The sequence below is a fragment of the Rhineura floridana genome, chromosome 1 (genome assembly GCF_030035675.1).
Source record: "Rhineura floridana isolate rRhiFlo1 chromosome 1, rRhiFlo1.hap2, whole genome shotgun sequence".
In the NCBI taxonomy this organism is placed as follows: Eukaryota; Metazoa; Chordata; class Lepidosauria; order Squamata; family Rhineuridae; genus Rhineura; species Rhineura floridana.
Window position 1 is genome coordinate 19326284 of NC_084480.1, and position 1153433 is coordinate 20479716.

General features: G+C 42.1%; 1 protein-coding gene and 1 pseudogene across 20 annotated transcripts; both read right to left on the bottom strand.

Moving 5' to 3' along the window:
- Positions 1-106072: 106072 nt before the first annotated feature.
- TCF4 (transcription factor 4) lies at positions 106073-628490 on the bottom strand. 20 transcript variants are annotated; one of them, XR_009761187.1, is made up of 21 exons: positions 626407-626901; positions 625318-625409; positions 623503-623575; positions 466156-466217; positions 460026-460122; positions 376975-377039; positions 316586-316715; positions 316354-316403; positions 201722-201827; positions 192634-192767; positions 189462-189594; positions 175697-175764; positions 168596-168674; positions 165868-165944; positions 156185-156388; positions 125762-125897; positions 119315-119477; positions 116227-116456; positions 113882-114033; positions 111381-111730; positions 106073-107010 (listed from the first exon to the last, which is right to left on the bottom strand). XR_009761187.1 is itself a non-coding variant. In XM_061614925.1 (20 exons), the coding sequence occupies exons 1-19, from the start codon at positions 626465-626467 to the stop codon at positions 113897-113899; spliced, it is 2097 nt and encodes a 698-aa protein (XP_061470909.1). In that variant the 5' UTR covers positions 626468-626901; the 3' UTR covers positions 106073-107010; positions 113882-113896. The 20 variants fall into 20 exon arrangements, 19 of the variants coding, with proteins under 19 accessions (XP_061470909.1, XP_061470952.1, XP_061470970.1 ...); XM_061614925.1 differs by lacking the exon at positions 111381-111730; XM_061614968.1 differs by lacking the exons at positions 106073-107010; positions 626407-626901 and adding an exon at positions 627798-628490 and having other exon boundaries at positions 108243-111730.
- A 319388-nt stretch (positions 628491-947878) lies between these two features.
- On the bottom strand, positions 947879-947997 carry LOC133375739 (5S ribosomal RNA; annotated as a pseudogene).
- Positions 947998-1153433: the final 205436 nt, after the last annotated feature.

Genomic DNA, 1153433 nt, shown 5'->3' on the forward strand with positions numbered 1-1153433 from the left:
TTGAGAAACAGAATGTTGAACCACACATTTTCAGTGGATCCATATGATCCATTTACATCATATTTTGCAAGTTGTTTTTCACACACAAACACATACACTCACACCCAATTATATGTGCCTATATGTATTCAGCATCAAAGTGGTAGTTTTTCCTGATTGAGATTCCTAAGCAGGTTTTAATAATAATGGTGCTACTAATTTGCAGAGATAGGAGACTAAGTCTAAGTGATGTTATGGAAGGGATAATTAAATAGGGGGAAAATATAACGTTAGCTCTGATTTTCCAAGCAAGGTTGCAGGTGATTCTCTGAATATCTATTTTGCCTTCTGCGCCCTGATTGCATTTGGTAAATCCCAAGGTATGTTTTCACAACATATTGTTCTCCTTTATTATATATAGACAGATACGAGGATAATCAAGTTGTGCAGCAACTTGCATTCATTTTGCCTGTAATACATTCAACATTTCTGCAGAATTGAATTAACCCTTCTTGAAATCTACCCATGAAGCCCTATCAAGTGGTTTTGCTGAAGCTCTCTTTCAAGGTTCCTGCCCTATGTTGGAGGGCAAGAGGAGATGTGAGAAATGTGTCTGATTCCCCAGCAAACTGGAAACAAGTTTCTGTTGAAAAGTTTGTGTGCATGTGCATGCGTCCGCATACTGCATCAAGGTTCAACTCTGGAAAAATTAACACCCCAGCCTGCAATTTTCCAGCACTCACTCTCTCCACCCCAACCCACAGACAGACACAAGTGACTAGCTTTCCATACAAATTGAAGGCAACCCCTCTGATAATGTGGCAATCACACTTGTCCCAACAGGGGACTGTAGCTCAATAACAGAGCACGTGCTTGGCATGTAGAAGGTCCCAGGTGCAAATTTCCAGTTATGAGAATTTGGTAGCAAACAAATTGAAAGATCTCTGTTGGAGACCCTGAACTGCTGCAGCCAGTTAGAGTAGACCAAGAACCTTTTTGCAGCCTAAGGGCCTAATTCCCTTCTGGGCAACCTTCTGGGGAACCATATGCCAGTGGTGGGAGGGACCAGAAGAAAAAAATGGGTGGAGCAACAAATGTAAATTTTACCATCGCACAGGACGTAGGGTTGCCAGGTTCAAGGCCTGAGACTGATCCTGTATCTTTAGGAGAAGAGAAAGTAAGCCAAGTGCAGGTGTTCTTGCAACACTATAATGGGAAAAACCACAAGGTGGAATTCTCCCTTCCCTCTGCACAACTTTTAAAGATACAGAAGACCTCTTGGTTGCCAGGCCCAGCCTCTCTTCTCCTAAAGATACAGAATCAGTCTCAGGTCCTGAGCCTGGCCACCCTAGACTCACACATCCCTCTCTATCCTCCATCCAGGCAAGCAAGACACATTATCAGAGTTCACAGAGACATTCTAGGTAAGCAAACTCACTCAAGGAGGGTTGAAAGCAGAGCTGGGAAGATTTCTGAGGGTGGAGGTAGAGATGCCTAGAGGGCCACATTTGGTCTCTGAACCTGATATTCCCCACCCCCAACATAAATAATACTGGGGTGGGCAGTCAAGTAGTCTCACCTTGAATGAGATAGCTTCCTGTGTTAACCTACCACGGGTAGGAAACATTCTTGAGCTGATTCTGGTTACTTTTGATTCCTTGCATGCATTTACTTACCTTATACATTAGCTACCTACCAGTGCTTAGAGTAGACTTACAAAAGTCCCCCTGATTTCAATGAGTCCTCTAAGAATGACTAAGCCTTGACCCAGTCCAATGAAAATAACTTGCTTTAGGTGAAGGATGTGTTTGATAGTCTAATGACATGGATAAGCCTTGACCCAGTCCAATGAAAATAACTTGGTTTAGGTGCAGAATGTGTTTGATAGTCTAATGACATGTGTAAGAATCAGAATGGATGAGTTTAAGGTACACTAGTAGATTAGCAGCCTTCCCCAATCTGGTGCCCTCCAGATGTTTTGGGCTACAGCTCCTATCATCCCTGAGGAAGACTACTCTGTGGGATTTGGGGAAATATGAGCATATGCATATCTGCAAAAGAAACAGAAACTATAAACTGGCCTCTTGACCCACACATAACCATTAGTTCCAGCAGCACTTCTTTCTATAGGTTATTGTCTAATTATTTCTTGTGTTAATGATATGCTCCACTTGCACATTACAGATCTGTTATGATTTCAGACAATAGCAGCAGCTGAGTCATAATCTTCCATTTCAAACTCTGGTTTAATATTATTATTTTTCTGGATGAGTTATTCCAGGTGCACAGAGACGCACAGATTTCATGCCATGACACATATCTGTATCATTTTTTTAAAAAATGTGACTCAGCTACTGTTATTTTTGCTCAAATGGAGCTTACTCAAAATAATATATTGTTGCATCGAAACTAACTAAAGACATCATAGGTTAAGCTGCTTGGCACAATCAAAAGGAAAACAGCTAATTAACTGATAAGATATATCACTGCGAAATAATGTGTGTGCAATGGGCCAAAGGGCAGAACCTATAGATTTGGGTTCTCATCCAAATTCAGGACTTACATGCTTCCACAGTGACTTGCAAGGACTACCTAAAATGTGATACATCTCCTCAATGGGAAGCCTGCAAGTCTAGTGCCGCTATGTACTACACAAATGCATAGGGGAAGGGCAGTTTCAATTCCTGGCATGTCCCAGTAGGACTGGGAGAAAACTCTGCCTGGATTCCTGGACAACCATTGTGAGTCATTGCTGACAATGCTGAGCTGGTTGGACCAATGGCTTTATTCAGTATAAGGCAGCTTCTCTATTCCTATGTTCCTAAAAGGAATGACTCCAATATTACAAGAACAGCACATGTGTGTGCACCCAAATAATTCAGTTGTACTCTAAGGCTTATTGAGATGAGGAATGCCAAACTGTGGGATTTTTCAGACCAAGGACTGATCAGCTTCATAATAAAGAGTCTTGTGACACCTTAAAGACTAACAACTTTATAATGGCATAAGTTTTCACGGACCTCATGATAAAGTTGATGTGCCATCTAGCAGTTAGGGCCACACAATTATATCCATGGATTATAAGATCTTGTTTGTGATCGTTCCATGAAAAATGTGATTAGCATAAATTTAAGGGAAATCTGAAGATTATTAATAGATGGCATTATACTCCTGTTAAATCAGCAAAAAACTGTTTTCATCAATTTCTGATCTTTTGGAGAGATGTAAGAAGACCAGAGGTACTTTTGGGCACATATGGTGGGATTGTCCTTTGGTCAGATCTTTTTGGGTGAAAACCCAACAGGCTATCAGAAATATGATAGTGGTTAATTTCAGTGTAGACCCAGTAAATATGCTGCTAGTTCATATAAATTACCAAGTTGAAAAAGATTCCTTTCTTCTGGTCACCCATTTGCTGATAACAGTTGAATGTTTGATTGCAAGAATGTGATGAACAGACACCATAGCAACAACAGACCTCTGAAAGAAGAAAATATGGGATATCATTATAACGAATAAGGTTATGATATACAAATAATCATGGGAGGGAAGAATAGAGTTGACAAAGATTTTCAGGATCAGTTGGATGCCATTGTTATTACATTAGAACCAACATAAAACAAATGCTGAATTACAACTCCCATCAGCCCTAGCAAGCATGGTCCATGGCCAGAGATGTAGTTCAGCAACATCTGGAGGGCCAAAGATTCCCCACACCTGAGATAGGCCTTTGCTCGGATCTAGCAGGGCTCTTCTTATGTTCTTAACTGAAATTAGTGCTGTGAAAAACCTGTCCTCCAATTTTTCAAGTTTTCTTTCCCTGCAAAAGAGGATTCAATTTTTCTGCCTATTTCTCAGGGTACTTTAGAATTTCTTTAGAATTTCATTGGGTACTGGACTGAGTTTACCCTATCACTGCAAGGTGGCTGTGGCTGGAGCGTATGCTTTTATTTCAGTTTCTCTGGCACATTGCAATCTCCCCAGCAACCTGCACTTCCTGATTTGGAAATGCCCCATGGGAGAAGTAACCTCATGACAAATTCTTCTGAGCTTTAATTGAAGCACAGGAAGTTGGAAAAGGTGGCTACTGAGTAGGGTTGCCAGGTTCAGGGCCTGATCCTGATCCTGTATCTTTAGGAGAAGAGAAAGTCAGCCAAGTGCAGGTGTTCTTGCAACACCATAATGGGAAAAACCACAAGGTGAAATTCTCCCTTCCCCCTGCACAACTTTTAAAGATACAGAAGACCTCTTGGAGGCTGGGCCTGGCAACCAAGAGGTCTTCTGTATTTTTTACAGTTGTGCAGGGGGAAGGGAGAATTCCACCTGGTGGTTTTTCCCATTACAGTCTTGCAAGACCACCTGCACTTGGCTGACTTTCTCTTCTCCTAAAGATACAGGATCAGTCTCAGGCCCTGAACCTGGCAACCCTACTACTGAGCACCTGAGATAATTACTGATTTTGTTTTTAAGGAAAGGCCTTCCTTTTAAAAAAATTCTGCACTGATTTCTTTAAGAATTAAAAGACTTCACTTAAAACAAACAAACTGTTGACAGGTGTGCAATTTTATTTATTTATTTAGAACATTTGTACCCTGCTCTTCAGCCAAAAAGGCTCCTAGAGTAACTTACATACAATCAATTAAAACTAGACAGTCCTTGCCAGCAGGCTTACAATGATAAACAAGGGAAAAGGGACAGGTAGGGAAGAGGGGGGAAGCAATTCTTAAATAGTAGCTCTTGTAATGAACAGCTGGCATAGAAATAGTTCAGGAGTAAGAGGTGCCTGGTGGAGCTGGTCTTTCAGCAGAGCTGATGGAATGAGCCCTGCTTTTCATTTCTCCCACTGAGTCAGCCTCCAACCTTTCCATGGTTACGAGAAACCTCAGCTGAGGATGTCATGGAGTTTTCCAAAAACCCAGGTACCCAGGAAGGTTGCAGAATACAGACCACCAAAGAGGTAAGTTGGAGAATGAAAAGAAGAGAGACTCACAAACACCCTTTGGATGCCTTCAAATAAGATAATAACTTTTATCAGTTACATACCACTTTAATGACTATGGCTCATCACAAAGAATCTTAGGAATTGTAGTTTGATGAGATGAAGCTCATGTCTCATTGAAGCCCATTATGGCCCATGTTTGTTATTCCTAACTTAATTCCCATTGCTTTCAGTGTGATTTAGGCCCTGTACACAACTGTACCCAGAGTCATGCGTGGCTCAGTGCAGGGAACTGTGTCAACAATATGACCAATGGAACTGGGGCACTGAAAGGGATATGCAATTGGATAACCAGGTGAAAAGGTTCATACAATGGACTGGATGAGGGCTAATAAACTGAGGCTCAATCCAGACAAGACTGAGATGCTGCTAGTGGGTGGTTCTTCTGACCGGATGGTGGATGTCCAACCTGTCCTGGATGGGGTTGCACTCCCCCTGAAGGAGCAGGTTCATAGCTTGGGAGTTCTCCTAGAACCATCTCTGTCACTTGAGGCTCAGGTAGCCTCAGTGGCACGGAGTGCCTTCTACCAACTTTGGTTGGTGGCCCAACTACGCCCCTATCTGGAGAGGGATAATCTGGCTTCAGTGGTTCATGCTCTGGTAACCTCCAAATTAGATTACTGCAATGTGCTCTACATGGGGCTGCCATTGAAGACAGTTCAGAAACTGCAGCTTGTGCAAAATGCAGCTGCCAGATTGGTAACGGATCAGGTGGTTCGAACATATAAAACCGATTCTTGCCTGCTTGCATTGACTGCCTGTATGTTTCTGTCAGGATGCAGGATTGGGGCCCTGTTGTTTCAGAGGATGAGGAGGGGGAGAAGATCATTTGGCCAGAACTGTGTGAAGAAGAACTTGAGGAAGGGGGGGGGGAATTCCAGAGATAGAACTGTCTAGCAGTAAAGACCTTGAAACTCTCACAGACACAGATCCTTCCCATGAGCTTCCCACGCCTCCTTTCCTTTCAAGACTAGAGCAGTTGGAAAAGGAGGGAGGGCAAGGGGGAATTCAACTCCCTCCTGATCCAAGGAAAAGCCAGTCTGACGGTTTAAGCATAGCCCCTCCTCCGCTTTCCCCAATACCTGAGTCAGAATCCTCAGAAGGGGAGCGGGCAGTGCTTCCCCCTTCACCACGGACCAGGAGACAGCAAAAGAGGGCATGAGGGAGAGAGAGAAGGGGTGTGGATGAGAGCACTTTGAGGCGGAGTGAGAGAATTCACGCCAGAAAGCCCCCTTTTTAATGGACAGGGGGAATAGGGATTCCTTGTTCTGTCAACTCTCTTCTATGCCGCAGGATATGTGTTATAGTGTTGCTTCATGAGAAGGCGCAGTTTTTGTCTGGATATTACTTTAATAAAAACTGAATTGCTTTCACCAACTGGTCTGGTTCCTGAGTCTCGTCCTGGACACGACAGTTTCTGAGCTCGATTCAAGGTGCTGGTTTTAACCTATAAAGCCTTACACAGCTTGGGACCACAATACCTGATGGAATGCCTCTCCTGACACAAACCCACCCGTACACTGTGATCAACATCCAAGGCCCTCCTCTGGGTGCCTACTCCGTGGGAATCTGGGAGTCTGGCAACAAGGGAGAGGGCCTTCTGGGTGGTGGCCCCCAAATTATGGAATGATCTCCCTGACGAGGTGCACCTGGCACCAACACTGTTATCTTTTCAGTGCCAGGTCAAGACTTTCCTCTCTCCCAGGCATTTTAGCATGTGTTTTTAAATTGCTTTTTAAAAATGTGTTTTTTCACATTTGTATATTTGTTTTTAATGTTTTTAATTGTTGTAAACTGCCCAGAGAGCTTCGGCTATGGGGCGGTATATAAATGCAATAAGTAAATAATAAATAAATAAATACAATGTACCCCATCCATGTGATCACACCATTCAAATGTGTCCCCCTTGATATTTCTTAAAGGCTGTGTGAAAGAGACAGATTTTAGACAATGTGTCATAAGTGGTGAAGGAAGACTCACTTCAGATTATGGAGTCAGTACTCAGATATGAGTCCAGGGCAAAAATAACACCAGGTGGGTCTCCTTCCTAAAAGGTTTGGAGGACCTGCCAAAGGAGTTCATAATACAGGCTGCCACTAAGATGGACCAATGCATTCTTTATTTGTGGTCAAAGACCCATTTTGACAGTACAAAACAAACAATTTAAAAACAGCTGCAAGGAATATACAGTATGCTGGAATAAACCATAAGATGGACCACATTAGAAGAGCTTTGAAAAGCCCAAGGCAGTTATTATAGATGACAGCCATCCATTTCTGCTCATACATTTGCCCAACATATTTGATTGTAAAATGGCTACTACATAGCTAGTGCCGAACAAGATTACAAAGTCTAAAAACCTATAAGTGATTGTTATGAAAAGAAAACTCTGCCACATATTAGAGTGGCTTAGGTTTTCATTAGATCATGACAGAATATCTTTGGCCAAATATCCGCTGTGGGACTGGTTTTAATGATTTATGGGTACATTTCCCCCCTTGCCTAGCAGCTGGGAAAGCATCACTGCTTTGAGAGATAGGGCTACGTGACGTTGGCCTAAAACCTATGGAATAAAGAACAAAACAGTACAGATTGCACCTCCAAGGAACCCAGCAAATATTGCATATATCTTAACACATTTATTAACACATTCCTGCCACAGAAACAAACATGGATGAAGACAGAAACAAACATGGATGAAGTTGGCGCAACATGAGGATGTGTCAGAACTGATTTTGTTTTCACACACATTCTGTACAACCTTAACAGAGGTGGGGAACCTACAGACTGCTGGCTGAATTCAATTCATTGCTGGATTTCATCTGGTTTACCTGAAAAGAGCTTTGAAGGTACAGAATGGGTTGGCTGAAAGCTGCCTGATCTGTACCTTCAAAGCTCTCACTTCTCTGGCAGGACACTGTTTAGCTCTGGGCAGACTCCCAGCTGAGTAACAAATTGAAAGTGCAGATACCTTCTTTGTGAAAGCATGGATTGTTGCAGCTGTCAGTCAGCCTATTCCATGCCTTCAAGGCTGCCATTCGATTAGAAAGGTGCCTCTTACGTTTGTGTGGCCTCCTGTTTATTTCTTTCTGTTGACCAATGGCCCATTATTGCCTTATAAGCTGCTCTGTTGTTAGACTTTGAGAAGACAGCTGATAGTAGAGAAGGTCATTAGCTCAGTGGTAGAACATCCGCTTGGCATGCAGAAGGTCCCTGGCATCTCCATTTAGATCTGAGAGAGACCCTTGCCAGTAGTCCTGGAGACCTGCTGCCAGTCAGTGTAGACAACACAGAGCTAGATGGACCAATGGTCTGACTCAGTATAAAGTAGGTTCCTATGATCCTAAACAGATCAAAATCAGGATAGCTTTTGGTGGGGAATAAAGCAGAGTGCACACAAAGTAAATTGGGATGTATTAGTAGATCACTGGATGAGTTGCAATAGATCAGAAAGGATTTCAGACTCCCAGTTATTTAACAATAGTGTCAATATTAACCCCCCCTTCTAATTTAGGCTCTTAGACTCTTTGATCTGTGATAAGTCACATGCAGATTTGTACATATATGTGGGGGGGGGGGTTCAGGAAAGGCTGTTGCTCAGTGAGTAGAGCAACTGCTTTGCATGTAGAAGGTCCCAGCTTCTATCCCCTGAAATCTTCCCTAGGTAGGGCTGGGAATGTCCTGAAGTAAGAGACAGTCAGTGTAGATACCAAGCTAGGTGGACCAATGATCTGACTCGGTACACAGTAGCTCCCCATGTTCCTTGTTAAGCCCATCCCAGTGTTTGGCTCATGGGTACAGTAAGCAAATGGTTCTTCTTCCTGAACCACCATTTTGCATCTGACACTGTCCTTTCCCCAAGCCATTATTTTGTATCTAGCTCAGGTTGGTGGACACTGAAATCGTTGTGAAAAACAAAGTAGATCCTGCAAACCTCATGCCCACCCCTGATTGCATTAAGATTGTGACAGGACAAGTCAAGGAGATAGCACAGGGATTATCTGGTAAGTGCAGTGAGGCACTCAAATGGCATCACTTAGCAATGAGATGCTCAGAACGGATACAGACCTTGGAAATAGAACACTAGGAAAAAACTAGATGCGGTTGGTCTGGATAGTATTATATGGTCTAGTCCACCCTTTCTCAACCAGTGTGCCTCCAGTTGTTGTTGGACCACAATTCCCATCTTTCCTGACCATTGGCAATGCTGGGAGTTGTGGTCCAACAACAGCTGGAGGCACACCGGTTGAGAAACGCTGGTCTAGTCAATAGATAGCTTGGGACCCAGCTGCATCTGGGTGGAATTGGGAGTTTCCTGTGGTTGTTCTTGTCTGTCTTCCTTACCAGAACCCTCTTTCTATAACAGGAGGGTTCTGGTCAGAGCTATCAGTTCAGCTGAGGTTCCTGCACACCCCTTTTCTGCTGGTTCAGTGAGGAAAGAGGAGCTGGGGCTAGGTCTCAGCAAGGTGAAGTCCTGTGGTCAATGGATAAGGAACCCACCTGAAATCATCAGTGCATGTTGTCTGCCAAGGTATGAAGTGGACATCATCTTTGCAGCACTGGATGTTCTGCTGGGTGTTCAGAGTTGGTGTAGGAAACTTTCTATACTGTGGGCAAAGTTAAGAAGACAGGATTAGGATTGCTTCTGAATTTATCTTAAATCAAAATTTTGAAACCAGGTTGAGGGCTGAGAAATGTTAAGGAACACCAAAGAAGGAAATGCATTTTTCAATTTTTTTATTTATTCACAAAGTGGACAAAATTTCTTATGTAGGTTTTATCGGTCCATAGAGACTTTCAGTGTGAATGTTTAAGGAACCATCCTAAACTGGTAGATGATATTGTCGTGGCTTCTTCTGGAGACATTTGCAATATTCTTCATCAATTAAGTAGTGTGTAAACCTCATGATTCTAGCCATATGCTCAGGCTATCCTTCTTGCAGTGCCAGCATATTGTGGCTGGTATAATGTTCTGGGTGTGTGGAGATGCACAGGCACAGCAATTGCTATATCTGTATGGGGAAATGACTGCAAGACATATTGATGTAATGAAGAAGTGTAGGATGGCATGCTCAATTCTCCTGTCCCATACTCTTGTCTCATGCGCCTGCATCCTGGCCAGGTGGGCCTTTGGCATGCTTTCTCACCTGGCCTATGTATAATACAATAGTACATAAGTCTGAGAAGCTTTGTTGATGTAACACAGATGAGGTAAGAGGGGCTCTTAATTGGCAAAAATAGTGGATGCCAACAGAGGGGGGATGTTTTTACACACACTGCTAAATGCTGGGAACTTGCCTTCAAAGGCAGCTGCAGTGAATCAGGCTGCTACAAAGCCAGTACACTGACCAACAAAATTGATAAACAAAGGCAGAAGCATGAAACCAAAAAAAAAAAAAAAATCCCCACAGGTATAGCTAGTTAATGTCACAGGTGCAAACAGCACCCAAGTCCAGGGGCTCTTTTGAGTATAAATAAGGGTCCCTAATTCCTGCTCAGGGGGCTTCAACACAGACCAGGATTGGGGCGGTAAGCGGGTAAGTGTGTAAGCAGGTGGTCAACTGGGATCTCTCTGTTCTTATCTGGGGCTCCCAGACAACAGAAAGCGGACGTAAGATAACAATTGCACTCAAAAACTGCTTTTATCTGTTTAACCGCCTTGCCTGTAATATAACACTAAATCCTTCAATTAAAGCATTGTAGATCTTTTTGTGCTCATTGCCCCTAGAATCTCTTGAATTTTCTTGCCTGTTGGCAAAACAACTTCCCACTCTTAGTATGAAGTTGCTGGCATAGCAATGCAACAACAACAAATCTGTGAGGGCACACCAAGGGCACTGTGGCCTTTATCATCCCATTTTCATATATCTTAAAAGTTATTCCCTCTCTCCAGCTTTGGCATAAGCAGGACCCACTACTGCTTTCAAAAGAAGCAGGAATAGTTTGCCTGAATAGGAAGCTCTGGCTTGACTTCCAGAGATACAACTTTGCCCTCGATAGCTTTACCATTTTGCTCTCAGAGAAGCTAATTACGAACAATTTAACTAAGATCTCTCACTCATTAATGCTCTAGTCAGTTAGCAAGCTTGGGTTAAACACAGCATGCTACCAAGATTTTATTCTATCTGTTATCTTCCCATTAATTCATCCCGCCTCCATACCATGCTTGCTTATTCTTCTCTGCCCCAGGTAGCTAAACCATTTGAATTATCATTAACTAGGAGGTTCCAAAGATCACTGGATTTTTGGATTTGCCACCTGTCTTACTCAGCAGAGGGCAACAGATTTGTCCATTTGGGCTTGACTAGCTCCTGTGTGTTAGAGCAGGGGTTCCCAAACTGTGGTCTGTGGGCTTCATTCAGGAGGTCTGTGGCATGTCCACATTAAATAGTCATATTTATTTTTTAATTGTAGTTTACTGCTTTTATTTTTTTATATTGTTTTAGGTATCACAGTCTGAATTCTATGGAATGCAAATTGTAATACGAATAAAGTATAAGAAATAAAAAACAATAAAAATACAATTTTAAAAAATCATACAGCATCTAGTACAGTGCCTACAACAGACAGAAAACCATTCAGAGGTCCACCAAGACTATCAGCAATTTTCAAGTGGTCCACGGGGGGAGGGGAAAGTTTGGGAACTCCTGTGTTAGAGGTCATGAGAGATGCATCTCACCTCTGATCTTTACACTGATGTCAGTAACAGTAGTCAAGCAACTCATACCCTGAAGATCCCCAACTTCAAACTTCGGTGGGACACAATCGAGCCAAATTTAAGCAATTTTAACCCCAAGATTTCAATGACTGCATGGGTGCTAGGAACGTACAAGATTCAAGGCATGGGTCTATAGGCATAAATCTGAATAAATTTGTATATTTATTTGTATAGTTACAAATTTAGAATTTAAACGTCATATTAGGCAAACCTACTAATTTTTCATCCAAATTGCCCCAGATAATTTTTGGGTTAATATGTATCTCACACCAGATCACCCCAAATCAATTTCTCTTCAATTCAGGCCAGTGTGGCATAGTGGTAAGAGTGTTGGACTACAGCCTGGGAGACCAGGGTTCGAATCTCCACATAGCCATGAAGCTCACTGGGTGATCTTGGACCAGTCACTGCCTCTCAGCCTCAGAGGAAGGCAATGGTAACCCCCCTCTGAATACCACTTACCATGAAAACCCAATTCATAGGGTCACCATAAGTTGGGATTGACTTGAAAGCAGTCTAATTCCATTTCCATTTACTCCAAATCAATTACCCCAACAGATCTGGCTCCAAATCAATCCTATTACCCTTCAATTATCTCAATTTTTTCTTTCCCACATGAATCCTTTATAAAGACATCTTAAAGTTTTTCCTGAAATTAATAACCAATTCAATAAACAAGATCACACCTCCTCCCCAAAAATCAATTTCCCTGAATTCATTACTGATCCAAAAGCACTTAGAGTACAAAAAGATTTGAGGCCTCTGCTCCATTAACCCACCCCTAGCGTCAACCCCTGAATGACTGGAATTGGCAGACTGAGATGGAAATGTTGAGAACTGGAACTAAGTATGGGGGGGAAAGAAACTGAGAGAAACCAAAACTGACGACTTTGTCCATCCCATTTGGGTGTACGAGTGGGGGAAGCTCTGACTGCTTCTTTTTTCAGCCTAGACTGAATGTAGGGACAGCAAAGCAAATATCTGAGAACTCTATGTAGGCCTAAATGCTGGATTATCATCCGCAGCTTTTTCTACCATAGCATTTCCACACTGCGAATATATTCTTTGAGGGTTCCCTCAACTCTGTTTCCCTAATGAGGTAAATATCACCTATTGCAACAAGGATGAGTGTTGGTGTAATATATTTACCCCGTGAAATTGATGTGGTAAGGCAGGTGTGGGGAACCTTTGGCCCCCCAGATAGCCATGCTTGCTGGGGCTGATGGGAGTTGTAGTTCAGCAACATCCGGAGGGCCAAAGGTTCCCCATACCTGTAGTAAAGTCACCTTGTGTTGCCTTTTCCATGTCAAAACTAGTGTCAAAAACTGGACTTAGCTTTGAAACTCTGAAGTGTTTCTTTGTGTCTTGGACTCACTTCTGTTTGCTATATCAGGAATTGTAAAGGCTAAAATGAGGGTGGCAAAAGATAAAAAGGGAAGTAAATACAGAGCTCAGAGTCTTATACTATCAGCTCTCAGAGACACTTTCTAAAATTATGCTGAGTGAGGGGAAAATGACACAAAGACAAGATGATGTTTCTGCTATTGTTGTAAGCACTAATAATAGCTGTGGCATTTGCTTATGCAGAATACCATAATGAAAAACGTTTTCCTCTAAGGCATGGGCGTCACTGCATTTAAAATAGCTCTCAGTTGAGTCTGTAAGAGGAGAAAAAAATTAAAAATTGGGAGGGGGTGTCTTTTTTTTTTTTTTGACGGAAAGAAAGGAAAGGGGACTTGAGGAGAAGGAGAAGAGATACCTTCTGATTCTGAGAACTAAAGGAAAGCTGGTCCAGTGGAAGCCAGTGGAGACTGGTCCATTAGGACATATGGGGCACTGCCCCGCCAACCTATGTTTATTTATTATTGCATCCCTTATATCCCACTTAGAGAGCCAGTGTGGTGTAGTGGTTAAGGTGCTGGACTATGACTGGGAGACCAGGGTTTGAATCCCCACACAGCCATGAAGCTCACTGGGTGACGTTGGGCCAGTCACTGCCTCTCAGCCTCAGAGGAAGGCAATGGTAAACCCCCTCTGAATACCACTTACCATGAAAACCCTATTCATAGGGTCACCATAAGTTGGAATCAACTTGAAAGCAGTCCATTTCCATTTTTTCATATCCCGCTTTTCCTCCAAGGAGCTCAACATGGTGTACATGGTTCTCCCCTCCTAATTTAATCCCCACAACCAGTAGTGTAGTGGCAAATTCAGAAGTGCAAGGTCCCTTCATCATAGTCACAGCCATGCCCCTCCCCTTTTTTTGCTCAGTGAGATCTTTGTTAATGCCTTCTCCCACAAGAAGAGATGTCCTTAGGAGCCAATCAGCATGAAAGGGGAGTGTGTTAGCTACTGAAAAGAGTATTCTCAGTGTCTGACTCGCCTCCTTTCACTCTGGAAGCGATAAGGAAGCATGTTAGAAAACTCTTCTCAATGGCCAACGCATCCCCCTTTCATGCTGATTGGCTCGTAGGATGCTGGAGACTTAGGGACCCTGCTGAGACCCTGCTCCCAAAAAGTAAAGGGTCTCCAGACAACTACACACCTGCCCACAACAACCCTGAGAGGTAGGTTAGGCTGAGACGCAGTGACTGGCTCAAAGTCACCTAGTGTGCTTCATGATAGAATGGGGATTTGAACCCTGGTGTCCCAGGTCCTAGTCCAACACTCTAACCACTACACCACACTGGTGTATATCTGCCCTCAGCCAGCCCCCACCTGCATGGATTACTCCTTACAACCAGTCCAAAGAGTGGCACTGACGGTTAGCTTTGCTCTTCTTTAGTCTCTGTGTTACCCCTTGTAGAACGCAGCAAGGAGGAAGATGGGGACAAAACTAGAATTAGTTGGTTCTGCCTGTCATTGGCTCTGACTCCACTTGCTGTTTGGGCTCCCTGCCTTCTGTCCTGCCAGTCCCAGTGGGCAACAGCCACCACTGGTTAAGACACATGATATAAATCCCAGCCGGTGACACACAATAGAAACAGCCTTTGCCAACTTGGTGTCCTTGAGATGATTTGAACTCCCATCAGCTGCTGTTGGCTGGGACTGATGGGTGTTGTAGTCCAAAACATCTGGATGGCAAGAGGTTGGCAAAGGCTGCTGTAGAACATATCTAGTTACGGGGACTAAATGTGTGATCCTATGCATGTTTACTCAGGAATAAGACACACTGATGTCAATGGGACTTACTCCCAGGAAAATGTGTACAGGGCTGCAGCACAACTAGTTACGTTAATGGTACATATTCACTAATAGGCAAAAAAACCTTGCAGTAGCAGAAGAAGAGGCACACATTACCAAATTCTTCCAAGCTACATAGGAAGTGGATTGGACTGTGAAAGACCAACCGAAATGGTGTTTGCATTTTTACAAATGTGTAGGGCAGTACAATATCCCAGAGAGGAGGTTAGGTCTCCCGCTCCCTTGGTGCATTCACTATAGGTGCCAATTTCCCTGCTTTTTAAAGTTTGACAGAAATATCTGTGGGCTATAGGTACGTTCTTAAACCACAAGGCTTTTTGCCTATTAGTGAATTATGCATTTTTTAAACTTTTAAACTGCAGAAATGAAGGTCAGAGTATGGGACAAGGTCAGTAATAGGATTATGGGTACTCTGTGAACATGGCTGATTTTTAATGAATTTCAACAGATTATGAGAACTCGGACAGAAAAAAAGTCCAACAGGGGTCTGGATTTTTTCTCTCTCCTTACACTTTGAACTCTCGATTCACTCTGACTGTTTTGTGTATCACCATGAAAATTTAGAGGGTTGTTAAGCATTTCTGAGTTCAGGACTATACGTTTTGTAGGGTTTTGGTTTGAAATGAGCTTATGTGAAGCATCAGAATGGCAAGGGGGTTATTTTCAATTTAACACTGCGGAATGCAAAAAATCCATGCTGGCTACAGTACACAGCCACTCTCGTGGCTGTATAATTATAGACACCCAAAAAACATAGGAAGAGTTGTGCTAGATCAGAGCAACCCCAATAGTTCAGCATGCTGTTTCTAATGGGGGCCAGCCGTGTAATAGGCAACAGCCTTCCTCTCAGCATTTGCAACTGAAATATTAGAAGGTGCACTGCCTCTGACTATGGAGGTTCTATTTAGTTGTTAATAGACCAACCAATTTGTCTAATCCTTTAAGGGAAGAAAAAACCCATGCATCTGGGATAGTGGCCATCACCACAGCTTGTGGCAGTGGATTTCATGAGTTAGTTATGCTTTGCCTAAAGAAGAATTTTATTTTGCCTGCCCTAAACCTACTGCCCGTCAGATCTACTGGGTGATTCCCCAGAGTTTTTCTGACAGAAGGAGAGTGAACAATGTTCTCTGTCCACACCATTCCAGCTTTTATAAATTTCCAGACATGTTCTCCAGCTTTGCTGAACCCTTTTGCGAGGCGAGATGAACAGAATTGCATGCAACATTCCAAATGACTAATCCATTAATGTAATTTCATTTCATTTTTTATTACACTTATACACTGTTTTTCCTCTGAGAGCAGCTTGCATATGGTACCCAGCTATCCCATCCAAATAGCTTACAATGCTAGCCCTGCTTAGCATCAGCAATAGTAATGCATGATCAGGCCTTTCTCTGGACCATATAATGGCAACAGAACACTTGCTACTTTATTACCCATTTCGTCATTGCCTAATTATCCCTACATTGGGTTTGCCTTTTCAGGAACACACCGAATCAGGTTAACCTTTTAAATGCCCCTTCCCAAGGGCCTAAGTCCCTTTGCTATTCTTCATATACATGCCCTTATCATGGAATTACACATTAGCTAGGCTTAGATAAGTTTCCCAAAAACACATATACTGGGTAATTCTAAGACAAATGCTAGGCCAGGCAGGAGGAGATTATTAGCAGTGCTTAAAAGCAGACGTGTACATGGAAAAGTACCGTTTCCATGCTTAAGTATTTTTTAAAGTTAGCACCAGTTCTCCCATCACAAGTCTTCAGGAAGTGTGTTGGTTAATAATAATAGCAACAACACAGTACATCACACATTATTTATATACCTCTATATACATACCGCTTTGTTGTTGTCGTTATGTGCCTTCAAGTCGATTACGACTTATGGCGACCCTATGATTCAGTGACCTCCAAGAGCATCTGTCATGAACCATCCTATTCAGATCTTGTAAGTTCAGGTCTGTGGCTTCCTTAATGGAATCAATCCATCTCTTGTTTGGCCTTCCTCTTTTTCTACTCCCTGCTGTTTTTCCCAGCATTATTGTCTTTTCTAGTGAATCAGGTCTTCTCATGATGTGTCCAAAGTATGATAACCTCAGTTTCATCATTTTAGCTTCTAGTGACAGTTCTGGTTTAATGTGTTCTAACACCCAATTATTTGTCTTTTTCACAGTCCATGGTATGTGCAAAGCTCTCCTCCAACACCACATTTCAAATGAGTTGATTTTTCTCTTATCCGCCTTTTTCACTGTCCAACTTTCACATCCATACATAGAAATCAGGAATACCATGGTCTGAATGATCCTGACTTTGGTGTTCAGTGATACATCTTTGCATTTGAGGACCTTTTCTAGTTCTCTCATAGCTGCCCTACCCAGTCCTAGCCTTCTTCTGATTTCTTGACTATTGTCTCCATTTTGGTTAATGACTGTGCCAAGGTATTGATAATCCTTGACAAGTTCAATGTCCTCATTGTCAACTGTAAAGTTACATAAATCTTCTATTGTCATTACTTTAGACTTTTTGACGTTCAGCTGTAGTCCTGCTTTTGTGCTTTCCTCTTTAACTTTCATCAGCATTCATTTCAAATAATTACTGGTGTCTGCTAAGAGTATGATATCGTCTGCATACCTTAAATTATTGATATTTCTCCCTCCAATTTTCACACCTCCTTCATCTTGGTCCAATCCCGCTTTCCGTATGATATGTTCTGCGTACAGATTAAACAAACAGGGTGATAAAATACACCCCTGTCTCACACCCTTTCCAATTGGAAACCAATCAGTTTCTCCATATTCTATCCTTACAGTAGCCTCTTGTCCAGAGTATAGGTAGCGCATCAGGACAATCAGATGCTGTGGCACCCCCATTTCTTTTAAAGCATTCCATAGTTTTTCATGATCTACACAGTCAAAGGCTTTGCTGTAATCTATAAAGCACAGGGTGATTTTCTTCTGAAATTCCTTGCTCTGTTCCATTATCCAAAGTATGTTTGCAATATGATCTCTGGTGCCTCTTCCCTTTCTAAATCCAGCTTGGACGTCTGGCATTTCTCGCTCCATATATGGTAAGAGCCTTTGTTGTAGAATCTTGAGCATTACCTTACTTGCATGGGATATTAAGGCAATAGTTCGATAATTACTGCATTCCCTGGGATCCCCTTTCTTTGGAAGTGGGATATATATTGAACGCTTCCAGTCTGTGGGCCATTTCTTAGTTTTCCATATTTCTTGACAGATTTTTGTCAAAATTTGGACAGATTCAGTCTCAGTAGCTTGTAGCAATATTGGTATGCCATCTGTTCCTGGTGAGTTGTTTATTCCAAGTATTTAAAGAGCAGCTTTTACCTCACATTCTAAAATTTCTGGTTCTTCATCATATGGTTCCTCCATGAATGAATCTGTCATCCTGGCATCTTTTTTATAGAGTTCTTCAGTATATTGCTTCCATCTTCCTTTTATTTCATCTTGGTCAGTCAGTGTGTTCCCCTGTTGATTATTCAACATCCCCACTCGTGGTTTAAATTTCCCTTTCATTTCTCTAATCTTTTGGAATAGGGCTCTTGTTCTTCCCTTTTTGTTGTCCTCTTCTATTTCTATAGAATAACCATTGTAATAGTTTTCTTTGTCTCTACGTACTAGTCGCTGTATTGTTGCATTTAGGGTTCTGACCGTGTTTCTATCTACTCTGTTCATAGGGTTTTCGTGGTAAGAGGTATTCAGAGGTGGTTTACCATTGCCTTCCTCTGAGTCTGGATGCATCTTAGTCTGGTGTCTCAGCTTTGACCATTCCTCCTTGGGTGCCCCTGCTAGGAGTCTAGCCTCTTGGTCTAGACTCCTAATGGCACTGTTCTCAGCTTCTTCAACACTCTCAAACCCCCTCACCATGTTAAGGTGACAGTAAATGCATGCATGCATGCATAAATAGTTACATAGGACAGTTGCCTGCCCCAAATCTAAATGTCAACAGAGGGGAAGACACAGAGGGAGGAGAAGAGGATAAATGTGCAGCACACAAATGTGTTCTTAGGGAAGATTTCAAGTGATGGGTGAATTTGTCAGTTTTGGTTTCTCTCAATTTCTCATTTTCCCAATTTTAAGTTGAGTTGTCCACTTTTCCACATCATGATTTTGTTGTAGTTGTTAAAGTGCTCAAGAAATTCATCAGCATTTTAATGTGAATTTCTCTTAATATACACATTTTGTAAGCAATTTTGCCGAAGATACACATTTTTGCAAAGCAATTTCCAGTAATATAATGCATTTTTGTATGTTATTTTCACTAATATCTGCATTTTTATGCACATTTTACCCTACTATGTGCATTTTTGTATACATTCCTTGGCTGGGGAACTGCACTGCAAAATTCAGAGAAGTGAAAATTTAGAAGGATGGCTGTGCTTCAGTTCATATTTTGATTCGGAAAGTGTGAATTAGGTAGGATCACCTTTCAATACAAATTGGGTCAAATTTCTGCCCTATCCCTAGTTTCAAGTGAGCCTGAGAATGAAGATGTGAAGCCAAAGGCTTCATGGAAAAGGCACCGTTTTTAGCTGGTGCTTGAAGGGGATGAGACAGTGATACACACACAGAAGTTCCACTAGTACTCATCAAAATTACTAAATGGCTAATCCACTGTCTTCTTTTCCCTTTTCTTCAAATACTTTGATATTGGACTAGTTTGCACATTACATTTTACACCAGGTATAGAGGACCTCAGGCCCAATGGCCAAACATGACCCTCCTGGTCTCTGGGTTTGACGCTCAGGGCTCTCCCCGGGCCATATACCCTCCCAGAGACCGCACCCTCCTTCATTGCTTCTGCCTGGTTGGAATGTGTCCTTGAACTTTGACAATGCCTTTTGTTTGCTTGAAAGGAGGATGGAAAGCTGTTGGGAATGTTGTAAAGGTGACATCTGCTTGTTGATGCCTGTTCAATTGCATTCCATCAAACTGGGAGGATTAAATGGGAAACCTATTAATATAACCGTAATCCAAGTCTATGTTCCAATGGCAAACACAGAAGAAGAGGAAATGCAAAGGTTTTACGCAAAAGTACAGGAAGAACTTGATCACACCAAAACAAGATGTGCTGATAATCATGGGGAACTGGAATGCAAAAGTAGGGAACAGAGAAGAACTAGAAATTGTGAGAAAATAGGGCTTAGGAGATAGAAATGAAGCAGAAAAAAGACTTACTGAATTTTGTGAAGCCAATAATTTGTTTCTTGCAAACACATTGTTTGAGCAACCAAGAAGATGACTGTACACATGGACATCACCAAATGGTCAATATTGAAATCAAATTGATTATTATATAATTGGTAGCAGAAGATGGAGAAGTTCCATACTTTCTGCGAAAACAAGACCAGGAGCAGGCTGCGGTACAGATCATGAACTGGTCATATTGAAAATCAGAGTAAAGCAGAGTAAAACAAAGTAAAACAACAAAGCAATCATAATGCCAAAATACAATTTAAATAACATCCCAGAAGAATTTAAAGATCAAATAAGGAACAGATTTGAGGCTTTAAACATAGTTGATAGAGAACCAGAAGAAATATGGATTAAAGTCAGAGACATTATCAGGGAAGAATGCAAAAAGACAATACCTCTAGTTAAAAAGACAGAAAGACCTCAATGGATGACTGAAGAAACTCTTAAATGGTTAAAGACAGAAGGAAAGCAAAAGCAAAAGGAGATAGAAACACGGTCAGAACCCTAAATGCAAGAATACAGCAACTAGTACATAGGGGCAAAGAGAACTATTACAATAGTTATTGTAAAGAAATAGAAGAGGACAACAAAAAAGGTAGAGCAAGAGCCCTATTCCAAAAGATTAGAGAAATGAAAGGGAAATTTAAACCACGAGTAGGGGTGTTGAATAATCAACATGGGAACACACTGACTGACCGAGATAAAATAAAAAGAAGATGGAAGCAATACACTGAAGAACTCTATAAAAGAGATGCCAGGATGACAGATTCATTCATGGAGGAACTGTATGATGAAGAACCAGAAATTTTAAAATGTGAAGTGAAAGTTGCTCTTTAAATACTTGGAATAAACAACTCACCAGGAATAGATGGCATACCAATAGAGTTGCTACAAGTTACTGAGATTGAATCTGTCCAAATTTTGACAAAAATTTGTCAAGAAATATGGAAAACTAAAGAATGGCCCACAGACTGGAAGTGTTCAATATACATCCCAATTCCAAAGAAAGGGGATCCCAGGGAATGCAGTAATGATCGAACTATTGCCTTAATATCCCATGCAAGTAAAGTAATGCTCAAGATTCTACAACAAAGGCTCTTACCATATATGGAGTGAGAACTGCCAGATGTCCAAGCTGGATTTAGAAAAGGAGGAGGTACCAGAGATCATATCGCAAACATACGTTGGATAATGGAACAGAGCAAGGAATTTCAAAAGAAAATCACCCTGTGCTTTGTAGATTACAGCAAAGCCTCTTTTTCCAGTCCCTTCTGTTTTTCCCAGCATTATTGTCTTTTCTGGTGAATTATGTCTTCTCATGATGTGTCCAAAGTATTATAACCTCAGTTTCATCATTTTAGCTTCTAGTGATAGTTCTGGTTTAATTATGTCACACATGGAAAATACAAGATCTTTCAGAAATAGAAAATTGGCTAACTAAGCTTTAGGGTTAGAGAACATTGACAGAAAGATAATGAATTCATAGAAAAATCGGACTTTTTCATATCAAATTGGAACAAAAGGATGCATGAGATGATAAATCCATATAGCTGATTGGATCAGATATAGATTTAAATATATCTGAGGTCCACTTATATATGAAATAGATGTGGTCTAACTATTTTTTTATCATTGTGATCATTTTTAAATTATGATTATTTTTATAAATTAAAAGGACTGATAAGGTGATCTTTTATTGATTGATTGGGATGTTTCTGTGCAGTAAGCCTTTCATATTTATATAACATTGATTGATTGATTCATTCATTCATTGATATTGAGGATGAATTTAGTCTTTAGATTTTTGTATTTAGAAACTGTAATAATAAAATTGTTTTTTAAAAAAAACATTTAAAAAAGGAGTCTCGTCCATTGACCACTTTTGCATCTGGCTCCACCGATTACTGGTATGTGGCCCTTGCAAGGTTATGAATGAGGGATGTGGTCCTTGAAAATGGTCCCCCCGCCCCTGCATTACACCATAGTTTAAAATCATAGGTTAATGTGACTGAGCTGTGTGCGGGTGCACGCTGCTCAAGAGTTTTATTTATTTTTATTTATTTATTAGATTTATATCCTGCTCTTGCTCCCAGTAGGAGCCCAGGGCGTTCTCACGACATTCCTCCCCCAGCCCTGTTGCTGTGCTACAGACAAAACAAGCCATTCTACTCTGCTGGAGGACAAAGGTGTGCACACCAAGGGGCCTGCTTTATGGTCCCTTAACCGACCTTCTGCTTTCAGGCATGGTGCATATTATTGACCTGTTACCAGGATTGAAGCAAGTGTTGATTGCCAGACCAGCCAACTTTTGTATGTTGAATGGTTGGGAGGGTGCCATCTTGTCCATCACCTTAGTCAGCAATACATATTGGGCCACTATGGAGGGGACACCAATATAGGTGGGAGCCAACCAGCAGGCATTATGCCAAGGGCCCCCTCAAGTCTGGAGGTTACCCCACTACTGCTCATTCCATCACCAGTGCCCTGAGAATGAAATGGTAGGAAGCAGTCACCTCCATGCTCTACAGCAGCCTGCACCCATCTGGTGCCCTTCAGATGTTTTAGAATGGCTGAGGCTGATGGATGTTGTAATCCAAAGCATCTGGAAGGCACCAAGTTGGTGAAGGCTGCTTGACAGTAACAACACCCCAAATTTATCTGAATAGAGTTCTACTTCCACACCAGTTCATGTAAAATATAACTGTGGTGGCGGGACTCTTGGAAAAATAAAAGTGAAGTCAATCACTGAAAGAAAAGATCTAAAGAAACGGAAACATCGCAGCTGAGAAGGAATAAGGTAAACAAACACATGAGTATTAAAATTTAAGCTCTAATAGCTAGTGGAGAAGTATAGGATAATAAGCACAGTAGGGTGTCCCTCAAGGTACTTGAGAGTCCTGCTGTTTTTATTGCCTTGTATCAGTAAGGAAATATATGCCTGACTACATTTATGGGGCAATTTAGAACTTTAAAACAGGCTCTTCTTCTCAGAAAGAAGTCATTAAAATACTCACTCTCCAAGGTCTTCCTGCAGATTAGTCTACTGTCGATTCAGCCATGGTATGCCTTATCAAAGATCTGCCCCCCCCGTGGTACTCTGTAGGCAAAGGGTAAGTATATGAGGTGAGGTGTGTGTGTGTGTGTTGAGATTGCCAGTGAATTTAAAAGGGAGCCAGCTTCACTGCAAAATGCCTTCTGAAGAAATTTCCAATAATAATAATAATAATAATAATAACCAAACCCCATCAATCAGGGATAAGGAACCTGTGCCTCTCTAGGCCACAGCAAAATCTCTCTTGTGGCGCTGATGGGACTCCAACTACTATCAGCTTGAGCCACCATGACCAATAGTCAGGGAAGATGGGAGTTGTAGTCCAGCAACATCCATCCGTGCTGTATAATAAAGTATTTAGATTTCATAGCTTTCTACATTTTTCAGTGAGATGCTGGGGTATGTCTACCTATACCTTTCCAAATTTAAAGAACTTATGATTATGCCAACACTCACCATATGCTCAGAGGCACATGTTACCAAATTCTTCCAAGCTACACAGCAAGTGGACCAACCCAAATGGTGTTTGCATTTTGACAAATTTGTTGGGCAGTATATCTCAGAGAGGTCAGGTCTCCTGCTCCCCTGGTGCACTCACTATAGCCCTGCTTTTAAAAAGTTGGATAGAAATATCTGTGGGCTACAGGTACATTCTTAAACCACAAGGTTTTTTGCCTATTAATGAATTTCTCTGCTTTTTATTCCTGGAGGTAAGAAATGGGATCCTGTACAAGTTTGCTAAGAATGGATTGATCATTTGCATGCTTATTGAGTTCAGTGGGATTTATTCCCCTGCAATCATGTTTAGGATAGGTGAAACTGACTACAGGGGATGGGGAGGAGGGAGGGGAGGAAGGGCAGAGGGGAGGAGGGGGATGGGAGCAGGCAGGAGGGGTAGGGGTGGAGAAGGACCGGTTTGATTATTTGTATGTTTATTGAGTTCAGTGGGATTTACTCCCATGCAATCATGCTTAGGATAGGTAAAACTGACCATGGGGAGGGAGGGCTGGAGTGGGCAGGGGAGGAGGAAGAAGGAAGAGGGGAGAGGAGGAAGATGGGAGGAGGAAGGCAGAGAAGAGGGGAAGGAGGGAAAAGGCAGGTCTGATCATTTGCATGCTTATTGAGTTCAATGGGATTTACTCCTATGCAATCAATGTTTGGATAGGTAAAACTGACCATGGAGGAGGGGGAGGGGGAGGAGTAGATTGGAGAGGGGCAAAGGAAGGGGGAGGGGAGGGAAGGTTTGATCATTTGCATGCTTATAGAGTTCAATGGTATTTATTTCCATGCAGTCATGCTTAGGATAGGTGAAACTGACCAAGGGGAAGAGGAAGAGGAGAGGGAGGAGGGGATTGGAAGAGGATGGGGAGGGGCAAAGGGAGGGGGAGGGAAGGGGCAAGAGGGAGGGAATAGGAGGGAGGAGAAGGGAGGATGGGTTTGATCATTTGCATACTTTTTGAGTTCAATGGGATTTATTTCTGTGCAATCATGTTTTAAACTGGAAATGGACTGCCTTCAAGTCGATTCCGACTTATGGCAACCCTTTGAATAGGGTTTTCATGGGAAACAGTATTCAGAGGGGGGTTACCATTGCCTTCCTCTGAGGGTGAGAGGCAGTGACTGGCCCAAGGTGACCCAGTGAGCTTCATGGCTGTGTGGGGATTTGAACTCTGGTCTTCCAGGTCGTAGTCCAACACTGACCCAAGGGAGGGGCAGGGAGGGTAGGAGGAGGGGGAGGGGAGGAGATTGGATGGGTGGTCACTGGGCAGAGGGGAAACCCCTTTCCTTTCCAAAAAGAAAATGTTGTGAATAGTATTCTTTTTCAGCGTTTCCCCCACCTTTTTATTCTACAGCAGGCACATGTAGCCTCCCACCCAAATTTAAACCAAAGCTGTCCCTGGCCACATCCACACCAGACCTTTATTTCACTTTAGACAGTCTCTCAAAGAATCCTGGGAAGTGTAGTTAGTGAAGGGTGCTGAGAGTTGCTAGGAGATGCCCTGCTCCCTTCACAGAGCTTCAGTCAGAGTGGCTGACTGTTAAACCACTCTGGCCACTGGAGCTCTGTCAGTGGAATAGGAGTCTCCTTTCAGCACCCTTCACAAACTACACTTCCCAGGATCCTTTGGGGGAAGCCAATACTATCTAAAGTGCATGGGTGTGGCCCCCTGATTAGGCAAGCCCAGCAACTGTGAATCTGGCATTATTTTCAATGCTAAATTTCTTAAATTAATTTAAAAATCAGCCAGGCATTTTTAAACCTTTAAACTACAGAAGATGAAGGTCAGAGTATGGGACAACATCAGTATTAGGATTACAGGTACTCTGTGAACATGGCTGATTTTTAATTAATTTCAACAGATTATGAGAACTCTCAGAAAAAAGTCCAAAAGGGGTCTGTTTTCTCTCTCTCTGTTTTTACACTTTGAACTCTCAATTCTCTGACTGTTTTGTGTATCACCATGAAAATTTAGAGGGTTATTAAGCAAGCCTTCATGAGTTCAGGACTATATGTTTTGTAACGTTTTGTTTTGAAATGAGCTTATTATGTGAAGCATCAGAATGGCATGGGGGTATTTTCAATTTAACATTGCGGAATGTGAAAAATCCATGCTGGCTATAGTATACAGCTACTTTTGTGGCTGTATAATTAATGTATATAGCACTCTCAATGTGCATGACACTTCATAGAGTGACATAAGCAAACAGACAGTCTCCCACCCTGAAGAGCTTAGACATTATCATTAACTTCAGCAGTGAAGTTACAGAGCCCATTCATAGAGAGGTTAAGGTACTTCTGCTGCTCCTCTTTGCTCTACTTATATCTTAGCAAAAAAAAAAAATCTCATAATCCCTCCAGGAGAGGAAGAGGATGCTACTTTCGAAAGGGCCAGTTCTTTGAAGGAAGTGTGAGATAAAAATGCAAGTATCATTTGCAAATATAGGAGACACATCCAGGCAAGTTTGTCATGAATTCCAGCCAATCTCCAATTATATGGGGCTAGCTCCACTTATCAGTCGGGATCAGGCCTGGTTTTGGCATGGAAACAGCCTTGGTCGCCCTGTATGATGACCTTTGTTGGGAGAGAGACAGGGGGAGTGTGACTCTGTTGATACTCCTTGATCTCTCAGCGGCTTTCGATACCATCGACCATGGTATCCTTCTGGGAAGACTGGCTGAGTTGGGAGTGGGAGGGACTGCATGGCGATGGTTCCGCTTGTACTTGGCGGGTCGGCTCCAGAAGGTGGTACTTGGGGAACATTGCTCGGCACCCTGGATTCTCCAGTAAGGGGTTCTGCAGGGGTCAGTTCTGTCCCCCATGCTGTTCAACATCTACATGAAACCGTTGGGTGCAGTCATCCAGAGTTTTGGAGTATGTTGCCATCAGTATGCTGATGACACGCAGCTCTATTTCTCCTTTTCATGTTCTTCAGGTGAGGCTGTCAATGTGCTGAAATGGTGCCTGGCTGCAACAATGGACTGGATGAGGGCTAATAAACTGAGGCTCAATCCAGACAAGACTGAGATGCTGTTAATGAGTGCTTCTTCTGACCAGATGGTGGATGTCCAACCTGTCCTGGATGGGGTTGCACTCCCCCTGAAGGAGCAGGTTTGTAGTTTGGGGGTTCTCCTAGAACCATCTCTGTCACTTGAGGCTCAGGTAGTGGCACGGAGTGCCTTCTACCAACTTCGGTTGGGGGCCCAGCCATGCCCCTATCTGGACAGGGATAACCTGGCTTCAGTTATCCATGCTCTGGTAACCTCCAAGTTAGATTACTACGTGGGGCTGCCTTTGAAGATGGTTCGGAAACTGCAGCTTGTGCAAAATGCAGCTGCCAGATTGATAACAGGGACCAGATAGTCCGAACATATAAAATCGATTCTAGCCCACTTGCATTGGCTGCCTGTATGTTTCCAAGCTCAATTCAAGGTGCTGGTTTTAACCTATAAAGCCTTACATGGCTTAGGACCACAATACCTGATGGAACGCCTCTCCCGACACAAACCCACCCGTACACTACGCTCAACATCCAAGGCCCTCCTCCAGGTGCCTACTGCAAGGGAATCTGGGAGTCTGGCAACAAGGGAGAGGGCCTTCTGAGTGGTGGCCCCCAAATTATGGAATGATCTCTCTGACAAGGTGCACCTGGTGCCAACACTGTTATCTTTTCGGTGCCAGCTCAAGACCTCTTCTCCCAGGCATTTTAGCATTTTAGCATGTGTTTTTAAATGGTTTTTTTGAAAAATGTGTTTTTTAAATTTGTATATTTGTTTTTAATTGTTGTAAACTGCCCAGAGAGCTTCGGCTATGGGGTGGTATATAAATTTATTTATTAAACTTGTATACCGCCCCATAGCCAAAGCTCTCTGGGCGGTTTACAATAATTAAAAACAAATACAATTTAAAATACATCTTTTAAAAACAATTTAAAACACAATTAAAAAATTTAAAACAATATAGAACACATGCTAAAATGCCTGGGAGAAGAGGAAAGTCTTGACCTGGTGCCGAAAAGATAACAGTGTTGGCACCAGGAGCACCTCGTCAGGAAGATCATTCCATAATTTGGGGGCCACCACTCAGAAGGCCCTCTCCCTTGTTGCCATTCTCCGAGCTTCCCTCGGAGTAGGCACCCGGAGGAGGGCCTTTGATCTTGAACATAGTGTACGGGTGGGTTTGTATAGGGAGAGGCGTTCCATCAGATAAATGCAATAATAATAGTAATAATAGTAATAATAATAATAATTGTTGTTGTTGTTGTTACTATTATTATAAAAAATCAGGCTCCACAAGACAACATCCACAATATCCATTTAAAGCAATGTTATACTGCTTTTAACAGTTATGGCTTTTCCCCAAGAACCCTGGGAACTGTAGTTTGTTAACAGCTGTTGTGAGACCCTTTCCCCTTACAGAGCTACAATTCTCAGAGTAGTTTAACAATAGAGCCCTCTTCCCAGGAAACTCTGGGAGCAGTAGCTCTGTGAGGGGAAGAAGGGTCTCCGCACAATTCTCAGCACTCTTAATTAACAAACTACAATCCCCAGGGTTCTTTGTGGGAAGCCATAACAGTTTAAAGTAGTATAACAGAGTTTTAGGGGCCCATTCATACCTAATCACAAAATCTGTGTTTTCCATATTCGGTTGGTGGCCTTGAGATCCATACATATCCTGTTTGTGATCAGATTATTGTGAAAACCAGATTATCGAGCATCCATACATGTGGGCATTTTTTTTTCTAAATTGCTTTTAAAAAGGTAAAGGTGTCCCCGCACTTGTAGTGTGAGTCATTTCCGACTCTAAGGGTGACGTCTTGCGACGTTTACTAGGCAGACCGTATATATGGGGTGGGATTGCCAGTTCCTTCCCCGGCCTTTCTTTACCCCCCAGCTTATGCCGGGTACTCATTTTACCGACCACGGATGGATGGAAGGCTGAGTGGACCTCGACCCCTTTTACCGGAGATTCGACTTCCTCCTTCCATTGGAATCGAACTCTGGCCATGAGCAGAGCTTCGGCTGCGTTACCGCCGCTTACTACTCTGCGCCACGGCATTTAGCATTGGTAATTCCCCTAAGTCCATCCCTTTTCAGTGATTGGTCCATAATGGTCATTTGCTTTTCACACGCTTTTCCAGAAGAGCACAGAAACATTTTTTAAAATTCCTACGCATGCACAGGTTTGCGGATGTGCTATTGGGTGGAGACAAGGAAGAATGCCCATGGACTACTCAGGAAAGCATATCGGTTTTTCAGTGGTATTTCTAATGTGGATTTGTGAACATGAAAATCTGTACTAGCTTGCAACATCATTTGGGTGACAGTGAATTAATGAGGACACAAAGCTATAACATTGCATGTTAAACAGTTGCATGGACAGGCCCTAAATGTATGGCCTAACTCTGATAGTGGAGAAGATCTTCCTCAGAGGTTTCAAAGTCTCTGTGCATGATTACTTAACTGAATTGTTATGTTCTTTCAGACTACATTTCCCATGACACATTGCACCTGTAATATCATTTCTGTATATACAAGAAGTCTGGGGAGATGTGGAGCATATTTAGCATGGATCATAGCACCAGGCATTATGGATAGTACTTGTAGATAGTATGGCTAGGACAGAGCTTACTTGCAGCTGGGAGGCTTTTGAGGCATTGTTCCTGTGACAGCAATAACATGTTCTGGCCATTTCAAACATGGGTGGAAATTGGAATTGAGGGCAACATTACATGTGTTGTTAAGTGCATCTTTGCATTTAACATGCTGATGTTTAAAAATTGCCTTGGGGTGGGGCACTGATCACTATGGGGACTGAAGCAGGTGTGAGGGCAGGAATTTAACCTTTCCCTCCCACAGTGCAGTATGGAGTAAAATCTGTCCTCTGAAGCTGGTATTTGCTTTTTGAGGAAATCTCCACTGGTCGCCAATGTGGCAATTGCCCACTGCTATTTGAATGACACACAACCATAACCTCTTGTTCACACTAGATGGCAGCATGGTATATGTGCAGAATAGTGGGAGCATATTTTTCTGTATAGCAAACAATACGAAAGATACCTAACGAAGTTTGCCTCTTAACACACATCTGTTATTGTGTACTTCCATATTACTCCTCAAGAATGTGCTATGGCAGAGATATACATCTATTCCAATGTTTCTTGTGGTATAACTGTGGGTGGCTCAGATCTTGCCAGGAAATTTAATTTTTTAGACATTAGTAATCTTTCCCAAAGTGTGTTCCCACTGAATTAGGAAGCAAGGCGGAGAATCCTACTTTTGCCTTCATGAGGCAACTGCAAAGCTTGGCATTAATTGTTTTTAATCAAAATTGTGTAGAGTATAAGGTTGGAATAATGCACTCCTTTCCTGACAGAGAGCAGAGATGCTAAACCTGATAAGTGCCAAAATAATTTTGTAATATAGTATACTGTGCTTAAACACTTATTTTCCCCTGAAGGGAAGGCAGGATATAAATATTAGAAATAAATGCATGAATTGAAATCAGTTTGTGGTCTGCTGGCATGCACATTTTAATCAAAAGGTTTCTTTGATGATACTTGATTTTTGAAGTATGTGAAAAGCACATAAATGAATGGATGTAATCATATTCACTCTTTGCAAAGGTGGAATGATCTACTCACTGTAGAATATTTACTTCTGAGAAATGTTTTTTTTTTTAAATTGTTTGCAAATTTAACAAAAGGAAAGAAAAAACAGAAAAAGTTAATAAAATAAAATTAACAAATGCAAATATCGAAGATAGAAAGATAAAACAAAGACAAATAAATAATATGTGAATAATACTAATAATAATAAACCACCATCAGTTTACATTACAGATACAGTAACCATAAGTACATGCATCTTAAGTTAATCATATAAGCCTTCCAGATGTCCAAATAGGTATCCACATGAAATTGACGTTTATATGAAATATGTTCAAATGTAGCCAGGGCAGAGAGATCCTCACACCCACTGCACGATGATGTCCTCAGACGATTGCAAAATATACAGTTCATATTTGTCTTTCCAGGCTCGCAATCTCTTAGCAATCATCAGGGCTTGCAAAATCCACCTTTGTTGTCCTGTCAACCCCCATACTACAGGAATATAATTTAAAAGTACATGAACATCTGCAAATATCAAGGATTTTGCCAGTACAAAATTAATGCGGATAACAACTTCGAACCAGAAAGGCTATATCACTGAACAACCCCACATCATACGCCTAAAAGGTATGCTGAGAGACATTTATCTGTATTGGACAGTGCCTTCCTATACAAATGTGTGGAGTCTAATAGACTAAAAATATTAAATTTTGCTGCAACAATCTCAATTTCAGGTCTAAGGGAACATTCCATATAGATTCTAAAGCAATTTCCCGTGATTTAGGCTGTATGATACATTCTAACTCCCTATTCCACACCTCTCTGAGAAATCAGGCAATTTATAACCCACTCTTCATTAAAATCAATCCCAGAGCAGGATACAATATAAATATATATTCACTAATAGGCAAAAAAAAACCTTGTGATTTAAGAGTGTACCTATAGCCAACAGATATTTCTATCAAACTTTGATAGGGAAATTGGGGAGCTATAGTGAATGCAGCAGGGAAGCAGAAGACTTGACCTCCTCTCTGAGATATTGTACTGCCCTACAAATTTGTCAAAATTCAAACATCATTTGGGTTGTTCTTTCACAGTCCAATCCACTTCTTGTGTAGCTTGGAAGAATTTGGTAACATGTGCCTCTGAGCATATAGTGAGTGGTGGCAACACCTGCAATCAGCCCAAAGAACAGAAAGAAGACGTGTGCTATGCTGATCTTGTTTTCATGCAAGGAAGCAACAATATTAAAACAGTTGATAGAGTTCAGATAGTCACTGTAAATATGTTTGATTTACTTTGCAATTTTAGTGAAGTTTCCTATAGGAAATCATTTTATTTTGCTTCTGTTTCTGTGAATATGTGAAGTACAGCAACACTTTGCAACACTGAAAAAAACTCCAAAAACAATTGTGGAATAATGGCACTGACTATTCTTCAGAATAGTCTCCAATGGACATGAGGAGTGTCTTAGTTTGCACAAGATAAAACAGTGGGAGGTGAAATATATTCTAGCAAAATTCTAGGTGTGCTCTATGTTTTTAATTGACTGTGCCCCCCTTTCCTTAAATGGAGTGGTTTAAGCATAGCAGGCTGAAAACATGCATGTTGGGCAGGCCAAGTTTGTTTTTTCCAACAGCTAGATTCATTGCTTAACTAGCAACATATCAGTCTGATTTTACATCAAACTGCAGTTTCAGATTCAACTTTTAATGCACCCAAAATAGAAATAGAACATAACCTCTAGTCTGAAACTCAAAAGGCTTCACCATCATATGACACTGGCCAATATAAAGGATTTGAAATTAATGAAAATAAAATTGACAGATTTCTAGGATAAATAATGAGAGAAATAATAAATAAATAAATAAATAAGTGTCTGGTGTGGGTGTGGCCACCTGATTAGCCAAGACAAACTGTGAGTCTGGCTTTTAGAACACTGATGGATCTTACTGACACTATAATAAACTTCAATGTTAAATTTCTTAAATTAATTAAAAAACAGCCATACATTTTTTAAGCTTTTAAATTATAGATGATGTAATTGGCTGCTCCGTCTCAGGTAACAAAATGGATCAGTCCTGGCAATGTGCTGTCATCAGAAAGTCCTGCATTTTGCCTCCCTGAGGGCTGCAGGGTAGGAGGGAAAGGCTTGTCACCATGCATTTGGGTAAGGGCCATAGCTAAGTGGCAGAGCATCTGCTTTGCATTCAGAAGGTCTCAGGTTCCATCTCCTCCAACATCTCCAGGCAGAGCTGGAAGAGACCCCAGCCTGACATTCTGGAGAGCAATTGCTAGTGTAGATCAGAGATGGGGAGCCTGAGGACTGGAGACCAAATGTGGCCCTCTGGCTCTTCCTCTCTGGTCCTTCAGACTCTTCCCAGGCCATATATCTTCTCAGACCACACACTACACTGCCCCCACTTTGCACCTTCCTTGGGTGTTTCTGTCTGTTCGGGATGTGTCCTTAAAGTCTAATAGTGCTTCTTGCTTGCCTGCACAGATTGGGATGTTTTGTGTGTGTTAAAAAAAAGAACCCCACGGTATTCTGCAAAGGTAAAATTAACATGTGTTGCTCCGCCCATGTTTGCTTCTTGTCCCGCCCATGATTGGCATGTGGCCCCATAAAGGTTGCCTAGACAAGAATGCAGCCCTCAAGCTGAAAAAGAATCCCCATTATTATTACTATTATTACTATTACTACTACTACTACTACTACTACTACTACTACTACTACTACTATTATTATTATTATTATTATTATTATTATTATTACATTTGTATACCTCCCCATAGCCGGGGCGTTTACAGCAATTAAAAACATTAAAACAAATATACAAATATACAAATTTAAAAACACATTTTAAAAAAGAATTTAAAAACACCGAGGTAATACCGGGGTAACCGGGCCAGTGGTGAGACTCCATATAAGGCAGCTTCCCTTGTATCGGCTGGAACACGTAGAACCAATTGTTCAGAGCAATTGTTCAGTGATCTTCAAAAGAATGACCAATACTCACTACATCACGCAGCATGTTGAGCACCAGTACATCTCAACTTTGCCAGATATTTTACATAAGAATCTATAGGAGCAGATTTGGGAGGTTGTTGTTTCAGTGCTATTTATAATACGCTTGGTAAGAGCAAAATGATGGATATATTGGAAAAGGAAACAAAAACAGATCTCATTGTTTCTGAGGTTGGGCTGTCCTTTTAAAATGGGCAGTGGACTGCTGCCCATTCCATTCTTATTCCTACAATCTTGGTCTATTAGAACCAATCTAAAAGCCAGTGGTTCTCAGACTTCTCCTTGTGACAAACGGCCTTGAGTTTTCCAAAGGTTAAATAACAACAAAGGAAATCTTGGAATCTCCATTGGCGATGTTCACTCTCCTCTCATCTCTGAGTCAGCAGCTCTTCAACAGCACATGTTTTGCATGCAGGTTCAGTCTTGTTACTGAGATGCTCTGCCTCACTGTCATCCCAAGCATGTCCCTTAAATCCCTTGTCTCCTAAAGCTTTGCTCCACATGTGACCGTGCTAAGCAAGGGTAGAAGTAGCTCACTAGGTGTGGCAGAGCCACAATGGTAGCTTTCTGACATGGGGGTGGTGGTCACTGTGGCTTACCAGGAGGAAGAGGGGGACAGATGGTTTGGGAGGTTGGTGGGGTGCAACCACAACTCGGCTGGGTCATTTTTATGTCACCAACCTCCCTGCCACCTTGCTCCTCTCCCTCCTAGTAAGTAACAGTGATCCACCCACTGGGAAGCTGGCAGAGTGGCTCCACCCCACCCAGCGAGTTGCTCTGGCCAGCACGACCAAGGAATCAACCACTGCACAATGGAGCCATTCCTGCTATTCAGATTTGGTGCATAGATGGTGTTTTGAAACAAGCCTTCTCTTATAGCTGTCTTCTCCTTCATGCCTTCTGCTTCTAAATATCTGATTCCTGAGCAAACCAAATGTGTATATACATGACCATTTAAAACTCATAAGTTCCACCTACCTTTCTCCCTCCAAGGAGCTCAAGGTGGTGTCCTTGATTCTCTCCATCCTCATTTTATCTTCCCAACAACCCTATGAGATAGGTTAGGCTGAGAGACTGCGACTGGCCCAAGATCACCCAGTGTCAGGATGCAGGATTGGGGCCCTGATGTTTCAGAAGATGAGGAGAGGGAGGGGGTCATTTGGCCCGAGCTGTGTGAAGAAGACACAGAGGAGGGGGAGGGAGTCTCAGAGATAGAAATGTCTGGCAGTGAAGACCTTGAATGTCCAGCAGACACACATCCTCCCCGTGAGCTTCCCACGCCTCTTCCCCCTCTTCCCCCTCCTTTGAACTTAGAGCAGTTGGAGAAGGAGGGAGAAGGGGGAATCCAACCCCCCCTGATTCAGGGAAAAGCAAGGAGAAGCAGCCAGAAGGTTTAGATCTTGCCCCCCCGCTTTCACCCATAGAGTCCTCAGAAGGGGAGGGGGCAGTGGCACCCCCTTCACCACGTACAAGGAGACAGCAAAAGAGGCAGCAAAAGAAGGGGGAGAGGAGGGGTGTGGATGTGAGCACTTTGAGGCGGAGTGAGAGAATTCGCGCTCGATTGCCCCCTTCTTAAGGGACAGGGATAATAGTGGTTCCTTGTTCTGTCAACTCTCTTACATGTCGCAGGTTATGTTTTGTAGTTGAAGTTAATGAGACGGCGTAGCTTTTGCCTGGATATTACTTTAATAAAAACTGAATTGCTTTCACCAACTGGTCTGGTTCCTGAGTCCCAACCTGGATACGACACCCAGTGAGCTGCTTGGCTGTGTGTGGATTTTGAACCTGTGGTCTCCCGGGACCTAGTCTGATGCTCTAACCACTACACCATATTGTGGTAGTGGGTAGACTTTAGCTTTCCATTGGACTCTTTTGATCCAATCTCCAGGCTTTAATTGGTCACAGGTCATGAATCAGATTAACAACAACAAGCTGTTCTGTAAAGCAAACGTTGCATCATTTCATGATTTGCTAGCAAATGATCAGGTTGTACTCTAATGCTTCCATGAACAACAACAGACCAAGTGACAATTGGCTCAGTTATCTCAAAGTATGCTGTCCCGATCATTTCTTTCTAGCTCTCTGACCATCTTACACATTTAGTTCATTTGTCTGTAGATTGGAAGCTATTTGGGAATGGGGCAAGTTGTGAGGGAAGCTGGCTACATTGGCACCCACTTATCTCTCCTTACACAAATACTGGGTATTATAGGATGTTTACAAACCCAAAGGTTTAGGATTGGACAAGGAGAGCAAAATAAGCACCTGTTGCAGCTTGTCTAAACTATTTTATTTATTCATCAAATGCTGTCCTTTGTGTGGTGCAGGGATGTGGCCCTACAGATGATGTTGGCCATTGGCCAAGCTGTCTGGGGCTGACAGGAGTTAGGGTCCAACACCATCTGGAGGGCCACAGGCTCCCCATTGCTGGTGTACAGGACACTCTGTGTATTGGCTTTTAGTCTTACATTGCTGACTTTAACCTAGAGCAATTTGCTGGGATTAATTGCACCCACATATATTTTGTCACTGAATGTTGGCCCTGAATGCTACTTCTCACTTTTATGTGTTTTAACTTTTAAATTTCCCTTCTTTGCACTGAGCTTTTGAGGTGGAGAGTAGGCTAAAAAAAGTTTTAATTAAGTCACAAATAATTTAGGATCCAGAGTATAATTGATTGATTAATGATCAAATCAGCAAGCAGATCCACTTGTGTGACTGAAACCAGTTGACAGCACAAATTAGAATATCAGATCTGAAGTTTACTGTGTTCCCGACTGCATTTTGACATGCAGTGTGACTGGAGTCTATAAAGATGTTGTTTTTTATTCAACTTCTGATTTAGCCCAGAATAGCTCAATAGGTGTGCAGCGATGTAGACAGGAAGGGGAGGAATTTGAGAAAGAGTTGGGTTTGGTCCACATTCCCGCATTTGGCAGGAGTCCTAGTTCTCATCCATTAATATAATGTTCATGAAGCTCTCCCTCAGCTTAAGGTGAAAAGGGTTATATAAGCGGAGCCGTTTATTCTCATTTGGCACAGACTTCCTTGTTCCTGTTGTTGACAATTGCAAAACAGTTATTTCCATTTAGTTTTGTGTCCAGCTGATACCCTAACCCCTGATAGGGTGGCCATATGCCCTACTTTACAAATGACAGTCCTCTATTTTAAGATCCGTCGGGGGACAGACCTTTATTCAAAGGAGTCTGTACTTGAAGAGTTGTCCAGACCAAATCTGGTTTGAAGACAAAGAACCCTCAGAAGGAAGAGCTGGAAGGGCCTTGAAGCTGCCCATGTTCACAGCCCTTCCCATCATGGTGAGATGCACTGTATTTCTTTTTAAATTATAGTAATGGGACCGGTTCCCCATCTGCTACCGAAGTTCAAGATTTGGGAATGCAAGAAAATTGGAAGTTCCCTTATACCAAAGTCAGGCCATTGATCCATCTAGCTCAGTACTGTCTACACAGGCTAGCAGCAGCTCTCCAGAATTTCAGACAGGGATTCGCTCCAAGCCCTACCTGGGGATGCTGGGGATTGAGCCTGGCCCCTTCTGTATGCAAAGTAGATGGTCTACCACTGAGCTACTGCCCTTCCCCATGTTAATTTATTGTATTGGGTCCAGGGTACCTCAGGGCACCCTTAGCCTGAACCCTTATATTCCAGTTCAGTCACTGAGGTCATCTGCAGGAACATGTTTTGGTTGTCCCCTGAGTTAGTATGGCTCATCTGATGTTAACACCAAATTGAACCTTCAGTGTTGCCAGGCCCAGCCTCCAAGAGGTCTTTTGTATCTTTAAAAGTTGTGCAGGGGGGAGGGAGAATTCCACCTTGTGGTTTTCCCCATTACAGTCTTGCAAGAACACCTGCACGTGGCTGACTTTCTCTCCTCCTAAAGATACAGGATCAGGATCAGGCCCTGAGCCTGGCAATTCAGCAGGCTCTCTCAGGCTGCTTTCACACTGCACTTTATTCTGTTATTCTGATGGTTTCTCCTCGGCTAATTTGAGCATTATATTTGATCTTTCACACATAAAAGCTAGTTCTGGAAATCTAGTGGAATATAGTGCAAGCTTAGTGCTAATTTTCATGGTAAATAATACAAAAAGTAATCCATATGCAAGCTTGGGAACCGAGAAAACCATGGAAGGTTTTTGCTAGTTGCAGCTGCTGACATGACAGCCATCCCTGCAAGCGGTGCATTCCCACCCTTTAGGGGCTTTTTGCCTGACAAAAATTGGACCAGTATTCCAGCATAGGTGTGGGTAGCAGCAGCGTTTTCCACACACACCCCTGTGTCTATACAACTAAAAAAAAAGTATGTCAGATGCTAAAGGAAGAGGTGTTGCATAGAGACGGGATGAGGTCATAGAGCTCCTACACAGTGCGGAACTACAGTGTGCATGTGAGAAACAAAAACAAGATGTCGTTCATTGCAGCCGTGTGACATTTGTGCGAAATGCTGGTATATCGGTGAAAAAGCTACTGTTCCTTAAAGCAACAGGTACTGCAGTGTGAGAGGAATTTCAGAAATTGGGACAGAAGTGCTTCCTTTTAATCCATTAAACTAATTCATTTTGAAAGCAGCCTGGGTATTAACCTTTAGATGTTTGCTGAAACTTTTCTATGCCACCAGGCTTTCACAGACAAAGGGAAAACTTTATTTTTTACAGTGAGCCAGTGATTTGTGCAAAATACCAGTATATCAGCTGAAAAAGCTACTGTTCCTTAATGCAACAAGTACTTCAGTTGAAAGGAATTTTAGAAATTGGGACAGAGGCGCTACCATTAAACTAACGCAATAAGCCCCATGTTTGAAAGCAGCCTCAGTATTCACTTTTAGATGTTTGCTAAAAACTTTTCTATGCCGCTAGGCTTACACAGACAGATAACATGGAAACTTTATTTTGAACAGTTAGCCAGTGATTTGTGATTCTGGTTGTTTTTATGTGGTTATTGTGTGTGTGTTGTACACCACTTTGATATTTTTTATGAAATGGTGGTATCTCAGTATTTTTATGAAATAAATGTTCATCTATACGTGTAAACTGGTATATGCAAATGTTACTCCTTTTGTCACAGTAGGTAAGTGGCCACCCAATTCCTACTCTGCGATTACACTGATGTTGCGCTGCCTGCCCCTGGAAGATAAAGAAATTACAACAAGCCAGCAGTGATGGCCTCTTCAATTAGATATTTCTTTCTCACTGATTTTCTGCTTCCAGCAAAGCAGTGAAAACTCCAGGGTGGGGGGAATGCACCATCAATCCACTGCCAACCCACTGAAATGCCAGTGCATCTATTAAAAGATGGATTCCTCATGTTGGCTTTTTAGCAACAGTGTAAGGTAAGATGTGAACTTACAAGATCTGAACAGGGTAGTTCATGACAGATGCTCTTGGAGGTCACTGATTCATAGGGTCACCATAAGTCGTAGTTGACTTGGTAACAACAACAACAAGGTAAGATGTACAACTGTCATGCTGTTGTCCACCTTAAGAGACATAGACACACCAGGATACATAAGCAAGGTACTTATAATATAAGTGAGAGGTGCATTCTGAGTCCCCTCCTCCAACTCTAAGCCAGATTTCAAACATATGAAGAGCACTTAAAATCCCACACATTCTCTCCTGTGTGCTAGAATTAGAGATGGAAAGATCTGTCTGTTTCAGGTCTCTTAGTTCTCATTTTCCCAATGTTATATTCAGTTCCCTACATTTCTACAGTGATCTACGAATTGTTTTTTTTTAAATCCTCAAGAAAATTCTCTACCATTTTAGTGTGAATTGCTCCAAATAAACACATTTTTGTAGGCAGTTTTGACAAAGGTACACATTTTTGCAAGCCATTTCTCATCATTTCATGCCGTTTTGTATGTTATTTTCACTCATGTATTCATTTTTATGGATATTTCCCCCCAATATATGCATTTTTGTAAATGTTGTTTAGTTGGCGAACTGCATCCCAAAATTCTAATAAATGCACATTTCAAAGGATGGCTGTGTTTCGGTTCTCATATTGTTTTGGAAATTGCAGGTTTGATAAATTCTGCTTGAAATGCAAACTGAATCGAAATTCTCACCCATCCCTTGCTGGATTGCTGGCATTTTCTACGAGGCAAAGCTCATGCCCCCGGTTTTGATGACTGGGTGCATAAATGCTCAGTTTGCAGGCCTTGTTTGCAGTCAGGAACCCCTTTCAGAAACCCCCTCCATGCATTCAGAAAGCATGCGTCCCCGCAGTGTCCCTAGGGATGGCTGTGCAAGCAAGAGTCATTAGTTCAAGGACCACATTCCAGCCAGGCAAAAACACTCAAGGGGTAGGAGGGGAGTCCTGTGGGCCACATAGAGAGGCCTGGAGGGCTACATTTGGCCACCAAGCTTGAGGTTCCCCATCCCTGACACAGGCATTGAATGCCAGGTTCTGCTGGCCTGGAAGCACCTTAACCATTTGGAGGCACACGAACATACGGACGAGATTTCAGATTTCTGGGTTGTAAGGAAGTACCGTAACCATTTGGGGTGTACTTTGAGTCCTCCCTTTTGAGACAGAGTGCAAATGCCTCATGTGTATCCTCACTATTTAGATACCTCTATCAGTTGGTCAGTGACACTCAGAAGTCACTCTTTAGATATTAAAAAGTATGTGAAGCTTGCATTCAGCAGGTACAGATGCACGTCCCTGGCTGCTACATGCTACATTCCTGGAGGAACATGGCACCATTATGGGGTATGTGTACGTGTGTGTGTCCATACAGAGATTGGTTGCTGCTGCTGGAGGCACCAAGAAACAATTTCCCTGGCATCACGTGGAGTGGTGGATCCTTCCATTTTTTCCTTCTAGATTTGGCTGGCCTTGTATTTTGGGAGACAAGAATGAACAGCCAGTGCAGCTGTGTTTTGAGTCTGGTTGAAAGAAACAAAAATGATTCTGGTTCCAGGTATGTGGATGCACAGTCCTGTCCTCATCCAGAATGGCGTTTCCCTTGACACTCAAGACAGAGACAGCAACCAGCTACTAAACTTTGGCTGGTGATTGGAACCAATGTCCACTCAGTTCATATCTGACACTGTTGACTACCACGCTGTCTTTAATAGGCAATGCTAAGGCAAATGACTTGCTTCAAGCTATTCTCTGTCTATTCACCTTATATGTGTATCCATGTTTTTCAGACTACTTATCTATCCGGCTGCCTTGGCTTTAGTTTCCCGAGTCTTTAAAAAAACAAAATCCCAAAGAGGAAAGAAAACAAAGGTTACATTCTGCTCAGGATGTCTCTGCTAGCAAATGCGGCCCACTGGAAAAAAAAAACAGTGACAAAAATAGATTTAGCAAATTACCAGCCCAAGTCTAGCTAGGATTAAAACACCTGCAGCAGTAAATGGCTGGCTTGCCTATTCCTGTGTATGTATCTTTTGGCAATGAAAGCTTCCCCTGTCATTTGAATGCTAATGTTTATAAAGGTACTGGGTGTGTGATTCTCCAATGTTCTCGTTCATTGTTTAGTCCATTCTGTGCAGTGGGAATGAAGGAAATATAAATGGGTGGGGATCTGAGGGATGGGAGCAGTGCAGAATGGAGATATTCTTCTTCTCTGGAAAGAATATCAACATTCCCCGGTCTGGTTTCTGCCTGAGCACTTTTTCTTCGCTATCAAAAGGGCTAGCAACTTAGGTTTTCTAAAGACATTGTCATTCTGTCTTTGTGTCTTCATTCAGCATCGGTCTTGCACATTAGCCTCATATATTTATTTTACCTAGCACCAAAGTGAGCTTAAATCTAAATTTTGACATGTAACTAAGGGAAGAAGGGAAGGGGAGAGAGCAAGAAGGATAACAAAATCAGAGACAGAAGGATGGAGGAGGAGGAAGAGGAGATGAGCAAATACAATTCTAGTAGTAGCAGTAGTATTGAATTTCTTACCCACCTTTCCCAATAAATCCCAGGGCAGGTTACAATAATATTAACATGCAATATTGAAATCAGTTAAAACAATTTACAAATCAGAAGAATGGGGTAGGTCCTAATATCTCAGCTGTCAAAGGCCAGGGTAAAGAGGTGCATCAGCATATGACAAAAACTATACAATGAAGGTGCCAGACACACCTTCTTACTGGTACTTAGGTACTTAGATCACCAACTGGATTTCCTGGGCACTGTACAGACGTTGTTCATACACATGGATTTTCATACCTATGCAACAGAGTGCCCAGCCCATCGGCCTCACTCGTGGGAATTTCACTTCTAGAGACAGGTGTGTGCGCGCACGCATGCACGCACGCACACGCACAACATGGATAACATACACTCAAGTGCAGCTGGTTACTAGGGACAAGGCTAGGGCTGAACTGGAATTTTTCAGAAGACATTTTTCTCAACAATTCCTGATATTTTTCTTTGTCATCTCACAATATTCTCCATCATTGGGGGTGGGAGAAGCTGTCACTTTCCCGTCACTTAGGTCTGGGGCATTGTGGAGGATGCAAAATGATGGCAAGGCTGCAAACATAGTTCCTGCTGAAGCAGCAAGAACAAAGCCTTGGGAAGAAAGAAGCTGTGCTACTGTCACTGTTAATGGTGAGCCCAACTCTAAGAAACTGTTGGAGAATTTCTCCTCCCTCTGGAGAAATTTGATGAAAAGCCCCTCCCCCATTTCTCTGCCAACAAATAGGGCAGAGGATTTCAGGAGGCCATTTGCATGCAATTCTAGGTCTGTACCACTGCACTGCCTGAGCTAATCAGGAGAGGTCCCACAGCTCAGCAGTTGAGCTGATGCTTGTATGCATGAGATCCGAGGTTCAGCCACCCAGCATTTTCTCTGAATGCAGGAATGGCAAAACTGTGGCCCTCTGGATATTGCTCGAGTGCCACTTCCATCATCCCTGACCACTGGCCATTCTGTCTGGGGCTGAGTGGATTTACAGTCCAACAACATCCATAGGACCACAGGTTCCTCACCCTTGCCTGAATGGTTCTCAAGTGGCAGAGCTGGAGAAGTGCTGCCAGTCATAATAGAGTAGATTAGGGGTGAGGAACCTCAGACCTAATGGCCAAATGTGGTCCTCCAAGGCCCCCCCCCCATGCTGTGGCCCTTGGGACTCTCCCCACATCACATTCCTTCTCCAGCCACATTCCTCATCAGCCCTGCTTTGCACTCTCCTTGATTGGTTTTGCCTGGATGGAATGAGTCTTTGATAATGCCTTTTGCTTGCCTCGATGGAGAACAGACACAGATGTGTAAAAACAAGCCTACTGTCTAAAGGTAAAATTCACAATAGTGGCTCTGCCCACTTTCACCTCTGGCCCCATCCATCATGTGGCCCCTGGCAAGGCTGCCCAGCAAGGAATGCAGCCCTCAAACTGAGGGAAGATTCCTTATTCCTGGAGTAGACAGTGTTGGCTTGATGGACCAATAACAAAGCTAAAGCTACTTCATATGAAATGAGGATGTGTGCAAAGGATGCATCTCTTCTGGAAGTCCACTGCTTTGCGCGGTCCATTGAATGCACATGGCAGGTGGCTCATCTAATGTTTGAAACAAGAGTGCTATTATGCTGCATCAAATGGGGAAGAGGAGGTGACTTTTCCTCACATCTTACATCTTTAACTAACGGCCAAAGAAATTTCCTCAGTGGGTACTAATGTCTCAAAGATGTTTCTCCAGTAACCCATTAAGGTTGGCCAAACCCCACATGCTCAGGTAATGTCTACAGAAGCAATTGGCAGATGCAATTTATGCATCCCAGGAGACAAAGGAAAAGAGAGAGGTCTGAGGTTTGTAGCTGGCTGAAAGGAGCTGGCTTGGAGGTAGGGATGAAACAATCTGTTAATTCTGGTTCCCTCCATTTCTCATTTTTCTCATCTTAAATTCAGTTCTCCATATTTCTGTAGCAATTTGCAATTTTTTAAATCCTCATGAGAATTCTTCAGCATTTTAGTGCAAATTTCTCCTAATAAATACATTTTTGCTTGCAATTTTGACTAACTACACATTTTTGCAAGCAATTTCTCATAATGGAATGCAATTTTACATGTTATTGCCACTAATCTATTCATTTTTATGCACACTTCCCCCTAATATTTTGTAAACATCATTTGGTTGCAGAACTGCATTGCAAAATTCGGGTAAGTGTGAATTTTTGAAGGATGGCTGTGTTTCAGTTCTCACATTGTTTTGGAAAGTGTGAATTTGATAATTTGGCTTTAAATGTGAACTGAATCTAATTTCCCACCCATTCCTAGTTGTAAGGGAGGGGTACAGCCCTGTAGCCAAGGTGGAACAAATGGGTGTATTGGCCCCCTGATTTGGGGGGGAAATTGTCATTTTAATTTGTGATATGACAAGCCATGACAGCCTCCATTTAAAGAATGACAGCTTGTTTTAATAACAGGAGCAATTTAAGAATAGGACCCTCTTAATAATTCAATGAATAAAGCAGGGCAAATGCATAACAAAAGCAGCATCTGGAAGAGCTCCCATAAGGCTGCTCACTCAAGACTTTCCCTGACTGAAGGTGGATTTTTCATAATTACAGTTACCCTATAATCACTTAAGTGAGCTTAGGGGGGTGGAAACCCAGCTTGTACAGTAGCATGACTATTAGAACTTTGTATTATGAGCTAGAGTTAGACTCCACACCTGGGATTTCCCTTTGCTCTGCTTTTCAGTTTCAGTTGTGTTCTCTACCCAGCCAGTAATAAAGAAGCATGTTTGTTTGCCTGCAATAAAAAGTAAGAGTTTGTTTATTCTGCCTTTAGTAGGGCAGGATTGGGTGCTTATTGCTAAAGAGTGAATTAAAGAAACAACTTGAAATGATTTTTTAAAAAGTACTTAAGTTACAATGTTCTCTTTTAAAGCACTCACTATACTCACAATCATAGTGCCTTTCCCCCCTTTTTTCTTGAGTACTTGATGGCAAATTATGAAAACAGCTCTTCAGGAATAGAAACACTGCTGTGCACACCAGAGTTAGCTGGCTGGCTGATCATCTAGGGCTGTAACTCAGGCCTAATTTCTGGTTTCCCCAATGTGTGCAGATCATTATGAGGCCTTTTCAGGTCTTCTGAGCAGAAAAATCAAGCCAGCAATTAGTAAAACAAAATCCAATTGCTTTCCACAAGTAGTGTCCAAGCACTTACTTAGTCCTTTATATAGCAACCAGTTAAAAAGTTTTATCTTGATTGTCCAACAGGAATGAAAATCTAAAGGTCAGGAACAAAACTAGAAGGAGGGACCCTCAAGGAGAAATTAACACTTTTTTATATCCCCCTGCTCACTATATCCTTAACATTCTTTTTTCTTATGGAACAAAAAAAAATCCAAATCATTTAATCCCTGATGTTCATACTAAATTTTCTGTTAACTTGACATTTACATCACCCATTATGTACATTCACACTCTCTGCACTGAGGAGGAGTGAGAGGGAAGGTCACTGACTTTTCCTTCCCCTGACCTGGCCCTGACATCCTCTCCACCAGTGAATTGGGGAAGGGTTTGGCTGGTGCTGTATGCCTTCCCCACAAAAAATACCCCTCTAGAAATGTGGCTGCCTCGCCTAACAAGGAAGGCTGGTTACAGAGCTGGCAGGGCTGGAGGTGGACTCCAAGTGGACGCTGCCTAGATTGGGACAGTGGTGTGTGTGTGTACAGAGCGATGCTGCTTCACAGACCACTGTTGTCTGTGTCTGACTCCTTTATGCCCAATGTATATAGCTGTAAATCAACAGAAAGCACAACCATCCCATAAGCCTCCAGTCCCTTTTCCATTGAAAAGCAAGCAGATTCCCTGCAGTACTACCTTGGAACCTCTGACTGCTTGGGGAGATGGGGAGTGTCATAACAGTGTACACCAGCTTTGTTGAAAGCTACATGCAGCCTGCTTATTCTGGGTCTCTAGTTCCAGCATCATCCCTCTCCATCAGCTCTTTTACCAGTGTTTATACCATCCCCACTGAGAGACAGTGCTGTAACGCCCGAGCCCGGCTGAGCTATTCGGAACAGTATAGTTTTGCCTCTGTCTCTTTTCCTGCTCTGCAATTACATCAGTGTGCATTGCACAGTGGTGCCTGGTTACCCCCTGCCATGGCTACCTCGACTTTCCATTGCAGGACACATCAAAGCAGCCAAGGATGTTGACTCTTTCCCTTCCAAACAAGCAGCCTTTCAGGGAACAGCAATAGCAGTGACAGCCAAGATTCATTGCATGATTATCTACTCAGAATCTTCAAAGGGCTGCAACAACAGTTAAGCCTCTTTCAGCTGTTTGCTACCCAGGCTTTTTTGGAGTTGTCGCCATGGAGATATGGCACAGGTACCACTTCTGTTTGCTGGCACATGTTATTAAAAGTGTACCCAAAATGCTCAGCCAGCAAGACAGGCTGGAAACACAAACTAAAATAACAAAAACAACAACCCCTGACAAAAACAATATTCTCCAAACGGATTTGTTTGTGCATGTTGTTGAAAGGGAGAACAAAGGGACTAGATAACAATAACAGACATTGTGAACACAATCGGTGAATTAGAGGAGTTGAACATGAACTAACAAGCAACCAAAGGATTTCGGGTGGGGGAACATCACCTTGATTCAGAAGCGCTTTGTGTGGCATTTGGGGTTCCAAGGCACCTCCAGAGATCTTCCACTCTCAGGGAATTCACTTCCAAGGAATGAAGACCTCCATGCACACAAGGGAATGGATGCATGGCAAGGTACGCTCCATTTAAGTGCTGATCTACACATTCAGAATAGATTATATGATTCAGCATTGTCGGATCCACACTTCCTCAGGCTGCAGGTGGGAGATAGCACATTCATGTTAGTGGATCCAGGACTTTAACAAGGCAGTATGACAAGGCTGGGAAACCTGTGGCCCTCCAGATGTTGCTGAACTCCAACTCCCATCAGCCCCTGCCAGCATGGCCAATGGCCAGGGATGATGGCAGTTGTAGTCCAGCAACATCTCCAAAGCTACAGGTACCCCATTCCTGCAGTAGGAGGAGTCCTGATAAACTTAAGTAACTGGATCCTGGCTTTTACCTGGTCAACAGAATAGTACCTCTTGCATGCTGAATTCCAGGCTTTAGTGACTTACTGCAAGGCTATAGAGCCTTCACTCCAGCTCTGGTCTTTCTTGGCCCTAGCCTAGTTGTAACAGTTTGAATGCTCCTCCATGGTGAACTTTTAACCTACTTTTCCCAATGCAGCATTTGTAGGGACCACAACGGCCACAATCCATAATGACCTCCCATGATGCCCGCAATATCTTTGCTGCTCCCAAGACTTCTAAAAACACACACACACACATTTTGACCGGGCAGCTAAGTGTGCTGCAACCCTAACCCATCTGAGGGTCCAGCCACACAACACCTTCATTTCCTCAGTATGTCCCTGGCCCCGTCATGCTCCAGAGGCATGAGTGAGAAGTGAAGATTGTAGATGGCTGCAGGTCAGCACTTCAGATTGAATCAGCCCTGAGGTTAGGTGGCAAGAAGGGGGACCAGGAGGAGAGAGAAATCAGTATGGCACAGGGTTTAGGCAGCCTCTGACAGGATGGAGGGTAGACGGAATGGAGTGGCCAGGCAGTGGCCAGGAAGGTCGTGCAGGGGACAAGCTGGGACCAGGGAGGAAAGAGTAGACTGACCAGGGCAGCAGCAAGGGGGTAAATGAGCATAAAGGGGGACACAAATTGTGTGTGTGAGAGAGAGAGGGGGGAACACAAAGGGAGAGGGGGAAGGTTTAGAGCAAGCACAGAAGAGAAGAAAGTGTACAAAGAGTAGGTTTGCACATACACACAGTTAAAAGCAGGATTCAGTACAATTAAAATAGATTTTCTTGGATTTGCATAATTTTTATACAGGGTTCCCTCCCAAACTGCCATCAGATTGCATTGGTGCCTAATTTAAAAAATCATGGATCTGATGTGCAGATCCTTATGGATCCGCACAGGTTTTAAAGGGATAACAGATGTCTGCTGTGATTTCATGGTGGTTTGGTTGGTGTCCATTGTGCCATGGTGGGGCTGGCAAGCGCTGGATTTGTGATTTTTATTGTGCGGTCTATAGACAGTAATGAAAGCTTTAATTCAATGGTAGTTTGGGGACAAAGGGAATTCTAAAACCTAAGATCATGCAGAATCAAGATGATCAACTTTTTTATTTACTAGTTTGACTGTCCACACCCAATAGCATCTGGTCCCAGGCTCTGGTCTGAAGGCACATAAGGCTAGCACCCTGCTTAAGGGTCAGTTGTGGTCAGTGCCTGGATGGGAGACTGCCTGGCAACCATATGTAAGCTGCCTTGGGTTTCAATCAGAAAAGCGGCGTAGAAATTTATTTATTTATTATTTGATTTATATCCCACCCTTCCTCCCAACAGGATTTTGTCACTGGGCATGCCCCCTTGGCAACCATTTTGTGTTGATGCCCACAACACTTTTTTAATAGTCCAAATGTGATCTCGGGCGTGCGCGCGCACACACACACACACACACACACACACACACACACAGAATGCATCAAGTAAATAGGTCTAGGTTAGAATATTTTCCTCCAGACTGGCAGTTTTCCACATTCAGGGGTTATCAGGGGATCTGGAGTGAGGTGTCATCAAATGCAAATGACAGCCAACTCTATCTCTCTGTTCCATCTGAATCAGGGTGTGCAGTTGAGGTGCTAGACCGGTGCTTGGAGGTGATGATGGGCTGGATGTGGTCCAATAAATTGAAGCTAAATCCTGAAAAGACAGAAGTGTTAGAATTCTCATGTCAGGAAGGAGGGGGAGGATGGCTTGTTATGGATAGGGCTACACTCCCCTTAAAGGAGCAGGCCCGCAGCTTGGGAGTACTCCTAGATCCAACACTGTCACTGGAAGCTCAGGTGGCCTCAGTGGCTAGGAGTGCCTTTTTCCAGCTCCAGCAGGTTCACCAGCTTTGACCTCTTTTTGGCCACAGTGCTCCATGCTCTGGTAACTTCCAGATTGGATTATTGCAATATGCTCTACATGGGGATGCCTTTGAAGATGACTCAGAAACTTCAACTGGTCCAAAATGCAGCAGCCAGATTACTGGCTGGGGTTTCCTTTAGAACTCATATAACCCCTGTTTTAAAACAGCTGCATTGGTTGCTTCATTTACAAGTTCAGTTTAAAGTACTGTACAATACTGACCAGTGGAGGCCCACACTAGGATTCAAGCGATGCCCCTCACACCCCCATCTTGCTCCTGCTGATGCTTCTTGGCTTGTTGTCACTGTCCGCACCATGCCTCAGGTGGCCTTAGCTCTGCTGTACCCTTTGGACTGTACAGTGGAAGCTGCGTTGTGTACCAGATTGTGTTGCCAGTTCATTTACGGGTTCAGTTTAAGGTACTCATGCTAGCATTTAAAGCCCTAAATGACTTAGGTCAAAATATCTGAAAGACCACCTCCTTCCCTGCAGACCCTCTTGGGTGTTGAGGTCAGCCGAGGAGGCCCTTTTGGTAGTTCTCAGAAGTGTGGGGTGGTGGCGGCATTCTTTGTGGTGGTCCCTGAGTTGTGGAACTCCCTCCCCTCTGAGGTGCGTCTGGCAACTTCTTTGTACATTTTTAGACAAATGTTGAAGACATACCTCTTTACCCTGGCCTTTGACACTAGAGGCATGTATTTTTAGGATTTTAGAGCCTGCTCCACGAGCTAGAGGGAGCCCCAGCTGACGAAGCGTCAAGGCGAGTTAAGCAGCAGAGCGAGTTCGGCAGCAGGGCGAGGAGGCCAGGGCCCCCCACTCTGCCCATCTGTTCCCTGACCTCAACTAAACCGCAGTCTCCAACCCACTGACGTAATAAACCTTAAACAAAACTATGCAGGTAAGAAGCCAGCAGGGGTGTGGGGGCTTTCCAGTGTTTTGCACCGCCTGCAGCATGTACGACTATCTGCCCGTTGGACAGAAGTCGTGGGTGTGCTCTCGGTGCAATGAGCTCCTGGCTCTCCAGGAACGACTTCATTTCCTTGAGGCCAAGGTGGCGGACCTGGAAAAGCTGAGAGAGGCAGAGAGGTGTGTGGAGGAGGCCTTCAGGGACGTTATAGCTATGTCCCACTCCAACGATGATAGCTCTCCTGCTATCATGGACAACGATGGTCTCGGGGAAGGAGAGCATCCAGCTGAGGAAGAGGGAAACGATCCCTTAGAAGGGACCCATTCCTTGGGGGATGAGCAGCTATCCTCTCGTGCCGAGGATATATCTCCAGGGGGTGGAGGGATTCTTGTAGTGGGTGATTCGATCATTAGGAACATAGACAGTGGGGTATGTGATGGGCGTGTAGACCGCAAGGTGTTTTGCCTGCCTGGTGCGAAGGTTGCGGATATCGCCCGTCGTTTAGATAGTCTGGTAGACAGTGCTGGGAAGGAGTCAGTGGTCGTGGTGCACGTTGGCACCAACGACATGGGGAAATGCAGCCGTGAGGTCCTGGAAGCAAAATTTAGGTTGCTAGGTAGGATGCTGAAAGCCAGGACCTCCAAGGTGGCTTTCTCTGAAATGCTACCAGTTCCACGCGCAGGACCAGCCAGACAGGCCCAGCTTCGCAGTCTCAATGCGTGGATGAGACGATGGTGTCGGGTGGAAGGGTTCGGATTTGTTAGGCACTGGGGAACATTTTGGGACAAGCCGGGCCTGTAAAAAAGGGACGGGCTCCACGTGAATCAGAATGGAACCAGAATGGAACCAGACTGCTGGCACTTAAAATTAAAAAGGTAGCAGAGCAGCTTTTAAACTGACTGAGGGGGGAAACCCGACAGGAGCTGAGAAAGGTCCAGTTCGGAATAAACCTCCCCCCTGGGATAAAAACCAAAGAAATGATGAAATTTTAAAAGGGGTAGGCCTAGAAGTAGGCATTGTGAGAGCAGGGGCACAGGATATAAATTCAGAAGAGCAAAATTACCACAGGCCTAACCACAAGTGCCAAAGACACTTGAAGAGAGACACTGCTTACAAGTGCCTGTACGCTAATGCTAGGAGCCTGCGAACCAAGATGGGAGAACTGGAGTGCTTGGTCTTAGAGAAGAGCATTGATATAGTGAGCATAACGGAGACCTGGTGGAATGGAGAAAACCAGTGGGATACGGTTATCCCTGGATATAAACTATATCGGAAGGACAGGGAAGGACGTATTGGTGGCGGAGTCGCTCTATACGTGAAAGAAGGCATTGAATCCAGCAAGCTCGAAACCCCAAAAGAGGCAGACTCCTCCACAGAATCGTTGTGGGTGGTGATACCGTGCCCCAGGAGGGACTTAATGCTGGGAACGATCTATCGTCCCCCTGATCAAAATGCTCAGGGAGACCTTGAGATGAGATATGAAATTGAGGAAGCATCCAAACTAGGAAATGTGGTAGTAATGGGTGATTTCAACTACCCGGACATAGACTGGCTGCATATGTGTTCCAGTCATGACAAAGAAGCAAAGTTACTAGATATTCTAAATGACTATTTCCTAGATCAGTTGGTCATGGAACCGACCAGAGGGATGGCAACCCTGGACTTAATCCTCAGTGGGGACCGGGACCTGGTGCGAGATGTAAGTGTTGTTGAACCGATTGGGAGCAGTGACCACAGTGCTATTAAATTAAACATACATGTAACTGGCCAATTGCCAAGAAAATCCAACACGGTCACATTTGACTTCAAAAGAGGAAACTTCACAAAAATGAGGGGATTGGTAAAAAGAAAGCTGAAAAACAAAGTCCAGAGGGCCACATCACTCGAAAATGCTTGGAAGTTGTTTAAAAACACTATATTAGAAGCTCAACTGGAGTGCATACCGCAGATCAGAAAAGGTACCGCCAGGGCCAAGAAGATGCCAGCATGGTTAACGAGCAAAGTCAAGGAAGCTCTTAGAGGCGGACTTCCGGGAAGGGTGACTTCGCTTGTGCCTGCTTTTGAGACGGGCTCCCGCCTCAGAAGAAGCTTATCCAGATATAAATCAGTCAGAACATTTTTTTTTTGACTGATGAAATTTCTCCCGGGCAGGGAGAAACGTAGAGATCAACCTCAAAAGCCTGTTTTTGTTGGGAGGACTGGATTTCATTAATTTATGAGAAAAGGTCCAGCCAGCAATGCCGGACGGACTTCCGAACAAGCTCTATCTGATTAATGCGATATGTTTATCTTTTCTTCAAAGAGAAAACGGACTAACAGGCAAGCACCCTTCTTTCTATTATTTTTTTCACTTGGTTTAAATTGTTGCAGCAAAAAGAGATTTGTCAAATGAATCAGCTTTAAAGAACTTCTGGGTGAGCTATAACTCTTCTTTGTTATTCACGAAATTAACAGCTTATCTCTGTTTCTATTGCAAAAAGCTGTCCTGGAAGTGCATTCTAAAGATATAAACAGAAGAGGGATTTCTATTCCGAGGAACATTATATTGTCTGGGACTATTCTCTTTTTGGTCTATTTTATTTTGCCGAATCTGCTTCTTCACAACGCCACTAACTGTTTTGATGCTGGGAACTAAATTTGTTTTGTATTCTTGAACATAGAGAGATAAGGCAGGCTGCTCTGTTTATACTGTGATGTCATCAAGCCTGGAATATTAACCCAATTGTTGCTGAAATAAGAAGTGGTTCTTCTTTATTTTTGTTTTGTTTTCGTGGTTTTAAAAATGGCAATCAAGAAAGTGGCTGAGAATCTGGAAGTAATTATGTTTCAGAAAATAATGGATGAGATTGAGATAACGAATAAAGACAATAAGGGATGCTAAAAAAGATTTTGAGGAGCACATTGCTAAGAACATAAAAACCAACAACAAAAAATTCTATCAATACATTCAAAGCAGGAGACCATCTAGGGAGACAATTGGACCCTTGGATGATAAGGAAGTCAAAGGTGTACTAAAGAACGATAAGGAGATTGCAGAGAAGCTAAATGAATTCTTTGCATCTGTCTTCACAGTGGAAGATATAGGGCAGATCCCTGAACCTGAACTAACATTTGCAGGAAGGGATTCTGAGGAACTGAGACAAATAGTGGTAACGAGAGAGGAAGTTCTAAGCTTAATGGACAATATAAAAACTGACAAATCACCGGACCCGGATGGCATCCACCCGAGAGTTCTCAAAGAACTCAAAGGTGAAATTGCTGATCTGCTAACTAAAATATGTAACTTGTCCCTCGGGTCCTCCTCCGTGCCTGAGGACTGGAAAGTGGCAAATGTAACACCAATCTTCAAAAAGGGATCCAGAGGGGATCCCGGAAATTACAGGCCAGTTAGCTTAACTTCTGTCCCTGGAAAACTGGTAGAAAGTATAATTAAAGCTAGATTAACTAAGCACATAGAAGAACAAGCCTTGCTGAAGCAGAGCCAGCATGGCTTCTGCAAGGGAAAGTCCTGTCTCAGTAACCTATTAGAATTCTTTGAGGGTGTCAATAAGCATATAGATAGAGGTGATCCAGTGGACATAGTGTACTTAGACTTTCAAAAAGTGTTTGACAAGGTACCTCACCAAAGGCTTCTGAGGAAGCTTAGCAGTCATGGAATAAGAGGAGAGGTCCTCTTGTGGATAAGGAATTGGTTAAGAAGCAGAAAGCAGAGAGTAGGAATAAACTGACAGTTCTCCCAATGGAGGGCTGTAGAAAGTGGAGTCCCTCAGGGATCGGTATTGGGACCTGTACTTTTCAACTTGTTCATTAATGACCTAGAATTAGGAGTGAGCAGTGAAGTGGCCAAGTTTGCTGACGACACTAAATTGTTCAGGGTTGTTAAAACAAAAAGGGATTGTGAAGAGCTCCAAAAAGACCTCTCCAAACTGAGTGAATGGGTGGAAAAATTGCAAATGCAATTCAATATAAACAAGTGTAAAATTATGCATATTGGAGCAAAAAATCTTAATTTCACATATACGCTCATGGGGTCTGAACTGGCGGTGACCGACCAGGAGAGAGACCTCGGGGTTGTAGTGGACAGCACAATGAAAATGTCAACCCAGTGTGCGGCAGCTGTGAAAAAGGCAAATTCCATGCTAGCGATAATTAGGAAAGGTATTGAAAATAAAACAGCCGATATCATAATGCCGTTGTATAAATCTATGGTGCGGCCGCATTTGGAATACTGTGTACAGTTCTGGTCGCCTCATCTCAAAAAGGATATTATAGAGTTGGAAAAGGTTCAGAAGAGGGCAACCAGAATGATCAAGGGGATGGAGCGACTCCCTTACGAGGAAAGGTTGCAGCATTTGGGGCTTTTTAGTTTAGAGAAAAGGCGGGTCAGAGGAGACATGATAGAAGTGTATAAAATTATGCATGGCATTGAGAAAGTGGATAGAGAAAAGTTCTTCTCCCTCTCTCATAATACTAGAACTCGTGGACATTCAAAGAAGCTGAATGTTGGAAGATTCAGGACAGACAAAAGGAAGTACTTCTTTACTCAGCGCATAGTTAAACTATGGAATTTGCTCCCACAAGATGCAGTAATGGCCACCAGCTTGGACGGCTTTAAAAGAAGATTAGACAAATTCATGGAGGACAGGGCTATCAATGGCTACTAGCCATGATGGCTGTGCTCTGCCACCCTAGTCAGAGGCAGCATGCTTCTGAAAACCAGTTGCCGGAAGCCTCAGGAGGGGAGAGTGTTCTTGCACTCGGGTCCTGCTTGCGGGCTTCCCCCAGGCACCTGGTTGGCCACTGTGAGAACAGGATGCTGGACTAGATGGGCCACTGGCCTGATCCAGCAGGCTCTTCTTATGTTCTTATGTTCACCCTATTTTGTGATTTAAGTTGTTTGTTTTTAATGCTGTAATTTAAAATGGTTGCAACCGGCCCTGGGACCTTTGGGTGAAGGGCAGGTAATAAACAATGATGATGATGGTGATGATGATATTTTTCATTTATTTAGGGAAATAGTAATAACAAAGCTGTTATACATTTGTTGTTATGTGCCTTCAAGGTGATGAGTTATGGCAACCCTATGAATCAGTGACCACCAGTAGCATATGTCATGAACCACCCTGTCCAGATCTTGTAAGTTTAGGTCTGTGGCTTCCTTTATGGAATCAAACCATATCTTGTTTGGTCTTCCTCTTTTTCTACTCCCTTCTGTTTTTTCCTGCATTATTGTCTTTTCTAGTGAATCATGTCTTCTCATTATGTGCCCAAAGTATGATAACCTCAGTTTCATCATTTTTGCTTCTAGTGATAGTTCTGCTTTAGAACAGAAGTTCTTGTGCATTGTGAAATCAGATCAAAGATTCATATTTGGTTGTATTCAACTAAGTCTCTACTCAGAGTAGACCCACTGAAATTGATGAAACTCAGTCATGTCTATTAATTTCAATGGGTTTACTCTGAGTAGGACTAGTATTGAATCCCACCCCTTGTTTTCTGCAGTGTCCAACCAGATGCTTTAGGGAAACCCACAAGCAGGGCATAAGGGCACCAATCTTCCCTTGAGGTATGGAGGATTATTGCATCTGAACCTGAAGAATCGATGTGATAACAATCATTATCAGACCAGGTTCCAGTGCCATAGACAAAGACTTAATGTGTTGTGACACATGAGTAATCCACATGGTACCCTCAAGATGTTGTTGGACTCCAACTCCTATCAGCCCTAGCCAGCATGGCCAATGGTCAGAAACAATGGAAGTTGTAGTCCATGAGCATCTGGAAGGGCATCACATTGGCTACCTTTCCTGTAACAGAATGGGTTTACTCCAGGAAAACAATATCTATAGTAGAGGTAGAAGGGACAACTCCTCTCCCGACCTCACCCATAATATCAAGAACAAGATGGTATTTTTCATGCATGCTGCATTATTCCAAAACCGAGCCTCCCTTGACTCATGGCTTTTTCAGAAACCCACAACTAAACCCTTCTTAAAATCTCTCACACACTAATTCTTTTCCACCACACCATCATTAAGGGAGGAGAGGGAGTCTTATAAGCAACTATCTGATTGAAGCCAATTTCACATTAAATCAAAAGGGGGGAATGATAGCCAGATTTAATTATAACAAAAGAGACAGTGCTATGGAAAATCTACACATGGTTGTGAAAACTCAAAATCAATTAATTTTATTTGCTCGGAAAAGCTTCACACAGGATTCCAAGGATGGATCTTTTCCAAATTTCTTTTTCCTAGCATCCCACTATTGTGCCCAAAGTCATGTCACAGATAAAAAGTGAGCACACTCGATTTCATAAAGATGAAAAATGAAAATAAAATCAGTCACATGAGCCTGGCACTGCCTGATTTTATTATTCTTTTATTTCTGTTCCCAGTGATTCTTCCAAGAGAAATATGAATGGAATAACTTAATTATAGCAAGACCGGATTAGCATGCAGTGATTTACAGTGTGTCTTAAATGAGCACGCATGATCAAAGGCACAAGAGCATGTTACCAATAAAATTACGTACATGGCACTAATGCATCTGAATGGCTTTATAACATTTTAATTTAACACTACCTTGGCAAAGCAGCTGTGAGGCCAGGAGACAGATATATGATACTTCCCATTTTTTAAAGTTGATGACAACTTTGATGATCTAAAATAAGATCAAGTTGACTATCGTGTGGTTTTAAACATGATTGCCACAATACAGCAAGGGCGGATCCAGGTTCTGTGCATGGTCAACCCCTGTCCCACAAGCAAACATGATATTTTAAAGGGTAGAGGATCCCCCACTGTTGTGTTGCACATGATACAACACTGAAGCTAGCTCTGAGAAGATGTGCTACTTACATAACACACTTACTTTGATCACGGCATGCCCCATCGGGAGGGCCACTTTCAAACTCTGGAGCCCCCTTGACCTTGAGGCTGCTGATATTCCTCCTCCTTGCTGTTACTGTCTGTTTGCATGTCCTCTCTATGCAACTGAACCGTGACAGGAACAAGAAGACTCAGCTGTCTCCGCTTGCCCTGCCCTCTCTCTATGAGTTATTGTGCAGATTGGACCAGAAAGAAGGCACCAGCGAGTGACAGCAGTAAAGAAGAAGTGGGCCGTCACAGTATGAATGGTGGGTCCAGTGTCAGCTAACATTCGTGCCCTAATGTTTTGCAAGAGGGCGTATAAAAATAAATTCTCTTTTAAAACTCTCTTTTCCAACTGGCAGTTAACTCTGCGTTCTTTGCTGACAAGATCCCACAGCCAATCAGCATCTGTTGTTTTCCAGACCAGACAAAAGGCATTCACCTGATCCAGGCCCACCTATAAATGCTAATCAAGTGAGGGTGTCTCCTCTTTTGGAACTTGTCAGCTACCGCTAAACAGGCCTGCAACATAGGCCTGTACAAGGCCTTGAACTTTGAGTTATCGTCTGACATCAACAAAGGTCACACAAATTATTTCCAAAGCACAAAACATAGTCAGACAGACATCACAGTGTGGTACTTCAAACACTGAGAAGCCCTTAGCCCTCTCTCACAGAGCTACAGTTCTCAGGTTTCTCCTGGAAAGAAGGACTGGCTGTTGAACCTAACAATGTTATAGTCCCAATGCAGTTCTGACTGACACTCCAGTTACTCTTTAGTGCATGTATAGATGTTAGTAAAGTAAAGCAAGACATGGCCAATGTTGACTTTCAATTTAGTTCAGACTGTGCATCATGCTAAACCTTTTCTTTATCCTGTGGTTAGCCCAGTTTAAAGCATGCGTGGGGAACCTTTTTCATCCCGAGGGCCACATTTTCTTCTGGAAAACCTTCCAGGGGCCACATCCCAGTGGTTGGTGAAGCCAAAGACAAAAGTGGGTGGGTTAATTCATGTAAATGTTACCTTTCTATACACACTCTCATAGTCCTCTGTATCTTCCAGGCAGTGGAGACTGGTGGCTCCCATGTCAGTGGGACAGAGAAAAGACTTATCACACAGAGCAAATTTAAACTATGGAATTTGCTCCCACAAAAGGCAGTGATGGCCCCAACATGGATGGCTTTAAAAGAGGATGAGACAAATTCATAGAGGGTAAGGCTATCAGTGGCTATGCTCTGCCACCACTGTTGGAGGCTGTATGCTTCTGAATACCAGTTGCTGGAAACCGCATGAGGGGAGAGTGCTTTTGCTCTCTGGTTTTGCTTGGGGGCTTCCCACAGGCATCTGGTTGGCCACTGTGTGAACATGATGCTGGACTAGATGGGCCACTGGACTGATCCAGCAGGCTCTTCTTAGGTTCTTATGATGAATCAGCTCCAGGTTTTGGTCTGAACTTCCGAGAGCTATCCAAGGTGCTGAGAACCTTGGACAGCTCCTTGAAAGTTCAAACTAAAACCCGGAGTGGATTCACTGCCCCTCTGACATCAGAGCCACCAGCCTCAAAAGTCTTGAGGCAAAAGGCATTATCAGAGTCCAAGGTCACATTTCAGCCAGTCAAAAACAGAAGGGTGCAAAGCAGAGTCAGGGAGAGGATGGCGGCTGGGGATGGCCTGATTTAAAGCTGGTGTAGATGTGCTTTAGTCTATTTTTAACAACTACACACCATATATTTCAATTACATTTAAAGCACATTCGCCTCAGGCCTGGCACCAGAGAATGGCCAGGATGGGCACTGGACAAGGGTTCTTGGGGCTGAGAGGGGCCCCTGCTGCTGGGGCTGAGCAGGTGAAACTCCCACTCTATGATCTGTGCTAGCATCGCTGATGCAGTTGGGCCTGTTGAAACCCCCAGTTGCAGTGGTACAGCCAGTACATCACAACTGCCATCTTCGAGGGCCTGCTGCATTCTGGTGCCAGCTCTGATTCCTCTCCCCAAAAGAATGCTGGGAACTGTAGTTTTTATTGGTACTGGGAATGGTACTCTGTAAGGGGTAAACTACAGTACTCAGGATTCATGGGGTTTTTTTTAATGTGCTTTACATTTTTTATGTGTACACAGCCAGTTCTCTTGTCTGAACTACTTCTTCCAGAGAACGTATGCACAACCCATCACCCTAATGCTGGATTTTCATGATTTCTCTGAGTTCCTAATTCAGAGGAAGAGCAGTACACAAATGAAATAAATAAATCTACTGCATGTATGTTCAGCCTGTGAGGCTTCCTGTGTAGAAATTACACCAGTTCACAGAAGGGTAAACACAGCAGAAAGGTATGATATGGTGATCATCTTTTTGGCAGAAGGATTAAGGGAAAGTTAAGCATTTTTAATCCCCACTGAACATGAGCTTAACATTCTCTTTGAAATCAATGGTCCTGAAAGATGCTTAATTTTGTTCCTTTTGTCATTGTTAATGTTAATTTCTCAGCTTTAATCGCCTGCCAACCACACATGGCAGATACGTTTACCAATGACAGGTAGTCATGGAGGCTATATTTTTCTTTCTTTCTTTCTTTTCTTTTAAAAAATGTGTATTTCATTTTTATCCTGCCCTTCATCAACCAAATGATCTCAAGGTGGGTTGCATAAAATAAAAATAAAAAGCGACAACTCAAACAAATCAACAATAAAACATTAAAACAGTATCAAAATTGTGACTAATTGTATCTGCTCCTTCTCTCTAAAAATACAAGTGGCCTAAACACATCAACCTCCTCCTTTATTAAAGACCTGGCAAAAGAGACTGGTTTTTAGCTAGCACTGAAATCCACACAAAATTGGAGTCAGCCAAATCTCAATGGCAGAGGTGGCTGATGTCCATTGGGACTGGTAGGGTGTAAGGCAGGAGGCCAACACTAGATGGAGCCAGAGCACATGATGGGCAGAATCAACTAATTTCAGTTTTGTCCCCTTCCTCATAGAATCATAGAATTGTAGAGTTGGAAGGGGCCTATAAGGCCATCAAGTCCAACCCCCTGCACAATGCCTCCTCCCTGCTGAGTTCTATAAGAGACAACACTGAGTCTAAGGAGGAGGAAGCTGATAGCCATGCTCAGGGCTGACTGTAAATACGAAGGCAGGCAGGTGAGAGCTGGCAGAGAGCAGATTGGAGGTTGGTGAGGCAGTGCCCCACTTGCTCTAATGGGCTGGCTTTCTCTGCTCAAAGGAGAGGGCATTCCACAGCTGGGGAGGAGAGTAGCCTCTGAGGGGGCCTTTTCTCAAGTCATAGCACTGCAACCCTCACTCAACAATGGAATAACAAGACAGACACCCCCAGCAGATCTTTTCAAGGCAGGACAATCCAGGTAAATGGCTCCTAGGTCATTCAGGGCTTTCTAAGCCAAAGCTAAAAACTTTGAAATGGCCTCAGGTAGCTAGTGCAGACTCTTCAAAACTGATGTCGTATGAGTTTGGCTCACTGAACCAGTCAACATGTGAGCTGCCATGTTCTGGAGAGAACTGTTTTCAAGGGCAGCCCTACATAGAGGTTGCCAAATAGTGGGTCACTTACACCAGTTCACAGAAGGCCAGGTTATCTCCAACCAGAAATGGCTAATGGTTTGTTAAGTAACCCACCAGAGCTGGAAGTAGGTACTCTGTGCCATTGACACCACTTGGGCTTCCAGTGACAGGAATGGATCTAGGAGCACCCCCAGATTATGCACCTCCTCCTTCCGGATGGGATGTAGAACAGGCCCCCAAACTCAGTCCCAGATTCAAGAACCACCTACTTACAGAACCTACATCTTGTCAGAATTCAGTTTCAGTTTATTGGCCTTCATCCAGCCCACTTCCGCTTTCAGGCAACAATCCAGCATATATGCGACCTCTGGGTTTAGAGGCAAGATGCCACGAAATGCCAGTTGCTAAGGAGCAATAACAGGAGAGGGTATTTCCCTTCATGTCCTCCTTGTGGGCTTCACAGAGGCAGTGGATTGGCCAATGTGGTTACAGATTGCTCATCTAGATCAGCAGCGTCCAAGAGTTTTTTCATATTTGCCAAAACTGTGGCGAATGTGTTAACATTTTCTCTACACGACAAAAACGTTTTTTTAACTGTGTTTTTGAGAGCAGAAAAATACCACAATAATGTTTTGAATTATTTATTGATAGGATTATTGAGAAATCTGACAAATCTTTTCATTAAGTAGTGCCGGGAAATCAGGCATAAACCAGTTAGACTACATCTCAACTCTGCCTTCAAATGTTTGTCCAATATCTGCGACCTATATTTTGATTTCATCATTTTTACCACAGAAACAGTTGATTCACAGAGTCATGTTCAACCAACACAGTTTTGGAAAGACTGTATTTAGAACTGTGAACTCATTTTGATTTAAAATATGGATCCAAATGGTAAGAACTGAATCATCTTTCAAATGTTGAGTGCTTTGAATTAAAATCCATCTTGAAAAGATGCCTTTCCAAAGAAAGAAGCCTCACAAGCTCTTGAGATAGTTGAGAATTGTAGATGCCAGTGTGAAATGGATCTTGCATTAATTCTGTGTTTTTCAAAATCTGAAAAGCATATAGGACAAAAGGACAAATCTGTGATTGTTAAGGGTGAAGAGTGGACACTTTTTTCAACTGGTACAAGAATAAACCACTTGGTTTAGAGAACCCTAAATCCTATGACCAGCAGATTGTTGGTGATAATATGCAAGCAGGACTTTTCTGTGGTAGCCCCACCTTTGGAATGCTCTCCCTCAGGTAGTTCAAGGGAAAGAGACAGGAACGAGCTTTTAATGTCTGTAAAAGATATATATGTTTATCCAAGCTTTCCTGGACTCTGATTCCTAATTTTAAATTCTTCTTTTGTCCATTACTGATATTGATTTTTTCCCCTGATTATATCTTAACTAGACCACTTAGAGCAGTGGTGAAGAACCTCTCACAAATTTGAACCAGGGGTGTAGTCATCCAGGGTTCTGAGGGGTCTTAGAACACTTACTTTTTTGGCAGCCAGGAGCCAGCAGGGTCCCTATGTTTCCAGCATCCTATGAGCCAATCACCATGAAAAAGGAGAGTGTTGGCCACTGAGAGGAGTTTTCTAACATGCTTCTTTGTCCTTTCCTGCTGACTGGAGCCAATCAGAGTGAAAGGACATGAGTCAGCTACTGAGAAGACGCTTCTCAGTAGCTATCACATTCCCTTTTTATGCTGATTGGCTCCTAGGGACATCTGTTGTTGTGGGAGAAGATATTAACAAGGACCTCATTCTCAACCCAGCAGGAAAAAAAGGGGAGGGAAGACATGTGGTTTTGTTCCAGCCCAAAGCTAGGAGGAAGAGGAAAGGAGAGAGAAAAATGTTTGGAGGGGAGCAGGGGAGAAAGTGTGTGTGATGACATTTCAGCTTTCAGTGATGCCTTATATGTATGTATGTCATGTATGGTAAGGTGAAATGCAAATGAATATGCCTAAGAAGGTGTGCAGCCAATGCCAGAGGTTAGGATCAGGAATTTGCATGCTTAGGTTTTCTCTTAAAACTCTTAAGCTCTGTCCAAATGCAGTTACACTCTTAGTATTTCATCCAAGAAGGGAAACTCAGTAAATGAAGTTAAAGCATGATGATGATGATGATGATGATGAAAAGCTGCTTGAATGGGCTAAAAACTCTTTCTCCACTAACATTCTAGGTATGTGTGGAAGGAGGAGGGGGTGACACAGGGAGATAGGAGAAAGGGGTGAGAAAATCCTTTCCTACTTTAGAAGGTGGCAAAATTCAAAATGTTACAAATTCGTATGCCTGGCCATTTAGAGAGTGTGAATTCCTTCCTTTAGGAAAAACATGCTTAGTCTTAATGCAGCAGCAAAAAAGCCCCTAGATAAAGATAATTAGGGGGGGGGAGCCTATGCACTCAGCAGCTTTTAAAAGTCTGTGTTTTTCTTGATTGCTGTAGGGCTTTATAAGTCAGTTGTACAGCCCCAAAGAGTGTCAACTGCAAGCACGCCTTTATTAGTTCCTGCTTCAAAAAAGCCAAATTGTGAAAAGTGAAGATTCTACAATTGCAGAAGAAGAGACAGTGAATCCTGATGATAGCATCCCATCTATATCATCAAACAGTAGCAGCAGGAGATAAACATGTAGACACTGATTCAGTAATTTAAGCAATATCTCTCAGTGAGAAAGGATAGTCAACTGGTGACAGTGATAGAGAAGCAGAAAGCAGTATTCAAGTCTGGCCAGATTATTCTATAATCGTAGAAGTTTGTATAATCTAATGAGGGGGTGTGGCTGTGAGGGAGCATGGTTGTGACTATCATGAAGGGCCCTTGCACTTCTGAATTGGCCACTACACTACTGATTTGAATGTTAGGTGCTTGACACCTGTCAAAGCACAGTGCGTTGTGCAGCGCTTTCCAAGTGCCTGACAACCACCTGATAAGCTTTTGGGAAGTACTAAACAAAGTGCTGCACTTCGACATGGGTCAATCGTCTAACATCACTTTGAGATTAGATTATTAACCAGTGGGTAGTCCCACCCACCTGTCAAAGTGGGCTGACGAGGGAGATAAAGATCTGGCCTGCTGGGCCAAAAAGGTCCTCCACCTATGATTAAATACTTTTTTTGTATCAGGGTGGGGAACCTCCATCTCTGTGCCAATTATGCCCCCCTTATGATCCAATTTGTCCCATTAGGCCATTTTCCCCAAACCATGCCTACCTGCCATTCAGTTGATGTTACTAGGACAGCATTTAATCCTGCATTTGCTGTGTGGTCCTGTTGACAGCAGGGAACGCAATTGCACAGCCAAGGCAGCAGGATTTAATCCTGGTTTATTAGCCCTCAAAACAATGTCATTTGATTGACAGATTTGGCCTGCCAGGCAGATCTTGATAAGGATTTATATTGATATATAAACTGTGTAAATAAATAAACAAACAAACCCTGAGAAATCAGGGTTCTACATTGCAAGAACTCCACACAGATATAGGAGGCTCCCTGCTGCAGAAATTCAGCCCCCAACATGGGTGGGCAACAGGAATAACAAGTGGGACAGAGCCAGCACATTCATCCTCACTTCCCCCTTCACGTGTTGATTATGTTTTAATGTTTGAAATGTATGGTTATTTATCATGTTTCTTATAATGTATCCTGCTCTGGGATTATTTTAATGAAGAGCAGGCTAGAAATATTTTCATGAATTACAAGAAACACAAAACTAGAACCCCTGAATAGGGCTGGTATTCTAGGGCTGCATTGGAATTCCCTTGTACACCATTGTACCCTGTGGCAGTGCACACATTAAAATTTCTGCCACATTCCCAGAATTATTTCTTTTTCTTTGCCCATTATTGTGATTATGTTTATTATTATTATATATGTAGTGAGAACTGAGAATCCTGATTGCTTATTTATGCGGAATGAAGATATACACTGACACTTGCCGTTGTAAAATATATTTCACCCCCACAGGCGAAACTTCTTATAGTTTCTCACAAACATGGAATTTCAACCTTCATCTAGGCATTGGAGCTAGTTTACATAACAAACGTGTTCTTACTTTAGTTTCAGAGATCTCATCCCAGTCAGGAGCAGAGACAGGAGACCTGTTCAGATGCAAATGCCTTGGCCATTGTTGTCATTCAAATAGCCACCTGTCTAAGAGCACATACTCCATGGGGAATGTCCTCCTGACAGTTTACGGGGAAGCAATCCTCCAATCTATTAGAGAAAGAAATTTAGGAGGAAGTTGCTTTTCCTCCCTGCTCTTATGTATGGGTATACAGTAGCAATGTGCTCCGTTTCTGCAATAATTGGATTTGCCATCGGATTAATGATTATTTCTCATATTCTCTATCTTTGTGGAGAGAAATTTAAAGTAGCAACTCTGCACCTGGTTTGTGATTCATTCTTCTTTTTCCCAATTCTTTTTTAAAAAAAAAACACTTTGAAATCATCGATAGTATGAGTGATACTTTTATCGATCTACTTTCTATGTAAGCTCTTCAAAGGTGTATTCCCTTTCACTGATGTTGATGAAGTGTTGGTTGTAACTGACAGACAGAAAACAGCAGTGGGGAATGTGTTGATTGTAAGCATCTTCCTTAATCTGCTCTGCAATGCACTTGAAAAGGAATGTAAACAGGCAATTATTACAGAGTTCAGAATAAAGATTGATACAAGTAGAGACTCATTTTCCCCTTAAATATTTTGTTTGGAGAGCTCTTTCATTGTGCAGTTCACCTCCTGGGGAGATACACTGGAGGGAACAAAAAAGACAGAGCACACTGCTAAGGACTTTAAGCCTCACCTCAGAACAAGGTAAATGTTAAAGGAACACCCTAACTTCAACTGTAAGATAAAGGCCTACTTCTTGAAACATCTGGGACATCAGCAGTGCTTTCTGGGTAAAAAATGAGGTGCTAGTGCACCTCATACCTTGATAAAAGTGCTGCAGATGCCAGAACAAAATGGTGGCCATAGGCTGCAAAAAACAAGGTGCTGCTACTCCATATCTGTGAGCCCTCACCAAAAAAAAAAGCACTGCTTATTAATATACAGAAACAGGAAACTTTCTTGAGCTTGTGATATATATCTTGGTTGCTTGTTTTGAAATCTTTAGAAGCATGAACACACTAAACTTTAATCCTTTTTAATGGAAAAGAGATCAGGCTGAGCAATTTATTGATGTATTTAATGTTATAATGTTAGTAATGCTGTTGTGTCGGCCTCTGCTAAATAACCATGCCTGCCTACCAGGCTTCTCTATGGTGAATGGGAGGGGGAAGAAAATCCTCCAGGGTTTTACTTCAGCCCAGAGAGGGATTCCAAGTATTTGGAACTTTTGGCCTACAGGCACATGGGGAAGTTATCCTAGGCGAGCACTATAACATTCCTACATGTCTGGAGTTCACTTGTGTCCACTGCCACTCTAGGAACAAATCTGTCCTGGGACAGGGGAGAATAATGATAATTATAATCTCCCTATACTGTTGCCACTAAAAGGGGAATAACATAGTGTCGGAGAGTCTTGATGCTGTGCTGCGGAATGGAGAGTTTTGAGCGAGCTTGTGTGTTTGTGTTTGAATCTTTGCTAAGATTCTACCTTCCCTGCAAATTAGTCAGACAGAGACTTTAAGCTTTAAAATAAGAAATAACTACTTTATTCTGGAAGTACATGCTTGATAGGAAAGAGTCCTTACATCTAGCTAACTAGCTATGCTGGAGCAGCCTGCACTGGTCCCAGTGCTAGCCCTCATGCTGGTTGAGAGGAGAGACAAAGGAAAGATGTCTGCTCCCCTCTCAAGAAAGAAGAAAGACTGTGGGAAGGCGGGAAGGAACTGAGATCAACATTCCTTGCATATCAGTAAGGCAGGAAGGAAGAGACAGCAGGAGATCAAAGATATAGGTATAGCCTAGCAACCAAGAGGTCACCTCTCTAGCTACGCCTTTAGCCCCATGCAGCCTCAACCCACAAGTTGGAGTTGAACCTCATACATTCCAACACATAAGACTATGTGTCCATCTGGCTCAGTATTGTCTACACTGACTGGCAGCGGCTGTCCAGGGTTTCAGGGAGGAGTCTCTCCTAGCCCTGTCTGGGGATGCCGGGGATTGAATTTGGGACCTTTTGCACGCAGAGCAGATATTCTACCTCCGAGCTGTGGCTCTTCCTCCTGAGAGAAGGATGTCACACACTGCTGCTATCCCAGGGAACATGAAACCATATGAAGGTACTATTGGTCATGTCTGACCTGGAGCTCATTCTCACAGGCAGGTCATGAACTGTGACTGTAGTCAACAGTTCACACATGCAGTAGCTTAGTGGCATATTCAGAAGTGCAGGATCCCTTCACAATAGTCACAGCCATGCCATGCCCCCTCCCTTTTGCTGCTGGGTTGAGAATAAGATCCTTGTTAATGCCTTCTCCCACAACAACAGCTGTTCCTAGGAGCCAATAAGCACCAAAGGGAATAGTGCTAGCTACTGAAAAGAGTCTTCTCAGTGGCTGACATCTTTCATTCTGATCAGCTCCAATCAGCAGGAAAGGACACGGACGCATGTTAGAAGACACTTTTCAGTGGCTAACACACTCCCCTTTCATGCCGATTGGCTCATAGGATGCTGGAAACATAGGGACCCTGCTGGGATCCTGCTCCCAAAAAAGTAAGGGGTCTAAGACCCCTGAAACCCTGGATGACTACATCCCTGTATGTGTGCAAACCAACCCCTAAGCCATGTATCAAAAATGGTTTCTCACCATTCCCATGTTTGTAAACTTTTTGCATCTTTCTTTTCTTTTCTTTTTGCTGCTTGGGAATTTGCAAGGCCTACCCCTGTTCTTCCTCCAGTTACCCTCATCCCTCCTTGATTTCCTAAGAATCGAGCACAAAGGGCCTGGGTTGTTAATGCAATTTGCAAATGACCCTCCCGGCAAGGTCCATGAGTGTGGATATACTCACTAGTCTAGGACTTAATTAACTGTGACCAAAACACCTGGAGGATAATTAGATTTGCCAGATGTCACAGTCCAACCCCAATAGTTCAGCTTGGTTCTGTTTTTTATCTTTCTTCAAGTCCATGCCTCAGGATCTCTATCCATCCAAATGGGAAAGAACTCACCCTGTGTGCTTTCTTGTCTGCACTTCATTTAATTTAAGTATTTTGGACATTGCATATCTTAAAAAGTAATGCTCAGATCGAGTGGGGAAATGTGAGGCTCGAATAAGGGCTGATCACTTTTTTGGATTCATTTAGAGGTTTGGAGGGGACAGATGGGGACAGCATTTCAGTGCAAACCCCAAAATAAAAGCAGAGAAGGGAGGCAACATAAATTGTCCCGGGAAAGGGGAGTGGGCTTACCCTGCCCAGGGCGAGTACCCAGTTTTTGTAGGCCTTTCAGCAACAGTTTGAGCCCCGTTTGACACCCATCTGCCATCACCCCTCCTCTAACCATACTAGAGATAAGGGATGCATTCAGTTTTGTTCACATTTAAAGTCAAACCTCCCTAATGTGCATTTTCCAAAACAGCGTGCAAACCGAAATGCAGCCCTCCTTTGCAAGTCACATGTCTCCACATTTTGCAGTGAAGTTCTCCAGCCATTTGATACACACAGCTCTCTCCTCCAACAGAGGGGAATGGCCGAGGACCCAGGAGGAATAGCTAAGGGGCTGCTACCACTTCTCCCAGCATTTGCCGTCTGAAGCAATGATAGGGCCACCCCTGCTAGCAGTGCAATCCTATGCATGTCTACTCAGAAGTAAATCTCAGTGTGGGACTTATTCCCATTGGGAGTAAAACATCAGTGCAGCGGTGTCACTAGCGGGAGTGCGGGGGGGGTGGACCTCCCGCACGTGCCCTCCCAGGTGCATGGACGGGGTGGCTGGCCGCGCGCACACTCACCACCCGCTCCAGGCTGATGAGCGGGTGCCTGGGGGCCCTTGGCGAGCCCCCAAATCTTGTGTTGAGCGCACGTGTGCGCGCAAGGCCAGCCACCCCGTCCATGCCCCTGGGAGTGCGTGTGCCGGAGGGGCACCCAGCCGGAGAAGCAGGCCTGGGAATGCCAGCGCGCCTCCCTCGACTCACCAATGCTGCTTCCAGTCTCGCCCGCCCACCTCCGAGGAGGAGTTGGCTGCTCCGACCGATGCCAACCCGGAGCGCTTCTCGGCTCCTTTGCCAGGCAACAGCGCAGGGCAGGGCGGCTCTGGGTGTCACCCCCCTCATGGTGTCACCCGGGTGCAATCCGCACCCTTCGCACCCCGGTAGTGACGCCCCTGCATCAGTGCTTGTGACAAGTAATCTGAACCAGTGGAGGGGGGCAGGGTGGACATACAGAAAAGGCAATCTATTCTTCCCTTGCTGATTCCTTCTTTAGTAACTACTTGCGTGTTTTTCCTCAGGCTTTACTTCCTTTCTAGTTAGTCAGAGGCTGTATCTCTGAATGAAAGCCTCATGGCCCTGCATGTATGTATGTGGTCAGAATGACTTTCTGCCCCAGTAGTAATAAACCTTAGGTTTATTCTTTCAATCACCAGTCTTACCAGACTATTCATTTCTGCACTCCACTGCAACACATACCGAACTCCAATAACTTCCAGAGAAGATGGCATATGGTTGAAGCCTAAGAGGCATCCACTTAAGTAAGAGTTCAGTAAGAGCTGCACTTGTTTGGTAGCTAAAAAGAAGTCTTCTGCAGATGCTAAGAATACCCTGGATAGTACACGACGGAGTGCATGTTGTTTGCAGAGATAGCTGGATCCCCCCTTATCCTGAAAGTGCTGACATCATCCACGGTGCCAAAGAAGAAGTGCTCTGTGTAAACTGATTGCACACACAAAAAATATGTCTACGTGATGCTGAATTCAGCAACTCCATCAGCAGTGTTCCAGCTGGCTCCCAGAGACTGGAAACCTCCGCCTTGCCTTTCATGTGGTTGAGGATGTGTGAGACGACCAACTTTACTGTGCAGGGTAAGCCCTGGTGGTACCCACAAGCAGCGATCAAGGGCATTGTAGAAACTATATGATGAGACAAGAACACCCACACACAGGAAATCTAGCAGACGTGATTTGAAAAGGCTGCACCTGATGCTTCCATGCAATGCCAATTTCTTGAACCCGCACTTGGATTGATGTAGTGATCATCAATAGCTAGACTGCTCTTTGGTAGTGCAGACAAGACTCATGGGTAAAGTTGAAGCTCATAAGGTGGCAAACCTCTTTCTGGACTGCGGACTGTGGGTGCCTGCAGACAGAGGCGTAATGTTGTAAACAGGTCATTGGCAGCAGTTTTTTAAAAAAAACTTTCTGGATTTTCCCAGAAAGGGTAAATCCAGATTAAATTGCCGTGTGTTTGTGTGTTGGAATTAAGGATGGGTGAAAATTTCAGTTCAATTCACATTTCAAGCAGAATTTATCAAATTTGCACTTTCAGAAACAATATGAGAACCTAAACACAGCCATCCTTTGAAATTCACACTTACTTGAAATTTGAGATGCAGTTTGCCAACTAAATGCATATATTAGGGGTCGGCATAAAAATAAATATATCAGTGAAAATAACATGCAAAAAGGCATGGTGTGATGAGAAATTGCTTGCAGAAATGTGTACCTTTGTCAAAACTGCCTACAAAAATGGGTTTATTTGGAGAAATTCGCACTAAAATGCTGGAGAATTTTCATGAGGATTTTTTTTCAAAAAAAATTTGCAGATTGCTGCGGAAATGTAGAGAACTGAATTTAACATTGGAAAAATGAGAAACTGAGAGAACCGAAATTGACAGATCTTTCCATCCCTAGTTGAAATACAGGCTGGCATTTTGATGACAGTGAAGTTGCGCAGACGCTTCAAAATTCTTGCATGTATGAAAGCAACAATGCCACAATAAACATCTGTCTGGAAGCACCCTGTATCACTTCAGACTATCACTGGACGGGGAGCTACTTGATTGAATACTCCTCTTAATAAAAATGTCTGGTAAAAGCAAGATATCAGGCCGAAGGATTCTACATAAGAACATGAGAACACAAGAAGAATCCTGCTGGCTCAGGCTAGTGACCCATCAGGTCCAACATCCCGCTGTCATGGTGGCCAATCAGATGCCAATGGGAAGCCTGCAAACAGGGCCTGAGCGCAAGAGCAAACTCCCCATTTGTGTTTCCCAGCAACTGGTAGCTTCTAGGCTAGCTTTCTCCCTGACACCCTGGCTTTCTATGAAAGCATTTTATTTTGTTTTATTGTGAGAGAAACATTCAAAACAGTTTCCCTCACTTGTGGTCTGAAGGGGCAGATTACAGCTTACCACACAATGAGCTGTTTAGCCTCTCTGGGTTTGAAACTTGGAAACACTTGCACTATGCTATTGGTCTGGGCTCATCCAAGAGTGGCCACAGAAATATCTCACGGGGGGGGGAGTGTTACTACAGATCATCGGCAACCCTGTCCACCCACCATTGCATTTAGAATGCCAGAGGGACAGCACCCTCCTCTCCCCCCCCCGTGGACACCCTTGGGCACATTTTCTTTCCATTGTTTCATCAACTACAAGTCTTTGAACATCTTCATGATGTGCCCAGCTTAGATGGCCACATGTTCTACTTTACAGAGGATAGTCGTCTATCTGAAAGGCTTTCTGCTGGTCTGGGTTCATATTTCAAGATGAAGAACTATAGGAAGAACGAGCAGGAGGGACCTTGAACTTGGCCATGAAGGACAGCAGACACATAGGTCACTTTCTTGGCATGCATAAGTGGCCACTCTGTGCCCAGCCACTAGGAATGGAAGGATCTGTCAGCTTTGGTTCTCTCCGTATCTCATTTTTCCAGTCTTAAATTCAGTTCTCCACATTTTTTAAACAACAAAAATCCTCATAAAACCCTCAGCATTATACTATGCATTGCTCCTATAAAACCCTTTTTGCATGCAGCGTCTCCTATTATAATGCATCTTTGTGTATTATTTTATTCATTCATGATCTATTCCTTTTTAGCCACACTTTCCCCTAATCTATGCCTTTTTGTAATCCTTGTTTGGTTGAAGAACTGCATTGCAAAATTTGGATAAGTGGCAAGTTTCAAAGGTTGGCTGTGTTTCGGTACTCACATTGTTTCAGAAAGTGTGAATTTGACAGATTTGGCTTGAAATGCAAACTGAATTGCATTTCCTCTCCATCCCTGCCAGTCTCAGTAACTCTGAAACCACAAGAGTAGAGTTTTATCTCACACATGGCAACCCATAGGACAGGCAATGATTGATCAAGATGTGTGTGTGTGCATATATCTCTATCTGTATAGATATAAGCAACCCAAGATTGCTGGTGGGAGAATTCAGGAAGGGGTTTGTGACTTTCCTATCAATTGTCAGTGTTTGCCTTGGGAGGCCCTTTAAAGGCTTGGGGACAATGGAAGAAGATGGAAATTTACTGGGTCTGCCTCTTCTATCTTTGCTTATCTAAATCAAAGCCCACCTGCTTCCCCCCCTCAATATAATCCACCCCAAATTCCCTTGGCTTTCCTCAAGCTATTTTCTCCCCTGCAATTCTGTCTTCACTCATCGTTTTATTTACAATGGCTGCAACTTACAAATAAATAGTTATAAATTGCCTCTCTCCACATCCGTAGATAATGCCTGACAATCTGGAGTCAGTTAGTGCCAAAGCCCAAATGAAAAAGAAAACTAGCTTGAATTTATCATTACCTGCCTTACTAATAAATATATAAGAAAACTAAATATTCTGCAATTAACCAGAACAACCATAAGCTCTGGGCTAAATGAAGACTGTACGGTTGAGCCATGTTTTTAGAGTATTTCTTTCCAGGGCAAAAGGAGTACTTTTTTTAAAAAAATAGTCTAATTGTCTGTAAGCTAACTGGAGCTCAAGGAGGGATGGGGCAAATGTTTCCTAAATATTAACATTTCGATTAGCTCTCTTTTTCTTGTGATGCTTCCCTGATGATCTTTGGATGTGTTCTGCATGCAGACGCAAAAAACAGTGTGAGCATTCCTTGCAAAGCCATTATGGCGCAAGAGGCAGTGTGGTGTAGTGGTTACAGTGCTGGACTAGGACCTGGGAGACCAGGGTTCAAATCCCCACGCAGCCAAAAAGCTTGCTGTATGACCTGGGGTCAGTCACTGTCTCTCAGCCTAACCTACTTCACAGGATTGTTCTGAGTATAAAATGGGAAGGGGGAGAGCTATGTACACATTTATTTATTTAAAATATTTCTATCCCGCCCTTCTACCCTGTAATAGGGCACTCAGGGCGGCTTACCAAAACAAAATCAAACACGTACATAATAAAATTGTAAACAATAAAATCACAAAACATTAAAATAAATTAAAATATGTTAGGTCCAAACCCAACACGCAAGTCGTCCTGTCAACCCCAACTCGCTTATTACACCCGGGAAGAGTGCGGAGTTGAGTGCAACCGAACCCACTATCAGAGATCAAGTAACACGAGACAAAAGCCTTTGCAAAGGGGACCCAATACTTACAAGCCGAAGCAGGCCAGCATGGGAACCTCGTTTATTGGTGTCCAGGGGTTTATATAGGCTTACCCCGAAGTGAACAATATTGGGCTCACGTCATAAAATACAAAAGAAGCAGTTGCTAAACATTATAGCTTTGGGGCATATGTAAGGAGGTAAAGGGGTACAGGAGGAAGGACAAGAGTGGAAACATTAAGCCTATCTTCCAGACTCCATGTCTGCATACTTCGCATGTCCTTGAGATAAGCACTATGCAGGAACAGACAAAGGCAACTATTGAGGGGAGGCCCAGCTGCAACCGGGCGCCCCCTAAACTGGAGACAGACATGATATTACTTTGCTTACATATCAAAGGGTTTTACAATTCAAGGTTTGTGGGACAGCGGAACAGCTTTTGACATTTCTATGCAAGGCACACTTGCAACAATAATTGAAGGTTATAAGCATAGATGTGATACAAGAAATGCATAGTAGGGAAGTTTCCAGCTTAAACCGGCTTTTATTATGCGAGCCACTGGAATGTAGGTAAGGGTCAGGTCACCAGGAAATAAACCGACATTTTATATCAAAAGTCAAATAAAGGCCACTTTGGTTCTATTCCCGAAAGCCCAAGCTGGTTTAGGTAAGACAAGTGAACTATAGTTTTACAGGCACGGGGGGTTTCAATTTGACCCCAACAAATACATAAAATACTATACACACACACATATAGGGAGTGGTACTAAAGGGGACTACAAGGGTAAAATTTAACGTAGAAGGCAAAAAATCATAAAATCAATGTCAGGCTCTACCTTCAGTCCGTTCCAAGGGCTCTCCGGAACAAGATCATTTTCAGAAGTCTCCAGAAAACCAACAGGGAGGGAGCAGAGTGGACTTCTTGGGGTAGGGTGTTCCAAAGTTTGGGGGCCACAGCTGAAAAAGCTCTCTCCCATGTGCCTGTCAGTCTAGTGTCTTTCACTCCAGGCACACTGTCCTGCCCAAAGTGTGAGGCACGAGTCAGAGACAAGGATGAAAGCAATTCTTGTTTTATTAGGGTAATTGAAACATCAAAGGCAGCACGCTTCATTAACTCAACTAACTCACTGCAATCCCTAACTAAGCTCCTAAGCAGACTCTGCAGCATATGAAGGAAGTTGACTCAGCACCCCGGTCTGGGGGGTGCAACCTTAAATAGGAAAGGTCTTCGCCTTAATCTCTCACTCCTTCGAAGAATCTCCCTCTGACCGGCACACTTCTCGTGAAGTCTGGCGCGGGGTGAAAGAGGGCGCACCTCCAACGGCTCATCTGACAATACCGACTGGATAGGTGCAGGCTGGAGGTCAGGAGGTGGAGAAGCATTTGAAGTGTCAAGAGGGGGATCCAAAGGGGTTGAAATTGGGGCACGTGAGAGAGAAATTCTCCCAACTGTTCTGTTGATGCATCCTCTCCAGCAGGAGGACTGTCCGTGGGAACTGGCACAGTATCAAGCACACTCCCACCCCCAGTGTCCTCGAAAGTCCCAAATTCCCCTGGCTCTGCCCCTTGCTGCTCTAGCTGAGGGGGCTGAAGCTCCTCTAGCCCCCTTCCTTGATTCCCTTGAAAGATCTGGGGCTCAACACACGCAGAGGAGACCAGGGGCAGATGATCTTAAATTCCGGGGAGATACATATGGGCATAAGCTGTCCCTCAGGTACATTGGTTCAAGGCTGTTTATGGCTTTAAAGGTCAGAACCAGCACTTTGAACCGGGCCCGGAAGCAAAGTGGGAGCCAGTGGAGTCGATAAAGCACAGGGGTAATATGCTCCCTGGGCTGTGCTCCAGTTAACATTCTGGCTGCGGCATTTTGAACCAACTGTAATTTCCAAACTGTTTTCAAAGGCAGCCCCACATAGAGTGCATTAAAGTAATCAAGCCTCGATGTCACAAATGGATGTGTCACTATGGCCAAGTTAACTGTCTCCAGGAATGGACGCAGCTGGTAGACCAGTTTCAGTTGGCCAAAAGCACTCCTGGCTACCGCAGCCACCTGATATTCAAGCAGCAGGGCAGGATCCAGGAGGGCTCACAAACTGCGGACCTGCTCCTTCAAGGGGAGTGCAACCCCATCCAGAACAAGTTGCAACCCTATCCCTGGGGCAGTTTTCCCCTTGACTACCAGTACTTCTGTCTTGTCTGGATTAAGTTTCAGTTTGTTCACCCACATCCAGCCCTTCACTGCCTCCAGACACCGGTTTAGGATGAGCACTCCCTCCCTGCTATCAGGTGGTAGGGAGAGATAGAGCTGAGTGTCATCAGCATATTGATGACATTGTACTCCAAATCTCCTGATGACCTCTCCCAGCGGTTTCATATAAATGTTAAAGAGCATGGGAGACAGAATGGAATCTTGTGGTACCCCACAGGCCAACAGCCAGGGGGTCGAGCAGTAGTCTCCTAGCACCACTTTCTGGGTCCTGTCCGTCAGGTAGGACCGGAGCCACAGTAAAACTGTGCCTCCCAATCCCATCCCAGCTAGATGGCCCAGAAGGATACCATGGTCGATTGTATCGAAGGCCGCCGAGAGGTCCAGCAGCACCAGCAGGGATACACTCCCCCTGTCTGATGTCTGGCGTAGGTCATCAAGCAGGGCGACCAAGGCAGTCTCTGACCCATGGCCAGGCCTGAAGCCTGATTGAAAAGGGTCCCACCTAGTATATTTAACCAACCTTGAAATATGCTTTGTCCTTTCAGTGCCCCCTTAGAATTTTTTTCCTGGTGACTGTGCCCCCCCCATTTTTTTCTGATTCCGTTGCTGCCCACTTGTCTTCCTGCCTTGTGACGAAGAGGCCCACGTCATCAGTGCTCACTCTAGCTGACAGGGGAAACAGAAATACAAACCATGTGGGCTTCAGAGCATGGGCATCCTCAGGAATTTTTTCCAAGGGGGCATTTTTTCCAGGGTACATGCAAAGTGAAGCAATGAAAGGAGGGAGCAGGCTAATTTCTCACACACACACAAAAAGTATAACATCTATACATTTAATCTCATATCTCAGGTTCTACAAATGCTAGAAACAACTTTACAAGAAAGAAAGAAAGAAAGAAAGAAAGAAAGAAAGAAAGAAAGAAAGAAAGAAAGAAAGAAAGAAAAAGCAAGCAAGCAAGCAAGCTGGGGAATCATCTGGGGAATCTGGGCATTATGGTTAATGGGGGGGAACTGGGCACCAGTCCCAACAGAGTCTTAGGCCCCTCCCATCCCCCCTTTCTGTTCTCAAGAAGCAACAGTGGCAACACGAAAGCACATGGTCTTCTCCATTCAGGCTTCAAGACAAACAAGGCAAAGAGATTTGCAAGTGTCCCACTCATCCCATCACAATTCTGGGTACGTATTTTTCAATATATTCAAAGCAAATTCTTGGGAGAAAGCTTGGTTTTCTTGAGAGCTCTCTGAAATCTTGCAAAGGCCACTCTCTTGCCAAATGCTTTTCTGACGTCCTTGCATTGTTCCCAGACTTCCCAGTAACTGGTTTACTTTCTCCCCTCTTTGCAAGGCCCCCTTCCTTTCCCCAAAAAACTAATTTGTCAGAAGAAGGGAAGGACTGATGCAAAGAGGAGAGCTGAAATGAACGTGTTGCACCCGTATGGGTTCCCAATGTGGTAGAGCATGGACTAAAACTTTCTCCTACAATCTGAGCATTTGTATAGCCCCCCTCCTGTGTAAATTCTTTGGTGTCTGATTAGTCTTGAGCTACCACTGAGTGATATGCAAACACCATTTGGGTTGGGCTTTCACAGTCCAATCCACTTCCTGTGTAGCTTGGAAGAATTTGGTAATGTGCCTCTGAGCATATGGTGAGTGGTGGCAACACCTGCAATCAGCCTGAATAACACAAACAAGATATGTGCTGTGCTGATTTTGTTTTAGCAGGGAGGAAGCAACAATATTAAGACAGTTGATAGAGTTCAGTAGTCACTTTAAATATGTTTGATTTACTTTGCAATTTTAGTGAAGTTTCCTATAGTAAATCATTTTATTTTGCTTCTGTGAAGTACAGCAACACTTGAAAAATGGAAATGGACTGCCTTCAAGTCGATCCCGACTTATGGCTACCCTATGAATAGGGTTTTCATGGTAAGCAGCGTTCAGAGGGGGTTTACCATTGCCTCCCTCTGAGGCTAGTCCTCCCCAGCTGGCTAGGGCCTCCTCAGCTTCCACAGCTGCACAAGCAGGCCCCTTCCTTGTCCGCAACTGCCAGCTGGGGGGCAACTGGGCTGCTTGGGACTATGCAGCTTGCCCACGGCTGCACAGGTGGCAGGGCACGTAACCCCTGAGCCACTCCCTGTGGGGGTGATCTTTAGCTGTCCTTTTACACCCAGGAGCGGTGATTTGAACTCACAGACTCTGGACTCCCAGCCAGACTGTCCTCCCCACTGTGCTATACTAGGAACACTTAGCAACACTAAAAAGATCTCCCAAAACAGTGGTGGAATAATGGCACTTATTCTTCAGAATAGTTTCCAATGGACATGAGGAGTGTCTTCGTTTGCACAAGATAAAACAGTAGGAGGTGAAATATATTCTAGCAAAATTCTAGGTGTGCTCTATGTTTTTAATTGACTGTACCCACCTTTCCTTAAGTGGAGTGGTTTAAGCATAGCAGGCTGAAAATGTGCATCTTGGGCAGGCCAATTTTGTTTTTTCCAACAGCTAGATTCATTGCTTAACTAGCAACATATCAGTCTGATGTTACATCAAACTGCAGTTTCAGATTCAACAATGCACCCAAAATAGAAATAAAACATAACCTCCAGTTTGAAACACAAAAGGCTGTCTTCACCATCATATGACATCAACCAATAAACAGGCTTTGAAATTAATAAAAATAAATTTGACCTGGATTTCTATGATGAATAATGAGAGAAATATAATTTTCTAAGTTAGATTCTCTGTAGAAACAGTAGTAACATGGAAAAGAAGCAAAGTAAGAAGAACAAACATACCAAAATGTAGTTCATCTTTGGAGATCGCAGGTGTTGCCACCACTCACCATATGCTCAGAGGCACATGTTACCAAATTCTTCCAAGCTACACAGGAAGTGGATTGGACTGTGAAAGACCAACCCAAATGGTGTTTGCATTTTGACAAATTTGTAGGGCAGTACAATATCTCAGAGAGGAGGTCAGGTCTCCTGCTCTGCTGGTGCATTCACTATAGCTGCCCAATTTCCCTGCTTTTCAAAGTTTGATAGAAATATCTGTTGGCTATAGGTACGTTCTTAAACCGCAAGGTTTTTTTGCCTATTAGTTAATTTTCCTGCTTTTTAATCTGGGAGGTATAAAATGGATCCTGTGCAAGTTTACTGAGAATGAATTGATCATTTGCATGCTTATTGAGTTCAGTGGGATTTATTCCCCTGCAATCATGCTTAGGATAGGTGAAACTGACCACAGGGGGATGGGGAGCGGAGGAGGAGGAAGGGCAGAGGAGAGGAGTGGAATAGGAGCAGTCAGGAGGGGGAGAGGAGGAGGAGGGCTTATCATTGACTGTAATGCTAGATTTCCTAAATTAATTAAAAATCCGCCAGGCATTTTTTTAACTTTTAAACTGCAGAAGATGATGGTCAGAGTGTGGGGCAAGGTCAGTATTAGGATTACAGTTACTCTGTGAACATGGCTGATTTTTAATTAATTTCAACAAATTATGAGAATTCTGACAGAAAAAAGGCCAAAAGAGAACTGGTTTCTCTCTCTCTCTCTTTTTACACTTTGAACTCTCAATTCTCTCTGACTGTTTTGTGTATCGCCATGAAAATTGAGAGGGTTGTTAAGCAAGTGTTTCTGAGTTCAGGACTATACGTTTTGTAAGGTCTTGTTTTGAAATGTGCTTATGGGAAGCATCAGAATGACAGGGGCGGGTATTTTCCATTTAACATTGCGGAATGCCAAAAATCCATGCTGGCTATTGTGTACAGCCACTCTTGTAGCTGTATAATATTGCTCAGGTTGCTCTAGATTAACACATTACATTTTCCATTTAATGTGCACAAAACCAAACACTTCACATGCTCTTCATGAGCAAACTGGTTCAAATGTTACATATGCTAATCTCTTTATGCATGTCTTTCATGTGATGTGTTATCAAAACAGAACATAAGAGCTTTGCTGGATCAGACCAAAGGGCTACCTCGGTCCCACAGTGGCCAACTGGATACTCCTGGGAAGCCCACAAGCCAGGACATGAGATCAACAGCCATCTCCCATTGTTGTACCCCAGGACCTGGAATGCACAGACGTGCTGCTTCTAAAGCTGAAGCTGGTAGTCCTCATAGCTAGTAGCTGTTGATAGACTTATGCTCCATTAATTTATCTAATCCTCCTTTAATGCAAGTTAGATATCCTTCACCATGCCTTATTTATTTATTTATTATTTATCTACTGAATTTATATCCTGCCCTTCCTCCCAAAGGAGTCCAGAGTGGCAAACACAAAACCAATAAAACAATTAAAACATCTACTGAAAATATCTGAAAACATCTAAAAACAATTCCAATACAGAAGCAGACTGGGAAATATCTCTGCTTCAAAGGCTTGTTGGGAAAGGAAGGTCTTCAGCAGGTGCTGAGAAGACACCAGAGCTGGTGCTTGTGTAATATTTAATGGGAAGGAATTCCAAAGGGTAAGTGCCACAACACTAACGGCCTGATTCCTAGATTGTGCAGAACAGACCTCCCGATAAGGTATTATCTACAGGTGGCCCTCAACTGCAGAGCAAAGGGATCGGCTGAGTATATAAGGGGTAAGATGATCTTTCAGGTATCCTGGTCCCAAGCTGTATAGGGCTTTATACACCAAAACCAGGACCTTGGACTTAGCCTTGAACTCTTATGGTAACAAGCTCTTGATTAATGGATTTGAGCATCAGAAGAAGCTATTACATAAAACATCTGATTTCAGAACAGCATATTCAGCTGAGAATTACTAGTTTTTGCAGCACTTGAAACAGCACTCCTAACCCCCTGAAATCTGAAAGTATCTGAATCTTTCCTAAATTGTCAAGTTAAATGAAATTATACAGAACGTTTTTTGGGATGCAGACAAAACCCACAGCCCAAGTTATCATTATTATTATTTACATTGCTCTCCCCCTTTTCTTCCATTGAATGCATGGCGATATGCATTGTAAATAGGGTTCCCAGATGGTCTCCCATCCAGTCACTAACCAGACCTAGACCTGCTTAGCTTCTGCAAGGTTGCTGTGCAATGTCCATTCAAACCATGCCCTGGAACTATTTTAAATGTGTGTGAGTTCCTGAACTTAGTTGTTTCCATCCTCAAGCTGATAGCATGGGTGTTTGTTTCCTGTGGGCTTCATAGGAATATAGGGAGATATTGTCTGCACTGACTGGCAGTGGGTCTCCAGGGTTTGAGATATGAATTTTTCCTGGCCCCACCTGGAGATACCAGGGATTGAACCTGGGACCTTCTACATGCAAGGCAGCTGCTCTGCCACTGAGCTATGTTCCTCCACCTTGCTTAAGGTCAATGTGTGATGTCGTGTGTAGCTCATGGCCCTGAATGAGAGATACATATTCCCATCAGCATGCATAATGTGCATCCATCAATTTAAATGGAACCGAGTTAAGCATCTCAATGCACATCCACAACATCATGCACATCTGTATGTGTGATTGGGGCCAGTTTTTTTAAATTCTTTCCTCAGGAAGCAGAGTAACTGAAACATCCAGAAAGGTTTTTGCAATGGTGTATCTGGTCCGAGAGAAAGTACCCCGAACAAATCCCTTCACATGGACTTACTGAGTTCAAAAACACTTAGGATGGTTTGGTGGTTTTGTGTGTGTTGTATGTGAGCGGGGAGGGACTGTGTTTTGTGAACTGTACATCTGCCGACCTTTGGAGGTTGATGTGTCACATCCAGTTAGAAGCAAACCTCAGTTGGAATAGCAGAGCTGAACTTATTGGAAGGATCTGTCCCGGTTCCAGCCTTCACAGCTTGGGACATCTCTGCTTTCAGTCAAATCACATAATGGCTGCCAAAGTCATCCAGTGTTATTTCTCAGGGGTTTTAAGGCAATGTAGATTTGTGGACAGGAGGAGAATAAAAATCTGCTCACATCCAGGTTCACATCTAGTTTGGGGGTCGATTCCATGCTGGCTGACATGAGCAAGAGGGACTAGAGGTGAAAGAGTCCTTGGAATTTGTAATTTATATACTAGAAAGTTGCAGGCAATTCTTCCAGCTTCCCACCATCTCTCATTAATCTGTTGACATGCTTGCCCAACAGATCTGGATTTGGACAAAAGGTCTAACTAACCAAAGCCATACTTCTAGCTACCTACCACAGGAACTAGCACAGTATTAAGTGGCTTACTAGGTATTCAGAGAATATTGAACCCATGCAGCAGTTTAAATGCTTTCACTACTGAAGACTGCCTTCTGTAAAGTTGATTATATATTACTTAATTGTTTGTTAAGTTTATATTCCCACCCTTCCTCCCAGTAGGAGCCCATGATGTCAGACTTAACAGTCACACATTTAACCAGTTGAGACTGGTGGCCCAGATGTCAGTGGGGCAGTGAATCCGGTCCAGGTTTTAGTCCTTGGACAGCTCCTTGAAAGTCCAGACTAAAACCCAGAGCGGATTCATTGCCCCACTGACATCTGGGCCACCTGTCTCCACTGCATTTAACTAGTTTATTTCCATTTAGACCTTTTCTAGAGTAACCGAATGCACAGGAGGAGGAAGACAAAAAGCCCTATACGGAAGAGATTAATCTTTCAGTTGGCCATATATCTGCATCAGTTTCTGATTATTATTTTTTCTAAAAAAAGTGATCACAAACATTCATCAGTATTTCAGTCTGCATTTCTAATATACACATTTTATGTATACTTGTTTTATAAGTAATTTCCCCAAATAAAATGCATATATAATGCATATTGCCACCCTGGGTTCCTTTGGGGAGAAGGGTGGGCTATGAATTGAATAAAATAATAATAATAATAAATAAATAGCTGTATGTTGTTTTCATGAATATGTACATTTTATGTTCACTCACTCCATGTTCCATATATGAATGTTTGTACCCCTTTTTCGGTTGGAGAACTGTATCACAAAATTCTGAGAAGTGCAAATCCTGAAGGACAACTGCGTTTCCGTTTGCATATTGTTTCAGGCAGGAAGTATGGATGTGGTCAATTTGCATTAACAAGTAAAAGGACATGCAATGGCTTAAACTGGGGAGGAGGGAAGTGTGCGCATGAGTCAGGCATCCTGTTCCACTCCCAACCTTCCTGCACTGAGTATAATGCCATGAACTTGCATGCATGCTTGGGGATGTTAGGGGCAGGGCTGGTCCGCATGCCCCTGTTCCCCATGCCCTGTTTAAGCCCTCAGGTGTCCTTTGGGATGCATGAAGATGGCTCAGGTTTCTGTGCCTTCAGTCTATGTGTAGAACTACAGCCATTCCTGCTTTGCTCACCCTGTTGGTGATTAGGGATGAGCAAGTCTGTCTGCTTCTCATTTTTCCAGTTTTAAGTTCAGTTCCCCACATTTCCTCATCAGTTCGGAAAGTTAAAAAAAAAACCTCATGAAAATTCATCAACTTTTTAGTGTGACTTTCTCCTAATATACACATTTGATATTGATTTTTAATTGCAATTTCATTGAAAAAGACAGAAAAAGAGGACAGAGAAATTGGATGTGAAAAAGGGGGTGGAAACCCTGCCAACTTACATTAGCAGAACATACGCACCTTTACATGTACACATTTTGGCAAAGCATTCCCCCTAGTATAATGCATTTTTGTATTGTTACGGGTTTGGGGGTTGAGATAGATGATTTCTATGAGTCTCCTTTCAGCCCCTGATTTGGAGCCCTGCACCTGGAGGTGGGCTCTGCAGCGGAGAAACCTGCTCCACTAGATTCTCCTTTGTGAATCTAATAGAGTGACCAGGTGGGCTAATGGGTCTGTCAAGTGCCCATTAACTGGAGGATGGGCCAAAGAGATCCTATCATTATTGAAACTCTGCAGCAGAGCCCCCCCCCCTCCTGGGGCCAAAGAGAGGCTTGTGTTTTTAGTTGTGTTCAAGGAAGCGCTGGGAACTGGAGACACACAAAGAGGCTGGCTCCCTGCACCATGGCTTTAGGATGCCTCCTGTAAGCCTGATGGACAAGAAAGATCTATTGGACTGCTAATGCTTTGAACTCCCCCATCTAAAGCTCAGGTTCAAATGTGTGTAAATAAAAACCATATTTTCTAACAGACACCACAGTCTCTGCTGACCTTCTTTCCAAGGAAACCAAACCCTGGGTAAGCACAGGGACCCCCGGAGATCTCCCAGAGCCCGGAGATTGGGGTGGCGTGCAACAGTATGCTATTTTCACTAATATACTGTATGCATAATTATGCACACTTTACCTCAATATATGCATTTTTGTACACATTTTGTGCACTTGTCTGAAGATCTGAATTGCAAAATTCGGAGAGGTGCAAATTTGGAAATATGGCTTTGTTTCACTTCTGAATACCGCTTACCATGAAAACCGTATTCATAGGGTCGCCCATAAGTTGGAATCGACTTGAAGGCAGTCCATTTCATTTTTTTTTCAGTTTGTGGACTATTTTGAAAAATGCAGATTAGGTAGGTTCACCTTTAAATGTGATTTGAATTTCTGCCCCATCCATCCCTGTGAAGCATGAAAAGTGATATCTGCCCTTTTACAACTGGTCACTCTATTGCCCTTCCTTCCTTTCAACCACTGTTGGATGCTGTGATGAAGACCAGAAACAGGCATTTCTCTTTAGCCTTGTTGAAACCACCCACCCCCTTTATTTTGAGCATCCCAGGAAAATGAAGGTGCCTTTTTTAGTAGCCTGATACTCTGAGCTGCTGATTATCAAGAACTCCATTATACTAGGAATTGCTGTTGCTCAATACATCTGAAGATTAAGCCATCTGTTATTTCCTTTCCCCTTCATAAGACTCCTTATCAAAGCCCATGGACTGTATTCTGCTGTCGTTTCCATATGGATCCTATTGAGTCCGTGCAAATTCCGTCGTGCAAATTTCCAAGTAAATGGCCAGACATCAAGGCTCACTGTCGTTGTCCCTCTTCTTTCATTTCCTGAGACTGTGTTAAGAATTCGCACCTGTGCAATTTCTGAATACTACGCTGAAATCAACACCAGTTTTCCCCCTTGCTTCTTCCAAGGGGGCTCACTGAGCTGCTCAGGGTTTAACTGCAATCTTTGGGTGGCTGGATTTCAAGGCTTAACACATTTCTTTCTTAAAACATATGCAGCTTCTTCCAGCCTGTACACAGATGCCAAGGAAGGAAAAATTTAACCCACTCCAGTTTCTAATTTCCTTGGAAGACTGTTTTCTAGCAATCAACAGATCTCTTCCACATCTGTTTTGCTGGGATGTTAAAAAAAAAAGTCTATTTTCCAGCTCAACAGCAGTAATGTAGTGGTAAATTCAGAAGAGCAGGGTCCCTTCATGATAGTCATAGCCACGCCCCCTCACAGCCATGTCTCTTTCTAACATTATAGAATAATCCGGCCAGGCTTGAATACTGCTTTCTGCTTCTCTGCCACGGTCACCATTTGATTGTCCTTTCTCACTGTCAGAGATAGTGCTTGAATTACTGAATTCAGTAGCCCCTGCTGCTACCAAACTGGTTGATGATGTAGATGGGATGCTAACATCCAGATTCACTATCTCTCCTTCTGCAGTTACAGAAGTCTCACTCTCCACAACGTGTCTTAGCTTTTTCAAGTATTATTAATTAATTGATTGATTGATTGATTGATTGATATCCCGCCCTTCCTCCCAGCAGGAGCCCAGGGCAGCAAACAAAAGCACTAAAAACATCATAGAAACAGACTTTAAAATACATTAAAACAAAACATCTTTAAAAACACTTTTAAAAAAAAAGCTTTGAAGACATCTTAAAAAAGAAAAAAGGTTAAAAACATATTGTGTTTAAAAAATAAAGGTTTAAAAACATATTAAAAAGCAATTCCAACACAGACGCAGACTGGGATAAGGTCTCAACTTAAAAGGCTTGTTGAAAGAGGAAAGTGTTCAATAGGTGCAGAAAAGATAACAGAGTTGGTGCCTGTTTAATATTTAAGGGGAGGGAATTCCACAGAGTAGGTGCCTCCACACTAAAGGTCCATTTCCTATATTGTACAGAATGAACCTCCTGATAAGATGGTATCTGCAGGAGGCCCTCACCTGCAGAGCGCAGTGAACAGCTGGGTATACAAGGGGTAAGACAGTCTTTCAGGTATCCTGGTCCCGAGCTGTATAGGGCTTTGTACACCAAAACTAGAACCTTGAACTTGGCCCGGCAGCCAGTGGGCAGCCAGTGCAGTTATTTCAGCAGCTGGGTGACATGTTGGTAATACCCTGCCCCAGTGAGCAGTCTCGCTGCCGCATTTTGCACCAGCTGCAGCTTCCAGACCAACCTCAAGGGCAGCCCCACATAAAGCACATTACAATAATCCAGCCTGGAGGTTACCAGTTCATGGACAACAGTGGTCAGGTTGTCCCAGTCCAGAAACGGCCGCAGCTGTCTTACCAGCCGAAGCTGGTAAAAGGCACTCCTAGCCGCTGAGGTCACCTGGGCCTCTGGCGACCAAGATGGATCCAGGAGCACCCCCACACTATGGACCTGGTCTTTTCAGAGGGAGTGCGACACCATCCAAAGCAGGCAACTGACCAGTTATCTGAATTCGGGAACCACCAACCCACAGTGACTCTGTCTTGCTAGGATTCAGACTCAGTTTATTGGCCCTCATGTAGCCCACCACAGAGTCCAGGCATGGCCTCTCCCACAGTAGAAACTAATAAAGGCTTGCTTGCAGTTGACACTCATTGGGGCCTGCATCACTGACTCAGAAAGCCCTATGGCACTCAATAAAAACACAAACTTTTAAAAACTTGCTAAGTGCATAGGCTCCCCTCTCCCATTGTCTTTCACTGGAGGCTTTCTTGCTGCTGTTAAGACAAAGTCTGTTTTTCTTAAATGAAGGCATTCACACTCTCTAAGGAGGCCAGGCACACATTTTGCAAAGGAATTTGTAACCATTTGAACTTTGCCATCTTCTAGCAAATAGGAAGGGATTTTCTCACCCCCTTTTCTTATCTCCCTGTGTCACCCTCTCCTCCTTCCACATATACCTAGAATGTTAGAAAAAGAGAGAGGTTTTAGCCCATTCAGTCAGTTTTTCATTATCATTACCATCATCATGCTGTAAGGTAAGGAACTTCCTTTGCTGAGTTTCCCTTCTTGGCTACTGTACTAAAAGTCAGAATAACTGCATATGGACAGAGCTTAGGAGTCTTAAAAGGAAACTTAAGCATGGAAATTCCTGATCCTAACCACTGGTGTTGGCTTGCACCACACACACATTCTTAGGGATATTCATTTGGATTTCGCCTTACCATGCACAACACACACACACACACACCTTTTTCTCTCCTCCCCAGTGTATTTTTCTCGCTTTCCCTCTTCCTCCCTTACTTCTAGCTTTGGGCTAGGACAACTTTCCCCTTCCCTCTTTTCGTGGGTTGAGAATGAGGTCCTTGTTAATACCTTTACTCACAACAGACATCCCTAGGAGTTAATTAGCATAAAAGGGGAGTGTGTTCACTACTGAGAAATGTCTTCTCAGTGACTGACTCACATCCTTTCACTCTGATTGGCTCCAATCAGCAGGAAAGGACAAGAAAGTATATGAGAAGACTCTTCTCAGTGGCCAACACAATCCTCTTTCATGCTGATTGGCTCATAGGATGCTGGAGACATAGGGATCCTGCTAGGACCTGGCTTCGAAAAAAAGTAAGGGGGTCTAAGACTCCCTGAGACCCTGGAGAACTGATCACCAGGATCCAAGTCCTCCTTTGCCATGGGATTGCAGGTTGGCCAGCATTCCTGTTTTCAGCTGTCCAGAAGATGTATTCTGACATGGTTGAGAAAGCAACAGGGTCATGCTGGCAGGGCCCAGGGCTCTTCTGATAGCAGCCCCACCTTAGAGGCCACATGAATATCGAGAATCACTTCTGCTATCATGGGTGAGTAGAAGGTAGACTGCACTCCAGTGGTGGACCATTGACCTCTTTTGGAGCAGTAGTGGTTAGTGTTCACTGAGACTGGTAGGGCAGACGGCAGGAAGATCAACAGTAGTGGAGCCAGAGCCAATGACCAGCAGATCCACAGCCAATGACAGGCAGAACAACTAATTCTAGTCATGTCCCCATCCTTCCCCCTTCTGAGTTCTACAAAAAGGCAACACTGACACTAAGAAAGAGGAGGAGGAGGAGAAGCTGACAGCCATTGCCACCCACTGGACTAGTTGTAAATAAGAAGGCTGGCGGTAGAGGTTGGCTAAGAACAGGCTGGGTTTGGTGAGGCAGCGACCCATTTGCTCTAATGGATCAGCTTCCATTGTTTAGAGGGACTATATCATCATCATCATCATCATCTTACCCGTCCTTCAACCACAAATCCCAGGGCGGGTCACAACAACCCTAAAATATGGCATTAAAAGCAATTAGAAACAACCTAAAATCACAAAATAAAAATATACATCCCAGGTGTCAAAGGCCAGGGTAAGGAGGTGTGTCTTCAGTATCGGCTGAAAGTTGTACAATGACGTTTCCAGACACACATCAGTGGGAAGAGAGTTCCACAACTTAGGGGCTTCCACAAAGAATGCCTTTTCCCGGGCCACAGAGCTTTCGAGGGTGGCGGAATTACCGAAGGGCCCCCCTCTGCCAATCTCAACACCCGAGAGGGTCTGTAGGGAAGGAGGCAATCTTTCAGATCTTTGGGACCTAAGTCGTTTAGAGCTTGAAGCACTAGCGAGAGTACCTTCAATTGGGCCCAGAAATGAACTGACAACCAATCTAGCAGTTGCCAGAAGGGTCAGCCCTACATCAAATGCTGCTCCAGGCAAGGATTATTGTCAACACCCCCTCCATTTGCTCCACCCTTGAATACTTTGTGTTTTATTACATTTGTAGCCCTCCTCATGACTTTGATGCACAATTTGCATGCATGATTTATCCCGGCCATACAAGACAATAAATCTGTATGCATGGATATGATCATGATTACACTTCAGCACACCACTTTCTTTCTTCAGCTCAAGCTGCATTGGAGGCCCCCCAATTGAGATTAGGACGGGGGAGGCCCTCTCTGCTCCAGCACTTTCCAGCTGAACAACTTAAAGCTGCCAGTTGCTCCCAGGTTGCTATTGGTGGCATTGGCCTTCAGAGCAAATAGCATCTTTGGGGAGAGGGGGATGTTATCCTCCCCTCCTCCACCCCACAGTCTCAGTCCAGATTGGGCCCCCTGTAGCTTTTGCTAAAGAAAAGCAGTGGCCGGTGCGGAACCTGCTTTTTAAAGCACATGCTTAACATAAAGGGTTGGTTTGACCCTAGAGAGGTATGTGCAATTTGCATGCACCTGTCAGAAATGTAACATGTGATATGCCCCTCAGCATTGCCAATACTATTGCAGACAACAAATCCTTTTCTTTCTTGAGATTGCAGAGCAAGGTTCTGTTGTTTTCTAAAGAATTTAGCTGCCTCCATTTTTTTAAAAAAATATGCACAGATGTGTATCCCCCCTCCCCCCCCCTGGGGTCCATCGGTTGGTATGCCATGATCTGGCCATTTTCAGAAGAGAAAACAGTGAAACAGCTACGGAAAAATGTGCAGGTGACCCCCATTTTCCTAACAGGAAAAAAATGTCCATCATCTCCTTAAGAGGTAAAATGAAGGGAACCATGAAACCATGAAAACTGCAGCTGAAACTCCACCCACCCACCTTCTTACAGTCTTCTTACATCTGGGACATTTAGTCCATAAGAGTACAGGGGCATTCCTTTGCGGATATATTGCTAAGGTTTTACAAATACTTTACAATATTGCTTTAAAGATTTAAGAGTTATCTTATTTATCTGTACTATCGTCATTGTTATGCTGCAAATCTGTCTTATTTTGCTGCTAAAATAAGTCCAACTGATAGCAGATAACACCGCCTCAGCCATCTTGCATTTGGTGTATGTTAATCTCTGATTATCGTTAATGATCTTTGGGTCCCTTTTATTCCACATTATTCAGGAATTTCCCATAATCTTTCCATCCAAGTGTGGTGAGAGATACTTTAATCCACTAGGGTATTTTTGTCCTCCACTGGCTTTCATCCATATTTCATTGAAGGATTTTCCTTCCTGAGTCCCTTTCTCACGCCCCTCCTGTGCATCCAACATCCCTGTACATATTGATTGTAGCATTGCAACTAGAAGTGATGAGCTGCTGAATTCTTGATTTTTCACATTATTAAAACCAAACACTCCCATTAGTGTGCTTTGTATTGTGCAAATGAAGGTGCATAGGAAGTTGCCAAACCAGGTCAGACTATCCATCCAGAGCTTGGAAAAGTTACTTTTTTGAACTACAACTCCCATCAGCCCCAGCCAGCATGGCCACTGGATTGGGCTGATGGGAGCTGTAGTTCAAAAAGTAACTTTTCCAAGCTCTGCATGTAGCCCTGTATTGCCTACTCTACTTTGACTGGCAGCAGCAAGGCCAGCCCCAACATTGAGCGGAGTGAGTAACTATCTCAGGCAACAGTTCCTGGTCAGAGGTGGGGCGGGGGCATGGAGTAGCAGTGAAAATTTGGAGAACAGATCTGGGTGTGCACACAGCCTGTCGTGCGCCCTGTAAGCCAGCCTGTGGCCCTCGGATGGATGCTGTCCCATCACCAGTGTTGAAATAAGATTCAACAGTGAGCTTCAGAACATGGAATGGAAGGGTCTGCCATCTTGTCCTTTGCCTCAGGCAGCAAAATGTCATGGGCCTACCCTTGGCAGCACCTCTTGGGCAGAGGTCTTCCTTGCCATCTGCTACCTGACCCGTTAACTGGAGATGCCAGGGACTGAACTGGAGGAGAACTTCTGCACATCATCATGTTATCCAACACTAAACTATGACCCCTCCTCCCCAAGATGAAGGGCTCCTATGAGAATGCCAGTGATGTTGGTGTTGTCACTGGATGAGCCAACTCATGAGAGTATGTTCCCATTCAAAGAGGAAGAGGACAATGAATGAAGACAGGCCTCCATTTACCAAGTGGTAATACAAGCCAGACAGCGGTGTGAGGAGCTATGTCCAATGGGACAGAGACTGCTTGTGTTAAACGCGGGGTGGTGGTGGTGGATCAGGAGTAACCACAAGGAACTGTGCACAGGTTGTGGGGAAATGAACAGCTCCAGTGATTGCATGGAGCTATGGATAGCATAGGCCATTGCCCCTCTAAAGCAGTCTCTCCGCTCTTTACAATGAAGCAGGGCTGCACTGAACATTTTCAAAGGTGGAGCAGTGGAGACTGGTGGCTTGGATATCAGTGGGACAGTGAATCCTCTCCAGGTTTTAGTATTTCAGCACCTTGGAGAGGTCCTTGAAAGTTCAGACTAAAATCTGTAGTGGATTCATTGCCCTACTGACATTGGAGCCACCAATCTCCACTGCAGTGGAGTATTCACAAAAGATGAAAGCCCCACCCGCTCAAATGCTTGCAATCTGTTTTGAGTCTGGTCCAGATCCAGATCCATATGAGTCTTGATCCGACTCAAAATACGGAGCTTGCTTTCCTTCCTTCCCTCCCATCCAGCCCTTATTGCTCCTCTCCCCAAGATAAAGCGGAGGGGAAGAGCACCAATCCCTTACCATTGCTTATGAATGGGAGATGTAATTGGCAGCAGGAGAAAGCCCATCTTGCCTGCCTGCTGAAGTTGAAATGACACTTTTGAGCATGGTCAGAAACACCATTTTCTGATAGGATCATGGGAGCTGTAGAAATTTATTTTTTTGGAAAGCAAATGCAAATTATTGTTATACCAACCTGCCTCCCTGTTTTTCCTCAGCTTGTCATCCTACTTGCTTCCCGTGGCAGCGACACCATGGAAACTTCCCCCCTTTGCCCTCCCCCTTTGAGAAACAAGCCCTGCCTCATTCCGTGTGACCATGTTGATGTCAAAGCAGTAGAATGGGACAGAGCTCTCAACTGCAAATAGGTGGAGATATGCAAAATAAGGAAGTCCCCTGAAGGCTGCAGGTCCTGCAGCTCAAGACCTTGAATGAACTTGGGGAAGAGAACCAAGGGAGGTCTGTGGCTCAGGGTCTTTCCAGGGTCTTCACATCTACCACCACCAGAAGTGTTAAATTGCTTACACCGACTTTAATGAAAGAGTTTTGCACCCCCCTTGCTGCATCCCTCCCCCCTTCCCCTTAGATGCAGTGAACTGCTTTGAACTGCTATGAATTCATCACACAGCCCCATCTGATTCACATTTCGCTAAGTGTACTGAGCAAGGCTATCCAATGACCGAAGTGGCCCTTGCGTGACACCCTTCCAGGAGTCACTACCAGCCTTGCCACAGACGGATTCCCCAGCTGCCGCACATGCCACAGGCTGCACACCGTTCTAATTATTCTTCCATTATTTTTGCCATAATTTACTGGAATTCATTGAGATTCAAATACTCAAAAGAATTGCTCTTCTCCAACTTTCCAATGTTTAAATCATCAGGTGGTGAAACTTCAAAGGGCAGCAGCGGGGTCTGGTCCATAAAGGCAGGGTCGTTATCCAATGCGTACTGCTTGCATGTGTTGTCTCCAGGTAATTCACTCCCAATAGCAGCCGAACCCCTCGGAGTTCTGCACAGGTGGAGGGAAGGTTTTGGAAGCTGCTCTCTTTGGAAAGAAACAGGGCATTCCCCAACATGATTGTTTCGAATCAGTCCTTTAAACCTGACTGACAGGTTAAAAGAACATCTCCTCCTCCATTCATAGGCTTAAAAACAACCACAACCAGGCGGGGGGAGGAGAAAAAATGGATTTTTAAAAATATTTTTTAATAATAGATTTAAGAAAGAAGAAAAATGAAAGAAAAAGAAAAACAGAGAGCAAAAGAGAAAGAAAATGGACTGGTATTTTTAGGCCAACAGCAGCTACGACAAGTGGGGGCAATTTGCTCAAGACTACGGCTGCTTAAACACCTTGCATTTAAAGGACATTTAAAGCATCTCCCACAAAGAAACCTGGGAACTGTAGCTTGTAAAGGGTCCTGGGAACTGAGAACGTCAACGGTCTGAGATGTGTGTGTGCCAGTGTGTGTTTATACCTAAGTAGCAGGCTTTTACCCTGCATTGAGATCACTGAGACTTAAGACTTAGTAAAATAAGAAAAGCTATTTTATTTATAGAAATACATAGTAGATAGGAAAGGCATACCTAGTTCTAACTAACTTGGAGGCGCAACACTCAGGTTTGGGAGTTGCCCTCCTGGCTCACGAGAGAGAGAGCAAAGACAGAGGTGTCTCCTCTCTCTCAGACAGTCAAAAAAGAGAGGAAGGAAAGGGAGGAAGGAGGAGGGGCAAATAAGCTTCCCTGAGCGTATCAGTCTGCGACAGAAGGAAGTCAGAGCATCACAGGTAAAGGTAGTCAAGCCTAGCCATCTGGAGGACCCGAACTCTATCTCCCTTCTGGAACATAAACAAAAGAACAAAACAGGAGTTGCTCTTGCCCCACTTCCAACAATATTTGGGGGACATGTCTCCCAAATGTGCATCAGCTGTCCCTGTGAGCTGTAACTCTAATTGCTCAAACCTGTTCACAGTCGCGAGTGAGGGCAAGATGAAGTGGATTCTGATAATATAATAATCATGATAAAGGATTGCCAGTTTTTAGATTGACAGGCAGACATCTGCTATCACACATAGCTTGTCTGTTATAATCTTAGGAAATTGTCCCACTATAGGAACCAACTCGGAAGGCAATAGGTCATCACAGATGCAGTCCTGAAATGGTCCAGTCCATTCAGGATTCTGCCACCTCCTTCTGATGTAGGGGTAGAACAGCCAGAGTCTAGGGGCCATTTTAATTTCTCATTTGTCCAGTGTTCAGTTCAGTTTGCAACATTTCTGCATCAGCTTGTAATTCCCCCCCCCAAAAGCCCTCATTAAAATTCTTCATATTTTTGTAAACAAGTTTGCTAAATATTTCAATTTCAATTTATTGTATGGTCACAGACCCAATAAAACAAATAATCAGATAAAATAAAACAGTCTATAACACATTTAAAATATTTTCACAAATGTATGCACACTTTCCCTAACAGATGCATTTCTGCACACATTTTTTGGTTGGACAACCACACTGCAAAATCTGGAGAATTTCAAATGATACCGGTGACTCACTTCACATATTCTTTTGGGAAGTGTGAATTATGGAGGTCTGAGCGTTGTCCTCATCCATACCAGGGCTGGACAGAAAGGAAATATAAATACCAAAACGTAACATAACAGGATTCCTTTATGGCCTTAACCACATCTGTTAAGAAACAGGACCTTGAAAGTGTAGGAGAAAATAATGATGGGGGGGGGATCTTTCTATTTAAAAATAAGGAGCAAAGAAATGCAGGGCTCTCTCTTTGGTTTAGTTTATTTATTTATTTGTCTGGCTGTTTCATAGAAACTGTTTAAAAATAGCCTCTCCTCCCTTCTCCCAACCCCACCCCATCAAAGCCCCATCGGAACATGGAGCCATTTAAATTCTTATTTGGCACCTTCCCATTTGTGTTGATTATGGTGATGTGTGTGATCCCGGCCATCCTCTTGCTGCTGTTCAGCCTTTATCTGCTGCTAGTTTCTGTCCAACTGCTGTGGTTACTCATGGGGCTGACTTGACAGCTGCAGGACCCAGATGCCAAGAGCTGGCAAGCCTTCCTCCTGCAGCAGGCACAGCAGCATTGTGTATGTGGTGGTGGTGTGGGGGAGGTGATGGAGGGGCAGAGCTGGCCTCCTTTTGGTTTCCATCGTTGGCTCTCAGGATAGGATTGCAGCACAGCAGCCGGGAGAAAGTTCTTTCCATGGTCACATCCTCTTAATATTTCTATCTCCCTCCTCCACATCCTCCTGCTGGATGCTAATGTCTGACCTTTGTCTGCTCTCCACAGTTGCCCACCTCTGGCAAGGAGCTGCCAATCAGAGAAGACAATACTAGGCTAGACAGACCAAAGGCTAGACAAATTATAAGGCATCTTCGTGTGTTCAAGTAGAGGATGCTATTGACTGGTGCCGTTCTAACCCCTGAGCAAATTAGCAGGCATCTATAAGTGGGAAGGGCCATAGTTCAGTGACAGAGCATCTGCTTTGCATGCAGAAGGTGCCTGGTTCAATCCCCGGCATCTCCAGATAGGACTGGAAATGTCCTGTCTGAAACCCTGGAGAGCTGCTGCCAGTCAGTGTAGACAAAACTCAGCCAGATGGACTTGGTATAAGGCAGCTTCCTACAGGGGTATCCTTATGGCCTGGTTGGGCTGTGGGAATTTGGCACTCAATAATCATGTTCTTGAATCACAGAATCATAGAATAGTAGAGTTGGAGGAGGCCTATAAGGCCATCGAGTCCAACCCCCTGCGCAATGCAGGAAACCAAATCAAAGCATTCCCGACAGATGGCTGTCCAGCTTCCTCTTGAATGCCTCCAGTATCGGAGAGCCCACTACCTCTCTAGGGAATTGCTTCCATTGTCGTATAGCTCTAACAGTTAGGAAGTTTTTCCTGATGTCCAGTCAAAATCTGGCTTCCTGCAACTTGAGCCCATTATTCCATGTCCTGCACTCTGGGATGATCGAGAAGAGATCCCGGCCCTCCTCTATGTGACAACCTTTCATGTACTTGAAGAGTGCTATCATATCGCCCCTCAGTCTTCTCTTCTCCAGGCTAAACATGCCCAGTTCTTTCAGTCTCTCCTCGTAGGCTTTGTTTCCAGTTCCTTGATCCTGTTGCCCTCATCTGAACCTGTTCCAGTTTGTGTACTCATGCGTTTCTGTATTCATGTTTTGCCATTCCTATTTCTGTCAACACAACAAGGATGGTGCTCAGGCCCTCTCTACATCCCCATCCGAGTCCTTCTCACAGAGCCCTGTCCTCACATGGGAACACCTTCTGAAGCTCCTAGTCATAGTTAGGACCACAGGAGGCCGCCTTCTCCTGAGTCCGCCCTTGGCTTCCTGCATTTATTTATTTATTTATTAAAACTTATATACCGCCCGACTAGCAATAGCTCTCTGGGCGGTGAACATAAATACAATAAAGGATTGGACTCGATGGCCTTATAGACCCCTTCCAATGCTACTATTCGATGGTTTTATGATTCATATTACCCACAATGACTGGGGCAGCTTTCCACACTTACAGGCATGAATCTTTCCCAGCCCTACCTGGAGGTGCTGGGGATTGGACCTGGGCTGGCCCAGGAGTGGACGATTATGCATCGCACTGAACGAGAGGAGGCACCAAGCCAGCCAGCAAGCAAGCAAGATATTACCTCCATTTGAAGCAAGCACAACTTGGTATTTTCTGAAATCTATTTAGCTGTTTGGCTGCATGAGATTTCTCTTGCATGTTCAGTTGGCTGATCTTATTTTATTATTTTATAGATGATTGTTACAGCCCCACAGTCTCTGGAAGCATGCACAGATATAGAATAATAGGCAATTCATAGAATAACGAAGAATAAGAGAGGCCGCAAAAGTTACAAAACAGGGCAAGCCCTCAGATCCAGTCCCTATATCATTGGAGGCTGGTGTCCATAGGGACTGGTGGGTCAGACAATAGAGAGGCCCAAAGTAGCTGGAGCCAGAGCCAATGACAAGCTCTTTTGCCCCCGTCTTCCTCCTGACTGACTTCTATAATGATGCCACCCACCTCCTGGACTGGATGTAAATAAGAAAGGCTGGCAGGGGGGAGGACTGAGGATTGAGGTTGGTGGAGCAGCCCCCTCCACTCTAATGGGCCAGTAACACTTGTGCTTTTGCATTTTATAGAGAGTCTTGTGGCATCTTAAGGCCAGCGGTGTAGCGACAAGTTCAGCAGTGCAGGGCCCCTTCATGATAGTCACAGCCATGCCCCCACCCTTTTGGTTTTTGCTGCTGGGTCTTGAGCATGAGATCCTTGCTCAAGGATGACAATAGATGTCCCCAGGAGCCAATCAGCATGAAAGAAGAGTGTGTTAGCTACTGAAAATCATGCTGATTGGCTCGTAGGATGCTGGAGACATAGAGACCCTGCTTGGAACTTGCTCCCAAAAAAGTAAGGGGTCTGAGACCCCCTCAGGCCCAGGACAACTAACCCCCTGCTTAAGACTAAACATTTTTGTTATGGCCTAAGGTCCTATGTTCTGCTCCTCCAACCATAACACGGCCATTTCTTGCCGTCTGTTCAGAGGAACCTTGTAGGTTTTGCGTTCCAGGCCTGCTTTTCAGAATTTTGGTGAATAGAATCAACAGCTTGCTGGCTGGAATGCTGTTGGAGTGGGGTGGGGGGAAGTTGCAGAAGGAGGACTGCATGGGGGGAGGAATAAAAAAACCTAATGGATTATTCAGTCTGTTAAGCTTTTCTTTCGGGCTTGCATGCCCTACATTGCAAGTACCCTGCTTAACCCACCACCAATTTCCTACATTTTCTTTTGGAAAAGCATCTTTGATTCAAGGTGGTGTTAAAACGCCATTCCTCCTCCTTCCTCTCAAAAAGTCTCTTTCGTTCTCCTTTATGCAGGACAGAGAGTTTTCTCCAGGCACCCTCCAAATGGCTTTCCATTTTTAACTAAATTGAAACAACAGCAACAAAGTATTCCTGGCCTATTTCAGATTATTTAATCCTCTTTAATCATTTTTGCATCTCGGGCTTACAAGTTATTTAGTGCTTTTCAATAAGCATCTGAGCGCGTTCCAGGACACATCTGCACCAAAGTTTGGTTTCATGATCTAGCCTGTGTTTCTCTGTTACTTTTCTGATAGTGGGGTGTGTTGGCTTGGGTGCTGTGTCGACACAGGATCACATTAATGTCTCATGTCTGCATTTAGACTGTGGGCTCAAGCTGTGGGGTGGAAGCAAGAACAATTTTGCTGTATATATTTTTTTCTTTGTGATAGAAGAAGCCTATTGGTCTGCAAAGGGTCCCCCATAGGACAGCTCACTGTATCTCCAAATGAGTGAAAAAGTAAACACAATAGCCGGCCATACAGTAGTGCTTTTTTAAAAAATAATAATTAAGCCTTCTTACAGCAGGAACATGGCACATGACGCCATTAAAACTCAACACTTAAAACTCAACAGTCAGGTTAAAACAGCAGATTCATAAACAAAAGATAACTTAACCAGCAGCATAGCAAATCTTTACAAGTGAAAGTACCAGGAATAACAACGTTTTGCATCCTCTAAGTCATGATAGTTGTGTGGAATCTTCAGGATGTGAGGCACCATGATGTATTCTGTAGGTGATAGAACACAGAAAGCTGCAGTATATGGAATCATCCTATTAACCCATGCAGCACAATACTGTGTACAATGACTGGCATCAGCTCTCCAGCATGTCAGAGAGGGGACATTCCCAGCCTTACCTGGAGATGCCGGGGATTGAACCTGGGGTCTTCTGCATGCAAAGCAGGTGTCCTGCCCCTGAGCTACAGCCTTTCCTAATAGTGGCAGCTAACAAGCCACAGGGCTATTCAGTTGTGGGTTTAATTCTAGAGAGAAATGTGGAAGCACATAGATTTCAAGCTCAGTTGGCCTTCCTTGTGATGCCCACGGTATAAGGAGGGGTAAGGGCTCTTCTAATCATAAAAGATGGTTACATCACAGAAGCCTTTGAACAGAGACTGGGGTGGGGGAATCACGGGCCCCAGTGCCTTGAAAACGGGACCATCACAGCCACATAAGGCCAGCTCCCTGTTGAAGCTAAGCAGGGTCAGGTCTGGTCAATGCCTGGATGGGAGACCACCTGGGAACCATATGGGTTTCAATCATGAAAAGAAAGGCAGGGTATAAATAAATAAATAAATAAATGCAGAAATATTTCAGGGTGTGGGGGAAGGTCTATGAATTGTTACTACAGGTCATTGGCAACTCATTCCCCTCACCATTGTATTTAGAATTCCAGGGCGGCAAGCGCCCCCTTTGCCCCGCCTGTGGACAACCTTGATTGCAGCCCCTCCATCTCTCCCCACAAGCAGTGAGCGCAACCAAGCTGTGCTTTCTTCAGCCTCCCACTGGTATTGGTACATAAAGCCCTTAACAGCTTGGGGCCAGTTTACTTGCACGGCCACCTTACCCCATATGTGCCCACTTGAGCACTTCACTCTGTGGCACTGGCACTGTTTCAGATGCACTACAGGGTGGGATTGGGTGCACTGGGAGGGCTGTCAGGTTCAGCTAGAGCAGTGACAGTACAGGTCTCATTGGGCAATGTTGTTCCCTCTTGGAGGGGGAAAATACATCTCCCTGCCATGATTTCCTCAGGCACAAAGTGTGAGGCAGATGAGTTTTAAGTCCACCGATTGCAACACACTTGTATCACAGAAGGGCAGGTGCAGCAGAATCACGCTGGAGCTAGGCTGGCTGAAGAAAGTGTGTGAGTTTTTCCGTAGGCTGATGTAGACCATAGGAGAGAACACACAGTCCCTGACCCACGCAGAGACCTTGCAAACTAAATACAAAATGGTATGATTCAAGCACAACATGTGCGAGGTGAAGAGTGGGCAGGTTTAATTTAGCCCGGACTGACGGAGATTTCCTAGAGAATGGCAATATTTCTTAGTTTGGCCGACTAGAGCTGATAAATCATTTCCCTCTAATGATCCAGAAAAGGTGCTTACCATTTCTGCCGCGATGGCAGCTCTCAGTGATTAACAAGGCAAAACACAAAAACAACCTATCAGCAAAAAAACTTCTGAGCCTTAAACACACACACACACACACACACACAGAGAGAGAGAGAGAGAGAGAGAGATTCCCTGATGTGACCAGTTTGAGTTGAATGCTGTTTTCCTTCTGTCTGCCAAAGGACTTAAGAACTAAGCTTGCTTCATATGAAATGGAGAGTAAAATGCTCGTTTACTTTGGCAGGAGGGGAAACAGGCTTTCACATCCACTGAGAAAGCAAAGAGAATGCTTTTGATGCCTGAGTTTCCCAGCCAAATCACTTGCAATGCAGAAATGTTACAGGAATGTCTAGAAATCTTCCAACTTTCTAGCCTTACATCCATCCATATTGGTTTGTGCAAGGAACATCCAACTACAATCTGATTAACACTAGATTACAATGTAATGCTTTTAAAATGAAATTTAGAACACACACACCAAACTCGGCTTGTGGTTACAGAGCTCATCAGATCATATAATCGGGTCTCTTCCAAGTAAATCACTGACTGTGGTGTTCATCAAGTTAGAAATAAAGCCATTCCTACGCCAGGGAACTCTCTTTTGCAACAATGCTTCAGTGATACAGGGAATGTCAAGTGGATTTAGTTTTGGTTTTGTGAATATGTCTGGAATACACTCAGGCCAGTCTGAGGGGCCATGTGCCAACCAATGGAGATATCCCTTCAGTGCTTTGGGGATCATCCAGAGTTTAAAAGACTGTCAAGCACCATCTACCAGTTGCTTGAGACATCTTGTAAAGACATATCTTTGTGTTCAGCCTTTCCCTGTCCTCATAAAAATGGATCCTCTTATTACTGAATTCTTGTTTTGATTTGTTTTTATAACACTGTACTACTGGTTTTTATGTTGTGTCTCTGCTTTTATGATACTTAGTTCTTTTTATGAGGTATTTTTTTATACCGCTCAGAGATTTTAAAATATTTAGTGGGTTGGAAATGCCAGTGGCATTATACACCAGTACAGTTAGGGTGCATTAATAAGGATTTGGCTCCGTTGTGCTGGAGAAAGTGCAATTTCCTGGGCACATATTACCACATGTGGAGGAGTTGCTCCACAGTGTACTTATATTTTTTAAAAAAGTTTGCAAAGAAAATATCTGTTCTCAGTTTCAGATTTGATTTTCCCAGGCAGTGTGAGGCTCTAAGTGGGATTTCTGCAGATGAGACATTGGCTTGTTTAGTAATTACCCATTTTTATTCATGAGACAAAGACCATTGTAGAGTCTTAACAGCTTTTATTCCTCTCTCCTCTTTCACTTTCTCTTTCACTCCCCCTTCGCTCCTTCTTCCCCGCCCCTTTTCTACAGGGCCCTGTTCAGACCAATTTTATGACTCAAACTTATTATTCACAGAATACAACAGCTTGCTCCTCCCAGCTCCACTCACCTGCTAGAATGACCCTCAGGCAAATGTATCTGAGATATTCACTTCTGGCCTGCGAAGTCAAGTGACACCAAGGACCAATCCAGTGCACCTGGCTGATATAAAGACTCAGTCTCACTTTGTTTGGGCAACATCACTGAGGAGGCAGCAGATCCCACCTCTGTGTTTTTGCCTAACCATTTGCCCAGTGTGCTAGCCCACTGTATGGTCTGAGCATCTGACAAACCAATGCATATTCCCATTGTGTGAATTTGAATTCTTTGTGTTTTGTTTTCTTTTTGTAAAATTGATAAAGGGAGTCTGCTCTTTTCAGTCTCATTTTCTGGAGTGGCTAACACAGTTCTCCTTGAGCTGGCCATAAACAGGGGAGTGGGGAAAATATACAGTAATTTCTTTAAATACACCATTGTGGTGTTAGAGTGTTGAACTAGGACCTGAGAGACCAGGTTCAAATCCTTTCTCAGACAGGAAGCTCACTGGGTGACCTTGAGCCAGTGACTGTCTTTCAGCCTAAAGTACCTTACAGGGTTGTTGTGAGGATAAAATGGGGATGGGGAGAACCAAGGACACCATCTTGAGCTCCTTGAAGGAAAAAGGTAGGATAGAAATGTAATAACAGATTTTTTTTAAAAAATGATTATTTTATTTTATTGCAGGAAAACAGGGTCTTACTAGTCCTATCACCCATTTTCTGTAAAGCCACCCCTTCTCTCAGTTTGCTTTTAAACAAATATACCAGAAATTGCGAGGATGCATCTCCAATCTGACTTCTCCATTTATATTTTTCTTCATTCACTTAGGCTGCAGACGGGTGACCTGTTGTTGGCCTACAGCTCTCATCATCCTTGACCACTGCTCATGTTTGCTGGGGCTGATGGGAATTGAAGTCTAACACCTGAAGAGCCCCAGGGGTCCTGTCTTAGGCCTTTGGGCTAGCAAAGGAATTTACATTTGTATATGAACTGGAACCTGGAATCTGCATAGGTGTCCTCATAGTTCTCCAAAGAACTCAGGCACAGGTGCACAAGCATGCGCGCACACACACCCATCACAGCACTTTTATGACAATCATCCCATTTGCCACTTATGGCCTTATAACTCATGGCCATTATTTAAGAAGAAAGAATTACACAGCATCCTTATGCAGTTTGGGGGCTTATTAGATATGCTTGATGAGCAAAGGAAATTAAACATATCCTTTTCTTTCAGTAAAACCATAGCCAAATAACTCATAATTGGGAATGTGAAGGGATGGATTCACATTCAGGATCAGCAGCTAAAGATACAGCTGGTTATTTCAAATCAATGATATGAACCTCAGCCCTCCTGTCCTCTAAACGAAGAAAAGCCCAACTGGATTAAAGGTCTACTGCATCTATTTCAGCATTGGGTTTTCCAGACTGGCCAACCAGATACCTCTGGAGATTGAACCAGCAGAGCATGACGGCAACAGCTCTTCTTTGCCATCGATCCCCAGCACCTGGAATATAAAAGCATACTGTCCCTGTCATTTCCACTTAACTATTATGACTACCACCCATTGGTATCCACTACGAAAGTTCTTCTTAAAAAAAGAAAAGAAAAGTTGTGGTCTTCTTTCTCTTCTGGGTAAGGGCATGTCTGGAAACACTAAAACCAAGAATCCTACCTGTAGATCAGGAGTGGGGAACCACATGAGGGCCACATTCCCTTCTGGGCAACTCCCAGAAGACTCCCTCCCAGGATGAGGCCAGAGGCAAAACTGGGCGGAGCAATGAGCAAGTTTACCTGTGTGCAGTAGGCTAGTTTCTACACCAGCCTTTCCCAACCAGTGTGCCTCCAGATGTTGTTGGACCACAATCCCCATCTTTCCTGACCACTGGCAATGCTGGCTGAGGCTGATGGGAGTTGTGGTCCAACAACATCTGGAGACACACTGGTTGGGAAAGGCTGTTCTACACACACTCACAGAGCCCTCTGTATCATCCATATAGGGAAGCAAGAGGCATGATCAGAGTTCAAGGACGCCTTCGAGCCAAGCAAAAACACTCAAGGACGGTGCGAAGAGCGGTTAGGAGGGGATGTGGCTGGAGTGAGTCCAGAGGGCCAGAAAGAGACTATGTTGCTCTAGACCAGCCTTTCCTAACCTTTGGGTCCCCAGATGTTGCTGGACTGCAGTCCCCATCATTCCTTACCACTGGCTGTGCTGGCTGGGACTGATGGGAGTTGTAGTCCAACAACATCTGGAGACCCAAAGGTTGGGAAAGGCTGCTCTAGACTAACAAGCCTAACTGGAAACTTCTGGAATTCTTGGATGCATATACACCTACCCATTCCCTGCTACTGCATAAACTTTTCTTTTTGGCTTTCTCTTCCCACTTTCCATTCCTGCCCCCTTCTTTGGCCTGCAGGCTTCTGAGGCCCATACTTCTATGTGTCTCTCTTTGCACTGTCCCTTCATTAGGTTACAGCCGCTCAATCATGCAGCAGCCTAGCACTACGCTAAACATTCCTCCTGTTTTTGACAATTCCCCATCAATTTATAAGGAAGGAAATTGCAATGGCAAATGATCCAAGGATAGACGACATTTCAATGAAATTCTCACAGATGGGGTGCAGGCTTCTTGTGGCACTTACCTTCCTTCCAAGGGGTGCTCATGAGTTTCTTATCCTTTCTTCTGTAAACCTGCAGTGGGAAAATGATGACCTATGGGGCTAATTAGGCCTGCCAGACCTCCCCATTTGGCCCACAAGGCCACTTTGGCCAAGCCACTCCCACCTGCCCTACACCCGATGTCATATATGACTTTGGGTGTGAGGCAGGTAAAGCCACGACTTGGCAAAAAAGGGTTTTGCAGATCCTGCTGATAGCTGGGGTGTCAAAGCACTGCATTAGGCTCTCCGCAAACAGTGGCAATCAGATGATTGGCGGTTCTTTCAGAGAGCCCTGCTTGATGCTCTGAAGTCCAGAGAAACAGCTGATTGTCAAGGCTTCAAAGCATCACCCTGGTCCCCTGATGTCATTGTGACATTAGGTGATTGACAGGTGGGCATATCCACCCACCTGTCAAATGTTGCTGCTGGGGAGTGCCTCTGCCTGCTCACCCTCTCTGCACCCCATACATCTGCTGTGGAGGGTTGGGAGGAAACCCCATAACAGATTTAGGGGTCACACAGGGAGCAGAGACGGCAAGGAAGTTCCACTGTGCAGCTAAAAGTTCTTGTGCTAGCGGAGTTGTTTACTTGGGAACTGCCCAAAGATGTGTGGGCAAGGAAGGTCCAGTTCATCAGTGGCAAATGTTTAACCATTTCCCTCATCAATCTTTCCTTCTTTTAAACAAATCAGTTACTTCAGTCATGCCACAGTGCTGGTTTTAGTGGTATTTCAGAGCACCTGTGATCCTCTGGATCTGTGTGTGTGTGGGTGCCAATTTTTATCCCCAATTCCTGAAAAGGCAGTGCCAGCGGGCTCCTCAGACAGATGGGCAGTGCCCCTTTACACATCCCCCACCCCACTGCTTGCAGAAAAAGAGCCCCAGGCAGACAAAGGATGGGTGGGAACACAAAGTAGTTATTGGACTTAGTGGCTGAGCAAGGAGGCAGCAGTCATATTCCTTTAAGGGAAAAGCAGGCGGTGGCGGCGGCGGCGGCAGCAACAAAGGGCTCCGCTTAAAACAGATAAAATGAGAAGGATAAAAGCATAGACAGAGAGGAAATGAAAGGGAAACAGCTGAAAAATAGTTTTTTGCTTCTTCCCCAGGATTGTGTAGCTCCTTCTCTCTCACACAGGACTGAACAGGCGGAAAGAAATGGCCGCTTTATGCTTGGAGAGCAGAACATAGGACCTTAGGCCATAAAAAAAATGTTTAGTCTTAAGTAGGGGTGTAGTTGCCCAGGGTCTCAGACCCCTTACTTTTTTGGGGAGCAGAGTCCCCATGTCTCCAGCATCCTACAGGCCAATCAGCATGAAAGGGGAGTATGTTAGCTACTGAGAAGAGTCTGTTAACATACTTCCTTGTCCTTTCCTGCTGTCTGTAGCCAATCAGAGTGAAAGGAGGTGAGTCAGTCCCTGAGAAGACTCTTTTCAGCAGCTAACACTCTTCCCTTTCATGCTGGTTGGCTCTTGGGGATGTCCGTTGCTGTGGGAGCAGGCATTAACAAGGATCTCATTCACAATCCAGCAGCAAAGAGGGGGGAAGGGCATGGCTATCATGAAGGGACCCTGCATTTCTGAATTTGTCACTACACTACTGCTCACACAAAAATGCCAGAGACAGCACACATGCAACTGGGAGATACAGAGCATGCTTGGGAGCCAGTTGTAGCAACAGCAGGAGAAAAAGGTGACTCATGCCTCCTTGGCCTCCCCCTTGCTGTGCTTTTTTTGGAGGGAGGGAACAGACAATGGCACCCCCACCACTCCAGAGGACCACTGCTGCTATAAACATGGCTGAAATAAACCACCCCATAGTGCAAGTTAACAGCTGGTATAGCACAGTGGGGAGGAGAGCCTGGCTGGGAGTCCAGAGTCTGTGAGTTCAAATCCCCGCTCGTGTCTCCTGGGTGTCAAAGGCCAGCTAAAGATCATCCCCACAGTGAGTGGCTCAGGGGTTACGTGCCCTGCCACCTGTGCAGCCGTGGGCAAGCTGCATAGTCCCAAGGAGCCCAGTTGTCCCCCAGCTGGCAGTTGCAGACAAGGAAGGGGCTGGCTTGTGCAGCTGTGGCACGCTGAGCAGGCCCTAGCCAGCTGGGGAGGACTAGCCTCAGAGGGAGGCAATGGTAAACCCCCCTCTGAATACCACTTACCATGAACACCCTATTCATAGGGTTGCCATAAGTTGGGATCGACTTGAAGACAGACCATTTCATTCATAGTGCAAGTTAAGGGCTCAGGTAGATGCAGGACTGGAAAAGGGGCGAGGCAGTGGAGCGGCCGAGTCTGTGCAGGCACATTACAGGGAGCGCAGGATTGACATCACTGATGTGCTCACAGAGCCCTGACTTTGCCAACACCTCTCCTCTCTCCCTCCAAGCAAGCTGCAGTGACACTATTGCTGGGAGGCTCCTGCTGTGACTCCACCCCACCGGGTGAGCCACTCCTAGATGAAAACTAGCAAAGACATTTCCTGCTTCACTGGGGAAGGGAGTTAATAATGGGGGCACCTCTAAAGAGGGCCCATTCTTAGAGGCAGTTACATCTTATCATTTTTGGAGTCAGCCAGGCAAACTTAGTTTGATGCCAGAATGAGACTAGTGGAGGATCAGCCAGTGAACAGCTGATGTCACATGTATATCTGTGCCTTTTCTGATCATGTCAGTTTTACCTCCACTGCTTAGGGAGGACTGAACCATCATGCCCTCAGTCTAGACCAGCCTTTCCCAACCAGTGTGCCTCCAGATGTTGTTGGACCACAACTCCCATCTTTCCTGACCATTGGCAATGCTGGCTGAGGCTGATGGGAGTTGTGGTCCAACATCTGGAGGCACACTGGTTGGGAAAGGCTGGTCTAGATCATTCTTATCTTCCTCTGCCCCAATTCACCTGGAGCCACCCCCAAAGGGAACGAGGGGGGGAACATGTGTGTATATGAGGAAATAACTTCGCTTCCTGAGAGGGCAAAGACTTTTAACGCTTTACAAAAAATGACATAGATGAAAGGAACAACAGAGGAGGTAGACCCAGGGATGTTAACAAGGCATGGTGGAATATCACTGCCCACATTAAAACCCCACCTTTTAAAAAAGGTGGATCGCTAAGAGCACCTAGACCTGTGCTTTAGAACTAATCTCAAATGACATCAGGCAGGTGCCCTCGCTATATTATTTTAGCTGCCTGAAAATTTCTATTTCAGCAAACTTACTCAGACATACAATTTAGTCACCTATATTCATTCTGAACGGTTTACTGATTTTAATGAGTTTTTCTAATTATTTTAGGTAGATTTGCTTTTAATAGCTTTGTGGATTTTAGCTGTTTTATCTACAATGTTATTATTTATTAAATTTATGTCCTGTACCTTCCTCCAAAGGAGCCCAGGGTGGCAAACAGTACTGGGGGGAGGAGGAGGTAGGTGGCAGAGTATTTTATCAGCACTAAAATAATAGAATTAAAATGCCTAAAAACAGTTAAAAACCTTTCAAAAACTCCTAAAAGCAATCACCTATTCAGGATTGCCAGGGACAGGATTTTCAGCCGTTATTATGTACACTGCTTAGAGAGCTCTTTAAGCGGTTTATAAATCTTTCTAAATAAAAAATAAATAAAATAGACTGCACTTCTCTTCCACCTTTCTCAGAAAAGTTGGATTTTCTCCAGTGTGAGAAAAGATGGGAAGAGTGATAGAAAAAAAGATGTTTGATTTCATAATAATGTCATGTGTAAAAAATGAGTAAACAAATTGTGACAATTCTATACCAAACCCTCTTCTGTCTGGAAGAGCCCCATGAATTCAGATGAACTGAAGCCACAGCGCAGCAGCTTTGCAATGTTCACAGAATGGCACTTTCATAAGAACAGCCTGCTGGATCAGGCCAGTGGCCCATCTAGTCCAACATCCTCACAGTGGCCAACCAGATGCCTATGGGAAATCCAAAATCAGGACTGGACGCAACAGCACTCTCCTTTCCAACTTTCCAGTAACTGGTATTCAGAAGCATACTGCCTCCGACAGTGGAATCAGAACAGCCATCACGGTTAAGATTCAGGTATATTGTGTAACATTTGTCCAGGAGCAGATTTCAACTTCTCCCAAGAATGATTCACCTGACAAATGCATCACATAATAGTGTATCATATGGAACATAGGCTTTTGAATTTTGTTTAATGTTGCTGCTTCTTCTTTTAAATATGTGATATTGACTAACAAGTGAGAAAATTTTCTGGACTGATAAAATGCAACAGGGCCAACCAGAATTTATTTCTCTCTCTTCCAGCCCTTAACAAAGTGTAAACACAACGTTAGCATTTTAATTTACAATTTCAACACACGTTTTATAGGGGAGGGTAAATAACGATAACCGTCCCTTTTGGCTTTTTAGTACAGCACAAACTGGAGTAGGAGGGCAGAAATGGTCGTGCCTGAAGACAAGGAAATAATCTTATCATCACACAAAGCCTACTGAAGATGCTGATTACCAGCAGCACTATGCCAGTTTACATTTCTTCCAGTCCTTAGCTTTGAATTGGATAGATGGTATCTTATTTTTTTCCAGTGGGGTAGTTCATCATACAGTTCAGTTTATTTCATTTTTGCATACATGTTAGCACCTTCTTGACATTTTCCCCATTGTCCAAAGGTGCATTATATCCTCTCATATGTACATAACAGCTTGCAAGTGAAGTACAGGTGCTATATTTACAGAATAGTTATATACTGATGATCATGAAAGCGATTTTACATTTATATAGCACCTTTCATTCCAAAAGATATGAAAGAACTTTACAAAGGAGTTAAAACTTACAAACAACTTTCTCCACCAATTGGAATTCAAGCCAGCTATGGGCCAGATTTTTAACAACTATATTACAATGCATAGCCGTATTACAGAAAAAGTTTAGGCCAAGAAGTGACAGACATGTGCTTCTACTACAATTATGTCCAGAAAGCAGATTCTTTATCAGCTACCCAAGTCAGCACATGAAGAGTATGAAGAGGCCTCTAGAAGAATTCTGTGTGTTCTGAGAAGAACTCAGATGATCAGAACTTCAGTTTTACACATCATCTGGAATGTGGCAGTTCCGAAAACACCAATGGCACCTTTAAACCCATTGCATTTGAGGTCGTGCCTGTGATGACAACGCCACCTACTAGGTCGTTCAAAAGCAGTGCTTCCTGTGACACCTACGGAAATGGGACAATGCAAAATGAAATGAAACAAAAGTGTCAGGAACAGTTTATAAAAATGGCACATTTATTGCTACAGAACGGTCATGTACATGACGGCATCGAATAACTACAGATGGGAAACAGGTAATGGCCTACAGCAAGCTGTGTTTTTTTTTCTTCTTGAAGGAACTTCAGCACACAACCTGTCTGGACACTTCTACAAATCAGAAATACACCAAAAAACATGAAAAAATTGAGGCACTCAGCCACACATTGAAAACAAAGTGTAACTGTTTTAACGTTTTTTCTCTTTTTGTCCCTTTTATCATTTTCCCCTTTTTTTCATTTTTTCTTTTCTCTTTTTAACTGTTGCAGCTATGTGTACAATTGCAAAAAAAAATAAAATCCCCCCACTGCGCCCTACAAAAAAAAAAAAAAAAAAAAAAAAGCTACCATACAATTTTATCTCAGTAACACATGGTAAAATAACATCTTTTAAATAGTAAAATAAAGTAACAAACTTTTACTCAGAATGATTCCAAAAATCTATAAGGAAGAAATATTCAGAATCTGACAATACCCCCCTTGCAATATTCATGGTATAAAAGGATTGCTCCTGTGAAAAATAAGCCAAATATATTTTTTATTTTTTAAATTTAGGGTTTTCTTTTATCCTACTAGGGTGTACTACAGTCTATTTTATAGCAAAAAGGTCACTAGACAAACGAAGCTTTGTAACAAAAAGCCAGGCACTGATACATGGTAAATCTCTGCTTTTTTTCTCTTATCTTCACTTAGTTGCATCACAAGTAACAAGAATGAAAAAGGCCACAGTTCATATATTTTCACCATTACATAAGTCTATAATACTTGAAATGAGTATGCTCAAACCAGCACTGCACAAAGGTGAATCAATTTCAAGTCCCATGAGAAAGAATATGTTGGGTTTTTTTTTAAAAAGGAAGAAAACAAAATAAGCTGAAAAGGTCTTGGTACCCCATTGTGTCGGAATTCATCCCATTCCATCTTTAGGATCTCTTTTCTCACCCCTCCTACAAGTCAGTCAGTGGACAAAGTTTAATTTATTTGTGCTTTTTCTCCCCTGATGAATTCTCTCCATTCTTGGCAATGTACTGTATTGTTCGCTTTTTGGCACAGATTGAGCCGTGCCTATCAGACAGAAAGATGAACTTTGCAAATTCCACCCCATTCCGCCCACCACCCCATTCCCACCCACCACTCACCCACCAAATGAAATTAACAAACAAAACAAATCGGAAGACTGCATCGGTACAAGTTGCATCACTGGTTCAACTGACAGTTGTATAAACATTAGTGTTCCTTGCAGCTACACGAAAGACAAATGTATAAAAAGAAAAGAAAGTTCTAGATGAACAGATTTCCCTAATCAGCATATTCATAAATTACTTGAATGTGGAGGTGGATCGCTCACTAAATATTTGATAGGTTTCTGAGTGCTGTTTGTTATCATATAGCACATGCCCTCCTTGAATATTAAAGTCAAGCCACCCTCTGATCTACTAACAAGTGACAACTGCCACTGAGGACACCTGTTTGAAAACACAGAAGCAGCAAGGGCTAATCAGTTCTTGATGCCTTGTTTCTGATGGCCAGACTCGAAATTAATGCATAAATGCAGCAGCAGCAGCAACAAACAAACCGGGGGCAGGGGAACAGTGTGACTGATTAATTTTCAACTTTGAATTCCATTATGGAGCAGGATACCATACAGACAAGATTATCATTTTATACATCACTAACCTTTCTTCTGATTCTATGTAATCATCATCACTGCTGTTTGGAATCATACTCTGCCCTGAAAGAATGGTGATTTTAAAATGTCCATCCTTTTATCACTCAGGTTGTGTGATAGGATAGTTAAAGTGATCTTGACTCTGCATGTGTAAGGAGTGACATAATTGCTAGGTGATTAATAATAAAAACAACAAAACATAGTTATTTACCAGTCTTCTGATTGGAAGGCTTCTAATTATTAATGAAAAGGTTTTATATTCATTTCCTCCCTCCCAATACCCTCAGATCAGACTGTCACCTTTTAGTAATTTATGTGGGCAATACTCAGTGGTCTTATAGATTGAATTGGGGACTTAAAATCTTGATGACTATTGACATAAGTAAATCGAAAAAATGTCAGCGGATATGGCACTTGATGTCCATTTGGTTTATTCAGAGTTTTATCCTAACCTCATCTTCTGAAGTAACAACTTCTCCCTTAAATTATTTGCATTTTTTAAAAAAATTAATCCTAAGCAATATTAATATCCTTTAAAGGAATCCTCTAGCCTGTTCAAAATACAAGTATTTAAAATAATTGGGATTACCATACCCATTCACCTAAATAAAGTATGGCATTCGTAATGAAATGTTGTTCTGAGTTAAACTAACATGGACTCTGTTCTGTTATGAATGTAGTTATAATGGTTTCAATCCACCTCCACATCTGAGAAACTTATTAACAAATAAAAGCATTTTAAATTTTACTGCTACTGAACATATTTACAATTTTCAACACACACACACACAGCTAATCAAAATGTTTATGGGTATGTAGAAGGTGGTTCACATGGTAAACTATCATATTTGTTCTTCATGTTTTTCAGAAACATAAAATTCAGATTCGCTTATCTCACTATTTCATGAGATTTTGTTTCAACCAGTTTAAAAAAACACAAAAAACTGATACAATGTATTAAAACACATAATAACAAGAGTCTACATGTAAAAATATAACTTTTACATACACAATTTCAAAATAATGATACGTTTGCCATTTTGTTGCATAAAATTTACAAATGCATTTTTTTCATTACTACGTAACTGGCAAAACAGGAGAACAGATGGAACGTCTAGACCGTTTTCAATGGACTTATGGCATTTACTCAGTGCTGATAGGTGGAAAATATACTTGAACAGGGAGATTTCATTTAAAAATACATGCCAAGTTTGTGTGGCTATTAAAAAACAGAAGCTGGAACAGGAGACAAAAGGGTGCTGACAAAGACTTCATTGGGAGAACTATCTTTTAATTGTTCTATATACCAAAGTCGATCTTTAGAAGATACTCTATGGATACTAGTTCAGTTGTGCCCAAAGCTAGTTATTGGATGAGTTGCTGTGCCATAGGTTTGATCTATGCTTACAATTATATATATATATATGTTCAGTAAAAACTTGATTCATACTGGCCAGAGAAATACTGTTCTACTCCCCCCTCCTCAAAAAAGTGCAACTTGTTGCTTTAGAACGGGTAAGGCTTGTTCTAATGCTGCATTACAATTGGATATTGGCATTATTTTCATAAATGAAGGAGGAGGCAGCAAATGGTCTGCCTTTCAGTAATCCACTTTTTAAAAAAAATGTTTTTTTTTTAAAAAAAATCAAAATCTGTCATACAACCAGCAATTTTCCCATTTGTAATCCCCTCCCCCGGCCAAATTTGACCATGTATTCTGAAATGCCTCACTCCACACTGCATTTAGGCTAACACACATTAAGTTAACACTTCTACTGGTTTGTTAAATCACAGCCACCTTTGATTATGTTATGTTTTCGATGATATAAACATTGGAAGGCACAGTGGTAACATTGTAGCATTCTAACCTTGTACCTCTGAAAATTCCAGAAATAGGGTCTAATGAGAGCAACATTTACGATTCAGACCAAAAGCAAAAACAAAAACACCCCACAACTGTTTGGAAACAAGTCTCAGCAATGCTGCTTGCAGTTCATCTGCACATGACGCGACTTGTCGAGTCCTGTATTCTCCCAAAAAGACTGAAGAAACAACTCTCAACTTATTAATGAATGATAAGCAACGTCAAGGTCAGCATTTCATCCTGAACTGCCCCTCCAGCAACAGAGTTGGCACTACAGGTTACAATAAAGAACTAAACGGGGAGAGGGAGAGAAGTAAGACAAAGAAAAAAATCCTTATTTACAGTAAAATCTTTTTTTTAAAAAAGTTAATCAGTACTTTTGTTTTTTACAGGAGCAAAAAAGTTTGAAACAAATGAACAAAAGCTTACCATATTCACTAATTTTAATATATATATTTATATATATATATTTATATATGTGTGTGTGTGTGTGTGTCTCATAGGTCTATAAGATCCATCTGTTCCTCCTACCCTAAGGAATGGCTAATGTCATCACTTCAGTTTTCATTAGGACGTTTGCTGGTTTTGTAAATATGTGGGTCGCAATGCTTCCCTTTTTAATATCCAGTAAATATAAACACTAGCTGACTAGTACACCAACAAAAACGTTCATTTTTTTCTTCAGAAGTACACTTTTCATTATTGCAAGTTTACAATTTTTAAATTAAATATTTTTTTCAGACTTACAAATTAATTATATTTTTTTTCCAAAAGAAGTTTAGGCACAAATGCATTGTCCCACAGTGTGGAGAAGATTGCCATTCAGTCTCTTGGCTGTGCATTTACAGCTCCTAACATACTGCTTGAAACATTCTGAATGATATGTTGAAAAAAGGCGTCCCTCAAGTTGCACTTTTCTTTTTTGTTTGTTTCGAAATCGGGAATGCTGAAATCTCTTGCGTCTGTGATTCGTAACTACTCAGACTTGTCTTATTATATTACAAAAAAGGGGGTTAAGTGTTTATGTGGGTTTAAGATAATACAGCTGTTAAGGAAGTGGTCTCTGGTTTACATAAAGAAAATGTGGCAACTTGGACCTGGAAAAGAAGTGAAAAATATTTAGGTCAACGAAGGAGAGCAAACATTGCAATTATTATTCTTATTGGTTTTATATGCAACTGTATTTTAACATGCCTTACATGTCATTTCTTAACAATCCTTTACCATATCATTTGGGGGTAATTTTTTATTACCATGTTACAGATATGGAAGTGATGCACTCGTGTGATGAAGATAGACTGGTTCTCTCAGATCCAAGGTGAAAATCAGCCCCTCCTGCAACCCCACTAACTCTGAGGAGGCAAGAAAAGGAGGCCAGATGCAAAGCTGGCATGTTGGGTGTAGAGGAAGCAAAGTAGCACGGCCCAAAGAGTAGCACCTTCCCTGATGCCTCCGCTGTCGCTTGGCACCTCTGCACACCTAGGATATACTGTGGGTTTGACTGATTGATGGTCCAGGTAGAACGCTTTTTATCCGGCTGGCTTAAACTGTCCATCCCCACCTATGCTACGCTGTCCTGAAGGTGAGGCTGTCTGTAGGGTGGATGTCAATCCAGGACAGGTGCACGGTGAGCTTCAGGGACGTAAAACCAAATCAAACCAAAAAGAAATATAACAATTGGGTGAGTGTGCTGAGCCATCTACTAAGAAGGAAGGAGGCTGCCTTGGACCTGGTCCTTTCAAGGTTGCAAAGCTAGAGGAGACAACAGACAGAAACGGGACCTCCAGCTGGGGTTTGCCTGGCTCACCCACACAAAGTTGCAAGTGTTGGGGGGGGGGCGTGACACCAGTAGGCTGCAGCAACATGACACCCATGAGTGGCCAAGGGTGGATAAAAGACTAGCTATCAATCCTGAGCTGCTTGAGCTCATCGAGAAAGGAAAAAGTATAAGGAAGGAAAACCCCTTTACTGTACCTCCATCTGATAAAGCACATGCATTGAAGGAGGAAGTTATTTTTGCTAGCCTCTTTGTTCATTGCATATTATTTACAGTTATGGTTGTTGCTTGTTAAAATCCCAAAATATGGTATCTTGTCCCTTTATTATAAGGGTACAGGTGCAAGGATCCAGCCAAGGTGGTGCTGAATCACTATAAAGTGGGGTGGGAGATTTAGAGTGTGGCATGGCAATTGGGGAGGGGGAGCAGCACCCTTTTATTGTCCATGCTTCTTCCCCCTGAACAACTTGTTAAAGGTGTTATTCTCCCTGACGCTGATCATCTCTGTTTGCTCCACTGGGAGAGAAACAGCTGAATAAGGAGCAGTTTCAGGAGGCAAAGGAAAAAGGTTTGCCCTGTCCCCCTTTGCCCACCCACTCATGTTTTGTAGGAATCTGGTGGTGGCTCAACGCACACACATATCTTCTGCCATCGTGTCTACTTTTGGCTCTCCTATAAATGCATTCTCTTTATGAAACGCTTGAGCATGCTTAGGAAATCAAATCTGGGTACAGAAAATCGGAGTAAATTCAAAACATGTAGGTGCACTTATTTCAGAATATGCAAAGGGGATGGATTACATGAAAGCATGTTTCGTGTCAAATCAAATGCAGCTTTTTACATATCAAGGAGAAGGGTTCCTCTAAGATGTAAATATACTCTCTGAGCACATATGCTTCTGAGCTGCCTCTTGGCTCTACATTTGGAGGGCCAGTACTTCCACCTTCACTGTAACCTAGCCCTCACCTCTTAAGACAGAGGTAGCCAATGTGGTACCCTCCAAATATTTATTTATTTAATATAAAATGTATACAGAGGTTTTCACTTCCACGGGGAACTATCAAAGCAGTTCACATACTAAAACCAACAATATGCTGTACAATAAAATCTAACCAATAAAGCCCAATTAATAAAATCAAAATGGGGGAAAAAGCACAGAACCAATGCCAAGAATGAGATAAATGGTGAGGAACACACTTGGATAAATGGATACATTTTTAACTTCTGGCGGAAGGCATCCAAAGTCTTCACCTGCTTGATCTCAACCAGGAGGCCATTCTACAAGGTAGGTGCCATACTAAGAAAGCCCTTCTCTGAACCTCAGGCAGATGTACACCTGTACATCATGGAATGACCAGCAGGACCTTCCCCGCAGATTGCAGTGGCCTGGCGGCCTCTATGGGAGAAGGCAGTCTGTCAGATAGTCTGGTCCTGAGCTAGTGCTTGGATAGATTGCAGTAAATGAACTTGCCTTTTTTTTTTTTTTTTACATCTGTCCCATATGATTAGATGTGTCGCCCATGCCTGGGTGGGGTCCTGCCAAAGAAAGCGGAGGGGGGTCTGAAGATACTTTCTCTTCTTCCCTTCTTTTCAGACATGCTGCTTTAGGATTCAGATTCCTTTCTGTGGGATTAAAATGAAAGGGCATTTTAAACAGGGTTTAAACATGGTACCAGATTACTTCATATTCTCAACATGACATCTTCCTCACCTTTCACTTTCTATCTTCAGTCTCTCAGGAATCCCCATTCTAATAACAAAGGGCAAACATTTCTGTTTATCAGAACTTGATATCTATGATTATTTTATATTTAAAGCATGCCTTCCCTTGTTCTGACCTAAATCCTTGTTCATCTTGACTTGTAAGCATCTAGGACAGAGATGCACCTGCATATTCAGTACCAGATCCCTTAGAAGAGAGGCGTAGAACCTTTGGGCCAGTTAGGGACCCCAATTTAGCCCACGAAACTACCCCCACCTGTTGTACACCAGATATCATATGTGATGTCAGATGTTGGGAAGGTACCAAAGGTGCTACAAAGGAACAATTTAGAGCTTAAAGTGAGCTCTGGATTGCTCCTTTGCTGGAGCAAGGTGCACTCCCACGACCCATCAACTGATGGGCAGTGGGAGCGTGCCTCACTCCACTAAAAAAAGAGAAAATCTCAATTTTAGCCGTGGTTTCAATTAAAAATTTGGCAGGTGGGCAGGGCAACCCATCTGTCAATAATCTGACATCATCATGATGATGATGTCTCTATGATGCCAGGTGATTGACAGGAGGATTGTCAAGGTTGGCCTGGAGGGGTGGGGACTCTCTGGGCCACAAAGCTTTCCCAACCTTGCCTTAGGAAATGGCTGAGCTTTACTACTGCATTCATTACAGGTTTTTTTAATTGTTCTGGGAATCACTCCGGTGTTCACTATATGAAAAGTGGTGTATAAATGATTTTAATCAATAATACAACTGGATCAAAAATGTTCCTAAGATGTTACTACTTGCCTATGAATTTTGCGATGAGCAGCATTTGACTCAGCACCTTGGGACTACTCATCAGAATCTATGAATTTCCACGAAACGTATTTCAGTAAGTGGCGGATGGTGATCCTGCAAGGTGAGCTCCTTCACATGAAGCAGCTCACTACATGAAGCGGCCACCATGCAGATGAAGTTTCAAGAAGTGTTCATGTGGCAACCATATTGTGAGAATATGCCCTACATCTGTTTCAACATAACTGCTCTGGCTAATTTACACCAAGTAGTTTGACCTCACAGGATTATGGGTTATAGTCATAACATGCTTTCATACAGCATCCTTGTGTCTTGGATCTACCTCATCCAATATTACATGATTACTGTAGAACAACCCATTTCTCCAAAAATGATTTCTCCTATAAGTAAGAAGTGTCTTCTTTCTTATACTCAAAAAAGAAATTACAGTCATTCTATTTTATTAAATTTATAACCCGTCCTTTCTCCAACAAGGGTAGCTAAAAGTACTTGGATGAGATTGGCAGAACTCTCAGGATATGTATCAACTATGGGATGGTAAGTGCCAGGCAGAGCAGTTGTAACCCCTGCTGGGGAGCAGTGGGGCATGGTGAAGCAGTGTAGTCACTACCACCTGTGCAGTTCTTCTACTTATCTGGCTAGGGTGGAAGGTGTAGGCAGGCAAAACTCTGCTTGGTGTGACACCAGCCTGGAGGTGGTGTAGCAATGAAGCCTGGGTCAGGCCAGATGCCATCAAGTGCTGGCAGTGGGGCCAGCTTGGGATTTAGTGGATCCTGGCCTGGCTCAGCCCCTTCCCACCCCATTTTGGGACTTTCCAAAGAATCGCACCAGTGGCATTTCTGTGTGCCCAAATTTTCAGTGGGTGGAACAAAGAACTCTGCACTGGAAGACTGACCCAGGCATCCCTGTGTAGGTGGAGGCCAGGGGAGCTGTTTTGGGCTGGGCAGAGGGAGATCTCCACCCCATCCACTCCTAGTGTGGTAAATTAGGGGTGTGGATTGCAACCTTATGCATTCAAGCCTGGGGAATCCAATGGGTACATTATTTCTGTTAATATATAGATCTTTGTGTGCAATTTGCCCCAATACACACTTTTAAAAACATGCATTTTTTGGTTGGAGAACAGCATCACAAAATTCAGAGATGTGTGAATTTTGAAAGATAGAAGCATTTTGGTTTGCGTATTGACTTGAAAAGTTTGAATTACATATGCTTGCATTAGGATGAAAACTCAACCAGTTTCTCTGAGTCTCTAATCTTCCTGAATATAATAGAGCACGAGGTAGAACAGGCATCTAACTGACCTCTGACTTGCTGCTCTAAGCTGAGGATCACAGCTACAGCTTGATGTAAGATCAAAAGTTTGGTCTGGGGCTTGTCGCTCTTCAGGTGAAGCTGCACCATCCGGCCCAGCTCCTTGAAAGCCTCGTTGATGTCACGGACACGGAGGCGCTCGCGGGCATTGTTGGCCATCCTCCTTTCTTTTTCACGCTCCGCTTTTTGCTCTGGTGTAAGATCTTCATCATCATTATTGCTGAGAGGCAAACAGAACACAGTATTTTCTAGTGGTGCAGAAAATGCAGGTGTTCTACAAGAGTTCACATTATGCTATTTCACAGAACGAGCTTTGCTGGAAGAGTTGCAGTTTTAGGTACGTTGTTCAGCCTGTACAATTACAACTTCACATATGATGGTTATGTAAAAGCCTAAGTGACACAATAATGATATATTGTTTTGTTTCTGATTGAATATTAACCGGCTTATAAATGCTTTTTAATAAAAATAACTAAATATATTGCATATTTTGTTTAAAGCTCAGAGTCTGCATGCACACGAGCGGGCGCGCGCGCGCACACACACACACACACACACACTTTCTTTAAGGTCTGGGCTCAAGTTTCTCCCATTGGATGCAGTCCACTGAGAAGTTTTCTTGTACAAGCCTCACTGAACTGAAATATATTTCAGTGGGGTTTGTACAGAACAAATTCCCACGCTCACAGAGGGCAACAGCATTAGAATCAATGAATAAAATAGAATTATGAATAAAAATATCTGTATTGTGGCATCAGTTACATTCAATAAAGCAATATGCAGATTATGCTATCTTTAAACAAAACTTAAGTACAACCCTTTGTCCCATGATTCTTGGATTTTATGTTTTTGATTGGGCTTCCTCTGCTTAACACATTTGGGTCCTTTAGGGCTTATTTTCTGTATAGGTTTATCATAGATTGTTGCTGAAAAGTCAATCCAAGCTGCAGCTGACCTGTAATGCCTACATTAAATACATAAAATACCCAGGAACCTCTCTTTCTTGACATCCCTTGAAGGAATGTTTGTCCAATTAAATAAGCAGCCACTTTGAAGAGGGCAGATGCTGAGTTAACTCTGTACTTGGCGATGAAGGCTGCATTATGGAATTTCATTCTGTAATTTGTCTTGAGGGGATTTAAACTGCAGTAGCAGCAGCAGCTGTTAAGATTATTATTATTATCATTATCATTATTATTATTAGTAGTAGTATATTGTTCTTGGCTTCTTCTTCCCCTTCCACATTTGTCATTCTGCTGCCAATCAGAAATGGCAATCACAGGGGAGACTAGTTTGATATCTGTGGTGACTTTCCTGTTCCCTTCTTGCACCAAATCTGTAGCAAGAGCATATTGCAATTACCAGGGCATATTTCTCTCTGAGAATTATTAGAAGTATTTAAAATAGTTTTAAGGATCATCTATGAGGGTGGAAAGATAAGAAGTGTTGTAAAAAAAAACAACTCCACAAAACCTTGGGGGCATCCTTTCTTCCATGGTGCTGTTAATTATCTTCATCACCTGGAACAATCCCCTTGGCCGGTGGGGGGTTCTTGCACCACAAAAGCACTGAACTGCATGGATTACAGAGTGGCCATGGGTGGGGTGTGTGAAGAGCCTTGGCCAGTCAGGTATGGAGCAGGGGCCTTATGTCACCTGTTCCTGCTCTAGAAGGTTAGTTAGTTCTCCTAGTTATATGTTTTTCTAAGCAGAGTAGCCTGGAGGTTGTGAAATGCTTCGCCCATTTCTGGTTATATCTGAGGTACATATTCTTTGTATATAAATACAGCCTGCAAAAGTCAATGTGTTTTCCTTATGGGTTGCCTTTTTGATCTGATGCTGTCTTATGGGCTCAAAGAGCGGAAAGCAATACCCAGTCTGAAGGGAACCTGTCAAGGCTATTTCACTAGCGAGGCAGTTGCAGAATATCTGCATTAGCTCTGAATGGCCAGGCAATTCTTTCAGCCACCAGCCCACTGAAGGAACGGAAGGGGTAGAATTGTCATGGCAATGCTGAAGAAGCATAGAGCCTTCTGGCTAAATGTGGGTACATAGCCAACCTATATGCTCCTTCCTTGCTTCTAGCCTTTATTTTATGAAATTCCATACCATGCTACCTGTGCAACACCAATGATAGATGACTTCTCTACCTTGATTTCATTCTTTCCTGTCTGCCAGTAGTCCAGATATCCTACTAGCTGTAACTTGTTTATCCTCAGTGTAAGTTTTTTTTCGCCCCATAGGTTTCCATGTTATATTTATTTTTGGCTCTAAACTCTATATTCTTCCATATTTATAAGGGCAAAGGACAAGGCCTGACCAGCTTGTTCAGGGCTTATCCACCTCTGTACTATGCCAGCATCAAAGTCTAAATAGAATATAAGCCTGTTTTTCTGTCAATGTCTCTAGACAATAAAATCCAAGGACAAGTTTTCACTCATGTTTTGCAATATTTCTTATGCAGAACATGACAAACAAATTGAGGGCCAGTGGCAATCCAAGCAAAATCACTCATACTATGGCCGTTGATGCTTGTGAGCGAGAAATGCTGGTCTGCATAAGGACCAGGCCATTCTTGGGATCAAGATGTGACAAAATCACTCAGCCAAAAGCTCAAAAAAAGGGGCCTCACATGGCACAAAGAGTCACCACTCTGTTTAACCCAATGAAACTACTACATTAATGTCATATACTTTAAAAGGCAGAAAGGAAAACCATGTATTCCAATGGGCATAAACTGTTATACAAATGGCATTTGTTTTAAGACACATTTGTTTTCATAAGTAAACGTCAAGCAAGTTATCTCTGAATTTGACTCCTTACAATATTGCATATATCTGTTACTCTCTCCATACATTTCAGTGTAACATCTGTCCAATTCCATGGCCTAAACAAAATGTCCAGCCCTCCTAGAGTACACGCATCCAAACAGATACTCTAAGTACTACCAGAAAGGGCCATCATCTTCCTATTACCTTTTGTCTGACAGGAAGAAACTCCAGAGTTTCTTCTTGTCCTGTTCACTTCATCAAAATCCAATAAAGGAATTAAATGAAGCGACACTATTATATACTGTTACCTAGATCTTGACCTAGTAATTGATTTGATATCCTTCTTGTCGTCCTCTAACTTCTTGTCCTCTGAAGATTTCGTGTCCTGAAGGTTTTCATCTCCCTCGTCATCAGATTTGATTTCAGAGCTCCCTGAAGATACGCTTTGTCCTTGAAGGCCAGTTGGCATGCCTATGTGGGACAAACAAATAAATACATTTTCCAATAATAGCACTTAAGCAAAGGTGTTAAGGAATTTGTATGCGTATTTCTCAGAAGTGCAACTACTGCTGTACTGACTTTCCTTTCATTAACAGCAGCATTGCTTCACAAAAGGGAATTTCAAGGAAATAGTTGTTAAAATTGGTTTTCCAGCTCTGATTTTGTGTATCTGATCTATATTGGAAGTGATAATAATTTCATTCATTAACTGCTGTAGAAACTGTAATTGTGGACAAGCACACACATAACATCTACAATCAAGGGCAAACAAAGATACTAGGAGATGAGACAGCAAGGTCTTTCAACAGCACCTTCCTTGAAAAAAATCTAGGTTTGCCCCTGTAAATAAAGTTGATTGTCCTCCAGCTTGGCCTACCTTTGTGTCTGGTGTGGTGGAATGAGGCTATATGGTTACCTCTGGGATGATATGACCATCACTTGCAGTTCCCACCCTTGGGTGAGTTAGCCCAGTGCAGGGGATAGCTGCAGTTGACCAGAGGGGAGACTGCTACTATTTGGTCTACCCTGGGAGAATAGGAGCCCAATTTGGGACATGATTTCATTTTCAAATTACAGTGACAAAATTGAGAAGAATATAATAGTTTTACCTACCATCACAAACAATCATTGGTCCTGCTTTTCCTCAGGTCTGCTACAAAATAAATCTAAACTGAGCTTACTAAGGTCTCATCCAAATTAACACCTGATGATTCTGAGGGTAAGTATGTGTTTGGGTAGCTCTTCTAGTATAATGGATTCTCCTTTAAGATTATATAAATTTATATTGTATCCTAACCACTGGGCTGTAGATCTGTTATACAAACATTTGCTGTTTTATATAAACAGGAAGAAAGAAGCTCCACTGGAGCCAGGATACATATTATAGTGTTTTCTGGTTTTTTTCCAGAGATGTGATGGTATTATGGAAACACTATCACTTATGGTGTAAAGGCTCTTTTTTCGGGAAAAAAAATCCTTAATTCATTGAAGGCTTTTGCTTGTGCTTTAAAAAACAAGGAAAGCCAACCAAAATGGGGCAAAAGAAATGCATGTGTATGTAACGGGCAAAAATGGCTCATTATGTCCCCTTTAATAGTATTTAGTAGGATGCTGCCTTATACTAAGGTCCATCTAGCTCATATTATCTACCATAGCTCTTGAGTTTTAGACAGAGGTCTTTCCCCAACCCTATATGGGACCTTCTGCATACAAAGTATGTGCTGTAAAACTGAGCTATAATTTTCCTCTTTGACAGCCTGGATCCAGCAGTATCCTCTTTTCAACTAAATTCTGATCAAATTGTGTAATAATGCTTCATGGGTATTTATTAATAAAAATAAGATTTTTTTTTTAAAGCACAGCAAACACTTGGAACATGAAGACAGTTTACATGAAAGCTTGCAGATGCTTTTCTGTATCACAGAATTACCAGTTCTCCCCTGCCACACAGACATGGGCCTTCATGTGAGTGCATGTCCAGTCTGAAACCCACAGCTGCAATCACCATTTGCTTTTTATATTTGTCACTTGCCTCAAGCAGAACCCTTGAGCAGGGCCGGTTCTAAAGGGCGGCCAGGTGGAGCACTGGCCGAGGGCCTCTGGAGCTACAGGGGGCCCATCAGCAGCCCCTCCGCTTCCCTTCTGCAATCTGTGGCGGCAGCAGCGGATCACAGGGCAGGAGCTTCCGCCTGCCCACCATTCCCTCGCTGCACCTACCTGTCTCCTGCCTTTTAGCATTGCCCGTAATGAAGATATTGGCCACGGTTTCCCTAAGGTACTGAAGCTCCTGCCGCCATCTTAGTTGATGGCAGAGATGCACGTGCATATCACGCACACATGCCATCAACGAAGATGGCAGCGGAGGCTTCACCCCCTTAGAGAAACCGCGGCTGCCATCTTGGTTAATGGCAATGGTAAAAGACAGGAGACAGGCAGGTGGGGGGGCCGCACATGCACATGCGCGCACATGCACATGCGCGCACATGCTGGGGCCCAGGGCAAGCTGACATTCCAGCATACTCTACAGGGAGCGGAAGTCCCCCCAAGAACATCTCTACAGGAGAGATGACGCCAGGCAAGTGTACCATCTAGCTGCTGTTGCTGCTCTTGCCGGGTTGACTCCACCTGTGGGACTTCTGTGAGAGATCTTCCTCCTTGCAGACCCAGGCCCCATCAGCTGTGACTCAGCCGTTTCTGCCAGCAAGTACCACCTACCCCAGCTGTAGCAGTTGAGGGGCTGGCAGATAAAAGCAGGAATCCTGCGCAGGTGGGTCCACCGCCGGCGGGGTCGCCCCTTTGGGGGAACACAAGGGCAAGGGCTTGTCCTGCTGCCCAGAAGAGGGGAGGAGGGTGCAGAACCACAGAGGAGTGGGGGCCTGGTCGATAAGTAATGATTTTAAATTAATTGTTGGCGGGGGGAAGGGTGTTTTGGTTTTTTTGTGGGTTTTTTGGGTTGTTGTTTGGTGGTTTTAAGGGTGGGTGGCCTGCCTGAGTAGTGGAAACCAGTGTCAGGGGCATGTGTCCATCGGAGGAGAGTGATGGGGGGAGGGTGGGAGGCCAATATATAACGAGGCTGGGAGGCAGATGCTGGCAGAGTGCTTGGGGCACGCCACGTCAGGTAAGAGGAAATAAGGAGAGATGTGTAATATCTGTCCCCTGTTCCGGGCCTGTCCAGAGCCGAAAGATAGCTGGGGGATGCTTGACTCCATACTCTGGCCTTCGATTGCTGCTGTGCAATGCCAGGTCTGTTGCCCAAAAAACATCTCTCATCCATGATATGATATTGGATGAGGGCGCGGACCTGGCATGTATTACGGAAACCTGGCTGGATGAGGCCGCTGCTCCTATCCTCGCAGCCATGTGTCCAGCTGGGTTCTTGTATGCACAGCAGCTGAGGGTCGGTAGTCGGGGAGGGGGAGTGGCAGTTATTTACCGAAGGTCCCTGGTTCTCACCAGACCTCCTCTCCATGAGACCGAGGTTGTTGGCTGGATGTACTGGAGGTTGGGCCCAAAGGGTAGTCTAGGGATTCTGCTCTTGTACCGTCCACCCTGCTGCATGACAGACTCCCTGGCCAAGGTACTGGAGGTGGTCTCGGATGTGCATACGCAGTCACCAAACTTGTTAGTATTGGGAGACTTTAATGTACATTCGGAGGCCATCCTCACAGGGGCGCCTCGGGACTTCATGGAAACCATGGTTTCCTGGGAGCTGCACCTTATTCCAACGGGGCCCACCCATGTAGATGGTCATGCACTCGACTTTGTGTTTGTCTAGGGAGAGGAGGGGAGTGATCTGAAAATTGGGAGTACATCCATCACCCCCTTGTCATGGTCAGATCACTACTCGGTGAGGGTGGACTTCTTGGTGCCACAAACCCTCCGTGGGGGTGGAGGACCCATTAGGATGGTCCACCCCAGACATCTGATGGACCCAGATGGATTCCTGAATGCGCTTGGGGATTCTTTGGAGCATGCACACGGGCACTCGGTTGAGACCCTGGTGGAGGGGTGGAATGCTGCAATCACTGGGGCATTAGACCGGGTGGCTCCGAAACGCCCTTTCCCCCTGAATAGAGCTCAGACAGCACCCTGGTATACTCCATGGTTGCTAACTCTGAGGCGGGAGGTGAGATGGCTAGATTGCCGGTGACGGAAATATCGCTCTGACGACGATCGGACACGGGTTAGAGTGGCTGTGGCCGCCTACCATGTCGCGATGAGGGCAGCAAAAAAGGATTTTTATGCTGCCTCTATTGCGTCCGCAGAGTGCTGTCCCAGGAGGCTGCTCCAAGTGATCCGGAGTCTGGTCGGTCCAGTTGCCCCAGAACCGATGGAACATGCTAAGGCCTCCTGTGATGAGTTTGCAAAGCACTTTACGGAGACAATCGATCATATTAAGAGTGCTATTCTGTACGCTGTGGACACAATGAGCGAGCCAGAGGTGACCAATGGAGCTCCAGTGTTGTGGGATCGGTTCCAGCTTCTTCCATCCAATGAAGTGGACAAGGTGCTTTCAACCTTAAAGCCAACCACTTGCTTACTCGACCCTTGCCCGTCGTGGCTCATTATGAGCTGCAGGAACAGACTGGACGAGGGGATCAAGATGGTGATAAATACATCCCTTGAAGAGGGAGTAATGCCATCAGCTCTCAAGGAGGCAGTAATAAAACGAATTCTAAAGAAGCCCTCCTTGGATCCCCAAGATCTGAGCAACTTTCACCCAGTCTCAAATCTGCCATTCCTGGGCAAGGTGGTTGAGCGGGTGGTGGCGAAGCAGTTGCAAGTGCATTTGGAGGAAGCGGATTATCTGGATCCATTTCAATCAGGCTTCAGGCCTGGACATGGGACTGAAACAGCCTTCATCGCCTTGGTGGATGATATGAGGAGGGCGTTGGACAGGGGCGAATGTACCTTGCTTGTCCTCCTGGATCTCTCAGCAGCTTTTGATACCATTGACCACAGTATCCTTCTGGACCGCCTGAAGAGGTTAGGCATAGGGGGCACTGTACTGCAGTGGTTCCGTTCCTTCCTCTCTGGTAGGTACCAGAGAGTGGCATTGGGGGATGAGGTTTCGGATCCTTGGCCTCTCACTTGTGGGGTGCCACAGGGCTCCATTCTCTCCACGATGCTGTTCAACATCTATATAAAGCCGCTGGGGGCTATCATCAGAAGATTTGGGCTGCAGTGTCACCAGTATGCTGATGACACGCAGCTCTATCTCTCATTCAAATCTTCACTGAGGTTGGCTGTAGAAACCCTATCCAAGTACCTGGAGTCGGTGAGTGGCTGGATGGGAAGGAATAAGCTGAAGCTGAACCCTGACAAAACCAAGATACTGTTTGTGGGAGACAAGGGAAGGTTGGGGGATGTTGACCTGGTGCTCAATGGGGTACAATTGCCCCTAAAAGATCAGGTCTGCAGCCTGGGGGACATTCTTGACTCCCAGCTGTCCATGGAGGCTCAGGTCTCGGCTGTGAGTCGGGCGGCGCTGTATCAACTCCATCTGATACAGAGGCTGCGCCCCTATCTTCCCAACCATCTGCTCCCATCGGTGGTACATGCCCTGGTCTCCTCTCGCCTAGACTACTGTAATGTGCTCTACATGCGGTCACCCTTGAAAACGGTCCAGAAGCTGCAACTGGTACAGAATGCGGCGGCTCGCCTGATGAAAGGCAGCCGCCGGCGAGGTCACATCACTTCAGTGCTGAAGGAGTTGCACTGGTTACCAGTTGTTTTCCGGGCCCAATTCAAGGTGTTGGTTCTGACCTTTAAAACCCTATACGGTTTTGGCCCAGTCTATCTGAAGGAGCGCCTCCAACATCATCAGGGATGCCGCTCAACAAGATCAGCCTCAAAAGGCCTTCTCTCTATCCCATCAGGTAAAACAGCTACACTGGTGAGAACTAGGGAGACGGCTTTTTCAATTGTGGCCCCCACTTTGTGGAATTCCCTCCCAAATGATCTCCGCCATGCCCCCTCTATGATGAGCTTCTGCTGGGCCTTGAAGACCTGGCTCTTCAGGCAGGCTTTTGGGGTGGGTTAGGTTTTATTATTATTGTTGAGATTTTTAATGTTTTAATGTATTTGTGTGTTTTTATTTTGTATGTTGCCCAGAGTGGCTGGACAGCCAGCCAGATGGGCGATAAATAAATAAATAAATAAGGGCCCTGGCATGCCTGGAGCCGGCCCTGCTGAGGCTAGGGGTAGCCGACAGGGTGCCTTCCAGATGTTGTGGACTATCTCTCCCATCATTCTGGGCTATTAACCATGCTGTCTGGGGCTGATGGGAGTTCTAGTCCACAATATTTGGAGGGGACCACTTTGTTCATTCTAGGGCAATGTTCAATAAAACCAATTAAATTATCTAACATCTAAATACAACTATTAATAAAACAAAAATGCCAACCCTAGTACAATTATATCAAAGCAAATAAACAAACAAATGAAAAAATGAAAAAACCCTACCCATGCAAGAATGTAATTAGCTATTGCATCTAACTAGTACTATGTTGCTATCAATAAACTTACATATCTGAACTAATGGCTTATTCTGACAAATTGATAAAAGTGGGTTGTTCTTTTAGCAACAATTGTAGTACAACATCAAGATAAGAAGTTTTGTAGATATTATAGGAACCGTATTACAGGATTGCACACAGATTTGCTAACACGAATTTATAGGTTACACAGATATATAGGGACGGAAAACATTGGGGTGAAAAACATTGCTCAGAGTCCAGGGCTCTTGCACTCACCTCTGTATGGATCTTGAGGTTGGTTTAAGTCAGGAGATGTGGCAGACTGTACTGGCAGCTGTGGAACTGGGACCTGGTTTGGCACGAGTGAATGGCTGCCACGCAGACCAACTGCATCTTCACGATGAGCCCCAACCTGTAACAGAAGAGTGATGCGAAGGCGTTAATAGGAATCTTTTAGGTGAAACAGGGAGGGAAACAACAACAACTTCTACAGACAATGTGGGGAGAGGTTGGAAAGAAATGTGGGCATGTAAAAATAATGACAAGGTTCCTCATAGCTTTTCACTAGAGGGCGCCGAGGTACTGCTATAGGTACACATGATATGTATATGCAAAAACACTCAGTAAGATTCTGTGCAACACATTTAGTGACAAATATGGCAGAGGAGCTCAGGCAGGTAAAACGTCAAATTGTCTCTCCCAGGGTGCTGCAGTAGAGAACACTGATTCGTACCCATCTGTCTTCTATCATGTCCGCCAACAGATCTGACAATTATCTTAATGCCCATATGCTTAATTGTGGGCTTCTCAATTCCCTCACTGCGATCAGAAATCCTGCAGGAATTTCAATTTGGCATCCGATTTTCATTTTAGGGGATAAGATTCTTGGGAATGCCATTTCCCCCTCCCTTTCCTCCCCCCACTTTTGTAATGCCAGCTAAGCCTCTGACAGTGGGAGCTACTGAAGTATCTGACATTCCCCCCAACCCCAATTTGAAGCAAACATAATAAAAAAAACCACCAAGCTTTCCAAAAACTAGAAGTCCAGACCCACTCTAAATTAATCTTCACTGTTATGTCATTAGCCACAGAATTCCAGTTCCAAAATGGGGCACTGTTCTTGCCAATACATGACTCTGGATAATATATCAATAAAGGTTTTATTAACCACACCAGTAATGCCATCATTGTAGGCATGATGGTGTCAGCATAATGGTCCTGTTGGCATAATTGATGGAGCCAGCATAATGGATACAGAATTTTGCATGTCACTGTTCAGTGCACCTGTAAGTTAAATCTGTTACAGAATTAAGTAAAAATAAAAAGATATGAAAGGACATTCAGCTATTTTTACACAACACAGCCCCACTAGTCTAAATGTCTGTAAACAAACACACTCAATGTTTACCTAATCAGATTGAATAGAAGGGCTCTTTATGTACTACTTCTACTTTGGCGGTGGCTGCTGCTGCCACCATAGCCACCATCAATGCACCTAAAACTATTAGGTGCTGTACAAATATATATAGGAACAAGTCAAAGATCTGCTTGCAGACCTTGAATTAGTACAGTCATATTAGGGAAGAAAGAGAAGGCAGGCAAACGGGAAAGCAGGGTAAGTTAGAAAAGCTAGAGTGAAGAGATATTGTGAAAGAGTTGCTTGATGAAGAGGGCAGCCAGATGTCTGGTAGAGGGGCATTCCACTGATAAAGGGCAGCAAGGGAAAAGGAACACAGGTGGGAAGTGACAAGGGCAATCTTAAGCATAGGTAAGAGACTGGCGTCAACTGAAGGAAAGGTCCGGGATGAGCATGTCAGAGAAAGAAGATAGAAGGGTTTTTCTAAAAAACCTCAATGAACACAAAAGAGGATAGCAAAATAAATCTGCTGTCCATTCTCCTGAAATATTCCCAGTGTGGAGTTCCCAGGGGCATAATAACCATTACTTGCACTATGGCCAGTAGTGTTCTACTGTCCCATCACAGCTCCACCTGAACAGCTCTATAGAAGAACACAGGCACAGAAAGCTTTGAAAGTATACCCACACCAACATGAAGGTGAGATAATGAAGATTACACAGCTTCATTCAGTCATTCTCCTTCCATGCAATTACCATTGTGCAAACAGGAGAGTAGGGGTGAGTACACTGACACCTCCCCTTCCATATGTCCCCATTGCTGCTGCCCCCCTCCCCAATATGTTAGGGGCTGAATTGACATGATCAATGTTCAACATCATGTGGGGAGGCTACTTGGGCATATCAGCTCCCTTTTGCAAAAGTTCATCTCCCAACATGTGGGACACTGGAGAAATCACAAAGGGGACATGTGGGAGTGGCTGACCCCTACTCTCCCTTTCATGTGATGATAATCATGTGGAGTAGTAGAACCACTGAAGAGGGCTTATTCTAAGATAAAACATCTCAAAACGTGGTAACTGCACAAAACTCTCTACCATGTTGGAATTGAGTGAGAAGGAAATGGTCTTAAATTTATATTTATATTTTGATTTTCTAATGGTATCATTCACTGATCAGTATTTGCGGAGATTAAGAAAACCAAGGAATGTTTCTAATCAGACCTACAAGACAATATAGTCTATAATTGTTACCAGGAAGGCAAGACTGAAAGATAGATTATTCTGCCAAAGTGGAATCAAAGCCAAAAATTAAATATGGTACTAGACATAATGTTGTTAATCCAAAGTAAGTGTAAATGACAATTCTCCATTGTTTGTATTTTTATTATTAATTTCAAAGGCATGGCCTCTTAGCTGGATGAGAAACTACATGCACAACAGGTGTGATATTTCCCAACTAGATCCAATAGCTCGAGCTTAAAAAGAAAATCTAAAAAGTTTTGAGAAAAAGAAGGGGAAGGGTCTAGATTCTAGAATGGAGATACAGAGTCCAAAGTTGAGATTCTACATTTTTCCCAAAAGGACTGTTAGCAAAAGGGAAGAAATGTCTATGACACAACAGAACATGCTAGCAAACCTCTTTAGGGAATGGAGGCTGAAGCTCACCACCCCTCTTATTCTCGAACTGGTCCTTCAGGAAAACTGATTGCTTTGAAATAAATGGCAAAGAGAAAGAGATTAACAAATCTCAAAGATTTAACCTATTGCTTTGGGACTGGTGTGAGAAATAAAAACTATAGTTAACCTTTTTATTTCTGTGAACAAATGTAGTTCAGGCACTGAAAGCAATTATCTGTTTTCATTCCTGGGTGGAGCTAATGTAAGAGTTATAATGATTTCATCTGGATCTGTCATCTGATGATATGACACACTGACTCTCTCTCTCTCTCTCTCTCTCTCTCTCACACACACACACACACACACACACACACACACACACACACACACACAGAGAGAGAGAGAGAGAGAGAGAGAGAGAGAGAGAGAGAGAGAGAGAGAGAGAGAGAGAGAGAACACATTACTGTGACAATGAAGCAGATATTTCCTGACCAATGTAAAGAGGCTCATTTATTTTGAAAGACCTCTCACCGTATTTAAAATCTGTACTAACCAACACCCAAAATTTGGGCATGAACTAATGAGAATGTTGTTTATGCAACCCCCATTGACAAGAATGGGCCTATTTCTATCCAAAGTATACAAGAAATTTTTTGAATAGATTGCCACCAAAGTAAAGTTTTTTTTCTCCAAAAGTTTTTTTAAAAAACAACAGCAACTCAAAAATGGACCATAACTTCTGAATAAATGGTAAAAAGAGACCTCTGATCCTTTAAGAACTCCTGAATTGATTGTGGCAGAAAGTAACTTGGGGAGCTGTTAGGTTTGTTTATAGTCGAACAGAAACAGCAAACATACACAGTGAGGCTGAAAAATAAACACATTGCAAAAGATGCAGTATCTTGTCTAATTGGTCTTGTGGGTGTCCCAGTCCCACTTAAGGCCAAGACCATGGATGAATGCTGGACACAGATAAGTATTTGATCCAGTCAGTTTGGTATGTCTGACTTCTACTGAAGCCTAAGACTACAGATGACTGTCAGTCCCATGCACGCCCAACTCAGCCAAATAATGTTCAAAGGACAAATGTGTGTCTGTGAGTAGGGCTAGCGGTTTCTGAATATTCAGGCTGAGCAAACTCCCTTGATGATTACTATTGCAGCTGGATGCTTTTGTTTGTATTTTTGCTCCTGCAGTCCCACCCTAAACAATGTTTTGAACATGAGCAAAAAATCATATTTCTCTGATCGTGGCAGAGGAAAGAGAGACAATGGACTGAAAAGCAAATGTAAAACAACAACAAACATTCCCACCCTCAACAGATGAACAACCTCACGTCATTTGCCCTATATTATCAACAAATGAGGTAAAAAGGGGAAAGTATATTTAGTACAACAATGGAGAAAGATAGAACACTCACTGAGACAGTTTCAAATGGCAAAATTTCTGAACCACATTATGTGAAAAATCTAGCCAAGATGCCACGGAACGAGAGGAAGACCTTATTCAGCTACTGGTTCAAAGCACAAATCTGAATGTTCTGTGAAGCACTGATTGCTCCATTTCTATGCAATTTGAGTGTAGTCCAGAAGGTCGGCCTGGGCATTGTCAAGCGGCTTGTAGCAGACCTTGAGGGCTTCCAGACATTAAGAGCCCAATTTATTCCTGGTGAAATTCCAGTGATGGCAACAACGTTATGGAAAGGCCGGCTGGGGTAAAAGGATTCATTCAATCTCACTCTGGTTTCATAAACCCTCTTAGTCTAAATGCAGGAAACTGCCTTATACAAAGTCAAACCAGGGGTCCATCCAGCCCATAATTCACTACTCAGACTGGCAGCAACTTTCCAGGCTCTTAGGCAAAGGTCCTTCCATGCCTTACTATTGAAAAACCTTTTGGTACTGATCCTGGGAATGGGATTTGGGACTTTCTGCATGCCAGGTGTGCACTCTACAACTGTGTCCCTCTTATGGTTCTATGGCTCTTCCTCTTTCTTGAAATTAACAGTCTGTCTTGCTTCATTTTAGTCATTTAATTTACTAAACATTCTCAGGTAAATGTGTTCCTGCAGCGATCAAAAGTATCCTAAGAAATCCTTCCAGCCTTATTTGAAATCATTTGGCTCAAACGATTTGGAAGGTTAACTACAAATCTTTCTGTTTTCTAACCAAAATACACAACAAAGTATTTCCTCTCTCTCTCTCTCTCAAACCTAAAGGTACAAAAATGAACTATATGGTGAAAGTATTCATATGATACTGAAAAGACTATTGTACCACTGTGGTTCAATAAATCACATCAGATATTTAAAACTTGTTATGTGATAACTTAATCAAGTGGCAAACATGACCTTGGGGGGTCCTCCCAAGTTCTTGAAGCATCACACTAGCAAGAGCAATCATGGCTTTTTTGGCTTCCATTGTGCACTGTTAATAATCTACTATGGGAGCAGCATTTCAGCTTGCCATCCCCAAAGCAGAATGTAGTAATCCTATCTAGTCAGGGGCACCTGTGTGGATAACAGCAAGTGTGGATAACAGTCCAAGCTAGAAACAAACCTATGGAATCATTTCTGAACTAAGAGTCAATACTGATGCTGTTTTGGTGCTTGCTAAAAACTCATTTATTTTCTCAAGGCTTTTCTGATCCCTAGTACCAGTTGGTTGTATTTATTACTTTTAAGTCCACCTCGGTCTACAGGTTGCTGCTTTGCTTCATGTTGTAATGCTAATGTATTTACTGAACAATGATTTGTATTTTCAAATGAAAAGCAGTACATAAATATTTCAAATATATATAAATAAATGTACAACTATTCCGTTTTCAAGTACTTGTGTGCATGTACATCTGGAACAGCAGGACTAGAGCCTTAGCTTTGAATGTGAAAAGCCCACATTTGAATCAGCTATGAATCTTACTGACTGGCTTTGGAAAGGCTAGCCAGGCTATTTCTCAACAGAGCCTACTTCACAGGGTTGTATGTACTAAAAACAAAAACAGATGGGAATTGTAAGCACTTTTTCTGTTGTAAAATACTATGGAAACAACTATCAGTGAATAAGCCTCTTTAGCTGGAAACCTGAACGTGCCTACTAAAGCAGCCTTTCCCAACCTGGGCTCCTACTGGGAGGAAGGGTGGGATATAAATCTAATACATAAATAAACAGACCCAATGATCTCTATATGCTTTGGACTACAACTCCCATCTGCCCCAACCATCATGGCCAGTGGTCAGAGGTGATGGAATTTGTAGTTCAACAATAAATAATAATAAATAAATAACAATGTCTGGAGGGTTCCATGTTGGGGAAGGCTGTACTTGGGAGTAAGCCTGATTGAAGCCAGTGGAACTTACTTCTGAATTAACATACTCAGGGCTGTTTATGCATTTTTCTCTTTCAGCTTCTAATACTAGAAACAGACACCTCGGGTGAGAGGTCTGGAAGTAACAGCAATGCATAACTTCACAATATCTATTCTCCCTCTCTTTTTTCAAGCAATGTAACCAACAACAATGAACAACAACAACAGAACACTCAGCTGAAGACAAACAAAATTAGTGCCATACAGTGTCCCTTAAATATTAGACAGGCACCATCTTTGTTATCTTTTCGGCGCCTATTGAAGACTTTCCTCTTTCAACAAGACTTTTAAGTTGAGACCTATCCCAGTCTGCATCTGTGTTGGAATTGCTCTTTAACATGTTCTTAAACTTTCTTTTTTAAAGTGTTTTTAATCTTAGAAGATGTTTCGATAGCTTTTTAAAGTAACTTTTTGAAGATAAAACATCTTTAAAACACATGAAGACAAAAGTTTGGTTTTATGTTTTAATGGTTTTAGTGCTTTTGTTTGCCGCCCTGGGCTCCTGCTGGGAGAAAGGGCAGGATATAAATCTAATAATAATAATAATAATAATAATAATAATAATAATAATAATAATAATAATAATAATAATAAACTCTTAACAGGAAGGATCCAGCTGCTGCTACTGCTGTCTGCACCCACTGGGGACTGATCAGAAAGGGTACTGGCCCAAGGCCCTTAGCCAGTCCCTTCAGGTGTAAGTGGACACAGCTGAAAGGAAGAACCAAATATCTCAAATTCTGGGAGGCTCCACTGCATGGCTTTATGCAGATGCACCCCAGCAAGGCTGCAGAGATGCCATGGAAAAAAGATGGATTAGTGCTAAGATTCTAACATGAGAGTGATTCTCTGAAGGACACCTTCATCTCATTTACACTTCATGCCCTACAGACATAAGAAGAGTCCTGCTGGATCAGTTCATCTAGACCAGTGTTCTCTTTCCAACAGTGGCCTACTGATGCTTAGTGTGGAGCAGAGAAGAAGGGCTTGAAGTCTGCATCACTTTCCTGTTGTCTGTTTCCAGCATCTCATATTCAGAGGTATATTACTCTGAAGCATGGCAACTACATTTAGCAAGCATGGCTGTTGAAATTCCTACGCCTCCATGAATTTATGTTATTCAGTAATGATGGTCTAGTGGCCACCATCACATGTTGTAGCAATCAATTCCTTGTGGTGAATTATGATCACCATTACAACACAAATTATTTTGCTGCTATTGGTCATACGTTTTGAATGAAAAGACTAGGTTGCTGAAGCCTACATGTTCCATCACAACCTTAAAATTGTGTCCTTGAATGCTGGAAACTCAACAAAATCTTGAGATTATCTATTATCTTTTTATTATTGTTGTTATTATTGATTTCTACCCCATACACACAATTTGTTGTAACCTGCCTTGGGAGGATAAATACCCTAACCGTTTAGAGTATTTGCCCTCCTACGATGGGTTACAACAAATCAAATACACTGTGTATTGCCTTGAATAAACTGTATTAATATTATTATTAATAATATACAACATTAAAATTCCAAGATTTAAAATACCAGTAAAACAATTAACAAAATTAAACAATAAGAAATAAAAGAGTTCTTAAAAAAAAACTATCCAGCAACCATAAAATCACCCAAATGCAGAGCGGAATAAAAAATAATCAGGGGTTTTCCTAAAGGACAACAGAGAAGGGACCATACGAATTTCCCGGGGGAGGGAATTCCAGAGATATGAGACCACCACAAGGAATGTCCTGCCCTTCAACTCACCAACCTAACTAATTTCACTGGTAGACCAGAGAGCATGGACCTTAGATGCCAAACTTAAAGCTTGTACATATGGCTGTAAGCCATCTTTAAAAAATTAAACATCCTTTCTCTCTCTCTCTCTTTCACAACTAGGCAGTGCTTAATCCTGTAACCTTGTTATGAGTCACAATTTGATAAAAACCATTTCATTAGGAAAATTAACTATAACCACGATTCTTACAATTTTTAAAGTTGGCTGAATTGTATTTCACTAGCTCAACAGGAAGGCTGGGGTATTGTCCTGCCCAGAGTTAGAATCATGAAACGGAGGCGAGACTGGAATCAATTCTTGTTTTATTAAAGTAACATCAAAGGCAAGGCGTCTCATAGAGGTCACTAACTAGCTCACTGTAATCCCTAACTAACTACTCAGGCTTACTCTGCAGCATGTAAGGGAAGTTGACTCAGCACCCACAACAGGGGGGCGTGGGCTTATATAGGAAAGGTTTTCGCTCGCAACCTCCGACTCCTGCATGGTGCCTCCTTCTGACCAAGCCTCTTTTCTCATAGTCGTGCATGGGGTGACAGAGGGTGCGCACACATCTGTTCATCAGACAGTCTAGACTCCTCAGGTGCCGGCTCCATTGAAGGGGGAGGAGATGTTTCTGGCAGGGAGGCGTCCAAAGGGCCAGTCAAGGACTCCTGGGGGGGGTGTAGCTGCCACGTGTGCGAGGTCTTGCTCCAATGTATCTCCTGAGATGCTCGGCAAAGGAGGGGTCTCCGCGTGAGCGGGCGACATTCCTGTGGGAATCGGAGAGCAGTAGGGCATGTCTCCTCCCCCCAGGTCTTCAGGAGCATCCTCCCTATCTGACATCTCTTCCATCTGCAGAGCTGGGTGTGTGCCCCCCCCCAGAGTCACTCTGTGCTGGGAAGGGATCCTGGGGCTCCCCCAGCTCTGGATCCAGGCCCCCCGGGTCTCGACAGGTATTTAAAAAGCTCACTGTTTGCCTCATCTTCACAATCCTTTTGGTACAGGTTAGAAAATACAGGCATGCTGTATGGCATGGTTTTTTGAAAGTTCCTCCTTGATCTGTAGCTTGTCTACATGACACAGTGCAGTTGGTAAATGCCATTGGGCCACATTGTACTATCGGCTTGTAAACAGAATGCCATTGGTCTGAATTTAGGTCTGTATAAAGACAATACAGACTATTGTGCATATCCTGAGACTCTCAATAAACAACACACACACATTTGCCTGTTTTTCAAGGTCTTTGTTTCCAGCAAGCAGTTTGGAAAGTAATTATATGTATTATATCTTTTGCGATGCATTATATATATTCCTTATTAATACTATTTCCTTGCATCAGTCTCAAAAGCAGTCATTAGATTTAGGCTGCCGATCCAGTGTAACATGATTGGAGTTACGATGCATTCTGAAAACCAATGTCAACTGCAGCATGGGAAAAGAGTGTACCCGCCTGCTTCTGGGTTCTCATACTGCTGTGATATAACCATGGAATCATATCATGAGCAACGACAGTGCTCCTTAACAACATAGACAGATGCCTTCTACCAAGCCATTGGTCCACCTAGCTCAGTACTGTCTGCTCTGTCTAGTAGTGGCTCTCCGTGGTTTTGACAAGAGTCTTTCTCCTGCCTAGAGAAGCCAGGGATTGAACCTGGGAACTTCTGCATGTAAAGCATGTGCTCTACCATTAAGCTATGATCTTTCCCAAATATAAGAAGTCATTAACAGAGGGAGACCTTTGCTTAATAGTTTCATCACCACTATTCACTGTTACTTATGTTGGGTGGCCCTTGATACAAATGTATTTCTTTTTTGATTCTCTTAATTTCCTGGTTATATTCTAGGGATGCATACATGACTGCTTAGAGATAACAACTCCTTAAACCAATTAAAACTTCTTATTTATATGCACATTCATGGGATGAAACTGATGTCGAATTAAGCTGAAAGAGTCAGGTCTTCCATGTAACAGCCATACAATCATAGTTGTATGTATCCTATGTGTTCACACAACTATTGCACATAACCTGGATTTTGGAGCAAAATCCTGCATTATGAGTATGTTCATATGTTCATCTTCAGTAACCTACCAATTAACCAAGGAACCTTTCTGTTGTTGTTTCTACCTTTCTCAGTTGTGAGTCTTAATGAAATTGTACACACATGGTGAGGAGTTCTAGTGATGAAGGGGTGGCAATTTGATGCTCTCTAATGGTTCCTTTTTCTGGCCTCTGTCTAGGTTGTCATGCCCTGAACACTAAAGATTGCCTCTTCCTTTAAACAAAGGATGGCAAACTTGTGGCCTTCCAAAAACTCCCATCATCCCTGACCACTGGCTGGGACTTATGTGAGTCGGAGTCCATCAACATCTGAAGGGCCATTAGGTCTCCATCCCTGAAGCTCTAAGGGAGCTGCAGCCACTCTTGCCTATCCTTTCACCCAACTGCTATGGACAGTAGGACTAGTGGGTGAAAGGACAGGTGCAGGATTGGAGCGAGAGGTGCAGCAGCTGCAGCTTTGCCCAGTGCCTCAGTGTATTTAATGAAACCACCTTAGGCAAGGACCTGTGCATGCTCAGTCTACTCTCTTCTTCCACTATATCCAAACATTTCCTTTTTTTTTTTTGGTAACTTGGATGCTAGACCTAGAGCAAAAAAGGGGAGGATTGGCATAGTGTAAATAATTTAATATGACTACAGAATTGTTGTGAAATCAAGAGAATGTTATGCATGCTTAATTAAGTCCTATAGATACCATTACGATTTAAGCTACAATTAAGTTTAAGTCCCATAGACTTAAACTGCAATGTAGGCAGGCCAGCTTTCTCTAGATTGTACCCTTTGTGGGTTTTGTTTTTTTTGGCACAAACACTGGTTACCTCTCTGGATGTGGATTTTCTTTTTGCTCAGAATACACATGGCTCTGTACACAGCTACATCTGTACAAGCAGGCACAAAAATCTAATTCACATTAACTTTTAAGTATACATATTTGATAGATGAGATCATTTTTTCCCCAGTAAACATGGAAAAAAAAGTTGATGTATTCTCACTGTAATTAGACACCCATCGACACAGAAAACTGTTTTGGTGTCTTTGAATTGTAATCTCCCCGTGAAATATCAATTATACCTGACAAGCTCAGAGTGTTAGATTCCAGTTTCAATTACCCTGCCAGTACCTGTCATATCAAAGGAAAGCAAAACTTATTTGCTCTAAAGTGGAAAAAAAAATACCATTTAGCCCTAAAAGTGCATCTTTAAAAGTGGTAAGAAACACTCATCCAAATGTTAACTTTTATTGCACACAGATGGGCACTCTGAAGTTTGTGAATTGTGGGCAGCAGATAAAAGCTGCAAAAAATTAAAACAATGAAGGAAGGTTTCTTATGAAGTTATGAGAAGTGTACCCTGCTGCTGCTTACGGTTAACTCTTTTCATACTGAGGAACAGAACTTCAAAAGTATTCTTACTTTTGAGGTATAATTACTTTAAAGGAAATTGAAACCAGTTTTCAAAAGAAAGCAAATGGGAGAAATAGATGTATCTTCACAGCTTTGGAATTTTCAACCATAAATATAAGCTCCCTGTCCCCCCAAAACAAACCATACTGCATCTTTTTCTGTTGCCTTACATTGCAATCCTAACCATTTCTACCTAGAACTAAGTCCTATTGAATTCACTGGGGTTTACTCCCAGGAAGGGATGAGAAAATCTGTCAATGCTGGTTTCTCATTTTTTTCAGTATTAAGTTCAGTTCTCCACATTTCCACATCACAAAAAGTCCTCATAAACATTCATCAGCATTTTAATGTGAATTTCCTCTCATATAAACATTTGTATGTAATTTTGCCTTATATATACATTTTTGCAAAGCAATTTTCTCTAAAATAATGTATTTTGTATGTAATTTTCACTGATATGTGCATTTTACTGGACACTTTGCCTAGTTTTTTTTGCATGTTATTTGGTTGCAAAACTGCACTGCAAAATTGGGAGAAGTGTGAATTTGGAAGGATGGCTGTATTTTGGTTCTCATATTGTTTCAGAAAGTGCAAGTTAGGAAGTTTGCCTTGAAATGCAAAGTGAATTAAACCCCCCCCCCCAATCCCTACTCCCAATTAACTGGGGTTAGGATTGCAGTCTTAAACTCGTAAGATTAATGGGACAAATCTACTACTACTGAATATAAAACACCACCATGACCCAAATCACAATTATGTTAAACTCTTAGTAATCCCACATCGATAATCATGTCAATAGACTGCCAATACTGATTTGATTTATAGCATAGCTTATCTGAGGTGCTGAAGGTGGAGATCATAATTATACATGATCAATTACGGTTATGTTCTACCTCCACTGTTGGAGGCAGTATGTATCTGAATGTCAGCTACCTGGAATCACCAGTTGGGAGACAGCTGTTGCCCCCAGATCCTGCTTGTGGGCTTCCCATAGGGATCTGGCTGGCTACTGTTAGAACAGGATGCTGGACTAGATGGGTGACTGGCCTGATCCAACAGGCTCTTCTTATGTTTCCAAGGATACAGGCTAACATTCTGCTCTTAGAGAAATGTACAGCTGAGTTAAAAACAAATTCAGCATTTTTAGGAGGATGTGTTGGTGAGCAATAATGGCCACCAGCTTGGACGGCTTTAAAAGAAGATTAGACAAATTCATGGAGGACAGGGCTATCAATGGCTACTAGCCGTGATGGCTGTGCTGTGCCACCCTAGTCAGAGGCAGCATGCTTCTGAAAACCAGTTGCCGGACGCCTCAGGAGGGGAGAGTGTTCTCGTACTCGGGTCCTGCTTGTGGGCTTTCCCCAGGCACCTGGTTGGCCACTGTGAGAACAGGATGCTGGACTACATGGGCCACTGGCTTGATCCAGCAGGCTCTTCTTAGGTTCTTATGTGCAGTCCTCATTTTAGTATCACTTCCCTCCTCTAACATGCCTTAGCTTTGCTCATTACTGTGATGCATGAGTTCTACAGCATTTCTCTAGTGAGCAGAAAAATGTGTGGCTCACTGACCAAATTCTGGGGAATCATCGAAGTTCTTGCCTGTTGCCTGGATTCTGGCAATGTATGTCACAGAATCATAGATCATAGAATAGTAGAGTTGGAAGGGGCCTATAATGCCATCAAGTCCAACCCCTGCTCAATGCAGGAATCCAAATCAAAGCATTCCTGACAGATGGCTGTCCAGCTGCCTCTTGAATGCCTCCAGTGTCGGAGAGCCCACTACCTCTCTAGGTAATTGATTCCATTGTTGTAGAGCTCTAACAGTGAGGAAGTTTTTCCTGATGTCCAGTTGAAATCTGGCTTCCTGCAACTTGAGCCCCATGTTGGACTAGGTGGACCTTGATATGATCCAATTTAAGTAATAGTTCATACTCAGAATCACTGATGTGATGGTTGCAAAGCAATAGCACTGACCCACACAGTTGCACCATCAGATTTCCAGGGTTTACATGTTAATGCATCAATTATTACATCACATTCAGACTAGGGATGCTTGAGGGATCCAATCTATACACAGTTTAATATAAACCAATCTCATCTGCACCTCCTGAACTAATGTATATTGGAACTTAGTTATCCACCAGCTTTTACACTTCCACAAATGTTCTAATGAGAGCCAGTGAGGTGTAGTGGTTACAGTGTTGGACTACGACCTGGGAGACTAGGGTTTGAATCCCTACACGGTCCTGAAGCTCACTGGGTGACCTTGGGCCAGTCACTGCCTCTCAGCCTTAGAGGAAGGCAATGGTAAACCACCTCTGAATACCGCTTACCATGAAAACCCTATTCATAGGCTCTCCATAAGTCTAAATCAACTTGAAGGCAGTCCATTTCCATGCAAATATTTCAATGCAAATCAAAATGCATGTTAAAATGTGCATTTTGAGAAAATGTATTTAAAAATTGTGTATTTAAATGTGAATCTTCATGCAGATTACAAGAAACTGCAGATTAATGAGGAAATGGAAAGGAACAGATTTATGAGTGAATACCTGTGCAAGTGTTGTGCACCAGAAATAGTCTGATTTGCCCATTCCTAATTCATATTGCTGCTTTGGTAGCAGAGAGGTGCACAGGAGCAAAAAAATAACGGGGCAACTGAAGGAAAAAGCAGCAAGAGACAATCAAGACTGCTTCACTTGACCCTACCTAGTGTCTTCCCAAAGTCTGGCATGTTTGGGCAAGCCCCATTATTACATATTATGGTTGCTTTTCCAAACAAAGCCCTCTCTGTTTTCATCATGTTCCCACAGGCCTTTGTGTAACTTGCAACCTTAGGTACATAGGAAGCTGCCTTATGCTGAGTCAAAGAGTTGATCCATGTAGCTCAGTAGTGTCCACTCTGACTGGCAGCAGCTCTCCAGCATTTCAGGCAGGGTTCTCTCCCAGTCATAACTGGAGACATCAGAGATTGAATCTGAAGCCTACTGCATGAAAAGCTGGTGTTCCATCGCTGAGTTACGGCCGTTCCCCCTTATAATAATCTAGTTATGTCTGTAAGTACACCTCTTCTTCATTGCAGGAATGAAATAATCTGCAATCTAGGATGAACAAGAATTCAATTTATTCTAGAAACATCTCTCTCACTCTCTCTTTTCATTTTTGGATTTCTCCCCCCCCCCTCCTTTCCTGGCCCTTGAACAACTTGGTTAAAAGTATAAATACTGCAACACTGGTTGGTCCTCAAAAAGGATATTATTTCATCAACTCTGTGATGTTTGTTCTGCTATACCACATAATCAATCATAGAACTGTAGAGTTGGAAGGGGCCTATAAGGCCATCAAGTCCAACCCGTGCTCACTGCAGGAATCCAAATTAAAGCATACCTGACAGGTGGCTGTCTAGCACCAACATGTCTACTTGGTTTTTAATACTTTTTGGTACAGGCTAACACTACCCCCCCCAAAATACTAAAAAATGTGTGAAGCAGTTAAAAGATCGACTATAGCAGGACTGGAAGAGATTTTGCCTGAACCCTTGGGCAGCCACAACCGGTCAGTGGAGACAATACTGCGCCAGATAGACCAGTGGCCTTACAGTATAAGGGAGCACCCTATGTTTACATTAACCCAAGACATCTACACTATATTGTGTGCTATAACTGAGGCGCCTGCCCAATTCATATAAGGGTTTGGAAAAACCAAATCCATATGAGTCTTTAAAAAAAGAAGAAGCCCCCCAAACCCACAACAACAGCAACACCTGGACACCTGCAATCTTACCCATGAAGGTAGATCTTCTCAAGCAAATAAAACTGTTTTGCAAAAGCAGTTATTGACAAATGCACATTTGGAAGGATACCGCCAACCAGATAAAATAATGGCAGATCCCTATGTATACTCTATTTAGTAAGTTTAAAATTATGACTATTTTTTTAAAAAAAAATCCAATTAGAAGTGTTATTGAAAAAGAAAAAAAAGATGGTGGCAAGCAGGCTACAAGGTGATGTGTGTTAATGTGAGCCCAAGACTGGCAAAATGTATAAACTAGACAGAAGCAGGTTTGCATAAAGCCCTTATAAACTTTCAGTGTTAAGGAGAAAGGGAACAACGAAGGACACTTCAACAAAATCGGGTTCTCACACTGTGTATGCATGTTATTGGTCCGAATTATTCACTCTTATTTAACTGTGCTCAAAGTCTTTCATCTCCATGCTATACAATAATAGTTTCCATATGACTGGTGGCTTAGCTATAAATAAGATCAAAAGCAAAAGAAAGGATTTCATAGTAACCCGCGGGGGGGGGGCGGGGCAGAGAGGGAGGGAGTCAGTACGAACAGCATTAAATCAAGAAAAACAGCAAAGTTTAATAGTTTTCTTTTAATACAAAAAAGGACCACAGAGTAATAAGCAGCTTTCCAAACAGCTTATGTAAAGGCATTCTGCAAGTGGTAGTCATATGCAAAATCTATTTAAATATAACCAAAAGTAGCAATGCAGAAGTCTGGCTGAGAGAGAGAAGGTAGAGTGCCACGTTTTAAGAAGAGAGAGCAACCAGCTACAAACAAAAAAAGAGTAAGAGAAAAGTGATTTTAATGTTTATGTGCACTGTTAAGAGGAAGCTAAATGGCAGTACTCCACACATTTCTCTATGCTTCTTTTGTTCTATTTACAAAATAAATAAAAAAATGGGGGGTGGCCTTGGATAATCTGTTATTATTTTTGAAGGAATCACAACATTGCTCAATTCAGGCCCATGAGCTCTGCACAAAAGGAAGTTTTATTTGGCATTACATATTAACTCTATGGGAAGAGTTAACTTCCCAAATTCATTTTCTTCTAGAGATGCAAGAAATAACAATACTAAGCTCCATTCCCTACTGGACAAACAGATGTTAATAATCCATGGGAGGGGCTGCATTCCCTTTCTGCCTATAGACAGCTAATGCATACAGTTTTGCAATGAATGTTTTAATACATTTGAAGACATGTTTTGGCCTTTGAGACTCTTATGGATACCACTGCATCTCTCTGACTGCTATTACAAGCTTCCTCCTCTAAATTGGCTGTCCTGGCATTCTTTGTTTAACACGCAAGGTGAAAAAAAATGCAGTGTCTTAAAAAGTGAAGCGGGCAAAGTATGAGGAGCAGTGATTGCTGTTGCCAGTGAAATAAAGTCAGCAATAATTTCCTTCCTACGGAGATGATTATTCATTTTACATACTGGCTGAATTTGAAGACACTCAAGGTCCAAAAGCTACAGGATTAGGAATATTGGCGTTTAGCTGCATATAATGGTCCTGCCAGTGCAACCCACAGAGTCAAAATAAACAGTGAAATGGGCAGGCTGGAAGCTTTATTCCTAAGGAACAGAGAACGTCTTTCGAGAGAGACACACAGCTAGGCTTGCCTTGCCTCTCCTCCTTTCTTTCCCACTTGTTTCTAAGCACCTGTTGAATAGTGACCTCAACTCTACACCTCAAGATTCAGACGTTTTACAAAACAGCTTTTTAAACAAAAGCCAGCTGTTTCTCATCCATGCTACAGGGGGAATAGAAATCAGGGCAGCGCTGGAGAAATGTTACCCAGAGGCTTCCATTCTCCAATAACTTTCACACACCCAGCTGCACAATGGAACCATCCATGTGTAGAAAAGCAGGGAACACAGGCTAATGCCAAATTAAAATGCAGAAACCAAATACTACTGTTTTAACAATACACCTAATTAGCTAGTTTCAAATGAATGAAGTCATTGTATTAGGGGTTTTGTAAGTGTCATTTTATGTGTCTGGATTCCCACTATCAGCACATTAAACATCTACACTATAGTTCGAAAATTATTTTAAGTGTGTGATATAATTATGCAGAAAGAGTGATGCTACCCTAATTAGATAGGTCTCAAACATTATTGCTATTATGTTTATATTCATATTTATTAGTCACTTTTTTTCCAAACTGAAAACTCAAAGTGACTTCTATAAAATGATTTGCAACAATCCCTTTAAAAAAATAAAATTAAAAAAAAATGATATGGTAAAATGTATCTTTTCTGAAAGAAAACCTTTTTTTAAAAAAGCAACATGTTGACAATGTTTTGCATTATTGTGATAATACTAAATTGGACAGAGTTAAGTAATTTATTCATTTATTTAGCAAACACGTTGTTCCCCTCTTTTGATACAAATGCCATAGAACAACTGCTACTTTATTTTCTAAGGGTGGAAAATTCCATGACTTAATCTAATTTGAATGTTTAAAACACACGGACAAGCATGTGGTCTTCCTGTGTGCAATCATGGGAAGAAAGAAGGCAAACTGACACAGATTTAAGCAGTATCCCCAAAACATTGCATGATGGTTCTACAAGTGCCTTTTTCATGAATGAAATGAACCTTTTTGTTCGTGGAAGGGGCTTGAATACAGTGGAATGGAAAGGGAGGGGATTTTTTTTGCTAATTTGCTCTTCTCCTTGCAGTCTCTTGCACGATCTCCTATGATGCTTACAAAAGTTCCCTAACCCTGCACAACAGATTTTTGGGGATGCAAGGAAAAGAAAGTGCCAAGACCCAAGAGCAGCCTAGTCTCTCACAGAATTCTGGATCAGCCTAATAGGCTGGTTTGTATGCAACGCTAAGTCAAACTATGGTATAGTGCAAATGTACGAGCTCCTAGAGAGGTCACAGTCACTTTGCTCCTCCTCTGGCCCTGCTGCTGTGCTGAGGTCAGCTAAGCCATGGTTTGGCTTAGTGTGCTGTCCAAGCCTGGGCTTGTAGTTTGTCTCGCTCCAAATCACAAGCTGTCACCAGGGTTTGTTTTTGGATTTACAGCTTCTTATTTGCTTGGAGTAAACAAAACAGGAGTATTGGTTTGGATGATATGCAAAGCCAAGCAGCAGTGCATACCATGTAACAAGTAGGACCACAAGAGAAGCAAAGCGACTAGTATCACCTTTCTGGGAGTTTGCACAATTGTTGTAAGCCATAGTTCGGTTTAACATTATGTGGTTTAACTCACAGCAGGAGGATTGGGGAGGAGCTCAGTGGCAGCTCTCTAGGAGCCCTCAGATTTGCATGTTAGCACTAAACCATGGTTTGGCTTAGTGTGTGCAAACCAGTTCACTGCATGTTTGCTTGTGCAGCTCAACAGTTGTCACAAATTCATTCATGCATGAAAATTATATGTCTCTCAAGATTCACTACAAAAGTTATCAAACACATGCTACCTTGCTGAACCCTATTTAACAATCTCTGAATAAAGTGCTGCAATATTTGTACTATGACAAGGGCGACCAGCTGGTCAGTGGCTGCTGGTCATGTCAGAAAAGAAAAGCCTTACTGGCTACCACAAAAATCTTTCTTTGATGGATTCACAAAAAATAGCATGGTGCATTTCGCAATTCATCTTTGGGTCCATTTGAAGCCCAATTTTCACAGCATATCCTGTGCATTTTACTACAACTACGTAGATCAGATTTTATGCCATAAAAGACTACAAAGCAAAGACCTGGGCAAGTTGGGGATTCCTAAACTACCTTAACTACTGAAGCCTCTCAGAGCACCTTATCTTGATTCTTGCAGTGTTTTTCAAAATTCCCAGTTGACATAGTGCTAAGCTAGAGATCATGGCGAGACAGGTGCATTCGCAGTCACTGACTAAGATTTACCATGATGTGCAAACTAGGCCAATGTTTGCTTCTTGACTTCTTTTTTAAAAAATGAAGGTGTCAGGGACTGAAAGTCTGATTTTCTCCATGGAAGCATATACTTAACCACTGAACTAAAGTCTCTTCCCCCTTTCTATAGATTTGAGGTTAATGAGAGGGGAAGAGTGTGCCCTTTGAGTACTATAACGTAAAGGCCAATAATTTGGTTCAATATTAGTTTCTATGTTGTTTAATGCAACATCTCCCAGAAATCATGGTGTGCCTTAAAAGGTTATGCAACTAATACCAGAAAATGCCAGGGGGAGAGGGAGAGGGGGAGAGAGAGATCGAGAGAGATCTGCTACATACAAATGAGTGTAGACTTAAGGTTGGTTACAGGAGTGGTGTACTGGTGTTTCTCACAGTGACGATGCAAACAGTAAAGAGCAAACATGTGTTCCTAAACTCTGGGGGTCATGTACCATACAACTCTTGATTGCCTGCATGATTCTTTACACATGTCCACTGCTCTGTTCAGGAATGCACATCTCCACACACCTCCTATATTGGAGCCTCCACATCGTATCAACATCCCCATTTCTGGGCAGGTTCACAGTATCCAAACTGACATGGAGCCTGTAGTGAAGTGGCAGAAACTTACCTATCTCTGTCTCCCAGGTCTGTGTATTGTCCAGCTCTTGCCTATCCATGTTAGGGATAATTGGAAAAGGGGTTGAAAATAAAACTACCAATATAATGCCTTTATACAAATCTAAGGTGTGACTGCACTTGGAATACTGTGTACAGTTCTGGTCTCCTCACCTCAAAAAGGACATTGTAGAACTGGAAAAGGATCAACCAAAACAATCAAGGGGATGAAGCAACTGCCCTATGAGGGAAGGTTATAACATTTGGGCTCTTCAGTTTTGACAAAAGGTGAGTAAAAGGTGGCAAGATAGAGGTGTATAAAATTATTCATGGTGAGGAGAAAGCACATAGAGAAAAGTTTTTCTCCTTCTGTCAAAACTGTAGTACTTAAGGACATCCAATAAAGATGGATGTTGAAAGACTCAGGACAGACAAAAGACAGAACTTCTTCACACGGTGCACAGTTAAAACTGGAATTTTCTCCCACGAAAGGTAGTGATGGCCACTAACTTGGATGGCTTTAAAAGAGGGTAAGACAAAATTCATGCTGGTTGAGGCTATCAATAGCTATGATGGCTATGTTCTACCTCCACTGTCAAGGGCATTATGCCTTAAAATACCAGTTGCTGGTAGTTGCAGGTAAGGAGAGTGGTGTTGCATTAAGGTTCTGCTTGCAGGCTTCCCATGGGCATCTGGCTGGCTAGTGTGAGAACAGAATGTTGGACTAGATGGGTCTTTGGACTCATCCAAGGATCTTCTTATGTCCATAAGTGAGGGGCTATCACAATTACGTAGTGCTTTAGGGCAGAGATAGCCAAAGTGGTGCTCTCTAGATGTTGCTTGACTCCAACTCTCATCAGCCCCATTCAGTGTGCCCAATAATCAGGGATAATGGCAGTTGTGGTCCAACCACTTCCAGAAGGCCACCAGTGGCATGTGGCTGGCCAGTGTTGGAGATGGAAGGATTTGGTCTCATGGACAATACTTACGTTCTACTGAAGGAGTAGAAAATCAATGGCCCTCCAGACTAGGACTACATCTCCCATCATGTGTGACCACTGATCTTGCTAGCTGGGGCTTATGAGAGTTGGAATCCAGCAACATCTGGAAGGCCACAGGCTCCCCATCTGTGTTCTACTGGAACTTTTTCTCATTCCACAGATATTCCATTTCATGTAGTGCAGTGGGAAAGAATCTACAGTCCTGGATGCACAGCCACTACAGGCAAGAAGAAAGAAGCTAAAAGAGATGTGCTTTTGGGAACCAGCGGGCTGCATTCTTTCAGAAAAACCAACCAAACTAAGCTATATGACTGAGCAATTGGCCTGTAACTTATACAGTTACTGAAATGCCGAAGAGGTGCATGTAGGTTAAATTTTGTTAAAACAATAATAAGCCATCTTCTAATGATCTCTTTGGAATCTCAGAAGTGACTCCACTACCAAGGTTAAAGGATTTTCTATACAGTACATGCCTAGTTGAGAACTGTACTACAATCTTATCATTTATTCTGGTGAATGCAGCACCATCAATGGACATGACACACTTTTTAGACTTTCATAAGCAGAACAGAACAGAACAGAACAGAAGACAGGTGTCTATTCGAAGGAGTTTGCAATCTAAGAGTGACAGTGGGAGAGACAACAAAAGAGGGAAAGAAGCAAGATAACAAGAGATGAATGTAAGGAAATGTAGTTATTACAAACTGTAGGCTTGATGACTGTTGGGGCTACATTTGAAGATGAGGATTAAGAGGTTAAATCAAAGGCTTCATGGGAAAGGTGAGTTTCAAGAATGAATCTGGAGGAGGAGGACAGAAACGTACTTCTTTTTATTAATATTAATCTGTTATAGTTGTTCTTTCCATAAATAGTAAAATTCATACCAGGTTTGTGCTGGTTATTTGATAACAAAAGACTTCTGGAAATTAATTTACACTCTGGACAAGATCTCAGATTACTTTAAGCATACTACCTGCCACCCCCAAAGAAAAGGTACAAAGCTGACAAAGGAAGGTGTACAGTGCGCAAAGCAACTCCCACTAGCACATTCTGAACAAGTTTCCGGTCCATACCTCCCACTGCTACTTTATTTATTGCAGCTGGCCAAAGTTTTATAGCCTGTTTCATGTATTAAAATTCAAATGTGGAAAACATTACCAGTGTCCTCCTTGATTTTTAAAAAAAATTTCCCCCCCTTCAACTTCCTTTTCAGTGTGGAATGTATCAAATGGTCAAAGGCTAACTTAAGACTGACTCTATTCAAAAACTATTTCCTTTGTTCTTGTGTTTTTACTTCGAAATTCAGACCAGTTTTCCAGAAAGAAAATAGCAACCCTGATGCTTTCTCACAAGTTAGTTTCAGACAGTGAATAATGTTGTCTATGAACTACCAGAAACTGTTTTTTTTCCCCTGCAAGGGGAAACAAAGAGTGACATTTGCAAAGCCTTCGCTAGCCTGTCTTTGGTAGATTCCCCCCTTGTTCTTTTTTGGCCATATTTCCAAGATTTCTTGTCTGTCCCTGGTGTTACTGTGCTAACTGTACTTTGTGTCTGAGGTTCATTTATTATTTTATGAATTTCATATAAGCAAACAGGAATTTGAGATCAATGGCAAAATCAACACAAAGTTTCATACTTTATATGCTTCATAATCACCATTTGATAAAGAAAGCAAAATGCTGAGAAAGCAAAGGACAAATACCTGCTCTTTCATTGCAGAAAGCCAAATTCAAGGGTCAGATATTTCCATCAAGAACTATATGCAGAGCTGACATTTCTAGCGCCCCTCCCCCTGCCCAAATCTTTCCTTAGCTACATCTGGCATATAAGAGAGAAGTACATATTTATGGAACAACTCTCTGAAGTGATGCCCTGGGTGCATGTTGCATCAGTTTAACATATGCAAAGCAAAAAAAAAAAAAAGTGGGGGGGAAGCTACCAAAGAAGGAGGGGAAACTCACCCTTCTCTCTTTTGATTGAGAGCAGATATACATGAATAGTTGCAAGTCACAGATCTGGCTTTTAATGGAGCCAGATTTCTTCATTAAAAGCAGTATTGTTTAAACATGATGTGGTATGTGTTTGTGCATGGAATCACTTCGTACGAACCCAAATCTTAAGACCCTATGTATCCCAGGGGTACGCAATACATCACCAGAGGGCAATCTAAATTACAAACTAGAATTTCCTTCTGCGAATTCTTAGCAACTGTTATACAAAATTGCACCTGGTTCAGGCTGATTTTATTGGGGAAAGTCAGGAATGAGGATGCTGAAAAATTATTTAACCAGCTTCCCAGTCTAGTGGATATGCTATTTCAAGCAAACATTTATATCGTTATCTATAAATGCCAATGGTTGTCTCCTAGCATTTAAATAACAGTGCTCGAGACACCATTGCTTTTAACTTTAGTTTTAAGATGCAATCCCTGTAGAGTTCCTTCATTTAAATGGTTCTTCTTTCCCCATTTTTAATCACAACAAAACTCAGAGGTAATAACTGCCACAAATTCAGTGCCTTTCATCTTTATTTGAGTTAGGAAGCTGGCTACATGCAGCAGCACTGATTTGTAACCATTAAACCTGGGCAGAGTATTTGGCCAAGGACAGCTGGTCCAAATCCATTGTTTTTAAAGGGAGAAACATTTCATGCTAGAATAATGAATTCTGAATGTAGTTTATTGCTGTACTGGTCATACCCTGTATTTCCTTGCAGATATAGTCCTGAGATGTTTAGCTTTGTGCCTAAACTGTGATAAATGCTAAGATGCTACTCAACAACCCTATGCATGCTTTTATTTGTGTGTGTGTGTGTGTGTGTGCTCTGGACATGGGTTTCTGGCCAGAGTGATAGATCAAATTGGTCCCCACTGTAGGTTCTTCTGGGCTGACTTCCCATTTTGGCAACACTCATTTAGAACTCTCTTAGCACACACGTAAAGAGAAATGGAATACATGCAAATTCTCTGGGAATGAATACAGGACTAAGCGCAGAAGAGAATGCAAAACACCCCATCGGACATTTTATGTTATCTCAGAGATGTAGACTTTACAGTGCTGTTTGCATGTGTCCTGCTATTTTGAATCGAAAGAGAAGTTACCCATGACCAGCTAACCATTGTCTTCAACGCTTAGTAAATCAGATGCTAATTTTTTGGAAATATAAGGAACATGGTGTCTGCCATGTTATGAATGCCAGAGTAAAAGAAATTGCCACATTTGGATCCAAACATGAATCCTGGAGATCTGTGGTGGAGGAATATAACCACAGACTTTTCTGGCTCCTATTACAATTAGATATGGCCTCAACTAAGGACACAATTATTAAATACAGTGTATTAAAGCAGTTGCCTCATATTCAGGGCTTTAATGAACCCAATTAGCTGAAATTTTGTTTGCCATCAAATTAAGTAGCCCCACCACCCCAGACTAAAAGCTATGAATAGTACTGTTTTGAGATGTGGGTACTCAATTTCTGCAATGAAAGAGCAAGCATTTGTCCTGTGCTTTCTAGATATTTGTTTGCTTTTATTTTCAAATGGTGATTATGCAGATCATCAAGTTTGTGTTGATTTTTCCATTGATCCCAAGTTCCTGTTTGCTTATATGAAATGCACAAAACAATAAGTATTTGTGGGATGAACCACACAGAAGATCTTCTACAACATTTGCATTTTTGTAAACCTTCCAACCACACCAAAAACAGCAACAGCAGCATTTTCCTTGGGTTTGGACAAGGGAAAACCTATCAATTACCTTTTGGCTTTTGTGTTAAAAGGCACATTTTCTGCTGTAATTAAATTTGTTGCAACAATTTCAGCAGCAGCTATTCACAGCAAATGCATCTTATCCAGTGTTACTAATTATAAAAATGACCATTCAGTCATATGGAGGGGTTTGATAAGATGTGTGATTGCTGATTTTGTTTATGTCAGTAGTTGTAGTATAATTTTATACCTGATTTTAATTATTCTTGGCTATACTCCAGTTATGCTGGAGATTGTCTGTCTGTCTTTGACAGTTTGTGAACTATTTATTGTGTAGGGTAATGGTCAATTGGATGAACAATAAACCAGAACTTGACTTGACAAACAGCAAAATGATTGACACATCATCTTTGTGGAAGTGGGTACAGAAACACAACCAACTTAGTCCCATCTTGTAAAAAGGCTTTATATTTCTTGATTGTCAACATCAAAGCAATAATTATTATTTTTCTCGTCTCCTACTGCCTGACCAGGGTTTCCATACATTCAATCATTGATTATCTTGAATAATACAAAGGTAACACAGAAAATGATAACTTTAAAAATTATTCATAGTGTAAGCCAACACAGAACATCGTTCTGACATAGGAGTCTTTAAGGGGGAAAGGATTTCTGACTTGAATAAAAGGGATGGAGAAATGAGATTTAGGCTACAATCCTATACCTACTTATCCAGGAGTAAGCCCCACTGAATTCGATGAGACTTACTTCTTAGTAAACACACATAGGATTGTGCTAAGTTTCTAGCAAACTAGCTTTTCAGATGTGCAAAAAAGGGCAGCCAAAAGGATGAAGGGGCTGGAGCAACTCCTCTGTGTGGAAAGGTTACTATGTTTGGGGCTTTTTACTTTAGAAAAAAAAAGATGAGTATGGGGAGAAATGGTAGAGGTGCATAACATCATGCAAGGTATGGAAAAAGTGGAGAGAGAGAAGTTTTTTTCCCTCTCCCATCATAACACTATAACCAGAGTCGACTTCCGGGAAGGGTGACTTAGCCTGTGCCTGCTTTTGAGACGGGCTCCTGCCTCAAAAGAAGCTTATTCAGATATATCAGTCAGTTTTTTCTTTTTTTTTGACTGATTAAACTTCTCCCGGGTAGGGAGAAACGAAGAGATTAACCTCAAAGCCTATTTTTGTTGGGACGACCAGATCTCATTAATTTATGGGACGAGGTCCAGCCGACGAAGGTGGGACGGATTTTCAACAGCAAGCTCTATCTGTTAAAGCGAACGTTCATCTTATCTTCTAAGAGAGAACGCATTAACAGGCAAGCACCCTTCTTTCTATATTTTTCTTTTACTTGACTTAAATTGTTGCTGTTTAAAAGAGATTTGCCAGATTGATCGGTTTTTGACATCTCACTGGGGAGCCGTAACTTCTCTCTGCTACGCACTAATTAATAGCTTATCTCTGTTTTTGTTGCAAAAAGCTGTCCTGGATTTGCATTCTAAAGATACACACAGAAGAGGGATTTCTATTCCAGATTTTTATTTTGAAAAATATTATACTGTTTTGAGACTACTCTCTTTTTGGTCTATTTTATTTTGACGAATCTGTTTCTTGACGATTGCCATTAATTGTTTCGATCCTGGGAACTGCATTTTGTTTACTTAACTATTGGAGAGATAAGGCTGTCTGCTCTGTTTATACTGTGATGTCACCAAGTTTGGAGTATTAACCCAATTGTTGCTGAAATAAGAAGTGGTTTTCCTATATTTTTCTTTTAAAATGGCAATTAAGAAAGTGGCTGAGAATCTGGAAATAACTATGTTTCAGAAAATAATGGATGAGATTGAGATAACGAAAATTGAATTGAGTAAAATGAAGCAGGAGATTAAAGATATAAGGGTCCCTGTGAGAGAGGTGACCCTGGAAGGGGTCCCTGTGAGAGAGGAGACCCCGGAGATTGGAACAGGGGTCCCTGTGAGAGAGGAGACCCTGGAGACTGGAATAGGGGTCCCTGTGAGAGAGGAGATCCCGGAGATTGGAACAAACGTGGAACAGGAACAAGATTTGGAGTCTATGGACTTTAGAAATAAAATCTATTGTTTGGAACTCAATGTTATCTCTGAAGAAATTAATGAAGATTCTAGAGATAAAGTTATCAATGGCATGGATTATCTTCTGGACTGGAATGATGTGATGGAGCCCAATATAGAGAAAATCTATGGAATTAACTGCAGCCATGTGACAATGGAAAAACTTTTAAGAGATGACCCAGTGTATTTTGAAAAAAAGAACAGAGATATGATTTTACAGCAGTATTTCAGCAACCTATTCAGAATGGATGGCAAGAAAATATTTGGGATAGAGGTAATTCCCATCAGACTCTTACTATATGACTATGGCTTTGACAGCAAGATTATTATGGAATACTGATAATGGAAGATTGGATATTGAAATTACTGGACTTAACAAGACTACTGAAGATGGAAGATGGAAAATGGAACTAATAGAGATAATAGAACAATGGCTACTGAAATTACTGAACCTAACAGATTCTGATGTGATGGATTAATTGAAATGTTTATTTTGACTATGGTTATGACAATAAGATTATCATAATTAGTAATGAGATGGATTAATCGATATGCTTATCTGGAAAAAAAAAATTGATAGATATATTTCTTAAAGAATTGAAATCTCTCTTTGACTTTTTGTGGAAAGAATAAAGTAATGTTTATGAGATTTGATGATTAAGTAAGATAACTACTGGAGGAAAGTGATTTTATAATATGACTTAAGAGACAGGATTGCTATATATTATAGACTTATAACTGATTTGATCTTTGACAAATGGGAAGTCAATATTTTACTCTTTATTTTTTATTTTTGTTTTTTTTTTTTCTCTTTTTTTCTTTTTGTTTAACTATTTTTGATTTTGTTTTTTGTCTTTGAATGTTTTATGATTTTGTCTTGTATGTTTTATGAAAATTTGAATAAAAATTATTGAAAAAAAAAAAAAATAACACTATAACCAGAGTCATCGAATGTAGATGAATGTTGGGAGATTCAGGGCAAATAAAAGGTACTCCACATGGTGCATAGTTAAGCTACGTTAGCACAAGATGTACTGATGGCCACCAAGCTGGATGGCTTTAAAAGAGGATTAGACAAATTTGTGGAGGCTACCAGTAGCTAGTAGTCAAGATATCTATGCTACCTGCATCATTAGAGGCAGTATGCCTCTGAATACCCATTGCTGAGGACAACAGGTTAACAATAGTGCTTTTGGGCTCATGCACTGCTTGCGCATTTCCCTATAAATGTTGGACTAGACAGGCTTTTGGTCTAATGTTTTTAAATTTTGTAAACCACCCAGAGAGCTTTGACTATGGGGCGGTATATAAATGTAATAAATAAATAAATAATCCACCAGGGCTCTTATAAGAGTTGATGAAATACTGCCTTTCACAGATCAGAGGGTTTCTCTTCACCACCTGATCAGGGCTCATGGATTAGGAACTGGCAGCCAGTTTTGTGTCTTAGGAGAAGTCCACACTGAAGCTAAACCTGGAGCTGCTTCATATCGTGTTGTAAATTACCTCAAAGGCTGCCTGCTACATAGGAAGATGTCTTACACTGAGTTGGATCATTGCCCCACCTCTACACTGACTGGCAGCAGCTTCCCAGTGTTTCATGCGGGAGTCTTTCTCCGCCCTTCCTGGAGATGCTGGGGAATGAACTGGAGGCCTTTTGCCTGTAAAGCATGTGCTCTACCTTTGAGATATGCTTCTTCCCCAGTGTAAGAAGCCATTAGCAGAAAGGGGCATGTGCCAAATAGTTTCATCATCACTGCTTACTGCTTCTATATGCAAAGCAGCTGCGCCACCATTGAGCAGTGGCCCTTCGCTACCCATCCTGGTTTGACTCGTAACAACATGAAGGATATTTGCAGTAAAATATGTTAGTTGAGTACAAACAAGATTTGATACTGTGCTGTAAAAAAAACTGTATGAAAAGATTTAAGTACATTAACTAACAATAAATGTTCATCCTCCAATTCAGTACAGTAGTGAAGCATATGCTTAATGTAGGTTTGGTCTAAAATCACATCTCTTAATTGCCTTCAAGATGCTGGCTTTGATGGCACATGAAAAAAAAGTCTATTACATCAAATCACAAAAAGAGGAAAAATTCACAGCAATAAGGCAATAATTCCTTATGTAGACTGACATGAAAATGAAGAAACTCCAAAATGCAGTTGGGCAATACCTTTATGGGAACCAATCAAAATGTCAGGAAAAAAAATGTGGCAAGCTTTCATGTTATCTACAACTCTTCATCAGGCAGGATGTTACACAAAGACAGGGGCAAGAGGGATGAGGAAAAAACAACAACAAAGCACACAATGAGACTGATGTAGTTCCCCCAAGGTCAGCTTGTAGACTCACCCTCACCTTTTTGTAACATCTTGCCTGATGAAGAGTTCTGGAGCATGTGAAAGCTAGCCATACTTTTCTGACATTTTGACCATAAAGGTATTGCCCAACTGTGCATTTTGGAGCCTTTTCTTATGGACCAACATGGCTACCTTTGTTTTTTAGGTGGAGACACAGTTAGTATTTATAAAGGCATACTGCAGGAATCTGTGCAGAAATCTACTACCTAGAAATTCAGGCCTCCTTCCCCTTTCCCTCTCTGGACTTCTTTTTTTGTTCTGCTCTTCACAGTTAGAATGGGGCTGCAGGGAAGCTGTTTTTCTGTGAGCAGTTATTGTGTGGCTATGTTGTCATGTTTAGATGTCCAAATTTGTGGGAGGCAGCGACCATGGAATCAGCACCTTGGTGGATTTAAACACAATTGCCACAATTACCCTAGCCATCTAACAGCAGCTCATGGAAAAGTGACTGTCCTACGGTTCAGGTGTTAACCCATCAGCTACAGTTGCAGATGTGGTTGAGACTTTTTTTTCCCCTTCAAAAAGGCATAATCTACAGTTTGCAGAAAATATATTCTTTAGAAGATAGTTGCTCCAAAAATAGGGAAAAGGATGTTTGTAAGCAAACCACAGTGGCATTGGCTACAGTGGAAGTAGCACAGCACATATCTGCGTACAGTGCATGCACATTAAGTAGTCTCTCACTAACCAGAAAAAGCAGAGACTGCAGGGATGGGTACCCTGAGAGAGTAGAAAACCTCATCAACTATCAATGAATGTCTGTGAATTTCTGCTTGCATAACATTAACTTTGCATCTGATGAAGTGGACTGTAGTCCACAAAAATATATGTCATGATCAACTTCTTAGTCTTTAAGGTGCCACAAGACTCTTCATTGTTTTTGCTGGAGTAGGCTAGGAACACAGGAAGCTGCCTCATATTGAGTCAGACCACTGGTCCATCTAAGCTCAGCACTGTCTACAATGACTGGCAGTGGCACTCCAGGGTTTCAGAGAGGGTTCTCTCCCAGCCCTACCAGGAGATGCCAAGGATTGAACTTGGGACCTTCTGCATGCAAAGCAGATGCTCTACAGCCCTTCTTCTAGCTATGTAACATGCCTAACTAGCATGGATTAAAATGGTTACACTTCTGGGAAATAATTTTAGAAACAATGGGTTACATCCAGTATTAGTCATGTTCAGAGTAGACCTACTGAAATTAATAGGCATGACTAACTTAGGTCCATTAATGTCAGTGCGTCTTCTCTGAGGAGAATTTAGGTTGATACAACCAATTATACTTTTTCCACCCTACATTCTTATAGGTCACAAAAAGACCAAATATATAAGGGATTGATGTAACAGGTTGGCAGCCAATCAGATTTTAAAAACATGAACAGAAACCATTAGGAGTCACAAATAAATACAGTATAAAAGCAACAAGTGTCTTTAAAGCACACATGGGGTAAGTACTGCTTGTGTAATAGGAATATGTTGTAAAAGCAACTTACTGTACCAACAATATTAACACAATACTAATGCCATAGTTACGAAATTGTTTACAGGCTGTGAGTGACTAAATTGTGCCCCAGTTAAAAGCTTGGAAAAAAAGCAGTGTAAAAATCCTAATTACTTCACTGTTTTTATTATTTTTTTAAGAGCAGTGTTTAATCTTTATAGCTTACCATTAGCGAATGTCTATTGGCTGAAAGAAGGCCTGTCCCATATCCTGACCCAAGACCTCCCATTGCTCCGTTATGAGAGGGCCCTATTAAGCCATGCATGTCGCTATGACTACCGGGCATGGCAGTTGAAGGCCCCACTGCATGATTCCGGAGAACATGAATAGCATCATCCAGTCTTTCCAAGCGGTCTTCAATCCGGCTTTGCTGTTTGTTTATGAAAAACAAATCAAGACAAGCATCAGCAAATGTGAAGAGCCATTTAATGTTTGAGACAAAACTCACACAGATATCAGGAACTCCACATTTTGGATCTCTGTTGCTATGTTTTGGGCAGAGGAAGGGGGAGCAGGCTGCCCACAGGTGGGCTATTTCTGAATTTGTATTTACATTATGAAAACTGGGGTGTACCCAAAGGTAGTCCTGCTCAGAGCAGACACATTGAAATTATTGAGCCAAGTTAGTTATGGCCATTAATTTCAATGGATCTACTCTGAGTAGGACTAACTTTGGATATAACCAACTGTTCTTTTTTGTTTTTTCTCCCACTGAAAAGTAAAATGTCTTATATGAAACAGTGATACCAAAGCTTGTCCTCTAAGGAATGAAGAAAGTTCTGTTCACAAAAAGAAAGCTTTCATTTTCATGGGCAAAACAGGTTCATTGATTCCTCATGAACATAACTTCTACAGTACGTATGTTGCCCTCTGATTTGGAAACATTTTGCATCATTTAGAAATACCTAATTTCTATTTCATTTAAAAATGTTTAAATACTTTGGATTGCAATCCAAAATTCATTTATTCCCAAGGGTGCCTGTTAAAATCAAGTGAAAGTTAGTAGGTTGTGCACTGTGACCTAAAGCAAGTTTTGTTAGGGCTGATTGTTCTCATGCAATCAGAGGAAAAAATGAGAAGGAACATCTCTGGCTACTGTTCATTTCCACAGTTACCGCCTTGTTCCCTGTAGCACAAGCACCCAAATGCCTTTCAGAACATTTGCACAAGTTAAAACAGGTATACTACACATATACAAATTTTGATTGTGTAGCCAGAATTAGATTAAAACACACACGCACACCAACCTCTCAAAACAAAACCTGTGATAAGATGTGTCATTCAGCCTTCTCCATAACATACACACACACTGCCACATTCTTTGGAGTAGCCTCCCTCATTACCACTGCATTTTTCTTCTCTCTGGAGTCAGAAAGAGCAGTAGCATTGATTCTGGGGGGAAAAAACCTGTATGTCTGGCTTCACTGGGCTACTTCATTTTAAAAAGGAACAACTTCCATTGACAAAATGAAGTGCAGCAATGTGTACTTTGCCTATTCCACCAAGAATTTTTCATTCTATAATTCTCAAGAATGACTCTGAAGTGGATCACACTGGCCTGCTTCACACTGCACAAATGTGTGGGCTCCCACAGAGGAGTCCGCAGCCTCTTTGCTCCTCCCTGGTCCTGTTAACTTCCGTACTCAGCTAGGCCAAGGTTTGACTTAGTGTATCATCTGAATCAGGACTCATGATTAAGCTCTCTCCTCACTAACCTTGAGCTGTAGACTAGAATGGACCATTGGTCTCACCTGAAGGGTGATTTTCATAGGAGGTATGCCATCAAGCGGGTAATAGCTCCACCTATCGTCCGAAGGCAAGAATGTTTCTGAAGTCAAGACTAGGGGCAACAGGCCCCTCCCACTCTCCAGTTCATTCGCAGCGAGTCCAAAGAGAGATATCTAAAAATGCAGGGCCTACCAGCAAGAACATAACATAATAACATTCATAATAATATGACTCTAACATAGCGAGATAACAGTAATAGCAGTCTTGACTTCACTAATAAATGTAATAAAATAGCGTAACAGGTATATATAAAATTCCTAAAAAATATCTAGGTATCCTCCGACTGGGAGGGTCGTGATGGCATACCTCCTATGAAAATCACCCTTCAGGTGAGACCAATGGTCCATTTTCCATAGGAGGTATGCCATCAAGCGGGATGTACCAAAGCAGCCCATAACAGGGAGGGACCACCCACAACCTAATCCTCATTAAGAACCTGTTGCAACACTCGTCTGCCAAAAGAGGCATTGGCAGAGGCATAACGGTCTATTTTATAATGCCTTATAAACGAATGTGGGGTAGACCAAACAGCAGCTCTGCAAATATCGGCAACAGGAGCATTGGTAGCAAAAGCAGCCGTAGTGGCCGCTGACCTGGTGGAATGAGCGGTAACGCTAGGTGGAATTGGACTCATAGGCTAAGGTAATGCATGCCCGCAACCAGCGGGATAAGGTGGAATTGGCTACTTTATGCCCCATAGACCTTGGATGAAAGGATACAAACAAAGCCTCGGTCTGTCGTATATCCTGAGTCCTAGACAGGTAGGTCTTGAGAGCCCTGCGGACCTCCAACGAATGCCAAGCCTTCTCGAGAGGATGAGTAGGATTCGGACAAAAGGAGGGCAAAACAATGTCCTGGTTGCAATGGAAAACTGAATCAACCTTGGGAGGAAGGATCAGTCTTCAGTACAACAGAGTCCTTGTAGAAACGCAGAGGTGGCGTGCAAAAGACAATGCGCCCAGTTCCGAAACTCGTCTCGCCGAGTTGATCGCGATTAGGAACAAGACCTTGAACAACAACAGACGTAAAGGCACAGTCCTAAGGGGCTCAAACGGAGGGCGTTGTAAAGCTTGTAGGACCTTCGACAAAGTCCACGAGGGAAAACGGTGGAATACAGCCGGTGAGTGTAACGCGGTTTCCCTCATAAAACGTTTGATGAACGGGTGCGAGGCAATAGGAGCATCAGTGTAGGACACTGAGAGAATGGAAGACGGAGTGGATGCATGTCTACGTAAAGTGTTAAGTGTAAGTCCCATCAGGAGGCCCCTATGAAGGAACTGCAGTATCTGTTGTGTTGTGGCCTGGAAGGATCGAAGTGCTGAGACTGACACCCTTGGAGACTGCCACCCAAGTATGTTGATATATACGGGGGGTGGATGGTCGTCTCGAGGCCAAGATAATGTCAATAACAGCATCAGACAGACCAGAAGATCTTAAATGTCCCGTTCAAAAGCCACGCTGTTAGCTTGAGCCAAGTGGGATCCTGATGCAATATTGGACCCTGGAATAAGAGATCTGGCCTGACCCGGAGCGTCCAAGTATCCGTCACTGACATGGCAAGGAGATCCGAGAACCACGATCGACAGGGCCAGTATGGGACTATCAGAACCAGATTGGCCCTCTCGCGTCGCGCCTTTCTCAAGGTTCTGGCTAAGAGTGGTATTGGAAGGAAAACGTACGACAGGGCATCCACCGCTTTTGCTATCATGTTCAGGTATCGAGCGAAGTACCCGGGTTACTGGCAATTGAGAAGACGCCGAACCAACAGTGGAGAAGATGGAAAATGGTCGGATGAAGTTTCCATTCTCCCGGACAAACCAGTTGTCTGTTGAGCCAGTCTGCTGACACATTCCAAATTCCTCTGAGATGTTCTGCCTGTAGGGAGCGCAGATGTGTAGAGGACGGGACCTGGTCCCCTTTTGTCTGTTTAAATGAGATTTGGCACACGTCCGTTCGAATGAGAGCATGGTCCAAATGGAACAGAGACTGAAAATGGGGCAGAGCTAAGTGGACAGCCTTCAGCTCTAGTCAATACTACTCTGAGTCTGTTCTGCTGTGTTCCAAACCCCCTGAACGAACTGAGAGTTGCAGTGGGCTCCCCAGCCAAGGGGACTGCATCTGTAGTGATAACATTTCTGCGGGGTTCTCTGAACGGAGTTCCCTGGGTGAGATGTCGGACCCCCGTCCATCAGCGGAATGAAAGACGCAGTGCATGGCTCAAGGGAATTGCTCGATGATTTGACATAGCAATATCCTGCTGAAACGGTAGCAAAGTCCACTGGAGAAGGCGCGTATGAGCTCGAGCCCATGGCAAAATATGGATGGTGGACACCAACCTCCCAAGAGCCCTGGACAGAAGCATAACGTCTGCGGTTACGTGGGACATCAGAGACCGTGCGACGTCTGTGAAAGAATTTATACAGTCTGGGGTCAGGAACACCATCACCTGTCAGGTGTCCAATATCGGTCCTAGATGTTGTATGCGTTGGGTTGGTTGGAGGTGGCTTGTCGAAATTGAGTGGCCGGTCATAGGCCTTGCTAAAAACTCTCGGGCAGATGAGAGGCCGAACGGCATCGCTCGGTATTGAAAAGGCTGGGGGCCGAAAGAAAACCGAAGGAATTTTCTGTGGGCTCTGCAAATAGTCACATGGAGATACGCTTCCTTCAGGTCGATAGAAACCAGGAAGTCTCCTTCTTGAAGGCTGTCTCTGCCAGGGAAACTTCCGTTCTAGGATCCCCTGGAGGGCCGGAAATCATAGTTTCGGAAATCACGGTCTCGTCACCCGGGTCGCCTTCCTCGAAAGGGCTGGGTCATGCGATATGAGGAGAAACGTCTGAAAAGCCTGCGATCTGCGTTCGGGACAGTGGCCAAGACGGGCCTTTGAGAGTCCTTGGGGTCAACAAGCACTGCCTTTAGGACCTCCTCACCAAAGAGTACTGATCCGGAATAAGGTGCCCTTGATAGAATAACTCTGGCTGTGGAGTCAGCTTGCCAGTGACGAAGCCAGAGGGCCCGCCGAGCGACTACCTGTGCTGCCATACCTCGAGCTCCCAGTTGAATTGCGTCCAAAGTGGCATCAGCTACAAAAGCCGCTGTCTTGCGCAATTTTATCAGTGACCTCCTCAAAGATACAGGATCAGGATTAGGATCCTCTAAAGGTCATCCAACCACATCATCAATGTCTTAGAAAGGATAGAAGTTGATGCAGCAGCTCGCATGGAGAAGGCGGTGGCCTCATGATTCTTGCGTAAAACAAAGCCCAGCCTGCTCTCAGAGACGCCTTGTAGATGGGAATCTCCTTCCCTCGGCAAAAAGGAATCTATATACTAGATTGGATATTGGCTCGACTATGCCAGGAAGAGCCGGTCTGCTGGTGAAGTCAGGAGCCAGAGATGAAAGACTGTTAGCAAGAGGAAGGTAGTGCTCTGCTGGCGCGGGGGATTTCAAGACCCTGGCCCCTTTAATAGCGGAAGCGGTAGCTGCTGGTTGTGTAGCTTGGAGACCAAGGGTGTTCAATACTCTGCGAGCAAGAGGCAGATAATCTGAGGCATCAAACAGGGGATAAAAAGCATTCTCCTCGTGTTCCGAATGAGCACTCCATGCGTCTCCATCGGTTTGTACAGCAAAGGGTGCCTCCTCCCCATATGAAACGTCATCAATGCATCTGCCTCTGGCAATGTCAAAGGGACGTGGGGAGTAAGATGAAATAGCCTCATGACATGCATAGTGGTCCATACTGTGCTGAGGTATGGTGGAGACTTGTGGCGGTGACTGTGATTAAGTAAAAAACGATAGCATGCCATGTAGTTGGGATAGAAGACTCATGAGACAGCTGTAGCCCCGGTGAAACAAATGGTTGCACTTGTAGAGGCGGCCCAGTGGGCTGTGACGATGGATAAGCCCTGGGTGGTAATATGTGAGGGGGCAGGTTGGTAGTTGGCTGTTCAGGAAATCCAGCAAAGTCCTCCTCCTCAGAGGAAGCAATGGAGAGTGAGTTAGATTCGTTAACTGTTCCTGGGCTGTGCCATCGGAAGCCGGAACGGAGACATAATGTGGGCGCTTAGTTGTGCTGTGGCTGGAAAGATGTTTAGTTTTGGCAACAGCTTTAGTGTGGTTATGCTTGGCCGCTTTAGATTGCTACGGCTTGGCTGTTTGAGTCGTCGCTGGCTGTTCCGCCATCTTATATTTTCTATGGGTATCAGTACACTGCCACGATGGGGCAGAATGTACAGACCCGTACAGGCTCAGTACACGGCACACGAATGGGGCAGAATGCACTGGCAGATGGCTAAGTACACTGCCACGATGGGGCAGAATGTACAATGTTAGTAGCATTGATACACAGCCAGTACAGTAGTAACAGTCTTGGTACACTCAAACCATTTTGAATAGTATTAACAGCCTTGGTACACGGCCACGGATGGGGCAGAATGTACAGTTCAAACAGCTTTGTAAAGTATCAACAGCCTTGGTACACGGCCACGGATGGGGCAGAATGTACAGTTCCAACAGCTTTTGTATAGTATCAACAGCCTTGGTACACGGCCACGGATGGGGCAGAACGTACAGTTCAAACAGCGTTTGTATAACATCGACAGCCTTGGTACACGGCGATGGATGAGGCAGAATGTACCATTCCAACAGGTTTTGTACAGTATCGCAGTCTTAGTACACGGCCACGAATGGGACAGTGTACAGGTCAAACAGCTTGGTGTACAGCCACAGTCTTGATGAAACAGTCACCGATGAGATTGTACTGGTTAGAAGTTGCCAGAGCCAGCAGCAGCAGCAGATTTAATAAAGGAGCCTGTGAAGTACTATAGGATCCTATCTGAAACACACACACAAAGGTAGATCACACTGTGGGAGCTGACTGAAAGCCTGGGCTCTGCTATCCACAGCCCTTGTAAAAGAGACCCCCCTTTGCAGTACTGAATAGAGACAAACAAAATGGCGCCCGCGAAAAGAGCAGGAAAAATTGGGCAATCAGAAAGGTTTGTGGAGATGAAGAAGCAATGGCGGTCCCCGGGCAGCACTAGCGAGCCGAACAAATGGCTTCCAAAAATAAAAAAGGCGCTCTGGAGCCACGGGGCTGAGAAACGCGATCGCGGCTATAAAAGCCAGGAAAGAAAGTTTGCCACTGAGGCAAGACGGAGCAAAAATCCCCTAGTAATTGGGCAGAGCCAGGGACACTGGGAGCAAGCCACCGCCGCAGCCTGCTAGCAACCGTCGCAGCGAGATTTAAATTGCTGCAAAACGATCCGGGGGAGGCGAGGCAGTCCAACCAGAAAGGGACATTGAATATGGAGAACCGCAGTCGCAGGCTCTGGGGGAAAACCACCGCGAAAATAGGCTGCAATAGAACGCAAACGCGGCTGTATAAGGTATGCAGGGAAGCCTCCGTCAAGGAGGCAGAGCGGCCAGCGAACTCCCCGAGCAGGGAGAAGAATCGGCAAACAGGCAAGCCGCAGCCGCGGACTGCAGAGACCGTCCCGGCAAGGTATTAAACGCCGCGGACGAGTCGGGGAAGGCAGAGAGCAGTAATAGCAGGCTCCTGGCGGGGGAGATTGCAAGCGCCACCCCAGAAAAAAGCTGAAGACAAAAGGAAGCCGCAGCAGCAGGCTCCTGATCGTCAGGGCACGAAAAGGGCGGCTGAGCAGGCTAGGAAAAACGCAGCTCCTGGTTAAGGCTGCGTCCGCCACTGAGGGAGAGAGACCACAGCCGCGATCTCTCTAAAGCGTCGTAAGCTTTGTCCTGGGAAGAAAAACACCCAGGCAAGGGGGAACCTCCCCAAGGAATTCCCCAGGAAAGACACACAAACAGTAGTAAAAGACAAGACAGAGGAAAGGGAACAACGTGAAATAAACACACAAAACTCCACACTCTGTCACACAAAACGTATCTAGTCACTAGCTATAGATCTTGCACGGACGAAGGCAAGAATGAACTGGAGAGTGGGAGGGGCCTGTCGCCCCTAGTCTTGACTTCAGAAACATTCTTGCCTTCGGACGATAGGTGGAGCTATTACCCGCTTGATGGCATACCTCCTATGGAAAACAATCCATGGCTACAGCTCATGGTAAGTGAGAAGAGAGCTTAACAATTATGCTAAGCCACACGCTGGCATAGCTCAGCACGGTGCTGCAGTAAAAAGGACTGGGGAGCAACAAACTGTCTGCAAACACCGCCCTGGGAGCCCACACTTTCTCACCATTCCAGGAAGTCATATTTTGGCTTACTGTGTCCTATGAACCTGGCCTTTGTCCTTCTTGCAATCAGAGGGAAAATGGGACAGGCTGATATTAATATATTTGTTTAAATTATTATATGCTGGGGAGTGGAGAATCTAGTGCAAGTTATCTTACGTATGACCTTATTTGCACCGAATGGAGTTTTACACTCTGTCCCCCCAACCGAACAGCAGGTCCCCCTCTCCTTCCCCATGCCATAAGCTATGTTATTTTTTCCCAAAACAAAACACCTTAGTTCCAAAAATCTTTTGCCATGCAGCATTCTGGGTAGGTTTTTTTTTTGAGGGAGGGGCAGTATTGTTCATAAAACTGAAGTTCAAAGCTTCTTTTCATGAAATTAACCAAGAAGTTATTTGGATTCTGGCCAAGTAAAGGCCTTCTTCCTCTTCTCTAACTAGAAAGAAAAAGCTTTCACTCTCAAGTCCTTCCATGAGTTTTATAGGAAAGAGGCCAATTCTAGGCCACAGTCACCAAGCTGCCATTTTAAATAAATAAATAAATAAATCTACAATCTACGTCATTACCTCACTATGACATAATTCTTGTGCTGAGATTACCATGCTAGTTAACACCAGATGACCTCAGAGCCAAACGTTTTATACTTTCTGAGCATTGTATGGGTCAGTGGTAGCCAATGCGGTGCCCTCCAGATGTTGTTGGGCTACAGACCCCATTGTCCCTGTCCATTGGCCATGCTGCCTGGGGTTGATGGAAGTTGGAGTCTAACAATAACTGAAGGGCATCATGTTGGGTAACCCTGGTGTACGTGGACAACTACAAAAGTTGAACCTCCTCATGAAAAGTACTTGCCGTGGGCACCACAATCTCATGCTGATGAGTTGCAAAAATCACCCAGTGGCAGAAAGCGGTTTATTTGAAATTTAATTTTGAGCCAGATGAACAATGCAGCCACTAATTCTATGCATGCTTACAGCAATATCATCTGGTAATAAATAACTTCTGACATTCTCTCATGATAGAGGCACTGCATCTTTAATAGGCCAGGTACTGTAATTCAAAACAAAGTCAAAGCAAAATTCTGATGCTGAATGTGAGTTTTCAATTATTCTGTATTATGTGGTTATTCCTGAAGTCCTCAGAAGTCCCCTGTTTTCTTCTGTTGGGAAGTATTTGTTGTTAACTATCATATTTCATTACAGCTTTCCAAGACTCTTGAATTTTAGGGTTTTTTTGTTTATATATATTAAAAACAACAACAAATACATAAAGTTATTATCATTGATGGCACACCAAGGTTTTGAAATTATCCTTTACCTCTCTGACTAAGCCAATAATACAAATAAAAAAATCTCATAAAGGTTTCTTGATTATATGCTTTTGAGTGACTTGTCTTATCCTTCCATTTAAATAAACTTTTTATTGTTTCTTTAATATTAACCTACTTTGAACCTTCACTGATTTCACTGTCTTAAACTAGTGCAATTCTAAAACACAACTGCATCCTGTTCTTTATCTTCCTGTTGCTCTTCAAATTTGCACCTTGCTTCTGTATATAACATCCGTCTTCTGCATCTAATTCTGCAATTAGTGCTCCATTTCTACATGTTCGATTTTGCCACTAGCTATCAGCTAGAGTATACAGAAAAAATGTATCTAAAAATATTTAATGGTTTATGGGTGGAGCGCCATACTATCCAGTTTGGAAATGGTCAGAAAGACTGTGAAAATCCAAGGATGTTGTAACCACCAGCAAAAGGAGAACCTGTGTTAGAAAAGTGGATGGAAAATGGAAGAAGTAGACAGCAAATAAAATACTAACACCAAGGAGGTCACCATTCAAAAACATACCAAAGAGTGTAAGGGACCTTCATAATTGGGAGATGATGATGCTTGCCCTCCATTTCTAGACCAAACAGCTGTGCCTGCTAATAGTAAAATGGGAGTTACCATTGGAACTATGCAAACAAAATGTTTTTTTCAAATGTTCTGGATAGCAATGGAGACATGTAAATGCTTCTTCCTAGACAGATTTACAGAACACTTATGGAGAACTTTCAAAACATATGTTTATAAGAAGAAAAAGTACCTTTGCAGCAAACGTTCAGTGATACACACTACAAAGTTTCCCCAGACTACTCACTAACATACAAGATTTCACTAGCAGTTTTATCTACTAAAAGTTGCATCAGAAAGAAAGGTGTCAACAATAGAAGCAGGAATCGCTCTTTTAGAAAGCACTAAGGAAACTGCCAGACTATGCCATAATCCTCGCAATGGAGGAAGGCGCTATCAGTGTTCACTGACAATATCACTTCGTCATCAAACCTTTGGCAGGCTTTTTTTAAAAATCACTTTCTGAATTACATTCTGCTTTTTCTTAGACTCTATTCATTTTAATGCACTAAATGTTTGCATTTGAAGTCACTGATTCTCAAAATAAAAGTATTTTATCCTTCCACACAGAGGCCAGTATTGAAAGGGGTTGCTTTTTATTTGTTTAATTCTATTCAGCCAACCAAATCTCTTTTTTCACTGATCTACAAAAGGGCGAAATACAAAAGGGTCAACAGTGTAATGTATCAGTTTTCTAATGAAGTCACACTGAACACTAAAGGATCAAATGTTGTTTTGGAAACTCTCCCTTACAGAATGTGCTTATGAAGATTAATAATCTGGATATTCAACAATGTGACTTTCCCCTTGTATGACACAACTGATTTTCTGAATAAGAGCAGAGCCGGCAACCTTTTTTTTCCTAGACTATCTATGGCATGCTTGCACATTCATCAAGAACTTTTAGGATATACATGGAAGCAAAATCAACAATTTCCAAATCTGAATTAAGGGACATGTTCTAAACTTGGAAAAGTCCTTTCTTGATCTTTAGTATAATTATATTTCTCCAGAATATTTAATCAAAACGTCATTTTGGAGAAAGACAACGATAATGGTTACCAGCCTATGCTCTCAAGACATTATTTTTGACATTAACTTTTTATTTGCTGCAGGATAGAATTATCTGATATATTTTGGCCTCAGGAAAGTCTTCCTTTCTTCTCCATTACAACATTTGTCTAGACTGCTGAATTCTGCTTATTTTGATTTTTTAAAAATAAGTCCATCCACTGAAGGATGTAGTTTTTAGGTGGCTCTTTAGTACCGAGGAGGTGGTATAGAGAATTTTATGTCTGCTAATCTCCTATGAGAGTACTTGGGTCATCTACAGATTATTCAATTTCTACAGTTCAAACAATTATTTTCTCCCATTTACCTGGAAGTAAGCCTTACTGAATTCAATGGGCCTTACTTCTGAGCAGACATAGTTAGGATTGCATCCTAAACTATCCAATGGCATTTATTGCTTTGCCACTGCCTTCATACCTCCCTTGCAATGGGATTGGCCTCACCACAGGAAGAAGTGAACAAAGGAAAAGGAGATTTTGCACTGCAAAAAAACCACACAACATCTTCCATTTTGTAATTCACTTCTCCCTGCAATGAAGGGACTTACCACCTTAACTCTTGAGTGCATAAATATGGAAGGGTTTCTGAAAACAGGTAAGCTGAGTTGGAGATTACCTAACTGGCCTTTCATTTACATGTGTAGAAAAATTCCTTGCTACACGTGACCTAGCTCAGCTATCGTAGCTACAATGTGATAAACACATGAATTCAGACAGTATATGAATTGGCCATAGATCTTGGGATATTTTTCAGTTAGGATATTTTTCAGCATCCTAACTGTCCAGCTCACTCTTACTGACTCTCCAGCTCACTCTTTTCTTAGAGATGTTAAGCAGGACTGACCACACTAGAGATTATTTAGCAAACTGGAGCCATGCTACACCACTGCCCGGTAAGCCATGTAGCAAAGGGCAGGGGGTGGGGGCGGGAAGAGAAAGGGTTGATAAACTGAGCTGGTTAGAATGCAGTGGAATTCACACCTGATTTGTGTAGGCTTGGCAAGTTTTGCACTCTTGGGTTTAACCTCTCTGGCAGAATGCCTTTCCTCCTTCATTTTGGCCATTCAGGGCACAGAGGCCACTGTAGCAATCTCCAAGGGAGGCTATCTTCCCTGCTAGAAATGTTAGGATCAATGAACATGATCATTCTGAGGACTCCTTTCCATTTTCTTGTAATGAAATGATCTTGGGAATTCAACAGCAAATGTTAGGATTGCTTATTAGTGTAGATTGCTAGAAAACGAATTTGTGTCGCATCAGAAAAAGTGGCTTCCAATATATTTTTGTTCCACCTATACAAGTACAAAATTCAGCTTCTGTGTATTATTAGGAACATAGGAAGCTGCTTTATACTTACTCAGATCATTGGCCCTTCTAGCTTAGTACTGACAACACTGACTGGTAGCGGCTCTCAAGTGTTTTAGACTTCTGCATTAACAGCTTGAATGTAACCAGTGAGCAACGATCTTTCCCTAATAGAAAGATGGCGGGGGTCCAATAATGTCTCTGGGACAACTTAGCTCTCCGGCCTTATACAGTAGGGGTACACTTAAGGATCTACTACTTTTTATAAAATCGAAATGTTCAGTAAAGTAGAATTTTAACCACTATACCTGAGAGAGAAGGGGGAGAACCAACAGGAGTTGAAGGATTTGATGAAAAGCTGTTGTTGGTGTGATCTGGAGAGTAGATCTTTAAAAGATGATAAAGAATTAATCTAAAGCCATTCACAAATGGGTGCAGACAGAGATGCACTTCTAATCGTTGGGGAAGGCAAAAAAACCAAAACAAAACTCTGCTTCCTTATCATTATTAGCCCATAAGACAAAAAAAAAATGCTATGAACAGCAGTATGATCGTAACATCTCAAAGAAATAGACAGCTGTGCTGAAGGGACAGTTCTAACTGTAATATGGTTTCATTTTTCCATATTTATAATAATTGTACTTCTTACGGTTTACTATCGTGGAAATATATTTTACATTGTTCTTTACATATAAAGGTTTCAGAGAATTACTCTATTTTAAGCTAAACGTCTTTTAACAACTACAACAGAGTGAAGATTGAGGAAGGGGATATAAGTGGGCAATGTTTATTAAAGTAAGTTCTAAAGCCAAGGTAACGAAACTGGTGCCCTCCAGATGTTGCTGAAGTACAAATCCCATCAGTCCCAGCCAGTATAGCCAAACGTCAGGGATGATGGGAGTTGGAGTCCAATAACATCTGCAGGGTGCCATGTTGGCTATCCCTGCTATATAACAGTACAGTTGCTATGAGAAGACAAACCTTGGGTGGTATGTAGGTTTTGGTACAGGCTGTACCTGTTTAGAACAAGTTATATTTTATATTATTCAGGTCAGGGGCACGACATATCATTCAATGCCTTGAACAGGTGAAAAATGGAAATTTTACTTACCGTGAATGTCTATTTGTAGATAGGGCTGGAGGACATTCCTGATTAGGGATGGCTCCTCCTACTGGTCGTGACAGGCAGGGTCTAGAAACTTCTTAGTCTCCTCTCCAGGAGGAGGAGTCATTCCGCTCTCCAGACCGAGCTGACAGAGCAAGACGTTTATTAAACAGACACCTGTACAAAGTAGTAACTAGGAAAAGGTAATAACCAGAGACAAAACAGACAACTGGAGAAAAACTTCCCACAAAATGAGATACACGCAGTACTAGACATTGTGTGAAAATGTAAGACGCTAGCAGAATGCTTCAAGCCCCCAAACCCTCGCTCCAGAAGGCCATAGCAGAGGAAGGAGAGGTGGGTGGAATGTCCTCCAGCCCTATCTACAAATAGAAATTCATGGTAAGTAAAATTTCCATTTTTGCTACATAGGGCTGGAGGACATTCCTGATTAGGGATTTAACATAGCAGTATGCACACCCACAGGGTGGGCTTCCTCTGTGTGAAACAAGTGATTTAGCCCCTTCTGGAATGCCTTGCTACCAAACATGGCATCGGCTAGGGAACAGAAATCTATTTTATCATATCTGATTGAGGGTGTGAGGAGAGGCCCACGTGTCCCCCAGCGGATGTCCATGATTGGGAAATCGCCTTTGCATGATGCAGAGGCAGCCGCCCCTCAAACAGAATGTGCTGCAGGGTCCTTACCCAATGCCTCTTAGGCCTGAGCTATGGCTGCCCTGAACCAGAGAGAGATGGAAGAGGTAAACACCTTCTTTCTCTTAAGAGTTCCCCAGGAAAGATACAAATGATGATTCGGGATGTCTAAACTCCAGTGTGTAGCACCCCCAACGTCCAGAGAGCTAAGGCTATGGGGCGGTATACAAATGCAATAAATAAATAAAGAAATAATGTTCAACAGGTGCCACCTACGCACCTGAGTGTAGGAAGGAGATGGTCAGAAAAGACGGTAAGTCCATCTTCTGAGACCTATAAAAAACTGATGTGGTAGCCACCACAATACTGTCATATAAGACAAGGGGTTCAGAAGGCAGGTGGCCATAGGGTCTAAGAGTGAGCCTGCTAGTGCCAACAAGATCCAGTTTAGGTTCCAGGTTGAAAATCTGTGAACCGTCCATGGAGAAACGAGAAGCACCCCTTTAAGGAAATGCTTAGAGCCAGTGGTATGAAGACAACAGGGAACCCCCAGACTAGACAGTAGGGCCCCGCTCATACAACGGGTTACGTTCCGGACCCCCGCTGTAAAACAAAAACCGCTGTAAAGCGGATCCCATTGACTTACATTGACCAAAATGGCACCCGGTGGCAAAAAACTGCCGTAAAAGCAGAACAAGCGCTATAAAGCAGGGCCTTTCTAGAATTCACAACCGCTGTATTAGCGGAACGCTGTAAAGCGAAGCACTGTAAAGCGGGGCCCTACTGTATATGCTTTCTGGCGGTGGCCCCCTAGAGGAGCTAACAGGCTTCTCTGTTGTTATCCCGGCAGCTTTCCCTGGGCCTACCATTTCAGGCCTTTAAGAGAGAGTCAGCTCTCTAAATATCTCAGGCCAGATTACTCATGACCCTGTCTGTTCTCTAGAGGAAAATCTAATTTTTCCACAGGAACAAACCTGAAATACATTAATAAGATTTCTTCCCAGATATTTCACCCCTTATGTTTCTGAGGGAGGAGGGAACAGACATAGCCAACTGGAAGGTTGACTAGGTTTAAGGGAGACACTTTGTGTAACCCTTCCACATAGAAGGAACACACTTTCTCCAGGGAGTACACTACACGTATCCACTGTCCCCCTAAGCACCTGGCATCAGGGCTAGGACACAGGGAATGTCCTTATTTTATTTTATGCCCTGTGGCTAGAAACTGGGACGAGGGCTCAGGTGCCACAGGCTGTTCCTTAATTTACTGGAAAAACTGCCTGGCCAGAGCTAAGGGTAAAATATCAGGTGCGGATTCCAATTCATCTTCTGAAAACTTAGAACAGAAGCAGCCTCAGATTTCTGTTTCCGCGAGAACTGGGTGCAAACTGCTGGAACAAACTGCTGGAGGAGCTCAAAGGGTGAGATCCCACAAAATGGCTGCCAAAGGAAAATCTGTGGGATTTCCTCCAAATATAACTAATAGCTCCGAGTATCCCTGGCTTGTATGTCTCCTTCATGAAGGATATCTCCCCCAAGGGGGAGGCCCCTTAAAATCCTGGGAATATATATAACATCAAACCAGGATGGAGACTAGGATCCTTGCTGCAAACACAAAATGCTTCTTTGTCTATTTAGTAGGCAGCTTTGATTTACATGGGAATGCCCATTCTGCATCCCACACATCATCAAGGGCCTGAGGGCAATAACCAGCTTAGCATCAGTTGATGGAAGCCTTTTTAGCTCCGCTGAATTTGACTGGGCATGGGCATCGCCTCCCCCCTCAATATCTGAGAACTGCAGCACTCTGTGCGCCTTCAGAGGAAGGAGTTGAAAACCTCTAGGGAAAGAGCCTAAGTTGCACTGGGTCACCTCTAGATCCTTTCCTGATGATTCCCCCTCTTCCCTATCAGATTCAGAGGAATCATCCAAATCAGCCAATGCCCCCTGTTGGCCATAGACCTGCTTGGGCAACTGTCCTTGTACCTGCAACCCCTGGACCATAGTGGGTGCGGGGTACGCGTGTGTCTGGGTGTCTGATCAGTCCTGTTGACTCATAGCGCCCTTTACCAGTGAGATCCTTGTCTCCCGCCATGGGCGCTGTCTGAACCCCTGCCCTGCACAATATGACAGGGAATAGGAGTAGGACACCCAGGTTGATGTCGGGGTGTGTGCCACCCCAGCTGATGGCTAGGGTACAATGGGGGGGGTCTGGTATAGCTGTATTGCTATGGCAAACTGCTATATCTCCTTTCCTTGCGTGAGTCGCTAGAGTGACATCTGCGCCTCCGCTTTCCTTTATGGGATTGCCTACTTGAGTGCCTGTCCAGCTTACGTTTAAGGGCATGGTAAATGGGGCCCCTGATTTCAACAAAGATAAACTCCTTGACCCCATACAAGAGCTTAAGAAACTGAGAATGGGGGGTGGAGGAACTTCCATATCTGCAGCAGGAATACTCACCCCCCCGCTGCCCCCACTTGGGGTTGGGTGGAGTGCAGGCTGATAGCTTGTTGAGCCTTGTGATAGGCTCTCGAGAATCCATCACATCTCCCGTGTAACAGAAGTCTTGGCGGGAGAACGAGGAAGAGGCAGGCAAAGCCATAAAGTGGCGGCCGCAGCTGTTCTGCACTTAGGAAAAAAGTGCGGGAAACGGCTGCAATGGTGAACCGCCGTAGCGGGCGCCGCTCAACCCCCTGCTGCCGGGCACGATAAGATTTTGGGGTAGATATCCCCGGCAGCTCACCTCACATGTTCTTCTCTTCGGAAAGGGGAGGGGGGAGCCGGATCCTGCGATCTCGCTCAGCATGAGTGTGGCAAAAACGCAGCTCCATGGAGCAAGAAATCAGTCTCCTTTCAAAAGTGGCTGCTGCTATTGCTGAAAATGAAGCCTCACTCACCGTGTAACTGATGAGTGGGGCCTAGTTGCAGTCGGAGGCGAAGCTGCTGCCTCCATCTTCTGTAAGGGCAAAGTCGCGCATCGCGTCTATTACACACGCGCGACGTGTGCGTGAGGGGGCGGGGCTTAAGGGCCTATTTAAGCCCAGCCGCCCCTTCCTACCCCCTCTTTGCTCGCGCAACGCCCACCCCGCCCTCCCTCTTTCATGGTGTGCCTAGGGGTCGCTTCGGGGCCGAGTAGGAATTTTTATCCTGCCCACCCTAGTTGGCGGGCAGGTTTTTTGCCTGCCCCACACTATGGGAGTGGGAGGGGATCGGGTTAGGGGGCGTTGCGATCAATAGGTGGTTTTGGCTAATTTGCATTGGCAGGTTAATGCCCTACCGGGCAGATTATTTTAGCACTAGTGCGGGAAGGGAAATAGTTAAGGACAGCTAGGTGGCCCCCTTAGGCACCTTTGGAGGTGATTGGCGGTTTCGGAGGCCTGCCTGTGAGAGCTTTCCGGCTTGAGGGTAGGATATGGGCTGCCTCTGGGGCCAACTTATCTCATCTACCCAAGGGTTATCCGGCCCTGGGTGGGGATGACGTAGGAAGGCCCCCCTACTCACCTACTAGGTGTGGCCTGGGTAAAGGTAAGCACATGGGCTTGCCCTTCCTCCGGCAGGGGCTGGTCGCCCGAGAGCTGTATGGCAAGATACTTGCTTATAGACAGTTCCCGCATCTAGGTTTTCCTTCTGCAGGTCACTTTAAATTGGGTTTTTGTTTAATGTAATTTAATAAAGTGGCCCTTGTTCAACTCAAGCTGACATCTCTGTGTTTTATTTCGCCCCTCGACTGCAACACTGTGGCTAGCCATGCTCCGTTGCTGTCAAGAACGCCTCACACGGCGCCAAACTGCCCAGCTGGACTGAACGATCCTCCCAAGCCCCTGGACCCATGATGTTAAGGAGGGCGGGGGGGGGAGAAAACAGTAAAGGATGGAGACAGAAGAGAGAAATAGCTGACATTAAGGAGAGGAGAACGACAAAAAGCAGAAAAAACAGCAAAAAAAAAAAAAAACAGAAGTAAAAGGAAGTTCTGAGCAGAGAGAAGAAAAGACCCAACCTTCACAGGCCGCAGGCAGGGCCAGTCTGGAGAGCGGAATGACTCCTCCTCCTGGAGAGGAGACTAAGAAGTTTCAAGACCCTGCCTGTCACGACCAGTAGGAGGAGCCATCCCTAATCAGGAATGTCCTCCAGCCCTATCTAGCAAACTTCTGTTTTCGCTTATGACATGGTTATCATGTCAAACGATTAAATAATGGGCCACATGCTGGGAAACCATACTGGCTACCATTTAAGCTGCATATATGTGAACACTTCCTTTGAATCATCTATAGGCAATTACAGTAATTAACCCTCGACCATCTCCTCTGTTAAATCAATGCCTCAGGGCACCAGTTAAGGTACATTTTTTTTGTACTGTATGTATTATATGGGGATTGTGCTAGCATGTTTTTTTTTTTTTGGCTATGTAAAACATGTTAGCTGAAAATGCCAATTCTCATGAGAACTCAGTGGAACCCACTCTGCCCAGAAAATAAGTTGCTCTATTAAAAGTCAGCAAACACCGATGTTTTGTGGCATAAAGAAGTGTTATCCAGATCTGAGGCTGGGAAATAAATAAATAAAATGAGGATTTGGGACAGGAAAATGAGCATGACAAACTGAGTTTTAACACTGGCTTTTAAATATCAACCACTGCAAAGAAACAGATGGGGGGAGGAGGCATTTAAACATTACCCTGGCTGTGCAAGAGCTGCTTTCTCTAGAGTAGTTCCTGCACAGAGAGCCTAATATTTACAAAACTCGGACACATGAATAGGGGCTGAAGGCACAGTGTCTCACCACAGAATCAGCACCACAGCAGATGGTGTCAATTCTGCAGGAAAGACCCATGGAATCAGTCTCCTTGCCCATGTGAGTGAGTTATTAGAAATGGGTCTCAGTCCTGCAGGAGTTGCTCAAAGAAAAGAAGCTTGAGCACAGTTAGGGCAATGTTTAAAGGCCCCTGAGGTTAGAAAGGAAAACACAAAATGGAAAGCCAAATCCCTTCCCAATGAATCCTTTCTCTGGCTCGCTGCTCAAATTACATTTGAAAGTCACAGCTGCACTCATTCTTGTGGAGAGGATTTGTGCTGGGACAACTCTGACCACAGACCGTCCAGTCTGCGAGATCAACACAAGCATTATAGCTCAAGGTATGGCTACTCTACAAACTTAAATTGGATTCACCATCATGACTTCCTCCCAAAGAACCCTGGAAATTAATTCTGTGACATGGAATAGGGATGTTCATCACCCTCACAAGAACTAAAATCCCCAGAGTTTCTTGGCTGAAAATACATAACTGAAACTGGATGAAAACTGATTTAAGTTTTTAGTAAAAATGTCTCCTGGGTTTTCACACATGTGAACACCCAAGCAGCCACACTGTCTTTCAAATGTAACATGAGAGACAATACTTAGAATAATTCTTGCTATTCAGTTTTCATGGTAGTCTAGTGAATGGAAGATTGCAAGGCACGCTGTGGAATCAACAATTCACCCCAGAAAGCTTCATATATTGTAGTACAACATTACTATTGGATTAAATAATTATTTTAACTGGCAGTGATGTAATCTATTCTGTTCGGTGCTCATGTTCCTAAATATTTGGTAACCGATTCTGAATCAAGTTCATGCTACGCAAATGATCCCAAAGTATTTCCTTACAGATGCAAGTGCTTTCCCCAGTGCATCGCCTGTCTGTGAACTTCCTGCTGCTCCACTTCCTCTGTTTGCTGAAAAAGAAAAGAACAAACATAAAGAAAGGGAGAGAAATAATCCCATTTTCTATTCTTGGTCCAGGCATTCGTAATTCAATTGCATTTAAATGCTGGTGGACCTTTAATTAGCATTAATTTTGTTTGCCATGGTAGATCTCATACCAAGAACTGAAGTTCCTTATGCATGCTGAACACCCAAAGGATATACTTTGTATTCTTAGGGGAGTATTCAGACATTGCACCTCCCCTGCCACTTTCATGATTGCCCCTGGGAAAGATAATGGAGTGGACCTTGGATGCATTCTCTCCTGTGCTTCTTCATCTGCTGATCAACTGAAAAGAAGACCTTGGAAATAACTACAAGTTCTCCTACATACACTGCTCCCAGCAATAAGGGGGCACAGAGGTTTTGTTCTACTGCTTTTAAGTTTCAGATGCTGCATGGGAGAGCACAAAAAGTCCAAGCCTATCTATACAGAGTAGCCAACATGGTGCCCTCCAGATGCATGGCCAAAGGTCGGGGATAATGCAAGTCATAGATCACTAACTTCTGGAGGGCACCATTTTGGCTACCCCTGCTAGATGGCAGTCTTAATCTCATAGAAAGGACTTAATTGCTGCCTCAAACCTAATAATAATAATAATAAATTCTATTTATTGGTCGCCTATCTGTCCGGGTGAGCGGACACTCTAGGCGACTTACAATAACATGGAAATCAATATATAATAAAACACAATCATACTAAAATTTAAAACCATCCTACAGTTAAAACAACATAAAACTAATCCAACCCAATCCCATAGGCCTGCCTGAACAGCCAGGTTTTTAAGGCTCTGCGAAAACTTATCAGGGAGGGAGCATGTCGGAGGTCCAATGGAAGGGAGTTCCAGAGGGTGGGGGCCACAATCGAATATGCCCTCTCTCTGGTCCGCACCAGCCTAGCTATTTTAACTGGTGGGACCGAGAGAAGGTCTTGTGAGGCTGATCGTGTTAGGCGGCATAATTGGTGATTCTGGAGGCGCTCCTTCAGATAAACTGGGCTGAAACCGTTTAGGGTTTTAAAGGTCAACACCAACACCTTGAATTGAGCCCAGTAAACAACTGGTAGCCAGTGAAGGTCTATTAGTACTGGAGTGATATGATCACGACGACGGCTGCGCTTAATCAAGTGTGCCGCCGCATTTTGTACCAGCTGCAACTTCCGGACTGTTTTCAAGGGTAACCCCACGTAGAGCGCATTACAGTAGTCTAAGTGAGAGGAGACCAGGGCATGTATCACTTGTGGGAGCAGATGAACTGGAAGGTAGGGTCGCAGCCTCTGTATCAGATGTAATTGATACCAAGCTGCCCGGCTCACTGCTGAAACCTGAGCCTCCATAGACAGCTGGGAGTCAAGAATGACCCCAAGGCTGCGGACCTGATCCTTCAGGGGTAATCTCGCTCCATTAAGCATCAGGCCCGTAATTCCCAGCCTCCCTTTATCTCCCACAAGCAACACCTCGGTCTTGTCGGGATTTAGCTTCAATCTGTTCTCTCCCATCCATCCACTCACAGATTCCAGGCACTTGGACATGGTATTCACAGCCAACTCTGGTGAGGACTTAAATGAGAGGTAGAGCTGAGTGTCATCCGCATATTGGTGACACTGTAGCCCAAAACTCCTGATGATAGCCCCCAGCGGTTTCACATAGATGTTAAACAGCATGGGGGAGAGGATAGAGCCCTGTGGCACCCCACAATTAAGAGGCCAAGGGTCTGAAACCTCATCCCCCAATGCCACCCGTTGATGTCTATTAGAGAGATAGGAACGGAACCACTGTAACACAGTGCCCCCCATTCCCAATCCCTCTAGGCGATTTAAAAGGATACCGTGGTCAACGGTATCGAAAGCCGCTGAGAGATCTAGGAGGACAAGGAAGGTATATTCTCCTCTATCCAACGCCCTCCTCATATCATCCACCAGGGCGACCAAGGCTGTTTCAGTTCCATGTCCAGACCTGAAACCCGATTGGAATGGATCTAAATAATCCGTTTCCTCCAAGTGAGTCTGTAACTGTTTGGCCACCACCCCCTCAATCACCTTGCCCAAGAATGGTAGATTAGAGACTGGGCGAAAGTTATTCAGGTCTCGGGGATCCAAGGAGGGTCTTTTTAAGATGGGCTTTATCACCGCCTCCTTGAGGGCTAATGGCATTGCACCCTCTTTCAAGGATGCATTTACCATAGCCTTGATCCCTTCGCTCAGTCTCTCTTTGCAGCTCATAATAAGCCACGAAGGGCAAGGATCTACCAGGCAGGTGGTTGGCTTTACAGTACCGAGCACCTTGTCCACTTCCTCAGAGAGAAGAGGCTGAAAGCAATCCCATTGGACCGGGTTGCAACTAGCCAACTCTGGCCCACTTCCTGTATCCATAAGAACATAAGAAGAGCCTGCTGGATCAGGCCAGTGGCCCATCTAGTCCAGCATCCTGTTCTCACAGTGGCCAACCAGGTGCCTGGGGGAAGCCCGCAAGCAGGACCCGAGTGCAAGAACACTCTCCCCTCCTGAGGCTTCCGGCAACTGGTTTTCAGAAGCATGCTGCCTCTGACTAGGGTGGCACAGCACAGCCATCACGGCTAGTAGCCATTGATAGCCCTGTCCTCCATGAATTTGTCTGATCTTCTTTTAAAGCCGTCCAAGCTGGTGGCCATTACTGCAGCTTGTGGGAGCAAATTCCATAGTTTAACTATGCGCTGAGTAAAGAAGTACTTCCTTTTGTCTGTCCTGAATCTTCCAACATTCAGCTTCTTTGAATGTCCACGAGTTCTAGTATTATGAGAGAGGGAGAAGAACTTTTCTCTATCCACTTTCTCAATGCCATGCATAATTTTATACACTTCTATCATGTCTCCTCTGACCCGCCTTTTCTCTAAACTAAAAAGCCCCAAATGCTGCAACCTTTCCTCATAAGGGAGTCGCTCCATCCCCTTGATCATTCTGGTTGCCCTCTTCTGAACCTTTTCCAACTCTATAATATCCTTTTTGAGATGAGGCGACCAGAACTGTACACAGTATTCCAAATGCGGCCGCACCATAGATATATACAACGGCATGATGATATCGACTGTTTTATTTTCAATACCTTTCCTAATTATCGCTAGCATGGAATTTGCCTTTTTCACAGCTGCCGCACACTGGGTCGATATTTTCATCGTGCTGTCCACTACAACCCCGAGGTCTCTCTCCTGGTCGGTCACCGCCAGTTCAGACCCCATGAGCGTATATGTGAAATTCAGATTTTTTGCCCCAATATGCATAATTTTACACTTGTTTATATTGAATTGCATTTGCCATTTTTCCACCCATTCACTCAGTTTGGAGAGATCTTTTTGGAGCTCTTCGCAATCCCTTTTTGTTTTAACAACCCTGAACAATTTAGTGTCGTCAGCAAACTTGGCCACTTCACTGCTCACTCCTAATTCTAGGTCATTAATGAACAAGTTGAAAAGTACAGGTCCCAATACCGATCCTTGAGGGACTCCACTTTCTACAGCCCTCCATTGGGAGAACTGTCTGTTTATTCCTACTCTCTGCTTTCTGCTTCTTAACTAATTCCTTATCCACAAGAGGACCTCTCCTCTTATTCCATGACTGCTAAGCTTCCTCAGAAGTCTTTGGTGAGGTACCTTGTCAAACGCTTTTTGAAAGTCTAAGTACACTATGTCCACTGGATCACCTCTATCTATATGCTTGTTGACACTCTCAAAGAATTCTAATAGGTTACTGAGACAGGACTTTCCCTTGCAGAAGCCATGCTGGCTCTGCTTCAGCAAGGCTTGTTCTTCTATGTGCTTAGTTAATCTAGCTTTAATAATACTTTCTACCAGTTTTCCAGGGACAGAAGTTAAGCTAACTGGCCTGTAATTTCCGGGATCCCCTCTGGATCCCTTTTTGAAGATTGGCGTTACATTTGCCACTTTCCAGTCCTCAGGCACGGAGGAGGACGCGAGGGACAAGTTACATATTTTAGTTAGCAGATCAGCAATTTCACATTTGAGTTCTTTGAGAACTCTCGGGTGGATGCCATCCGGGCCCGGTGATTTGTCAGTTTTTATATTGTCCATTAAGCCTAGAACTTCCTCTCTCGTTACCACTATTTGTCTCAGTTCCTCAGAATCCCTTCCTGCAAATGTTAGCTCAGGTTCAGGGATCTGCCCTATATCTTCCACTGTGAAGACAGATGCAAGAATTCATTTAGCTTCTCTGCAATCTCCTTATCGTTCTTTAGTACACCTTTGACTCCCTTATCACCCAAGGGTCCAATCGCCTCCCTAGATGGTCTCCTGCTTTGAATGTATTGATAGAATTTTTTGTTGTTGGTTTTTATGTTCTTAGCAATGTGCTCCTCAAATTCTTTTTTAGCATCCCTTATTGTCTTCTTGCATTTCTTTTGCCAGAGTTTGTGTTCTTTTTTATTTTCTTCATTCGGACAAGACTTCCATTTTCTGAAGGAAAGACTTTTTGCCTCTAAGAGCTTCCTTGACTTTGCTCGTTAACCATGCTGGCATCTTCTTGGCCCTGGAGGTACCTTTTCTGATCTGCGGTATGCACTCCAGTTGAGCTTCTAATATAGTGTTTTTAAACAACTTCCAAGCATTTTCGAGTGATGTGACCCTCTGGACTTTGTTTTTCAGCTTTCTTTTTACCAATCCCCTCATTTTTGTGAAGTTTCCTCTTTTGAAGTCAAATGTGACCGTGTTGGATTTTCTTGGCAATTGGCCAGTTACATGTATGTTTAATTTAATAGCACTGTGGTCACTGCTCCCAATCGGTTCAACAACACTTACATCTCGCACCAGGTCCCGGTCCCCACTGAGGATTAAGTCCAGGGTTGCCGTCCCTCTGGTCGGTTCTATGACCAACTGGTCTAGGGAATAGTCATTTAGAATATCTAGAAACTTTGCTTCTTTGTCATGACTGGAACACATGTGCTGCCAGTCTATGTCCGGGTAGTTGAAGTCACCCATTACTACCACATTTCCTAGTTTGGATGCTTCCTCAATTTCATATCTCATCTCAAGGTCTCCCTGAGCATTTTGATCAGGGGGACGATAGATCGTTCCCAGTATTAAGCCCCTCCTGGGGCACGGTATCACCACCCACAACGATTCTGTGGAGGAGTCTGCCTCTTTTGGGGTTTCGAGCTTGCTGGATTCAATGCCTTCTTTCACGTATAGAGCGACTCCGCCACCAATACGTCCTTCCCTGTCCTTCCGACATAGTTTATATCCAGGGATAACCGTATCCCACTGGTTTTCTCCATTCCACCAGGTCTCTGTTATGCTCACTATATCAATGCTCTTCTCTAAGACCAAGCACTCCAGTTCTCCCATCTTGGTTCGCAGGCTCCTAGCATTAGCGTACAGGCACTTGTAAGCAGTGTCTCTCTTCAAGTGTCTTTGGCACTTGTGGTTTGGCCTGTGGTAATTTTGCTCTTCTGAATTTATATCCTGTGCCCCTGCTCTCACAATGCCTACTTCTAGGCCTACCCCTTTTAAAATTTCATCATTTCTTTGGTTTTTATCCAAAGGGGGAGGTTTATTCCGAACCGGACCTTTCTCAGCTCCTGTCGGGTTTCCCCCCTCAGTCAGTTTAAAAGCTGTTCTGCTACCTTTTTAATTTTAAGTGCCAGCAGTCTGGTTCCATTCTGGTTCCATTCTGGTTCAAGTGGAGCCCGTCCCTTTTGTACAGGCCCGGCTTGTCCCAAAATGTTCCCCAGTGCCTAACAAATCTAAACCCTTCCACCCGACACCATCGTCTCATCCACGCATTGAGACTGCAAAGCTGGGCCTGTCTGGCTGGTCCTGCGGGTGGAACCGGTAGCATTTCAGAGAAAGCCACCTTGGAGGTCCTGGCTTTCAGCATCCTACCTAGCAACCTAAATTTTGCTATCCACGGCGAGTGGAATCATGCTCTTCAGGCGCTCGATTTTATCAGCAAAGTGTTTTGCAAAAATATCACAGGAGATTTTAGATTGTTCCATGGGTTCCTGAGCAACTGGACCGACCAGGCTTCGGACCACTTGGAACAATCTCCTGGGACAACACTCTGCCGACGCAATAGAGGCAGCAAAGAACTCCTTCTTTGTTGCCTTTATTGCCACTTGGTAGGCAGCTATTGCTGCTCTCACCAGTGTCCGATCGTTTTCAGTGCGAGATTTCCGCCACCGGCGCTCAAGTCGTCTCACCTCCTGTCTCAGACTCTGCAACCGTGGTGTATACCAAACCTATCTTTAATCACATCAGAGAGACAGACAACCTTGGATCTAGAGTCTTAATAGCAATACCTCTGAAAACCTGAAACAATCATCCGTCATGGGGAGATGGAATGAGTTCTGACTTCCTCTTGGCTATATTGGGCATGAAGACCTGAACATATCTGGCTACCTGCACTTAGTTTCTGGCTGTTTTGCTTTGATTCAGTCCCACGCTGGATACCTGATAAAATTTCTAGCTATGAAGTAAATCAGCCAAGCCAGATTTTACACCCTAAAGCTCATCCGACCCATCTTTCCATGTGAACCTATCAATGTTGGGAAAGACTCCAGGTATTCTTAATCTTGAACTGGGACATCTAGGAATTCAAATGTGTTATAAGAGGCTGCTGATGCAATCCTGAAGATATGGAAATGTCAGGGATCGGGACTGCGCAGCATGTACTGTAATGGATGATACAGTACTTAATCTCCCACAGTTTTGCTATAAAACCTAAAGGATCATCTCTTCCCTACGCCTACCCCCATATTATACACCAACAAGAGTGGCTGTATACTATAGTCAGCATGGATTTTTTGCATTCTGCAAACTTAAATTGAAAATACCACCCCATGCCATTCTGATGCTTCCCATAAGCTCATTTCATAACAAAACTTATAGTCCTGAACTCAGAAACGCTTGTTTAACAACCCTCTAAATTTTCATGGTGATACATAAAACTGTCAGAGAGAATCAGGAGCTCAAAGCGTAAAAGGAGAAGAAAAAAACCAGACCCCTTTTGGACTTTTTTCTGTCATAATCTGTTGAAATTCAATAAAAATCAGCCATGTTCACAGAGTACCTGTAATCCTATTTCTGGCCTTGCCCCACATTCTGACCATCTTCAGCAGTTTAAAAGTTTTAAAAAATGCATGGTTGATTTTTAATTAATTTAAGAAGTTCAGCATGGAACTCAATGATAAGGCCGGGCATGCTCAGTAAGAACCAACTGTCAATGTTCTACAAGCCAGACTCACACATGCTGGGTTGCCTAATCAGGGGGCCACACCCACACCAGACCTTTATTTCACTTGAGACAGTCATGGCTTCCCCCAAAGAATCCTGGGAAGTGTAGTTTGTGAAGGGTAATGAGAGGAGACTCCTATTCCCCTGACAGAGCTCCAGGGGCCAGAGTGGTTTAACAGCCAGCTGGTCTGACTGAAGCTCTGTGAGGGGAACAGAGCCTCTTTTGGCAACTTTCAGCACCCTTCACTAACTACAGATATGTTACCAAATTCTTCCGCAATGTTAAATTGAAAATACCCCCTATGCCATTCTGATCCTTTCCATAAGCTCATTTCAAAACAAAACCTTACAAAACATATAGTCCTGAACTCAGAAACGCTTGCTTAACAACCCTCTAAATTTTCATGGTGCTGAAAGATGACTTCTGTTCCCCTGACAGAGCTCCAGTGGCCAGAGTAGTTTAACAGTCAGCCGCTCTGACTCAAGCTCTGTGAGGAGAACAGGGCATCTCCCAGCAACTCTCAGCACCCTTCACTAACTATACTTCCCAGGATTCTTTGGGAGAAGCCATGACTGTCTAAAGTGGAATAAGGTCTGGTGTGGATGTGGCCAGGGAGAGCTTTGGTTTAAATTTGGGGGGGAGGCTACCTGTGCCTGCTGTAGAATAAAAAGGTGGGGGAAACCCTGAGAAAGAATGATACTGTTCACAATGTTTTCTTTTTGGAAAGGAAAGGGGCTTCTCCTCTGCCCAGGGTCCACCCATCAAATCTCCTCCCCTCCCCCTCCCCCAGGTCAATTTCACCTCTCTTAAGCATGGTTGCAGAGGAGTAAATCTCACTGAACTCAAAAAGCAGGCAAATGAACAAAGCTAGCCTCCCCTCCTCCTCCCTCTCTCTTGCCCCTTCCCTCCCCCATGGTCAGTTTTACTTATCCTAAGCATAATTGCACGTGAGTAAATCCCACTGAACTCAATAGGCATGCAAATGATCAAACTTGCCCTACCCCTCCTTCCCACTCCTTCGGTGCCCCTTTACCCCCTTCTTCCTTCCCTTGACTCTCCCTTCCCCCATGGTCAATTTTACCTATCCTAGCCATTATTGCATTGGAGCAAATCCCACTGAACTCAAGAAGCATGCAAATGATTAGACCTGCCTTTCCTCTCTCCTCTCCGTTCGTCCTCCCCTCGTCCTTTTTCCTCCTCCCCATTCCAGGTCTCCCTCCCCATGGTCAGTTTTACCTATCCTAAGAATGACTGCATGGGAGTAAATCTCACAGAACTCAATAAACATGCAAATGATCAAACCTACCCTCCTCCTCCTCCTGCCTGCTCCCATCCCCATCCCCTGTGGTCAGTTTCACCTACCCTAAGTGTGATTGCAGGGGAGTAAATCCCACTGAACTCTATAAGCATGCAAATGATCAATCCATTCTCAGCAAACTTGCACAGGATCCCATTTCTTACCTCCTGGATTAAAAAGTAGAGAAATTCACTAATAGGCAAAAAAGCTTGTGATTTAAGAGCATACCTACAGCCCACAGATATTTCTATCAAACTTTGATAGGGAAATTGGGGAGCTATAGTGAATGCAGCAGGGGAGCAGGAGACCTGAACTCCTCTCTGAGATATTGGACTGCCCTACAAATTTGTCAAAATACAAACACAATTTAGGTTGGTCTTTCACAGTCCAACCTACTTCCTGTGTAGCTTGGAAGAATTTGGTAACGTGCATCTAAGCATATGGGGAGTGGTGGCAACACTTGCAATCAGCCCAAATAACAGATACAAGATGTACTGTGCTGATCTTGTTTTAGCAGAAAGGAAGCAAAAGTATTAAAACAGTTTATATAGTTCAGATAGTCACTTTAAATATGTTTGATTTACTTTGCAATTTTAGTGAAGTTTCCTATAGTAAAATCATTTTCTTCTGTTTCTGTGAATATGCTTCTGTTTCTGTGAACATGTGAAGTACAGCAACACTTTGCAACACTAAGGATGTGGGAAGTTACATGTGCCTGCTGTAGAATAAAAAGGTGGGGGAAACCCTGAAAAAGAATGATACTGTTCACAATGTTTTCCTGTTGGAAAGGAAAGGGGCTTTCCCCTGCCTAGTGCCCACCCACCCAATCTCCTCCCCTACCCCCTTCCTGCCCTCCTCCCCCCCACCCCTCTCCCAGGACAGTTTAAACTATCCTAAGCATGATAGCACATGAGTAAATCCCATTGAACTCAAAAAGCATGCAAATGATCAAACCTGCCCTCCCCTCCTCCTCCCTCCTACCCCTTCCCTCTCCCTTCCTTCACCCCTCCCTTCCCCTCCCCATCCCCTTCCAATCCCCTCCCCTCCCCTCCTCTCCGCCCTCCACTTTCTCCTCACCTACAGTCAGTTTTACTGATCCCAAGGACTACGACCTGGGAGACCAGGGTTCAAATCCCCACACAGCCATGAAGCTCACTGGGTGACCTTGGGCCAGTCACTGCCTCTCATCCTCCAAGGAAGGCAATGATAAACCACCTCTGAATACCGCTTACCATTTAAACCCTATTCACAGGGTCGCCATAAGTCGGAATCGACTTGAAGGCAGCCCATTTCATTTTCAAGCATGATTGCACGGGAGTAAATCCCATTGAACTCAATAAGTATGCAAATGATCAAAGCTGCCCTCCCCCCTCCTCCCTCCCATCACTTCCCTTTTGCCCCTTTCCTCCCCCTTCCTTCCTCCCTCCCCCTCCCCTTCCAATCCCCTCCTTGTTCCTCCCACTCCTTCTGTTCCCCTCTCCCCCTCCTTCCTTCCCTCTACTCTCCCCTCCCTCTATTCCTCTCCCATGGTCAGTTTTACCTATCCTAAGCATGATTGCATGGGAGTAAATCCCATTGAACTCAAAAAACATGCAAATGATTAAACCTACCCACTTCCTCCCCCTCCTGCCTGCTTCCATCCCCCTCCTCCCCTCCACATCCCCTGTGATCAGTTTCATCTATTCCAATCATTATTGCAGGGGAGTAAATCCCACTTAACACAATAAGCATGCAATTGATCAATGCATTCTCAGCAAACTTGCACAGGATCCCATTTCTTACCTCCTAGACTAAAAAGCAGGAAAATTCACTAATAGGCAAAAAACCTTGTGGTTTAAGAATGTACCTATAGCCAACAGATATTTCTATCAAACTTTAAAAAGCAGCGAAATTGGGCAGCTATAGTGAATGCACCAGGGAGATCAGGAGACCTGACCTCCTCTCTGAGATATTGCCCTACAAATTTGTCAAAATGCAAACACCATTTGGGTTGGTCTTTCACAGTCCAATCCACGTCCTGTGTAGCTTGACAGAATTTGGTAAAATGTGCCTCTGAGCATATGGTGAGTGATGGCAACACCTGCAGGCAGCCCAAAGAACAGAAACAAGATATGTGCTGTGCTGATCTTGTTTTAGCAGGGAGGAAGAAACTATATTAAAACAGTTGATATCATTCAGATAGTCACTTTAAATATATTTGATTTACTTTGCAATTTTAGTGAAGTTTCCTATAGTAAATCATTCTCTTTTGCTTCTGTTTCTGTGAATATGTGAACTACAGCAACACTTTGCAACACTAAAAAAAAAGCTCCAAAAACAATTGTGGAATAATGGCACTGACTGTTCTGCAGAATAGTTTCCAATGGACATGAGGAGTGTCTCAGTTTACACACGATAAAACGGTGGGAGGTGAAATATATTCTAGCAAAATTCTAGGTGTGCTCTATGTTTTTAATTGAGCAGGCCCACCTTTCCTTAAGTGGTATAAGCATAGCAGCTGGATGTATGTATCTTGGGCAGGCCAAGTGTGTTTTTTCCAAGAGCTAGAGTCATTGCTTAAGTAGTAACATATTGTAATCAGTCTGATTTTAAATGAGACGGCAGTTTCAGATTCAACTGTTAATGCGCCCAAAATAGAAATAGAGCATAACCTCTAGTCTGAAACACAAAAGGCTGTCTTCACCATCATATGACACTGACCAATAAAAAGGCTTCGAAATTAATTAAAAATAAATTTGACCTGGATTTCTATGATGAATAATGAGAGAAATATAATTTTCTAGGTTAGATTCTCTGTAGAAACAGTAGTAACACAGAAAATAAGCATAAGTAAGAAGAACACCAACAAACAAACAAAAATGTAATTCTCCATCTTTGGAGATGGCAGGTGTTGCCATCACTCATCATATGCTCAGAGGCACATGTTACCAAATTCTTCCAAGCTGCACGGCAGGTGGATTGGACTGTGAAAGACCAACCCAAATGGTGTTTGCATTTTGACAAATTTGTAGGGCAGTACAATATCTCAGAGAGGAGGTCAGGTCTCCTGCTCCCCTGGTGCATTCATTATAGCTGCCCAATTTCCCTGCTTTTTAAAGTTTGATAGAAATATCGGCTATAGGTAAGCTCTTAAACTGCAAGGATTTTTGACTATTAGTGAATTTGTTTATGGTGTATCCCTTTATCTTATGAGGTAGATTTGGTGGGGATGTGTGGTTAGGACTTTTTCCACTGCGGCACCTGGTATGTGGAGCTCTCTATCTCAGGAGCTTAGTTTGCCTTCTATGCTGCAGTGTTCCATCATAGCCTAAGGACATTTTTTGTTTTTAGTGAGTCACAGAAAAATCAGTAAACGGGCCTTTGGGAGGGACTAAAGAGTATGATGAGCAATTGAACTGTGATTATTAATAATCTGCTTCAGAATGTTAACCTGATTTTGCTTATTTTAATTATGATTGTAATAAAAGTGTGTGCATTTGACCTTGTTGTTAGCGTACTATGTTTAACGATGTTATGTATTTCCACCCTGGGACCAATTGGTGAATGACAGATTGTAAATTTCATAAATAAATAAATATGCTCGGTTTTATCTAGTCCTTGCTTTTTTTAGGTTTTCTAATGAAAAGGTTTTGAGTTTTATGGCCTACTTGATGATGTTGTTTTATTGGTTGTTTTTATGCTTTATGTGAGCGACTTTGGGCATCTTCATTTGGAGGGGGAAAGCCCAACTCTTTTTAGGACCTAAGTTCCTGGTATATGCCAGAATTATGTAACAACTGATCCAAACATCTCACGAAAGAAGTTGGCCTCAGATCACAACCTTCTCAGGCATGTAAAGTCTTGACAGACTAAGCAATGACCCTGCAATCTAGAACTGTCAGCTAATGATATAAGAAGAGCCCTGTTGGATCAGACTAAAGGCCTACCAGCATTTTCTTCTCACAGTTCTGTTAGGCCAGCGTTTCCCAACTAGTGGGCCACCAGATGTTGTTGGACCACAACTCCCATCAACCTCAGCCAGCATTGCCAATGGTCAGGAAAGATGGGAATTGTGGTCCAACAACATCTGGAGGCCCACTAGATGGGAAACACTGTGTTAGGCCAAAGAATAATTTCTTGATACAACAGTTATTGTGAACAAGCAGGCAAACCCCCCATAATCCAACATCAACGTGCATCTTATTAAATGGAACATAGGTCTCTGAGTTATGCAAAAGCTATGGTTAAAACTCAAGGAACAGAAATAAAACTTGGGTCAGATATTTTCACTCTTCCTATGATAAGAAGTACTGACACAGCAGGATAAAAAATCATGTCCCTCCTGTGCCATATGACAATTTACCACCCTACTGCACTGAAAGCTTAACAGTCTTGTAAAAAAAATTAAGTGCAGTATTATGTGACTGTTCTAATAATAAAATAACTGTAAAATCTAGGCCTCAAGGGAAAGCACACATAATGTTTCCACTAAAAAAGCCACATACTGCCATGCGTCATGTCATTCAAACATGTCATTTAAAGTGAGAGTAGAAAGCAGGATTAATACATGAATGAGGCAGATATTCTGGAGTAATCTTTAGCATATGCTGCATTAAATCTCTCCTGGAAAGTGGCTGCCTAAATGCCACATAGCTTTGAACCTTTGGAAACACATGGATAGTGCTTTGCACAAACTTAAGCATCATTTTTCGTTAATATCCTCACATGATCCACTCAGCAAACTGGAACGATTGTGTTCACAGCTCTTTAAGACATCAGCTGTTGATATTCACAGTCTGCATACGGTTTTTCTTTTCCTCCAGAAAGAAAACCCATTGCGCAAGTAACTTTAAAGACAGCAGTTATTTCAGTTAACTTGAATGAACCAAACACTCTTTTTGGGAGAGAAAATTAATGGAGAAGCAACAAGGCAAGTCACTGGGCTTGTATTATTCACAGATGAAATTCTATGACTTGAGTCTTGTATAGGCAAGGACTTCAACTAACCACCCTTTTTCATTCATAATATTTATGAAAACATAGGAAAAGTAATGTTTTCTTCAACAATAACTGACGAAAGCTGTCCCCTTCCTCTTGCAGAAACAGCTATTGGGCAGGTGGGATCAAAGAGAGGGCTTGTATTCATTTAACAATGAATCAACTTTTCAACTCACCCATTATGCTGTCTGTTCCGTTTGCAGGTGGTGTGCAGGAAGAAGCACTGTAATGAGTCGTGCCACTGCGATGGAAAGTGGACATTGGAGGAAGACTGGAATTGATGTCTGCTGAGGAGTGTGATGGGTAGCTCTGTGGAAGAAAGCACGGCAAGAGAACAGTCAGAAGAAGCATGCATAAGCTGGAGCAGCATGCTTGCTTTGTTTCTGCTGTCTTTCCATATGTAAAATGTGTGGGACACAGTTTTCTAGGCAGATCTCACTGCTTCATAAAGATACAGATAATAATATACACATATCTTACAGATAAAAGAACTGGGGTCGTAGGATGCCTAGGTGAGCCTAGCCTCCTTTAGGCATACTCCAGGCCCCCTCTTTTAATGTGGTTCAATTACATAATTATTGAACATATCAGGTTTATACTGGAGTTTTGTCATTTCAGACTGACTTACAATGGACCCCTCCCTCACAACATGCACATACATACAGAGTCCACCATGGGCCTGTAAGACACCACAGGAAGAATCAGAAGCACTACTGAGCACTGGTTCCATCTTTTCTGCACCAAAGAAATTCACTAGATAGCCATCCTTGTGCCACTGTCTCATATAAAAATCCCAGATCTGCCACAGTCTATCAGTGAGGGCAACAGTGACGAAGGTCACTACGTTATTTCGCTGTGCTGCCAGATTATAGGATTAGAGGTGGTCTCTTGTATGCAAGAGAATAAAAAAGATAAGGATATGGACCTTTACAGTCTTAGATCACCGAGACTACTCTTATACCATATACAACAGATGCACGGCATAAACAATAGGAATGAAGTGTGTTTGCAAATATTTCTTTCTATTCTGCTCTATCCCAAGGTAGGTTACATGTTTAAAACCACACCATAAAAATTAACTCCAAAACATTAACCAAGATTAAAATCCAAGCTATGCCCTTGTCTTGCCATAAATTTAAACCACGTATGTCATCCAGAGTGAACCCTATTGTCAAGCACCTTCAAATCTTACTGAATTCAATGGAAGAGAATGAATTGTTTACTTAACTCTTGTGCAGTGCAATTCAATAAATGTTTATTCAGAAGCAAGTCCCACTGTGCTCAATAGAGCTTATTTCCTCATAAATATTTTAGGGTTTCAGTCCCAGAGAAGCAGTGGGATTCCAAAGGAGTTAAATTTCAGCTGGGTCACGTCCAAAATTTGTCAGGATGATTTAGCACTGCAGTGGGGTAACCACCAGAGGCAGCTCACCAGGTGGGGCAGAGCTGCTCTGCCAGCTTCCTGGCAGGTGGGTTGCTGATACTAACCAGGAGGGAAAGGGGCGAGGCAGCAGGGAGGGTGATGCCAAGCCAATCTGGTGCTGCTGCCAGTGCATTTGCACCATGTATACCTCCCCTCCCTGTTACCTTTCCTCCTCTCAGCAAGCAACAGTACCCACTTGCCGGGAAGCTAGTGTAGCAGCTCTGTCCCACCCGGTGAGACGTTTCTGGCAACCACTGTTGAGGAGCATTAAAAAGAAGTTGTGTACAAAATTTATTCCTACATAGTGTTGTTTCCTTCCTTTTCTTGCATAGCTTAAGAGAGAGACGTAGAAAGTGTTAGCCACAAACTGGAAGATCTACATAGATTTTCCATGAAAGTTCTGTCACCTGGATTCTGGACTCCTTCTCCTGCTCATGGATCTTTCCATGAAATCCATGCAAATGGTAATTTTGTTAACAATAGTGTGGGATAAAAATACACTGTCTCAAAATGGCACCAGCATTCAACATCACTCCCTCTCTCTCAGTATGTGGTTCTAAGCTCCTTTGCTCGGAAGTAAGTTAAATAGCTAAAATGGCACAGAAACTGGAGGTTTACTCATTTATTTATAAATGGCCTCCTACATGTCTTGTATTAGCTTTTACTCACAAACCTTACAAGTAGCCCCCATTCCTTTTCAGGGCCTACAGGGGCACCAAACTCCCTCATTTTTAAAAGTTTCCTGATCAGAGATAAAAATAAAATTAGCAAACGGATGCTCAGAACAGACTTTCTCCTTGCTATAAAGAGTCAGTATGTGTATGTGCAGTAGCAGATGGTGTGGTGGCACTCACCTAACTTCCCAAAACTGTGTCACTGCTGCTTACTGGGAAGAAGAGGGGCAAGGCAGCAGGGAGGTTGGTGTGGTGCAAACATACCAGTGCAGCAAATACAGTGCTCCTGCTCGTTCACTTGCACCGTGCCAACCCTCTCACCACTTCGACCTTCTTCCTCCCAGTAAGCAGTGGCGGCTCAGTTGTAGGGAGGTCAGGTGAGCGCCACTGTCTGCAACTGGGTATGTGTGCTAATTCTTTAAAATTTGTCTTCTATATTTTTGTCACACATATGCACTAGTGCTGTGATGAAACCTGTCCTCTGGTTTCTGAAAAGTGCTCCCCCGCCCCGTGAAAGAGGTTTTAGTTCTTCTGTCTCATTTGCAGGGCACTTCTGAATTTCTTTAGAATTCCAGTGGGTGTGTGTTGAGCTTACCTTAGCATTGTGAGGTGGCTGAGGTTGGTGTCTGTGTTTTTCTTTCCATTAAACATTTCTCCAGTGCTTTGCAGCATCCCCAGTTGCCCACACTTTCTGATCTGAAAAAGCCCCATGGAGGAGTTGCCTCATGATGTCTTCTCCTGGGCTTTAAACTGAAGCATGGGAAGCTGGCAAGGCTGGCTACTGAGCATCTGAAGTCAGCACACTCACTACTTTTACTTTTACCTTTACAAAAAAAAATCCACACTGATTTCTTTAAAAGTAAAAAAGACTTAAATTATATGAAAAATAACAACAACTGTGGTCAGGCAACAGGATGTACCTTCCTTTCCTTTCCATGCTTCCAGGAAAGCCCAGTTCAGGATATCATTGGGTTTTCAGGAAGCGCAGTCACAATGATTTGGAGAACAAAAGACAAGACACTTGCAAAACCCCTTGTCCACTTCAAAATTAACAAAAGTGCAACAAAAACCCTGTATGTCATCCATGCAGATTTCACCATTCCCCTCCCCCCCACAATCCTAATTTTTGAATGCAATTTCTTGTTTCATTAGCTGATGGAGAATTGGGGAGTGGAATACATTTTTGGCACAGCACTAACACACACACACACACACACACACACAACATTACCCACTGAAATATAGTCTTACCAAGCGTTCATGAGGATGAAGACTGCAATAGCTACTGGACTGTGGAATATGAGAAGAATTGCCCAGCATTCCGCCATAACCAGGCTGATTCATCCCACTGGAGGAGCTCCACGGATCACTGCTGTGATGACCGTCTGTAAAACAGAAAAGAAAAACAGACTTTTTTGAAGGCCTGGTTACCTAACATTCTGAAGTTGTGTTTCCAGTAAATGTTAAAATTAGCATTCTAATAGGGTTAGATGTACACCTAATATGTTACTGTGTTGGGCAACAGTTTACATTAAAAGGCAGCAATCACAAATGGGAAGGTACGTATGAGTATGTATGAGGTACCCGTTTGAGTCTGAGGGGCTACACTAATTTTATATAAATATGTGCTCATGATTAAAAAAAGTTTGCTGTAGAGAAAAGCAAATGACATTTCTCCGATCACCACCAATTAGTCATAGATCTTATGTGCAGATTCTCCTACAGTTTGTTGTGCTATTTTTATCTAAATCCTGAATACCTATGACCTATATTGTTATACATTTTTTACAAGGGCAAAACGAGAGCTTAAAATAGGTTATTATTATTAAAATATCTATCCCACCCTTCCTCCCAAATGAGGCCAGTGCAGTCACACAATATCATAAATATAATCCATACAATAATTAAAAGATTTAAAGCTACATATTGAAACAATGTAAGAATATATCCAAAAACAAGCTGCTGAAACCCAAACAACCAGGGCTGTGGAGTCGGAAGCAATTTTGGGTGGAGTCGGAAGCAATTTTGGGTGGAGTCGGAGTCGGTAGAAATGTACTGACTCCGACTTCAAGATAAAATTAATATTTTAATATTAATATTAATTTATTAATATGAATACATTAATATACATTTGCCATTTATGAAGGAGTCGGAGTCGGACAGTAGAAAAATAGAGTCGGGAGTCAGAGTCGAAGGTTTGACTGCAAACAACATTCAGGTTCTAAAAGTCTAAACATAATTGGGGACAGGTGCACTTCCCCACGGAGAAAGTTCCACAATCTGGCTGCAATCACAGAGAAGGCTGTCTTGGGTAACTGCCCCATGGGTCATGCCTACTAGCACTACCACCAGTAGGGCCTTCCTTGAAGATCCTAAAACATAGGGCGAGACAGTTTTTTTAAGTGCTTTGGCCTCAAGCTATTTAGGGCTCTGGACACCAGTGCTAGCACCTTGAATTGAACTGGAATAGGTTCAGAGGAGGGCAACAAGGATGACCAGGGGACTGGAAACAAAGTCCTACGAGGAGACACTGAAAGAACTGGGCATGTTTAGCCTGGAGAAGAGAAGACTGAGGGGAGATATGACAGCACTCTTCAAGTACATGAAAGGTTGTCACATAGAGGAGGGCCAGGACACAGAATAATGGGCTCAAGGTGCAGGAAGCCAGATTTCGACTGGACATCAGAAAAAACTTCCTGTTAGAGCCATACGACAATGGAATCAATTACCTAGAGAGGCAGTAGGCTCTCCGACACTGGAGGCATTCAAGAGGCAGCTGGACAGCCATCTGTCAGGAACGCTTTGATTTGGATTCCTGCATTGAGCAGGGGGTTGGACCTGATGGCCTTATAGGCCCCTTCCAACTCTACTATTCTATGATTCTATGAATTGGGCCCAGTAGCTCACAGTCAACAAGTGCAGTGCTTTCACGAACTTTGCTCTGCTCAACAGCCTGCCACCTACATTTTGTGTCTCATGTAACTTCTGGACCGTTTTCAAGGGTAGCCCATGCAGAGTATATTTCAGTAGTCCAATAGAGAGGTACACTAGAGCATGATGTTTAAACAGAAACCCAGTATTACATACGAGCCATTCAGGAGTTTGTTCCCTTATGTAAAACATACAAAGCATTTTGACCACAGGATTTTCATCTTCTCATGGACATCCTTCTACAAATCCTGGTGTCACTATGTAAAACATTTATGCACTTATGGTTTATAATCACAGATGGAGATATGTAAGCCACATATAGTCCTCTCATTCCCATGGTGCAGCAAAACCCCAGGAAAAAAAACTCCCCCACCTTCTGCCTTGACCAGCAAGCCTTGCGATGTCGCAACAGCTCTGGCACTGTAATAGTTGCCAAGGCTGAGTTAGGACTGCTCTGCCCATCTTTTGAAGCTGCTGCTGTTACTAATGCTTGTGGGTTTTTTGTTGTCATGTGTATTTGTGTCTTATTTGTGTGTTTGGAAAATAATACTGTTCTGGTTTCAGGACTATTTTAGGTATTCATCCAGTTGTTGGATGAGAGAAGATATCCTTGTTTTGTAACTGACTATTCTGAAGGAATACTTTCAGTGTGTAGTATTGTTTTAATAGATATGTTTGCTCTGTATTGTATTTTTTTTTTGTAAGTTACTTTGAGACTTCCCTTGGTTGTGGAAGTGACAAATTAAATAACAACAACAACAACATATTGTTATTGTTTATATGGTTGTTTAGGTAGGTTATTATGTGTCAATTGAGCAGAAAAATAGGGGTGAAATTAATGAACAGATAAATAAATAAAAAAAATTAAACCCAGCATATTGTCCTATCATCTCTCCAAGCAACAGGCAAAGTTGAATAACTTGCAAAAACATTAACCAAGAAAGCAAATAGGCAAGCTTTTTGGTTTTCCAAAAAGTGCATGAAGTTGAATACTTGGAATTTTAGAACACAAGCTTAACTTTTCTTAACTAGTTCAAGCTTGTCTTGGGGTACTTGGTATTTAAATCTCAAAACTGAGGAATACCAAAGGCACGACTAATCCATGGTATTCAAAAGCACTCACTCGCTGGATCGTCGTTCATCGTTTCAATGAACCCTGTGAGTGATGCCATCAGGAGTCATGTACTCCCAGCAGAGTCACCCATGGCGGTAAGGTCAAGGGAGAGGAACCAGACAAAGAACGTTCCAAGAAAGTCCTCAACGGAAGAACAGGCGGAGGATAACAATGTGTATGTTACAATGGCTGTGAAGGCGGATGAAGGCTGCAGCAGATAAAAGACTTCCAATCGTCGTGGTATCCATGCCATTGGATCAAAGTCTTTTTCTGTCAAGATTGTGTGTTGATCGTCGTGCACCCATCTCCCCACATAAAACAAATTCACGCACAGGCGTCTTCCAACCAAACCAAACCAAAAGTCCCATGGCGATGGGCGAATGGCAACGGGGGCAGGACTGTGAAATCCAGAAGCCCTAGTCAGGGACCAGCACATGGGCGGCGGATACAGACTCAGTCGTCCTGGCTCAAGGACTGAGGCAGCTGAGTAGGTTCAGCAGCTATATCCACGACTGAGCAGTCCTATTCAGGATCCACTCTGCTCACCCCGTATGGGGAGGGGGCTAGAAAAGGTGCCCTAAACATAGTCTGCTTCATCTCTCTCCCTGACTGGATCACCACGTCCAATGGGGTCACCACTTAACAGTCACAAAAGACAAATGAACTTTGGAACATGGAATATATGGACATTGCTGGACAATACAGATAGTGAACGTCCTGAACGCAGGACTGCCAGCATTGCAAGGGAGTTCAGACATTTTAATATTGACATAGCAGCACTCCAAGAAACTCGAAGAGCAGGAGAGGGACAATTGAAGGAAGAAATAGGACATTACACCTTCTTCTGGAAAGGACTGCCTGAACAAGAACGACGAATACATGGAGTAGGCTTTGCTATTAAAAACGATCTTGTGAAGCTCTTGTCAGAAGTTCCTACTGGCATTAATGAACGACTCTCAACTCTCTGATTAAAACTCGCCCCAAACCAGCAGGCAACTATTCTAAGTGCTTATGCACCAACATTAGATGCTGATGAAGACATCAAGGAAAACTTTTATACCCAGCTGGACACCATCTTATCAGAGATACCTAAGGAGGATAAAATTATCCTCCTGGGCGATTTCAATGCAAGAGTTGGGTGTGATTTTGACTTATGGCCAGAAACCACTGGGAAAGAAGGAGTTGAAAATAGCAACCTGAATGGAATTCTACTTCTGACTAAATGTGCAGAGCATAATCTTGTTATTACAAACACACACCTTCACCGGAAAGATAAATTTAAAACATCATGGAAGCACCCTCGGGCGGAGCACTGGCATCTCCTGGATTACGTAATTGTCCGTGCCAGAGATCGTCGTGACATACTCCTCGCCAGGGCCATGACGAGTACCGATGACTGCTGGACAGATCACCAATTAATTCGATCCGCTATGGCCATTAATATTGTTCCTCAACGTAGGTTCCAAGGAAGAAAACCAAGGCGTAAAATGAACATCCATGCCCTTCAAGATCCCATTAAGAGAGCTTGTTTTCAAACAACTCTCAAGAAACATTTACCTATGGAACTCCCTAAAAACATTGAGGAACACTGGATTAAACTGAAGACTTCCATTACTGCAGCATGTGAACAAACTATTGGATACCAAACTATGAAACATCAGGACTGGTTTGATGAGAATGATAGTGAGATTTAACATATCATTGACAAGAAAAGGAAAGCCTTCCAGATATGGCAAAAAGACATTAACTGTGGTGCTAAGAAAAAAATCTATGCCAGTGCAAAGGCTGATGTCCAAAGAAGAACTAGAGAACTTAAGAACGCCTGGTGGATAAAGAAAGCTCAAGAAATCCAGCATTTTGCAGGTGCTCATGATGCACAGGGCTTTTTTAATGCCACAAAGGCCATCTACGGACCAACAAATTATGATACAAATCCCTTACGTTCAACAGATGGTACCAAACTTCTAAAGGACAAGAGTCTATTGCACTGCGTTGGAAAGAGCATTACCATGACCTCCTTAATCATAACTCTATTGTGGCTGATGAGGTCTTCTCGCAAATCCCGCAACAACAAATCAGAGATGAGTTTGCAGTATCCCCTAATTTGGATGAAGTCAGTAAAGCCATTAATCAAATGAAGAATAACAAAGCTAGTGGACCTGATGGGATTCCTGCTGAAGTCTTTAAAGAAGGTGGGCCTGAACTTACACAACAACTTCATAAGCTCATCGAAAAAATCTGGATGAGGAAGGAGATCCCGGAAGACTTTAGGGATGCCATAATTATCACTCTTTTCAAGAAGGGTGATAGAACAGATTGTGGGAATTACTGAGGCATCTTTCATCTAGCTACTGCAGGTAAAATCCTTGCAAGGATCCTCGCAAATTGCCTCCTACCTATCTCAGAAGACATCCTCCCTGAATCCCAAAATGGTTTCCACCCTTCCAGAGGGACAGTGGACATAGTCTTCACTACACGACAGCTTAAAGAAAAATGCAGGGAGCAAAACCGACCTCCGTATATGGCGTTTACTGTAAACCGAACTGCTCTCTGGACCATCCTTCTGAAAATTGGATGCCCTGATAAATTTGTGAATATTTTGCAACTCTTCCATGACAACATGACGGCAACAATTTTGGATAACAATGGCTCTCAAAGTGATCCATTCAAAGTGGGATCAGGCATCAAACAGGGATGTGTCATTGCTCCAACCTTATTTGCTACTTTCATTGCCATGATTCCACACCTTGTTGAGGGGAAACTTCCCACTGGTGTGGAAATCACATATTGAACAGATGGAAACCTTTTTAATCTCAGTAGGCTGAAAGCAAAAAGTAAGGTAATTACAACCTCTGTCATAGAACTTCAATACGCCGATGATAATGTAGTCTCCGCACATTCAGAGGAAGATCTTCAAACTATCCTAAATGTCTTTGCAGAAGCATATGAAAAGCTTGGCCTCTCGCTTAACATCAAAAAAACCAAAGTGCTTCATAAGCAAGTGCGAACCAATCCCACTGTAGCACCATCAATCCAGCTTAATGGTGCGACGCTGGAGAATGTCGATCACTTTTCTTATCTTGGCAGCCATCTCTCTGTAAAAGCTGACATCGACGCTGAAATTCAGCATCGTCTGAGCTCTGCGAGTGCCGCATTCTCCTGAATGAAGCGCAGAGTGTTCGAGGATCGGGATATTCACAGGGAGACCAAAATGCTTATTTACCAACCTTACTGTACGCCTGTGAAACATGGACCATCTATAAACGCACTCCCAACTTCTTGAAAGATTCCACCAATGCTGCCTCTGGAAAATTCTGCAAATTACTTGGGAAGATAGGCGGACTAATATTAGCTTATTGGAAGAAGCAAAGACCACCAGTGTTGAAACAATGATCCTTCAACATCAACTTCACTGGACCAGCCATGTTGTTCGAATGCCTGATCACTGTCTTCCAAAGCAGCTACTTTACTCCCCACTTAAGAATGGAAAACGGAATGTCGGTGGACAGCAAAAGAGGTTTAAAGATGTTCTCAAAGCTAATCTAAAAAAATGTAACATAAGCATCAAGAACTTGGAAGCCTTGGCCCATGAGCGTCCCAATTGGAGGTCGGCCATTATCAAAGGTGCTATGGACTTTGAAGAAGCACGAGTACAGGGCGAAAGGGACAAACGAGCTAAGCTAAAGGCATGTCAAGCAAATCCTCATCGTGACCATCTTCCATCTGGAAACCTATGTCCTCACTGTGGGAGGCTGTGTGGATCCAGAATTGGCCTCCACAGTAACTTATGGACCCACTGTTAAAGACCTTATCTTGGAAGACAATCTTACTCAGCCATGAGTGATCCCCAATGAATGAATGATTCAAAAGCAGAACTATGACAAATAGCCTTCTGTCTAAGAATGCGAGAATTGTATTGCTGTGTAACATTTTGTTTCCTGGCTCCTAACTGAGCAGAGCAGAGGAAGCTGTTCCAGCTAGTCCAGAGGATATAGAAGTGAGAGCAAGCTCAGAGAGTATGCGAAAAGAGGCAGCTAACAGGAGTTTGGCAGCGGAGTTCAGGGGGGAGGTAAAAAGTTATCTTGGAGTGCACATCATAGACCAGTGGGACTCTCCTGTAAATCTTCAAGGAGGAAAGGACAAAGCACAGGCCATTCCAATACAAGTAAGAAGATAGAAGCAAAAGTAATAGGGACTATGGATGGAAAGGACACTCGAGTGGTGATGACCTGCAAGGTGTGTGTACTGTTTGTTTTCTTGCCTGGTGTACATGTGCAGCAAGTGCAAGCTGGTGGCGCTGTTGAAAGAAAAAGTGAGAGGCCTGGAGTAGCAAATGGTCACACTCAAAGGTGTAAGAGAAGACAAAGACTTCTTAGACAGAACGCTGGAAAACAATAGCAAATAGAAGTACAGGAGGTGGAAAAGCAACAGCAAGCTGGAGCAGGAGAGTGGAGTGTTGAGGTGAGGAATAATGAAGTGGAGGAAACTCAGTGGAAAAGGGTGACAGAAGCAGGAGCACTAGAAGACACTCTGCACTGTACCACTTTCAGGTACTTGTTCAGGCAGCTAATTACATAAACAAAGAGCAGCAAGAGAGAATGGGACCTTCGTCAAAGTTCTTGCCTGACAACTTTATGGCAGCCTTCCCCTATCTGGTGCCCTCCATATGTTTTGGACTACAACTCCCATCAGCCCCAATCAACACAGCCTGGAGAAGGCTGCTATAAGGGATTCCTACAGAGCTCCCAGTAGTGATGCCTCTACCAGATGATGTCATGAATTCTAACTTTCCTTTTCTCCTTGTATACTTTTTCCACTCTTTTGACTAATTGCCTGCTACTCTGAACTGTCACTGTTTTACTGTTTTATTGTCGTACTGTATTTATTAAGATGTATTTTAACTGAGTTGTATGTCGCCTAGAGTGGCCATTGGCCAGATAGGCGACTTATAAATTAAATTATTATTATTATTATTATTTTTTAGAGGCACCTCCCCCATCCCTGCCCCAATGATTTTTGTTCAGAGGTCTAAAGCTGACACTTTCATTTCAGCCCTCATTTCAGAGGTGTCATTAGGCTGAGAGAGAGCATTTCCTCGCCATGTATTTCAAACTACAGGTAAAATTATTCCTCAGATGCTCCTATATTTCTGAGTGTCATTGACCTATGATGATATTACTAATTACTTTGAGTTATAAGAAAGTTACTTCAACTTATGCTCTTGTTAGCATTCAGCCCTGCCCAGACCTCAAACTTTAGGAGGACTCCCAACAGATCTCTGCACTATCAGCAATCCTGAGAAGCTGTCTAATTTAGCCATCCCCAATTGGAGGAAGGAGGCCCTGTCTGGGGTTCTACCCAGTTCTTAGATCGCCCTCACCTTCCCCCAGGAGCAGAGGAGATGGTGGGGCAGAAAGCAGCTTCAGGGCTGCCATCAAAATGGCCAGCTAGTTGCTTGTGAGGTTACTCAGGAAGAGGGGGAAACACATGGAAACACCTGTGCAGATCATGGCCTGGCTGACAGGCCACCAGCTCCTACGTAAGTTCCCATTCTGAGCTGCTTCCTTGCTGAAGCAACTGCTCTCTTCCAGGCTCCAGTCTTCTTGGCCTGGAGAAATGAACAGCTCTTAAAATACCCTACATGTTTGCAATTTATTGTTTTTGCAACATTTAATGTATAATGTCTTTGCTGCTTTGTTGGTCCTTGCAACTAGCCTGTGAGATATGCAACTCTAACTGGGGAATACAAACACAGGAAGCTGGCATGTACTGAGTCAGACCATTGGTTCATCTAGCTTAGTATTGTCTGCACTGACTGCCAGAAGTCTCTCCCAGTCCTACCTGGAGGTGCTGGGGATTGAACCTGGAACCTTTTGCATGCAAAGCATCTGCTTTGTACATGTGCCTCTTCTCCCAGGCATTTTAGCATGTGTTTTAAATTGTTTTTATATTGTTTTAAATTTTAAAATTGTGTTTTAAAATGTTTTTAAAATATGTGTTTTAAATTTTATATTTGTTTTAATGTTTTTGATTGCTGTAAACTGCCCAGAGAGCTTCGGCTATGGGGCGGTATACAAGTGCAATTATAAATAAATAAATTAATAAAATTTATCAATGAGGCACAGCCCTTCCCAAGCACCTTATGAATCAGGATCTTGAAGGTACTGTCTTCTTACCAAGGCAACTGAGTAAAGCAAGCACAAAGCTGTGGTCTTTTAGATCCAAGCATGACATGCTACTCACTGGCTCTCAAAAAGCATACACAGCAGAATCCCTTCAATGGCACCATCATACCTTGCATGAAGAAGGAACTAGGAAAAGTGCTGGCTGCTGGTTTTGAAGATGGATAGCCTGGTGAATCCCGATTGTAGTCGGCAGTGCTTGCAGAAGGGGCATAAACCTATGGGGGGAAAGAGAGAAAGCAAACAAATGCCTTTAGTGTGCTCCCAAGAATGCCTGCACTTAAAACAAGAGGGTAAAATAATCACCGTTTCCCCTGTGCCCTATTCAGCACAATCCACTTCATAACACTGCACTATATGATTTTTAAAAAACTGAAATAGAAAAAAAAATCCCAGCTGTTTAGAACATAGAATGTTTCAGGTCTAGTTCACACTAAGATGGTAAACTAGTTTGGGCTGTTCCATTTCAGATTGAAGGTGGAATCTCACACTGTTTAAAAACTAGCATACTAGAAAAAAGGTTAGGTTTCTCCCTGAAATTTGGTTTTCTGTATGGAGATGTTATATATGGAGAAGCATTTAGTCACGTGAGCACACAGAACAGTATAATCCAGACATGGGTTAGATCTGAAAATGCCTTGCATGACACAAAAGGATTTCTGCTTGTTCAAGGTGGACCCTCAAATCCCACCAATCCCCCCCCATCACTGCAGACCTCTATGCTCTATCCGTGCCATCCTCTCAACCCCCAAGAGTGCATTGTGCACAGGGGTCTGCAATGGGTAGGAGAAGGTGGAGAGGTTCCATCACATGAGCAGAACTCCACTCAGACTGATCATTTCATTGAGAACAAGCCCCCAGGCTAGGGTGTCTGACCTCTTGTGGGGCATACGGCGTATGGTAAGGAAATATATGAGTATGCAGCTACCTGAGAATGGCAGCAACCTGACTTTCTTACAAAGCCTGGCAGAAAATATGAGTGGGAGTTGCAGGAGCTGAAAAATAGGAACAGAAAGCCGTGCATGTGTGTCAGTATATACAGATATGCAGGCAGACTGTACTCCAAAGGGTGGGGTACTCTCAGTATGAGGACAGTTAAAGGGGTTGAGCCTCTTAAGTTTGGGAAACATAGAAAAGTAACCCACTACTGAAGTGAGTGGTATCTCCTATGTATGTCTGGCTGCAAGCACTGTGGCCAACATATATATGCATGGTGGAAGCGTGATATCATGCAGTTTAACATAATTTTAAAAAACCCTTAAAAGTACTTACATTGTGTGGAAATATACAGATTTCATACATTAAAAAACAACCATGGGAGAAGTTAGGAAATCAGCCCTTTGTTCCCACAATTGAAAAATGAAATTGAGAAAGCAGCACTGAAGAGTACTGAAAATTTAAACATATCCTGGGATGCTAAACTCCTATGATCTTTGGTCTTTGCTGAGAAGCTTGAAAAGAACCATTAAAAATCAGGATCGGCACAAGACCACCAAGGCTGCATGCATGCACTTAGGGGTAAAACCCTTCTTTTTAGTACTTATCATATTTGCATGTGCAATAAATTTAGCAAGTATGCAGAAAACCAAATTTACTTAACATTTGTTTACTAATGTAACAAAGATTTTTCCAGCTATATCTTCACAAGGAATAAAAGCATCCTCACTTAGTTTTTGCTCTGATTTCATTTAAACAGAATTCTTTTTAAAAATGCCTAGACATATTTTTTAAAGTGTAGTTTAATGGAGAACGTTTTTGTTTCACTTTAACACACACACACACGAGAGAGAGAGAGAGAGAGAGATCTGTATATTTAAAATATATGTTCATGTTTTTTAAAGACCTCTCTGCTCCAGATGGTCAGGAAGACCAAGACATCCCCATCATCTTGATGAAATTGGATACCTTCCTGCCTCCATTTTGAAGCAGGCAGCAGATCACAAAATTGGCAGTGAGCCTACTCTAACCTTCACATGTCACAGCAAAAGGAAAGACATTTCACCAATACAACACAAGAGCAAGCAGGAATGGGAGACAGGGTGGGGTATGTATAGTACAAAATATGACAAATAATTTCTTTCCGAGAACAAATGCCTGAAGCGAAAAGTCAAATCCTGACAATGATAGTAATGATTAATGAATAGCTTTTGCTGAAATCTAATAAACAAAGAGGCACACCCTAATGCAAACTCTCTTGTAAGGAATTGCAAGGAGATGCTCCTGTAAGGTGATGCCAGCATGCAAGGTAATTTTCATATGATATCATACTATAAAAGGAATTGTAATAATTCTGGGCACAATCATTGTAGAAAAATGGATTATAAAAACTTTTTAAAAATTGAACATTTCCCTTTGGCATAAGAATACCTGGAACACTGCCATTTTGGAAAAAATACACTTTCTTTACAGTCAATTCAAGGCAATGCTAAACTGGACACATTTCACACGGCATGGCGGGCCTTTATTTTGCAGCAGCACCTGTCATCGGCCTTTCAAAAAATCTGGGACTCATAATTTGGTTTTGAACTGTTTGTCATGTCACTTTATGTCACCATCTAACTCTGTTTTAGTTTTGCTTATTTAAGAAATATATATTTTTAAAACAACTAAAAAGCATATGAAATAACTCCTACAGAAAGAATAATCGCATAAGAGATCAGGGGTGGAGGTGACAGAAGTTGGTGATGTCAATGTTTTATCCATTATGTTTTTGTTAATTATTTATTAAGCAATTTTATTATGAATATGAGCCCAGAGGCCAATTCAGCATTTTTTTAGAACTAGAAATGCTACTATTGCAATCACTATTTATGGATGCAACAGCATATGGTAAGTGCAGGGCAACCCTGGTGCCAACACAATTCCTTGAATCCAACCCAGATTCCCACCGTGATGCACTTTAAAATCATACCAAACAGAAATATACTTTATTTGAGCTGATCTGGACAGATACATTTGCCTTTGGTTTCCTTCAGTCAGACTATGGCTGAAGTCCTGCACACACTCACCTGATAGTAAATCCTGTTAGACTCAGTGGGACTTCAGCCCTATTCAGGTGCTCTCATTCTTCACAAAATTACATAAGGGAGAGTGGGCTAGCTCCACCCTCCCATCATGGTTCTTATCAACCTCCAAAAGTTTAAATAAGAGTACTTTTCTAGCATCTGTAGAACCTGAGATATGAGGCAAAATGTATGGGTACTAGTCTTAAGGGTCTGCCAGTCACACAGTCAGTCAGACAAGCAAGGGCTTGACAAACAGTGCCCTTCATGTCTACCACAACTGCTGTCATTCCCCTCTTACACCCTCCATACTTCCCACCCCCCATTTTCTACCCCCCTTTAATGTACCATGGCACCCTCCCACACACCTCCCTTTGAAGTAGAAGTCTCCTTTCCTCATCAACAGCCTGTACGTTCTCGACATGAGTGGGATCATCTGCATTGAGAGGTACCAGATAAAAATGCATAAAACCAAGAGATTTCAAGGCTGCAAACCACGATACTTGCTTGTAAGTAAGCACCGCAGAACACACAGTTCTGTTCAAGTAAAGGTGCATGGGATCAAGCTTCTAAGGCTACAGCCCCATGTACATCTACCATTGATCTTGGTGGGACTTGTGAGAAAATATGCATGGGATTGGCTATATGATGTGGTTTGGGGAGAAAGAAAAATGTGATTATACTTGGGACAGACAGCACGAAAGAGAAATACTGACAGGTTTTAAGGGATTTTCTTTAAATATAGATAACTGTGGAGTACTTTGAATACAAGCCTTTTCAGCCTTTTCCCACTTCTTACATAGATAACATGCCTGTTGCAACCAATTCCACCTATTTATTTACTTACTGTATTTATATCAGCCTTTCCTCCAAGGAGCTCAAGATGGTGTACATGTTTCTCTCCCTCTCCGCTGTATCCTCACAACAAACCTGTCAGGTAGGTTAGGCTGAGAGGCCGTGACTATCCCAAGTCATGCACACAAATTCATCATTAAATTCCTCCTATTTCTGTTTCATATGCTGCATTTTATTTTTACTGGTATTTTATTGCTTCTTTTATTTCTTTTCTATTGTATTACCATTTGAATTCAAATTGTAGTGGAATAAAAGACAGTATAAATAAAAGAAGCAATAACAATATAATCTAAAAACCATACAACATCTAGCACAGTATATTACAATTGCTACAAAAGGAAGATAAATAATTGTGGTTCACCAAGACCCTCAGCAATGTTCAAGTCCATGGAAAAAACCTGTTTGGGAACAACTAATCTAGGAGCAGATATGGTAAAACAGAATCCATCACATTACATTACATCACATCACATTCAAACATTACATGGACTGAATGTTTGAACCAGCCATGCAGAAGGAGGGGAGGGAGACAATGGATTCTAAGGGCCACAGTGGCTCCTTGCTCATGCCTGTCTTGTTAAACCATGGTTTTGTACAACCTCCCTTGAGTCTGTAGAACGAGATGGTATACTAAGATGGTTGAATTCTGGATTGTGGAAGAAGGTCACAGAGTAGTTCCTTGCCTTTAGTAAACCAGCACACGAGTGAAAGGACAACTTTACTCTCTTATGTGCAACTTAATAAATATAGGGAGGTGTATTTTTGTTTGTTTGTTTTACTTACCCTGTCCTTTGAGCTGTAGTCTGAAAAAGTACAGCCCAGACTGTACCACCTCATTCTGCATAGTATGAAGAGCTTTATGGGTTTTTTTTTTTTTTTAAGGGGATAAGTGAAAATCAGTTGTTGCAAAAGTTTTTTTAAAACGTTTCTAACCGCCAACCTGGCCATAACAGAACACTCAGTACTTGAGAGGTGCTCAATTCAAAATTGAAAGAAATAACTCACTGAGTCAGGAAATAAACCCCCAACACACTTTCATTTGGATCCCTGTCAAACTTTCTTGAAAATCCAAATAATCCAAAAGCACAAATATTGGTCCTGTGAACATATGCATATTAGAAAAGGTTGTTTCTCTTTGGCTTTTTTTTTTTGCAAAACAAAACAAGGAAATCGTAAGAAGTTTTTGCCACATGCATCATAGAAAATGCTGAAGTAAACTTAAATTCTATTGATTTTAAAGAGTTAGTTTGTTTTTAAATCTCTGTTGAAGGATGAAAAGTCCTCCTCTTAAAAAACAAGCTTCTTAACTTTCATATCTGTTCCTGTATTTCCTAGCTTTACATCTTGTGCATCCCATTCCTATCTGTATTAACTTGGAAGCAAGTCCCACTGAATTCAGTGGGTCTTATTCACATCTAATGTCAGGGCAAGCACCAAGTTGGGATTGGCCCTTGGGCACCAACACCCCCCCCAATGTTGTGATGGCAGCATCCACTGATGTGCATGTGTGTTGTCTGGTAGCACCCATTCTGTGATCAGCATCAGGTTGTGGGGCATGATTTGCGAGTGCAAATCACGGTCCACAACCTGACGTTGTGGATTGTGGAGCTCCACTCCCCTAGTCCCAGCCTGTAGATCTAGGCGGGGCCCCTCAGGAGCAGCCGGGGCACTTGGATCGTGCCTCACCTGGCCACCCTCTGCTGCTGGGCCTGTCTAATGTGCCTTGAATTGTAGTATGAGAGACACAGAGTTGTCACTGCTTCATGCCTCTTTACTCCCTGTTCCTTGTAATGCCATGGTAAACAAATGCATGAGGTTACATCATAGCACTGTGCATTGTTCTGTCAGCAGCTGATATGATCCAGTCATCAGAGATGTGAATGGCAAAATCACACATGAAAAATGAATTTTACACCCTTCTCAATCATTTCTACCATCCAAAGACCTGCATCAGACCTCTCAGCATCCTAATGCCAAATGTGTTCTCTCCCTGTTCTCTATCATTTCCAATTTCTTCCTAAATCAGAAGCTAAACTGTTAATGTTTCAAAAGGTTACTGCCTCTGTGTTCTTTGTGGTGTGGCCCTGTCTGCTTTCAGCATCTGATATGGTTTTCTTTCCTTTTTGCACATTCTTAAATCCCAACCCTATTCTGTTGCCATCTCATTTCCAGCAAAGGCAGGCAAGCAGCATCTGAATAACAAAGAAGCTGTATTTTATTCAGTATTCAGGGAAGTGTAAAACTGATGCATCCTGAGTGAGAAGAGTAGGTCCCAGTGTCCACCACTGCAGCAACCCAGGACAAGCATTTGCAGATAGCAGTCCAAGTCTGACTACATGGGAGCACTTGGCACATGACTGTAACATCAGCCCATTGTTCCTAACTGCTGCAGCTGCCCTGGGTTTGCTCCAGCTCAGCCTGGAGGCATACCTGCTAACAGTTTAAAGTGTGCAGGACTCACACTTATACTACCTTTGCAATGTGCACCCAGTGGTGTACAAAACAATTATACAGATGAAACTGCAATGAATAGGAGCAAGTCAGAGGGAAAAAACCAATTAGGTACCTAATACTAACTTTCAGCTTCTCATGATCTAGAAGCCCCATCCCTAGAGAGCAAAGGCCACAATGCAACAAGATTTAAGCATGCTTTAACTCTGTCTGTACCAGAAAACTGATTTTATGCTTTCTCATGCCTCTAATGTTTTTGCTTAACTGTTTGACAATTTTAGAACTGGTTCTGGTTCACATATGATGCTAAGCTAAACCATGGCTTAGTGCAAAGACATGAGCATGAAGATCTTTGGAGACGAGATTGTGGCCTCTGTGTGTTCCTCCCCTGGTCCTCCTGCTTCTGCGAGCAAAGACAAGGTTTTGCTCAGCGTGTCATCTGAACCCGGGCTTGTATTTGCTTTGCTCCAGCAACACAGCATCAGCAGGACTGGAGGAGAACAGTTCTCTCTGGGAACCTACATGCTTGCACTAAGCCATAGCTTGGCTTAGTGTTACATGTGAGCCAGTATATTCTATATTTTAATTGCTTGCAATGTTGGGAAATGACCCTGAGGGCTTGTTGAGTGAACCATGAACTATAAATAAAATGAAGATAAGGTAAACTGTTCAGAAGAATTATATGAATTGGCATCGGTTGTGAATAGGCGGACTAATGTTAGCGTATTGGAAGAAGCAAAGACCACCAGTATTGAAACAATGATCCTCCAACATCAACTTCGCTGGACCAGCCATGTTGTTCGAATGCCTGATCACCATCTTCCAAAGCAGCTACTTTACTCCCAACTTAAGGATGGAAAATGGAATATCAGTGGACAGCAAAAGAGGTTTAAAGATGTTCTTAAAGCTAATCTAAAAAAATGTAACATGAGCATCGAGAACTGGGAAGCGTTGGCCCATGAGCGTCCCAGTTGGAGGTCGGCCATTATCAAAGGTGCCATGGACTTTGAAGAAGCACGAGTACAGGGCGAAAGGGACAAATGAGCTAAGCATAAGGCACGTCAAGCAAATCCTCATCGTGACCATCTTCCATCTGGAAACCTATGTCCTCACTGTGGGAGGCTGTGTGGATCCAGAATTGGCCTCCACAGTCACTTACGGACCCACTGTTACAGACCTTATCTTGGAAGACAATCTTACTTGGCCACGAGTGATCACCAATGAATGAATGAATGAAGTCCAGATCAACATGCTGTTGGTTTTAGTTGTGTGTGTTGCATGAAAAGCCAAGGGTGGGCAACATTTTTTTTCTTTTGAAAGCAGCCAGGATACAAGGATCAGGGGCTGCATGCTGACTGTGAGTGGGGCTGAAGTCAGCCATGAGGGCAAGACCCCAATTTTCTCTCTTTCTGTTACTGCCTTACCTCCCTCTTCCTAGCCCCACCCCCTGCATCCCTTTCTCTCTTTCTCCCTCCCTACCCAGTGGGCTGCCAGGAGAGGAACAGATCACTCTTGCTACAAGTCTGAATTGGTCACTTGCTGAGGGCTTTTAAAGTTAGGCCAAGAACCACACACAGTTCTAGTGCTGCACTTTGTCCATCCCTGCCTTAACCCATATTCACACAAGCTGGGCAAAAGTACAAAGTCATAAGAGTACTTATTTGAAGTGCTTTTGGGAAAGGCACAAGAATATGCAGGAATTGCTGGTCCACTTTCCAAGGAGCCTCTGTCTTCCACAGAGTTTATGGCCCAACAGACTCAGTCCACTAAACCATGGCTTATTGGAAAAAGGATGACTGTTGTGGCCATGCACTCCTTCCTTTATTTTCTCTCAGTGCTGAGATATCCCCAACTCCACTGGCTGATCACAGAGGGGAAAACAGTGTTATACAGTCCTCTTCTTCAAACTTGTGTAAACAGTAGAGATGTATAGCATATGCTCTAGAGTAATCCCTGCAGAGATATTGAAAGCTGCTTTGCAAAAATTTATGTTGATGCAGTCTTCGATAACAAACTGTATGGAGGGTTTCTGGTTAATGAAACCTATCCAATTTAGTTTGTATCTAAAAGTCATATAAAAAGAAAAATGGGATTGAAATGCAAATATGAGCAGATATGCAGATTTGACCTGGGCAGCCTCGATTTCTGCTCCACTATGGTGATGTATGGACCAAGGGACTATTGTCTGAGGTTGGGCGTAGGCCAGAAAATTCAAAGATCATATTGAGGATGGTGTGGCAATAACTGGAAGAGAGGCATCTTTTAGAGATAGTTTGATTAGGGCAGAGTAAGGTATTACTGCCTCTCTCTCATCCCAGTTTTAACTTGCAGTTTGTCCTCCAAATGTAATAATGTTGATTATTTGGGATGGGATTTTCTTGTACTTATTTGCAATGGTATAGTTTGGGCATAATGCTAAAGTAAACCATAATTTAGCAGTACTAGAACAAGCCTAGTCTCTCTCCAGACTCACATCCACACACACCCTTCCAATGTGGCTGTGGAAACAAATGCTTCTGAAGCGTTTGTTTCCATTTTTGATTAACCTCAGGTTTCTATGTTGTCCAAAACTTGACAAACTCTGATTGATGTTATTTATGGTTAGCGGAAACAAGCTAACTTCAACCCATAGTTTGTATTGTTGGCTTTCTCCCTACTAACCATAATTAAGATTAACCACTGTAATCTTTGGATGCTAAACAGTAGGATTTGGCTAACATGCTAAACAGTGGCTAATCTAAAATGGAAGCATCTCTCTTGTCCTCTTGACCATGCTAGAGTGGTACAGGGAAGAGGCGTAGGGGAGGCTTGGCTCACTCTCATAATGCTAAACCACAGTTTAGTGTTATATCTAAACACATCCGTGCATTCAATGCCACTATCTTCACTCTGTTTGTAAATACTAGGTAATGAAAAGGAATGCAGATATAATTTTGTATAAAGAATTATTATTAAGAATGATTATTGGCTGAAGGTGATATTCAGCCAATAATCATTCTTAATAATAATTATTTATACAAAATTATATCTGCATTCCTTTTCATTACCTAGTATTTACAAACAGAGTGAAGATTCCTAAACAAAAGGCTTCATATATTTACACTTTTGGCACATTCCAGCTCCATTCTCTGTTCTTAAAGTTATTATCTTGCCTGCCTACTTCCATATGCTAGTGCTCATTTGAAATCATGCCTCAAAGAAATAGCTGTGCAAATAGTAGTTAAACAAGAATATGCTTTTGAATTTTTTCAGATGAGCAAAATGCAAATCCCAATTTGGATATGAGCTCAAAATATTCATTAATATGAGCAATCATACAGCACAATTAATGAATTCTTGATTACTGGTTAGTGGAAACATATTTGTTAGGTCACAGTAACTGCAAAATTAACAGCACGTTTTGAAAATCAAAGGAAAATATCATGAATGTCCAAACTGCAACCTCAAAACTGTATAAGCAATATTACACTTGAACACTTACAGTATACAATTTGTTACTATTTGTATATATGCACTGTATGTACATGTCACACACATGCACATACACATACCTGGACACTGAAACACACACAGGGAAACTGAAACACACGCATTGAAACACACACAGGGAGAGTATTTTATGTCCTATTTTTGCCACTGTCAGTTATATATCTGCTTGTGAAATCAAAGCCAGTTGGTGAGGGTATTTATTATGCTCACAAGAGACAATGAGATATCGAATTAAACGAAAGAACACAAATTTGCAAGAAATAAGAAGAAGATAGCTTCAGCTATCAAAACACTGAAAGAATAAAGCATATGCCGTTGCTTCTTCACTCTCTTGTGAAAGCATCTCACAAAATGTTCCAGGACTGAAAGTTTGTCAATATAGCATTCAATCAATTCAATATAAGGAGTCAGTTGCTGCAATACCCAGCATTGTCCAGAAATTCTAAGAAACCAAAAAATCAGTGCAGTTTTGCTAGCTTGATTCAAAATGGTAGCCAGTTGTATCAAATATAGACAAAAACCTGCTCCTTGATCTCAGGAGCCATCATGCAAAATTTGGTTATGATATCTTAAGAAGTGTCCAAATGTACCTTAAACAGCAAACAAACAACTTTCTAAAACATATAGCAGATAAGAAAATTGCCTGGCACCTGATCACAAAGAGGACAATATCCTCCCCCACTCCCCACCTTCTCAACTCAGCACCAGGCATCCTGGCTGTGAAGTGAGCTTTTTGTCAGCCAAGATGCCAGGAAAAACAATACAAATAATGTCTCTCTCTTGACCCAGCAACAGACTTTAAAGAGCTACTAATGTTTTTTTTAAAAAGGAACCCGCCCTTCAAATTTAAATCCAACAAACTGTGTTATTGAACACTCTGGTGAACACTTTTATTGAGGACATTGTACAGGGGCGGAATGGGCACAACAGAACTGAGAGTTTGGGGAGGACCATAGTTCACTGGTGGATAGGGATAGAAGGATCTGTCAATTTTAGTTCTCTCAGTTTCTCATTTTTCGAATCTTAAATTTGGTTCTCCACATTTCTGAAGCAATTTTCCATTTTCTTTTTTTAAAAAAATGCTCATTAAAATTCTCCAACATCTCACTGGACACAGTGGACTGGTAGAGGGCGTAAACATATTTTTGTATGCAATTTTCACTAACATACACATTTTTGCAAGTAATTTCTCCTAATTAATGCATTTTGTATGTTATTTTCATTAATATATTCATTCTTATACACACTTTCCTGTAATATATGCATTTTTGCAAAAATTGCTTAGTTGGAGAGCTGCATTGCAAAATTCAGAAGAGTGCAAACTTAGAAGGATGGCTGTGTTTCAGTTCTCACGTTATTTTGAAAACTGTGGATTTGATAAATTCATCTTTAAAGGCAAACAGAATCTAATTTCTCTCCATCCCTACTGGTGGAATACATGCTTTGCATGATGCTGATACTGCATCTATCCCTTCTGCCTCTGGATAGTAAAAGTAAGACAGGAATCTTGCAAGTTGGCAGTTTTTGAGGGGGAGGGAAGCCTGAACCTGTGAACCATCACCTGAATCAAAGGAAGGAGAATAGATCACTGTCTTGCCTTGCAAACCTATGGTGGTGCTGTAGAGTCCCCTGTGTATGCACTGATGTGATCAACAGAAGTTTCATTCTGGAGAAGGGCAATAAACCTGGTCCCTCTCTTTTCATTCACAGGCATTTGGGTGGTAGCATTGTTCATGGGAATTGTGTGTATGTGTATGTTCATGATCTCACTTTAGAAGGCTGGGGTGCACTGTATGACTGAGGTGCAAACTGATGCTCCTTCTTGACTCACTTGGGCTCCACACTGGTTCTTTGTAATGAGCTCCTCAGCGTTTGAGGCTGGCAATGGTGATTGTCAAGATTCTCTTCAGTTCTCCTGGCAAGAACCTTTATAATGATATAGCAGGTCTCAGCCACTAGTCTAGCAATTTGGGACCCCCAAATTGGTAGTGGCTAATATTTTATAGGAAACCCTGCAGCAACCTGCAGTGCAGCCACTTTCAGGTCCATCAACTTAGTGAGTTAGAACCATAGAGCTGTAGGGGGTCTCATAGGTAATCTTCTCTACCCCCCTGCTTAATGCATGAAAGCTAGACCAAGAGCATCCCCAACAGATGGTGTTCATGTAGGTGTGACCAGGCTTGTGTTTGGTAGGAGTACAGCAGAGGTACTGTTGCCTATCTGGAGAAAAATTGAAATTTTCCTTACCGTGAATTTCTATTTGTAGATAGGACTGGAGGACATTCCTGGTTAGGGATGGCTCCTCCTACTGGTCGTGACAGGCAGGGTCTAGAAACTTCTTAGTCTCCTCTACGGGGGGAGGAGTTATCCCACCCTCCTGACCAAGCTGACAGAGCAAGAACTCCTCAACTCCATCAACGCCAAACATGCAGATGTTTATTAAGCAGATGCCTGTACAAAGTAGTAACTAGGAAAAGGTAATAACCAGAGACAAAAACAGACAACTGGAGAAAAACTTCCCACAAAATGAGATACACACAGTACTAGACATCGTGTGAAAATGAAAGATGCTAGCAGAATGCCTCAAGCCCCCAACCCCTCAGCCCAGAAGGCTGTAGCAGAGGAAGGAGAGGTGGGTGGAATGTCCTCCAGCCCTATCTACAAACAGAAATTCATGGTAAGGAAAATTTCAATTTTTCTAGATAATACTGGAGGACATTCCTGGTTAGGGATATAACAGAGCAGTATCCACATCCCCAGGGTGGGCTTCCTCTGTGTGAAATTAGTGATTTAACACCTTCTGGAATGCCTTGCTACCAAACACGGCATCAGCTGGGGAATAGGAGTCTATTTTATAATGTCTGATGAGGGTGTGTGGAGAAGCCCACGTGTCCCCCTACAGATGTCCATGATTGGGAAACCGCCCTTGCATGATGCAGAGGCAGCCGCCCCTCTAACAGAATGTGCTGTGATACCCGCTGCAGGGTCCTTACCCAATGCCTCTTAGGCCTGAGCTATGGCCGCCCTTAACCAGTGAGAGATGGAAGAGGTAAACACCTTCTTTCCCTTAGAGTTCCCCAAGAAAGACACAAACAATGATTTGGGATGTCTAAACTCCACTGTGCAGCTCCTCTAACGTCCAACAGGTGCCACCAAGCTCCTGAGTGCAGGAAGAAGATGGGCAGAAAGATGGCAAGTTCACCTCCTGAGACCTATAAAAAAACTGATGTGATGGACACCAAAATGCTGTCGTATAAGTCAAGGTGTTCAGAAGGCAGGTGGCCATAGGGTCTAAGAATGAGCCTGCTAGTGCCAACAAGATCCAGTTTAGGTTCCAGGTTGGAAACCTGTGAACCGTCTGCGGAGAAATGAGAACCACCCCTTTAAGGAAACACTTAGAGCAAGCAGTTTGAACACAACAGGGAACCCCCAGACTAGAGGACATACTACTGAGGGAAGCTGCCTGGCACCTGAGGATAGCTGCACTAAACCCTTTGTACAAACCTGAGTGTAAAAAACCCAGAAAAGCCTGAATGCTTCTGGACAATGGATCCACTGAGATTTTTGAGCACCAGCTCAAAAATACCCTCCAGGTGGGAGAGAAACCCCTATTGGTAGACTGTTTACATGAGGCCAATAATATATCCAGGACTTTCCCCGAAAAAAACTTGTCCCTCAACCCGATCCACTCAGCCTCCAAGCTGTCCACAGTACACACCATTAATTGGAGAGAAACAACTACTACTGTAGCTCTCTCTAAGCCATGTCTGGAATGGACGTCCTAATTCTCCCCTTTGCTGGAATGGGATCTTGAAATGGAAGCAGAATGTACAGAAAGGACTGGGGGACGAACCTCAACCATCAGATTATAGCCCAACACCCTCCTGCGATTAGGTCAGAAACAGCATGCCCAACGAAGACTGGTAAAGTTTGTTATTTATATGTCAGAATGGTTTGACCTTATTCAAAACTCTGAGGCAGAAGCTTCTGCAGCTAGATGCAGCTTCTCACATTTGTTTGTGCTGGTAGACACTTGCAATGTCATGTAGACCTGTGCAGTGCCAACCATCCCCATAATCAAACTTTGTTTAAAGGGACATAAAAGACTAGAAGGATAGGGCTGCTTTTCCTCTTAATTAGACAATATAGAAACAAGGATTTTCTGCTCCCAGATTCTATTAAACCAATCCTCAGACCGGGGTTATCTGTGAAAGAGAGGAATAAAGAAATTTATGTTATGTTTAACACATAAATGTAAGTGGACTGCCTTTAAGCTGATTCCAACTTATAGCAACCCCATGAATCCTTTGGTTGTGTTCATAGCGTTTCTGTGGTAAGCGCTACTCAGGGGTGGCTTACCACTGTCTTCCTCTGAGGCTGAGAGGCAGTGATTGGCCCAAGGTCACCCAATGATCCCCACGGCCGTGTGGGGATGTGAACCATGGGCTCCCATGTCGTAGCCCCACACTGGCTCTCATTGAAAACATACATTTTAATTAATACTGAACTGCCAAGGTTCAGGCAGAAAAACCAGAATAGCCTCCGAGGTTGAAGGGGCCATTATGTGCAAGTCAAGTTACACCTATTGTATAGAAAACGGAGCTCCCTGGGCCTACCTTTTCAGGCCTTTAAGAGAGAGAATCAGCTCTCTAAATGACTCAGCCCAGATTACTCATGTCCCTGTCTGTTCTGAGGAGAAAAATCTAACGTTTCCACAGGAACAAACCTGAAATACGTAAGATTTCTTCCCAGATATTTCACCCCTGACGTGTCTGAAGGAGGAGAGAACAGACATAGCCACCCGGAAGGTTGACTAGGTTTAAGGGAGTCACTTTATGTAACCCTTCCACATAAAGGGAACACACTAGGTCTTCAGATGACCACCATCTGACATCTATAACCTTTCTCCAGTGAGTACACTACACGTATCCACACCCCCATGCTTTGACCTAAGCATCTGGCATCAGGGCTAGAACACAGGGAAGAGGGAATACCTTGTCACCTAAGTTTAGGTATCCCCAATCCCTCTCAAAATCTTGATTAGCATCCTTTGTTCCAGGTGACAACCTCTGGGTAATGGGACCTCACATCAGCCATCAAGGCAGAAGAGAACCCACGCAGTCCTCCAGACAGTACTGAAGGGGTGTAGGAAGATAAACCACCATTGTGGGCTGTGTGGCAGGAGCAGAAGGGAACAATTTTATTTTATGCCCTGTGGCCAGGAACTGGGATGAGGGTTTGGGTGCCACAGGCTGTTCCTTAATTTACCGGAAAAACTGCCTGGCCAGAGCCAAGGAGCCAGGGGTGAAATATCAGGTGCGGATTCCTATTTGTCCCCTGAAAATCTAGAACAGAAGCAGCCTCAGATTTCTGGTTCCATGAGAACTGGGTACAAACTGCTGGGACAAACTGCTGGAGGAGCTCAAAGGGTGAGATCTCACAAAATGGCTGCCAAAAGAAGATCTGTGGGATTTCCTCCAAATATAAATTGTAGCTCCGAGTTGCCCTGGCCTGTATGTCTCCTTCATGTAGGGTTTGAATCCCCACATAGCCATGAAGCTCACTGGGTGACCTTGGGCCAGTCACTGCCTCTCAGCCTCATGAAAACCCGATTCATAGGGTCGCCGTAAGTCGGAATCGACTTGAAGGCAGTACATACATACATATATGTAACATCTAACCAGGATAGAGACTAGGATCCTTGCTGCAAACATGAAATGCTTCTTTGCCTATTTAGTAGGCAGCTTTGATTTACATGGGAACGCCCATTCTGCGCCCCACACATCATCAAAAGCCTGAGGACAATAACCAGCTTCGCACCACTCAATGGAAAGCCTTTTTAGCTCCCGCTGAATTCGACTGGGCATGGGCATCATCTCCCCCCTCAGTTTCTGAGAACTGCAGCACTCTGCATGCCTTCAAAAGAAGGGATTGAAAAACCTCTAGGGCAAAGAGCCTAGGTTGCGCCTGGGTCACCTCTAGATCCTCTCCTGACAACTCTCCCTCTTCCCTGTCAGGTTCAGGGGAATCATCCAAATCAGACAATGCCCCCTGTTGGCCATAGACCTACTTGGGCGACTGTCCTTGTACCTGCAACCTCTGGATCATACTGGGTATGGGGTATGCATGTGTCTGAGCATCTAAGCAGTCCTGTTGACTCATAACGCCCTCTACCAGTCCACTGCATCCAGTGAGATCCTTGTCTCCTGCCATGGGCGCTGCCTGAACCCTCTGACTGCACAATATGACAGGGAATTGGAGTATGTCACCCAGGTTGATGTCAGGGGGTGTGCCTCCCCGGCTGATGGCTAGGATAGAATGAAAGGGGGATCTGGTATAGCTGTAGCACTGTGGCAAACTGCTATATCTCCTCTCCGTGCGTGAGTTGCTAGAGCATGATTCTCAAATGGTGCACCCAGGCACACTGGTGCGCCCTAAGAGGTGGCTAGGTGTGCCTCAAATATTATGAAAGTATATTTTAAAAATGAGAAGAAACCCATTTGTATAGGGTAATAGTTTTCTATAGTTTAAGTTATTTTTATTCATAGTTTAAAATATATTAATATATTTTTAATTTTGTACACGAAGTGCGCCAGAAAATTTTTATATGTTTTACAGCGCACCGCGAACCAAAAAAGTTTGAGAACCACTGCGCTAGAGTGACATCTTCGCCTCTGCTTTCCTTTATGGAATCGCCCGCTTGCGAGCCTGCCCTGCTTACTTTTAAGGGCATGGTGAATGGGGCCACTGATTTCAAAGATAAACTCCTTGACCCCAGACATGAACTTGAGAAACTGAGAAGGGGGGGGACTTCCATACCTTCATTAGAAATACTCAGCCCTCCTGCTGCCCCTGCTTGGGGTTGGGGAGAGTGCAGGCTGATAGCATGTTGAGCCTTGCACTGGCAGCTCACGAGAATCCATCACATCTCCCGTGTGGCAGAAGTCTTGGCAGGAGAATGAGGAAGAGGCAAGCAAAGCCATAAAGTGGTGGCCGCAGCTGTTCTGCGCTTAGGAAAAAAGTGTGGGAAACTGCTGCAATGGCGAACCGCCGTAGCGGGTGCCACTCAACCTCTTGCTGCCATGCACGATCCGATTTTGGGGTATATACCCCCAGGCAGCACACCTCACATGTTCTTCTCCTCGGAAGGGGGGGCAGCCGGATCCCGCTCAGCACGAGTGTGGTGAAAATGCAGCTCCCTGTAGCAAGAAATCAGTCTCCAAAAGTGGCTGCCGCTGTTGCTAAAGCACTGTGGCTAGCCACACTCCATTGCTCTCAAGAACACCTCACACGGCGCCAAACTGCCCAGCTGGACTGAACGATCGTCCCAAGCCCCAGACCCACGACGTGAATGCGGGAGGGGAGAAGAAAACAGTAAAGGATGGAGACAGAAGAGAGAAATAGCTAACATTAAGGAGAGAATGACCGAAATCAGAAAGAACAGAAAAAACTGCAAAAAACAGAGGTAAAAGGAAGTTCTGAGCAGAGAGAAGACCCAACCTTCACAGGTCGCAGGCAGGGCCAGTCTGGAGAGTGGGATGACTCCTCCTCCCGGAGAGGAGACTAAGAAGTTTCTAGACCCTGCCTGTCATGACCAGTAGGAGAAGCCATCCCTAACCAGGAATGTCCTCCAACCCTATCTAGCAAAAAGTCTGTTCTTACAATTGTCAAAAATTAAAAACAGGTGGCTTGCACATAAAAAAAAATCCTTTTATTGATCACAAAGCTGTGGCTCTCGAAGGAGTTTTGTGTCACACCTTTCAAGCCCAAGTTCAGCAATGGGAATCTCACAAGAGAATTGCTGAGATACAAATCAATGTGATCCTGGAAGGTGAGCCATTTGGGCAACAAGGACCTTTGTGCAGACCTGGAGGGTGATGCCAGGACAAATGCCAGGACTGCCCATAGCTCATGCCACCATGGGGGAAGCACAGAAACTGCCAAAGGGTGCATAAGCCTTTACCAAATTTATAGGTTCTAAATTTTTCCCATTTTCCAACACTACTGCAGTGATCCTGAGAGTCTTAATCTTTTTGCTACTCACGTATTTAGACGGTTCAGATCCAGGACTGCCTGGTTCCTTCAGTTTCGTTTTTGGCATTGTAAAGAAAACTTAGAAGGCTTCTCGTGGTGGAGCTACATCTGTGGCTTGGATTTGAAGTAGATTTCAAGAACTTTTGCTGTGCATGATTGGTTGACTGGGTATCATGATCTTGATATGAACAGAAATCTGTCTCTGGGCAAGCTTGTAATTCTTTCATGTAACCATCCCTTTGTTGTATGCAGGACCCTGAGATTGGATGTTATCTGCTTCCACAGTGTGGGAAGTATCTGAAAATGATCCCAACCCCACCCTAGGAGCAATGTGCCCTGGCATCACTGGATTAAGGCCTTCTTTGAATACTTGCAGCTTTCAAGAACCATTTTGTTGTTTGAAATCCAAGATTGCTCTGTCTGTTGCAGATGCTAAATGTGAATACAGAGAAGTGGAGGCCCCTGACGGATGAAGGAAATTTGCTCTCTCTCCTCCCCCATCTTTCTTTGGCAGTGGGAACCATCATTTATCATTAGATGTTATGGGGATAGGTTCTACAGATTCTTCTCACCATCCCTTTGGCAAATTGTGCTTGTAGATCAGCCTTTGAGGGATGAGACCATTCCTGTTCAAGGACTTGATCAAAGGCGGCAAGAAAAGGAATTTATATGGAAGGTGGGGTCACAGACCCTTACCTGACAGCTTTTCGGGGGGGGGGGAGACTGACTTGTTGTGGATTGTTCAGATATTTCTCCTGTGAACTGGAAAGGTCTAAGGGTTGAACAAAGCCTGATTCCATTCTCTGTTCTGATCTGAAGGTCAACCTTCACATGGCATTAGTCATGTGTTTCAACAAGTATGCTTAACCTGTGCACTTTTATTTTGGAGGAAAGCCGTCATGGCCCCCCTACCTAGACTATTCTTTCAATCCAGACGGAGGCCTTGCACTGGTTTTGTGCTGAAAACGACTCCTTCTTGGCTGCTTTTTGTCCCTAAAAGTGATGCTTACTTGCTCTAGTGGGGGGAAGATGTGCTTTGCAGAGATTTTGTTCGGCAAGTCTGCAGAACCTGACTACAAGATCCTGAATGCTGGGGAGAGGAGTCTCAACGAGCCTCCTGTAGTGCCTTCTGTCACAGAGTAAATGAGCCTCTTGTTCTCATGTGCAATTCTAACACCTCATATAACCACTAAAACATGCCTCTGATGGTGGCAATAATGGGATCGGCCTGTGTCTGAGAAGGAATGTAAGGTGGAGCTAGAGGAACTGTGTTCCAACCTCACAATTCAGAGCTGCAAGCACTTCTTCCTCTTTCGTCTCCTAGGCTTGCCACTTCCCATGTCAATGTCTCTCTACAGATCCATATTCCACCCCAAGGGAAGATCCTCCTTTCTGTTATCCCAGAGGTACTAACTTTCCACCAGGCTAAGCTACTGCTCCTAAGTAGAACAGCAGCAGAATCCTATACATTTCTATGCGGAAGTAAGTTTCATTTAGTTCTAGGTTGCAGGCCAGCACCAGGCATGACTGGGCCCTTGGACACCAACCTGCCCCGGCCTGCAGCACCGTATGCCCCAACACCCCTTCCCAATGCAGGTGATGTGGGACTTAAATAGGCCTGCCCACCCCATCTACCTCCTGTGTCAGTGCATCAGTGAGCATGCCCTGTATACTGTGCGCACATGCCTACCATCACCCAAGATGGTGGTTGGGGCATCAACCCCTTAGAGGCCGTGCACACTAATGTACTGATGTGACATGTCGGTGGGGCAGGTGTCCTGCCTATATTGGGGGAAGGGTTGCCTAGGAGCTTGCGATCTGCGGCAGTGTCGGGTTGCTGGGTCCCACAACCTGATGGTGGCGTGGATCACAGATCACGAGCTCCACACTCCCACCCTAAGGAGGGGCCCCTCGGGGCCATCAGCCAGGGCCCAACCTTACCGCCTACTGGTGCTGGGCCTGCTAGAATGTAATATCAGGTTCAAGTATATATAGGATTGTAGTCTTAGTCACAGTTTAAACTCCCACTTCCCTCCAATTAAAGTACTGATCAAATTAAACATGTGTGGTGTGTGTGTAAACTGTGTGTGTAAAGCAAGCATGTAGTGACCTGAAATAATAATTACACTTTTTTTTTTTGCTGTATCATCCTGAGAATCCTTGCCATGGTTAAAACACACACCACAAAACAACAACTCCAAAATAAATCTGAATGTGCAATATCAAACATAACTTTGCTGACTCCTACAACATAAAGATCCCTTAACTCAGGCATATAGAGCTGTTTATGTCATGTGACTTTTCCAAAAGGTTGACATTTTAAGATACCCCAGTACAAAATGGGGCCCATTGTTGCTAACATCAGAAATAAAAAAGAAAAGGGTAATGGGTGGGGGCAGATACATCTGGATTAAAGGGCCGACCAAGAACAGGTTTGGGAGCAGGACTGAGGGTTTGTTTGTTTTAAATGGGTTTAGCTGGACCCAGCAGTTTGAAGTAGAAAGAGTAAAAGCTGTTGATTCACCTAAGGTAGAGGTGGGGGACCTTTCTTAGCCCGAGGGCCACATTCTCTGATGGCCACATGCCAGTAGTAGATGAGTCCAGAGGCAAAAGTGGATGGAGCAACCTTTTATTCCTTTGTACAGTAGACTACATTCCAGCACAAAACTCAGAGGTTTTCACAGCCTCTCTACACAAACCTTGCCATCCATCCAGGCAAGCATTTTCATGATTCAAGGACACATTCCAGCCAGGCAAAAGCACATGGAGGTGTTGTGCAGGGGTGCCTGGGGTAGGGGGTGTGGCATGAAGGCCATGCTGGAGTAAGCAAGCATGTAAACAAAATATTAGGTGGCAAGGGCTCCTTGGATTTCTGTGAAAGCTTGAAAGCCAAAAACCAAACCAAATTAGCCAGATCAGTGGTTCCCACAGACCACTTGAAATTGCAGATGGTCTTGGTAGGCCATTGAATTAAATTTCTGCCTGTTGTAGCAATGCACTGTGCTAGATGCTGTATGGTTTAAGTTGCATTTTGTATTGCTTCTTATTTCTTATGTTGTATTTTATTGGATTACAATTTGCATTGCACAGAACTCCAAGTGTAATACATGATATTCAATATACAGTAAGACATAAAACCAGCAATAAGAATACAATTAAAAATCAATATGGATATTTAATGCAGACATGTCACAGATCATTTGAATGACGTTTGCGAACCACTGTTTGGAAAGCCCTGAGCGAAACCATTCTCTCCTACTCCAGTTTACTAGCAACCCAAAATGGAATTGTAAGCTGCCAAGCAGGCCTTTAGGTATACATGTACTGGAAAGCATATTGCCAGGCTGAAGAATAAAATGCAAGCTGTAAAATACAGACTGAGCATTTCCAGATACCAAGAAATGTGTTTAGATAAATACTTAACGTAAGAAGCATTTATGAAGAGAATAACCCACATTGTGATTGTAGGGAATCTTCCCAGCCTAAAACACAAGGCATGTCTCTTAAAGAGAACGGTACATGCCCCATTTATTAAATTATAAATATATTCTCAAAAGGCAAATGTAATGCTTTTCAGGCCTGTGAGAAGAATAAAGCTGCTCAATAAAGAACTCTGGTTATCAGACATCAAGCTTGCACAGAAAGAAAAAAAATGCTTCCTTCACCTTAGTCCTAAAACAGTAATAACTTGTATTGAGTTGAGTGGGACATTTCCAAGAAAAATGCCAAGAACTGCAATCTTAAGCAAACACTTGATAAAGTAACAAACAGGACTGTGATTCTTTGTATGATTCCAGTCTGTTTAATAGTGAATTCAGGTAGTGAGTGCCAACTAGAGGCTAAAGGGGAGGGGGGGCACGGAAAAAACGAGAGAGGTATAGAGTGGCCAGTTATACATTGTAAAAAAAGAGAACATGCACCACCAAAAAAGAGGATGAAAGAGGGCATAGGTTTGCATACGAAAATGTAAATGTATAGATGTACATTTAGAAATAATTATTGTAATTTTAACAGAAATTAATATCACCAGAGTGAGGACCAAGATTGTTACCAGGCGCCCTATGAATCTGCCTGCTCAGTCTGGTGTCCAGGTAGGCAATTTCAAGGCCTTTCCTACTCTCCCTTCTAATGACCCTTTATCTTTAAATCAGAGTTGGACTGGACGGCCCTGCAAACAGAGGGTATCTTCAAACAGAATACTGTTCTCTGACAGAGCTTCAAATAGAGGCAACCAATGTTCAAAGGGTGGAACTTTTAATATCTGCAATGCTAGGTAATGTTCCCCTGTGACCGGGTTTCTTCCTCGTGCACCCTTACTGACCATCTGTTGACCATGGCGGTCGTAAAGCCTTTTACCACTCCTTGCCCCAACATACACAACAAAAAGACCCTCAAATTACAGGCATTCAATTGGACAACAACAAAAGCAAAACAGACTTTTTAAAAAACCAAGTTGAAATATAATTTATTTCATGTATTTTAGAGAATTTGGTATGTTTCCAAGTTACATACTATGGAAACCAAGATGAAGAAGGTGTGAAAATTGGAGGGAGAAATATCAATAATTTAAGATATGCAGACAATACCATACTACTAGCAGAAACCAGCAATAATTTGAAAATAATGCTGCTGAAAGTTAAAGAGGAAAGCACAAAAGTAGGATTACAGCTGAATGTCAAGAAGACTAAAGTAATGACAACAGAAGATTTATGTAACTTTACAGTTGACAATGAGGACATTGAACTTATTAAGGATTATCAATACTTTGGCACAGTCATTAACCAAACTGGAGACAATAGTAAAGAAATGAGAAGAAGGCTAGGACTGGGTAGGGCAGCTATGAGAGAACTAGAAAAGGTTCTCAAATGCAAAGATGTATCACTGAACACCAAAGTCAGGATCGTTCAGACCATGGTATTCCTGATCTTTATGTATGGATGTGAAAGTTGGAGAGTGAAAAAAGTAGGTAAGAGAAGAATCAACTTATTTGAAATGTGTTGGAGGAGAGCTTTGCGGATACCATGGACTGCAAAAAAGAGAAATAATTGGGTGTTAGAACAAATTAAACCAGAACTGTCACTAGAAGCTAAAATGATGAAACTGAGGTTATCATACTTTGGACACATCATGAGGAGACATGATTCACTAGAAAAGACAATAATGCTTGGAAAAACAGAAGGGAGTAGAAAAAGAGGAAGGCCAAACAAGCGATGGATTGATTCCATAAAGGAAGCCACAGACCTGAATTTACAAGTTCTGAACAGGGTGGTTTTTAACAGATGCTATCTGAGGTCACTGATTCATAGGGTCACCATAAGTCTAAATCGACTTGAAGGCACATAACAACAACAATTGACTCTGTGCTGCTGTTCTTTTGCTTTCATTCCGTATTTTTGCTTTTATTCTGACGCCCCATTTCTATTCTTTTTTCATGGGCGTACTTTTTTCATTTGTCCCTCATTAAGGCTGCAAAGCCCCTCATTATGTGCCCACATGGACCACATTCACACCATACATTTAATCCACTATTATTCCACTTTAAACAGTGATGGCTTCCTTCCAAACAATCCTGGGAAGTGTAGTTTGGGAAGGGTGCTGTGAGAATTCTCTTATTCCTCTCATAGGGTTAAAATTTCCAGATTTTTCTGGAAAGAGGTACTGACTATTAAACCACTCTTGACAACTATAGCTCTGTGAAAAGAATAGGAGTCTCCTAACAACTCTCAGCACCCTTCACAAACTACCTTACCCAGGGTTCTTTGGGGGAAGCCATGACTGTTTAAATAACAGTGGATAAATGTGGACATGGACAACGTCTACTAAAGTCAATGGGACACACTTGCATATCAATGTGGACAGTAATGCTGCCTACCTTTTCACATAGACTAAATTCCTCATTTTCTGTGGGAAGTTTCAGACAACAGAGCAGGCTGCACAATGGTCATTGCTCATCAGAATGTGGCGTTGCCTGGAAAAGACAGGCTGAAAGCGCAATAAGGGCAGACATGCTGGAAAGCTAAACAAAGTGCTTCCCATTCAAAAGTTTGTTTCTTCAAGTGACTCTCTTGCTTTTCTGCCAATCTGCTAGCCCTCCCCTAGGCATACTTACATTTGCATCCCCTGCTGAGCCACAGTAAGACTCTTTCTGGGTACCCTACACTATTAGTTAAAAAGAAATGGAAAGATTCCTCCTATCCTGAACAAATGACTATGCAGAGGGAGCCCTCGCACAAACCTTCCAAAAGGAAGCAAACACACATTTGGGTAGCCTCTTCCATTTCTTCCCTCCTATCTTGCCATGAAAACACTATTTTGCCATCCGAGGGATAAATTTCCCTGACTTGCAGTGAAAAATCAGTTTGTACTTTGCTATGTGTTAGGAGCAGATTCACCATTTCCTGGAGTGATCTATTCCAGGTTTCCAGCAGAAGGATGCTTTAAAAAAAGACAGATTCCTAATTTGGGCCACATGTTACTGATGGTGATTTGGAGTTTAGGGGGAGAAAGGAGGTATGTTGGGGCAGGAGTTTGTTGGAGGGGGGATGGGAAGGAGGAAGATGATGAAAAGACCAGCACCACAAGTGAAGCACATTACCAGCCCAGAGTGGAAAGGGCCGGAAGGAAAACCCACCCACCTCACCCTGCGTTTATTCTATCAACCTGCAATTGCAACAATCAAAGCCAGATGTCGGCTCTTCCAGATCTTTCTCACAGGACAAACATGCAAAAGGCCTAGGGCCTGGCGTTGCCATCAAATAGTAATTGATACCATATGAACCACAAAACAGAAAAGCACATGCAAACCACCCCCAGCCCCATGAGAGGTATGAAATTGCAGGTCCTGCTGAGCCGTTAAGTGCACGGTGCACCATGAAAAACAAGTGTACATAGCTACGGTAACCACCTGTAAGTCAGAAAGACAAAATAGGACTGGCTGGCAAAGATAAAACCCTGGAGGATAACAAGAGGTGAAAGATCACCTAGGGTTAATGAAAAGGGTTGTTTAGCACAGCAGAAAATGAATGCAGGTGTGAGAATGATCACAATGGCTGTGATGCTTTCGTCTCACATACTCCCTGTTCTTTAATTGCACTACGTTCTCCGGCAAGTACCTTATGCTAAGCATAGAAAACAATAATAGTAACAACAACAATAATACATATTTCTCAGTTCCTACTTCCCAGAAAGTTGCAATGCTATAGACAATTTCTTTGTTAATGCCTCGTCAAAAAATAACATAATGAATTCATTAAGAAGAGAATGGTTGCAAAGCTCATTCTAAAACCTTAGTAATGGCCTTGTTTTAAGCAAACATCCTGGCTGAGCCAGCTGGAGAACTGGAGTTGTAAAACAAAGAAGTTTGCTTAGTAGGGAGCTCCCCCCACAATAGTTTCCCCTTGCTTTGATGAGAAATACAACATGCCACTGTGCTCCCATATATTTTACACCAATGCAATCAAGCAGAAATTTGCAGAGGCTGCTGTACATTCAAACGTTGCTGTTCAAATGCCAGTTTTTAAAACCACAGCTCGTTCCGAGGTGAAATGTTGAGATACAGACCACACCACCCATCTGCTCCTCACTATTTGTTCCAATTCCATCACCAATCACTTCTATACAAACAACAGCCTGATTCTAAACATACCCTAACCATTAGTAGTCTTGATTTTTTCCCTTATACCACTGTATATTATATCCTAACTCCACAGATCAAGTAAACTTAAAATATTTTCCAGATGGAGCAGCTAAATTCTACATTTTGTGAACGCCCAAAGTTAAAAAAAGGTCAACTAAATTAAAAAAAGGGAAAGAAATACATGATGTCATCTATGTGCAGCAATGTTCATAAGAACATAAGAAGAGCCTGCTGGATCAGGCCAGTGGCCCATCTAGTCCAGCATCCTGTTCTCACAGTGGCCAACCAGGTGCCTGGGGGAAGCCCACAAGCAGGACCCGAGTGCAAGAACACTCTCCCCTCCTGAGGCTTCCGGCAACTGGTTTTCAGAAGCATGCTGCCTCTGACTAGGGTGGCAGAGCACAGCCATCATGGCTAGTAGCCATTGATAGCCCTGTCATGAATTTGTCTAATCTTTTAAAGCCGTCCAAGCTGGTGGCCATTACTGCATCTTGTGGGAGCAAATTCCATAGTTTAACTATGCGCTGAGTAAAGAAGTACTTCCTTTTGTCTGTCCTGAATCTTCCAACATTCAGCTTCCTTGAATGTCCACAAGTTCTAGTATTATGAGAGAGGGAGAAGAACTCTTCTCTATCCACTTTCTCAATGCCATGCATAATTTTATATACTTCTATCATGTCTCCTCTGACCCGCCTTTTCTCTAAACTAAAAAGCCCCAAATGCTGCAACCTTTCCTCGTAAGGGAGTCGCTCCATCCCCTTGATCATTCTGGTTGCCCTCTTCTGAACCTTTTCCAACTCTATAATATCCTTTTTGAGATGAGGCGACCAGAACTGTACACAGTATTCCAAATGCGGCCGCACCATAGATTTGTACAATGGCATTATGATATCGGCTGTTTTATTTTCGATACCTTTCCTAATTATCGCTAGCATGGAATTTGCCTTTTTCACAGCTGCCGCACACTGGGTCGACATTTTCATCGTGCTGTCCACTACAACCCCGAGGTCTCTCTCCTGGTCGGTCACCGCCAGTTCAGACCCCATGAGCGTATATGTAAAATTAAGATTGTTTGCTCCAATATGCATAATTTTACACTTGTTTATATTGAATTGCATTTGCCATTTTTCCGCCCATTCACTCAGTTTGGAGAGGTCTTTTTGGAGCTCTTCGCAATCCCTTTTTGTTTTAACAACCCTGAACAATTTAGTGTCATCAGCAAACTTGGCCACTTCACTGCTCACTCCTAATTCTAGGTCATTAATGAACAAGTTGAAAAGTACAGGTCCCAATACCGATCCTTGAGGGACTCCACTTTCTACAGCCCTCCATTGGGAGAACTGTCCGTTTATTCCTACTCTCTGCTTTCTGCTTCTTAACCAATTTCTTATCCACAAGAGGACCTCTCCTCTTATTCCATGACTGCTAAGCTTCCTCAGAAGTCTTTGGTGAGGTACCTTGTCAAATGCTTTTTGAAAGTCTAAGTACACTATGTCCACTGGATCACCTCTATCTATATGCTTGTTGACACTCTCAAAGAATTCTAATAGGTTACTGAGACAGGACTTTCCCTTGCAGAAGCCATGCTGGCTCTGCTTCAGCAAGGCTTGTTCTTCTATGTGCTTAGTTAATCTAGCTTTAATAATACTTTCTACCAGTTTTCCAGGGACAGAAGTTAAGCTAACTGGCCTGTAATTTCCGGGATCCCCTCTGGATCCCTTTTTGAAGATTGGTGTTACATTTGCCACTTTCCAGTCCTCAGGCACGGAGGAAGACCCAAGGGACAAGTTACATATTTTAGTTAGCAGATCAGCAATTTCACCTTTGAGTTCTTTGAGAACTCTCGGGTGGATGCCATCCAGGCCCGGTGATTTGTCAGTTTTTATATTGTCCATTAAGCTTAGAACTTCCTCTCTCTACCACTATTTGTCTCAGTTCCTCAGAATCCCTTCCTGCAAATGTTAGTTCAGGTTCAGGGATCTGCCCTATATCTTCCACTGTGAAGACAGATGCAAAGAATTCATTTAGCTTCTCTGCAATCTCCTGATCGTTCTTTAGTACACCTTTGACTCCGTTATTATCCAAGGGTCCAATTGTCTCCCTAGATGGTCTCCTGCTTTGAATGTATTTATAGAATTTTTTGTTGTTGGTTTTTATGTTCTTAGCAATGTGCTCCTCAAATTCTTTTTTAGCATCCCTTATTGTCTTCTTGCATTTCTTTTGCCAGAGTTTGTGTTCTTTTTTATTTTCTTCATTCGGACAAGACTTCCATTTTTTGAAGGAAGACTTTTTGCCTCTAAGAGCTTCCTTGACTTTGCTCGTTAACCATGCTGGCATCTTCTTGGCCCTGGCGGTACCTTTGCTGATCTGCGGTATGCACTCCAGTTGAGCTTCTAATATAGTGTTTTTAAACAACTTCCAAGCATTTTCGAGTGATGTGACCCTCTGGACTTTCTTTTTCAGCTTTCTTTTTACCAATCCCCTCATTTTTGTGAAGTTTCCTCTTTTGAAGTCAAATGTGACCGTGTTGGATTTTCTTGGCAATTGGCCAGTTACATGTATGTTTAATTTAATAGCACTGTGGTCACTGCTCCCAATCGGTTCAACAACACTTACATCTTGCACCAGGTCCCGGTCCCCACTGAGGATTAAGTCCAGGGTTGCCGTCCCTCTGGTCGGTTCCATGACCAACTGGTCTAGGGAATAGTCATTTAGAATATCTAGAAACTTTGCTTCTTTGTCATGACTGGAACACATATGCAGCCAGTCTATGTCCGGGTAGTTGAAGTCACCCATTACTACCACATTTCCTAGTTTGGATGCTTCCTCAATTTCATATCTCATCTCAAGGTCTCCCTGAGCATTTTGATCAGGGGGACGATAGATCGTTCCCAGTATTAAGTCCCTCCTGGGGCATGGTATCACCACCCACAACGATTCTGTGGAGGAGTCTGCCTCTTTTGGGGTTTCGAGCTTGCTGGATTCAATGCCCTCTTTCACGTATAGAGCGACTCCGCCACCAATACGTTCTTCCCTGTCCTTCCGATATAGTTTATATCCAGGGATAACCGTATCCCACTGGCTTTCTCCATTCCACCAGGTCTCCGTTATGCTCACTATATCAATGCTCTCCTCTAAGACCAAGCACTCCAGTTCTCCCATCTTGGTTCGCAGGCTCCTAGCATTAGTGTACAGGCACTTGTAAGCAGTGTCTCTCTTCAAGTGTCTTTGGCACTTGTGGTTAGGCCTGTGGTAATTTTGCTCTTCTGAATTTATATCCTGTGCCCCTGCTCTCACAATGCCTACTTCTAGGCCTACCCCTTTTAAAATTTCATCATTTCTTTGGTTTTTATCCCAGGGGGGAGGTTTATTCCGAACCGGACCTTTCTCAGCTCCTGTCGGTTCATTCTAGTACAGTAACAATAACAAAACTCTCTGTCACACACAGGCCCTGGATAACATCTATTCATATTTTCATTCCCTTGCCCCCCCCCCCAGCCAGTGCAGTCTTCAGCATTCATTTCTGGAATCTTGTGGTGTCTGCTACAACCTTTCAATTAGCACTTTTGCAAGTAAAGGAGGAATAGATGGGAACCATGGTTGCTCCAAAGCCAGAATCGACTGAAGCCCCCCGAGCCCAAGAAAGCTACTTGGAATCTTCCCTCTCTATACATACCCAATCTTCCCTCTCTACTTTTAGCTCATGAAACTCAGACCTTAGCTAATTTTTAGTAAAATATCTACGCAATCAACTTGACTAGGGCTACTTCCTTAATCTGCTCAGGGCTCCAAGTGGTAGGTGTTAGCAACCGGTTTAGAGGAATTTTACCCTTTCCATAAGACCAGGTTCCAAGACTACTACTTGTGCACTAACCTGTACAAATCATGTAACCATTTTCTTTTCTCAGCTATGACATTCATCTTAAAAAAAAACAAAACTCAAGAGGATGCACTTTTCTCCATATATACTGCAATAAAAAAAATTGCCATGGACAATAATGATTATCAGAAAGAATTTCCTGGATGGGTTAATCAGCTGTACGTTGCATGTGGCCCCCACCCTCTGGAATTCCCTTCCTTTTGACCTTCGACATGCCCCCTCCCTGATGGGCTTCCGACGGGCCTTGAAGACCTGGCTATTCAGGCAGGCCTACAAGATTTCTGGGGTGGATTAGTTTTTATGATGTTATTGATTGGAAAATTGGTTTTAGATTAATTATTGATTATTGTTTTGATCTATATATTGTATTCTATTGTGTCACTGTACGTTGCCTAGAGTGGCCGTTAATTCGGCCAGATAAGTGACTCACAAATAAAAAATTATTATTATTATTATTATTATTATTATTATTATTATGTGTCTTCTGATCATAGAAAGGGACAAAAAGACACGATAAAAAGACGTAGAGAACAGAAATATTAGGGAAGGAAATAATGGCATTTGCACTAATTGAATAATTTGTAAACCAGGGTTCCCAAACTGTGGTCCACGGATCACCAGTGGTCTGCAAGCTTCACTCAGGTGCTTCACAGTGTGTCTGTGGATTTGTTTTTGTAGATGGGAGATCCATCACATTAAATATATTGATTTTGAATTGTATTTTTATTGCTTGTTTTACTTCTTATACATTGTATTTTATTGAACTACTGTTTATTAAAAATCACACCGCATCTAGCATAGTGCATTACAATTGCTACAGCAGAAAAAAAAAATTACTAAGTGGCCCACGAAGACCCTCAGCAATTTCCAAGTGGTGTGTGGGGAAAAAAAGTTGGGAGAACCCCTATTCTAAATGGTTGTGCAGCACCTATCAACTGCTTGGGTGCCAATAGACTACAGAGCTCAAAGATAAGGTAATTGCAAACATGAGTGGAAGAAAATATTTCAATGGCAGCATGACAATGAGAAGTGAAATTGGGCTGCTAACCAAACAATAAAGCACCAGAGTTTGTAGGACCCTACTCTCCAATAATTCACAGATGAAATAGGACACATATGTGTACTTGTAACACTGGTGCCTTTTACACATAATGCTAAAGCATAATTTAGCACTACAGAAACAAACATTAGGCTCCCCTGCCCCCAACACAGCTGCTAAGAGGAGATCACTTTCCCTCGTATAAAGATGGCTGATTTGTTCAAATTCAGAGGAGCTTGGTTTATTAAGCTATGGCTTATTTAAACAAGTCAGGGTCAAACCATGGTATATATTCCTGGTGTGATAATAAACCAGAGTTTAACCAGAGTCCCCTGAATTCAGATGCTTCCCATCTCGTTGCAGTCACGTTAGTGGAGGAGGCAGGAGGTTGGAGCATGTAAGCTTGAGGCTTGGCAAACTCATTTCTGCAGTGTTAAACTATGGCTAAATGTGCAAATGGATCACTATATCCCATACTCCACACCTTACACATTGCAGAAGGCTTGCCTCTGCCTATATATCCTATTTTAATTTAATCTGCAGGTCATTCACTGGCTTCCAAAATGGATGTATTATGAACTCACCATAAAAGTTACTTTATTTAAAACATATGTATGTTTAACACAATGTTTAATCAATATTAAATAGCTGTATTTCCTGTAGAATACCAGCAACTAAAACATGGTCAGCTCCCCTTTAATAACTTGAAAAGGAACAATGTGGGATATTGCAGTGATAACCACTTCTTTTGTTTAGACCAGGGGGCGAATGGGGAGGCGGAACCAACGGACTCCACCTCCCATTAGCTCCAGCAAGCATAGCCAATGATCGGCGATGATGAGCGCTGGAGTCCAACAACATCTTGATGTCTGCAAGTTTGCCAGCTCCGGTTTAGACAACTAAAATGTTCTAACTTTATAACAGCCTTAATCTAGTCACATGATTTAAAAGCAGAGATAGTGCTGTACTAGGGGGGAAAACAGTGTATTATTATACAATTTAATTATTTATATCCTGCCTTTCAGAATACAAATCCTCCAAAACTAGGTACAACAGAATAAAAAAAAGAAAATCTACACTAAATCCATACTGTATGAAACAGAAAGAATAAAACACACCAGCCAGAGCAAACAACAGCCAGCCTAAAAGCCAATCAATCTAATTTGGCCTTGAGTGATTTAAAAAAAATCCCATGTCTAAAGGTTGACTAAAAGGGGTCTTGGCAGGACTCCTGAGGAAACGATTTCCAGCACTGTATAGCCACCACTGAGAAGACCCTGTCTAGTATTTACCAATCTCACATTCCCAAATGACAGGACACAAAGCAGGACCTCAGTGGCTCATCTTAGTACCTGGATAAGTTCACACAGGCCTTGTCCCAGACCATTTAGGGCTTTAACCTTCATCCAGTCTTGAGAAAACAAAATCACACTAACGGTTTTTGAGGTGTATTTTCTACCCCAATGAGATCCAGTGTATGGTGGGCTGATATCTTGACTCCAGATAACATTTGTGATTGTGGTGTCAGCAGAAGTGGGCTTGACAATACCCAAACACCCAGGGACAAAAACATTTATTCCTGAAATTTGGGGAAGTTGTATAAGTGATGATTTGTGACAATGTTTTAGAAAGACTACCTTATTGTGCAAATTGCACAATGAAAACTGCACTGAGGGTAGGTTTTTGCCCCACAATAAAAAAAGTTAAAACCAGCATTTCAAATTAGGCCCAGAAACAAACTGGTAACTAATATAATTGACACAAAATCAGTATAATATATGCTGCTGGCCTTGTCCCCACCAGTAGCCTGAAAACCACTTTTGATTCAGTTTCTGAATAATATTTAAAAGCAGTCTCAGACAGAGACTGTTACAGTAGTCTGAACTGATAGCATCCATAGAATCAAAAAATTGGAAGGGAGCTTTGAGGTTATTTAGTCCAACCCCTCGATCAATGCAGGAATCTTACAACACCATACCTGACAGATGGCCACCCAACCTCTGTTTAAATACCACCAGTGATGGAGAGCTTCTTCTGAGGCAGCCTGTTCCACTCTGATACAACTACCATTAGGAAGTTTCTGCTAATGTTCAGTTAAAATCCGCTTCCCTGCAATTTCCAGCCATTACTTCTGCAGCAAAAGAGAACATCTTCTACAATGTAGCCTTTCAGATATCTGAATATAACTATTAGGTCTTCCCTTAATAATCTCTTCTCCATGCTAAACGCACCTGTGCATGTGAGACTATGTTTGCCATCTCCAGATATGGGTCACAGCTGGTAAATCACCTATAGCTGATGGAACAGTTTAAAATGACCCTCACCAGCTGCAGCATGTACAATGACAAACAAGGCTGTGCACCAGAAAATGCTCTAGTGTTCATGCACATGCACTACAAGAGGAATGGGGAACCTATGGGCCTCCAATTTCTATTGGACTACAGTGCCTATCCTTCCTGATCAATGGCCACGTTGGCTGGGTCTGATGGGAATTGCAGTTGAACACCGTCTGGAGGGCCACAGGTTCCTCATCTCTGCACTAGAAAGCAAGATGCATCTATATCTCATTTAGAGATTTAACTTCTAGCATCTCAAAGGAGAGGATAAAGAGTAGCACTTTAAGAAGAGTGACTCTGATGTCCACACTAAATTAAATATAAATCAACACTACAAGCAATAATAGGTACAAAATATGGGAATTTATTAACAGGGAGAGGCATGTGAAAATAGGGGCTACCCCTGGAAACTCAAGTTGCAGCATATTCTGTGTACCTTTCAATTTCTAAGGTTGAGAGAAAGGAAGCATGGTGAGGAGCATCTACCTGTTGGCTTTCAAAGTGATAACACATATGAAAAAACTTTTATTGACCATCACAATTCACAAGGACAACCAAGCTTCAAAGTGGAAAGCGGGGAAAAAAGAGATATATTCAATGGAATGTATTTGGGATGTGTGAGGTTTTGTCTCGTAATTCCAGAAAGGATCAGATCACTATCTCATAACTTGATTAGTGTAAGAGGTAAGTCTCTGTGCTTCTATGAGGCAGGACATCACCTTGTTTTTCTTATCTATGGTTGACAGATGAGAAAAAGAGAAGCTAAGGGAACATACGGTGCTGTATTGGGGATCGAGTAAAGTCCATGGCAAGAGAATGGTGGGGAATCACAATTATTACTAACCCACACTAAAAATGTTGGTTCAGCTATGGCTTTAACTCCATATGAACTGAGAAAGGAAAGGCATGGAAGTCAGAGGGCAAATACTATTAAATTTATATCCTGCCCTTCCTCCCAGTAGGAGCCCAGGGCAGCAAACAAAAACACTAAAAATACTCTAGAGTCTTGAACATCTTAAAAAACAGACTTTAAAATATATTAAAACAAAACATCTTTTAAAAAAACTTTTAAAAATCTTAAAAAGCAATTCCAACACAGATGCAGACTGGGATAAGGTCTCTACTTAAAAGGCTTGCTGAAACAGGAAGGTCTTCAGTAAGCACCAAAAAGATAACAGAGATGGTGCTTGTCTAATATATAAGGGGAGGGGATTCTAAAGGGTAGGTGCCTAAAGGTTCACTTCCTATGTAGTGCGGAACGGACCTCCTGATAAGATGGTATCTGCAGGAGGCCCTCATTTGCAGAACATAGTGATTGACTGGGTATATAAGGGGTAAGATAATCTTTCAGGTATCCTAGTCCCAAACTGTGTAGCACTTTGTACACCAAAACCAGAAGCTTGAACTTGGCCCGGTAGCTAATAGGCAGCCAGTGCAATTCTTTCAGGAGCAGGGTGACATGCTGGTGATACTCTGCCCCAGTGAGGAGTCACACTGTCGTATTTTGCAACAACTGCAGTTTCCGGATCATCGTCAAGGGCAGCCCCACATAAAAATAATAAAATAAATAATAATAATTTAATTTTTAGGCCGCCTATCTGGCCGAAGCCACTCTAGGCGGCGTACATATTAAATTCAATAAAATACAAAATACAGTAAATACAATAAATACAAATAATCATCAGTGACAGAATAGCAGCAATTGTAATACATAGCAGTGGGGATTGAGTATATAATTAGCCCATCCCGATAGTCTCAAAGGCCTGACCAAACAGCCAAGTTTTTAATGCTCGGCGGAAGGTATCCAGGGAAGGGGCATGTTGAAGATCGAACGGGAGGGAATTCCAGAGAGTGGGGGCCGCCACCGAAAAAGCCCTCTCTCTAGTCCCCACCAACCTAACTACTTTTGTTGGTGGGATTGAGAGAAGGCCCTGCGTGGCGGATCTTGTCGGGCGGCATAGTTGGTGACGCTGGAGGTGCTCCTTCAGATAAACTGGGCCGAAACCATACAGGGATTTAAAGGTTAACACCAACACCTTGAATTGGGCCCGGAAAACTACTGGAAGCCAGTGTAGATTAAATAATACTGGTGTAATATGATCACGGCGACGGCTGTTTGTAAGTAAACGAGCCGCAGCATTCTGTACCAGTTGAAGTTTCTGGACCGTTTTCAAGGGTAACCCCACGTAGAGCGCATTGCAGTAGTCTAATCGAGAGGTGACCAGGGCATGTACTACCAGTGGGAGCTGATGAACAGGGAGGTAGGGTTACAGCCTGCGTATGAGGTGTAGTTGGTACCAGGCTGCCCGGCTCACTGCCGAAATCTGAGCCTCCATGGACAGCCTGGAATCAAGAACAACCCCCAGGCTGCGGACCTGGTCCTTCAGGGGCAATCTTACCCCATTAAACCTCAGGTCAACAGAACCCAGCCTACCCCTGTCTCCCACAAGCAGTACCTTGGTCTTGTCAGGATTTAGCTTCAGCCTGTTGCTTCCCATCCATCCACTCACGGATTCCAGGCACTTGGACATGGTCTCCACAGCCAACTCTGGTGAAGACTTAAACGAGAGATAGAGCTGTGTGTCATCCGCATATTGGTGACACCGCAGCCCAAATCTCCTGATGATAGATCCCAGCGGCTTCATGTAGATGTTAAATCGCATGGGAGAGAGGATAGAACCCTGTGGCACTCCACAAGTGAGGGGCCAAGGGTCTGAAACCTCATCTCCCAATGTTACCTGTTGGTGCCTGTCAGAGAGAAAGGAATGGAACCACTGTAAAACAGTGCCTCCAATTTCCAGTCCTTCCAGGCGATCCATCAGGATACCGTGGTCAACGGTATCAAAAGCCGCTGAAAGATCTAGGAGGACAAGAAAGGTGAATTCTCCCCTATCTAATGCCCTCCTCATATCATCCACCAGAGTGACCAAGGCTGTTTCAGTTCCATGTCCAGTCCTGAAACCCGATTGGTATGGATCCAGATAATCCGTTTCATCCAAGTGTGCTGACAATTGGTTAGCCACCACTCGCTCAATGATCTTGCCCAAAAATGGTAAATTCGAAACAGGGCGGAAGTTGTTCAGAACTTGGGGATCCAAGGAGGACTTCTTTAAGATAGGTTTTATAATTGCCTCCTTGAAGGCCAGTGGCATCACACCCTCCACTAAGGATGCGTTTACCACCGCCCTAATCCCTTCGCCCACTTTCTCCTTGCAATTCACAAGGAGCCATGATGGGCATGGATCAATCAGACAAGTGGTAGGCTTCACAGATGAAAGCACCTTGTCCACTTCCTCAGAAGGGAGAGGCCGAAACCGATCCCACTGGACCGGATTGCAAATGGTCAACTCTGGTTCATTCACTGCATCCACGGCGTACGGAATCGAGCTCCTTAGGTGTTCGATTTTATCAGCAAAGTGTTTTGCCAATTTGTCACATAAGAGTGCATTACAGTAATCTAGCCTAGAGGTTACCAGTGTATGCACAATATAGTCAGGCTATCCTGGTCCAGAAATGGCAGAAGCTGGTAAAAGGCACTCCTAGCCACTGAGGTCACCTGGGCCTCTAGCAACAAAGATGGATCCAGGAGCACTCCCAGATTACCAACCTGCTCTTTCAGGGGGAGTACCACCCCATCCAAAGCAGACAACTGACCAATTATCTGAACTCGGGAACCACCAACACACAGCGCCTCCATCTTGCTAGGATTAAGACTCTGTTTATTGGCCCTCATCCAGCTCTCACCCGAGTCCAAGCACCGGTCCAGGGCTCTCACAGCCTCTCCCAATTCAGATGTTACTTCATATGGCCTCATATAGATGTTATCCAGATATAAAAAATATGGATACCAAAGTTAATAAAATAAATATATAAAAATGTCCAACTTTAATCTCAAACAATATATATATATATATATATATGAGCCACCCTATGTACTGTTTGCTGGCTGACCCATGAGAGAATTTGGAAAAGGCTCTATAAGTAGGAATGGTGAGTGTCCACTGGTAAGATACTTAGAGGTATCACCTTACATTAAATTTGGACAATTGTGAACCAACTGATACCTGTTTTTCAGATTGGGCAAAATATATGATTAATCCAGATCCATCAAAGGATAGAAATATATTTTCAGGTGAGTAGATAAAAACATTTGAATAAATTTAGGTCCGTCCCCCACCACCAGTTCTGGTGGGTTGATTGATTTCTTTACTATCTTTTCCCCTCTATAGGTCATTATATTATGCATGGTTCCAAAAGCAAACTGTGCATGTAGTGACAAAATTGAATCATATATTGTATGTAAATTGGCCACTGAAGAAGACCCATTTAGGGTAAAAAATGTATTTGGTTCGCTATCAAAGTATGTGCATTTGGTTTGTCACAACATTGTTGGCTGTATTAGTTGACATTATATTGTTTTTAGACATTTGATTTTATTTGTTGGCCTTTTTCCTTGTGTTGTTATATATCTATACACACTAATTGTTTGAGATGAAAGTTGGACATTTTTATATATTAATTTTATTAACTTTGGTACCCATATTTTTACATCTGGATAACCTAACCCAATTTTGTATTGCTATCCATTTGAGTAGGCTGCATTTATATTTCCCTGTTTTTTCATTTCATATAGATGTTAAACAGCATTGAGGACAAGATGGTACCATGCGGCACTCCACAGCACAACTGCCAGGGGGCCGAAAGACAGTCACCCAATGTTACTCTCTGAAAACAACCCTGGATATAGGATCAGAAGCGCTGTAAAACAGTGCCTCCGATACCCTTCTCACCAAGTCAACCCAGAAGGATACCATAGTCAATGGTATCAAAAACTGCTGAGAGCAAGTCAGAATAAGAGGGTTGAACTCCCCCTGTCCTTCTCTAATAAAGGTCATCCGTCATGGTGACCAAGGCCAATTCAGTCCCATAACTAGGTCTGAACTCAGATTGGAATGGGTCAAGATAATCTGTTTCATCACCTTTGCTAAAAGGGGGTATTTGCAACTGGGTGGTAGTTGTCACAAACCAATGGATCCAGGATGGGCTTTTTCAGGAGCGGTCAGATCACCACTTTTTTCAGGGAGGATGGGACCACTCCCTCCCGCAACAATGCACTGACCACAAAGAAAGGCCTACAGTGAAATATCAACAGATTCTGAACAAAGGTCCTTCTGGTTCAGGTAAAGGTACAACCTGCTAAATAAGCAAGATGCGGCAGGAGTAAGGCAGGGCAACCATGAGAAGGAAATGCAAGAAGAAAATGATATGCAGAAAATGAAGGGGGGAAAAGAAACATGCAAGCAAAAGTGAAGGCTGATCCTCAAAGGTGATGATAATTTTGCAATCCCATTATTTCTATAGAAGGGAGGGGATCAGAAATTCAGCATCAGTTTTTGCATGAGGGATTTTAAAAAAGTGCAAAGGAGAAATAATGGAAGGCAGAAAAATGACGACAAAAAGAACAAAGGTGCCATTTGGCAGAAATTCAGGGGTGGCTGCCATATGTAAATTTTAAATCACATTTAATTTAAGCTAGTATGTCCCCAAGCATTGTTTAAAAAGGGCTCCCAGTAGAGGGAGAAAAAAAAGAAAGAGAAGCAATTCATGTGTTTTCCTTTCATTTCCTCTCAGCTATATGGAATTTCTCCTAGCCAGATTTACTGAGAATCATTTTGTGTTTTCAATTTCTCACATTCTGTTTACAAATACACATGAATACAGAGAAGGCATCAGACATCTGCCCAAATTCTCCTCCATAGCTTCTCTGTAAGAAATGAACCTTAATTTGAGGATCTTTTCAGTGACTCTGGTCATTACCTATCTAGTACAGCATGATCAAATGACTCTTAAGGAATATACAGTATACTTCATTAATTAGATTTTACCAATTTCTGTGAAACACCCCCAGCAAATTCCTGCTAATCTTGTTTTCCAGTCTACAAATGTTGCCATTCATGATCTCCCTCTTTGATATATCATTTGCAACAGTCATCTAAAAACAAAGGAGCTGCATTTATCTGGCTCAGAAGTGTGAAATTTCATGAAAATAATGGAGCTGAGGTGCCAGCTATAAAATTCTAGCTGTCTTTCCCACAAAAGCACCCAATAAAACAGAACAAAAATCCAACCCACTGCAACCAGGAAGTGTGGGATAAATTACTGAATGCTTGCTCAAAATGCTTCATTTGAAATCTTTATTTGGGCTGTACTTTTACTGCACAAAAATGGAATGTATTAGGCAATTGGATAGTGGAACTCTGACAAATATACAAGGGCAATGAATGTGTTGACTCAAGAACACAGAAACTGGGAAATCTTGGAGCTGGCCAGGGTATGGATGTATCCTGAGATATGGATATATCTTAACACTAGGTCACAGGAAAAACACACCTCTCTTTTGATTTCAGAAACGTTACGGGCCTAAATCCAACTCAGAGTACACTCAGCCCTGTAGCCAGCATTCCTTGTTAGGTGGGGCAGCCATGATTCTAGGTGGGACATTTTTTGGGGGGAAGCACATAGCACCAGCCAATGCCCTCCCCCCCAGTCACTGGTGAAAATGATGTGATGACCTGGCCAGGGGAACGGAAAGGCAGCGACTTTCCTCCTCACTCCTCCATGCAGAGAATGTGTAAACTTACATAATAGGCTATGTAAAGGTCAAGTTAACAGAAAATTTAGTATGAACATTAGGAAGTGAACGACTGGCATATTTTTAATAAGAAAAAAAGATGTTAAGGTTAAGTGAGCAAGGAGGTACCAAAAGGTGTTAAGTCTTCTTTGAGTGTCTGTCCTTCTAGTCTTATTTGGACCTTTACATTTTCCTTCCCTGCTGGACAATCAAGGGAAAACTTTTTAACTGGTTGCTATAGAAAGGACTAACTAAGCAACTGGAAACTAATAGTGGAAAGCAATTGGGTTGTTGTTTTTAACTAGTTACTGGGTTGAGGGTCTTTTTTCTGGCATCATATGACATCGACCAATAAAAAGGCTTTGAAATTAATAAAAATACATTTGACACAGATTTCTAGGATGACGAGAGAAATATAATTGTCTAGGTTAGATTCTCTGTAGAAACAGTAGTAACACAGAAAAGAAGCAAAGTAAGAAGAACACCAACAAACATACAAAAATGTAATTCTCCATCTTTGGTGAGTTGCCACCACTCACCATATGCTCAGAGGCACATGTTACCAAAGTCTTCCAAGCTACAAAGGAAGTGGATTGGACTGTGAAAGACCAACCCAAATTGTGTTTGTATTTTGACAAATTTGTAGAGCAGTACAATATCTCAGACAGGAGGTCTCCTGCTCCCTTGGTGCATTCACTATAGCTGCCCAATTTCCCTGCTTTTTAAAGTTGGATAGAAATACCTGTTGGCTATAGGTACATTCTTAAACAGCAAGTTTTTTTGCCTATTCGTGAATTTCCCTGCTTTTTATTCCGGGAGGTAAAAAATGGGATCCTGTGTAAGTTTTCCGAGAATGGATTGATCATTTGCATGCTTATTCAGTGGGATTTACTCCCCTGCAATCATGCTTAGGATAGGTGAAACTGACCACAGGGGATGGGGAGGGAAGGAGGAGGGAGGGGAGGAAACACAGAGGGGAGGAGGGGGAGGGGAGCAGGAAGGAGGGGGAGGGGTGGAGGGGGAGGGGTGGAGAAGGACAGTTTTGATCATTTGCATGTGTATTGAGTCCAGTAGGATTTACTCCCATACAATCATGCTTAGGATAGGTAAAACTGACCATGGAGAGGGAAGCCTGGAGTGGGAGGAAGAAGGAAGAGGGGAGGGGAGGAAGCAGGGAGGAGGAACGGAGAAGAGAAGGGAAGGAGGGAAAACGCAGATCTGATCATTTTTATGCTTATTGAGTTCAATGGGATTTAGTCCTCTGCAATCATGGCTAGGATAGGTAAAATTGACCATGGGGGAGGACAGGGAGGAGAGAGTAGAGAGAAGGAAGAAGGGGGATTGGGGAGCAGAAGGAGTGGGATGGGGAAGAAGGGGAATGGAAGGGGAGGGGGTTGAAGGAAAGGGGAGGGAAAGGGCAAAAGGGGGGTGATGGGAGGGAGGAGGAGAGGAGGGCAAGTTTGATCATTTGCATACTTACTGAGTTCAATGGGATTTACTCTTGTGCAATCATGATTGAAAATGAAATGGACTGCATTCAAGTCAATTCCGACTTATGGCGACCCTATGAATAGGGTTTTCATGGTAAGCGGTATTCAGAGGGGGTTTACCATTGCCTTCCTCTGAGGGTGAGAGGCAGTGACTGGCCCAGGGTCACCCAGTGAGCTTTATGGCTGTGTGGGGATTTGAACCCTGGTCTCCCAGGTCGTAGTCCTAGGGTAGGTAAAACTGACCATGGGGGAGGGGGAGGAGGGGGGAAGAGGGGAAGGGAAAGAGGAGGAGAAGGAAGAAGGATTGGAAGAGGAGGGGAAGGGAGAGGGAAGGGGCAAGAGGGAGGGGATAGGAGGGAGGAGGAGAGGAGGGCAGGTTCATTCATTTGTATGCTTTTTGAGTTCAGTGGGATTTACTCCTGTGCAATCATGCTTAGGATATGTGAAATAGGTGGGGGGGAGGGCAGGAAGGGGAGGATATTGGGTGGGTGGGCGGGCACTGGGCAGAGGAGAAGCCCCTTTCCTTTCCAAAAGGAAAACATCATGAACAGTATTATTCTTTCTCAGGGTTTCCCCCACCTTTTTATTCTACAGCAGGCACATGTAGCCTCTCACCCAAATTTAAACCAAAGCTGCCCCTGGCCAGATCTACACCAGACTGTTATTTCACTTTAGGCAATCATGGCTTCTCCCAAAGAATCCTGGGAATTTTAGTTAGTGAAGGGTGCTGAGAGTTGCTAGGAGATGCCCTGTTCCCCTTACAGAGCTTCAATCAGAGCGGCTGACTGTTAAGAGACTCTGACCACTGGAGCTCTGTCAGGGGAACAGAAGTCATCTTTCAGCACCATGAAAATTTAGAGGGTTGTTAAGCAAGCGTTTCTGAGTTCAGGACTATACGTTTTGTGAGGTTTTGTTTTGAAATGAGCTTATGGAAAGGATCAGAATGGCATAGGGGGTATTTTCAATTTAACATTGCGGAATGTGAAAAATCCATGCTGACTATAGTATACAGCCACTCTTGTGGCTGTATAATATATCGGGGGGGGGAATGCTCTAGGGGAGGCAGTGCACCCATTTGCCCCACTCTGGCTACAGGGCAAGGCATACTAAATCCATTAGTTTATCAATGGGGCTAAGCAGGCTTACTTAGATCAAAGTTTGCAGGACATTGTGATACAGCTATCATAATGCACATTTCCATGTTTGTTACAACAAACATCAACATAACTTTTGCTAGGCCCATCGCACAAGTGTTCCAATTGCATATTAATATGCAATTAATATGAGATATTAATTGTACCTATGCAGACTTTTAATTGCCAAGATCCTCCTATATAAGGCAGTTAGTACTACTGCATATATATTTATATATATATAAATTCCTTCAACTTTTATGCTAATATGTCCCCTGCTGGCACATGCTTTATAGGTTGAGTCACCTGACAAACTCACAAATATTACACCATGAGAGTCATAGGGATCATGATATTGAAAAAAGTCCAGCATGTATTTAATTCACCAACGGCATGACCTCTCTCTCTCTCTCTGTGTGTAAAATCCTGCTCCTGTTCTGTCCAGAGGTTTCTAAAAATGCTGTCATTTCTGCAGTTGTGAACGTTGTCATTAAACTGAGCCCTGAGTGATTCTTGAGAACAGGTGATGGGGGGGGGAATCTCCCCATAATGAATGAAAACTGAGTGAGTGAATCCACTCTAACATGTTTTAGGAAACATAATGTGTCATCTTAATTGTGGATGTACATCCTGTCCCCATCACTATGTGGACAATGGACGAGTAAGCAGGCCAAAAAGAAGAAGAAAAAGGAGATGTTATTTATTTATTAAATTTATTCGTCGCCCATCTGGCTGGCTGTCCAGCCACTCTGGGCGACGTACAAAATAAAAAAATACAAATACATTAAAACATTAAAAATCTCAACAATAATATTAAAACCTAACCCACCCCAAAAGCCTGCCTGAAGAGCCTAGAATACAATGGGCAAGGTTTAAGGCAAAATTCATGAAATACAGTGGGCACTGTATGGCTTAATGTGCACATATGTTGACTTCTGCAGAGGAGCTTGCAGTCACTTGGTTCCTCTCTGGTCATTTTTGCTGCTTCACCATACTGAGCTAACCCAAGGTTAGTGTATCATCTGAACCCAGACTCATGGTTAAGCTCTCTCCAGACAAACCCTGAGCTGCAACCAAAGTTTGTTCTTGGTCTTCAGCAGGACAGGAGGAGATGCAAAGAGGCCAGGCTCTCTAGGAGCCTGCAGATTTATACTAAGCCAGAGTTTGGCTTAGCGTGACAAGCAATCCAGGCCAATATAATATCTGGTGGCCACTACTGGTTGACTGGATAATGCCATTGCTTGAACTAACCTAAACTCTTGGGAGCCAAAGTTAGCACCTATAATCTAGCAGAAGCAGCTTCAGGTGCAAAGACTCAATAAAACAATGAGGAAAGAAAATGTTTGCTTTTTATGTCAGAGGAGATGTCAGTACCCATTAATAAATCTATCTGCTAAATCTACTCTTATTCATGAGGGACATCACCAAGTTAAAGTAAAATAAATTATCTTTCATTAAATGGAATTGTCGTCTTCCTCCCGCTATCATCCCCAATTATTACATCCTAATCAGTCCTTTTGGGAAAGGGCATGAGAGAAGGCTGAGAGGTACACTGACTATAAACAATCTGTCTTTACGTCAAGAGCTAGATTCTTTTTATTTTCATTATGTGGGGCCTTGAAATGCACCCTGTCCTTCATAAATGGGATCAAAAGTTTAAAAGGGTAGCAATTCAAAACAGAAAAAGGAAAGCTTTTTCTGTCATCAGCCAAGCACCACTTCCTCTTAAGCCACTCCTACAATTAAAAGCCTACAGCAAGGCAGAGGCAAATAGGAAACAGCAAGTCATTTGTGTAAAATGAAAGGTAAAGGATTTAATTTTGATCTGAATGGTAAGGTAATGAAATAGGGAATGCGACCCTTTGACCAGAGCATAGAAAGAAGGCTAGGAAGGCTAGGAATGAAGTTTCAGCAAATTTAATAATATTGTACATGAGGGTCAAGCAACTTGTGCCTTACTTTGGCTATTTGCTAAACTGGGATATTATTTAAAATGGATTTAACAGACACATCACAGCTGGCTTGTTAGTAATATTTTGATTCCATGCATCAGGGCTTCTATCTGCATGAAATGTTAGGACTCAAGAGGTCATCTACACCAGCCCCTTGCAAAAGACAGATTCCTTTACTTAAAGCCATGTGCGATACTCATCTAATGCATAATGAAAAACTTCCAGAAAAGGAAATTCCACCATGCCTTTGGGCAATCTGTTCCATTGTCCAACTGTTCTTACATCTAGGGAACATTTCTGGATAGTCAACATAATTCTCTCCTTTTTTGTCTGTTCTGGTTCCGCTTGACCCCATAGCTTGTTATATTGCACTTACTGGTTCATATAGACAATATTTTTCTCTCTCTCTTTCCTGGCTGCTTCTTGGACACTTGTAAAACATAACCATACCTCTGCTTAATCGTCTTTTCTTTAAGCTATATACCATCTCCTTCATCATTGCCTCATGCGACCAAAACCCTCATGTGATAGACATAAATTTGATGAAATTGCTGTAAGCCACCCTGAGGCAACGGGACAGGGCAGGGTTTAAGAATAATAAACAGATCAAGTGTATGGATTTCCCATGGCGATGTCCCAAACCCTTTATTGCCTTAACTGTTTTTCTCTAAGGATGGAATTATATGGTACAAAAATAAAAAGGGGACTGCTGCTAAAAACAGAAGCCCCCATGTCAAGTTCTGTCCTCCCCTCTCTGTGATGTGTTGTCCAACTTACTTCATGTCCTGGCATCGTTATGCTAAATGTTGCCTTGCTTCTGCTGAACAGCATCAGCTGCTAAAGGCTGACCTTCAGAATAACAGCCACTGGGGCATAAAGTAAATTGAATTATGCGTTACAGAGGGTGAGGAGAGAGTCTGACACGGGGCTACCATTTTCAACAGCAGCCCCCCCCCCCATTCTGTAATCTGGGATTAGGGATGGGAGAGAAAGTAAATTCATTTTGCATTTAAAGGCAAACTTACCTAATATGCACTTTCCAAAACAATACATGAACAGAAACAGTCTTCGAAATTCACACTTCTCTGAATTTTGCAATGCAGTTCTCCAGCAGATGCCAAGGGAAAGTGTGCTTAAAAATGCATATAGTCTTAGCCAACCCCACTGAATTCAGACATGGACTCACTGGTGTGTTTTTCTCCATTACGTTTCATGTGGAATTTCAGCTTAAGAGCATTTCACATGTCATCTTACAGGTTACACAGGACTCTGCATGTCTAAACAGCATAACTAGGCATGACTACTAAAGCTAAGATGTTGCCACAGCAATTGGACATGCCCCTGAGACCCTTTAAGTAGGCTCAGGGTGGGCTTTCTATTTGTGCGGAGAAGGTTTCTTGGAACAGGACTGGGTTAGCAAGTGGGCAGATTGAAACAGACTGTACAAACGGATTGAAAAGCTGGTGCTATCTGCTCGTGCCTGTGCAGCTGTTGGCATATCCTTAGTGATGAGATGGAGGTACTGTACTTCAGCAAGAACCTCCACTGACACTGCCTCTTGTTGAATTTCCAATTCCTCCTCCTTTGGAGGAGGCGCAAGTAACAGCTTGTATGACAACGTTGAACTGATAGGCAGGGCAGGGGCCAGCTCACTGTCAGACAGCACTTCTTCAGTCATAACTGGAACTAAGGGGGCAGGACTGTCACTGTCTAAACTGGTGACATATTCTGTTTCAGCCCCCTCTCATTGCAGCCTACTGGGCTCCTCTTCCTGTCGGTCCTCCTTCTCCTGATCACTTCACCAAGAACTTTTCATGAGGCCCATGACACTTATATTAGTGAATATAACATACAAAATTCATGAAAATTGCATTGCAGAAATGTGTATATTAGGGAAAATTGCATATGAATATGTATGCAATATATATTAGTAGATATTAACTGATGAATTCTCATGAGGACTTTTTTTAAAAAAAAATTGCAAACAGGGGTGGCAATATGGAGAACTGATTGGAAATATGAAAAACTCCTCTTCTCCCAGGCATTTTAACAGGATTTGAATAGCATGTGTTTTAACTTGCCTATTGGTTTTTAAGAGTTTTAATTTGGTATGGCTTAAATTTGTATACTTGTTTTTAATTTTCTTAATTGTTGTAAACTGCCCAGAGAGCTTCAGCTAGGAGGTGGTATATAAATGCAATAAATAAATAAATAAATAAGCAAACTGTGAGAAGCTAAAATTGACAGATTTGCCCATCTATAGTTGGGACAGATTTTTTCTAAACAAACCCCACATAAATAATAATAAAAAAATCTTTTTCTACTCACTAAATCTTTTTTCACACAAAGCCACAGGAAGCAAAATATTTTTAGCTGTGTTTAAAATATAGATTCTTAAAAGTTGGCATTCAAGGTGAAATTAAAAAGGAGGATTAGGATGCATAAACCTAGCTAAAGTGTTCCACTCAGTTGTAGCTTTAAAATGTTTTGACATATGACAAATATATTCAATGAATGTTCGTAAGCAGGCTGGCTTTTCCCAAAAATGATCTCTCAAGAACGACCAACTGTCCTTAGGCTGTACACAAATTAAGTATGTTCGCAGACAAATTTGGTCCACAATGCCTCTACTTTGCCATTTGTTCTCACACTCAACTTGGGCATGTGACAGCGATAATGTAGCTCGCCATTCACACTCCAAGAATAGTACATATAGTCTAATAAGTATTAAAAATTGAAATAGTAACTATAGTCTAATAATTTGTATTAAAATATTTATACATTAAATTCTTCATTGGACCATTAACAGGAACTTAATTTTGATGGCTGTAACCATGACTAGAATATATAGTTTCTACATCAACTGTGACTCAATTCAGACTAAGGCCTGAGGAGCCTTATTTAGCCAAAGGGCCGAATATGCTTCTAGGAAACCTTCCAGGGGCCAAATGCCAGCAGTGGTCAAAGTCAGAAGTAAAAGTGGGCAGAGCAACAAATGTAAATTTTACCTTTGTATCTACACACAATCGTGTCTTGCACATTCACACAAACCTCTATATCCTTTATCCAGGTAAGCGAGAGGCATCATCACAGTTCAATAACAAATGCTAGCCAGACAAAAAATACCCAAAGAAGGTGCAAAGCAGGGCTGGTGAGGGTATGGCCTGGGGAGAACCTCAAGGGCCAGACAGAGAGACCTGGAGAGCAGCACTGGGCCCGCATGCCAGAGGTTCCCCATCCCGAAGATAAACCATTGTTAACTAAGGGTGCAGCAACATCTGAATTGACAAATCATAGTTTATGATTGGCTGGCAAACCAAAACCAGAAGTTAGAAACTGCTATTTGTACTAACTGTAGCCTGGCATGAATTGTGAATTGACAAACCAGTGCTGTTGCCCCATAGAAACAGGTATGTGGAGTAGATGGAAAACAAAGGCAAATATTAGCCCTCTTGTGCATGTTAATCTCCATGTAAGCTTTATGTCATTAAAGGGAATGGAGTGGCTATGCTAGCTTGCCCCCAATGTCACAGTAATACCAGAGATTCTATGCTGTGACCACTATGTGTTGAATGGGGGTCTGAAGGCTTCAATTCTAACTCTATGGTCAGCACAAACAATGGTTTGATGTGATGTCTGTACTGAGCTTCTGTCTTTTATGTAAGAAGTCACTTTGATTTGCATGAGTGGAATTTAGATACCTGCATCAGAGGGAAAGATGAGTTAGCAAGTCCTTCTTTGCTGACCTAGATGAGACCAGATCTGTTTGGCTCCTCTCCTCCATCAGCAGCCATTTCAGTTGAGTGTTATAACAATTATGTAATAGTTGGTATCTAAATTTGCTTAGCTCCTTTTCTCTCCTTGTCTTTCCCATTTGCATATATACTATATGTCATAATTTACAGCTTACAGTTTAACCTTTATTTATACAACCCAGCCTCAGTGGATGTGAGCTGACTGGTGCGGAAGTGTGGAAATAACAATAATTGATCACTGTGCCAGGTGAGAATACATGATAACAGTGGGCATTAGGCCCCTCTAGATGAAAGCCAGAGTGGGAGTGTCTGCACTACGTCAGATGAGAGGTGAAGGTTTGAGGACTGAGTCTTGGATCCAAACTACTGGATACAAGTGCATTGTCTGGAACATGATGATGCTTTGTATATTGTTAAAAAACTCTTGTGTTAGGCATTAATCTCTCTCCTGATTAGTTTTAAGATGTTAAATTAGGTTAGCTTGTTTATATTGTTTTATATAATGGTGCATGGATTTTTATGTATTGATTGATTGATATTATTATATCTAATTGTTTCTAATATATATTTGAATTGTTGTACTTACTGTTTATTTACTATGTTGTAAGCTACTTTGGGTACAATTTTGTGGGAAAGAGGCATACAGTTATACAGACGATGAGATGAACTGCCTTCAGTGTATCAGTAGAAGAGTGGCATATAAATGTAGTTGGATCCTTGCCCTTCTTGGCTAATAAAAGCTAGCAGGGATGGAACAGCCGGCTGGGCCAGGGAAGTTATTAATGCCTCCCTGTGAGAGGGGGTGGTCCCTGGCTGACTGAAAAAGGCAGTAGTGAGACCACTCCTGAAGAGACCCTCCTTGGACCCAGAAAATCTTAATAACTATAGGCCGGTAGCAAATGTTCCATTCCTGGGCAAGCTCCTTGAACGAGTGGTTGCGGGCCAGCTTCACACACTCTTGGATGAGACCAATTATCTGGATCCATTTCAGTCGGGTTTCAGGCCAGGTTTTGGCATGGAAACAGCCTTGGTCGCCCTGTATCATGACCTTTGTCGGGAGAGAGACAGGGGGAGTGTGACTCTGTTGATTCTCCTTGATCTCTCAGCGGCTTTCAATACCATCGATCATGGTATCCTTCTGGGAAGACTGGGTGAGTTGGGAGTGGGAGGGATTGCATGGCAATGGTTCCGCTCCTACTTGGCAGGTCGGTTCCAGAAGGTGGTGCTTGGGGAACATTGCTCAGCACCCTGGATTCTCCAGTATGGGGTTCCACAGGGGTCAGTTTTGTCCCCCATGCTGTTCAAAATCTACACGAAACCGTTGGGTTCGGTCATCCGGAGACTTTGGAGTGCGTTGCCATCAGTATGCTGATGACAAGCAGCTCTATTTCTCCTTTTCATCTTCTCAGGTGAGGCTGTCAATGTGCTGAACTGGTGCCTGGCTGGGACAATGGACTGGAGGAGGGCTAATAAACTGAGGCTCAATCCAGACAAGACTGAGATGCTGTTAGTGGCTGGTTCTTCTGACCGGATGGTGGATGTCCAACCTGTCCTGGATGGGGTTGCACTCCCCCTGAAGGAGCAGGTTCGTAGCTTGGGGGTTCTCCTAAAACCATCTCTGTCACTTGAGGCTCAGGTAGCCTCGGTGGCATGGAGTGCCTTCTACCAACTTCGGTTGGTGGCCCAGCTGCGCCCCTATCTGGACAGGAATAACCTGGCTTCAGTTGTCCATACTCTGGTAACCTCCAAGTTAGATTACTGCAATGCACTCTGTGTGGGGCTGCCTTTGAAGATGGTTCAGAAACTGCAGCTTGTGCAAAATGCCGCGGCCAGATTGGTAACAGGGACCAGACAGTCCAAACATATAAAACCGATTCTGGCCCACTTGCATTGGCTGCCTGTATGTTTCTGAGCTCGATTCAAGGTGCTGGTTTTAACCTATAAAGCCTTACACGGCTTGGGACCACAATACCTGATGGAACACCTCTCCTGATATGAACCCACCCGTACACTATGCTCAACAACTAAAGTCCTCCTCCGGGTGCCTACTCCGAGGGAAGCTCCGAGGGTGGCAACAAGGGAGAGGGCTTTCTCAGTGGTGGCCCCCAAATTATGGAATGATCTTCATGATGAGGTGCGCCTGGTGCCAACACTGTTATCTTTTCAGCGCCAGGTCAAGACTTTCCTCTTCTCCCAGGCATTTTAGCATGTGCTTTTTAAATTGTTTTAAATTTTTTTAAATGTTTTTTAAATTGTTTTTAAAAGATGTGTTTTACATTTGTATGTTTGTTTTTGATGTTTTTAGTTGCTGTAAACCGCCCAGAGAGCTTTGGCTATGGGGCGGTATACAAATGCAATAAATAATAACAACAACAACATAGATAAAATAAGTGGAGTGCTAAAAAAAGTTTTTTGTTTTTATACATTATCACCAAAAAGATAAGACACTTCAGAACTTTCATTTACGTTGTGAATTGAACTTTAACACTGTATTTTATTGGCTCCATCAAAGCCAACTGTTGAATTTTCAGTAAGATCAGTGGTGTAAGTTGATCAACAATTAGATCTGCTATCAAGGCAACATGTCAATGTTGTACATGTCTCAAATTCTGGCACTCCAAAGCTTGGGGAAGCTTGATGACCTTTGTAAATCTTTTTCACAGGCACAGGTTGAAAGGCATGTAATAAGAATTGCAAGAGAATGAGCATAACATAAAGAATATTGAATGGGTCTTGGCAAAAAGAAATGAATGGAATTAATAAAACCTATGGGTACACCATGAATCTAAGCTGACATATATTGCTCTGGACTTACTACAGATCCTGTGGTTTGCTGCCAATGTTTGCTGCTTTTATGGCTAGGTACTATGGATCTATCTGTACGCAACTGTTGCGGGGGGGGAACTATTTACTGGGATCAAAAAAGCTCCATGCAATGAGCAGAAAATCCCTTTGCATATGTACAATGAGGTTTGTCAATTTCCCCTGCCAGTTAAATCTCCTCTGAGGAGTCTCCTCTCCTTCAGGAATAGCTTTTCACTACAGTGAAAAGATATGGAGGGTGGGGGAAGACTTATGTGTCCATTATCACATGCAGTTTTCTGGGTGCTGCCTTTTGTTTCCAGTTGTTGCATTTGAGGTGACAGGCAGTGATACGAAAGCTTTGTCTGTGATGCTTCACTTGTGTGGTGGCTGCTTCATACATACACATCATGACCTGATGCCATTCACTGAATAATTGACACACAGGTGTGGCCTTAATGTAGCTGCTATTCTTCTGGAACAGATCCCCAAGCAGGCAAAGAGCTTTTAGAATTCGGCAGATTCAGCTTGTTGGGGCTTTTGAGAGTCATAATGCCAGCGGTCCAAGAATGAGGTCCAAAATACTCTTAACAGGATTAAACAAACACCCATTGCAGCCTCCCATTGAAAACAGTGACAAAAGTATCTTTATCATCATTTTTTAAAATAAATATATTTGTATACTGCTATTTCATTTTTAAAACATCAACAAATAAAAACTATACAATAAAAACCATTTAAAAATACAGTAAAAGCAAAGGTCATCATCATCACCATTTATCAAATATGGATTATTCCTGTGTTGTTGCTTTTCCTTAGGTACTACTGAATTAGCATCTGAAATATTCTACAGTGACATGTTCTTGTTCCTTAACAATAAAAGCTAGTGACTTATAAAACACAAGATTTGGGATTTTCTATGTTTAACAGTAATACCGTTGTGATAACGTTCTATTTCTTTCCCTCACTGTGGTAAAATCATGACATTTGAAATTTATGCCAAAATTCCCTTTGTCCCCAGTAGTATCAGGGTTCTATTTCCTAATCTACACTATACTGTTTTCTGCTATACACTGAAACCAATCTCAAGTTTCCAAGTACTCATGCCTGTGTAGCCAAAACAACAGCACCCATGTGGAAGAAGGTGTCAGCTCAGAGTAACCCTGAGGTTTGCAGAAGTACAAATAAAGAATATTTCAAGGGGGGCCAGGAGAGAGAGACCCTAAGGACTTCCCAATGGGGAAGAAAACTTCCCAATGAGGACTGAGTGTGACCATGGAATGCTGACTGGCTGCTGAAACGAAAAGCAAGTAAAACCAGGTGGGAGGGAAAATGGAATGGAGTGTCTTGGAAAAATGAGGACACAGGAAGAAACACAGGATAGAGATAACTCTCTCATTATCTGGACAGGTTCTTTCCCGGTTCACATTGAAAAGCTATTCTTAAATGTCTTCTGGGACAGAAGTGAGAGCTGCTCAATCAATAGAGAAACCCATGATTTTAATGTAGCTGGGATTGGGCATGTGTATGTCCCCTCTCCCTCCAAAACAGTCCAATGAAGACTGAACATGCTCAGTGGGTATGGCATGCTGCCTGACTGCTGGGACAAGGGATGAAAACCAGAAGAAGGAGTGATGGAATGGAATAGAGTGGCTGGAACCCTAAACAGAAGTACTCCATTTATCATATTATAATACACCACATAAAAAAAGTTCCTGATCACAATGAGAATAGCAGCAAAATTGCCCACATCACTCCATGGGATGGAGAAATAATGATATTTTTTGTTTACACTAAATGTATATTTGTTTATCCAGCAGCTAGGAAGGCATTAAAAAGCATTCTGGCAATTACCTTGTTAAAGTATACTGTAGATAAAGATGGCTCATTCGTTTACAATTAATGGCGCAATACCAGCAACTGTATCCTGATTAATTAATCCAATGTTTCTTTTAAAAATTAATGTTTTCCAGGGTGTAGCACTGTTTTTGTTTCATGTAGCTTTGAATTGCCGCCTACACAAGTTTGTGAGAGAAAGAGAGACCACAGCTATGCAAGCCTGCTGACTTCTTATAAAAGGGCCAGTTTTAAACTTGTTTACACCACTGATTCCAAATTAATTCAAGATGGTGGCTAGTTAAAAAGACCATAGCAGGGATTTTGATTAAAGAACTTAAGCTCAGCCATGCTCAGTTTTAATCAACCACTAATAAAGGAACTTTAGCTCCTCAGTAGGTCTGTATCATTCTTACCCAAGCATTCCAGATTATTTGGACTACAGTTCCCATCAGCCCCAGCCAGCTGGGGAAGGCTGATCTATATATTTTGGAATACAGTAGTAAAGGATTCATTGAAACTTATATGATTCTGCAAGTAACTACGTTGTGGAAAACTGTGGAAAGCATTATCAATTGTTAGGTATATTTTCCATGCACTGATTTAATATACCTAAGAATTACTTCCCACTCTGGAATAAAGCTGAACCTTTACCAAGTTGGTTCGATGAAACAGACTTGCAAGGACAGTTTCCTACACTGCAAGCTAAATTTTCTTCAAAGATTCTGAAGCCATATCATCTGAAGAAAGATGCTATTAATGAAACATGAGACCCTAAATGAAAATTCTATCAGCCCACTTAATACGAAAGAATAGTGCTCTACATAAACAGGAATTGTTTATTTGCAACCCGCATTTCCCTCCTTCTGTGAAGGTGGTCATAAATATGCTCACTTTACCAATGGGTGAATCAAATGCAGTGACACCCCCCCCTTAGGAGTGTGTGTTCAAACAGCAAAATGTATTTCAACCCGGTATTTTATGCTACCATAATGTAGGTCTTAGAGAAAGAAAAGAGACACCATTACACCATGCAATGAGCAACACTGAAGCTTTTCAATTCCATACGGTCATCATTCTCTTTGATGAGGGATATACTAGTGGCCTCAAAATACACTACATTTTATCCTAATGACTTCTGGCAACAAACTACTGCATTTCATACAATTGCACTTAATGAAGACCATATTTTTAAGCTTCCTGCCAATGCTCATTATAATGCATTTTTTAGAATTTTGTGATGCAATAGCTAGCTATATGGAAAACCAAAATATTAATGCAAATTGGCATTTCTAAGTTTAAAGTGGTCTTTTGCATAACAGGATGAAACGCCAGGAAGTTGAAAGAGCGTACACAACACAAATGACTCTTAACACCATAATTATTACAGAGAAATGATGGCTTGTGCACAGCTTCGTGAGACCCACGATAAAGCATCTGCCAGTTTGTGACACTGTTATCTCCTGATATTCAGTGTTCATATCTTGATATAAAGAGGTTGTCTGAAAAATAGTCAGTGCACATTTGAACTGATAAAAGAAGAAGAAAAGCAGATAGGCTACCAATTAGAAGTTCATGATTTCAAAATGAAATACTGACCTAACTAAAAATTTACAAGACACATTTTTACACAGTGTAATGTTAACTGTGTAAGCTTATGGTTATTATTACAAGTTTAATTATGTAGCTGCACTGATCAGTAACTTTGAGCCTATGCTATAATGAAACAAGCTTCATACAAACTGCACACTAAAAAGAACCCTGTGTCTAGAACACCTGTATCCAGCTCCAAGTGCACAGTACACGTTGAATTTCCCTTGATAATGCAGTATGGCTGTGCTACGTATGTTTCTACAAGGTAGGCCACTGCAAGGCGACAGACAACTCACTATGCACCTTCCAGCCAGACATCCAGCTCAGATATGTACAGTTGTAGCCATGCTATCCCAATAGCCGAGGACTGGGAAATAGACTGGGAAAGCACATAGTAGGGAAGTCATTGCTGAAAGAAGACTGCACCACCAAGAGATAGCATCCTGGGGAGGACCTTCTATCAGAGCCTAACAGCTCCAAACAGGCCATAGTCACACCTCCTGGCTGTGCCCTAGGGATTTGGGAAGAAAATGAGGGTGTTGGGAAAACAACCATTCCAGTAATTGTGCACTAAGGATCCAAGTTACGGCTGCCATCAACCTGATCCCTTCTTGCCTTATTCCAAACTCCTAAGCAATACAATGTGATCATCTTAGTAAGTACTGTGACCTTAACTAGCATAGATTTGAACGTGAGATGGGGTGCCCCACCTGCTGGAACCGGGAGTGGGTGCAGCTATACAGCCTGCTGCCACATGGAGAGGCTACATTGTGCTCTGTGCTTACTAGAAAATAGGCCACTGAATCTGAAACAAATGTTTACAACGAAATAAATATACTAGAAATATTTTCTAATATAAAGCTATGTATAAAGATAATACAGCAAGTAATCTTACAGTAGTAGCTTTTTTACGGGAAGAAGGATAGAGAACAGGAACCACTTTCTTCTGCCTTCTGTGGATGGGCCATTTAATTATACATGCACATTGTACACACTACCTGGTCCTGCAGCCCGCCCTTCTTTCAAGAAGGAGGAAGGGCCACTGCTACCTGTGAATGCTGTCAAGGAAGAGTGATGACTGGATAGGAGTGCTATTGATGTGCTACTGGTGTGTACGGTGTAAATGTGTTTACTTGGAATGGGGCTGCACTTTTAGTCCCACCCCCAAATGTCATCTCTCTTTCCTCAAACAACCACCCTATCTGAATAGAAAGCTTCAATGACGAGCTCATGATCAGGACACCTGACAACCAGTCCAAGTAATCACACTCAAGTAACTCGTGAACAGGGCTAGGATCCACTATGAAAGAGAAGTCAAATGCACATCCTAGCCAATTAAGGGATTGGGGACTGACTTAAGCACACACTGAAAAAAGTCTCACATGTGATAGTGGCCACAGACTTTTCTAGTAGTGTAAAATGTCTGAAGAAAATAAAACATCACACTATACATTAACAAAGCATTTAAACTTGTGATTTGCAGTCTCTTGGCTTGCACTGAAATTTTACATTTGTAGGCTCTGGGAATCATTCCTAAATGGAAGCTAATGTGGGCTGCAGGAATTACCTGGTCATGATCCCACTGAAGTCAATGGCAAAAGTCGTATCATATTCAATAATGCAGAATGAAACATTAAACTGATCTTTTGTACAGCTTGGATTCCTTGCAATAGCTTCTAGACACTACATGTTACATAGCATGCCAAGGTTTGTGCCTGTAAGTAGTTTGCAACCTCAGTTTTTGATCTGAATGTCTCTAACTGAAGATCCATGCATTTAGTATAACAGTGAGCCTTATGCCTGACTAGTCCAATGTGTTATATAGGTAAACAAAAATGTAGCCACAATGAGAACAACAGTTATGAAGTAAGAGTGAGATTTTAATTACCAAAATCCTAATGTGCCAGTTGTTCTCACCCCTGCAGGGGAAATTGTGACCACCAGAAAAGAATATTATTTTTAGAAGTATGTTTTAAGTATCACAGTACAGGATTAATCAAATACATATATACCTTTGAAATATATTTATATATCTCCTTGCCAGATACGTGTATACTTAAATCAATGCACATACACTCTTGGTAATCCTTAAAAAACATACAGATTATCCTTTAAATCAGGAGTAGCCAATGTGGTGCCCTCCAGACGTTCTTGGACTCCAGCAATATCTAGAGGGTACCACACTGGCTACCCCCGCTCCAGGATGTAATCGTCCAGGGTCTTGGGTGTGTGTCTTAGACCCCTTACTTTTTTGGGAGCCAAGTCCCAGTGGGGACACTATGTCTCCAGTATCCTGTGAGCCAATCAGCATGAAAGTCTTCTAACATGCTTCCTTGACCTTTCCTGCTAACTGGAGTGAAAGGAGGTAAATCAGCCACTGAGAAGACTTTTCTCAGTAGCTAACTCATACCCCTTTCATGGTGATTGGCTCCTAGGAACGTCTGTTGTGGAACAAGGCATTAACAAGAAGTATAGAGAAGCAGAAAACAGCATTAAAACCTAGCCAGGTTATTATTCTTAGGTTATATAATCTTAGAAGGGACATGACTGTGAGGGGGTCATGAAGCGACCCTACACTTTTGAATTTGCCACTACACTACTGCCTTGCTCTAAGTAATAATTGCAAAACCAACCAAGTATTATCAATGTTTGTATGCACATCACATTTCTTCTTATTGGCTGGAATAACTTTTACTGATCAATTAATCATCATTAAAATATAGGAGGGTCCCAGAGTGTTGAGCAGTTCCTATTTCCCTTCCCTCCCCCCCCAAAAAATCAGTATGACTTTATCCCTGACATTAACCTATATAGATGAAATACGTAACAGTGATGAAAAGAAAATCAGTCAAATCCAAATGAAAGACTGAACAGTAATTCACAATGGTAAATGAATGGACTCCAAAAATAACTAATAAAATGCAATTTTGTTTACTAAACAATAACCCTTTGTGATGAAAAAACTGTTATCTGTACTACAGCTAATATGGAGCCATGGTCTTGTTTTGGATGCAACCAAGCCATGCTTTAGTATTATATGAATTCATTCAAGCAAACCTCAGGGTTGTGTGGTCCCCTTCCCTGGTACAACTGTGAAAAGATCAAAAACAGAATCTACTTCCTCTTTCAAAAATATTTTTAAAACCCAGAGCTTATCATTATGTATAAATGGGGATGAACTGGGATTTGTTTAAAACTACAATATGTTGAAACAGACCAGGATCAAACTGTGGTCTATGTTCCTGGCTTGTTAACAAACCAGAGTTTAAACAAAGCAGAAGCTCTTCCTCTGGTCCCCGAAATTTGGATGCACTGATAAAACAGAGAGATCAGTTCATCAACAGCAAATATATATGAATTTCCATTCCATCTTCACAGGGCTGGCCCCAGCTGCTCCCAAGGGCACAGCCGCTCCTGAGGGGCCCTTGCCTATATCTATAGGCTGGGGCTGGGAGGGCGGAACTTTGTGATCTGTGATGGCATTGGGTCACAGAGCAAGATTTGCAACTGCAAATCATGCCTCACACCCCAATGCAGATCATGGATTGCTCTACATTCAGGACCTGAGAGGGTGGAGCCCCGTAATCCATGATGGCGTCAGGACACGGAACATGACTTGTGGCTGCAGATCACACCCCATCACCTGATGCTGATTGCGGAGTGTGTCTCCACCACCCTCCTAGACACCCCCACCGCGGCTGGCATGGGCTCCTGTCATCGCATCAGTACACGATGCATGTTGAAATCGTGATGCAGGAGGTGGGGCAGTGCTGGTGGGGTGTTGGTGCCGGAGGTCCCACCCTAACCTGGTGCTAGCCCTGTGAAGATGGAATGGAAATTCAAATCTATTTGCTGTTGATGAACTGATCTCTCTGCTTTGCTAATATTTCCCAAAGTCTGCCTGCCAGCAATTGTATGGACTTGCCATGAGAGCTGTATAGCAGGGATGCCTCAGTTCAGTCCATCCATGGATATCACACAACTCAATTTAGGCCAGGCACAGATATCTGGAAACTCAACTTTCAACTCCATGTCACGTTCTATATTCATGCATCTAAAATTGAAACATGGTGGTATTATACTCAGAGTAGATCAATTGAAATAAATGGACTTAAGTTCTACTCTGTTGGCTGTCACCCGTATATCCTTACATTTTGCTTTTTCCATTCTTCCCTTTTGTTTGTGAGGTTGATGAGCCAACCATCATATTGCTGTTGGATGGTTTGATTGGAATTCTGCTGCTGCTGTGCCCAAATTGGCTGCTGCTGCAGATAGCTTTCGTGGTTGTTTAAGGAAGGGAGGCCTGGCATATGGCCTCATGTGCTGGACTGGATCTTGTTGGGTGACTTAAGCCCAAAGCACCCACTCTCCCACCCTTTATTCCATTTAGGCACTGGCTTGTCTTTTTTTAGGCTGAGTAGGATTTCATTTTTCCTGTCAGCTGACTGGTCTTGCTGGCAGCTGTTTTTTTTCCTGATTTTGTGGTCGGTGCCCTTAGCTAGCACTTTCTTTTAAATAGGCTAAATGGCCACATTGGTGGGAAGTTATCAGGCAGATAAGTTTTGATGAGCACCCTTAGGCATCTTGAAGGGTGTAGCCCCGAGACTTGTATTCACTGCTATGGGACCCACTGTCAGGGCAAGGGGCACCTCTGAGGCCAACCTGAAACACCAGCTTGGAGTTGTGGGACACCAGAAAGCGGGTTAAGGAAAAGGGCACACAAAACACTATCTCTAACCCTTGGCAAGGTTGGCTCACCAAGTTTGTTTTCTGCAGTTAGTATCCCACACCTTGGTTCCCTTCTGCAGATCCATCGTGTTAAATTAATAAATGTGGCCCAGTTTATCCAAACTTTAGTGTCTTGCCTCCTTATTCCTCCATGGGGTTGTAATCCAATATTATAGCGCAAATCAGTCTTAAGTGTGGACTACTGATGATCCTCAAATGCCAGCTCTGTAAGTTAAGTGTAAAGACAGTTGTGTTCACAAGCAACGTTCATGGTCGACCAAAGGAAAATTTTGGGCCATAGGTACCTTCACTACAAACTTTGCTTCTATCAGTCTTCTAAGTCCAGAGCACCATGAAAACACACATCTAAAAAAAACAGATTTAGTTCCCTGCTGGCACATGCAAATAAATGCAGAAAAAGAGGAATTGGAGAGATTTTATGCAGAAGTACAGGAAGAAATTGATCACACACCAAAACAAGATATGATAATAATCATGGGGGACTGGAATACAAAAGGAGGGAACAAAGAAGAACTAGGAACTATGGGAAAATGGGGCTTAGGAGATAGAAATGAAGCAGGAGAAAGACATTGAATTCTGTGAAGCCAATAATTTGTTTCTCGCAAACACATTTTTTGAGCAACCGAAAAGACAGATGTACGCATGGACATCACCAAATGGTCAATATAGGAATCAAATTGATTATATAATCGGTAGCAGAAGACTGAGAAGTTCCATACTTTCTGCGAAAACAAGACCAGGAGCAGACTGTGGTACAGATCATGAACTGGTCATATCAAAAATCAGAGGAAAGCTAAAGAAGAACAACAAAGCAATCATAATGTCAAAATACAATTTAAATAGCATCCATGAAGAATATAAAGATCAAATAAGGAACAGATTTGAGGCTTTAAACTTAGTTGACAGAGAACCAGAAGAACTATGGACTGAAGTCAGAGACAGTATCAAGAAAGAATGCAACAAGAAAATGAAAATGAAACGGACTGCCGTCAAGTCGATTCCGACTTATGGGCGACCCTATGAATAGGGCGTTCATGGTAAGCGGTATTCAGAGGTGGTTTTACCATTGCCTTCCTCTGAGGCTGAGAGGCAGTGACTGGCCCAAGGTCACCCAGTGAGCTTAATGGCTGTGTGGGGATTCGAACCCTGGTCTCCCAGGTCATAGTCCAACACCTTAACCACTACACCACACTGGCTCTCTAACAAGAAAATACCTCATGTTAAAAAGAGGAAAAAAGACCTCAATGGATGACTGACGAAACTCTTAAAATGGTTAAAGAGAGAAGGAAAGCAAAGCAAAAGGACATAGAAACACGGTTAGAACCCTAAATGCAACAAGACAGCGACTAGTACACAGGGACAATAGTTACTGTATAGAAATAGAAGAGGACAACAAAAAGGGTAGAACAAGAGCCCTATTCCAAAGGTTAGAGAAATTAAAGGGAAATTTAAACCAAGTGTGAAAAAAAATGGAAATGGACTGCCTTCAAGTCGATCCTGACTTACGGCGACCCTATGAATAGGGCGTTCATGGTAAGCGGTATTCAGAGGGGATTTACCATTGCCTCCCCAGCTGGCTAGGGCCTGCTCAGTTTGCCACAGCTGCATAAGCCAGCCCCTTCCTTGTCCGCAACTGCTAGCTGGGGGCAACTGGGTTCCTTGGGACTATGCAGCTTGCTCATGGCTGCACAGGTGGCAGGGCTATAACCCCTGAGCCACTCACTGTGGGGGTGATCTTTTAGCTGGCCCTTTACACCCAGGAGACACGAGCAGTGATTTGAACTCATAGACTCTGGACTCTCAGCCAGGCTCTCCTCCCCACTGTGGTAGGGATGTTGAATAATCAACAGGGCAACACACTGACTAACTGAGATGAAATAAAAGGAAGATAGAAAAAATACACTGAAGAACTCTATAAAAGAGATGCAAGGATGACAGATTCATTCACGGAAGAACCGTATGATGAAGAACCAGAAATTTTAGAATGTGAGGTGAAAGCTGCTCTTAAAATACTTGGAAGAAACAAATCACCAGGAACAGATGGCATACCAATAGAGTTGCTACAAACTACTGAGACTGAATCTGTCCAAATTTTGACAAAAAATTGTCAACAAATATGGAAAACTAAACAATGGCCCACAGACTGGAAGCATTCAATATATATCCCAATTCCAAAGAAAGGGGGTGAAGGAGGTGTAAAAATTGGAGTAAGAAATAACAATAATTTAAGATATGCAGATGATACTATACTACTAGCAGAAGCCAGTAATGATTTGAAACAAATGCTGATGAAAGTTAAAGAGGAAAGCACAAAAGCAGGACTACAGCTGAATGTCAAGAAGACTAAAGTAATAACAACAGAAATGTAACTTTAAAGTTGGCAACAAGAACATTGAACTTGTCAAGGATTATCCATACCTTGGCACAGTCATTAACCAAAATGGAGACAATAGTCAAGAAATCAGAAGAAGGTTAGGACTGGGGACAGCAGCTGTGAGAGAACTAGAAAAGGTCCTCAAATACAAAGATGTATCACTGAACACCAAACTCAGGATCATTCAGACCATGGTATTCTTGATCTCTATGTATGGATGCGAAAATTGGACAGTGAAAAAAGCGGGTAAGAGAAAAATGTGGTGTTGGAGGAGAGCTTTGCGCATACCATGGACTGCGAAAAAGACAAATAATTGGGTATTAGAACAAATTAAACCAGAACTGTTGCTAGAAACTAAAATGATGAAACTGAGGTTATCATACTTTGGACACATAAAGAGAAGACATGATTCACTAGAAAAGACAATAATGCTGGGAAAAACAAGGGAGAAGAAAAAGAGGAAGGCCAAACAACAGATGGATTGATTCCGTAAAGGAAGCCACAGACCTGAACTTACAATATCTGAACAGGGTGGTTCACCACAGATGCCTTTGGAGGTCACTGATTCAAAGGGTTGCCATAAGTCGTGCTCGATTTGAAGGCACACAACAACAACAAAACGTGCATACACTATCCAATGAATCTAACTGAGAGCCAGTTTCAGTGTGTGCACACTCAGAGACATTGTTTTATGTAGGAACTTAAGTTAATACATGGTAAGTTAGATAGTATGCATGTACATGGGTCTCCTTGCTGGGCTGATTGAAACCAATTTCATACAGCAACATTCTCTCCCTCTACCTGTCTCCTTAGGCCAGTGAGAACAGAAGATCCATCACCCAGGTCTTGAAACATCTGCCCCTTAATTATGTATCTATTCAGATTAATCAATACCTTCCCCTTAAGTATTTTTTCTTATTAACTCTTACAGTAGCCTACTGTAGGATTAACAATAAGATAACTATGCTAATCATCCTCTGTACATTTGAAATAAGCTATCAACACTGTCTATATATGTTTTAATGCTTTTGATTGCTGTAAACTGCCCAGAGAGCTTTGGCTATGGGGCGGTATACAAGTGCAATAAATAAAATAATAAAATAAAACAACACTATCTGACATTTCAGTGCAAAGGATAATATTTTGAGAGATTTTTTCAAAACTATAATTTGTACATAAAGTCACCCTGGACTGCAAAGCAGTGCTCCACCATGCACATAGATCCTAGGTTTACTGTGGCACTTAGTGATGAATGTAGGCAGACAGAAATAGTTGCTCCATTCTGAATATTGGATTTCCTATACTGAGCAGGTTGGTTGGCCAGCAAAGCTCCCTCCATCTCGCTGATTGTACGAATGGAAGAAATTCCCAAATGGATAATAGGAATTGATCCAAATGTTGTGTATTTCAAGACCAATCCACCAGTTTTTGCATAAAATTTGCATTTGATCTTTTGTTAGTGATGCTCTACAGACCATTGTGCCAGCATTACTGGCTGGCATGTACTGAGTTGCCAAGGAGGTCGAATATGATAAATTTATGCATTAGGGCCTACATTTGTTTACATGCAGGCTAACAGTGCCTACAGATTCAGAAAGTGGACATTTATATGCAGTTTATAATTCTGCACAGTGATATATAAAAGTATAAACTTGTAGTCAGTGACACTCATGATCACTTCAGGCACTCCGGGGGGGGGGACAGGTAGCTTTTATAGGGTCCAAATTAAACCCACTAGCAACATACCTTGATACACAATGAAAAACCATCCATATATTTAAACATATCAGAACTTGTAACCCATTCATGATGGACACCAAGTTGATTCTCTCTCTCTCTCTCTCTCTCTCTCTCTCACACACACACACACACACACACACACACACACACACAAAGTATACACTTTTGGATTCAGTCCAAAAGGGGTGCTTTTTGCAAATATCTGACATCCTGTAAAAAGTGCCACCCCTTTTGGTGATTTTTTTCCAGGCAGTTCAAAAAGTGGTGGTAATATTTATGGAGTAGGAACTCAGTTTCCAGTGATGCTTCCACCCTCATCAGTCTAAACTAGCTTCATTTGCCCTCACTTACATCATCATGCATCCAAATCTAATTTGCTATGTGACAATATCACTATTCCTAGGCAGACATTTAATGTGACCTATTTGAAAACAAAAATGGCACCAAAGCATCAGCCAATTGGGACAGTGAACAGCAATGAACTGTTTTGGGGAAAAGGCCCTCAATGATGTTGAAAATCTTGTGCATTCCTATTAAATACAAGTAGTTTTTAAGAAAGGCATGGAGACCTTTCTTTTCTTCAAGAAGTTCCATGTACACCGATGGGACTAAACACATAATCTGAATAAATAAATACTGTAACAGCTATACATATGAAGTGCACGGAAAGGAATGTATACAACTGTTTTCCCTTTCAAGTTGAAGTCTATGCATGTTTACTCATAACGTAAGTCTCTCTACGTTAAATGAGACTTTTTTTCCAGGCAAGTGTGCATGGGACATAGAGGGACTTACTCTGCATAGGATTGTGCTATATATATCATATTTAAAATGTGATATATTTGAAAACTATGTTAAAAACTGACAAACACAAAGAAGCAAATTTGCTCCTAGGTTGTTGGCTTTTTTAAAAAAAAAGTATAAACACTTTTTGACAATACTGATTTACTTCCCTACAGAAATAAAAACAGCACTATAAATTGTTGACAACTTGTAATGCAGAAACCACATCAAATGTAAGGTTTTGATTTTGCAGAGTTAATCAGATTCCATCCACATTAGAGAAGGGCCATATTAACAAAGATGTCTTCCAGTGCAATCGTAAGCATGTTTATGAAGAAGGAAGCCCCACAGAGTTCAGTGGAATTTACTTCCTGGTAAGTGTGCATAGGATAATATCAAATGTTCAAAAAGGCTTAATTTATTATGTAGTTCCTTCCTGCTGTAAATGATTTCAAAACTGCATGTGTATTTCTGACAGCTCCAGTCAAGAAATAGGCTTGCTTTGTTTGCAAGTGCTGGGAATGGGATTAGCATAGGCAAATCAGAACGTATCCTATTACTATCCTAGCATTCACATACTTAATACTACACAAGGCCTTTTTTCAGGTGTTAATAGAAAAATCAATTTTACATCACAACAGCTGTGATCGTTTTAAATATCACAGCTGTCAGAATTTGAAAATAACTAATCTGAATGCGGCCACTGTGTTGAAAATACAGTAAAATGAAAATACAGTAAAATGAAAACACAACTGATCTGTACATCGTATCCCCTCTGCCAACCAAACTTCTGCTATCACTGCACAAAAATCTAATAACAGGTTTCAGCATTTTAGTCTGCTATGACAATGCATGGGATTTAATTCCCATATGACGCAAGTGAAAGGCTCATTGCGGTAACAGCTAAATTATCTGTTTTATGTATATCTTTATAGCTCAATTGAATTTTTCTTAAAAAAACAAACAAAAATAGTGCTAACTCTGAAAAACCTTGATTTAGAAGAGCAGCCAATCCAAGTCAGTCTTCAGATTAAGTAACAGATGTGCTAAATATCAGGCCTTTGTAATCCTAGAAATTGAGAGGTTTGTGTTAAGATGAAACTCTAGAATTGTTTATAGTCCATACAAAAGCCGTGTGCGGAACAGAGAAAAGTTAACCATTTATTTCCTAATTGTTAAGCCCTGTAACTATTCTGGGAAACTATTAATCAATTCAGAACAGATCTTTAATGGGACTAACTTGATTTACCTCAATCCCAAACCAATGGCATTAATTTAAAGATTAAAGAAGCATGGGAAGAGAATTCAATTTTGAACTAAAATGAACAGCAACAAGAAAAGTTTTTAAATTCTCATCAGAGAGTGGTCAAATATAAAGCCAGATGAAAAGTTACACCCTCCTCCTCAAATATTTCATGGGAGGCAACTTAACAAGCCAAGTCACTGCACTCTCTGAGAACTCAAAGGCACTCTCTGCATGGCACTCTCAATAAGCAAAAAGGCATTACTTCATGTGTTCCAATGCTGTTCTCTGGCATTGAAATGGGAACTGGGTCTAGCTTCTGAGAACTTGTATGGCATAGTGGGCAAGAATGTAATGAGGAATGTCCTGGGTTCAAACCTTGACCTGGCCAAAAAATTCAGTAGACAGCATAAGACAAGCTATTATTGCTTATGGCACTCCCATATCTACAATACAGGATAAGGATACTGGCCTGCCCTAGAGGACTGTTGTAATGATTTCTGAGATTGCTTTGAATATGCTTTATAAAGCTGTTATTATTAGTTACGCCCTTAACAAGTACAGAGGAATATGAAGGAACCTTTCATGCTGCCATTCTTTGTGCAATCTCCCCTGTCGATAATGGGCACAACAAATGCCGATGGCATATCCAGATTGCCCCAGACCATCTGCAGGTATTACAATATGGTCCATAAAGTTCACCTTGCTGTTAAAATGGTAAGATGTAGATCCTGAATTGATCTGTTTTATTATTACATTTCACAAAGGAACCACTTATCAATAACACAATCACAATCCTTTTCATATGTAACCATATCAAAGGGAATTCTAAAAAAGGCAAGGGAAGTCCTTGTCACTGACTGAGGCATTATCTGAAAAAGAAGTCAAAACATGTAATGCTAGTTGGAAACTGCTACATTCACACAGAAAGGCCACAATAAAGCACAGAATTTGGTGCACAGTGGTATTTTAGTGGGATTTAAGACTGTATCGCTGTATACTGGATTGTGGCCCATACCTGTGGGCTGAAATTCTAAATGATTTTCTTTTCTCTTGGAAAGAAATCTCAGAGCTCTCGATTTAATTTGCTTTCAAGCATATTTTATTCAAAGCAAGGGGCTTTCATCTGTGCCACTGTGTTTAGGATTTGGGTATATATGCATATATGTGGATGTGGTTAAACAAACAAACAAACAAACCCCGAAACGTTTAGGCAGCACATATCACAGAAAATATACCCCCCACATTCTGAATATTTGTTTACAACCTATACTAAAATCTTCAGCAATTCAAGCAAGCCTAAGATATCATAAAGAAAATAACACTAAGTATATTTTCTAGCTGTTTCCATCACCCCCACAACTGCTCGCAAAAACAGCCAAAGAATCATGGTGACACTGTATGCTACTCCTCATCTATTGGAATTGTTGTAACAGGTGCACTAGTAATAATATGCTGGGCAATCAACTTTTTCACGATGATCTGTCAGTTCAGCTGAATAATGCCATTAAAAATGTAAACATTTCTGCAATTTATATTTAAAAGTCAATAAAATAATGGGGTGCACTACTTATCTTTTTTAATTTTTTAAGTAATACATTTGATTATTTTAATCATGTCATCCCTTAACTGGATGGGCTTAAATATGCAGGCTATATCAATGTCCTCCCAACCCCCCCCCGGCTCCATTAGAAAAGCCACTGAGCAATTCTGTCTTACTCCCTTTAAAGCAGAGGCTATTTAGGGGCAATCAGCAGACATTCGACATTCAGTTGTTCTTAAGGGCAAGGAAGCATATAAAATATGCATTTTATTAAAGAGGAAGGGTACTATAATTGACCATAAAGGGGTGGGAATCTGAACCACAGCAGTCAAATCAAATAACTTAGTAATAATAAGGATCAGCTATAAAAACTATCTGAATATAATTACAGAGAGTTTAGCTAGTAAGTGCAAAATGGTTTTTTTTTAAATAAAAAAAATCCTAAAATTATAGACTTCACCATTATATCTGCTGTACTACTGGTACTCTATATTTGTTAGTCTATAATTCTCACTGAAACATCTACAGAGGTGAAAAAGTCAAGGCAAATGTTAGCCTGGATTGTTAACATCCTCTTTGCATTTTGCAGGTCAGCTACAATAGAAGCAGCTGGAATCGAACATTCTCCACACTGCCCCACCAATTACTTCAAACAGTACCACCTCTCTGGAGGAATGCAATTTGGCCTCTATGAAAGCTCAGCTTTGAGTCCCCTGAGAATGACAGGCAAAGACTACATATTTCAGGGGTGTCTGAGCAGAGACACATCACAACCCTGCTTTTTCATTTGCTGGCTTTACACTATCCTCCTTTGGCTCATGCTTGGGTAAATGCCGAAGCACACATCCCTTACAACAACTAGATTTTGTACAATGGGAGATTTATAGTAGCTCCACTTCTGCTTAGGCACCTATTAAGATGCTGCAGGTGTATATTTTTTTTATCAATCTTTTGGGTCATCGCAGTAATAAAATGAAAAGGGGGGAGTATACCACACATGTCTATGTACATGAGCGTTACACACACAAGTAGAACTCTGTGTTGTATAATAGTACCCGTAGAATCATAATCACAAATAGGCTGATATGAAATTATTAATCATATCTCAAATACAGAAAGTTTTACAGGAACTAGTGGCATAACTATATTTTGCAAAAGGTTCATTGTGATGGCATTGATACTGATAATGCCAACAAGATAAACTACAACAATGATACAGCTTTACATTAGAATATGTTTATATCTGCAGACACATGCAACTCTACTTTTGTCTGTGAAACTATCCATGGGGGATATAAGGCGGTTCTGGTTAAGTGAAAGATGATAAAGTTGCCCTGTTATTGTGTACTTTTGATGCGCTAGCAACCATTTACTCTAGGAGGCACAAATGCTTTATAGGGATGTCACTTAGAAACACATTGGAGTTTCTAAGTTATTCCAGTAGCAAAACATGGTAAGATTTTTCTGAGCACAGATTTAAATTTGGCAAAACAAAAATATTGTGCATTCACACAAGGAAATATTGTGTATTCACAGCAATGTCAAGTCAGCTGTCTGTGTTCTTTAGAAAATACTTCTGCACCCCACCCCACCCCAAGATGTGCTTTAAGACAGACACTTTCCATGTGTAGGAAGCTTGTCAAATGCAAAACTGGACTGGCAGGCAACTGTCCAGACCAAAGTGCACCCAATCTACATTCCAGTGCAGCTGAATTGCTAGGGCTGAAGCCAATTTATCCCTGTTGACTGCAGTGGTGCTAAATAATTTTAACTCAAGGACTGCAACTTCATCGGGTTATGGATCAGGCTGGCAGTATCCCATGCTGTTTTCCATATGTGATGGATCCCCATAGACAGTGTGATAGCTGCATGAAACAAATAGCAGTTGCCTTTTCTAAAGGCCTTCAAAAATTTTTTTTTCAGAGGGAGAAATCCTATTAGTAAATGAAGGTGGCAATATGCCTATGAATTTAGATGGCCCTTGTCTATCTTTCACTCTTTCTAAAGACAACTTGATACGATATCTCTAAATCCTAGGTCCTTGACATACTACGGCAATTTTACAGTAAACTGAGTATAACATGAACCAGACATATTCTCAAACAGGAAACAAACAGCTCTTCTGCACAATTTCCTGTAGATCATTTGGAAAGGTAGTTAAAGACTCTACTGGCAATAAGCATTTTTAAATTAACATCCCTCCCTCCCAACCCAAAACCAAAAAAACCAAAATATGCACTAAGCTCCAAGATTTTACAAATACAATATTTTTCTCTTAAAGGCAAGTTGTGGTCATTTCTCAAATCTACCTCATTCACTCATCTTTAAGTAAAACAGCCACCATTTATAATTCTATTTGCAAAGAAACTGAAGGAGAGTTTTATTCTGCAACCATGCTGAAATCTGTGCTTATTATAAGGAGGTTGTCAACATAGCATAGAGGGCCCTGAGCCAATTTCAAGCGGCATTCAAAAATGATGATTTAATCGGGTTTGCTTCTCTAACTATATATATATATATGCCTATTATGTCAATTCAGCCAATAATAAAGATAATGACCACATATATTTTTGCACCATAAAGAGGCAACATCACATACTATGTTAAAATAAAGGTTTAAAAGCAGTTACTTATTTTAGAATAAATTTTCACTATCGTTATTTCCACAAACTCCTGGTAAGCTATGTTTTGTTTTGAAAAACACAAGTCATAGACACACACAAAGGGCCAAGGGTAGGCAAATACAGCAATATTAAAATTAAAGTACACATTCATTTTTCTAATATTTCTCTTATTGATAACAAATAGGCTGTTTTAAAAACTATTTATTTTACATCTAAGTTGAGCAATGATTTTAGAATGATAGCAAAAAAAAGTTCTATCAGCTCTTTTGGTTTGTAAATATAATGTAGAAATGCACATATATTTGAAAAAAATAACATAAAATATCTATTTATGACATTATTTGTAAAAAGGTTGTAACTGTAGTATTGCTTATGAGATCAAGATAACTACTATAGCATATATATTTCTAACACACATGCTTCATTTGGGTATAAGTTCCACTGATTTCAATGGAATTTTCTTCTGCTTAAGAGAGTTTGACTATGCTCCTTTATTTCTAATTTTCAGTATTTCCTAAATCCAGATACTACCATTTCATTGTTTTCACATGCATGTCGGTTTGAAATAATGAAAACAGCTTACAGTTTGCTTTTTAAAAACAAAAACAAAAAACTGGATCCAGTATAAATACATATATTGACAGGTGTTATGCTTCTTTTAAAAATACAGTTTTACAGGAAAATGGACAACACTATTATAATCTTCCATCAGGCACAAGTATTTACTCTTTCATTTACCACAGTTGATATATGGAATTATTCTATTTGGCCTAGACTACTAGCAGAAACAACATTTCGGACTATTTATCTCTGTCTAAGAACTTTATGGAGTTGAAAAGCTCCATAATAAGAATAGCAGACAAAATAGAAACATAAAAAATTCATTACCATTTACTTTTTTTTGTGATTTGATGACTTGACAAATAACTATTTCAAAACAACTACTTGGTGAGATGGCTTGACGCTTGTTGGTATAATGTACAAAAAAAAGAGCAATTATGATAATTATAGGGTTCTCTATATGATTTAACACATGCGCATGCGGGTGGGAACCAATGATGAGAGCCTAAAATACTATTAAGTGAAAGTTTTGCCACTTTTGTTTTCAATTTCATTTGCAATAATGTCATCTTTGCTGTCTCCATGTTCTTTCAAGTATGGCATTTGATCAAACAACTGCTTGCTAAAATCTCAGTCATGTGCAATTAGCAATGCTAAACATCAGATTAAAAAAGTGACACTACACAATTTCAGACCATACATACTATCAGAAATATCTTAAGAGTTTCAAGAAGCAAAGCTTTATAAGAACAGATGCTCTGGCAATACAGTTATTATGCTCAATGTGTTACACAACTAAAAGCATGCATTATTAAAACAAATATGGATAATAATTAATTTAAAACAACAACAAAGCATGATAAATCTAAACACTGATTATTAGTTAAAGTGATATGTATGCTTCAAATTCCCACATTAAATATGTAGTCTTTCCTCTAAAAGTGGTGTTTATTTTTTATTTAAAAATGATTCAATGACTTTAACAGTGGAAAGGGATATATAATACTATAATAGAGAGGGGAAAACACGAACAACAGGTGAATGGGTAAAAGGAAGGGTATGATTTCCTCAAATACAATAGTACCTTAATTACGAAAAGAGCAACTCAAAGTATTCATTGGTCAGATGGATTTATGTTTTGAAATTTTTTTTTTCTTTAAAAAATTAGAGAGAGAGAGAGAGAGAGTTTATTCCTCCCCATATCCTTCCTCCCACCCTACTAACTTAAATACTGGAGTGATTTCACATTTCCCCACATTTTGTTTATTCCCAGGGAAGACCTGCTTCCGCTAGCTGCTCTCAGTTCAGAGAGTTCAAACTGAATTTAACCAAGTAATTGACTTGTCAAGGGATGGGGGGGAAAGATGAGAAGGAGGAATTTCAAACTATGTCTTGTTTAAAGACAAAAACTCATGCAACATATTGTAGCCTGTACTTTCCTCCAGCAAACTGGAGCAAGACATGCGACACCCGAAACAAAATCTAGCATTTTTCCGATAGACATTCTAAACAATTCATGCAGGGCTCACACAATCTCTGCAAGATGCCTGGCACCAAATCAAGACCTGCATAATGTACAATCTGAATTAGAACAATACTGGCCATATAAAAAGGTACCCCTACAAAAGACAGAAATGCAATTCCTGACCCTTTCCCGTCTAGTGCCAAGATTCTGGCCTCTTCTACAAAGGCCTATAACTTTACCACTATGGCTAATGCTTCTTCACAAAGCTAAATTAAAGGACTTTACAGGGCTGGGGATTTTAAAAATGCCCTCTGCTCATACCTCCAGGGTTTATTATATCCCTCCACCATCCTCCCCCCAAAAAACTTCAAGTGCAGTGTGACATTTCCTGGTTTCTTCTGGTTGAACACATACCAACAGATTTTTTTTTAATAAATGCAATTTTTACAGTTCCTATAAATACATTTCCTCCGTCAGTGATCTTGATTTTTATGAGTAGTATCCTCCCTTCCTGACTCTTCCTCCCTTCCCAAAAAATCAACTCCGACTGAAAATATTTACTAAATGGGAGAGCAGAGCGAGGTTTTTTTTTTTTACCAGCAGTATGATCTCATGTCCAGAATTTTCCTTCTATATATCTACAAACCAGATGGATGAAATTGCACTGTACTAGAGTCTTTATAGTTGCCATCTTAATGTATCTGATGCATGTTTAAGGTATTTTACTTTTAAAGGAACTTTTATAACTTCAAATGCTCAATGACAAGAGAACAGCAACTTTATTTCACTGACAACCTCAACCATCCACCCCATCAAAACTATCCCAAAGAACAACATTGTTTCTTCTGCAGAAACCACTGTAGTTGTGAGATCTAAATGCTGGACACTATTTCCTAATTTTAGAGTGTAATTTATTAACTGTCCCTCCACACATACACCCGAATGCAGAAACTGGCTGCACATGCAAGACATTAGAATGTCATACAGATAATAAATGTACCCCAAGTATGCATGCACGTGTGCAGTGCGTATGTTTCTTCAACTGGCCTCTATCTTAACAAACTGTCTTTTAAAGGCATTGCAAAGACCTGAAGAAGCCCATAGCTCTTGCTAGTAAGCATTCTAATTGGGGAGGGGGGGGGAGGGGGAACCAGCTATCTCAACAGAAGTTCATTCATGAGGATGAATTTTTCATACAAAGCAATGTAATTATCTATATCTACATCTATATCCATAATAGCGTGTGTCTGTATAGCCCACACTCATGTGTATGGCATAATTAGTTTGTGCCATTCCATACGTTTGAAAGAGGCCTTGGTTCAAGCTCTAATAGTTCCCTTTTGGCCTAACTGCTATCCCCTGATTGGTATCAGATGAAATGCTGAAAAGTTGAGAGAATGCAGACTGCCTTCTCCCCAGAACTTCCACATTTTATTTTCCTGCTTTTTCAGCAACACATCTCTTTACCTCAGCAGCCCATTAAAATATTTTTCTTTTCTTTTCTTTAAAAAAATCTTTTTTCCTTCCCAGGACTTAGCCAGAAAATAAATAAATAAATAAATTCAACAGACTTCCAGATGGCAAGTATAAACCTTCTGCTGAGGTTATGCGCAAAATACCAGACTCATGTTTTCTTAAATAAAGTGTTTCTGAAGAAAGAAAGAAAGAAAGAAAGAAAGAAAGAAAGAAAGAAAGAAAGAAAGAAAGAAAGAAAGAAAGAAAGAAAGAAAGAAAGAACAGGGCAAACATTTTAAATAACGTAAGATGATGTTTGCGAGAACTGGTCTTGTCTTGTATTATTTTATTACTATTTTTCATTGAATTTGTCAATTTCATGTTCTACATCTGGTTCTCTCTGTGATTACTCAGTACAATTCATTCAGCTGCAGAGCCCGACCCGAAAAGCTGCAAAGCCCGTCTCAGAAAGAGAAATGCACTAACAACTTATCTACAGAAAACTGATTTCTCTCTGTTAGCTATAATAATGCTCTTCTTCTATAGACAATTCAGATAAATGAGAGAACACTGGCTTAAAAATGACCAACTTTGACTTAATAAAAAAGTTTCAGGCTGTAAAATGCATTGCAACCTATTTGAAGTCACTTTAAAAATAATAATTCAGCTTTCTCTTCTGATTAAAAAGACCCCCTATGCTAAATACTACAACATTAGCAAGAATTAAACAGCTTACGGAATAAGGAAGGCTGAAGTATCCCAGAACAACTTTCAAAGCAATAAATGCAGTAAATGACTCTCATTTCTACGACAATAAAACTTGTCAAAATTACACCTTTAATTACAGAGCTAGCTTACCGCTTTCCCATTATAGTAGTACATCAAAGAGTTTCCGCCCATGCCAGGGATTGTGTATGCGCAATACATAGTCTTGTATTCTTTTTTCTCTTCAGTACCACTCTAACAACTTTTATTTCAAACTCGCTGTCCCTTTTTTCACAACAATTCCTTCAGTCGCATTTTCCCATATGGCCAGGCCAAGCATGGTGAATATGCAAAGCAGGGAGAAACCATTCCTGACGTTAGGGGTGGGGGGGGGGAAAGGAGGTGGCTAGGACTCTTCTGTCAGACAGTTAACTTTCCACAGCAAATCTGGAAGCCTTCCCAGTCCCGATTTAGCCGCAATTCCTAATGCATACAAGAGATAGCTTCAACTTTTCACTGGATTTTTCTAGTTGCTGGAATAACTGTGATTCTTAAAGAGATTTTCAAAAAAAATTTTTTTTAAAGAACACACCAAATCAAGTTCCAGCCATCCTTTTCTTTCCTAAAATTTCCACTCAACTGCCTTAGGGTAAAAGTGGAACAGGGTCCATTATTGAAGAGAATACAAATGCAGTTAATTGACTCCCCCTCTCTCTCTCTCCCTCTCTTTCTTTTTTGTTTTAATTTGATTAAAAAGCGAGTGGCAGGAAGGGAATCGTATGATGCACATCTAATAACTCTACCATCTGTCTCTGCTGCTGGCTGGCTCCCAGCATTGTACGCAGCTGCCTGAGAACTCGACTCAGAAAAGGGGGGGGGATTAAAAAAAACCCGTCTCTGACCTCGCTCAAAAGGAGAGAGGAGCAGTGTTTTCTGACTGCCCGGTCAACAACCTACAGAATGAGGGTTGAGAATGAAACAGAGAAACATTGCTTCAAGCCTAGACTTCCCCCCACCCCCAAGTCACTGGCTTTCTTTTGAAAGCAGGAAATAGGTTAGAGGCAGTAGAACTTAATTCAGCGACAGAGCTGACATTTGCTTAAAGGGAAATCAGTGGAAGGGCTACTATAGATGCTCCGACGGAGCCCTTGCTCTTTTCATTTTTCGGCTTCAATATGAGGAGGAGGTGTTTGGGTGTGCGGGGATCCCCCTCCCCAACTGTTTACAGAGGCTGAACTTGAGAATTGCTTACTGCTGTTGTTATAGAAGGCTGGCTCGGATAATGTTTGGAATGAAATGGGACTTAATGCTAAGATTTTAATTCACTGGACAGGTGAAAAGCATTTTCTAAAAGTCTCATCATTTTTAAGGCATGGAAAAATTCTCTCCGCTCCCGTCACACACACCAATGGAGCACACTAGTATAAACACCAACAAACTGTTCTCTAGTATTCACTTCTTCTTTTTTTTGTCCTTAGTGTTGGAGAAATAAAGCATGTTCATTGCACAATACACCAGTGGGTGGATTCTGCCTCTTAATTTTCTTTTACACTGTACAATCTAAGCCAAAAATGGGAAGAGAGGTGGTGGGGGGGAGAGAGATTGGGACTGGCTATAGCTTGCCAAATTCGGAGCATCACAGGAAAGAAGGGCCCCTGGGAATTGATCCCAAATGAAACTAAATAATTTGCATATGCTGAAGCAAATGCCATCTGAGCATACAGCTATTCTCCAGAATCAACTTTAATAATTCAAAGCACCTATTTCCTTACTACTCAACGTGGTAACAAAACACATACAGTATTAATAAACAGCAAGAGATCGCAATGCCAGTTCTAACCAGCCTTTCTTTCACTAATGGTAAAGTTTTATTTTGTACTCTCCATACAAATCTACGCAGAGTGTAAGTCCATATGTATATTTTAGAGAGGGAAGAGGGAACAGAGGGTTTATCTAACTTCCCTGCTCTGCATTTATTTGGGAGGTCCCCAGAGATTCGGGTAAACAGTTCTTGAATTATAATCACACATTTCATTCAAATTTCATGCTTTGAGGATTTTTTCCTCATTAGAACAGTTAGTTGTCAATCTGACAGGATCACATTTGTAACCTTTAAACCACCCTCTGTGTATAATACATAAGGCCAGGAAACTCAAGTAAGACAGGTCTGCGTGGAATGAAACATGGTACCTACAAGGGGAAGGGGAGATCTCATGGCACATCTACTGATAACTGACAATTTCACTTATGAATAAATTTAGCTTGCTAACAGTGCAGTCCTATAACATGTCTCCTCAGAAGTAAGTCCCACTGAGTTCAGTGGAATTTACTACCAGGAAAGTAGGTATAGGATTACGGTCTAAATTATCTTGATACTTGATTTAGAGGTATCCTCAACCTGCTTTGGGAGGAGGAACACTAAAAGATTTTATCATTGAAAATTCTATCTATTATGCTTTCACAATTTAAGAATCTTATGCTTTCATCTGAAGGTATACCTTCAAATCATGTGGTGGTGGGGAAATCCCACAAAGTTATGGATTAGTATAATATGCAATTAATATTTAATTCTAATAAAAGCTTATCCCCTTCCAGAAGTAGATTTGATTGACTCCTAAGCCACTATAATTCATTCCAATCAGTTCACAGACACTGAAACAACCCTCTAAAATCGGACTAACACTATAAGTTTAATTACTGACACAAGATAATTATGAAAGTCCATATTGTGATGCCTATAGGAAAACACAAATTAATGGAGAGTGATCACAGTGAAGAGTAGCCTTGAAATAATGACCTTTCAGATATGAAAGTGATTGTGGTTGAGGATGTGTTGCTTTCAACAAGTTGGAGCAAAGGCCTTACACCTTCAACTGGACATCTTCAAATAAAATAAACGTGCAGTTAATATCAACGTATCAAAATAGGTTAAGTTTCTCAACTACTTATTTTCTTCTCTTAAAAATATACCTTTTTCATTTCCGAAATGTGTAATATAATTAATTACACTCTGGTTTCAATTTGTATGATGCAGCAATCAGGGATAGGCTAAAGCTTAGAAGCAGAGGCCAAGATTAGCAGGCTTAAGGCTTATCCTTGCATCTTCAGGTAAAAAAAGGCAGCACTGGGTTAGATGGATCAATAATCTCAGTCAATATAAAACAGCTTCCTATTCATTCTTAACTATGAGATTGCATCCACACAGCTCAATACTAATTGTACAGAAATGATCAACCTGATTGTAAGGGGAGGAATTGTGCCAGTCCCCCTTGCTACTCCCTGGTGGCCACACATTGGATTGAAAAGTTTGCACAAGGGGCTAAACAGACAGAGCCCAACAAGTGTAAAGAGGGCCAGTCTATGTAATTTGCATGCCACAAAACTAAGGTGTCCAGACTGTGCCTCTGAGTGTTGGGTCTGTGCATGCAGTCTCTTATCCAAACATCTCAACATCATGTGGAGGCCAAAGTGACAATCATCGCCACCACATGTACAGAGTGAACATCTGCACAGTGTGTCTGTCCATGAAAACTGCTTTTTTCACCTGAAGTGCAGGTTGGTTCTATTGCTTTACTACACAACCCACAATATTCTTGCTGTTACAGCTGTTAATGTGAATACTGCACACATCACCATTTTGGCAAAAACACAAGACTGTTATCAGGGAGGTGCTATTTCGCTTGGGGTACTGAAATGATCAAACACACATCTTGTGAGCTCTTTGAATGAGTACTAAAATAGCTGGATAAATCCCATCTTTTACAATTTCTCAAGTCAACACCTTCTAGCATCAGACTCAATGGGTCCACTTGCTTTCAGCTTCTTACTGGAATCATAATAGAAAATCAGCATTCCTATAAACAGAGCCACCTAAGTGGTGGGACTGTACCACTTCAGAAAGCAAATGAGAAACTGACTATTTTTTAAAGTTCCCTATGTTAAACTCCACAGTAGTGGCTAGAATGTTGGACTAGGACTTTGAAGACCCAGGTTCAAATCTCCACTCATTTAGGTAATTTTGGGCCAGTCACTTTCTCTCAGTCTAACCTCCCTCCCTCAAAATATTGTTGTGAGAGTAAAAGGGAAGAAAGTACCATACATTCTGCCTTGAGCTACTTGGACAAAAGATGAGATAGAAATGTAATAATAACATAATATAAAATAAACTCTCTCCTTCCCCCTGTAAAGCTAGCAAAGCGAAGCAGTCTAGCTTAGCTAAATTACTAAGCATGCAATAGTAATCCTGTCTACTCAGAAGTAACTCATATTGAATTAAATGGGGATTACTCCCAGATAATTGGGATTAGGATTGAAGCCTGTCATATTAACTTTGCATAGGTAAAGATCTTTGGTTCAGGGACATTTCCCCATGACCTTCCTTAGGTACTGTACTCCCAGTTCTGTTCCCAACATCTGAATCGACCACAGCTTCTCCAAGAGCTCTAGTCAACAATAGCTACCCACTCTCATCTCATCCAATATTGCTCCTCATATGAAGTCCTGTAGCACTTTTTAGAAGTCACTTGTCTGGAGACTATCTATCTATATATCTGTAAATATATATGAATGACCATCATATATGAACACAGCTCTAAACATGCTTCTTGTATTTGTAAGCAATTTCTTGCAGAGACCCAGGAACCAGCATGAAATAAAATTTTCTGAAAAGGACAATAGCACCAGATACTAAGGACAGATGGACAGCAGAGGCAGTGACAAAGGATATAAATTAGCCTTATGAATGAAGCAAGAAACTCTGAAGGTCACTGGAATCTAAACAGCTTTTGAGACTCTAAAAGGTTCATAATGTTCCATATTGTTTTCACATTTACAAAAGCTATACTGTACAGCAACCTTTCTTAGCCCTGGTGTCCTCCAGATATTTCTAGATATTTCGGGCTACAACTCCTATCATCCTTGGCAATGCTGGATGGGGCTGATGGAGTTTGGAGTCCAACAACATCTGGAGGATACCAGGCTGGTAAAGGCTACAGAGACTCCCCCTCTCCCATAATGGGTGATATCCAACTAAGTCATAGTAAGCATAGAGCCATTATGATCAAAGCCCCTAGAACAGTGAAATCCTTGGGCAGCTGCCTCAGTTGCTTATCCAACCTTGATCAAGGAGCTAAGAATTACTAACTGTCAGTGGTTACATGCTTTAAAATTAGTGATTACAAATCAGAACTAACAGGAATCAGAACACTATTTTCAAATAGTAAAGGAGAATGGTTTGAAATGTTATTTCCCTTCCCACACAATTTGATGTCATAGTGGGTGAAGCCTTGTACACAGAACTAAGCAGTAGAACACGTATCTTTATCCGCCCATTCTAAATAAGGCTTTTGTGTAGCAGGATGCTATTGATTAAAAAAGAGCAAATTGTTAAAATATAAACAAAGTTATCTAAGAAACAGATTTTTAAAATAAAATTAAAAAAAATGTTGGTGTTTTAATTGTCTAATACAGTACTGTCAAATTTGCATCTGGACACTACATAACTACTTTAGGGATTTTCACTGAGCCAGGCAAAGGCAGTTGTTAAGCTACATTTTGTTGCTCCAAAAAGCTGGTATTAATACAAATTGCTAAAAAGCCAAGTCCCTGATTATTCCAAACTGCCCCAACAGGAGTTGCTACTCTCAAATAACCTTATGCCAACATTACAAACATTTATTTACATTTAAAAGGTTATAGACAGGTATGCAAATGAGAATATTGTGTTTATACACAAGACATATAATCAATATATTATTTTGATTTAGTATGCATTATTAACAATCAAGACCTCTCTGTCTATTAACACAACATACAGTAGGGATGATGCAGTAATCCAAAAGGCTTGATTTCTGATAGAGATATTGTAGTTTTACTGCTCTTCCTTCTCTCCACAGCTTCTCTCCAATCTTATCTGGATTTACTATGCACCAGGAAAAAGCTAACAGGGGCTGGGTGTACAAACTCTTGTGCCACCTCACCTGGGAGACGAGTTAAAAATGGGTATGCACACCCAATGCATATTTAACTGAAAGCAGTGGGTGACATCTGCATTTGCATGTGATCCCAATTCACAATCTGATTTATGCCTGCAGTTCCTATAAAGCAAGGATATCCAGGATACTCTGGTCTGAGAAGTTCTGAGGCCAATTATACTCTGATGGGCTCCTTCCTCTCAGTGGGCCTTTGCAAGCTTACCTGGCTGTGGTATCAGTACTGCAAGCAGCACAGGATGGCTGGATCTACTCTGTCCCACAATGTCCACAAAATGATGCTAGGTCAAGAGCATTGTGGGAAACGAAAGGAGTGGCTAGATCCAGTCACCTAGTGGAATGCATGTAGAGGGGTCAGACATCACTGTGCCCTGGGTGGCTGCCTAAGGAAACCAGGTTCTGATTCTTCATTGCTCCTCATATGCAGAGGTTCTGTGGATATCTTGAGACCACAGAGATAGTAGAGAAGTCTCCATGGAAAGGGCAGGTTTTGCACTTCTGTAACATAAAAATGAGTTATAAATCCCAGGGCAAATGACACAACAATCTTGCTGAAGCTAAGAAGTCTTGTTGACGCCTGGGATATAACACTACCTGGGAAACCTACATACGCTGCTATGAATTTCTTGATAAAAGAAAGTTGGGATAAAAAGGTAGTAAAATAAATACATGAAATAATTATACCAGGTGCATAATCCCCCCCCCCAAAAAAACCCTCAGAGTCAATGCTCTTTGTCTCTTTTCAGGCTGTGGGCACACTAGTCACTTGAAAAACAGCCAGAATGGTTTTTCTGGCTATGTTTTGAAGTGACTCTGCCCTCTACTGGCCACAACTCCATTCCCCACTGCTGACTTCAGATCTTTAAGGACTGCCCACAGCAAAGCGTTCGGTCAATCACTGTCTCTGCCTGAGCCTGCAGCAAAACATTTACATTGGCCACACCTGGACGACAAATGGGTTTATCTACCAATCAGTTGAAAAATCTGCCTGAAGCTGATTTTATTTCTTAAAACTCTCTCTCTCTCTCTCTCTCTCTCTCTCTCTCTCTCTCAAGCTGATCTAACCAAGTTTTACAGTAAAAAGAGGTGGGGTTTGACTAGTGTTGTGTGTCCCCGTTTTCAGAAAAAGAGAGAAGACACACTGGAACTGGCACAATAGTAAGTGTGTCTCTACCCTCAGTTTCCACAATTGCACTCTCCATCTCGTTGTTTCCTGTGCTTAAAACACCCATCTCTGTCTATGGATCTGGCTACCTCACTCTCCTCTTTCAACTTCTTGAGATACTCCTCTTTGGGGCAATCTACTCATTACACACTAGCGAATGAAACAAAGCCCTGGCTCTTCCCTTCTTTTTTCTAGTGAAAAGCAAACTTAGAATGTTCCAATTTTGAGCGAAAGATAAAACCAAAAGTGGTACTCTTGTATGTTCCTTGTTATTGCTCCCAAGCTGCTTCATCCCGCGGATGAAAAAGGACAACTTGGAGGCATGATTCTGATCACCAGTGGGGAAAGGATGAAGCACTTCCTCCTCCGCCTCGGCCTGTGCCTAAAATCACAGCCACCCAAGCAGTAGTGCAATAAGGTGATTTTAGACAGATACTGCTGGGGTGGGTGAATAGCTTAAATTGTAACGTGTATTACCTTACATACTTCAAAATGTGGCAAGTTAGCCCTCCTGCTCATTCTGATGAATGGGCCCCTGGCCTTCAAGTCCTGTGCATCGGCATCCACAGGAATTTTTCAGTGGGGAGTTGTGGTTAAAGTAAAACACTAGAAGGGGGAACAAGCTAGTTTCTCACAATAAAAAGAGAGAGAGAGGCATTTTGCATCACAAACCAAGCTGAGCTGAAAATCCCTCACATTTTCACAGGGCTCACAAAAGTGGGGAGAATATCCAGTGACTTTCACGGGGCAGGCAAATTTTCATTTCTCACTTTTACATAAGAGATGGCCAAGAGTTTTTCTCCCCCTCCTCCACAAAAAGAGAGGTTTGCCACCCTGATGTTCTCAGAAGCATTTTGTCCCAGAAATATGGCCAGGCTACATTTTGGTGGTTGTTCACACAAAAAAAGAGGGAAACCCTTGAAGACTCATAGTTCAAGGTAAGAAATGAACATGCTTAAAATTTGCCTATCCCCCCTCATCCAGGTGACAGCCTTCTAATTGCAGGAACATGGTGGTGGCAGCCAAGGCCAGCAACTGAGTGAAGAGGGAGGGAGGAAGGGTGGGTGAGGAGGCAAGACCGGGGGAGTAAGCAGGCAGTGAAGGTGAGGGAGGTGGGCAAGTGGGTGGCCAGGCAGGTGAGATTTGGCAGAGAGCTGGAGAATGAGTGGTTCTTTGCTGCTGCCGATGCTGAGGCCAGCAACTAAACAAGAAGCGAGGGAGGAGGGAAGGCAGGCAAACAGGGAGGCAAGAAAAGGTGAAGAATGGAAGAATGAGTGGTGTTTTGCTGCCACTGTTGGTGACAAGGTCAGCAAATAAGCAAGGAAGGAGGGCGAGCAGGGAGGCAAGACTGGGCAGAGAATGTGAGAATGAGTGGTGAAGTGCTGCTGCTGCCAAGGTTAAAGCTGGCAATTGAGGGAAGGAGCATGGGTGGGGAGGTGTCACTGGACAAGGAGCAGGAGAACGAGCAGTGGGTGGTGGCCTGGGAGAGCCACTGAGCAACAGGTCAGGGCAATATTCCTAAATAGTTCACCTGAGGGGAGGTGCCTTGGCGACCTGGGGTGGGGGGTTGGCATATGAAACACACAGGAGCAGAGCCCCTAGTTAGTAACATATTTTCAGTGCTTTGCATATCATTAAATCTTCCCCTGAGAGCCAGTGTTGTGTAGTGGTTAAGGTGTTGGACTATGACCTGGGAGACCAGGGTTCGAATCCCCACACAACCATGGGTGACCTTGGGCCAGTCACTGTCTCTCAGCCTCAGAGGAAGGCAATGGTAAACCTCCCCTGAATACCGCTTACCATGAAAACCCTATTCAAAGGGTCGCTGTAAGTTGGAATTGACTTGAATGCAGTCCAAACATTAAAATATAATTTATAGTCAATCTATTTTAAATGAAATATATTTCTGAAATACTCATTTGCCACTCTCTTCTTTTCACTACACTACTCATAAAAGCTGAGGGAAAGCTGAAAAATGGAAGCCTGTGTTCCCAACAGCATAAAGAACCTGAAAATAGGTGCTGGCATGGGACGTAAAGCCATATCCCGGTTACCTGCTGACTGGTGAGCTGGGTGAGAAGGGACTTCCACTCTGTGATGGAGCTTTGTCCATCCACTCTCTAGACTTCTTACAATATGCCATGCAATCAGAGTTGGGATGAATCGCAGAGCTCATGAAGTCCAAGCAAATCCCAAGTGGAAGGACCCATATTCAACCATTTGGGCCTCTAGTGACAAAGATGAATCCAGGAGTATCCATTTAGAAGGAAAAGGAGCCTGAATTTCAGTTGCATCCCCAAATATGCTAAAATGCCAGCAGATACCATACAATGGCATGAATATCAAGTGCAGTCTATCATAAACTGGCAACGCTATAAGCTTGGATGGGAAATTGGTAGGTAGATAGCTAAATGCTCAAGGCATTGCATTTTGGTTGCAGGTGTTAAAATTCTTGTTCAGTTCAAGTCAGTCCCTTCCTAGCCTGAAGACTGAGTCTGTCTAAGAAAGGTTGGTAATGAAATATTAATTTATCAGGCCCGACAAGGCAGAGGATGAAGCCTTGTTAGACCTACTTGCCACAAACTTGGAGACTATGGTTGGTGGGGAACTTCAGACCCAGGACCCTCCAGGCCTTTCTATTTAGTCCTTGAGACTCTCCTCAGACCACATAACCTCCCAGGGGCCACACCCTCTTTGACAGCTTTTGCTTCGGTACAAAGTGCCTTGAACTGTGATGGTGCCTCTTGCTTTAACATCTATATGAAGCTGTTGGGAGTGGTGTTTAGGAGTTTTGGAGCAAGGTCATGACATGCAGCTCTATTTCTCCATAACATTTGAATCAGGAGAGGCTGTGAGTGCTGTAGTGAACTGGATGAGGGCCAATAAGCTGTGCTTGAATCCTGGAAAGATGGAGGCTCTTTGGGTAGGTGGTTCCTATGTCTGGGAAATAGGCAAGTTAACTGTTCTGGATGGGGTCATGCTCTTGCTGAAGGAGCAGGTTCATAGCTTAGGAGTAATGGATACTCCTGGATTCATCTTTGTCACTAGAAGCCCAAGTAAACTTACAGCTAAGAGTGCCTTTTACCAGCTTTGTCTGGTTTGTCAGCTACAGCCATTCCTAGACAGGGATAGCCTGACCACTGTAGCCCATGCATTGGTAACCTTGAGGCTGGATGACTGCAATGCATTTATGTGGGGCTGCCCTTGGGACTGATTTGGAAGCATCAGCTGGTGCAAAATGTGGCAGCCAGACTGCTGATGGAGGCACATGGCCGACAACATGTGACACCACTCTTAAAACATCTACCCATCCGCTATCAAGCCAGGTTCAAGGTCCTTGTATTAATTTACAAAGCCCTGAACAACTCAGGTCCAGGGTATTTTAGGGACTGCCTGAACCCTTATATCCCAGCTCAATTACTGAGCTAATCTGCAGGAGCAGGGTTGGTCGTATCCGAGTTGGCGAGGGTCATTTAACATCGACCTGAAATCGAGCCTTCAGTGTCATCAGCTTAGTTCTCTGGAATGCTCTGCCAATAGAGATTCAGCAGGGGGCTTCTGTTTTAACCTTTGACCGTCTGGTAAAAAACCTTTATGTTCCACCAGGCTTATGCAGGCACTTAAGATGTCTTTTTACAATAGCTGACCTTTGTTTTTATAATATTTTAATCATTCTTATTGTATGATTTTTATTTGTTGTAAACCACTTCGATGGTTTTATTTAAAAATGGAATAGCGGTATACAAATATATGTATCAATCAATCAATAAATAAAAATGTAACATTGCTCTACCCACTTTTGTCTCTGGCTCAGTCTACCACTGGTATGAGGTCCCCAGAAGTAAGGTTACCACAACGAAACACAGCACTCAGGCTGAAGAAGGTTCCCCACCTCTAGACTACACATTGCCTCTTACTTTCTTGGCTTGCAACTTTTGGCCACATCACTATGATGCATTTCACTTTGGAGCCTCATTGCATTCAAGCAAATTGCAGCAACCATCTCAATGGTACCTACCGGAAACCTTTTTCAATACAGATAAAATCTTTCTGGGAGAAGAGCTGAATTGTGTTATGACATCACTGTAGCATGGAAGACAAATATAAGCAGTGTGTGTGTGGGGACGTGTGATGTTTGATAATTTTACTTTCAAATGTGTGGGTTTTTCAGATACTGAAAATTAATTGTTACACATTACTTAAGTTTTATATGTAACAATCAACCATAGGCTTTTGGGATGGGATGGGATAAAAAACCAAGGGACAAATCACTTAATAATAACAAGAACCAAAAGCTTAACTTACAGCCAAGGTACATACCTTTCTCTGTATTACAGACAGTAGAGACATAAATACAAAGGATCCAAAGAGCATTGTAGTTTGAGATATAAATAGAAAAAGAGGGTGGAAGAAACAAATACAAAGACTGAATACAGTCAATGAATACTCCCAATCAGAAAAGAAGAACATTATTGGTCTAGCTTTTCAAATGGCTTGCCAGTTGCGTTGTTTATGGTAGACTAATATTACGGCCAATGTAACTTAACGAAATAGAACTTGGCTGTTACATGACAGTGGAATTTAGCACAAGGAATTCAAGAAGGGTGAAACTAACTTTTGCCAGTGTTGGATTTTTCTGGCTTGGCCTTAAATTTGCCTAGTTTTTGTAGATCTGTCCCTTAACAGCATTTTAACATTCTTTTGTGTCTTAACTCTAAGTTGCATTGTGCAGGAGGATAATTAGTGGTGAGCATTAAGTACTCTATGTTCCTTTCTGATTAGGAGAATATATATATGCAATTGAACTTTAAACAGGAAAAAAACAAAAAAACAAAGGTGTTGTTTCTCCTAGAAAGATGGATATGCTGAAATGTGTTTAGCTTGCTTTAATTTGTAGACAAATAAGTGTTCTGTCTTCCAGTTTTACCTTGCATATTTTATTTATTTAGCGCTCTTCCTCCCCCCTCACAACAATGCTGTGATTAGGCTATCCTTATGCCCATTTTATAGATGGAGATACTAAAGCAGATCATTGTGATTATCCCAAGGTTATTATTTGGGCTCATGACACCGCTGAGATTTGAATCTAAATCCACAGAGCAACACTATTATTGCATTCATGTTATCTTAAGGATCTGTCCAAACTTCTTGTCCTGGTGTTCTTAATGATGCAAGCTCTATTCAGGCCTTCTTCTTGTACAATTACCATGATGTGAGAGAAAGAGCACGGTTGTGTTCTTTCACTGTGTCCCTCCACCACATCATGATGAGCTACTCCCATAGCTCTCCATACATTGGGGCTGAACTAGCCTCCTTTATTCATGCAGTCTTCCTGCACAATTTTCAACCCTGAGAGAGCAGATTTCTAGATCACACAGGCAGCCTACATGAGTAGAAAAGGTATCCCAGTGCAGACATTCAGCTACCAGATGTGGAGGACAGATGTGGATTGTGATGATGCAAGAAGAGGTGGCACCAGGGAGAGTGACTCTGGGCTTTTCCTCACACAATGCTAATTTGCAACAATTACTGAGAAAATACATCATCATCACTGTCTATTTGTATGCCGCCTTTCCATAACAATTTATGCACAAGGCAGCTCACAACATGAACAGAAAAAAAGTTACACAACTCACTGTAAGAAATAAATTCAAATGGTCAATAAGTTAACAAAAACATCATAAAAAACGTACAATAAATTGATACATCCTTATAATTCCTAATAAAATCCAACAATAAAATACAGAAGCATAATCCCAATAGCAGCAAAACAAAAAACCAACCATCAGAAATTAAACTTTTACCCAAACAGAAGCCCCTAAACAACACCCCACAGTCAAGGTGGTCTCTGGCATCTTCAGGTAGTGATACCTTTTACAGGTGCAGTCAGTCAAAGCCCCACCCTTCCAGGCCAGGTGGAAAGAGGCCAGCAAGCAGGGAGAGGGTCTTACAGCCAATATGGTCTCTCATGTGAAATGTAATACATGTGAAACTTTTTGAATACTCTAAAATGCTGTTGACTGAATCCAGGCAAGAAGACTCCCATGGGGCTCAAAGGATACCTGGTTTCTCCATCCACTCATCATCAAAGCACACAAGGAGATCTTGTGCAGCCACCACATTCCATATAGGAACACAGGAAGCTGCCTCATACTGAGTCATATGTATGGCCCATCTAGTGTAGTGTACTGTCTACACTTATTAGCAGTGGCTCTTCTCCCAGGTTTCAGACAGGGAATCTTTCCCAGTCCTAACTAGAGATGACAGGGACTGAGCCTTTTTCATGCACAGCAGATGGTATACAACTAAGCTATGGCCCTTCCCAATCCAGTCCTCCCTCTATGCCATGACAGTTCCTCATGCTCTGGAGCAAGAAACTACTATGGGCCACTCCAGACTGGAGTCTTTTTGAGGTGTGTTCTGTGTCATGTCATTGATGGGTGCATTAATGGTGGATTTATACTGAACCATCTATACATCATTCGGTCCAGCAACCCCAGGAACATCTGTGCTATAAAAAGTTACAGGATTTCAGTAGGAAGTTATGGTACATGCACTGATTGGAAATGAAGTGGTTTGTCCACCCCAAAACTTTTGCAAGTGCATTGAAAGTGGTGTCACATACAGCCACCCCAATACTATCGTGAACATAAATAATCATGACTGCACAAGGGGCCCTATGGCATACAGAGAAAGGATTGAAAAAACATATGTGAGGCATTCCCTGCAATGGTCCCTCATGTTACTTGTGCACCCTCATATGCCCTTGGCAGAAAACACTAGTGAGACTCCCCTGCACAAAGGTGCTATGCCATGCATAGCTGGATGAAGCCCATCCACCCATCCATCTATCATAAATGCTAAACAAAGCACTATTATTAAATATGTTAAATTATTATATTTGTGAAGTACCCTAAACACCTGAAATATGCTATATAAATATATAAAGCCTTTATCTTTTTCTTCTCCTTTTAAGGTCATACATAGGTTTTGGGGTGGAATTTGGATTAGATCTGGAGGGTGCTGGTTAATTCTTTTGTGCTTAATTTATTCCAGCTGTAGCATTTAGCAGTAGTTTCAGTTGCCAAACACTTTCTAAAGGCAATTCCATGTAGAGCTTGATGGAACAATCTAGATACGACCAATACATTTGTGACAGTGGCTAGATCTGTCTTCCCCAGAAAAGGGTTTAGCTGCAATGATACAAAACTGCTCCTGGTAGAGCCACCACCCCACAATCCAAGAGCAAGGTCAGATCCAATCCATCACTGACCTCAGACATTTGTTCAAAACCTCAACTGTAACAAAAACTCCCCTATATGCAGATAAATGGAAGCAAGTTCCACTGAATCAAATGAAACTTACTTTTAACAGAAATAGATAGGATTACAGTGGAAGTTTAACAACACCCTAGACCAGCCCTCACCAACCTTGTGCCTTGTAGATGTTTGTACTACAATGCCTAACAGCCTCAACCAGCATAGCTGATGAGTGTGTAGGACAAAAAACCTGAAGGGCACCTGGTTGGTGAAGAATGCTTCATAAAAAGGGAAAAGCTGATCTTAAGGGTGGAAGGCCCTTAACCAAAAAGCCAGATCACACAAAAACAAGAGGAAGTAGGTGCTCAGACACATATCATTGTAATATTGACCTTTGAAAAACAAGGTAAATTACAGGTGATAGCCATCTGCATAGATCACACTCCAGCAGAAACATGTAAGGATCACCTGGTTTTGATGCCAAGACTTTGTCCTGTAGCCATATCTTCAGAGCTTCCATAATCCTGCCCATTTCCCCCTACAAAGTCGATTTTAACATGAAACAATGCACTATAAGTGTTGGTGTAGAAGGAATTGGCCTGTGGACTGAACGGGGTCAACATTTCCTATGGCCAACAATATTGCATGGTATTTTTAAACCACAACATTATATTAGAAATGTATCTGCTATAACAATTGCAATATGCAATTGACTTTACAACATTTATTTTCTTAATTCTTACAAACACACTGTGAGAACACCCTGTTTTGTTGACACTGTTTCCAGTTTTATTGATGGAGAAAAGAGGGTGAGATACTGTGACTTCCCCAAAGCCACCAAGTAAGTTTGCAGGACTTTTTAAACTTGATTTCCCAGGCTGGAGTCCAACATGTTAATTGTAAAACACTAGCTCTTACAATTAGCACCTGCAATTGAAATGAAGAGACTACAACAGGTGGAGAAACGTTGGGATTGCCACAGATAAATGCATGAAAAAAATGTTACATTACAATACTAAATCCATCTTTTTTAAGTCACATCGGAAGAGCTTTGTCCTGAAAGGAGACATGTAAGTACTTAAAATAACTAAATAAATAAATGGATTCTGCATTCTCACTTGGCATTTTTTATGTCTATTCCTCTAAAAGTATTTATCTGTGTGAGCAAATGTTAAAATCGGAACTGGATTCTTCTTCGTAAAACTTATGTGGATGTAATAAGTATGTACAAGAAAGAGCTTAAATGAACGCAAAGACACCCCTCCCTCGGCCTTCTACTCACTTATAGTGGACTTTTCTAAAAGCAAATTAATTGCCCATGTAAAGTGGTTGTAAGCAGCTGTGATTTGGCTCCTTGTTTTTAACACCATCCTGGCTTTTATGGGTTTTAAATCACAGATATTTAGCATCACTTTGGAGATGTTTTCAGTAGCAAAGATTTTTGCACTTGGCTTGCCCTTGATTATTTCTTTCAGTGGGCAGCTATTAACTGAAATCTGATTATTGCCTGAACCTAAGGAACACATCACATAATGTTTTAAGCTCTTCTACAAAATATTCTGTCAGAGAAGCTATATGAAATGCAAACATTCGTGATAGATGATACAAGAATAGGTTGAAATGATTTGAGTAATACTTTAAAAAACCCCAAATACTACAGCTCAGAAAAAGGCAATGAAATAGTTAACAGACATATGCTGTATAATTAGGAGATGCATTAATGATTATGAATAGTAAATGATTTGGTGCAAGGGAAAAAAACTAGTCAAAAGGGACATGCACCTATCTTACATGTTTTGTTAGTGACTGTATATAACTGGAGATTTCTGCTATTAAGAATCCTGCATTATTGGTGTAAATACTTCCAAGGGTACATCAAATTGTAATCTTTCATACGACATCCATCAAACCAGGCTGGAGATTTTGACAAACATTAAACACAGTAAGGAGGCAATTATGTATGCATGATTTAATCTGCAACTAATTAATATGCAAATTTATTCATATGTTAGTTACTAAATTAAAAATGCAAAGAAGCCCTTATGGTGATTCTCAAAAATTTTGCACAAACAGAACATTTAAAATGTAAGAAATATGAAGTTTTTTAAAAAAACCTGCAGCATACTTTTAGCCTTTAAGAAACCTGTTGCATTGAGAAGGTTAAAAATATTTGCTTTATTATTGGGAAAGAATAAATGGAGTGCTAATTTGATGTGAGAATGTGGTAAAAGAAAGGTTAAACATGATTCTATCAAAGTCTTATAAGATGCACACTAATTATCAAACAAACTGTATTCTAAAACCTGTCCATATAACTTGCAGAGATTTTGGAACAGACATTGTTCTTCTGACTTTGGTTTTTTGTTTTTGGGAGGGAGGTTACTAGTTTATTCTTTGCATGGACAAGTTAGTGCTGAATTAATTTCTTTCTAATCATTTGAACGAAAGCGGTATTTTCAGTCCAGGATTGCTAATATTTTGATGGTGAGTGGCCACAACAGATTTGCTTATTTAAATGTACTTTGTAAGAATTAGATCCAGAAAACAAGTGGGGACTAAAAAGCCTGTGTGGGAAAGCGGGGTGGTGGTGGAATATAAACATTGCCTTTTAATTCCATCCCAGATGCATATTGAAATAAAGACAATGAATGCAACAAAAAGAAAACATCTGAAACAATTTATATGCAGGTTCTTACTGCAGTAACCCTTTTATTTCACTGTAGATACAAAAAGAGGTGATACTCTCTCAAAGGTGAGTGCAGAAGGGTAATTAAATGGTCTGTGTAACAATTTTAACCTTTGCAGCTCTTGTTATCTTTTAAAGGTCTCCAGTATTTTAAGGATATACTAATAAACACCCCCCTCTCTGCTTGCTAGACATTTAGTTGCTTTTTCATTTGTCGTCTATGTATTTGTGTGAAATGGGGGAGGGCACATGATGCCAGAATCTAAAAGAAGCAGAGGTTCTGATCACTGGGCTCATAAAGTACAATCAGCACCTCCCAGCTGCCTCATAAGGTGCTGGACCTGACTTGTATTTTACTGAAAACCAGAAGGGGGGGGAGGGAGCGCGCGCCACACACAAAAAGGGGATGATAAGCTAGTGGCTAGAATTCCATTCCTGGTAGGAATTTGTTCCTCCTGCTGTGTTTTTTTTAACCCATTCTGATGCCAAGCTGACAACAGAATGCCCACTTCATGCATGCCAGTTCTTCAAGGGGTGGGATAAAAAACTCTTTACTCTGCTGTGCAATATAAACAAGACTGTTCTGATATCCCTTTTGTAGTAGTAGTGGTAGTAGTAGTAGTGGTAGTAGTAGTAGTAGTAGTAGTAGTAGTAGTAGTAGTAGTAGTAGTAGTAGCAGCAGCAGCAATTAATAATAATAATAATAATAATAATAATAATAAGTTGGGCATTTCTTTGAACAGAGCTCTAAAGATGAGCTCAGAAATGTAAAATGGGGGAGAATCAATAGAAAAGACAAACAGTTTGTTAAAACAGAGGAACTAATGCAATGTGGTGAAAGAGAAAGGATAAAGGGGGGAAACTGACTAACAAAAACTACAGAGGAGAAAACAATCAGGATTAAAAAGCATGTATATTTTCATTCCTTTCAATACTAATAATGGACCAGCCACGTTAATACTTAAAGCTGCTAAAACTAACTTTCCTTTTATGTTGCCATTCTTATAAAATCCTATGGAAAGCTCTCATGAACTGAACTTTCTCCATCAGAGAAAGAAATTTCGAGTAAACTGCTTTGACAAATGATGGGTAGTTCCTTCCTTCAAGGTTTACTGTGCTGTAACCTGAGAGGCAACACTCAATTTCTGTTAAGACCTGAAATGAATGTAAGGCTTTTAAAAGCTTAAACGTACACATTTGTGCATTCATTAGCAGTGCTAAATCTAATTTGTTCTCTTTACTGTAACAGGAAGCACATGTTTAAAGCAATCTGTTTCCTCATATGAATGCTTTCCTGTCTGTTTAGGAAAAAAAATGCAACACACTTTACCCCAAGTAACCAAGAGGTGATCGTAAATATCCCTAAATAGCATTAAACAGATATGAAAGACATTAACACTTCCAGAATGCCAAAGTAGTATTTTTTTAAAGAAAAAAAATCTAACAGATGCTTCTAGGTCAAAAAGTGAAATGTGTCTTTCCTGGAAAAAAAAGGGGGGGCATTCTCATCAGAATCATAAATGAACTGTGAGTGGAGAAATGAAGTGTCATGCAGCAAACAAAAGGATCCAGTTGAGAACTCGTAACACACCCTTGCCAAAGTGTGGATTGCAACGGAAGAGCCACATTTACATGTAACTTTGTTTAACAAATCAATATCCTTTGTAATCCACAAGGTGGCATTGGCAGAATCAACTCTGGGTCTGTTGAACTTTCATAGAAAAACGATCAGATCTCCGAGAAGCCAACTCTAAATCTAAGGGGACTTAAAAACTATGGGAAGGAAAGGAATGGAAATAAGTCAGCCAAAACTGGACATTAACCATGTACTCTAACATTACATTGTCACTTAGCTGCTGTCATTTGTCAGGGAAATAAATTCCCCTGCCCCCTAGAGAAACACTGAAATAATATGTAGTGGGCAAATCTGGTGTAAAAGAGAAAAATATTTTCCCTCTTTTAAAATATCATCCTTATATTATTGCCAAGCTACCCTTCTTAAGTATTTTGAAAAGCATTAAAAAGAAATAACAACATAAGAATGAAGCTGAGAAGAACAAGAAGGTCTTTGAATGCACCTAAAACATCTGTGTAAATACTCCTATTATCTACTGGGGATTCATAACTGCAAAAAAAAAAAGTTCTTTAAATGTTTTTTTTTTATTTATGATAGCGGAAAAAGAGAGACTTAGTTACAAATGGTAATGTAAAATTTCCCAGCTGGATCTTTGATTCCATTTGGTAGAAGAGCAAAGAAATCAGTGCAAATGATGGTCTGTTAGTGAGGCCCCTAGCAAGCAAAGTGTCCCATATTACTCAGGGAACAGGGACAGGAAGAAGCCAATTTAAAACAAAATAAAATACTGATGGAACCAATGTGAGAGTCTGTCCAGTCATTATGGCTTATTCTGATGGGAGCTTCCTATTGTCTCAAGACATTATTTTAAACATGGAAGAAACTTTTTTTTTAAAGGAAAGAAACACATAATGTTCCATGTTTCAAAAGTATCTTTATTCATGTGGACATCATGAAACCACAATTCTTCTGGCTATCCAGTGAACTAGTGGAGAACCAGTGAGGGATGTACCTGCTCCACTGTAGCTTGAGCACATGGAACGCACCAAATCAGCCCCCAAATGAGGCTCTGATGAATGAATATACTCAGAAACGTGACTGGCATCATGTGATCAGTGATTTTATACACCCCAAATGCAGCATTCAGCTGTTGGAGTGACAAGATTTCAAATTAGAAAGTGAAGAATTTTGGTCAAAGCACTTTAAAGCAGAAATTATTACATCTCTGTGTATGTCAATGAATAGATGCATGTTACATAGGTACAAGTAGATCAGAAAGTGAAAAAAGCCAAAAAGTCTAATTAAAAAACAAAACAAAATACAGTCTGTTCCTTGCTTTATACTTTTATTATTATTATTATTGTTGTTGTTGTTGTTGTTGTTGTTGTTGTTATTATTATTATTATTAAAGGCTCTCCTTTATTCCTGAAAGTCAGAGTTCTATAACAGGTAGGCCAGAGGAAGATTACTAATCAAATACCATATAGCGTGCACGAGTATAAGAACACTACACTACACAGTTGTCACAGCACTGTGATTCAGCATCCAAAACAAGGGTTCATTTTGGTGCAACAAAACAAAATGAAATTCCCAGGCAAACCGTTTCAAATAAACATTAAGCTAAAAGGTTTTATAGATATAAAAATATCCTGAAGACATAACTGAAGACAAGAGTTATAAAAGGAGTATTTCCTATCAGCTTCTTCACTTGGAGTGTTGATACCCCACACCAATCAGCAATATGAAGCTGTTAAAGTCTAGCAGGAATGTTTAAAACACAGTAAAAAGAATCTATAGCTGGTATAGCACAGTGGTTAGGACAACCTGGCTGGGAGTCCAGTCAGTGAGTTCAAATCCCCGCTCATGTCTCCTGGGTGTCAAGGGCCAGCTAGAGATCATCCCACAGCGAGTGGCTCAGGGGTTATGTGCCCTGCCAAGGAGCCCAGTTGCCCCAGCTGGCAGTTATGGACAAGGAAGGGGCTGGCTTGTGCAGCTGTGACAAGCTGGGGAGGACTAGCCTCAGAGGAAGGCAATGGTAAACCCCCTCTGAATACCGATTACCATGAAAACCCTATTCAGAGGGTAGCCATAAGTTGGGATTGACTTGAAGGCACTCCATTTCCATTTCATAAAGAATCTAGTGTTAGTGATTACAGAGAGCAGTTATTTTTATATATCTAAATTTCTTCTATTAGATATTATTAATTAAATGTATAAGTTGAAAGAGGGAGGATTAAATGCCAAGTTCATTTGCATTCACACAAGCCCACCAAATCTATGGGGATTCTATGGATGTCACCTACATGGGCAGAAAATGTGTACATCTCATTTACTTGTTCATTCTTATGTGTACTGTTAAGACTGTGAATTCTTATTGTAGATTACTGTATAGTATATTAACCATTTTCCTTGTACTTTAACCTATAAACTTCCCATTTCCCACATTCTTCCCAACAGATAACACACTATATACTTTATCCCAGCAGGAGCCCAGGGCAAAACAAAACAAAACACAACCTAGTGGGATCTTTTCACAGGACCTGGTTCCTTAATGGATTAAAGCCTAGCTGTACAGAAATACATGCATACATTCTGAGAGATTTCTTAGCAGATGTTTAACATACATTATGCAGGATTAGGCCCCATAGTGACAATACACTTTAAAAAAAACGAACCGAAATGCAGCTTAGCACAAAGTACAGTTTGACTTTACATCAGGCTTCCTTTAAGTGGATTCTCACAAGTATAAGAGTTATCTGAACATGTGCTTTTGTAAGGAAAGAGGAAGGATTAAAATGATCTTTACTGCTCATATATTAAGAAACACCCATTAGGTAAGATGCAAATATACATCTTAGAAATATTTTAAACCTTTTGTAGGCAGCAGATTACCTTAAAAATAATGGTTTCCTAAAATGTAAAAGTACTGGGAAACACACTACATTATATAAAATGTATCAGAACTATACATTTGATGGTCAAAATTTTGGTCTGTAAGAAACCCTGTCCCCTGCATTACCTATATTCCTCTGAAGAGGGAGTCTATGGTTAAGCAAAACTCAGAGCTCCAACACTGATGCACTAATGTTACTAGCTGCTGAGAGATAGGCTAAACTTATCACAGCTGCTACTTCCACACAATCTTGTATCAATAGTCTCTGTACAAATAATTTCATTTTAAAGGGAAACATTCCAGACTTTTTAAACATACAAATCCACAGCAACACTTTGCCAAAGGGATTATTTATTGCTTTTGGTGGTGGGGGTTCAGCAGCAGAACATATCTAAAGTTGGACTCTCTGTGTGTGAGAGAGAAATCACATATATATCTATTACATATGCAACACTCAAACACTACAGTTCTCCAAACAATTTCCTAGGAATATGTTTGTTCCACAGTATAATTACATATGCATGACACACTGGGAGGGAAGGGGCATTACACGTCCAATCTCAACATGTGTGAGGATGAGAGAGGTCAGCTTTACAGCTCTAAAACAAACTGGAGTGCACAGAACAGCCAATGTTGTATAAGGCAGCAGTGGACAAATTGTGTTCCATTAAGTCTTGCAAAGGGAGGCCCTGGACTGCAACCTGTGGCCCTGACTCAAAGAAGTCATATGCATGCAAGCATACGGACTATGTATGTCTTTGACAGATTTTTGTGGCTCTGCAAAAAAGAAACAAAGCACAAACCTTGCCTCCTCTTCAGCAGGTGAGATCAGTTAGAGAGAGATAGTATTTAAGAAAGCATGTTTCTTTTATTCACACATAAATTTATTTGGATGTTGGGCCCTGTGTTCTTGCTAAGACTCCTTAGGATACCAGTTTTCATTTAAAGGGGCGGGAGAAGTTCCTGTGGAATTCCAGGGCTGAGAGCTACAATCTAAACAATGGGTGCATGGCTATAAATTGGCATTAGGAAGATACTAATTGATCTGAACACACTGTATACTTTTAGTTGCAGTAAAACTATGAACTGCTCAACAATATACACAGGTGATACACAGGTTGTAGAACTTTAGAGATAGCTACTACACCAAACTTAAAACATTTTACCATCTCAAAAAGACAGCAAAATCACTGAACTAGTTCTTTTCCCCCTTCTTGCCCAGTTTATTTTGTTCAACAACTTGCATCTTTCTGTTTTCTTTCCTCTAAGGAGACTTAGCTGAGCTTGTTTCCACTGAGTTAATATACTCAGTTCTTTATACTGAGCTTACATCTCTTCCTTCTTTGCTTTTAATTCTCCACTCTAAAACAGTAGGTCAGTTGTGTCCTCAGCCGCCGCCACCTTTGCTGAAATTCCACCAAATCTATAATGGGATCTCAGCAGGGCTGGCATTCACTGGTAGGAAAAGGACAGCTGCCATTTTCAGCTCAAGTTACCTCAGGGCCTCACTAGTTCAGTGGCAAATTTGTGCACATTGCACATCTCTAACTGCAGGGAAGCCCTGTGGTTTATGGCAATTGATGATAATGTACCTGCCAGAAATTAGTATGCTGAGATCCTCTTTGGATTGAGTTTTGTGATGTGGATTTTAGCAGGGATCATTTGATAAGTGGCAAACTGATTGGATTGTGAAAGTTATCTTTGTGAACAGAGTACTATCTGGATCTATTTCAATCTAGTTTCAGACTGATTTTTGGTATAGCTGAAGACAACACTGTTGATTCTCCTGGATCTCTTAGTGGTCCTCAGTAACAATGGCCATGGCACCCTTCCGGATAAGCTTAGTTTTTGGAATTGCAGGAACAACACTTCAGTAGTTTCATTCCTACCCTGGATTGCTGATTCCAGAAGGCTGTGCTGGGGGGTTTCTGTTTGACCCATGGCACTTATGCTGTGGGTTCCCACTGAGCTCTGTCTTTCCCCCCTTGCTGAGTGAAGTTATCTGGAGACCTGGACTGAAGTAATAAGTGATGACAACTAGCATTTACATCTCATTCAAGTGAGGAGGTAGAACTGTTGAACTGGTGCCTGGAGGCAGTAATGGACTGGATGAGGCCAATAAACTGAAGCTGAATCCTGACAAGGTGGAGATGTTATTGGTGAGTAGTTCATATGCCTACGGTGCAGGTATTCCTCTTCTTCTAGGCAGGGTTGGACTCCCGTAAATGATCAGATTCAGTGTTTGAAAATGCTCATAGATCCAGTTTGGGCACTAGAGTGGCCTTAGTGGCACTGAATGCTTTCTACCAGATTAAACTGGTACACAGATTGTAGTGCATCTTGGACAGAGGTAGCTTGGCAACACTTATCTATATTTTGGTAACCTCAAGGGTGGATTAATGTATTGCCTGTAAACATTGCAACATACACAAAGTCAGACCCTTCAGCTCAGTACTGTCTTCACTGACTGGCAGTGGCTCTCAAGGGCTGCAAGTAAGGAGTCTTTTCCCAGCCCTACCTTAACTATGCTGGGGGCTGAACCTGGGATCTTCTGCACGCAGAATAAATACTCAGCCACAGAGCTTCAGCTGTGGAACTGGCTCTGAAGAAATCTTGAAAACTGCAGCTAGTTCAGAACATAATAGCTAATCTTCTAATTGGAGCTGGGCAACAGGATCATAAGTTGCCTGTGCTAAAACAGCGGCACTGGCTACCTGTCTATTTCTGAGCTGAATTCAAAATGCTGGTGCTTCCCTTAAAAGCTTTACATGGCCCAGGACTCTGCTGGAATGTTTCCCCCACATCAATCTGCCTAATTACTGAGGTCTCCTCTGGAAGCCTTCACTTTTTGAGGTAAGGCAGGTAGTAACTGGACAGGTGGCACTTTCAATCATGTCATCCCACATACAGAATATCCTAACCAGAAAGGCTTGCCTGGTTATTCTCCAAGGTTTTTAGATGGTTTTTGAGCTTTTAAGCCACTGTAACTTGTTTTACTTTCTCTTTCTTATCTGGGACTTATTTATTGTGTTTTATTGCTGCTGGGACTTATTTGTATTGATAATGTATCTTAAAACACATATCTTTGCCCTCTAATGTTTTAATAGTGGGAAATAAGATAAATGTTCAAAGTTTCCCAACAGTTTCTAAACTTGCTCGTTGGCTTCGATCACCAAAGAGTAGAAGTATTCATGGTGTTGCCTTCATGGGGCGAAGGACCTATTAGAATGGTCCGCCCCAGGCGCCTGATGGATCCGGATGGATTCCTGACTGCGCTTGGGGAATTGGAACCTGCTGAAGGTCGCCCAGTCGAAACCCTGGTGAAGGAGTGGAATGATGGGATCACCAGGGCATTAGACCGGGTGGCTCCAAAACGTCCTCTCCCCCTGAATAGAACTCAGTTAGCACTGTGGTATACACCACGGTTGCGTAGTCTGAGACAGGAGGCGAGACGACTAGAATGCCGGTGGCGGAAATCCCGCTCCGAAGATGTCCGGACACAGGTTAGAGCAGCAGTAGCTGCCTACCAAGTGGCAATAAAGGCAGGAAAGAAGGCTTTCTTTGCTGACTCTATTGTGTCTGCGGAGTGCTGTCCCAGGAGGCTGTTCCAGGTGGTTCGAAGCCTGGTCGGTGCAGTTGCCCAGGAACCCTTGGAACAGTCAAAGGCCTCCTGTGACATATTAGCAAAGCACTTTGCTGATAAAATCGAACACTTACGGAGCTCGATCCCGTGCGCCGTGGATACAGTAGATGAACCAGAGTTGGCCAGTTGCATGCCGGTAAGTTGGGATCGGTTTCGGCTTCTCCCTTCTGAGGATGTGGACAAGGTGCTTTCGACTGTGAAGCCTACCACTTGCCTAACTGATCCTTGCCCATCATGGCTCCTTATGAGCTGTAGAGAGAAACTGGGCAAGGGGATTAAAGCGGTGGTAAACACATCCTTGAAAGAGGGTGTGATGCCATCAGCCTTCAAGGAGGCAATTGTAAAGCCCATCTTAAAGAAGCCCTCCTTGGATCCCCAAGTTTTCAATAACTTTCGCCCAATTTCGAACTTACCATTCTTGGGCAAGGTCATTGAGCGAGTGGTGGCCAACCAGTTGTCGACACACTTGGATGAAACGGATTACTTGGATCCATACCAATCGGGTTTCAGGACTGGTCACGGAACTGAAACAGCCTTGGTCGCTCTGGTAGATGATATGAGGAGGGCATTAGATAGGGGAGAATTCACCTTTCTTGTCCTCCTCGATCTCTCAGCGGCTTTTGATACTGTTGACCACAGTATCCTGTTACATCGCCTGGAGGGATTGGGAATTGGAGGCACTGTACTACAGTGGTTCCGCTCCTTTCTCTCCGATAGGCACCAACAGGTAGCATTGGGGGAGGAGGTTTCAGACCCTTGGCCTCTCAATTGTGGTGTGCCACAGGGCTCTATCCTCTCTCCCATGCTATTTAACATTTATATGAAGCCGCTGGGGACAATCATTAGGAGATTTGGGCTGCAGTGTCACCAATATGCGGATGACACTCACCTCTATCTCTCATTTAAATCTTCACCAGAGTTGGCTGTGGAGACCTTGTCCAAGTGCCTGGAATCCGTGAGTGGATGGATGGGAAGGAACAAGCTGAAGTTGAATCCTGATAAGACCGAGGTGCTGCTCGTGGGGGACAAGAGAAGGTTGGGAGATGTTGACCTGAGGTTCAATGGGGTGAGTCTACCCCTGAAAGACCAGGTCCGCAGCCTTGGGGTTGTGCTTGATTCCAGGTTGTCCATGGAAGCTCAGATTTCGGCAGTGAGCCGGGCAGCCTGGTATCAACTACACCTTATACGAAGGCTGCAACCCTACCTTCCTGTCCATCAGCTCCCACTGGTAGTACACGCCCTGGTCACCTCTCGTTTGGATTACTGTAATGCGCTCTATGTGGGGTTACCCTTGAAAACGGTCCGGAAACTACAACTTATACAAAATGCAGCGGCTCGACTACTCACGAATAGTCGCCACCGGGATCACATCACACCAGTGTTGTTCGATCTACACTGGCTTCCAGTTGTCTTCCGGGCCCAATTCAAGGTGTTGGTATTAACCTTTAAATCCCTATACGGTCTCGGCCCAGTTTATCTAAAGGAGCGCCTTCAACGCCACCAATTATGCTGCCCGACAAGATCAGCCACACAGGGCCTTCTCTCAATCCCGCTGACAAAAACAGCCAGATTCTTAAAACAGCTGCATTCTTAATAGAGCAGCGAGCAGTCTCCGGGGGTTTGGGCTGGATTTTGTTTTTTTGTTATTAGTAGGGTAGGCCTGTCCTCTAGGCAACAGGGATAGGGGCATGTGTAAACCAAGGGGGGAGGTGTCAGAGAAGGATGGGGACCAAGTCATACCAAGGTTGGGCGGCAGGCACTGGATTGATGCTAGGGGCAGACCACGTCAGGTTAGAGGAACAAGGGATAGATGCGTAATATCCATCCCCTGTTCCGGGTCTGCCCAAACCCAGAAGTCAACTGGGGGACGCAGGATTCCTACCGACTTTCAACTGCTGCTGTGTAATGCCAGGTCTGTAACGCAAAAAACATCTATCATCCATGATATGATTCTGGATGAGTGTGCAGACCTGGTGTGTATCACGGAAACCTGGTTGGACGAGGCCTCAGCACCCATTCTTGGGGCCATGTGTCCACCAGGTTTCCATTATGCGCAGCAACCGAGGGTTGGAAGGCGGGGAAGGGGTGTGGCAGTCATCTACCGGGAGTCTCTGGTCTTCACCAGGCCTCCGCTCCCAAGGACCAAGTTTGTTGACTGCATGTACTGGAGGTTGGGCCCGCAGGGCAGTTTAGGGATCCTGCTTGTGTACCGCCCGCCCCACTGCACGGCAGACTCCCTGACCGAGGTGCTTGAGGTGGTCTTGGATGTACGAACGCTGTCCCCAGAATTGTTAGTATTGGGAGACTTCAACGTGCATGCCGAGACCACTCTCATTGGAGCCCCTCGGGATTTCCTAGAAACCATGGCTTCTTGGGAACTGTGCCTTAGTAATACTGAGCCCACACATGTAGCCGGTCATGCTCTCGACCTTGTATTTGTCCTGGGAGTGGAGGGGAGTGGTCTGAAGTTGGGGGCTATTTCTTCGACCCCCATGTCATGGTCAGACCACTATCTGGTGAACTTTGTTCTCTCAATGCCACACACCCTCCGCAGGGGCAAAGGACCTATTAAAATGGTCCGCCCCAGGCACCTGATGGATCCTGATGGATTCCTGACTGTCCTTGGGGAATGGGAACCTGCTGAAGGTCGCCTGGTCGAAACACTGGTGATGGAATGGAATGAGGGAATCACCAGTGCATTAGACCAGGTGGCTCCGAAACGTCCTCTCCCCCTGAATAGAACTCAGACAGCACCGTGGTACACACCCCGGTTGCATAGTCTGAGACAGGAGGTGAGACGACTAGAACGCCGGTGGCGGAAATCCCGTTCTGAAGATGTCCAAACACAGGTTAGAGCAGCAATAGCTGCCTACCAGGTGGCAATAAAGGCAACAAAGAAGGATTTCTTTGCTGCCTCTATTGCATCCGCAGAGTGCTGTCCCAGGAAGCTGTTCCAGGTGGTCCGAAGCCTGGTCGGTCCAGTCGCTCAGGAACCCCTGGAACATTCTAAGGCTTCCTGTGACAAATTGGCAAAGCACTTTGCGGATAAAGTCGAACATCTAAAGAACTCGATTCCGTACGCCGTGGATGCGGTAGATGATCCTGAGTTGGCCAGCTGCAATCCGGTTTCATGGGATCTGTTTCGGCCTCTTCCTTCTGAGGATGTGGACAAGGTACTTTCAACGGTAAAGCCTACCACCTGTCTGATTGATCCTGGCCCATCATGGTTCCTTGTGAACTGTAAAGAAAGATTGGGCGAAGGGATTAGGGCGGTGGTAAATGCATCCTTGAAGGAGGGTGTAATGCCACCGGCCCTCAAGGAGGCAATTGTAAGACCTATCTTGAAAAAGTCCTCCTTGGATCCCCAAGTTTTGAACAACTTTCGCCCTATTTCGAATTTACCATTCTTGGGCAAGATCATTGAGCGAGTGGTGGCAAATCAGCTGTCAGCACACTTGGAGGAAACGGATTATTTGGATCCATACCAATCGGGTTTCAGGACTGGACATGGTACTGAAACAGCCTTGGTCGCTTTGGTTGATGATATGAGGAGGGCTATGGATAGGGGAGAATTCACCTTCCTTGTCCTCCTGGATCTCTCAGCAGCTTTTGATACCGTTGACCACGGTATCCTGTTAGATTGCCTGGGAGGGTTGGGAATAGGAGGCACTGTTTTACAGTGGTTCCGTTCCTTTCTCTCTGACAGGCATCAACAGGTAGCATTGGAGGATGAGACTTCAGACCCTTGGCCTCTCACTTGTGGAGTGCCACAGGGTTCTATTCTCTCTCCCATGCTATTTAACATCTATTTAAAACCGCTGGGTGGCATCATCAGGAGATTTGGGCTGCGGTGTCACCAATATGCTGATGACACGCAGCTCTATCTCTCATTTAAATCTTCACCGGAGTTGGCTGTAGAGACCTTATCCAAGTGCCTGGAATCCGTGAGTGGATGGATGGGAAGAAACAGGCTGAAGCTCAATCCTGATAAAACCGAGGTACTGCTTGTGGGTGACAGGGGAAAGTTGGGTATTGTTGACCTGGAACTCAATGGGGTAAGATTGCCCCTGAAGGATCAGGTCCGCAGCCTCGGGGTTATTCTTGATTCCAAGCTGTCCATGGAGGCTCAGATTTCGGCAGTGAGCCGGGCAGCTTGGTATCAGTTACACCTGATACGGAGGCTGCAACCCTACCTCCCTGCTCATCAGCTCCCACTGGTAGTGCATGCACTGGTCACCTCTCGACTGGACTACTGCAATGCGCTCTACGTGGGGCTACCCTTGAAAATGACCCGGAAACTACAGCTGGTACAAAATGCGGCGGCCCATTTACTTACAAATAGCCGCCGGCGTGATCACATTATGCCGGTGTTAGTTCATCTACACTGGCTTCCAGTTGCTTTCCGGGCCCAATTCAAGGTGTTGGTATTAACCTTTAAAGCCCTATACGGTCTCGGCCCAGTTTACCTGAAGGAGCACCTCCAGTACCACCAACTTAGCCGCCTGACTAGATCAGCCACGCAGGGCCTTCTCTCAGTACCACCAACGAAAACAGCTAGGTTGGTGGGAACTAGGGAGAGGGCATTTTCAGTGGCGGCCCCCACTCTCTGGAACTCCCTCCCGTTCGATCTTCGACATGCCCCTTCCCTGGATGCATTTCGCCGAGCATTAAAAACCTGGCTCTTTGGACAGGACTTCGGGACCTCCAGGGTGGGCTAAGCTTTTATCACTATTACTGAACGCCCGTTGTTTACATACTGTTTTATGCTGTAATTTAATCCTTTATTGTCGACTGTATTGTATTACTATGTATTTTAAATCGTATTTTAAATTGTATTTTACTGGAATTTAATTGTGTACGTCGCCTAGAGTGGCCTTGGCCAGATAGGCGACACAAAAATTAAATTATTATTATTATTAGACTGGCGGGAACTAGAGAGAGGGCATTCTCAGTGGCGGCCCCCACTCTCTGGAACTCCCTCCCACAAGACCTACGGCACGCCTCTTCCCTAAATGTATTCCATAAAGACTTAAAGACCTGGCTCTTTCAACAGGCCTTTGGGATTTCTGGGGAGGGTTAATTGTTATGACTGAAATGCCTCTTACCCTGCATTAGTGCTGTTGTTGCTGCTATATTGTTTTTATTGTATTGTATTTTATCACATTGTGTTTTAACTGTTATTTGTACGTCGCCTAGAGTGGCCATCGGCCAGATAGGCGACACAGAAATTAAATTATTATTATTATTATTATTACTATTCATCCAGAATGGTCTTCACCTACATGAAAGAGCCCAAAGCTCTTGAGAATTCATGGCAAAATTGTAAGGTGACCTTTCTGTGAACAACTAATATTCTGACAACAGTTGTTTGAATGTATTATTAAAGCAGTGTATTTCCACATTTCCTATAGTCTCTCATCATAATTATATCATACCTTATTTTTATTTTACTTGCTTGGAACTCAGAAAACTTTGGATCCCTCAACACCCATCTAAACAACTATTTCTCTGTCATACTTTCTAAAAGCAGGTCTACAAATACATAAAGATTTGACCATGATTTTTCCTCTATAAACTATTAACAGCTGTCCCCAAGCCACGTTCCCTCTCCCCAGGCCACACCCACTACTGGCCCTCCTCTGCACCCCACATCTTTTTGCCTGGCTGGAATGTATTCTTGAACTCAGATAATACCTCTTGGTTGCCTGGTTGGAGGACAGAGAGGGAAGTATGAATATGTGCATAATGTACAAAGGTAACATTTACATTTGTTGCTCTGCCCACTTTTGCCCCACCTACCAATGACGTGTGGCCCTCAGAAGGTTGCCCGAAAGGGAATGTGGCCCTCAAGCTGAAAAAGGTCCCCACCCCTGAGCTATGGCATAGTATCTAGTTATTTTGGTAGTTATAATTATTACTGATGATCATGTTGACAGCAATAAGCCAAAACAGGGCAAGCCCTTCCATTGTGGTGTATAAACATTTATAACAATTCAATAAAACCACATTATAAACTAATACCCCCAACACACACATACACTCTCACAGAACAGAGTGAGTATAAACCAGCAGAAAAATAATGGAAAGACCTGGCAAAAACAGCAACGTTTTTAAGGCCCATCTAACAATCTGATATGAACCCCATTGATTTCAGTTGGTCTATTGTCAGTTTGACTTACATTAGCTATCACTCAACATCTGTGTTTTTGCACCCTTGCTATCCAAAATTCCATTCATCCAACAAACTATTGCTGGTATGACTGAGTGCAGGCTCCAGGATTTTAAGGGCCCTCAAGCACAATCAGAAGAAGGCTAGGACTGGGGAGGGCAGCTGTGAGAGAACTAGAAAAGGTCCTCAAATGCAAAGATCTATCACTGAACACTGAACACTAAAGTCAAGATCATTCAGACCATGGTATTTCCGATCTCTATGTATGGATGTGAAAGTTGGACACTGAAAAAAGCGGGTAAGAGAAAAATCAACTCATTTGAAATGTGGTGTTGGAAGAGAGCTTTGCGCATACCATGGACTGCGAAAAAGACAAATAATTGGGTGTTAGAACAAATTAAACCAGAACTATCACTAGAAGCTAAAATGATAAACCTGAGGTTATCATACTTTGGACACACAAGGAGAAGGCATGACTCATTAGAAAAGATAATAATGCTTGGAAAAACAGAAGGGAGAAGAAAAAGAGGAAGGCCAAACAAGAGATGGATTGATTCCATAAAGGAAGCCACAGACCTGAACTTACAAGATCTGAACAGGGTGGTTCATGACAGATGCTGTTGGAGGTCGCTGATTCATAGGGTCGCCATAAGTCGTAGTTGACTTGGAGGCACATAACAACAACAAGCACAACACCCTCAGTGGGGCCCCCTTAAGCTGGAAGAGGTAGGACATGAAAACTGAGAATGAGCTTATGCTCCATCTGATCCTATTGTGTACTCTTTGCAAAGTAAGAACGGTAGTGCTTGGGGGTCCAGCAAATCTCCAACCATGCCACCTTGTAGAGCTGGCCCTGGTTTGAGTGCTACTGGCTTCTAAAAAATAATTTCTGGTGCTACCCTGTGTCTCAATCAGTAACCATATAACAGGTATCAAACAATGTATATGAGGGAAAGTATGCATGTGACACCAGTAGTCTGAAAAACAGTGCAAGAACTTGTAGAGTACTGAGGCCTTTCCCCCTTCCATATCAGTCACTGTCTGCTAGGGGAAGGCCTATCAGGTAGGAATAATATCTTTTTAAAAAATCATAACATTTTTCAAAAGGGCAATACTTCCTTTGTAAGCATTCAGAACCAAAACCAAAGCAGCAACAGCTGCATTGGACTAGAATAATAAAAATGCAATTAGAAGCCATGATATTTGAAAAACAGCAAATCCGATTTTTTTTGTTAGACACTTTTTCAAGTTTACAAGCATGAAAACTAAAAGCTATTTTTTAAAAAGAAAAGAAAAAAAAGTGCTGAGATTTTCAAGATTCTGCCACAAATTCATGGATAGCACAGACATGAATCTTGAAGATGATATGTTTACCACATTTTGCTAAGCTCTCGTGCATGTTTTGGCACTTAGGATATTGAGAGAAATGTTTTGAAGTTCTTACAGCATTCACTTAATGCATCAAGGACTCAATTCAGAAAGAACACCAAACCATGGTTTATGTTAACCACAATTAAGAAATGACACCATGGTTTGAACCAGGCAATCCATGATTCAGAGCTGCTTGTTAGGTTTCATTTTCCATCTGATTAGCACTCTGTTTTTTAAGCTCATTTGCATCTCCATGATTCAGCAGACATTTGAAGTAGAACTTCTCGCCTCCACAGTTCAGCAGCCTATTCAAGCAGAGCAAATGAAATGCACTGTGTGATTTCTTTTTCACCTTCTATAAGCACCTGGAGCTCTTTCCTCTCTTTTTTCCCTGTTGGTGTGCTTTCCTAGTTTTGTGGTTGTTTTTATGCTTTTGCTTTGGGATTTTTCTCATAGGTTCAGATGTAAAACAAACCACAGGTTTGTGTGATCTCTGACTGCAGCCAAACAGTCAATCCATAAATGAACTGGGAAGAAAAGTGCCTCCCTTGCATTTCCCCTGCTCCAGCTTTTTTGCAGTTTCACCTGTTCTTTCCCAATCCAATGGTACAGGCTGTGTTGCTCAGCACAATGGAGTGGAAGTGAGTTACTGGAAAATTGAAGTATTCCTATGTTCTATACAGAGGCACCTCATCTCTTCCCTCGAGTCCCAGTGCCACTAGCCACAGAGTTGTACAAGGCCGCCAAGGAAAATAAACAAACAGAGAGCGACAGCAAGAGAGAATGGAAATGGTGAGGCTTTTCTGCTCCATATCAGTTAAATATGTGCAACACACTTATATTTCCCCAAAACTAGTAGACATACCTAAGATCCGGAAAACAAATCCACACATGTCCTTTCCATGCTCACCATGGTGCATATTTCTTCCTGCTCTGGCAAGTATGAAGAGTACCTGGCCTTCTACCAACCCTGCAGCCAGGGAAGTAGACAGGGGATTGTGCCTGCTGTGGTGTTGCATTGCTGTGGTGCTGCAGCATGACATGTATGAGCACCTGCCCTGCTCCTGAGCTTGACATGAGGAGAGGGTTTGGGGATTGTTCCTGACACCACATTGCACTTTGGAGGCACTTCCAGTGCCTCTGAAGCTCAGCGTGATGTTCAAGGTAATATTGACAACCCTCCCACAAATTGGCATAGGAGAAGTATCATGGCAAACACAATTCTGGTTGGCTAGAAGACCAACCAAAATATGTGGGTCTCTCATGAAAGGACCTTCCCTGTAAACACACACCTATGCAGGCGCGTGCATACACACGCACACACAAAACCCAGCTTCATACTGTGGTAACAAAACATGCACTTTATTACAAGCAATAAAATATTTAAGGGGAATATAGAATATAAGTAAAATCAATCTCACATGGGTCTTTGGTGGTATAAACTCAACCCATGATTTTGTAGAAGTGAATCATGACTTTGGAACTAGTGAGATCGCTGCTCTTAGTCAATTAAGCTAGGCTAAAGTTTCAGATGGTAAAACAGGATTTTTTGCAATCATATGCAAATAAGAATACATTTATGCTGTAGACCACAAGTACATGATATAACTCCAGTACTGGCTGACATGGATAAACAGAAAGAGTGGCAACTACTCAGAGGTGTGTACACATGTGCATTCTGATTGCATATATTTTGTATATTTGTATAGATTCAAATATCCATGTGCCACATTACATAATTTATGTCCTGGTCACAATTGTTATTATTGTTGTATGTGTAGCAAAGCCAAAGGAAACCTATGGCAGGGGTCTGCAGGAAGGAATGACCTAGATTCTCAGTGGTTCCCAGTGCCTACTGATAACAGTGAGACAAGATTAAAGGCTGAAATCTGAAATATCTGAAAAAGAGGGCAGAACCATCCCCTCTTCAACACATAAGGGACACCTGTCTTTGCTATAGGGAAAGGTTCTGCTTTCAAAACAGTGTATCTTAATTTTAACCTACTCAATCTGGAGCTCCGATGTTTTACTGCCTCTTCAGTCTATTAGCGGATGATAACCCACTTGGTGGTGTTGTAGTGCCACTTGAAAAAGTTCTGCTCCCAAAACACTATCTCTTAGTTTTAACCTGCTCACTTTCTGCTATATAAGTTAATGGCTCTCATGGTCTTATATAATACATAGTAAGTGCATTCCAGCTGATTACTGGGGAGGGAAAAGTGTGCCGCTCCCCCATAAACAGGGAAACATAAAGAGAACCCAGCTGGATCAGGCCAAAGGCACATCTAGTTTAACATCCTCTTTTTACAGTGGACAACAAGATGCCTATGGGGAACTTGCAAGCAGGACATGAGCAGCACTCTCCTCAATTGGATTCCCAGCAACTGAAGCAGCAGAGAGGTCCATCCTCTCTTGATGAGTCCCTCAGAGGATACCTTTATTTTCTCTCACATAAGTAATGGTTCTTACTCACTCCTATGAGGAATAGCACAGTAGCACTCAGGACATTGGAGATGCCAACCAAATCTGATGCCAGCCATGACTGACAGGGAAACATAGGGGCACAAACGAGTTGGAGGAAGACTATCTTCCATGAATAAAAAAGGGCCTTCTGTCCATTGAAGGCTTTTGATCCTACATATGTCCACAACAGTGTAGGATGTGGAACTGGAGGCTGTACAGAAAGAAAAGTCAGCAAAAGTCACCTCTATCTCTTCTCCACCAGCATACCCTGAGCAGAACTTGACTCAAGAGATTCTCCCACTCATGGGAGCAAAGTCCGTATCCAACCCAATGTGTATGCAGAATACACAAATAAACATGGAATTGCTACTTTATTTAATTTCCTTACATTTATATCCTGACTTCCTTTCATTATGAAGCCAAAGGTGGAATACATGTGGTTCCCTTCTGGTCACCCATCCAGGCACTGACTACACCCAGACATGCTTATCTTTGGCAAAGTAGTGGCCTCATGTGCCTTCAGACCATCCCTTTTCTAAAATTCATGAACAAGCATGCATTTCAATGTAACAGGCAATCAGAAGCATCTTCTTAAGGAGTGAGCAAAAACACACACCTCTTTTTCTATTCTGATAACTTAAGGTTTTCTTGATCTTCAGCTTGACCAATCACTTGCCAGAAAAACCTACATCGATTCCAAACTTGATTTCTTACACTCAAACCTATTTACTGAAAATCACGGGAAATGTGCTGTTAGCTACTGAAAGCTGCAGTGGAGAGCTTTTTTGGTTTCTGAAAGTAGAGACACTACATTTTTTTTCAAACTTTCTCAGCAACTATGGGGACTAGAACCTTGCTTTGAAAGAGACTGAAACTAAAATTTAGTGTGAGTGAGCAAAGGAAGTATAAAAGTAAGCTTTGCACTGACAAAAGAAAGTTGAAATATATTGTTCAATGTCATATTCCAGTTGCAACAGTGCTGGCTGACTATTTTTTTGTAATATAACACTTCTGTTATGTATTACAGATGAATAAAAATAGAAGGAGCTGTCAATATTATTATTGTTTGCTGTTATTATTTACTAGATTTATTAGTTGCTTGATAACTGAAGGTCCCCCAAGCAAGTTACAACAGATTATTATACTATTATACAGAGAGCAGAAAAAGTAGAAAGAATCTTACAATCCATTTCATTTTCAGATTATTATTTCAAAATGTTGCATGTTCCACCTGCAAGACAATTGCATTTAACTGTGCATGGTTTTAGTTCCGAATGTTTCACACAGTATGTTCCATATTAGGATCTTGTTTTGCTTTCTTTGTTTGTTTGCATTATCCTGCTATTGAAATTTCATGACTTCGTGCTCTAAATCTTTTACCATTAAGGGCTTTATTAATTAAAACAAGTTATAGTCTTCTGTGCTGTTTAAATACTGAGATCTTATCTCTGCACCTGGACAGTCTTTTCATATAAATACAATATAGCCAGATCACAAAGACTTTTATTAAATTTTCTAGGGCAGAAAATGAAAAAGACATTTGGGCGTGGAGTGTGTGTGGGAAACCTCTGTACATGATTAACTGTTCCAGATCAACTCTCCCAATTTTTTTCACCTAAGAAGTCAAATCAACTCAACACTGTGAAGAAGCCAGAAACACACCTTTCATTCTAAATTTAGTCCCTGTTTAGGATAGATAGCCAAAAAAGCTGCCCGGAATCAGGCACCCTACCTAGTACTCTGCCAAAGTTTTCATCTCTTTGTTTTTATTTTTTTTCTTAGTTCGAAAGAAACCTTTTATTGCATCTAATAAACTCATCTGCAGGGGCAGAGAATTCAACAGTAAATGGCACAGAAAGACTGATTCCATTGATTGCGCTATGTAGATGTGAAGTTTTAAAATGTATGGCCTTTGCAGGGAGACAAAAAATAATTTTTACACATACATGGTAAACGTAAAAGTACCAGCTGAGATCCTGCATGGCTGAATCACATGTGTAAGAAATCCACACATACATTAAAAGATTTTCTCTTGGTGGTGAATCACCAAACTACTGTCCAATTAAAGAGCAGTTTGCTGATGGAAACCTGCTACAGTGAAACTTCAGGACTCTTCTAACTATGTACTTTTGTTAACTGTATAACTGATTTGTCATTTAATGGTCAGTTCACACATGGCCTGATTTATATGTTATCTTAGCAGTGTAGGAGGCAGGATTTAAACAAAAATTAGAAATTGGTCCCACAGTATCAATTGTCATGGATGGAACTTTCACATTACTTGATGATTGCAATACGTTTACATGTTCAGTTGAGAGTTATAAAGTAAGAAAAGGAATGGGGTAGCCGTAGGTCTCCAGATGCTTTTGGATCTTTAAGTCTCATCAGCAATAGCCAGCACAGCCAATAGGGATGGATGATGGGAAATGTAGAGCACTAACACCTGGAGAGCCACATGTTCCATATCCTTGCCTTAGAAAATCTAGGAACATAGTAAGTTGCATGGTCCATCTAGCTCAGTATTGTCTATACTGACTGGCAGCAACTCTCCAGGTTTTCAGGCAGAGAGTTGCTCCCAGTCTTACCTGGAGATGCAGGAGACCTTACTTACTTGTTTATTTATTTATTAGATTTATATCATGCCCTTCCTCCCAGCAGGAGCCCAGGGCAGCAAACAAAAACATTAAGAACATTCTAAAATATCATTAAAACAGACTTTAAAATACATTAAAAAACATCTTTAAAAACATCTTTTTAAAAAAGCTTTAAAAACATCTTAAAAAGTAATCCCAACACAGACGCAGACTAGGATAAAGTCTCTACTTAAAAGGCTTGTTGAAAGAGGAAGGTCTTCATTGGTGCCGAAAAAATAACGGAGATGGCGCCTGTCTAATATTTAAGGGAGGGAATTCCACAGGGTGGGTGCCACTACACTAAAGGTCTGCTTCTTATATTGTGCAGAATGGACCTCCTGATAAGATGGTATCTGCAGAAGGCCCTCATCTGCAGAGTGTAAGGGGTAAGATGGTCTTTCAGGTATCCAGGTCCCAACTTGTATAGGGCTTTCTACACCAAACCAGAACCTTGAACTTAGTATGATACGTAATGGGCAGCCACTGCAATTCTTTCACAGTGGGGTGACATGTTGGCAATATCCTGCCCCGGGAGCAGTCACATCACCACATTTTGCACCAGCTGCAGCTTCTGGACCAACCTCTAGGGCAGCCCCACATGGTGTGCATTACAGTAATGGAGCCTGGAGGTTACCAGTGCATGGACAACAGTGGTCAGGTTATCCCGGCCCACAAACGGCCATAGCTGTCTTACCAGCTGAAGCTGGTAAAAGGCACTCCTAGCCACTGAGGACACCTGGGCCTCTGGCAGCAAAGATGGAAGGATTGAACCTGGGACCTACTGCACGCAAGGAAAATACCCATATCCACACACAATACCCCAGTCTACTGGTGATCTAGGAAATTATATTTTCTTTTCTTATCGTGTCAAAGTCCTGAAATGGTTCTGCTAATGCAAGGAAGGAACTAGCTGCTTAACACTCAATCAGGCCAATCTTACAAGTCTTTTTCTAAATAAGAAAACAAATTGCTCAATACCTTTCCAGAAAATGTTGGCTTGTTTGTCTTTCTCTGTCTTCTCTTTCTCAATACATCTATGGAAATTTGTTATAGACATCTGTGCATTAACACAACTCCTGAAGCTCTTTATACACAATTGTATGAATATTCAGTGACAGTTTAATACCCATATTTTAATAGAAAGAGAATAATATTTTCATTCTATCAGCTAAGTACAATATAATCTGTTCAGTCAATTTATAAATGAGTACTGTTTAGTCAACATAATAGCATTATCTACTGTAATGTGACAAGATGAATTATTTAAATATATTTTGCCCTTCCATAGGATGTAATATTGTTTTAAAGACCTCAGAATTTTAACTACATTATTATTTTAAAAATCATAAAATCCCATGACATATTTTGATATATTATATGAAGGTGATTGTTCAAACGTGTTTATGAAAGAGAACACTGTGATCCCTGGATTGTTTCTGTATGCTAGATAATATTATCAGGTCATATGCATACAAAGAAAAATGTGACAAAATGGTGTTATTCTCTTCTTGTTTTTAATCCTTCAAACAATCGGTTTCAGTACATTCAAGAAACTAGAAGAACTATGAAATCCAAACTTTGTAATCAAAGAACAAATTTTGCTAGGAATCAAGAAATTCTAATTGGTTAATTATTTTTAAAATTATTTTTTGGTTCAAAAAGCAACTAAATGGCAGAATTATGTTGCAAGGAAGTGAAGAAATAAGACAACGAAGTCCTCTAACACTTAAATGGAGATGCCAACCTATCTGATATTTTTTAATTTAAGACTTAGGCATCTTACATCATCATAGCAGTCTTTTCTCATTGCCCTGCAAATAGTTTCCTTTCTAAACAGAAATATGTTCAAATCAAGATAGGCTCTAGAAAGTAATTGTACAGATATGAGGAAAGTAGGCATGATAAATATAGAGGCATATGATTTATCTATAATACATCTATATCTATATCTAAAAGCGCGCACACACACACACACACACACATATACATCTTTTAAGCATTCTAGTTGTCAAGAAGTTGCACGGATTTTTGTATAGAAAGCAATTTTGCTATTCCAGAACATTTAAAAGGTACACTCTACTGTGTATGTGTATCCATGTTACATACTGGCTTGATTCAAAATATAAACAGCTGCAAGATATATATCATTTGTAATTGCCATAAAAGCTATTAGAAACAAAAGGTTCGAGTAAATTACAGCTGCCACTTACTAAAAGCACACACACACAAAAATCTGTATGATTGAAACAAAAATTAAAATTAAAAAACAAAAAAACAAAAAGCATTTATGCAATCTACACTTACATTTATCCTTATTTTTTCTCTGATAGTCAAACATAGCTAAGTCTTTCTTGTGGTCACCTTTTACTTCTCAGGTATTTTCAGCAGTCTGCACAAGGGTTCACAAACCATAACTACTACATTAATTAAATACGTTCATTTCATGGCTTTCACTATTCAATGTATTTTGGTCAATAGTAGCAAGTAAACTATACCTTATGAAGACTAGAATGCTTTACCGCTGAAAACATAAAATAATAATATAACCACAGAAATGAAGTTTAAGTATCTTTACTTGCAAAATTAGTAACAACTTTTCCTGACTCCTGTTGTTTACCGATACAAGAATAGCAAAAACAGAAATTAAGAGTACCGGTTTTGTAATATGAAAGTTTTGTTATTGTTTGATTTGAAATTATGATCACATCTATAAGTGCTATACCAATGTAAACCCATAAAAGCCTGTTGGATTACTCTCTATAGGTAGAACATGGATTGCACTCCATTGTAACTCCCACTCCCATCTCCACAATACAACTACTAATAATAGCAAAGTCAAATACTTTAATTTTTAGATCTAAAACTCTTTATGGCTCTGTTGCACTACAGCTTCGTGCTGTGATTAATCTACAAATTAATCAGTAAGGTAAGCTGCTTTAAAATAGATCATATACTGCATTACTACACTTTAGAAATTTTTATGTTTAAAACAGTAACTCACAACAAAATCCAACTCACACATGAGCCAATTATTTGCTGCATGAAAGCAAGGATATCATAATATGAAAAATATATCTAGTATTTACTGCAAAAATAGTTTACATTTATGCAGGTAAATGATTAGGATACTACCCACAATTTTATATATATGCACACAAACACAATTTCCCAAAGAGAGGGGGAGGGCAATCAAGGTATTAAGTGTGACTTCATTTATTACCATAGCCCATAATTCCTTTGGTTAACACCTGGAGTCAACTGGTTGATACCTGGAAATACACACACTGAGACAGCTATTGGTGTAGGTACTTTCATAGCTCCAATTAAAAAAACTTCAGTGGAAAATGAAGACGTCCTCCTTCTATTCTGGGCTGAGACCCATGTAAATGTTTCATAAATCCTTTCCACAAATCTCTTTTAACATGCAAATCCATAAATCATCGTAATACTGACAAAGAAGTTAACTAGCACGTGAAACTAATGCGGATTCTATCTGGAGCTGCATACTGGTAAAACTATCCAAACTAGAGGCACTTTTCCAGACTTCTCTTTATAAACATAAAAAATGTACAAACATCCACTACGACTTTCTTATCCCCACAAGGCAACATTTTATACACTCCTTTGTCTACTGACATGATGAAAAAATGCTTACGATAGGAATTGGTTTCATTTGTAAAACATGTTAATCAAAGGAACCAATGGAATGGCAAATGGTAAGATCGACAAGGAGTACTTACTGAAGATGGTAAACCTGGAGGAACCTTTCGAACTTTCTTCGTTTGTACTTCTGAAAGAAGAAGACACAGCGTGGCTGTAAAATGTATGTTTGCAGGCTCCCACCCTTACAGCTGCTTCCAGTCTAAGATTCAGCACTTAGCTAACATTTCTTATTATTTACTTGCAAGACAGACGTTCAGTGTAAGTTTCCTTTTAGAAAGGTGGAGAAAGGAATAGCACAAAGTAACTCACCCACAGAGGTACTGTGCAGAGGCCTCCTTCGCGGGTTATTGCTAGAATACTGATAGTACTGAGAGCCAGGTTTGGTGGGTGAGAGCGCGCCTGGGTTGCCCATTTCCATGTCACCTCCAAGGAGACTTTGCTAAAAGATTTTTGAAAAATAAGTATTGTTATATCTAACTTTTTCCCTGCTAGCCTTTCTATACTGATTCAAATAGCACACACACTTAAAAAAAAAGGGGGGGGGGAAGAGCTTTTGTGATTGGCAAATTCAAATGCCACCACAAAAATACATTTCTCAACTTTATTTTCGGATAAAGCAGTTCTAATAAAAGTTATTTTATTTTCAGTGAAAGGCATACTTAGAATCATTCTGTTGGTTAAAATAATAGTTTAAAATTAAAAATAGCTTTCCAGTTTTATTGCTCAAAGGAAACAGCAAATGAAAATTTGCACTCTTTTGGAACTACATTAAGGAAAGATGCCCACCTGCCTTTTTTTAACTTATTCAGAGTGAACTAAATATATTGTGCTCATCAGTATAAAAAAATTACTCTGTTACTACAAAATAATTCCGTCATACAGAAGTAGCTATTCACCTAATAACGGAAAAATGTTTGTGTTAAATATAACTAAGTAGGACAAGTAGCAAATACTTAGATAAAATATAAAATGTGTTAATCACGTACAAGATATATGATTACAATGTGAAAATAATAGTATACGATGTTAAAATAAAGTAGTGTTTTGCTAAATTACTTTCAGGGGAGGGAGACAGACTCTTAAAACTGCTGGATATAAGATGTAGCAAAGTACTGCAAGACCATCCATCTATTTTATTAAGTAAGAAAGTGAACATCCAGAAATATGTACTTATGACTGGACAACAGCTATTACTTAACCAGAAGAAATAATATCTGAGCAGAGTAACAAGGAAAAAGCAAAGACTGACATTTTCTAAAAATTCTATTGCTATAACTACATTGAAACTTACCCATAATATATACATCCCCTGATTATACTCTGCATTGAACACATTGTTCTTTTAATTTTTTCTGATATGCAATAAAACAGGTGCAGATACTACCATTTATTTTATATGATGAAGAAATTTTCCATTTAATAAAGAAATTTTAAAATTAAGTACCAAAAATCTAACTTTATCGTTACTTGTAATCAACTTTTACTGACTGAACTAATTACTGTACTTGATAAAGTACAGAATGTGTTTTCCCTAATCTAAATTCTAATCACCATGTCACTCACAACAGACTTAGTAATGCTTCACTAACACACTATTCACATGCAAAACACTCTAAATAGGCCAATTATGACTCTGCCCCTGTTCCCTGGTTAACCCGCTGAGAACTGAAAAATTTCACAAGGCAGTCACCAACTAAAACAAAGGCTCCTTGTTTTAAATTAAGACAGTCTTTTTGATTCTTAAATAGCTCAACAAAGTGCCATGTCTTCGTCTGAAAGCAGTTGGTCAAATATGACCCATGAGCTGGAAAATACTTTGAAAATAAAAATAAAATCCCAACACAACTTTTTCTTACTGGGGATGTATATTAAATTGGAAATGCATTATCAGCTAATTTCAGAATTTTATGAGGTGTCCTGTTTAGTTTCTAACTTCTTGCAAAACCTAAAAGGAGATTTGTACATACTTGGCTTAAAAAACTGGAGAGTGTTAAAATCACAAAGAGCTTGGTAGATAGTTAACAGCTGATAAACATCTTCCCCCATTGACCATTTTCTTTGCTTCTGACAAAAAAGGGGGATGGGTGTTCAGAACATGTTACATGCTGTTAAAAATAAATATTGCAAATTTTTTTCTCCAACAAAGTTTTAACTCTTTAATATGTATCCTGGGAGAACGAGCATATTTCATAAATCAAGGGATCAAGCCAGAATCAAAGATTAAATATTCCAAATCCCTTTACTAAAATGTATTTTATAGAAGGTATGGAATTCAGATACAAAATCAAACATACTAAATATGAGCATGGGATATCTACTGGAATCTTTTATCGGTCAGTTATAATGAGCAATGCATCCATCTTCCTAATCAAATTAATTTATACTAACAAGAATATATATAAAATTAACCAATTATCAATATATATAATCATGTTTCCTATTAGCTTTTGTTTTTTGTTGCTGTTCCTCAAGATTAAGAGGGGAAAACTGGCAGCAATAGAGATAAGCACAAAATAGAAGTGTCCAAAGCCACTATGTGACTTGTTTAGTTGAAGTGTAGCAATTCTTTACGTTTAGCAAAGGCGACGTCAGCTGCAAAACATTTCAGTTTTCAAAATTACAAAGCATGCTGAAATTATGAAGTTGAAAATAAGGAAACCCATTACAGACTACAGGTTTATGACAGTCCTAAATAAAACACAGTCTCTAAAATAAGTTATCCAACAAACTGAGGAGGGCACTCTGAAGTAAGCCCCAGTGATGCAGGGAGTGTCTGGTCGAATTGTTAGGACTGTAGTCCATGAGATGTTTTAAACGAGATGAAACAGTATTTTTAAATAACTTTAAAAGGTGTACAAAAAAGTAAGGAAAGTTTGTGAGTAATCAAACTGGGCACTAAAAAACCTCACACTTATTGGTTTTTTAAAAGATATCCAACCAACGTACGTATATTTTGCTAAATTTATTAATATATATTAATCTGGCATTCTTACAATTGTATAAAGTATATGCATACAGCAAAAACACTGCTGGCTCTATCCTTGAGCCTGTCACATAAATGGCTCTAATTTTGTCTTGATTTAAGCCTTTGTTTTTCAATGGAACAGCTAGGTCATTCTTCTGAGGCAAAACAAAACATGCATTTACGTGCTCTTATGGGGGCTTCTCTAAGTACTCCACTGGGGCGAACCAAGAAAAATATATATCTACACATTTTGAGATACTTGTAAATAGAACAAAGGGCATTTACTAGTATTCAGTTAGTGCGAATATCTTGTAGCTGAGAAAAGGGAAGACCACAAAATCATGAGGATGGTGCAGAACAATCAGACTTTCTGAACTTAAAAAGTTAATAAAACTTTTTGTACCTAAGTTCTGTATTGGAGATTTGCTTGAATGCTAACAGAAGTGCCAGTTTTCTCTTTCTACTCTGATAAGGCTGTAACGACTGTACATACTATGATTTCAAGGATATCACTTTGTCTCACCAGTATGCAGCCAAAATAAAAGAAATGTTATAATTTTAAAAGGTCACCACTGTGATTCCTAAGAGGCACAGGCTGGGCTCCAAAGGGTACTTTAGGTGCATTGAAGGATTTGGGAATTTTGTATTTTCCCTTTGAATGCCAGACCTCCATGGCATATCGTAAATCATTTTGGGATCCCTCATGGAAGTTTGTTGTTGTTGTTGTTAATGATAATATTAATAACAATAATAATAATACAAACTGCTTTTGAAACTCGTGTGTGTGTGTGTGTGAGAGAGAGAGAGAGAGAGGGAGAGAGAGAGAGGGAGGGAGGGAGGGAGGGAGGGAGAGGGAGGGAGAGGGAGGGAGGGAGGGAGAGGGAGGGAGGGAGGGAGGGAGAGAGAGAGGGAGAGGGAGGGAGGGAGGGAGGGAGAGAGAGAGAGAGAGGGAGGGAGGGAGGGAGGGAGGGAGAGAGAGAGAGAGAGAGGGAGAGAGAGAGAGGGAGGGAGGGAGGGAGAGAGAGAGAGAGAGAGAGAGAGAGGGAGAGAGAGAGAGGGAGAGAGAGGGAGGGAGGGAGGGAGGGAGGGAGAGAGGGAGAGAGAGAGAGAGAGGGAGGGAGGGAGAGAGAGAGGGAGGGAGGGAGGGAGAGAGAGAGGGAGGGAGGGAGGGAGGGAGAGAGAGAGGGAGGGAGGGAGGGAGGGAGAGAGAGAGGGAGGGAGGGAGGGAGGGAGAGAGAGAGAGGGAGGGAGGGAGGGAGGGAGAGAGAGAGAGAGGGAGGGAGGGAGGGAGGGAGGGAGGGAGGGAGAGAGAGAGAGGGAGGGAGGGAGAGATGTGGCAAGTATTCAAGGAAAACAAATCCAAAACTTCCTTGGGTGTGCAAAACTAGTTGTGTGGTTCCTAGGATTGTGCGGTAGGAGAAAGGGAAAGCTTGATTAATAATTACTGAAACAAACCAAAACAAACCCAGTAGTGCACATGCTATGGCTAAATTCAAATGACTGGTTCTGAAGTACATAACATTAAATAAGCCAGTGTGGTGTAGTGGTTAAGGTGTTGGACTACAACCTGGGAGATCAGGGTTAGAATCCCCACATAGCCATGAAGCTCACTGGGTGACCTTGGGCCAGTCACTGCCTCTCAGCCTCATGAAAACCCTATTCATAGGGACGCCATAAGTCGGAATCGACTTGAAGGCAGTACATTGACTGAAATAAGCTGAAGGATTGTCATCACCCAATAAATTGTTCCCAATCTGAGAACATCTCCAGAAGTTCTTCTCCATGTGCCCTCAACATCTAAGATTGGGTGGGTGGACTAACTCCCGAAATCTTTTAAGTAGTCTGTCTCACACACTTGGGCTTTTAATTGGTAATTACCAATGTTTTAAATATATTTCTCTTTCTATGATTTTAATCAATGTTTTACATTCATCAAAAGGAGCTTTGTGGGCTTTTAAATTCAAAAGCAAAATTTGAAATATTTTCAAAGAAACAAATAAATGTAAAGAAATACTGGATCCTGAGTTGCCTTTCGACTAATGGAAGGCCTCCTTCTGCTTTCAAAAGGAACTGCAAGCCAGCCGCGCATTTATGGAAGAGAAAGGTTGCAAGTGATTTTCACCAATCCCCTGTTCCTCACACTACCTCTCATGTTGCTCTAGAGCAGCCTTGTCCAACCTTTGGGCCACAGATGTTGCTGGACTACAACTCCCATCAGCCCCAGCCAGCATGGCCAATGGTCAGGAATTATGGGAACTGTAGTCCAGCAACATCTGTGGCCCAAAGGTTGGACAAGGCTGCTCTAGAGGATCTTTCAATCTCACAGGGAATATTTTCAGGAGGCACAAGTAAGAATAAGCCAAAAGCACCTCTCTCCCACTCCACTAGTGATAAGTGTTCTGTCAGCAGAGTTCATCTCATAGCATCTTTGGATCCAAACCATTACTTTTGCCATCTTGAAACCATTGCCAACATTTGTAATATATGCAGACAGAAAGCTCAGTTAAATTTTCCTCCTCATCATTTATTTGTTTGTTTATTGATTAATATAACACATCAGCGTGCATGGCTTATCGGAGGTCAGGTCCCAGTCCTACAACTCATTCCAGAAGGATGCATACTAGCATGTGGCTAAGATTCCAGTTCCTTTTCAGAACAAAAGATGACGGTAACATGAAGAATACTAGCTAAAGCATTAAGTCAATTCTATAGCATCAGCTATTGACTGGAGCAGCTACATACACAATCAGAGCTTGGAAAAGTTACTTTTTTAAACTACAACTCCCATCAGCCTCAGCCAGCATGGCCACTGGATTGAGCTGGTGGGAGTTGTAGTTCAAAAAAGTAACTTTTCCAAGCTCTGACACAATCATTATGATATTTGTATTATTTTGTGGTGGTCTCCATAATGCTCTACAGCTTGTAAGATACCCAAATGACACACAATTTCCCAAGTACCTCCACATTTAGGTAAAAATAAATTTCACGGTAGGAAAGTCATCTCCCTATTGCCAGATTCATTTTGTAATCCTCTTTGTAAGATTGGGGATGTACAGAATGCAAACTGTGTCTTTCATGCACAGTTTTCACCTCTTTCCTTTCCCCTAGGCTTTGGTCCTTTGTGTCATATATACACATGGAACCTTTTCATGAAAATTCTGCACTTGCTACTGAATTCCACTCCAACAAATGAAAAAAGGGAAAACACTGATTAAGGCAGAGATTACATTTAATTTTTTTAAAGATCAACATCAGTGCACTTTAAAAAGGGGGGTAGTAACTCTTAGAGATTATGAAACTTTCTCCCCCACTGAAAATGATTTTTTTCAGCTGGCTAAAGCTACACTTTAATTTCACACATATAGGGACACATGCACACCGGTTTGAAACATGGGTGGAAAATATATTTCCAATCCCTGTCCTGAACTATTATGTTTAAGCTCAATTACAGATATGACTAAGATTAAAACAGGATGAATGGTGGCTTTCTTGAATGAATAATTAATTCACATAAAAGGTAAATGACCTTGAATGGTACAATCTGTTAAAAGAAATTAATATTTTATTTTAATTTTTAAAAGCAGGATAGGGGAAGCATTTCTAGGGAAAGGCCATTTTGAGTGGACTTCCTGAATATATCCCCCACTGCTTTCTCTGTCACTTCCATTCAATTGTGATCAGATATCAAACACTATTTCGTGGGGATGAAGAACAGGGGAGAGAGTCTTAGATGAAACCAGATTATGCTCCTTTTCTGAATACTTGCCAAATGTTTGTAAGTTGAATACATGTTTGGGCATTCTTGCACTCAAACAGCTGCAATTCTACACAACCATCACAAACCTATGTGATCTATAGTGACTCTGGGCCATATGTTCCTCTTTTTCTTATGCAGAGAAGAAAGGAGAATAGAGCAAAGGCTTGAAGAAGTGTGGTGGTGGTGGTGGCCTGGATAGCAGTGAAAGATGGATGCCTTTTAGATTTCTCCCATGTCACGTTACTGCTATAAGGGCCTGCAATACCCATTTGCTATTGTGCTCACAATATTGTGCTCTGTGACACAGAGGGTTATATGCAGGGGCAGCCTGCAAGCAGAAGGTTTGACAAGCAGCTTTCCAGCATGCTCTTTTTAGATTTCAAAGCACAATGCATCAAAAGCATCAGCATCACTGATTTATTTTTCACTGGATAGGAAATTATTCACGACACTGCAAGGAAAGAACACAAAAATGCACTAAAGCTACCTTGCCAATCACATTTCATTGTTTCTGGGCATTGGTAGGCAGGGTGAGTGAATGCGCCACTCTCCCTTTTAGCAGCAGTGGTCCAGACAGAGCTTTATCACCCTATTCTCTAGCAAGGAATTCCTGGGGGTAGAGATTGGGGTGTGTGTGGAAGGAAATTGACACCATATCTACTGTGCCACATAACTGTGTGTGCCACTATGAGTGGTGTACAGATCTCTTCAACCCATAGAATCTTATGTGGACTACAGAATACATATCAACCCCATTGTGACAAAGAGCATGATGCTAAGCATACTTACTCAAATGTGAGTTATAGTATATTCAGTGAGGCTTACTCCTGGATAAACATACACAGGGTTATAGTCTAAAACAGATTTGTCATATTAATGTGTTCAAAGACTGAGCAAAGAATGCTAAACTGTACATACACAAGCCCATATTCATGTGTCACTTGTACATAGAGCAATCATGAGTAGCAGAGGGAGTGGGGCTTCACTATGGTTCTGCTGATGTTGCATGCACCAAGTAGCCCTGCCCACAAAGTGCAAATAAGAGAAAAGCCTACAATAGCGGTTCTCAAACTTTGTTCCCCCACAGACCACTTGAAATTTGCTAAGGGTTTTGGTGGCGCACTGAATGGTTTTTCTGCCTATTTTAGCAATTATTTTATTTTATATTTTATTTTATTTATTTAATCAGCTGAACATAAGGAAAAACTTCCTAACTGTTAAAGCGGTATGACAATGGAACCAATGACCTAGGGAAGTGGTGGGCTCTCCAACACTGGAGGCATTCAAGTGGCAGCTGGAAAGCCACCTGTCAGGTATGCTTTAAGTTGGATTCCTGCATTGAGCAGGGGGTTGGACTCAGTGGCCTTATAGGCCCCTTACAACTGTATGATTCTATGATTCTGTGATTCTATTTTAATTTGTATTTTATTCAGAATCCTGAATGAATTCAACATCAAAACACAGAAAGCACCCGGCAAAGCTGGAATAAATATTCAACTTTCAACTTAACCAAATAGTGAGTCAGATTTAGCCTGCTACCTAAACCCATACAGCTGGGCTCATATAATACCAGAACCTGTTTAATTCTCTGGGTAGGGCATTGTACATGTTCAGCACCACAAATAAAAAGGCCCTGCTCCTGATAGATGTTCACCAAGCTTCAGTTGGCAGAGGTTCCTAGAGCTGACGGTTTCAGTTGATGTGGCCTGATGACATAGACAAGGTGCTTGCAATGATGTGGCCAGCAATGTGTCCTCTTGACCCTTGCCCTTATTCTTGGCTTATTAAAGCTTGCTGAGGTTTGACCGAATGGATCCAGGGTGTGGTCAATGCAGGGCCGGCTCCAAAGGGGGGCCAGGTGGGGCCCTGGCTGAGGGCCCTGTGGCCCACAGGGGCCCCTGAAGAGCCCCTCATTATGGTGGGGGAGTAGCCAGCTCCCTCGCTTGCCCTCCACCCATCGGCTCACTCACTCCCCCTCCCCCCACCTGCTCAGCCATCCTCTACCTGCTCACTCACCCACCCTCCCCTCTGCCCGCTCACCATCCCACCCCCTGCTCCCCCGTCCCCCCGCTCGCTCACCCAATCTTTCGCTCCTCCACCCGCCTAGTAGGTAGGTAGGTAGCTGGGGCGTGCGTGCGTGCATGTGTGCACCAGGGCCCAGGGTACGCTGGTGCCCAAGCACCCTGACATGCCTGGGGCAGGCCCTGGGTCAACACATCATTGAAGGAGGGAACCAGAAGAACCTTTGTTCAGAATCTGTTGATCTTTCACTGTAGGTCTTTCTTTGTGGTCAACGCATTGTTGCGGGAGGGAGTGGTCCCAGCCTCCCTGAAAGAAGTGGTGATCCGACTACTCCTGAATAAGCTCACCCTGGACCCATTGGTCTGTGACAATTACCGACCAGTCGCAAATACCCCCTTCTTAGGGAAGGTGATTGAGAGGGTTGTGGCACAGCAATTGCAAGTACTGTTGGATGAAAGAGATTTTCTTGACCCATTCCAGTCTGGGTTCAGACCTGGTTATGGGACTGAATTAGCCTTGGTCATCCTGATGGATGACCTTTATCAGGAGGACAGGAGGAGCGTGACCCTGTTACTCTTACTTGATCTCTCAGCAGCTTTTGGTACCATTGACCATGGTATCCTTCTGTTCCGACTTGGTGAGATCGGTATTGGACAAACTGTTTTAGAGTAGTTCTGGTCCAATCTCCAATGTTGGTTTCAGATAATAGCAATGGGTAATTGTCTTTCGGCCGCCTGGCAGTTGTGCTGTGGGGTGCCGCAGGGTACCATCTTGTCCCCCATGCTGTTTAACATCTATAAGAAGCCTTTGGGAGTGGTCATCAGGAGATTTGGGGCGAGGTGTCAGCAGTACGCTGATGATACCCAGCTCTATTTCTCTGTAACATCTGAATCGGGAGAGGCCATGCCTGGATTCAGTAGTGTGCTGGATAAGGGCCAATAAACTGAGTCTGAATACTAGCAAGACGGAGGCACTGTGGGTTGGTGGTTCTCGAGTTCAGATAATTGGTCAGTTGCCTGTTTTGGATGGGGTCGTACTTCCTCTGAAAGAGCAGGTCCGTAGTCTGGTGGTGTTCCTGGATTCATCTGCCTTACACTGCATCCGGCCACTTGTCCAACTAGCTCAGTATTGTCTACACTGACTGGCAGTGGCTCTCCATGGTTTCTGTCAGGGAATTCTCCCAGCTCTACCTGGAGATGTCAAGAAAGTTGCCTGATTTGACTGGGGTCGTACTTCCTCTGAAAGAGCAGGGGGTGCTCCTCGATCCATCTTTGTTGCTAGAGGCCCAGGTGACCTCTGCGGCTAGGAGTGCCTTTTAGAGACAGCTGCGGCCATTTCTGGACTGGGATAGCCTGACCACTGTTGTCCACGCACTGGTAATCTCCAGGCTGGATTACTGTAAAGCACTCTATCTGGGGCTGCCCTTGAGGTTGGTCCGGAAGCTACACCTGGTGCAAAATGCAGTGGTGAGACTGCTCACTGGGGCAGGGTATCGTCAACATGTCACCCTGCTGCTGAAAAAACTGCTGGCTGCCCATTTGCTACGGGGCCAAGTTCCAGGTTCTAGTCTTGGTGTACCTATACACCAAAGCCCTATACAGCTTGGGATCAGGATACCTGAAAGATTGTCTTATCCCTTACATACCCAGTCGATCACTACGCTCTGCAGTTGAGGGCCTCCTGCAGATACCATCTTATCAGGAGGTCCATTCTGCACAACATAGGAAGCGGACCTTTAGTGTGGCGGCACCTGCTCTGTGGAATTCCGTACCCTTAAATATTAGACAGGCGCCATCTCCGTTATGTTTTCAGCACCTATTGAAGACCTTCCTCTTTCAACAAACCTTTTAAGCTGAGACCTTATCCCAGTCTGTGTCTGTGTTGGAATTGCTTTTTAACATGTTTTTTAAATCTTTTGTTTTTTAAACAATATGTTTTTAATCTTTTTTAAAAAAAGATGTCTTGAAAGCTTTTTGAAAATGTTTTTTAAAGATGTTTTGTTTTAATGTATTTTAAAATCTGTTTTTATGATGTTTTAACCATGGCGCAGAGTGGAAAGCGGCGGTAACACAGCCGAAGCTCTGCTCACAGCCAGAGTTTGATTCCAACGAAAGGAGGAAGTCAAATCTCCGGTAAAAGGGGTCAAGGTCCACTCAGCCTTCCATCCATCCGTGGTCGGTAAAATGAGTACCCGGCATATGCTGGGGGTAAAAGAAAGGCCAGGGAAGGAACTGGCAATCCCACCCCATATATATGGTCTGCCTAGTAAACGTCGCAAGACATCACCCTAAGAGTTGGAAACGACTCGCATTATAAGTGCGGGGACACCTTTACCTTTTTTAAATTGTTTTTAGTGCTTTTGTTTGCTGCCCTGGGCGCCTGCTGGGAGGAGGGCAGGATATAAATCATATAATAAACAAACAAACTACACATACCAGAGAAAGTAATCCTTTAGGGACAGACTACACATTACACTTAATGCATAGCATATGGATATGGGTTGTATTTAACGTAGCACTAATGAAATTGGGCGTTTCTGCTTGCCCAATGGAATGATCTCCCTTTGCCTCCTTCCTCATGCTGTTCTGAGTGTTTCCCAACCATCCAGAGCAGATTTGCAGGAGAAAAGCCTTGTGCCAGTTTTTGCTATCATGATTTAGTTAAATATGGCACTATAGCTTGTTTTTCCTTGGCCAAATGGATATACTGACTGCAGTGAGTTGGCAAGGAAAGTTTATCCTTTTCCCCAGACACTCCCTGCCATGTCTATGGAGCTGAATAGATATAATGTGTGGTTTTCGCCCTGTGTTATACCTACTGGAGTAGCTGCATTCTGTCAGCCAAACTCTGTATGACAATGGTAGCCACATTTTTGTCCATATTTCCATTCTCATGTAAAACAAAGGCCTCCTTTTTGCAGTAGAAGGGGTGAATGGTCAGGAGAACTGAATCCTTCATGACCTGAACTCTAAGAGCATGAAAAGCAGAGGGTTTAACTCCATCACACACATGCGTCTTTTCAATGTAAAAAATCCTACCCTCATTTTAGACACAGGGCAAACAAATGAATAAAAGACGTGGTTGCCCCTCTCATGTTTAGTTTGATGCTGAATTCATTCAGGATTCTTGAGCAAAACCTCCTGTTGCCTCGATGCAAGGAAATTATTGGTGTCAGGAGATAGTGTGGCTCTATGGTGGAAATGGAAGTGCAAGACACGAAACATCCGTTTTAATTTTATTTACATTGTTTTCAGGTGAAGCATGAGATGGCCATGTTCTTCAACAAAATTTTGCTAAGTGGGTACATACTATTCCAGAGGGTTTTCCCACTCATTGACATTATCTTAAAATGCATCATGATGGAACAAGCTATTGTGTATTAATGTCAATGATAATTATTTTAATTCTTCTCCTCATTCCTCCCTACATATGCAATATCTCATGGCTGAATTACAAGATTTAATCTCACTATTAAAAATATCAATGATGAATTAATTTCCCTTAATTGCATACTTTGAACATTGAACATAATGGATAAATAGTCCCATTATTTGTCTCCTAGTTTTCCTTTTAGGGTATAATCATGGATTAATCCTGGACATCATTTAGCTGTTATTTTAAAATGTAGATGGTCCAACACAAGAGTTTAAATGGCCACAGATGCAATGTTTTGATGATGAAAATGACAACAATTATGCCAGTGACATAAAATAGATCCCACTTAGAAAAATGTCTTTCCTTCCAGAGAAAACAAAAGTGTTAGTTTGATCTTCCAGGTTCTTACACTGGATTACCGTCACACTGAAGCAAGTCATTTTACAGCTGGACAACTTTTAATAATCACTGTTTTGTTTAGGTAGAGGTTTTCATATCTTACATGTGCCTTTCTGGGATTAAATTTCCCTAACCTGCCCTACTAATAATTTGCTGAAACAAAATCTACTGCCATAGCCTTCAGCAAGCATCACAACTATGCATTTCTTCTATCTGAGGCATTTACGTACTGCCTTCAACTCGATCCCGACTTATGGCGACCCTATGAATAGGGTTTTCATGATAAGCGGTATTCAGAGGACATTTACCTTTGCCTTCCTCTGAGGCTGAGAGGCAGTGACTGGCCCAAGGTCACCCAGCGAGCTTCATGGCTGTGTGGGGATTCAAACCCTGGTCTCCCAGGTTGTAGTCCAACACCTTACCCACTACACCAAACTGGCTCTGAATAATTTGTGTTGCCAGTGAATGTCATCAATAATTTGTGCTATTGATCCCTATTTTGTGCAGATACTATAGATGGGGTGTAACCACAATTACGTAGTGAAGTCAAATTTATTTTTTAATGGACTAAATATGTGTTCTTTATAAAAAAAACCAGTGTAATCAAATTCAATACATTCTCCCAGGAAGTTTGATATTACAGCGACACTTGTACCTTAGAAAACTTGCTCAGATCATTGGGTTAACCCCCAAAGAGGTCTGTTCACAGCTCTTAGCTTCAATAACTAAATACAACCTCTATGTTTAGAAGAAGTATACCTCTGAATAAGCTTAGCTGGAGACAATCAACTGGAGAGGGCAATATTCTCTGCATTAGGTTTCCCAGGTGTACCAGGCTGTCCACTGTTGGAAACAAGATTCTGGACTAGATCAATTTTTTGTCTGCTTACATGCATATGACCTTGGACAACTTCATAGCAGAGTTATGCATGCAACAATGCTTCTGCTAACCGTAATTAGTGTTAAACAAAAGTAAGTTTAAAACAGTCTTGGGTTATGAGTGTAATTAGCATAATTCAGTGCAGATGTAATGCTAATAATAATTAACTTCAACAGTGAAAGGTAGGAAGTTCCACCAAATTGAGGAGGATGAAGAGGCAGTAGTGGAAACAGCACAAGAGCCAGTGAGGTGATCTCAATCACCAAACTATGGTTTAATAGTCTAGCAGCATTAAATCTGCACCAATGTTAAATTATTTCCATATCTCCAGTCTAACAGTGTATGTTTACTTAAAAATAAGCCCACTGAGTTCAGTGGGACTCACTTTCTCAAAAATGTGTTTAAGATTACTGCTGGGAGGAAGGGCGGGATATAAATCAAATAATAAATAAATAAAATAAATAAATTACAACCTAAATTCATTTTGACAATACTATCATGTAGGATGCCTGCAGCACTCCAGAGCAAAAACACTGTTATATCCCAATGATTCTGACAAGGACATCTCTCTCTCTGCATAATAAATACTGGGACAGAGAACTTGCTACATCATCAATTGTTGTTCCAACAAAAAAATATCCACAGCTAACCTTTTTTGTTTGTTTGCTCAGAAAATAAGATAAAAAGTGGTCTGGTGAAAGGTTTGTAGTTCTTTGTGATTCCACAATATCTTTATAGTATTATATAATTACAATTGTTCAGATGTATTTATAGCCTCTTCTCTATCTCCTTCCCAGCACAATATGCCCCAAACAAAACAAGGATATCCAGGCATTTTAAATGTAGACATGAGATAAGTGGGAAGTGCCATTAAGTATACAACAAAATTAAACTACATTAATACATAATAGAGAATGGTTCAGTGGTTACTTACAGGCTCAAATGTCTACCTATCTGACACCTTATTCAACTTTGTTTTCCAGTCTACTGTAATAGCACAGTACTATATTTGTCTGCTCAGAAGAAATGTCACTGAATTCAATGGGGCTTGCTCCCAGGTAAATGGGTATAGGATGGTAGTCTAAGAGTACTGGAAATTTGGGAATTAAATCATTACAGAACGAAAAGAGTAACATTTCTTTTTATTATATATATAAAAAATTATGTCCCACCTTTCAATTTTAAAGCCTTCAAAGTGGCTTCAGGGCAAAAAGTGATTAATTCCCCAAATATAAGCAGTTTAAATGAAAAGGTATTTCTGATCTTTTTAAAATGCTTTATTTACTTGTTTTTTACTGTTCTTTATGGGTTGTTTTTTTTTGTAAACTGTTTAGAGGTTTTATTACAATCAAACGGTATATAAACTGTTAAATACAAAATAAAATAAAGGAAATGCACAGGACTTAGGCAAAAATGCCTAGTCAGATTATGCATCTTTGAGCAAGTCCTTTAGCACATAATTCAGCTGGAAATTGTAATCACTCCTTATTCATTTATTTATTTATTTATTTATTTATTTATTTATTTGATTTATATTCCTCCCTTCCTCCCAGCAGGAGCCCAGGGCGGCAAACAGAGACGCTAAAAACACTTTAAAACATCATAAAAAGACCTTAAAATACATTAAAACAAAACAACGTTAAAAACATTCTTAAAAAGCTTTAAAAACATCTTTAAACACAAAAAAGGGTTAACATATTATTAAAGAAAACATATAAAAGCAATTCTAACACAGATGCAGACTGGGATAGGTCTCAACTTAAAAGGCTTGTGGAAAGAGAAAAGTCTTCAAAAGGCACCGAAAAGATAGCAGAGATGGCACCTGCCTAATATTTGAGGGAAGGGAATTCCACAGGGTAGGTGTTGCCACACTAAAGGTCCGTTTCCTATATTGTGCAGAACAAACCTCCTGATAAGATGGTATCTGCAGGAGGCCCTCACCTGCAGAGTGCAGTGATCAACTGGGTATATATGGGGTAAGACGGTCTTTCAGGTATCCTGGTCCCGAGCTGTATGGGGCTTTGTACACCAAAACTAGAATCTTGAACTTGGCCCAGTAGCAAATGGGCAGACAATGCAATTATTTCAGCAGCCGGGTGACATGTTGGCGATGCCCTGCCCCAGTGAGCAGTCTCGCCGCTGCATTTTGCACCAGCTGCAGCTTCCGGACCAACATATAGCGCATTACAGTAATCCAGTCTGGAGCTTACCAGTGCGTGGACAACAGTGGTCAGGCTATCCCAGTCCAGAAACGGCTGCAGCTGTCTTATCAGCTGAAGCTGGTAAAAGGCACTCCTAGCCACTGAGGTCACCTGGGCCTCTAGCGACAAAGATGGATCCAGGAGCAACCCCAGACTATGGACCTGCTCTTTCAGAGGGAGTACAACCCCATCCAAAGCAGGCAACTGAAAATTATCCGAACTCAGGAACCCCCAACCCACAGTACCTCCATCTTGCTAGGATTCAGACTCAGTTTATTGGCCCTCATTCAGCCCACCACCAAGTCCAGGCAGAGGTCCAGGGCTTGCACGGCCTCTCCCGATTCAGATGTTATGGAGAAATAGAGCTGGGTATCATCAGCATACTGCTGACACCTCGCCCCAAATCTCCTGATGACTGCTCCCAAGGGCTTCATATACATGTTAAACAGCATGGGGGACAAGATGGTACCCTGCGGCACTTCACAGCACAACTGCCAGGGGGGCAAAAGACAGTCACCCAATGCTATTCTCTGAGAGCAACCTTGGAGAGAGGATCGGAACCACTCTAAAACATTTCCTCCAATACCCATCTCACCATGTTGGTCCAGAAGGATACCATGGTCAATGGTATCAAAAGCCGCTGAGAGATCAAGTAAGAATAACAGGGTCGCACTCCCCCTGTCCTTCTCCCAATAAAGGTCATCCATCAAGGCAACAAAGGCCGATTCAGTCCCATAACTAGGCCTGAACCTAGACTGGGATAGGTCAAGAAAATCTCTTTCATCTAACAGTACTTGCAATTGTGGTGCCACAACCCTCTCAATCACCTTCCCTAAGAAGGGGGTACTTGCGACCAGTCGGTAATTGTCACAAACCAATGGGTCCAGGGTGGGCTTATTCAGGAGTGGTCGGATCACCACTTCTTTCAGGGAGGCTGGGACCACTTCCTCCCACAACAATATGTTGACCACAAAGTAAGGTCTACATAGTACACAAAGAAAGACCTACAGTGAAACATCAACAGATTCTGGGATAGGTCAAGAAAATCTCTTTCATCTAACAGTACTTGCAATTGTGGTGCCACAACCCTCTCAATCACCTTCCCTAAAAAGGGGGTATTTGCAACCTGTCAGTAGTTGTCACAAACCAATGGGTCCAGGCTTTTTCAGGAGTGGTCGGATCACCGCCTCTTTCAAGGCGGCTGGAACCACTCCCTCCCGCAATGATGCGTTGACCACACTCTGGATCCACTCGGTCACACCACCTCGACAAGCTTTAATAAGCCAAGAAGGACAAGGGTCGAGAGGACATGTTGCTGGCCGCATCATCGCAAGCACCTTGTCTACATCATCAGACCACATCAACTGAAACCATTTCCAAGAAGTTGCAGCAGATGTAGCACTGGACACCTGATTGAGGACTACAGCAGATGTAGAGGGGGCATCAAGATTGCTATGGAGGCGAGCAACTTCACCCTCAATGTGCCTTGCAAACAATTCACAGTGGGCCTTCGAAGGGTGTAAAACTCCATTTCCTGGAGTTGATGTCAACAGACTTCTGACAATATGGAAAAGCTCCACCAGATGACTACTTGAGGATGCGATGGAGGCACAGAAGTGGGCCTTCTTTGCCGCCCTCACCACCACACGGTAGGCACAGTTATGATGTTTTATTCGTGCCCGATCAGCCTCACAGCATGTCTTTCGACACTTGCGCTCTAGCCGTCACTCAGCCTGTTTCATTGCCCTTAGCTCACTTGTGTATCAAGGTGCAGACTGAGCTCCACAATGCTGAAGAGGGTACTCAGGGGCAACTGTGTCAAGCGCCCAACGCACCTCACTGTTCCACAGCCTGACAAGGGCTTCAACAGGGTCACCTGCTCTATCTACTGGGAACTCCCCTAGGCATTCAGGAATCCTGTGGATTCCATTAGGCTCTGGGGGCGGACCATCTTAATCTGTCCACCACCCCTGCAGGGAAGGATCAGAGCCATAAGTCTAAACTTCACCAGGAAGTGGTCTGACCATGACAATGGGGTGACATCCATCCCCCCATCTCCAGACCACACCTTCTTCCATCTGGAGCAAAAACCAAGTCGAGGATGTGCCCTGCCCTGTTCGTCAGGCCAGTGATGACTTGAGACAACTCCATGGTCGTCATGGAGGCCATGAAGTCCTGAGCTGGAACACCAGAGGCAGCCTCAGCATGGACCTTGAAATCACCCAGCACTATCGTTCTGGGCTCCTCCAACACCACAGCTGAGATGGCCTCCGCCAGCTCAGTCAGAAAAGCTGCTGGGCAGCAGGGTGGACGGTACACCAGCAGCAACCCTAGTTTACTGTCTCCTCAGCCCGACACCAGGTGCAGGCCCTCACAGCCAGCTCCAAGACAGAGTGGTTTCCTGGTGACAGAGATGGAAGTTCTGTAGACCACAGCAACTCCTCCCCTCCCCCCGTCCCTGTAGCCTGTGCTGGTGTTGCACTGAGTATCCAGGTGGGCAAAGCTGGATCAGATCAACTCCTCCCAGCTCACCCACCCAGGTCTCAGTAATGCACACCAAATCGGCACCATCATCCACAATCAAATCATGGATGAGAGTGGTCTTATTGTGTACCGACCTGGCGTTAAACAACACACACACAGGCCAGTGGGCACAGCAGATGAGCAACGAGAAACCCATCCATGAGAGGAGTGGCAGCAAGGAACAAGGCGCAGATAGCCTTGCCCTCGTCTTCTACAGTACTTCACCACATCCCCATGGCTATATTTCCCTCTACCTGTGATCACTGAAATTGGGGTGGCATCATCCATGTTCTTCCGTACTAAGACTCCTCCTAAACACCTGATATGGACCCAACACAAGCCCACCAACAAAGCCTGCTGGAGCCAATTATCCCAGAAGGCCTCTGTGAGAACTGGGAACAGTCATATCCATTCAAACTTTTTCACACAGGGCCCATCTACTTCCCCCTCCTGTCTCACACCTAGTGGGGTAGAAGAAAAAGGTGAAGCAGTCTCAGACTGCAGGAATGTAAACTCGGAAGAGAAAAACATGGCTCTCTAGGTAAAACCAGCTGGATACATAGTGGTATGTAGTATCTGAGTGTGTTTACAAGGTGCGTGAGTGTTACTGGAAAGAACACAACATGATGTGGATAAAGTGGCTGCACTAAACTACCTTAGCCCTTGCTTAAATCTAAAGTGTCCTCATTTTATACAAGCTCCATGAAGTCACAAATCTGGGGTAGAAGCACTTAGAAATTTTGGACTTCAAGAAAACCCGATAGTGCAAAAACTAATTTAAGTATAAGGTGTTCTTTGGTTGTTGTTAAAACACCTGCAGTGCTAACCCTTTACATTGTAAAGAAAATCAAGTGCCACTGAAACCAATGGGATCTTAAGCACACAGTTAAAACACTTAAATGCCAGTGATTTCAAAAGGACATGGGAAACACTAAGTTTCTCTGGCTTCATGGTCCATACCGTGATGTTGCCAAATTCTGGTTGTTGTTTTTTTAAAAAAAATGAAAGTCGAGAGCACAACAAATGATATGGATCTCCTTTTACAGAAACTTTTGAAGAAATCATAGAAACATAGAAGAGTGAAAAGAAGAGTATCTGTGGCATTGAATTAATTAGCTAGAACCACAGATTAGGATGACCATAAATTTTCTTTGTGAGCAGGAAAAGGAGTATGTCAGTTTGCTAAGGTCTTATTCTAACAATAAAGCAAGTGTTGAACACAAATTATGGTAGATCTGAGGGCCGGGGAGGGGGAGTTGCTGTGGTCTATAGGAGTACTTTTCCTCTCACTAAGCATCCTGTCCAGGTGGCGACTGGTCTAGAGTGTCTCCACCTTGTATTGGGCCAGGGAGACAGACTAGGAATACTGTTGGTGTACCGTCCACCTTGCTGCCCAACAGCTTCCTTAGCTGAGCTGACGGAGATAGTCTCGGAGATACTATTGAGATCCCCTAGACTTTTGGTACTGGGGGATTTCAATGTCCATGCCGAGGCTGTCTTATCTGGTGCAGCTCAGGACTTCATTGCCTCCATGACAACAATGGGGCTGTCTCAATTTTCTACTGGCCCAACGCATGTGTCGGGACATACTCTTGATTTGATCTTCGCCACTGGTCACGGAGATGGTGATCTGGAGGTGGGATGTTTTTCATCTACCCCATTGTCATGGACAGATCACCGCTTGTTGAGATTTAGGCTTACAGTAGCTCTTCCCCTCTGCAAAGGTGGAGGACTATTAGGTTGGTCCGCTCCCGCAGTCTGATGGATCCTCTTGGTTTTCAGAGGGCTCTGGGAGATTTTCCGGCTGATAAGACTGGTGCTCCTGTCGAGGCCCTGGTTGCACTGTGGAATACGGAGATGACTCGGGCTGTTGACACGATCGCTCCTGCGCGCCCCCTCCGATGTAGAGCTCATACAGCTCCGTGGTATACCCCGGAGCTGAGAGTGATGACGCAAGAGAGGAGGAGGCTGGAGAGCAGATGGAGGAGAACTCCCAACGATTGTAACCATGCTTTGGTAAGTGCCACCAATAAGTTGTACATGAAAGCGGTAAGGACAGCGAAAAAACTTTACTTCACTGCCTCTATTAGGTCATCTTTATGCCGCCCAGCGGAGCTTTTTAAAGTTGTGCGGGGGCTTTTACATTCTGGCCCGCCCGATACTATAGAAACATCTGAAGCCGCTGCAACGAAATTGCTGGGCACTTTCAAAGCAAGACTGCTTGCATTCGTAGGGACTTAGACTCTGATGTTGTGACAGATGAATCCAGTGAATTGTCCGGAACACGGCCTTGTTCTTTATTATTGGATGAGTTTCAGTTGGTGCAGCTCGAGGAAGTGGACAAGGTGCTTGGAATGGTCCGGGCAACCACGTCTGTTCTGGACCCTTGCCCATCTTGGCTAGTGAAAGCTAGCAGGGCTGGAACCACCGGCTGGGCCAGGGAAGTGGTTAATGCCTCCTTGAGAGAGGGAGTAGTCCCAAGTAGCCTCAAGGAGGCAATAGTGAGACCTCTATTAAAGAAACCTTCCCTGGACCCAGATAATTTGAACAACTACAGACCGGTGGCGAATGTCCCCTTTTTGGGCAAGGTTTTGGAGCGGGTGGTTGCTAGCCAACTCCAGGTGCTCTTGGATGAAACCGATTATCTGGATCCGTTTCAATCCGGTTTTAGGCCCGGTTTTGGCACTGAAACAGCCTTGGTCGCCCTGTATGATGACCTTTGTCGGGAGAGGGACAGGGGGAGTGTGACTTTGTTGATTCTCCTTGATCTCTCAGCGGCGTTTGATACCATCGACCATGGTATTCTTCTGGGGAGACTCGCGAAGTTGGGAGTTGGGAGTACTGCTTGGCAGTGGTTCCACTCCTACTTCGCGGATCGTCGCCAGAAGGTAGTGCTTGGGGAACATTACTCGACACCCTGGACTCTCCATTGTGGAGTCCCTCAGGGGTCAGTTCTGTCCCCCATGCTTTTTAACATTTACATGCAGCCTCTGGGTGCGGTCATCAGGAGTTTTGGAGTGCGTTGTCATCAGTATGCTGATGACACGCAACTCTATTTCTCCTTTTCATCTTCTTCAGGTGAGTCTGTTGATGTGCTGAACCGTTGCCTGACCGCGATAATGGACTGGATGAGAGCTAATAAACTGAGACTCAATCCAGACAAGACTGAGACACTGTTGGTGAACGCCTTCCCCGCTCAGATGGTGGATGTGCATCCCGTTCTGGATGGGGTTACACTCCCCCTGAAAGAATAGGTCCGTAGTCTGGGGGTTCTTTTTGACCCTTCCTTGTCTCTTGAGGCTCAAGTGGCCTCGGTGGCACGGAATGCGTTTTACCATCTCCGTTTGGTAGCCCAACTACGCCCCTATCTGGACGGCGACGACCTCGCCTCAGTTGTCCATGCTCTGGTAACTTCGAGATTGGATTACTGTAATGCACTCTACATTGGGCTGCCCTTGAAGACAGTTCGGAAGCTTCAGCTAGTGCAGAATGCGGCAGCTAGATTATTGACGAGGACCAGTCGGTCTTCGCATATAACTCCTGTTCTGGCTCGCCTGCACTGGCTACCTATTTGCTTCCGGGCGAGATTCAAGGTGTTGGTTATGACCTATAAAGCCTTACATGGCGTGGGACCGCAATACCTGGTGGAACGCCTCTCCCACTATGAACCTACCCGTTCGCTTCGTTCGTCATCGAAGGCCCTCCTCCGGGTACCAACTCATTGTGAAGCCCGATCTAGGGCCTTTTCTGTGGTGGCCCCCGAGTTGTGGAATAGCCTCCCCGAAGAGGTACGCCTGGCGCCTACACTATTATCTTTTCGGCGCCAGGTAAAGACCTTTTTATGCTCCCAGGCATTTTAATCACTCTAATCTTTTTAGCTTTTTAATCTTGTATACTAAGTCTTTATTTTTATTTTCTGTTTAACTGTATTTGTTTTTATGTCATATATGTTTTTGTGATTTTATTATTGCCATATATGTATTTTACCCTATGCTGTTTACCGCCCTGAGAGCTATTTGCTAAGGGCGGTATATAAATGCAACCAAATAAATAAATAAAATAAATAGAATGTGGTATACGTTTTTATGTATTTCTTACAGCAATCGTCTATTTGTAACTTCAAGTACTCTTACACAGCACCATTTAAATGGTACTAGCCACACAGTAAGGCCTTATACCAAGGGTTTGTGGGCCAAGGGGCACATTTCAAATTTTGAGAGAGTGCTGGGGGCACAAGTCACAAAAATGGTTGCCATGGGAGATGTGGCATAACACAAAATAAGAGAGTAGTCATGGTGAAGCTTTTCCCATAATTGTGTTTGAATACTAGAAAAGGCTTGACCTGTTGAACTGCTGCCTGCCATACAGTGTTAAAGGCACAATCCCATTTTCCCCAATGCCAACCCTAAACCAAAGCTGCCATCCTGTATCCACGTAGCTGGAAGTAAGCCCCATTAAGCAAAAGGAGACTTACTTCTGAGTAGACATATATACCACTGTACTGTAAGTTAACTACACAGTGAATTCTTAATGAGTTTCAACATGTCTGAGCTTCTTTGCAAAGTTTTCACATTTGCCTTTTGTTAGGAGTGGGATTCTTTAGCATTCATCCACCCTCATTGTATAGTAGTAGTATTTGCAGAAAATAACTTCCAGGCACTATCTGATCTCAGGGAAACCCAGCATAAGAAAGATGCATCCTGGTTGCTAGCGGGGAAGAAAGGGCAAACTATGGAGTTTCCAAGACCTAGGAAAAGCAGAAAAAGTGCACTAAAAGGGGTCAAAACAACCGCTCTTTAGGACCCCATAGATTTCGCAGAGGCCTAAATGTTGCTCTAGTAAGCAGAAAGCCCACTAGTGGGCCCCAAAATGAGGTGTTTCAGGGTGGGGGAGCCAGAGGCTTTGCATCTGCTGGATCTAAAGATCTGTGGATCTCCCAAGATGCAGAAAAACAAAAATGAAAATAGCTGACCCCCTTCTTCTGTCCTTACAAGCAGCAGGACATCAGATGCAGTGGTGAAATCACCGCTCAACCCTGCTGCTTCCAGCTGTGGGTTTGGATTGCTTATTAGTTTGCCAAAAAAATTTTGAGGGAGTAAATGCATTGTTTGTAGGTCCATGACAATGACTGGAGTGAATTTCATTATTATTATTATGCTACAAAAAGCTAGTGTACTGCAAGAGTATAAGCACAATTTATATATTACTAAGAGAATATTGCTATGTACATTGATGTTATTAAAGAGAGACTAGATGTTTTCTAGCCCCCTTCAATTAAAAAAGTTCTCACCAGGTGAAACCAACAGGATTTCTGGTGAAGCCTGAGAAATATTCACTGAAAATATACTAACAACCACTTAAGACATTGCATGAAAAGGTTTCTTTTAACTAAAGTACACACCAAACATTCCCTTGAATGACCTTGTGATTATTATAGTACAGCAGAAAAAGATAATATTTAGAATGGAGCCAATGTGCTTTTAAATAAAAGCTGAAGAATAACATTTTATTGACAGATCTCCAAGAGTCATATATGCTGTAGACTAAATGTATCACACACCTTGCAGGTGCAGATTCTGCCAGTGAGATACAGTGAGATGTTTTGTTACCTGGGTGCATCAAGACAACCAGGTGGCATCTCTAGCTGAGCCAGCAGCTTCCTATATATAAACACATACAGAAAGTATGCATGTGCATTTTATAAAATGAGGGCATAGTTAGCTCACAGAAATGAAAGGTAAGGAAGAATGGTTTCACAGCTGCTTGTACATATGAAATCTATTCAGCCCTGTATGTTCTTTAATTTCTGTGTGTTGTTGCTGATCAAGAGACTGTTATATGGTATAAAGAAGCGATGCCTAGCCATTGGTCTCAATGTAAAGCGACCATTTAGCCTGCAATCCTATTCATATTTACCTGGCACCAGGTTCTACTGAACTCAGTGAGACTTACTTCTGATCAAACATCTATAAGTTTGTGCTGTTTATTTGTTTATTCATTCTGTCCCTAAGGCTGAGGTGCAAATCTGACACTTTAAAGACCCACCACAGCAGTGAAGTAGCCAATTTTCAATAATCAGTGCTTTATCCCATTCCTAGGTTGACGGGGAAATAAATTCTCCATGTTACAAGGATATTATATATCAAAGGAATTTCTGTTCCACAAAGGACGATGAAGAACACGTCATGGAAAGGATCCTGCTGCTTATACCTTACTGATCTATCTTCTAACAGCCACTGCAGAAATTGAGTCTAGTGCTGAGGGGATTTAGAGGTTCTGGGACAATAAGGCTGATTATTTTCTGTTCAACTTTGGACCTTTGGTCAGAACGTCTCGGAACAATGTTCATAACTTCTTTAGTAATGCTCTTTTTTTTTTCTGAAATGCTTCCGATTATTGTAAAAGCAACAAATAGTCCTTATGGATTTATTGTGCATACGTTGCTCTGAACTAGAGCCCACTTCATCAGACATATGAGGCTTTATTTTCTGTTGGGATGCATGTACCCATGTACACACACACATGCACACACATATACACACTTGTCTTTGACATTCAAGTAATTTGGGTGTATATATTTTAGGTCAAACCACAAAATGAAACAGGAGAGAAAAGGGGGTTAGCTTGAAATGATTTGCACCATTTCAGGGAGGAGGGGAAGGGGCTTACCACTGGAGTGGGGAAGGATTCTTACCTTTCCCCCTCGCCCCCTCACCATTTAAAAGCAAAGCTATGCCCAATACCACCTTCATTCCCAGAAGAAGCATGCAAAATGTCTGCTGGGGCAGACCCATGGCCCATTTAGTTCAGTATACTGGTAGCAGCTCTCCTGGGTTTCAGACAGAGGCTTTCCCATCCCTATCTGGAGATGTTGGGGATTGAACCTGGGATGTTCTGCATACAAAAACGTGTTCTGCCACTGAGCTGTGGTCTGTCACCAAGCATTCTTACCAGAACGCCTCTTATCAGGGCCAGTATCTTTTGCGTGGAAAAAGAAATAAAGATACATGCCCCTGCTGATACAGTAAACCCCCACCCATCCAACTGTTATGGGTCATTGAATCACAGTTCCTGAAATGGTAACAAAACACCTATCCCCAATTTGATCCAGAGAATTAAGGGCAACCATTTCAATTGAGTCATACACACCAACACCAACAAATAGAAAAAGTGGGACCAAAAGGCCATGAAATGTAAGAGGCATGGTCCATAATATTTCTATGCAAAGCTAAAACGTACAAAATATTGTGTTTTTCTTCAGATGGGTTTCCTTGTAGAAAAGGATTATTTTCTTCCTCACAGTAAATTCCCATTCTCCCATATTTCACCTCTGAGAATAGCTCCTCCTTTTGGTTAGGAGGCTGGGCAGAACTTCTGACTTCACCAGGAAGGAGGACTTCCCCGGATTCTCATATGAGAACTAAAAAATTCAGAAACAATGTCAACCCTGAAATACAACACTGAAGAACAGGAGAGGCAGCAAAAACCACATAAGGAATCCCTGTTAGGCTCTACCTACAACTTCTATGTCAAAACACTCTGTTGGGTGGGTAGACTGCCCTCTTGATATGTTGAAGAACAGGAACTTAAGGCATGAAAATTTTCCCTTTCTCTTCCCAGTGTCCAGAGGACCCTCTGTACCTGTAATATATTGGGGGGGGGAACATTGGTCTATACTGTTGGGGAGGTAAATACAAGGACAGACAGTACAAGAACTTACTGCAGAATTATACAGCCAAAGATGAGATGTCAGTCATATTATTTTGTAAATGTGTGAACTGAAGACCATATTGCAAGCCTTGCAAAACTTTACCAAAGATAATCTCAAACAGTAGGTTGCTGCTCCCCTCATCTAGTGAGCGGAAAGTCAGCAAAGTAGAATCTTCCCCATAGCTTTATAGACTGCACTAATAGTTTCCGAATAGTGCAATCCTGTATACATTTACATGGGAATAAATAGAATTTAATTCTGAGTGAACATGCACAGGATTGCAGTATTCTCCCAGACAGAGCTTGGAAAAGTTACTTTTTTGAACTATAACTCCCATCAGCCCAATCCAGTGGCCATGCTGGCTGGGGCTGATGGGAGTTGTAGTTCAAAAAAGTAACTTTTCCAAGTTCTGATCCCAGACTGGAGTTTATTGTGGAATCAATGCTGCTGCACAATTTTTATTTTTTTGGTAGCATCCACATGGCATTGTTGTCATCAAAATACCAGCCTCTACTTTTTTTTTTTAGATTTAATCTAGGTTTCTCCTTACTGCAAAAAAATCCAGTAAGGAAAAACAACCACTATATATCTGCAGTCACCAATGCTGTGGAAGCTCATTGTGTAATAATTATTATTATTGTGGGCAATTTTGTCAAATATGTGGTGACAATGTTTTCATGAGTGATCCCTAATGCCATACCCATACTTCCATTTTGCTCCTCACCTGAGCACAACCTAGTCATTTTGTTCCTATTGGCCCTCAACACCAAATGAAATACACCTATTTCCACCAATTGCCTGCTGAAGGTATGCCCAAATTTCAGCAACCCAGTCACAGGAACGATTATCTCAAGATCTCCACACAGTAAGTGTGGGGTATTCCCTCCAAGACTAGTCACAACACATACATTGGACTTTATCATAATTTCAGTATTTCACTGTTGTTGCAGATAGGTTTTTTGGGGGGGGGTATTTGGTTATGTTTTTAATGGTTATGGGGTATTTCTAATGTTTTTGATATTGCCACCTATCCCCAACCCTGCCAAATCAAGCAGAATAATATAATGAAATATCACTCTTGTGTAAGACCTCAGTATTATTATTGGTATTTTAAAATGGAAATGGATATTGCTGCCCCTTCCCTCAAAAGCACATTTCTCACTTATTGTGAAACATGATAACAACATGATAACATGGTAGGATGTTTTTGTTCACTTCTGGTGGGACTTACTAACAACTTTAAATGGTGTGCATGCATGGATACAGAAATACCTGTGGGCGAGCCTAGAACAGAACAAAAATTAGTGGAGAGCCTGGGAGGCATAATTGAAGGAATGGAGAAAAGCAAGAACACACAAAACACATCTTAGATACATTCCACCAAGCTCCACCCAATGTTATGGACAACAAGCAATGGGATAGCAACAAATATTCGTGATTTGAAAAAAATGGAACATGCAGAAAAATGGAAATTTTACTCACTGTGAATTTCTATTTGTAGATAGTGCTGGAGGACATTCCTCAGTAGGGATGACTCCTCCTACTGGTCGTGACAGGCAGGGTCTCTAAGCTTCTTGGTATCCTCTCCTGGGGGAGGAGTCGTCCCTCTCTCCAGACCGAACTGACAGAGCCAGGAACACTCCTCAGGCCCCATCTCCGCAGCTTTTCAGACGTCCCTAAAGTGGAAGCCTATACTAGGAAATAGCTGAAGAAAAGTGACAGACCAACACGGAACCAACGTGCTGGAGGAAAGGTCGCACAGGAAGGAAGACACACAATACTAAACAACGTGTGCAAATGTAAGGCGCTGGCAGAAGCCATAACTCCCCCACTCCCCCTGCCCGCTCCAGAAGGTTGAAGCAGAGGAATGAGAGGTGGGTGGAATGTCCTCCAGCACTATCTACAAACAGAAATTCACTATGAGTAAAATTTCCATTTTTGCTAGATAGTGCTGGAGGACATTCCTCAGTAGGGATATGACTGAGCAGTGTACTACAACTCTGGGTGGGATTCCTCTAGTTAGGGGGCAACACCTTCTGGAGCACCTTCCTGCCAAATACAGCATTGGCTGATGAGAATGTCTATTTTGTAGTGCCTGATAAAAGTGTGTGGAGAAGCCCATGTAGCCGCCCTACAGATATCCATTATGGGGAACCCCCCCTTAAACGCTGCTGAAGCCGCCGCCCCCCTAATTGAGTGTGCTGTGGTACCCAATGGAGGTTCCTTACCCAGTGCTGCATATGCATGTGCTATAGCTGCTCTGAGCCATCGTGAGATAGAGTAGGTCGTCACCTTACACCCCTTTGATTTCCCAGAGAAGGCCACAAAGAGGAACTCAGACCTCCTGAACTCTAAGGTACAATCCAGGTAGAAACGAAGAGCCCTCCTTACATCAAGGGAGTGCCACCTACGTTCCTGGGCACAGGAGGCAGAATGAAGGGAGAACCACTTCCTATGACCTATGGAAAACAGAACTGATTTTAGGTAGGAATGCTGGGTCTGGTCGGAGGACAACCTTGTCCTGGTGGAACACGCACAGTTGAGGGTCCGATGATAATGCCCCCAACTCGGAAACTGTGTGCCGATGTAATGGAAACCAGAAAAATTGTTTTGAATGTCAAGAGGTTCAGGGGGCAGGTAGCCATTGGTTCAAATGGCGGTCCTGTTAGCACCCAGGTAAGGTTCCAGTTTGGAAACCTGTGAATCATTGGTGGGGAAACCAGCTTCACCCCTCTTAAAAAACGTTTAAGGAATGGGTTGGAGGAAAGCGGGGGACCCCCAGGCATAACAAAATGCTACTAAGAGCTGCTGCTTGTCTCTTGATTGTGGCTGCGCTGAGACCCTTATCTAGGCCCAACTGGAGGAACCCTAGGGGACCCCTGACGTCACGAGACCAAGGTTCCACCGTATTTGCAGAGCACCAGGACAAGAAAACCTTTCACATGGATGAGTAAACCCTGTTCGTGGACAGTTTATGCGAGTCCAGTAGCGTGTCAAGCACTTTCCCCTTAAAGCCCTTACCGCTCAACCACAACCGCTCAGTCTCCAAGCTGTTAGCCGGAACAGCTCTGGTCGAGGATGGCAGACCGGTCCCTGAATCAGAAGATCCGTTCAAAAGGGTACCTGCCAGGGTGTCTCGACTGACATGTTCAGTAGGTCTGGAAACCAGGGACATCTAAGCCTATAGGGTATCACTAGAATAATTTCCGCCTTCAATGTCCGAACCCGCTGGATCGTGTGTTGTATCAGCCCAAACGGAGGAAAGGTGTACAGGAGACCTTGTGGCCACTGTGTGACTAGTGCGTTTGTGCCCTGAGCCTGGTGACACGGATTTCTTGTGAAGAACCTGCCTACCTGTGTGTTTGCGGGTGTGGCAAAGAGATCCACTACTGGTTCTTCCCACCCGTGCACCACCTGTTGGAAAACTGCTGGGTTCAGTTGCCATTCTGCCTCCTTGATGGCTGTCCTGCTGAGCCAGTCGGCTACAAAGTTGTTTGTGCCCACCAGGTGTTCAGCCTTCAGAGAGGCAAGATGCCGCTCCGCCCATCTGAACAGACGCTCCGCCTCGAGCATTAAGCCCTTCAATCTCGTGCCCCCTTGTCTGTTGACATAAGCTTTTACAGATGAGTTGTCGGTGCATATGAGGAGATGCTTCCCCTTGATCTCTGGAACAAAGGCCTGTAAGCCCAGTCTGATGGCCCATAACTCCAATATATTTATATTGAGCTCCGCCTCCATTGCAGACCATGTCCCCTGGGCTACCTTGTGGTCCAGGTGAGGCCCCCCCCATCCATACAAGCTCACGTCTGAGGTCATGATTATGTGTGGAGGATCTTCCAGGCTGACTCCGTGGGCCAACCTCTGAGGCTCCAGCCACCACCGGACCTCTGTTCTTACTGTCGGAGGATTGGAGGCTGAGCGTCTGTGTCATAGGAGAATTGCCTCCTGGTAGGGCAGAAGGATCTGTTGTAGAGTTCTTGAGTGAAATTGGGCCAACTGAACTAGGTCATATGCCAACACCATGGATCCCAGAAGCCGAGCTAGCCTCATCAGGTCCAATGCTGGTGAAGCGACTGCTTCCTGAAGCAACAGCTGAAGTCTCAAGGCCCCTTCTTCGGTGAGCCTCATGCGGAAAAATTGCATGTCCAGGACCACCCCCAAGTGCGGAATAGATTGGGATGGGGTCAGCATGCTCTTCTCCAAGTTCACTATGAAACCCAACCCTTGGAGCCATGCTACAGTGAGATGGGTATCTGTGTGTGACTGGTCCCTGGATGGTGCTCTCACTGAGATGTCATCCAGATAGGGATGCACGCATATCCCCATTGTTCTGAGATGTGCCACCAGAACAACCAGCACCTTGGTGAAAATCCTTGGTGCTGAGGAAAGACCAAATGGCAAGACCCTGTACTGGAAGTGTCTGTTGTTGTATGAAAACCGGAGAAAGCGCCTGTGCTGTCTGCAGATTGGAATGTGTAGATACGCCTCGGAGAGGTCCACAGAGGTCAGCCAATCCCCTTTTCTTAGGGCTGCAGTTATGGAACGAAGGGTTTCCACTTTGAAGTGTTTCCTGGCCACCCACCTATTGATCCATTTGAGATCCAAAATAGCCCTTGTACTGCCATTATTTTTGTCGACTAAGAAAAAAATTGAATATACCCGATTTCCTCTCTGAGGGAACTACTGGCTGTATTGCCCGGATGTTCAGCAGGTGCTGAATAGCTTCCAGGTAGCGCAGGTGCTTCTCCAGCCTTTGAGACCTTGGGGTGGGTCGAAACGGGTCATGTGGAATGCGAACAAACTCTATGGCATATCCCACGGACACCGTGTCCAGCACCCATTTGTCTGATGTGATGCCTCTCCAGTGGGGGGCAAACTCTAGAAGCCTTGCTCCCACTCCACGAGAGGCCTCTGGGAACCGCCAGTCAGGAGGAGGAGCCCTTTTTGGACTCCCTTCTGGTTCCTCCCTGAGGAGAATGAGGTGCCTCCCGATTTAGTGGAGGAAGCGTGTCTGCCCCAGCAAGGCCTGTTGGAAGGCTGGCTGCGAAATCTAGAGAGCTGTTTTGAGGAACGAAAAAACTGGTTCTGCCTGCCCTTCCGGCCATACGGAGTGCTTTCTTCTTGTCCCTAGTTTCCACCAGGTGGGCCTCTAGGGGCTCCCCGAATAGCTTAGAACCTGAAAAAGGTAGGGCAGTGAGGCAGGTCTGTGACCCTGTGTCCACTGCCCACTGCCCGAGCCAAATGTTATGCCGTGCCACGGTGGAGGCAGCCATAGACCGCGCCGTAAATTGCAGGGCATCCATGGATGCGTCAGCTGACAGGGGCGAGGCATACGCCATTTTCTTTAACCCATCCTTTACAAATTTCGGGACATCGTCCCGTGCCCCAAACTCTTTGGCCCACATAAAAACCGCTCTGGAGAAAACTGAGGAAGTGGCTACGGCTCTGAAGCCGACTGCATCTGCTTCAAAGCTCCTGCGAAGAGCCCCTTCGACTTGCTTGTCACACTGGTCCTTAGCCCCCCCCTCCCCTTCTGTTGGGATCACTGCAGAGCTAGCAAGTGCAGCAATAGGCGGGTCCACTGTGGGAAAACGCAGTCTTGTCATGATCCTGTCGGCAAAGACCTAATGTTTCTTTGCCCACTTGGCAGGTGTGGCTTTGGTTTGCAGGATGATGACCATTCAGCATCCCACACATCATCAAACGCCTGGGGAAAGGGAACTGAAGCCTGCTTAGTGTCCATGGAGAGGAAGGCCTTTTTTGCACCTGCCGAGGCTGACTGAGTGGGTGCATCGCCTCCCACCTCAGTCTCTGGCAGTTGCAGCACTCTGCGGGCCTTGGAATGGAGTGGCTGAAAAACCTCTGGAGCAAAGAGTCTGGGTTGCGTCTGGGTGACCTCTATTTCCTCACCAGAAAAATCCCCCTCTTTCCTGTCCTGCTCGAGTAGGTTTTCGGAACCTGACAGCACCGCCTGTTGGATAGGGGCCTGCGTGGGTGACTGTGCCTGCGCCTGCCAAGCCTGAGCCATAGAGGATGAGGAACCTGCATGAGTCTGTGAGGAGGATTGCCTTGCCAACGCTCTATGACCAGGGGGCTCCTTGTCACCCCTTGGTGCATCCTTAGCCGGCTCACTGTGTAAAATGGAGGTGGTTGGGGGCAAGCCCCCCCGCCTCACAGCTTGATTGGAAAGGGAAGAGGACCTGGAATGGCTGTCTCTCAAAGGTGAGCTGCCATGCCTGTCCTCCCTGCTGGAGTCTGTGGAGGAGGATAACCACCTCCACTTTCCCCTGTGGGAATGCTTCCTCGAATGTCTGCGCTTCTTACGTTTAAGTGCGTGTGAGAGAGAGCCACTGATTTCAGAAGCAATGAGCTCTTTAACCCAAGTCATAAACTTGGGAAACTGAGAGTGGGGGGAAAAAACCATCCATACCTTCATCTAGGAGATTCATCCCCTCGCTGTCTACGCTCTGGGACGGAGAGAAGACTGGTTGCCGTGACCACTCTAGGTCCCTTGCCTCCCCCACGTGGCAGGGCTCTTGGCGGGAAGGCAGGGAGGAAGCGGGTGAGGCCATAATATGGCGGCCTTGACTCCCTAATGCTGAGGGGAAAGTGCGGGAAGTCGCTTCACAGGCGAGCCACGTTAGCGGGTGCCGCTCAACCCCTTGCTGAGACGTTCTCCAATGACGAGGCAAGCCTTTGGTGATGGGGGGGAGCCAGGAGCCACAATCCCGCTAAATGCAAGCATTGCAGAAACGCGGCTCCACGGAGCGAGGGGAGAGTCTCCCGTCTGGGTGGCTGCTGTTACTGCTGGTACGCTGCAGGTAGCTGCGCTCCACCCTTCTTCGGCCTCCGTTCCGACGCCTGTGAACCCAGCTGGGTTCAGCCTAACCTCACAAGCCCCAGACCCATGGAGTGAAGGGGAGGGAAACAGGCAGGGAGTAAGTAAAACAAACATAAGGAGAGGAGAAGATCAGCATTGGAAAAGACGCTAAGAGGGAGAAGCAGAAAACAAAAGGCAGAATCTCTGAGATTAGAGAGGAGAGAATAACACCCGACCTTCACTGACCGCAGGCAGGGCCGGTCTGGAGAGAGGGATGACTCCTCCCCCAGGAAAGGATACCAAGAAGCTTAGAGACCCTGCCTGTCACGACCAGTAGGAGGAGTCATCCCTACTGAGGAATGTCCTCCAGCACTATCTAGCAAATGAACTTGCCAAACATGGACAGGAGATTGGATTTGAACAATCCTTTTGCAATATGAAGCTCCCGTTTGAAAGCACCTTAGAAACAGAAGGCTAACATTATTTCCCAGGGAAACAGAAAGTGCTTCTTTCTGGCAACATTTTCTAGTTCTTGACTTATTTAATTTAAGCACCTGCCTAATGTTCATTTTGTGACAATCCCTTTCTTTCTGATGTACCAGGTTCAGAGAAAAGGAGATCAATGGAATAAGGAATTTATTTTACACATAAGGAATGGATCCATTCTCAACACCACTTTATCCTTCATTTTATTATTAACTGACAGTGTCCCTGACTCAGACCTCCTTGGTGCTGAGATGATAGCTACTAAGAACTCTGCTCTTAACAAAATTTATTTATTTATTGAATTTATTAGTCGCCCACGTGGGCGACGTACAAAATAGGCATACAATACCTAGACATTAAAAATCTAAAAACAATGAGGATAAAATCTAGCCAACCCCAAAAGCCTGCCTGAAGAGCCAGGTCTTCAAGGCCTGGCGGAAACTCATCATGGAAAGGGCATGGTGGAGATCATTTGGGAGGGAGTTCCACAGGGTGGGGGCCACAACTGAAAAAGCCCTCTGAAAAGCTTCTTTAGTAGGATCTTACCTAGGGGCTTGAGGAGTGGAGTGTCACTCCTGAGAAAAGTACAAGTGTCAGGATGCACCAAAAAGTGCTTTTTGGGTCTTGCAGCTCCAAAACTTATTTAGGACAGATACCTGCCTTTGCAATTTGTTGCAGGTAATACCTTTGAAGAACTCCATATTCTTTGGAACTCACATTTTGCCTGAGTAGAATCCTTAACTGGCATACCAGAGGATGAAGGACTTGCAAGCACAGTTATACATACATTTTTTGGAATTCCAGCACATGAAAAGAATTGGTATCCAAGACTCTCCTCAGAGTAACTTGTGCCATTTGGGGCTTTCTGCTCAATCCTTTGGCTGCTGGTTGGTAGCTATAGCATGTTGCTATACAACTGGACCACTTGATCTCAAAAAGAAGACCTTGCTCCATCCAGCAGTAGTTAGGTTGCAGGCCTCCTTGTCAAAAAAGGCCCAGTAAGATGATCCCCCGTGACCTCTAATTAGCTGAAGGAATCTTACTAGCCAGGGGAGTAAAGGGCAGTTTGTTGTAAGAATATCTGTCCTGTTTGCTAAAGACTATGGACATGGTACACACTTAGCATTTTGTTCTGTGCTTGCACAATGATCTAGAACCAGATTTCTGAACCTCTGCATGATTTGTTTGAACTCCAGGGGGGCATAGCCTCCATTTTGACAGCTCAACCAGTCTGCTGTTGTGTTAAAGTATTCCCACTGTATACTCAACTCTTATTGATGCCAGTCTCCCTGGCTTCATTATGAAGAGATCTCAATTTTGTTTCCCCTTGCCTGTTCAGAAAAGCCTTTGTTCAGGTGCTAACACTGATAATTTGATTCAGATGCAAACACTAAATCCTAACTCTTGAAAATAAGTACAGCCAACCATCTGGCTCTCCAATGCAGCTTGTTGATGCTTAATTAGGCCCCCTCTTTGGATCATGTACCCCAAGTAACCTGATTCTATCCATATGCTTCCTAGCTGAAAAATCTGGGCTCATGGTTACGAATGTTCATAAGAGCATAAGAACATAAGAAGTGCCTGCTGGATCAGGCCAGTGGCCCATCTAGTCCAGCATCCTGTTCTCACAGTGGCCAACCAGGTGCCTGGGGGAAGCCCGCAAGCAGGACCTGAGTGCAAGAACACTCTCCCCTCCTGAGGCTTCCAGCAACTGGCTTTCAGAGCATGCTGCCTCTGACTAGGGTGGCCGAGCGCAGCCATCACGGCTAGTAGCCATTGATAGCCCTGTCCTCCATGAATTTGTCTAATCTTCTTTTAAAGCCGTCCAAGCTGGTGGCCATTACTGCATCTTGTGGGAGCAAATTCCATAGGGTTCTGTAGGGTTCTCAAAAGGGCTCACTTCTAGATAAAGCCTGTTCTTTGGTCCTCAACCAATCAAGGTATGATCTCACCTTCCTGAGAATGGTCACCACTGCAGATCACTGGTTTGTGATCTAATACTGGAAAGGTAATTAGAAACTTCTAAAGTGGTTTTGCATGGAAACCTTAGCACAAAAATAACATCTCCATAAATTTTGCAGTATCCGTAAGATCAGCTGCATTTGCCACAGATCTGTGTTATTGGAAATCCTCATTGTCATATGCCTCTCCTCTGAAAGATAATCCAATCTTGTGTTGTGGTGTTGTGTTCATGATCCTAAAAAGCTCAAAACATTGTTGAGGGCAGAGAGAGCCCTTTCCATGGTTTACTACAAGGATTAACAGACAACTTTGACCCAAAATGGATACCCTTCTTTTTCCCAATACAATGTTCACACTAAGAAGCTATGTTCAAAAGTCCTCAGGGAAAGAAGAGTGAGCTGCCCAGATAAATCAATGGATAAATCTAAGTGTGTCTAACCCCATCTTCCCCCCTCCCTACAAAAAATTTAGAAAAGGTATCAGCAAAGAGAAAAGTTGCTTCTCTTTCTAACCCAATTCTTGTTTAGTGTAATGCGTAAAAAAACCTGTACGCATGAAGATTCCAAAGCAAATGTAGCTCGCTCTGAATATTGCAGGTCAGGCTCTGAATTATACCAACCTTGCAGCATTTCCCAGTGGTATTAGAATCCTACTGCAGGTTGGGAGTTAGGGTGTATGTTTTCCATTACTTTTATTCCCCCCTTTGCAGGTTGGGTTGCAAGAGTACTATACAAAACCCTACGGTGTTATATCCCAATTGGAGGTTGGAGAGCTATACTGAGAGTGTAGCCCTGCAATGTAGTCCATTGTTAATCTTGCAGGTGAGAGGTGGAGCTGAGGCTAGTTTGGTTTCCCAGTCAAAAATCCCCCATACCTCTCAGATTACAGCAAAGGTCTATCTGCTTAAATTGCCTCCTCGGACCTTCTCCCAGGCTAAATCAAGTGCTCAATTGCATTCAGAAGTCTTGTGCTCTACTGACTTGCATTCAGACAGGTTGCCCTTTTAAATATTCAAAAACCAAAATGTTGGTGGCTATGATGATGCACATGAAATAAGATCCCAGTCAGAGCAGGGACTTCTGTCTTTGATGCTAATTGTTGTAGGCTTGGGTGACAGCAGGGATGCCCTGCCACATTTTGCTCCAAGGGCTTGCTAGTTTTTCTGATTCAGGTCTTCCCATGCTCGTGCTTATGTAGCCAAAACTACACACACACACACAGGAGAGAAGTATCAGCAGATTCAAGACCCAGAAGAACTCAATGGCACAAAATGTTGAGACTGGGGGAAGGAATGACAACTGGGTGAGAGGGGGGATGGAATAGAATGGGTGGAAAAAGAGGAGGAAACACACAGGTATATAAATTGTAGAAAGGACCATTACATTGCCTGATTAGGACAATTCCTGGTTCATATGGAGAATCTATTTTAAAATGTTCCCAAGGAAGGAAGTGAAAGTTACCTGTAAAAACCAATGGAGAAATTCAAAATTTTAATGTAAATGGGTTAGGCACAACTGTTTCCACTACATTCCCCTCCCAAAAAATCTGTTTTGAAATGTGAAGTACAATTAATTGCTGGCATTTTTAGTTCAAACTGATTAGGGCTGTAGCTATTAGGTGTTTAAATTGATTAACTGTTTTGCTATTAACTCATTAATGAGCCAATTAAAATAAATATGACAGTATCTCGATGCAGGTGATATATTGAGGACATTTCATCACAGCAGCATTCTTTCAACTAAGTATACATAATACAAACCAAGTACTTCTGTTGATGTAATTTCCCTGCCCCACTCCCTATCTCAAAAGACTTAAATCTGGGAGTTAGAACACTGAGGGCTGAAATAGACACTTACACTTAAGAACATAAGAACATAAGAAGAGCCTGCTGGATTAGGCCAGTGGCCCATCTAGTCCAGCATCCTGTTCTCACAGTGGCCAACCAGGTGCCTGGGGGAAGCCCGCAAGCAGGACCCGAGTGCAAGAACACTCTCCCCTCCTGAGGCTTCCAGCAACTGGTTTTCAGAAGAATGCTGCCTCTGACTAGGGTGGCAGAGCACAGCCATCACGGCTAGTAGCCATTGATAGCCCTGTCCTCCATGAATTTGTCTGATCTTCTTTTAAAGCCATCCAAGCTGGTGGCCATTACTACATCTTGTGGGAGCAAATTCCATAGTTTAACTATGCGCTGAGTAAAGAAGTACTTCCTTTTGTCTGTCCTGAATCTTCCAACATTCAGCTTCTTTGAATGTCCACGAGTTCTAGTATTATGAGAGAGGGAGAAGAACTTTTCTCTATCCACTTTCTCAATGCCATGCATAATTTTATACACTTCTATCATGTCTCCTCTGACCCGCCTTTTCTCTAAACTAAAAAGCCCCAAATGCTGCAACCTTTCCTCGTAAGGGAGTCGCTCCATCCCCTTGATCATTCTGGTTGCCCTCTTCTGAACCTTTTCCAACTCTATAATATCCTTTTTGAGATGAGGCGACCAGAACTGTACATAGTATTCCAAATGCGGCCGCACCATAGATTTATACAACGGCATTATGATATCGGCTGTTTTATTTTCAATACCTTTCCTAATTATTGCTAGCATGGAATTTGCCTTTTTCACAGCTGCCGCACACTGGGTCGACATTTTCATCGTGCTGTCCACTACAACCCCGAGGTCTCTCTCCTGGTCGGTCACCGCCAGTTCAGACCCCATGAGCGTATATGTGAAATTAAGATTTTTTGCTCCAATATGCATAATTTTACACTTGTTTATATTGAATTGCATTTGCCATTTTTCCGCCCATTCACTCAGTTTGGAGAGGTCTTTTTGGAGCTCTTCGCAATCCCTTTTTGTTTTAACAACCCTGAACAATTTAGTGTCATCAGCAAACTTGGCCACTTCACTGCTCACTCCTAATTCTAGGTCATTAATGAACAAGTTGAAAAGTACAGGTCCCAATACCGATCCTTGAGGGACTCCACTTTCTACAGCCCTCCATTGGGAGAACTGTCCGTTTATTCCTACTCTCTGCTTTCTGCTTCTTAACCAATTCCTTATCCACAAGAGGACCTCTCCTCTTATTCCATGACTGCTAAGCTTCCTCAGAAGCCTTTGGTGAGGTACCTTGTCAAACGCTTTTTGAAAGTCTAAGTACACTATGTCCACTGGATCACCTCTATCTATATGCTTGTTGACACTCTCAAAGAATTCTAATAGGTTACTGAGACAGGACTTTCCCTTGCAGAAGCCATGCTGGCTCTGCTTCAGCAAGGCTTGTTCTTCTATGTGCTTAGTTAATCTAGCTTTAATAATACTTTCTACCAGTTTTCCAGGGACAGAAGTTAAGCTAACTGGCCTGTAATTTCCGGGATCCCCTCTGGATCCCTTTTTGAAGATTGGCGTTACATTTGCCACTTTCCAGTCCTCAGGCACGGAGGAGGACCCAAGGGACAAGTTACATATTTTAGTTAGCAGATCAGCAATTTCACCTTTGAGTTCTTTGAGAACTCTCGGGTGGATGCCATCCGGGCCCGGTGATTTGTCAGTTTTTATATTGTCCATTAAGCTTAGAACTTCCTCTCTCGTTACCACTATTTGTCTCAGTTCCTCAGAATCCCTTCCTGCAAATGTTAGTTCAGGTTCAGGGATCTGCCCTATATCTTCCACTGTGAAGACAGATGCAAAGAATTCATTTAGCTTCTCTGCAATCTCCTTATCGTTCTTTAGTACACCTTTGACTCCCTTATCATCCAAGGGTCCAATCGTCTCCCTAGATGGTCTCCTGCTTTGAATGTATTTATAGAATTTTTTGTTGTTGGTTTTTATGTTCTTAGCAATGTGCTCCTCAAATTCTTTTTTAGCATCCCTTATTGTCTTCTTGCATTTCTTTTGCCAGAGTTTGTGTTCTTTTTTATTTTCTTCATTCGGACAAGACTTCCATTTTCTGAGGAAGACTTTTTGCCTCTAAGAGCTTCCTTGACTTTGCTCGTTAACCATGCTGGCATCTTCTTGGCCCTGGCGGTACCTTTTCTGATCTGCGGTATGCACTCCAGTTGAGCTTCTAATATAGTGTTTTTAAACAACTTCCAAGCATTTTCAAGTGATGTGACCCTCTGGACTTTGTTTTTCAGCTTTCTTTTTACCAATCCCCTCATTTTTGTGAAGTTTCCTCTTTTGAAGTCAAATGTGACCGTGTTGGATTTTCTTGGCAATTGGCCAGTTACATGTATGTTTAATTTAATAGCACTGTGGTCACTGCTCCCAATCGGTTCAACAACACTTACATCTCGCACCAGGTCCCGGTCCCCACTGAGGATTAAGTCCAGGGTTGCCGTCCCTCTGGTCGGTTCCATGACCAACTGATCTAGGGAATAGTCATTTAGAATATCTAGAAACTTTGCTTCTTTGTCATGACTGGAACACATATGCAGCCAGTCTATGTCTGGGTAGTTGAAGTCACCCATTACTACCACCTTTCCTGTTTGGATGCTTCCTCAATTTCATATCTCATCTCCAGGTCTCCCTGAGCATTTTGATCAGGGGGACGATAGATCGTTCCCAGTATTAAGTCCCTCCTGGGGCACGGTATCACCACCCACAACGATTCTGTGGAGGAGTCTGCCTCTTTTGGGGTTTCGAGCTTGCTGGATTCAATGCCTTCTTTCACGTATAGAGCGACTCCGCCACCAATGCGTCCTTCCTTGTCCTTCCGATATAGTTTATATCCAGGGATAACCGTATCCCACTGGTTTTCTCCATTCCACCAGGTCTCCGTTATGCTCACTATATCAATGCTCTCCTCTAAGACCAAGCACTCCAGTTCTCCCATCTTGGTTCGCAGGCTCCTAGCATTAGCGTACAGGCACTTGTAAGCAGTGTCTCTCTTCAAGTGTCTTTGGCACTTGTGGTTAGGCCTGTCGTAATTTTGCTTTTCTGAATTTATATCCTGTGCCCCTGCTCTCACAATGCCTACTTCTAGGCCTACCCCTTTTAAAATTTCATCATTTCTTTGGTTTTTATCCCAGGGGGGAGGTTTATTCCGAACTGGACCTTTCTCAGCTCCTGTCGGGTTTCCCCCCTCAGTCAGTTTAAAAGCTGCTCTGCTACCTTTTTAATTTTAAGTGCCAGCAGTCTGGTTCCATTCTGGTTCAAGTGGAGCCCGTCCCTTTTGTACAGGCCCGGCTTGTCCCAAAATGTTCCCCAGTGCCTAACAAATCCGAACCCTTCCACCCAACACCATCGTCTCATCCAAGCATTGAGACTGCGAAGCTGGGCCTGTCTGGCTGGTCCTGTGCGTGGAACTGGTAGCATTTCAGAGAAAGCCACCTTGGAGGTCCTGGCTTTCAGCATCCTACCTAGCAACCTAAATTTTGCTTCCAGGACCTCACGGCTGCATTTCCCCATGTCGTTGGTGCCAACGTGCATCACGACCACTGACTCCTCCCCAGCACTGTCTACCAAACTATCTAAATGACGGGCGATATCCACAACCTTCGCACCAGGCAGGCAAAACACCTTGCGGTCTACACGCCCATCACACACCCCACTGTCTATGTTCCTAATGATCGAATCACCCACTACAAGGATCCCTCCACCCCCTGGAGATATATCCTTGGCACGAGAGGATAGCTGCTCATCCCCCAAGGAATGGGTCCCTTCTAAGGGATCGTTTCCTCTTCCTCAGCTGGATGCCCTCCTTCCCCGAGACCATCGTTGTCCATGATAGCAGGAGAGCTGTCATCGTTGGAGTGGGACACAGCTATAACGTCCCTGAAGGCCTCCTCCACACACCTCTCTGCCTCTCTCAGCTTTTCCAGGTCCGCCACCTTGGCCTCAAGGAAATGAAGTCGTTCCCGGAGAGCCAGGAGCTCATTGCACCGAGAGCACTCCCACGACTTCTGTCCAACGGGCAGATAGTCGTACATGCTGCAGGCGGTGCAAAACACTGGAAAGCCCCCACACCCCTGCTGGCTTCTTACCTGCATAGTTTTGTTCAAGGTTTATTACGTCAATGGGTTGGAGACTGCGGTTTAGTTGAGGTCAGGGAACAGACGGGTAGAGTGGGGGGCCCTGGCCTCCTCGCCCTGCTGCCGAACTCGCTCTGCTGCTTAACTCGCCTTGACGCTTCGTCAGCTGGGGCTCCCTCTAGCTAGTGGAGCAGGCTCCCTCGCTAGGGTGCTCTGACTTTATATGTGTGGCTGGTTCTTCACTTAATAAGAAGTTAAAATGGAAATGGCATCTGCTGTGGCGCTGACAATTACTGGGATTGCAGCAGGCGCAGGAGAGGCATTTAACCCTTTCTTCCCCTCCTGCGGCCCTGAAGACGGTGTTTAAATTTGGAAGAAATCCCACATTGGCAGATGTAGAGCAAATGGGAATTGGTATCAGAGACATTGCCTGAAATCAAGAGTTGACCATAGATTGATACTATAATGCAATCAACACTGAAATCCCCACTTTGATCCATAAGTCAGATTCAATAAAATCTATATATTAATGTGCAGCAAATTAAATCTGGCCTGCCTGTTCTTATTATCACCATCACTGAAGCACCATTATAGTTTTTTGCTCCAACCCTTTAAACCTAGGTTATCTCTACCCTGTTCAGCCCAGCTGGTAAACAGCAATTTAGAACTAAGGCTGCAGCCAGGGCTGGTGCCAGGTCAAAGTGGGCCTTTGGGCACCAATACCCCCCACTGTGGTTGCCCCACCTCCCACACTGTGATGACGTGATGACACTGAAGTCCACACCAGCATTATCTGGAAAGGTGGTGCATTGGGTTGTGGAGCATGATTTGCAGCCGCAAATCACACTCTGTGACCCAACGCCATCGTAGGTCACAGTCATAAAGCTCCACCCTCCCAGCCCTACCCTGTAGATCTAGGTAGGGGCCCCTCAGGAGTGGCTGGTGCTCTCGGCTCGTGCCCCCCCTTGCCGATCACTGGTGCCGGGCCTGGCTGCAGCCTGTTTCCTCTTGACTTCAAAGAATTCTTGCCCTGAAAGAGGAAGACCATGATGGAGAGAAAGTACGGATGGCAAACAGCGAGAAACTGTGGGTGGGAGGAGGCAAAATGGGTGCATGAGAGCCAAGTTGGATGTATGGGTAATTATTGTCCTACTGAAGAATTATCTGTAAGACTGCTTACAGTTTATTATCCACCACTACTAAGATTTAAGACCATTAAAAGAAAAAATAAGTGCTTACTTTTTAAACTCTCTTTAGCAGAGATAAATTGGTCATCTTGGTGCAGTTACGCTAACTACACCTTGTACCTAAGCTTTTGCCATTGTATTGGGTTAGTTAATGCATGAATTGTAAATCTAACCCCATATGTTCCAGTAGTATGGTTTTGTTTTTAAAAAGACAGAAATGCCCATGTGTATTATGTTCAAGAGGAACATTCATTTTATTAGACATTATCTGGATTATTTTTCCCAAGATAGATTTGAAAAGCAAGTAAATGGAAGCTACCCACATTTCACCTAAGCCGCTGTATGAGATTAAGATCTTCTTTCCTATTATATAAAAATGCAAACCCTTCCAGAGCGAAGCTACTTCTCCTATTACAGAAAGAAAACAGTTTTTTAAAAAGTCTCCAATAAAAATGCAGACAGATGGCTACATTCCATCATTAACTTCAAAACAAAATAAAAATATTAACTTCTCTACTGCTATTAAACATATCAAGACAAATCCTGTGTCTGGCAGACATACACTTCATCTGCTGAAAATACACAATAATGTATTCTTCTCTCTTTGTTATTATTTACTACTACTATTATTAAATACCAAGAGCTGTTAAGAGGTAAGAAAAGAGTGTACATGCTAGGCAGAGAAATGTAAAACACATGCCCAGGATCTGAGAACTGGGGCCTTCCACTGTTGCCATGAATGCCGTTTCTGGACTGGTATAGCCTGACCACTGCTGTCCACACACTGGTAACCTCTAGGCTGAATTACTGTAATGCGCTCTATGTGGAGCTGCCCTTGAGGTTGGTCTGGAAGCTGCAGCTGGTGCAAAATGTGGCAGTGAGACTGCTCAATTGGGGCAGGGTATGGCCAACATGTCACTGCTGAAAGAATTGCACTGGCTTCCCATTTGCTACTGGGCCAAGTTCAAGGTTCTAGGTGTACAAAGCCCTATACAGCTTGGGACCAGGATCCCTGAAAGACCGTCTTACCCCTTATATATCCAGTCGATCACTGCACTCTGCAGGTGAGGGCCTTCTGCAGATACCATCTTATCAGGAGGTCCATTCTGCACAACACAGAATGTCTTGAAAGCTTTAAAAATGTTTTTAAAGATATTTTGTTACAATGTATTTTAAAGTCTGTTTTTATGATGTTTTAATGTATTTTTAGTGGGTTTGTTTACCGCCCTGGGCTTCTGCTGGGAGGAAGGGTGGGATAAAAAGCAAATAATGAATAAATAAATAAATAAATAATAGGGATGGGTGAATCTGTCAAATTTGGTTTCTCTGTTTCTCATTTTTCCAGTCGTAAATTCAGTTCTCTACACATCCACATCAGTTTGCAGATTTGTTCAAAGTCCTCATAAAAATTCATTTTAGTACAAATTTCTCCTTATATACATTTTGTATACAATTGCCATATTGAATATAATTTTGCATGTTATTTTAATTAATATATGCATTTTATGCATGGTTTTATCTAGTATATACCATTTTGTACATGTACTTGGCTGGAGAACACCCTTGTAAAATTCACAGAAGTATAAAATTCAAAGGATAGTTGAGTTTCAGTTCATGGATTGTTTCAAGAAGTGCAAATTAAATTTGCTTTGAAATGTGAACTGAACCGAACTTCTCCTCCATCAGGAGTGGACTTTCTCAAAAACAACAACAACAAAAAACACCCTGGGAACAATTATTAATATTAAAAATAGCCATAACATCCTATTTCTTGCCCCACACACACACACACCAGAAAAACTTTTGGAAAAGTGACACAACTGGCCATTTTGTTGGCTGTTTCTATAACAGTCAAAGGGAACAGTTTGGGGGAGTATCCAATGCTGCCCTCTCTGCTGACAGAAAACATCCATCAGATGAACACAGAGAGACAATTTTTGGTGATTCGTTCTCCTCCCCTGCCCCCATAGGGTCCCTGTTCCATAGGGTCCCTCCAATCCTCTGGAAATTTAGGTAAGGGGAATAGGAGTAATGTCCCCACCATTTCTTCCCCAAAAGCCTTTTCTCATCTACCTTGGGGAGGGCCAGGAGACTGCAGCAGGGAGGGGGAATCTCTGCAAATGTTCTGCTGACGGATACCTTCCATCAGCAGAAGAGACAACACTGAATTTCACTATTTTGTTCAGAAATTACATTTTCTAGATGCAACATATTGGTTTCCTTGAACCATATCTACCTCTGTAACAGGATGCTGCCCTCTACATTACTCCCATCAGAGAGCTTATTCCATATTGTGAGCACAGGAACATAGGGAACTGTTTTCTATCGAACTAGATAATTGGTTCATCAAGTTCAGTATTTCTTTACACTGGCTGGCAATGGCTCTCCAGGATTTCAGAGAGGGGTCTCTGCCAACCCTACCTGGAGATGCTGGGGACTGAACCTGGTACATTCTGCATACAAAGCAGATGCTCTGTCACTGAGCTGCAACTGTTCTTACATGGTGTTGATACAGATTTATAATCAGTAACATTATTTATTAGAACAGATTGGCTAACTTTCTGGTGCAGGGCCACCCTGGAAGAAGACTCTCTACGACTTAAGTTATTACCTTAGATGAGATTGCACAGGGTCGAAACATAGTCTACAATGTAGCCCACAGTTGCCCATACAATAAATGCAATTTCATAGGCTTCAGTGCATCCCCCCCTTTTTTTAATTTCTAGTTCTATACTCAGGATGTCTCAAAGAGAATTACAGGTTAAGCTACTGAACAACTGGCAAATGCAGCTCAGCAGGGGGGCATGCTATTCTTGGACATTAGAAGCAGCTGTGTTTATTTTCAGTGACCAGGATATTACTAAGGTAGTGTTTCTTTTTGATTCAGAGGGTCATATTTTTTCCAGAATGCCCATGTTCCTCTTGGCATTGAATTTCATTGTTATACTTCCGCAGCAATGACAAAGGAAGCAAGCACCTCTTTGACACACATCCAGGTGAATTGTCCCACATCAGTTAATATAATTATATACACAACTACACTTATTTCAATCAATTCAGTAACTGTTGGTTTGATGCGCAACCTTGAAGTCAATATGATCTGCTACTCTAAATCTATTCATGTTTTCTCACAAACAAGTCCCACTGAGTTCAGTTAGATTTACTTTCAAGTTAAATGTGCATAGGATCACAGTCAAAACCAATTAAAACCTGTACTTTGCTTCCCTGGGCTCCTACTGGGAGGAAAGGCGGAATCTGAATCTAAATCTAAATCTAAATCATCATCATCAATACTTCAGTGTAACTGGTGCATCAGCTGTGGAGCTGACAGCATCCAGGGAAAAAAACCTTGGGACAATATGGGAGAAGACACTTATTAATATTGATTGTACCCTTTATTCTGGGTTTTACCAGGAAATTAGAGAAATAAACATCACACTTGCATATTTGTGCAGGAATGCAGCCTGTTAAACTACAGCTGTGTGCTATACAATAAACCTTTATAAATTTAATTTGCATCTACATACTGAACCATTTCACAGAACCAGGGTCCTTCTCAGGAAAAACATCACCAAACAATAGAAGAAAACGATCATAGCTTTCCAGACATGAGTCTGTCTATGAATCTGAGTAGAACTCAACATGGCCAAAGGGACTCCGAGTCTGCAACTCTGACTGCTTCAAGCTTTAACCAATGTATGCCTTGCTTTTTCTGTCCATGTATCTTGATTAATTATTTATTATTATTTATTTATTATTAAAAACATCCACCTTTCTGTCTCAGATAGAGGCACTCCAAATAGTTTGCATCAACACAATCAATTAAAAAAATTACCATTATGTGCAATCATAATTTAGAATCTGAATCTACTGACTGAATGAAGTAGCCACTATTTGAGTAAGTAACTAAAACTGTGTAGCTCACTATAAGCAGCTTAAGATCTGGATTTTGCTATTAGTAAGACACCCAACAAGAAGCTTGGAGTACAGCAAATTTTACCAAATATACAAATGTTGCATCAGCCAATTAACTGATCTAGTGAATGGGAGAGAACCTGAATTGCTGCCGGAGAAGCAAGCCACTATGACAACTGGAACCAAAGGAGTGTGTTTGGCATCACAGGTGAGTAGTGAAGGGTGAAAGCAAACAATACCTTGTACTTGGAGTTGAAACTGGAGGTAATTTTAGAACACTTTCTTTTGTGTGAAGGAGATGCAGCAACTGAGGGAGGAGCAGGGTGCTGATTGAGGAGGGAAGACTATGCAACAAGCCTCTACCACATGGTTGGAAGAATATTCAGATGCATTCCCCAGTGGCAGGAAATCATACCACAGAGGTTTACAACTGAGGCCAAGTATGGGGCCCTGTGGAGACTCCAACATCTGAGTGCCAAAAGTAGCCACCTGCAAAAGCCCAAGATCTTAATATGAGATGCTTGTGCAACCTCCTGTAGAAGATCTTGTCTATCTATTAAGTAAATGTATACATAGACATAAATTAAGTAAGCATGATGATTTGTAGGAGGCAATATCCCATACATCACAGATAGCTAATATTGTTTGACTCCAACTCCCATCAGCCCCAGTCAAAAGTCAGGAATCACGTCCAGCAACTACTAGAAGCGGGTGCTTGGAAGGTTCCCGATTGTGCACACAAGTTGGATCTTGGACAGGATTCTGGCCTTCTAACTTAGGACTGTCTCAAAATTTCAGCTAAACCTACATTCAGCCAGGAAGGTGTCCTGAACAAGATATTCTCTGAGTGCCAAACTGCATGTCACCTGGGATATGTGTGATTGAACCCCCTTAAAAGGCTTAAAGTTAGTTGTAGTGAGAAGTGAATTGGATTTGGACATCACTGTGGGAAGAAGGGGTTAACACTTTCCCCCTCCACTGCTGTCCTGCTTGAAATTGGAACCATTAAACTAATAGCAGTTTTTTGGGTGACAAGCAATTTGAAGTGAGGAAACAGGGAGAGAGCTTAAAACCCTGATCAAAATATGTTTGTTTCTCCAATCCAATTGCTACTTTTAAATCTTGGAAAAATGCATCAGGAGATCTGATCATGGATCTTCCATGTAATATGTGGGCTGACCATCACCTTTGAGGAAATGGTTGTTTGAGCTGTAGCCTTCGCCAGGAGGAGAAAGAGAGGCAAGCAAACCAGCCAAGCCAAGCCTTTCTTCTTGTGAGCTTCACTGCTGCCTCCAAATGGATGCCTTCCCCTTCCAGGCTGCCTCTACTAAACAGCCCTTCAATGATTTGGACTTTAATTGATCCAACATACTCCCTAAATTACCTGGCTTCAATTGTCCATGCTCTGGTAACCTCCAAGTTAGATTACTGCAATGCACTCTGCATGGGGCTGCCTTTGAAGATGGTTTGGAAGCTGCAGCTTGTGCAAAATGCAGCAGCCAGACTGGTAACAGGGAGCAGATGGTTCAAACATATAAAACCAATTCCGGCCCGCTTGCACTGGCTGCCTGTATGTTTCCGAGCTCGATTCAAGGTGCCGATTTTAACCTATAAAGCCTTACACGGCTTAGGACCACAATACCTGATAGAATGCCTCTCCCGACATGAACCCATCCGTACACTGCGCTCAACATCTAAGGCCCTCCTCCGGGTGCCTACTCAGAGGGACGCTGGGAGTCTGGCAACAAGGGAGAGGGCCTTCTCAGTGGTGCCCCCAAATTATGGAATGATCTCTCTGATGATGTGCGCCTGGCACCAACACTGTTATCTTTTTGGCACCAGGTCAAGACTTTCCTCTTCTCTCAAGCATTTTAGCATGTGTTTTTAAATTGTTTTTATTTATTTTTAATTGTGTTTTTAAATTGTTTTTTGTGTTTTAAAATTTGTATATTTGTTTTTATTTTTTTAATTGCTGTAAACCGCCCAGAGAGTATTGGCTACAAGGTGGTATATAAATGTAATAAATAAATAAATTGGGGAAATTGACAATTAGGCATGTATTGAATAACACAGCCTTAGACCAATTTTTGCCAAAACAAACTATCATTTTACCTAGTCAGTAAGGCAACAAGTCAAACTTATATGCTAATTTCCACCCCATCTTCCAAACTTTTGGCCATTCCAAAGGCTAGTGGGCTGCTGTTTCCATTTCCAGACCCCAAAACGTGTTAAGCTTAATTTCCACTTAACTAACAAATTCCTGATCTAAACTTTAGACCCTTCTGTGAACGTTTGAACCTCCTTGTCAGAACAGTCTCTAAAACAGAAACCAACCATTTTATAACAACCGAACAGAACACAAAATGGTGGAGCACTTTCGTTACTTCACAAATGGCAAGCAAAATAAAAATCTCCATCTATTACCCATGAAAAAATATAGTAATTGAAATAATTTATATGGACTAACATTAATGGGATTGACACCATTATGAATACAGACTTGTACCAAGATTTTTCTAGTGCAGTTGACCCTGGCAATTTTCAAAAATGCCTGTATTTTTGGAACATGATTGGAACACTGTGCTGGTAGAGTAATAGTCTCACCCCAACCCTAAGAACTTATTTGCCAGAACCACGTATTTGAAGCCCAGTCCATAAATCAGCTTATACATAAATATTTTTACTTAATCAGTGTGTGAATTAGCCTGAAAGAGTGTAAAGTGTATAATCGCCACACAACTGATTAATAATTGAACAGTATGTTGCATTCAGCACAAGGACAATTATCCACTGTATGCAGCCACACGTATAGAGGGACACATATATGTGAGCTATCCATATTTCTACCACTCCCAACTTGCTCACTGGATCAGCTGGAATATATACCACTTCACTATACAATCTGACACTGCTAAAACATATTCCATCCTAAAACAACGGGGAGGGGGAAGTGGAGAAACCTAAGAGATGTAAGGAAAAGGAATTTTTCTCTGAATTCCCTGGTTTTATCTGATTTAATGTTATCTCAATACGTTTATGTGTTTTTATGTGCAGAGAGCAGGAAGGAGATTTGATAATAGGTAGAGATAACTTGCTACAACAGCAAGAAGAAATCTACTTATTTGACTAATCAGAAAACATACTTAGTGATTTGTAATAGAAGAGTAAAATGAACTCTTGCGTCTCAAGAGGTCTGCAATATGATCTTCACAAAAGGTAGCCTGCCAATTTAATTGAGGTAGTAGTTATTTAATTTTTTTATAGATAGGTATAGCTTTCAATAAAACCGCATATGCCTATAATACTGCAATGGCAGATGTGTCTCGATTATTAGAGGTGGGCTCTAGGGAATATATACAACGGATCTTGAAATCTGTAAGCAGCTGTTTGGAAGGGGGGGTGAAACATTGTAACACACACACATGTTCCTTAAGTGCAGTAATGTTTTGTTATTTTACTGCAGGTGTACTACAGAGATGAAATTTAATAACTTATTGTATACAATGCCAATAAAACAGAAAAGATTCCATGCCCTGATGTTCATGAATAAAGTACAAATTAGAGACAGATAGTGTGCAGATACATACACACACGTCACCTGATTTCTATTAATTTTAATGATGTGGTACAAAGCAAGTTTGCAGAGACTGATGATCACAGCACCCTTCGACATCCAACAGTGAGTGTATGTGTATGCTGGATATAGCAGAATGGGATAAGGGTTAAAAGTGTTTTAAAAAACCTACTGAGGAGACAGTGTGGTATAGTGGCTGGTGTTCCAGACTAGACCTAAGGAGACCCAAGTTAAAATGCTCAACTCCTATGAAACTCACTAGGTGATGTTGGGCTAGTTGCTATCTCTGAGCCTAACCATCCTCACAGAGGTGCTGTTAAGGATGGAAATGAGGTAAGGGGGAACAATGTAGACCACATTAGCTCTTTGAGGGAAAAGTGGGGTGTAAATGCAATAAAATAAACACACAGTTATTGATAAAGCAAAAAGCATTTCACTGCATGGGCAGACTTATTGGAAGCTATTTGACATACACAACTTTATTTGTTGGTGGCTATTTAAATTAACATCCATATACTATATATATTTTTATGGCTTAATTGTGCTCTAACCTGCCCTGGGCCTTTTTTGTGAAGGTGGTGGTGGGGGAATAAATAAATCCTACACAATTTACCAAATACCTGCTAAATGCTATCAATGACAGTTTCACTAGTCTCAAATAATTATTTCTTCAGGGACAAAAACAGCAAGTCTTATTCCTTATTTTTGTGTCCATAAATTATGAGAACTACATGTTCATGCACACAAATATATGTAACAAAAGCCTAACATCTGGTTTTCCTAGGGAAGAGAAGCTTTGGGAGAAGGATTTGGAACAGAAAACATTCATGGGAGGCTTTAAACCTTTGGCCCTTCACCATTCCAAATGGCCCTGCCAGCTTTCCTATATTTGCATGTATCACACAGTTAGGACCTAACATTTACGCAACAGCATGAGGGGAGAACCTTAGGCCTGAAACTAAAATGCTGTCCCGTGGCTGTGCCCGTTCTCCCCAGACCATGGCTCCCACTAGCCTCTTTGAGTACTTTTACCTGGCTGAAATGTGGCCTTGAACTGTTATAATGCCCCTTGCCTGCCAGAATGGAGGATGAAAACCTCTGGCCTTTGAGTGGCCAAGTAAGGTGCTCTGGAAGGTTGCCCATGAGGGGAATACAGGGGTACCACTTTTCCTCCACATTGCTATATTGTTGTTGTTATGTGCCTTCAAGTCGATTACGATTTATGGTGACCCTATGAATCAGCGACCTCCAGTAGCATCTGTTATAAACCACCCTGTTCAGATCTTGTAAGTTCAGGTCTGTGGCTTCCTTTATGGAATCAATCCATCTCTTGTTTGGCCTTCCTCTTTTTCTGCTCCCTGCTGTTTTTCCCAGAATTATTGTCTTTTCTAGTGCTATATTTTTGGTACATCCCAAATGCAGAATATCTGCCTTGTTACTTTCTCCCCTCCCCTCAAAGTAGGCTATTGCCAACTTCTTTTGAAACATTAGAACATTTTCTCTGTTACCAAAATGTACACACTTTCCAGAAATTAAGCCAAAAGGCAGATTGCATAATCTCCATGTTTTGTTTAAAAGGACCATGTTTTACTCAAAATACCTGGCCCTAATTTATCAAATATTAAATTAAATTGCAATTAATTTAAAGGGGGGGTTACACATTTTTGCATAAAATATACAGTCTTGCCAAGTGCAGTGCAACTCTGTTAAAATGAGTGAGTTTTATCATTGACTTCAAGTGGATGTGGATTGCATCCTGAATAGTCTTCTGTCACCTTGTCCTTTCTGTGGACATATATATCCATAGTTTAGTTCTATATTTTTGCCAAACTTTTCTTTGAGAGGATATTCATTCACTTCCCTTTAATTTTAATGATGGGATTTCTCCAGTTCTTTGTCAACATTTTCTACAACAGAGTTGAGGATTTTCCATCAGTGGTTTTCTGCCCTCAACACCTATTGTAGTCCTGGTGTTCTCCCTCTCACTAAGGTGAGGAATATCACAAGAACAGTGGGAGAAAAGAATGTCTGAGCCACTGAATTCTTTTTTTGTCATATTAGCAGCTGCACTTTCCTTCTTTACCTTCAAAATTTTGTATGAGATGGGACTACAAAGAGGGATTGGCTGTTCTTTCAGAGAATGTGAGAAATGGACAAAACAACCAAAGGTTCCTAAGTCAGAAAACCTTGGTGCAAGATGGAAGTTTTTCTAAGTTTAACAGCAGAATCCTGAACATATTTACTCGGACCTATGTCCTATTAAATTCAGTAGGGCTTACTTCCAGGTAACTGTGGTTAGGATTTCGGCCTTAACCATCAGAATACAAAACTTTCTGAACTCAGCAGCTCTCTTTTTGACCTAGGTAGCCATACTGTTATAGGATTGGGGGACTGGTCTGGATGATTTCTTTGGGTTCCCTTCCAGCCTGTGATTTTGAATCTGTATAGGTGAAGTTCCTATTGGGAGGAAGGGCGGGATATAAATCTAAATAAATTAATTAAATAAATAAGTTGTAGTAGAAGTTGGACAGTGAAAAAACAGATAAGAGAAAAATCAACTCATTTGAAATGTGTTGTTGGAGGAGAGCTTTGCGGATACCATGGACTGCGAAAAAGACAAATAATTGGGTGTTAGACCAAATTAAACCAGAACTATCACTAGAAGCTAAAATTATGAAACTGAAGTTATCATACTTTGGACACATCATGAGAAGTCATGATTCATTAGAAAAGATAATAATGCTTGGAAAAACAGAAGGGAGTAGAAAAAGAGGAAGGCCAAACAAGAGATGGATTGATTCCATAAAGGAAGCCACAGGCCTGAACTTACAAGATCTGAACAGGGTGGTTCATGACAGATGCTGTTGGAGGTCGCTGATTCATAGGATCGACATAAGTCGTAGTCGACTTGGAGGCACATAACAACAAAGTAGACTAACTTGCTGTACTGGTGAAGCCAGTTTCTTTGGTAGGTTAATGGGTCTGTCAAGTACCTGATCTATGCATATAAAAACTTTCCCCCATTTTCTTAGAGCCAAATGATTCCTGTGTGTTTTTGAGTCTGATATGAAGATGGGAACTGGAAAAACACAGAGAGGCTTCCCCTGATCTCTGTGCTGAATACAAAGCTATGGCTTTGGGAAGCCTCCCCTAGAAGCCTAACAGGGAAGCAAGATCTGTAGGTGTGTTAGTGCTTCCATCTTATGTTCAGGTTGTATACATGTGTAAATAAAACGATATATTCTAAAGACACCACAGTCTCTGCTGAGCTTCATTCCAAGGAAACCAAACCCTGGGTAAGTGTTGGAACCCTAGAAGTCTCTCACTGCTCGGAGATTGGAGCGTGCACAACAATACAATGCCATTCCCTAGGTATCAAGGAAAAATGTCACCACCTCAGCAGCATTAAGACCTGACACTTGAATTCAATATGACTGTACGTCTTTTATTTTTTAATTTTATACATAAAACAAAGAAATGCAACAGTAAACAATGAAAATACATATACACTGTCACCATTATAATCATAAATGTGCAGATTTAATCAGTAGGTTCTGAACCTTTAACTAAAATCCCAATCTGTGTACCCCCCCCACTTTAACAAAAGACATTCTTCCAAAAAAAAGTTACATATCCAGGACACGTAAGTACATTACAGAGCTTGGATCCACTTTCTCACTGGGTAAGAATCAATAGTGTTTAATTGGGGGTTCAGAGGAATGGGACATTATAGTCAAATGGGATAAAACAAACATGAGGACAGAGTATAATTTCTATGGGTTGCACATCCATAAACAAAGATGACCTGGTTTGCACCAAACTATGGCTTAGCAGGATCACATGAACATAAGGATCTTGGTGGATTATATTTGTTAATGTTCCTCTATGATAACTATTGGTAACTAGGGGCTTTGCTTGTCAACTCTGCCTACTGTTGCCCATGGCTCGCAGTGCTCCCCCTCCCTCCCCCTGCACATGGGTCACCAGCACACCACCACCCACTTCCCCCATGAGTTAACAGGCTCCTGCTCCCCCTCCCCATGGGTCACCAGCATTCCCACTCCCTCTCTCCCCCAGGTCGGCAGCATTCCTCATCCCTGCCCCATGAGCTACCAGTGCTTCTTCCCTCTCCCCTCCCCCCACAGGTCACCCACCAGCCCACCAGGGGCCAGGCCATCTCTATGCCTTCACTTCCGCCACCACGCAACTTGCATGCTGCCGCCATCACCCCTGCTGCCCCACCCCTCCTCACCTTGCAGCATCATACTACTCATGAATGTGCCTGCGCAGAAGCATTCTCGAGTAGTGTGACACTTAGAAAAAGCTCATATAGTAAGACTGATCTATTGGTAAGCTTTATGCTCACTTTTTGATGTATTTTAAATGAACAGCTAATTGTTGTATTGTTAGTGTTCTGTTGCAGTGGTATTGTAACTTCCATTATTCATTATGATTGTGCATTATTCTAGACTGCTTATTTTCTGTGAATCACTAAGTGCAAATGTTATTTGTGGAAAATGCAGTATATAAATAAATTGACTATGACTATGACAAAAACTCCCTGGAAACAGAAAGAAGACAAAGGGTGGGGCTGGAACCTTTCTCACTTAGTTTTGTATTTGCTCCCTGAGCTTTCCATCTGCATGGTGTTTTTTTTTTTTTAACATAAAGCAATATCCACAGCCTATATTCTTGAGTGGCATACTGCATTTCTCTCACCTTATTAGTATTTCCTTCTGCTCCATGGCTACCCATGGGTCTATACCCAGCCTCATTCTCAATATATAGAGAAGAAACTTGGCTATAGAGTCATAGTTTTGTTGGTCACATCCTAATAAAATTCTAAATTAGCATGGTATTCAATATTTAATTTTGTTGGAGAATTTGCAACTTTTTGATGAATAATGGCAGGGCGGACTTATCCATTAGGCACAGTAGGCACAGTGCCTAGGGCCCACAATACTTTTAGGGGCCCACAAAAATGTTTTAATTTCTTTTAAAATCAGAAGAAAAAAATGAACTTTTAGGGCCCATGAAAATCTATTAAATTTTGCCTAAAACAGAAAAAAATAAAATGTTTAAGTATTTAAAGTTATATAAAAATAATTTTTAAGATTGATATTATTATGGAGGAAGGGGCCCACGAAGGCAAAAGTGCCTAGGGCCCACGAAAGTCATAATGCGGCCCTGAACAATGGCACTCGTAAGTAAACATCAATAGGATGTTATGTACAAGGAAATACGAGCAGAGGCTGCAGAGGCTAGGCACGGTGTCTTGCAAGCATACAATCTGTCTAGCATAGAAAGTGGAAGAAAATGGTTGCATACTTCCAAGTTAATACCAGCATACCAAGTCAAACCATGGGTCCAACTAGCTCAGTATTATCTAAACTGGCAGACAGAGGCTTTTCAGTGTTATAGTCTTTCCAAGCCCCACCTATGGATTCAACCCTTCCTTGAACCTATGGCCCTTCCCCTAAACTAAAAGTCCCAGACAGTTTTTTTAGTTTTTGCAAGTCATAATTGGATCTTTTGGATTAGGTATTAGATCTTCTGTCACTTTCCATGTCTATGCAACTCTACAAAGGAAATAGCTCGTTGTTGTTGTTGTTATGTGCCTTCAAGTCGATTACGACTTATGGCGACCCTATGAATCAGCGACCTCCAAGAGCGTCTGTCATGAACCACCCTGCTCAGATCTTGTAAGTTCAAGTCTGTGGCTTCCTTTATGGAATCAATCCATCTCTTGTTTGGCCTTCCTCTTTTTCTACTCCCTTCTGTTTCTCCCAGCATTATTGAGGGGGACATAGAGAAGGACCAGTGGTGGTTCACATGGAAGGACAAGGTGCACCACTTGGTCCCTGCTGTTGACTGGCAGCTCAGGGGGAGAGGCCCTGGCATACATACTGGCAATGTCATTGCATGGGTGCCTGGTGTAATCAACTCATGCCATCACTGTGCTCATCCAGGGGTACCTGCTAGTATGAACACAAGTCCTTAAGTGTTGTAGATTGTCCGTCTACATGTACCACCACTAAGAGAACATCTGCCCCAAAAAAGTTTACCAGCAACAAAACTTAAAGCATGCTGCTTCCTAGTTTGTATGCCATGAGGAAAAGAGGTGCAATAAATATTTATGTACTGACTTCAGGATCTCTCAGGAGGTAGAGAGTTTATTTGCTTGCAATCGTTTTTGTGACTCACAAAAAGTACAAAAGAAAATATAAGAAGCTGAGTTTTGTTTTGTTTTTTCTTTTTGCTGCAAACAACTGGTGATATTTGTTTGGGCACTCAACAGATCTGCAAATAAAGGGTCAGCCTATTTAGCTCTAATGAGGGTAATTTCTATTCACCTTTCAGGTCCTGTCAGATTTTCCATTTATAAGCCTCCTTTAATCTCTGCTTGAACATTTTGCAACAAATTGAAGATGGCAGTCAGCCTCTCATTCTGCAAAAAAAAAGTTATTTGTCGACTATTTACCTATAATGAATTTTGCCATATTTTGATAACAGGATGTTAAAATAAATATATTGATAGTAGTGCATGGTCCATAAACTTTTTTCCTGAACATTTCAGGTGGTAGACAGGCTGTCAATGAAAGGTTTGGAAATATTAAATAATTTATGGCACAGTCCTACACATATGATTGTAGTAACTGGGTATACGGTGACAATCTTAGTAGCTCTCTTCCATAAGATGATAGATACAGCAAATATTTTAGTACTATATATTTTCTGAACACAATTCTGAGCACAACTCGCAGTGCTGATGTTAACCATTAAGGCCCTATATAGCTTGGGATCCAGGAATATGAAGGACCACATTTGCCTGAATGTTGAAGTCATCTTCTGAGGTCCTTTTCTAGGCAGCCCCACCTTCAGAGGTTAGGTGGATGGCGACCCAAGAAAGGGTCTTTTCAGTGAACAACCAAGGAACATCATCCCTGGACATAAAAGCCTAAACAGACAGACCGTTAGGAAACTGGCTAACTTGTGATGATGGCTGGCATAAATGGCTTTAGATTTATCTGTGAGCATCAGTCATGCTAGCTAAATAAAGCCTCCATCTACAGAAACTGAGTACTTCTGAATACCAGTTGCTGAGGAACAAACAATGGGAGAGGGATGTAGCCTTCATGCGCTACTTGTGGTCTTCTTGCAGGCATCTGACTATGAGTGGAATTGAATGTAGCATTTTAAGTAGCTAGTTTCATCAGCACAAGGATTTTCCCTTGCACAATGGAACATTTCCTCCTCTCTTCCCTAAATCTGTTCTAGGGATTCCCCCAAACCCTGTGGAGAAGATTTGAAGAGGGCACAGGGAGTGCACAGAGGAAGGTGTGGGGGAAAGTCCCGTTCTGCAAGCAGGAATCCTTGTGCTGACAGGACACAGTACTTGCATACCACCCTGTATTTTGTGTTTTGATATTTTATTGTCAGGTGGACTTTGTTTTTGTTTTTATTGGAGACCATAAGCTTCTTTGTGGAGAAAGTTCCTCAAAAAGCAGGATATTTTTTTTAAAAAAATAAAAATAAAAAATACTGATGGAAACAAGATTCTAGATTAGGTACACCCTTGGTCTGATCCAGGAGGCCCCTTCTTATGTTCTTAAAAGTATGCAACATCTCTTACTTCTTATAGCTTGAAGATAATTTTTATTTCTCTTTATGTGTGAAACCTCCTTTTACCAAACTTTAGGGTAAAATTGTAGAGGGCGTTTGGAGACCCACTAAAAATGTATCAGCAGTTGGATCTGGCTCTATTCGCCTGTGACTAATCACTTTCAAGCCTGTCCTAGAGTACTCTATTGATTTCAAAACTTATATCCCACTTTTCAAAGGCCAAAAAGGCCTTCAAAGAGCTGCTTCCAATATTAAACTAGCAGTAAATAGTTAAAAACAATAAAAATTCAGTATCACAAATAATACAATAAAATACAGTAAAACAGGCAAGTTCTTTTTCAATTTTTTAAATGTCAGCAAAATTCTATCAGTAAATAGGCTCATCTTTCTGAGGACTACAGAAATAATAATAAAAAACTTTCAGCATATAATAAAAAGAACAGAGCACTGATGCCTGACTGATTTTGAAGAAAAACATGTTCCACAATGCAGGTATTGCTCTGTTAAAGGTTCCAGACTGAGGTGCATGCAACATCACAAGGAGATGACCGAAGTGAACGGGCAGGGAAATATGCAATAAGGCGGTCCTTCAGATATCCTGGTCCCAAATCATTTATGGCTTTGTATGCTAACAACAAAACCTTGCTGTTTAATTCATGTTTCTGCTTCTTGTTGGATCCGTATTTTACCTCCATGACAATTGACCGAGCTTGACCTTGCTACTTTACTTGGCTAAGAGCTTGCTTTCTGTATTTCACAGTAAGTGACCACTATTCTTGGATTATTGTTTTTAACCTACCTTCCCTGGCCTTTTTCCAGGAATGTTTGAATCTGAGTTCCTTTCAAATGTAAATTGACATTGTCAAAAAAATTCCTTATTGTTAGGACAATTAGAACTAAGTTGCTGCACTCGGACATCTGTTTCAAGGATTAGGGCTGCATGCAACTGAACTTTACACAGCTGTACACAAGAACCTTAAGTAACACTACCATTGTGTAAAACTGATGGATAACATGGCTGCTAGGTAAGGCAATCATCGGTTTCCATTGATTTACAGATTACTTAAGATATGGATAAAATTATTCAGCCGAGTATTTTTTAGGAGCAAAGAAATGATGTATCAGTCTGTGAGAAATAACAGAACTTCTAATGGCCAGCAACAGTCACTGATAATGGAGGCAGGGCAAAAATAAAATGGGATTGATGAACAGAGTTGGTTGAACATTGTGAAAATGTTAATTTTCCATTTCTATTACATGGAAAAGCAAAGAACTATGCGGTGATAAAAGGGGATGGCAGAGAGATGGAGGGAGGGAGAGTGAACTGGGGGGAAATCAATGTTTTATTCAACTGTACAAGACAGAGATAAGGAACAATTTTGAAATGACTAGGAATCCACATGGCTAAACATAGGATCCTACAAGCAGAGGAATCCACTGTCTTTAGATCAGTGTACATTTTCTTGAAACAAAACAAAAAGTAATTTTTCTTTTCACATAAGGTATCTACAATCTCAAGCAGCTTGAATGCCAATTTCACAAATTAAAGGGACTTTGCTCCGAATAAAGTCAGCAGGCAAATATTGTTGCTTATAATAAGGCATTTGTCTAAATTATTATGAGCTACATTATACAAGGAAGTCCAAAATCACATAAGATGACTTTCCCAGCCATCAAAAATGACCCCAGTGAAAACTGCAGCTTGTTGTACCAGCACCTGCAAAAAGGAAGCATGTCGTCAACCTCCTTCGCCTCTCACTTAGAACAACCTCTGCCTTGACCCTGAGAAACCAGATACACAGGAACAGCCCATCCACAGGAATTGAAAGCTTTACACTAGAGACACAGCACTAAGCTGTTCATTGCCTAAGCTATCTGCTCCAAACATTTGCAGTCACATTCCAAAGATGTTTCCGTTGCCCTGGAATGGTTGTAAATTTACTTTCCTGTGGAATTCCTTCCAGAAAAAGTGGGATGAATTGCACACGATAACACATGTAGTCCTTAGTTCCTGACCCTGCCACTCTTGTGTCTCATTTCCACAAATCTCTGGCTACAGATCTGGATATAACTAATGGCATATCTGAGTAGGCTGGAAAATCAAAACTTGAAAAAGCTAACAGATGCAGGAAGAAAATGGAATGCCAGCTCTAAAGATACATTAATACTAAGTGTGTGTACTTTTCAAGGCAAGGTTCTATTTAATTACTTGAATTGTTTATATTTCCCTATGCTTAATTAAACAAAGTAGCAACCCCCACCCTCAAAATCCCACATTGTTTTCCCAAACTACTAAGGGACTTCACCATAGTAAAAAGATAAAGGGGGGAAAACAGTCCTCCTTCAACAAGAGAAATAACATGCTTCTTTTTGCTAGCCAAGTTACAACTCTGTAGTTTGAACATTAAAAAGGAGGTATTAATCCCTCTGTCATTTTCAAAACTGAGCAACTATTGCTCTATGAAGAAAGAAAGAAAGAAAGAAAGAAAGAAAGAAAGAAAGAAAGAAAGAAAGAAAGAAAGAAAGAAAGAAAGAAAGAAAGAAAGAAAGAAAGAAAGAAAAATGAATGGTAAAATTAAATGCAGCATTATTTTATCACTTGGCTTGAAAGAAGCGTAAACATTTAGCTATTGATAACAATTTTAGACTAAGACATTCTCTGGGGAGTTAGAAATATGCGAATGCAGAGTGTTCAGAGGCACAACCACACACATGCTATACCTTTGTATTACACTGGCATTTTATTATTTAATTAAACTACTCTTATTTTTCTAGCTCGCACATGCTTCCCTTGAGACAGTTTTGCTGTTAGCCTGCTGGCCTTGACTTCCAGCCAAAAACAATTCAGAAACAAAAAGGGACAACAAATCATATTTTCTCAGACATTTTTATCCTTCAATACAACCCTGTTTTCACACAACATCATACAGAGTCTATGAAAACTATAATTTATTGCAATAGCCATCCAAAGCACGAGTCTTAAACATCCATTGGTGCTTTCCTCACACCCTTTTACAATTCCTTAAGTTGAGCCATTAGGAAGGAATTGTTTTGTTGCAAAGTACCAAAGGAGGTTGATCAATACCCTACCAACTGGATACTAGGATAATGACCTAGTTACTAATAGAAACCCACAGAGAGTATCAGAAGAAATTGGACACATATTTTAATGTATACATTTTCAAACACCATTTAATTTTTGTTAAAAGCACCTTTGCAAACTATCTGGTGTCCTGAGAAAGCAAGATTCAGATTGCATACTCTATCCACTGAAAAATCATTCTTGGGTAAATCCTGAGATCATACATTATCACATATGTTGGCTGGCTCTTACCTGGTGGCAACCCTGTAGGTTTGAGTCTCGCCCATATGATGAATAGGAGCCCCTTTCTGTTTTACCTGTTTTTTAAAAAAAGAGAATTGCGTTACCTGACATACAATTTTCTAAGTAATACACTGCATCATTATTTTATCTGTGCATCAGACTGATATTTGGGGGGTTCACCCGATATCCCTTTACTTCAGGTCCTGCTTCTATAACATGATGTTCTTTATCCTGGAACATAACATAATCATTTATGCATTCTCATTTCAGAACTATAATCCTCTCACCACACAAAGACCCCATTTGCCCAAGCTACAGAAGTATTATATGTATGAAAAGGCTTCGCTACTGAGTTCAGTTTTGGGGGCTACCTCACATTCACATGCATGTTTTTACCCTTGGGTCACATAGCAGCTGGGGGCTTAGATTGGAGGTGTGGGGAAAAGGGTAAACTCCCCAAGGCTGTATCCCTGACACAAGTTGGTGAGGGACTTCATGGCTGCTCTTAACTTACAAACAAAAACTAAAGGGCAGTCCATCATGGATCTCTCATAATCTTGCTAATTTGGCCCTCTGTTGCCCTTCATAGCTATGAATATGAAGAGGCCCATTGACCCACTGTTCTTGCACAACTGCTGTTCATTTCTTGGGGGTAAGTGTGCCCTAAGACATCTTCATCATTTGGTATGATATAACAATAAATAAATAAATAAATTTCCTGTTCTCATTCCAAATGTGACTCACATTTCCTAAAACTCTAAAAGAGGCTCAGCAGTCTTTCTCAAAAAGCAGACAACCCTCCTTTCCTTTTCATTTTATTCCCTATCCCTAAAACCTGGGCAAATTTATTTTTCTGTACACAGCAGGAAGGTTACCATGTCATGACCTGACCATAATAATTCTCACTGATTACACTGCAGTCACCAGTGAGGTCAGAGGTAATCAATCAGAAGCTCTCCAGATGGTGAATTTAGCAAAGAAACCTTTCAGCAGTCTGATTTTTCTCACTCTTTCCCAGTGTAATTCCTAGCAAATGATCTGATCTCAGCAGTTACACTTAGGAAATAATTTTTTGGATTAAAAATGTCACTTCCTACCAATGTTTCAGCTGCTACAGAACTGCAAAGGATTTTAATGGATTGGTGAGTCTCTGTGCCAGCTCTAAGTACCTGATTTGATTACCTTACATGCGTCTCTAATTTCCTTTGGAACCCTAACTGCACATGATATAGTGAGAAAGAGGAGTTGTTACTTCGGTAGGAAGAGTAGAGTGCTTCCAAATAGAAAGGTGATCATCAACTCTGACTGGTGAAAAACATCAAAACCTAATAGCCCTGTTCCACAAGGATAGGGCTTGGTGCTGGTATCAGAACAATATTGGTGCTGATATCAGAGGAATAGCATAAAAGCCACCCAAGTGATTAAGACTATCGCGAAGAAGTGACAGATTAAGATAAAGTGGGCAAGGGCATATCTGCTATTATTAGGATCACATAAGATCACGTAGATAAGATTAAATGCCTTAGTACAGAAAGAACCACAAAAACAATGCTGCTAATGACTGGACATCAACTACTTTTGATCCATGTACGGTTTACCTATTGGTGGGCAACAATAATGACACTTCGGTGCACAGATCTAATGTAATGCAGAGTTCAGGTTGTTTTCCCAATCAAGCATATAATAAATCGCAATAACTGGCTATACATAGTACAGTACATTACCTCTGCAAATGAATCATTTAATTACTATCAGACATGTACTTTGCAAAGGCGCCTGTACTTTAAAGAATTTTCTTTGAGGATATCATGTTCATCCTGAGATTCACAGAAACATAAGCAGTGAAAAAGAAAATGCTTGTTTTTTGGGGGGAGGGGGTTGCATTACAATATTGAGGTCAATTAAAGTATATTAAGAAACTGCAATGTTATTTCCCAGAGACAATGTTGAACAAAAGTCGAACAATCTCATTTTCACTTAATTAAATCATGCAAGACACTATTTAATATTTGCTGAATATAGTTGGATGTAACTTTCCCATATAAAATAAAGTCACATTGACAAATTGTCATTGCGCTTATTCTACAAGCTCCTAAAATGGCATCTGCAGATGTTAAACATGTTTGTATGAAATTATTTGTACTCAGTTTCCCTGTTTAGAAATACAGGGCTTAGTCTGATGGAGAACCTCTCATGGTAGAAAGGAATGGGTCTTTTGTGAACACTCAACTGTGACATGGTGCTCCCATTTAGTCTGTCACTTTCAATGGAGCTTTTATAGCAGAAGCTCTCCATAAACTGAATTCATTATTGTTAAGATACGGCCAGAAAAAGTAAGATATTCTAACCTGCTGTTGAGTCACCTGTGTCTTGGCAGAAAACGGAACCAATCTTACAGATTGAATTTGTTTACAGATTCAAGGAAGTAATATTTCTATATTGAGTTTACTCCATATTCAGTATCATGTCAAGTTAATACAAGAAAATAATATTAATACTAATACTACTAATGATGATGATGTAATGGCAAAGAACCATTCAGATTTTGAATTAATGAGACACAAAATAGGAGAGAAAACTCGTGCAAGAAATAGGAAGGAATAGGTTTTACTTCAGGCTGCAACTGTAAGGCAAACTTCCTTAAAATCTACTAGGTGAATGGAAACAATAACATTTAATATGTGTGGGGGCGGGGGGGCAGAATAAAGCCAACAAATTCAATCTATCACACAAAGAACCCCGCAAATGTTTCTATTTGCTGCATATGAATACCTGTCCACCGCCTCCTCCTTACTATCATATCAGACACAAGCTGCTTCGTTTTAATTTCAGTTGTTAAAAAATATTTATCCAGATACAAAAATAAATGTACTGCAAATTACAAGTTGTCAGGGTTAAAAATCTACTTCTATTTGTGTGGGGGAGGATAAGAGAACAGCACAGACATGAATCATTCTCAGTAATTTGAGTGTTTCCATGACATCAATGGGCACTCGTCCAGGACTCTGTCGAAGCTTGTGAGGTACCAAAGAGACATAGCAACCAGCAGGAGATTGACTTTTTTTTTAGGATTATGCTCCTTGTAAAGATTTCATCTGTACCATCCACTTTTACCACCAAACAGATAGCTTTGAGTGAACACATTTCATTCTAATAGTGTAAGCCTTTAACTTTTATTACATCTTTATTTTTGTTCCCCGATCTAACCAGAAATCTGCCTTTCCTCCTAGTTAAGAACAAAATAACCAAAAATTTAGAAGAAACCCTTTAGAGATAGGGTGTGTGTGTGTGTTTCTGGATATGTATATATTCACTATCCGTTGTCATTATGAAAGTAACAGACTTTTTTTTGTAATGACATTTTGTATTGTGGAAGGAAAAATCCTTTGTAAAAAAAACCCAACCCTGTCCATTTAAAATTAGCTACACTCTTTATGTTGATTTTCTGCTTAAAATTCACTGGCACATTTGTTTCAGATAATAAAATCTGAAAGAGTGTTGATAATATGCTAGAAGAGGCTCTTTAAGTAACTATTTGTGTGCATGATTTTTTTTTATAAAAGAAGCTCACCCAGAATTTCTACACTTATTTTACAATATACATCATTCTCAATATACATCATTCTCAGGTGCTGCTTAAACCCAGCAATCTGGAATGGTATTAATGATTGTTTATTTTTAAAGGGATTGGAGAGGGGTGTTTAAAAAGAGTCTACAGCAATGTAGAAACTCAACGCATTCACTGCGGAATTTTCGAGACAACCCTCCTGTACTAGAATGCGGCAGCCGCTGCGGATATTTTTTGGCACAAAGACAATGGTGGCAGTGCCAAGCCCCATGGCTACAACTACTCAAAAGAGGCATAAGGGTAGCATTAATCGCTCAAGTCTTTTACTGCATGGAGTATTGCTGTCCATTTTTAAAAAACTAAATGTACTAATTTAAAAAATATATAAACTGGAGAGGGGAGAGTATTGAAATACCAACCAATAACAAATCTTGTCAAGTATCAGATTTTTTTCTTTCTAACTGCAAACACAAAAGAGCTATCTTTACACGATGGCGGTGTGATAATAAAGAGTTTCACAAGAGTAGCTGACCCACAGCAGTGACACATTATTTTGCAAGTAGCAACTTCAGAATAGGAAATGTTATTAATAATACTAATGCCTTTTAAAATAAATGAACAGACAGAATACGCACTAGCCAAAACATGTATAACGAAAAGCAGACTGAACTGTTAGGCTCTTCTCCAAGGCATAATCGTAAGATGTTTTGTTTTTATGAGTTTTTAAAAGATGTTTTGTTTTTATGAGTTTTTAAAATATGTTTTGTTTTTATGATTTTAAAGATGTTTTGTTATTTGATGTTTTATAGATGTTTTTAGTGTTTTATCATATGTTTGTTGCCCTGGGCTCCTTCTGGAAGGAAGAGTAGGATATAAATTTAATTAATAATAACAGCAACAACAACCCACACCCCTACACCCAAGAAATAAAAAGGAAGCTTATCTAAAATGAACACAATTGACTGCTTGCTATGCAACTTCAAGCATTTGAGGTGTATTGTAAGAAACAACAAGAAATAAATAAAAAAGTAACAGTACAGGATTTCAAATTAGTCAGTGAAGAAGACAGTTGCCTCTCCTTTGAAATCTTAATCAAACTGAGTAGAAAATTTAAGCAACTTACAAAGGATACATTGCAAGTCATCTAACTCTCGCATACAACGTTTTTCCTTTGCTCTGAAAGATAATGCACCTTCTTTTCTCTGCCATGGAAAATAATGAGGCACAGGGCAACTCCTGTCTGCCTGCTGAGAGAACTGGAGGAACAGCTATTGATGTGAGGGATTTTGCTTCAGAGTTCATGTTGATCTGACATCTGAAATTCTCTGAGAGTTGGGCTCAAAGCCGCAAAATCCAGATACAATTGCAAATGATCCCAGATGTATAGTTTGCAACTTCAGTTTAGCTTTAGATGAAATCATGATGGTCAACAACCATTTGACTACTTGGATTCTGAACTTCTCAGCTGGGGCACTGCTTCCATCTGGACCCAAGTTTTTATTTTATTGCAAGGCATTACTTCAGTTGAGTTCCCCTATAATTTAAAATCACCTGGTATTGAAAAATGAGAATCACTGAAGTAGAAAAGTGAAGCGGGTGAGTATCACATTTTGCTTAACTTCAATATCCCTCATAAACTTGAGTAGCTATGCTGCGGTGTATGGGCGGCTTCTGCTTGGAAAGTGAGACAATCTTGTCCTCTTATGCTTCCTGTCTCACAATCCCATTTTAAAAAGTAACTACCAATTACAGAGTTCAAATTAAAATAAGGGTGTACAAATGCAGCTGGCTACATGATGGCTAAAATATTTTTAAGAAGCAGCTTAGCTGTGTTACTTCCATTCTTGTTCCCATCACATATCCTATAGATGTGAAGGGTACACTGCCCCCCCTTTTAGTACATATTGCAGTTTTGGATATTTGTACATGATGGGTGAACACAATGTTGCATAAGCAGATATCTTTCTCTCTTTCCCTCATCTGGCCTACAATTTCAAAAACAAACACACACACAAAAAATCCCTCCAAAACTGCTCCAGAGGACCCCACTACCTCCAGAGAGAATTTTTAAATGTTCAGCTTTAAATGCTTATCCATCAGCATGAAGTGTGGTAGACATAAGTGTTAAATAGTATTTTGTTAAAAAAATATTTGGGAAAATTAGAGAGCATCTCAAGAGAGATTGTCCTGCACCATACAGTGCTAATATAGAAATTGCAAAAACCTTCTAATATTTTACTGACACCAAATGCTGCTGGCTGTCAAAGAAATACAGTACTGGAGATGGTGGTATTGTTTAATGCAGAAGTTAATTTCAGCCTAACATTGGTTTGATTCAGACATCAAAGAAAAAAAATCTGCAAGGAACAGCAATCTGCGGGAGACTTGCATAGTACCCCTTCCTTCTTCCATGCAGATACACGGTTCCTTGTTTGCTCTAACCATAGCTTGCTATTACATCTCAGTCTGCACTGTACTAGCCAGTGGTGGCTTGTGAGTGGGGTGGATGCAGTGGCATCTTCCCAGTGGCAGTGTTGTGCTCATTGGGACATGGACGGGGTAATGGGCAAGTGTGTTTTAATCTTATTTAGCTTATTGATTATTTTAATCATTTTCTGAATCTTTTTAAATATCTGTTTTAATTGTCTTTTATTGATAGATGGGGTTAGGTGGGGAGAAGCACAATGGGACATTGGAGAATATTTTTAGATATTTTTATAACTGTTATGTTTGTTTTGTTTTGTTTATTCAGTTATTATGTTATGTACATTGTTTAGTTATGTTTATTTAAAATGTGATGTATTGTTTTTTCCTTTTAATTGCAATTGTACCAACTATGAATTGTATATTGTATACTGATTTTATGTTGTACACCGCCCAGACAGCTTCAGCTATGGGGCGGTATAAAAAATTAATTAAACATAAACATAATTTAAATTTTATTCTTATTGTAAATCACTTATTTATTCATTCATTCATTTATTCATTCATTTCATTTCATTTATACTCCGCCTTTCTTTTCATAAAACCCAAGGCAGCTTACATATGGTTCCCAGGCAGTTTCCCATCCAGGCACTGACCAGACCTGACCCTGCTTTGCTTCAGCAGGCAGCTGGTCTTATGTGCCTTCAGACCACAGCCTGAGACTTAGAGGTTTTATTATATAGCCCAGAGAATGAAGTATACTATAGCCAGAATTGATTTTACCCCCATGCCCTTCAGCTGTTTCCCATAAACTAATTTCAAAACAAAATCTTACAAAACGTATAGACCTGAACTCAGAAATGCTTGCTTAACAACCCTCTAAATTTTCATGGCGATAAACACAACATTCAGAGTTCAGATAATCCAGAGTTCAAAGTCTAAAAGAAGAGTAAAATAATTCAGACCCCATTGGACATTTTTTCTGTCAGCGGTCTCATAATTTGATGAAATTAATTAAAAATCAGCCATGTTCACAGAGAAACTGTAATCCTATTACTGACCTTGCCTCATACTCTGACCTTCATATTCTGCAGTCTAAAGGTTTTTTAAAGAATGCATGGCTGATTTTTATATAATTTAATAGTACAGGCATGCTCATTAAGAACCAACTGTTAGTATTCTAAAAGCCAGACTCATAGCTGTTTGGTTTGGCTAATCGGTGGCTCACACCCACACCAGACATGAATTCCCCTTAAAACAGTAATGGCTTCCCACAAAGGATGCTGGGAGGTGCAGTTTGTGAAGGGTGCTGACAGGGCCGGCTCCAGGAATGCCGGGGCCCTTGGGCATCAGCCTGCCCCGGGCCCGTCTGCTCCCCTTCCGCGATCCGTGGCATGAGCTGCGCCGTGGATCGCAAGACAAGAGCTTCTGAGCCAGCCACCGCCGCCCGCCACCATCCCCCCACTACCATCCCCCCACTTCACCTACCTTTCTCTGCTGTTCTTTGCGGCTGCGCACACTGTGCGCACAGGGTTACCATCAATCAAGATGCCAGCCAAGGTTTCCGTAAGGGACTGAAGCCTCTGCCGCCATCTTGGTTGATGGCACGCAGCATGCGCATTGCTTCCATCAACCAAGATGGCAGCAGAGGCTTCAGTCCCTTACGGAAACCTCGGCCGCCATCTTGATTGATGGCAGCAGTGCGCACAGCCTCTAAGAACAGCAGAGAATGGTAGGTGAAGCGGGGGGGATGGTGGTGGGTGGCGGGCAGCTCGGAAGCTCTTGTCTTGCTATCCGCGGCGCGGCTCATGCCACGGATCGCAGAAGGGGAGCAGAGGGCCTCTCAGGGGCCCCCCAGGGGCTCCTGTAGGTGCGGGACCCTCAAGCCAGTGCCCAACCTGGCCACCCTTTGGAACCGGCCCTGGGTGCTGAGAGTTCTTAGAAGCTCCAGTGACCAGTCCCAGAGAATTCTAGGGACTGTAGCTCTGTGAAGAGAATAGGGTGTCTCCTAACAACTCTCAGCATCCTTCACAAACTACACCTCACAATTCTTTGTGGCAAGCCATGACTGTTTAAAGACGAATAAATGTCTGGTGTGGATGTGACCAGGGTCAGCTTTGGTTTAAATTTGGGTGGAAGAATACATGTGTCTGTTGTAGCATAAAAAGGTGGGGGAAACCCTGAAAAATAATGATACTTTGGAAAGGAAAGTGGTTTTCCCCTCTGCCCAGTGCCCACCTACCTAATCTCCTCCCCTCCCTGCCCCTCCCATACTTGTCCCCCTCTCCTCTCCCTGCCCCTTCCTCAGGTAAATTTGTAAAATTACAAAGTAAATCAAAGATATTTAAAGTGGATATCTGAACTATATTAACTATCTTAATATTGTTGCTTTCTTGCCACTAAAACAAGATCAGTACAGCTTATATCTTGTTTCTGTTATCTGGGCTGATTGCAGGTGTTGCCACCACTCACCATATGTTCAGAGGCACATGTTACCAAATTCTTTGAAGCTACACAGGAAGTAGATTGGACTGTGAAAGACCAACCCCAACTGTATTTGCATTTTTACAAATTTGTAGGGCAGTACAAATATCTCAGAGAGGAGGTCAGGTCTGCTGTTCCCCTGGGGCATTCACTATAGCTGCCCAATTTCCCTGCTTTTTAAAGTCTGATAGAAATATATATTGGCTATATGTACGTTCTTTAACTGCAAGAGTTTTTTGCCTAAGTGAATTACAATGAAGGGGTATATACATTTTCATTCATTCATTCATTCATTCATTCATTCACAAACAAACAAACAAACAAACAAACAAACAAACGTCAGGAACCTTGAGGGTGCATACACACATGTTGGACCAGTACCATCAACCGAGAGCTCCTCCAACTTTGCTGCCTCACCCCACTACATCACCACAATGCCACTGGAAGTATGCCACCGCCAACACTCCCCTCATGAGTCATAACTAATATTAGCAGAAAGCAGGCATTGACTGAAAACCATGCTTTGACACCATGATTTGAAGTCGGTTTGCAAACCATGACTCGGTTGGCTCTAACCATAGTTCACCCAGTTCAGACATCAAAGTGATGTCATCATGTTCAGACATCAAAGCAACCAGAATGATCAAGGGGATGGAGCGACTCCCTTACGAGGAAAGGTTGCAGCATTTGGGGCTTTTTAGTTTAGAGAAAAGGCGGGTCAGAGGAGACATGATAGAAGTGTATAAAATTATGCATGGCATTGAGAAAGTGGATAGAGAAAGGTTCTTCTCCCTCTCTCATAATACTAGAACTCGTGGACATTCAAAGAAGCTGAATGTTGGAAGATTCAGGACAGACAAAAGGAAGTACTTCTTTACTCAGTGCATAGTTAAACTATGCAATTTGCTCCCACAAGATGCAGTAATGGCCACCAGCTTGGACGGCTTTAAAAGAAGATTAGACAAATTCATGGAGGACAGGGCTATCAATGGCTACTAGCCATGATGGCTGTGCTCTGCCACCCTAGTCAGAGGCAGCATGCTTCTGAAAACCAGTTGCCGGAAGCCTCAGGAGGGGAGAGTGTTCTTGCACTCGGGTCCTGCTTGCGGGCTTCCCCCAGGCACCTGGTTGGCCACTGTGAGAACAGGATGCTGGACTAGATGGGCCACTGGCCTGATCCAGCAGGCTCTTCTTATGTTCTTATGTTCTTATGCTTCATATTAAACAGAAATTGGATGAGGAAATCAGCATGCAAGAGGGGAAGAAAGTGCTTATGAGTCTATGGCCCATTTATGATCACCAAACCTTGGTTTAGAGATAAAGTTTTGTGATATCTGAATTGAACCACATGGCATCCCAAATCAAAAGGATAGTAGAATAAGTTTAGAGATACTAGTGGATACTCAGATGCTCCAGAAATGTAGGAACATTGAAGAAGGTTGTTTTCATTAAACTAAAGACTTTAGAATATACCCTAGGAATGATTGTTCCTAAAGAGGCATTACAGTGCCAATCCAGTGTGCTATTACAACACAAGATAGTACAGTTCAACAGAGCCATCAGAACACTAAGGAAATGAAAACATTAATGCTGCACTTAACATAAGGGTGCTTCCAGATGGGAAGCTTTTCTAGTGTCAAGCTGATTCAGTACACCTCACACCTGCAAACTACACGGGACTGTGCCAATTCCTGTGTTGATCCCATTAGTTTAAACCATGGGTGGATAACATTTAGCCCTCCAGATTTTGTTCGACTCCAACTCCTATCAGACCCAGACCATGGCCAATAGTTAAGAATTATGGGAGTTGTAGTCCAGCAACATCTGGAGGGTGACACATTAGCTACCCAGGCTTAAACAAATAACTGCAACATTGCAGGATCAGCATGTGTGACACATGAATGTTGTCCAAAAACATGAGTTTGTGCCTCTTCTCCCAAGATACTTTTGCCCCAAATTTCCACTTTGGTACTTCAGCGCACGCACACACACGTGCACACACACACACACACACACACACACACACACACACACACACACAAACAGCCCTCAGAATAGATGGTGCTCAGTGAAGTCCTGACTTAAACCAACACAGAAAATTGTTAGGCTACATTTTCTGTAGTACATGCAACACATTGCTTTTTCATTATTTTTGTGGGTAGCTAGCTAATCTATACAACTGTTTCTTAACAATCCACCCAGGGTGGTTTATTCCCACACCAGCAAAAGTCACGTGCTGCTGCTGCTGCTATATATTATTGCTGCTGCAATATTAGCGAAGCCCAAGTTTGCAAGATTCAAGGACTGTTTCACATATTAATGAACCTGAGATCACAAAAATGAATGAAAACTAAAACTAAAAATAAATAAAAGTAAAAATGGAAGAGATGATAAATGACAGCCTGGGTCAGACAGGAAAGACCAGCTGGAGGATCCAGTCAAGACAGTTTTGATAATGGAGAAATGACATAAAGTCATGAATCTTTTCACTTAGGCTCTTGGCCAAGTGAAGGGTTTATTTGTTTGTTTTGTACGTGTGTATGTTTACAACCTTGTTGATGTGTAACTCCTGAAGATATCATACTTGAGGATAATGTGTACTCTGGGGGGTCATTAGTAGGTAAAACTCTTATGAAGTGTAGGATTCACAGGCATGGAGCCACATCTGTGTAATTGTCCTCCTGGACTGAGGTTCACCACTGACATTGGATGGGGTTGAACCTCTGAAAGATCAAGTTTGCAACTTGGGAAGGAGTGTGTCCTCCTGGACTCGGCCATCTCTGGAAACATACATAGTAGCAGTGGATAGGAATGCCTTTTATCAGCATAGGCTGATACACCAGCTGAACCCTATATCAGAAAATAGCAGAACTTGCCTCAGTTACTAATTGGATTGGTGGGGACAAGAGACAGGACTTTTTCAATTGTGGCCCTGTATCTGTGAAACTATCTCATGAGAGCTATGTTTGGCTCCTTCCCTGTTTTCTTTTAGGTGGGCCTTGAAGTACTTAATCAATCTGCTTTTGAACAAAAGGGTGGGCTGTATTTTAAATTGCTACTGCTCTGTTTATTTTTTCCTTAAATTGTGATATTGTTGATTGTATATTGGATTGTTGATCTGAAAAGTTTTATGCTGCTCTTAATATTTTTAGATACTATTTATTTATTTAAAAGCATTTATAAACCGCTTAATATTTCAAAAATGTCTAAGCAGTGTACAATCTAAACAACAAACAATAGGATTAAAATATTTAAACAAAAACACAACCTAAAACCAATAAACAGCAGTATAAAAATACATAAAATCATATAAAAGCAAATAAAACAGAAATTCAGAGGGCTCAAACACATAAAACAGAGTCCAAACTTACAGGTCAAGGAAAATCTAGATTCTAGGCAAACTAGTGTTACTTAAAAATGCTTTTATATGATTATAAGCCACCTCGGAAAACTGGGTTTTGAAAGATGGTAGCACAGAATTTTTTGATAAATAAAATAAATTACTGCCTGGACACTATTTTCCCATGTCCAATACAATGCTAAAGTAAGATTCCCGCCCCCCAAAAAATCTCAGCCATATTGTAACATAAGCATCTGATACTAATGCATATGAAATGTATTTTTCATGCCTATGAAAAGCTTGATATTATTTGTTAGCACCAAGTAATATTTGTCCAGCCATGACAAATCGGGTTTCCTAATGGACCAGCCTTCTCAACAATGACAGAGCACACATATATTGTCTGAGCCACAGAGTACATTGGGGAGTAAAATTGTGTTTGAACAATATTACAATTTCTTAAAAGAAAAAAAATTAGTAAACAGTCCTGAATACATTGGACAGGAAATAGAGCTGCATTTAGTAGATGCAGGAACAGAAAACAATAGAAATATAACACAGTCCTATAAATGTTGCTATTCAATACCCTTTAAAGCAATTATATTTCATGGGTTAATTATTTTTTACCACTGCAATTGATCTCTAAATCTGCTGCTTATTCTCATATTACCAAAAAGATTTCACTCATGAAGAACAATATGCCTCAGTCCCAAGGTCTGTATGCAAAGAGTTCCTCTTTACCCATTACAGTTTCTTTTACATCTGAAATGCTTTGTGTGTGTGTGTGTGCGCGCATGCGCATGCATGTACACTTACTTTTACCAATTATCTAAACATGAGGATTTCAAATCCTGAAAAAAACATCTACAGGAAAATATTTATTTATTTCAATTATTTATATACTGTTTTTCATTTATAAAGTATCAAAAATATAATTCAATTCACTCAGTACACTTCTACTCTGAACAAATTCCACCTCTACTAAGGGACATCTGTATCTCAATCAACCCACACCTGCACTCATCTGCCCACCCTCACAAACACTCCCTCATTCTCAACAATTACGAGTCCAAACATTCCCCTAGGTACATATACAAAAGACCACATAACTATATTGACAGCGTAACACTATAGGGCTGTAGTGTTATAGTGTGCTATAGTGCCCTAGGCTCCTACTGGGAGGAAAGGTGGGATATAAAAAACTCATGCCATTCAACCATACACTCATTCCCAGTAGATTCAAGCTCTCACTCTAGTCATCAAATACATACAGGAATGAATGTGTATCTATATTCAAATCCTAAATATAATTAATTAATTAGTTAATTAAATTGGAATTGGTTTAACTGCCATCCCTTATTTCACATCTGCAACCCCCAAACACCCCCCAAAGCAAACTAAACATTGGTGACTAACACAGAGGCAAAATAATTAAACACAAAGGAAAAAAAGTGCTTGGGACGGGCTGTACTTCAGTGGAAAGGTACATATCTGAGACACTTGAGTAACCCCATAACTCATAACAGACCACTAGTCTCAATTTAGCAGGACTGAACAGTGGCTCCCAAAATGACTTAGGACAAGAAGCATCCTTTTATCTCTGAAAATTTTAAAACAAATTTACATGCAGAATGTAAGCATATGATATTTCAAGCCACTGGAACTTCTTGATTAAAAGCAGTGTAAAGTAGCCCATCATTTGTTGGGGAGCAGCAGTACAAGAGGCCGTTGCTTGCTACTGCTGTTGTTTGTTAAGTATCTGAACACCACATTTCCAGTCAATGTGGAAACAAAACAAGTCAGCTACAGTTCTCTGAGGTCATGACAGGAGCAGAATTGAAAGAGGACAATAAACTTTGATAGCCACAAGCTTAGATGGTTTTAAAAAGGGTTAGACAAATTCATGGCAGATAGACAATGAATTAGTAGCCATGACAGAAAAGCCAAGTCCAGGGACAGTATACCTCTGAAAACGTTGGGGATAAAACAACTAGTGAGGATTTGTGCCTTCATGACTTCCTTGTGGGTCTCCCAGAGGAATCTGACTGATCACTGTTGGGAAGTGGAGGCTGGGTTAGAAGAATGTTTGGTCTGATCCAGCAGGCAATTCTTAACATTCTTAAGATGGATGTAGCCCATGAACATAGATGTTAAATCACTGCAGCTTCCTCTATCTGAATTTTTAGCAAAACAATCCATGTGGGTCTGGAAATGGCTCAGAAGATCGATTTGTAAACCTTATCTTTAGGCCAATGAATAAATCTACTTGGATCACTATGAAGAGAAATTCTCATTCTGACCAGAGGGCTGTCTTTTGTCCTAAAAGTAAACCAGGTTTTGTAATCTCAAATTTTCACATCATAGTGCAGCTGCCTGAGGCCTTGGAGGGTGGCTGCCAGTCAGGATAGAAAACACTGGGCTCAATGGACCAATGAAAGGAATGATGCTGTATAAACCAGCTTTATGTTTCCATATAATGGGTGAATGGACGACAAAATGGTAAATGAGATTTCAAGTATGTAAGAGTAAATGATGCACACTGAGAGGGGCAAATCCAAGCTTCATGTATACACTGATGTAACTTGAACTGGCAGACTACCCAAGAAAAGAGAACTTGGGACTGTGTTGGAAAGCTTAAAAAAACCCAATTCATTCAGTGTGCAGTGACAAAGAATTAAAGGCAGGAAGGCAGTGAAGGAAAGCAACTGAAAATAAATTGGACAGTATCAAACTGCCTATAAATCCATATGCTATTGCATTTGGAATACTGTACACTGTTCTGATTGCCCTGGTCTTAATACTATAGAAAGAAAAAAGCTGCAGAAAAGAGCATTCAATATACTGAAAAGGATGGAGCACCTTGCCTATGAGGAAAGGCTGAAACAGTTTCAGTTTCTTAGTTTAAACGGGGAAATATGACGTGAGGCACAATCCTATACATTAAGTCTGTCGGCTGAGGCACACAAAGATTTGGTATAAACCCAACTATGCCAGCATAACTTGAGATATGGTACTGGCATGACAGATACACTGACAGACCCCTGATATGCTGTATTGCCACCCTGGGCTCCTCCTGGGAGAAAGGGCGGGACAGAAATAAATAAATATCCTATCCGAGTGTCTAAAATGGAGCAACGAGGGTACAAAAACCACACCTATGTCAATCCAAGGCACCACTCCCTATGGCTGCAGAACTTTACACCAGACTCAGACCAAGTGCAAGAAATGAAATTATGTTCATATGAAATAGGGAAAGATCTGCTGGATCATGCCAAAGGCCTATCCAGTCCAGCATCCTGTTGTCACAGGGGCTAGCCAAATGTCTATGGGAAGCCTGCGAACTGGACTTCATACAAAAGCACTCTCCCCACCTGTGACTGCCAACAACTGGTATTCAGAGATATATTGCCTTCAACAGTGGAGGGAGAACATAGCCCCTGTGGCTAGTAGCCACTGATAGACAGTCTAATTCATGAAGAACAAGGCTAATTCTCTTTTAAAGCCATCCAACTTGGTGACCATCACTACGTCTTGTGAGATTAAATTCTATAGTTTAACTATAATCTGTGTGAAGTACTTTCTTTTGTCTGCCCTGAATGTTCCAACGTTTAGCTTCATTGGATGACTGTGGGTTCTAGTGCCATATCAACTTTAACCACACCATGCATGATCTTATATAGCTCTATCATGTCCCTCCTTACTCCCTGTTTTCTAAATCCACATTGACTTCAATGGGACGGGAAAATTAAAAAAAAAACTGCCAGCCTCTTCTCTATCTGATTACTCAGATTCTCTCTCAGGGTGCACAAGTGGAAGGAGTGCTGCTGTCTCGATGTATGAGGCAGTCAGTTGGAGGGTGAGGAGTTAAAAAAATGAGGAGAAATGGATTAGGAGAAGAAGGGGCAATGAGTCTACCTGGGATGCTACACAGCAGGGCTGGCCTATTAGACCAAAGAGCAGGGGTGAAGAGGTCACTTCGGTAGGGGGTGGACCAAAAGGGCTACCTGGCCAACTCTGAAGGTGGGCTATTAGTCCATGCAGCACATGTGCCTGGGTGTAGGGATTGCACACTGGATTCAGACTTAGAAACCCCTGCATGTAAAATGTGAACTGTCCCACTCGACCCGGGCTCTCTCACAAACCCTCATTCCTGTCTGCTGCTGTGCCTGAATAGTTAGGGAATTGTGGGGCAGACAGTGTGGGTTTGGATTCCAGGAGTTCCCTGTTCTTGGCTCAACATGACTGATTTTTTCTTCAGGCATGCAAAAAGTAAGGGGGTGCATGTTCATCTCTTCTTCCTAATAGGGACTCAATTGCCCTTGTGTGTCCTGGCCCCTCTCCATAACTGCTTGTCAAAAGTCTTTCCCTCCCAGGGTGGATCTCCAACCCTTGCCTCAGAAGGACTGTGTGTGCTCTCTGCAGATGTTAAGAACATAAGAAGAGCCCTGCTGGATCAGGCCAAAGGCCCATCTAGTCCAGCATTCTTTTCTCACCATGGACTATGGGAAGCCTGGGTATGAGTGCAACAGCATTCTCCCTTCTTACAGTTCCCAGTAACTGGCATACTGCCCAGGAAACTAAGTGGATGTTGGGTCTTCTCCTTCCTCCGCTTTGTATGTTTTGTGCTCCTTCAAGGCTGCCCTTGAAGACGACTGGGAAACTTCAGCTGATCCAAACTGCAGCAGCCAGATTACTGGCAGGGGTTCCTTTTAGAATTCATATAACCTGTTTTACAACAGCTGCACTGGTTGCCAGTTCATTTCCGGGCTCAGTTCAAGGTTCTCACATTCGTGTTTTACACCCTGAACAACTTAGGTCCCAAATATCTGAAAGACCACCTCCCTCCCTACAGACCCTGTTGGCTGTTGAGCTCAGCTGAGGGAGCCCTTTTGGTAGTTCTGCCACCCTCGGAAGCTTGGGGAGGTGGCCCGGAAGAGGGCATTCTCTGTGGCAGCCCCTAAGCTGTCTCCGCTGAGGTGCGTCTGGCAACTTCATTGCACAACTTTTGGTGAATGCTGAAGACGCACCCCCGATCTTCAACACCTGAGATGTGTGTTTTTAGGACCCACTGTATTTTCTGTGATGTTGTTTAGGTTGTTTTTAACATTTTGATTATGTGTTTTAAAATTGTTGTAACCCATCCTGGGACCTCTTGGTGAAGGGTGGGTAAATTAATAATAATAATAATAATAATAATAATAATAATAATTTCAACAGTACAAGAGGATTCAAACCCTCATAGAGGATGCCTAAGAGTGCTGGGGTCATTGTTGGTTGTGCCACTGGAAGTGATGGAGTGGGGAGGTGCTTTTAGGTGGCTCCATCTTAGTTGTGTGGTGATCCAAAAGCCATGCTGAGGGCATGCCCTCATCATCATGACTCCGCTGGCTCCCTCTGAATGGGTGGCTTGTGGGCACTGTCACCAATACAGTCTCTAATTGGTTGGATGTGGTCATAGTTCTATGGACATTGTGGGTATGATTTCCCTGCCATATTTCAAAATTTCTGATAGGGTGTTTTTCACCTCCTAGACTGAACATGCATTAGATTCAGCAGCCATTCTACTGGAAGCCATAATGGAAGTACAGGGATTGATTGGTAATAGGACACACGATAGAGGTTTGTAAAATTATTAATGCTGAAATGTCCTTCCCTTCAAATTTTACATCTGTTGCAGGGGGATTTCAGTTATTTTAAAGTTTGCCCCACTTACCTGTGCTCCTGATGGCAATGGGGTCCACCTTGCTCAGCACTGCCAGTTACCATTTTTATTATTTTGCCTTTATTTTTGCCCACAAGCCTGAGAGAAGGAAGCATCCATCTCACTCTGCTCACATAGCCAAACCGTATTGGCTTATGTGTACCATCATAAAGCCATGTCAGTATGAAGACAGAAAATATTGCCGCCTGCTCTCACTCTAGTGATTTGTGACTAAAAAAACAGGAAGGACAAGGAAACTTCATAATTGCCACAACTGCTAAAGAAATGTATTTACACAGATTTCTTCCTAAGCAAAGAATTTTTTTCTTCCTCAGTGCCCACAAGCATTCTATTAGTAATTGTTACAATACTCCTGTGAGGTAGGCCAGAATTATCATTGCCTTATTAGAGATGGCAGCACAGGGGTCTTGCGTAAGACCACTCAGTGAAGTCATGAACAAGGTGACTTGGCTCGCAGCTTTTCTACACAGAATAGAGCTTCACTGTGCTTATAGTGATGGCAGATTTTCCCTCTCATAATTTGCAATTTCCTCACTGAGTTATAAATCAAACTTTATAAATTTGATCAAAAGTTCTATTATTACAACGTTTGTCTGGGAGTTTTTTTTTTAAGTTCTTTAAAAGGAAAAAAAAAACCCTTAAGTTCCTTAAAAGGAAAAAGAGGCTAGCAACTTCTGACATGAGCCATGAGCTTTCAGAATGGACCTGGGCATGTCCTTGGAAATGATACTGCAGGAACAGGAAAAAAAGAATAAATTTACAAAGAATCCTCTCTCTCTCTCTCTCTCTCTCTCTCTCTCTCTCTCTCTCTCTCTCTCATAGACTCACACAAACACACTACAGTGGTTATAAATTAACTCACAATCTCAGTTTGAATTAGAAAATATTAAAATTCACTGAGTTGTAGTCAAAGCTCATAGTACATTTGAGAATTACGAACATATTAAATTTGACTTACGAATTTAGTTTGAGTTGTGGCAGCATCACTAAGCATAAGGGTTTCTCCATTTACCTCAATGGAGGAAATATCACTACGTGTGATGCCACCTCGTTCATTGCAATTCTTGAAAAAGATAGACAAGTTACCTGTTGTGGATGAGGTTGTGTTCTCTCTGAAGGAGCAAGTCTGTAGCTTAGGGGTACTCCTTTGATCCATCTTTGTCACTAGAGGCTCAAGTATCCTCTTTGGCTAGGAGTGCCTTTCACCAGACTTGTCTGGTTCATCAGCTACAACCATTCCTTGGCAGGGATAGCCTGAGCACTGTAGTCCATGCACTGGTAACCTCAAGGCTAGATTACTGCAATGTGCTCTATGTGGGGCTGCCCTTGGGCCTGGCTCAGAAGTTTCAGCAGGTGCAACATGTGGTGGCCAGATTACTGATGGGGGCAAATGGGCGATACTTTGCGACACCACTGTTAAAACATGTGCATGGCTGCCCTGCCCATCTACTACCAAGGGAAGTTCAAGGTCCTCATATTAATTTACAAAGCTCTGAACACCTTTGGTACATCTTAGGGTACCTGTACTCTTATATCCCAGCTTGATCACTTACAGGAGCAGCACTGATCATCCCCTGAACTGGGGAGGCTCATTTAACATGAAATCAAACCTTCAGTGTTATAAGCCCAGTTCTCTGGAATGCTCTGCCAACATATTCAACAGGTGCCTTCTGTTTTAACTGTTAAACACCTGCTGAAAATCAGGTTGGTGGCACTTCCTGGTACTTCTCTCACCCTCACTACCTTGCCCCATTCTGATCGTAGCGAACAGCACCATTACTACAGCTTAAGGGGTGGTGGCCCAGAAGCATCACCCCATGCCACATGCCTAACTGTGTTTTTAAACTTTATATAGTGTTAAGGAACACTTTCCATATCCACCAATCTGCCAAGCTCTAAGCATTTGTCACAAGAATCCCTGTCTGTTGCAGAGGGTCCTGGGGGATTTTCAGGGCATGCACTCAATTCACACACTGCACAGCTCAGCCGTGCTAGGCCTTACCGTTGTGTACTGAGAGGTTATCCTAGAACACAGCCAATACTGCGGGGGAAGATCAGTAGTGGTGGGCAAGACGTTTGAAAGAGAGTTAAGGTGCACATATAAGGCACAAAATGAAGTGGAACAAAAATTTAATACACATGTATTGTAAAACCAGCATAAAATCACTAATAAAATTCTACATACCATAGTAAATCAATGTCCATACCAGGTGAAATACAAAATACAATGTACAGCCAAACACATACTGTATGTAGAATTTTATTAGTGATTTTATGCTGGTTTTACAATACATGTTTATTAATTTTTTGTTCCACTTCCATTTTATGCCTTATATGTGCACCTTAACTCTCTTTGGAGTATTGTGTTTTTGTTAAGGTTGATTCAAACTTTTCAGTTCCTATGGTGGGCAAGATGTCATTCAAGGAAATTTGTCCACCATGACTGATTTTCATACGGAGAAACCACTGAAAGACAACTTGCTCCAATTTGCTCTCCACAACATAGTTAGAAAACATAGTTGCACTAGGTGCATCCAAGAAATTACAGTAAATATGGGGTATGTCTAAATCCTCATATAAGCTAGCTTTCAGATGTACACATCTCACCCTAACGGGAAATGTTATCTTATTAAGACATACAAATAATGAGAATTCCACAGTACTGTGCATTTCATTTGGTTAAGTTAGTTCTAATTTTTTTGTAAGAAAATTCTAAAATATTTCAGCAATTTATACTTCAACTTGAAAACACAACTATTAATAATACTTTAGGAAAACAACAATTCAGATAACATAATTGTAGGTAAGGTAGTATTAGGAATTTCCCTGGTGAAAAACCAATGAAAAGTTTTTAAAAATCTTTGAGAAGGCCAAATTAGCATTATCCAGCAGAGGGCATCCATAACCTAATAAGATGGTTACACTTGAGACCTGGTTCTTCCTCTGTTGCCACAGGTAAAGAAATTGTTCTGAAAATACAGGAAACTTTGCCACTTCATCAAATAATCAACATAGTGTCAAGTGCATTGGGTGCATTCAAATATCACTATTTGAAACAAATGTAAAGTTCCTCTCTCACACACTGATACTTACAGAAAATCCAGAAAATTTTTAAGCATTATCAACTGCAAATTTTGACAAAGGAATTATTTTATTCTTCTCCTACAAGATAATGAAACTTTGGGCCAAAAGTTTCAGCCAAGTTATGGAGCAGAAAATTCTCGAGTTGCAAACTGTACAACTGCTATAGCATTTAGTGGCTCTTAGAGCCAGGATTTTTTTTAAAAAATTATAGTCTATCCTTTAAACTTGTAAGAAACTGTAAGAAAATGGGAACTGAGTATCACCACTACTGCAAAATCAAGACATCACTGGCAGCTACAGCGGTAGCATTGGCTGACAAGGAGGCAGAGAACCCCTTAGTGTAAATTATGCACATGTGGAAACGCTTCTAGGTGCCACTATAAGGTAAGAATGTCATTAGCCTGCATCAAAGCCCAGGGCTGTGCAAGTGCAGCACAGCCAATAGACAATATGGGGGTTCCACTGGGGCAGAATTGGGAATGGAACATAGAAATCCCACCTTTCTATCTGTTCATGTACTACTCACAAATGAACCCTACATTTTGTGGGATGGAATTTTGTGGTAACCCTAAACCTTCCTCTTCTCATGTCTGCATAATTTGTTAATCTGATGGAATTTATTGGAGCTAAAAATATGTTAAACAGCAGTAGTAGAGTCTCTCTCTCTCTCACACACACACACACACACTCTCTTTTAGTGATCTTGGGGGATATATGTTTAGTTTATGAGGTCAGTAAGCACAGCTTCTAAATATGGTCATGGGAGCTTGCATGTTAGTCCGTGACAGCCTCATGGAAATAAATGGAAGTTGCACAACAGCAGGAATTGGTGAATTGTACCCAAGATCTACAAAGGAGGCAGCTTAGGTTACATGTAGGTCACAATAAATAATACTCATTGCTTGGCCAATGTGAGCTGCAACATTGCTGCATAAGTTGAAATGACAAGCTTTTATTATTCCTAAACACTTGATTTCTGAAACATTTGCACAATCTGTTAAGTCCAGACAAATTTAAATGGTTCTGACATGCAGCCTGCTAGGGTCAGTGACAAGGATAATGCCTCTGTTTGCGGGTAAAAATTTGTGGCATACAGGTCATTCTCTTAAGGGGAATCAACTGTGTGTCTCTTCTTTGCATTTCCACCACAATCCTTCATCCTGCAGCCTGGAGCTGAGAGTGAAATGCAAGAAAGGAGTTGAGTGCTCAAAGCAAAAATCTGCTTCCAGGACAATCCATTATATCTGACAAGTTAAATGTTCCATGGTAGACCATATGGCATGAGAGCAGGGCTGACGATGGAAGAGGGAAACTCAGCAAATGCATCACAATTAAGGAGTTTGACTATCATCTATACGTTGATTTGCTTTATTTTTTAAATATCTTTTAAATTGTGGAGGTCATATACATTTAGCAGTAGTCCTAATTAGACCTTGCTATCAGTTTTGCTTGTTCACTGTCACCAAAAGGTTGTTTCTTTAACCTTATGGCTATTCCATTTACAGTAGGGTTCTCCATTCACATAGCTACTATTAATAAATCTGCTAGAAACACTAGAACCTTTAAATCACTTAATGTTATGTCTACACATGACACAGAGAAGGAGGAATCTAGCCATATTTAGAATTAATTAGGGACTTGCTGCCAGGGATTTGGCAAGTTATACAGAATTAACAATATGAAAATCAGTCATTTCTCCAACTCCTTCAATTCTCTGGTCTACTGTCCTTATGTTCCCTGTGGGAGGATTTTCCTCAATCATGTCTACTCAGAACTAAATTCCATAGAATTCAATGGGGTTAGGATTGCAGCCTAAGTAATTTTAACTTCCTGGCCACATTAGCTGGCCACACCCCCTAACATACTCTCCCTCTCTTTAGCAAAGTATTGGTGATCATTCCATGACATCAAAACCAGACAGTGTGGAAAAAAGTTTTATTTGCACGGGGTAATATCCAGTTTTAATCATACTCAGAGTAGATCCACTGACATTAAAGTCTATTGACTTCAATGGGTCTACTCTGGGTATGACTAATGTTGGATGTTACCCATAGTGGATGAGTGGTATGAATCCCTCCCTCAAATAACTTCATGTGAACCAAGCCTTCTAAATGAATAAATACCTCAGGTTGCAAGATCTTCTCCAATTTCTTGATGGAAGGAACAACTCATGCTGGCCTGTCTTTACACTTGAGGTTATGTGATGGAGGGAAGAGGCATATGCTTCTCCTCTATTAAATATTACTAATATTTCATATTAGTATGAAACATTCTGTATTATTGCATGACTCTTCCTCTAAAGATCAGTATATATTTAATAAAGCAAAACCAGTTTGCATAAAGCGTGTGCTTAGAATATGGGTTTTGACATGCCTGTATTTGTTTTGATAGTTTCTCCATTAATGCTATACTCCAGATTTGTTGGTTCCAGTATTCCATCATATTGGTGTCCAATGTTTTCCAGTATCTTACAATAATTAAATGAGGGGCTCCCAACAAAAGTCTCAAGAGGTCCTTGGATATTACATTTTTCTCTAGTTTCAACTTTCAGTTCTTTGTATTTTATCTAATCCCCACATAGCCATGAAGCTCACTGGGTGACCTTGGGCCAGTCACTGCCTCTCAGCCTCATGAAAACCCTATTCACAGGGTCGCCATAAGTCGAAATCGACTTGAAGGCAGTACATTTACATTTTTATCATTTTTGTTGAAAACCACCGTGGGGACTCTTGTAGCCAAAGTATCAGTACACTACATAAATAATGTTTTGCATGTAAAGGATTCCAGATTCAGTCCCTAGCATCTCTAGGTAGGACCCACTACCAGTCAATGCAGAGAATACTGAACTAAATGGATAAATAATCTGGCTCTGGAAGCAGCTCCCTTTGTGCCTGATTTGTATTAACTGAACAACAATTTTGAAATCTCTTTATATTTCAGTCATACACCAACCCTTTCTTGGAGAGCTCCCAGTGGGGTTTCCAGTGGTCTCTCACTCAGACATAGATCAGGTTGTCACATGTTTAGTTTCAATAATGGTACCATATTGAGTGCTCAGAACCAGTGCCTCAGTTCCTATACTCAATTCGGACATAGTTTCAGTACGTGAAACACTATATTTAAGATTCAAACATGAAAAATATGAGGCTGTCATTCAATTATTGGAAGTTTAGTTGATCAATGGTATACGTTTTAGTTGGTGAATCTATTAATTACTTTTGCAAACATCTGCATACAATATAAACAACAGTTCTGAGGCAAGAAGCATTCTTTCTATTCTTTTTGTAATACACATGTGCTGTAGTGGCACTGCATCCAAGCTATAGCTATGCCTGACTGCCGGCCACAAAAGAGAGTAGTGGCCCTGCCACTGCGGAACTCTCTCCCACAGAATGTACATTTGCACTCTTTTTTAAACAAGTCTTAAAGACGTTGTTAGGGTTAGTCTTCTTTGAACCGCTGATGCTGGTCTGGAGCAGGAGTCACCAACGTGGTGCCCATGGGAGCATTTATTTATTATTTGATTTATATCCTGCCCTTCCTCCCAGCAGGAGCCCAGGGCAGCACCTCCTATGGCACCCCTGAAATTTTTCAGTAAATATTCCCTCAAAAATCCACAATGCTGAGAGACTGTTTGTTCTGTGTCATCCTTTCTTACACATCCCACGGCAGTGTTATGATACACCCCTATGACAGCCATTTTGTGACTGGTGCCCATGACACTTCTTGAAAATTCCAATGTTCTTACTAGCCCAAAAACTTTGGTGTCCCCTGGTCTGAAGTTTTAAAATGGCTACTATTCTGTGTTTTATCCTTGCTTGCTGAATTAGATTTTTTTCCATGTACTATCTAATTTTAATAATTTTACATGTATTTTTACATGTATTTTATAATTTTAAACGTAATACTTTTCATAATTGTGTTTATGTTCATTTGGTTATGTTAGTTATGTTGTAAGCCACTTTATGAGCCTTTTGCCGGGAAAATGGGATATAAATACCTCACTAATAAATAAATAAAATTATCTTAAAAGAGGCATTCCCTCCTAATCTGGGCTGCTGATTCTAGAAAACAATTCCCACTGTCTCTTACTAAACACATTAAAATGCTGCTAGGTGAAATTAAGTGAGCTGAAGACTGCAAAAAGGAGAGAAAAGTGAAGTTTAAATATAAGATCTCTCACATTGTGCCTTTTTCAAAGTTTTACACATTTCTAGTTTAACACTAAAGTAGGAACTAGGAATGCAGGAAACCTCCTATATGAGAAGACCCTAAGCATCTGAGTGTAACCTAGTGAGGCGTCTCCACAACTACAAATGATGGTTTCCTGTTGCCAACTACAAAAGGAGAAAAGGTCAGTGTGCTTTTAGACATTTTATCTGCTATAGCCACCAACAGGAGCCCAGTGAGGTGGCGACTGGCTAGTTACAAGCTGAACTGTACTTGCCATAGTTTTCCCTAGTTATCTTGACCAGCTGAGGAGCTTTTCAATGACTAAATGTGAGCAACATGGGAACTGGCATCCAAGAACTTAAAATCACCTGGAAAGAAATCTGTTAAATGACACAGGTGGCATTCAATGGTGACCCATCCACTGACAGATGGCATCTGTTTGTGTAAGGGAGATGGAGGCAATTTTCAGCAAATCCTCCTCTCTCCCTGAAGCCCCTGTACTCCCCAACCCTCGAGAGCAGATTTTGGGAAGGGGTGTTGGGGGAGGGAGTTTGCAGAGGAGAGAGGGAATCACCAAAAAATTCCTCCATCCCTGTTCTGGTGACTTTGGTCAGCGAAGGGGACACCACTGGACACCAGCTATTATGCTTCCCAAATTTGAATTATCAATTATTTGTAATTAAACAGACACCTATATCAATAAATACACAGACTCACATGCTACTGTATCCAACACATCAGTCAGATAAATGTTGTAAATAAGTGGTCTATAGCTTTTTCTAAAAAACAATTATTGTAAAGTACTCTTATTGCATGTATCCATAAATTACTACTAAAATCTTTTACTACTATATGCTTTAGCACTGGAATAAAATTATTTTATGTTCATTATAATATTATTTGAAGATCTTTGTTTCCAAATTTAAATTTCCTGATTCTTCTTCATATTCCTGTGCCTTTACAGTCTTGTCACTACAACTGCCATCCACATATGTTGGGGTGACTCTTTAACTAATGACAACTACTAAAAGAGTGTTCTAAAACAGTTATACTGGGGGGGATCACAATTTGAACATTAGTCTTACATGTCTAAAGACAGCATTGTCAGCTACCTCTAAGCCTTCATTAATTAAGACATTTGGAATTTTACACTGAATGTTAAGTACAAGTTTTTAGTTTTCATCTATGCAAAAGCTAAACAAAAGAAATTTCAGGTTTCAAATCCAACTGTTAGGTAGTTTTAAAATTTGGTTAATTTGGAATTGGAAACATCCAAATAGGAAGCAGGGCCTTTTAGGTTAAAGGCAACAAAATTCAATAGCAAACAGTTTCTATCTGAACAGATCCCAAGAGTACATTGTTTGCGTTTCTTGGTGTCAATTGGTTCAAGCCAAGAAAAACTTCTGGTGCTCTAAATACATGCAGATTAGGAGATTGTTCCTGCTTTAAAAGTTTATAAGTCAAGATAGGTACAGAGTGCTTGTGAAAACAATTCACAGATGTTCAGTTACAGTTAAAACTCCAGTAGCCAAAAAGATAATGTTCATCTAATTATGTTTTCAACATTAATCTATAGCCATGTATCTTCATCTTCCTAATCCTATAAATCTGTACAGCTGTGAATGAAAAGCAATGTGGTTTGCACAAATACATCCACAGCAACATCTTAGTGGCAGGTACATCCTCAGATACTATCAGTTTCTATTTCATTAGACTCAGTACTGTTGTATTCAGTAGCACAGGTATGAACTGATGCAGCTTTAAGTCTTGTTCAGTCTCACAATGAATGAAAGCCCTCCATGCAACTAGACATTCTACTTTCACTTCTTTTAACTATACTAGCATGATGGGATCCATAATTTTAAACAAAGAAGGAAAGAAGGAATTATGAGAAAATATCACCTGCTACACCTTCCATGTGTGCATGGGTGCGTGCATGCATGCGCACAAGCGTGCACACACACACAGTTAATACTGAATACAAAAATTATTCTAGAGGATGGGAACATATGCAACTCATGAGTGCATTAATTGAGAAGATTTTCCAAAAATACTTCCATAAAGAAAACCTGCAAATTCATCCATATCACTGATTGTTCAGGTAGACCTGTGAAATTCTGAGTTAATTCACTGAGAAAAAATAGGAAGCACTTCCCTCACTCTTGATTTACCTTTGTGACATCATCATACATGGAACATTTATTAGCTACATGGCATTGTCAGGAAACCTGTTTTAGAATTACATTTTGTGCCCTCATTCTGATTTGGTTTCATGATGTTATCATATAGCCAATTCTAATAGATCCCTGATTGTCTAGGATTAAAATAGTCAGAAATAAATCCATGTTTGGTTTGGCTTTAAATATACTGAAGCTGTAAAATGGAGAAAGAAGCAGCTGTGAACAGGTACAGTGCATGGAAAATATAAGTAAAGGGATGTTGTAACACTCCCCCTCCCCAGCCTCTTTGCCTAAACCTTGCAAAATTTTATTGACAAAAATTTGGTGCAGCCTTGCTGACTACATCTCCCCAAGGACTGGCTACTGCATATGGAACATTCAACCAGACCAAATGCCTAGAGTCAGCTAGTTAAAGTCTAGCTTCCACAGAACCATGAGAACAAATGAGGTAAGAAGATTCAAAGCATAGCACTTCAATACACTTCTAAATGGGGTCCTTTGCACCCTTGACCTTATACACAAAATCCAAATCCATAGATCTTAGACTAAATTTGCCAGTCTTAGTAACTTTTTTTACAAATGTGCTATCATTGCAAATGTTTTCCTCATTGCATTTTTCTCTTATATAATCCAGATTACTCTTGAACATCAGAGCAATTAAGTTATGAATAAGTAAGAGCAAAACAACAAAGCCTAGAGGGAAGAGAAGGAAATAGGTAGGAGTCACTAATTCTCCACCAACAATGTAAGTCCTGCCTAAATACCAAATTCTTTACTGAACCATCAGTAACACTCCCACACATTTTCATACCATCGTCTTGGGCCATGAACATGGCACCTTTTAAATAATACTGAAACTCCAAAGCCAAATTCATTGTATGGCAGATTCTATGCATACAGGGAAAAGGCACAATACTTTTTAAAACATTTTTAATTAACATGATTTCAGTAGATAGTATTTTGTTTTTTTAAGTAGATGTGTACACAATAGAAAGAAGAGCTCAGGACAAAAAAATACAAAGGAGATAAATCTACAATCCTACAGATAATTCCTTAGATGTAGAAAGAAACTGTTCAATCTGCCAATGCCTGGATAGCTATAGAATGTATATATAAATGCAAATATGTCCACACAAAAGGCAATTTGGGGGTTGGAGGGACAGGGAAGAAAGAAAAGAAAGAAAGATACAGTACTACAAACTCACACCACTATAATGAGACAGGTCTTTGTGCTTTGCAAACCCAACTACTGTATACAGATCAACATTTTTATTGCTAATTAAAATGCCCATATGGTAAAATAACACCTTATCAAAGGAGCTTCTAAGTGCAGTAATTGTCAGCACTGAACTCTTATAATGTTAACATTGTTATCAGAAATTTTGGCATCGTTTGAGTTCCAGTGTTTCTTAACCATTATGAAATACAATTAACACTTTAGGCTAAATATGTATTTTATTAGAGGCTCGACTAAGATAACCACACTTGCAGTTAGTGGCGAGACAGTACTGAAAAAGAAAAGGGAAATCTAACACACTGTCGAAAGTGGAATTTGTTCCATGTACTAGCTATGCTTGTCCCATATAGTGGAACTTTAATGGAGTGGAAGAAAAATACAAACTAAATACAAAACTACACAGAGTGTAGAGGATGATGTGCACCCCTGCTAACATGCTTTTAATTACACAGTCAACACTATACAGATTAAAATCTAGAACAACTGAAGGTCTTACTCTTAGCAATGTTCAACAATTATTGATTCCCTATTGATGTAAATTACGTTAATCAGATCTTTGGGATGATATGGCTGGCATTTCCCACTCCCATTGGAAAAGTCCCCATAGTAAGCAGCATACAGCACAATCCTAACCATGTTTACTCAGAAGTAAGTCCTATTGATTTCAATAGGCCTTTCTCCCAAGCAAGTGGGGTTAGGACTGCAGCCTACATCTATAATATCTAAGTTGTGCCATAACCTACCTCATAATTAAGAATATTGCCAGGGTGCTTAAGTCCCCTGGAGTGGGGGCAACTTTTATGAAGAGCTCCAGCTTATGCCAAACATCAAGGCTCTTGTGTAGCATAAGAAGGAATATGCCATTTCCATCTGCTATTTCTGTGGGCTGTGAGAATTAAGCAGTGGTGTCTGACAGATCAGTGGGTAGAGATAGGTAGACAGGAAGTCTAGTAGTGTCCTGTGAGAAGTGCAGAGTGGATGGCATGGGGGACATGGAAAGATCCTGAACCAGATGGATTGGGGAGGGGGTAGAGTGGCAGATAACTGTAAAAGCTCTCAGGCAAAGCAGAAAATAGTCTGCCCTCATGATTCTGGTCCATCACCCTAAGAATTTACTCCTTCCCCTGTAAATGTGGCTTCTGTACACTGAAAGAGGATGGGGTGCCATTTTGCCCTTCTCATCAAACAAAAAGTCTTGGGCCAGTCCTGCCACCATTAGCCCTTGAATCTTTGTTTCCAGCCTATAACATCTTTACCACTCCTTTCTAAGAGTGGTGGTAGCCAGGCATGCAACACAGGAAGATAATAATTTGTCTATCTAGCTTGGTGTTGTCTACATTTACTAGCTCTCCAGGGTTTCAGACAGGAAACATTTCCAGCCCTACCTAGAGATCCCAGAGTTTGAATCTGACCCCTTTTGCATACAAGCTACAGCCCTTCCCCAAATAGGCTTAGGCTGGGGAGTGATGCAAAGGCTCCTAATGTTAATACCTCCCTGAAAGAAGGGAAAACAAACTCATCCCCTACGACTTTTTAGGGGGAAGGGGGCATTTGGGGACTACTGTTACCCTCTCAGCCTTTCAACAAAGTCTTTCCTGACAAAGCAGTTTGGAACAAGAAAACAGGCATGCAGATCTATGACACTATTACTCAAGACTGCAATAACTAATACCTCCCATCTCTACCATATGATTCCTGCCCCCATGTCCCACCACAATGAAACAGATTGAGAATCCTTCTGGCCACAAGGTATCTGTGGCACTTTCATGCAACTAAGGCATGCAAAGATACATTATCGTTGACTGGCATGATTTACCTGATTCAAGTACCAGCAGTGGGGAAAATGTATTCACAGTGCACACAAAAGAAAACATGTGCATTTTCCAATGCAAAAATTAAGCTCCATGTGCGGTGAAAGTACAACATAAAGCATCCACCAGTAGTTTTGAGAGTTTTATGTAATTTAAATAGTTACTTCTAGATTGAGTTAACACAGACCATAATGTGCTAAAAAATAAATAAATCAGTATCCTCACTAAGACGAATAATGTTAGTTTGTCCTGATCTCAACAAGCATATGATTACCCCCACAAACTCATATGGATGGGCAGCTGTCTACTGAGAAAGGTATCCCAACTTCTTCAGCCACCATGCAGTTTCACCTACACAATGTCTATTTACTTGGGCTTGTGCAAGAGCTGTGAATTTAATCAAATGGGGTTTGATCCTGCTGTCTATGTGTGGGAAACGTTTCCATTAACCTCAGTGGGGTTAGGCTTGCTTAAGTGCTGCTGAAGCAAATGAAACATCTGTGCATGGTTGCTCTTTTTTAAAAACAAAAAACACATACAAACAACAAACAGCCAGAAATGTTTATATTCTTTAAAAACTAAAAACACAGTTATGCATTTTGCAATTAAGTGCATTATAATAACATTTTTTTAAAAAAAAACTGAGCTGAAATGATGCTGAATTTTTGAGTGTAATATGGAAGGAAAAGATACATCATGGGGAAGGGTGTTGTCAGTTTTTGAAAATGAGAACACACACACACACACACACAGAGAGAGAGAGAGAGAGAGAGAGAGAGAGAGAGAGAGAGAGAGATTGAGATTCAAGTTGTATGTAAAATACATGTGCATTTTAAGTAAATTGAGAACCTGCCCACCATTCACAACTCTGAGCTTCAAAATGAAGACATCCTCATGATCCTTCAAATCCAAGTTCAGATGACGTAGTGGCTACATTAGAAAATGGTGAGACACTGATGCCCTCTCCACTGCCTCGTGTAGAGCAATTGGCATTTGGCTCCTCCAGTGCTAGTGGTGGGCCAGGTCAGCCACTGGCTGAGGGCCCCAGAGCTTTGGACGTCCCCCTCACTACCCCAACCAGGCTGCACTGCCCTCCCTACCAGGATTCTACATGTGTTTCAGTGGCAGGATTCAATGCTGCTTCGAATGGGAGTCAAACTCAGTTCCCATTCACTGTGGCTGCCCAACATTTTAAGTTTCCCAAAAATGTAATGCTCATACCCTTGCAGCTATTAAAGTTATCGACTGCACAGATTTATAATCCAGGTAGCTGAAGCACGGCTGGGGACCGTTGCTGAGTGGTGCCACTGCCTACACAGCTGCGGCAGAGAACATCATTTGGTGTCTGCCACTGCTGCCTCAAGCAGAACTGAGCCCTGACCCGGTTGGGGTGGGTGTTGGGGCCCATTATTAGGACAGTGCCAAGGGCCTCTCAAAGTCTGGTGTCAGCCCTGGACTCCTCTCCTTTCATCATTGTCCATATCAGTAGCCTTTCCATCTGACTTCATCAGATGATGAAGAAATACAGAGAGGTCCCCATCATCAGCTCAGCTGACCAATTACCATTTGGCTTCCTTCTCCAGCACTCCCAGGATTATCTCCTGCAGTGACCATTCTATCTGGGTATTATGTAAGATTTGGTTAATCTTTGTTGATTTAATTGTAACATTAGGGCAGGTGCCTGAGTAAGACAAGTTAAAAATGAATAAATGCTACCACCAGAATCTGACATGTGTTATTATGGATTCAGAAAGCTTCATGGATACAACTGACCTTAAGGGCGCAAGTGTCATGCCACAATGTTACTCTCTAGTGGTAGTAAGTGAGAATACATTCATTCAACCAAAAGTTTTCATCAAGTAGGAAATGGAATTAGCATTATATCTGGGGTCTACTGAAAACATGCAAACTATTACTTTTAAATGGCAACATGCTCCTATTTCCTTATCTCAAAACAACAGTGTCTGTGATTTCTAAAATGGTACCATTTCCATTATCTTCTGAAACCAAACAAAAGGAGGGGGCACTAGTGCTTCCTTGGAATGCTGCTGTGAACTATAAAAAATAATGCAGATTCAGAACAGTAAGAGAACGGCCAGGTTCAAATAGCAGCTAACACGCGATTTAGTTATGATGACCATATTTACCAAACAATGTCCCATTTTGGATGTGCATTCCAGAAATAATTACCTATGGGAATAAGTGTTACAGAAGGTGGGAACAACTTTTGGCAATCTACATTCCTGCCTTAACCTTCCCCTCCCTCCTCTCATGCACTGGAGTTGGCACTTTAGTTTTGCTGTTTCAAACTCTTGTTTCCTGTTACATATGAAACAAATCAGAACTGGAATGTCAAAGACAGCCCGTGAGTGGAGGAGGAGCAGGGCCCAAGCAAGAGTTACACACTTCATGCAGTCCCATTGTTCATTCCTGGCTTCATAAACCATGGTTTCATAGGCCTGGAATGAACTTTCTGAAATGGGTCAATGTCTTTGCTTAAGTGATAAGGAAATTGTAATCCATAATTGTTCATTCATACAAGTAGCTTCAAAGAATTAAAAATTGCCATCTCTGACCACTCTAAACACTACAATCCTGTATTTATTTTTACTTGATTTATTTTAAAACATTTATATGCCACTTTATACTAGAAAATTTCAAGCCACATATTGTTTAATGAAATCATACATTAAATCAACAATATTCAATCCATCATAATATAAAATTCACAGTAATACAATATTCACAGTCAAGTCCCATTGAACTCAGTGAAGCTTGCCTTTGAATAGATGTGCACAGGATCATAGAATAGTAGAGTTGGAAGGGGCCTATAAGGCCATCAAATCCAACCCCCTGCTCAATGCAGGAATCCAAATCAAAGCATTTCTGACAGATGGCTGTCAGCAGCCTCTTGAATGCCTCCAGTATCGGAGAGCCCACTACTTCTCTAGGTAATTGGTTCCATTATCGTATGGCTCTGTTAGGACGTTTTCCCTGATGTTCAGTCAAAATCTGGCTTCCTGCAACTTGAGCCCATTATTCTGTGTTCTGCACTCTGGGATGATCGAGAAGAGATCCCAGCCCTCCTCTGTGTGACAAGATTTCATTTACTTGAAGAGTGCTATCATGTCTCCCCTCAGTCTTCTCTTCTCCAGGATAAACATGCCAAGTTCTTTCAGTTTCTCCTCATAGGGCTTTGTTTCCAGTCCCCTGATCATCCTTGTTGCCCTCCTCTGAACCTGTTCCAGTTTGTCTGCATCCTTCTTGAAGTGAGGAGACCAGAACTGGATGCAGTATTCAAGATGAGGCCTAACAAATGCTGAATAGAGGGAAACTAATACTTCACACAATTTGAATTTCATTCTGTTGTTTTGAGCCTAATGCTCCAGCCTATCAAGGTCCCTTTGAATTTTGTTTCTGTCTTCCACGGTATTAGCTATGCCCCCCAATTTTGTATCATCTGCAAATTTGATAAGCATGCTCTGTACCTCCTCATCCAAGTCATTAATAAAAATGTTGAAGAGCATTGGGCCCAAGACCGAGCCCTGTGGTACCCCACTCGTTACTTCCACCCAGTTTGAGAAGGAACCATTGATAAGCACTCTTTGAGTACGATCCTGGAGCCAACTGTGGATCCACCTGATAGTTGTTCCATCCAGCCCACATTTAGCTATCTTGGTAATCAGAATATCATGGGGCACTTTGAGAAAAGCTTTGCTGAAGTCGAGATATATTATGTCCACAGCATTCCCACAGTCTACACAGGAGGTTACCCAATCAAAAAACGAGATAAGATTAGTTTGGCAGGATTTGTTCTTCATAAATCCATGTTGGCTCCTAGTAATCACTACATTATTTTCAAGGTGCTTACAGATCGACTGCTTTATAATTTGCTCCAGAGTTTTTCCAGGGATTGATGTTAGGCTGACTGGTCTGTAGTTCCCCGGTTCCTCCTTTTTGCCCTTTTTGAAGATAGGGACAACATTAGCTCTCCTCCAGTCATCCGGCATTTCACCAGTCTTCCATGATTTCACAAAAATAATAGACAGCAGTTCTGAGAGTTCTTCAGCCAGTTCCTTCAATACTCTAGGATGCAGTTTATCGGGCCATGCTGATTTGAACTCATTCAAAGTGATTAGGTATTCCTTGACCATTTCTCTATCAATCTCAAGCTCCAATCCTGCTCCTTCTACTTCATGTTTCCTGGGAGGGTCATAGACCCGTTTTGGGGAGAAGCCTGAGCCAAAGTAGGAATTGAGCACTTCTGCCTTTTCTTTGTCATCTGTTATGATTTTGCCATCCTCACTGAGTAGCTGTGACACCATTTCTTTTCTCTGTCTTTTATTATGGACATACCTGAAGAAAGCTTTTTTGTTGCTTTTAGCATATCTCGCTAACCTCAGCTCATTCTCAGCCTTCCTGACACCATCCCTGCAATTCCGTGATACCTGCCTGTACTCTTCCTTTGTGGCCTGGCCTTCTTTCCACTTCCTGAATGTGTCCTTTTTTTGTTTTCAGGTCATCTCTAAGCTTTTTATGAAGCCACATTGACTTCTTCTGCTGTTTTTCCCCTTTTTTCCTTGTTGGAATTGCTTGCTGCTGTTATTTTAGAATTTCCTTTTTTAGAAACTCCCACCCATCTTGGACTCCTTTTCTCATTGGGGTCGCTTGCCATGGAACCATACTTACAATTGTTCTGAGTTTATTGAAATCAGCTTTCCTGAAGTCCAGGGGGCACGTATGGCTACTCTTAGCTTTTGTTTCTGTTAAAATCAAGAATTCAAGTATGTTGTGGTCACTTTCCCCCAGAGTTCCCGTAACTGCCACTTCATCCACCAAATCATCTCGATTGGTAAGTCCAGGATAGCTGATTCTCTGGTTGCTTCCTCCACTTTCTGTACAAGAAAGTTATCTCCAACACAAGTCAGAAATGTCTTGGAGGGGCCGTGTTTGGCAGAATTTGTCTCCCAACAGATATCAGGACAATTGAAGTCCCCCATTACTACTACATCATGCCTCCTCAAAACATTGGCAATTTGCTTTTCAAAAATTACATGTTCGTCTTCTCCTTGATTGGGTGGTTGGTAGTTGACGCACCACATTCCATTTATTACCTGCCCCACTAATTTTATTCGATACTGTCGGTGGAGCTACCAAGTTCATCTTCCTGTATTTCTGTGCAGGGAAATATATATTTTTAACACATGGCATGACTCCACCTCCCTTTTTATTCCTTCTGTTCTTTTTGAACATATCCTTCAACTGCTGTATCCCAGTCATGGGAGTCATCCCACCAAGTTTCAGTTATACCTATCAAGTCATAATTACCCTCCTGTATTAAGAGTTCAAGTTCGTCCTGCTTGTTTCCCATGCTCTGCTCACTGGTATACAGACATCAAAAACCATGTGATTTATGGCTTGGCTTCCTCACTACATTTTTCTGAGGACTGTTACTGGGTCCTGTTAGAGCCGATCTCTCTGTTCCTGTTACTATGCACAAGCCTTCATCAGTCATTACCACCAAGTTTACATCTCCCTCCCCCTTAGGATTCAGTTTAAAGCCCTCCTGATGAACTAAACATGCTATGACCAAACACATTCTTCCCAGTCCTAGTAAGATGCAACCCATCACTTGCCAGCAGTCCATCTTCTAGGAAGCATAGCCCGTGGTCCCAGAATCCAAATCTCTCATGTCGGCACCATCTTCGTAGCCATTCATTCACACTGAGTATTTTTCTTTTTCTTTCTACTCCTCTTCTAAGTACTGGAAGATAGATGAAGAACCTATCTGGGCCTAAGGATTGTGCTGTACAAGTGACAATAATAATGCACCTTTCTCTTTATTTTCTCCTCTCAAAATTAACCACATGGATCCTACCTCAGGAACATTTCCCTAGCATATTCTCTAACATTCTTGTTTCTGGTGGTTATTAAGTAGATACCCCTTCTATTTTAGTAAAGACCTTCCTATTTTCTGCAAATCTCCAGCTCTTTTATACTTTGGGTCCTAGGTACCTGAAACAATGCCTGTGTCAACATTCCCAACATGCGTATGTTGACATCATCCTTTGTGTGCTCCTGCCATCTGAAGTGAGAAGACTGGGCAGAGGGTGTTATTGCTTCTGGCATCCATCTCTGAGGGTTTCTCCAGACTGCTGTTTTCTGTTTGTTTTTGTTGCAGATATATTCTACATGTCATTGATGCAATAGTAGTTGTGCCAAGTATTGTGCATATAGCTGTATATTGAAAAAATAAAATGCACTGCCTTCAAGTTGATCCTAACTTATGGTGACCCTGTGAATAGGGTGATCATGGTAAGCGGTATTCAGAGGGGGTTTACCATTGCCTTCCTCTGAGGATGAGAGGCAGTGACTCGCCCAGGGTCACCCAGTGAGCTTCATGGCTGTGTGGGGATTTGAACCCTGGTCTCCCAGGTCATAGTCCAACACCTTAATCACTACACCACACTGGCTCCCAGTTGTCTATTAGAGGGGGATTTATACTGGACTGTACACACATAATTGATTAGTTGTTCTGCTATGCTTCCCCAATGTTACCACATTATTGCCATCTGGAGGAGCATTCTTGCACTATACAAAAGCTGGACAAAACATTTGTAGTATGAAAAATTACAGGATTTCATCAGGATGGTATGGGCCATGCACCAATTGGAAACAAAGCAGTATGTCCACCCTGAAGCTTTTGCAGGTACAAACAGCACTGAAAGCAGGATGGTGTATAACCACTCCCATACAACCACAAACACAAATCATGCACAATAAAAAGGATGTGTTGAGGGGACCTCGCTGTCCGAAAAACCTTGGTGCTGTCTTTTTGGCACTATGTAAAGACCTTTTTTATTATTTCAGGCTTTTAAAAATCCTTTTAAAGTGCAACATATGCATGTTAAGTCCCACGGAATTGAAAAGGGTTTAGTGCCAGGAACATGTGCATGAGTCTGGAAACTTAAACAATGTTTATATCTGATATTTATATGCTTTTAACTGCTGTTTTGTTGGATTGCTTTTTAACTTTTTTTGGGGGGTGAACTATTCTGAAAACTGACATTAAAGGGTAGTAAAGAAATAAAGAAATACACAGCGATAGCATACAATTTAATCTACTATGGTGAACATCAGGGAGGGGAATTTTAATTTGCTTTTTTAACATTAAATGGTTTTTTCCTTGTGCATTAACACTGCTGCTGCACTTCATTTTTGTCATTTTTTTCTGTTTACACATTATAATGACATAGGTACATGCTGCAATCAAAATTTCTATTTGATACATATCAGTGTGATAAATTCTGTTCTGCAACTGCAAGCTCTTTCAGCAATCAATGGCACCAATACTGTGGCCAAAATAAATTCCAGGGCAGTCTAAGATGGGGTTGCTTCACATATGATTTGTATAATTATTATTTTGTTACTATTTATTGATTTAAATACCGCTTATATGCCATAATGGCTTCTAAGCAGTGTACAAGCATAATAGAATCCATATATAATTAAAATACACAATAAAACAATTCCATCAAAACATTAAAACACCCAAATTTAAAATAAATAATGAAACAATCCTATTAAAAAGATGACAATTAAACAGTTGAAAAAGCTATTAAAACAGCTGGATCAAGAGGTTCAGGGGAATGCTTGTGTAAACAGGTGTGTTTTCAGGAGACGGCAGAATGCCAATACAGATGGGGCCTCTTGTATTTCAGCATGATATACATGTATCATGCATATTGTATATTCTTCAAACTGACCACAAGGTGGCAGCCAGATGGTGGGTGGACATGGGCCAGATATGGGTCAGCAAATTTCTACCATCCAAGTATTATTTATTTCTTTATGTATTTATTCTTTCAACCATTTTTATCTCTTTCTTTCTGCCTCAGTATAGAGACACTCAAAGCAGCTCACAAGCAATACAAAATATTAAATATTAAAAGACTCACCAATGAATAATATTAAACAAAATACAAACAAGTACATTGTTAGCTAAACATAGTAGAGATATGAAATCTGCAACTGAAGAAGCTCTCTGTGTATGCTGAAAGGTGGTGGTTCCTCTTTGCCGGAAGACATCAAACCAAGGTACCACAGAGTATCATCATCATCATCATCATCATCATCATCATCATATCCCACCCTTCCTCCCAGAAGGAGCCCATACATTATATACATGTCTGTTCCCTGAACATTGTTCAGAGGTTGCACTGAAGCAGAACATTGTATTCTAGCTTCTGATACAAGTGGGTAATCGAAGTACATTACAGTTATTGGCTCATCCTTGGAAATAATGTTTCAAAAGCTCAGGGATTTGTTATGATGGCAGAAATTACCAGAGAAAGAACGACAGGTGACTATAGAAACAAATTTCAAGAAAACTGATTGACCTTTATACAATATTGTGAAGTAAATACCACAACAACACATTCAAGTAGGTTTTCGATTTTTCTACAAGAAATGTTATCTTATGTTAAATTTAGAATTAATTTATTTAATTATGTAATATAATGCTGAGGAGTAAATATTTACTTTTGTATTAAAGTTTTGTTGATTATTGTTGATAGTTGTTAAATAGAACAATATATTTGAATACTTAAAAAGAAACCAGAAAAAATTCAAGAGAATGGTGAATAAAACAGATCTGTTTTGCCAACTATACATTTTTGTATAAATAGTCAGGATGCTTGAGAAATTCAATTTCTATCAATTTTAATGCTCATTGGTCATGGCTAAGTTACTGACGGATAGTCTAGACCAGCCTTTCCCAACTAGTGTGCCTCCAGATGTTGTTGGACCACAACTCCCATCAGCCTCAGCCACCATTGCCAATGGTCAGGAAAGATGGGAATTGTGGTCCAACAACATCTGGAGGCACACTGGTTGGGAAAGGCTGGTCTAGAACATGAGGGGAAGTAGAGGAAATAAAGTCATCCCTTCCTTGTCCTCTTTTAGTTTCCTAAACAGGGGAGAATCAGGATACATGAGGTACTGCTGCCATCTTCCATGTTAGGCAGGGTGTAGACTATCTCAGAACAGGGATGGGAAACCTTTTTCAGCAAGGGCCACATTCCATAATGGAAAGCCTTGTGGGAGTAGGTGGGACAAAAAGCAAAGTAGGTGGAGTAATGGATGTGACTCTTTCCTTTGGACAGTTGGTTACATTCTAACCATGCAAATATCAGGGATTTCTACACGTATACACACACACCTCCATCCAGGCAAGGGAAGCTCTGCTGCAGATAAACACACAATATAGGGGTGGAGCAGGGCCAGTAATGGGTGTAACCTAGGGATAGGTCATGGCATAGGGATAGTCCTGAAGGAGAGATACAGAGGCCCGGCATGTGCATTCTATACCCCTAGCCAGAGGTACCCTACCCCCTGCCTTAGAAGTACAGGCTGAGGGTCTCTGCAAGGTTTCTCTTTAGCTGTGTTGGCACAAAAGGGACCAGTGAATGAGGATGCAAATCATGCACTTGTGACCTGCACGGGTGATGCTTTTGCCCTGCTTTGAAGGCCTGAACACTATTTGGATATACAGAGAATGAGAGGTATGGAAATGGCTCCTCTTTTACAAAGTACCAATTTTAGATGGTTTCTTGGCCAGATGAGATTTGATGGGCAATCTTTGTACTTAGAATACATAAATGCAACTAAAGTAGCTAGATTTTTTAATTATTAAAAAATTGAGAGAACTGGTCGGCTGGCCCTGTAAACAATATATGAGGGATTTATGGCAAATGCCGTTTGGGATGTACGTCCCAGCGGCACTGTTGTTCACTTTATGATATAGTTCTCAGCTCTCATATTTAACTTTTTATTCTTGCAGAAGTGGTTTCAGCATCTCCTAGAGGCAAGTGCTGATCTTTGGGCACTCCATCATTTATTGGGCCAGGAACCAAGCAGGCATTCAGCCATCAGAACCCAGTTTAGCTTCAGCCAATAAGCTTGAGTGGAGCAATTTGGCAAATGGAACATGCTGTAGATAAGCTGCCACCTTATCGCCCCCAACAGGAAATATGGGCCCATAGCCTATCTTGGTCTTCCATTTGGATGAGAATGATTTGGAACAAATTTTGGGCTTAGAATTCAGCAGAACCTAGAGGATGTCAAATGTGTATTAAAAGGATGAACAAAACATAAAAGAGCAGCCCTAGTGGATCAGGCCAAAGGTCTATCTAGTCCGCAGCATTCTGTTCTCACAGAGGCCTGAAGGCCTACAAGCTGGGTGTGTCCTGTTTGTGATCTCCACGAATTGGTATTCAAGAAGCATACTGCCTCAGATACTGGAGATAATACAGCATCATGACTAGTAGCCATTGATAGCCTTACCCATGAATGAAAACTATTTGGTCAGTAATGTTGTCTGGGTGAGTTTTAAAAAGAGTACAATCTGCTAAGATCACACAACCTAGAAGCAAGACCAAAAGGGACATCAGGAAGACTATGGGACAAAAAAAGGGAGACATATTCCCCCATAAGGATAGAATTTCAAAAGCACCGGCTGCATCAAAAAGAGGGTGTCTATCTCTCAGATTCAAGGACAAATTGTTTCTAGCAGGATCTGCAAAAGGAACTGAAATAACTCTCCTTGATCACAATAGGAAGCCAAATACGTCTGGTCCTTCCTGTTACAAAGTTGAAGACAAAGGGCACAAAACATATTATGGTGAGCATTTTGAGAAGAGTTGATTTTAGGGAAATATAATGGGTTTGGAGTAGCTGACAGTAGTCTGCGGAGAATCCTTTGGGACTGACTGAACTTTAATCATCCACAGGAAGGTGGCTCTTATGGGTTTTCAGGCTCCCTTTGCACCATGCTGCCCTCCCAACACCAGCATCACAGCTGTTCACCTGGATGGGACAGGGGAGGGTCAGGGTGTGATTGGGGGCCTCATAGAAGCACCAGCATGAGCTCTGCCACCAATCTTGTGGAAGCACCAGTGGACTCACACAGCCCTGACATCACCATCACTCCTGGCACCATATGATATGGGTATCATTACTGCATCCTCCATTCCTTGATCTGAACTTTTCTGTAAGAGAAAAAAGGAAGTATTGCCATCTCCCTTTCGTGGAATGGTTGAAGGACTTCCCATGCTAATTTAAGATAGAAATGTTCAGGATTACAGTTAACATCGCTATACCCTTTCCAGATTTTTTTATAGCATAATAGTCCAGTTTACTTTAATTGTGGATATCTGATATTCCTTTGGGGTGGAGGCAATCGATCCTGTCCAAAAACTCAAAGCTGCATGCTTCTTGCACAAATTAAAATGAAGGTGAACCAGTACTGTATTATTTATTAATTATATTTATATCCCACCTTTCCTCCAACGAGCTCAAGGTGGCATACAACATGGTTCTCCCCCTCCTAATTTTATCCTCACAACAACCCTGTGAGGCAGGTTAGGCTGAGAGACAGTGACTGGCCCAAGATCACCCAATAAGCTTCATGGCTGAGAGGGGATTTGAACTCTGGTCTCCCAGGTCCCAGTCCAACACTCTAACAACTACACCACACCAAATAGCTGCACACATATCACAACACCCAACATATCAAGAATTAACCTAAGAACATGAGAAGAGCTCTACTGGATCATGCTAAAGGCTCATCTAGTCCAGCACCCGGTGCTCACAGTGGCCAACCAGATGCCTAAGGGGGTGAGTGCAACAACACTTCTCCTCACTTGGTATTCCAGCAAAAAATAAAGAAAATTTAGATATTTTCAGGACCGATGGAACTAGAATTTGGACCTGCATTAAGGCTGCAATCCTAACTACTCAGAAGTAAGTTCCATTTAATTTAAGTGGGGTTAAAATTTCAGACGGGTAAACCATTCACAAATCTAGTACAATACACAAAAATCCACTGGAAAATTAACACATGTCAATTTCAGCACATGCCAAAACAGAGGTCATATACATCACACACACTTTGTGAAACATTACCAGCACTTCAGTAGCACTATACAGAATAAAGTGAGCCAGAGAACTCAACAAACGATGGTTATAATTATCCAAATGGCAGATTTTAAGGCTACATCATTTTAATTTTCTTTCTTAAACTGATTACACTTCTTGAAAAACAACTTCTTCCACTTTTAATGAACACAAAGAAGTGGTGGACAGGTATTTTATCAGGCATTGTTTCATCAAGACAAGATAACTTCAAGCAACATATTTTGTTTGAAGTTGAAGAATATAGCTTTTAGCTAGTCACAGAAAGCAGATTTTTTAAAAGGGAGTTACTGTCTTTAGCTGTCACAGAATAGCAGAAATTCAGGTGGATGTAATAAACAAATTAACATTAACTTTAAAAATGATCAAATCTATATGGATCCATCTTTTAGAAATGGCTGTGATATTATACTATCAGATTAAATACTTGGCCCATCCAAAAGAAATATTTACCCTAAAAAGTAAGATACTTTTACACCACTTTTTGCGGCAGAGAAAGTGTACAAGCAGCAAGCAAAACATATTCAAATAAATATGTTTATGCCTAAGTCATGAATTTTATTTTGAGGGGAAAATACAAAATCAGTTGAAAAAAACTGATGTTATCTTAACCAGGAAAAACACAAAGAAAAATATTGCGATGGTCCTGGATAAGAATAAATTACTTACGCTTCTTGGGAAGTAAGTATAAATTTATTTTCAAATTTTGTACTTCTTGGAGAAAATACACTATTTGTATTTCTCCATCTCTACAACGGAAGAACATTGACCAACCAACCAAACAACTAAAAAATATTTAGCCATTAAACTGAATTTGCCAGAAGATATAACATGCTTTTAATTTTCCTTTTTTCCCCTCTCCCCACGCATCTCTTCACAGAGCTGTTTCTGTTTCTTATTTGACATCATCTGTCATGCTATTTGTCAAAAAAATATTGCTGTCACCTTACCACTGAGGCATTAAAGGTCTATGAATTGCTTTCCTTAATTTTGTTGTTTGGATCAAGCTTCTCCTGTACTTCCGGCTGATACGGCCAAACAGGCAGCACTTACTGCTCCCAAATGATTGCACACAGATCTTGAAGTTCCAAGTTTGGATGACAGCACAGAGCCATTTGTAAATGAGTAACTATGCACAAAATATTTGCTCACATTTCTCTGCTATGATAGCAAGACACTGATTTTGGAATTAGTGCTTAATAGCTTATGTAGGTTGAAAGGAACACTGAGAACTAGATGCTGCCACCAAATCAGGTATAACTATAATGGACAGGATCCCAACAATTTTGCAAAACAAAACAAAAAAGCAGATTGTCAGAATATCTAAGGTATTAACACATGCACGCACACACACTCAAAAACAAAAAAGAAAATCCATTGAACAGAGCAGCGTTACGTGTGCATTAGAACGTGTGTCATAACAACGCGCAGGGTGGAAATACAATTCCTTAGAGGAATAACAAAATATTTGAAGACCTGTACTCTCTTTCACATTTACACTGTTTGTTTGTTTGTTTGTTTGTTTACAGCTTGAAATATGCAAGAAAAGTAGTCCCCACAGAAATATATAACCACAGAAATAACTTGAGGAAACAATGGATAAAGTGGGCTTTTCTGGATTCTCCAGCCATGCTCTTTTATAGATATTTGGAGGGTTGCATAATATAGAATGAAACAAACAGAAAAGTAAACATTTTAAAAAAATACAAGTGAAGTTTTAACAGCAATATTTGTACTTTTAGCAATTTGAGGGAAATGGTGCTTAAAACAAGGCTGTTTCATTATCTTCTGTATATTTCTTCTATGCTTTTAAGGAGTCAGACTTCTTTTTTTAAAGGGTGGGGGAGAAGAGTTTAAAGAGTTAAAAGCTCTCTACCATTAATTTGCATCTGGTGCTTTTAGTGTGTGTGTGTGTGTGTGTTTTTCTTCCCTGAAAAGTTGGCAGAGCCACCGATTTTCCATAATGCAAGCATTTGGGAATTGTGAGCGGAATGAAACCGATCCAATCTCCTGACTGCGACATGAATTTTCATTAATTACAACCTTGTCAGCAAAAGCATTATCAAAGCTGAATATGAAAATGCTAATGAGTTCTCATTTGCATATTTTTCTTTGTTGGAATGTCATTAATTATTACATTTTATGATGATGAATGCAGCTGTCGAAGCTCTCCGATGCATAATTAGCCATCAGAATGCCAGGAGCCGATCAGCATTTTTGGGTAAAAAAAAAAAACCAACAACAACAAATTTCACTTCAACCTCTTCCACTTCTCCCTTCCCACCAGGAAAAAAAGCACCAAAGTTTGTGCAGATGATGACGGTTCTGCCATCCTTTTACTTTGGAGAAGTTACAGTATGTGAAAAGGAGAGATTTCTCTTAATTTTATGACCAAATTATTTTGTTTTTGCGATCTCAGTCTTATACAATTGGAACAGCTCTTAATAAAAAAATCGTTATTCCAGCTTAATTAATGCCATGCTTAATTATAACACCATGATGTCAGCGGTTTTAATTAAGTATTGGCTCAGTTACAAAAAAACTCCTTGCTGCAGTAAGAGTCACTATCTGCACATTTGTGCAAATCTTTTCACTCTAGGTTTTTTGGGGGGAGGGGGAGATGGGAAGAGGGAAGGGGGCATTTCTTACTGGATTGAAAACTATTTCAAATACCAGCAAGCATTACATTCTGCACAAATAAACAGGGGAGCAAGGAAGGAAGAAGACAGGCTGGGCAGGGGAATTGCTCTAGAACTCTACTTGGATATACTTTCAGTCTTTACCTCCTTGACCACTTTTTTGAGCTAAAGTGTAAGTGAAGATGACAAAACATAGCTCATCTTCCCTCAGCCGCTGGGAACGGTGTTTATAAGTAAAAAAGGAAAAACAACACAGAGCAGATGGGACCATTACACATGACCAAACCAATCAATCACAGATGAAGGGCCCAGGTGCAGCGCAGCCGCGCAACAACGCACCATTTCACAGTCTGTCAGACACATACACATGGTCGTACATGAATGACCCTCCTCAGCTCCCCCAGGACCTCATCTGGAGTGCTTCCCCCCTTTCGCCTGCCTAAGCTCCAAATGACGTCTTCATAATCGCCCTGTCTCTCTTTCTACTTTAACTCTAGCTAAGAGACAGGGAAGTAGGAAGGGTGGCTGGATAAGTAAGAGGACAGCATCGTTTCTACATATAAATAATGCTTCCCCACCTCTTATACCTATCCCACATACAGCTAAACAATAAAAATGAAATCCCTTCAATTCCTTACCACTACTGAGGCCACAAAACTGTAAAAGCAGCTACATGTGCTGACTGGATCCTGGATGGCAGCTGTGTTCTTAAAACACAATCCGAGACCATAAGTTTCTTTCAAAGAGACAGGCATCTGAAATAGACTAAGCCAAACTATGCTGAAACCAGCTAAGCCAATCTGCTGTAGTGGTTAGAGTGTCACAGCAGGGGCTGAAGAGACCCAGGTTCAAATCCCCACACTGCTACGAAGCTCACTTGAACTATTCAGCAGTCACTATCATTCAACGTAACTTAACTTAAGTGGTTAAGTTATGCTTATTAACTTTATTTTGAGAATAGAATTGAGGGTGGGGAGAGAAAATAACGTGTTCTGTCCAGACCTCCACTCATGCACGATTCCTCCACCTGATTTCAGGTGATTTCCCATGGAGTCACACTGCAGTCCCATGTGTGGGGGTCCCCAACCCCTTTCAAAGGGTGCAGGTTCTGCACAGGAAGAGGAAGGGAAGAGAAAGAGATTGGTTATGCAACTTCTCTACTGTGTGCACAACCACTGGATCTAACCCTTTTAGCTAATAAGCTGTAGTTGTATTTTTATTTAAGAATACATTTCGATTTTTAAGAGTGATTCTCTAAAAAGTGGTTTCTGATTTGAGACTAAGTAGCAAAACTACTTTGACTGCACCACTCTTCCGTAGTTCAAGAAATCCATAAAAAAAGCAAGTTTCTGCCTGCAAACCGTTTGGTATCTTCACCCATGCAGCAAAAAGGTGTTGTTGAGGAGCGAGCGAGAGAGAGCCCAACCAGGGCTGGGCTGCCAGTTGGAAGGACATACACACAAACACATGGTCATCACTGTTAAAACAGTCAATTGGACCCTGGAGAGCAGTATGTATTGAACAGTGAACCAGCATAAGATCAAAGAATATGATATTATGATATATTATGGAGATACGGCATGGATAATTTTGTTGCAAACCAGTACTCAATCATTTAAGGGTTCAAAAACATCTGGTTCAATCTGATGTCTAATAAATGAAAACTCCACGGTAAAAAAAAGGTGACAAAATATAGGACACATCTCACAGGTTGGACTTTCTTAGCCCTTGTTCAAAAGAAAGGAAAACATTATGGAAACTATTCAGTATATGACTTGAGAATCTAAATTGGGTGGCACTTTTGCACTGCCAAAAAAAGAAATGCATAAAGTTTCCATATGCTAATTTATATAGGTGTAAATTTCTAAAAAGTACAATGCATTTCACCATAGTAAGGAAGGCTGTGACCTGGTGACTTGAGTGCCAGCTCAGTCTGCTTCCCAATGCTGTTGATGGGCAACTTCAAGGCCCCTCCTGATCTTACTTACAAAGCCAATGCCCTTCTCTTTTACAGTTCTTTATTCTTAAAATGGACTTCGCCTGAACAGCCCTTCTAAATAGAGGACTGTCCTATGTAAAGTGAGACACCTGGTCACCCTCAATCTAAAATTCTGGGTTAACATTTACAGCAGTACCTCAGTTAACAAAGTAGATGCGTTCCTGGACATTACTTCTTTAACAGAAACTTTGGTACCAGAGGTAGGAATAACATGGAAAGAATAGAGATAGGTTCCTACCCCTGCTAAAGATGGTGAGAGCAGCTTCAACAGGGGCTTTAAAGTGTACCTACTTGGCACCCATCCCCCTCCTCTGAATCCTATTGGGTCCTTCCCTCCCCAGCCCTGGGAGAAAGCAAGAGATCTCTTTAATGCAAAGCAAACACACAGGCTTCTCAGTTTCACCCTAATGTAGCAAAGGCACAGGGTGATCAATTTCACCTTAAAGCACAGGCACAGGATTGAAAGTTTATCCATAGCAAACCAAAGACACAGGCTAGTCAGTTTCACCTTAAAGCAAAGGCATAAGCTTGAAAGTTTATCCATTGCAAAAAACAATTAGTCAGTTTCACATTTTAAAAATCCTTCCTTAAAAGAAGCTTTATTCCTGGAAGATTCCTTAACTGAGATATTACTGTATATCACATTTAAAATAAAGCATACTTGTTTTTGGTGTTGTTTAAAAAAGGTAAAAACAAGTATGCTTTATTTTAAATGTCAAACACTAACACAGAGTATATGTGCTACACATCAGAAATTCAGATTCCTTTGCACACAAAGCCCTTCAAAAGCTGATTCCACAGATCCTCACAATTATTTTAAAACCACTGACCTTAATTGGATCATGTCCAATTTATATGGCACAAACAATTTTACAGCACACTAGGCATCACTAGAGCAAGTGAAACAACTCTTCTGTCTGAAGCTATCACCCTTTGAGGATCTATGAAAAGTTTGAAAGACAGCTGTCTGGAACTATCTGAATTTTGATTTTTTTCACAAGTGCCTGATAGATATGTATTTAACTTCCTCCATCTATACTTCCAAAATGTTGATATTCTGATAACTCCACCTTTCCAGTCTTCCCTCTTAATTTACGTGTTAATAAAACAGTCTTACCTGCACTCAGATTTAACCTGATCAACCAATGATTTTATGACTAAAGGCATGCAGTGCCACAATCTATGTATGTCAATCTTTTCACAAGATGTTTCAGTGCTCAATTTTTGTGGCCCATTTAAAAGTTCAATTAAAGTTTTGTTCTCCATTGTATCTATTACATTTTTCTTGAGAATTATTTTGAATTTCAACTAAGATTTCTCTACTACTCCTTTTTGATTCTTTTAACAAGACAGTATATCTACCCCTCTCTGTAACCAACTTGTAATTTCAGGAGAGACTTTAAATGTGTGCAAAATGCAGACATATATGTTGGATTCTTTCAAATTATTTTTTCTAAAAGTAGGCCCCATTCCAGCTTGAGATCTAAGGAACAAAAATGCAATTTTCTTCCCCCTTCCCATATAATTACAGAGGTTTTGTTTCTTTTGTTACAACAAGCACTACAGGTAAACCATAAAATGGAAGGAATAATGGTCAGTTGCTATAGAACAGCTGAAACAGTGCAGTAGCATCCCTCTGTTCTGTACCCCTGCTGTTTAAACTGCCATTACAGCTGAGATGGAATCGCTATCATGATAATCTAATCCAATCCCCCTGCCCTTTGACATGATATTTCAAATACCCTATAGCATAAAATAACTACCATCAACAATAGGTGCACATCTCACAAGAGAAATGTGTACGATTCAGGAAAAAGTTAACTTTACAGGGCAATTCTTTGTGTTTTTACTCAGAAGCCCCATTATGTTCAACAGCACATAGGATTGCGCCTTTAGTCAGATTATTCAGGCAGCTCACATTGAAGCTCTGCAGCAGAGTGAATACATTGCATGTACAATGCATGGAGTTCAATCTCTGTCTTAAGGAAGAGGGTTAGGAAAGATCCTGCCTGAATCCTGGCAGTCAAAATAGATAACACTAGAATAGATGGACCAATTATTCTGAATAAGTGTACGGCAGTTCTAACATATCTCCTGGCAAGTAAGGCAGGAGATCTCTTCCTTACCATGAAACTTGTGTTTCTACCCCATCCTCAGTCACAGGAGTTTTGAGAACCACAGAATAAAGCAAAGGGTGGAAATGTCCCCCACTCTCAGGAACAAAGCTCTCAACTAAGAAGAATTTCACGCACAATACAGTGACAAATTGAATCAAATAGACTCAACAAGGAGCTTCAGCCAATTCCACTTCTCCAACAAGTAGAGGTATGTATGCAATTTGCAGCAAATGAAAAAAAGAGAACCAAATGGGGCATATTCTCTTTAATATTCATTTATTCTGAAACTAATGCTATGAGTAACAAATAGGTGCAAAAGGGTTCACTTTTCACGACATGCATACCAGTTCAGGAGATGAGGAGTCTTACCTTTCCCCAGTAGTAGAATGTCAGCGGCTGCCCCAGTGGCTATTTTACTTTACTCAGAATGCCCTGGACATTGCATTCAAGGAAACAATGCTGACCAGCAGTGGGAACTGACTTTGTGTGTGTAGGTCACCATTCCCTTCCAGAATTCCCTGGAATGTCCAGGTTTGGATGTCAGAGAAATGGAAATGGGGGCAGAAACCCCCACAATCTGCATGTTCATCAGAGATCAGGAACAGAAATCATACAAGCAAATGTGAAAGTATTTGCTCTTTTTTTAGTTCACAAATGTTATGTAAATAATTATATATTTACTACATTTTTTGACATTTCCCTTTCACTGAAATGCATTGGAGTTAATTATGTAATTTTTGGCCATAGTGGAGAGTGAGATGAATAATACAGGTTTTTGTGGAAGCCAAACTGTAGCAGAATGGAAAGCAGTGCTGACTGCAACAAACCCACGACAGGATAGAAACTGCTGTCTCCTTATATCCAGGGCATTCTGGGAAAATAAAATGGTGGCCATCGGGAGATGACTGACAAAATCATCTCTGTTGTTAGTGTTACAAACAAGCATGTGAAGAGGAAAGGGGGAATGTGATGTTCCTGTATTAGTGTAAATAGGGTAAGTGCTGTTTGTATAGGAGATACATGGTAAGTAGAATGAAAGAGGAAGGGGGAGTGAATGGGCAGTAGAATGCTGGATGATTGGCTGAATGTTTAAAATGGCTGACAGTATAAAAGGAAGAATGACAGGTAAATCTGGGTGGACGTTGGTGGACTTGAGAGGGTTGTTTTGGAGGGTTTTGAGAGGAGATTGTGTGGAGAGTTGGTGGATGTGAGGAGAGGGTGGAGTTCGGATTAATACTAAGACCAGTACCTCAGGAATAGATGTAACCATATGCTTAAGTGCCTTTTAAAGAAATCTTGTTATCTTTGTTATTCAATAAATACTTTTGGTTTACCAAAGGCCTAATCCTTGGCTGGGGTTTCACAGACCAGAAGGGAGGGTAAGGTAAATGCCAAGGCTGAAGGTTAACAAATGGTGGCAGCGGGGAAGGGAAGAATAACACCACAAGCAGTCTGAGTAAATCAAAGGGATTGGGACATCTTAAGCACGCAGTCACAGAGGTAACCTAATTGAGGGAGACTCAGGCCGAGTCTCTGGGACTACTGGTTATAGGACGTGACTGGTGGTGCTGCCTAGCAGGGGGATCTGTTGAGATCTGTGCTAGAGCGGGGAGAGAAACCATAAAAAAGGACAGTCCGGACTGGTGGAGTCCCTGGTGGTGCCTAGAGACAGGCAGTAACCACGAGCAGGTAGGAACCTGACAGGGAGAGCCAGGGAAGGGCGTCACAGGGAACCTAAACAGTAATGAAATGTAGACAAATGAATAATGAAAAAATACAAGTTTAATAATAAAAATGACTGATACAACCACATGAAAAAGAATACTGTACATCCTTATTGCAATGTATATCTTTCCAAACTTCCAGCTGCCACATACACAATGGTATCATTCACCTGACAGTAAAAAAGGCTCCCACCTGCAGGACAGGGAGGGAAGCACTGTCCCCTTTGAAGCAATCTCCTTAAATCTGATCCAGAAGGTTGGGGGAATAGTCCAGAATAGACTGAGGGGATTGCGGGGACTATAGGTGGGAAGTTTTTTTAAAAAAGATTGCTCCCCTCCCTGTTATGCTGATGGAAGCCTTACTGTCTACTCAGTGACATAACCCAGTATTTTAAAAATCTTTGGTATACACCAAATAATAACTTGTGAATGAGGAAAAGTATACATCTCTGTTTAAAAGATGATTAACAGTGCAAGCCTATTCATGCTTACTCAGAAGTAAGTCCCACTGTGCAAAATTGGTCTCATTCCTAGGTAAGTATGTGAAGGATTTCAGCCTAAATTATTTGCTCCAGAAATATGCCACACTATTTCAAAATCTGCAAATTGTAGGTACACTACAAAACGATTCTTAAAAGTCAAATACTACAGAATGACACTGTAAAATTAAAATGGAAAATACAAAATAGCTATAAAGAAAATAGTTTCAGATTCAACTATTAATGCACCCAAAATAGAAACAGAGTATAACCTGCAGTTTGAAACACAAAAGGCTGTCTTCACCATCATGACACTGATCAATAAAAAGGCTTTGAAATTAATAAAAATAAATTTGACACAGATTTCTAGGATGAGAGAAATATAATTTTCTAGGTTCCTTAGAAACAATAGTGGCACAGGAAAGAAGCAAATTAAGAATACCAACAAACATACAAAAATATAATTCTCCATTTTTTGAGATGCAGTCCTGATTGCAGGTATTGCTGCCATATGCTCAGAGACACATGTTACCGAATTCTTTGAAACTACACAGGAAGTGGATTGGACTGTGAAAGACCAACCCAAATTGTGTTTGGAGTTTTACAAATTTGTAGGGCAGCGCAATATCTCAGAGAGGAGGTCAGATATCGTGCCCCCCTGGTGCATTCACTATAGCTACCTAATTTCCCTGCTTTTTAAAGTTTGATAGAAATATCTGTTGGCTACAGATACGTTCTTAAACCACAAGGGGTTTTTTTGCTTATTAATGAATAAGTACTTACACTGTCTTATTTAGTACAAAAGAGATTAAATGATACCAAACAGATTTTAAATGCTTTTTAAAAATTACGCCCTAGACCCACATTATAAGATATTCCTCCCTCCCACAAAAGCCAAAGAAGACCAGGGATTAAAGTTAAGGGGGGGGGAGAGAGAATGAAATCTTATGCTTAAGGTGAAAAGTTAAAAGTCAGAACTGCTTGCTGTAAGGTGGTGTTACTCTTGATCTGCTGAGCAATTGGGAGGATGAAAGGGAAGAATGACATCTTAGGCAACTAGATATTTAGTGCATTACAGTTCAGTCCTAATCATGTCTACTCAGAAGTCCTATTGAATTTAATGGGGCCTACTCCCAGGTAAGTGGGGTTATAAATGCAACCTCAGATATATATTTTTACTTAATTTACAAACTGTTGCCTGGTTGGCATTGACCTCTAACTGGACTTTCTTGGTGGTGCTTCCCTATTTGTGGAATGCCCTCCCTGGTGAGATGCATCTGTCGCCCTCATTACTGACTTTCAAGAGAAATTTAAAAACATTTCTGTTTACCCAGGAATTTGATGACTGAGAGATACTGGCCATGGCAACCTTGAAATTAGCAACTCTGAGGGTATGTAATTGCTTTTTAATATTTTTAGAAAGTTTCAAATTGTTTTTTTAAAATGTTTAAAACATGTTGTATATATTTCAAATTGGTTGGGCCCCTACAGCACCTTACAGAGACCATCCATTCCATCTGCCCTGTGAGGAAAAGCAGCAGGAACATCTGGTCTGGGGGTGATGGTCTCAACTGGGCCCCCATGTGTCTACCTGCCACAGTGGGAATGACAAGAAGCTGGCAGATTCCAGCAAAGCCCCAGAAGGACCAGCCCCCACCCAGCACAGTCAACAACTTCCAGTTATATTATAGCCACTTGCAGGAAGGTTGAATCACAGTACTAAATGGCAGTTCATTGAACTGTGAGCAGCCAGTTCCCATCCAAGTTGGTCATTATAAGAACCTTATAAATGAAGTAGTTGGTACCTGAATCTACATGTTTTCCTCTTCCCTCCCCATCTGTTTTTCCTCTTCTGATGCATATGTAAGTCAGAGGGCAGGGTCTTTGTAAACTGATTTGTAAACCACTCTGGGAGTTTTTTTCAGGTGAAGATGAAGTACAAATGTTTTGAATTAGTGCATAAATAAAAGCGGGTGTCTGAAACTCAATTTCTAAGCCTACTTGAACTTCAACTTAAGCCCAGTGAATCTCAGGACAACTCCCATTCTCAGACTCTGGACATATTCACATGCCACACTAAACAAATCATAGTCAGAATCATGTGACTGTGCCTAGGTGAATTTTGGACTCATGTTCTGCCCTCTCCTTTGTGGCTAGGAGAAGGAGTTGGGAAGGTTTGCAGTTTGGGAGGAGTTACCTCATGACATCTTCCCCCGTGTTTTAACTAAGCGGAAGGCTGTGGAGTGCAGATGACTAGTGAGATGTTTAGTGGAACAAAAGAAAAGACACCTCAGACACCTCCAAAGTAAGGTAAGTGCAAGAAAAATCTTGCACCCCACCCATGAAAATTGCACTGATCATTTTTCTCCCCTTTGATAATTTTCAAATTCGATTTGTTTTCTAATTGATTGATGATAAGGTGAGGAAAAGAAATAAAGAAGTTTTCAGCACAACACTAATTTGAAAGGCTGTCCAGTCCATGTCTAGTTTAAAGACAAAGAACCATAAGAACTAGTTGGCCACTAGCTTGATCCAACAAGCTCATCTCTTGTTCTTAGAAGGGGCCTTGAAGTTGCTCATCAGCAATTTGTACTTGGACAACAGACTGTGCAGGATCACATACCACTGACGTCCCCACCTTTTAAATTATAATGATTATTTCTAAATTTATTATGTATAAAATTAACTTAAGGAGATTTTCTCCACTTTTGGGGTGATACTTTTCCTTTTTTTTCTTTTGGTGATGTCCAAGTGGCTACCCTAGCCTGGGAAGGGACACAGCAATAAGTAAAAGCTGGGTTGGAACTCTAGGTTATAGTATGCAGAGACTATAATCCTCAAAGCCTATTTATCTTGAAGGGTGAACTGATTTAAAACAAGGTGAATCATTATTTTAAACAGCAAGGAAAAGGCCCGTAACAGAATGAATTAAATTACTGATTCAAATCGCGTTTCCCAATGACACTTCTTCATGTATCTCCTATCCCAGGTGCAAATCTGACCACCAAGGCTGTATTCCTAACCATGTTTATTCAGAAGTTGTCTTGAATTCAATGGAGCTTACTCCCAAGTAAATGGGAGGTTAGGATTGCAGCCTAACCATATTGACCAGAACTAAACAGATACTTCCACTGTTGTTTCATTCTTATAATCAGATCTTTTATGACATTGTTAGTATTTTGCATGCCTTTCTTTTTTGCTTATACAACAGTTAGGCCCAAGGAGCTGTTTTGACCAGGCCAGGCTAATCTGTCACTCACCTGACATCATATGACGTCAAGAATAGGACAAGGAAAGCAACAACTGCAAAGGAACAATCGAGATCACCCTCTAAGGAGTGTCATCGTTCCTTAGCAGCACAGCTTGCATTGGGCAGTTTAAATTTGGCACCAAATGCAACCCATGCTGATTTCTCCAGGAATCACCCCTGCCCATCTGTCAATCTGAGGGTTGGCCTGTTTAAGATCTGATCCTTCATCCTAAAGTGGTTCCCCATCAAATGTCTTTTATAATGTCCCCATATAGAAGGAGAAGCTAGCTTTTTTTAGCCAGAGGGCCACATTCAAGATTGGTCAACCCTCCAAGAGCCATTCACTTACATTCAGATGGTTAAATATTAATCTATTATTTAAGACACTTAAAATAAAAAAGTAAAGATCTGATATTAATTTTAAAGATTGCATTTAAACAAAAATGTGGTAGCATTTTTAGAGTGCACCCCTCTAGGATGCACACCTTAGCATGGTGAGGGGGTTTGAGAGTGTCAACGAAGATGAGGGCAATGCCGTCAGGAGTCTACTCCAAGAGGCTAGATTCCTAGCACGGTCACGTAAGGTGGAATGGTGAAAGCTGAGACACCAGATTAGGATGTATCCAGACTCAGAGGAAGGCAAAGGTAAACCACCTCTGAATAACTTTTACCATGAAAACCCTATGAATAGACTATCCAAAATGCAACACGAGATAGTGCTGGAAGATGAGCCCCCCAGGACAGAAGGCACTCACCGAGCTACTGGGGAAGAACAAAGAACAAGTACAAGTAGCACTGTGACTAATGACGTAGCTGGGTCAAAACCAAAAGGAAACCCAGAGGCTGATGCACACAGATGCAAAAGGAGAGTCTGGGGTTGTACAACGTACACAATAGGAATATGGAATGTGAGAAGCAGAAACTAGAGAAAGTTAGAAATTGCCAAGAAAGCAATTAGGAGCTATAATGCAAGATCTGAGCAAGTAATATCAATGAGACTTAACGGGCAACCTATCAGCACAACCATCATACAAGTCTATGCTCCAATAGCAAACACAGAAGAGGAAATGGAGAGATTTTATGCAGAAGTACAGGAAGAAATTGATCACTCACTCTGATAATCATGGGGGACTGGAATGCAAAAGTAGGGAACAGAGAAGAACTGGAAATTGTGGGGAAAAACAAAAATACAGCAACTAGTACGTAGGGACAAAGAGAAATACTACAATAACTATTGTACAGATATAGAAGAGGATAATAAAAAAGGAGAACAAGAGCCCTATTCCAAAATATTAGAGAAATCAAAGGAAAATTCAAACCAAGAGTAGGGATGTTGAATAATCAACAGACTGACCGGGGGGGAAAAAAGGAAGAGGAAATAATATACTGAAGAATTATATAAAGGAGATGCAGGGATGACGGATTCATTCATGGAGGAACCATATGAAGAAGAGCCAGAGATTTTAGAATGTGAGGTGAAAACTGCTCTTAAAATACTTGGAAGAAACAAATCACTAGGAACAGATGGCATACCAATGGAGTTGCTACAAGTTACTGAGACTGAATCTGTCCAAATTTTGACAAAAATTTGTCAACAAATATGGAAAAGAAAACAATGGCCCACAGACAGTTCAATATACATCCTAATTCCAAAGAAAGGGGATCCCAGGGAATGCTGTAATTATCAAACTATTTCCTTAATATCCCATGCAAGTTAAGTAATCCTCAAAATTCTACAACAAAGGCTCTTACCATATATGGAGCGAGAAATGCCATATGTCCAAGCTGGAATTAGAAAGGAAAGAGGTACCAGAGATCGTATTGCAAGCATATGTTGGATAATGAGGCCGACCAAGGAATGTCAGAAGAAAATCACCCTGTGTTTTACAGATTACAGCAAAGGATTTGATTGTGTAGATCACAAAAAATTATGGGATGCTTTAAAAGAAATGGGGGTGCCACAGCATCTGATTGTTCTGATGCGCAACCCATACTGTGGACAATAGGCTACTGTAAGGACAGAATATGGAAAAATTGATTGGTTCCCAAAAGCAGGCACCTGGTTGGCCACTGTGAGAACAGGATGCTGGACTAGATGGGCCACTGGCCTGATCCAGCAGGCTCTTCTTATGTTCTTATGGAAAGGGTGTGAGATGGGGGTTTCTTTATTATTCTATTTGTTTAATCCATATGCAGAACATATCACATGGAAAGCAGGTTTGGATCACGATTAAGGTGTGAAAACTGGAGGGAGAAATATCAATAGTTTAAGATATGCAGATGATACCACACTACTAGCAGAAACTAGTAATGATCTGAAACGAATGCTGATGAAAGTTAAATGGGAAAGTACAAAAGCAGGACTACAGCTGAACGTTAAAGACTAAAGTAATGACAGCAGGAGATTTATGTAACTTTAAAGTTGACCATGAGGACACTGAACTAGTCAAGGATTATCAATACCTTGCCACTGTCATTAACCAAAATGGAGACAATAGTCAAGACATTAGAAGAAGTCTAAGACTGGGGAGGACAGCTATGAGAGAACTAGACGAGATCCTCAAATGCAAAGATATATCACTGAACACTAAACTCAGGATCATTCAGACCATGGTATTCCCAATATCTATGTACAGATGTGAAATTTGGACAGTGAAAAAAGCAGATAAGAGAAGAATCAACTTATTTGAAATGTGGTGTTGGAGAGTTTTGTGCATACCATGGACCGCAAAAAAGACAAATAATTGGGTGTTAGAACAGATTAAACCAGAACTATCATTAGAAGCTAAAGTGATGAAACTGAGGTTATCATACTTTGGACACATAATGAGAAGACATGATTCACTAGAAAAGACAATAATGCTAGGAAAAACAGAAGGGAGTAGAAAAAGAGGAAGACAACTGGAGGTCCCTGATTCATAGGGTCACCATAAATCATAATTAACTTGAAGGCACATAACACACACAGTGTTTTTTTTTTAAAATCAAGTCTTTAAGTCAACATGCTTAGGTCATGCTATCAAGCTAATACAAAATACGTAGGCAGGACAATTCTACTAGACTTCTAAACATTACAATAGCTGTACCATTGTCACAGAATCATAGAATTGATTGGAAGGGGCCTATAAGGTCATCAAGTCCAACCCCCTGCTCAATGCAGGAATTCCAATCAAAGCATTCCTGACAGATGGCTGTCCAGCTGCCTCTTGAATGCCTCCAGTGTCAGAGAGCCCACTACCTCTCTAGGTAATTGGTTCAATATACAAGCACAGGACAATGCACAACAGAACAGCAAATAAATGTAATTATGGAAACAGTATATTTGCAAATCTTCTGTTCCAGAGTTTTGAGGGGTTCGGCTCACTTTAAAAAAAAGAAAAAAGAACAGTGAATGAATAATCCCAGCACATAATATTTCCTAGTGGTGGTGGTGGACTGTGAATATCAGTTGGGATGAGACAAACATTCTATTTCTGAATAAGATGTGGAAATCATTAATAAGCAACTAAACTAGGGTGGGCTTATGAATATATGTCCAATATCACCAACTATATAATTGAAAAGATGGGAGAGGGGTTCTTGTATTACTTAGCACTAACTATTTTTTAAAAACCTGTGGTTTTATATTAACTTAGCTGGACGTCAGCCCCGCTGAACTACTTCTGAGTATAGCATTGCATTGTACAGCTGCAAACTTGGGCACATTTACAATGTCCAAGTGAACAGACATAGTAACAGGTGATAAATTCTGCAGAAATCTGTGGCATTCATCTCTGGACAGAGGGGATCTGTAGTGAGGGATCTGTGAGCAGCTCTTAAAGGTCAGCAGGTTGGTCAATTTAAGGCAATATGCTAATGATCTTCTAACCAGATCAAGGAAGCAAATAATTACTACACATAGCTGCTGCCTATCCCGCCCCCCCCCACCTAAGCCAAGCACAGAAGAAAAGTACCTACAGGACAGTTTTGACTGACAGAGTTCCTGTGTACGGGTTCTCAGAAGTAAGTCCCCAAACATTAGAAATGGTGTTTCAACCTTAGTTTATTTATTTCTCTTTCTAATATATATGGATTACTCAAGGCAGCTTACAGTAGTTTAAACCACAGCATCACAAGTAATATTAAGCACCCCAAATCCAGCCATCCCTTAGTTTTTAAGCACATGGTAGCACATGGTTTCTTTGACATTTCTTTAAATAGCATTACATAATGGAAGAAATATGCTAACTCTTACAACACAGTGAGGCCAGCTTCAAAGCCAAGTCTCTTTTTCAAACATATTACAGGTGTGCACCACATGAGCCAGAAGTGAAACTTCAACAGGAATGACAGCTGTATATAGTGTGATCAAAACTATTCCAAATGGGCAGGAGGCCCAGGAGGGGAGGAAGGAATACAAACTAGACAAAGAGCAGTTCTACCACACTGAAAGAAAAGGTGCAAGAAAGTTTTAAACAGGGTTAAGTATACGAGTGTCTGAAATGAATAAGTTGTCTTGGGAACCAATTCTCTCCTCTTGTCATAATACTTGCATCACATAAGGCTTCTTTAACTGAGGTAGGTGGCAATTAAAAACATTTTAAGTTTTCTTTGTCTGCACATCCTAGGTCGGGGTAGCCAACATGGTGTCCTCCCAATGTTGTGGCCTACAACTACCATCAGCTCCTGCCAGAATGGCCAATGATGAGGAAGATGGAAGTTGTAGTCCAAGCATCTGAAGGATACTATGTTGGCTACCCCTGGCCAGGAGTATGTTACCCTATAACATACGGTACATTCTCTGTCTGAGCAGCATAAAATAAGAGAAAGTGTTTCGTAATCCACAGAAGAGACAACGAACAAAACCACAGCCACTGCGAGCTTATGGGCGGAAAAATGGCAAATGCAATTCAATATAAACAAGTGTAAAATTATGCATATTGGAGCAAAAAATCTGAATTTCACATATACGCTCATGGGGTCTGAACTGGCAGTGACCGACCAGGAGAGAGACCTCGGGGTTGTAGTGGACAGCACGATGAAAATGTCGACCCAGTGTGCGGCAGCTGTGAAAAAGGCAAATTCCATGCTAGGGATAATTAAAGGTATTGAAAATAAAACAGCCGATATCATAATGCCGTTGTATAAATCTATGGTGTGGCCGCATTTGGAATACTGTGTACAGTTCTGGCTGCCTCATCTCAAAAAGGATATTATAGAGTTGGAAAAGGGTCAGAAGAGGGCAACCAGAATGATCAAGGGGATGGAGCGGCTCCCTTACAAGGTTGCAGCATTTGGGGCTTTTTAGTTTAGAGAAAAGGCGGGTCAGAGGAGACATGATAGAAGTGTATAAAATTATGCATGGCATTGAGAAAGTAGATAGAGAAAAGTTCTTCTCCCTCTCTCATAATACTAGAACTCGTGGACATTCAAAGAAGCTGAATGTTGGAAGATTCAGGACAGACAAAAGGAAGTACTTCTTTACTCAGCGCATAGTTAAACTATGGAATTTGCTCCCACAAGACGTAGTAATGGCCACCAGCTTGGATGGCTTTAAAAGAAGATTAGACAAATTCATGGAGGACAGGGCTATCAATGGCTACTAGCCATGATGGCTGTGCTCTGCCACCCTAGTCAGAGGCAGCATGCTTCTGAAAACCAGTTGCCGGAAGCCTCAGGAGGGGAGAGTGTTCTTGCACTCGGGTCTTGCTTGCAGGCTTCCCCCAGGCACCTGGTTGGCCACTGTGAGAACAGGATGCTGGACTAGATGGGCCACTGGCCTGATCCAGCAGGCTCTTCTTATGTTCTTATGTTTCTTTTGTTTTCTATCACGCGTTTGTTCACATATTCAAGGAATTAATCAACACCAAAGTAAATCAAAAATGAAAGAATTACAGCTCTTAATTCATCTCTACTTTATCTCAGAATAAGGTTTAACCCCATTTACATGGGAGTAAATGCCAGTGAATTTAGCATGATTTCGTTCTGAATACACATGGTTAGGATTGCAGTATTAGGATGCAGTCCTATGACCCCTGAGATGGCTTCCCTGGAGTCACTGGATAAATCAAAACTCCCTCTCCAATACTGAACACAGAGTTCCACCTTCAGCGCCATGGAAAACTGCATATAAAATAAGAGAGAAAATGTAAAAATAAAAATAAAAATTGAAAGCAGCACAAGTTCCTAGGTCTATTTTCAAGCTCACTCCTCTGCCCTCACTTCCACCTAATGATGGAAGAATCTGTCAGTTTCGTTTCTCTCTCATTTTTCCAATCTTAAATTCAGTTCTTCACACAACTGGTTTTTTTTAATTTTGATTTTTTTAAAAAAAGAAAAAGTCCTCATGAAAATTCATCAGCATTTTATTGTAATATCTCCTGGAATACAGGTTTTACATATAGTTTTAAGTAACATATATGTCTGCAGGCAATTGTCCCTAATATCATGCATTTCATATGTTATTTTAATTAATGTATGCATTTTATGTACTTTCCCTTAAAATATTGGTGGGAGAACTGTATCGCAAGATTTGGAGAAGTCTGAACTGGAAAGCAAAATTGTGTTTCAGTTTATGTACTGTTAGAAAAGTGTGAATTAGGTAAGTTTCTCATTAAAATGCAAACAAATAGAATTTATCCCCCATTCCTACCTCCACCTAGATGAGGGGGCAGTAGGGTTTAGGATGTGCTGTTAAACCACCTTTGGATCCCCCATTATACTCACTCACCTGACAGCAAACCCCTCTGAACTTTAAGGGACTTACTTCTGAGTAGACATATACAGGACTGTGTTAAGAGACAATAGCACAGTCAATATCTCATAACAAGTTAGTTGAATAACAACATAGTATCTATAGCATGTAGGATTGATAATTCAGTACAACCGCACAATTACTGGAGAGTGACCAGAGACAATGAGCAGAAATGTGTGTCTAACACATTCTGGAATCCCTTGGCCATATAAACAAGGGATGTCAATTTAGGAAGACAACCTACATTTCAGATTGTACAAACAAGACCTCAGAGAGAAAAGAAATTATGGTCTCGTTAAGCTACCTTTGTCTTCTCTTGGGGAGCCTACCCCTGGTGTAACACAGCTGTGGAAGACCAAATGCTTCCATGTAAATATCTCAACAGGAGAACAACACATGTTAGCTCACTGGATAGAGTAAAATTCCATCACAGTGCTATGAAGGAATATGAATAGGCAGTGTGTTATCTGGGAATTCATGCATTTACCACTGAAGCTTAGACTCTACTATATAACCTGGCATTCAAGGAATCTCAGTTTTATTTTTTATTTAAGCAAATTTCTAGCACTCATAACTGAAAACAGGAACCTGAAAAAGTGTGAGCAGCTTCAGGGGAAAAAAAATAAACTGTTTCTTATATCAAGGATGAGTCAACTCTTCACCTCTGCTATGAATACAGCTGTCTACACTTCTCATTCCTGACCACCTAACTCTAGCATTCATTCCCTTCCTTCCTCATACCTTGGGTTCTACAAACATATTAACAGTGAATGCTATACGTGTCCACTCAGAAGTAAATCCCACTGAGTTTAATGGGACTTACTTGCAAGTAAGCGAGCAAAGGAATGCAACTTCAATATTTACCATTTTGCAGTGGACACTCTATATGTATGCCACAGTACCCTTCAGAGTATCTGAAGTTCAAGTTAAAACCATGTTTTAATTTCTGAAGTTCATGCTGTCATATATCAGAGCCACTGCCTTTAGTATTAATTTATTTATATTATTTAGTTTTCACATATCTACATGCTGCATTCTCTGCCATTCACACAGCAATTGAAGTGACTTAAAACAAAAGTTAAAACCATGGAGCTCACAAAAAAACTGTAAAAGCTTTACAATTCCTTGGTTAGAAAGCAATGCAGCCTTTAAAAACAACACAATCCTACAGAAAATGCTTTATGAGAAAAGAACACAATAAATATAACTTTTAAAAAATTACACATGACCACTGTATCAATAAGTAAATACATAACTATACAGCCACAAGAGTGGCTGTATACTATAGCCAGCATGGATTTTTCGCATTCCGCAATGTTAAATTGAAAATACCCCATGCCATTCTGATGTTTTCCATAAGCTCATTTCAAAACAAAACCTTACCAAACTTATAGTCCTGAACTCAGAAACGCTTGTTTAACAACCCTCTAAATTTTCATGGAGATACACAAAACTGTCAGAGAGAATCAAGAGTTCAAAGTGTAAAAAGAAAGAAAAAAAATCCGTTTTGGACTTTTTTCTGCCAAAGTTCTCATAATCTGTTGAAATTAATTAAAAATCAGCCATGTTCACAGAGTATCTGTAATCCTATTACTGACTTTGCCCCATATTCTGACCTTCATCTTCTGCAGTTTAAAAGTTAAAAAAAAATGCCTGGCTGATTTTTAATTAATTTAAGAAATTTAGCACTGAACACTGAACACAATAAGTCCCAGCATGCTCAGCAAGAACCAACTGTCAGTGTTCTAAAGCCAGACTCACAGCTGCTTGGCTTGGCTAATCAGGGGGCCACACCCACACCATACCTTTATTCTACTTTAGACAGTCAGGCTTTCCCCAAAGAATCCTGGGAAGTGTAGTTTGTGAAGGATGCTGAGAGGAGACTCCTATTCCCCTGACAGAGCTCCAGTGGCCAGAGTGGTTGAAGAGTCAGCTGCTCTGATTGAAGCTCTGTGAGGGGAACAAGGGGTCTCATAGCAACTCTCAGCACCCTTCACTAACTACACTTCCCAGGATTGTTTAGGAGAAACCATGACAGTCTCAAGTGAAATCAGAGCTTGGAAGTAACTAGTTACAAAAAAACGAATTACTTGTAATTTATTCCTTTTTTGAGGAATAAGTGGGTAATTTCTTTACATTTTGATTGTCATAGGAATAATTTTATTACTTTTGAGGAGCATGCTTGTAGCACTACTTTCAGGCATTACTTGTGGGGGGAGCAGGGGAAGTCTTCTGCTCCTCTGATTCGTGGATGAAAATAATGTGCCTCAGACTGGGCTTCTGCACAGCGCCACTCTTGTGCTCTGTGGGTGGGTAGGAGGCGATGAGGGAGGAGGTGGAGACAGGGTGGAGTAGAAAAGACAATTGTTTAAAAAATGGATGGTGGTGGTGAAGAATGGAGTGGAGGGAGAAAGGCACAGGAGGACAAGAACGTGAATGGAGGAGGAGAAGGAGGCAGCAGTGGAATGGAGATAAAGAACTGTGGAGGTGAAAGATGATGTGTGTGTTTGTGTGTGTGTGAATAACTGTGTTTGCACTTGGCATACAAAGCAGCCTCTGCTGCCCTCCCTGGCTACTTTGCTGCATTTGCAGTGTTTTAACTTTTTTGCACCTCAGTTTGCTTGGGTGGGTATGCCTTATTGGCATGGCAGGGTGCTGGAGGTGGTTGAGAGAGAGAGAGATGATGCTTGCTGGCTGAATGTGTGTATGTGGGGGGGTGTTACATTTGGTTTGACACAAAGATCTGAGCAGTGGCCTCCTCCTACCTCCCTGCCTCCCCTACTATCCAAGGAACCACCACTGCTATCTTATGGATAGAAATAATTATTCTACTACCTCTCTGTTTGTGTGTTTATTTTTAATGTTGTTTTAGGCTACTTAGGTGTGCATCAGCCAAGGCCAGCACCTTGTAGGCACTCTAGGTTTTTTTTTTTTAAATAACTTAACTGTTAACTAGTGATGACTAAATTGTGTTTGCATTTTGACAAATCTGTAGGGCAGTACAGTATCTGAAAGAAGGTCAGGTCTCCTGCTCCCCTGGTACATTCACTATAGCTGCCTAATTTCCCTGCTTTTTAAAGTTTGATAGAAATATCTGTTGGCTATAGGTATGTTCTTAAACTACAAGGTTTTTTTGCCTGTTAGTGAATAAAAATAACAATAGATACATACAACTTAGTATAAACAATACAAATAAACAGACCTAATCCAATGGTTTAAACAACCATTCTCCATAGGAGGGAGAATCTAGCCATGCACTTTGTACAAGGCCAAAAAGATATCTCTTCCATAAGGTCAACACTTGGTTTTCCACAACTAACCTACATACTTGAGCCAGGAGCCACCCCTTCCCAGCTCTCCCCTGGGTTCCATCCTCAGTCCTCTCCCCTAGGGAAACAGTGATTGCCACTCCAACTCATAGCCCTACATATACTAATAGTTTTGAAATTATTCTCATTCTCTCTCCACCAAGCAACCCCTTCCAGGGGATGGGGCAAGACAGGTGGATGCTATTCTCTCCTCCATTCTGTCCTGCAATTAATGTTTAAATTGAGGGTTGCACATCTTACTACTAGTGATTACTAGTGCCCATTGGGACTGGTAGGGTGGAAGGCAGAGACCCCAACAGTAGGTGGAGCCAGAGCCAATGACAGGCAGAGCCAACTCATTCTAGTTTTGTCCCAATCATCCTCCCTGCAGAGTTCTATAAGGGCAACACTGAGACTAAGGAAGGCGATAGCCAAGGCTATCCCCTGGACAGCTTGTAAAAAAGAAGGCAGGCAGGTGGGGTGTGGCTGAGGGCAGACTGAGGTTGATGAGGCACTGTCCTATTTGCCCTAATGGAGAAGCTTTCACTGTTCATCACTTATGTAACCTGCAACCCCCACATAAAACATTAATACTATAATCAGAGAGGTGTGAAGCTGCACAGTTAAAATACAGACCAGCTCTGTGATGGATCACCTGTTGAAGGGTGCATCCAATTTCAAGTACCTCTTCCTCAGCTCAACTACATATTTCATAGAATCATAAAATAGTACAAGTTGGAAGAGGTCTATAAGGCCATTGAGTCCAATCCCCTGCTCAATGCAGGAATCCAACTTACAGCATACCCGACAGGTGGCTGTCTAGCTGCCTCTTGAATATCTCCAGTGTTGGAGAGCCCACCACTCTCTAGGTCATTGGTTCCATTGTTGTACTGTTCTAACAGTTAATAGGTTTTTCCTGATGTTCAGCCAAAATCTGGCTTCCTGTAACTTGAGCCCATTATTCCATGTTCTCCTGCACTTTGGAATGATCAAGCAGAGATTCTGGCCTTCCTCTGTGTGGCAACCATTCAAGTACTTGAAGAGTGCTATCATATCTTCTCTCCATCTTCCCTTCTCAAGGCTAAACACGCCCAGTTCTTTCAGTCTGTCTTCATAGAGGTTTCTTTCCAGTCCCCTGATCATCCTTGTTGCCCTCCTCTCAAACTGTACCAGTTTGTCTGCATCCTTTTTAAAATGTGGTGTCCAGAACTGGATGCAATACTCAAGATAAGGCCTAACTAGTGCCAAATAGAGGGGAACTAGTATAGTACTTCACGTGATTTGGAAACTATGCTTCCGTTAATGCAGCCTGAAATAGCATTTGCCTCAGAAAGGAAAAAACGATAGTCTGCTTTTGGCGTAGAGAGAGAACAAAGATAATAAAGACATCCTGGCACTTAAGACATTTTGCTTAAATATAGGTAGGATCTTGTCTAGGTCTGTTTGATGTAGTCATTAGAACTTTAAGCACTGTAAGAACGAGATCAGCCTCCCAAGACCTTCTCTCGGTCCCACCAGTCAAAACAGCTAAGCTGGTGCGGACCAGAGAGAGGGCATTTTCAGTTGTGGCCCCCGCCCTCTGGAACTCTCTGCCTTATGATCTCCGCCATGCCCCCTCCCTGACAGGCTTCCACCAAGAACTGAAAACATGGTTTTTTAGGCAGGCATTCGAGACCTCTGTCTAATTTAGTTTAAATTTTTGTATGATGGGGGTAGGTTTGGATTGAGTATACTTTTTGTTGTTTTGTATTATATGTTATATTTTACTCTATGTTATATTTTAGTCTACGTACGCCGCCTAGAGTGGCCGTTAATTCGGCCAGATAGGCGGCCTAGAAATAAAATTTTATTATTATTATTGTTATTATTGTTATTATTGTTGTTGTTGTTATTGTTGTTGTTGTTATTGTTGTTGTTGTTATTATTATTATTATAACATTGTTTCAGTGTAATATTTATTCTGGTGCATTTTAACTTGTCATAACTCTTTTTGTTTATGTGTTCTCCTATCCCAAGGAGGAAAAAATATTAAAAATAGAAATTCAGTCATAAAGTACCTTTTTTAGACTGAAGCATGTCAGGATATTTTTTCAGTCTAAAATACCTTGACTTAGAATTTGTGAAGCAAGCTCTTTATAGCTGAAAAGCACAGGAAAGACTAAAGTTGCTTGTATTGTTAGATTAGTGAGTTTTTTGAAACAGTTTGCTAACAGAAGATATTTTAGGCAAGGAGTGATTACAATTTCCTGCTGAATTATGTGCTAAAGGACTTGCTCAAAGATGCATAATCTGACTAGGCATTTTTGCCTAAGACCTTGTACATTTAATTTATTTTGTATTTAACAACATTTGTATACCGCTTGATTGTAATAAAACCTCTAAGCAGTTTACCCAAAACAATTACCAGTAAAGAACAGTTAAAAACAAGTAATTAAAACAGTTTAAAAATAATTAAAATTAACCATGATCTAAAAAGATATTAAAACAACTCAGCATCTACGTGTATGGACAGGCTTGCCTAAACAAGAATGTTTTAAGTAGGCATCAAAGAGTACAGCGAAGGCCCTGTTATTATATCTCCCCTCAGTCTTCAGTTCTCAAAGCTAAACATGCCCAGTTCTTTCAGTCTCTCCTCACAAGGTCTCTGTTTCCAGTCCCCTGATCATTCTTGGTACCCTCCTCTGAACCTCTTCCAGTTTGTCTGCATCCTTCTTAAAGTGTGACATCCAGAACTGGACACAGTATTCAAGATGAGGCCTAACCAGTACCAAATAGAGGGGAACTAGCACGTCACGTGATCTGGAAACTATACTTCTGTTAATGTAGCCTAAAATAACATTTGCCTCGTTCACAACATTTGCCTTTTTTTGGGTGAAGTTTATCACAACAGTGCTAGAAGGAATACAACAAGCAAATGTTACTTGAGCAAGTTATGATCACAAGTGGAAAGAGCTCCCAGGGCTAGAATGGGGAAGCATCAGCTCTGTTCACATCTCCCATGTGCAATTAGGCCAATAACGGCAAAAGATAGAATCTCCTTCTATGCAATGAAAGGCTCCCAGATAGTGGTGTGGCTCTACCCAACCAGACTAGTTACTGGCTAGTGGATAACATATTCTTACCCAATATATTTACAATATGTCTATTTAATTGGAGGACTATGTCAAATCCCCTCCACCTAACCCTTTATTTATTTATTTAGAAAATTCATAAACTGCTTGGTAAAAAAACAAAACTCCAAGAGGTTCACAAATAAAATTAGATAAAAAACATGACCATCAATTAATGAGACAAGAGATTGCACTTGGACTATTATCAAAGGGTACAGAAGAGTTCAGTGTAATCATCATGAGTTAGGTGCAGGATTTGTATTATGCTTACCTTACTTCTGAGGTGCCCAAAGAGTGTTTGTGAGTGCCTTTTCTTTTATTCTTCAAATTATCTCACCTGTGGTCTGCATTCTGCAGCCCACCCAGGTGCCTGCACTTGGGGAAGATATCATAAGGTAACTCCTCCCATAGCACTTTTTCAGATCAGGACAGACAAAGAAAACTTTTGAGAAACCGGAGAACAGATTTTAGCACACTACTTTTTAATGGCTCACATCTAACCTCTGAATACTTCAATGGTTAACTTTTCCTCCTTCTCCTAATAAAATTGGTTGCAATGCATACAAGTAATCGAGATCTTATGCAAAACACACAACATATGCTCACTATTCACTACATTAACCTAAGGAACAGATCAGCAGGTAGTACAGTTCTTTATGAGCTGTTCATCAAGTGTCTTTAATCCCTTTACACAGTGGTCAACCAAGAAACCCACTAGTTTCACACTAAAATCAGGCCAATATTGAAATAAAATCGCCCAGTCACCAAGGGAGATATCAGTTTTTCATGGAGGATGCTTATATTGTAGTGGCCTCTAATTAAAACTAAAATTAAACAAACCAAAAGAGAGAGGGAAAGAGAGAGAGTTGGAAGGGGAGAGAGAGATGTTGCAGGAAAAACCCAAATGTGAATGCCTTCAATATTCTCAAAGATCACCAGAGCCCACAAAGAAATTTTGCAGGTAACGGGATGTGAGCCACATCCAAGACATACGCATTCTAGCCAAATAAAAATAAAATGAAGTCCACTGATTTCAGTAGGAAAGATCTAAGCAAATGCTTTACTCTTTCACAGAAATCAGTAGCCAAAGAGAGTAATTTTGGTTTCATTATGTCTTTTCTGGCTCATATTACCTTCTCCTTTTCTACTATTCCAGTCCCTAACATAAGATTCAAGTTTTTATTTTAAAAAATGTCTCTTTCACATCTGTCCATGGATGATATCTAACTAACCTGTTTCATCAGCACAAGCATTTATGCTTGTGCAATGGAACTTCCCCCTCTTCTCCTCATGAACCCTCCTAAATCTGTTCAAGGGGTTCCCCCAACCCTCCAGAGCAGATTTGGAGAGGGAGCTGGGTTCACATGGTGAAGAGGGAAGTTATGTTGCACACGCTAAAAATTTTATGCTGATGGAATGCATTAGTTGGATACCATCCTATGTATCTACCTATACACACCCATTTGCACATATGTTGTTACTCATCAGACCAGGAGTATGTGTGCAGAAGGCTACTTCTGTGCACATATGGGCCTTAGCTGCATCAGAGTCACGTGTTGTTTCTGATCGTAGATCTGGAAATGGGGGAACTGACACAGGCATCCAGACCCTTGTGTTATATTGTTTTCCATAAAACAAAGCTTTTTGTCCTGACAGGTATTGATTCTTTATATAAGATATATAGAATTTCATGTTAAAATAAGCATATTTGATACAGCAAACACATTTGTAGACTCAACGGATTTATTCTTTAAGCACAGAATCTGTTTATTCTTAACTAGCTAACTCCACACTATTTTCACACATCCTGTGCCTTAAACAAAAGGAGAGCATCACTGTGTGTATGTGTGCACACAGTGTGTATCTAGTAATTTAGCAAATTTGTTTTGTTCCACATATTTACCTGAATGTGAAACTCTTTCCGACTCTAATGCAATTGTGTGGCATGCATACCCAAAGTCATCATCTCCTCCTGAAATAAGTATCTTCCTTTAAATAATGTGGCTACTAATTATGCAACCAAAAATACCTCTGGAAAGTATTAATCCTGGAAGCCAATTCATAAAGCAAACTTTTTTTTCCAAAAGGCAAGCCTGTGAATGATTTCCTGGTTGGCTAAGATTTTCTAGAAATTGGATTTTCCCTCCTCTATGAATATTTTAAAGAAGTCACTTATAGATGCCTTTTAATGCAAGAACAGGTGTGAGCTCAAATTCCCTCAGCAACTAATATCAGCTCAGCTGAGAGAACAGCAGTAAATTCTTATTTGAAAGCTAAACTAAGTTCATCTTGATAAGGACTGGAAGCTCATTAACCATTAAAATGCCATATAAACGTTATTCGGAAAGCTATTTCTTTGTCTGGCTGAATTTTATGTGACTTTGGAATGAAGAAAAATAAACATGAAGCACATGAAAATAAAGTGTCTGTGCACTGAAGGAATCTCTGTTCAGACCTGAAGAAAGCAAGACTGGTTTTGTGATCAGAACCCTACAGTTTGGTTCACCAGAATTAGGAAAGAAAAGACTCCCTTTTTCAATCTGGCTTACAATCACCTTTAAAACTTTATCTTGGTTAGAATTAAGAACCCTTAGTCAACTCCCCTAAATCAAATTTATTTATTTATTGTGTGGATTTTTTTGAGAGGGGGATGTTCTTCCAGTTCTACCCAAAGTCATTCCAAAAACCCATATGTTCTACGTATTACTTTATATTTTCAATATTTCAGTTTAAGCTATCGAGAAGTATAAGAAAACAGTTACATTTGTTAAACGTTTACTTGTTTTTAAAGCAGCCCTTTCTTCTTTCCTTTTCCTACCCCACCAAGAATTTTCACATATCACATGAATTAACTATTTGAAAATCAGAACTTGTTCAAACATAGCCCAAAATAAGAGAGTTTAAAATCAGTGATTTTGGAATTCATAAGAGCTTCCTTCCACCATACCGAACCTCATCCAGAAGGTTCAAGTTCATCTGAAGGCAGATGAAAAATGTTTCACACACATTACACCGTGCTTTTCTTTTAAGGAATGCAGCTGAAGCTAAAAATAACTAATTGAAAATGTTCAGGCTTGTTCTAAAACAAAATACAGTGGAATGTAAACTTCCCTGAATACTATGTGGCACTAAATAACATTAGTACTTTGTTTGGTATGCAGGCAACACACTGCTCCTTTTATATAACTGCTAGTATTCATTTCCCCAAATAAATAAACTGAAGAATTTTAGAAAACAAGTTTCCATATTATAAGGTGGTAGAGACAGACAGACAGATGCAACATAGGAAAATGAAGTACAATGGTAACATTGTTCAATGTCTGTTTTCTTCATTTACTATATTCACTAATAGGCAAAAAACCTTGAGGTTTAAGAACATACCTATAGCCCACAGATCTTTCTATCTAACTTTAAAAAGCAGGGATATTGGGCAGCTATAGTGAATGCACCAGGGGAGCAGGAGACCTGACCTCCTATATTGAAGTGCCCTACAAAGTTGTCAAAATGCAAACACCATTTGGGTTGGTCTTTCACAGTCCAATCCACTTCCTGTGTAGCTTGGAAGAATTTGGTGACATGTGCCTCTGAGCAATATGGTGAGTGGTAGCAATACCTGCCATCTCCAAAGATGGAGAATTACATTTTTGTATGTTTGTTGGTGTTCTTACTTTGCTTCATTCCTGTGTTACTATTGTTTCTACAGAGAATCTAATCTAGAAAATTTTATTTCTCTCATTATTCACCCTAGAAACCTGTGTCAAATTTATTTTTATTAATTTCAAAGCCTTTTTATTGGTCAGTGTCATATGATGGAGAAGACAGCCTTCTTGTGTTTCAAATTGGAGGTTACGTTCTATTTCTATTTTGGGTGCATTAACAGTTGAATCTGGAACCAGTTTGATGTAAAATCAGACTGATTACAATATGTTGCTACTTCAGGAATGACTCTAGCTATTGGGAAAAAACAAACTTAGTCTGCCCAAGATACATATTTTTAGCCTGCTATGTTTAAACCACTTCATTTAAGGCAAGGTGGGCACGGTCAATTAAAAACATAGAGCACACCTAGAATTTTGCTAGAATATATTCACCTCCCACTGTTTTATCTTCTGCAAACTTAGACACTCCTGAAGACTATTCTGCAGAATAGTCAGTGCCATTATTCCACAATTATTTTTTAACCTTTTTTAATGTACTTTTTTATGTACTTCACATATTCACAGAAATAGAAACAAAAGAAAATGATTTCCCATAGGAAACTTCACTAAAATGGCAAAGGAAATCAGACATATTTAAAGTGACTATCTGAACTATGTCAACTGTCTTAATAATGTTGATTCCTCCCTACTAAAACAAGATCAGCACAACACATGTCTTCTTTCTATTATTTGGGCTGATTGCAGGTGTTGCCACCACTCACCATATGCTCAGAGTACATGTTACCAAATTCTTCCAAGCTACACAGGAAGTCCAAATGGTGTTTGCATTTTGACAAATTTGTAGGGCAGTACAATATCTCATAGAGGAGGTCAGGTCTCCTGCTCTCCTGGTGCATTCACTATAGCTGCCCAATTTCCCTGCTTTTTAAAGTTGGACAGAAATAACTGTGGGCTATAGGTACATTCTTAAAACAAAAGGGTTTTTGCCTATTAGTGAATTTCTCTGCTTTTTAATCTGGGAGGTAAGAAATGGGATCCTGTGCAAGCTTGCTGAGAATGGATTGACCATTTGCATGCTTACTGAGTTCAGTGGGATTTACTCCCCTGCAATCATGCTTAGGATAGGTGAAACTGACCAGAGGGGATGGGGAAGGGAGGGGGGGGAGGGCAGAGGGGGATGAGAGCAGTCAGGATTTAAATTTAAACCAAAGATGTCCCTGGCCACATCCACACCAGACCTTTATTTCCTTTTAGACAGTCATGGCTTCTCTCAAAGAATCCTGGGAAATGTAGTTAGTGAAGGGTGCTGAGAGTTGCTAGGAGATGCCCTGTTCCCCTCACACAGCTTCAATCAGAGCAGCTGACTGTTAAACCACTGTGGCCACTGGAACGCTGTCAGGGGAATAGGAGTCTCCTCTCAGCACTCTTCACAAACTACTGTTCCCAGGATTCTCTGAGGGAAGCCATGACTATCTCATATGAAATCAAAGTCTGGCATGGGTGTGGCCTCCTGATTAGGCAAGCCCAGTACCTGTGAGTCTGGCTTTTAGAACACTGACAGTTGGTTCTTACTGAACATGCCCAACACTATCATTCAGTTCAATGCAAAACTTATTAAACTAATTAAGAATCAGCCAGGCATTTTTTTAACTTTTAAACTACAGAAGATGAAGTACAGAGTATGGGGCAAGGTCAATAACAGAATTACAGGTCCTCTGTGAACATGGATGATATTTAATGAATTTCAACAGATTATGAGAACTCTCAGGAAAAAAAGTCCAAAAGCGGTCTGGGTTTTTTCTCTCTCTCTTTAGACTTTGAATTCACGATTCTTTCTGACTGTTTTGTTTATTGCCATGAAAATTGGGAGGGTTGTTAAGCAAGCGTTTCTGAGTTCAGGACTATAAGTTTTGTAAGGGTTTGTTTTGAAATGAGCTTATGGGAAGCATCAGAATGGCATCAGGGGCATATTTTCAATTTAACATTGCATAATGTGAAAAATCCATGCTGGCTATAGTATACAGCCACTCTCATGGCTGTATAATAAAAAGCCTTTGACTTACAAGTGCCCTACCTTGAAACTAGGGATAACAAGAAAATCCGTGGGATGATGATGATAATAGTGAGTACAACTGCCTTACCCTGAAGCAGATCCTCCTATTATGGTTAGAGATTCAAAGAGTGTGTGTGTGTGTGTGTGTGTGTGTGTGTGTGTGTGTGTGTGTGTGTGTGTGTGTGTGAGTGAGTGAGTGAGTGAGTGAGTGAGTGAGAGAGAGAGAGAGAGAGAGAGAGAGAGAGAGAGAGAGAGAGAGAGAGAGAGAGAGAGATCCTGTTCTCCACAATGGCCTACCAGATGCCTATAAGAAGGCACCTTCTCCACCAGCAATTGGTATTCAGAGGAATTCTGTCTCTCAGAGTAAATAACATATTTTTAGTGGATTGTAACTTTTGGAGGTTATAACGGGAACATGCAAAATACCTCAAGTCCAGGCTGCTTGGGGACCATTTTGTAACCTGTGTTTTAAGGAACTGAAAGAACTTGATAGCACTATTAGTGCTAGAGAATCAATGAGTTATTGGTGTACGTATGATGAGCAGGTCCATATTAACCTTAAGCCCTTAGCTCAGAGGATCTCTCGAACCTGGGTGAATGGACATTACGATGGCAAATTCAGTTTCAGTGTAAACAAGTGTAATTGATACACAGAGGCCAAAAATCCCTGTGACTTCACATATACATTAATGGGATCTGAACTGAATGACTAGGAAAGAGATCTTCAGGTCATGGTGGAAAGCTCAATGAAAATGCCAAGCCAATATAAGGAAGCTGTGAAAAAGGTGAACTCCACTTTTGAAATCATTAGGAAAAGGATTGAAAATAAAACTCCAAATGACATAATGTTGTCATACAAATCTATGGAGTGACTGCACTTGGAATACTGTGTATAATTCTGGTTGCTGCATCTCAAAAAAGACTACTGTAGAACATATGTATCACATTTCACTACTGGTGTAGATCTTAAGGAAAATTGTCCACAAAAGGCATGTTTAGATTATATCTGACCCCTAAAAGATAGTCATATTTATAACTCTACACTGAATGTTTATTGGATCTGCAAAGCTAACAATGCAGGATTCCATTCTCCTGCCCTAAAATCAAAACATTTTGGAAAGATAGTCATCCAGAAAAAAGATATCACTGGGTATAATCTTTCCAAGGATCCTCTAATCTTACTTTTTGGAGATCTTAAGGATCCTATCCCATCTGATGATAGAGAAATTATTATACACCTTCTAATAGCAGCTAGGTTGACTATAACCAGAAGCTGGAAAATATAAATTACTACCAATAACTTATTAACGGATTATCAAAGTAAGGGATATTGTCAATCTTGGAAAACTTACCAGTATAATTAGAACAAGGGAAGGAAAGAAGACTCTTTTATATGGAAATGGAGTTCATTTGTAATGTACTGGAACAATATGGTTCATAATATTAATCCTTATAAGATCTTGGGAACTCTTCAAATAGATGTTAGAAACCATATATTTCCCTAATTCCTTTTATTGTTTTAATCCATAAAGTATTTATTAATCAAATGTATAAAGAATCCTGATGTACCTATTAGGAATTTTATACAGTGCCTTACAAACCTAATCAGACCCCTGGCCAATGCTTTCATATTCCTGAATTACAAACAGTACATTGTAATTTTTTTCTGTATATTTTATTTTGAAACACTGAAACTCAAAATCAATTCTTGTAAGGTGACATTGGTATTATGTTGGGAAATGTTTCTAAGAAAGATAAAAAAATGAAACCTGATGCTTGCGTAAGTATTCAACACATTAATATTTGGTAGAGCCACCTTTCGTTGCAATAACAGCTTTAAGTCCGTTGGGGTAAATATGTACCAGCTTTCCACACAGTGTCAGAGGGATTTTGGCCCATTCTTCTTGGCAGATTCGCTCCAGGTCGTTCAGGTCAGTTGGATGTCGCTTGTGGACTGCAATTTTCAAAGAGCACCACAGATTCCCAATGGGATTGAGATCAGGACTTTGACTGGGCCACTGTAGGACATTCACCTTTTTGTTCTTGAGCCACACCATGTTGCTTTGGCCTTGTGTTCAGGATCATTGTCCTACTGAAAAGAAAATTTCCTCCCAAGTTTCAGTTTTTTAGTGGACTGAAGCACGTTCTTTTGCAGTTGTTGTTATTGTTATGTGTCTTCAAGTCAATTATGACTTATGGGGACCCTATGAATCTGCGACCCCCAATAGCATCTGTTATAAACCACCCTGTTCAGATCTTGTGAGTTCAGGTCTGTGGCTTCCTTTATGGAATCAATCCATCTCTTGTTGGGTCTTCTTTTTCTATTCCCTTCTGTTTTTCCCAGCATTATTGTCTTTTCTAGTGAATCAGGTCTTCTCATTATGTGTCCAAAGTATGATAACCTCAGTTTCAACATTTTAGCTTCTAATGATAGTTCTGGTTTAATTTGTTCTAACACCCAATTATTTGTATTACATTATCTCTCACTTTGGTCTTCATTTTCCTTCAGATCCACAGCCTGAGCAATGAACCTTCAACAGTGGGGGCTTTAATGGTTCATAGGTAGAGGCCAATGGTAAGGTAATTATGTCCTCAATAGGGCAATTTATTTCATCTGTGTAAACTGGGAGCTTCCAAAGCACAAGGGTTGAATACTTACGCAAGCAACATGATTCAGTTTTTTATGTTTCTTACAAACATTTCCCAACATAAAACCAATGTCACCTTACAATAATTGATTTTGAGTTTCAGTGTTTCAAAATAAAATATCATACAGAACAAAATTACAATGTACCATTTGTAATTCAGTAATATGAGAGCTTTGGTCAGGGATCTGAATACTTTTGCAAGGTACTCTGTGTGTGCGCACGTGTGTGTATCTATCTAATCTATTATTACAACAATTGATTTTGAGTTTCAGTATTTCAAAATAAAATATCATACAGAACGAAATTACTATGTACCATTTGTAATTCAGTAATATGAGAGTGTTGGTCAGGGGTCTGATTACTTTTGCAAGGCACTGTATAACTGATTATTATTTTCTTTTTCTGTTTTTGTCTTTTTATAAAATTTGTGTTAGCCGTGACAGTTTTGTTAATCTGTTGTTACTTTTGTATTTGATTTTGTTTAAATAACTTTTTTTAAAAAAAGAGAATATTGTAGAGCTGGAAAAGATGCAGGAAATAGCAACCAAAATGATTAAGGGATTGGAGCAACTCCCCTATGAGGAACCGTCACAACATATATGCCTTTTTAGTTTGGAAAAAAATGCAAGTAGGGGAGGGAGATGTGACAGAGATGAATAAAATTATGCATGGTATGTAGAATTATTATTATTAAATTTATTTATACCCCGCCTTTGGGGCAAAGGCCCTCAAGGCGGCTTACAAAGAAAAATAAACACAAGTATAAAAATACATCAATGAAAGCAATACAATTTACAAACATTAAACTAAATAATGAATAACATTATTAAGAAAAAAAATGTCCAGGAAAGAAACTCAGAGTTGAAGACCTTGTCTTAAAACGACATCCATCCTTTTTCCTGCAGTGTTTTGCATCTCAGTGTCACAATTCCCTGAAGCCTGTTCAAACTGAAGGCGGTGGCGGCTCCATGGTCTTTTTGGTGGCGCCAGCTCCCGCAGCTTGAGTCCCGACACCTGCCAGTGGCATGGCGTCAGAGCCGGCAAGGATGAAGCTGCGGCTGGCGGAGGATGTGGGGCTGCCGGGGGAGGAATGCGGTGCCGAGGAAGAGGAGGTGGTGTTAGCGGGGGCAGCAGCTCCCGAGAGGCAGAAGGGCAACTCTGGGCACTCGTCGAGTTCCACTCTCTGCACTTTGTGCAGCTGCTTCCTCCTCCAGTCTGAGCGCAGCTCCCGGCTGCTGCCGCCTGAGTCTCTCACCAGAAGCCCTCCAACAACGCCAACGCCACCAGCGCTCCCACTCCTGCCGGTCCTCACAGACTTCAAGCTCCGGGTGGTGGCAGTGGTGGATGAAACGGAGTAGGAAGAGGTGGCGGCAGTGGCTTCCTTATCCAAAGATAATCCCGCCAAGGAGGAGACGCAAGACGCAACCCACAACAGCCGCAGCCACCGCCATTCCTCCTGCTGCCATCTTTATCTTCTAGAAAAGGCTTGCCCTCTCTAGAAAAGGTTTGCACAGGCTCTGCTATCCTTTCCAAAAGTTTTTGCTAGGAACATCTACTTCTTTCCAGAAGATAGTACAAAAAGAGACCAGGAGGATAGAGTATGTGGATAGTTTTTTCTCCATCTTATATTAGAGCCCAGAGTCATCCAATGAAGCTGAATAAGGATTTAATATAGACAAAAGGAAGTACTTCTTCATACAGCACATTCTTAAACCATGGAATTTGCTACCACGATATGTAATGATGGCCACCAACTCAGGCAGCTTTAAAAGGGGATTAGATAAATTCATGGAGGATAAAGCCATGCAACACCTCCAGTATTGGAGGCAGTATAACTCTAAATACGAGATGCTGGGGAACACACATGAGAGAATGCTATTGTGCTCATACTCTGGTGGTGGGCTTCCAATGGGCATCTGGGTGACCTCTGTGAGAACTGTATGCTGGACGAGATGGGTCTTTGGCTGATCTTATATTTTTAAGTCCTCAATTTTCCAACTCAGTGACAAATCTAAATGTGTGACCTTGGTCCAATCACTCTCTCTTAGTCTTCTCTTCCTTACAGGTCATTGTTGTGAAGATAAGAGCAAGGGGAATCCATGCTATTTATGTTTGTCACCTTAAGCCCCTTGGAAGAATGTCACACCCAAAGTAAGGCGAGAACACACACAAACACGTAACGGCTTGAAGACATGCATGTAGTGAACGATTTATGTTTGGAGTTTTTCTTTTTTTATTTGAGTACCTCTTTTATTTTTAAACAACTTTTTCAATGACTGTGTGATTGAGGAGACAAAATATATAGGAGTTAGTACTTAGGTCATCCCCTCCTATTAGCCTTAGGCCCCTCACACCCTTAATCTGGGCCTGATTATGAGAATGAGGAGGAAGGATACAAACCTGAGACCTACTCCCAAATTCACCAATGGTAAAGTTTGGAGGGGGAGAGTTTAACATCTCATCAGTCCCTTTCTCTGGTGATTTAGAGCAACATAAGACAGTTGACACAATTAGTCAATTATCTGATCTCATTTTATCATTTCTATATATTTTAATATTTTATTTTATTCAAATAAACTTGCAGCCCTCAAATGAGATTCCAGTTTCATATGGCATATATTGCACGGGGCAGCTTTTATTATTATCATTGTTATTGATTTATTATTATTATTATTATTATTATTATTATTATTATTATTATTAAATTTAAGCTATTTTCTCTCTTTCTTTTTATGCTCAAATGTGTTTGTCAATCAAGAGACTAAACAACCCATCCCATTCAGGGAAATGCTGCAAAGAAGAAAGAATTTGCAATGTTTTACCTTTATATGATGCTAAGTTAAACTAAGGATGGTTAGAAACTCTTTGAAGCAACCCAAACCGAAATATTCCTGCTAGGCAGAGTGAGCAGAGAAACTGAATTATAATGAACCAGCAGCTGTTACAATATGACCACAGTAACCAAATCAAAATATCAGCTACTAACCCAGATGAGATTCAAAAGGTCAATGTATAAAGCCAGCAGCTTTCTTCAAGATTGCCCGAAACCTCAATCTAATCCTAGCAGTGAAATGTTCCATTAAGCTACAGGGGGTATAGAAACAAGTTACTGTATATTGGTAAATGATTTAATGTACTAGAAAGATAACCTAGGCAGGATAAGAGGAGCTCACAAGGAAGGCACCTGAAAATTGAGCAGCAAATCTGGAATGACATGCATTTGTAGCAATATATTTTGACACCTATATAGTATTGGAATATGTGGACAGACTCCCATTGCCCCGTAAGTGCATCACTGATTTATTCTTTAAAATAGAGTTTAGTTTACTGGTAGGTAAGCCTGAGATCTATGCTTCCATACAAAGAAATTGGAAAATCAATCTTTTTTTGGCAATAATAAATTTAGCTTTGCTAATTCCCCACAGCTAATTATTGCATGGCTTGAAGTGAACACTAATTTAAATAATTCTTGCATGGTTTCCAACTACACTAAAAACATTTAAAGCTGGAATTAATACCTAAAAGTGTTTGCAGTGTAGGTCCACAGTTCCCATGCTATCTCAGCAAATGTTCATGGATCCTCTGCATATTTCCAGTAATGACTATGTTAAATTATGTCCAATTCTCATGCCCCTTTAGTTCACATAAAATTAAGACAAGCTACTTTCTGCAGTACAGGAAGGTAAATATTACTCTTCAGGTCCAACAGAAAGGCTGTAATCCTGTTCCCACTTACCTGGGAATAAATCTGATTGAACTCAATAGGACTCACTGTTGAAGAGATGAGCAGAGGATTGTGCTTCAAGACACACTGACTTGCTTCCATGTCATATTAAACCAGGGGCCACCAACCTTTCTTGGAATTGCAACCACGTACACATGCATGCAAACTCACCCAGCAGCAACAGCAGCTAGGCTTGAAAAAAAGCTTTCCAGTAGCTACAACAGAAGGCTTCTTTCAAGTCTAATTCCAGTGGGGAGTTGGAACCATGTGGGCACCATGGAACACTTACTGTGGGTGTATGTGTGCCCATGGGCATCATGTTGGTGATTCATGCATAACACCATAGTTTAAAACAAGATATGGTTTAATGTCAGCAAGCAGCATGCTGCTTAAAAGCTCCTGCAGTGTACCTCCCCTGCTCCTGCCGTACTGCAGATGAAAACAGACCATTGTTTGGCTTGTCATGTTGTCCAGAACTGAACTCTGCCAAACGATGAGCGATAATCCAACACCAAACGATGAGCGATAATCCATATATACGCCAACACTGTGAGATCATATCATGAGGAAGGAGCCATGCCGTTGAGATTATATGTGTGTGTGCAGAGGGGCAGAGGCCTGATTCTGATGAATGAACGCAGTCTGATAATTAATGATTTATTAGGTCAAGAACAAGCATAGTATTTATGTATTCCTTTGTTGTCCCTCCTCTTTCTCCTTTTGTACTCCTGGCTTTGAGAAGACATCATGGTTTGTTAAATCACAGTTTCCCATTATGTCAGAGCTAGGATACACAACAGTGGAGCCAATTTGGTGCTCCTGTGTATTTCCACCGCACCAGACTCTCTGCCATTGTGTTCCACTCCCTCCTAGTAAGCTACAGCAACCCACCTGCCAGGAAGGCAGCATAGCAGCTCCACCCCACCAAACGAGCCACTTCTGCTTTTAAGATGTCACTTCCACAGATCTGTGTGAAACACATAAAACGGATGGCTTGTTCCCATAATTACCATCATTTTCATCCTCCTCCTCCCTCTTTAAAATAATAAAATAAAACATTCCCAATATGTATAAGACACAAAACAGTCCTTAAAATTATCATGCCTGAGGAGTACAAAAGAGCATTTCCTAATCAAAGAATTCTCTTTCTGGCCTGTCTCTAAAAGACATCTTTCTACTAGCCAGCTTTGGAAGCTCTGCCCTTCCCATTCACTGTCCTTATCTTGTAGACAAATTTGTTACATTGAGGTAAACTATCTAGCCTGCAACAAAGCCACACTCAGTTCCAAATCTGCTTGAGGTAGAAAATGTACCGTTCCCTAAACACCAAAAGACCATGTTTCAGACCAGACAGCTTATCGGACAGAACGGCACTTTCATTAATGCCAGGTGCACAGATACAGCAGTGTTCCCTGTTACAGAGTAGTAGATGGCCTTGCCTCCCACATTTAAACTTTTCAGCCTTCCTTTCATTACTGGGAAAGGACAACTCAGGAAAGGTTTTCCTCCAACGAGGATTTTCCAAGACTGATTTCTGTTATGGATCTGTTAACCCTGCAAAAAGAGGCAGAATTTACTCCACTCAGACAAGCTGGCACGGTGAGTGAGTGCCCACTAGAAAAGGGGTAGCCAACTACAACTCCCATAATCACTAGCCATTGACCATGCTGGCTGGGGATAATGGGAGTTGTAGTCTAACAACATCTGGAGTGCACTACACTGGCAAACCCTGCAGTACAGTCACCTGTTTTTATATTTCTCACACACAAATAAATGTGTATTTTAATTTCAGAGGTAGTGGAGTTCTCTTGTGACATATTCCCACATCCCTTCCCCCTTTGAACACCTTCTGCAGTCTGGGTTCAGGGTAAACCTGTGGAGTTCAATGGAAATGGCAAAATTCAATGGACACATATTAAAAAGGAACCTGCTCTAATTACCAAAGTACAATTTTAAATTGAGGTAACAAAATGCATGAGCAAGATCATTGAATCCAATGGCAGGCATGTCTTATTACATAATAACACACTTGTCGTAAATGGTTAGCCTCTCTCATACTCACACTCAAGCACAGTACTCAGTTACAAAAATACACAAGAATGCATAGAAACGTCTGGAACATGCAGATACAAAAAACACTAGCCATTTAAAGCCAAGCAATCCTGATAGTGTGGATGAAAAACAACAAAAGACCTTTTTCAGCTAATACAAAAGGGCAATTATTTGTTTAGGTTTGAAAATCAAGTTCCTAATAAACAAGTGTGTTGTTTTTTCAACAATTCTAACAAGAATGTTTGCTTGTATGCTTTAAAATGTGCTTGTAAAAGTATTCTCCCAACCAAAAGCAAATATTTTGTTAAACAAAGGAAAGCACAATTTTCTTGGCAAAAAAACCCCCAAAAACATTTAGAGGCTAAAGTGTTCTTTGTTCAGGGAAGCCAAAATAAAGTGAGACAAAAGAAACAAATGTTTAAGTTGCAAAAACTGAAGTGAAAAGGTCAAACCTTAAAGCATCACTCAGCACAGTGGGTTTCACATAAGACCATGGATACATGTTAAAAGATTGTATTTACACTGCCTGCAGTCAAACCTGATAGTGTGAGTTAAGAAGGGTCAGAATTTCCTTGCTTTTGTTGGCTCAAGCCAACCCCTTGAAATTGCTGTAACTACGTTGCATGTGTGGGACTGCATACACATTACTGCAAGCTTCAACACTGTCTCACATGTTAAACAACTCACAAATATTTCCTAATAATAAAAGACAAGGCATATTTCAGGGGCTTATATTGGTCCCAGAATGATATATCGCAGTTACAACTCAGTGCTTTCTTTGGCTCTGGTTCAGTTGTTTGAAACTAAGGCATCTCAGTTAGTTCATTGACAAGTGGAAGGAGAAGGGTGTGATCTTGGCCAAGGAAAGGATTGCTAATATTTTTACATCATATATTTATCTTAACTGAACCCATTTATCAAATTTGATTAAAGAAAAGTTGCTATCTGCACTTGCAAGTAATTAAAGACTTTCTACTGACAGCCAAAATTACTTCTGTAGATTCAGAAAGAGATCCCTGCAAGTCAGAATGATAGTGACCGAGCATTATCCAACTGTGAGGGCACACACTTGCCAAATACCACAGGCTGTCAGAAGTGGGACATACTGCAGACACGGTCAGCCTTAATGTAGAAGTTGCAGCCCAGAGACTACAAGTCCCTGCAGGCAAATTCGCACTGTTATCCAAAGAAAACAACAATTTTAGATAGCTTAACCTCTGATCATTTGACCATTGAAACAACTACTTTGGCGCTATATATATTTACAATTCCAATGATTTGCTGATTTGTAGGCTAGCAGATCACACATCTGAAGACACTTAGTCACAAAATATATTCACACTTCTAATACAGATACTGCAGCATATCCTATCTATGGAAATAATTAGCACTGCTGGGGATGGTTTGTGGCAAAAATTTGATCATTTCCACAATCAGACACAAACTACAAGGAACATAGATTTTAAAAACTGAAAAAATTAGGGAACTGTTCTTCTTTCAATTAAAAACAAAAAACAAAACACAAGCATTTAAAATACAGCCATAGTACAAATGCTGTTGTCTACTTACTTTGTATTCTGGAATTCACAAAAGGAGGAGATAGATTGTCGTGTGATCCAAGGTCCCTGTTTGTCATATGTTCATAAGGAGTTCCATCTCCATAGCTCTGTTTAAACAATTGGATACAAATACAGATTAAGTATTAAAATACATATCCCGGTCTCTTATGAGACATTTTCCCTAACGTATTACAACTAAAAAGGCACAACTATTTTCCAATGAAGCTGATGACATTTGCAGATAATTATTCTGTCAGCAATACATTAAACATTTGTGTCCATACCTGTGCTAGCACCTGGGATACAAGCCAGTAAAAATGTAGTTATCAATTTCAAATCTGTCACAAGGGTGGAACTGTGCTTTGTTGCAGTTATGGCTCCAAAGAATGAGAAATGCTAAAAGTTACTGTAAGATTGTGTATTTTATTTAAGGAAACATGAACTTTCAAACTACTCGGTTCCTGGCAACACTGGCTGAACTGAAATTAACTCATTCCTACTGGCTATTTTATTATTGTCTCAAAGGTTTAATATACTACAGTAATCGCCTGTGGAATCTGGCTAGCTAAAGTCCATTGTACTTTTGCTCAGATCAATTTTAACTAAACAGTAAATTTGTTGTACAAAAGTTTCTACAGGAAATATTGCTATGGAAAGAAGAAATGTTTTAATCTACACTCATCGAGGAAACCAAAGAAATTATTTGCATTTCCTGTTTTACTCGAATGAATGAAAAATGCTGTAAATGCTTCCATACAACTTGTCAGGAAAGGTGAATTTTATCTTCACCTGAGTCTCTAAAAGTACTGCAGATTCAAATAATGTGTAATAAATTCCAAGTACTAAAGATTCAAACAATAAGCAATAAATTGTAGTGGTTGGGGGCTCAGAATGCATATCCTATTATTTATTTTTCCTGCAGTATTTATATCCTACCTCTAGTATGCCTTTGAAAAATGGACTGCCTTCAAGTCAATCCCGACTTATGGCGACCCTATGAATAGGGTTTTCATGGTAAGCAGTATTCAGAGGGGGTTTACCATTGCCTCCCTCTGAGGTTAGTCCTCTCCAGCTGGCTAGGACCTTCTCAGCTTCCACAGCTGCAGAACCCAGCCCCTTCCTTGTCCATAACTGCCAGCTGGGGGGCAACTGGGCTCCTTGGGACTATGCAGCTTGCCCACGGCTGCACAGGTGGCAGGGCACGTAACCCCTGAGCCACTCGCTGTGGGGTGATCTTTAGCTGGCTCTTGAAACCCAGGAGACATGAGCGGGGATTTGCACTCACAGACTCTGGACTCCCGGCCAGGCTCTCCTCCCCACTATGCTATACCAGCCTAGTAAACCTTTAAGTGCCACTGCGAAGCTGAATCTCTTGGCCTGGAACGGACAGTTGAAGTCATCTGCTTAGTCCCCCTGCAGGCCAGAGCTTCCTCAGTGAGCTACTGCTACTGTCTCTCATCACCTGTGGTCCTAACACCATATGCACGAGGTGCAGCCGGGGGGGAGGGAGCAAAAGTGTTAGAAGCCTCCCTGCAGTGCTCAGTGGCTACTGAATTTCTGGACCACAGGAGGTCTCCTAGGAAATAACCCTGGCTCAAAAACAGCTGCCAAAGCAGCAGGATATTAAGTCCCGCACAGGGCAAGGCTTCTTTACCAGGCTGCTATGGCTAACCCTCACAGCTTCTGCCTCTAGAGGCAGAGCCAGGAGCGCAGTTAGGGGTCAAGGCTTGGCCTTGTTATTTGGATAATGGTTGTGGTTCAGTGGTAGAGCATGTGCTTACCATGCAGATGGCTCCAGGTTCAATCCTTGACAACTTCAAAGAAAGCTGGGAGATAACTCCAGTCTGAAACTCTGGGGAGCCACCATCAGACAGTATAGACTAAGGTAGATGGATCAGTGGTCTGACTCAGTGAAAGGCAACTGCCTATGCTCCTATAAATCTCAATTAGCAGGAATAAGAAAGCCCAAGTCCCTCATAGGTCTCCACAGGATTATTTTTTTTGGGGGGGGGGGAAGTAAACTTTCCAAATAAACAAAGCTAGCACCAGAGAACAGATTTACCATTTCTGATAGATCTGATGACTAAGTGGTGATGAGGTCTGCAAGACAGACATGGCCTCTGACAAATTCTCTGTTGGTTTTCAATGGGTAGACTCCTGTCCATCTTCAGGTAGGCCTGGAATGCAGACATCATTCCACTGACTGCTGAAACTCTCAGTTCCTTCCCTGGCTCCCTTATATCCTCCAGCCCTTAGTTAATTCCACTATGCTGCAATCAACTTCACAGCCCCCTCCCTACTGCATTTCCCTCCTCCCATCACCAAAAAACCCCAGCACGTTAACAACATTGGACTACACTTCAGGGCTGTCATACACTTCTGTACCATCTCACTCCCTTCACCAAAATGGGTATAACAACACTGGGATACTTGGAAGGGCTAACATAACCCTCACTCTCTGAGCCACAGTCCTACAACTTGCAATAAGGGGCAAAATAATCTTGGACTTTGTCTGCACCGGCATTAAAGTATTTATATATATATATATATATATATATATAAAACATATTTACAAACTCATATCACATTTTTGTATGAAATACAACCTGAGTAAGAAAGATCATGAACTCCTGTCTTTGCTGCTACTTTTTTTTTTAATTGACTGACATATCACAATACCTGCAGTGTTTTCTATGGGGCAACAATCACTTCACCAAGGCAGACTAGCAGAAAAGGCTTAAAGTAATGCAAGAGTCTAGATCAGCCTTTCCCAACCTTTGGGGCCCCAGATGTTCCATCATTCCTGACCATTGGCCATGCTGTCTGGGGCTGATGGGAGCTGTAGTCCAGCAACGCCTGGGAACCCAAAGGCTGGGAAAGACTGCTCTAGATAATGGGTGTTTCAATCTAGCTCTCTTTGTCTAATTGTCTAGAACTGCTTTCCTAAATGTCATCGCTATGACTGGCCTTTGACACCTGAGATATGTATTTTTAGGACCCACACTGTTTGGGGATTTAAGGTTATTTTTAAAGTTATATTTTAACATTTAAAATTTAATGTCATATTTTAACATTGTTGGCATCTTTGAATGAAGGGCAGGTAATAAATGATGATGATGATGATGATGATGATGCAGAAAGGTGGGAGTAGGCTAGTTTCTCACAAAACAAGGAGAATAGGCCCTGCGTATTTTGCCTGATATCTCAAGAAACTAGATATTTTTAAAAAAAGAATAAAGCTGGGAATGGGGAGATTACGGTTCTGGTGCTGAGCTAGGTAGGCAATTGGTTTCACTGCAAGCAATTCTTTATGGCAATAACAGTGATAGTACTAGAACAGTTTTGCTCGGCTCCAAGTTTTCCAGGATGAATCGGACTATCTAGACCAGCCTTTCCCAACTAGTGGGCCACCAGATGTTGTTGGACCACAATTCCCATCTTTCCTGACCATTGCCAATGCTGGCTGAGGGTGATGGGAGTTGTGGTCCAACAACATCTGGTGGCCCACTAGTTGGGAAAGGCTGATCTAGACCTTTTTCAATCGGGCTTCAAGTCCGGTCATAGGACAGAGACTGCCTTGGTCACCCTGCTTGATGACCTATGCTGGGCATCAGACAGGGGGAGTGCATCTCTGTTGGTGCTGCTGGACCTCTCAGCGGCATTTGATATGATTGACCATGGTATCCTTCTGGGCCGTCTATCTGAGATGGAATTGGGAGGCACTGTTTTACGTGCAGGCATGCGGGAGAGAGCCTTTTCAGCTGTGGCCCCCAAGCTTTGGAATACCCTACCCCAAGAAGCTCACTCTGCTCCCTCTCTGATGGTTTTCCGGAGACTTCTGAAAACAATATTGTTCTGGATAGCCTTTGGGAGGGACTGAAGGTAGAGCCTGACACTGATTTTATGCCTTCTATATTAATTTTTACCTCAGTAGTCCCTTTAGTACCACTCCCTATATATGCATACATGTGTGTGTGTGTGTATTATTTTATGTATTTTAATTGCATTTTATGTATTTTAATTTATTTTAATGTTTTTGTTATTTTTATTGTGTACATTTTTATTATGTATGTGCTCAGTTTTATTGTAAGCCACCCTGAGTGCCATATTATAGGGTAAAAGGGCGGGAGAGAAATATTTTAAATAAACATTGCTCAAAACATTTATATTCACACAAGTTTTTTTCTGAAGTGTGACCCACCTAGATATTATTTTATATATGTATTGTTCTCCGATTTAATTGTAATTTATACTTTGTTTTATGAAATTTTTGTTGTTGTTTTCACCACTTTGATATTCTTTGCAAAAGTGTTTTAACCTTTAGATTTTAAAGACTGCAGAACCTTGTTTTGCTTGCTACAAACCCTGTGCACATTGGAAAACAAAGAGGAGACATAAACAAACTGCACCACTCAGATGAGAATGATTAGCTTTTTTTGGGGGGGGCTACTCTAATCTCCTTCAACTGTCATAAGAATTAGTAATTTTGATACTAATAGGATGCATTTTCTGAGTCTATTGCTTAATGCCAATAGGAATGTGTGAACATTGTAATATGAGGAGCAGGAGCGAGAGCTTCACCTCATCTACATAATGCACTTGAATGTCAAACTTGACAGCTGGAGCAGTGGCTTGCAAAATGGTAAACTGGATGTGCTTTGAAGACTGCAGTTAGGAGAAGAGTGTCAAAGAGAGAGGATGTCTCCAGCTCTTTAAAATATCCTTAAGCTGAAGGTTCAGGTATCATCACTTTACCCTTGGCAAAACACCACAAGCAATCATCCCAATGAAAGTCTGAGCGTGTCCACAAAATATATAAACAAGGATGTGTAAAAGAAAATACAACCAATTGTATCAGATAAAGTGCAAACCACTATGCGGCTAAATGCTAAATTAAAACAGAGTGAGGGGATATATAGAATAACTGAATGAACAGATAATTTATAGCTAATAACTAGCATAAATGAGGAGAAACTGACAGAACAAGATTTTTTTCCATTGCATACCATACTTGTCCAAAAGTCCAATTTGGCCAAAAGGTCAGATCACATGGAATTATTCTCAATAGACCTTTTGGCTCTTACAGGCTAAAGACCCTCCCAATCAGGAGAGTGTATATGACTGTTAGGGAGATCCAATGAAAGAGACACACATTCACACCTAGTTCTAGCTTATGTTGCATTGTTGTACCCCTCTCCTAATTATCTGTCTATTAATATTGATTCTTCTTGCTGTTTTTATCATAGTATCATTCATATTGACTGCAAGTCACCTTGGAGATATTATTACAAGGCAAGATGTAACTCGTGTTAATAAATAAAGGAAATAAAGGAGAGCTTCAGCTATGGGGCGGTATACAAATATAATCAATCAATCAATCAATATTACTGTAAAACTTATGCTATGGCCACAACATCCCAGCAGAAGCTGGAAAGTAATTCTAACCTCTTATTGAAGCAGAAACAGCATGGAAAATGGCTCTAAAGTTGTAACACACATATAGCTTAATAAGCTATGACATATAGCCCCCCCAAAAGAAAGTTGCATATGGATGAGACAAAAAAGAAGAACCCCTTTAGTCTGGGTGCAAAAGAATAAATGTGGATACACACATTTAAACTAATTGTAATATATAATGTATGTTTGTGTACACTTTAATAACAATTTTGTTTTTTTGTTTTTTTTAAATGACACTAATGGTAGTAAAACTAAGCCAAAATATAGTGTTGGCATATCTCCCAGCATGCAAGATGCCCAGACATCACATTACATATTTTGTGCCTGCTAAGTAAAAACATCTGGAAAACCATCTACAAGAAATGAAAAGTCAACAGCTACCAAAAACACAGCCTACAGACCAGAGATAACTTAGGGTAATGGATCAAAGGCTGATAGCAACAAGCATGGCAAAAAAAATTAATGAAGTTTCCTGCTACCTCTTAGCAGGAACGGAGCAGTTGTCCAATTCAACCATGGGATCAGATAAGAATCTAAAACAGCAATTCTGGGAAGAGGTTGCTCTATCACCAAATTTGCATGTACATTTTCCTATGCAATCAGGTGTAAAACTCACATTTAGATTTTAAATTTACATACACAGGAAGTCTGGTGAGGGAGAAAAAAAGATTAGATATACTTACCCTGGATGGACTAGGATGTCCTCCGTTCCCCCAGGACCCTGAGCTAGTTCTGTCTTCTACATCTAGGGACAAAAAAGTTCTTTAGGCTTTATTGCAATAATTCTTTCCTTTTGTATAGGCACTTTTAAATTAATGTTTCAAATTAATCTCCTGTTGCCTTTAATTAAGAACTAGGCACAGGGCTACTACAATGATAGTGGCTTCTGACCCAACCACTTAAATTAACTCATTTAAATTCACAGCAGAAATGAACTGGACCCTCAGGAACCAGAGGTGTGCATATAAAAATTATTCTAGTCACTCACTCTTTCAGGAGACTTTTAAGAGGTGGTTGGAAGTCACTGACTAAAGTTGAATTTAGCACAAAAGCAGAGACTCAACATGATTTAATAAATAAAGTAGAGAAACTGATGAAAGACTACCACTATATACACATTATTCTTTTTCTTCCCTTTATTGCAAAGAATATTCCTTCATAAATCACTTTTTAAAAATAGATTTGGAGAGCATCCCTGGTAAGAAAAACTTGCAAGCAGGTGATAATGTGTTTCATTAGACAAAGTTAAATTTCAGTTCAGCCATGAACTCAAAACTTTTTTTAAAGGGTTGCAAACACTTGAAATTTTATTATTATTACTATTATTACTATTATTATTATTATTATTATTACTATTATTACTATTATTATTGTTGTTGTTATTATTATTAGGTGCGGAGATATATCAAGTCCATTGCACTGCATAGCAGTTTTTGGTGGACCGTGGAATCAAATCAATCACTGAAATCTTCAACTCACTAAGGCTGCCTTCCCCAACTTGATAATTCCTATCATTCCTGCAAATGAGCATGTTGTCCAAGGCTGATGAGAGTTGGAGTTGAAACACATCTTGAAGGCACTGGGTTAGAAAAGGCTGGACTAAGGTATACAGAATTTTTTTAAATGGTGCTAATGGGAAAAAAAAGTACAGCTGTTTGTTTTTGTTTTTCCTGGTCAGTTGGCAAACTCATTAAAGTCAATTAAATGAAAAAAACAATTAAAATCCTAGGTACATGATCAATATAATGCCTAATAAAATGGTAGTAACCTTACTATGATGTAAACAAGTGCTAACATGCTTTACAGCAGCCTTTCCTAACCTTCACGTCCCTAGATGTTGCTGGACTACAATTCCCATCAGCCCCAGCCAGGATGGCTAATGGTCAGGAATTATGGGAACTGTAACCCAACAACATCTGGAGACCCAATGGATGGGGAAATGCTGCTTTACAGTATTGTAATGGACTACATCCCTAAACTGTGTCATGTCCCAAGTCCAATGGATCCAACTGGACACTGATTAAGGCAGACATCAACAGTCCTGGTCAAATGCTATACAGAACTAGACAGATATATTACTGAATGAAACACCTCTGTGTGGCTTGCTGAAACTTGAAAACTTTGTAGAAAAACCCAATAGATTTTCAGATTTCAGGGTACTAACTCTGGAAATGGGGGGGAAAACCCAATGCCTTGAGAAAGTGCAGCTCAGTATGTGAATTTTACAGTAGATTTTTAATTCCTTTTTGACTTAGGATATTAACACTGTTGTTGCAGAGGTTTCCTAGATTTATCTCTGCCAATGCAAAGAAACAATATATGCCCACGTTTTGTAGCATGAACCTTGGAGATTAAGAATTCTGCATTCTGTCCTTTATTCTGCTTCATTCCAGATTTATGACTCTCAGAAAATCACCTTTTGGGAGGTGGAATGTATGGCATTCACCTCGCAAAGGTGCTGCAAGGCTTAGCTTATTATATATGCTAAACTGCTATTAAGACCTTTTTGATGAAAAAGGTTATAGGAATTTTTAAATTATTGCTCTGCAACTAAATGTTTCTCCTTGACAAAAATGGAAGAGGGTATAGAAACTTTGTTTCCCCAGAAAAATGCACCTCATGTGCTTTTATCACCAGAGGAAGATTCTACTGGAATTTCACTCTTCTTGTTTCAGCGTTCCCTAAAATAGAGAGACGTGAACAACAAAAGAATGGAAGAGAGGAACATCATATCTTTCCACATGAGTAGTTTTGATTACTGTTTGCTTTGTTTTCTAATTTTATTGAGTTGGGCCACTTGAGAAGAGAGGTAGACTGGCTGCTTCCAACAGTACCCTAAATGCAAAGTAGTGTGAATAGTCAAAGACAGTGCATCATGAGCCTTAGGGTACATCATGGCAATTCTGAGCTTGTGTCAAGGCCCAAGAGAGGAAGCAGAAGTCCCTCTACTCTTCTTTTTAAGGGAGAGTCCATTATGTGCTTTGTGGCATATTAAAGCACGTTGGAGTATGCTTGCCTGATTGCTCATTAAAAATGTGTTGAGAATCTCCTGTGACTATTCTAGTTAGGCAACAGTCCAGCAAAGCAATTAAGAACAAGCTTAATTTAAGCATAACTATGAGGTCCGAGTGCATTATATAGTTTTGCTTTTCATACCAAAGCGAGCAAAGATAAAACATTCTATCTCTAAATGTTTATATAAGATGCATTACACTGAAGACAAGAGCATGACTCCTCCCAATTGGACTGTGCTAAAGGTAAAGGTGTCCCCGCACTTATAGTGCGAGTCGTTTCCGACTCTTAGGGTGACGTTTTGCGACGTTTACTAGGCAGACCGTATATATCTAGATCCGTTTCAATCCGGTTTCAGGCCCGGTTTTGGCACCGAAACAGCCTTGGTCGCCCTGTATGATGACCTGTGTCGGGAGAGGGACAGGGGGAGTGTGACTCTGTTGATTCTCCTTGATCTCTCAGCGGCGTTTGATACCATTGACCATGGTATCCTTCTGAGGAGACTCGCGGAGTTGGGTGTCGGGGGCACTGCTTGGCAGTGGTTCCGTTCCTACTTCGCGGATCGTCACCAGAAGGTAGTGCTTGGGGAACATCACTCGACACCATGGACTCTCCATTGTGGAGTCCCTCAGGGGTCGGTTTTGTCCCCCATGCTTTTCAACATCTACATGCAGCCTCTGGGTGCAGTCATCAGGAGTTTTGGAATGCGTTGCCATCAGTATGCTGATGACACGCAGCTCTATTTCTCCTTTTCATCTTCTTCAGGTGAGTCTGTTGATGTGCTGAACCGTTGCCTGACCGCGATAATGGACTGGATGAGAGCTAATAAACTGAGACTCAATCCAGACAACACCGAGACATTGTCGGTGAATGCCTTCCCTGCTCAGATGGTGGATGTTAACCCTGTTCTGGATGGGGTTACACTCCCCCTGAAGGAACAGGTACGTAGTTTGGGGGTTCTTCTCGACTCTTCTCTGTCTCTCGAGGCCCAAGTGGCCTCGGTGGCACGGAATGCATTTTACCATCTTCATCTGGTAGCCCAACTACGCCCCTATCTGGACAGGGACGACCTCGCCTCCGTTGTTCACGCTCTGGTAACTTCAAGATTGGATTACTGTAATGCGCTCTACGTAGGGCTGCCCTTGAAGACAATTCGGAAGCTTCAGCTGGTGCAGAACGCAGCTGCCAGACTACTGACGAGGACCAGTCGGTCTTCGCATATAACACCTGTCTTGGCGCGTCTGCACTGGCTTCCTATTTGCTTCCGGGCGAGATTCAAGGTGCTGGTTCTTACCTATAAAGCCTTACATGGCGTGGGGCCTCAATACCTTGTGGAACGCCTCTCTTGATACGAACCTACCCGTTCACTTCGTTCAGAATCTAAGGCCCTCCTCCGGGTACCAACCCATCGGGAAGCCCGGAGGGTGGTTACTAGATCTAGGGCCTTTTCTGTGGTGGCCCCTGAGTTGTGGAACAGCCTCCCCGAAGATGTACGCCTGGCGCCTACACTTCTATCTTTTCGGCACCAGGTAAAGACCTTTTTATGCTCCCAGGCATTTTAATTTTCTTAACCATTTTAATTTTCTTAACCATTTTAATCTTTTAATCTGTATTTTTTAATTTTTGTCGTATTGTGTTTTTGTAGTGTTTTTTTGCTGTTTGTTTGTATATGTTTTTATGCTTTTTTATTATGATATATTGTATTTTATCTTGTTTGTTCACCGCCCTGAGAGCTATTCTGCTAAGGGCGGTATATAAATTGAAATAATAAAATAATAAATAAATATGGGGTGGGATTGCCAGTTCCTTTCCTGGCCTTTCTTTACCCCCCAGCATATGCCGGGTACTCATTTTACCGACCACGGATGGATGGAAGGCTGAGTGGACCTCGACCCCTTTTACCGGAGATTCGACTTCCTCCTTTTCGTTGGAATCGAACTCTGGCTGTGAGCAGAGCTTCAGCTGCATTACCGCCGCTTACCACTCTGCGCCACGGAGGACTGTGCTACCAATAGTTTAAAGTGGTTTTACATTGTCAACAAATTTTAAATAATTTTACTGTCAGAATTATGTACCGTGCTGAGAACACAAGAAGAGACCTGCTGGATCAGACCAAAGGTGTCATGGGCCCCATGTAGAACCTCTAGTAGCTCCATGTCTAGCATGTTAATTGATGTCAGTAACCCCCCCCCACCTTTGCCTATGATGAAGAGCAGAGAGTAAAAGTAGTCTGTCGGAGATGGAGATAATTTCTCCAAGGTCACATAGAAAAGACAAAAGGAGGCTTCAGCTAAAGGAATCAAGCGTCTTTCCCCAGAAGGAGCCCCTGCCTTGCCACAAAGACTAGAAAATGCTAGTTAGCCAGTGCAAGTAAAGTATATAGTGTCTGGACATGATAAGATTGTTGCAACAACTTTCCGATGTTGATGGGCTGGTGATTTTCAACAATTCCTTATTCCGCTTGCAGCCCCCAGTGCCACTGTTCAGGGGATATAGGGGTCTCCCTACTCCTCCCAACACAGGGAATGCAGCTAGCTGCAGGATAAAATTTTTATTATTATTTTATTTAACAAAATAAAATAAAAGACCTCCAAGAGATTTCCTATGAGGAATCTGGAAAATAGATACACTATTAGACAAATTAATGGAGGATAAGGCTATCAGTGGCTACCAGCCACAAAGGCTATGTTCTAGCTCTGTTGTCTGAGGCAGTGTGATTCTGAATGCCAGTTGCTGGGAATCATGAGCGGAGAGAATACTGTTGTGCTCGGGTCTTGCTTGAGGGCTTCCCATAGGCATCTGGTTGGCCACTCTGACAACATGATGATGAGCTAGATGGGCCTTTGGCCTGATCCAGAAGAGCTCATCTTGTGTTCTTAGTTTTTAGAAGGAAAGATCTGAGAAGATATTACATAAACAGGACTACAGATGTGGCCAGGGTAAAGACTGGAAAAAACTGGGGGGAAACCCAAGGTTTTTTCCAAGATTTTTCCCAATTTGGGGGGGATGGAACATTTCAGGGGGGGAACGGGGGGTTCCCCATTTTTCAGATTTCCCCCCAGACTTTTACATCTCTTAACAGGACACTCTTCTTCTTTGACAAATATCCATAATTTCATCTAAAATGCAACTACATAGTGCTGTCCCCAAGCAATGTGTACCGGTAAAAGTGTTGAGATCCCTTCCCGATAATGCTTGTATCAAGAAATAGAAGTCATTCTTACTGAACATTCCTGAATTCCTCTTTATACTTCCTCTTTAGTTTACTGTAGCAATATTCCAGGTGAGAGCAAGCCATTAATTTATTATAAAGGGATGCTGGAGCATTATTTGTCATCACATTTATTATGGATTATTACTAATTCTATTACTTGAAACAACAGATTTAATATGATTGAACAAAAAAGGCATGTAGAAAAGATTAACAAAGCAAAGCACTTAATTTATATGTAGAATATGAATGGGGTTTGCACGTGCAGTTACGAAGCTTAGATATTTGTACTACCTATCTGCAACCTAGCTGTATGGTTAAGAAACAGTTTGCCTCCACCTTGATCTATTTTTTCCTTGCATGTTAACATGTTCGTTAATGTTATATTTCTCTGCATCACAATTCCTAATATCTCAATGAAACATTAAAGTGCTAATAACACAAGACATTCCAGGTAAATATTTAATTACGTTCTTTTAAAAATGTGCTTCGTTTAAATGACAGATCAGATCAACCATTGCATTCAGTTAATTAGGCAGAGCTTTTTAAAATCACGGGTGTTATGTAACTGATTATTAACTCCTTTGGATTCTGATTCAAGGCACATCCAAATCATAGAAGAAACTCTGAATGGCTTTTCAACAGACTTTACAGGAGGTTTGGGTTTCACGGTTTCTATTCCATTCTGAATGCTGTAATCATGTGCCCAGCAGAAATCAATTATTAGCCTAAGTGAAAATCATATATATTTGAATACAGGATTACAGCCTAAATCCTCAGAATACATGTATGACATGATTCAGGTATGTACAGCTACTTATCTCCAAACTTCCCATTTGTGTGTGGCTTGCTTTCCCATTCTCCCCCCCCCCAACTTCCAGCTCCCCAACAAAACATTACATGGTAATTTAAGCTAGTCATGTCACAGGTATGTCAAATTTCAGCCTGCTGTAAATGGATGACATGCAACTTCCATTCAGGCAAAGAGGTCTCTCTTTCTTCTCCTCCCTCCTGAAGTCCTCCCATGAAAATGTTGGGGGTGCGCCAGGTGCTGGACAGAGAAGAACAGGAAGTCTTTTTACATGAGCAAAAGTTTGCTGCAGTGGCAGATGGACACTGTTGGATGTCACTCAACATTTATGACATGAATGGAAAAAATGGAATGTACAATGTACTGTAAGTATTTCAGCAGCAATGGTCCTATAGTGAGCCCTACCAGTAAAATGAAATACTACAACCATATTTTACCTACACTTAAAAAAAACCTTTTTAATGAATAGGCTAAAATAATGGAAAAGGCTATAGAAATCAATATTGGGGTAATTTTGAATATAATGTAGTGCAACTATTGCAGATACATGTGTGATCCCTTTGAGAATTCCACAGAGACGTAAGATAATCTAAGTCTTTGCAACAGCCATTTTTACCCCCCTCATCAAAAGTGCCCTCACCAAAATGCAGCTAAGAAAATAACAGCATGGCCTGTCATGAACTCTGGATATGTATTAACTTTACTAGTACAACCAATAGCATTATATTTCAGGCTTCAGCTTTTTCTTTCCAATAACTGCTGTCAAATGTACATCTTCACTTAACTCTCCCAAGACAGAGATATCTTAATTGTGTGCAAATTTATTAGCAAACAGACTTACAGACTTCAGATTGCTGCCAAACAGTGTGATCCACAAGACACTTAAACAAACATTCTTGAATTTAATCCACTGTGGTCACTTGAAGTCAATGGGACTCAACAGCTGATGATTCACAGCTGAGAGTTTGATCCATTGCCAAGGAAAAACATTGTGCCTAAGGTGATGTGAGAGCATTAACATTCAATCTGTGGTGTTCGATCTATGATGATCCATTTCCACATGCAAATCGTCACTTAGTGCTGAAGTTATCAAGTTGTGCTCCTGTGAACAAGCTGCTGGTATAAAACTACATACAAAAGCGTTTGGGCTACTTTAGGCATGCAAAATTCATTCAGTACTTTGGAACTATATGCAGAACATCAGACAACTAACTTTAAATCTTTAAGGTTGTATTCAACTAAATCCCTGCATTTGCAGATTTACTTCTGTGAGTACAACAGAACTTTCCCTCCTGTTCCTCCCCTTGTGCATCTCACAAATGTGCTCGGGGTGGTGGTGTCCCTCAAGCAAATTTGCAGGTAGCATGGGGAGAAGAGAGCGAGGTGAAGTTCTGTTTCACTTGCACAAGTTGATCCACATGCACAAGTTGGGTACAACCCTTAGCCTTTCTTGCTCTGACCCTTTCTCTAATCAGTAACATTCTATTTCCCCCCCCTCAAAATACTTCAGTGATCACAGAATGCATGCAGAACTTCAGCTACTTTTTCCCTTTAACCTAACCTATAGTAAGCATTCTACTGCTTTCATTCATAACACATACATGCATTCTACTATATTCTTAATCTTGGATATAACCATCCTAACCCAGGTTAAACCTTTCCGCTTGTACTGTATTCAGCACAATTCTCACATGTCTCTAGGGACATGTAAAAGTCTTTTTTACCAAAAGATAGCCCAGAGACTGTGGCAGTAACTTCCTCACCAAAGACTTTCCACAGTAATGCATGTCAGTGGTATTAAAGGCTAAATTATAACGGTGTGTGCTACCTGAATATGAACTTGAAGGAACTGGATACAGAAACACCTACAAAGCAAACAGAGATATTCCTGTAATAGTAGCTCTCTTGTTTCCCCTGTAAAGGGCCAAAAACGTGATAGAACTCAACTCAGATATGCCTCTGAATGTTGTGTGTTATCTTCATTTCAGCCTTCAGCTGGGACCATCGGCCTGAAAACCTACAATTTCTACTTGTAAAAAATGCACCTCTTTTACTCCTGTCCCCTGCAGTGGTATACAAATGAACAGTTCCTACAGTCAATTCAAACACTTAAAAGTTCTAGCGGTGTTAACTGGAAAATCCAAACAGCGGTACAAATGAAATCTAAGTAAAGTGGCGTATGTAGTGCTGGGGGAAATTGGATGTGAACGCTCAGCATTGCACATATTTAGTACCCCAAATTAATTTTTTTAAGGAATTGAGGCTTATTTTGCTATTTATTCTCTACAATGCCTTTATCAGACAGAATGAAAATATAAATATCACCCATAACTATATTTCTGATATAAAACTGGGCAATGGCAGGAACAAGTTCCAACTTAGACTTTCGATAGATTTATGGTTTAATTTATTTTTACCAGGGCTGGGCAAAATTCAGTCTAGCTCAATCTCTATTTTTTTTCCTACTTGAATCGCCATGACTGACTGATGTTATTACACCTGATAAGCAAGACCACATAACTAACCTGTGTTCAGTGAACCTATGCACTTTTCCTTTAAAAGCATAACAAGTGCCTTCTTGCATTAGACCAAGATCAATCTTAAGTCCAACATCCTTTCCAAGAACTACAGCAACCAGCAACTATTAGGTGGTCCACTGAAAATTTAAATTCTGCCCATTCTTGATTTACATTATTTATAAGCTGCTGGGACAGACCAGTCATGCAACAGAGTGGACTAACCTGCTTCAGGTAGCACCATGATGAAGACAGGAACTGTTATCTGAGTGGTGCACCAAGACTTAAAGTGTTGGTCCTAGTAAAGGGGGCACATCTGGCCTCTCATTCAGGCAGCAAAATATCTTGGGTTGGCACTGACATGCTGCTCTTCCAATAAATGGTCCAGCCTATTTAAGACATTTAAGACACTAAAAACATGGGTGTGGGTCTCATATTTCTGTCAAAGTTCTTAAGTCTTTATACAAAATGGGTGGTGCACATGAACAGCTACTATATGGAATAAGCTACTTTAAAATGTTCCTTAGTATGCAGCAGATCACCATGAGAATCAGGCCATTCTCTCTATACCACAGCAAGCCTCCCCATTTTTTTCTTACTTTTGCGCTGATGCAGTGCCATAGCCTGATCCGTGTGGTGGGATGTTACACAAAAAGTCCTATTCTGCAATGTGTTATACATGGGGCTGCCTTTGAAGACAGTTTGGAAACTACACCTGGTACAGAATTCAGCACCCAGACTACTAACCAGGTCAAGATGGTAAGAATGCATAACATCAATTGTGGCACGGCTGCACTGGCTACCAATTATGTGGTTCAGGAGCCCAATACCTTAAGGAGCGCCTCTCCCCACATGAACCAACCCAGACCCTGCATTCGTCATCTGAAGCCCTTCTCCATGTGCCTCCTCCAAGAAAGATGCAGAGATTGGAAACACGAGAATAGACCTTCCACCAGTGGCTCCCAATTTGCAGAAGCTCTCCCCAAGGAGGCATGCCTAATGCCATCACTGTCTGTCTTTAGGCACCAGGTAAAAATGCTTTTATTCACCCAGGCCTTTGGAGTGATATTTTCTGATTGTTTTTAGTCAGGTGGGGAGAAGTTTAGCATTTTTTATTCTTGTTTCTATATTTGTTTTTAGCATAAGCTGCTTTGAGTTTTCAATTTGAAAAAAGCATAATCATTATCATAATTATTTCTCACCTCTGACCTCCATGCGTAGACTGAACACATTAAGGGAAAATGGGATCATACTCCCTGCCCCATACCTGACCTGACTTCTATACATTCCACAGGAGGTGAGCATGGAGCTCTATACATATACTGGGAGCACCACATGACAAAATGAGAACTGTGGAATTTCCTATGCTCACCTTTCAAGTCTGCTAAAAATCATAGGAACACAGGAAGCTGTGTTACACTGAGTCAGACCACTGGTCCGTCTAGTTCATTATTGTGTACACTGACTCTCTAGGCAGGGAGTCTCACCTAGCCCTACCTGGAAAAGGTGTAGATTGAACCTGGGACCTTCTCCATGAAAGGCAAATGCTCTACCACACAGCTGCAGTGCTTTCAAATGTCTTTTGAAAGGTTTTATGGATCTGTGCTTTTCATCTTTTTTTTTAGTTTGATGTTTTAAATTTCTGTTATCTTATCTAAGCTACTGAGGTCAAAAAGGATAGGGATAGAAACAAATAAATAATCCTGACAGAAGAATTAAGAACATGTCCAGTATGCCCACCCATCCATGCCAGCAAAGCCAGGGGATTATGGAACCAAAGTTCTCTTGTGGCATCACTGAAAGCTCCTTGCCATCGAGCTATTTTAATTTCAGCTTTACAATATTCAGGTCCTTCTAGCATATTAAGGTTTTGCCCAGTGATCTGAAAAATGGCAAGCAATCACTCCTGTGTATTATCTTCGTAGGTCGTGCCTAAGCTTTCAGCCAATTTTCTTTGTATTTAGACTTAAATGTGCAAACCGCACTATATTAGTCTGCAAAGCATCAATGAGAAGCCTTAATTAAGTAACAATGACAGATAAATCCATTTCTTTTTCAGTAATCAAATCAAAGCAGGTTGACATAACACAGAAACTTAATACAGTTATTCCCTTGTAATTGGAAAAAGGCCCTTTACTTCTCATTAAAGCAATCTTCTGGGTATTGGCATAATAAGACATCTCAGGGCTTTAATATTACCCTATAAAAGCCTCAAGATACAGACTCCCTTAAGCAAACATGCAAGATTATCTAATTCCTTCATCACAGTGGAACATGTCGTTCCTATTGTTTTAAAATTGTTAATTCTTTATCTCATCTATAGTCCAAAAATAATACATCAGCATAAGAAAATGAAGACATCAGTACTATTCTTTAAATGATTTCAAAACTGAATGATGAGTTATTACTAAAATGGAAGGATTTTTTATTTTAAATTTATGAAATGCTTTTGCAAACCGATTACAAAAATATTAGGCAAACTAAAAAACATGAATACTTTCCAATATACATTTATTTCAGACTTCGTCTAAACTCTTGCACCACGTCTAAAGCTTACGCTGTTGAATGAGCAGTTAACAGGAGAGGTGCGATAAGAGTTGGGAAAACAAAAGAAAAAGGGAAAGGAGGAAAATCATACTGGGAAACAGTTCTGAAGATACATGGATGCTACCTAAAATGTCACCAGAGACTGAAGAAAGAAGGCCTGAACAAAGATTCAAACCCATGGATCCATATTTCTTGAGGTCAACAAAATCAGTTGTTTTATTTTAGAATTTGTTCCTAATCTATATCAACACATATATATCACATTTGATTCTCACAGCTACTATTAGATGAATCTGAGAAGCAATGAATTACCCATGGCTGTTTGATGAGTTACAGTGATAAGTCGCTTACTGAGCCTGTATATGCCACATCCATACTTTCTTGATAAAATAGTTGTATGAATGAGTTAATTACTCACTTTATCCATTGCCTTCTACCGTCTCTGGCTTATAACAGAACTCTTTTAAGCCATATTTGATTACAATGAAAAATATGGCTTGGATCCTAACTTTTCCCTCCATGAATGAAACTAGCTTCCATACCCAGAAGGAAAGTTCTGTTCACGAAAGGGATCTTTCCATGAATGCAATTGTGCTTCCACTCATGGAGCAAAAAGTTAGGATCCAAGCCTATGACCTTGTGCCGAAGAGCCTAAAATCGTTTCTCTTATTGATCAGAGCCCTCTTCATGTGTTACTTGCATGAAGGGGCAACATGGATACAAAGGTGCTATGTGGATGTAAGTTTAGCCAGTTCCTCCCAGGCTTTAAATCATGTGGGATCTACTGGAAGTGACTTTTACCCTGACCCCATTGATAGGCAAAGTCTCTCTGTGTGTACATGCAGTCGGGTGTGCTGTCTGTCCATTGGGGGGAGGGAGTTAATATGGCACATCGGATAGAAGAGAGAAGCAGCAGAGCTGCCAGGCGCAAAGGAGCCCTCCACATTAGTGGAGCCTCCACACACACTAGCAGAGCCTGGAGGAGCCACACAAAAGGAGCATGGACCAGAGGTTAGGATTGCTCTGCTCATCACCTTTTCTTTCATAACCCATGACAAATGAAAAGAGGTCTTTATACACATCACCTCCCCACTCCCCAGTGTAAAAAGCAAAAGATCTGCCATGTACTAACAAAGGCAACTAACGTAGCATATGATAGGATATTGTACAATATGGCTGCTAAATCATCGGTATTAATGAATTATTATGCGATTCTAATGTGTGGTAAAAGTTGGAATGAAAAGTTGAAATGGGAATTGTTCCCTACATTTCCCACATGGCTGCATGGTTGTCTGTAGTAGAGGTTTATGGATGACTATGATGCATAGGTATGCTATTTCCCTCCAAGTTGTAGAGTTTCATGGGAAGGAATATTTTAGGGAACAGTTTGTCTTCCCTGCTTTTTCTACAGATTTACAATACCAAGCATTGGTTATACTTCAAATATTGAAATACTTTATTTGTAAGGTGTTTTTTAAAACAATCTCACTAAACTTTTGTGTGCTTGAGGATTTTTCTCCTATACCAAGAAACCATAGTGTGCTATCGCTGAAGTCATGTAAATTATTATTATTATTATTATTATTATTATTATTTATTAAACTTTTATACCGCCCGACTAGCAGAAGCTCTCTGGGCGGTGAACAACAAAAATACTAAGATACACAATATAATACAATAAAAACATGTAACAATAAAACCGTCTAAAATCAATTACAACAAATGAAAAATCAATAACTTAAGTTAAAATGCATTGGGAAAGAGGAAGGTTTTAACTTGGCGCCGAAAGGATAGCAGTGTCGGCGCCAAGCATACCTCCTCAGGGAGACTGTTCCACAGTTCGGGGGCCACCACTGAGAAGGCCCTAGATCTTGTCACCACCCTCCGGGCCTCTCTATGAGTCGGAACCCGGAGGAGGGCCTTCGAAGCAGAACGCGGTGAGCGGGCAGGTTCATATCGGGAGAGGCGTTCCAACAGATATCATGGTCCCATGCCGTATAAGGCTTTATAGGTTAATACCAACACTTTGAATCTGGCCCGGAAGCATATTGGCAGCCAGTGCAAGCGTGCCAGAACAGGTGTTATGTGATCGGACCGCTTGGTCCTTGTCAACAATCTGGCAGCCGCATTTTGCACTAGCTGCAGCTTCCGAACTGTCTTCAAAGGCAGCCCAACGTAGAGCGCATTGCAGTAGTCCAAACGCGAGGTTACCAGAGCATGTACCACCGATGTAAGGTCCTCCTTACTCAGATAGGGACGTAGCTGGGCTACCAACCGAAGTTGGTAGAACGCATTCCGTGCCACCGAGGCTACTTGAGCCTCAAGTGAAAGGAAAGAGTCTAGAATGACTCCCAAGCTCCGAAACCGATCCTTTAGGGGGAGTGTAACCCCATCCAGGGTAGGGTATATATCCACCATCCGATCAGAGAAACCGTCCACCAGCAGCATCTCAGTCTTGTCAGGATTGAGCCTCAGTTTGTTAGCTCTCATCCAGTCCATAGTCGCAGCCAGGCAACGGTTCAGCACATCGACAGCCTCACCTGAGGAGGATGAAAAGGAGTAGAGCTGCGTGTCATCAGTGTACTGATGACAACGCACTCCAAAACTCCTGATGACCGCACCCAACAGCTTCATGTAGATGTTAAAAAGCATGGGAGACAGAACCGACCCCTGCGGAACCCCATATTTGAGAGCCCACGGAGTCGAGCAATGTTCCCCAAACACTACCTTCTGGAGACGACCCGCCAAGTAGGAGCGAAACCACAGCCAAGCAGTACCTCCAACTCCCAACTCCGCGAGCCTCCCCAGGAGGATACCATGGTCAATGGTATCAAAAGCCGCTGAGAGATCAAGGAGAATCAACAGAGTTACACTCCCTCCGTCCCTCTCCCAACAAAGGTCATCATACAGGGCGACCAAGGCCGTCTCAGTGCCAAAACCAGGCCTAAAACCCGATTGAAATGGATCTAGATAATCGGTTTCATCCAATAGCGCCTGGAGCTGGCCGGCAACCACACGTTCCAAGATCTTGCCCAGGAACGGAACATTTGCTACTGGTCTGTAGCTGTTGAAACTTTCTGGGTCCAAGGAAGGTTTTTTCAGGAGTGGTCTCACCACCGCCTCTTTCAGACAGTCAGGGACCACTCCCTCTCATAAAGAGGCATTTATCACTTCCTTGGCCCAGCCAATTGTTCCTTCCCTGCTAGTTTTTATTAGCCAAGAGGGGCACGGATCAAGTATCGAAGTGGTTGCACGCACCAGTCCAAGCACCTTGTCCACGTCCTCGAGCTGAACCAACTGAAACTCATCCAATAAAACATGACAAGACTGTGCTCCGGACACCTCACTAGGATCAGCTGCTATAAACTGAGTCTAAGTCCCGGAGGATGCATGAGATTCATGTGTTTTTGCGATGAAGTCACTAAGCGGGTTAAACCATTATCAATGAATTTTCTAATAATGATCTTACATTCTTATTTGGGTTACTCCCTGATTTATTTCTTCATCTCAAGGGGGCAACAGTATGCCTCCCCCCGTACTAAATTACTAAAAAGAAAAACACAAAAACCCACCTCTCTACATTTTTGCCCACTTTCTGACCATTTTCCTGTTCTAACCCAGGGCTTCATGAGTTTGTTTGTTAACAAGTTCCTGGTTTATAAAATAAAGTATTTGGTTGAGTTATAACCAATTTGTTCTGATTTCTGTTAAGAGTTTCCAACCTGACTAGCACAATTATCTGTGTTGCTGCACTTCATCACACACTAGAAAACAAGAAACAGGCAAACAACACTGATTTTCCCAGGGATTAAGTTGGTTGTATGTATTCGCAGAGACTCTTCCCTTTATTTATCTCATCTGCTCACTCCTATAACCACAGGCAACTGGGAGAGACCAGATGAGATGCAAAAGAGGAAAACTTTGCCAAAAGTGTCGGTTGCTATTCACACTGGGAGGATGGAGTTTACAGAGCTCACTGCCTTTGGTACTTTGGTTCACGAGAGTATTTGTAGTTGGTGAGGCCAATGTCACTGGCCCTTCAGTTCTTGCAGTTAAAAAGGTGTCCCACATTAAAAATGATATCCCCTATAATAATCAGGCATAGATTCCCATCGCCCACCCCCACCAGAAGATGAGCATGTTCCAGATATTTCTGAAAGTGAATCCACCATCTCCCCTTGAGTTTGGGGGAGGGGGCTTTTTTGCCATCAGCATATCCACAGAATTGGTTTCCAGCTATAAAATTAAATAGTTGAAAGGCTCACGTGAGCTTTCTTTACTATTTTGTTTTAATCAAGTGGATCATGTTCTGAATTATGATTGCTCCTTCCACCAAAGGGAAATATATTTTCTATCTCCATGCTCATCAAAGTTCCAGACAGCTAATCATATGTGAGTGAGTAAGCTTATTTTCATTGGAAAGGCTCCAGAAGAGTGCATGTCCCATGAGTGGTTTCCTTGCTCCTTGAGAAGCCAGCCTTCCTTTTGGAATGCCACCAAGATACCTTCTCCATAGAGAGGATTGTTGCTGCTGTTATTACTATCATGTGAGCAGCATTTGGGGAACATGCCAGCACTAAGGGGGAATGAAGTGGACTGGAAATGCAGTTGACCTGCTGTGAAATGTAGGTAGGAAAATTTTGGATTAGCACCGATGTGTGAGGATATAGCTGTGTGCTGCATGTTGTGCAAGTTTTCAAGCAGTAGGAAGCTCCCAAGCTATAGCTTTCGACAAGAATGTTACTAATGTTTAGTTTTAAAATAGACAAACTCTTTCAAATACAGGCCACCTGTTCCTTGGAGGAAAAAAAAACTTTAAGTGTTAAACAATTCAGAGAAATACAGTTAAACGAGAAAGAGAAAAACCAAGTTATTAACAGAAGCTTTCCTTGTTTGAGAGTAGTCTGCTTTATTTGAGAAGGAGATGCAGAACATGTTAGGAATAGCCAGTTCACTAGGAGAGTCTGAAAAAGAAAAACAGGTCTGACATAGTAGGTACAGCAGCAGAAGGGGACCTGATGTTGCTAGATACAACTACCATCATTTCTGATCACTAAGCATCCAACAGACATTAACCTTAATTGTGTGTTACTCTCTGTTAAAGTGCCTTGCCTGTTTGGGTCTTGTCAAGCATTTGCTTATTCCAATACCTAGCTTTTGGCAATATGCTTTTATATATTTTTTCTACTGTGGTTTGTTATAGTGTCGGAGTGGGACCTGGGAAACCAGGGTTGAAATCCCTGCTTGGCCATGAAGCTCACTGGGTGACTTTAGGCCAGTCACTATCTCTCAGTCTAACCTACCTCACAGGGTTGTTGTGCGGATAAAATCAGGATGTGGGGGAGAACGATATTTATATACCACCTTGGGCTTGGAGGAAAGGTGGGATATAAATGTAATTTTAAAAACGGTGTTTACAGTTAATGCTGTTTTAGTATAGTTTGTAAACTGCCCTGAAATTTGATAAGTGTGCTATATAAATATTTTTCATATAAATAAATAAATGCTGGCAGGGAGTTATGGGAGTTGGAGTAAACAACATCTGAAGGGCCACAGGTTCCCCACCCCTGATGTACAGGAAGGAAAAGCTCAGAATAGCCTCATGTTAGTTCAGACACGTATGCATGTATGTCAAGTGCAGTACAACCCTAAGCATGTTTCCTCAGAAGTGAGTGTTGCCGAGTCCAATAGGACTTAGTGAGTTTATGGTTGCAGCCGCAATTACTCCTTATCACTTTGCAATACTCAGCTGACAGGGTGGGTTGTTTCCTTTGAAAAGTTTAGCAGTTGTAGCAACATCAAATGATACGAACGTTTTATCTGTGGTGAATAATGTGTGATGGCTTCTACAGACATGGATGTCAAAACCTGATGCTACAATCCCAGAGGAATGAATGGTATGTGTGAACCATGCCTCTGGGGCACAGTAGCTTGGAAAGTGTCTGAGGTGTTAAAGACAGTGCCCAGTGCGGACATCCTAACACTACCAACATGCTAGGCTTTTCTGCCCTTCTCTTGTGTTGTTGGCAAAGACCTGAGTTCACTTAAAAGGAAATACCCTTCCCTGCTGAAGAAGATTGGCAATGTCATTAGAACTTATTTATTCATGTGAAATAAACACTTGTCCCATCTTCACACATTACAGTGTACACATAGGTAGTTTAAGGTATAGCTATATACAACAGTCAGTTCCATATTAGCCATGCTAAACTTGTAAAGCACAATCTTTTAGGTCCAGGGAATGGAGGTAAGAATATGAGTTGCCAATTAAAGTTTAAAACCGCCACCATCACCTAGTCTTAAATGCCACAACAAGAAACTTACCTAAATTTAATTGTAGAAATAATAGGAGACCAGTGAAATGGTGCAAATTTTCTAACAGGGGAATTTGCACCCTTTCACTGGTTTCCTATTGCATCTACAGTACTTCTGATGCTGAAGTTTACATTGTGTGAACAGTGCTAGTCTTCAAAAATCAGATCAACAAATCCTTCAAATCAAGCAGTATAAATCCTAACAAGCAAGAGACCTTCAAGCCAACCCCCTAGAAGCTCAAGCAAAAGTGCCCCCCCCCAACTGTCATCTTAAATTTCCTGAATAGAAAGGGTGGGAAATAAACTCATTCGAAAAAATCTTGTATTTCACCAATGGGTTCCAGACCAACAATGGGACTCAAAACAAGGAGCACATATCAATTTGAAACAGAATTACACTGTAGAATGCATCTCTTTCACATATCCTTTGTACTGAAGAATATATAAAGACATGATGTGAAATGTCAAAAGCATACTTTCTTCTTGGTAAAACAATTTATTCCTGGAATGTTTAAAGAATGAGGTACAAATCTATGAGTTATTCAAATAAATTGAACCACCTGCTGCATATATGGAATATACAGATTGCATATCGAGCCATGTTCAAGAGCTTGGTGTTAATATATAAAGCCCTGAACAACTTGTGATTAGGTTACCTGCAACGCCTGCCACTGTACTGACCTGACTTAGATCATCTGGAGAAATTCCACATGTGGCACAGCACCTTACAGAATATTGCAGGGCGGTTACCCCCCAAAATTTGAATTTTCTACTATTGCCCCTATACTATGGAATGCTTCCCTCTCATACATGAAGCATCATAATTTATTTGCTTCAGATGTCTTGTAAATATGTATATTTTGCCCAAGCTATCCCTGACCTATAAGATTGGACCCCAATTTATGTGAATGAATCCCCTGGATTTTTTTCTTTTATTTGATTTTATGTTTTCATATGTTTTTACACTGCTCTTTTATTGGTTTTAGGTTGTACTTTTGTTTTAAGTATTTATACATTCTGTATACTGCTTAGAGATTTTTAAAATATCAAGCAGTTTTTAAATGCTTTTAAATAAATAAAATAAACAAACAATATCAATAGTCTGTGCTAACATAACACATAACCAAAACCTTCACTTAAATCCCATTCACTGGGATCTAAACTGGCAGATATGGCTGCTCTGTTCACTCTTGGGGGGTGGGGGGAGGGTTGGGCTTCACCTTGCAGCATCCCTCCCATGCCCCTGAACCCTGTTGCCCACCCCTCTGGAGGTGCAGCCGAAGAGGCATGAGGACTGTCACTTCTCCTTCCATGTTTTCCATTTTTTACTCATACACAAGGAAGGATATGTGGCTCTCACTCACCTGGTTGGCCACTGTGAGAACAGGATGCTGGACTAGATGGGCCACTGGCCTGATCCAGCAGGCTCTTCTTATGTTCTTATCAAAACTTTTCTTAATGCTTACTGTTGAGAAGTATAGCCAATTATACACAGACAGTTTAAGGACGAGAGACAGTGATGGCCACCAATTTGGATGGCTTTAAAAAATATGACTATTTTATTACTTATTTATATTTCAATTTATAGACAGCTTACTGCCTGAAAGATCTCAAAGCGGTTTACAGTAGAGTACATAAGGCACAATAAAAACCCTATCAAATTAATTGACAAAGTAAAATACATGAACATTATCCATATACATAAACACAATATAAAAGTCATAAAGTATTACAAGGCACTGTAACGTAAATAACAACCAACATAACACATACTCATACAACCACTCACCATCCATTTCATACAACTACTGCCATCATTTACTACCTCAAACATATTAACCAACCACTCATACATCAACCACCCGCACTTAGCAATGTTACAACAACCCATGTACAAAGAATCACTACCAAGAATATACATGTAATATGCTCACCCCCATCTCAGAAGCGCTTAACTGCTCGTGCCCCACATCCATAGAATACTCCTCTCCCATCTCTCCCATGACAGGGGCCCAGTTCTATGCCACAGCAGGCTCTCACCTTGGAGGATATAAAGCTACTTCCATTCACTCTCTTCCAACTACATCATCATACATGCATAGTACTATATAACCTCAATCCCTGATAAATAACCAATCAGCACAGGTAACAAACAAAAACATCAACGTCACACTCAGGCTGGCAACAAAGGTCACTATAAACTCAAGTTGTTACAGCCAACCAGTGGATTGATGCTGCAAGATAGAAATTGTTTGTAAATACCATAGTTGTTTTTAAATTTTATTTTAAATTTTATTTTATTAGAAATTATTGATATAGTACTTTTAAGGCATACAGCATTTGTATACCAAAAACAAACAAAAACAGACAAACAAATATGACATATCATTACAAACATAAGAGGAGGTTATACAATTACTATTTAATGAATTATACAATATCCAATTTACTCAATTTCATTCTGGAGTTCATAGGGGAGACAAGGGAATTTTACTCATTCGAATTAAAAACATTACCATGAATTCTTTCGAAGTGCCATATAAAGTCATACTTCCTTGGAATAGTCCATCCAGATGTTGATAGCGCTATTTTTTCCCCATTTGGGGAGGTGCTCACTAAGGCACTGGCCTCAGCTGCTGCTGCTACTTTTGAGAGGAGTGCCTGAACACCTAATTCCCCTCAGCTGTGCTTGCCGCCACCATCTCTCAGCCTGTTGTTGGCCTCTTCCCATTCCCATTCCCAGAAGGGCCACCAAACCCACAAGTGGTGATGGTTGAGAAGCATTGTAGATAGGCTCTGCAGTTAGGAGTTGGAGGCACAGTGATACTATGGTCCCACTGTTACCTACAGGGCAATTTCTAGAAGGTGGCACTGGGGGTTGCAGCTTGGCCCATGGTACTTATGTTATGGAACTGCAGGACCCCACCTTATTCCCTATTCTTTTTATAATCTACATGGAGTCTATGAGAGAGGTCTGTTTCTCTTTGACATCTGAGTCAGGTGAGGTGATGGAGGTGCTGAACCAGTGCCTTGGGTGGGGTAAAGCCATGAGCTCTCACAAAAGTTAAAGTAAGTTTTTTAACTGGTCAGTGAACAAAGCCTATATACACAGCACAAAGTATATAGTAAAGCCTATATACACAGTAGAGAGCCAGTGTGGTGTAGCGGTTAAGGTGTTGGACTACGACCTGGGAGCCCAGGGTTCGAATCCCCACACAGCCATGAAGCTCACTGGGTGACTTTGGGCCAGTCACTGTCTCTCAGCCTCAGAGGAAGGCAATGGTAAACCCCCTCTGAATACCGCTTAACATGAAAACCCTATTCACAGGGTCACCATAAGTCGGAATCAACTTGAAGGCAATCCATTTCCATTTTCATACACAGTAAAAGGTGAAGTCTGATCTGAAACATGGGGAGAAGTAACAGAACCCCTTTCCCCTAACCTAAATGTCATCACAGAGCCAAACAGATATTGGCCTGCCAGCCATGACACAAAAGCTTTTATAAAACACCTTCTTGTTTCAATTTTATTTATTTATTTATTTATTTATTTATTTTAATTTAATTTTTATACCACCCTAAGCCCAAAGGCTCTCTGGGCGGTGTACATAAAATAAAAACAAGTACAATATATAAATACAATAAGTACAATGAATCAAAAACCAAAAACAGACAAACAGTACAAGAACCAAACAACATCAAAATACAAAATAATGCTAAAATACTGTAACACACTTTAAAATGCCTGGGAGTATAAAAAGGTTTTCACCTGGCGCCGAAAGGATAGCAGCGTCGGCGCCAGGCGCACCTCATCAGGAAAACCATTCCATAGTTCGGGAGCCACAACTGAAAAGGCCCTATTTCTAGTCACCACCCTCCGAGCTTCTCGATGAGATGGAACTCGGAGGAGGGCCTTAGATGTTGAGCGCAGTGTACGGGTAGTTTCATATTGGGAGAGGCGCTCCACCAGGTATTGCGGTCCCATGCCGTGTAAGGCTTTATAGGTCAAAACCAGCACTTTGAATTTAGCCCGGAAACAAATAGGAAGCCAGTGCAGATGGGGCAGAACAGGTGTTATATGAGCGGCCCTTCTGGTCCGCGTCAACAATCTGGCCGCTGCATCCAATTGCCTTTGGAATCCCATAAAAGTGGCATGGCCCCGTCAGAGGACTCATCAGATGAGGATGACTCGGGAGTAACAGCAGCAGACCCAGAAGCAGCAGACCCAGAAGGAGAAATGGAGAAAACTCCTGAGAACCCAGCTCCTTCTCCCCCTCAGCTGCAGAGCACCCCAGACACAGCTGAAACCCTTCAGCCAGATGCAGGCAGTGAACAGGATACTCCCCCCTCACCTGCAGAACGTAGACAACAGAAGGTCAGGCAGAAGAGGGGCAGGCCTGTCCACTTAAGGCCAAAACGCTGATGGCTCACACCTGCTGACAAACCGGCTCCTTAAAAGTCAAACCTTGGCTTCAGCTTGTTGCTGACTACAACGTCAGGCGTGACCACTGTGTGTCTTCCTATTCCCTGAACCTTGACTTGGACTGATCTCTCGCCAAACTAGACCCGGACCTTCACTGACGTCTCTTCTGGATTTCTGGCTTGGCACGTAAGCTTTGAATGGCCTCTGCCCCTATCTTGCTTCCTCCTTGCTAGCCTGGCAAATTTATAGCCAAGCTGCCGGCTGAGGACTTACAGCCTGGCAATTACCAAGGAATCTCCAGCCCTGCCTGCACCCCCACTGACACTGCTGTCTCAGTGAAGAGCTGACAAAAAGGGACTATCAGGAATCACAATTCCCTACAATTTAATGACAAGGATCAATGACTGCCACACCACTTTTGAGAGCTGGAGTTAAGTCCCAGGTTCCAGAATGAAATAATAGCTCCTATTGTTTATGAACAGTAGCCTTAGGATGACAAAAAAAAACAACCCCTAAAGACAACAATGATCAGACCAAGGGCTTTCCAAACAGATAAATGCGAGGGGGAAATCCCCATGAAGGTTTTCTGTAGAAGCTCCAAATGCATATGGACCATATACCATAATAAATAATCAGTTGTGAAAGCTACCTACAGAAGACAGAATGAAACATTTTCATGGCTTACCAGTTCTGACAAAGTTAAGCAAAGCAATCCTCATCAGATTCAATCACAACACTCTGAGCAGGTGGTCCTAATCATTATTTTAGCTGAGAATGCCCACTTCTTGCCAGCATAGCAATGATGCCATGATATTTGGCTTAGCATGAAATATTAGGAAGAACCATGCTCAAGTAATTAAAGCTAGATAATGAATTTCTAAAGTTGATTGAAAAAAAGTCAACATTTGTTACCTGCACAACAGAATGCAGGGTCCATTTTAGGCACAACACAGAGACCTACACAAAGACTCATATTCATAAAATAGGAGCAATAATAATACATTTAGAAAAATAAGTGTTATTCTTTTTAAAACACTGAGGGAAAAGACCTCATTCTTCACTGTTATTTACTACAGAATTTTGTATTTTCTGCCTTGAGTTGTCCACTGTTTTTTGTTTTTATATGACTGAGTGTTTAAATGTTGGCCATTTAACTTTGAGTTAAAAGCAATAATCTCAGCACAGTCTGATTTATAAAGAGGAAAAATCTCAAATTACTAAAATAAACTGAATAATCATATGGAATAGCATTTAATAATTTGCTACACGGTTACGCCACATTAGTAATCTCATTAAAAGTTGGCAGCACAACCTCAATACATCACTGTAATCCAGAGAGATGGCTGGGGTTCCCATAAGACATGGAAGGAATAACCAGGTTAATGTTGTTGTTCACATACATTATGTGGTTTATTTTATAGAATAAGTAACCATAATGAATTATAGCATAATATTCAGTGTCACTATTGATCATGAAAAAGCCATTAAAAAAAATTGGCACCTAAATTTAATTTGCTAAGTAATTTGCTAAATCTGTATTCAAGAAGACAACTTAGCATTTGAACATATAAAATACACAATATGCACTTCATTTTCACCACAATAAATTTGAATCAAGAAATGCTGCAAACATTTGAGAAGGTGAGTACATAAAAGTTTAACAATGGGCTAAAAACCAAATCATGGTTTGCAAAATACCAATCCCTTTTAGTTTCAGTTGTCAGACACATGGCAGGGCACATGTGTCTCCCATGCCAATGCTGAACAGTTTGGGTATGTTAAGTACGAAGAAATCATATGCATCAGCATTTCCCTTCTCCATGTTCTATTGGCTAGCAGCACAGGAAGTTGGATTCTTGGCCTCATAAGTGAATGCTCTTCTCTCATTTTGTTCCTTTGATCTGTTGCTAAGTTTTTTTTATACTATCCCTAAAAAGAGGAAGACCAAACAAGGAAAGGAATTTATTGCCCCCACACCCGACAAAGAAGACTCGTGAGACACGGCATTGGTTTACATGTTATATTTAATAAATACAACATAATCCGAATCAGAATTCAAACATATCCAATCGTAATTAATAACTGCTTATCACCCACGGGCAGGTGAGGAATTGCACTATTCTGGTGGGGATGGAATCCCCTCAGTCTCCTAGGCATGCATCACAGCTGATAGCTGTGGGTTCTGATGCAAGGACATGGGCCAAGCCTCCTTGCCCAGTGAACCTTGGGAGCGGTTTGGCATGCACATTGTGGCCCCGCTGTACACGCGTTCACCCCAATGCGCATGACAATCCACAGGGGCACCTGCCAGTTATCCGCAGACCGGAGTCCTGCAAGATTCCTGAGGGGGCATCCTTACCCAAAATGCCTCAGAATACTTACCTCTCCCTCCACCAAATTCCTCACCTGCCTGAACTCAATGCCAAAACTGGCCGTCACAACACCACTCCCCTAAAAGCCAAATGAATCGTCACCACAGTATAAATTAGGCAAAACGTGAAGGGCTTCTAAAAACGGGACCCAACCAAAAAATTCCTACTTGGCCCCACTGGCGACCGGCAAAGCCCATACTGGCATAGGGAGGGAGCGAGTGAGGGAGCGAACGAACACGAGGACAAGAGTTAGGGGGCCGAGCGGTATTAAATACTATTGTTCCCCTCTCCCCCCCCAAGGCATGACGTGGCCTCACCCTACTCCCTCACCCAATTGGGAGTAGACCTCCCAAGCCTTCTCTACCCATTTAGGGTGAAGGCAAACCCACCCTCACTTTAAGGTGGGAATGCCATTCCATAAAGGAAGCCACAGACCTGAACTTACAAGATCTGAACAGGGTGGTTTATAACAGATGCTACTGGAGGTTGCTGATTCACAGGGTCACCACAAGTCATAATCGACTTGAAGGCACATAACAACAACAAATCTCCCATGTGCGGCTAATCATGCATGTCAAGTGTGTCACCAAGATAGAAGTGTAACTTGTGACAGATTTAAGAAAATTAAAAACACAGTCCTATGGTCTGTAGGCATCTGTCCCAAGGGCCCCAGGGTTTTGTAGACCTCTCCACATTCAGAGAAGGAGATCCACAGGCAATCTGCAAACAGTGGCCTCCTCTTTGCAGCTTCAAAAATCTGTGTCTGTCCCTCCCCGACCATTGGTGCTGCAATAGTGGAAAGGACAAAAAATAGGTGTGTGTTGAGGCTAACTGAGGGATACTTTGGATCTAATGTATACCCTCCCATTCCTCCAAAACACCTCTGGAACCGGGGGGGGGGGGGAGGTGAGAGCTAGCAAATTAATTTTTCGTCCAATTGCATGCAATGCAAGGGGAAATCTTCAAGGGGGAACCAACCACCCAGAAAAAGAAGAAAAACAACAACAGCAACCCCCCCCAGTTTTCCAGAAGGGCTTTGTATATGGCAGTTCCTTCACCTTTAATTCCCCCCCTTAAGCAATTGCTGTCCCTACATCTTTATCTTTCAGAGATGCAGAACTATGGCAGCAAAGAAAATCATTTCACTAAAGCTCTTAGCACTGAATCCAAAGAATATAAGTGGAAAGAAACAGTCACGAGTGCTTTTCCATTTGCAAAAGTTATACAGGAGTTCAACTTCAGAGAGTGAAATAATAGATAGCAGGCACAGAATTCATCATTGGTTCCTGATTTGCATACAAGCTGCAGCTTAAGACCTCAGATGATGGGGGGCCTCTAAATACAAAAAAATGACTAAATTTTAAGTTTTTCCATAACTGGTTAAAAAATCAAGGAAAGAGGGAAAACAGACTCTAAAGCACACATTATCATTCTGCTATGACAAAAATATATTTAATTGCTACACAATTATTAATGTGTTGTTGCACATTAAAAGTTTTCATATATGCTAAGTGAGAAATCATACAGTATTTTCATTTAGAGGTATTTCATATGCAGTTAGGCTTATTGCAAGATATATGTTATAGCTAGATTGTTAGTTTTTAGTTGCAGCCTTGCCTATTGACTGGTATATATGCATATATAAAAGTTTATTATTTCTATTTTCACTGTTCTTTCTGTAAGAATAATATACATTTTTAAGTAATGCTACCCGGCCTCTTAAACTTGACATTGTTGTTATGTGCCTTCAAGTCAATTACAACTTATGGCGACCCTATGAAACAGCATCCTCAAATAGCATCTGTCACAAACCACCCTGTTCAGTTCTTGTAAGTTCAGGTCTGTAGCTTCCTTTACGGAATCAGTCATCTCTTGTTTGGTCTTCCTCTTTTTCTACTCCCTTCTGTTTTTCCCAGCATTATGGTCTTTTCTAGTGAATCATGTCTCCTCATTATGTGTCCAAAGTATGATAACCTCAGTTTCATCATTTTAGCTTCTAGTGATAGTTCTGGTTTAATTTGGCCTAACACCCAATTATTGGTCTTTTTCACAGTCCATGGTATCTACAAAGCTCTCCTCCAACACCACATTTCAAATGAGTTGATTTTTCTCTTACTCGCTTTTTTCACTGTACAACTTTCACATCCATACCTAGAGATCGGGAATACCATGGTCTGAATGATCCTGACTTTAGTATTCAGTGATACATCTTTGCATTTGAGGAACCTTTCTAGTTCTCTCATAGCTGCCCTCCCCAGTCATAGCCTTCTTCTGATTTCTTTACTATTGTCTCCAGTTTGGTTAATGACTGTGCCGAGGTATTGATAATCCTTGACAAGTTCAATGTCCTTGCTGTCAACTTTAAAGTTACATAAATCTTCTGTTGTCATTACTTTAGTCTCCTTGACGTTCAGCTGTAGTCCTGCTTTTGTGCTTTCCTCTTTAATATCAGCATTCGTTTCAAATCATTACTGGTTTCTGCTAGTAGTATGGTATTGTCTGCATATCTTAAATTATTGATATTTCTCCCTCCAATTTTCACACTTCCTTAATTTTGGATCAATCCCACTTTCCATATGATATGTTTTGCATATAGATTAAACAAATAGGGTGATAAAATACACACCTGTTTCATACCATTTCCGATGGGGAACCAATCGGTTTCTCCATATTCTGTCCTTACAGTAGCCTTTTGTCCAGAGTATAGGTTGCGCATCAGGACAATCAGATGCTGTGGCACCCCATTTCTTTTAAGCCTTCCATAGTTCTACACAATCAAATTTGATTTGATCTACACAATCAAAGTATTTACTGTAATCTATAATACACAGAGTGATTTTCTTCTGAAATTCCTTAGTCCATTCCATTATCCAGCTTGACATAACAGGTTTTAATCTGGTCCTGCTTAACATGCTTACACTTGTACAACAGGCTGCAGAAGAAGGATGTGTTTTGGATCTAGTTTTGCTTTTCTCACAACACTATCTAGAGCAAAGTATAAAACAGGCCTTCTGTGAGCAGAAGAAACCTTCGGATCCAACTCTTACTTCTCCAGAGTTTATCATCATGTGAAAACTTGACTATTTTGCTATATATTATCCCAACTTTACAGACCACAGTAGCAGCTGGACTTTGCTTCTTTCTGGTTAGGATATTGCTGGTTAATTTCCAACATTTACATTTCTAGGAAATGGGGAGATTAGCCCAAAACATCCAGATGTAAACCAAGCAATACTTGAGCCAGTAGCACTGCACTGTTTTTAAGAAGAAACAGCACATTAAAAAATAATTCTGCAGATTAAACCTGCAGAGATCTGATAAAAAACATTGAATGCAAACATCTGCAACAGTGATTTGATATTGTTTATGAGCTAGTTTCAAACAAATCTCAGTTCTATTTAGACTAGACCTAGAATTTAAATGAAGTTTAACAACTATGTTTGATACCAATGGCAATCCTGGAAACACAGCAAGAGCTTAAGAATCGTGTTAATTTGCTTGATTTGAAGAAGGGCCATAGCTCTGTGGTAGAGCATCTGCCTTGCATGCAGAAGGTCCCTGGTTCAGTCACCATCATGTCCAGGTGAAACTGGGGACAGCAGGGCAGCACTGCATACCTGGTTTCTGAACATCAAGAGTCACTGCCACTTACTGAGAGGGAGAGGGGCAAGCCATGGTCAGCTCAGTGTGGTGGCAGTGCAGGGGCAGGAGGATCAGATTAGCTCTGCCACCCCACCCACACTGCTGAGCTCCCTGAGCCCCACCCCCTGTCTTGGTAAGTGGCAGTTACATTCAGTATCCAGAAGGCAGGTATACAACACCTGTTTGTTTGTGTATGCTATGCTCTATGCCAGGGGTGGGGAACCTCTTTGGCTCAGTGGGCTACATCGTTATTTGTCCCCACCTCCATGGGCCAACTTTGACAGGTGGGCATGATGACCCATCTCCCAGTCATCTGACGTCATTATGACATAAGTGCCCCACATACCTGTCAAAGTCCCTTGCACACTGTTTCCCAAGCACCAACAGCCAACTAATTGTCAGGCACTTGGAAACCACAGTACAAAGGGCTGGCAAAGCTTCTTTCTGGAAGGATCAGCCATGCAATCAAGTTCTCCACATGGAACTCGTTCACACAGCCAATCCCACAGGGTTGAACCCATTGCCCATCAGCTGATGGATGGTGACTTCAACCCTGGTTCCCATCCAGGGGGAACTTGGCTGTACAGTCAATCCAACACTGCTTTCTGTAGGGATTGTTGTGCAAACAAGTTTCCTGCAGCAGGATTGGAGTCACTGCCTATCAGCTGACTATGCCAATAGCAACTATACCATTGCTACTCAACTATTAAATTACTTTTGTAATGCCATACACACTGAGTGTTTTTGATTCCAAGTCCTGCTTCTCATTTCAGTTCTGGAAGCCATTTTTGGATGCTGCAGGCAAATATGTTTCTCAGACATCTCAACCAGTAAGTCCGTCTAAGACAGGTGTTGGGAACATTTGGCCCTCCAGATTTTGATGAACTACAACTCCCATCAGCCCTAGCAACATCTGGCATTCCAAAGGTACCCCACACTGAGTCTAAAGGAACCAAAAGACCTGATACTATTATTTATTTATTTATTATTTCATTTATATCCTGCCCTTCCTCCCAGCAGGAGCCCAGGGCGGCAAACAAAAGCACTAAAAAAAATTTAAAACACCCTTAGAGGCTTAATGCTGTTTAAATCTCCTACAGTATCCAGATCTAGTTTCAGGAAAACTTGGAAAAATGGTCTAAATATTCTGTCTGATAAGAGTATGGCAGTTATGTCGTTTACTATTGAGATGTGGAGGGGAAACACTTATGTGCTCCTAAACAAGGTCTGCCAATCTCATATCCAAGAAAATGACTACACAAACGGAAAGGGATTTCCACAGCAGGGAAAAAACTGTGGGATTGATTTTAACCATTATGGTGGTCCCAAGTGTAGGCAAGCTTACCGATTTACAATTGGAACATTTAATAAATTATTGATAATAATTTTTGTATTCACATAAATTTTTAATTTCACACTTTCGCAATCTACAAACCAAATAAAATAAAATGATTTTAGAAATGTAAAAGCTCCTTTGGCAGGACATGTAACCAGATCATGGCTCCACTGATAGGCTGCCTTGTGTCCCCTTTTCCAGAGGGCATTTCACTAATGAACCTGTTCCTTTCTTCCACTCTCATCTTGAAGGGTTCTTCCATGCTGCTTCCTATATCTGGCACAGCTTTACCTCTCTATGTATTGCCTCCCATAAATGATAACACTCATTTCCTCCTCAAAGGTTTTTCCTGTGTGTCGGCACCTCCACGGTTAAGCGCTGACTGACTATTTACCCTGCCATGTTCTTTTGCATGTTCTGTTTTGATTTTTAGCATCACTGTACAGAGACTGTAGCTATGTACAGACAACAGTTTTTCAAAGATACAATTCTGCAGTTGTTTTCAGTGGGTACATTGACCTCTAATCATACAACAAAACATTTTGTGGCACTTTGTAAACTAACATATGGAAGCAATGACCAATAGGCAATCACCAAACCACAACTGCCCCCCACAGTGGGTTTTTCTCAGGCACCGCACCTGAGAGTGCTGGCAAACTGGAAGGAAAGCCTGAGAGTGGCACTTCTTAAGAACATAAGAACATAAGAAGAGCCTGCTGGATCAGGCCAGTGGCCCATCTAGTCCAGCATCCTGTTCTCACAGTGGCCAACCAGGTGCCTGGGGGAAGCCCGCAAGCAGGACCCGAGTGCAAGAACACTCTCCCCTCCTGACGCTTCCAGCAACTGGTTTTCAGAAGCATGCTGCCTCTGACTAGGGTGGCAGAGCACAGCCATCACGGCTAGTAGCCATTGATAGCCCTGTCCTCCATGAATTTGTCTAATCTTCTTTTAAAGCCATCCAAGCTGGTGGCCATTACTGCATCTTGTGGGAGCAAATTCCATAGTTTCACTATGCGCTGAGTAAAGAAGTACTTCCTTTTGTCTGTCCTGAATCTTCCAACATTCAGCTTCTTTGAATGTCCACGAGTTCTAGTATTATGAGAGAGGAAGAAGAACTTTTCTCTATCCACTTTCTCAATGCCATGCATAATTTTATACACTTCTATCATGTCTCCTCTGACCCGCATTTTCTCTAAACTAAAAAGCCCCAAATGCTGCAACCTTTCCTCGTAAAGAAGTCGCTCCATCCCCTTGATCATTCTGGTTGCCCTCTTCTGAACCTTTTCCAACTCTATAATATCCTTTTTGAGATGAGGCGACCAGAACTGTACACAGTATTCCAAATGCGGCCGCACCATAGATTTATACAACAGCATTATGATATCGGCTGTTTTCTTTCAATAAATTTCCTAATTATTGCTAGCATGGAATTTGCCTTTTTCACAGCTGCCGCACACTGGGTCCACATTTTCATCGTGCTGTCCACTACAACCCCGAGGTCTCTCTCCCGGTCAGTCACCGCCAGTTCAGACCCCATGAGCGTATATGTGAAATTCAGATTTTTTGCTCCAATATGCATAATTTTCACTTGTTTATATTGAATTGCATTTGCCATTTTTCCGCCCATTCACTCAGTTTGGAGAGGTCTTTTTGGAGCTCTTCGTAATCCCTTTTTGTTTTAACAACCCTGAACAATTTAGTGTCGTCAGCAAACTTGGCCACTTCACTGCTCACTCCTAATTCTAGGTCATTAATGAACAAGTTGAAAAGTACAGGTCCCAATACCGATCCTTGAGGGACTCCATTTTCTACAGCCCTCCATTGGGAGAACTGTCCATTTATTCCTACTCTCTGCTTTCTGCTTCTTAACCAATTCCTTATCCACAAGAGGACCTCTCCTCTTATTCCATGACTGCTAAGCTTCCTCAGAAGCCTTTGGTGAGGTACCTTGTCAAACGCTTTTTGAAAGTCTAAGTACACTATGTCCACTGGATCACCTCTATCTATATGCTTGTTGACACTCTCAAAGAATTCTAATAGGTTACTGAGACAGGACTTTCCCTTGCAGAAGCCATGCTGGCTCTGCTTCAGCAAGGCTTGTTCTTCTATGTGCTTAGTTAATCTAGCTTTAATAATACTTTCTACCAGTTTTCCAGGGACAGAAGTTAAGCTAACTGGCCTGTAATTTCCGGGATCCCCTCTGGAACCCTTTTTGAAGATTGGCGTTACATTTGCCACTTTCCAGTCCTCAGGCACGGAGCAGGACCCGAGGGACAAGTTACATATTTTAGTTAGCAGATCAGCAATTTCACCTTTGAGTTCTTTGAGAACTCTCGGGTGGATGCCATCCAGGCCCAGTGATTTGTCAGTTTTTATATTGTCCATTAAGCCTAGAACTTCCTCTCTCGTTACCACTATTTGTCTCAGTTCCTCAGAATCCCTTCCTGCAAATATTAGTTCAGGTTCAGGGATCTGCCCTATATCTTCCACTGTGAAGACAGATGCAAAGAATTCATTTAGCTTCTCTGCAATCTCCTTATCGTTCTTTAGTACACCTTTGACTCCCTTATCATCCAAGGGTCCAATTGTCTCCCTAGATGGTCTCCTGCTTTGAATGTATTGATAGAATTTTTTGTTGTTGGTTTTTATGTTCTTAGCAATGTGCTCCTCAAATTCTTTTTTAGCATCCCTTATTGTCTTCTAGCATTTCTTTTGCCAGAGTTTGTGTTCTTTTTTATTTTCTTCACTCGGACAAGACTTCCATTTTCTGAAGGAAGACTTTTTGCCTCTAAGAGCTTCCTTGACTTTGCTCGTTAACCATGCTGGCATCTTCTTGGCCCTGGCGGTACCTTTTCTGATCTGCGGTATGCACTCCAGTTGAGCTTCTAATATAGTGTTTTTAAACAACTTCCAAGCATTTTCGAGTGATGTGACCCTCTGGACTTTGTTTTTCAGCTTTCTTTTTACCAATCCCCTCATTTTTGTGAAGTTTCCTCTTTTGAAGTCAAATGTGACCGTGTTGGATTTTCTTGGCAATTGGCCGTTTACATGTATGTTTAATTTAATAGCACTGTGGTCACTGCTCCCAATCGGTTCAACAACACTTACATCTTGCACCAGGTCCCGGTCCCCACTGAGGATTAAGTCCAGGGTTGCCGTCCCTCTGGTCGGTTCCATGACCAACTGGTCTAGGGAATAGTCATTTAGAATATCTAGAAACTTTGCTTCTTTGTCATGACTGGAACACATATGCAGCCAGTCTATGTCCGGGTAGTTGAAGTCACCCATTACTACCACATTTCCTAGTTTGGATGCTTCCTCAATTTCATATCTCATCTCAAGGTCTCCCTGAGCATTTTGATCAGGGGGACGATAGATCGTTCCCAGTATTAAGTCCCTCCTGGGGCACGGTATCACCACCCACAACGATTCTGTGGAGGAGTCTGCCTCTTTTGGGGTTTCGAGCTTGCTGGATTCAATGCCTTCTTTTACGTATAGAGCGACTCCGCCACCAATAGGTCCTTCCCTGTCCTTCCAATATAGTTTATATCCAGGGATAACCGTATCCCACTGGTTTTCTCCATTCCACCAGGTCTCCGTTATGCTCACTATATCAATGCTCTTCTCTAAGACCAAGCACTCCAGTTCTCCCATCTTGGTTCGCAGGCTCCTAGCATTAGCATACAGGCACTTGTAAGCAGTGTCTCTCTTCAAGTGTCTTTGGCACTTGTGGTTAGGCCTGTGGTAATTTTGCTCTTCTGAATTTATATCATGTGGCCCTGCTCTCACAATGCCTACTTCTAGGCCTACCCCTTTTAAAATTTCATCATTTCTTTGGTTTTTATCCCAGGGGGGAGGTTTATTCCGAACCGGACCTTTCTCAGCTCCTGTCGGGTTTCCCCCCTCAGTCAGTTTAAAAGCTGCTCTGCCACCTTTTTAATTTTAAGTGCCAGCAGTCTGGTTCCATTCTGGTTCAAGTGGAGCCCGTCCCTTTTGTACAGGCCCGGCTTGTCCCAAAATGTTCCCCAGTGCCTAACAAATCCGAACCCTTCCACCCGACACCATCGTCTCATCCACGCATTGAGACTGCGAAGCTAGGCCTATCTGGCTGGTCCTGCGTGTGGAACTGGTGGCATTTCAGAGAAAGCCACCTTGGAGGTCCTGGCTTTCAGCATCCTACCTATCAACCTAAATTTTGCTTCCAGGACCTCACGGCTGCATTTCCCCATGTCGTTGGTGCCAACGTGCACCACGACCACTGACTCCTCCCCAGCACTGTCTACCAAACTATCTAAACGAAGGGCGATATCCGCAACCTTCGCACCAGGCAGGCAAAACACCTTGCGGTCTACACGTCCATCACACACCCCACTGTCTATGTTCCTAATGATCGAATCACCCACTACAAGGATCCCTCCACCTCCTGGAGATATATCCTTGGCACGAGAGGATAGCTGCTCATCCCCCAAGGAATGGGTCCCTTCTAAGGGATCGTTTCCCTCTTCCTCAGCTGGATGCTCTCCTTCCCCGAGACCATCGTTGTCCATGATAGCAGGAGAGCTATCATCGCTGGAGTGGGACACAGCTATAACGTCCTTGAAGGCCTCCTCCACACACCTCTCTGCCTCTCTCAGCTTTTCCAGGTCCGCCACCTTGGCCTCAAGGAAATGAAGTCGTTGCCGGAAAGCCAGGAGCTCATTGCACCGAGAGCACACCCACGACTTCTGTCCAACAGGCAGATAGTCGTACATGCTGCAGGCGGTGCAAAACACTGGAAAGCCCCCACACGCCTGCTGGCTTCTTACCTGCATAGTTTTGTTTAAGGTTTATTACGTCAATGGGTTGGAGACTGCGGTTTAGTTGAGGTCAGGGAACAGACGGGCAGAGTGGGGGGCCCTGGCCTCCTCGCCCTGCTGCTGAACTCGCTCTGCTGCTTAACTTGCCTTGATGCTTTGTCAGCTGGGGCTCCCTCTAGCTCGTGGAGCAGGCTCCCTCGCTAGGGTGCTCTGACTTTATATGTGTGGCTGTTTCCTCCCAGCTACTGCTGCCAGCCAATGATGTGTTACTTGAGGCTGATGGCTATCAGCTGGGGCTTAACTCTTTAGTATTCTCTCAGGCTTCCTTCCTTTGAAGGCAGGAAGGCAGGCTTCCTTCCTGAGCGAGGGGCGGGGCTGTTTAAGCTTTTGGCTGCTTTTAATCTAAGCAAGGGGCTGCGCCTTCTAGGCAAGTCTTTTTTGTTTGTTGTTTTCCCACCTAGAACAGCCTGACCTTTCTTTAACCTAGGGAAACAGAGCTTGTGGTTGTGTTTCAGGAAGGCTGAAGCTGCCCTTTTTAGCAAGGACTGAGCTGACTCTCTCCCTGTATGTATCGGTGGAGTTTCCTTTTCTTCCTTCTCTCCGACTGGAATTTAGCCTTGTTTACAGTGTCCCCTGAAGCTTTCCTGCTAGGGTGGTGTTGAAAACTAGCTTTCTATGGGCTTCCTTCTCCTAGGATCTGTCTCCTAAGATATAGGTTCTTTCAGGATTTGGCTCCTAGCTCAGGGTGACCTTGGGCTGCCCTTATTACTTATTGCTCTGAGCTGTTTTACTTCAATTTAATAATGGAATAAATGGGAGCTACTTACCCTCTTTTCGCTCTGCTGCTTAACTCGCCTTGACGCTTTGTCAGCTGGGGCCTTGACACTTCGTCAGCTGGGGCTCCCTCTAGCTCGTGGAGCAGGCTCCCTCGCTAGGGTGCTCTGACTTTATATGTGTGGCTGGTTCCTCCCAGCTACTGCTGCCAGCCAATGATGTGTTACTTGAGGCTGATGGCTATCAGCTGGGGCTTAACTCTTTACTATTCTCTCAGGCTTCCTTCCTTCCTGAGCGAGGGGCGGGGCTGTTTAAGCTTTTGGCTGCTTTTAATCTAATCAAGGGGCTGCGCCTTCCAGGCAAGTCTTTTGTGTTTGTTGTTTTCCCACCTAGAACAGCCTGACCTTTCTTTAACCCTCTTTTCGCTCTGCTGCTTAACTCGCCTTGACGCTTCGTCAGCTGGGGCTCCCTCTAGCTCGTGGAGCAGCAATACCACTTCCAAACTTTTTTGTCAGCTAGCCAGATCTTTTTCCCCTCAGTGTGCTGCCATAGAATGAAAGGAAGCAGCAGATGTATTTGCAATATTGCTGAAATCTCTGGGATGTCCCTCATGTAAAACTCAGATATTGGGAGGTTATTCAGCTCAAGGAGCACAAGTTTTCCCCCACCAACATCCACTGAGAGGAGAGATTGGTGATACCATGGCTAGGAAGGAGATCCAGCCCTTAAGCTGCTTTATGAGGAAGATCGGCTCCCACCCCCAAGCTTAAGAAACTGACCATCCATTATAGCATGTGCTTTTGTGATTTCAAATTCAGGTTTATACACAGATAGTTTGCCTAGTTTGCATGTTTCCCTGGCTTGCCACAAGAGGAAATCAACAGCACACAAAGAAAGGACAAAATAAACAACTCCAGTGCTTACTCATGTAATGCCAACCCAGTGTTTCGTGTTGCATCTGAACTAGTGACTAGCCCCAAATCACCCAAAGTTCCCTGGCTGAAGCCCAGCACTTTAACCATACTTGTTCTGTGTTAGCCTTTGTGGTGGTTGCCACTTTTTATTTTTAATATGCCCTCTCCTAAATCTTCTCTGGACCATCCTCCAACCCTCTGGAGTAGATTTAAGAAGGGGGCTGCAGAGTAGAGGGGGAATTGCTGGAAATTTCTGTCTTACCCTTTCTGCTGACAGAAGCTTTGTTGTCAGATGAGCAATGCCATCAAATACAACCCTATATCCAATAGGAGAGAATTGCCATTGCACCACCATGGCTCACGTTGCAATCACAGTATCTAAGGACAAATGAAGTTTCACACGGTTACTCTGGCAGCACGGCCCAGCTGCTTTACTCTCTGTGCCACTCGGGCAAATCTCAGGCAATGGCATATGCCCTGTACTCCAGTGTCATTCCTGTAATGGCCAGTGAAGGTACTACAGCTTTGCCAGCCCAGCCTGACAAGGGTTGCTTAGGATCCGTTAGAGGCCTTGTTGGCCCTGTATAACTGTTGTTCCAGGTTTGGTACTTGTCTGAGCAAACTGTCTATGATGGAAAATAATAAACATCACTTTCCTGTTCCACAAACTAATCACCAGCCCACCTTAGGCTTCATCATCTGCCTGTATCGCTTTGGTTTTGGCCAGACTCCTCCTGACCCTGACTACTGGTATGATTAGACCGTGTGGTTTGCCTCTGACACTGACAGGGGTGCACAGGATGCAATAATTGGGGCTGGGGAGGGAATCAAGAGTCACATCTTACAAAATACTGCAATTCATGAACTGGGAAAATACAATATTCTTACAAAAGAAATTCAGTCTTAGGGAAAGGTGTATGAACTTTGTGCAACAGATAAGAAAAAGGATGTGCCTAGTACACAGTAAACTAAACTTGCAGGAAAGTTCTCAAGAAACTGAAAAGAGGGTAGAGGAAGAGAATATTTTTTTTATACCTCACTGTCATCTTGCATGATTAATCATGGATGAAAAATAGCTTTGATGCTTCTTCCACGTAGATGAATGTCTCATCAAACTGCCAAACTAGTAAGCCATTTAAGCATTTGCTCATAAACATTCCCATGTAAAGGAGTCCTGCAAATAGATCCCCAAATGTTACTGGTCCACAAAAACCTGTATTAGCCTATCTGCCCATACATGCAGGTGTAAGTAATTTGTAACACCTCAACAGCCTGGAAATAGCCTTATTCTAATTTAGAAAAAGCCTTCGTGCTCTGGTCACCTGGAGATAAGTCTTGTTTATCAGAGGCAAGTTTGATAGCATGCATTTCCGAGCATTGCTTAAAGCTTTGTGTGCAAGTTCATGGCCCCATATAATTACAAGAAAAGGAAGGGGTGTGGACAGCAGAGCCAGATGGGAATGAAGCATGGAACAATGGAGAAGTCCAGAGACACAAATGGGGGAGGGGGGAGATGGTCTCCAAAACTAATTAATAACATGAGTGATAATGTTTGCAGCATTTTATTTTATTTGCTACATATCCCATAATGCTTCCATCATGGAACTCAAGACAGGGTAGATGGGTTTCCCAGACAGTCTCCCATCCAAGCACTGACCAGTCCACAGATCTGCTTATTTTAACAAGATGGTTTGCTGCCTTGGGCTCCTTCAGGAGGATGGGCACAATACAAACTGACTGACTGAAATGTGACGACAAACCATTCATCTTGGTGCAATCAATATAGATCCAGAAACAAGGACTAGAGTTGGAAGAAGGGAAAACCTTGTACATCAGCAGGTGCCTTCTTACAGAGGATGTACTTTACATTTTGAAACTAATGGGTCCTCCATTACCAATAGTTTGGTGCAAGTTCCTCTTCAGGGGCAATACAACAATGTAGGGGCACAAATTTATGAGAAATGGAATCCTGAGGCAGAAAGCTTCTCCTTCTACCAGAAACCAATAATTCCCCCAAGAAGTGGACCATCAATGTTAACAGACCATACTCTGTTAACTTGTAGACTGGATTATTGCAATGTGTACTACATGGGATTGCCCTTGAAAATGACTCAGGAACTTCAACTGGTCCAAAATGCAGCTGCCAGATTACTGTCAAGGGTTCATTTTTGAACTTATATAACTCCTATTTTAAAACAGCTGCCTATTTGTTCCGGGGCCCAGTTCAAGGTGTTCACGTTGGGGTTTAAATCCCTAAATGACTTAGGTCCCAAATATCTGAAAGACTACCTCCTTCCCTACAAACCCTATCGGGTGTTGAGATCAGCAGAGATAGTTCTGCCACTCTTGGAAGCTCAGGGAGGGGTGGCCTCGGAGGGGGCATTATCTTTGGCAGCCCCTAAGCTGTGGAACTTCCTCCTCACTGAGGCACATTTGGCAACTTCATTGTACAACTTTTGGCAAATGCTGAAGACGTACCTCTTTATCCTGGCCTTTGACAACTGAGTTGCATATTTTTAGGACTCACCCTATTTTCTGTGACGTTGTTTTTAACTGTCTTAATTATGTGTTTTCAAATTCTTGTAACCTGCCCTGGGACATCTGGGTGAAAGGTGGGTAGTTAATAAAACATCATCATCATCATTGTCGTGTGGGATAACCAATCTTCCATTTTGCATCACCATCCCAATCTGATGAGGGTGCTTTGCTTTCATGCATATTTCGCTGCATCTGGTATTAGGAGGAGTCAGACAGATCCTGTTCATATTCTAATGACTGCCTTGGATTAGTGCCCCAACTCTTGCACTCAGCAGCAGATCCTTGCACTCAGCAGCAGACTGCATGGACACAACAGTGTGCAAGGATATCTGTATGCTCAACTGTGGAACAGATGGTTGGTGCTGGTTTGGGGAGACCCAGCAGAACAAATTTAGAAAGGGAGGGGGGACAACCTCAAAAGACTTGGGAAGCACTACCATAAGCAGAAATCAGGAATAAGATGTACCATCACAAACATGCCTTGTGACAGACGGAATGCACTTAATGAAACAGCCAAAAATTTGGTTTCCTGTGTTTGGAAGGGTAGTAGCACTATTACTGTTAAGAATTCTTTGACTCCATTTGTGTTTACATGTAGAAACCTTATGCCATTTCACTTTAACACAAATAAAATACAGGGGAAATGGTGAATGGGAATGCAGCCCTTTCAATTGCTGCTCTGAGCCTTAAAATACACAGATGTAAATGAAAATACATGCCTGACATTTGGTGGAACCAGCTCTGTTTAAAGCTGCCAAACACAGGAAGTTCAAGTGTTGGATAAATGTTACAAAAGTTATGCCAAAATCCTGGTAATTAAATATATATCTAAACTAAATTATAAATTCACTTAAACTTTCTTCCCAGTGAATAACCCACCACATTTTCATATGGTGTTCAGACTAACCAATAGTCACTGGCGGTATTGCATCTAATCTATCCATTTATATGTACAGTGCAAGCACTGAGCCAGGTATCCAAAACTTTATTTATTTATTTCCCGCCCTTCCTTCCAGTAGGGAGGAAACATCATGGCATTCTCAGGTGCTTTAATTTCATTTTGTGTCAGAAGCAGCTTTCTAGCCCTCATGGTCACAAAAACCAGCTTAGAAAGTGTAGAGGCAGCTCTGTGTCTCTTCCCAGTGGCTAGATCCACTATTTTGCTGCTTCTGCATCTTAGTCCTAATTCCATTTTTAGGACCACCTCTTCATTTATTCTCTTCCTACTTCTTTATTTCTAAGCTGCTTTACAGCTCACATATAGCTTACAATAGGGCATTGTTGTTTTGTTTTTTGCCATTTCCCATAACAATCTCTTGCGGAAACTCACCAATAAACTACACCCTCTTTTAGTTCCTGATAATCCACATTTTACCAAAGAAAATACATTCTGCAAAGCAAATATAAGCACATATGATGCTGCATGATTTTGGGATAGCCAATATGGTGCCTTTCAGATGTTGCTGGACTCCACATCAACTTCTCAACCCCAGCCAGGTAATTAGTCAGGGATGATGAGAGTTGTAGTGCAGCAATATCTGGAGACCACCAAGTTGACTACCTGTTATTTTATTTATTTATTATTTAATTTGTATCCCACCCTTCCTCCCAGCAGGAGCCCAGGGCGGCAAACAAAGCGCTAAAAACACTTTAAAACATCATAAAAACAGATCTTAAAATACATTAAAACAAAACAGCGTTAAAAACATTTTTAAAAAAGTTTTTCACCAAAGCCCTGGCTACTGAACTCAGAAGCACAGGGTCTGCAGGTTCAAAGGAAGAGAAGTTGGAGCTTTCTAACTGTGGAATACGTACTCCTAATTTGCAGAGAACTCTTTTAATTCTCTCTTGTGAAACTCATCTTATTTTTAAGCAAATGTGTTTTCCACCATTCTAAGGTGTTTACAAAGCGTAAAGCCACTAGTACCATTTTCACTTACCAGCATGCCACCCAATTTAACTAAAACATTTATTTTATAAACAGAAAATGAGATTGAGCAAGATATATTTATGCAATTAACATATTTAATAGGCAATTATGTGTCCTCCTTACAAGAACAGATAAATAATATATGCATATACATTTATCAACTGAGAATGTACGAGGGAGAATAACATAGATGTAATACCAAGAAGAGCATTCTATGTTGTATGCAGTTTCCATCATTTAATATTTGCACAAGAGGAAGTAATACTGGTCTTCAATTATGCTACAAATTAGGTGCAATGCAGTTTGGCTTGGACAGGAGAAATAAATGCCAGACTTTTTGCCCAAGCTATAAACCAAAGGCCTACATTAGAGCTCCTTGTTAGGAAAAAGCGACACTTTGGTCAGAATAGTGTTCCTGTACCATCATGGCTGGAAGATGCTTTCTAATATATGTTCTAAAAGCTTCACATAGTAGATTTGCAAAGCAACAGCGCAAGCAAGTCCTAGAGAATTCTGAGAGAGATGCATAGCACTACAGTGTACATAAATAGCACAACTTGCATCAACATCAATATCTTTATTTATTTATTTGTTTATTGCACTTGTATACCGCCCCATAGCCGAAGCTCTCTGGGCGGTTTACAGCAACCAAAAACATTAAAACAAATCATTATGTATCATTGCTACTATAATTGCTACCATATTAAATCACCACAATGGTATATGCAAAGCTTTATCCACTTTTTAATGTCCTAACAACAACTAGGAAGGTGATAATTTATTTATTTATTTAATTTAATTTATATACCGCCCTAAGCCCGAAGGCTCTCTGGACGGTGTACATAAAAGATAAAACAAGCACAGTGTATAAGTACAATAAATACAATAAATCAAGAACCAAAAACAAACAAACAATAAAAGAACCAAACAACGTCCAAAATACAAAATAATAATGAAATACTGTTAAAATACACTTTAAAATGCCTGGGAGTATAAAAAGGTTTTCACCTGGCGCCAAAAAGACAGTAGCATCGGCGCCAGGCGCACCTCATCGCAAAAACTGTTCCACAGTTCGGGGGCCACCACTGAAAAGGCCCTAGTTCTAGTCACCACCCTCCGAGCTTCTCGATGGGATGGCACTCGGAGGAGGGCCTTAGATGTTGAGCGCAGTGTACGGGTAGGTTCATATTGGGAGAGGCGTTCCACCAGGTATTGCGGTCCCATGCCGTGTAGGGCTTTATAGGTCAAAACCAGCACTTTGAATCTAGCCTGGAAACAAATAGGAAGCCAGTGCAGACGGGCCAGAACAGGTGTTATATGAGTTATCCTTCCTCAGTGAGGGGAACAAAGATGAAATCATTGCAAATGTCCTCATTCTAGGACAAGAAAGTTCAGAAAAGGGCAACCAAAATGATTAAGGGGATAGAGCAATGAAGGATTACAACATTTGGGGCTTTCCAGTTTAAAGAAAATGCAATAGAAGACGTGACAGAGATGTATAAAATTATTCATGGTGTGGAGAAATTGGACAGGAAGAGGTTTTCCTCGTCTCTCATAGCACTGGAACCCAGGGTCATCCAATGAAGCTGAACGTTGGAAGATTCAGGACAAACAAAAGGAAGTACTTCTTCACAGAGTATAGTTACAATTTGGAATTTGCTTCCACGGGAGGCAGTGATGGCCACCAGCTTCAATGGCTTTAAAAGAGGTTTAGATAAATTCATGGAGGATAAGTCTATCTGTGGCTACTAGCCACAATGTCTATGTTCTACCTCCACTGTCAAAGCACTGTATGCCTCTGAATGCCAGATGTGGTTACTGGACCTATTCATCTACATCAGATAAGAAATCTGATGTATCTTGAGGAGTACCTTCTCAAGGGACACAAGGCGTATAATTAGCACACAGTACTGTATCTTGATACTAATTTCCTACAGTTGAACCAATGTTTCAAGCGGCTGCTCAAATTACTTGTATAACAGTAGAGCTTTCCTGAATGCATTAGAATTCCCAGATACACATTCCAGTGTAGAAAGCCACATACAATCAGAGATGCACACAGATCTTTTGTGTGAGCTAGCATTCCCATTCATTTCTGTGAAGACAACCCGACTGCATTCTTTCATCTATCCCTACATTGAAATTAATGGCAAACTTGAAGGGAAACTTCTCAGTTCCTCTGTCTATAATATATTGATTAAAATGGGACTGGAAAAAAGGGAAGTCTATCAGAACTGATGTGCATCTGAATATCAATGGTTAGAGATCACAAATGGGGAGAGCGCTATTTCATTCACGTCCTGCTTGTGGACTTCACATACACATCTGGTTGGTCGCTGTGGGAACAGAATGCTGGACTAGATGGGCCTTTAATCTGAGCCAACAAGGCTCTTCTTCATTTGTTTGTCCATAAATAGTTTATAATAATAACCATCAGCAGTGAAATTAGTTCACAGGCCTGAGCTCTGATCAAAACTTTTTAAAAATCTGTAATGCATGAGCAAATTGACTTATTACACTGATTACTGAATTAATAGCTAGAAATTTGTCTCCCTCTGAAATTCAGAAATCAATGCTACGATTTCTTTGAGAAAACAAGGAATACAAGTCTTTTCCCTCCAGTGTATTTAGTGATGTACTTAATGTTGATATATTTGGTTGGATGAACCTAGTTGTCAAATGTGAATAAGTTCCATTTCTTTTCCTATCATCTATGCTCTTGCATCTCAGCATCACTCAACTTGAAATTCTGCTGGGAGAAGGGCCACTGATCACAGGGAAGGGCTGCAACTCAATGGTAGAACATCTGCTTTGTATATAAAAGGTCCCAGGTTCAATCTCTGGCAACTCCCAGGCAGGACAGGGGATAAGCCTCTGTCTGAAATCCTGAAGTGCTTCTGCCACTCCGTGTAGACAGTACCGAGCTATATGAACCAATGGTCTGATTTGTCATGAGACAGCTTTCTATGTTCCTGTGTTCCTAATTCATACTGTATTTCTCTGTACCAGACTTCCTACTTGTGTGCCTCTGTTGCCATTTCTTTCATGCTTCCTCACATTCTCAGCTATAGTAGTCAAATGGTAGGTCAAGGCAACACTAGGTCCCATGGTTAGTCAAAAACTAAACCAGGTCCTGAGTTCAATTCAAAATGGAGAATAGAAGTGGACTGCCTTCAAGTTGATCCCAACTTATGGCTACCCTGTGAACAGGGATTTCATGGTAAGCGGTATTCAGAGGGGGTTTACCATTGCCTCCCTCTGACGCTAGTCCTCTCCAGCTGGCTAGGGCCTGCTCAGCTTGCCACAGCTGCACAAGCCAGCCCCTTCCTTGTTTGCAACTGCCAGCTGGGGGGCAACTGGGCTCCTTGGGACTATGCAGCTTGCCCACGGCTGCACTGGTGGCAGGACATGTAACCCCTGAGCCACTCACTGTGGGGGTGATCTTTTAGCTGGCCCTTTACACCCAGGAGACACGAGCAGGGATTTGAACTCACAGACTCTGGACTCCCAGCCAGGCTCTCCTCCCCAATGCATACAAGTCCATGTAAGAGAGTGGAAGGGAAAAGGAAGCTGGGTTGAAAGACAGGAAACTTACATTCGCTATCTAAGACAGTCTTAGCAGCTTGCAAAACAGCATGGATCATCCCAGGCAATTTCATGAAGGCATTCAAGGGAGAGACTAACAACACTGGAAACTTTACTCTTTTTTATCTCTGCAGGTTCAAGAAGGAAGCCAGGTAGGGTTAGGTTCCAATGACATCCCTGAGACCCATCACATACACAGAGGGGGACTCTGTTCATTAATATTTGCCAACAGCCTAGCTAGGTGGGATAAGAAATGTGAATGAGGCCAACCTTCTCTTGATTTTTCTTGTGAGAGAAAAAGGGAAGAGGGGACATCCCTTGTGGATAGAGATGCTTTGGACATGAATTGGAGTATAAAGACACACTTACTGTTGTGCCAGTTTCAGTGCATCTCCATCTCTGTTTTCTGAAAATGGGGGCACACAACATTAGTCAAACTCTAGCCCTTTTTACTCTAAAACCTGGTCAGATCAGCTCAAGATTTTTTATAAATAATTCAGGTTCAGACACATTTCGCAACTGATTGGTAGATCAACCTGTTGCTCCTCCATGTGTGGCCAATGAAAATGCTTTGCTGTAGGCTCAGGCAGAGACAGGGCTTGGCCCAAGACATTGCTATGGGCAGTCTTGAAAGATCCGAAGTCAGCAGTGGGGAAGGGAGGCATTTCCAGCAGATGGCAGAGTCACTTCAAAACACAGCCAGAAAAATCATTCTTGCTGATTTTGAAGCGACTAGGGTGCCCATAGCCTTACTCTCTCCTAGTTAGTGGTGTGGAATGTTTCTGGGTCCAGGTAGATTCTCTTAAAGGGGTAGAGAGAAGAGGGGACACTGTTTGCTGTAACTAGAAAATATAAAGAACCATTAAATATTCAAATAAGGAAATTATCAAGAGAAATAAATGCTCCAAATTTAAAGGTAAAATAGACTAGGAAGTTCTCTTGTGTAAGGAAGCCTCGTTGAAATCAGTGCGTACTGCTGTGCTCTTGTAAAGCTCCTATTCATTTAATGGACTATTCTTGTGCTCCAGAAGTTTTTAACTACAACTTCTATAATCCCTGAATATTGGCCATACTGAGAACTGTAGTGAAAAACATCTCGAGGGGACCAAGTTGGAGGAAACTGGACACTGCCCTAAGGCTGCGATTCTTTGTAGCGTAACAGTGCAATCATATTGAAGGTTCACTTCAGTGTAAGTCCCATTGAACATTGTGAAATATACTTCTGAGTAAAAATGCATAGCAATGCACTGTCTAGGGACTTGCTTTTGAGTAAGGATCAGAGTGAAGGAAATGTTTAAGACCATCAATGGGAGAAGGGGGGTTAGAAGTATTAGACAAGTCCTGAAAGAAAGGTTACAAAAGGCAATTAACTGAGAATTTCAACAGAAAGTGGAGAGGAGACTGTTGGAAAGAAAAAGAGAGAGGTAGAATATGAATAGGGAAAAGAATTTCCAGTATTTTAATATATATCATTCATGTATACATTACACAGAACTGCCTGATGGAACTGGAGCCAATAATATGTCAACACCAAACCTGGTAGAATACAAGATTACTTTTTTCACAAATACCCAAAGAATAAGCACAATCCAACTCCCACTGAGTTCAAAGGCAAACATCTCATAACTTGTAATGAAACTGAAGTACACCTATAATTTTTCATGACATCCAGTAATACAATATAACAGGAGTACAAATACCTCTCCAATCCAAGCAGCATGGATGTTCTTGCTGATAACAATGCTAATTTTGTCTACAGTCTTTGAAATTCTTAAAAAAGTTTACATCAGTACATCTTTAGATTTAAATATTTCCAAACAGAGACAGGCAGTCATTGAAAAGACCAGGGCAGTGGAACTCTGCACAGGTTCATTTCAGTACATCCTGATTGTGGCACTCTTGCTACTTACTGATCCATTCAACTGTGACCACGGTTGCTTTTCTGAATATGGTAATTGTGGTATTTTTATAGATCTTCAGAAACATGTTTACAAACCACAGCAGACCTTTACCCACAATGAAACCAATAAGCACAAGACAGTCATCCAGAAACATCCCTAGATCCTTCAACATATCTTGACATTTGGGACACCATTTCCATCCAAAGCATATGCTTAAAAAAGGCTTTAAAGCACAAAGCAAATGAGGTGGTACTCACCCATATGCTGCTGATTTCATCATGATACAAAAAACATTATTGAACATTCAGAATTGCATTAAAATTGGTTGTTCCTTATACAGTAGTGACTTCAGCTACTTCCTAGGAATCTTTAAGAGCCTCCTAAAACATTTTAAATAACTGCAAATCTAACAACATACTAAAGTTTTAAAGTTGCTTTCACCAATCTAGTGCACTTCAGATCTTTTGGCCCACAACACTACTGGCTGGGGCTGATGGGAGTTGTAGTCCAAAAAACTGAAGGGCACCAGGTTGGTGAAGGTTGTGTTAAAACATTAAGAAGTCCAGTTCATCATTACCACCTGTATTATTTGAAAAGTGGCAAAGGTGCTACAAACATCAATACTATAGACTACCGGAGGTTAGGAAGGAAATAAACAAATATCTTGCCTGTGTAATATGCCAGAACAGAGCTTGAATCTGTTTTTCTACAATGACCTCTCATTCACCTGAAAAGTGAGTTCATCTTACCATGAACTGAGGAACTGAGCAGACTATGGCATCTAAACTGTTTCTAGAAAGGGACATAAAATGTTCACTTAATTTGATGGCAAGGTAGCCCAGATTACTACTAAAACAAGAGTTTGGCTATATAGCTCAATGAGTGCATGCTATTAAGGTTCAATACACAGCATCTTTAAAGAATCTCAGGTGGGATTATTTGACATAATCCCAATGAATGACTCATCATTGGAACACATACCGGTTATGGACCAATTAAAGTTAAAATATAATAGTCATACATGCAAGTGAAATTGTCAGTTGAACTGCACATAAATTATAAGTATCTCTTAAAAATTAAAATAGATCTGGGAAGATGGTGTTATTTAAACCATAGTTTGCCACTATAAAAATGTAAATGTATTGCCTTCAATTCTGATTTATGGCGACCCTATGAATAGGGTTTTCATAAGGCTGAGAGGCAGTGACGGGCCCAAGGTCACCCAGTGAGTTTCATGGCTGTGTTCCTGTTTGTGACTTTGCAGCTATTAGTGGGTTATAGGCAAGTGAAGATATGGGAGAAACTAAAACTCAATTGAGGTTGCATTCCCAAACCCACATACATGGGAGTAAGTGCAACTGAATTCAATAGGACTTACTTCTGAGTAGACATGGTTAGGACTGAAATATTAGACTTGGAGAGAAAAACTTAGTTGAGTGCCCACCTTTTGTCAAGAACTGCTGACTTCTGGCCCCTTTGGTGAGTTGTATAACTTCCGCCTCTCAAGAACAGAGGGCTCCTATGAAATGAGGATGACTGTGCTACAGCTTCTCTGTATAGGACATACTTACAGTATTGTCTTCTGGCTTTGCCCACCAAGGCTAGCCCTGAGCTGACAGACTGAAGCTCAATCCTGACAAGACCGAGACGCTGTTGGTGAGTGCCTTCTCTGCCCAGATGGAGGATGTTCATCCTGTTCTTGATGGGGTTACACTCCCCTTGAAGGAACAGGTGCGTAGCTTGGGAGTTCTTTTTGATCCTTCCTTTTCACTTGAGGCCCAGGTGGCCTCGGTGGCACGGAATGCTTTTTACCATCTTCGCTTGGTAGCCCAGCTACGTCCCTATCTGGACAGTGACGACCTCGCCTCAGTTGTTCATGCTCTGGTAACTTCTAGACTGGACTACTGCAATGCGCTCTACGTTGGGCTGCCCTTGAAGACTGTTCGGAAACTACAGCTAGTCCAGAATGCAGCGGCCAGACTGCTGACGTGGACCAGAAGGTCCGCTCATATAACACCTGTTCTGGCCCGTCTGCACTGGCTTCCTATTTGTTTCCGGGCTAGATTCAAAGTGCTGGTTTTGACCTATAAAGCCCTACACGGCATGGGACCGCAATACCTGGTGGAACGCCTCTCCCAATATGAACCTACCCGGACACTGTGCTCAACATCTAAGGCCCTCCTCCGGGTGCCATCCCATCAAGAAGCTCGGAGGGTGGTGACTAGAACCAGGGCCTTTTCTGTGGTGGCCCCCAAACTGTGGAACAGCCTCCCCGATGAGGTGCACCTGGCGCCGACGCTACTATCTTTTCGGCGCCAGGTGAAAACCTTTTTATACTCCCAGGCATTTTAAAGTGTGTTTTAATAGCATTTTCATTATTATTTTGTATCCTGGATGTTGTTTGGTTTCTTTATTATTTGTTTGTTTTGTTTTTTGATTTATTGTATTTATTGTATTTATACATTGCTTGTTTTTATCTTTTTGTACACCGCCCAGAGAGCCTTCGGGCTTAGGGAGGTATATAAATTAAATTAAATAAATAAATAATAAAATTAGCTTCTTGAGCAACAATGCCTACTTGAGCTCTGGCGTGTATTTCTAGCAGAGCTTGGAAAAGTTACTTTTTTGAACTACAACGCCCATTAGCTCAATCCAGTGGCCATGCTGGCTGGGGCTGATGGGAGTTGTAGTTCAAAAAAGTAACTTTTCCAAGCTCTGATTTCTAGTCACTCTTTGGTCAGGATTTCTGCCTTTTTTTCTGGTCATCATTTTGGAGCCAGTGTGATGTAGTAGTTAGTGTGTTGAGCTATGACCTTGGAGACCAGGGTACAAATCCCACTCAGCCAGGTAGGTCACTGGGTGCCTCTTACTATAACCTATTTTTCAGGGTTCTTGTGAGGATAAAATGAGGTGGGGAGAACCATGTATCATTTATTTAATTATTTTCATTTCTGAATCGCTTCATGTAAGTCATCCAACAGGCATTTTATAATAAAAAATATATACAAAACAGTTACATATATAAAACAGTTGGCCATTAAAGGTTCCGGAAATAAAAAATATGAGTGAGGCTACAATTCAATATACACTTACCTGGGAGTAGGTCCCACTGAACCCTTACTTCTGAGAAGACATGTATTGGATTGTAGCCCGAATTGCTCAATCAATCAAATTAATTGACACACAGATTAGAATAACTCTCTTGAAGTGGCAACCATTTGTTTCACACTGGAATCAAAGATACATACCAACTATGATATTTTCTGTATTTACGTAATATAAATTTCTTCTGCAATAAAGTTGTGAAACACCTTAGATCATGAATAGCCAATATGGTGCCCTCCAGGTGTTGAACTACAATTCCCATCAACCTCAGCCAGCATGACCAATGGTCAGCATTTATGGAAATTGTAATCCCACAAATTTTCAGGAACCACACCAGCTACTTCTTCCTTAGATCTCAGAGAGCTACTTCCAACAGGACTAGATAGAACTGGATTAGATGAGCCATTACTTTGACTAAGGCACAAGGCGGCTTCAAGTGTTTTCAAAATGTAAACCAATACCAAAACTCTTGGGATCTGTTTACAAACCTTTATCAAACAACTTCTACAAGACAAATCACTGTCAACACTACTATAGTACTCAAGAGATTAATTATTGTAAAGACTTGATATCCAAACTATCTCCTTAAACATGTCATAAGTTTGAGGTACTTCAACTGATGTCTCAACAACTGGTATCTCAATGATATAAATTGAAAAATACACACCCTGAAGGATCATGGAGTAAAAGCAATAAGATGCATACATGTACACACACAACATACCACAAAAAACACCTGTACAGCACCTATGTGGCTTGAAACATGAACAGAAGCACTCCACACTGCAACATCTTGTTGCAGGAATACACTTGTTTAATACTTCATAGCTCTCAGTGAATCTTACAAATAAAAACACAAAACACAATAAAATCTTCACACTACAATTATATATTATGCCCCACCAATATTATCTATAAAACTATGTGTGAGTCCCATTGGCAAAACATTAATTGGTCTTGTTACTTTGATGAAGGTTCTTTATAAAAACAGGTTTGTTCTGAGTGGTAAAAAAAAAAATTCTGAAAAGGGGAGGTTGATTTCTAAGAGACAGATATGACCTGAAAGAAAAACATTTTACTGTAGTGATATAAACTGAGGAAACAGTTTGCAGATTAAAAACCCCTTGAAAGGAAGCATCAACTTTGGAAGGGAAAAAAAAAACCTTTGCAGAGGAAAACAGCTGGAAACAGGAAGCTTTTGTACTTTCATCCTGACTGCTTTGATACCACCACATCCCCCTATCATAAAAAGGCAAAGAGACTAATGTCAGCTGCATTTTATTTCAACAGAGGAAGGAAAAAAGGGCTTTGTGGATCATATGCAAGACCACTGCAACCTAGAGAGAGATCGCCTACATAGTCTAATTGATTAAATAATAAAAGAAAACAGCAGTAAATTTGTTATCTGTTCACACACACAAATTTTAAAAAAGTGTGATTTAACTCCTGAAATGTATGCATATGCTCATTTTTATAAAACCGTAATATTGTCTATGATGGGAGAAAAAGGTGATCAGTTCCTGAATTTCCCCCCCAAGATGTCTTGAGAATATCTGTGTCAGGGATAGGGAACATGTGGTCCTCCAGATATTATTATTGTGGGCTACAGTTCCCATCATTCCTGACAATTGACTGTGCTGGATGGAATTGATGGGTGCTGGGAGTCCAACGTGAAGGCTACAGGTTCTCCATCCATTCAAATATTCAGATAGTATTATCAGGCTTTTTGCTCAAAGTACTTCCAAAGTTAAAGAAAAGCAGAAACCATAATTATATTATTTGCTTTTTAACATTTCTTTAAAATACCCAAGTCAACTGATAAAGAGTTTTATAGGTATTGGAAAACTGCCCATCCAGTGGTACCCATAACTGGGTTTCATTCCATACCAAGTTTAAGGAATTTCCCTTGTTAAAGGCCCAAAATAAACCATGATGGAGAATAAATAATAATATAATAATAAATTTAATTTCTTCGTCGCCTATCTGGCCGATGGCCACTCTAGGCGACTTACAAATTTGTTAGAATACAACTGATAAAATATAATAATACAATATAAAAACAATACATCTGCAGCAACAATATTACAACTGGGCAGGAGGCATTACAGTTATAACAATTAACCCTCCCCGGATACCCCGAAGGCCTGCTGAAAGAGCCAGGTCTTTAAGGCTTTCCGAAACACATTTAGGGAAGAGGCGTGCTGGAGATCTTGTGGGAGGGAGTTCCAAAGAGTGGGGGCCGCCACTGAGAATGCCCTCTCTCTAGTACCCGCCAATCTGGCTGTTTTTGTTGGCGGGATTGAGAGAAGGCCCTGTGTGGCCGATCTTGTCGGGCGGCATAATTGGTGGCGTTGAAGGCGCTCCGTGAGATAAACTGGGCCGAAACCGTGTAGGGATTTAAAGGTCAATACCAACACCTTGAATTGGGCTCGGAAAACAACTGGTAGCCAGTGTAGGTCAAACAACACTGGTGTGATGTGATCTCAGCGGTGACTATTCGTAAGTAGTCGAGCCGCCGCATTTTGTATCAGTTGTAATTTCCGGACCGTTTTCAAGGGTAACCCCACATAGAGCGCATTACAGTAGTCCAAACGAGAGGTGACCAGGGCGTGTACCACTAGTGGGAGCTGGTGAACAGGAAGGTAGGGTTGCAGCCCTCGTATGAGGTGTAGTTGGTACCAGGCTGCCCGGCTCACTGCCGAAATCTGAGCCTCCATGGACAGCCTGGAATCAAGCACAACCCCAAGGCTGCGGACCTGGTCCTTTAGGGGTAGACTCACCCCGTTGAACTTCAGGTCAATGTCGCCCAACCTTCTCTTGTCCCCCACAAGTAGTACCACGGTCTTATCAGGGTTCAACTTCAGCTTGTTCCTTCCCATCCATCCACTCACGGATTCCAGGCACTTGGACAAGGTCTCCACAGCCAACTCTGGTGAAGATTTAAACGAGAGATAGAGCTGAGTGTCATCCGCATATTGATGACACTGCAGCCCAAATCTCCTGATGATTGCCCCCAGCGGCTTCATATAGATGTTAAATAGCATGGGAGAGAGGATAGAGCCCTGTGGCACACCACAATTGAGAGGCCAAGGGTCTGATACCTCCTCCCCCAATGCTACCTGTTGGTACCTGTCGGAGAGAAAGGAATGGAACCACTGTAATACAGTGCCTCCAATTCCCAATCCCTCCAGGCGAAGCAGAAGGATACTGTGGTCGACAGTATCAAAAGCCGCTGAGAGATCGAGGAGGACAAGAAAGGTGGATTCTCCCCTATCTAATGCCCTCCTCAAATCATCTACCAGAGCGACCAAGGCTGTTTCAGTTCCGTGACCAGTCCTGAAACCTGATTGGTATGGATCCAAATAATCCGTTTCATCCAAGTGTGCTGACAACTGGTTGGCCACCACTCGCTCAATGACTTTGCCCAGAAATGGTAGATTCGAAATTGGGCGGAAGTTATCGAATACTTGGGGATCCAAGGAGGGCTTCTTTAAGATGGGCTTTACAACTGCCTCCTTGAAGGCTGATGGCATCACACCCTCTTTCAAGGATGCGTTTACCACCACTTTGATCCCCTCGCCCAATTTCTCTCTGCAGCTCACAAGGAGCCACGAAGGGCAAGGATCAGTAAGACAAGTGGTTGGCTTCACAGATGAAAGCACCTTGTCCACTTCCTCAGAAGGGAGAAGCCGAAACCGATCCCAATTTACCGGCATGCAACTGGCCAACTCTGGTTCATCCACTGTGTCCACGGCGCACGGGATCGAGCTCCGTAAGTGTTCGATTTTATCGGTGAAGTGTTTTGCTAATAAGTCACAGGAGGCCTTTGACTGTTCCAAGGGTTCCTGAGCAACTGGACCGACCAGGCTTCGGACCACCTGGAACAGCCTCCTGGGACAGCACTCCGCAGACACAATAGAGGCAGCAAAGAAAGCCTTCTTTCCTACCTTTATTGCCACTTGGTAGGCAGCTACTGCTGCTCTAACCTGTGTCCGGACATCTTCGGAGCGTGATTTCCGCCACCGGCGCTCTAGTCGTCTCACCTCCTGTCTCAGACTACGCAACCGCGGTGTATACCATGGTGCTAGCTGAGTTCTATTCAGGGGGAGAGGACATTTCGGAGCCACCCGGTCTAATGCCCTGGTGATCCCCACGTTCCACTCCTTCACCAGGGTTTCGACCGGGCGACCTTCAGCAGGTTCCAATTCCCCAAGCGCAGTCAGGAATCCATCCAGATCCATCAGGCGTCTGGGGCGGACCATTTTAATAGGTCCTTTACCCCTGCGGAGGGGGCATGGCAACGAGAAGTCCATATTTACCAGGTAGTGGTCTGACCATGACACAGGAGTGGCAAGAATCACTCCCAACTTCAGACCACTTCTCTCCTCTCCCAGGACAAATACTAGGTCGAGAGCATGACCGGCTACATGGGTGGGCCCAGTATTACTTAGGTACAGTTCCCAGGAAGCCATGGTTTCCAGGAAATCCCGAGGGGCTCCTATGAGAGCGGCCTCGGCATACAAGTTAAAGTCACCCAGAACTAACAGCTCTGGGGACAATGCCCGTACAGCCGAGACCACCTCCAGCACCTCGGCCAGGGAATCTGCCGTGCAGCGGGGTGGGCGGTACACCAGCAAGATCCCTAAACTGCCCTTCGGGCCCAACCTCCAGTACATACAATCAACAAATTGAGTCCTATGGAGGGGAGGTCTGGCAAAAACCAAGGACTCTCGATAGATGACTGCCACACCCCCTCCCCGCCTTCCCACCCTCGGCTGCTGTGCATAACGGAAACCTGGCGGACACATGGCCTCTAGAATTGGAGCAGAGGCTTCGTCCAGCCAAGTCTCCGTAATACATGCCAGGTCTGCGCGCCCATCCAAGATCATATCATGGATGAGCGAGGTTTTCTGAGCCACAGACCTGGCATTACATAACAGCAGTCGAAGGTCGGTAGGAACCTTGCGTCCCCCAGTTTCTGTCTGGTTCTGAGCAGACCCGGAACATGGGATGGATATAATGCATCTGTCCCGTGTTCCCCTATTCCGGCGTGGTCTGCTAGCAGCACCCTTCCAGGGCCTGCCGCCCAAACTTCCTATAACTTGGCCCCCCACCTCCCTCTCCGGCTTGCACATGCCTCAATCCCTATCTGCTTATCAGCAGGCCACCCACCCTAATAAAATTAGTCCGGAGACCCGCCTCCGTACCCTATAGCAGCAGTATTTACTAATTTAAAATAAAGTAATTAAACCAATTAATTAATTAATTAAACTAATTAAATTACATCAAATTAAATTAATTAACTAAATCAACACAATTCAGTCCATACACATTCACACATTCATACAACTATACATCCATACATACACCAATTTAAAACAGGAACCGGGTTATGACAGCCATTCATCTCAACCAGATCAACACACCAACGCAATCCCCAGCAATAAAATGCTTACACTGATATCTAGTGCCCACTTTAGAAAAGAGGCAGCATTTCTTTCCACAATGTAGACTATAGTGTGATCGTAGTATACGGTTCATTTTATTGTTCCAAGTATTTGTAGTTACTTTAAATTATAGGCTTGCATCATAACCATTTCCTTCCATGACTCATTGTGACCTCTAAGTTCAACCAACTATCAACCTATTGTAGGACCAGCTTTTGGACATAAGAACTCATCCATGCTGCTGATCCAGCAGGCTCGCAGCAACCACCCATCACCTTCAAGCCTGCTTTCTGTAGGGATTGGCTGTGCCATCAAGTTCCCCACAGGGAACTCAGTCACACAACCAATCCAACCACATATCTACCTACTGCATACATGATGCCACAAGACTGTTTGGGGAAAACAGCCATACTGGGCCAAATGTGGCCCATGGCCCAGAGGTTCCACACCCATTTAGAGCACCAAAGAATATTATATTATTTGCTCAACCCACTGTTACAAGAGGCTTCTTTGCTGGTCCAGATAGCTTCTCTGTTTTAACAGAATTAGTGGGGAACACAGGCTTATTTACGCCTAGCTACTTGAGACCTCTTTTTGGTCGATGGTTCCCCAAAGCAAAAGATCAAACTTCTCTTAGAAACTTGTTTGGACTATGGCAGCTCAAGTTGCTTGGTTTGCAGATGTATAAACCAGTGCTAGTTGGACAGGGAAAAAAGTGGGTAAGAGAAAAATCAACTCATTTGAAATGTGGTGTTGGAGGAGAGCTTTGCACATACCATGGACTGCGAAAAAGACCAATAATTGGGTGTTAGAACAAATTAAACCAGAACTGTCACTAGAAGCTAAAATGATGAAACTGAAGTTATCATACTTTGGACACATAATGAAAAGACATGGTTCAGTAGAAAAGAGGAAGGCCAAACAAGAGATGGATTGATTCCATAAAGGAAGTCACAGACCTGAACTTACAAGATCTGAACAGGGTGGTTCATGACAGATGCTCTTGGAGGTCACTGATTCATAGGGTCACCATAAGTCCTAATCAATTTGCAGGCACATAACAATACAATAACATATGATAAAATACAAATTACTACAAACTCAGTAAACCATTTCAACAATTGTACAATTATTATTCCATACAATGACCTGGTCACAGGGAAAGCCTCTAAAACAAAAATGTCTTCAATTTTTATGTGTTTTGAATTCAATCTATTCCAATAGAGAAGGTCTAAGGTCATAAAAAGCATTGAACATTGCTATCAAATGAATTTTTGGTGCTTATGTAAATTTATGCTGCTCAAGCCATTTCATGCTCTGAAATTATTCTTCCAGAATTCCTTCAATCATCAGAAGAATGGAAAGCTATCCAAGGACGTATTAGAAAACAATACTCTCTTGCTCTAGCAAGTCTGTCAATATTGTCCTCACCCTCTCTAGAGGAAAATCTCTGATATTCAGTTTACACATTGCACTATTGCTGTCTGTACCTTTTCTAGCAACAGAACTGGTGTGGAATTAACTAATCTAATTATTAAAAGTCAGGCAGCAAAACAGACCAAGGCAAAAGGGGGAGGGGGTACTGTATCAGGTGTGGGGAACCTGTAGCCCTCCAGATACTGCTGAACTATAACCCCCATCATTCCTGACCTTTGACCATGATTGCTGGGGTTGATGGGGATTATAATTCAGCAACATCTGGAGGGCCAAGGTTCACCATCCATGCCCTACATCAAAGAATATACACATATGAAGAAATTGTTTTACAAAGTTCACATCACCGAAATGAAAAATTACTACTTAAACCACCAACACCACTACTCACAGTAGTGCTGGTATTTCTGAAATCTGACTGCAGTGGTTAGACATTTAGATATGGCTTAGGGAAGTGATGTGATTTAATAAGAAAAGCACAACCGAAAACCTGTAATCTTTTTCGGTGAGATTTTGCAGACAAGTGACAGAAAAACTTTTATTCACTACTGAGAGAAATCTGTATCAGAAACCAAATCTAGAAAATTAAATGCATATCACAATATCCATGAATGTATGACTACACAAATTAGTATTCTAAGCATGGAGATTTTTCTGCAGCACAGAAGCCATTCTCTATTGAGTTCAACATAAGCACTCCTCAGTATGTCACACAAAACCTCAATGTACTCAGCCTCAAAGCCTCGCTCTCAGTGGCACTGAATGACACCCAAATAACTTGTGTTTCAAACTTTGGGGGACAGTGCTGAAATTCTGAAATCTGATAATTAGCTGGCACTTTGATCCTACTGATGACATCCATTACTACAACAGCACATGGAACAACCTGCAATATCAAATAAACAACAAATGAAGTGGGCCATATCTGCCTTGCAATGGAGCTCATTATTCCAATGTTTTTATAACAGCCAAATACCAAAAAATAGGCATAGAAAGTTGTGGCCAATCAGGTAATTTTATGATGTTGTCTGCAGACATCTAAGAACAGTGTGAGGAAAAGACTATCTCCAGGGGAGGGAATTCCACATCTGGGGTGCCTAAAGAACAACCTGCTTCACATTCTCACACAATGAACTACAGATGACAATGAAAAATACAAACAGGACCTTTCCTGAGATCTTAAAGCATGGGTTGATAGGCAGTGGGAGAGATGGTCCTTCATAGACCCCAAGCTAGATGAGGTTTGATACACCAGCGCCTTACACTGAGCATAGCAGCAAATAAGCAGCCAATGCAGTTCCACATGGATCCCACTTAGTAGTACCAGTTAACAACCTGGTTGCCACATCCTATGCTACCAGCAACTTTCAGACTATCTTCAAGGCTGCCCCATGTAAAATGCACTGAAACAGTCTAGTTAAGAGGTTACTAGAAGATGTATTTCTGTAGCTAAGCTATTATTTCTAAAGAGAACAAGAGTCATAGATTCAGCAAATACCTATGTGTTTTTTCAATTGATGATAGACTTAAAGTTTAGACTTATGGCTCTGATCCTCCCCTGCAGGAGTCATAGACAGATTAAGATGGTCTGTCCCCATATACTAATGGAATCCACAGGATTCCTGAATGCCCTAGGGGAGTTCCCAGTAGATAGAGCAGGTGACCCTGCTGTCAAGGGCCTGTCAAGCCCTTGTCATGCTGTAGAACAGCAACGTGAGTCAGGCTCTCGACACGGTTGCCCCTGAGCACCCTCTCCGGCATTGTGGAGCCCCGTTTGCACCTTGGTACACGAGTGAGCTAAGGACAATGAAACAGGCTGGCTGACGGCTACAGCGCAAGTGGTGAAAGACGTGCTGTGAGGGCACGAGTAAAACATCATAACCGTGCCTACTGTGTGGCGGCAAAGGCAACAAACGCGGCCCACTTCTCTGCCACCATCGTATCCTCAAGTAGCCATCCAGTGGAGCTTTTCCATGTTGTCAGGGGTCTGTTGACATCAACTCCAAGAAATGGTGTTGTAGACTCTTCAGAGGCCCACTGTGAATTGCTTGCAAGGCACTTTGAGGATAAAGTTGCTTGCCTCCATAGCAATCTTGATGTCTCATCCACATCAACTGTAGTCCCCAGTGAGGTGTCCAGTACGACGTCTGCTGCAACTTCTTTGGAACAGTTTCAGCTGATGCGGCCTGATGACATGGACAAGGTGCTTGCAATGATGTGGCCAGCAACGTGTCCTCTTGACCTTTGCCCATCTTGACTTATTAAAGCTTGCTATGGGGATTTGACCGAGGAATCCAGGGTGTGGTCAACACAACACTGTAGGAGGGAGTGGTTCCAGCCTCTCTGAAAGAGGCAGTGATCCAACCGCTCTTGAAAAAGCCCACCCTGGACCCATTGGTTTGTGACAACTACCACCCAGAAGCAAATGCCCCCTTCTTAGGGAAGGTGATTGAGAGGGTTATGGAGCAGCAACTGCAAATACTCTTGGATAAAACAGATTATCTTGACCCATTCCAGTTTGGGTTCAGGCCTGGTTATTGGACTGAATTGGCCTTGGCCGCCCTGATGGATAACCTTTATCGGGAGAGGGACAGGGGGAGTGCAACCCTGTTATTCTTACTTGATCTCTTGGCGGGTTTTGATACCATTGACCATGGTATCCTTCTGGGCTGACTTGGGGAGATGGGTATTGGAGGCACTGTTTTACAGGGTCATTTTCAGATAATAGTATTAGGTGATTGTATTTCAGCCCCATGGCAGTTGTGCTATGGGGTGCCGCAAGGTACCATCTTGTCCCCTATGCTGTTTAACATCTATATGAAGCCCTTGGAAGTGGTCATCAGGAGATCTGGGGCAAGGTGTCAGCACTAAGCTGACAATACCCAGCTCTATTTCTCTGTAACATCTGAATTGGGAGTGGCTGTGCAAGCCCTGACCCGCTGCCTGGACTCTGTGGTGGACTGGATAAGGGCCAATAAACTGACTCTGAATCTTAGCAAGACAGAGACATTGTGGGTTAGTAGTTCCCAAGTTCAGATAACTGGTCAGTTGCCTGCTTTGGATGGGGTTGTACTCCCTCTGAAAGAGCAGGTCCATAGTCTTGGGGTGCGCTCCTGGATCCATCTTTGTTGCTAGAGGCCCAGGTGACCTCAGTGGCTAGGAGTGCCTTTTATCAGCTAGTAGGACAGTTGCGGCCAGTTCTGGAATGGGATAGCCTGACCACTTGTCCATACACTGGTAACCTCCAGACTAGATTACTGTAATGTGCTCTATGTGGAGCTACCCTTGAGGTTGGTCCGGAAGCTACAGCTGGTGCAAAATGCAATGGTGTGACTGTTCACTGGGGCAGGGTATCACCAACATGTCACCCCACTGTTGAAAGCATTGCGCTGGCTACCTATCAGCTACTAGGCTAAGTTCAAGTTTCTAGTTTTGGTGTACAAAGCCCTATACGGCTTGGGACCAGGATACCTGAAAGACTGTCTTATCCCTTATCGATCAGTGCGCTCTGCAAGTGAGAGCCTCCTGCAGACACCATCTTATCAGGAGGTCCGTTCTGCACAACACAGGAAATGGACCTTTAGTGCAGTGGCACCTACCCTTTGGAATTCCCTCCCCTTAAATATTAGACAGGTGCTGTTATCTTTTTGACACCTAGTGAAGATCTTCTTCTTTCAACAACCCTTTTAAGTAGAGACCTTATCCCAGTCTATGTTGGAATTGTTTTTTAATGTTTTTAAACCTTCTTTTTTTAAAAAAAAAAATAGATGGTTTTAAAGCTTTTTAAAATGTTCTTAAAGATGCTTTGTTTTAATATGTTTTAATGCTTGTTTTGTTTTAATATATTTTAAAGTCTGTTTTTATAATGTATTAAACTGTTTTTAGTGCTTTTGTTTGCCCCCCTGGGCTCCTACCGGGAGAAAGGGTAAGATATAAATCTAATAAATAAATAAACTTAAGACACTCCAGAAATAGATAGACAAAACCAGTAAAATGGCTATTAAATTGTACAAACAAAAGCTTTACAGCAGTTTGTTAAGTGTTCAAGGACAAGCCTCACTTTGTAAGTAATATCTTTGTTATGAAGAGAATTTTCCTTCGTTTTCACCTTCTCTGTATAACAAATGAGCACTAATTTGTTTTGCATAGGAAACATGTTGAGGTTTGTCTCTGAGAATCTTTTGCATTCCTTAAACTGATCCCCAGTTAATCCATCCCGTTTTTCACACCACCACCAGGGATTGTGATATCAAACTGGCTCACCAGCATAAACGTTAACAGCAAATCAATTCAGGTTTGGGGCCATAAATCCACTGCTACTGTGTGTATCTGTATACTTGAAGATGACAAAAGTCACATATATTTGAAATAACTGAGATCACAGTTAATTTCAAATGACTTCACTGTTGTTGTTATGTGCCTCCAAGTCGACTACGACTCATGGCGACCCTATGAATCAGCGACCTCCAAGAGCATCTGTCATGAACCACCCTGCTCAGATCCTGTAAGTTCAGGTCTGTGGCTTCCTTTATGAAATCAATCCATCTCTTGTTTGGCCTTCCTCTTTTTCTACTCCCTTCTGTTTTTCCCAGCATTATGGACTTCACTGTAGTAAGGAATATAATCTAGGGATCCTGAAATGTCTATATAGTATATATATTCCACAAATCTGACACACTTTCATTTTTTAAAACAGTGAGTCTGCTTTTCTTCATTCTTGTTCAGTTAGGTTATATGAAATTTAAATGTTATGGAGATAGCTCTATGGTTCTACTTAGTCACAGTTTTCACTGAGACAAGGATTTGCTCTGCATGTGTGTGCAGGGACAAAGAGTGTGCATCCTGAAGTTCAAGAGTTCACTATTGTGAATTTCTAAAAGTTTCCTAGTCTATTTTTTCTCTTTCCAACAAGTCCCACGCAGAACAGCTAGGGACCATGATACATGTCATACAATAGAAAAGCTCAGCAACATTCACAAGAGTCTCAGACCTAGGTCTTGAGGTTGCTTCCATCTTGGATACTGCTTGTGGCTAGTCCACGTTGTATGGCTGTCTGTCTAGCGTTGGATTGCTCTCATTGAGACAAGAAAGGGTATGAAGGTAAACTGTACTAAGAATAATGAGATGCTAGCCAGCTGGTCTCCACATTAACTCATGAGGTTTTATGTGTATGTTCCCCAGGGGCTGAGGTGGGGAGAGGAGAGTTGTATCTCAAAATCAATGTCCACTAGTTCTGATTCACTGCATAGAGAGAAAAGTCCTCTCTAGTAGCTACAACTTGATACGGAAGAAATTCATCATGGTGTGTCCCTGTTCTTCCCATCAAAACAGACAAGTGTTTTAAAGCAACCAGTAAGGCTCATAAGTAAGAAATGACATGATACATGATGTTATGGTCTTAAGGAATCTACTCCTAGTTTACATTACTCTAAAGAAAGAGGAAGCAGCCAAACAGCCATCTGTTATATAAAATGGAAAAGGAAAAATAAAACAGTATTGTATATATCTTGTAATCTAAAGCTTAACAGCTGTCACATTTTGCTACTTATTTCAAGATCTTGTATTGGCCCAATTAAAATACACCTTGTGCCCACAATCTCCAGCCTGCCCTCATATAAAAATGTAAACATACTGCCTTCAAGTCGCTTCCGACTTATGGCGACCCTATGAATAAGGTTTTCATGAGGCTGAGAGACAGTGACTGGCCCAAGGTCACCCAGTGAGTTTCATGGCTGTGTGGGGATTTGAACCGTGGTCTCCCAGATCGTAGTCCAACACCTTAAACCCTACACCACACTATACCCTTATTTAAATAGTTGTTTTATAGTTTGTTATTACATCCAAACCAGAAAACTATGGTTTTCAGTTGCCATTCAAACTAGAATTGAAAACTCTAATTAAAAAAACAGCTTCAAATGATGGCTTGCAATCTTGGCTTGGATAGCGAACGCAAATCATAGTTAGGAAGTTCATATGGAACAAGACACTACGGTTTGCTGAAAGCCAGGAAGTAACTAATCAAGCAAACCCACATGAAGGGAAGAGAAAGAGTTCAAACGCATCTCATTCTCATAATTTCATGCATGGATTGGTGTTATGTGTGATTAAAGCCATTATTTGCACAGGGTACCTTATTTTTAGAATGTTAAGCTGCCAATCCTTAGAAACAAATATGTACAATTAAAGTGCATATTTTATTGTACAATGTATTAACTTATAAACATGATTTATGTTCTAGTCCCTCCCCAATATTTGAACTTGTGCTCTGCCTATTCACTGAGCTTGTACTCTACATGCTGTTGAGGCACAGACCTTGTTCAGGCCTATAAACAACTCTAATCTTGCCAAAAAGCAATTGCAGGCAACGACCTAGAGAAGCACTGTTGGGAAGAAGCATTTTGCTGCAACTGCAGATGGAAAGGATTTTCCCTTCTTAGGATCCTGTTAATACATGAATTCCTGCTGCTCAGGAAAATCAGAGTGTGAACAACAGGAAAACTGTTATATGGAAACACCAGTCAACAGACAACATGTCTTTGCAGCTACATAATGCCACAGGCAAAAAAGGGGGGCAAATAGACCAATATCAGAGATTTTAGTGAGTCACGAAGCAGCAGCTTGTCATACTCAACACAGAAGGACTCGCTGAGTGGTACGTTGGGAAGGTGTGCACATAGAAGGAGAGGAAGAGATGTAGGCTTGGCAGCAATGGGAACATGTGTCCCTAGCAAGTTACAGGACCAGACGAGTGATGCTCAGCCCAAGTACATAGGTAGGTAAATTAGGGTTTTAAGACTCAGCAGCTGTGCAAAACTGTGGAATTGTTTCTTTGAAAACTGAGCACAACATTGCACTATGCCAATTTCACAATGGTAAAGTCTTTTGATAGATGAAAAAAAATATGTATCATCTGAGCCTAAGAGTACCAAAGACCCATCTAAAGGTATAGCCTAGGTTTTAACCTAAGATGTCAAAATACCTAAAAGGTTAAGCCTGACCATAAACATGTCTTAGAAGAATTGTGAGCACCACACAAAGAACAGGAAGCACACTGCATGTGTCCAAATACATTTCAGCTCAAGTACACTGTTGGGTTTTTAGGAGGAATATTTTGAAACAAAGCAATCTATGTTATTGTTAACCTCAGCCAGTGTCCAAAGCTAAATGTGTAGCTATAAAGAAAAAAATGAAGGGTGCAATCCTATGAGTAACACACATTGTGTTCAGTGGAGCTGAATAACCATGCACAGGATAGAGCGTGTTTTAGTCCTTTTAGCAACTACTTTCCTGTTCTGCATACTTTTTTTTAAAGAGGATTATTAGAGCGACTCTTAAAACACTGTGGAACACTAAGGAAAATGTTACAATATGATACTCTTTGTGGAAGAAGACTTGAAATTCTTGCTACTATCTTCTTAAATACATAGATTTGTAAAACAAACCAAAATGAAATAAATCAAGGAAATGTATATGTTTTTGTCTTTAAGATTACAGGTGTTAAAATCTCTGCAAGGATTTAACCCTGAGTTGCCAAATGCCCTTTATTTGAAAAGAATCCGCCATAGCTCCATTGATCAAATAAGAACTAGAGATATGAAGGTTTTTCCCCGTTTTTTTCTGAAGCTGTTTTTTCTGAAAAATTGGAAAAAATGAAGAAATAATGGATTATAGGATGTTTTATTTTAGCATGATGAATAAAGTGTTTCATTGAATCTCGCCCCCCCTTTTTTTTCTCAGTTCTTTTTATAGGAATGGATGCTTTATGTCTGCTGGACACTGTGGAGGACTAGTAGAGAAATAAATAATTTTTCTTTGTTATTAATGTTGATGGTTTCTTCTGGGTTTTTTTTTAAATTGTTTTTTGCCTGCTCCTCATAAACTGGCAAAACGAAAGAGGTTCTTTACAGTTCAGGATCTTGTAGATCCATTTGTTACAAAAAAAAGTAAACATTTTAAAAAGTAAATTCAATTTGTAAAAATTGTTTGAATAAAATGTACTTTTAATATACCAAGTGTGATATTTTATACCAAACCAACTTGTACATAATTACATTTTATGTTCCTGAGGTAACAAAGAGACTTTCAATCTGTAAAGTGCTAATATTGCATTTTTTCCATTTTTCTGAAAGTTTCCGGTTTTTTTTTGAAACAAACTGGAAAAAACACTGTTTTTTTCATGGCTTCAAAATTTCTAGAAATTTTACATCTCTAATAAGGACCAATTTTTCCAAGATTGGAACTGGCAGTCCTGTTTAGAATTCCAACCTACCCCTCCCCTCTCTTCTTCTGTGGAAAGGATGGAAATCCACCACATACCTTGAGGTTCAGTTTGTCCATCCAACAATATAGTCCTAGGTCCCCTGACTTCAGTCTCTGTTACACCGTGGCCATTGTCCATTGACCTATTCAATGTCCTTCCTCACTTCACACTCACATGTTCCTAGTGTTCAGGTATCCTATTCTGAGCAGGTTTGCTTTAGCCTTCTATAAAACTGCTCTAGAACAAGCAATCTGATATTTGTCATCTTGGCATTATTTGATTTGGAAAAGCAACTTCTTGAACAGTAGGTACTTCCCTCCATGTATTTGTCAACAATCCATCAATCAATTGCCATGGTATGGGGGGAACCCAAGCAGTTTGTTTATAGGCTACAATTCAATTGGAACAATAAGCAACTCGTAACAAAGACAACCAAAATAAAATATGAGTCAAATAACTCATTGCCAGACTGAGGTCTCAAGACGGGCTGGTGTGGTCCCTTGGGAGTCCCGCTGCTTAAAGCACAATAGCAGCAGGATGTGCCTCATTTCCTTCAACTGCTCAACATGGCTCTCTGTGCGATGTTTGTAAACTTCCTTCCTTTACGCATCAGGCTCTCAAACTGTCATCAGTCTTTGGGACTAATAATATCCTGTTGATGCCTGAGCAAGCCAATTCTTCTCTCTCTCTCTCTCTACCTTTTTTTGTAGCTATTTTTCCTACCCATTTGTCAGTTGAAAATGCTGAATGAACAACATGCAGGCATATGGAGTTACTATGCTTGCAAGCTGTACCACCTTCCCATGCCTTTATCTCAATTTAGCATAAACGTAAAGCACATTTAACTTAAGACATCAGCAAAAGCCATAACTGGGAATCAATAGGACCATATTAACTATCCAATTTTGGTGGAGGGAAACCTATTATTAAAACAAAACAAAATATGAGCAGTAGTTCTCAATCTTATGTCCCGGCAAGGAACCCCCTGTGCATCCATTAATGAACATCTGTTACACAGGATTCTGTTCTAGAGTGGGCTCAGTTTGTACAGCACATCCAGACCCTTGAGGTTTTGCCACTGCTCCACTTGAGGTAAGTGTGCACCAACTGTCTCCTGCAACTGAACACTAAAAATTAGGATGGATAATGGGGGATATCAGTCACACTATTTTTCAGGGAGCTTGTCCGGTATTACTGATCTTCTAAGCAAGAAATCTCCATAGATGTCTGAGGAACCCCAAGACTTCTGCAAACTCACCGGTAAGCAAAGTGAGGTATGCACCTACATAAGTCTTTTTGTAATACTGTATTCTAATATTGTAATACAGATATTGTAAACGACCCCCCTTTTCCTTATTTTTTGTCTAGTATGCAGTATAACTGATGTGTAATAAGCTTATTTCATAGACCTCTCATCACACCATTAATAAATAATATTTAGATAATTATTGTGTCCAACAAAGTCATTCCATTAGCACAAGGACTTCGGCCTGCATAACAGGGTTTCCTCTTCCCACCCACCCCAATCTGCTTTGGAGGACTGCGGGAACTGGGGAGAAGGATGAGCAACGAGAAGAGAGGGAGAGGAAATCCCATTGTGCAGGTAGAAGTCCTTGCATTAACAGGGAAACTTCAATGGATACAAACCTCACTGTATTTAAAGAGGTTTGTTATTTTTTGAGATATTAAAGAAAATATGGAGGTTTAAAAGCATAAAAATGGAGAGTTGGAAAGAGAGAGAGATGAAACCAAAGAGGCATCTGCCAAGTCAACAAAATTCCAAAACATATAGCATCTCTTGATTGTAGACATTTATCCTAACTGCAACAAATCACATTATTTGTAGCCACTATTTGGGCTTCTCAATTGTAATTGCTTATTGGGTAAAAAATACTTGGATGACTAAAGTAGCTTTTTATGTTAATTCCTAAAAAAAACCCTCTATAAATGCAACATTTAACTCACAGTTGTTCTACCTAGGATTAGAGGAACAGATGAAAAAATGCCCCCCAAAGTATATTCATAAACTGGGAGTAAGTTACCCATTTACTCTGCTCAAAGTATATGGAATGACACTAATCCACATTACTATTTGTTGTTTGAGAACCTGGAATTAGCAGTTTTTGTGAATTAACTGATGTAAAGGTAAAGCATGTGCCCTTGTGAACACAACCATACCAGGGCCTAAATGTGTAGAGCAGCCCTCTCCAATCTGGTGCCCTCCAGATGTTCTGGACTACATCTTCCACCAGCTCCTTCTGTAATGCCTAGTAATTATGGATGATAGGAGTTGTAGTCCAAAACATCTGGAGTATACCCAAATTGGGGAAAGTGGGCAAAAAGTGAATGAGTTTTATTCACAGATCAGTTTGGAGTTTTCATTTCTCAAGATTTCATGTATTCACAAATGTTTCAACACATCTGTGATTAAATATCAACGTAACAAAGTAAGATAAAAGACCGAAGCCAAGGTTACTGACGCTGGTAAACCTATATTTTGCCTACACTACTTCCGAGTATAGGTGGGACACACAAGTGAATCCTCCCCATAAAATAACTCAGTTTAGTTTATTTGATTTGTATATTGCTTTACACTAAAAAAGAGTCTAAAAGAAATGTACAATATATAGCATGATCAAAGCATATTGAAAATAATGCACAATATCAGTGCAGTAACAGTTATAAAAAGCACACACTAAAGCCCAAATTGAGTAACTGTAATAACAATTTAATTAAAGTTGCCCATATGCCCAGAATAAAAACATGTTTACCTGGCGCCAGAATTATAGTAAAGTTGATGCCACGTATGCCTCCATAAGGAAAGCATTCCTAAGATGGTAAGCTATTACAGAGACCTGTTCTCTGGTCACCAGCCTCTGTACTACTTGTGGTGGTGGAACAAAGAGAAGGGCCTCAGATGACAATTGCAGTGTCTGGGAAGAGGCTACCTTTTAGGTATTGGGGTTCTGAGCCATAAAGTGCTTCAATAGTCAAACCTAGCGCTTTGAATTGAGCCCAGAAACTAATTTCCTGAAGATACATGAATAGTTGCCACAGAAACCTTATCCTTGACATCTAAGCCTTCTTCTCACATAATGTTCTCATGGCCAGAAAAGGGAAGAAGGGGAGAACAGGTCTGCATTTGTTGGCTCCACTTCTGGCATGTACACATTCAACATAAGGTGAAAGCAGGTACTGAACATGTACAGCCTGTACTCACAGTCAGGAACTCTCATTACTTAAGGTTTATAATTGCAATCAGAGCTCCAATACAGGGACAGGGCCTGTTCTTATTTTATGTTGAATGTTTGGAAGTTTGAGGTGAGGTGACAGAATAGTAAGAGGTAGAGATGGGACCACCGGGGACAATCCTGCTCCCCCGCCACAGGTTCATTGGATATGGGGACATTATATGAGATGGCACTGGTTTTCCATGCGCAGGGAGATATTTTGTCTGTGGAACAAAAATCATGTAAAAATAAAAATTAATAGTGTTCTTTCAAAGAAATGCAATTACTGTAACCACTTTTCCTTTTAACAGGAGCAAAGATATGCCTCAAAGCAGCTCCCAGTTTCAACACCAGGAACCTTCTGAATTTCAAAATAATCAAAGTAAGAGAAAAATTGCTGACACTGGAAAATGAACCTGACATTCCTTTAAAAAAAAAAAACAAGAAAGAATTATTAAGACTGCAGTCCTATACACAGTATGTGACTATCAGGGACAGTGCATGGGACAAGGAGGGGGATGGTTGCCACCATCAGTGCATGGGGGGCAGATCTGTTATTCCTATCCCAATTGCTCAGGAAGTGACAGCATATCAATGTACAGCTGCTTCCTGCAGTGTTTATTAAAGCAATTTTACCATATATGGCACTTTCTACTGACTCCAAGCAGCTTTCAGATATTTTTTTTCTTTTTAAGTAAAGAAAAAAAGATTCTAGAGAGGTCACCTTCACTCTGACCACAACATGTTAAGTAACTCAAAAACATCAAGAAAAGGTTTGTAGATCTTTGGACTAAACTCCAGATATACCTTCCATTCCAAGCACTGGCACGAGAAGTGTAAATGAGGGGTGCTGTCTTTAACCTCAGAGTGAACAAAACTTCTCCTCTATCCATGCTAGTAACTATCTGTGTTTTTATATGGTCTGATATCCTCAGGAATGGTTTAACGTAATATTAGGTTTTTTTAAAAAAAATCAGTAATATTTCAATATTTAATTTGCATTATTAAATTATATATCATGTCAGGAACAGAACTGCAAAATTGTGTCTTGCAGTCCAACTAAGGAGAGGCCAGGAAACTCAAATGGGCTGGAATGAAAGAGTGCTCAGACTGGAGAGTAACAATGAATGGGCTTCCTTCTTCGCCAAGAGCAGCACCATCTGAACTACTGAAAAATAATTCTACATACACAGGGGAACAGATTTTATGGTGGCAAACATTACATGCGAGTGAAGATCTCTGCAAAGATAATTACTTGTTCCCTAATTAACAACAATCTCAGGAAATTGGGTTTTTTTAAAGTACTAACTCTTTTTGGAGTTTTATTATTTTATTTCACCAATTTATAAAATAGAGCCCTTGCTCCAGATATCACCATTTGATTGGCATGTTTGCTCCACCCCCCCCATGAACCAATAAGGTTCAGTAAGTATTCAAACTTCAAACAAGATAATTATGTTGTAAAAGTACATAACAAAGTCCATTCCAATGTACTAATGCTCAAAACATGGCTGGTACCCATTTGGACTGGTGGGCAGAACGCAGAGAAACCATCAGTAGGTTGAACCAGAGCCAATGACAGGGAGAATCAAGCAATTCTATTCCCCCCCCAAGTTCTACAATGGCAATACTGAGACTAAAGAGCCGACAAGCAGGGCGCTCCCCTAGACTGGATGCAAGTAAGAAAGCAGGACAAGTGAGGACTGGCTAATGGCAGAATGAGGTTGGTAGGATAGTGCCCCATTTGCCTTAATGAATATACTGAACATGTACACTTACAGTCATACTGACAACTCAGTCTACAAGACAGGTATAGAGACTCACAGAATAGTAGAATTGAAACAGGCCTATAAGGCAATCAAGCCCAACCTCCTGGTCAATGCAGGAATCCAAGTTAAAGTATGTTGAGGTAGGCTGTATCATCCCAGACCCCCTTAAAAGGGGGTGAAAGGGTTCAGCTGAGATTTAGACTTGAAACACAGAATGATGTTACAGACACACAACAGGAAAGACTCTTCAGGGGCCTATATTTTCCAAGGATTCAGGTATTTCCCATCAAGATGCCACAAGTTATTCACAAACAATGCTGATGCAATGCCATCTTTTTCTTCGTGGAGGATAAGGCTATCAGCAGCTACTATCCATGATGGCTATGTTCTGCCTCTAAGTTCAGAGGCAGCATTCCTCTGAATGCCAGTTGCTGGGAATCACAGATAGGGAGAGTGCTGATGTCATCAGGTCCTGCTCGTGGGCTTCCCATGGGCATCCAGTTGGCCACTGTGAGAACAGGATGCTGGACTAGATAGGCCTTTGACCTGAACCAGAAGGCTCTTCTTATGTTGTATAGCAGAAACGTGAAGGCAGGCCCAAAGACCAAGAAACAGTAGAGTCGGCAGACCTTGTCACTTAAGCAAAACACCCACTGAGACAGGAAGCCATCTTATACTCCTTCCTGTCCAGGAGGAGTCAGTTGCCAGCCTGGTTTGAGTCAAACCAAAGGATTCTTCCCTGTGAGGGTGTAGTAAAACTGTTTATGATGTTTTAAAGTGTTTTTAGCGTGTCTGCTTGCTGCCCTGGGCTCCTGCTGGGAGGAAGGGTGGGATATAAATCAAATAATAAACAAATAAATACATGGGGCAGTGTTCTGCAGTCGTTGACAGACTATCAAGAGGTAGATCTGTTGCTTCTCCACAGGTTTGAGCAAACTGGTTGTCCTTATTCTTATTCTGGCTCCCAACCAAGAAGCACACACAAGACGCAGGAAACTGGATTTTTCTGCATGAATTTTCTTATTCATGAATTCAGTACAGGAATGCAGCATCACACTCTAAGGCATAAATGAGGATTACAGGAACACACTGGGTTTATCTCAGGATACAACTGGGCACAGTGGAGGCGGCAAAGACTATTGTCACAATGGAGAATCACCAGCATTGCAGGACTTTTTTTTATCAATTAGAGGTGAAGTCTGACTACTACAAGTTAATTCAAGCACCTTTTCACCTCTGCTATAAGGAGAGAGCTTATTCTAGGAGCAGAAAGAAAACTGACTAATTAATAGCATCTCTTTTCCAGGCAGCCGTCTTGGCGAAAGTGCTATTGCTTTGATCTGATAAACTTACTTTTGCTTTCAAGTCTCTGAAAAAACTCCCTGTCAGTTGTAGAGGGGAGAGTTTGTGGGCTTTCCTTGACAGAAACACTAACAGGCTCTTGGGGCACAAAATGGCCCTAAGCTTCTGGAAGCATTTTCCCCAGGGTTACCTCAGCCCCTTTTCAAACATCTGTAACCCACTCATTTCCCCAGTTCTGCCAAAGGGTCTCCATGGGGCCCATGTGTTTAATTATCGGCTCATCTGAATTCCTGATTTTCACCTGTCATATTTCTTCCTTGTCCCTCCTGGGTTATGAGTGGGAATCCTAGTGACCCTATTGTAACACACACACTAACTTTCATTTCAGTATCATAATATTCAATGGAGATACTGCATTCTAATATATTTTGCTGTTTCTCCCTAATTTTGAAGTAGGCGTGGGAGTCAAGCTGGTTATTCAAACCTGAAAAGTAGAATTGTGTCCTGAGCATGTGTATTGAATTTTATTCCAATATCTCAATGTTCAAAAGAGTTATGTTAAACAATTCCAAATAGTCTGCTTAAACCAAAGACCTCATGCTCCACTAAATAAATTAACATTTTGATTCAACAACAGAAATGTGGGTATTCCAGAAAATTTTGAATTGGATCTCTTCTGGAAATTTATCCTATGCAAATCAGGGTAGTTTGATAGGGTAATTTGCCCAGGGCAATTTACATAGGATTTTTTTTAGTTTGCATCAGAAAAATTTCTTATGCCCTATAGAGTGAATTAATTTAGCATCTTTATTTTACTTATATTTAAAAAACAAGGCTAAAAAACTTTGAAACTGCTAAGTTTGTCTAATATTGTATTTGCAGTTAGCACCTATTGTTACTAATGAACTTACGAAACAGTATTTTCTGCAGAAAAATAAAGCACTGGAAAATTCTGCTCCACATCACTGCTCAGGATTCACAGATATTAATCTTATTACATTATAAAGTTATTTTGTCACTATAGATGTTTAAATATTAAAAAGTAAAAAGTAAAAGATTATGAATGGCATGAGACAGCACAGAGTTACAAATATTTTTGTCATAGAGAAAGCCACTTCAGTCCACTGAAGAGAATGTTGGGTCCATTCATGAGTTCCTCCCCCATGTTGGGACCATTCCTGCCATGATTCCCAGGATAAATTCATATGCAAAAACATTGTGAAATGGTGCCAGCAATGGAACTACATGGCAGTGATCCCAGGAATAAAAACTTAAGATTGTTGGCATGATGTTCTCTCATCAGCAATACTCCCTCAAAGCATTTTCACAGATATCTGTCACAGCAATTATGATAGAAATTGTCCCATGACAAGGCAGGAGGGGAAGCCATGTCTGATTGTGTTCGTAGATATTTATTTCATTGGAACTCACTCCCAATGTAAATGTGCCACTGTGGGTTCAAATCCTAACTCTGCTATGGATATGTAAATCACTGAGCCTCAAGTTCCCACCTGTAGATAACAATAATAATGATTTTCTATTTCAGATGGCTCTGAATTTTACAGATATGCTGGGCTAAAGATAAAACACATTTTTATGTTACTGAATGAGACCCAGACTTCACCTATCCCAGCATCTTGCTTCCTACTATAACCAGTCTGATGCTTCTTGGAAGCCCACAAGCAGGGCTTGAACAACCTTCCATTGTTGTTTGTCCCCAACACACAATGAACACAATTTAGTCAAAGTTAAGCACTTCTAAGGCCCATGGCTTTCAATGGCAAAGGTTTGACATGTGCTCACTGAAATAAATGTGGCTTAAAACTATTCAAGTTTTGTCTGGATTGTACCTACCTTAATTATACAATGTGATTATTTTATTAAATGAACAATTAACTTGAAGAGCATTGCTTTGAGAAGATGTGACATACTTACAGATATTCAGATAGAGTTTGCAAGTGGAGTATAAAATCCTCTCAGCTGGATAGAAGGACCAACAGCTATTAGGAAAAATATTCAAGAGCTGAAACTGCAGTATCCTTAAGTTCATGGAGAAGTTATGAAAAGGCACTCTCATAACATGCTTGTTCCTCTCACACATTTGTTGGTGGCCATTTGTAAAAGTAAGCTATCAAAAGAATTTCAGAATTGATAGGATAGAAATGACAGCCTGTATGTTCTCAAGTTTAGATGGGTTTAACAGTTAGTATACTGGGCAACAGAGGCTACAGAACTTAAAGTAATTTCTACCATAAATCCATCATTTTAGGCTAAACTATAGCATCTATTTAATATCTGTGTTATCACAGCTTTGTCCAAGATTCAGATCATATCAAATCACACTGCTGTCATTAGTAGCTCGACTGCCTTTGCAATTCTGTATGAAATGTGCTGTGGTCATTTTAATGTTTTTGTTTTTTTTCCCATGCATAATGATGGAGAATTGAGGTTGTCAAATAACTCTCTTGCCCAATGTGAGTCCATGACTTTTCCCTTGCCTCCAGGTTCAGGCCTGCTGTATCATACTGCCTTGTTTGAGAAACAGATGACAAGTGTATTCTAGTAATTTTTTTGTAAACGGAAGGCTACATAGTAAATATCAATAATGCTTTGGATAACTTATAATGGCTGCCCTGGACTCCTTTTGAGAGAAAAGGTGACATATAAATATAGTAACACATGAAAATAATTAACTTGGTTTGCTTAACATTTGTAGGAACATGGTGAATCAATAGCAGTCAGAGAATTATCTAATGACTTCTGCCATCCTGGGTTGCTGGGATGATGTGGTCAATGAACGTCCACAACAGTGTGTATTGCCTATGAAATTACTAGGTCACTGCAGCAAATCATATGGGGAGAAGTCTTAAATTTTCTCTGCGGTATGTGAGAGACTTTTTAATGGAAGACAGTCTAAGAACCACCGTTGCACCATTGCTAATGTCCAGCAAGTACCCCCCCAAAAAATCTGTAAACCGTAGGATTTATAATAAATCTGGGCCAGAAACTTCCAAGTCCTATAAAAAGAATTATATCACAAAGCTCATCTGTATTTGTTTATTTAAAGTTTTATATATCACCTTGCAGTGTAAATGGCTCCCCCAAAGTGTTTGAACATAAAAGAACCTTATCTGCCTTTACATTACTTATTCAAGCAAAAGCGAACAGATGGACTTTGAATAATGCTGAGGTTGACATTTTGGGGTACTCTGGCAGGCCAGTCCACAAACCATTACGCTTATGTATGTACATTTAAACTAATTTAGTCCAACTGATGGAGGTAATAGCAAATCATCTTAAATCCAAGTATTCCAGACTGACTGGTTTACAGCTTGGAACCTGAAATTAACAGGGAGTTTAATCCACAGACATAAACTCTCCTCCGCAAACATTCTGACCTCACTTTTTCTTTTGCAACAACTTTTAAGTCAAAAGACAAAAATTGGTTTTAAATATCTGCCAGAATGAGGGTCCAGAAGGGCAACATTTCAGATTCTTAGACCATGTCATGATTACCTTCTAAAAATTATTCAATGGCAATGAAATCAAACTCCTTCTAAATCTCAAAGGCTACAACAAAAGCACAATTCTTAAAGGTAACTGACGTGGTCCTTGTGCACTCTTGCACTGTATTACACGCAGTGAAGAACAAAGAAAATCTGAGGAAACAAAAGATATGGTTGCTGAGTGACTACTGGTAAGGTTGCTGTGGCCTTTTGCTATACAACCTTATTTATTATCCGTATAGCTTTCTCTTGGAAAGAGGCCATATTCACGTGGAAGACAAAAGGATGTTTTCTGCCAAGTTTGGAGAAATAAGCATCAAATATGTATGCAGGTCTCGTAGGACGCAGTGTATTTGGCTCTTGTGATTTTATGCCAGATTTTACACAAAATTCTACACGTGCCGAATCTGAGAAGACAGACAGTCTGCCTAAAGGCTCTGAAACAAAAGGAATAAACCACAAACGTAATTACATTTTGTAAGTCCTCTAACTATGAAAATTCTACATTTTGCCTGTTCAGGCATTGCCCTGGGGTTGGACTCTCCTTCTTCAGGGGATGAGATTATAAATTTGGGTGGCAGAAGGAACTGCTCTCAGTGCCAGCCCCAGATACACATGCTAACACAGAAGTATCTGCACAAGATGAACCTCTTCTACCAGCACCTGTCAATCAAGGATATTTCATAGCCTCTTCTGATGCTGAGGACTCCAGCTCAGAAGCCCTAGTTCAGGTGTAGCCAACATCATGTCCTCCAGATGTTGTTGGACTACAATTCTCATCATCCCCTACTATTAGCCAACAATATCTAGTGGGTACCACATTGGCTACCTAGGCTAAGTGAAACCGTAGACTCTACTGCTCTATCTGCTAAAGCCGCTTAAATGTAAATCTAAATGGACTGCCTTCAAGTCGATCCCGACATGTGGCGACCCTATGAATAGGGTTTTCATGGTAAGCAGTATTCAGAGGTGGTTTTACCATTGCCTTCCTCCTTTTAAATGAAGAGGCTCCTCTCATGGAAGACAGCCAACTACTGAAATAGAGCTGCAGCTCCTATTTAAGGCTCAGTCTGAGGATGACTGCCACTGAAGCAACATTTGAACTCCATAAGGAGCATCTAGCCTGAAATGGTGACTGCTCTAGCAGAAACGTTTGAGGAATAAAAGCTACAGATGAAATTTTATTTTATTTTATTTATTGATTGGATTTATATCCTGCCCTTCCTCCCAGTAGGAGCCCAGGGCGGCAAACTAAAGCACTAAAAACAGTCTAAAATATCATTTTAAAAAGACTTTAAAATATATTACAACAAAACATCCTTAAAAACATATTAAAACAAAACATTTTCTTTTTAAAAAAAGCTTTAAAAATGTATTTTTAAAAAAGGTTTTAAAACATCTTAAAAGCAATTCCAACACAGACGCAGACTGGGATAAGGTCTTTACTTACAAGGCTTGTTGAAAGAGGAAGGTCTTGAATAGGTGCCAAAAAGATAACAGAGACAGTGTCTGGCTAATATTTAAGAAGAGAGAATTCTAAAGGGTAGGTGCCACTACACAAAAGATCTGCTGCCTATGTTGTGCAGAAAGGACCTCCTGATAAGATGGTATCTGCAGAGCACAGTGATCGACTGGGTATATAAGGAATAAGGTGATCTTTCAGGTATCCTGGTCCCGAGCTGTATAGGGCCACAACCTTGAACTTAGCCTGGGAGCTAATCGGTAACCAGTGCAATTTTTTCAGCAGTGGGGTGACATGTTGGTGATACCTTGCCCCAGTGAACAGTCTCATCACTGCATTTTGCACCAGCTGCAGCTTCCAGACCAACCTCAAGGGCAGTCCCACATAGAGCGCATTACAGTAATCCAGACTGGAGGTTACCAGTGCATGGACAACAGCGGTCAGGCTATCTTAGTCCAGAAAAGGCTGCAGCTATCTTATCAGCCGAAGCTGGTAAAAGGCATTCCTAGCCACTGAGATCACCTGGGCCTCTAGAGACAAAGATGGATCCATAAGCACTCCATTCACGATTTAATTGTGGATGAGGCAGCCGATCTGGCATGTATAACCGAGACCTGGGTGGGTGAGCAGGGGGGAGTCAGTCTCTCCCAGCTATGTCCACCAGGGTACCTGGTCCAGCATCAGGGTAGACCTGAGGGTCCGGGGGGTTGCTGTGATCTATAGGAGCTCCTTCTTCCTCTGCAAGCACCCTGTCCATGTGACTACTGGTCTGGAGTGTTTGCACCTTATGTTGGGTCAGCGGGACAGACTGGGGATTCTGTTGGTGTACCGCCCACCCCGCTGCCCAACAGACTCCCTAGCTGAGCTGACAGAGGTGGTCTCGGGTGTACTGTTGAGATCCCACAGACTGTTGGTTCTGGGGGATGTCAACATCCATGCCGAGGCCACCTTATCTGGGGCAACTCAGGATTTCATTGTCTCCATGAAAACCATGGGATTGTCCCAATATGCCATTGGCCCAACACATGTAGCAGGGCATACTCTAGATTTGGTTTTTGCATCTGGACATGGAGTTAGTGATCTGAATGCCTTACATCAGTCCCTCTGTCATGGACAGATCACTGCTTGCTGAAGTTTAGACTTACAGAGGCTTTTCCCCTCTGCAAGGGTGGGGACCTATTAAGCTCCCAGAGACTAATGGATCCGGATGGTTTCCAAAGGGCTCTGGGGAGTTTTCCAGCTGATAGGGCTGGCGCTCCTGTCAAAACCCTGCTTGAACTGTGGAATGCAGAAATGACCCGGGCAGTTGACATGATTGCTCCTGAGCGCCCCCTCCTGTGTAGAGCTTGTACGGCTCCATGGTATACCCCAGAGCTGAGAGCGATGAAACAATATAGGAGACGGCTTGAGTGCAGATGGAGGCGAACTCCTGGTGGATGCAATTATACACTGGTAAGTGCCTAAGGTAAGCTGTATTTAGGGGCATTGAGGGCAGCAAAAAAACAATATTTTGCTGCCACTATCAAATCATCAACATGCCGCCCAGCGGAGCTCTTCAGAATTGTCTGGGGGCTATTATTGTCTGGGCGATGCTCCACGAGCTAGAAGGAGCCCCAGCTGACGAAGCGTCAAGGCCCCAGCTGACAAAGCGTCAAGGCGAGTTAAGCAGCAGAGCGAGTTCGGCAGCAGGGCGAGGAGGCCAGGGCCCCCCACTCTGCCCGTCTGTTCCCTGACCTCAACTAAACCACAGTCTCCAACCTATTGACGTAATAAACCTTAAACAAAACTATGCAGGTAAGAAGCCAGCAGGCGTGTGGGGGCTTTCCAGTGTTTTGCACCGCCTGCAGCATGTATCTGCCTGTTGGACAGAAGTCGTGGGTGTGCTCTCGGTGCAATGAGCTCCTGGCTCTCCGGGAACGACTTCATTTCCTTGAGGCCAAGGTGGCAGACCTGGAAAAGCTGAGAGAGGCAGAGAGGTGTGTGGAGGAGGCCTTCAGGGACGTTATAGCTGTGTCCCACTCCAGCGATGATAGCTCTCCTGCTATCATGGAGAACAATGGTCTTGGGGAAGGAGAGCATCCAGTTGAGGAAGAGGGAAACGATCCCTTAGAAGGGACCCATTCCTTGGGGGATGAGCAGCTATCCTCTCGTGCCAAGGATATATCTCCAGGGGGTGGAGGGATCCTTGTAGTGGGTGATTCGATCATTAGGAACATAGACAGTGGGGTGTGTGATGGGCGTGTAGACCGCAAGGTGTTTTGCCTGCCTGGTGCGACGGTTCCGGATATCGCCCGTCATTTAGATAGTTTGGTAGACAGTGCTAGGGAGGAGTCAGTGGTCGTGGTGCACGTTGGCACCAATGACATGGGGAAATGCAGCCATAAGGTCCTGGAAGCAAAATTTAGGTTGCTAGGTAGGATGCTGAAAGCCAGGACCTCCAAGGTGGCTTTCTCTGAAATGCTACCAGTTCCACGCGCAGGACCAGCCAGACAGGCCCAGCTTTGCAGTCTCAATGCGTGGATGAGACGATGGTGTCGGGTGGAAGGGTTCGGATTTGTTAGGCACTGGGGAACATTTTGGGACAAGCCGGGCCTGTACAAAAGGGACGGGCTCCACTTGAACCAGAATGGAACCAGACTGCTGGCACTTAAAATTAAAAAGGTAGCAGAGCAGCTTTTAAACTGACTGAGGGGGGAAACCCGACAGGAGCTGAGAAAGGTCAGGTTCAGAATAAACCTCCCCCTTGGGATAAAAACCAAAGAAATGATGAAATTTTAAAAGGGGTAGGCCTAGAAGTAGGCATTGTGAGAGCAGGGGCACAGCATATAAATTCAGAAGAGCAAAATTACCACAGGCCAAACCACAAGTGCCAAAGAGATGAGATATGAAATTGAGGAAGCATCCAAACTAGGAAATCTGGTAGTAATGGGTGACTTCAACTACCCGGACATAGACTGGCTGCATATGTGTTCCAGTCATGACAAAGAAGCAAAGTTTCTAGATATTCTAAATGACTATTCCCTAGACCAGTTGGTCATGGAACCGACCAGAGGGACGGCAACCCTGGACTTAATCCTCAGTGGGGACCGGGACCTGGTGCGAGATGTAAGTGTTGTTGAACCGATTGGGAGCAGTGACCACAGTGCTATTAAATTAAACATACATGTAAATGGCCAATTGCCAAGAAAATCAAACACGGTCACATTTGACTTCAAAAGAGGAAACTTCACAAAAATGAGGGGATTGGTAAAAAGAAAGCTGAAAAACAAAGTCCAGAGGGTCACATCACTCGAAAATGCTTGGAAGTTGTTTAAAAACACTATATTAGAAGCTCAACTGCAGTGCATACCGCAGATCAGGAAAGGTACCGCCAGGGCCAAGAAGATGCCAGCATGGTTAACGAGCAAAGTCAAGGAAGCTCTTAGAGGCAAAAAGTCTTCCTTCAGAAAATGGAAGTCTTGTCCGAGTGAAGAAAATAAAAAAGAACACAAACTCTGGCAAAAGAAATGCTAGAAGACAATAAGGGATGCTAAAAAAGAATTTGAGGAGCACATTGCTAAGAACATAAAAACCAACAACAAAAAATTCTATAAATACATTCAAAGCAGGAGACCATCTAGGGAGGCGATTGGACCCTTGGATGATAAGGGAGTCAAAGGTGTACTAAAGAACGATAAGGAGATTGCAGAGAAGCTAAATGAATTCTTTGCATCTGTCTTCACAGTGGAAGATATAGGGCAGATCCCTGAACCTGAACTAACATTTGCAGGAAGGGATTCTGAGGAACTGAGACAAATAGTGGTAACGAGAGAGGAAGTTCTAGGCTTAATGGACAATATAAAAACTGACAAATCACAGGGCCCGGATGGCATCCACCCGAGAGTTCTCAAAGAACTCAAAGGTGAAATTGCTGATCTGCTAACTAAAATATGTAACTTGTCCCTCGGGTCCTCCTCCGTGCCTGAGGACTGGAAAGTGGCAAATGTAACGCCAATCTTCAAAAAGGGATCCAGAGGGGATCCCGGAAATTACAGGCCAGTTAGCTTAACTTCTGTCCCTGGAAAACTGGTAGAAAGTATAATTAAAGCTAGATTAACTAAGCACATAGAAGAACAAGCCTTGCTGAAGCAGAGCCAGCATGGCTTCTGCAAGGGAAAGTCCTGTCTCAGTAACCTATTAGAATTCTTTGAGAGTGTCAACAAGCATATAGATAGAGGTGATCCAGTGGACATAGTGTACTTAGACTTTCAAAAAGCGTCTGACAAGGTACCTCACCAAAGGCTTCTGAGGAAGCTTAGCAGTCATGGAATAAGAGAAGAGGTCCTCTTGTGGATAAGGAATTGGTTAAGAAGCAGAAAGCAGAGAGTAGGAATAAACGGACAGTTCTCCCAATGGAGGGCTGTAGAAAGTGGAGTCCCTCAAGGATCGGTATTGTCAGGCCCAGGATGTGACTCAGGAACCAGACCAACGATTGTAGTTAATTCGTGTTTTATTAGGGTAATGTCCAAACAAAGACTGCGTTTTCTCATGAATCAATACAGGGATACAGGTCCTGCGGCATTGGGAGAAAGTTGACAGAGCAAGGGACTTCTTCCCGCCTGTTCTTTAAGAAGGGGCCAAACGGGCACGCAATCTTTCGCTCCTCCTGAACTGCCCCTCAGGTACTGCCCGCCTTCCCCCCCTTCTCTCCTGTCTTTTCAGCTGTCTGCGTGTGCGCGGTGAGGGGGGAAGCATCACCCCCCCTCTTCTGAAGTTTCCGATTCCAGGATGGGGGATAGGGGAGGGGATGATGGTAAACTGCCTCCCCGCTTTTCGGCTGTGAGCAGCCCTCCCTCTTCCCCCTCTTGCTCTGAGCCTGAAAGAGGGGGAGGCGTGAGAATGTCCAGGGAGGGCTCAGGCTCCCTGTTGCTAAGCGACCTTATCACTGGCAGTTCCTCTGTTTCGTCTTCGCTCCAAAGGGGGGAAGTTCCTCCCCCTTCCCTCTGCCATCCATCCGAATACTCTTCTCCCAACTCTCCGGGATCCAGCTCCCCGGGATTGGGACCCCAGCTCTGCCTTCCGACAGATATTGGGACCTGTACTTTTCAACTTGTTCATTAATGACCTAGAATTAGGAGTGAGCAGTGAAGTGGCCAAGTTTGCTGACGACACTAAATTGTTCAGGGTTGTTAAAACAAAAAGGGATTGTGAAGAGCTCCAAAAAGATCTCTCCAAACTGAGTGAATGACTGGGAAAATGGCAAATGCAATTCAATATAAACAAGTGTAAAATTATGCATATTGGAGCAAAAAATCTGAATTTCACATATACGCTCATGGGGTCTGAACTGGCGGTGACCAACCAGGAGAGAGACCTCGGGGTTGTAGTGGACAGCACGATGAAAATGTCGACCCAGTGTGTGGCAGCTGTGAAAAAGGCAAATTCCATGCTAGCGATAATTAGGAAAGGTATTGAAAATAAAACAGCCGATATCATAATGCCGTTGTATAAATCTATGGTGCGGCCGCATTTGGAATACTGTGTACAGTTCTGGTCGCCTCATCTCAAAAAGGATATTATAGAGTTGGAAAAGGTTCAGAAGAGGGCAACCAGAATGATCAAGGGGATGGAGCGACTCCCTTACGAGGAAAGGTTGCAGCATTTGGGGCTTTTTAGTTTAGAGAAAAGGCGGGTCAGAGGAGACATGATAGAAGTGTATAAAATTATGCATGGCATTGAGAAAGTGGATAGAGAAAAGTTCTTCTCCCTCTCTCAGAATACTAGAACTCGTGGACATTCAAAGAAGCTGAATGTTGGAAGATTCAGGACAGACAAAAGGAAGTACTTCTTTACTCAGCGCATAGTTAAACTATGGAATTTGCTCCCACAAGATGCAGTAATGGCCACCAGCTTGGACGGCTTTAAAAGAAGATCAGACAAATTCATGGAGGACAGGGCTATCAATGGCTACTAGCCGTGATGGCTGTGCTCCGCCACCCTAGTCAGAGGCAGCATGCTTCTGAAAACCAGTTGCCGGAAGCCTCAGGAGGGGAGAGTGTTCTTGCACTCAGGTCCTGCTTGCGGGCTTCCCCCAGGCACCTGGTTGGCCACTGTGAGAACAGGATGCTGGACTAGATGGGCCACTGGCCTGATCCAGCAGGCTCTTCTTATGTTCTTATGTTCTTATGTACACTCTGGCTCCAGGGACATGGTAGAACCATCTGAGGCCCACTGTAATGAATTTGCTAGGCACTTCCAGGATAAAATCTTTAGCATCCGCCAGAACTTAGACTCCAGTGTTATAGCAGGTGAATCAAGCGAGGTATCCAGAGCACAGCCTTGTCCCGTTTTCTTGGCTGAGTTTCGGTTGGTGCAGCTTGAGGACGTTGACATGGTGCTTGGACAGGTTTGTGCAACCACTCTGTGCTGGATCCTTGCCCTTCTTGGCTAATAAAAGCTAGCAGGGATGGAACAGTCAGCTGGGCCAGGGAAGTGATTAATGCCTCTCTGCGAGAGAGGGTGGTCCCTGGCTGCCTGAAAGAGGCAGTAGTGAGACCACTCCTGAAGATGCCCTCCCTGGACCCAGAAAATCTTAATAACTATAGGCCGGTAGCAAATGTTCCATTCCTGGGCAAGGTCCTGGAACAAGTGGTTGCAGGCCAGCTCCAGACACTCTTGGATGAGACCAATTATCTGGATCCATTTCAGTCGGGTTTCAGGCCTGGTTTTGGCACGGAAACAGCCTTGGTTGCCCTGTAGCCTTTGTCGGGAGAGAGACAGGGGGAGTGTGACTCTGTTGATTCTCCTTGATCTCTCAGCGGCTTTCGATACCATCGACCATGGTATCCTTCTGGGGAGACTAGCTGAGTTGGGAGTGGGAGGTACTGCATTGCGGTGGTTTCACTCCTACTTGGTAGGTCACCTCCAGAAGGTGGTGCTTGGGGAACATTACTCGGCACCCTGGACTCTCCAGTATGGGGTTCCGCGGGGGTCAGTTCTGTCCCCCATGCTGTTCAACATCTACATGAAACCATTGGGTGCGGTCATCCGGAGCTTTGGAGTGCGTTGCCATCAGTATGCTGATGACACGTAGCTCTATTTCTCTTTTTCATCTTCTTCAGGTGAGGCTGTCAATGTGCTGAACCGGTGCCTGGCTGCGACAATGGACTAGATGAGGGCTAATAAACTGAGGCTCAATCCAGACAAGACTGAGATACTGCTAGTGGGTGGTTCTTCTGACCGGATGGTGGATGTCCAACCTGTCCTGGATGGGGTTGCACTCCCCCTGAAGGAGCAGGTTCATAGTTTGGGGGTTCTCCTAGAACCATCTCTGTCACTTGAGGCTCAGGTAGCCTCGGTGGCACGGAGTGCCTTCTACCACCTTCGGTTGGTGGCCCAACTACGTCCCTAACTGGACAGAGATAACCTGGCTTCAGTTCTCCATGCTCTGGTAACCTCCAAATTAGATTACTGCAATGCACTCTACGTGGGGCTGCCTTTGAAGATGGTTCAGAAACTGCAGCTTGTGCAAAATGCAGCGGCCAGATTGGTAACAGGGATCAGATGGTCCAAACATATAAAACAGATTCTGGCCTGCTTGCATTGGCTGCCTGTATGTTTCTGAGATCAATTCAAGGTGTTGGTTTTGACCTATAAAGCCTTACACCACGGTTGCGGGGTTTGAGGCAGGAGGTGAGACGGCTAGAACGCCGGTGGCGGAAGTCTCGCTCCGAGGACGATCGGACACTGGTTAGAGCAGCAATAGCAGCCTACCAAGTGGCAACAAAGGCAGCAAAGAAGGGCTTCTTTGCTGCCTCTATTGCATCCGCAGAATGTTGTCCCAGGAGGTTGTTCCAAGTGGTCTGAAGCCTGGTCGGTCCAGCTGCCCAGGAACCCATGCAGCACTCTAAAGCCTCCTGTGACGCATTTGCAAAACATTTTGCTGATAAAATCGATCGCCTGAAGAGCGTAATTCCGCACGCCGTGGACACAGGAAGCGGGCCAGAGGCGATCAGTTGCGATCCGGTCCGGTGGGATCGGTTTCAGCCTCTTCCCTCTGAGGAAGTGGACAAGGTGCTCTCTACTGTGAGACCGACCACTTGTTTGTTTGACCCTTGCCCCACGTGGCTCATTGTGGGCTGCAAAGAGAGACTGAGCGAAGGGATCATGGCAGTGGTAAATGCTTCCTTGGAAGAGGGTGCATTGCCATCAGCCCTCAAGGAGGCGGTAATAAAGCCCATCTTGAAAAAACCCTCCTTGGATCCCCAAGATTTAAACAACTTTCACCCAGTCTCCAATTTACCATTCTTGGGCAAGGTGATCGAACGTGTGGTGGCCAAACAGCTACAGACACACTTGGAGGAAACAGATTACTTAGATCCATTCCAATCGGGCTTCAGGACTGGATATGGAACTGAAACAGCCTTGGTCGCTCTGGTGGATGATTTGAGGAGGGCGTTGGATAGGGGAGAACACTCCTTCCTCGTCCTCCTGGATCTCTCACCGGCTTTTGATACCGTTGGCCACGGTATCCTCGTGGATCGCCAGGAGGGAATGGGAATTGGGGGCACTGTTTTACGGTGGTCCCATTCCTATCTCTCTGACAGGCACCAGAGGGTGGCATTGGGAGAGGAGGTTTCAGACCCTTGGCCTCTCAATTGTGGTGTGCCACAGGGTTCTATCCTCTCTCCCATGCTGTTTAACATCTATGTAAAGCCGCTGGGAGCTATCATCAGGAGATTTGGGTTGCAGTGTCACCAATATGCAGATGACACTCAGCTCTGTCTCTCATTTAAGTTCTCACCGGAGTTGGCTGTGGAGACTATTTCCAAGTGCCTGGAGTCTGTAAGTGAATGGATGGGAGGAAACAGGCTGAAACTGAACCCTGACAAGACCGAGGTACTGCTTGTGGGAGATAAGAGAAGGATAGGAGATATTGACCTGACGCTGAACGGGGTTAGATTGCCCCTGAAGGACCAGGTTCGCAGCCTCGGGGTCATTCTTGACTCCCAGCTGTCCATGGAGGCTCAGGTGTCAGCGGTGAGCCGAGCAGCTTGGTATCAATTACGTCTGATACAGACGCTGCGACCCTACCTTCCAGTCCATCTGCTCCCACGGGTGGTGCATGCCCTGGTCTCCTCTCGCTTAGACTACTGTAATGCGCTCTACATGGGGCTACCCTTGAAGACAGTCCGGAAATTACAACTGGTACAGAATGCGGCGGCACGGTTGATTAAAAACAGCCGCCGCCGGGATCATATCACCCCAGTGCTGGAAGATCTGCACTGGCTACCAGTTGTGTACCGAGCCCAATTCAAGGTGTTGGTGTTAACCTTTAAAGCCCTATACGGTGTTGGTCCAGTTTATCTAAAGGAGCGCCTCCAGCATCACCAAATATGCCGCCTGACGAGATCTGCCTCACAAGACCTTCTCTCGGTCCCACCAGTTAAGACAGCTAGGCTGGTGCGGACCAGAGAGCGGGCATTCTCAGTTGTGGCCCCCACCCTCTGGAATTCTCTGCCATACGACCTTCGCCATGCCCCCTCCCTGGTAGGTTTTCGCCAAGGATTGAAAACTTGGTTGTTTCAGCGGGCATACAAGTCTCCTAGATAATTTTAGTTTACAGTGTATAGATGTAGGTTGGTGGATTATAATTGTTTTATATGTTAAAACTGTATTATATGTTGTATTTTTAATTATGTACGCCGCCTAGAGTGGCCGTTCATTCAGCCAGATAGGAGGCCTAAAAATAAATTTTTATTATTTATTATTATTATTATTACACAGCTTGGGCCCACAATACCTGATGGAACGCCTCTCCCGATACGAACCCACCCGTACACTATGGTCAAGATCAAAGGCCCTCCTCTGGGTGCCTACTCCAAGGGAAGCTCGGAGGGTGGCAACAAGGGAGAGGGCCTTCTCAGTGGTGGCCCCCAAATTATGGAATGATCTGATGAGGTGCGCCTGGTGCCAACACTGTTATCTTTTCGGTACCAGGTCAAGACTTTCTTCTTCTCCCAGGCATTTTAGCATGTGTTTTAAATTGTTTTTATATTGTTTTAAATTTTAAATTTGTGTTTATATTGTTTTTAAAATATGTGTTTTAAATTGTATATTTGTTTTAATGTTTCTGATTGCTGTAAACCGCCCAGAGAGCTTTGGCTATGGGGCGGTATACAAGTGCAATAAATAAATAAATAAATAAATAAAGACTACTGATATGCTCTTTCAAACATACAACCCCATCCAAAACAGGCAACTGACCAATTATCCAAACTCAGGAATCCCCAACCCACAACGCCTCCATCTTGCTAGGATTCAGACTCAGTTTATTGGCTGTCATCCTGCCCACCACCGAGTCCAGGTACCGATCCAGGGTTTGCACGATCTCACCAATTCAGATGTTATAGAGAAATAGAGCTGGGTATCATCAACATACTGCTGACACCTCGCCCCAAATCTTCTGATAATTGTCAAAACAATTACTTGGGAACTTACGCTTGGATGTATTTACTGCTAACCTTACTATTGTTAAAAGTCATCACTGTTTCATAGCACAGGAAGGGATCAAATGGTCATCAAGAACACTCTGGCTATCCATTAATACATTGCAGATTAATTCACATCACCCAAAACACAATATGCAACCTGCTGAGAAGTCTGGCACATAAAAATCGAGAGCTAATCGACAAGCAAAAAAACCCCAAAAACCTTAATCCTCTCCTAGGACAGCAGGACATCTAACTGGGAATAGACCTAGAGTGTAAAATAAAATTAATCCACTGGGCCTCCCTAAGGTGAAAAGAACAAGGAAAATAACCACATAACTTCAAGTAAGCTTCTCAAAATATAGGACAGGTATGGGGAACCTTGTGGTTCTCCAGATGTTGTTGGACTCCAACTCCCATCATCCCTGGTAGATGGGTATGCTAGTTAGGGCTTATGACAGTTGGAGTCCAAAAACATCTGCAGGACCCCAGGTAGTACTGACAGGAGAGATTTGGATTCTGGGACTATGGGCTATACTTCGTTGAAGATAGACTGTGGGCAAGTGATGGGTTGCACCTCACAAGGTCTGATAAAAATGTGTTTGGGAACAGCATGGAGAACTTCATCAGGAGGGCTTTAAACTGAATCCTAAGGGGAAGGAAGACATACATTTGGGGTAAGGATTGACAAAGACATACACAGTAACAGGAACTGAGAGAATGGCTCTAAGGGGGCCCAATAACAGTCTTCCTAAAATTGTAGGAGGGAAGCCAGACTGTAAATCACATAGTCTTCGATGTCTGCATACTAATGCCTAGAGTATAGGAAACAAACAGCATGAACAAACACTTAAAACAGGAGGGTAAATATGAGTTGATAGGTTTAACTGAAACTTGGTGGGATGACTCCCATGACTGGAATACAGCAATAAAGGGAGGTGGAGTTGCACTATAAAAGAAATATCTGTTGGGAGACAAATTCTGCCAAACATGGCCCTTTCAAGCAATTTCCAATTTGTGCCGGAGATAACTTTCTCCTACAGAAAGTGGAAAAAGCAACTAAAAGATCAGCTATCCTTGACTTGATTCTATCCAATAGAGATGACTTAGTGGATGAAGTGGCAGTTATGGGAACTGTCTGGGAAAGTGAGCATGTTATACTTGAGTTCTTGATTTTAAAGGAAGCAAAAGCTGAGAGTAGCCATACGAGTACCCTAGACTTCAGGAAAACCGATTTAATAAACTCAGAACAATAAGTAAGTGACCATAATGAATGAGAAAAGGAGTGCAAGATGAGTGGGAGTTCCTAAAAAAGGAAGTTCTAAAGGCACAGTTGTAAACAATTCCAACAAAAAAACGAGGGGGGAGACAGCAGAAGCAGCCAATGTGGCTTCACAAAAAACTTAAGAGATGACCTGAGGGGAAAAAAGGACACATACAGTAAGTGGAAGGAAGGCCAGCCCACAAAGGAAGAGTATAGACTGGTAGCATGGAATTGCAGAGACAGTGTCAGAAAGACTAAAGATGAGAATGAGCTGAGTACTGCATCCAGTCCTGGACACCACACTTTAAGAAGGATGCAGACAAACTGGAACAGGTTCAGAGGAGGGCAACAAGGATAGCGGAGGGACTGGATACAAAGCCCCATGAGGAGAGACTGAAAGAACTAGGCATGCATAGCCTTACAAAGAGAAGCCTGAGGGGATGACAGCACTCTTCAAGTACTTGAAAAGTGGTCACAGAAGAGGGCCAGGATATCTTTTCAATCATCCCAGAGTGCAGGACACGGAATAATGGGCTCAATTTACAGGAAGCCAAATTTTGACTGAATGTCAGGAAACTTTAGTGCAGTACGACAGAGGGACCATTACCTAGGGAGGTGGTGGGCTCTTCAACACTGGAGGCATTCAAGAGACAGCTGGACAGCCACCTGTCAGGTATACTTTAATTTGGATTCTTGGGATTGAGCAGGAGGTTGGATTCAACGGCCTTGTAGGCCCCCTCCAACTTATTTATTTATTTATTACATTTATATACTGCCCCATAGCCTAAAGCTCTCTGGGCGGTTTACAGCCATTAAAAACATTAAAAACAAATATACAAATTTAAAAACACAAAAAACAACTTAAAAACACAATTTTAAAAAATTTAAAAACAATTTAAAAACTTTACTGTTCTATGACTCTACAAAGAAAACTGTGGTACTGTATACACTATTGTATACATCATCATACCCACTGATACCTGAATCCATGGTACAGCGAACCGTATTATAACAAGTTTTCACTGTAGTGACTATGAGATGGATTATAGAAACCAGGACAGAGTCACAAATAGAGGGTTGAAAGTGCGGCAGCATAGCAGAAATCAGGATCTGCACACAGAGAAAAGAGTGAACAAAAAGTCAGTAGACAACAGAGGAGGCATGGCCTGACTTGCAGATGAGTACTACCAAAGGGTAACTGAAACCTGATCTACATCTATAGAGGAAAGGAACCGTTCAACATGGGTGTTACTACAGACAATGCAAGGGTGGAGCTTGAGAATGATTCCATTTATTGGTGGAGGACACTGTTGCCTCACTAAGCATAAAAGTCCCTTGGTTTAAATTGTGTCCCCTCAATGGGATTATGATAAAGATGGAAATGGTTAAGGTGATGATGATGATCATTCAACACTACGAGGTGGGATGGGGAATAAAGATATATAACACAGTAAATTAAAATCCCTTCTAATTTACACTCAAATATAAAGATCTCACACTGTTTCCAAAAGATCCTCGGGCTTTGGATCAATCTCCATTCTTCAACCATACTTAAGCCACTCACCATGTATTTGTTTCATTCTAATGTAATGCAATGATAGTACTGGTGACTTGTCTCTCTAAATGGGTTCACACCGCCACATAGGAATAATGGCAGCCTTTAAGTATCTAATAAGACCATTTAGGGCTTTATTAGTAACAGCCAAGAATTTATATTCTTTCTGTTATTATTTTTTTTAAAAAATGTAGAAATCAAGAAGGAGAGATTAAGTTAGCAGATTTTCAGTAGCCTAGCCACGACACAGTCCAAGAAGAACAGATGCTTGTGCACAAAAGTACATATACAGACTTCTTGTTTTCTTGCAATTTACCAGCCACATTATGCTGATTTTTAAAAATCCTCCTCCTCCCTACTCCACCCCATTCTGCTCAGGTCAGCATTGCTCTTGGGCAGAAGCATGTATTCTTCAAAATGCCATTTCCAGAGGGGTAACCAGGTTAATCTCTTACAGCACAATTAAAAAAAATTACAAAGCATCTTGGGGCACCTTAAACACTAACAAATGTTAGGGTGACATCCAACATTTGTCATGCTCAGAGCAGACCCATTGAAAATCCATTGACTTAAATGGGTCTACTATGAGTAGTATTTTGTTGCATAGCACCCTTCATTTTTAACATATAATTATATAATATCATTAAATTCTTTGTTGTTCATAATGCTAATAATAAGACCGAGACAGATCTCGCCAACATTCAAATTTTAGCTTCAGCTTTTTTAAATACTGGGATTACATAGATTGGCCTCAATATAGTGTCTGAACTGGCCCTACAAATTTAGATATGGTTTATGAGCTGCAGTATTACTGGCTGATCATTTAATAACTTCCATAGGTCAAAATCTACTCTACTTTCATTTAGCGTTTGGGCTTCTAGCTGCTTCTGAGGCTTGAAAAATGTTTTGTTTTTTAAACACAGAACCAGCATCACAAATGTCTTTTCATTTCCATGTTATCTCTTTGCTATGCTGCCAATCAGTTTTGGACAGGAAGGGTACAAAACATATTTCCCTGTAGTCTCTCTGATACAGGCAATTGGAATCATTCCCTCTTGTTGCTAACTTTTCCCTCTGCCAAATTTCTCTCAAAGCTTACGATCTTTTATGCCACATTTCTACACCACACGACTAATGAAATGATGAAGTCACCCAATGATGAATCATTTCTATTGTTTAGCATAGTGTCATTCAGAATAGTTGCACTGATTTACATCAGGAGCCCAATTCTGAAAATGTTCTGTGGATCCAGACAACTGCACTTATACCAACCTAGCACTGTGAAAATCAGAACAAAAAAAATTAAGCATATTTATATATACTCTGCATATGCACATATTTAGGCAATTCATTACAGTAAAAACCCAAGCCACTTAACTCACTTTGGTTTCTTATTTATTTATCAGTTTAATTACAACTTCTACACTTTATTATTAGAACATAGCAAACTGACTTATACCAAGTCAAGCTATTGACGTATCTAGCCCAGTATTATCTACAGAGGGTTTCAGACAGGAATCTTTCCCAGACATATCTGGAAATGCAGGGGGTTGAACCAAAGTGCTCCACAATTAAACTACAGCCCTGCCCCGGATTATTGTGATGGGAAACATCAAAGTTATACTAGTGACAGCAAACATTTAACTTGGATGTCACACAAGCATATATACCCTTAAACACAAGGTTATACATAGCTGGGAAAACTGGCCCAGTTAACTTTCCCAGATGCATGTACACTTGTGTGATGTTCATATCTTTTATTTTTTATTATGAAAGAGAGGTGTTTACACAGCATTTCATATAGCAAGTGAATGTATGGAGGTGGCCAAAAGCTGGAGCAAGTTCAATTTGGGTGAAAAAGCTACTGAACAACTGACAGCCTTGACGCTGATTGATGTTAAAATAAGAGACAATATAGGAAATAGCAGAATATCTCTCTCTCATGGATGTAAATCTGGATTGACTTTATAAATCCATGTAAGCAAGCAGTGATCAAAGATTGATCTGAAAAAATATGGGTGTGCACCAACCATAAGATTTGGTTTTAATTCTGTTTCAGCACTTCGGAAAACAGCCTTCCTCAGTCCAAGACACTACATAGGCTGCCTATTTGTTTTCAGCTCCATCCAAAAAAAAATTATTATTATTTAGGGGCAGAATTAAATTAAATTAAATTAGCAGACAAGGTTGCCCCTTCTGAGGGCATGAATCCTGTCACATTCCAGAACGCTAGCTGTAGTAGTTTCCTGCAAGGACAGCTGTTACAGTTCTAGGATGCGTAAAAAAGGACTAATGTCATCTCCCCTAGTGTTTTATGAGCAACTGGCCTGAAAATGGGAGAAGTGCACCTGGAAAAGAAACTTGTCAAATTTTAGCCAAAGAGGTCCAGGGGCTTTTGTGGTAGACACCTTTGAAGTTGTTTTTGGAAGGGAAAACTAGAAGGGATTTTCTTCCTGGGTGAAATAATTCCTTTCTGATTACAAATTTGACCTGTGAGTCACACCAAGTTCTTCTCTGCCCTGTCCGCACTGTGGTGTTTGCTGTCCCTTCCCCATCACAACCCCCAACCCACCCCAGCAACATGGCATTATTGTAAGTTTAGAAACACCACTTTTCATTTCAGCAGCATATTTTTGACATCTAGATCACCAAGGCACCACAAGCTGCTTCAGGGGCCCATATTTTGTCTCATGCCACCTAGCACAGATCCCACTTGACCTCTGACAAGACAAAAATCCCTGTGAGGCACCCTGCTTCACTCTGGGATTAGACACATTCTGATGTGTGCTCCTACTAAAAAATATCTTCTATTTTCCTTTGCAATAAAGTTCTTAACCAAGAAGAACCATCTTGGGTTTTCCGGGTAACATAAATAGGTTCAAAGTTCTGTCAAGTCCATAATGTAAATGAACTGAAAAAACAGGTTTTCAGAAAAGTCACACAACTGGAGTTTATTCCAATGAAAATTTCAAGAACAAAAAGGCAGAACTGGGGGCAGAAATTTGGTCTGTCTTTATAACATGTGCTTTTCAATTAAGCAGTACTGAAAACTAACAAATGCAAAACAAACTGACAAATACAGACCCAAGGGCCCCACTGAGCAGCTAAAAAAAATGGTGTTCTCCAAATAGTATCTAATGTGGTCGCTCCATGAACAGAAGGAGTATTTATTCATGGAAGGGCCCTTTTCATGAGTGCAGTTTTCATTCTCCATTCACAAATGGATTATGTTGGATGCAACCCATAAAACTCCCTTGGACTTGCAGGGAGAATTGAATCAAACATTCTGTAAACTCTCAGGTGCTATATTTAGAATCCCCACCATAGCCCCCTGCCCCTCCCAATTTTTGATTTTTTTAAATTACAGATTTTGCATTTGTTTGGACGTGTTGCCTGCTTTTTTAATCTGTGTTTTATTTGTTGGGGGTTTTTTTGTAGGATGTAGGCATTTTGCCTTTTTTGGGGGGGGGAAGTTCTAAACATCACCAGTTTTTCTCCTGGGAAATGGGTATTTTTGGTGTCCCTAATTTGTTTTAGACTTTCAGATATGCCACAGACCCCAAAACATTTGGGCCCCCTGTGTGATATGATATGAATTCTTCAAATCTTAGCAACTACCTTCTCACTTATATCCATCCTATCAGGACCATGAAGCTCAATTCTTAATAATATCTTATGTTTATATTTATAAATTCTATTTACATATATGCGTTTTCAGTCTGCCTTTCATCATGTGGGCCCAGAGCAGATTACATACAGCTCAATACAGGTAAATATAATGCATAAACATTACTAGAACATGCATACCCATCAGAGGAAAAGAAAGCAATGTTCAGGTACCATCCATCATTCCTGGATATAGTTTCAGTTGAGAACCCTCAACTGTCTAGCTCCAGCTGCCATTGCTGAAGCCATCAGAGAGAGAACCTGCCCCTCCATTGTGCATAGATACAGCAACATAACCTGCTGAATTACTGCCTGTCATGCAGGTGTGAAGGGCTTTGGAGAAGAGAAAGTTAAGACATTCTAACGATACCTGAAAGGAAGTGCTGTTCTAATTTCAAAACATTTCCATTAGACCAACAGTACTACAGACTGAGGCACTGGTGCATCCAAGGAGGAAGGTGGAAGCAGGGTGGAGGAAGATATAAGAGATGAGAACAGCTTTGGTGGACAAGCACAGCAGTATAGATCACAGGTGGGTGAGCAAAAGGAAGTTCACTGGGGGCTGAACTGGAAGCATTTCAAGTGGATTTTTCTGTAAGTCATTTGGAAGCATGATGTTCTTGTAACACATATGAAGCTAATTGTGTTTTTGAAGTCATCTTAAGGGATTTTGCCCTGAAAAATAAATACTTTAAATATATTTCTATGCTAAAGGGCCCAAGTTAAATTACTGCAGCTGCAGCATCTGTGGTATCTAATTCTATATTAGAATTTTTAAAAATTAACATCAACAGGACAATATCTTAATTAGGGCCAGAAAGAGTTACAAAATAGTCAGCAAGTTTTGTACGACTTCTCTTCGGACTGGATGATACGTTAAACAAAAACAGCTTACTGTAGTCACGATGCTGATTGAATCAAAGAGCACAGTGCTGCTGAAATCAAAGGGACTTCATTAGCTGTTATAAACTGTGGATTACACTATAAAGATTTGGGTACTCTTTTAAAACAAGATAGAAACTATTTGCATATAATTTTAACGTAAAAAATTAGAAGCAACACAAAGCACGGGATGCTATGCCAACCTTTGTGTTCAAACGATGTGTAACTCCTACAGAAAACAGCCATCAACATGGAGTAATGGGCTTTGTGACCTTGTTGGCGCTGGGTTGTTAACTACTCAAAAATAAGATTATGCTTCCTTGGGGAAAACAAAGGATTAAAAAAAAGACTGATCTAGCTTTAGGCAAACCAGGCAGCTGCTTATTGCAGCAGATCTGCGGAGAAGTAGAATTCTAAATGCTTATGATAGCCAAACCTTGACCAAAAGAACTGACTATTTTGCTGAGAGGAGAACAGTTTCTTATAGTTTTGCAAATTGAGGTCATAGCATTAAATCAAGTGGGGGAGGACCCTGCAAGCTCATGGCGTAGGTGAAGCTACAGCAAAATGCTCTTTCTCTCCCCCCCCCGGGTTTCATAATGCTCAGACCTGCTGAGCTACTGTAGTTAGATTTTCCAAAACAGCATTCAACCATAATGAATTTTTTTGCATCTTGAGTGAGAAAATCATATTGTTGCTTACACTCTCTCTTGCGTGTGCTCTCTCTTTTATCCCCTTGCTAAAGGTTAACCACATGAAATGTTTGTTAACTGAAGTAACTGAGAAAGCAGACTTAGTGGCCCCAGGTAGAAAACTTGTCCATCCTCAATCGCACCACAAACAATGTTTATGAAAATGATGTTATTGAGTGCAAATGGATTGTGCCAGTTACATGCCTCCTAGTGACAGCTTTCCAGTGTGGCCTATGGTGCTGAACAAGTTGCCAACCCCAGCCAAGAGCTGTGGTTCAAAAAACCACTGAGAAGTTCAAATGTTTATCCAAATCGTTCAGATGGCAATCTTGGGTCTGGAAAAACGAGTGGGAAATCTCACACGAACAGACTGTCTCCTGGCATTTCAGCACTTTCACTTCTGGTCCTGGCCAGAGCCAGGAAGTGCAGAGGCGTGTGCTCAAGTGAAAAATACTTGGGGGGGTGACGGAGGGAAATTTGGGAACATTTCCCAACTTGTAAAAACACATTTGGTTAAGACCGAGGAACCCAATTTTGGTATAATTGCTTTGTTTGATCATAGTTGTTCATCCCTATTAAAAGTATCAAAAGTTATTCTAACTTGTCAATAACAATTCAATGTACCAAAGAGACACTTGGGAAACCAAAGCCAAACTAGGTATCAAGGTAAGAAAGATAGAATGGTAAAGTGTTTGGTAAACGTTTTTATATCAGTTGGTGCGTGCAAACACACACACACACACACACACACACACTTACACTTCAACCTCTTACTTTTAAATAGGCCTTCCAGATTCTGGACAATTGTAGAAGACATAAAATATGACTAAAACTCATGGCTGTCAAGAAGAGAGGAAAAGCTGTGCTCTACTATATCCAAAATAAGAAAGCGCCCTGATGAGGGGAGTACAAATGAGCAAAATTTCACTTTATTTTTGTTCTAAATATTCCAGACATTGATGTGATCCCATTGGCTTTCCCGAATCAGTTGATTGTTCTTACAAGTTTGGTAGGGGAGGAGGAATTATGAAACTTAGCCTAACAGTTCAAGGCTATCAATTCTAATTGATAGTATATAAAGGTACAATTAAGAATGCAATGCAAATACAATATTCAAGGTATGGTCTGAAGGCATGTGAGGCTACCATCTTACTAAAGCTAAGCAGGTCTGGATCTGGTCAATACCTGAATGGGTGACCATCTGGAAACCACATATATGCCACTTTGGTTTCCATGATGGAATAAAGGTGGGATATAAATATAAGAATGGCTATCATAAATGTAACATAGCTTTAATTATTAAATTAGCAGAAGAAACAAGCTGTATTGGGAGTACAAATTCTACACATTTTGATAAAAGCTTAAAATAATGAAGCTGCATGTTTCTATTGTCATTTTTATGCAAAAAGCCCACCACCTGCATAAACAGAAACATTCATTCTGCTATGTTCACAACCAAGCACACTCCTATTAAGATGAAGGCTCAGCAATAAGTATCTGAGGGCGTTAACTGGGAAGGGGTTCAGCATTCCCCCCATCCAGCTCATACCCCACCTAGTAATGCCACTGGCTATGTGTCTGGTCGCTCATGCAGTGATACTGTACACACAACAGCTGGGATCCCAAAACAAAGGGCTACTCTTTACAGGGTAGGAGTCATATATTAGGATTAATTAGGAAAACATTTGAAAGAACATGGAAAGAGGTCAGGAATGTTGGACACAGAAAGGTAAGACCAACTGGCCAGAGCAATGGAACCACCTTGTCTTGAGTCACACTACTGGTCCCTCTAGGTGAGTACAGTAGGGCCCCACTCATACGGCAAGTTAGGTTCCAGACCCCCGTCAAAAAGCGGATCAGCTGTAACCAGGGCTGTGGAGTTGGTACGCCAGACCTTCGACTCTGACTCCTCTATTTTTCTACTGTCCGACTCCTTCACAAATGGCAAATGTATATTAACTAGTAATAACAAATTTACTGTAGTAAAATGGTAGCACAAGGCATTTCATCACCACCATGTGAATCCAGAGCTTGGAAAAGTTACTTTTTTGAACTACAACTCCCACGAGCCCAATCCCTTGAAAGATTTTGCTATTTTAAGAGGCTTCAACCAGGAAGGGGGGGGGAGAGAGGAATGAACCTCACCAGAAAATTCTAGATTTAGAAGGCCTAAATCTAACTTCTAAAAAAAATTCAGCAAAATATTGTTTAATTTGTAGTAATAAGGAGCTTGACAAATAAAACTTTACTATACAATTAAGTGGAATATGATACATGTATTTATTATTATGTGTTATGTTGTATAACCTATACTTTTAGCTTTTCTTTTCTTCAACACATTGGCCTTTGTAAGGAAGCACTTTCTTTCAACCAGTTGGAAACTTTAAAAAAATTCACATTTTGCAAAAAAACACAAAAATGCTTAATATAAATACAATTGTACTGTGTTCCTAAAATTAAGAGAAGACATGTCAGCAGAAAGCTCCAGTCCATGCACAGAATTCCCACATAAGCATGGGCTCCCCACTGTATTCAGTGTTGAAGGATCTTTACATACATCCTACTGAGTGTCTCCCAATATTCTGCAAGAGTTCCATGAGTACATATATATATATTCCAGAATGCTATTTACAGTGCAGGTTGCCAAGATGGCCCTGGGAAGCCCATAAGCAAGACATGAAGGCATTATCTAGCATTCAGAGGCACACTGCTTCTGAACATGCCACCATCGGAGCTAATAACCATTGACAGACCTTACATAGAGTCATCTGATGTTTGGGGCTGGTTTAATAGTGCAGGTGTGTACATACAGTAGAGTGGATCTTGAGTCCTTTGAAGGCAAGAAACACTACTTTTCTTTCCTTATGCTGTAATCTAAAATTGTGTCATCTACCCACAAATACAAAGATGGCTCTGACTTAAAATGTTATATATGATTGATTAGACAGACAGACACAACACAAGGCAATGATGAATAATGACTAATACAGTGGGCCCACTTCTGGTAAGAAGTGACTTCTTACAATCTTGATGAATTACTTAATTGGACCAATAGAACAATTTTCAGTTTTGTGACTCGCCTTTGTGAAAATAGATGTCAGTGCTACTGGGGCATATGGAGGCAGTGGGGGGGGAGCATTACAGAGTGGGATTAAAGGGATTAAAGGGTTTCTGAGGTATTGCTATGCTGTGAGCAATTCTGTTACGCTGTTTTGCATTATGGTGGCCTTAACTAATGTTTTTGCCATTTCTGATTACTTAAATTTCCATGCTTATTCTTTTTTGAATTTAAAAATATGACACATGAATGGAAACTTAAGCATATTTTGTGAAGATCAAAATGTCAGCACAGGTAAATTTCCTCCATGGCTCTCTAGTAGCAAGGAAAACTGGTATATCCCAGCAAGGCCTGATTTACAGCAAATTAACTTCTTTTTCTTTTTCATTGATTGTAAAGGGGAGAACACTACTTGAGCATCTGACAAGAGAGGGCATAAAATGTATTTCTCTTGAAGGGAAACATTGTAACAGATAGCAGAAACAATCTCAGCCTCTTGCTAAAGGCATACACACTAACTGAAACAAAAATAAATGAAGAATAGGAAAAGGATATAAAGTTATGTCTTGGTCCAATTAGTAGGTAGGGAGTTAAAACAAATTATCAGTGAAAAGCATTCTACAAGTGTCAGCACTGAAAACTGGAAGGGAATGTTTTAAAAATACATATAAAATAAAGAACCACCATGTTAGAAAAACTGCAGACACCTGGTGCCGACAGCACAATCTCAAGCATTTTTGATCAAATAATATTTTATATATTGATATAGTGCAAAATGAGAGCAAATTAAAACAGCAAGCTAAGGTAAAATTTTATGTATTTTAATTGTATTTTATGCATTTTAATTTACTGTAATGTTTGTGTTTTTATTGTGTATTTTACTATAGCCGCCCTGAGTGCCCTATTGTAGGATAGAAGGGCGGGATACAAATATCATATAAAATAAATAAATAGATGGAGGGACGGAGGGACGGAGGGACGGACGGAGGGAGGGACGGACGGAGGGACGGACGGAGGGAGGGACGGAGGGACGGACAGACAGACAGACAGACAAAATTCCCTTTTATTTTGCATTGCATTGCAGTTAAGCAAAATAATTAGTAGCTATAAGACCTAGTTAGGACATCTGGTTATCATCTTGCCAGCATTCCCCACAAGGTCAGCTCTAGCTATGGCAAATTAATTCAATTCACCAATAAAACTAGAAACCACCTTTGCAGATTCTTGAGCTTACATTCTTGTCCCCAGGGGGAAAAAAACTTGACTGTCTTCTATTGCTTATAAGTTTTGAATTTTACATCCAAATGGCATGAAATCTGCAGACATATCATCATCATCATCATCATCATCATCATATATTATCCCCCCTTCACCAAAAGGTCCCAGGGCAGGTTACAACTATTTTAAAACACAACACTAAAACAATTAAAAACAACCTAAAATTACAAAATAGGGAGGGTCCTAAAAATATGTCTCCTGGCTCATACTACATTCCCAGTGCTTCATATCTACATATTTCAGGCAGACTGGTCAAGGGTTCCTGTTTTAGAAGCAATTTTTTTAAATTATGACATCCTATATGTTTTCCCTTGTCACCCAATCTACTTATCCCATTGGTGAGCTCCTTGTACCATTCATGTTATCCATACAAATTACATGAAATTAGAAGGAACTGTCCTCATCCAAACATCATGGTAAGCGATAAACCATGGCTTACCACCATGAGTGAATCACTCTCACATCTGGCTTAGTATTATGTCTAACCCAAGGACCATAGTTTGTTTCACTCCCAACAGACCACAATCTGTAGCCAATATTTGTTCTTTGATTATTGATCATAGTTTGCTAAAACAAATTATTATCACAGTGAAATAAATTATTATGCAGCCACAAGAGTGGCTGTATACTATAGCCAGCACTGATTTTTCACATTCTGCCATGTTAAATTAAAAATACCCCCCATACCATTCTAATGCTTCCTATAAGCTCATTTCAAAACAAAACCTTACAAAACTTATAGTCCTGACCTGGCTTAACAACCCTAAATTTTCATGGTGATGCCCAAAACAGTCAGAGAGAATTGACAGTTCAAAGTGCAAAAAAGAGAGAAAATAGTCAGACCCCTTTTGGACTTTTTTCTGTCAGAGTTCTCATAAATTGTTGAAATTAATTTAAAATCAACCATGTTCACAGAGTACCTGTCATCCTATTACTGACTTTGCCCCATGCTCTGACCTTCATCTTCTGCAGTTTAAAAGTTTAAAAAATGCCTGGCCGATTTTTAATTAATTTAAGCAATATAGCATTGGAATAAATGATAAGCCCGGGCATGCTCAATAAGAACCAGCTGTCAGTGTTCTAAAAGCCAGACTCACAGCTGCTTGTCTTGGCTAATCAGAGGGCCACCAGACCTTTATTTCACTTTAGACAGTCATGACTTCCCCCAAAGTATCCTGGGAAGTGTAGCTTGTGAAAGGTGCTGAGAGGACACTCCTATTCCTCTGACACAGCTCCAGTGATTAGAGTGGTTTAACAGTCAGCCACTCTGATGGAAGCTTTGTGAGGGGAACACGGCATCCCCTAGAAACTCTAAGTTGCTACCACTCACCATATGCTCAGAGACACATTACCAAATTCTTCCAAGCTACATAGGAAGTGGACTGGACTGTGAAAGACCAACCCAAATGGTGTTTACATTTTGACAAATTTGTAGGGCAATACAATATCTCAGAGAGGTCAGGTCTCCTGCTCCCCTGGTGCATTCACTATAGCTGCCCAATTTCCCTGCTTTTTAAAGTTTGATAGATATATCTGTGGGCTATAAGTACGTTCTTAAATAAGGTTTTTTGCCTATTAGTGAATTATCTCTGATTCGGACTGAACAGTAAGCCAAAGATGGTGGTTTGTTTCTCCACAGCATGAACACGAAGAAGCAAAACAACCCAGCTTCATTCATTCATGGCAAACCATTTACTATGCTTACCATGACATTGACTGGGTCAGTGCCTACACCTTCAAAGCATTATACAAGCCAAATTTCAGGCAGATTCTTTGAAAGCAAAGGTAAAAAACAAAAACAAAGGTCTCTACATTCATATTTGTTTTTACATTCATTTTTCTTTAAAGATAATGTAAACCAAATAGAGATGCATTTATTCTTTTTTTTTTTTCATTCATTATTTTAAATGAATCCAAACCCAACCCACAGTTGGCTCTTGGGATGACACTTGTGGGCACATATCCATGGAAAAATTTCCATGAGAAAGGGTCACCCAAACAACTAAGACAGTCCAGTTCAGGAGTCATTATGTGGGTACAACATGCCATTCCAGAAGCAATATCCAGATCAGTTTCAGGCACGTACCCCAAATTATTGAAAAAAATTGCAATTCTGCCTACTTATTCTTACACACACCACACACACACTGCTGTACAACTCATAGACTGCTGCTGAGCTATTGGTCTAAGTACAGGATAATATTTGTAGGCTGACAAAATAGACAAGGACACCCACCCCTTGTATATCTTAAGTGGCACAAATCTGTGAGAAGAAAGCTTATTATTTGGAACACTGCATATGCAGGTATAAAGATTTGAGAGACCAGTAATGGGCTAAATTATATTATCTATTGAACTGTGCAATGATTTGGAAGTTTTGCAAGATTCTTTAGGGCCATAGGTGTAGGAGGCACATCAGACATGTGTGTTCCGGGAAGAAAAGCAGGAAAATGTTTTGTTAAGCATTTAGACTAATGACTGCCTGTCTGCCTATTTCTAGTCATCACCCCAGATGTATAAAGGTTTTGTTATTGTTGTGTTTGCTTCTTTCCACTGTGAATTATGATCATTGAAAGTTCTACATGACTCAAAAGCGCACAAAAATATCTCAATAACGTATTAGTCCACTTAAGTAAAATAAAATAATGCGATTCGTGCTCACTCCCCACCCCCACCCCAATGTCTATCAGTTTGTTGAAGCAGAAGTCCAAGACTTGAATGTAAGAAATGGAGCTTCAGTTCCCTGCACAGCTATGAAGCAAATAAAGTAGTATGTCACCATATCTCAGCATAGCCTACCTAACAAAGTTATAGTTGCACAGTTTGGTAACCTCAAGGTTGGATTACTGCAAATCACTCTGTGTAGGGCTTCCATTGAGGTTGGTCTGGAGGCTGCAGCTAGTGCAGAACATTGTGGCTAGGCTGCTTGTGGGCGCAAAATACCATCAGTATGTAACGCATTGTCTGTGAGATCTGGAATGGATGCCAGTCCGCTACTGGGCCAAGTTCAAGGTTTTGATCTAACATAGAAGGCCCTATATAGCTCAGGACCAGATTACTTGAGAGACACTGCCTTACCCCTTATATACCCAGTAGGTCACTGCGTTCTGCAGAAGAGCGTCTCTCTGAATTCTCTAAGACATCAGAAGATGACTCTGCAGCAACTCATAACAGGGCCTTCAGTGTGGCTGCACCTGTTTGGTGGAATATCATCCCTGTTTAGGAATGACCTACACCAATTATTTCTACTTTCCAGAAACAAATGAAGGCATTTTAGTTGTGACAAGTCTTCCTAGCTGGATGATTTGATTTAATTTAATTTTTAGGCCTCCGTCCTGGATGTTTATTTTTATTGTATAATTGTAAATTGCCTTGAGACTTAAATGAATAGCAATTAATAAATTAATAGAATAAACAAACAATAGTGAGAATAGCATGACACTATGAGTTCCTTGGACAAAGAACAGGATACCAATATCAGTTGACAGCCATCCAAAGCTCAACAAGTTTTTACATGTAAAAGGTTTTTTTGCCCTTCAATCACCCTAAGTTACTTCTCAAACTGAGGGTTTTAACACATGACACAGAAACCGATACACATCCCGAAGTCTTGAAAAAAAGTGCAATATCATCTTTCACTGTGAGCTCAGGCCTGCACAACTTGTAACACGCAGATGAACACAGTCCACCAACTATGTATTGTGGCTTATACCTCCCTGTTTTTCCAATTCCAAGCAGGGAACAAAACTAGGGAGATTTATCTGGACCCTGGAAAGGATATGCAGCTGGTGGACTGAATCTGACTTGGTGGACCACAGTACCATGAGTCACCAGCATTTTTTGGGCAGAAAAATGTTGAGAAGGTGCTGCGGGTGTCAGTCACAAAATGTCTGTCATTGGGGTGAGGCATGACACAAAGTAGCTGCCACATGGAAAGGGGAAGAGAGATAGGACCACAAAGTGGTAGGGCATGGCCCCACCTATCCATGGGGAAAAGCCACCTGCATCAGCTACAGCTGCGCTCACTCACAGAGAGAAGCTCTTTGCACCTCTCCTCTGATCAGAACAGTAGGCAGGGAGAGTGCTTGAGAATGGCATCCCATGAAATATGGCCATGTTTAAGGGACCATGTTTAATGTAGGATTCACTGACCCAGTACAAACAGGAACTAATCAGGAAGACCAATCTCTCATGCAATATGAATTTTTGAGGGGATATTTACTGAGATCTTTTGCAGGCCTCATGGTGCCAACATGTGGCCCACAAGTTGTGTGGTCTGAAATAGCCATATGCTAGATAGCAACAGCAGTAATAATAATACTTGGAATTTATATTGCTTTAGATTATTCAATGTTTTTAATATATATTAATTTGTAATCCTAACAATAACCTAGTAAAGTATTATCACCATATTGCAGAAGGAAGAGATGAAGCCGAGAAAATGATAAGACTGCCTAAGACCGCTTAGGAAATTTATAGCAGGAGTAAGAATTGAACTACGAATGTCCTGATTCTCAGATCAATCTTAGCCACTATGCTACACCGCACAGGGCAGAACCACATGTGTAACCAAAGCCTTGGTTTTATTTTTATACTGAATAACAGATTGTCTGGCCATCAGTGTGAATTTACTGAGGCATCAGTACCAAGCAAAGCTCCTGCAACACTTATGCTCCTCCCCAGACCCTTCTCTTTAGACTGCAGCTGGCATGCCAACATTCTCTGTAGCAAAGGACAGGCATACCTACTAACAGGAAGCTATACATTAACACTAACATACAATGTATTATCCTTCTCTTAAATGCACTTCCAGAAGCATTTAGTAAATACTAATTAATGCACTTGCCACAAGATTAAGAGGAAAACTTTATTATAAATCAACAGGAGCCCTATTCATATTAATGGCTATGTTGCTGTAGCGTACAAAGGAACCCACAAGGATCAGTTAAGCCAACATACCAGGCACTGCACATTAATTAAGACTTTGTTCTTTCTGCAAAGGGTTTGCAACTATCTTTAAAATAATGGAAGGAGGGTGACAATGTAAAAACAGGATGCTGTGTGTCGTTAAAGTACAAACTCCATATTGCTAGTTTCTAAAATCTCTAAAATTAAAGTGTGCCCATTCTCTTGAGAAAAACCTCTTAAGATGTAGTAAGCAAATGTCCTGGGTTGTATTCAACGTAGCGCTAAGGAAATTGTTCCGTCAGTATTTCTGTATGCCCAACAGAACAATCTCCCCTCTCCTCCTCCTGCATGCTTTTCTGGAGGTTTTCCCAATCCTCTGGAGAAGATTTGGGGAGGGTGTGGAGGGCACTCAGAGGTAGGAAACGGTGGAAAGTCCCACTGCACTAGAGGGAATCCTTCGGTTGGATTCCATTAGCACAACGAGTTAGTTGAATATGGTCCCGAATCTCAGCTCCAACTATATTAGCCAACTTTGCATGAAAAGGTCAGCTTAAAACAGAGAGCAACTGCAGGCTCAGACCAAACTTAGCCCCCAACATGTTCTCCATCCCAGCAACCCTGTTCCCAATGACAACCACATATACAAAACTTTTCTGCATCTCAGCCACTTCCTCCCAAACCAATACATCATCAAGAGGCTCTTTAATCACCTCTCCTGAAGTGGGTATAGCAAGAGAGACCTTAGCAGGCTCCTTCCTTATTATGGTCCTAACCTGCTCAGTCCCATGCCTAGACACAGCAAAACAAGATTGAGCAGATGATATGGCACCTAAAGGAAGAGCTCTGCCAAGGCCTCTGTTGCTGTTTGCACCGGAGGGCAAAGATGGCTAACGATCTCGCCATTTACAGGAGTGTGTCAGTGGGAAGAGCCAACAATATTGACCCTTTAGTCCTTGCTTAGTTGAAAATATGCCAACCAGAGGCCTAGAGTAACGGTTTCCAACCCATTTTCCCCACTGACCATTTAAAATTTCTGAGAGTCTTGGCAGACCACTTAATGACTTTCCTGCCTGTTTCAGCAATTGTAATTCCATAGGTTTCAAATAGTAGTACAATAAAAATAAAAGAAACAATAAAAACACAATTAAACACCGGTATGAATATTTAATGTGATGAATGTGCAATTTCTCATCTCTAATTCACAGGCATTCCACAGGCCACCTGAATGAAGCTTGATGGTCCATAGACCACAGTTTGGGAACCCCTGCCTAGAGGTATCATACAACAGTTGTTCACCCCCTAACTTCGCTGTCAATTTTTTCTATCATTCTCACACATCTTCAGTGAAATAAACATTCCTGCAAGTGCAGTACCTTCTGTGACTAGCCACTGTCCACTTTTAACATAGGATAGTGTTAGCAAGCCAAGCCATGAAATTAAATGTGAACTATATTATTCTCCCAGGCATTTTAGCATGTGTTTTAAATTGTTTTTATATTGTTTTAAATTTTAAAATTGTGTTTTAAATTGTTTTTAAAATACGTGTTTTAAATTGTATATTTGTTTTAATGTTTTTGATTGCTGTAAACCGCCCAGAGAGCTTCGGCTATGGGGCGGTATACAAGTGCAATAAATAAATAAATAAATATTATATTAGCCAATGTTAAATCCATATCAAGATATCTTCAGTATTCATACAGAAATTAAAGCTATGCTTGCACTATTTTGGCAAGGAGTTCCACAGGGCAGGGCTTTTAACTTATTTGAAGACTATATGCATACAACACTCAACACAAACTAACTCCTACTTTTGCTCAATGAGGAGGTAAACAAGAAAGGAGAAGGCCAGACTTCCAAGTGCATACCTCTTTCCTTGAATTGTTTGCTCATGTGAACACTATCAGAGTAAAGAATATTTACAGCACAGTCCTAACCACGTCTACTGAGAAGTCTTATTGAATTCAATTGTGTTTACTCCCAAATAATTGGGTATGGATTGCTGCCTTAGCTACTGATATCCCTGGGTATTTCTGTCCTCCAAGGACAAACATGTTTTTCCTCTTAGGAAAGTGTAACCATGTATTTAACAAGTTGCCTGGTACCCATAGGTGACCAGGAATTCCAAGCAGGTGTGTGCATGAAATTCTATACAGCTAAGTGAACTGGCTGGCAGAGGAGGCGTGGCTCACTCCATTCTTCTAATGCCAGCCTCCACTAACAGCATGGAAATGCAGGAAATGGGGCAGGGGTGTAGAATATCACCCCAACTCTCTTCTAGCCCGACTGGTAGAAATTCTCTTCTAGCCCGACTGGTAGAAAACCTTTAAAAAATAGCTTGCTGGTAGGCCATTCTGGCCACAGAGAGGGACCTCCTCTCCTCCATGGAAATAGAGGATACTAACCTAAGGCTAGTATCAAGCTTCTAATGTTGGTGGGTTTATTTGCAAGGCTGGGGATGCAGATTAGAGAAAAACTCAGCTTTACTGAGCATTATCCTTCATGTGACGAAAAAGTGAGGAACATTTGTGTAAACAGTATAAAAAGTAAATCAGGCTCTCTTGAATAAGTACTAAATGCAACAAGCTTTGGCTCATGTGAACAAACACATTAAATGTGGCTATAACAACTGAGAAAGCTGCTTTAGATTTTTCTAGCCCCCTTTTCAGGATCAAACAAAATGAATTTAAAATTATTAATAGACTGGTTGAAAACATGAAATGTTAATCACTGAGAACTGAAAAACTAGAAAGGGGAGATGCCAGTAACACAGAAGGCAGAGATCTATTTCTCTGTATAAGCAGAAGTTGCCCATCCACCCTGTAGCCTTTGACAGCAGTATATACATTTAAGTTAAATAAATAAAATAATAAATCCAAAAAGGGAACAAACTGCCCCAACCACAAAGTTCTTCCCTACCCCGTTAATATTTGCAGCAAAAGTTCCCTATACTGGTGGTATTAGAAGTGACCAGTTGAAATAACTAATTAATATTCAGCTCAGGTTTGACTATATACCATGTTGCACCCTAAGAATGAACTATGCTGTTTTTCACACTAGGGAGCTATAATAAACTAAAAAGAAATACATTCTCTTAGAATAGCACTATCACCAAAATATACATGAGTGTGAGTCAGTTATTCCAAAAATACTTTTCATGAGGGGCAAATCAGATCAGATCTGTATGCTGCCACAACATTTCAGCAAAATTAACAGATCTGAATCCTGGATTATATATGTACAAATATGGAAGCCTACAGTCCTACACACAGTTCATTGAGAGAAACATGAGATTTTCTTCTGAGTAAACATGCAAAGGTTTCTTTAGCAAACTGCTCAATTTTGCAGAACTTTGGGTCTCAGACAAATATAGTTGGCTTGGCTGTGGCTGCTTAATGTCACAAACGTTCACATTTTGCTAACAAATCCTCATACTCAGTGAACAACTCTCTCTGAAATGTACTAAATTTCATTCATTCATAGACATGGCTGGGATTCAAAGAGTTACTTCAGCTGTACACAAGGCACTGCACGCACCCAAGAGGATCTTGGGCTTTTTTTCTTTTCTTTGAACAACAGACCGAATTCCATCATCACAAACCACTTTTGAATCTCCACTGTTTCCATGCAGCTGCTATCTGAGAAGTGTGAATCCAAAGCCCCCTTCGGGGCAGAACTAGTTTTACAGTTCTTTGGATCCCAGCCCACATACATAAGTTACCACTATGAAGCCAGAAGAGTTGAATATCAGTTTACTCTAGAAGCAATGGAAGCTGAATAAGAGAAGAATTTAGCAAAATCACAAGAATGTAGCAATGAACATACAAAGGCTGAAAGTGTGGGGGACATGTATGTAAGCACTGCCCCCAACATCCTCATGAACGTTATGCACTCCTTCAGTCCATGACCTTCCCTGTGTTGTGCAGGGAACATCTATAGGAGGCTTCTACTCAAATTTGCTTGAACATGAGTAGACTCCTATGTGCAGTTAGGGATCCTGTTTTATAAGCACTAATGGGGAGGAAACAAACAGCCCAGAAACTTGTGTTCATGGTAAACCATTGGATGCGATTTACAGTGATGTGCAAACTAGACCACAGTGTCCAATTACCATATATAAATACAAATTTGACTTAACATTTTACATCCATCTTGAATTTAAGGATTCAGATAACTAACAATGATAAACTATCTAAGGCTGTTATCCTGTACTCACAAGCCTTACTGAACTCACTGGGACTTACTTTTGAGTATACACATATAGAATTCTGCTGTAAATCCTTTTCCCATTGATGATCTACAGCCAACACATGAGGGACCCTTCAAACAACCAAGCTACAACATGAATATTACAAGAGTTATGTGGCTTGGAAGCATGTTCCATATAAAACCATATCCACTGTATAATCTCTGTAATGAAATGGAAATGGACTGCCTTCAAGTTGATTCCGACTTATGGCAACCTTATGAATACGGTTTTCATGGTAAGCGGTATTCAGAGGGGGTTTACCATTGCCTTCCTCTGAGGCTGAGAGGCAGTGACTGGCCCAAGGTCACCCAGTCATCTTCATGGCTGTGTGGGGATTCGATCCCTGGTCTCCCAGGTCATAGTCCAACACCTTAACCACTACACCACACTGGCTCTCTAATCTCTGTAATATGCAACAAAAAATGAACGCTATGTTAACAAAAAACATAATTTAAGGCTGCAATACTAACCCTACTTACCTGGGAGTAAGCCCCACTGAATTCAATAGAACTTACTTCGGAGTAGATATGTTTAGGATTATGCTGTAACTTTCCTAACTGACCATCTTCAAAAATACTTTCATCACCATATGTAACTCTGTTGTCATGAGTTATTTATTCATTTATTGAAGAAATCAGTCAGTTTATGAAATTTACAGTGGTTATAAAAATACTCTCTTTTATAAAGTGACCACCAGTATCAGTCTCAAATGATACTAGGTAGAGTTTTCCTTGCCACCCATAAGGTGTGTTCAAACTGCCAAAATGACGGCAATGAGGAAGTACGCCTGGCGCCGACTCTGGTCTCCTTCCGGCGCCAGGTCAAAACCTTCTTATTCTCTGAAGCATTTTAAATTACACTGATTTAATTTTAAAAATGTTTATTGTGTTGGATTGTTGCTTGTATTTTAGTATTGTTTTGTTATTTATTGTATTTTTATGCTGTTTTATGTTCACCGCCCAGAGAGCTATTGCTAGTCGGGCGGTATATAAATTTAATAAATAATAAATAAATGAAAACTAAGCTCATTTGAATCTTTTCCTCTTGTAAAATTACAAATGGGACTGAGAATAAGAGCTTTTTAAAGGAAATGTTAAATTCTTATAAAACCCTAGCAACATGCAAATATTGTCATACTAACTCATGAGTTTAAGAAGCATATTCCTATAATTGTGCACAAAAGGCCAAAAAATCAAGCAAGAAAAATAATAATAAATTAGCAATTTTTGCAGTCTTTTAATCTCACCATTTAAACTCGCATTGGTATTCAGCTCCACATTAACAGACCTCACATTCAAAAATAGACATAACACTATCATAACATTTCATGTTTTAGCTTTTTTAAAACTAAGGATGTCAGGAAAACAATCCTAGCAAGTGTTTCCATCAATCAGAGTTTGTGAAGGGGGGGGGGGGAGAGAGAGAGAGAGAGAGAGAGAGAGAGAGAGAGAGAGGAGGATAGAAAAGGAACCACAAATCTTTTCTTGCGTGGGCTGCAGGGAGGATTGTGTTCCAACTCCTGAGGAGAAACATTTACCAAAAGTTCAGTTCTGACTCCAGACAGCTGTGAATCCCTGGCACATGACAACAGGCTGCATTTTTCTATAGTAAAATTTTAGTTGACCTGTCACTTTTATAAGACTCAGAATCCTATTCCAAGGGTTTCAGGAGGGTGAAACTAGAAAAACCTCCCTCCCAAACATCATCATCCTCAACAACAACCCACTCATGACAAATTTTGCAGAGATGTTAAAGATACTAGCAATTTTTGGTGGATTTTTTAACTCAGTACTGGCATTTTTAAAATGTGCTAAAAGGAAATTCATGGAAATCCAAAATTCCTTCCAGAAAACATGACACACGCAGTATGATCCTAAGCTAGTTTACTCAGAGGTAAGTCCCACTATGATCAATGGGACTTACTGCAAAATAAGTGTACACAGGACTGATGCCTACATGTGCAAAATTGTTATTGCAAGCCCCAAGGATTCTAGCATTTAGCTGATTTGTGAAGCCACATGCACCATGTGTTAATGGAGGGAGAGCAGAACAGAACACAACACCAGTCATTCAAAAGCACACACAAAGCTGATGCCCATTGGTATTAACAGATTTTAATCATGTAGGCAAAAAAGAGTGTGCAACATAGGAGGACTTCTGTAAAAATATCCATCACGCATTGCACCAGGACATATTAAAAGAAAACAGTGCAATCCAAACCCAAGATCCACTGGGATGAGAGTTTGGATTCAGTGGATCTTGGCTATGCTGGTGTAAGTCTCTAACCTCAGGCTGAGCCAGAGATACGCTGGTTTAAATCCCTCATTGCAGCACAGCTGGGACTCTGCTAGCTCAACTGGCAGAACTTAAGCCACCATAATTTTCTGTGGTGTAAGTCCCAAAAAGGGGATGTGGGGGGTGTGTGGAAGGGAAAGAGAGACTTCTACCTATTCTAAACCTGTTCAGCTTGGTCCTGTGACCTAGGGCCCACACTCACCTGTCAGCTCAACCAGGAATAGCTCCTCCCAGAGGCTCCAGAATTTGGAATTTGAGTAATTTATGCTAGTGCAAGGTATACTGGCTTCCCATAGTTAGTATTATTCTGTTAAGTCAATGGATGTATTGCAGGACTCCAAACAGAAGAGCATACACAGTGAAGATGAGGCCAAAGTGTCATCTAAAACAGGGATGGGGAACCTATGCTCCCCTCAGATGTTGCTGGACTAAATTCCCTTGATGCATGAGCATTGGCCATGTTGGGTGGCTGTGAGAAGTTGGGAGTCCAACAACATCTGGAGGTTCCTCACCCCTAGCCTAGAAGATCACTGCTCAAGTACAAAATGGTGGAGGACCCATAGGATAGAGTTTTAACCAGTTCTATCACAAATTTTATTTTTTTATTACATTTATATTCCACCCCATAGCTGAAGCTCTCTGGGCAGTTTACAGCAAGAAATATGCTGTTTATGCAAGAAATGTCCCATCATTTGTGCACTTATTAGAGCTAAAGGACTGCCCTCTACATCCCAGTAATGTCCTGCCCAAAAAGTCCCGAGTGCCCTGGCATTCAGTCCCAGTGTAATTCTTTGAGTTATTTTATTTGCTCAGCACTTACTCTATCTTCTCCTATGGGCTTGTTTTTATAATTAAATAGGAAAACAGGAAGCTGCCTTATACTGAGTCAGGTAATTGGTCAAGCTACCTCAGTACTGTACCAAGTACTGCTTGGAAGCACCTCTGCATCTAATCAGGAATCCAACAGGAATCTTTCTCCAGCCCCACTGGGAGATGCCAGGCATTGAACCTGAAATCATTTGTGTGCAAAGCATGTGCTCTACTACTGAGCTACAGACCCTTCCTCTAATTACGATGAGGGCCCAATTCATATGCTTTTAAAAAGTGAGGTAGCTGCGAAAAATAGTTGTAGGCGGGTTCTAGGTCATGCCACTTAAAATATGGGAGATCCAACTACATCATTGTCAAACGCATTCGAACCTTTCCCATGCCAGCATCACACCACTACCAGGACCACTAATGAAGGTATGGGGTATAACTACATGAGCTGACTAACCTATGAAGACAAAATTACAGTACTCTGGAATCTGAAAGTTTTCAGACTCAGAATGTACAAAAAGAAAAAGAACTTCTTCACACAGCTCATACTTAAACCATGAAATTTCCTACTGCAAGATGTAGCGGTGGCCATTAATTTGGGCCTCTTTAAAAGCGTGTTAGACAAATTTCTGGAAGATATAAATGCCTCCTGGTGATGATGGCTGTAACAGATCTAGTAACAAGGAAAGAATAGTTGTGAATACCAGTTGCTGATAACCACAAGTTGGGAGATGACTGCTATGCTCAGGTCCCACATGTGGACTTCCCATAGGCATCAGTTAATCACTGTGAGAAGAGAATGCTGGACTAAATGGGCCTTTGGTCTGATCCAGTAGGGCTCATCTTACGTTCTTATGCTGCTAGTGACATGTGCAGCTGCCTAACCCAAGGAAAGTGACTTTTCATCAGCTATCTCACGGTACCAACAATAGGCACTGGATGTAGGTTACAAAATATTTCACTTCATTGAAAGAAAAGGCTATGCAATTAAAAAGGCCAGTGTGGTGTAGTGGTCAAGGTGCTGGACTATGACCTGAGAGACCAGGGTATGAATCCCTACACAGCCATGAAGCTCATTGGGTGACCTTGGGTCAGTCACTGCCTCTCAGCCTCAGAGGGAGGCAATGGTAAACCCCGTCTGAATACCGCTTACCATGAAAACCCTATTCATAGGGTCGTCATAAGTCAGGACCGACTTGAAAGCAATATATTTCCATTTTCAAAAGCAAGAAATATTAGAACACTCAACAGTACTTGTGACTCTATATGTAGACAAATACTGTTAGATAAAATCCTCAAAAAATGATTAATATTGTTATGCCACTCTGCCGCACACTCTCTACATACAGCCATCAAGAGCAGCCCCATGTCAACAGAATGACAATATTCATTCATTCATAAAATAATTTCTGTTCACTAATAGGCAAAAAACCTTGCGGTTTAAGAACGTACCTATAGCCCACAGATATTTCTATCAAATTTTAAAAAGCAGGGAAATTGGGCAGCTATAGTGAATGCACCAGGGGAGCAAGAGACCTGACCTCCTCTCTAAGATATCGTACTGCCCTACAAATTTGTCAAAATGCAAACACCATTTGGGTTGGTCTTTCACAGTCCAATCCACTTCCTGTGTAGCTTGGAAGAATTTGGTAACATGTGCCTCTGAGCATATGGTGAGTGGTGGCAACACTTGCCATCTCCAAAGATGGAGAATTACATTTTTGTATGTTTGTTGGTGTTCTTCTTACTTTGCTTTGCTGTGTTACTAATGTTTCTACAGAGAATCTCACCTAGAAAACTATATTTCTCTCATTTTTCATCCTAGAAGTATGTGTCAAATTTATTTTTATTAATTTCAAAGCCTTTTTATTGGTCAATGTCATATGATGGTGAAGACAGCCTTTAGTGTTTCAACATTTGTAGGGCAGTCCAATATCTCAGAGAGGAGGCCCATGTAGACTCCCACCCAAATTTAAACCAAAGCTGTCCCTGGTCACATCCACGCCGGACCTTTATTTCACTTTGGATAGTCATGGGTTCTCTCAAAGAATCCTGAGAAGTGTAGTTAGTGAAGGGTGCTGAGAGTTGCTAAGAGATGCCCTGTTCCCCTCACAGAGCTTCAGTCAGAAGAGCTGACTGTTAAACCACTCTGGCCAAAGGAGCTCTGTCAGGGGAATAGGAGTCTCCTCTCAGCACCCTTAAAGGTCTGGTGTGGGTGTGGCCCCGATTAGCCAAGCCAAGCAGCCGTGAGTCTGGCTTTTAGAACACTGACAGTTGGTTCTTACTGAGCATTCCTGACATTATCATTGAGTTCAATACAACATTTCTTAAATTAATTAAAAATCAGCCAGGCATTTTTTTAACTTTTAAACTTTAGAAGATGAAGGTCACAGTATGGGGCAAGGTCAGTAATACAGGTACTCTGTGAACATGGCTGATTTTTAATTAATTTCAACAAATTATGAGAACACTGACAGAAAAAAGTCCAAAAGATGTCTGTTTTTTTCTTCCTCTATTTACACTTTGAACTCTTGATTCTCTCTGACTGTTTTGTGTTATGCCATGAAAATTTAGAGGGTTGTTAAGCCAGCGTTTCTGAGTTCAGGACTATAAGTTTTGTAAGGTTTTGTTTTGAAATAAGGTTATGGGAAGGATCACAATGGCATGGGGGGTATTTTCAATTTAACATTACGGAATGTGAAAAATCCATGCTGACTATAGTATACAGTCACTCTCGTGGCTGTATAATACCACCATACTATAAAATATCAGCGTGTTGGTTGATAAAAGATAAAACATAGAACACCATTAAAAATAATACAAGTCTACATCTGAAAGAGGTTGTTAAAAAAACTATTGTAACCACTGTGGTCACCAAAAGACACGAACTGAGCTAACAGACCACTAGCACACCAAACTGAACGACAAGGTGAGGGCAAACATCATTACCAATGCATCCTACACATGACTACTCAGAAGTAAGTCACACTGAGTTCAATGGGGCTTACTCCCAGGAAAGTGGATATAGGATTGGCCTAAAAGTAGGAAACCTCCCTACCTCACCATTACCTTACTTTAACTATTTGTTTTTTTAATTAGCTTGTGGGTTTAATCAGCTTATCTACTTCTAATCCCCAGTTATATCCAAATACTGTACAAACCCATATTTAATGATTTCAAAAACAAAAGTGAGTTTGCACTGAGAAGGATATATTCAGTCAGTCAAATACTAAGATGAGTAGTCACAACTTTCTAGCAGTGAGCAAAAGTGGTGACCTAAATGTGACTCTACCACAGAAAGTAAGAGCATCAAGATTATCTAGAACTCCGACCTAACATACTCTCTAATTCATACTTAAAAGCTCTGGAAATGAACTTCACAAGAAACTACCAGCATACAGATTTCTTGCCCTTGGGTTCAAAATCTGTCAGAGTAAGATTAAAACAACAAAACTGAAGAATGGAATTAAAAATGGGACGGAAAAGCAAAACAAAATAAATTGTTGTAGGTACTGTGTATATCCTACCTAAGATTTGGCATCAGCAACAGTTTGATTTTATAATAAAACAATACAAAGCACGTCTTATCTTAAGAATATCTTTCATTTTATAACAGCATTTTAATCTTCCAGAATCTGGTGGACCCTCAAAGTCAAGAGTATAAAACAATCCCAATCCTTGTGAACAAGAAAAGGCAACAACAATAAATTGTCAACTCCATCCATTAGCATCAGCAAATCAGGAAGAGGCCAAAATCCTACATTGGAATCATTATAACTACTGTCATCATATGATTCTTATGTTTGCTATGATGACTACAATCCATTCTAAGTCTTCCACATGATGTCTACAAATGTGAAATAGCTAAAACAACAATAGCAACATCCCAAATCCTGCATCTTCCATCCATCAACAACACAGACCCTTCCTATCTTTTTTCTTATGTTAGATTCACTTATGTGGTTTGCTGCAAGAGTTATCATCGTGTGATCAGTATTTCAGTAGATAAATAGGCCTTTGTTGAATTAAGTTTGTTCACATTTCAACCCTAAACCAACATCTGGTGCTCTCAGTGTCCAACACATTGCTCATTAACTTCCAGCACACACATTATTTTCTACCAAGACACACACCAGTGACTAGGTTGAAAATACTGTGGAAAAAGAAACGCGCTGGACCATTTAGACTGTTTTTATACATAGCTCAATGGGCACAATGGTGCTGAATACAAGGCTGCCGTTCAATTGAAGTGTTCCACTGTCATCACAAACAGCTGCAGAACCCCCGAGTCTGAAATGCAGTCTTCCCATTCAAGCTCATTTCTTCCATTGTTACTTATAATATGATCTAAAGGAACATTTGCAGGATTTCATAGAAAGTTTAAATGTTGTTTGATGAGAGCCATTAGATATTTAAATCTGAAACGAACGACATACAGTAGGCAAGAGATGCAATCACCACACACCTAAACTAGAGCAGAAAACTTCACGGCTATTATCCTCCTCTTGTTTGTGGCTAATATTTGTAATGGCACTTGTGGCATGGTAATGGCAACATGCATTCCTGGGGGAGAGGGGCAGGGGAGGGGGAAGGAAAGCCCCAAACCCTCAGATGTTGGCCTCTTGTCCCAGGTATTCTAGCTCAAAGAAGTTTCACTCTATTTAAATTTAACACATACTGGTTTGGAAAGTGCCCCATGAAGAAACATTTCATATCCTTTCTACTTTCCCCCCCATAGATTAGTGAATATGTAGCATTGAGTAGGGTACAACCTAGAAGCAAAATTCACACTAGGATACACTATCTTGATAGTTGCTATCTGGCACTTCAATTCCTTACTCAATCCTTCTAGGGCAGGGACTGAGAACCTCAGGGCAGGTTCTCTGGGCCTCTCTCTCTGGCCCTCAAGATTTTCCCCAGGCCACACTCACTCCCCAGGCCCCCTGTGCACCCTCCCTCCTTGAGTGTCATTGCCTGGCTAAACTACAACACTGAACTGTGATTTTGCTTTTTGCTTGCCAGGGTGGAGGCCAGAGAGTGATGGAGGAGTCTGCATAGAAACAAGCCTATTGTACAACGGTAACAAAGGTAACATCAACATTAGTCTGTCCACTTTGGCTTCTGGCCCCACCCATCACTGGCATGTGGCCCCTAAAAGGGAACATGGCCTTCAGGTTTAAAAAGGTTACCCACCCCTGTTGTAAGGTTTCTAGCTCAATGACTTAAAAAGCACCAATGCTGTCATTAAAAAAAAAGCCAGGCATCAGTCATTCTGTAGCAGAAGTGCACAACCTGTCCACTGCTATGAGTAAAATCCTAACATTTTGCTTTCACAAACTCTGTAACTACAGAAACTAGGAAGAGCCTTGGAATTATAGCTAGACGCCAAAGCTGAAAGTGAGCAAGAAGGTATTTGTAAGGTGGTGAGATGGAAGTTAAAAAGGAACGGGGAAGGGTCGCCATTCAGTGACAGAACACATGCTTTGTATACAAAAGATCCCAGGTTCAGTCCCTGGCATCTGTAGGTAGAGCTGGGAAAGACCCTGGAGAGCCACTTACAGTCAGTGTAGGCAAGGGATGTGGAATCTCAGGCCCCCATGGGGGCCAAGTGCAACTCCCCAGGCCTCTCTGCCTGGCCTTTGGAACTCTCACCAGGCCACACTCCTCAGTGGCTCTGCTTCACAACCCAATATTTTTGCCAGGTTGGAATTTGTCCTTGAATTCTACCAATGCTTCTTGCTTGTCTGGGTGGAGAATAGCGAAGGGTATGTAAGTGTGAGTAGAAACTAGGCTACTGTACAAAGGTAAAATTCATATTGTTCCTTCACCCACTTTTGCCTCTGGCCACACCCACCACTGGCATACAGGCCTTGGAAAGTTGTCCAAGAGGAGATGCGGCCCTTAGGATCCTCAGCCCTGGGATAGATAATACTGAACTAGATTGTCTGACTTGGGATGTAACCACTTCCTATGTGGATGGATAACGTGTCTTATAATTTATTTATTTAGATTATTACATGTATATCCCGCCATTCCTCCTGAAGGGAGCCCAGGGCAGCGAACAACAAATGATAAAACACTAAAAACATCTTGAACACAAAACATCTTTTAAAAACAATTTCAAAACAGATGCAGAATGGGATAATAAGGTCTCATACTTTTTTTTTATCCCCTCTACTTACCCTTCAAGTTCAATTGAGTCTCAGTTGTTTGGCAGCTCAACCTCATATCAGTGGGATTTTCTTCTCAACCATGAAATGTTCATGTTAGTTGGATGTAGGTTAACTAGTGGCACTTACAGATATTTAATTGCTTATAATCAGTTTTCTCTGTATGGCAGTAAATGAAAATTGAATATCAAAACAACCAACACAATTCATCAGTTTACTTACAAGGTTTTTTTTTAAGCCTTAGTTGGTTATAACTGAATTTCAAATCAATTTGGGACAATGGAAAAGTTAACTTCAACGTACAAAAATATGCTAAGGCTTTTGTCAGATTTCTTTGTATTCAAGATTCCTTATTTCCTCTTACTGTATCCATGTGTAAAATGTCCCACATTACAGAAGGTTACTTTCATGATCCTACACAACCCTCCCTAGGCAAAGTCTTTACATCTCTTAACATTTTTATTAAAAAATGCTATCTCTGTACCTGGAGGGCATTATTCCAACCTGCCAGTTAATTAACACCTGTATATATGTGGATCTCAGTAAACGGAAGATATTTATCATTACATTTAAGGTGTTCTATTATACATCCCCAACAGCAATTTAGCCCCCAGTTTTTTACACTTGGGAATGACCTGAACAAAATGCATTTACTGGGAGATCAAAACAAGTATGCCTTCGCAGAGTCATTTTGTTTGCTAAGGCACAGGAGACACTTAGAAAGAACTTCATTAAGACTAACAGTGTGAACAGTCAATTGCAATTCATAATCCTTGTGCTTATGCATTCTTGTACTTTTACATTTAATACTGGGTGACATCCAATGTCATGCAACCAGGCTTCTGCTAGTGCGGCAAGGCTTTCCCTTTCTCTCCACCACTCACACTCTTCCAAATTTGCTCCAGAGTACAGATGTGAAGGCCCGGAAAAAACAATTTTTTTTCTGAAACATTAGAAAAATTGAAAAAAATGAAGAAAAAATTGATTATGGAATGTTTTATTTTAGCATGATAAATAAAATGTTTCGTTGAATCTTGGTCCCCCCCTTTTTCTCAGTTATTTTTATGGGAAAGGATGCTTTATGTCTGCTTGACACTGTGAAGGACTACTAGAGACATACTATTTTCTTGGTTATTAACGTTGATGGTTTCTTCTGTTTTTTTAAATTGTTTTTTGCCTACTCCTCATAAACTGGCAAAACGAAAGAGGTTCCTTACAGTTCAGGATCTTGCAGATCCATTTGTTACCAAAAACAGTAAAAATTTAAAAAAGTAAATTCAATTTGTAATAATTGTTTGAAAATGTACTTTTAATATACCAAATGTGATGTTATGCCAAACCAACTTGTACATAATTACATTTGATGTTCCTGAAGTAACAAAATGACTTTCAATCTGTAAAAAGTGCTGATAATTGCATTGTTTCAAAAAATTTCCAAAAATTTCAGTTTTTTTCTGGGGGGAAAGGGTTTTTTTCCAAGGCTTCAAAATTTCCAGAAATTTTACATCTCTACTCTAGAGGATCCTAGAAACCCTCCACAGCAGATTTCTGGGAAACGCAGAGAGCTCCGGGAATTCATTCTGACAACAGCGTCTGTTCCATTGGCAGATAGATACTGCTGGATTTCCCCTATAAGGTGTTATATTGTATAATGGGTTAGTTTAAAAAAACACAGTCAAACAAAAAATAAGCTTGAATTGTGGTTATATAAAAATAGGTACAAGTAGGTCTCCAGTAGTGCATCTCCATTCAGAGGTAAGTCCCAGCAATTGCGATAGCAGCCTAAGATATTTTAGGTTGCATTCCCAATTACTAAAGGGTGCTTACATCTGAGTAGACATGCATATGATTGCTGTGAACTTGTCTTATTCTTCAAAGCAAAACCCCAGCAAAGTGCAGATTCTGGAGAGCACAGGTCCAACTTGCATGGGTTCAGCTCTAATTGTTCTTTTAAGCATTGTGAACTCTTGCCTCATCACCGCTTACAAAATCTGTAACTCTGACTATCTAAAAAATCTAGGGCAAAATTTTGCTCAGTTACTTCTGTCTGAATCCAGCAAGCTTATAAAAAATGTCCCAAAGTGTAAACTGGAAGTGGAATTTGATCTTCTCCCTTTATATAAAAAAAGCTTGTGATAAAAAAAAATCCATGGTGCATTCTGTCCCTTTTCAGTAAGTTATATCAATAATGTCTTTCACTAACTGCATTAGAGAGCAATTACAGCATAATGGCTGTCTAAATCCATTATCGGTGTACACTTAACCTCTCAATATTTAAAAATAATATTTAATTTGAGTAAATTAACGGACTGCATATGAGACCAAATATATCTATTTAGCTTCTGGTTTTTCCATCAGTGATATTTCTCTTTAGATCACAACTCCTATGATAAGGAGGCTTACTTTAAAATGTTCTTTTCTGTATCCCTCTACACTTCAAAAGGTAAAGCTGCAAATGACACACACAGTTTTTATTAACTACCACATTCATCACTAACACTATTAGCATTGCTTTTACTGCTACAAATAATTTCTGATCATTTACAGGGAAGATTTGCATTTAATAGTCTACCTCTTTCTTCCTTTTTAAACAGCTAATCACAAAATGCCACTGTTTCTGCAGATGAAGTCCCATTTTTTCATCTCCTTGCCAGGATATAGGGCAACATTTACAGAGAACAGCATTTTAAAAGAATGCCCAATATATTCAACATTTTCAGTAGAGGGTATTTATTAACATGAACATTATGTTGGCTTCACAGAACTATTTTAAGAAACTATGAAGAGTAGTGAGAAAATCATTACTCGAAGCTGATTGCTCAGCTTTCCATTCCCTTTTTATAAAAAATGGGAGGCAATGAGCATCATTAAGTTGGCCTACAGAACTTATCTATATAGCAGTGTTTATTTTATTTATTCATTTATTATTTTATTTATACCCCTTCCTTATTTCCAGCAGGAGCCCAGGGAGGCAAACAGAAATACTAAAAACACTTCAAAACATCATAAAAACACCTTAAAATACATTAAAAACAAAACAACGTTAAAAACATTTTAAAAAACTTTAAAAACATCTTTTTTAAAAAAGGGTTAAAGATACATTAAAAGACATATTAAAAGCAATTCTAACACAGATGCTGACTGGGATAGGTCTCAACTTAAAAAGCTTGTTGGAAGAGGAAAGTCTTCAAAAGGTGTCAAAAAGTTAGCAGAGATGGCGCCTGCCTAATATTTAAGGGGAGGGAATTCCACAGGGTAGGTGCCACCACACTAAAGGTCCATTTCCTATATTGTACAGAACAAACCTCCTGGTAAGATGGTATCTGCAGGAGGGCCTCACCTGCAGAGCGCAGTTAGGCTGGGTATATAAGGGGTAAGGCGGTCTTTCAGGTATCCTGGTCCCGAGCTGTACAGGGCTTTCTACACCAGAACTAGAACCTTGAACTTGGCCCGGTAGCAAATGGGCAGCCATTGCAGTTCTTTAAGCAGCGGGATGACATGTTGGCAATACCCTGCCCCAGTGAGCAGTCTCGCCGTTGCATTTTGCAATAGCTGCAGCTTCCGGACCAACCTCAAGGGCAGCCCCACATAGAGCGCATTACAGTAATCCAGCATAGAGGTTACCAGTGCGTGGACAACAGTGATCAGGCTATCCTGGTCCAGAAACGGCTGCAGCTGTCTTACCAGCCGAAGCTGGTAAAAGGCACTCCTAGACACAGAGATCACCTGGGCCTCTAGAGACAAAGATGGATCCAGGAGCACCCGCAGACTACGGACCTGCTCTTTCAGAGGGAGTACAACCCCATCCAAAGAAGGCAACTGACCAATTATTCGAACTCAGGAACCACCAACCCACAGCGCCTGCGTCTTGCTAGGATTCAGACTCAGTTGATTGGCCCTCATCCAGCCTACCGCAGCTGTCCAGGGCTTGCACGGCCTCTCCTGAATCAGATGTTACGGAGAAACAGAGCTGGGTGTCGTCAGCATATTGCTGATGCCGTGCCCCAAATCTCCTGCTGACTGCTCCCAAGGGCTTCATATAGATGTTAAACAGCATGGGGGGCAAGGTGGTACCCTGCGGCACCCCACAGCACAACTGCCAGGGGGCCAAAGGACAGTCACCCAATGCTATTCTCCGAGAGTGACCTTGGAGATAGGATTGGAACCACTGTAAAACAGTGCCTCCAATACCCAGCTCACCAAGTCGGCCCAGAAGGATACCATGGTCAATGGTATCAAAAGCCGCTAAGAGATCAAGTAAGTATAACAGGGTCGCAGTCCCCCTGTCCTTCTCCCGATAAAGGTCATCCATCAGGGCAACCAAGGCCGATTCAGTCCCATAACCAGGCCTGAACCTAGACTGGGATGGGTCAAGATAATCTGTTTCATCCAAGAGTACTTGCAATTGCATTACCGAGACCTGGGTGGGCGAGCAGGGAGGAGTTGCTCTCTGCCCACCTGGGTACTCGGTGCAGCACTGTGGTAGATCTGTGGGCCGGGGAGGTGGGGTTGCTGTGGTCTATAGGAGTTCTTTCTCTCTCACCAAGCACCCTGTCCAGACGGCGACTGGTTTGGAATGTCTTCATCTTGTGCTGGGCCAAGGAGACAGACTTGGAATACTGTTGGTGAACCGCCCACCTTGCTGCCCAACAGCTTCCCTAGCTGAGCTGACAGAGATAGTCTCGGAGGTATTGTTGAGGTCCCCCAGACTCGTGGTACTGGGGGATTTCAACATTCATGCCGAGGCTGCCTTGCTTGGGGCGGCTCAGGACTTCATGGCCTCCATGACAACCATGGGGCTGTCTCAAATTGTTACTGGCCCGACACATGTATCGGGACATACTCTTGATTTGATCTTCGCCACTGGTCATGGAGATGGTGATCTGAGGGTGGGGTATTTTTCATCTACTCCATTGACATGGACAGATCATCGCTTGCTGAGTTTTAGACTCACGACAGCCCTTTCCTTCTGCAGAGGTGGGGGACCTATTAAGTTGGTCTGCTCCCGGAGGCTTATGGATCCTGTAGCTTTCCAGAGGGCTCTGGGAGTTTTTCCGGCTGATAGCACTGGTGCTCCTGTCGAGGCCATGGTTGACCTGTGGAATACGGAGATGACCCAGGCCATCGACATGATTGCTCCCGCACGCCCCCTTCGGGGCCGAACTCATACAGCACCGTGGTATACCCCGGAGCTGAGAGTGATGAAGCAAGAGAGAAGGAGGCTAGAGTGCAGGTGGAGGCGAACTCCTGACGGACGTAATCATTCCTTGGTAAGTGCTTCCACTAAGTTGTACATAAAAGCGGTTAGGGCGGCAAAAAAGTCTTATCTTGCCATTAGATCATCCCTTTGCCACCCAGCGGAGCTTTTTAGGGTGGTACGAGGGCTCCTACATTCTGGCCCTCATGATACTAAGGAAACATCGGAAGCCCTCTGCAACGAATTTGCGGAGCACTTCCAGGACAAGATTGCATGCATCCGTCGGGACTTAGACTCTGACATTATGACAGATAAATCCATTGAAGTGTCCAGAGCGCGGCCTTGTCCTTTATTATTGGATGAATTTCAGTTGGTGCAGCTCGAGGAAGTGGACAAGGTGCTTGGAATGGTGCGGGCGACCACGTCTGCTCTGGACCCCTGCCCTTCTTGGCTGGTGAAGACTGGCAGGGCTGTAACCACCAGCTGGGCCAAGGAGGTAATAAATGCCTCCTTGAGAGAGGGAGTAGTCCCTGGCAGTCTCAAGGAGGCAGTAATAAGACCTCTTTTAAAGAAACCTTCTTTGGACCCAGATGTTTTGAACAACTATAGACCGGTGGCGAATGTCCCTTTTTTGGGCAAGGTTTTGGAGCGGGTGGTCGCTGGCCAGCTCCAGGCGCTCTTGGATGAAACCGATTATCTGGATCCGTTTCAATCCGGTTTTAGGTCTGGTTTTGGCACTGAAACAGCCTTGGTCGCCCTGTATGATGACCTTTGTCGGGAGAGGTACAGGGGGAGTGTGACCCTGTTGGTTCTCCTTGATCTCTCAGCAGCGTTTGATACCATCGACCATGGTATCCTTCTGGGGAGGCTCGCGGAGTTGGGGGCACTGCTTGGCAGTGGCTCTGTTCCTACTCAGCGGATCGTCGCCAGAAGGTAGTGCTTGGGGAACATTGCTCAACACCCTGGACTCTCCATTGTGGAGTCCCTCAGGGGTCGGTTTTGTCCCCCATGCTCTTTAACATCTACATGCAGCCTCTGGGTGCGGTCATCAGGAGTTTTGGAGTGCGTTGCCATCAGTAGGCTGATGACACGCAGCTCTACTTCTCCTTTTCACCTTCTTCAGGTGAGGCTGTTGATGTGCTGAACCGTTGCCTGACCGCGATAATGGACTGGATGAGAGCTAATAAACTGAAACTCAATCCAGACAAGACTGAGACACTGTTGGGGAGCTCTTTCCCTGCCCAGATGGTGGATGTTTATCCTGTTCTAGATGGGGTTACACTCCCCTTGAAGGAACAGGTTCGTAGTTTGGGGGTCCTTTTTGACCCTTCCTTGTCGCTCGAGGCTCAAGTGGCCTCGGTGGCACAGAATGCTTTTTACCACCTTCGCTTAGTAGCCCAACTACGCCCCTATCTGGACAGTGATGATCTCGCCTCTGTTGTCCACGCTCTGGTAACTTCTAGATTGGATTACTGTAATGCGCTTTACGTAGGGCTGCCCTTGAAGACTGTTCGGAAACTTCAGCTAGTGCAAAATGCGGCAGCCAGGCTGTTGACGAGGACCAATCGGTCCGCGCATATAACACCTGTCCTGGCTCGCTTGCACTGGCTACCTATTTGTTTCCGAGCCAGATTCAAGGTGCTGGTGTTGACCTATAAAGCCTTACACGGTGTGGGACCGCAATACCTTGTGGAACGCCTCTCCCGCTATGAACCTACCCGTTCACTTCGTTCAGTATCTAAGGCCCTCCTCCGGGTACCAACTCACCAGGATGCCCGGAGGACTGTTACTAGATCTAGGGCCTTTTCTGTGGTGGCCCCCGAATTGTGGAACAGCTTACCGGAGGAAATACGCCTGGCGCCTACGGTTCTTTCTTTTAGGCGCCAGGTTAAGACCTGGCTATACTCCCAGGCATTTTAATGTTTAATGTTTTATGTTTAATGTTTTAGTTTAATGTGTTCCTTTTTGTTACTGATTTTATTCTATATTGTATTTTAATCTCGTTTTGTACACCGCCCAGAGAGCTATTAGCTATGGGCGGTCAAGAAATGAAAATAAATAAAATAAATAAATAAATAAATTGCTGCGCCATTACCCTCTCAATCACCTTCCCTAAAAAGGGGGTATTTGCAACCGGTCAGTAGTTGTCATAAACCAGCCTTTCCCAACTAGCGGGCCACCAGATGTTGTTGGACCACAATTCCCATCTTCCTGACCATTGGCAATGCTGGCTGAGGCTGATGGGAGTTGTGGTCCAACAACATCTGGTGGCTCACTAGTTGGGAAAGGCTGTCATAAACCAATGGGTCCAGGGTGTGCTTTTTCAGGAGTGGTTGGATCACGGCCTCCTTCAAGGCGCCCGGAACCACTCCCTCCTGCAATGATGCGTTGACCACACTCTGGATCCACTCGGTCAAACCCCCTCGGCAATCTTTAATAAGCCAAGAAGGACAAGGGTCTAAAGGACATGTTGCTGGCCGCATCATCGCAAGCACCTTGTCCACGTCATCAGGCCGCATCAGCTGAAACCATTCCCAAGAAGTTGCAGCAGACTTCACACTGGACACCTCCTTGGCGACTACAGAGATTTGGAGGGGGCATCAAGACTACTACGGAGGCGAGCAACTTTACCCTCAAAGTGCCTTGCAAACAATTCACAGTGGGCCTCTGAAGGGTCTAAAACTGCATTTCCTGGAGTTGATGTCAATAGACTCCTGACAATACGAAAAAGCTCCACCGGACGGCTACTTGAGGATGCGATGGAGGCAGAGAAGTGGGCCTTCATCGTCGCCCTCACTGCCACACAGAAGGCACGATGATGATGTCTTACTCGTGCCCGATCAGCCTCACAGCACGTCTTTCGCCACTTGCGCTCTAGCCGTCATCCAGCCTGTTTCATTGCCCTTAGCTCACTGGTGTACCAAGGTGCAGACCAGGCTCCACAATGCCAGAGAGGGCACTCAGGGGCAACCGTGTCAAGAACCCGACACACCTCACTGTTCCACAGCCTGACAAGGGCTTCAACAGGGTCACCTGCTCTATCTACTGGGAACTCCCCCAGGGCATTCAGGAATCCAATGGATTCCATTAGGCTCTGGGGGTGGACCATCTTAATCTGTCCACCACCCCTGCAGGGAAGGATCAGAGCCATAAGTCTAAACTTCATCAGGAAGTGATCTGACCATGACAATGGGGTGACATCCACCCACCCTATGTCCAGACCACCCCTTCTTCCATCTGGAGCAAAAACCATGTCGAGGGTGTGTCCTGCCCTGTGCGTCGGGCAAGTGACCACTTGAGACAACCCCATGGTTGACATGGAGGCCATGAAGTCCTCAGCTGGAACACTAGAGGCAGCCTCAGCATGAACTTTGAAGTCACCCAGCACTATTGTTCTGGGCTCCTCCAACACCACAGCCGAGACAGCCTCCGCCAGCTCAGTCAGAGAAGCTGCCAGGCAGCAGGGTGGACAGTACACCAGCAGCAACCCTAGTTTACACCAGGTGCAGGCCCTCACAGCCAGCTCCAAGACAGAGTGGTTTCCTGGTGACAGAGATGGAAGTTCTGTAGACCACAACAACAACTCCCCCCTCCCCGGTCCCTGCAGCCTGTGCTGGTGTTGCACTGAGTATCCAGGTGGGCAAAGCAGGGTCAGATCAACTCCTCCCAGCCCACCCACCCAGGTCTCAGTAATTGCACACCAAATCGGCACCTTCATCCACAATCAAATCATGGATGAGAGTGGTCTTATCGTGTACCAATCTGGCGTTAAACAACAACACACACAGGCCAGTTCGCAGGGTAGATGAGCAACGCAAAACCCATCCATGAGAGGAGTGGCAGCAAGGAACAAGGCGCAGATAGCCTCGCCCTTGTCTTCTACAGTAATTCACCACATCCTCATGGCTATATTTCCCTCTCCCCGTGAGCACTGAAATTAGGGTGGCATCATCCATGTTCCTCCTTACTAAGACTCCTCCTAAACAGCTGATATGGACCCAACACAAGCCCACCAACAAAGCCTGCCGGAGTCAATTATCCCAGAAGGCCTCTGCGAGAACTGGGAACAGTCATATCCATTCAAACGTTTTCACACAGAGCCCATCTACTCCCCCTCTTGTCTCACACCCTGGGAGGGCCAGACTTCTGCCAGTTACAGACTCTCACTCTGAAGGCATCTGGCGACTTTCTCCTACCATTCAGTTCACTGCACAGGCTCTCACCCTGTGCAGGAACTACAGATGCACCACACGCCCTCCCCACCACCAATCTCCTCTAGATTGGTTGAACAGAAAATTAAGACAAACAAAAAAGGAAGGTAATAGAAGGGGGGTAGAGCCCTCGCCCTCGGGACTCCCTAAGGGGCTCCCCAAGGGCAGTTGGGCTTTTATGCCTCCTGACCCAGCCAGCAGCTGATGCACAAGGCTGCAAGATTAACGGCAGCCTCTCTCTGGAGCCATGGTCAGGCAGGGGGTCCCAGTCCTTGCAGCACTTACCAGGGACTTCAACTGTCTTGAGAGACAGCACCCCAAAGTAGCAAACAGCAAGCACCCAGATGCTCATATACTCACTCCCAGGGCAGGTCTTCTTCAGTCCCCTAAATGGTCTCTGGGGGACAATGTTTCCTCATCCTTCCACTGGAAATCTCACTGGGGTACAAATATGGCTCAAAGTCAGCCAGTGTGATTTTGGGGGGGGGGGGGTCATCTTCCATGAAGGTAAACTTTGCAGAGTCAGGATCTCAGGGATTTTATTAATTGAAAGAAGCTCCACCACTCACATGGAGAATCTACACAGCAGCACTGCAAATCCATGTTAGCTACATTTTCACACAAGTGATCTGCATGGCCATTAGCTTTTAAATATTATAGATCATTCACCATCACACCCATATAGAGTCGCCACCACACAAAAAAAATTTACTGCTGCTTTTATGTGAAACTATAACTTCTGAATCTGCTATCAGATGCCTAGTATTAGTTAGTTACATTGTTAGCTATGGTGCAATCTTAACCTCCCCCCACTCCACCCAGTGGCAGGGTTTTGTGGAGCGATGCAACCATCACATCTGCAGCCCTGCTGCTCATGGCAACTTCACCAGAAGATGGGCAGGCAGAACAACTGGGCCCAGATGACTTCCAATGCTGTCATATGATGTCAGTGAAACCAGCTCAAGATCCAGCAGATCTTGGGCCAGCTCAGCCCCACCCCCTTCTCACCTTTGGAACATCCCACTGGCTCCCACATGTTCAATGGCCAATGAGGAGCTGTCTCAGCTGGGTGGAAGGACACCTCTACCTAATCCAACCCCCCCATCCCATAATGGGGCAGGGATTGGATTGCTCTGTTAGTTGCTACATTTCTTGACCACCCTTCAGCCATTAGGATCACAGTATGGTTTACAATTATTCATATAAAAACAGCAATAAAAACAATGATAAGTATTAAACCAACTAAGAGAACACAACAGATAAACAACAATTCCAGCAACTGTATTTCTATAGCGAACAGTGCATTTCAGTTTCAGCTGGTCTCAGTCTGCTTAAATATTTAGATTACTGAAAAAGTCCAGACAGGTACGGGAAGAGTGGAATGAATCGATCGGCTTGTTTTTGAGTCACAGGAATGTGATATTATACTCCACTAACAAATATTTGGAAGCCTTTGTGATGGTGCAAGAAATCTGAGTCTTGGTGTTACCAGAGTACTATTCCAAAAGCCTAGTCAGACCAAATCCACTCAACTATCACCAGTTAGGTCAGTGATTCTCAAATGGTGCGCCCAGGCACACTGGTGCGCCCTAAGAGGTGGCTAGGTGTGCCTCAGATATTATGAAAGTATATTTTAAAAATGAGAAGAAACCCATTTGTATAGGGTAAGTAATAGTTTTCGATAGTTTGTTATTTTTATTCATAGTTTAAGATATATTAATATATTTTTAATTTTGTACACGAAGTGCACCAGAAAATTTTTATATGTTTTACAGTGCGCCACGAACCAAAAAAGTTTGAGAACCACTGAGTTAGGTACTGAAACATATTGCAGGATGGTGCCAATAAATAAATAAAATTAATAAATTAATATAAATTTGACATTCATGTAACCTAGATAACCACCTTCTGATGACTGTACCATAAGACAGTCTAGATAAATAAATACAATATGTTTTAGCCATTCTTTTAAAATATGACAAATACTAAAATTAGGAGAGGAAAAAAACAGATTCCATACTTAGTGGTGGTATGCGAGCATTTCTGGAAACAGAAATTGAACAAAGATGTTTCATTTTGGAAATGTGCAGTGCACTGCAGCATTAGGAGTTATGAGAACCATCACACCAATAGTTAAAGACTTCATTTCACAAATAGGCTGAGGAACTGAATGATCGCTACTGATTTGGGCACTTGGTGACCACAGAGCCTAATCCAGAATGTCCTCTAAATTTGGAACTGCAAGTGGAATGTAACCAGAACAGTGGTCCATACCGCAACACAACTCAACACAACTTTGACTTTGATCTACCAATCCTTGCCCTAAAAGGCAAAATGAATACCACATGTAAAATTGTTACCTGGAATAAATAAGTTAAGTCGGATGTCAAGAATGATCCTCTGATATGTGACTTTGTGACTTTCTGCTAAATATTAGTAGTAGTAGTAGTAGTAGTAGTAGTAGTAGTAGTAGTATTCACAGCTGTTTGGTTGAAAGAATGGTGTGCTCTACCCATAGCCATCCCTGCTTAAACTAGGCACCTGTGCAATCCTAGTGTTTTCTCAAACTGTCTTTTAACCCAAGGTCCTCTTTTGCAACATATGCAGCAGTCTGCTCCAAATGGCAGGTACCCTGGGACTGCAAATCTTTGGAGTTGCCTTGTGCCACTGGCCAGAAGACCAAGGGGACTATGAGTCTGCATCCCAGGAAGAACATTATGGCAAAGGAGAGAGTAACATGGCGTCATCTAACACCAGCGGAAGGTGCAACTGCAGCAATGTTCCCCTTCCCCGTCCCTCCCGATTCCTTTTTTCCCCCTTTTTGTAACACCTATTTTAGATTGTGGGTCTGTGGGCAGGCAATATCTTATATTTTAGATCTGAACAGTGCTAAGAAAATTGTAGGTGCTTTCTAAATATGAAATCATCATCATCATAATGCTAGGGCCTTAACCCAGCACCAATATTCAGTTCCACGCAGAGATCTGAATGCAGCCATGTTCATACAGGCTTCTGCTGTGTGCAAGAATCTGTGAATTGAGACGAGATCCCACACTGAAGAACAGGATCTCCAACTCCTCCTAAAACCATGCACAAGGAAATGTAAGTTATTTCTGAACTCCCTTCTTCACAAACAACATTGAAATGATGGGCAATAAAGGTGCAGTCACCACAAATCTAGTATTCATCTCCAAGGGTTCACTGCCAAGGTGCATTCAATCTATCCAGGTATTGGGTAGTGAGTACAGAAGTTACCATCTGACTCAGAATTCTATCCCAACTTGGAACTTACACACCCCTCCAAAGAATCACTGCTCAGAGAGCAAGAAATAATTTTCAAACATCTCCTTCTGCAGAGGATGGGAACCTTTAGATATAACTTTACTGAAAAAGCTACTGATTTAAACAATTGCAATTACAAGTGACCGTTCCAACAAGAAATGCACTTTGCACATAAGGAGTTTGGCAATATTACAAACAATTCTGATGGAACAGCAAAGGCTCAAGAAAGCCTAAGGAAAAGAGAAGGCTATTTCTGCATGGACAGAATAAAGATAATTGCTGGTTAGTCTTCTTGTTTGTGACCATCAGAAATGTTACCTTAATTTGCCTTTAATGGCCAATAATCTCTTTTAGTATATGGCTTTTAAAACTGTTATTATTCAGCTTGATCTATGGCTATAATGGAGCAGAACTGAACTGTGGGTATAATTAAAATAAGTCCCTGTAAAAGTGGAGTATGTAGTACGTTGCTAATGTGCAAATGACTAAATAACTTAATTACGTGAAATGAAGTGCACTTATAACCACAGATGCTTAAACTGAATCATGATAATGTTGTGTATATGAATATATTCTTTTAAAAGTCTGTTTATTAACCAAAGAGGAGGCCAAGGAAATACAAATGCTCATAAGTTATGAAAATAATGGTGGGTTTTCATTACTAGTTAACAGGAAGCAGAGAAAATTCCTATCACTGAAAATCTTTGAAGAGAAATTGCACTGCTATCCCTGCCATGGAAATCTCATTTTCTCTATGATTTATTAAACATATGGAAGAAGAAAAACACCTGACCGCTAAGCACATTATATTTATCAGTATACCATCACTGAAGTCAATAGCCAGGATCTACAGGAATGCTTTAGAAGTTCTAAGGAGACGAACAGTATGCTTGGTTGGATTTTTCAAAAACCTTTTTTCTATGAGCTGCTTATCCCTGTGCCTTAAGCTCCTTTGGGTACATGAAACTAGCTACATGGTACTTTGTTTCCTAGCCAAGTTTCAAACAATGTTCTTAGGATGTGAGGACACATTTCAGACCTATAGGGTTGGCCTAATAATCCCAAAATCAAAAACCCAAAATGTTTTTAGAGACAACCTACAACACTCAATTTCTTCTATTACTTCCAAGGATATAAACAGAATACCTCTCACACTTTCTGCATTCTTTGGATCCGACAAAATTGATTGTTCTTCACAGAGGACAGGATGAAACAAACAGCCTTATCAGTTTACTGCTGAAGTTAGTGGGAGAATTCCTACTAACTTCATTAAGAGGCAGATTAGACTCTGACACTGAAGGAAAAGAACATAAAGTGCACTCGATTCAAAAACAGACTATGGTTTAACCGGGTCCCATTTGAGAGTGTCATGCTGAATATGAGAAGCTGTACAAATCACTTACAGAATTCCAAGTGTTCGCTGATTCATCCATATTCATTCTTCCTCTCTGCCACTGTGCCCTCGCTGTAGGTGAATGTAGCATAACCATGTGCATGATGAGGAAATGAATAAGACAAATTTCTGGATATGATTTTGAAGGAGGCTTCAACCAAATGAGCAACCCTGAAATGCACACTTCTAATTTTTACAATGGAAGATAAAATGGGTGATGTCCTCCAAGTGGCAGATTTGCAAATTTGCTACACACACAAAGAAGAAAAAGCACCAGCAATCTCTTCTTAGGAAGCAAGGACATTCCATACTGCCTTGTCCCAACTGAAGATGCTTTGAGCACTTCCCTTGTTTGGCATCTTCCCCATGCGTGGCTTATTTTTAGGCACTTAACAGCAGCAATCAATGCGAGTGGACTTCTTTTTTCCACTGCTTGCTTGCTTGCTTATTTATTTATTTATTTATCCATCCATCTATCCCTCCGATCCTTCTTCCCAGCAGGACCCCAGGGCGGCAAACAAAAGCACTAAAAGCACTTTAAAACATCATAAAAACAGACTTTAAAATACATCAAAACAAAACATCTTTAAAAACTTTTTTTAAGCTTTCAAAACATCTTTTTTTAAAAAGGTTAAAAACATTTTTTTTAAGTTTAAAAACATATTAAAAAGCAACTCCAACACAGATGCGGACTGGGATAAGGTCTCAACTTAAAAGGCTTGTTGAAAGAGGAAGTTCTTCAATAGGTGCCGAAAACATAAGAGATGGCGCCTTTCTAATATTTAAAGGGAGGGAATTCCACAGGGTAGATGCTGCTGCACTAAAGGTCCGTTTCCTATGTTTTTGCATAGCCTGGACTTCATGAGCTACTGTACAGGAAGTTTCTGCAGGATAGGGGGATCTCTACCTCTCTTCATTGTCTCCGGCCCACATTACAGCTTGGATTATGTCTCTGGAAATATCTTTACATGATGATACTCTCTTAAATGGTAGGTCCAGAAATCTGTTAGGTCCAGAAGTTCTCTCAGAATGAGGGGAAAGAGGGTGAAAAGAAAACCTCACTAGATTGTGAAGTGGCCTTTTACTGCATGGTGGCAGTCTCCTCAAGAAGTTTCACTAGTATTTCCAAGCTTGAAGGAATAAAGTGCAGCAAGGACTGTGTGGATGATTATATGTTTTTTAAAGCCCTTTTTGATGGAGTATAATGGGATTTTAAATCGTAATTAATCAGTTAAAGTAGCAAAGTTAATCAAATTGAAATGGAAATGGACTGCCTTCAAGTCGATTCCGACTTATGGCGACCCTATCAATAGGGTTTTCATGTTAAGCGGTATTCAGAGGAGGTTTACCATTGCCTTCCTCTAAGGCTGAGAGGCAGTGACTGGCCCAAGGTCACCCAGTGAGCTTCATGGATGTGTGGGGATTCAAACCCTGGGCTCCCAGGTTGTAGTCCAGCACCTTAACCGCTACACCACACTGGCTCTCTACTGTGTATATAGGCTTTACTATATACTTTGTGCTGTGTATATAGGCTTTGTTCACTGACCAGTTAAAAAACTTACTTTAACTTTTGTGAGAGCTCATGGCTTTACCCCACCCAAGGCACTGGTTCAGCACCTCCATCACCTCACCTGACTCAGATGTCAAAGAGAAACAGACCTCTCTCATAGACTCCATGTAGATTATAAAAAGAATAGGGAATAAGGTGGGGTCCTGCAGTTCCATAACGTAAGTACTATGGGCCAAGCTGCAATCCCCCAGTGCCACCTTCTAGAAATTGCCCTGTAAGTAACAGTGGGACCATAGTATCACTGTGCCTCCAACTCCTAACTGCAGAGCCTATCCACAATGCTTCTCAACCATCACCACTTGTGGGTTTGGTGGCCCTTCTGGGAATGGTAATGGGAAGAGGCCAACAACAGGCTGAGAGATGGTGGCGGCAAGCACAGCTGAGGGGAATTAGGTGTTCAGGCACTCCTCTCAAAAGTAGCAGCTGAGGCCAGTGCCTTAGTGAGCACCTCCCCAAATGGGGAAAAAATAGCGCTATCAACATCTGGATGGACTATTCCAAGGAAGTATGACTTTATATGGCACTTCTAAAGAATTCATGGTAAAGTTTTTAATTCGAATGAGTAAAATTCCCTTGTCTCCCCTATGAAATTAAAAGGCTTTAATTGATTTATGGACATTTGAACAGATGAACTCTGTAAGAATTATTTATTTGTAAAATAAGCCAGCAACCAACCTCACACCAATAGGAAAACCTTTACCCATTCTTCCTTCTGTGGTGTGTCTTTTAGATCACAAGTCTGAAGGAAGGTTTTTTTCTTTTTTAAAATTACTATTGTTCAGCCGGGATGAAAATGTTATAAATAAATACAAATGTAAAGGGGCAGTGTGCATTGAGTGCTACATGAGCATGGGTCACTCAGAGCATAGGTCAAGCTCAAAGTCTTACTGTTAGTATGTAAAGCCTTTCACAGCTGGGAACCAGTCTACTTACCTTGCCCCCAATGTGCCTGCTTGACCACTTTGATATATGGAACTTGCACTCGTACAAGTACCATGTGATGTTCACTCAACATTTCTTAGGAGTTGAACTTTCACTGTGCTAACACCTGTGCTTGGTGTTATCATACCCTGTCTAGTACTTATGCAGGTAGCCCTGTTGTACTGTTTCAGATGCCTGCTAAAAACTTTTTGTTTTGTTTTGGCAAGCCTATCAAGAACAGAAGGGAGTAGAAAAAGAGGAAGATCAAACAAAAGATGGATTGATTCCATAAAGGAAGTCACAGACCTGAACTTACAAGATCTGAACAGGGTGGTTTATAACAGATGCTACTGGAGGTCGCTGATTCATAGGGTCGCCATAAGTCAAAATCAACTTGAAGGCATATAACAACATCAAGAGATATAATCTAGCTATGTACACTTGTTTTTAAATTTTGCAGATTTTATCTGTATATTGTTGAGAAATGTTTTATATTGTTTTTATGTACATCGGTTAGGAATTTTTTGATTAAATGGTTTATAAATTCTTCTGAATAATGTTTGTCTTGTATGTTTTTGGGCTCTGCATCAAAATGTGGTACAAATACTTATAATCCCTTGTAATTAATGGCTCAACTCTTTACAAAGGTTTCTTTTTCTTCTCTGTACCTATTTGTATACATATCAGCGAACAAAATATATGCCAGCCAGCTTCATGCCTCTGAAAAAGTAGGCTCTGACCCTTCACATTTATGCTACAATAAGCTTCTTAGTCTTTCCTGTACTCCAGCACTACCTATTATTTTTACGTAGAAAACAGGGCCTCTAACCCATACATTCCCAATGTAGTATGCAAAGCCTCTCTTGCTTCTGATCTTAATTCATTTGCTACAGAAGACTTTGATTTATGAGGACACCAGTTCCTTTGATGACTAGATTTACACGGGTGCCTCTCTTGCGACTCTGACTCTCCTCCACCCCCAACTCGAAGAGCAAAGCTCCAAGGAGAAAACCAGGAGGCTTGGCCCAATGTGAAATATCAGATAATCCACTAAGAAGTCCAGTGATGTTTACTTCAGTGTATAAACAACTTTTGTAAGTGGAAAAGACTAATACATGTTGTTTCTTTGTAAAACGTAACTGCGATTGCAAAAGAAGTCTCTGCATTAATTCATACACTTTTCCCATTGTTGGGGGGAGTTTAATAGCATTATTCTATTTGGTAAAATATTATTTCCTTTAAACAAAAAAAATAACAAACCAGAACAATGAAGGAAAAGTAACAGAATAAATTATCATGCCACTCATTTTGTTCTGGCGAAGGAAAAACTGATTGTCCAGTCTAGGTCATCATCTAGTCTGACATTGCCCAATCTGGTGCCTTCAGATGCTTTGGACTACAACTCCCAACAAGCCTAGCCAGCCTGGTTGTACTGGCTCAGACTAATGGAAGGTGTGGTCCAAAACATCTGGAAGGCACCAGGTTGAGGAAGTCTGATCTATTCTTTTGAGAGCTCGCAATGAAAAGGCATGCTATTTGTTTGGAGTTAAAGGCAATCGCAAATAATTAATCTAATACAGCTAAGGCACTCCCGAACCTATAGTCTATGAATCCCAAATAATGTTACTTATTAATTTACAGCATCATCCTAACCATGTCTACTCAGAAGTAAGTCCTATTGAATTCAATGGGGTAATTGGGGTTAGGTTTGCAATCTAATTTATTACATTTGTATCTCACTTTTTCCTCCAAGGAGCTCAAGGTGGAATACAAAGTTCATTCTCCCTCTATGTTAATCCTCACAACAACCCTGTAAGGTAGGTCAAGCTGAGAAACAGTGACTGGCCCAAAATCACCCAGTGAAGTTCATGTCTGGATAAGGATTTAAATCCTGGTTTCCTGAGTCCTAACTTGTTCAACTGCCTTTTGTTTTACCCAAATGACGATGTGTCCTTTTTGGCAAGCATAACGCTGCCTTAGTGCACATTACAGTCCCCATTCAGCCTTCTGGTGCCTTGATGTGGATTGGCTTCCTTTCTACTGACCCCAGAAGGAGGCAGCCATACAATACAGGGGAGAGGAAGGCAGGAGTGAGGCCTTGACTCTATGCTATTGCCAAGTATGCCACAGATCCTGTCTGTTTCGGATGCTTAAACTATGGATTGGTTTTCCATGATTTACAGCTTTGTGAATTAGAGGCAGTCACTATTCTCCTCATTATTCATTTTTCAAGACATTGCCCTGCCACCATCTTTCAGAGTTTTTAGCCAATGAATGAAGTCAAAACAGTAACTGATATTTTAGAAAAGCAAAAGACAATTATGCAAAGAGAAGTCTAGAGGTTAAACACTAATTATGTAGACCCTAGAGCAGAAAGTTCTTTGTTTGTTTTTAAGCTTTTTCTGCCGGTCCTTCCTGGGGAAGATGTGCTTACTGCCCCATAGAAAACAATTCAAGTATTTTGGTGTAGCTATGACTAGGGATCACTGTGCAATCCGAAAATAAATATAGCTTTGCAAAGTAATCAAGCGTTGTTATAACCATTTTGCTGTGGGTAGATGAGAGTTAGAATAATGTATGACACACCTGAAGTATAGTCCTGGTGCGTTGGATGGTGGGTTGTTTTTTTTTTAGAGAAATGCAGTGTGGTGGTGGGGGCTGTGAAGCTGATTTTAACAGCAGGGCAATTAATTAAGGGCTGGAGAAGGTAAAGGGAGCCAAGGAAAGAACTGAGGGTTTCAGTGGTGAATGGAAAAACGCTGTCTGGATGCCTGGTCTATCTGTAAATGACAGCAGGTCTACCCATTGAAAAACAGCAGAGAGGTAGACCTGGAGAATATTTTATCAGATGCCAGGTCAACCAGACCTCACTATGGTTCAGTGGCCAGATGTAACGAAATGGTAGACTTGTTTTCTGATGCTAGTTATGAATGCATATATGTATGTATATTGACAGCTGGTATAGCACAGTGAGGAGGAGAGCCTGGCTGGGAGTCCAGAGTCTGCGAGTTCAAATTCCCACTCGTGTCTCCTGGGTGTCAAGGGCCAGCTAAAGATCACCCCCACAGTGAGTGGCTCAGGGGTTACATGCCCTGCCACCTGTGCAACTGTGGGCAAGCTGCGTAGTCCCAAGGAGCCCAGTTGCCCCCCAGTTGGCAGGAAGGGGCTGGCTTGTGCAGCTGTGGCAAGCTGAGCAGGCCCTAGCCAGTTGGGGAGGACTAGCCTCAGAGGGAGGCAATGGTAAACCCCCTCTGAATGCTGCTTACCATGAACACCCTATTCATAGGGTAGCCATAAGTTGGGATCGACTTGAAGGCAGTCCATTTCCATTTTTCCATGTATATTTAGCTATTTGGAATATTTACTCCCCCACCCCCTCTGGCACAAAAAAAATTCCTGCAAATGTCCTAACTTCTTGTCAATTATTTCTCTTTCCTAGAGAAGAATAATTTTGTTTTTCTTTATGTTTAAAGAAAATATTTTAATGTTAGTATTAGTTCTTCTGTGGATGTATTTTGATAATCATGAAATCATAAGCATTTCTTTGGAGTTCTAAGGAGTGTCTACAGTAGTGAAGGTATTAAAAGCTACAGTGCAGCCAAATTTGTTCTGAACTGAGTGTTTACTTAATGGTAATTGGTAATTCTGCTAAGCTAACTTCCTAATTAGATGTCAGGCACATTTTCAAGATCTTGTACGTTTCAATCATAGATGGGGATACAAAGGACAGCATCACTATCTCACATTGACCAAACTGCTTAATCAAACCTTGACACGAGCATGAACCTGAAGCACTGTCACCACTAAGCTGCCACTAGTGCCAATTAGCTGATCCAGTTTTAAGGACAGAGATAAAAGAAATAAACTGGAATATAAATGAGGACATTAGGAGAGGAAATAGACAATGCCTATTAGTTAATGAGCTGGATAGTATATTTAATTCCTTGACACGATGGTGTTTACAAAATATTTTATTTTAGGAACATAAATCTTTTTTCTGTTAATATTAAAAGACAAATTTCCTAAATAAGTAAATCTGTTCAAAAAACAGAGCAGGGGAAAACTAAGCAAAGGAAAGCATTTCCTAGTAAATAAGTTTATGCAGAAGTTACTTTTTTTCTCAAAACAATTATGGAGAAAATACAATCAAATAAAGATAGTCAGAAATTATTACAATGTTGGGATAAAGAAAGAAAATGCATAGCAGTGCTAAGCTAAAACTAATCTACAAGGACAAAGGAGTGTATACTAAGAATGGAGTCTTTATTGTCAACCTGTTTTATTTTTAAGAGTTTCTCTTATTCCAGTTCCAGTTCATTGTGGCTGTCTAAAACCTAGGTAGTGTCTTACTTTCAGCTCAGTTAAAATCCATTAATCCTGTACCAAACTTCTGCAGTGCTCCTTCTTCATTTTTTTTAAGCTTCTGGGCATCAATACGGACATCAGATAACTGATCATCATAGTCAAGAGACTACAATGTACAATATTTGCTGAAGCCAATATGAGATACAATACTGATTCCATTAAATAGATGGATTATTACTATTTGCTTCAAAAGGATATGGATTATACCCACATACCTCAGTCCTAAATATATTTACTTGAAAGTAAATATAGTTTATTTTGATGGAACTTGCTTCCAAGGAGATTGTATGCTTAGGGTCTCAGCCACAGATCATAATCCTCTCTACAGATATATGTATATGATTACAATTAGATGTCTATACTGTTGAAATATGTGCATGATTCTATCAATTCCATGTGTGTTATGTAAAAAAATTCACTGAATAGACCTATCAAAGAATAAAACATTATTTCAGCTACAGAGAGCAAAGGGTTAAATCTTGATCACAAATATTACTTACTGCAGGGAAAGAATTTTGAATATAACATTCATTGAACTAATTTACTTAGGAAACAGAGATTGAGGTCAGCTCTATTCTCTCTGTGTTAATCTGTACTGTGGAAAAGGGAAATAGAATAGAGAGACAGAAACTATGTTTGGCCAGGTAGATTTGATTTCTGCAAGGTGAAGTACAAAACATTTATTGCAGAGAATGCTAGGGTCTCTGCTGATGTGATGGTAAGACACATATTTACCAGAGTTGCACAAAAAATGTACACATGCCACTTATGAAGCAAAACTTTCCCAAAGGGTTCTTTAAAAGATCTCTCAGCAGGATTAATTTCTCTTTTTCACTCCATCTCAGCAGCTGCTGAAAGCAAGTTAGAGATACTGCATTTCACTACATTTGCAACACCAACTTTCTTTGTTTAGCCACTTACAGCCTACCCTTCGCCATGCAGTCCCAGGACAGGACACATACAGCTCAATACAATTAAGCCACCTCAAGGGGAAAGGCATTCCACAATTTGGGGGCCACCAAAGAGCAAGCCTTCTCACACAATGCATCCCCATGAATTTTGTGTGGCGGCACAGACCATAGAGGAAAGGCAAAACATATAGTATCTCCGTCACCACCAACCTGATGCCCCCCAGATGTTTTGGACTACAACTCCCATTAGCCCCAGCCATCACGAGTTGGCAAAGGCTGCAGTATTTTATGGGGATGCTAGAATACATCCACTAATTGGAAGAGGCTGAAACTACATCTGATGAATTTTTCATGTCTGCCAGCTTGTTCTGTATTATATTAGTACATTACACAGCACTTAAAAAAAAAGAGGGAGAAATTATAAAACCAAAGTGTTGATAGAAACCTTTCAGTATTATCTGTGGCCCTACCACAGAATAAAAATGATATACTTGCATTATAACCTTCTGTATGTCTACTCAAAAATAAGTTCCACTGAATTCAATGGGGCTTACTCCCATGTAAGTGGCTACAGACATGCCATCCTGAAGTGTCCTTGACAGGTGCCTATTTAATTTTTTCTTGAAAATATCCAAGAAGGAAAGCCCATATCCTCCCTATGCAACTTACTCCTTTTAAAAACAAACAAACCATAATTTTGTATAGTTAGCATCTGTGAGATTTATACATAAAACACGTGTGGCGTACTGAAATTTGCAGAAGGGAGAGAAGAATGGCATAGGTCAACTCAAAGCATATACTTGGCATGAAGAAGGATCTCCACCTCCATTTAAAAGAAATCAAATAATAGCTGATGAAAAAAACTGGTGATGGGGACCTTGAGGAGCTGCTGCAACCAATCCAAGTACAGTAGGGCCCCGCTTTGCGGCGCTCTGCTTTACAGCGTTCCACCAATACAGCAGTTGTCCATTACAGAAAGGCCCCGCTCCTACGGCGCTTGTTCCACTTTTACGGCATTTTTTGGGCATCAGGCACCATTTTAGACAATGTTAGTCAATGCGTTCCGCTTTACGGCAGATTTCGCTTTACAGCGGCAGTCTAGAATGGAACCTGCCATATGAGCAAGGCCCTACTGTAGATCAGTCTTCACCAATCTGGTGCCCTCCAGATGTTTTGAACTCCAACTTCCATCAGCCCTAGCCAACATGGTCAGTTGTCAGGGATTATGGGAGTTGTAGTCCAAATACCTAGACTGTATCAGGTAAGGGAAGGTTAAAGTAGACAATACAGGGCTAAATGGCCCATGGTTTGACTCAGCATAATATGTTCAACCCTAATGGAGCTCAGGCCTTATAACGGAAATTTGTTTTTAAAAGTTAGAAATCACTGAAAAACTCATTAGGAACTGAAGAAATCCTTGTATTGCTGCTTTCCCCAGAAGTCTCCCTCAACGGTGTCAATTTCCTTAAAAGTTCTGTGACGGTAGAAAAATTCCTAACATAAGTAGCATTTATTTCTTTATTCAGAATCTTCATAGGCTACTCTTTAGCAGTGCTCTCAGAGTGGATTATGTCCCCCCTCCCATCACTTCCACTTCCTCTCTTCCAGGCAGCTAGAGCTTGGCTTTGAGCAGGTCACCTCCTCATCCTACCACTCACAAGAAAAGAATAGATCTAACCCAAATCTTGAAAGTGTCAGACTTCTGTTGCTCATTATTGATTTCAATAAGGGGTCATTAAGATAAAGCTGAAGGAAAGTGAGAAAATCATTTTGCATGAAAAGTCAGTAAAATTTTGAAGGGGGGTTCTCTTTTGTACAAATCCTCAAAATAAAATATAAAAATTGGATCTCAGATATAAAAATTAAATTTTGGTATAAATCCTAAGCCAACTAAGCCTCATTTTACCACATGAAACCTGAATTTTACTACCAAAAGAAGAAGGTACACAGTTCTCTTCATGGACCACTCTTAATTCAACACATTCAAATCTTAGACATCAACGGACATACCAATTTCTAGGTATTGCTGTTTCTGCAATGTGCTTCCAAGTTTTCCTGACACTGCACCATTAAAGCTTGCTCCTTAATATAGCACTGAAAGAAGAAGAACCATTTTCATAAAAGCTATGGACGGCATTTAAGCCACAAGATAGATAGAAAAAAGTCATGACCACCAAAAGAAATATAACCGGTTCAACTTTGAATGGGCAAGAAAGAAATCCTTTTTTAAAGAACCCCACTTTGTATAGATGTATCACCAATAGATGCATCACCAGCCATTCTTATTTCTTCAAAGTCTGATTCTATTTCTACTGTGTAAGTCTGCAGAGTTTAAGAACAGGTTCAGAGCTCCCCTTGTTGGCCCGGTCTTTAGTCTAGGCCTAGAAGCTGGCCATACCTTCTGCGTCAAAGCAGCAACAGCAACTGGTATTGCTACGTAAATATATGGAGAACCCAATAAATTACTTTGCACAGGATGTTCCACACTATCATTATCAGGTTTATTCTGCAATACTGTATTTTTTAATTGTTACTATCAGATGTATAAAAAATCCCTGTTGAAAAATCGTAATATATGAACTTAGAAACCAGGACAGCAGAAAAACCGTGTGATGGGTTTAATTTGTTGCTTTTCTCCTTATAAAGCAAAGAGGGAAGGAAAAAATTTTTTTTTCTGCATTCAGCAAGACAGTGTTGCCAACCTTATGCTAAAACATAACTGGGGATATTGCAGATGTATTTTAATAAGGAAAATTTGCTACCACGATGGAAGCAAATGCTTTCGCCTCATTTAAAAGCTCTGAGCCAAATTACAAACTTCTCAAAATAAAGACGAGCAATGGAGTTGGTGACAGATTCTAAAGTCTAGAAGCAACAGCAGGTGCTCCAACAATACAAGGACATAATTCAATCAGGCTTTTGGCTGATGTTGTAAAGTGCAAAATGACTCAAATTGTTTACGAACAGCACCAGAACCCCTAAGATTAAATTACAGTCTTGATATTTGATCAGGAGTCATGCATTGGGTTTTTTTTAATAAAACAATTTTTACGTTATTTATGTTTTAGGTCAACTGAATTTAAAAGGTGCTATGAGAAAAGTATCTAGGCTATATGCTCTGATAAAACAGCACCTTCCAGTTTTACATACATAGTTCAAAGACACGTTGATCACACTAGGGATGGGGGAGGAATTTGTTCAGTCTCCTTTTTGCAGCACACTGGCCCAACCTGTCACGCCTAAATTCCCTTGTGGATCGGAACGCAATGCTCTGCATTTTGCCATGCAGTTTCAGAGCACAAAAAATATGCACAAAAATAGTTATGTTACATAAAAGATGCATACAAAATGCATATTGTAAATATGAATGCATTGAAAAGTGTGTATTTTATGTAAGCAGTGCATGCAAAATGTGTAAAATTTAAACACAGTCTTCCATGCATTCCGCATAAAAACAGGACAAAATGGGTGAAGTACAAACCAGAATTCACCTCCCGTAACTCAGAGCTTTTTCTCAAGTGTGACAGACATACAGATTGGGAAAGCGTGTAGCCACTGTGTAAACGGATGGTGGCAGTTAGTCTTAAGCCCACTTAACCCTGTGTTGGATTGTGACCAGGTCTTATTATATTCTACACAACAAGTATGTAGGAAAATAAATTATAGATATGTATAAACATTGGATTTGAAGGGTTTCTAAATTACATGCTTTCTCTTAGATTCCTTGGGTTTGGTTTAAAAATTGCCTAAATTCTTAAATTTGGGGTTAGGAGGAAACACATTACAGGAATACCCCACACTAACGTACGCAATGGGTCCAGAGCGAGTACATAAACCGAAAATGTACATAAAGTGAAGCACTACCTTTTTTCATTTATCAATGCATATACTGCACTGCAATCGTCATATACGGGCATAACTGATGTAAATAACACATTTATAACTAAAATAAACATAGTAGGCCTTATTTTAAGAAAAAGTTTGTAGTTGGAAACTGATTGGGCGCTGGCGTCATGCCGTTGTGTCCATTCTTGTGAAGCGAGCGTACGTGAACAGGGGAATGGTGCTACTGTAAATATGTCCGTACTAGCGAGTGTCCGTAAAGTGAAGGTCCGTATAGCAGGGTATTCCTGTATTTCTTTTCACATTAATATTCCATCATTCCAGCTCAACATGGGATATAACAGTAATGATTTTTACGCCACCTTCCTTCCCATTTCTTAGGATGATAATGGCTGCATTCAAATACCACACTAAACCACAAATATGCAGAAATAGTATGCACCAGCACACCGCTCCTTTGCAGCCTCTTCAGTCGAGCAGCTGAACAAGTCAAAAAGTTAACCATCGTTTCCTGTTATGTGAAAATCTGGAAACTATGGTTAATATCTTCAAAACAAGCCAGGATACCAAGCCATGAAGTTGTTTTAATAGCCTAGCTTGTTAACCAAGAACAAGAAGCTGTGGTTAAATATTTGTTCAGCCACTCACATGAGGGGACAAGTGAAGTGGCTGCAATGGGGTTCTGTGCATCCTCACCCAGCTTCTTCATATCCTGGCTTATTAAGGCAGAATTGTTGACTTATTACTGTATGCAACCATGACCTATGTCTTTCATTAACTTTATTGATGAACAGGATTTTATTGCTGAGCATCTCTGCCTGGCCCAAATACTCTGTCTATTATTTATTTATTTTATATATTATTTGATTTATATCCCGCCCTTCCTCCCAGCAGGAGCCCAGGGCAGCAAACAGCGGCGCTAAAAACACTTTAAAACATCATAAAAACAGACCTTAAAATACATTAAAACAAAACAACATAAAAAACATTTTTTTAAAAAAAGCTTTAAAAACATACTTTAAAAAAGGGTTAAAACATTATTTAAAAACCATATTAACAAGCAATTCTAACACAGACGCAGACTGGGATAGGTCTCAACTTAAAAGGCTTGTTGAAAGAGGAAAGTCTTCAAAAGGTGCTGAAAAGATAGCAGAGATGGCACCTGCCTAATATTCAAGGGGAGGGAATTCCACAGGGTAGATGCCACCACACTAAAGGTCCGTTTCCTGTATTGTGCAGAATGAATCTCCTGATAAGATGGTATCTGCAGGAGGACCTCACCTGTAGAGCGCAGTGAACAACTGGATATATAAGGGGTAGTAAGACGGTCTTTCAGGTATCCTGGTCCTGAGCTGTATAGGACCTTGTACACCAAAACTAGAACCTTGAACTTGGCCAGGTAGCAAATGGGCAGCCAGTGCAATTCTTTCAGCAGCGGGATGACATGTTGGCAATACCCTGCCCCAGTGATCAGTCTCGCCACCGCATTTTGCACCAGCTGCAGCTCCAGACCAACCTCAAGGGCAGCCCCACATAGAGCGCATTACAGTAATCCAGCCTGGAGATTACCAGTGCATGGACAACAGTGATCAGGCTATCCCAGTCCATAAACGTCCACAGCTGTCTTATCAGCCGAAGCTGGTAAAAGGCACTACTAGCCACAGAGGTCACCTGGGCTTTTAGCGAAAAAGATAAATCCAGGAGCACCCCCAGACTACGGACCTTGGGATGGAGTACAACCCCATCCAAAGCAGGCAACTGACCAATTATCCGAACTCGGGAACCACCAACCCACAGTTCCTCCGTCTTGCTAGGATTTAGACTCAGTTGATTGGCCCTCATCCAGCCCACCAGAGTCCAGGCAGCTGTCCAGGGCTTGCACAGCCTCTCCTGATTCAGATGTTATGGAGAAATAGAGCAGGATATCATCAGCATACTGCTGACATCTCACCCCAAATCTCCTGATGACTGCTCCCAAGGGCTTCATATAGATGTTAAACAGCATGGGTGACAAAATGGTACCCTGAGGCACCCCACAGCACAACTGCCAGGGGGCCAAAAGACAGTCACCCAATGCTATTCTCTGAGAGTGACCTTGGAGATAGGATTGGAACCACTGTAAAACAGTGCCTCCAATACCCAGCTCACCAAGTCGGCCCAGAAGGATACCATGGTCAATGGTATCAAAAGCTGCTGAGAGATCAAGTAAGAATAACAGGGTCACACTCCCCCTGTCCTTCTCCCGATAAAGGACATCCATCAGGGCAACCAAGGCCAATTCAGTCCCATAACCAGGCCTGAACCCAAACTGGAATGGGTCAAGATAATCTGTTTCATCCAAGAGTACTTGCAATTGCTGTCCCACAACCCTCTCAATCAGCTTCCCTAAAAAGAGGGTATTTGCAACTGGTCGGTAGTTGTCACAAACAAATGGGTCCAGGGTGGGCTTTTTCAGGAGTGGTCGAATCACCGCCTCTTTCAAGGTGGCTGGAACCACTCCCTCCTGCAATGATTCATTGACCACACCCTGGATCCACTCGGTCAGACCCCCTCAGCAAGTTTTAATAAGCCAACAAGGGCAGGGCAAAGGTCAAGAGGACACGTTGCTGGCCGCATCGTCACAATGTGTCACCTTGTCCATGTCATCAGGCCGCATCAGCTGAAACCATTCCCAAGAAGTTGCAGCAGGCTTTGCACTGGACACCTCCTTGGGGACTACAGTCATGGGGCATCAAGACTTCTACAGAGGTGAGCAATTTTCCCCTCAAAGTGCCTTGCAAACAATTCACAGTGTGCCTCCGAAGGGTCTAAAACTCCATTTCCTGGAGTTGATGTCAACAGACTCCAGACAATACGGAAAAGCTCCACCGGACAGCTACTTGAGGATGCAATGGAGGCAGAGAAGTGAGCCTTCTTCGCCGCCCTCACTGCCACACAGTAGGCACAATTATGTCAACAGACACCTGACAATACGGAAAAGCTCCACTGGATGGCTATTATACCATATGATCTATGATCATAAGAGCCACCTCTGACCTTAAAAAAAAAAGACGAATAAGCACAAAGTTGGCATAAGCACTTATTTATTTGATTTATATCCTGCCCTTCCTCTCAGTAGGAGCCCAGCACTCATCTGTTCCAGCACTCTGTACTCATAGTAGCCATCCAGATGTCCCTGGGGTGCCTGCAAGCAGAACCCGAGCACAACACTGCTCTTCTCACCTATGATGCCCAGCAACTGGTTTTCAGAAGAATACTGCCTCTGACAGTGAAGGTAGAACATATCTATCATGGAGGTATCTGCAAGTCTATTTTCACTACACGCTGACTTCAGCACCAATCTAGTGAAGACAGCCATTCACTGAAAAAGCCAACTGGCTCGAAAAGGCATGACAACAACGGTGGGAAGAAATGAATTATCTCCTTCCTAAAGCAAGAACTGCCATTCACAGGTATAAGATACACCAAAGTGCACACAGTGTTAAATGCCACAAGACAGTGAACACCCAACATAAACAATGGCAGGTTGTGACCGCACACATATCGTTTGGGCTCTCACTCCATTTGTGCTCCTGCCTTTCCATCACACTGAAACAAGTGGAGTGCTGGAAGTGAAACTTTTTTAAAAAACAAAATGCAGTTTCTAGCTAGATCACAGGGCAGACTGTCTGTTAGGAATCACAATCAATTGATATGTGACAAACACAAAGAGTTTTTTATGGGTTTTTTAAATTATCGCACACAAAAAGTAGAGATGGCAATGTGATTTTTTTTCGTATTTCTTTATTTCTGTTTCTACTCTTACAAAATACTTATTTACATCTGAACTGTTGCTGTTCCAATAGACACCACTGTTCTTCAACTTTGAGTCCCCAGATGTTGTTTGACTACAACACCAATGACCCCCAGTCAGCTTAGCCAAAGGTGAGGGATGATGGGACTTGTAGTTCAACAACATCTGGGGACCCAAGGCTGAAGAGCACAGAGGAGACCCACCTAAATAGGACATCCCTTGGCCATAGCTTCAAGGAGCAGCGAGTGTGTTAGGGAAATGCCACAGAGCCACCTCCAGACAATGGTGTTACTGCCACTTTCCTATACATTGTGCAGATAGGACAGGGTGATTACAGGGTTAGACTAGAGCTGAGGAGACCCCAGTTCAAATCCCCACTAAGCCATAAAGCTCACTGGGTGATCTTTGGCCAGTTGCTGCCTCTTAGCCTAACCTGCCTCACAGGGTTGTTTTGATGATAAAATGGGGAGGGGGGTGAAGCATGTACACTACCTTGAGCTCCTTGCAGAAAAGGCATGAGATAAATATAATAAATAAATAAAGGCTATATTGGAATTATATCATGGGCCACAGCTCATCTGCATATTTTCCCTGCATGAATTACCATTTTCATTAACTGGAAAGATGTTTTCAGCTACTAGGTATGCTGCGCTTATTCTGCAACATTCATCATTCTGAAACAGATACCTTTCAAATATGATAACCACTTTGAAAAAAGTGACAGGTAGGTACTCAATACATTTTCTAACTGACTTCCTAGGAGGAGGAGGGTTCTGTTTATTTTATTTATTTAGGTTGTCTTGCAAAGTAGCACAATTCTCTGTAAGATTATAAAAAAGAAAAAGAAACAATGCAAAGGAAAACAAGGTGTTCTATAATGCTATCAGGCAATTTTTTTAAAAAAAGGTGCAAATGAAGAAGAGATGATTCTGAAATGGACAGCCTTCGAGTTGACCCTGACTTATGGCTACCCTGGTAAGCAGTATTCAGAGGGGGTTTACCATTGCCTCCCTTTGAGGCTAGTCCTCCCCAGCTAGTTAGGGCCTGCTCAGCTTGCCACAGCTGCACAAGCCACCCCCTTCCTTGTCTGCAACTGCCAGCTGGGGGGCAACTGGGCTCCTTGGGACTATGCAGCTTGCCCACGGCTGCACAGATGGCAGGGTACATAACCCCCAAGCCACTCCCTGTGGGGTGATCTTTAGCTGGCCCTTGACACCCAGGAGACACGAGCAGGGATTTGAACTCACAGACTCTGGTCTCCCAGCCAGGCTCTCCTCCCCATGAAGATAGCAGGAAAAAGCAGAAACAATACAGAAGGGCCACAGTTCCATGGTAACACATCTGCTTTGCATGCAAAAGGTCCCTTGTTCAATCCCCGGCAAGTCCACGTAGGGCTGGGAATTTCTCCCTGTCTGAAACCCTTGAGAGCTTCTGCCAGTCAATGTTGACAATACTGTGCAAGAAGGGCCATTGGTCTGACTCAGTATAAGCTGTCTATGTGCCTAACTTACTGATGGGGAGAACAGAAGCCCTATATAGACTTTATGTATGTGAACATATTCATGGTCACATAATGGGTTATGTGTTTCAGCATACACATGCAATTAAAATACTGACACACACAGAGCTCAGTGTTATAGCACCCCTTAATCAACAGCACATATCCATGTATCTAATGGGAAGAATTACAAGAGTTGTGAGTAATTAATATTTACTGGGTCGCAACTCTCCCAAATTGGGAGTTAAGGCAAAAATGAGAAGATCTTCACTGTAGAAATTATCAGTAAAAATCACACTTATTCCATGAATAAATTAGGTTAAAAGTACAATAAGACTGCCCCACTGGACAGTGCATGGGAAGATCTGACTTGCAATTCTAGATTCCTCATGAACCCATTGTGTGGTTCTTCCCACTACATATCCCTATGAAAATAATGAAAATACTTTCACAGGATTGCTGTTAAGGATGAAGGCAATAAACTTTAAGACTCTCTTTTAAAGCCCCAGAAATTATAAATAATATTTGTGAAGTTTAATCTGCATAAATTTAGTGCTGGCTATTGAATAAAATCTACCTATCATTTAGATTGGGATCCAATGAGCCATATGAGTAAGGTTCCATATGACTAGATTGCATTCCCTGCATCTGGAACCTTAATCCATATATGACCGATTGGATTCCAAATGACTGAACTTGCTGACAATAGCTTCTGTAAAATGTTATGATACACCAAGAGATCCCACTCCCAAAGCAGCTTGATTGACTCTTTCTGTGTCAAACTAAACATGGCTGCTTGGGTGACTACAAAAACCAGGAAAATAGGGCATGTCTGAAAGTGATGCAAGAGCATAGCATCTTCCCATATCTGCAACCTGCTCATGACACCCAAAGGCTAGCTTTCAAACAGGAAGTATGGGGTCTTCTTAGCTCTGTGAATAGCACAGCTGACCAAGACCTGACCTTTAGCAACCTCTAGATTAGCAACAAATGCAGGGATGGGAAAAATCATGTCATTTTCCACTGAAATATATTGAGATTAAGAACGTCTGGTGTTTATGTTCCTGATGAGCAAGAGGATGCATGCTCAAATAGGATGAGGGAGGGGATTTTTCACCTATTTCATGAAAAGATTTCACTGTCTAAGAGTGCAATCCAACTCATCTTTCTGCCAGGCTGGGGTGAGTTGGATGTCACACAGCCTGGGCTGCACCAGCAGGCTCCCACCTGTGCTGGCCTCCGCTGCACCAGCCCTCCACCGCAGCTGAGCTGTGGCATCGCTGGGGGTCCACCAGGGATGGAGCCGGGGGGGGGGATTTACACAAGATCCTCCTCATGTTCAGACCCCTCCCCTGGGTTCTGATCCCCACTGCAAACTACACCGGCCAAAAGGCCGTCGCAGTAAAACAATTTTATTTATTTCCCATTAGGGCTTATGGGGAGTGTTGGAGCTGGAGCTTCCTGACCAGCTCATGTGGGCGGCTCCCGACGGAGTGGGTGTTCAGCTGGGCTAGCAACTCCCGAGCAGGAGGAGGATCCCGCAGAGCTTTCCACACACACCCCCACCTGCTTCCTGGCATTTGGATTGTTCTGCCCGAAGTCAAAAACCATGTTTTTTATTTTAAAAATGTACTCCTTAGTATTGCAGCCTGATTGCACAAAGTAATTTTGTCTGTTTCATCACTAGTCCATACATAATACAGTTAGGACTGGATATTTACATACCATAAATGCTCACCAGCAGATAGAAGGGATTGCACATCTATATTAACCAATTCTAAACATATTTATCCTCTTTGAATAAATATACAAAGTGTTTCCTAATTAATCTAATCGTTCCCTCTAAGGACCACTTCATGCATGATGAATTTCCTACGCAAAATATCATTGCCATGTAGGAAATTGTATGTACCCTACGTGTTCACTATCAAATGCAACAACACAAATGTGGCTACATTGCAGTATGTGGAAGTGATAACCAGGTAGGGTATTCATCATGGGCAAAGTGTCCTAAGTAACCTGAATACATGTGATTTTTATAAACCATCTTCAATTGATCTATCAAAGGACCAATAGTTTTCAAAGCATGTAAGCAAACAGATATTCCATTAAATCAGAGCTTGCATGTCTTCATAACTTTAATGTCTCTTATTTAGCTGATACACCTCTTACTATGTCCACCACACTGACAAACATTTACTCAAGAACAGTTTAGTAAATCATCTTTAAAATGCAGACCACTGCAAACATACACACTGTTCCTGATTAAGCAATTGCAGATCTGTTATCTTGCCTTCTGGGAACGGATCTAAATAGCATCATAATATCAAACACTGAAAACCACAGGCCTGGGGCCACCAGGACTGCTTCTTTGTAGGCTCTGCTAAGTTACAAACGTCCTAATACAAAATGTAGCTTACCATTAGGAGTAAATGTTTGATCTGCAGAGCTTACAAAATGACTATGTTTATAATAACAGATTAAAGATTAAGCTTAAAACAAAACTGTTTATGGAAGACTTTACTTCTCTGCAAGTCTGTGCATTTAAGAGAGAATCAAGTAATTAACAGCATAAACTTTCATTACTTCACTCTATTGTAGACAGTAGTTCACCTGTTATTTAATTGATTATCTCATTACAGGGGTAAAAGACAATTTGCTGATTTTGTCAAATGTTCAAGGAGCATCATTCCTAGCTGTGCTGTTGATCATAGGAACTGAGTTTGTTCATGTGCATGCACACATATCTTGGAATCAACAATATTAGACCAGCTTACATAATTTCTCCTATCAGTGGTAGAAGAGAAAGATTATGCTCATGTGTGAATGTCTGGTAAACAGATGTACCTGGTGGGTGGAAAGGCTCAATGTATAGAGTGCACATATGTAAAATACAATGCACATAAGAAGCACAATTAATGCCTCAGGTAAAACACAGGAATCAACCACAGGAACTAGGCCTATGCATACTACAATTCCCATGTGTGCACCATATTCAAATATTAGCCTACACATGGCTATTGGCTGCTCTTGTCAGAGGCAGGCAGGTATACCAGTGGGCAGGGAGGGAAGATGCGCTCTTGCTGCCACAACACATGTAGAAGATCACCCAAACTGGAACAATGCTGTGAATTAGGATATTTAAAAAAAGTAAATGATACTGTAAATGCTTCAGTCTGGACCTCCCTGGATACATAAAATGCTTGTTTTATATCAGACTGACGCACAGGCTAGTAAAGATCAAGCAGTAAGATTTGGGGAAATGTAGCCTCATTCGGTAGAATGGGACTAACCAGAACTAAATAGAAGTAATTCAGTTTAACTGAGTGGCAGAATGGGTTGTAAGCACATAAGCCTCTTTATATGCATTACATCTAAGTGGTAATTCCACACACTTTTGACATGAATAAATATTCTAATCCATCACCTCCCTTTCCCCTTTGTGCATCTGACAGAGATAGCTACAAAAAATCATTCCAAAACAGAGAGCCTTTAAAATGCCAGTGCCACAAGCCTTTCTCACTTAAAAAAAGAAAAAAAGAAGAGAAACAGGTTTTGTCTCAGAATAATTGCAGTGCTGGATATGAAATGTAATCAAAAAGGGCCTGATGCGTGCCACACTTTTCCATTAGTCATGTAACAGATAATTGCCCCTATCTTGCTGAAGGTAGCTTGCAGCTCCTATCCACCCTGTAACCCACTGCTTAGAGAAAGGACTACAGCTACTTAGCCAGAAATTCAGCAACCAAAGGATAAAAACATAATGTGTGCATAAATGCGAAGTATACAAATTGCTCCAGCTCTGCATTTTCACTTAATAACAAAGGAGGCCACTTTTGCTTGCTTTATACCCAAATTACATGGAATATTTTATGCCACCAATTTTGCTGCTATTGCCTTATGCCGTTAAGTTAGTTGCTTCTTGGCCTCGAGCACTTCTCAAAAAATGAAAAAGTTAAATTTGTCCATGCTATCACATTAGAACACAATCTTCAAATAATTCAGCCCAGAGCAGGTCCCACTGTAGTCAATATTACTACTTCAGAATAAGAGTCAAACAGTCCTGAAGAGCAAATTTGTATTAGTGAAATAGTCTGTGTGAAGCACACTGAATACTCTGAGTTCTACATAAAAGCTAAGTATTACTATTAATTATTGTATGAAATGCAGTTAATTTACCAAAGTAAGTAACACTGTACTTCCTGATTTTATCATTTATGCTACAACCAATAGGGTATTCCATTAAAGATTTTGTAACTTACTACCAATTATATCATCACTCAGAACAGGTCTTATCAGTGACCTCTGCTATCAGAAACCAAGAGCTCAGCTATATTTTCTTTTGTAAGAAAATGAGAAGGATTGAATTTTCTCTCACATAATCTCCAAGTGCTAATTTTATCAAAGTTTAATTTTTAGCAGATTGAAAATATTTTTGGGAAGGCTGTCTCAGTGGAACATTTTTTTTAGCTTTGAATATGTGATTGCTCACTGAAAGCCCTTTATGGCCTTGAAGAATGTTAGCACATAGTACAATATCTTACCCAAGTATCACCCTTTGGGACTTCTCACACAATAGCCAATAACTGGTTGAAGTGGGAGCATGACTAACTGTCTGAAAACAAAACATAGCTGAAAAGACTTGAGGATGGGAACAAGCATTCCATCTCTTTTTAATCATAACTACAGTGTAAGCAATGACAAACAAAGGGGTAGCTGCTCTTGTGTATTTGCATGGCTAAATCCCTAATGATTTGCAAAAGACAAAACAAAGGGGAAACTATTTGAAAATATAAGTGCCATCTGCCATCGAAGAGTGGCAGCTTAAATGATTCATGGGTCTTCAATTTATGAGGTACTAAGTGCATTTTTGGTTCAACAGCACTATACTTAAATGGTGGAACATCATGTAGCAAAATAATAAATATGGTCAAACATACAAATGAAGTCCATGCCCATACTGTATCATGCATTCTATGCTTCCTTTTGTGAACTGTGTCTTCCATTCAACTGAAACCATTCAGTGTTTAAGGCTTACCTGGGAGTAAGTTCCACTGAACTCAGTGGGGCTTACTTCTGAGTATGCATGTATAGGATTGTACTATTAGTCTTGTTTTTGTCAAGATGCTTTAAAGCTATCAAATGCAACTTTACACCAAATACAACTCTCAGTTTGTTAGGTAGTGAACTGTCCTGATTGCTACATTCTTCTATCGTTTATTCTGAAACAGCCATTTTCCATCTTTCTCTTGTCTTCAAACAGGCCAACTGAAAAGCTAAAAACTTGGGTCTAATGTTCCCCTTATATACATTATTCCAGCTAAAGTTAATGGGAAACATATGCAGATATATTGCAGATATATTGGGCCTAGGGAGAAGATTCTGAAAATTAAGAGACATGGGTGAGTAGACAGGAAAAGGGAGATTTTTAAAAAAACTTGTCTAATTTTTATTATGTTCTTTGTTATAAAGGTTTATATTTATAGCAACCTACTCAGAGCATCCGGATAAAAAACCAAATAAATAAATAACTATTACAAGGAGGTCAGTTTGAAGACAAATACTGAATTTCATTTAAGAACTCCTGCTGTTATAATACTAAACAATATTTTATTTAAGAAGGCCACACTTTACAAACAATGAACTTTTTTAGCAGAATATGAAAGGGCTGAATTTACCTAATTACATACAGTGCTATTAATCCAAACAGAGGCAGTCTGGAAACAATACTTTCAACATTTTAAACTGAAATTTAAAAATAAATGATATCCACTCTGTGATAGGTTAAATTCATCAAGTCCTAACAGGACTGAATGGGCCATCATCATCATCATCATCATCATCACTACTGCATACAGAAAACTATGCCAGGAAGAAATCCAGCCTAGAAGTCTTCTAGCATTTATTCTCATGTGCAGAGTTTTGTTTTGTTTTAGGAAGGAGTACCATTTGTGCCCCACCTGCAGTCTTAAGTAGTACAGTCCACACACAGGATTAAGACCCATGCTGCTTCTGAGAACTAAGCCCAGGATTTTTCACATTATAATAAAGGTCACCAATTCATATGCCCCCAAGCATATTGAGACAAGATAAAACCAGAGGTTTCAACTAGCAAAGCCCATTCCTTGTGTAAATCCAGGGAAAAGCAGATCAACTCCAAAAGATAAAACATACATTGATCTTAGGCTCACACTGGTTGCAGTGATCATCAACACTAAGAATACAAGGAACAGGACATGCCACCACCAGTGCTATATGGACTGGGGTAGCTGAAACTCAGGAGGTAGCTATGCATTAAAGTAGGGATGGCAGAAGCATTAAAGAAGGGATGGTGGGCCTTCTTAAGGAACCTCCACCCCACATTTTGAAAACCTTGGTTTCATAGGAATTGACAGACTCCTTATTTTACTCGTATTTACTCATATTTCTAATTCGTACAATAATCAACTGAGACCACTTTAATACATTCTTGAAAGCATGTGTGAAAGCAACCATACATACATACACACACACACATATACAAACACACACAAATTTTCTGGGAAGAACTCTTATTCGGAATACAAAACTAAACATTGACATTCTTGCAGACTTAACTAAATGTTGTAGAAGTTGACTCCAATTGCCCTGAAGTCACTGGTGAAGAAAAATCAAACCCATATCTCAGTATTACTCAGGCTGAGCCCAGGGAAGTTTCCTTAAACATTACTCACATCTTCCCCAATCCTCCCTGTTGAGGTCATAAGGCCTCTGAACCATCATGGCTGGATTGCTTTAGTGCTCTCTGCTGAACACCTGCAAACATCAAACAAAAACTGCTGGTCCTTTATAGCGTTGACAAAAATCCTTTCATGTGAAAAATGCACCCTGGGAATGTCAGGTCTATGGCTCAGGTTACATTCCTTTCTCCATTGCAGTCTCACAATTTCTTGAGGTAGCAAGAGGCCACATTTGTAAAATGAAAGATTAAAGGAAATACAGGCCCGCTTTCTTTTTATTCACACATTACAAATCTCACCAGATCACTGTGTATTAAGCAAGCAGATTAAAACACATACACACACACACACCATTTAAAAAAAACTGGTATCATCCATTTTTAATGGACATTTCAAACCAATACACAGCACTCTGCCAATTTTAGAGCAGATAAGTTCTCTAATCAAACCTTCAAAGAGTATATGTACCAGTACAGACAGCAAACCGCATCTGAGACTCAACTTAATGGTCATAACTTATTAGCTAAAAGTACAGCAAAGCAAGGACTATAATTGAGACAGTGGTGCTGAGTTTTCTGAAACCGCAGATCTGTTTATTAAAACATATCTTGATGCAGTTCACAAGCATTTTGTAATTGAATTACCTGTCCTCATGTTTAGACTTACCTTAACAGTACAAGTGAAAAGTGCAAGAGTACTCTACACAGCTTATTCTCCAGAAACCACACCAGGAAACAAGGTTCATACAAGTGTACCTTGAGGTCACAAACTCCTTAAGATTAGAGTCAGTTTTATAATATATTGGATTGTGCAACCTTCCCTAGTCACTGAATGTTCAGCTTTAAAAGCCTTTGCCTGCTGACAAAAAAGATGCTACCTATATAACAAAGAGTATGCTATTTAACCATTCAAATATCTTTACCTTCACTATCAAATAGGAAAGAATACTACACTTTCTCTCTATCTTAATCCATGGATGATAAAAGTGACCTCTCATTCATATGTGTCATTTACTAGGAAAGCAGTACACTGATTTCATGAACTTACTTACAAGAAGGTGCGCTTATGACTGTGGCCTTAGGATGGCTCATAAAAAGAAGCATTGTTTAAGAACTTCACAGCTGAATTTTACTGCCTTGCCGCAGGGTTTTGTATGTGTGTTTTCCTTTTCAATTATTTCGCATGTCAGGCTTACATACCAGTGCAAGATGTTTACATTGCACATGCTACGATAAAATGTTTGATTTCCCCACACACAACAGTTTTTCAGATTGTTTCTTCAACCTTTTAAAACTGTTGATCAACTGGCCTTACAGAAGACTATTAAGCTGTGGGAAATCCCTTAAAATTAGCATCTTGCTAATACCTAGAACAATAGTGAGCTGCAACACTGATTATATATAGCTGGCAAATTGATTTATCTGTCAAATACTTTGCACTGCTTCTGCAATGAAAAACAAAATGAATCCTATACTTTCTTTAGAGTAACCAAAGTAACCAAAATATTATAAAATGTAATTATTTGCTAAAGGGTGACCCTTGGTAGGTATTAAGTTCCATAGAAACACATGAAAAATATATCCAAGAAAATACATCTAGAAATCAAGGTGTACTGAGGCCCATAAATGAAATCTGTAATAACTCTGCAATGAATGCATCACCTTTTATGTCACATGTCTTCAGTTTTTAAGAAATCCATATATAATCAAACTTTGTTTTAATGGCAGCACTTACAAAAAATACAAACTAACTTCAATTTAGTTATCAGTATGTCATCCTTAAAATGCTATATAAAAATATGTAATGAGCAGGAAAAAAAATAGTTCAAGCATTTAAATGTGGACTGAAAATTAGAGACATTATTTTATTCTTTATACACTTTGACTCCAGTCCTGCTCCATTAAAACCACTGGGAATTTTGCCATTGATTTTGACAGATACAGGATAGCACCCCTACATAATCAAAGGTACTGAGCTTGTAGAGGCTTGTCAAAATTTAACATCTGGTTCAGAGATGCTTTTTACATGATACCGTTACGGGCAATGCCAAAATTTGGAAAACACTTCAGCTGCTCAATTTCAGATATATCTAAGGAACAACATGTAATAAGGTAGGAAACACTAAGAAATTAAATTATTGGGGAGGATTCAAATGTGCATTTCTTTTCCAAGCCTGACAGAAAATGAATTATTCCCAATATATAAACATCTTCTGAGCTTGACATTCAATTATTATATTCAGAGGTTCCTGCATCAATAACCACTCTTTTGGTTACAGAGAAATATTGTATTTTTGCTGAATGCAAAACATTCTTGCATCACATATACAGAAATCAAACATTTGCAAAAATGTCAACGGGCTCTTTATCTAAAAGGTGTAATAACCATTAAGAAAGTCACAGTAATAAAATAAATTTAAAAAACTTTTTTGTCTAGGAATACTGCATAGACTATATCTAGTTGAGTACTCCTAAACAATCCATCACCAAATGCTAATTCCTGGAAGAGAAACAGGACTTTTTCTTTTAAAATTATACTGAGTACCGAAGCAGAACTTAAAAGAGGGCTTATTCCTCTTTAAATGAATAGAAAACTACTATTTGAATAAGTTGATTATCGTTCCTCACATAACAAAAGGGGAAATATTCTTTAGATTTTTTAAATTTCAAAAACTTGGTTACGCTTAACACTAACTCTTGTAAAATAACATTCACTTGAAATATTCTCTCTGAGAAAGGCACTATGTTAAACACATTGCAATATGAAATAAATATTGCAATAGAAATCTTAATGGAAGTCATTCACTCCAGGTTATTTCAGTAAAACACATAGATGGGGGTGGGATACACAAGGACACTAACTGCATGCAAAACAGAAACTGTACATACTTGAGCCAGTAAAATGTCCACTTGCCAAAGAAGTTGGTCCATTTTTCCCACTGCTCACGGGAGGTGAAAACATCTAAAAGAAAACAAAGAGCCATTATTGTTGGTAAACAGGGTTTTTCTCTACATTCACTGATAGCTCAAATGTCATTCAACTTTATACAAAACCTGTAACAGTTAATTTAAATATGAAATATCTCCCATCTCAGCTCTAATCATGGTACAGCAGGTTTTTTTACAGCCTACATCCCATCTTTTTTTCTTCTGGTAATTTTACTTGCTCCCCAAATATAAGATTTGTTGGGGGGAGGGACCTCAGTACCCCAGCCACAATATCAGCCAAGGAAAAAAACCTTTCAGAAACACTTAAGATTGTCAAAGGTGAGGGAAAAAGTTTGTGACTGAAACCTTGGTCATAAACGTAGCTATATCCATTTCCATCCCGTTTTAGGATTTGTCTGTCATATATGTGAACCCAAATAATATTAATGCAAAGTTCCACCTGCCCTAAATTTTCATCTCGGCTCTTAACATGAAAGCAATTTTAAAGTCTCTCTTCTCTCTCTTTCTCTTCCCCCCCCCTTCTCTCACTCTCCAGCATTTATTTCGACCCTAATTGGTTTCCATCTTCTTCGACGTGTCTAGTGGATAATACGCACCTTCCCTGAGTCAGAGACTACAAAAAGCAAAGGAACAAATGGAAAAAAGCACAGCTAGGGAAGTGGGGGCTACAGAGCTGCCTCAGGCTACAATTCCTGGCCAAACTTCCTAATGCCATTTCTCAAAAGGAAAGGCTTGGAGAGACAACAGCAGACTGAGATAGCCCCCACTTACAAGGTGGATTTTATTTTTCCCCTCCCAGCATTGAAATTATTTAAAGACACAAATGCATCCTACATCAAATTGATTTGTCTTGGTCTCTCTCTCTCTCCCCCCACCCCCACCGGCAAATCTGTGAATAAATAAATAAAGACTTCTGACATATTGGAAGAAGGGGGGAGTGGGGAAGATTAGGAGGGGAAGAGAATAGCGGGGGGAAGAGAAAAGCAGGAGTGGATGGAGGTGGGAGAGTATAGCGCTAGGCAACTATTCAGGACCTAGTAAATATTTGGCCTTAGAACTAAGATATTTATAAAAAGCCAAAAGATTTTAAAAAATCAATTAAAAAGAATAATCACACACACACACACACACCACTAGCCATCAATTGAGGAGGGGGGTCCACAGGAAAGATGCAACTCATTCATTGATAATCAGAGCAATCTGAGATTTCAGTGAAAACTTGAAACTGAGCTAGTGCTGGATTTCCTTTCCTTTTCCATGTGCCAAAAAAGGAAAGAGCGAAGAACTAAAAGCACACTGTAAGTAACTGACTAGCCATCAGTTAGTTGGTGTGCAAGCCATACTTTAAGAATGCAATGCACAATGGTAAGTAACTATTATTCACAGAAAATTTGGGGTGGGGGTGGGGAAATAACACCCCTAATTTTTACAGAGGATGTGTGAGTTTATTTGGGGGTGTGTCAAATGGAAGAGCACACCCCAGTACACTGCAGACAATATTCCATCTCCTTTCAGATAATGTAGCATGATTCTAATTGACAATAGTAATAGTAATAAAGCATTCATATTTACCGTGGGTTTAGCTGCAGGTTACAAATTACCCAATGTACTCAAGATCATGGGGGGGCTGTTTTGGGGGGGGTTGGCTTTGCTTTTGTTTAACTTTTTGTGGGGTGAGGGGGAGAGTTGTTCGGGGTTTTTAATTTTTACTTATTATTTTAGAGCTGTTGTTAATTTTCCACCGTCGTTTCTTACCGCACTGAAATCCAGTAAATCACTGAGTTCTTTGTCCGTCCCTAAGGCAGCCATTCGCTGTTGGTGATGCATTTTAGCAAAATCACACAAACCTAGAAACATGGAAATAACCGCAATCAGAAACCCAGTCCCGAGCCTTTCAGGAAACAATAATAGGATTTTCTTAAAAAAAAATGAGACTTAGGGAAGGGTGGGGGGGAGAGGCTGAGGAGGGAGTTGGGGGGTAATGGAGGGGCAGCAGCAGCAACGAAGACGAGGAAGAAGCCAGGAAAGGCAACGCTGTAGTTCCAACGGACCGCTCGAAACCCGTTTATCAGGCACTCTAACCCCAAATCCAGAAGAGAGAGAGAGAGAGAGAGAGAGAAGAGGAGCCGGCGCGCCGTTCAGCGCATCGTTTATGCAACAGGAGGTTCAGTGAGGAATGAATGAGAAAACCAGAGTAGAAACTACAGCCATCCGCTCCCAACTTTCTTTTTCTTTTCTTTTGCACCGTCCCCCCTCCTTCCGTGCAAAGTAACATCCCCCCCCCAACTATTTTACATAAAGACAGGCGACAAAGTCTTTGGAGTGGAGCAACAGACGCTCGGTCGGCGCAAAGGAGACGGAGGGGGGTCAACAGAAGATGGATGGGAGCCTGCGGAAGGTTCTTTTGGGAGGAGGCAGAGAGAGAATCAGCCTTTGACAATCACCCTAGATACCTATTCCAATTAAACAGCTTAAAGGTTGTGGGGGGTATGAGGGTATAGAGAGAAAAAGAGTTAACCCTTAACCAATTAGGTAACTAATTTATGGAAAGATAACTGGGAGACTTGTAAGGAACTGGAACCAACGGGCATCTTCAGGCCCCGGTTTGCAACAAAACCCGTTTCTTTAAAGGAAACGATTGTAAAGGAGAGGAGGGGGTGTGAACCAGGCCATTGCAGCCCCCCTCCCCGGGCTGCGCCCCATGGAGAAAGGGGGGGTGGAGAGGAATTCCGCGTGTTTAAATGAAGCCACCACCAGCAGACTCCTTCCATTAGCAACAGCCAGAACTAACTCCAGTCTAAAGAAAGACATTACAAAAAAAGGGGGGACACCTCCGGTACCTACCGGCCGAGAGAGGAGAGAAGGGGCTCCCTTTCCGACCACAGCCCCGAGCTCTGGGTTTCATTGCTCGAAATCACTGCATCCACCAACAGCACACACAACACGCAGGAGAGATAGAAAGAGAGACCCCGCCGGCGAGCCACGCGGAAAGCTCTCCCCCGAACTAGAGCGGAAAAAAAAGAGAGAGAGTGCGAGGGAGAGAGAGAGAGAGAAAAGGGAAGATGAAAAAGAAAGAGAAGACGCGGCGGAGGAGGGAAAGAGTCCTGATTCCTAAACCAAACTCTTCTTCTGCCTGGGGGGGAAGCGAGAGGGAGAGGAAGAAGAGGAGGGGGCCAAACACGAACCGCGACACCCCCCAACACACGCACACCAGCAAACCCAAATAAAGCCGGACTGCAAGTTCAGCAAAAGGGGGGGGGGAGAGAGAGAGAGAGAAGGGGAAGCCCAGGAGCACTACTAGCCGCCGCGGTCCCCTGATGTAGGTTTTGCCTTCCTGAGGATTCCCACTCTCCCTCCCCCCGCAACACACTGATTCTCCCCCTCCCCAATTCAAGGAAATATAACTGCAATAAAGACAAATGGGCACCTCGTTTTCTTCCATGACGCTGGAAACCTACACTTTGGTTGTATCCTGCCCTCCCCCCTCCGTCCCCAAACACTTTTCAAAGATTTATTATATAAAACAATTCTTCCGCAGTTCTCTCACACACACGCGCGCGCGCACACACACACACAGAGACACGGGCATAAGCAAGAAAAGCAACTTTCTACTCAGCTGCAAAAATACACGTGATATAAAGGCTATGCCAGGAGGAACAACATTGTTTTCTTCGCCCCCACCCCAACCAACCCTCATTGTTTAGGGCACTTGCAAAAAAAAGTGGGGTTTTTTTTTGTCTAATGCTATGTTTTTACAATGCAGATTTGTCTACGTAGAGCGTTGCTGCAAACTTTTTCCAAAATCGAACGTTTGACTGGTATCTTACCAGAGCAAGTTTGCTGGATACTATGCCAGCCTCCTCCCCTTTCCCGCCCTCCCTTCTCTCAAGCATGTTGTGCTTTAATTTCAAAATGTTGCTGCTACAGGCCTCAAATTATTCCCCTACCCAGCCTCTCCCCTCCCGACAAGAAAACCAGATTGAACTCTCCACCCCCACCTCGTGATAGAAACCAAATTCATTACAGTACTTAGAGGTACGGTATATTTTTCAGACCATACTCACGTATTTACTCAATGTACTTATTGTTAAGCGTGTGAATACTTATCACATGCACAGTGCAGTTCAAATTACATTTGTCCAAGATGTATCAAGTTAAAAAATACACTGGGATCAATATTTTAAGAGAGAGAGAAAGAGAGAGAAAACCACTCCAAGAGGAAATTGTAACTTTACCTTAAATGGCCACAAATATGTTCACAATATTCCAAGGAAAGATATTTTAGGGGAAGAGATCTTCTGCAAAGGTGCTTTATTATCTCACGTGTGTTTGACCCTCAAAAACAGAAGAAGTACTTTAAACTCGTACTCAGTCTTGATCCAGAGAGTATTCCACAATTTTAAAACAACTTAACACCGGGTGAGGGGTTTTGCTTTGTTTTTGATTATCCACCATAAGGCAATTGCCATAAAAGTCTTCCCACCCAAGTAAAGCAAAATGAAAAGCCAGCCAAAAAAATCACAACAAAAATGATTTAAAAGGAAGATCCAGTAACTCCCCCCACCCCCATGTCTTTCCTTATAAACACATGGCTACTAATAAACTATTTTGAAAAATCTCGGTAGCAGTGCGATTTCGCCAACTCAGTCTCTGTTGTTTTTAAACAACAAAAAAGTCTTAAACTTGTTCCAACTTTACAGATCTCTCCTGCTTCTCATTATCATCACCATCATCATCATCAGTGACTTCCCCACGGAGAAATTGATAGTAATACGTTTCCCTGAAAGATACATTGTAATCCATTCACATCCGGGCAATGCAGTGGTGCTTATAAAGAGAGGAAAAAAAGCTGCTTCTACCGCCACCGCTGCTGCTGCACGTTGCTTGCTTCGGCCGCGTCGTCTATTACAGAGGATGACGACAGGAGAAGGGAGGGAGCGCAGGAAGCATAGAGAGGTAAACAGCCGGGCTAGAAAGTCAACCAAGATGGAGGAAACAAAACTCTGGAGAGGAGGAGGAGAGTGCCAAAAGTGAAGGCGAAACTGAACTTCAGTTTCCTTTTTCCTACAAATGTACGCACAGACTGAATCTAGTTAGAGTTTGCCTTGGATAGTTATAAACGTAGCAAGCAAAGATGAATAAAAATAGCTTTCCCTCACATCCTTCATCGTCAATTGTTGTTCACTGATTTGGACTTGAATTAAAGCAGTTGGTGGCTTCTCTGGAATCGTTTTGCTTGTGCCCCTATGTCGTTTAATTAATCTCCAAAAATACCTTGTGGTTTGCCACCCAGATACCATTTAATTGCCTCAACCAAGTTTTGCCCATAAATGAGTCAGGCTCCAGTTGTTTTTTTAGAATATGTGTGCACATGTCAAAGGCAGCATCTTGGAAGAATCTTCACTAATGTATCAGAAAAAGTCTTCTAAAATGTTCCCTGATGTCCACAGGGAATAAATCCTCATAAAAATAATGCATAGTAAAATATTGCACCTTTTTAGTTGATCTAAAACTTTTTAATGATCAGTCAAATCAATGAATTGGCTGAACATTGAAACTTTGATAAATACACACCACCTGAAGACAAAAAATTTAACTGTGAAATTTAGAATTTGTATCTGTTATAGTTTCCCTGCCTTATTACCTCCCTCAGACCAACAGATTAACTCTTGCCTCACCACACTCCATTTCACCCAACAGTACATGAACCCTGCTCTCTCAAAGCCATGTGTATCCCCCTGCCATCCTTTTTTGCATCTTTGGTTTATTTGTTGATTGTGCATTAGAAATAATCCGAAGCTGAATTTCTGGTTATGATATAGGCATGATTCACACTTTCCTTATATTCATTAAGTGCATGCCCACATGGCATCTTATTAAGAATTCCGTGATGATCATGCGTGCAAGTTTATTACAGTGTCCTTATCAATGTTGTCTTCATCACAATGCCATCCCATTTCCTCCCCCGCTCCATTTTATCCAAATTGACTGTTTCCACTTTTTTGTTATAGTTTGTTTTACTTTTCAGATTTTCCACAGAAACAGTAAATCTGGATTAAATGGAATCATCACGAGATGGCATGTTGATGAAGATAATTGTTTGGCGCTGCACAAAACCTGAGTGCATGAGCACCACTGAGTCCATAATAAATTGCTTTGTGTCGTTGTTGTCGTTATGTGCCTTTAAGTCGATTACGACTTATGGCAACCCTATGAATCAGTGACCTCCAAAAGCAACTATCATGAACCATCCTGTTCAGAACTTGTAAGTTCAGGTCTGTAGCTTCCTTAATGGAATCAATCCATCTCTTGTTTGGTCTTCTTCTTTTTATACTCCTGTTTTTCCAAGCATTATTGTCTTGTCTAGTGAATCATGTCTTCTCATGATGTGTCCAAAGTATGATAACCTCAGTTTCATCATTTTAGCTTCTAGTGACAGTTCTGGTTTAATTTGTTCCAACACCCATTATTTGTCTTTTTCGCAGTCCATGGTATGCGCAAAGCTCTCCTCCAACACCACATTTCAAAGGAGATTGATAGACAAATGGTCAAGGAATACCTTATCACTTTGAACGAGTTCAAATTGGCATCCTAGAGTATTGAAGGAACTGGCTGAAGAACTCTCAGAACAGCTCTCTATTATCTTTGCGAAATCATAGAGGACCGGTGAAGTGCTGGATGACTGGAGGAGAGCTAATGTTGTCCCTATCTTCAAAAAGGGCAAGAAGGAGGAACTGGGGAACTACAGACCAGTCAGCCTAACATCAATCCATGGAAAAATTCTGGAGCAGATTATAAAGCAGCCAATTTGTAAGCACCTTGAAAGCAATACAGTGATTACTAGGAGCCAACATGGCTTTATGAAGAACAAATCCTGCCAAACTAATCTCATCTCATTTTTTGATCGGGTAACCTCCCTTGTAGACTGTGGGAATGCTGTGGACATAATATATCTCGACTTCAGCAAAGCTTTGGCAAAGTGCCCCATGATATTCTGATTAGCAAGCTAGCTAAATGGGGGCTGGATGGAACAACTATTAGATGGATCCACAGTTGGCTCCAGGATCGTACTCAGAGAGTGCTTATCAATGGTTCCTTCTCTAACTGGGCGGAAGTAACGAGTGAGGTACCACAGGGCTCGGTCCTGGGCCCAGTGCTCTTTAACATTTTTATTAACGACTTGGATGAGGAGGTACAAAGCATGCTTATCAAATTTGCAGATGATACAAAATTGGGGGGCATAGCTAATTCCGTGGAAGACAGAAAGAAAATTCAAAGGGACCTTGATAGGCTGGAGCATTGGGCTGAAAACAACAGAATGAAATTCAACAGGGATAAATGAAAAGTTCTACACTTAGGAAAAAGAAACCAAATGCACAGTTATAAGATGGGGGATACTTGGCTCAGCTGTACAACATGTGAGAAGGATCTTGGGATTGCCGTTGATCACAAGCTGAATATGAACCAACAGTGTGATGTGGCTGCAAAAAAGGCAAATGCTATATTAGGCTGCATTAACAGAAGTGTAGTTTCCAAATCGTGTGAAGTACTAGTTCCCCTCTATTCAGCACTGGTTAGGCCTCATCATGAATACTGCATCCAGTTCTGGTCTCCGCACTTCAAGAAGTATACAGACAAACTGGAATGGGTTCAGAGGAGAGCAACAAAGATGATCAGGGGACTGGAAACAAAGCCCTGTGAGGAGAGACTGAAAGAACTGGGCATGTTTAGCCTGGATAAGAGAAGACTGAGGGCAGATATGATAGCACTCTTCAAGTACATGAAAGGTTGTCACACAGAGGAGGGCCGGGATCTCTTCTTGATCATCCCAGAGTGCAGGACACGGAATAATGGGCTCAAGTTGCAGGAAGCCATATTTCGACTGGACAGCAGGAAAAACTTCCTAACTGTTAGAGCCATACGACAATGGAACCAATTACCTAGAGAGGTAGTGGGCTCTCTGACACTGGAGGCATTCAAGAGGCAGCTGGACAGCCATCTGTCGGGAATGCTTTGATTTGGATTCCTGCATTGAGCAGGGGGTTGGACTCGATGGCCTTATAGGCCCCTTCCAACTCTACTATTCTATGATTCTAGGAGTTGATTTTTCTCTTATCTGCTTTTTTCACTGCCCAACTTTCACATCCATACATAGAGATCGGGAATACCATAGTCTGAATGATCCTGACTTTAGTGTTCAGTGATACATCTTTGCATTTGAGGACCTTTTCTAGTTCTCTCATAGCGGCCCTCCACAGTCCTAGCCTTCTGATTCTTGACTATTGTCCCCATTTTGGTTAATGACTGTGCCATGGTATTGATAATCCTTGACAAGTTCAATGTCCTCATTGTCAACTTTAAAGTTACATAAATCTTCTGTTGTCATTACTTTACTCTTCTTGACATTCAGCTGTAGTCCTGCTTTTGTGCTTTCCTCTTTAACTTTCATCAGCATTAGTTTCAAATCATTACTGGTTTCTGCTAAGAGTATGGTATCGTCTGCATATCTTAAATTATTGATATTTCTCTCTCTAATTTTCACACCTCCTTCATCTTGGTCCAGTCCTGCTTTCTGTATGATATGTTCTGCGTAGAGATTAAACAAATAGGGTGATAAAATACACTCCTGTCTCACACCCTTTCCGATTGGGAACCAATTGGTTTCTCCATATTCTGTCCTGACAGTAGCCTTTGGTCCAGAGTATAGGCTGCACATCAGGACAATCAGATGCTGTGGCACCCCCATTTCTTTTAAAGCATTCCATAGTTTTTCATGATCTACACAGTCAAAGGCTTTGCTATAATCTATAAAGCACAGGCTGATTTTCTTCTGAAATTCCTTGGTCTGTTGCATTATCCAACAGATGTTTGCGATATGATCTCTGGTGCCTCTTACCTTTCTAAATACAGCTTGGACGTCTGGCATTTCTTTCGCCAGATATGGTAAGAGCCTTTGTTGTAGAATCTTGAGCATTACTTTGCTTGCATGGGATATTAAGGCAATAGTTCGATAATTACTGCATTCCCTGGGATCCCCTTTCTTTGGAATTGGGATGTATATTGAACGCTTCCAGTCTGTGGGCCATTGTTTAGTTTTCCGTATTTCTTGACAGATTTTTGTCAAAATTTGGACAGATTCAGTCTCAGTAGCTTATAGCAGCTCTGTTGGTATGCCATCTATTCCTGCTGATTTGTTTCTTCCACGTATTTTAAGAGCAGCTTTCACTTCACATTCTAAAATTTCTGGTTCTTCCTCATATGGTTCCTCCGTGAATGAATCTGTCATCCTTGCATCTCTTTTATAGAGTTCTTCAGTGTATTGTTTCCATCTTCCTTTTATTTCATCTCGGTCAGTCAATGTGTTCCCCTGTTTATTTATTTATTATTTTATTTATACCCCGCCCTTCCTTCCAACAGGAGCCCAGGGCAGCAAACAGAAACACTAAAAACACTTTAAATCATCATAAAAAGACTTAAAATATATTAAAACAAAACGTTAAAAACATTTTTAAAAAATTTAAAAATATCTTTTTTAAAAAGGGTTAAAGATATTAAAAGACATATTAAAAGCAATTCTAACAGAGACACAGACTGGGATAGGTCTTAACTTAAAAGGCTTGTTGGAAGAAGAAAGTCTTCAAAAGGTGCCGAAAAGATAGCAGAGATGGTGCCTGCCTAATATTTAAGGGGAGGGAATTCCACAGGGTAGGTGCCGCCACACTAAGGGTCCATTTCCTATATTGTACATAACTAACCTCCTGATAAGATGGTAAGTCTTTCAGGTATCCTGGTCTTTCAGGTATCCTCGTCCCGAGCTGTATAGGACTTTGTACACCAAAACTAGAACCTTGAACTTGACCTGGTAGCAAATGGGCAGCCAGTGCAGTTCTTTCAGCAGCGGAATGACATGTTGGCAATACCCTGCCCCAGTGAGCAGTCTCGCCGCCATATTTTGCAATAGCTGCAGCTTCTGGACCAACCTCAAGGGCAGCCACACATAGAGCGCAATACAGTAATCCAGCCTAGAGGTTACCAGTGCGTGGACAACAGTGGTCAGGCTATCCCGGTCCAGAAATAGCCGCAGCTGTCTTATCAGCTAAAGCTGGCAAAAGGCACTCCTAGCCACAGAGGTCACCTGGGCCTCTAGCGACAAAGATGGATCCAGGAGCACCCCAAGACTACGGACCTGCTCTTTCAGAGGGAGTACAACCCCATCCAAAGAAGGCAACTGACCAATTATCCGAACTCGGGAACCACCAACCCACAGTTCCTCCATCTTGCTAGGATTCAGACTCAGTTGATTGGCCCTCATCCAGCCCACCACCAAGTCCAAGCACCGGTCCACGGCTTGCACGGCCTCTCCCGATTCAGATGTTACGGAGAAATAGAGCTGGGTATCGTCAGCATACTGCTGACACGTCGCCCCAAATCTCCTGATGACTGCTCCCAAGGGCTTCATATAGATGTTAAACAGTATGGGGGACAAGATGGTACCCTGTGGCACCCCACAGCACAACTGCCAGGGGGCCAAAAGACAGTCACCCAATGCTATTCTCTGAGAGCGACCTTGGAGATTGGATCGGAACCACTCTACAACAGTGCCTCCAATATCCAGCTCACCAAGTCGGCCCAGAAGGATACCATGGTCAATGGTATCAAAAGCCGCTGAGAGATCAAGTAAGAATAACAGGGTCGCACTCCCCCTGTCCTTCTCCCCATAAAGGTAATCCATCAGGGCAACCAAGGCCGATTCAGTCCCATAACCAGGCCTGAACCCAGACTGGGATGGGTCAAGATAATCTGTTTCATCCAAGAGTACTTGCAATTGCTGCACCACAACCCTCTCAATCAGCTTCCCTAAAAAGGGGGTATTTGCAACCGGTCGGTAGTTGTCACAAACCAATGGGTCCAGGGTGGGCTTTTTCAGGAGCGGTCGGATCACCGCCCCCTTCAGGGCGCCCGGAACCACTCCCTCCTGCAATGATGCGTTGACCACACTCTGGATCCACTCGGTCAAACCCCCTCGGCAACCTTTAATAAGCCAGGAAGGGCAAGGGTCGAGAGGACATGTTGCTGGCCGCATCATCGTAACCACCTTGTCCACGTCATCAGGCCGCATCAACTGAAACCATTCCCAAGAAGTTGCAGCAGACTTTGCACTGGACACCTCATTGGGGACTACAGTAGATGTGGAGGGATGTGTTGATTATTCAACATCCCTACTCTTGGTTTAAATTTTCCTTTCATTTCTCTAATCTTTTGGAATAGGGCTCTTGTTCTTCCCTTTTTGTTGTCCTATTTCTATACAATAACTATTGTAATAGTTCTCTTTGTCCCTACGTACTAGTCACTGTATTGTTGCATTTAGGATTCTGACTGTGTTTCTGTCCCCTCTTGCTTTTGCTTTCCTTCTCTCTTTAACCATTTTAAGAGTTTCTTCAGTCATCCACTGAGATCTTTCTCTCTTTTTAACTAGAGGTATTGTCTGTTTGCATTCTTCCCTGATAATGTCTCTGACTTCACTCCATATTTCTTCTGGTTCTCTGTCAGCTAAGTTGAAAGCCTCAAACCTGTTCCTCATTTGATCTTTATATGCTTTTTATACTTCACTATTTCAGTGACAACCTCGTACCCGGCGTTGCTTGAGAATTCTAAGAAAACAAACATTCAGTGCAATTTTGAAATCAGTACAGTTTTGCAAGGTACAGACTTCATTCAAAAACGGTGTACAATTGTATCCAAACATAGAAGAAACCCTGGTCCTTATCTCAGGAACAACCATGCAAAACTTGGTTATGATATTTTTAAGAGGTGTCCAAATGCATAGACAAAAACCTTTCCAAAGAGGATCTTCTTTCATACATACTCTGTAAACTATCCCTTTTGGTTCCCTCCTAGGCTTTTTGAGAAAGTTATCCTCCAGTCCAACTGAAAACCGAGACCCTGCATAGCATGTGCACTGGTTATAAACGTTATGTTTTGTCACTAAGCCTGCATGCAATGCAGATGCTCAAACTACTGAGGTGTGGTCTTTCCCCACAATACCACTTACCTCTGAAGGAGTTGTTTCCTAAGCGGTTTGCCTCTATGAATACACTGATGATATGATGGAGTGGTTTTACTCACTGTGGTTTTACAGGTAGATTTTGATAATTATCTATTTCTAATTGTGTTTTGCATTGCACAGTTTTTATTATTCGTAAACCAGCTTGAGAGCCCTTCTAGACATCAAGGTTGGATACAAATTTTAAAATAGGTAAATGAAGGCTAGATTAACTGGGTAACTGAGCAACCGCCCCAGACCCACTGCCTTAGGGGGCCACTGGTATTCCCTGTGAGGTAGGTTAGTATCAGAGCTTGGAAAAGTTACTTTTTTGAACTACAATTCCTATCAGCCCAATCCAGTGGCCATGCTGCCTGGGGCTGATGGGAGCTGTAGTTCAAAAAAGTAACTTTTCCAAGCTCTGGTTAGTATGGGAAATAGTGGCTGGTTCAAGGTCACCCAATGAGCTTCATGGATTTATGGGGATTTGAAGATTAATCTCCCAAATTCTAGTCTGATGTATACTGAGACCACCTTTACACCACACAATTATTCCATCATTATTCCACTTTAAACAGCCATGGCTGCCTCCAAAGAATTCTGGGAAGTGTAGTTTGTGAAAGGTGTTGAGAGTTGTTAGGAAACCCCTATTCTCACAGAGCTACAATGTTTAGAGTTCTCTAGGAAGAGGGACTGACTGTTAAACCACGCAAAGAACTGTATAATAAATGTGGAATAAAGGTATGGTGTGAATGTGGCTTGAGTCTCTGACATGAACTGCCCTCAGGCCCTTTCCTGTAATCTGCAATCTACAGACAGAAGCTGGTGTCACTCAGGCCTGTTGGCCTGGTCTTCTACACAGGGTAAAATCTTGAGGTGATACAGTGGAGTGTACCAATTCAGAGCACAGGTTGGAGAATAGAATTTTTGAATGTGCCTCCAAAACAAAATTCAGTGCAACTAAAACAAAACCTAGCATATCAAGGGGAAATGTTCTAGTTTAACTCCTGTGCTGGTATTTGCAGGAAGGTTTGTTCATTTGTTTGGTGCAGGGAAACATTTTTAATTGTGATAGCCCACCTGCAATCTGAAGTGGTGTGGTCCATTTTGCCACCTCAGTATGTGTGCCACTCAGTTCAGCCTACATGTGTACCCAGGCCTCAGCAAGGACAAGGCTGCATGGGCCTACACAAAATATCCTGCTAGCCAGCTGCAGTGGCAGGAGGATATGAAGCCAGGGAGACATGGGCATTTAAAAGAATGTGATTGTTACAGATGCATAGTGATGGTAGCCATTGCATATGCAAATTTGTAACATTTAAAAGTTACATTTAAGATTATATTTACATAATTTATTTAAATGCTGTTTTGAAAGTTAAGAGTTGAATAAATAGAAATGAGTAATAAGGCAATGGTAATATCCTAAACTGTGTTTTGATATGTGAATATTATAACGCAGGAAAGATTTACTCATCCCTTTGCATTTTGTGAGTTTGGTTTTCTAACTGCTTCACTGAGTCACCATCTTCTTTTTTTTTTTTTTATATAGTTTTTATTCAAATTTTTCCAAAAAACAAACAAAACAAAGTAAGAAAAAACATAACAATACTACAACAAAAAATAAAAATAAAATGGTTGACTTCCGATTTGTCACAGATCAGCTATAAGTATATAATATACATCAAACCTGTCCCTTAATATGTACATACAGAATCCCTTTTCTCCATAAGCTGTCTTAATTAATCATCAAATCCCAGTATCATCATTTTATTTTGATCTTTCGACAAAAAGTCTAAGAGAGGCTTCCAATCCTTAAGGAATGTATCTGTCGATTTTTCTCTAAGTAAACACGTCAATTTATCCATTTCTACTAAGTCCATTAATTTCAGTAGCCATTCTTCCATTGTTGGTATTGATTCCATTTTCCACTTTTGTGCATATAATAATCTTGCTGCCGTAATCATATATAATAATATTCTTCCATATTTCTTTTCTATTTGTTTATCCATAAAACCCAGTAAAAAAAATTCTGGTTTTGACTGAATATTTATCTTTAAAATTTTTTGCATCTTCCTACCTATCTGTGCCCAGAATAATTTCGCCTTTTTACATGACCACCACATATGATAAAAAGATCCTTCTTGTTGTTTACATTTCCAACAAACATTAGAGACATTACTATACATTTTTGACAGCTTTTCTGGAGTCATGTACCAACGGTACATCATTTTATAAAAATTTTCTTTAAGATTATAACATAATGTAAATTTCAAGCCTTTTTTCCACATATTTTCCCATTGATCCATTTGTATGTTATGACCAAAATTTTTTGCCCACTTTACCATGCACTCTTTTACTTGTTCTTCCTCCATATCCATTTTCAATAAAAGTTTATACATTTTTGCAATTATGTTTTTATCATTTGTATACAAACCTATTTCAAAATCAGATTTACTTATTTCAAACCCATACATTTTCTTGTCCATTTTATATCTTTCTAACAATTGTAAATAGGCAAACCAATGAAAACTATATCCTTCCTTTATCAATTGTTCTCTCTCTTTCATTGTGTATTCTCCATGTACATTTTCTAATAGTTCTTGATAAGTTAACCATTTCTCTTTTCCAGACATTTCTCTTCTATAAAACGCTTCTTGACTTGAGACACATAATGGTATTTTCGAATAAAACCTTGGTTTGTATCTATTCCATATTTTCAACAGAGAACGTCTTATAAAATGATTGTTAAAGTCTACGTTTACTTTTACTTTGTCATACCATAGATATCCATGCCATCCCCACTTCAGATTGTGGCCCTCCAAATCCAATAGTCTTTTATTCCTCAATGAGATCCATTCCTTTATCCAGACTAAACAGCAGGCAGCAAAATAAAGTCTCAAATTTGGTAATCCCAGTCCTCCTCTTTCTTTAGCGTCTTGAAGTAATTTAAATTTAACTCTTGGTTTTTTTCCTTGCCATACAAATTTAGAAATATCTTTTTGCCATTGTTTAAAAGGTAAATCAGAGGATATTACAGGTATTGTTTGAAACAAAAACATCATTCTCGGTAATACATTCATTTTTATCACAGATATTCTACCCATTAATGACAGTTGTAGTTTATCCCATCTTAGCAAGTCTTTCTTAATCTCTGTCCATAATTTTTCGTAATTATTATGAAACAGCTTTGAGTTTTTATTTGTCATGATGATGCCTAGATATTTCAACTTTTTTTCTATTGTAAAATCTGTCTTGTCCATTAACTCTTTCTGTTCCCTTAAAGTTAAATTTTTCACCAACATCTTTGTTTTTTGATTGTTGATCTTAAATCCTGCTAACGGTCCAAATTCTTTTAATTTGTCCATCAATATATGAATTCCTTCCAAAGGGTTTTCTAGTACAATTATCAAATCATCAGCAAATGCTCTCAATTTATATTCTTCTTTTTTTATTTTTAATCCCGAAATCCTTTTATCTTGCCTTATATCTCTAAGCAGCACTTCTAAAACCAGAATAAATAAAAGGGGAGATAATGGACATCCCTGTCTTGTACCCTTTTGTATTTCACATGAATCCGTTAAGTCTCCATTAACAATTATCTGGGCCTTCTGTGATGTATAAATCGATCTGATCCATTTTATAAAGTTGTCTCCAAAATCCATTTGCTCCAAAACCTGGAACATAAATTTCCAATTCAAATTATCAAATGCTTTTTCAGCATCTAAAAAAATCAAAGCTGCTTGTTTATCATTTCGTTGTTCTAAATATTCCAACACATTCAAAACATTCCTGACGTTGTCACGTAATTGTCTTTTAGGTAAAAACCCTGATTGATCTTCCTGAATAAATTGTTGCAATATTATTTTCAATCTTTCAGCCAAAATCATTGTAAAAATTTTATAGTCATTATTCAGTAGAGATATTGGCCGATAATTTTTTGTTTTAGTTAAATCTTGGTCCTCTTTAGGTATTAATGTTATATTAGCATTTTTCCAACTATCCGGTATCTTTCCCTCTTGCAAAATAGAATTCATTGTAGACTGTAAGGGTAGCAAGAGTTCTTCCTCCAAACATTTATAATACATTGCAGATAGCCCATCTGGTCCTGGCGCCTTTCCTAATTTAATTTTATTTATAGCTTCAGATATCTCTCTTGACGTAATAGGGCCATTAATAACTTGTCTCTGAAAATCTGTAATTTTCGGCAAATTCTGTTTAGATAAATACTCTTCTATTTTTTCAGATGGAATTTCTTGACACTTATACAATGTTGAGTAATATTGATGAAAAATCTTTTTGATTTTTACATTATCTGTCAGCGTCTCATCTCCTTCTTGTATCTTTAAAATAATATTTTTTTGACGTTCTTTTCTTAATTTATATGCTAACCATTTCCCAGGTTTATTTGCAAATTCAAAAGTCCTTTGTTTAGCAAAATTTAATTTCCTTTCAATTTCTCTAACTGTCAACATTGATACTTGCTTCTGTAACATTTTAATTTGATTTACAATAGAAACTTTAGCTGGATTCTTTTTCAATTCTTCCTCTTTTTGTTTTATTTCTTCCAAAATTAATTGCATTTTCTGTTGTTTCTTTTTTTTTAATTCAGAATTACATTTAATAAAGTATCCCCTCATAAATGCCTTACTAGTATCCCAAACAATATTTTCACTTGTTCCTTTATATAAATTATATTCAAAGAACTCCTTTAATTTCTTCTTACATTCTTGTACTACTTTATCATTCTGTAATAAAGATTCATTTAGTCTCCATCTAAATCCAAGATTTTTTTTTTTTTAAATTAATATCACAGGATTGTGGTCCGAAAAAGTTTTTGGTAATATATCCATTTTAAAAATATCCTTCGCTAAAATTTTTGACATCCAAATCATATCAATCCTCGAAAATGTTTTATGTCTTTCTGAAAAATAAGTAAATTCCTTTGCATTATCATTTATATATCTCCAGGTATCCACCAATTCTAAATGTTCCATGAGTTCAAAACAAATCTTCGGTAATTTACCTTGTGTCTCTTTGATATTTTTTTCAGAAAGCCTATCAATTTTTGGTGAGATTACCCCATTCCAGTCACCCATGACACACCAATGCTCATATGAAAACTCTGACAATTTTTCCATAAGTCCTGTATAAAACCTTGTTTTATCTTCATTGGGGGCATAAATACCCACTATCAAAATGTTTGTACCTTGTAAAGTAATTTCAACCCCCACAAATCTACCACTATCGTCCAATAATACCAATTTAGGAAGCAATTGTGGGTTAATATAGAGAACAACTCCATTTTTTTTTTTTGGTCCAGCTGAAATAAATTCTTCACCCAAATTTTTACAAATCAAATATTTGGAATCTTTCTTCTGAATATGAGTTTCTTGTAGACAAATTATATCCAATTTTAATTTTTTCAAATAATGAAACACTTTCTTTCTCTTCTGCGCCGTGTTGGCTCCATTTATATTCCAAGTTAGGTATTTGTAATCCATCATTAAGCGTGTATTTTAAAATTTGCCTGATGCTCCTTTTGATCCATCATCTTCCTTCCCCTCCTCTGCATATCCTTGTTGACTTTGTTTCCCAGGAACTATATCCATATCTTTGAGTTTATCTTCTTCCATATCTTTTGAAGCTTTTCTCAAGAAGTCCCTTGCTTTTTGAACAGTATTCAGTCTGTATTTCTGTTGTCTGAATGTAAAAATCACTCCTTCTGGAACGTCCCACCTAAATTGAATTTTGCATTGCTTAAGTTTTTCTGTAAGGAAAGCATATTCTTTTCTCTTACGTAAAAGTCTAATAGGAATTTCCTTCATCACCAGTATTTCCTTACCATCAATTTTAAAGGTATATTTAAAGTGTTGCTGTAAAACCATATCTCTGGTCGTCTTCTTTACGAAATGAACAAGCACATCTCTTGGAATTTTTTTCATTGTTGCATATCTGGAGTTAATTCTATAAACTTTGTCTATTTCAAATTCCATCCTATCTTCATTCAAGTCCAGAAATTTTACTAAAGCATTAACAATTTTATCTCTAATGTCTTCACCTGTTTCCTCAGGGATTGCACGGAATCTCAAACAATGCTCTTTATTTCTCATTTCAGTCACAGCTAAATAGTCCAAATTTTTTTCTAGTTCCAGATTTAGTATATCTGTTCTATTCTCCAAGGTTTGTACCTTTTCTTTAGTATTTTTTGCATCTTCCTTTATTTGCCCAATTGTCCCTTTAATCTCATCCACTTGTGTTTTAATATAGTCTTTTATATCTGTCAATTCAGTTTTCATTTCCTGTTTCATTTCCTGTTTTATAGCATTAATCCCTTCCATTATTTTTTGAAACATTTCTGGGGGTATATCCTCTTCCTGTGTATCAATAGAACCTCTTCGCCCCTGGGCCTTGGTTGTTTTTTTAGTTGTCATTTTCAAAAAGAGGCCTTTAATTTCTAATATTAATCACTGTTTCAGAACCTAAGGGCAGTCTATTTCTTTTCTTTTTTTCCCTCCACCAAAAAGAAGAGTTAATATTCCAGGCCTATTATTGAAATCCAGCCAGCACAACACAGTCCTTATCTGCTTCCAAGAATGCAAAACAATTCTGGTTGCCAAGACTAAACAATTAGTAGCATATACGAGCAGCGGATTCATCCAGCAAGAAATAGTCCAAAGAGAAAAATAGTCCAAAATATAATAATTACCTCTCATCCGTTTTTAAACTTTAAAAGTCCAAATTCAAGCCAGCTTTTTGTCGTAAAAAAAGTATATATGTTGTTTATATTTTCTTTCTTCCTTAATTATATTTAAAAGAGAAAAAGTATGACTCACCCAGGTTTCTCAATTGCTGATTCATAAACAAATCCCTTTTATTGCAGTAATTTAAGCCGAATGATAAGGTTTAGGCAGAAGTGGGCTCGCTGGTTAAGAACGTTTTTTTTTGAGAGAAGAAAAAACGCTTCGCTTTATTCCAGTTCAGCTTGCGTGGAATTCCTGACTCCGTCTTCAGCCGATCGGCTTGCCTTCTTATCTCAGGAATTTCCTGATCAATTCCAGCCGCCGACAGCTCAACGAAGTCTTGTGGAAGATCTGATCGGTTCTCCTATACCTTGGAGAACATTTAAGCCAGTCCAAGATTCCTCTTGGCTGGCTTTTAACCTGAAAAAAGCTTCCTCTGAGGCAGAGCTCCCTCAGAGACAACCACCAGCCAGCACCACTTCCCGGAAGTCACCACTGAGTCACCATCTTCTTGACCAACTACCACATAATCTGGAATCATCTCTCTAGAAACTTTTACACACACTAGATCCAGTCAGTTGTAGTACTGCTTCAAATTCAAGTAAAAACCAGTGAACAGGTCATACATTTCTGCTAGGTTTTAGTCGGACATTGAATTCACATGAACCTGTTTATTTATACTGGCTAGAATAGAGTTTACTAACACTGTGCCCGTCATGGCCTTTTGGCTAAGATCAAGTGCAGAACCTCCTACAGCACCCACAAAAGACCTCAGTAAATATCCTCTCAAAAATCCACAATGCACAAGAGACTGCTTACGGCTCAGCCTCTCCTACAAATCCAATGGCAGCCATTTTGTGACTGGCTTCATTGACACTTTCTCAAAATTCCAAATGTGCCCACTGGTCCAAAAAGGTTGGCAATCCCTGGGCTAGACCTAGAGAACAGCAGAACTCATTTTATGTACCTAGCAGTACCTATGCACTTATAAGCCTAAGTGTGTTTAGAAGTTCCACTGTGTTCAGTGGGCTTACTCTCCTATAAGCTTGCAGTCTGAGGAAGTTTCTGAACAGCACTCCCCTCCCCAACCAATGCCATAGGGAAGGCAAACCCTCTTTTGGTCTTGAGAGGAGATTAAAAAGAAATATCAAATGGTATGTGGGTTTCCTGCTGAAATGTGGGGTGGGATCACAATTTCCTCTAGGCTTGTCTGTGTTCCTGAGCATGCCTAAAGAAAACTCTTTGGATTGCTAGTTAGTTACAAAATTTATTAATAACTCTTCTACTTTAAAAAAAGGGGGATTAGTATTGCCAATAAGAATAGTTCATACATTAAAACAAAACCAGTAAAAAAGGCAACAGATTAAACACTATTTAAAAAGCCAATTTTAATTTTTTAATTGTGTGTTGACCACACTCTAATAATGAAGTGAAAGCAAACAGTGAAAGAGTTACTGAGGAGTTGAGTTTGCCAGCTTTTCAACCAGACCCTGTTGCTGTGTATGCAAGACTTACAGATTTAGCATTTCACAGCACGGATATCAATTTGTATCCCCTACTAGTTCCTGCAGGTCAATGCACTGTTAAATGTGCAGCAGCAAAAGCCTATTGAAAAGCTGCTGAGACTATTTAGGAAGACATTTCTCCATCCCCACCCCAAATGAAATGGCCCGGGCAGTTGACACGATCGCCCCGGTGCGCCCTCTCCGTTGCAGAGCTCAATTGGCTCCCTGGTTTACTCCGGAGCTAAGAGTGATGAAGCAAGAAAGGAGACGGCTTGAGTGCAAATGGAGGCGAACTCCCGACGGCTGTAATCATGCACTTGTGAAGCTCTCTACCAAACTCTATGTGAAGGCAGTGAGAGCAGCAAAGAAGCAATACTTTGCTGTCTCTATTCAGTCATCCCTTAACCGCCCAGCGGAACTTTATAAAGTTGTCCGGGGACTTTTACACTCTGGTCCCCAGGACGCAATAACACCATCAATTGCCCGCTGTAATGAGTTTGCGCGACACTTTCGTGATAAGATCATGAACATCCGCCGGGACCTTGACTCCATTATTGTAGCAGTTGATCCTAATGAGGTGTCCAGAGCACAGTCTTGTCCTGTTTTATTAGATGAGTTTCAGTTGGTACAGCTCGAGGATGTGGACAAGGTGCTTGGACAGGTGCGGGCGACCACTTCTGCTCTGGATCCTTGCCCCTCATGGCTAATAAAAGCTAGCAGGAATGGAACAGCCGGCTGGGCCAAGGAGGTGATTAATGCCTCTTTACGAGAGGGAGTGGTCCCACCCTGCCTGAAACAGGCGGTGGTGAGACCGCTCCTAAAAAAATCCTCCTTGGACCCTGATAATTTGGACAACTATAGGCCAGTAGCAAATGTCCCATTCCTGGGCAAGGTTCTAGAGCGTGTGGTCGCTCGCCAACTCCAGGCTCTCTTGGATGAAACTGATTATCTAGACCCATTTCAATCGGGCTTTCGGCCGGGGTTTGGTACAGAAACGGCCTTGGTCGCCCTGTATGATGACCTCTGTCGGGAGAAAGACAGAGGGAGTGTAACTCTGTTGGTTCTCCTTGATCTCTCAGCGGCGTTTGATACCATCGACCATGGTATCCTTCTGGAGCGACTTACGGATTTAGGAGTGGGAGGCACTGCTTGGTGGTGGCTCTGCTCCTATCTCGGGAATCGTCTCCAGAAGGTGATGCTGGGGGAACATTACTCGAGTCCCTGGGTACTCCAATATGGGGTCCCGCAGGGTTCAGTTCTGTCCCCCATGCTTTTTAATATCTATATGAAGCCGCTGGGTGAGGTCATCAGGAGTTTTGGAGTGCTTTTCCAGCAATATGCTGATGATACGCAGCTCTACTACTCCTTTTCATCTTCGTCAGGTGAGGCTGTTGATGTACTAGACCGCTGCCTGGCCGCGATAATGGGCTGGATGAGAGCTAATAAACTGAAACTCAATCCTAACAAGACTGAGATGCTGTTGGTGGGAGGACCCTCTGCCCAGATGGTTGACGTTCGACCTGTCCTAGATGGGGTTACACTCCCCCTAAAGGAACAGGTACGTAGTTTGGGGGTCTTATTAGATCCGCTCCTGTCACTTGAGGCTCAGGTAGCCTCGGTGGCACGGAATGCATTCTACCAGCTCCGGCTGGTAGCCCAACTACGACCCTATCTGAGCAAGGAGCATCTTGCCTCAGTTATCCATGCTATGGTAACCTCTAGATTGGACTACTGTAATGCACTCTACGTGGGGCTACCTATGAAGACGGTTCGGAAACTTCAGCTAGTGCAAAATGCTGCGGCCAGAGTTCTCACTGGGACAAAGAAATTTGACCATATAACACCTGTCCTGGCGCAGCTGCACTGGCTACCGATATGTTTCCGGGCCAGATTCAAAGTGTTGGTTCTTACCTATAAAGCCCTAAACGGCATTGGACCGCAATACCTGATGGAGCGCCTCTCTCGCTATGTACCTACCCGTTCACTACGCTCGACGTCGAAGGCCCTTCTCCGGGTCCCAACCCATAAAGAGGCCCGGAGATCAACAACTAGATCTAGGGCCTTCTCGGTGGTGGCCCCCGAACTATGGAATGCCCTCCCAGATGAGATACGCCTGGCGCCTTCTCTGTTATCTTTTCGGCGCCAGGTAAAAACTTACCTTTTCGCCCAGGCTTTTTAAATTTTGTAAATTTTTAAATATTTTAATTTAACATTCTAAACTTAATATGATCTTAATTTATAAATCTCAATGGCAATTTTATTAATGTTTTATAATTGTACTATATATATATTTTTTTCCACACTTGCTCATATTTTAATTGTGATTTTATTTGTTGTACACCGCCCTGAGAGCTTTCTGCTATAGGGCAGTCTAGAAATGTAATTAAATAAATAAAATCCCACTGCAGAGTGAAGGGACAGCATGAATACTACAGTAATATGCCCACAAGATCCTCAGTGGCGCAGAGTGGTAAGCGGCGGTAACGCAGCCGAAGCTCTGCTCACGGCCAGAGTTCGATTCCAATGGAAGGAGGAAGTCGAATCTCCGGTAAAAGGGGTCGAGGTCCACTCAGCCTTCCATCCATCCATGATCGGTAAAATGTGTACCCGGCATACGCTGGGGGGGGGGGTAAAGAAAGGCTGGGGAAGGAACTGGCAATCCCACCCCATATATACGGTCTGCCTAGTAAACGTCGCAAGACGTCACCCTAAGAGTCGGAAACGACTCGCACTACAAGTGCGGGGACACCTTTACCTTTAATATGCCCACTCTGCCTCCTGAAGGAATGCTGGGGACTGATCTTGGGACCTATTACATGCAAAACAGATGCTCTACTATTGAGCTACAGCCCTACCTGTTGGCTGCAGCAAGAACAACCAAGAGTTTTGTGCAGAGCTTGGAAAAGTTACTTTTTTGAACTACAACTCCTATCAGCCCAGTCCAGTGGCCATGCTGGCTGGGGCTGATGGGAATTGTAGTTCAAAAAAGTAACTTTTCCAAGCTCTGGTTTTGTGGCACCTTAACGGTCAACGAATTATTGTTGCATAGGTATGTCATAATAAAGGCGTTCGTCTTTAAGAAGCCACAAGACTTTTTGTTGTTTTTACTTTTCTTGCATTTTTTAACAAACCTGTGTGTTAAGTTTCCCAGTTTATCTATGGCAGAGTGAAGAGTGCTTAGACTAGCCTGATGCATGTAGTGGCTCCGTTAGCAGAGCCAGAATTTGAATCCAGGCTTCCCATGTCCCAAGTCTGCTTTCTATGCCTGAATGGTGGTGAGACCTTCATCTACCTTTAAAAAAAAAGCTTGCCAAGGTTTTCACTCATCCCTGTTCTTATCCCGTTGCTTTACCACTTTTATCTTCAACTGGTGGGTTAGAACCAACTATCCCATCACAGACTGATCCAAGGTGGGTTGCAACAGCAGCACTACCACAAAATTAAGAAATACTTGCTGGGTTTAAAAGTGAGTCCTGGGTTGAAAAAACTGAAGACTACTGCTTAGCAGAAGCTTGTGTGTAGACATTAGCAGGTAATAATGTTTAAGCAAGAGGGAATATTAAATGCAAGAGAATCAAAGTCACAAGGAATTCTGATTGTATTGTATTAGAATTATGTTTTATCCATTTCATGTATGCCACCTTGAGAAGCCTTTGCCCTTAAGGCAGCCTAGAAATATTTAATATAAATAAATTAAATGTGATGGTATCCCAGACTTCGTGTTGTGTCTTCTACCTTCAGTGCAAATAACCACGCATTCCCCGTGGCAGGCATTGACATCCTGAGAAGGAAAAGGGTGGGCTTTACTCCACTAAATCTTCTCACAAACAAACAAGAGTTAGGGTTTTTATTTAACTCTTCTTAAAGAGGTATTTGCATTTCTTTCCCTTCTCACTTTAACTGTTCTTCCAGTATGAACAACGTCTGGGCCCTGACAGTAGTATGAACAATTGCACACCTGCCCATGATCTTCAAGTCCTCCTTTAATTATGCAGCACAGAATCAGTGAATCAATTAATAATGTATCACCCACATATTGCTGAAGTCTACACCCCACTCCCGCACACAGTCTGACATCAGTTAATTTTGTGAATGCTACCCCCAAATTAGTTTTGTCAAGGATGGTCGCTAATGGCATTACTAAGTAGCACAAAAAGGTTCCAAAAGAATGAGGAGGGAAACAAAATACCTTTTTAAACCTTTATTGTAATGTAGGCTGCTATCTGTATTTAATGCTGCTGGATGCTACATTAATGTGACCCTGTTAGCACATTGACTGTCTAAAGGCCCGATGTGCATGGCATTAGTGACCACTGTCCTTTAACAACAATGACCTATGAAAGAGATCCACAAAACCTTTCATAAATATTTTCTAAAGCTTTGAAAGGGTTGATAGCTCAGTAGCATGGCTACCAGGAAACTCTGTTACAGGGGTATTCAACATGGCACTGTTCCATTGTTGTTGGACTGCAGTCCCAGAAGCTGCAGCCAGCACAGCCATCGTGGTTGATCGGAGTGGCAGTCCAACAACATCGGGAGGACATCATGCCAACTACCTCTGGTTATACTTCTGTGTGGTTACAGGAAAGAAGGATTTGTCCCGAGGAAAGGGACATTGTAGGTCCTGCCATGTGATCTTAAAAAGGGAGGGAGGTATAGCCCACGCATCCAGTCTTGAAGATTAAAACTCTGAAGCAGTTACTTATGCTTGCTTCCAAGAAATAGGACAGCTGTTTCTTCTGGATGGGGTTACACTCCCTCTGAATTATCAGATCTGCAGCTTGGGGATACTCCTTGACCCATCTTTGTAGCTAGAGGTCCAAGTGACCTCTATGGCTATGAGTACCTTTTATCAGCTTTAGCTGGTACGCCAGCTGCAACCATTCCTGGTCTGGTATAGCCTATCTAGGTATTGGTAGCCTCAAGATTTGATTACAATAACATGCTTTATGTGGGGCTTCCCTTGAATCTGGTCTATGGAAGCTTCAACTAGTGCAGAATGCAGTGGCCGGACTGCTCATAGGAGCAAGCTGCTGGAAACACGTTACTCCTTTATTAAAAGAGATGCACTGGTTGCTGACTTGCTAGTGGGCTAGGTTCACAGTTCTCGTTCACAAAGCCCTAAACAACTTGGGTCTAATTTACCTTAAGGACCACCGTATTCCTTATGCTCCACCAAACAGTGAGCTCTTCTGATGAGGCACTTTTGGTGGACCCTGCCCCCATTCCCCTGAGGTTTGGTCGGTATTCACAAAGGACTGAATCGTTAGTGTGGCAGGCCCTGTCCTATGGAATTCCATGCCAATAGAAGTCCAATGGGAGTCATCTCTACTTTCTTTTAAAAGACGTCTCCTTTCTCTTAAAAGACCTTTTCATGCTGCTGTCTTTTAAAAACTGCTCAGACAGGCCTTAGGAACTTGCATTTTTTTTTCTTTTAACCAGCCATTTTATTGACATGCTACTGATGTTTTCACTGATGTTATTATTGTATTTTTACGTTGTACATCTCCTTGTTATGCTTCTTATTCAAGTATGGTTTATAAATATTTAAATAAACCACTTAGAAGTTATTTGTAAGTAAGTTATTTGTAGAACCACTTAGAGGTTCTCTTTATGAACAAGTGGTATATAACTTTTTGGGGGTGTTTTTTATCATTTTATTGTATTTGACTAAAAGCCATTGCAAACCAAGTAAGAAAATATGTATACAATAACAAAGTATAGAAAAATTCAATTTAACAAATCCCCTGTACAATCCACTGCAATCGCACTCAAAGTAATTGCACGAATATGTTTTGCTGCCTTAGCAAACAAAGCTGTTTTGTATGTAACATATGGATATAACTTTTGTTAAATAAATATATAGACAAAATAAAGTTCTAAACACTCTTCTGGTGTCCCACCATCACTGCTTTATTTCATTTGTTCCCTTCCCCAGTCTTTAGAAAGGCAATTAATACTCACTTACCTGGTGATGGTTCTCCAGTGGCTAGTATACCAATTAAAGTTTTAGTGAATTAGCAGAGTTTAGTTTAGTTTGCTCAGCGCTTTGTGCTCCATGGGTGTGGTTTTGCCTGAGAGAAAGCAAGCTTTTACCTTGCTTTAAATCACTCAGACTTGGTTTCAAAATACCACTTTATTAATAGAAATACATACAGGACAGGAAAGGTGTTACTTCTGTCTAGCTAACTAAGGCTGCAATCCAATACACACTTACCTGGGAATAAACTCCACTGAACCCAATGGAGCTTACTTCTGAGTAGATATGTGTTGGATTTCAACCAAGTTGGAGGCTGCAATGGCCATGCCTGAACATTGCCCCTCATGCTAGAGGAGAGGAGACAGAGGAGAGAAAAAGAGGAAGATGAGCCAGAGGTATGAATAGCTTCCTGAGACTTAAAACAGTTTACACAGAAGGAAGACAGACAGAAAAGATGAGCACAGATCAGTGGCAGCCTCTCCCCATGCAAAGAGGACCAAATGGGAGTTGCTCTTGTCACACTTCCTAACACCTGGGACTAAGTCCCTTTGAAGCCAGTTGGGCTCACTTTTGAGTTAACATGCAAATAATTGTGTGGCTAGTTTTCCGTTTACTTCTGTTTCTTTTTTGCCCTTTGATAATTATTTACTGGTCCCGGTATTTGCTCCTTCCCTATCTATTTCTGTAAGCTTTCCTGATCTTTCTGTTGCCACCTGCCTGCCCCTGTGATTTCTTCTGCTGCTGGTTAAGCATCCCTTATCTTTCCCATTGCAACAGTCCCACCGACCCCCAATTTTTGTATTTTTCTACCTCAGATATTTTCCCCTCCACCCACCTCCAGTTTTCTGTCTATTTCTCCTTGAATCTCTCGTCCAAAGTGTCCATGTGTCTGACTTTACAAAGAACAGACCTCTATTTGGAAAACTGTGAGAGGTCAATCCTCCATTTGCAGGCATCCTCTGTTTGAAAGGCTATCTGGTCCAAGTCTGGTGTAAAGAAACTTAAGAAAGGAGAGTAGCGGCATTGTAGTTGCTCATCAGTTGCTAACACCTGGACAGCAGACTGAGTAGGTGAACAGATCATCTGGTCACAGTTTTCCTCACTATGGTATTGTTCTATAGTGAGATATATGGCTATATTTAAATTATAGCACTTATTTCTAAATTAGCCTCTATGCATATAGAAGCAAATTTGCACATATGCAAATGAAAATATGCATATGCAAATATACAAATTTTAAACATATATGTGTCATCTTTTGCCCTTATCTTGGTGATGCTTTTCCTTTTCCTTTTCCTTTTTTCCCTTGTATACCAATGGTTACCTTTGTCTCATCACCAACTCCAACTCAACATGCCTAAGACTGAACTGCTCATCTTTCCACCCAACTCTTACTATCCTCAGTGACTGTCATGAACAACATTATCACCACTATTAACCCTGTCATCCTGGTGACAGGCACAAATCCTTGGTTTTATCTTTTATTGGTCTCTCTCATTTTACTTCATATGGTTTGTAGGGGCTTGTAGAAGTAACATTGCTGAGAGGTGTGCACTAGACATCTGTAGCTCATAATACCATAAACCAAGGCTACATAGAATTCTTTGGGAAAAGCCATGTCCTTTAAAAGTATCATGGGAATGTGACCCAACCTTGATGGACTATTGTAGCCCTTCTTGATGGGCAAGATTGCTAAAATAAGTTGTATGTGATGCTACATTTGATGTGACCAGTTCCACTGGCTGCCTCTTCAGGACCTGGTTATTTGAAAAATCACCTGCACCAATATGAAGCTGCCTCTGCCATTCTCACAGGCCCACCATCAAGATACATCAGATTGCACTAGAGCACCCTTTATCTACCTTTTGAGTCCCCAGATGTTACTGAACTACAATTTGCATAATTCCTGACCATCGGCCATGCTGACTGGGGCTGATGGGAGTTGTAGCCCAGCAACATCTAGGGACCCAAAAGTTGGGAAAGGCTGTACTAGAGATAGAGTCTGTTAATTGATGGGCCCATATACCTGTAACCAAGGTTTATGGCTCATGGTTTGTCTAGGAGTGCTGAACTCCAAACCCAGGTTGGATCAGAGCTTGGAAGTAACTCGTTATTTTTAACGAGTTACTTGTAATTAGTTACAATTTTAAATAACAAGTGGGTAATTCCATTACATTTGGCAAGTAACGGAACGACTAGTAATTTCCCTACTTTTCAGCTGCAACTTTAACGTTTCCACGTTAGGTTGGACGTTACTTGGGGGCGGGAACAAGGGGAAGTCAGCTCCTGGCTGTGATTGGTTAACACAAGACATGTGCCTCACACTAATTGGACCTCTGCGCAGACTGTCTCTTCCCTTGTGATCTGTGTTAGGAGGCACGAGGGAAGAGGTGAATAGGCAGGGCCTGCTAGCGTCTGAGAGGAAAAAATGGACGCCGGAGGAAAAAGCCAGGGTAAGGACAACGGAGGAGAAGGCAGCAGCAGAATGGTGAAGAGCTGTGGAGGTGAGTGACGATGATTTGTGTGTGTGTGTGCCCCCCCGCGGCCCCTTCTGCCCCCCCATGGCATTTTTGCCCCCCCACTGCCTCTCCTTGCCTAGGTATGCATGGGAACAAAGGGGAGAGTTCAAAAAGGGGGGGAAGGAAGAGAAGTAGGCCAGAGCTTGGAAAAGTTACTTTTTTGAACTACAACTCCCATCAGCCCTAGGCAACATGGCCACTGGATTAGGCTGATGGGAGCTGTAGTTCAAAAAAGTAACTTTTCCAAGCTCTGGCCTACTTCTCTTCCTTCCCCCCCTTTTTGAACTCTCCCCCTTGTTCCCATGCATACCTGTCTGCTGTATTTATCCAGACAGAGCACTCCTGCCTTTTAAAATGCCGGCTAGCTTTTTATTGTATATTTATTTGAACTCCATCTTTCTTTTTATTTGTATTTTTGTCCTGTTTAATCACAAGACTGAATTGTATGTGGGACAAAAACTGTCAGTAATAATAATAATAATAAAAATAAAAAATCATTAGGCGTATAATAAATGGCTTAAGGCTGATTTTTTTGTTCTTGGCAGAGATGAGGTGAGAAGTAGGGTCCTTGCAGCTCCTCCTCTCAGTCCCCCAGCTCTCAAACTCATGTTCTGTGAGAAAGAGAGAGATTCCCAGTCCCAGAGAGAGATAGACTGTTGACAATCTCTGCTAATATCTATACAAATGTACATAACATGCATCACCTGAACTCACATGATCTAGAGTTACCTTAGATCTTGCAAGATTTGCAAATGAGAAGCAATAGGGTTTTATATTAGTTCTGATTGTCTATTGGGCTATCATAGGTTATATGTTTTTTTCATTTTCTATGGCAAAAACTCCAACTTCAGTGGAATTTATGTGATGTGTTCTAATCATTTGAATTTGGCTAATGAATGCTTTATTCTTTCATCAGAACTTTAGCAGTAGTACTAAAATATTAATAAAAAAGAAAAGGGAAAGAAAAAATACTTTACATACATCATTCAGCTGTATTGCTAATTATAGATATAGATATAAAAGATAAACGGCATTTTGTCAAAACTATTTTTGTCTACATTTTATACCTTATCCTTGGTTTTCCAAGCTTGGCATGGAATGCTTCTCATACAGAATTAATTTGAAATGCTGCATATTTATTATCATAATCATCATATTCAAAATAAAAAATATATGTACCGCCTTCAAGTTGATTCCAACTTATGGTGACCCTATGAATAGGGTTTTCATGAGGCTGAGAGGCAGTGACTGGCCCAAGGTCACTCAGTGAGCTTCATGGCTATGTGGGGATTTGAACCCTAGTCTCATTTTGTTCTCACAACAACCCTGTGAGATAGTAGGTTAGACTGGCCCAGGCAGGGTTATTCAGTGAGCAAAAATGATGCAAATAGGATCTCTTTTAATTGTGCTATCAACCTGCTTACTTCCACTCTGACTGGAGGATCTTGCAGCATGGGGAAGAGATGGGGGCACATCACAGCTGAAGTTCACCCATATAGGAGCATTATCTCTTGTTTATTACAGAGACGCCTGTTGCAGGTTTTGCTGCTGAGAGCAGCAGTCAGTTAGTGCGGCCACTTGAGTCACAGCTTGTTGATCCTGAGGAGGCAAAACTAGAAAGTGAGGTTCAGAAAGGAGGCCCTGTGCATGAGGAGGAGGAGGGCATGAAGCAGTGCCAGTTGCCCACAGCCACATCTGCAGAACAGCAAGTACCATGGTTTGGCTTTGAGAAAGCTTGTACATTTGTGAGCCAGAGTGGGAAAAATGTTGTTGTACGATGCAATTACTGCCTTCCAAGGATAAAAATCTGAGATCAGCTGTTTCCTCCTCATCCAATGTGAAGAAACATTTTGAGGTAAGCCTTTGTCATGCTGGTCCTCAAAGAGTGTCCATTGTCTATTGATGTTTAAATTGTGAAGTTCCTCTTCCATTTTTTCTTGGATTCATGCTTTGTTCTTCTTCCTCAGAGGGCACACCCTGAGAAGCTGAGAGCAATTGAAGAAGCAATAAAGGCAAGGAGACATGGCCTTCCTGAACCAATGCATGACACCCCTCCTCCCAAAATGCTGAAGCAGCAGCAGACAACCCTTGAGAGGTGGGGATCTGGCAGGGAGCCTGTCACCCAGAGCAATCTCGACAGGAGAATCATTGATTTTATTGTAGAGGAGACATTACCACTTCAGACTGTGGACAAACCATCATTCATTAATCTGGTTCGCATTGGACTCCCCAAAGATCTCACCATCATATGTGCCAAGACTCTGAGAGACAGAATTGAGAAGAGAGCATGCCACATGAGAGAAACTCTAGCAAACCGAATGGGTGCTGTGGCATATATAGCAACCACTGCAGATTGTTGGACCAATGGCAAGAAGAGTTACTTTGGGGTAACAGCCCACTGGATCAACCCAACTACCCTGAAACGTGAGGTCGGGGCCTTGGCTTGTAAGCGTCTGAAGGGGCGCCATACATACGATGTCCTTTCAAAAGCACTGCATGATGTACATGTACAGTACAGGATCCACAACAAAGTTATGTGCACTACTACAGACAATGGCTCCAACTTTGTGAAAGCGTTCAGAGTTTTCATGGCCAAAGAACCAGTGGAAGCTGCAGGCACCAGTGACGATGATGGTGATAACCAGGAGGAGGAGGAGGCTGAGGTGGAGTTTGTGCCTATCTGTGAGATCCTGGACACAGGACCTGAGGCAGAGGAAGAAGCTGCAGACTCAGGAGAGGATTTTGTTTTACCACCACACCAGAGATGTGCTAGCCACACCCTCAACCTTGTGGCAACACAAGACATAGAGGCCATGCTTTCTGACTCCTCCAAAAGTAGTCTTCTTGGTCCTTTCAAGAAACAGTTTCGTTCCTTGATGGGAAAGTGCAGCAAGTTGTGGTTCAAGCAGAACCAGTCAGCCCAGATTGCTGAGTATATCCGTGCACAATGTGGTGTGTATCTGAAGGTACCGAATAAGACCAGGTGGAATTCCACCTTTGATGCGTTGAAGCAACTACATGAGCTCCTGTCAACTGTGCCACTAAAAATGCATGCCATAATGGACCGCTGCTCCTTGTCCAGGATCACAGATGCTGAGATTGAAGTGGTACAGGAACACACAGAGATTATGGAGCCACTAGCCCAGTCCCTAGATATCCTGCAACGGGAGAACAGCATGTTCATGGGGTATTTGCTACCAACGCTCTGCAATCTGGACCGCAAGTTAGAAGGACTGGAAAACAAACCTGAGAGGTACACATACTGTTTTCAGCTGCTGAGAGGTGTGCGCGAAGCCCTAAGAAAGCGGTTTGCAGCTATCTGGGAGGACAAGAGGCTTCTTCTGGCAGCCTGCCTACACCCTCGCTTCAAACTTGATTGGCTGGAATCGTGTCAGGCCACCACCCACACCAACAAGTAAGAACATTAGGGAAGCCCTTTGGGTGGATTACTCCAAGGGAAATGTTGTCTCAAGGGAGGCATCAGAGGGCTTAAGGTGGTAGGCAGGGGCTGGGCCTTTTCTTCCTGGGGCTCCTCATCACAACCTTGGGTTGCTGCAGGTAATCCTTAAGGGTCTGCTGTGCTGCCCCATGAGTGTGGTGACTTGGTCACCTTCCTACCTTCCATGTCATCATCCACAGGCTCAGGCTGGACCCTGAACCAGGGGACATGACAAGCATCAGGAAATGAAGAGCAGATGATGGTTTCCTAACATATATGTGTTAACATATCCTCTCTCTTTCTTAGATACACAATGGAAGCCTTGTTGAAAGCTGAAATAAAGATGGGTGTACTTAATGAGGACAGTGATCAGTCTTCAGATAAAGACCAGGAAGGAGATGACTTAGATGACTTCTTTAACTTTCTGCCCCAGGGCAAGAAGTCAGCAGTGGACACTGCTGAGGAGGAACTGGTGAGGTACCTGAGGTCTCCCAGCAGGGAAGTGTCATCACTCCATGGCTTTCCACGTGTACTGCGGTGTTCTTTGCAGCACAACACAGGCATGCCTTCAAGCGCTGCAGTAGAACGCCTGTTCAGTACTGGTGGCAACGTAATGACTGTAAAAAGACATTCCTTGTCTGACATGCTCTTTGAGCATCTTGTTCTTTTGAGACATAACAGAAACATATTATAAAAGCATTTCAAGTGTAAAATTTGATTTCAAGAGTTGGGGTATCTTCATTGCTTGGGGGGATGTGAGATTCTGTTATGCCATTATGTTAATCTTACAGATAATTTTTTTTATTCTACTACCCCCTGTGTGTGTGTGTTTATTTTTAATATTGTTTTAGGCTTCTTAGATGTGCAGCAGCCAAGGCCAGCACCTTGTAGGAGTTTTTTAAAAAAAGTAACTGAAATGTAATTGTAGTGATTACTTTTGAGAAAAAGTAAAGTAATCAGTTACTTTCAGAGCAATTGTAATTGTAACGGTAATTACTACTTTTTGGGCCAAGTAATTGTAACGGTAATTTATTACTTTTTAAAAGTAATCTTCCAAGTTCTGGGTTGGATGACATGCCAAGCCAAATGATAGTGCAGTGCAGTGCAGCAGCAGAATCACCAGGGAGGAGCAAAGTGGTTATGATCTCCTGTCTGGAGCCTGTACACTTGTGTGTTTGTGCTAAGCAATCGTTTTGACTTAGTGTGACGTGAACCAGACCATTGTATGTTATTGCCTTTTTTACTGCCTGTGTAGTGTACATGTCAAAATTTGGAATATAAATAAATATGAAATAAATGTTGCTTCTTCCTGTTCAATATTGCAAAAAAAATGAAATAAAATATCACTTCTACTCCATCCCATTGGCTAAATATCTGGTTGTCTCTTGCCTTGACTACTCCAACCATCTTCTCTCTGGCTTTCCCCTAACACACCCTCGCCTGTATCCAAAACTCCCCTACCAAAATCACTTCCCTTGCCATTCAGACCATTTGTTTTGATGTGTAAATTATGCATATAGCAGGGAAGAGCTTTAAGAGCCACTTGCAGCTGATGTTTGTTGGAGCGACATAGATGAATTTGCCTCAAAAGGCTACAAAAAAATTCTTTGTCAGTTTTCTACAGATGAGCATTTTCTAAAGGAACAGAGCTTCTCTCTACAGCTTTCCCTAATATATACATTCCCTAATTATATATATATATATCACAATCTGGCTTAGGCTGCTCCCTGATGGAACTGTATGTTTGTTTTCAAATTAAAAATGAAATGTCAGCATTTTAGGACACACTGTGCAGTCTTAATGGATGGACATTTCTCCAGCACATTAGAGGGAAAACATGTTTGGAAAATATTCAATAGGGTCGGAAGATATTTTTGCTTCACCTTATCAATGGAACTACATACACTGGAGGGGAATTTGTCAAAATGCTTCTTTTAAGACAGCAGCAAGTTGCCTCCCACATCTCACTGCATTGCTCAGTTTATTTAGAGTTGCAACTATTAGTTTATTATCAAGGCAATTATAATATAACATAGCTACATTGCTAGCACTGTGACTCCTACTAATCAGGGCCTTCCTATGCAAGGAAGTTCAGCTTGTAGTCTAGTTATCCACTGCTGAGTGGGTGAATAAGGATGGTAGAAATGGCAGATGAGAGAGAGATGGGGGAGTAAGTGAACTTGCAATATTTCTGAGAACAAGTTCCTTTGCTATGTACTGCTGAATAAAGGTTATAATTCCCTTAAAATCATCCTTCTGTATCATGTTTCTTCTCTCAATATAGTGTTTCCATGTGTTCTGAATTTTGGTTGTTGCAGTTTGTCAGATCTTTTTTTAAAAAAAACTTCAGATCTGAGTGAAACTGAAGCCAAGATAACCTCCCCCATTTTCTTCCTCCAAAGTATATAGGCATGTGCAGATAGTTATAGAAAACTATAGGTGGTGATGACAGCTTGACTAGGAGTGCAAAACATACAATAAAGCAATCACTTCTAAAAATTTCAGCAGGAGACCTTTAATATTTCCTGAAGTACCAGCATCTGGAAATGGGGGGAAATAATGAGAAGGTGGTCTGGTAATTTAGGTTCTGCAACAATAAAACTGAGTATAGCATAGATTATATGTGCAGGGATTTGTAATATTCTGATTAATGACTAATAATAATAATAATAATATTTAATTTGTTTGTCACCTATCTGGCAAATGGCCACTCTAGGCGACGTACATTAAAATGAGATAAAATACAACAATAACAATGCAGTCATATTAATAACAGTAAATAACAGTGAGACAATGTTCTGAAACTAGAAAGTAGATATTATGGAATCATACATCAGTTTCATTATTTGTTTTGTAGATTTTATTTTTTGAATAATGTTTTAAGGTGGACCCAGTGAAGTTAATAGACATATGGGCTGCAATCCAGTACACACTTAACTGGGAGGAAGTCCCATTGAACCCGATGGAATTTACTTCTGAGTAGACATGTATTAGATTGCAGCCGTCATTTGTTAGTGGGTTTACTCTGAGGAGGATTTAGTTTACAGCCCTTAGTTTGGAAGAGTTTGATAGATTTCTAAACCATAGGCCAAGCTAGATTTGCGACTTGATCTCCTGACATTATTGACTTTTTAAAAAGCAGCTGGAGGTGGGGGTGGGAGTGGAATTAGATTGAGGCTTTGGTGGTAGAGGAGAGGGGTTTACCCTTTCCCCTGTGCAATTTTTTTTGCAATTGAAATGTGTGTGTTGTTCACACACAAACACAGGTGTTATCTGCACTGCTGGCGAAAAAGTACCATTACATGTCTGTTTCTCCAGTGGGGCAAATAATAAATTGGACGGGGTGAGATTTAGAGCAGAAAAATAGCGAAAAAGTCCTTTTGAATATATATAAAATATATGTTGAGAGAGGGAGAGAATTTATTGTTTATTTATTCCATTTATATCCCACCATTCCTCCATGGAGCTCAAGGTGTGGTACAAATATAGTTGTTCCCCTTCCCCTTTTATCCTCACAACAATGACTGACCCGAAGTCACCCAGTGAGCTACATGGCTAAGTGGGGATTTAAACCCTGGCCTCCCAGGTGCCAATCCAACACTCTAATCATACACCACACTGTCTCTCAGTTAAGTGGTATGTCTGTAAAGCGTTACAGCAGGGATTCATTCCAGCTTATAATATATGTTGAATATTAGGAAGACAATCTTCAACAATAAACTATGGGCGGAATTGAACTAAAGATGTGCTAGTGCAAGGGTTGATGCTAGTGCAATGGCATTCCCACACACACACAAGTGGCAAATGACCTTACCAAATCTGCTCTGGAGGGCTGCGGCAAACCCCAGAACAGAGTTAGATGGCGCATGGGGGAAAGAGATGGGGAGATTGTCATGTTGTGCAAGGAGAAATTATTGCCCTGGCCGAATGATCTGCTTAGCACAACGTTGAATACAACCCTATGCATATAAGTCAAAAAATCTGAGCCAATCAACTATGCAAATAAGTTTAAGAAATGGACCAAAAGCATAAAATCATATGAATAAATAACAAAACAATCATCAGCATGTTTACCAAAAGTTCAATATTTAATTGCCCCTTGAGTTCAGTGAGACTTTCTCTCTAGTAAGTGTAAAACCCGGAACAGATTCACTGCCCCAATGTCATTGAAGCCACCTGTCTCCACTGGGTGGATAGTTCTTGGAGTCTGCTGGAGAGAATAAGGAGGCCATAAAGCATGCTGCAGTACTGAAACTGATTTCGTATCATCACTTGCAGGGGAGCAAACTCCAGAGTCAGGCCAGCCAGCAGCAAGGAGAATTCCACCGAAGGGAGAAGGCCTGTTGCCTGGACCTTATGATGAAGATGGTTCCTAATTGGATTGCAGACCAAAGCTACAAGTGAATGTACCAGAGTTCCCGAACATGAGCAAAAGAAACCGCACAGTGTTCCCACTGAAGTTAACAGAGATTACAAATTTACAGTTCAATCCTGTACATGTTTACATAATCCCCACTGAATTCAATTGGACTTTCTCCCAGGAAAGTCTACCTATTACACGATTAATAGAAATTACTATTAATAGAGATTACTGACTTAGGTCTACACATTTCAGTATGTCTACTCTGTGTCAAACTTAATTTGAAACAACCTATTACCCTTTGATCCGATATCATAAAACTGTCAATATCATAATGCCATTATATACATCTATGGTATGGCCACATTTGGAATAGTGTGTGATATTGTAGAGTTGGAAAAGGTTCAGAAAAAGGCAACCAGAATGATCAAGGGGATGGAGTGACTCCCCTATAAGGAAAGGTTGCAGCATTGGGAATTTTCAGTTTAAAGAAAAGGCGAGTAAGAAATGACAAGCAGATAAAACTATGCATGGCACAGAGAAAGTGGATAGAGATAATTTTTTCTCCCTCTCGCATAACACTAGAACTCATGGACATTCAATGAAGCTGAATGTTGGAAGATTCAGGACTACAAAAGAAAGTACTTCTTCACACAGCGCATAGTTAAACTATGGAATTTGCTCTCACAAGAGGCAGTGATGGCCACCAAATTGGCTGGCTTTAAAAGAGGATTAGACACATTCATGGAGGATAAGGCTATCAAAAGCTACTAGCCATGATGGCTATGCTCTGGCACAGTAGGGGAGAGTGCTCTTGTGCTCAGGTCCTGTGAGTATGATTAACATTGGACACAACCCTATTTGTTAAATTGGCCACACAAGACCAAACCAAACTATCTGAAGAACATCACATATAGTTTGGCCCAGAGATCCATTGTTGGGATCAAAAAAGCTGTTACAAAGGAACATAGGAAACTGCCTTATACTGAATCAGACCCACTGGTCCATATAGCTCAGTATTGTCTACACTGACTGGCAGCAGCTCACCAGGATTTCAGGCAGGACTCTCTCCCAGCCCCACCTGGAGATGCCAGGGATTGAACTTGGGACCTTCTGCATGCAAGGCAGAAGCTCTACCACTGAGCTGCAGCCCTTCCCCAAGTGTACTCAAAGGCTTTTTATTTTAATTTAATGAAAATTTAATTAAAAATTAACTTTTAAATTACTTAGAACTTTCTAAGCAATAAGTTATAATAATAATAGTAAATGATGACTGTACATTGTCATGATATTCAAAATCCCATCCCCCCAAATTACATGCGATTATGTTCAGTGTTGCGTGAGTGGTATTCTGCTTGCACAAGCAGACTTCCCCTTCATCTCCTTCCTCCATGCACCCCCAAAATCTGTTCTGGAGCTCCCCCAACCCTCTGGAGCAGATTTTGAGGATGCACAGGGGGATGCAGTTGTGCAAGCAGAAGTTGGTTGTGCCTGAAGAATAGCAGTATCAAATGCAACCCATGCATATACATCTTTCCTTGCTTTCTGTCTCATGTTCTCATATGATCTGTTAGCCCTGCTTGTTTTAAATATTCTGAAATTAATGGAGCTGCTGGTGGGTGGATTTCCCATCCCATATTTTTGTCATAACAGCTGGTATGGCACAGTGGGGAGGAGAGCCTGGCTGGGAGTCCAGAGTCTGTGAGTTCAAATCCCCGCTCGTGTCTCCTGGGTGTCAAGGGCCAGCTAAAGATCACCCTCACAGTGAGTGGCTCAGGGGTTATGTGCCCTGCCACCTGTGCAGCCGTGGGCAAGCTGCATAGTCCCAAGGAGCCCAGTTGCCCCCCAGCTGGCAGTTGCAGACAAGGAAGGGGCTGGCTTGTGCAGCTGTGGCAAGCTGAGCAGGCCCTAGCCAGCTGGGGAGGACTAGTCTCAGAGGGAGGCAATGGTAAACCCCCTCTGAATACCGCTTACCATGAAAACCCTCTTCATAGGGTAGCCATAAGTCGGGATCGACTTGAAAGCAGTTTCCATTTTTCATTTTTGTCATAGTTAACTAAACTCACTATTCATTCAAGACTCTTAAAATCTGTTTTCTTAACCATTTTATTTCCCCCCAAAATTAACAGAGTTGAACAGAAAGCAACAAATCAATGGCTACCACACAAAATGAGAAGTAAAGTCAAGAAATTGACATGAAAATCAACAATCTGGGCAATGGTATACCTTAAATAAGGTCATCTGCTCAACATTGTGAATGAATGTATGGGAAGGATTGATGCTTGTTAACCAAGGAAATAAATGGATGCAACACACTCACATCATTCCCCCCCATAGTAGTTGACCGCTATCCCATACTGCAAAAGTTTTTGAAATTCGTATGGTAGGGGGGGTGACGTTTTGAGAAACACAAGTACAAGGCCCCCTCACCTCTGGAGAGGGCACAGAAAAGTCATTGCATGAGACATCGACACCTGGGCCTATGACATTGCACATAATGATTGTCACCTCTTCACATAACAGTCAAATTACATTTAATCTTTTTAAATACAAAAAATATTCTAAACTTGGCCCCTCTTACTAATTCATGCTACACTTGTGAGTTATGGTACAAAAATGGGAAACTATTCATACACATCGCTGTTTCTAACTAGGGAAAAATCAGACAGCTGCTGTATGACTGAGTGATTTAAAAACAGCACAAAAACCCTGTATGCTAATTAAATTGAGATGACACTATTACAACCCAGGACCAGAAATGTTTTAAAAAGAATTAAATAGTTAGCCTCTGTTTGTAACAATGTGAGACAGGCCACCCAACGTTCATGCAAGAATCTTTCTTCCTCTGCCTAGCTGAAGTCATCACAGACCGTATAAAAGAGAAATATGAGACAGAGGACACTATTCCGGTAATCATAACGGTTAACCTCATAGATGTTATAAGACAAATGGTTTCCAAGCATCTAAGGCCAAGCAAGAAGACTGTGGAAAGCTGGCTTAGAAAGCACCAAGATAGATGGCAGGTTTCTTGGCCCATAGATCATCTGCAAGGATACTTTCGGACAGCGTGTAAGATTTAATGTTATTTAATAATTTAATGGCTGCAATTAATGTTGCTTGAGGTTCATCTTTTCCTTTTCCTTTTTTGACAAGAAATCTGTAAGACACACAGTGAAGACTCCTGGGGGTAGGAGTTCAGTGTGTCTCTTTTACATTGTATGCAGTGAGACACATTCCACATCTCCCCAACCCCTGCCAAAAGGTACAGAGGTACAGATTATCAACCTGAGGGCCACATTTCCTTCTGGGCAATGTTCCAGGGACCATATGCCAGTGGTGTGTGTGTGATGAGAAGCAAAAGTAGGTAGAACAACAAATGTTATCTTTGGATAGAAGGCTAGTTTCTACCCACATCCTTCTCTAGCCTCCATTCAGGCAAGCAAGAGGCATTATCAGAGTTTAAAGACACATTCCAGCAAATTGAAAACAGGGTAGTGACCCCAGGGAAGGTTGTGGCATGGGGAAGAGTTCTGAGGGCCAGGCAGAGGGGCCTGGTCTAAAGATAAATTTAAAACATCATGGAAGCACCCTCGGTCGAAGCACTGGCATCTCCTGGATTACGTAACTGTCTGTGCCAGAGATCGTCGTGATGTACTCCTCACCAGGGCCATAATGAGTGCCGATGACTGCTGGACAGATCACCGATTAATTCGATCCACTATGGCCATTAATATTGTTCCTCAATGTAGGCTCCAAGGAAGAAAACCAAGGCGTAAAATGAACATCCACCCCCTTCAAGATCCTATTAAGCGAGCTTGCTTTCAAACAACTCTCAAGAAACATCTACCTACGGAACTCCCTGAAAATGTTGAGGAACACTGGATTAAACAGAAGACTTCCATTATTGCAGCATGTGAACAAACTATTGGATACCAAACTAAGAAACATCAGGACTGGTTTGATGAGAATGATAGTGAGATTTAACATATCATTGACAAGAAAAGGAAAGCCTTCCAGATATGGCAAAAAGACATTAACTGTGGTGCTAAGAAAAAAATCTATGTCAGTGCAAAGGCTGAGGTCCAAAGAAGAACTAGAGAACTTAAGAACGCCTGGTGGATAAAGAAAGCTCAAGAAATCCAGCATTTTGCAGAAATTCAGCATCGTGTGAGCTCTGCGAGTGCCGCATTCTCCCAAATGAAGCGTAGAGTGTTTGAGGATCAGGATATTCACAGGGAGACCAAAATGCTTATTTACAAAGCCATTGTACTACCAACCTTACTGTGCACCTGTGAAACTTAGACCATCTATAAACGCCACTCCCAACTTCTTGAAAGATTCCACCAAAGCTGCCTCCGGAAAATTCTGCAAATTACTTGGGAAGATAAGTGGACTAATGGTAGCGTACTGGAAGAAGCAAAGACCACCAGTATTGAAACAATGATCCTCCAACATCAACTTCACTGGACCGGCCATGTTGTTCGAATGCCTGATTACCGTCTTCCAAAGCAGCTACTTTACTCCCAACTTAAGGATGGAAAATGGAATATCAGTGGACAGCAAAAGAGGTTTAAAGATGTTCTCAAAGCTAATCTAAAAAAATGTAACATAAATATATAAATATATATATAATATAATATAAATTTAATTTCTTCGTCGCCTATCTGGCCGATGGCCACTCTAGGCGACTTACAAATTTGTTAGAATACAATTGATAAAATATAATAATACAATATAAAAACAATACATCTGCAGCAACAATATTAAAACTGGGCAGGAGGCATTACTGTTATAACAATTAACCCTCCCCGGATACCCCGAAGGCCTGCTGAAAGAGCCAGGTCTTTAAGGCTTTCCGAAACACATTTAGGGAAGAGGCGTGCCGGAGATCTTGTGGGAGGGAGTTCCAAAGAGTGGGGGCCGCCACTGAGAATGCCCTCTCTCTAGTACCCGCCAATCTGGCTGTTTTTGTTGGCGGGATTGAGAGAAGGCCCTGTGTGGCCGATCTTGTCGGGCGGCATAATTGGTGGCGTTGAAGGCGCTCCGTGAGATAAACTGGGCCGAAACCGTGTAGGGATTTAAAGGTCAATACCAACACCTTGAATTGGGCTCGGAAAACAACTGGTAGCCAGTGTAGGTCGAACAACACTGGTGTGATGTGATCTCAGCGGCGACTATTCGTAAGTAGTCGAGCCGCCGCATTTTGTATCAGTTGTAATTTCCGGACTGTTTTCAAGGGTAACCCCACGTAGAGCGCATTACAGTAGTCCAAACGAGAGGTGACCAGGGCGTGTACCACTAGTGGGAGCTGGTGAACAGGAAGGTAGGGTTGCAGCCTTCGTATGAGGTGTAGTTGGTACCAGGCTGCCCGGCTCACTGCCGAAATCTGAGCCTCCATGGACAGCCTGGAATCAAGCACAACCCCAAGGCTGCGGACCTGGTCCTTTAGGGGTAGACTCACCCCGTTGAACTTCAGGTCAATGTCACCCAACCTTCTCTTGTCCCCCACAAGTAGTACCTCGGTCTTATCAGGGTTCAACTTCAGTTTGTTCCTTCCCATCCATCCACTCACGGATTCCAGGCACTTGGACAAGGTCTCCACAGCCAACTCTGGTGAAGATTTAAACGAGAGATAGAGCTGAGTGTCATCCGCATATTGATGACACTGCAGCCCAAATCTCCTGATGATTGCCCCCAGCGGCTTCATATAGATGTTAAATAGCATGGGAGAGAGGATAGAGCCCTGTGGCACACCACAATTGAGAGGCCAAGGGTCTGATACCTCCTCCCCCAATGCTACCTGTTGGTACCTGTCGGAGAGAAAGGAATGGAACCACTGTAATACAGTGCCTCCAATTCCCAATCCCTCCAGGCGAAGCAGAAGGATACTGTGGTCGACAGTATCAAAAGCCGCTGAGAGATCGAGGAGGACAAGAAAGGTGGATTCTCCCCTATCTAATGCCCTCCTCAAATCATCTACCAGAGCGACCAAGGCTGTTTCAGTTCCGTGACCAGTCCTGAAACCCGATTGGTATGGATCCAAATAATCCATTTCATCCAAGTGTGCTGACAACTGGTTGGCCACCACTCGCTCAATGACCTTGCCCAGAAATGGTAAATTCGAAATTGGGCGGAAGTTATCGAATACTTGGGGATCCAAGGAGGGCTTCTTTAAGATGGGCTTTACAATTGCCTCCTTGAAGGCTGATGGCATCACACCCTCTTTCAAGGATGCGTTTACCACCACTTTGATCCCCTCGCCCAATTTCTCTCTGCAGCTCACAAGGAGCCACGAAGGGCAAGGATCAGTAAGACAAGTGGTTGGCTTCACAGATGAAAGCACCTTGTCCACTTCCTCAGAAGGGAGAAGCCAAAACCGATCCCAATTTACCGGCATGCAACTGGCCAACTCTGGTTCATCCACTGTGTCCACGGCGCACGGGATCGAGCTCCGTAAGTGTTCGATTTTATCGGCGAAGTGTTTTGCTAATAAGTCACAGGAGGCCTTTGACTGTTCCAAGGGTTCCTGAGCAACTGGACCGACCAGGCTTCGGACCACCTGGAACAGCCTCCTGGGACAGCACTCCGCAGACGCAAAAGAGGCAGCAAAGAAAGCCTTCTTTCCTACCTTTATTGCCACTTGGTAGGCAGCTACTGCTGCTCTAACCTGTGTCTGGACATCTTTGGAGCGGGATTTCCGCCACCGGCGCTCTAGTCGTCTCACCTCCTGTCTCAGACTACGCAACCGTGGTGTATACCATGGTGCTAGCTGAGTTCTATTCAGGGGGAGAGGACATTTCGGAGCCACCCGGTCTAATGCCCTGGTGATCCCCACGTTCCACTCCTTCACCAGGGTTTCGACCGGGCGACCTTCAGCAGGTTCCAATTCCCCAAGCACAGTCAGGAATCCATCCGGATCCATCAGGCGTCTGGGGCGGACCATTTTAATAGGTCCTTCACCCCTGCATAAGCATTGAGAACTGGGAAGCCTTGGCCCATGAGTGTCCCAATTGGAGGTCGGCCATTATCAAAGGTGCTATGGACTTTGAAGAAGCACGAGTACAGGGCAAAAGGGACAAACGAGCTAAGCGAAAGGCACGTCAAGCAAATCCTCTTCGTGACCATCTTCCATCTGAAAACCAGAGCTTGGAAAAGTTACTTTTTTGGACTACAACTCCCATCAGCCCACTCCAGTGGCCATGCTGGCTGGGGCTGATGGGAGTTGTAGTTTAAAAAAGTAACTTTTCCAAGCTCTGCTGAAAACCTATGTCCTCACTGTGGGAGGTTGTGTGGATTCAGAATTGGCCTCCACAGTCACTTATGGACCCACTGTTAAAGACCTTATCTTGGAAGACAATCTTACTCGGCCACGAGTGATCGCCAATGAATGAATGAATCCAACATCTTCTACACTGGCAAATCAGTTGCTTCCTGGAAGCCTACAGGCAGGGCATGAAGGCAGTAGACCTCCCAAACTGTTGCTCTCCTCAGCAACTATACTATCTCTGATCTCATGAAAGGAAATTTTTGTATCCCCTCTTCCACATGGCAAAGCACAGCACCCCATCCCATATGGTTCTGGTGAATCCCCAGAACCTCTAGAGAGGTTTTGCAGGGATTGCAATTGGCTGCAGAGAGGTGTGTGTCCCATTTATGATCAAGGCCACAACCTCTGAACGATGGCAGGAAAAGGCCTCTGGGCCACACCATTCTCATGATGACTCTAGGACTGGAGACATAGGGTAATAATAGAGAAGAGTCCTTAGGAGATTTGGATGGACCACAATATAAATGACCTCGGGAAAGATATTTCACAGTTCCATGTCCATGATGTTAATAATTTCTTGGTGTAAAATCTCTGGGCCACCAGAAATCTAATTCTGTCTGTGTTTCCTACAAGGCTACAAGCAGATACAATGCTTTTTTCGCAGCTTTGCTTACTCACTCATATATACAGCCAAATGGTAGCAGCTGCCCAATGACTCATGGTTAAATTACTCACCAGGCTTAGCCCCTGGACCTATTTTCAATGCTAGGTGTCATATCTGGAGCATGCCCCTTATGAAAAGAACAGAATAGCAGCCCCATGGAATTTTGTCCGAAAATAGTCCATCAAGTCTTACATTTTGTTTGCAATACTGGCTCACCAGATGTTTCTAGAAAGCTTCCAAGCAGATCATGATAGTTAGTCCTCTTCTGTTTGCTCCCAACATTTGATATTCAGCAGCACGGGGAATTTCCATTTAGCCGTCATGGCTGGTGGTAGTAGCTGAGTACCCCATTCTCCATAAATTCATCTTATTTTTTCCAGTTTATTTGTACTTATGATAAAATTATTGTGTCTAAAGCTTTTTTAAAGCTACCTAAGCCAATGGCCATCACCCCTTCTTCTGCCAGTGAATTCCGTAAGATCCTGTTTTTCTCTCCCTCTATTTTCTACTTATGCAAGAATATAGAATCTTACAGATTGGCCTCTAAGCGTCCTTGAGCTTGCATTATATATCCAGGGCACTTTTCTAGCTAGTAAAATAAGAAAACCACTTTATTTTCAGATAACCAGTGTCCAGCCTCAGAATCTATTTCAGGACTAATATGTATGTCTTCCTTATAGCAGATGTTGTGCTGTATGTAAAATAAGAAACTCTTATGTTTTCCTCATTAGAATTGATTGATTTATTACATTTAAGTCAAAGCTTCAAATTCCCACCTCCTTCAACTTATTCAGGAGGATACCAGGGTCGACGGTACTAAAATAAGGACTGCCTAAGCTCATATATCCCAGCTTGATCAATGAGATCATCTGAAGGAGCGCTGTTAGTTGTCCCCCATATTACTGAGGCTAAACCATCCTTAACTAGAAGTATGGAATTTAGTGTTGCTGGTCCCATACTACAGAACACTCTTGCAGCAGAAATTCAGCAGGATTCCTTGCTTTTGACTTTCAGGCATCCTTTACAGACCTTTTTATGCTAACAGGCCTTTGCGGCTGTTTAATTTTTATTTTGATTAGCTTGTCATCATAATTAATACCTGCATTTTTTATTTTTATAGTGTTTGTAAACTGTCCTAAAATTTTATGATGTGGTGGTATAGAAATACTTTTATAAATACTTTTATCAATCAGTAAGTAAGACACCTCTGAGAGTCTGGGACAGCCTTTCCCAACCAGTGTGCCACCAGATGTTGTTGGACCACAACTCCCACCAGCCTCAGCCAGCATTGCCAATGGGCAGGAAAGATGGGAATTGTGGTCCAACAACATCTAGAGGCACACTGGTTGGGAAAGGCTCGTCTAGGAGAATCAACAAGGGTGTCACCACACTATCTCTTTCTCCTGGAATAGGTCATCTATCAGGATGACCAAAACAGTATCGGTGCCAAGACCAGTCATGAACTCTAATTTTAAAAGGTTCTAGAAACTCAGTCTCATCCAAGGGTGACTGGAGTTGTATAGCAAGCAGCTTGCCAAGGAAAGAAATATTAGCAAGAAGCCAAAAATTACTAGGATCTTCCAGGTTCAGAGGAGATTTTTTTTCCAGGTGTGATTGAAATGCTACTTTTTAAATCACAAGGGACCACACCCTCTCTCAAGGAGGCATTTTTCACCATCTGGACCATCGCTGTTTGATCAGCCAACAGGACAAAGGTCAAAGAGACACAAAGTTGAGTGCACTTGTTCAACTAGTTCACATTCTCAGGCATTCCATAATGTTTTGTCTGCTGCTGTTATTTTGCTTTTCCTAATTAGCTTTTTTCCTTATATTTTAAATTTTTAAATGTTAATGTTGTATTGTTGTTTTGTAATCTGTTTGGAAGGTTATACATCCTTAAACACAGGAAGGCAGGTTAGAATTTTTTATATAAATAAATAAATAAAATGCCCCACTCTGTCCTAGGTTGAAGCCCTCAGGCCTAATTTTCAAAACATTCCCATTACAGAACTCTTTTCACAGGAACAAAGGAAACTACCATATAACATGGGCTTATCTAGCTCAGTAGTGTCTACAGAAGCCATTGACTGGCAGTGGCTTTTTCAGGGTTTTAGACCCAATTTTTCAGGGTTTTAGACTCACTGTGAACAGCACCCTTAACAAACTGCAGTTTCCAGGATTATTTGGAGGGAAGTCATGACTGTTTAAAGTGGTACGATACTGCTTTGAATATACAATGCAGATGGGGCCTTGTAGAGGTGTCTTGCCCACTGCTGCCTGGATTGATCTGACCTGGGACCTCTGAATGCAAAGCATGTGCTCTGCCGCTGAGCTATGGCCCCTCCCCCTGCCAAGTTTACAACTAAAAAATAGAATCCATAAAGAGTATTTTCATCCAGACCTCATTTTCAGAACCAGCAGATGCCTGTGTCTATTTAATGTTGCTAGGTAACTCTTAACGACTGTACCACTTTATGCCTGCAGGTGCAGTTTACTTAATTGAATGCTCTTCCACTCACAAACATATCTTGCACACAGAAACCTGGCATGCCAGTAAGAAGGGTAGGCCAAAGCACAGTTTTCTATATGCAGGGGTTTATTTTATTTTCATTATGTATGTGTGCGGAGGAACAGTGAGTCCTGCGAGCCCTTGCTACAGCCCAAAGTGGTACACTCAAGAAAGAGGTTCACTGCCTCACCTGCTCGTTGTAAATACCAGGCTAGGGTGAAAATACACTTTATGCATTATATGTTTTAGATATATACCTTGCAAAAGTAATCAGACCTCTGACCAATACTCTCATGTTACTGAATTACAAATAGTACATTGTAATTTCGTTCTGTATGATATTTTATTTTGAAACACTGAAACTCAAAATCAATTATTGTAAGCTGAAATTGGTTTTATGTTGGGAAATGTTTGTAAGAAACATTAAAAACTGAAATATGTTGCTTGCATAAGTATTAAATCCCCACACATTAATATTTGGTAGAGCCACCTTTTGCTGTCATAACAGCTTTAAGTCCTTTTGGGATAGTTATGTACCTACCTAGTTTTGTTCTTGAGCCACAATGTTGCTTTGGCCTTGTGCTTGGGATCATTGTCCTGCTGAAAACTGAATTTCCTCCCAAGCCTCAGTTTTTTAGTGGACTGAAGCAGGTTCTCTTGCAGTATTTCCCTGTATTTTGCTCCATCCATTTTCCCTTCCATTTTTAACAAGACGCCCAACTCCCTGCTGATGAGAAGCATGCCCACAGCATGATGCTGCCGCCACCATACTTCACTGTAGAGATAGTGTGTCTTGAGGCATGGGCAGTGTTTTCCCACGTCGCAGCTGGGGCACTCTCATGCTTTCTGGCAAACTCCAGCCGTGCTTTCAGATGGTACTTTTTGAGTAACAGCTTCTTTCTTGCCATCCTCCCATACAGGCCAGAGTTATGCAGAGCTCTTGATATGGCTGACTGGTGTATCATTACTCCGCTCCCAGCCACTGATCTCTGTACCTCCTTCACAGTGATTATTGGCCCCACTATAACTTCTGTCACAAGTCTCCTTCTTGTTCGAGCACTGAGGTTTGAGGGATGGCCTTTTCTTGGCAGTGTGTGGGTGGTGTGATGCAGCTTCCGCTTCCTGATTATTGATCCAACTGTGCTCACTGGGATATCCAAACACTTGAATATTATTTTGTACCCTTTTCCTAATCTATGCATTTGTATAACATTATCTCTCACTTCTGCAGAATGCTGTTTGGTCTTCATTTTCCTTCAGAACCACAGCCTGACCAATTATTCTTCATCAACCTTGGGTTTTTATCCTTGGAATGTGACAGCAACTTTAATGGTTCACAGGTGGAGGCCAAAGGTAACAATTGTTTGCTCAATAGGGCAATTTCTTTCATCTGTGTAAACTGGGAGCTTCCACAGCACAAGGGTTAAATACTTATGCAAGCAACATGATTCAGTTTTTTATCTTTCTTATAAACATTTCCCAACATAAAACCAATGTCACCTTACAATAATTGATTTTGAGTTTCAGTGTTTCAAAATAATATATCATACAGAACAAAAGTACAATGTACCATTTGTAATTCAGTAATATGACAACACTGGTCAGGTGTCTGATCACTTTTGCAAAGCATTGTACATTTGTAGATTTGTGTTACAACAAGAAAAACTTTCTCTAATGGGAAACAATGCAATGCATACTGAAGCCTTTTTCAGTGATGCAGGAGGTTAAGTGCTAAATCATATATGGCAAATATCATAGTTGATAGTTTTGGGTGGACTTAATGGAAATCTTCCATTATGGTTGAAATGTCCTCAAGGAATTATCTTTTATAGTGGAAGGATGCTTGCAGAGTTACCTAGAGAAATTAATTCCTTACTTCAGGAAATATGTTTTGGCTACTTTCTGGATTCTTGATTCAAAATATCTGTTCTTACTAATGACATAATGGGAAATGCTATATCAAATTTGGCAGAAGGTATTCAAATGACCAATGAGGCAGTTCAAAGAACAGCAAGGCAATCTGTTCATCGGGCTTTGGCCACTGCTGTTTCTACTTCTGGTGCTTCCCCCATTTCACCTGGAGATTTATGGATGCATCTGGATTTTGTAAAATAAGAGCAGCATGAACATGCAGCCATTGCTGACCAAACAACAATGGACTAATCTTTTGTAAATGCAGACCTGATTGAACCCACAATAAATCACAAGGCTGAGCCTCTTGACTATTCAAAGACCAAGGCCAACCATCTGGCCAGCACTCACACTTTTGGCTAATGAGTAGCGTGGATGCCCTCCCACTATTGTGTTATCTGGAGGAATATTACAAGAGAAAAAATGCATGCTTAACATGCAGGCCAAATTTAAATTCTAAATTATTTCAGTTAGTCTGTGTGTTAGTGTTTCTCGCTTATGGTGATATCACAATGTCTTTCAGAGTGTGTGTGTGTGTGTAGTTGGTATCCCATTGGTGACCCTGCCTGAGTTCACACATTCATATTCACCGCTTGATGACTGCAGCATCAAATAATGATTTGCATGTGTGAAACAGCCATCATAGATCAAACACCATAGACAGAAAGCTTTTATATCCCTACCTGCACAATAATTTTCAATGGAAGCAGCTTGCACATTTGAGGATTCTGTGATTTATTTATTTATTTATTGCACTTGTATACCGCCCCATAGCCGAAGCTCTCTGGGCAGTTTACAGCAATAAAAACATTAAAGCAAATATACAATTTAAAAAATATTTTAAAAACAATTTAAAACACAATTTTAAAATTTAAAACAATATAAAAACAATTTAAAACACATGTTAAAATGCCTGGGAGAAGAGGAAAGTCTTGACCTGACACTGAAAAGATAACAGTGTTGGCGCCAGGTGCACCTCGTCAGAAATATCATTCCATAATTTGGGGGCCACCACTGAGAAGGCCCTCTCCCTTGTTGCCACTGTCCGAGCTTCCCTTGGAGTAGGCACCTGGAGGAGGGCCTTTGATCTTGACTGTAGTGTATGGGTGGGTTCGTATTGGGAGAGGCGTTCCATCAGGTATTGTGGTCCCAAGCCATGTAAGGCTTTATAGGTCAAAACCAGCACCTTGAATTGAGCTTGGAAACATACAGGCAGCCAATGCAAGCGGGCCAGAATCGGTTTTATATGTTTGAACCGTCTGGTCCCTGTTACCAATCTGGCCGCTGCATTTTGCACAAGCTGCAGTTTCCAACCCGTCTTCAAAGGCAGCCCCACATAGAGTGCATTGCAGTAATCTAATTTGGAGTTTACCAGAGCATGGACAACTGAAGCCAGGTTATCCCTGTCCAGATAGAGACGTAGTTGGGCCACCAACCAAAGGTGGTAGAAGGCACTCCGTGCCACCGAGGCTACCTGAGCCTTAAGTGACAAAGATGGTTCTAGGAGAACCCCCAAGCTACGAACCTGCTCCTTCAGGGGGAGTGCAACCCCATCCAGAACAGGTTGGACATCCACCATCTGGTCAGAAGAACCACCCATTAGCAGCATCTCAGTCTTGTCTGGATTGAGCCTCAGTTTATTAGCCCTCATCCAGTCCATTGTCACAGCCAGGCACCGGTTCAGCACATTGACAGCCTCACCTGAAGAAGATGAAAAGGAGAAATAGAGCTGCGTCTCATCAGCATACTAATGGCAACGCATTTCAAAGCTCTGGATGACTGCACCCAATGGTTTCATGTAGATGTTGAACAACATCGGGGACAGAACTGACCCCTGCGGAACCCCATACTGGAGAGTCCAGGGTGCTGAGTGTGATAAGAGCTCGCTTTTACATATTGGCTACTGGGCCTGCTTTAGCACAAGATGGGGTAAGTATTGCTCACAAGATGGGCTAGGTATTTCTCATTTACCTCACAAGTAATGTTCCCCAAGCACCACCTTCTGGAGGCGACCTGCCAAGTAGGAGTGGAACCACCGCAATGCAGTACCTCCCATTCCCAACTCAGCTAGTCTCCCCAGAAGGATACCATGGTCAATGGTATCGAAAGCCGCTGAGAGATCAAGGAGAATCAACAAAGTCACACTCCCCCTGTCTCTTTCCCGACAAAGGTCATCACACAGGGCGACCAAGGCTGTTTCTGTGCCAAAGCCAGGCCTGAAACCCGACTGAAATGGATCCAGATAATTGGTCTCATCCAAGAGTGTCTGGAGCTGGCCTGCAACCACTTCTTCCAGGACCTTGCCCAGGAATGGAACATTTGCTACCGGCCTATAGTTATTAAGATTTTCTGGGTCCAGGGAGGGTCTCTTCAGGAGTGGTCTCACTACTGCCTCTTTCAGATCAGATTTGGATACAGATTGAAGTAGCTTTTAAGAGAAAGAATGCAAAGTGGTTAGCAAGATATTTAGCTTCCCTTTGTGAAGACATACATTCCTCTGTCCAATTTGAACCACTGAACAAATAGAGTTTTTTAAAGCAATTGTTCAAGCAGTTAAAACACCCTCCAAAACCAGTTTACAGGATGATGAGTATGTATGTTTAGTTGAGCAATATATGTTAAACGTGCATAACAACCAGCCACTATAAACATTCACCAGCCCTCATGGAGAATGTATACGTAATCCATCCATGAAAAAGGAATTCTGTGCATGGTCAATGTACATAAATTCCAGCAGGCCTTGGGAAATGTGCATGCATGCATTCATTCATTAATTCATTCATTCATTGTACTTATATACTGCCCCATTGCCGAAGCTGTCTGGGCGGTTTACAGTAACTAAAAACATTAAAACAAATATACAAATTTAAAAACACATCTTTTAAAAACAATTTAAAACACAATTTAGAAATTTAAAACAATTAAAAACACACACTAAAATGCCTGGGAGATATTGACTGAATTTTGTACATTCTCTGGCCATTATGCACAATCCCCAGTGGGGATATCTTGACTGAACTTTGTACATTCTCCAGCCTTTAGAATTATAGAATAATAGAGTTGGAAGGGGCCTGTAAGGCCATCAAGTTCAACCCCCTGCTCAATGCAGGAATCCAAATTAAAGCATACCCAAAAGGTGGCTGTCCAGCAGTACTCAAGATGAGGCCTAACCAGTGCTCAATAGAGGAGAACTAATACTTCATGTGATTTGGAAACTATACTTCTGTTAATGCAGCCTAAAATAGCATTTTTCTTTTTTGCAGCCACATCACACTATTGGCTTATATTCACCTTCTGATCAACAACAATTCCAAGATCCTTCTCTTATGTAGTATTGCTGAGCCAGGCATCTTATAACTGCATTTGGTTTCATTTTCATTTATTTTATTTATTTATTTAGACTATTTCTATACCGCTTAATATATAAAAATATATCTAAGCAGTGTACAAGAAAAGAAGAACACAAAAAGTATTATAAAAAGTACACAATGATGCCATAATACAAATAAACTCATACTTAATACATATTATTAACAAATAAATATACCAACACAGCAAATTCCATCACACTTCCCCATTTATCCCCTGCCCCACTCTGTTCCAACAACTTGGAAGAGAGTCCTATCGTAAGCCATGGTCCATTCAACAAGGCTACCCTTCCGCCTCTGTTGTTTCAGTCTCCAAGACAACTTTGCAATACTTCACCTCCTTGAGAAAGAGGCCATCTGGTGGCACAATGGTGTTCCCGGGGTAAGCCATCAGGTCTCTGGTCTCCAGGGGCTCCTCTACATGGCGAGGTTGCAGCTGGTTCTGGCCAACAGCCACCAAAACGCCAGCCATGCACTGCACCGAGGATCTCCCCACCGCCACGGCCATACTTGCGCTGGGGTCTACGAGTGCAACGAGGCTCCAGCTACTACTACTCCACCTCCTGCACAGCCGCTTCCGCCACGCGGGCAGTTTGAACTTAGCCCTGACAAGTGTTGCAGGCTGAAATCCTGGACAGCCGCAGTCAGTCAGTGCAGGCAACACTTGGCTAGATGGACCAATGGTCTGACTCACTTGGGTTGTATCCAACAAAATCGTCCTGTTAGCACAAGGATGTCTGCCTGCGCAGTGGGACTTCCTCTCCCTCTCCCTCATAACATATAGGCTTCACTGTTGTCAGCCTGCTGTGTTCCTGTCTACAAACCAGCTACATGAGCTCATAGACCTATCGTATACAGAACAGAATGTAGGTGTAAAACTTCAATTTCATTCTGTTGTTTTCATCCCAATGCTCCAGCCTGTCAAGATCCCTTTGAATTTTGTTTCTGTCTTCCAGGGTATTAACTATTCCTCCCAATTTTGTATTATTTGCAGATTTGGTCATTATTATGCATAATCTCTAGCAGGTTTGGGGAATGTGCATGTCTTGATGACATATTGTACATTCTCAGGGCAATATGCACATTCTCTGGGCAGTATGCAGAGTCTTGAAGAAACATGCATTTTTCCTATCTCTTGTTCAACAGTGTGCTATCTGTGCCAGCCAGGCTGCTTCTGATCCACTGCCTAAGCTATGGTTTGTCTTACTATTACATGCAAACTCGGTCACTGTTTGTCTCCATCTACCTTATTCCTGCTTTTTCTGCTCAGTAATGACACTTTCTCTTAATCCTGCTTCCTGACCCAATTCTTCCTGTTCCTATTCTCAATCATGGTATGCATTACAGTTAGGAGAAAGTAAACATGTATGGGTGGGGACAGTGGGGATTCACTATTTTTGTTGTCTTCCTGTAGGGATGGTGGAGAAATTCAATTTGGTTCGTGTTCAAAGCTGAATTTATCAAATTCACACTTCCTGAAACAGTACGAGAGCCAAAACACAGGCATCCTTTGAAATTCTCACATATGAATTTTGCAGTAGTTTTCCAATCAAATAATGTTTACAAAAATGCATATATTAGTGGAAGGTGTGCATAAAAATTAATATATTTGTGAAGATAATGTATAAAAACTATTAGGAAAAATTGCCAGCAAAAATTTGTACATTAGTCAAAACTGCATACAAAATATGTTTAGCAGGAGAAATTTGCACTAAAATGCTGAAGAATGTTCATGAGGATTACAAAAACACAAGTGCTGCAGAAATGTGGAGAACCAAATTTAACACTGGAAAAATGAGAAACAGAAACAACTGAAATTGACAGATCTTTCCATCCCTACCTTCCAGGACTGGAAGCCAGTGTTTCAAAATGCAAGGAAAATCTCCATGGATTCAGCTGGTATCCCACTTCAGTCAGTCACCTTCCACAGGTTGGAAGGTGATGAAAACACCACCAGGTGGGGGTGGAGTTAGCCAAGATGTTTACTTAGTTCACATGTTTTCTTTCCCTTCACTCCAACTCCTGAAGAGGGCTTCATTTACCTTTGTGGAGATGTCAGAGCATAAAGCAAATGCTCTACTGACCCATGGCTTCTCTCACTTCCACAGTCCGAACCTCTAGTGAGTGCTTACATCCCCAACTGGCTCTCAAAACAAAGATTTCCTTTAGTTTATAGTGAAATAATAATATAAACACATACATTTTCAGACCATGGTATTCCCAATCTCTACATATGTATGTGAAAGTTGGATAACGACAGAAGTAGATAAGAGAAAAATCAACTCATTTGAAATGTGGTGTTGGAGGAGAGCTTTGTGCATACCATGGACTGTGAAAAAGACAAATAATTGGGTGTTAGAACAAATTAAACCAGAACTATCACCAGAAGTTAAAATGATGAAACTGAGGTTATCATACTTTGGACACATAAGACATGATTCACTAGAAAAGACAATAATGCTGGGAAAAACAGAAGGGAGTAGAAAGAGAGGAAGGCCGAACAAGAGATGGATTGACTCCATAAAGGAAGCCACAGACCTGAACTTACAAAATCTGAACAGGGTGGTTTATAACAGATGCTCTTGGAGGTCACTGATTCATAGGGTCGCCATAAGTCGTAATCGACTTGAAGGCACATAACAACAAAATACATTTTCCACTCATTCGTTCTGATTTGTTTCCAGCAGAGGTGTTGTTGTTTTTTGTTGTAGAAGTACATTTTGAGTGTAGATAAGAAAAGAAACCCCCTTTAGGATGCACACCTTAACATGGTGAGGGGGTTTGAGAGTGCTGAAGAAGCTAAGAGCAATGCCGTCAGGAGTCTAGACCAAGAGGCGAGACTCCTAGCAGGGGCACCCAAGGCAGAATGGTCAGAGCTGAGACACCAGACTAAGATGCATCCAAACTCAGAGGAAGGCAATGATAAACCACCTCTGAATACCCATTTGCTATCTGGCCAAGTTCAAGGTGTACAAAGCCCTATACAGCTTGGGACCAGAATACCTGAAAGACCGTCTTACCCCTTATATACCCAGTCGATCACTGCGCTGTGCAGGTGAGGGCCTCCTGCAGATACCATCTTATCAGGACGTTTGTTCTGCACAATATAGGAAACGGACCTTTAGCGTGGCAGCACCTACCCTGTGGAATTACCTCCCCTTCAATATTAGGCAGGTGCCATCTCTGCTATATTTTCGGTGCCTTTTGAAGACTTTCCTTTTTCAACAAGGCTTTTAAGTTGAGACCTATCCCAGTCTGCATCTGTGTTAGAATTGCTTTTAATATGTTTTCTTTAATAATATGTTTTTAACCCCCTTTTTTAAAAAAGATGTTTTTAAACTTCTTTTAAAAAATGTTTTTAACTTTGTTTTGTTTTAATGTATTTTAATGTCTTTTTATGATGTTTTTAGCATTTTTGTTTGCTGCCCTGGGCTCCTGCTGGGAGGAAGGGTAGGATATAAATCAAATAATAAATAAATAAATAAATACCTCTTACCACAAAAACCCTATCAACAGAGTATCCGAAATGCAATACTAGATAGTGCTGGAAGATGAGACCCCCCAAGTCAGAAGGCACTCACCGAGCTACTGGGGAAGAACAAAGGACAAGTATGAGTAGCGCTGTGACTGATGCAGCTGGGTCAAAGCTGAAAGGAAGCTGAGAGGCTGATGCAAAAGGAGAGACCGGAGTTGTACGACATACACAATAGGAACATGGAATGTGAGAAGCATGAACCAGGGAATGTTAGAAATTGTCAAGCAAGAAATGGAACATATCAACAATACAATACTTGGCGTGAGTGAATTAAAATGGATGGGAATGGGACATTTTCAATCAGACAACTACAAAATATTTTATGCAGGAAATGAGAAATTAAGAAGAAACAGGGTTGCTTTAATAGTGAGAAGTGATGTAGCAAAAGCAATTAGGAGCGGCAATGCAACGTCTGAGTGAGTGGTATCAATGAGATTAAATAGGAAACCTATTAACATAACCATCATCCAAGTCTATGCTCCAATGGCAACTGCAGAGGAAGAGGAATTGGAGAGATTTTACGCAGAAGTACAGGAGGAAATTGATCACACACCAAAACAAGATGTTCTGATAATCATAGGGGACTGGAATGTGAAAGTAGGGAACAGAAAAGAACTAGGAATTGTGGGGAAATGGGGCTTAGAAGACAGAAATGAAGCTGGAGAAAGACTTACTGAATTCTGTGAAGCCAATAATTTGTTTCTTGCGAACACATTTTTTGAACAACCGAAAATAAGACTGTACACTGGGACATCACCAAATGGTCAACATAGGAATCAAATTGATTATATAATTGGTAGCAGAAGATGGAGAAGTTCCATACTTTCTGCGAAAACAAGACCAAGAGCAGACTGTGGTACAGATCATGAACTGGTCGTATCGAAAATCAGAGTAAAGCTAAAGAAGAACAACAAAGCAATCATAATGCCAAAATAAATGACCTCCCCAAAGAATATAAAGATCAAATAAGGAACAGATTTGAGGCTTTAAACTTGGTTGACAGAGAACCAGAAGAACTATAGAGTGAAGTCAGAGACATTATCAGGGAAGAATGCAAAAAGACAATACCTTTTGTTAAAAAGAGAGAAAGACCTCAATGGATGACTGAAGAAACTCTTAAAATGGTTAAAGAGAGAAGGAAAGCAAAAGCAAAAGGAGATAGAAACACAGTCAGAACCCTAAATGCAACAATACAGTGACTAGTACGTAGGGACAAAGAGAACTATTACAATAGTTATTGTATAGAAATAGAAGAGGACAACAAAAAGGGAAGAACAAGAGCCCTATTCCAAAAGATTAGAGAAATGAAAGGCAAATTTAAACCAAGAGTAGGGATGTTGAATAATCAACAGGGGAACACACTGACTGACTGAGATCAAATAAAAGGAAGATGGAAGCAATATACTGAAGGACTCTATAAAAGAGAAGCCAGGATGACAGATTCATTCACGGAGGAACCGTATGATGAAGATCCAGAAATTTTAGAATGTGAGGTGAAAGCTGCTCTTAAAATACTTTGAAGAAACAAATCACCAGGAACAGATAGCATTCCAATAGAGTTGCTACAAGCTACTGAGACTGAATCTGTCCAAATTTTGACAAAAATCTGTCAAGAAATACGGAAAACTAAACAATGGCCCACAGACTGGAAGCGTTCAATATATATCCCAATTCCCAAAAAGGGGATCCCAGGGGCTGCAGTAATTATTGAACTATTGCCTTAGTATCCCATGAAAGTAAAGTAATGCTCAAGATTCTACAACAAAGGCTCTTACCTATACGGAGCAAGAAATGCCAGACGTCCAAGCTGGATTTAGAAAGGGATGAGGCACCAGAGATCATATCACAAATATATGTTGGATAATGGAACAGAGCAAGGAATTTCAGAAGAAGATCACCCTGTGCTTTATATATTACAGCAAAGCCTTTGACTGTGTAGATCATGAAAAACGATGGAATGCTTTAAAAGAAATGGGGGTGCCACAGCATCCGATTGTCCTGATACTCTGCACAAGAGGCTACTGTAAGGACAGAATATGAAGAAACCGATTGGTTCCCCATCGGATAGGGTGTGAGACAGTTTGCATTTTAATATCCTATTTGTTTAATCTATACACAGAACATATCATACAAAAAGTGGGATTGGACCAAGATGAAGGAGGTGTGAAAATTGGAGAGAGAAATATCAATAATTTAAGTTATATAGATGATACCATACTACTAGCAGAAGCCAGTAATGATTTGAAATGAATGCTGATGAAAGTTAAAGAGGAAAGCACAAAAGCAGGACTACAGTTGAACGTCAAAAAGACTAAAGTAATGACAATAGAAGATTTATGTAACTTTAAAGTTGGCAATGAGGACATTGAACTTGTCAAGGATTATCAATACCTCGGCACAGTCATTAACCAAAATGGAGACAATAGTCAAGAAATCAGAAGAAGGCTATGACTGGGAAAGGCAGCTATGACAGAACTAGAAAAGGTCCTCAAATGCAAAGATGTATCACTGAACACTAAAGTCAGGATCATTCAGACCATTGTATTCACAATATCTATGTATGAATGTGAAAGTTGGACAGTGAAAAAAGTGGATAAGAGAAAAGTCAACTCATTTGAAATGTGGTGTTGGAGGAGAGCTTTGTAGATACCATGGACAGAGAAAAAGACAAATAATTGGGTGTTAGAACAAATTAAACCAGAACTGTCACTAGAAGCTAAAATGATGAAACTGAGGTTATCATACTTTGGACACATCACGAGAAGACATGATTCACTAGAAAAGACCATAATGCTGGGAAAAACAGCAGGGAGTAGAAAAAGAGGAAGGCCAAACAAGAGATGGATTGATTCCATAAAGGAAGCCACAGACCTGAACTTACAAGATCTGAACAGGGTGCTCCATGACGGATGCTCTTGGAGGTCGCTGATTCATAGGGTCACCATAAGTCGTAATTGAATTGAAGGCACATAACAACAACAACAAGAAGAAAAGAAAATGGGTGAAATAGGATGTAGTGTTACTACACTTCTAGTTTTAAGTATGATAGAGAAGTTAGCAGCACCAAATTGTGCTGTGGAACAAAGCTATAATATGAAAAAGGTTCTTTATGGTCTATATCCTCCCAATATGTTGCACAGACTGCATTTGATGAAAAATCTCAATGGACCTAGTACACAACAAAATATTTGTAAAGTCAACATTTTTTATTGAACCAAATAATCTGTGTCTGTCTCTCTCTGTGTGCATATTTTCCTCCTTTCCTTATATAAAATGAAAGGTAAAACATAAGAGGTTTTAAAATTGGCATGGAAAGAGTAATCCGTGAAATCGTTGCTGACATCCTCATTTTCCCAGCGGAGGAACAGCAGAGCCTTTCTGGATGAGACTGAAGGTGCTTTAATTGATTCCTGTGAGAAGCCAGGAAGAAAGCTTAACATGATGAAAGGAAGTGGTAGATTCCAAAACATTTCCTCCTTTCCAGAGAGAGAAAAGCATGAAATCATATGTATTTTTGTTTAACTTGCAGCTCAATTCTATGCATGTTTACCAGGATATTTCCTTGAACTCTGATAATGCTTCTTGTTTGCCTGGGTGGATGATGGAAAGGGGTGTGTTGAGTGTCTGTAGAAACCAGCCTACTGCACAGGTAACATTTATATTCATTTCTCTGTCCACTTTTGCCTTTTGCTTCGCCCACCACCAGCACATGGCTCTCAGTAGTTTGCCTAGAAGGGAATGTGGCTCTTGGGCTGAAAAAAGTCCTCCAACCTAGTGATGGTCACGCGGGCAGGCCCTAGTAATGCTATTAAGCATGATACATTAAACATCAACTAAAGTTTCTTGGAGCATACCACTCAAATGAAAAAATTCACTGATTGGAAATTAAGATAGAAATATTAGCTAAATGGGGGTGTTCCCAGGTCCAACTGAAGTGATGGGATCATTCCTTCTCACCTGCTTAGACAGCCTGGGAAAGGAACATTTAAACTAGTCTACCTGCTTCTGGCAAGAAGGGTTTAAGTGCCCTCAAGCCAGGCCAGTCGCCAGAAGGCCATTATAGGAAGAAAGCCTAGTGTTGTAAAGATGTTAGATGGGAGCATTTGGGAGTAAAGATGGATGCCCCTGAAGGCTGCAATTCTAAACACACTTACTAAGAGACCAACCCCCACAGAACTCAACAAGACTTACTTCTGAGTAGATATTGTTAGTATTGTGCTGTTGGTAAGGTTTGACTAGGGATCATCTGCAAAGATATCAATATTAAAGCAGGGTTAGCAACCCCCTCCCCGACTACCCTGCCCCTGCCTTTTAACATGGCTGTTCCAAACTTATTTATGGGGTTGACCCTTCACTTCAGAGAGAGGTTTGAGAAATGAGTAAGAATTAAGGCAATTCTCTGCCCTTTTCTGCCTGCCATGTGGGCTGCTATAAACTCACTTTGACAGCCAACCCAATAATTGACAAATTGAGAAAACATGCATGGTTAAGTCTACCTTCATGGGCAATAGCTTGGGAACAACAACAGTTGAAGCCACACTTCCCAGTATGTGAATTCTCTTTTACCACTATTGGACAAGAAACAAACAGTCATGCAACCAACAAGGTTCATCATTAATGGATTTAAGGGGGTTGAGCTGAGCACATGGAACTATTGTGGTTGCTTTTGTGGATGTAAGGGAGTGAAGTCAGAGGTAAATGAAATGCAAATAGAAAAAGAAAAAGAAAACACACTGATGATTTCCTAAATGCAATACCATACCAACCACAAGATTCCTATGATAAGGCAGAAAACTCAGCATTTCACAACCAGTCAGGGTTCCTAACCAAAAACCCAAACTAAAAAATCCTGGCAGCCAAAGTCACAGAAATCCTCATGCAGCACAATCTGACCCAGGGGCTGCAGTTAGTGCAGAATGCTGTGGCACGATTGCTGGCATGAATGAGACCCTGTCAGCACATAATACCTCTGCTCTGCAATCTGCACTGGTTGTCGCTTTGCTATCAGGCCAACTTCAAGGTGTGCATTCCATGTTACAGGTTCCACACAGTACTTGTAAAAAATCGATCCTTTAATGTGGCAGCACCTGCACTATGGAACTCCCTGCCTATTGACATTTGGTAGGCCCCTTCATTGTACTCTTTTCAGTGCTTGCTACAAAAAAAATAATGGTTTAGGCAAGCCTACTTTTTACCTATTTTTAACTCATTGTTGGTTTTATTGTTTTGAAAGTTTTTTAAATACCTGTCTTTAATTGTTTTTGCCACTAATTTTATTGTTTTAATTCATTCTATAAACTGCTTTGAGGGTTTTTTTACAATAAAGTGGTATATGTTGTAGATAAAATCCATAAATAAATTGCAGAGTCACTGTGGCGCTTGGGTCTCTTTCATCTTTTAGGAACAAAGGAATCTGCCTTATACCAACACAGGCCATTTGGTACTATCTAATTTAGTAGGACATGGACTAGCATTGGCTCTCCAGGATTCTAGGCAATAGTCTTTTCCAGAGATTGAATTTTGGACCTTTGCATGCAAAGCATGTGCCCTACCCCTCGGGGCTGGTCCCAAAGGGTGGCCAGGTTGGGCCCTGAACGAGGGCCCCTGAGGGGCCTCTCAATAGTATGGGGGAGGAGTAGTGCTCCTTTTCAGCGATCCACTGCACAGTAGCTGCCATGGATTTCAGAGAGGGAGCTTCTTCCGCCCGCCCATTCGCTGGCTCCACCTACCCGTCTCTCGTACCTTTTGAGGCTGCGTGGGCTGTGCATGCAGGACTGCCATTAACCAAGATGGCGATGGTTTCTCTAGGGGGCTGAAGCCTCCAGCGCCATCTTGGTTGATGGCAGCGATGCACGCACACAGCAGCCCACGCAGCCGCAAAGACAAGAGAGATGGAGCCCGCTAATGGGTGGGCAGAAGAAGCTCCCTCCCAGGTAGCCCATGCATGTTTGTGTGTGCACATGTGCTCGTGCCCCAGGGGCCCAGCATGTCTGGAGCTAGCCCTGCTACCACTGAGCTACAGCCCTTCCCATTTAAAAATGTATCCTTTAAAATTGTTCTTTTCAATTCACTAATGAATGCACAGCATACGTAGGGCAGTTCCACACCATGCATTTAAAGCACATTCAGCATATATTTGAAGCACATGAATCCCACCACAGAACCATGGGAACTGTAGTTTGTTAAGGGTGTTAGGAACTATAACAGTGAGAGGGAAACCACACTTCCCAGGATTCTTTGAGGGAAATCATGCACTTCAAGTGTGAGTTGGATGTGCCTTAAATGTATTATATGGATCTGCATTATTTCATAAACTTTTCCTGCATATAAATCATTTTAATTAATTCTTTAAATGGAAATTAGTTACAAAGTTTACTTTATCTCTTAGCCTAATCTGCCCCTCAGGGTGAAGACAACAGAGGGGGACCATGACCACCCCAAGGAAGGAGGGCACACTTAAAATGAAGAGGAAATAATAATGTACAACCATAGTGTGAAATCAGATACATATCGAGGCATAGTATGAAGAAATATTTATGTAAGCATGAATGTCAAATATGTTTATTATTTAATAATCCTGTAAATATATTTAAAGCTCAATCTTCTGAAAGTTTACTCAGAAGCAAGTGTCAATGTATTCAGTAGGACTTACTCAAACAGGGAAGCATGCACAGGATCGCAAATTCAAGTGAAGAGGAATGTCACTCACCTAACCCAAAATTCAGAATCATGTGACTTTAAGCTGTTTTGCAACTGTTTTGTACCTGTTTATTGGTTATTGGATTGTAAATTGATTGATTTCTTCTTGTGAGCTGTCTTGGTTTCCAACCCTACTTCACAGGGTTGTTGGAAAGATTACACACACACACATGGAATGTAAAAATACATACACCCCATGTAATAGTTTTTTGTCAAAACCAGTTGGTCATTGCAGAACATTTTGTTTTTTAAAAATCAGTATTAGTTTCTTACCAAATAAAAGCAGTGACACCTAAGTAAACTCTGCCTAACTGCTTAATGAGAAAAGGATTGAAGGGGGAGAGAAAGTTTTATAACACAATCCTTTTCTATGCTCATTCAAAAGTTCCCTTGACTGACAGCACAATCCTGACCACGTCTACTCAAAAGTAAGCCCTATTGAATTCAATGGGGTTTTCTCCCAGGTATGTGGGATTAGCATTACAGGTTTACTCCCAGAAAAGTAAATGCATACCTACCAAGATCCCACTGTGATCTTCTAGTGTAATCCAATGCATGTTTACTCAGAAGCAAGTCCCAATGTATTCAGATCTCTTGCACAGAGAAAGTAGTCTTGATGTTGCTGAAAGCTATAAATTTACTGACTTCCTGATGTGCAGACAAACATGAAAATGAAACTGTTTTCAGAACTTGCAATGGGCTTTAGCTATTGCTTGGAGGTCAATAAATCACTTGTCAGTCACAACCCTGACTTCACTTACTAGCTAAAAACCTGAAAGGGCAGGGTCTAGAGCAGCCAGTACTAACAGAAGTTGTGGAGGAGGGAGTGGCTGACATTTTGGTGAATATCTCTTGAACCAGGCCACCAAGAAACCTAGTTTTTCTCATATGAAAGCTATGAGTCAGGAGATTGGTATGACTCACTCAGAGACTCAGAGAGAACCCCAAAAAACTGGAGTCTCTGGGCACAAACCAGCAACCCTAAAGAGTATAGAAAGGATTAAAAAAAAAAACCTCATGATTACGTTCTCCTGAACCTAATGGTTATTTCTAGGATACTGTGAGCTTAAGCTGTTGTGTATTCAAGCAGGCCAGTTCCCTCTATTTCTCTCCCCCCTCCCAACAATTCACTCTTTTTAGGGATGGGGGAGAAATTCAATTCAGTTTGTATTTAAAGCTGAAGCTATCAAATGGGCCCTTTCCGAAACAATATGAGAACCAAAACAGCCATCCTTCAAAATTCACACATATCTGAATTTTGCAATGTTTGCATATATTACAGGAAGGTGTAAAAATGCATATATTACAGGAAGGTGTGCATAAAAATATTAATGAAAATATACAAAAATGCATGATATTAAGAGAAGTTGAATGCAAAAATGTGTACATTAGTCAAAATTGCATATAAAAATGTGTGTTAGGAGAAATTCACACTAAAATGCTGAATACTTTTCATGAGGATTTTTTTTTTAAAAAAAGCAAGTTGCTGCAGAAACCACAAGAACTGAATTTAAGAAAAGATAAACTGGCAGAACTGAAATTGACAGATTCTTCCCTCCCTACTTTGAATTTTTTGTGGCTCAACTGCCCTCAGCCATAATCTTAATGGCAGTGTTTTGTGACCTGTGCTCTGTGGTACACTGGACAATTTTGCACCTTGAACAGCTGTATACAGACATAACAGTTTGCACAGGCTGAGGATTATACAGCCACAAGAGTGGCTGTAAACTATAGCCAGCGTGGATTTTTCACATTCTGCAATGTTAAATTGAAAATACTCCCTATGCCATTCTGATGCTTCCCATAAGCTCATTTCAAAACAAAACCTTACAAAACTTATAGTCCTGAACTCAGAAATGCTTGCTTAACAACCCTGTAAATTTTCATGGCGATACACAAAGCATTCAGAGAGAATAGAGAATTCAAAGTCTAAAAAGAGACAAAAAAAACCCCGAGAGCCCTTTTGGACTTTTTTCTGCCAGAGTTCTCATAATCTGTTGAAATTCATTAAAATCAACTATGTTCCTAGAGTACCTGTAATCCTATTACTGACCTTGCCCCATACTCTGACCTTCATGTTCTGCAGTTTAAAGGTAAAAAAAAGCCTGGCTGATGTTTAATTAATTTAAGAAATTTTGACTTGAACCCAATTATACTGTCAGGCATGCTCAGTAAGAACCAACTGTCAGTGTTCTAAAAGCCAGACTTACAGCTGCTAGGCTTGCCTAATCAGGTGGCTACACCCACACCACACTTTGATTTCACTTGAAATAGTCATGGCTTCCCCCAAAGAATCCTGGGAAGTGTAGTTTGTGAAGGGTGCTGAGAGAAGGCTCCTATTCCCCTGACAGAGCTTCAGGAAGTGGATTGGACTGTGAAAGACCAACCCAAATTGTGTTTGCATTTTGACAAATTTGTAGGGCAGTCCAATATCTCAGAGAGGAGGTCAGGTCTCTTGTTCCCCTGGTGCATTCACTATAGCTGCCCAATTCCCCTGCTTTTTACAATTTGATAGAAATATCTGTGGGCTATAGGTACATTCTTAAACCGCACAGTTATTTTGCCTATTAGTGAATATAGTTTTTTATAATCCCCATCCAATTAATTTAAAAAGCAGATCAACAAGGCCAGATTGGTGCCAAGGAATAATCTTCTATAGCACAGGCCCGGAAGAGAAAGTAATGGAACAACACTTGTCACCTATAGCTCCCAGCTAAAACATGATCAGTGATCTATAGCACATCCTGGGGAACAATACCTCCCTCTTACAGGCTTTGGGTGGTAGGTCTGTTATATGAACAAAAGAGCCCTCTGGATCAGACCAAAAGCCCAGGTTCTCTAGTCTTCTTACAGTGGCCAACCAGATGCTTTTGGGAAGCCCACAAGCAGGGCATGAGTGCAACAGCACATTTCCCACTTGGTATTCAACAGCATACTTCCTCTGGCACTGAAAAGAGTATGCATTTATAGCCTTATCCTCCACGAATTTGTGTAAAGCCCTTTTAAAGTCACCCAGCAGCCATTGCTACATCTTGTGGTTGCAAATTCCATAGGAAGATGCTTCCTTTGGTTGTAATGAATCTTCCAGAATTCAGCTTCAGTGGATAGCCCTGAGTTTTCATCTTATGAGACAGAAAAACGTATCTTCAGTCTTCACCCACTTTCTCCACATCTTGTGTACAAGCCGTCTCCTAGCCTAAAATGGCGGCTCACCAGCAACAACAGGCTACATAGCAGAGACAAAAAGAGAGGGACCAGATGCCAACTCTGTAAGGTACCCAGATGCCAACTTTGTCCCCATAATTACTCAGGCAACACTAATGTAGATCCTAATCACATCAGCCAAGACTTCAAGGGTTCATTCACTGGCTCTTCTTCCCACATGATATATAGTGTCACTGGCTAGCAATACCCTTCAGTATTCTGCCTGCACAGGACAAACAGCATTGTCTCTTTGCAAAAGAAAAAATGGACATTGACATCAGAAAGGGCAATGTTCAGACACCAATGGGAGAACATATTTCATTAGCTTACCAATGTTAGGCTGTTGGTGATATCATCAACATTGCTTTGGTCATTGTAACAATTATGCATACATTTAAGCTTTAATGTAATTTGCACAATCTGTGCTTTTTCTTTTCATTTTCTTCTGACTTCAAGGTTTACAATCCCCCCCTTATATATCTGTTGAACTCCAGTCCTTATGCCATAATAAATTAAGGCCACAAGACTCTTTGTTGCTTTGACTTCAGTTGAATTACTCCTACTTCACACCTGGGCAAAGGAGAGGAGAATCAGGCTGCCCATTCCTTCAGTGTTTATGGTTGTTGAACTGCTATCTTCAAGGTAAACACAAAATATGATATTGTGTTTCCCTTCATCAGCAAGGGGGAGGGCAAGGAACAGAAAGAAATTCAAAGGGGTGAAGTCAAGGACAGAGGCTGGCTAAGCAGGAAAAGATAATGTTATAGTAACGAAGTGTTCCCTTGTATGAGTAACTCCCCAACAATCTGCTGAAGGAGTGATTTTATATCAGGCTGAAACCCCAAACCACCATCTTTTTAATTTGCCAAGCACCTGTGAAAGAATGCAGCTGCAAGACCCTGGGAAAACAATGGGAACTGTGACAGTTCATTAATATAAACCAGAAACTAGATGTATTTGGGAAAAGTCATTGATATAGAATTACACTGGAGGACACACTGGCATTCATGAAGTATACCAGGCACACAGCTAACTAAGATTATAGATGGGTGTACATCAGTTGAACCTGGATGGTAATTTGGTTACTGTTTATCGTGGTATGTCCAACAATGTTACAAATGTATAAAGAATAGGGATTGATTAATGAAAAACTTTTCTGAAGGGGAGTGATTGTTTCAGCATTCCCTTCTTTGTTCTTCAGCATATTCCTCATCCCCCAACCCCAAGAAAGGCTACAATCCTGTGCACAATCACTTGGGAGTGAGTCTTATTGGACTCAGGGGGACTTACTTCAGCAATAACATGCATGAGATTGTGCTGAACAAGATGTAAGCCCTTAGGCATTAATTGTATGTATATACAGGGAACATATCACCAGTGCTTAATTTCTTAAAAATGAAATGCCATGGCTGATTTCTGATTGGAAACCAACCTGATGAACACAAGCCCTCTCTCCTAATTCCTCATATGTAAGGACAGCAGTTATGCAGTGCTCAGGGAAATTAACTCTGCACCTCCTCAGGGGTACTCTTATTTTTTCTTTGATATCTTGCAAAGCTGAGCATGGCATTGAAAACAAATGCAAGGGTCGAATTCTGTTGAACCCTGGCACAGATTAATCCCTAATAAACAAAACATATATTGGGGAACCTCAGGCCCAGTGGCCAAATGTGGCCCACCCCCAGCCTTTCTATCTGGCCCTTTGGACTCTTTGTAGGCCATACTTACTCTCCAAGACACACCCCTCACTAACATGGCTGCATGTCCTCCTTGAGTGCTTTTGCCTGGATGGAATGTGTCCATGAACGGTGATAACGTCTCTGTGATGGCTGCAGTGTAGTCTACTACACAAAGATAAGACCCACATGCATTACTCCACCTCCTTTTGCCTCTGGTCCTACCCACCACTGGCATACAGCCCTTGAAATGTTGCCCACGAGGAAATGTGGACCTTGGGCTGAAAATGTTTCCCACCCTTGACATACGTTATTTATTTAATTTTATATATTTATTTTGTTACTCCACTCTTCAGTTATCAAGGCTCCTGGACCAGCTTATGTAAACCTGTATGATCAATAAAAAACAATAACAACCAATAAAATATAAAGGCCAAGCAACTGATCACAATTTAAAATAGTCACTGTCTCAAGGTTTTTAGTATCCAGAGTAAAATCAATGTGGAGTTAAAAGGCCATGGCAAAGAAAAACATAGTCTTCAGCAGATTCCAAAAATAAAATAAAGACGGCCCCAGGCAAACGTCTCTCAAAAGGGAGTTTGGCAAATGAGGTGCTACAACTGAGAAGGCCCTGTCTTTGAAAGGGGACATGGAGCAGAGATTCTAAGGCTAATCTTAATAGCTGCACAGCTTTGAGTGGAAGAAGGCAACCCACCATTGCCTGAAGGATTTTTTTTTGGAGGGGTTGAACAAGATTCCTTCCTTCCCTCTCCTGTCCTTCTGAGTCTAATCCACACAGCCACACAAAGAGAGAGGGCAAGATGAAAAGAGGTTGCCGCTCCTCCTTGCTCCTGCTTACTTTCTTTGAGGGGACAAGTGAACAGGCAGCAAGACCATGCAGGAGTAGCAGTAGGGCCAATAGGCTCTGGCATAGAGTATGCATGTGCCATACCTTACCCCAGATACTGCTCTGTTTAAAGGGATGTCTAGGTCCAATTTGTCTGTATGTCTAGTGTCAGTGTCTATCCGGGTCCAGTGCATCCTCCCCCTGCCTCCTTGACACTTGGGGGGCTGGTGGCAAAACTCTGGCAGCTGCAGTCAACACCAGCAGCAAATGTCAGGAGGCCACTCGTCATGCCAGAAGACAGGAACATAGGAAGCCGCCTTATGCTGAGTCAGGCCATTAGCCTCCACGTAGTTCCATCTATAATGACAGGCAGCAGCTCTCCAGGTTTTCAGTCAGGGGTGTCTCCCAATGCTACCTGGTAACCCAGAGATGTCTGGGATTGAACCAGGGACCTTCTGCATGCAGGGCAGATGCTCTGCCACTGGGATGGCAAGAGGAGGGGTGCAGCCAATGAGGTGTGGCAGTATAACCCTTTACTGTATAAACCTTGCACACATTTCAAAACTGAAATGCCCACTGTGAGCATTTAGTGGGAGTCATGTTCTCCGTAAACATTCTGCTCAGCAATAGCCTTGACCTATAGTGAGACAGGCCCACCACCATTCATTTTCTTTGGCAAGAACCTACTGATGCACTGATATTTCGGGGGGGGGCTCTGAGGAAAAATGGCTGCCCTCTCTGTGGTCTGTGGGCTAGATGCCTGCCCCCTAGAGATGTGGGTCACACAGCTCAGGTAGTTAACGACATTTGCTGAATCCAGGACTATAATTTTAGTGCTCTTTCCTTCTGTTTCCTTTTGCATTTAACAAGAATGCAGTGCAACTTCAGCCTACAGCATGATTAAGTGCAATTGTCACTCCATGCAACTATTACAAATTGCAGAGAGTAAAAAGATATTGCAGAACGATTCACATGGCAGAGATTAAGGGCCACTAAGAGATGTAAGCTCATAGACGTTAATCACTAGTGAGGTAGCATGCGCACGTGGAAGCACAACTTGTCAAGGCCTTTGCAAAAGGCTCTTGTCCATGTGAAAGTGTTTTGCTACAGTTTGGGCATTCTCTGTTTCACCAGTGGAGTCAAGGTTGCGGGTCTTCCTTCTCGATGACCTGAGAATCTGTGCATGCTGTTCAGGCAGATTTGAAAGCTTCTTTGAAAATACTCCTCCCCACACAGCCTCCTTGTTTGCAGTTTGTTGGATGTAGTTTATCCAATCAGTAATTCAATGGAAGTTTGTGCAGTGTGGTAGTTAAGAGCACGACTGTAATATATATATATAGAGAGAGAAAGTGAGTTATTGGCTTATATTTTTTCTTTTTATATTAATTGTACAATGCCTTGTGAAAATTCTTGTTCCAGAAGATGGCATATAAATAAACTTTATATTAATTATATTATAAAGCTAAAACCGTTAAGTCTTTGGTTCAAATGTGTTATACCAGTTTAGTTAGTTAGTTTATTAATATACGGTCACTGGATTTATATCTGAAATCACATTTGAACCCCGAATGAATGGGTTCAAATGTGATTTCAGATATAAATCCAGTGGGTAACCTTAGTAACGTCTCAGCCTACACTCTCGTGCATGCGCACACACATCTATAATATGGGGATACTTATTTCCCATATGAACTATTGTTAAGATTACTGAGTTTATCTATTTGTTTAGAAATGTATGATAAAATAAATTCAAAGCAGCTTACAAAAATAAAAAAGCAGAATAAAAACGGTCCAAATTTCTAACACAAATTTCATATGACAAAAAATAGGGTTGCCAGGTCTCCGGTTTTTGCCCAGGGTCTCCAGATTTTTTGGGTCCTCTCCAGGTTAAGTTCACCTTAATTTCCACACTCTCAGCTTTAATTTTTTTAAAATTAAGTTTCTAGGTGGTCTGGTTCATGAGAGATACACCAAAATGTCAGCCACCACCCACTGCAACTTCTGTTAAAAGAGCTGGTAGCTGGCTGTTCTAGCCCTGCCCTTTCAGGTTTGTAGCCAATAAGTGAAATCAGGATTGTGATTTTTTGACCTCCAAGTGCCTAGACCCCATTACAAGGCCAGAAAACTGTTGTTTTTTCCTGCTTATCCAAAAATCTCATAAATTGAGTAAGTATATAGCTTTCAGTCTTTTTTCTCTCTTATGTGCAGGAGTCAAACAAGTTTAAATTTTCCAGGGCTGTTGAAGAGGGCCAGCTGTAAAACATTTTGAAAATCTTCCTAATATGAAGCTTTAATCCAATACTTGCTTTTCTGGGAATAAAGCTGCAATGCTAGTCCCACATACCCGGAATAAACCCCATTGAATTCAATGGGACTTACTTTTGAGTAGACATGGTTAGGATTGTGCTGTAAGTTAATGGGGCTTCTGAGTGAACCTAACAAAGAATTGTGTTTGTGTTATAAATATTTCTCTCCTCCTCCAATCCTATTTTTAAAGCAATTAGGCAGGGCTTACTGAGGTAGCACAGCTTTTACTATGCAGGAAACTAATACTGATTTTATTTTTTAAAAGATATGTTCTGCAATGACTAACTGGTTTTAACAATAAATTATTATATGGGGTGTATGTATTTTTACATCTTCAGTGTGTGTGTGTATATGGAGCCTTTCCAACAACTCTGTGAGGTAGGATTGCCGAATGGAAACCAAGGCAGCTCACATTTAAAATCCAATAACCATAAAAAGCTGCCCTGGGCTCCTGCTGAGAGGAAGGTTGGGATATAATTCATATAATAAATAAATAAATAAATAAATAAATAAATATAAACAGTTGCAAAACAGCTTAAAGTGGCATGATTCTGAATTTTGGGTTGGGCGAATGAATTTACTTATCACTTGAAGGACTTGCTTCTGAGTAAACAAACATAGGATTGCACTATAAATATCTTTACCGGTTGTGTAAATAATAAATGTCTTTGACAGTCATGCTTATATAAATATTTCTTCATGCAGTGTCCCAGTAACTATTTGATTTCACACAATAGTTGTGTATTATTGTTGCCTCTACATTTTCAGTGTGCCCTTCTTACTTGGGATGGTCATGGTTCCCTTCAAGTCGATTAAGATTTATGGCGACCCTATGAATCAGTGACCTCCAATAGCATCTGTTGTGAACCACCCTGTTCAGGTCCTGTAAGTTCAGGTCTGTGGCTTCCTTTATGGAATCAATCCATCTCTTGCTTGGTCTTCCTTTTTTTTCTACTTCCTTCTGTTTTTCCCAGCATTATGGTCTTTTCTAGTGAATCATGTCTTCTCATTATGTGTCCAAAGTATGATAACCTCAATTCCAGCATTTTAGCTTCTAGTGTTAGTTCTGGTTTAATTTGTTCTAACACCCAATTATTTGTCTTTTTCACAGTCCATGGTATACACAAAGCTCTCCTCCAACACCACATTTCAAATGAGTTGACTTTTCTCTTATCCGCTTTTTTCACTATCCAACTTTCACATCCATACATAGAGATCAGAAATACCATGGTCTGAATGATCCTGACTTTGGTGTTCAGTGATACATCTTTGCATTTGAGGACCTTTTCTAGTTGTCTCATAGCTGCCTCCCCAGTCCTAGCCTTCTTCTGATTTCTTGACTATTGTCTCCATTTTGGTTAATGACTGTGCCGAGATATTGATAATCATTGACAAGTTCAATATGGTACTAAATGGTCTGAGTTGGTATAATGCAGATTTCTTTATTCCTAAAAGTCAAAAGAGACCCAATGGCCACAGTGACTCTAAAATTTAGTTATGTATTTTATTTACCACATTTATATACCACTTCATTGTAAAAAATCTCAAAGTGGTTTACAGAAGGAATTAAAACAATACAATTATTGGCAACAACAGTTAAAGACAGGTATTTTGTAACATTCAAAATAGTAAAACCAACAATGATTTAAAAACAGATAAAATACACAATAGCTTCTACGTGCCTGGGTAGGCTTGCCTAAACAAAAATGTTCTTAGCAGGTGCTGAAAAGAGTACAATGAAGGTGTCTGCCTAATGTCAATAGGCAGGGAGTTCTGAAGTTCTATGGGTGCTACCACACTAAAGGACTGATTTGTTATAAGAGCAGAACAAGTACTATGTGGCACCTGTAACATGGAAAGCACACCTTGGAGTGGTAGCAAATCGGCAACCAGTGCAGATTTCAGAGCACAGGTATTAAGTGCTGACAGGGTCTAACTCATGCCAGCAATTGTGCCACCCCGTTCTGCATTAACTGCAGTCCCTGGGTCAAGTTGTGCTGCACAGGGATTTCTGTGACCTTGGCTGACTGGCTGCTAGGATCTTTTTAGTTTTGTTTTTTGGTTAGGAATCCTAACTGTTTGTGGGATGCTGAGTTTTCTATCTTACTCATAGGAATGTTGTGGTTGGTATGGTATTGGATTTAGGAAATCATCAGTGTCTTTTTTTTCTTTTTCTATTTGTATTTCATTTACCTTTAACCTCACTCCCTTTCATCTATAGAAGCAACAACAGTGGTTCCATGCGCTCAGCTCAACCCCCTTAAACCCACTAATGATGCACCTTGTTATTTGCATGACGGTTTCTTTCTTGCCCAATAGTGATAAAAGAGAATTCACGTAAGTGTGGCTGCAATTGTTGTTGTTACCAAGCTACTGCCTGTGAAGGTAGACCAAACCATGTCCGTTTTCTCTCTGTCAATTATTACTCACTGGAATTGGGTTGGCTGTCAAAGTGAGTTTGTAGCAGCCCACAGGGCAGACAGAAAAGGGTAAAGAATCTTCTTATTCTTAGTCATTTCTCAGATCTCTTTCTGAAGTGAAGGGTCAAATCTGTAAAGACATTTGGAGCAGCCATGTTAAAAGATAAGGGTAGGGCATTCCAGGCAGGGTGTTGCCAACCCTGCTTTGATATGGATGTCTTTGCAGAGGATCCCTAGTCAAGCTTTACCAACAGCACAATCCAAACTATATCTACTCAGAAGTAAGTCCTGTTGAGTTCTATGGGGCTTAGTCCCTTAGTACGTGTGTTTAGAATTGCAGCCTTCAGGGGCATCCATCTGTACTCCTTAGTGATCCCATTTAACATCTCCACAACACTAGGCAGCTTTCTTCCTACAATGGCCTTCTGGTGACTGGTCTGGTCTGAGAGCACTTAAACCCTTCTTGCCAGAAGCAAGTAGGCTAGTTTAAATGTTCCTTACCCAGGCTCCATCTTTGAGCTAAGATTTCTATCTTAATTTCCAATCAGAGTAATGTTTTTGTTTGAATTGTATGCTTGAAGCAACTGTGGTTGATGCTTAATGTTGCCGCCCAGAGAGCTGTTTGCTAGTCGGGCGGGATATAAGCTGAATAAAATAAATAAATAAATAAATAAATCATGCCCACCCTGTGACATCACTCAGGCCCATCTCTGAAATTTTAGGGTTTGGGATGCTTCTGATCTGGCTAGGGATGGGGTTCGTTGCATGGTGCTGATCCTCATGCTTTTCGATAGTCCGTTGTTTCTTTACTGGTCTGTCCTTTTTTGTTTCTGCTTTCTCTGGCACTTGCGGATTAAATCTGCTGCATGCGTTTTTGTGTGATTCGATCCGCAGGTGTTTTTTCCGGGTTGCAAAAGTACGTAATTGTTTTCGTAGATATTTATGTAAATGATAGCATTCCATGTAGTTTTTTTTGGCAGCGGAGAAAAACATTGCATAATTTTTAGGTCTCTTATGGGAATGATCACAGTGTTCCACATGGTTTTTTGGTGGAGGGGAAAAATATTGCGAAAAATAATTATGAAAAAATTATGTAAAATAGGGGGAGGATTTCAGTATAAAAATCTTGATGATTGCCGTCGCGGCCACAAAATCTGTGCTGATTACAGCACCAGCCTGCCGCAAGAGATCGGTGCCGCTCTGAAGGGATAGCAAACTAGCAATTCCAGTTAGGATCTGGTAACAGGTTCAATTTTGTCAGATATTCTCCCCCATTCCTGGCAACCCTAAATCAGGAGCATCTGCACCATACCTTTAAAACACTAATATACGATGGAAAACAGTTGTGGCTTCCCCCAAGGTATCCTGGGATCTGTAGTTTATTAAGGGTGCAGATAGTTGTTAGCAGACCCCTATGCCCCACCCTCCAGAGCTACAATTCTGAGCGGTTTAAAAATCAATCCCACTTCCTAGGGAAATCTGTGAATTGTAGCTCTGTGAGAGGAACAGAGGTCATGGCTGTTAAATTGGTATAATAGTACTTTAAATGTATAGTGCAGATGGGGCTGAAATGGGGGAAAAATCAGAATACAAGCAGGGAGATAAAATTTGAATCTGTACCTGGTGGATTGCTTAGTGAAATGAAAAGGTCTTATCGCTTTGTCTGAAGCTTTAGAAAAGGAGAGTCAAGGTGCAGCTGTTTGAACCTGTAGTTGAACTGCTGTATTACTGTTATTATTTTGGAAAGGAGAGCTGAGTATCTATATGTGTGACAGGCAGTTTCCAACATTCTGTCTTCCTGCATCAAAATTCAGCACGGACTATGGATGGAGAAGATATTCGATTTTATATGCATTTTAATGAGAAATTTCTTAATTTGCATTCTCAGACCAATACGTGAACTAAAACACAGCTATTCTTTGAAATTTGCCCTTCTCCAAACTTTGTGATGCAGTTCTTCAACCAGCCAATGTGTGCAAAAATGTTTATATTAGGGGAAAGTGTACATAACAATGTGTATATTAATGAAAACAACATACAAAAATGCATTACACCAAGAAGATCTGCTTCCAAAAATGTGTATATTAGCCAAAACTGCCTCCAAAAATGTGTTTATTAGAAGAAATTCACACTACAATGTTGATGAATTTTCATGAGATTTTTTTTTAAAAAAAACATAAATTGTTGTGGAAATGCGGAGAACTCGTTTTAATATTGAAAAAATGAGAAACGGAGGGAAACAGAAATTGAGAGATTCGCTCATCCCTAGCCACAGCAGGGGCTTCTCAAGGGTGGTTCCCTCTTTATGGAATGCCATCCCTGGTGAGGTGTGTCTGTCTCTCTTATTATTAACACTCAGAAGGAATTTAACAACATTCCTGTTCACATAGGCATTTGATGGTTGAAATATACAGATCCTGGCAACCTTGGAATTATTGGCTGTGACTATATGTGACAGTTTATAAATATTTTTAAATGCTCTTAATGTTTTAATAATAATAATGATGATGATGATGATGATGACAACAGTTTATAAATATTTTAGGTGTTCTTAATGTTTTAATAATAACAATAATAATAACAATAACAACAACAACAACAACAACAATAATAATAATAATGAAGACAAACAGTTGGGATGGGGAGCGAGTAGCTCAGTGGTAGAACATCTGCTTTGCATGCAGAAGGCCCCAAGTTCAATAGCTAGGAACTCAAGGTAGAGCAGGGAAAGACCCCTGTCTTAAAGCCTAGGGAGCTGCTGCCAGTCAGTGCAGACAATACAGAGTTAGATGGACCAGTGATCTGACTCTGTATAAGGTAGCTTCCTCCATTCCTAAGCACATTGCTTCTCTTTTTGATTGGCCTATTGTGGCAAAAGCTTTCACGCTGCCAGTTTTGTAGAGCTTGTGAAGGGCAGTTTTGTAGAGCTTGTGAAGGGCAGTGCTGGCAAACTTCTGTGGCAAGTAGAGTTGCCAGGTCCATGGCCTGAGACTGATCCTGTATCTTTAAGAGAAGAGAAAGTCAGCCAAGTGCAGGTGTTCTTGCAACACTGTAATGGGAAAAACCACAAGGTGGAATTTTCCCTCCCCCCTGCACAACTTTTAAAGATACAGAAGACCTTTTGGTTGCCAGGCCCGGCCTCCAAGAAATCTTCTGTATCTTTAAAAGTTGTGCAGGGGGGAGGGAGAATTCCACCTTGTGGTTTTTCCCATTACAGTGTTGCAAGAACACCTGCACTTGGCTGACTTTCTCTTCTCTTAAAGATACAGGATCAGTCTCAGGCCATGAACCTGGCAACCCTAAGGGCTTGCAGCAGAATATATCTGGGACTAGGCCCTGCTGGCCCTGCTGCTTATATGTGGTAACAGATGCTTGCAGCAGCTCTTGAAGATGACTGTCCAGAGCAGGAGTGCCTGGCGGGTGGGGCGGCATGGCTCACCTGGCTTCCCAATGCCATATGTTGCAGCTGCTTACAGAGATGGGGAAGGGCAAGGCAGCAGGAAGCTCAGTGTGAGTGCAATGGCAGACCCGATCAGACTCCTCTGTTGCTGTGCTTGCCCTGTGCCAAGCTCCCCACTGTCTTGCCCCTCCTCCTCTTGGTAACTTTTAGCGATGCGTGGCGTTGGGAAGCCAGGTGAGTAATGCTGGCCTTGTGGCCACTGATGGCTATGAGTTCTCTGCCTTGCTAGACACCTTTGGGTATCTGCTCTCCCACGCACCATTGACAGGACGGGTCCTGAGCCATCACATTTCTTCTCTTTCCAGGAATGACTTGTGAAGTGAAGCCCTTAAGTAATAGTCAATAAGACCACATTATCTTAAATCAAGCAGGAGTTATTTAATTTAGAGAATAGGAAATAGAGGGGAAATCAAGCCAAATGAAATGTAAACAGGGTAATGAATTGCTAGAAGGTCTTGCTTGTCAGACATGGTTAGGGGTATTTGGACGTTAAGAATAGCGTGGCTGTGTGGCCTACTTTATAACAGAGGTCTGTGGTCCCCTATTGTAAAGGCTAAAAGGTTGCTTGGTCCAAGTTTGGTTGAAAGAGAAAGAACCATAAGAAGACAAAGCAGAAGGGGCCTTGTAGTTGCCCATCCACAACACTGGACAGAAGACTGAGCAGAGCAGGCACACATGACATCTAGTGACAGGCTGCATTCAGATGTGGGGTTTATTTTCTTATTTTTCCAGATTATAATGCTAATGCTTCTGTCCCAGTTTTTAATGCTTGTTTCACACTGCTCTACCTGTTATGATATGGAATGGTATTTTAAAAAAAATCAATATACCGCCATGTCACGCTAAATTTCATGCACACCAGTGGCTGTGGTGTGACACAGCAACAGCAGACATCATCGGACATGTGACACACACCCTCCTCCACCCTCTATCCGCATCCGTGCTTTTGCATGCTGGAATATGGCTCCACATTTCATGAGTGGTGGTGTGATTCTAAGAAACCCATGGGGAAAAATAAAACACCAAATTCCCACGATTTTCTGGGTCAACAGAGTTACAAATGGATTTTTTTCTGGAATTAATAAGGAAATGAGTTCTAATCTTCCACTTGATTCCCCTAAATTTCTAGTAGTGGCTTTGACTTTGTGTGGAAGAAAATGTCAGGGAAGCAGAATAAAGTGCTGTCTGAATGCAGCCACAGTCTTCCCCGCTATGGTGAGATGTACTGCGTGGTATTCAATGAAATAATGATGCTAATGTAATTGGACTTTCCCCCCTCCCCCACACCATCCCCAAATCTGCTGCAAAGGAATGGGGGAACCCACAGAGCAGATTTAGCAGGCGTGAGGAGAGGAGATTGGGAGAATATTCTGCTGCCTTAGCACTATATTGAATATAACCCATTATATTCATATTACTTCTGCATTTGCATCTATACATATAAATTAGCATGTGCAATTTTAAATGCAAATAATTATTCCCTTTTCTCTTTCTCTGTGATTCCTTTCCTCTTTTTTGACAGTGTGAGCTGCCACCCTAATGAAAAAGAGGCCATTGTACAGCCCATCAAGGGTCCATATAGCCCACCAATAAATATTGATTGATTGATTTACTGTATTCATTCACCACTTACTACATAAAATGTCTTGAAGTTACTTATAATTATAAAATCAGACATAATACAATGTTTAAAATACACCAAAAAGATATAAAAACATTAATTGTTTAAAAATGGTCATCCTTTTGTTGTTATGTGCCTTCAAGTCGATTACGACTTATGGTGACCCTGTGAATCAGTGACCTCCAATATCATCTATCATGAACCACTCTGCTCAGATCTTGTAAGTTCAGGTGTGTGGCTTCCTTTATGGAATCAACCCATCTCTTGTTTGGACTTCCTCTTTTTCTGCTCCCTTCTGTTTTCCCCAGCGTTATTGTCTTTTCTAGTGAATCAGATTATGTGTCCAAAGTATGATAACCTCAGTTTCATCATTTTAGCTTCTAGTGATAGTTCTGGTTTAATTTGTTCTAACACCCAATTATTTGTCTTTTTTGCCATCCACGGTATGCGCAAAGCTCTGATAAACTGATAAACACCAGTGCAGGCTAGAATATCATCATAACATATGATCCCAATTAAGAGTGAAATGCCTGGGTTAACAGGAACATCTTTGCCTGTTGAAGTTGATAATGAAGTTGTGAAGTTGATAATGATGGCACCTGGCACATCTCACTGGGGAGAGCATTCCACAATTGGGCAGCCACCACTGAAAAGGCCTGTTCTTGTGTTGCCACCCTCAGATGATGAACATAGGACCCAGGAAGGTTCATGCAGGGAGAGGCAGCATCTTGTTCCAGCCAGCCAGATACATCTGGGAAGCTTAAAACAGGGCACAAATCTATACCCTTCTCTTGTTTCCTCTTCTGGTATTGAGTGATATAAAAAGGAGATTACATGTAGGCATCATCATGGCTAACAGTCCTCTATAAACTTGTCTAACTCTTTTTTTAAAAAAATACCTAAATGGAGAGCCATCAAGGCAACCATGGTAGTGGATTCCACAGGATAATTATACTTTGAGTGAAAAAGTAGTTCAGTTGTGTTTGCCCTGCTGTTGTTTTAGTGTTTTAATGTTGTTTTAGGCAACTTAGGTGTGCTGCAGCTAAGGCCAGCACCTTGCAGGCACTCTAGTTTTTTATAGTAACTTAAGTGTAATTGTAGTGATTACTTTTGAGTAACAGTAAAAGTAATCAATTCCTTTCAGAACAGATGTAATTGTAATGGAATTTATTCCTTTTTGTGACCATGTAACAGTAATGGTAATTCATTCCTTTTTAAAAGTAATCTTCCAAGCTCTGAGCCAGTGTTCATACAAGCACAGTACGACCCTGTTGTCACTCTCCTCAGCCTCATCTGGCATTATCATCATCATCATTAAGATTATTTCATGATGTGCCTAAGATACATCCAGCACAGTATTGCATTACTGTATAAAGCACTGTATAAAGGTAAGCAGGTCTCTTTACCTCAAGCTCCTGAATTTAAAAAGATAAAGAAAACTGCAAAGTAAAAGGAATAATTTCTCCCCAGCCCAATTTATGGGGTCAGTCTCACAGCGGCCAACCAGAAGCCCATAGGAAGCCAGCAAGCAGGAACTGAGCGCAACAACACTCGCCCCTCCTGCGGTTTCCAGCAAGTGGTGTTCAGAAACATACTGTGTTGTAACTTTGGGGTTTCTTCTTGTATTTATGATGGTTTTGACTTCATGGTTTTACAGTTTGCATTCTTTTTATACTTATTTATTCTAAGCCACCCAGAGAACTTTATGTGATGGGGTGGCATACAAATATGGCATTTTTAGACTTGCTGCCTATCATCAGTATTTATTTTTTCCCTTAGATTGAAACTAGTGAAACTCTTCCCTGGCACTCCAAATTCCTGTGGTTTTATTAACATTTCCTAGTACATCTAAAGAATGTAATGTTATACTTATAGTATTGAAGAGGTTTTTTGTGTTTGCTGTGACATTTGTTATTGTTCTATTACTGTTGTATTATTTTATTATGAAATTGTTTTTGTAATTGTTTGCTTTTGTTGTAAGCCACGTCGAGCACAGGGTTTTTTTGTAAGTCGCTTTGAGTTCCATTTTGGGGGAAAAGCAACTAATAAATATTAATAAATAAAATAAAAAATAGATATGGCAAAAACATAAATAATCTCCCATGCTTTCTTTGAATCTTTCTACGGTACCAGTAGAAGCACTGCCCACAGTACGCTATTACTTACCTTGACTATCCCCAGCTTCACTCTCCTTTAACTTCCTGGCAGTTCTGGGTTTACTAATCGACTATGCCCACATATGTAAGACTGAAGGGTTAAAGGATTGCTACAACTCTGAGTGATAACGACGTTATCTTGTCTGATCTTACAAACACACTGGCTCCCTCTTCAGTTTGATTACCCTTTCCTGCCTCTGCTTCTGCTATTCCTCTCTCTTTGATGTTGCATCTTGCCAGTTTGGGCCTGAGGCCACCTCTTTGCATTAGCTGGCAGAGTGGCAGACAACGATTTCTTAAACAGCACACCTCAAAACAACCTGATACTATTTCCTTTTCATAAGCGGTTTACCACTGTATTCAGCATTTGGGAGATCATTATAGAAACTTGATAGAAAGCTTTCCAGCCTTGTCTCAATTAACATGCAGCACTTTATTCAGAGCAGTCCTTTGAGCTTGGATAAGTATTTGGCAAATATGTCTCACCTTGCTGCATGCAAGATATCCTTCACTTAAGATATCCTTGTTAGATTAAAGACTCTTTGCATGTTGATTGCCCCCTCCTGTCAAGCTTCTCCGTTATTTTCTATTTATTTATTTTATTATACTTGTATACCGCCCCATAGCCGAAGCTCTCTGGGCGGTTTACAGTAACTAAAAACATTAAAACAAATACAATTTAATACAGATCTTATAAAAACAATTTAAAACACAATTTAAAAAATTAAACAGCATAAAACACATGCTAAAATGCCTGGGAGAAGAGGAAAGTTTTGACCTGGCGCCGAAAAGATAACAGTGTTGGCGCCAGGCGCACCTCGTCAACTAAATCATTCCATAATTTGGGGGCCATCACTGAGAAGGCTCTCTCCCTTGTTGCCATCCTCCGAGCTTCCCTTGGAGTAGGCACCCGGAGGAGGGCCTTTGATCTTGAACGTAGTGTACAGGTGGGTTTGTATCGGGAGAGGTGTTCCATCAGGTATTGTGGTCCCAAGCCGTGTAAGGCTTTATAGGTCAAAACCAGCACCTTGAATCGAGCTCAGAAACATACAGGCAGCCAGTGCAAGCGGGCCAGAATCAGTTTTATATGTTCAGACCTTCTGGTCCCTGTTACCAATCTGGCCGCTGCATTTTGCACCCCCTTTCTAGGGGGAATGCTTGATTTCAGGCTTGCACTGATTTTCATTTCATTGTATTTTCAATTTATTTGAGACAGGCTTATGTTCTCAAAAGTTATCACCAAATCCATGCTGGCTAGAAACTTAAGAACATAAGAAGAGCCCTACTGGATCAGATTAAAATGGGAAATGGGAAATGGGAAATGGACTGCCTTCAAGTCGATCCTGACTTATGGCGACCCTACGAATAGGGTTTTCATGGTAAGTGGTATTCAGAGGGGGTTTACCATTGCCTTCCTCTAAGGCTGAGAGGCAGTGACTGGCCCAAGGTCACCCAGTGAGCTTCATGGCTGTGTGGGGATTCGAACCCTGGTCTCCCAGGTCATAGCCCAACACTGTAACCACTACACCATGCTGGCTGTCGATCAGATTAAAGGCCTGCCTAATGAAATATCCTGCCCTCACATTGGTCAACCAGATGCCTACGGGAAGCCCACATGCAGAACCTGAGCGCAACAATGCTGTCCTCACTTGTGATTCCCAGCAACTGGTCAGAGGCATGCTGTCTCTCTGGTCACATCCACATCATACATTTAAACCACATCACTTTTCCCAAAGAATCCTGATAACTGTAGTTTGCTAAGGGTTCTGGGAATTGTAGTTCTGCGAGGGATAAACTACAGTTTCCAGGATTCTTTGGGGATAGCTGCATGCTTTAAATGTGCTTTAAATGTATGGTTTGGATGTGACCTCTGACACTGTCAGTATTATACAGCCATCATGGCTAATAGCTATTGATACCCTTATTGTCCGTGAATTTGTCTAACCCCTTTTTAAAGCCATCCAGGTTGGTTGTAGTGAATTCCATAGTTTGACTAGTGCTGTGTGAAGAAGTACTCCCTTTTGTCTGTTTTTTAAACTTGGTTTAAAACATTTATTCAGGATTGCAGATAACTGTCACATGGCCAATTAGGTAGGCTAGGACTCATTGGGGAGGCACCACTCTGGCAGTGGGAAGGCCAGGGCCCCTTATCGCCCTGGACCTGTCCCACCCATCCTGTAGCTCTTATGGGAGTACCCGGGACTACAGGTGGTCCTGCAAGAGCTGAAGCGTGTGCGGAAGGGTGAATCCCCTCGCTTATTGCTGCCTGGGGGCCGCACATAGGGTTACCATCATTTTGTCATTTCAAAAAGAGTACATTTGGCTTCCATCAGTGAAAAGTAAGAGTATGCTGTTGCACCATCTCAAAAAGAGTACATGTACTCTTAAAAGAGTACGGTTGGTAACCCTAGCTGCACGCCACCCCACAACCGTGCTCTGCACTAAGGGTGCAAGGCTAAAATTTAAGGGAACAAGAAGGTTTTGTATAGGAGTTGGGGGCTGACTTGGGAGGAGCAAAGATCATGAGCAGGACATTTTGGGAGATAAGAAAGGCAATACCTCCAATCTGATATGGTTATGCTTATTTTTCACAATTTGACTGTTGATTTTTTGACACATTACATGCCTTCCACATCTTACTGCAGTTTCTTCTGGTCCACCAGTCTTTCTAAAGAGCGTGCGGGGCTTTGTGTTTTTATTTTGGGATCTGCATCTTGATTCTCTCTTATCTACTGCCTACATACCTTTTTCCTTCCTTGCAGTGCGTAAAGCAAAAGCATCACAGAGAAAGTTAAAATGAATCCTCTTTAACACTGCAAGATCTAGAGGGTAGAGTTCAAAACATCCAAAAAAGATGCCCTCTTTTAATGACTGTCATTATATTTTGATGTGTTTAATAATACAGCAGAGGTTAAATGAAACATGAAAAAAGGGATGTACATTAAAATTGAGATAACTCTTCCTCCAGTGAAGTGGAACCCAGCAGATGTAGCTGCACACTGTAATTGCTGCCTGCTTCCTGTCAGTCTGATTAAGTTGCATTGTCCCCGCTCCAAGTGTAAGAATCAGTGGCTTCCCATAGGGCACAGCATGGGACAACTGGCTTATGCAGTCAGATCACTATGCACACCTCCTGCTTGGGCCTGGTAATGGTGCAGACATGCAATATACATTGATGACTTATAAAATCAATAGTGCAGCACATTAGGAAACAAAATAGCTGCTTGTTCCCCCCCCCCGACAGTCCAGCCAGGGAGCCCCAACACCCCCTCCCGAAATTTGGTTGCAAACTCAGCATTCCATATAATTCCAAATGACTGCTCATTTAAAGGCTTTCCCCCCCTTGTTTTGTAGATATAGCAGACACAATCACTAGGAGCTATATAACACTCTTCAGTGTCGGCACTCGCCAGAACAGAATATTTTTTCCAGTTTACTGCAGTTTAGAAGCTGTTAAGTGTTTGTTATTATGCAAAGAACCCCTCTTTTCAAGACTAGTTGTAAACGTCCTGTACCTGCCTGAAATGTACTGGGCCAAGTCCTCAGCTAGTGTCAAATCAAATGGTTGATCATCCCTCAGGGCAGTTCCTGAGAAAGGAGCTGTAAAATTTGAAAGAAGCAGTTTCTTTGAAGCAAATAAGCTTGCTGCAAAATAACTGGACACTTTTCATCTGATAGGAGTATATCCCTAGAATGCCTTCAAACTGCCATCAATATTGAAGTCTCTACCAGATGCTTCCCTGATAGACAGTGGTGGCATTTGCTTGTAATGTTAGATCATGGTTAATATAAACCAACAGGGCTGGCCCCAGGAATACCGGGGCCCTTGGGCACCAGCTTGCCCCAGGCACCAGCATTTGCATGTGCACATGCAATCACACGCAGCGGTGTGTGCACCCCGCCTACCTGTCTTCTGTCTTTTGTGGCTATGTGGGCTGCACGCACAGCACTACCATTAACCAAGATGGCAGCCAAGGTTTCCCTAAGGGGCTGAAGCCTCCACAGCCATATTGGTTGATGGCACTCATGCGTGCTATGTGTGCACATCTCAGTCATCAGCCAAGATGGCAGCAGGGGCATCAGCACCTTAGGGAAACCTCGGCTGCCATCTTGGTTAAAGGCAGCCACAAAAGAAGTCAGCAGAGAAAGGTAGGTGGAGCGGAGGAATGGCGGGTGGCTCGGAAGCTCTGTGGATCATGGAAGGGGAGCGGAGGAGCGCTTCAGGGGCCCTTGTAGCCTCAGGGGCCCTCAGCTAGGGCCCCACCTAGCCGCCCATTAGAGCCGGTCCTGTAAACCAAGGTTTATAAATCAGCAATAAACCAAGGCTTATGAGTGTGGTTTGTTCATGGTTAAAAAACCATGATCAAGCCACTGGACCAAGTTCAGATGATCAACTGTGCCATGGTTTAATAAACCATGGCTTAGCATTAGGTGCAAACTAGGTCAATACTACCCTCCAGTGTCCCAGAATGTAATGTTGTGTGCCATAATACAATGTGTTACTTCTCTGTCATCATTAACACCATGAGTTCAATAGGCAACAGGTAGCAAATGTGACTGGCTGAGTCTGAAGTTCAATTCATTATTCATTTATTTCTTATTATACAGCAATATGAGTGGCTGTATACTATAGCCAGAATGGATTTTTCACATTCCGCCATGTTAAAATGAAAATTCTGCTGCTTCCCATAAGATCATTTCAAAACAAAATCTTACAGAATTTATAGTCCTGAACCCAGAAATGCTAGCTTAACAATCCTCTAAGTTTTCGTGGCAATACACAAAACAGTCTAGAGTTCAAAGTGTAAAATGAGAAAAAAATCCAGACCTCTGTTGGGATTATTTCTGTCAATGGTCTCATATAATCTGTTGAAATTAATTAATGTTCACAGAGTAACTGCAGTCCTTTTACTGACCTTGCCCATACTCTGACCTTTATCTTCTGCAGTTTAAAAGTTTTAAAAATGCATGTCTGATTTTTAATTAATTTAAGAAATTTAATACTGGAGTCTATGACAGCACAGGCATGCTCAGTAAGAACCAACTGTCAGTATTCTAAAAGCCAGACTAACAGCTGTTCGACTTGGCTAAACACCCACGCCAGACATTTATTCCACTTTAAACAGTCATGGCTTACCCCCAAAGAATCCTAGGAAGTTTGTGAAGGGTGCTGAGAGTTGTTAGCAGATTCTTATTCCTGACAGAGCTCCAGTGGTAAGAGTGGTTTAATAGTCAACCCCTCTTTCCAGAGATTCTTTGGGGGAAGTCTTGACTGTTTAAAGTGGAATAAAATGGAATAAATGTCTGGTATATGTCTGGTATGGCCAGGGACAGCTTTGGTTTAAATTTGGGTGGGAGACTACATACGTCAGCTGTAGAATAAAAATGTGGGGAAACATTTCCTTTTGGAAAGGAAAGGGGCTTTCCCTCTGCCCAGTGCCCACTCACCCAATCTCCTCCCCTCCCCCCTCCCCTCCCCCCTCCCCTCCCCCCTCCCCTCCTCCCCCAAGTCAGTTTCACCGATTCTAAGCATGATTGTACAGGTGTAATTCCTATTGAACTCAATAAGCATGCAAATGATCAAACCTGCCCTCCCCTCACTCCTACCCCTACCTTCCGTCTTATCAATGCTACACAGCAAGTGGATTTTATTTATTTATTTATTTATTTATTATTTTATTTATATCCCGCCCTTCCTCCCAGCAGGAGCCCAACTGCTGGACTGTGAAACGCCAACCCAAATTGTGTTTGCATTTTGACAAATTTGTAGGGCAGTACAATATCTTGGAGAGGAGGTCAGGTCTCCTATAGCTGCCCAATTTCCCTGCTTTTTAAAGTTTGATAGAAATATCTGTTGGCTATAGGTACATTCTTTAATCACACGGATTTTTTGCCTGTTAGTGAATATTTATATCCTGCCTTTCATCCCTTTCCTCTCTCCTCACCACTGAATCCTCACAACAAAGTTAGGCTGACAAGCAGTGACTGGCCCAAGGTCACCCAGTGAACTTCAGGGCTGAGTGGGGATTCAACCCTGGGTCTCCCAGGTCATAGTCCAACACTCTAACCATTACACCACACTGGCTCTCATGCAACCACATTCATTCATTCATTCATTCATTCATTCATTCATTCATTCAAGGTTTGTATCCTGCCTTTCCACACAAAGATTGATACACACAAAGATAAAATAAACAGTTAAAATACATTAAAACAGCAGGATTAGTATAAAGAGCAGCATGTAACATAATGATAAAAATCTGTAACAAACCTTGTCACTATCCTGCTGAAAGCTTGAGAGAATAAACCCGCTTTCAGCTGGTGTCCAAAAGACAATAAAATAGGTCTCAGGTGAATGTTGCAGGAGGTCATTCCATAAGAGGGGCACAATAGAAAATACCCTGTCCCTAGAAGCCACTCATGTCACCTGTGCAAGTAGTGGCACCTGTAACCAGAGCCGGAGTCTTAATACAGGTTTGAATTGGAGGAGGTGATCATTTCTTGAGGTACTCTTGTCCTAGGCCATTTTACATATTGGAGTGAACCAGGGTACATTATGTTCAGTTCATTTGCAAATGCTCAGACTGCAGTTCATGGAGCTGAGAAATCTTCATACTGTATGTTGAAGGTCTGAAAGAATCAATAGATCATTGAAGCTCATCCAGGTACACTGAAATAGCCTGTGTGTTCCACACTCTTTTCCAAGACACTCCATTCCATTGGAGAATTTAATGAGCACATGGGATGTAGCAGAGCTTGGAAAAGTTACTTTTTTGAACTACAGCTCCCATCAGTCCAATCCAGTGGCCATGCTGGCTGGGGCTGATGGGAGTTGTAGTTCAAAAAAGTAACTTTTCCAAGCTCTGCGTGTATGTTATATTCTTCCTGCAAAGAGCTTAGAGTGCTTTGTATAGGGTTCATTTGCCAGATCTATTTAGCTTCAGAAGTCAAAAATATGTGTTTATATTTATTGCTTGAGCCATTCCAAGTGCTTGGAAAGGGAGTAAGATATGATAAGGGAGATAATTTTAAAAAACCTTTCAAAATACAGTAATAAAATGCGAGTACTAAAAGAGAGATACAACCAGGGCTATGGAGAATATTCACCATTTCCAATTTTGGGATCAAAACTAATTTTGGTTGTGTGGAAAATAAATCCTGCTTAGATTATTTAGAACAATATTGTTATTTTCAGAACCATTATTCCCCCTGGTGGCGTCTACTTCAGCACCAATTTTCCTCCTTCCTGAATTAGTCACCTGTGTGATCTCAGCCAATCAGAAATCACATAATGAACATTATGACATTGTGATAGATTAGGCTATGTGACATCACCCAGGGCAAGTTTTGGTGATTGAAAGTGAGGTAATGAGGGAGGTGTTTGATACCAATGACAAAAATATCCTTCTGGAACAGTTTGGGGAGATGGGTGTCGGGTGCACTGTACTTCAGTGGTTCTGCTCCTACCTTCAGGGCAGTTTCCAGAATGTAGTTATGGAGACCACTGTTCAATGTCATAGGAGCATTCCTGTGGTATCCCACAGGGTCCCATCTTGTCCCCCATGCTATTGAACATCTATCTGAAGCCATTGTGAGCTGTCCTGAGGAGTTTAGGAGTGAAATGTAACCAGAATGCAGATAACACCCAGCTCTATCCCTTTGTTCCATCTGAACTTGAAGAGGCGCCTGAGGAGCTAGACAGGTGCTTGGAGGCAGTAGTGGGGAAGATGGGGACCAACAAATTGAACCTGCATCCTGAAAAGTCAGAGGTGTTATGTGTTCCAAGTTCTTGAGTCTAGGAGGTAGAAAGATGGCTTGTTCTGAATGGGGTTGCATTCCCCTGGAAGGAACAGATTCGTTGGTTGGAGGTACTCCTGGATCCAACTTGGTCTATTTGATGCTCAGGTGGTCTCAGTTAGGCGTGCGTATTTCCGGCTATGACTGGCTTGCCAGCTACAGCCCTTTTTGGACAGAGATGACCTGGCCACTTTACTCCATGCTCTGGTAACTTCCAGGCTGGATTATTGCAATGTGCTCTGTGTGGGGCTGCCCTTGAACATGACTTGGAAACTTCATCTGGTCCAAAATGCAGCAGCCAGATTACTTGTGAGGTTTCCTTTTAGAACTCGTATAACCCCTGTTTTAAAACAGCTGCATTGGATGCCAATTCACTTCAAGGCCCAATTCAAGGTGCTGACATTAGTATTTAAAGCCCTAAATGACTTAGGCCCCAAATATCTGAAAGACTCGCTCCTTCCCCTCCCCCAGACCCTCTTAGGTATTAAGATCAAGGCCACTCTTGGTAATTCACCTGCCCTCAGAGGTTTGGGGGGTGGGTGGGAGTAGTCCAGGGTTTCTCTATAGAAGCTCCTAGGTTATGCAATTCCCTTCCCACAGAGGTGTATCTGGCACCTCCAGTATATCGTTTCCACCATATGCTGAAGACTTACCTGTTTAGCCTGGCCTTTGACACCTGAGATATGTGTTTTCACCCTATTCCAGTGACTGTAATTTGTTTTTAATAATTGAATTTTAAATTGTAACTTACCCTGGGACCTGATGGTGAAGGATGGGTAATAAATTGAACAAACTAATTTCAACATATAAGCAAACATTTTTGCACCATTCCAAAAGAGGGCAACTTAGGAGGCGCCTTTTTGGCTCAGCTGAGGAATTCACTCCCACCTCTGCCAGTTCAGCCCCGATCTTAAACATCCACTCTGAACCCTGGAGTGTTTTGGAAGTTGCCTAGACCTCATAAATTTCCCAGGGGAGAAAAACCCGGTACTAAGAAGCAGTAACTGAGGATTCCTGATTGAGTGTTCTTGCTGCTCAGATGTGACACATGGATGGTACCATAAAGGTGACATCCATACCATACATTGAAAGCACAATGAAAGCACACAGCTTCCCCCAAATAAACGTGGTAACTATAGTTTGCTAAGGTTGCTGAGAACAGTAGCTCTGTGGGGGGCAAACTACAGTTCCCAGGATTCTTTGGGGGAAGCCATGTACATTAAATGTATGCTGTAGATGTGACCATTGAGTTTTATGGGAGTAGCCATTAAAAAGTGTTAATTATTAATTGAAAACATGTTTACCCTGCCTCTCTACTAAAAAGTGTTCAGGGTAGCTTACAAAATAAAGACCTCCCTATTAAAACAACATTATTATTGTTGTTGTTGTTAATTACCCACCATTCACCCAAAGGTCCCAGGGCAGGTCACAACAATTTTGAACACATAATTAAAAACAGTTAAAAGCAACCTAAATTATAAGTACAAAGCAACTCCTGTAGGGAAAAAAGAGACTATCAGATAAATAAATCACCTAGGAAACCAGGAGATTAAGAGAGCAAACCTATCCTCTCTGGGGCAGCTAAGGGGCTGTAGGCAGTGGTGGCTGGTGCCCTTTGGGACTGTTAGGGCAGAAGGCAGGGAGGTCAACAGTCAGTGGAGCAAGAGCAAGAGACAATGACAAACAAAGCTAACTAATTCTGCTTTGTTCCCATCCTCCTCCCTGCTGAGTACTACAAGGGCAGCACTGAGACCAAGGAGGAGGAAACTGGCAGCCAGTGCGACTCCCTGGACTGGTTCTAAATAAGTAGGAAGGCAAGTGAGGGCTGGCTGACAGCAGACTGAGAGTGGTGGGGCAGTGCCCCATTTGCCCTAATGGACCAGCCTCCACTGGCTATAGGATGCTATGGACGTCTCTCTGTGTGAACAGAAAGCAGGCCCAATGTCAGCAGTCAGCCAGGTGAGGCAAAGGTCAAGGCTCCCAGGGACCGGGAAGGGCTCCTAACCAGGCTAATCCACCTGCACTGCCTTTTATTGCCTTCCTAGCTGGGCTCCAGATGACTTTCAGAAGCAGGTGGTGGTGCCACTTTTGAATGGGTCAGTCTCACTGTTTTAAATGATGCCTTGGAACATAGATCTGTGAAATTTATTGGTCGTGCCAAGGTCTGCCTAAAGTCTGGCACTGTCCCTGAAGGAGAGGGAGATCCATTGGTTGAAACCTCCATGGTATGGTGGCGGTAACCTCTGCTGCCATCACTCTCCTACTCATGGTGCTCTGTGAGCAGTGGGGCCAGAAACAGACCCCCCCCCACAACCCCTAAATCTGTTCCAGGATTTCTCTCCAACCTCCAGATCAGATTCATGGGGTGTGCAAGGGGTGCACAGGGAGAAGAGAAGGTGGAGAAGTTCCATTGAGCAGCCAATACTCTTTGCACTAGTGGAACTGTTTAGCTGGATACCACTCATAGCATGTTTGGGACAAATTAGGAGAGACCTCATATCCCAAAGATTAAAAGTCCCTTCATTGTCAAAACTGTAGTCACATTCACATCATACATTTATTCCATTATTATTTTACTTTAAACTGTCATGGCTTCCCCCAAGGAATCCTGAAAGGGTAGTTTATGAAGGGTCCTGAGAGTTGTTAGGAGACTCCTATTCTCATAGACCTACAATTTACAAAGTGGTTTAGATTGGTTACAGTCTCTTCCAGAGAGCTCTGAAAATTGTAGCTCTATGCGGTGAATAGGAGTCAACTCACAGCACCCTTCACTTTCCAGAATTCTTTGGGGTAAGCCATGACTGTTTAAAGTGGAATAATAGTGGAATAAATGTATGAATCATAGAATCATAGAATAGTAGAGTTGGAAGGGGCCTATAAGGCCATCAAGTCCAACCCCCTGCTCATCAAAGCATTCCCAAGAGATGGCTGTCTAGCTGCCTCTTGGTGTGAATGTGGTCTGTGTCAGCCCATGGAGTTTGGCCTAATTATTTTCTCTCCCGCTGGTGTCACCTTTTCTGTGATGATGTTCAAACTGTGGAGTAGCCTCACCTAAGAAATAAAACATGCACTGACTCCACTGCAGTTTAGGCACATGGTGTTCACCCCAGTGTCTGATGGCTCAGGTCTCTGGCCACTGTGATTTTAAGCTTTTGGCTACTAATGAAGTATCTTTTTGTTTTTAGTATACTGTATACTAGCAGCATTGTACCTGGCATTGCTCTAAGATCTGAACCCAGGATCACTTGATTTGTAGCTCAGATTCTTAGCCACAATGTTACAAGGCACAAAGCTCCACAGCCCTCTCCCAGATTTCAACCAATTGCAGTTCAACTGCTTGGTGAGACATGGAAAAGAGATTAAACTAGTGAACAGGGTTCATATAGGAGAGGGAGCCCTTTAAGAGAGGGGTTCTGAAACTGTGGTCCATGGAACCACCAGTGGACCACCATGGGTTTCCAACTGTGGTCCATGGAACTCCACAATTAAAAGGCAAATCTATCTTAAAGCAGTGGTCCATGAGCTTGATTCAGGTGGTCTGTGGCATGTTTGTAAAAATACAATTAAAAATCATACAGCCTCTAGCACAGCACATTGCAATTGCTATAAAACGTAGAAAAATCATTAAGTGGTCACCGAGTCCCTCAATAATTTTTGAGTGGTTCATGGGAAAAAAATATTTGGGGATCACTGCTTTAAGATATATTTGCCTTTTAATTGTGGATGCTTAAGCTAGACTGGCTAAAGATCAAGAGTTTGAAAAGCTAAAGTGGGATTGAACATTAGAGGCTCTAAAAACACATGTTTATTTTCTGAATTCATAAAATATGTGCTTTTCTGGACAGACATGTGCTCGGTTATAATTATTATCATATGTATTTCCAAGACACTCCTCACCATATCTAGATTTCATTACAGAAATTGAGGGGGGAGGGAGAGAGAGAGAGACATTTATCTGCTAAGAAAAGAGCTAATTTCCAACTAAAACCCAGGAAGTGAAATAATAAGCAAATCTGACCCAAAAAAATCAGCAAGAGAAAGCAGGAAGCTCTCTGGTGAAAAGCTCAGCCTGTACCATGAGCCAAGCCTCTCAGTAACAATTTGTCTCAACAAACTAGAAAGAACAATGAGACAGTTTTTCTTGGATGTGAGGAAAGTCTACCAAATTCCATATCACTTATGTGCTCTGAGCTGATCTTCAGTGTCAACATGAATAGCAAAAGAAGAGAAAGGAGGAAGCTTGATTCTTAGATAAAAGAGACGTTGGAGAATTTGAATTTGGCCTAGATGGAGAACGGAATGAAGGGCAGTTTGTTAGACAAAGTGGAAATAGGTTAGGATAATGTGTTTTCGCCCCCTAAACTTTCTGCCTTTGGGGAACCCTTTTTAACATGGACCATGTTCTTCTGAGGAACTCCTACATAGGAACATGGGAAGCTGCCTTATACTCAGACCCACTGGTTCATCTAGCTAATTGTTTCCAGGGTTTTGGACAGGGAATCTTTCCCAGCCCTATCTGGTATTGAACCTGGGACCTTCTGCATGCAAGGTGGATGCTCTACCAGTGAGCTACATCCCAGCTACTCAGCCAAAGGATTCTGATGGGAGTTCTAAGGATCACTGTCAATTCACATGGGACATTGGTTAGACCTTCTCAACCTCACTTTCATCCTAAGCAGCCGGTCACAGTTCAGGAATGTAAGCAACGAGGTCACCTCAAGGTATTTTGCTATCTAAGAACAGGATGGCACCTCCCTTCCCCATTCCCTGTACAGAATCCAACCAGACTGGCAGTTGGATCTCACTTTAACACTGGAGATGAGATGAAGTCTCCTACTGCACCTGAAGGCAGAAGGCTAGCTTAGAGGCCCCTATTTTGCACCCACTTATCTGTCCTCCAAAACTTTATTGCTGGTCCTCAACACTCACTGCTTGAGGTGGCCATCTCACTGTGGCTAATGATAGGGCTGGCCCTAGCTGGGGAACCTAGGAAGCTGCCATCTGAAGCATCTAGCTCAGGATAGTCAACAATGACCAGCAGTAGCTGTTCAGCTCATGGGTCTCTCCCAACCCTACCTCAATGTCTCGGAGATTGAACCTGGGATCTTCTGCATGCAAAGCAGATGCTCTACCATTGATATAAGGTCCTTCCCCAAAGAGCCATATTTGTATCTGTACTTCTTACCTTGTTCATAAATGTTCTGGAGTTAGGGGTGAATGGTGAGGTAGCCAAGCTTGATGCAGCACCAGATTATTCAGAGTGGTAAAAATAAAAAGGTTTTTGAAGGCCATCAAACTTTTTAAATGGAATGAATGGGCAATAAAATTGCAAATGCAGAGTTTAATGTTAGTAAGTGAAAGTGAAGCACATTAAGAGGGGGAAAATCCTACATTCACTAAGGTGGGCCTTAAGTCTAGTCCAGCAGGGCTCTTACAGTAGTTGGGACCAGGTACTGGAAACAGATCTTGCCAGTGCCTAAAGATCTCCTCTGACTTCTGGTCCAGTTCTGAGCACAATTCAAACTGTTGATGTTTAACTTTAAAGCCCTTCCTGGCTTGGGACCTGAAGGAAGTTCTTTGCGCACATCAATTGTCTGTACAAGGAGATCTTGTTTGGATGTCCACTTCCAGCTGCTCCCACCATTTGTTTTGTGCTTCCACTATTTAAATTGAGACAGGTGGTGACTGGGGAGAAGATTTCTCTGATGTGGCACTTGCTTCTGGAACTCACTTCCAAGAGAAGCTCACCTGGTGCCAATGCTAATGTTGGCACAGATGGTTAGTCTCAACAAACATGACCTGCTGCCATGTTGACTTCACTGCAGTAATGCACTCTTACAGGGAACTACCCTTGGAGACAGTTTGGAAACACCAGCTTGCATAGGATGTCAAGACCTGTTTACTGTCTGGGACTGGCCACAAAGATCATGCATGAAAGAGAAAGGAGAGCACCGACATAAGAGTAAAGAGAGAGGAGACCTCAAAGGTGCACTGAAAATATTATTTACTCGACAATGCATTTCTAGTCTTGTGATTTTTTAAAAAGTGCACCATTGTAACCCACTCAGTGGCTAACTGACACAGCCTTCTGTATTTACTCTGAGACCAGAGCTTGGAAAAGTTACTTTTTTGAACTACAACTCCCATCAGCCCCAGCCAGCATGACCACTGGATTGGGCTGATGGGAGTTGTAGTTCAAAAAAGTAACTTTTCTAAGCTCTGCTGAGACCAGTGCCACTGCCAGGTTGGAGAGGTCCTGGGCAAGGTGGTATCTGTCATCCATACCCCCCACTGCCACACAATGGTGGCTGTTCCCCTTTCTCCCTCCTGCCAGCACTTTGCTTTCCCCCTCTTCCTGCTGCCCCCCTCCCTAGGCAGCACACTTGGGGGCACATTTTTACAGGGTGGCTGTGCACACTGTGAAGCACAGCACTGGCCTGGCTCAGGCTCCAGTCACCCACCACCTAGTCCCCAAGGCATTTTGGGAAAATGGAGTTAGTGTAGACAATATTCAGCTAGATAGACTGATGGTACAGCTCTGTATAAGGCAGCTTCCTGCATCCCTAACCTAAAAAGCCATGGGCCCATGATATTCAGATGAACACCTTCTCCCATTTATGTCCTCTGCCCAATTGGTTTGGGGACCAATTGCATTTAAGGTACAATTAGTCTACTAGAAAGCAAGGGTGTTTTTGGTGGTTGCACCTGTATTCAATAATTGCCTGCCCAGGGAAATTTACCAGACCCATTTCACTGTGCTCTATAAGAAAACTGTAAAGATGTTCTTAGTTCACAAGGGTTTCTGAGACGTAGGATTGTTTGGTCTTTTAATGGACTGCAGTTATATGGGTGAAATGTTGCCTTTTCCCATATGAATTGTTTTATGACATGTGCTGTATGAACTGTACTATAGTTTTATTGTAAGCTGTTTTAAAAGCCATTATAATAAAAAGCACCCTATTAACTTAAATAGAAATAACAAGAAATTAAAAACAACAAAGGAGTATCAATAACAAGAATGCTACAGATTCAAAATTAGATTTTGAACAATATATAATTCAGTGTATGTCATCTGTATAACAATAAAGGAGTCTTGTAACATCTTAAAGGCTAACAGAATTGCAATGCAATCTTTAAAACTTAAGATAGACCTGCTGGATCAGGCTTTAGGCCCATCTGACCAGCATCTAGGGTTTTTGTCATTTCAAAAAGAGTACATTTCGCTTCGATAAGTGAAAAGTAAGAACAACAACAACAATGGTTTATTACGGTCAGTGACTACAAGAAAAAAACGTAAAAATAACATATATATTACATATCTAAAATATATAATTGGCTATACAGACAATATTTAAAAGGGGCAAATATAAAATTATTTAACAGATAACATAAAATGTAACCATCCCTAGTTTACAAATATTTTACAGAGATCCATAGCAGCAGCAAAAAATTGTGCAACTCTGTATGTGATAGAAGGATCTAAGTCTGCAAATGAAAAACGCATATAGGAGGTTACATCCCTACCTGGCAATTTCTGAAGCAGAGGGGAAATAAAGCGACTGCGGAGCTCATTATAGAATATGCAGTCTAACAATACATGTGTTGCCGTCTCAATGGCACCCGAGTCACAAGGGCAATAACGATCAGATCGTGGAATTTTATAATATCTACCCTCCGAAAGGGAAGATGGAAGAACATTGTATTTAGCCAGTGTAAATGCCTTTCTCAATCTTGGGTAATGGAGAGAGATTAGGCGCTAAGGAAAAAGGCTTTAAACTTAAAGTGCAAACAGAATTATTATCAACAAGAGATAAATGCTGTTGGAATTCCATATCAAGGATTCTCTGCTTGATATCTGTCATGGCCTTTGATGGACCCGAGGCTAGGATAGATGGAGGGGAGAAACCTAGGCGAGCCAGTTTATAAAATAGAGATTTCTTCCATTTTGATTGGTGAGAATCCAGCAACACAAGGGGGGGCAATCCTACTGGAGCATAAACCAACTTAAACCAGTACCTGAATTTAAGTATCCAGATATGAGCCTCAATAGACCAGCCTCTAGATGGAGCTTCACATTAGAAACACATGGGGGAGTACCAAAAATGCTCCTAAGACATTTAGACTGCACGGTTTCTAGGGGAGCATAGGAGCCATAAGAGCTGACCTGTGTCATATAATAATTGGGAAATCACCTTGGCAGTGAACACTTGAAGCGCAGAGGGCATGTATTGGCCCCCATTCGAATAAAAAAATGATAAGAGGGCCTTGGAAGTCCTATTAGCAGTCGCGCTGGCCATTTCTGCCTGACGGTGCCAAAGACCAGAGGAATGGAAGGTGATTCCCAAATATCTATATGAGGGGACCTGTTCGATGGGTGTACCATTTACTGCCCACTGGTGATGGAGTCGCTTCCTGCCAAAGACTACAACCTTAGATTTGCTATAGTTTATCGTCAACATATCCTTGGTGCAGTGTGCAGCAAGAGCTTTCAATAAATGGCGGAGGCTAGTACTTGACAGCGATAGTAGGACCACATCATCGGCATATAATAATATCGATAGGGGTCTATTAGCTAAGGAGGGATAATGCAAGGGAATCAACATCAGGCTCTTGATTAGAGAGTTTATATAAAAATTGAAAAGAGTTGGAGCCAGTATTCAACCCTGTTTGACTCCCTTAAAGGTGGAAATGGGGTTACAAAGATTACCCGCCTGATTGCAACTGATCCTAATTTGTGAATTATGATGGAGGCCTCGGATCAGGGCAAGTAGGTGCCTATCTATAGAAGAGGATTCTAGTTTAGACCAAAGTTTGTCTCTTGAGATGGAATCAAATGCAGCCTTAAAATCAATAGAGGCGGCAAAGAGAGATCCACCTGGTTTGGCAATGTATTTGTCTATAAGGTGTTGTAGCACAAAGACATGGTCCAGGGTGGAGTGACCCAACCTGAAACCCGCTTGTTCCTCCTCGAGGATGTTTTCCTGCTCCATCCATGATTGTAACTTGCTCAGAAGGTGGCTAGCATATAACTTGCTCAGGATGTTCAGAAGAGTGATTGGCCTATAATTTGCAGGGTCCGACCGGCTGCCCTTCTTATAGATTGGGATGACAATAGCAGAGCTCCAATCTTCGGGGATACAAAGAGTTTGGTCGATGCCTGTAAAGAGAGAGGCTAGGATTGGTGCCCACCATTCGGCATTTGCTTTAATTACTTCGGGATGATACTGTCAGGCCCGGGTGCTTTATTCGGTTTTAAACTAGCAATTAAAGAATTGATTTCAGTGACCGAAACCGGGGGCCAGGATGGTAGAGTTGATGGCATAAGCTCTGCCCTTTTGGCTCTTAATAGGCAGGAAGAAAAAATATCATGGAAATATGACTCCCATGTATTGGGCGAAATATGGTAAGTCACTGTAGCTGTCGCATTTGCCCATCCCTTAGTCACCAGTCTCCAAAAAACAGACATATTTCTAGATCTGGAAGCAGCAATCAGCGACTGCCAAAGTTGGGTTTGGGCTACTCTTTTTTTATATTTAATAAGGGCTTTATATTCCTTTTTCAGGGCAAGGCACTCAGCCGGGATACCCTCCAAATCCTGCGATCTATAGTCCCTATACTTTTTAACAAGGAGTTTCTTTAAAGTAACACAGTCCTTGTCGAACCACGGTTTAGAAGCCCTGTGACAAGAGTCTGACTTTGGCACTAAGGAGGATGTCAGGCAGAGACTTACCTCTGCAATTAATGCCTGGTAAGCCGCTAACATTGGTTCTCCGGGATCAGCTATTAAAAGCTGCTCACGAGCACTAAGACAGCGGTGTGAATGCAGTGAAGATTTCATATTCTTTTCCACTTTTTGTGTCCATCGGACTCATGAGGCTCTTAAAGCTATGGGCTCGGCCGGCATCAAAAGATGCTCATTATGAGGGCAGCATAGGGCAGTGCCGATTTCTAAAGTTAAGGGTAAGTGATCACTATCTAGGTGATCTCCAACCTTACATCTAAGGATTTTATTGTAAAGATCTATAGATACAATAAAAAATATATTGTTGAGGCTCCTAGGGTAGATAGACAGGTGAATTCCCTGTAGTTGTCACCCTCCACAGAACCATTTACTAAGAATAGGTTCAGCCGAAAAAGAGATTTTATAAGGCATAGCCCAGCGTAATTAAAGCCCTGATCTTTGAATTGGCGGGGCAAGAGAAAGGAAACATTATCCAGGTCAGGAGGTATCTCATGAAAGTGCGCATACAGTTCATCATCACTAGGGCCTAGCCTAGCATTAAGATCACCTACTAACATCATCTCCGTGTGGGGATAAAGCAATGTGAGCTTATCTATATAGGACTCTAAATCATGAAAAGTTTTACTAATGTGGCTTCTTTGTCGAGTTGGAGGGAGATATACATTCGTTAATATCATACATACCGATGAAAACTTACAAATTACAGACATAGCCAGGCCCGGTAAATGATCTAAAGAGGAAACACAGGCTCTAAGTCTTGTTGCCATCAGAACACATAAGCCGCCTTTAGGGCGGCCGCCTTTCTCACTGGGGGTGGCTGCCATCGAATAAGCAACGAAGCTGTCAAGTTCTAATGTCTCGGTGCACCTGGTTTCTTGAAGAAAGATGATATCGAACTTATTTAAATAATCTAAAAAGTAAGAGTAATTTTTTTTTTTACTTCCACCCGGCGATATTCCAGGACAGAAATCTCAGCTGAGGGGAATCCAGTCACGGCCTCATAAATTTTTTTCGCGTGGTATGATGAGTTATAGGTGAATTCAAAGTGAGAGGATGGCTAGTGGGTGCACTAGTATCAGACCCTAGCAATTCTATCTTTTCTAGCGATGTGTCCATCCAGCACACATTGGAAAGAAGGACCTGAGATGGAGGAGGCGCTTGTACAGGGCAGGCTTTTTGCGGAGAGCCTTCCTCATTGGGATTCAGCCATCTCCTTTCCATCCACATGAGTGAAGAAGTTAGCGTTGATATTGTCCTTAGGGGTGAATGAACTTGCATTGTCTCTTTAGGAGACGCATTTTGGTTCATTACTGGGAGATTAATTTCCGCTATGGTCAAAAAAGGATCACAGCGGGTATCCTTAGAGACTCTTGCATGCTGAGCCGAGAAGTGGGAGGAAAGCCCGGTCCCCTGATGAAGCTGGGAATTCTGGGTTTCTTTTAGCATCTCCTTGGATGTCGACTTCTGTAGTTTGGAGATTACTCTTTGCAGTCTCCCAATTATATCAGATTGAGCTGCATGCGGAAGCGCATCATAAGCTTCAAATAAAGTAATCTCTTCATCACAGAACCCATCGTCAGCCGGAGCGCTCCCGGAACAAGAATTTAAATCTGGGCCCATAGATACTTTCTCGGTAAATGCGGCGAGGTCCTCAGCCCGAGGTGATGGATGAGATATCACTGTGTCATCCAGTGTTATGAGATTCTCTACCGGCACTATAGGAGGCACTATACAGAGCCTTTCCCTGGACGAGAGAGAGCTACTGAGTAATGGTTGTGGCGGAGCACAGTTTTCAAAGAATCTTGTTATTGAGATGCCGCTAGAATAAAAGGCGCTTCTGTTGTTAAATAACTCAGTTGCTTTCTCAGTCGAATCAAATGTTACTATTGTCCTAGCAGTATAGTAGTTAAAAAATAAGTACTCCACTTTGGCAATATTTCCCATAGAGAAGAAACCTGGTATAGCAGCTTCCAAAATTTGTAAAAGATGGTGTTTACGATCATTAGGTGCAACACAACCCCGTGGTTTAGGGTAATTGATAAAAGCAAGTTTCTGTCGACTAAGGACTAGCATCCAATCAGTGAATGATAAGTGAAAAGTAAGAGTATGCTGTTGCACCATCTCAAAAAGAGTACATGTACTCTTAAAAGAGTACGGTTGGTAACCCCACCAGCATCCTACTCTCATAATGGCCAACCAGATGTCTATGGGAAGCATGCAAGCAGTACCTGAGTGCAACAGCACTCTGCTCATGTCATTCATTCCCAGGAACTGGTATACAGAGGCATTCAGCCTCTGACAGTGGAGGTAGACCATAGCAATCATGGCTAGTAGCCACTGATACCCTTTTATAGCTTAGTAGTAGAGCATTTACTTTGCATGCAGAAGGTGACCTAGGGTTGCCAGGTTCTTGGCCTGAGTCTGATCCTGTATCTTTAGGAGAAGAGAAAGTCAGCCAAGTGCAGGTGGTCTTGCAATGCTGGAATGAGAAAAACCACAAGGTGGAATTCTTTCTTCCCCCTACACAACTTTTAAAGATACAGAAGATCTCTTGGTTGCCAGGCCCAGAGTCCAAGTGGTCTTCTGCAACTTTAAAAGTTGTGCAGGTGGAAGAAAGAATTCCACCTTGTGGTTTTCCCCATTACAGGGTTGCAAGAACCCCTGCACTTGGCTGACTTTCTCTTCTCCTAAAGATACAGGATCAGTCTCAGGCCATGAACCTGGCAATCCTAAGAAGGTCCCATTTTCAATCCCTGGTATCTCCAGCTAGGGCTGGGAGAGAACCTTGCCTGAAATCCTGGAGAGCCGCTGCCAGTCAGTGAAGACAATATAAAGCAGTATAAGGCAGCTTCCTATAGTCCCTCCCTGTCTATTCATATTGTGCATGTATACTCAAAAGTAACCCTCATTGAGTTCTGCCTTACAGAGCAATCCAACTCATGGGAAGCCGGTGGAAGGGGTGCCGGAGGAAGAGGAATCAGGGGAGGACTTACCTAACATTCAACTCTTGTTCAGAATGTCAGTTCAGCCGGGAGCTGTGTGCATGAATGGAAAAGTACTCACAAATACCCCTACCAATTAGTAAGTGCTCCCCATTGACTTCCATTACAATTATTTTCTTAGACAAACCTTTTTCTTGGCATACCTTTGGACCACATTGAGGACTGCAGGAGCACTCTGAATGGGAGTTGAATGTTGCGTAAGTCCTCCCCGGCTCCTCCTCCGCCATGCCCCTGGAATGCCCCTTTTTCATGCCTTATGCCAGCTTCCTGGCTGGGTTTTCCTGGCAGACCCCCAGCTGAGCCAGCAGGGTCCCAGCTGTGCCACAACTGAGGAGCTTCTGCCAGATGCAGCCAGAACCCTGTGATTTCAGCCAGGGATCTGCCACATCCAACTCCCTTCAACCCAGTGTAAATACAAATTGGATTGTGCCCTTGGACTGCAATTATATGCAAGCTGGACTGGAAATAAGCCCAGATTGAAGCTAATGGTATTTCTACATATGCATAGGATTGTGCTGCTATTGGAGAATAATATTTTTTTGATTATGCGGAAAGTTTGGTAGTGGCAGAACAAAAAGAATTAGCTGCAGCAAGAATACTTTTTGCCCGACTGGCTAATATACCATCTATCAAAGAACGGATGGAGAAACGTCAAGAATTTGCCGCTATTGACTCATCTTAGATTTAGTGAACAACAACAAAGGTACGGCAGCTTTGCAATTAGATGGAAATTTGTTATTAAGTTCAGCAAAAACAAATGGTTGTGCCCAAATTTAATGTATCAGTTTATAATGCATTATATGGACTGCTTTGTTTAAGCCTATATACAATATTTGCATTTGATTATAACTATTGACAAAACAGTGGTGTGTTAAGGACATTTATAAGTGTATATTATTATTATTATTATTATTAACAACAACAACAACAATAAAGGTGCATCCATGTAACCAATGAAGGTTCATGAAAGCTTATGCTATAATAAATCTGTTCATTTTTAAGGTACACAAGAGTTGTTTTTGGTTCAACATACAAACACAGCTACCCAGTGAAATGCAAAAGTGTATTTCTATTCACTGAATATTTCCTACTACAGTGTTCAGTAATTTTAAAAAAAATCTACTCAGTTGAGCATCAGTGTCCAATTCCTCAACAGCAGACTTAACAGCTACCATGTGTGTTTATTCTCTACCATGAACAACATGGTCTCAAGGATTCTGTTGCAAAAATGCTTGTTGGCTTCAATGAAATAGGACACCTGTCTAAGAAGTGCCACATTGTTATAATACCTAAACAACTGCTCTTAATGGATCTTTTTGTTTTGTTTTTGAAATTATGGTGATATCCAATGCGTGCTGTTTGTTTTCACAAAGACACTCAGGACTGGGCTCTGCCAGGCTTCCAACAGAAGAGAGTTCCACAACTGTAAGGTTGCCACTAAAAATGCCTGTCCATTTGTCCAAACATGGTGCATGTATGATCTTAAGAGTTTGCTCTCAGTTGATCTTGAAGCCACTAGCAATAACAGAACATATAACAATTATAACAATTAAAAAAAAAATGTTCTGTCAGGGAGAAGGTTTGCTCCATTTTCTAAGCACTGAGCTTGACTCATGCTGCTGCCGATTGTATAACGTGTATGAAAACAAAGCACATTTGTGTCCAGATGGGCAGCCAAGCAGGTAGTAGGAACAGATAGGCACAATGTTAAGTTCAGTGGAAAGTTGCCTGCAGGCTCTCTGTGCTAACTAGTCATTATTTACACACTACAATATCGATGATGTGAGAGCATGGACAGAGGGAGGCTTTAGAAAAAAATCTCCATTTTCAAACAGAGCTTTAATTATTTGCAAAAAGCTTCAATTGTTTAAGAGATAATGTCATAGATTGGTCCTCACAGTGTGGTGTGCAACTGTCCAGAACCCCCACAGTATAATAAATAGGCTCTTGATGCTGCAATTGATTGATGTTTGGCATAAAATCTATTCCTCTGAGCTTGCCTATTCCTTCTGTTCAGCAGTTTCAAACAAACAATCTTCGGCTGGATTTACAAACAACAAAAATGCAATTTGGGAAGAGTTTTTAATTGTTAAATATACAAAACCCAGGTTTCATCTCTTAACCCTCTGCCTTTTTTCATTGTTAGTTTTATTATTAATAATATTTATTACCCACCCTTCATCGAAAGGGCCAGGGCAAGTTACAACAATTATAAAATACAGCATTAAAAACAATTTAGAGGTAATATCAACATGTTATCTTGATTAAAAAAGAGAGAACACAGGGTTTTGTTTGCCAGAGTCCTGCAAACTAACAGGGAACTTTATTTATTATATTGAGAGTAAGATAATATAGAGCTGGTTCACACAGGGATTTCGTACGGATCTGGTGCTACTCACAGTCCCTTTTAATTTTCATGGTTCACATGATGTGACTGACAATCAGCTGCTAAAATGCAATTTTCTCCTTTAAATCCGAAGTAAAAATATGCTGTTTTAATCTGAAAAGGGAAGGTAAAAAAGTCTCCAGTTCTGTACCTCTAGGGGCTTGTAGATGCTTTAATCCGATGCTTCTCCTTTCCACGCCCACCCCATCTCTTCCCTTTGTTCATGTCATTTCCTGATTGGCTGCTGGCTCCTGTTCTGCAAGCCTGCGTGGTCATTAAGAAGCTGCATGTTTGATCCTTTCCTTTCAGTGTGAATAAAAAGCACTGTGTTTGCAGCTGGATTTGAGCCCCCTATGTGGACTGTGCAAACAGAAAACAAAGGGTAATGGTCAGGGATGATGGGAATTGTATTCCAGCAACATCTGGAGGGCCAGAGGTTCTCAATCCCTGCTTTAAAGCATTCAGCAGATTACTGCCTCTAAAACCACTGGCTATGCTGACTGGATCTGATGGGAGCTGCAATCCCACAACATCTAGAGGGTCACATGTTCCTCATCCCTGCTCTGGCATCACATACCACTATGACCAAAAAGTAACTGGACTTCCAGTGGCCTCCATTTTGGGCTATACTTTTGATACATTGTTCAGACGGTCTAAAGCTTGAAGACCAGGATGAACCTAGGCAGTGCAAGAGGAAGAAGGAGTGGATGAACTGGAAAGTTGTATACTGCTTTGCCAGCTGCTGCCAAAAATTGGAGGCTTCTCAGCATAAGGAGCCTCATTTACAGGCACATCTTCCAGAATGAAATGGAGCATGAAGCCTCAATAAATATTCAGGTTCTTATTTAGTCCCTTTGAGAACTTCTCCTTTATTTGTAACACCTGAGTTGCTTTAATTCGCTTCATCTTTGTTTTGTTTCTTTGTCTCATTTCATTATTATTTGTTTTGGTTTGCTTCATTTTGCCTTGGTAACACTAAAATGAAATATACTAGCCTAGCAAACTGAGGGGCATCATAAATACACTGTCCATCCAATCAATTATCAACTGCTGCAGCAATCAGCCAATCACAGGCTGCTGATACCCACACACACCTTTGAAAAATGTCCTTTGACCATTGCATTTAATGTCTAACAATGCAAGATCTTCCAGGTTTTTTTTTCATTTTATTGGAGTCAACATGTGAGTCTCACAGATGAAACTGGCAAAAGTTAACAGACACTGTATACAGTTGCACTTTTTGGGGCAATCAACACTTTAAAGGTTCTGTTCTGTTCTGTTCTGGCGCGTTTGCACTGGCTACCTATTTGTTTCCGGGCCAGATTCAAAGTGCTAGTTTTGACTTATAAAGCCTTACACGGTGCGGGACCACAATACCTTGCGGAACGCCTCTCCCGCTATGAACCTACCCGCTCACTACGTTCAACATCTAAGGCCCTCCTCCGAGTCCTGTCCCATAGGGAAGCTTGGAGGGCTGTTACTAGATCTAGGGCCTTTTCAGTAGTGGCACCCGAATTGTGGAACAGTCTCCCCGATGAGGTGCGCCTGGCGCCTACTCTTCTATCTTTTTGGCGCCAGGTTAAAACCTTTTTATTCTCCCAGGCATTTTAATTGCTTAATGTTAAGTTAATTTTATATCAAGTTGTTAAACGCTTAAGCTGTTTGTTTTAGGGATTTTATCTGATTTCTTTTTTACTGTATTGTATTTTATTCCTTGCTGTAAACCGCCCAGAGACCCATAGGCTAGGGGCGGTATAGAAATGGAAATAAATAAATAAATAAATAAATTAAAGGTGCAATCTTTTATTATACAGCCACAAGAGTGGCTGTATCCTATAGACAGCATGGATTTTTCACATTCTGCCATGTTAAATTGAAAATACCCCTCCATGCCATTCTGCTGCTTCCCATAAGTTCATTTCAACTTATGGGGGGCACTGTTTTATTGTGGTTCCGTTCCTATCTCTCCGGTAGGCATCAACGGGTAGCATTGGGGGATGAGGTTTCAGACCCTTGGCCTCTCAATTGCAGAGTGCCACAGGGTTCTATCCTCTCCCCCATGCTATTCAACATCTATGTGAAACCACTGGGAGCCATCATCAGGAGTTTTGGGCTGCAGTGTCACCAATATGCGGATGACACTCAGCTCTATCTCTCATTTAAGTCCTCACCATAGTTGGCTGTGAATACCTTGTCCAAATGCCTGGAGTCCGTAAGTGGATGGATGGGAGAGAACAGGCTGAAGCTAAACCCCGACAAGACTGAGGTGTTGCTTGTGGGTGATAAGAGAAGCTTGGGAGATTTAGACTTGGTGCTTAATGGGGTGAGTTTACCCCTGAAGGACCAGGTCCGCAGCCTAGGGGTCATTCTTGACTCCCAGCTGTCCATGGAGGCTCAGGTTTCGGCAGTGAGCTGGGCAGCTTGGTACCAATTACACCTGATACAGAGGCTGCGACCCTACCTTCCTGTACATCTGCTCCCACGAGTGATACATGCCCTGGTCTCCTCTCGCTTAGACTACTGTAATGCGCTCTACGTGGGGTTACCCTTGAAAACGGTCCAGAAACTGCAGCTGGTACAGAATGCGGCAGCACGATTGATAAAGCAGAGCCGTCGCCGGGATCATATCACCCCAGTGTTGGTAGATCTACACTGGTTACCAGTTGTTTACCGGGCCCAATTCAAGGTGTTGGTATTGACCTTTAAAACCCTATACGGTTTCAGCCCAGTTTATCTGAAGGAACGCCTCCAGTATCACCAATTATGCCGCCAAACAAGATCAGCCTCACAAGACCTTCTCTCGGTCCCACCGGTCAAAACAGCTAGGCTGGTGCGGACCAGAGAGAGGGCATTTTCGATTGTGGCCCCCACCCTCTGGAACTCACTCCCTTTTGACCTTTGACATGCCTCCTCCCTGATGGGTTTTCGCCGAGCCTTAAAGACCTGGCTATTCAGGCAGGCCTATGGGATTTCTGGGGTGGACTAGTTTTTATGGTGTACTAATTGAAGGATGGTTTTAGATGAATTGATGTTATGGTTTGTTGATTGTATATTGATTTATATATTGTATTTTGCATTGCTGTAAGTCGCCTAGAGTGTCCGTTAGCTCGGACAGATAGGCGACTAACAAATAAAATTTTATTATTTATTATTATTCAAAACAATATCTTACAAAACATATAGTCCTGAACTCAGAAATGCTTGTGTAATAATCCTCTAGGTTTTCATGGTGATACACAAAACTCTCAGAAAGAATCCAGAGTTCAAAGTCTAAAACAATAGTAAAATAACCCAGACCCCTTTTAGATTTTTTTCTGACAGTGGTCTCATAATTTCTTGAAATTAATTAAAATCAGCCATGTTCACAGAACAGATGTGATCCTATTACTGACCTTGCCCCATACTCTGACCTTCATCTTCTGCAGTTTAAAGGTTTTAAAAATGCATGGTTTAAGAAATTTAACATTGGTTTCTATGATAGCGCAGACATGTTCAGTAAAAAACAGCTGTCAGTGTTCTAAAAGCCAGACTAACAGCTGTTTGACTTGGCTAAACACCCACTCCAGACATTTATTCCACTTTAAACAGTCGTGGGTTACCCCCAAAGAATCATGGAAAGTTTGTGAAGGGTGCTGAGAGTTGTAAGGAGACTCCTATTCCCAACAGAGCTCCAGTGGTCAGAGTGGTTTAATAGTCAATCCCACTTTCCAGAGATTCTTTGGGGGAAGCCATGACTGTTTAAAGTGGAATAAATTGGAATAAATGTCTGGTACGGATGTGGCCAGGGACAGTTTTGGTTTAAATTTGGGTGGGAGACTACATATGTCTGCTGTAGAAAAACAAGGTGGGGGGAAACCTCAAAAATAATGATACTGTTCACAATGTTTTCCTTTTGGAAAGGAAAGGGATTTTCCCTCTGCCAAGTGCTCATCCACCCAATCTCCTCCCCCTCCCTTCCACCTCCCTCCTTCCCCTCCCCTTTCTTCCCCCTTCTCCCCCAAGTCAGTTTCACCTATCCTAAGCATGATTGCATGGGAGTAAATCCTATTGAACTCAATAAGCATGCAAATGATCAAACCTGCCCTACCCTCCTTCTCCCTCCTATCCCCTCCCTCCTACCACTCCCCTCCTCCTTACCAAATTCTTCCAAGCTACACAGCAAGTGGAATGGACTGTGAAAGACCAATCCAAATTGTGTTTGCATTTTGACAAATTTGTAGGACAGTCCAATATTTCAGAGAGGTCTTCTGCTCCCCTGGTACATTCACTATAGCTGTCCAATTTCCTTGCCTTTTAAAGTTTGATACAAATATCTTTTGTCTGCACGGCACGGGACCACAATATCTGGTGGAATGCATCTCCCGATATGAACCTACCCGTACACTACGCTCAACATCGAAGACCCTCCTCCGGGTGCCTACTCAAAGGGAAGCTCGGAGGGTGGCAACAAGAAAAAGGGCCTTCTCAGTGGTGGCCCCCGAATTGTGGAATAGCCTTCCTGATGAGGTACGCCTGGTGCCAACATTACTATCTTTTCGGCGCCAGGTTAAAACCTTCCTCTTCTCCCAGGCATTTTAATAAGTGTTTTAATATGTGTTTAATATGTGGTATAAACATTTTAAATTTAAAATTTTTTTAAGGAAGCCCATTTTTAATGTTGTTTGAATTGTTTTAAATATGTGTTTTATTGTATTTTGATATTGTCTGTTGTGAACCGTCCAGGGAGCTTCGGCTATGAGGCGGTATATAAATTTAATAAATAAATAAATAAATATAGGTACATTCTTTAATCTCAATGATTTTTTTGCCTGTTAATGAATATTTATATCCCGCCTTTCTTCCCTTTCCTCTCTCCTTGCCATTTAATCCTGACAACAATGTTAGTCTGAGAGGCAGTGACTGGCCCAAGGTCACCCAGTGAACTTCAGGGCTGAATGGGGATTCAACCCTGGGTCTCCCAGGTCATAGTCCAACACTCTAACCGTTACAGCACACTGACTCTCATGCAACCTTATTAAGTGCAATGGGATTTACTCCCATGCAATCATACTTGAAAATGAAATGGACTGCCTTCAAGTCGATTCTGATGTATGGCGACCCTATGAATAGGGTTTTCATGATAAGCGGTACTCAGAGGTGGTTTTCCATTGCCTTCCTCTGAGGCTGAGAGGCAGTGACTGGCCCAATGTAACCAGTGAGCTTCAGGGCTGTGTGGGGATTCGAACCTTGGTCTCCCAGGTCATAGTCCTAGGATAGGTAAAACTGACCATAGGGGAGGAGGAGGGGGAGGGGGAGAGTGGAGGGGAGGGGAGGAGGAGGGGGAAGGAGGGGATTGGAATGGGATGGGGAGGGGAAGGGGGTGAAGGAAGGGGGAGGGAGGGGATAGGAGGGGGAGGAGGGCAGGGCGGGGCAGGTTTGATCATTTGCAAGCTTTTTGAGTTCAGTGGGATTGACTCCTGTACAGTGATGCTTAGGATAGGTGAAACTGACCTGGGGGAGGGGCAGGGAGGGGAGGAGGAGGGGAGGAATGGGAGGGGGAGGGAGGAAGGGGGAGGGGTCATGGGAGGGGAGGAGACTGGGTGGGTGGGCACTGGGCAGAGGAGAAGCCTCTTTTCTTCCCAAAAGGAAAACATTGTGAACAGTATCATTCTTTTTCAGGGTTTTCCCCACGTTTTTATTCTATAGCAGGCCCATGTAGCCTCCCACCCAAATTTAAACCAAAGCTGTCCCTGGCCACATCCACACCAGACTGTTATTTCCCTTTAGGCAGTCCTGGCTTCTCCCAAAGAATCCTGGGAAGTGTAGTTAGTGAAAGGTGCTGAGAGTTGCTAGGAGATGCCCTGTTCCCCTTACAGAGCTTCAATCAGAGCGGCGGACTGTTAAACCACTCTTGTAACTGGAGCTCTGCCAGTGGAATAGGAGTCTCCTCTCAGCACCCTTATTTTATTTTATTTATTTATCTATTATTTAATTTATATCCCGCCCTTCCTCCCAGCAGGAGCCCAGGGTGGCAAACAAAAGCAGTAAAAACAGTCTAAAATATTACAAAAACAGACCTTAAAATATATTAAAACAAAACAACTTAAAAACATTCTTTAAAATAGCTTTAAAAACATCTTAAATAAAAAGGGTTAAAAAACATATTGTTTAGGGGGGGAGGTTTTTTTTTTAAAACATACTAAAAGCAATTCCAACACATAAGAACATAAGAAGAGCCTGCTGGATCAGGCCAGTGGCCCATCTAGTCCAGCATCCTGTTCTCACAGTGGCCAACACAGATGCAGACTGGGATGGGTCTTAACTTAAAAGGCTTGTTGAAAGAGGAAAGTCTTCAACAGGCGCTGAAAAGATAACAGAGATGGCGCCTGCCTAATATTTAAGGGGAGGGAATTCCACAGGGTAGATGCTGCCACACTGAAGGTCTGCTTCCTATGTTGTGCAGAATGGACCTCCTGATAAGATGGTATCTGCAGGAGGCCCTCACCTGCAGAGCTCAGTGACTGTCTGGGTATATAAGGGGTAAGACGGTCTTTCAGGTATCCTGGTCCCAAGCTGTATAAGGCTTTGTAAACCAGAACTAGAACCTTGAACTTGGCCTGGTAGCAAATGGGCAGCAAGTGCAGTTCTTTCAGCAGCAGGGTGACATATTGGTGATACCCTGCCCAGTGAGCAGTCTCGCCACCGCATTTTGCACCAGCTGCAACTTCGGGACCAACCTCAAGGGCAGCCCCACATAGAGCGCATTACAGTAATCCAGCCTGGAGGTTACCAGCGCATGGACAACAGTGGTCAGGCTATCCCGGTCCAGAAATGGCCACAGATGTCTTATCAGCCGAAGCTGGTAAAAGGGACTCCTAGCCACAGAGGTCACCTGGGCCTCTAGTGACAAAGATGGATGCACAAGCACCCCCAGACAAATGAGCTCTTTCAGAGGGAGTACGACCCCATCCAAAACAGGTAGCCAACCAATCATCCATACTTGGGAACCACCAACCCACAGTGTCTCCATCTTGCTAGGATTCAGACTCAGTTTATTGGCCCTCATCCAGCCCACCACCGAGTCCAGGCAGCGGTCCAGGGCTTGCACGGCCTCTCCTGATTCAGATGTTATGGAGAAATAGAGCTGGGTAATGTCAGCACACTGCTGACACCTCACCGCATATCTCCAAAGGCTTCATATAGATGTTAAACAGCATGGGGGACAAGATGGTACCCTGCAGCACCCCGCAGCACAACTGCCAGGGGGCCAAAAGACAGTCACCCAATGCTATTCTCTGAAAACGACCTTTGAGATAGGATCGGAACCACTGTAAAACAGTGCCTCCAATACCCAGCTCACCAAGTTGGCCCAGAAGGATACCATGGTCAATGGTATCAAAAGCCACTGAGAGATCAAGTAAGAATAACAAGGTTGCACTCTCCTTGTCCTTCTCCCAATAAAGGTCATCCAGCTGGGCGACCAAGGCCAATTCAGTCCCATAACCAGGCCTGAACCCAGACTGGGATGGGTCAAGATAATATGTTTCATCCAAGAGTACTTGCAATTGCTGTGCCATAACCCTCTCAATCACCTTCCCTACAAAGGGGGTATTTGCAACCGGTCGGTAGTTGTCACAAACCAATGGGTCGAGGGTGGGCTTCTTCAGGAGTGGTCGGATCACTGCCTCTTTCAAGGTGGCTGGAACCACTCCCTCCCACAATCATGTGTTGACCATACTCTGGATCCACTCAGTCAAACCCCCTCAGCAATCTTTAATAAGCCAAGGAGGGCAAGGGTCAAGAGGACATGTTGATGGCCGCATCATCTCAAACACCTTGTCTACATCATCAGGCTGCATCAACTGAAACCATTCCCAAGAAGTTGCAGGAGACATTGCACTGGACACCTCATTGGGGACTACAGTTGATGTGGATGGGGCATCAAGACTGCTACGGAGGCGAGCAACGTTGCCCTCAAAGTGCCTTGCAAACAATTCACAGTGTGCCTCTGAAGGGTCTAAAACTCCATTTCCTGGAGTTGATGTCAACAGACTTCTGACAATATGGAAAAGCTCCACTGGATGGCTACTTGAAAATGCAATGGAGGCAGAGAAGTGGGCCTTCTTCACCACCTTCACCACCACACAGTAGGCACAGTTATGATGTTTTTCTCGTGCCCAATCAGCCTCACAGCACAAACAAGGGATGGGTTGATTCCATAAAGGAAGCCACAGACCTGAACTTACAAGATCTGATCAAGGTGGTTAATGACAGATGCTATTGGAGGTTGCTGATTCATAGGGTCACCATTATTTGTGATTGACTTGAAGGCACATAACAACAATAGATTATTGTTATTATTTATTTATTATATTTATACCCAGCCTTTCTTTTCTCACAGCACGTCTTTCACCAGTTGCACTCTAGCCGTCGTCCAGCCTGTTTCATTGCCCTTAGCTCACTGGTGTACCAAGGTGCAAACTGGGCTCCACAATGCTGGAGAGGGCGCTCGGGGGCATCCGTGTCAAGAGCCCAATGTGCCTCACTGTTCCACAGCCTGACAAGGGCTTCAACAGGGTCACCTGCTCTATCTACTGGGAACTCCCCCAGGGCATTCAGAAATCCTGTGGATTCCATTAGGCTCTGGGGGTGGACTATCTTAATCTGTCCACCACCCCTGCAGGGAAGGATCAGAGCCATAAGTCTAAACTTCACCAGGAATTGGTCTGACCATGACAATGGGGTGACATCTATCCCCTATCTCCAGACCACCCTTTCCTCCATCTGGAGCAAAAATCAAGTTGAGGGTGTGCCCTGCCCTATGCGTCGGGCCAGTGACCACTTGAGACAACCCCATGGTTGTCATGGAGGTCGTGAAGTCCCAAGCTGGAACACTAGAGGCAGCCTCAGCATGAACATTGAAATCACCCAGCACTATTGTTCTGGGCTCCTCGAACACCACAGCCGAGATGGCATCCGCCAGCTCAGTCAGATAAGCTGCCAGGCAGCAGGGTGGATGGTACACCAGCAGCAACACTAGTTTACTGTCTTCTTGGCCCTACACCAGGTGCAGGCCTTCACAGCCAGCTCGAAGACAGAGTGGTTTCCTGGTGACAGAGATGGAAGTTCTATAGACGACGGCAACTACTCCCCCCCCGTCCCTGCAGCCTGTGCTGGTGTTGCACTGAGTATCCAGGTGGGCAAAGCTGGGTCAGATCAACTCCTCCCAGCTCACCCACCCAGGTCTCAGTAATGCACACCAAATCGGCACCTTCATTCACAATCAAATCATGGATGAGAGTGGTCTTATTGTGTACCGATCTGGCGTTAAACAGCAACACACACAGGCCAGTGCGCAGAGCAGATGAGCAATGCGGAACCCATCCATGAGAGCAGTGGCAGCAAGGAACAATGTGCAGATAGCCTTGCCCTCATCTTCTTTGGTAATTCACCACATCCCCATGGCTATATTTCCCTCTACCTGTGAGCACTGAAATTAGGGTGGCATCACCCATGTTCCTCCGTACTAAGACTCCTCCTAAACAGCTGATATGGACACAACATGAGCCCACCAACAAAACCTGCCGGAGACAATTATCCCAGAAGGCCTCTGCGAGAATTGGGAACAGTCATATCCATTCAAACGTTTTCACACAGGGCCCATCTACTCCCCCTCCTGTCTCACACCCAGGGAGGGCCAGCCTTCTGCCAGTTACAGACTCTCAGCCTGAAGGCATCTGGTGACTTTCTCCTTCTATTCAGTTCACTGCACAGGCTCTCACCCTGTGCAGTAACTACATATGCACCAAATGCCAAAAAAAAAGGTAATACAAGGGGGGTAGCACCCTCGCCCTCGGAACACCCTAAGGGGCTTGTGATGATCCTGTATTAGTGTAAATAGGGTAAGTGCTGTTTGTATAGGAGATACATGGTAAGTGGAATGAAAGAGGAGGGGGAGTGAATGGGCAGTAGAATGCTGGATGATTGGCTGAGTGTTTAAAATGGCTGAGCGTATAAAAGGAAGAGTGACAGTGGAATCTGGGTGGATGTGATGTGATGAAAGTGAGTGGGTTGTTTTGGTGGGTTTTAGAGAGTTGTTTGCCAGGAGAGTGTGGAGAAGGAGGGGGGTGGAGTTCGTATTAGTATTAGATAAAACCATATGCTTATGTGCCTTATGAAGAAATCTTGTTATCTTTGTTATCTTTGTTATATTTAATAAATACTTAATTTGGTTTACCAAAGGCCTGATCCTTGGCTGGGGTTTCACAGACCAGAAGGGAGGGTAAGGTAATGACCAAGGCTGAAGGGAAACTGTAACAAATGGTGGCAGCGGTGAAGAGAATAACAATACAAGTATTCAGAGTCTCTGGGAATACTGGTATTAGGACGTGACTGGTGGTGCTGCCTAGCAGGGGGATCTGTTGAGATCTGTGCTAGAGCAGGGAGAGAAACCATAAAAAAGGACAGTCCGGACTGGTGGAGTCCCTGGTGGTGCCTAGTGACAGGCAGTAACCACGAGCAGGTAGGAACCTGACAGGGAGAGCCAGGGAAGGGCGTCACATGTGGTGGCAGTAGCGGTGGGATACGAACAAAGGAGACTACGTCACAGGTGTTGGCTGTAGCGGTGGTACGAATACTAGAGAATCCCTAACAGTGGTGTGGCAAACAGAAAAAACAAAACAAGATTACTTGTGAGAGTGACTGGCAAAGAGTGTGTGGCAAAGAGTGAGTGAACTCAAACACCATGGCTGAATATATAAAAATGAAAAGAGAGGAGCTGGTGGAGAAGTGCATAACATTCAATTTACCTCATGAGGGTAAAGGGGTAGATGAATTGAGGGTAGCACTTATAGGATTTGCAACTGCCCAGCAAAAACAACCTGTCAGGGAAGAGACCCCAGAAGGATACTTAAGCAATCCCGCTTATATAGAGTATTTGAGAGAGAAGTTGAGGATGGAAGCTGATGGGAAAGATAAACAGCGAGAGTTGGAAACTGAGAGATTGAGGATGGAAGCTGAGGAAAAAGATAAACAGAGAGAGTTGGAAGCTGAGAGATTGAGGATGGAGGCTGAGGAAAAAGACAAGCAGAGGGAGTTGGAAACTGAGAGATTGAGGATGGAAACTGAGAGAATGAGAGTGGATGCGGAGATACAAGGGGAAAGATTAAAATTGGATAGAGAGAAATTTCACTCTGAGGAGACAAGGAAAGACAGAGAGGGAGCAAAAATAAAAATTACTCCAAAGGACTTTGCTGTCTATGAGCCTGGTCAAGATCCTCAAATTTATCTCACAACCTTTGAAAGGGCAGCTCAGTTGTGGGGGCTACCTGAAGATAAATACATGCAGTATTTATCAAACCTGATCAAAGGGGAATTGGCAGAGGTATACCAATATTTCCCCTCAGACAGGCCCGTCACCTATGCTGAGTTTAAAGAGGCAGTCTACAAAAGATTCAGACTGGGGCCTGATTATTTTAGAAAGCTTTTCAGAAACTGCCAGATACAGACAGGGAGGTCTTTCGTGGAGCTGGGGGCAAAACTGATGGACATATTTGGGAAATGGCTGACAAGTGCAAAAGCTCAGTCTGTGGAGGAGGTGAAAAGCCTCATGATACTGGATCAATTATACCATCAGTTACCACCAGAAATAAGGCTCCTTGTCAAAGGCCGTTCTCCTACATCGGTGCAGGAGGCCGCCGAGATGGCGGATCACTTTGCCTCCAATAGAACTGGCTGGTTGGGGAAAACATCAAGAGATTTTAAACCCAGACCATATAATGCTGGCAGAAGGGATGTGGTACCACAGCGAGTGAGTCCTCCAATAAAATCTGAAGGGCACAGGACACCCCAGAGTGGATCTGTGTACCCTAAAAGTGAGGAGAAATTATGCTACAAATGTGGTAGACCGGGGCACCTACGTTTTCAATGTGAGGTTGCCAACCCCATTAGTAATCCTGCTCAGACAAGGGCAGTGAAAACAGAGCCCAAGGCTTTAGAAACAGCGAAAAAGGTTCAGTTCTGCCAGATAAACAGACTTGGATTCGAGTCTAAGAGAGGAAGTGTGTGTTCAAGGGGCAAATTATTGGGCATTGCTTGATACTGGTGCCGCTCAGACATTACTGAGGCCAGATTAAATAAAATATGAGGAAATATTACCTCAGGAAACTGTGACTATCCAAGGAGTGAGGGGACAACCAGAAAGCTTGCCTATGGCCCTAGTGAAAATGGAGTGGAGAGGAAAAGGGGGAGAATATAAAGTCGGTATTAATGCCCAACAACAAGAACCAGTGATACTGGGAAGAGATGTTATGGGGGCACAAGGAAAAATATATGTGGTGACCAGACAGCAGCTTGGCAAAGAAACAGAAGCCATGTTAACACAGGCTGAAAAGAACAGGGTGGAATCTGTTAGCCAGCCTCAGGTCACCATAGCAACCACTAGCAGGCCTGCTGAAGGAGACAAACTGTATCAAGTGGTCTCTGGGGAAGAAGCAGATCAATTCAGGGAAGAGCTGCATAAAGATATAAGTTTGAACCAAATAAAGGAACAAGCCCTGACCCAACAGATTCCTTTCACTGACAAGCTGAGGAATCAAGTTGTGTGTGAGAATGGGATTTTATATAGACTGTGGATGCCTGCTGAGAGAAAGGATGAATGTGAACCAGTGAAGCAATTGATAGTACCTAGCAAATACAGAACCAGATTGCTAGAGGTAGCCCACGATGTCCCATGTGCAGGACATCTGGGAATAAAAAAGACCAAGAGGAGATTGGCTGCACACTATTATTGACCAAACATCTCCAAAGATGTAAAACAACATTGTCTATCTTGTGGTATATGCCAAAAGGTGGGAAAAAGTGGAGTAAAGACTAAGGCACCCTTAAAGCCCCTTCCTATAATTGGACAACCCTTTTATAGAGTGGGAATAGATTTGGTGGGCCCTTTTTCCAAACCCACAAGGCATGGCAAGAAATATCTATTGGTGGTGGTGGATTTTGCCACCAGGTACCCAGACGCAGAAGCACTAAGATCTGTAGAAGCCCCTGTAGTGGCAGAGGCTTTATTAAAAATCTTTATGAGGCTGGGTTTCCCTCATGAAGTGCTGATGTATTCATGGGAGAAGTGATGCAATGTATGTGGAAATGTTGTGGTCTAAAACTTCTAAAGACCACTACTTACCATCCCGCCACTAATGGGCTAACAGAGAGATTCAATGGAGTTTTGAAGGGCATGATAAGAAGCTATGTGCAAGATCACCCACAAGACTGGGATGAACGTTTGGGATGCTTCTTATTTGCATACAGAGAAGTCCCCCAGGAGTCAACAGGCTTCTCACCCTTTGAACTGATGTTCACTAGAAAAGTGAGGGGACCTTTGGAACTGTTAAAAAATTCATGGGAAGGAACCCTGGGAGAGTACAAAACATCTGTAGTAGATTTTGTATTGGAATTCCGCAATAAATTAACATCAATGATGGAAGTTGTGAAAGAGAATCTCAGTCAAGTTCAGCAGAAGCAAAGTTACTGGTATGACAGAACAGCCAGGGAATGTGTGTATGATGTGGGAGATATGGTTATGGCGTTCATACCCAGGAAACATGACAAATTACAGGCTAACTGGGAAGGACCATATACCATAAGAGAAAGGCTTGACACAGTGACATATGTAATCACCACAGACCAATTAAACAAAAGCAAAGTGGTTCATGTAAATATGTTAAAGCCTTACCATACCAGGGATGCACAGGTGTTGCAAGTTACCTTATTCCCTGAGGGAAGTGGGCCTGAACTTCCGGATCTGGTACAGGAAAGCAAATACAAAGGAGGGGTAGATCAAGTGGAATGGTCAGAGGAGGTGAAGGAGGAAGTAAAAGAAGAGATTCTGAGAGTTTTGAAAAACTATGGGAATCTCTTTAGTAATAAACCTGGCCGAACCAGTATAGCCAAACATTCCATTAATACTGGAGATCATGCCCCAATCAGATCTATGCTGTACCGTGTGAATGGGAAAGTTTTGAGTGAGATTAAAAAGGAGGTCGAAGATATGCTGGAACTAGGAGTGATCAGGGAATCCATCAGTCCCTGGGCCTCAAGTATTGTCCTGGTTCCGAAAAAAGATGGAACGACAAGATTTTGCATTGATTATCGGCTAATCAATAAAATTACGGTCCCAGATGCGTATCCTATGCCCAGGGTAGACGCAATGTTAGAGTTGTTGGGGGCAGCAACCATTATCTCTACGTTAGACCTCTGTAAAGGATTTTGGCAAATGGAACTAGACGAGCAATCCAGAGCCAAAACTGCCTTCAGTACACCAGATGGGTTATATGAGTTTGTGACCTTACCCATGGGACTAAGGAACTCACCAAGTTCGTTTCAGAGGCTAATCAATACTGTGTTGCGAGGCATGTCAGATTTTGCAGTGGCCTATATAGATGACGTGGCCATTTTTAGCAAGTCGGTGCCTGAGCATGTCCAACACCCGACAACAGTATTGGAGGCCTTAAGAAAAGCAGGCCTCACAATAAAAGCGAAGAAATGCCAGTTTGGGTTGAAGGAGGTGGTCTATTTAGGACATAAGGTGGGGAGTGGGAAAATCACCCCCTTATGGAGCAAGGTGGAGGCAATACAAGCGTGGCCTATCCCCTTAACCAAAAAGCAAATTAGGGCATTTCTAGGTGTGGCTGGTTTTTATAGAAAGTTTGTGAAAGATTTTGGGGAAATAGCAACCCCCTTGCATGAGTTGACAAAGAAAAAGTGTTCTGAGCGTGTGGTATGGACGGATGAATGTCAGAAGGCTTTTGATCTGCTGAAGCAAGCCTTGTGCAAAGGACCCATATTAATAGCACCAGAGTATGAGCAACCATTCATCGTGGCTACAGATGCGTCGGACGTCGCGCTGTGAGTCGTCTTGCTGCAGGAGAGAGAAGGCACCAGACATCCAGTGGCGTATCTGAGTCGCAAGCTGACGCCGAGGGAGAAAAACTATTCGTCGGTACAAAAGGAGTGCCTAGCGGTCGTGTGGGGACTGAACAAGTTGCACCCATACGTGTGGGGATGAAGATTCACGGTAACAACGGATCATCGGGCCTTGTTATGGTTACAGACTATGAAAAACCATAGTACTATGCTGCAGAGGTGGTCCTGGGCCCTACAAGACTATCAAGTGGACTTCCAGTTCATCAAAGGCAAGGACAATGTATTGGCCGATGGACTGTCAAGGCAGGTGGCTGGGACTGCAGTGACGTGACCAGACGGAAGAACAAAGAAAGACACTTTCCCCAGAGAGACTTGTTTTAATTGTTAACGCGACGTATAAATCCTGGAGCAGGAACAATACTCTGCCGTTATGTTAAGGGGGGGGGAAATGTGATGATCCTGTATTAGTGTAAATAGGGTAAGTGCTGTTTGTATAGGAGATACATGGTAAGTGGAATGAAAGAGGAGGGGGAGTGAATGGGCAGTAGAATGCTGGATGATTGGCTGAGTGTTTAAAATGGCTGAGCGTATAAAAGGAAGAGTGACAGTGGAATCTGGGTGGATGTGATGTGATGAAAGTGAGTGGGTTGTTTTGGTGGGTTTTAGAGAGTTGTTTGCCAGGAGAGCGTGGAGAAGGAGGGGGGTGGAGTTTGTATTAGTATTAGATAAAACCATATGCTTATGTGCCTTATGAAGAAATCTTGTTATCTTTGTTATCTTTGTTATATTTAATAAATACTTAATTTGGTTTACCAAAGGCCTGATCCTTGGCTGGGGTTTCACAGACCAGAAGGGAGGGTAAGGTAATGACCAAGGCTGAAGGGAAACTGTAACAAATGGTGGCAGCGGTGAAGAGAATAACAATACAAGTATTCAGAGTCTCTGGGAATACTGGTATTAGGATGTGACTGGTGGTGCTGCCTAGCAGGGGGATCTGTTGAGATCTGTGCTAGAGCAGGGAGAGAAACCATAAAAAAGGACAGTCCGGACTGGTGGAGTCCCTGGTGGTGCCTAGTGACAGGCAGTAACCACGAGCAGGTAGGAACCTGACAGGGAGAGCCAGGGAAGGGCGTCTCAGGGCTCCCCAAGGGACAACTCCCTTTGGTGTTGCCCCTTCGGCAGCGACCCCACCAGTGGCCTACCCTTCACAAACTACACTTCCCAGGATTCCTTGGGGGGAACCCATGACTGTCTCAAGTGAAATAAAGGTCTGGTGTGGGTGTGGCCCCCTGATTAGTCAAGCCTAGCAGTTGTAAATCTGGCTTTTAGAAAACTGACAGTTGGTTTTTACTGAGCATGCCTGACATTATCATTCAGTTCAATGCTAAATTTCTTAAATTAATTAAAAATCAGCCATGCATTTTTTAACTTTTAAACTGCAGAAGATGAAGGTCAGAGTATGGGACAATGTCAGTGATAGGATCACAGGTACTCTGAGAACATGGCTGGTTTTTAATTAATTTCAACAGATTATGAGAACTCTGACAGAAAAAAGTCTAACAGGGGTTTGGGTTTTTTCCTCTCTCTTTTTACATATTGAACTCTCGATTCTCTTTGACTGTTTCGTGTATTGCCATGAACATTTAGGGGGTTGTTAAGCAAGTGTTTCTGAGTTCAGGACTAGAAGTTTTGTAAGGTTTTGTTTTGAAATGAGCTTATGGGAAGCATCAGAATGGCATGGAGGATATTTTCAATTTAACATTGCGGAATGCAAAAAATCCATGCTGACTATAGTATACAGCCACTCTTGTGGCTGTATAATAACTACAATTCAAGGTTAAAAACCAGCAGCAGTTAAAACGTCCAGCAGAGGAGTTTTATTAAATGAGGACTGGAATAAAAATGTATTCAAAGTACTTTTTAAAACCAGTAGTAATAGTACCATATGGGGTGTGTGGCCCACTGACATCAGAGCCACCAGTCTCTAGATATTACTTGAGTTACTCAGCAAGACAGCCCAGAAGCATGCTACAGTATTACCACTCAGGCCACACTCGCACCACAGATTTATTCCACTGTCATTCCACTTGAAACAGTCATGGCTTCCCCCAAAGAATCCTAGGAAGGGTAGTTTGTGAAGGGTGCTGAGAACTATTAGGAGACTCTTCCTCACAGAGCTACAGTTCCCAGAGTGGTTTAACAGCTAGTTCCCCTTCCCAGGGGACTGTAGAACTGAAGTTCTATGCGGGAAATAGGGGGTCTTCAAACAACTGTCAGCGACCTTCATAAACTACAGCTCCCAGAATTCTTTGGGGGAAGCCACAGCTGTTTAAAATGGAATGATAGTGGAATAAATGTATGGTGTGAATTCAGCCTCAGAGAACCAGATGTTTTAACAGGAGCACACTCCTCTCTGTTCTCTTGAGACAGGTTATCAACTAGGGTTACTAAGGCAGTGCCAATCCTGTATCCAAGATGGAAGACAGATTGAAAATGATCTAAATGATTAGTCTTAGGTTTTGTTTTCTTTGCTTATGTATAAAAACCCAATACAATATTTTTTAAAAATAAATAATTAGCTCATCAAAAAAAACCCTGGGGTTAAGCCACAACCACACACTTGAGCAAATTGCTCACATATTATAAACTTTAGACTAACTGATAGTTATTTAGCACCAAAGGGTCCAATTACAGTTTCTTTATGGGGGGTTGTCTTACAATGGACTCCTTCAACCTCTCTTATAGAGGCATTAACAAGCTACACCAACCAGTTAGCCAGCCCTGCTCTAACTGCTGCTCTAATAAAGAAGGAAGAGCTTGAACTGAGTATGCATCTGATAGGCATCTTGCTTCTGGATCTTGTTGTAAAAAGCAGAAAGTATCTCTATGAACATGACATGAGGGAACACTCTGTACATACGATGATTATGCTGGAATTGATATGAAAAAATCTGATTCACAAAATACTTTGTAAAGTGATCATATCTGATCACTGACTGTTTATCTAACTCGGGGGGCAGAGAGTGGGGAGAGATGTAGATGGTGGTGAGTAAAACTGAGTGGTGAGTAGAGATGGAAGAACTTGTCTGGCCCTCTCAGTTTCTCATTTTTCCAGTCTCCACATATCTGCAGCCATGTACATTTTTTTTAAAAAAAATACTCTCATGACAATTCTTCATACAAACTCATTTTTGTATGCAGATTTGACTAAATGTGCACATTTTTGCAAGCAACTTCTAATATAATGCATTATTGTATGCTATTTTCATTAATATATTCATTTTTATGTACACTTTCTGCTAATATATACATTTTTGTAAACATTACTTGTTTGGAGAGACACACTGCAAAATCCAGCTGTGTGTGAATTTCAAAGGTTGGTTGTATTTTGCTTCTCATATTGTTTCAGAAAGTGCAAATCTGATCAATTCAGCTTTAAATGTGAACTAAATTTTATTTCTAATTTCATCCATAATCAGACATCTTTCTCTGCTGCCACTATAGCCATCACTGTAGACGTTTAAAGATCTCTGGTTCTTCTATAAACTAAGGCGCTTATAGAATCATAGATCACAGAATAGTAGAGTTGGAAGGGGCCTATAAGGCCATCAAGTCCAACCCCCTGCTCAATGCAGGAATCCAAATCAAAGCATTTCCGACAGATGGCTTATCAGGCTCTACCAAGATAGAGGGTGTTTAGGAGAGATTGTTCTAGCTCTGTGGATTCTCTTGATTCCAGAGATTCCCCAAGACATCAATGGAACCACCAGCTGTATCAGCAGGAAATTTCCCCACAGACATCAGCAAACCTATCAGGATCCATCAGTTTCCAATTGATCCCCCACATCTGTGAAATTTTAAAGGTTGCTAGAAGGTAATACCTCCTCTTCGGATGCACACCTTAACATGGTGAGGGGGTTTGAGAGTGTTGCAGAAGCTAAGAGCAATGCCGTCAGGAGTCTAGACCAAGAGGCTAGATTCTTAGCAGGGGCACCCAAGGCGGAATGGTCAAAGCTGAAACACCAGACCAAGATGCATCCAAACTCAGAGGAAAGCAATGGTAAACCACCTCTGAATATCTCTTACCACAAAAACCCTATGAACAGAGTATCCAAAATGCAACACGAAATGAAAAAGAGGGCCAAACAAGAGATGGATTAATTCCATAAAGGAAGCCACAGACCTGAACTTACAAGATCTGAACAGGGTGGTTCATGACAGATGATCTTGAAGGTCACTGATTCATAGGGTCGCCATAAGTCGTAGTCGACTTGGAGGCACATAACAACAACAAGGTAATATTGGATTGACCCTCCCATATCCATCTATACAAATATTATGCATTTTTTGCACCAACATGCTAACCCTTATGAATAGTATTTGACAAATTCAAGTGTGTGCGCATGAGTGCTTGTGCAGAGAGAGAGAGAGAGAGAGAGAGACTGGAGAAAAATATACAAAGTATAAAATGAAATAATATTTGCAATCAAGAAAACAAAAATATTAAGCTTTCTAAGCAATCATGCTTAAAAATCATATTTCTTAAAGCCCATTAAACAAGGCAAAACTCTCATGCAAATGGATAAATATACATTGTTTACTACAAATCGAGTACTATTGACATTTGTAATTTTTCTTTCTTTTTGGAAACAATTATGGCTGATACTTGAAAAAAATTATGAAACAACTCTTCAAATTGATTCTCAGATGGCAGTTAGCAGCACACAAATATAGCAGCAAGAGAAATTAAGAGAGTTGCACAAGGTCATGCAAAACAATTATTCAAAACAAATTAATTCAAAACAAATATATTTTTTATAGCTTGGTTCTTACATAGATTAGAATCACCACTCTTCACTTAAATGGGAATTCTCAAGAGCACTTTACAGGAATTACAGGCCCTTAATATGATTTACAGCCCTTTCATTCACACACAATTTTGGTAGATACATAGGATATAGTTAACTCTAACAGTGTTTTTAAACCTCCTCTTTTTAATGTGGGGCAAAGTTCACTACTATGCCGAGCACTGAATTTTATTTATTCCTTCTCACAGAAGAATCTTTGGCAGAGTATCCATGACTTACAACCACTTTTTTTTGGTTACAATAGATCTTTAATAATTTGGGACAATTAATGTGAGTGATAGTTATATGATTTTTTAAATAATTGTTTTACAAAACAATTCATTCCAAACAATGCTAGTCTCTTTGAAAAAGTATCATTTGATTTCAGCAAAGTTTCCCAAGACATCTTGATACAAAAGCTTAATAAATGTCAGCAAGAAGAAGTTACTTAAACATGGGTTGAAATGTATGCAAAATGTTGTAAGTGAACTAATAATAAGTAACTTATAACCTGATCCTGAGCATGTTTACTATGAAGTAAGTCCCTTTGATTTAAATCTGAGTAGGTATGCACAGGATTGCAGCCTTAGAGTGTTAGGTTATGGAGCAGGGGTTGTCCATTTTTTTTATGTATCATGATGACTCTTTGGAACAGGGCACTCTGGAGTTCTTCTCTTCCTTCTCCTTTTTCATAGAGATTGCACACTTGGGATGCACATACAGCAGGCTGTCATAACTAGTTTTATCAACATGTTTTAGAAACTACTGATAGGGATGCACAAGGAATTCACTCTTTGCAAATTCTGATAACATGCAGCTAGCTTGACATGTTCTCAACTAATGTGCAGATGAGAATACAGTTATTGTTCAGATTTTGCTCTCTCAACTTTGTGGTGCAGTTCTCGGCTCAAAAAAAAAATACAAAAAATGTGTATAAAATGCATTTTAGGCTCCACTAAGATGGAGAGTGCTCTCGTGCTCAGATTCTGCTTGCGGGCTTCCCATGGGCATCTGGTTGGCCACTATGAGAACAAGAGGCTGGACTAGATGAGCCATTGGCCTGTTCCAGAAATCTATTTTTATGTTCTTATGTTATTAAATGTGTATTTTGTGAGAAAGGAATTTTCATGCAGATTTAAAAATAAAATCCATAGATTGATCCAGAAATGGACAGAAGAGATTTGTGAATGAAGTCTTGTGAAATTGACATTGAGTAGCGATATAGGCTAATATGTCCCTCCTTAACTACTTGCTGTCAGGGGTGTAGTTGCCTGGGGTCCTGGAAGGTCTTAACCCCCTTACCTTTTGGGAGCAAGGTCCCAGCAGGGTCCCTATGTCTCAGCATCCTATGAGCCAATCAGCATGAAAGGGGAGTATGCAAGCCACTGCAAAGAGTCTTCTAATATGCTTCCTTGTTCTTTCCTGCTGATTGGAGCCAATCAGAGTGGAAGGGAGTGGGTCAGCCACTGAGAAAATTCTTCTCAGAAGCTTACCCACACCCCTTTCATGCTGATTGGCTTCTAGGAATGTCAGTTGTTGTGGGAGAAGGCATTAACAAGGATCTCATTCTCAACCCGGCAGCAAGAAAAGGGTGGAGGGGTTGTGGCTGCAACTAACATGAAGGGACCCTGCACTTCTGAATTTGCCACTGCACTACTGCTTGCCATCATGGTAATGAAAAGAGCTGCATGGACTGGTTATTAACTTGGTTCTGAATGACTGACTCTTGTTTGCCTTACCCGCCATGCTGAAAATGCATTTTGCTAAGGAGATCATATATACTTTTCCCCTTATGGTCACTTACGACTTGAAAAGAAGCAATCATACCCTTGCTTCCCATACCTGTTTTTTGGTACACTTAAAAAGCTTCAGTTAGTTTGCTGCTTCTCCATAGGAAAATGCTTCCCTTTTTTATTTTTATAGATGTTTCCTTATTTTATTTTATTTTCAAACTTCTCCAACTTTGCTGTATCATTTTTTGAGGTAAGAGATGCAGAGCTTCACACAGTTCTGTCCATGGAGGCTCCTGTGACAGTCAAAGATTGGGTGTCTTTCTGGTTTTATACCACCCTGCAAGGCTACCATCATCACAATAATGCTTGGCAATATCCAGTGTTGTTGTCATTGATATACCACTTAATGCCCAAAAAGCTTCAAAGCAGTTTACAAAGTATATAAACCAGCAACACAAATGTTAAAATATAAACATCCCTAATTAAAATCACAATAGAACAACACAGCTATTAAAACTGGAGACTCAGGTCAAGAGAGCAAGGGAATGCTTGTGTAAACAAGTGCATCTTCAAAAGCCAGTAGAATGCCAATACTGATGGAGCCTCTCATATTTCAGCTGGGAGGGCATTCCATAACACTGCTGCTACCAGTGAAAAAGCCCACCTCAGGCCATGGCAAGAATAACTGGGTTAGGCTGGTGCGGACCAGAGAGAGGCCATTCTTGATTGTGGCCCCCACCCTCTGGAATTCCCTTCCTTTTGACCTTCGACATGCCCCCTCCCTGATGGGTTTCTGCCGGGCCTTGAAGACCTGGCTATTCAGGCAGGCCTATAGGGTTTTTGGGGTGGATTAGTTTTTATGATGTTATTAATTGGAAGGCTAGTTTTAAATTAATTATTTTTTGATTCATATGTTGTATTTATTGTGTTGTTGTACGTCGCCTAGAGTGGCCGTTAATTCGGCCAGATAGGCGACTCACAAATAAAATTTTATGTTTTTATGTTTTTTTTTTTAGTCAAACTCAGAATAGATCTATTGAACCCAATGGATTTAGTTAATGCCGTTCATTTTAATGGGTCTACTCTGAGTATTACTTAGCTGAATATTGCCAACAGGTTTTACATGTACCTGTGACAGAAGAACAGTGGAATAGAATGTTGGGCAGAGATGAATATCAGTTGCGGAATGATAGGCTCCATCTGCACTATGCATTTAAAGCAGTATTATACCACTTTAATCTGTTTTGGCTTTCCCCCAAGAATTCTGGGAACTGTAGTTTGTTAAGAGTGCTGAGAGTTGTTAGGGAGCCCCTCTAAGGCACTGCAGAGCTGAGCAGCTTTATCCTCAAAGGGCTACACAAACTGCTACCGACTGCTCCAGAAGACCATCCACCATTTGATTAACCAAAATAACTCTGCTGGATGGCTCATCGGGGATGTGGTGCTGGTGGCAAAGCAGTTCTTCACGGCTGCCTTCACTCACACTTGGTAGGCAGAACTGGACGTTCGGTCAGTCTTGGAGCAAGTTTCCCACCATCTGTATGCCAGTCATCTCCCAGCCTGTTTCATTTGCCTACGGCTCCTCAGTAGGCCAAGACTGGAGAGGACCCTCAAGAGTGATCATGTCCTCACTCCTCAATGATTGGCCCAAGTTCACCAAGTGAGTTTCATAGCTGAGTGAGGATTTGAACTCTGGTCCTCGTCCAACACTCTAACCACTACACCACACTGGCTGTCTTTTTCAGGGTACAGCTTGTCAAAATCTCTACTTTAAATGATTAAAACATCGCATACTGTTTTTTTTTTTTAAACAAACCTTGGTCATACACTGTCAGCTTGAAACCTACTTTTTCAGTTGTATATCTTTTACTGTTGACAAATAGAAATTCTCCCTCCCTCCCATTTATTTGACAAAAAAATAAGCCACCTTCAATCATGTGACTCATGTGTAAATGCTATACGTGAGCAGGGTGAATGAGCGTTAGCCACCCTCATTGCTCTGCCCACTGCTCTCCATGATTTGGAGGGCAATGTTTGAAGTGTTGAGGAACTGTTTTACAGTGGTTCCGATCCTATCTCCAAGGTCGCTCTCAGAGAATAGCATTGGGTGACTGTATTTTGGCCCCCTGGCAGTTGTGCTGTGGGGTGCCGCAGGGTACCATCTTGTCCCCCACGCTGTTTAACATCTATATGAAGCCCTTGCAAGCAGTCATCAGGAGCTTTGGGACGAGGTGTCAGCAGCATGCTGATGACACCCAGCTCTATTTCTCCATAAGATCTGAATCAGGAGAGGCCGTGCAAGCCCTGAACCGGTGCTTGGACTCAGTGGTGGGCTGGATGAGGGCCAATAAACTGAGTCTGAATCCTAGCAAGATGGAGACACTGTGGGTTGGTGGTTCCCTAGTTTGGATAATTGGTCAGTTGCCTGCTTTGGATGGGGTTGTACTCCCTCTGAAAGAGCAGGTCCGTAGTCTTGGGGTGCTCCTGGATCCATCTTTGTCACTAGAGGCCCAGGTGACCTCTGTGGCCAGGAGTGCCTTTTACCAGCTTCAGCTGATAAGACATCTGCGGCCGTTTCTGGACCGGGATAGCCTGACTACTGTTGTCCATGCACTGGTAACCTCTAGGCTCGATTACTGTAATGCGCTCTATGTGTGGCTGCCCTTGAGGTTGGTCCCAAAGCTGCAGCTAGTGCAAAATGTGGCAGCAAGACTGCTCACTGGGCAGGGTATCGCCAACATGTCACCCCACTGCTGAAAGTACTGCACTGGCTGCCCATTTGCTACCAGGCCAAGTTCAAGGTTCTAGTTCTGGTGTAGAAAGTCCTATACAGCTCGGGACCAGGATACCTGAAAGACTGTCTTACCCCTTATATACCCAGCTGATCACTGTGCTCTGCAGGTGAGGGCCTCCTGCAGATACCATCTTATCAGGAGGTTCATTCTGTACAATATAGGAAACAGACCTTTAGTGTGGCGGCACCTACCCTGTGGAATTCCCTCCCGTTAAATATTAGGCAGGTGCCATCTCTGCTATCTTTTCAGCACCTTTTGAAGACTTTCCTCTTCCAACAAGCCTTTTAAGTTGAGACCTATCCCAGTCTGCATCTGTGTTAGAATTGCTTTTAATATGTCTTTTAATATCTTTAACCTTTTTTTAAAAAGATGTTTTTAAAGATTTTTTTTTAATGTTTTTAACGTTGTTTTGTTTTAATGTATTTTAAGGTCTTTTTATGATGTTTTAAAGTGTTTTTAGCATTTCTGTTTGCTGCCCTGGGCTTCTGCTGGAAGGAAGGGCGGGGTATAAATATATAAACAAATAAACAAACAAATAAATAAATAAGTGGGGAGCCTCCTCTGCAAATGGAGACTCCCCACATCATTTAAAACCTTGATTTTGCACGATTATAAAATGCACAAGGAACCTCCATAGACAGAGCAAACTTCCTGCTGCAAATCACCCATCATTGCATCATTGCATCCATCATTTGTGGAGAGTGACAGGCATATCAACACCAAAGGGGGGAGCTTAGCACACTCACAGAATCATAGAGTTGAAAAGGGTCTGTAAGGTCATTGAGTCCAATCCCCTGCTCAATGCAGGAATCCAAATCCAAACTCACTCTGTTTGGGTAGAGCATTTTCATGTGAATAGCCCACCCAGATAGGGCTATAGCGTTGAGCTGCTCTATTTTTGGGGGGGGGTGTTTTGTTTTTTGTAAACAGGATAACTTAACAAATAGCAGCATAGAACTACTACTGAATCATCCCCACAGAAACAAAACCTTAAACTGAATAGAAAAACAGTTAAGAATCCTGACAATGCAACCTCCCCACTGTAATTCAGGTTGAATTGTTGTGCTGATATTTTTCCATGTGTGAAGGCGTTATTGTTGATCAAAACACTCACCAACAGAACCTTTGCATCCTCTTATATTGTCTATGACGACCTTGCCCCTGATCTGGAAGGAGCCAGCCCTAAAAGTAGGTTTGAGTGGGAAATTATTTATTTATGTGTGACCATTTTTGACCAAACTCCATTCCCAATATCTTCCTCTCTCAGAATTACTTTATTGTCAGATCTCTCAATGTAAAACATTTTTGGCTCGCTGAAGAAGGATTTGCAATCTTCTTTTTTTAAACAACCCAGGTGATGAAAATCTCATTTGTCAAAACTATGATGAAAACTAGTAACAGTGTGAGACTCCATTTTGATTGAAAGGACTCTTGTTTTTATCAAACGTTTTATAAACAATCATATCTGAGCAGGATTTGGGGGTACCTGGAGAGTCCTCAACACAATGCCACTCATTAGGTTGCTTTGTTCAGTGCTTTGCTGCTCAGAGATAAGCTGTGGACGCTTTCCATTACCTCAACGGGAGGTCTTACTTGCTGGCGTGACTAGAGAGGTGGAAAAAAAATCACCTACGCATAAATGCACATTTATCAAGCACAAAGAGGGACGAGAATATTAAACATCAGTGTGGAGAAGGTAGAACTGGTCATGTTGGGCTGTCAGAGTTTAGAGATATAACTTTTCTGGCTTTAGTTTAAGGCTTGGTTTCTGGAAATTATTTATTTATTTATTAAATTTATATCCCTCACTTCCAGAAGGAGCCCAGGGTGACAAACAAAATACTAAAAGCACTCTAAAACATCAGAAAAACAGACGTTAAAATATATTAAAACAAAACATCTTTGAAAACATATTGAAACAGAACATCTTTAAAGACATCTTTTTTAAAAAAAGCTTTAAAAACATATTAAAAAGCAGTTCCAACACAGATGCAGACTGGGATAAGGTCTCTACTTAAAAGGCTTGTTGAAAGAGGAAGGTCTTCAGTAGGCACCGAAAAGATAACAGAGATGGCGCCTATCTAATATTTAAGGGGAGGGAATTCCACAGAGCAGGTGCCACCACACTAAAGGTCTGTTTCCTGTATTGTGCAGAACGAACCTCCTGATAAGATGGTATCTGCAGGAGGACCTCACCTGCAGAGCGCAGTGATTGACTGGGTATGTAAAGGGTAAGACGATCTTTCAGGTATCCTGGTCCTAAGCTGTATAGGGTGGAAGACATGTTGTTCATACCAGCAGATTGGCTGGAGTGCAGTTATATATTGGCTTCATGGGCCAGATCCACAACCACCTGAATGGGATCTCCACTAAATAGCTTAGAGTGTATAGATCTATTCTTTGATCAGGCACAGTTATTTCTGCTCTTCTTACGGTATACATCCCACTCGTGGACAAATCATATTGTTGTCAGTTCCCATCTCTTGATTACCCCCTACAGGAAGGGCTGTGGGTTAGGGTAAGAGCCGCAGCTCAGTGATGCATGCATGCTTTGCATGCAGACGGTCCAAGGGTCAATTTTGAGCATCTCCAGGTAGGACTGGGAATGCTGCCTGCCTGAATCCCTGGAGAGGCATTGTAGGCAATACTGAACTAGATGGACCAATGGTTTGACTTGGTATAAGGAAGCTCCCATCATTCCTTCTGAAATGAACAGTTGCAACCATGAGTGCATAAGAACGTAAGAAGATCTACTGGATTAGGCCAATGGCTCATTTAGTCCAGGATCCTGTTCTTATGGTGGCCAACCAGATACAAAAGCACTCTCCCCTCCTGCGGCTTCCAGCAACTGGTATTCAAAAGCATGCTGCCTCTGACCGTGGAAGCAGAGCATAGCCATTATGGCTAATAGCCATTGATAGCCTTATACTCCATGTATTTGTCTAACCCTCTTTTAAAGCCATATAAGTGCTTTGTAATGAATATATATATACACACACAAAAAAACCCAACAACACTGCTGTATATTTATTACTTTATATTTATTCAGCTACTAATGGAACATACAGTCTGGGTGAAGGACATCTCTTGCTTAGAATTGCTGTGAGTGTGGCAGCTAGCAGTCTCTTGAAGCACACACATATATGTATATCAAGGTAGCATTCACAATATCCTTGTAATATTAATTAATGTGAAAAAGACCCAGGTAAATGCTTTATGAAAGGACTATTGTATGCTTGAGCTTACAATAAACAGTTAATGCTATTACAATCAAGCTGATGCAAGTGGAGCACTCACTTAGATTTGGCAAGATGAAACGCTGTAAATAATTCAGATTGTAATTTGATTCTAGATTTTTCTAGGCTATGCGGCATATGGTCCTTCTGTTTTTTGTTTTGTTTAGCTGTGCTGCTTTCATTACATAACTGTTCATTTCCCCCTCCACCCTCCACGCCTGTAATTAAACTTCAAAGTCAACCAAGAATTAAACTCAGATGAAGACTGTATAATGGAAACAAGTCAGGCTGGACTGATATCACACCTCCTGCCATGAATCATTGGGTGTTCGAGAAAGGGGTCAGTGGTGTGAATGAAGACTGACCATCTTTTGTGCCATAAGAAGTCTGGAGCAGGCAAGAGATGAATATCAACTCACACTAAAGCAACTAGCATTGGGTGTTCAGAGGTAAAACGCACGAAGAGGTGGCATTGTCAACAAGCATAGGAATGTAGTATTCAGGGAGAGCCAAAAAAGTCCCTAAAGAAAGACTTAAGCCACTTCCCACTGGCATCTGGTTGGCCACTGTGAGAAAAGGATGCTGGACTAGATAGGCCACTGGCCTGATCCAGCAGGCTTTTCTTATGTCCTTATATTCATATCTGCATCATACATTTAAAACACTATGATACAACTTTAACAGTCATGGCTCAACCCCCAAGAATCTTGGGAACTGTACTTTGTAAAGGGTGCTGAGAGTTGTGAGGGGACCCCCATTCCCTTCAAAGCTACAATTTCCAGAGTACTTTAACAGTCAATCCCTCTCCCCAGGGAAATCTGGGAACTGTTGCTCAGTGAGGGGAATAGGAGTCTCCCAATAATACTCAGCACCCTTTACAAATTAGACTCCCGAGAAATCTTTGGGGGTAGCCATGACTGTTCAAAGTGGTATCATAGTACTTTATATGTATAGTGTGGATGTGGCCTCTGCCACTTCTTATCTTCATGATACAATTCTTTTTATATGCTTGCTTTCTGGAGTACAGCACTCTTGGATAACCGTCCAGCTTTCTTTGTCGCTTGGCTTGGCTTATTGTTTTCAGTGTAGACAGAGTCTTCAAATATTCTGGGGCAATTTTAAGTCATGATGGCCAAGTGATTACTTCACAGATCTTGAAGATCATTGGTGGAGACCCTTCTGGGTTGTTCCACATCCTGCAGTGCCTCATTATGTGGCAATCCATGGGGTACCTACCTTGTGGACTTGTAATAAGGCAGGTGCTGACTGTGATGACTTTGGGAGCACCTGCTTAAGAGTCATCTGTGTTGACCCAGTTCTTTGCCGGCTGCTCATTCCTACCTGAGCTATATTATGTTGGTTACAGTGGTTGGAACTTTTTTTTTGAATTTAATATTTTAAAATGTGATTGGATTTTGGATTGGGTATGTATGTTGTGCCATGCTCTGGTATCATTTATGTGAAGAGCAGTATGGAAATAGTATAATTATTAATTAATTAAACGTGATAGGGTGCTTGACTACATTTCTGGGCGATCGCCTTACATCATATTCACCCTTACATTGGATGCCTCCCTCCAGACTTACCAGCAAGCATGTCATTTGCTATGTCATTTGCTTCCTACAGTACAAATAGTCAATTATAAAGGCAATGGTAAACCACCTATGAATACCTCTTACCACAAAAACCCTATGAACAGAGTATCCAAAATACAACATGAGATAGTGCTGGAAGATGAGACCCCCCAGGTCAGAAGGAACTCACCAAGCTACTGGGGAAGAACAAAGGACAAGTACGAGTAGCGCTGTTACTGACGCAGCTGGGTCAAAGCCGAAAGGAAGCCCAGAGGGTGATGCGCACAGATGCGAAAGGAGAGTCCGGAGTTGTACGACTTACACAATAGGAACATGGAATGTGAGAAGCATGAACCAGGAAAAGTTAGAAATTGTCAAGAAGCGTATCAATATTACCATACTTGGCGTGAGTGAATTAAAATGGACAGGAATGGGACATTTTCAATCAGACAACTACAAAATATTTTATGTAGGAAATGAGAAATTAAGAAGAAACAGGGTTGCTTTAATAGTGAGAAGTGATGTAGCAAAAGCAATTAGGAGCTATAACGCAAGATCTGAGTGACTGATGTCAGTGAGATTAAATGGGGAAACCCATTAACATAACCATCATCCAAGTCTATGCTCCAACGGCAAATACAGAAGAAGAGGAATTGGAGAGATTTTATGCAGAAGTATAGGAAGAAATTGATCACACACTGAAACAAGATGTGCTGATAATCATGGGGGACTGAAATGCAAAAGTAGGGAACAGAGAAGAACTAGGAATTGTGGGAAAATGGGGCTTAGGAGACAGAAATTAAGCAGGAGAAAGACTTATTGAATTCTGTGAAGCCAATGATTTGTTTCTTGCCAACACATTTTTTTGAGCAACCAAAAAGATGACTGTACATGTGGACATCATCAAATGGTCAATATATGAATCAAATTGATTATATAATTGGTAGCAGAAGATGGAGAAGTTCCACACTTTCTGCAAAAACAAGACCAGGAGCAGACTGTGGTACAGATCATGAAATGGTCATATCAAAAATGACAGTAAAGCTAAAGAAAAGCAACAAAGCAATCATAATGTCAAAATACAATTTAAATAACATCCCAGAAGAATATAAAGATCAAATAAAGAACAGATTTGAGGCTTTAAACTCTGCTGACAGAGAACCAGAAGAACTATGGAATGAAGTCAGAGACATTATCAGGGAAGAATGCAAAAAGACAATACCTCTCTTTAAAAAGAGAGAAAGACCTCAATGGATGACTGAAGAAACTCTTAAAATGGTTAAAGAAAGAAGGAAAGCAAAAGCAAAAGGAGACAGAAATACGATTAGAACCCTAAATGCAACAATACAGCGACTAGTACATAGGGACAAAGAGAACTATTACAATAGTTATTGTATAGAAATAGAAGAGGGTAACAAAAAGGGTAGGACAAGAGCCCTATTCCAAAAGATTAGAGAGATGAAAGGGGAATTTAAACCAAGGGTAGGGATGTTGAATAATCAACAGGGGAACACACTGACTGACCGAGATGAAATAAAAGGAAGATGGAAGCAATACATGGAAGAACTCTATAAAAGAGAAGCTAGGATGACAGATTCATTCATGGAGGAACCGTATGATGAAGAACCAGAAATTTTAGAATGTGAGGTGAAAGCTGCTCTTAAAATACTTTGAAGAAACAAATCACCAGGAACAGATGGCATACCAATAGAGCTGCTACAAGCTACTGAGGCTGAATCTGTCCAAATTTTGACAAAAATCAGTCAAGAAATATGGAAAACTAAACAATGGCCCACAGACTGGAAGCGTTCAATATACACCCCAATTCCAAAGAAGGGAGATCCCAGGAAATGCAGTAATTATCAAACTATTGCCTTAATATCCCATGCGAATAAAGTAATGCTCAAGATTCTACAACAAAGGCTCTTACCATATATGGAGCAAGAAATGCCAGATGTCCAAGGTGGATTTAGAAAGTGAAGAGGTACCAGAGATCATATTGTAAACATACGTTGGATAATGTAACGGAGCAAGGAATTTCAGAAGAAATCACCCTGTGCTTTACAGATTACAGCAAAGCCTTTGACTGTGTAGATCATGAAAAACGATGGAATGCTTTAAAAGAAATGGGGGTACCACAGTATCAGATTGTCCTGATGCGCAACCTATACGTTGGACAAGAGGCTACAGTAAGGACAGGACATGGAGAACCGGATTGGTTCCCAATCGGAAAGGGTGTGTGACAAGGGTGTATTTTACCACCCTATTTGTTTAATCTATACGCAGAAAATATCATACGAAAAGTGGGATTGGACCGAGATGAAGGAGGTATGAAAATTGGAGGGAGAAATATCAATAATTTAAGATATGCAGATGATACCATACTACTAGCAGAAACCAGTAATGATTTGAAAGAAATGCTAATGAAAGTTAAAGAGGAAAGCACAAAACCAGGACTATAGACTCAAGTAATGACAACAGAAGATTTATGTAACTTTAGAGTTGACAACAAAGACATTGAACTTGTCATGGATTATCAATACCTCAACATAGTCATTAACCAAAATGGAGACAATAGTCAAGAAATCAGGAGAAGGCTAGGACTGGGTAGGGCAGCTGTGAGAGAACTAGAAAAGGTCCTCAAATGTAAAGATGTATCACTGAACACTAAAGTCAGGATCATTCAGACCATGGTATTCCCGATCTCTATGTATGGATGTGAAAGTTGGGCAGTGAAAAAAGTTGATAAGAGAAAAATCAACTCATTTGAAATGTGGTGTTGGAGGAGAGCTTTGTGCATACCACGGACTGCGAAAAAGACAAATAGCTACCTTGAGTGCCCTATTGAAGGGTAGAAGGGTGGAAAGAAATATTTTAAATAAATAAATAGATAAATAATTGGGTGTTAGAACACATCAAACCAGAACTATCACTAGAAGCTAAAATGATGAAACTGAGGTTATTTATTTATTTATTTATTATTTGATTTATATCCCACCCTTCCTCCCATCATGAGCCCAGGGCGGCAAACAAAAGCACACTTTAAACATCATAAAAACAGACTTTAAAATACATTAAAACAAAACATCTTTAAGAACATTTTTTTAAAAAGCTTTCAAGACTTTTAAAAAAATGTTAAAAACATTGGGGGGGTTAAAAAATGTTTTAAAAACATATTAAAAAGCAATTCCAACACAGATGCAAACTGGGATAAGGTCTCAACTTAAAAGGCTTGTTGAAAGAGGAAGGTCTTCAGTAGGCGCCGAAAAGATAACAGAGATGGCGTCTGTCTAATATTTAAGGGGAGGGAATTCCACAGGGTAGGTGCTGCCACATTAAAGGTCCATTTCCTATGTTGTGCAGAATGGACCTCCTGATAAGATGGTATCTGCAGGAGGCCTTCACTTGCAGAGTGCAGTGATCGACTGGTTATAGAAGGGTAAGATGGTATTTCAGGTATCCTGATCCCAAACTGTATAGGGCTTTGTACACCAAAACTAGAACCTTGAACTTGGCCCGGTAGCAAATAGGCAGCCAGTGCAATTCTTTCAGCAGCGGGGTGACATGTTGGTGATACCTTGCCCCAGTGAGCAGTCTTGCCGCTGCATCATCCGTACTCGGGAATCACCAACCCGCAGTGCCTCCGTCTTGCTAGGATTCAGACTCAGTTTACTGGCCCTCATCCAGCCCACCACCGAGTCCAGGCAGCGGTCCAAGGCTTGCACGGCCTCTCCTGATTCAGATGTTACAGAGGAATAGAGCTGGGTATCATCAGCATACTGCTGACACCTCACCCCAAATCTCCTGATGACCATTCCCAAGGGCTTCATATAAATGTTAAACAGCATGGGGGGAAAGATGGTACCCTGCAGCACGCCACAGGACAACTGCCAGGGGGCTGAATGACAGTAACCCAATGCTATTCTCTGAGAACGACCTTGGAGATAGGATCGGAACCACTGTAAAACACTGTAATACCCATCTCACCAACACTGTAATACCCATCTCACCAAGTCGGCCCAGAAGGATACCATGGTCAATGCTGTCAAAAGCCACCGAGTTCATGACAGATGCTATTGGAGGTCACTGAGTCATAGGGTCGCCATAAGTCGTGATTGACTTGAAGGCTCATAACAACAATAGATTATTATTATTATTTATTACATTTATACCTGGCCTTTCTTTTCATGATAGAAACCCAAGGCGGCTTAGATATGGTTCCCAGGTGGTCTCCCATCCAGGCACAGACCAGACCTGACCCTGCTTAGCTTCAGCAGGGAGCTCGCTTTGTGTGCCTTCAGACCACAGCCTGGGATTTATAAGTAGGCTGGATTTTGCTTGACTGTAGTATTGAAGGAATACCTCATCTTCTCTGCATGGATCTCTCTGGCTCAGGGCAGATATAATACTGCTAGTCTCTTAAACGTGGTTATCAGCTTCAGGCTCATGCACTCCTTTTCCAACTATCTCCTTTTCCAACTATTGTTGTCTGCCCCATTTCTCACCAGAGTTAGCTTTTAACCAGGTTGAAAACCTTGTATAAGATAGAAACTCCACGGAAGGCCACAGATTGGGGTGGCTGTGTGGAACTTAGTCCTGTTGCAACGAAACTAGGATTCAAAAGACGAGAGACATTTGATGTGGTCAGCGATAGACTTGTCATATTCCAGAGGAGGCAGGCAAGGATTAAGAGGATTAGAGGCACTTGGTATGGTCAAAGACAGACAGGTGATCTTGCAGCCTGGATTGTATACAATGCTACTCCTACTCAGAGTAGACCCATTGAAATTAATAACTAACTTAGGTCCATAAATTTTAGTAAGTCCACTCTGAGTAAAACATAATTGGAGACAACCTCTGTGTATGATTAAAAAAAAAGTCCTATTACTGAATTTCACTTTGGCTGCCTTCTTAACTGGTAAAGGATCAGAAAGATATAACCCAGTGTTCCCATAAGTGTTTTTTCCCACGGACCACTTGAAAATTGGTGAGGGTCATGATGGAGCACTGAATGATTTTTCTGCCTGTTGTAGCAATTGTAATGCATTGCACTAACTGCTGCATGATTTTTAATTGTATTTTATTTCTTCTTGTATTTCCTATATATTGTATTTTATTGTATTACAATTTTAATTCCATAGAACCAAATTAATATTTACTGCATTGGATGGGCTGTCTTCTGTCTTCAGTCACAAATGCACAGACATGCTGCGGACCACCTGAATGAAGCTCGCAGACCACAGTTTGAGAATCCCTGATATCTACTGACACAGCTTTAACATTTTAATATAATCGATTATCATGAGTTTATGTAAGAAATGTTTCCCCATGTTCTCACTAAGATGCTGATGTCATAAACTAAGAGGAAAGACTTGTCATAACTCTGCCAAAAATATTTTTATAGGATTGGGTGGTTGGTCTGGATGATGTCTGTGGTTCCCCTTCAGCCTGTGATTTTGTTATATGTGGAGATGCAATTTGTATTCGAGAGACCTGGTGATCTGGTTAAGCCAGTTCCTTTCATAAGTTAATAGTTCTGGTCAAGCAAGTCTCTTTGTGAGTTAATCGTCCTGTTGAGTGGCTGATCTACATGTCTAAGGATTTAGGCTAGTGCAGTCTTGTTGTTATCAGAACGCTTGCAGGAGAGTGATTCTCCCCACCCCCAGGAGGTAGTTTTTAGTGTGCGTGAGTTAGTCTGGTGTGGAGCAAGGAGCTACAAAGATACAGAGACTTGACTGCTCTGTGCGCTGAACCCGAAGCCATTGCTTTGGGAGGCCTCCCCAGAAATCAAATGGGAAAGCAAGATCTAGTGGACTATCATGCTCAGGTTGTATATATGTGTAAATAAAACCATGTATCTTAAAGACACCACAGTGTCCACTGAACTTTATTCTAAGGAAACCAAACCCTTGGTAAGCAATGGAACCCCTGGTAGTCTCTCACCACTCAGAGATTGGGGTATACACAACAATATGTTTTAAAACACATTTTTCTCAGTTTTCCTGTGTGTGTCTATTTTAGAAAAAACAAATCCCATGTCCCCAAAGCACCAACTGTGTTACTCAAACCTAGTGAAACAAGATTTTCCAGATATTCTAACTTTTGCATCTAGGAATGATTTCCAAGGCTGGTGTGTGTTTGGGGATGGGGGGCAAGGGAGACATGGATAGGGGCGGACAGGTGGAGGGGGGTTGTGTTGTGTACGATAGGGATTGGCAGACTTCAGGCTTGCTGGATCTCCATAACCAGAGCCACAAAGTCCACCAGCTGGAGCCAGGAAGGTGGATATACCTTTTGAATTAAGGAATGGGATGCCTCTGGATGCGTACTCAGCTCAGGAATTTGTTTTCAGTGCCAGAACTAAGCTCATATTACCCCAACACATGTGTACATGCACAGGTCCAAATGAGTGCACATGCACATCAAAGTGCTGGTATTAGTGTACATCAAAGTGCTGGTATTAGTGTACAAAGTTCTATGTAGCTTGGGACCAAGACACCTACAAGATGGACTCACCCATCACTGTTGTTAATAAAAGAATGTATATACTGTCTTTCATATCAAGATGAAATACCAAATACCAAATAAAAGCCAACAGCAAAATAACAAGAATAAAACCAAATGAAAAATACATAGTACAACAACTGACGCGTAGTGTCGGGGAATTAGATCTTACCAATGAACCCAAAGCCACTCCTTGATGATCAAGCCAGGAGACAGTGGGAGCAAAAAGGAGTGTTGGGACCACACCAAGATAAAGGTTTTAAAAGATTTCTTGAAAGACGTCCAGTTTACACAGCCAGAGGTGCTCTTGTGAGTCACTCATTGCAGGAATGGCAGAATGCAAAATCAGATATGCCCAATAGTTCTGATCTTTCGTACTCATTCACCCATGCAAGTAGCTGGTGGCCAACCAGTACTGTAGTGAGGGAGGAGGCACGCTCACAGAGTTTCAGGTGGTAGGCTGTGGTAGAAAAATTCTCAAATGTTCTGGTGAAGATGGGGTGTCTTTATAGCCAAATAATGTTTTAATGTTCTTTTGATTACAGAGTCCTGGTATCTCATCCATCAATCAGTCAGCTGGCACTTGTAGTGATATCAGTCTTTTGCACATCTGTGTTTTCAGGACTGCATTCTTTTCTTTCCCTTGGTGCCTATCAAGGTCGCTGGTCATGGGATCTCTTTTAGGATACTCAGACTTCCATTAGAATTATAACATTTGTTTATGGTTGATATATTCCAGACACCCTCCAGTGGTTGTGCCTTGAAAACCTTCAGCGCCTCCAAGCCTCCAGTTTCAGCCATAAACCCTAGAAAGAGAAATGCATTCACACCCACACATCCTCTACATGTTATCATGACATAGACCACTTTATCATTGGTGGCCTTGGATAACCAGCTTTTTCCAAAGGATATACAAGCAAAGTAACAGACACTGCGCTTTGTTTTGCAAACAAGATAGAGAAAGTTATAAACATTCCTGGCTTTATCTCAAACACTGTATTTCCGATATTTTCAATACTAAGAGCATTTCTTATATATATTTTTAAAGATATAATTATAAATGTGAATTCAGTGATAGAATAATATTAATAGTAAATGCAGAGCAGAGCAGAAACATATAGAAATATTCCAACAGCAATATCAATAATAAATGGCATGAATATATAAGTGCATAGAGATGTTCAGGCATTGATACATATAGGAAATATGTATCAAATATACATACAAATACACTTTCATTTGTGTCACAACTACGTTAAAACATCCATAATTAAAATATATAATCAACAAACCCAGTAAAACAGGATAACAGTTAAGACAACCAAAGCGGGAAATTCAAGTCAGGAGACCAGGGATTAGATTATATACTCAACCAATCAATGCACTCTGCAGGAGATGGCCTCCTGCAGATACCATCCCATCAGAAGGCCCATCCTGTACAATGTAGGAATCAGGCCTTTATTGTGCTGGCACCTACTCCTTGGAACTCCCTCCTGTTACATACCAAACAGGTGCTGTCATTACTAGCTTTTCAGCATCTGTTGAAGGTCTTCCTCTTCCAACCAGACTTTTATCTGCAATTTTTATCCCAGTCTTTATCTCACTGGATTAGAAACTGCATTTATACATATTTTTACTGCTGATGTTTTTACCATTAAATTGCTTTCATGGAAACTGAGTCAAAAATGAAATGAATAAAATAAATATATCCTACCTCACACCACAGTCCACACTGAGCTGCTTGGAGGAATGAATAAGTAAATGAGGAAACAGAGATATATCTGAAACCGTTTAGTTAAACTTTCAGTGCCTGCCTTTTTCAGTAACACAGATGGAATTTCACATGAATGCTGCGAGCCAAGATGACAATTTTAAGAACACTCATGATGGAAGAATTCTAAGGCTTCATCCCTGTGCACTTTGCACACCAACCCCACCAACCTGACACCCCACCCCTGTTATCACCCCCCTCACTAACCTCCCAGTGCCTCCAGGTGTTGGTGTGTGTTGACTGCCATGGGCCCGCTAGCACTCTTCACTCATTTGCCTCACCTGTTTCTTTGCTGCCCCCACCTCCCATGGCTACCCTATACCTGTTTCTCTCTTCGGCTAAACCTTCCCATGCACCCCTCTTTACTTCTGCCTGTCTCTGTTTCTTTCCTTCGCTAAACTATCCCAGCCCCCACTTTACTTCTGCCTGTCTTCATTTCTCTCCTCCGCTAAACCTTCCCACACCCTATTTTACTCCAGTGTGCCTCCATTTCTCTCCTTTGCCAAACCTTCCTACACATCCCTCTTTACTCCTGCCTGTCTCCATTTCTCTCCTGCTCCTCAGGCACATGCCTTGCATGCTTGCTCTCTCATTATGCCTGGCCTGGCTACTACCATGGATTACTGCAAGTTGTCACACTGTAGTTTGCAGTGCCACCTGTCTGTGGCCAAGTGAACTGCAGTGTGACACATACATTTTTATTATACAAGGGGTTTTGCCCCTGTGTACTTCAAGTGCCAAACCCTCCTCTTGCCCCAAGTTGCCAAGGCACCTCCCCCTACCCTTGCACCAGGTCATCAAGGCATCTCCCCCCTCCCCCTATTCTCTACCAGGTCTCACCCAGCATACTTGCTTCCTCCCTCCCAGCACACAGGCTGGAGGAAAGGGAGGCCTCAGGGGAAACTACTATAGAGAAGGCCCATTCTCTTGTTGCCACCCTCTGGATCTTCCATGAATACCATCATGGAATGCAAATATTTCCCAGTACTGGCTATCCAGGATTCAACATGTTTGCTACATTATGTGCTTTCAAAGCGTTGCTGGCCTGGCACCACAGCATGACTTGTCCACATGACTTGTCCATGAGACTGTCTTTCCAGAAAGGCAATAAAACCAAAGATTAATAACCACAATAGTAGACCTACACAGTTTTTCATTTCCCTAATAAAAGGAAGTACTTGAATAATTATTTCCTTTCTATGTTATAATAAAATATTAAAGAAGCGGGAGGAAGCTGCCAATAGTGCCTAACAATAAGGTACCATAACTTTATCACTCACCAAAATCCATTCCTTCATTTCCCCACAACATTGATCTTGGCAGAATACTTCATTTCTGGAACAGTGCCTTAATGCCACCGGGTCAGACTCTATAAGAACATTTTAAAAAAAATTATTAATAATTTAATTAATAAAATTGGAATAGTTACATCCCAACTTCAAATAAAAATGGAAAAGGAGTCAAATAACAATGGAAAAGAATTACATTTTAAGGGAATAATAAAACAGAGAACAGCCTTTTTTTTTTACAGACACATGCACACATGAACACACACACATGCACACACAGAGTAACAAGACCAATAGCAGGTATGAATAAGTCAACCATATGTCAGATGAAAGAAAGGCTGAAATAAAAAGGTTGTCACATAGCATTGGGAAACCATCAGAGAAGGGGGCAGATGGATCCTTTGGGGCAGAGCACCCTTGGCCATCCATATGTTTTGCATTACAACTCTTGTTAGCCTCGCCAGCTGTGTTGGCTATGGGTTGATGGGAACTATAGTCCAAAATACCTTGAGGTGACCAGTTTGGCGAAGGCTGAGGAAGAGATTTCCACTGTCTAGGTGGTGTAGCAGAGAATAGGTCTTATCATGTGTCCACTCCCCACCCAACATGCTCTACAACGTGCTGCTGAGTCTCACAAAAGGGCCTTCCAAGCTCGTGCCATTCACAGGTGTGGAGTGTACTCAACCCCACTACTCTAGTGCAAAGGCATGTATCAGTATCATTGTAAAGCATCTGGGGCCCATCTCCAACAGATGTGGAGCATCAGCCACAGATACCACTATTTTGGCTGCTATCCCTTTTCAAGACATTTAATTGCCATGCAATATTGCTAAAAGGGGAAAGATCACAGATATTATTTGTGCATCCACACATGATGTCATTTATGTAGTGCCATGGGTTTGTGCTCCTGAGTCCCAGGCCTCCTCCCCACCATGCACAGGATGTGTGGGGATCTTTTTCTACCTAGCATTTATTTGACAAAATTTATATACCGCTTAAATTATATTATTATTATTATTTATTTATTTAATTTGTATCCCGCCCTTCCTCCCAGCAGGAGCCCAGGGCAGCAAACAAGGCACTAGTAAAACATCATAAAAACAAATCTTAAAATACATTAAGACAAAACAGCGTTAAAAAAATTTAAGAAACTTTTTAAAAAGGGTTAAAAACATTATTAAAAAACATATTAAGCAATTCTGACACAGACACAGACTGGGATAGCTCTCAACTTAAAAGGCTTGTTGAAAAAGAAAAGTCTTCAAAAGGCGCCGAAAAGATAGCAGAGATGGTGCCTGCCTAAAATTCAAAGGGAAGGAATTCCACAGGGTAGGTGCTGCCACACTAAAGGTCCATTTCCTATATTGTACTGCTTAAGGTGACCTTGGGCCAGTCACTGCCTCTCAGCCTCAGAGGAAAGCAATGGAAAACCCCCTCTGAATACCGCTTACCACAAAAACCCTATTCATAAGGTTGCCATAAGTTGGGATCGACTTGAAGGCAGTCCATTTCCATTTAACTGTAAAAAAAACTCTAAGCGGTTTACGAGAAACATTAACATGATCAATAAAGACAGTTAAAAACAAGTAATTAAAAACATTTTAAAAACAATTAAAACAGCAGTAGACTAAAAAGAGATCAACATCTATTTTTCTGGATTGGCTAGCCTAGACAGGAATGTTTTAAGCAGGCACCAGAAAGAATACAGTTAAGGCACCTCGCTGATGTCAATAGACAGGGAGTTCCAACATGTAGATGCTGCCACACTGAAAGAACCATTTCTTACAAGTGCAGAATGAGTATTATGAGGCACCTGTAACAGGGCCAGTTGTATAGATTGAAGCGGTCGAGTGGGCACATATGGGGTAAGGTGGTCCCACAAGTAAACTGCTCCCAAACTGTTAAGGGGTTTATATAGCACTAATAACACTCTGAACCTGGCCCTGTAACAAATTGCTGCCCTGGGCTCCTACTAGGAGGAAGGGCGGGATAGAAATCTAATAAATAAATAAATAAATAAATAGATAAATAAATAATAAAGAAACCAGCCATCAGTGCAGATCTCTGGGCAGAGGTGTTATATGCTGACAGGCTCTCACTCCTGTCAGCAACTTTCCTGCAGCATTCTGCACTAATTGCAGTTTCTGGGTCAAGCACAAGGGAAGCCCCACATAGAGTGCCTTGCAGTAATCCAGTCTTGAAGTCCCCAGTGTCTGACCTGCTTTGATGCTGACCTGCTCTGCTTTTTTCCCTGTTGCTGGTGGTGAGGGGCCCTGGGACAGAGAAGAGGCCGTTCCATCTGCTTGCCCAGCCTGTTCCTGGTTGTCCAGCCAACCAGGACGCTGCTGCTAATTCCAGAGGAGGACAGTGGAAACACCTGTGGCTAATAGACTGTGCCCACCCACAGATCACCTAAGAAGGCTGCTGCAATGCAGACCTTTCAGAGTCTCCATGAGTGTATCACTTTTTGTACTGTTTTATACTGTTGAACGTATTATCCAGAAGGCCAAAACGAGTGGTGTTGTATTATTGGGTGGTTATTGGAATTATGCTTTTGTTGCCTAGAGTGAGAGTCTGGGTTGTCATATTTTTGTGTGTTTCACGGTTGCCCCTCAGTGTGAGAGACTGAACAGGTATCAGGGATGTGCTAGAATTCCGCCCAGTCTGGATTTTGTACCAAATTTTCCATTAATTCGTTTATTTGCTATTGTTGCGGACTGGATTTTCATGTAGTGATTTTCTGCAGCTGTTTTCGAAAATGGTTTTTTAAAAAAACCATTGCATCTAACATATTGATATTAATATTGATATTTTATTGATATTTCCTTCAATGTGTTGATATTTCCTTTAATTTATCAATATTTCCTTTAAAATATTGATATTTCCTTTGCAATTATCGATATTAATATCAATGTTTTTTCCGGTAGCACTGATCAGTAAAAGCAGAGGCTTGTGGCCAAGGAAGGAACTTGAATCGGTACCAGCCTGTTAGGTCAATGGAATGCTTTCGAACCAGCACCAGCCAAAGGATCTCATCACTAACTGGTATAGAATATAGCCCTTCCTGAATGAGAGACTGGGAGGGAGTGGTTGCATTGTTGTTTGTATGACACTGTGTTGCCCTAGATGGAAGTGGGTGAATGAATTGTAAATTATGCTTGACGCTGCTTTGTATTTTGGTAGACCAAGCATTCAGTCCTTAATGGTTGTTTGGCTGGAGATTAGTTTTCTGTATGGTTGGTGGGAATGAATCAGAACAGGGCTTGGATGTGGAGGACTGTTAAGGCAATATTTCAGAGGGGTTACTCTGTGTGTCTGTGTGTCTCTGGGTTTATCCAAATGGAGCAGGATAATCCACGGTTTCCATATTCGGTTTGTCATCTGATAGTCCTCAGTTTGCCTTTTAGTTCGTTCTTTCCCAATTAAAAAAAAACCTCTTTTTTGCACCCGCACCCGCAGTGGTAAGACCCCTACATTCTTTTTGCTTTTTCCAAGTGCCTCTAAAACCTCCCCCTATCAACCAATTGGTCAGCAAAAAAATGACATATGCTCATGTCCCCCTTTGCAACGAAGCACAATATGGCTGTAAATGAGTTCTCGCCGCGGAAGGAAAGGGAGAAGGAGGGGGGTGGTCGGTTTCAGCCTGCTTCCGGAAAGCTTTGTCAATTTCATTCTACTCCTGGGGTTTTTGCTTCAAATCATTTTGCTGCGGGAAGGAAAGGGAGAAGGAGGGGTGTATGACACGTTTCTTGCTTTTTTGGAGAAATAAGTGCAATTGCCAGCGTGTGTATCTCCTTAAATATCCATAAAGGCAGAAAAGCATACATTTGTTTAAGCGTAATATCGCAAATACAAACAAGAAAGGGGCTGCTGGTCGGTTTCACGCCTGCCTCTGGAAAGCTTTGTCAATTTCATTCTACTTGCTGGGGTTTTTGTTTCAAATCATTTCACCGTGGGAAGGAAAGGGAGAAGGAGGGGAGGTGGCATGTTTCTTGCTCTATGGTTCTCCAGTCTCTATGGTTCCAGGCAGCGGGGATGCTGTAGCAAACCACTCATATGCAGGGCAGGGAATGCCCATTACTTTCAACGAGTAGAACTGGGGGCAGAAAAGCCCATGCGTCTCAATGGGTAGACCTGGCGTCACAACAGCCAATGCGTTTCAATGAGTAGATCTGGCATTTCAATGGGTAGACCTGGCGTCCGGAAAGTCTATGCATTTCAATGGGTAGACCAGGCCACCAGGTCTACCCATTTGAAGCCTGCTTGCTTTCTTCTTTGTATTTGCAACATTATGCTTATGTATGCTTTTCTGCCTTTATGGAATGTATGCTTTTCTGCCTTTATGGATATTTAAGGAGATACACACGCTGGCAATTGCACTTATTTCTCCAAAAAAGCAAGAAACGTGTCACCCCCCTCCTTCTCCCTTTCCTTCCCGTGGCGAAATGATTTGAAACAAAAACCCCAGCGAGCAGAATGAAATTGACAAAGCTTTCTGGAGGCAGGCGTGAAACCAACCAGCAGCCCCTTTCTCGCTTGCTGTGCATTGCAGATCCCACCCAGAGTGGCAGCCCAGTTTGCAGGCTGGCAAAAAATAAAATGCATCTGTGCAGTAGTTGCAGACCCCCCCCGAACACCCCACCATTGCGGTGATTGGTTCAATTTTCCCGGGCTTATTCTCGCACATGCGCAAAAGTGCAGATACGCGATTGGCTGGAATGAGGAGAAGGGGCAAGGGGAAATGTCCAAGAACCACCCATCAGCTGTAAAGTCCATGGTACTGCATCCTACCTCCTGAAGGCACAGCGGATGATTCCCGATTTTAAACAGCAAATCGCATTTTTGCCGGTATTGCAAGGAGCAGATTTAACCCGCGAAAATGCGTAACAGCGCGAGACGTCATTTGGACGACCGAAAAATAATGACCACACATAGCGGGCGTGTCACACATTTTGCAGTCATCTGGATGAGCCCTCTGTGTGTGTAGGGGTGCAACTCCTACTTCAGTTATTTTTAATTACAAACAATGCTGTTTTGTGGAGTTTGTTGTGTTTTTATATTTGATCTTTATTCATAATGTTTATGTTTAAGAGAGCTGAACTTACAAGATTTGAACAGGGTGGTTCATTACAGATGCTCTTGGAGGTCACTGATTCATAGGGTCGTAGTTGACTTGGAGGCACATAACAACAACAAATGTTTAAGAGAATACTTTATTTTTCTGTGAATTATGCTGTTTTGATTGTGTCTTTTATATTTGACCTAAATCTGCAATGTTTTCTTCTAATATTTTGTGATGCTTTAATCTAGGTTGTCAACCACTTTGAGAATTCCCCCCCAATAAAGTGGTATAGAAACAACAACAATAATAGCTACAGTAATGACGCCGACTGCGGTCAAGCTCTATCAGTTCAGAAACGGTCATAGCTGTCTTACCCAGGCACAGTTGATAAAAGGCACTTCCAGCCACTAAGGGTATCTGGGCATCCAGTGACAGAGCTGGGTCCCGGAAGCACTTGCCTCCTCTTTCAGGGGGAGTGCAACCCCATCCAGGGCAGGCAATTGACCATTTCGTGGACATGGGAAATACTCACACACAATGGCCTCCAGCTTGCCAGGCTTCAAGCTCAGCTTATTTTCCTTCATCCATCCCACCACTGCCACCAGGTACTGGTCCAGGGCCTGCAGGAGCTCTCCTGCTTCAGAAGTTATGGAGAAATAGAGCTGAGTGTCATCAGTGTACTGATGGCACCTTGCCTCAAATCTCCTAATGACTGCTCCCAGCAGCTTCACATACACACTTATTAAATAGCACTGAGGATAAAATAGTGTCCTGTGGAACCCCATGGCATAACTGCCGGGCCCCCAAAAAGCACTCTCCTAATGTGTTTCTCTGAACTCAGTCCTGTAGGTAGCACTGGAACCACCATAACACAGTGCCCCCAATTCCTATTCCATGGAGTCGGTCCAGGAGGATACCATGGTCAGTGATATCAAAAGCCACAGAGAGATCAAGAGTCATGAGCAAGGTTTAACTCCTCATGTCCCAGTCTTTGTAAAGGTCATCGATTGTCAGGCCCAGGATGTGACTCAGGAACCAGACCAGAGGTTGTAGTTAATTCGTGTTTTATTAGAGTAATGTCCAACAAAGACAGCGCTTTCTCATGAAGCAATACAGGGATACAGGTCCTGCGACATTGGGAGAAAGTTGACAGAGCAAGGGACTTCTTCCCGCCTGTTCTTTAAGAAGGGGCCAAACGGGCGCGCAATCTTTCGCTCCTCCTTAACTGCCCCTCAGGTACTGCCCGCCTTCCCCCCCCTTCTCTCCTGTCTTTTCAGCTGTCTGCATGTGCGCGGTGAGGGGGGAAGCATCACCCCCTCCTCTTCTGAAGTTTCCGATTCCAGGATGGGGGATAGGGGAGGAGCTGATGGTAAACTGCCTCCCCGCTTTTCGGCTGTGAGCAGCCCTCCCTCTTTCCCCTCTTGCTCTGAGCCTGAAAGAGGGGGAGGCGTGAGAATGTCCAGGGAGGGCTCAGGCTCCCCGTCGCTAAGCGACCTTATCACTGGCAGTTCCTCTGTTTCGTCTTCGCTCCAAAGGGGGGAAGTTCCTCCCCCTTCCCTCTGCCATCCATCCGAATACTCTTCTCCCAACTCTCCGGGATCCAGCTCCCCAGGATTGGGACCCCAGCTCTGCCTTCCGACACCATCCCCCCTCCCAGGCTGTGCCCCCCTCCCCTTGTCTGGCTTGGGACGGTGGGGAAAACGTTGATGGAAAAGTTTTACCAATTCTGGAGCATGCACATCAGCTGCATCTTCCCATGATCTGTCAGCCACCCCATAGCCTTTCCAGTGAATCAAGTACTGCAGCTTGTGGCGTCTGATCCTGGAATCTAAGATCTCCTCAACTTCAAACTCAAGCTGCTCATTTACCAGGAGTGGAGCTCCGGGAGATTCCTCCAGCCGTAACTCACTGGGAGGGGCGGCTTTCGTTAAGAGGGATCGATGGAACACAGGATGTATTTTAAACGTGTCAGGCAGCTTCAGTCGGTACGCCACGGGATTGATTTGAGTTTCTATTTCGAAAGGACCCACCCTCTTGTCTTGTAATTTTCTACATTTGCCCGGCATCTGGAGGAAGCGGGTGGACAGCTATACCTGGTCTCCCGGTTGAAGGGGGGGGCCCTCCTTCCTGTGCAGGTCAGCAACTCGCTTGTACTCCATTTTGGCTTCGTTTAACTGCTGTTTCAGTGTCTGTTGCGCCGCTTGCAATTCCTTAAGGAAGTTCTCAGCTGCTGGTACCAGCATTCCTTCTGAGCTGCTTGGAAAGACTTTAGGATGGAATCCATAATTAGCGAAGAACGGGGTTTGTTGAGTGCTGGAGTGCAGAGAATTGTTGTAGGCGAACTCTGCAAAATGCAAATATGATACCCAGTCAGTCTGTTGATAGGACACATAACTTCGTAAATATCTTTCCAAAACGGCGTTCAAGCGTTCCGTCTGCCCATCTGTCTGGGGGTGATGGGCGGAGGAGAGTTTTAATTCCGTCTGCAACTGTTTCCACATTGCTCTCCAAAATTTGGCTGTGAACTGAGTTCCTCGGTCTGAGACTATGCTGTTTGGCAATCCATGCAGCCGGTAGACTTCTTTTATAAATAACTTGGCCGTTTCTTTAGCCTCTAAGGCCCCTGCACAAGGAAGAAAGTGTGCCATTTTGGTAAGTAGATCCACCACTACTAAGATGGCTGTCATTCCTTGGGACTTGGGTAGATCAGTTATAAAATCCATGGAGAGGTCCTTCCAGGGTTTGTGTGGGACAGGCAATGGTTGTAACAGTCCTGCTGGTGTCCCTGTTTGTGTTTTTGTCCGCAGACAGACAGAGCAGGACTTTACATAACTCTCAATATCCCGACGCATTTTAGGCCACCAGAAGTCCTTGGCCACGTTCTGAATGGTCTTGTAAATCCCAAAGTGTCCCGCTGTGATGGAATCATGACACTGGCGTAGGATTCTGAGCCTTAATTCCCCTTCTGGCACATATCTGGCGGTTTTGAACCATAACAGTCCATTTCTCCAGTGAAAGGTTACTTCTGAGTCTTGACCTTGTCCCGTCTCCTGCTGATATTTTAGCATGTCTGCATCTTCTTGTTGTGCCTTTTTGAGTTCCTCTTCCCATGAAGGCTGGCATACTCCCAACGTTAATTTCTCTGGCGGGATTACGTACTGAGGCTGGTCCTCGGATTCACTTTCTTTGTATTGTGGCTGTCTGGATAAGGCATCCGCTCTCTGGTTTTTGGCTTGGGCATGGTAAGTAATCTGGAAGTTAAACCTAGTGAAGAACTGGGACCATCTTATCTGTCTCTGGTTCAGCTTTCTGGCGGTTTGGAGGCTTTCAAGATTCTTGTGGTCAGAGCGCACTTCAATTCGATGAGAGGTCCCCTCTAGGTATTGTCTCCAGTGTTCAAAAGAGTCCTTGATGGCCAGCAGCTCCTTCTCCCAAACTGTGTAGTTCTTCTCTGCAGGCTTTAACTTCTGAGAGAAGTACGCACAGGGGTGCAGCTCCTTCCCTTCTTGGTCTAATTGTAGCAGGACCCCCCCGATGGCAATATCTGAAGCATCTGCTTCCACTACAAAAGGGCGGTTCGGATCAGCAAAGCGCAGAATGGGCTCAGTAGCAAACCTTCTCTTCAGCTCCTCAAAGGCCTCGGTGGCGTTCTCTGTCCATTGAAACTTCTTCTTCCCCCTTAAACAGTCAGTCAGAGGAGCTGTTAATTTGGAAAACCCTGGAATGAACTTTCTGTAATAATTGGCAAACCCCAAAAACCGTTGTACATCCTTTTTGGTGACAGGTTGGCCCCAGTCCAATATGCAGCTTACTTTCCCTGGGTCCATCTCCACGCCTTCCGCTGAGATTTGATATCCAAGGAAGTCTAGAGACTTGAGGTCAAATCCACATTTCTCTAATTTAGCATACAGGTGATTTTCTCTCAGTCTCTTCAACATCATCTTCACATGCTGGACATGGTCTTCCTGGTTCTTTGAGAACACCAGGATATCATCTAAGTAACAGATTACATACGTGTCCAACAAGTCTCTAAACACGTCGTTCATGAATTTTTGAAAAATTCCTGGACTTCCACAAAGCCCGAACGGCATGACCAGGTATTCATACTGTCCGTAAGCGGTCAAGAATCCTGTTTTCCATTCATCTCCCTCCTTCATTCTGATCAGATTGTACGCTCCTCTCAAATCCAACTTCGTGAAGATTTTTGCAGAGCGCAGTCGGTCCAGCAACTCTGAGATCAGGGGCAGCGGGTAGCTGTTGGGGATGGTGATCTGGTTCAATGCGCGATAGTCGTTACAGGGTCTGAGTTCCCCCCCTTCTTTTTCACAAACAATAGTGGCGCTCCAGCAGGGGATTGTGAGGGGCGTATGAATCCTCGCCTCAGGTTTTTATCCAGGAATTCCTTCAGGGCCTCCCTCTCATTCTCTGTGAGAGAGTAGATTCTCCCTGATGGGATGCTGGCTCCTGGCACTAGGTCAATCGCACAGTCGTAAGGGCGGTGGGGGGGGTAAAGTCTCTGCCTCTTTTTCATCAAACACATCTTTGAATTCTTCATACTTTGGCGGCAGGGTCACTTGCTCGATCTCTTGCACTGCCCCCGCTAGGGTGTTCTTGATTCCTTCAGGTTGACAGTTCTCCTGGCACTACTGTGAGGTGAACCACACCACCGCCTCCTTCCAACTTATTTTGGGTTCATGCTTTGCTAGCCAGGGCATTCCCAGAATCACCTCAAAGTTCGAGAGATCTGACACGTATAGCGAAATGAACTCTTCGTGCCCAGGGATTTGAAGTTTCACTTCCTCCGTGGCTTGTGTCACCCCTCCTGACTTCAGGGGTCTCCCATCGATAGTCTCCACAGCTAGGGGAGCGTCCAGTTTCCACCGGGAAATTCCATGACGCTTGACTAACTTTGCATCAATAAAATTTGTGGAGGCTCCACTGTCAATTAAGGCAGTGGAATTAAACACCACTCCTCTGGAAGTTGTAATCCGAATAGGCAAGACCAACACCCCCTTTGAGGGAGGTTGGATCGTTGGGGGGCCTTTATACAACGCTGCCCCCAGTCCACCGGCCTGCACGTGGACTGGGTGTTCTAGTTTCCCGACGGCTCGGCTTTCCCCCCTTTCAGTCCACAGTCTCTGGCCACGTGGCCCAGCTTTGAACAATAAAAGCATAAATGTTCCCGGCGTCGTCTTTCCTTTTCTTCTTCCGACAGTCTTGGCCTAGCCCCTCCCTGTCCCTCAGTTGCATTACCTGCCATCCCTGCAGTGGGAAGGGTCTTGTTGCGGGATGCCGAGGCTGAGTATCTCGGGACCTCCTGCTTCCTTTCCAGGTGCCTTCCTTCCATACAGTGATCTATCTGTAGGCATAGCCGGATGAGCCCTGGTAGGTCAGCAGGGGGGGAGGTCCTGGCCAACTCATCCAGGATTTCAGCATTTAATCCACTCCGGTACATAAACATCAGGGCGGCGTCATTGTAACCAGTTTCCTGGGACAGAATTTTAAAAGCGTTAGTGTACTCAGAAACAGTCCCTTTAGCTTGCTTCAGAGCGCCTAGTTGCCGTGCTACTGTTTCAGCCCTTTGCGGGTCTTGAAACATCTCGGTCATCTCCTGTATAAATCCTCTGTACCTTCCTAAGACAGTATCCTTTCTCATGAGATACGGAGTCACCCATTTTGCAGCTTCTCCCTCCAGGAGGCTAATCACGAAAGCTACTTTAGCCCCATCGTCTGGAAATTCCGTGTGCCTGACATCCAGATATAACTCACATTGAGCCACGAAGGTTGCCAACTGATCACTTTGTCCCGCGTATTTTGGGGGCAATCCAATGGGAACCTTTACTACGGCAGCTGGAGGGGCTGTTCGCATCTGGTCTATCGTGGCCTTCAAGGTTTGATTATCCGTCTTCAGCGCCTTGACTGCTGCTAGCAGGGCTTGAACATCCGTCTGCAAATCAGCTACCTTAGTCCTCAAGAGTTCCACTTCTTCCGTCTCAGAAGTGGGGATCGTCCCCCCCGCTGCTCCCTTTGACATCTTGTCCCAGTCAAGTGAAGAGAGCGTTGAGGGTGATTTAGGTGGCTCTGTCAAGCTGTCAGGCCCAGTATGTGACTCAGGAACCAGACCAGAGGTTGTAGTTAATTCGTGTTTTATTAGAGTAATGTCCAACAAAGACTGCGCTTTCTCATGAAGCAATACAGGGATACAGGTCCTGCGACATTGGGAGAAAGTTGACAGAGCAAGGGACTTCTTCCTGCCTGTTCTTTAAGAAGGGGCCAAACGGGCGCGCAATCTTTCGCTCCTCCTTAACTGCCCCTCAGGTACTACCCGCCTTCCCCCCCTTCTCTCCTGTCTTTTCAGCTGTCTGCATGTGCGCGGTGAGGGGGGAAGCATCACCCCCTCCTCTTCTGAAGTTTCCGATTCCAGGATGGGGGATAGGGGAGGGGCTGATGGTAAACTGCCTCCCCGCTTTTCGGCTGTGAGCAGCCCTCCCTCTTTCCCCTCTTGCTCTGAGCCTGAAAGAGGGGGAGGCGTGAGAATGTCCAGGGAGGGCTCAGGCTCCCCGTCGCTAAGCGACCTTATCACTGGCAGTTCCTCTGTTTCGTCTTCGCTCCAAAGGGGGGAAGTTCCTCCCCCTTCCCTCTGCCATCCATCCGAATACTCTTCTCCCAACTCTCCGGGATCCAGCTCCCCGGGATTGGGACCCCAGCTCTGCCTTCCGACATCAATCAGGGCAATGAACATCTTAGCCTTTTTGACTAATTTAGTGGATCAAGGATTGGACCAGGTAGTGAGATCAATGCATGCTTTCGGAATATCAATATCTAAGTTCTGGGAAGTGGACATTTCCCTCCAAGAGCATTTATAATCTAACACTGTCTTTCAAAAAATATTTATGCTTATTATATTTTACCTCTTATCATCAGTTTCCTTGATGGTCTTTTGTGAGGCAGAAAGACATGGTATACATATTCTAAATATATACATTAATATCAGTCTCAGTTCCCCAACTGTAAAATGGGTTTAATCGGAATCTACTTTTCAGAATTGTTGTCTTGGTGAATGCAATAAAAGAAAGTGAAGCACGGACTAGCAGTGCACTCCTATTTATTTATTTATTAGATTTACATCCCGCCCTTCCTACCAGAAGGAGACCAGAGAAGTTAACAAAACACTAAAAACACTCAAAAACATCTTGCAACAAAAAACTTTAAAACATATTAAAACAAAACATCTTTAAAAACATATTTTTTAAAAAAACAGCTTAAAAATATCTTAAAAAGCAATTCCAGCACAGACACAGACTGGGATAATGTCTCTACTTAAAAGACTTATTGAAAGAGGAAGGTTTTCAGAAGGTCTACTCAGAAGCAAGTCTCATTGAGTGCTTCCAGGTAAGTGGGCACCGGATTGCAGTCTAGAAAGCAGTGGTGGTAAACCTGTACCATCATAGATGCTGAGCTGAAGCTCTTTTCCCCCCACATTCTCTTTAGCATTTGACAAACTGCCTGAAGTAGCTTCATATTTTATATGCAACCCCCTTTTTCACATTTTCAATGTCACTTTAAATAGGCAAGAGGTCCGTGACAAAAAACTGTAAAGAGTGTGCCAACCATAATACAGGTACTCTATATGCATATAACCCTTATCTTTTATGGCATAAAGTACATTTGCACCATTGACTGAGTTGAGGACGCTGAAGCCAAAGCCAAGAGAACTAATCCACCTGTCAAACAGCTCATGTAACTCTTCCAGCAGGTTTACGACAGGATTGTCAGTTTTAAAAACCCTTATTACACACGGACTGTCTTATATTCCCTATAAGCTCCATCTTAGATGGGGGGGGAGAGCTGCTTCTTCTTCTTCAACAAGCATCCAATGTCATGCTCTATGGAAGCCCAGCAAGTCGAGGGGGAGGGGGGGTGGGAAGAGCTGCATGCGTGGAAGAAAGAAAGCAGGAAAGGGAGGACAAGAAATTATGTTAAAGGACAACAATGGCAGTTTTGTAGAACCTCCTTTGCATCAGAGCCATTTGACAGTGTTATGACCAAGGCTGCTTGACCAAAGGCAGTTTAGCAAAGTGAAGCTTGCTGACCAGTGGGGACTATTGCAGCCGACGAACAGATTTTGAAATCCAAAGAAGCTTTTAAAAGTCCATATGTACCTGCCCGGGATTTAAGATCATCTGCCTCTGGTCTCCTCTGCGTGCCTGGAGTGAAAGACGTTAGACTGACAGGCACGTGGGAGAGAGCCTTTTCAGCTGTGGTCCCCAAGCTTTGGAACACCCTATCCCAAGAAGTCTGCTCTGCTCCCTCCCTGATGGTTTTCCAGACTTCTGAAAATGATCTCATTCCGGAGAGCCTTTGGGAGGGACTGAAGGTAGAGCCTGACACTGATTTTATGATGTTATGCCTTCTACATTAAATTTTACCCTTGTAGTCCCCTTTAGTACCACTCCCTATACATGTATTTTAATTTATTTTAATGTTTTTGTGATTTTATTGTTTACAATGTTATTATGTACGTGTTTGATTTTATTTTTGTAAGCCACCCTGAGTGCCTTATTATAGGGTAGAAGGGCGGGATAGAAATATTTTAAATAAATAAAAATAAAATAAATACATAAATTCTCCCAACCCACCTGGCACGCGCCACTAAAATCTGAGCATCCAGAACTGATGAAGGAGGTGTTAGGTGGGTGCTCTGGGAAAGGCCCTGTTGATATGTGTGGAGCAGAACTTTGAATATAGGAAGCTCCTTTGCACGGAGTTATGAGCCAGCAGTGCAATGTGGCTGCTAAAAAAGGCCATGTGATTTCAGCCTGTGTTAGTAGAAGCACCAAGAGAAGTTTAAAGGCTTCTTCACATGTTTCACACGACACAGGTACAAGCTGTCTGTAAGCACGTATGAGTGTTTGTGTGAAAGAGTGTGTATACTTGTTGATTTCTACAGCTCAGCTAATGTGTACACAAGTACACAAACTACATTTGTTGCATGTATTACTTGTGAATAATGTACGAGTGTGTAGCTGAACTATTTATGTACACAGATACACACATTATACATTCGTTGAAAGAAGTATGCGACAACCCCCCCATGGTAACACTCTAGTCTATTAGCAGGAAATGACAAGGATGCAAGTTAGAAGACTCTTCTCAGTGGCTCACACATTCTCCTTTCATGCTGATTAGCTCATAGGATGTTGGAGACATCAACACCCTACTGGGATATGCCTCCCAAAAAAGTAAGGGATCCAAGACCCCTTGAGACCCTGAATGACTATACTCCTGATTATACCACCTTAACAGTCTAAGGGTGCTGAGAGTTAGGAAATCCCTATTCCTCTCACAGAGCTACAGTTTCTAGAGTAGTTTATCAGGCCGTCTTCCCAGGGAACTCTAGAAATTGTAGCTCTGTGAGAGGAATAGAGGTCTCCTAATAAAGCTCAGCACCTTTACCAAACTGCAGTTCCCAGGATGCTTGTTTGGAACCTATGACTGTTTAAAGCGGTATCATAGTGCTTTAAATGTATGGTCCAGATGTGGCCTTAGTATTAGAATCCCTACTCCACCTCATCTGCAGATTCTGGCCCATCCTTTGTCCTTGTACTTCCATGTTCAGATAAGCCTTTCATATAGTCTGTCTTTAGTTCTTTTCCCCTTTCCACAAGCAATTTCCTCGATCTGGTTCATGAAGGCTGAATTTATAAGGACCTCACTCTGCCTTCTTGGAACAGAATTTGCTGTTCCCATTAAATGTCAGCAACCTATAAACTGTACTGGCGCTGCAGTCAATAGAAAATGAAAATCACCCAGCAAGCTTGGGAAAATGTCTTGGAAATATCAAGTAACAGGTGCAGCAAGATAGGCTGGCAACCCCCCTGGTTTCACAACAATTACTAATAAGAAAATTAAAAAGTAGTTAGTTGCTCTTACCATTTTAAAAAATTCTAATTTCCCCAAACCACAAAATGCAGCTAACAATGGCTCCGCTTTTTAGCCTGCAATAAGCATTTCTGGAATCAATCTCAAATAGTCACTCTGTTTCAATTAGTTTAAGGATGCAGTGAGTGGCTTCTTTTACATTGAGGGTGGAGTAGTCCCCCTTTCCCCCATTTTCCTTCACAGTCATTACTGCCCATCAAGTCCTTGAATTTGGGGGGGGGCATTTACTCCCTACAAGTTTTGTTGGCTACTGTATGTACAACAGCAGCAATTAAACATGCTACAAATCCTAATACAGAGTTTGAGGGGGAAATATAAGTGAGCATAACTACCTCCCCTCATTTGATTAAACTTTTTAAGTTAATCCATTCAAACGTAATGATGATAAACTATTTGTTACAAACCATCCTTCTTGTGTTTAGCTATAGCCATGTTCTCTATTGTCTGTTGAACATGGACTATTGGAATTTAAGCTCCATGCTGGTATTGGTAACTGATTTTATTTACAAGGCTATATATTGCTCTCTTCCTGGGCTCCTAGCGCAGGCCTGAAGCAGGGTTTTCTTTAGTCTTGCAGCCTTTCCCAATCTTTGGGTCACAGAATCACAGAATCATAGAATAGCAGACTTGGAAGGGGTCTAAAAGGCCATCGAGTCCAACCACCTGCTCAATGCAGGAATCTTATTTAGAGCATACCTGACAGGTGGCTGTCTAGCTGCCTCTTGAATGCTTCCAGTGTTGGAGAGCCCACCACCTCCCTAGGTAATTGATAAGACGTTTTTCCTGATGTTCAGCCAAAATCTTGTTTCCTGTAACTTTAGCCCACTGTTTTGGATCCTACATTATGGGATCATTGAGAAGAGATCCTGGTTCTCCTCTGTGTGACAACCTTTCAAGTACTTGAACAGTGCTATCGTATCTCCCCCCCAGTCTTCTCTTCTCCAGGCTAAACATGCCCAGTTCTTTCAGTCTCTCCTCATCGGGCTTTGTTTCCAGTCCCCTAATCATCCTTGTTGCCCTCCTCTGAACCCATTCCAGTTTGTCTGCATCCTTCTGCATCTGGGTCCCCAGATGTTGCTAGACTACAGCTCCCTCAGCCCCAGCCAGCATGGCCAATGGTCAGGAATTATGGGAACTGTAGTCCAGCAACATCTGGGGACCCAAAAGTTGGGAAAGGCTGGAAAAAAGAAAGGGAGTCAGGGTTCTGGAGGTCTGGGTGGTTCTTGTGAGGATAGTTACTCTATTGGGACTGAATAGTACTGCACATGAAATAATTAGGCAGAGCCAGCTCAAGTTGTAGTACTGTAGTACAAGTTGTAAGAATTTATATCACTGTCCTTATCTGGCATTTTGTTGGGTGTTTGATGGTTATGTTCCTCCCTGATCACAGCCCCTTTCTCCTGCTCTGTAAGGGAGAAGAGGGAGGGGAAGACGCTCCATTTATGAAAATCTGTATGTGTGTGCATGCACACATGTGTATGTGGTGTTACACCTGATCTGTATTCCAAACCTTGTGGTCTCAAGGCTGTCTCTCTCTCTCTCTCTCTCTCTCTCTCTCTCTGTTAGGGATGTCAGAAAAGCAAAAATGGAAATAGGAGTGGAAATTGCCAGTGTTCACTTATTTGTCCCATGTTCAGAACAGAAATCAACCCAGTGAATACTACTGTTATTCACTGTTGCTGCTGCTTTCAATCTGCAAATGATGCACAACTGCTTATGTTTTCCCCCATTTGCATTGTGCTTCCTTTGCATTGAATGAATGAGGTAGAATAACATAATGAAAATGTGAACCTCCCAGAGAGCTTCGGCTATGGGGCGGTATATAAATACAATAAATAAATAAATTTACATACTCAGTTCCATATTTCTGTAATTTTGCCACAGCTGACAGCACAATGAGTGGCTTTTGGTGGAAAATGAACTGCAGCAGAATGGAAACAGTGCTGCATGCAATGAATACAGGCCAGAACAGAAAAATGATCCTTTCTTACAACCTTGCTCTGTATAGAGCCTGCTGTATTCTCCCCTTGGGGTTTTTCCAGCAAAGGTCAATGCCTCTCAGTGTCTGATACCCTGGCAGCCACCTGGGCAGCAAATTGGGTTGGGCTGGTCCTGCAATTAGATGCTAAAAGACAAGCAAAAGGGAGAAAGAGAGCATCAGGAGTGGATTTTGCAGCTCTATTTCAAATGCTGAAGATGTTGACAACAGCACAGAGTGTGCACAGAGGTATAAGAACCACAGGATAGCAAACATGTCCTGTGATGTGTGGGTAGTAACAACATGTGACCTGGCTGTGTATATATGTAGATGTGTACATTGTTATCTTATTCCTTTTCATCTAAGATGTTGACCATGTCCATACCCATCAGCCAAAGAAACTCTGAGGGTGACTAAAAGGTTAACTAGCATGTAAAATTCAAAATAAATATCTTCCTATATAATATTTGTAAGCATTACACCTGTGCAGAAGCATTGATGCATAGCATGATGCTGTGAGGTGAGGTGGCGGCGGCAATGACATCCCTTCTCACTCGAGTCACCTGGAGGTGGCATCAGTGTGCAAGCTGCATGGTAGCGGTGTGAGTCACTTGGTGCTTGGCAGTGGTGGTAAGCAGATGAGAAAGCAATTGGGGTGGACGTGAGCGAGGCTTCCAGTGGTGGCTGGGCCTCGCTGGGCCTGGCCGTTGGTGGGTTGGTCAATTGGTCAGTGGGGGGTAGACCCACGGGGAGGGAGGACAGGCTGGTGACCCTTGAGGGGAGGGAGGGCTGGTGACCTATGGAAGGGGAGGGAGGGGGAGTGCATGGGAGGGGAGGGGAGCACTGGTGAGCTGTATGCAGGGGGGATGTAGGAGTGCTGGCAACCCATGGCAGGAGGTAGGTGGGAGTGCTGGTGACCCATAGGGGAAGGGAGGGGGAGTGCCAGTGAACCATATGCAGGGAGGGTGGTGGGAGTGCAAGTGACCAGTGGGGGGAGAGAGTGCTGGCAACCCATGGGGGAAAGATTGGGAGCACTGGTAACCCATAGGGGGAGTGCTGGTGACCCATGTGCAGGGGGACGGAGGGGGCACTGGCCACCCATAGGGGAGGGGGAGAGCTGGTGACCCATGTGGGGTGTGTGCTGGCAACAGTAGGTGGAGTTGGCGAGTGAAGCAAGGAGGGGCAGAGCCTCTAGTAGATAAGAAAAAATATATATAGATAAGAACAGCTAAAACATACAGAAGCAATAACAGCAAGTCAGTAAACAAAAAGGCTCTACTATCTATAGGAATAGAAGGGCTGTAGTGCAGTGGCAGAGCACATGCTTGAAATGTAAAAGGTCCCGGGTTCAATTGCTGGCATCTCCAGACAGGGTTGGGAAGGACTCCGGCCTGTAACCATGGAGAGCCACTGCAATACAGAGCTAGATGGACTAGTGGTCTAACTCAGCAGATTCCTGTACAAAGTGAGGGCGCAACTAGATGTGAGAGTGGCAGATGTGTGGTCAGACCTCTTTTGGTTTTAATAAATTTCAGTGTGTGTGTGAGAGAGAGAGACAGAGAGAGCTGATTAGGATTATGGTGCTGGAGGAGGAGGAGAAAGGTTAACAACAATAATTTATTACCTGCCCTTCACTAGTAGGTCCCAGGATGGTTCACAAAAATATAAAATACATTATTAAGAACAGTTTAAAACAAAGTACATTCACAACTAGAGAGTGTCCTAAAATATATATATCTCAAGCATCAATTAAGAGATTCACCCATGCCTAGAGAATAAGGGCAGGATCTAAAGTCTTTCTGCACACTAGATGGACCTTCTGAGCTGCCTTCCGTTTTCTACTGTGGGATCACGTCAAACGTCCTCCTTCTGCAGGGCACGTGGTGTAGCCTCCAAGGCAGCATAAAGCAGGGCAGTTGGAAAGGGGAACCTGAAAAATCTTTATTCATGCTCAAATCTGCTTTGGCTCCACCTTTTATTATTATTATTATTATTATTATTATTATTATTATTATTATTATTATTATTATTATTATTATTATTATTATTATTATTATTATTATATTTGCTTGTTACCAGAAGGTCTCAAAGTGACTTACAACACTGTTAAAAACAAAAGTAAATATACCATACCATAAAACCAAATAATAAAATCATCACCCCCATCCAACCACAGAAAGCTTTGGCAGCACACTGTCTTAAGCCTCTCTGGGAACCTTTTCTCTCTTTTTGGCTCAAGAGCCTGGACAGTATCTATCTATTAAATAAATTTGATGTCTACACTAAACTTTTCTTTCAGCCCCTCCCCTCCCCCTTTTGGGGTGGTGGTGGAAATCCTAGTGATCAACAACCTCAACAATACACCTTTGGATAGAAATGCCAGGCTTGGAACACTTGCAAAATCTTTTAGGGGGGCTGCATTCAGACATGGGGCTTATTGAGTTGATTTAATGGGTCAAAATGGTAGTGCTTCTGTCCCAGTTTTTAAAATATCTTTCACGCTGCAGTACCTGTTGCGTTAAGGATCTGTTGGTTTTTTGGCTGATATATTGGCATTTCATGAGACTGTCTTTCACACTGCCGCAACAAACAATGTCTTGTTTTTGTCCCTCACCTCTTATACACATGTGCACTGTAGTTCCCCCATAATTCACTGCTTGAGTTAGTGTCTGGAGACGGGTGTGTGTGGGAAAAGGAGGAAGGGAATGCTGCTACTCATGCCTATGCTGGAAGACTGGTACAATTTTCATCAGACAAAAAAATCTGGTGTCTGCCTAAAGAGCAAGGCTCCCACAACCTTCCATGTTCCTAGGCTTGCCAACAGGTTATTTCTGGCATTATTTATCATGAAAATGAGGGCTAAATTTCCACTATATTACACTAGATTTCTGGAACTAGCTTTTACATTGTATAAAAAGTCAAATATAATGCGCAAATTGTCAGGTAAGAAATCGGTGGAATAATGGAATAAAGTGCAGTGTGAAAGTAGCTGGGGTTAAAATCTTCTTTCTTTCTTTCTTTCTTTCTTTCTTTCTTTCTTTCTTTCTTTCTTTCTTTCTTTCTTTCTTTCTTTCTTTCTTTCTTTCTTTCTTTCTTTCTTTCTTTCTTTCTTTCTTTCTAAAAGCATTTATAAAGTGCTTAATATTTAAAAAATCTCTAAGCAGTATGCAGGAGTATTTGCTGAACAGAACTCTACAGCAGTCTGAAAAAGGGACGATTCCATATTAATGTTTCAGAAGGTTGTTCATTCTAAATCTGAAGAATTCAGGAGAATGATAATTCAGCATCGCATTTCCTTTCTTCATCTTTATATAGTACTCAGTTTATATATCTGAAATGTTTTCAGCTCAAACCTCCACTCATTGCTCTGTGTTAAGCTCCTTCTTCTAGCAATGTGTTAAATACAGATCAATTGCCTCCTGTTTATTACCTGCACTTTGTTCAACTCACTGGGGAGAAATATACTTTTTAGAATATTTATGGGTGGTGGGGTGTGTGCTTTTGTTTGTGTGCATGTGCATGTAGTGGCTCAGCAATGGCATTTCTTGGGGAAATGGTAGTTGGATGTTCAGATGCACTTCATAGAAAGAGGGCGATCTGGAGGCATTCTTGCAGACATGTATAGCCCCACTGCCCTCCTCCTGCCCCCTTTCTTACAAAATGAAGTCTGCCTACAGACAGCAAAATTAAAGGCCCCCTAGTGGAACAAACTCAGCTGCTCAAAAAAGACTCTGCCAGGGGTGACACAATGGATAATAAATCTTTATCTATGAACAGAAGGAGGCAAATATTGTAGACAAACGCCACAAATCAAGTAGGATATTCTGTTGTCTTTCAGCAAATAGGATATTTTCCATTTCCTCTCCTTTTAAATCTTGGCTTTCAAGTTCCTCCCAGACTCCTGAACTTTTCTTTTCCATTCAAAAGGTGACTAGGATTTGCTTTCTCCCAAATTCTCACTGCTGTAGCAGAAAGAAAGTTCCCAAAGCATCCACTTCCCCTCCCAGCAAAAATATCTGTCATACAGAGGGATTAGCTGTGAAGATCTCGCTGCAGTGCAGAAGTATACAAACCAGATAACCCAGGAGGTTCTCGCCAGCCCATCTATGAATTATGAATTAGCACTTGTAAATCTTGGCTAATATTTGCAGTGGAAACAGCACATCACCAAGATTAGCAAACTTCACAGTGGTTTATTTGCAGCTTTTCAGTGGGTTCAGGATGAAGCAAGCTGAGAGAGAGATGCTAGAGAGCAAATCCAGTTTGGGAAATTTAAACTCTTCATTAGAAGGTGCTAGAATTTTCACTTTCGACCTCTGCAGCATAATCATGTCACAGTAGGAATGGGCAAATCTGTCAATTTCAGTTCCTCTCTGTTTCTCATTTTTCAATTCTTAAGTTCAGTTCTCCACATTTTAGTATCGGTTTGTGGATTTTTTTAAAAAAAGTCCTCATCAGCATTTTAGTGTGGATGTCACACTAATGTGACACATTTTTTATTCAATTGCACAATTTTGCAATATACATTTTTGCAAAGCAATTTCCCTTAATACATTTTGTATGTTGTTTTCATGGCTATATGCATTTTACCCCATGCATTCTTCTGCTCATAACTTGGGTTGAGGTCTGCACTGCAAAATTTGGAGAACTGTGAATGTCGAAGGATGGCTGTTTTAGTTCGTGTATTGTTTTGGAAATTGCAAATCATGTTAGTTTGCCTTTAAATGCAAACTGAATTTAATTTCTCCCCTATCCTCACATAAGTCAATAACACTTAACAGCTTCACTCTGTGCATGCTAACTCTGAAGTAAGCTGTACTGTGGTCAATGGGACTTACATCCACAGGATGGCAGCCTCCAAATAAGGCACAGAATTGCTACTATTAAAATATTATACTTTAGGGGTATTTCACCATTTATGTTGTGGCTAACATAACCTGGATGTCCAACTAACTGTATTCTTATCCAGAGGTGCAGCTAATCTGATATGACACATGTATTTGGTAATACATGTTTACAACATCCATATTTTATATGATTTAGGAGTATTCCTAAAACATGTAATGTATGAAGTAACCCAGGAACTCAGGCATTTTCAAGTGAACTTGAGTAGAAGCCCCCTACAGACCTTTCCCACTCAACATGGATATTGAGTAGGGTGACAGGCATGCGGTCATTGGGGGCAGTGCTTGCACATGCACCTTTGCCCCCAGCCACAGATACAAAGTTCACATGTTTAGGCAAATGCTAGAACACACCTTGAGAGAAATTGAAATTGGCAGATCTGTGCACTCCTATCATTTTTTTTTGTACGTGCTTTGACTGGGATGCAACTGCTTTGCACAGGAGGTAACTGCCCATCTTGGCTTGCTAAGTGGCAGACTGATATGTCCACCCATACCCACCCATATCCACATCCACTCACAAGGACCACCGTCTGATATTGAAAACATCAGACTGGCATATGCACACTGCAGATGCATCGACTTGCAGCTAAGGACCTCTGTTTGACGTTTCAGCTGGCAGACTGACATGCTTCTGTGCAACCATAGTAACCTCATCCTACGCAGCATCTTCACCTCTCAAACAGCTGGTTGGTGCACCTACTTACAAGCAAGTCTCAGAAAGAGTAAGCATCCCAGTCTAGGATTTCAGCCTCATAGGTTGATATGTCTATCCATGATCACATCCACTCATGAGTAAATACCCCAACTGCCTGTACATCTGTGGCCCTTTAAATATTCCTCTTGGTTCATTTCTTGTGTCTGGAGGTGTGATAAATCTGTTAGTAGATCTGAAATGACTTGAGAGAATCATAATATATGCCATACTTCTTCAACCCAGGGTCCTCCAGCTGGGGCTTCTGGGACTTGTAGTCCAAAACATCTGGGGGACACCAGGTTGGGGAAGACTGATATATGCAAAAAAACCCCACCCCTGCTTAAAAGCAATGCACTTTTTCACAGTTCTGGGCATTTCACAGGCATTTCCCACCCTGTCACTTCTGAATGACATTGCCTGGTAAATGATGGAAATGAGAAGGCACTTGGTGATTCTTACGGTGTAGGTAAATATCATAACTGAATGAGACATGAGGCTTGTTTTTAAAATTTACTGTGAGACAATGGTAAATTTTGTCCCTTATTGATAAATTATGGGAGTGATAACATTTGATAATTTACTGGGGCACTTGTTTGACTGCCCTAGAGATTTGCCAATAAATGTCAGAAATACTTGTATCACAAGGCTTGTTTTGAAAACGTAAAAGCATTGTAAATACCATTTAAAATAGTTATGGAAATTGGATGAAGTGATAATTTATAGGGAACAGTCTTTGAGTTACAGATCACCCCCTGATATCTCCTCCTGGTCCCTCAAATCTTACCAGCAATCATCTGTAATGTTGTTTGATCTGGTACAAAAAAGCTTGCATTTGGCCAGGCAAATATTTCCTTATTTGTTGATTTACCTAATTTATTTCTTACACTTTCAACATTCAGGGTGGTGTATGAAGTTAATAAAAATAAAAATACGCCTAACAGAGTAACCCAAAGAGGGTGGGGAATGGAGTATGGAAGGCAGTAATGGGAGAGAAATTGGTATCAGTTCACATGTAAAGGTGAACTTGCTAAATTTGCTCTTTCCAAAGCAATATGCAAAACAAAACACAGCTATCCTTTGAAATTTGCACTTCTCAGAATTTTGCAATGCTTTCCAGCCAACTACAAAGAGACACATATTAGTGAAAATCTCTCTCTCTCTCCTCTGTGTGTAATAGGGATGGAAAGATCTGTGCACTGTGCACACAGCCACACAACACAGCCAAGAAAGGTAGGTTGAGTGAGGGAATGGCGGAGGCTCTGAAGCTCCCGCCCTGCAATACGCGGCAGCGATCCTTCCGTGAATTGTGGAAGGGGAGCAGAGGGGCCCTCAGCCAGGGCCCCATCTGGCTGCCCTTTGGAGCTGGCCCTGTGTCCTGCTACAGTGTCTATATTTTCTGTTCTTCCATTGTTCTTAAGTCTCTGCATGGTAGAGCCAATACTTAGTCCTTTCCCATGGACCTCAGGAACAAAATATGCATGACGTTTCTTATTTATTTATTTATTTTATTTTATTTTATTTATATACCGCCCTAAGCCCAAAGGCTCTCTGGGCGGTGTACAAAAAGATAAAAACAAGCAATGAAATACAATACATACAATAAATCAAAAAACAAAACAAACAAATAATAAAGAAACCAAACAACATCCAGGATACAAAATAATAATGAAAATGCTATTAAAACACACTTTAAAATGCCTGGGAGTATAAAAAGGTTTTCACCTGGCGCTGAAAAGATAGTAGTGTCGGCACCAGGTGCACCTCATCGGGGAGGCTGTTCCACAGTTCGGGGGCCACCACAGAAAAGGCCCTGGTTCTAGTCACCACCCTCCAAGCTTCTCGATGGGATGGCACCCGGAGGAGGGCCTTAGATGTTGAGCGCAGTGTCCGGGTAGGTTCATATTGGGAGAGGCGTTCCACCAGGTATTGCGGTCCCATGCCGTGTAGGGCTTTATAGGTCAAAACCAGCACTTTGAATCTAGCCCGGAAACAAATAGGAAGCCAGTGCAGACGGGCCAGAACAGGTGTTATATGAGCGGACCTTCTGGTCCACGTCAGCAGTCTGGCCGCTGCATTCTGGACTAGCTGTAGTTTCCGAACAGTCTTCAAGGGCAGCCCAACATAGAGCGCATTGCAGTAGTCCAGTCTAGAAGTTACCAGAGCATGAACAACTGAAGCGAGGTCGTCACTGTCCAGATAGGGACGTAGCTGGGCTACCAAGCGAAGATGGTAAAAAGCATTCCGTGCCACCGAGGCCACCTGGGCCTCAAGTGACAAGGAAGGATCAAAAAGAACTCCCAAGCTACGCACCTGTTCCTTCAAGGGGAGTGTAACCCCATCAAGAACAGGATGAACATCCTCCATCTGGGCAGAGAAGGCACTTACCAACAGCGTCTCGGTCTTGTCAGGATTGAGCTTCAGTCTGTTAGCTCCCATCCAGTCCATTATCGCGGCCAGGCAATGGTTTAGCACGTTAACAGCCTCACCTGAAGAGGATGAAAAGGAGAAATAGAGTTGCGTGTCATCAGCGTACTGATGACAACGCACCCCAAAACTCCTGATGACCGCACCCAGCGGCTTCATGTAGATGTTGAAAAGCATTGGGGACAGTACCGATCCCTGCGGGACTCCACAATATCCAGGGCATCGAGCAATGTTCCCCAAGCACTACCGTCTGGTGGCGACCCACCAAGTAGGAGCGGAGCCACTGCCAAGCAGTACCCCCAACTCCCAACTCCGTGAGTCTTCCCAGAAGGATACCATGGTCGATGGTATCAAAAGCAGCTGAGAGATCAAGGAGAATCAACAGAGTCACACTCCCCCTGTCCCTCTCCCGACAAAGGTCATCATACAGGGCGACCAAGGCTGTTTCAGTGCCAAAACCAGGCCTAAAACCGGATTGAAATGGATCAAGATAATCAGTGTCATCCAAGAGCCCCTGGGCTGGCCGGCAACCACCCGTTCCAGCACCTTGCCCAGGAATGGAACATTCGCCACAGGTCTATAATTGTTCAGGTTATCTGGGTCCAAAGAGGGTTTCTTCAGGAGCGGTCTCACAACCGCCTCTTTTAGGCAGTCAGGGACTACTCCCTCTCTCAAAGAGGTGTTTATTATCTCCTTGGCCCAGCCAGCGGTCCTGGTCCTGCCAGCTTTCACCAGCCAAGAGGGGCAAGGGTCCAGCACAGATGTGGTCGCCCGCACCAGTCCAAGGATCTTGTCAACATCCTCAAGCTGTACAGACTGAAACTCATCCAATAAACAAGGACAAGCCCGTGTTCTGGATGCTTCATTAGATCCCACTGCCATAATATTGGAGTCTAAGTCCCGGCGAATGCATGCGATCTTATCCTGGAAGTGCCTCGCGAACTCATCACAGCGGGCTACAGATGAATCTATAATGTCCCGAGGGCCAGAATGTAAAAGCCCTCGTACGATTTTAAAAAGCTCCGCCAGGCGGGAGAGAGATGCCTTAATTGTGGCAGCAAAATATCTCTTTTTTGCTGCCCTCACCACTACTATATACCGCTTAGAAGAGGCACTCACCAAGGCATAATTGCATTCGTCAGGAGTTCGCCTCCATCTGCACTCAAGCCTCCTCCTCTCTTGCTTCATCACTCTCAGCTCCACGGTATACCATGGAGCTATATGAGCTCTACATAGGAAAGGGCGCATGGGAGCGATCGTGTCAACCGCCCTGGTCATCTCCGTATTCCACAATCCAACCAGGGCTTCGATAGGAGCGCCAGTCTTCTCAGTTGGAAAATCCCCCAGAGCCCTTTGGAAACCCTCAGGATCCATTAGTCTCCGGGGGCGGACCAATTTAATATGTCCCCCACCCTTGCAGAGGGAAAGGGTCGCTGTGAGCCTAAACTTCAGCAAGCGGTGATCTGTCCATGACAATGGGGTAGATGAAAAACCCCCAACCACCAGATCACCTTCTGAATCTTCTGAAGTCTTTTTCTTTGCTTATTAGCAGGTGGTGGTGGTGGTGGTGAGACAATGTGGATCAGGGTCATGGCACAAGTGGCTGCTTAACCCTTTACCCCATTTCCTCATCTTAAATCCCACCCACAGTGTCTTTCCTTCCTCCTACAGCAGCTTAGCATAGGAAGCTGCTTTCAACCGAGTCAGACCATTGGTCCATCTCGTCCAGTACTATCTACACTGACTGGCAGTGACTCTCCAGGGTTTCAGGAAGGGGGCTTTCCCAGTCCTTCCTGGAGATGCTAGGAGTTGAACCTGAGACCTGCTGCATGCAAAAGCAGAGAACATTTAAGTTGGGGAAATGGCACAAGGAGAAGGGTTAAACCAAGGCTGGCAATCAGGCCCTCAGAGTGGTGTCCTCAAGTGAGCCTCCTTAATGGGCTGACATAGCAGTGATGGCAGTTGTCATCCAATCAGGGATGAATGGCCCCCATTTAATTCCACACAATGATCCCATGTACCATTAATGCCCTGGAAGGACACTACATTGACGGCACTGTGGGAAATTTAAATGGCACTGAGTACTGGGGGGAAATGTAAAGAAAAGGCCAGGGCAGGCATTAGTGGTGCACCCTTCCATGGTGGTAGGGTCCCAAAACTACATGCTTTGGAACTCCCTGTGTATTGACATCAGGCAGGTGCCATCACTGTGACCAGCTGAAATCTAGACACATGCTTTGGTTGCATCTGTTTAAAATTTGTTTCATGGTGTTTTATTGTTCTTTGACATTTTGAACAGTTGTTAAACATTTTAAACACATTTTCAATTCATGTTTCATTTTATTCTTTATTATACAGAAGCGTTTACTGCCCTGGGCTCCTTTGAGAGGAAGGGCTGGATATCATCATCACTAATGGCAGTTGGTGGCTCTATATTAGTGGGGCAGTAGAATCTACTCCAGGTTCTAGTTCAAACTCTCAAGGAGCTGCCCAAGGTGAAGCCCCTTGGACACCTTGAAAGTTCAGACTAAAACCCGGAGTAGATTCCACTGCCCCATTTACATGGAGCCACCAGCTGCCTCTTCTTCTTCTTCTTCTTCTTCTTCTTCTTCTTCTTCTTCTATTATATACTATATAATATACTGTTATACTATTATATACTATGCTCAGCACCACAGTCTCATCCAAAGAGCACCTTTGCCCTGCTGCTGCTTTTCACCCAAGAAAAAGTCATTTGGAAATCTGATCACAGATCTCCCACATCACATCTAATCTAACCCTAAGTGTGCAAGAAGTGGGTTCTTCTGCGGGGATTTCCTCCAGTACTAGATTCAAACTCTGTATAGACAAGTGATGAATCCACAAAGAAATAGGTACTCAGTTTCTGGTTTGTTTTAATTACTTTTTGGTTAAAGCAGATCTGTAGTCAAACTTCCTTAATTGTGGGACTCTATGAGGTTGCAAAAATAAATGGAAAAACATTGATTTCCTCATAAGCTTCAGAAACTTCTGTTGCTGTCTCACCCTCTCCATTTATTGATTACTCATTAGTGTTATAAACAAGAACAGGTATTTATGAAGAACAGGTATTTTAAAGTTCAGAAGCCTTTATCCACATATTCTGAGAATTTTTCTTAATTTTCCTAAAAGGTTAAGTGACACCCCAGACTCTCTGCCATGCTCATGGTAGCTAAAGGAACATTTCCCCCCCTGGTTTTCTCAAGGGTTAGTGTGATAGGAAGTTTCAGGCTCAGGATGACAGCAAGCTTTAAACATCTACCTGAAACCACAGGAATCTTGAGGCAGAGCTAGGCAGATCAGATGGGCTGAGCACCTTGACTTTTAGGCAGCACAAGCTAGTGCTGTTTTAGGCAGACATTTGCCTAGTCTTAATAAACAAGCTCCTATTCTGTAAATGGAAGCCATCATATCACACATGAAAAATCCTGTTTCTTTTGGTGGGGCAAACCAAGTAGAGTGGTGCACACACAGCTCCACATTGGTTATGGCCATGTGGGATGGGTGATAGTGGTGCAATGGATGTGTGGATAGTTCTGAATTGTTTGCAGTGCTGAGCATAATAAAGCCATAGCTCTAGGCTGGAGTAGATCATTGGCATGCGTACAGTGCCAGCTTCAGGCTTTAGCTCTTCTGTTCAAGGGATCTCAGGAGTCAGGACGGAATGTATATATGTATTTTTTTATTCATGCATACATTAAATTTCTCTACTGCCACTCCGTGGAGCCTCTATAGCAAGGTCTCTGCTTGCAATCTTGGACAGTTATTGCTGATCAAAGTTACCAATACTAGGCTTGATAGACCAATGAGGGTTGAGTCGGCATAAGGCATCTTCATGAGTTCATGACAAGCCATTTTGGCCTCCTTTTATTACAGTCCTATGATATTTAGAAAACAGGCACTGTGTAAATTCTAAGGCAAGTCATTTATTGCTTGTATTTTCACATTTTTACACACTTTTACCCTTAAATCATAGGATAGTAAGTTGGAAGGGACCTTTAAGGCCATTAAGTCCAACCCCCTGCTCAATGCAGGAATCCAAATCAAAATGCAAAAGGTGGCATGTGATAAAAAAGGTGGCATGTGATAAAAAGGTGGCATGTGATAAATGCAAAAGGTGGCATGTGATAAAAAGACATGAGGCCTGCACTTGTGCTACGATATTTAAAAAACTACCCTGAAGAGAGAGGGCTGAGGTAATGTTCAAATTACAGACCATTTTGAAGTCGGCTGCATCCAAAAACCTTTTCACACACATAAGCTAGAGAGGAACCTTACAGTGCTTTAGCAACTTGGAAACGGCATCCAGCACAAAATGAGGTGAGAAAAGAAGCGACGTTGAACGCTACTGCCTTCCGCTATTAGATTTCCATTTCTACCAGCACTTCTTAGCAGCAACCAAGCTTAACACCTGGTTTGGTCCGTGGCGGCAACGCAGCGTCTCTACAGTGGTAACAATTTGGAAGCAGGCTGCTAAACAAGATATATACATGATGTCAAATATTGGCTGCGCACTTCTAAGCCAATCACTTCTAAATAAATTAACCATGGCACTGCCTAATACGATCCACCTGCTTTCTTCCTTGTGTTGTTCCAGACCCTACCTGAACCCCCCTTTGATTAAATGTCAAAAGCATGCTTTTTGCCTGCAGATTTCACTGAAGGCGGATAACAGAAAGGTTCCTCCTGTGACTCCATAAAACTGAAATAAATTCCACTGGCATCTTGTAAATTTTTATTTTCTACAATGACTGCAGGCCCCATCTGCGACCCAGCTGTTATTAGAAGGGAAAGCGTTGGCCCTTCTGCATTACAAAACAGCATAGAACAGTAATTGCCAGTGGAAGAGATTAAGTGTAGACACTAAAAATGTTTACTCGCAATGAATATGCATAACGATGGGTAGGAAACAGCACTGGAAGATTAAAAAGAGAGAAGGGTTTGTTTACAAGGCTGGAAAAAAAAAAGAGTGGAATGTCAGTTGGCCCCGAGCCTGAAATAGGAACGAAAAACCTTTGGGCAAGGCATTAGGGAGAAAAACAGATGGTTTGTGAACCTTTTATTAGATAGAAAAATCATTAATCAAGCCCAGGCTGGAAATGGCAGGGTTTTTGGTAGTTCATATTTTAGTTTATTTTTTCTTAAAGTGACAGCGTGCCTTTAACCCCTCTCCTGTCCCCCATTTTTTGTGACATACCAGTGGCATAGATCCTTTCCTGATACATGCATTTTTATTTTAACATTCCGCTGCAGAAGCATGTCTAACTTGAAGCCCAGGCTAGAATGCCAAGTTGTTTTGCAAAGGAAATCCCTCAATAGGGTTTCGTATTTCAGCACCTGTTTTGCCTGCACAGCAAAGAAGTTAAAAAAAAAAAAAACAGAAGGAAAAGAGTGGGAAATATATCAGCCTGTTGTAATTTTTTTTGTTTAATGGCTGTTTCATTTAAGAGGGCAACGAATGCCTGCAGACTGTCTTCTGCAGGCAAACACAGCTGTAGACACATCAGGGCTTTCTTCCTTTGTTCTGTTGCAAAATATACAATAGTCAGGAGGTCTGGAAATGTTAGGACACATGCTTTGCACTTATTGCTGCAAAGAAAGGCTTAAGAAGGTCTACTTAAATGTCAAGAAAATAAAACATGTGCATATGGAGATTCCAGCGACAAAGGGGACATAACCTTTGAACTTTGCATGCCTCTCGCAGCAAGTAGAGTCTGCCATGATTAAAAGCTCTCTGTTAAAAAAAAGAGAGGTCCCTGCCCAAAGAAAGCTAGTAGGCCAGGGATACAATTAGGGAGAAAGGTCCTGGTGTACAGTTATTTATTTTATTTTATTTAAGATTGTCCTTCCTCCAATGGAGCTCAGTGCAACGTACAACAAACATGTAAACATAACACCACAAACACTAAATACAGAGCTAAAAAGAAATGTTAGCAACTCACTAAAACACTGATTCAAATACTGCTGCTGAGGATTAGCATCCTATTATCAAACGACCAAAGCCTGGGTGAATTAAAAATGTCTTCAGTTGACATCTGGAGACCAACAATGCAGGTGACAGATACATCACTAGGGAGAGATCATTCCAGAGTCAGGAACCCACCACAGAGAAGGCCCTTCTGTGCATCCTCTCTCCCTGATGGGGACTGTGAGCAAAGCCTCTTCTTCTAGCCAATCTTGAGTTGAATTGTAGCAGAGAAAGTGTTCCTGCAGATATTTGAGTCCCAAGCTGTTTCAGGTTTTGTAAACCATTCCTAATACCTTGAACCAGGTCCTGTAGGACATAGGCAGCCTGTGCAGAGATTTTAGGATCGGTGCTACATGATGCCATCTTGCTGTCCCAGATCAACCTGGCAGCTGCAAATGCTTTGTGGAGAGCAATTCATAAATGAAATAATAGTAATAAAAGTTGTATAAAAGTTATTCATCATCATTGTCGTTGTCATCATCTCACTTCACAAATGGCTTTAACTGGTGAATCAGATGGAGCTGGAAAAAGGAACTCCTCATCACCAAGTTCGACGGCTGGGGATTGAGGAGTTTCCCCAAGCTATGTGCCTGTTCTTTGCAGGGCAGTGCTAATCCCATCCAGAATAGTTTACCCAAATCCCTAACTACCTACCCACAATACCGCCATCTTTTTGGGATTTGATCATAGTTGATGTAGGGGGATTTTTCTCCTATGGACAAATCACTTGTATTGAACCACACAAGACTCAGCCTGCAGCACCAGCACCAGTACTTTTTTGGTAAGAAAATGAGGTGCCAGTACTCATTTCTTGGTAAGAGTGCAGTGGATGCCAGCAAAATGGTTGCCATGGCCAGCAAAAAAAAGCGATGCCGGTACTCTGTACTGGTGAGTAATTGTAATTGTACTGCCTTCAAGTCGATTCTGATCTATGGCGACCCTATGAATAGGGTTTTCATGAGGCTGAGAGGCAGTGACTGGTCCAAGGTCACCCAGTGAGCTTCATGGCTATGTGGGGATTTGAACCCTGGTCTCCCAGGTCCCAGTCCAACACCTTAACCACTACACCACACTGGCTCTCAGTACTGGTGAGTACAGTCACAAAAAGTTCCACCCGCCACAATATGTGTTCAGTCACCACCAACAGGCTAAATCCTAGGAAACAAATTCCAAATAATTCTGTCAACTGAAACTTATTGTTGTTGTTATGTGCCTCCAAGTCGACCATGACTTATGGTGACACTATGAATCAGTGACCTCCAAGAGCATCTGTTATAAACCACCCTGTTCAGATCTTGTAAGTTCAGGTCTGTGGCTTCCTTTATGGAATCAATCCATCTCTTGTTTGGCCTTCCTCTTTTTCTACTCCCTCCTGTTTTTCCCAGCATTATTGTCTTTTCTAGTGAATCATGTCTTCTCGTGATTTGTCCAAAGTATGATAACCTCAGTTCATCATTTTAGCTTCTAGTGACAGTTCTGGTTTAATTTGTTCTAACACCCAATTATTTGTCTTTTTCGCAGTCCATAGTGTGCGCAAAGCTCTCCTCCAACACCACATTTCAAATGAGTTGATTTTTCTCTTATCCGCTTCTTTCACTGTCCAACTTTCACTTCAGACATACAGATTGAGAATACCATGATCTGAATGATCCTGACTTTAGTGTTCAGTGATACATCTTTGCATTTGAGGACCTTTTCTAGTTCTCTCACAGCTGCCCTCCCCAGTCCTAGCCTTCTTCTGATTTCTTGACTATTGTCTCCATTTTATTAAATGATGCCTATAAATCCATTGCAGATTTCTTAATTTCAAAGGACAATTTGGGATTATATTGATCATGCTGCTGCCAGTTGCTAATGCATATTTCCATCCCACCCTTCCTCCAAGGAGTTCAGGGCAGGGTAAGACAGCCCCTCTGTGCACCACCAAAACTGAAGGCATGTTGACACCAACTGTGCACTTAAATGTGCATATCCCAGTGTTTTCCAGTTATTGAAAATGTGTCTATAATTTAGGTAAAATATAAATTAAAATAATGTAAGGGAAATACAATAGACCACATCTTTGGTCACATTTGGTCTAGGGGCACAAGGCAAATGCTGTGGGTTCGTTGTCCTGTAGTCTTCTCTCCAAGTTTTTCTCCTTGCCCCACTCCTAGCCAGTCTCTTTCCCTTGTAATAGGGGGAGCGGAGAACCTAAGGACTGGGACCCAAATGTAGTCTTCCGGGCCTCTTTATTTGGCCCTTAGAGCTATCCTCAAGACGTGCCTCCTCCCCAGGCCACAACCCACAATGCCTCTGCTTCACACTCTCCTCAAGTGCTTTTCCCTGGCATGAATGTGTCCCTGAACTGTGACAATGCTGCTTGCTTGCCTGGATGGAGGTGGGAATGTGCGGGTGGAATGTTGCCTACTGCACAAAGGTAAGAGTCGCATCCGTTTCTCCACCCACTTTTTGCCTCTAGCCCCACCCACCACTGGCATGTGTCCCCTAGAAGGTTGCCCAGGTGGGATTGTGGTCCTCAGACTGAAAAGGGTTCCTTACCCCTCCCTTAATGTTTCTCCCTTCTCTAGCTTTTGTCCCAACTCTCCCTCTGCCCAGAAGTTCCATTTCTCTCCATGCAGTTGAGTCTCCCCACCGCCTCTCCTCTTCCTTGCTGATGTCTTTCTTTACTGCTTTCTTCAGCTGGGCACTCATTGGTTTGGTTTCCTTTCCTTCCGCTCACTTTGTTCCCTCCACCTTAATGGCACGTCCGTCCTCTGCCTGAATCATAGGCAGGCTTCGATCTTTGCCACTCCTACCAATTGCAGCTGCTGTCATTTGCTGCTGGCCCTTTATAGCACCAGCAGCATCGGGGGAGGCAGGAGGAGGAGAGTGCACTGGATGCTGATGGGTGGTGACACTGGACATAGAGATGAACTGGGGCTGGGAGGATGTACCAGTGGAGCCAGTGGGGCACTCCCACCTGCACAGCCCTGACCTCAAAACCACTCTGTCCACCCCTAGCACTGCCCATGTAAACTGCAACAATGCTGATGTGTGGGTGGGGTGGCAGTTCCTCCCCACCACACTGGCTGCTGCTGGAACACTGTCAGGAGGTAAAATAGAGCACATGGCCACTCTGGGGCATGGGGATATTTCACATTATGTTCACAATGTCCCTGTGAGAAAGGTCAACCCTATTATTGTGTTCTACATTGGGAAACCCGTTCTTAAAAACTGCTTAAACACCTCCTTCTCTTGTTCAAAGCTCTAGATGTACAACAGCAGGGACCATTTGGTCAGTAACTTAGGGGGTTAATTAAGGCTCAGATTGGCTAAAGGTTCTAGTCAGTTGGGAGTTAGTGAGGAAGATGGCTGAGATTTGACAGTTTGTGGAGGGAAAGTGTCATTCTAAAAGAGTTTCCCCCTGTCTAGCCAGCCTGCCCTAAGAAAGACAAACCTCTCTGGTTTTATTTCTCCAAATGCTATATACTCTTTTGTTCATTGTATCCTAGTAAAGTATTATCAGTTTCTTTTCTGTCACTGGACTCCATCTGTTTTATTCCAGTCAACTCTGTTAACACAAAGTAGCTGTGTTAAAAAACATGGGAACGATGGATCTTCCGTGTACTGTCTGGTTGATCCTTTGTCCTTGATGCAACTAAAGGTGTCTCAATTGTTGCTCACAACGGACAGAACAAAGCTGAGAGACCCAAGATTAAGAGATATCTAAATCAACCAATAAATAAAAACTACAACATTAAAACTTGTTTTTTTAAAACAATAACAGATTTCTAGGAGATTTCAGGAAATGTCAATACATTAAAACCGGGAAAGGGAGTCCGCCTGCTCCCCCAGTACAAAATGAAATGAAAAGTTACAAGCAGATACACAACCAGTATGGAGGAACTTTATTTCTTTATTTTTGCTGCCCATGGCAACCATTTTGGGCTGGCAGCCACAACATTTTTATCAGGGTATGAGTACTGGCACCCCATTTGTTTTACCAAAAAAAGCACTGCAGACAACAATATTTATTTATTTATTTATTTGATTTATATCCCGCCTTTCCTCCCAGCAGGAGCCCTGGTCTAATAGCTGGAGAGTCAACTTTTGCTGCATTTTGTCAGTAGCGATTCATCCCAAACATTGGCCTATTCAGATTGCTAAATATTACTGTGAACAGGATTTACATTTGCAGCATTTCTGTTTGCTGTGGATTTTTTCCCCCCCAGTGGCTGATTTAACCTATTTCTGCAAGGATTTCACGCTACCTTTTTGTAGCACTTAATCATCTACCTGTAAGCAGCAACAAGGTATTATGTTTAGTATACTGCTTAATATACTAATACTAATACTAATACTAATACTACTAATAATAATATCTTTAAGGGGGTTCTATAAAAACAAAAAAAGAAGAAACAATAATATTCAATAAACATTTCCTAAAAGCTTGGTAACAATATGACAAAACTGAATCTCACAAATAAGCAGTGTCCAGCACAGAGATGTAAAAACGGTGAGTTGTATCTCACTAAGTTTTACTCAGAGTAAATCAATTGAAATTAATAGACCTATTTAATTTATTGGGTCTACTCTGAGTAGAACGTGATTAAATATCCTATTTAATGTTTGCCTCAAACTCGTACTATCTATTGCTTAATTCAGGGGTGGGAAACCTCAAGCTTGGGGTCCAAATGCCACCCTCCAGGCCTCTCTATCTGGCCCTTGGGACTCTCCCCAGGTCATGCCTTTCCCCACCCACACCCCTCATTGGCCTGCTTCGCACCCTGTTTGAGTGGCTTCACCTAGCTAGAATGTGTCCTTGAACTTTGATTAAGCCTCTTGTTCGGCTGGATGGAGGATAGAGAGGGTTGTGTCAGAATGTCTGTAGAAAGGCTACTGTACAAAGGCTACCATATAAAGGTGACATTTTCATTTTTGCTCTGCTCGCTTTCCCTCTGGCTTTGCCCACCACTGTCATGTGGCCCCCGGAAGGTTCTCGAGGAGGGAATGTGGCCCTCAGCCTGAAAAAGGTGTGCCACTCCTGGCTTGGTTTATGGCACAAGAGATTCTAGGGCTTTAGCCTGCTTGAAATCTTGTCTGGTGTTCTAAAAGCTCTTCACATCAGAGCCCATTTGTATGGGGGATTGCTTGGAATGATTCATATATAAGGGGAAGGTTGTACTGTGTGTGCTGAATGACACATTCTTGTTTATTATAATTTCACATGTACTGAACTTGGAGGCAGGAAATAGGGCCTGACTTAAATGAAGACCTGCGCCTGAGTCATTGGCAAGATCCAGAAATTAAAATTCAGAAATAAAGACCTGACTATGGGTGTGCAACTTTTTTTAAAAAAAAAAGTAATTCCATTCATTTTCATTATTAAAGACCTCATTTGTTTTCTTATTCATTTATTATAATTCTATTTGCCTTGTTATTCATACGTTAACATCATATTAATTTCATTACTCAGGGCTCATCTACATGGGAGCATTTCTTCATAGCAAATACACTGCTTTTACCTTCGTTATTAATTTGCTCCGTCAGCAGTTATGGTAGCTGCCAATTGTTTTTTCCCATTTACACAGGTACACATTCCTCTGGGAAGGATTAGTCTTGCTGTTTCCTTGTGGCCCCACCTTCTAATTATACATTTCCACTCCCTCTGGTTGCTTGGTGACCAACCATACTCAGTCTGTTCTACCAGCTGCAGTAGGTTCCTTTAAAAAAAACCCGGAAGTGTGAATATCTGTGTTTCCCCTGCCTATGGTTTGTAGGATACAGCTGAAATAGAAATCTTTGTTTGAGCAGTGTTATACTTTTGCACACAAGTTAGGGGAAAAAGAAAATAAAGGCACCATTTACAGCAACATAAAAAAGGCCAACAGAAGGGAGGAGAGCAACCGAAAGTTGCTTGCAGCCCACAGGAAACAAAATGAAAGAAGGGAGGAAGAGTTAGTGAGTGTGAAGAGGGGAACAATTCAAAAGCATCAGAGCAAACCATTTGCAACCACTAAAGAAAAGGAGCGGAGATTTTTTTCTCCACTTTTTGTATTATCAGCAGATTGGGTTAGTATGGGTTTACAGAGGGGAAACTGCATGATAACTTCTGTTTGCTGGTAATGTCAAATGCAAATTTAAAGGAGATGTGAGTAGTACCAAAACACAGTAAACTAACGTGTAGGTAAGCCCTCAGTTTCATTTTTGATTTCATCCCCCCGTCTTGCTTTAACTTGTTTTTAGCTGCATGTGGAATAGAGCTAATACTAATACTGGCAGCTATCTTTTGGTGACCACCATTTTATTTTCCCAGAATGCTCAGTTTTGCGTCATTCTGGGGTATAGTAGGGTGGGGAAATGACAGCTGCCACAAAAAACGGCATTCATTACCAGTGGCCCCATTTTTAAACTGAAATGTCCTGGAATGTCAAAGTATGCAGAGCATTCTAAGAAAATAAAATTGCAGCCTCTGAAATTGACTTTGCTCCCACTGTCCCCTACCCCACAGATAAGTGATATATGGGCAGAAGTGGGATAGCAAAAATGAGCCTCATTTGCAGCCATCCCTTACTGATGCTGTTGGATTTTTAATAAATGAAAATTGAATGGAATGGAGTTTGTTATAAAATGAAAGCAGAACCCATAGACCTACCCCTAACTAATCTAAACATTCCCAGCCCCTCCTCCCAGCCCGTCCTCCCTCCTCCCAACCCATAGACCTACCCCTAACTAATCTAAACACTCCCAGCCCCTCCTCCCTTTGCTAGGAGAGGCAAGTTCAGTAAATTGCCTATGGTTTAAGCGTGGAGAAAGAAAGAGCAAAGCTCAGTCTATGACACTCTGAATAGCATCAAATATCTTCATTTCCTCAAGAGTGTTTTCACTCTTTTTTATTTTTGGTAATGATCTAGCACATTTCATGCTGCTCCAGTGTAAGTATGTAAAATAAGGGTGCAATCCAAACCCCTCCCATCCACCGCCAGCAGAACGATGGAGCTGCAACCATATCTGTGGCCCTGTCCCACACAACAGCCACAATGAAAGTGTGTGGAAGATAGGGAGGGAGGGAGCTGTCAGTTTTGTTTCTTTCAGTTTCTCATTTTTCTAGTCTTAAACTCAGTTCTCCACATTTTTGCAGAAATTTGCAAAAAAAATACACATGATAATTCTTCAGCATTTTAGTGAAAATTTATCCTAATGAATTTATTTTTGTATGCAGGTTTGACTAATGTACTCATTTTTGCAAACAATTTCTCCTAATACAATGCATTTTTGTATGTTATTTTCACCCATATATTCTTCAGCACATTTCCCTTAATATATGCATTTTTGTAAACATTGGTTGGTTGGAGAACATCAAAAATTTGGATAAGTGCAAGTTCTGAAGGATAGCTGTGTTTAAATTCTCGTATTGTTTCAGAAAATGCAAATTTGACAAATTTGGCTTTAAATGCAAACTGAATAAAAATTCACCCCCAACTCTAATGGAAGGGCAGGATGATTGTCTCTAGATGAATCCTGATGCCATTGCAAGACAGCAGTGAGTCTAGCTCAGGATCCAGCATTCTTTTCCTTTGGAATGCTCCATTTCTGGGCTTTCCACTGGCTTTTGTCCCCAGGAAGCCTGCCAGTGGGTCTTGCACCTTCCCTTTTAGTGAGTGGAAAGGGAAAGTTGATGCTGAGAGAGTGAGTCTTGGGTAGGAAGGAAGGAAGGATCTGTCAATTCTTCCCGTTCCTTATTTTTCCAGACTTTTTCAATGCAAGTTTCTGCATCAATTTGTAATTCTTTAAAAAAACCTTATGAAAATTATTCAGCATTTTAGGCCAAATTTCTCCTAATAAACTCATTTTTGTCTGCAGTTTTGACTATCGTACACATTTTTGCAAGCAATTTCCCCATATATAAGCCCTTGTTTTTATTGAGGTAGACTTCACTCCATAGTTCTTCTGGTTCTCTGTCAAGTAAGTTTAAAGCTTCAAATCTGTTCCTTATTTCATCTTTAAATTCTTCTGGGAGGTCATTTAAATTGTATTTTGGCATGATGATTCCTTTGTTCTTCTTTAGCTTTACTCTGATTTTCGATATCACCAGTTCATGATCTGTACCAGAGTCTGCTCCTGGTCTTGTTTTTGCAGAAAGTGTGGAACTTCTCCATCTTCTGCTACCAATTATATAATCAATTTGATTCCTATATTTGGTGATGTCCACATGTACAGTCGTCTTTTCGGTTGCTCAAAAAATGTGTCTGCAAGAAACAAATTGTTGGCTTTAGTGAATTCAATAAGCCTTTCTCCTGCTTCATTTCTGTCTCCTAAGCCCCATTTCCCCACAATTCCTAGTTCTTCTCTGTTCCCTACTTTTACATTCCAGTGCCCCATGATTATCAGAACCTCTTGTTTTGATGTGCAATCAATTTCTTCCTGTACATCTGCATAAAATCTATCGATTTCCTCTTCTTCTGTGTTTGCTGTTGGAGCATATACTTGGATGATGGTTATTTTGATAGGTTTCCCGTTAAGTCTCATTGATATCACTTCCTCAGACCTTGCATTATAGCTCCTAATTGCTTTTACTACATCACTACTCCTATTAGAGCAACCCCGTTTCTTCTTAATTTATTGTGTCCTGCATAAAATATTTTGTAGTTGCCTCATTGAAAGTGTCCCATTCCAGTCCATTTTAATTCACTCACACCAAGTATTGTAATGTTGATGCATTCCATTTCTTGCTTGACAATTTCTAACTTTCCCTGGTTCATGCTTCTCACATTCCATTCTCCTAGTGTGTACGTCGTACAACTCCAGACTCTCCTTTCGGATCTGTGTGCTTCAGCCCCTGGGTTTCCTTTCAGCTTTCACCCAGTGGCATCATTAGTCGCTTGTACTTGTCCTTTGTTCTTCTCCAGTAGCTCAGTGAGTGCCTTCTGACCTGAGGGTCTCATCTTTCAGCACTATCTCGTGTTGCATTTTGGATAGTCCATTCATAGGGTTTTCATGGTAAGAGGTATTCCGAGGTGGTTTACCATTGCCTTCCTCCGAGTCTGGATGGGGAGGATATGCTAAAGTGTGGTGAGTGGGGGGCTGCTTGACTAGATTACCTCTCGACTAGATTACTGTAATGCGCTCTACGTGGGGTTACCCTTGAAAATGGTCCGGAAACTACAATTTATACAAAACGCGGCGGCTCGATTACTTACGAATAGTCGCCGCCGGGATCACATCACGCCTGTGTTGTTCGATCTACACTGGCTTCCTGTTGTTTTCCGGGCCCAATTCAAGGTGTTGGTATTAACCTTTAAATCCCTATACGGTTTTGGCCCAGTTTATCTAAAGGAGCGCCTGCAACGCCACCAATTATGCCGCCCGACACGATCTGCCACACAGGGCCTTCTCTCAATCCCGCCAACAAAAACAGCTCAATTGGCGGGAACCAGAGAGAGGGCATTCTCAGTGGTGGTCCCCACTCTTTGGAACTCCCTCCCACAAGATCTACGGCACGCCTCTTCCCTAAATACATTTCGTAAAGCCTTAAAGACCTGGCTCTTTCAACAGGCCTTTGGGACTTCCAGGGAGGGTTAACTGTTATGATCAAATGCCTTATACCCTTCGTTATTATTATTGTTGCTGCATTGTCCTATTTTATTATTGTATTTTATTGTATTGTATTTTAACTCTTTATGTACGTCGCCTAGAGTGGTCTTTGGCTAGATAGGCGACATATAAATTAAATTTATTCTTCTTATTATTATTATTGAAGAGGGAGATTTTGTGTGTGGGTGTGTGTTTTGAGACCAAAAGCACTTTCTGTTGTTCAAGACCAAACTGCCTAGTTGCCCAGTGGGTGTTGATGACTCATAATGTCCTGGTGGGACGTGCCTGCATGGAGAAAAAGATGGGAGAAGCTGTACTCAGAGTAGCCAGAAAAGTGAATGAAACAGTTGAAAACAAAGCAGATTCACTTCAGCCTGTCATTTCCATCTCTCCCACGGGCAGACCCACCCACACCGAGCAGGCTTCTACTTCTTTCCTTTTCTTTTTCCCGAGCTCGTTGTTTCTAGCTTTGCAATGACCTATGACAGCCGGAACGTGGACCGCTTCATCCCTGTGATCAAGTTGAAGTACTGCTTACCGTGGACATCGTCTACGCTGGCAAAAAGTTGGATGCTCCTGCTCTTTTTCCTGTATTAGGACTGGCAGACCCAGTACCAGCAGGACACCTTAGTGGTATCATGTTTTGATGTCAACATATTGATGTAAGAACTAGTAGACATTGCCTAATTGTTAGGAATTTATTAGAATAGTGTGATTTGTTATTGTATTTTATTGAAAGATGTTATTGTTGCTTTTTAATAATATTACCTTGTTATTTAATTTTTGTAAATTGTACTGTTTTTATTGATATGTATTTCTATATTTGTGTTTATTTTTTGTAAGCCACCTGGAGGGTCTTTTAGCCAATAGGCGGGATAATAACAATAATGATGATGATGATGATGATAATAATAATTAAAAAAAACAGAGCCTTCTCAGTGGTGGTTTCCCATTTGTGCAATGCCCTCCCTGGTGAGGTTCCTGTTTCCCTCATTATATCTTAACCATCAGGGTTATGTTCAGGGCTACACTATTGACTTCCAGGAGGAATTTAAAAACATTCCTCCCCCCCCCTCCGGCATTTGATGGCTGACAGATACTGTTCCTGGCAATCCTGAAATCACTTGGTTTCAACTGTTTTAGAATGCATTTAAAAATGTATTTATTATGGATGTGTTAGCCACCTTGGGCTCCTTCAGAAGAAAGGACAGCATATAAATTGAAATAATAATAGCCTGCATCCTTTGCTGAGTGGGTGAGATCTTTCTCATCTACCCTTCCCCAGCTTCCTTGCCATGTAGCTTAAAGTAAGTAAGTGAGGCTACTCCTAAAATTAGACAAGAAGAGAAAGCAACAAGAGGTGGAGGCAAAGGGTTAGGCATCAAGGTTGTAATTACCCCAGAGGAGCTGCCTACACACTTCCTAATTTCTTTTAAATTTGAACACTGAGATGAACTTTGCAAAACATATGAACTTCCATCAGAAATGAAGGCCAAGGGGAGGGGGGAACGGAGGAGAAGGGGGGAGGATGAAGGGAGTAGGAAATGAATTTCATAAGAAATAGTAACTCTGATTGCTAGCGCCGCGTGTGTTGCAGCATGTCATTAATAACAGTGATCAAAAGAGAGAGAGAGAGAGAGAAGAGAAAGAATGTTTTTGCAGCTGCATCAAATTATTAGATAAATTGGAATTTTTAAAATTAATTCAGAATTTCTATAGGAAAAGACAGCTCCATGGAGTGCAGGTCAGGCTACGGGATAAATCTCCTGAAGGTACTGAAAGAGCTGGGAGTAAAACAGAAATCCCCTTTCCTGGTTTCTTCCCCCCCTTCCTTCTCCTTTGAATATACCGAGAAATATCATGCAGATCTTGCAAAGAGAGAAGAAAGATCGGATAAGGCAATAAGGGCAGCGAAGAAGTCTTACTTCACAGCCTCAAATGTGTCTGCACATTATTATCCAGGAGAGCTTTTCCTGGTCATCTGGAACCTGGTCTCCACCTGCTGGTAGAGACAGACTTCTGGAGGCAACGGAGGCCTGCAATGACCATTTAGCCCATCCCTTAAGGATAAAGTCACTTGACTCCATGGTTAGTTAGATGCTATCATTATGGTAACAGTTCCAGCTCAGGTGGCCCTTGCTATGTCTTTTCCACCTTTGTGGGATCAGTTTCAGCTTTTGTAGCCTGATGATGTGGACAGGGTGCTTACAGGAACACACCTGAATATTTGCTGTCTTAATCCCTGCCCATGATGGCTGATTAAATCAAGCTGGAGGGGTTGACTGAGTGGGACCAGGGTGTGATGAATGCTTCTTTGCATGAGGGGGTGGTGCCTGTCATCTTAAAGGAGGCAGTGGTGCAGCCACTGTGAGAAAAAACAGCCCTTGACCCAATAGATTGCAGCAGGTCTGCAGTCTGGAGGTACTCCTTGATCCATACTAGAGGCCCAAGTGACCTTTGTAGCTAGGAGTGCTTTCTACCAGCTCTGGCTGATATGCCAGTTGTGACTGTTCCTGGACCATGATAGCCTGACCAAAGTGGTCCATCCTCAAGACATGATCACTGTAACACCCTTGTATCTTGTCTTGAAGCTGCAGCAAGTGCAGAATGCAGCGGCCAGGCTGCTCACAGGAGCAGGCTACTGGCAACATGTTAGTCCTCTGCTGAGAGAGCTGCACTGATTGCCAATTTGCTCCGGATGACATGCAAGGTTTTTATGTTAATTCAACTTGGGCCCAAAGTATGTTAATGACAGTCTGATCCTTTATACTCCATCACGATTACTGAGATCCTCTAATGGGGCATTTCTTGAGACTCCCCATGTACCTGAGATTTGGTTAGCATTTACTCAGGACTGGTGTACGCTGCCCTGATGTATTTTTATGAAGCTATGGTTTTTTAATATTTAAATGAATGAATGAATAAATAAGAACATTAGAAAAGCCCTGCTAGATCAGACCAATGGCCCATCTAGTCCAGCATCCTGTTCTCGCAGTGGCCAACTAGATACCTATGGGAAGATAGCAAGAAGAACATGAATGAGTGCAACAGCACTCTCCCCATGTGTGATTCTCAGCCAGTGGCATTCAGAGAGTTACTGCCTCCAACAGTGGTGGTAGAATGCAGCCATCATTGCTAGTGGCCATTAAGTACCTTATCCTCCATGAATTTGTCTAATCCTTTTTTTACAGCCATCCAAGCCAGTGGCCATCATTACCTCTTGTGGGAAATTTAGAAGCATCTAAGAAAACTCTGCTTTAACACTTTGACCAGATGACTTGAATGCACTGTTGAAGCTGACTTGAAAGAGAGCCTTTGCCAATACCTTCCAACCCAAAATTTGTGATCGGGGGAGAGGCCCTACTCGTGGTCCCAACTGTAGGAATAGCATGCAGGGTGGACACCTTGGACAGGGCATTCTCTGTGGGTGCACTCTTATGGAACCCTCTCCCGAAGGAAATCAGGCAGCTTCCCTCTTTAACTGCATGCAAAAAACATGTAAAGTTCCTGAAGTGGTACAGTCAAAATCTGTATTCATTTTATTTTACCATATTTCTATACTACTTTTAGCCAAAATGATCCTTAAAGAGGTTCACAATAATTAAAATCAGATTTATAGGTAGATGATATTGGCATTACAATAACAGATCCAGAATACTAGATTGTCGCAATGGTATCAAACAATTAATTCTAACACTTCATTCTACATAATGCTTAGATCACCTCCAAGATAATGCATCACAGCCACCCTGTGAGCCAATCCAAGCCTTGGAAGTTCATGTCCAACCAATTTTATGTAAAAGTGGATCTAAGGGTACAGGGAGCTCTGTACACCATTTGGGTGAGAGTGGAAGAAGTGAGCTCCACAAACGATGAATATATTGATTATCATTACTTTCCTTGGGCATTTCTATGCCCAACAAGACAAGCATACACACATTTTCATTCAAAGAAGCAAAAAGGATGAGGCAGTTGTCTCACTCCCTAGGTACACATTTCCGTATGACCTTTGGTGCAGGACTGCTGTATAGTCCTGCCATCTTCTGACCAGAGATCACCATCTTGGTTAAAGGTCAGCAGTAACATATTGTGGTCATAATTCAGTCTAAAGTATATTGCCCCTAAATGCTTCCCAAATTTACTGCATCTGCCAGAGACAGGACCTTTCAGCCATCCTCATCATGGTGGGGCAAGCTTTCCACAGAGGGCAGCCATTCTGTTGCACCGGCAATAAGGTACTCTTCACTGTTATTCTGAATATAGTAAAGCCCTAAATCGGGGTGGGGAACCTCAGGGCCAAGAGCTGAATAAACCCCTCCAAGCCTCTAGATCTGACCGTTGGGGCTTTCTCAAGCCACACCTCCTCTCCTCAGGCCATGCCACCTACAGGCCCTGCTTCTCAACCTCCTTGAGTGATTTTGCCTGCCTGGAAGATGTCCTTGACCTCTGATTATGCCTCTTGCTTGTCTGAATGGAGGATAGTGAAGTATGAGTAAGTGTGTCTAGAAAGTAGCTTACTGTGCAAAGGTAAAATGTAATTAATTGTTCTGCTGACTTTTGCCTCTTTCTCCACCCACCACTGGCATGTGGCCCCTGGAAGGTTGCCCAGGAGAGAATACGGCCCTCAGGCTGAAAGTTTCCTCATCTGTGCCCTAAGTATAACCAATCTTAAACCATTCTACTGAAGCAAAAGCTCTGCTCTGCTAATGGTGCTTCATTTGGCCTGCAGTGCCTTTTGCAACACACAGAGTTAATGTCTGGCTCTTTGTATGGGTTTTACATTCCATCTGCAGGCCAAGGGATGACTGGGGATGATCCTACATCCTCCTGTTAGAGCCCTCAGAGGTATTCTCCTCTGTCACGGTGCCTGTTTCGTAACCATCTTGTGTAAGAGGATGCCCTTTTCCATACTCAGCCTTTTCTAATTTTTTTTCCCCCAAGAGCAAGTATGAAAAAATTCAACTTGTGGATAGATAGACTCCTTCTGGAAAAGCTATGTGTCTTGGGAATGATTTGGAGGAAGCATTCTTGATGAGTTATGAGAGGATTAACACACATCCTGTTTGGTTCCCCCCCCCCCCACACACTCATCCTAATTCACAGGGGCTTTCAGGAAGAATCTGGCCCATTTCAAGCTCTTCGCTGACTGACCATGTGTACCTTTTCCAACACTTCTGAGAGGAAATGGAGCAGCAAAAGATCCCCGCCCAGGTGGGGATCCCACTGGAAGCACAGTTTCCATTCATCAGCTGTTGTTGCTCTCCGTGTTATATTCACCCGGTCAGATCTTTGATATTTTGTTTTCCAGATATCTCAGCTGGGTTTGTATGTATGTGTGTGTATGTCGTGGACCATAATTTGGAACACAGGAACATAGGAGGCTGGTCCATCTACCTCAGTGTTATCTACACTGATTGGCAGTGGCCTTCCAGGGTTTCAGGCAGGAGTCTCTCCCAGCCCTACCTGGAGATGGGACCTTCTGCATGCAAGGCAGGTGCTCTACCAATGAGCTACGGCTCTTCCCCTCATTGGGACCTCATGGAGTTTGAGATGCCATCTCCTTTATGTTCAAATCAATCCCAGCTCTCTAGCTAACCCCTAACAACAACAGCAAGAAGCGTAAGAGTTTACATAGCCTCCCTACCGTGCTAGCATCGTGCATCGTGCATGCATCGTGACTCAGTCTGTAACCAAGAATCTGTGCTGGGCAATACATTTGTATGAAAAACAAACAAGCTGGGTACCAAAGGGATCACTTCCGTTTGGACTTGAGTGCATCCTTTTAAAAACTGGGTTTTGCTGGTCTCGAATGCCTTCCATTTTAAACATAAATTGCCATCGTTAAAATGGAGAGCTCAGTTTTAATTTTTGAGCAGCCAGCTTAGGCAAAGCAGGGGCGGAGATGGCTTTCCTAATTCAGGAATAGATGGCGGTCATTCACAAATCTGCCCTGCTTCTGAGGAATGTGCCACTGCCTGCAAGTTGTGAATGAGCACGACGTTTTCTGATGATAGCGGCATTCTCACAACAATCCAACCATTTTATGGCCACACTGTCTGCATCCTATTGATATTTTTATTCCTTTCATTTGAAATAGTTTGTACATTTTATTATACACATTGGAGTAGTGTGTAGAGACTGCTAGATATATTTTCCCTCCCCCCCCCGCCTGTTCTAATGCTAGGACTCAGCATCATCCATTGATGGTGACCAGTGGCAGGCTCAAGATGGTCCAACAAAAGCATTATTATTTTATTGTTTATTAATTTGTAAACCCCCTTTTACATGTGTGTTAAGGCCATATAGAAACATATCGTAAAAACAGCCCAGAATAACTTTTTTAAAAGGTACAAAAATAACGAAATATAGGGATTCATTTTGTACTGTTTTAAACCCTAAGGCAGAGACCTTTTCTTTCACCTGGAAAAGCTTGGCAAAACAAAGATGTCTTCAGTTGTTTCCGGAAAGTACAGGTAGTGCCTCCTGTCGCGTCTCAATAGGGATAATGTTCCACTTAACAGAGGCAGCTGGACTGAAAGCCCTGCTCCAAGTTGCTGTGGAGTGGCTTCTGGTGTCTTTGGAACTTCAGGGAGAAACTCTCCTGTGGAAACAGAGCTTGGAAAAGTTACTTTTTTGAACTACAACTCCCATCAGCCCAATCCAGTGGCCATGCTGGCTGGGACTGATGGGAGTTGTAGTTAAAAAAAGTAACTTTTCCAAGCTCTGGAATGCAGTAACCTCCTTTGTCTATAAGAGACAAGGTGGTCTCTCAAGTAACTTGGTCCTAGGCTATATGGGGTCTTTTATGGTAATGTTGACGTTGACAGGCAGAAACCTGTTCTGGGGCACACATTAGGGGAGGGCTGCTAAACTCATGTTTTCTACTTGCAAATTTCCCTGAGGCATGTGGCTTCTCAGCTGGATTCTAGACTATCTTTAGCCTTTTCACACTGAACCTGACTGAATGCAAGGGAATGACTAAGCACTCATGTGACTTTGAGACTACAAAACACATGATGTGGTGCAATCACACACAAAATGAGCATGCACACACACACACAACCCCCCCCCCCCGGGGCCTTTAACTAAAGCGAATAACTGACAATATTGAGGAAATAACTGAATCCAACTAAATCCTCTCTGCAACTTTTTTACATGTTCCAACTTGTCAATGCAGCTACCCACATCCTATGTGATCCTAGTAACGGCCATCAACTGGGATGATTTTAAAAGAGCACAAGAGAAATTCATGGAGGATAAGGCTATCAATGGCTTCTAGACATGATTGCAGTGTTCTGCCTCCAAAGTTAGAGCCACTTTGCTGCTGGGAATCGCCGGTGGGAAGAGTGCTGTTGAGCTCAGGTCCTCCTTGTGGGCTTCCCATAGGCGTCTGGTTGGCCAATGTGAGAACAGGATGCTGGACTAGATGGGGCTTTAGGTCCAGCAGGGCATTTCTTATGTCCTTATGAGAAATCTGGTCTTCAGCTTCTCTTTCAATAAGTTTCCAGTTTTAAAAGTAAAGGTAGCCATGTTAGCCAATAAGAAAAATGCCAAAACCCATATTAGCGCAATGCCTTCATTATTTGGCTGGTCTAACAAAGATTGCCCTAATATGGATTTTGGACTTTTCTCATTTAAAGAGTACCTTCTTGGGTTGCTTCCCCACCCCCTTGGGATGTACTCCAGCTGGCCAGGAACAGTATGAGGCAGTGGAATCCTTAGCCATTCATCATCTCTTACCTCAAGGCTCGATGCAGGGGAATGATAAGGAATGAGGAGCTGTAGTGGAGCCAATGCCTTTTAGATTTAGAGGGTGGAAACAAGTGTCAGATCAAATCATCTTCCTTTCAAAATTGTTAGGAAAAAAAAAACTTCTGGTGGGAGCAAGGGGAAATGGGAGGGGGGATGGGTGGATTGAGTTTGTTATTATTATTATTATTATTATTTTACGAATTAAAACGTCAGTGGAGAAGAGAAGGAATGGTCCTGTGGTTGACTAAATTTCTTTTGCTTGTACATATAAGCCATGTTTTGCCCTGACAGTCAGAGAAGAGCGGAAGCAATGCGGTCAGGGAAGATCAGTCTCTCCAAGGAACCCTCCAGTGTTGCTCTCCAGTGCCTAGGAGGGGCCGGCCTCCTCAAATTTCTGCAGAAAATTTGCTGGCCTCTCTCCATTTGTTTATATAATCTGAAATCGTTTCCATGTTTCCAGATGCACATCTGTCTCCTGCATGCATTATTACAACTATGTCTTAGCAAGCCATAAAACTACAGGTGTTTCACTTTTAAAGCAACCATTTAAAAAAACAGAGATAAACAAAACAGATCTGATGCCCAAGTCTTTAATTATTATACAGCCACGAGAGTGGCTGTATCTACTACAGCTTGCCTGCATACCGTAAGCTCAAGGGTTAAAAGAAAAGGATGACTTCAAGCTGCTGGGTACCTTGAAACCCGTTCGTAAATTAATTTTTTACTTTGAATGCACACTGCCACATACAGTCATTGCTGGGCTCCACACCGACAGCTTGCCAGAGCTCCTACAACATGTCTCCAGCGACACACACTGTTCTTACGGATGCAAAATGTTGCTGGAGAATGAAATCATTAAGTATGTATGTCCATTCTGCTTCCATGCTTCCTCCCCCCCCGCATCCTTGAGACCATAATTATCATCACATACTTTTGTAAATAATGTTGACATATGGTTCCTTAACAGCTGTAGAATGTCCACCTGACACTCTCGCATTCCAAAGTTCATCTCTCTGTGGGGAAGAATAATGGATCAAGTGGCTAGAATACATGCACAATCATGAAATCAAAGGCTGTTATTTCAGTTTTATTCTGAGATTTATTTATTTATTATCTTTATTTATACCCCGCCCTTTTTCCAAGTGGAACTCAGGGCGGCTTACAACAAACATAAATACATTCAAAATTCTACATTAAAATAAGATTAAACCATTAGCATGATTAAAACATTTAACATCCACTTAAAATAAATAAAAACACATTAAAAATAGTGCAATTAAGCAATAAACAATGCAGCAACCTCTCAACGAACTGTCCTGACCACCTTTTATTCTAAAAGCCTGTTGGAATAAAAAAGTCTTTGCCTGCCGATGGAAGGACAATAAAGAGGAGGCCATCCTTGCCTCCTTAGGAAGGGAATTCCAAAGATGGAAAACCTGTCTGCACAGACAAGGAATTCCCAGAGCTTGGAAGTAACTAGCTACAAGTAACGAATTACTTGTAATTCATTACTTTTTTGAGTAACGAGTGGGTAATTCCTTTACATTTTTATCGTAATAGAGCTAGGAGTAATTTTACTACTTTTGTGGAGTAATTGTAACATTTCCAGAATTACTTTTGGGCATTACTTGGGGGGGGGGAGCAGGGGAAGTCTTCTGCTTCTCTGATTTGTGGATGAAAATCATTTGCCTCAAACTGGGCTTCTATGCAGTGTCGCTCTTTCCTCATGCTCTGTGGAATGAGGGAGGAGGCGGAGAGTGAGACGGGGTGGAGTGGAGAAAACAATTATGTAAAAAAACAGATAATTTTGTTGGTGGTGAAGAATGGAGTGGAGGGGAAAAGGATCCGGAGGTCAAGAACATGGATAAAGGAGGAGAAGGAGGCAGCAGCAGAATGGAGATAAACAACTATGGAGGTGAAAGATGATGTGTGTGTGTGTGTGTGTGTGTGTGTGTGTGTGTGTGTGTGAGAGAGAGAGAGAGAGAGAGAGAGAGAGAGAGGCTACTGTGCTGCATTTGCAGTATTTTAACTTTTTTGCATCTCAGGGGAAAATGTTTGCTTGAGTGAGTGTCCCTTAGTTGGTGGCAGGGCAGGGTCTGGGAGGTGGTTAAGTGAGAGAGATTATGCTGGCTGGCTGAGGGGGGGTTGCACTTGGTTTGAGTAGTGGCCTCAGCCTCCCTCCCCACCACCCTTACCAGCGGAGAGACCACCATTGTTATCTTATGAATAAAAATAATTATTCTACCACCTCTGTATGTGTGTGTTTATTTTTAATGTTGTTTTAGGCTACTTAGATGTGCAGCTGCCAAGGCCAGCACCTTGTACGCATTTTTTTAAAAAGTAACTGAAATGTAATTGTAGTGATTACTTTGGAGGAAAAGTAAAGTAATCAGTTACTTTCAGAGCAATTGTAATTGTAACGGTAATTACTACTGTTTTGGGCCATGTAACTGTAACTGTAATTTATTACTTTTTAAAAGTAATCTTCCAAGCTCTGGGAATTCCAGTGTAGTGCAGTCTCATTTCCTTGCAAAGAGAGGGAAAACCATGTAGGCAGTGAGAAAGCACATACCGAATGAGGCCATTATTGGTGCCTGAAGTTACAGTGTCTCAGCTACAAGGGGAACAATCCCTGCCTAAGCTTAAGCAGAACTGGGTGCACTCTGCACTAAAACAACAGTATTCTTAGCTAAACCAAATTGCCCATCAGGAAAGCTAAATTATTTATTTATTTATAATCCACCTGTCCTCCCAGCAGGAGCCCAGGGTGGCAAAGAAAAGCACTAAAAACACTTTAAAACATCACAAAAACAGATGTTAAAATACATTAAAACAAAACAACTTTAAAACCATTTTTTTAAAAAGCTTTGAAGACATCTTAAAAAAAGGTTAAAAACATATTGTTTAAAAAAAGGTTTAAAATCATATTAAAAAGCAATTCCAGCACAGAAGCAGACTGTCTGACAACCTGTATTAATTATGCATCTACATACCGATGCTGATTTGAGTCTTCCCGTGTTTGTGTTTACATAGCCAAAACAGCACCACCCATACACAAAAGAGAGGCATAGGCAGACACAGGGTAACCCTAAGGTCGGAACAGGCACAATAAATCGGAACCCCAAACCCCTTCCTCACAACTAACAACTAAATGGTATGCAATGCTGAGTAAATGAGGAAAAATACTGACAACCAGTTGGAAAGGGGAAATAGAATTCAGTGGCTGGAGATGGAGGAGACGCATAGAGATAAAAACCTGTTCAGAAGGAATCATCTCATTGTATGGAGAGGTAATTTCCTGGTTCATGAGGAGAAGCTATTTTAAAATGTCTTCAGGGACAGAAATGAAACTGTCTACAGAAATCAATGAAGAAAACTAAACTGGGGGGGGAGCCACAATAGAAGAAACCCCCAAACAGTGAGGGTTGAGCATGCTCAGTGGGCACTGAATGTTGACAGACTGAACAGAAATATTCCACATGGCAATGTTTTGTTACAGGGCTCTACTTCTAACTGCATATCTTTTAAATTTTGATCTTTTATCCTGTAGGTGCTATTTTTTTAAAAAAAATAAATCTGTTCCTACCAGGGATGGACAAGAAATTAGATTCCATTTGCATTTAAAGCTGAATTTACCAAATTTACACTTTTTGAAACAATGTGAGAACCAAACATAGCCATCCTTTAAAAGTTGCACTTATCTAAATTTTGCAATGTAGTTCTCAAACCAATGTTGACAACATGCATAAATTAAGGGAAAGTGTGCACAAAATGAATATAATGGTGAAAATAAATTAAAAATGCATTAAATTAGAATAAATTGCTTGCAAACATGTGTACGTTAGTCAAAACTGCATATATTAGGAGAAATTTGCATTAAAATGCTGAAGAATTTTCATGAGGATTTTTTGTTTTTTTAAAAAGGTACATTAATGCAGAAATGTAATGAATTGAATTTAAGATTAGAAAAATTAGAAAAGGAAAGAACCAAAATTGACAGATCATACCATCCCTAATTCCTACAGAACCATTGCATATGCATATGTATCCATTCTGCACAAGGTTGATCCCATTCATGGAATCTTTGCATTTCCATCGCTTTATCTAGAATAAGTGGGAAAGCTATCACAGAGTTTGTCCACATTTTTTGTGAATTGTGTGTTGTGTGCATGTCCAGACAAGCTTCAGTCAATCTTGCCTTCACTTTCAGAAACAAGTTCTTAACAGCACATGCATTTTGCCATTTAAACTTGGATATGTTCTAAACTCCCCCTCTAGGATGAACACCTTAACATGGTGAGGGGGGTTGAGAGTGTTGAAGAAGATGAGAGCAATGCCATTAGGAGTCTAGACCAAGAGGCGAGACTCCTAGCAGGGGCACCCAAGGCAGAATGGTCAAAGCTGAGACACCAGACTAAGATGCATCCAAACTCAGAGGAAGGCAATGGTAAACCACCTCTGAATACCTCTTACCACGAAAACCCTATGAACAGAGTATCCAAAATGCAACACAAGATAGTGCTGGAAGATGATACCCCCAGGTCAGAAGGCACTCACTGAGCTACTGGGGAAGAACAAAGGACAAGTACGAGTGATTAATGATGCAGTTGGGTCAAAGCTGAAAGGAAGCCCAGAGGCTGATGTGCACAGATGCAAAAGGAGAGTCCGGAGTTGTACGACTTACACAATAGGAACATGGAATGTGGGAAGCATGAACCAGGGAAAGTTAGAGATTATCAAGCAAGAAATGGAACGTATCAACATTACAATACTTAAATGTAAATGTACTGCCTTCAAGTCGATTCCGATTTATGGCGACCCTATGAATAGGGTTTTCCTGAGGCTGAGAGGCAGCGACTGGCCCAAGGTCACCCAGTGAGCTTCATGGCTATGTGGGGATTTGAACCTTGGTCTCCCAGGTCATAGTCCAACACCTTAACCACTACACCACACTGGCTGTCCTCACAATACTTGGCATGAGTGAATTAAAATGGAGGGGAATGGGACATTTTGAATCAGGCAACTACAAAATATTTTATGCAGGAAATGAGAAATTAAGGAAAAATGGGGTTGCTTTAATAGTGAGAAGTAATGTAGCAAAAGCAATTAGAAGCTACAATGCAAGGTCTGAGAGAGTGATATCAATGAGATGAAACAGGAAACCTATTAACATAACCATCATCCAAGTCTATGCTCCAATGGCAAACACAGAAGAAGAGGAACTGGAGAGATTTTATGCAGAAGTACAGGAAGACATTGATCACACACCAAAACAAGATGTTCTGATAATCATAGGGGACTGGAATGTGAAAGTAGAGAACAGAGAAGAACTAGCAATTGTGGGGAAATGGGGCCTAGGAGACAGAAATGAAGCAGGAGAAAGACTTATTGAATTCTGTGAAGCGGCCAGAGCTTGGAAAAGTTACTTTTTTGAACTACAACTCCCATCAGCCCAATCCAGTGGCCACGCTGGCTGGGGCTGATGGGAGCTGTAGTTTAAAAAAGTAATTTTTTCAAGCTTGAAGCCAATAATTTGTTTCTTGTAAACACTTTTTTTGAGCAACCGAAAAGACGACTGTACATGTGGGCATCACCAAATGGTCAATATAGGAATCAAATTGATTATATAATTGGTAGCAGAAGATGGAGAAGTTCCACACTTTCTGCAAAAACAAGAGCAGGAGCAGACTGCGGTACAGATCATGAACTGGAAATATCGAAAATTGGAGTAAAGCTAAAGAAGAACATGTGATGTCCTTATATGTTAAAAACTGTAAATATGGTAAGTGCGGGTTTATATAGGGATATATGGTGAATTGAGTAAGAGGGAGGAGTACATGGGCTAGCATGCGGGAGAATGTTGGATGATGATTGGCTGAGTGTTTGAAAGGCTGAAGGTATAAATGACAGGATGACAGTTGAGAGGGGGTCGGTTGGTGAGAGTTGTTGGAGAGTCGTTAGTGGAGAGTTATTTGGATGGGTTGGTTGGCAGAGTTCTGAGGGAGGGTTGGATTATATTTGGCTGATATTTAGACAGTATATATATGACCAGAAACATAAAGAGTGACACTATATGAAACCATAGCTTGTTAAACATTCCTAAAGTAATCTTGTTATTTCCTGGTGTTATCAAATAAATACTTTTATTGGTTTACCAAAAGCCTGATCCTTGGCTGGGAATACACAGACCAGAAGGGAGGGCAGGGTAATTACCAAGGCTAAAGGGAAACTGTATCATATGGTGGCAGCAGTGAAGAAATATATTGTAACAACGTCAAGTATTCAGAGCAACCCAGGATTGTATGCTTTATAGACAAAGATACAAGGGGGTTGTGGACAGCAAGGGCACCCAAACACAAAGTAACAAGCTATAGAGAGACTGAGTCAAAGTCTTTAGCAGTATTGTTTACAGGGAGTGACTGGTGGTGCTTCCTAGCAGTGGGATCTTGTGAGATCTGTGCTAGAGCGGAGTGAGAAAAAATAAAAATGACGATCCTGACTGGTGGTGTCCTGAGGTGGTGCCTAGTGAAAGGTGGTAGCCACAAGCAGGTGGGAACCTGACAGGTGGAGCCAAAGGTGGGATCGTCACAGAACAACAAAGCAATTATAATGCCAAAATACAATTTAAATAACGTCCCAGAAGAATATAAAGCTCACAGAAGAAACAGGGTTGAGGCTTTAAACTTAGTTGACAGAGAATCAGAAGAACTATGGAGTGAAGTCAGAGACATTATCAGGGAAGAATACAAAACGACAATACCTCTAGTTAAAAAGAGAGAAAGACCTCAATGGATGACTGAAGAAACTCTTAAAATGGTTCAAGAGGGAAGGAAAGCAAAAGCAAAAGGAGATAGACACATGGTCAGAACCCTAAATGCAAAAATACAGCGCCTAGTATGTAGGGACAAAGAGAATTATTACAACATTTATTGTACAGAAATAGAAGAGGACAACAAAAAGGGAAAAACAAGAGCCCTATTCCAAAAGATTAGAGAAATGAAAGGGAAATTTAAACCAAGTGTAGGGATTTTGAATAATCAACAGGGGAACACACTGACCGACCGAGATGAAATAAAAGGAAGATGGAAGCAATACACTGAAGAACTCTTTAACAGATATGCCAGGATGACAGATTCATTCAAGGAGGAGCTGTATGATGAAGAACCAGAAATTTTAGAATGTGAGGTGAAAGCTGCTCTTAAGATACTTGGAAGAAACAAATAATCAGGAACAGATGGCATACCAATAGTGTTGCTACAAGCTATTGAGACTGTCCAAATGTTGACAAAAATCTGTCAAGAAATATGGAAAACTAAACAATGGCCCACAGACTGGAAGCATTCAATATACATCCCAATTCCAAAGAAAGAGGATCCCAGTGAATGCAGCAATTATTGAACTAGTGCCATAATATCCCATGCAAGTAAAGTAATGCTCAAGATTCTACAACAAAGGCTCTTACCATATATGGAGCGAGAAATGCCAGATGTCCAAGCTGGATTTAGAAAAGGAAGAGGCACCAGAGATCATATCGCCAACATACGTTGGATAATGGAACGGACCAAGGAATTTCAGAAGAAAATCACCCTGTGCTTTATAGAAGATTTATGTAACTTTAAAGTTGACAACGAGGACATTGAACTTGTCAAGGATTATCAATACCTTGGCACAGTCATTAACCAAAATGGAGACAAGAGTCAAGAAATCAGAAGAAGGCTAGGACTGGGTAGGGCAGCTATGAGAGAACTAGAAAAGGTCCTCAAATGCAAAGATGTATCACTGAACACTAAAGTCAGGATCATTCAGATCATGGTATTCTCAATCTGTATGTCTGAAGTGAAAGTTGGACAGTGAAAGAAGCGGATAAGAGAAAAATCAACTCATTTGAAATGTGGTGTTGGAGGAGAGCTTTGCGCACACTATGGACTGCGAAAAAGACAAAGATCTCTCCGCGGCTTTTGATACCATCTACCATGGTATCCTTCTGCAGAAGCTTGTGGAGTTGGGTGTTGGAGGTACTGCTTTGCAGTGGTTCCGCTCCTACTTGACGGGTCGTCTCCAGAAGGTAGTGCTTGGGGAACATTGCTCGATGCCGTGGGTCCTCCAATATGGAGTCCCACAGGGGTCAGTTCTGTCCCCTATGCTTTTTAACATCTACATGAAGCCACTTGGTGCGGTCATCAGGAGTTTTGGAGTGCATTGTCACCAGTATGCTGATGACACGCAGCTCTACTTCTCCTTTTCATCTTCTTCAGGTAAGGCTGTCAATGTGCTGAACCGTTGCCTGGCTGCGATAATGGACTGGATGAGAGCTAATAAACTGAGGCTCAATCCAGACAAGACTGAGATGCTGATGGTGGGTGGTTTCTCTGATCAGATGGTGGATACTCATCCTGTTCTCGATGGGGTTACACTCCCCCTGAAAGAGTGGGTTTGTAGTCTGGGTATACTTTTAGATCCTTCTCTGTCACTCGAGGCTCAAGTAGCCTCGGTGGCACGGAATGCGTTCTACCAACTTCGGTTGGTGGCCCAGCTACGTCCCTATCTGGACAGAGAAGATCTCACCACAGTTGTTCATGCTCTGGTAACCTCTCGATTGGACTACTGCAATGCGCTCTACGTAGGGCTGCCTTTGAAGACGGTTCGGAAGCTACAGCTGGTGCAAAATGCGGCGGCCAGACTAATAACGAGGACCAGGCGGTCTGAACACATAACACCTGTTCTGGCCTGCTTGCGCTGGCTACCTATATGCTTCCGGGCCAGATTCAAAGTGTTGGTTTTAACCTATAAAGCCTTATACGGCATGGGACCACAATACCTTTTGGAACGCCTCTCCCGATATGAACCTGCTCGTACACTACGCTCAACATCGAAGGCCCTCCTCCGAGTTCTGACTCATAGAGAAGCTCGGAGGATGGTAACAAGAACTAGGGCCTTCTTAGTGGTGGCCCCCAAACTGTGGAATAGTCTTCCCGAAGAAGTGCGCTTGGCACCGACATTGCTATCCTTTTGGCACCAAGTTAAAACCTTCTTATTTTATCAGGCATTTTAGTTTTTCTTAAATATGTCTTAACTGGTTTTAGATTATGGATTTGCATTTATATTTTTTGTATTGTTCTATGTGATTCTATTGTATTTATTATATTTGTTGTACACCGCCCAGAGAGCTATGCTAGTGGGGCGGTATAAAAATTCAATAAATAAATAAAATAAAAATAAAATAAATAAATAAAATAATTGGGTGTTAGAAGAAATTAAACAGAACTATCACTAGAAGCTAAAATGATGAAAATGAGGTTATCATACTTTGGACACATAATGAGAAGACACGATTCATTAGAAAAGACAATAATGCTGGGAAAAACAGAAGGGCGTAGAAAAAGAGGAAGGCAAAACAAGAGATGGATTGATTAAATAAAGGAAGCCACAGGCCTGAACTTACAAGATCTGAACAGGGTGGTTCACGACAGATGCCGATGTTCTAAACTTGTATTTAGAAAGGAAAGTGTGAATCAGCTCTACCTTGAATCATTTTTGGATTTCAAGAGATCTTTGCCCTGCATTCTGGGGTAACAATTGTATTAATGTTGACGTGTCCAGTTATGACTAAATCAAGGAGTCCTGGTTTTGTCTTGCAAATCAAGAGTTTCAAGAGTTTCAGACAATGCCACTCTTTTGTTTTAGTGGTAAGTGAATATGTAAACATTCATGGAGGTGTTATACCTAATATGCAGAGATGAGTGGAGGGCAAAGCTCCCTAGAGAGACCCATTTGAACATGTAAACATATTTGCTAAAATGAGTCAAGGGGTTGACGTGCTAGGATAACAGATTTAATTATCTCCCATCAAGACACACAGATACACACTCATGCATGGAAGAAAGGGAGAGAAAGCTCACCCATAGCTTGGTCATAAATGAGTAAATCTATTATTTCCTCATAAATCCTTTCCAAACAATTCAGTCATCTGATCATTGTGGAAAATAAAACACCCATTAATCATATTATGGGTAAGCACTGAATTTTCAGAGTGAGCTAATTAGACCTCATTTGTTTCAGATGAAAGGAGCAGTATTAACAAACACTGCCCAGTGGCCAGCACTCTGAACACCGGGGATGACGTGCCAGTCAGGAACAATTACTGATTTGACTGTGTACTGCATTATAACACTGCCCACTTCCGCGGCTGCAATGGAATGTCTGTCAACATTTCCATTACAAAGTAAAATAACATCTTAAAGGGATTTATTACTCAGCCATAACATTGAGCTGGCTTTTGGCATCTAAGATCAAAGCAAGAGAGGGCTGTGAGGCTTTCTCTCTCTTCCCCACCCCCTTTTTTGGACCAGATTGCTCAGTTCATTTCAGTTTACTCATGAGTGAAAAGAAGTTGTGAAAATAATATGCCTAACCATTATAATGCAATAAACACCCCCAAACACATCATTCCATAATAAATCAACATGATGTAATAAATGAAGGTAAAATAATTTTAAAAATAAGGACATGATCCAACCAAGGCAAAACCCTTTTAATACCCATTAAAGAAGAGTTCAGTGCATGCTTCAGTCTCTTGCCGTTGCACTGGATGGGGACTAGAAGCTCTGAAATTTGGCTAGTTTATGCTTTAAAAAATGAGGTTTAACATTTAGGACAAAACAAATAGGGCAGTTATTTATATATTAGAAAAACTTATTCCACAAGACTCTCAATGAGTAATTTTTATGCTGGCTCACATAATAGTGCACACCGATGTGCTTTCAACTGTTTGATATTGTTCTAATTTGTGGCTTCATTACTGTTTTATTTTTATTCTGTGAGCTGCCTTGGATTTTAATTTCCAAAGGCTGGATTTCATTGACACAGGCTGCAATCCTGTGCACAGTTATCTGGGAGCAAGCTCCACTTTCAAGTAATCAGAGGATTGTGCTGTAAGGGGCCAACCCTATGTTCCCAGGAAGGATGGTTGTGGGGTTGATGGATCCTGCTGAACCCTGCTGAACTTCTTCCCTGTGGACAAAGAAGGAGGACCACCCCTGGAGGACTTCTCATCACTCCTCTGCTGTCAACCCTCCAACAGTGGTAGGGTGAAAAGGGGTGTGCTGAGAGGGCAAATTGAGAGACATCTCCAATACACCAGAACCAAAGTGCTGCTGTTCCTCCAACATGCCTGAAACTGGTGTAGTTATTTTTATTTTATTTTTATATATTTATTCCATTTATATCCCACCTTATTTTTCTCCAAGAAGCTCAAGGTGGTGAACATGTTTCACACTCTCCCCATTTTATCCTCACAACTTACTGTGAGGTGGTGCCTGGCCCATGGTCACCCAGTGAGCTTCATGTTGGAGTGGGGATTTGAACCCCGGTCTCCTAGGCACAAGGTTTTTTTTTGCATCTTTTAAAAAATATTGACAGATGAAAAAAAGGAAAACAAAAAGACAGCCACCACTTTCCACCCTGGCTGGCTAAGCTCAGGAAGTGGTTGTTCCTCTGCAATGTATAGGGTTGGCCGAGGACATTTTGCTGCCTGAGTCAAAGGACAAGATGGGACTTCTTCCATTCCACACACAGAAGGACCACAGCTTAGTGGCAGAACACCCACTTTACATGCAGAAGAACCCCAGTTCAATCCCTGGCATCTCTAAGTAGGTCTGGGAAAGACACCCTGCCTGAAACCTTGGAGGGCTGCTGCCAGTAAAAGCAGACAGTACTGAGCGAGATGGACCAATAAGGTATAAGGCAGCTTCCTATGTTCCTGTGTAATGTCCATCAATTTCAATGTTCTGGTCAAAAGTAGAACTGAGCCCTTAAATATATTATTGTGGCTTCTGGCTTGTCAAACTAGATAAACTGTGGGTCTAGGCAGATGAATGTGCCACACAAGGTGGCTTGAAAGCTGAAACTGCCATGTTGGATGCACCTGCTCCTCTATGCCCATTGGAGCAACATTGATTTTCAAATATAGGAAGTGATATCACTACCATTGTGCAGAAGGCACAGTCCCATCTCTGAGCCCTGAATTACCGGACAGAGGAGAAGGCAGAATATCCAGAGGCAACAGGCATACTCCTTAGTTGCTCATCTATCTATCTATCTATCTATCTATCTATCTATCTATCTATCTATCTATCTATCTATCTATCTATCTATCTATCTATCTATCTATCTATCTATCTATCTATCTATCTATCTATCTATCTATCTATCTATCTATCTATCTATCTGTCTGTCTGTCTGTCTGTCTGTCTGTCTGTCTGTCTGTCTGTCTAATCTTGAGTGTAGGACTGAAACATACCTCCAGTTGGAGAAGGGTTGGAAGAACCAAGATTATCACTTAGGAAATGCACAAATTCATTTGTTTATAGAATCATAGGATGACAGAAATATGAGTATGAGAAATATGAGTATTAGGATGACAGAAATATGAGTATATGTTTTAACCTAATTAAGTGAGGTCTTGGGGAAGGCCAGTAAAATGTGTTTGGAGAGCTGCAGCAGGGAATGAAGGATAGGGAGAGGAGGTCAGGGTGACAGAGGAATTGGATATGCAGGATCCATAGCTCCATGGATTCTCCAAAAGGCTCAGTGTTTGGGCCCCCAGCTATACTGGCCTGGTGGTGGCACAACAAAGATATCAAGAACCCCTCCCTCTAGATGACAGTGTGGTGTAGTGGTTAGAGTGCTGGACTACAACCTGGGAGACTAGGGTTTGAATCCCCACACAGCCATGAAGCTCACTGGGTGACGTTGGGCCAGTCACTGCCTCTCAGCCTCAGAGGAAGGCAATGGTAAACCCCTCTGAATACCGCTTACCATGAAAACCCTATTCATAGGGTCGCCATAAGTCGGGATCGACTTGAAGGCAGTCCATTTCATTTTTCTAGATGCTGAGAGGGCTGGAGATGTAGTGGAGGATCCACCACTCCATGCCTTTCTGATACCTCCTAGGATTGCCCCACTGCCTGCAAGGGGAAGAGGACCATCGCTGCCCAGGGAGGGAGAGCCATCTGCCTGCCTGTGCTGCTGCTGCGCTGCTGCTGGATAACATCTCTGCTCTCTCCTTCTTGGGCTCCTGCTCTGCACGTGGGCACCTTGCAGGACCAGGCCCCAGGTACTCAGCCAGCTGTGGCTGATACTGTTCCACCTGTCCCTTCTTTGGAGGGGATATATAGGCCGGCTGGCTGAGGGCCCTTGGGAGACCCACTGCCTGCAAGGGGAAGAGGACCATCGCTGCCCAGGGAGGGAGAGCCATCTGCCTGCCTGCTGCTCCTGCTGCTCCTGCTGCTCCTGCTGGAAGATTTCATCTACTTATATAGTGCTGGATGATGTTGGTTTAGCGGGTTGAATTGTATGGAGTGATTACACTCAAATGCATGTTGTATGTAAGGTGTAAGTTGTGTATTGTCTGTCTTATGTCGTATGGTATGTGTTGTATCTTTGTTCTAATTACATGTTTGTTGTATGTATGTTGTTTGTATATTGTTGTGGTGTACAAGAAGTGACTGGCAGCCCCCGGGGGGTAAGGGGTGGGTTTTTATGTTTATTTGTTATATTATTTAAGATAGGCCTGTCCAGCAGGCAATTAGGGATAGGGGCATGTGCAAACCAAGGTGGGATGAAACAGAGAAGGAGAGGGGCCAAGCTATACCAAGTTTGGGTGGCAGGTGCCTGATTGATGCTAGGGGCAGACCATGTCAATTTAGAGGAACATGGGATAGATGCATAATACCTATCCCGTGTTCCAGGTCTGCCCAAAACCAGAAGTTAACTGGGGGAAGCAGGATTCCTACCAACCTTTGATTGCTGATGTGTAATGCCAGGTCTGTGACACAAAAAACATCTGTCATCCACGATATGATACTGGATGAGTGCGCAGACCTGGTGTGTATCACGGAGACCTGGCTGGATGAGGCCTCAGCTCCCATCCTTAAGGCCATGTGTCCGCCGCGTTTCTATTATGCACAGCAACCGAGGGTAGGTAAGCAGGGAGGGGGAGTGGCAGTCATCTACCGGGAGTCTTTGATTTTCACCAGGCCTCCGCTCCCAAGGACCAAGGTTGTTGATTGCATGTACTGGAGGTTGGGCCCGAAGGGCAGTTTGGGGATCTTGCTCGTGTGCCGCCTGCCCCGCTGCATGGCAGATTCCCTGTCCGAGGTGCTCGAGGTGGTCTCGGATGTACGAGTGTTGACCCCAGAGCTTTTAGTACTGGGGGATTTCAACATGCATGCTGAGACCACCCTCAGTGGAGCCCTTCGGGATTTCCTGGAAACCATGGCTTCCTGGGAACTGCACCTTAATAATACTGAGCCCACCCATGTAGCCGGTCATGCTCTCGACCTTGTATTTGTCCTGGGAGCGGTAGGAAGTGTTCTGAAGTTGGAGGCTATTTCTTTTACCCCCGTGTCATGGTCAGATCACTATCTGGTGAATTTTGACATCTCGATGCCACACTCCCTCTGCAGGGGTAAAGGACCTATTAGAATGGTCCGCCCTAGGCGCCTGATGGATCCAGAGGGATTCCTGACTGCGCTGGGGGAATTGGAACCTGCTGAAGGTCGCCCAGTCGAAACCCTGGTGATGGAGTGGAATAAGGGAATCACCAGGGCATTAGACCGGGTGGCTCCGAAACGTCCTCTCCCCCTGAATAGGACTCAGACGGCTCCGTGGTATACACCCCGGTTGCATAGTCTGAGGCAGGAGGTGAGACGACTAGAGCGCCGGTGGCGAAAATCCCATTCTGAAGATGCTCGGACACAGGTTAGAGCAGCAATAGCTGCCTACCAGGTGGCAGTGAGGGCAACAAAGAAGGATTTCTTTGCTGCCTCTATTGCATCCGCAGGGTGCTGTCCCAGGAAGCTGTTTCAAGTGGTCCGAAGCCTGGTCGGTCCAGTTGCTCAGGAACCCTTGGAACATTCTAAGGCTTCCTGTGACAAATTGGCAAAGCACTTTGCTGATAAAGTCGAGCACCTGAAGAACTCGATTCCGTACGCTGTGTATGCAGTGGGGGATCCAGAGTTGACCAATTGCAGTCCGGTTCTGTGGGATCGGTTCCAGTCTCTCCCTTCTGAGGATGTGGACAAGGTGCTTTCAACGGTAAAGCCTACCACCTGTCTGATTGAACCTTGCCCATCATGGTTTCTTATGAAACGTAGGGAGAAATTAGGCGAAGGGATCAGGGCGGTGGTAAATGCATCCTTGAAGGAGGGTGTTTTGCCATCAGCCCTCAAGGAGGCAATTATAAAACCTATTTTGAAAAAGGCCTCCTTGGATCCCAAAGTCTTGAACAACTTTCGCCCCATTTCAAATCTGCCATTTTTGGGGAAGATCATTGAGCGAGTGGTGGCTGGCCAGTTGGCAGCACACTTGGATGAAACGGATTATTTGGATCCATACCAATCGGGTTTCAGGACTGGACATAGTACTGAAACAGCCTTGGTCGCTCTGGCGGATGATATGAGGAGGGCATTAGATGGGGGAGAATCCACCTTTCTTGTTCTCCTGGATCTCTCGGCGGCTTTTGATACCGTTGACCACGGTATCTTGTTGGATCGCCTGGAAGGATTGGGAATAGGAGGCACTGTTTTGCAGTGGTTCCGTTCCTTTCTCTCTGACAGGCATCAACAGGTAGCATTGGGAGATGAGGTTTCAGACCCTTGGCCCCTCACATGCGGAGTGCCACAGGGTTCTATCCTCTCTCCCATGCTATTTAACATCTATGTAAAGCCGCTGGGAGCTATCATCAGGAGTTTTGGGCTGCGATGTCATCAATATGCAGATGACACGCAGCTCTATCTCTCCTTTAAATCTTCACCAGAGATGGCTGTGGAGACCTTGTCCAAGTGCCTGGAATCCGTGAGTGGATGGATGGGAAGGAACAGACTGAAGCTCAATCCTGATAAGACCGAGGTGCTACTTGTGGGTGACAGGGGGAGGTTGGGTGCTGTTGACCTACAGTTTAATGGGGTGAGTTTACCCCTGAAAGATCAGGTCCGCAGCCTCGGGGTGGTTCTTGATTCCAAGCTGTCCATGGAGGCTCAGATTTCAGCAGTGAGCCGGGCAGCTTGGTACCAATTACATCTCATACGGAGGCTGCAACCCTACCTCCCTATTCATCAGCTCCCACTGGTGGTACACGCCCTGGTCACCTCTCGATTAGACTACTGCAATGCGCTCTACGTGGGGTTACCCTTGAAAACGGTCCGGAAACTACAACTGGTGCAGAATGCGGCAGCTCGGTTGCTTACAAACAGCCGCCGCCGTGATCACATCACGCCAGTATTATTTCACCTACATTGGCTGCCAGTTGTTTTCCGGGCCCAATTCAAGGTGTTGGTATTAACCTTTAAATCCCTATACGGTCTCGGCCCAGTTTATCTGAAGGAGCGCCTCCAGTACCACAAATTAAGCCGCCCAACCAGATCAGCCACACAGGGCCTTCTCTCAGTCCCACCAACGAAAACAGCTAGGTTGGTAGGGACTAGAGAGAGGGCATTTTCAGTGGCGGCACCCACTCTCTGGAACTCCCTCCCATTCGATCTTCGCCATGCCCCTTCCCTGGATATATTTCGCCGGGCATTAAAAACTTGGCTTTTTGGACAGGCCTTCAGGAATTCCGGGGAGGGCTAACTTTTTTGGGATATTTTATTATCTATTGATCGCCCTAACTGATTTCATGCTGCTGTGATTAATGATCGTTCTGATTTTATTGTATTTTATCTGTATTGTATTGTAATTTACTGAATTTTAGTTTGTACGTCGCCTAGAGTGGCTTCGGCCAGATAGGCGACACAAAAAAATTAAATTACTGAATTACTGAATTGCTCTGTAAGCCACTTTGAGAATTTTGTCAAATTGAAAGGCAGGATATGTTCTCAAATCAATAATAAGTCAGGTTTATTCTTCTGGAAAAAAAAGTGAAGTGACAAAGAAAAGTATCTTCAGCAGAGGTAGCCAACATGGTGCCCTCCAGATGTTGCTGGACTCCAACACCCATCAGCCAGACCAATGGTCAGGGATAATGGGAGTTGTACTCCGGTGATATCTGGAGGGTCACAGTTTCCCCAACCCTGACCTACAGAGAATAAAGTGGCCAAATGTAAAGACTGAATTGCCCTTTAGTTGATAAAGGCTGAGCCCTTCCTGGCTAAATCAATAAAAGCAGAAGGTTACATTTTCATTCTTGACACTGAGACCCTATTTCCCTGCAGCTTGACGTGGTAATTGTAGGCTTGCCAACCTGCTACTCCATAATTTTCATCCTTGCTCTTAGCACCAGACCTCCTGTTTCTGGCCCTTGTATATTTGCTTCCACCCATTCATCTCAGGGTCTTCTTGGCTCTGCGGTATCCTACGTCAGAGCCTTAAAGAAATGCATGCATTTTTTTATTGTTGGATTCCTTTAGAGTTTTTTTTTAAATCCCATTTTTGTTTTTCAACTCCCCTATGTATAATTTTGGTACATGATTTGCAGCGTCTTCTCTCTCAATTTTTTTTCCATCTTAGATGTGAGACTTAGCAACCGAGAAAGGTGCTAAAGAGAGACAAAACTTGTGTGGGTGGCTGGAGATTAGCCATTTGGAAATGTATCCCTTGCTTTGTACCACAAGCTGTTTCCATATTTCCCTTCCAAGTTGTTACATGTGGGTGCTGCCATTCAGATGGAGATGTTTCATGCTGATCCCCAAGCCAACATTATGATTCAAGTCACTTATCCTTGAATAGCACCAATGGGATTTCAGGTATGCTGATGTCAGGTAAGTGGAGGATAAGGCTGCTAGACATGATGGCTATGCGCTACCTCCAGTGTTGGAGACAGCACACCTCTGAATACTAGTTGCTGGGAGTTGGTGACAATGCTGTTGCGCTCATGTCTTTCTTGTGGGCTACTGTGAGAACAGAATGCTGGACTTGCTGGTATGATCCAGCAAGGTTGTTCTCATGTTCTTATGAGTAGCTGGTCATAGGATATAGAGACAGGGGAGAAATTCAATTCAGTTCCCATTTAACAGCCAAGTCTATCAAATTTGCATTTTCTGAAACAATATGAGAACCAAAACACAGCCACCCTTCAGAATTTGCACTTCTGTGGATTTTGTGATGCAGTTCACCAGCCAATGTTTTTAAAAATGCATATGTTAGGGGGAAATGTGCATAAAAATGATTCTATTAGTGAAAATAACACACAAGCATGCATTATATTAGGAGAAATTCCTTGCAAAAATGTGCACATTAGCTAAAACTTCATATAAAACTGTGTTCATTAGGAGAAATTCACATTAAAATGCTGAAGAATTTCCATGAGGACTTTAAAAAAAAATACTGCAAATTGCTGCAGAAATCTGAATTTAAGACTGAAAAAAAAATGAGAACCTGAGAGAATCGAGAGAACCTTCCATCCTTAATAGGATATGTGCTCCCTATCAGCTTTGCATGCAGCCTGCAGATGGTGTTTGCCTGGTGACAGTTCACCGCATTCTCCAGGAGCCATCACATCACCATTTGCTTTCTATTTCTTGGTTTCTTTGCACAAAGCTTCTGCCTCTTTAAAGAATAGCCAGTATTTTTCACAACTGGTATAGGCATGAGCTTCACCCTGGCTCTTTCTGGCCATCATCCTACCCACAAAACCCTTTCACACACTTTTTTTAATGTTTAAGTATGAATGGAGGAAATATATGGTTTTCATCTAGAAACACACTTGCCTCCTGTGAACCAAAGGGAGAAGAAGGGTGTTGTTGTTTTTTGCTGATTTTCTCTTCCCTCTGTACCACTTCAAAATCTGCTGCAGAGTTGGAGACACTCCACAACAAGGGATTGTGGGTGGGTGGGGGAGGGGGAAACCACCTCTTTTCCCTCTTCTGTTTGCAGGATATATCACTGGATTAAAGACCCTTCTGTTTACAGAAAGACTATTTCCATGGAAGGGCACGTTTGGATGCAACCTCTGTTCGCTGTAATCTCTGAGGATGGAACAGAGAAGAACAAGGATGAAAAACAAGGTCTTGAGAGCATAAGAAGGACCCAACCAGGTTAGTAACCAAGATGTCAGCCTGTCCTCTGCTCTGGGGAGGGGGACTCCTGGCAGAGTGATCAGAAGGAGAAGAAGAAGAAGAAGGGACCCTGTGGACTGCAGCAGGAGGGAGTTGAAACAGGAGAAGGCTTCAGCTGTTTAGACAGTGATAACTCTGCCCCTGTAGTTCCAGTTACAACTGAAGAAGCACTGTCTCACATTGAGATGGCGCTGCATCAACCCTGAGCCCTGCCTTCTTGCCTGAGTCACTAGTTGTGCTTCCTCCCAAGGAGGAGGAATGAGAGGCTCAACTAGAGGCAGTGTTACAGGAGGATGCACCAGATGATGTGCAGACACCAGCAGATAGCACCAGCTTTTCAACCTGTTGTTGTTGTTGTTATTATTATTATTATTAAATAAATGTACAATGCAATGTGCATTTGAAGGCACTATATAAATAGATGGTGATGGTGATGGTGATGATTTGATGATGATGATGATGATGATGATTTGATGATGATGATGATGATGATTTGATGATGATGATGATGTTGTGCTGGGCTGCTCATGCAGTCCCATTCAGAGAAGCCTTCCCCATGCAAATGGAAAACCCGACCCGAGCCTATTTGAAGGGTTTCCAGAGGCATGTTTAATTTTATTTATTTATTTATTTAAAACATTTATAACCCGCTCTATTTTGAGAGAACTCAGAGTGGCGTACAAAGAACAATTATAAAAAATAAAATTGACAAAATAATAACTATATTAAAATATTAAAATACATATAATCAACATAGTAAAATTATGAGGCATCCTATATATTAATTAACTGAATGCTTGGCAAAATAGAAATGTTTTGACCTGGCGATGAAATATGCCAAGGGAAGTGGACAACCGCACCTCCACTGGCAAAGAGTTCCAGAGATCAGGGGCAACAACAGAAAAGGCCCTATTTCTGGTCCCCATTAGACGAACTTGAGATGTTGATGGAATCACAAGGCGGGGGTCAGTAGAAGACCTCTAAGGCTGAGCAGGTTCATAAGAGGACATGCAATCAGATAGACAACCAGGGCCCAGGCCATGCAGAGCTTTAAAGGTTAGGACCAGTACCTTGAATTGAGCCCGGAAGCGGATTGGCAGCCAATGCAATTGTTGCAGAAGTGGATTTGTATGGGCCCATAACCCAGCTCCTGTTAGCATTCTGGCTGCCGCTCTCTGAACTAGTTTAAGCTTCCGGGCTGTCTTCAACGGCAGCCCTACATAAAGCGCATTGCAATAGTCCAGTCGGGAAGTAACTAAGGTGTGTGTTACCTTCATTAGATCAGATGTTTCCAGAAACGGGCGCAGTTGGCGAACCAGTCTTAACTGGGCAAAAGCACTCCTGGAGACCGCCGAAACCTGGGCATCCAGGCTTAAAGCTGAATCCAAGAGTACTCCCAAACTGCGAACCTGAGTCTTCAGGGGGAGTGCAACCCCATTCAACATAGGTAAATTCCCTATTTCTACGTCAATCTTACGGCTAACGAGGAGCACCTCTGTTTTATCCGGATTTAATTTCAGCTTGTTCATATTCATCCAGTCCATCACTGAGATCAGGCACTGGTTCAGAGGCCAGACGGCTTCCTTAGCATCTGGAGGGAAGGAGAAGTAAAGTTGGGTGTCATCTGCATATTGGTGGTAACGCACTCCAAACCTCCGGATGACCTCACCCAGCGGCTTCATATAAATGTTAAATAACATTGGAGACAACACTGAGCCATGACGATACCTTAGTTTGAGTAGCCATGCCTAGTTATGCTGTGTAGAGACATAGAGTCCTGTATAATCTGTACACTGATCTGTGAAATGCTCTAAGCTGAGATCTCACATTAAACATAATGGAGAAAAACACTCCAATGAATGTGTGTCTGAATCCAAAGGGTTGGTCGACCACGGTATCCTGTTGAGTCGCCTGGAGGGACTGGGAATAGGAGGCACTGTTTTACAGTGGTTCCGTTCCTATCTCTCCAGTAGATATCAACGGGTAGTGTTGGGGGATGAGGTTTCAGACCCTTGGCCCCTCAACTGTGGTGTGCCACAGGGTTCTATCCTCTCTCCCATGCTATTTAACATTTATATGAAACCGCTGGGAGCGACTTCCGGGAAGGGTGACTTAGCCTGTGCCTGCTTTTGAGACGGGCTCCTGCCTCAAAAGAAGCTTATTCAGATATATCAGTCAGATTTTTTTTTTTTTTGACTGATTAAACTTCTCCCGGGTAGGGAGAAACGAAGAGATTAACCTCAAAGCCTATTTTTGTTGGGACGACCAGATCTCATTAATTTATGGGACGAGGTCCAGCCGACGAAGGTGGGACGGATTTTCAACAACAAGCTCTATCTGATAAAGCGAACGTTCATCTTATCTTCTAAGAGAGAACGCACTAACAGGCAAGCACCCTTCTTTCTATATTTTTCTTTTACTTGACTTAAATTGTTGCTGTTTAAAAGAGATTTGCCAGATTGATCGGTTTTTGACATCTCACTGGGGAGCCATAACTTCTCTCTGGTACTCACTAATTAATAGCTTATCTCTGTTTTTGTTGCAAAAAGCTGTCCTGGATTTGCATTCTAAAGATATACACAGAAGAGGGATTTCTATTCCAGATTTTTATTTTGAAGAATATTATATTGTCTGAGACTACTCTCTTTTTGGTCTATTTTATTTTGACGAATCTGTTTCCTGACGACCGCCATTAATTGTTTCGATCCTGGGAACTGCATTTTGTTTACTTAAGCATGGAGAGATAAGGCTGTCTGCTCTGTTTATACTGTGATGTCACCAAGTTTGGAGTATTAACCCAATTGTTGCTGAAATAAGAAGTGGTTTTCCTATATTTTTCTTTTAAAATGGCAATTAAGAAAGTGGCTGAGAATCTGGAAATAACTATGTTTCAGAAAATAATGGATGAGATTGAGATAACGAAACAAAACCTGCGACAGGGTTGTAAGGAGTTGAAAATTGAATTGAGTAAAATGAAGCAGGAGATTAAAGATATAGGGGTCCCTGTGAGAGAGGTGACCCTGGAAGGGGTCCCTGTGAGAGAGGAGACCCCGGAGATTGGAACAAACGTGGAACAGGAAAAAGATTTGGAGTCTATGGACTTTAGAAACAAAATCTATTGTTTGGAGACACAGGAGATTAAAGACATAGGGGTCCTTGTGAGAGAGGAGACCCTGGAGACTGGAACAGGGGTCCCTGTGAGAGAGGAGACCCTGGAGACTGGAACAGGGGTCCCTGTGAGAGAGGAGATCCCGGAGATTGGAACAAACGTGGAACAGGAACAAGATTTGGAGTCTATGGACTTTAGAAATAAAATCTATTGTTTGGAACTCAATGTTATCTCTGAAGAAATTAATGAAGATTCTAGAGATAAAGTTATCAATGGCATGGATAATCTTCTGGACTGGATTGATGTGATGGAGCCCAATATAGAGAAAATCTATGGAATTAACTGCAGCCATGTGACAATGGAAAAACTTTCAAGAGATGACCCAGTGTATTTTGAAAAAAAGAACAGAGATATGATTTTACAGCAGTATTTCAGCAACCTATTCAGAATGGATGGCAAGAAAATATTTGGGATAGAGGTAATTCCCATCAGACTCTTACTATATGACTATGGCTTTGACAGCAAGATTATTATGGAATACTGATAATGGAAGATTGGATACTGAAATTACTGGACTTAACAAGACTACTGAAGATGGAAGATGGAAAATGGAACTAATAGGGATAATAGAACAATGGCTACTGAAATTACTGAACCTAACAGATTCTGATGTGATGGATTAATTGAAATGTTTATTTTGACTATGGTTATGACAATAAGATTATCATAATTAGTAATGAGATGGATTAATCGATATGCTTATCTGGAAAAAAAAATTGATAGATATATTTCTTAAAGAATTGAAACCTCTCTTTGACTTTTTGTGGAAAGAATAAAGTAATGTTTATGAGATTTGATGATTAAGTAAGATAACTACTGGAGGAAAGTGATTTTATAATATGACTTAAGAGACAGGATTGTTATATATTATAGACTTATAACTGATTTGATCTTTGACAAATGGGAAGTCAATATTTTACTCTTTATTTTTTATTTTTTTATTTTTTTTTTTTTTGTTTAACTATTTTTGATTTTGTTTTTTGTCTTTGAATGTTTCATGATTTCGTCTTGTATGTTTTATGAAAATCTGAATAAAAATTATTGAAAAGAAACCGCTGGGAGCCATCATCAGGAGTTTTGGGCTGCAGTGTCACCAATATGCGGATGACACGCAGCTCTATCTCTCATTTAAATCTTCACCAGAGTTGGCTGTGGATACCTTGTCCAAGTGCCTGGAGTCTGTAAGTGGATGGATGGGAGAGAACAGGCTGAAGCTGAACCCCGATAAGACTGAGGTATTACTAGTGGAGGACAAGGGAAGGTTGGGTGATTTTGACCTGATACTTAATGGGGTGAGTTTGCCCCTGAAGGACCAGGTCCGCAGTCTCGGGGTCATCTTGGACTCCCAGCTGTCTATGGAGGCTCAGGTTTCTGCAGTGAGCCGGGCAGCTTGGTACCAACTTCATCTAGTACAGAGGCTGCGACCCTATCTTCCCATACATCTGCTCCCACGGGTGATACATGCCCTGATCTCCTCTCGATTAGACTACTGTAATGCGCTCTACGTGGGGTTACCCTTGAAGACGGTCCGGAAACTCCAGCTGGTACAAAACGCAGCGGCACGCTTAATAAAGCAGACCCGCCACCGCGATCATATCACCCCAGTGTTGATTGAATTACACTGGTTGCCAGTTGTATACCGGGCCCAATTCAAGGTGTTGGTTTTAACCTTTAAAACTCTATACGGTTCCGGCCCAGTTTATCTGAAGGAGCGCCTCCAGTATCACCAAATATGCCTCCAAACAAGATCAGCCTCACAGGACCTTCTCTCGGTCCCACCGACTAAGACAGCTAGGTTGGTGCGGATCAGGGAGAGGGCTTTTTCGATCGTGGCCCCCACCCTCTGGAACTTACTTCCCTTTGACCTTCGGCATGTCCCCTCCCTGTTGACTTTTCGCCGAGCCTTGAAGACCTGGCTCTTCAGGCAGGCCTATGGGATCTCTGGGGTGGGTTAGGTTTTACACTGTATTAATGTAAGATGGTCTTCAGATGAGATGTTATGATATTAATAATGTGATGATTATGTATATGAGCAGATTGTATTTTATATTGTATTTTATATTGTACGTCGCCCAGAGTGTCCGTTCAGTCGGACAGATGGGCGTCTGCTAAATAAAATTTTATTATTATTATTATAACAGAATCCATTCAGTTTCTCATTTTAAAAGTCAGAAGTGTTTTGCAGGGAATGCCCGTTTTCTTAATATGTAGTGGGAATATCAAATGACATTTGAATTTTGGAGACAAATATTACGTAATATGTCAGCTATCACCTGGATTGCATAAGAGTTACACCAATGTTGATCTTGTTTAACTTGATTGATGAGGATATACCCTCAAATCTGAAATGTTTAATATGGATGCTGCTGATAGCAGCAAAAATTAGTGTGGGCAAGAAAATGGAAATGTCAACAAGCCCCATCTTTATGGGAATGAAGACTATAATGCTTAGATTTGGCAGAACTGATCAAGTTCTGATATAAAGGAGAGATGGCAGAATGTTAATTTTGCTGAGATATGCAGATGACTTGTCAATTACTGGAATACAAATAGTGAAAATGTAAGGCTTGAAAAAATATTTTTTCAATAATGGGCAGGTGTGCTAATAATGGGCAGGTGTGTTTATTAAATACCATTTAGAAATTTGCAACCAAACCAGCTTTTGTTACATTTTTCCAGTCTAGTTTTATTTGGTCTGTCAGCACTTCTCTCTGTATATCTTTTGCTCTTGCTTTCTATCAAGGATGAAGAAATTCGGTTCAGTCCAGATTTTAATGAGAACCTTCCTCATTTGCATTTTCGGAAACAATATATGAACCAAAACACAGCTGTCCTTTGAAATTTGCATTTCTCTGGATTTTTTGATGTCATTCTCCAATCAAATAATGTGCACGAAAATGGGTATATTAGGAAAAGTGTGCATTAAAATGCATATATTAGAGAAAATATAAAATACATTTTATCAGAAATTGCTAGCAAATGTGTATGTCAGGCAAAATTTCATATAAAGATGTATATGTTGGGAGAAATTTGCACTAAAATGCTAATGAATTATTACGAGGACTTTTTAAAAAAGAAATTGCAAACTGATGCGGAAGTGTGGCGAAGAGACTGAAAAAATTAGAAATGGAAAGAAGCTGAAACTGACAGATTAATCCACCCCTCTCTCTTTCTAATTCTCTCTTCTCTCACCAATTTAACTCTCTGAGCTATTTGTGTTGTTGTTTTCCTTGCTAAATTTTGAGCAGCTTGACACACCCTGAGTCTAAATGAAGGATAATGCTGCAGCATGGATGTTTAAAATTCATGCCTGCCACTTACCAACTTCATTGGTATGAAATTCAAAAACCCCTCTTATTAAACACCGTTAAATATTCACTTCATTTCCAAAGACAAATATGAACAGAAACACAACCAAACAAAGTACTGTATTAAAATCATTGATTCACAATATTTAAATTTCCAGCTAGCCTCCAATTAGCAGGCTTTCCAATATTTGAACAGAAGACCATTTTAATGTAATTACAAACACATTTTAGGCATCTAAATTTTTTGCATAATTAGTTCCCTATTAAACTATTTATGTAGCCCCTTTTCCATCAGAAATAGGAAAAGCAGAACAATTTTATTCCTTACTGTTACAATAATTAACTATGTAAGTAGAACAGCATATTAATAGAGTATAATTTGTTTACATTTAAAAGAAAATTGTGTTAGATTAGCATAGCAAAAGACTATTTCCATATCCAGGCAGTAATATGCAGGCCTAATAGCAATTTACAGTGTAGTTAAAGAATATTATTAATAAAGTAATACAGTGTAATTCTGTTTGCCCCAACCATATTTCACAATGTCCTTAATTACAGTTAATTCCGTCGAGGCTAATTTGGGTGTTGTTAAGCAGTAGACAGAGGAATCATAAATACAACCTTTGTTAATAATGAATTTTGAAAGTTACAGTGGAGCAAGTAACAATAAAGAGACGAAGAAATACTTTGCAAGCATTTTATGGCAAGATTATTTTCCCCCAAATGGAATCTTGTTAATAGGGTCAGTCAATAACAAGATTTGATTGGCAGCTAGGAAAAGTTTGGCTGTAAATGGAGTTTCATCTTAACAGAGACTTAATGATGATGAGACAGCCTGAGCGTCAGGAAGATTTGTGACTGAAAGGTCTGGTCCTCAAAGGTATTACTGAGTATCTTTGTCACTCATGACAGTGAGCTCTCATTAAAGTTTGGCACTTTGTAGGTTTCTAGACTTGGACACAGATTGAAAGAGCGTGTTGCAACCACCTGGTGAAAGGAGGAAAGCAAGACCCACTCATTTTCACATCAGTGCAAAAACTTGAAGCTGTTCAGCAGGAATGTGGAGGGGATTCTCATGATATATTGATCTAGGAACAACATAGGAAGCTGCCTTATACCTGGTCAGATGATCAGTCCATCAAGCCCATCTTATTCTGATTGGCAGCACCCTCCAGGGTCTACAGTAGAAAAGGATAATTCCTATCACTTGCTACCTGATCCAATAATTTGATCCAATAAAGACCCCAGCCTGCTCAAGAGTCTTTAGGACAGGGGTGGGAAACCCTTTATTGCCCAGTGGGCCAGGTCTTATCTCCCCCCCCCGTCCACGGGCCAACTGACACCATAATGAACCAAGCAGAATTGAGCTTCCCATGCCTCATTCCTGCTTTCTGCAAGGTTGCTTGAGTGAGTTTTGCTTGAAGAACCCTCTTGTGAACCCGAACCAAGCAGAATTGAAAACTCTGTGTATCAGCTGATGTGCAGGGAGTTCAGTCCTCTTTTTTGCAGGGATTGGCTGCGTGAACAGCTGATCCTGCCACATATCTACCTGTCCCGTGCATTATGTTATACGCGATAAACCATATGGGTGTGGTGGTGGTAGGGGACAGCCTCTTATGCCAAATATGGAGCCCTGGAAGAGATGTGAGATGGAGGTTTCCCACTCTTGCTTTATGCCCTGGTGATGTTACAGCATATGGATATTTAAAAAATAACAACCCATCCATGATGTTAAGAGGGCAGCCCATGTTTGGAAGCCTCAGCAGATAGGAGGGACCTATACACCGGATGGGCATCATAACTAAACAGCAATATCTAAAAATGTGTGGATATGTCTTTCCTTGCCAGTAGCTGATGCTTTTTCTTAACTGAAAGCTACTATAAGGAACCCTCTGGTTAAAAGAACAACTTTGGCAAAGGATCTTAAAATGCCGCATGGGTCCAACCTGGCTGCCCTTTGGCGCCGGCCCTGCACCCTATAATTATTTAAGTGACTCTGAAAAAAACCCCAGCCTGTACAGTATCATAACCCTTGAAGAGTTAAATATTAGAACTTGGTATTATGGGCTACAGTTAGACTTCACTCCTTGGACTGTCCTCTGCTCTTCAGTTTCAGTTGTGTTCTCTATCCAACAAACAATAGAGAAGCTTGTGTGTTTGCCTGCAGTAAGAAGAGTTTGTTTATTCTGCAGTTGGGTGCTTATTGCTAAAGGGTGAAATCAAGAAGTAACTTAAAATGATCTGAAAAAATGGCTATCCTCTTTTAAAACACTCAGTATACTCACAATCATAGTGGCTATTTCCCCCCTTCTATTTCTTGATTACTTTATGGCAAAGGATGAAAACAGCCCTAGAGGAACAGAAATATTGCTGTGTACACTATAGTTAGCTAGCTGGCTAGCTGGACACCTAGGCTAGGCTATAGAGCAGCCAGTTAGATTTTTTCCCTTGATTGTGCAACAGGAAGGAAAATCTAAAGGCGAGGAACAAACAGTGAGGAGTTAACAAGCACACCCTACAGTATTTATTTTCTCTCTGACCTTGCCTAAACTTGTAGCATGGACAAATTTGTTTTTCAGGTGGAATTTAAAAGTGAGATACCTAATGCAGCATCAATGCCAGGCTCAAAAGCTCACTATCTTTACTAAAGTAGTTTAGTTCATGAAGAATCATGACACAAAGACAGACCACAGGTGAAAGGGGACTGTTGCTACAGGCAAAATCAAGCTTTTGAGCCTGGGGTTCCTGGGGATCTCTCAAAAAAAGGTTGAGATAATTCAACAGATTCAACTTCATTTGTGTAAGTTAACAGACTCTCTGGGTAGAGGAAGAGTGACGGGGAAGGAGGTTACTGCCTTTCCCTTCCCCTGGCCTGGCCCTCACATCTTCTCCACCAGTGACAGCGAAATTGGCTGGCACTATGCGCCTCTCCCCCACAAATGCCCCACCTAGAAATGTGGCTGTCTCACCTATCAAGGAAGGCTGGCTACAGGGCTGAGCAAGGGTATGAAGTACCTTAAAGTGCGCCTTTTACATGCTATGTAGAATTACAGTGTCATTCTCCTCCAGTTCCATTTTTAAAAGCTTGATTTATATTGCAGAGATGAGTGGCATGTACAGGAGAAACAGGCTCTTCTCTGATAATCCAAACTTGGAGTCAAAGACAAATCTGATCTGCAAACAAATAAAAATAAGGATAGCATGTTAGAGACCAAAATCCTGGTTACACCAAATGCTGCTGGAAGCACATTGTTTTTAGTGTAGAGTTTGGCTGCTTGGTCCACCTAGATGTCAAGCATCAAATAACACACACACACGAGTGTGTATGTGATCTATCCCTCTCAACAGTATAGGAAATGCCAGGAGAATGGTCTCATCATTGGAGAATAAAGTTCATGGGCCTTGGAAGTCAGAGAAATCAAATGTTCCAATTTGCACGGCTGTGGATTGATTGAGTCCCCTGACAAGAATCCATGACAATATCATCATATACTACAGATGGCTAATATTCACCCATAATTGTCAAATATGCTAGAATGGCAAGCTTGAGAACTGAGGACTGCAGCTTTCCCCTTGCATTAAAATACATCAAGTGCAAAACAAAGTGTGACACATTCTAACTGGAGGCTGGCAGGCTTTGCTGAGAGACAGATTCAAATAGAGTTGCTACTACAAAATTGCCAGGCTGTTCCATGTTTTGTCAGCCTTCGGATTTGAAAGCCTGCAAGTTCCAGTAACCTTTACCTTTTCACCAAGACCTGCAGGCTCAGTTCACACATCATGCCAAACTATATTTTTTGCACCAGCCATCATTTCAAGCCCAAACTGTAGTTTGAGAGCTTCCAAAAGGATAACAGGCAAACTATGACTTTGAGCAGCTTGTCTACTTTTATTTTGTGCCTTGTAGCACTTGGCTTCATAAGTTTGCTCCTGTCATTCTATGGACATCTTGCCCAACCAACAGTTTGCAAACTCACTTTAAACCATAGCTTCTGACCCTAGTTTGCCAGCCAGTCACAAGCCATGATTTATTAAGCTAGACTTTGCACAAAAACATGGTACAGAGCAATCTGAATCATGTCTACTCAGAATTAAGTTCCACTGAGTTCAATGGGACCTAGTCTCCCTCAAGTGCAATTAGGATTGTAACTTCAGTATTTCTTAACTGTGTTTGATCAGAGCCACAGAGACTATTGCAGTGATTACTTCTGAATGTTTATGTGTCAGTTGATTACAGAAGGAACATGGTCCTTGTCTAAAAACATAGAAGGGCCAACTTCCCTTCATCCTCTCTTAAATGGATGTTTTCCACAGCAGTGGTGGTGGTGGTGCCCATGGGAACTGGTGGGATGGAAGGCAGAGAAGGCAGTAGGTGGAGCCAGAGCCAATGACAGGCAGAGCTAACTCATTCTAGTTTTGCCCCCCTCCTCTTCCCTGTTAAATTGTACAAAGGCAACACTGAGACTAAGGGCCAGTTCACATGGCGATTTAACGTGACATGGGTTCTACTTGCATGCCAGTTTAATTCATAGCGATCACATGACAGGAGGCAAAGGGAAGGCATCCCGGTGCTTTCAGCTTTTAATCCGCAGTAAATAAATCCAAGGGCTCATCCAGACGATTGCAAAATGTGTGACACACCCGCTATGTGTGTTCATTATTTTTCGGTCGTCCAAATGACGTCTCGCGCTGTTACGCATTTTCACGGGTTAAATCTGCTCCTTGCAATACCGGCAAAAATGCGATTTGCGGTTTAAAATCGGGAATAATCTGCTGTGCCTTCAGGAGGTAGGATGCAATACTGCAGACTTTACAGCTGATGGGTGGTTCTTGGGCATTTCCCCTTGCCCCTTCTCCTCATTCCAGCCAATCACGTATCTGCACTTTTGCGCATGTGTGAGAATAAGCCCGGGAAAATTGAACCAATCACCGCAATTGTGGGGTGTTGGGGGGGGTCTGCAACTACTGCACAGATGCATTTTATTTTTTGCCAGCCTGCAAACTGGGTGGCCGCTCTGGGTGAGATCTGCAATGCACAGCAAGTGAGAAAGGGGCTGCTGGTCAGTTTCACGCCTGCCTCCAGAAAGCTTTGTCAATTTCATTCTACTCGCTGGGGTTTTTGTTTCAAATCATTTTGCCGCTGGAAGGAAAGGGAGGTTTCTTGCTTTTTTGGAGAAATAAGTGCAACTGCCAGCGTGTGTATCTTCTTAAATATCCATAAAGGCAGAAAAGCATACATTCCATAAAGGCAGAAAAGCATACATAAGTGTAATATTGCAAATACAAACAAGAAAGCAGGCAGGCTTCAGATGGGTAGACCTGGTGGCCTGGTCTACCCATTGAAATGCATAGACTTTCTGGATGCCAGGTCTACCCATTGAAATGCCAGATCTACTCATTGAATGCATTGGCTGTTGTGACGCCAGGTCTACCCATTGAGACACATGGGCTTTTCTGCTCCCAGTGCTACCCGTTGAAAGTAATGGGCATTCCCTGCCCTGCATATGAGTGGTTTGCTACAGCATCCCCGCTGCCCGGAACCATAGAGACTGGAGAACCATAGAGCAAGAAATGTGTCACCCCCCTCCTTCTCCCTTTCCTTCCCACAGCGAAATGATTTGAAACAAGAACCCCAGTGAGTAGAATGAAATTGACAAAGCTTTCCAGAGGCAGGTGTGAAACCGACCAGCAGCCCCTTTCTTGTTTGTATTTGCGATATTACGCTTAAACAAATGTATGCTTTTCTGCCTTTATGGATATTTAAGGAGATACACATGCTGGCAATTGCACTTATTTCTCAAAAAAAGCAAGAAACGTGTCACCCCCCTCCTTCTCCCTTTCCTTCCCCCGGCGAAATGATTTGAAAAAAAACCCCAGTGAGTAGAATGAAATTGACAAAGCTTTCCGGAGGCAGGTGTGAAACCGACCAGCAGCCCCTTTTCTGTTTGTATTTGCGATATTACGCTTAAATGAATGTATGCTTTTCTGCCTTTATGGATATTTAAGGAGATACACACGCTGGCAATTGCACTTATTTCTCCAAAAAAGCAAGAAACGTGTCACACCCCTCCTTCTCCCTTTCCTTCCCGCAGCGAAATGATTTGTAGCAAAAACCCCAGCGAGTAGAATGAAATTAACAAAGCTTTCCAGAGGCAGGCTGAAACCGACCACCCCCCTCCTTCTCCCTTTCCTTCTGCGGTGAGAACTCCTTTACAGCCATATTGTGCTTCGTTGCAAAGGGGGAGAGGAGCATACGTCATTTTTTTGCTGACCAATTGGTTGATAGGGGGAGGTTTTAGAGGCGGAGCTTGGAAAAAGCAAAAAGAATGTAGGGGTCTTACCGCTGCGTGTGCGGGTGCAAAAAGGCATTTTTTTTAATTGGGAAAGGGCAAACTAAAAGGCAAAGTGAGGACTATCAGATGACAAACCAAATATGGAAACTGTGGATTATCCCGCTCCGTTTGGATAAGCCCCAAGTTTAATCCGAAAAGAGAAGGAAAAACCGTCTATGCTTCATATCTCTTGGGGCTTGTAAATGCTTAGCTCCGATGCTTTTGTGAGTCCACACCCACTCCCTCCTCCTCCCTTTGTTATGTCATTTCTTGCTGGCTCCTGTTCTGCAAGCCTGCTGCAAACGGTGCTGTTTTTTCTTTCCCCCCTAACTTGTACAAAAAAGCATAACATTGTTCAAACAAATATTTGTATTTCTGCTGGATTCTGAAAATACAAATGATCAAAGTTGAGGATTTTTTCTTTTTTTTATGAAACTGACTCTGGAACAAACTGAGCATGTTCGGTTGCCAAGGTAACCAGAGGAAGTGATAGTTTGACCTTAAGAGGGCATGGTCATTAGGAAGCTGTGTGATTGACTCTTTCCCTTCAGTATGAATGGAAAACAGTGATTGGAAGGTAGGAAGTGAGATTTTTAAACTCCCATGGCGATGGGAAAATCTTCACCTTTAAAACGGAGTTTGGCTCCTGTGTGAATGAGCTCCAAGGAGAATGGAGCTGACAGGCAGTGCCACCCTCTGGACTGGTTGTAAGTAAGAAAACAGGCAGGTGGGGACTGGCTGAGGGAAGTCTGAGGCCGATGGGGCAGTGTCTCTTTCATCCTAATGAGCCAGCCTGCACTGGTCAACGTGGTTTTTCAGTTTGTGGCAGTTTTGAAATACACTTCAAGTGCTTTTTAAATTTTAATTTTTCTACATCCTTGTAATACTACAGTGTGGTTTCCCCAAAATTTGGATAGATGAGGCACACTTAGGAGGTACGCCTATACTCTGACACACAAAGGGTTTCTTCTCAGCTGTGGAAAAGGAAGAATCGCGCACCTACTGATGAGATCACCCATGACCCGGCATTAGCACTGGTAAGTGGGAGAGCTGCCACTGGTGCTGACCCTCAGCCCCCATGCATTTGTAAGCCCCCATTGGCATTTCCTGCAATGCTCCTGAAACAGTGTCATGGAGGACATGGTAGGAAATTAAAATGGTGGTTTCTAGCTGCCTGCTACTGTTGCCACTGCCATTGTAGGAGGAGCCCCACCAGAAGGCACTGAAGCCTGGAGGCAGCCCTGGCCCACCCCATGTATCTTTGTGCCAGTCACTGTTCTGATTATGACTCCTGATTAGAAGGTGACAAGCCTAGGACAGTGAATCATGCAGAGATGCAACCTCCCCTGAGAATGGGTAAGTCTGCTGATCCAATGTTGCTCAATGCAGGGACACTGCCTAATAAACTGCCCTCAATGAAGGATAATTAGAATGGCAGGAGACTGAGGAGAGTCAAAGCCAGACCAGTATGTCACACAGAGGCACAGCAAACACCGTGGACAGATGCTTTGGACTCTCCAGAGATTGTCATTTAAGCAAGTGCAGTTCTCTGCATGATTTGCCTGCAAACTTCTTGTGACACACAAAGGGTATAATTTTGGGAATGACTGCCCTAGTAGACTTTATCCTAAATATCTAGGACACCTCTTTCAAATAGTGATAGAGTGGGAATTTCACAGTGTTCTTGAGCTTGCTTGCAGATCTGGAATCCAACTCCTAGTTGGATCACACACTCCTCTGAATTTTGTGATGCAAGAATATGTATTTTACATTATAATGTATACAAAATGTTTACTTGATGGGAAAAGGCATTGAAAAGCATTGAAAATACATATTTTCTATTTTAAAAATGTATAAAATGTATGCAATTTAAATACAGGCTTTTTGTGCATTCTTTCAAAAAATCCACACACAACAGGGCAGAATGGACCTATGATTGGGCATCAGTGAAACCGGCATGGGGAAGAATTAGGCTGCTCAGTCCATCTCTAGTTTAAAAACTACTATCTTGGTCTTCTCAGTGGTATAGAGAGTGCACCTGTGCAATGTGAGACATGCTGCCCATCCAAACAACTGTATAATCTGTGATGTAATTGCTTTGTGTAGTGATTAATTCTCCATGGTCCATACGATGTTGCAAGATGTTGTGGATTTTCATGCTCAAAAATCTGCATTTGCGATTCCTAGGAAAAACCAATTTGCTTTCCTAAAGCGGAAATCAGTTGCATTACCTTCATGGAGCTCGGACGCAATGCTGCGCACTTTACTTAAATGGGTGTTCCAGAGGCGGTTCATGGGTGTTTCCCCATCATTTTCCAAGCCCCTTCTCTCCTTCCCAGCCAATAGCGCATTTGCAAACCTGTGCATGCATGTGAATGTCCGAGACAGTGCATGAGGACCAATTGGCTCTTATAGGTGGAGTGACAGGCGAGAGTGTTGGGGAAAACCGAAATGAATGTATTTCATATCTGAGAGCGAAAACAGTGGATTTGTTAATATTGAAAACAGTGAACAAACAGCTAAGGTGAGGATCCTCCAATTACAAGCGGATATGGAAAATGTGGATTATCAAGTTTGGACAAGCCCATTGTTACAGAAGCCCCAACCTTCCCTTCCATGTTCCTTGCTTATGTGCAGTGATTGATTTTGTTTTGTCTTTAAGCAAATATTTAAAAGTTGTTATGTATGCAAGTGCAAGGTCTACTGGGCCAACCAGATGGCTCTGGGAAGCCCACAAGCTGGGCATGAAATAAATAGCTCTCTCCCATAGTTGCTTGCTCCCCAGCAAGAGGTATTTAGATATGACTCTCATTATTAGTTGCTCGGGACCAACACAGGACACATTGTCTTCATGGGAGGAAGAGAAGGAGAAGAACTAGGGGCATATTCCATGGATGTAGGCACAGAAGAAGTTCCCATTCTTCAGTTTTCCTGTCTTTCCAGGACTCAGCATTGCATGATTTAATAGCATAAAAAGAGGCCAGCTGGATCGGACTGAAGATCCATCTAGTCCAGAATCCTGTTTCCCATTGTGGCCAACTAGATGGCTCTGGAAAGCCCCAAAGAAAAGCATGAATGCAATAGACCTCCATTGTTGTTGCTCCCCAGTAACTGGTATTTAATCACATGCTAAAACCAATGGGTAGAAATTCCAGGGAAGCAGATTTCAGTTAAACATTAGCAGAAGCTTCCTAATGGAACAGACAGCCTTGGGAGGTGGTGGACTCTTCTTTCACTGGAGGTGTTTAAGCAGAGGCTGAATCATTACCTGTCAAGGATGATGCAGTTGCAACCTGCATTGTAGATCCTGCATTAGGCAACAGGTTGGACTCAGTGATCGCCAACATCCCTTCTAACTCTATGGCCAAGAAATTTCATTATTTTTATCAAGACACATTTGACTCCTTTGAATTCCCTCCAATGAGGAAGATGCCCTACATTCACTTGGAATTCTGGTTTAGATAAAACTCCTGGGCAAATTTCACAAGCCTGACTGAAACTCCTTTAGGGGCTGGGGGTTTCCACAAAAGGTCCTTCTTTCTCCATTTGAGAAGGAACTGCAGATTTGCTTTGGATTTCACTTTATGTGAAATTCCATTTGGAACTCTAGATTTAACAGCTGGTGCCAAAGTGAGTTACATGAAAAAGACAGTCATTCAACATGGTGGACTTGGACAATAGTAAGGAAATGGAACAACAATAAAAAATGAGTATGGCTGGAGAGACGAAGGCTAGATACAGCGGCTCAAGCTACACATTAAGTGTACCTTCTCTCTTTCCACCACCATTTGCAGACAGCGGTGCAGGTCAGTAATTTTAGACCATAGGCCTGATGGTCTAAATTAACAAGGAAGAGCCTTTAGATGGCTGTTGATATTACTTTGGCTGGGAAGCACAAAATTAACATTTCTCAAACAAAAAAAACTGTTTGCTGACCCTGATTTTTAAAAAAGATATTCTGAGCATGTACAGTTTTGCATTTGAAACTTACTTAAATCATAGCACCATCATGACGACGGGAATAAAACGAAGTTTGCTCCTACTGCCCTGATGCCAAACACCTTTACTCAGGAACAATGACAGTGTTGTAGAACAGTATAATATTAGGGGAAAGGCCAGAGCTCAGAGGGAGAGCATCTGCTTCGCATGCAGAAGGTTCCAGTTTCGATCCCCAGCATCTCCAGGTAGGGCTGGGAATGTCCCCTGTCTGAAACCCTGGAGAGCTGCTGTCAGTCAGTGCAAATAGTACTGAACTAGATGGTCTAAGGCAGCTTCCTGTGTTCCTAATGTATTTGTAAAATAAACATCATAAAATGAGCATCTGTAATAACATGCTTAGTAACCTGCTCAGCCAGCTGCTCCCTGGCTAGAAATTTAAAAATTTAAAAAGAAATAAGAAAGGACTGGTCAGCATCAGCTCCAGTAGGGCATAGCATGCCCATGCCAGTCCCTGTGCTGAAGTGGAGCCTGTTTGCTGCTGTCCCCAGGTGGTAGTTTGGAGGGAGGTTTCCTCTGGGCTGTGGGGCCCTGGACTGCGGCTCCAAGATCCTGCCTAGCTGTATCACTTCTTGCAGATGGATAAGTGATTTGGATCTGAAAAAGAAGAGGAGGGGACAGAGTTAAGCAGCCTCTCTTGAGTGCCCTTCTTCAACCAGGTGGAAAACAAAAGGAAATTGCAAAGGGTAAAATTGCAGCACTCCACTTGACATGCAGTTTGAGCCACAGAGGTAGCAGAATGAACAGTACTTGGAGAGCACATGATAGTACTCCAGGGGCATGTCATGTCCTTGGAGAGGATGTGGAAGAACAAAGGGCAGTTTTTGTGTGACCATTGTGTGAGTGTGCATAGAAGGAAATGGGTGGGAGTGATGTACTCTAGCCAACATCTACAGCTCTGGACCAAAATGTTCCCATAGTCAAAAGTGGTTTGGTTCAGGTTAATCACTAATTTTTAGTGTTAACTGCTGACAAAATCTTCGTCTGTTAAATCCTTTGTAACAAGGGAAACTTAATTTTACTCAGAACAATAGGATCAATTTCCCCTCTCTCCTTTTAATAGTGCTCTGTGCTGCATTGGACATAAAAGCCTCTTCTGATAAAATTCTGGCCAAATAGTTGTGAACAGATAGATACATTTCCCAATTCGAGGGAACCAGCTTATGTGCTTACAAAGTCAGTTGCTTTGATAGATAACCTCTCAAAACACCCATAATCCTAAAATAAAATCTGTGTTATCATTTGTTGCAGAGCTTGGAAGATTACTTTTAAAAAGTAATAAATTACAGTTACAATTACTTGGCCCAAAAAGTAGTAATTACCGTTACAATTACAATTGCTCTGAAAGTAACTGATTACTTTACTTTTTCTCAAAAGTAATCACTACAATTACATTTCAGTTACTTTTTTAAAAAAACTCCTTCAAGGTGCTGGCCTTGGCTGCTGCACATCTAAGAAGCCTAAAACAATATTAAAAATAAACACACACACACAGGGGGTAGTAGAATAAAAAAATTTATCCGTAAGATTAACATAATGGCATAACAGAATCTCACATCCCCCCAAGCAATGAAGATACCCCAACTCTTGAAATCAAATTTTACACTTGAAATGCTTTTATAATATGTTTCTGTTATGTCTCAAAAGAACAAGATGCTCAAAGAGCATGTCAGACAAGGAATGTCTTTTTACAGTCATTACGTTGCCACCAGTACTGAACAGGCGTTCTACTGCAGCGCTTGAAGGCATGCCTGTGTTGTGCTGCAAAAAACACCGCAGCACACGTGGAAAGCCATGGAGTGATGACACTTCCCTGCTGGGAGACCTCAGGTACCTCACCAGTTCCTCCTCAGCAGTGTCCACTGCTGACTTCTTGCCCTGGGGCAGAAAGTTAAAGAAGTCATCTGCTAAGTCATCTCCTTCCTGGTCTTTATCTGAAGACTGATCACTGTCCTCATTAAGTACACCCATCTTTATTTCAGCTTTCAACAAGGCTTCCATTGTGTATCTAAGAAAGAGAGAGGATATGTTAACACATATATGTTAGAAAACCATCATCTGCTCTTCATTTCCTGATGCTTGTCATGTCCCCTGGTTCAGGGTCCAGCCTGAGCCTGTGGATGATGACATGGAAGGTAGGAAGGTGACCAAGTCACCACACTCATGGGGCAGCACAGCAGACCCTTAAGGATTACCTGCAGCAACCCAAGGTTGTGATGAGGAGCCCCAGGAAGAAAAGGCCCAGCCCCTGCCTACCACCTTAAGCCCTCTGATGCCTCCCTTGAGACAACATTTCCCTTGGAGTAATCCACCCAAAGGGCTTCCCTAATGTTCTTACTTGTTGGTATGGGTGGTGGCCTGACACGATTCCAGCCGATCTAGTTTGAAGCGAGGGTGTACGCAGGCTGCCAGAAGAAGCAGATCCCTGCCAGATCCCCACCTCTCAAGGGTTGTCTGCTGCTGCTTCAGCATTTTGGGAGGAGGGGTGTCATGCATTGGTTCAGGAAGGCCACGTCTCCTTGCCTTTATTGCTTCTTTTTTTTTACAATAATTTTTATTCAAATTTTCATAAAACATAGAAAACAAAATCATAAAACATTCAAAGACAAAAAACAAAACAAAACAAAAATGATTAAACAAAAATAAAATAAAATGTTGACTTCCCATTTGTCACATATCAAATCAGTTGTAGTTCTACAATATATAACAATCCTGTCTCTTAAATCATATTATAAAATCACTTTCCTCCAGTAGTTATCTTAATTAATCATCAAATCTCATAAACATTACTTTATTCTTTCCACAAAAAGTCAAAGAGAGGTTTCAATTCTTTAAGAAATATATCTATCAATTTTTCTCCAAATAAACATGTCAATTAATCCATCTCGTTAATAATTATAATAATCTTATTGTCATAACCATAGTCCAAATAAACATTTTGATTAATCCATCTCATCAGAATCTGTTAGGTCCAATAATTTCAATAGCCATTATTCCATTATCCCTATTAGTTCCATCTTCCATCTTCAATAGTCCTGTTAAGTCCAGTAATTTCAGTGTCCAATCTTCCATTATCAGTATTCCATAATAATCTTGCTGTTGTAGCCATAGTCATATAATAAGAGTCTGATGGGAATTTCCTCTATCCCAAATATTTTCTTGCCATCCATTCTGAATAAGTTGCTGAAATACTGTTGTAAAGTCATATCTGTGTTCTTCTTTTTTACAAAATGCACTGGCTCATCTCTTAAGAGTTTTTCCATTGTCACATGGCTGCAGTTAATTCCATAGATTTTCTCTATATCAAGCTCCATCACATCATTCCAGTCCAGAAGATTATCCAAGCCATTGATAACTTTATCTCTAATATCTTCATTAATTTCTTCAGAGATAACGTTAAATTCCAAACAGTAGATTTTATTTCTAAAATCCATAAACTCCAGATCTTTTTCCAATTCCACATTTGTTCCAATCTCCAGGGCTTGTATCTTCCCTTTATTTTTTCTTTTCTCATCTCTGATCTCATTCTCCTCTCTCACAGGATCCCCTATTTCTTTAAACTCCTGCGTCATTTTGCTCAGTTCAATTTTCAGCTCCTTACTACCCTGTCGCAGGGTTTGTTTCGTTATCTCAATCTCATCCATTATTTTCTGAAACATAGTTACTTCCAGATTCTCAGCCACTTTCTTGATTGCCATTTTTAAAACCACGAAAACAAAGCAAAACAAAAATAAAGAAAAACCACTTCTTATTTCAGCAACAATTGGGTTAATATTCCAGGCTTGATGACATCACAGTATAAACAGAGCAACCTGCCTTATCTCTCTATGTTCAAGAATGCAAAACAAATTTAGTTCCCAGCATCAAAACAGTTAGTGGCGTCGTGAAGAAGCAGATTCGTCAAAATAAAATAGACCAAAAAGAGAATAGTCCCAGACAATATAATATTCCTTGGAATAGAAATCAGGAATAGAAATCCCTCTTCTGTGTATATCTTTAGAATGCACTTCCAGGACAGCTTTTTGCGACAGAAACAGAGATAAGCTGTTAATTTCGATAACAGAGAAGAGTTATAGCTCACCCAGAAGCTGTCCAAAGCCGATCAATCTGACAAATCTCCTTTTGCTGCAACAATTTAAACCAAGTAAAAAAAAAATAGAAAGAAGGGTGCTTGCCTGTTAGTCCGTTCTCTCTTTAAAGAAAAGATAAACGTATCGCTTAAGCAGATAGAGCTTGTTCGAAAGTCCGTCCGGCATTGTTGGCTGGACCTTATCTCATAAATTAATGAAATCCAGTCCTCCCAACAAAAACAGGCTTTTGAGGTTGATCTGTACGTTTCTCCCTGCCCGGGAGAAATTTCATCAGTCAAAAAAAAAATGTTCTGACTGATTTATATCTGAATAAGCTTCTTTTGAGGCGGGAGCCCGTCCCAAAAGCAGGCACAAGCGAAGTCACCCTTCCCGGAAGTCTGCCTTTATTGCTTCTTCAATTGCTCTCAGCTTCTCAGGGTGTGCCCTCTGAGGAAGAAGAACAAAGCATGAATCCAAGAAAAAATGGAAGAGGAACTTCACAATTTAAACATCAATAGACAATGGACACTCTTTGAGGACCAGCATGACAAAGGCTTACCTCAAAATGTTTCTTCACATTGGATGAGGGGGAAACAGCTGATCTCAGATTTTTGATCCTTGGAAGGCAGTAATTGCATCGTACAACAACATTTTTCCCACTCTGGCTCACAAATGTACAAGCTTTCTCAAAGCCAAACCATGGTACTTGCTGTTCTGCAGATGTGGCTGTGGGCAACTGGCACTGTTTCATGCCCTCCTCCTCCTTGTGCACAGGGCCTCCTTTCTGAACCTCACTTTCTAGTTTTGCCTCCTCAGGATCAACAAGCTGTGACTCAAGTGGCCGCACTAACTGACTGCTGCTCTCAGCAGCAAAACCTGCAACAGGCGTCTCTGTAATAAACAAGAGATAATGCTCCTATATGGGTGAACTTCAGCTGTGATGTGCCCCCATCTCTTCCCCATGCTGCAAGATCCCCCAGTCAGAGTGGAAGTAAGCAGGTCGATAGCACAATTAAAAGAGATCCTATTTGCTCACTGAATAACTCTGCCTGGGCCAGTCTAACCTACTATCTCACAGGGTTGTTGTGAGAACAAAATGAGACTGGGGTTCAAATCCCCACATAGCCATGAAGCTCACTGAGTGACCTTGGGCCAGTCACTGCCTCTCAGCCTCATGAAAACCCTATTCATAGGGTCACCATAAGTTGGAATCAACTTGAAGGCGGTACATATATTTTTTATTTTGAATATGATGATTATGATAATAAATATGCAGCATTTCAAATTAATTCTGTATGAGAAGCATTCCATGCCAAGCTTGGAAAACCAAGGATGAGGTATAAAATGTAGACAAAAATACTTTTGACAAAATGCCGTTTATATTTTATATATATGAGCCTGGGTAGGGAACATTTAATCTAGCCTACTTGCTTTCAGCAAGAAGGGTTAAGTGCCTTCAGGCTAGGGCAGTCACCAGAAGGCCACAGCAGAGACAAAGGAGCCTAGTGTTGTGGAGATGTTAGATGGGAGCTTTGGGGAGTAAAGATGGAGGCTCCTGAAGGCTGCAATTCTAAACACACTTGCTAAGGGATTAAGCCCCATAGAACTCAACAGGACTGACTTCTAAGTAGATATAGTTTGGACTGTGCTGTTGGTAAACCTTGACTAGGGTTCTTCTGCAAAGACATCCATATCCAAGCAGGGTTGGCAACCCCCTGCCTGGAATACCCTGCCCTTATCTTTTAATATGGCTGCTCCAAATGTTTTTACAGATTTGACCCTTTACTTCAGAAAGAGGTCTGAAAAATGAGTAAGAGTAAGAAGTATCTTTTAAAATTGTTCTTTTCAATTCACTCTTGAATGAACATCATACCTAGGGCAGATCCACACCATTCCTTTAAAGCACATTCAACACCCATTTGAAGCACATGAATCCCACCACAGAATCATGGGAACTGCAGTTTGTTAAGAGCGGTGAGAACTATAACTGTGAGGGGGAAATGACACTTCCCAGAATTCTTTAGGGGAAGTCATGCACTTTAAATGCGAGTTGGATGTGCTTTACACATATTGTGTGAATCCGCTTAATAAATTTTGCCTGCATGTAAATTGTTTTAATTAATTTTTCAAAATGAAAATAAGCTATAAAGTGTAGTGGGTGACCATGGGCTACTCACCATTTCTCAGCCTATCTGCCCCTCAGGATGAAAACAATGGAGAACCATGACTACCCCAAGGCATACTTAAAATGTAAAGGAAGTATTGTACAACCATAGTATGCAATTGGATACTTATAGGGACACAGCATGACAAAACTGGGTGGAAGTAAAAGTTCTACACTTAGGAAAAAGAAACCAAATGCACAGTTATAAGATGGGGGATACTTGGCTCAGCAGTACGACATGCAAGAAGGATCTTGGAATTGTTGTTGATCACAAGCTGAATATGAGCCAACAGTGTGATGTGGCTGCAAAAAAGGCAAATGCTATATCAGGCTGCATTAACAGAAGTATAGTTTCCAAATCATGTGAAGTATTAGTTCCCCTCTATTCAGCACTGGTTAGGCCTCATCTTGAGTGCTGTGTCCAGTTCTGGTCTCTGCACTTCAAGAAGGATGCAGACAAACTGGAACAGGTTCAAAACAGGGCAACAAGGATGATCAGGGGACTGGAAACAACGCCCTATGAGGAGAGACTGAACTGGGCATATTTAACCTGGAGAAGAGAAGACTGAGGGGAGATATGATAGCACTCTTCAAGTATTTGAAAGGTTGCCACACAGAGGAGGGCCGGGATCTCTTCTCAATGATCCCAGAGTGCAGGACACAGAATAATGGGCTCAAGGTGCAAGAAGCCAGATTTCGACTGGACATCAGGAAAAGCTTCCTAACTGTTAGAGCCATACAACAATGGAACTAATTACTAGAGAGGTAGTGGGATCTCCGACACTGGAGGCATTCAAGAGGCAGCTGGACAGCCATCTGTCGGGAATGCTTTGATTTGGATTCCTGCATTGAGCAGGGGGTTGGACTTGATGGCCTTATAGGCCCCTTCCAACTCTACTATTATATGATTCTATGAAAATATTTATATAAGCATGACTATCAAATATGTTTATTTATATAACCTGTAAAGATATTTATAGTGCAATCCTATGTTTGTTTACTCAGAAGCATGTCCCAATGTATTCAATGGGGCTTACTCAACCAGGGAAAACTGCAGCCTCAAGTGATAAGGAACTTGTTCTTTTAACAAGTCCTTTAAGTTGAGAGCTTATCCCAGTCTGCGTCTGTGTTGAAATTGCTTTTTAATATGTTTTTAATTTTTTTCTTAAAAAAATGTTTTTAAAGCTTTTAAAAATGTTTTTAAAGATGTTTTGTTTTAATATATTTTAAAGTCTGTTTTTATGATTTTTAAAGTGTTTTTAGTGCTTTTGTTTGCTGCCCTGGGCTCCTACTGGGAGGAAGGGTGGGATATAAATAAAATAATAAAAATAAATAAATAAACTTCATTCATTTTTTTAAAAAATGAGTATTAGTTTCCTACATAATAAAAACTGTGATAAACCCTGCCTAATTTCTTTAAAAATAGGGTTGGAGGGAGAGAGATTTACAACACAAACACAAGTCTGCACTTTACTCACAATCATGAAAGGGCGGGGTTGCAGCCAGAGCTTTGAAAAGTTACTTTAAACTACAACTCCCATCAGCCCCAGCCAGCATGGCCACTGGATTGGGCTGATGGGAGTTGTAGCTAGAGCATGATCTGTTTAAAAAAAAGTTGTGCAGGGGGGGTTTACGTTTTGGTGTATATCTCGGGAATTAGACCACCTAGAAACTTTTTTAAAAAATTGAAGTGGAGAGTCCAAAGAGTAAGGGGTGGTAGCCAGAGAGCCGGAGCCTCCCCCCAAAAAAACCAGAGACTCCAGCCGAAAACATACACACCGGGGCACACACACACACAAATCATCGTCACTCACCTCCACAGCTCTTCGCCATTCTGCCTTCCTTGCCCTGGCTTTTTCCTCCGGCGTCCATTTTTTCCTCTCAGAGTCAGACGCTAGCAGGCTCCCCCTGCCTATTCATCTCTTCTATCGTGCCTCCTAACACAGATCACGAGGGAAGAGACAGTCTGCGCAGAGGTCCAATCAGTGTGAGGCACATGTCTTGTGTTAACCAATCACAGCCAGGAGCTGACTTCCCCTTGTTCCCGCCCCCAAGTAACGTCCAACCTAATGTGGAAACGTTAAAGTTGAAGCTGAAAAGTAGGGAAATTACTATTCGTTGCGTTACTTGCCAAATGTAATGGAATTACCCACTCGTTATTTAAAATTGTAACGAATTAAAAGTAACTCGTTAAAAATAATGAGTTACTTCCAAGCTCTGATTTGTTGTCCCTCAAATCTATACCATGAGCTTTCCCTCCCTTTTTTTTCTTGGTAATGCAGTACTGTAGTAGCTCATCTCGTATCCAGATCCATTGTTACGAAACATTTTACATATTGGCTGTTTGCAAGAATTATCAGAAAGCAGAGAGGTGGATTCAATATCTAGGGACAACACTTCTCAGCCCTTGTTGCATTGGAATCTCCTCCATTACCTCATCCTTTTATAATCCAGCCACAATTTCTTCCCATTTATCAGAGTGAGAAGAGTCAGGAATTTAATCATCATTTTCTTCCTCTTTAGCTTATCTAAAGCTTAATAAAAGATGCTCTCAGAGGGATGTTCACTGTGGGATGAGCACCCATCATGGACTTTTTTTGAAGCATGCACAAGACATTGTTGGCATCAAAATGCCAACCCACATCCCCTCACCCCATGTAGAGTGTGGTCCTAACCATGCTTACTCAGAGAGAAGTAATAATTGAATTCAGTGAGGCTTATGTGCCTTCAAGTTGATTACGACTTATGGCGACCCTATGAATCAGCGACCTCCAAGAGCATCTGTCATGAACCACCCTGCTCAGATCTGTGGCTTCCTTTATGGAATCCAGTGAGGCTTACTCCCAGGTAAGTGGAGTTAGGATTGCAACTGATTTCCCCCCGGTAAAAATCTGATAAATTAAAAAACAACACTGTTGCTAAAGACCCGTTTGTGATATCTGAATGACCTGTCTACAATATTAAGCCCTCTCCCACTTGCCCAGAAGCACCCATGGAGACACATAGGGGATGGAGCACCTCCCCTATGAGGGAAAGGCTGAAGCATTTGGGGCTTTTTCGTTTAGAGAAAAGGCGAGACAGAAGTGACATGACAGAACGGTATAAAATTATGCATGGCATGGAGAAAGTGGATAGAGAAAAGTTTTTCTCCCTCTCTCATAACACTAGGACCTGGGGACATCCAATGAAGCTGAATGTTGGAAGACAAAAGAAAGTACTTCCTCATGAAACGTGTAGTTAAACTATGGAATCTGCTCCCACAAGAAGCAGTGTATAAACTCACTTATTACGTTAGAGCAAGAGATAATGTATTATATGAAAATTAGTTTATAAAAGGATAGGCACCCTTTATTTTATTTTGTAATAAAGCTGATGAGGATGTTAGACCGTATTCATTATTTGCTTTGGTGTAAAGGACTACTACTGCTACTGCTATGTGTTTATATAATATCTATACATACTTATTGTACTGTATTATTTTTCTTTGTATTGAAGTAAACATTTGAAATAAAGTTTTAAAAAACCCCTTTTGGGTCTGGGATGTGATGGTTAAAAAAAATAGGGTCTTGATTATAGGGTCCCTGATGATAAAAAAAAAATAGGGTTTTTGCTTGCTGATAAATACCCTCATCTGAAGCCACTGGATTTTGCCTCACAATCTGCCTACCTGGATGGGGTTTGAAAGTCCTAACTTTGCATTTTTACACCTGAGAGGAAAAGTCTGAGTTTGGGGCATGCCAGGAGTGGATGAATGCTAACTGGTCCCTGGCTTCCAGAAATCACTTATAAAATATTAGATATCTACACTGATGGTGCTTGGGGATTAATATTGCCTGCTTCCATGCTATCGTCCCATATGCTCAAAGTCTACATTTGTAAATAGATTGTTTACTACAAGAGGTACCATAAGTGTCTAGTATTCTCTCATCAAACTGATCCCATTAAAGTGAGCCTCTGTAGGGGAAAGTAGGGAACACACAACAACACACAAACAGATATTAATCATGGCATGTGATGGACAAGTAAAGTTTCCAGATGGGGGTTACTATAGCACGGCTGTAACCCATCCAGGCTCTCCAAAAAAGACTTGTGAAATTATTTCTCCATTCTATTGCTCTCTTTATGTATGGCATCTAAAATTTCCTCTAATGAGCATTTTTCTTGCCTACCCATCTTTCTCCTTCCACTTTCCTTCCACCTGCCTAGGAATGGGGGAGAAAGTTGATTCAGCTGCATTTAAAGCCGAATTTATGCAATTTGCATTGTCCAAAACAATGTAAGAACCAAAATACAGCCATTCACACATATCCACATTTTGCAATGCAGTTCTGCAACCAACCAATGTTTACAAAAATGCATATATTAGGGGAAAGTGTGCATAAACATTAATATATTTGTGAAAATAACATACAAACATGCATTGTACTAGGAGAAATTGCTTGCAAAAATGTGTACATTAGTTAATACTGCAACCAAAAATGTGTTTATTTGGGAGAAATTTGAACTAAAATGGTGAAGAATTTTCATGAGATTTTTTTTTAAAAAAATGCAAATGGCTGCAGAAATATGGAGAACCGAATTTAAGACTGGAAAATGAGAGAGAACTGAAATGGACAGATCATTCCATCCCTACACCTGCTAATCTCCTGTACTTCAGATCTTGCGCTTACAGATATTTTTTTCTAGTCCACTGATGTACATTTATTTTTTATTTTATTTTGTTGGAAACTGATCACTGTTATGTATAAGAATAGAAGAAGAGCACTGCTGGAAGAGTTCAAAGATCGTTCTAGTCCAGCATCCTAGCAATGGCGACCAACATCCTCTGGAAAGCCAAAGAGCAAGATATAAAGTCCACATCCCTCCTCCATTTTGCCTCCGAGTGACAGTGCTTGATTTCATCATAGAAAAGTGGGATACAACCGTCCAAGCAAATAAAATAAACTGGTATTAAGAGGTAGACTGACTCTGAATGTGGAAGTTCCATATAGTCATCATGACCAACAGCCGTCCATCAACTGTACCACAATTAATTTGTTAAATCCATACTTAAAACTACCTAAACCAATGTAGGAATGCTGTGAGGATTTTGATTTCTGTGAATTCCAGCATGAATTGATCTGATCAGCACATCCTGGACCAAAGTGAGAATGAGTACTGTATATGATTAAATGTTTCCAAACATTCTCAGCTCAAAAAAAAAAGTATCAAAAATGTGTACCAAAACTGCATATTTCAGGATAAAGTATGTTTATTATTTATTTAATTGGGTGTTAGAACAAATTAAACCAGAACTGTCACTAGAAGCTAAAATGATGAAACTGAGGTTATCATACTTTGGACACATCACGAGAACACATGATTCACTAGAAAAGACAATAATGCTGGGAAAAACAGAAGGGAGTATAAAAAGAGGAAGGCCAAACAAGAGATGGATTGATTCCATAAAGGAAGCCACAGACCTGAACTTACAAGATCTGAACAGGGTGGTTCATGCTTTTGGAGGTCACTGATTCATAGGGTCACCATTTTTTGTAATCAACTTGAAGGTACATAACAACAACATTATTTATTTATTTATTATTTGATTTATATCCCGCCCTTCCTCCCAGCACGATGTTTAGAAATACATACGAGATAAAAATGTATTCAAATATTAATTTGGTTGTAGAATATGTAATAAAATAACATCTTTAATGCATGTTTAAATACAACTTTTCGTGTGGATTTTTTAAAATTGCAGATTAATGCAGAAAGGACAGAATGGAGTTCTGAATGAAACATAAAATAGAAACCAGAATGCATTTCAGATGTCATTTTTCATTTTCATTTCACATGTCTATTTTGGCATGCTTATTTCCACATGTGAAACAGACACACACTGGAAATAGACAAATGTGTCCAGCCCTAAACCAGTTTGTTGTGACAGCAAATTCCATAATTTGATTATGCACCAGATTTTGCTTGTCTGCTTGGAAGAATCTTTATTCCTTCTCTCTCTCTCTCTCTCTTTGCCAAAGATCCTTATAGATCCCGCACCTGACTTCTCTCAGTGCCAACCAGTTAAAATGTGCCTCTGGCAGCCATCCCTCCCGAGTGACAGTTTCAAATGCCTCAAGATGAGCAAGCATGTCAGATTTCATCAAGTGGCTGACATCAGCGCTACAACAGAACATCTTTTATTCTGAATAAAGATGTGCAAAATTATGAGGCTGAAATTGGTACATAGGTTGGACATAGAGTGAGAGGAAGAAAAAAATCTTGCTCCCAGATAGAGTTATTTTGCTGCCCATCCATGGTGAGGTCTTTCTTTTTTTTTGACGTGTTGATATCCCTCAAACAACAACAATAAAGCTTCTGTCCCTTTCAAGATATTTGTCATCGTTTTATCCTAAGCCAGAGAAGATTGAATTCTGGAAGATCAAAACAGCAGAACTGATAGCTTATATCCTCAGCAAGTGCTTGTCAAGGGTAATCCTCCAGGATGGATTGTTTCAAACATGTCAAGACCCCCCTCCCCAACAGAGAAAACCCCCAAACTCATAATAAAAATAAATGTGGGACAAGTGCTGCCCTGGGCTCCTGCTGGGAGGAAGGGCGGGATATAAATCTAATAAATAAAATAAATAAAAATAAACAAGACCGTGGAGGATTATATCTGCCATTAGTCTCAGCCAGGCCTTGCCCCACCTAGCCATATAAAGCACATATCAAATTCTGCAACAGTGAGGAGGAAGTGCATAGGGATGGATTTTTCTTCTTCCCTTGTAATAGTATAACTTGGGGTCATCCAATGAAACTGAATGGTGGGAGATTCACGACTGACAAAAGGAAGTGCCTCTTCACACATAGTTAATCTATGGAACTCACGACCACAAGAGGTGCATAGTGTGTCGCCGCAGGAAGAGGCCTCAGGGGTTTATTTATTTATTTATTTATTATTATTATTATTATTACTACTACTACTACTATTACTATTACTATTTATTTATTTATTTATACCCCACCTTGTGGTCAAAGGCCCTCAAGGTAGCTTACAAAAAACACAAATATAAAAATACAATATAAAATACATCAATAAAACAATACAATTTATAAAATACAATTTACAAAAGTTAAATAACTGCTCTTAGGCTAACAATGTAAAATGCATGACACATGAGGAAAAAGAGACAGGGAAGAACTAGGAAAAAAGCACTCTCAGGCACCAGTTCTTAAATTACAGTTTTTATCATGACCAAATGTGGTGTTGGAGAAGAGCTTTGTGCATACCATGGACTGCAAAAAAGACAAATAATTGGGTGTTAGAACAGAAAAACAGAAGGAAGTAGAAAAAGAGGGCCAAACAAGAGATGGATTGATTCCATAAAGGAAGCCACAGATCTGAACTTACAAGATCTGAACAGGGTGGTTCATGACAGATGCTGTTGGAGGTCGCTGATTCATAGGGTCGCCATAAGTCATAGTCGACTTGGAGGCACATAACAACAACAATCATGACCACCTGGAATGGAAGCAGGTAGCCTGATAGCATGGTGGCTACTGGAGAAGACAAGGGCAGCTAGTCGCTCAGCAGAGGCGATGAAACAGCTCACAGATGGATCAGCTTTGGCATGGAAACAAAACACATCTTTGCTGCTGAAGCCACGAGGCATCCTAGCGGGCATGTTGCGCGGCGCCCTCCTCCCCTACGCTCTTCCCCTCTCGTTCGCCTCTCGCTCGGGTTCCTTAGCCGCCATGAGGCTACGGAGACGCTGGATATGCTTATGCCTCACTTACTGCTCAGGGCACTATGCTAGTCAACCAGGTGCTAGCATAGCCTTGTGCTGTCATTCAGCAGCATCACTGGGTTCTCTGGGCTTTTGCTCCTTTCTGAGTCGCTCGTGCTCTCCTGGTGATGCTGTATTCCAGAGGCCTTTCCTCCCCACTCCTTTGCCCGAATGATGCCCCAGCCAGAGTCCACTGGTATTCCTGCCTGCTCTACCCCATTGGTCACTGGATGTTGGGTTCTGAGATGATACACCCACTGGGCATGGCAAGCTGAGGGGGATGGCTTTCCATGCCCTTACCTTTAGCCATCATAAGAGCAAAGCATTATCTTGCTGTTGTGAGCTGCTTTGAGCATGGTTTATCATGGGAAAGTGGCAAACAAATAAACACTGATGATGATAATGATGGTGATGGTGATGATGGCGGCATTGTGATGGCTGCCAACTTAGACAGCTTTCTATTCCAGCATTGGATAAATCCATGGAAGACAAGGCTACCAATGGTTAATAGTGATCATGCCTATATTCATTTATTTATTATTTGATTTATATCCCGCCCTTCCTCCCAGCAGGGCGGCAAACAAAAGCACTAAAAACACTTCAGAACATCATAAAAACAGACTTTAAAATACATTAAAACAAAACATCTTTAAAAACATTTTAAAAAACTTTCAAGAGATCTTAAAAAAAGGTTAAAAACATATTGTTAAAAAAGGTTTAAAAACGTATTTAAAAGCGATGTTACTTCCAGTATCAGAGACAATGTATCTCTGAATACCAGTTGCTGTGAGTCACAAGCAGGAGAGTGCTACTGTGCTCATGCCGTGCTTGAGGGCTTCACATGGGCATCTGGCAGGTGACTGTGGGAACAGGATGCTATTCCCTGATTGCTGGGGCTTGGATAGCACTGTGCATGGAAGCCCTGGTGGTCAGCTGATTGCTAAGGCTTAGAAAGCTTGGTGCATGGGGCTTCTCTGCACAGTGTTATGCAAAAGCAGGTCACCCGGCATCATTGTGATGCCAGGTGACCGAAAGGTGGGCAGTCACACCCGCTAGTCAAATGTGGCCCACAGCCAGATCCAATTCCTCACCCCTGGTCTAGTCCAACAGGCTTTACTTACATTCCTATGCAACTCACTGCCTTTCTGTTGTGCTCTGCCAGAAGCTTGCCAACCACTCTCTGAACATATACGACACAAATGAAACTGCCTTCTAGGGTCTAATGATCTTCTCAGTGAGATCATTGGTCCATGGCTGTCTGCTCTAGCTGGCAGTGGATCTCCAACATCTCACGCATGCATTTTTCTGAGCTCGGCAAATTGTACTCTTAATTGCAGATGCTTGCGATCGCAACTGGAGCCTTCTCAAGTCCTCTGCCACTGAGCTATGGTCCCACCCCTAGTTTGTCAGCCCAGGCAAGCTGCAAAAATGGTCAAGCCCCATAGGAGGCCCCTATATGTGGTTGCTCTTAGAGGGGCTTGTAAATGAAAGTCCCTCCTTCCTGAATGAGAGCAGCCTCAGTTCAAGGCAGGCAGCTTCAGAGCCCATGCCCAACCTTTCCCATTTGTAGCCATAGTAGAAGACCCACATTCTGTAGTGGTGAACAACAGCTCTGCACAGCTGAAAAGGCTCCACATCTGACAGGGCCTTTTCAGTGGTGGTCACCTGTTTGTGAAATGCCCTCCCCAGTGAAGGGCATCTGTCTCCTTCATCTGTCTCCTTCATTATTGACTTTCAGGAGGAATTTTAAAACATTTCTGTTTATCTAGGCATTTGATGGCTGAAGGAAACTGTTCCTAGCAACCCAGATATCTCTGAACAGAATAATGTTTTTATCTCTAACTGTTTTTAGAGTGTTTTTATCTGTAACTATTTTTAGAATGCTTTTATCTGTAATTGTTTTTAGATTGCTGCTGCTACTGTTGTTAAAATATTGTGTTGATGTGTTTGCTGCCCTGGGCTCCTTTGGGAGGAAGGGCAGGATATAAATTCAATACAAAAAAATAAAGAAAAATCTCTTCTCAGCTACCCTGTTATCCATTTGCAACCAGCCTCTGGCTGCCAGTGACCCAGACGCAGTCCAGCATCTGGCTTTGCAAACATTTCTTGTGACCCTTTCAGTGCTTGCAAAACCTGAGTGGTTTCTGAGGTGAACTGGGGAGCATTTGCCCATGCCTGCCTCAGTTTGTTGCCATCACAAGTGAATCATAAGCAAAAACAAACCAAATCCCCATAGCCAAGTTCAATGCAGTGCTGCTTCTCTTCAAATGTTAATGAGATGAGAAGCCACTGAAGTGTATTACACATCTCCCTCCCCAGCTACATCCAAAGTTCTTCTTAACGTTGCATAACAGGGATGCACGTTTTACAGTTCCAAAGACAAAGAGAGATGAAAGAGGCATTGTCCATCCTTGAAAGCTGAATTCAAAGGGGAACTCTGTGTGGCTCAGGAGTGGGGGACCCTTTCAGCTGGTGGGCTGGATCCAAATCTTCTGAGTGCCAGAGTTGACAGATGGACAGGGCTGCCAATCACCTGATGACCCCAGCTGAAGAGCATAGCTTGCATTTTGGAGCTAAATTCAAACTGTCAAATGTGAGCTGGTGCTGCTCTTGCAAAGAAACAAGTAGGAGCACAGTTAAAGGCTCCTAATTATTCTTTTGCAGATGCAACTTTAACTGACATACTCCTGTTGTCATATGACATCAGGTGAATGACGGGTGGGCGTGGTTGGGGCAGGAATGGCTTTGTGGGCCAAATCTGGACAAATCTAGACCAGAGGCTTCCCTTGCCTGGTGTAGATGTAAACACTGAAGAGCATTCAAAGTGTCCCACACAAGTTATTTTGATGTAATCTACAATACCTCTGTAAGGTAAGCCAGTATTATTATCCCAATTAACTCAATCCAGACAAGACCGAGACGCTGTTGGTGAATGCCTTTTCTGCACAGATGGTGGATGTTCATCCCGTTCTGGATGAGGTTACACTGCCCCTGAAGGAACAGGTACGTAGTCTGGGGGTTCTTTTCGATCCTTCCTTGTCACTGGAGGCTCAGGTAGCCTTGGTGGCTCGGAATGCGTTCTACCACCTTTGGTTGGTAGCCCAACTACGCCCCTATCTGGGCAGTGACGACCTCGCCTCAGTTGTTTATGCTCTGGTGACCTCTAGATTGGACTACTGTAATGCACTCTACGTGGGGCTGCCCTTGAAGACGGTTCGGAAGCTGCAGCTAGTGCAGAACGCAGCAGCCAGACTGTTGACGAGGACCAATCGGTCCTCACATATTACACCTGTTCTGGCCCGTTTGCACTGGTTGCCGATTTGTTTCCGGGCTAGATTCAAGGTGCTGGTATTCTCCTATAAAGCCTTACACGGTGCGGGTCCGCAATACCTGATGGAACGCCTCTCCCGCTACGAACCTACCCATGCACTTCGTTCGACATCTAAGGCCCTCCTCCGAGTACCGACTCATCGAGAAGCTCGGAGGGTAGTGACAAGTTCCAGGGCCTTTTCGGTGGTGGCCCCCGAATTGTGGAATAGTCTCCCCGAGGAGGTACACCTGGCGCCTACGTTGTTATCCTTTCGGCGCCAGGCTAAAACCTTTCTATTCTCCCAGGCATTTTAATTCATGTTAAAGTATTTTAATGTTTTAATGGTTTAGTGATCTTAATATTACATTATTGTTATTATGTATCTGTATTTTTATATTTTGTGATTTTTGTTGATTTATTGTATTATCTTATGTTGTACACCGCCCAGGGAGCCGTTGGTTATGGGCGGTTTATAAATGAAATTAAACTAAACTAACTAACTATTATCCCCACTTTGTAGTTGGAAGGTTGAGAAACAGGGATTTGGTTTTACAAACTACTGACGTATTCCTAACAGAGCTGAGATTTGAACTGGGGACTTCCTGTCTAATCAATTTCATGTTGACTTACATGTAACAAATTTCAGTGGCTGAAAAAAGTCTTCAAGCCAGGACGGGACAGACATCCACTGCCCTACTCAGCAGAATTGGTTGGAGGGCCCCTAAATGCAAGCAGGACTGTCTTAACACATTTTAAACTAAGTGAAGTAATACAAATTGCCATCTGTAAGGCCTGCAAGACCATTATGTCCAGAGACTAAAACTGCCTCAATGCACCACTGCTGAAACAGTACTAAACTTAGCAACAGAGTTTGCTCCATTTCTGCCCAAGGTCAGATGAACTCAGACTGATGAATTGGCCTGCTGTTGGGTGTTAGAACTGCACAGAAATTTTCATAATTGTGGAATGTTTCTGCTAGTTTTGGATATCATATCTTTAATATATTGATTACATACAATGTATCAAAAACACCAAAGAACCTTGCAACAAATATATTGTGACATAAATAAGCTTTCATTAGTGAGAGTCTATTTCATTCACTCTGGTACATGAAACTTTGGGTCACAATAAATTTGTTAATCTTTAAGATGTTATGCTTCATGGTTTTTGCTGGAATAGATTAGTATGGCTCCCCCCCCAGCCACCCCCGTGAGCTAATACACCATATCAAGATTTATTTGAGTAGTTGCGCCTAGGTCATTTATCTCCTTTTCTTTGTTGTCTTTTTGGGGGATATCTATTATAGCCTCTCTCTCTGCGTGTGGGTCCAGGAGTGGGGTACTCACTCAGGCTTCCACACCCAGATAGTTTCTGCTCACAGACCAGCACTCAGCTGGGACAGATAGATTGATAAAGAAGTTGCCATTTAATTAGGAACGTAACTTATTTATTTAAAATACTTCTGTCCCTCCCTTCTACCCTATAATAGGGCACTCAGGGTGGCTTACAAAAATAAAATCAAACACGTACATAATAAAATTGTAAACAGTAAAATCACAAAAACATTAAAATAAATTAAAATACATAAAATACAATACAGACAGACAGACAGACAGACAGACAGACAGGCAGACAGGCAGATAGGCAGATAGACAGATAGATTAGATAAGACAGTTTTGAAAGCAACAAACAGAACTTCACTCAAGCTTGCTCTGGATCCCTATAAGGATTCCGTTAATCACCTAAAATATATATATGAACGTAATTGTGATTAACCAAACAGAGGTTTTTATTGTATTAACAAAACGTTTCAGCTTCCGCCTTCATCAGCTGCTAACATACAAATGCTAATACATATATATAGGGGGTGGTACTAAAGGGACTACAAAGGTAAAATGTAACATAGAAGGCATAAAATCAGTGTCAGGCTCTAACTTTCTTGTAGCCAAGCAGAGCAGTTCATGCAACCTTCCATTTAGGTGTTTGTGACTGCACACATGAACATATGCGCGTGTGCATGCACACGCATAAACAAAGCGGTTTCCCCTAGTATAATGGAATTTTACAAGTTATTTTCATGAATATATGGATCTTTATGCACACTTTACCCTAACCTATGCATTTTGTATACATTACATGGTTGGAGAACTGCATTGCAAAATTCAGAAAAGTGCAATTTTCAGAGCATGGTTGTGTTTCAGTTTGTGTATTGTTTGATAAACTGTAGTTTAGGTAGGTTCACCTTTAAATGTGAACTGAATTGACTTTCTCCCTCATCCCTAATGCTAAGTGGAACCAAGCCACATCAGACTAATATCAAGGAGGGAAACTGGACTGTTCCGTGGTAGGTCCCCTTAAAGTGCATTCCTAATATTCTATGATTTCTTGTTTGAGTTTCGACTATGAATAGATGTGATGGAGCATGGCAGAATCTGGAGACTGCTGAGTTTTATGAGTTGTACCAGCAAAATTATGGCCAGTCAGTGCTTCTAAATGGGAATCATAATGGCTTGCTTCCAGTCATGGCTGGTGGCTCCATCTCAGTGGGGCAGTGGAATCTACTCTGGGTTTTACTCTGAACATTCAAGGAGCTGTCCAAGGTGCTGAAACCTAAGTTCAGACTAAAATCTGGAGTGGATTTTAGTGCCCCGCTGACATGGAGCCACCAGCTGCCACTGCTTCCTTCCCACCTGTACTTTGCTGCTCCAGGAAAGAGGACTAGATCTAATAGGTTTTAAGTTAGATTTCAGCTGAAGATTAGGAGAAACTTTTTATTTTATTTATTTATTATTTGATTTATATCCTGCCCTTCTTCCCAGCAGGAGTCCAGGGCGGCAAACAAAAGTTGATGGTAAGAACATTGTTGATGGTAAGAACATTGTTGATGGTAAGAACAATGCAGCACTGGAAACAGTTACCTGGAAGAGACTGTTCCTTGCTGGAGGGTCTTCAAGCAGATGCTGGATGGCCAACTGCTGGAGATACATTCATTTTTGGTTTGTTTCCTGTATCAAGTGTAGAGTTGGACTAGATTGCCTAAAAAGCCCCTCCAATTCTGCAGTTCTACGATTATTCATGGAGTGGATAAATGATTATAAAACATACTGGAAATCTGAAGTGTGAAAGACTTTATAAGTAGCAATAAAGAGTGAGATGGAATACATACAAGGTTAATAACAGTAAATATCTTTAACTTTTTGGAGTTTTTTGCATGTTAGAGGAAGGTGCCTAATAATTTGTGTTATGGAAATTATAGCCTGCATTTTAACTATGCACTGGTTTTGATGCAGCATTTATCAATGCACATGTGGTAGAGTGTGCACTTGACAGTGGTAAATACCCCATTAAATCCAATTAAGTTAGTGTGATGGCAGATTTTTATTCTAGCTCCACATGAATGCAAAATGTGGGTGGCAGTAGCAACAACTACTGTCAGTTTGGGCACTTTTTGTAAGCTCCTCATGTAGGGTTTTGTATCAGGATCTAGAATTTGTAGCATTTGGAGAAGTGCCATACCTGAGTTGTAAAGCATTTGGTTTGCATGTAGAAGGTCCCCAGCTAGGACTGGGAAAGATTCCTTGCATAAAACTGAAAGAGTTGCTGTCAGTTAGTGTAGACAATACTGAGCTAAGTGGACCAATGATTTAGCTCAATATAATGCATCTTTTCCTGTTAGATGTGTTCTTATTATACAGTTAGCCAGGGACAATATTTACAATTTGGCTGAGTCATTTCTGCTTCTGCTGCTTCTATATAGAAAAAAAAAATCCTAGCCTTAAAGCTAAATGAATCTGATTCTTTCCCTCTTCCAAAGTTCTCATAATTGTCCTCTGTGAAGGTCCTTCCTAGGGGGAAAGAGAATAACTCAAAGGCAGGGCACATTCTTTGCATGTAGAAGATCCCAGATTCAATCCCTAACACTTCTGTTAAGGAATCAGGTACCAGATGATGGGGAAGATTCTGCCAGAGACCCTGGAGAATTGCTGTCAGTCAGAGTAGACTAGGAGTTCCCAAACTGTGGTCCTTGGACCACCAATGGTTTGTAAGCTTCATTCAGGTGCTCTGTGACATGTCCACATTCAATATTCACTCTGACTTTCAACTGTGTTTTCATTGCTTCTTTTATTTTTTGTACTGTGTTGTATTTATAAATGATTATAAAACATACTGGAAATCTGAAGTGTGAAAGACTTTATAAGTAGCAATAAAGAGTGAGATGGAATACATACAAGGTTAATAACAGTAAATATCTTTAACTTTTTGGAGTTTTTTGCATGTTAGAGGAAGGTGCCTAATAATTTGTGTTATGGAAATTATAGCCTGCATTTTAACTATGCACTGGTTTTGATGCAGCATTTATCAATGCACATGTGGTAGAGTGTGCACTTGACAGTGGTAAATACCCCATTAAATCCAATTAAGTTAGTGTGATGGCAGATTTTTATTCTAGCTCCACATGAATGCAAAATGTGGGTGGCAGTAGCAACAACTACTGTCAGTTTGGGCACTTTTTGTAAGCTCCTCATGTAGGGTTTTGTATCAGGATCTAGAATTTGTAGCATTTGGAGAAGTGCCATACCTGAGTTGTAAAGCATTTGGTTTGCATGTAGAAGGTCCCCAGCTAGGACTGGGAAAGATTCCTTGCATAAAACTGAAAGAGTTGCTGTCAGTTAGTGTAGACAATACTGAGCTAAGTGGACCAATGATTTAGCTCAATATAATGCATCTTTTCCTGTTAGATGTGTTCTTATTATACAGTTAGCCAGGGACAATATTTACAATTTGGCTGAGTCATTTCTGCTTCTGCTGCTTCTATATAGAAAAAAAAAATCCTAGCCTTAAAGCTAAATGAATCTGATTCTTTCCCTCTTCCAAAGTTCTCATAATTGTCCTCTGTGAAGGTCCTTCCTAGGGGGAAAGAGAATAACTCAAAGGCAGGGCACATTCTTTGCATGTAGAAGATCCCAGATTCAATCCCTAACACTTCTGTTAAGGAATCAGGTACCAGATGATGGGGAAGATTCTGCCAGAGACCCTGGAGAATTGCTGTCAGTCAGAGTAGACTAGGAGTTCCCAAACTGTGGTCCTTGGACCACCAATGGTTTGTAAGCTTCATTCAGGTGCTCTGTGACATGTCCACATTCAATATTCACTCTGACTTTCAACTGTGTTTTCATTGCTTCTTTTATTTTTTGTACTGTGTTGTATTGTGCTACAGTATGAATTCTGGAATGCAGATTGTAATACATTAAAATACAATAAAAGAAGCATTAAAATACAATTAAAAATCATGCAGCATCTAGCACAGTGCATTACAATTGCTACACCGGGAAGAAAAATCATTAGGTGGTTGACTACAACCCTTTGCAATTTTCATGTGGACCGTGGGGGAAAAAAGTTTGAGAATTACTGGAACAGACAATTCTGGACCAGATGATCTGGTATACAGCGGCTTCCATGTTTGTATAGATATTGATGGAGAATATTCTCTCTAGGTAGGTGAGTATGTAGCAAAATAGCTGATATGCAGCATCAACAATTGGCATAATGTTATTATTCAGTAGCAGTCGGTTTTCAATAATATCTGACAGCTGACAAGTGGAAACACTCAGTGTCTGACACTGACAACTGATAATACAGTAGCAATCAACTTATCTGACAGCTGACATATAGCAGCAGTCAACATTTGACCGTACCAGTCTCTCAACACTATTTATTAAATTATCTGCTAACTTTATTCATTCACCAATCAGGAAAATTTCCCCTGAATAGATTTCAACACACACCCAAACATAAACACAAACACACAAAACAGTCAAATGACAACTTCTATATAAAATATTGTTTTTGAAACTTGAATGCTAAATTATGTCATATTTTGTAATCAAAATTTGTTTGGTAAAATTTGAAAGCTAACAAAATATTTATTTTATTTTAAAATATTTCTAGGCTTCTTTTCTAATGGAACAACACACGAAACAGCTTACAACCCTAAAGCGAGAATAGAAAAAAAACCAAAAACACACATTAGAGCAGAAGCAGACTTGAGGATCAATACAACTAATTTTAAAAAATGAAATGGACTGCCTTCAAGTTGATTCCGACTTATGGCGACCCTATGAGTAGGGTTTTCATGGTAAGCGGTATTCAGAGGGGGTTTCCCATTGCCTTCCTCTGAGTCTGAGAGGCAGTGACTGGCCCAAGGTCACCCAGGGAGCTTCATGGCTGTGCGGGAATTCGAACCCTGGTCTCCCAGGTCATAGTCCAACACTTTAACCACTATGCCACTGATTTAAAATCAGTATAAAACACATGTAAGAACATACGAATATAGGAAAAACCCCACTTGATCATCCTGTTCTCACAGTGGCCAACCAGATGCTCATGAGAAGCCCCCAAGCAGAACCTGAGTACAATAGCACTCTCATACCACATACTGCCTCTGACAGTGGAGGTAGAACACAGCCAGCATGATAATCATTGACATAGCAGAGACAATGACCAGAGCAACCATTGTACAACAGAAGCCACCCCAAACCTTGCAAAATGGAAAGGTCTGAACTTGTCTTCCAAGTAATAAACTTATTGGTGCATTCCTCACCTGTCAAGGAAGGGCATTCCCTGAATGACTTGGGCCTAGGTATCTGATGGGAGCACCTCTACCTGCACCAGCCTGGCAAAGCTCTGAGATTGGTGGAGGGGGCCATTCTCATTGTCCCACTGCCAAGTGTTGCACACTGTGTTGGGTATGAGAGATACAGCCTGTTTGGTAGTTAGACCTTGTCAGTGCAACTCCCTTCCCCTGGCTGCATCTTTGAGAAGCTCTTGGTGCCTACTTAATATACATCTGTTTGTTCAGGATTATGGTGGATTTGATTAAGGCTTCTCTGGACCACAGGATTGTTTTGTACATCATCATCATCATCATCATTAATTGGTCACTTTTCACACTGACGTGTCTGAAAGCAACTTACATAATAAAAAAAGAAATAACAAAAAACATTACAACCATAAGTAAGAACAAGAATAAAACATGTTCATCTGTGAATACATACAAAAAGGACACTAAAAAGATGAGCACAAAAAAGAGGCCACAAACACACCTAATTACCCTCTCAATCAGGGTCCAAAGCCCTGGGTAAACATACAGCAATGGCACCAGGTTTGCTTTCCTGGGGAGAGCATCCTACAGATGTGGAGTCACCACTGAAAAGTCCCATTCTTGTGTCACTTCGTCCACACCTCCCTATGATATTTTAATTGTGTTTTATTGTTTATAAGTGCTATTGTTTTAATGGGGAATTCTTCATATACAAACAATAAGCAAAATATATTCTTTTATAAAGCTATAAAGGTCTATCATATTTTAACAGTTTAGTAGCCAGTTAGAAACTTTTCCCCTTTGGAGCTGTCTTCCCTGACTGTGCTGGCATGTATGGTACAGCTTGGCTAAGATATGGTAAGAGGAACGCACACTGAACGTCCCTGTACTCTCTAAGACATAGGAAGGGTAGCATTAACTGGAATGCTTAGCTCATAGTGAAAATGTACTGGTATGTGAAGTGCTGAACATTGCCGAATTGGCTAGAACATAATGTAGACAGTGTAATGCTTATGTAATGCTTATGTGTAGCCCCCTGACTGGGGAAATGCTAATGTCTTTGTGCTGGAATGTATAAAACCCCAGACGAATAGTGCCATGTTGCAGCTCTCCGCTCACTCCGAGGGAGGATGACCATGCGTATGTTCATCACCAATAAAGGCCTAACTTTGCTGCAAGCTTGTGTCTTCAATTCCTTAGGGACCCCCAGTCCAATGAATCCCAAAATTCCCTGTCAGTTTCACTGATTGTGTTGGAACCTGCTTTGCAGTGAAAAGTGGTCAACAAAAAGCCAGGATCAATTAATTAATTAAGCCAAGGTGAGTATGTGTGTGTGAGAGAGGATGCCACTGAAAGGGCCCTTTCTCTCGTTTCCCCCATTGCCATCCATTGACTTCACTTAGCATGGGCTCCTAGAGGAGAGCCTCCGATGCAGAACTTAATACTGGGCACATTGATATGGAAGACAAAGGTCCTTTGAGCTGAGTTACCACCCCACCTCTGAATTTCATTTCAACTCCAATTTTGACTGAAAATAAAGCATAGTGCTTATCAGCAGTGGTTGGTGCCCACTGGAACTGGTAGGGCAGAGATGCCCAGCAATAGGTAGAGCCAGAGCCAATGACAGGAAGAGACAACTAATTCTAGTTTTGTCTACAGGGACAACACTGAAGACTAAGGATGAGGAGGAGGAACTAACAGGTAATTTCACCCTCTTGTAAGTAACATGGCAGACAGGTGGGGGCTAGCTGAGGACAGTCTGAGATTGGTGGGGCGGTGCCCTGTTTGCCCTAATGGACCAATCTCCACTGGTGTTTCTACTCAGAAAGGTATGCATGCATATCATCCCACACTTACGTTTTCAGCAAAGCCTTTCCAAGACCACTCTAGGAACAGAGGAACCTGCCTTGCAGTGAGTCAAAATAAATCCAATTTGAAATAAAATGTAAAAGCTTGGATGAAATACATTTGCTTCTGCATATTACGCCCTACTTTTAATGCTACTTTCAAAATTGCATTGTGCTCTGGAGGCCAAGAGGTAAAACTTTTCCATGGTTCTGAAGCCACAAGAGGCAAAAGATGCCTCCTTTTCCCCCTGCAGCGTTCAGTTCCCATTGCTTCATCTGTTGTGCCTTCAGGGGGTCTGAGGCAGAAGATCCCCCCCTGCCCTGATCCAGTTTATTAAAGGCCTTGAAAGTTAAAATCAAATCTTAAACACAGTCCGTGCCCCACACTGGCAGCCAGTGAAGTAAACACAACAGCAGGTAGACCTAATCTCCTCTGCTCTCCTCAGATGGTAATTCAACAGTCACATCCTGCTTTGGCTGTCAAAGGAAGATCAGGACTACTGGTAACCCACAATAACTTTCCTTCCCAGTAGGGTACCCTTGATGTCACAAAGGGATGCACCACAATAGGGCAAAGTGAATTAGCTTGGACACCCAGGCATCCTTCACATCTCATACTATATCAACAAGAGACAAATTGCTTTAAAATGCATAGTTAACTCATTCCTATCAATATACCCAGGGTTTTTTTTTTAGTAGACACAGTCAATTAAGCTGCTACCAGTAGAACCAAGTCAAAACATTTGCAATAAAAAACATTGACAAGATACATTTTGTATGACTTAGGTTACCTGTACACATTATGACCTCATATGCACTATACGTTGGATTTAGAAAGGGAAGAGGCACCAGAGATCATATTGCAAACATACGTTGGATAATGGAATGGAGCAAGGAATTTCAGAAGAAAATCACCCTGTGCTTTATAGATTACAGCGAAGACTTTGACTGTGTAGATCATGAAAAACGATGGAATGCTTTAAAAGAAATGGGGGTACCACAGCATTTGATTGTCCTGATGCACAGCCTATACTCTGGACAAGAGGAGAAAACGATTGGTTCCCCATCGGAAAGGGTGTGAGACGGGTGTATTTTATCACCCTGTTTCTTTAATCTATATGCAGAATATATCATATGGTAAGTGGGATTGGACCAAGATGGAGGTGTGAAAACTGTAGGGAGAAATATCAATAATTTAAGATATGGAGATGATACCATACTACTAGCAGAAACCAGTAATGACTTGAAACGAAAGCTGATGAAAGTTAAAGAGAAAAGCACAAAAGCAGGACTACAGTGGAACGTCAAAAAGACTAAAGTAACGACAACAGAAGATTTACATAACTTTAAAGTTGACAATGAGGACATTGAACTTGTCAAGGATTATCACTACCTTGGCACAGTCATTAACCAAAATGGAGACTCGTTGTCAACTTTAAAGTTCCATAAATCTTCTGTTATTACTTTGAAATGCCTTGGTCTGTTCCATTATCCAATGTACGTTTGCGATATGATCTCTGGTGCCTCTTCCCTTTCTAAATCCAGCTTGGACATCAGGCATTTCTCACTTGATATATGGTAAGAGCCTTTGTTGTAGAATCTTGATCATTACTTTACTTGCATGGGATATTAAGGCAATAGTTCGATAATTACTGCATTCCCTGGGATCCCCTTTCTTTGGAAGTAGGATATATATTGAACGCTTCCAGTCTGTGGGCCATTGTTTAGTTTTCCATGTTTGTTATAAATATTTGTCAAAATTTGCACAGATTTAGTCTCAGTAGCTTGTAGCAACTCTATTGGTATGCCATCTGTTCCTGATTATTTGTTTCTTCCAAGTATTTTAAGAGCTTTCACCTCACATTCTAAAATTCCTGGTTCATCATATGGTTCCTCTGTGAATGAATCTGTCATCCTTGCATCTCTTTTATAGAGTTCTTCAGTGTATTGCTTCCATCTTCTTTTTATTTCATCTCGGTCAGTCAGTGTGTTCCCCTGTTGATTATTCAACAACACTACTCTTGATTTAAATTTTCCTTTCATTTCTCTAATCTTTTGGAATAGGGCTCTTGTTCTACCCTTTTTGTTGTCCTCTTCTGTTTCTATACAATAACTATTGTAATAGTTCTCTTAGTCCCTACGTACTAGTCGCTGTATTGTTGCATTTAGGGTTTTAACCATGTTTCTGTCTCCTTTTGCTTTTGCGAGTGATTAGGAGATCCCTATTCCCTTACAGAGGTACAATTCCCAGAATTTCTTAGGAAGAGGAACTGACTGTTAAACCACTAAAATTGGAGTTCAAACATCTTGGGAAGAAGAGAGGTTGCAACAGCCCTCATCCATATCCCAGCCAAACCATACCTCTGCAAACTATAAAGTGGTGTGAATTCAATTCTTTTTTTGCTTTTTTAAAGTTAAATCACATGTGCGAACCTGTTATTTAACTTGTAGGCCCAGATTTACCCAGCCAAACTAAAATGGTTGCAGTCTTGCTTGTCCTGTTGCTGCTTTCTGCTCCATTCATGATGAGGTGGCGGTCAGGTTTCTGGATGTAGTAGCTACTGAAATGGTGGAGAGATTCTGTTTATTACAGCATCATATATATATAAATTACCTAACTTGTGCCAAACCATATGGAAAGCTCTCTGTTGAATTTGGCATCACTGGTGGGGTGAAATCAGGTTGAATTTTGTTTGTCTTCTTTCCTCTTCTATAATACCATAGATTGGCTCAGGCAGAAAGCGCCAACTGATCATCTGGGGAAGCCATGACTGATTAAAGTGGTATGATAGTACTTTAAATGTATAGTGCAGATGGGGGCTATGATTGCTACAGAAAACTCCAGTGATACACTGATTTTCCACGGCAAACATGTAAAGTGTGGGCTCATACACTAATACATGTTTCTTAAAACACCCATGTGCATATCTGGGATCTGTGGACCATGGGAACTGTTATCTGTAGCAGAAGACTTTCCCCATCACCTGCCACCTAGCCACTTAACTAAAGATGCCAGGGACTGAGCATGGGATCTTCTGCATGCAAAGCATGTGCTCTACCACTGAGATGTGGCCCTTGCTCCACTTGCAAATGGTTCTTAGAGGGTTATTATTGCTCTTAAGAGTGGGTCCTTTTGCTTGCTGGATGGTGGGTCAGTTGCCTGGTGGATTCACCTCATCATCAAACAAAGCAAACTTTCTAACAGATAGTACTGCTGCTGACACACTTTTTGGTTAGTAGTACAGGAGAACCTTTGGATTTGGGAAAGGGTGAGTATTTGTGATATGTTTCAGCTAGGTGGAAAATGTAGGCTCCCAAAGCATCGTGCTAAATTTGTGAACAACTCTCAAAGCACAAAACGGAGACTGCAATAATGAAAAACAGGTGACTTTCTCAAATAAACATCACTGCACAGGATTCCTTAGCACTTGAATGCATTCCTTCACAAAGAGCTAAGCATATGCAAAGGAAGTAAGGAACGGAAAGTGTAGGACCAGCACCAGCTACATCAGCTTTCCTCAACCTAATGCCATCCAGATGTTGTTTGGACTACGACTCCCATCAACCCCAGCAACTATGGCCAATGGCCAGGAATGATGGGAGTTGTGGTCCAAAACATCTGGAGGGCCAAAAAGGTGAAGAAGACTGGACTACATGCCAAGCAAAATCAAATTCAATGTGGGCTGGGGGTCAGAAGATGCTGGATCTGTATGCAGCTCTCCCATGCGGTGTGTCATCGAACTGTATGTGGCAGACTTTTCAGTGAAGTACCTTCAGGCCCTGGATTGACTCCACCCACCCCCCAAGGCTGGCCACTAGATCCTCCGGGACAGGGAGGGGTAAAACGAGGTTTTTTGTTCCAGTGGAGCTTTGCTCAAGCAACAAGAACTTTCTGTACTCTGGTGTGTTCCTGTATTCTTTAGTTATCCTTTGGTTCTGACTTTTGGTTTACTTCTTTGGTCCTGCCCCCTAATTTGCCCCATGGCTTATTTTTTAGTCCTGACACTGGCAGTTTCCATGACTTCTTGATCCTGGCTCACCCTAGACTGCTGCCCATGGCCCAACCCTGACCGTGGGTAGGCACATCCCTAGCTATAGGTGCATTTGCAACAGCTGTGCATGCAGGTGCCCTGTGTCGGATTGGGGCAGCATATGCCTTCTTTTTTGTGTGTTCTGTCAGAGCTGTAGGAGCTTGATTGCCCTTAGAAAAGTCCTCAAGCACCGCATTGTCCCGGAACAATCCCATTGACTTCGACAAAACAATTCTTGAATAAATGGTCCGAAGACTGAATTCTTAATTTGTCTGAGCTTCCATTTCCTTATCTGCAGTGTGGGAATAATAACACCTATTGCACTGAGTGATGCAAGCATAAATTAACATTTGCAAAGCCAGCTGATCTCTTGGGATGGACAATGCTGTTTAAATGGATGGTTTGCCTGCTGATTTAATGCTTCTTTGGACTGATTAATTAGATATGTTGCTACTTTACCATACTTTCTAGATTATTAACTGTCTTGCCTTCTCAAGGTAGCAGCTTACTTGGCTTACACTCAAGGACTACAATCTACCCTAAAACATTGAATTATTTGTCATTTGTACAAGGGGCTCATTCTATCCTCCAATTTTTGAAAGAGTAAGCAAACCTCAGCAACTCTGTCAAGATGTTCCTTTAACTACAATTGGTACAATCACTTTCAGGCTAAATATCCCCTATATCAGCAGTTCCCAAACTATGGTCCATGGACCACCAGAGGTCCAGAGCTTCATTCAGGTGTTCCATATCATGTCCAGATAAAATATTCATATTGATGTTTATTGTATTTTTAATTGTTTCTTTTATTTCTTATGGTTTTTTTTTGTATTATAGTTTAAATTCTATGGAATAAAAATACAGTTAAAATCATACAGCTCCTAGCACAGCTCACTTTAATTGCTACAACATGCAGAAAAATCGTTAAGTGGTCCTCCAAGACCCTCGGCAATTTTCAAGTGGTTCAAGGGGGAAAAACGTTTGGCAACCACTGCCCTAGGGTTTTTTGGTGTTTTTTTTTGGTGAAAAGAGCAGAGGAGGGGGACAGAATTACTCCTGAGTCCTGCAAGAAAATTCCTATAGAAGCACAATGATGTAATTTGCAACACACTCCACATGCATACTATCACCAGATTTCTGGAATCAATTTCATTTTTTTAAAAAAAATATTCTAGTCTGGTGAAAAATCAAAAGACTCAAGAGGAATAGGAGGGAGAAATCATTTTATAGTTTTAAGAGATACATACAAAATGTCTCTAAAAAGCTTAAAGAAACAGAGGGACGCTAACCTTCCATATTTATTCCAGAAATGAAGAACCATATGTGGACACCATTTTCCTCACCCAAACCTGAAGCTGACCTTGATCTGCATCTATACTCACAATTCAATGATACCTCTGGCCAAGTGTAGAGGGCTGGCAGTGCGAGACAGCTGTCGCAGGCAGCTGATGCTGGAGAGTGGTGGCAAAGGCGTTGAAGGACAGAGGTGTGTGCCATGCATCACCTATGTGAGCTCAGTCTATGTGTGAACTGCTATTGCTACTTACTCTATTTATTTCAGATTCTTCTCAGCCACCTTTCAAAATATAAATATTTTCCCAAGGCACTGTTGGTCATATGCAGCCACTCCAATTTCTGTGATGGGAAATGTTTAAAAAGTCCTGCCACTATCACAAAAACAAGCCAGAATGCAGCATACGCGGTGTCAGTGTGGAGGCATCGATTCACACATAGGGTGCCTCCCTTTAAGCCTAGCCCAGCCATGAGCTTAGTTTGGACTGGGTTTTTATCTAAATAGGTTTAAAACATTTATTGGTCTTTGATGGGTTTTTTTTTCTGTGCTGCGCCCACTTGGTAAAATTTAAGAGAGCTGAAAGAAAAGGAAAAAAATCCCCAACACTCCATGAATTCTTAAACACCCATTTATCGGCCTCGTGGAATCATGAGGAGAAAATGTAGTCAGCAGTGGCTGTAAATTGTCTGGAAGTCATAAATTAAAATTAAGGAGTTCAAATATGATATAAAATCATTTAATCTGGATGATTTATGCTCATTCTCAGATGCAATTATTTACCAATGCTTCTGTTTATTGCTCTTTTGACTTTTTTAATTACTGCATTCCAAAAATTCAATTACAGTGCGTAGTATATATTTCAAGCAATAGTATTGTAAATAAAAGGGAAGCAATTAATAATGTGCTTAGTCTAGCAGAGCTAAATCAAGTGCAGTACAAACCGCCTTGTAAGTTGATCAAGGTTGGGGGGACCAAAGGGACAGATCCTATCTCAGTGTAGTGGGGCTGGAAGAAAGGACAGTAGATATTTATTAGAATGATCCTCCTGCTGGGAGAAATTTCACTCTTTTCTTCTTCTTTTAATAGTTTGGCAGACATATGAAGGAATGAAACAGTGAGGCAGAGAATCAAATCTTGGAGTCTCAAGCATGGAAAGTTTTTTTTTTTAAATAGTAGTAATAATAGTTTGACTAAACATCTGCTAGGGATGGTTTAGTTTAGACTTAATTAATTTTTCCTTGATGGAGAGGGGTGGACCATGTCACTTTTCAAAAGATCCTTGTAAACTTCAAAATGCTAAAGTGATTTTTTTAGTGCCTTAATCCACTGTAAAACCCGAAGAGGGTATGATAAGTGCATTGTATATGCTGGGTCAGTCATCTTTAACTTTGCCCCTGGCTCTTTAGAATTGTCCTGTAATTAAATAAGGTATAAATATGATGCAGGGTACTCAGGAAATAAGTTTCTAGTCCTCAAGTGGAATGTACGCAATGATATTAGAAAACATTTGGCTCAGCCTCAGGAAAGTGAATGGTTCAAGAGGTTAAGACTCACATGGCAAAAAACATCTACATGAAAATAGGTACTTTTATCTCTTGGAAAGGGGAAGGAGTGTAGCTCAGTGGTAGAGTGTGTGCCTTGCATGCAGAAGGTCCCCAGTTCGCTTCCCAGCATCTCCAGGGAGGGCTGGAAGAGACTCCTGCCTGAAAGCCTGGAGAGTTGCTGCCAGTCAGTGTAGGCAATACTAAGCTAGATGGACCAGTGGTTTGACTCAGTGGAGGGCAGTTTCCTAAGGTCCTAAGTGGAGTGGAATGGAATATCTGAAAATGTTTAAAATCTGGCAGCACTTCCAGCTTGGTATTTAAAATTTTGAATGTGAAATTTTATCTCTGTTTTCAAATTATTTCAACTTCATTTTGTGATGTAGGAAGTGTCACAGATAGATCGCTTGCACTGTAATGAAAATGAGCCCAGGTTCACTCCCTGGCATCTCCTATTGGTGATTAACTGTCAGTCAGTGTAGACACCACAGAGCTGGATGGACCAGTGGTCTGAATCAATATAAGGTTGTCTCCTGTATTCCTATGAGAGCATATTCAATAGGTATAAAATATGAAATCTCATACACTGCCAACTGTCAGATCCTAAGTAGCATCTGTTAAATGCAATCAAACATTAAATCCCATTAACAACTTAACTATGAAATACTGTCAAATATTATAGATTTCAGTATATGAACATTTGACTTTTATTTCAAATATCTTTTCCCCAATTTTTAAAGCATCAAATATACAAACAAAAACCACACATGCACAAATACTTTATGAACATTAAAGATACAGTACTTACAACTTTTATTAGATGTCAAAAGATATAAAAACATATGTGACAATGGGCCAGAGGATGCCTGATGAATATTCAACATGGTCTTTTATAAAGAATGCTGAGGACAACCTTTAGGAACAAATTCATTCTGGGTCTAAAAGGTTTCCTGGAAGAATGATTTGTGAACAGATGACAGATCAATTTAGCGGGGAAGAACAAAATGCATCTGGACAGGAAATCCATGGGAGCTAATGGGCAGCAAGGATGTTCATCAACCCTACTTTGTGAATGGCCACTATAATTATTTTATATTTAAGCTTTAATATCCCTCTCTAGGATGCACACCTTAACGTGGCCAGGGGCTTTGAGAGTGTTGAAGAAGCTAAGAGCAATGCCGTCAGGAGTCTAGACCAAGAGGCGAGACTCCTAGCAGGGGCACCCAAGGCAGAATGGTCAAAGCTGAGATACCAGACTAAGATGCATCCAAACTCAGAGGAAGGCAATGGTAAACCACCGCTGAATACCTCTTGCCACAAAAACCCTATGAACAGAGTATCCAAAATGCAAAATGAGATAGTGCTGGAAGATGAGACCCTCAGGTCAGAAGGCACTCACCAAGCTATTGGGGAAGAACAAAGGACAAGTACGAGTAGTGCTGTGACTAATGACACAGCTGGGTCAAAGCCGAAAGGAAGCCCAGAGGCTGATGCACACAGATGTGAAAGGAGAGTCTGGAGTTGTATGACGCACACAATAGGAACATGGAATGTAAGAAGCAAGCCACAGACTTGAACTTACAAGATCTGAACAGGGTGGTTTACGACAGATACCATTGGAGATTGCTGATTCATAGGGTCACCATAAGTCGTGATCAATGTGAAGGCACATAACAACAGCAACAAGAACCTTTAATATAAGATAACAATTATGACTTATGGCGACCCTATGAATCAGCGACCTCCAAGAGCATCTGTCATGAACCACCCTGTTCAGATCTTGTAAGTTCAGGTCTGTGGCTTCCTTTACAGAATCAATCCATCGCTTGTTTGGCCTTCCTCTTTTTCTACTCCCTGCTGTTTTCCCCAGCATTATTGTCTTTTCTAGTGAATCAGGTCTTCTCATCATTTGTCCAAAGTATGATAACCTCACTTTCATCATTTTAGCTTCTAGTGACAGTTCTGGTTTAATTTGTTCTAACACCCAATTATTTGTCTTTTTCGCAGTCCATGGTATGCGCAAAGCTCTCCTCCAGCACCACATTTCAAATGAGTTGATTTTTCTCTTATCCGCCTTTCTCACTGTCCAACTTTCACATCCATACATAGAGATCGGGAATACAATGGTCTGAATGATCCTGACTTTGGTGTTCAGTGATACATCTTGGCATTTGAGGACCTTTTCTAGTTCTCTCAGAGCTGCCCTCCCCAGTCCTAGCCTTCTTCTGATTTCTTGACTATTGTCTCCATTTTGGTTAATGACTGTGCCGAGGTATTGATAATCCTTGACAAGTTCATGTCCTCATTGTCATCTGTAAAGTTACATAGATCTTCTGTTGTCATTACTTTAGTCTTTTTTACGTTCAGCTGTAGTCCCTCTAGAAATAACCATGAAAGGGATCAGTTGTGGATTTGGTGAAAGATCATCCCCTCTCCGGCCTAGTTTGGACATCAAACCTTACTTTGAAGAGAGGTGTCTCTTCCATGAGTCATCAGTCAGCTGCTTCTTCTTGTTGTTGATTTGTTTGTTTTACATAGGGACATCGGAAGCTGCCTTATACTGAGTCAGATTACTGGCTCATCTGGCTCAATATCGTCAACACTGACTGGCAGAGGCTTTCCAGGGTTTCAGGCACAACTGTTTGTTTTCCTAGCCTTTCTTGACACCAGGGATTGAACCTGGAACCTTTTGCATGCAAAGCATATCCTCTACCACTGAGCTACCACAGTTTGCTGCTTTACAGGATGGAGGAAATGGGCCATATTTCATTTGCAAGCGATTTGGGCCAAACTCAGAAAAGATGAGGGACCATGTCTTGTGGTTCATGCTATTCCCCCATTGATCTCTTGCAAGATGAAAGATTGGAAGCTGTAGATGTCACCAATGATGCGCCTGGGTGTCTAGAAGCTGCTGCAGGTCTAGAAGTTGGTACAGGAACTTTGCAAAGGAAGGTCCTTATGGAACATCTACAATGGAATGTGCACTGATAAAAGTCCTGAATACCAGCAGGCCCTAATTTAATTGTCTTTGTTTTTGGGTCAGGATGTCTTCCCTTAAAACTAGTCAACAGCAGCCTCCCAAAAAACAAAAATTGCTCTTCTACAGGCCGATGTGGCTTATTTCTCTTCCTGCATCCTGTGTGTAGTAAATCTATCTGTTTGGGGGTCTAGCTGCCTTCGGGCTTTGCATGTGTTGGTACAAGAAGTCAAGTGGTGATTTGTGAATAGCTGCTTTGCATGTAAAGACACAGCTCACATATATTTCGTTGTTTTAAAAGCAGTAAGTAAAACTTAATCCGGAAGACTAAGAAGACAGAAAGAGATCTTCAAATCTTCTTTCCTCAAGGGAAAAAAAAGGGAGGGGAGAGAAATAGACTTATAAACTGGAATTGATTCTTGTAAAACCTTCATAAAAAATAAATGTAAGCATTTAGGAACATCTGTTGGGAAGAGCGAGATTTCTTTGAATGAATGAATGCAGCCTAAAAAGAAATCTGAGACTGTTTATATCCCATAATGAATACAAGCAACTGCAGAAAGTTTCCCAAGTATGTGTGCGTCCTGGTGGAATGTACATGCAGGTAGCAATCTGAAATGGTTTTTATTTGCATCTCATCACTTACAGTGTATCCATGGCTGCAATTCACCAAGTTAGGCAGAATAATAGGGTCGCAGCAATAGATATAATGGAGTCAGCCATGTTTGTTTAATCAGATCTGACCATTCAAATAGAAAGGGGGGTCTGATTGTAATATCAAAATGGGTGCATGGATGGGGGAAGTGAATTCTTCCCCTCTTAGGCCATACCTAATGCTACTGCCTTCCCTCAGGCACTTGTCTCTCAGGTCAGGTCAGCTCTGGTGTTGGAAGCAGGCTGGTGGAGCAAAGAGTCTGGACAACAGGCCGGGGGTGTGGAGTAAAGGTGTGGGGAGAATGGGACTTCTGCTGTAGGTCAGTGGTGGTAGACCACTTGCTTTACATGGAGAAAGTCCCTGGCATCCCCAGGTAGGTCTGGGAGAGACTCTTGTCTGAAAATCCTGGAGAGTCACTGCCAGTCAGTGTTGATGATACTGAGCAAGATGGACCAATGGTCTGACTTGATATTATTATTATTATTTATTGCACTTTTAGACCGCCCTATAGCAACAAGCTCTCAGGGCAGTGTACAACAGGATAAAAACACATTTAAAACCAGTGCATGTAGATACAACATATAAGTATAAAAACACATTAAAACAGATTAAGACAAAATTAATAAAAATTACAATTAATTAACTAACTATAAACATTAAATTAAAAACTAAGACTAAAATGCCTGGGCAAAGAGGTAGGTCTTTACCTGGTGCCAAAAAGATATCAAAGAATGCGCCAGGCGTATCTCATCAGGGAGGGCATTCCATAATTTGGGGGCCACCACCGAGAAGGCCCTAGATCTCGTTATTGCTCTCCGGGCCTCCTTGTGAGTTGGAACCCGGAGAAGGGCCTTCGACGTCGAGCACAGCGAACGGGTAGGTTCATAGTGGGAAAGGCGTTCCATCAGGTATTGCGGTCCGGTGCCGTTAAGGGCTTTATAGGTGACCTGGTAGGCCACTGTGAGAACAGGATGCTGGACTAGATGGGCCACTGGCCTGATTCAGCAGGCTCTTCTTATGTTCTTATGTTCTTAAGAACCAACACTTTGAATCTGGCCCGGAAACGTATTGGTAGCCAGTGCTGTTGGGCCAGGATAGGTGTTATATGATCAGATCTTTTAGTCTGAGTAAGAACTCTGGCCGCAGCATTCTGCACCAGCTGAAGTTTCCGAACCGTCTTCAAAGGTAACCCTACGTAGAGTGCATTACAGTAATCCAATCTAGAGGTTACCAGAGCATGGATAACTGAGGCAAGGTTCTCCCTGTCCAGATAGGATTGTAGTTGGGCTACCAGCCGAAGCTGGTAGAACGTATTCCGTGCCACCGAGGCTACCTGAGCCTCCAGAGACAGGAGCGGATCTAATAAGATCCCCAAACTACGGACCTGCCCCTTTAGGGGGAGTGTAACCCCATCTAGGGTAGGTCGAACATCAACCATCTGGGCAGCTTCCTACATCCCAATGCATGGAAAAGGGATTGGGAAATAGAAGGGATATGAAAGCTACCTTGTCAATCTGCATGCCTGTGTAATGCTTGTAAAACATCATATAAAGTTTTGCACAGGTGGGGCCCTGCAACAAAATACTGCAATGTATCCCTGGCGTGCACAACATATGCAATCCTGTGACTGGAAAGGGCTCTGAAGTTCCCTGTTTCATCTCCCCTCTTCTAACCTTCTGCTTCTTCTCCCTCCCAGACTTCGCCATCCTCAGCTTGGTCACACGATTTTTCCACGGATTTCTAAAGGCTGCTCCCAGTTCCATCCCTGTGCACGTTTAAGCATAACCTCTCCTTGGGATAGATCAGGACAGGATCTGTCCAGATGAGATGGTTCTCTCTGGACTTTTTTAAAATCCAAGTGCCCCTTCCTGCTCCCCTCATGCTAAATTCCTCCCCTTCCCCTAACCCCCCAGATTTTTGGGGGAAATTGTCTTCTTTTCCATTTGTGACATGACAGACAATGTCAACCTCCATTGAAAGAATGATAGTTTGTTTTAAGAGCAGGAGCAATTTAACAACAGGACCCTCTGAAAAATTCAGTGAATAAGGCAGGGTGAGTGCGTAACAAAAGCCTCATCTGGAAGAGCCCCCCAAATTCTGCTCACTTGAGACTTTCCCTGACTGAGGGTGGATTTTTCATAATCACAATCACACTATAATTACTTAAGTGATCCTGAAAACAAATCAGCCTGTATAGTAACATGACCCTTGAAGAGTTAAATGATAGAACTTTGTATTATGGTATAGAGAGACTCCACCCCTTGGACTTTGCTTTGCTTTTCAGTTTCAGTTATGCTGTCTGCCCAGCCAGTAATAAAGAAGCATGTTTGTTTGCCTGCAGAGACTTTGTTTATTCTGCATTTATGATAACGAGTAGAGCAGGACTGGGTGCTTATTGCTAAAGGGTGAAATAAAGAGATAACTTAGAGTGATCTGAAAAAATGGCTACCCTTTTACTCTTTTAAAGCACTCACATAGTTGCTATTCTTTTTCTTTTTCTTCATTACTTTATGATAAAGGATGAAAACAGCTCTAGAAGAATTGAAATATTTCTGTGTACACTTCAGTTAGCTGGCTGGCTGGTCACCTAGGCCTTGATTGTCCAACAGGAAGGAAAATCTAAAGACCAGGAATGAGACGAGAAGGAAGGACTCTTAAGGAGGAGTTAACAAACACACACTATAATATTTATTTTCTCTCTGCCATTCCCTAAACTTGTAGTATGGACAAATCTGTTTATCAAGTGGAATCTAAAACTGAGATACTTAGCGCAGCATCAAAGCCAAGCTCAGGAGCTCACTGTCGTTACCAAAGTAGTTCAGTTCATGAAGAATCAGAACAGAGAGACAGACCATAGATGAAAGGGGACCATAGCAATGGGCAATGATCTCTCAAAAAAAGGTGAGACAATTCAACCAATTAAACTTTACTCATGTAAGTTGACACACTCTCTGGATGGAGGAGGAGTGATGGGGAAGGTCACTGCCTTTCCCTTCCCCTGGCCTGGCCCTCCATCAGTGGGGGGCAATGCCTCGCTCAGAAATGTGGCTGCCCCACCTAACAAAGAAGGCTGGCTACAGGGCTGCTACATGGACTGGCAGCAGCTCTCCAGGGCTTCAGATGGAAGCCTTTCCCAGCCCTACCTGGAGCTGTCAGGGATTGATCCCGGGGCCTTCTGCATGCAAAGCAGATGCTCTGCCATTGAGCGATGGCCCTTCTGCCAAACTGCCCACCCTCAACTCTCCTCCTCACCACTTCTGATTGCATTGCATTTGCTCTCAGCGAGACTCTCCTGTCCACCCACCAATGGATTGGAGGGGCTTTGAAGCTTCTACCCAGCCAATTTGTACCTTTGACTACACTTGTTCTCTTTCCCAACACACTCTCAACCCTCCGTGGCTACTGAGTATGCTCAGTCCTTATTGGGCTAGTCCTGGCATTCTTGCTCCTTTAGGTTTGATTTTTTTAAAAAAACAACACCAACAACTTTCTTTTGTACTTCTGCCATCCTTGGGGTTCCCCTAAGCATGCTGCTACTTCCCTCTTGTTTCTCACCGTCCATGTTTTAGTAACTTTTCTGTTGCCACTTACCAGGTGAGTTTGCTATTAGAAGGAGTGCTTAAGGGGGTGCCCATTAAACTAAATGTATATGGAACTGTGTATATGGATATAAATTTTATAAATGTATATGGAACTGTGGCCCAGTGTAAGGTGTATCTTTGCACAATGAGCAAAATTTACATTCCCCCTCTTATATTTGACCAAAGCTCTGGAGAAGGGAACTCAGGGGACCCAGTAGTGTATATTCTTGCTTGCACTGATTTTTTTTTCTTGCAGCTTCACACCAGCCTTTCTTCCTTGTGGTCATTTGTGTTCCCTGATAGGCTTCCCTGGTTTCCTAATAGCCTTCCCAAAACAGGTTTCCCAATCGATGGGCCTTACAATGGGAAGCCTAGAACTCTCCATATAATAATAATAATAATTTAATTTATATGCCGCCTATCTGGCCGATGGCCACTCTAGGCGACGTACAATTTAGTTGCAATAAATGCATCATAATAAAATACACATAAAATACATATAACAATAAAACTATGAATAAAGAACAATAACAGTTCAGAGAATAGGCGATTAGTCCTAAAAAATTAACCCTCCCCGGAAGTCCCAAAGGCCTGTCTGAAGAGCCAGGTCTTCAAGGCTTTGCGGAATACATTCAGGGAAGGGGCATGCCGAAGATCATACGGGATGGAGTTACAGAGAGTGGGGGCCGCCACTGAAAATGCCCTCTCCCTAGTCCCCACCAACCTAGCTGTTTTAGTTGGTGGGACTGAGAGAAGGCCCTGAGTGGCTGATCTTGTCGGGCGGCATAATTGGTGGCGTTGGAGGCGCTCCATCAGGTAAACTGGGCCGAAACCGTGTAGGGATTTAAAGGTTAATACCAACACCTTGAATTGAGCCCGGAAAATAACTGGAAGCCAGTGTAGATCGAACAACACTGGGGTGATATGTTCCCGGCGGCGACAATTTGTGAGTAGTCGAGCTGCAGCATTTTGTATCAGTTGTAATTTCCGGACCGTTTTCAAGGGTAACCCCACGTAGAGCGCATTATAGTAGTCTAAACGAGAGGTGACCAGGGCATGTACTACCAGTGGGAGCTGGTGAACAGGGAGGTAGGGTTGCAGCCTACGAATGAGGTGTAATTGATACCAAGCTGCCCGGCTCACTGCCGAAATCTGAGCCTCCATGGACAGCTTGGAATCAAGAACAACCCCAAGGCTGCGGACCTGGTCCTTTAGGGGCAACCTCACCCCGTTGAACATCAGGTCAACATTTCCCAACCTTCCCTTGTCTCCCACAAGCAGCACCTCAGTCTTATCGGGATTTAACTTCAACCTGTTCCTTCCCATCCATCCACTCACGGATTCACAGGTATGGAATTGCACTCTCTCCCTCTCTCTCTCTCTCTCTCTCTGTGTGTGTGTGTGTGTGTGTGTGTGTGAGAGAGTTAAAGCAGAACAAGAGGATTTTTAAAAAGCTTACATGAAGCTTTTAATTTTTTTCTTTAAAAAAATCCTTCACTGCTGTGTTTTAACAATAACAACATCAAATTTTCTAGGCGTCTTCAGGGTTCTGCAAGCAATATTTTCAACAGCTTCACTTCTTGCAAAGCCCAAGGATCTAGAGAAACACAGAGATATTATATAAGAAATATAGAACTCTAGTGGCATAGAAAAGCATAGAAACAGAGAAAGAGAGTGCTTTGTGGGGGCCCCAATTGGACTTGGAAGGGGTCATTGATATGCTTTGACTAAGGGAGAGGGCAGGGCCAGCTCCAGGAATCAGCTTGCCCTGGCCCCCCAGTGGGTGGGTGGGTGGGGGTGTGCGTGCATGCGTGCACGCATGCACCGCCCACCCCCCGCACACACACCCACAGCTCCCCTACCTGTCTAGTCTTTACCATTGCCCTTAATGAAGATGGCGGCTGCGGTTTCCCTAAGGGGAATGAAGCCTCTGCTGCCATCTTTGTTGATGGCACACGTGCGTGCTACACGTGCACATCTCTGCCATCAACTAAGATGGCGGCAGTGGCTTCAGTACCTTAGGGAAGCTGCGGCCGCCATCTTCATTAAGGGCAATACTAAAAAGCCGGCTGACAGGTAAGTGGGGGGCATGGGGGGCACGGATCGTGGTAGGGGATTGGAGGGCCCCTCAGGGGCTCCTGTACCTCCGGGGCCCTCGGGCCAGTGCCCAACCTGGCCACCCTTTAGAACCGGCCCTGGGAGAGGGAACACCTATCCCCCAAATTCACCTCATTATTCAGCCTCCACACACAGCTGATGCACATCCCTATTAAATATGTATTTTCTTGTAAAATAGGCATTTAAATGCATAGTTCATCTTAAAATACATACTTTAATCTGTATTTGGATATGTCAACATTTGATTATGTGCAAAATCCATCATCCCACATTAGTCCAAACAGTGCAGCTCTGCATAATTTGTATAGGAATTCACAAAGACTAAATTCCCTGAAGCCTCTCTATTTTAGAATGGATAGTTCCATCACGACTAACACAGTTCCGTCACGACTAACACTCTGTTATTCCCAATGAATGAATGATTGCATAAAAGTGACAATTTTGTTGGATGGGATCTGGAGCGCATTTTCTGCTTTGCTTATATTTTTCAGCAGAATGTCAAATTGCACTGACCAAAATGAAATAATAAAAAAGGCAGGATGCTGCAGCCTTTCCTGCTGTACTTCCACATGGTCACTAGAGTTCTAGTTCACTGTGCATCTGAAACTACTGAATAGCTTGATTAAAGTATGAAGCTAAGCTATGCTTCCTAAATAATAGGTATCATTAAGCTAACTCTGCTTAAAAACCTTTTGATACATAGGCACTTACAGCCATAACATATGGAGAGAGAACCTGAGTGCTCAGCAAAAGGGCGAAGCTATGGACATGGGCGTGCATTTTGAGAGCAACTCAGAATGTGAAAAGCTGCCGCATCAGTCCAGAACTGGCTTCAAGAAGGTAAATGGAAAAGCTACTGTGACAACATTGAGGAGACTGAGGGTGATATTCCACTCACTTTTTGTGCTGGAGGAACGACTTCAATTAGCTTAACTGGCCTTGCCTCCCCTCTCCTGTGCCATCCTTAAATTAGCTTCAGAGTGTTGGGGGGGGAAAGTTAGAACAGATTTAGGGGGCACATAGAGGAAGGAGAGAGGGAGAACATTCTGCTGTGCAAGGAAAAATCCTTCCATTGATGGAATGTTCCCCTTAGGGCTATGTTGAATACAACTTGCTCTATAGCCCATACTAAGCCAGTAGGACATTGTAATTTGTGTTTGACAGCTAGGACAGCGGTCGCCAACCCTTTTGGTCCAGTGGGTACATTTGGAATGTTGAGAAAGTGGATGCCAGTCACAAAAGGGCTGTTGTGGGTGTGTGGCATAACACAAAATAGCTGCTGTGGGACGTGTGGCATAACATGAAATGGCTGCCACATCTAAAAGTGTGGGAAAAGACACAGGACCACAAAGTGGTCAAGGCATACCCCTCCCTTCAACAGCTACCTACATTATTGGGGAAAAGGTACCTACATCAGCCACCACTGCACTTGCTCAGAGAGAAGCTCTTTGCACCTCTCCTCTGTTCAGAACTGATGGGAGGGTGAGTGTCCAGGGGAGCAGGAGACTTGACCTCCTCTCTGAGATATTGTACTGCCCTCCAAATTTATGAAAATGCAGACAATTTGGGTTGGTCTTTCACAGTCCAATCCACTTCCTTAGTAACTTGGAAGAATTTGGTTTAGTTTTAGTTTAGTTTATAGTTTATTTATATACCATATTTTGGCCAAAAGGCCCCCAAAGTGGTGAACAACATATTAAAACATATTACAAAAAAAAGGAAATTACATAAGAAATAACCAGTAAAAATATGCAGTAAAAATAAAATGCAACAAGAACAATGCAACAAGAACAAAGTAAAAACTTTTTGCAACAAAAACAATGTTTTCTTTGTTTTCAAGTGATGCACACAGTTACCTCAGCAGACATGGACTTAGGAGAGACATTCCTTCTTTTCTCGGAAGTGCAAAATGTCATTGGCCAAATTGTCTCTCTCCATCTACATGCCGCCTTGTTGTCGGTAAGCTGGTCCACCTGCCAGGGCTGCGGGGAGGATGTCCGATTCCCCAGGTGGCACGCTGCCACCTCACACCTGGCATGGACCCGTAAAAGATGTCGTGGAGCTCCTGGGCAGTGAAGCGGCAGCTGGGTGGGCGCTGCTCGCAGTCCTGAGCTCTGTCAGGACTTCTCTTCTTGGGCGAGGCTCCCTGGGGGTTGCATTTTGGGTTGCAGCTTAAGCCTTCGTCCCAGACTGTGGTCTGAAGGCCCATGAGGTCACCACCTTGCTGAAGCAAAGCAGGTCTGGGTCTGGTCAGTGCCTGGATGGAAGACCGCCTGGGTACGCCTCCATGAGTTCTTTCATTTCACTTCTCTGGAGATGATGCTGAACCACAGCTCAGAACAGACAACGGCGAGTAATTTGGTAACATGTGCCTCTGAACTTATGGTGAAGGAAGAGGGAGGGAAGGGGTAAAAGGGAGGGGATAGGAGGGAAGAGGAGGGGAGGGCAGGTTTGATCATTTGCATGCTTTTTGAGTTCAGTGGGATTTACAATGATGCTTAGGATAGGTGAAACTGATCTGGGTGAGGGGCAGGGAAGGGGGGAGGAGGAGGGGAGAGAGAAGAGGAGGAAGAGTAGGGGTAGGAAGGAAGGGAGGAGATTGGGTGGGTGGGCACTGGGCAGAGGGGAAGCCCCTTTCCTTTCCAAAAGGAAAACTTTGTGAATTCCCCCACCTTTTTATTCTACAGCAGGCACATGTAGTCTCCCACCCAAATTAAAACCAAAACTGTCCCTGGCTTCAGCCGCACCAGACCTTTATTTCACTTTAGACAGATGGCTTCTCCCAAATAATCCTGGGATGTGTAGTTTATGAAGGGTGTTGAGAGTTGCTAGGAGATGCTGTATTCCTCTCACACAGCTACAATCCACAGAACAGGGGCTGACTGTTAAACCACTCTGGCCACTGGAGTTCTGTCAGGGGAACATGAGTCTCCTACAACTCTTAGCACCCTTCATGAACTACACTTCCCAGGATTGTTTGGGGGAAGCCATGACTATCTAAATTGAAATAAAGGTCTGGCCCTGATTAGCCAAGCCAAACAGCTGTGACTCTGGCTTTTAGAATACTGACAGTTGGTTTTTACTGAGCATGCCCGTGCTTAGCATTGACTCCAATGTTAATTTTCTAAAATTAATTAAAAATCAGCCAAACTTGAGGATGAAGGTCAGAGTATGGGGCAAGGTCAGTAATAGGATTACAGGTACTCTGTGAACATGGCTAATCTTTAATTAATTTGAACAAATCATGAGACCATTGACAGAAATAAGTCCAACATGAGGTCTGGATTTCTCTCTCTCTTATTTTACACGTTGAACTCTCAATTCTCTCTGACTGTTGTGTTTATCACAATGAAAACCTCAAGGGTTGTCAAGCAAGTATTTCTGAGTTCAGGAATATAAGTTTTGTAAGGTTTTGTTTTGAAATGAGCTTATGGAAAACAGCAGAATGGCTTTGTCAGACCGTATCTCTCTATATGAGTCTGCCCGGGCCCTGAGATCTTCAGGAGAGGCCCTTCTCTCAGTCCCAACACCCTCGTAAGTGCAATTGGTGGGGACGTGAGATAGGGCCTTCTCGGTGGCTGCTCCTAGATTCTGGAACTCCCTTCCTAGGAAGGCACGAATGGCCCGCTCCTTGCCATCCTTCCGTTGGCAAGTAAAGACTTTTTTATTCCGACAGGCTTTTGGGATAGAAGGTGTTTAGGATTGGGCTTTACAAGGCTTGTTTTATTGTTTTATATTATTATTTGTATTATTTTAAATTGTTTTTAGATTTTTAAGTGCCTTTCACGTTTTTAAGGTTGTGCATAGTTTAATTGTATTTTAATTGTATGTTTTTCTATGTTTTTAACTACATGTAGTTCTATTTGTAAGCTGCCCTGAGTTCCAGTTTGGAAAAAGGGCGGGGTAAAAATAAAGTTTCAATTCAATTCAATTCAGTTGGTGGGTATTTTCAATTTAACATTGAGGAATGTGAAAAATCCATGCTGGCTATAGTATACACTCTCATGGGTGTATAGTAGAGATACAGACTGGGATTAATGTGTCCATTTAACAGTCTTGTTGAAAAAGGAAGGTCTTTAACAGGCTGAAAAGACAGTAGAGGCGGCACCTGCCTGATATACACTGGAAGGGAGTTCTAAGGGTAGATTGCTACCATAGATCCCATATCGCCCTCTCCAGCAGATCATAGTGAGTGTTGGTGCATAAGGAGTGAGATGACCTTTTATGTATATGGATCATTGAGCTGTCTTTGCAAGCTCTCACATGACATTGCAGAAATGCTGCATACTGCTTCAACACTAGGGCACTAAGAACCTCTGGAATTTACAAAAGATGGAACTGCAGACGCCTAGAGCCATTCACATGTACAAGGACACCACTTAGTTTCTCCTCATTTGATTGTTCAGCACTGAAAGAATGCATCCCCCACTGCCAAAGCACCCCTCCAGCCATGCCTCCTGCACATTCAATACGCTTGACATATATGTGCATCTCCACCTATGTTAGATACTGGAGGTGATTTACAACTAGGGATGGAGGGATCTGTCAGTTTCAGTTCTTTCAGTTTCTTGTTTTTCTAATCTTAAATTTAGCTCTCCAAATTTCTGCAGCAATTTGCAATTTTTTTAAAAAAGTCCTCATGAAAATTCTTCAGCATTTTTGTATGCAGTTTTGACTAATGTACACTTTTTTGCAAGCAACTTCTCCTAACACAATGCATTTTTGTATCTCATTTTCACTAATATTTTCAGTTTTATGCACACTTTAATATATGCATTTCTGCTTTCTTGGAAACCTGATCGCAAAATTTGGATGAGGGTGAATTTCATGGCTGTTTCACAAGATGGCTGTTTTGGTCCTCATATTGTTTCAGAAAGTGCAAATTGGATAAATTCAGCTTAAAATGTAAACTAAATTTAATTTCTTATCCATGCCTACTTTTATTTTGTATGCTGTAAATTGCCTAAAGACTCTGGCATAGGTAATGCACAAATTTTAATCATCATCATAATCTATCACCCATCATCTTAAGAACATAAGAACATAAGAAGAGCCTGCTGGATCAGGCCAGTGGCCCATCTAGTCCAGCATCCTGTTCTCACAGTGGCCAACCAGGTGCCTGGGGGAAGCCCGCAAGCAGGACCCGAGTGCAAGAACACTCTCCCCTCCTGAGGCTTCCGGCAACTGGTTTTCAGAAGCATGCTGCCTCTGACTAGGGTGGCACAGCACAGCCATCACGGCTAGTAGCCATTGATAGCCCTGTCCTCCATGAATTTGTCTAATCTTCTTTTAAAGCCGTCCAAGCTGGTGGCCATTACTGCATCTTGTGGGAGCAAACTCCCTAGTTTAACTATGCACTGAGTAAAGAAGTACTTCCTTTTGTCTGTCCTGAATCTTCCAACATTCAGCTTCTTTGAATGTCCACGAGTTCTAGTATTATGAGAGAGGGAGAAGAACTTTTCTCTATCCACTTTCTCAATGCCATGCATAATTTTATACACTTCTATCATGTCTCCTCTGACCCGCCTTTTCTCCAAACTAAAAAGCCCCAAATGCTGCAACCTTTCCTCGTAAGGGAGTCGCACCATTCCCTTGATCATTCTGGTTGCCCTCTTCTGAACCGTTTCCAACTCTATAATATCCTTTTTGAGATGAGGCGACCAGAACTGTACACAGTATTCCAAATGCGGCCGCACCATAGATTTATACAACGGCATTATGATATCGGCTGTTTTATTTTCAATACTTTTCCTAATTATCGCTAGCATGGAATTTGCCTTTTTCACAGCTGCCGCACACTGGGTCGACATTTTCATCGTGCTGTCCACTACAACCCCGAGGTCTCTCTCCTGGTCGGTCACCGCCAGTTCAGACCCCATGAGCGTATATGTGAAATTAAGATTTTTTGCTCCAATATGCATAATTTTACACTTGTTTATATTGAATTGCATTTGCCATTTTCCCGCCCATTCACTCAGTTTGGAGAGATCTTTTTGGAGCTCTTCACAATCCCTTTTTGTTTTAACAACCCTGAACAATTTAGTGTCGTCAGCAAACTTGGCCACTTCACTGCTCACTCCTAATTCTAGGTCATTAATGAACAAGTTGAAAAGTACAGGTCCCAATACCGATCCTTGAGGGACTCCACTTTCTACAGCCCTCCATTGGGAGAACTGTCCATTTATTCCTACTCTCTGCTTTCTGCTTCTTAACCAATTCCTTATCCACAAGAGGACCTCTCCTCTTATTCCATGACTGCTAAGCTTCCTCAGAAGTCTTTGGTGAGGTACCTTGTCAAACGCTTTTTGAAAGTCTAAGTACACTATGTCCACTGGATCACCTCTATCTATATGCTTGTTGACACTCTCAAAGAATTCTAATAGGTTACTGAGACAGGACTTTCCCTTGCAGAAGCCATGCTGGCTCTGCTTCAGCAAGGCTTGTTCTTCTATGTGCTTAGTTAATCTAGCTTTAATAATACTTTCTACCAGTTTTCCAGGGACAGAAGTTAAGCTAACTGGCCTGTAATTTCCGGGATCCCCTCTGGATCCCTTTTTGAAGATTGGCGTTACATTTGCCACTTTCCAGTCCTCAGGCACGGAGCAGGACCCGAGGGACAAGTTACATATTTTAGTTAGCAGATCAGCAATTTCACCTTTGAGTTCTTTGAGAACTCTCGGGTGGATGCCATCCGGGCCCGGTGATTTGTCAGTTTTTATATTGTCCATTAAGCCCAGAACTTCCTCTCTCGTTACCACTATTTGTCTCAGTTCCTCAGAATCCCTTCCTGCAAATGTTAGTTCAGGTTCAGGGATCTGCCCTATATCTTCCACTGTGAAGACAGATGCAAAGAATTCATTTAGCTTCTCTGCAATCTCCTTATCGTTCTTTAGTACACCTTTGACTCCCTTATCATCCAAGGGTCCAATCGCCTCCCTAGATGGTCTCCTGCTTTGAATGTATTTATAGAATTTTTTGTTGTTGGTTTTTATGTTCTTAGCAATGTGCTCCTCAAATTCTTTTTTAGCATCCCTTATTGTCTTCTTGCATTTCTTTTGCCAGAGTTTGTGTTCTTTTTTATTTTCTTCATTCGGACAAGACTTCCATTTTTTGAAGGAAGACTTTTTGCCTCTAAGAGCTTCTTTGACTTTGTTCGTTAACCATGCTGGCATCTTCTTGGCCCTGGCGGTACCTTTTCTGATCTGCGGTATGCACTCCAGTTGAGCTTCTAATATAGTGTTTTTAAACAACTTCCAAGCATTTTCGAGTGATGTGACCCTCTGGACTTTGTTTTTCAGCTTTCTTTTTACCAATCCCCTCATTTTTGTGAAGTTTCCTCTTTTGAAGTCAAATGTGACCGTGTTGGATTTTCTTGGCAATTGGCCGTTTACATGTATGTTTAATTTAATAGCACTGTGGTCACTGCTCCCAATCGGTTCAACAACACTTACATCTTGCACCAGGTCCCGGTCCCCACTGAGGATTAAGTCCAGGGTTGCCGTCCCTCTGGTCGGTTCCATGACCAACCGGTCTAGGGAATAGTCATTTAGAATATCTAGAAACTTTGCTTCTTTGTCATGACTGGAACACATATGCAGCCAGTCTATGTCCGGGTAGTTGAAGTCACCCATTACTACCACATTTCCTAGTTTGGATGCTTCCTCAATTTCATATCTCATCTCAAGGTCTCCCTGAGCATTTTGATCAGGGGGACGATAGATCGTTCCCAGTATTAAGTCCCTCCTGGGGCATGGTATCACCACCCACAACGATTCTGTGGAGGAGTCTGCCTCTTTTGGGGTTTCAAGCTTGCTAGATTCAATGCCTTCTTTCATGTATAGAGCGACTCCGCCACCAATACGTCCTTCCCTGTCCTTCCGATATAGTTTATATCCAGGGATAACCGTATCCCACTGGTTTTCTCCATTCCACCAGGTCTCCGTTATGCTCACTATATCAATGCTCTCCTCTAAGACCAAGCACTCCAGTTCTCCCATCTTGGTTCGCAGGCTCCTAGCATTAGCGTACAGGCACTTGTAAGCAGTGTCTCTCTTCAAGTGTCTTTGGCACTTGTGGTTTGGCCTGTGGTAATTTTGCTCTTCTGAATTTATATCCTGTGCCCCTGCTCTCACAATGCCTACTTCTAGGCCTACCCCTTTTAAAATTTCATCATTTCTTTGGTTTTTATCCCAGGGGGGAGGTTTATTCCGAACCGGACCTTTCTCAGCTCCTATTGGGTTTCCCCCCTCAGTCAGTTTAAAAGCTGCTCTGCTACCTTTTTAATTTTAAGTGCCAGCAGTCTGGTTCCATTCTGGTTCAAGTGGAGCCCGTCCCTTTTGTACAGGCCCGGCTTGTCCCAAAATGTTCCCCAGTGCCTAACAAATCTAAACCCTTCCACCCGACACCATCGTCTCATCCACGCATTGAGACTGCAAAGCTGGGCCTGTCTGGCTGGTCCTGCGCGTGGAACCGGTAGCATTTCAGAGAAAGCCACCTTGGAGGTCCTGGCTTTCAGCATCCTACCTAGCAACCTAAATTTTGCTTCCAGGACCTCACGGCTGCATTTCCCCATGTCGTTGGTGCCAACGTGCACCACGACCACTGACTCCTCCCCAGCACTGTCTGCCAAACTATCTAAACGACGGGCGATATCCGCAACCTTCGCACCAGGCAGGCAAAACACCTTGCGGTCTACACGCCCATCACACACCCCACTGTCTATGTTCCTAATGATTGAATCACCCACTACAAGGATCACTCCACCCCCTGGAGATATATCCTCGGCACGAGAGGATAGCTGCTCATCCCCCAAGGAATGGGTCCCTTCTAAGAGATCGTTTCCCTCTTCCTCAGCTGGATGCTCTCCTTCCCCGAGACCATCGTTCTCCATGATAGCAGGAGAGCTATCATCGCTGGAGTGGGACACAGCTATAACGTCCCTGAAGGCCTCCTCCACACACCTCTCTGCCTCTCTCAGCTTTTCCAGGTCTGCCACCTTGGCCTCAAGGAAATGAAGTCGTTCCCGGAGAGCCAGGAGCTCATTGCACCGAGAGCACACCCACGACTGCTGTCCAACAGGCAGATAGTCGTACATGCTGCAGGCTGTGCAAAACACTGGAAAGCCCCCACACGCCTGCTGGCTTCTTACCTGCATAGTTTTGTTTGAGGTTTATTACGTCAATAGGTTGGAGTCTGTGGTTTAGTTGAGGTCAGGGAACAGAAGGGCAGAGTGGGGGGCCCTGGCCGATCTGCTGCTTAACTCGCCTTGACGCTTTGTCAGCTGGGGCCTTGACGCTTCGTCAGCTGGGGCTCCCTCTAGCTCGTGGAGCAGGCTCCCTCGCTAGGTGCTCTGACTTTATATGTGTGGCTGGTTCCTCCCAGCTACTGCTGCCAGCCAATGATGTGTTACTTGAGGCTGATGGCTCAACTATCAGCTGGGGCTTAACTCTTTAGTATTATCTCAGGCTTCCTTCCTTTGAAGGCAGGAAGGCAGACTTCCTTCCTGAGCGAGGGGCGGGGCTGTTTAAGCGTTTGGCTGCTTTTAATCTCAGCAAGGGGCATCTTGAGCAGAAGTGAGCCAATTTTAGGATCTCTCTTTGGATCTCTCGATCCCCAAGATCTACCAACTAGAGCCAGGCCTTAAGGACATTTAGTTAAAATGAAAGAACAGGGTGCCTTTGAGCATTCTCTGGGCCAATGGATTTGTTTTTAGACTTGAACTAAACTCAGTTCACAGTCCTTTCACACCAAAGGCCTCTCCTGGTTAGCTTTCTTCATTTCAGCATCTTAATTTAGGTGAAAAAAAAGTTACTAAATAATTTGTACATCAGACACTCTTCCTGATTTACTGCAAATTGCCCAGTGATATACCAACAGATTAAACTATCTTCTGCCAAAGCCTTATACAGGATTGGTACATTCAAAACTTGAGTGGAATTTACATCAGATTGAGATGTGATCTGTTTCAAGATGAGATCATAAAACTTCGATCATGTGGCAGAAACTCTCAACTAAAAAAGGAAAAAAATAATCCTTGAGACAAGTTACTATCAATTAAAGAGTCAACATGCCAACTGGGCAGAAAAATGCATTAAAATGTATTTACTCAAGTAAGAAGCAATTAGTTGTAGTTGAATCGCTATAGAAGGTTGCCAAACCAGGACAGAGTAAATAAAATGAAAGCTGGGAGATTTATTATTAAATTAAAGCCACTTAATTACTGCAAATGTTAAACATGCAGTTTTCTGACATTTAAATGATATTTTTCACCAAAATTAAAATGAATTGTCCAGCCCAAATTCCCACTTCTTAGCTGGCAAGTAAATGTCAGACCAAAATTAAAGTTAACTAGGACCAGTATCTGCTATACTGTTTAGGAGAGAGAGAGAAAGAGAGAGAGATTTAATTAGAATCAATAAATCACCTTTACTGAAGTTCCCAAAGTGTTCTATTATTCTAAACATATAGCAAGCTGCATTGCTCACAATGTTCAAAGGCTTCCTAGCAGGTAGAGGTCAAAGTGGAAACTCTTGACTTGAAAGCTCAACACCATCTGTGAGCAGACCAGGAAAACTAAGTTTTCAAAATCAGTTAGCACGTGGTGAATATTGCAGAGCAAGCTTTGCCAACCTGGTGCTGTGCTGAGGCTGATGGGAGCTGCTGTCAAAGACATCAGGAGGCCAGGCTGGTGAAGGCTGTTATACAGGAAGTACCCAGTCCTCTCTTGTTCCCTTGCCGGATTTTTGTTTTCTCCCATGCTCTCTGAGGCATGAGCATAACACCAAGAACCAGGCATTCCCTCACCTTCCACAGAGACAGGTTAGGATACTTGCTATAGTTATAGGCAAATCTGTCTATTTCTCGACTGTGTCAGCTTTGTGTGTTTTTACCCGTAACTACATTCTGTTTCTTCAATAATCTGCATTAAAACACCCTCTTGAAATATACATTTAGGGTGTAATTGTGTGGCCTCTGGAGGTCATCTTAGGAGACAGAGGATCTGTTGGATTTCCTTCCCCTATTATGGAGCAAGAGGCCTGGCCTTGGAGAGGAATATCCTATGCCAGATTTTTCCTCCATGAGTCTGGAGAAAGGTTTGCAGCCAGTTCTTCTCTGCCTTTGGAGTTCTGACATCAAAGTGTCAGGCCCAGGATGTGACTCAGGAACCAGACCAGTGGTTGTAGTTAATTCGTGTTTTATTAGGGTAATGTCCAAACAAAGACTGCGTTTTCTCATGAAGCAATACAGGGATACAGGTCCTGCGGCACTGGGAGAAAGTTGACAGAGCAAGGGACTTCTTCCCGCCTGTTCTTTAAGAAGGGGCCAAACGGACGCGCAATCTTTCGCTCCTCCTTAACTGCCCCTCAGGTACTGCCCGCCTTCCCCCCTTCTCTCCTGTCTTTTCAGCTGTCTGCGTGTGCGCAGTGAGGGGGGAAGCATCACCCCCTCCTCTTCTGAAGTTTCCGATTCCAGGATGGGGGATAGGGGAGGAGCTGATGGTAAACTGCCTCCCTGCTTTTCGGCTGTGAGCAGCCCTCCCTCTTCCCCCTCTTGCTCTGAGCCTGAAAGAGGGGGAGGCGTGAGAATGTCCAGGGAGGGCTCAGGCTCCCCGTTGCTAAGCGACCTTATCACTGGCAGTTCCTCTGTTTCGTCTTCACTCCAAACGGGGGAAGTTCCTCCCCCTTCCCTCTGCCATCCATCCGAATACTCTTCTCCCAACTCTCCGGGATCCAGCTCCCCGGGATTGGGACCCCAGCTCTGCCTTCCGACACAAAGAGGGTGAACAGGAAGCATTCCTGCAGATCCACAGCTTCTCCCAATTAGGGATGGATGGGTGAATACATCAATTTTTTCATAGTGTTTCACTTTTTCGTTCCTAAATCCAGTTCCCTACATTTTTACATCAGCTTGTGAATTTTTAATAAAGTCCCCATGAAGATTTGACAGCAGCTTAGTATGAATTTCTCCTAATGTACTTATTTTGTATGCAGTTTTGACTAATATACACTTTTTTTCACAGAGTAATTTCCCAGAATTAAGGATGGAAGGTTCCCTTGGTTTCTCATTTTTTCAGTCTTAAATTTAGTTCACATTTCTGGAGCAATTTGTGATTTTTTAAAGAAATTCTCATGAAAATTCTTCAGCATTTTAGTGCAAATTTTGCCTAAAAACACAATTTCGTATGCAGTTTTCACTAATGTACACATTTTTGCAAGCAATTTCTCCTGTTTTTTCTGTTATTTTCACTAATACATTCATTTTTATGTACACAACCCCCTAATATATGCATTATAGTGCACTTTGCTTGGCATTACAAAGTTCAGAGAAGTCCAAATTTCAAAAGATGGCTGTGTTTCGGTTTGTGTATTGTTTTGGATTAGATAAATTCACCACCACTAAAATGCTGAAGAATTTTCTATCCATCTTGATCGGGATACCAATCTGGATCACAATCCAGATATTACAAATCTCCAGAAATCCCATTAATCACATTGCAAAACCAAAATAGCCATAACTTACTTGTTTTTTCACACAGGGAAATGCAATTTGGAGACATGGTAGCTGCTATAGAGGGAATTAACCCTGCCATATTTTAGATGAATAGCTGCAGAGGTTTTCATGCTAGCTGCCTTTAAATGTGTATTTTCCAAGAAAGTTCTTTAAAAAAAAAACACCCTGTCATAAAGAGGGCAAATTGACAGCAATGGTAGTGAGTGAGGGTAAAATAAAACTATTTAATATTATTAATATTCACTGTGGTTAGCAATTTGAAACACCACCACCATGACCAATAGTAGTAGTAGTAGCAGCAGCAGCAGCAGCAGCAGCAGTAATAGTAATAATCTGAGAATGCTGACTAGTAGGTCCACAAGGTTGGCATAACAACAATAACAATAAATTTCAGAAAGCTGTGGCTAAATATGTCCACAAGGTTTAATAATAATTCTTAGCAATTTGAATATAATAAAATTAAAAATAAAGAGACAACAAACATTGTTTAAAAATACGTAAATATGGATGGGATTGATTAGGAAAGAATGGAAAAAATACACAAGCTGAACAAATAACACCCAACCTCCCCCAAACATTTCTAAGACAAACAATGTTGTGATTGCTCAATTTCAGAGACACTGTGTTGGGGTTCATTAGAACTATAGATCTGTACAAATCTCTACAAATAGATTCGGAACTAGCTGGTCTGCTCTGTAGAGATTTGTACCTGCTCCAACCCGATCTGGACAAGATACAAACAGGCCCAAATCAGCCCCAATTGGTTTGTGATTTGTACAAATCCACTGCACAGCCTTAGTTTTATAAATGTTTAATACTGCTGGCTTTAACTGCTGTGTGCAATGTACTATAATGCTGATTTAAATTGTTTTTATGTACTGTTATTATTGTGAGCTGCCCTCGGCTTCCTTTGGGGAAAAAAAAGCAGATTATACATTTAAATAATAAGTAAATACATTATGATCCCTGATCTGAAGACAATACCCACATGACTAAAGCACATTGCCCTCCCTCTAAATGGCCTTCATTTGCCTTCAGTGATGCCATCTTGCAGCCAAATCTTGTTGCTGATGTAGTATGAATTATCAACCCATTCACAAAGTGACCCCTGATTGTTTCTGATCACCCATATGACCTATTGAGGCTGAAAAAATAAAGAGCAACTATGGGAGAAATGGTGCTGAAAACAGCAGTTAAGGAAATCAATAGCTAAGGAAATCAAACTGGTTAACTGGCCTGCACAGATAGTATTACTATCATTATTTCAAGGTATAAAAAAGTAATCACACCAAATGCTTGTACAGACCACCGTTGCTGTTTTTTAATTTAATCTTGAATATATCCAAGAACAGGTCTTAGGTAAACCTTGCTGAGTACTTTGCCACCCCTGATGGGAATTTGTTTATTTATTTTAAATATGTATAGTCCCTTTTGCTTATATGTTATGATTAGCTAAATGATACATTGATCTAATTTTACTTCTCTTACTGAAAACTGAAATGATTCCCGTAGAGTGAGTTTATTCTAGCAGCTGCACAGAATAATAACACTTTATAATAATAATACTTTACTTCCCTGAATCCCCTTATTTTATTAATTTTTTTGAAAACTGATCTAGCAACATGAGCAAAAGATAACCTTCTTCCACCAAAGAAGACTCTTCCATAGCATCTTGGGCAAAGGGCTGGAAATCATATCAGGCAATATCAAGGACAGAATCGCCTTCTGGTGTATGGGAGAAATTCCCCCAAAGATACCAGCTCCCAATAATCCCAATGGAGCTTGTGCTGGAGAACATACCAGTGGGTGGATCCTATGGTCACCACATTTAGAGTGACTATTCTACAGAAGGCAATGAGGTATTTAAGGCCATTTTAACACTGCATGATCTCGGATCAAGATGCAACTTCCATCACCTATCCCTTGACTCCATTCTAAAATAGAGACAAAACTCTCTGTAATCCCAGGCTGCTTTGAATTAGTTCTGATTTGATTAGAAATATCCCACAAGGCTACCCTAGTATGTAGAGATTATGTATAATTAATGCTGTGATCAATTAGATCAGAATGGTTAGTCCATCTAGAAGCAATAACAAGGGCTTTGATTTTTTTTCCAATGAGTTTTCCCTAATCCTCTTGTTCTGTTGCTCTTTATGATGAGATAAAGAAAAGTTCTTCAATTAGGACAACATTATGCTTCAGACAACTGGGGAAAACCCCTTCTGGTTACATGTTTTAACTATGTAAATGATACATTGGTTTAATTTTGCTAAGAGTGTGAAGAAGCACAGTTCTCTTTAACTGCCAGGGGACTATTGCCCACCTACACAAAAGAAAACCTATTATAGAGTTATTTACATCCAGTCCTTTTGATAGGACAGGGTATGGGTTACATTAGCAAGATAAGATAAAAGTGTCTATAATGACTCTTTGGAGATAATCACAAATATCCAGTCTTCAAACAATTCAGCACCATTGCTTTTTCACTTGGATTTCCCAACCATAAATGTTGGTTTGATATGTGAACCCAAATAACTTGTAAAGTTCAAGAACCAACTGAGGGTCAATTTATACAATTTGCTTTTAGGGGGAAATGTCACTATGTGATTTTAAAAACAACAACAGCATCCATAACTTTTTTTTAAAGCAGTGACTTTGTTCTTAAACATGTGCCCCTGCGCGTGCATGCACACAGTCTCATGGCATAGTGGTGGAGCACCTGCGTTGCATGCAAACGATCCGAGGTTCAATCCCTACATCATCATCATCATCATTTTATTTGTATGCCGCCTTTCCACATAAAATTGTGCTCAAGGCAGCTTACAACAAGGTGAACAAAAATACATCTCAAACATAATTGCAAAAACAATTTCCTAATAACAAAAAAGAATAAAACAGTGACATAACAAATATAATAAGCAAAAACAACTTTTCAACATTATGAACATAATAAAACAATCTTTAAAAACAAAGAAGTAACCATTAACACCCCAGGCCCCTAGTGAAAACCATTTACTATATCTCCTACTATATCTCCTACATCTCCAAATAGGGCTGGGAGAGACTCTCTGTCTAAAACCCTGGACTCCTGGAGAGTCACGGATAATACTAAGCTAGATCGATCGATCACCTGACTCATTATAAGGCAGCTTCCTATGTTAAATTCCAATAGTAGAATTTCATATGGCTGTCGATGTAAATAAAAATGTAAGCGTCAGATTGCAGGTCACAGTGCCGCAGACAGGTGCCACTGCAAACTGTAATGTGAATGCTCCCCCCTGCACACCACTTGCACTGCCCACCACCACCTGCCTCAGCAAGCATGAAGGTAATAGCAGCAGCTTGGCTGGGAGGGGTTGCATTTGTCCAGGGGAGGTGGTGGTGTAGGATGGCAGCAGGGGCAGCCTAGGTGGGTGAGCAGGAGACTAGTCTGTGGCACAGCTGTCCTGCAGTGTGTGGTCTAGCTGCGATGCACAGCAGCACTGTTTGTTTGGGACAGCAGCAGCAGCAGTGGCAAAGGAACAGGTGAAGCAAGCAGGTTGGTGAGTGGAGTGTGGTGCCTGAGGGGGTGGGGGGAATTGGAGTTGGGAGTTGGCAGGGATGGGGGGTTGTGAGTGGAGTGAATGAGGGGTGGTGAGCGAAGTGAATATTGGGACAGACTCCCCCTAGTATTATATATATGTTCTAAGATCCTGTGAACAGAACTGTGCTTACAAGATACTCCCACTAGCAGAAGGAATAGGATGCTGGCTGGGGCTTTCTGCAGTGCACCAGACTGGTGATGGTCATGGTAGTCTTCTCATCTGCACCAGAACACTCATGAACAGATCACTTAGCTTCCTACTTAAAGTGATATTCAGTGAGAGTTTGATATGAAGATGCTTCAAAACAGGGGTAGCCAATACGGTGCCATCCAGATGTTGCTGGACTACCATCATCCTTGACCTCTGGCTATGCTGGCTGAGGCTTATGGGAGTTGAATCCAACAATATTTGGATGGCATCACGTTGGCTTTAAAATGAGCGATTTCCCCATACCCTTTTTGTTGTGGTATAGTCTAGTGAAAGTACTCATGCCAAGTTTGAATAAGTTCTAAGAATTAATAATCACAGCACAATTGCAGAGAGTTTGCGTGGTGGCATTACACTGTGAAAGAAGTGTAAGCTCACTTTAGTCTTTGATGACACTGACCATCAATACATTATCCTTTTCTTGCCTCTCTCAAATATTTAGGCTGCAGTTTTGAGAACACTGACTCACTACTGAAGTCAATGGAGCAACATCCCTGAAAGATATTTCAAGATATCAGAAGCTCTCTGAAGAGGTGATTCCTTGTGGACATGGAAGGTGGAGTTCCAGAATGCATCTACAATTCTTAAATGACTTTAATGTACACATCAAGTTAATCACTTTGTCTATAGCATCCAGTGAAATAAATGGGAAAGTCTGATCATGCAGGAGCTCCATATCTTGTATCTCCGTATCTCCATGAACTTGTATGAAGCTCCTGCAGAGGCCAGTAATTCCCCTACTCCCACAATCATCAGGCTTCTGGAATCACTACTATTCCTGGCTTCAAGATTTGGAGGCGAAAGAGAGACAGGAGGAAGGAATTGGATGTGGCTGAAGGTTAAACAATGGGGTTTTGATCCCTTATGTCACAGATGGGGAACTAGTGGCCTTCTAGATGTAATTGGACTCCAACTCCCATCACCCCCAGCCAGCATGACCAATGGTCAGGGACGATGGCGGTTGTAGTCCAGAAACATCTGGAACATCATAGGCTTCCATCCTTGCCTTATATGAGTAATTGTTTTTAATATTAGTAGCCAGTTGTTAAGGTACCTCTATGGTATGTTTGCTGTTTGCCTGTGGCTGAGTGCTTCACTTTACTGGTAATAGAAAGGGGTGTGCATGGGCCCCAAGATCTGCCTTGTATTTATATGTACTGTATTCTGGTGTATTGTGGTGTTGTTTTTTTAATCCAGTCTGTTTCTGAGTCACTCTGTGCACTCTTCACTTCAATGAGTGTTTTTGGTGTTGAGACACTCTGCATAAAAGAAAGTTATGCATTCCCCATTTACTGAAATGAGGAATCTAAAAATGGCTATAACTCCTTCTCCCCTTTTGGCCAAAGTGGATGAAACTGGCGCATGAGCCCTCCAGAATAGATTAAGCTGCCAAATTAAAGACAGGTCCAAGGGCTTTTTGTAGGGGAAGAAAAAGGGATTCACTTCCCTTCATAATTCCTTTTGAGAATGAGTAGCAGGGGTTTCTTTCTTTCTTATCTTAAAATAATTAAGAGGTGGTCATCATGGCGGGTATTCTTGGCTGTACTTTTCAAAAAGCTTCTCAGCTTCCCACCAGTCTTTTTATCTAGCGGTAGTTTATGTCCTCTGATAGGCCTTTACAAGCTTCCCAGCAGGAATTTACAGGTATCTGATGGGCCTTACAATGTGAGGCTGTCTAGGATGCTGCCTGAGGAGTTCTGAAGCACAACACAGGGTTTTTTTTTTTTTTAAAAATCAACAAACCTTTTAACTTTTTAAAAAATCATCTGTGGTGCTTCAACAAAAAACAACAATAATCCAGAGACTTTCAGTGCTCCACAGGGAATATTTAGGCAGCCTCGCTTCTCGCAAAGCTTATGGGGCTAGAGCAGTGATTCTCAAACGGTGCGCCGGGGCACACTGGTGCACCACAAGAGGTGGCTAGGTGTGCAGCGAATATTGTGAAAGTATATTATTATTAAGATATTTTTATTCATAGTTTAAAATATATTAATATATTTTTAATTTTGTACATGAAGTGCGCCAGAAATTTTTTATATGTTTTACAATGTGCCGCGAACCAAAAAAGATTGAGAACCACTGGGCTAGAGAAACATAGAAATATACAGGAAATATGATACAGAAAAATATAGAAATAGATTGACAGAGCAAGGTGTGACTGTGTGTGTGGAGACACTGATTCCACTCAGGAGATATTGCCATTATGCTTTGATGTTGTGGGGGGGAACCCCAAAGTACCCAATTTGCCTCATTATTTGGACTGCACACAGACATAATGCACTTCCCTACTAATGAGTGTCAACACACTTAAATCACCTGCTCATGTTCTTGCCCTTGTTGGAGGTGATGATGGTGATAACTAGAGAGAGCAATAGCAGTTATGGGATGCCCTTGGAGGGTCACGTAGTGCTGACTCTACTACTTGTTGTTTTATTTCCCCAACACATTAAAATAGTTTTATGTCCTATTGTTTCTTTTTTGTTAACTTATTGTTTCAGATTGCTTTTATATTTTCTGCTTTTACATTTAATTTTATAATTAATTTCAATGAAGGACAGTATTTAAAAAATGAAGCACATGAACAAATAAATAAATAATAGGTATATAACTACACCAAGGTTGTACCTTGCAGATTTAGATCTCATTTATGGTCTTGCACAGCCACGGGGATCTCAGAAATCTGGTGGCAACATTTTGTATATTTATTTATTTATTACACTGATATCCCACCTCTTGTCCAAGGAGCTCAAGGTGGTGTACAAACATAGTCCTGTCCTTCCCAATTGTATCCTCACAACCCTTTAAGATAGGTTAGGTTGACTCTTACCATATATGGAGTGAGAAGTGCCAGATGTCCAAGCTGGATTTAGAAAGGGAAGAGGTACCAGAGATCATGCTGCCAACATACTTTGGATAATGGAATGAACCAAGGAATTTCAGAAGAAAATCACTCTGTGCTTTATAGATTATAGCAAAGCCTTTGATTGTGAAGATCATGAAAAACTATGGAATACTTAACAAGAAATGGGGTGCCACAGCATCTGATAGTCCTGATGCACAACCTATACTCTGGACAAGAGGCTACAGTAAGGAGAGAATATGGAGAAACCGATTGGTTCCCCATCGGAAAGGGTGTGAGACAGGGGTGTATTTTATCACCCTATTTGTTTAATCTATATGCAGAACATATCATACGGAAAACAGGATTGGACCAAGATGAAGGTGTGAAAATTGGAGGGAGAAATATCAATAATTTAAGATATGCAGATGATACCACACTACTGGCAGAAACCAGTAATGGATTGAAATGAATGCTGTTGAAATTTAAAGAGGAAAGCAAAAAAGCAGGACTATGGCTGAACCTCAAGAAGACTAAAGTGATGACAACAGAAGATTTACATAACTTTAAAGTTGACAATGAGGACATTGAACTTGTCAAGGGTTATCAATACCCTGGCACAGTCAGATCTTCTGACCAGATGGTGGATGTCCAACCTGTGCTGGATGGGGTTGCACTCCCCCTGAAGGAGCAGGTTCGTAGCTTGAGGGTTCTCCTAGAACCATCTCTGTCACTTGAGGCTCAGGTAGCCTCGGTGGCACGGAGTACCTTCTACCAACTTCGGTTGGTGGCTCAACTACGTCCCTATCTGGACAGGGATAACCTGGCTTCAGTTGTCCATGCTCTGGTAACCTCCAAATTAGATTACTGCAATGCACTCTACGTGGGGCTGCCTTTGAAGACGATTCGGAAACTGCAGCTTGTGCAAAATACAGCGACCAGATTGGTAACAGGGACCAGACGGTCCGAACATATAAAACCTATTCTGGCCCGCTTGCATTGACTGCCTGTATGTTTCCAAGCTCAATTCAAGGTGCTGGTTTTGATCTATAAAGCCTTACACAGCTTGGGACCACAATACCTGATGGAACGCCTCTCCCGATACGAACCCACCAGTAGACTACGTTCAAGATCAAAGGCCCTCCTTTGGGTGCCTTCTCCAAGGGAAACTCGGAGGGTGGCAACAAGGGAGAGGGCCTTCTAAGTGGTAGCCCCCAAATTATGGAATGATCTCTGTGACGAGGTGCGCCTGGTGCCAACACTGTTATCTTTTCGGCGCCAGGTCAAGACTTTCCTCTTCTCCCAGGCATTGTAGCATGTGTTTTAAATTGTTTTAAATTTTTAAATTGTGTTTTAAATTAAAATATGTGTTTTAAATTGTATATTTGTTTTAATGTTTTTGGTTGCTGTAAACCGCCCAGAGAGCTTCAGCTATGGGGCGGTATACAAGTGCAATAAATAAATAAATAAATAAATATTAACCAAATTGCAGACAATAGTCAAGAAATCAGAAGAAGGCTAGGACTGGGGAGGGCAGCTATGAGAGAACTAGAAAAGGTCCTCAAATGCAAAGATGTATAACTGAACACTAAAGTCAGGATCATTCAGACCATGGTATCCCCAATCTCTATGTACAGATGTGAAAGTTGGACAGGGAAAAAAGCGGATAAGAGAAAAATCAACTCCTTTGAAATGTGGTGTTGGAGAAGAGCTTTGCACATACCATGGACTGCGAAAAAGACAAATAATTAGATATTAAGAACAAATTAAACCAGAACTATCACTAGAAGCTAAAATGATGAAACTGAGGTTATCATACTTTGGACACATAATGAGAAGACCTGATTCACTAGAAAAGACAATAATGCTGGGAAAAACAGAAGAGTAGGAAAAGAGGAAGACCCAACAAGAGATGGATTGATTCCATAAAGAAAGCCACAGACCTGAACTTACAAGATCTGAACAGGATGGTTTACAACAGATGGTATTGGAGGTCGCTGATTCATAGGGTCACCATAAGTTGTAATTGACTTGAAGGCATATAACAACAAATGCTGACAGACAGTGACTGGCCCAAGGTCACCCAGTGAGCTTCATGGCCAAGCTGGGATTTGAACCGTGGTCTCCCAGGTTCCAGTCTGACACTCTAACCACTACACTACACTGACTCTGTATGGATGGATAAGTTTTTATGTTTTTATTTTGGTTTTCTACTGTTTTTAACCTTTCTACTATTTTGTAAGTCATTTTGGGTCACTCTTTGTGAAAAAACAGCAACAACAACTCTGCCACAGAGGTTATGCAGAGCCTGCATGATATAGTGGTTAGAGTGTCAGACTAGGACCTGGGACACCAGGGTTCAAATCTCCATTTGGCCAAAAAGCTCACTTGGGGATCTTGGGCCATTCACCATTTCTTAGCCTAACCTACCTCACAGGATTGTTGTGAGGATAAAATGGGAAAGGGAGAACCATGTGCACCAGCTTAGAGCTCCTTGGAGGAAAGGTGGATTATTAATGTAACAATAATATATATAAAATATTAGGATACCTACAAACTAGATTTGAGAGAGTATTGTAGCAGTGCTTATGCCTATGCATTAGATATAGTTATATTTCCAAGCATTTGCTGTAACCACTGCTCCCACATTTCTCTTCTTTTCCAAATAAACTCACACGGAGGGGGGAAAAACCTGGAAAGACATTCAAATGCATTCTTGATTACAAACACCAGCTTGCACATTTTACAAAAGCAGCAAAATATTTCATCTTGGATTCACAGATGGCGAAGGAAGCCTCCACCTGGCCTCCACCGGGATTTGAACCTGTGACCTCAGATACATATGGGGGGAGGAAGGAAAAAAAGAGAAATGTCAGCACTCTTCCAGAGATGCTATTGTGAATAATACTCCAAACCATGCTGCGACAAGCAAGGTGCAAGATCATCTTTTCTGAAGTCATAATAAAGTTATGTACTTAAAAACATGCATCAAGATGGGAATTGTATCTCAGTGCCTTACATGCAAAGCCTTTCAATAATTCATGGAATTTTATTATTCAATGGGCAATTCCTTACAAAAGTTAAAATTGTGCTGCTGAAGCCCTCAGGAATGTTATGTTTCTTAAGTGTTACACATGTCAGCCTGTAAACCAAGGTATGAATATTTTAAGCAGAAGGTACATTTTTGTTATGAGAATAAATGCTGCATGTGTCACTGCATTTTACATTCCCTCGTCTATTAAGAAGTCTACACAAAAAGACTAAAATTAGTTTCCTTTAGGAGTCTAATATTTCCAGCTGGGTTAAATCATTTTTGTGTGCAAGTGGCATTTATTTGGAGTTATTGTAAATTGAGCAGTGTGAAAACTTATTCTGCTTAACGCACGTCAAGTTTCCCCCCAATGTTATGCTAAAATACCTTTCAGTCTTAAACACATTAGCCTCTATTATGTACGTGGGTCTTTAAAGCCCAAACCTAAGCTCCATATGAGCAGAGGCTTCCCAATTCATTTCACTATTGACCCATGTTCTGTATGCTCAGGGGAGAGGTATTTGCCTGGGATCATGGCCATCATTTATTTACTTATTTATCATGTTTATAGCCCACATTTCATTCAAAGAGTTCAAGGTGGCAGAGATGGTTGTTCTCCCATTTTATCTTTCCAAAGGTAACCTAGATTGAGAGACAGCGATTGTTCCACAATCACCCTGTGAGCTTCACTCCTTTTTTTAAAAAAAAAAGATATTTTATTTGCAAATAACAATGAAAAGAAAAAGAAAACAAAGAAAATAATCAAATAAAATAAAAATGTGAAGATACAAAAAATATGAATACTAATACTAATAAACCATCATCAGTTTATATTATGGATTCAGTACACATCAGTACATGCATCTTGAGTCAAGCATATCAGTTAATGTAAGCCCTCAAGATGTCTACATAGGTATCCACATGAAACTGATGCCTATATGAAATATGTTCAAATTTAGCCAGGGCAGTGAGGTCTTCAGACCATTGCGTCATAGTCGGTGCATATTTATCTTCCAGGCTCGAAGTCTTTTAGCAATCATATTGTTGTTATGTGCCTTCAGGTTGATTACACCCCTGTCTCGTACCCTTTCCGACTGGGAACAAATCATTTTCTCCATATTCTCTCCTTACTGTAGCCTCTTGTCCAGAGTATAGGTTGTGCATCAGGACAATCAGATGCTGTGGCACCCCCATGTCTTTTAATGCATTCCATAGTTTATCATGATCTACACAGTCAAAGGCTTTGCTATAATCTACAAAGCACAGGGTGATTTTCTTCTGAAATTCCTTGGTCCGTTCCATTGTCCAGCGTATGTTTGCGATATGATCTCCTGTACCTCTTCCCTTTCTAAATCTAGCTTGGACATCTGGCATTTCTCACTCCATATATGGTTAGAGCCTTTGTTGGGATCCCTTTTCTTTGGAATTGGGATGTATATTAAACACTTCCAGTCTGTGGGCCATTCTTTAGTTTTCCATATTTGTTGACAATTTTTTGTCAAAATTTGGACAGATTCACTCTCGGTAACTTGTAGCAACTCTATTGTTATGCCATCTGTTCCTGGTGATTTGTTTCTTCCAAGTATGTTTAGAGCAGCATTCACCTCACATTCTAAAATTTCTGGTTCTTCATCATACAGTTCCTCCATGAATGAATCTGTTATCCTTGCATCTCTTGTATAGAGTTCTTCAGTGTATTGCGTTCATCTTCCTTTAATTTCATCTTGTTCAGTCAGTGTGTTCCCTTGTTGATTACAGGCATACCCTGCTTAACGTCGCTTCACTTAACGTCGCCTCACTATAACGTACATGCTCCATACGTCCCCATACCCCGCTTAACATTCGCACACTTCGCAATAACATACACTTTATTGGCATGACGCCGCTGCCATCTAGTGGTGATTGTGTGCAGTACAAGTGAAGACAATTGCTTCACTTAAAGTTTATTTTCGCTTAAAGTATACTCTCCGGTCCCATGAACGTTAAAGCGGGGTATGCCGGTATTCAGCATCCCTACTCTTGGTTTAAATTTCCCTTTAATTTCTCTAATCTTTTGGAATAGGACTCTTGTGCTACCTTTTTGTTGTCCTATTTCTATACAGTAACTATTATAATAGTTTTCTTTGTCCCTACATAGTCGCTATATTATTGCATTTAGGGTTGTCACCGTGTTTCTATCTCCTTTTGCTTTTGCTTTCCTTCTTTCTTTAACAATTTAGACCTCTTGGTCTAGACTCCTGACGGCATTGCTGTCAGCTTCTTCAACACTCTCAAACCCCCTCACCACGGTAAGATGTATATCCTAGAGGAGGTTAGCAATGATAAGGGCTTGCAAAGTCCACGTTTGTTGTCTTACTGTTAACCCCGATGCTACAGGAATATAATTTGAAAGTGATTGAACATCTGTTTGTTTGTTTGTTTGAACTTTATTGCATATAGCCATAGACCTTTGCAAAAAACAGAGAGAGAAAAATTAAAATAAATAAAACATCCAAGTACAAATAAAACAACAGCAGGACTAGTAATACCTAATTTAAAACTGATTAATATGAAGGATTTCGCCAGTAAAAAATTAATATGGATAACAACTTCACACCAGAAATAATAAATCATTGGACAATATTGAAATACTAACTTTTTGCTGAATCAATTTCAGGTCTAAGGAAACATTTTACATAGATTCTAAAGCAATTTTCCATTGTTCAGGCAGTATAATATCTTCCTATTCTGCACCTGTCTGAGTTCCTAAACATCTACCTTACAAAGATCCATTAAACATTTATAATCAACTATTTTTGGATTAGCTTTTTGTAAGGAATTTAAGAAATTTATATCCAATCTTTCCATCTTACCAATGCCAGAGACAGCTCACATGCTTTAATAAAAATCCACTCCAAGTAAAAAACAATATGCAAAGTATAAAACAATCAGAGCTTGGGAAAGTTACTTTTTTGAACAACAACTCCCATCAGCCCAATCCAGTGGCCATGCTGGCTGGGGCTGATGGGAGTTTTAGTTCAAAAAAGTAACTTTTCCAAGCTCTGAAAACAATACAATTTAAAAGTGCAGCAAGATTAAAACAAAACTAAAACAAAAACAAAAACAGACCTAGCAGTGAGGTCTGAAAAATTAAAGCCCACCAAAAACTTTTAATAAAGAAATACAGTTTTCACCTAATGCCTGAAGAAAATTCCATAGTGGTGTTACAAAGGGACCTTGAACTTCCTCATGAGCAGAGCTCACTAGAAATCCAAATTCCCCAAAAGAGAACAGCAGGATCTTTTGCTGGAGTTACCCGCACATCACCCCCAGAACATGTATAATTTTACCCTTAACTCAATAACACATACACTGCAAGTAAAATAAAGAGTGGTTTTATTAAGAGAAGGAACAAGGAAAAATATTGCAGTTTACAATTGCAGTTAACAATGAGTAGTTTTCTAACTATTATTCATTCATTCATTCAGCAACACTGGATAGACTAAAGCAAAGAGACTAGCCCTATAAACACTTTCACATTAAGCTCACCCACACAGAAAGAAAGAAAAAAGGAAAGAAAAGGCCCAGATAGTTGCATATACCTTTCCTGGAGAGTTGCTGCAAGCCTAAAGCTGAGAGAGAGAGACTTTCGTATCTAGCCCAATGAGCAAAAGCTCCACCCTTTGTAACCAGCGCCAGATCTAAAAGTTCTCACCCAAATCCATAGCTCTGAAATTGTCCCAAAGATGCTAGCGTGCGTTGATAAGAAAAGCAGTTGTCGCAGCCCCCCAGAAGATGAACTGAACTGCCCTTCTCACTCCTCATGTTTTATACCTTTTCCTAACTAAACTGACCCCAAAGTAAACCCAAAGTAAATGTGATCAGGAAGGTGGGAACCCACTCATGTCCTGATAAGTTCCCAGATGGTAGGTGTGATCTTTGTTTCTTTGTTTGACAGGAGTTTATCCTGTCTTCTCCAAAGGCTTAGAAATGCACAACACCTCCTAGTTTGAAAGGAGCTATTCTGTTTCCTCGTGATGGCCTAGATTATCATAAACATTTCCTTTGTTTGAAAGGAGCACCTATTCTTACTGGGTGACAAATCCCAAATTTCCATGAGTCAGGAAGTCTATACCTTCAGGCATTGCAAGATATGTACTCAGAGGTCACAGAGGGGCTGTTTCCCAGGAATCTTTGCTGTTGCAGGCCTTTTCAAACTCTGGTTCACTGAGATGAATCAACGATTAAAAATTCCCAATATTTGACACCTCATAGTCCCCCCCTCGTTAATTAGCGTGTTCAATCATGAGTAATTAATGCTTCCTTAAGTTGTTCCAGAACTTGATGCGTTCCTCCAACTTCCTCAGATTTCAAGCCTGGGATATCATCCATTTGATCAAAACTTGCTTTCCAATTATTGCCATACACTGTCCAATTAATATGACCACAATTGGATGATCATAATAGTCAATGCCCCAGAAGAATCTTGGCTCCATCCAAACAACGCATCCCACCATGTGTACTCCTATATCTTTAATTTTGGCTGCAATTCCAGTAATAGCTTGATTTTCATGCTTTACCTGTAAAGTAGCTTGTTCCCCCATCTTTTTAGCTGTTCCCAATTGTGTCTGAAATGTAGTGTGTGAAAACAACCCCTGTAAATCTTTAAGGCCATATCTTAGAGATACTGGAATGATTCTATTATGAAACTCTGGGCAGAATTGGATCTTTTGAAGTGTCCAAAGAGGGACTTGAAAAGAAAAGTCACTTCCTAATTAAAACATTGCAAATACATCCATTAAAGAAGAATTGATGAAGATGCACAAATACTATTGCTCATTATTACACACATTCTCATACATCCATTGGCTTGACACACATTAACTGGACAACCGGTTGTCTCGCACACACACATTCTTTCTCCACACAGACCAGAACAAACCATTCCTTGGTATTTTAGAGAAAGCAGTAGAGATAAACAGTAAATTACCCTTCATCATAGCATTCACAATTAATAGGAAAGGTTGAATAGTCAGAACATTAAACATTATAAGACCCAACACAAACTTATACAAATCTGCTTTCTTCAATGTTTACATTATACATTGATTATGACAAGAGCAGTCCTTTCAAGCTTGGAATGAAGTTGCCTTTTAACACAAAGTTCATCCTCAGAAAGTTGAATGCTTCTGTTAGGTAAACACTGACCTAAGTCTGTAGATTGTTTAGTAGTTGAGAATGTTGGAAATGCAGCAACAACAAAAAAAATCAACCCCCGTGTGACATTGAAGCACTGCAAGCTTCATCTTGCCTCATATTTAAAGCTGTTAAACACATCAAGCAGAAAGTTGAATCAGGAGCACAGGATATCATGGTACCACGTAGACAGGAACATAACAAAAATGCATGTTGTTCTGTTGATCCAAGAACACAGTAGTTTGGTTTTGCTGTGATCTATTCTTTGGTTTGGATGGCAATTTAGGAATTGGAAAACTTTCTACTTCGTTGCTGGCCATATGTAGAGTTCTGCATCTTACAAATGCCTCCAAAAAGCCCCCAATTTAGAACTGCCATCAGGCATCTGAATCCACTCTGACGTCCCAACAGTTGAGCAGTTTAATGCTGAGACACCAGAATTCCAGCATCCTCATTTGCATCATTTTCATTTAAAAAGAAAAGTAACCCTGTACTGCTTTTGCACTTTTATACCACCATTGAACTTAAACCTTTTATTAGTTGGATTAATCTGTTCAGGCATTATTTCCCTCAGAACCTGATCAGACTTCCAACCCATCTTGAGGAAGCAAAGCAGGGTGTCTTACATTATGGACACCCCCCCTTCATAATAAGATGGCCCATGAACCTATCACAGAAAGAAACCCGGTCAATTGCAACAGTGGGGCCAACAGAACAAAAAAGTCCCTGTCCCAGGATGCCTCACACCTTACTTCAGAAATTGGGGATATTTGGAAAAGGGCTCTGCAGATCATTTCAATATATTTATTTATTTAAAGGGTCTGGGTTGCATCCAAACCAGTTGGGTCCTTCCACTGACTTAAGACTCTTTTGATCCAGCAGAAGTTTCCATGAGTGCAAATAGGGAGGAGGTGATTTTTGCACCCCTTTCTCCTATAGTCCCTCCAGCACTCCTTGTTAAGCGGGGTAGCCACATTTCTAGGTGGGTCATTTTGGGGGGGCCACCAATCCTCCCCTCAGAGGATGTGAGGGCCAAGCCAGGGGAAGGGAAAAGCAGTGGGCTCCTCCATGCTGAGAGTGTGCTAACTTACCTAATGGGCTATGTACAGGTCAAGTTAAATGTAGGAACACCAAGAATTAAATGACTGGCATATTTTTGTTTCATAAGAAAAAAAGAATGTTAAGGATACAGTGAACAAGGGGATACTGAAAGGTTAACTCCTCCTTGAAGGTCTCTCCTTCTAGTCTTCTCCTGATCTTCAGAGTTTCCTTCCGGTTGGACAAACAATGAAAAACTAGTTGGTATATAAAGGGCTAATTAAGCAATTGGAAACTTATTGTGGCAAATAAATGAAATTGTTTTTACTGGTATCTGGGTTGATTTTTCTGCTCAGAAACTCTGAAAGGGCCTCATACTGAACTGCCCAAGTGGGAAAATCAGAAATTAGGCCTGAGTTACAGCCCAGGTGACCAGCCAGCCAGCTAACCATAGTGTGCACAGCAATGTTTCTATTCCTCTAGGGCTGTTTTCATCCTCTTGCATCAAGTACTCAAGAAAAAAAAATAGCACTATGATTGTGAGTATAGTGAATGCTTTAAAGGAGTAAAGGGTAATTTAGGATAGATATTTTTTCAGATCACCTTACATTTTTTTATTTCACCTTTAGCAATAAGCACTCAATCCTGTTCTACTCATAATAACTGCAGAATAAACAAACTCTTGCTTATTCCAGGCAAATAGGCATGCTTCTTTATTGCTGGCTGAATAGGGAACACAACTGAAACTGAAATTCAAAAGCAGAGCAAAGGAAAGTCCAAAGAGTGGAGTCTTACTCTAACACATAATACAAAGTTGTAATATTTAACTCTCCAAGGGTCATGTTACTATACAAGCTGCTTTTTCCCCAGGATCACTTAAATAATTATAGGGTGATTGTGATCATGAAAAATCCACCCTCAGTCAGGGAAAGTATTGAGTGAGCAGATTTTGGGAGGGGGGGCTCTTCCAGAAGATGGTTTTGTTATGCACTTGCCCTGCCTTATTTATTGAATTTTTCATGGGGTCCTATTCTTAGTATGTTCCTGTTCTTAAAACAAGCTGTCATTTTTTAAATAGAAGCTGTCATTGTCTGTCACGTGACAAATTAAAAAGGCAATATTCAAAAAAAAATCTGGGGGGAGTGGAGAACACAGTTTGAGACAGGAGTGGTGCACTCATTTGCCCCACCCTGGCCACAGGGATGAGTCCGCCACATCGTCCCAGACTGTAGTTTTTGTACATATTTTTGCCTAACACTTTTTTGGCTAATACATCTATTTTTGCAAGCAATTTGCCCCTAATAAAACACAATAGAAAATTCCCCTAATTTGCACTAATATACATATTTGTACATACAGTTTTCACTAATATATGCTTTTTGTGTGTGTATTTTTTGATTGGAGAATTGTATTGCAATCTTCAGAGATGTGCAAATTTCAAAGGCAAGCTGGGTTTCGGTTTCCGTACTGGTTTGGGAAGTCTCAATTCAATAGGTTCATGTAAAAATGAGAACTGGAAAGGTAGTGTGAGCTATCCTTGCCAGGAGGGACACTGAAAATTGGTAAGTGTGTTGTGAGGCCCATTGTGGCCCCAAGGCCATAGACTCTGAAAGGGGGTGGAATGAAACAGCTTTCCTCTCCAATTATTAAATTGGAGATAGTATTACACTTCACACAACATGCACCCCCAGAGGTGCCTGCAATAGATAGGCCTGCACATATCCACCAGGCATTTTGCTTATATAATATTATTAATACATAGTTCCTCTGTGGTTGAATATTGAATTCGTTCTGCTGTTTTTCAGCAAATCTCTTTTCAGGGGAAGGAGAAGGGAATCCACCACTTTCCATTGACTAACTTCTGTGGAAAGCTGTATTGATTTTATTTTTTTAATTTATTTAGCAAGACCTATATTGCTTAATATTTAGCAAGATTGCTTAATATTTAGCAAGATTATATTGCTTAATCAAACATATGTTGAAGTGCTTTACATATTCATTAAAATAATGACAAAATCAGACATATTTTTAGCAGGCATCAAATACAGTAGAATGAAGGTGCCTGCCTAATATTAATAGGCAGGGAGTTCCAGAGACAGCCTGTGGACTTCGTGCAATATGAAAAAGATGATGTGATAATAATAATAATGTGATAATAATAACAGTAGAGTATATTTATATCATCATCATCACCTTCACCATCACTGTCATTTATTACCCGCCCTTCACCCAGGGATTCAAGGGTGGGTTACAACTATTTTAAAATACAATATTGGGGAAAAAAATGGAAATGGACTGTCTTCAAGTCGATCCTGACTTATGGCTACCCTATGAATAAGGTTGGTAAGCGGTATTCAGAGGGGGTTTACCATTGCCTCCCTGTGAGGCTAGTCATCCCCAGCTGGCTAGGGCCTGCTCAGCTTGCCACATCTGCACAAGCCAGCCCCTTCCTTGTCTGCAATTGCCAGCTGGGGGGCAACTGGGCTCCTTGGGGCTATGCAGCTTGCCAACGGCTGCAGAGGTGGCAGGGCACGTAACCCCTGAGCCACTCACTGTGGGGTGATCTTTAGCTGGCCCTTGACACCCAGGAGACACAAGCAGGGATTTGAACTCACAGACGCTGGACTCCCAGCCAGGCTCTCCTCCCCACTGTGCTATAAAAAACAATTTAAAAATAGCCTGAAATATAGTATCATCAGATATATGCTTGGGTGGGAGGGACTTATATGATTTTGATTCTCTTTGATCTCTCAGCAGCTTTCGATACCATCAACCATGGTATCCTTCTGCGAAGACTGGCTGAGTTGGGAGTGGAAGGGACTGTATGGCAGTGGTTCCGCTCCTACTTGGCAGGTTGGCTCCAGAAAGTGGTGCTTGGGGAACATTGCTGGCACCCTGGACTCTCCAGTATGGGGTTCCGCAGGGGTCAGTTCTCTCCCCCATGCTGTTCAACATCTACATGAAACTGTAGGGTACGGTCATCTGGAGCTCTGGAGTGCGCTGCCATCAGCATGCTGATGAGGTGCAGCTCTATTTTTCTTTTTCATCTTCTTCAGGTGATCCTGTCAATGTGCTGAACCAGCATCTGGCTGCGACAATGGACTGGATGAGGGCTAATAAACTCAATCCAAACAAAACTGAGATGCTGCTAGTGGGTGGTTCTTCTGACCGGATGGTGGAGGTTCAACCTGTCCTGGATTTATTTTTGTTGTTCACCGCCCAGAGAGCTTCTGCTAGTCGGGCAGTATAAAAGTTTAATAAATAAATAAAATAAAAATAATAAATAATTTTATTTATTTATTTATTGAATTTATTAGTCGCCCATCTGGTTGGCTGGCTGTCCAGCCACTCTGGGCGACGTACAAAATAGGCATACAATACCTAGACATTAAAAATCTAGAAACAATGAAGATAAAATCTAGCCAACCCCAAAAGCCTGCCTGAAGAGCCAGGTCTTCAAGGCCTGGCGGAAACTCATCATGGAAGGGGCATGGCGGAGATCATTTGGGAGGGAGTTCCACAGGGTGGGGGCCACAACTGAAAAAGCCCTCTCCCTAGTCCTCACCAGTTTGGCTGTTTTAACTGATGGAATGGAGAGAAGGTCTTTTGAGGCTGATCTTGTTGGGCGGCACAGCTGATGATGTTGGAGGCGCTCCTTTAGATAGACTGGGCCAAAACTGTATAGGGATTTAAAGGTCAAAACCAACACCTTGAATTGGGCCCGGTAAGCAACTGGTAACCAGTGCAACTCTTTTAGCACTGGAGTGATATGATCTCTCTGGCAGCTGCCTTTAATCAGGCACGCCGCCGCGTTCTGTACCAGTTGCAGCTTCCGGACCATTTTCAAGGGTAGCCCCACATAGAGCACATTACAGTAGTCGAGGCGAGAGGAGACCAGGGCATGTACCACCGATGGGAGCAGATGATTGGGAAGGTAGGGCCGTAGCCTCCATATCAGATGGAGTTGATACAGCGCTGCCTGGCTCACAGCCAAAACTTGAGTTTTCATGGACAGTTGGGAGTCAAGAATGACCCCGAGGCTATGGACTTGGTCTTTCAGGGGAAATTGTACCCCGTTGAGCACCAGGTCCAAATCCCCTAACCTTCCCTTGTCTCCCACAAACAGTACCTCAGTTTTGTCTGGGTTCAGCTTCAGTTTATTCCTTCCCATCCAGCCACTCACCGATTCCAGGCACTTGGATATGGTTTCTACAGCCAACCTTGGTGAAGATTTAAATGAGTGATAGAGCTGTGTGTCATCCACATATTGGTGACACTGCAGCCCAAATCTCCTGATGATAGTCCCCAGCGGCTTTATATAGATGTTAAATAGCATCGGGGAGAGGATGGAGCCCTGTGGCACTCCACAAGTGAGAGGCCAAGGGTCCGAAACCTCATCCCCAATGCCACTCTCTGGTACCTACCAGAGAGGAAGGAATGGAACCACTGCAATACAGTGCCCCCTATGCCTAACCTCTTCAGGCGGTCCAGAAGGATACCGTGGTCAACGGTATCAAAAGCCGCTGAGAGATCCAGGAGGATGAGGAAGGTGCACTCACCCCTATCCAACGCTCTCCTCATATCATCCACCAAGGCAACCAAGGCTGTTTCAGTCCCATGTCCAGGCCTGAAACCCGACTGAAATGGACCAGATAATCCGCTTCCTCCTGCTTCGCCGCCACCAGCTCAACCGCCTTGCCCAAGAATTGTAAGTTTGAGATTGGGTGAAAGTTGTTCAAATCTTGGGGATCCAAGGAGGGCTTCTTTAAAATTGGTTTTATTACTGCCTCCTTGAGGGCTGATGGCATTACATCCTCTTCCAAGGACATATTTACCACCGCCTTGATCCCCTCGCCCAGACTGTCCTTATAGCTCATAATGAGCCACAACGGGCAAGGGTCGAGTAAGCAGGTGGTTGGCCTTAAGGTTGAAAGCACCTTGTCCACTTCATCAGAAGGAAGAAGCTGGAACTGATCTCACACCACCAGAGAACCACTGGCCGACTCTAGCTCGCTCACTGTGTCCATGGCGTGCCGAATTGCACTCTTTAGACAATCGATTTTATCCGCAAAGTGCTTTGCAAACTCATCACAGGAGATCTTAGAATGTTCCACAGGTTCCAAAGCAACTGGACCGACCAGGCTCTGGACCACTTGGAACAGCCTCCTGGGACAACACTCTGCGGATGCAATAGAGGCAGCATAAAAATCCTTCTTTGCTGCCCTTATCACCACATGGTAGGCTGCTGCAGCCACTCTAACCCGTGCCCGATCGTCATCAGAGTGAGATTTCCGCCACCGGTGCTCCCCTTGAACTAGCAGGTTCGTAGCTTAGGGCTCCTCCTAGAACCATCTCTGTCATTTGAGGCTCAGGTAGCCTCGGTGGCATGGAGTGCCTTCTACAGTAGGGCCCCACTCATATGGCAGGTTACGTTCCGGACCCCCACTGAAAAGCGAAAACCGCTGAAAAGCGGAACTCATTGAATAGAATGGTGTGCAATGCCTGAAAACCACCGTAAAAGTGGAACAAGTGCTGTATGAGTGGGGCTTTAGTTTAATTGTGTGTAACTGAGACTGATGCATTAGCGAAGAACCTTAAAATGAAGTGGGCCACATCTGTCCTTCCTCTGTCGGTTCTCCTTTCTGTAGCCCTTAAATCTTTTCTGCAAAGGTTAAGACAGGTGCAGCTTCTCAAACAATATATGTAACTTTGTCCCCACCTCATAAAATTGTACAAGCCATGGAACGATCCCCCTCCAAAATTCTTTCACATTCTCTAATTAAGATTGTTCATCATCTGAATAATTGTTTGGATCTGTTCTTGGCTGTTAGCTTCACCTTCTGAGTTTTATCAACCCTTTTGGTTAAAAAAAAATCCACTTGCCATTGTAAAACTGAAAGATAGGTGCTAATATTCTTTACAGTAAGTGGAAATCTGATCTGCAAAAATCCTAATCAGCCTTTTTCAAATCATTGCCCCTTTGTTCACTTCTGGTTGGTTTTAATCATGACAGCAAACACTAATTAATGCCCTTCTCTAGACCTGCACTTTATGTTAGTGTGATGTAAATCAATGGTTTTCAGTTTTTCTATCTTCAGAGAACTCTCCTTAATTTATCCATTAACAAACTGCTGTACATCTATTGGAAAAACCCAGCATTCCCAAGTATATACAGCCCACTGGCTAGGCCTGTCTGACTTTGCTGCTACCTCACATTAACTGAGTGTGCACCCTAGAATGCTATCCTGTGGCTGAACATTGGATTAAGATAGTTAAAGGCCCTGCTGCAGTTCCCAAAATAGGTCCCTTTCCTCACAAAAGGAGTGCATGAAATAATGTGCCACAAAGTAAATCTTGTGGCATTGTAAATACTAACAAATTCTGAGGTCTGCAAAAAATATTCTGAACATGTGCAATTTCACAACTTTCAGCAAAACACAAAGAAAAAAGCATTTTGCTAACCTTATAAACAACAACAACAAAGAAGCTCTGAGCTTTTGCAATCTCATATTTTAAACTCACAAATTCAAGACTTCAGCCAATCTTAATCTGGCCTGGTAACCATGTGCTTTAAATGCATAAATCCCATTTAAGTACAGTCAAGCTTACTCCCAGGTTAGTGCACACAGGGGATTGATTCCTAAAAGGAACTTTCTCAGGCCTTTAGCCACTGGATATGGGAGACAGTGCAAAGCAGAGCAACCTGGTTTTATTTTAATGATGAATTTAAAAATGTTTCACCATTTTACAAGTAAAATAGCAAAGAAAAGCATACAGTCAGTATTTTTCCTAATTGCTTAGTAGAAAAAAAAAACTGCTCCAACTTTCCATTATTCCTCCCCAACAGCAAAGCCACTGAGACAAAGACCTCAATGGATGATTGAAGAAACTCTTCAAATGGTTAAAGAGAGAAGGAAAGCAAAAGGAGATAGAAACACAGTCAGAACCCTAAATGCAACAATACAGCGACTAGTACGTAGAGACAAAGAAAACTATTACAATAGTTACTGTATAGAAATAGAAGAGGACAACAAAAAGGGAAGAACAAGAGTCCTATTCCAAAAGATTAGAGAAATTAAAGGGAAATTTAAACCACGAGTAGGGATGTTGAATAATCAACAGGGGAACACACTGATTGACTGAGATGAAATAAAAAGAAGATGGAAACAATACACTGAAGAACTCTATAAAAAAGATGCACGGATGACAGATTCATTCACGGAGGAACCACATGATGAAGAACCAGAAATTTTAGAATGTGAGGTAAAAGCTGCTCGTAAAATACTTGGAAGAAACAAATCACCAGGAACAGATAGCATACAAATAGAGTTGCTACAAGCTACTGAGACTGAATCTGTCCAAATTTTGACAAAAATGTGTCAAGAAATATGGAAAACTAAAGAATGGCCCACAGACTGGAAGCGTTCAATATATATCCTACTTCCAAAGAAAGGGGATCCCAGGGAATGCAGTAATTATCGAACTATTGCCTTAATATCCCATGCAAGTAAAATAATGCTCAAGATTCTACAACAAAGGCTCTTACCATATATGGAGCAAAAAATGCCAGACATCTAAGCTGGATTTAGAAAGGGAAGAGGCACCAGAGATCATATTGCAAACATACGTTGGATAATGGAACAGAGCAAGGAATTTCAGAAGAAAATCACCCTGTTCTTTACAGATTACAGCAAAGCCTTTGACTGTGTAGATCATGAAAAACTATGGAATGCTTTAAAAGAAATGGGGGTGCTACAGCATCTGATTGTCCTGATGCGCAACCTATACTCTGAACAAGAGACTACTGTAAAGACAGAATATGGAGAAACCGATTGGTTCCAAATCGGAAAGGGTGTGAGACAGATGTGTATTTTATCACCCTATTTGTTTAATCTGTACGCAGAACATATCATATGGAAAGCGGGATTGGACCAAGATGAAGGAGGTGTGAAAATTGGAGGGAGAAATATCAATAATTTAAGATATGCAGACGATACCATACTATTAGCAGAAACCAATAATGATTTGAAAAGAATGCTGATGAAAGTTAAAGAGAAAAGTACAAAAGCAGGACTACTGCTGAACGTCAAACAGACTAAAGTAATGACAACAGAAGATTTATGTAATTTTACAGTTGACAATGAGGACATTGAACTTGTCAAGGATTATCAATAGCTTGGCACAGTCATTAACCAAAATGGAGACAATAGTCAAGAAGTGTCAGCTCTTCACTGAGACAGCAGTGTCGGTGGGGGTGCAGGCAGGGCTGGAGATTCCTTGGTAATTGCCAGGCCGTAAGTCCTCAGCCGGCAGCTTGGCTATAAATCTGCCAGGCTAGCAAGGAGGAAGCAAGATAAGGGCAGAGGCCGTTCAAAGCTTACGTGCCAAGCCAGAAAGCCAGAAGAGACGTCAGTGAAGGTCCAGGTCTAGTTTGCCAAGAGATCAGTCCAAGTCAAGATTCAGGGGATAGGAAGTCACACAGTGGTCACGCCTGACGTTGTAGTCAGCAACAAGCTGAAACCAAGGTTTGGCTTTTAAGGAGCAGGTTTGTCAGCAGGTGTGAGCCATCAGCGTTTTGGCCTTAAGTGGACAGGTCTGCCCCTCTTCTGCCTGACCTTCTGTTGTCTACGTTCTGCAGGTGAGGGGGGGAGTATCCTGTTCACTGTGTGCGTCTGGCTGAAGGGCTTCAGCTGTGTCTGGGGTGCTCTGCAGCTGAGGGGGAGAAGGAACTGGGTTCTCAGGAGTTTCCTTCATTTCTCCTTCTGGGTCTGCTGCTGTTACTCCCAAGTCATCCTCGTCTGATGAGTCCTCTGACGGGGCCATGACAAGAAGTCAGAAGAAGGCTAGGAGTGGGGAGGGCAGCTATGAGAGAACTAGAAAAGGTCCTCAAATGCAAAGATGTATCACTGAACACTAAAGTCAGGATCATTCAGACCATGGTATTCCTGATTTCTATGTATGAATGTGAAAGTTGGGCAGTGAAAAAAGCAGATAAGAGAAAAATCAACTCGTTTGAAATGTGGTGTTGGAGGAGAGCTTTGCGCATACCATGGACTGTGAAAAAGACCAATTGGGTGTTAGAACAAATTAAACAGAAATATCACTAGAAGCTAAAATGATGAAACTGAGGTTATCATACTTTGGACTCATAATGAGAAGACATGATTCACTAGAAAAGACAATAATGGTAGGAAAAACAGAAGGGAGTAGAAAAAGAGGCAGGCCAAACGAGATGGATTGATTCCATAAAGGAAACCACAGACCTGAACTTACAAGATCTGAACAGGGTGGTTCACGACAGATGCTCTTGGAGGTCACTGATTCATAGGGTTGCCATAAATCGTAATCGACTTGAAGGCACATAACAACAACATACCTGTGTTAAAATTATTATTAGATTTTATACCTGTCATTTATAAAATAACTTTAAAGGCAGTGGGCTTCCTATGTTTCAGTTCTGAACCCCTCTGCCTCTCACTCACAGGAAAGCCAAGGCTATTATCTTATATCCACTTACCTGGATTAAATACACAAAGATTTGCTTCTAAGCAGAGAAATGTATACTGTTGTACTCTAAGTTAACTATCCAGTGAATTCTTAATGAGTGCCTAGACTTCAGCTCCTGCCCAGCAGGAGACATACCTAAGCTTCTTTGCAAAGTTTTCACCTTTTACATTTGCCACAGGGGTGGGCGGTTGAAGGATTCTTTAACATCCACCCACACTTATCGTGTAGTAGAATTTTCAGAACATATCTTCTAAGGATTACCTGCTCTCAGATGAACCCACCACAGGAAAGATGCATTCCAAGGACTAGAAAATTAGACAGGAGCAGGAAAAAAAGTGCATTAAAGGAAAAAGGAAACCAGCAGCTCTTTAGGACCCTACGGATTCCTGTAGTTGGGTTCATTAAAAATACAAAACCTCACTTGTCAATCACAGCTCTGGCTAAAACCATTGAAAGATGGGAGCAACCTGGCTGGGTCGTCTCAAAGAAAGCACTGAGGTTGCCTACACATTTTGCTTTATAACTTTTGTCTTAGGAGGGCTAGAGACTCTGCTGCTGCTGCTGCTGCTGCTGCTGTCATTCGCCTTGGTGCAGGTATTCCAATTGCACCATTATAATCTGGTCATGGTTGAATGGAAAAGCTGCTAATGATGATCGTGCTGTCTTTCACAGATGCTTAGCTGCAATTACTGCTCTTCTTACTGAGGAACCCCTGATGAGTCCCAGAGTTCCTTGGAACACAGTGTGCCATTTGGAAACTAGCATGGGCAGCTAGATGAGAATGTGCTCCTAGAGTTTGCATTTCTTTCCATCCTCTGTTTCTCAATCAACACAACAGGCATATCTTGTTTCACTTGGAGGGTGTTCAAGAACATGACAAATTGCTGAGCATTAGGATGGATCTAGTGAACACATTGTTTTCTGGGCTTACCAATGGTCCTGAGAGATAGCACTCTGTTGGGGTAACATAGGAAAGGAGATCAAGCTATTCAGTTAAAGAGCCAATTTGGTTATTATGGCACATGGGAACAGAAGAGGAGAGCTTTTGTCTAGATCAAGTGTCATTGCACAGGGCAGAGTGAGTTGCTCCAAGTTTCTGTGGTGAGGCAAAATAGCAGAATCGTTAACATGGGGAAATTTTCATGTGCAGCAAGGATGGCTCTTAGGGAAGGGCCATCCTTCAGTGGTAGGGCATCTGCTTTGCATGCAAAAGGTCCCAGGTTAAATCCCTGACATCTCCAGGTAGGGCTAGGAGAAACACCTCGGAGTAACACCTGTCTGACACCCCGGAGAGCCACTGCCAGTCAATGTAGACAATACTGAGCTAGATGGACCCAGGGCTTGACTTGGTATAAGGCAGCTTCCTCTGTTCCTATGTACAGTTGTAGTGACAAGGACCTTCATCCATCCTGATCCCAGCTAGGGGAAGCAGGTTTCCACATTTGGATCCTTCAATGGATGGGATCGCACTGTGCAAAGTTCCTTTCCTGATCCAGCGTGCATAACCAGGCCAAAAAATTCTCAAACTAGCAGCAGCAGCAGCAGCAGCAGCAGCAGCAGCAGCAGCAGCAGCAGCAGCAGCAGCAGCAGCAGCAGCAGCAGCAGCAGCAGCAGCAGCAGCAGCAGCAGCAGCAGCAGCAGCAGCAGCAGCAGCAGCAGCAGCAGCAGCAGCAGCAGCAGCAGCAGCAGCAGCAGCAGCAGCAGCAGCAGCAGGCTCTCCTTCCCTGGGCAACGATGTTCTTCCTGCAGGCACTGGGTCTCCCAGGCCACCTCAGCCAGCTGGCTTATGTATCCCTCCAAAGAGGGACAGGTGGTAAGAATCAGTCCTGGCTGGCTGGGTACCTGGGGCCTGGTCCTGCCAGGCAGAAGTCCCTCAGGGAAGGATGGTGGAGGTGGTGGTACTGCAGCAGCAGCAGCAGCAGCAGACTGAATTTAATCTTCTGTTTTACAGCTGAACACCTGATTGGAGTGATTCAGAATTTTCTGATACACATGTGAAAGCCATGTGTACAGTAGAATCAGATCTCTGGTTCAAGATAACACTAGATTTACCACTATACTACTACTCCTACCACCTTGATGACTTTATATGTGCATGGCAGTTTACCAAATAAGTAGAAATGGCGGTCACATCAACGGAATGCATGTTTTTAGAGAATAGCATATCTATATAATCAGAGCAGGTATCTACAATCAGTTAGGGATGGGCTTTATTTATCCAGAAGAGACTTGGGCTGCTGGGGACATGTCCTCCCCGATTCACAGGACATTTTGCCAATGTTGTGGGATCAGGAGAAATATGTGCATTGATTTGGGAAGGCTGTGTGTGTGTAGCAGGGCAAGTGGTAGTAATGATGACCTATTCCCCCCTTTTAACCAGCCAGTTAACCAGCATTGGCAAGAGCTCTGATGGTGTCACCTGCTAGCCAATTACTACCAGTGACCATTACATTGTCCTCAAATCATTTCACATACGTTTGTGTACCCACTCCAGGGGGTTAGACTTGCCACTTTCATCTGCCCCGAATTACCAAATCATTTCAGTGAACCAGGAAACAGCATTTCTAGAGAGAGATGCACCACGCAAGCAACTGGCGTGAGTTTGAAAGGTGGCTAGCAGCAAGTAGGCTTCACTATTATGCCACAACGTTCAGAGAAGGAAGGAAAGGGGTTACACTGACTGCAGAAAGTGTGGACAGGAAAAGTTATTATTATTTTTAAAAAAAGAAACATCAGGGAGGAACCCAAAAGCTCAAACAACTGGACAATCAAAGTAACCACTAATGGAATATGCACACACACAGAGAGAGGTGCAGAGTGAAGTGCACTAACCACAGAAAAGCAGCAATGCAAGGGAAAAGGAAATACGAAAGTGCCAAATGTTTCCCTACAAGGTTTTAACAGTCGAGAGATCCCATTGCAAACATAATGTACCTTTGTGTAAAGCAGGGAAAACATTGGACAGGATTTTGTGAGAGTACTCAGAAACAAGCCAACAGACCTGTTTCAGTATGCTTTGTCTTGTAAAGAAGATGTTTACTAAAGACATGAGAATGAGAAACCATATTTCAATACACTGATAGAAGTCTACAGGAATGTGTAGGTATGTGTCACCAGTAACATATAAGACACCACTTAAGGAAGGCCTATATGACACGCTGTGTGGACTGTCCCACAAGCCTGAACAATGAGCACTTTGCCCAGTGTTGATCTTGGCCAAGGTTCCAGAAGACCCTAAACTCTGTTCACATATTTCCTCCCAACATATGGCTGATGCATGGAGGATGGGGTAGCACCATGCCTCTTCCCCCCTTCCCCAACATCATTTGCCAGCCAACCCACCTGTTGAATGTGGGCATCTGCAGAGAGTCGCCTCTGAGAGAGAAGCCACTCATATGTATGGTCTCTGCATACCCCCAATTGCACAGGGGTCACACTGAGCACATATACATGTTCAGCTCCTCCTACATAGAAGGCCCCTTTGCAGACGTTGAGTGTGAATGCACAGACATTGGAGGTGGAGGCACACATGATATCAGGGCAGAGCCAGCGATGCAGTCCTGCCTTCTTATCCACACATGTTTTATGTGTGATTTAACAAGTAAATAGGGTTCTGATTGCTGGATTATCCATTTCTGGCCTTCTGTTGGCTCCTAGCAGGCCAACTGAAGGCCAGCAGAATGATTAATCAAAGGAACAGAGGAAACAACAAGGCTTCTCGAAAGAGTGGCAAGCTCAAATGTTTTCCTGGGCCCCAAAGCTGCAAAGGGCATACTGCTGCAAGCGCTCTGCCATTTTCACATTGCATGGAGCACCCAAAAAGGGCAGACACAGCAGGAAAAAAAATCTGCCATTTGCACACCTCACCTCTCATCCATAAGGTGTTCCACAGGGGACGCTTTGCTCAAGCACCTGAAGTCGGCACTGCACCTGCGAACAATCACTATGCAGCTAAACAAAAACAGAAAAACACAGCGTTTCCTTTTTATTTACAAGAAATGAAATATTGTCAAAATGGCAGGTGCCAATTCCTCACCCCCTAATACAGTTGGATTTGGGCAAAGTGCATTGGACATAGAATGCTCCAAGATCTCTACATTTACTTACTGTTTGACCGGCACTCGTATGTTAGGTTGCCTTTGGACTATATTTAAGTTACCTCCTGAAGAATTCGACTGCACTGCGGACCAGATGCTACAAAGGGTAAGTGGTGTAAAATTATATACTGACAACTTCATAATTTGGGCACTGTCATCAGGAACACAGGGACATAGGAAGTGGCCTTATGTCAAGCCAGATCACTGGTCCATCTAACTCAGTATTGTCAACACTGATTGGCAGCAGCTCTTCAGGGTTCCAGAAGGAGCACATTACTGCCTTGCCTGAAGATGCCAGGGATTGAACCTGGAACCTTCTGCATGCAAAGCACATACTCTACCACTGAGCTACAGCTCTTACACATAGTATATTGTCAACATGTCATGGATTTGAAGTCCCCAATGCACCATATTCCTTCTTCTTGGGGTCTTTTCCAGTGAAACTGACTAGCAGTTTACTCAGGGCAGACAAAAGAAAGTACTATTTTGGATAAATCATACTGTTGCCTGTTCCCTTCTCTTGATTACCATCTATGGGAAGGACTGTAGGTTAGGGGAAGAGCCATAGCTCAGTGATGCAGGCATTCTTTGCATGCAGAAGGTCCAAGGTTCCATTCCTGGCATCTCCAGGTAGGGCTGGGAATGTCCCGTCTAAAACTCTGGAGAGGCACTGCCAGTCAGTGTAGACAATACTGAGCCAGATGAACCAAAGGTCTGACTCTGGCTGAATACACACCATACATTTAAAGTACCCCTCCCCCAAGAATCCTGGAACTGTTGCTTGTTAAAGATGCTGGGAACTGTAGTTCTGTGCAGAGCTTGGAAAAGTTACTTTTTTGAATTACAACTCCCATCAGCCCAATCCAGTGGCCATGCTGGCTGGGGCTGATGGGAGTTGTAGTTCAAAAAAGTAACTTTTCCAAGCTCTGTTGACAACCATATGAAATTCTGCTATTGGAATTTAACATAGGAAGCTGCCTTATAATGAGTCAGGTGATCGATCGATCTAGCTTAGTGTTATCTGCAGTGACTCTCTAGGAGGCCAGGGTTTTAGACAGAGAGTCTCTCCCAGCCCTATTCAGAGATGTAGGGATTGAACATGGGATCTTTTGCATGCAACGCTCTGGTTCTGTGAGGTGTAAACTATGGTTCTCTGGATTCTTTTTTTTTTTTAAATAATTTTTATTCAAATTTTTCAAAAGACAAACAAAACAAAGTCAAAAAACATAACAATACAACAAAAAAATAAAAAAAAATAGTTGACTTCCGATTTGTCGCAGATCCGCTATAAGTATATAATATACATCAAACCTGTCCCTTAATGTATACATACAGGATCACTTTTCTCCATAGGCTGTCTTAGTTAATCGTCAAATCCCAATATCATCATTTTATTTTGATCTTTCAACAAAAAGTCTAAGAGAGGCTTCCATTCCTTAAGAAATGTATCTGTCGATTTTTCTCTAAGTAGACATGTCAATTTATCCATTTCTACTAAGTCCATTAATTTCAATAGCCATTCTTCCGTTGTTGGTGTTGATTCCATTTTCCACTTTTGTGCATATAATAATCTTGCTGCCGTAATCATATATAATATTATTCTTCCATATTTCTTTTCTATTTGTTTATCCATAAAACCCAATAAAAAAAATTCTGGTTTTGACTGAATATTTATCTTTAGAATTTTTTGCATCTTCCTACCTATCTGTGCCCAAAATGATTTTGCCTTTTTACACAGCCACCACATATGATAAAATGATCCTTCTTGTTGTTTACATTTCCAACAAACATTAGAAACATTACTATACATTTTTGACAACTTTTCTGGAGTCATGTACCAACGGTACATCATTTTATAGAAATTTTCTTTAAGATTATAGCATAGTGTAAATCTCAAGCCTTTTTTCCACATATTTTCCCATTGATCCATTTGTATGTTATAACCAAATTTTTTTGCCCACTTTACCATACACTCTTTTACTTGTTCTTCCTCCATATCCATTTTCAGTAAGAGTTTATACATTTTCGCAATTATATTTTCATCATTTGTACACAATCCTATTTCAAAATCAGATTTACTTATTTCAAACCCATACATTTTCTTGTCCATTTTATATCTTTCTAACAATTGTAAATAGGCAAACCATTGAAAACTATATCCTTCCTTTGTCAGTTGTTCTCTCTCTTTCATTATATATTCTCCATGTACATTTTCTAATAGTTCTTGATAAGTTAACCATTTCTCTTTTCCAGCCATTTCTCTTCTGTAAAATGCTTCTTGACTTGAGACACATAATGGTATTTTCGAATAAAACCTTGGTTTATATCTATTCCATATTTTCAACAGAGGACGTCTTATAAAATGATTGTTAAAGTCTACATTTACTTTTACTTTGTCATACCATAGATATCCATGCCATCCCCACTTCAAATTATGGCCCTCCAAATCCAATAGTCTTTTATTCCTCAATAAGATCCATTCCTTTATCCAGACTAGACAGCAGGCAGCAAAATAAAGTCTCAGATTTGGTAATCCCAGTCCTCCTCTTTCTTTGGCATCTTGTAGTAGTTTAAATTTAACTCTTGGTTTTTTTCCTTGCCATACAAATTTAGAGATATCTTTTTGCCATTGTTTAAAAGGTAAATCAGAGGATATTACAGGTATTGTTTGAAACAAAAACATCATTCTCGGTAATACATTCATTTTTATCACAGATATTCTACCCATTAATGACAATTGTAGTTTATCCCATTTTAGCAAATCTTTCTTAATCTCTGTCCATAATTTTTCATAATTATTATGAAACAACTTTGAATTTTTATTTGTCATAATGATACCTAAATATTTCAACTTTTTCTCTATTGTAAAATCTGTCTTGTCCATTAACTCTTTCTGTTCCCTTAAAGTTAAATTTTTCACCAACATCTTTGTTTTTTGATTGTTGATCTTAAATCCTGCTAACGGTCCAAATTCTTTTAATTTGTCCATCAATACATTAATTCCTTCCAAAGGGTTTTCTAGTACAATTATCAAATCATCAGCAAATGCTCTCAATTTATATTCTTCTTTTTTTATCTTTAATCCCGAAATCCTTTTATCTTGCCTTATATCTCTAAGCAGCACTTCTAAGACCAGAATAAATAAAAGGGGAGATAATGGACATCCCTGTCTTGTACCCTTTTGTATTTCACATGAATCCGTTAAATCTCCGTTAACAATTATCTGAGCCTTCTGAGATGTATAAATCGATCTAATCCATTTTATAAAATTGTCTCCAAAATCCATTTGCTCCAAAACCTGAAACATAAATTTCCAATTCAAATTATCAAATGCTTTTTCAGCATCTAAAAAAATCAAAGCTGCTTGTTTATCATTTCGTTGTTCTAAATGTTCCAACACATTCAAGACATTCCTGACATTGTCACGTAATTGTCTTTTAGGTAAAAGCCCTGATTGATCTTCCTGGATAAATTGTTGCAATATTATTTTCAATCTTTCTGCCAAGATCATTGTAAAAATTTTATAGTCATTATTCAATAGAAATATTGGCCGATAATTTTTTGTTTTAGTTAAATCTTGCTCCTCTTTAGGTATTAATGTTATATTAGCATTTTTCCAACTATCCGGTATCTTTCCCTCTTGCAGAATAAGATTCATTGTAGACTGTAAAGGTAGTAAGAGTTCTTCCTCCAAACATTTATAATACATTGCAGATAACCCATCTGGTCCTGGCGCCTTTCCTAATTTAATTTTGTTTATAGCTTCAGATATCTCTCTTGATGTAATAGGGCCATTAATAGCTTGTCTCTGAAAGTCTGTAATTTTAGGCAAATTCTGTTTAGATATATACTCTTCTATTTTTTCAGATGGAATTTCCTGACACTTGTACAATGTTGAATAATATTGATGAAAAATCTTTTTGATTTTTACATTATCTGTCAACGTCTCATCTCCTTCTTGTATCTTTAAAATAATATTTTTTGACGTTCTTTTCTTAATTTATATGCTAACCATTTCCCTGGTTTATTTCCAAATTCAAAAGTCCTTTGTTTAGCAAAATTTAGTTTCCTTTCAATTTCTCTAACTGTCAGCATTGATACTTGCTTCTGTAACATTTTAATTTGATTTACAATAGAAACTTTAGTTGGATTCTTTTTCAATTCTTCCTCTTTTTGTTTTATTTCTTCCAAAATTAATTGCATTATCTGTTGTTTCTTTTTTTTAATTCAGAGTTACATTTAATAAAATATCCCCTCATAAATGCCTTACTTGTATCCCAAACGATATTTTCATTTGTTCCTTTATGTAAATTATGTTCAAAAAACTCTTTTAATTTCTTCTTACATTCTTGTACTACTTTGTCATTCTGTAATAAAGATTCATTTAGTCTCCATCTAAATCCAAGATTTTTTTTTTTTAAAGTTAATATCACAGGATTGTGGTCCGAAAAAGTTTTTGGTAATATATCCATTTTAAAAATATCCTTCGCTAGAATTTTAGACATCCAAATCATATCAATCCTCGAGAATGTTTTGTGTCTTTCTGAAAAATAAGTAAATTCCTTTGCGTTATCATTTATATATCTCCAGGTATCCACCAATTCTAAATGTTCCATCAGTTCAAAGCAAATCTTCGGTAATTTACCCTGTGTCTCTTTAATATTTTTTTCAGAAAGTCTATCAATTTTTGGTGAGATTACCCCATTCCAATCACCCATGACGCACCAATGATCATATGAAAACTCTGACAATTTTTCCATAAGTCCTGTGTAAAACCTTGTTTTATCTTCATTGGGGGCATAAATACCCACTATCAAAATGTTTGTACCCTGTAAAGTAATTTCAACCCCCACAAATCTACCGCTATCATCCAGTAATACCAATTTAGGAAGCAATTGTGGGTTAATGTAAAGAACAACTCCATTTTTTTTTTTTGGTCCAGCCGAAATAAATTCTTCACCCAAATTTTTACAAATCAAATATTTGGAATCTTTCTTCTTAATATGAGTTTCTTGTAAACAAATTATATCCAATTTTAATTTTTTCAAATAATGAAACACTTTCTTTCTCTTCTGCGCCGTGTTGGCTCCATTTATATTCCAAGTTAGATATTTGTAATCCATCTTTAAGCGTGTATTTTAAAATGTGCCTGATGCTCCTTTTAATCCATCATCTTCCTTCCCCTCCTCTGCATGTTCTTGTTGACTTTGTTTCCCAGGAATTATATCCATATCTTTGAGTTTATCTTCTTCCATGTCTTTTGAAGCTTTTCTCAAGAAGTCCCTTGCTTTTTGAACAGTATTCAATCTATATTTCTGTTGTCTGAATGTAAAGATCACTCCTTCTGGAACATCCCATCTAAATTGAATTTTGCATTGCTTAAGTTTTTCTGTAAAGAAAGCATATTCTTTTCTCTTACGTAAAAGTCTAATAGGAATTTCTTTCATCACCAGTATTTCCTTACCATCAATTTTAAAGGTATTTTTAAAGTGTTGCTGTAATACCATATCTCTGGTCGTCTTCTTTATAAAGTGAACAAGCACATCTCTTGGAATTTTTTTCATTGTTGCATATCTGGAATTAATTCTATAAACTTTGTCTATTTCAAATTTCATCCGATCTTCATTCAAATCCAGAAATTTTACTAAAGCATTAACAATTTTATCTCTGATGTCTTCACCTGTTTCCTCAGGGATTGCACGGAATCTCAAACAATGTTCTTTATTTCTCATGTCAGTCACAGCCATATAGTCCAAGTTTTTTTCTAATTCCAGATTTAATATATCTGTTCTATTCTCCAAGATTTGTACCTTTTCTTTAGTATTTTTTGCATCCTCCTTTATTTGCCCAATTGTCCCTTTAATCTCATCCACTTGTGTTTTAATATAGTCTTTTATATCTATCAATTCAGTTTTAATTTCCTGTTTTATATCATTAATCCCTTCCATTATTTTTTGAAACATATCTGGGGGTATAGCCCCTTCCTGTGGGTCAATTGAACCTCTTCGCTCCTGGGCCTTAGTTGCTTTTTTAGTTGTCATTCTCGAAAGAAGCCTTTAATTTCTGATATTAACCACTGTTCCAAAACCTAGAGGCAGTCTATTTCTTTTTTTTTCCTCCACCAACAAAAGAGTTAATATTCCAGGCCTGTTATTATAGTCCGGCCAGCACAGCACAGTTCTTATCTACGTCCAGGAATGCAAAACAATTCTGGTTCACAACACCAAGCGATTAGTAACATATACGAACAGCAGATTCGTCCAAAAAGAAATAGTCCAAGGAGAAAAATAGTCCAAAATATATTTCCATCAAATAATAATTACCTCTCATCCGTTTTTAAACTTTAAAACTCCAAATTCAGGCCAGCTTTTTGTCGTAAAAAATATATATATAAGTTGTTTACATTTTCTTTCTTCCTTAATTATATTTAAAAGAGAAAAAGTATGACTCACCCAGATTTCTCAGTTGCTGATTCGTAAACAAATTTAAGCCAAATGATAAGATTTAGACAGAAGTAGGCTCGCTGGTTAAGGACGTTTTTTTAAGAAGAAAAAAAAACGCTTCGCTTTTTTCCAGTACAGCTTGCTGGAAGTCCTGACTCCATCTTCAGCCGATCGGCATGCCTTCTTATCTCAGGGATTTCCTGATCAATTCCAGCAGCCGACAGCTCAACGAAGTCCTGTGGAAAATCTGATCGGTTCTCCTATACCTTGGAGAACATTTAAGCCAGTCAAAGTTTCCTCTTGACTGGCTTTTAAACTGAAAAAAGCTTCCTCTGAGGCAGAGATCTCTCAGAGACAGTCACCAGCTGAGCACTCACTTCCTGGAAGTTCCTAAAAGTGGTTCTCTGGATTCTTGAGGTGGGGAAATGTGCTTTAAATGTATGGTGTATATGCAGCCTCCATGTAAGGTAAGAACATAAGAGGAGCCTGCTGGAACAGGCCAGTGGCCCATCTACTCCAGCATCCTGTTCTCGCAGTGGCCAACCAGATGCCTATGGGAAGCCCACAAGCAGGACCTGAGAACTAGAGCACTCTCCCCTCCTGCAGTTTCTAGCAACTGGCATTTGGAAGCATTCTGCCTCTGTCTATGGAGGCAGAACATAGCCATCATGGCTAGTAACCACTGGTAGCCTGATTCTCTATGAATCTGTCTAATCCTCTTTTAAAGCCCTCCAAGTTGGTGGCCACCACAGCCTCTTGTGGGAATGGAATTCCATAGTTTAACCACATGCTCTGTAAAGAAGTACTTTCTTTTGTCTGTCCTGAATCCTCCAACGCTCAGTTTCTTTAGATGTCCACGGATTCTAATGATGGGGGGGGGGGGACTTTTCTCTGTGCACTTTCTCCATCCCATGCATCATTTTATACACTTCTATTATGTCACCTTTTACTCACCTTTTCTCTAAACTAAAATGCCCCAAATGCTGTAACCTTTTCTCATTGGGGAGTTGCTTCATCCCCTTGATCATTCAGGTTGTCCTTTGCTGAATGTTCCAGTGCTTCTGTGTTCTTGTGCCGTAAACAGAGCCAGCCAGACATTGATCCATCTAGCTTAGTATTGCCTGAGAGCAACTTTCCAGGGGTTCAGGGATTTCAGGAAGGGGACATTCCCAGCCCTATCTGGAGATGCTGAAGATTCAACCTGGGCTCCTGTTGGGAGGAAGGGTGGGATATAAATAAATAAATAAATTTGCATGCAAAGCAAGTGCTCTACCACTGAGCCTACAGCTCTTCCCCATTACGGTTTTTCCTGCCTGTTGCTGGCATCTGATTATATATGTGCGTTTCTTGTCTGGTGACTTCAGATAGGTGGCACAATAGCTTCTGAACACACATAATTTCTGAGATAATGTTTACATGCAAAATTAAAATTATATATATATATAAAACTCAATTTTTCACATTTTACTGATGTGTTTATTTGTATCTGTATTAATTTTGAGTTTTAATTAAAATGCATTCAAACTTTTAATTTTTTATTTTCATTTTTGTATCGTGTCTGTGGAACTGTCAAGGTGTGAATAATAAATTAACTATACGCCTAAAATATGCTCAGCCACCCCCACCCTAGGCACTTTTACTAGTGTTTCAAAGTAGCAGCAGCTGCTAATCTATAAAGGCAGCTGATCATAATACACCAATAAAAATAGGTGAGTTGCTCTGAAAGTTTAATAAGTAACATATTTAGTGTGACTAATTTCAATAAACTACTTGTTTTCTCTTGGTTGGTATTTTGAAATTAAATTGCAATATGGATGACCTAACATTTCTGGTCTTCTTGATCTTCAGTACTTAAAATTAGTGAGTAGTTCTATAATAATGGTAATAAATGGATCTGCACTAACTGTTAATTAATCAGTTGGGGCCAAATTTAATTGATGAGGGCCAGTGTAAAATTAGTGAGACTGTGAGTTAAGGAAATTCTTGTTTATTATTTGAGACTATTTAGGTTCTGAAGCATTACTGTAATAAGAGAAGAGGGGGGAAAGGAATATATTAAATATTAGCTTTAATAATGAGTGGTCACTTACAATTGATTAAACAAGGGCTATCTTATACCTTCTTTAGTATCTCAAATAAAGGGCCTATAATGAGGTTATGGTAATGTTTTAATTTAATCGAGTAAGCACAAGGCTAGATTAATCATTAAACTAGGGGTTCATAAACTGTGGTCTGTAGACCACCAGAGCTCCATGGGCTTCATTCACGTGGTCCGTGATGTATCTGTGAATTTGTGGTTGAAGATGGGCGATAGCACATCCATCACATTAATTATTCATAGTGATTTTAAATTGTATTTTATTGCTTCTTTTATTTGTTCTGTTGTATGTTTTTTGTATTACAATTTGAATTCTATGGAATTACAATGGCTACAACAGGCAGAAATATCATTAAGTGGTCTGCCCATTTTCAAGTGGTCTGTGGGGGGGGAAATTTGGGAATTACTGCAGGACTTTATATGTCTGCAGCAAGACCTTGAACATAGTGCGGTAGCATAGCGGTAGCCAATGCAGCTCTTTCAGCACAGGAGTTACACACTATCAGTAGGGTATAACTATTGTTAGCTAAGTTATGTCTCCATGGTCGGAGGCAGTATGCTGGGAATCACAAGTTGGGACGTCGCTGTTGCACTCAGGTCCTGCTTTTTGGGCTTCCCATGGGCATCTGGTGGGCCACTGTGAGAACAGGATGCTGGACTAGATGGGCCATTGGCCTGATCCAGCAAGGCTCTTCTTAACTTCCTACCCCCTTCAACAGCCTTGCTGTGGCGTACTGTACTAGTTGCAGCTTCCACTAGCAATTATTTATTTATTTTTATTTATTTGTTTCATTTATAGACCGCCCATAGCGAGTGGCTCTCTGGGCGGTGTACAAAAAGGTTAAAATACAAAATATCAACAATAAAATCAGACAACAAACAATAAACACAAGCAGCAACTAAAGAAAAAAATAAAAAATAAAAAAATTAAATTATAACATTAACGCTTAAAATGCCTGGGAGCATAGCCAGGTCTTAACCTGGCGCCGAAAAGATAGAAGCGTAGGCGCCAGGCATACTTCTTCGGGGAGGCTGTTCCACAGTTTGGGGGCCACTACAGAAAAGGCCCTAGATCGAGTAACTGTCCTCTGGGCTTCTCGATGGGTTGGTACCCGGAGGAGGGCCTTAGATGCTGAGCGAAGTGACAGGGTAGGTTCATAGCGGGAGAGGCGTTCCACAAGATATTGTATAAGATATAAAGCCGTGTAAGGCTTTATAGGTCAAAACCAGCACCTTGAATCTGGCTCGGAAACAAATAGGTAGCCAGTGCAAACGGGCCAGAACAGGTGTTATATGTGCTGACCGGCTGGTCCTCGTCAGCAGTCTGGCTGCTGCGTTTTGCACTAGCTGAAGCTTCCGAACTGTCTTCAAGGGCAGCCCTACGTAGAGCGCATTACAGTAATCCAGCCTAGAAGTTACCAGAGCATGAACAACTGAGGCGAGGTCATCCCTGTCCAGATAGGGGCGTAGCTGGGCTACCAACCGAAGGTGGTAGAATGCATTCCTTGCCACCAAGGCCACTTGCGCCTCAAGAGACAAGGAAGGATCGAAAAGAACTCCCAGACTACGAACCTGTTCCTTCAAGGGGAGTGTAACCCCATCTAGAACAGGGTGAACATCCACCATCTGGGCAGGGGAGGCACTCACCAACAGTCTTGTCTGGATTGAGTCTCAGTTTATTAGCTCTCATCCAGTCCATTATCGTGGTCAGGCAAAGAATCAGCACATCCACAGACTCACCTGTAGAAGATGAAAAGGAGAAATAGAGCTGCATGTCATCAGCGTACTGGTGGCAACGCACTCCAAAACTCCTGATGATGGCACCCAGAGGCTGCATGTAGATGTTAAAAAGCACGGGGGACAAAATCGACCCCTGAGGGACTCCACAATGGAGAGTCCAAGGTGTCGAGCAATGTTCCCCAAGTACTACCTTCTGGCGACGATCCGCCAAGTAGGAGCGGAACTACTGCCAAGCAGCGCCTCCAACTCCCAACTCCGTGAGTCTCCCCAGAAGGATACCATGGTTGATGGTATCAAACGCCGCTAAGAGATCAAGGAGAATCAACAGAGTCACACTCCCTCTGTCCCTCTCCCGACAGAGGTCATCGTACAGGGCGACCAAGGCTGTTTCAGTGCCAAAACCAGGCCTAAAACTGGATTGAAACGGATCCAGATAATCGGTTTCATCCAAGAGCACCTGGAGCTGATTGGCAACCACCCGCTCCAGAACCTTGCCCAAAAAGGGGATATTTGCCACCGGTCTATAATTGTTCAAGTTATCTGGGTCTAAGGAAGGTTTCTTCAAAAGAGGTCTCACTACTGCCTCCTTGAGGCTACTAGGGACTACTCCCTCACTCAAGGAGGCATTTATCACTTCCTTGGCCCAGCCGGTGGTACCAGTCCTGCTAGCCTTGACCAGCCAAGATGGACAAGGATCTAGAGCAGACGTGGTCGCCCGCACCATTCCAAGCACCTTGTCCACTTCCTCAAGCTGCACCAACTGAAACTCATCCAATAATGAAAGACAAGACCGTGTTCTGGACACTTCAGTGGATTCATCTGTCGTAACATCAGAGTCTAGGTCCCTACGGATGCATGCGATTTTATTTTGGAAGTGCCCTGCAATGTCATTACAGCGAGCTTCAGATGTTTCAATGGTATCTTGAGGACCAGAATGTAAAAGTCCTCGTACAACCCTAAAAAGCTCTGCTGGGTGGCAGAGAGATGTCTTGATACAGGCAGCGAAGTAGGACTTCTTCGCCGCCCTTACCCGCTTTTATGTACGACTTAGTAGAGGCACTTACCAAAGCATAATTGCATCCGTCTGGAATTCGTCTCCATCTGCACTCCAGCCTCCTTCTCTCTTGCTTCATCACTCTCAGCTCCGGGGTATACCACGGAGCTGTATGAGCTCTGCATCGAAGAGGGCGTGCGGGAGCGATCGTGTCGATAGCCCGGGCCATCTCTGTATTCCACAGTTCGACCAAGGCCTCGAGAGGAGCGCCAGTACTATCAGCTGGAAAAACTCCCACAACCCTCTGAAAACCCATAGGATCCATAAGCCTCCGGGAGCGGACCAACTTAATAGGTCCCCCACCCTTGCAGAGGGAAAGAGTCGTCGTAAGTCTAAAACTCAGCAGGCGGTGATCTGTCCATGACAATGGAGTAGATGAAAAATACCCCACCTCCAGATCACGATCTCCATGACCAGTGGCGAAGATCAAATCAAGAGTGTGACCCGACACATGCGTTGGGCCAGTAACAAATTGAGACAGCCCCATGGTTGTCATGGAGGCCATGAAGTCCTGAGCCGCTCCAGATAAGACAGTCTTGGCATGAACGTTGATATCCCCCAACACCACAAGTTTGGGGGACCTCAACAACACCTCCGAGACTATCTCTGTCAGCTCAGCTAGGGAAGCTGCTGGGCAGCAAGGTGGGCGGTACACCAACAAGATTCCCAGTCTGTCTCCTTGGCCCAGTACAAGGTGGAGGCACTCTAGACCAGTCGTCATCTGGACAGGATGCCTGGTGAGAGAGAAAATACTCCTATAGACCACAGCGACCCCGACTCCCCGGCCCTCAGATCTGCCATAGTGCTGCACCGTATACCCAGGTGGGCAAAGCTGAGAGAGGGCAACTCCTCCCTGCTCACCCACCCAGGTCTCGGTTATACACGCCAGGTCGGCACCCTCATCCACAATTAAATCATGGACAAGGGAGGTTTTATTATATACCGACCTGGCATTCAAAAGCAGCACCTGGAGATCTAAGGGCTGGCTGATAGAACAACCAGCAGTTCTGTGGTCTTGAGGAGAACCGGAACAAGGCACAGACACAACTTGTCTGGGGCGAGTTCCCCTTACCTGGCATGTTCTCTTCCTAACACCATACCTCCCATTACCCGTCACTACGCTAATTGGGGCCCCCGGAAGCCCCCCCATTAAATACAAAGCATGCTCTCCAAGGCACATTTTAAAAATATTTAAATACAAACAAACACATTCACACAACAACGCATAAAAATACACATAAATATACACAAACACGTCCACACAATCTCATTCATACACACAACAGACAAAACAAACAGACAATTAAAATGCACCCTTAAATTAAAATTAGAACTACTGCCAATGGTGTAGGGGGCATTTGAGGGGGTGGGGCTGATTTGGATCTGCTGGATCTAAAGTTCCTCTATTCCCCTGAGAATTAGGTTCATTACCTATGGAAGCCTGGAATAATGGGTCATTTCCCATCTACTGATTTCAGTGGGGAAAATTAAACACACACAAAAGAAATAAATATATCTCATCCCCCATGCATCCATCACCCTGGCTGGGGCAAACCAACAGTGGCAGATCATTTGTTATGTCACTTCTCCATCCCTTGGATTGCTCTGTTAGTTTTAATGAGTTAACAGATTATTTATCAGCTGACAGCCCTAGAAATAATAGGTTGCATTCAACTAAGTCCTACTCAGAGTAGACCCACTGAAATTAATAGGCATCTCTATTAACTTCAGTGGGTCTACTCTGAGTAGGACTGGCATTAAGTACCACCCAATATTCTGGGCTGACTGACATCCTATTTTTATTCCAATATTTCAGATTTAAGTGAATCAAATTTTTGAGTTGGCCTCCTTGCTCAAACATTCTATTCACCCACCCAGCCACGTTAGAATAAAATTAATAATATCTGACCAGGTTCTGTTCAGTACCTATGAAATACAAATCTAAACCCTTTGCTTGAAACCAAATGGGCAGAGAGCCCAGTACAGGCGCGGGGGGGGGAATCTGCGCTCTGCTAAGAGCGTCCCTGGAATCCCATGGCAACACCTTGTCAGATAAATTAGAAGAATTGCCGTAAAAGGTAGGAAGCACTGGCAAGATTAGAAAGAGGGCATAAGGCAGTTAAATAGCCAAGGCTATGTTACTGTCCACCAAAATGTCCATTGCTGGAGGAGTTTCCCTTCCATGCCAGATGCTGTAAAATGATGCTGAGTTTGCAGAATTATCTTCCGGATTGTGGCAGCCAATCAATCGGATAATTTGCACGAGGGCTAAGCCAGCAAGACCCATCATGAGGAGGCATGGCCAACAGCAGCCCAACATGGAGGTTTTCAAGTCTGCTACCTAGTGCAAGCTGAAACAAGGGCTCAGTGATGAAGCTGTCTGCTATCATAACTGGGAACAGCAGCCTCAGAGTGCTTTTGAGATGGAAACAGCTGTGATTTGATTGCTCATTACTGCCAGTTGACTGGGGACTGGGAGAGGGGGTGAGTGCAGAAAGAGGGGGGGATGTAATGGACTGGTCTAAGGTGGGGGAGAAATTCAATTCAGTTTACATTTAAAGGCAGATCTTCCTAATTTGCACTCCCCAGTCAAAATATGTGAACTGAAACACACACATCCTTTGAAATTTGCATTTCTCTGAATTTCGCAATGAAGTTCTCCAACCAAATCATGTGTACACATATATACACATACTGGGGAAGTGTGCATAAATGCATATATTAGTAAAAACAACATAGCAAAACACATTATATCAGGGGGAATTGTATATTAGGCAAAACTGCATACAAAAATGTGTGTATTGCAAGAAAGATGCACTAAAATGCTAACCAATCGTCATGAGGACTTAAAAAAACTTAAGTGGCAACATGGAGAACTGAAATTAAGTCTGGAAAAAATGAGAAACTGAAATAGATAAATTCACCCATCTCTTTGTTGTTGTTATTTGCCTACAAGCCGATTACGACTTATAGTGACCCTATGAATCTTTTTTTTTATATAGGGTTTTCATGGTAAGAGGTATTCAGAGGTGGTTTACCATTGCCTTTCTCTAAGCCTACGGCACCCGACATTCCCAGGCAGTCTCCCATCCAAGTACTAACCAGGCCTGACCCTGCTCAGCTTCCGAGATCAGATGAGATTGGGCGTGTTCAGGGTAGTATGGCCGAAGCCCACCCATCCCTATTTTAAGTTATATTCTTTTTTTATATATATATAATTTTTATTCAAATTTTTCCAAAAACAAACAAAACAAAGTCAAAAAAACATAACAATACAACAACAAAAAATGAAAATAAAATAGTTGACTTCCGATTTGTCACAGATCAGCTATAAGTATATAATATACATCAAACCTGTCCCTTAATATATACATACAGAATCCCTTTTCTCCATAGGCTGTCTTAATTAATCGTCAAATCCCAGTATCATCATTTTATTTTGATCTTTCAACAAAAAGTCCAAGAGAGGCTTCCATTCCTTAAGAAATGTATCCGTCGATTTTTCTCTAAGTAAACATGTCAATTTATCCATTTCTACTAAGTCCATTAATTTCAATAGCCATTCTTCCATTGTTGGTGTTGATTCCATTTTCCACTTTTGTGCATATAATAATCTTGCTGCCGTAATCATATATAATATTATTCTTCCATATTTCTTTTCTATTTGTTTATCCATAAAACCCAATAAAAAAAATTCTGGTTTTGACTGAATATTTATCTTTAGAATTTTTTGCATCTTCCTACCTATCTGTGCCCAAAATGATTTTGCCTTTTTACACAGCCACCACATATGATAAAATGATCCTTCTTGTTGTTTACATTTCCAACAAACATTAGAAACATTACTATACATTTTTGACAACTTTTCTGGAGTCATGTACCAACGGTACATCATTTTATAGAAATATTCTTCATGATTAGTGTGGAGGATACACCTTTCTCCTGGAGCACTAGCTATATAAGAGGCATTAATTACTAGAGACTTCAGAGACAACTCTGACTTCCAAAAGGTATACCAGTTACCTTTCCCTGCCGCCTAGGTTGTCCATCTAAAAGCAAGAGAATTGTGTGGAGAGGAAATAACAATTGTGCCAATGAGATTATTTGGCAATTCACTTTGAGGTCAGTAGGTAGAGGCCTATCCTCCCCCCTATCCTTCTTAGCTTCCTCAAAAGGGATTTCCTTTAAACTCAGATGTTGACCAAAGTTATGTGCAACAGTCTTCCCCAACCTGTTGCCCGCCAGATGTTGCTGGACTCCAACTCCCATCAGCCCTAGTCAGCACAGCCAATGGCCAGGGATGATAGGAGTTGGAGTCCAACTACATCTGAAGGACACCAGATGGAGCAAAGCTCTATATAGTGTAGAACCAATAATTTAATAAGAGTCCTTACAGTTTATGAATGGGGCTTTTTCACTGAAGCAAGAATCCCTTTAATCTTTAAGCCACACGGAATGACTGGAGCAATGGCAATTTGCTTAGGACAAGTCCAAGGATGATTTGCAATGGAGAACCGGCCATCAGGCCGATGTGACGTGCAGCTGCGTTATTTGTAACATAAGATTTGTCTTTAAGAGACAAAAAGGCAATTGTCAAATGGACATTTGGAAGCCTGTCCTAGCACATGATCACCAGTGATGTGTGTACTGACAAAATAACTGAATGTTCCCTCTCAAGCCTGGAACATTGAAGAGAGACAAACTAAACAAATCTGACACTGACTTTGTTTGCAGCCAGCTCCTCCTTGCTCTCTTGTCAGATTATGCCCTTGAAACGACGTTGGCCTGGAAGAAAGACTTGAGAGACTTCTGGAAAAGGAGAATTTAAAACTATTTCATGATGCATCACAGTTGTCTCCAAGACAGCACAGGAATACAAGAATTCAAGAAGAGCCCTGCTGGATCAGGCCAAAGGCATCTTGCTCTCACAGTGGCCAGCCAGATGCCTATAAGAAGCCCACAAGGAGGACCTGAGTGCACCAGCACTCTCCCTACTTGTGATTCCCAGCAACTGGTATTGAGAAGCATACTGCCTCTGACAGGGGAGGTATAACATAACCATCATGGCTAGCAGCCACTGATACATACTAACATTCTAAAACATTCTACAGCTGTGTCAATTGTTGGTGTCTCATTGTAGCCCCATCCTCTTCAGGTGCTCACAATGGGCAGTGGAGTTGCATGCACAAGCCCCATCCCCAAAATACACATTCCACCAACAGACCTTCCCCCATTGAGTGTGAAGGGCTGAAGGAGACTTCTAACTACCAGTCAAACTGTGGGTGCTGGAACTCAACTTTTCCTGGAGGCAGGGCGCAGAGCTTGGAAAAGTTACTTTTTTGAACTACAACTCTCATCAGCCCCAGCCAGCATGGCCACTGGATTGGGCTGATGGGAGTTGTAGTTCAAAAAAGTAACTTTTCCAAGCTCTGGGGGTGAGGCCAGGCAGGCACTATCATCATGGTGGACCCTCCTGGGGTTCTGAAACCCTGGCAGCTGCCTGAAGATGCCGTGTTATGGTGCTAGGAATGGAAAGATCTGTCAATTTTGGTTCTCTCAGTTTCTCATTTTTCCAATCTTAAATTCAGTTCTCCACATTTCTGCAGCAATTTGCAGGGTTTTTTAAAAAATCCTCACGCAAATTCTTCAGTATTGTAGTGCAAATTTCTCCTAATAAACACATTTTTGTAGGCGGTTTTGACTTATACACATTTTTGCAAGCAATTTCTTGTCATATAAGTTATTCTTGTAAGTCTCTTTCACTCATATATTCATTTTTATGCATGCTTTCTCCTAATGTATGCATTTTTCTAAACATTGGCTGGTGAACTGCATTGAAACATTTGAATAAATTTGAATTTCAAAGGATGGCTGTGTTTTGGTTCTCATATTGTTTCAGAAAGTGTAAATATTATAGATTCGGCTTGAAATGTGAACTGAATTGAATTTCTCACCCATCCGTAGCTGATGCAAATCATACTTCTGAGAAAATGTTTCAGATTTTTTGAGATCCAGTTTGAAGCATTAGGAAAATCTACAAAAGCAGTTTGTATTAGAGATGTGTGTGCACAAAGCTATATATCTACTGAATTCCTGAGAGAGGCAGGAAAAGGAAACTGTTGAAAGGGGGTTTAGCTATTGCCTGGGGAACAACAAATCTTGTCAATCACAACCCTGATTGGCTTATTCACTTACTGGCTAAAAACCTGAAAGGGCGTGGATTAGAGCCGCCAATACTAACAGAAGTTTGGGGGGGGGAATGGCTGACATTTTGGTTTATATCTTTTGAGCCAGACCACCTGGAAACTTAATTTTTTAAAAAATGAAAGCTAGGAGTCCAGAGGTGACCCACCTGGAGACCCAGAGAGGACCCCCAAAAACCAGAGTCTGCGGGTGAAAACCAGAGACCTGGCAACCCTATATGGGGATGATCTGGACACTGCCACATCCCCTGCTCCCCGTGCACGTTCCCATGCACTATGGTTCCTTATTACCAAGCTTGGTAAGGCCAGGATGGTTTAGTTTAATGGCAGAGCACAGGCTGTGCCTAAGTCCCAATTTCAATTATTTATAATTATCTTTATTTATACCCCCCTTTTTCCAAACTGGAACTCAAGGCGGCTTCCAGATAAAAATAAGTACATATCATTAAGAACCTATAAAAATATAAAGCATATAAACATATAAAATCAGCATTAAAACAGGATTAAACTATTAAGATGTTAAAAACAATTACTCTTAAAATACTGCAACCCAGTTTAGGAGCATACAAGTAAAACAATAACATACACCATCCTCTTCAGTCACTACCCTTAAAACCTTCAGTTCCAAAGGCCTGCCGGAAGAAAAAAGTCTTTAGCTGTTGGCGGAAAGACTGCACAGAGGAGGCCATTCTTGCCTCCCTAGGGAGGGAGTTCCAGAGACTAGGGGCAGCCACCGAAAAGGCCCTATCTTGTGTCCCCACCAGTCACACTTGTGAAGGTGTTGGGATTGTGAGAAGGGTCTCTCCTGAAGATCTCAGGGCCCGGGCAGGTTCATATAGGGAGATACGGTCTGACAAATAGCCTGGACCTAAGCCGTATAGGGCTTTATAGGTCATAACCAGCACTTTGAATTGTGTCCAGAAACAGACTGGCAGCCAGTGGAGCTGTTGCAGCAGGGGAGTTGTATGGTCCCTGTAACCAGCCCCAGTTAACATTCTGGCTGCAGCTCGTTGCACCAGTTGAAGTTTCCGAACAGTCTTCAAAGGCAGCCTCACGTAGAGCACGTTACAGTAGTCTAAGCGGGATGTAACTAAGACTCCAGGAACGGGTGCAGTTGGCGCACTAGTCTTAACTGTGCAAAAGCATTCCTGGCCACCGCAGAAACTTGGGCCTCCAGGTTTAAGGCTGAGTCCAGGAGCACACCCAAACTGCGAACCTGCATCTTCAGGGGGAGTGTAACCCCATCCAGCACAGGCTGAACCCCTATTCCCTGATCCGCCTTTCGACTGACTAGGAGCACCTCTGTCTTGTCTGGATTAAGCTTCAGCTTGTTCACCCTCATCCAGTCCACCACTGCTATCAGAGACTGGTTTAGAACCGAGACAGTTTCCTTGGAATTAGGTGGAAAGGAGAAGTAGAGTTGGGTGTCATCTGCATACTGATGGCACCGAACCCCAAACATCCGGACAACCTCTCCCAGCGGTTTCATGTAGATATTAAATAGCATGGGGGACAAAACTGAACCCTGAGGGACCCCACAGGCCAACGGCCAAGGAGTCGAACAGGAATCCCCCAGCACCACCTTCTGGGTTCGACCCTCCAGGAAGGAACGGAGCCATCGTAAAACGGTGCCCCCAAGTCCCATCCCAGTAAGGCGACCCAGAAGGATACCATGGTCGATGGTATCGAAAGCTGCTGCGAGGTCCAACAGAACCAACAGCGACACACTCCCCCTGTCCAGTTCTCTGCATAGGTCATCTACCAAGGCGACCAAAGCCGTCTCCGTCCCATAACCAGGTCTGAAACCAGACTGAAATGGATCTAGATAATCTGTTTCATCCAGGAATCCCTGTAGTTAGGAGGCCACCACACGCTCTATTACCTTGCCCAGGAATGGGATATTAGACACTGGCTGATAATTATCCATAATAGAGGGGTCCAGGGAGGGCTTTTTCAACAAAGGCCTTACAACTGCCTCCCTGTAGGGAGGCATTGACCACTTCCTTCACCCACTCAGCTGAGCCCCCACTGGCACTTTTAATAAGCCAGGAAGGGCAAGGGTCTAACAGACATGTGGTGGGCCTCACCTCTCCAAGGATCCTGTCCACATCCTCGGGTTGTACAAGTTGAAAAGAATCCAATCCCTGGCATCTCCGTTAAGGATCAGGTACTGTGGGGTTGGGAAAGACCATTCTGCGTCTGACACTCTAGTCAAGAGAAGACAGTACTAGGGTGAATGGGCAAATAGTCTGAACTGGTATAAAGTAGCTTCCTCTGTTACTAACCCCACACTCCACGTCAGTAGCCCTTGCATGCACCAACTTAACACATATGCAGGGGCGGGCTGGGAGCCTGTGCTAGTAATGTTAGCAAAGTGTATAATGGGGTGCAGAGAAGCAATGCGCAGAAGCAGAATTCAAAAAGTAGCATTTTGATGAGGTGTTAGACTCTTGCATGGAGAATCTCGGGCCCAGGTGCCAAACGTGGCCCTCCAGGTCTTTCTGTATGGCCCTTAGGACTCTCCCCAGGCAATGCCTCTTCTTCAGGCCATACCACTCACTGTCCCTGCTCTGTGACATGCCCCCCCCAGCAACTGTTGTCACTTGGCTAGAATGTGTTCTTGAATTGTGTGTATACGCACCTCTGATTCTGTCACACCTGTTGCTCCACCCAATTTTGCCTCTGGCCTCACCTGCCACTGGAAGGCAGCCCTTGGAACATTGCCCCCAAGAGAAAGCAGCCCTTGGGTGAAAAAGGTTCCTCACCCCTGCGTTAGACACTTACTAAAGACTTCTTTCCTTGCCTGGGTTTCCCCAGCCCAGATCACAGCACAGAACACTGTGTATCCTGAATAAGAATGGCACGCGTATATTCATGCTTGCCTGCGTGTGCACACACATGCGCGCACACACACACATGGACTCCTCACTAATGCAAGTTCAAGTTTTGGCTAAGCAAAGTTCTTTCCAGACCACTCAGTGAAGCTAGATCACCTGGAGCTCACTCACTTCAATGGTGGTGAAGTGCTGGAGAGCATCTTCTTTATATTGTGCCCTTTGCGCTCTGTCTTGTCTTGCAGGTGGCTTTAGCTAAGAAAGCATGGGGTGAGTAGGGAATACAGTCTATGGTGGATGACAAACTGTGTGGCAATATAAATGCCTCAGTGGGAGAAAAAAAATCTCATTTGCCTTTCCTTGCTATTACGTCTTAAACGCAAATGAGAAAAATGCCCTCTGATGTTCATATATATCACATTCCAAATGAAACAAGCTAACCTAGTTCTCAAGCACCCACAGGACTCCTAGATCTGTGCTGAAGCAGTTTGCTTTCTTGTTTAACATGATAAAAAGCTGAAACAGCAGCCACAGTTGTGATTTCATTCCTGAGGTTAAACTCTACCTTAAAACACAGCCCTAAGCAAAAGTAAACCACCCTGCATTCAGAAGAGGCACGAAAAAAAACCCCTTCCCTCGTTACTATCCCCTTGTGTTGAGGAATAGAGTTGTAATTGGCCTCTGTTAGCAATATTGAACAAACGAAGACTACATAAAGATGCCAGTTTTTCAAAGACTTGGGGGCAATACTATGACCCTGCCTTGGCTGTGCTACAGGGCCTCTGAGAGGAATTTTATCAGGGGGTACAAAGTTTCTTTTGGCCCCCTTCCCTTCTCCATTAGTCATTCTGTTTTTTTCCACTACGGTTTTATGCCATGAGCTGTAGCCTGTAAGGTCAAAAAGGGTATGGAAGATGAGAGAGGGGTGGAGTGGAGCGCTCTGTTAATTTTCTGCATTTAAGGCCTTATGCTCTTATGCTCCCTCCACGATAAATATAAATAAATATAAATAAAATAAAAGAGGATCAGAGATAAGAAAGCACATTTGATTTGAACATCTTTGTTTATGCTACAATACAGATAAGGAGAAAGAATTCACATTGAAACAAGGTAGATAAACTTACTATTTACTTTAAAAAAAGAGCTTTCCTGGCTTTTTGTGAAAAATTTTGAATCACAGCATGAAAATTAATTGTTCTGGCAATGTTTGATTCAATACTTAGCCTGGCCAAATCCACAAGAGGTTCCTGAGACATTGTAGAACTTAAATAATTCTTAATTAGCTTAAGTTTGCTAAATGACCTCTCTCCAGAAGCTACTGTTGCTGGAATTGTTAATAGTATTCTTAAGCTAACACAAACATTTGGAAACAGGTCACCAAGTCTGTACTCTGTTAACAAGTTCAACAGATCTAATAGCTTTAACTGTGCATTTACAAAATTTGCTTTATGTACTGAGGGTAAATGTTGCATTTCTTTTCCAAAATCACCACCATTAAGGTCAGCAGGATATTGCTCTGATAAAGATAAAGCTTTTTTCTCCACATCACTTTCGGACATGGTGAGATATTTCCACAAGAAATCAAATTTTCCTGCCAACTGCTTAACAGCATTGAAGGGGACAGTTAATCCTGCTATAACATTGTCTACCAAAACGTAAAACACACACTTTCTGAAGTAGGCCTCTTCTGGAGTATCATCTGTGTCATTCATTTCTTCCAAGTTAGCATCAGGTGTGCTGTCGTCATGCGGCCTTGCCCTCTTGCGCCTAACTCCATCACGTCTATGGGAGAGTTTTATTTCTATATTTAGGTTTGACGCAACCAATTTGGCTTCATTCCACATGCACTTCCAGTTCTTTCAAAGTTTTGTCAGCTCTGTGAGGAGAGTTTCTATGTTTGCTACTTCAACATCCAGTGTGGCATCTCTAGCTTGAATGACCTTGCTGCAAATATCTATGCCAGCTAATATTTTGTATCACACGGCTGACATTAACACACAGGCAAAAGATGTCACATATAATAAAACTCCATGGACTTCATTTCTTGTTTTGGCCGTCAAATTTAGTTCTAGGAGGTCTTCCAGTGCTAATTTAATGCCAGGCAAGTGAGCTGCAAAAGGCTTTACACATTCAACACAATCTGACCATCTTGTTTCAGACATACCATGAAGAGAACAACCAATACGGTTTTGTAATAATTCCCACCGCTTAGCACTGGAACTGAACAGGTTGTACACAGTTTGAATTGTTCTGGAAAAGGTTATTGCTTCAGGTATGCATTCATTTCCACGTAAGTTGAGTGTGTGACAACTGCATGGTGAAAAAATTGCTGTTGAGCATTGTTCTTGTATTTTTGCTTGTGCGCCGTTGTATTTTCCGGCCATATTTGCCCCATTATCGTAGCCTTGAGCTCTACAATCACTGAGAGGAATAGCATGTTCTTTCAATGTATCAGTTATCAACTGAGCAATTTCTTCCCCTCTTTTGTTGCTACAATCTGCAAACCTGAGAAATCTTTCTTGAATCTCATACTGTGTTTCTTTTAAAAGTACGTATCTCAAAAGAAATGTTGTTTGTTCAATATGTGAAGAATCTGGTGTGGAATCTACTATTATTGCAAAGTACTTTGCAGATTGCCTCTCAAGCAAAATGTGTTGTTTCACAAGATTCGAGCATTCTGCAATAAATTCATTTTGTGAGTCAGGGGACAGATAATGAACTTGAAGCCGCTCACTCCTTTTCTGTGACTCCTCTACACTTAGCACATGTTCCTGAAGGATGGGGTCCCACCTGGAGAGCAGTTCAATGAGTCCTAAAAAGTTTCCATTGTTTGAATCACCAATTCGATGGGATGAACCAGTAAATGCTAGACCACGTTCTCCCAAGAAGAGTACAACATCGATGATGCGCTTTAAAAGGCTGTACCATTTCACAGCTTCAGTTCTGATTGACGCTTCTAAGATGATGTCAACTCCTGTCTCAGACAGCAGGCGCCTTTCTAGTTCTTGCCAAGCTAGGTAACATTCTCTGTGAATATTGCCTTTTTCATGTTTTGGGATCCTGTAGGAAAGTTTCCGCCACTTCCCATTAGAATCCCAGCCTTCAGCAGATACCAGTGCAGACTTAGACACAGAAGTGCTAGTCTTGACTGTCTTGTGCCAAAATAATCGACATGGAAAGCAATATAAAGCTTGTTTCTGTTGACTCCAGACAAGCCAGTCTCTTACATGTAGTTCTCCATTAGTGCTTTGAAATTTCAGTATGCTTTCTGGGAACACTTGATTGCAGGTGTCTTTTGGGAATGTTTTAGGCAGAGGGATGTGACCATTCGTAACATACTTTTCTATTTCCTTTTGACATGGAAACTCGGTTGTGATACATCCAATGTCAAGGCCTACATTATGATTACTCTTCTCATCTTCCAAATTCACTTCCACATGCGTCTGTATGTCTGTTTCTTTCTGTTTTCCATTTTCATTTTCTGCATCTGCCCCATCATCAGAATACTGTGCATGATTACCCAAATCAACTGGTCCTTGTTTGGGGATGAGGTTTCCAACAGTTTCTTCTTGCTCCAATTCTGTAGGTGAGTTCAATGAAATTTTTTTGAAGCCGCACTTAATCCAAATTAAAAGAGCGTTTGTTGACCACTTTTTTCATTTTCCTCTCGTTCTTTCTTTTCTTTTCTGGGCTCCTGATTTGTGAGTATACATTTTGGAGAGATGATTCTCTCATCATGATATGGTTTAAAGCTTCACACTGCTTACCTTATATGAGCCCTCAAACTGCATTTTTCCTTTCATACTAAAGGGGAAGGGTTAATCTAGCTTCCTAATGACCACACCCTCTTAAGGTCAGAGTATTTCTTCCTCTTGTTACCTTGGCCACCAAGCATGCTCAGTTTCTTCCAGAGTAAGTTTCATAAAAAATGAAAAAAATCCTCAAGTTTGATTATTTGTATTTTCAGACTCCAACAGAAATACAAATCTTTGTTTGAACAATTTTATGCTTTTTTGCACAAGTTAGGGGGGAAAGAAAAAAAAGCACCAGCAGGCTTGCAGAATGGGAGCCAGCAGGAAATGACATAACAAAGGGAGGAAAAGCGAGCTCCCCTTCTTTGGCTCCCAGCCCCCCTTTTTGACCCCGGGCCCAGGTACGATGTACCCCCTGCACCCCCGTCTCATGGGCCCTGCACTAGGACATGCCTCTATGACATCACTAGAGCCCGCCCTTGAAATCTCAGGTTTTGAGATGCTTCTGACCCAGCAACCCTAAATTTGATTTATTTGTGACAGTTGTATCCTAATCTTCCTCAAACTTTGGGTCGGAAAAATATACAGTGCAGTGTGTATCCCAGAATTCTGCAGGAGGGCAAGGAAGCCAGGGAACATTGTCCTGGCAGTAGAATTCAGGCTCTTGAGAATCCCAGTTTCTATTTTTCAAGAGGCCAGGAGTGAACCATATTCTATACTTGAGAGTACGGGGACCTTGAGAAATCATAGAAGCCAGGGGACTTGCTGATAAAGATTTCTAGTAACTGGGTGTGGGACTTCAGAGCCCATTTCTTCTTTGCCCTGCCCCATAACTGCCAGATGCAGGAAAGCATTGCAGAACACATTGTGCAAGAACAAGGGAAATCATGCAAATCTGCTTAGTTTGCATAATTTATGCAGGTTGCAAAATTTAGTTTTTCTTGTTGAACAATTTTGATTAAGTTGGTACTTTTAAAAAAAGCACAGATCACCTAGTGGCCTTGTGTATCTTATTTTACTTTACATTATCCTCACCACAATGCTGCAAGCTAGGTTAGGCTTATAGAAAATGACTTTCCCAAGAGCTTCATGGTGGTCCAGTCAATGTGGGCATGAATCAAACAAGGCTGACGCTTTCTCCTCCTCTTAGCATTCATTCTGCCTCGCCTATCTTTTTCTTTCTCCTCTAGTGGCAGCAGCTGGAAGGAATAAATTCAGGATTGTGCTGGAAATATATACGGCATATACATTATGTAGAGTGGTTCTGAACTTGACAGCTATAAAAGATGTTACTGAATGAATTTTAAGCTTTCCCAGTAACCATTTGGAAAAACTTTTACTTCCAACATTAAAGCAACTGTAAAATCAATTTTCTTGGCCCAGGCTGTGCACTGCAAACAATTACTATCTATTAATATCAGGTTGGCACATGTAAGATGTGCACATAGAGGAGAGATAGCACTCACCATATAATTAGTATATCAGGAGCTTGGGTGCACCTGCTGTAGTTCAGGTTATGTTGGAATTTTCTTCTCTTTTTTTTTCAGATGCTGCAAATTTCTGTGTCTGAATATAGAATCCAATTAAAAGAAAAACAGGGGTGACAGAGCACTTCAGATTTCCTGATCACCAATAAAAATTTCTCCATCAATAATTTACAATATTGTAAGAAGTATTAAAATGCCATAGATGTAATTGCAGGATTTCACGACATGCCATGGAACGTTTCTTTAAAAGCCTGCACTCCCCACTGGCAGATTCTCTTCCCCCATCTGCCCCATTGCTGTGACAAATGATTGGTCCTCCTCCTCATGAATGCACACATATAGCCCCCTGCATGCATTACTCAGGTAAAAGGGGGGATCATGTAATTATAGGCAGTGGGGTCTGGCCCTGGCATAAGGCAAGCTGTCTGTCCCCTCTTGCAAATGTCCAGTGAAGAATTCTCTGTGTAAGCAGCTGTATGAAGGATAGGGTGGGAGAGAAATGCAGTTGGCTTCACCTTTTAATATGAATGTATCTAAATTGCACTTCCTGAAAGAATCCATGGACCAGAACAAAATCCAGATGACATACAAACATTTCCCAAGGCATGTTTGATAAGTATATTGACTGAGAAATATGCACAGTTCCCTCTTCATGGAAAGTTAATGTGCACATTCTCCATGAGGCCTGGTGAATGTGCACAATGGCTGGTTATTATGCGTATTAACAGCTCAACTTACATTCCCTTCAATATATATATATATAAGGACTTCTTTTTTTAAAAAAATTGCAAACTGATGCAGAAAGTTGGAGATCTCAACTTGATTGAAAAGGGGACTTTGCATGTATGAACAAAAATAATATAATTTATGGTGATAGATTTTTCATATTATTCCAGAGACAATGCTGTTTCATTCAGCTAGTAGATAGCAAGTGCACAGAACTCAGTTGATGTACATTAATTTTATTTATTTATGCAAAACTTTATACCCTACTCTTCTTCTCTAAAAAAGAGTCACTCAAAGTGGCTTATAATATATATATATAAAACTAAAAATAACCCTTCATTAAAACACGACCAGACTAAAAGAGCAAGAACGCAGAGTCAAAACTAACACTCCATAAATTATATTAAGCAACAACAGAATAAAAAGCTTCTTTCAAGAGAAATGCCTTCAGTTCCCAGTGGAACACAAGTAGAAAAGGAGATAATCTAATCTGTTGGGGCACAGAGTTCCACATATAGGCTGCCATGTGTGAACCACTCTGCAGACTCCATCTGCACTATACATTTAAAGCAGCATGATACCACTTTCAACAACCATGGCTTCCCGCAGAGAATCCTAGGAACTGTCATTCGTTGCTGAGAGTTGAGGGTGCTGAAAGTTGTTAGGGGACCCCTGTTCCTTTCACAGAGCTTCTGTTCCCAGAGTTCACTGGCACAAGACATTCTTAAGTAATAGTTGTGTGTCCAAATAGACACCTAGTCCTAGCTTTTGGACACCCAGTGGAGGCAAACAGACACAGTGAACCAAGAACACAAATTCAGATTGGAGAGCCACTGAAACACAGATTAGAGGTAAGTAATTTTAGTGAAATTGAATAGAAACAGTAGAATATAAGGGCACATTACACAATAATTCTCAGGGTTATAACAAACCACTAGTTTTTATTATTTATTACATTTATACCTCACCTTTCTTTCACCATGGAACCCAATGCGGCATACATGTGGTTTCCAGGCAGTCTCCCATCCAGGCACTGATCAGACCCAGACCTGCTTAGCTTCAGCAAGGTGGTGGCCTCATGTGCCTTCAGACCATAGCGTGGGACTTAGGTTTTCTGAAAAACTTCTTAACAAAATCTGTCTCCCTGTACACTGCGATGTCTGGTTCCCTTATCTTCAATCTTTTTTTTTTCATAAGAACTCTGCTGCAGCATGGTGTGGATCATAAACAGAAGTTTTTAATTTTAATTTGCTTTTTAATTCATGTTATTTACTGGTGGGTGGGCAGGCTAGTAAGAATTCTGCTAGGCTAGTAACTTGTGTAGATGCATTTGCAAGGCTGTATTCGGTACCTATTTTTGTTTTGTTATGTTTTTAGTCTGAACCACTTTCACTTCAGTCCAAATGCCAGGGCTTGTACACGGTAGAGAGGCTTCCATGTGCAAGCCATTGGAATGAAAAAATGGACACCCAGTCACAATTCATTAAAAAAATGCCCTTCCCTGGCAAGAAGGATGGATTGTTAAACCACAATCTTGGAACTGTAGCTCTCCCTTCTCCTCCACTGTTAATGCCCCACACCCTCCCCAAATCTGCTCTGGAGGGTTGGGGGACCCCTATAACTGATGTAGGGGGTGCACAGGGGGAGGGGAGGAGAAAGAAGTTCTATTGCACAAGCAGAAATCCTTGCACTGATGGAACTAATTAGCACTACATTGAATACTCCAAGCAGGACTTAGTTGAAGACAACCCTTTATCATTACCCCTGGAACGTTTCAAATTTAACATCCTTCCTGAGCTAGGTTTTACACATAGCTGCACTGAACACCAAGCACGATGGGTTATTTCCAATTGGGTTCTACTCAGGGTAGGCCCACTGAAACCAATGGACCTATGTTAGCCATGTCTATTAGCTTCAGTGGGTCTACTCTGAACAGGACTAAGATTAAATACCATCTAAACAGTCTTGCAGACAAATCTGAAGAGGGAAATAATTGGGTAAGAAGAACACTGTTGCATAAGACAAATGTGCGTCTAGTCCAGCTATCCTGATCCCCACATTAACCAACCTGATTCTGAGACACCCCTTAAGCAGGATACAAAGGCAATAGCCCTTTCGTGTATTTGCTCTCCAGCAACTGGCAGGAATAGTGGCGGCTGGTTGCTCCATGCCAGTGGCGCAGTGGAATCCGTTCTGGGGTTTAGTCCAAACTTTCAAGAAGCTGCCCAAATTCAGTCTAAAACCTGGAGTGAAGTCCACTGCCCCACTGACATGGAGCCACCTGCTGCCATTGAATAGGAACATAGGAAACTGGCTTATATCAAGTCAGTCCATTGGTCCACTTAGCTTCACCTTGTCTACAATGACTGGTAGCATCTCTCCAGGAATTCAGGCAGGAGTCTTTCCCAGTCTGACCTGGGAGTGGCAGGGATTAAATTAGGGGCCTTCTGCATGCAAATCATGTGCTGTATCACTGAGCTACAGCTTTTCAGGAGCATTCCGCCACCGAAGTTTGACAATTTCACATAGCCTTCATGACTAGTACCTATTGATTGGGTCGTCCTCCATGAATTGGTCTGTTAGCTAAAGGTGGGACTCCACTGGTTGGCCAAGACTTCTTTGCTCCTCCTCATGACAACCAGAAACTTGTCATCTCTCCCCTCTCCCCCTACTCTCTATATGTACTAGACCAGCCTTTCCCAACCAGTGTGCCTCCAGATGTTGTTGGACCACAATTCCCATCTTTCCTGATCATTGGCAATGCTGGCTGAGGCTGATGGGAGTTGTGGTCCAGCAACATCTGGAGGCACACTGGTTGGGAAAGGGTGTACTAGACATTGCAGAATAAATGGTGTAAAACAAGAAAAATCATTCAGATCGGCTTAATTTGCAAAATTTGTACAGATTACAGAATTCACATTTTCTTGTCACAGAATTTTGTTTAATGCGGTGCAGATTTGTGTGTGTGTGTCTGTTGTAGCATGGATCACACACACAGCCCTGTTTAGTTTTATTTATTTATTATTTATTGAGAGCCAGTGTGGTGTAGTGGTTAGAGTGTTGGACTACAACCTGGGAGATCAGGATTTGAATCCCCACACAGCCATGAAGCTCACTAGGTGACCTTGGGCCAGTCACTGCCTCTCAGCCTCAGAGGAAGGCAATGGTAAAACGCCTCTGAATACCATTTACCATGAAAACCCTATTCATAGGGTCACCATAAGTCAGAATCGACTTGAAGGCAGTCCATTTCATGTCATTATTTCATTATTTATTTATTAGATCTATATACCTCCCTTCCTCCCAGTAGGAGTAAGAGGTGAGCAAATACCTTCCTGAGAAACTTTATGATCAGAAACTTGTTCAGCTTCCCTTGAAATTTCTGTAGATGTTTAACCTAAGGAGGTGCCCTCCAAATTTGCCTCAAACTTTTCTGTAACGAAAAAACCAAGACAAACAGAGAGAGAAGTACCTCTTGAAGGGTCAGTGTCTAGACCCCAGCACAGCAAATTAACAGAAACAGCACATTCATGGCACTATAAACTATGATAAAGAAAGGCCTGAAGAAATGTCTCTGTCCCCAGTTGCGATCCATTTTGTTCTGGAACTTTAAGAATGGCTAAACCATGCTTAGACTCTGAGAGAGACAAAGTTGTGATGGCCTGCCAATGTATTATTTTGGAAGTGCTGATCAGATCAAGCACAGATGGGCGGCACACAGCTCCAATATTCGGCTTGGATTTGAAAGTGTTATCATTGGGATGGTAAACAAGTTCATAAGGACCCTAATGAGGCAAAAAATTGCTATGGTAACAGACAAAGAACAGTCTGGGAATCAAAGAGGAGTCTGTACATGGTGGCTCAAAAGGTACTGGAGTGTGATGTTTCTGGTAAGATGCCTTGGCTTGGGTTTAGATGTCCTAAAGGCATTTTCACGCTTGAGGTTTAAATCAATTTTTGCTTGAATTGCTTTGTGCTGCAAATGCAAACCTATATTGGTGAGAATGTCCATCCAGTTTCGCCTTTGTCCCGCGTCCCCACATGGCACACATAAGGCATGAGAAGCTCCAAGGTCTTTTTAGTATTTTGATGAGTAACTAAGCTAGAGCCGAAAGTTGTCAGAAGACCTTTATCTGAGAGAATTTCTGAGATTTTCTTTTTCTTACCTCACTAGAAAAAAGAACACCAGAATTTTCTCTAAATATTCTCCACCACTTGTTCTATTTTAATTTAATTTTATTGATGGCAGGTGGCCCCCCACCACCACCAATGCTCCAGAATGCTGCTAGGTGTTGCACAGTAGTGTAGTGGCAAATTCAGAAGTGCAGGGTCCCTTCATGATAGTCACCCCACACCCTTTCATAGCCACACCCCCTTTCCCACATTCCCTCATTTCCTTTGCTTTCCCTCTCATCTTGTGAGCCCACGCTTTACTACAACAGATGTCCCTAGGAGCCAAAAAGCATAAAAGGGGTGGCTTTGTGTTAGCTACTGAGAAGAGTCTTCTCAGTGGCTGACTCACCTCCTTTCACTCAGATTTGCTCCACTCAGCATGAAAGGACAAGGACTCTTCTCAGTGGCTGACACGCTCCCCTTTTATGCTGGTTGGCTTGTATGTAGGGACCTGGCTGGGACCCTGCTCCCAAAAAGGTAATGGGTCAATGACCCCCCGTGACCCTGGACAGCTACATCCCTGGTGTTGGGCAATGTGATGGATATAACATGGTGGCCAGGCTGCTAATATACTCTGCTGCCACTTACAGCAGCAGGAGGAAGAATATCTTTAGGGAAAAAACCCAAGCTATGCAAATGGTGAGCCCGAACTCCAAGGAACTATTGTAGAATTCCTCCTCTACCTGGAGAAATTTTGGGATATGGCTCACCACACCCCCAATTTCTCTGCCTACAAATAGGGTGGATAATTTCCAGAGGCGATTTACCCACAGCTATAATTTAAACTGCTTCTGCACAACTCCTGACCCTCCAAGCCAAGCACCCTCTATCAGCCACATGTGATGGCCCACCAGAGACTTCTATCTTTACTGGGTGCAGTGGGGCTGCAAAACAGGGGGCAGGTGGGTATCAAGCACCCAGCAGATCATATTCTACAGATGCTAAGCTACTTGGTGGATCACAAATTGTGCTGTCCTGGTATAAGCTTCTCCCATGCACTTACTTCAATGGTGGGACAGTGCCTCTGATTACGGGAGATGGTGGTCTTGATTGATGGCGATTTTCATTGATACTTTCTGATGGAATGTCTGAAAATGTGTGAGCATCTGAAAATGGCTCTTTGATTCCCCACTCAGTGAATGGGAACTAAAGCTAAGCTACATGATCAGTAGCCATGCGTGATACTAACAGGTGATGGATTGAATATTTGATTTCTCCCCGTTATGAAGACATACATACAGACACACAATCTTTCTACTTGTGGAAAACTAGACTGCACCCTTGGATCCAAGCAGCTAAATTTATGTGAGCAGGAAGTTTTGCTTTATGATAGCAGTGCACCTTGCTATTGTCAGAAGAGCTACTGTTCAAAAACAGATAATCACCTGGGAATGATGATCATTTTTTTTGATGCTAAGACACCAGGCTTGCTCCCTGCTTGCTTCTTTCTTTCCTCTCCCAATCCATTGTCGTGATCCGTATCAGTTTGGAGAAAGACCTCCAGGGATTGCTGCCAGTGGTGGTGTAAACCGCAGCTCAGCAAAGAGTTAACAAAATGATCAACACAGTCTCCAAACACACTGTGCTGCATTCAAAGGCAGTTTATATTGTAGCAACCCCAAAGGGCAGAAATCTGTTGGAAAATGGAAAGATGTTGCCAGAAATATTGCAAAGAGTGGAGAACGTCCAGGACTTTGAGCAAAATTCTAGAAGATACAGGACTGCAAGACTTTGTTTTTCAGCCTGTGCTTGCCATGGTCACGCTTTCTCTTGTGTTGAGAAAAGTTCTCATCATACTTTTCCCCATACTTGGTGGAAAACTGTTGTAGTCGTTATTTCCCACTATGGCATTTCTATTTTCAATATGCTTTACAGCTTTTAGTGATGGGGTAGAAATTCTGCTGGGTTTGGATTTTATTGTGAGTGCACCAAATTTGTACTTTCCAAAAATAGTGTTTCAAAGGAAACACAGCTATCCTTCAAAATTTGCACTTCTCTGAATTTTGTGATGCAATTCTGCAACCAAATAGTGTACACAACTGCACATATTAGGGAAAGTGCATATAAAAATGCATACGTGAGTGAAAATGGCATACGAAGATGCATTATATTAGGGGGAATTGTTTGCAAAATATGTGCATAAAGTGCATAAAAATATGTATGTGAGAAATTTCCACGAAAATATTAATGAATGTTCATAAGGACTTTAAACAAAAAAAGTACACTGATGCAGAAATTTGGACAACTAGAAAAATGAGAAACATAGATAGATTTGTCTACTTTGACTAGGACTTTTAAAAAGCTTTCGACAAGGTACCTCTCCAAAGGCTCCTAAGTAAACTTAGCAGTCATGGAATAAGAGGAGGGGTCCTCTTGTGGATCAAGAACTGGCTAGGAAGCAAAAAGCAGAGAGTAGGAATAAATGGACAGTTCTCCCAATGGAGGGCTGTAGAAAGTGGAGTCCCCCAAGGATTGGTATTGGGATCTGTGTTTTTTAACGTGTTCATAAATGATCCAGGGTTAGGGGTGAGCAGTGAGGTGGCCAAGTTTGATGATGATACTGAATCGTTCAGGGTTGTTAAAACAAAAAGGGATTGTGAAGAGCTACAAAAGGACCTCTCCAGACTGAGTGAATGGGTGGTAAAATGGCAAATGAAATTCAGTGTAAACAAGTGTAAAGTTATGTATCTTGGAGCAAAAAATCTGAATTTCACATATATGCTCATGGGGTCTGAACTGATGGTGACTGACCAGGAATGAGACCGTTGGATCGTAGTGGATAGTTCGATGAAGATGTCGACCCAGGGTGTGGCTGCTGTGAAAAAGGCAAATTCCATGCTAGGGATCATTAGGAAAGGCATTGAACATAAAACTGCAGATATCATAATGCCTCTGTATAAATCTATGGTGCAACCATATATGGAATACTATGCACCGTTCTGGTCGCCTCACCTCAAAAAGGATATTGTAGAGCTGGGAAACATTCAGAAAAGGGCAACCAAAATTATCACGTGGATGAAGCGACTCCCCTGTGAGGAAAGGTTGCAGTATTTAGGGCTTTTTAGTTTAGAGAAAAGGCAAGGTAGAGGTGACATGACAGAAGTGTATAAAATGATGCATGGCATGGAGAAAGGGGGCAGAAAAATGTTTTTTCTCCCTTTCTCATGAGTGTTCCAGGCAGACAAAACGAAGGACTTCTTCACACAGTGCATAGTTAAAACTATGGAATTTGCTCCCACAAGAGGCAGTGATGGCCACCAGCTTGGATGGCTTTCAAAGAGGATGAGACAAATTCATGGAGGGTAAACATCAGTGGCTACTAGCCATGATGGCTATGCTGTGCCTCCACTGTCAGAGGGGGTATGCTTCTGAATACCAGTTTCTGGAAACTGCAGGAGGGGAAAGTGCTCTTGCACTCAGATCCTGCTTGTGGGCTGCCCACAGGCATCTGGTTGGCCACTTTGTGAAGAGGATGCTGGACTAATGGGCCACTGGCCTGATCCAGCAGACTCTCCTTATATTCTTATCTTATGTCCATCCCTAACAGCCTTTATTCTGCTTGCCTGCACAATGGCAATTATTATTATTTCATTTTATTGATAGGGGAATTACTTAAGACCATACCTAAAGTGGGGCAGGGTCCTAGCCTTCTGGACTCTAGTCTAACACACTGACATAATCTCTTGTAACATACGTTTAAAATGCACTTTGTCATGTTTCCATTAAATTTCTATGTCCATCACATTGTTTGGTCTGTAGTTAATCAGCCATGAAGAGACAGAAATTGATTTCTCGCACAGTGTATATGACTTGCTTGTCCCACACACAGTAGCAAGTTCCTGGCTGCCACTGCAAATCTCTCAATCTAAGGGGCCTCTTTCCAGGCCAAATCAAATACTCAGTTGAATTCAGAAGCCTCATGCCACACTGACTTGGGTGCAGACTGGTTGCACTTTAAAATGTCTAAAAACCAGCCTGCCAACCACCTAACCAAAGAAAACAATTACACATGAAGTAAGACCAAAACTAGGCCATCTGCACATGAAGTGAGACCTGTCTTTGAGGCTAACATTTGTGTTTTCAAACTTCTCACCCACAGGCTCAAGTAACATATGTACAGCAGAGATGCGATGCAGCATTTTGTTGCAGGAGTCTGTGTGTTCCTTTTAAATGAGATCACAGGTGTCGAGGACTGTGAATTTGGTCCATGAGTCAAGAATTCACCCCCTCCCAACTACTTTCTTAAGAGACTTAGTATGCAGTGAATATGATCCCTGGCCATCAGCCATGCTAGTTGGAGCTGATGGGAACTGTAGTCCACAACAGCTGGAAGGCACCACGTTGGCTATCTGTGTCCTAAACCAAGGCCCTATCTGTACTATATGTTTAAAGCAGTATCCTATCACTCTAAATGGTCATGGCTTTCCTCAAAGAATCCTGGGAACTGTGGTTTGTTAAGAGTGTTGAGAGCTGTTGGAGACCCTCCCCCCCCATACTCCTCTCTCAGAGCTGCAATACTCTGAGTTCCCTGGGAAGAGGGATTGATTGTTAAACCACTCAGGACTGTAGCTCTGTGAGGGGAATAGGGGTCTCTTAAGCTGAGCTTGGAAAAGTTACTTTTTTGAACTACAACTCCCATCAGCCCAATCCAGTGGCCATGCTGGCTGGGGCTGATGGGAGTTGTAGTTTTAAAAAGTAACTTTTCCAAGCTCTGCTCTTAAGGACTCTCAACATCTTTAACAAACTACAATTCCCAGTACTCTTTGGGATAAGCAATGACTGCTTAAAGTGGTAAATACTGGTTTAAACGTATAGTGCAGATGAGGCCTAACTGGAGTTCAAACTTCGTGGGGAGAGAGGGTGCAACAATCCTCGTCAATATCCAAGCTGAGTGTGTACATTTTGATTAAAAACATACCTCTGCAAACTGTAAATGGGTGTGGATTCAAAACAGAAAGCTACTGGGGTTTTTTTTAATATAAAAGCTAAGTTTTTGTAGGCCCAGAATTTCCCAGCCAAACTAAAATGGTTGCACTCTTGCTTGTCCTGTTGTCCCTTTCTGCTCCATTCATGATGAGGTGGCGGTCAGGTTTCTGGATGAAGTAGCTGCTGAAATGGTGGAGAGATTCTGTTTATTACAGCATCATATATACTTGTACCGAACCATATGGAAAGCTCTCTGTTGAATTTGGCATCACTAGTGAGGTAAAACCAGGTTGAATTCTGTTGCTATTCCTTCCTCCTCAATTATATCATAGATTGGCTCAGGCAGAAAGCTCCAACTGATCATCTGGGCATAGCAATCAGCCCTCAGGACCATAACAGTGGTTTAGTCAATGCCAACAAACACAGTGTTGCTGTATGCTAAAAACACCAAAGGGAACTCAAGTGGCCATTGATGCCACACGCAAATCAGTAGGGCTTCATGTTTACCTGGGGCTAAAACCTTCTCTGCAAAAAGGGCCAGTCACCAAAGTGATGCTGTTTGGAGACAAAACAACATTTGATAGCAGCTGCATTTCAGGGCTTAAAGCGTAAAGCATAATATGAAGAAGGGGGGGAAAGGCCCAAAGTATAATATAGAACCTTCTGTCAGCTAAATTTGATTCTAGACATTTGAAGGGATTTTAGCTCTGAAGTGAAATTCCTGTCTGTATTCCTCAAAGCACTTTAGCTGGACTACTCAACCTATTCCAGTAGTTTGCAGAATCGCTGTAGGCCTCCTAGAACAATTTTCCAGGTTGTTTTAAATAGGGGTAGCCAACTGGAAGCCTTTGGGCCATATCCAGCCCATGAAGCAATTACATCTGGTACCCAGCAGCTACTCAAACCTTGCATCAAGGGTGAGCACTGCCAGGCAGTTGCTGATCTTCCTAGTGCTTTGGAGGGCCCACCCTCTCTCCTTCTGTTCAGACAGGTAGGCAGCTGCCACCAAAAATCCACTCTATCTCTACTTTTGGTCAGTGGAGATAGGTGGTTCTGATGTCAGTTGGGCAGTAAATCCACTCTGGATTTTAGTTTGAACTTTCAAGGCGCTCCTTGAAAGTTGGACTAAAACCTAGAGCGGATTCGCTGCCCTACTGACATTGGAGCCACCAGTTTCTACTGCTTCTGGTGATGCAGCCTAGAACTGCAGTAGTCTTTTAAGCCCCTGCATTCATGCAGGCCTTGTTGCTAGGTGCTGCTGATGTTATTACAGAGCCTGATACTTATGCAAAGCAAAGGGATTACACATTGCTTGACAAAAACCAATTCTGGAGGGACCATTGACTGGAGAACCTGTATCCCCTGACAATGCAGTACTTGACTTCCATAGGCTGACATTTTCTCATGCATTTTTGGGGGGTGGGGTATGCTGTGTTTAATTAACAAGAAAAGAAACTGCATTTAGAAATTATCAGAGGTGAAGGACATTTCTGGTAAAATCCTCAAGGGTGAGATGCAGGGTTTTTTTGTAGGGTGGTGCATCTGATTTGGCCAAATCCCAAACCGAATTGGATTGATTCAGGGGGGTCCTGGCTTTGCCCAAGCAGAGTGGAGGCAGCCCTGGATCACCCAGGTGGTGCTGCCCAGAGCAATCTGGGGGTGTCAGAGGGTGGGGTATTGGGCAGGAAGGAGAAGCAGGTGTTGGGCACGAAGGGAGAGGTCAGGAGGGAAGAAGCAGAAGCAGCACCAGCACCCCGCAGGATTGAATCCTCCACTCACCCACTGGTAAGCAGAGGACTAGCTACAGAAAGGACCAGGGAAAGACCTGAGGGGGCCTACTGGGCTAGCTTGGCTAGTGGAGGAAGTGTCTTTTGGGAGAAGGGTAGGTATTGGGAAGAGGGTCAGAGGGCAAGAGATGACCATCTGATCACCTTTCCGCAAACACTGCCTTTCTTATTGGGAGGACGTTTCGCTAAAATCAGTGGCTGCCTTAGGAAAGATGGGATTCCTGCCTTTGGATGTGGGCTGCAAGGTGCTCCTTTGCAAGTGTCCTGGCCTACCTCGTTGGCACGAGACACACAGAATCACTTTTCCCATTATGTTCAACGTGAAATTTCACTGTAGAGCTGTTCATAGATCAGACTACAGATACAAGGCATAACTAGGCATAGCTACTCAAGCAGGGTGGGGCTGTCACTGGCCAGACTACTGAAATCTTCCCCAGTTTCAGCCCCCTTCCTCTGCAGACCACTGGGGCCCTCCCCCGGTTCCCCACTCTCCTCGTACTTGCTCTGCCAGGCCCATGATAGCAAGTACCTTTTCCAGTTTCGTTTGGGCTTCAGCCAAATTGGGTGCACAGCTTACCTTACTGTCAAGGTGGCCAAGGGGGGTTGTGAGTGTCCTTTCTTCCATTCCACGGTGACTTCTACAACCTTCCCAGGTGCCTGTGATTCCTGAAAATCCCATTATGTCCTATAAGTGTGGAAAGTCAGGTAGGCTTCCTTCCCTGCACAAGATCAGTGAGTGCTCCAGTCTGAGGCACCTGGCAGTCAGCCTTCCCAACTTCCTGTGCTTCAGTTCAATGTCATGTGGTAGCTCCTCCCATGGGACTTATTCATATCAGGAAGTGCGGGCAGCTGGAGAAATCCTGAATGGAAAGGGAAACATACACTGTCCTTGGCCAGTTGGTCATGATAAGATAAAAGCAACTCCAAACCTACTGAAATTCTAAAGAAATTTGATAACACTCTGAAAATGAGGCAGAAGCCTCATTTTCATGTGGGGAAAAAGCTTTTTTGAGAAATTGGAGGACAGGTTTCAAGAGAGCACTAGTTTTGAGTAGTTTACCACTGCTTTGCTGTTGAGGCCATTGGAGGATAACAACATGTGAAGAGCCTGCTGGCTCAGGCCAATGGTCCATCTAGCCCATAGTCCTGATCTCACAGTGACCAACCAGGATTCCAAGTAGGGTATTCAGAAAACCATAGTGTAGAAGGTTTGTGTTGAATTATTGGCAGAACACTCAGCAGCAATTTATTTATTATTTGATTTACATCCCACCCTTCCTCCCAGCAGGAGCCCAGGGCATCAATTTCATGTTGCTCCTGCCTTGGTTGAAAGAGAGAGGAGAGTCAGTTCTGGAAACAGGCACAGTTTTGTCTGACTTTCTGAAATAGTTGGCTGACATGTTCATTTGAAAGACAGAACCCTCTGCAGGGCATGCACTGCTGTTTGAAATGCTCAGTGCAAGTTCCGCCTTTGAAGGCTAAAGGCACGATCCTATGAGAAGCTGCACTGAGATGATAAGATCCAGTGAAAAACCTCAGTGCCAGCATGCACTAGCAACTCAGCCTCTCCTGCTGATCTGGAGACTTGCCTCACTTCTGATGCCAGTACAGCAGCTGCAGCAGCTACAGCAGCAGCAACGGCTACCACCGCCACCTCCACCACCTTTGGTGCTTCTGTGCAGTTGCTTTGCCCAGTCCCTGCATGCCACAGCTGGGGTCAGCAGGGAGATTACATCATTCAGCCAAAGATGAGGGGAGGGCAGGATCCTTTTGGATGCCTTTTTGGCTCACAGGAGCTGCTATGTCCAGAATAAATGTCCACCAGTCGCAGGTTAGTTAATAATTTACCTCAGCAGTGTGGCTGGTACTTCCTCCGATAATGTCCTTTTTGACAGGATTTGACTTTCTGATAACCTTTCAGGCATGTATCCTTAGGATGCTCTTGGTTTAATTGCTATACTAGAATCCAGGTGATGGCTAGGAGCACCTTTCACCAACTCCATTTGTGACCTGTTTTGTTAGATGACAGGTTCACACTCAGATGACTTAGTCATTCATGCATGCCGTCATCCTCTCAAGGCTAGATTACTGTAATGCATCTTGCATGATGCTGCCTTTCAAGACTTCTGGCGGTGCAGAACTCCCCAGGTCACCTTCCAATGGATGTGGGAAACTGGAAGAAGACTCCAGTTTTAGCAACTGCATGGGCTTTGGAGAGGTCATGGAGTTTTTCATCTATAAATCCCTAAATAGGGTTGATCTAACATGCTTTAGATTTATTTACGTCTCCAATTTCTCTGATCTCTAGGTTCAAATGGCAAAGGTGCCAAAATGAATAACCCGCTTTCTTTCATTTGAATTGATATTAATCTGCCTCTTTTGGTCTGGATTTTGCTGATCACAGACCACAGTTCTTGCATCATCATCATCATTTATTACCCACCCTTCACCCAAAGGTCCCAGGGCGGGTTACAATCATTTTAAAATACGACATTAAGAACAATTTAAACACAACCTAAAATCCCAAAATAGGGTGGGTCCTAAAAATTCAGGTGTGGAAAATCTTTGAGCCCCCAGATGTTGCTAAATGACAACTCCCATAATCCCTAGCCATTAGCAGAGCTTGGAAGTAACTCGTTATTTTTAACGAGTTACTTGTAATTCGTTACAATTTTAAATAACGAGTGGGTAATTCCATTACATTTGGCAAGTAACGGAACGACTAGTAATCTCCCTACTTTTCAGCTGCAACTTTAACGTTTCCATGTTAGGTTGGACGTTACTTGGGGGCGGGAACAAGGGGAAGTCAGCTCTTGGCTGTGATTGGTTAACACAAGACATGTGCCTCACACTGATTGGACCTCTGCGCAGACTGTCTCTTCCCTAGTGATCTGTGTTAGGAGGCACGAGGGAAGAGGTGAATAGGCAGGGCCTGCTAGCGTCTGAGAGGAAAAAATGGACGCCAGAGGAAAAAGCCAGAGCAAGGACAACGGAGGAGAAGGCAGCAGCAGAATGGCGAAGAGCTGTGGAGGTGAGTGATGATGATTTGTGTGTGTGTGTGCCCCCCGGGGCCCCTTCCGCCCCCCATGGCATTTCCCCCCTGCCCCCCCACAGCCCCTTCTGCCCCCCACCCCCCTGTGGCCCCTTCTGCCCCCCCCACTGCCTCTCCTTGCCTTGTTGCTGCCCCCTCCATCAATCACAAGGCACTTCTGAAACTTCGGCCTACTTCTCTTCCTTCCCCCCCTTTTTGAACTCTCCCCCTTGTTCCCTTTTTTTTAATATAAATTTTTATTCAGATTTCTAAAACAAAACAAAAGAAAAAGAAAAAGAACAAATTAATAACTAATACAATAAAAATATTGACTTCCGATTTGTCTTAAATCAGCTATAGGTCTATAGTATATAACAAACCTGTCCCTTAATATATTACAAAATCACTTTCCTCCAGTGGTTATCTTGGTTAATAATTAAGTCTCATTAACATCATATCATTTTATTCTTTCCACAAAAAGTCAAAGAGAGGTTTCCAGTTCTTGAGAAATATTTCTATCGATTTTTCTCCAAATAGATGTCAATTAATCCATCTATTCAAGTCTAATAAATCCAGTAGTTTCAACAGCTATTCTTCCATTATCAGTTCCATCTTCCATCGTCCATCCTTGCACACATAATTCTGCTGTCATAGTCATATAGTAAGAGTCTGATAGGAATTTCCTTCATCACAAATATTTTCTTGCCATCAATTCTGACTGCGTTACTGAAATATTGTTGTAAAGTCATATCTCTGTTCTTCTTTTTTATGGGGTGCACTAGCACATCTCTTGAGAGTTTTTCCATTGTCACATATCTGGAATTAATTCTATAAACTTTCTCTATCTCAGGTTCCATCAGATCATTCCAGTCCAGAAATTTTTTTGAAACATTGATAAATTTATCTCTTATATCTTCACCAATTCCTTCAGAGACAGTGCTGAATTCCAAGCAATAATCTTTGTCACTAGGATCCATCACAGCTATAAAGTCCAAATCTTTTTCAAATTCCACATTTGATATATCTATTCCAATCTCCAGGACTTGCACCTTCCCTTTAATTTTTCTTTCATTTCCTGTTACTTGTCCAGTTATATCTTCTTTTCTCATAGAATCCTTTATTTCTTTCAGCTCCTGTTTCATTTTGCCAAATTCAATTTTCATCTCTTGTCTGGCCTGTCTCAATTGTTGTTTCGTTATCTTAATCTCATCCATTATTTTCTGAAACATGTTTAAAGAGAGAACCCCTTCCTGTACATCCAGGGTCTCGGCCGCTTTCTTGATTTTCATTCTTAAGACCAAAAAAAAAACACCCCCCTTCAATTTCCAATATAGCCACTATTCTCAAGCAAAGAGCAATTTATTTCTTTTTCCAGCAACAAAGGAGTTAATATTCCAAGCCTGTTGACATCATCTTCTAGACAGACTGCCTTATCTCTTATGTTACCAAGAGTGCAAAACAAACTTAGTTCCCAGCATCAAAATAATTAGTGGCATAAAGAATAAGCAGATTCGTCAAAATAAAGTAGACCAGAAAAAATAGTCCCAAACAAATAGTACTCAAATGTTCATATTAATCAGATATTTCTCTTCAAATTAGATGCCTCTCATCCATTTATATCTTTATAATGCTCAATTCCATGCCAGCTTTCTGCAATAAAAACAAAGATAAGCTATTTCGATTTTCTTCTTCCTTAATTCCGTGTATAAAAGAGAAAGGTATAACTCACCCAGGGATTCTTTGTTGCTGATTCTATAACAAATCTCTTTTACTGTAACAATGATAAGAGTGATAGTAGATAGTAATAGACAGAAGGATGCTTGCCTGTTAAAATCCGTTTTTCTTTAAAGAAAAAAAAGTCTCGCTTAGTCAGTTTGAGCTTGCTTGAATTCCCTGACTCTGTCAGACGCTGCTGGCTACACCTTTGTTCATAGGCGATCCTGATGAATTCCAGTCCCCAACAAACACAACAAAGCTTCTGTGGGTGATCTCTTCGTTTCTCCCCTGCCTGGGAGAAAGTTTTTACCAGTCAAAAAATTATTCTGACTGGTTTTAAAACTGAAAAAGCTTCCTCTGAGATGGGAGCTCGTCTCAGAGGCAGTCACAGGCGGAGCAATCCTCCTGGGAATTTCCCCCTTGTTCCCATGCATACTGTGCTGTATTTATCCAGACAGAGCACTCCTGCCTTTTAAAATGCCGGCTAGCTTTTTATTGTATATTTATTTGAACTCTTTTTATTTGTATTTTTGTCCTGTTTAATCACAAGACTGAATTGTATGTGGGACAAAAACTGTCTCAGTAATAATAATAATAATAATAATAATAATAAATCATTAGGCGTATAATAAATGGCTTAAGGCTGATTTTTTTGTTCTTGGCAGAGATGAGGTGAGAAGTAGGGTCCTTCCAGCTCCTCCTCTCAGTCCCCCAGCTCTCAAACTCATGTTCTGTGAGAAAGAGAGAGATTCCCAGTCCCAGAGAGAGATAGACTGTTGACAATCTCTGCTAATATCTATACAAATGTACATAACATGCATCACCTGAACTCACATGATCTAGAGTTACCTTAGATCTTGCAAGATTTGCAAATGAGAAGTAATAGGGTTTTATATTAGTTCTGATTGTCTATTGGGCTATCATAGGTTATATGTTTTTTTCATTTTCTATGGCAAAAACTCCAGCTTCAGTGGAATTTATGTGATGTGTTCTAATCATTTGAATTTGGCTAATGAATGCTTTATTCTTTCATCAGAACTTTAGCAGTAGTACTAAAATATTAATAAAAAAGAAAAGGGAAAGAAAAAATACTTTACATACATCATTCAGCTGTATTGCTAATTATAGATATAGATATAAAAGATAAACGGCATTTTGTCAAAAGTATTTTTGTCTACATTTTATACCTCATCCTTGGTTTTCCAAGCTTGGCATGGAATGCTTCTCTTACAGAATTAATTTGAAATGCTGCATATTTATTATCATAATCATCATATTCAAAATAAAAAATATGTGTACCGCCTTCAAGTTGATTCCAACTTATGGTGACCCTATGAATAGGGTTTTCATGAGGCTGAGAGGCAGTGACTGGCCCAAGGTCACCCAGTGAGCTTCATGGCTATGTGGGGATTTGAACCCTAGTCTCATTTTGTTCTCACAACAACCCTGTGAGATAGTAGGTTAGACTGGCCCAGGCAGGGTTATTCAGTGAGCAAAAATGATGCAAATAGGATCTCTTTTAATTGTGCTATCGACCTGCTTACTTCCACTCTGACTGGGGGATCTTGCAGCATGGGGAAGAGATGGGGGCACATCACAGCTGAAGTTCACCCATATAGGAGCATTATCTCTTGTTTATTACAGAGACGCCTGTTGCAGGTTTTGCTGCTGAGAGCAGCAGTCAGTTAGTGCGGCCACTTGAGTCACAGCTTGTTGATCCTGAGGAGGCAAAACTAGAAAGTGAGGTTCAGAAAGGAGGCCCTGTGCACGAGGAGGAGGAGGGCATGAAGCAGTGCCAGTTGCCCACAGCCACATTTGCAGAACAGCAAGTACCATGGTTTGGCTTTGAGAAAGCTTGTACATTTGTGAGCCAGAGTGGGAAAAATGTTGTTGTACGATGCAATTACTGCCTTCCAAGGATCAAAAATCTGAGACCAGCTGTTTCCTCCTCATCCAATGTGAAGAAACATTTTGAGGTAAGCCTTTGTCATGCTGGTCCTCAAAGAGTGTCCATTGTCTATTGATGTTTAAATTGTGAAGTTCCTCTTCCATTTTTTCTTGGATTCATGCTTTGTTCTTCTTCCTCAGAGGGCACACCCTGAGAAGCTGAGAGCAATTGAAGAAGCAATAAAGGCAAGGAGATGTGGCCTTCCTGAACCAATGCATGACACCCCTCCTCCCAAAATGCTGAAGCAGCAGCAGACAACCCTTGAGAGGTGGGGATCTGGCAGGGAGCCTGTCACCCAGAGCAATCTCGACAGGAGAATCATTGATTTCATTGTAGAGGAGACATTACCACTTCAGACTGTGGACAAACCATCATTCATTAATCTGGTTCGCATTGGACTCCCCAAAGATCTCACCATCATATGTGCCAAGACTCTGAGAGACAGAATTGAGAAGAGAGCATGCCACATGAGAGAAACTCTTGCAAACCGAATGGGTGCTGTGGCATATATAGCAACCACTGCAGATTGTTGGACCAATGGCAAGAAGAGTTACTTTGGGGTAACAGCCCACTGGATCAACCCAACTACCCTGAAATGTGAGGTCGGGGCCTTGGCTTGTAAGCGTCTGAAGGGGCGCCATACATACGATGTCCTTTCAAAAGCACTGCATGATGTACATGTGCAGTACAGGATCCACAACAAAGTTATGTGCACTACTACAGACAATGGCTCCAACTTTGTGAAAGCGTTCAGAGTTTTCATGGCCAAAGAACCAGTGGAAGCTGCAGGCACCAGTGACGATAATGGTGATAACCAGGAGGAGGAGGAGGCTGAGGTGGAGTTTGTGCCTATCTGTGAGATCCTGGACACAGGACCTGAGGCAGAGGAAGAAGCTGCAGACTCAGGAGAGGATTTTGTTTTACCACCACACCAGAGATGTGCTAGCCACACCCTCAACCTTGTGGCAACACAAGACATAGAGCCCATGCTTTCTGACTCCTCCAAAAGTAGTCTTCTTGGTCCTTTCAAGAAACAGTTTCGTTCCTTGATGGGAAAGTGCAGCAAGTTGTGGTCCAAGCAGAACCAGTCAGCCCAGATTGCTGAGTATATCCGTGCGCAATGTGGTGTGTATCTGAAGGTACCGAATAAGACCAGGTGGAATTCCACCTTTGATGCGTTGAAGCAACTACATGAGCTCCTGTCAACTGTGCCACTAAAAATGCATGCCATAATGGACCGCTGCTCCTTGTCCAGGATCACAGCTGCTGAGATTGAAGTGGTACAGGAATACACAGAGATTATGGAGCCACTAGCCCAGTCCCTAGATATCCTGCAACGGGAGAACGGCATGTTCATGGGGTATTTGCTACCAACGCTCTGCAATCTGGACCGCAAGTTAGAAGGACTGGAAAACAAACCTGAGAGGTACACATACTGTTTTCAGCTGCTGAGAGGTGTGCGCGAAGCCCTAAGAAAGCGGTTTGCAGCTATCTGGAAGGACAAGAGGCTTCTTCTGGCAGCCTGCCTACACCCTCGCTTCAAACTAGATTGGCTGGAATCGTGTCAGGCCACCACCCATACCAACAAGTAAGAACTTTAGGGAAGCCCTTTGGGTGGATTACTCCAAGGGAAATGTTGTCTCAAGGGAGGCATCAGAGGGCTTAAGGTGGTAGGCAGGGGCTGGGCCTTTTCTTCCTGGGGCTCCTCATCACAACCTTGGGTTGCTGCAGGTAATCCTTAAGGGTCTGCTGTGCTGCCCCATGAGTGTGGTGACTTGGTCACCTTCCTACCTTCCATGTCATCATCCACAGGCTCAGGCTGGACCCTGAACCAGGGGACATGACAAGCATCAGGAAATGAAGAGCAGATGATGGTTTCCTAACATATATGTGTTAACATATCCTCTCTCTTTCTTAGATACACAATGGAAGCCTTGTTGAAAGCTGAAATAAAGATGGATGTACTTAATGAGGACAGTGATCAGTCTTCAGATAAAGACCAGGAAGGAGATGACTTAGAAGATGACTTCTTTAACTTTCTGCCCCAGGGCAAGAAGTCAGCAGTGGACACTGCTGAGGAGGAACTGGTGAGGTACCTGAGGTCTCCCAGCAGGGAAGTGTCATCACTCCATGGCTTTCCACGTATGCTGCAGTGTTTTTTGCAGCACAACACAGGCATGCCTTCAAGCGCCGCAGTAGAACGCCTGTTCAGTACTGGTGGCAACGTAATGACTGTAAAAAGACATTCCTTGTCTGACATGCTCTTTGAGCATCTTGTTCTTTTGAGACATAACAGAAACATATTATAAAAGCATTTCAAGTGTAAAATTTGATTTCAAGAGTTGGGGTATCATCATTGCTTGGGGGGATGTGAGATTCTGTTATGCCGTTATGTTAATCTTCAAGTGTTGGGGTATCTTCATTGCTTGGGGGGATGTGAGATTCTGTTATGCCATTATGTTAATCTTACAGATAATTATTTTTATTCTACTACCCCCTGTGTGTGTGTGTGTTTATTTTTAATATTGTTTTAGGTTTCTTAGATGTGCAGCACCCAAGGCCAGAACCTTGTAGGAGTTTTTTAAAAAAAGTAACTGAAATGTAATTGTAGGGATTACTTTTGAGAAAAAGTAAAGTAATCAGTTACTTTCAGAGCAATTGTAATTGTAACGGTAGTTACTACTTTTTTGGGCCAAGTAATTGTAACTGTAATTTATTACTTTTTAAAAGTAATCTTCCAAGCTCTGGCCATTAGCCATACTTGCTGGAGCTGATGGGAGTTACAGTTCAGTAACATCTGTAGGGCCAAAGGTTCCTCACACTTGTCATGTATGATGATCACAATCCAGTGAAGTAACTCACCTTATGACACCCATTGAAGTCAATGGACAACGTTGGTGGCAACCTATTCCTCATTTGTGACTAACTGCGCCAGTCACTGCCTCTTAGCCTAACCTACCACACAAGGATGTTGTGAGGATAAAATGGAGAGGGAGAGAACCATGAATGCCACCTTGAGCTCCTTGGAGAAAAGGCAGGATAGAAATCAATCTATCATGCCCATTTACTTAGAGGCACATTTAATTGTTTGTAATTTAATTTACTTTTGAATAAGAATGTTTTGGAGCACAACCTTAATCTAAATGACTTTTTAAAAAAAGTCTATTTTAATAGACTGTTTCACTGTGTTTCTACTCCTAGTAGTATTGTTATCTGCCCCAAGCCTTTGTAATAAGACAGGCTATTATTATAAATAAATAAATCAGCATCCTGCATTTACAGAGTCAGAAGTCCACATTTTCTGTGGAATGGGAAGCAGACTAGGCAAACTAGACACTAAGCAATGAAAAGTTGTACAGTCATTCCTAGACTCTTCCACTTTAGGCTTCGGATGGGAGAATTGTATGTCTATATATTCCCCATCTAGAAACAAAAAGTTTACATAGAAAGTTCACATATCAGGGAGAAAGGTTTTACTTAAGTCTCTTGGCAGTTTTCTTGTGTAAGGAAATAATCCAAACATGAAGCCTCTGTTGGCTATTAAACCGAGAAAGCAGAGGTTAAATTTCCACAAGTGAGCTACGTGACTTAGCAGCGAAAGTTGGCAGAGCTCGAGCCATCTTCAAGGACACGTTGCTAAGAAACCTAGGCTCGGGCAGCTGGCCTTATCTATATAGAGGGCCAGCAGACACTTATGAGTGTGGGGGTCGAGGAGTTTGTACAGAGAGAGCTTGTGATATATTGTCAGTAAAGTGACTCTTAAAACTTATTGCTTGTCCGGCTCATTGCTTCAACTGGCATCTAGCCTGTCACTATACTGTTCTGCATCCTGGGCATCTGCTTGCACCAGATACAACATCCAACAAGTGGTAGCAGAGGATGGTTACCTGGTGCTGGGGATTGCAGAAAAGCGGCAGAGAAAGGCCAGAACTGCAGACCAGCGAGTAAAACAGCAGAAAGACGGAGAAACCGAAAGCTGAGCTGAAAGCTGTGAGAGAGCCGTGGGAATAACTGACTGAAGGACAGAGGTGAGAAGCTCTAATTACAAAGGCGGTGAACTGTGAAAAGCGAAAATATGTCTGTTACGTTATCGGCCGGGATTCCCTTGGAAAGGCTGACAGGGAAAAATTATGGCACTTGGAAACAGAGAATGCAGGCTTTTCTAGTGAAAGAAGACCTGTGGAAAGCTATCGCAGAAGACCCACCCGCCGTAGTGCCAATTCCAGCAGATTGGAGAAGGCTGGATGAGAGGGCAAAGGCATTAATTGTTCTTGCTATTGATGATTCTCAATTACTGCACGTGCGTGATGCAACAACAGCAAAAGAAACCTGGGAAACTTTAAGAAATATTCTTGTGAGAAAGACTGCCAGTTCTAAAATATATCTTGCCAGAAGATTGTATCAGATGCGCTTATCTGGAGATACAACCATGTCAGAGCATTTGTTGGAAATAAACAGACTGTTTACTGAGTTATCAGAACGTGAAATTGAACATTCTCAAACGCAAAAAGTGTATATCACATTAGCTTCACTAGATTCAAGTTATGATAATCTGGTGAGCTCTTTGGAAGCAATGGACGATGCAAATCTCAATATGGATTATATAGAAGGCAAACTTTTACAAGAATTCCAAAGGAGACAGGAAATGGCAAAGCAGGAAAAGACTGAGTTTAAACACAATGTGGAAAAACAGAACAACAAAGCTGCACAAGAGAGACTGTATGGACAAAAAGCGTGTTATTTTTGTGGTTCCAGGCAACATCTACAAAGGAATTGTGAAGCAAGAAGAAGAGAAAGAGGAAGAAAACCATGTGTACAGGTGATCTATGCTAGTAAGAATAAGCAATGTATTAACAATAATCAGGGAAATAACTGTAAAGATTTATGGGCAATTGACAGTGGGGCAACAAATAGTATAATCAAAGATAAATCTATGTTTCATACATTTTGTGACGTAGAGGATCATGTAATAATGGCTGATGGATCTAAGAAACAGATCAAAAGTAGGGGTACAGTGAAATTAGCAGGTTTCAATACCATTATGACAGATGTGCTGTTTGTTCCTGATATCAAATGTAACATTATGGCTGTGTCGAAACTCAATGAAATGGGGTTCACAGTAATGTTCAAAAGGGGTTCAGTGCATTTAATGAGAGGAGTATTCAGAGGAATAGTGAGGGACTCATTGTTCTTCTTACACGTGAAACAAACAAATCATGTACTCATGTGTGCTAATAAGAAACCCCATAATAATTGTGTTCATTTATGGCACAGAAAACTAGGCCATATAGGATATGAAATTGCGGTGAAAACAAGAGAGAACAGTAATGATGTGACATTGAGAAACTGTGAAAAATATGTAGACTGCCACGTGTGTAAACAAACTAGGGCAGTTGTGGCTGCAAAGAACAAAGAAGCCATGCCCAGTACAAATGCACCTTATCAATTAATACACGTGGACTTAGTGGGGCCATTTCAACCTACTCAGGGGGGTGCAAGATATTTCCTGACAATAGTTGATGATTTTCCAAAATTCTGCACTGTTTATTTACTAAAAGCTAAAAGTGAAGCTGCAGAGAAACTGAAAAGATTTATTACAAAAATTGAAGTACAGTTTGGTGTCAAAATACAGAGAATAAGATCAGATCAAGGAGGAGAGTTCTTAGGACACTCTTTTACTGAATACTTGGATAAAAGAGGAATAAAACAGGAGTTAACAGCCCCTTATAGTCCTCATCAGAATGGGTTAGCTGAACGCTGGAACAGGTTGCTTCAGGACTCATTAAGATCAATGCTATGTGACTCCTCTTTAACGCAAGGTTTCTGGGGAGAGTGTGTTCTGTATTCAGCTTACATTCAAAACAGAATATTCCATAAGGCCACTGGAATGTCTCCTTATCAGAAATTGTATGACAGAAAACCCAGATTAAACCATTTGATTAGGTTTGGAGCAGAATGCTGGGTACATGTTCCCAAAAATAAAAGGACAGGGAAGCTGCAAAGGAGAGCAGACAAAGGGTATATGCTGGGATTTGAAAACACGTATTACAGAATATGGCTGCCAAAACAAAGGTCTGTAGTGTTAAGCAGAAGCGTGCAAGCAATAGAGCAGGATTGGGAAGAGAAAACATATGTGGAGTTGGGAAACACTGAAGGTAGTAATGAACAAGAACAGGCAGACACAGTACCAATAAAACAAGAAGAAACAGGCAGCAGTAGTGAATCAAGTTCTAGCTCTGAGAGAGAAACAGAGGAATCGCCTGACACAGACACAGACACTAAGGCAGAAATACAACCACGCAGATCAGAGAGAACAACAAAAGGGATTCCACCTGTTAGATTTAAAATAAATTCCATTAAACATATCGACTTCAGTGACTGGAAAAAGTGGGATGATGGAAATCATGAAGAGCAATGAAATGTAATGAAAATGATGCTGAGATTGCAATGGAGTAACTGTATTACAAATAAAAGTGATGTAAACTGGAATAAAAGGAAATGTATCAGAAGAATAAAACCAAATGATGTAAATGTACTGACATGTAAAATGTAACACATGTAAATGGAAGAGAAATGTAACTGGCTGAATGTGGAAATTTAAGGTGGGGGATTGTTGGCTATTAAACTGAGAAAGCAGAGGTTAAATTTCCACAAGTGAGCTACGTGACTTAGCAGCGAAAGTTGGCAGAGCTCGAGCCATCTTCAAGGACACGTTGCTAAGAAACCTAGGCTCGGGCAGCTGGCCTTATCTATATAGAGGGCCAGCAGACACTTATGAGTGTGGGGGTCGAGGAGTTTGTACAGAGAGAGCTTGTGATATATTGTCAGTAAAGTGACTCTTAAAACTTATTGCTTGTCCGGCTCATTGCTTCAACTGGCATCTAGCCTGTCACTATACTGTTCTGCATCCTGGGCATCTGCTTGCGCCAGATACAACATCCAACAGCCTCCAACCTGCAATATGAAATGGCACAGTTGCAGAAACACTTGTGCATTTCATTATTTATTAAGGCCATTTTTCACCTGCCCTTCATCAGGGCAGGTTATGACATCATTTGGAAATAGTTTGAAACAGCAATGAAAACAACAACTGAAACAAAAATAAGAGCAGGACGTAATATAAAGAGAGAACAAAACATTTCCAGCACGCCCACTGCTGCAGTGGACTAACATCTCCAAAATGCCTGGGATTTAAGGTTTTAACCCATACAGGTTTTAACCCTAGCACTGAAATGTCAACAATATCGGTGCCATTCACACTACCAAGAGGAGGGTATTCCATAACAGGGATCTCCCCTGAGAGGTCCCTATGTTGAGTCGCCACTCTGAACTTCCCTGGTGGTGGAACAACAAAGCTAGTGGAGGCTGGTCCATTTGGCAAATGGGGCACTGCCCCACCAACCTCAGTCTACCTTCAGCCAGCCCTAGGGATGGAGGAGAATATCCACTAAATCGGACTTAGTACCAGATTCCGACTGAATTCGGCGGTCTGCTATCTTTTCGGACCGGCACTGATTTCTTGTGACAGGCCTCAGCTGCAATCAGCATGGATTTTTTTTTAAATTCCCCCTCCAATCTTATGTAATTATCTTTGAAATTTCCTCTAAGTTGATGCATTTGTAACAGTGCATAGATATGATAAATAGGAAAAAAATAAACCATGTGGAACACCGTGACCATTTACATAGGCATTTACGTTAAAAATTACGTATTTTTTTTTGCAACCAAAAAAACCACAAAACGGCAGATCGAATCAGCAAGTGCCAAATCAAGCGGGAACAAAAAAGGGTGGATCGGGATTGAAAGAAGGACTATCGGAATACAGGCAGATTGGAACTAGGCAGCAAACCCCATCCCTAGCCTGCCTCTACCTGTCTGCCTTTTACTTACAAGTCCAAGGGATGGCATTGCCTGAAGGCTTTCTCCTTCGTCGTTTCAGTTTTGCCCGTGGAGAACTCAGCAGGGAGGAGGAGAATAGGCACAAACCTAGAATGAGTCCTCCCTGCCTGTCAATGGCTCTGATCCTCCTCCTGCTGGCCTCCCTGCTTTCCGCCCCACCAATCCCAATGAGCACCAGGCACCACAGCATTTCTGAATGTGTCAGTTGGTTCTTAGAGGAAGTTCTTAGAATCCTTTGCAGAGGAATGTGAATTCTGATTTACCATTCTCTCTCTCCCCTCCCCTCCCCATTATCTTGGTGTATAAGTACATAGGACAGGTCACTTGTTCCAAAGAGCTGAAAATGATTTCGGACACAGTGTCAGTTTGAAGACACAAACCCCAGAGCTTGGAAGTAATTAGTTACAAGTAATTTGACAGATAATGAAGATAACAGTTGCCAGCGTTATTCTTGTTCTTGGTTTGTGGACATGTATATACAAGTATTTAAAGTAACACTTGCTCAGTGATTTGCTTTTAATAATGTTATTTGTTATTTAATTTTGAGAATTGTTATTTAATTTTGAGAATTGTATTATTTTATTGATGTATTATGTTCTATTGATGTATTGTTATGTTTGTGTTTTTTGTAAGCTGCCTTGAGGGCCTTTTGGCCATAAGGCGGAGTATAAATTCAGTAAATAAATAAATAAATAAATAAATAAATAAAATAAAGTAATGAATTACTTGTAATTCATTACTTTTTTGAGAAACGAGTGGGTAACTCCTTTACATTTTGATTGTAATAGAACTAGGAGAAATTTAATTACTTTTGTGGAGTAATTGTAATGTTTCCAGCATTACTTTGGGGCATTACTTGGGGGAGGAAGCAGGGGAAGTCTTCTGCTCCTCTGATATGTAGATGAAAATCATGTGCCTCAAACTGGGCTTCTGTACAGCTTCGCTCTTCCCTCATGCTCTGTGGGTGGATAGGAGGTGACGAGGGAGGAGGTGGAGAGTGAGATGGGGTGAAGTGGAGAAAACAATTGTTTAAAAAAATGGATGGTGGTGGTGAAGAATGGAGTGGTGGGGAAAAGGAGCCTGAGGGCAAGAACATGGATGGAGGAGGAGGCGGCAGCAGCAGAATGGAGATAAAGAACTGTGGAGGTGAAAGATGACAACGTGTGTGTGTGTGTGTGTACTGTGTTTGCACTTGGCACACAAAGTGGCCTCCACCACCCTCTCAGGTTACTGTGCTGCATTTGCAGTATTTTAACTTTTTTGCATCCCAGGGGAAAATGTTTGCTTGGGTGGGTGTCCCTTGGTTGGTGGCAGGGCAGGGTCCGGGAGGTGGTTAAGCGAGAGAGATTATGCTTGCTGGCTGAGTGGAGGATGGGATTGCACTTGGTTTGACATACAAAGGTCTGAGTCATGCTCTCTGCCTCCCTCTCCACCTCCCTTACCAGCGGAGAGACCACCATTGCTATCTTATGGATAAAAAGAATTATTTCGACTACCTCTGTATGTGTTTATTTTTAATGTTGTTTTAGGCTACTTAGATGTGCAGCAGCCAAGGCCAGCACCTTGTAGGCAGTTTTTTAAAAAAATTAACTGAAATGTAATTGTAGTGTTTACTTTTGAGAAAAAGTAATCAGTTACTTTCACTGCAATTGCAATTGTAACAGTAATTACTACTTTTTTGGGCCATGTAAACTGCAACTGTAATTTATTACTTTGTAAAAGTAATCTTCTAAGCTCTGACAAAACCACAGACTAGGGCCTTACAACGATCCCCTCGCTATTCTTCAGTATAAATAATACCCCCCCACACACACATATCCCGTTATTGGCAATAACAGGCTGTACAGCTAGAGCATAAATTAGCTCTTGGGGAGTGGAATCAAATCTTGACTACACTTGCAGCTGAGTATCTTAATCTAAAATTTCAAAAATAACGGGAGACCCTCTCCTGAGCTTCCTCCCTCAGTCACCCGAAAAAGAAAGTCTAATTAGTGTTAGTCTATTGGAGAGGAAGCTGAAACGCTGCTCCACCACTGCCAAATAAAATTAAGGCCCAATTATTGATAAATGAAGAGTGGTTTGTGCTGGAGCCTGGCCTGCAGTCGGAGGAAATACATCTGTCATTTGGCCTGTATGGGAGTCATTCATGTGTGGCATAACATCCTGTGCATCTATCATGCATCTGCAGATTTTTGTTTAAATTCACTTAGCTGTCTAAGTAGATTCGGTCCTAGATGTTTTGTATGTAGTAAGTATTTGGACTGACAGATGCAATTCTGGGCTGAAATGGCAGGTGACTTGACTAGCTTTCCTGCAAGTTAATTATTATTGAACCCATAACAGCTGAAGGCTACAAACTAATGGTCTATTTTGCTACCTGGGGTTGGTGTACACGTGTGTGTATATTTGTATACATCTCTTACATTTAACAATTGCTCTCTTGCTCTGGGGCAGGTACGAGATGCTGTGGATCAATGGGCTATTGTTGTCTAGGACATTTATTATTACTGTGAAAATTAAAATGGAAGTGTTTGAAAGAGTGCAGTTTGTGTGTGTGTGTGTGTGTGTGTGTGTGTGTGTAGAATGCCCCTCTTTCACCCTTATGCAAATTCTATAAATTGAAAAAATATGGGTGGCAGGAGTTATGGGGGGCAGGAGTGGGGTAGCCGTTTCATAAATCTTAAATTGGTAAAAGAGTTTATTAATTCCATTGTCAAATGCAAATGGAAAACAAACATTTGTTAAGATGATAAAATTGTAATGTCTGTGCGATTGTTTCGAAGCTGGCTCAGAGCCGTCAGCCACAAGACTTATTTATCCTACTGCACTAAAGTTTGATTTAAAGTTCATGTAATTTCATCATCTTATTGTAAGGAGAATTGAAAATAAATGTCACCTTCAAAGAGAAGAGCTAATGGAGTTTTCATTCTCCCTCCCTCTGTCTCTCCCCAAAGTTCTGAGACAATATTCTGCAAGCAAGGCATTAATGAAATATTTGCCTGGGCAAATTCCCCCATAGAATTTCTTTCCTTTAGCTGGCTCACATGATTCTTCTACCAACCCTAAAGGTTTACAAAATGTTGTTGGGAACTCCTTCGAGGGGTAGATTAAATAAATATGATTTCAGAACATTTCCCCAAATCTGCTGCAACAGCAGATGAGAAAGACATATATGGGGCTTACTTATGTGAAAATATGGTTAGTATTAGAGTGAAAGGGCTGCCTTACACATGTACATCACTTGATTGTTCTTCACTTGACGAGAAGCAAACTGATTGTGTGAACTGGTTCCATTGTCAATACAGTGAGATACAATAAATATTTATTGCTTATAGCCATGGGCCATTGCAATTAACATATATAAAATATCAATCCACACGAACAAAATATGAGCAAATATACCCATTTAAGAAAAGAACAATGTTAAAATAAAACCTTGAAACATCCTGGACTTACACTTCATTTTAGCTTACTCAAATTAATGAAGCACCTTTGGAATCCACTGCCATTGGATTCATAGTACTCACTTGAATTTTCTTTGATGCAATTGCAAAAAATGTGACTTGGTAAGGCATGCACTCGTACTCATCAGATAACATAATAACTACACAAATAAAATTCAATGCATCATATACTGGCTACCATGATCCATATAGGATGATAACAATTTCTTTCTGTGACTAGCATATAGGGGGCAAAGCTTAATTTTCGCAGCCCTTTCCACAGATACATAACCTACTTCTTATAGTGCTATGTCGATTACATGCCATCCAGATAAGTGGCTGCCATCTGCTGGCATCTTCAGGGCAACTGAATGTGTGAACTGTCTCCATGTAAACATATTGCATTTGAAGTGACATCAGATGATATCAAAGTTATGTCTTCCATGTTAGATCTGCAGGAATGGAGCAGAGCTTGGAATCAAACTATGGCAACCACTTATGTGTCACCAGAAAAGAGGACAAAGATTTGCATAATATTTGCCTATGGCAATTGAAAACATAGATGCAAAATTAGAATCACTACTATAATTTAAATAAAGATAGGGTAGAGATACACTTACTGTTGGTCCAGTTCCAGTGCATCTCCCTCTCTCTTGTCTGAAAACAGGGTTTTCTGAAAATGTTGCCCCTTTTTACTCGAAAAGCCCGGTGGGATCAGCTTGAGTGCATTTTTAAAAAAGAAATTCAGCTTCAGACAGATTTTGCAACTGATTGGTAGATCAATCCATTTGTCTTCCAGGTCTGGCCAATGGAAACACTTTGCTACAGACTCAGGCAGAGACAGTGATTGGCCCAAGATTTTATTGTGGGGTGTCCTGAAAAGTCTGAAGTCATCAGTAGGGAAGGGAGGTGTGGCCAGCAGAGGGCAGAGTTGCTTCAGAAAGCAGCTAGAAAAACCATTCTGTCTGCTTTTGAAGCCACTAGTGGGCCCACAGCCCTACCATCAATCTCACTATAAATGGGAAGCCAGTGGCCAAGTGGCCCATGTGCCTGCTCAGTCTGTTGTCCAGGTTTTGATGAGCAACTCTAACGCCCCTCCTGCTCTCCATTCTGATGATTCTTTAACCTTGACTTGGCCTGGATAACCCTTCAACTAGAGGGCTCCTTCAGACAACTGTCCTCTCTCTGTCCTTTCAACACAAAACTGATCTCTGTAATGTATGTCATGTGGCCATCCTAACGTGAATTCCTCCACATCTTCCCCAAGGGGAGAGTATTACCTTGGTAGGGTAGTAATGTGAAGGACTCCCTTTGACATAGGGGAGGCCTCAAGGCATCTGTCATTGTATGCAAAGGATCATTTGCACATGTGGAGGGCCCCTGGAACTCTCTTTGCTGAAGGGAGCTGCCTGTTACTCTCCACCCCATTTCTCATACTGCATTTCCCTTCCCCAAGATAAACCTTCTTCTTCTTCTTCTTCTTCTGGGAGTGGAGGGAGAGGGAAAACTAGCAAGATGGCAGAGTTCAATGGAAAACTGGGCTTTTTGAGTATTCAAGTAAAAATGCTGAAACCCTCCCATTCATGATTTTCAAATGTTTGCCTGTAAAATGTTTGCCCAATTAATTTTCAGAGGGAGAAGGAGAAGGGCTTACACATGCCAAGAGATCTGTGATGACTCGTTTGCAGATGCAAATCATCCCTTTGACTTGCAAACATCAAGCAGTGGATATGCATGGGTGACATGAGGGGCGCTTGAAAATTTCTTCAAGTCCACACTTTTAAGCAAACTAAAGAGATTCGCATGTCCTGGACTACTAGGTGAATCGGAATGCAATAACCCTTCAGTTGTTGTACTTCTCTTAATGTTGCAGAGCATTTTTTTTTTTAAGTACGAAAATGTATGTTTGGGGGTAAAGGTGCTCAAGAATGCATATTTGTCATGACCTCACAGTTCAGCAGGGGTCAAGACACTGAGTTACCACCTGTGGAGCCACTGACTAAACAGCCAGACTGGGTATCTGACTCTGAGCCTGAGATTGGTACCCAGGGGGCCACTAAATCTGAAGTGGTAGGCAGGAGCCCCTGGACTGGATCCTACAGTACCAGGGCCCATAAAGCCAGAGCCAGGGCCCTCACAGGTGCCTTCCCCTGAGCATAAGAAATGAAGTGCTTCCCAGACTTCCACCAGATCAATGACGCAGGAAGTGGACCAGGTGGGAGGCACGGAAGTGCAGACGTGCCCTTTAAGAATGCAGTTCTCACAAAGGGGTTGTAGCCTAGGAGAGGTAGACTGAAGGCAGAAGCTCAACAGGCCTCAGTCTAGCTTTAGCCTTTGGAGTAGACAGGATAAACTCCTGTCAAGCAAAGATCCATACTCGCAGAGAAAAAGGCCATACAAGCCTATGGGAAAATAATGTACCAACAAATACAACAAGAAGAAGAAGCCATATGAAAGTAAACTTTCAAAGGCTTCTGAGGGGGGAATTGTGGAAAATAGTTTTAATTTAGTAAATTTGTTTATTAGAAAAGATATAGATGCCCACATCATTTTGGAAAACACCTAAAAGGTTTGTCCTTATAGGGAACCCTGCAACATCAGAAAGGATGTGTGATAGAGCTTATCTAGTAAAGTATAATGTTTAACTTTCTTAGGCATTGTATTCCTATGTAAAAGGATGACGCCTATACCCCCAACAACGCCCTAACCTAAAGAAGAAAAACAACACCATATAAGGGAAATGGAAACTAGAAAGGGTCCTCCATGAGGAGAAAACGAAACCACACGTATATGATTTCCTGTAAATGGGCTGATTTCGGGGAAATGGGTAGGGGCTTATGCTATACTTTCTATACGTAATAATCTACTTGCTACAAAAAGGCTGGCTGCGTCCAGCAGGGCAGAATCAGTTTGGCTGCTTCTCCACTTGCAAGTGTACAAATAAACTTTGGCATATTTTACCTATTCTTGTTTCGTCGTTTCCAGGTTTATTGGAACCTTGTGATCTGGGAGCGAGCCTTAGCCTATCAATATTCAAAATATTGAGGCGTTATTGTTAACACTTAGTTGGAGCAAGTTGCTCACTTGGAGTTCTGTAGTGCTGTCTTCATCAGATCACCTAGTAGGGAATTGTCCAGTGTCCTGGGCAAAGTAACCTACTTGGGTGAGAAACACAACTTTGGCCCCCAATATTCTCAAACCGAGCACAGGAGCCACTGGAGCGGCATTCCTTATTTAAAACATCTGTTATCAGGGGAACGTGCATTTCTGCACATGAACTGTGGTCTTTTGTGAGGTTGGGATGCACAAACTGTTTGTTTTTTAAAGGAAACCCCTGTGTGTGGCTTTGGGCTTATGATAGCACAGGTGTTTTTTATTCTTTCACCTCCAGGTTTTCCCACCTGCATTGTGACCCTGTTAACTTTCATCCAGGAGTAATTTTGTGCTGCTGGTGACATATTTGTGTTTGCAGAAGAATATGCAGAACAGCATTTGGTGCAGGGTGACTTGTATATCCTCACAGAGACATCCCTGTGCAAAACAAAATTAGGCCTTCCTCCTGCAATTTTGTTCTCCTTTAGCAAGCTAATAATGATATAATTTATGGGTACTCTTGCATAGAACAGCCTTCCTCAACCTTGTGGCCTCTCAGTGTTTTGGAGTTCAACTTTCATCTGTCCTAGCCAGCATGGCCAATGGCTAGGGATAACAGGAGTTGTAGTCCAGCAATAATGTTAATAATGAGGGAGACAAATCCACCTTGCCAGGGAGGAACCATCATTTAGAAGGCTCTGTGATGAATCAATGCCTCAACCAGCCTCAATGAATCAATGCATCAACCAGCAGTGCACTTTCAACAGGGCCTCCATCTGCTGCATGGTAGCCATTCAGATCTTTGAAGACCACTACCTTGTCCTCCCCCCTTTAATCCTCTTTTCTACACCTAAACATATCCAGTTCTTTCAAGTCCTCATACACTTGGTTACCCAATCCCTCACCCTTCTGGTTCCTCCCCCCTGGATTCAGTTGAACAAATAGGGCTGGACCTCAGAGCTGACAACCAAGACCCCACAGACCAGGGTGCCACCAAATGACCACTCAGAATAGTCCCCATGTCAGCACCTGGGCTGGCATGGGCATGATGGCACCCACCAGGGCTGATGCTGATTCCCACAGCTTCCTTCCTTCCTTTCTTCTTATACTTTAAATATATATATATATATATATATATATATATAGTCAGGGGACAGCCGGCCAGACATATATGAGACCGCCTCACCCCATATGTGCTCGCTCAAGCACTTCAGTCTGCGTAACAGATGCTGTTACAGGCACCACATAATACTTGTTCCACACTTGCAAGAAATCCTTCTTTTAGTGTGGCAGCACCTACTCTTTGGAACTCCCTGCCTATTGACATCAGGCAGACACCTTTCTTGTATTCCTTTCAGAGCCTGCTTCAACAAGCCTATCCAGACACACAGATGTAGATGTGCTTTGATTTTTTTTCAGTTAGTATTTGTTTATTTATTTATTAAATTTATATCCTGTCCACCCCCTAGTAGCTGTTTTGTTTTAAATATGTTTTTAATTACGTGTTTTTCATTTTATTTTTTTTAGTAAACTGCTTAGAGGTCTTTACATTCAGACAGTATATATTTTGTTAAATAAATCAACTAAATACATGGGAGGAAGGGCGGGAATATATATTTAATAAATAAATAAACAAATAGCTACAGATATGCAGAAACTATTTGCAGTGGACACTGGTGGTTCCGATGTCAGTGGGTAGTGAATTGCTCCGGGTTTTAGTCTGAACTTTCAGCACCTTGGACAGTTCCTTGAAAGGTCAGACTAGAGCATGGAGCAGATTCGCTGCCTCACTGACACTGGTGCCACCAGTCTCCACCGGCTATTGGTGTAGAGTAGCCTTCTTCAACCTGAGTGAAGGCACAGCACTGGCAGTGGTGTTGCTGCTGTTTACCATGAGGGAAAAGGCAAGCTGGCAGAGAGGTGGGGGCTGTGGAGACATGCTGCTGGGAACACTGGATTGCCTCTGCCAGTATGCCTGCACAGCCCCAACTGTATCATCAGCTCCATCCTGGTAAGCGGCACTGATGCTGTTGTGACTCTAATAGAGTGGCCAGGTGGGCTAATGGGTCTGTCAAGTGCCCATTAACTGGCGGATGGAACAGGGAGATCCTATTGTTATTGAAACTCTTCAGGATAGTCTACTCCCCGCCCTGCAAGACAAAAGTCTCTGGGGCTTGGTACTGGAGATAATTTGGCAGTTTGTTAAAGATGCTAAGCTTTTTGAAAGTTTGTGAATGAGTTCTGTTACATGAGATTGACAGTAGGTGGCAATACTGGGGCCTTGTCCTGGCCTTCATTGGCCATTAAACACCAGTTGAAGAAGCCCCCCCTCCTGGTGTCAAAGAGAGGCTTGTGTTTTTAGTTCAGTCTGATGAAAGGTTGGGAAATGAAGACATGCAGAGAGGCCTGCTCCCTGCATGATGGCTTCAGGATGCCTCCTATAAGCCTGGTGGAAAAGCAAGATCTGTTGGACTGCTAAAGTTTTGAACCCCTCCATCTTAAGCTTTGGTTGGAATGTGTATAAATAAAAAACATATTTCCTAAAAGATACCACAGTCTCTGCTGACCTTCTTTCCAAGAAAAACCAAACCCTGGGTAAGCGCTGGCACCCCTGGAAATCTAGCATCGTTTGGAAATTGGGGTGGCGCACAACAGTATTTTTCCCTGGGACTGCTGGTGAAGGGTAGTAAGGAATATAATGCTGATGATAATTTGTATCCAATGTCGTACTAATCAACTGTCCAGTCAGTGCAAGGATTACCACTAGCACAATGTGACTCCCCCCTTCCCCTTCATGCCCCCTAAATATGTTCAGTCATCAATCATCCGCAAGCAGTTTGGTCCTCATTCACCCTGACACAGCAAGAGATATTAGCATGTGTGAATAGCTTTCTGCATGTGTTCCCATAGCAGAAGGGGATGAGGATCTTGACGGACTTTCCTATCTGAGTTGCTATGCTTATCCAAGCCTTCCTGGAGTGTAGTTTTGACACAAATGTGCATGGTGTGCACTCATCCAGAATGCATGCCTAGTGGTCTGCAACTGGGACTAGATCAAAGACAAAGAAACAAAAAACCAACCCCTTGGTGTCGTAACACATAAACATACAAACATTTTTGCAGTTTGAAAGAATTGGATCACCATACCAACCATTTTGGTGCTGGTGCTTTATAAGAGAAATTTGAGTGTTTTCTTACAATGGAAGGTTTGGTTTTTAAAATGCAGTATTCAGTTTTGACACAGTTAACTTTGTGCCACATAAAGAGTAGTGACTTGCAGACCTCTGGGGACCCCCCAAACAGCCCCAACATTTGCTAGACACACTTTTGCATCTCATTTTGTTATAAACCACTTACTGCCTGTTGTAATGTTGTGGTTATTAGGTTACATCAATAACACTCCCCTTATGAACCTCTATTGATCATGTGTAGTACTTGGATAGCTGGCAAGGTTTCTTTTTTATTATTATGTGGATGGAATAAATGATTTACCCCCATTCCCAGCTATTAAACTATAGGGTTATCAAGGGACAGAATGACAGTGCAGCATTTATTTCTGCAGGTACTGTATTTGGCCATGTTTAAGCATAATTACCTAGTAATGTGGCATTTACTATGTAACTGCAATGTGTAATATTTACACCTTGTAAAATTAAAGCAGGCATTTAAATTACTTAATACGTTCCCGTTTTTCTTTACGTTTCTACCTGCATTTTCCCATTGAGCAATGGTATGACACGTCTATTCCTTCCCCTTCCCTTCCAGTTCCATAGTCTCTAGGTGTGTGCTGATTAACTTCTGAGACTGGTATTCTGCCATATCTGCCGAGTTCATAAATGTATGTGATCTGCCTACATTTTTATTCCAGATTAATGGGCGAGAGTGGAAAACCATACGGTGACGGTATCTGAAGCATAAAGAATCTCTGTGTTTATTAGTGGTGCTGTGAGACCTTGGAAGAAGCAGCTGAGAGAGCAAACTCTCATGCCAAGGGATACCTTAATTAAAATGAGTGAAGTTGTTCTCTCTCTCTTTCAATAATCAGGGGAGTGGAATGGCCCTTCAGAGTCCATTGCAGACCCATTCCATATTACCTGTAGGTTCCTGAAACTTTGTCTAATCATTGCCTGACTACTGTACAAACACTTCAAAAAACTGAAATGTGGAGTTGCTGGTCTTCTAATATGTAACATGTCCCTAAAAGTGACCTTTGTACCCAAGGACTAGAAAGTGGTCAATGTAATGCTATTTAAATAAAAAAGCAAGAAGTGGGTTGCAGGAAATTACAGACCACTTAGTTCAATATTTGTTCTGGGTAAAAATGATCAAGCTCACAGAAGGACAAGTCTTGCTGAAGAAGAGTCAACATGGCTTCTGCAAAGGTAAGTCCTGCCTCACTAATATTTTTAGAGTGTCAACAAACATGTGAATAGCATATCTGAATATTGTGTATTTGGACTTCCAAGAACTTTTGACAAAATTCCTCACCAAAGTCCTCTCTTAACAAACTTAGCAAATTTGGGAAAAGAGGAGAGTTCTGCCTGGTAACTGGTTAAAGAACAGGAAGCAGAAAGTAGGAATAAATTGACAGTTTGCATAATGGAAGGATGTATTGGGACAGGTGCTTCTTAACTTGCTCATAAAAGATCTGGAGTCAGGGGTGAGCAGTGAGGTGTCCATGTTTGCAGATGATACCAAATTTTTCAGGGTGATAAAACAAAAAGGGATTGCTAAGAACTCCAAGAGCCTCCCTCCAAACTGGATGAATGGGCATTAGAATGGCACATGTGATTTAATGTAGTTCCTTCCTTTAAAAAACAAAACAAAAAACTTTCCAAATTGTCTCATCTGCTTGGTAGACAGCCTCCTGGTTTCCCATACTTCAGTTAAATTCCAGGGGAAGACATAGTGAACTAATTCCTTCCTTGCTTCCCCCTCCCTTTCAGATCAGGAAGCGTGGGCAGCCCAGGAGGCTGCACAGTGCTGGAGAAATGCTTAATGGAAAATAAAACGCACACATACCACTCTTTGCCAACTTGCAGCAATAAGCTATGCTCAATCCCACCATCCACTGAAATTTTAAAAATGCCCTATGAATAAGGTGGTTGAAGAAAAGTATTTGAGAAATTGATTTGTGCACAGAACTCTTTCATGAATTTGCCGCATGTTACCAAAGTTAACTTGAAAGCTGTTCCCCATGCTGTTATGGATAGCCCATGCTTATGCAACCATTCCCAAGAAGGCTGCATCTAGGGGGTAAATTCCTTCTGTTTGTCTGAACAAGAGATTCTTCTAAAGTTATAGGCTGAATAAGGTTGGACCTATTTTTTTTCTTTTAAAAACATTCATTTCAAAAAAATGCTCATCACAGATGTTTAACGTTCCCCAGATGTCAAGGTATCCATGACAAGTTGGCTAATTTCTCGTAGCCATTTGGGAAGAGGTGGCTCTTTTTGTTATCTTGTTTAATCTCTTTGTAAAGCAAGAGGCTGCTTCAGGAAGGGGAGGCGGGATGCAGGGAGCTGCCTCAGGGAGTCGTGTAAGAGAATTGCTACATTGTCAAATGCTATAATGTGTTATGACATAGATCGGCTGTTGTTTTCCAGTCTCACAGGAAACCTTGTGGAATCTCATTTCTTTGACTGTATTAAATTATCTGTAAATGTCGTCCTTTAAACTGACACTCAAGACCCCTTTTATCAGAATGTTAAGACACGGATTGCATCAATGGCAGAATCCCTTCAAAGCTTTTGTGCCTTTGTAGGATTTGTGGTTTACCTTTACTTTTGCATCAAACTAACTTAATAAATAGAGGGTTAGGGGAGAATCGTTACTATAGCAATCCCCATGGTAACACAGAAATTGCCACAAACAGTCATCCTCCAAGAATAACCCCCTAGACGAGCGCCAATGTGAGTGAAGCAGAACTACCTCCGAGGTCATTTTGATTTCTAAATTCGACAAAATTTGAACTGTATTGAAAGTTATAGAAAAGCAGAAGAGTTGATGCTGTCACTTAAGAAACCACATTACACAGCTTATAAAACAATTATTTCCAACCCCTCTCCAGACAGATTTTGCTTCTTTCTATATAGACTAAATTATGCATGCCCCTCTAGGGATATCCAAAAAAACGACCGTTTTGTTTTCAGACTTGGTTCAACAGGAATGCTTTTGAGACAAAGTTGCCTGCCAAAGGTTTGGATGATTTAATTTTATTGTCAGGGCAATCCAAAGGTGGGGGGAGGGATAACCAAAGATGGGAAAGGCAAATGTTGGGAAGGTGGGGAAGCGCTTTTTCATCTTAAAAAAAAAGTTCTCTGACTTAAAAAGAATGGTGAAGAACAGGAGTGGAGGTTTCTGCAGCTGCAAGTAGGGTTTCTCTGCCATGTTCTACCTCCTCTGTCAGAAGCAGTTTGCTTCTCAATAACCTTTTCTGACAATCACAAGTGTGGAGAGTGCTGTTGCACTAAGGTCCTCCTTGTGGGCTTCTCATGGGCATCTGGCTGACCACTGTGAGAACAGGATGCTGGACCATAATGGACCTTTGGCCTGATCCAGCAAGGCTGCTCTTAGCTTCTGTTGCAAGGAAATAACATAATTTCCCTGCAATAAAAAACAAAGCACAATTCACTTATGGAATTCACTGCCCCAATGAATTCCATAAATTCGTTTTAAAAGAAGGAGGCCTTTATTCAGTGCTATTCGCCATGATACTTAAATGGAACCTCCTTTTTCAGGGGCAGTTGTTCTGATTACAAATGCTGGGTGGAAACAAAAAGGAATATCTCTGGTATGCCTGCTTGTGGGCCTCTCACAGATATCTTTTTGGCAAACCGAGTCAGAGTTGGAGTCAGAGGTTGGAGTTCAGTCTGATCCAGCATGCCAATTCCCAAATAATCCTGAAGCGAATGTCTGAACTGCATAAGGAGGTTAACAGTCCTGCATTTTGAGTTTACTGCTAGTAACCGGAAATGTTTTTAACATTTGTGGTACAGTAACTGTATCATTCTCCTCTCAAATGTATACTGCTCTCTTAACAACAGGCATTGTTGTGCTCTCTAACAATGTACTGTATTTTTAGAATTGTCCAAGAAACAATTATAGGTTCCACTGACTGCAGAGGCTGAAAAAGCCAGTAAATAAGATCTTGGAGAGAGACATTGATTTATAAGAGGCTACAGACCCTTTCAAGTCTTTCAAAAGAATGGGAGGGAACAGGCAAAGAGATAGAGAGATGTTCCAAAGCAGCCTCAGGGACGGGGGGGGGCAGTTGGGGGGGGAAAGAATTCAGTTCCACACACCATGCGGTAAGAACAAAGTCCGAGGTAGCCCTCAAATATGTGTGCGCTATAATTAGCGACGGACAAGAGATTCAATTCAATTCACATTTCAAGCTGAATCTATCAAATACGCCCTTTGCAAAACAATGTGAGAACTGAAACACAATCATCCTTCAAAATTCGTGCTTATTCGAATTTTGCAGTGCAGTTTGCCAATCAAATAATGTTTACAAAAATGCATTTGTTAGGGGAAACTGCATAAAAAGGGATATAGGAGTGAAAATAACATACAAAATGCACTATATGACAAGAGATTGCTGGCAAAATGGGTACATTAGTCAAAACTGCCTACAAAAATAAGTTTATTAGGAGAAATTTGCACTACAATACTGGAGAATTTTCATGAGGATTTAAAAAAAAGAAATCCTGCAAATTACTGCAGAAATGCGGAGAACTGAATTTAAGACTGGAAAAATGATAAACTGAGAGAACTGAAACTGACAGATCTTTCCAACCCTAACTACAATCTATTAAATCTTCCTGTCTGTTTTGGGTGATATTTAACAACCCTAGTAGAAGCCATCTGGAAAGGAAGAAAAACTCTGCACTTGTCTTTCAGTTTGTTCATCCATCCACCAATCAACTAATCACTGTTAAATTATAACTAATAGACAGTAGCAACCTTTCCATGTTTTATCACTCAGTTCTTTCATCCTGCTGTTTTTACGGGTCTTGCAGAGGGTGGAGGGGGCATACTGCAGATAGGAATGGGGAAGAAATCCAATCCAGGTAACACTCATAGGTGAACCTCCCTAATTCACACCTTCCAAAATGATACACAAACGCAGCCATCAAATGTGTATACGAGGCCAAACTGCCAATGAACATGAGCAATTTTAGGAGAAATTCACTGATGAATTTTCATGTGGACTTCTTTAAAAAAATTCACAAAGTGATGTGGAAATGTGGAAAACTGAACTTTAGACTGGAAAAATGAGAAACTGAGAGAAACTGAACTGACAGATTCACCCCTCCCTAGCCACAGACCATTGATGGTCCTTATTTCTTGAAATCCTCTTGTGCTGCAATCTGGTAGAACAAATGACGGCTCTCCTCTTTATTATTTAACTAAGGTGATAAATGGGTATAGTGCTTTGCAGCATAAGCCTAAACAAATATCTATCTGTCTGTCTGTCTGTCTGTCTGTCTGTCTGTCTGTCTGTCTGTCTGTCTGTCTGTCTGTCTGTCTGTCTGTCTGTCTGTCTGTCTAATCTTGAGTGATTACGGGCATTACCAAAGAAGACGACGGCAAGGCTATCTGTGCCTTGTTCCTTGCTGCCACTCCTCTCATGGATGGGTTCCTCATTGCTCATCTGCTGTGCCCACTGGCCTGTGTGTGTTGTTTAACGCCAGATCGGTACACAATAAGACCACTCTCATCCATGATTTGATTGTGGATGAAGGTGCCAATTCGATGTGCATTACTGAGACCTGGGTGGGTGAGCTTGGAGGAGTTGATCTGACCCAACTTTGCAACACCAGCACAGGCTGCAGGGACGGGGGGGAGGAGTTGCTGTGGTCTACAGAACTTCCATCTGTCACCAGGAAACCACTCTGTCTTGGAGCTGGCTGTGAGGGCCTGTACTTGGTGTTGGACTGAGGAGACAGTAAACCAGGGTTGCTGCTGCTGTATTGTCCACCCTGCTGCCCGGCAGCTTCTCTACTTGAGCTGGCAGAGGCCATCTCGGCTGTGGTGTTGGAGGAGCCCAGAACAATAGTGCTGGGTGATTTCAATGTCCATGCTGAGGCTGCCTCTAGTGTTCTGGCTCAGAACTTCATGGCCTCCATGACGACCATGGGGCTGTCTCAAGTTGTTACTGGCCCAACACATAGGGCAGGGCACATCCTTGACTTAGTTTTTACTCCAGATGGAGGTAGGGGTGGTCTGGAGATAGGGGGGTGGATGTCACCCCATTGTCATGGTCAAATCACTTCCTGGTGAAGTTTAGACTTATAGCTCCGATCCTTCCCTGCAGGGGTGGTGGACAGATTAAGATGGTCCGCCCCCGGAGCTTAATGGAATCCATAGGATTCCTGAATGCCCTGGGGGAGTTCCCAGTAGATAGAGCAGGTGACCCTGTTGACGCCCTTGCCACACTGCGGAACAGCGAGGCACATCGGGCACTTGACACGGTTACCCCGAGCGCCCTCTCTGGCACTGTGGAGCCCGGCTTGCACCTTGGCACACCAGTGAGCTAAGGGCAATGAAACAGGCTGGACGACGCCTAGAGCACAAGTGGCGAAAGACGTGCTGTGAGGCTGATCGGGCACGAGTAAAACATCATAACCATGCCTACTGTGTGGCAGTGAGGGCGGCAAAGAAGGCCCACTTCTCTGCCTCCATCGCATTCTTAAGTAGCCGTCCGGTGGAGCTTTTCCGTATTGTCAGTGGTCTGATGATATCAACTCCAGGAAATGGAGTTTTAGACCCTCTGGAGGCCCACTGTGAATTGTTTGCAAGGCACTTTGAGGGTAAAGGTACTTGCCTCCATAGCAGTCTCGATGCCCCATCCACATCTACTGTAGTTCCCAATGAGGTGTCCAGTGCAACGTCTGCTGCAACTTCTTGGGAACAGTTTCTGTTGATGCGGCCTGATGATGTGGACAAGGTGCTTGCAATGATGCGGCCAGCAACATGTCCTCTCAACCCTTGTCCTTCTTAGCTTATTAAAGATTGCCGAGGGGGTCTGACCGAGTGGATCCAGGGTGTGTCAAAGCATCATTGCAGGAAGGAGTGGTTCCAGCCACCTTGAAAGAGGCGGTGATTCGACCACTCCTGAAAAAGCCCACCCTGGACCCATTGGTTTGTGACAACTACTGACCGGTTGCAAATATCCCCTTTTTAGGGAACGTGATTGAGAGGGTTGTGGTGCAGCAATTGCAAGTACTCTGGGAGGAAGGGCGGGATACAAATAAAATAATAAATAAATAAATAAACAGATTATCTTGACCCATCCCAGCCTGGTTATGGGACTGAATCGGCCTTGGTCGCCCTGATGGATGACCTTTATCGGGAGAAGGACAGGGGGAGTGCAACCCTGTTATTCTTACTTGATCTCTCAGTGGCTTTTGATACCATTGACCATGGTATCCTTCTGGGCCGACTTGGTGAGATGGGTAATGGAGGCTCTGTTTCACAATGGTTCCGATCCTATCTACAGGGTTGCTCTCAGAGAATAGCATTGGGTGACTGTCTTTCGCCCCCCTGGCAGTTGTGCTGTGGGGTGCCGCAGGGTACCATCTTGTCCCCCATGCTGTTTAACATCTATATGAAGCCCTTGGGAGTAGACATCAGGAGCTTTGGGACGAGGTGTCACCAGTACACTGACAATACCCAGCTCTGAATCTGAATCAGGAGAGGCCGTGCAAGCCCTGGACCGGTGCTTGGACTCGGTGGTGGGCTGGATGAGGGCCAATAAACTGAGTCTGAATCCTAGCAAGACGGAGGCGCTGTGGGTTGGTGGTTCCTGAGTTCGGATAATTTTCAGTTGCCTGCTTTGGATGGGGTCGTACTCCCTCTGAAAGAGCAGGTCCATCTTTGTCACTAGAGGCCCAGGTGACCTCTGTGGCTAGGAGTGCCTTTTACCAGCTTCGGCTGATAAGACAGCTGCAGCCGTTTCTGGACCGGGATAGCCTGACCACTGTTGTCCACGCACTGGTAACCTCCAGACTGTAATGCACTCTATGTGGCGCTGCCCTTGAGGTTTGGTCCGGAAGCTGGTGCAAAATGCGGCGGCGAGACTGCTCACTGGGGCAGGGTATCGCCAACGTGTCACTCCACTGCTGAATGAATTGCACTGGCTGCCCATTTGCTACCAGGCCAAGTTCATGATTCCAGTTTTGGTGTACAAAGCCCTATACAGCTTGGGACCAGGATACCTGAAAGACTATCTTACCCCTTATATACCCACTTGATCACTGTGCTCTGCAGGTGAGGGCCTCCTTCAGATACTATCTTATCAGGAGGTTTGTTCTGCACAATATAGGAAACAGACCTTTAGTATGGCGGCACCTACCTTGTGGAATTCCCTCCCCTAGAATATTAGGCAGGCGCCATCTTTGCTATCTTTTTGGCGCCTTTTGAAGACTTTCCTCTTTCAACAAGCCTTTTAAGTTGAGACCTATCCCAGTCTGCGTCTGTGTTAGAATTGCTTGTTAATATGTTTTTTAATAATGTTTTTAACTCTTTTTTTAACTCTTTTTTTAAAGCTTTTTTTAAAAAATGTTTTGAACGTTGTTTTGTTTTAATGTATTTTAAGGTCTGTTTTTATGATGTTGTAAAGTGTTTGTAGCACTTCTGTTTGCCGCCCTGGGCTCCTGCTGGGAGGAAGGGTGGGATATAAATCAAATAATTAATAAATAAATAAATATATATATAAATCTATCTCTTGAATTCTCTCTAAGTGTTTATAGCACTACACTTTCAGCTCAGAGATGGTGTCCAATATACTCACCATAGAGGCCAAGATCACTGAGGGGTCCTCTCCCCTGCTGCCGCTCCCCAACATATCATTTAGCAGAACTCATCACATGACCTTGCTTAGTGACCTTGGTGCCCGCTGTCAATTTGAAAATGGCGTTGACAGGAAGTGGTAAAGCAGATGTGGGGGAACCATTTTCAGCCCAAGGGCCACATTCCTTCAAGAGCAACTTTCCAGCAACAGCATGCCGGTGGTAGGCAGGGACAGAAACAAAAGTGGGTGGAGCAATCAGGCTAACTGCACAGTGGGAAGCATTCCAACCATGCAAAAACCAGAGATTTCTAATTTCTCTCTCTCTTCCCCACCAACATCTCTCCATCCTTTACCCAGGAAGACAAGAGGCATTATCATAGTTCAAAAGCACATTCTAGCAGGCAAATGCACACAAGGATGATGCGGAACAAGGCCAGGGAGGAGGGATGTTCTGGGAAGGGGGCATGCTCTAGGAAGAGTCTCGACGGCCAAGTAGAAGGTTTTGGAAGGCCAAATAGAGATGCCCCATCCATGTGGTAAAGCAATGATTCTATTCCATAGTGCAAAAACTTTCTTTCTAACTTCCTGTCAGCTCCATTTGCAAAGAACTGGCAGTGGGTAGCCAGTAGCCCAGGCGGCTGCTGCGATCTCAGTGTAACTACTGCACAGGCAGTGGTGGGTGGCGCTTATTGGACCTGCTGGGGCGAAAGGCAGGGAGCTCAGCTGTAGACGGAGCCAGAAGCAATGTCAGGCAGAGCCAAGTAATTCTAGCTTTGCTCATATCCTCCTCCCTCCTGAGTTCTACCAGGGCAACACTGAAGCTAAGGAGGAGGAAGGTGTCCACCCCCTGGACTGATTGAAAGTAAGAAGGCAGGCAGGTGGGGGCTGGCTGAGAGCAGTGCTCCACATGTCCCAATGGACCAGCCTTCACTATGCACAGCTAGATTTTAAAATGCATTTTTTCTCTTTGCACTTGCAGCTTTGTGACTGGATTTAAAAGTGTGTTTTTCCCCACATGAATAGAGGTTTTGCTAAGAGATCAGCAAGATGGCAGCAGCTTGGGCAGCAAGCCATCTTGGGCATAGTTTAACTCAGACTTGGGCCACAAGATCTGCACCACACAGAACCTCCAACTGAGCTTCTCCCTCCCTGGTCTGTGTCAGCTGCAAGAATGAGGTTGTTCTTAGAAGAAAATGGGGAGGGGGAAGCAATGAATGCCCCCTTGAGCTTTCTGGAGGAAAGGAGAGGCATTAATATAACAATAAATTAATTAAATAAATAAAGGTGACTTGCCATATTGTCAGCAGCTTGGTTAGCATGCTGGACTAACTGGGAGACCAGGGTTCAAATCTCCACTCGGCCATGAAGCTCAATGGTTGACTTTGAGCTAGTCATTATCTCTCAGCCTAACCTCTCTCACAGGTAGGGATGGAAAGATCTGTCAATTTTGGTTCTCTCAATTTCTCATTTTTCCAATTAGAAGTTCAGTTCTCCCCATTTCTGCAGCAATTTGCATTTTTTTTAAAAGAAATCCTCAGGAAAAATCATATAATCATATAATCATAAAATCATATAATCATAGAATAGTAGAGTTGGAAGGCCATCAAGTCCAACCCCTGCTAAATGCAGGTATCCAAATTAAAGCATTCCCGACAGATGGCTGTCCAGCTGCCTCTTGAATGCCTCCAGTGTCGGAGAGCCCATTACCTCTGTAGGTAATTGGTTCCAATGTCGTATGGCTCTAACAGTTCGGAAGCTTTTCCTGATGTCCAGTCGACATCTGGCTTGCTGCAACTTGAGCCCATTATTCTGTGTCTTGTACTCTGGGATGATCGAGAAGAGATCCCGGCCCTCCTCTGTGTGGCAACCTTTTATGTACTTGAAGAGTGCTATCATATCTCCTCATAGGGCTTTGTTTCCAGTCCCCTGATCATCCTTGTTGTCCACTTTTGTACCTGTTCCAGTTTGTCTGCATCCTTCTTGAAGTGCAGAGACCAGAACTGAATGCAGTACTCAAGATGAGGCCTAACCAGTGCTGAATAGAGGGGATTAATGTAGCCTAAAATAGCATTTGCCTTTTTTGCAGCCACATCGCACTGTTGGCTCATTTTCAGCTTGTGATCAACGACAATTCCAAGATCCTTCTCACATGTTGTATTGCTGAGCTAAGTATCCCTCATCTTATAACTGTGCATTTCGTTTCTTTTTCCTAGGTGTAGAACTTTGCATTGATCCCTGTTGAATTTCATTCTGTTGTTTTCAGCCCAAGGCTCTAGCCTATCAAGGTCCCTTTGAATTCTCTTTCTGTCTTCCACGGTATTAGCTATGCCCCCCAATTTTGTATCATCTGCAAATTTGATAAGCGTGCTCTGTACCTCCTCATCCAAGTCGTTAATAAAAATGTTGATGAGCACTGGGCCCAGGACCGAGCCCTGTGGTACCCCACTCATTACCTCCGCCCAGTTTGAGAAGGAACCATTGATAAGCACTCTTTGAGTACGATTTTGGAGCCAACTGTGGATCCACTGGATAGTTGTTCCATCCAGCCCACATTTAGCTAGCTTGCTAATCAGAATATCATGGGGCACTTTGTCAAAAGCTTTGCTGACGTCAACATATATTATGTCCACATCATTCCCACAGTCTACAAGGGAGGTTACCCGATCAAAAAATGAGATGAGACTAGTTTGGCAGGATTTGTTCTTCATAAATCCATGCTGGCTGCTAGTGATCACTGCATTGTTTTGAAGGTGCTAACAGATTGACTGCTTTATAATCTGCTCCAGAGTTTTTCCAGGGATTGATGTTAGGCTGACTGGTCTGTAGTTCCCCGGTTCCTCCTTTTTGCCCTTTTTGAAGATAGGGACAACATTAGCTCTCCTCCAGTCATCCAGCACTTCACCAGTCCTCCATGATTTTGCAAAGATAATAGACAGCGGATCTGAGAGTTCGGTTCCTTCAATACTCTAGGATGCAGTTTATCGGGCCCTGCCAATTTGAACTCGTTCAAAGTTATTAGATATTCCTTGACCATTTGTCTATCAATCTCAAGCTCCAATCCTGCTCCTTGCACTTCATGTTTCCCGGGAGGGTTATAGACCATTTCTTGGGAGAAGCCTGAGCCAAATTAGGAATTGAGCACTTCTGCCTTTTCTTTGTCATCTGTTATTTTGCCATCCTCACTGAGTAGCTGTGCCACCATTTCTTTTCTCTGTCTTTTACTATGTACGTACCTGAAGAAAGCTTTTTGTTGCTTTTAGCATCTCTTGCTAACCTCACCTCATTCGCAGCTTTAGCCTTCCCGACACCATCCCTGCAATTCCATGATACCTTCAGCATTTAAGTGTAGATTTCTCCTAATAAACACATTTTTGTGGGCAGTTTTGACTAATGCCCACATTTCCAAGCTCACAACCTTTCTCCTCATCTAATTCATTTTTTGTATTTTTTTCACTCATATATTCATTTTAATGCACACTTTCCCCTAATATATGCATTTCTGTAAACATTGCTTGGAGGACTGCATGGCAAAATTCAAATAAGTGCAACTTTTGAAGGATGGCTATGTTTCGGTCCTCATATTGCTTTGGAAAGTGCAAATTTGATAGATTCAGCTTGAAATTCAGACTGAATCAAATTTCTCACCCATCCCCACTCACAGGGTTGTTGTGAAGACAGAATGGGGAGGAGGAAAACCATGCATGCCACCTTGAGCTCCTCGTAATATGCAATAATAAATTAAAGGTTGCAAACCATGTTGGGAGCAGCACACAAATCAAAGTGCATATCCTGAGTCAAGCACAATAAGCTCTATGCACAGATGGAGAGTACACACCCCAATGCCACAGAGGGCTGGGAGCTCTGAACAATTCCCTTTCAGTATCCCTGCCCTGCCTAAGTGGCCTGAACATGGTCCTGCCTTCATACATCATACAGGATCTTTGCTGGTGGCTAACTGTGGTTTAGATTGTGTGAGTTTAACAGACCAACATAGCTGATGCTAGAAAAGTACTTTCCCCTACATCAGTACAGCTGGTGAAGAGGTGTGTAAGTGTGTCTATGTCTGTGTGTCTGTGTCTACTCTGTTATTTGGCTCCTTACTAGAACCTGCTAATGCTTCATGCAGGCTTGTTTTGAGTGGGGCATCATCATGAGGTGTGTCTGCCAGGCAGCAATATTCCCAGAAACCCAGTTTCCAGCTTTGTTCAAGGTTAGTGGGCCCATAAGAAGAGACCTGCTGGATCAGACCAAAGGCCTATCCAGTCCAACATCCTGCTTCCAACAGTGGCCAACCAGACATCTCTGGGAAGCCCACAGGTAGGGCACAAATGCCATAGCCCTCTCCTGCTGTTGTTGCCCAGTGTGGTATTCAGAAGCATACTGTCTTTAATTCTGGAGTTAGGCTCACACGGGGTCTAGGGGCAATGTCTCCATTTTCACAGGGATACTGCATACCTCTGTTTCTCCCTGTCTTGTGTGGGACAGTGACAAAAACAAAGTTTGTTTTCATGTATTTTATCTCTTGCTCTCTGTTTGTGGCTATTGTGGTGTGGATTGTGCAGGCAGGTTGACTAAAAGATGGAGTAGGGTGCTGATGTGTGGAAAATGCTGTCTTGGGGCAGCGGGTTTGCATTTAATGGCCTCCTGTTCCCTACCAGCCCTGTGTGTCTATGATTCACATATTGCTCACATTAGTCAGGGATTAATGGTTCCATTCCAGGTTAATTGCATATAGATTTAGGAACCTGATCTTACACTAAGTAGCGGCTGGAACAGCTGTGTCTGAAAGTAGGCAAAATGTTAGCAGGTGCCTTACAAACTCCGATATATACTGCTCTAATAAATCAACCTCTGTTCTGAGTGGCATTCTCTAAAACAACTCTGCTATTCAAGAACTGGGCCTCACCTCATCAAGAGGACCACGCGGGGCATGCAAAACTGAGAAGCAGTGCTAATTTTGTTTTCTTTCCTCTTCGTACAGGAAACGTGAGATTAGGTCTCGTTGGATAGGCCTGCACACTGAAACCGCTATTTATATTCATGGGGTGGGGGGTTGCTAGACATTGGTGACAACAACCATTCCCTCTAACTCGCTTGCTCACTGACCAGCGTTTGTGCAGGCAACCTTCCAAGAGACAACACCCCCCAAAAAGACCACTTCTTTGCCCATTCATTCAAAACATTCTGGAAACAAAGCCTCTGTGATGAATTCATCAAACTCACAGCACAGTAACTCATGTCTAGAAGGCTTGCCTGGTGTTTAGGGTGACCAAAACATGCATCACCAAAAAAGAAAAAAAAAAGAGGAACAGGTTTGGATAAAAATGACATGTGCTGAGTTATTTGTATAGATGCACATATAGAAAAAATTAACCACAATTTAAATTGAAATACTTCTTCCTATGATGGGGAAGGCTGTGATCAGGTGACCTGTGTACCTGCTGAAATGTAAGTTCCTTATCCTTCATGCAGCTGCCCAGGTGCCAACTGTTGATGGGCAACTTGAATCCTACTTTTTGTTCTCATGGTTTGTTATCTTTAAACTGGACTTGGACCAGACAGCCTTTCAAACAGAGGATTATAAAGTAGGACTCATGACTAGGGGTGGGAGATAAATTTGATTCAGTTCTCATTAAAAGGTAAATCTACCCAATTCGCACCTTCAGAAACGATAAACCAAACCAGAAGCATCCTATGAAATTCACACTTCTCTGAATTTTGCAGCGCAGCTCTCCCAGCCAAGTAATATGTTCAAAAACGCACATACCAGGGTAAAATGTGTATAAAAATGCATATATTAGTGAAAATAACATGTAAAATGCATTGCAGTATAGGAAATTGTATATTAGGAGAAATTTGCACCAAAATACTCATGAATTTTCATTAGGACTTTTTTTAAAAAATCACAAACTGCTGTGGGATTGTGGAGAACTGAATTTAAGATTGGAAAAATGCAAAACTAATTAACCCATCCCTACTCATGACTACCCTATTGATGTTTATGATGGATTCATTCCTTGATCCTAGCCAGGATTCCAAAAGACCTTGAGCCACTGGAGACAAATTCAGAGGGCACTTTAGGCTAAGATGCAGGGAGGACTAGCATTGTAAAAAGGGCCACAGATCAGTGGCAGAGCATATGCTTTGCATGTTCAAATCCCCACAGCTATGATCCACAGTTCATGGGCCATTGGCCACCTCTCAGCCTTACCTACTGGACTGGACTGTTGTGAGGATACTTAGTGACCATGTACCATGTATGCTGCCTTGAGTTCCTGGGAGGGAAGCTGGGTTATGTCAATGGAGGAAATAAATAACTCTGCAATTAAACAAGAATGAGGTAACTGGCGATGGGCAAGGCCTCTGCCTGAGACCTAGGAGAAGCACTGCCAGTCACAGCAGAGCAGAGGTAGCCAACCTTATTAGGTCCGTGGGTACATTTTGCAAAAATGAAGAAACAGTTGTGGGCATCATACCCCCCCTCAACTAAGCAGATATTGCAATCTATTCTGTTGGCTACAGGGGTGTAGTCATCCAAGGTCCCGGGGATCTTAGACCCCTTACTTTTTGGGGAGCAGTATCCCGGCAGGTGCCCTCTCCTGCTGACTGGAACCAATCAGAGTGAAAGAAGGCGATCAGCCACTGAGAAGATTCTTCTCAGTAGCTAACACACTCCCCTTTCATGCTGATTGCTCCTAAGGACCTCTGTTGTGGGAGAAGGCGTACATGGGAAGGACTAAGGAGTGTGGAGATGACAACAGAGAGCAAGCAAGCAAATGGAAGTGGAAAAGGAGGTAGGGGAGAAGGTTCTCTCTCTCTCTCTCTCTCTCTCTTTTTCTCTCTGTGCTGTTTGGCTTCCAGTTCACTTGTTTGTTAAAAAGGACCTTATTCTCAACCCAGCAGCAAAAAAAATAAAAGAGGGAGTGGGAAGATGTGTGGTTTTGTTCCAGCCCAAAGCCAGGAGTAGCAGGGGAGGAGAGAAAGTAAGAAAATATGTTTGGGGTTGGGGAAGAAATAGTGTGCGTGTTTCGGTATTTAATGACATTGAATATATCCGTGTCATGTGTGGTAAAATGAAATGCAAATGAATATAGCTATGAATGTGTGTGTGTGCGTGTGTAGCAACCAACACTAGAGATTAGGATTGGGAATTTCCATGCTTAAATTTCCTTCTAAAATTCATGAGCTCTGCCCAAATGCAGTTACTCTGAGTCTTTGTAGGGCAACCAAAAAGGGAAAATCAGCAAAAGAAGTTCCTTACCTTACAGCATCTTGGTACATTTGCCCATGTACGTGCACAGGAAAACAGTAGAACTAGCTAAAAGGCAACACATGGAGATCTGCATTTATCGTTGCAATGCATCACTAAGGGAAAGTACTCCAAACAAAGTAAGAGACTGAAAGCTCATTGTATCATATAATCTTAGAAAGCTGTATAATCTTAGAAGGGAGTGTGGCTGTGAGGGGGTGTGGCATGACCATCATGAAGGGACCCTGCACTCCTGAATTTGCCATGACACTGCTGGTTGGCTATAATAGAATGCTTCTTTCAAGCCTAATTTCAGCAGGGGATGAGACCTTGTGGGCACCAGGAAGGCCTCTGTGGGCATATGTTTACCTGTAGACAAAGGTGACCCCCAGAAAAAACAATATAAGGCTGGCTGTACAGATACTCTGACCTCTGCTTGAGACCCTGGAGGGCTGCTGTCACAGAGTGAACAGTATTAGGTTAGATCAGGAATTGGGAACCTAAGGCACAGAGGCTGAATGTGGCCCTCTAAGCCTCTCTGTGTGGCCCTCAGGTCTCTCCTCAGGCTCGCCCATCCTGCTTTGTGTCCTCCTTGAATTTTATTTGGCCTGTTTAGAATGTGTCCTTGAACTGAACTAACGCTTCTTTTTTGCTCTTCTGTAATGAAATTGGGTGATTGTCTTTTGGGATTGGGGTGAGGAAGTAAACAAAAAAGAATCAAATAACAAGATCCAGTTTCTTGGGGAGGAGGAGGAGGTATGGAATGAGGGGTAGGTAATATTATAGGAGAGGGGAGGCAGACATTTGATGTCTGTCACCCCTGCTCACCTGCCCCTTAATAGAGACTTGGGGAGCCTTGCCAATCTTCCCTCCCATCCGGTGGTGCTATTATTTAATGCCAGATCAATCCACAATAAAACAAGTCTCATCTGTGATCTGATCCTAGATACACATTACCAAGACCTGGGGAGCCCTGACATTACCAAGCTTTCCTTGCCTGGATATTTATTGCAGCAACAATCTGGGGCAGAGGGTTGGGGGGGGGAGTCATCCATAACATTTCCAACATTCTCACTAGGAAACCAATCCATCTGCAAGGTTTGCACTTGGTGTTGGGTATTGCAGAAACAGGACAGCAATCTCTGCTGGCCAGCTGCCAAGTAAGGACCTCAGCCTTGTAGGCCGAGAAATCTCCTTGGCAAACAACTCTATGAAAATCTCCATTCATTGTATACTAGAAATGCATATGAAAGTGGGGAAGGCAAAGACCCTACGCTCTGAGCCCATGATGGGGAACCGGTAGCCCTCCGGATACTGTTGGACTCCAATTCCCATCAGCATGGCCAGTAGCTGGGGATGATGGGAGCTGTACTACGGCAACAGATGGGGGGCCACAGGCTCTTCATCCTTGCGGTAATTATCCAAAGAACAGTAAGAGTGAATGTTAACAATATGCACCAATACAGGAAGTGAAAGTGAGCTGCACTTCCTGTCTACCTGCTTATCATCATGAAGCAGCCTGAATCCGCTTCAGACTGCAAATTGAACTGCAACGGGTCAAATCTGGGTAAGAGTCTGCATTCTGCACCTCAGCATCCGTTTGGGGATAAATTTGGCTCTTAATCAGGACTGACAATTAGGCCATACAGTTAATATTTTTACAGCTGTTTTATTAATAACACATACAGTGCATCCAGCCAGGATTTGTTGGAGACACCTCAGGAAAACGAATGATGTAAATAACAGATGGAGGCAGAATATTCTTACAAACAGGCATAAAGATATTCCCATCTTGTTTAGAAGGAATTTAAATAGACAGATTGTAGATAAACAGGCAGACCAAAAAGAAGAGCGGAAGGGGAAAAAATCCCAGGAGGGGAAGGTTGGCTGGATGGAAGAGGCAACAGAGGCTTTAATATGCATACCACACAATATACAGAACACTCCTTTCTAGATATTGTCTTTATAAGGTGATCTGTTTGCTGCACTTGGAAGACCCACTCAAATTAACAGGAGCAATTGGAATGGCAGCAGTGCCAAAAGGTTGCTATATCATTATCTCTCTCCTCTTCTACCCCCCCCACCAGTTGGGGGCTTTTAAACCAGATGGTACTGAGAAGACAATGCTGACTCTAATATCATGGGTACTTCTCTATGCTTGGTCTACTTGCCAGTGCCGGCCTCTCGCTTGTTCAGGGCCCTTACCCTCCTTGACTTCTTTTAGAAACTTGACTATTCAGCCCTTTGCACAGACTGAGGCCCTGAAGTGGTAAGGCAGATTGGAACACAAAGCAACGCTGTGGCCTGCATACAGCCCGTGGAGTGAGTGGAGAATGAAGGTGTGCGAGCCTCATTTAGCATTTGGGCTGGGGAAAGAAGTGGAATGTGAACTTCAGGTATTTCTCGAGACCACAACAAACAAGCCATATTCACTATATAGCTCTCTCTCTATATATTATACAGCTATATAATGAAGTGCTTCAGCATGGCGTCCATTGGGATGAGGGTGGAAATGAATTCATATACTGCAAGACACTTCACCTCCTGAGGAGAGGCAGGCCAGCTACCGGAGCCTCCCTTTGCATGGCCCCTGCCTGCATCTCTCTCCTCCTCCTCCTATTCTTCCCTCTGCCTCTCCCCCTCCTCCCAAGTAGATGGGAGATGAAGCTTCAGAGTCCTCCTGGAAGGCCCCTTACTCCAAGAGTCGGCCTTCCTTACTCCAAGAGTCCTCCTGGAAGGCCCCTTACTCCAAGAGTTCTGGGACTTTTTTCATTACAGGACCCCTCTTGGCTGTCTGCAATTCCCTCACTTGCCTTCTTCCTTTACTAGGTTCACCACCGGGCAACAAGACTCCGGAATATTCTTTCAACAGTTCCTGATTACTCTTCCTCTCACCAGTTCTCTGCATCAATTGAGGCAAAGAAATCCATCCTGTTGTCCTCTAACCTTTCCCCCTTGGCTCTCTGTAAAGACATACTTCATCCCCTCTTCTCTTTCTCCTTGAAACTACACTGTGGATTTATTAGCACATTTTACAAAATACATCAAAGTTCATTAAGAAATATGCATATAGTATGCAGTATATGCATTACAATAAGCCAAATAAGTAAATGGTTGTACATTTTCTTGAACCTTGTTACTTACTCCAGTACATAACAGAAAGACTCCATTTCCCTATAAACAAATTATTCTGTCTCCTGCCATCTCTAACCCTTACAGTGTCTGTCAGTTTACCTAAACATACAACATCCCATAATTTAACAGTCCGTTCCTCTATGGTTGGAACTCCTGCTTGGTTCCAGTTTAATGTAATCGGCATTCGAGCCTTTGTTAGAAGATGTATTACCATTTCGATATTAACAGGGTGCACTAAATATTTAATAAATCTGAAAAGTACAATTAAAGGGTCATGTGGAAGCCTATAACCTGTTGTTATTTCAACCTCCTCTAATATTTTTATCCAAAAAGTCACTACTTTAGGGCAAGACCAAAAAACGTGGGCCATATCTGCATTATAAATTTAAATCTCCAGCACAAATTACTAACATTGCTGTAAATATGGTTTATTTATTTTATTATTTATTTATTTATTTATTAAATTTATATCCTGCCTTTCCTCCTAGAAGGAGCCTTCCTAGAAGGTTAAGCCTTACAGGTGTCAAATACCATAGGAAAATAAATTTGTGAAAATTTCTTTCAAATTTATACGAATAATTTGTTGTGCTACATACTGCCATATCCATTTCCAGACTCTTGCTGAGATTTATCTATTTATTTTTATTATTTGATTTATATCCCGTCCTTCCTCCCAGCAGGAGCCCAGGGCAGTAAACAAAAGCACTAAAAACACTTTAAAACATCATAAAAATAGACTTTAAAATACATTAAAACATCTTTAAAAACATTTTTTTTAAAAAAAGCTTTGCAGACATCTTAAAAAAGAAAAAGAAAAAAAGGTTAAAAACATTTTTTTTACAAAAAGGTTTAAAAAACATATTAAAAAGCAATTCTGAAACAGACGCAGACTGGGATAAGGTCTCAACTTAAAAGGCTTGTTGAAAGAGGAAAGTCTTCAATAGGCGCTAAAAAGATAACAGAGATGGCTCCTGTCTAATATTTAAGGGGAGGATTTGTTTCCCCAAGTTTCTTTGGTGGGTATTATTAGTCATGTCCATCCTTATAGTAATCATGTACAACTTGCTTAATAAAATCTCATAATTTTGAGTCATTGAATTTTCAGAGGTGTTGCCCCCCCCCTCCCGCCCGAAATTTGTCTATATTTTCTTAATAGCCTTAAGGCTATATTTCTGTTGTAAATATTGAAAGAATGGTGGCTGGGATTGCTGCATTTCATCTTTGATTTTGACATATGTTTTAAACGTCCCTTTGTTTATCTACTTAGCAATTTCAGTTAGCCCATAGTGTTTCCACAGAGATATTCTTTCCACAGCTCCCTCTCTCTTCTTCTTTCCACCCTCTTCAATACACTCCTCCACAGCTTTCCACCCGACAAATCCCTCCCTCACCTCCATTTCTGCAGCCATGGTGAGAATCTGAGATTGCTCACTGTTGTGCCACCCACGATCCCCATATCTGGCCCGACTGGCTTTACTGTTCACTAGGCCAAAAGCGAGGAGGCCCAGGGCCCAGCTGTGGCACTCTGACCACTTTCCTCACAGTGGCCATGTAGAATGTGTGCCCCGCCACCAATTTTTGTGGCGGGAAATACTCATTAACGTTTCATAGTTTACTGTGACAGTGACAAATACTGCTTAAAGTTTCACAGTCCCAAGGTCACATTGTCTGCAATGCTTTGCTTCAAGGAAGGACCCTTCCTCAGATCAAAGCACAGGTGAGCAGCAAGGACATTGAAAGCAGTGCTGTCGTTTTGCTGCAGCCACAGCAGAAGTGGTGGTGGTGCTTTGGAAGGTCTAGGCCAGCCTTTTCCAACCAGTGTGCCTCCAGATGTTGTTGGACCACAACTCCCATCTTCCTGACCATTGGCAATGCTGACTGAGGCTGATGGGAGTTGTGGTCCAACAACATATGGAGGCACACTGGCTGGGAAAGGCTGGTCTAGGCAGAGCTTGGAAAAGTTACTTTTTTAAACTACAACTCCCATCAGCTCCAGCCAGCCTGGCCACTGGATTGGGCTGATGGGAGTTGTAGTTCAAAAAAGTAACTTTTCCAAGCTCTGGGTCTAGGGAGATGGGGGGTTGTGGCTAGAGGTGCCAGTGCAGAGCTTGGAAAAGTTATTTTTTTGAACTACAACTCCCATCAGCCCAATCCAGTGGCCATGCTGGCTGGGGCTGATGGGAGTTGTAGTTTAAAAAAAGTAATTTTCCCAAGCTCTGTGCCAGTGGTAGCAGCAGCAACAGTCAATCAGCCAGCCAGCTGGCCAGCAAAATGGTGGCAGGTGGCGGGCAGCTCTGCAGGTGGGAGATAGTGATGGGCAGTCCAAACGGACACTGATGCACTGGCTCCTCCACCACCTGAGGCAAGGGACTCAGCTTCCATAATGGGTCGGCCAGCACGAGTTCATTTTTCATCGTTTTGCAGGAAACCACAAAAGGACCCAAACAGACAGATCTGACAGGCAGTCTCTCCACCCCCACCTGTAATCCATCTTGAGACTCCAAGGGCTGTGGAGTCCATGGCCCAATTCCTCTTTAATGGCCGCTTCCAGTTTGAGCATTCCCTCTCTCCATGTGTAGTGGTAGTGGAGGGACACTCCACTGAATTTTGGTACATGCACCTTATGCAAACTGAGACCGTTATTTCTATTCTTTGTGCTAGGGTTCACTTTGGATAGTTGAACCTATGGTCTGTCACATTTCTACTCCCTGAAGCCCCACTACAAAGGGGCTCGTGCTATTTTTAGAACTTATGCCAAGTTCACACTACTCCCCCATTCTGCAGATAAAACTTTCACCGGAATGCCCAGAACTGCATGGGAGGATGATGGGGGGGGGGGGGAAGGTTAGTAGAAAAAGATTTTTTCTTACCACTCCTGTGCAGCCTCCAGAGGTGAAATGCACACATTTTCATGCAATACGTAGCTTTCCCTTTGTGAAACAAAGCTGGGGTCACATGAGGTCATGCTTCTGATTGTTGTATTGATTTGTTTAAACTCTTTTTCATGATAAGTGGTACTCAGCTCCTCAATGGTTGGATTGTAAGGTGAATGTCCCACCAGTGCACAGATTTCTCCTTGTGCAAGGGAACGTTCTCCCCATCTCTTCCACACCCTCAAATATGTTCTGAGTTTCTCCCCAAACCTCTGGAGCAGATGTGGGGATGATGCAAGGCACACTGGGGAGGGGATCCCATTGTGCTAGTACTAATCATTGCGCTGGTGCAACTAGCCCAATGGCTTCTGTTAATTTAGATGAATGAACATTTTCTATGTAGGAGGTGGGAGGATCCATCCATCCATCTGTGGCACTCAGACTTTGGAACTCCCCCCTCCATATACATGGCTGGCACCTATTATATTCAGATTAGTGTTGCCAGGCTCAGGGCCTGAGTGATCCTGTATCTTTAGGAGAAGTGAAAGTCAGCCAAGTGCAGGTGTTCTTGCAACACCGTAATGAGAAAAAGCACAAGGTGGAATTCTCCCTTCCCCCTGCACAACTTTTAAAGATACAGAAGACCTCTTGGTTACCAGGCCCGGCCTCCAAGGTTTTTCCCATTACAGTGTTGCAAGAACACCTGCACTTGGCTGACTTTCTCTTCTCCTAAAGATACAGGATTAGTCTCAGGCCCTGAACCTGGCAACCCTAATTCAGATATAGGTACTACTTCAAAAACATCTATGTTTAACTAAGCCCTTGGTATAATTATTTTAAGCTTCTAGTCTCTCTGAGCTCTTATTTAGGCCTCTGTGATAGTTAAATGATAATTTCTGTTTAGTTATATGAACATATGAAGTTGCCTTATAGCAAGTCAGACTATTGGTCCATTTAGCACAGTGATGTCTACACTGCCTGGCAGCAGCTCTCCAGATAGGGGTTCAGGCTGGCTTTTCTTCCAGCCCTATCTGGAGATGTCAGGGATTGAGCCTGGGACCTTTGCATGCAAAGCAAATTTGAACTGTAGCCCTTCCCCAAATTTACTGTTTTAAACTGTTATTTAGGCTGCATTCACACCTTACATTTAAAGCACTATTATACTACTTTAAACAGTCATGGCGTCCTCCAAAGAACCCTGGGAACCATAGTTTGTTACGGGTGCTGAGAGTTGTTAGGAGACAATTCCCCTCACAGAGCTACAGTTCTCAGAGTGGTTTAACAGTCAATCCTTCTCCCCTGGGAACTCTGGGAATTGTAGTTCTCTGAGTGGAATAGGGACTGTTAAAAAGGTGTCATAGTGCTTTAAATGAAAGGTGCAGATGCTACCCTAGTGGGGTGTCTTTCTGGACTGATTTATTTATTTGCTTTGATGTAAGCTGTCTTGGGGAGTTGAGAAGGTGGGCTGTAAATATTTAAAATAATAAATATATGATAAGCAACTTAAAAGAGCTGGTTGTAAAGGATGGCTTGGTACTATCATTCATGCTTTTTTTGAGCGTCCTGTAACATTTTGTCTAACATTATTCCACATTATCAAGATTTCCAGTCATGAGAGGCTTCTAAGCATGTTTGGCCAAATCCATTTAGAAGCTGTCTTCGGACCTTAACACTCAACAAGGGAAGGTCAAAGATGGAGCAGGCCAGGCTGCACCAGAGCTTCAAAAAGTTATTTTTTTTGAACTACAACTCCCATCAGCCCAATCCAGTGGCCATGCTGGCTGGGGCTGATGGGAGTTGTAGTTTAAAAAAGTAACTTTTCCAAGCTTTGGGCTGCAGCATATGAAGGCATTTGAGGTGGGGCTCGAACAGGTGCCCCCCATGTCCCCTACTCATATTGGCATTCCTTACTAAGGCATAACACCCAGTGGAGGCTGGTCCATTAGGGCAAGTGGGGCACTGTCCCACCTACCTCAGTCCACTCCCAGGTGCCTGCCTTCTTACTTACAACCAGCCCAGGCGATGGCACTGGCTCTCAGCTTCTTCCTCCTCCTTAGTCTCAGTGTTGCCCTTACAGAACTGAGCAGGGAAGCAGATGGGGACAAAACCAGAATGAGTTGGCTCTATTGTCATTGGCTCTGGCTCCACCTACTCTTGGGCTCCCTGCCTTCTGCCCCACAGGGCCCAATGGGCCCCAGCTGCTACTGACAACTCCTAAGGAGAGCTTTTGTTTTTAAGCTGTGTGACTTTTTTCTTCAGAGCCAAGAAGCAGAGCAAAACAGGATATTCAAATCCAGCCTAGATCCTTGTGCATTGTATGGTTAGCTTGTACCTTTGCTTCATAAGGCTGTTCCTCCAAGGAAGTGATATGTAATGGACCAGTTGGGAGTGTGGGCTCCAACTTTGACACAATAATAATAATAATTTGAACAATGGCAAAAAGCTATGGCTTTGCAGTAAACAGGAAGTTTTATGTCATGCAGAGGGTGTAGTTGTGGTATGCTCGAAAGAAAGGGAGTCCGGTCACTCAGGGTGAGGCATGTGTAAAATATTTGATTTCAGTTGCGTTGTGGTCAGGCTGAAGAAACCACAAGTGAGCACTTAGCAGATTCAGCTGTGTCAGTTGCTAACCCACAGAATGATCGGTTAGATAAGGGGTTAGAATATTCTTTCGATCCTCTTACTGGGACCAACACATTTCTCCAGGGCTTTGGTCCTGGTGCTCTCACAAAGGGGTAGGGATTGGGGATGACCCAAATAGGATGTGCTCCTGCTAGCATCATGGAAAGGATCTTCTTGGTTCAAACACTGTTAATGGAACATGTGTGATGCAAAAAAACCCACAAAATCTGTTCCAGTTCCAGAACAAAGAATTTCGCAAGAACCCATTTTCTTTCCAAATGGCTGTGTTTTGTCTTTAGAGATGAACTCTACTATTGACAAGGAGGGCAGCACCATATGTCAGAGATGGGAAACCCATGCCTTCCAGCTCTTGTTGGACTCCATCCCCCATCATCCCCAGCTAGCATGGCCAGTGTTAGGGATGATGGGAATCATAGAATCCTAGAATAGTAGAGTTGGAAGGGGCCTATAAAGCCATCGAGTCCAACCCGCTGCGCAATGCAGGAATTCAAGTTAAAGCATACCCAACAAGTGGCTGTCCAGCTGCCTCTTGAAAGCCTCCAGTGTTGGAGAGGCCACCACCTCCCTAGATAATAGGTTCCATTGTTGTACCACTCTAACAGTTAGGAAGCTTTTCCTGATGTTCAGTGAAAATCTGGCTTCCTGCAACTTGAGCCCATTATTCCATGTCCTGCACTCTGGGATGATTGAGAAGAGATCCTGGCCCTCCTCTGTGTGACGACCTTTCAAGCTGCAAGGGAGTTGGAATCCAAATACATATGAGGGTCATAGGTTGCCCACCCCCTGTCAAAAGTGGACATAGTGATTTCCTTACTGGTCTATCTCACAGGTGGGCAACATACAACCACCAACCTTATTTTACATGGGCCCCTGATGCCTCTTGAAGGTGCTCTGTTCTTCCATGCCGTTAGAGTTCTTTCCTTCCTGTTCATCTCCTCCTTCTTTTGCCTGGTTTTTAAAAGTGTGTCTTCCTTCTTTCCAGGAAAGAGGAGTAAGCAGGGGGTGCCACTGTGCTCCTGAACTACCAGCAGAGCCAATCCAATACTCCTGTCAATGTGTCCACACAGCACTGACTTCACCGCCACTTTGCCCCGTTCTCCCCGCCCTCCTGCTAAGTGTCACCAACTCTGTTGCTGGAAGGCCAAAAATGGCATTGTCACTGACTTTTTTCTTTTGTTGCTGCAATTATTTTTATAGCGATAAGTGCCAGCATTTCTACTTGCCGACAGAACAATCACCCCTCTCCTCCCACTGTGTACTGTTCTTGGGGCTTCTCGTGACCCCCTGGGGCAGATTTGGGGAGAGCAAGGGGCACACGGGGGGAGAGGGGTGAAAGTCACATTGCGCAGGTGGGAATCTTTGTGCTGGCTTCTGCTAGTGCAACCAGTTAATTGAATATGGCCCCAAATTGTGCAGTGCCCTTCCTCCCTGACTGCTCCTGCTTCTTTCTATGTGACTAATTGAAAAGGGCAGTATTTTATTTGATTAACAAATAATTGTTGTATGGCTTGGGGAATAGAAGTGCCCCCACCCCAGCTGCCTGAGAATAAATTGGTAAGCTCATGTAGTGTGTGTGTGTGAATGCATATAGTACACTAAAATAAGAAAGGAATTGCTTTCAGTAGCTTTCCAGAATAGTATCTGTATTGGTCTGTTGTGCAATAAAATAAAATCCTCTGTATACTTATTTGAGTGTGATTTCATCAAGTCCATTGGAGCTTATTTCTGAGTACAGCTGCATAGGACTAGGAATTCTAAACTGACAAAGTTGTGATGAAATTTAAAACAGGAAGGTTTTTATTCTGAATTACTTAATCCAGAACTCCTTCATCTCGGCTCCTCCCATCGTTGGCTCTTGCTCCACCCACTGTCACCATGCAGTCCTGATAGTTTACCCACAAGGAAATATTATCTAGTCCAGCATTCTTTCCCCCAACCACAATAGTGGCCAGCAAGATGTCCCCAGAAAGTCTACAACCGGGACAGAAAAGCAATTGCCCTTCCCAGTTGTTTGTCTCCAATGGTTGGAATGCAGAGGTATAAAGATATAAGTTCCATGTGGATATCATGTCAGTAGCTCTATCAATGGTCCATGAACTTGTCTTAAGCATTTTTAAGAAAGCCATCACAGAGCCAAACTAGATGTTAAATGGCAGATGTACAGGCTCACTTTTTTAAAAAAAATGAAAAGCAGCTACAGGAGTTTAAGCAGAGGTAAGACTGCTCACTCCTTTCCTCTCTGACCATTTCCCCTTTCAAAATCACTCCCAAACAGCTGCATTTCCAGCTGGGGGAGGTTCCTGCGGCTGGAAGAGCGGCTTGGGGGCAATTTTGCATGGTGTAACATCTAAGCTGGCTCTAAACTCATGACAATTGCTGCATCTTGTGGCAGTGCAAGCGACATCTATATGTTAATTATGCATTGTGTGAAGAAGTCCTTCCTCTCATCAGTTCTGACAAAGCTGACAATTAGCTTTGCTGGGTGATACCCAGTTGTAGCCTGATGAGAGACAGAGAAAATAATAATTCGTTTTCTTCCATTCAAAATTTGATAAACCTCTGTCTCTTAGTCATACTCCTACCACACCCCCTGGAAACAATGGGAAGCCATTTTATATATTTTTCTCAATACATTTATTTATTTATTTATTGTATTCATATACCACCTAATTACTGGTGTTCAATCACCTATTCAGAGGCACCATTAGATAAAATGCTTAAGTATATGAGTTCACTTCATGCACATGACTTAAGCCAGGCCAACTCAGCACACAACTCTTTTCCGTACGGATGATATTTTGCTGAACAGAGTCAGAAACGAGACCTTGTGCCTTAAAAATATCAGCTTTTAATTAAGTGCATGATTTGCTCCTGGCCCTCAACTGTTGCCTTCCTTTGACCAAATGCTGCCAAATACTTGTGTACAATTTACAGGATGATAAACATCAGCTGCATTCAGTATGCAAGTGCTTTGTGCATTAAACAGGAAGACAAAGGCATTTGGCACAAGCAGCAGATGGATTGTACGGATTTGCAATTGCATTTGTATACTGGGGATTTTTGTTGAAAGTCTTGCGTGCGGATTTGACGGTGAGCAGCTGTAATTGATTTTAAATGCTGGAGCTTGGGTTATCCACCAAACAGCACAGAAGTGGGGTGGGGGATGGTGGGAATGAGGTGAGGAGCTGGATGATGCCAAGACACAACAGTTGAAACCTTGAGGGAAGAATACATCACTCACATACGGATCATATGCTTTGTGGATGACTTGGGGAAAAAGAGAAAAGAAGTGATGTGTAATATTCTGGCTGGCTGTTTCCACATTGCTTGCAGTGAAATGAGAGAGAAGATAGATTTGTCCCTGGCCATCCATGCCTTAGGACTATCCAGATTAGGCTACTGTAGTGCACTCTGCTTGCTACTTTTTTAAAGAATGTTGAGAAACTTTTTCATTATATGGAGCTGCATTGCAGAGGGTCACAGCTCAGTGACAGAGCATCCGCTCTGCATGAAGAAGATCCCAAGTTCAACCCACAGCATCTCCACGAAGGGCTGGGAATGCCCCCACTCTGAAACCCTGGAGAGCTGCTACCAGTCAGTGTAGACAATACTGAGCTAGATGGACCAATGCCCTTGCCCACTTTAAGGCAGTTTCCTATATAGGATTATTCCAGCATTATACTATCCTCACATATCAATTTGTTACCTGTCCCAGTTCAAAGAGCTGGTCTTTAGCATGCTAAATGGTCTAGTGTCGGTGATAGACCATGGGCAGCAGCCTGAAGTGAGTCCGGACTCAGGAGGAGCCAGCAGTCAAGGCCAAGGGCAATCAAGGTCGGCGGACAAGAAGAAATCAGGGCTCAGCACTCAAGAGCAATCGGAGCAGAGGGCAAACCAAGAAGCAGTGCCAAATAGCAAGCACAGAAAAACAAGACATCCCATCCCATCAAACTCAAATAGGCCTTGTTACTCAAGCAAAACACCACTGCAATGGGAAATGCCTTTATACTTCTTCCTGGAGAAGAGGAGCCAATGGCCTGTCTGGGTGAGTGGAGCTAGACCAAGAAGAGCTTTCCCTGAGGAGCTGTAGTTACCTAGTTCACCAAATGGAGCAGCAATCAGCAGTTCCTGGCAGAAGTTTATTTAATAAGATGCTGAAGTTATCCAGGTCACCACATGGGGCAGTGGTCAGTCCTTCCTGACTCCTGGGATAGAGATATATTAAGGATCATCTCCACCCAGGGCTGGACCAGAAGCTCTCCTTGAAGAACTGTCAGCAGATTATTTTTTGTGTGAGAGGGGAGGTTTGGGGCAATTGAAACTAATCACTCCCCCTTTATTGCTGTGGGGTGCAGGACCGGTGAGGAGCATGGCCTAGGGAGAGGGGGTGTGGCCTGAGTAAGGGCCAGAGGGCTTGTGGTTCTCCATTCCTGGCCTAGGCAGACAAACCAAACATCAGTTCTGTGGATCACCATAAATGGGCATATGAAGGAGATACATTTCATCCACTGGAACTTCCAAATTCCCCCACCCTCCAATTTAGAGAAATTATGTGGCAGCTCCAGCCATCATGTATGTGAAGTGCTTTGAATGTTTGAAATGTGCTACATAAATGCTAACTATTATTATTATTTTTACAGACACCTTTGCAGCACAGATTCATTAAGGTATCCAATTTTAGGAGGGAGGAAGAAATCTTGGCACAGAAACACAGATTTAAATTTCATGTATTAATGTTAGCAGATGGTGCTACGGCGCAGTTTAAGAACGAGCTGGCTAGTGAAAATGTAACCTTTAGTAACAGTTTGAGGTAGTTATATCTGCAAAATGATAGCTTTGATTCACCTAAAATGGTTGGGCAATTAATTATATTGGTGCAACATAAAAGAAATCTAAAGGGCTTCTTCTCTGCCATCTGACGACAGGCTGCTCTGTGACAGAAGCTCAGCAGGAGGCTTAGGAAGGACTCCAAGGATCTGTTTGACAGCCAGCCTTACTCAGAAGTCACATGTCCATTCAGATGCAACTAGCAATTCTAAAACTTCCATAGATCAGTATAGCAGCTAGGAGTGAGCGAATCTGTCAATTTTGGCTTCTCCCAGTTTCTCATTTTTCCACTCTTGACTTCAGATCTCCACATTTCCACATCAGATTGCAGTTTAAAAAACACAGACGCTAGTCCTCATGAAAATGAATCAGCGTTTGAGTGCTAATTTCTCCTAACATACACATCTTTGTATGGAGTATTGCCTAATACACACATTTCTGCAATGCACTTTCCCCTTACATAACACAATCTTCTATGCTAGTTTCACTAATATATGCATTGTTATGCATAGTTTAGCCTGGAGGCTGGAGGCGGATGTCTGTGTTTTGGTTCACGTATTGTTTCAGGAAGTGCAAATAAGTTTGGTTTGCTTGTAAATACAAACTGCATCGAATTTCTCCCCCAGTTCTGCCACTGGTCTGCCAGCTTGGGAGCTCCTGAGACTAATTTGTGTCTCCCTTCCTTTGCCAATTTACCTGGTAAATGGTGACCTGACTCCCCATTGCCCTGATAGTCATGGGGTGTGTGTGTGTTTGTGTGTTCATGCACACAGCAGAGCAGGTGCTCTCTTCTTTTGTTTTAATGCCTTCACCCGTTTTTGCTTCTCCTTGAATAAAGGGCTGGGGGGTTACTCGCTTGACTGAGGGGGCCAAGGTCTGCACCAGTTGACTTGAAGGTCCATGTGGGATACCACAGCACCCACTTCACAACAACAAGGCTGCTGGAAATCCATACCCCTCCCCTTCTTCCTCTCTCTCCCTGGTTAGGTACAACAGGCTTGGATACAATTAGAATAGTGGTTTTCAAATTCCTTACCATTGGGGAGCCCTTTTCACATTGGCCCCTCGGTTGGAAACTGTTGAGCCTCTGCTGCCCCATGTGGTGAACCACGGAACCTTCAGGGCCTGGACTGACTGCTCACCTTGGCTGGCCATTGAGTCCTCCTGGACAGGAAGCAGTGTAAGGGCTTCCTATTCCAGTTGAGCTCTGCTTTAGCAGCAAAGGTCTTCCTAAACTATGTTCCTGTATCATTGGTTATGCTTTGGCTCTGGCTCCTTGCTTGATCTTTGACCCAGCTTCCTATTCCCAGGGCTGGCCTTAGGGGTGGGCAAGGTGGGCGGTCTCCCAGGACACCGAGCTGAAGGGGGCACCAAGTGGGAGGCACTTAGCCTAGCTGAGGGTCAGCTTTGCAGGGCCACCCAGAGGGTTTATGGGGCTCCATGCAGGTGTGATGTTGGGGGTTCTGCTGCTGCTGCTCCCTCCCTCCCTGCTTAAGATAGAGCAGATGAGATGTGTGGCCTGGAGGAAAAGGGGTGTGTCCTAGGGAGAGTCCAGATGGAGGCCTGGGAGTGGGGGTTGCATTTGGCTCCCAGGCCTGAGGTTCCCCACCCTTGTCCTAGGGCTCCATTGGGTGGTTCCAAATTATCTCTCCACATTGTGGGTAATCTTGTGATCCTCTCCGGTGCTGCCTTAGTCATGTAGCCCACAAAACCTTCCCAAAATGCTAATAACTTTATAGAGAGCCAGTGTGATTAACATGCTGGACTAGGACCTGGGAGGCCAGGGTTCAAATCCCCGCTCAGCCATAAAGCTCTCTGGGTGGCCTTGGGCTAGTCACTGTCTCTCAGCTTAACCTACCTTGCAGGGTTTTTGTGAGGAAAAAATAGGGAAGAGGAGAGCCATGTGTGTACCACCTTGAGCTCCTCAGAAGGAAGGTAGGATGTAATATGTAATAATAAATGAAGCAAACAAAGATTGCATTCCATATTGGAAGCAGCACACGTTTCAGCTCTTATGCTACAGCAAGCGTGATAAGCTTTATGCATAAACAGAGTGGTACACCAGTGCCACAGAGGCCTGGAGAGTGCATTCATGCTTGCTGGAAATGGTCTTTCTATCTGTTGTCACTGTAGTCACCAAAAGTCAGGATCATTCAGACCATGGTATTCCCAATCTCTATGTATGGATGTTAAAGGCGGACGGCGAAAAAAGCTGATAAGAGAAAACTCATTTGAAATGTGGTGTTGGAGGAGAGCTTTGTGCATACCATGGACCGTGAAAAAGACCAATAATTGGTGTTAGAACAAATTAAACCAGAACTATCATTAGAAGCTAAAATGGTGAAACTGAGGTTATCACACATAATGAGAAGACATGACTCACTAGAAAAGACAGTAATGCCGGGAAAAACAGAAGCAATTAGGAAAAGAGGATGGCCAAATAAGAGATGGATTGATTCCATAAAGGAAGCCACAGACCTGAACTTACAATATCTGGTGGTTTGTAACAGATGCTATTGGAGGTCGCTGATTCATAGGGTCACCATAAGTCGTAATCAACTTGAAGGCACATAACACACACGTCACTGTAATAATAAAGTAAATAAATAAATAGCAACTCAGTAACTTGCAAAGGTCTGGAGGCTGGTCTATCAAGGCGAATGGGGCGCTGCCCCAGCAACCTCATTCCTCCCTCAGCCAGCCCCCACCTGCCTTCTTACTTCTAATCAGCCCAGTGGGTGGCCCTGGCTGTCAGGCTGAGCTTCCTCCTACTCCTGCAGAGCCTCAGGGTTGCCCCTTCTTGGACTCAGCAGGGGACATACCTAGAATTACTTGTGTCTCTGTCATTGGCTCTGGCTCCACCTACCTCTGCTAGTCCCAAGGGGCACCAGCCACCACTGTGCAAAGGTATCCAAGCAGGAGTGCTTCTTGACACAAAGCAAAATGCTGTCCATAGTGGGGGTGTTCTAGGAATGTAATAGAGAATCAGGAATGTCTCCAGCATAGGAGTCAGATGCTGATAGGGATTTAAGAAGTGCCTTCTTTTCAAAATAACAGGGAACCGATCAAAGATGTGATCAAGTATGTAGCCGATAGCCTGCCGTGAGGCAGGGGAGGCAACCCTAACAGGGCGGAAGTGAAACCTTTTATTTAGCAATAATGGCAAAGGTCTACTGTAACTTCAAACCTTATCATCCAGGAAACTCTTAAGATAAGGCTGAAAGGCTAGTTTCTCAATGGCTCTGATGTATCTTCCTTTGTTCCTTATCGTAGCTATTTGAATCCTTTCGGCTTTAGTGATGTTTGCCATGCAAAGTGTGGGCTTAACAGAAGCTGCTTAGCAATTGGAAAGATGCTCCCCTTCTCTTCTGATTTTTAAAAGGGCACCATCCTCTGCCAACTTTGCGTGTTTCGGTCCCAGTTAAATGAATGGGGAAAAGTTGCTTCTTGTGAAACTTTCCATTCATTTGAAAATGATTTGGACAGAAAAAGGTCCAGATGGATTAAGCTCAATGTTGCTTCAGATGCACATTTATTATATTAGTCTCTCTCCGACAGAGAGAGAGAGAGAGAGAGTCAACAATAATGTTGACTGGCAGTAGATTCCAATGAAGGGAAGTATTTCTTCACACAAATACATACCGGAAACAGAGCCCTATGAGGAGAGACTGAAAGAACTGGGCATGTTTAGCCCGGAGAAGAGAAGACTGAGGGGAGATATGATAGCACTCTTCAAGTACATGAAAGGTTGTCACACAGAGGAGGGCCGGGATCTCTTCTCGATCGTCCCAGAGTGCAGGACACGAAATAATGGGCTCAAGTTGCAGGAAGCCAGATTTCGACTGAATATCAGAAAAAAGCTCCCAACTGTTCAGGACCGGCCCCAGACATGCCGGGGCCCTTGGACACCAGCTTGCCCCAGGCCCTGGCACGCATGTGTGCATGCACACATACACGTGTGCGCGCGCCCAGTGCCAGCCCCAAACACACTGGAGCCCTTGGGCAAAAGCCTGCCCCAGGCCCCAGCACTCCCCTTCTGCGACTCGCACATGGCAAGAGCTTCGGGGCTCCGCCATTCCCTTCCTTAACTTACCTTGTTCTGCAGTTGTGCATGCAGCAATGCCCTTAAGAAAGATGGCTGCTGAGGTTTCCGTAAGGAGCTGAAGCCTCTGCCGCCATCTTGGTTCATGGCAGGGATGCGAGCGCACAGCACGCATGCGTGCCATCAGCCAAGATGGTGGCAGAGGCTTTAGCCCCTTAGGAAAACCTCAGCCACCATCTTTCTTAAGGGCACCACTGTGTGCGCAACCGCAGAACAAGGTAAGTTAAGGAAGGGAATGGCGGAGCCCCGAAGCTGTCGCCCTGCAATCCGCGGCAGTGATCCTGCCGTGAATCATGGAAGGGGAGCAGAGCCCCCCCCAGGGGCTCCTGTAGCATCAGGGGCCCTCGGGCCAGTGCCCCACCTGGCCGCCCCTTGGAACTGGCCCTGCAACTGTTAGAGCCATACAACAATGGAACCAATTACCTAGAGAGGTAGTGGGCTCTCCGACACTGGAGGCATTCAAGAGGCAGCTGGATAGCCATCTGTTGGGAATGCTTTGATTTGGATTCCTGCACTGAGCAGGGGGTTGGACTTGATGGCCTTATAGGCCCCTTCCAACTCTACTATTCTATGATTCTATAATTCAGTTATGGAATTCACTAGTCTTGTCCTGAAAATTTCATCAAACAGCAGGCCTGGCACCAGACTTTGGCACCGTCCTGATGATGGGCCTCCACCTCCTCAATGCCTCTCAATGTGCCTGCACTTTTTTCTTCCTGCTGCTACCACTGCAGCAGCAGCAGCAGCAGCAGCAGTTGCATCCTTTTTCGCTGGGCCCTCAGGTAGCAGTTTAGTGTTGGCTGGGTCATGGTGCCACTTTTGAATGGGAGGCAAGTTTGGCTCCCATCCTCAGTGACTGTGCCTACCATTTTAATTTACTTAAAATGCAATGCCCTGGCCCATAGACCTATGGAATCCACCTACACATCACTAAAATCTGGGGGGCTGGCAAGGTGGGTGTTAAGGCAGTACAGCTGGGTTAGGCTGGTGAGGGATCTTGACCAACCCCCAGAGCCCTCAGCCAGTGCCTGACCTGGCTGACTGTAAGCACCAGGCCTGCCAAGGTGTGTGTCTTGTTTTTTACTCTACAGATATAATCTCTTGAGAGACCACCCTATCCATTAAAAAAGATGTTTTTAAAGATGTTTTGTTTTAATATATTTTAATGTCTGTTTTATTATTTTTATAGTGTTTTTAGGGTTCTTGTTTGCCGCCCTGGGCTCCTACTGGGAGGAAGGGCAGGATATCATCATTATAATCCATTAGGTCACTGCAGTCTGATGGAGAGCTTCTCCTTCAAGTTCCAAAGATATCAGATGCCTGATCCATAGTAACTCAGAGAAGGGCTTTCATGGTGGCTGCCCCTGCTCCGTGGAACAACATCCCTGTTGAGATATGACAGGCGCCCGCTATCTGTACTTTCTGGAAACAAAGACATTTTTGTTCCAACAAACTTTCCCACTCTATGCTAGCATTGGATTGCTGAGCATGCACTCCGTCGCCCAATGCTGGCACAGATTGTGGAGCAGCAGCCAGCCTCCCAGGCAACACCCACACCTGCCTCTGGTGCAGGTTGGCCACACAACTTCCTGTGGTGCTGCGGTGCCACGTGACCACACAGTGTAGGCATGTTTCCCATCAGCCAAGATGGTGGGGCACTGACACGTCTCTTGCCATCTTGACATGCCCGGGCCTATTTAAGCCCCTACTGGCAGTAGTGCTGCCGCCACCTTTGAGACTCCCTGCAGTCTGGTGCCCAAGGGCCTGCTGCAGCCTGGTGCCCAAGGGCCTGCTGCAGTCTGATGCCAGCCCTGAGAATGAGGTTGGTGGGGCACTGCCCCATTCACTCTAATGGACCAGCCTCCACTATGTAAGGGAGGCAATGGCACGTTTCTAGCCTCTTCCTTAGTTTAATAGTTAGATGTGATTCCTCAATGGGCTCTGAGAACTAGAAAATGCTTCGTTGGGGGCTCCTAGTGGCTGCTGGAAACTAGCTGCTGGATGCACTCACCAGCCAGCATGGGCGGCTGAGGGCATTGTTTGGCATGTGTGTGTTGTAGAGAAGAATATCTGTAGAAAAACAGTTGGAAAATGTGTTTTGTCCTTGGCCTGGATGCTGGCTTTATTCATGTTGTCAGTTTTATGAGAGATCTTGTCTTGTATTCTTTTCTTTTTCTTTAATGAGAGATCCAGTGTAGCATTGTGGATAGAGTGTTGAGTTGTGGGCACACTAGTCAAAAGCAGGCAGAATAGTTTTTCTGGTTGTATTTTCAAGTGATTCTGCCCTTTGCTGGCTACACCTCCTTTCCTCACTGCTGACATCAGACCTTTCAGGACCACCCACAGCAAAGTTTTGGCTCAATCACTATCTCTGCTTGAACCTGCAGCAAAGTGTTTCCATTGGCCACACCTGGAAGGCAAATGGGTTGATCTACCAGTCAGTTGCAAAATCTGCCTGGAGCTGATTTTTTTTAAAAAAATGCACTCAATCTGATCTTACCAGATTTTAGAGTAAAAAAGGGCAGAGTTTGACTAGCATTGTGTGCCCCCATTTTCAGACATGAAAGGGGGAGATGCACTGGAACTGGCACAACAGTAAGTGTGTCTCTACCCTTAGCCTAGGACCTGGGAGATCAGTGAGCCATGAAGCTCACTGGGGGACTTTGGGCCAGTCATCTCAGCCTGACCTACCTCACATGGTTGTTGGGAGGATAAAATGGAGAAGGCAGGGACCATTTATCCTGCCTTGAGTTCCTTTGAGGAAAGGTGGGATATAAGTATAATAAATACATAAATATTGTTGGAAATGGTATCTTTACCTGTTATTGTGTAAAGCCAACATGAGTGAGTTTTGCTCGAAAAGGCAGTCTTTAAGTATTTTAAATAATTAGCTAGAATGCAGGTAGCTGTTGTTGTGCGAGTGTCCTGCTTGCTCATGGGTGAATGGATGCTGCTTCAAAGACTGACACTGCCTGCCTGTGTCCAGATGCTCAGTTTCTATATTTGTACAAATACACCGGTATTACAAAATGCCACACACCTGCCTGTTCCATGCGAGGGGATTTCCTACGGCTAGGGGAAAAGTGGAGAGCCGCATATAACAATGGGAATAAGAGTGTTGCCTTTGAAAGCAAAACACGGCAGGCATGAGTACTGTAGGGTCAATCTGGAAAAAAAAGTGTTCCTGGTATCAATGCTTCCAAGAAACACAGACACACTCATGTCTGTGGCATACAGGAGGAGATTGCAAGTGTCTCTTTCCCTGACTGTTCAGTCACACTTGGAGACTGTGTTATCAAATCGTAAACGATCACTCCCAGGGTCAAAGTAGTTTATTTGAAGGTCTCTGAAGAGAGGAGTAAATAAACAGCAATTAGCACCAACCTTAACATCACCACTATTTAGGGTAGCTGCCATCTAACACTGCTTGGACCTGAATGTTAAGACAATTTTGCAGGTCGGTGGTAGGCAAGGACACTTTAAAGAAAGGTAAAGGTGTCCCTGCACTTATAGTGCGAGTCGTTTTCCAACTCTTAGGGTAACGTCTTGCGACGTTTACTAGGCAGACCATATATATGGGGTGGGATTGCCAGTTCCTTCCCCGGCCTTTCTTTACCCCCCAGCATATGCCGGGTACTCATTTTACCGACCACGGATGGATGGAAGGCTGAGTGGACCTCGACCCCTTTTACCGGAGATTTGACTTCCTCCTTCCCTTGGATCGAACTCTGTCCGTGAGCAGAGCTTCAGCTGCATTACCACCACTTACCACTCTGCACCACGGAGGGTCCAAAGGACACTTTAGGAAGGTCCAAACATGACATTGTGGCAGAAGTGAAGGTGCCGTCTGCAGTATGGCTGCCCTGCTGAGTGTAGCGTTGGAGGCCATGACCCAAGAGCTTGGAAAGACCTCCGTTCAAGCCCAGAAATAAAGGGATGGCCTTAAGCTGGCTGCTCTTTCTTTCTTGGCATCTAATCCATAAAATGGGGCTCTCCTAAAGGCATTGCGTTTCCTTTCTCTGAGACGGAATCATTCAGCTAGCTATTGAAATGTCCCTGTAAAGAGATCCTTCCTGGGTTATTGAGACAGGAGAGATGCACATAAATGTATTTTTATTTACATGTTTCTTTATGCTGGGCCTCAGCGTGGCTGGAGACCCATGCAAAACATTATTATTATTCCTCTATTTTATGCATACTGCTCATTAGGATCCTATCTTTATGGGTTGGCGCCATAATTAAATTTGGTTAAGTGTAAAACACAGGAATGCAAGCACTCTGAACTTCAAAGCCCCCTTGCCAGGTATAGCAAACAGGAGCGGAGACACATGGCTGACTGTGTGCCAGCAGTTGCGCCATTAGAGAGATAGCAGGGATAATCAGGCATTTAGGGGAGCTATTTAAAAGATAAAATGGTGATCGTTGACCACACTTGGTTGTCTCTTGGATTTGCACAGATCTACAGTACAGATATCTTGGCATATAAATTTCACCATTATTGTTGTGTTGCCCTTTCCCAAGAAAGGGTAAAGGAGATTTGTAGGAGCACTTAACAGACGCAAATCCCCGTCTCTTCAAACCAAAGCAATGTGCTAAATGAGGTACATAAATTTCTGTCCTTCTAGAAAAAAAAGTGTGCTGATGAGCCACTAACCCCTCCTCCCTTTCCCCTCCCTTCCCTTTGAAGTAATTAAATCCACAGCTTAATTCAATTGCAATTCTGGAGAGTTCTGCTTTTAAAAAGAACGAAAGAAAGAAAGAATCACAGAATAAATGTGCACATATGTATTTATTTTTCATTATCTAGGAACATAAGAAAAACCCTGCTGGATCAGGCCAATGGCTCATCTAATCCAGCATTCCATTCTCACAGTGGCCAACCAGATGCCTTTGGGAAGCCTGAAGCAGGACCTGGGTACACCAGGCAACTCTCCCCACTTGTGATTCCCAGCAACTGGTATTAAGAGGCATACTGCTTCTGACGGTGGAGGGCAAACATAGCCATAGTGGCTAGTAACCATTAATAGCCTTATACTTCACTAATTTGTCTAATCCTCTTTTAAACCTGTGCATGTTGGTGGCCATCACTACACCCTATGGGAGCAAAATCCATGATTTAACTATGTGTTGTGTGATGAACTACTTTGTTTTGTCTCTCCTGAATCTTCCAACATTCAGCTTCATTGGATCACCCTGAATTCTAGTATTATGAGAGAGTGGCCACATTCATACCATACATTTATTCCACTTTAAACAGTCATGGCGTCCTCTCAAGAATCCTGGGAAGTGTAGTTTGTGAAGGGTGCTGAGAGTTTCTAGGAGACTCCCATTTCTTCCTCAGAGATCTACAGTTCTCAGAGTGGTTTAACAGTCAGTCCCTCAGAGAAATCTGGGAATTGCAGCTCTGTGAGAAGAATAGAGGTTGTCTAATCACTCTCAGCACCTTTCACAAACTACACTTCCTAGGATTCTTTGGGGGAAGTCATGACTGTGTGGAATAATAGTGGTATATGTGGCCAGAGAGAGAGAGAGAGAGAGAGAGAGAGAACATTTCTTTGTACACTTTGTCCAGCCCATGCATAATCTTAAACACTTTTATCATTACCTTTAGAGGTGTTTTTACAATCAATTGGTATAAAATTTTAATTAATTATGTTTTGTTGTTATGTGCCTTCAAGTCGATTACGACTTATAGCGACCATATGAATTACTGACCTCCAATAGCATCTGTCATGAAAGCCCTCCCTTAGCATGTGCGGGGCCCGGGGCAAAAGCATAGCTGGGGGCCCCCCACATTCTTTCTCTCTATATATATCCTTTCCTCCAGGCAGCTGCGGAGGCTTTGTATTTCGGCTGCTAGGAGCTTGCAGCTGCTGCTCCCTTTTTTGCAGTCTTTGTTGGCGGCGGCGGCAGCAGCTTTGTATTTTTCGGCTGCGGCTCCCCTTTTTGCAGCCTTTGTTGTAGACTCGCTTAGCGCTTCTTGCTGCGAGGTTTTCTCCTTCCTGGCTCGCTACCGCGGCTGTCAGGAGACCGCCACTGCACCTCTTCCTCCTAGCTCATTTCTACGATCCCCTCAGCTCGCTACTGCGCCGGTGAGGAGGACGTGGCTGCTGCTTTCATATGCAGATCGCCAAGCGCGGGGGGGGGGCCAAAGCACGGGGCCCAGGGCAACTGCCCTGCTGCCCTGTGCCTAGGGGCGGCTCTGCTGTCTTGAACCACCCTGTTCAGATCTTGTAAGTTCACGTCTGTGGCTTCCTTTATGGAATCAGTCCATCTCTTGTTTGGCCTTCCTCTTTTTCTACTCCCTTCTGTTTTTCCCAGCATTTTTGTCTTTTCTAGTGAATCTTGTCTTCCCATTATATGTCCAAAGTATGATAACCTCACTTTCATCATTTTAGCTTCTAATGGTAGTTCTGGTTTAATTTGTTCTAGCACCCAATTATTCGTCTTTTTTGCAGTCCATGGTATGCACAAAGCTCTCCTCCAACACCACATTTCAAACGAGTTGATTTTTCTCTTATCCGCTTTTTTCACTGTCTAACTTTCACATCCATACATAGAGATCGGGAATGCCATGGTCTGAATGATCTTGGCTTTGGTGTTCAGTGATACATCTTTGCATTTAAGGACCTTTTCTAGTTCTCTCATAGGTGCTCTCCCCAGTCCTAGCCTTCTTCTGATTTCTTGACTATTGTCTCCGTTTTGGTTAATAATTGTGCCAAGGTATTGATAATCCTTGACAAGTTCAATGTCCTCATTGTTAACTTTAAAGTTATGCAAATCTTCTGTTGTCATTACGTTAGTCTTCTTGACGTTCAGCTGTAGTCCTGATTTTGTGCTTTCCTCTTTAACTTTCATCAGCATTCGTTTCAAATCATTACTGGTTTCTGCTAAAAGTATGGTATCATCTGCATATCTTAAATCATTGATATTTCTCCCTCCAGTTTTCACAGCTCCTTCATCTTGGTCCAATCCTGCTTTCTGTATGATATGTCCTGCTTATAGATTAAACAAGTAGGGTGATAAAATACACCCGTCTCACACCCTTTCTGATTGGGAACCAATTGGCTTCTCCTTACAGTAGTCTCTTGTCTAGGTTGTGCATCAGGATAATCAAATGTTGTGGCACCCCCATTACTTCTAAAGCAGTCCATAGTTTTTCATGATCTACACAATCAAAGGTTTTGCTGTAATCTATGAAGCACAGGATGTAATTCCTTGATCCATTCCATTATCCAACGTATGTTTACAATATGATCTCTGGTGCCTCTTTCCTCTATAAATCCAGGTTGGACATCTGGCATTTTTCTCTCCATATATAGTAAGAGCCTTTGTTGAAGAACTTTGAGCATTACTTTACTTGCATGGGATATTAAGGCAATTGTTCGATAATTACTGCATTCCCTGGGATCCCCTTTCTTTGGAATTGGGATATATATTGAACACCTCCAGTCTGTGGGCCATTGTTTAGTTTTTCATATTTCTTGACAGATTTTTGTCAAAATTTGGATAGATTCAGTCTCAGTAGCTTGTAGGAACTCTGTTGGTATGCCATCTGTTCCTGGTGATTTGCTTCTTCCAAGTATTTTAAGAGCAGACTTCACCTCACATTCTAAAATTTCTGGTTCTTCATCATACGGTTCCTCCATGGATGAATCTGTCATCCTTGCATCTCTTTTACAGAGTTCTTCAACGTATTGCTTCCATCTTCCTTTGATGTCATCTTGGTCAGTCAGTGTTCCCCTGTTGATTATTCAACATCCCTACTCTTGGTTTAAATTTCCCTTTCATTTCTCTAATCTTTTGGAATAGAGCTGTTGTTCTACTCTTTTTGTTGTCCTCTTCTATTTCTATACAATAACTATTGTAATAGTTCTCTTTATCCCTACATACGAGTCACTGTATAGTTGCATTTAGGGTTCTAACCATGTTTCTGTCTCCTTTTGCTTTTGCTTTCCTTCTGTCTTTAACCATATTAAGAGTTTCTTCAGTCATCCATTGAGGTCTTTCTCTCTTTTTAACTAGAGGTATTGTCTTTTTGAATTCTTTCCTGATAATGTCTCTGACTTCACTCCATGGTTCTTCTGGTTCTCTGTCAACTAAGTTTAAAGCCTCAACCCTGTTCCTTATTTGATCTTTATATTCTTCTTGGATATTATTTAAATTGTATTTTGGCATTATGATTGCTTTGTTGTTCTTCTTTAGCTTTACTCTGATTTTTGATATGACCATTTCATGATCTGTACCACAGTCTGTTCCTGGTCTTGTTTTCACAGGAAGTATTATATAATCAATTTGATTCCTATATTGATCATTTGCTGATGTCCATGTGTACCGTTGTCTTTTTGGTTGCTCAAAAACTGTGTTTGCAAGAAACAAATTATTGGCTTCAGAGAATTCGATAAGTCTTTCTCCTGCTTCATTTCTATTTCCTAAGCCCCATTTCCCACAATTCCTAGTTCTTCTCTGTTCCCTACTTTTGCATTCCAGTCCCCCATGATTATCAGCACATCTTGTTTTGGAGTGTGATCAATTTCTTCCTGTACTTCTACATCACATCTCTCCAATTCCTCTTCTTCTGAAGCATAGACTTTGATGATGGTTATGTTAATAGGTTTCCCATTAAATCTCATTGATATCACGTGCTCAGACCTTGCATTATAGCTCCTAATTGCTTTTGCTACATCACTTCTCATTATTAAAGCAACCCTGTTTCATCTTAATTTCTCATTTCCTGCATAAAATATTTTGTAGTTGCCTCATTGAAAATGTCCCATTCCCATCCATTTTACTTCACTCATGCCACGTATTGTAATGTTGATACGCTCCATTTCTTGCTTGACAATTTCTAACTTTCCCTGGTTCATGCTTCTCACATTCCATGTTCCTATTGTGTTTGTCGTACAACTCTGGACTCTGCTTTGGAATCTGTGTGCATCAGCCTCTGGGCTTCCTTTCGGCTTTGACCCAGCTGCATCATTAGTCACAGTGCTACTCGTACTTGTCCTTTGTTCTTCACCAGTAGCTCAGTGAGTGCCTTCTGACCTGGGGGTCTCATCTTCCAGCACTATCTCATGTTGCATTTTGGATGCTCCGTTCATAGGGTTTTCATGGTAAGAGGTATTCAGAGGTGGTTTACCATTGCCTTCCTCTGAGTCTGGATGCATCTTAGTCTGGTATTTCAGCGTTGACCATTCTGCCTTGGGTGCCCCTGCTAGGAGTCTAGCCTCTTGGTCTAGTCTCCTGACGGCATTGCTTTTAGCTTCTTCAACACTCTCAAACCCCCTCCCCACATTAAGCTGTGCATCTTAGATGGGGGGGAACACTGGGTAGGGGACCTTTAACCATTTGACACCCTTTCCCACTTCAGTTCCCATGCCTATGTTTGCATCAGAAGTAAAATTCCCATTGACACAAATGGGAACTTTCCTTCCAATGCAAAGAATAGGCAAATAAAAAAATAATAGGCACAGAGGACCCAGTCCAGATTGGAACTGCAGCAGGTGGCAAAAGTTAAAAACTCTTTCCCCATATCAGGTTCCTGATCAAGATCAGGCCAACTGCCTGTAATGCAGTCCATGTTTTATGTGTGTTCTAGTCCACCAGGATCTGGAGCAATTTCAGTCCAGAACTTACACAAAGATCTGGAGACGAGGCCCTGAGGCAGCATAGGTTTCTGGTGGGCTTTCCCCCCCATGCCTAATGTTTGTTTGAGATTGTTCTAAATACACTGCCCACGCTGTTTACTTTTTTCCCCTTAAAGGCAATTGCTAATTACGTGAATGGTGCTGTGTCTAATTGGATGGTTTTGATTTGCAGTGTAATATTTTACAATTGCTTATTTCAAGTAAGGCAGGATGGGTTCTCACAGAGAAGTGACTTTTCAGCATTATGTTGCAGTGAAAATTGATGTACAGCTGAGACTCGTTTCATACTATCTCCGGATCAGTGTTCCTATTCACATGGTGGACAAGTTGTGAATGCCTAAGTATGAGGATCCTAGGCAGCAACCAGGTGACAGAAGGAAAAGCTTTAGGCAGTGTCATTACACCAGAGACAGGTTATTCAGATTGACAAGAAAGCACGGAGGTTAGGGCTTTAGATGCATCTTAGGCTAGTGTCTCAGCTTTGACCATTCCGCCTTGGGTGCCCCTGCTAGGAGTCTAGCCTCTTGGTCTAGACTCCTGACGGCTTTGCTCTCAGCTTCTTCAACACTCTCAAACCCCCTCACCACGTTAAAGTGTGCATCCTGAGGTGGGGGCACTGCTCCCCAGGGGCAGAGTGAATGGGGGAAGCGAAGTCGCCGTCTTCCTCCTTCTCTGCCTCCACCTCAAGGTCCCGAAATGGTGTCTCCACTGGCAGCGGCTGGTCATGGAGCCAGCATCTTTAATTAATAAAACATAAATAAAAACAAATTAATTGTCCACCCTTCCTTATATTTTCTTTCTAAACTGAAAGGTCCAATTTTCTTAACCTTTCCTCATAAGGGAGCTGTCCCACTCCCTTTATCATTTTGGTTGCCCTTTTCTGAACCTTTTGCAGCTCTACAATATCCTTTAAATACCTAGTAATGTATTTAAGGTTGCAGAATTTATAGCACCAAGCTGGAGCTGGTAATACTAGGAGAAAACAAATGCCAGAGCCAATTATTTATTTATTTATTTGTTGCATTTGTATACTGCCCCATAGCCGAAGCTCTCTGGGCAGTTTACAACAATTAAAAACATTAAAAACAAATATACAAATTTAAAAACACATTTTTAAAAAGCAATATAAAAACACATGCTAAAATGCCTGGGAGAAGAGGAAAGTCTTGACCTGGCGCCGAAAAGATAACAGTGTCGGCTCCAGGCACACGTCATCAGGGAGATCACTCCATAATTTGGGGGCCAATTATGCAGGTGAATGCTATAAATACATTGGCTTTGATCCAGCTCTGTAAGGCCTGGATGTTCAGTGTGCTGCAAATGTACACTTGTGTCTGGATACACATCTGCTCCCACAGCAGATGCAGTTGTGGTTACCATTCCAGCCATCCAGGGCTTTTACCAATCCATACATAGTTATGGAGCTTTCTGCTTCAGCATTTGGATCACCCATGCTGGATAGGGCTGACTATATAGGAATTTATTCATCTATTTATTTGTACAAGGCCAAAACAAACGATAGCAATAAAGAAACTCAAAAACAGCAAAACATTTATTTATTTTAAAAAATGTTGTTTAACAAAATACATTATTTAACAAAATGTATATACCACTTGATTGTAATGAAACCTCAAACACACACAAAGCAAAATACTAACATTACCAATAAAAAGACAGTTAAAAACAGGTATTTAAAAAACATTCAAAAACTAATCAAGATTAACAATAAGCTATAAATATATTAAAACACATGTAACTTCTACGTGTCGGAGGCCTGCCTAACCAATAGTGCTTTAAGCAGATATCGGAAAGAATACAACCGAGGCAGCTGCCTGATGTCAATAGGCAGGTAATTCCGAAGTGTAGGTGCAGCCACACTGAAAGACTGATTTCTTACAACTGCAGAATGAGTATGATATGGCACCTGTAAAAGTGTCAATTACCATTATAACCAAGCAATAAAGAACTAAGTAACTGTACAGCTGAAGCAGTCAAATAATACGTCAGTGAAACAGGATAAACATGTATAAGTATACTAGCTGTCTCTTAGAAAGAGTTTGGTGACATTTGTTCCGCTTGTCTCTTGTTTCCTTGACAGTTCCCTACCCAGCCTTATACCTGTTTGTTTTCCATCCTTGCCCAATAAATCCTGGTCCCATCGTTACATCTTAAAAAATTGTTTGTTGTCTGTGTCTTACTCTTAGCTACTTAGGCAACATAACTTGCCTTACCCCCCTCTCCCATTTTGGTCCTAGTTTTTAAGGTTAGGTTTGCATTTTATTTACTGCTGTGCTCTGTTTTCTGTGCCTGTCAATTAGTACTTTGTTGTGTGTGTGTGTAAGTCCTGTGAGTATACTGTACACAGTGAGTATATTGTACACAGTACACTGCACACAGTCAGAGTACAAGCAGTATGCATACAATGTAATATAACACACATCAGTGCAGTATAGTATTTTTTAAATATATATATATATTTTGAAAAAAGCAGACTTTACAGTTGGCTAGTACAAAACTCCTGGAATTACCTGTCTGAAATTTGGAAGGATTAATCCCCTCTTGATGAGGGCAATCATATCTCCAAATTTCATGTGAAAAATGAAATGGACTGCTTTCAAGTCGATTCCGACTTATGGGCAACCTTATGAATAGGGTTTTCATGGTAAGCGGTATTCAGAGTGGGTTTACCATTGCCTCCCTCTGAGGCTGAGAGGCAGTGACTGGCCCAAAGTCACCCAGTGAGCTTCATGGCTGTGTGGGGATTCGAACCCTGGTCTCCCAGGCCGTAGTCCAACACCTTAACCACTACACCACACTGGCTCTCATGTACATAGGTGAAAAAACAAAAAAGTTATAGCAGCAGAGGTCAAGAGCAGCTTAGCCTGAACAGCCAAACCAGGATCAGAATCTTTACAGCTTTATAGAGCCAGAGAGAATACTATTGATACCCTTCTGTCACCAGATCACTGCAGTACTGGCCATCCATCCGTTTACCTCCTATGGCTCCTGAAAAAGGTCTCAGCTCCACAATGCCTGTCCCACACTGAACACATCTCCTTTAACCCTCTCTTTCTGAATAGATGTGCAAAGAACTTCTCTGTCTGAGCAAGTGCTGCAGTGTCTGGTATATGTAGATGCCTCCCCCCAACTGTTGGGGGCACGGTTCTGACCCTATTTTTGCTCTTTTAGATGTGGCAGCCATTTCGTGCCACGCCCCCACAGCAGCTGTGTTGTACTATGCCCTTATGGCAGCCATTTTGTGACTGGCATTCACAGCCCTTTCTCAAAACAACGTAAGTGCCCACTGGCTTCAAAAAGTTAGCTATCCCTGCAGTGCAACATCAGGTTCCTGTTGCTGGTGTCATCAGTTTGAGGTTGCTGCCTGACAATATGTCCATTCTCATACTTTGGCCCAGGGGATGGCAATGTGTATTCTCATCCACACATTGCAAATGGGGTCTGCATCTGATGTTTTGCACATGATGCACACAGCAAAGTGGTTGTTGATCCACAGCCAGGTGATATGCACAAGTCCTAGTTCAGCAATGGAAGCACACAGAGGGGTTGTTTTGTACTTGGATTTTCCATTCCAGTTTGGACCAAACTCTCCCCCTCTAAGGGACTTAAATTTTACTATAAGTTTTGTTACTGCATTTTTCTGTGTTTTGATGCAATCACATTGTTTGTTTGCATGTTTCTAACAAAGTTCTTAATGGGCTCATATGATGCAATATACTGCACCTTCCTGTTCTTTACCCATCATGTGCAGAAAGCTTTCCAATAAATTCATTATATAAAAGTCGCCTAATGTGCAATTTATGGTATGTTATGATTATTGCATAAAACCACAGTTGTAAATTAATGAGGTTGGACGGTACTTAAATTTTGCGTGCTTGAGTTAATATTCATTTGCCACACTGCCATTTTTATGAATTCCATCATCACTCCGTGGCATTGCATCGCTGCCAAGTTAATGACAGGTTTGCCAGTGGTGAGAAATAAAAGAAAACTGAAAATTGGCATTTGGCGTTTTAAAAATAATTATTTTAAAATAAAATAAAACAGCAAGAATGTGTAATATATTTTTTCATGGCTGGGTGTGTTTTCCCCTCCCATCTGTTCCAAATGAGGTCTCAATACTAGGACTCCAGTAACAAGTCAATCTTACGAATATACCTTTAATGAATATTTCAGGATTATTTGTAGACAAAGATATATATGTGATATCTGCTCCATAGGACATCTGGCTGCAACATGTGCCTCATTAAACTACACCTGTAAGTCTGGGGTCACTTTTTACACCAAGAATGGTAATAATGAAACATTCAATGAATAAGGTTATTAATGGAGCCAGGTGTTTCATGTTGTAAGTTCTAGTATATTGCACAGACACCAGTAACACATTGGTTAATGGATGTAACGCCAAGATTTTCAGTGCAGGATTAGACTAATAGTACAGTGAAATAGTTATTTTTGGAATTTGTTTTTCATCACACAAACCATATGCATTAATTCTGCATGATTGTACAAGTGAAGACTCAAATGGGTGGGGGGAAGAATATGAATTACAAGCCATCCTTGATTTATGGCTCCATACCAAATAGCACACATTGTCCAAAAATGTGAATATCTAAATGTTTTATATTTCTGGGAATGATCCAGCCACAGCTGAGCATTTTTAAGACCCATTAACCTCAACTGGAGATTTAAAGCATGTGGTTAATGCTTTCCTGCTGAAATCAGCCAGGCATAAGTGTGCTTTGCTTGAGCTGGATCATAGAATCACAGAGGTGGAAGGGGCCTATAAGGACACAGAGTCCAACACCTTGCTCAATGCAGGAATCCAAATTAAAGCAAATTAAATCCTGCCATCTCTCCCTAATCCCTGTCCTTTTTCACCTTTTGTGAAGGAATTGGTTTTTGCTGTCCTGGACAGTTAATATGGACTTTGCTTTTTAGGAAATGCTGTGTATAATATAGGAATGCATGTTTTTACTTGTGTTTGTTTAGGATGTTGTAGGGTTAATCTGCTTGAATCACCTGGCATGGCTGATCACATGTCCTGGTCTGGGAGCACAACTATCAAGACAGTGTGTCCACCACTGCCTATCTGAGGAAAGTCACATATCAGTCTGGACCATTCATAACTTACTATGACCTGCTGGGGTGCGGCATATGACTGACAAGGGGAGTTTTTATTAAGGAACAGCCATCCTGGAGTAGGTCTGAGGACATTATGAATTTCTTTAGAAAACATTTGTATACCACTATTCATTAAAAAAAAAATCAGGGCAGTTTACAACAACCATACACATATATAATAAAAACCATGTTAAAAATAAAATAAAATCAGAGCATCACCATCTAACTGAATAACTTCTTGGGAGCAATTTCAGTTCATGTGGTCTTATGACATGGACACTAAAACTTGCCGAGGGGGGTTGGTAAGCGACTTTGCGAGAGGGAATGGTCCCAGCTGCCATGAAAGAGGTGGTGATCCGACCACTCCTGAAAAAGCCAACCCTGGACTAAGGATGGGGGAGAATATCCGCTGAATCAGATCTGGTACCGGATTCCAGGTGAATTTGATAGTTCACCATCCTTTCGGACTGACTCCTATTTCTTGCTGTGGGCCACGGCTGTAATTGGCATGGATTTTGTGGCTGCAGCTGCAAATCGGCAAGAATTTATTCTTTTAAACTTTCCCCCCTATTTTACATTGAGTTATTTTCTTAATCACAGCTGGTGCATTAGTAACTGTAGTTATGATGACTGTTTTCCTGTCACCAAAAAACCACTTGGAACACTGTGATCATTCACGTTAGCTACCTAAAAATTATGCAATGTTTTCTCCACCGCCAAAAAACCACGTCAAATTATATCATCATTTACATAAGTATCTACATTGATAACTATGAAATTTTGGCCACCAAAAACAACCACGACCACCGCAGATCGAATCACCCCAAAACACGCACAGCAGATCGCATTGGCAAGCGCAAGAGCAAGCGGGAACAAAAAAAGGGCAGATCAAGATCAAACAATGGACTATTGGAATGCAAGCAGATCAGGACCATGCAGCGAACCCTATCTCTACCCTGGACCCATTGGTTTGTGACAACTACTACCCAGTCACAAATACTTCCTTTGTAGAGAAAGTGATTGAGAGGGTTGCGGTGCAGCAATTGCAAGTACTCTTGGATGAAACAGATTATCTTGACCCATTCCAATCTGGGTTCAGGCCTGGTTATGGGGCTGAATCGGCCTTGGTCGCCCTGATGGATGACCTTTATAAGAAGAAGGACAGGGAGAGTGTGACCCTGTTATTTGTACTTGATCACTTAGCAGCTTTTGATACCATTGACCATGGTATCCTTCTGAGCTGATTTAGTGAGATCGATATTGGTGGCACTGTTTTATAGTGGTTCCATTCCTATCTCTGTTTACAGATAATAGCATTGGATGATTGCCTTTCAGTCCCCTGACAGGAGTGCTGTGGGGTGCAACAGGGTACCATTTTGTCCCCAGTGCTGTTTAACATCTATATGAAGCCCTTGGAAGCGGTCATCAGGAGATTTGTGTGAGTTTTCAGCAGTACACTGATGATACCCAGCTCTATTTCTCTGTAACGTCTGAACTGGGAGAGGCCATGCAAGCCCTGGATCAGTGCCTGTACTTGGTGCTCGGTTGGATGAGGGCCAATAAACTGAGCCTGATTCCTAGCAAGACAGAGGCACTGTGGGTTGGTGGTTCCTAAGTTCAGATAATTGGTCAATTGCCTGCTTTGGACAGTGTGGTACTGCCTCTGAAAGAGCAGATTCATAGTCTGGGGGTATTCCTGGATCCATCTTTGTCGCTAGTGGCTAGGAGTGCCTTTTACCAGCTTTGGCTGGTAAGACAGCTGTGACCATTTCTGGACCAGGATAGCCTGACCACTGTTGTCCATGGTAACCTCCAGGCTTGATTCCTGTAATGCATTCTATGTGGGGGTGCCCTTGAGGTTGGTCCAGAAGCTACAGCTGGTGCAAAATGCAGTGGTGTCACTGCTCACTGGGGCAGGGTATCACCAACATGTTACTCTGTTGCTGAAAGAATTGCACTGGCTGCCCATTAGGTATTGGGCCAAGTTCAAGGTATGGGTTTTGGTGTACAAAACCCTACACAGCTTGGGACCATGATATCTGAAAGATCATCTTACCGCTTATATACCCAGTCAATCATTGCACTCTGCAGGTGAGGGCCTTCTGCAGATATCATCTTATCAGGAGGTCCATTCTGCACAACATAGGAAGCGGACCTTTAGTGTTGTGGCACTGACCCTTTGGAATTCCCCCCCCCAAATATTAGACAGGCACCATCTCTGTTATCTTTTCGGCATCTACTGAAGATCTTCCTCTTTCAACAAGCCATTTAAATAGAGATCTTGTCCCAGTCATCTTTTTAAGATGGGTTTTAAAGTTGTTTTTAAACAGTTTTTAAAGATGTTTTGTTTTAATGTTTTAAAGTCTTTTGTTTTTAAGATATTTTACAGTGCTTTTAGTGTTTTTGTTTGCTGCCCTGGGCTCCTTCTGGGAGGAAGGGTGGGATATAAATGTAACAAAACAAACAAAGAAATAAAAACTGTAGCTAAATTTTGGAAGATTTGGGACAGAGGAAAAAAAAAACTTTCACACAGTGCATAGTTCACCTATGGAGTTTGCTCCCACAGGAGGCAGTGATGTCCACCAACCTGGATGGCTGGAGGCAGCATGATTCTGAATACCAGTTACTAAAAACTTCAGGAGGGGAAGAGCACTCTTGCACTCAGTTCCTGCTAGCAAGTTTCCCATAGGCATCTGGTTGGCTACTGTGAGAACAGGATGCTGAACTAGATGGGCCACTGGCCTGATGCAACAGGCTCTTTTTCTGTTTATTTTTTATTATTATTAATTTTTATTCAAATTTTCAAAAACAAAAAACAACACAAAACAAAAACAATTATACAAAAAAAATAAAACGTTGACTTCCGATTTGTCGTAGATCAACCATAGGTCTACAATATATCAGTCCTGTCTCTAAAATTATATTACAAACTCACTTTCCTCCAGTAGTTATCTTAATTAATCATCAAATCTCATAAACATTACTTTATTCTTTCCACAAAAAGTCCAAAAGAGATTTCAATTCCTTGAGAGATATATCTTTCAATTTTTCTCCAAATAAACATGTTGCTTAATCCATCTGATTCAAATCTGTTAGGTCCAATAATTTCCATAGCCATTCCTCCATTATCTATATTAATTCCATCTTCCATCTTCAATAATCCTGTTAAGTCCAGTAATTTCAGTAGCCATTCTTCCATTATCAGTATCCCATAATAATCTTGTTGTCATAGCCATAATCCAAATAAACATATCGATTAATCCATCTCGTCAAATCTATTAGGTCCAATAATTTCCATAACCATTCTTCCATTATCAATATTAATTCCATCTTCCATCTTCAATAGTCCTGTTAAATCCAGTGGTTTCAGTATCCATTCATCCATTATCAGTATCTCATGATGATCTTGCTGTCATAGCCATAGTCATATAACAAGAGTCTGATGGGAATTTCCCCCTTCACAAATATGTCCTTGCCATCAATTCTGAATATGTTGCTGAAATATTGTTGTAAAGTCACTTCTCTGCTCTTCTTTTTTACAAAATGCACTGGCTCATCTCTTAAGAGTTTTTCCATTGTCACATATTTGTAATTAATTCCATAGATTTTTTCTATGTCAAGCTCCATCACATCATTCCAGTCAAGAAAATTATCCAAGACGTTGATAACTTTATCACTAATATCTTCATTAGTTTCTTCAGAGACAACGTTGAATTCCAAACAGTAAACTTTATTTCTAACATCCGTAAACTCCAGATCTTTTTCCAATTCCTCATTTGTTCCAGTCTCCGTGGCTTGTATCTTCCCTTTAATTTTTCTTTTCTCATCTCTAATCCCATCAAAATCCTCTTTCACAGAATCCCCTATTTTTTTAAACTCCTGCATCATTTTGCTAAATTCAATTTTCATCTCCTGTCTGCCCTGTCTCAGGGTTTGTTTCATTATCTCAATCTCACTCATTATTTTCTGAAACATAATTTCTTCCATGGTCTCAGTCACTTTCCTGGTTGTCATTCTTAAAACCACAAAAACAAAAAATTATTTCAGCCACAATTGGGTTAATGTTTCAGGCTTGCAGACATCAATACAGCCTGCCTTATCTCTTATATATTCAGGAAAACAAAACAAGTTTAGTTCCCAGCTTCAAACAGTTAGTGGCGTCGTGAGTAAGCAGATTCGTCAAAATGAAATAGACAAAAAAAAAAATAGTTCCAGACATAATACTCCAAAGTTCATAAATCAAATTTGTTTATTTTTTTCCCTCCTCGAAATAAAAATCCCTCTTCCGTTAATATCTTTAGAATGCACTTCCAGGCCCGCTTTTTGCAATAAAAACAAAGATAAGCTTTTTTCGATTTCTTTCCTCCTGAGTTTCGTGAGTGAAAGAGAAAATTTTTAACCCACCCAGTTCTTTATAGCTGATTCATTGACAAATCTCTTTTTGGTGCAACAATTTAAACCAAGTAAAAAAAAATGGAAAGAAGGATGCTTGCCTGTTAGTTCGTTTTTCTTTGAAGAAAAGATAAACGTGTCGCTTAATCAGCAAGAGCTTTGATGGAAGTCTGTCCGGCATTCGCTGGCTGAACTTTCTCTCATAAATTAATGAAATCCAGTCCTCCCAACAAAAACAGGCTTTGTGGTTAATCTCACGTTTCTCCCTGACCGGGAGAAAATCTTAACCAGTAAAAAAAAAAACATTCTGACTGATTAAAGCTGAAAAAGCTTCTTCTGAGACAAGAGCTTGTCTCAGAGGCAGCACAGGCGAAATCACCCTTCCCGGAAGTCTCTGCTCTTTTTCTGTTTAGAGGCCTTCTGAAAACATGTCTGTTTCAGTAGGTTTATTCAGACACATAATAGGTTACATTTTATTGTGTTTCATTGTTTTTATATGTTTTTAAGAGTTTTAAAAAACAGGATCTTCTCTTGTTCTGATGTTTTTAACTATCACAGAAATATATTTTCTTTATTGCCTGCATAAGCTTGGGGGCATTGAAAAGTTTTCAGCAGACATTTAAAAGTTAAAATGGAAGACACCTGCTGAATCTCTGTTGGCCTTTTCTCTTACTCGCCTTTTCTCTAAACTAAAAAGCCCCAAATGCTGCAACCTTTCCTCATAGGGAAGTCGTTCAGCACCCTTGATCATTTTGGTTGCCCTTTTCTGAATGTTTCCCAGCTCTACAATATCCTTTTTTGAGGTGAGGCAACCAGAACTGTACACAGTATTCCATATGTGGTTGCACCATAGATTTGCATAGCGGCATTATGATATCAGCAGTTTTATATTCAATGCCTTTCCTAATGATCCTTAGCATGGAATTTGCCTTTTTCAAAACTGCTGCACAGTGGGTCAACATCTTCATTGAGCTATCCACTGTAACCCCACGGTCTTGTTCCCATGAGCATATATGTGAAATTAAGATTTTTTGCTCCAATATACATAATTGCATTTGTTTACATTGAATTTCATTTGCCATTTTACCACCCATTCACTCAGTCTGGAGAGGTCCTTTTGGAGCTCTTCACAATCCCTTTTTGTTTTAACAACCCTGAACAATTTAGTATCATCATCAAACTTGGCCACCTCACTGCTCACCCCTAACTCTAGATCATTTATGAACAAGTTGAAAAGCACAGGTCCTAATACAGATCCTTGAGGGACTTCACTTTCTACAGCCCTCCATTGGGAGAACTGTCCATTTATTCCTACCCTCTGCTTTCTGCTTCCTAGCCAGTTCTTGATCCACAAGAGGACCCCTCCTCTTATTCCATGACTGCTAAGTTTACTCAGGAGCCTTTGGAGAGGCACCTTGTCGAAAGCTTTTTAAAAATCCAAGTACATTATGTCAAACTGGATTGTCTCTATCAATATGCTTGTTGACACTCTCAAAGAACTTTAATAGGTTAGCGAGACAGGACTTACCTTTGCAAAAACCATGCTGGTTCTGCTTCAGCAAGGCTTATTCTTCTATATGCTTGGTTATTTTATCTTTAGTAACACTTTCCACACATTTTTCTGGAACAGATGTAAGTTAAGGTGCTGGACTATGACCTGGGAGACCAGGGTTCGAATCCCCACACAGCCATGAAGCTCACTGGGTGACCTTGGGCCAGTCACTGCCTCTTAGCCTCAGAGGAAGGCAATGGTAAACCACCGCTGAATACCGCTTACCATGAAAACCCTATTCATAGGGTCGCTATAAGTCAGGATCGACTTGAAGGCAGTCCATTTCCATAAATTTCCAGGATCCACCTTGGATCCCTTTTTAAAGATTGGTGTTACATTGGCCACTTTCCAGTCCTCAGGTATGAAGGTGGATCTGAGGAACAAGTTACATATTTATATTAGAATATCAGCAATCTCATATTTGAGTTCTTTGAGAACTCTCACATGGAAGCTAGCTGAACCTGCAACTTGTCAGTTTTTATATTGTCTATTAAGCCTAGAACCTCTCTCGTTACCACTATTTGCCTCAGTTCCTCAGACTCCCTTCCTGCAAAAGTTCATTCAGGCACAGAGATCTGCCCTATATCCTCCACTGTGAAGACAGATGCAAAGAATTCATTGGTCGAGCTAGGGTATAAGGAATCAGGAGGTCCCTAAAGTACCCTGGACCTAAGTTGTTCAGGGCTTTGTAAATTAATATAAGAACCTTGAACTTGACTCGGTAGTAGATGGTCAACCAGTGCAGGTGTTTTAATAGTGGTGTCACATGTTGTCATCCATATGCCCTATAAGCAGTCGGGCCACTGCTACACCAGCTGGAGCTTCCAAAGTAGGCCTAAATGCAGCCCTACATAGAGCATGTTGCAGTAATCCAGCCTGGTAAAAGGTGTCTGTGTGTCCCAAAACGTATGAGGAAAGTCAGAGACCCCACTTCTCATGCTGCAATTCAAATCTGATTGGGACTGCAGCATGGGATGTGAGGTTTTTAATCTCCCATTATTGTCATTGTCTTGATGAAATCACTCCACCTTGAAGTTGCTATTTGCCCTGTGGGGCACAGCAAACAGGTACGAGCATACGGATGCCTACATGTTTTGCTCCACATGGAGGTGATTTCCATTGGGGCAGTGGCAACTAGTGGCTCCATGTGGCTGAAGCACCTTAGACAGCTCCTTGAAAGTTCAGACTAAAACCTGGGGCAGATTGCACTGCCCCACTGACATGGAGCTGCCAGCCACCACTGAATTGGCAAAAGTGCATGAGAAAGTACTGTGGTCTGGATCAGATTCTCCTCCTCCCACAGTTTCCTATTAAACCATAAAAACAACAAGGCAGAGATCCAAGCACAGATCTATTGCATCTAGGTAGGCGATTAGCCATTGTATCTCAGCTTCCAAAATTTCACAACAGCTTTCCAGGTCCCACTGTTCAACCAACTAAGGTAGCTTGCCTTAGATAAAAGATTTGGGGCACCATTTAAGAGCAGCAAACTGTCAATTATTTGGTTTCTTCTTACTTTTTATCTCAGTGGGGTATTTGGATTTTTCTGCCTTGGGCATCAAAATGTCATGGTTTGGCTCCATCTGGAGTTTTTGACAGCTTTGACTCAAACATCTCACTTTCTTGACAAAACAGAATTGTTCTTTGGTGTAAAAAGAGATAAAATAAGCACAGGGAAGCGTAAGGAGACTATAATTGCCCAATTGAATGATCAGCAGTGCAGGAAGTGATCAAACTGCACAGCAACGCTAAGTCATGTTTTAAGGCATGATTTAAACAAACGAGAAAGAAATGTGTCCTGGTTTTTGGTTGAGAAATGGTTTCTGGATAAGCTTGGCAGATGTATGGACTACGCAGATGTTTGGATTAAGTAAAGGTGGTATAGATGGGGTGCATTTTATTTTGAGGAAGGGGTGAGTATCTCTTGTGTATCACTGCAGTTGCTATAGCAATTGATTAGATTAAAGGATCACTTTTAAGTTCTAAATCCTAATTGTACTGACAACAATCTAAATGTGGTTGGAACAGTGAGTCACACTCCAGATTATGTGTCTCAAATAAGGGCTTAATTTAAATTTAACAAGGCAATTATTATACAGTATGTTAATTCAATACCATTTGATTAAGAAGAAAAAACTTGTTGCTTTAGCATTAGCACCTTCATTATTTAGTTAGATCTGTAACCACTGCATATTTAAATGTGCCTTGTATACCCAGTGATCACAATTAAGACACAGTAGCTGTTTTAAATTGAGGCATTTTAAAGACAGTCTTCAAAGCTGAGTTATGATTACTGTGGGGGGTTTTTTCAGACACAGATACTAGAAAAGTTCCTTCTCATCTCTAACACAAAAGGCAGGATAATCCACAATGTGTATATAATTTAAAAAGGTAAAGGTGTCCCCGCACTTATAGTGCGAGTCGTTTCCGACTCTTAGGGTGACGTCTTGCAACGTTTACTAGGCAGACCGTATGTATGGGGTGGGATTGCCAGTTCCTTCCCTGGCCTTTCTTTACCTCCCAGCATATGCCGGGTACTCATTTTACCGACCACAGATGGATGGAAGGCTGAGCGGACCTCAACCCCTTTTACCAGAGATTCAACTTCCTCCTTCCGTTGGAATCGAACTCCGGCAGTGAGCAGAGCTTCGGCTGCGTTACCGCCGCTTACCTCTCTGTGCCACGGAGGATCTTAATACAATTTAAGGCAGCAGAAAATTGCATTTCAATTTCCTGCTACCTTAAGAGAATATAAAAAGAGCCAACTGGATCAGTCCAAAGACCCATCTAGTCCAGCATCCTGTTCTCACAGTGGCTAACCACCTACCTATGGGAAGCCCGCAAACAGGACCTGAATACAACAATGCTTGTGATGTTCCTGTGTCTCTGGGGCATTTGGGAATCAGGAGGTGGTAATCCCAATCAGGTAATCCCCAGAAAGTGCACCTCAGTCTGGGTCAGATATGCCCTTTGAACCACAAAGTTCAGCCTCACCACCTTTCCCCCAAAAGGTGACCACTGCTGTAATCTGTCTGCAAAATTGGTGCAGATATAGGTATACCTATAGTATGGTAGCCCTCTTGACCAAGCTGACACGTGGGAGTTTGAATCAATCAAACAAACTTTATTATATACAAGATGTTAAATGTGATAATAAATCAATAAGTTGTTATTGTCCCTATCCTTCCTATTTATCCTACCCCACTAATCCCAATGAAATCATCCTCCAAAACCCCAGCCCTTCTAAGTGAATGTTCTCTTCTTGATCTCTAATCTTACCTACCCCTAACTTTTTCTCTCTTCAAAACTCCCCTTAGAATTCTCACTCACACCCTCCTCCCACCTGTCAATCATCCCTCATCTGCACCTACTAATATTCTATTAATACTTTCTTACCTCTGTCAATACAGAGCATAGATTACTGTGGAAAAGCAGCATACAAATAAACCTTAGCTTGTGTTTTTAAATTGCTTTTAAAAATGTTTTTTTAAAATTTGTATATTTGTTTTTAATGTTTTAATTGTTGTAAACCGCCCAGAGAGCTTTGGCTATGGGGTGGTATATAAATGCAATCAATCAATCAATCAATCAATCAATCAATCCATGATAGTATTGTGGGCTCATTTATGTTTATACGTAGGGTGGTTATACGACAATGAACGTTCATCCTGAATTGCTAGCTGGGTGTTTACGCACTGAAAAGTGTGAGATAAATGTATAATAGGAAGACTCGTGAACACCCTGCAAGCGATTCAGGATGAATGTTCATTGTTGTATAACCACCCTGTAAACGAATCAGAACAAATGTTCAATAAACACTGGACATAGTCTAAACACCATATAAGCTTTGTGTAAATCAGAATGAACGCTCATTAAACAGGTTGTTTGGAGGGCCCGCCATATGTAACAGATGCCAAAGTAGGAAAATTAACTATTGAGTCTGCTGGAAGCCATAGCACACCCTCGTTCAGCTCTTGCTTTATATCAAGGTACCTTAAAGTCTGGTGTGACCATAATGGTTCCCAATGTATAAATGCTCCCCCCGCACATGCTGTTATTTATTTATTGCCTTCCTCACATACATCTCAAAGCAATATACAAAATGCAATAAAAATAGCTAAAAAACAGTCTAAAACAACACAGAAAATTGCAGCACACAGAGAACAATGCCAAGTAGACACCCACGGCAGAGACCTATTCATCCAGCTGGGAAGGCTTGTCAGAACAAATATGTCTTCAGTTGTTTCTGGAAAATGTAGATAGTGGGTGTCATATCTGTTGCACAGAACAGGGGCAGCCACACTGAAAGCCCTGCTCTGAGTGGTGAAGGCTTGAGATCTTCGAAGCTCGCAGGAGAAGTTCTTCTGCAGACTGCAGTGACCTACTGGGAATGTAAGGGATAAGGTGATGTCTCAAGTAACCTGGTCCCAAGCTATATAGGGCCTTGTATGTTAGTACCAAACACTTGAACTTGACGTGGTAGCAGATCAGCAACCAGTGCAAATCCTGTAAGCAAAGTGTTACATGTTATTGTGGTAATGGACCTTATTTTCTTCATCCATTTGAGAGCAATGAAAGAAGCGCTCAGTGATAATTCCTATCAGTAATGAGGAATATTAAAGCTATTCCCTATGGATGCATTTCTGTGAAAGTATGGATTTTGGGGGATGTCAACATTCCCATGTTAGTGTTGACAACCCCAGAAAACTCCTTGGACTGGAGGCAGATACCATACTTCCCATCCACTTCATGTAGACCAGCTAGGGTTGCCTGCAGCCATTTTAAAAATGCATGCACAAGAGGCTTTCTCTGTGGCCTAACCTAAATTATGAAACTGCCTACCTTGGGAGATCCATTTGCCCCCCTTTCCCCTGGCTTTCCATCACTTAGCCACCCTGAGTAGTGGAAGACAATGATTTTTTTGGTGGGGGGAGGGATTTATCAGTTGTGCTGCAGGAAAGAATCCACACTCAGCAGTGTGGTACCCAGCTTTGAGGGATCCCCAAGCAAGGTGCCCTCTGCTCCACCAAAATGTCGGCCACAGGGAGCTTACCAAGTGGCAGAGTGGACAGCTGTGGGAACAAACAGTGGGGAGAGGCTTCTGCAGTAGTGTGCCCTGGTGCTTCTCTCAGTGTTGCCCCCTTTTAAAAAAAGCAAGGTGGAGTGTGTCAGTGGTGCTGAACATTTGCCTCACATGGTAACCTTGCCAGGATGGCTCACCAGTGTGGCACTTGGGCAGAGTGGCAGGGACAGGCGGCAGTAGTGATGCAATTGACACAACTATTTTTTAAAGGATCTGGCTTTAATGAATGCCGGAGGGTGCAAGTGAGTCTTCTATTGCCTAAAAGTGACTACACAACAGCCCTAACACACTCACTAATGTAGACCTTACTTGTGCTTCAGCTGTTCCATTCTAGTTATAGTTCCACTTTCCATGCCATCATCTGAGGCCCTTCTCTGGGTCGGAGCATGATGACAAGGCCTTTTCAGCTGTGGGTCCCTAACTGTGAAATGGTTCCCTATCTGTGTAATGCCCTCTCCAGTGATGCTTGCCTGGGGCCTTCACAGATCTCTTTTTGGTGCCAGGTAAAAACTTACATATCAACATATGAAGCTGCCTGATACTGAATCAGACTATTGCTCCATCTAGCTCAGTATTGTCTACACTGACTGGCAGCAGCTCTCCAGGATTTCAGGCAGAAGCCTCTCTCAGCACTGCCTGGAGATGTTGTGGATTGAACTTGCGATTCTGCATGCAAGGCAGATGTTCTACCACTGAGCTATGGTCCTTCCCCATACCTTCCCCGAGGCCCTTATCTTTCCCCCAATGTGTGTGTGTGTGTGTGTATATATATATATATATTCATAATTGTGATTAACAAAACAGAGGTTTTTACTGTATTAACAAAATGTTTCAGCTTCCGCCTTCATCAGCTGCCAACATACAAATGCTGTTACCAAGGTGGCACTTATAGAGCTTTCAGGATGGAATGCTCAGAGGGGCTTCACTTGCAGAAGCTAAGTAGTGGTGGTACCGTCCTCCAGATTAAGGCCATGTGGTGCCAATGTGTCCAGAGAGTATATCCAAAAGTTCTCCCTTTTAGTCAATGCTGCTGGATCTGTTGGCATCTCTACAGCTGGTATAGAAAAGTCCAACAGGCTGTGACCCTCAATGTTGAAATGTTTTGCAACTGGTTGCTCCACTTTTTTTGTCAAGATTGCCGATTTGTGGTTTCTGAAGCGTGTGCGTAGGTCAGTTGTGGTTTTTCCTACGTATCAGATATGACATCCTGGTCTTTTGCATTCGATGACATAAATTATATTGCAGGACCTGCAGGTGATGTTCTGTTTGATGTAATATGTCCTGCCTGTCCTAGTGCTTGTAAAAGTAGCTGTCTCCCTTAATACAATAAAAACCTCTGTTTTGTTAATCACAATTACGTTTATATATATTTTAGGTGATTAACAGAATCCTTATAGGGATCCAGAGCAAGCTTGAGTGCTGTTTGTTGCTTTCAAAACTGTCTATATACATATAAACTATATATCATGAAGACACCACTGTCTTTTTTCCAAGGAAACCAAATGCGGGGTAAGTGCAAGAATCCCCAGAAGCCTCACTGAACAATTCCCCATCCCTGATATAAGGCATTGCCCATTTGTTAAGGATCACATTTTGCCGTGGTGGTGCTGAGAAGAAAAGCACTCTCACTTCGACAGGCAGCAACAGAAGCTGCCATCTTCTTTCCACCACGCACCAAAGGGCCCTGATATAGCATCATAGAAGGATGCTACATCAGGGGTGGCCGGAAGGGGGGCAAAGGTATTTGAGGTAGGTAAAGACAGTTTTGCTCCATCTGGCATTTCTCCTCTCAGCACCAGGCCCTTAGGATTTGGTTTGAACATGACAGAATTATGCCAGTGTCAGACACCCCTCATTTGGCCAAGCATATTGACACTGGGCCTGATATCCAGATTGGTAACAGGGACCAGACGGTCCGAACATATAAAACCGATTCTGGCCTGCTTGCACTGGCTGCCTTTATGTTTCCGAGCTCTATTCAAGGTGCTGCTTTTGACCTATAAAGCCTTACACGGCTTGGGACCACAATACCTGATGGAACGCCTCTCCTGGTACGAACCCACCTGTACACTACGTTCAAGATCAAAGGCCCTCCTCCGGGTGCCTACTCTGAGGGAAGCTCGGAGAATGGCGACAAGGGAGAGGGCCTTCTCAGTGGTGGCCCTCAAATTATGGAATGACCTTGCTGACGAGGTGCGCCTGGCGCCAACACTGTTATCTTTTTGGCGCCAGGTCAAGACTTTCCTCTTCTTCCAGGCATTTTAGCATGTGTTATATATTGTTTTAAATTTTTAGATTGTGTTTTAAATTGTTTTTTAAAAGATGTATTTTAAATTGTATTTGTTTTTAGTTGTTGTAAACTGCCCAGAGAGCTTCGGCTATGGGGCAGTATACAAGTTAAATAAATAAATATCCAAAATCCACCTTCCCCATCACGACTGTTCCCTCCTCAAAAGTGGGTCATTTGAGGTTTAGCTTTTGGAAAAGAAGGTAGGGAGAAGACATGCAGAGCACCCACAAACATGTGTGATTTCCCATCCCATTATGCCCTGGCTGAATTGGGGTGACTACATGTTGACATAGGAATGTAGGAAGCCGCCTATACTGAGTCAGAGCATTGGTTTCAGGCAGGGTTTGTCTCAGCCATAACTGGAGATGCCCGTGACTGAGCCTGGGACCTTCTGCATGCAAGGCAGATGCTCTGCCACTGGGCTACAGCCCTTCCCTTAAGCAGTGATCTAAATGTTATTGTTAGCATCAATGGGGGCATGTTTAAAAACTGGGAAAGTCTGCATCTATTTCTGGACATTTACAAAATTCAATTAGGATGATCATCAATCAATGTGGGGATGACAACATTCCCCAAAGTCTGGTCATTCATTGTAACAAAAACACTCCCCCCACCTTTTTGACATAGTAAGCATGCCTCATTTTCTGAGCATAAAATGTCTCTATGAGACATACAGCTGTTTTAAGATTTTTTTTCCAAAAATAATTTATAATTTAGTTTTATAATTACATGCAAATAATTAGCATCTGAACTAAAATTATCAGTAGATCTGCGACAAAATTAATCCTGGAATAAAGCAACAGGAATGAGTCCATTTGTTTGCCTTTCTACTAAAATAGAAAATGTTAGGGTGTTTTTTTTTTAAAAAAAAACACACACAACACCCCACAACCTTCTGCTTAAATTAAAATGTCAGAACCTAGTGGCAACATAGCTTTAAAATGTACCAAAAAAAGAAATAATATTCTATAATTACAAGTTGTGTGGAAAGTAAGCCAGGCACATAAATATATGAGACAGATCTAACGAGATTGGCTTAGTAGTATTATTATTAAAGTTGAGTCTCCAAAAGAGTTTTTTAAAAAAGAGTTTACACTTTATAGAACAATTTATGAGGTTGCTTTTCATACACCTCATAAAAAAACACATCCCACCTTTTGCCTTTAAACCCAGCCCATAAAATGTAGGTCTTTTGACAGTATCTGGATATTTTTAACAAATCTGTGCTGCTGTTTGGGTCTGCATTTAAAAACATACAGACATACCAAGGTAAAAGACAAGCCTGCTTGTGCATTGACCAACCTGAAACAAATCAAGGGGTTCAAACAAGTGATCTTCATGACCCCAATTTATTTCTCTAGACATTTACTACAGAGCTCTGTTCTTTGACATCAAACTGTTTACACAGGCCTTTGGAAAATAGAACATTCTATGATCTGAAAAGAAGCAAGGTGATTTGAGGCAGCAGATTTGCATCTGCAACAAATGCAGGCGATACTCTTTAAGTCTTTAATACTCTTTAAGTAATCCTCAGGCTCCCAAACTGGGCATGCTAGTGTGTCATGAGATAACTACAATAAAGAAATAAGGGTATTAATAAAAATCAACCCATTAAAGCAGGTGTGGGGAACCTGTGGCCCTCCAGAAATTGCTGAACTACAAGTTCTATTATCCCTGGATATTGGTCATGCTTGCTAGGGCTGATAGGAGTTGTAGTTCAGCAACCTCTGGAGGGCCAAAGCTTTCCATCTCCTGCATTAAAAGGATAAATTAAATTAAGGAATGACTCTTGTGTAGCTCATCCACGAGAGTTTTCCATCAAGGGCAAGGCCCCATCTGTGCTACACATTTAAAACACTGTTATACCACTTTAACAATCATGCCTTCGTCCTAATATTCCTGGGAACTGTAGTTTGTTAAGGTTGCTGAGAGTTGTGAGGAGACTCCCTATTCTCTTCACAGAACTACAGTTCCCACAGTGGCTTCTACTTTGGAAGTTTCTATAGCATGAATGACTTTGAATCAGGGACATCCTTATGAGTTGCTCAGTCTCTCAGCCACCATGCTACACCAGTTCCATGATACAGTTCTATATACCCAGTCAGGAATAAAAGGAGAGGGGAACCTTTTCTTCTTGGTAAGTGAAGTTCTGCAAGAAGATGAAGAAATCCTTTTATTATGTATGTTCTATACTGGGCCAAGTTCAGGGTTCTAGTTTTGGTGTACAAAGCCCTATATAGCTTGGTACCAGGATACCTGAAAGATCCTCTTACCCCTTATATACCCAGTCAATCAATGCACTGTGCAAGTGAGGGCCTCCTGCAGATATTATCTTATCAGGAGGTCCGTTTTGCACAACATAGGAAATAGACCTTTAGTGTTGTGGCACCTACCCTTTGGAATTCCCTCCCCTTAAATATTAGACAGGCACCATCTCTGTTATCTTTTCAGAACCTACTGAAGACCCTTCTCTTTTAACAAGTACTTTAAGTAGAGACCTTGTTCCAGTCTGTGTCTGTGTTGGAATTATTTTATATTATTTTAAAAGAGATTTTGAAGATGTTTTGTTTTAATATGTTTTTAAACATTTTAAAAAGTATTTATGCAGCCACGAGAGTGGCTGTATATTATAACCAGTATGGATTTTTCACATTCCGGTATGTTAAACTGAAAATACCCTCCATGCCATTCTGCTGCTTCCCATAAGCTCATTTCAAACAAAACGTTGCTGATTTTTAATTAATTTAAGAATTTTAACATTGGAGTTAATAGTAAGTATGGGCATGCTCAGTAAGAACCAACTGTCAGTGTTCTAAAAGCCAGGCTGACAGCTGCTTGGCTTGCCTAATCTGGGGGCCACACCCATGCACTTTAGACAGTATTGGCTTCCCCCAGAGAATCCTAGGAAGTGTAGTTTGTGAAGGGTGATGAGAGTTGCTAGGAGACTCCTATTCCCCTGACAGAGCTCCAGTGGCCAGAGTGATTTATCAGCCAGCCCCTCTTCTGGGGATTGTAGCTCTGTGAGGGGAACAGAGTGTCTCCTAGCAACTCTCAGCACCCTTCACAAACTAGACTTCCCAAGACTCTTTGGGGAAGCCATGACTGTCTAAAATGAAATAAAGGTCTAGTGTGGATGTGGCCAGTGACAGCTTTGGTTTAAATTTGGGTGGGAGACTACATGTGCCTGCTGTAAAAGGTGGGGGAAACCCTGAAAAACAATGATATTGTTCACAATGTTTTCTTTTTGGAAAGGAAAGGGTCTTTCCCTCTGCCTAGTGCTCACTCACCCAATCTCCTTCCCTCCCTACCCCTACCTTTCCTCTCCTTACCTTCTCCTTCCCCCTCTTCCCCCTTCCTGTAAATCCCACTGAACTCAATAAGCATGCAAATGATCAAATCTACCCTACTCTCTTCCTCCCTCCTATCCCTCCCCTCCCCATTCCTCCCTCCCTCCTGCCCCCTCCCCCTCCCCTCCCCCTCCATCCCCCTCCCCTCCCCCTCCTTACTAAATTCTTCCAAACTGCACAGGAAGTAGATTGGACTGTGAAAGACCAATCCGAATTGTGTTTGCACTGTTACAAATTTGTAGGGCAGTAGAATATCTCAGAGAGGAGGCCAGGTCTCCTGCTCCCCTGGTGCATTCACTATAGTTGCCCAATTTCCTTGCTTTTTAATGTTTGGTAGAAATATCTGTTAGCTATAGATATGTTCTTAAGCTGCAAGGGTTTATTTTTTGCCTATTAGTGGATTTGTTTTTAAGATGTTTTAGAGTGTTTTTAGTGTTTTTGCTTGTTGCCCTGGGCTCTTTCTGGAAGGGCAGGATATAAATTTAATAATAAGTAAAATAAATAAAATACATTTAAAAGGGAGCAAAAGCATTGCAGTCAGTACGGCTCAGAAATGTACAGTTAGCATCATTTCTCTCTTATCTAATTGTAGGAAGAGAATAGCTTCCATGTAGAGGAAACACCAAGATTGACTGTAATTTAATCACAATGGAAACATGCATAGATTTAAAGCATATTATGCTGGAATAGTTCAGGAAGTCATCCTTTGCCAAAGTTATTTTCCATGAGGAATTCCATTCCTGAACACTCAGCTCTGCTGTCACATGGAATTCAGTACAAAAATACAACACTGATGCTAATTAAGATAAAATATATTTGGGCAAGGTCCTCTTTGGATTTGTTATTGTGGTGTCTCCTAATGAAAGGTATGGCATAGAACTCTGGAAGTTTTCACATAGGCCAGGTGTGGGGAACACTTTGGCCCTCCAGATGTTACTGAACCACAACTCAGCCTTTTCCAACCTTTGGGTCCCCAGATGCTGTTGGGCTACAACTCCTATCAGTCCCAGCCAGCATGGCCAGTGGTCAGGAATTAAGGAACTGTGGTCCAGCAACATCTGGGGATCCAAAGGTTGGGAAAGGCTCCCCAACTCCCATCAGCCCCAGCAAGCAAGGCTAATGACCGGGGATGATGGGAGTTGTAGTTCAGCAGCATTGGGGGGGGAGAGGCTCCCCACATGTGACATAGACCTTTGGTTGAGGGACAAAGTAGAGCCCTGTATCATGTCACAGTATTGTTGCCATGGGGCAGAGCAATTGTCCGCCAGCACCACCTTCTGGAAATGAGCAGGGCCAAGAAGCATTGTGACTCCATTCTCTATCTCAGAAAGAAATCCAGAAAGAGACCCTATAGGTTTTGGTACTGAAAATTGCTGAGAGGTTCAAAGTAGTTTCAGTGGCAAAACTGGGCTGGAAACCTGAATGAAATGCATCCAGAAAACTGGTGTCATCCAAAAATGCCTGGAGTTGCATAGTAACAGCTTATGTTCCCACAAGAGGCAGTGATGGCCACCAACTTGGGTGACTTTAAAAGAGGATTAGACAGATTCATGGGGGATAAGATTATCAATGGCTACTAGCCATGATGGCTATGCCTCCATAGTCGGAGGTGGTATACTTCCTAATACCAGTTGCAGGAAACCACAGGAGGGCAGAGTGCTCTTGTGCTCAGTTCCTGCTTGCAGGCTTCCCATAGACATGCAGTTGGCCACTGTGAGAACAAGATGCTGAACTAGATGGGCCTTTATAGTTTGATCCAGAAGGCTCTTCTTATGTTCCAGCCATCGTCTTATTTGTTTCATTGCTCATGGCTCTCTGGTTAAATCAAGGAACTGAACAAGCTCTGTCTTGTGTGAGAGGGCACTTACAAGAAATTGTGTCAACCAACCAAGTCATCTCTGCATCCCACAGAGCAATAGGGCATCAACAGGAGCTAACCAATTTGGTTCCAATGGTGGACATCTTTGCAGAGGGAACAAAACTAAATCTCATCAGGAGGTGATCAGACCATGATCAGGGAATCAAGATGAAACCTCCCACATTTACATCACCATCTCCCTCTCCCAAAGAAAATACTCCAGAGCATGACCTGCAGCATTTATTTGGATTGAAGATAAGTTGGGACAGTTCTATGATTGTCATGGTAGCCATGCAGTCCTGAGTTGTCTCTGATAAGGCTGCCATCTTTCGGGGGTTCTGCACAGCAACTTCTGAGCAGTGCTTTATATTGGGTACTTCCACATCATTTGCACACCCATTCTACAAAATAATAATATAATAATAAATTTTATTTGTTGGTCGCCTATCTGTCCAGGTTAGTGGACACTCTAGGCGACTTACAATAATAGAGAGTACATAATACAAAATAAAATACAAGCAAACACAATCATAATCAATTTAAAACCAATTTCTATTTAAAACCTTATAAAATTAATCCTCCCCAATCCCATAGGCCCGCCTGAATAGCCAGGTTTATAAGGCTTGGCGAAAACCTATCAGGGAGGGAGCATGTCGGAGATCAAACGGAAGGGAATTCCAGAGGGTGGGGGCCTTCCTTGGTGAACATGTAAATTGCAGTGTGATTGCTCTATCTCCACTGTCGGAAGCAGCATGTCTCTGAAGACCAGTTGATGGGAATCATGAGTGCGGAGGGTGCTGATGCAATCAGGGCCTGCTTTTGGGCTTCCCAGTTGGGGCATCTGGTTGGCCACAGTAAGAACAAAATCCTGGACTAGATGGGTCTGGTCCAATTGGGCTCAAGTTATGCTCTTAATGTGAAAATCAAAACTAATGCAAAAGGGTAGCACCAAGACATGGGAATGAAAGCTGTTCTTGTGGCTCTAGCAATAACTTCAGTTGTGCTTTTCAGCTATGTCAAGGGCAAATATCCTTCTTTCAGGAGCTTTACTTTTTAGAAGTTGCTACGCTTACTTGTCATCATCCCCGCTCCCCCGGTCTGTGCAATGCCTTTTAAAAGGAATGATTATACCAGCGCATAAGCTCTTTTTAAATGCCACTTTTAGTATTAAATGCCAAATCACAAGCTCCCTTGCAATGGGCTCATTAGTTATTAATGAAGCAACATATTTGTTCAAAATTTATGATTGTTGATTTGCTTCCATCGCTATATGAAATATTAACACAGCATTTGCACTTGCAGCCATTTTGCAGGCGTTAGACTGAGAATTTTGCATATTCATGAACACTCATAAATGTTTAAGGAGACAACGCAGGAAACATGTGAGCTGTCAGCCAGCCAGTAAAAAGGCATATTTACAGTGCTAATAAGTATCTGAGTTTATAGGACAAAATGGTGAGTAGCAAATTAAATGAATTTCAGTTTGTTCATTGGAACTATCTAGCACAAGCTTCCTTCAGAACTCAGTCAATTTAAAAACTTGCTTCCCAGTGGAAACTTCCCATAGAGGTTTTTTAAAGAAAGGACAAACTTTCACAGGGTTAGTTGAGTTTCTGCAATTTGATCTAGTCATCATAACTTCCGCTCTTTTATCTTGGGTATGTTCTACTAAAGGCCCACGGAATTGCAAGCATGATGGGAAGGAAGATTGTTTGCAATTCTAAAATATTTAGGAGTCATAGCAGATAGCTCAATGAAGATGTCAACCCAGTGTGTGGCAGCTGTGGAAAAGGCAAATTCCATGCTAGGGATGATTCAGGAAGGAACTGAAAAGAAAACTGCTGATACCATAATGCCGTTACACAAATCTATGTTTCAATCAAATTTGGAATACTGCGTACAGTTCTGGTTGCCTCACAGCAAAAAGGATATTGTAGAGTTGGAAAAGTTCCAAAAAGACAACCAAAATGATCAAGGGGATGGAGCAACTCCCCTATGAGGAAAAGTTGCACCATTTGGGGCTTTTCAGTTTAGAGAAAAGGCAAGTAAGAGGGGACATGATAGAAATGTATAAAATAATGCAGTGGATAGAGAAAAGTTGTTCTCTCATAACACTAGAGTTCAGGGACATCCAATGAAGCTGAAAGCTTCAAGACAGACAACAGAAAGTACTTCTTTACACAGCACATAGTTAAGCTATGAAATTCACTCAGGCGGGAGGTGGTGATGGCCACCAACTTGGATGACTTTAAAAGATGATTTGACAAATGGATGGAGGATAAGGCTATCAATGGCTACTGGGCATGATAGCTATGCTGTGCCTCCGTTGTTGGACACAATATGCTTCTGAATACCGCTTCACACATGTACAAAGATTTAGCCACCCTCCTGTGGCATATGGTGACACAAACGAACAAACACAAAGATTTTTTTTATGTGAATCAAGGAAACATGGCAGCTAACCTGAAGAAAAGACACATTATGTGCAAAGGGAATGTTTGTAATACAAGGCTACATTAATTTTATGAAATAACCCACATGTTTTATATTTATGTAATGTTAAGAATAATAATGGCCGTAAGATATCCAAGTTTTAACAAAGGACAAATTGCCTATTATGTAACAAATACATCTCTGGTAGGGCAAACTGCCCATGTTTCAAAATGATGCTTGTCAGTTGTTTTAATTTCTGATGCTTTTTATAATAAATTTATTGATTGCTTTTTATGACATGCCTCTGTGAACTGAGAAAAACAGAATTCAAAGACAGCTTGGGGGCTGATTAGCGGATTTCATGAAGATAAACACATGTGGTTAACTTTCCTCTATTTCCTTCCATGTCAGAGGTCTATTTGAAGGACTGTTTGATCCAAGCTTGTAAAGATTAAAAACAAACCAACCCATAAGCCACCCGGAAAACATCTGTCAATAGGCAGTCATACAAATCAATCAATCAATCAATCAATCAAATAAGAAATAAAGAACATGGGCCTTCAAGTTGCCTGTTAACAGCTCCTGGACAGCAAGCTGGTCACAACCTTCTCCTCTATGCCAAGTAGTCCTGTATTTCTGTTTAAATTATAGTAATTTATAGATTACGTATAGATGCAAATTTATAAATAAAGTTCTAAATTAAGTTTGCACACTCTTTCATTCAGCTTTTGGTGATGCATAAGTGACCACTTTAGTAAGTACTGATTTAAAGGGGGAGGGGACCATCCATAAAATATGCTACACGTCAGAAAGTTGAGGAGGCAGCAAAACTGGGAAGCCCTTATTTTATTTCTTACCTCATCCACAGGCCAGTTATCAGCACCCAGCATTGTGCAGCAAATGCTGGAGAGCATATTTATTTACAGTATTTGGAAACTTTATAGACAACTAAATATTAGCAGTGTGCATCAGTGGCGTACAATGATGAAAATACAATAAGACAAAGAAATACAGTTTTCCAAACTAAATCAGATGCTGCCTGTGAGTCAACTCATCCTTCTGTGAAAGTCTGTAGAAAAAGGGGAGCTTTTTGCATCAGAGGGAATGTATACACTTTTGGAGGCTATTGAACTTCAACGGGCAGCATGTTCCACAAGCCAGGGGCCACTGCATTGAAGGACCTAGTCCAAGTCGTCATGAAATGAACATTATGTAGCACCCAAGGAAGTCCCCGTAGATTACTGTAGTGAATGGGCAGCTTTATAGGGAGTAAGGTGATCTCACAGGCATCCTGGTCCTAAGTTGTTTAGAGCTTTATACCCTAGTAAAACTTTAAAATTGATCTTGTAGCATATTGACAGTTCTCTCACCACTGTTGTTCTCTATTGACAGGTGGCAATCCTGGTCACACAGCATGGACCAAATCTACAGCCTCAACACACAGTCATAGACACCGGGAATACAGGGAGTGCAGGAGCCAGGAGAGCCCTAGCTAGATGGAACAGCCCGTATTCCACATGCTGGGGATCCCTGGTTTGAATCCAGGGTAGAACAGCACTTTAGAAAAGATGGGAACCACCACCACCATGTATGCACGCAGGCACAAATGAACCAATCAGTCAGAATGTTGGCATAGGCCAACAGTCTGGCTCCTTTGGACTCATTCACTCCCCGTGGCAAGCCATGTGACCAATCCACTCTCTCCATTTTGTTTGACAGGCCAGCCCTGCCAAGTAGCATCCAGTTTAAATTCCCCTCCTCCTCATATCTTGTTACTCAGCTATCCCTCTCTGCTTTGCATGCAGAGGGTCCCAGGTTCAATCCCTGGCATCTCCAGGTAGGGCTGGGAATATCCTCTGCTTGAAACCCTAGAGTGCCACTGCTAGTCAGTGTAGACCAAACTGAGTGGGATGGACCAATGGTCTGAACCAGCATAAGGCAGCTTCCTATGTTCCTATGAACTCCAGCAGAAGCACTCATCCATCTTGTGCATCTTGTGGACGCTGCATTCTTACAACCTGGGAATCTTAATTATGAGAAAGAAGAGGGGCCACTGCCCCTGAACCCATCAATCCCCCTGTCCCCCCTTTCAGCCCTATCCTGGGACCAGCTAAAACCAGTACCTCATAGGGACTTGTAAGCACTAAAGAAACAACAGATGCAGCAAAAGTTAACACCTTTATCAGCACCGAGGAGATCCTGAACAGGAAAGATATATCGCAGAGCTTGGAAAAGTTACTTTTTTGAACTACAACTCCCATCAGCCCCAGCCAGCATGTGCTGGCTGGGGCTGATGGGAGTTGTAGTCAAAAAAAGTAACTTTTCCAAGCTCTGCATATATGTGTGGGGTTGCCAAGCACTCACTCAAAAAGGGCTCCTGTGTCTTGGACAATGGCTCAACAGAAAGCAACACAGCAGGCTCATTGGGACTGTTATGGTGCCAACTCCAGTGTTGGGAACCCCTTCACTTGTTGCACAGCTGTCTGACCTTGGAGCTTACAAGAGTGCAGGAGTGTGCCTGGAAGAAGTAGGTTAACAACTCCATGGAAGAACAGCCAGGAGCATCCTGGTCACTGTAGCTGGTTATGGCCAACATGGAACAGAGTGGGGGATAGGGGCTGTGCCTGTGGAGAGTATATAGGGAGGTATAGAAAATAATGAGCAGTAGTCATGAGCTGGAGAACATGATCTTTGATCCTAGATGTCTATGAGGAAGTGTCACCTGACTACTCTGCTAGGCTCATGCCTCAGCCTCCGTGCTTCCGCTATCTCTATGGTCTCACTGTATGGGATTTATATATAGGTGGCAGTATGCTGTGATTGGGTGCTGAGTTGCACCATCTCTTATGCCATGAACATCAATTTGGGCATCAACATGGGGGCAGCTTTTAAAATATTTCTCTCCCATTGAAGTGAATGGGATGGAAATTTCTTCCTTTAGATCTACTATTGAGAGGGGTATGGGCATGGATTGTGTCATGGCCCTGATGTCAGAGTCCTGCAATACCCCAAGGAAGTATCAGCAGAGGACAAGATACAGGCTGCTTCACCTAGGGCTTCATCTTTGGTACCACTCTCCCTGATAGCGGATGTGGCCCAACCATCAGACTCAGAAGACAGCTCCAGATACAAAAATGGGCTCGGAAGGCAGCTGTAGAAGCCAATACATACATAATCAGGCAAGGGACAGCTGGCTCCTCCAGGAGTATAAGCCTACACAAGGCTTCAGATGGCTACTGAAACAACATCCTTCTGTAGTAGCAACAGGAGAGAAAGCTCCAGTCAGCAGGGTCCACTGGGAGCTGTCCATAGTCTTGATTTCTGCTTAAGAGATTTGGTGTGGTGTGTCCACTTCCCCTGTGCACCTCAAGCCTTAATCTGATTGGGCCAGTTCCTCTACCTTACCCTAGCTTCGCAGTGGTTAAGTGAAGGTTTAGAAGGTGGGGAGAACCATGTCCTCTACTCTGATCTCCCTGGTGGAAGGCTGCGAAAGCAATGTAATAGACTCCTACTCTGGTGCAAAATGTGCCACTGCCGCATAGTTGGAAATGAAGAAGATGGGAATGGGATCATAGAATAGTAGAGTTGGAAGGGGTCTAAAAGGCCATAAGGTCCAATCCGCTGCTCAATACAGGAATCCAAATTAAAGCATACCCAACAGGTAGCTGTCCAGTTGCCTCTTGAATGCCTCCAGTACTGGAGAGTCCACCACCTCCCCAGGGAATTGGTTCCATTGTCATACCACTAACAGTTGGGAGCTTTTTCCTGATATTCAGTCGAAATCTGGCTTTCTGTAACTTGAGCCCATTATTCCATGTCCTGCACTCTGGGATGATTGAGAAGAGATCCTGGCCCTCCTCTGTGTGGCAAACTTTCAAGTATTTGAAGAGTGCTATCATACCATGTCTCTTCTCAAGGCCAAACATGCCCAGTTCTTTCAGTTTCTTCTCACAGGGCTTTCTTTCCATTCCCCTGATCATCCTTGTTGCCCTCCTATGGACCTGTTCCAGTTTGTCTGCATATTTCTTAAAGTATGGTTTCCAGAACTGGATGGAGTACTCAAAATGAGGCCTAACCAGTGTAATGTGAGGCCTAAGCAGTGGCACAGAGGGGAACACGATTTGGAAACTATTCTTCAGTTAATGCAGCCTAAAATAGCATTGGCCTTTTTTGTTTTTTGCAGCCACATCACACTATTGCTTCATATTCAACTTGTGATTAACAACAATTCCAAGGTCCTTCTAGCATGTAATATTGCTGAGCCAAGTATCCCCCATCTTATAAATGTGCATTTGGTTTCTTTTTCCTAGATGTAGAATTTTATATCCCTGCTAAATTTCATTCTGTTGTTTTCAGCCCAATGCTCCAGCCTATCAAGGTCACTTTCAATTTTGTTTCTGTCTTTCAGGGTATTAGCTATCCATCCCAATTTTGTATAATCTGCAAATTTGATAATCACTCCCTGCACCTTCTCATCCAAGTCATTAATAAAAATGTTGAAGAGCAGTGGGCCCAGGACTGAACCTTGCGGTACCCCGCTCATTACCTCCTCCCAGTTTGAGAAGGAACCACTGATAAGCACTCTTTGGTTACAATTCTGTAGCCAACTGTGGATCCACTTGATAGTTGTTCCATCCAGCCCACATTTAGCCAGCTTGCTAATCAGAACATCATGAGGCATTCTGTCTAAAGCTTTGCTGAAGTTGAGATATATTATGTCCACAGCATTTCCACAGTCTACCAGGAAGGTTACCAGATCAAAAAATGAGATAAGTCTGGCAGGATTTGTTCTTGACAAATCCATGTTGGCTTCTAGTAAACACTGCATTGTTTTCAAGGTGCTTACAGATTCAGTGTTTTATAAACTGCTCCGGATGGTCTTTTAATGCACAAAGAGCAGCTCTTTGCTTCTGAAACTGTGTCTATGAATGAGATCTGCATCACTAGCAAGACGATGACACTGTTTTATTCTTGCACAGAGTCTTTCCTCTGCAGACTGTGGATGACCTATAGAAGTGATTTAATACAGAGCAATTGGATTTTCAACATTTCTTCTGTGCTCCTCAGGCTGAGACTGGTTGATTTCTTTGGGGTGTTATAACTATGACCTGCTCCATTAAGTAGCAACCACAGTACAGCTGGATATAGGAAGCTCAGCTAGACTCTTGGCTTCTGCGGAATCCGCTTGATTAGGAAAAATGTGATGCCCTTGTCATGCCGCTCCTTGCTTCAGCTCGAAAGATGGGTAGCCATTGATTTCTCCTTAATAGGGATTCCTGGGCCGCCTCTCCAAAATAGCATTTGTTGTTGTTGCTTGCACTCTACAATAGCCTGTCAAGAGAGAGATCTCATGCCTCCCATCTTTTTCCCAATTTTAGCTCTAAAAATGTATTACAACTCTAGGTGATGTGGTGCGTATTACAGAATCACCTGAAGCACTTTGGCATGCATTAATCACTGCTTGATTTGAGCATTCTCTGTTTGGTAACTAAGCTGTAGACCATTGTAACAGATTAGTATGTCAATAATCTAGTAACTGAAACAGGAAATTGAGAGGCTGAAACTTGACTCCTTTATTCCACTGTACAACCTAGGTTGAAGCTCAGGAAGCAACTCAAGAAGGAATGGGATTTATACAGTGGAAACAAATATAAAAATATTATACAGCCACAAGAGTGGCTGTATACTATATCCAATGTGGATTTTTCACATTCTACAATGTTAAATTGAAAATACGCCCCATGCCATTCTGCTGCTTCCCATAAGCTCTTTTCAAAACAAAACCTTACAAAACCTATAGTTCTGAACTCAGAAACGCTTGCTTAACAACGCTGTACATTTTCATGGAGATACACAAAATAGTCAGAAAGAATCAAGAGTTCAAAGAGTAAAAAGAGAGAAAAAAACCAGACCCCCTTTGGACTTTTTCCTGTCAGAGTTCTCATAATTTGTTGAACTTAATTAAAAATCAGCCATGTTCATAGAATACCTATAAACCTATTACTGACCTTGCCCCATACTCTGACCTTTAACTTCAGCAGTTTAAAAGTTTAAAAAACTGCCTGGCTGATTTTCAATTAATTTAAGAAATTTAGCATTGAACTCAATGATAATGTCAGGCATGCTCAGTAAGAACCAACTACCAGTGTTCTAAAAGCCAGACTGACAGCTGCTGGGCTTGCCTAATCAGGGGGCCACACCCACACCAGACCTTTATTACACTTTAGACAGTCAGGCTTCCCCCAAAGAATCCCGGGAAGTGTAGTTTGTGAAGGATGCTGAGAGAAGTCTCCTATTCCCCTGACAGAGATCCAGTGGCCAGAGTGGTTCAGCTGTCAGCTGCTCAGTTTGTAGGGGAATAGAGAGTATCCTAGAAACTCAGCACCCTTCACTATGCTTTTCTTTTGGAAAGGAAAGGGGCTTCCCCTCTGCCCAGTGCCCACCCACACAATCTCATCCCCTCCCCCAGGTTAGTTTCATCTATCCTAAGCATGATTGCACAGCAGTAAATCCCACTGAACTCAAAAAGCATGCAAATGATTAAACCTGACCTCCCCTCCTCCTCCCTCATATCCCCTTCCTCTTACCCCTTCCCTCCCTCTTCCTTCAGCCCTTCCTTCCCCTCCCCATCCCCTTCCAATCCCCTCCTTCCCCCTCCTCCTTCTTTCCCCCTCCTCCTTCCCCTATGGTCAGTTTCACTTATGCTAAGCATGATTGCACAGGAGTAAATCCCATTGAACTCAATAAGCATGCAAATGATCAGACCTGCCTTTTTCCTCCTTCCTCTCTTCTTTGCCTTCCTCCTCCCTTCTTCCTCCTCTCCCCTCTTCCTTCTTTCACCTCTCTTCCTTCTTTCTCCTCCCCTGCCCACTCCAGGCCTCCCTCCCCATGGTCAGTTTTACCTATCCTAAGCATGATTGCACGGGAGTAAATCCCACTGAACTCAATAACATGCAAATGATCAAACCTGTCCTCCCCCCCCCACATGGTCAGTTTCACCTATCCTAAGCATGATACTTACTTTCCCCTGCTATCAAAAAAATTCAGAACAGACACCACAACATGTCTATCCTACCTTATAAGCTGTGGTGGTTGACCTTTTTCAGCCCAAGGGCAATTTTATCCCAGCTGCAATTCCTCTTGTGCGGTGCATATCTGTGGTGGGTGTGGCCCCTTTCTCTGTGCAGACCACTAGTCCTCACAGGCCCTAACTTGACAAGTAAATACGATTTGCATTCCAGGCATTGGGCAAGGCTGATTATTGGCTGACTGAGCCATCAGTAGCGATGGAAGTTTATTTCCATTTAATGTCATTTCACATTTGTTCACCGTAAGTCTGCTTTTCCCTATTTCTTTATTAACTGATTTTTAAAAAATAAATGTGTATGAAAATTTGCATTTAAAGTTGTAGTGTTGAACATATTTTCAACACTACATCTTTAAACATATTTTCTCTTAAAATGCATATTTCATTGCAGAATATATATTTTAAAACACATTGTAATACTGAAAACCACATCATAATATTTGTAGAAGTGCAAAATCTGATAGCTCCATTCTAATCTTTACAAGATGTGGATCAGGTTATTTCGTATTGGACTTGGCAAAGTCTAAATTCTTCAATCATATTGATGGCAACTATGGATGATCAGGTTATACCAGACATACTGGCAAAGCATCTCTCCTGCATGTCAGTATTTTATTTTGTTGCCCTGAACAAAATTTTTCAGCAATCTACTTGGGAGTTTATCTGATCAATAATGCTGAAAGGCTGCTCTCCTATATCCGTTTAATGGGGGGGTACATTTCATTGAACTCAGTTGTATTTACTTCTGAGTAGGCATGTATAGGATGGTGTTACAAGCAGCACAATGTGAGGGAATATATGCAATAAAGTTTTTGTATTTTTAAAAAAGTTTTAAAGCCACATCTTCCATTTGAGCCACATGCTAATAAAATGGGTCCCCTCATACTGGATGGGAAATTCAGTTTTTCACTTAGGAAAATTACAAATGTAAATACATTCTCGAGAACTTTGCTATATGAAGAAATTCTTTACATTTAAAATTGGAGCATTATAATGTCAAAATAATCAGCAGGTATTAATCAGTGTTTCAGCTCTGTAAATGCTTGTGAGTTTCCATAGTGATTGGCAAGCCAACATATACATAAAGGAGTACCTTTTACCATTTACACTATTATTGCTTGCTATTAATATAATCAAGAAAACATTCTTCAGACAGGCTAAAAGAATAAATACCATTAATTAACAGATGTATAAAATAGAGGAGGAGGAGGAAGAGGCAAATGGGATGGGGGTTTCGTACAAATACATATAGGAAGTAACACACCAAGGGCAATCTTTTCGTATTGTTGTTACAAAACTCTTCTCCATACCTTTGTTTCTGAAAAGAAACCACACTACCTCTCTCCAGCAACTGTCCAAACTTTCATATGCCTGCACTCACCACGCTCACAAATTACTCAGGCAGCGCCTCCTGGGGCTGGTGGGGCGGAAGGCAGAGCGCCCGACAGTAGGTAGAGCCTGAGACAATGACAAGCAGAGCCAACTTCTTCTAGTTTTGTCCCCATCCTTCTCCCTGCTGAGTTCTACAAGGCCAACACTTAGGAGGAAGAAGCTGACAGCCAATGCTACCCTCCTGCACTGACTATAATAAGAAGGCAGGCAGGTGGGGGCTGGTTGAGGGCAGACTGAGAATGGTGGGGCAGTGCCCCACTAATCCCAATGGATCAGCCTCCACTGCTCACAGGCAAGTGTGATTCTGCACCAAAATGTTGCAGTATGAAATGCCAGGGTTCCACCTAGTCAATCATGCCCTCTTCCAGGCCATTTCACTCTTCCTCCTCCTGGTTTTCCATTCTGCTCTCCTCCAACGGTCAGCTAGCATTCTGTGCTCACTGAGTGCTTAAACTGGCTGTGCAAGTTTTCATAATGTTTCAAGCTTTATGTAAAAAAAAAGAAAGGAGAATCCTCTTTATTTTGCACTATATGTGTATGTGTTTTGGTGTGATTGCTATGGACCTTTTGGTATTACCTATTTGGGGTAATACCCCTTTGCAACTGTTGTTTAAGGTTTTTAAAAAAACAATTATTATGTAAAAGGATGAGTGTGAAATAATAATAATAATAATAATAATAATTTTAAAAGGTTTCTGTATAGCTGACATGATTAAAAAGTGTCTGCATTAGTGGGAACTATGTTAATTTCGAAAAGAGATCCAGAACAATGACAGGATTCTGGACTGAATTACCATGGGCTCCAGTGAACAAGGATGTAGATAATTAGTACTTCAGATAACAGAGGCTTTGATAATGATGATTCTACAGCATGCATCTCTTTCAGTAGTATTGGTGTAAGGACTTCTGCCTTTGGGGGTCTTCACAACCTCCTCTGCCATCAGGATAGCATAATTTTTACAATCTGAAATTAAGCGAAAGAGCATTGTTGTCCCATTATTCCACAATTTTAATGACAGCTGGAGGACTAGCAACATTTTTTGTTGATTAATACCATATAGCCATCTGTAAAGAGAAGAGAGCATCTTATATGGATTGCAACTTTAGCAATCTCGCCTGACATCTAAGTAATGTTGATTTTGTTTAGATGACAACCTCATTATGGTGTATAATTGCTAGGCATTCTCCTAGAAGAGACTGGGTTAAAAACTACTGGAAGATGTTTGTTCTTCTCGTTATTAATTAGTATGTGTCCACTCCGCCAAATCCTGTGCCCAAACTTCATTTGTTATGTTCAGCCAAATGCATGAATAGCTTTTGAATAATTATTTTCCAACATCATCTAATACCTCTTTGCACATCAATTAAAAATCCTCTTAACAAGGAACTGCATTTTGTTCGAGATCAAATGCCTAGACCAAAGCTGTATTAATCATGTAGAGCTAATTAGTGGGTCTGCTTTATATCATTTGTTTTACTTTATTATTCTATTATACACTTCCTAATGAAACCAATTGAACAATTTTTAAATCTTTGTTCAATTAATTGAAGGCTGAAAAGCCAGTTACCTAACCACTCTTTTATTTTTTGCTCCCCAGAGTTAATTTAAAAGGGGGGAAAGACATAAAAGGGGAGGGCAGTAATTCTATATTTGTTTGATTTACATGGCAAATTTCTCTAAATCAATTTTAGTAGTTTGCCAATAGCCCACTGCTCAGTGCGGCAGTTTTCTGGCACATCAGTTTTAGAGAAAAGAGCTGAAAGAATACGAGAAGCATCTAGGAAGAGCCATAGCAAAGTGGTAAAACATGCAGAAGGTCCCAAGTTCAATCCCTGACATCTTCGGACAGGGATGGGAGGGATTCCCTGCCTGAAACCCTGGAGAACTGCTGCCAGTCAGTGTAGACAATACTGAGCTAAGTGGACTAATGGTCAGACCTGGTATAAATCTGCTTCCTATGTTCCCAGGACAGTTAACCCACAAACTACAAAATAGGATTGTTTATGGTCTTGGGAGCCTACTGCCAGTGGTGCCACTTTAAATAGGGGTGGTGGGAGCATCAGTGCATAATTAACTTATGGAAATCAGTATCATAGCGCACCATGAATGGTAAACTGTGATAACCTAAAACGTCCATGTCTTATTCATAGAGGATAGCTTTATTTATTTATTTAAGATATTTATTTATTTATTTATTTATTTAATTCCATTTTTATACCGCCCATAGCAAGCTCTCTGGGCGGTGTACAACCAATGAAAATATATAATTACATTTCAATATTTAAAAACACCTAATCCTCGAAACAACAGTAGACAGACAAACGAAACATATAACAACATAGCAACATTAAATACAAATACAAAAATGCAAAGATATTAAAAATATTAAAAATATTAAAATGTCAGAGGCAAAGAGGAAGGTTTTCACCTGGCGCCGAAATGATAGTAAAGTAGGCGCCAGGCGTACCTCGTCAGGAAGGGTGTTCCATAGTTCGGGGGCCACTACTGAGAAGGCCCTCTTTCTTGTAGTCGCCTTCCGGGCGTCTTTCTGAGTAGGCACGCGGAGGAGGGCCTTCGATGTTGAGCGTAGTGCCCGGGTAGGTTCATATTGGGAGAGACATTCCACTAGATATTGTGGGCCCATGCCGTGTAAGGCTTTATAGGTCAAAACCAGCATCTTGAATTGGGCCCGGAAACGTATAGGCAGCCAGTGCAAGCCGGCCAGAATTGGTGTTACATGTTCCGATCGCTTGGTCCCGGTTATTAATCTGGCCACTGCATTCTGCACTAGCTGCAGTTTCCGAACTGTCTTCAAGGGCAGCCCCACGTATAGCGCATTGCAGTAGTCCAACCTTGAGGTTACCAGACCATGGACAACTGAAGCAAGATGTTCTCTGTCCAGATATGGGCGTAACTGGGCCACCAGCCTAAGATGGTAAAAAGCACTCCATGCCACCGAGGCCACCTGCGCCTCAAGTGACAAGGATGGGTCCAAAAGGACTCCCAAGCTACGCACCTGCTCCTTCAGAGGGAGTGTAACCTCATCCAGAACAGGCCGAACATCCAACTGGTCAGGGGATCCATTTACTAACAGCATCTCAGTCTTGTCTGGATTGAGCTTCAATTTGTTCGCTCTCATCCAGTCCATTATCGCGGCCAAGCACCGGTTTAGGACCTTGACAGCCTCACCTGAAGAAGATGAAAAGGAGAAGTAGAGCTGCGTATCATCAGCATACTGATGAGAACGCACTCCAAAACTCCTGATGACCATCCCCAGCGGCTTCATATAGATGTTAAAGAGCATGGGGGACAGAACTGATCCCTGCGGGACTCCGTATTGGAGCGCCCAGGGTATCGAGGAATGCTCCCCAAGCACTACTGTCTGGAGACGACCTGCCAGATAGGAGCGGAACCACTGCCAAGCAGTACCTCCAACTCCCAAATCCGCCAGCCTCTCCAGAAGGATACCATGGTCGATGGTATCGAAAGCCGCTGAGAGATCAAGGAGAATCAACAGAGTTACACTCCCTCTGTCTTTCTCTCAACATAGGTCATCATACAGGGCGACCAAGGCTGTCTCCGTACCAAAACCGGGCCTGAAACCCGATTGAAATGGATCCAGATAATTGGTCTCATCCAAGAGTGCCTGGAGCTGGGATATGTCTATCCTGCCCTTCTACCCTGTAATAGGGCACTCAGGGCGGCTTAAAAAGTAAAATCAAACACGTACATAATAAAATTGTAAACAATAAAATCAGAAAACATTAAAATAAATTAAAATACATAAAATACAATTAAAACACATAAAATACTACACACACACACATATATAGGGAGTGGTACTAAAAGGGGCAACAAGGGTAAAATTTAACGTAGAAGGCATAAAATCATAAAATCAGTGTCCAGCTCTACCTTCAGTCCCTCCCAAAGGCTCTCCGGAAAAAGATTGTTTTCAGAAGTCTCCAGAAAACCATCAGGGAGGGAGCAGAGTGGACCTCTTGGGGTAGGGTGTTCCAAAGCTTGTAAAGGGCTATTAGTTTCATGATTAAAGGGAGCCTCCATGATCAGAGGCAGTATTCCTCTGAAGACCAGATGCTGGGGACAAACAGCTGCGAGGGCTTTTGTCTTCGTATTTCACTTGTAAGGCAAGATCTCCGAGACAATCGCCTGGCCACTTGACTAGGTGCTTGACCACATGGACTATCTGTCTGATCTAAAGAGAGATGCTCAGCAAGATCTAAAGGTTTACATTTCAGTATATTGGAATAAGAGCCTTTGTTGTGAGTGTACATTACTGTAGCAATGTTGCTTAATTATTTTTAAAACAACAAACTTTTTCTTATTAATTAAGCAAAGAGATTTGAGCCTTTGAAATGCATCTGTAGTACGTAGGCTCATTGAACTGTTTACAATACCCCAACTGTTGTATAATACATCCATGAGAGTGCCATGGCAATACAAAAACACTCAAAAAGAATCCAGATTTAAATGTCTGAAACAAGAGTAAAAAAATCCAGACCCCTGTTAGACTTTTTTCTGTCAGTAGTCTCAGAGTTTCTTGAAATTATTTAAAAATTGGCCATGTTCACTGAGCACCTGTAATCCTATTACTGACCTTGCCCCATACTCTGACCTTCTTCTTCTGCAGTTTAAAAGTTTAAAAATGCATGGCTGATCTTTAATTAATTTAACAAAATTAACATTGGAGCCAATGATAGCACAGGCATGCTCAGTAAAAACCAACTGTCAGTGTTCTAAAAGGCAGACTAACAGCTGTTTGGCTTGGCTAATCAGGGGGCCATACCCGCACCAGACATTTATGTCACTTTAAACAGCCATGGCTTCCCCTAAAGAATCCTGGGAAATGTAGTTTGTGAAGGGTAGGTGCTGAGAGTTGCTAGGAGACTCCTATTCTCCTCACAGAGCTACAATTCCAAAAGTGGTTTAACAGTCAGTCCCTCTTCTGAGAGAACTCTGGGAATTGTAGCTTTGTGAGGGGAAAGAAACATCTTATAACAACTCACAGCTTCTTTGGGGGAAGCCATGACTGTTTAAAGTGGAATAAATGTCTGGTGTGGATGTAGACAGGAATAGCTTTGGTTTAAATTTGGGTGGGAGACTATATGTGTCTGCTGTAGAATAAAAGGTGGGGAAACCCCCCCCAATAATGATACTGTTAACAATGTTTTCCTTTTGGAAAGGTGCTTTCCCTCTGCCCAGTGACTACCCACCCAATCTTCTCCCCCTCCCTCCACCTTCCTCCCTACTCCTTCCCTTCCTCTCCTCTCCTCCCTTCCCCCATTGTCCCACCCCCAGGTCAGTTTCACCTATCCTAAGCATGATTGCTGAGGAGTAAATCCCATTGAACTCAATGAGCATGCAAGTGATCAAACCTGCCCTCCCCCCTCCTCCCCCCCACTCATATTACCAAGTTCTTCCAAGCTACACAGGAAGTGGATTGGACTGTGAAAGACCAACCCAAATCTTGTTTGCATTTTTTTAGGGCAGTACAATAATATCTCAGAAGGTCAAGTTGATCTGTTGGCTATAGGTACGTTCTTACACAGCAAGATTGGTGTTGTTTTTTTTTTTTGCCTATTAGTAAATCTAAGCTATGATTCCATAAATATTGAAGAAGAAATGTAAATGTCAAAGCTGATCCATGAGACGTGATGGCTTCCTGCTATGGGGTAGCACTTAGTCCTTCCTCTGGGGAAGCCATTGCTGCAGGACTTGGAGCTGCTGACCACGCTTCCTTCCATCTTGTAACTCTGACTGAGAAAGAGAAGCATGGCATGGAACACACTGGGCAGGAGTAGATCTCTAGGGTTTCAGGGAGGGGCCTCTCCCAGTTCTACCTGGAAATGCTGCTGGTTGAAGCTGGAACCTTCTGCACTCAAAGCAGATAGTCTACCACTTTGCTATGACCTTCCCAAAGAAATCAAAGTTGCAGGAACATAGGAAATTGTCTCATAAAGAGTCAGAGCATCGGCCCATCTAGCTCTGTATTGCTAACAGCGACAGGCAGCAGTTCTCCAGGCCTTCAGACAGGGACATTCCCGGTCCTACCTGGGAAATGCTGGGGACTGATCCTGGGGCCTTATGCATGCAAAACAGATGCTCTGCCACTGAGCTACAGCCCTTCTCAGTTTGCTTGTATAAGGTTTGCAAATAGCAGTGAAGAGATCTGATAATCAAATGGTGTATTTGAAACTATTTGTCAGGCTGTTCTTGCCAGTTTGATCTTTCATATACAAAACGTAAAACAATAAGCAGTGAACAGCAACACACCCAAGGTGGGGGATATACATTTGCCACTAAACCTGTGCCTTCAAAATTAATTTCAATTTACCAAACATGCCTCATTCCCCAGATCACTGCATCAGGTGCCCTGCCATGTCACAAAACATATCATAATTATGCTAAATCAGGCTAGTTAATGTTGGTGAAGTCAAACTAATTTTCTCTAGCTACCTTGCCTAAACGGTCCCCTTACGCAGCAAGACTGAATCCATTTTAACTAACTGCAACTGACAAAACAGCAGATGCTTAGGGGTTTGCAGCAAATGGGCAAGAAGGAATACACTTAAACAAAATAAGTGCAGTTTTCACACGCATTCTGTTGGCTGTAGAAAGGCTACTCCTTATCCTGCAGCTTGTGGGTGGGCAGGAGCAGGAGGGATATTTGCCCTGCTCCTTTTGGGGTGAAGAATAGTGCCAAATGGTCTGAAGCCACCTCATGACTATCATGAGGGAGCAGGCAGTCTCCTTAAAAAGGGCACCTCCACCTCACCAGCCCCCTGGGATCCAGCTGTGTGGGATTTGCCAGTCACTTGTTGACACAGAGTCCTTCCAGGTGGGTACCAGGAACACCTGATTTCACCTAATTTAGTTGACCACATCTGGGAGGTTCAGTGTGGGCTATGATACGGTTGCCAGGTTCTTGGCCTGAGACTGATCCTGTAGCTTTAGGAGAAGAGAAAGTCAGCCAAGTGCAGGTGTTCTTGCAACTCTGTGATGAGAAAAAACACAAGGTGGAATTCTCCCTTCTCCCTGCACAACTTTTAAAGATACAGAAGACCTCTGGGTTGCCAGGCCCAGCCTCCAAGAAGTCTCCTGTATCTTTAAAAGTTGTGCAGGGGGAAGGGAGAATTCCACCTTGTGGTTTTCCCCATTACAGGGTTGCAAGAACACCTGCACTTGGCTGACTTTCTCTTCTCCTAAAGATACAGGGTCAGTCTCAGGCCCTGAATTTGGCAACCCTAGCTATGAAGGACTTGTGGTAGGGCAGGCCATGCTCCCATTTCACTGGAACATAGGAAGCTACCTTATACTGAGTCACAGTACTGGTCCATCTAGCTCGGTATTGTCAACACTGACCAGCAAGTTCTCTTTACAGTTTCAGGCAGCAGTCTTTCTTAGCCTTACCTAGAGCTCTTGGGGAATGAACCTGGCACCTTCTGCATGCAAAACAGATTCTCTACCAATGAGCTATGGCCCTTCCCATTGGATTATGAGTATTATGTGCCCATAATCCCAACATTCTCTCTTGGCTGGCCTAGCTCAGAAACCATGGTTTGCTGTCATGTAAATGAGGTATGGTGAGCCTTGGGATCATGCACTCTCCACCCCCCCATCCGTCTCCACTTCTTTTATGCAGCAACAGAGTGTTGGAAGTGTTAAGGGTCAACTCAGCCTTCACTGAAGGCTAATACATCTGCATGGTAAAGAGTAGACAGGGAGGAACACATCCATGCTATCCTTTTCCTTCTAACCTGTGTTGATCTATTTTCCAGTGGTAGACTGATACTCTCAAGGCTGCTGACCTCAACTACTTCCTCCTCCTCCTTCTCCTCTTTGTCTTTCTCTCTACCACTCCTCCCTTGGAGAGGAGACCTTTTGGATCTCTCTTCTCTGGAGATGCAGGAACAAGCACGCCTTGTTGCATCTCCATCTTAGTTAGCCAGGATCTCTCCTATCAGCATGTTTATTGTTTAATTAAAGCCAGATTCTCAGTGTGATTGTATCCAGAGTAAAGTGTTCTCCTTCAACAGGGATGCTGTTACGGTTCAGCTTCTGCCAGCATTCAACTCCAAATGCTAACAAGGAGGAGATCAAATGAATCCACTTCTAGTTTTGAATCAGGCTAGTTTGAATACTCCCTGTTTTTAGGGACAATTCATCCTCTGCAAAAGAATGTGGCAGACAGAGATATTAGTGACTTTTGGAAGGTGGGCAAGGTTGAAGAACTCTTGAGTGGGGGTGGGCTTGCCTTCAAAGATATGTACCTTGTATCTATCTAGCTGATAACTGTGCTCTGCAAGTGAGGGTATCTTGCAGATACCACCTTATCAGGAGGTCTGTTCAGCACAATATAGGAAATAGACCTTGAGTGTTGTGGCACCTACCCTTTGGAAATCCCTCCCCTTAAATATTAGATAGGCACCATCTCTGTTAACTTTCTGGAATCTGCTGAAGACCTTCCTCTTTCAACAAGCCTTTTAAGTAGAGACTTTATCTCAGTCTGCAACTGTGTTGGAACTGTTTTGTTTTAAAAGTTTTTTTAAAGTTTTTTTTTTAAAAAAAGATGTTTTGTCTTTATGAGGTTTTTAAATATGGTTTTAGTGTTTTATAATTTGTTTGCTGCCCTGGGCTCCTTCTGGGAGGAAGGGTGGGATATAAATTTAAATAATAATAATAATGGCAGATAAGTTTTTTTTCTTTCTATAGGAAGAAAGAAGTGTTAATGCTTCAAGTAGAGGCATTCCCCATGGCAGGGATGGGGAACTTGCAGCTCTGCAGATGTTGTTAAGACTCCCATCAGCTTCAACCAGTGTAGATAGTTGTCAGGGATGGTAGTGTTGGAGAATTTTGCACAGGTACTTTGTACTTTCTGCATCATGTTCTAGTGAATTTGGTGTTCTAATGAATTTGACAATGTTCAGTACTTCACATGAAAGTACATTTTCACAGTGAGCTAAGCATCTTAGCTATTCTGCAATTCTTTCTACGTCTTAGCGGTACTGAGATATTCAGCACAATGTTATCAATTGTTTTGAGTACAAGTAGTTCCAAACAACCAGCATAGTCAGGGAAGTCAGTTCCAAAGAGAAAAGGGTTTTTTTCCGGCTTGCTACTAAACAACTAAAATATTATAAACCTTTATAGCTTTATAAAAGAATATATTCTGCTTATTGTTTATATATAAAGAATTCCCCATTAGCTATACATTTATGTATATATAAAATTCCCCATTAGTAGGACGCAGTCCAACATCTGGAGGGCTGGCAGTTCCCCAGCCTTGCTCTATGAGAGCAAAGTTACATAGCACTGCAAAAGTGCGTTCTGCAGTTCACTTTTTCTCATTGTTGTAAATAGCAACAGTTCACTTATTATCAGGGACGGGGGACCTGTGGGTCATCTGGATGTTGTTGAACTCCAATTTCCGTCAGCCCGTCAGCATGGCCATTGGTCACGTACGATGAGAGCTGTCCTCCAACAATATCTGCCAGGCTGCGAGTTCCCCATTCCTGACTTCTATGAAAGAAATGACAGGGATGTAATTAGGCTATGGGTTAAACCTGCTCCCTTTGCCACTACCTCCCCCCATGACTGTCCTGGTCCCACTCATTACGACTCAGTGATGCTTCTATTTACATAATCCCAGAGCTTGGAAAAGTTACTTTTTTTGAACTACAACGCCCATCAGCCCCAGCCAGCATGGCCACTGGATTGGGCTGATGGGAGTTGTAGTTCAAAAAAGTAACTTTTCCAAGCTCTGCATAATCCTACCCCAGGCTGTGCTTCTTGGTCACACTACATCATGGCTGGATGTTAAGAAATGCCTTTCAGATACATAATTATTCACAATTGTTCTTCGGACCATTGGTCAGTTACAATGGGCCCAATCTCTTGGGAATGAACCCCTCAGAAGCCCTATTAAATGAATAGCACTGATTGTGCACAAGCCCATTCACTGAGTTGATTGGGGAGGGAGCATACTTCAGTGACAGAGGGCTTAGCATGCATAAGATCCCAGGCTCAATCCCAGGTGTCTCCAGTTCAATGGTGAAGATAGGAGGCCACAAGAAAGAATCTCTTCCTGAGAGCCTGAAGAACAGCTGCAGGATCCAGAGTAGGGATGGGCGAATATGTCTGTTTCAGTTTCTCATTTCTTTGTTCCTCATTTCTCCAATCTTAAATTCAGTTCTCCACATTTCTACATTGATTTGCAAATTTTTAAATAAAAAGGTTCTAATGCACCAAAATTTTAGCATGCATGCCTCCTAATATACACATTTTTGTATGCAGTCTTTTGTAATATACAGTTTTCGCAAAACATTTTCCCTAATATAATGAGTTTTTGTATGTTGACTAATATATGCATTTAAATGCACACTTTCCTCAGATATGTACTTTTTGTGCACATTACTTGGCTGGAGAACTGCACTGCAAAATTTGGAGAAGTATGAATTTCAACAGATGGCTGTGTTTTGGTTCATGTTATTGTTTTGGAAAGTGCAAATTTGGTAAGTTCGCCTTTAAATGTGAACTGCACTGAACTTCTCTCCATCCCTAATGCAGAGTACACAATTCTGGTTTACAAGGACAAATAATCTGACCTGGTATTAGGCAGATTCCCAGGACTGCACCCCATGATGACTTTGTAATCAACAGATACAAAGTGGATGTGACAGGTTCCTCATCCACAGAAACCACAGCCGTAGGTTCCCATCAAATAAGTTGCTTTTTCTCCATGTGGTTTGGGACATAAGGAGAATGGCTATCTGGAAAATGAATTCCATTCTTAACCACATGTGTGTGCACACGCACACGCACACACATACACACACACACTCTTGTATACATCATATGATTTGATTCTTTAGGTAGCATCATTTAATTTGCCTGTACAAAGAAATGATCATGAAGACAAATGCAAAATAGCATTTGAGCAGCAAGGAAAGTGCCATTGTTCTGTTCTTACTCTGCAAAGTGCCAATTAGTCTCCTTTTCTTTAGTTTCAGGGGCCGACTGAGTTGTTTAAAGGATAAAAGTATTAGCCTTTCATCTGTAAGATTGAAGTGCCAGTCCTCCAGATAGACCAAAGCAAAAATGAAGTGGGCTGTCTTCATTGTGTGTCTTAATGCATCATTATTAGAGAATGGCATCATTAAACAGTAGCACTGAAGAGAACGGGAATATCTGACATTTAACTATTTTTTTTAAGTGCAAATGTTTGACTTGTCAGCAAAAGCAGAAAATAAAGTTGTTCGCTGAAAAAAGACAATGGGTGATGTTTCCCAGAACTGTAATATTTCTGATGCTGTAACCATTATGTAGTAATTAGTGCTGCACCATTTTCCCTATGTTTTCTTCAACCATTCTCCATCAATTAATGGGTGAAGAAATTGTGTTCAAAGGTGAGGAGACGTTTTGGTGAAATTCTCATGGCTGGAATGTGGGGCTTTTTTTCTTGTGCTTTTCTTATTTTTGAGGTGGCGTGAGGACAGTTGGTGAGTGACCTTTATCTTATCCTGCAGATCACTGCTGCATTGATCTGCATTCTGCAGCCTTCCTGGGTGTCTGCCAGTGGTGGCTGGTGCCTACTAGACCTGGTGGGGCAGCTGAGAGATCACGGGGGAGTGGCCACATTATTCTGGTTTTCTCTCCATCCTCCCTTGCAAAGTTACTGTTGATACTTAAGCACTGGTGTTTTACAAAGAGCACCTAACTTAGCTGGAAAATCTCTTACTTTGATTCAGAATGCTATAATAGTAGAGTTGGAAGGGGCCTATAAGGCCATGAAGTCCAACTCCCTGCTCAATGCAGGAATCCAACTTAAAGCGTACCCAACAGGTGGCTGTCCAGCTGCCTCTCGAATGTCTCCAGTGCTGGAGAGCCCTCCACCTCCCTAGGTCATTGGTTCCATTGTTGTACCACTCTAACTGTTAGGAAGTTTTTCCTGAAGTTCAGATGAAATCTGGCTTCCTGTAACTGAGCCCATTATTCTGTGTCCTGCACTCTGGGATGATCGAGAAGAGATCCTGGCCCTCCTCTGTATGACAACCTTCCAAGTACTTGAGGAGTGCTATGGTATCTCCCCTCAGTCTTCTCTTCTCAAGCCTAAACACACCCAGCCTCTCCTGATAGGACTTTGTTTCCATTCCCCTGATAATCTTTGTTGCCCTCCTCTGAACCTGTTCCAGTTTGTCTGCATCTTTCTTAAAGAACTTTTTCTAGCATTTTAAGATGTTTTTAAAGCTTTTTTAAAAAGCTGTTTTTAAAGATGTTTTGATTTAATGTTTTTTAAAGATGTTTTGTTTTAATATGTTTTAAAGTCTGTTCTTATGATATTTTAGAGTGTTTTTAGTGTTTTTGTTTGCCGCCCTGTTTGCTGACATTAAACAAACAAAGTGGACACAGAACTCAAGATGAGGCCTAACTAGTGCTGAATAGAGGGGAACTAGTATTTCACAAGATTTGGAAACTATACTTCTGTTAATGCAGCCTAAAATAGCATTTGCCTTTTTTGCAGCCACATGGCACTGTTGGCTCATATTTAGCTTTTGATCAACAACAATTCCAAGATCCTTCTCACATGTTGTATTGCTGAGCCAAGTATCCCTCATCTTATGTGCATTTGGTTTCTTTTTCCTAGGTGTAGAACTTTGCATTTATCCCTGTTGAATTTCATTCTGTTGTTTTCAGCCCAATGCTCCAGCCTATCAAGGTCCCTTTGAATTTGGTTTCTGTCTTCCATGGTATTAGCTATGCCCCCCAATTTTGTATCATCTGCAAATTTGATAAGCATGCTCTGTACCTCCTCATCCAAGGCGTTAATAAAAATGTTGACGAGCACTGGACCCAGGACCAAGCCCTGTGGTACCCCACTCATTACCTCCTCCCATTTTGAGAACCATTGATAAGCACTCTTTGAGTACGATTCTGGAGCCAACCTTGAATCCACTGGATAGTTGTTCCATCCAGCCCACATTTAGCTAGCTTGCAGCCACATGGCACTGTTGGCTCATATTTAGCTTTTGATCAACAATTCCAAGATCCTTCTCACATGTATTGCTGAGCCAAGTATCCCCCATCTTATAACTGTGCACTTGGTTTCTTTTTTCTTAGGTGTAGAACTTTGCGCCTATCCCTATTAAATTTCATTCTGTTATTTTCAGCCCAATGCTGTAGCCTATCAACATCAGTTTGAATTTTGTTTCTATCCTCCCAATAGTGATCCCTCCCAATTTTGTATTGTCTTCAGATTTGATAAGCATTCCCTACACCTCCTCATCCAAGTCATTAATAAAAATGTTGAAGAGCACTGGGCCTAGGACTGAGCCCTGCAGTTCCCTGCTCGTTGCCTCCCCCAGTTTGAGAAGGAGACATTGATAAGTGCTCTGTTTCTGTAGCCAACTGTATATCCGCTTGATTTAGCTAGTTTGCTAGCTAAATCCACATTTTGTTATTTTGCTAATCAGAATATCATGAGGCACTTTGACAAAAGCTTTGCAGAATTAAGGATATATTATATCCAGAGCATTCCCACAGTCTACCGGTTGATCGATTAGCTGATCAAAAAATGAGATAAGATTAGTCTGGCAGGATTTGTTCTTGACAAATCCATATTGGCTTCTAGTAATCACTGCATTGTTTTCAAGGTGCTTACAGATTGACCACTTTATAATCTGCTCCATAATTTTCCCTGGGATTAATGTCAGGTTGACTGGTCTGTAGTTCCCCGGTTCCTCCTTTTTGCCCTTTTTGAAGATAGTCCTCCTCCAATCGTCTGGCACTTCACCAGTCCTCCATGATTTCGCAAAGATAATAGACAGCAGTTCTGAGAGTTCTTCAGCCAGTTCCTTCAATACTCTAGGATGCAGTTTATCGGGCCCTGCCAATTTGAATTCATTCAAAGTGATTAGGTATTCCTTGACCATTTGTCTATCATTCTTAAGCTGCAATCCTGCCTGTTTCAACTTCACATTTGCCAGGAGGGTTAATGGGTAATTTTTCCCCTTGGGATCTTTTGCTGGGGGTCCTTGAATAAATTGGAAGACACAGGCTTGGAGCAAAAGGCAGGCCTTTATTTTCTACATGCATATGCAGGGTCAGCCTCCCAGAAACATCCAGGAGAGACTGCACCGAGACACTGTGTGCAAGCTCTTTTATAGAGTACAGTTACAGCATGTGACAGTGATTCACCAATCTCATGAATTCCTGCCCACCCAACATCACAGTTCCTCTCTCTACAATTGTTCCAAACCAATCAGAAAGTATTAGGCAATCCTGCTCCTGATTCCAAAATCCTGTCCATCTTGTTAATATAACCATTGTTCTGCTGTCTTTCAAGACTAATGAATTTTGGGCCTAGTTGGAACAGTTACTATTGTGAATATGCTTTCAAGCATACTTGGTACAGTCATTGTTTCTGATGGGTCAAGCTGACTCAGGTACACCTGGTTGGGTTTTACCTCAACTCAGGGTAACTGAAATCTCATGAGCATCACAGCTTTTTAATAGCTATAGGGGTCTTATATGTTCTTATACTTTCTCAGAAATCCCATTTCCTTACTTATAAAATACACAACTTATGAAAGAGGATTTTGTTTAAACAACTGAGCTACATTTTGAAGCCACACAGACTAAGGAAAAGACTGGGTGACTCTGGCTAACTAGTATCTTTCAGCCTCAGAGATATAGAGGAGGCAGGCCATCCCAGAGTACCTTTTTCTTAATGAAAACACACTTATAAAGTTGTAAATATAATATAACACACTGAATTATTTTAAAATCATTATTAAATCTCACCATCTCTCTTCATTTAAACATTTAATACTTATTACAGATCTTTCCTCTAGATGGCATTATTGCTTTACTCAAGAATCAAATATTAGCGATTTCTACTTGTTACATCAATCACAGCTTTTCTCACAGGTTAAACGCTCCTTGATTCCAAACAATAGGGTAATCAATATCTGTCAGTCATGCACCGGCTGATTTGGCAAGAACACAAGAGTTCAAACTAAGTTCAATTTGCCTGCTTCTTCTAGGCCTACACACAGGTCTGCTTCTAATATCTGGTTTTCTGGGGTCCAATGGGATGATCTTAGGGTCCCTAAACAGGCCAGTGGGCCGTTTGCTTAATTCTTTATGATTCTAAAACATCTTTCTTCTAATATCTATGATTATATATGTGTGGATATATAAAATTCCCCATTAGGGTCATAGATTCTCTTTTGGGAGAACACTGAGCCAAAATAGGAATTGAGCACTTCTTCCTTTTCTTTGTCATCTGTTATCATTTTGCCATCCTCATTGAATCGCTGTATCACCATTTCTTTTCTCTGTCTTTTACTATGTATATACCTGAAGAAAGCTTTTTTGTTGCTTTTCTCATCCCTCACCAACCTCAGCTCATTCTCAGCTTTAGCCTTCCTGACACCATTCTTGCAATTCCGTGCTACCTGTCTGTACTCATCCTTTGTGGTCTGGCCTTCCTTCTGCTTCCCGTACGTGTCCTCTTTTGTTTGCAGGTCATCTCTAAGTTTTTTGTGAAACCACACTGGCTTCTGCTGCCTTTCACCTTTTTTTCCTTGTTGGAATTGTTTGAATTTACCTTCAGAATTTCCTTCTTTAGAAACTCCCACCCATCTTGGACTCCTTTTTTCATTAGGCTTGCCATATCATTGTTCTGAGTTTTTTAAAATTGGCTTTCCAGGGTATATGTATGGCTACTCTCAGCTTTTGCTTCCTTTAACATCAAGAACTCAAGTATAACATGGTCACTTTCCCCCAGAGTTCCCATAACTGCCCCTTCATCCACTAAGTTATCTCTGTTGGTTAGAATCAAGTCAAGGATAGCCGATCCTGTAGTTCAACCCTCCACTTTCTGTAGGATAAAATTATATCTGACACAAGTCAGGAATTTCTTGGAGGAGCTATGTTTGGCAGAATTTGTCTCCCAGAAGATATTGGTGTAATTGAAGTCCCCCATTACTGCTACATCATGCCTCCTCGAAACATTGGCAATTTGATTTTCAAAAGTTTCGTCCTTGCCTTCTTCTTGATTCCTGCTCTCATAGTTGCTTCTCTGCTGCTAAAAATGTTTTGTGACCTCCACCTGTTCTGGTTTTCTTCCTGTTTTGCAAAGAAACAGTGGACACTTAAACGTTGCACTTCTGCTAGTATTTAGCACCTAAGTGTCTTTTCTTGGTTGAGCAGGAGTCCCTGCTATCACAATTTATTGTGTGAATGTATGCCACAATAACTGTACATTACTCAGAGGTAAGCCCCCACTGAATTCTATGACAATTGTTCCCTGGTAAGTATGTACAGGATTGCAACCTGAATTGATTAGTATGAAAGGGGTCACAGAAGACTGTTAACAAGGGATCCCATACTTTTCCAGATCTATGGAAAAACATTATTCCCCCCTCACCAGCTTATCCATTTCTACCCTTTCCAGAATGTGTAATAAAATGCAGGGAAATTAAGTGGACTAGGATCTGAGAGACCTGGGTTAAAATCACCACTCAGCTATGAAACTCGCTGTGTGAGCTAGAGCCATTCACTGTCTCTCAGCCTAACCTACCTCATAGGGTTGTTGTGAGGATAATATGGAGAAAACGAGACCTATGAATGTTACTTTGAGCCCCTTGGAAGAAAGGTGCTGTGGATATAAATGTAATACTTATCATCATCATCATCATCTATTTCCAGCCTGCTTGCCCCTGATTTTGAACTGGGGTGCTGGTACAAGTCTGGAATAATGAAAAAACCCAACCTAAAAAACAAGTCCTGGTGTTATAGGGCCCCCTTCTATTAGAAAGGAACACATGAAATAAGGTACTACAAAATAAGTCTTGTGCTATCTTCAAGGCTAACAACTTATGGTATAAGCTTTCATGGGCTACACAAGATACTCTGAGTATATTCAATTTAACATTTTAAACTTACTCAATTAATTGTTTTTGCTCACTTCCTGCTTTGGCCAGTTACCAACTCTCAGTCTTTTTAAATATATATATAGGACTGCATTGCACCTTTTACTGATGCTGATAGAGATCTGAAAGGGACACCATAGTTTTTAGTTGGTCAAGTCACCAGTTTATAAAGTAATCCTAATTGCATGTACTCGGAAATATATCTAAAGATATTTAGGGCTTATTTACATGGGAACATTATTTTGTACTAAAGACACTGTTTTCACCTCTGTTTTCTGTTTGTACTGTCCACAGTATGGGGTCAATGCCAGATGAAAACATGGTGTTTTCTATTCACACTGAGGGGAAGGATCAATCACACAGTTTCCTAATAACCACACCCTTTAATTTAACATTTCCACTCCCTCTGGTTACCTGGCAACTGAGCATGCTCAGTTTGTTCTACCAGTTCCATTTTTTAAAAAAACAACGCGGAAGTGTGATTATATTTTTACTGATACAATACAGCTGAAATACAAATCTTTGTTTGAGCAGTGTTATGTTTATGCGCACATGTAAGGGGAAAATAAAATAAAGTTACCATTTGCGACAGAATGGGAGAGAACAGCCAGAAGTTGCTCTTCAGCCCACAGGAAATGAAATGAAAAAAGGGAAGAGTAGGGAGTGGGTGTGGAGAGAGGGAACGATTGACACACCCACCTAAAAGCATCAGAGCACAGCATCTGCAAGCACTAGAGATATGGAGTGAAGACTTTTTTCCCTTCTCTTTTGGACAGCTTCTGTTTGCCAGTAACATCATGTGAACCATGCAAATTTAAAGGTGATATGAGTAGCACCAAACACACAGTAAACCACCGTGTAGATGAGCCCTTACTCCTAGAGAAATGGGATTAGGATTGCAGGTTTAGCCATAGAACAAAAACTGGACTGAAACAGTAATTCATCACCTGCTTCCAACTTTCCAGTAGCTCTCCTGGGCAAAGAAATTTACAGAGAAGGAAGGCAGCCTCAAGCCAGCCACCCGCTCACCCCCCAAAAATCCCATGGGCAAACAAACTTGCAGAAGAGGAAGGTGTGTTGGGACATGGGAGAACAGAGATTTATGACCACAATATCCTCCCCCTTCCAACTTTCTAAAAGCCCTTGTGAGCAAACAAACTTGCAGAAAGAAGAGTTCAGGGCCACATTCACATCATACATTTATTCCACTTTAAACAGTCATGAGTTTCCCCAAAGAATCCTAGGAAGTGTAGTTTGTCAAGGGGGCTGAGAGTTGCTAGGACATCCCTATTCCCCTCACAGAGCTACAATTCCAAGAGTTCTCTCGGAAAAGGGACTGACTATTAAACCACTTTAGGAATTGTAGCTCTGTGAGGGGAATAGGAATTTCCTAACAACTCTGTTCACAAACTACACTTCCCAGGATTCTTTAGAGGAAGCCATGACTGTTTAAAGTGGAATAATAGTGGAATAAATGTATGGTGTGAATGTTTGTGAGCAAACAAGCATACAAAAGAGTCTTTAATTCAATGAAAGCCTAACCACATCTACTTAGAACTAAGTCCTACTGAATTCATTGGAGCTTACTTCCATGTAATTGGGGTTCAGACTGAACTTTAGCAAGGCAGCAAAAGCTAGATTGGAGCAATGATCCACCACTGTTATAATAGGTTGCAGTTCCAACCCGCAGAAGGAACTGCAGGGAGACTGCCATGGAGATCTGAAGGCTGAGCTCTAGTGTAAAGGTCAGGTGGGAGGAGCCTGAGCTAAAACTGTAGATCTTCTAAGCATTCTCTTAATAAAGCCTTAGTTATAGCAAGCAGGCTTCTGTCTTCTCACAGCAAAGAAAGCATTATTAAAACATGGTGTCAGAAGTGAATCTACTTTTCTGAAGAAAAGGAGGGCTCAAGCTCCACTGCTTGCAAAAGCAACAAGCACACTAGTGGCAGAAGAAGATACTTTGGCAATGGCAGCCTGCATGATTTCAGTTCCAGGGCCCATGGACATGGCAGGTGATATTTTTAATGTTGTTATATGCCTTCAAGTCGATTATGACTTTTGACGACTCTGTGAATCAGTGACCCCCAGTAGCATGTGTCGTGAACCACCCTGTTCAGATCTTGAAAGTTCAGGTCTGTGGCTTCCTTTATGGAATCAATCCATCTCTTGTTTGGCCTTCCTCTTTTTATACTCCTTTCTGTTTTCCCCAGCATTGTTGTCTTTTCTAGTGAATCATGTCTTCTCATTATGTGTCCAAAGTAATCCAATCCAATCTTTGACTTTATTGCTTAGCCATAGGCCGTCGCATGTCACACAACATATACAAACAGCTTACATGATATTAAAATTATACAGTAAAATAGCTAAAATACAAGACGTTTAAAATGTTTACAAAGTTCTAGTTACCAGTACCGACAGGACCTAGGTCACTTAACCAGGACTGCCCCATCAGGCATCTGCCCCCTGTGTAACCCCGGGACGATTTGACTCCTGCTCTGCTGAGAACTTCGCCCAAAGCTTTTGTGCCGCTAGGGCAAAAAGGGCAACCCTGTACGTGACCAATGAATCATTGTCAGAAAGAAGGCGGAAAATAACGTGGGGGACCTGAACCAGACCCTGCCGTGGCAACAAATTGCTCAGAAATTTGCCCAGGGATGAGAATACAAAGGGCACTCCAAAAGATAGTGAGGCAAGTCTTCAACCACAGGGGCTCCGCAAATACACAGCCGTTGGCCCCAAGGGACCTGCTTGTAGCGACCTGATAATACCGCATTCGGCATCATTTGAAATCTGAGTGCCGTAAATGCCTGCCTAAGATTTGTCGCCAAGGGCTGGGCCAGGTAGCACGCACTACGATGGTCCTGTTTATAGAGACCGTACCACTTAGAAAATTTAGAGTTACCAATTGCCAGTCTATCTAACCAAGCACAATGCCGGAAGATTGCCTCACGTAACTTTACTGTGTTAAAGAGCTTTAAGGGGGCCTGAAGAGATATGTGGTATAGTTGATATAACATGGATAGTCTATCAGACCAAAATTTATCCGCGGAGGCCCTTTCAACACAGGCTTTCAATATTGACTTACCAGGGGCATCTTTTATGGATCCCCAGAAATTAAGCAGGGCAAGGTGAATCCGGGCTCTAACTGGAGGAAGACCAACCTCCGGACGCAGCAGGGCCGCTGGAGTTCCAGCAGGTAGTAACAGGAGTTTTTTCAAAAAACTATTTTGAATGGTCTCTAGGATGTGGAGATGAGATTCCTCCCAGCCCCACACAGCTGCGCCATAGAGAATCTGGGTTAACGCTTTACACCGGAAAATTTTTAGAGCAGGAATAATGAGTTGGCCACCTGCTGTGCGATAGAAATTGAGTATAGCTCCGCATGAACTTAGAGCGGCGGCTTTAGAGAGCTCAATATGTTTCCTCCAGGAGAGATTATCCACAAAGTGTAAGCCCAGGTACTTGAACACGCAACATTGGTCAATTTGATGCCCACTGATTGACCACTTAAGATTGAGGTATCTTTTGCCGAACACCATAGCCTTTGTTTTTGTATAATTAATTTGCAATTTTTCTTTTGCACAATAAAGGTCTAGTCTTTCGAGAAGTCTCCTTAAGCCCTTGCAAGTGATGGATAGCAAGATCATGTCATCCGCATAGAGAAGCATCGAAACTTTCCTACTTCCGAGGGAAGGAGGGAAAAAAATCTGATCCTGACAATTCTGATACTATATCATTTAGGTAGAGATTAAAAAGAATTGGTGCTAAAAGGCACCCCTGTTTTACCCCCTTATTAACAGAAATAGGATCTGTTAGGGAGCCCGAAATACCCACCCTTACTCTGGTGGTGGTATTAGAATATAGTTCTTTTATAAGGAACAGGAGCCTCCTGTCAATATTAGATTTTGCCAATTTTGCCCACATCATTGGTCTGTCTATGGAATCAAAGGCAGCCGCGAGGTCAACAAAAGCAACATACAGATGTTTCGTAGGGCCACACACACTCTGTCTGGCTATGTAATATGGAGATAGACAGTGGTCAATGGTGCTCTGCCCTTTCCTGAAACCGGCTTGTTCGGGAAAAATAACTTGATTAGCAGCTTCCCAATCTTCTAATTTAAGAAGATATTTGGAATAGAGCTTAGCCCCAATGTCCAGCAGGCTGATCAGTCGGTAGTTATTAGGGTCTTGTCTCTCCCCCTTCTTATAAATAGGGATTACAATACTCTGTTTCCAACCCTCTGGAAACGTGCCAGTATTATTAATTTGTGTGAACAGCTTGGCCAGAACAGGGGCCCACCAGTCCGGGAAGTTTTTATAGACTTCAGGGGGCAACATGTCCTCACCGGGTGCCTTGCCCACTCTAAGGGCAGATATAAGGGATTTAATTTGTGTAACGGTTACTGAGGGCCATTGAGGCATAGGAAACTCCCGATATGGGGGGCAAGGCTTATCAATTACTGGAAGAGATGAGTAAAGCTTGGTGAAATGCGCGTGCCAGACCTTGGCGGTGATCTGGCTCAGTGTTAATAGTCTGGATGTGCGTATCCCCTTGTCCACCAATTCCCAGAACTGACGTTCCTTTCTATCCACCACCGTTAGAGCTAATTGTTGCCACTGAGATCTTGCATAAGTATCCTTTTTTTGCTTTAACAATGCCTTATATGCAGATCTCAGAAGCGCTAAAAGGTCGTGGGAAAAGTTTACCGGATTTCTAATTGCCTGCCGGGCATAGTTCATCACCAGACTCCTGGCACTTTTGCATTCCTGATCAAACCAACTGTTACCTGGGTGCCAGGAGGTCACAAATTGTTTGTCCTGAGTCAAAATGGGTCTTAGGGAAGACAGTATAGAGTGATATGCCTTCAGGATGTCATCCTCAGCATCCATAACACCTTGTCTGAGGAATTGGAGGGGGACACTGGCCAGATGGTACGACACAGATGAGTGCAGGGCAACGGACCATCGCCGTCTCCGTTCCGAGACCTGGGTTCCCTCTACATTTAGCAAGGGAGGGAGGGGGGTAGGGTGCAAAAGCCTCATATGCATCAACAGGGGGAAGTGATCACTTTCCGCCCTGTTAACCACTTAGAACCTAAGGACATCTTGGAGTAAAGCACCCGACACAAAGATAGTCTATTGCACTGGCACCCCTATTGGTCAAATAAGTATAGGCTCCCTTGGTCGTACCACCCCAGAGCCGTGTAAACATTCCAAGTGATGCAGTTAGAGAAGCTCCGCCAATCTCCGACCCTGCTTGTTGGACTGGGGATCCTGCGATACCCTATCAACCAGGAGGGCAAAAAAACAGGGCCCCTGGTTCGAGGCGACCCCCGAAGCCAACCCAATATCCCCTATCCTGGCGTTAAATTCACCACACAGAATCAACCCAGCATGAGGAAATTGGCACCCCAGTTGAGATAATATGTCGGACAGTTGGTCCCAGATAGAGTCGGGACCCGTAAACCTAGCAATGGCGGGTGGCAAATAAACATTAATACAAATTATGGAACCTGTAAACTTCCCTTCCAGCCTCAGCACTTGTACAAATTGGGAACAACTATAACTCAGCGGTTGGATCTCAACCGGCAGTTCCACCGAGATGAAGATACTGAGGCCACTGCTACCTCGTCCTTTGGCATTAAATTTTACCGCGGGATTAGAGAAAGCTCTAAAGCCATTCAGGAGCGGGGACTTTTCATGGGTCACCCAGGTTTCTTGCAGGCATAAGATCTTAAATTTTTGAAGAAAAGTACACCAGTCTGCGTTGTAAAATTTGTTGTCCCAACCCATAATGTTCCAGGATAAGATCGATAGTTGTCAATCTGAACCGATTAGATCAGCTTCTTTAGTATCGCAAACACAGCCATTTGTTTTATAATGAGAATTGGCAACACCTGGGAAGGGTAAGCCTTTCCCCGGCATGTCCATATCTGGGGAACAAAATATTCTGGGCCTGCATGTGTCTATCCTAACAGGGGCTAATGTCTTCTAGACACAAGATGCCTTAAACTCTATAGGCACCGGCAGAATAGGGCATATGAGGCTGCTGTTATAATGTGGGCTTTCTGAGCAGCCCAGTTTGGCCTCCTCTAGGAACCTCATCTTAAGCCATCGGTTCGGGGAGATGGAATTGACCATTCGACCTTTGTGTTAATAGAGGGTGCTGGCTCTGTAGGCACTAGGGAGCAAAGATTTGTTGGCGGACCAGATTCCTTTGTCATCTGGGGCCCAATGGGCAAAACTCGCTCCATTTGGATAGATGGGCCCGATTCTCCCCCTTTCCTGGGACTACTAGGAAGCGGGGCGGGGGTTAACCCCTGAGGCGGCTGCAAATGAATGCTTACTAGATGCGACTTTAGCTGGTCAAATCTGCTCAAAATTTCCAATCGATCTTTTAGAGATAGCAAGCCGAAGGAATGAAGCAACATTTTTTCATCTTCATCAAGTGGGTCTCTTTGCCAATTAGTAAGTCGACCCCCTTCCTGTGCCGACCATTCCAGGTCTCCTGTATGGACCGGGGCTACGCCGCCATGCCAGATCCTCAGCTCCTCGGGGGCCAGATCGATAAGCAGACCTTGCTTCCCCTTCCCCTCATCATCGAGTCTGTTCTCGCGAGGCCACCCTTGGGGCCCAAGTTCCACAGGCGGGGCCCTGTTTTCAAAGAGCCTTACGATTACTATTCCTTCATTGACTAGGGCCTCCTTATGGAGTAAAATTTGTCTCACCACCTTCCATGAGGAGAAAGTGGCCACGGCTCGCGCACTGCTGTCGTTGAAGTATAGATACTCCACTTGATCTATGTCTGATATATGTAGGTGTAAGAAGGAGACACCCTTTAAAGTTTCCACAAGGTAGAATTTGCGAGCGGCTTGTGATAATAAGCCAGGGGTTTTAGGATAGTTTGTAAATACCAGCTTATACTTGTTTAAAACTAGGTTCCACTTGGGAGCACTAGAGTTGACCACCTGGGCCGGAATGACATGCTCCCTCAAAAGAACATCCTGCCACGGGTCCTGAAGTGGAATACTGCGCTCCTAAAAGGGGAGCCTTTGGCGCGGGTGGGACTACAGAATGGAAACGCAGATTGTTACCAGTCGCCTGCCACACTGGAACAGTTTTCTTGCTGGAGCTCTTTTGAGATGGTCTCGCCACCTTCCCCCTACTCTGTGCTGTAGGTTGTCCCATCAAATAAAATAATTTTTTGAAATTCATTTTATTGCTATGTGTCGACTTTTGATTTTTTTGATTTTTACTCTTTTTCAGATTTAAAGGCCTCCTCGTGCCCTGAGAACAAAAGAGAGAAACAGAAGCCTCTTTTGCAGGAGAAGAAAGCTTTTTAGGTAATTGGGAGACAGGAATCACCACAGCACTTGTTCTAATTGTTTGCTTTAAGCTGTGCAAAGAAAACATTCATATGCTCAAGAGGCAGCTCTAAAGACCCATCCTTTATCACACTCTAGCATGGTCAAGGTAGGGGAACTTGGGCAGGGCTATGTTGAGAGGAACAGGTTCAGGGCTCCATATCCCATTAGGTTTTAGTGCAGAACAAATGAAATGGAATCAGTAGAAATCTTGCCAGAGGAGGAACTGCTCCACCAGTTTCCTTGATGATATAGGCTTTCCTTTTTCTATATAAGTGAATGGTTACCATTAAGACTCTGTTAAGCATTGATTTTTGCCTATATTCTTGTGACTTGCCAAACAAAAGTCCTTATATTCAGGGGCCACTAAGTGCAAAAAATGTACATGCAATGTTTTTGCAGTGGACTTTCCAAAATGGTTAATTGCTCATCAGTCAGCATGTAAACAAGCACCATCTATTACAATTTGGTTACCTGGGGGGAGGGAGGAACCCAGCATGTATTGTTCTGTTTGCATTTTGCCAGTGGCAAAAAGAGGTAGAGCTCAGATTTCTAGTCAGAGTTAGCTACTCCCCTGGTGAGATCTACAGCAACCTGGCAACTGTGGGGAAGGTGGGTCATGCAGTCAGCCATATATGCTCTCTGTCCCCTGAGCTGGAGGACTAAGAAACTCAGAGAAAAACTCTCACACATTTCCCCCCACCCCCTCTCCCAGCCTCTGCAGTTCCATACTCTGACTAAGAGATACTACCTTACATCCCTTCAGCAGGGAACCAAGCCCTGTGCAGCTTGGGACGAGGATCCCTGAAAGACCGTCTTAACCCTTATATACCCAGTTGATCACTGCATTCTGCAGGTGAGGGTCTCCTGCAGATACCATCTTATCAGAAGGTCCGTTTTGCACAACACAGGAAATGGACCTTTAGTGTGGCAGCACCTACCCTGTGGAATTCCCTCCCCTTAAATAATAGACAGGTGCCATCTTTTCCGTGCCTTTTGAAGACCTTCCTTTTTCAACAAGCCTTTTAAGTAGAGACCTTATCTCAGTCTGTGTCTGTGTTGGAATTACTTTTTTAGATGTTCTTAAAGCTTTTTAAAAAAGATGTTTTGTTTTAATATATTTTTTAAGTGTCCTGACCAAAGTCGAAAGACTCAGTCGCAGTCGTGTCTGCGATTTTCTCTCTTTTTATTAAAGTGATAGATACACCAAAAGCTTCACAACTCATTAACCTCTCTATACTTTCTAGGAACTTTCACCCTGAACTAACACTGACTAAGCATGTCTTCGCAGCTCTCAGATGTTGACTCAGCAACTAACCTCTCCCCTGAGTCCACTTAAGTAGGCTTGGCTTTCATGCATAAATGACAGCTCCTCCTCAGCTCCGACCGTTGAACTTCATGCCTCTGAAGCCTACGAGTATGGGGCGATGGGGGCTGGATCTCGGCCCCCCCTCTAAGTTGTGGGGGCTATCTGTATGCTCGAGCGTGGGAAACTGAGGGGCGCTCTGCTGGGGAATATCAGGTTGACAAGGCAACGCGTGTCTAATGGAGCAGTCTCTGACAGGGCAGCCTCTGACAGTTCGGGTTGTGCTCTAGCAGGGAAGCCAGGATCGGGGGGAGTTGAATTGACAGGGCCAGGGGTCTGGGCATGCTGGGAGCTCTCCTCACTGCTCGACCCCTTCCTCAACTCATTGACCCAGTCCTCAGAGTCGGTATCACCCTCATCGATGCCTCCCCTCCCAACCTGGGTCATAGCATGAAGATGTTTTGTTTTAATATATTTTAAAATCTGTTGTGTTTTTGTTTGCTGACCTGGGCTCCTACTGGAAGGAAGGGTAGGATATAAATTTAACAAATAAAATAAATAAATAAACAAACAGGTATCGCATCTCTATTCTCTGTCCCCTGAAGGCTTAACTACTGCTAAGGCTTACCAGGATTCTTTTCAGTTCCAGGTTTTAACCTATTCAGTATGTGAGTAATGTTTGTTTGTTTCTACCCTGTCTGAGGCTTCTGCCCCATGTGCACAGATTAAAATCACAACCCAAATAAAACATAATTAATAAAATACAGTACAAAGGGGTGGGGGAGAGACGGTGCTCAACACAGACCCTTATATGTGAGCTCGTTACGAAGACCCCATGCTACATCATAGTAATTTAAAAAGAAAAAGCTGAACTCTGAATTTGAATAAGACATTTTCGGGTTTAAACAGGAAGGGTTTCTTTAAATTTCATGTCCCCGAGGTACTCCATCCCAGCCTGCATGACAAAATGAGAGGAAAGGCACTAAATTCCAACTACCTTGGCAGTCGTCCTTTCCTGGCCAGCACATCATTGAATATTTGGGCTGCTCTGACTCTTTGTGCAGTTTTGGAATCATAGCCTAATCCTTAAAACACCACTCCTCCCTAGCTGTGGTGGAAAGGAGATTGCAGCAATTTTCTGCTGCAACAATCTCCTCCCTTGGCACATGACCCTCCTGGCAGACACCTGTGCCAGGATTTAGGCTATGGCACAGGATATAGACTGTGTCAGTGTGAATCTGGCTTTGAAATTGCATCTGGAGGGTTTGGGGTTTGTTGGAGAGTTTGTTTGGTTTATTTCTTTGTTCAAACCAGTCTGGACTCCAATTTTGGATCACATGGGGTAAGTTTTAGCAGGGCCTGGAAACATCAGGGCTTCCAATTTGCAAAGCTATAGGTTGTGGCGGGGAGAGTACTTTCATCTGCACTTATTTACATAATTCCTAGATTCAGTACCTGACACTGGGTGAACTAATTGAGTGTGTCCAAGGGAAAGATGGAGAGGTGGGCAAGGTCCAAACATAACATCAGATGCAGGCTTCAGAGGAAACAGATCCAAGCTCCAACTTCCTATGGGAAGACCAGCTCCAAAATTCAGTTCAAGCTCTGAGGATTTTTTTTTTAAACCACTCCAGACTGGATGCTGTACCAGCTTCCCTTTCCAACATGGAGAATGCAATTGGGATTATGGCCACCAAGCTGGACAGGTTGGATAAGGGATGGAAACAATGACAGGCCACATGGAGATAACTGCAGCTCTGTAAAGTATCAAAGGAATTCTCCAGGAAGGAATTGGCATACGATAAGGACCTAAATGCAACTCAATGCAGGTAGTTAATTATAACAAAACTTTCTTACAGGGCCCGTTAAACTTTGTCTATTAGTATTCCCATGCATGTGCAAATTGGTTTCCCTGGGGTTTGAGTTACCTGTTGCAAAGCAGAATTTACAACAATTTTTTTTTAAATTGGAGACCAGGGGCAGCATTCAACTACATGGGCTCCTTCAGGAAGAAGGGTGGAACATACATTCTATTTATTGTTGTTGTTAATCTAACAATAGTAATATAGGATTAGCTCTAGTGCAAGTAGATTTTCCTCCATCTTCTCCCCTCCCCGCGTATGTCCCGCACCATCCCCAAATCTGCTCTGAAGGGTTGGGAACCCCCAGAACAGATTTACAGGATGCACAGGGGGAGGAGAGGAGACATCCTTACACTGATTGAATGATCTGCACAGCGCTATGTTGAATACAACCTTGGGCTATATCCCCACAACTTGTGTTGGACTGGCTTAGAAATAAGCACAGCAAATTCCCCCAAAATCAGGAAAGAGCTTTGCTTAATTGTGAGCCAACTCAACTTTGGAAATGCTGAGTAACCCATGACCACCTAGATCTCCTCCTTCTTATTGACCCACATCTTTCTATCGCCCTTCTATTTCTCCAAATTCTCACCCTTCCTTTCAACCCCACCTTCCAACACTAGTGCTCTAGCAGTGGCAAAATGCAAGATAAGGAGAGGGAGGGTGGTCTCTCCACTCTCTTTTCTTTTACAAATGCCACACTGCATTGCAATATGCCAGGGATGGGAAACCTGTGCCACCCTCCAGATGTTGGTTGCCAACTCCCGTCAATCCTTGCCCAATGCTCAGGGATGAAAGTCCAACAACTTCTGGAGGTTGCCCATCCCTGCAGTGCACTCAATTTCAAGACCTTCCTTTAGCATCTGGGAAATGTAGTACATTTATAGTGGAGTCTATTTGTCAGAGGATGGAGCAAGACCGTATGACCAAGCATGCTGCAGAAAGTGCTCAAAGCACCAGAGTGATGATAGACTGTCCTCTCTGCACTTGCCCTGTAGCTTGCCATTTCCACTACTGCCACTGATCAATGGGATTGAATAGAATGGGAGCAGAGAGGCTTAGGGTATCTGTTGGTGGGAAATGAGAAAGAAATTAGATGGGTGAGAAGCAGTTTGTGTGCTGGTTTGGAGCAGGGATTGGTGGGTAATTCTTCTCAGGATTAAATCCTGCGCCAGAGTAAATTGGGAGGCATTATACTCCCATCACAGATGAGGTGAGTATTGTGAGCCTCCAGTGAACTCATACTTCTGATCCTTGAAGTTCATATGTGGCAGCATCTGTACTTAAAATTCACTGCCTTTCTGCAATCTTAAATATATCCAAGTGAGTCTTTCTCCCAATGTACAGAAATATGTTTACTGCAACCCCCTCCACTAAGCTGAAAATTTCCTTTATTTCAATGGGTTTTTCCTAATTTTCCCAAGATTACACCGGAGAGAGTAACCCAGTCTCACTGGAGAATTAATAGCCTTTCCTTTGTTCCCCCAAAGCAGCATGTTATGATAGCCTATATATGTCAGTAGTAATAAAGAAAAATGGTACCATGAATCCAGACAGAAGAATTCTAGGGACCTTCCATCATGTCAGCAGCTTTCTGTCATGCCCTAATAGGATCATACAAGTAATTTTGTTTTCACTAATAGGATACAATGAATAATTTAATCCTATTAGGAAGTTTTAAAATTACATTAGGAAAAAGATAAGCATTTCAATAGCATAACATAAATTCAAGTTTTTAAAAGCAGAAATAGATAGAAGATAGATAGATGGATGTGTGTGTACTTTTTAAAAAGAGGTATTTTTGGACCTGATTCCATTAGTTATTCATAAAACATTAGTCATAAAGATATTACTGTCCACACAAGTGTATTTGATGCACTACTTCTAGTTATTCAAGAATGGCAGACATCTTTATCATTTGGGGATGTGTATGTGCTATGACAGAGAAGGATCTTTTCAACTCGTGTATGCATCGTCCATAATGTGTGTGTGTGCCCATCCTGCAATACATGGATGACTAGTACAATATGTTTTCATTAAGATCAGAAAGCAAAATGCAGAGGCTGTTCTGACAGAGTTAACGACTCAGACACCAGCTATCCAGTATCAAATTGCATTTTTAGCAGGGCTCTAAGAACTGACGGAGGGGCGGTAGGGAGCAGAGAGGCAACTGTGCTTGACTCAGGAAAACAAATATTTCTTTCTTTCCCGAGGCATAATTAACCATGATCCAAACTGCACTAGAGTTGTGCCATTCTATGACAGTTGCAAGCTTTAATTCAGGTGAGTACAATTTGTGACTTAGCCCCTGAGTGTGGCTTAGTAGGGCAGTTCACTGGGGATTCAATTAACTTGCTGGTGCCGCCTACCTAGGCAGAATAAATGGCAGGGGAGAGAGAAGTTGCTAAGCATCTGGCAGGCCACAATGCATGTGTGGTAGGCTTCACTTGGTTTGCTGGCAGTGGCAGCTGATGAACTCTGGGCCTGGTGGGGCAGGGAAAAGGGGTCACTGGAAGTGGGGCCAAGGGAGTCACTAGAGATTGCACCAGTTCTAGTTTTCTCCCCATCCTCCTCCCTTGCAGAGATTCTGTGGACATTTAAGCAATGCAGCAGTACAATTGCTTAGCACCTAAGTAATCAGGTTGGTAGGTCACAAGTTATGTGGTCCTACTGTAGTTGGTTCAGTCCATAGATTATTAAGTTAAAACTGTTTCAGGGATGGGAAATGTGTAGCTCTCCAGATGTTTCTGGACTGCACCTTCCATTATCTCTGACCATTAGCCATGCTGGCTGGGGCTGATGGGAGTTGGGCGACAGGTTCCCCAGCTATGCTCCAGTTGTGTAATGTTAATGTGAGGGCAAATTTTAATGGAAGGGCTGCTGTTTTGGTTCTTGTGTGTTACTGCCTCAAAGAATGGAAAAGAAATCATTAAAGTTGGAGAGTTGGTTATCTCTGGGTACAAATGTTATAGGAAGGGCATACTGGCGGTGGTGTCAATCTGTAAATTAAAGCGGGCATATAGTTAAACAAACAGAAATCACAAAAGGGGCAGAATCCTTCATAGAATCACTGTGTGTGGCAATATCAGACCCAAAAAGTAATTTCGTATTGTGGTCATGCTATCACCCCCTGACCAAAATGCTCAGAGTGATCTTGAGATAAAAAATGAAATCAAAAGAGAATCCCCAGGAGATAGTGTTGTAATAATGGACAACTTCAATTACCCTCAAATGTTCATGCATGTTCTGGTCATAGCAAAAGACGTAACATTTCTAAATGCCCTAATGACTGTGTCATAGAGCTGTGTCTGGAACTGACCAGAGGGAAGGCAACCAACAGTGCTATCAAATACAACATATATGTAAGTGAACAGTTGCTAAAGAAGTCCAACACAGTCACATTTGTCATCAAAAGAGAAAATTGAGAGAATTTGTCAGAAGGAAGTTGAAAGGGAAAGTCAAGGTGGTCACATCTCTCCAGAATGCTTGGGGGTTATTCAAAACCACAATAATAGGAAGATCAGCTAGAATATGTACCAAACAATAGAAAGGGGATCATCAAGCCAGGAGGATGCCAGCATGGTTAATGAGCAGAGTCAAGAAAGCAATTAGAGCTGGGGTGGGGAACCTGTAGTCCTCCAGATGTTGCTGGACAGCTCATCATCCCTGACCATTGGCCATGGTAGATAGGGCTGATGGGAGCTGGAGCCCAACAATATCTGGAGGGCCACAGGTTTCCAATCCCTGTATTAGAAACAAGAAAGAGTCTTCCAGAAAATGGAAATCTTGCCCGAACGCAGAGAACAAAAAGGAACACAAACTTTGGTAAAAGAAAAAATGCAAGCAGACTGTAAGGGCCGCAAAAGAATTGGAGGAGCATATCACGAAAAACATAAAAACCAACAATTAAACAAAAATTAGATGCATTAGAAGCAGGAAACTGGCTAGGTAAGAAGTTGGACCTTTGGATGACAAGGGAGTCAAAGTTGTGATAAAGAAGAAAAAGGAGATTGCAGAGAAGCTGAATGAATTCTTTGCATTTGTTGTCACTATTGAAGATGTAGTGCCAGTTCCCTGTGCCTGAACTAACTTCTTCAAGAAGGGTGCCTGAAGAACTGAAGCAAATAGCTGTGAGTAGAAACAAAGTTCTATGCCTTATTTATTTGTTTTTAAAAATAGCTGGTCCAGATGGCATCCACCCAAGAGTTCTTCATGAACTCACATGAAAATTGCTGTTCTTCTGACAAAAATATGTAACTTGTCCTCCAAGCCTGAGGACCTAGAACATGGCCAATGAAACACCATTTTTTAAAAAAAGGAATTGAGAGATCCTGGAGATTGCAGGTCAGTTAATGTCTGTTCCAGGCGGAATTGTGGAAAGTATTATGAAAGATAAAATTACCAAGCATGTAGAAGAACATGTTTTTCTGAAGCAGCAGCAGCATGTCTTCTTCAAAGGTAAGTCCTGATGGACTTTCAAAATGCTTTTGATAAAATCCCTCACCAAAGATTACTGAGTGAGCTTAGCAGTCATAGAATAAGATAGATCCTTTTATTGATCAATAACTGGTTATAGAACAGGAACTAGAATAAGAATAAATTGACAGTTCTCACAATGGAAGGAAAGGATTGGGTCCCCAAGGATTTGTATCAGGACTGATGCTTTTTAACTTGTTCATAAATGATCTGGAGTTAGGGGTGAGCAGTAAGGTGGCCAAGTTTGCTGATGAAGCCAAATTGTTCAGGATGATAAGGGGAAAAAAGGAATGTGAGTGGCTCCAAAAGATCTCTCCAAACTGGGTAAATGGGCATTAAAATAGCAAATGCAATTCGATGAAAGCAAGTGTACAGTGAGGCACATTGGGACAAAACAATCCTAACATCACATATGCACTAATGGGGTCTCAACTGGTAGTAACTTACTAGGAAAGAGATCTTGGAGTTCTGGTAGATTGATGAATGAAAATATCAAATCATTGAGTGTGGCAGCTGTGAAGAAGGCAAATTTCAGATTAGGGATCATTAGGAAATGGATTGAAAATAAGATTACCAGTATCATAATGCCATTAATACAAATCTATGGTGTTGCCACACTTGGAATATTGTGTACAGTTCTTGTTGCCTTACCTCAAAAAATGATATTGTAGAGTTGGAAAAGATTCAGAAAAGGGCAACCAAAATGATCAAAGGGATGGAGCAACCTTATGAGTAAAGATTGCAACATTTGAGGCTTTTAAGTTCAGAAAAAAAGATGACTAAGAGGAGACATGATAGAAGTGTATACAATTATGCATGGTGTGGAGAAAATGGATAGAGAATTTTTTCCCCTCCCTTTCCCATATCACTTGAATTTGTGGACATCCAATTAAACTGAATATTGGAAGACTCAGGACAGACAAAAGAAAGTACTGCTTCAAAAAGCACATGGTAAAGCTGTAGAATTCCCCACAAGATGTAGTCATAGCTGCAAACTTAGGTGTCTTTAAAAGTGGATTAGAGGAATTCATGAAGGATAAAGCTGTCAACAACTACTAGCCATGATGGCTGCGTACTACCTTGAGTATCGCAAGGTATGCCTCTGAATACCAGTTGATGGGGAGCACAAGTGGGGAGAGTGCTCTTCTGCTCATGTGCTGCTTATGGTTTTCTCCAGTTGGCTACTGTGAGAATAGGATGCTGGGGTGCTTTCACACTGCACTTTATTCCGTTATTCTGACGATTTCTTACCTGGTAATTTGTGCATTATATTTGAGCTTTCACACGACATACCGGGTAGTTCCAGAATTCTGGTGGAATGTAGTGCAAGTGTAGTGCTAATTTCCGCAATAAATGATACCAGAAATAATCTGTTAGCAAGGCTGGGAACCCAGAAGATCGCGAGAGTGTTTCGCTAGCTGCTGCCACTCACGTGACAGGCATCCCAGCATGCAGTGCGTTCCCGCCCTTTCGTGCAGGTTTTTTTTTTTGCCTGATAAACGTTGTACCGGTATTCCGGCAGATAGCAGCAGCATTTCCCACCCACCCCCGTCTTGATACAACTAAAACAATTTTAAAAGTCAGATCCTAAAGGGAGAGGGCTTGCACGGCAATGGGACAAGATCTTAGTCCTCCTACACAGTGTGGGGAACAGTGTGTATGGGTGAGGGATGACACGAGCTGTGTGAAAGACAGTTGCGCGAAACGCCAGCTGAAAAAGTACTGTTCCTTATTGCAAGAGGTACTGCAGTATGAAAGGGATGTTAGAAATCGGGACAGAAGCGCTACCTTTTTAATCCATTAAACTAGCGCTATAAGCCCCATGTGTGAAAGCAGCCCTGGACTAGGTTGGCCTTTCTTCTGATCCAGCAGGGTTCCTCTTAAGTTCCTTCAGTGAACGTAATAGCTTTTGTTTTTCAGCATTTATGCCATTTCATACTTATTTCAGGCATCCAAACTGTGGTTTTGGTAATGTACAAATCTATTTCAATATTGTTTTCAGGGAATCAACTAACTGATTAAAAGGTAGTTGGTTAATCAACCAAAATGTATTAATCAGTTGACTTTCTTTCATCTAGACTATTTCTATATGGTGAGGTCGCCCAGCATAATCCTTACATATGAAAAACAGCAGATTATATTTCAGGTTTGTGTTGTTCTGTAAACTTTCTAGAGAATATATTGGGACCATACAAATGTGAAAGATAAATACATGAATATGACTTATTAACTGATGTGTGGATGGGCCATGGCTGGGGAGAAACAGTGAACGATGTGCACTTATAAGATTACAGGCTGAGTCACTGGCATTTCTGATTTATTTATGTATGTAGTTAAAAGCATTTAGAAATCACTGAAGTTTAAAAAATCTCTAAGAGGTTTACAACATAAAACGGGCCAAGTTCAAGGTTCTAGTTCTGGTGTACAAAGCCCTATACAGCTTGGGACCAGGATCCCTGAAAGACCGTCTTACCCCTTATATATCCAGTCGATCACTGCATTCTGCAGGTGAGGGCCTTCTGCAGATACCATCTTATCAGGAGGTCCTTTCTGCACAACATAGGAAACAGACCTTTAGTGTGGCAGCACCTACCCTGTGGAATTCCTTCCCCTTAAATATTAGGCAGGTGCCATCTCTGTTATCTTTTCGGCGCCTACTGAAGACTTTCCTCTTTCAACAAGCCTTTTAAGTTGAGACCTATCCCAGTCTGCGTCTGTGTTGGAATTGCTTTTAATATGTTTTTTTAAACTCCCTCCCCAAACAATATGTTTTTAACCCTTTTTATTTAAGATGTTTTTAAAGTTGTTTTGTTTTAATGTATTTTAAGGTCTGTTTTTATGATGTTTACTGCTTTTTTTTGCCGCCCTGGGCTCCTGCTGGGAGGAAGGGTGGGATACAAATTAAATAAATAATAAATAAATAAATAAAATGATAAACAATATAAATACAACCAAAATACAATGTAGAACAGTAGCATAAACACACATACTGGGAGGAAAGGTGGGATATGATGATGATGATGATGATGATCCCACAGGAGGTATTGTTTCAAATGTATTCAAATGAATAAAAAACAGGTTCCAGTCTTACGGGTTAGGGCAAGCCTTGCCAAAAAGATATGTCTTTTACAAGACATCTGGTTCCTGTTTCATGTATGGCAGAGGGAAGGGCATTCCATAGCACAGAAGCAATAGCAGAAAACACCCTTTTTTGAGTCACTGTCCTATGATATTCTATAGGATGCGGTACCATAGAGTAGAATTTCCCCAGATGATCTAAGTCAGGTGTGGTGAACTTTTGACCCTCCAGACGTTGCTGAACCACAACTCCTGTCATCCCTGCCATTGGGCATGCTTGCTAAGGTTGATGGGAGTTGTATTGCAGCAACGTCTGGAGGGCCAATGGTAAGTGATCTTACATAACAGATCTATACATACAGGGGCAGGTGGTCTATCGGGTAACTTGATCCTGAGTTGATTAAAGATATAAAGTAATAATAAGGTTGGAATTAGAGATGAGTGAGAAATTCAATTCAGTTTGCATTTCAAGCTGAATCTATCAAATTTGCACTTTCTGAAACAATATGAGAATTGAAACACAGCCATTCTTCAAAATTCACTCTTAACTAAAACTTGCAATGCAATTTGCTAACCAAGCAATGTTTACAGAAATGCATATGTAAAATAATATGTAAGATAAAAATGAATGTATGTGAAAATAGCATACAAAAATGCATTACATGATGAGAAATTGCTTGAAAAAATGTGTACAGTACATTAGTCAAAATTGCCTACAAAAATGTGTTCATTAGGAGAAACTTGCACTAATATCTTGGAGAATTTCAATGAGGATTTAAAAAAAAATGCTGATTGCTTCAGAAATGTGGAGAACTGAATTTGAGACTAGAAAAATGAGAAACTAAGAGAACCGAAACTGACAGATCTTTCAATCTCTAATTGGGACACATGGACAAATGAGATTGACAATGAATGTGTGGACTGAATCGTGAGACTGACCCAATAGGTATATAAGAAAATAGGATCTTGGAAACAAATATTGTATTGGGTGAGCTCAAGAAATGTTTGCTGGCTAAGGTGGAACAGTGCCTCAACCTGAGTCAAGATGTTAAGTAGCCAAGGTATTTTGGCACCTGGGGCAGAAATTGCACACCTGCCTCTTCCTGGATGTGAAAGTTTAATATAATTAAATAAATAACAATTTGCTGCCCTTTCATGTCACTCTAAGTCAGCTTCCTGGGGTGGATGCCTCACTCTGCCTAGTGGTGGGACTGGCCCAATATACCAGCCCTGGCATCTGAACAGGGCTAAAATATTATACAGACATTTCCTTAATCTCTTGCCCTGGGTCTCCCATTTCACTTGCTATATTGTTTTAATAGGATTGTTTTATTGTATATTTGAATTGTAGATGTTTATATTTTAATGTCTGTGTAATGGAGTATGTGTGTGTGTGGGTTCACTCTGTAAACTACTTAGAGGACTATTTTGGCACTAAGTGATGATGATGATGATGAACATAATAAAGGCAGCTTCAGATGTGCTTAATCAGGGAGCAGTTCACTTGGACTGCTTTTGTGATATGTGAATACTTCTCAGAGCTTTACCTTTTTGTTCCAGAGGAGAAAAGAAGTTGTACTGCTCCACTGTTTCAATAAAACAGTCCAGAAATCAAATATTTTTCTAATCAAAATGTGACCGAGGAGATGTAGGAGGGAGGGAAGCTGGTTTGTAATGCATCGTATCACATGCCACTTGACTTGCACTTCTCTAGACATGCTCTCCTTTCACCTCCCATTTGACTGCCATCATCACACTGGAGTGTTAGTCGGTGTGACAGACACCTTTTAAAGTGCAAATTGAACTTTATGGGAGCAAAAGTCATTTGCTGTTTGAAATTAACTCGATTTGGAACAGAGAAAAAAAGTAGTTAGACCAATGATGAGCAATTATCGTAATTGTAAAGGCCTTAATTTTCCTGAGCTGATCTTTCTTCTTTCCAGTCTTCAGTATAGATTTTATCCTGTGGAAAACTGCCAGATCAAAGAATCTTCCCCTTCACTTAATTGTACAGTTGACCCACATCAGCATGCATAAAAAAAGGTTGGTTGATCTCCAATGTTAGTCTTAGTCAGAGTAAATCCATTTATTTCAACTGGTCTGCTCTGAGAATGAATATTGTTGGATATTACCCATTGTGTGTATGCCATGTCATGTTTATTTTAGTTCATTTCTTTGGTTTCTTGCTTGGGCAATTGCCCATTTAGACAAGGCTGGGGCCAGAGCTTGGAAAAGTTACTTTTTTTGAACTACAACTCCCATCAGCCCAATCCAGTGGCTATGCTAGCTGGGGCTGATGGGAGTTGTAGTCCAAAAAAGTAACTTTTCCAAGCTCTGGCTGGTGCACAGCAGCTCCCATCATCCCTAACTATTTGCCATGCTGGCTAGGACTGATGAAAGCTTGAGTACAGCAACCTGTGGAAGGCCACAGGTGTCCCATCCTTGCTTGAGAGCTCCCATAGTTTAGGCTTCATGGTTACACTTTCTAAGATGCTGAGAAAGCTGAGAAGTTGTAGAAAGGATTATCATCATCAACAACCACCACAACCTTGTGTGGTGTGTTTTCCATAAAAGGAACAGGCTGCAAGCATATATCATAAAATCACCCCGGAGATCTTATTTTCGGTGGATTATTTTCGGTGGATTCTGAGATAATCACTGGAAAGGTACATTTAAAAGCAAATCTGGTACATAAAAACATGAAGGAGGTTCATTTATAACCAGTGGTACAGCTTGGATGATTTTTCCCAGCTTAAAAAAACCTGGTTATGTTCCTGGCATATTGCTGTGGTTAGGTCACTGAAACTAAACCAGAGTTTTCTGGTTCAGAAATAATGGGGAACTCTGGTTTAATGCAAGCCAGAAATGAAGCGCAAAAGCCAGTGTGCAAGGGGTGAGGGAGGAGTGTGCTAGCCCAATGCTTTGGCATGTAAGCATAAGAGCTTGTTGGATCAGGGTAGTGGCCCACCTAGTCCAGCATCCTGTCTTTGCAGTGGCCACCAGATGCCCATGGGAAGCCTGCAAGCAGGATCTGAGCACAAGAGCACTCTCTCCTCCTGTAGTTTCCAGCAACTGGTATTCGAAAACATACTGCCTTTGCCTGTGGAGGCAGACCATAGCCAAGATGGCTAGTAGCTGCTGATAGCCTTATCCTCCTTGAATTTGTCTAATCCTCTTTTAAAGCCAACAAAGTCGGTGGCCATCATTGCCTCTTGTGAGAATGAATTCCATTGTTTAACAACATGCTGGGTGAAGAAGTATTTTCTTTTGTCTGTCCATAATCTTCCAACATTCAGCTTCATTGGATGTCCACGAGTTCTAGGGTTACGAGAGATGGAGAAAAACTTTTCTCTATCCACATTCTCCATGACATGCATCATTTTATACAATTCTGTCATGTCACCTCTGACTCGCCTTTTCTCTAAAGCGAAAAGCCTCAAATGCTTCAACGTTTCCTCACAGAGGAGTCACTCCATCTCCTTGGTCATTCTGGTTGCCCTTTTCGGAACTTTTTCCAGCTCTACAATATCCTTTTTGAGGTGAGATGACCAGGACTGTACACAGTATTCCAGATCCAGATGCACCATAGATTTGCATGGCTTCACAAACCATAGACCAGGCCAACAGGTATCTTCAAGCAAACCATTACCTTCATGCAGATGTTGGAAAGGCATACAGATGAACATAGGAAGAGGACATCAGGACCATGTCTGCCTTCTGTGCATTAAAGATCTTGTCTACACAGGAACCTGTACGTCAGTGTAGGAACCTAGGAAGCTACTTTATAAGTCAGGCTATTTGTCCATCTAGGCCGGTATTGTCTACTCTGACTGGCAGCAGCTGTCCAAAATCAGGCAAAATCCCATCATCTCTTACCTGATCCTTTTGAGTGGAGATGCCAGAGCTGACCCTGTAGCCCCTCCCTCCTTTCCAAAGCAAAGCAATGTGTAAATGGATTGTGTTTATAAAGGCTGTGCCCCTAAGGGTGTAAGTGCCTGGGTCCCTCTGAAGATGGGAGTTTGTATGCATGTGTGGAGATCAGGAGCAGGGCCACTGGACATAGTCACAGTTTTTGTCCTACAGTAGGCACTGTGAATACTTGCACAGAGCTGTTCTTTCTCATCTTCACTTTTGGATGTTTTTCAATGTGAATATTAGTGACAAACTTCTTTCCAAAGTTGTTCACAACATCCTGCACATTGTTAGCACAGTTTCCTCCATTGATGTTATAGCATCCTGTTTCAAAATGCCATCTATACCCACGTGGAATTTTGGAACAGTATATGGATCTCATATGTAAGTTAACTTTGGTCATATTTAGAACATATACAACACATTTTAAGGGGTTGAAGAGCTTCAACTCACATTCAGCACTTCAGCAGCCTTGTATGGTATGCATTGAACTGGAGAATTCTGGGTCCAAATTCTCACTCAGGCTCAGACTAGATGTGGCAGCTAGACAGTTGGGTGAATATTTGCCCTGGTGTGACTTTTTAATCAAAAACAGCCTTGGGAGGATGTGCATTTGAGCAGAGCAATGGCAGGAGGTAAGGTGACATAACCTTTCCTCCATTGATTCCCCCCTCCACTGCTTTTTCACCAGCAGGGGAAAAGATAAGGGGTCAAAAGGCTAAAATATTCCTCCTACAGTGTTTCTTTGTGCAACCTCATACCATCCAAAAATGTTTTGAGCCTGGGGAAAGATGCAGTAAAAAGTTTGCTCACAATCTAACTCATGAGGAAAAGGGGAGGCTTTTCAAATGATAAAAAGGTATCCTATATTTTTGTAACATATCCTTTGGATTTCATACACAGCATGTATTGTTGTGTAATACCATTGTGTAAATATGCATATTTACAGATTGCACTCCCCCCGCTCAGATTACAATTCAGTAGGGAAGGGGGAGAAATTCAATTCAGTTTGCATTTAAAGGCAAAACTACATTATTCACACTTTCTGAAACAGTCTGAGAACTGAAACAAACACAGTCACACCTCAAAATCCACACTTGCAAATTTTGCAATGCAGTTCTTCAACCAATGTTTCAAAAAATACATATATTAGGGGGAAATGTGCATATAAATGAATATATTCATGGAAGTAACATACAAAGTGCATTATGTTAGGAGAACATGCTTCTGAAACTGTGCACATTAGTCAAAACCCGCATACAAAAATGTATGTGTATTGGGAGAAATTTGCACTAAAAAGCTGAAGAATTTTCATGAGGATTTCCCCCCCTTAAAATATCACCAATCATTGCAGAAATGTGGAGAACTGAATTTAAGACTGGAAAAATGAGAAACCGAGAGAAACAAAATTGACAGATAACTCCATCCCTACTATTCAGAGAATAGGTTGGAGTCAGATAATACAGAATTTGGCCATAACCTAATGTAGGGGGGAAAAAAGGGCTTAAATGATACTGGAAGAAAAATGACTTTGAAAGATTTCCTTTCCTAATGAGGCAATTTGCCTTTCCTCCCAGTATCTTAGGTAAATAAACACTGCACGTAATTTTCTTAAATTAGTTCCCCCATGAAATCCTGTCTATCTACACCACCCTACTTTTCTAGCAAAGCCTCCATTATCTTTCCAAAGTTGGATGCTTTTTTCCAGGGAAAACAAATAAATAAGTAAAACAAAACAGAAAAGGATTGTGGCACCGGTGTCAAGAATGCTGACTACACAAAATGTAATGATTTTCATCAATCTTTGGCAGCTTCACACAAGCCGTTGAAAGATCCCGGAACAATACACCTGTCCCTGGGACAGGTACTGGGAAAGTAATTACTCAGTCCTCTCTGTTTCATTTCCAGATGCTACACAATGGCATATAATAAAGATGCATGGCTTTTATGTCGTCCATCTGTGTTCCAAAAGAAAGCATGGACCAGTGTTTTCCACTGAGCCTTCTCTCGGAGGCACGAAACAGAAACCTCAGAAAGGCAACAGAACCTTTCGCTGACCTCTCCTCCTTGCCATGTCTACATCCCTGCTAGTTTGTCATACAACGTAGGTCAGTTTCTTAAAAGAAGCAAAGAAAGGAATTTATTAACAATTGTGCTACAGGTTACAGTAAAGAGCCTGTCTACCAATAATACAACATTGGTCTTTCTATTTTGGGGGATGCTGGTGAGGATTCTGAATATACAATAATAAATAGATGTGCTATTTGTCATGACGTGGCTATTTTTCAGCACGATGTAACCACTTCATTTTTACTGCTGGCTACTATTTAATAAAGGAATTTACAGATGGGAAAGCCGAGTCTGGCAAGGCTGAGACTAGTGAGCAGGAAACCCAGCTAGGCTCAGAAAGAAAACATGAAATATTTTCTAATAGCTTGGAAAAGTGCTTGGTTTATTCTGAACCTAATTCTGAGCCCAGTTTGACCCCATGATGCCCTAGTGCGGTCAATAGTTGTGTGTCAGGGTCTGATGCCTCCCTACGTTCACTGGCAAATCAAAAAATACCATTCCACCCGCCTTCCTCCAGGGACACCATACAAGGAGGTGTCTTTCCCCCTCCTCCCTCTGGCATCAGGCACATTGATATGGCTGAATACAACGCAAAGAGAGTTGGGAAATGGAGTTTGGCCATTATTAGCAACATTTCCCAGTGCTTCTTACACCTGTCGTGCAGCCACTGAAGCTTGATGGGATTTACTTCTGAGTAAACATGTACAGGACTGGTCTGCAAGTTGCATTGTTCATTTTTGTGCAATGCTTCTTTGTAAGCTTATTGGATGGGCATGAGGTGCACTAGTTATGCAATGATAAATGTTAAACGCTCATTTTGGCCTGAATATTTTAATATTCCTCACAGACATTTGAAAAATATATAATAAAAATAAAATAAAATAATAAATCCAGTAGGAGCCCAGGGCAGCAAACAAAAATGCTAAAAACTCTCTAAAACATCATAAAAACATAACATTAAAATATATTAAAACAAAACATCTTTAAAAACATCTTTAAAAAAATCTTTTAAGACCCCTTTTTAAAAAAACACTTTTAAAACATCTTAAAAAGCAATGCTGACACAGACTGGGATAAGGTCTCAACTTAAAAGGCTTGTTGAAGGAGGAAGGTCTTCACTAGGTACCAAAAAGATAACACAGATAGCTCCTGTTAAAGGGAGGGAATTCCAAAGGGTAGGTGCCACTACACTAAAGGTCTGCTTCCTGTGTTGTGCTGAATGGACCTCCTGCTAAGATGGTATCTGCAGGAGGCCCTCACCTGCAGAGCATAGTGATTGACTGGCTATATAATGGGTAAGACAATCTTTCAGGTATCCTGGTCCCAAGCTGCATAGGGCTTTGTACACCAAAACCAGAACCAGCCCAGTAGCTAATGGTCAGCCATTAGTAAATGTTATGCATTTACTGCATTTTTATCCCCTTCTTCCTCCACAAAGCTCAGAGTATAAAATACCCCATTTTATTCTCACAACAACTACATCTGCAATGTAGATTAAGCTAAGAGATAATAACGAACCCAAGATCACCCAGTGAGCTTCATAGCTGAATGGGGATTTGAGCCCTGGTCACCCAGATCCCAGCTCAACATCCTAAACATTTTACCACCCTGGCTCTGTTAACTAACCATGCCTTGACACCTCGCCCTGGATTCGCAGAGCTGTTGTTGTTGCAGCACCAACTCCCATGCCCAAGAGATCAAATTGGCTCCTTCCTTATATATTATTATTTATTATTAATTTATTAAATTTATATAGCTTTTGCCATCAGAGGAACTAACTTTTCAGTTCACAGATGTCTTTAGATGTTCTTAATGTTTTTAATTCATTTATTAATTCATTTATTAACAGAATTTGTATACCATTTAACCCTTTTTTTTAAAAAAAGATGTTTTTAAAGCTTTTTAAAAATGTTAATAACGTTTTGTTTTAATGTATTTTAAGGTCTTTTTATGATGTTTCAATGTGTTTTTAGTGCTTCTGTTTGCCGCCCTGGGCTCCTGCTGAAGGAAGGGCAGGATATAAATCAAATAATAAATAAATACATTTAAGTGAAAATAAAAGCAGTTTTCAAAGGATATAAAATATACATTAAAATTGTCAATAAAAGTTTGAAGCAAGGGTTTTTTTAATTTAAAAAATCAGAATATAACTAAAACCAGCAGTTAAAATTACATTATAAGCTAAACTTACAGATTAAAATATATGGCAATTTAACATGTCTCGGTAGCATTGCCTAAAGCAGCCTTTCCCAACCAGTGTGCCTCCAGATGTTGTTGGACCACAACTCCCATCAGCCTCAGCCAGCATTGCCAATGGTCAGGAAAGATGGGAATTGTGGTCCAAGAACATCTGGAGGCACACTGGTTGGGAAAGGCTGGCCTAAAGAATCGTGCCAAAAACAGTGCAGTGAAGGTGCCTGCCTAATATCAATGGGCAGGGAGTTCCAGGGTGTAGGCGCTTCCACACTAAAGGATCAGGTTTTTGCAGCTGGAGGATACACATTATGTAGCACTTGTAAAAGTGCCAGTTCTGCACGCTGAAGCAGTCAAGTGGTCAATAAAGGGTAAGGCAACTCTTTTAGCCCTCAAGTAAATTTTAGATGATCATAAAGTTTTAAATGTTTTTATTTTATATCTGATTGTGATGTTTTGCTCTGTTGCTTTGTTTTTGTTTTTTGCCCTGGGCTCCTTTGGAAGGAAGGGCAGGATAGAAATTTAACTAATTTATTGATTACTTCAAATAATTATAGTAATAATTAGCTGGAGCACACAGGCTTGTATATTTTATGCTTGCAAGTGTCTGATTTCCTTGTGATGATTTTTAGATTCTTATTCTATGCCACTTTGAGTGCCTAATTTAGGGGAAGTTTAACACTTTGTTTGGAGGATGAAGGGGCAGACGACAACATGCCCCTCCTGCAAAACCAGAAGGTTTGTAATCCAGTTGAAAAAGGTCCCATCTAGCTGTTCCTGCTCCTTTGCTTTTAGAAATACCCAGCTTTGCTAAGTTACCAGAAGGTTGGACATATGCATACTTTCTTTCCCATCAGGCTCGGCGGCGCTCTCTGCGAGGGAGAAGGGACTCGGGATTCCTGACCCTGAAAGACCTGAGAGACTTGGGAGGCAGCTGACCAAGAGAGGAGGAGGAGCTCTGGTGAGGTAACCAAAATCCGTTCAACTAATTCCTGGCACTCACAAGAGAAACATCAAGACTGCCACTGACAACAGAAATAGGAAACAACAAACATAAAATGGAGGGGGATCAAGCAGTTGTTGTCACCTGCAACGTGTGCGCTATGTTCATCTTCTTAATGGAAACCAGACACGATTACACTTGCAGCAAGTGCAGATTGGTGGCACTCCTAGAAGAAAAGGTTAGGGGGCTGCAGCAACACATAGACACCCTTATCAGACTTATCAGAGAAGATGAGGACTTCCTCGATAGAACACAAGAGGAATTAAGGGAGCGACACAAAGTACAGGAAGAAAGTGACAAGGAAGAACAGGACTGCAACAGCAACAAATCCCCGTGGAGGACTGTCACTGTAAGGGCAAGGAAAAACAGGAGGGATTCAGAACTGATGCAACTAACAAATCGCTTTCAGTGTCTCTCGACAGACAGCACCTCTGAAGAGCCTCAACAAACTCACCTGCATCAAGAGACACTGACTGCAAAGGAAGACTCCACACCCCGGAAGAAGGAAGCTGATGCAACCACTGCTTGCGGCAAAAAGAGGAGGGTGCTGGTGGTTGGAGACTCGTTGCTCAGGGGGGTAGAGGCACCGGTATGCCAGCCAGACAAAATGAATTGGGAAGTCTGTTGCCTCCCTGGGGCACGCATCCGGGACATCGCTGACAACCTGCCGAGGCTCATTGGGAAACAAGATAGGTACCCCTTTCTCCTCATCCATGTGGGCACGAATGACACGGCCAGAAACACCTTGGAACAGATCACCTCGGACTATGAGGCTCTGGGTAGGAAGGTCAAGCATTTGGGGGCGCAGGTGGTCTTCTCGTCAATTCTTCCCATGAAGGATAGAGGACTACAAAGGGAAAGGAAGATACTGCAGGTCAATGACTGGTTACGCAGATGGTGTCAACGGGAGAGGTTTGGATTCTGGGACCATGGTCTAAGCTTCTTGGAGGGGGGACTGTTGGCAAGAGATGGGCTGCACCTCACAAGGACTGGGAAGAATCTCTTTGGCAGAAGTATGGCAAAACTCATCAAGAGGGCTTTAAACTAAAGCCTCTGGGGGATGGAGATGATAGCTTAAAGACCGATCCAAAGACAGCAGGTTGTAAACGCAAGGATTTGAAGGGTACAGGAGACACTGGGAGAGAGAAAGGGATGCACGGCAAAGCTCCCGGTATATTAACGGAGGAATCCAATCGGGACAAAAGAGACTTCTGCTGTCTATATACCAACGCACGGAGCTTGGGAAACAAGCAAGGGGAGCTTGAAGTCTTAGTGCATCAAGGCAAATATGACTTCATAGGGATAACAGAAACTTGGTGGGATGACTCCCATGATTGGAATATAGCCATTCAAGGATATAAACTCTACAGAAAGAATAGAAGCAACAGAAAAGGAGGGGGAGTAGCATTATACGTCAAAGACAAATACACCTCTATGGAAATCCAAGAGAGTGAACAAAGTGGTCCGGTAGAGACCATTTGGGTAAAAATAAATGGAGAAACAAATAAAACCGACATGGTAGTAGGTGTCTACTACAGACCCCCTGGCCAAGAAGAGGTGGTAGACGAGGCCTTTCTCAAACAAATCTCTGAAATCTGAAGGAGGCAAAAGTAGTAGTGATGGGGGACTTCAACAACTTCTACTTTTTGAAAGAGGAAATTATCAGCAAGGCCCATCAGGAATTTGTTGGAGGCTTTGTGCTTTGCAGAGTTTGTCTCTGCGAAGCACAAAGCCTCCAACAAATTCCTGATGGGCCTTGCTGATAATTTCCTCTTTCAAAAAGTAGAAGAAGGAACAAGGGGATCGGCAATCCTGGACCTGATCTTAACTAACAGGGACAAATTGGTCACGGGAATTAAAGCGGTCGGTACCTTGGGGGAAAGTGACCACGTAATGCTGGAATTCGGGATTCTGGGGAAAGCCAAAGAAGAATATAGTCAAACATGGACCTTGGATTTCAGGGGAGCCGATTTTAGCAAGCTCAGGGAAATGATGGGTAGGAGCCCGTGGCTAGATAGACTAAAGAAAAAAGGAGCCCAAGAAGCGTGGGAGTTCATGAAGAACGTATTACAAACAGCGCAATCGCTAACAATTCCAAAGAGGAAGAAAAATGGAAGACATCGGAAAAAGCCAATGCGGCTACACGGAAGACTGGTGGAGGAGGTAAAAGTAAAAAAGAGCATGTATAAAGAATGGAAGGAAGGACGCATCACCAAGGAAGAGTACCGACGAGCGGCTCGGGCTTGCAGGAATAGCATAAGGAAAGCTAAAACCCAGAATGAGCTGAGGCTGGCGAGGGAAGCAAGGAACAACAAAAAGGGGTTTTTCAGATAATAATAATAATAATAATAAAATTTTATTTCTAAGTCACCTATCTGGCCAAAAAACGGCCACTCTAGGCGACGTACAATCCATTCAGGGAAGGGGCATGACAAAGATCGAACGGGAGGGAGTTCCAGAGAGTGGGGGCCGCCACTGAAAATGCCCTCTCTCTAGTCCTCACCAGCCGAGCTGATTTAGCTGATGGAACTGAGAGAAGGCCCTGTGTGGCTGATCTTGTTTGGCGGCATAATTGGTGATACTGGAGGCGCTCCTTCAGATAAACTGGGCTGAGACCGTATAGGGATTTAAAGGTCATCACCAACACCTTGAATTGAGCCCGGTAAGCAACTGGAAGCCAGTGTAGATCTACCAACACTGGGGTGATGTGATCATAGTGATATGTTCGAAGCAAGAGAAAGACCAAGGAAACGGTGGGACTGCTGCTCAATGAAGATGGCAAAATGTTGACAGATAACGAGGAAAAAGCAGAACTGCTCAACACCTATTTTGCCTCCGTTTTCTCCCAAAAAGGGAACAGTGTGCAACCTTGCATCGGTAGCAATCTCAGTAAGGGGTCGGGACTGCAGTTCGAGATTGATAAGGAGATAGTCAGGAAATACCTAGTTAGCCTAAATGAGTTCAAATCTCCAGGGCCTGATGAACTGCATCCCAGAGTATTGAAGGAACTTGCGGATGTACTCTCAGAACCTCTTGCCATCATCTTTGAGAAATCCTGGAGAACGGGAGAGGTGCCGGAGGATTGGAGACGAGCAAACGTCGTCCCGCTCTTTAAAAAGGGTAAAAAAGAAGATCCGGGGAATTACAGGCCGGTCAGTCTGACTTCAATACCGGGAAAGATATTAGAACGGATAATAAAAGAGTCCATTGGCAACTATCTAGATGACAATGCTATGATTAGAAGGAGCCAGCATGGGTTTGTCAAGAAAAAATCCTGTCAAACTAATCTCATCTCTTTTTTTGATCGGGTCACTAGCTTAGTAGATGGTGGAAATGCTGTAGATGTCATCTATCTAGATTTCAGCAAGGCGTTTGACAAAGTCCCCCACAACCTTTTGATTAGCAAACTCGTCAAATGTGGACTAGATGGAAATACTGTCAGGTGGATTCACAACTGGTTGGAAAACTGTACTCAAACAGTGGTCATCGGTGACTCTGCTTCGGACTGGAAGGAGGTCTCGAGTGGAGTGCCACAGGGTTCTGTCCTGGGGTCGATACTCTTCAACATTTTTATCAATGACTTAGATGATGGGGTGGAGGGAAGCCTTATGAAGTTTGCGGATGATACGAAACTGGGAGGGATAGCTAACACAATGGAAGACAGGAATAAAATCCAAAGGGACCTGGATAGACTAGAAAATTGGGCTGAAATTAATAAAATGACATTCAATAAAGACAAATGCAGGATTCTGCATTTAGGCCACAAAAACAAAATGCATGGGTACAGGATGGGAAATACCCGGCTTAGCAGTAGTGCGTGTGAGAAGGACCTTGGAATTGTAGTGGATCGTAAGTTGAACATGACCCAGCAGTGTGATGCTGCGGCAAAAAAGGCAAACGCGGTTTTGGGCTGCATAAACAGAGCTATAGTTTCCAGATCGAGGGAAGAAATAGTCCCACTATATTCTGCATTGGTCAGGCCTCATCTGGAATACTGCGTTCAGTTCTGGGCGCCTCATTTTAAGAAAGATATAGACAAGTTAGAGCGGGTTCAGAAGAGGGCGACGAGGATGATAGCCGGTATGGAGAACAAGTCTTATGAGGAAAGGTTGAAGGAACTTGGCATGTTCAGTCTGGTGAAGAGAAGGCTGAGGGGTGACATGATTGCACTCTTTAAGTACCTGAAGGGCTGTCACATAGAGGAGGGTACAGATTTGTTCTCTGCTGCCCCAGAGGGTAGGACTAGGTCTAATGGTTTTAAGTTGCAGGAGCGTAAATTCAGATTGGACATTAGAAGGAACTTCTTGACAGTAAGGGCAGTTCGCCAATGGAACCGACTGCCTAGGGAGGTGGTGGGATCCCCTTCGCTGGATGTCTTCAAGCAGAGGCTGGACAGCTATCTGCGGGAGATGCTCTAGCTGTGGATTTCCTGCTGTGAGCAGGGGGTTGGACTCGATAGCCTACAAGGCCCCTTCCAACTCTATGATTCTATGATTCTATGTTTTTATTTTATGACTGCTTTTGTTACCTATGAAGATTTTCATATAACCTGGTAATTCGCTTTATTGATATCACCGTACATGCTCTTAGTTGTATCCAGAGAAGAGAGTTAGATGATCTGGAAAGTGCATTTGCACTCATGGAAGGACGGCTTCCAGGACCAGAAGATTCCCTCTGTGACTAAAAGGTCCCCTTTGGAGCCAGCCCTCTGGCCTGTTATGAATTTAGCTGTCAGTTATGGTAAATGGGCCTATTAGGTTGGTTTTGGCTTACCTAGCAAATATATGGATAACAAAAGGAGTCTGATGTTTCTTAATGGCTCCAGCCTTTAGACTGTGACACACATCAGAATTTGCAGGTGGGATAGTGAGACAACTAGAAGCAGGCACATTTTGAATTTGGGCAGAGGGAGACTTGGAGAGAGCTGTGAACTGTGGCTGGAGCTGAATTTGCCTTGGGGTGCAGTTGTTTTTTTTGATGCAGGATTAGCAGTTATGCTGTTCATCTTATGGGTTGTATTCAATGTAGTGCCAAGGCAAACGTTCCATCAGCACAAGAATTTCTCCTTGCGCAATGGAATGTTCTTCCTGTTGTGCTAACAGTAATTCTTGTGCACGTGCAACTATTCAGTTGAATACTGCCCTAAGAGTCTACTTAGGAGCTTGCTTGTTTGTTTTTGTGTGCTATGGGTCTATTTAAGATTTTGCATATCATGGTTTAAGCAAGACTCCCCTGGCAGCCTGGAAAGGATCAACAATCTCCTTCTTTGTGGAAGCTATAAAGGGGAACTCAATCATAGGGCTTTTGGCATATTTCCCAGAGGACCTCCTTATAGCAGGTTTAGACAGTGTCCAAAACACAGTGAAGTATCAGTCTAGAGTCCAGAGAGCAGAAAGAAACCACTGGAGGCTGTCAAAGTTAGATTTACTATGCAATTCCCTTTCCCCAACTCTGCCAAAATCAGCATTAGTGGAACAAGGTCATATAACATAGGCAAAGACTGATGATGAGAACATCCTTGATCAGGAGTGTTATAAAAGAAGGGAATTCATAATCCCCTAAAATATAGCTGTTGCCACCATGGCCACTAGCCACCTGCTGCATCTAAAGATAGCCAAGCCATTAATTCCTGAATTGTTCTCTTACAAAATACACAGTTTCTTCCCATGTAAAACCCCAGAACTATTGTAGGTACGGGGAACAGAAGACTCCCAACATCCTTTAACATTCAAAGTCTTAGTGGAACCAGATATTATTCCCCAGCCAGCTTAGCAAATGATCAAGGATGATGGGTGCTGCAGTACAACAACATTTGGGGATCCAAGTTTGAATAATACATCCAACTCAGCCCAGTTGCCAGAAGGCAGAAATACCCAAGCTGCTTTGCTCTGTGATACAACAAGGCCCAGTCAAAAGACAGAACTCAGACCTCTAAAATTGCTCCAGGAAAGAGCAAGCTAAAATTGAGCCTTTCTAACAGTAGCAGCAGCAGCAGCAGGAGCAGTCTAATTGTTAGCACCACCTGTGCCCCAAGATGCTTCTCTATTTACAGGGCCCAGCATTCTCCACCAATCTCCTGCTACAATGGTGTCGGGATAATCAGGGCTTTTGCCACAGAGTCTTTAGAGCCAGAGGATGGCAGTTCCACATCCTCAGGCTCGGGATGACCTGGCCTAGCAGGTTCATCTGTGAGCACTTCTGGGGCTGACCCTGCATGCTCTTCCCCTTCTGCTTCAGACTCACCCTGATCGCCTGAAAATGTGGAATTGGATTCCAGGGTCACAACGCACATTAGATGCTCCTCCCAGCACAGGTCAGCCTATGCAATCCAGGCCACAATAGGGCACAACAAGAAATCAAGGTGTCAGTGAGATACCAGTGGAAAGGTAAAGGTATGCCTAAATCAAGCAACTTTGACAAATAATAATAATAATAATAATAATAATTATTATTATTATTATTACATTTGTATACCGTCCCATAGCCGAAGCTCTCTGGGGGGTTTACAACAATTAAAAACATTAAAAACAAATATACAAATTTAAAAACACATTTAAAAAAAACACAATTTAAAAACACATGCTAAAATGCCTGGGAGAAGAAGAAAGTCCTCACCAAGCACCGAAAAGATAACAGTGTTGGCACCAGGCACACCTCGTCAGGGAGATTATTCCATAATTTGGGGGCCACCACTGAGAAGGCCCTCTCCTTTGTTGCCAGACTCCCAGCTTCCCTCGGAGTAGCCACCCGGAGGAGGGCCTTGGATGCTGAGCATAGTGTATGGGTGGGTTCGTGTCGGGAGAGGCGTTCCAACAGGTATTGTGGTTCCAAGCCGTGTAACGCTTTATAGGTTAAAACCAGCACCGTGAATTGAGCTCGGAAACATACAGGCAGCTGATGCAAGTGGGCCAGAATCACACCCACAACAAGGGAAAGCAAAAAGCTGAGGGATCTAGTGCACAGGAGGGCCAAGGAATAAGAAATGAGACCACTTCTTATTCCCCCCCTACGAAGAACAGTGTTGTGGTGCATGGAAGGAGGCAGAAACTTACAGTCAAAATAGACTATTGTTAAGTCTCCCCATTCTCTAAGATGCTTTCACTGCTGCCATTTGGGATGGTCTTTTTCTGCTCACAAAATGGTGCTGTGCAATGGAAGATCTGATATAACTAATGAAAGAAGGCATTTTAGATATTTGTTGAGGCATGTAAAGCTTCTGGCCCAGTTTTTAAGATATGCATATTCATTAAAGTAAGATGCTTGCCCTCCCCCTCAACCCCCCCTTCTGATTTTCTGGTACTTATCTGAACTACATAGCATTCCATGTATCCACTCATCTAAACAAATATTTATTTGTTTGAAGTAGGTTTCATACGGCTTTGTCAGCCGATTACAGTTTAGCCAAAATGTTCCGGGTCTTAGCCTTCCACCCACTTACTAGGACCAAGATTTCCTCTGATTTTATATGGGAGAGGATTAATGGAGTGCATCACCTTACTTCCCCTTAAGATTTGGCTAAGTTTGTGATTTACGTCTGCTAAGCTGGTATAATCATGAACAATCTCTTTTTATCAACATAGTTAAAAATAGAAACTGCATAAGACCTTACATAAACTATGAGTAACACATACCAATACATGCCAAGTTCCCCCAGTGTGTTTGGGGTCTAGGAGATACTGTCTTCTAACAAGCAAGTTGACCTCCTGCAAATTTTGTAAACACTATAGGTCTCCCTGTCATTAAGTGGGAAGGAATAAAATGTATGTAATGACCCAAATTAGCAAAGACTGTGTCTGGGATCTTTCCCTATGTGCCACCAAGGAATTTTTGGACTGCAAACGTCAAAAGTTCCAGAAAGTGCTTTTACACTTAGATACCTCAAATGGGACCTGCAACAAAATGTTGCAGTGTGGCTCCTTCCACCCAATCATTCATGCTCCCTTCCAGGATATTTTACTCATTTATAAATGGAAGGCCTGGCTAGCCCTGTCTCTAATGCACTTCTGCCAGAAGGCAAAGATATTTTTATTTAGGCAGGCATTTAGTTTGTAAATGTGCTGAAATTGGTTTTAACTGGTGTTTCACTGAGTTTACCTGCCCTCTTTTTATTTTGTATTGTTTTATATTGTTGTTGTTTCATTGTATTTGATTAAGTGTTGTAAGTGCATTATTATTGTGAGTCACGCTGAGCACCCTACACAGGGATGATGAAAGCTGAAGTCCAACACCTGGTTGGTCATATCTTCCCTATTCCTCCTAGGGATAGGTTCCTAGAATGATGGTCTTAATTAGCACACATTTTTTGCTTCCTGTGCAGGTATTATCATAAAGCGGGATAAGGCTGCTTTGTTTGAGTGGCATCTGGCCATTGTAGGTTTTATTAAGAGCATAACATTCACCCATTCGCTGTCAACCTTTGGAACAGGCGGGTGATACAGATCAGTATATTGAACATGTACTGTGTGGACTCCTATATTGCACAGCCACTTATTTTTCTCATAGCTTTCCAAACTGGAAGAGATGTGTACTGCAAACCACATTATGAGACAAAATGCTACCACGTCATCTTTTTGACCTGATACAGGAATCTTAGTCTTCATTATGGAGACACTCCTGACATTTACATGTTATGTTTGTGTCATAAAATATTTCTCTCTGAAAATTTTTAGATGTTCAAAACTCAAGACTAGGGTGGAAGGATCTGGCAATTTCTTCTCCTTAAATCTTAAATTCAGTTCTCAACACTTCTGCAGCAATTTGCAAGAGAGAGAGAGAGAGAGAGAGAGAGAGAGAGAGAGAGAGAGTATCCTCATGAATATTCTTCATCATTTTAGGGTAAATTTTACCTAATAATTTTTGTATGCAGTTTTGACTAATGGACACATTTTTGCATGCAGTTTTTCCTGATGCAACAAATTTTTATATGTCATGTTCATTAACATTTTTATGCCCATTTTGCCCCAATAGATGCATTTTTGTAAACAGCTTCAAGTACCTAGCAGTCTGCAATTCTCATCTTCAGACTTCAGGACTTCAACATTCAGCCTAATTTTGTGCTCTCAACTTCTGCTTTGTCTAACATTCAGCCTGATAAAGAATTCTGGAGAATTTGAAAGTTTGCATTCTATTTGTGATGTTTTTGTATGCAGTGTTGATTAATAAGCACATCTTTGCACGCAATTTCTTGCAAAGGCAATTATGCCTTTTTGTATGTTATTTCACTAATATATTCATTTTTCTGCACACTTTCCCCTAATATATGCATTTTTGTAAACATTGGTTGGTTAGAGAACTGAACTGCAAATCTGGATACATGAGAATTTCAAAGGATTCCAGTGTTTCAGTTCTCATATTGCTTCAGACAGTGTGAGTTTAATGGATTCAGCTATAAATGCAAACTGAATCGAATTTCTCTCACCTCCCCATCCCTACCCCTGCATTAGAACATTCTCAAAAAGGAGAGAAAAATTCAGTGAAATTCTCATGGATGGGGTGCAAGGTTTTTGTTGTTGCTGAGCGTAGCTTACTTTCAATGTGTATTGCAAGGATCCTTTCTTTTATTCTACAAATTATCTCTCCAGTGGTCTGCACTCTGAAGCCTTTTTGGGTTTCTACTCTTCCTGAAAACCCATAACATTTTCAGGTGGGCTTTCCTGTAAGTGCAGAAGGCAGTGCCTGATCACTGTGTGTCTGTTCAGCATTTGCTGTATTTTTTAAAACAAACTGAAATTACTACTACTACTACTATGTCGTTGTTGTTGTTACAGATATTGATTGATTTATTAGACTTGTTAGTAGCCTGTTATGCAGAGCTCACCAAGGGACATACTGCATATTTAAAAACATAAACATTTACATTATAATACTAACACATTCATAAAAGACACATACAAGTCATATATACAAAACAGCTCCCGCATAACAGCCACAGGAAGTTTTGGCAGCACACTAACAGCACACTAACAGAGTGGCTGACAATTCAGCCAGATAAGCGACTAATAAGTCGAATAAATAAATAAATAAATAAACTTTGTGAGTATCCTACCTAGACCATCAAAAAGCCAGGGGCAAAAGTTATGTTTTTACCTGGTGCTGAAAAGATGTCAGCGAAAGTGCCCTGTGAACCTCACTAGGGAGAGTGTCCCACAGATGGAGAGCTACACCTGAAAAGGCCCTTCTTTACTGTTGAAGAAATCAGTTTTTTAAAGGTAAAATGAAGGACTTCCCTTAACAAATCGAGTGAGTGCATCAGTCTTAAGTATTCGGTAGCCACTTGTTCTGGCTTCCCGCACTAAAACCTAGGGGAAGCCATCATGAGGTATAGCTATAGCCAGTGTAGCACTAAGTGAGCATCCCTTCAGTGCAAGGATGACTGCTGGCACAATGAGACTTCCCCCCTCAACTCCCCCATGCACCCCTAAATCTGCTCTAGGCATTCCCCCAACCCTTTGAAGCAGATTTGGGGAGGGTGCAGGGACATGGGCGGGGGTGGAAAGTCCCATTGTGCTAGTGGTAATGCTTGTGCCAACAGGTGTGTTAATTGAATACCACCCATGGGGATTGTTGAGACTGGGAAGTGCAGGCAGCTGAGGAGGCTGGAGAGTGCTGGAGATATTTTTAATGGTAAGAAAAACATACACATCCACCACTCATGGCCACCTCAGAATAATATGCTCAATCCCACACCTGTCTAAGGCATAACGAAATTTTAAAGGAATTCTAAAGCTCTATCTGAAAGAGCAGACAAATGGCGGCCTTTTTCACGGGTGAAGAAACTGTTTGAGAAATTGGAGGCCAGATTTCAGCACAGCACTAGAGTATACATACATTCACAATATTGATTTGGAATTGTCAACATGCACCTGTGATGTTATATGGGCAAAACACTTTCGTAGCCTATCTCCCTAATGCCTCTCTTGCTTACTTTAAGAACATAAGAAGAGCCTGCTGAATCAGGCCAGTGGCCCATCTAGTCCAGCATCCTGTTCTCACAGTGGCCAACCAGATGCCTATGGGAAGCCTGCAAGCAGGGCCTGAGTGCAAGAGCACTGTCCCTTCCTGTGGTTTCAGCAACTAGTATTCAGAAGTATGCTACTGCTTCTTCAACTCTACTTTAACTCTACCTTTTTACTTTTTGTTTGAATGTTACCTTTTTATTACAGTTTTTGAGCAAGACAAATAAACTCTTCAGATAGTCTGATATACCCACCAAAGTATGGTGATTCATTATAACATAAAAGAATCATTTGTGGCAAAAGCCCTTGTAATATTTTTTTAAAAAGAGAATATCAAGCGTGTGAAGTTTTAGCTCTACTACAGATGGATAAAAAGGTAAATTAGCAATGCAATAATGAGAAAGGGAGAAACTCCTCCAAGCTGTCAAGTGTATTTTACTGGATGATTAATTGGCAATGCTCTGGCCAGCCCTTGGGTCCTGCTAAAGGACATGCCCCCTTGACATACATCTGCCATAGCGAGACGGATTGCAGAAAGTCGATGTCTTCACTCTTTAGTTTTCTTCTTTCTTTTTTTTGCAGCTGCTAAATTGCTTGAAGTCAAAAACCTGATTTATCTAGAATAGAAAGTTGAACTTTTCTAATCTGGGGTGGATACAGTGAAATGAATCCCTAGCTTCCAACTCCTTGCAGAAATTGTATGTTTGAACCATTTGGAAAGGATGGATGTGATTTGTCATTTCTATGTGGTGCTTTCCCCCTTTATCTATTTAAAAGATGCTAGATGGCATCAAACAAAAGGGGGCATTATCCAGCCAAACATTAGCATTTTTAGGACTTGTCGATTTCAACAGGAGCATTAGACACATGCTTAACTATTTCTCAGTGAAAACAAAGGGACTTAGAAGTGCTTAATTTGAGCTGGATTGTGCCTTAGATTCCCCCCCCCCATGAGAATATTACACACTGTTCACTCTCACTGAATTCAGGGATTAAGAATGCTTAATATTCTTCAAAACACATGTAGACATATCCTAGCCTGAACTTTAAAGTACCCTTACATTAACTACATTCGAATCAAAGATTTTTAAAAAACATAGTTGGAATACGTTTACAATTTCAATCTGTTTTGCAAATGGGAAAATGAAAAGCATGACTTTCCTAGACCATGGCTCTCTGGGAAAGGCATTAAAATCAGCCACATTGTTTTTATCTAGTAAGAAAAAGCTTGGAGGAAACCTCCAGAGAGTCCCATCACAGGTGGGTTAGTGGAGGGGACAAACTATCCTCTGTGGATGGCAGCCAAAAGAACTCTTAATGGCAAAAAGAGGAGATCCATTGCAAAAAAGGGGGGGAAAGAGACCAGAGATTTGCATAACATTAGCATATGCAGATTCTAATTTAGAAATATCTGCTATAATTTAAATAGAAGCACACTGTATCTTGCTATGATGACCAGGTGACCTGTGTGTCTGCTCAGTCTGCTGTCCAGGTGCCAATTCCTTCATTCTGCTATGCATAGGTGTAGACCAGGCTCCTCTTTTAGACTTTACTTGTGTCACACACTCGCAACAGAAGCAGGCAGACTGCCACTGCTTTAGTTTCAGGTCATCCCAGCACCACACAACTCCACTCCAGAGGACAAAAAATGCCACGCCAGTGATCCTTATCTTGCAAAAGTCCTAACTGCTAATTGAAAATTATGTGGTTTCATCCTAGTCTTCTTCTCAGGACTATGAAATGACAATGGCTCTGCCTGTTTACAAACGTATGGCTTACATAGGGCTGGCATAGTTTTTTGCCCTTTTGGGTTATATATCAGGGAAAGGAGGGGCTTTAGATTATGCAGATCCAAGGCTGCCCCCAATATGCCACATTGCTGGTCCCACTGCCTGCACAGCAACAGCAGAGTTCTCTGCTGCTGCACCAGAGGCTTCCACCTGCAGAGAAGGAGGCCCACAGTATCCTATAGCCCCTCAATTGCCCTCCCAGTGGGCATAAGATGCTAAATCAGGATGCTAAAAACAGCCCACCTAAATGAAACGGTCTTTACCACTCACCTAAGACAGGCAGTGCGGGGGCAAGGCATACCTCTCTTCGCACTAGAAGCAAATACACCCTCTCTGGGATATTCACCTGTCTTAACTCAAGTGGTTGCAGGACCCAAAGAAGAGACTTTGTAGTGGAACAAAAGTCCTTGATATGGGAAGGGGCGTATCTGATTCCTGAGATATTTTGGTTCCAAAACATTTAGGGCTTTAAAGGTTGTGATATGTCACTGAGGAAGACTGTTGAGTCAACACATGTCTGGCTATGACAGATGTCTGTCTAGTACAAACTGCATATGTTACTTCACCTTAGGTTGAATGGACCATTAGTCTAAAAAAATCTAGTTTTTTTTAATGTTGTTGTTATATGCCTTCAAGTCGATTACGACTTATGGCGACCCTATGAATCAGTGACGTCCAAGAGCATCTGTCATAAACCACCCTGTTCAGATCTTGTAAGTTCAGGTCTGTGGCTGCCTTTATGGAATCAATCCATCTCTTGTTTGGCCTTCCTCTTTTTCTACTCCCTTCTGTTTTTCCCAGCATTATTTTCTTTTCTAGTGAATCATGTCTTCTCATTATGAGTTCAAAGTATGATAACCTCAGTTTCATCATTTTAGCTTCTAGTGATAGTTCTGGTTTAATTTAGAACAAATTACCCAATTATTAAACAAAACACCCAATTATTTTTCTTTTTCGCAGTCCATGGTATGCGCAAAGCTCTCCTCCAACACCACATTTCAAATGTTGATTTTTCTCTTATCCACTTTTTTCACTGTCCAACTTTCATATCCATACATACAGTAACATATTTACATGGATCAGCTGATTAACGGGTATTTATTTATTTGCACTGAAAAAATAATTTTATTGAGTTTCCAAAAACAAAACAAATAAATAAATATAAACACAAACCACTTTTAGCATCCTAATAAGATCCAGGATCAAACAAGCATGTTAATGAAGTAAAAAACGAAAAAGAACAAATGGGAGAAATGATGATACTCAGAAATATGAAAATTTGAAATACAATATAATTTTTTCTCTCATTAAAAATTCAGGCTTTCCTTTCCATTTTAATTGTCCCACAAAATTATTCTGAAGCATCAGGTAGTTTCGAAGACACTCAAATCTTGAAATTGAAAGGCTATATAAATGACTAATGAACAGTACCATGGGCTTGCATACCTTGTTGGTGTTTCTGGGGGCCTCAGCCTCTTTGTTAACATATTTAATAAAGTCAGGCCAAACTAAGTAAAATAAATCTTACTTTGATATGGCTCTATATAAATACATATTTGGGGTTAATTTTTCTGATAATGTTAATGGATATTGTGAGTGGAGATATAACTACTGTCCATGGTTGGCTAGGATATTATACAGCCACGAGAGTGGCTTTATACTACAGTCAGCATGGATTTTTCACATTCCGCAATGTTAAATTGAAAATACTCCCCAAGCCAGTCTGATGCTTCCCATAAGCTCATTTAAAAACAAAACCTTACAAAACTTATAGTCCTGAACTCAGAAATGCTTGCGTAACAACCCTCTAAGTTTTCATAGCAATACACAAAACAGTCAGAGAGATTTGAAAGTTCAAAGTGTAAAAAGAGATGAGGGGAAACCAGACCCTCTTGGACTTTTTTTCTGTGTGTTCTCATAATCTGTTGAAATTCATTAAAAATCAGCCATGTTCACAGAGTACCTGTAATCCTATTAATGACCTTGCCCCATATTCTGACCTTCATCTTCTGAAGTTGAAAAGTTAAAAAAAATGCCTAGCTTGTTTTTAATTAATTTAAGAAATTTTGGCTTGAACTCAATGATAGTGTTGGGCATGCTCAATAAGAACCAACAGTCAGTGTTCTAAAAGCCAGACTCACAGCTGATGGGCTTGCCTAATCAGGGGACCACACCCATGCCAGACCTTTATTTCATTTGAGCCAATCATGGTTCCCCCCAAAGAATCCTGGGAAGTGTAGTTTGTAAAGGGTGCTGAGAGGAGATTCCTATTCCACTGACAGAGCTCCAGTGGCCAGAGGGGTTTAACAATCAGCTGCTCTGATTGAAGCTCTGTGAGGGGAACAGGGCGTTGCCTACCAACTCTCAGCACCCTTCTCTAACTACACTTCCTAGGATTCTTTGGGAGAAGCCATGACTGCCTAAAGTGAAATAAAGGTCTGGTGTGGATCTGGCTAGGGACAGTTTTGGTTTAAATTTGGGTGGGAGGTTACACGTGCCTGCTGTAGAATAAAAAGGTGGGGGACACGCTGAAAAAGAATGATTCTGTTCACAATGTTTTCCTTCTGGAAAGGAAAGGGCCTTCCCCTATCCCCAGTGCCCAACCACCCAATCCCCTCCCCCTCCCCTTCCTGCCCTCCCCCTCCACCCACCCCTCTCCCAGGTCAGTTTCACCTATCCTAAGCATGATTGCACAGCAATAAATCCCAGGCTATGGTCTGAAGGCACATAAGGCCAGCACTCTGCTGAAGCTAAGCAGGGTCAGTTTTGGTCAGTGCCTGGATGGGAGACTGCCTGGGAACCATATGTAAGCTCCCTTGGGTTTCTATCATGAAAAGAAATGCAGGGTAGAAATGTAATAAATAAATAAATAAAATAAAAAAGCTTGCAAATGATCAAACCTGCCCTCCCCTCTTCCTCCCTCCTATCCCTTCCCTCTTGTCCCTTTCCTCCTCCTACCTTCACCCCTCCCTTCCCCTCCCTCATCCCCTTCCAATCCCCTCCTCCCCCTCCCCTCCACCCTCCCCTGCCTCCTCCCCCATGGTCAGTTTTACCTATCCTAGGACTATGACCTGGGCAGAGCTTGCAAAAGTTACTTTTTTGAACTACAACTCCCATCAGCCCAATCAATCCCATTGAATTCAATAAACATGCAAATGATCAGACTTGCCTTTCCCTTCCTTTCCTTCTCCTCTCCCTTCCTTCTCCCTTCTCCTCTCCCTTCCTTCTCCCTTCTTCCTCCCTCTCCTCTTCCTTTTTCCTCCTCCCCTGCCCATTCCAGGCTTCCCTCCCTGTGGTCAGTTTTACCTATCCTAAGCATGATTGCACGGGCATAAATCCCACTAAATTCAATAAACATGCAAATGATCGAACCTGCCCTCCTCCTCCTGCCTGCTCCCCTCCCTCTCCTCCCCTCCCCATCCCCTGTGGTCAGTTTCACCTATTCTAAGCATGATTGCAAGGGAGTAAATCCCACTGAACTCAATAAGCATGCAAATGATCAATCCAAAATAATAATAATAATAATTTTATTTGTTGGTCGCCTATCTGTCTAGGTTAGTGGACACTCTAGGCGACTTACAATAGCAAAAGCTATACATAATATACAATATACCAAACAGCCACAGTCCTAAACAATTTAAAACCAATTTCCAATTAAAACATCATAAAATTAACCCTCCTCAATTCCATAGGCCTGCCTGAATAGCCAGGTTTTTAAGGCTCGACGAAAACCTATCAGGGAAGGAGCATGTCGGAGATCATATGGAAGAGAATTCCAAAGGGTGGGGGCCACAACCGAGAATGCCCTCTTTCTGGTCCGTACCAGCCTAGCTGTTTTAGACGGTGGGACCGAGAGAAGGTCTTGAGAGGCTGATCTTGTCAGGCGGCATAATTGGTGATTCTGGAGGCGTTCCTTCAGATAAACTGGGCCGAAACCGTATAGGGTTTTAAAGGTCAACACCAACACCTTGAATTGGGCCCGGTAGACAACTGGTAGCCAGTGAAGATCTATTAATACTGGGGTGATGTGATCACGGCAGCGGCTGCGGTTAATCAAGCGCGCTGCCGCATTCTGTACCAGCTGTAATTTCCGGACCATTTTCAAGGGTAACCCCACGTGGAGCGCATTATAGTAGTCTAAGCGAGAGGAGACCAGGGCATGTATCACCTGTGGGAGCAGATGAATAGGGAGGTAGGGTCGCAGCCTCTGTATCAGATGTAATTGATACCAAGGTGCCCGACTCACTGCTGAAACCTGAGCCTCCATGGACAGCTGGGAGTCAAGAATGACCCTGAGGCTGCGGACCTGGTCCTTCAGGGGTAATCTCACCCCATTAAGCATCAGGTCTGTAATACCCAACCTCCCTCCGTCTCCCACAAGTAACACCTCGGTCTTATCGGGATTCAGCTTCAGCCTATTCCCTCCCATCCATCCACTTACGGCTTCCAGGCATTTGGACATGGTATTCACAGCCAACTCTGGTGAGGACTTAAATGAGAGATAGAGCTGAGTGTCATCCGTATATTGGTGACACTTCAGCCCAAAACTCCTGATGATAGCCCCCAGTGGTTTTACATAGATGTTAAACAGCATGGGAGAGAGGATAGAGTCCTGTGGCACTCTACAATTGAGAGGCCAAGGGTCTGAAACCTCATCTCCCAAAGCTAGTCGTTGGTACCTACCTGAGAGGTAGGAATGGCACCACTGTAGAACAGTGCCCCCCACTCCCAATCCCCCCAGGCGATCCAAGAGGATACCGTGGTCAACGGTATCGAAAGCCGCTGAGAGATCCAGGAGGATGAGGAAGGTATATTCTCCCCTATCCAACGCCCTCCTCATATCATCCACCAGAGCGACCAAGGCTGTTTCAGTTCCATGCCCAGTCCTGAAGACCGATTGGAATGGATCTAAATAATCCGTTTCCTCCAAGTGTGTCTGTAACTGTTTGGCCACCACTCGCTCAATCACCTTGCCCAAGAATGGTAAATTAGAGACTGGGCGGAAGTTATTCAGCTCTTGGGGATCCAAGGAGGGTTTCTTTAAGATGGGTTTTTTCACGCCTCCTTGAGGGCTGATGGCATAGCACCCTCTTTCAAGGATGCATTTACCACTGCCTTGATCCCTTCACTCAGTCTCTCTTTACAACTCATTATGAGCCACGAAGGGCAAGGATCAAGCAGGCAGGTGGTTGGCTTCACAGTACTGAGCACCTTGTCCACTTCCTCAGAGGGAAGAGGCTGAAACCGATCCCACCGGTCCGGAATGCAACTGGCCGACCCTGGCCCACTTCCTGTATCCACGGTGGATGGAATCATGCACTTCAGACGCTCGATTTTACCAGCAAAGTGTTTAGCAAAAGTATCACAGGAGACTTTAGATTGCTCCATGGGCTCCGAAGACACTGGACCGACCAGACTTCGGACCACCTGGAACAATCTCCTGGGACAACACTCTGCTGACGCAATAGAGGCAGCAAAGAATTCCCTCTTTGCTGCCTTCATTGCCACTTGGTAGGCAGTTATTGCTGCTCTCACCAGTGTCCGGTCGTCTTCAGTGCGAGAGTTCCGCCACCGGCGCTCAAGTCGTCTCACCTCCTGTCTCAGACCCCGCAACCGTGGTGTATACCAGGGTGCTGTCTGAGTTCTATTCAGGGGGAGAGGACGTTTCGGAGCCACCCGATCCAAAGCCCCAGTGATCTCCCGATTCCACTTCATCACCAGGGCTTCGACCGGGCGACCTTCAGTCAGCTCCAAATCACCCAGCGCATTCAGGAATCCCTGAGGTTCCATCAGGCGTCTGGGGCGGACCATCCTAATAGGTCCCTGTCCCCTGCGGAGGGTTTGTGGCATCGACAGATCTATATTCACCAGATAGCGATCTGACCATGACACAGGGTTAGAAGAAACAGCCCCCATTTTTAGAGCACTTCCCTCCCCTCCCGAGACAAACACAAGGTCAATCGCATGACCAGCTACATGGGTAGGCCCTGTCTTAGTAAGGTGCAGATCCCATGAAATCATGGTTTCAATGAAATCCCGAGGGGCTCCCATAAGGGCAGTCTCGGCGTGTACGTTAAAGTCCCCCACAACCAATAGGTTGGGGGAAAGCAACCGCACACCCGAGACCACCTCAAGCACCTCGGTTAGGGAGTCTGCTGTGCAGCGGGGAGGACGGTACACAAGCAGAATCCCCAAACTGCCCTTTGGGCCCAACCTCCAGTACATGCAATCAACAAACTTGGTCTCATGGAGAGGGGGTCTGGCGAAAACCAAAGATCCCCGATAGATGACTGCCACTCCCCCTCCCCGCCTACCAATCCTTGGCTGCTGTGCATATTGGAAACCCATTCTCAGCAAACTTGCACAGCATCCCATTTCTTACCTCCCGGATTAAAAAGCAGAAAAATTCACTAATAGGAGGGGGGAAATGCAGTTTAAGAACATACCTATAGGCAAAAGATATTTCTATCAGACTTTAAAAAGCAGGGAAATTGGACCAGCCCAAATTGTGTTTTCATTTTTACAAATTTGTAGGGCAGTACAATAACTCAGAGAGAAGGTCAGGTCTCCTGCTGCCCTGATGCATGGACTATAGTTGCCCAACGTTCTTAAACCGCAAAGTTTTTTGCCTGTTAGTGAATTTATTTTATGAAGCAATTGTTTGTGTGTTCAATGCATGGAAAAAGATCTATTTTAAAATCTATAGGCTACTTTTGACTTTTTGCATTGATCGGTTATTGGTCAGGGAATATACACTTTTGTTTTGACTTTAATGCCATCACCTTGAACTGAGTCTGGAAGCAAACTGGAAACCTGTCACAAATTGATTAAGCATTGTTGCATCTATAGTCCCCATCTTGCTGGAATATTTTGTTGTTGTTTTTCTAATTTTCTTTTTGGTGGTTCTGAAGGCTTGGCAGGGGTCAGAACTAATTATCCAGCAACATCAGATGCCAACCTGGAAGCTCTGGGTCTGCATAGCAGGAAATATATTTTGTGGCACTCTTTTAATGGTTTTAGCTGTGGCTTTGATCCTTTCATGGTAGTATCAGGTTTTGGAAATTTAGCACTAGAGAGGATTACAAAGCTTACATCCTGCTTTTCTCTCTCTCCACTCTCCCACTTTTTTTCTTTTCAATCATTCCTAGGCTTTATGTGCACCACTGAAACAACCAAATAAAAAAGGAAATAATTAGCATTGTTTGTTTGTGTAACCATTTGTGTAACTCCATTGCTACCGGCATTTTCTTTAATTAGTGTCTCTGCCAGTGTGAGATGCCCATGTGCCCAGGAAGCACAGGGTAAACCAGATGCCTTTAATCTCTTAGTACCCAGTTCTAAAAAGCATACTGGATAGCAAACACATCCGTTTGAGCGAGCTTTGGTTCAGCTCTCTTGGCTAGATAAGAAAGAGCCATGTTATTTATGATTAATGTCTGACTCACTCTGCCCCTTAGATGAGTAACAAAAATGAATACACACACACTTTTGTAACAGATAAGTGACCATGATTAGACCAAGTAAACTCATGTCATGGACTCATATGAGGAATCCTTGGAGGAAGAGTCCTTCTCTGACTGCAGCCCCAAGGAACAGGTGGATCTACTCCCTGGTCCAACCCACACTGGAGCCTGCATCTCCTTCCCTGAACCTTGAGGAGACTCCTGTGCCACCAGACTACAATGACTGAGCCACAGTCTCCTTGGAGGATAGGGCCTAGAAGAAGCCAGTGGCTGCAAAGGAAGGCACCAGTCCTTTAAATGATCAGATGCAGCATTCAGGGAGTGGGGTGTGTAGCCCAGACTCTAAAGATCTCCCAATTGCTCCAGGACACCGATGAGACAACTAGTATATTCTGCTTCAGCTGCAGGATCACAAACTGTGGTTCTGAATCCCTCCCCAGGGTGCTGAACCTGCCTACGTCTGGAACCCTGGGACTATTGACCTCCCCTTTGCCTGGGCCATTACCTATCCATTGTGGTGGCATTTCCTTGGATCCAGGACACTCCATGCAGGGAGTAGGTTTTGTTATTATAGGATGGAAGAAAGAAGTATGACCACATACTTCTATGACCACAGCCTCAAACTCAGAATCAGAGAAGAATGAGATGGCTGAGTCCAAGGCTGCTGTTCCACTGGCTGGGGAACTAGCCTGGGCTCATGATACCAATCCTGATGGTTGGGAGCCTGGTGAGGTTGCAGCTGTCAGGCAGGAGTCTGCAGAACTGGAGCCTACAGAAGCAGAGCCAGGACCCATGGTGAGCACCCTCCTCTGAGTCCAAGGACTCAAGTACCTCTCATAGTACTATGCTTGCCCAACAGTGTAGAGAGAATACCAGATGGAAGGCCCCAGAGAGAAGAAAGTCTCATCTCCAGGCCAGGGGGTTGGCCCTTTAAGAATCTGCATTCTTCAAACAAGGGGGTGAAGCTTAGGAGGACTGGGTGGGAGGCAGGGGCTTATCTTGTGGGGTCACTACCATAATCCCTGGCCATTGGCCATTTTTGCATGTTATTGTCATTAATGTATGCATATTTGTACATCTTACTTGTATCACAAAATTCAGAGAAGTGAGAAGGATGACTGTATCTCAGTTCTTGTATTGTTTTGGAAAGTGTGAATTAAGTCGTTTTGCCTTTAAATGTGAACTGAATCAAATTTCTCCCCCACTCCTAGCTACCACAGGATTCAGCCACCTCATTCCAGGCCCAAGATGGTTTCAAGTGGCAACTTTCCAGCCCATGCATTCAGATCCAGTAACAAAATGAAAACGGTATAATACGCCCACTAACAATAGATCTGCAGGAGCCATGGCGAAAGGGATCTGATTAATGAGAGCACCTGAGATAAGTGGCACTTTAACCAACTTTAACTGTTGATGTATGATGACATAATGTCCCTTCCAATTAATGACAAGGATACAAAACACCTGTATTTAGCAGAGCAGATGCTGCTTTTATGGTTAAGTGCACAGATTAAATTGACTTTTGAAGGACTGGCTATAACTTCCTTTTTTCTACCGTTTGTTTCTCTGTTTCTTCCAAGGTGCTGCAAGGGGGTAAATAAAAATCTAACCCTATATTTCACACCCACATAAGCAAGAAATACATACTCTGCCAGAATTTAATTAGTGCACAGACCTCCGTTGGAAAACTCCAGTTTATTTAGGATAGCAAAATACGATGATGATAATGATAAAACCTGTCTGATCTTGGTAATGCTACTAAGCTAACAGGAGTGCTTGTCAACTAATAGTGTGCATATATGAGCATATTAAGGTGCCTTCTACTGAATTGTATCATTCAGCTCAGTACTGTCCACTCTGACAGGCAGTGGCTTTCCTGGGTCTCTCTCAATCTGGGATGCTTGAGGTCCTTTAACTCTGGGGTGAGACACCTGGTGCCCTCCAAATTTGTTTGTTTATAAATATATTTGTATACTACTCTTTCATTAAAAAACCCCATCAAAGCAGATTACAACAAATAAAAACTGTACAGTAAAAACCATTTAAAAATACAGTGAAGAAAAAGGTCAACCATCTCTTGCGCAGATGAGACAATGGAAATTTTGGACTGGCTCTTCCAAGGAGCCCTGATTCAGACCAGGTTTTTCTTTCCTACCCCATTTTCTTGATGTTATAGGATGTCAATCTCTTCCCCATCCAAAGCTTCTATTTGTCCTGTAAAAAGAAACTTAGTGAAGTCTTGCAGGTTGTTTTGCTTTATTCAAGAAAACATTGCTGAATCTTCAACGTATAATATTCAGCATCTTTGACTGATGCAAAACATATCTGAATTTGACAGTAATATTGTTGATTGTTCACTGAGTGAAGCCATAAACACTGTGTATATCATTCCTGTTAAGCAGAAGGGTTTGCCTCCCTTCAGAACTGGTTAATCCAAATTGGACAGATTTCCAGCATGTGGATTCAGATTTACTCAGGCCCCTATCTCACAGGTGAAACTTGGCACGCACACACATCTTCTGTGTTGCCAGCCATACAGTTGCTGAGATGGGGTTTATTTCCTTGGCATGTCAATTACTAATCAACAGCACAGCATGGGACTAGACAGGGGTTCCAGCAGCACATGTGTTAATGAATCACACATTAGAACTCTTTTCCTCCAACCCCCCCCCCGTGCTCATTTAAAGGGTGAAGACAGACAATCCTGCAAGGCATCACAGAGACTTTTTCAACCTGGCATCCACCTTGCTGTGGCTAATTTATCTGCAGGGTGTTAGAGAGAAAGTATTTCTCAGCTGTAACCAAACCATGTTCTCCTATGCTATTGCTATGCTTTAACAGCAAACATTTTAACCCTCTGGTTTCCCCCCCCCCCCGGGGTATATTTGCTCTATCTGTTTATTGCAGGGGTCTTATAAAGGCACATCCAGCCTAACTACATCGTATGCATCTGACTTATCCCTAGGGGCCAGCCTCCCACAACCACCTTGATACATAGAGGGAAAATATGGGTTGACTGAATCCAGAGGCAAAGTGCATGCGGGGAGTGGGGCAAGTAAAATGTTCTACTGCTACTGGGTGGGTGGTGTCCATTCATCAGCATACCACTGGGTGGCAGCAGAGGAAGAAGGAAGGCTGGAATTGTGCATACCAGACACCCTGGGCTGTGGCTAACAGATTGCCTGGGGAGATTCAGGTAGTGATTGGCAGCCTCCTGCCCTGGACTGGATTTGGCAAATGGCACTTTTAAAAAAAAACCCTTTTTCTTCCAAGCCATATTCCAAACTGGGAAAATACATTGCACCCTGATTATGTCACCAGAAGCACGTCAGGGACTGAACACCTCCCTTCCCCAAGTTTCCCCATCTCCATAAACTATTCAATCCTGTTCCACCACCACCACCACCCACCCACAGTCCAGCATAGGAGTAGGGGAAGGGTCATAACTCAGTGGCACGGCACATGCTTTGCATGCAAGAAGTTCTTAGTTCGATCCCTTGGGTCTCCCGGTAAGACAAGGCGAGACCTGTGCTTGACCCCCTGGGGAGCTGCTGGCAGTCAGGGTCAACAATACTGAGCTAGGTGGACCAATGGTCAGACTTAGTAAAAGGCAAATTCCTGTGTTCCAGCAGTGGTGCAAAGGTGAGGCCTCCCTCTCTCCCTCCAGCACCTATAATGTGAAATCCCTGCCATCAGGGAGCTTGGGAAACATGGTTCTCTAGGTTGCCTGTGTCAATAGATTGTGCTCAGGCACCCCGGAGAACTGCATTTCCCGGGTCTCCTTCCATGTGGTCAGCTGCTCTCCCAGCATTCTATGTGCCAAGAAAGGGGGGCTTGCAGAGACGCCTCCAGGGAGACCTAGGAAATGGCAGCAGTGACAAAGCGAAATATAAGCTTTAAGAACCTGGACTCAGATTGTATTGGGAGGAGGGTTTTTCAAGCTGGGTTTGCTCAGATTCCAGGCACCCAAGTTCAGAATTCACCACCATCCACTAGTGTCCACTAGTGGCTTTGGATTGTGTCCACTAGTGGCTTTGCAATTCTGGAAAGTGCAAGGTGGCACTGAATGTTCACTGATCCCTCCATCCCCATGAAAAACTGGTCCTGAGTGCTACGAGACCCTCTGGAATGGAGATATGGCACGGAGGGCTTCAACAGAGAGGAGTGCTCAGTGAAAAATTGGGTGTCCCACCTTTTGCGTCCAAAAGTGATTTCTTCTAGCAGAAAGTTACTGTTGGATACAACCCCATATCTGAGAGATGACTGAGCATTTTTAAGCCTCTGCCCTCAGATTACCTCTTCAAGGCTCCACCTCCTTATTGGTTAACTTTAGACTCTCCTCCATTCCATAGCCTCCCATCTGATGCACTCCCTGCACCATGGGACCTGGGGAAGCAATTTGGCTCCTGAGACTTAGGGGAAGGTTCCTGTGACTGTCTGGGCTCTGGTCCTACAGGTGAGGGAGGTTCTTCTGGGGGCTCATGGCCATCAACTTCAGGCTCAGTGGTCTCTTGATCACCACCAGCAGCAACAGGCTCAGAGCCCTATACCTGGTCTCACAGCTTGGAAAAGTTACTTTTTTGAACTACAACTCCCATCAGCCCAATCCAGTGGCCATGCTGTCTGGGGCTGATGGGAGTTGTAGTTCAAAAAAGTAACTTTTCCAAGCTCTGCCTGGTCTGGCTCTTCAGTTGGAGACTCTGCAAACTCTGATGGCAAGTCTGGATTGCTGCAGGACTCTGGGGTCCAGACCCCCCAAGCTGCTTCTGTCACTCTATGAAGAGAACAGAGTTGAGAAATTACCTTAGTGACACACAGTGTTGAACTTCTGGCTCCCACAATTTGCACAGAAGAAACAATGTAGATCAGAGAACTATTCTACCACTGAATTTTTATGGTGTTTTGCCATTGTTGCCAGGTCTTGGCAAACTTGATTGTCTATAGTAGTGGAGCCACTGGAGGTTGGTGGCTCTGATGTCAGTAGGGCGGTGAGTCCAGTCCGGGTTTGAGTCCAGGGTTGCCAGGTTCATGGCCTGAGACTGATCCTGTATCTTTAGGAGAAGAGAAAGTCAGCCAAGTACAGGTGTTCTTGCAAGACTGTAATGGGAAAAACCACAAGGTGGAATTCTCCCTTCCCCCTGCACAACTGTTAAAGATACAGAAGACCTCTTGGTTGCCAGGCCTGGCCTCCAAGAGGTCTTCTGTATGTTTAAAAGTTGTGGAGGGGGAAGGGAGAATTCCACCTAGTGGTTTTTCCCATTACATTCTTGCAAGAACACCTGCACTTGTCTGACTTTCTCTTCTCCTAAAGATACAGGATCAGGATATGAACCTGGCAACCCTATTTGAGTCCGAACTTTCAAGGAGTTCGAACTGAAACCCGGCGTGGATTCACTTCCCCACTGGCATTGGAGCCACCATTCTCCACTGGGTGGAGCCCTACTGAAATCTGACCCCTTCATGGAGCGAATGGGATCAGTTGAGAAGGAGATTTGTGTGAGGAGTATTTTGTAAGCCTCTCTGTTTGTTCCCTTTTCTTTGTGTGAATATCTGTTTAAATGAAATTATGCATTTCAGTCCTCTGCCATTCGTATCTTGGACTGTCATAAGAAGTATATGCAGAAGAACCATCTCATTAGCCATCATTAACCACAAAAGGAAATATAAGAAAAACAAACTGAGCATGACATTTAACAAAAAGTTAAAGTACTGAATGGATTTCCCTTCCCAAATTACATGAAGTCACACATCTTATTAAGTTCAAGGGAATTGCATTATATATGCTTCTGCAAGGAATGTGTGTTTGAAAACAATAATGAACTGCGTTTTTGCACTCATTTACATACCTTTGATAAATTACTGTAACCAGATTAGGGAGATAAAGTAACTAGTCTATTAATTACAATGATTATTATTTAACAGAAAATGGGATTCTGGGCATTGTATATAGTAAGAGGGAGACTTAGCAATGCATTATGTGGATGTGGTATTTTATCTTAAAGAGTAAGATAAGTGTCCAGTCCTTTCAGCAATTGGGGGAATATGTTCATTACCTGCACAAGATTTATATGTATAATTGAGGGTAATATTTTAAAACTATTTGTTTGATTTCAAAGTACACAGAGAACACGGCAGAGGTATTTCTTTAATTAAACTCAGCAAGTTCCTGAGTAAAGATATGTAACATGGATTCTATTAGTAAGGAAATCATTGTGTTTGGTTTTTTATTTTAAAAAGCTCTTGGTGTAAGCATTATGCCATAAAAATGTGGATAGACACAGCATAATAGAAAAAGGTTTTAGAAAATATTGCACTGGTGCAAATGCTGTCTTGATCATTTTATAGTCTGAAAAATTCCTAAGTTTTGCTTTGATAATTAGAAATCACCATAGAAAATCACTCAGAAGTATTATTCATCACTCTTGGGAGTCAGTTAACAAAAATAAAGGGTACATTGGGATATTACATGTATCTCATGGTAAAGTGACAACAACCTATCCTGTAGTTGCTCCTTGTTCTTACATATTCACTGGGGGAACTTGCTTAGATTTTCTTTCATGCTGGGTGTACTGTTCCAGCCAGGATGAGACCCAGTGGGGTGCTAAGCACAGACTGAATAAGCCTAGGCTGAAGAGCTAAATCATGAAGAAGGGTCGGCTTGTACTGGAATCACTGCTCAGCAAGCATTGGGTTATTGGGTCTGCAGAAAGATAGCAGAATGAGATTAAATTATAGATTCACAGAGCTGGAGATGGACTTGTGGACCAGCTAGTCCAACCTTCCCCAACCTGGTGCCCTCCAAATGTTTTGGGCTACCACTCCCATCAGCCCCAGCCAATATGGACAATGGTCAGGGATGATTAGACTTGTATCCAAAACATCTGGAGGATCTCAGGTTGGGGGAGGCTGATCTAGTCTAACCCTCTGCTCACTTCAGGAAATCTAGAGGTAGAGCATGCCAAACAAATGGCTCCCCACCTTCTGACTGAAGACCTCCAGTGAGGGAGAGCCCAGATCACAGGTAAACTGCTCTTAGTGTTCAGATGTTTCTCTTAACGTGCAGCCAAAATCTACCCTCCTATAAATTTAGTCTTGCCATTAAATCTAGTCTTGCCGTTAGGGCAACAGAGAACCAGTCATTCCCCTCTTCTATGCGACAGCCTTTCAAGTATTTGAAGAATGCTCTCATGTTCCTCTCCAATCTTCTTCAGGCTAAACATACCCACTTCCTTTAATCTTTCTTTATAGGACTGGTTTTCTATATACCCAACCACAGTGATTTTCTCTGAACCCATTCCAATGTGTCTACATCAGGGGCTCTCAAACTTTCCACACCAGGGCCCAGTTGTGAGGGCTGAAAATCATTAAGGCCAACCAACCACAAAATGGTAGGGGAACCCTAACCCCAACGCACAGTCTATTTCTAACTATATTTTTGTAAGCCCTGAATCTGTCACGCTACAGTTCACAGCACCATAGACGGGTGGTGCTACAGCCTGTGGTGCTGTGAACTACAGTGGAGTTAAATGCAGTGGACAACAGGATAGTGGCAGGTGACAGCTTGGGGGAGCAGCAGAGTGACAGGCCAGGCAGCTTTGGGAGGCCTTGGTGTCACTACTGCAAGGCCTTCAAAGAAGGAAAGCTGGTTACCCTTCGAGGGGAATCTTCATGACAGAGGCTGGTATGCAGCCTAGGCACATGGCCTAGGCAGTGGCAGCAGTAGCAGCCTGGTTGGATGAGCAGGAGACTGATGTGTGGCCTAGGTGTGCTGTGTGGCAGGGGTGGTGCAGGTCAGCAGTGGCACAGGGCAGTAATGTCTAAGGAACAGGCAAGGCAAGCCAGTTGGGGAGGGGAGGTGCCTGAGGGGGTGGGGTTGGCGATGGGAGGGGTGTTGCCTAGGGTTGGCAAGAGAGTGGGGGTTGGGATGGCCGGGATAGGTGAGTGGGGGTGCTGGCAAGTGGAGTGAGCAGAGGGGGCAGAGTCCTCCTAGTTGAAATTATTAACCTCTTTCTGATTTCTTTCATGACCTCCGTAGGAGGGAGATCCCTCTCTTCCCTCTACCCCCCTCCAACTCCTCAGCAGGTGTGTGTGGCTTTGTTTTGTTTGTTTTGCTGGTGCTGACATTGATTAAAGAAGGAACGGCCAGGTGGCAAGGCAGGTGAGTGAGGAGGCCCTGGGTGAGATGTGGACTGAGACCCAGTAATGGTCCCCAGCCCACCCCTTTAAAAACCACTGGTCTACAGTCTTGTTAAAGTGTGGCACCTGTTCAGGACCTGGGACAGTTCCCAATGAGCGTTCCCAGGCATGATGAAAACAACTTTAAGCCTACAGACAAATGCAATCATCAATGGAGGGAGGACAGGATTAGCTCCCATTCCACTGGTGACCTTGACTACACCCCTTTCCTCTCTCCCACTCAAGTGAATGGCTGCTATTTACTCCTATGAAGAAATGTAAAATGCTTCATTTCAGGTCAACATGCCAACTGGTGGGAAACACTTTGACCACCCCTGATACTGGGTAGTCCGACCTCTATCATCAGGAACCTCTTGCGTCCCATTGTAACCACACCAACATTATGGACCTCCCTGCTTCATAAGTTCTCTCTCTCTCTCTCTCTCTCTCTCTCTCTCTCTCACACACACACACACACACACACACACACACACACACACACACACGCACGCACACGCACACACACACACACACACATGCGTGCTTTTGGCTACTCATCAAGACCTTGTTATTCCAACAGGCATTTGGCCCTCCAGTCTGATAAGTAACCAGCAAACAGAGCCCTCATTTTCAGCTATGATTAGATGCTGCTCCTGTCTCTTGATTTTATTCTTTACTGGATTGCAAATGCTTTATTAATGGGTTGTGTAGATGTCTTTAAATTTTGTAAGTTGGCCACCCCGAGTATTATGACTAGAGTGGAAAGTTGGGATATAAATGTTTAATCAAATGCATAAATAAAATGTGCTCTCTTCCCCCCGTAGGTCCTTATAAAATACAGACCCTCTCCTCATACACCTCATGATGAAAATGGTTATTTATTTATACATTTATTAACACTTATATACCACCTTTCCCTCAAGCAGCACAAGGTACATGGTTCTCCACTTCCCCATTTTATCCTCACAACAACCCTGTGAGGTAGGTTAGGCTAAGAGAGAGTGACTGGCCCAAGGTCAACCAGTGAGTTTCGTGAGTTTGAACTCTGGCCTCTCAGGTCCTAGTCCAGCACTTCAACTGTGACACCACACTGGCTCTGAAACATCCTTTTCTCTTAAACATCCTTTTCCTGAAACATGTACAGCCTGTTTTTCTATCCCCTCACCCTCCAGCAAAACAGCCCCTTTTTGTTGTTTGCTGGTCATATTTAAAAATAATAATTGGTGTTTATTTTGTTCTAGTTCCCCCACCCCCAAAATGAACTCCTCTGACTCCTCAATTATCACCACCTTTCCCAAAGACATCCTTGTGTCTTGCATCTCCTTTTCACACTCACAGTTGTGATTTTAACATCCTCTGTCACCACTGAATGCTATTTGTCATTTAAAACAAACAAACAAAAGAATCCCCCATGCTGAGACTGACTTTGTGAAGTTTTGTGTGTATCCTACAGCCTTTCTAAAGCACTTCTAATGGTTTATGCCTAGGAGTAACACAATAGGAAATTTAAAGTGCTGGTATTGACCTATAAAGCTATAAAGCTCTAGATCCCTGCCTGGCAACTGTGTTGCACAGATGATGCACTGCTGAGAGTACTACATGGCCCAGAAGTGCACTTTCTTTGTGCCAGAAACGGGTCTTTTCGTGTTGCAGCTTCAGTGCTCTGGAATTAGCCACGAAATGAAATTAGACAAGTGCCTAGCAGCTTGATATTGAGAAGGCTACTAAAGGCATTTTTGTGCGACCTAGTCATTTTATGGAAGGGTAACTGTACAATTGTATCTTTGGCCTTTTATCTTATTGCACACTGCTTTGATAGCTTTTAGCTCTGAAGTGGTTCGTAAATCTGCAAAATAAATGAATGAAAATAAACAAACAGATTGGGACCAGTGGCTTGAAGGACCAGCTTCACACCTCTCAGCCTGCCCACACTTAAAGATCTGCTTCCAAGACCTTACTGTTGTGTCTACTACTGAACACTGGGCCTAAGGGAGAGGGTCTTTTCCAGAAGTGGCACCAAATTTGTGCAACTCTGTTCCAAAAGGGGAGTCAACATGCCTCATCTCTGCAGGCTTTTAAGAGGGCATTAATATTGTTATGAGCATGGGGGTTGGGATGGATGATTCCTGTGGGTCCCCTTTCCAGCCTCTGATTTGGAATCCCATGCCTTGGGGCTGGCTCTGCTGGCCAGATGAATTCTCTTTGTTAACCAAATAGATTGGCCAGGTAGGATAATGGGTCTATCAGTTGCCTAGCAACGGTGAATGGGCCAGGAAGACCCTTTTGTCATTGAAACTCTTCAGGAGAGGATCCCCCCCTTCCTGGAGCCCAGGAGAGGCTTGTAGTTTGAGTGTGTCTAGAGACTGCTCGGAGACTGGAGGCAGGCAGAGAGCCTTGCTCTCTGCATCATGGCTATAGGATGCCTCCTGTAACCCTGATGGGAAAGCTGGATATTGGACTGCCTTGAACCCCCTCCATCTTGAGCTCCGGTTGGAGTGTAAATAAACAAACCATATTTCATAAAGACACCGCAGTCTCCGCTGACCTTCTTCCCAAAGGAAACCAAACCCTGGAGGAGCGCAGGGACCCCTGAAATCTCACCGCTCGGAGATTGGGGAGGCGCACAACAATATCTTACTTAGTTACCATTACCTTTCCCCCAAACTTAAGAATTTTAATTGGGCTGCTCTTTCCTGTGGTGCCAATTCTATTTTGTGATTTTATGGTTTTATCAGGCTGTACTGTTTTAAAGTCTAAATATCCATCAATCACCACTGTTGTTTATTGTTTGTTGAGTGTGCTGCTGTTGTAAATTTTTGGTTTTAAGTTTTTTATTGTTTGCTTTTGTGAGCCACCTTGAAAGAAAATACTTCCTAAAAGTGCGGTGGTGGTGGTTGTCTTTTTTTTTTTTTTTAAAACAGGCTGGCCCAACACAATTTGCTGCCTGAGGCAAAGGATAATTTGGTGCTTCCCTCCCCCTTACTGACCCCTTGGTTATGAGGTGGTAAAGATGGTTATATTTTTCTCCCTTGAAAAGTACATAGAGCTGAAGGAGAAAGTTGAAAGAGTGATACTCTTTCCCATTTCCTGTTTTGGCTATATATGCTTTTTAAAACTCAGGTTCATTATACTGGATCCAATTTTTACCCAGATCAAAAGCAAAGTGTGTGTGTGTATACACGCTTTCTCTCTTTCTGTCTTTTTTGGGGGGAGGGGAGGGGGTTGATCCGGGAGAGGAGAGAGAGAAGTGACCAGAGGGGGTATTGTTCATGCCAGTTGCTTAAAAATCCAAATATGCCACATGCCTAAAAAGTTTGGCAACCCCTGATGTATGGAAAGTGGCTGGACTGTACAATTGTTTTGGCAGAGTAATTCAGATTACACCCGTGGATCCTGGTTTAGCTTTATTGTCAGTTTTTCCGGATACTTAGCAAAATATTACAAGGAATTAATCATATTCTTATTGGAAGTAGCACACCTGGAAATTGCACACCTGTGGCGCTATGACACCTTTTACATTGCAGGGCTGGTGGATGAAGGTCTGGACTTTAGCGCTAGCTGAGAAACAGCATCCAATAGATTGCTTCGTGGTATTAAAAAAAGGGCAGTTTTCTAGAACATTGTTATCTACTTTTTGTTCATGTTGTATGGCAAAGTGGTTCTATAGTACCACAAATTTTGCTGGTTGTGCTTCTTACCATAACGCATGTAGTCCCTTGTGTAGCTGATTTCCTGTGATTCCCACGGCAAGCCCCTCTATTTATTTATTTAATCATGCATTTTATATTGTTGTGACCTATTTTGGGACCTACTGGTGAAGGATGGGTAATGAATTTAACAACTATGGGCCTTGTCTTCTCCTGGTGCCATACCATTGTAAGTTCCCCTAACTATTGACTATGAAGACACCCTGACCTCATGACAGAGGGGGAGAATTCAACATGGATATGCTGTATTCCATGGCAGCTGCGTATCTTCTGTAACATGCAGCCCTCACTTCCAGTTTTGCCTCCTATTGTCAGTCTTGCACATATATATGCCCAGCAAGAAATTATGATCCCATGCTTTCAATTCTTTTGAGGTCTCTAGGGTTCATTGCTATCTGACAGCTGTTCTGGTGATTTGCCTGAATTAAGTTGAAATATAAGTAAATTTGAAATTCAGCAAGTGTACTCTTGACAAAACCAAGCTCAGCCATGTAGTTGCTGAGCGGCCTTCGGGAAATCACAATCTTGCAGACTGAGTTCCCAATTGCAGTGTGTAATTACTCTGCATTTGGATGGGTCTCTCCTTTCTCATGCCTCCAGCTTGGTAAAGCTTCCCCAGACTCCCTTCTGGTAAATAAAGCCGCAGGGGGATGCTGCATTAGAAGGTCTAGCCATCTATTTATGCTCTGGAGAACTGAGCAAATCCTGAAAACCATCTCTATTGTTTCCTTAATGGTGTTTCCCCCTAAAATGCTCAGAATTACCGCTGGAACATTCAGTGGTTAAAAGCAGCCCAAATGCAAGTGGGATGTTCTGGCGGAAAACCTAGCTTTTAGGACAGGTGTAGTCAATGTGGTGCCCTCTAGATGCTATGGACTACAACTTCCATTGGCCCCAGCCATTATGGGCAATGATCAGGGATGATGGGAGTTGTGGTCCACAAAGACTAGAGGACTACTTCTGTTTGGGGATCTTCACCTGATCAGAATATCATAGGAACATAAGAACATAGGAGGCTGCCTTATACTGTGTCAGATCATTAGTCCATCTAGTTCAGTATTGCCCACACTGACTGGCAATGGCTCTCCAAGGTTTCAGGCAGGGAATCCCTCCCAGCCCACCTAGAGACACCAGGAAATGAACTTGGGACCTTCTGCATGCAAGGCAGATGTTCTACCACTGAGCTATGGCCCTTCCCCAATGTTCCTATGTTCCTGTGTCTATGGATAGCTCATCATGTTTGGAATGCTCTGAGTAATAAGTAGAAAACATATCATGGCTTGAATTAGTCCACAGAATTAGTCAAAAAGAAGGTAGAATTGAATCCTAAATACAATAATGCATGGCTTGTGCTTAAAATGTATGGTTATGTTGAAGATTAAAAAACAAACAACACCCCCCCTCTTTTAGACAGTAGCAAAGGGTTACAGCAAGTATGCTTAAAAACTGTATAATTAATTGCTTTGTAGAAAAAGCAAGCTAGGGGTCAGTAGCACAAACCCTGCACATTACTTTTTTTCATTTTTTAATAAATATGTATCCTAATTTTCTTTAGACAAAATCAAAGTCGGTAATAAAAATAACAGTTGGAAACAATCCAAGAACATAAAACATAAACTCAAAAACAAAATAACAAAAATGTAATAAGCAAAAAGGTGCATTACCCCATTATCGCTCAGTACAGCAAGCAAAAAGCAATAATTGTCAGCTTCCTTCAAAAGTCATGTTTTGACCAGGCGCTGGAAGTTAAGTAGCAACAGAATTAGATGGGCTTCCTTGGGGATGACATTAGAAGGATTTGATGCCACAACTAAGAAGGTCTGGCCTCTCCTTGGTGTTGTTGTTATGTGCCTTTAAGTTGATTACAACTTATGGCAACCCTATGAATCGGCGACCTCCAAGAGCATCTGTCATGAACCACCCTGTTCAGATCTTGTAAGTTCAGGTCTGTGGCTTCCTTTATGGAATCAATCCACCTCTTGTTTGGCTTTCCTCTTTTTCTGCTCCCTTCTGTTTTTCCTAGCATTATTGTCTTTTCTAGTGAATCATGTCTTAGAATTATAGAATAGTAGAGTTGGAAGGAGCCTGTAAGGCCATCAAATCCAACCCCCTGATCAGTGTTCTTCTCACTATGTGTCCAAAGTATGATAACCTCAGTTTCATCATTTTAGCTTCTAGTGATAGTTCTGGTTTAATTTGTTCTTTTGTTGTTATGTGCCTCCAAGTCGACTACGACTTATGGCGACCCTATGAATCAGCGACCTCCAAGAGCATCTGTCATGAACAACCCTGTTCAGATCTTGTAAGTTCAGGTCTGTGGCTGCCTTTATGGAATCAATCCATCTCTTGTTTGGCCTTCCTCTTTTTCTACTCCCTTCTGTTTTTCCCAGCATTATCTTTTCTAATGAATCATGTCTTCTCATGATGTGTCCAAAGTATGATAACCTCAGTTTCATCATTTTAGCTTCTAGTGATAGTTCTGTTTAATTTGTTCTAACACCCAATTATTTATGTTTTTCACAGTCCATGGTATCCGTAAAGCTCTCCTCCAACACCACATTTCAACTGAGTTGATTTTTCTCTTATCCGCTTTTTTCACTGTCCAACTTTCACATCCATACATATAGATCGGGAATACCATGGTCTGAATGATCCTGACTTTAGTGTACACTGATACATCTTTGCATTTGAGGACCTTTTCTAGTTCTCTCACAGCTTCCCTCCCCAGTCCTAGACTTCTTCTGATTTCTTGACTATTGTCTCCATTTTGGTTAATGACTGTGCCAAGGTATTGATACTATTTGGTTAGCAGGGGACAAGGAGCAGGCGGTTTGGTTTTGATCAGAGTACAGAAGGAGGAACATATGGGAGAAGATGGTCTTTAGGGTACTCTGGTCCCAAGCCATGTTGGGCTTTAAAAGTAAGAAGCACATTTGTAGCCAATAGCACCGAAGTTAAGTGCAGGGGAGGTTATTAATACATTGGGACTGAGTGAGAAGGTTCCTGGATGCTTCTATTCATCTCCTTTCTCTCCTGGCCCTGTCATAATCAATACAAGCAAGTTCCCACCCATCTAAAGGGGGTGAAACATTTTTTAAAAATTAAGCAACTACTCACTCCAGATGGAAAGATGCTAGGCAGGGCAGCAAGAAGAAACAGGCTCTCTGTTTGTCACCTCCCCCTCTTTTCTCTTAGTAGGTAATGGACAGAAGCTACAAAATAAATGAATGGAGGGTGGGCACCCAGAGATCAACTCCCAGTCAATCAGAACCATGCGTTCTTCCTGTAGCTGTTGCTGAGTCTGCACAGCAGATCATTCCCCCTTACTTTCAGAACACTTGCAACCAGCTAGCGTGTGTATGAGAGAGAGAGAGAGGGTTCTACAATCGAGTAAACAAAAGGCAGTGAGCAGATGAGAAGGAAGGACTGCAGTACCGCAATAATCCTGACCAGTGCAATGGCTGGATCCGCACCCAGCAACCAGCTGGATCCACACCCACACAGGCATCCACATGCAGCAACCAACCAGCCCACCAAAACAAAATCCAGAGGGAAAGTATGAAGAATAAACCCAAGTGTCAGGAGGAGATGTATTCAGGGAGAGCATCAGGACAGGAAAACAGCTAGAGTCTGGTTTATACCATTAATCATTCTTTGAGGGTGTCCTTCACTTCCAAACAAATGGAAGAGAGTAAAATAGGGGGGCCTGTTTTCTCTTTTGACTTGAAATAAGATAACAAGCACGGTAAAAGTGACTGCAGAGAAATCTGTGGTTGTAACACACTTTCTCACTCTCACAGGAGTCATTAGCCCTAGTGATCGCCTAAGTTTAATTTGTGTGCCTGAAGTCACCAGATCCTTCTTAAAAGCTGGTGTACATACCTGAGAGCTACCCCACTTAGGATAAGTAAGGTGGTTCTCTGAAGCAAACCCCACACTTCTTATAGATTATTAGCCATCTCATGAGAGAGAGAGAGAGAGAGGGATGGAAAATTCTGTCAATTTTGATTCTCTCAGTTTCTAATTTTTCCTATCTTATATTCAGTGCTTCACATTTTTGCAGCAATTTGCAATTAAAAAAAAATATTCCTGAAAATTCTCTAGCATTTTAGTGCAAATTTCTCCTAATAAATAAAATTTTGTAGGCAGTTTTGACTATTGTACACATTTTTGAAAGTGATTTCTCATCATATAAGGCATTTTGTATGTTATTTTCACTCATGTATTCATTTTTATGCACACTTTCCCTTAACATATGCATTTTTGTAAACATTGGTTGGTTGGTTGGCAAACTGCATTGCAAAATTTAAATGAGTGTCAATTTTGAAGGATGGCTGTTTTTCAGTTCTCATATAATTCCGGAAAGTGCGAATTTGATAGATTTGGCTTTAAATGGGAACTGAATAGAATTTCTTACCCATGCCTTGTGTGTGT

Bases quoted from the DNA above. Each gene is read 5' to 3' on its own strand.
- TCF4 (XM_061614925.1), bottom strand. From the start codon at position 626,467: ATGAAACCCAGAGCTCGGGGCTGTGGTCGGAAAGGGAGCCCCTTCTCT. The intron at 192,768-201,721 runs GTATGATGGTGC...TCTGTTTTACAG, and splicing joins TAGTTCCTTCTTCATGCAAG to ACGGTCATCACAGCAGTGAT. The intron at 114,034-116,226 runs GTCAGTTAGATG...TTAATCCCACAG, and splicing joins CTTAGAGCAGCAAGTCAGAG to AAAGGAATCTGAATCCTAAA.